General features: G+C 42.4%; 3 protein-coding genes, 1 long non-coding RNA gene and 1 pseudogene across 24 annotated transcripts; 3 read left to right on the plus strand and 2 right to left on the minus strand.

The window, feature by feature from the left end:
* Positions 1–2,279: 2,279 nt before the first annotated feature.
* LOC134732362 (ralA-binding protein 1-like) lies at positions 2,280–4,916 on the minus strand (annotated as a pseudogene).
* Positions 4,917–11,850: 6,934 nt separating this feature from the next.
* On the plus strand, positions 11,851–37,975 carry CHST10 (carbohydrate sulfotransferase 10). Of its 12 annotated transcripts, XM_063616798.1 has the most exons (10): positions 11,851–12,118; positions 14,312–14,382; positions 20,090–20,173; positions 20,390–20,487; positions 21,909–22,354; positions 23,090–23,221; positions 27,159–27,250; positions 31,691–31,925; positions 34,175–34,280; positions 36,047–37,975. In XM_063616798.1, exons 6-10 carry the CDS (start codon positions 23,122–23,124, stop codon positions 36,582–36,584), a joined length of 1,071 nt encoding a protein of 356 aa, XP_063472868.1. In that variant the 5' UTR covers positions 11,851–12,118; positions 14,312–14,382; positions 20,090–20,173; positions 20,390–20,487; positions 21,909–22,354; positions 23,090–23,121; the 3' UTR covers positions 36,585–37,975. The 12 variants fall into 12 exon arrangements, 11 of the variants coding, with proteins under 11 accessions (XP_063472868.1, XP_063472865.1, XP_063472869.1 ...); XM_063616795.1 differs by having other exon boundaries at positions 20,090–20,487; XR_010115432.1 differs by lacking the exons at positions 20,090–20,173; positions 20,390–20,487; positions 21,909–22,354 and having other exon boundaries at positions 36,047–37,317; positions 37,597–37,975.
* A 66,587-nt stretch (positions 37,976–104,562) lies between these two features.
* Positions 104,563–153,347, plus strand: LONRF2 (LON peptidase N-terminal domain and ring finger 2). 2 transcript variants are annotated; one of them, XM_055243816.2, is made up of 12 exons: positions 104,563–105,332; positions 117,533–117,651; positions 123,771–123,893; positions 126,063–126,206; positions 126,936–127,137; positions 127,535–127,628; positions 127,904–128,018; positions 131,248–131,369; positions 132,386–132,544; positions 136,346–136,508; positions 139,719–139,868; positions 142,284–153,347. In XM_055243816.2, the coding sequence occupies exons 1-12, from the start codon at positions 104,654–104,656 to the stop codon at positions 142,476–142,478; spliced, it is 2,265 nt and encodes a 754-aa protein (XP_055099791.1). In that variant the 5' UTR covers positions 104,563–104,653; the 3' UTR covers positions 142,479–153,347. The 2 variants fall into 2 exon arrangements, with proteins under 2 accessions (XP_055099791.1, XP_055099792.1); XM_055243817.2 differs by lacking the exon at positions 104,563–105,332 and adding an exon at positions 113,899–114,719.
* Positions 153,348–172,672: 19,325 nt separating this feature from the next.
* LOC134732448 (uncharacterized) lies at positions 172,673–180,309 on the minus strand. 2 transcript variants are annotated; one of them, XR_010115624.1, is made up of 3 exons: positions 180,018–180,309; positions 173,650–173,840; positions 172,673–173,032 (listed from the first exon to the last, which is right to left on the minus strand). It is a non-coding gene; the product is annotated as an uncharacterized lncRNA (long non-coding RNA). The 2 variants fall into 2 exon arrangements; XR_010115623.1 differs by having other exon boundaries at positions 172,673–173,200; positions 180,018–180,303.
* Positions 180,310–301,228: 120,919 nt separating this feature from the next.
* Positions 301,229–907,620, plus strand: AFF3 (ALF transcription elongation factor 3). Of its 8 annotated transcripts, XM_063617612.1 has the most exons (25): positions 301,244–301,366; positions 337,859–337,960; positions 338,931–339,047; positions 432,120–432,194; positions 434,756–434,876; positions 436,218–436,530; positions 436,657–437,042; positions 607,880–607,927; positions 704,214–704,294; positions 713,810–713,846; positions 725,362–725,413; positions 779,275–779,326; positions 802,552–802,592; positions 851,963–852,149; positions 859,287–860,381; positions 866,313–866,437; positions 870,558–870,762; positions 875,139–875,263; positions 884,840–884,903; positions 888,165–888,301; positions 893,330–893,401; positions 894,727–894,820; positions 898,948–898,997; positions 899,146–899,369; positions 903,306–907,620. In XM_063617612.1, the coding sequence occupies exons 3-25, from the start codon at positions 338,995–338,997 to the stop codon at positions 903,425–903,427; spliced, it is 3,759 nt and encodes a 1,252-aa protein (XP_063473682.1). In that variant the 5' UTR covers positions 301,244–301,366; positions 337,859–337,960; positions 338,931–338,994; the 3' UTR covers positions 903,428–907,620. The 8 variants fall into 8 exon arrangements, with proteins under 8 accessions (XP_063473684.1, XP_055099790.1, XP_063473682.1 ...); XM_055243815.2 differs by lacking the exon at positions 337,859–337,960 and having other exon boundaries at positions 301,234–301,366; XM_063617611.1 differs by lacking the exon at positions 301,244–301,366 and having other exon boundaries at positions 337,863–337,938.
* Positions 907,621–971,084: the final 63,464 nt, after the last annotated feature.

A 971,084-nucleotide genomic window follows, 5' to 3' on the forward strand; every position in this document is an offset into this window, starting at 1 on the left:
ATACTGACCTCAGAGAATGGGTTGGGCTGTGATATGGTTTGGCTGTGTCCTCACCCAAATCTCATCTTGAATTGTAGCTTACATAATTCCCTCATGTTGTGGGAGGGACCCAGTGGGAGATAACTGAATCATAGGGGCAGTTTCCCCCTCACTGTTCTCGTGGTAGTGAATAAGGCTAATGAGATCTGATGGTTTTATAAGGGGAAACCCCTTTTGCTTGGCCCTCATTCTCTTCTCTTGTCTGCTGCCATATGAGATGTGCCTTTTGTCTTCCGAGGTGATGTGAAGCCTCCTCAGCCACATCAAACTGTGAGTCCATTAAGCCTCTTTCTTTTGTAAATTGCCCAGTCTTAGGTGTGTCTTTATCAGCAGCATGAAAATGGATGAATACAGGGTGTATTTCATCCTCTTCTGTTTTTTGGAAGCGTTTGTGGGTGCTGGTATTAATTCTTTTTTAAATGTTTGGTAGAATTTAACAGCGAAGTTAAGTAGGCTGTGTCTTTACTCTGTAGGAAAATTTTAAGTTACTAATTCAATCTCTTACTTCTTAAGGTTTGATCCGAATTTTCTATTTCATCTTGAGTTAATTTACCTGTTTGTTTCCCTAGGAACTTGTATACCCCATTAGGTCCTCTAATTTGTTGGCATACAATTGATATATGACCTTTTTGTTTCTGTAAGGTTTGTAATAATGCTCCTTCTTTCAATCTTGATTTTAGTAATTTGATTCCTCTTTTTCTTGGTCAGTCTAAGAAAAGGTGTATCAATTTTGTTGATCTTTTCAAAAAACCAACTTTTCATTAGTTGATTTTCTCTATTGTTTTTCTATTTTCTCCTTCATTTGTTTCTATTATTTATTATTTCTTCATCTTGCTTTGAGTTTAATTTGCTATTCTTTTTATAGTTTCTTAAGGTGAAAGATTAGGTTAGATTTCAGATTTTTTTTCTTTTTAAAAGTTGACATTGACAGTTATAAATTTCTGAGCATTGTTTTCAGTGCATCCCAATAAGTTTTGGTATGTTGTACTTTCATTTTAATTCATCTGAAAGTATTTTCTAATGATATGGCTCGGCTGTGTCCCCACTCAAATCTCATCTTGAATTCCCACGTGTTGTGGGAGGAACCCAGTGGGAGTTAATTGAATCATGGGGGCAAGTCTTTCCCATGCTATTCTCGTGATAGTGAATAAATCTCATGAGATCTGATGGTTTTTTTTTTTTCTTTTTCCCAAATGGCTGAATTTATTTGCTTGATCAATAATGGTCCTGGCAAAAATGAGTTAAGCAATGCTGAGACATTTGTAATGAAATACTAATTTTAAAAATCCATGACACCTTGATAAAAATTAGAGTTTACAACAAACAAAAAAGGAACCTTCAATATCGCCAGCAACTATAAAGTGAATGTACTGAGACCGACAAGACAGCAAGAAGGCATTTGCACATTTATATCTGACACCTGACCATACTTTCAGTCACCAGAATATCTTCTCTTCAGATTTAAAAAATAGTACGCTGATTTCTATAACAAAGCTTTTTTTTTCGTACAAAAATCAAATAATGGCCAACGAGTCACAACAGTGCAATAGGTAGAGGATTAAAAACTGCATCAAACAGGTGCTGAAAATAAATACTACCTAGGAGGAGGAGGAGAGCGCCCTCGTGTGGAGTTTGTTTTCGTTTCCTTGAGTGTGTGTGGGGTTTGTCTTCTGAGCCACGAGCCTGGCCTGTCTCGCGGTGCTATTCACTCTGACAGAGTGCGCCTGCAGCACGTTGCCTCCAGAACCCGGCCTCCCAGAAGCTTCAGAGCATCAGAGCATCCGTCTCATCGGACGGACCAGAAACAAGGAAATGGGACGGGGTGAATCACAGCTATCATTAAAAGGAAAGGAATTTTTTTATTGCTCAATCTTGTAAATTGGGAGTCCACCAGTAGGTTCACTGAGACGATATGGATAATTTCAAACTTTTGTTTAAGAGCATATGTATGGCTTATTCAGGCAAGAAGACGTATATTCTAACCCAAGCAAGCAATCAGAGTCATTCTGTTTTTAAGGAAGGTCAGTCATTTAAAAGATTTCTGGTTTGAGCAACATCCTCTGTGGATGCACCAGGCCAAGGTGACTACCTTTGATCAATCCAGTGAGAAGGCCTTTGCTGGTCCCTGCAGTAAGAAACTGGCAGGAACGGGCGGCCTCTCGGCTAGCCTGCACTGCCCAGGCTGGGTGGACTGGCTCCACAGGCAGCCCGTCTATGGCCAGATAGGCCGCCCTGGTGACTGGGGCTTATGGACTGTGGTTTAGAACTGCAGAAGGAGAGAGTTAGGAGGGTGGGCCAGGAAACACCCACCAGGCACTGCTCTGACCAGTCAGAGAACCTGAGGCAGCTCCCCCATAGGGATCTGCACCAAGAAGGTGTTGAAGGCACAAGCAAGAGTGAAGGTGACCTGGTGTGGTTCCCCCCTTGAATGATCCTGATTCTGCTGTGATAAAAAAGCAAAGAAAGATGATTTTGGGTTTAAAAAGAAGCCACTAAAGGGTTAAAATAGTTACTTCAAGTTAAGGAAGGAAATTAATCTTCAAATATGCTGACACTATCTGGAAAACTCATCTGTCCCTAAAGCCCACAATGCATCCACTGCTTCGTCCTCCCATGGAACCTAAGCCTGACGCGAAGAAGTCAGACGTGTGACAGAGGAAGAGTCTGAGAAGAGAAGACACTTTTACAGAATGTACAGTGAGAGAGCCGACCTGGCCCCCGGGTTACAGTAAGATGCACGAGTCCTTTCAGTCTCACGGTCTCTGGATGGCCACGGAGGCTGCTCAGATGGACGTCTCCTTCCTGTCCCTGCTGGGCGTTGGCTTTGCCGGCTTCTTGCCTGCCTTCGGTGGCTATTTAGCTGCTATTGGCTCGAGGATGCCATTCTTGGGTGGCGGGATGGCATCCCCACGCCAGTCGGGCTCCTCGGCCTCCTGCCTGCTGCTCGGCCTTGTCTGGCTGCATCTGGAGCAGCCAGAGCTGCATGCGCAGCTCAATGATGGCCTCACTCTCCCTGTGAATTGCTTGATTCAAATGGTTGTTCTTTATTTCCAGCTCTTCGTTGTGTCTCTGTAAGTCTTCCAGAATGATCTGCAGCTCCTCCTCATCCTCTCTCTCGCTCTCGGAGGAGTACTTCTCAGTCTCGCTGAGGCCCTGCTGTTGGTGACTCTGAATTTCCGCAATCTCGGCTCTGAGGCATTCAATTTCTTCTTTTTCTGAGGCAATCTGCTGGCACAGAAACTGCTCCATGGCCAGGAGCTCCTCCTGTTTAGTCAGGATCTCTTTCTCCTGAACAAGGAGAATATTTATAACTTCTTCATTTTCATTCATCTTTTTTTTGGAAACGGCCTCTTTTGAAAGACTGGCTATCTCTTGTGCAATCTTGGTTTCACACCCCTGTCTTTTAGCTTCTCTCAGTTTTCTTTTGAGAGCTGTCAAAATTCTTTGTACTTCCCATAATCTTTCTTCTTCAGACAAATCCTTTATCCCACCCTGCAGATCTTGATGTAAACAATTCAAAAGCAACTCCTGTCTCCTGATCTCCTCCTTGATGCCTGCCTGGGTCTCTGGCAGCGTGGGCATCGTGGCCATGTTAGACCATCGCCAAGGTTTCGTCACTTGCTTTAGAACCACATTTCCAAAGAGTTCTTGCACATGTGTGAAGAACACATACAGGACTAGATTGCTGATCTGCACAGTTGGGCTGAGCACTATATAAATGTTCTGTATATTCATTTTTGCTTCCAGTTCCTTTGTGATGACATGGTCCATGTGCACAATGAGCCAAGAAATCAGAAGATAGTTACCTTCTGGCAGTTCTTTGAGTAAACGCTGGAATTCCTGCACTTTCTCAGTCTCCGTGGTCCTCCCATAAGCCTCTTCAAATCTGGGCATAAGCTCTTTGGTAAGCAAATTCTCTGGAAGGTCCCGCAAATACTGCTTCTGCAAACTGGCTACAGTGTTAGGCTCATATTCTTCCAAGTTTGTAGACTCCTCCTGGTCATAGGCTGCTTTTAGCTCATCCACCTTTGATTTAATTCCTGATACTTTGTAGATGCCTTCGCACTTCATGCCATACTTCTCTACGTAATTCACGGAAAATGGCCGGCAGCCAAATGGCATCATATATCATGGTCCTCTCTACTGCACCAGACAAAGGAATTCCAAAATGGGTTTGAGACTTGGAACATCAATCTCAGGCACCTCTAGCTCCCGAAATGGCTTTTTCTTTTACTTCTTCCCCTTCCACTGTTTTAAGAACATCAGCTGCTGTCAAGTCTTTTGACAGTTTTTTTTTTTTGACTCCTTCTCTTTTTTTATTCTTTGTGCTTTTCTTCTTTACACTTTTCTTCTTTGGGTGTCTTTTATTTTAAAATCCTTCTCCTTCTTTTTAGAAAAGCTGGGATTCTTGAACACATGGATTCCCTTGGGCCTCCTCATTTTAGAAGGACTTTCTGCCTCATCTCCAGAGCTATCTTCCTGAAAGGCTGTGTAGCCTTCAGTCCTCTTTTCCTTTTTCTTAAAATTTCCTTTTTTCTTCCCATGGTCTTTCTCATCATCAGACACTATATCAGGAGGCTTGTGGAGGATGTCATGGGGAGGTGAGGGCTCGCCAGTGTGGTACAATCCAGGAAATTAGTAGGGCTGATCTCTTCAGAGCTGGGGGTCTGGATAAGCCCACTGCCATGCTCCAGCCTGTGGTGTTCACTGGGGCTGCTGGTGGGGGGCAGGAAGCACTTGGTCATGCTGATGCCCTGACTAGGAAGGGATGAGGTCTTCTCTGTTACCTATCCATTACACCTGTGCCTGCCACTGTGAGACCACCTGCCCCGCCGCAGCCACCACCTCCTCACACTCACACTGCCACTACAGCCACTGGAGCCACCTCCTGACTATCTGACGGTTTTATAAAGAGGAGTTCCCCTGCATAATTTTCTCTCTTTGCCTGCTGCCATCCATTGATGACGTGACTTGCTCCTCCTTGCCTTCCACCTTGATTGTGAGGCCTCCCCAGCCATGTGGAACTGTAAGTCCATTAAACCTCTTTCTTTTGTAAATTGCCCAGTCTCAGGTATGTCTCTATCAGCAGCATGAAAATGAACTAATACATCTAATTTTACTTGTGATTTATTTGACCCATTGGTTATTTAAGTATGTTATTTGATTTCCACATTATTTGTAAATTTCCTAGATTTCTTGCTGTTGTCTAATTATTAACAAGTTAAATTCTGTTGTGGTTAAAGAACATAATTTGTATGATTTTAATTTTTAAAAATGTACTGGGGCTTATTTTACAGATTAGCTTATAGCATATATATGAGGATAAATGTTCTATGTGTCCTTGAGAAGAATGTATATCCTACTGTTACTGGGTAGAGTGTTCTACAGATGTTTATTAGATCTGATTTTTATAGATGAGAAAAATGAGATCCAGATGGGAGTAATGGATTAATTCAATGTCACATACCAAGCTGGTCAGGGGTCACATGAATTACTGGGGTGAATCATGTGAAACTGCCACTTGAACATCAAAAACTGTTAAAAACCAACAAATTCTTTTAGTTCAACATCATAGAACACAAGCCTCCTGACTTTCTGTCCAGCGTTTTCATCACTGAACTGGTAACCTGTATTAGGGCAGGCTGTGCTGTGTGAATCATATGTCCTGAATTATCCTTGGCTTAAAACAATAGGTATCAACTACTTGCTCATCACATTCCTTGAGGATAATGCAACTTTCCTCCAAATGGTGATGTAGGGATCACAGCTGCTTTCATCTTGTGTGTCCACCTTCTAGAACACATGGCACATATCAGGGGAAGAAAACTTCAGGATCATAGGTATGTTCTTAAGGGTGAGCCCTAGGGGTGGCTTAGATCACATCTATGCACATCTCATTGGCCAGAACCCAGTCACGTGGCCCAAACCAACTCCGTGGGGTCACCTTACTTAGAGCATAATTTTGTATCCTTAGCCAATTCTATTGGGAATGCAGTCTAACTTGACAGTGGGAGGTGTCTGTGATCTCACCTCAATAATTCAGCACTTTTTAAAATTTTCCCATTTTGGTAAGTGTTAAAATATATTTTCAGGAATTCAAAATGTAGGTCTTGGCAGGGCATGGTGGCTCACTCCTGTAATCTCAGCACTTTGGGAGGCCAAGGCAGGAGGATGGTTGGAGGCCAGGAGTTCAAGGTCAGCCCAGGCAGCATAGCAAAACATCATCTCTAGTGAAAATAAAAATTAAACGTAGGTATGGAAAATATCTCTGGGGCTTAAAATATGAAATAATTCCTCCTGTTGAATTTTTCCAAATGTGCAGTCCTATTATGTTTTAGATAATTTAGAAGTTCTTAACAAGGCAAAACAGCTCCCCATTAAGACTGTAATAAACACACCAAAGGTTTCCAAGGGCTGGAGTACAGAATCCAGCTTGTTTCATTCAGCCATCTCCTACTTAAAAACAAAAAGTCTTTGAACTGCATTGCCATCTATAAATAGGAGAGGGAAATCAACTTGTGTGGGTTTGTAATCCCTGCCTCCAACATCTACTGAAAAGGGCCCTCTGGCTGAACATTTCTCAGTTACGGTACAACACAGAGATGCCTGGCTGTGGTCACTACAGTTCTGCAACTTTACCTGGACAGTGTCTCATTTCAACTCTGGTAAGCTTCTCATATATCCACCAAGTGAGCCAAATGGAAATTTTCAATGTGCTCAGAGAAAGGAACCAAGATATGTACTCTCTGCAATTTTCGATTACACTTACTGCCAAGAGTGGCCAAGAAGTCATTTCCAAATCTGCTTCTTAAAGGACCCCAAGAAAGGCTGAGTGACTGGTAGCCACTGTGTATAATGAGAGGAGAGTTCAGGACTAAGAGTGCCAGGATTCTAGGAATTGTCCCCTCCTCTGGCTGACATGGAAACTGCAGGAGCTTCTCTGTGTCACAGCTAGGAGCTGGGGAAGAGGCTGGAGGGAAAACAAAGTCAGATTCTAGCACCCAGCACTAAAGGACTCTGAGTTCATACAGGTTGAACCCAAAATGAAGAACTGGGAAAAAATTTATCAAATCGTCATAGAATGCTGAGGGGAACTGGCAAATCCCTACCTGTGTAGGAGATGATTCTCCACATGTCCCCATCCCTGTAAGAGATATCTTGGTTTTTCTAGATGCATCTGTTCTATTATTCCACTTTCAGGAAGGGCCTTAGTTTGATTCAAAACAGAAATATTCACTTCGTAGTGGGTGGGGTGGAAGTAGCGGGTTGTTAAAGAACCTGGTATATTTTCCTTTTACTATTTAGAATTTGGGTTTCTTTGAGAACAGAAGTTCCCAATCATTTTGGCCTGAGAACCCATTTACACTCTTAAAAATTATCAAGGAACCCAAAGAGCTTTTGTTAATCTGGACTATATCCATCTATACTTATAACATGAGAAATTAAAAAACTTTATTAATCTATTTTAGAAAATGAATATTCCCATTATATGTTACTTTAAATAGCATACTTTAAGGAAAAGTAGCTATGTTTTTCAAAACAAAAATATGGCATTGTTTACCTTTTTGAAAATCTCTTTAATGTCTGGCTTAATAGAAGACAGCTGGAATCACATACTTCTTTCTGCACTCAATCTGTTGCAATATTTTAGTCAAAGAATATGAAGAAACTCCTTCCTCACATAGATAAGTAGAAAAAGGAAGAAATATTTTAATCTTTTCAGATAATTTGGGGGTATTTTGAGTTTCCACATCCAAACCCAACAAGTGGTAGCCATCTAAAGGTTAGTACAATGTGTAATCCAAAACCCTATCAATAAATATTTTATATTTGGTGACATTAAAATTCATCAGTTTGGCATGTTTTCCAACACCAACAACCATTTATCTGATTCTCCACACACCAGTTGGCTGTCCTACAATTCAATTTAATGCTGACACTACCTGGAGTTACAGTCAGACCCCACAGGTTCAGGGCTCAGTCTCAGAAGACTTCCCTCACTTCGGATGCCAGTTGCAAGAATTGGATCCCCAGATTATCCCACTTCTTTCCAGCTTGGCTATAAGTCGGGGGTTCCATGACTCCCTCCCTCCTGTTTGGTAATTTGATAGAACAGCTCACAGAATTTGGGAAGACAGTTTATGTCCTACTATGTCCAGTTTATGTCCTGTTATAAAGGATACAACTCAGGAACAGTCAGATGGCAGAGATGCATGGGGTAAGGTAAGTGGAAAGGGTGCAGAGCTTCCCTGCTCTCACTGGGTACACCACTCTCCCAGCACCTGAATGTGTTCACCAACCTGGAAACTCTCTGAACTCTGTGGTCTAGAGGTTTCCATGGAGGCTTTATCATGCAGACATGATCCATTATTAACTTAATCTCCAGCCCCTCGTATCTCTCCAGAGGACTGGGTATAGAGCTGAAAATTGCAGGCTTCCATACGAGGCCTGGTTTTTCCAGTGACCAGTCCCCATCTGAAAATATTTAGGGGCCCAGGAAGAGTTGCTTCATTAGAACAAACGATACTCCTATCACCCAGGAAACTCCAAGGGATTTAAGTGCTTTATGTCAGTGTATTAGTCCATTCTCACACTGCTATGAAAAAATGCCCAAGACTGGGTAATTCATAAAGAAAAGAGGTTTAATTGACTCACAGTTCTGCATGGCTGGGGAGGCCTCAGGAAACTTACAATCATTGTGGAAAGCACCTCTTCACAGGGCGGCAGTAGAGAGAATGAGTGCGGAGTGAAGGGGGAAGCCCTTTATAAAATTATCAGATCTTATGAGAACTCACTCACTATCAGGAGAACAGCAGCACGGGGGTAACTGCCCCCAGGATCCAATTACTTCCCACAGGGTCCCTCCCATGACACGTGGGGATGATGGAAACTACAACTGAGATTTGGGTGGGGACACAGCCAAACTATATCAGTCAGGAACCAGGGTCAAAGGCCAAATATACATTTCTTATTACACTACAACTGGTTGATCGCGATACGATTTTTTTTACAACTAGTTGTTAGTACTACTTCTGATCTCATCGGAAAAATCTTTAAATATTGGGAAGCTGTCAAACTTACAGTGATGGATACAGGTTTTGCAAAAGTCTGATTTTTCACTTGAAAGCTCGAATGTTATCACTGGCAACAAACACTATCATTTATTTTTCTTGAAGTGACAGGCTCATGTCATTCATTTTGGAAGAAATGTCTGCCAAATGCCCAAATCTGAGTAACCGCAGTTTGTCTGTCAGTTCTGCTTTCAAGTAAAAATGGCGTTCCATAAAAAAGAGCTGCAGCTTGTGCATTGCAGGCCATCGCACAAGGGCACGGCCTGCAGCAACCATCATCCTTGGGATGCAGCAGGAGTGTTTCTGTGCATTTCCCACCCTGTCATGACGGGCATGACTGCTTCATGGGGGACATTCTTCAGTGACACTTTGTGTTTGTTTTTACTGCAAGTGCATGGTGGTGAAGGATGCAGTTACTACTGATTTGGTGTTGTCCCACTGCTGGGATTTGTGCTTACTTTTGCACAATCAGAGCAAATGTCTACATTGTAAAGAGGACAAATAATGTCCCAGTACAACTATGAAAATAGCTTTGTCATTGTAGATCCCTAAAAGGATCCTGGAGACTCCTAAAGATCCACTTTTTGGAGATCACTCTTTGCGAACTGCTATTTTAGAAACAATCCTCCTGCTACAAAGACTAAATATTTGGCTCACATGTGTAATCCCAGCACTTTGGGAGGCTGAGGCGGGTGGATAACTTGAGGTCAGGAGTTTGAGACCAGCCTGGCCAACATGGTGAAACCCCGTCTCCACTAAAAATACAAAAATTAGCCGGGTGTGGTGGCACGCACCTGTAATTCCAGCTACTTGAGAGACTGAGACAGGAGAATCACTTGAACCCAGGAGGCAGAGGTTGCAGTGAGCTGGGATGGCACCACTGCACTCCAACCTGGGCGACAGAGCGAGATTCTGTCTCAAAAAAAAAAAAAAAAAAAAAAGACTAAATACTAATATTTTCCTAGAAGTTCATTTATAGGAAAAAAAAGAGGAACTAGAATAATTTGGAAAAACTCCGAAAAAAAAAAAACCTCAGTTACCTTAGTTGTCAATGTGTAAGCCTCTAGAACAGACTCCATCTTTTAAAGTTTTGAACAGTATCTTGGGAATGCAGTAATAACAGTGACAATCGTGTGTGTTTGCTGCAATGTTTACTACTGAGGGATGACTGTGCTTTGTAGTTTAAATGCATCCTCTACAATATTCTTTAGTACCACACTCTTCTTTTTTTGAAGGAGTTTCGCTCTTGTTGCACAGGCTGGAGTGCAGTGGCGAGATCTCGACTCACTGCAACCTCCGCCTCCTGAGTTCAAGCGATTCTCCTGCCTCAGTCTCCTGAGCAGCTGGGGATTACAGGCACGTGTCCCCACGCCCAACTAATTTTTTTTGTAGTGTTAGTAGAGACAGGGGTTCTCCATGTTGGTCATGCTGGTCTCAAACTCCCAACCTCAGGTGCTCCACCTACCTCTGCCTCTCAAAATGTTGGGATTACAGGCATGAGCCACCACGCCCGGCCTAGTACCACATTCTGTAGATGAGAAGACTGGGACACAGAGAGATGAGAGTGTGACAAGGTCACAGTCATACGTGGTGACTAAGCCTCTGAATCCATGTGGTCTGATTCCCAGAGCCTTGATCTTTAAACCCTGCATAATATGCTGCATCATATCTAAGCTTCACATTTACTTACTTCTTTTCTGCCGTGCACGTGCATCGATTCAAATCCTCAAAGGGAAACCCAATGTCTCATCTCAACCATAGGGCCCCAAAAAAGGGCTCAGTAAACGTCTTCTGCATGAGGGACAGAACCTTTAAACCATGATTAGTAATGGGGCTAGAAGTGAAATACTCAAACAGCCAGCTCCCTCAATATTATTAACTCATTAAGGAGGGAACCAATAAAAAAGAAAAAAAAAACAAAAACAAAAACACTTGTTCCTTGAAAGCTTTGATGAAAATTGTGTGTGTATGTGTTTGTGTATACATACACGTATCTATTTTACTTGTTTCCTAAATAGACACCGATATAGTCGGGTAGTTAACAAACATGTAGGTTGTATAAACATAAAACTAGTTTATCTTCTTTTGGGCAATAAAATCTCAATACCTTTGAGGTTCACTCAGGCCTTATCCATTTCTGCAGGTTAAGAAGTTACAACTCTTCAGGTCTGTAAACTGTTCAGGCCGTTATCATTGTCCTTTGTTAATCCACTATACCTGGACAAGTTACATCCCCAACCTGGACGGCCAACGGGGTTCTTTAAAGAATAGAACGTCCCCCTTTCACCAAGTAGGCTTATTAGAAAATGCTAAAAGTTACCCTTAACGCAAGCAAGTGGCCTTTTTCCAAGTTGGGGATTTAAGAAATTTACTTATCTATCTTTTGCATTTTTCCAAGGTGGTTTATTTTTGTGTGTGTGTGGCTTTGTTGTTGTTGTTTTGGTTTGTTTTTTTGCCTTTTTCCAAGTTCGAGTTTTTTTTTTTTTTTCATTCTCAAAAAGCAAACCTGTTTTCTGGATGGAGGCCCAGCGGGACTTGTTCCGGCAGTAGGTCTCAGTCAGAAAGAACGCTCTTGCAGCGGCAGGAAGGGAGGCTCGGGATCCGGGCCTGGGGTCCCGCGGCCGCGGCCCTCCTCACTCCCCGCGGCCCGCTGGAACGCGCACGGCCGGGGACGGCGGCGGAGACGCGCGCGGGCAGGCGGCGCGCACGGCCGGGTAGGCGCGAGGGGGCCGCGTGGGGCGGCGGCGTCCTGGCCCCCAGAGCCGTTCTCGCGCGCCGGGCGTCTTCCTTCCTTCCGCTGCCGCCGCCGCCACATCCCAGGACCCGACGGGCCGCGGCGCGGAGGCCACCGGTGGCGGCGTGGAGGCCTCGAGGCAGGGTAGGGCGGGCCTCCCGCGCTCCCGGGACCCCGCGCGCTTCGCCCACAGGCCCGGCGAGGCCCGACCCGCGCTGCGCCGCCAGTGCCAGGGGAGGAGCCTAAGGACCCGGACGAGCGCCGCTCCAGTAGGGTGAGCTCGGGGACGCGCAAGGCGGGTGGGTTTCAGCGCTCGGGCCCCTGCCCCCGCCGCGGGGCGCACCGAAAAACCGGAGAACCTGCGGGTTTTGTCCTGGCGAGCCACATCCCGGTGTGTTTTGGCGACTTGAAGACCTCCCTAGTTCGCGGGAGTAGCGGGAAGAGCCTTCCTCGCGTTAATTATGCAATAAGAAGGCGTCCTTGTGCGGGATGCTGTGACCCGCGGAATTATTGATACTTGTGCGAGCCTACAATTTACTTCTTTCATCCTTGGCTGAGAATTTGCGTTTGTAATTGTCGATGGAGAGAGGAAGAAAGGGTTCCGCTCGGGTCCAAGGAGCATGCAGAGGAAGGCAGGGAAGAAGGAGCATGTGCAGCCTCGGTGCGAGGGGAGGCAGGGGTGGGAATGCACGTTCCCTGCCTGTGGGGCCCCGGGGTGCCCTGAGCCTCTGATCTTCGCTGTCAGGAGACCTGTCCGAAGTTGGAGGTTGAGGCATGCAGTTCTGCACTTCTGGCTGGGAAGGTGAACCAGGTTTTCCAAAAACTGTCATTTTTGTTTTCCAAGTCTGCAAGGCAGGAAAGGGTTGGGCAGTGAATGAAAAGTAGTGCAGCCAGGTTCTGGTTAGCTCAGCGGCAGGACTGTCATAAAGGTGTTTTTTTTGTTGTTGTTTTTTGTCTGAAAACCAGAGTCTGGGGCTTTGGGCCATGAGGAGTTGGGTTATTGCATTGCTTAGAGTGCCAGAGTGAGAAATGTCTCAGACGCTGTTAAAATTAGGCAGCTCAGTTTAGCTCTGGCTCTCTGATCACCAACCACCTCCTCCTTCACTCTTTTCAGTGACTGGGTTAAAAAGAAAAGACACAAAGAAAGAAGTGGTCTTTCCCCTTTCCTCCCCATTATAATTAGAGCTTAGTCCATCTTGGCTCAGAATTGGAATTCAGAATTCAGAATTGCCCTTGACCCTGAAGCTCAAAGAAATACCTGAGCAGAAAATTCTTTCCTTCGCTGAAATGAAAATTGGGGTGTTTGCAAAACTGAACAAAGAAAGAATTTGTAAACATCACAGGCAACTTGCAGTTATATTCGGATCAGTTTTCAGTGTTTGAGGAGTTCATATAATAAAAAGGTGAGAGAGAGCCAGGAATAGAAACAGGGTAGAGAGGTGGTTGCAGGACCTTAGAGATTGCAGAAACCCAGGAGTTCATTTTCTTTTCATACACGTCTGGATAACCTGGATGTGAGGCCTATCAAATGCCATACATGATGTTTCTGACAATGATGGACCACATATACAACAGTGGTCCCATAAGACTATACTACTTTATTTTTACTCTACCTTTTCTAATTTTAGATACACAAATACTTACCATTGTATTACAGATGCTTACAGTATTCAGTACAGTAACAGCAGTACAAGTTAGTAGCCCGGGAGCAATAGATGATTCCATATAGCCTAGGTGTGTGGTCAGCTGTACTATCTAGGTTTGTGTAAGAACGCTCTGATGTTTGCAGAAGAACATCGCCTAACGACACATTTCTCAGAAGGTATCCCTATTGTTAAGTGATGAATGACTGTATATAAAGCTTAATCTTTCAATCGACATAATAGGAAATTGCTTTTAATTTTAGCATTGAGTTCTTAGAGTAAAGGGAGGCGGAGAGAGACCGTGCTGCATGTGTCCCAGTCAGCTTGGGCTTTATTGTATGTTAAATGAGTTGTATGTAAATCCATGATCTCTCTAATTCCATGAATTTGGCTTGTTTCTGGTTATTTATGATATGGCATTTGGCTAAAATTTTCCAGGTGCTAAAGGTGTAAGGAGTACAAAAATCCAGAGAACATTTTGCATTGGAAGAATTAATCATCTTATACAGGAATCCTTTACCTATTTCAAACATATGAAACAGGCATAATTGGATTTGATTATTTTTGCTACAAAAATGTTTCATTTTTCACACTAAGTTACATGGAAGAGTCTTTTAAACAGCTAGTGGTTTTGGTACATTTAGAATATTCATTTACCAAGAAATCCAAATATAACCTGTCTTTGTAAGAGACCCATTCTGTCAAATATATTTGAATCATCAAAATGGTTAACTATTTCCTTCCTAAATATAAACCAAGTTGTATTAAGTAAGTTGATCCTGTAACTTTTAATGATGCTTTTTTAAAAAAATTTTCCTATCCAGTGACAAGAGGAACCAAGAACCTCAGTTCAGGGGAAACACAGCAAGGAAATGTGAGCCCCAGGCTGCAGAAGGTATGCGAAGGAGAATGTGAGCTCATTAGTTATTTAAGCATGCCATTCAGTATTGTTCCTGCCTTTTTTCTTGCCTGTGCAGATTTTAAACTCTTGATAAGGAGTATGTAAATGTGTGCTTAGAAACGTTTCCTTAAATATAATAATAGGAGCATGCTCTGAGGCTGGGATTATGTGAGTTAGTACCTGCTGAGACCTGTGCTTGGTACAGAGTGAACCCCATACAGGTGTTTACTGTGTATTATTATTATTGTTCATGAAAACCTGTCGTAACTACAGGTGTATTTCTCATTGGACAGTTAAGAATATGTTTTCATTCTCCTAATTAAGGGTGGTTAATCGTTCCAAGGCGATAAATTGTAAGGATGACAACAGAGAAGACAAAGGAAATTTCTGAATGCAGATTGAGAGAAACCTTTACTATGAATTTGAAAGTCTCAGTGACATGCAATAGAACTTTATAGTATAAATTCATATGCCACACTTTGCGTTATGAAGTTGTAATGTAATGATTCTATTGATAGGGTAATGCATTGTAGTTCAGAACATGCTCAGGGTTGATGGTGAAATGTCCCCGTTTCTGCAGCCCTGGTCTGTCTAGTTCTCATCTCCCCTGTCATCCTCCTGGGGTTACCAGTTCCTTGTACATTACCAGATTTGTGTGTGTGTGTGTGTGTTGTGTGTGTTGTGTGTGTGTGTGTGTTGTGTGTGTTGTGTGTGTGTTGTGTGTGTGTGTGTTGTGTGTGTGTGTGTGTCAAGTTTCCTTTAGAGTCTGGCTGTGTTTTAAAAGTTGAGCCCTGGACATGTGATCCCTGGTGTGTGTATGAGGTGAGGTTGTCAGTAAAGGGCCATTGACAGGCCTCCTCATCTGACCCACCCCTGTCCCTGTTTGCCCACTCTGCATGAGGAACACTGGCCTTCTTGCCACTTTTGGAATTCTGGGACCCAGACCACAGTCTTTGCCCAGGAGTCTGCATGGCTTGCTCCCACACTCTGTCCTGCCTTTTCTCAACATCCTGCCCGTGTCCTTGTTTGTTAGCTGGTGCACCTGTCACCTGGCTTGATCGTATACATTGATCACTTGATTTGTTTATGGCCCGTCTATGTCTGTTAGTAGGAAGCACTGTGAGAGCAGGGAATGTGTGTTGCTATATCCCCAGGGCCTAGAACAGCCCTGGCTCAGAGGAGGACTTTGGTAAATATTGCCGAATGAAAAAATGTCTGCAAAAAGACTGGTTAAGCAGAATTAAGTGGGCTCATTTACCATGGGACTTTTCAGAACCTTTAATAAGTGAATGCGCATATTAGAAGTGGGGCCTGGCAGGTGGGAGGCAAACTCATCAGCAGAGTAAGAAAGGCACTGTGCTTCTGGATGACACCTCAGACTTGGGGAAAAGCTGCTGGCAGGAATGGTATTGGCAGCTGAACAAAATGAATTTACAAGTTTCCTTTTCAAAATGCAGGGGAGGAAGGATTTGCATCAAGAGATGGTAATAGTAACATTTCCATTGTTAGTAATTACAAACATGTACAATGTGTGCTATTTTTCTTTTATTTAAGATGGGGAAGGGGGTAGATTAGGGCTTCTTGTAGATTGTTTCTTCCCTGACCCTACTTTCCCCATAAGGCCTTAAGTTCTTTGGCTGCCAGTTCAGCCTTGTGGGTTGAATTGAGGAACCAAACCCTCTGATTTGGTTTCAGATCCTGACATCTTGACTTGTGAAAATCCCATTTAATGACTGGAAGTAGAAAAGCTCTGAAGATGGATATGCAGATTCTAGGGGTCAGGAGGCTCTGTTCAGGGCCTGCGCCATGACCGAAGGGAGGGCGTGCAGGGGCTCAGGTTCCGCTCCCACCATTAGCTCTAGAGGCACTCTGGGAGTTGTCTTGGCTCCTTGAACAAAGGGGAGTTAATTACAGAAAATGCCAGGCTTTTTAAAGGCCATTTGTCCCCTAGCTGTAGGGAGAGCAGCAGCCCTTGGCAGAGTCCTGAGGAAGGACTCTTTATGTCAGGCCCCAGTCCTCTTGTAGACAGAAATAATGAGCCTTGGTGGTGTCATCCTCAGATAGGAGGCAAACCCCATGGTGAAATTCTGTATTCAAGGAAACAATGCAGAGAATGGGGCAGACTTAGAGGAGCTGGGGAGAAGTGAATTTGGAATGCCTCTCTTTAAAAAAAAAAAAAAGGGACAGAGTTTTGTGTTGTTTTCCAAAGTCAGACAAAGCCTAATTCTACAGAGTCTAGTTAACCGTAGGTGGGAGGGCTGGAAAGGAGAGTGAGATGAAGGCAGTGATGGAAGGTCTTAGATTCTAATTAAACCTCTTTTAGCTGTGTATTTGGAACACTTGTAATTCAGAGCATCAATAGACTCTCGTTGACTAGATGCTTTTTTGCTGCCAATTTTCCTTCTTAAGATGGAAGGAGGTGGTGGGAGAATGGCATTTATGCCAGAATGCCTAGAGTCTGCATTTTAACAAGATCCCCTAGGGGATTCATGTAGGCATTAAAATTTAAGAAGGGGTGAGGTCCTGGACCAGCAATTCTCAGTCCCAGCTGCTCATCAGAGTCACGAACAGAGCTTTTAAAAAATGCCTGGGTACTGCCTCCAGAGATTTGTGTTGTCTTGGCTGGGGTATTCTTGGGGCACTGTGTTTCTTGGAAGTTTCCCAGGTGTCCAGCCAGGGCTGTGATCCACCACCCCAGACATAAAGCCAGACACCTTCAGGTAGATGTCTAGATTCAGAAGGCACATAATCCCGAAGCAAATGACACCGCGCTTAGCTGGGCACACCACTCTTTAGGATTCATCAAAACCCACCACACCAGATAATGTGGATCCTCCTAGCTCATCTGCTGGCTTCTAGAGCCACAGCCAGAGATGATGGGATGTGGAGCACCCCACCGGGGTTGCTTATACCCAGTTAGAGTTCTCCCTCCTCCATGAATGAAAATGGCCTTGAGACTGGGCAGTGGCTGAGTGGACATTTGCTTTTTGCACCTTTGACTCTGCTGCTGAAGAAACTGTTTCAAAATTTAAATCAGGTCATGACATCACCACCCCTCTTCTCATGTAAAACTCTCTTCAGGGGCTCCCATTGCTTGCAAGGAAAAGCCCATAATAGCTCTGGAAGGCCCCATGTTGTCTGGCCTGCATCTGCCTCAGCCTGTGCCCCAGAACTCCAGCAACATGGGCCTGTCTTTAGTTACTCAGGGGCCCGTTCCCTTGGCCTGGAACCCTGCCCTTCACCCTAGGTAACTGTGCTGGCCCAGACCACTCTGCCCAAGGCACATCCCCTTGTATTTTCTCCCCACAGCACCATGTGCCTCTCACACTATCAAGTACCACTCCTCAGATAGATTCTTTCCTTCGTGTGGGCCTGTTAGATGACAAGCTCTGTAAGGACAAGAACTGTGTGTGTTTGGTTAGGGACTCAGGATCATATCCTTGGCAGCTGTTTTACTGGATGAATACACTGGATAATGAATAATGAGCTTGAAGTCATTATTTTTAGGTTATTTTGTCCTTAAACTTGTATGCACATACACACCTACTCATGTTTGAGCGCTGTATTTTGTTAACTGTAGAGATATTGGACCTGAGGGAAGTGGGTATTTTGAGAGAGGACCAGGCTGTAGTCTTACTGGTTCTGATTGGCTCATGTAGGATGTGACTTGTAGAACAAGTCCCAGTTTTCTAAATTTTTAACTAGGCCGGGTGTGGTGGCTCACGCCTATAATCCCAGCACTTTGAGAGGCCAAGGCGGGTGGGTCATTTGAGGTCAGGAGTTCAAGACCAGCCTGGCCAACATGGTGAAGCCCCATCTCTACTAAAAATACAAAAATTTTCCGGGTGTGGCGTGCCTGTAATCACAGCCACTCAGGAGGCTGAGGCAGGAGAATCACTTGAATCCAGGAGGTGGAGGATGCAGTGAGCCAAGATCGAACCACTGCACTCCAGCCGGGGCGACAGAGAGACACCCTGCCTCAAAAAAAAAAAAAAAAGAAAAGAAAAAATGCTTATTGCAAATATTTCAAATATGAATTGTATAAAGTACAAAAAGACCTCTTACTGTCCTCTCATGATTTTATTGTATGTATTACATATATGTGTGTATGTTTGTATATGTGTGTAATCATATATATTTCACACATACATGATTTTTTTAACAAATGAGATCATACATTCCATCCTGCAACTTGTCTTTTTTGTTTACTGGTATATCTTGACACTTTGGATATGGATCTACGTCATTGGCTTGCCTTTCATCATAGAGTTTTATTTAAAATGAAAATGTTTTTGGACTTTGGCATGATTTCCTAATCCCCCCCCATCAATGTGTTTTAAGTAGTAAGTGTATTTGAATGCAGATACATACTGTGGCTTAGATCATTTTGTTTTCAGATAATACTGAAGTCCTTATAGCATTTGGTTGTTTTCTAGTCTCAGTTAATGGATATTAAACATAGAACTGCTCTGTGGAGACTAGAGAAATATTTTGAGGTTGAAAGGGGGCCTCATTCTTGAAAAAGCCTGGAGACCCTCAGGGAGAGGGTTGGGCAGGCTGCCTCCTGAAGTACCTTTCCACGTTCCTGAGTTCTAGTAAGTTGCTCAGTTGACACAGTCATTCAGCAAATAGTGATTGTTGGCTCGTGGTACGCCAGGCACTGTGCTGGTCCCTGCTGTCCTGACCAGCATGAGCCCACATTCTGCAAGGAGAGCAAACGGCACACAGCGAGAGCATCTGGGCTGTGCTAGGTGCAGTGGAGGAAGTGGAGCAAGGTCAGGTGGTGCAGAGCGGTGCTGGGGGTACCACCTAGGTGGTGATGAGGTAGAGCTGACTCTTCCTCTGCTCCCCATGGGAAAGGGAGCAGGCCCTGCTCACCCCGAGTGTACAACAAGCCCAGTGGCTGGGAGCAGCTCCTCAGAGAGCTCCCTCCTGGACTCTGCAGTGACTGCCCACAGGCTCTGTGGGCTGCAAGGGGCGCTACAGCCAGATATGGGCATGCTGGCAAGCAGCTGTGCTTGAAATGCTGATAGGGGCCTGGGGTGTAATGCTCTTCTCAAGAGAGTGGTTTTGGCAGGGCTAGGGTTTTGCCCCTGAAGCTTTGCAAATCCATATCCCCCACTGGAGTCTCCACGTGTCCTGGTACCATCCTGGGGACAAGAAGCAGGGAATAAGCAGGGGAAGGAGGTGGGAACCCTGCAGTCCATCCTTCTCCTGTCCTAATGGAGTGGCCAGGGAAGGGACTCTCTGTATATCTTAGTTTAGTAAGAGTTTGCAGAAGTCAAGTTAAAAATGGATTTTTTGGGCCGGGCGCAGTGGCTCACGCTTGTAATCCCAGCACTTTGGGAGGCTGAGGCGGGCGGATCACGAGGTCAGGAGATCGAGACCACGGTGAAACCCCGTCTCTACTAAAAATACAAAAAAAAATTAGCTGGGCGTGGTGGCGGGCGCCTGTAGTCCCAGCTACTCGGAGAGGCTGAGGCAGGAGAATGGCGTGAACCCGGGAGGCGGAGCTTGCAGTGAGCCGAGATTGCTCCACTGCACTCCAGCCTGGGCGACAGAGCGAGACTCTGACTCAAAAAAAAAAAAAAAAAAAAAAAAGATTTTTTGAAAATGAAATAACCATCTGAAAGAACACATTGGATGATACATTGTCAGTTGCATGATTGTTGAGACAGTCCTCTGACTGATGGGTGTGCAGGTAGCTGTTTGTTCTCGTGGATGAAAAATGGGAGCCCGAAGAGCTCTTCAGTGACACACCCACAGCCACCTAGCTGGGGAGAGGGTGAGTATAGACCAGTCCCTGACCCCCTGCCCGGGTGAAAGACTAGCTACGGAGATGGTGAGTGCAGACCAGTCCCTGACCCCCTGCGCGGGTGAAAGACTAGCCACGGAGATGGTGAGTGCAGACCAGTCCCTGACCCCAGGCCAGGTGAAAGAAGCTAAGAGCTCCTGACTTTAAATGAAAATCCAATACTTATGAAGGCACATATGGCTTCAGGATAGTGCGCCTCTGTTTTCACCTCGCGTAGATGGAGAAATCCTATCCCTAGGCCACCTGGCTTCCTGGAGAGCAGAAGAGGTGCTCCTCATTTTCAGGTAAGGCTTCATTATCTTCCCACTTTACCTGCAGATGAGCTCAGTGGGCGAAATCATATTAGATTCCTTCAGAAGACTAGTTCCATTGGAAAGATTTGATTCTTAAACTATAAAAACCTCCCAATTGCTGTCCTGAGGCCGGGCAAGGGTGATCAGGGGTTGGAAACCTGGAGAGAATGAGCAGAGCAGGCAGTGGAATGTGCAGTTCCCAGGTCCTCCCGCCACATGCTCTGCAGAGTCAGCGCGTCATGTGGAGGAGGGAGGCAGTGTCTTTTATCACTGTTCCCTTTTTCATAACACTGATCCTAGGAGAGGGTGGGTTGCAAGCCCCAGGACACTCAGAGCCAGGACCTCTCTGTTCAGAATTGCATGCAACCTGCTTGGTACATCCTGTTCTTTTTACTCTCTCCCCAACCCACCCTGGTGCCTCTGCTGCTCGGTTAGAAATGGCCTGCAGCTGGCATTTTTCAGGGGGGTGCTCTCACTGTGACCCATGAGGATGGACCCCCCTGAGTGTGCTGTCTTAGAGGGATGAGCTCAGTGGACTTGGTACTGCTGGGCCCTGCATCCTCTGGCCACAGTCTAAGCCTCAGTTTCTTGAAGGGAAGTTAGCAGTTGCTGGAATGAGAGTACGTCTTGTTTTTTTCTCTCTTCTTGATGTAGACCATACTGTTGCATTAATTTCTGGCAGCCACACTGAGAAGGGTATAGATTAAGCTGGAAAATCACAAAGAGTGCCAAGGGATTGGTCAGTTTTTACTGGGGGTCTGCACCAGGCCAAATGGGTGCTGGTTTTTTGTCTACATTGTGTCATTTAATCCTCATGGCCACTCTGGTAGGAGGAGGGCCTTCTATTAGAGATGGGACATTGAGGCTTAGAGAGGTTAAGTGACTTATGGAGTCACAGAGCTAATGGGTGTGAGCAGGGATTTGAACCAAGTCTGGGGTTCTCTGTGCCTCACTGCCTCTGACAAGGAGTGGTGGAAGGAGGAGGGGATTGTGGGATGGAGACAGGAGACAGGACAGCTGGCTTCCAAGGAATTTGGCATGCCCCCTGCTGGGTGGTGTTGCTGATAAAATACAGTACACTCGGTTAAATGTGAAGTCCAGGAAACAACACATAGGTTTTTGGTTTTTCTTTTAGTATAAGTATATGTAATATTTGGGACATACTTTATGCTAAAGAAATTAACTGAAATTAAACCTAACTGGGTATCCTGTGTTTTTATTTGTTCAACCTGACTTGGGGAACCCAGGAAGGACACTGGGCCTCATTTCTGGGCACAAAAAATACTGGTTTTGGGGGGGGTTGTATAAGTATGTCTTATGCAATATTCGGGTTATACTTACACTAAAATTTTATGTTTTCTGAAATTTAATCTTAACTTGGGGGGTGTCCTGTATTTTTATTTGTCTATCAGGCAACCCTATTGGTGACCCCAGGAAACACACGAAGCCTTATACACGGGCACCTGAGGGTGGCCTGCGACCCATTCGGAGAAAACCCAGGCAGCTTGGCAGGTGTTGAACTCCCCACTGCAGGCTGTATTCAGGTGTGGCCGGATAACCACGTGGTGTGTGTGTCATGGATCCTATTTGCATTCCAGATGCCTGGTTCCTGTGAGATTCTAGGATGTAAATGTTGAGACAAGGAGAGTGATTTACCTGGGTCTTCATGGAGCTCTGACCCACCCAGGGTTAGGAGGCTCTCTCTGAAATTATTTGCCGTCAGCACCGTGTTGAGGGGACCACTTCTCCCTGCCATGCAGAAGTGATGAATGGCCTCAGTCAGTTGGTGGAAGCCAGCTCAGCCCAGGGTCGTGTCTGTACGTGGAGAGCTTTGGCTTGAAGAAGCACTGTGTTAAAGGTGAAACGAAACACACTTTCTTGTGTCACCTGCCAAGAACTGACAGTGACTTCCCAGTTCTTTATGTGCCTCCTGCAGGAGAGTGTGGCTTTTGTGCCAGGCTGAGGACCGACATGCCCCATGTTGCTCCCTGGCTGTGACAGCATGAAAAACACCCACCTCAGTGTTCTACCCAGGCCGTTGCTGGCGAGTGGGCGGAGGCGAGAAGCGTCAGTGTTCATTCCTTTGCTTTTTTAGAGCTTCTCTAGGTGTGGCTACATCTTGTCAGCCAGTCAGAATTTTAAACACAGCCAGCTCGTAATTGCCCCAGCATGGCTTCTGCCCACTATGAATGACCCTCAGCTAAGGCCTAGTTCTTGGCAGGCCTCTTCCTGCCACCTGCTTCCAGACCGTCGTGGGAGCTCGCTGGGACCTTAGCCTGGGCCCAACAGGAGTCAGGGATCAAAGGTGCAAAGGAGTCTTATTCTGTGTTCTGAGAACACACGGAGGTCTTCTCTCATTATCATGTCTCTCCATTAGGGTGTTCTAAATTTGATTTTATTATTGAATCAATCATTTATATTATTAATTCAATATGAAATGTTAAATGCCAAGTCAAACTACCTATTGTAGCAGTGGAAAAAAACGGAAATATTTGTGCTGATACTGCTGACTGAAATCACCTGCTGTCTTCATTCCTCTTTGTTGACTTGAAGTATTTGTAAGCAGCAGGGGCATCTCGCTTGTGTTTTCCAGGAAGAGTCAGTGAATGGCTGCAGTGTGACAACATGCACCACCAGTGGCTTCTGCTGGCCGCATGCTTTTGGGTGATTTTCATGTTCATGGTGGCTAGCAAGTTCATCACGTTGACCTTTAAAGACCCAGATGGTAGGTATGCTTCATGGTGGAATGAATTTTGGCTAATTTAGACCTTGCTGCAACACTGTTCCTAGGTACATGCACGGATGACTTCTGTCACAGAGTCAAAGGACTTTCATGCCAGCAGGGACCTTGGAGGTCATGGCCTCCATTCCTTCATGTTACAGAGGTGTGAGGGGAGTTGGGGTGGGAGGGGCTGGAGGGTCTTTTCAAGCGTCTCCTCTGGAGGAGGGAAGGTGTTCTTTGTGGCTGAGGCCTGAGTGGTGGCTGAGGCCTGGGTGGTGCCTGAGGAGCAAGGAGCAGGGTCTCCTCCCAGCAGCACAGTGGCCTTATGCCTTGCAGCAGGGTGCCTCTCAGGCTCGCAGTTGGGAATTGTCTCAGCCTCATGTCATCATGAGAGGTGCAGCCTCAACTGCTTGGCATGCCCGTGTGGCGGCCATATGTTTGAAGGTCCCCTCCGTGCAGTGGAGGAGGGTCATTTAAATGTATGTCTTCAGGTTGTCTTAGAGGCTTTCTTAGCTCACCTTTACTGAGCGTAGGCATTCAGATGAGGACGGATAAACAGCATCAAATTGGGTCTCAGAATGTTGATTCTACTTCGTGCTCTTGTCATTTGCTTATCTACATCACAGTGTTTCTTCCACCAAATGGACACCCTGCCTGCTCTGGCACCGCCCATGATTGCCCTGAGCATGGTGAGGTGCTCTGTGGTCTGTGGAGTGCTGGATATGTCCAAAGAGGTGTGTGATGTGCTCTCCAGCCCTGAGGCCACTTCATTGAGTGGCCAAGCAGGCAAGCACGAGGCCAGACACATGGAGTCATTGAAGTCCTCATTTGTGCCGTGGATTGGCCCATTCCTTTAGGCTGATCAGGAGATACTGGGGAACGTGGGTGAACACAGCATCTTTACTCTGCACTGTACTTTGTGTGTCCTCCTGCCGATGGTGACCTTGGGAAGGGGCAGTTAGAGATGTCTCTGTGCCAGCAGTTCTTCCTGGAGGCTGCACCAACCTGTGCTGTCTGTGTGAATGTGGGGGACAGGCCCCTGCTCCACCCCACAGAGCTCCCAGGCATGTCCCTAGCTGTGTCAAGGACTGCCCGATGTCCTACACCTCCTGACCCATCCTCTCTCTGCCCCACCCTGTCTGCAGAGGGACAGCAAGGTTAGAAGGGAGGTCTGCAGGGAAAAGAGGGACACCCTGAAATTAGCCCACATGGTGGTTCTCCCTGTGACAGTTGTTGGTCCCTGATTGGCTGTCATCACATGTCCCGCCTCATCCTCCAGGAGCCCTGGAGAGAAACCTGTGAGGTCTGCACAGCCTCGGGAGGTGGTATTACACCTGCAAGTATCTGGGCAGGTGTCACAGAGCATGACAGCTCACATCCGGGACTCAGAGTTCCGTCAACAGAGCAAGGGTCGATTCTTGGAGGGTTGCTGGAATGTGACACGATGATTTCAGTTTGACAGTTTGGACATTTCCATGGCAGCTTCAGCACAGTGACATGCCACTGAGAGATCCCTCCTGAAGCCCTAGAGCCGGGTTCTCATCCCCGCAGCACTTCAGAATCACCTGTGGGACTTTACAGACCTGCTGCTGCTTGAGACCCAGTGAAGGAGAATCACTAGGGGTGGGGCCCAGTTGAGAAGCACAATTGTAGATCCTAGCTGGAGAACTGAAGAGAAACAGAGCTGCTGCGAATAAGAAATAGGTGTTACTCGGGATTCTCCTAAATGTCACCTCCTGGTATGGAAGGCACTCAAAAGGCAGGTCATGAGGTTAAATTGTTTATGGTTTATTTTGTTTAAAAAAGTAGGAGTAGTGGTAATACATTTTAGTGAGACTTCTATCAGTAATAGTTAAATAAGACGTGTGCCTTTGTGTTTTACTGTTATCTGGCAGAATGGCCTCTAAAGAATGCCTTGTTTCCCAGCGGCATCTGGTAAATGAGTTCTCATTCTCCTTTGATGTATCAAGTTTCGTGCTGAATGTTTTCAGTGTAGACACTGATCCTGGAAGGTAAGCACGGGTGGGCCCGGTTAGAAAAAAAGCAAGTGTAGGCGCGGAACAGGGTTTTGTGAAGAGGAGAAAAGGAGTGGTAGGGAGTGTTAGAAGATAAAACCTATGAAGAAAGATGAAGGGCTTTTGGATTTTACACCTGGAGAGGAACACCGCAGCGGTCCTTAATACTGCCTGTGAGATCTTTCCAGCCGGCTGCCTTAAGGCAAGTAGAAGGGGGCGCTTCCCCTGCCCTGTGAGATCTGGTGTGGCATGTGGGTACTGGGTCACTGAGATGGGAGTGCTGCCCCTGACCCCAAGGCAGGGGCTGCTGGTGGTGAGGATGCTGTTGGCCGCACAGTGTGCAGTGAACTCAGCAAGAATCTTCTGTTGTGGGCCCACTCCAGTTGCGGGGTGGCCACGACAGCACTACCAAGCCTGCCTCACTCATGTGAGATGTTACCTAATTGTCCCAAGGGACCTGGTTAAGATCCTGAAGGTGGATGTCTGCCAGCTGAGTTCTGAATGCAGGATGCGAGCTGACACGCAGCATCTTGCCAGTGTACAAGGACACTGGGCTGAAGCATCAGGAGCATGTACACTCAGAGCCCGCCCCTGCAGGTGTCAGAGAGGCCCTGGGCTGGGGTGCTGTAGGCCTCTCCCCTGGAGCCTGCCCCTCCAGCACTGTGCATTAGAGAGTGTGTCCTGGAGTCTGGATCTTGGGCAGCACAGGAACCCTGTAAGCTCATGGCCATAAAGGGTTTCTCACATGTTGGAGTTTATTTCACACACGTTCACAGTGTTTTTGATTATGAACCAGAAGCCCATTGCGAAGTGTCAAGACCAGGAAATTACAGACGTGGCAGTGTCCATGGTGGGGAGTTCCATTTCCTGGAAAGTGCGTGGAGAAGCCTTGGCCTCAGTGCTCCCAGGCTGCTCCTTTCAGCTCTGTCCTCTGGGACAGGGCCAGCCTCAGAACCCTCATCAGTGGTGTGCATGTTCTTCTCACCTACCTGCCTTTCCCGGTTTCTCCTGCCACTGGAGCCCCTAGGAAGAGCATGGTTGTCTTGAGTTGCTGTTTAAAGCAACACTTACTTTTTTTAGTGTTACAGTTTCTGTTCAGCTCAGCAGTGGAGCCAGTGATATTTGTGGCAATGATTTATCTTCAGTTAGCAAATTTCAGTATCATATTGAACTAGGATCAGGTGTTGTAACTAGACTTTCTCATAAGAAAATAAATCCCCCTCAGCGAAGAGAATGTGATAGAATCATATGTTGAGACTCAAAATGATGCCCTTGTGGACCTGGTTTGTGTTGGTAGGTGCTGGTTTTTCCTCTCTCCTGGTTGACTTCCTCATTGGTTCTGAGCTGCTTGAGGGCAGAGCCTGTGAAGTGAAGGTCTCTGCAGCCTTAACCATCTTTGCATGTACTTACTTGCCATCTGTGGATACTCTCCAGTGAAATGTCTGGGTGTATCATACCTATTTTCTAATTGGATTGGTTGGTTTTTTAATTGTTGAGTTTTGAGGGTTTTTATATATTTTAGATAGGAGTCCTTGGTCAGATAAGTGGTTCATAAATATTTTTTCCGTGTTTGAAGCTTGTCTTTTCCTCCTCTTCAAATGGGCTTTCACAGTGCAGATTTTCTCTTTGGTTGTTTTTTAAAAAGATTGATGGTTTTGTTTCACATTCAGGTCTGTGATCCACTTTGAGTTCATTGTTGAATAAGGGGTGAGGTTTGGATCAAGGTTTGTTCCGTGTGTGAATGTCCAGGTGCTCCAGCACCATTTGTTGGACAGACTGCCCTCCTCCGCTGAATGGCTTTTATGGCTTTGTCAAAAGGCATTTGGGCATCTTTGAGAGCTTCTATTTCTGGGGCCTGTGTTCTGTCCCATCCACCTGTGTGCCTTTTCCTTTTAGAGAAGACATTCAACCTCTCTGTCTTCCAGTGTACAGTGCCAAACAGGAGTTTCTGTTCCTGACAACCATGCCAGAAGTGAGGAAGTTGCCAGAAGAGAAGCACATTCCTGAGGAACTGAAGGTGGGCACAGCCAGGCCATGGTCCTTGTCCTCTCGAACACAGCACCCCTGTCACGGGGAGCTGGCCTTCCCCTGTGGCCGGTTCCGCTTGTCATCACGTCTGCGTTAGAGCCTTTTCCTGTGTTACTTCTCCATGTTTAGTTCACCTTGTTAATTTCCATCTGGGGGAGGCACAGGTCACGTCAATTTTTGTGCCCCTCACAGAGCTCTGTGCATCAGGGCTGCTCTGTCACTGTTGGTCGTGCAGCATTCCTGACCAGCTGAACATGAGCCTTGGCCAGGGAACCAAGAGTATTGGGCAGGGTCAGGAGGAAACCAGGAGTGGGAGAAGACATCTCACTCAGTTGTGGGGTTTTAGAGTGAAAGGGGGCCCTGGACAGCAGAGCAACTAATTCAGCCTCCAAATTGAATGGATGAGAAGAACTGAGCCTAGAAAAAAGGCGGATCCTCCACAGTCCCATGGAGTTCATGGCAGAGCCCAAGGCTCCTGACTTCCACCCAGCCCTTGCCTGGCTTGACATTCTGGCTCCGTGGCTTCCTCTGCAGGCTTCTTGTGCACCTAAATTCCTGATCATTCCCTAGCTGGGATGAGGGGTGCACTCTGGAAGGCCTCTCACTTCCTAACCCCCATTCTGGATCTAGAGGGTTGAAGTTGCAATTGTGCCAGAAGGAATGAAATGGGTACAGCGAGCCCTAAAAATATTTTTAGCCCAGAATCAAGCCGTAGAGGTGAGGACAGCTCCTATCCGTGGGTCACTATGTAAGGATGATAAATTAGAACTCAATAAACATAGAAAACATACACTAGTCAGAGTAGAGTGCTGCTGGAGGTTACTTCTCGTAGGACATTCATGGAATGGAGGTCAAGTCTACAGAACTCTGAGACAGCCTAAATGTTGCTTTTAGGTTGAAGCATCCCAGGGTAAGAAAATAATTTGGACGGGCTACAGAAACAAAACCAAAAAATCTTATGGGAAATAGGAGAGTGGCTTTAATAGGATGGATTGAATAGGAAATCAAAGTTACATGGATAAAAACAAAGGTAGGGTAAGCCTTCGGCAAAGTGTCGCAACAAGGTTCCCTTGAGGATGCCACACCCTGTGAGGAAGAGGGCGATCATCTTGGTGCTCCCTCTCCCCCTCTCTGGGTGGAGGGTGCTCCCGGAGAGATTGCCAGCCTGCAGGAGTCATTGCAAATAAAAAGACTGCGCCTGAATGTGCTTTACAGTTTGCAGTGTACTTTACTGGATTTCAATCTCATTGGTCTTCTGAGCCGCCCTCTGAGGTATATTTTTATTCTCAGTTTGCATTTGGGAAACATGAGGCTCAAGGAACTGTGCTCACTGGGTCAGTATCCCCCGGACAGCAAGTTGTGGGCCTGGGCTTTGAACTCAGTGTCCTCTGTGCCCCTCTCTTACCCGCTGCCCCATTCATTCTCATGAGACTCAGATGGGAGGTGAGGGAAGTGGGGGATGTCAGAGGTGATGTCCGCTGAGGCCACATGCCCTTAGGTGACACCAAAACTCAGCATGTGTCTTCTCACAAGGAAGGGGATTTATCAACATGATCAGATTCTGTAGCTCACCTTTAAAAGTTTATTTTGGCCAGGTGCGGTGGCTCATTCCTGTTACCCCAGCACTTTGGGAGGCTGAGGTGGGCAGATCACCTGAGGTCAGGAGTTCGAGACCAGCCTGGCTAACATGGTGAAACCCCATTTCTACTAAAAAATACAAAAAATTAGCCAGGTGTGGTGGCATGTGCCTGTAATCCCAGCTACTCGGGAGGCTGAGGCAGGAGAATCACTTGAACCCAGGAAGCAGAGGTTGCAGTGAGCTGAGATCGTGCCATTGCACTCCAGCTTGGGCAACAAGAGCGAAACTTGGTCTCAAAAAAAAAGTTTACTTTGTGCATGGTGTAGCCGAATGTTTGAATGGAAAATAGAAAATAATGTCTGTCTTTAAGTTGGTTTTGTATATTTCCAAAGGGAAAAAAGAAAACAATGCTCATTCATAGATACAATTGAACAAGACATCTTTTTTCTTTAGCTGGACATGGTGGCTTATGCCTATAATCCCAGCACTTTGGGAGGCTAAGGCAGGAGAATCCATTGTGCCTAGGAGTATGAGACCAGCCTGGGAAATATACTGAGACCTCATCTCTACACAAAATACAAAAATCAGGTGGTTATGGTGGTGTGTGTTTATAACCCCAGCTACTTGGGAGGCTGAGGTGGGAGAATCACTTGAGCCCAGGAGTTGGAGGCTGTAGTGCGCCATGATTGTGCCACTGCACTCCAGCCTGGGTGACAGAACGAGACCTCGTCTCTTAGAAGAAGAACTTTTGTCTTTGTCTCTAATGCTTTGCTCAAAGAAAACAATATCTAATATCTTTTCTTTGTTCGAAGAAAAGCAATATCTAAAAGTGCAGAGTTTTCTGCATTTTCTAAAGGGAACTTGCTGGGAGGTGCTCTCCCATGATGCTGTGTTCTTGAGTGCCATCCGTGATCGGGGTTAGATTTGGAACAGAGAGGGAGGAGAAGACAGAGAGGCTGTTTTGGGATAAGTGAGCGAGAGGTGGGATGGATGAGGAAATGAGGTTGAATGAGACCCGTTGCTGTAAGAGCAAGGAGAGTGCCTGGCGTGGCTCCTGGTTTTCTGTGGTGGGTGGAGGGTGCAGGCAGCTGGTGATGCCCTGTGGGGAGGGACGGAGGCCAATCTGCAAAGGGGCCTCTCGCTTCCCCAGTGTCTTCATCTCGGAAAGCAGGCAGTCAGGAGCCCCCAGGACGCTCTTCCCACCACCAGGGAATCCCAGGAAATTCACTTAAACACACGAGGGAGAAAGCATCCTGGCCAGAGGTCATGAGTGTAAGGGAGTTTGGTTACAGTAGATCCACAAAGGAAGAGCTGGGCAGGGGGCACTGGGGCGGGACCTCTGTCATCCTGATAGTTCCAGTGTCCCAGTTCTAGTGTGTTCTAGAAGGCTTACGTCCTTCCCATTTTCTAACTGACATTGTCCCGTGGGAGGACAGGTTGTTAAAACTACCTTATAAATGGATTTCCTGGCAAGCCTGGTGCATGTTAAAAGATATAACAAGGACATTTGGGTCCATTCAATACAATTATTTGGAAGGATCATCTGCTTTGAAATTTTGAGAAGTTCTGTGTAGCTTTAAGAGATAGATGTGGCTGGGCATGGTGGCTCATGCCTGTAATCCCAGCACTTTGGGAGGCCGAGGTGGGCGGATCACGAGGTCAGGAGGTCGAGACCATCCTGGCTAACACGGTGAAACCCCATCTCTACTAAAAATACAACAAAAAATTAGCTGGGCGTGGTGGTGGGCACCTGTAGTCCCAGCTACTCTGGAGGCTGAGGCAGGAGAATGGCGTAAACCTGGGAGGTGGAGTTTGTAGTAGCCGAGATTGCGCCTCTGCACTCCAGCCTGTGCGACAGAGTGAGACTCTATCTCATAAAAAAAAAAAAAAAGAGAGAGATAGATGTAGCAGCAGAAGCCTTCAAAATGCTGAGAAACAGGGCCACAGCTAGAGGGGGCCAATGGAGTTGGTGGAAGCAGCCCTGCTATTCAGGAATGCCTTCAGGATGCCCCTGGGGAACAAGGAGGTGTGAGCAGCAAGGGGACTTTAACTCTCTGAGGACAGGGGGCCTCTGAGCAACTTCTGTGTGTACTGGTACATCTCCTTGTGCCCCCCCAACCCACACACACACCAGGCCTCTCACGTTACAGGTATTCACTTAGGTTCTAAAACAGCCCTGAAAAGAATGGACCAACATGTAGAATTTGAGCTTTTTCATCTTTTTTCCCCCCTAGCCAGAGGATTCCAAACTTCTTACTTTGGTTTTTAAATTTTTTTTCCCCCAAGATGGAGTCTTGCTCTGTCGCCCAGGCTGGAGTGCAGTGGTGCGATCTCAGGCTCATTGCATTCTCCACCTCCTGGGTTCAGGTGATTCTCCTGCCTGAGCCACCCGAGTAGCTGGGATTACAGGCGTGCACCACCACACCCAGCTAATTTTTGTATTTTTACTAGAGATGGGGTTTCACTATGTTGGCCAGGCTGGTCTTGAACTCCTGACCTCGTGATCTGCCCACCTTGGCCTCCCAAAGTGCTGGGATTACAGACATGAGCCACCATGCCCGGCCTTATTTTGTTTTTTAAAGTCAAACTTCTCTCCAAAGACGTCCGAGGAACCAAGCTTGCATTCATTTTCCTTGCCCAGCCTGCCGATCGGGCTGGTGGAGAGGCTCTGAGGAAGGCCTCAGGAGGGGGCTGGGGATAGTGGGTGTCACTCTGTAGAAAGGCAAGGAAGGGAAGAAGAGAAGGCCCCAGATGGAAAGGAGGGAATAGGCCAGCAGGAGCAGCTCTGCTTGGCCGGGTCCTGCCTCCTTTAATGGTCCCTGAGCTGCTTCTGCTCTGTGTCACCTGCAGCCAACTGGGAAGGAGCTTCCAGACAGCCGGCTCGTTCAGCCCCTGGTCTACATGGAGCGCCTGGAACTCATCAGAAACGTCTGCAGGGATGATGCCCTGAAGAATCTCTCGCACACTCCTGTCACCAAGTTTGTCCTGGACCGAATATTTGTCTGTGACAAGCACAAGATTCTTTTCTGCCAGACTCCCAAAGTGGGCAACACCCAGTGGAAGAAAGTGCTGATTGTTCTAAATGGTGTGTGTGGGTCTGCTGAATGTCTGTCTGGGAAGGGTCTCGGTAGCTGGGGCTGAGGAGGCTGGGGTTTCTCCTGAAAGGACTGGTGGCCTTCCAGACAGGCCTGCTTTTGTTGTTTCCTGTTAGTGTTGTGCCTTAAAAGTTAGTGGGGCTCGTTTAGACACTGATTCTTTTCAAAGGGGCACAGCCACAGTCCGGCTCTCCTCGCCTGTCATAGCAGATCCTCACTTTAAGTGGCTTGCCCACCCCCAGGCCCCCGTCCCTTGTCTCTTCAGGTTCCCTGTGGTGATGGTTATAGTCACCCACTCTGTCCCACGTCCCCAGGGCCCCACACTCGCTGAGCCGCCAGGAAGCCTCACGGTCGCCCTCTCTGCAGTGAGAAGGGCTCACGCTGTAGAGCCTGGGAGGGGAGTCCTGGCCCGGGGCCTGGAGCCTCTTTACCTGCAGACCAAGCGTTCTGTGCCAGCGAGCAGGAAGAAATTGTACCCCATTTCACACTAAGCATCTGTGTTCAGAGGATTGAGTCAGCTTGCTTCAGGAAACCTGATATTTGCTAGGGAGCAAATTAGATCATCACAAAGTGACCTCATACGCTGCAGTTTTGATTACTCACTACTCTTTTTAGAGATGTTTATTTATTTAAATTCCAATTAGTCTGAACCGATCCTGATAATTATGGGCTCTGCTTATGAAATTTAGCTTCAGACAGGAGTTAGTTCCAGTCAACAGCAGTGGGACTCCTGGGTCAGGAATCGGATTTTGGGGCACCATGGGTGGGTGGCCCTGAGGTTCCATGTCCTGCTTGCCACTCCTGATGCTGCCCACAGAGTCAGTGGTCATTCCTGGCCACTGTTTGGCCTTCGCATTGGTTGGCTGGGAGAGAGAATGGTGGCACCTCATCTTCTGGTTGTCACATATAATTAATGTGCTTCTGCAGTGATTGGATAGCATGTGGGGTTTTCAGAAGCAGAATGAGGCTGCAAATCGAATTGAAAACAAGGAATATACAAAGGCTCACAAATCAGCCACCGCAGTGTGAAGCAGCATACTTTAAGAAGTAAACACCCACTTACAAGGGCAGCACAGAAATCGGAGTGGGCTTGCTGGATCATGTAATACAGAAGTGGGTGGTCCTTGTGGCTGTCTTCCGTGACCACTAGTGTACCTGGATGGGGACAGGTGCATGAATGGGCCCGTATGTGGACCCACAGAGCTGGTTCTGTCATTGTTCCCTTGAGAGCAGTGCTCCCCATGCCTAGTTTACAGCCATCCATAGCATGTACCACAGAGTTCTGGACTGGGCTTTAAACACTCGGGGGAGCAATGAATAAAACCGACAAGACTGTGTCCACTGCTCAGATGGCCCAGGGAGATTCTTCCCTGCCAGGACTCCAATCTTAACCCTACAGGATTAACACAAAGATGGATATTAAGGCTTGCAGAGGCTTGGAGAAAACCTCAGCATACTGACAGTGTATTTCCATTTGTCTGCATTGAGAAAGTGAAAAACCTGCTCAGCCACCAACTCTAGGATGGCCTCTGCCCAAGTTCCATTCAGCAGCCTGGACCTGCACTGGTCCCTGAGGACAGACCCTGGCTGTTGGCATGGCCCTGCCTTCTCGACACGCCTTGTCCTCTTTTGACTCTTGTCTCAAATGTATCACAGCTCCCATAGCTTAGTCAGATTTTTCCAGCATCAAAAGGTCTTTTCTCCCTGCCAGCCTGGGATGCTGCAGGGGTACCTGAGAACCACTGTGGGCCAGGGGGCATGTGGTGCTTGGAGAGCTTAGCCTGTCTATGGGATGGGGTTGTGAAGCTGCTGCGGGCATCTGTTAGCACGACGTTCCAAAGTCCTGCTTCTCTGGCATTTTCTCCCAGTCTCAGAGTAGAGTAAGTGTTGCTGGTGTTAGGAATTCTGTTTGCATGCAGCGATCTTCCTCTAATGGCAGATTTAGCCCAGTTAGGTCCATTGCCAGGGGTAGGCACTGCCAGCATTTCCACTCTTGCTCCCTCCCCCGCCTCCCTAAAATCATCAGTTTCCTCTAGTTGGCTTATGGATTCCCAGAAGCTTTTCTTCACTCGATCATCGTGCTGGCAGAAGCAGTTGAAATTCAAAGACCTAAACTTGGATATTGGGGGTGGGCTTGTCATGCACACATGGGGAACATGGGGCCCGATGTAAGGACATGCCCTTCTCTAAGGGGCGCACCGGAGCAGCCAACCCACCTTCCCTTCTGTTTACTTCCCAGGAGCCTTTCCTTCCATTGAGGAGATCCCCGAAAACGTGGTGCACGACCACGAGAAGAACGGCCTTCCTCGGCTTTCTTCCTTCAGTGATGCAGAAATTCAGAAGCGGTGAGAGCAGCTTCCTCAAAGGGGAGGGGGGAATTTTTGTAAACCTGAGAAGAAATTTGGGAAAACCCCAGGCTGAGTTCTTTACTTGCCAGATTGATTGGAGGACCACAGAGGGCTGTCGGTTTGCATCAGTGAGAGGCAGCTAAGCTATACCCCCCATTCAGCGCCTTGAAACTCTCAGTTCCTTCTGAGAATTTCTAGCTTACCTTCACACAGTCCATTATGAAGGTTACATAATTTTGTTAATAGAAATGAGCAGGCAACTTTATTCTGCTTTGGTAAAGTTTTATAGATTGCTTGCTGAATATGATCTTTTCTTTATAAGAAAGGGATTTGGATTGCAGAGACCTCACTGAGTATTTGATTCTCCCAGAGGCATTGTGCCCACTGCCATGGGAGCTGCCCCTGGAGTGGTTGTGTGGGCTGCACCCAGCATGGGCAGGGTAGAGAGATGGAACCCCTGATCGCAGCAAGGATGGAGTCCAGGCTGGGTACAGTGGCTCACGCCTGTAATACCAGCACTTTGGGAGACCAAGGCGGGTGGATCATTTGAAGTCAGGAGTTCAAGACGAGTGTGGCGGACAGAAACCTCGTCTCTACTTAAAAAAAAAAAAAAAAAATAGCCGGAAACCCCGTCTCTACTAAAAAAAAAAAAAGAATAGCCAGCCGTGGTGGCACACATGTGTAGTCCCAGCTACTCAGGAGGCTGAGGCAGGAGAATCGCTTGAACCCCGGAGGCAAAGTTTGCAATGAGCTGATATCTGGCCACTGCACTCTAGCCCGGGCGACAGAGCAAGACTCTGTCTCAAAGAAAAAAAAAAGAAAAGAAAAATGGATAGAGTCCTTAGCTAACAAATGAGAAAGTTCTCGTGTAGTAGCTCTCAGGTGGCCTGGGAGAGCAAGGCTGAAAAGTAGTGAGGGTGCAGAAGCAGCAGCTCACGTCAGGTCACCAGCTGGATTTTGCCTCCTGGGTCTGCAGCCACCTGCCTTGCATGGTGCCTGCCCACCCTTACAACCCTTACCAGAGATGCTCCTGGTGAGGACTGTCCTGCTGTCGCCCTGAGCACTCATGGGGCTTTTGTGAGACTCAGTGAGTGAAGACACGCAAAGCACAGAGAGCAGTTTCTGGCCTGTCGTAAGCACGCTGTGTTCCGTGATGTCACTGTTGTCATCGTCTTTGTCATCGACACTGCTACCGGCCCTCCTCCGCAGGGCCATGCTCTGCTGCCGCCTGCTTGCAGCTCACCCGTACCCACTCCTGCCCGCTGAAGCGTGAAGCCTCACTCTCCATTTTCTCTTGCCCCCCTTCCCCTGGCAATTTGAATTGAATTTTTAAAAATATGCCCTTAAAGTAACTTTCCCTGGCCTCATCTATTCCTGACTCACTCAGAGTTCCTGCCTTTATGATTTTCTGCCCAGGAACAAAATTTGTAAACATTCTTGAAGTTTTGAATCATTCAAGTAAAACAGAAGGTAGATTAAATAGATGTCTTCACAGTGACTGCCTACGATGAGTACTGTGGCCTTGGACAGGTAAGGTTTTCCAAGCCTCCGTTTTCTCACTTGCAAAGTATGGTAATAACAGGATTAATCCACAGGATCTTGGAGTAGATTAAGTAAGAGGCGTGTGGAATGCGTTCATGGCAGCCTCAGCAGGTGAGGGTCCCATATACAGTGCTGCGCTCCGCTCATTCCTCCCTCTCCCGCCCCCTCAGCTGTGACCTCCTGTGGCGTCAAGTTAACCTCTTGTTCATTTTTTTCCTTAGATTGAAAACATACTTCAAGTTTTTTATTGTAAGAGATCCCTTCGAAAGACTTATTTCTGCATTTAAGGATAAATTTGTTCACAATCCCCGGTTTGAGCCTTGGTACAGGCATGAGATTGCTCCTGGCATCATCAGAAAATACAGGAGGAACCGGACGGAGACCCGGGGGATCCAGTTTGAAGATTTTGTGCGCTACCTGGGCGATCCGAACCACAGATGGCTAGACCTTCAGTTTGGGGATCACATCATTCACTGGGTGACGTATGTAGAGCTCTGTGCTCCCTGCGAGATAATGTACAGTGTGATTGGACACCATGAGACCCTGGAGGACGATGCCCCGTACATCTTAAAAGAGGCTGGCATTGACCACCTGGTGTCATACCCGACCATCCCTCCGGGCATTACCGTGTATAACAGAACCAAGGTGGAGCACTATTTCCTGGGCATTAGCAAACGAGACATCCGACGCCTGTATGCACGTTTCGAAGGGGACTTTAAGCTCTTTGGGTACCAGAAACCAGACTTTTTGCTAAACTAATACATAGGACCTATGAATTCAAATATCTTTATTAGACCCGGGGCTAACCAGGTAGAGATCTGAGCCCAGAAATGACCCTTCCTCCACCACACCCCTCCTTTTAGGATGCCCGGGGTCTCCCACGGGCCTGTGAGTTGCCTCGGCATATGACGCAGGACCCCGACTGTTACAACTTAGTTTGGATGTAAGATGCTCTGAGGACCCTGCCCACACCCCTGCCATTGTCATTAGGATGTTGCTGGCCTTTGCTCACCTCAGAGGGGAGAAAAGACTAAAGATTTGCAGTTTGACAGCCCAGCAGGGAGGAAGCATCACACAGCATTAGGAGCCATTTCTCTCAGGTGTCAAGGAAGGGGATGCCCCTGAGGTTCTCCTGGCTAGTCGGGGTAGCTTCACCCATCACTGGTGGGTTGCAGGAACAGTACCCAGCACTCTGAGGAGGGACAGAGAAGCAAGGGGACTGCTGAAATCGCAGAGGCTTTTGCAGCATCAGATCTGAGGAGTAAAACGGCACCTCTGGCCTTCATCTTGGTGCTGCTACAATTGTGAAGGCAAAGCATTCTTTCTGTGACTGTTTTGTTCCTGTAGACAGTCAGCGATGGCCAGAGGGTGGTGTGGTGTCCAGGGATCCATCTTTCCAGAATCCATGCCTGTGTAATGCTGGTCCATGCTTCTGAACCTGTGTCTGCCAAGCGCCTATTTCATTCGCCATAAGAGATAACGATTTTAGAAGGTAAGGGGAGGGGAGGCTTTTTCTACCTGAGAAGGGGAATGTCTTTGGGGGCCTTAAAAGGAACATGGCCCAGGAATGGGAAGGCTAGTTGGGCTTGGAGCTCAGGCTGCTGTGGATTCGGCACATCAGTTCTGACTTGCCTTACCTGGGTGGACAGCAGTGAGTCTCCACCTGTCTCCGCCAGGGAGCTCCCACATTGGGGCTGAAGACGAGCAGGGGCAACATGTCAGCATCATAGAATTCAGTGTAGTTTACACATTTCGATTCCTTTCATCTCAGCAAAATGGGCACCACCAGAGCCATTTCTGATCACACCACCATCCTGGACCATGTGACTGGAAGGTGGGTAACCAAGTTCACCAGCAATAAAACCCAGGGCCCAGGTAGCCTCCAGCAGCGCAGCTTCCTGGCAGCGAGGTAGGCCCTGGTGCAGGGCAAGCCTCAGCAACCATTTCAGATAATACCGTCCACAGCCAGGGCCGCTGAGATCTGGGACAGATTCCTGGGATGAGTGCCAGCCTGACCCTGCATGGTGCCGCCGAGCCCAGGATAGAGGAGGGAGCCAGGCTTTGCTTCAAGGCGGCCTCTACCTTTTCTCAGAATGGTTTCCTGATTGTGTCAATGTGAAAGTAAAATAAAATTTATGTGCCAAACCTGACATGAGCTGCGGTTCTGGGAAGGGTGCCTGTGTCCACGCTTGCCCCAGGCAGATGGGATAAGCAGGTGTGCGTGCATGCATAGCTGCTCAGGGTAAGCAGACCCCAGGAGGCCCAGCCTTCAGCCGCCGTGAATGTGCAGGGCCGAGGATGCCATGCTGGGTTATGTTTCTATAACATTTAGCAAAGTCTTGTTACAATTTCAGACCAAATGAGCTGATTGATTACCTCTTTGCTGTTTGGAATCTGTGGATCTGTATATGAATGGAAGGCCTTAAAGCTAGTCTTAATTAAAATAGTGTTTTCCCTCAGAAACAAAATGTTGGCCCCTGGGATGGTTTCTTCCTCCTCTTTGGCATTTGGGTCATTTTCGTAACATATTTTGCCACACAAGTCGAGATTGCTACCATAGTATCTCCTGGACATCTCACTGTATCCACAGCAAGGATGCCCCCGAGCACGGCAGCCCACCCCGTTCATTTCTGCACAGCCAGCACCCCCACTCCCCTGTCCCCTGGCTTCCTTCCAAGACTCCAGATCCGCTAACTCCCTCCTCAGCTTACAGCAGGTGGTGCGCCTCCTTCTGCCCCCTGAGGCACCACCATGTGGAGGGCCCTGCTGCCCTGTCTGGGCGTTCCTCAGGACTGGGCTGGGTGGTGGTACAGCTCATTCCCAGGCAGTGACACCAGGGCGGGGGTGGCTGGAGCAGGCAGGCCCGGGGAACCTCTGCACTAACAGTCTGGGTTTGAGAGAAACATAAACAGCGACCCTGCCTCCAAGAAGTGGTGTTAGGGCCCGGAGGGCAGTTCCTAAATTAGGAAGTTTAGTAATACAAGGTTGACTTAACGGGCTTGTGTCTTAGACCACTTCTCTCCTACTGGATTTCACTCCTAGTGTGTGTCCGGTTTATTGGTCTTGTGTTGAGAACCACTACAGAGAAACGCCCAGAGCTGAGATGAGATTTGATTTTCACAGTGGCTGACTGGGTGCACACAAAGGTGTGCGCTCACGGCCTGCAGGGGTCCGAGGTGGCCTCTGCCCTGGGTTCCTGAAAAGAAGAGCCTCTGACACAGCGCTGGGGGGTCCTCCCTTTCACCCCCCAGCTTTCTCACTCTAAACCCTGGCATGGTTTGCTCAACTGGAATCTCCAGAAGCAGGGAACAGAAAGGGAAAAATCAAGACAGCAGCTAAACGTGACATGAAGGCAGCCTATTGGACTAAACTCAAATTATGCAGCATAGTTTCCCAAGCCACTCAGACATGCCGAGACCCTCAGCAGGATGGTTCGGTTCCAGGGCTGAGCAGAACCGCAGGCTCACGGGATATGAGAGGCCTGGGAAGTCCCAGGACAAGGCTGCAACTATCCAGCTTGAGTCAGGAGGCTTCAGGCAGGTGAGGTAGCCACACTGGGGAGCATTACAGAAGGGTTGGCAAGAGGAGAGGATGCCCAGGGGAATGGAAGCTGCATCCAAGGTATGGTGGGTCGGCTGTGAAAAATGTGGGTGCCCAGACAGGAAGGCTGGGCAGCATCACATAGGGCTTCCAGGGGTGTGCTCTTCCCCTCCGGGAGGAGGGGCAAACACAAGGCAACCAACAGCTGTGATGATTGGGGTGATGGGGTGTCCCCAAAGCTGAGGGAGGAGCATGCACCAGTATAGACTCACACCCCTACAGCAAGTAGTTGGTGCCAGGAGGGGAAGGGCAGGTAGCTTGATGTGACCAGGAATGGCTGTGCTCTGCAAGTTTGGGTGTCATTTGGGTAATAGGGGCTCTGGAGGACTTATTTTTTCTTTTTATTACATAAATTTAAAAATACATGTCGGCTGGGTGCGGTGGCTCACTCCTGAATCCCAGCACTTTGGGAGGCCAAGGCGGGCAGATCACCTGAGGTTGGGAGTTCAAGACCATCCTGACCAACATGGAAAAACCCTCTCTCTACTGAAAATACAGAATTAGCTGGGCGTGGTGGCACATGCCTGTAATCCCAGCTACTTAGGAGTCTGAGGGAGGAGAATCGCTTGAACCCGGGAGGCGGAGGTTGCAATAAGCCAAGATCTCGCCATTGCACTTCAGCCTGGGCAACAAGAGTGAAACTCATTCTCAAAAATACGTGTGTGTGTGTCAAAGTGATCACTGAACTCCAAGTAGCTCTCAGCTTCAGCCGTTTGTTTTTTTGTTATGTTTGTTTTGTTTTTGGAGATGGAGTCTCGCTCTGTCGCCCAGGCTGGAGTGCAGTGGTGCGATCTCGGCTCAATGCAACCTCTGCCTTCTGGGTTCAAACGATTCTCGTGCCTCACCCCCCTGAGTAGCTGGGACTACAGGCACGTGCCACTATGCCTGGCTAATTTTTGTATTTTTAGTAGAGACAGGGTTTCACCATGTTGGTCAGGCATCTCGAACTCCTGAGCTCAGGTGATCCATCTGCCTCGGCCTCCCAAAATTCTGGGATTACAGGCGTGAGCCACCACGCCCGGCCCAACAGTTTTTATATAACAAATTCCCTTTCTCATTTCATCTGCCCCTTGCCCCACTCACTTACCGTGACTTGTATGGTGCACACACCTGAGAAGCTCAGACTGGGGATTTGAGTCCCAGTACTTTGACACCAGAGCCCACAGCATTGACTGCCAGCTATATTCTACTGACTCAAATCCATTTTTTTAACCCTGCTGTTCTTCGGTTCATTGCCCTTCATTCATCTGACCGCCCCACCAAGGCCCCCAACCCAGTGCCTCCCAGCAGCTCCCCTTGGCTTATCAGCTTGCTCTCCCCATTCACCATGGTGTCTATTTCAACGTTGTCCGTTTTTCTCAAACTTCCTCTCCACTCATTTACTGTGGGCAGATGACCTTGTCCCCGACAGAGGGAACAGGTGCCATCAGATGAGCACTTCTCCAACATCCTGGCTCCACACCTGCAAACTTCCTGCATCCACACACCTTCTCCCCTTTCCCTGTGTTCTAGTACAGTGGGTGGGGCTTGCCTCCCACCTTACTCTGTACCTCCCCACATCTGTTCCGAGTTACCCTCCTGCTCTAGTGCCAGCTGCTGTATCTGCACCCCTTCTCCCCACCAGGCTCTTTCCCAGTGGCATTCAAGCACGTTCAGGGCTCTCGAATCCTAAGACCATCCTGCCTTAGCTCTTTCCCCATCCCACATGGGGTCCTGCCCTACTTGTCACCCCCACTCCATCTTGAATCTGGCAATTTTCAGGGCCATCAGTCTATTTTCCAGATTCCTTTCTTCTGCGCATCCTTTAATTTATATTGCTTCCCGGTATTCTCAGCTCAGTTCTTTTCTGTCGCCGCTCTCTCTGGGCAAAGAGGCCTACCTGTAGATCTTCAGTTACCATCTGTGTGGAAATAAGCCCCATGGGGACCCAAGAACTTTTGTGTGTTTTGTCTGCTATGGTAGCACAACTGTCTAAAACAGTGCTTGGCACAAAGTTCTCAAGACTTTTCGAATGCTGATTTAGACCCAAGTTTGTGCCTTTTGTCTGCATGTCTTCTTGAGCTTCTGACTCTTATACCCCCTGCCTACTAGGTATTTCCTCCTGGTTGCCCCACACTCATTTCAAACTTATTAATTCCTGAGCAGAACCTTCATCTTCCCCTTCAAACCTGTTATATGTGGCCGTGATTTCAGGGAACAGTGACACAAGCCATCCAGGTGTCTGAACCAGAAATCTGGGTCAGAATCTTGGACCCCTCCTTCTTATTCACTCCTCACATCCAATCAGTCACAGCATCCTGTAGATTCAACTATCTACAGGTTTCAGGTCCCCAGCCACTTCTTTCCATCCCTATTGCCACCTCTCCAGTATGGGCCACTAGACGTCCCATGCGGGCCACGCCCACATACACAGATGCCTGCCCTGCTGCTCCCCCTGCCTCTGCTTCTGATTTTGGCCACCTGCAATCATTTTTTTTTTTTTTTTTTTGAGACGGGGTTTTGGTCTTGTTGCCCAGGCTGGAGTGCAATGGCATGATCTCCGCTCACTGCAACCTCCGCCTCCCATGTTCAAGCGATTCTCCTGCCTCAGCCGCCTGAGTAGCTGGGATTACAGGCATGCGCTACCACACCACCACACCCGGATAATTTTGTATTTTTAGTAGAGATGGGGTTTCTCCATGTTGGTCAGGCTGGTCTTGAATTCCCGACCTCAGGTGATCTGCCTGCCTATGCCTCCCAAAATGGTGGGATTACAGGCGTGAACCAGCATGCCTGGCCCCACCTGCAATCATTTCTATACCCCACAGCTAGAGTGGGTTTTGTCAAATAAAACTCTAATTGTGTTGCTCCTTACCTGAAACTGTTAAATAGCTCCCCATTGCTCTTAGAAAAAAAGTCCATTTTCTTCCATATAAAGTACAAGGTCTTTAAGGATTTAGACTCTGGTTCCTCTGCAGTCTCATCTCTCACCATCTCCTTCACTTTCATTCCATGCCCCACCCATAGGCTTTGGCTATAGCCACCTATTCTCATTTCCATGAGTTTGCCATGGCCTCTTGTCATCTCGAGACCTTGTCACAGGCTGTTCCCTGCACCTGGGATTCTCTTCGCTCCTCTTCATGTAGCTAACTGCTATTCATCCCTTAATATCCAGCTCAGAAACCATTTAGGAACTCTTAAGCCCAAGATGCCCTTCCTTGAGATACAATTCATCCTGGGGCAAAATTCCTCTCCATCTGTGAACCTATGAGACCAGATAAGTTACATGCTTCCAAAATGCAATGGTGTGACAGGCACAGACATGCTCATGCCAAAAGGGAGCGATCGGAGGAAAGAAAGGGATGATGGGTCCTAAGCAGTTCCAAAACATAGTAAAGCAAATCACATTAGGTTTTATGGCGTAAGATTAATCTTTTTTGGTTTGATGCTCTGCCCTCCAGACCCACTGGAGTAGTGGTCTCACCTTCCAGAACCACTGGGGTGGCAAAGTCACTCCCATGGCTTGGACTGGTGGCCCCACCTCCTATGTTGCCCATGCTGGTCTCAAACTCCTGGGCTCAAGCAAACCTCCCACCTCAGTCTCTCAAAGTGCTGGGATTACAGGCGTGAGCCACCGCCCCTGGCCTCTGCTGTCATTAGTTTCAGCTGGCAGTGTTTCTGTTAGTATCATCCCATCTCTGTTCCTGGCCATCTCTGTTGAGATGGCTGGTTAGGTCCATGCTTCGCACCCACACTAATCTCCTTATCAAATGGTAGGTCAGCCATACCCTTGTTCTCTTCTGAACATGTTTTCTTATTTTTTGCAACATAGACTGAGAATCTCAAAATCTTTAGGCTCTGGTTCCTTTTTGCTTAATAATTCAGTCTTCAAGTCATTTCTCTCTTCTTGCATTTTACTATAACCAGTCAGGAGAAACCAAACTGCTTCTTCAACACTACTTAGAAATTGCTTCAGCTAAGTACTTGATGTCATCACTTGCAAGTTGTACCTTCCACAAAACACTGGAACGTCAACATAAGTCAGGCAAATCTTTTGCCGCTGTATAACAAAGATAACCCTTTCTGCATTGTCCGATGTCATTTTCCTCACTTCTGTCTGCGACCTCACTAGAATGGCCTTTACCTTCCATATTTCTACCAACATTCTGTTCATAGTTACGTATATATTCTCCTCTAAGAAGATGGACACTTTTTCTACAGCTCTCCTCTTTTCTGTCTTTTTTTTTTTTTTTTTTTTTTTCTTTTTTTTTTTTGCAAAGGAGTCTTGCTTGGTTGCCCAGGCTGGAATGCAATGAAGCGAGCTCAGCTCACTGCAATCTCTGCCTCCTGGGTTCAAGCAATTCTCCGGCCTCAGCCTCTTGAGTAGCTGGTATTACAGGTGCCCACCACCATGCCCGGCTAATTTTTGTATTTTTAGTAGAGACAGGGTTTCACCATGTTGGCCAGGCTGGTCTCGAACTCCTGACCTCAGGTGATCCACCTGCCTCGGCCTCCCAAAGTGTTGGGATTACAGATGTGAGCCACCACGCCCAGCCTCTCTTTTCCATCTGAGTCCTCATCAGAATCACATTTCATGTCCGTATTGTTAGCATGCATCTTGAAACTTCTCCATTATCTATACATCATCCATTTCCAAAGCTGATTCCACATTATTTGTTACAGTAGCACCCACTTCTTGGTAGTGATTTCTTAGTCTACTTGGATTGCTGCAATAAATACTATAGACTGAGTGGCTTAAAGGACAGAAATTTATTTCTCACAGTTCTGGAGGCTGAGAAGCCCAAGATCATGGGACTGGCCGATTCAGTTCCTGGCAAGGGCTCTCTTTCTGGCTTGCAGTCAGCTACCTTCTCACCATGTCCTCACGTGGCAGAGAGAGAAAGTGCTCTGGTCTCCCTCCTCTTACAAGGATACTAATCCGATCATGGGTTCCTATCCTCATGACCTCATCTAAACCTAATTACCTCTCCGTGGCCTTACCTTCAACTACCATTGCACTGAGGAGTAGAGTTTCAACATAGGAATTCTGGGGAGCACAAGCATTCAGGCTATAACACTATGTGATCGTCAGGGCAGGGAATATTTACATTTACCATAGCAGTGCTCAAGCCTGAAAACAATGGGTGCTTCATGAATGTTGAATTGACTTGTTATGGTCATGTGGATATGACATTTTCTATCTGGACATTCACTGACCTCCTTGGCTACCCAAGGTATTGTATACCTTGGCATGGCTGCAGCAACCACTGACTCTTCCTCCCCCCGCCTCCCCTGCTGCCAGGATTCAACTAGGGAATAAGATATTAACTGAAACTCCTTCTACCCTCACCCTATTCCAAAACCCTATCATGAGCAGCTCTCACCCGCCCTCCCTGTCCCATAATTTGAGGATGGGGATGAGGAAAAATAAAAGAGCATTCCCACAAAAAAGTGGTTGCCAATTTCTAAATGTGTATTTCCTTTTTGTGGGCCATCTATTGCCTTTTCCCTTAGAAAAGTGCCAGATGTAAAACAACAACAGCAATTTGCACTTTCATTAATCTCCAAGTAACTTAATTATAAGATATACTTTAGAGACCTTTGCACATATCAAAGCTGTCTATGAACATTGAGCAGCTCAACTCATGTCAGGCCTCACTGCTTTGGAAATAAAAACATGAGAATCTCATCTTGAGCCAGCCAAGTTGGCTGTGCTCCACCTTAAGATGTGGAGGCCCAATGAGTTCCTCCAGGCCCAGAGGTTCTAAAGGAAGAGGTAGCTATGCCTGCAAGCTAAGCGGGAATGGAATGGGCTGAGCATAACCAGGAAGAAGAAAGTATGGCCACCTGTCTCCACACTGTTCCTGGTAATAAAATTTGGCTAGGAATGTAGAGGTTAGAAATGGTGCTTTTTGGCTGGATGAGAATGCGCTTTAATAAGCATTCATCCAAGGACTTCATAGAAAACCCACTGAGAACCCAGGTGCTAAGGAAGGAAAAGAGAATTCCTTTTACCTTCCTTCTAGGTCCCTTATGCAAGAAATAGACTTGGAGCATCTGGCTTCCAGGCCCTTTGGTTCTACACCAATACATTTGCTCCATTTTCTAAATTCAGAACTAGTACCCATGACCTTACATGAATAAGTGAATGGGCTCTGGGCCTTGCGTTTTTCAGAAAGTGAATTGCCCACAAACCCTCAGTTTTCACCAAGTTGTTGATAAGGAATGACAAGTTAAAGTATTTGCTCAGTACTCAAGTCTGAAAGTACAAATTAGCATAGAACAGAATGTACCAAGTTAACCACCAGGGAAGTAGATCCTGTCCTGTTATCCAGGACCAGGTTTTATTAAATGATTCATAGAATGAGATCCATTTATTCCAAGTAGACTGGAAACACTCATGTCCTGATCCTTTTTGTATGGTTGAAACCACTTCATTAGACATGTTGCAATAGTAAAAACCCCGATTAGCTTAGTGTTTACTCATTTTATTTCTCAGTTATTTAATATTTTGTTTTCCTTAATATCCATGATGTTTGTCTCTGGTGTTCTAATGTAAAATCATAGTGTATATTTTTGACACTAGTGTTGAAATCTGAAATATATGCACCTACCTTTAATTTTGTGTGATGTGTTTTAAGTGCTATTTCTTTCTCAGTGACAGAAATGAACAGACCAGAATTTGTGGGATTTGGGTACAGGGTCTCTATAAGCTGAGAATTCCCCTCCTGCTGTTGCTGCCAGACTTTTGGAGGCTCTGTGGCCGAGCCCCAGACTCCTTACTGTTTGGACACTGACATGGGCTCTGGCCTCTGCATTTTCCAGAATCCCAGAAAGACCTGGAAACTCATTCTCAGCCTCCATTCCTGGTCACAGATGATAATGTAGAACTGGCCTTAGCTATCTTTCCTGGGCTCTGGCTTTCTGCCACCTTGGACTTTGCTACTTTCTCTGGGGCTTAGTAGCACCTGCCATACTCTGCCGCTCCCTCCCCTCTAGGCTGAGCCCTGTCTCACAGACCCTGAACAATACAATGCTTTTGCTGCCCAAATTTTGTCATGATTGATTTAAACTAGCATGCCAAAAATAAATTCCTGAAAGTCAGTAAGTCAACTTAATAACTGTGAAGTTCAGTTATCAAAAACTTATATTATTTCCAGGGGCAAAATCTTAATAAGCTGGAAAGATAGATTTTTTTAAAATTAGTTTTTGTCCTTCAGCTTAACTGACATGTAATTTACCAAACATAGATTTTACCTCTTATAACTATGCAGTTCTATGTTTTAGTAAATGTACTTTTGCGACTATTACTACAATCTAGTTTTAGAACACGTTTGTTACCCAAAAAATCTTCTGAATACCCATTTGAGGTCCAGCTTTAGGCCCAGGCAACCACTGATCTTCCTCCTGTTTCTGTTTTTGCCTTTATTAGAAATTTCACATAAATGAATTCGTACGATGTATAAATTCTTGAGTATGGCGTTTTTCCCATAGTATAGTCTTTTAGATCCATCCGTATTGCTACATGTATCACTATTTAGTTCATAGACTGGGCGCAGTGGCTCACACCTGTAATCCCAGCACTTTGGGAGGCCAAGACAGGTGGATCATTGAGGTCAGGAGTTCAAGACCAGCCTGGCCAACATGATGAAACCCCATCTCTACTAAAAATACAAAACTTAGCCAGGCATAGTGGCAGGCACCTGTAATCCCAGCTACTTGGGAGGCTGAGGCAGGATAATTGCCTGAACTCAGGAGGCAGAGGTTGTGGTAAGCCAACATCACGCCACTGCACTCCAGCCTGGGTGACAGAGTGAGATCCTGTCTCAAAAAAAAAACAAACAAACAAAAATTAGTTCATTTTTACTGCTGTGGGAATTCCATTATATGGAGATACCAATTTTATCTATTCACCATTTGATGGACATTTGGGTTGTTTCCCAGGTTTGGCTCTTATGAATAATGCTGCTATGAACACTTGCATACAAGCCTTGGTGTAGGTATATGTTTCCATTTCCATGGGATATCTAGGCATGGAATTGCCAGTAATAAATATATTTTTTTCTAATGAAAAGAAAAATCAATGTTATGGCTTTTCTGAAGGGCAAAACTAGGCCCAACTTCCATGTTACAGAGAGAATAAAACTAAAGAATTAGCCACAGGCCAATTACACTGGTAAATTATCTGAAAACTAAAAGGTTAATTATAAAAATAGCAGCAACATATTTTGTAGTCTACAGTTGATCCTTAAATATTAGATAATTATGGCCGGGTGCAATGGTTCACGCCTGTAATCCCAGCACTTTGGGAGGCCGAGGCAGGTGGATCACCTGAGGTCAGGAGTTCATGATGAGCCTGGCCAACATGGTGAAACCCCATCTCTACTAAAAATAAAATAAAATAAAATAAAAATAAGCCAGGCATGGTGGCATGTGCCTGTAATCTCAGCTACTTGGGAGGCTGAGGCAGGAGAATCACTTGAACCCAGGAGGTGGAGGTTACAGTGAGCGGAGATTGCACCACTGCACTCCAGCCTGGGAGACAGAATGAGACTCTGTCTCAAAGAAAAAAATATATATATGTATATATTAGACAATTATGATCAAAAGCTGTAGACTTCTAGACCAGAGTCTAGAAGGGTGTGGCCATGCCTGCCCTGGGCAGCCCCATGACAGCTGATGTGGAAAGTGGGAAGAGGCTGACAATCCTTCTTCTCCCCAGCATGTCTGCATGAAGCCTTGTGATTCACTTTCACCAAGTACCTGATGTTTCACAATTCCAGCATTCCCGTTAATGTTACCTCCCATTGATCCTAAAAAGAGGCAAATATGAAGATGTATATAATTTTGGATAAATCAAAGGTGGTTCCTGAGGAGGAAAGTGTCAAGAACCTCTGATCTGCATAGTATTTTCCACACTTCCAAGCAAAAGAAGATGAACAGAATGGCAGAAGTGAGAGTACCCATTTTACAGTGAGGGGCATCAAAGAACAGGAACTGCAACGAGTGAAGGAGGTTCTTGGGCGTTCAAAGCTATCCACTTGGAAGTTTCCCTATCAGTTTCATTTCCCCATATTCCTCCAGGGGGCACTGTTTCCTATTCTAGCTCCTGCTAAAGCCAGGTTCCCTTTCTGTAAACTCACTTGGGGAAACTCACTAAGGTACTCTCCGAAGCTACAATGATGACAGTTATAAAACACCACTGTTCGGAGATTAGGCCTAGGACATACGTGGTCAGATTTTTCTCTGTTGAAGAGCAGGTAGAGAATGGGAAAACAAGTGTACAGAGATCGCCAAAAATCTCAGAGCTGCGGGAACAGAAATTTTGTCTGTTTTATTAATTCATAAGTTCTAAAAACAGTGCAAAGCTTCCCTCCCTAGAAGATAATTCCTAGTAAAAGGCTGCTAAAACCCACAGGGTTTTGTTGTTGTTGTTGGTGGTGGTGGTGTTCGTGATTTGTTTGAAATCTGGAACGCCTTGCTTTGGTCTTTGTATGGTTTCACCATGATTTTACCCATCCTGGAGCCTGCCCCAGCAATACTTGGGACAAGTCACACTAACTATGTATGTCTTCCTCTGAAAGGAATGGTGACCTGTGGTGGGCCCAGAGCAACTGTTCCAGTTACAAAGGGGTATCTTCACCTGCAGTGAAGAAAGCAACTGTCAGCCACAGGGGGATTAGCCCACCTTGGCCTGAATAGAGGCTCCTCAAGGCTTTGGAGGGAGTTTTAGAAAAAGAGGCCTCTCCATGCCTGGCAGAACTGTGCTCATCAGCTTCAACAAAACCCATCTAACTAAATGCAGGAAGCATTCGTGAGCAATTTTGCTATTCAATGATTGCTCAAAGTTGCAGATTATTCTCCAGATGATGTTCTTGCTTGATAAGAACCCAGTAAACAGTAAAATCAAGATATTCAGAAAAAGCTTTATATGTGTGTGTACACGTATATACATACCATATAACTCAGGTTGGTTTCAGTAAGCCTACAGCTATAGCTTCCATTCTTGGCAAAGATATATAAAATGTATACTTTGCTTTTATGTAATGCAGCGGGGTTTTTCTTCCTTTAAAAGCCTTCTGCTCCACACATTGACTGCTTTCTTGCTTCCCATGTTATCATGTACACACTTCACTGACAACCTTCAGCCTGTATTACCTGAGATATGTTTCTCCTGCACAAAGACACAGCATCCTGCAGATTCTGTCTTTGTGGTATTAATGGCAGATGACTTTAAAAATGCTTATGGGGGCCAGGTGCAGTGGCTCACACCTGTAGTCCCAGCACTTTGGGATGCAGAGGTGGGATGCCGAGGTGGATCACTTGAGGTGAGGAGTTCAAGACCAGCTTGGCCAGCATGGCGAAACCCTGTCTCTACTAAAAATACTAAAAATTAGCTGGACATGGTGGCAGGCACCTGTAATCCCAGCTACTTGGGAGGCTGAGGCAGGAGAATCGCTTGAGCCCAGGAGGCGGAGGTTGCAATGAGCCAAGATCGCATCACTGCATTCCAGCCTGGGTGACAATTACGTGGGAATCTGCATGTGAACGTACCTGGCTGGGAACACCCTGGCAGACACAGTCATTTAATGCCAGGAATAAAGGGCAGGAAGGTGTACAGTGAGGGAATCTGAGAAATGGGCACCAGGTGTGGAAAGAGCTGTGAATGTGAAGTAGAAATGGGTAGGCTTGCTTTATGTCTTTAATTTCTTTCTTTTTTTTTTTTTTCTTTTTTGAGATGGAGTCTCGCTCTGTCTCCCAGGCTGGAGTGCAGTGGCACAATCCTGCCTCACTGCAACCTCCGCCTCCCAGGTTCAAGTAATTCTCCTGCCTCAGCCTACCGGGTAGCTAGGACTACAGGCGCCCGCCACCATGCCCAGCTAATTTTTGTATTATTAGTAGAGACAGGGTTTCACCATGTTGGACAGGGTGGTCTCCATCTCTTGACCTTGTGATCCGCCTGCCTTGGCCTCCCAAAGTGCTGGGACTACAGGCATGAGCCACCACGCCCAGCCTATGTCTAATTTCTTTTTAGCCTGCTTGTTGCTTTTTTTTTTTTTTTTTGCCACATGATTCTGGAGAATGCAAACCGATATCTAGGAGATCTATGAAATTGAATTATATATATAAGAACTACTTTGTGAAGAAGATTTACCAGGACACATGCAAAGGATTTGGTGAGAGAAATTTCTATTGTAATGCTGTACATGCTCACGTTCAGGGACTTCTGAAAGGGAAAAAAAGGCCACAGAGCTTTTGTCCAATCAATAGCCTCATTACCACTCAGCCAATAACTCCATTAACACTAATGATGGCTTGTTTCCACTCCTGGCAACAAGGTCTGTACTTGTAGAATGACTAATGGCCACTTCATACAGAAATCCACGCCATCTCCTGTTCAATGTGCATCTGTGTCCCAGGCAGGTGGGATGTTGTTCATAGTTTATTTTTATACTCCTTGAATCACGTAAATCTGGGCCCGATGGTAAAAACTTGTCTGCCAAGGGCCAGTATGTAACAACAGTGATCGTGATGTTAATTGTGGTGGCCCGTATTCATAACACCATCCCACAGGGACTCCTCATCCATCATTTGGCTTTAATGTTCAGCCAGTCCTGCTCATTTGGGAATCAGCATGTCTTCTTGATGTAATGGTTGGTAAGTTTGATTGTGAAAATGAGGAACAGGCATGCTCAGTGCTTGCCGAGGGGCTGGCACCGAGTCTGCTAGGTAGAACAGGAGTTTCTACATCTAAAACATGTCATTGCGGTTCTTTCGCTGTCTTGGCATATGATTGATTACTTCACCTTTGTGTGTTCCTTAGTACTTTTCAGTAGACACAATAATGCCAGCTACCATCCTGGGATATTATGCTACAAAAACTAACTATAGTTCCTTGAATGTTTGTGTTTAGGAGGTGATACAGGCTAAAAATGTGCTTAAGATCAAGAAGATCTTAGATGCCATAGTAAATAATAAAGTACAGAATGTAATGATGAGAGTAGAATATTTTGGTTTTACTCAGCACTTTGAGGTTGATAAATGGATACTACCAGGCTCTCTTTCAGAAGGATACATTGCACAGAGCACCATCCCTGTCATCATCACCATCAAACAACATCCCTTTGTAGGGCTCAATAATATATGATCCGCAAACAGCTAATAATCTAGTGATAGGAACTCTCTGGCCCTTAAGAATGTACATTCTAAAATCAACTAATCATTTAGTATATCCTCTTGGTAAATGAGAAAAATGTAAATTTAAGCAAATATAATTGTGGAGAAGTTGGACCTCTTGTAGGAAGTCATTTCAGGATGCTCTTCTCATTTAGTTGAGAATCTTGATGTGTTGGGTGAGCAAAGAGCTGATTTCACTGAGGACGCCAAGAGTGCTGAATGTGCCACATAAGAGAGGGAGAAACAGAAAGAGGTAGGCTTTAAGGGGGTAAGGTGAAACCAGTTGACAACTGTGCTTCCAGATAAGCAGTAATAATATTACTTGTATTACTATTGTTTAAGTAACATTGGTATAACTACCTATTTTACCGATCTAAGAAAGTTAGTTCACTATTTCAGTGTTAGAACAACATGTAGTTTGTAACTAAAAGCACCTTGAAATTAGTATAGATATAAAGATTGGATCAAGGGGGCTGGCTGAGCACACACACCTACCTCTCCTTCCCTCTGCTTTCATTATTTCTTTGCAACTTTCTTCTTGCCCACCTACCCAGGCAACAAGTCCTCCTCCTTCCCCTAAAACACTGGGGACAGGAGACGGCAAACAAGAATGGCAGCTACCAATAAGCGAACAGGGAATCTCAGACGTAATAATGAGTGATGCGCAATCAAGAAACATCAGACACTTGGGGGCAAAGCAGCACAGTGAAGCAGAAAGAACATTCCCTAGCAATAGCAGACGAATGTCTTTCTATGACATTTAGATTTGCAAAATCTGAACACCTTGGAATTGTCGCAGATGAACATCATGCCGTGGCCAGGGTAGATGGGCCCTGAACAGAAATAACACTTCTCAATAAGCATGTTGAACCTGTATGGGTCCCCACTGACCAAAGGCCAAACTTGAAGTGACTGAATACCTCTCTAGTAAAGCAAATTAATAGCAATGCTGTTAGTGCCAGGAAAAGAAAAAGGGTCATCAATTGAAGGCAAATCTTAGGTAATCCCCGAGAAACAGAAAACAGACAGAATATGATTAATGAAGACAATGATAGCCTCAAAGTACACCCAGAAAGGGCTGTGGCAGCAAAAGAGTGGCCACTACTCTGGGAATGTTCCAAGTTCGGGGACATTGGACACAGGGAGCAGCAGGGAACCTGGGGAACCTGAAAAGCGACTGGGTCAAGAACTATATTCAGAGTACCCAGTTAGGTCTGGCCCTTTGCCAAGCTTGTGCCAAGTAGATAACAGCAGAGGTGTTTGCCCTCAGCTCAAAGTAATGAGTGGATGTGCTCTGGGGCTGGAGATTCCACACAACTCAAGAGGAACAGGGAGGCTGGGCATGGTGGCTCACGCCTGTAATCCCAGCACTTTCGGAGGCCAAGGTGGGTGGATCATTTGAGGTCAGGAGTTCGAGACCAGTCTGACCAACATGGTGAAACTCCACCTCTACTAAAAATACAAAAATTAGCTGTATGTGGTGGCACATGCCCATAATCCCAGCTACTCGGGAGGCTGAGGCAGGAGACTCACTTGAACCCGGGAGGCAGAGGTTGCAGTGAGCCAAGATTGCACCACTGCACTCTAGCCTGGGGAACAGAACGAGATTCTGTCCCAAAAAAAAAAGAAAAATGAAAAGAAAAAAAAAAGGAACAGGGAGCCTCGAACTCAGGAGATGAGCTGCTGCACACCTTCCTCCCAAAGAGACATGCCTCCTCCTTCCCCTCAAACACTGGAGGCAGGGCACTGCAAAGAGACAGCAGTTAATGACATAGGAGCACGGAACCTCAAACCTCACAACCAAGGAGCATGAGACACTTGGGGGGAAACAGCACCATAAACAGGGGCAGCAAGGCCCACAAGGAACCTACAGAGGAAGGAACCTACAGGAGGAAGCATCATAAACAGAGCAGACAGAATAGGACAATTACAAGAAGTATCACTAACCATAGTTTTCAACCAATTTTTTAAATTAATTTATTTTTAATTTTTTATTATACTTTAAGTTCTAGGGTACAGGTGCACAATGTGCAGGTTTGTTACATATGTATACATGTGCCATGTTGGTGTGCTGCACCCATTAACTCATCATTTACATTAGGTATATCTCCTAATGCTATCCCTCCCCCCTCCCCCCACCCCATGACAGGCCCCGGTGTGTGATGTTCCCCATCCTGTGTCAAACTGTTCTCATTGGTTTTGAACCAATTTTTGAAAGTGAGAAAGATGAAATTCTCTTGTCCTTCTTTTGTCTCATTTGAGCACAGGATTATACTGGGCTCCTAATGAGATGGAGCTGGTTAGCCTCACCCGCCTGTCCCCCCAACCCCTTTTTTTTCTGTGCCCTGGAACAGTTTGCATAAGCTATGAGTTATTTGTTCCCTGGAGGTTTTAGAAAATACACCCCAAACCACCATATGGGCCTTGAACCTTTGGCAGACAGAATAGCCCTTCAAATGTTATTTCATTTTTTTCTATGGTTGTTGGTTTGTATAAGCTTTCTACTCTACTTTGGACCATCTCTGGAATTTTTATAATCCTATGAGTTGCCTATGTCATCTAAGCTTGCAAATTCAATGAAGCAAAGTAATATTTCTAATTTTAAAAAACCCTTTTGTATCTGTAGTTAAGCCTCCTTTCATTCCTTCTGTTTTTCATTACTATCTTCTTTCTGGTTTTTGTCTTAATTATACTTCTAAATATTTGTCTATGATGTTGGTCTTCTCCAATGTTGGTCTTATGATGTTGGTCTCTTGACTTATTTTTGTTTTTATTTTTTTTGAGACAGAGTCTCACTTCGTCACTCAGGCTGGAGTGCTGTATCATAATCTCAGGTCACTGCAACCTCCACTTCCTGGGTTCAAGCAATTCTCCTGCCTCAGCCTCCTGAGTAGCTGGGACTACAGGTGCCCACCATCATGCCTGGCTAATTTTTGTATTTTTAGTAGAGACAGGGTTTCATCATGTTGGCCAGGCTGGTCTCAAACTACTGACCTCATGTGATCTGCCCGCCTTGGCCTCCCAAAGTGTTGGGATTACAGGCATTAGCCATCGCGCCCAGTGCTTTTGACTTTTATTGGTCAAATCTGTTTTATTTTATTTTCTATTATTAATTTTTGTTCATTCCTTTATGATTAGTCCACTTTCTTTAAGTTTATTTTCTTGCTTTTTTTTCCCTGAGAGAAATTTTAAAATTTTAAAATTTTTCTTTAAGGCTCTAATGTTTCTCTCAGCACAGTCTTTGAGTTGTAGGTCTTTTTGCTATCTAGTCCTAAAGAATTTTGACTTTGACATTCTTTTTAGATGTATTTTTAAAAATACCTTTAACATAAATATGTATAGTTCCTAGAAATTCATATTTTGTTTGCTTGTTAAGTCCTTTGAATGATTACCATATCACTAAACTGTGGTAGTGAATTCAGACTGTAGACAAAATTTTTAATTTTTTATTGAGATTTCCTTCGTGGATTAGGGAAATGTTAAATTGTTTGAAAAGTATTTGCTTTTATGAAAATAATTTTATAATATCTCTATTGAGATATATTTCATATATCATACAATTTATCGATTTAAATGGTTTTGAATATAACCCATTGGTATGTGCACCTGTCTACCTAGTCAATTTTAGAACATTTTTATCACGTCCAAAAGAAGCACCATACTCTTTCATTATTATCCTCTGTTTCTTCCCCCCCTTTTCCCTCACTGAGAAATGACTAATTTACTTTCTGTCTCTATAGATTTGCTTATTCTGGACATTTTATATAAATGAGATCATATAATATGTGGTGTTTTATGTCTTGCTTTTGTGACTAAGTGTAAGTGTTCAAAGTGTTCATCCATTTTGTAGCATGTAACAATCAACATCAAATAGAAGTGGTAAGGTACAACATTCCTTCCTTGTTCCTAATTTTAGGGAGACAGCATCCAGTCTTTCACCATAAAGTATGATGTTAATTATGAACTTTTTGTAGATGCCCTTTGTCAGATGGAGGAAGTTCCATTTCTAGTTTGTTTAGTGCTTTTTATCATAAGAGGCTGTCAGATTTTATCACATGATTTCTCTGCATCAATTGAGATAATCAGTGGTTTTCTCCTTTATTCTACTAATTTGGCATATTAATTTAATGGATGTTACAGTGTTAAACAAACATTGTGTTCCTGCGAAAATTCCCACTTGGTGATGATATGTAATCCTTTTTATACAATTCTGGATTCAGTTTTTCAATATTTTGTTGAGGATTTTTATGTCTATATTCGTAAGAAATAATGGTCTATCAATTTTTCGTGATATCTTTGGTTTTGGTATCACGGAAGCAATTGCCTCATAGAATGAGTTGGGAAGTGTTTTCCCTTTTTCTAAATGTTTTGGATGAGTTTGTTAATAATTGGAATTAATTCTTTAAGTGTTTGGTTAAATTCACTAGTGAATCCATCTGGTCCTGTGGTTATCTTTGTAGAGAGTTCTTTATTACTAATTCAATCTCTTTTTTATTGGTCTGTTCAGATTGTCTATTTGCTATCAGTTTTTGCAGTTTATGAGTTTATAATGAATTTGTCCATTTCATCTAAATTATCCAATTTATTGACACACAAATTATATTTCTTTATAATCTTTTCTATTTCTGTGATGTCCTTTTTTATTTCTGAGTCTGGTATTTTTTGTCTTCCTTCTTTTTTTTCTTGGTGATTCGAGTTAAAGCTTTGACAACTTTGTTCATACTAACTTCATTCCAGCGAGATATAAAAATGTCACTACTATAGCTCTGTTCACTTCCTCACTTTCTGGGGCATTATTTTTATCATATACTAATGTTACACATGTAACACTACATTTTAATAATTATTATTTTTATAATTGTAAATATTTTAAAGAAGCTGTTATGGGTTGAATTATGTTCCCCCAAAAGATATGTACTAAGCCTCAGAACCTCAGAATATGACCTTATTTGGAAATGGGCTTATTGTAAACATAATTAGTTAAGATGAGATAATTTTGGAGTAGGGTAGGCCCTTAACCCAATGAGTGGTGTCCTTACAAGAAGAGGAGTGAGAAAGACATAAAAAGGAGAATGCCATGTGAAGACACAGAGACACACAAGGAGAAGAAGAAGCACAAAGAAGGCAGACTGGAGTGATGCATCTACCTGGTAAGGAATGTCAAAGATTGCTGAACACCAGAAGCTAAGAGAGAAGCATGGAACAGATTCTCCCCCAGAAACCTGCAGGAGGACTCAACCTTGCTAGCATCTTGATTTCAGACTTGTAGCCTCCAGAGCTGTGAGAGGATAGTCTTACATTGTTTTAAGCCACTCTGTTTTGTGATAATTTGTTGTGGCAACCCCAGGAAACTAATACAGAAGCTAAGGAAAGAAAGAAAAGTAAGTATATAAGTGTAGCTTTTGTTATTTCAATCTTCTTATTTATGGCTCTCTTTATTTGCCTGGATTTGAGTTGCTAGCTGGAGTCATTTTCTCAGCCAAATACACTTTTTCTCTCATCCACTTGTGCTGTTATTGGTATATATTTCTATACATTATAGACTCCCCATAGCACATCGTATATATATATATATATATATATACACACACACATATAATTTCTATCATATGTATATAATTTCCATAATATGTATGCACATATATACAGTTTTATACAATTACTTTGTAAAACAGTTAAGAGAATAAAAGAGAAGAAATATGTATTTATACTATATGTTATAATTACATGATTATCTTTCCTGGTGGTCTGTGCTTTATCATGGGGATTGAAATTACTGTCTGGGATAACTTGCTTTCAGCCTGATGAATTTCTTTAGTGTTTTCTGTAAGGCAGCTCTGCCAATAACAAATACTCTACTTTTTTGCTTATCTATGAGAGTCCCTATTTGCTGGCATTTTTGAAAAATAGCTTTGCTGAATATAGGGTTCTTGGTTGACAGGTTTTTTTTTCTTTGAGCACTTTGACTATATTATCCTAATGCCTTCTGGCTCTCATTGTTTGTACTGAAAAGTCAGTGGATAATCTTATAGGAGTTTCCTTGTAAGTGAGTTTCCTTGAAGGTTCCTGCTCAGAAGCTGGACGTTCTGCTTGAGATATTCTTGAAAGAATATCTCAAATGGAAAACTTAATATTTTACAGTGCTTAAGTTGTTACCTATAGAGCAGTTAAGGGGAGCGATAATCTTATAACAGGATCTGCGTGATTCTTGGACAGTGATTTTTTTTTTCTGGCTGCTTTCAAGATGTTCTCATTGTCTTTGGCTTTCAGCATTTTTATGATGATGTGTCTATTTGTGAATATCTTTGCATTTATCCTATTTGAGGTTCATTGGGCTTCCTAGTTGTGTAGATTAATGATTTTTGATCAAATTTGGAGAGTTTTCTATCATTATTTCTTGAACTCTTTGTTCTGCTTCTTTTTCTCTCTCCTCTCCTGGTACCTCCATTATATGTATGTTAATATGCTTAATGGTATCTCACCTTTCTGTTAGGTACTCCTAATTTTTTTTTTTTTCTCTCTGTTCTTCAGATTGTATAATCTGTATTGGGATGTCTTTAAATTTGCTAATTGTTCTGCCAGTTTAAGTCAACTGTTGAGACTCAAGTGAATTTTTTATTTCAGTTATTGTACTTTTTAATGCCATACTTATCCATTTGGTTCTATATGCAGACAGTCCCTGACTTATGATGGTTTGATTTAAATGTTTTGAGTTTATCAGGGTATTAAATACATTTTTTTATAGAGATGGGTTCTCATTATGTTGCCAGGCTGGTATCGAATGCGTGGGCTCAAGTGATCCTCCCACCTCAGCCTCCCAAAGTGTTGGGATTATAGGTATGAGCCACCAAGCCCAGCAAAAATACATTTTTGACTCTTGATATTTTTGACTTACAATGGACTTATCCATTATAAGCCAAGGAGCATCTGTGTGTGTGTTTGTGTTTGTGTTTATGTATATATATATACATATATGTGTGTGTGTATATATATATACATATGTGTGTGTGTATATATATACACACACATCACACACACACATATATAATTTCTATCTCTTTATTGATATTCTACACTTTATGCAACATTGTCATCATACCTTCCTTTACTTCTTTAGTCATGGTTCCCTTTAGCTTTTAAAACAGGTTTGTAATGGCTACTTTTAATATTTGTCTGTTAAATCCAACATCTAGTCACTTTCATAGCCAGTTTTCATTGCCTGCTCTGGTGGATGGGTCATATTTTCCCGTTTGTAGGGTCCAGCCCCACAGGGTCGGTGGGTTTTTCTCCCCATGTGTGGAGACGAGAGATTGTGGAAATAAAGACACAAGACAAACAGATAAAAGAAAAGACAGCTGGGCCCGGGGGACCACTACCACCAAGATGTGGAGACTGGTAGTGGCCCTGAATGCCAGGCTGTGCTGATATTTATTGGATACAAGACAAAGGGGCAGGGTAAGGAGTGTGAGCCATCTCCAATGATAGGTAAGGTCACGTGGGTCACGTGTCCACTGGACGGGGCCCTTCCCTGCCTGGCAGCCAAGGCAGAGAGAGAGAGAGAGACAGCTTATGCCATTATTTCTGCATATCAGAGACTTTTAGCACTTTCACTAATTTTGCTACTGTTATTTAAAAGGCAGAGCCAGGTGTACAGGATGGAACATGAAAGCAGACTAGGAGCATGACTACTGAAGCACAGCATGACAGGGAGACAGTTAGGCCTCTGGATAACTGTGGGTGGGCCTGACTGATGTCAGGCCCTCCACAAGAGGTGGAGGAGTAGAGTCTTCTCTAAACTCCCCTGGGGAAAGGGAGAATCCCTTTCCCAGTCTGCTAAGTAGTGGGTGTTTTTCCTTGGCACTGACGCTACCACTAGACCACGGTCCGCTTGGCAACAGGCGTCTTCCCAGATGCTGGCATTACCGCTAGACCAAGGAGCCCTCTGGTGGCCCTGTCTGGGCATAACAGAAGGCTCGAACTCTTGTCTTCTGGTCACTTCTCACTATGTCCCCTCAACTCCTATCTCTGTACAGTCTGGTTTTTCCTAGGTTATGATTATAGAGCAAGGATTATTATAACGTAGGAATAAAGAGTAATTGCTACAAACTAATGATTAATAATATTCATATATAATCATGTCTATGATCTAGATCTAGTATAACTCTTGTTGTCTTATATATTTTATTATACTGGAACAGCTCGTGCCCTCGGTCTCTTGCCTCAGCACCTGGATGGCTTGCCGCCCACACCTGTTCTTTGTATGTTTTATATATTTTTATTGTTATAAACTGGTCATTTTATAGTGACACCATGCCTATGAACTTTATAGAGTTAATCAGGGAGCAAGAGAGGGGCAGATGGGAAAGTAACCAAACTTGCAGCACACTCAGCATTAATCATTAGGTCAGCTACTCTCAGACCTGCTTCCTCATAGTTTTTTGCTACCTACTGTCCAAGAATCATGCAGATCCTGTTAAAAGAGTATAATTCCTTTTAACTGCTCTATAGATAAAAACTTAAGCACTGTGAAACATTAGGTTTTCCATTTGAGATATTCTTTCAAGAATATCTCAAGAAGTAGGACACCCAGCTTCTGAGCAGGAACCTTCATAGCACCAGCAACAAAAGAGAGAATTAAATATGAGTGATGTTGAGAAAGGCAATAAGATTTTTGTTCAGAAGTGTGCCCAGTGCCATACCATGGAAAAGGGAGGCAAGTGCAAGACTGAGACAAATTTCCATGGCCTCTTTGGGCAGAATACAGGTCAGGCTGTTGGATTCTCTTACATGGACCCCAATAAGAACAAAGGCATCACTTCTGGAGAGGGTACACTGATGGAGTATTTGGAGAATCCCAAGAAGTGCATCCCTGGAACAAAAATGATCTTTGCCGGCATTAAGAAGAAGGCAGACAAGGTAGGCTTGATAGCTACTAATGAGTAATAATTGGCCACTCCTTTATTTATTACAAAACAAAAATGTCTTATGATTTTGTTATATGTACCATAATTTAATAGATCTCATACACCAGAATTCAGATCATGAATGACTGACAGAATATTTTTGTTGGGCAGTCCTGATTTAGCCAAGACTGGCTTGTGTTTAAAGACTGGCTTGTGGTTAATGAATATGTTCAGTTTTTCTTAATTTTAATAGTAACTGATTCGGTAAGTCCTATCACTGTTTACCCCTTCTAAAGGTATGATTGGGCTTCATTAGTAATGTTTAACTTTTCATAAAGATGGTGAATGCCATCTTAAAATCTATTGGAGATTGGTTTTATATTTAGGTTTATATAACTGGTTATGTGAATATATTTAAATACTGAGGAAATTCCTTCACTGTCTCACAACCAAGTAAGATGCACCTGTGTTTTGTGTCCATTTGCCTCTTAAAGGCAAGGGCTGAAGATAAGGTAGGAATGTCTACTTTATATTTTTGGCCTTAACTATGCCGATCTGATTAGAATTCCCTGTATCTAAAATGGTTCCTTTGACCTATTGAAAGGCATTTTAGTGTGGTTTATGTGTAATATCAAATAAAGATCATTTAATACTTCTCACATTTGTAAAATGTGATGATCTGTAAGGTCAGATGCTTTAAAAATAGTAGCAAGTTAAGCATCACTTTAAAATTCTTTACTATCTAAGTTAGACTAAGTTATAATTTAGGATTGTTTAGCCATTCAGAAACATAAAACTGTGAACTGCTCTGTATTTGTGATTAGGAATGGTGCTTTTGCGAACTTAAAGGATTAAAGTAGAGGAGATATACACAAATTTAAAAATTATGTGTAATCGTAAGACTTAAGATAATTAAAATCACAGATCATGAAAAAAAAAAAGAGATTCTTTTAGGTCCTGCATACCAGTGAAACAACTGATGCAAATTGGTCTTCGGGACCCCAGCAAGAAGTTCATTCACCAAAGAATGCAGTTTCCACTTCCTCGTGATTTCATCCCCTTTACCCTGACCAATCAATGACCTCAATTTTCCAGCCCCTGCCCTTCATAATCCCCTTAAAAACCCCAGCCCAGAACTCCTCAGGGAGATGGATTTGAGGGTCTTCTCCCATCTTCTCACTTGGCTGCCCTTCTATTCTTAATCTCTTTCTCTGCTGCAAACCCTGCCATCTCAATGCACAGTGGGCATATGAACCTATTGCTCCTGTAACAATACAATATATTGTAGTAACTCTGGCTACTGGTCCTTTCCCCACCTTCGGGGTTTGTTATTGTTATTTGCTTATTTGTTAGTGACTGGCTGGATTATTAAGTCTTGTTTCATCCTACCTTCCCCCATCTCCCCTCCAGTGTCAAGCCTCTCATGTCTGATGTTGCTCTGCAGAGGGTATAGCCTCCTATATGCCCACAGTGACTTTGGGATAACAGTGATTTTGGCAGTGCTTGTTTTTCTTGACTATACCCAGGTGTTAAGCTTCACTAATTGCCAGTTGATTTCTCTATTGTTTTCAACAAAGCCTGGGGGCATATATTGCTTCACAGGCTAATCCAATCAACCTGGGGGTCTTTTGGAAGGATAATTCCCTCCGCAGATGTTTGAGATTTTTTTTTCTGACTCCAGAAAGTTTCTTCTAAGCCATCTCTTTCTGTTTTGTTTTTCTTTTTCTGGAAAATACCTAGCTTGCAGTTTAGCCTATATCTCCAATGAACCTATTAATCTCCTCCCAACTGCCTGTCACTACACCTTGCACTGTTTATGAGAGACTTTAGACTTGAGCTTCTCCACACCTTGCAACTGCAGCCAGTTGCTTTTTTTTTGGATTTGGAACTCTGTTACATAGCTTGCTTATCCCCCTGGGCAAAATCTATGAGCCACTGTTCTTGTCCTGGGGGTAGGGACAATGGCAAGCTTCTGAGTGACATCCCTGCTTTAAGAGCCGAGCACTCACTGGATGGAGGGAAGCAGCACCGGGTCTCCCCAGCTTGCCACACAAGCCAGGGCAAAGGCAATTGTTACCCCAGGATTCTCAGTATCCTTCTGCACAGGGACAGCCTTCATCCCATGAGTGTGAGCTGGCCAAAGGAAGGGAGCAAACCTCTCTCTGTTGCACTAACCTGGAGCTTGGCCTCAGCAACAAATATCTGTGGGAAGGATGAGAAATCTGATTCCCTGCCCCTCCGGGAAAGATAGCCCTCTCTGACTAGCAGTTTGCGTGGGAGAGAGGAAGAAAGAGTCCCTGAGTTCTTGGCTGTACTAGTCTGGAGTGGAGTTTCCATCTAGCTGAGCTGGGAGCAGGAAGACAGTGCAGGTCTTGTTTTAAATACCACAGACTCTTGCAGTTCTGAGTTTTAGTAAATTTTTTAAAATTTAAACTGTAAAAAAATTTTTTAAAATTTATTGTATATCTCGAACTATTTTCAGAAAACTTTAAATGATTGTGTATTTTGTGCATGTGTGTTATTGTTTTGTTTTGTTTTCTAATTTAAATACACAAATGTAAAAATCGAGTGTGTTTCTTTAGGTTTACTTGATAGAGATTTCTGTAGATTGTGTATTTCAGAGGATTATATAACTCTACATGAAAACATAGAACTTCACAGGTTTTGTTACTTGAAGTAGAAGAAACATCCACAGGAAGTTTAAAACAAACAAACAAAACAAATCCTGTGACCTCCAGAGCCCTAAACAATTATCGAAAGGCAAACTAGGGAACAATGGCTGGCATCGCTCAACTAGGCCCACATTTTAGCAACATTCAGGCCCCTCCCATAATCCTAATCTTGTGGTCTTTCATAGGTCTTACAAAGTTGACTTCAGTCCTGAGCAAGGAGGGGGATAGCAAGGAAGGGACTGTTACCATCTTTGTTTTAAAGCTAACAAAGGCAGTTAGCTTATGAGGTTTAGAAACAAGATGGTATCAGTTAGGTTAGATTTATAATTTTTGCAAAGGCTGTTTCAGTTCAGTGTTTTAAGATTCACCCATTTTTTTTTTTTAATTAATGTGTCCTGAATTGTTGCAACCCTTTGGTTAATTTGCAGAGCTCTAAAAACATTGATTCTGACAATTCTTTATGCCAGTTTTTTTAACTGCTTTTATGAAGGAGATAATTTTCAAAGGTCCTTACTGTGATATTTTCTGTGATATCACCTTTTATTGTTTAATGACTGCAGAATTGTAGTAATAGAACTTATTTCATTCCTGATAATTGATGATTTGTATCATCTCTATTTTTATTGTTATCAGTCTTGCTAAAATTTTATTAATATTAACAATTTTTTTCAAAGCTTTTTGTTTCATTGATTTTCTCTATTAGTGTCTTATTTTCAATTTTATTGTTTTCTCTCATCTTTATTTTTGTCTTTTTTCTTTGGAATATTTTTGCTCTTCTTTTTCTACTTGATCAGATATTAATATAGCCTACTTTTTAAAAAACTAATTTTTTTTTTTGAGATGGAGTCTGACTCTGTCACCCAGGCTGGAGTACAATGGCGCAACCTCGGCTCCCTGCAACCTCCACCTCCCTGCAACCTCCGCCTCCCAGGTTCAAGAGACTCTCCTGCCTCAGCCTCCCAAATAGCTGGGGTTACAGGTGTCCACCATGATGCCTGGCTAATTTTTGTATTTTTAGTAGAGACAGGGATTCACCATGTTGGTCAGGCTGGTCTCAATCTCCTGACCTCAGGTGATCCACTTGTCTCGGCCTCCCAAAGTGCTGGGATTACAGGTGTGAGCCACCATGCCTGGCCTTAGATGTTGGCTGGGCGTGGTGGTGGGCGCCTGAAGTCCCAGCTACTCGGGAGGCTGAGGCAGGAGAATGGCATGAACCCGGGAGGTGGAGCTTGCAGTGAGCAGAGATCATGCCACTGCACTCCAGCCTGGGCGATAGAGTGAGACTCCAGCTCAAAACAAAACAAAACAAAACAAAAAAATAAACTTTAATAATTTTAATTTAATGTCAGGAATGAAATAGGAGATATCACAATAAATTTAAATTTTTAACAATTTTAGCTATTAGACTTTTAATTTTAAAATTCATGTTTGCATGGTATATCTTTCTGTATCTTTTTTTTAATGTATTTATTTTTTTGAGATGGAATCTTGATCTGTTGCCCAGGCTGGAGTGCAGTGGCACAGTCTCGGCTCACTGCAACTTCCACCTCCTGGGTTGAAGTGATTCTTCTGCCTCAGCCAATCTGCCTAATGTCACTGAATTTTAAACAGCAGATAATTAGTTCTTTTTAATATATATTTGGTTAGTCTCTGTGTTGTGGGAAGTCAGGGACCCCGAACGGAGGGACCAGTTTACCAGGACCCATGTCTGCCGGTAACCATAAAGTTGATTGTTTGGTCTCTTTTGCAGCCCAAGAAGCTCAGGAGTTCCATAATCTCACTCATGTCAATGCTGCTGGATTAAAAGATAAATTTGCTCTTACCCGGAAACAGGCTAAGTTTATTGTTCACAGCTGCCTTCAGTGTCAGGTCTTCGTACTTCTAAATCAGGAACCTGGCGTTAATCCCAGAGGCCTGACTCCTAATGCTTTATGGCAAATGGATGTGACTCATGTTAGCTCCTTTGGCAGACTGTCATATGTGCATGTTTCTGTAGATACCTTCTCAGGTTTTATCTGGGCTACTTGACAAACATGGGAAGGCATGGCCCATGTTAAAAAACATCTGTATTCTTGCTTTGCAGTTATGGGGCTTCCATATCAAATAAAGACAGACAATGCCCCTGGATATGTTAGTAAGTCTTTTGATTTATTTATGCAACAGTGGGGAATTTCCCATAGTACTGGAATCCCTTACAATCCTCAGGGACAGGCTGTGGCAGAATGGGCCAATCGCACTTAAAAAACCCAATTGTCCTAACAGTCTGAAAAACAAAAACATAATTTAACTACCCCCCACTCCCAATTACATTTGGCATTGTTTACTTTAAAATTTTTAAATGTTCCTAAAGATAATAATGTAACTGCAGCCAAACGCCATTATACAGGCAAAAAATTCTCCCTAAACAAAGGCAAGCCAATGTTATGGAAAAACTCCTAAACTAATACTTGGGAACCTGGCACAGTTATAACGTGGGGAAGAGGATATGCTTGTGTTTCACCAGGAGATCCTCAATCCCATGTTTGGGTACCCACCAGGAGACTCAAACTTCAGGTGAATACTGACAACAAAAACCACAGGGAAAAGACATCCGTGTCAGAGACTGCCCTCAGACGTGGTGAGATCTGTGCTGACTCCTCAGAAGCAGGCACACCAAATCACAACGGGTCTGACTCAGTCCTCTCTGATGGCAATGGAGACCCATCTAACTAATCCCACTTCTGGTTACTTTTCTTTTTCTCCTTACAAACCTAAAAATCTCACTATTTCTATTAGCCTGAAAATAACCTCCCTCTGTTCTCTTCCTCCTTCAGCACGGAATCTCACTTACAATAGGTTTTATTTAATGATTCTCCTCCTTATACTTTCTGTCTCACCAGTTTCCTCTCACACTGATTTACGTGCTACACATAATTATTCTTATGTGCCTTTTCCTCCACTTATTCGACCTCTCACCTGGATAGATGCCCCTGCAGAAATCTACACTAATGATAGTGTGTGGATGCCTGGAGCTACAGATGACCGTTGCCCTGTTCAACCAGGAGAAGAAGGCACTGCATTTAATGTTACCATGGGTTATAAATACCTGCCTCTGTGCCTCGGACATGCACCTGATTGTATCCATCTAGAAAATCAAGTCTGGGCTGCTTATCTTCCAGAGAGATCAGCTACAGAGGAACCGGGACATTTGGTCTCTGGCCTCTCCCTTTCTCCTTTAAAACAAGTGAAAGGGGGAGTAATGGGAGATACCCCATACTTTCAATATAAACCCACAGGAAAACCATGCCCTAAAAATTTTGAGGGCCCATCTAAAACTTTAATTTGGGAAGATTGTGTTAACTCACATGCAGTAATATTAAAAAATGACTCATACGGTTTCGTAATAGACTGGGCACCAAAGGGCTATTTAAAAAACAATTGCTCCTCTGGCAGAAAGGAATGCCTGGAGGCTACTTATTTTATTTCTTACGGGGAGAACGAGAATCATCATTCTACTTTGCCTAGGAGGTTCAGCTCATTCTTTCCCTTAAAATGGGAAGATAAAGGCATTAACTGCCTGAGGCCTTGTATGATATTCTCCATTCGGAGCCCAGAACACCCAGAAAATTGAAAATTGGCTATTGCCATGTCTGGACTGCAAGTATGGGAAGGGGAAACTATTCCGTCTGTTTTCCCCACTACCGTCCCCCTCTCTCAGTATCAACATAGATCCAGACATTCTGCTTTGCTTACCTCCAACCTGACTGTTCCCATACAGAGTTGTGTTAAGCCTCCTTACATGCTGTTAGTGGGAAATATCAAAATTTGGATGAACAATCAAACTGTCCAATGCATTAATGGTCATTTATACACTTGTATTAACTCCCATTTTGACTCCGGAAAAAGTGTAATGTTGGTTCGAGCTCGAGAAGGAATCTGGATTCCGGTAACTTTGCCCAGACCTTGGGAATCCTCCCCCTCAATACATTTAATTAATGAAGTGTTACAGCAAATTCTAAAAAGATCTAAGAGATTTGTTTTCACTTTAATCGCTGTGATCATGGGCCTAATTACAGTCACTGCAATGGCCACCACTGCTGGAATGGCGTTACATCAATCTATTCAAATGGCTCATTTTGTTAATGATTGGCAAGACAATTCCACCCAAATGTGGAATTCTCAACAAGGCATTGATCAAAAATTGGCTAATCAAATTAATGATTTAAGACAGTCTGTTATTTGGCTTGGAGATCAGGTAGTGAGTCTCGAACATCGCATGCAAATGCAGTGCGATTGGAACACTTCGGATTTCTGTATCACCCCGTGTTCCTATAATGAGACTGACCATTCATGGGAAATGGTCAAAGGACACCTTCTGGGTAGGGAAGATAATTTATCATTGGACCTAACTAAATTAAAGAAACGAATTTTTGAAGCCTCTCAATCTCACTTATCCATTGTGCCCGGAGCTGAGGATCAGGTGGCAGAAAATCTTTATGGACTAAACCCCATGACTTGGATTAAGTCTATTGGGGGCTCCACTGTAGTAAATTTTGGAATTAGTTTCTCTGTTTAATCAGCTCGTTTTTAGTGTGCTGGACCAGTCAAAGAATCTTGCATCAAAATCGAGAGAACAAACGAGTCTTCATCACCATGGCACATTTATATAAAAAGAAAGGGAGAGATGTTGCAGGAAGTCAGTGACCCCAAATGGAGGGACTGGCTGAAGCCATGGCAGAAGAACATAAATTGTGAAGATTTCATGATATTTATCACTTTCCCAGTCAATACTCTTGTGGTTTCCTATGCCCATCTTTAATCTCTTAATCCGGTCATCTTCGTAAGCTGAGGATGAATGTTGCCTCAGGACCCTGTGATGATTGGGTTAACTGCACAAATTGTTTAAACAATATGAAATTTGGGCACCTTGAAAAAAGAACAGGATAACAGCGATGTTCAGGGAACAAGGGAGATAACCATTAGGTCTGGCTGCCTGTGGGCCGGGTGGAACAGAGCCATATTTCTCTTCTTTCAAAAGCAAATAGGAGAAATATCACTGAATTCTTTTTCTCAGCAAGGAACATCCCTGAGAAAGAGAATGCGTTCCTAGGGGGAGGTCTCTAAAATGGCCGCTCTGGGAACGTCTGTCTTTTACGGTTGTAGATAAGGGATGAAATAAGCCCAGGTCTCCTGTAGCACTCCCAGGCCTATTAAGATGAGGAAATTCCCGCCTAATAAATTTTGGTCAGACTGGTTGTCTGCTCTCAAACCCTGTCTCCTGATAAGACAATGCATGCCCAAAACTTCATTAGCAATTTTAATTTCACCCCGCTCCTGTGATCTCACCCTGCCTCCATTTGCCTTGGGATATTTTATTACCTTGTGAAGCATGTGATCTCTGTGACCCACACCCTATTCATACACTCCCTCTCCTTTTGAAAGTCACTAATAAAAACTTGCTGGTTTTGCGGCTTGAGGGGCATCACAGAACCTGCCGACATGTGATGTCTCCCCCGGACACCCAGCTTTAAAATTTCTCTTTTGTACTCTTTCCCTTTATTTCCCAGATTGGCCGACACTTAGGGAAAATAGAAAAGGACCCACGTTGAATAATGGGGGCTGGTTTCCCCAATATCTCTGTCTTTTGGTTTACTTAGACCATTTACATTTGAGGTAATTATTATTATTATTATTAAGACGGATCTCACTCTGTTGCCCAGGCTGGAGTACAGTGGCATGATCTTGGCTCACTGCAACCTCCACCTCCCAGGTTTAAGCAATTCTCCTGCCTTGGCCTCTGGAGTAGCTGGGACTACAGGCACGTGCCACCACACCCAACTAATTTTTTGTATTTTTAGTAGAGATGGGGTGTCACCAAGTTGGCCAGGCTGGTCACGAACTCCTGACCTCAGGTGATCTGCCCACCTTGGCCTCCCAAAGTGTGCTGGGATTACAGGCATGAGCCACCGTGCCTGGCCTACATTTGAGGTAATTATTCATATGTTTGTGCTTATGTCTACCACTTTATTTATCTTTTTCAGTTTCCTATGTTTCTTTCTCAGTTTTACTTTTCTGGTCTTCCTGTAGATTACTTGAATTTTTTTTTAAAGAAATTAATCTTGGTTTGTTTATAATGTTTTTGAGTGTTTCTATTTGTATAACTTTTGTATATGTGAAATTTTTCACCATTTACTGTTAGCAACATGTTGTTGATATAGGAGTTAAAAAGAAATTATTGGTTGGGCACGGTGGCTCACACCTGTAATCCCAGCACTTTGGGAGGCCGAGTTGGGTGGATCACGAGGTCAGGAGATCGAGATCATCCTGGCCAACATGGTGAAACCTTGTCTCTACTAAAAATACGAAAATTAGTTGGGTGCAGTGGCACGTGCCTGTAATCCTAGCTACTCAGGAGGCTGAGGCAGGAGAATCATTTGAACCCAGGAGGCCAAGATTGCAGTGAGCCAACATTGGGCCACTGCACTCCAGCCTGGTGACAGAGCGAGATTCCATCTCAAAAAAGAAAAAGAAAAAAATAAATTATTTAGATAGGTAGTAAGGGTAAGGAAGTCCTCAGTAAGGTTTTCCTTTTAATGAAAAGCAGCCCCCGAATCATTGCTTTTCTAACAAAGGGCAGTCTGTAAAACTGAGCTGCAGACGCAGATAAGCAAGCTGGAAGCTTACGTGGGTGAATACCAACAGCTGTGCCAATAGGAAAAGGCTACCTGGGGGCCACACATGTTTAACATGGTGACTCCATCAGCGCTTTTCCTTGCCCACAGTAAGGAGCAGACAACATGGCGCCAGCCAAGTAGAAAATGCATTTGCGTAATAAGAAGATTAGGGTGGGGTGGCCAGCTTCTTCATGTGCTACATAAATGTCACACCTGGTCCAACCAATCTTTGGCCCCTATGTAAATCAAACACCACCTCCTCAAGCCAGTCTATATAACCCCATGCACTTCACCATAAAACCAGAAGACCCGTAGGGCACCCTTCTCTTTCTGCAGGAGGGAGAACTATTCTCTTTTCTCTTTCTTTTGTGTATTAAACCTCTGCTCTTAACCTCACTCCACACGTGTCCGTGTCCTTGGTTTCCTTGGCATGAGGCAATGAACTCCAGGTATTACCCCAGACGAACGACACTGCTTCCTTGTTACTGCTGGTCAAATATGTAAACCTCTCTTCCATTTAGGCCCCTTAGTTTTTCTCATTTTTAAATATAATTGTCTTGAGTTTCAAATGGTGTCTTACTTTTTGTTTCAATCATCGAATATGATTTTAAAAATAAAATGTGTGATTCTACAATTCAAGAGGAAGAGGCTAGCCTGTGGTGTACCTTTAGCCCCTTGTTTTTTCTGTCATTCTGTCTTCCTTTCTGATGCTCTGAGATTTCTTCTATTAGCATTTTCTTTCCGATTGAATAACTTTCTTTAGCCAATCTTTAATACTAGGTCTACTAATGACAAATTCTTTTAGTTTTCTTTCATCTGAGAATGTCTTTACTTCTCCTTTATTCCTCAAAAATAGTCTTATCCAATATTAAATTCACAGTTAACAGAGTTTTCTTTTTTCAGCATATGAAGAGTGCTGTGCCACTTCCTTCTGATCTCTGTAGTGTCAGATAAAATCCACTGTTCTCTGAATTGGTGTTTCCCTATAGGTGATGTATCATTTATCTCTGGCTATGTGAAATAATAGGAAATACTTATATTAGTATCTTCTCTCAGTCCCTGGCACAGAGCTCCTGACTTATTTACTATCACAAGAACAGTTAGGGGAAACCGCCCCAATGATTCAATTATCTTCCACTGGGTCCCTCCCACAACACGTGGAAATCATGGGAAATACAATTCAAGATGAGATTTGGGTGGGGACACAGCCAAACTGTATCAGAGCAGAAGGGGTTCCTCAGGCTCACCCTCCTGGGATCTGTCTGGTGGAACAGGTGAGTCTCAAACCTAGCAGGGAAGTATAATAGTAGTTAGTTGTTTATTGTTGGCTGATCCCCAGCAATCTCCTTGCTCATGGTGTCAGGCTTACCTGATGCAATCAGATGGACTTCCATTAGAGACAGGAGAAGATAAGCTTACCTGGGCTGCTTTCTGTTGTTGCATCAATGGTCGGAAAACTCCAGGTTTGAGTCACCTTCTGATTGGGAGGGGGAAGGGGTCAGGGAACACATAGGGCACCTGCCACAGTGCCATTTCTCCAGTCTTGGGTTTCCAAGCCAGTGTGTCATCTTCCTACCACATTTGACATCTCCAAAGGAGATATCCAGTTGGCAACCAAAAGTTATATATCCAGGGTTTATCCAGTTGTCCTTAGTGGGTAGGAGCAGAGAGAGATGAATCCACACCATCTTGTCTGGACTGCAAGGAGGTAGTATATTTTCAGTTCCAACTTTAATCCCTTCCCACACAATGAAACAATGTTATGCTATTTTAGTTTTATTTACTACTCTCCCTCCTTTTATATTATTGTTGTCATGGTTTTATTTATTTATTTATTTTTGAGATGAACTTTCACTCTTGTCACCCAGGCTGGAGTGCAGTGGCACAATCTCAGCTCACTGCAACCTCTGCCTCGTGGGTTCAAGTGATTCTCCTGTCTCAGCCTCCCGAGTAGCTGGGATTAGAGGTGCACACCACCACGCCTGGCTAATTTTTGTATTTTTAGTAGAGATAGGGTTTCACCCTGTTGGCTAGGCTGGTCTCAAACTCCTGACCTCAGGTGATACACCTGCCTTGGCCTCCCAAGGTGCTGGGATTACAGGTGCGAGCCACCATGCCTGGCCTGTTGTCATATATTTTAATTAGACATGTATTTTAAAGTATACATTTTTAAATTTTAGTTCTGTCATATTGTTTTAGGTTCTATTTTTATTCACAAATCTTTATATATAATTAAATAATTATTCCTGTTGTTCATGTTTAAATAAGCATTTTCCTGTGCATTTAGGAACAAATTCCAAAGTTCAGGGTGTGGATGGGCCAGGGTAGTTTTCCTAGCTGTACAACTCAAAGGCTTCTTACTCTGTTGTTACCAGAAGGTAATAGAAAATGGCCTCTCTCTGCAGTTGGGTTTCTCTGATCCTCCCATGTTTCAGAACTGATGCCCCAGTTCTTACTCAGCTCCATTCGGGTTTACAAGTAGCAGGTTTTCCTCAAGGTGCATCTTAATTCTTCTGCAAGGAAGGTTGTGTTAAAGGGTTGGCCCCTTTCTGATCTCCCTGCTGCCCCTCAGTGGGTCCCTGTGGTCTTTCTGCATTCATACTCACAAAGGAACCTGTGGAGATGTCCCCATGCTGCCAGTGGTTCTCAGATCCACTTGCAGAGGTTTCCACACAAGTTGGGGTACGCTGTTGGGCCCAACTCTTCCCTGCCCAGAGCTGCAGATCTCACATGGGACTTAGAAGGTCTAATTGTTGGCAGATGGTTTGGCTGACTTATCCGTATTTCATGACTTCCAGGATATCTTGTCACTTAATTTCATTGAAGATGTGGTCCACAAGTTTTTCTGTCCTCATTTTTTTTGGGGGGGGAGTCTTCTTCTATCCCCCAAGCTGGAGTGCAGTGGCATGATCTCGGCTCACTGCAACCTCTCTCTACCTTCCCAGTTCAAGTGATTCTCATGCCTCAGCCTCCTGAGTAGCTGGGATTACAGGCGCCCACCACCACGCCTGGCTAATTTTTTTTTGTATTTTTAGTAAAGACAGGGTTTCACCATGTTGGCCAGGCTGGTCTCAAACCCCTGATCTCAGGTGACCCACCCACCTCAGCCTCCCAAAGTGCTGGGATTACAGGCATGAGCCACCGAGCCCAGCCCTCATTCATTTTTGGGAGGAGATTTAAGGAATTTTAGAGGGGGATATTAAGAGCATTTAAGGGAGAGTTAGAAAACTATGATACCATCATGATTTTGCCCCTACTGGACATTCTGCCTTGTGCTTTTTCCCAGACTGTTCTGAATTCAGCCTTGAGTTGGAGTTCTTGACTCTAAGATTCAAACCTTGACCCTAGGTTTGGTCTTTCAGGTGCATGTTCCTATTGGCCTTTCAAGCGCCTGACAGTGGCCTTCTCCACGTGGATTGGCTTGATTTTCCCCTTGTTCTGGGAACCTCGCTTACCCCTGGAACCCAGCTGTGACAGTGACCATCTTATCCTAGTGCATTGGCTCACCTGATGCAATCAGATGGACTTCCACTTCCAGCCTCCCTCCAGCCTCCCTCCAGCCAGCTGAAAAGAATTCAACCCTTAGAGATCATTTTGTCTACCCTCCTTGTTTTATATGGGGAAACTTAGGCTTAAGTAAATTGGGGAAAATATCCAGAGTCACACAGTTTTTTCATAGCAACATAAACACTATAACTTACAGGTTTATCTAATAGACACCAGGAGCCTCTGGCAGAGAACAGTCCTGCACTCTTTCCCACCGAGCCTCAAGAGAGCCACAAGATCCTCATGAACACAAAGTGCATGGCAGTCACTTCTAGCAGTTTCTAACTCCAGTGCAGAGCTCTTTCTAAAACACACTCTATTTCTGCTCCTCATCATGGCAACAAATATATTTACCTTTTGGTGTAAGTACACCACAATGCTGACTTGAGTTTTGTTTGTGGTTCACTATGATCCCTGGACCCTTTTCTCTTGTTGTCACAAATAGAAGGACAGTCCCAACTGTATTTTACAATTTCTCCTCTTCGTCCTTCTCATCCTTTTTTCTGTGCTACGCTTTGCTTTGTTTCCAAATACTTGTTACTTTTTTCTGAGCATTTCTTCCACAGTCATTTATTTATTTATTTATTTATTTATTTATTTATTATTTAATTTTTGAGATGGAGTTTCGCTTTGTCACCCAGGCTGGAGTGCAGTGGTACTATCTCGTCTCAGTGCAGCCTCTGCCTCCTGAGTTCCAGCAATTCTCCTGCCTCGGCCTCCCAGATAGCTGGGATTACGGGTGTGCACCACCACATCTGGCTAATTTTTGTACTTTTAGTAGAGACAGGGTTTCACCATGTTGGCCAGGCTGGTCTTGAACTCCTGACCTCAGGTGATCCACTCACCTTGGCCTCCCAAAATGCTAGGATTACGGGTGTGAGCAACTATGCCCAGCCCACAATTATTTTTTTTTAAATAAAGTGAAGGATTTGGAGGAGGAAAACGAATTTAAAATTATAAATGAGTACAAAATTGTCCCCCCCCCACCCCGTCAACTGTAAGTAGATCAGCGCAGTATTTCCCAGGCATTTCATGACATCTTTTATCAGTATCTTCAGCGTGATTTCAATGGCTTTGAGTGCCTTTGCCACCCGCTTGTTTGGCCATGGTATGTATTAACTTGCACATCGTTATGCTTTAGCACCTCTCATACTGGTGCTCCAGTGAGGGGAGGGTTTAGTGTGTTATTAATGCCTCATTCATTTGTGGCCCATGCCTTCCTTGCCCTCACTGCTGTTATGTTATATTTCATCACTGAATATTCATTTGGCTTTAGCCTGCAGGTTTATAGAATCTGCTATTTAAAAGGCCTCTTTTGTCATCAAAACTCCTCTAAATCATTTTCTTCTCCTCTTTTCTTCCAGTTTCTTCTCCTTTCCACTCACTCAACACTGAAAATCATAAATTTCCTATCCACCTTATATCCCTGACTTTTTTTTCTTTTCTTCTCTGATTTTCTGCTGGATCTTGCTATACATATCTCGATACCCTGACTTCCTTGTATAGGAGCAGGTTAGCTGTAAAATATAATTGAGAGGAGAATCTCTCGACCTTGCTGGGCTAGGCAAAAGAAAGATCTGCATATTAAGCAAAATTGCATAAAACATATAAATACATGGAGAAAACTGAGGAAATTTCATGTCTTTTAAAATTAACTAGGAGAGAGGATTCTCATTTTTGCCTTACGTCTTTTTGGCTGGTACCAGGGCTGGGATGGGTTCCAAGTCTTGGGCCCATGCACCAGAATTTTATCCAGACCCCAGAATGACTCCTCTCTGGAAGACAATGTTTGATTCCAGCAGAGACGGCACTTTGTCCTCTAACCTTCTTTCGCCGGGGATTCCCCTTATTCCCAGCTGCAGCCCAGTCCCAGCCCTGCTAAGCCCAATATCACCTTGGGCTGAGGAATGAAGAGTGAAGAATATACCGTAAGCTGACTCGGGTGCCAGGCAGGTAGGTGTGTTCCAGCCATCTTGGCTGATTCCCATGACACTCCCTTGAAACATATTATGAGCTTTATTTATTTATTTTTATTTATTATTTTTGAAGCAGAGTCTTGCTCTGTCATCCAGGCTGGAGTGTAGTGGTAGGATCTTGGCTCACTGCAACCTCTGCCTCATGGGTTCCAGCGATTCTTATGTCTTAGCCTCCTGAGTAGATGGGATTACAGGCGCACGCCACCATGCCTAGTTAATCTGTGTATTTTTATTAGAGACAGGGTTTTGCCATGTTGGCCAGGCTGGTTTGGAACTCTGGACCTCATATGATCTGCCTGCCTTGGCCTCCCAAAGTGCTGGGATTACAGGCATGAGCCACCATGCCCAGCCTTATGAGCTTTATTTTATCAAAGATTGCCAATGAGGTAAAAGTTTGAAACTGTCACAGAAGTGGAACCAAGATTCAAACTTAGGTCCTCCAATTTCTTTTCTCAAATTCTATTGCTGATTAATCTGTGATGGCATCTTCTTGCCCTTTCTCACTGATAACAAGAGGGCAAACTCTTAATCACACAGTATATATGTCATTTATTTTAATTTCCCTAAAGGGTCTGCAGCCAGATTTTGGCTGGGTGTTTTGTTTTGGTTTTGGTTTGTTAGTTTTTGTATAAATCCTTGGTTCATTCTGACCCGGTTCATTTTGACCTTATTTAGGTATACTTAGAGAAATGTTGTTGTTTTGAAATTAGAATTATCCAGCAACTGGGCTTATGCCTGTTTGACATATTTTTACAGTTTTCTTAGGTTTGGTGAACTGCACGAACTGAATGGTGCTTCTCAAATTTCCCCTTCGCACTGTTGATAAGAGAGATCTGCCCAGCAGGGAGTCATAACCCTCAGGCCTCGAGAGCCACCCAGCTCCTTCCCCTCCATGTAGGTGGTAACTGTGTTCCCTTTATTCCTCCAATTGGCTCACTGCTCCTTTGGTTTCCTCTATACAGCAGCGTAAACGCTGTCTTTGGATGCTCCCTGGTGCCTCTGGCAATGCTCCACTGCTGTCCAAGTCATACCTTAGTCTGGGGCAGTGCTTCTCAACCCCAAATCACCTGTGGCTCTGGTTAAAATGCATGTTCTGCTTCAGTAGTTTTGCGGTAGGCCCTGAGATGGTTCATTCTGAAGCAGCTCCAGGTGATGCCAAAGCTACTGGCTGGCAGACACCGTTAACAGCTGGGTTCGGGGAGACTTTCTTCCTGTGCATTGGCCTGCCCTGCTGTACAGGCTATTCCCAATTATCCAGGAGGACTGAGTGGGAGCCGACTTACAGATAACCAAACATCTGGCTAAAACAAGACTTCAGTCCTGATTCTCCAGGAACAAATTAACCGTGATAAGTATGGCAGGAACCTGGAACGGAGGAGCCTATCTCACCAGCAAGTGCCCTCAGTTAAGCTGATAATTAGGCAGCAGTTAATGAGAATGGATTTCTGACTGTCAGTACAAAAGACAGAAGCCAGCTGGCTGGGTGGGAGGCCCAGTGAATGGCACTTCTCTGGAGGATGGGGGGACAAATGGGGTCCTGAGGCCCAGCTCATCCAGGCTGCTCTGGAGGGGGCTGGGACTGGCCATGAGCACGAGCCAGGAAGGACAGAGCTTGCCAGGTCCTGCCAAGCCTCAACAATAGTTAATCTGCACCATGGGACTCCAATGGCACAGAGGTGATAGCACTCAGTAGAGTGATTGTATTAGTCCGTTCTTGCATCACTATAAAGAACTACCTAGGACTGGGTAATTTATAAAGAAAAGAGGTTTAATTGACTCAAGGTTCTACAGGCTGTACAGGAAGCATGGCTGGGGAGGTCTCAGGAAGCTTTCAATCATGGTGGAAGGCAAAGGGGAAGCAGGCACATCTTATATGGCCAGAGAAGGAGGAAGAGAGAGAAGGGGGAGGTGCCACACATTTGAAACACCAGATCTCATGAGAACTCACTCACTATCACAAAAACAGCAAGGGGGAAATCCGCTCCCATGATCCAATCACCTCCTACCAGGGCCCTCCTCCTACATTGGGAATTACAATTTGACATGAGGTTTAGGCGGGAACACAAATCCAAACCACATCAGTGATCCCTGAAGGTGGACTTCTCAGGGCCCTATCATGACAGAATGTGGACTCCTGCAAACTGCTCTGGTGTGCTTCTCCACAGCTCTGCCTGGAGAGTGTGTGGAGAGGTCAAGCCCACTCACCCCTGCTGTGTTCTTGACGTGCAATCTGACTTGCCTCTCCGAATTGAGAACGTCTACTACAGAGGCCTTAAGTTACTCCCGAACATAATGTACTTTTAATGAGTCTAATAATGATAATCCTTCTATCCACCCCTTTATTCCTTATGTAGCACTCCCATGTCCACTAGCTTTTTTTTTTTTTTTTTGGAGAGAGTTTTGCTTTTGTCCCCCAGGCTGGAAGGCAATGGCGCCATCTCAGCTCACTGCAACCTCTGCCTCCTGAGTTCAAGCAGTTCTCCTGCCTCAGCTTTCTGAGTAGCTGGGACTACAGGCACCTGCCAACATGCCCAGCTAAGTTTTGTATTTTTGGTAGAGACGGGGTCTTGTCATGTTGGCCAGACTGGTCTCGAACTCCTGACCTCAAGTGATCCACCTGCCTTATGCCTCCCAAAGTGCTGGGATTACAGGTGTGAGCCACAGCGCCTGGCCTCCATTAGCTCTTTTGATCCTGAAAACAACTCTGGGTGTTGGGTAGGGCAGTCATCACTGCCTCCTTTATAGTTGAGGGAATTAGCCTGAAACCACACAGTGACACCATCAAGACTGGAATCCATGGCTCCCTGTTCACAGGCCAGTCACCTTTCCATCATATTGTGTGGGCCATCCATTGCTCCACTGCAGTGCACTGGAATTGATTGAAATTAATCTTGCTGAGTAAAGATCCTGCAGGAAACTGAAAATACCAGCTTCTTTTCTTTTGGAATGCCTAGGGGGAAAAATACCTGCTTGCTTTAGTAGTTTTCTTTCATGTGTTCAGTTTCGTATTAACCATATTAAGTTTAAATTGATCCTAAGATAGTGGAAGGATTGTTTTTACTTCAGTAACAAATACTGTACGTATGGAATAGCTAACTCTCTATTATTCCATGCATTCAAAAAAATTCTATATATACTCCAACTTTCTGTCTGGAGGCTCATTCTGGACCATGGAGAAGGGAGGGGATCCCAAAAGTGAATACAATCCTCCCTGGGTTTAGGAGACAGAGGTTGGAGTTCAGGCAATTGAAAGTTGTGGGGGCAGAGTACAAGAATGGAAAGATAGAATAAACGGGAGGGAGAAAGAAAGAGCTACAGAAACTTACCTGGCTGTTGCCTTGAGACTTTCCTGAATTATAAAGTGTGCACATGTAGGATGAAGCTCCATGAGGTAGAGCAAAGAGAGGTCAGAGTTATGAGCTGAATGGTTCTCAGGGCTCACACACTCCTAGAAATTATGCAGGGTCGCCATTAGCCAGAGTAAAGAGTCCTCCCTCACCACCCAGGGCACCCAATAGAAACCCCCAGATGGGCCACATCTTAGAAGTAAGACTACACTCTCCTTGATATAAAGGCAACTCTAGATCCACCATAACTAAACTTCAAAAGAAGCCTCAAAAGGAACAGAAAGTAACTTTACCAGAACAATGCCCTATACTTTTTGGGGGGCTGAGGGACTCTTGCTCTGGAGCAAGAGTATACCCAAGCTGGAGTATAGTGGCACAGTTATGGCTCACTGCAGCCTCGACCTCCTGGGCTCAAGTGATCCTCCCATCTCAGCCTCCCAAGTAGCTGGGACCACAGGCACACGCTACCATGCTCAGCTAATTGGTGGTGGTGGTTGTTGTTGTTTTGGAGAGATGGGATCTCACTTTGTTGCCCAGGTTGATCTCAAACTCCTGGACTCAAGTGATCCTCCCTCCTTAGTCTCTCAAAATGCTAGGATTACAGTTGTGAGCCACCATGGCCAGCCTTGCCCCGTACTTAAAAAGAAAAAAATCCAGATACTCATTAAATAGAAGCACAATTTCCAGCATCCAATTCAGTATTATTAGACTTGCCAAGAAATAGAAAAATGTGACTCACAACTTAGGAGAAAAATCAGTCAATATAAACAGACCTAGAAATAATAGAAATAATGAAAGTGGCCACAAAAGACGTAAATACAGTTATTATAATTATGTTTAAGTGCTTAAAGGAAAACATGAGTGTAATAAGGAGAGAAGTGGGAGATATATAAAGGAACCACATGGAAGATCCTAGAGATTAAAAATACAATATCTGAAAAAAAAATAAACTGTGTGGGAAAAAAATTCACATACTAGACCATGCAGAAAAAAAGATTAGTGAACTAGAATGCATAGCAATAGACAGCACAGAAACTACACAAAATAAAAAAGAGACCATGGAAAATAAATCAACAGGATCTCAGTAACCTCTGGGATAATGTCAAATAGTCTAGCACACATGTAATGGGAGTACCAGAAGGAGAAAATGGGGAACAGAAAAATATATTTGAAGAAATAATGGCCTCCGAAATTTCTAAATCTGATTATATACCCACAAGTTTAACAAGCTCAGTGAACTCCAAGAGGGTTAAATACAAAGAAAACCACCCCAGGGCACATACAATTCCTGAAAACCAGTGATAAAGGAAAAAATCTTGGGAGCAATCAGAAGAAAAAACAGCATATTACATAGGGGAACAAACACAAATCAGTCACAGACTTCTCACTAGAAACTGTGAAAGCCAGAACAATGAAATGACATCTTTAACATGCTGAAAGAAAGTAACTTTGAACTTTGAATTCTATGCTCATCAAAAATAGCTTGCAAAAACAAAGGCAAAGAAAAAACTTCTATCAGGAAAAAATACACATGACATAATAGCACAAAAGATACGTAGGGAGTGGAAGTAAACTCCTACATATTGTTGTAAACTTTTTGCATCATTATTGAGGAGGTGCTAGGTAAACAGAGCAGCCAGTGTGAACATTTTCAGATGTCAGTCACCTCCTATGAATCCTATGCTCAAAGCCCTCCAACAGTGTTCCACCTCACAGTAAATGTTGAAGTCCCTACCACAGCCTGTGAGGTTGGGCACAATTTGACCCTCTCCTCTCAAATTCTCACCACCACTGTGACCTCAATTATGAATAGATTAGCAAAAATACACATTTATGAGTCTTTTTAAAATAAAATTTCCCCAAGAATTTATGATTATCTTTTCTCTGGAAATTATGAAATACATCTTCTTAAAATGTAAGGCCCATAAGACAATGCCGTCATCTCCCTTGTCTAGAATTCACTCCAACATGGCAGGGAATTTCTCCCAAGTTCCCGTTATTTCTGCTTGGCCACATAGTCCTTTCTCCAATATTATAATTGAGCCCAGAGCAGAAGTTCCTGCTCTTGTTGCCTTAACTTTCAGAATGATTTTTAAAATGGTAGCTAAATCGCCTTTCAGGAGCCACAATCTGTGCTAAGGGCTTTTGACCAACGGGAGCATGTGGGTTACATTGGAGCTTTAGTTGTTTCTAATGGGTGAATAAAATCCTTACTGTTCTTCTTCTGAGTCACTGCATTCTCCACTGCTCCATTTCCTCCACTGTATTAGGTTTCAGACCAGGGACTCCTCAGCTTGTCACTAGGGCCCTTTTCCCCTCGCCAACTTATTTTCCAAGTCTTGCCTCCCTTTCCTTGCATATCAGCTAAATGGACCTAGTGACTAAGCCTTGGGAAAAGCCTACTAATCCTCATCCACACCTCTGTTCATGACTTCCCTGCAGCCAGGGTTATTTTTGTCCTCTAAAGACCCACAGCATAAAGAGCTGTATTTCTATAGTTGAAAGCCATACAACCTATTTTCAGCTGTGGATATCTATGAGGGTTAGTAAGGAAAACCAACTACACTGTGCTTGAGCAGACTTCCAGCAGCTGCCAAGATTTTGCACTCCTGGGGTGATCTTAACTTGTCCCAAATTTACAATTTATAATAGGCAACTATCATCTCTACAGAAGAAAAATAGACAAATATGTAATGTAGAAAACTAAATATGCCAAGGTTTGGCGAGAGTTAATCACAAGTTTCCATAAGAATAGGGCTTATCTTCCATCCCAACCTCTTTTTTAACCTATATTTACTCACTAACTCCCAAGTCAGTATCAAGTGTGCAAGAATGATAAAGAAATTCCTGTAACATTCTAGGAGCTTTTGCAGGCTCCTTGTCCTCCTTCAGCTGTTAATAAATAACAAATTAATGCATGAACTGGTAAAAATTATTCAGCAGGATTGACTTCCCGGTAGTTGTTGGAGTATATTTAAGGGTAGTTTAACAAATTGGGCCACTGGGGAAGAAGTAGCTGTATTAGTCCATTTTCATACTTCTATGAATAAATACCTGAGACTGGGTAACCTATAAAGAAAAAGAGGTTTAGTGGACTCACAATTCCACCTAGCTGGGAGGCCTCACAATAATGGGGGAAGGCAAAGGAGGAGCAAAGCCACGTTTTACATGGTGGCAGGCAAGAGAGTGTGTGCAGGGAAACTGCCCTTTATAAAACCATCAGATCTTGTGAGACTTATGCACTATCACAAGAACAGCACAGGAAAGACCTGCTCCCATGATTTAATTACCTCCCGCCAAGTTCCTCCCATGACATGTGGGGATTATGGGAGCTACAATGCAAGATGAGATTTGGGAGGGGACACAGCAAAACCATATCATTCCACACCTGTCCCCTCCCAAATCTCATATCCTCACATTTCAAAAACAATCATGCCTTCCCAATAGTCCCCCAAAGTCCTAACTCTTTTCAGCATTAACTCAAAAGTCCACAGTCCAAAGTCTTATCTGAGACAAGGCAAGTCCCTTCTGCCTATGAGCCTGTAAAATCAAAAGCAAGTTAGTTACTTCCTAGATTCAATGGGGGGTACAGGCATTGGGTAAATACATCTGTTCCAAATGGGAGAAATTGGCCAAAACAAAGGGGATACAGGCTCCATGCAACTGCAAAATCCAGCAGGACAGTCAAATCCTAAAGCTCCATAATGATCTCCTTTGACTCTATGTCTCACATCCAGGTCATGCCAATGCAAGAGCTGGGTTTCCATGGTCTGGGGCAGCTCTGCCCTTGTGGCTTTTTGCCTCCCTCTCTGCTGCTTTCAGGGGCTGCAGCTTTTCCAGGCACACAGTGCAAGCTGTTGGTGATCTGTGGCAGGCCAATTCTCCCTGACAGTCACACAGACAGGGCTCCATAGCACTCCAGTTATACAGGCAAACTTCCACAGCATCTGCCTTAACAGTAAGTTAATAACTAAACCTAGGGAAACTGATGCCCAGACATCAAAGCCAGAAATGAAACATATGTTTCAGGAGAGTCTTGCTCAGGCTTCTCCTGAAGCCTGGAACAAGTAAAGATAATGGAAATAGCTTTACATTCCTTGTACCAGGATCCATCTTGGGTTGACCAAACCTGGGGTGAGTCAAGATAACAAAGACAGCCCTACATTCCTCATACCAAGACCCATCTTGGGTTGAATAAATTTACTGGGGTTCTGAAGCAACTCTCTAGACACAAATCGTAGGTAAGATAAGACAGAAGTAATCACTCCAGTGTCAGGGCCCTCATTAAGCAGACTTAGGAGACATTTCTTTATCACCATGATTCCAGGGCCCTCATGGATTAAGTAGATTTAGAGGACATTTTTGGCCTCTGGCCTTGTAGTTAAAACAAAATTAATCACCTATAAACTTAGGTGAATACGGTACTGCACATAGGCATACAATCTAAACATATGTAAGCACTGGAAAAACTTCACAATCCTGAGTTGGTCTAACAAATTATCTCTGACCTTCTCCCTGTATCCAGTTACAGAAGCAAACTCTCTTCTTTCCCAATTAATATGCATCTCATTATAGGGCCATGAGAACATGCAGCCAGACCTGGTTCAGTCCGGGAACAGATCTATCATTCTGGGTTCTAGACATGGTGGCCCTCTTCTCACAGCTCCACTAGGCAGTGCCCCAGTGAGAACTCTGTGTAGGGGCTCCCACCCCACATTTCCCTTCCACACTGCCCTAGCAGAGGTTCTCATGTCATGGAGTTTTAGCAAAGAGACTGGTGGCATTTTGCCCCTGCCCTAGAGATCTGTGGAACTTTGAACTTGAGAGAGATGATTTAGGGTATCTGGCAGAAGAAATTTCTAAGCAGCAAAGCATTTCAGAGGTCACCTGGTGCTGTTAAAAGCATTCAGTTTTATGTATTCACAAAAATATGGTTTGGAATTAGAACTTCTATTTAAAAGGGAAGCAGAGCATAAAAGTCACCTTTATTGGTGACTTATATTTAAACAGGAAGCAGAGCAAGAGTCACCTTTATTCCAGTTCCCAACAAGTTCATCATCTCCATCTGAGACCACCTCAGCCTGGATTTCATTGTCCATATCACTGTCAGCATTTTGTCAAAGCCGTTCAATAAGTCTCTAGGAAGTTCCACACTTTCTCACATTTTCCCGTCTTTTTCTGCACCCTCCAAATTGTTCCAACCTCTGCCTGTTACCCAGTTCCAAATTCGCTTCCACATTTTCAGGTATCCTTATAGCAGTACCCCACTCTACCTGTACCAATTTACTGTATTCATCCATTTTCTACTGCTATGAAGAAATGCCCAAGACTGGATAATTTATAAAGAAAAAGAGGTTTAATGGACTCACAGTTCCACATGGCTGGGGAGGCCTCACATTTATAGTGGAAGGCAAAGGAGGAGCAAAGGCATGTTTTACATGGTGGCCGGCAAGAGCACATGTGCAGGGTAACTGCCCTTTATAAAACCATCAGATCTCATGAGACTTATTCACTATCATGAGAATAGCATGGGAAAAACCCACCCCCATGATTCAATTACCTCCTACTGTGTCCCTCCTATGACACGTGGGGATTATGGGAGCCACATTTCAAGATGAGATTTGGGTGGGGACGCAGCCAAACCTTATCAGTAGCATTACTGGATTGCATATACAGTTGCAAGACAAGGGTTAGCATCAGCCACTTAGGGAGGCTGAGTTTGGGGGAGATTTGACAATTTACCTCATAGGAAGAGAATAATGTGCAAGATTGGGCAGGAAGAGGGTGAAGGAGGGAGTAGAGGAAGGCTTGCGTGAGAGGCTGATATTCAAATACCTCCCAACAAGTTCCCAGCTTTTCCTATGGGGAAGGCAGAACAGAGATAAGCTAAGTCCTTTGCAAGCCAGGGAACTGTCCTAGCTTAAGCCATGGAAGGGCACAGCTGGGGTTCATCCTTCCTCTTGCTCAATAGCTAATGTAACCACTGATTATGTTTAGAGTCAGAATACAGTTAAATCCAATTACATTTCAAACTATAGTTCCATATTACTACTTTGCTACCATGCTTGATGCTCAGGTAGTATTTCTTTTAGAGTTTTTCCCGAGCATTTGACAAATTTCTTATGGATATTATCAATTCTACTGGATTTTCAGAGTAAACTTTTCTGAAAACTAAAAAAAAACATAGAGAGAGTTTGACTTTAGAGATTCTTATATTTTCTCTAAGATGGAAATAAATGTATCTCAATTTTTCTGGAAAATAGTGGAAAATAAATCCATTTGAATAAAGCCCACATTGGCCTATCTAAGGTGGAGGAGCTCATAGAAGGACAAAGATCACTTGCCACAGTTACCACCGACACTTTCAAAGTTTCTCAGATCCTCTGCACATAATTGAAATGGTTCACTTTGATTCCCCAAGTCAGTTTGCTCAAGGGAATGTTGGGCAGAGGAGCCTCTTGACCAGCTTGTAAGTTTACACACAAATAAAAACAACACTCACTCTTTCCAAATAGTCTGAGGTTTTTTCTTTCCTCTTAAGCCCTCTTTTCTCTTTCTCTTTTAATTCCTGTTTTGGTTCAATGACAACCATCTAAAAACTCTGTTATGCATGTCTGTTTTATTTTTGACAAGTTATAAAGCATGAATTTAATTAAAGCCTTCTGGAATCTATGAGTAAGAGCAGTAATGTAGCAAACTAAACTCATTTCTATTAGTCTTCAGGGGGTGTTCTAATTGGTTTTAGTGATTAATTCACAGTCATCCTTTGCCCCTACACAAATGCATACACATTGTTCAATCTCTTTCTGTCTAACTTTATATTTGAGCACATATCTGTAATACACAGCTGAACAGTAAAGAAAGTAGTTAATTAGCCCACATGGTGGCACACGCCTGGATTCCCAGCTACTAAGGAGACTGAGGTGGGAGAATTGATTGAGCCCAGGAGATCGAAGCTGCGGTGAGCTGTGATCACACTACTGCTCTGCAGCCTGGGAGACAGAGCAAGACCCTGTCTCAAAACAAAAGAAAACAGATAAAAATAAAAAAAGAAAGTAGCTAAATTTCACAGCACCTAATGTAATTAACATGTGTTATTTAAAAATATTCTGACATAATTTTTTTACAAATTCCAATTTTATTTCTAGCTGGACCTGAAATAGTACTCTCTTATTAAATGCATTGGATTGACATTTCAGTCTTATTGGCCCACCTGAATTCAGGAATTAAGACGTATCATTTTTCATTTACACTAACCAAGTTGTCACGCCTGTGAAAATGACTATTACAGTGAAGACATTTTCTAAATATTGTCAAAGGTAAGTGGGTTATTTTGTAGATAATCTTGAAGTTAGGCTAAGGCACTCGGATAATACATAAAAAGAAAGCAATTGTAAAAATATTTTCATAGGAAGTACATTTATGCCAAAGCTGAATGGAGGAAGGTCAGGGTCAGAGAACATTCTAACCACTGGATCACCACACTGCCCCGACTACAAATGGGGCTGCAGATGTCTAAATTCTAGAAATGAGCATTGCTGGCCACTGGGCATAGGCTACATAGTGGTCAAAAGCAGAGAACCTGAAACCTGTTTGCCTGGATTCAAATATCAGCACTGGCCTTACCGGGGCCTCTCAGGTGAGGTACAAAAACCCCTTGTGCTCAGTTTCCTCATTTTTATTTTTACCACAAAATGAGAGCAATAAGGGGGAAGGTGGGGAGTTGATGTCTTTTTGTGGGAAATGTTAGGGGTGTGCTCTTGACCTTGTCTTTCATTAGGAAAAGAAGTATCTCAGCACCTGATGAGCACAGGTATGTCTGCAAACATCTCCTGTTTGGGGTAGGAGCTTTGGAAATAGTCAGGACGCCAACACAGATGTTACAACATCCCATCTGCTCACTGCAGCATCTGAACGTTCCTTTCTGAGGTCCCAGCTGTGGAACTGGCTCACCCTGATCCTTGGTGTGCAGCTGCTGGCAGAGCTGGTGTGCTGATGGGCCAGCATGCTGGGACCAACAGGCCAAGCTGGCAGCTGGGCTCTGGTCTAGCTCCCCAGACATCTAGTGCCTCCTCTTGAGATCTGTCAAGGGAAGGAGAGTGGGGCAGCGTGGCTGCTATGGTGGAAGCAGCTCCTCCCTGGCCACTCGGTGCCTGAGCATGGTGAACCTGTTGCTCCAGATGGCTTGTTTATGCTACTCAACGTACAAGATCATTGAGAGCTCATGCTTCTGTCTGGATCACTAGACACAATGCACCTGGATGACAAATCAATTTCCTCTCTGCTCTATGAGGCTTCGAAGTCAAAAGCAAAGCACATTCTGCTGTGTAAGCTGAGGTGACAGAGTAGGTTGATAAGGAAAATTTCCAGGATGGCCACTCTTAAAAGGCAGGCATCTGAGTTACTCATTCATTGGCTCACGTTTTCTATAAATGGAACCGGCCATATGGCTCCAGGGTCACCAGGCTTTGTGGATTTGGAAGAGGTGAAATGGTATTCATCCTACAGAGGTTTATTAGGCATAAACCATGGGCTAGACCCCATGCTAGGAGCTGTTGGGGACATATATCATCTCCTTACATGAACTCACAGTTTCGTGAGGGAGACAGGCACAAAAAAAGCCTGCACACGTGGCAGATGGCGAGGGAGTATGGTGCCATTGGAGTTGTCCTCCGGCTGTCAGGTGTCAGCACCTGTGCAGGTGGCACCAGGTTCATCTTATTTACATTTTTGAATTATTTGAGCAGTTTTAGGATATTGATGTGCTCAAATTTTATCCCCCAAAGTAAGCTGGGTCCAGCTTCCATGTATTGGGTGTTCAACCTCTACCAGTACATGCTGGTTCTAGGATTAAACTATTTGTTTCAGCTGAGCTTTGTTTGTAAATGGGACAAAGGTGGATATGGGTGGTGACTCCATGGTTTCATGTTTTGCTGCCTGACCAGGTAAGGAAAGAGGATGGGCCACAGCAGCACGGTCATAAATGGGTTTCTAAATACAGGAGTAGCCCTCATCCATTTGGGTTAACTCATTTCTTTCTAAAGTATGAATATTCTTTTAAAGGATTAAGCCCTATTCATAATCACTGAAAGTAAGTAATCATTAGCCCCTCTCAGAGAGTGCATTTACAGACTTAGAAATTTTGAGATTTGAAGTGGAGGCATTTGGAGAGGAGATGGCCAGCAGTTCAGCAGTGAAATATTTTCAACAGATAGAGGAAGTCCTAAAAAGCTGGGGTAGAGATTCACCAAACCATTCACACAGGAATGCTAGCTTTGTTCCCTCCTCTCTCATGCAGCCAAGTTGAGTGATTTAGCCAATCCTATCCTTCCCTTTCCGCTCTCTAAAATTACACCAATGAATTTTAGGGAGCGGTAAGGGAAGGATAGGATTGGCTAAATCACCCAAACACACATCCCAGGAAGAGTTGGGAAGGAAGGGAAAGGAGTGAGCATTAATCATTTCAATCTGATTAATCTGCATAAAGAGAATGGAAGTATTGGATGAGGAAAAAAAGTGAGGATTTCAGTAAGTCAGTCTTTGTCAAACTATCTTTAATTTCCAAGTCACTGCAGATGAATACTTTTGTAAAACACAAAAAAACAAATTACTAGGAAAAACAAAAGAAAATAAAGATACACAAAATACAAGCCCAGATTTTTATTAATAGATTCAGCAGAATCTACTTAGTAATATGTTCAACATAAAATTATACTTCAATAAATATAATCAGCACAAACATAACATTAGAAAAAAAGAATTACAAAAATTATACACATGTACTGAAAGCACGCATTTGTATGGGTAGTCTATATACTTGTAACTTTTGGTTGTGTCACCAATGTAACTAGATAAAATGTAATGAGTGAAAGGTGATTCTTCATATGAAATGTCTGTATGCACCCTCTGAATAAACACCATGTATATTAATACATGAAGTCTTTAGAGTGACAAATGAGCTGGCTTCTTGTGTGTTAATCTCATCTGAATTAGATTACCAACAATTCCATTTGTAGAAGACAAGGTTTCTGTTTTGCTCCATATTTTGTTTTAATAACATTAGCAGTAGAGAAACCATGTCACAGAGGAATGTTGACCAAAATTTCAATTTAAAATGTTTAAATTTTAAAGGAATTTCAGTGAATTCAGGATATTTATTTTGAACTCTTTCCAAAATGAAGCAAGTGTTACTATATTGTATTTTCAAAATTAATCTTCAATCCTTCATCAGTAGCCAGTTTCAACAAATTTGTCCTGTAAAGTTATAATTGAATTTAATTATCTTTTGATGAAAGAAATTATTCCTGATTTATGACTTTCTTCTGAGAAGTTCTTTTGATGAATAATTAAATTCCAGGCTGGGCACAATGGCTTATGCTTGTGATGCCAGCCAAGGTAGGAGGGAGGCCAAGGCAGGAGGATCACTTAAAGCCAGAAGTTCAAGACCAGTCTGGGCAACATAGTGAGACCCCATCTCTACACAAAATAAAAAATTATCAGGGTGTGGTGGTGCAGGGCTATAGTCCAAGATACTCAGAAGGCTGAGGCAGGAGGATTGCTTGAGCCCAGGAGTTCAAGGCTGCAGTGAGCTATGATCGTGCCATTGTGTTCCAGCCTTCCAGCCTAAGGAACAGAGCAAGACTTTGTCTTAAAAAAAAAAAAAAATTCAAAGCATTGTATCAAATGTATAAAAAGTGTGATAACTTTTTACAGCTATGCAATATCAAGAGCATCACCTAAATAATTTATCATTGAGGTTAGCTCATGCATGTTCTAACAATCTGTAGAAGCTCTGCTCCCCCGTGCTTCCAACTTTCTCTTTTGCCCTCCATCTTATCTGAAATTGAGAAACATGTTGCACTCCTTCCTTGAGTGGACATATTAATGAAATGACTCTTGTCTGGGGAGTTACCTGCGGTTCTTTGTCTCGAATGGAGAAAGATTTCAGGACACGGACACACACGAGGAGTGGGTTTAGGGGTAGAAAATTTAATACACAAAAAAAGAAGAGAGAGAAAGAAAGCTTCCTCATGCTGAGAAAGTCCAAGATAGGGTCTATGGTTTGGGGCAGAACGCAACCGATTTTGTACAGAGGCTTAAGGAGGCAGTGATTGATTTACATAGGGCCCGGGAGGTTGGTTTGACCAGGTGTGCCCTTCACATAGCCTGAGAAAAGACTAGCCCTTCCACCCTAATCTTTTATTATGCAAATGTGGCTTCTACCTGGTGGTTGCCATGACGCCTGCACATGTGGTTTTACATGGACAGTTCCATGACACTCGCACACAAGGTGACAAGGAAAAGAGAGTGGAAAATGCCACATTGAATGTACCTGGATGCAGGTACAGCTGCCGGCACTGACATATGAAAGCTGAAAGCTCCTGGTTTGTATATCTATGCTTGCAGCCTGACCTTTCAGGCTGCTTTCTGTTAAAGAAGAAATGGTTTGGGGGCTGCTTTTTATTAAAGGAATATTCCACCAAGAACTCTTTTGCCCTTTCTAGCTGCCTAAAAATAATTTAATAGCTCCTATATTATTAAGACAATTAAAAATAATACCAGACAAATGAACAAGTCTGACTGTCCAATTTACATATTTAAAAAGTGGGATTGAACTTGTTTCTTATATTGCAGGAGTTCTAAGCATTCATTTTGAAGTTCAAACATTCTCAACAGAACTTTTTTCTTTGAAATATCTCAAAAGCAATAATAGTAGTTATTTGTGATCAGCTGTCATGGTTTCACACAATTTAAAAAAATGTTGAATTTAACACATTTTACTATTTATACTATGTCACTTTAGTTGAGCTGACTTGTTTTCACAGCAAGGGTTTCTCCATGAAACCAGTGGTGCATTATTTTACTTCTGGTACAACTGTTTAATGTGACAACTCCAGAATGTTTTCCTGTCATTGCAACTTCACCATCAGAACACATATATACACAAAACCTAAAATCCAAACACTTTGCTGTAATTCTTCTCATGCAGTTCTTCCTAACTGTATACTATTCAGAACTCGTTGTGTTTATTGGCAATAATGCTGTAGTAAGGCATTCTCCACATCAATACAGTGTTCAAATTATACTGAAATAATTGCCATGTTAATAGTATCTGTGCATTCATCAAGTTGCAATAAACAATGTTTTGTTAGTTTCATCTGTTCTGTAAGGTGGTTTTTCATAACGTTAGCCAGTTCTTGAATCCTTTGAGCTACATGTCATTGGGAAGTGGTTCTTGAGCTATTTATTCTCTTTGCCTCAGATTCACTCAATGTTTTAAACAAACATCTTTGATGCAGTTTTCCACTAACATATACGTGTGTACGTGTGTGTGTGTGTGTATTGTATGTATCCATATCTTTTTTCTTAGTGTTTCAAAGTATTACTTTGTAAGATGTGCTTGAGGCACTCATGTCATATGTAAAATATTAAATGTTTCTTCTGTCAGCTTTTATGCTACTCAATCATCCTTCTCTCTCTCTTTTTTTTTTTTTTTTGAGAGATGGAGTCTCACTCTGTTGCTTAGGGTGGAGTGCAGTGGTGTAATCTTGGCTCACTGAAACATCCGCCTCCCAGATTCAAGCTATTCTCCTGCTTCAGCTTCCCAAGTATCTGGGACTAGAGGCGTGTACCACCACATCCAGCTAATTTTTGTATTTTTTAGTAGAGACAGGATTTCACTATATGTTGGCCAGGTTGGTCTCGAACTCTTGACCTTGAGTGATCTGCCTGCCTCAGAATAATCGTTCTCTTAAAGAGTTATTTGAGTTTTGGCTCTTAATTCTTTGTGGTTAATTGTAAATGCCATTAGGCTTTGATGACTTCATTGTTTCACTAGCCAGGATGTCTCTGCAAATAACACACTGTGGTTTGAGCCTTTCACCATCAATCACAACCACAAACCCAAACTCAATATGTGAGAAATCACACTTCTGAGGAAAATTGAAGCTAATTTTTGGTCTTTACTTCTTCATATCACTTATGTCATTATCATGAGTTTTACTGTTTCATGTCTACAGATGCATGCAGAAAACCTGTGTCTTCTTTTGACAAAATACTCAAGAGAAGCTTGTTTACCAATCTGTAAATCAGAGTTTCAAATAAATAATACACATTTTACTTCCCTGTTTTAGCTTATAACAGTAAACCAGAAATTTTTAAAAATTACTTTGTGAAAATTATAATTATCATACATAACAATTATAAAATAAAATAAATGTTTACATTTTCTCAGCATTTTATACACTTGTAGGATACATTTGGCAAATATCACCTGTTGTATTGTGGTCCTGCTGTGCAGGAGGCTTACCCTGAGGACTTGACAACACTAAACTTGCTGATACCCTGCTCCCTGAGAAACCCAGGGCTTAGATAGCCCAACAGTGTCACCATGTCACATTGCTGCAGAGGTTTCTAAGTGCTTAACCTCTGTTTATGTACTCATCATAGATTGAAGTACTACCTCACTTTGGTAGCAATGCTGTGAGTCACTCTACTCTTCCATACCATAAAGCCAGGCCCCAGGGAGGGGGAGTGGACAGGAGAGTTCATAGCCCTTGGTCTCTGGAAAATACAGGATGAAGTTAACCTAACCAACAAGGCAGAGCACCCTGAGATCCCCAGGTTTATGGCTCCATAGATTTTCAGAAGAGACTCAGAGTGGCTTCTTCCTCTGCCCACTCCGCTGTTCCTCAATTGACCCAGGAAATTCAAATTTCCATTAATTAGTTATATTGGAGCTACTAGTATGAACTCTCACTATCCATCCTAATTATCATACATTACACCCATTTTTCTAGCATTTGAGGATAACCATGCTTACTTGTATTGTTAAATAGCTATCACATTAACTTTGCTGTAAATTCGGTTTGACTATAGTACTAAATTCTTTCATATACTCAGGCTTTGGTTTGTTGCTCGTTTGGTGTGATTGCATGCCGAGACCAGCTCAGTCAGGGAGATCCTAACCCAGTGGCGCTAGAGGAATTAAAGATACACACAGAAATACAGAGGTGTGAAGTGGGAAATTAGGGGTCTCACAGCCTTCGGAGCTGAGAGCCCTGAACAGATATTTATCCACGTATTTATTAACAGCAAGCCAGTCATTAGCATTGTTTCTATAGATACTAAATTAACTAAAAGTATCCCTTACGGGAAACGAAGGGATGGGCTGAATTAAAGGAATAGGTTGGGCTAGTTAACTGCAGCAGGAGCATGTCCTTAAGGCACAGATCGCTCATGCTATTGTTTGTGGCTTAAGAATGCCTTTAAGTGGTTTTCCGCCCTGGGCGGGCCAGGTGTTCATTGCCCTCATTCCAGTAAACCCATAACCTTCCAGCTTGGGCGTTATGGCCATCATGAACATGTCACAGTGCTGCAGAGATTTTGTTTATGGCAAGTTTTAGGGCCAGTTTATGGCCAGATTTTGGGGGGCTTGTTCCCAACAATTGCATAATTATATCTTAAAAAATAAAAAAGGAAGTGTGAGTCCTGGATCCCTTTCTCCCGGCTCCCTTTTGAAACGTGTAAAGTTCCCTTATCCTCTTCACTGGGTGTGTGACAGGGGTGTGGCTTGCTTCTTTGGTGCCCCACTGCTCAACCCCCTAGTGGGAGCATGCAAAAATGCAGATCATGGGGAGCATTTCTGGGGTCCGACCCCATGGCAGCATCCAGAGTTGAGAGTTTACAACTCCTGAAGCCCCAGTGGGCGTGTGTTACAGTGTGCTCTTTCAGTTTTGCCTTCTGCAAGCGGCTTGTGTTAATCAGCTCAATTAGACCCTCTGTCTTAATACAAAGACAGAGGGCTTTCTGTATCCCGGGCTCTTGCCCTAGTGTACCAGAAAAATCGGATCACACGTGGGCTTGAAGGATGGGTGCAAGGTTTTATTGAGTGGTGGAAGTTGCTCTCAGTGAGGTAGATGGGGAGCCAGAAGGGGTATGAAGTGGGAAGGTGGTCTTCCCCTGGAGTCAGGCTGTCCAGCGGCCAGACTCTCCTCTGACTGCCCCTGACTAAATTCCATGTTGTCCTGCTGTCGTGGCCTGCCAGTGCTTGCTGCCTATCGGTGTGCTCTTCTGCTCCTCTTCTCCTCTCAACATCCAGCCACTTGTGTCTGTGCCCGCTAGGGTCTCGGGGTTTTTATGGGCACAGGATGGGGTGTGTGGCAAGCAAGAGTGGTCTTGGAAAATGAAACATTCAGGCATGAAAACAGGAGTGCCTGTCCTCACTTAGGTCCATGGGTACAGGCTCTAGGGTCGAGCCCCTGCCAGGAACCCCACCCTACCGAACACTTCCCTGCTCCACTCCCGTATCACTTTGGCTCAGCTGCCTGGTGTGGAGACGGAGAAAACCATATTAGATCAGCTTTATTCACCACCTATTTGCTATAGTCAAGAGAACAGGTTGGTTTTCTTTTCACCTTCCTCTTAATTGATGTACAAATATCTTTTGCTTGGGAGCTAGAATGCTGTGTGTTGACCTTTTTGTGTTTTGCCTACTACAGACTGGTAACCAGTTGACTAGCCCCACCACCAATTCCAGCTGAAATACAAAGGAAGGAAAGGCCCCAGGAAAAGGGGGTGACAGATTCCATAGACTAATTCACCCATTTCAACATTTCTCCAGGCTTCAATCCTGTTCTGTCTTCAACTGTGTGTGAACAAGTAAAGGAAAATATCAAAGCATGTTTCCCTGAATGTGAGTTCTGCTCTGTTGTTCTGTCTGATATAAGGCTAGACTGAGTTTTTAAAATAATTTACAAATTTCAGTTGTATATCTGTTTTGACCATAAGATTTGGTGAATGAGATCATAGCATACCTCATGCTTCTAGTAAAAAGGTGGATGACATGTATTCAATTGTTCTTGCTAAGTCCTCAGCAGTAATTCGTCTGCCATTAAAGTGAACACACCTGCCATAATGGAAATTAGGTAAAGGGGGAAATGCCATAATTTTGAGAGGTGATCTTGAATTCATCCAATAAATAGTTGCCAATAGTCCCACAAAATACTCCTTTCTGAGGGACACTGGACCTGAGAAAACTGAATTGGGGTCTAGATTTATTTCTATCATTGAATAGATGTGTGACTTGACTTTGAACTGAAATCACTTAACCTCTCAAATGTTAGGGGCATTTGCAACTACACAAATAAATCATTAAATAAACAAATAAACAGGACAAATTACATGGTGCTCATCTTTCTGTCCAGCTCTGTAATTCTGTAATTCAGCCACCAAAAGACCTTAGATGAAAAATGAGAGGTTACGGTCAACCAACAGTGTACAATAGTGTCATAGGTATATGGGTGAATATGTCTGATTCTCTCAGGGCAGTGTTTTAAAGGTAGCAATAGCATCTGCTGCCATTTCTTGTTTTAATAATTAGTAGATAAAATGACAGTTTAATAGGTTTTACTTTTGAAAACAGGGCAGTGTCAGCTGAGTATGGGCGTAGTGAGAGGCTCAGCAGAGAGGAACTCACACAGGTGACCCCTGACTCAGTGTGTCCACTGAACATCCCTCTTTTCCAGGGGTGGGGGTTGACTGCTACACACTTTTAAATTGTCTTCATTCTCATTAAATAATTGTTTAATTCATCCCCAAAATGGACTGTTGGTTTGAAAAAAATAAATAGTGCTATTGAAACACACAAAATTAATAAGGAACTTAAAAATTTGAAAATTAAAAATTTAAAGAACTTTATTAGACCAATGAACTGATGATCTGGCTTCCCTCTCACCAAAATTCTAATACAGAACATCAAGCTGTCTCTAGTATTTAAAAAGTCAACATTTTGAAAGACAAAATATAGTGACAATTATTTCTAATTTTCTCTTCATTTATCGAGAGAGGAACTGTGCACATCTGTAACACATTATTCTTCAGATAAAATGTCTAATAAAAAGCAGTCTGAAATTCTGTCATTGGGTTGTTTAGTAACAAAATATTACTTATAAGTAGAAACCTGTTGCTTTTTGTGAAGCCAAAATTCAATAATTCCAAATATTAAGACATAACAGTGGTTTTTGTGTATTTTTAGGCCTAAACCTTAATTAAATTTCAATCTACACTTTAGTGCACATTCATTTCTGAGAACAAGAACAGTGAGCAGTTTCACATTTGTCAACAAATCATTCTTTTCTTACATAATTAAATTGGGTGATGTGTCTTTAATATTGGGAAAACAGTATTTTTTCTTTACATAACACTTTATAAAGGTACTAAAATTACTTTTAATATAATTTAAAAATAATTTCCTGGCCAGGTGTGGTGGTTCATGCCTACAATCCCAGCACTTTGGGAGGCTAATATGGGAGGGTCGCTTGAACCCAGGAGTTCAAGACCAGCCTGGGCAGCATAGGGAGAACATGTCAAGAAAAAAAATTTAAAAATTAGCTGGCCATAGCAGTATGCACCTGTAGCCCCAGCTACAGGAAGACTGAGGTGGGAGGATCACCTGAGTCCAGGAAGGTCAAGGCTGCCGTAAACTCTGTGGCACTGGACTCCATCTTGGGCAACAGAGTGAGACCGTGTCTTAAAAAAAATTAAAAATTTTTGGCTGGGTGTGGAGGCTCATGCCTGTAATCCCAGCACTTAGGGAGGCCAAGGCAGGTGGATCACCTGAGGTCAGGAGTTCGAGATCAGCCCGGCCAACATGGTGAAACCCCATCTCTACTGAAAAATACAAAAATTGGCTGGGCGTGGTGGGGGGTGCCTGTAATCCCAGCTACTTGAGAGGCTGAGGCAGGAGAATTGCTGGAACCCAGGAGGCAGAGGTTGCAGTGAACCAAAATCTCGCCATTGCACTCCAGCCTGGGTGACATTTTTTTAAAGAATAAAAATAACATCCTGTTCTTAAAAGATTTTAACCGAAAGTCACCTTTTTACATATATCTTACAAAACTTATGATCTACAGGGGGTCTGTAGTTACATATTTCCATGAAAAGTGTTCACTAGTAAAACAAGATTGGGAAACTTTGTCATAGAGGATCTTGCAATATAAAGATTAGATTTGTCAAGGTGGGCTCACCCCTTCTGCAGGAAGGATCAGAGTCCTGTAGCATCCTCTTTTTCCACTCTAGCTAAGTATTGGGCCCTTTCAAATGCAGAACTCCCTCCCTGCTACCCCCAAACATGTTCCAAGATATAAATACTATGACAGCCTTTAGAATGTGCAGAAAAAAGCAAAAATGTATACTTTTCCAAAGATGTCATTGCAAACGCATTTCACATAGAATTTGAAATTCTATGTGAATTTTCCCAAAAAGAATGTAGTGAATATATGGTAGTATAAGGAATGTGTATTAATTTCCTTTTATACAGGAGGCAATAAGACACAGAGAAGTAAGATTATGAGCCTGTGGTGATATAAATATTGAGAAACAATCTATAAGTCAGAGAAAAAAAACTCTGCTGTCCATCATAACTAAATTATTAAAAAGTGTTTTATTTTATAGGTAACCATCCACATAAATGTTACCATACTTGAGTGTTTCTTGGAACATGTTGCTGAGAAGTGTTTGTAACATGCTATTGTAACTTTTTTTTAATAACTTGTATCTTTGTAACTTACATCTTTCATTCCAGTCCCGTAAGAAGTAACACATCTCAGCCTCTAGGACATTGTTATTTGTAATTGAAAAAATAGTGCTGCTTATCAAGTTATCTGGAATTAATTACAAAGGCAAATAGTCTTCTTCATACCAACTATTTCATAACTATCAGTTCCTTTAAAAATCTCTAAATTAAATGACAGAATGCCAGGAATTCTCATTTGCTTATTTTATTGGTATCCTTAAAGATATTTATTGCTAGATGAATAGTAGATACTTAATGCTTTGTTTGAAATACCAGACCACTCTCAGACCAGTCTTGAAATGCATTATTATTATTATTATTTAGTTTTAGAGAACTAGGATGATGTTGGTACCACATCTATTTTTAACATTTATTATATTTTTAATATAAAAAGCATAAAGTTGAATACCATATATGTTTTAAACATACATTATATTTTATTGTAAAACATATAGCCCTAAAATCTAGATAACTCCTAAAAATTTTTGAAATAAATAAATATATGCATATTTTTCAAAAACATGGTGCATAAAGATAAAATGGAAACCACTTTCCATTGAAGAGGTCTAGAAACGATGACCCACCCAGAAGAAACAAAGAAAAAAGCACCCCTAAGGCCAGATTATTTTCTGATTACTATTTCCCACTAAAGAAACCAGGGCTCCTTGGAGAAACAGCTGGTTCCAAACCCAGCACAGAAAATGTGCCAAAGGAACTTATATTTTGTTATTCCAGAACACAAGGAGGCTCTCAAAGACTTCCAGGGTCATGTCAAAAAAATCTCAGCCCCCAAATTTCAGAGGCTTCTACTGGAATAACGGGAACATTAATAACAATTATAACAGCAGTGGATTAAAGTATATCAAATATGTTTAAATCTATGTGTTCATAATGGTGAATAATAAAATACCATTTACCTTTGGAGGATGTTAGGAAACTAACTTGTTTTTTTTAAAACTGATAATTTTTTTTAATTCCCATTCAAATTGTTGGGTTAAACAGATAACGAGAGGGATTTTCTCTTTATAGAAGTATTGCAGCAAATAAGAAGAACTGAACAGTGATTAAAACATCACCTTTTGGCAACTTCTAATGAGTGAAACTGGATCTGGGCAATGATCAATGGCTGTTAACAGCACAAACAACCTGACATTTTGATCTACAAACGTATGATCTGGTTTCTTCCTCAAAAAATTGAAAAGGGAAGCCGAGGCCATGGCTCACACCTGTAATTCTAGCATTTTGAGAGGTTGAGGTGGGAGGATGGCTTGAGTTCCAGGCTGCGGTGAGCCATGATCACACCACTTCACTCCAGCCTGGCCAACAGAACAAGCCTGTCTCAAAAAATAAATAAAAATAAATAAATAAATAAATAAATAAAGGTTAAAAAGATAAAGGAGAGCTTATATGTTGAAAGACACTGATGAGAGATATAAACCAATAAGAATATATGGACTTTATTTGAATTCTGATTCTGACTCAAGCAAACAAACTTAAAAAGTGATAAGACAGTCAGATAATTATGAACTGACTGGATATTCGATGACATCACATGACTTTTTAAAAAATGTGATGAAGGTGTGGTGTTTTCTTTTTAAAGGATTCCTTACCCTTTGGGGATACACGTTGAATTATTCACATATGAAACGATTTGATATCTGAGATGTCTGTTGAAAAGGGCAGGGGAGGGAAAAGTGAAAAACAAGACAGGCTGTGAGTTGAAGCTGGGAGATAGATATGTGGTGCTTTGTTTTTACTCTCCTCTCTGCTATGCGTGCTTGAAATCTTGTAGTATGATAAAGGGCTTTGGCCGGGCGCAGTGGCTCACGCCCATAATCCCAGCACTTTGGGAGGTCGAGGCGGGCGGATAACGAGGTCAGGATATCGAGACCACAATGGCGAATACGGTGAAACCCCGTCTCTACTAAAAAAATACAAAAAATTAGCCAGGCGTGGTGACAGGTGCCTGTAGTCCTAGCTACTCGGGGCGCTGAGGTGGGAGAATGGCGTGAACCCAGGAGGCGGAGCTTGCAGTGAGCCGAGATCCAGCCACTGCACTCCAGCCTGGGCAACAGAGCGAGACTCCATCTCAAAAAATAAAAATACATAAAAAATTTAAAAAAAGGGCTTTACAAAAACAAAAAAAAAATCCTTTTAAAAAGGGTAAAATTTCACTTTCACTCACCACTTCTTGTCTACCCAAGTAGTTGCATCAATTTCTTTTCTTTATACATTTTGAGAATCTTTTATTAATTTCATACCTGCTTAGAATTTAGTATATTCACGGTGAGTTGAACCTTGTATCATTAGGTGCTTTTTGCCTTAAAATCTACTTTATCTGCTATTAATACAGCCATCCTAGCTTTATTTTTGTTAGTATTTACCTGATACATCTTTTTTTCATCTTTTTATTGTTAACTTATGTCTGTTTTCATAATTTAGGTATACCTCTTTAAAATAACATATAGTTGGACTGGATTATTTTACGATCTGATATATTCAGTGATTAACTGGTAAGTTTAGTCTTCTTACATTTATTAACATTTTTGATACATTTTAACTTATTTCTGTCCTCTTAATTATAGTGGTTCATTTTGTTGCCTGTTTGCTGCTTTTTCTCACCTTGTGAGTTGATATCTGTATATTCTTCTTACCAAGATAAGAGCTATTCACTAGTTTCTTCTCTTTGTCTTCTTACTACTTTTGGGGTTTATTCTGTTGGTTTTTATCCCCAACTTTTTGAGTTAGATGTTTAACACATTGCTTTATAGTTTTTATTATTTTTTAATATAAGCATTTAAGGCTATAATTTTCTGTAAAATATAGCTTTAGAAGCATCCTATATATTTTTTAAAATTTTAATTTTTAAGTACCTCTCTTTAAATCGACACATATTTAAAAGCAGCCGTAATGAGGTATAATTGCAATACAATAAGATGCATATATTTAAAGTATATAGGCCGGGTGCAGTGGTTCATGTCTGTAATCCCAGCACTTTGGGAGGCTGAGGCAGATGGATCACTTGAGCTCAGGAATTCAAGACTAGCCTGGGCAACACAGTGAAACCCCATCTCTATAAAAAATGGTTTTTGTAATAAAAAAGTATACACTGTGATAAGTTCTGACACACAAATACACCCATGAGAACATCGCCACAATCAAGGTAACAAATGTATGCATCATCCCTAAAAGTTTCCTCATGGATCTTTGTAATCCCTCTTCCCATCTCCACATGACCACTCATCTGTAGTGTAGATTCTATTAGTGTAGATTTACTCATACTTTCAAGATTTTTTTTTTTTTTTTGAGAGAGGGTCTCACTCCTGTTGCCCAGGCTGCAGTGGTGCAATCATGGCTCACTGCAGCTTTGACCTCCTGGGTTCGGGCAATCCTCCTACCTCAGCCTCCTGAGTAGCTGAGACTACAGGCATGCGTCATCATGCCTGGCTAGTTTTTTGTATTTTTAGTAGAGAAGGGGTTTCACCATGTTGCCCAGGTTGGTCTCAAACTCCTGGGCTCAAGCAATCTGCCCGCTTTGGCCTCTCAAAGTTCTGGAATTACAGGCGTGCGCCACTGCACCCAGCCTAAGATTTTTGTATAAATAGAATAATTTATACATACGTACTCTATCTTGCTGTATTATTTCACTCAGCATAATTATTTTGGATTTCATACATGTTGTTTGATACATTAATAGTTCATTCCTTTTTATTTCTGAATAATTTTCAATTGTGTAGATAAATCATAATTTGTTCATTCACCCATTGAAAGACATTTGAATTATTTCTAGCTTGGGGCTGTTACAAATAAAGCTGCTATGAAGATTCATGTAGAAGTGTTTGAATGGACATATGCTTTTATTTCTTTTGAATAAATACCTAGAAGTGGAATGGGTGGTTAATATGGTAAGTATACAGTTAAGAAACTGCCAAACTGTAGTCCAAAGTGGCTGCACCATGGTACACTCCCACTGACAGTGTATGAGAGCTCTGCACATGCCCTGTATTTGCCAGCACTCAGCATGGTCAGCCTTTTTAATCATAGACATTCTACTGGGTGCACAATACTAACTGCTTGGGGTTTCATTTGCATTTCCCCAGTGGCTCATAATGCTGAGCATCTTATTTGCCATCAATATGTCTTCTGTAATGAAATGACTGTTCAAATCTTCCACTCACTTTTTAATCCAGTTCTGTATTTCCTTATGGAGTTCTTAGAGTTCTTTATATATTTTTAGTTTGTATTTTATCTGCTATGTGATCTGCAAATATTTTCTCCTAGTGTGCAGCATGTCTTAGCAGTGTCTTTTAAACAGCAGAAGTTCTCAATTTGATCCAATTTATTGATATATCAGTGCCCTAGGAGGAATACTTTTAAATTGAGATTTGTTTTATGGCTCTAAGATGTTCTGTATCGGTAAATGTCCCATGTGCACTTGAAAAGAATGTGTATTCTGCTATTGTTGGGTGGAGTGTTCTATAAATATCAATCAGATTGAGTCGGTTTGTAGAATTGCTCCAGTCTTCTATAGCCTTACTGATTTTCAGTATACTTATATTGTTGAAAGAGGGGTGTTTTATTTTTAAGTTCTGGGGTACATGTGCAGGATGTGAAGGTTTCTTACATAGGTAAACGTGTGCCATGGTGGTTTACTGCACCTATCAAACCATCACCTAGGTTTTAAGCCCCACATGAATGAGCTATTTTTCTTCATGCTCTCCCTCCCTCGATCCCACCCCCGACAGGCCCCAGTGTGTGTTGTTCCCCTCCCTGTGTCCATGTGTTCTCATTGTTCAGTTCCCACTTATAAGTGAGAACATGCAGCATCTGGTTTTCTGTTCCTGTATTAGTTTGCTGAGGATAATGGCTTCCAGCTCCATCCATGTCCTTACAAAGGACATGTTCTTGTTCCTTTTTATGGTGAAAAAGGGATATTTAAATATCCAACTATAATTATTAATGTACCTATTTCACCTTACAGTTCTATCAGTTTTTGCTTCAAATATTTTAAAGCTCTGTTATTGGGAACACACACGGTTAGGACTATTATGTCCTCTTGACCAACTAACACCTTTATCATTATGAAATGGCCGTCCTTTCTCCTAGCAATGTTCTTGGCTATGTAATCGACCTTGTCAGCTACCAATACAGTCACTCTAGATTTATTTTGCTTAGAGTTAACTAGAACATCTTTTTCCATCCTTTTACCTTTACCTTATTTGTATTTTCATATTTAAAGGTTCTTTTTTGGTAGGCAGCATATATCTGGGTCTTCCTTTCGACAATCTTTGCCTTTTAATTATGGTATTTAGACAATATTTAACGAACATTAACCGATATAGTTGGGTTTAAACCTGCCATCTTGCTATTTGTTCTCTATTTGTTTTATCTAATTGTTTCCTTCCTCTCTTTTTATGCCTTCTTTTGGATTAATAGGTTTTTTTTAACAATTTCATTTCATCTCTATAGGCTTTTAAACTATAGCTCTTTGTGTTATTTAGGAGGTTGCTTTAGGGTTTAGAGTACACATCCTTAGCTCATTACAGTCTTTAAGGTGACATTATACCATTTCACATATAGCATTAGAACCTTACAACAGTATCCTGCCATTTCTCCTCTACCTGCCTTTGTGTTATTTTTGTGATACATTTTATTTCTACATGTTATAAACCTCACAACACACTAACATTTTTGCTTTAAACACTTCTTGCTCTCAGCAGGCATACCTCCAGCAAACTGCTTTCTGTTCTCTTGCTAGACATTGGTCTAAAATAAGAACAAATAGGATCTGAGATCATAAGGTTTCACAATCTTTACTGTATGGTCTGTGCTCTGAAGCTTTTTCCCCATTGCTTCCTGATTGTTGGTTGTGAATTTGATGGATAAATCACCCTCAAATATAAGTGTATTGTTATTTTATAAAGAAAGCAGATAAAAATCCAAACAGTGATTGAAAAAGTGAATTTGAAATAATACAGTAAGGAAAAAGAGACCCAAACAGTAGACTGTTATCAATTAAGTTAAGTAGACAGCTGGGGGAAATCCTTCATGGAAAAGGAGGCGGGTACTATGCATTTGTTTATTGTAGAACTAGAGGGCTGGCCAAAAATTGCCTCTTTTTCCCTTTTAGGAACTGGTCTAAAATGTTCTCTCACTTAATGAGGCATTTCTCCTTTCCCAAAGCCAGATGTGGTCGACGTATTTTATATTTTCTTTAGCCAGCAGTTTTAGATGTAGAAAAACCTCTCCAAGTTTTAAAAAAATTTATTCTTGAAATATGAACAGTAGTATGAATTCTAGAATATCGTAATGCATTTTATTGTATTCAAATACACAGGATAAAACAGATACTGTGACAACAGAAAGACGGGAGCAGGCTATATAGGAGAAATATATAGGCTATATAAGAGAAATTCTGAACCCGGTTAATGCGCACAGAGGATTTTAATTTAATCCTTGCTTGTACACCAGCGGAGCGTTTAACTCCCTCTCCCCAGCAACTTATGTCTGCAGTACTCCATGCTAGGGCACACTTTCTATTTCTATTCTAATTCTATTAATTAGAATTCTATTTATAATTCTATTTCTGCTTCCTAATCAAGGGCACAATGCAATTGTCCATTTCTCAAATCCCTCCTCCTTCTGCTATCTGGTTCTCTTGGCCCTCCACGTTCTCTGTTAAAATGAGTTCTCAAAGGCCTCAGCCTAGAGTTAAGAGAGGCTCGCTGAGGAGGGGCCTCTGGGTGCCCACTTCAGCCTCCCCAGTCATTTAGGACAATTTCCTAAGTCGAAGCTAGAGATGCGTGATGCGTTTGGTGACTTTTCCTGGGTTCTCGCTTGAGCAGAGCCACAGGTTGTAGGGGCAGCCAGGCCTCTGGGGAAGAGCAGGTGCCGCGGAGCCGGCGCGCCAGCAGCCCGCGGCCAAGGCCACCTGCTCCCAGGGCCCGGCACCTCTGCTGGGAGGCGGCGGGCAGAGGAGAGGCGCGCAGTCGCGCAGGGGCCCCCAGGCGAAGAGGGGAAGCATCGCAGGAGACGCGGACCTAGAGCGCGGTCACTGCGTTCCCGCAGCGACCTGGGTTACCTAAGCCCCCGGGACTGGGAGGCCGCCGCGCGTGGGCAGGGGCTCAGATTGCGCCCGCGGTGCCCGTCCCGGCCCCCGCCCCGGAACGGCTGCAGCCCTGCGAGGGTCGCCGCCCACGCCGCGCTGAGGACGCTGCCCAAGCCAGGCGCCCGCGCCCGCCCCCGCCCGCGGTCTCAGCCGCTCGCAGCGCGCCGCCCCCAGACGCGCGTGGCTGCTGGCGAAGGCTGAGACCGCGCTCCCGCCGGCCAGTTCCCAGCAGCAGCGCATCCTCCCTGCTCCTCGCCTTCGCTTCGGACCCGCGTTGTCGCAGCCCCGCGGTGATGAGCCCCGAGCCGGTCCCGCCGCCGCCGCCGCCCCAGTGTCCTGGCTGCGACCGCGCGGAGCCGATCGCCCAGCGCTTAGAGGAGGGCGACGAGGCCTTCCGCGCGGGCGAGTACGAGATGGCAGCCGAGCTCTTTCGCTCCATGCTAGCCGGTCTGGCGCAGCCGGACCGCGGCCTGTGCCTGAGGCTGGGGGACGCGCTGGCCCGCGCTGGCCGCCTCCCCGAGGCCCTGGGCGCGTTCCGCGGCGCCGCGCGGCTCGGGGCGCTGCGGCCGGAGGAGCTGGAGGAGCTGGCGGGCGGCCTGGTGCGCGCCGTGGGCCTGCGTGAGCGGCCGCTGTCCGCGGAGAACCCGGGCGGCGAGCCCGAGGCGCCGGGCGAGGGAGGGCCGGCCCCGGAGCCCCGCGCGCCCCGCGACCTGCTCGGCTGCCCGCGCTGCCGGCGGCTGCTGCATAAGCCGGTGACGCTGCCCTGCGGGCTCACAGTCTGCAAGCGCTGCGTGGAGCCGGGGCCCGCGCGGCCGCAGGCGCGGCGTGTGAACGTGGTGCTGAGCGGCCTGCTGGAAAAGTGCTTCCCGGCCGAGTGCCGGCTGCGCAGGCTGGCAGGCCAGGCGCGGAGCCTGCAGCGCCAGCAGCAGCCGGAGGCCGCGCTGCTCAGGTGCGACCAGGCCCTGGAGCTGGGTGAGTCTGCTGCGGGGCGGGTCCGCCTCCCCTACACCTGTCGGGCCCAGCAGCGGCGTGGGGAGCTGGCCGGTGGGCCCGACAGGCTTTGGGCTTTCGAGAGCTTTGTCCAGGCTTAGGGGTCACTTTGCTTCCTAACGATGGGAAGGTGAAAGGTGGGGGCGGCCACACCCTGCAGCCAGGAGAGGCCACGTGCACCCCACTGGTTTTGTCTTTTCCAGGATGCTGGTAAGTTTCCCGCGGCCCCCGGAGCAGCTCTGTAAGGTCCTGTAATTGCTTTTCGGCACCTTCTGCGCTGTTGAGGAGTGGGGAGGATGACGAAATATTTTTGCTCATCCTGAAGGAAAATGCACATAGCTGACACGCTAGAGGCGCGGAAAGGGGTGCCTTGTGCTGGGGCAAGATTTGCTTTGGGTTTCAGCTAATATAGCCAGGAAGGAACCCCCTCCACTCTGCTGTAATCATGTCACACGCTCCGGTTCTAGCCTGCTCTCTGTCTCAGAGGCCATCATTAGATGTTATGGCGTATTTAACTTACTAGATAGTTACACTGACTAGTGTGTGTAGTTTTAAATTGTTCATTCAGTCATTCCCTTACTTATCTGAGGCCTAAGGCCAGCAACAGGCACTCTCCTGCCTTCACCCAACCACCACCTGTTAACACTGTTTAGCTGAAAGGAAGACCAAACTTCTGTCATCGTTTTGGCTTTGACATATGAGTATGTGCTCCACTGGCAGTTGTTTTGGGCAGTGTGAGGAGGACGGTTTGCTTTCTGGTTTCACCGGTTTTATAATAGGGCATGTACGATTTAAAGCACTAGCAGAGAAGACTTGTTGAATCTCTTGTTACTAAAATAATCTTCTACCATGCTATAGTCAGTGTGCATTTTATTTTAAACTTAGGATTAAGGTTTTCCCTTTTAGAAGGCACAAATTATAAAGTGACTAGCATTCAATTTTGTCTTGCAAAAAAAAAAGATCCAAATATTTAACAAGTGCTCAATATCTGTATCTAAACTGGGATATTCTCTGCTGGAATAGAGCACTTAACTCAGCTTTTCTAACGAGTATTCTGTAGTTTTTGCAACCAACATATCCACACTTTAACAGGCATATTTTTTAGTTTTCTACTAATTTAGGTATTGATGGTGTTAGAGCAGCACTATCCAATTAGAACTATTGTGTAAGCCACACATAATTTGGAATTTTCTTGTAGCTACATTAAAAGGGTGAAAAAAGCAGGTGAAATTTATTTTAGCAATTTTTAACACTATGCATCCAAAATATTATTTCAGCATGACTTCAATTTTAAAAAATAATTGAGATTTTACTTTTTTAAACTAAGCCTTTGAAATTCATTATATATTTTGCATTTACTGCACTACTCAATTCCAACACCAAATTTTCATCGGAAATACTTCATCTATATTTAGATGTTGGAGAAGATGTAGAAAAATGAAAACTGTGATATTTATATGCTGCTAATGGGACTGCAAATTATACCCCTGAAAAATATTTGGTAGTACCTACAGATGTTAAGCCTGTCCTTGACCAAATAGTTTCAAAGAGGTATATGCATATGTGTCCCCAAAAGAATGTGCAAGTAGATACAAGAGTGTATGTCATTGTTAGAGATACCCCAAAAGTGCACACAACCCAAATGTCCAGTAAGAGTGAATATATGATTATGTTTTCATAGCATACTATACAGAAAGAAAATAAATCAGCTACAGTTACAAACTACAATGTGGACACATCTCACAAACATAATGTTAAGTGGAAGAAGCCAGACTCAAGCGTTTTTACTATATGATTCTATTTATCTGTAAGTCCAAACAGACAAAATTACTGTAGGATGTTAGAAGTAAGGACAATGGTTACCTTGGGAGGATGAAAAGGGAATAGTGATTGTGAGGAAGTATGAGAGGGAACTGTGGGGTAGTGGTGATGTTCTGTTTCTTGATTTAGGGGATGGATACACAAGTGTGTTCACTTTGCAATAGTTTATTGCACTATATACTTATATTTTTAGCTTTTCTGTGTATATATGAGACCTAATTTAAAAGTTTTTAAAATAAGCTATTTCAGTAAATTCATATGAGAACTTATATCGAATGTATTCATTTTTCTATTCAAAGATTAGCTTAAAATTTTATGAAAACATTTAATTTCAAAATAAATTATCCCTTTTAAAGAGGTTTTCATGTAGTAAAAAAAAAAAAAACAAAGAGGTTCACAAATGTTTGGAATCAGAAATACCTGTGTTTAGATCCAAGCTTGACTTTTTTTTTTTTTTTTTTTTTTTGAGACGGTGTCTGGCTCTGTCACCAGGCTGGAGTGTAGTGGCGTGGCTCTACAACCTCCGACTCCCTGGTTCAAGCAATTCTCCTGCCTGAGCCTCCTGAGTAGCTGGGATTACAGGCACGTACCACCACGCCCAGCTAATTTTTGTATTTTTGGTAGAGACGGGGTTTCACCATGTTGGCCAGGATGGTCTCAATCTCCTGATCTTGTGATCCACCCGCCTCAGCCTCCCAAAGTGCTGGGATATCAGGCGTGAGCTGCCGTGCCTGGCCTTTTTTTTTAGACAAGGTCTCACTCTGTCACCCAGACTGGACTGCAGTGACATGATCTCGGCTCACTGCAACGTCTGCCTCCTGGGTTCAAGAGTGATTCTCGTGCCTCAGCCTTTCAGGTAACTGGGATTGCAGGCATGCACCACCGTGCCTCATATTTTTTGTGTGTGTTTTTAGTAGAGATGTGTTTCACTATGTTGTCCAGGCTGATCTCCAACTCCTGTCCTCAAGCGATCTGCCTGCCTCAGCCTCCCAAACTGCTGGGATTATAGGCATGAGCCACCACACCTGGCTTCTGATACTTATTTATTATGCGACCTTAGCCAAGTGTGGTAGTCATTAGTGCTGGTCTATTTCTATACCTTCCCCAAACAAGGTAGGATTGCACTTCCTGGTCCACTTGTGATTAGGTGGAGCCATGTGACTACTTTTGGCCAATAAGTTATGAGCGGAATTTAAAATAACTAGTACGTATGTTAAAAGAGGTAAGTAAATAAATGTATGAAAATATAAAGCATTCAGAAGACAATTGTCTATAAAAAAGAACCAAGTGGGTATTCTGGAAATTCAAAATACAATATCTGAAGTTGAGAATTAATTAGATTTATTACAAACCAGATGGCACACATCAGAAGTCTGAGTGAGAAAACTCAGAAGCAAGTTAACAGAAAATATCTAAACTGAATCACAGAAGAAGAATGAAAGAGAGCATGAGAGTTATGTGAGGCACAGACAAAAGTTCCAACATCTATGAAATTGGAATCCTGGAAGAAGAGAGAGGGGAAGGGCAAGAGAAATATTTAAAGAAAAAAGTAATTGAGAATTTTCCAAATCTGATGAGAAACTTTAAATCACTGAATCAAAAAGTTCACTAAGCCCAACAGGGTGGACACAAGTGCACACACAAACATACACACAAAACCCATCCAAGTACATTATAGTCAGTTCCTGAAAATCAAAGATAAAGAGAATTTAAATGCAATTAGAGAAGACAGGACATATTTCCTTCGAAGGAATCATAGAAGACCGACAGTTGACTTTTAGACAAAATTATTGAAGCTAGAAGATAATGGAATAATGTCTTTAAAGTGCTGAAAGAAAAAAAAAACCTAGCTGGAATTCGTTACCCAGCTGAAAATATTTTTCACAAATGAAGACAAAATCAAGGTGCTTTAAACCAAAGAGGTAACTCAAGCTAAAGGATTTTATTACCATCAGAATTGCATTTCATGATATACTGAGGGGAAGTCTTCAGGCTAAAGGAAGAGTATCCATTTGGAAGCATGAAACTAATGCACAGAGTAAAGAGTGCTAGAAGGTGTAACAATATAAGACAATATTGACTATTTCAAATAACAATAATAATATCTTGTGGTATTTGTAACATACATAAAAGTGAAAGATATGGCAATAGTACAAAGCCAGAATGGGTAAATACAGTTAAATTGTTGTATGTTTTGTACACTGTTTTGGAGGTAGTAACAGTACTAATTAAAGTAGACTGCTAAATCAGGTTTGCATATTCTGCTGTCTTGGGTAACCACCAATAGGAAGGTAAAATTAAAAAGCTATAGTGGAATAGTAAAGTAATACTTGATTAATCCAAAAGAAAATGGGAGGGAAGAATAGAGAAGCAGAGAATAAGTGGGACAACTAGAAAAGGAATAGAAAAATGGGGATTTAATTTACATTAAATATGAAGACCTAAATTTTCCATTTAAAAACTAAATGTTGGCAGATTGGATTAAGTGAAGTATAGCTACATGCTGTTTACACAGGAGGTAAACTTTAGGTGTAAGAACACAAAAAGGGGTTAAAATTAGTAGGATAGCAACAAAGACTGACCAAAAAAAAAAAAAGCCTGATATGGCAAAGTGACTATCAGATAAAGTATTCTTTAAGGCAAGGAATATTAGAAGAAATAAAGACATTTATGATGAATGGGCCAGTTCAACAGAAAAAAAATGTATAATAATATGCCTAAATTTTTATGCACCTAACAACAAGTGTACACACACACATATGGAGAGAACAAAAGGAGACAAAAGCAAAAGGGGAAATAATTGGAGATGTTGAACAAAACTTTTAGTAACTGATAAAGTAAGGATTGAAAAATAGGTAAGGATATAGATACAACATACTTCAGCACTTTGATTTAATTAATATGTGTCACTACATACAACTACTGCAAAAACACAGCCATTTAGGCTCCCATGACCATAGGCAGAGTGTTGGAGTTGGCCTGTGGTTGTGTTTGCCAACTGCTGGATTAGGCCATGAAAGAAGTCGTAATAAATATTAAAACATTAAAATCGACTGTATATGTTCTTTAAACACTGTGGACTTAAACTAAAATTAAATAGCAGATAAATAGAATATCTTCAAATATTTTGAAATTAAGCAATATATTTATATATAATGATGGGTAAAATGAATCACAACATAAAGTAGAAAATTTTCTAATTAATAATTATTAGAATTATTAGAATTTCTAATAATTATTAGAAAATTTTCTTTTTTTTTTTTTTGAAATGGAGTCTCACTCTGTTGCCTAGGCTGGAGTGCAGTGGCACGATCTCAGCACACTGCAAGCTCTGCCTCCCAGGTTCGTGTCATTCTCCTGCCTCAGCCTCCCCAGTAGCTGGGACTACAGGCGCCTGCCACCACGCCTGGCTAACTTTTTGTATTTTTAGTAGAGACAGGGTTTCACTGTGTTAGCCAAGATGGTCTCGATCTCTGACCTCGTGATCCACCTGCCTCTGCCTCCCAAAGTGCTGGGATTACAGGTGTGAGCCACCGCACCGGGCCAGAAAATTTTCTAATTTGCCTGAAAGATAATGAAAATGCAAATATCAAACACTATGGGATGCAATGCAACAGTGCTTAGAGGGAAACTTACTGTTTTAAATGCCCATACTACAAAAGAACAGCTGATAGTCAGTGATCTCTAGGCTTCCATTTCAAGATGCTAGGAAAAGAAAAGCAAATAGAATCCAAAGAGAGTACAAAGAAGGAAATAAAGGAGTCAAAATCAGTAACAAGACAGGAAAAATACAGCCCAATGTTTCTTACGAATATAGTTGCAAAAATCCTAAACAAAATATTAGCAAACTGAATCCATTGATATCCTTAAAGAATATCACATCAGTAACAAGCAGGTTAAGTTTTGTTTAATCCTGGAAAAATCAAGCAATGTAATTCACCATCTTTACAGAAAAAAGAAAAATGATATGATGCATCTCTCAGGAAACTACGAATAAAAAGGAACTTTCTTAATTTGTTAAAAGTCTACAAAAATGAGATAGCAGCTATCATAATTAATGATGAAATAATGTTTTCCCATTGAATGAGAAGGTAACAGTGTTTTATTCTCACTGCCACTCAGCATTTCACTGGAGATTCTAGATAGCTATGTATTAAGATTGGAAAAATAAAAGATAAAACAAAATCTGTCATTATTTGTAGATGACCTGGCGTACATGGAAACTCCAGAAGAATGTAGGAACTATTAGAAATTATAAATGATTTATCCAGATTGCTGACTACAAGGTCAATATAGAGGTTATCGAAGATAACTATATACTTAGAAAAAAGCAAATAGGAAAAAAAATTTAAACAATTTATGTAAACAAATTCCTTGGAATAAATCCTGAAATATCTGAAAGATGTTTAATACCTCTACACTGAAAATTTCATTTCAATACACTGAAAACATGAAACATTTCTGAGAGAAATTAAAGCAGACTTAAATGGATAGATATATCATTTTTTTCATGGATTGCAAAACTCAGTGTTGGCAAGATGTCAGTTCTCTGCTGATTGAATGGTAAATTCAGTGCTATCTCAGAGAAAATCCTAGCCAATGTTTTTGGTGGAAATTGATGAATGGCCAAGGCAACAATGAAGAAAAACAACAAAGCTGGAGGATTTACACTGGCAGATACCAATACTTACTATAATGCTGCAGTAATTAGGACAGCATTGTATTGGCTTAAAAGTAGACACATTGAAACTGACTCTCACATATACAGTCTCTTGATTTTCTACAAAGATGCTAATGGAATTCAATGGGGAAAAATTCAATGGGGAAAAAAGAGTCAGTTGCTTTTTTATATGGAAAAAAATAAGCCTGAATACCTATCTCACATCATATAACAAAATTACAATTAAGTATCTAGGAGTCATAGGAGACTGTTTTCAAGGACTTGGGGTAGGCAGTTGTTTCTTAAATAAGACACAAAAAGCATAACCATAAAACTTTTGTTCCTCAGAGGCCTCCAAAAGAGTGAGAAGGGGATGAGCATACAAATATCTTACTGAGACCTCTAATGCGTAATAAATATTGCCTATGATTCAAAAAGAAAAAGCCGATCTGTCTAAACACAGTAAGGACTCACTTAACACCATTGATAGAAACAACTTTAGCTGAAACTACGTAATAGGCAAAGAGTTAAACAGATGCTTTATAAAACTAGATCTCAAAGTGAGCAATTAACATCTAAAAGACTGCACAACATAATTAGTGCTCAAATGCAAATTAAAATGAAAATAAGTTAGTACATCCCCACCAGAGTAGCTGAAATGAAAAGAACTGGCAATACTTAGTTTTTATTTGCAGCAATTGGAACTCTTAAATTACTGGTGGAAGCATAAATTTGTACGACAACTTAAGAAATGTGTTTGTTAGCACCTGCTAGAGCTAAACTCGTACAACCTCTGATGTGGCATTTCTACTTTTGAGTATATACTAGATAAAAATGAATGCTTACGTCCATCACAATATGTGTACAGGAATGTTCATCGCAGCTTTATTTATATATGCCAGAAACATTTGGGGAACAGTTCAATTGTTCATCACTAGTAGAATGAGTAAATAAAACAAGTCATACAGTGTAACATTACACAGCAATTTTTAAATTTTATTTAAAGATTAAACATGTTACTGAGACATATAACAATAAGAATGAATCTCACAGAATGATAATTTAGTGAAAAGTCAGATACAAAAAAGTACATTCCATTTATAAATATCCATTTATAGAAGTTAGAAAACAGGATAAAGTAATCCAAAGTGACAGAGGTGAGAATGGCGGTTACCTTTAGCAGGGGCACACTAAGTGGAATAGTGCACTAGGGAACCTTCTTAGGCCCTGAGAATGATCTGCATGATGATGGCACGGGTACATATGTAAAGCCTGAAGATATACACCTAAGATTTGTGGACTTGACTCTGTAATTACAGTCTTCCAGCAATTTGAATAAATAGGTTTTGAGGAGTATTGCCACTTATTCCTTCTTTTCATAGAGAACACTACCCAGTTTTTATTGCTTTATGTGTCCGTTTGTTTGTTTGTTTATTTATTTATTTATTTATTTGAAACTGGGTCTCACTCTGTCACCCAGACTGGAGTGCAGTGGCACAGTCTTGGCTCACTGCAACCTCCACCTCCCAGGTTCAAGCAATTCTCATGCCTCAGCCTCCCAAGTAGCTGGAATTACAGGCACGTTCCACCACACCTGACTAATTTTTTTACTTTTAGTAGAGATGGGGTCTCACCATATTGGCCAGGCTGGCCTCAAACTTCTGACCTCAAGTGATCCTCTCACCTCGGCCTCCCAAAGTGTTGGGATTACAGGCGTTAGCCACCACGCCTGGCTCATTTAACTTGTTTAAAATAACATGTAATTCATTTCTCACCACTGCACACATTTGACAGATTTTATAGCAGTAACCCTAGCTCCTAGTACAACAGTGGCTCTGGGTTGCAGTTGGAAAACAGCCTTTGGTCAACCCTAAACACAAATGTGGTAGACATCTCTTCTTTTCCTCTCAAAGCCTGGGTCTTAGGCTGCCCTCTTATGACATTTCCCCATAGAGGGGTTAGTTGGTGAACCTACTGAAATTTTGCATCAATTCTTTGGAAAGTACATATGTACATTTTTCTTCCATATGTTTTCTCTACACAAAGACTTTTAATTTGCACTTCCTCTTCCACTTAGTTTTGAGGGATCTTTGGAGAATTCCTTTAGTTTTGTTAAGCCTAAGGTTTAATCCTTAGAAAAAATGTAGGCATTTATTTTATGTGTTTTAAAATACTAAATTGTGAAGTGCTGTCCTCACAAATATTGCCAAATGGTGGAAGTCAACAAAGAAAACAGTGATTTATTCAGTGTCTAGATGAGAAGTGATTGTTTCTTGGCCTTTTGGCTAAGATCAAGTGTAGATGGGAAGTGAATTTTATGAAATTTGGACTTCAGTTAAAGCACCCTTTAGAATGTGAGGAGTAGAGACTTAAATGTATTCATTAGAAAAGAATGATTAAAAATAAATGTTAATGAAATGTATTTCTAACACCAGAAGATTTATCAAGATTAATTAAGCTAACACAAAGATAGTATGAGCAAAGGAATAATGAACAAGATATTAGTGAAACAGAAAAAATTGAGTTAACAGGTGAGAAACTGATTCATTACAAAGACCATTAGGGGACAAATATTTGACAAATGTGTTGAAGAAAAAGCAAGGCATAAATACCCTAAGGAATAAAGAAGCATCATTGCGGATATAAAAGGATATTTATAAAAGATTTTAAAACTTATATAAAAAGGATGATTTTAAGGAAAATACAAATTATCAAAAGTTATCCATGAAGAAGTAAAAGCCTATAAAAAAATTGAAATGCTCCTCAGGGATTCTCTTCTGCTGAAAAGGCGCTAAGGTCAAGCAAGTCTTTACAGCTTTCAATGACTAATTTCCATCTTATTTCAGATCATAGAAAAATGTGGGAAGATTTTCATCTCATTTAATAAGGTTAGTATAATCTTGACACCACAATCAGGTAAAGCTTGCACAAGGAAAAAAAATGTATAGGCTAGTCTTACATATGTATATAGATGTCAAAATCCTAATTAAGTTTCTTAGTATTTTGAGTCCAGCAGTGTAATAAGAGTTAAGACCAAGAAGAGTTTATACTAGGACCATAAGGATAATTCAGTACTAGACAAATCTTTCAGAGTAATTCACCATAACAGGTTGAAGGGGATAACTATATGTAATCTCTCAGATGCTGAAAACAGTCTATAAAATTCAACACCTACTTGTTATAAAGTCCTTAGAGAAAACTAGGAATAGGAGAGAAATCATCTAACTTGATAAATATTTTCTCTCAGAAACTTACAACAAACATATTTTATGTTAAAACATTAGACACATGCTTTTTAAATTCAAGAATAAGAGAAAATGCTGTCACTATTATTGCAATATGAGAGTATGAGGAAATAGTATAAATACTAGAATGAAAAAGAGTGAATTGTGCATGACATTCTTGTTTAAAATATTCAAGAGAATCCATTGGCAGATTGGACTAATAAGAAACTTTAGCCAAGTGGAAACAGGATATGAGATCTCCATTCTCACAAAGGTTTGCGGCAGGCATAACCCAAGCCTAAAAAACTATACTTCCAGGAGTACATTTTTTTCCAATTTTTTTTTCCAAATCTCCTTTAGAAGACTTGGAAAAAAATCGGCATTATAGTAAGTATCATATTTTTTTTCCCCAGATCTCCTTTGGATTTTTGGAAATCTCCAAAGGAGAATTGTGTATTTCAAAATGCATTTAACTGTGTGATTGAGACATTTTCACCGATCTTTTAGTTGGAAATAATCTAATAACATGCTAAAAAGGCAGATGCCATGAGGAGAATCTAATAGAATTCTATAATGTCTTCCCAGCAATTAAAATGCTCAATTTAAAATCATATGAATTGATGCCAGCATTTCACAGTTACTGTGTGCATTTTCAAAGATGAAATACATAAAATCTCATGTTAGATCATAATTAACAGACGAATATTTTCAGTTGTTTTGATGATAGGAAACACTAACTTGGAAACTTAAGAAAAATGTTATTCCCCAAACAAGAATTCCATTCTTCTCATTAGTTTATCTGTATTACAAAAAAGTGCTTTAATTATTGTTACCATATTTTAAGTTGCATCAATAAGAAATCTGTCAAAATTTGCTTTCCTTCTTGTTAAACAAGTATCTATATAATATCCTTCAGTTTGCCTCTTTGCCTGCAAAGCCTAAAATAGTTACTATCTGGCCTGTTACAGAAAAAAAGTTTCTGTCACCTGCTCTAGCCAGTTATGCATACCCAGCAATGTCTCTCTTAATAATTCAAATTGTATTGTTTAACTCTGGCTGTTTCTTTCCCCTTCTACTTTTTTCTTGTTATACCTTCTCTATATTACATGTATGTGGTGATGACACATTTATAAGTAGCTACTTTTCACCATGTCTTGATGTAATATCTTTATGCGTAAGTTCTTTGGTGCATGCTTGCTCAGTTACCTACATAAACTAAAAGGAGGCTGGTAGCATTGGAAAGCACCAGGTGGGTAGTTTGAAAAGAATCAAGGTCAAGGTTTTGGAGGAAACTGAAAACATACATTAGGTAGAGGGATGAGAACACATCTTAGGAGCTCAGGAATTTGTGGTTGAACTAAAATGCATAGCTGTAGCCCTCCTACAAGGTTCGTAGGTGGGCAAAGGTAGAGTGAGCCAGGCCCCACAGTATGGAAAATGGCTGTGATGGTTCTGCCTTTCTGAGGTCTGGCTTCCTGCATTTTCCATGGGACCCTGCCAAGTCAAAACTTCATAGACTGCAAGTCAGTTCAAAGAGAGAGCCAGTCTTGGCTTCTGTATAGCTGGACTTAAGTCTGTGGCAGCATGTGAGTCGTTATCAGGACCTCTGCTGTTGAGGAATGCAGAGAAAGAAGTTTTTTTTTTTCCTTTCTCCCCTTAAGAGAATATACTCTAGGTACAATTATGGGGACAAATCAACATCTACCAAGTTGTGTAGAAAAACAAATTAGGGGCCAGGCATGGTGGCTCACATGTGTAATCCCAGCACTTTAGGAGGCCGAGGCGGGTGGATCACCTGAGGTCAGGAGTTTGAGACCAGCCTGGCCAACATGGTGAAACCCCATCTCTACTAAAGATACAAAAATTAGCCAGGCGTGGTGGCACATACCTGTAATCCCCAGCTACTGGGGAGGCTGAGGCAGGAGAATTGCTTGAACCCAAGAGGCAGAGGTTGCAGTGAGCCAAGATCATGCCATTGCACTTCAGCCTGGGCGACAGAGCGAGACTCGATGTCTGAAAAAAAAAGAAAAAAAATTATGTTTTACTTTTCTGTTTCTTAAACATGAATTTCCTTGTATACTTTCATAAAAATTATTTTAAATCTCTTTTAAAAATAGTTATAGCAGTAAGAGGATTCAGCAGTTGCTGAATTTATTATTGGAGATGATGTAGCTCATGTGTGTGTAGGAATACTCAGTGGCAGTCTGTTTTTCTTGGTGCTTTTTCAAGTCTTGTTAATCTTCTTCCTGTTTTCCTGAGAGGAGCTGTCTAAAATATACTTATCAAATAACTAAACTCTAAATATGATTGGAGGGAGGAACTTTCTTTCTTATTTTGTTTTTATGCTTATTTTGTATCGTATTGTATTTATACTTTATACATATGTATATATACACTTTAATATATGTAATGACATTAAGATTACTTGTTTTTAAATGCAGTCATTTTTATTGATTTGTATTCCTCCTGTCTTTCAGCTCCTGATGATAATTCATTATTGCTGCTGCGGGCAGAGTTATATTTGACCATGAAGAACTATGAGCAAGCTCTCCAAGATGCCAGTGTAGCTTGTCAGAATGAACCTCTCTTGATTAAGGTATTTGTACTTGTTAGCTTTGGAGATAATCAATGTGAAGTTTATACGATTTTCTTAAAAATAAAAGTAAGATTATTGTGATCAGGTACCTATAGACAAAGTATGTTTCCCTCAAATTACTGTAGCCTACATTTAGCAATCCACCTCATACTAAAGCAATCTAATTTAAAAGACCAAATCTCCAACTGGATTTAGCTGAGAAACACTAATTTTGATTACACTTAATAGATATTTAGCTGAATAATATGCTCTCTACATTGAAAAAATATATAAATAAAATCATCAAATTTTATAAAGTTGTAAGTGAAGAAACAATATTTAAAATTACAATGTAAATAGGAAGATTACATAATGATCATGGTTAGCTGTTGGGTCCTAATATGCATATGAACAAATCAATGCTATTGGTGAAAGAGTTAACATTTTGTGTACATTTACACTAATTTTAGTCTCTGTGTTTTGATTGGAAAGGTTCAATATTTCTTTCTCTCATGACAAAAAACGAACTTTGTGGATCTAACAATGATAGCTTGAGTTGTACTTAAAGAAGTTTAAGAAGCCAAAGAATAAAAGCTTTTTCATGAATCTTTGAATTTTAAAGTTTTAAAGAACTTGTGATGAAATTAACAGCTATAGCATGCTCTTTTAGCTAGTTAATAATTAAAAATATTTTTCTGCTATATTACTTTATATCAACTTTGTTTTAGAAGCATTAAAGAGACATTAAGCCAGGTTAGTAGACAAGCACCGGGAAGCCTGCCCTTTTCCCTCCCATCTATTTTTTTTTTTTTTTTTTTTTTTTTTGAGATGGAGTGTCGCTCTGCCCCCTAGGCTAGGCAATTCTCCTGCCTCAGCCTCCCGTGTAGCTGGGACTACAGGTACGTGCCACCACGCCTGGCTAATTTTTTGTATTTTTTAGTAGAGACAGGGTTTCATTGTGTTAGCCGGGATGGTCTTGATCTCCTGACCTTGTGATCTGCTGCCTTGGCCTCCCAAAGTGCTGGGATTACAGGCATGAACCACTGGGCCCGGCCTCCCTCCTATCTTTTAAAACAACTGCTTTCAGGTTAGCCTGAGTGTCAAGTTCAACCTAGGGATAAGCCCAAGGATGGAAGCAGATGTTTGTTGGACTAAGCTCGGAAATCTATTTTGTTGCTTGTTTGCTTCCCTAAAAAAAAAGTTTAGACTCCAATTTCAAATGCCCTTTCTCCTATGCCTTCATCCATTCTTCTTTAAAATTATGTTTTTAATTGACAAACAAAAATTTATATAATTTATCAGGTGCAATATGTTGATTTGAAACATGTATACAATGAGAAATGGCAAAATCAAGTTAATTAACATATGCATTACCTCACATACCATTTTTGTGGTGAGAACACTTAAAATCTATTCTCTTAGCAGTTTTCAAGAATACAATACATTGTTATTAACCATAGTCAACATATGGTATTGTAATAGATCTCTTGAACTTATTTCTCCTGTTTAACTGAAATTCTGTATCTTTTGACTGACGTCTCCCCAGTTCCTCTCCACTGCTACTCTTCTTCTGAGTTAATTTCTATCAGTAATGATCAAGCCTTAGTTATTATGAATTATAACTATTATTTCTGACTGACAGCAGCTCTGCATTGCCCTCTGAAGCTAGATTCCTCTCCGTAGTATTCTTTGAGCTAAAAACTTGACAGTGTGTCTCTGACAAAAGATAGACTTAATTCCTACAGAGGTACGTGGCTAATTATAACTTTTCAAGGGAGGCAGCAAATGAATATTTAGTGTTTGAGATGGTATGAGACGGTGGTCATATCTGCAGGGTTTACTGCAAATCTATGGACCTCAATTCTTGACAGATGCCCAGTGAAGAGCAGCTTCAGCCAAAACGTAGTTTAATAAGTAAGTTTAAGCCGGGCGCGGTGGCTCACGCCTGTAATCCCAGCACTTTGGTAGGCCGAGACGGGCGGATCACGAGGTCAGGAGATCGAGACCATCCAGGCTAACATGGTGAAACCCCGTGTCTACTAAAAATACAAAAAATTAGCCGGGCGTGGTGGCGGGCACCTGCAGTACCAGTTACTCGGGAGGCGGAGGCAGGAGAAAGGTGTCAACCCAGGAGCTGGAGCTTGCAGTAAACCGAGATCGCACCACTGCACTCCAGCCTGGGCAACAGAGTGAGACTCCATCTCAAAAAAAAAAAAAAGGAAGTTTAAGATAGTAAAAGATATATTCTAAGTTTATTATTATAACTTAGGATTGGGGAAGAAGTGCTATTGGAAGTTAAGGTAAGGGGATGGGAAGTAAGTTCACTGAGGGGAAGACAAAGGTGGCCGAGTGTGATCAAGCTGAGATGGAAGCTGTTTTAGAACCAAGTACTTTGAGAAGCACTCAAAGTGGGGAGTGCTTTGAGTGGGAGTGCTTTGAGTGCTTCGAGAAGCACTCAAAGTGGGGGGAGGTGGGTTATAGCAGTGTGTCTTATTCAAGCAAAACTGCCCTTTCAAGCATCCAGGCATGGCTAATATTCATCATGGCTAATGATTCAAAGCTTTTGGAGCAACTGGAGATAATCCATTGCCAGCAAAATATTTGTCCATTTGCAGAAATAAATATAGGCACATGATTAGTTTGATCTTACCCAAACAGTGAACTTGTAAGACTTAAAATTACTTAAAAGCCAGTTAATTCAGTTAATAAATATTTATTGATACACTGTGGTATCAAAAATGCAAATCTTGATTGAGATTCTGTGCACATGTATGAAAAACTTGAAACTTTACGTGAAGTTCTTTGTGCATATAAGACGGTATTATTTTCTCAGAACTTTTGATAATTGAAGCAAATTTAGACACTACTGAAACATGAAAGTTGGGGACGTTTATAAGGCCTGAAAGGGGCCCTAGCAACTTTGTATTCCTAATTTTGTACTTTTCCTGACCAGGTGCGGTGGCTTACACCTGTAATCTCAGCACTTTGGGAGGCTGAGGCAGAAGGATCACTTGAGGTCAGGAGTTCAAGACCAGCCTGGCCAACATGGTGAAACCCAGCCTCTACTAAAAATACACACACACACACAAAATAGCCGAGAAAAAATTAGCCAGGCGTGGTGGTGCACAGCTATAATCCCAGCTACTCTGGAGGCTGAGGCAGGAGGATCACTTGAACCTGGGAGGTGGAGGTTGCAGTGAGCTGAGATGGCGCCACTTCACTCCAGCCTGGGCAACAGAGCGAGACTCCATCTCAAAAAATAATAATAATAACAATTTTATACTTTTCCTTAAACAGACTTTCTAATTTGTGGAAGATTCAGGCTCCACAAAAGTGGAGTCTTTTGTGATTCCGCTTTTGTGAAAGGAGGATAAGAAAATTAGTAAAACTTAACATTTATTATCAATGTAAAGTCCCATAGATGAATCACTGATTATCTGAAGTGTATTTGAGACTTCAGGGAGCTCAGGGATGAAACTGATGATTTGCTGTCTAAAATACTCGTCATGTCTTTTGAAATGGCTGCTCTTCCAGAGAGCTGCAAGGTAAGCGATATGATGAATAGACAGTTAGCAAACATGAGGAGAGATGTTGGTGCTAGAGATGGAACCTCGGCACCATCAGCACAGTCATGGTATTTCAAACAATGGAGAGAGAAGTGCAGTAAGATAGGACCTGAAAATAGACCTTCACATTTACCCATTAGTGGCTGCCAATGTTCTGGAGAATTTTTATACAGAAATAATTAAAACGACAGTAACAGGGGTAGTGGTTTACTTCTGGTAACAGTGAAAGAGTGAAGTGGTCATGTGAATCCAGAGGGGAAAACAGTTACAAAAACTGGATTAAAAAAAATAAAGACACTATAAAGCATCCAAAAACAGAAGCTAGAGGAGAGTTTCTAAAAAACCTGCATATGAAAAGGAAAAGAATTATGTGTGGGTTTTTTGTTTGTTTGTTTTTTGTTTTGTCTTTTGGTCCCTGAGTTCTATCTATCTCCATAGCTGCACCTGCAAAAAAAAAAAAAAAAAAAAAAAAAAAATTACTGGGACAAACACTCAGCATCACCACCTAAGAGTATCAGGAGTTCAGAGTTCTAACAGAACAGCTGGAAATTAGGGGAATCCCTAAAAGCAGAGAAATCCCAGAATGGATGATTCCCAGCTCTGGCCAAATCCTGGCTTATTTCCAAATTTCGTAGGCATCAGGGAGAACCACAAGGCTTAAAAAGGAGCTGTGGAGACTGGGTGTGGTGGCTCACGCCTATAATCCCAGCACTTTGGGATGCCAACGTGGGCAGATCACAAGGTCAGGAGTTTGAGACTAGCCTGGCCAATATGGTGAAACCCCATCTCAACTGAAAAAAAAAAAATTAGCCAGGCATGGTGGCAGGCGCCTGTAGTCCCAGCTACTCAGAAGGCTGAGACAGGAGAATCACTTGAACCTGGGAGGCAGGGGTTCCAATGAGCCGTGATTGTACCACTGCACTCCAGCCTGGACGAGCGAGCAAGACTCTGTCTCAAAAACAAACAAACAAACAAAAAAAAACAGTCAATGAAAATTGTCTCTGAGTGGGCCCACATATTATATTTCCCCCAAAGAGACTTTGAAGAAGCTATTATGCGTAAGTTCAAAGAGTTAAATTGCATGCAAAGAATTGAAGGAGAATATGGTACCTTTGACTTAAGAGCAATCTCAACAGGGAGATGGAAGCTATAAAAAATGGAAATTCTGGCTGGGTGTCATGGTTCATGCATGTATGCCCAATGCTTTGGGAGGCTGAGGCAGGACGATCACTTGACGCCAGGAGTTCAAGACCAGCCTGGGAAACATCGCAAGACCCCATCTCTACAAAAAATTTAAAAATTAGCCAGGCAGGGTGGCATGTGCCTGTAGTCTGAGCTACTCAGGAGGCTGAGGCAGATTGCTTGAACCCAGGAGTTAAGGGTCACAGTGAGATGTGATCATGCCATTGTGTTCTAGCCTGGGCAACAGAATGAGACCCTGTTTCTAAAAAAGAAAAAAAAAAAAAAAGGAAATTCTAGAGATAAAAATTATCAATGCTGAAATTTAAAATTTCTAGGCAGGCTTAATAACACATTATACATGGCAAAATATTCAGTGAAATTGAAGATCTATCTATAGAAAGAGAAATTATTCAATGCAAAAAAAAACAGAAAAAAGATTAAAGAAAAACGAAAAGAATCTTGGAAACTTGTGGGACAATATGAAGTGGTACAATATATGTGCAATTGGAATCCCAGAAGAAGACAGAAGATGTTTGGCAAGAAAAAAAAAGAAGAAATATGGGTAAAAAGTTTCCAAATTTAGTGGGAAACATTAATTTCAGATCTGAGGTTATTAACTCAAGTTATAAGCAATGATAAACTCAAATCATAATCAAATGGCTAGGCTGTAAGCCAAAGATAAAAAGAAAGTCTTGAAAGCAGTAAAGAAAAATGACATGAAATGAGAATGAGAAAAATGACATACAGGGAAATAATATTTGTGGTTGTCATCTCATCTGAAACTGTGGAAGCTGGTTGACATTGGAACAACATATTCCAAGTGCTAAGAGAAAGTCTACTATATGTAAACCAGTAAAAAAAGAAACAAAAATAGTATTTTTACAGATCTGAGAAAATACTGTGTTCATAAGATGAGAAGAAAATGCCATGGGAAATTACTGATTCATATTGTATTTTGTTTACTTTTATTGTGGCACTTAGTATATTATGATTTGTATTGTAATTGTTTTTAGTCATGTCTGTCCTAGCTCATGAGACTGTAAACTCCTGGAAGGTAGGAAGATGGTAATGACCTGTAATTGCTGAATGAATTTAAAGTGGATAGCCAGTTTTCTCTTAGCACGTCCCTTAGAACTCCTTTGTGCAGAACATTTCAGGTATGTGCTCCTGTGTTCTGACTGTAGATTGTATTTATGAGCTATTGAAGTTTGCTAAGTTTCCAGGGTAGAGAAAGACAGTAGCGATAGAGTCATCCTTTGGTGGGTTTTGTTTATTCTACGTAATGTGAAATTTAAACAAATTGTTCTAATAAATTTGTTCAGGGAAATTTGTATTCAAGTATATAATCATGCTGGGTTTTAAAAATATACACTTTGTCTTTGGTGAATCTAGGGACATCAAGTAAAAGCTCAGGCTCTTTCTGGATTGGGAAGAAGTAAGGAAGTGTTAAAGGAATTTCTCTACTGCCTTGCTCTAAATCCTGAATGTAACTCTGTGAAGAAAGAAGCACAGAAGGTATGAGTTCTGTTAAAGGACTTTCTCTTTCAGGTCTTATTTATAGCCTTCATGTCCATGCTGAGTAACCCTTGCGTGTGAAATAAACAAGAAGTATAATTCTGAACATTCATGATGATGCGATAAAAAGCACACGGCAATAATTATAAGGTTCATACATTGGATAACTTCTAGGTAAACATTATATTTTGTCCCTGGGTAAAGCAGAGTGTTTCATGAGACAGCGTAAACATGCCTTGATTCTGTTGACATAAAGACACAAGTTAGACAAGGTTATTATAGTTTGTGTAGAAGCTTTATGAAAGACATTATGATATATGTAAAATGTATCAATTCAGCTCTATAGGGTGACCTGTAATTTTCAGGAAAGCTTCACCAGCATAGTACAGAAATACCTGCTCTTTTACCCATCATCCAGTCATGCTGAATGTGGAAATCTGTCCTGTTAAAAAGCTTATAGGATAGTTACCTGATATTTACTTAGCATTCCAATGACCAGCATTTTTATGTTTTGAAATGAAATTTTATGTAATGAAAATCCATATGTTTTTATGTTTGTGCCTCCCTGTTTTAACACTGTTTATTGTCAGCTTCTACCATGTATTTACCCTGTAATTTTTACCTACCTGTCTAGTTCTATTTTCTGGAGCAACAGAAAATGAATCAGTTCTTCCTTCTACAATTCAAACCACATTAGATGTTTGAGAACAGCTATTATCTTTGCCTTAATGTCACCCTGTAGGCCAAATATTCTTTTCTCACAGAGTGGCATTTTTAAGATTTCCTCTTCTGGATGCATTCTAATGTACCCTATATTTTAGCATCTACATTTGACAGCCACAGTTGGTGAAATTTTACCTTCACTTGTATTCACATTAGGGGCATGTTTATTTTTAAATACCTAGTTCATCTTTTTAAAAAATAAGAACTTTAGAGCAATGTTGTTTTTTATCTTCTCTTGTGCAATTGATTGGCTTTAGTCCTGTTCAGTTGTCCTGACAGTTGTTCAATTGACCAGTGTCACTCATTGGTTTTTGGCCATCATTTCAACTTGTCAAAATAATATTGCATCTTTAGCCTGCTATTCAGCTATCCCTGCCTGCTTTGTCCTATATGGAAACTTCCAAAGAATCTTAAAACATATCTCAACTGATTCTCATAACACTTTTCTGAGAAAGTCAGCCCGAGGTCAAAGAGATGAAGCACATTCACCAAGGTTCCTGGACCAGGGTTTAGGTCTTCTGGGTTGTTGTCTACCTGGAGCTTTTTCAGACATGGTGTTTTCCCCTGGACATTCTATGGCTGATAGATATCTTGTATCACAGATGGTACCGAAAACAATGTCAGCCTGCTCACATGGAATGTGGCTCCATCTCCAGCAGCTCTGCTGAGGCTACTCAGAGCTGGGGCTGAGGACATTGATGTCCCTGCTGAGGGTGGTGGCGCGCATTGCTACAGGGCCATGGATTCTAGCGCACTCACCTTGAACCATGAGGAACAGTGGAGAGTGGGAGGAGTCTTTGTTTAGGTTTCAGTCACTCCTGTCTGCTTTCCTCAAGCCTTGGATGTAGCTGAAGCCATGAGGTTTGATAGGACCATTTGAGTGTCTGCCAGCATTGGGTGTCAGCTAGAATGCCTAACTGGCCATTGCTGTCCCCCCTTCCCCTGCCCCCACCAATGCCACTCCCTGGTTCTTGAACCACAATTATGGCCTTTCCCTCTCTCTTCCTTTAAAGTTCTCTGTGAGGTGGCTCTTCTGGTTCTCATAAATAAAGCAGTTCTATATAGTGACCTCAGCCCTGTGGGTGATCACAGCTTAGATTTAAATCAAGGCCCCCAGCAACCTTTACACTCCCTTTGTGTCTTATCTGTGTGGCTTTTAGGGGAGATTTTATGTAGTGTGTAAGGACCAGGTAGAAGGAAGTGGTATTGCTATCACTTTGTCATTGGAAAGTGTAAGATGGAAAGGGATTGGAAGCTGAAATAACTTAAAACATTGACTCTGGTTTCAAAAATGTTTGGATTTTAAAAGGTTGGCAGTTAAAATTATTCTTTTCCACATTTTAGGCTTATTTGGCCTCTTAGTTTCCTCTGAATCTATAAGACATACTATATTTTTACAAAAGTGTTTTAAAATATATATTTTTTCTTTTCTTGGCAATTTTATAGGTAATGTGTGAAGTGCTGTTTTCAGCTACAGAAAATGTGCATGAAAATTTAACATCTTCCATCCAAAGCAGATTGAAGGCTCAGGGTCACAGCCACATGAATGCCCAGGCTCTGCTGGAAGAAGGTGATGCAGGGAGCTCGGAGGTATGACGTGCATGTGTTTGTCAGGATTCTCTTGATTAAGCTTTGCGTAATTGCTTCATTTTAAACAGTTTACGGATTATTCACACATTATGGCATTATGTTAGTTAGACATATTTCTCAAGACCAGTTGTAGCTCCTCAACCTGGGAGTTGGAACTTTTACATGAAGTCTATGGAAGTAATGAAAATGATTAAAGATTGAAAGAAGCTTTAGAACACCACCAAATCACCCCAAACGGCAGGAGACTTGAAGTTATTTTGGTTTGGAGAAAATAAAGCAAAGGGACAAGTTAACGGGGGCAGCACACCAACATGGCACATGTGTACATATGTAACAAACCTGCACGTTGTACACATGTACCCTAGAACTTAAAGTATAATACAAAAAAAGAAAAGAAAGCAAAGGGATGATTTCAATATGATACATGATTTTATGTGTGTGTGTGTGTGTGTGTGTGTGTGTGTGTGTGTGTAGACAGACAGATAGACAGACAGATTGCATATGAAGATAACTTTTCACTTGCCCTGGCTCAGGAAGAAATTATCCTGTATTTTACTGTGAAAAGAAAAAAGCTCATCTTAGAAATTAATAGATGAAACCAATTATGAAGGAAGAGTGTATGCCCCCCCTTTTTTTCCCAAAGATTTCTAGTACAGGCTACTGCATTCTTTTTCTCTTATGTTATGATTTCTTTAATACTCAGGATTCCTTTTTTTCCCACTTAACCAGAATTCATCTGAGAAATCTGATGTGCTTGGAAATACCAATTCTTCAGTTTTGTATTTTATACTGGGTCTACACTTTGAAGAGGATAAAAAGGCGTTAGAAAGCATCCTTCCAACAGCACCCAGCGCTGGCTTAAAGAGACAGTTTCCAGATGACGTGGAGGATGCACCTGACCTGAACGCCCCTGGAAAAATTCCTAAGAAAGGTCAGTGAGCTGTTTTCATCAGGCAGTTCTGTGACTCCAAAGTGATAGAATGTTAGTTGGCATTCAATATATTTTTTTAAATTTTACACTGTTTAATGTTAGTAATGAAATGATTATATCAGTTCTAAGATTATAGAGCATTTTAGATGTTTTATACTGCAAAGACTTCATAGTCAAAAATAGCAGAGAAAATTTAGCTATAATTTAAAATTTTATTCATGCTTACTATCCAGATAAATTATTGCTATATGCTATTAACTGGGCAGGAACTATTTCTGCCCAGTGTGATTTGTTACATTGATACAACATGTTTGGTCCAGAGAAAATACATTTCTTGCATGCTGTGGTTCAGGTGCTTAGGTGTTAATTACAGCGTTTTAAATTTTTTCACATTCAGATCTCTCACCTCAAAGGAGCCCAAACTCTGAGACAGAAGAAAGTCAGGGGCTCTCGCTTGATGTAACTGACTTTGAGTGTGCCCTCTGCATGAGGTAGGATGGTACAGAATCCATGCAACTCTTTTAAAACTTCAGCCTTTCTGAAATGTATACCAAAGTGTAATGGGCTTTTTATTATCAGGGAAACTATGGAGAGCTCAGTAATAATTGATTTATTTTCTAAAGATTTAATAAGATATAAAATGAAAGTGCATGGAAGTGATTTCTAGAACAGAAAGGGGGTTGCATAAGGAATCCTTCAAAAACCAGTCCATGATTTGAAAGTCTGTCCTGGACATTTCTGGCTGAAAACAGATATTTTCTTCCAGATTGCTGTTTGAACCTGTCACTACACCCTGTGGACACACATTTTGCCTAAAGTGCCTTGAGCGCTGCCTTGACCACGCCCCACACTGTCCTTTGTGCAAAGACAAACTTTCGGAAGTAAGTACATTTTAGGAAATGACGGACAGCTCCTCCTCTCATCCCTTGGTGGACGCTTATTCCCTGTCTCGCGTTGCTTCCCCCACCCAGTTGTTAAAGAAAGTGAGATTTCTCCAATCAAAGATAAGTCTTTTCTCATCTCTTTGATGAATCAAGAAATACACAAGGAAGGTTTACATACAGAAATTGCTAAATGTTAAGGACATTTTTAGGTAGAAATTTTAGTTGAGATAGATTGAAAATACCTAACATTATGAACCCTTACATTACGTTCATTGTAAATGGTTGAGACATTGTCATGGTGAACTTAATGTGCTCCTGGAATTCTCTTTTTCATCTTGAGAGTTTTTCGTAGGATTGAAGACTTGATCATTTCTGACCACTGATGAGTCCCTTTAGGGCTTTTACAGTTGTCAGTTTTTATTGTCTTTGGTCTGAAATCAAAACCAGTAAAATTTGGGTTCCATGGGGAAGCTATTTAATGGTATTTAGCCCCAATATAAACCATTAAATCCATTTACGTTAGGTGTGGTAAATACAATGAAGAATATTCAAAAGCCAAAGACCTTCTGATCAATTTCTGAAATAGTGAATCCGTATCAGCTGTATTGGGCTGTGGTCCCATTAGTGCCATGAACTTTCTATGGAGCAAGTCATACATATAACATCTTAAGGGGGTGGGGAGTGTCTTCCTTTGTTCTGCATTCATTAAATGAGACTGATAATATTTGCCTTAATTACTTTCCAGAGATTAAACTTATTGAATGGATTTTAAGTAGGATAAAGTTTTTTTCTTTTTACAAATGTACAGTAAAATTTATTTTTTAAATCTGATGTGATAAGAGGAGATATTATACTTAAGTGAAGTTTTAAATAATTATAACATTTAAAATTTACTGCCAAAACATTAAAATAACTAGTTACAATTGAAACCATTTTCTAAAACATTGTATGTACATACTTGCTTTATTAAATTGCATGCATACTGAATCTTTTTAAATTCTTCAAAGTTCTCATGAACATCAATTATTGTGCTGTGCACTGTGTGTCACAGTGGTGGCTATGTTCTGAGTCTGCAGAGCTGTTTCCTTGGTGGCGCCTGTGCAGTTTTCCTCTGGGCATTTGCTCTCTCTTCTTGCTAGTAGATACATCAGACCCACTGCCTCTTGTTTTGGTGACTGCCTGGGCCAGAACAGGCTCGTCTGTTCTTACAAGAATAAAATGCATGTATGTGTGAGCCCTGTTTACAACACAGACCTTACTCACTTCCGTTTCAATGCTGCCTTGTAGGGGGCTGAATGAAGAAGTGATAGCTGGAGGTCGGCACTAGAATAGAAGCTGCTTGGCTGGGTGTGGTGGCTCACACCTGTAATCCCAGCACTTTGGGAGGCTGAGGCGGGTGGGTCACAAGGTCAGGAGATCGAGACCATCCTGGCTAACACGGTGAAACCCCGTCTCTACTAAAAAAAAAATACAAAAACAAAATTAGCCGGGCGTGGCGGGGGGCTCCTGTAGTCCCAGCTATTTGGGAGGCTGAGGCAGGAGAATGGCGTGAACCCAGGAGGCGGAGCTTGCAGTGAGCCGAGATCGCGCCACTGCACTCCAGCCTGGGTGACAGTGCGAGACTCTGTCTCAAAAAGAAAAAAAAAAAAAGAATAGAAGCTGCTTAAGTACTGAGACTTCCTGTGACCTGTTTTCCCTGTATTTCCAGGGACCAGCACATGCACCAGAGACTCTAGAAGTCTTTGTTGAATGAATGAATGAATGATTACATGCAAACTATACGTGGATTACTAATGTTCCAGAAATTAGAATACCATAAAGTGAAATAAAATCCAAAATTATAGTTTTGTCTTTCTTCAATGCAGTAGTCACATCATTCGCATAGACAACTTTGCATGCACTACCAGGGACCTGAATCATCAATTATATATGGATCTACAGAACCCTTGGTTAGCATCATGCCAAGTAGAGCACGTTTTATTGTATTACTCTTCAATAAAAGGACATCATAAACCATTTATTAAATACCTGTGTCATTAATAATGACAATTATGAAGCAGTTTTGTGAATGAGATGATAGCGTGTTTCTCTACCAGTTACCCTGCGATGGTGGTTCTCAAACAGGCGTTTCCAAAGTTTGAACTCCTGGTTCTCAGTCAGTCACAGCAATACATTTAGTTTGTTTCACACCAACCACAAGGAAACCTGGCAGTATGCGAAGGACTCACCCAGCCATGGTGTGTTGGAAATACGTGGAGCCATCCCAAGCCCAGAAATGCAGCAGGCCCCCAAAGAAAGAGCAGAGCCCTGAAGCCCGCCAGGCCTGGGGTCCTTGCTATGCCATGGTGACTTAGCACTGACCCCTTACCCTTCCTGAATCACAGCTTTATGAGCGCAGTGGAGAGAACAACTATAGTATTATACTGTTTTCAGGACTAACAAAGCACCTGCAGCAGTCCCTGATGTGCATCAGAACGTCAGTGAAAAGAGCTGCTATATGCTAGTATACATGCCTGCAATAAAACGGTGCAACCTACTGGACTACTACTCTGTGTGCACACACACACGCGCACACACACACAGAATAGTAGTTTAGCCACATTGTGGCCCTTCCACCCACCGATCCCAGCACTTTCTTGTTCAGTCTCCTACCTTCCCTTCACATCCTGCTTTAATCCATGGTCCCTCATTCTCTTTCTCAATCCAAAAAAAGTCAACCTTTGCCTTTTGCATGCATCCTAAGTAACACAACAAAGCTAGAAAAAAACACAACGTTGGGAAGATTGCTGTCAGTTTAAATGAATAATTTTAAGTCTTAGACTCAAAACGTGAGTAATCATTCTTACATTCTTTCTCTAGTAGTTCCAGTTCTTCACTCTCCAAGCTGATCATTGCAAAAGTCTCTCCTCTCTCAACATGCCCTACTTCATTTCCTCCCCTCTCACCAACATCATGGCACTTGGTTGAAAATGTAGATGCTGTCAAGATTGAGTTGCCTCATCCTTCGTCCAGGTGAACGCCTCCTCCTGACCTTTTCTCCCAGTGGAGGGGCTGCCCCTGCTCTTGATACAGGCTGGCCTGCCTCCCTCTCCATCCCTGTTCCTTGTTACCTGCTCAGAGATCCCACCGACCACCTCCTTGTTCACCTTTCTACTTGGAAGCTTTGTCTTTTAGAGTCAATTAACATACAGTATCATTTGACATTTTTTTGTTGTTTTCGTTACAGTTATTGGCAAGCAGAAACTTTAACATAACTGTTCTGGCCGAAGAATTAATATTTCGATATTTGCCAGATGAATTGTCTGATAGGAAGAGAATTTATGATGAAGAAATGTCAGAACTGTCAAAGTAAGTGCTCATGTTGTGTGTCCTTGGTCTTAAGTTCAGATTAAACTTTGTCAACTTCAGCTTCACCTCAGATTTCTTTTCATGGCAGAGAACTCTGTCGGTCTGTAAATGGAAAAGAATGTTAATTGCAAAATATTTTTGGAAACATAATTGCAAGAAGTTATAAGAATTTTTTTTCTTTTTTTAATAAGATATTTTTAAAGTGTTTTAACAAAATTTTATAGTTGCTTTTTGTATGTAAATAAGTGATACTGAATTTTTCAGGATTTGAAAAGCAAAGAAGGCTGGGCACAGTGGCTCATGCCTGTAATCCTAGCACTTTGGGAGGCCAATGCAGGAGGATTGCCTGAGCTTAGGAGTTCAAGACCAACCTGGCCAACATAGCAAGACCCCATCTCTATATTAAAGAATTATTTAAAAATAAATAAAAGGCAAATAACATAAATGTATTTGTTACTGATGAACTGTACACTTAAGAATAGTAAATTATATATGTATATTTTGCCTCAAAAAATTTTTAATGTAATATCTGCAAAGTGGAGTAAAGTTAAGCACAGTTTTAAAAAGTAGAGAGAATGAGAATACCCAGGATTGCAAATCACAACAGGCTTGACAGTTTTCATCTTTTAAATGGTAAAAGTTTTGTATTTTAGTAGAGATCTTATCACTCTTCCACTCTTCTATTTAAAACTCATTGCCTTTGACTACTATGTAGTTTTTGCTTTTATCAGAATTTTTTTAGAGTGCTTAAAAGGTATAACTTTTCCAAGCAAAGTAATATAATTCAGCATGTTCTCTTTCCTCAAGTTAAATAAGACAGATTTGTCAGGAAACCTGGGTCAGCAGAGAATTTTCACATGCCGTGGTCGTTGGCTTTCTTGTCCATCTTAGCCTGAGGGTTTTGTTTTGTAGAGGGGAGAACTGAGGTTGACTGGCTTTTGCTGTTTTGGTGGCCAGTACTACCCTCTGATCTAACAGCTCATACATCTGAGATAACATGTCCCCTTGCTCTGCAGTCTGACCAGAGACGTCCCCATCTTTGTGTGTGCCATGGCCTTCCCCACGGTCCCATGTCCACTCCACGTTTTTGAGCCCCGCTATCGGCTTATGATAAGAAGATGCATGGAAACTGGCACCAAGCGGTTTGGCATGTGTTTATCTGCTGAGCATGCAGGGTAAGAACTGTCAGCATTTGGTTCAAAGGGTCCTAATGAAGGGCATCGTTTGTCATTTTTCTTCCAGAATGATTTAGGCTGATGCTTGAAAACCTCCAGTGCCTCCAATTACATAACAAAGTCCAAGTTCAAGGCTGCCCACAATGCGGTCCCATCCCTTCTTTCTAGCCTCACTGCCCACCTCTTCCTTTCCAGTGTCATACCTGCTAGTCCGTTGCCATGCTACTTGCCCTTCTCTTGTGACAGCCCATGCTTCCACACCTCTGTGCTTCCCTCTGCCTTCAATTTTCTTTATCCCCATTTATATACAAACAAATCTAGTCCAACTTTTGAGGTCTAGGAAAATTGTGGCTGGGCTTGGTGGCTCACGCTCGTAATCCCAGCACTTTGGAAGGCTGAGGTGGGAGAATCGCTTGAGCCCAGGAGTTGGAGACCAGCCTAGGCAGCATAGGGAGACCCCATTTCTATAAAAAAAGTTTAAAAAGAAAAATGTCTATATCCTGCACAAAGCTTTTTCTCTATCTCTACAGCCAAATCATTTTCAGTCTTACAAAAACACACTACGCTTGGTTTTCACTTCCCCTTGTTTCACGTCTTTGTCCAGAGAGGGTGTTGCAAGCCAGCAGGTCATTCCCCTCTGTGGACTGATTTGGGGATTCAGGACCCTCCCATCCCTTAGGGCCTTGTCAGCCCTACATGGTCATGATGAGGTCACTGCATCCAAGTGCTAGCTATGGAGGAGGTGCACGTGCTCTTAAAGGACTCTGGAGAAAGGGGGCTGCCTCTTGTTCACACCTGCTGCAGAGGAGCCTGGCAAATATAGTCCACCCATGTGCCCAGAAAGAAGAGGAGACTGCATTTTTAGGGCCACTCAGAATTTTCCACCATAAATATCTAGGGACAGATCTTTTTAAAATATGTGTAGGACCTTTATGGAGAAAATTCTGAAATTTTATTGAAAGATAAGAAGTTCTGAATCAATGGAGAGAAATGCCATGTCCATTGGTGCACAGACTCAATACCATAGAGATGCCATATCTATCCAGTTCCACAAATCCAGAGTAATTCCCGTCAGCATCCCCAGGAAGCTTCTTTATGGACTTACTCAAGCTGATTTTAGAATCCATGTAGAAAGGTAAACGACAAGCCCAAATCTGGCTGAACAAACAGGAGAACATTCCTGTAATATCAAGTTTACAAGCCTTAGTAAGTAGACCAGTGACACAATAATGTAGAGATCCGAAACAGGTCCACTCACATATGGACGCCAAATTTATAGACAATTGTATGAGAAAAGACAAACTACTCAATAAAGGGTGCCCAGAAAATTAGTGGGTGGTCCAAATGAGAGGGGGGGAAAAAAACTTTACCTTATGCCTTAAATAAAAAAATAACACATTTGCATTCCTAATGTGAAATGTGAAAAACAAAATATAAAAACATTTAAGAGGAAATATTGGGGACTGCCTTTATAATTAGGAATGGGGTAATATTTTTTATACAAGGTGCTGAGTACATAACAGAGGGATTAGTAAATTAGAATATATTAAAATTTGATTCATCTAAAGTCAGCAAAGTGAAAAAATAAGCTATGAGTTCCATGTGCACTGAGAATACAGAACACTGAAAAGAATGTTATTCCCATCCAAACAACAAGAACAACAAGAAAAAGCAGATAAACCACAGAACATATATTTCTTGAAGCCATCAGAGAGTGGAGGTTGCTCAGGGTAACCAAACAAGATCCCACAGGGAGAGAGTAGGCAGAGCCCAGGAAGAGACATAAAAGTGTGTAGGAAGAATTCAGCTATTTTTTTTTTTAAACAAATTGCCAATGACCTTGTGTGGGCTGGCATCAGAGTGTAGGTCTGGAGAGCTGCACTCACAAAGGGAGTTTGCATCACACACAGGCTTCTGTCCACAGATAAGAGGCTCCTTGGTGAGTCATGCCCTGCAGCGAGGCAGGCTTGGAGGAGCTGACGTTTATTTGGAGGCCTCTGCTGGTTGCTGGGGCATTCATTCCTCCCTTGAAGAGGAATCTTCAGGGCGCCTCCAGGTTCACCATGCTATGAATGAGATCATCCTGTTAGATCACCAGGAAGAGAGAGTTTTATTAAGTATATAAGTAGAGGCATCCAGGTGGCAGTTTGAATCGTCGCTGCTCTTTAGTTTGGGGGGATGTGTAGTAAAGCTGCTCACCATGAGGACTTTAGAATCACACTGCCATGAGTTCTCATTTCGGCTCTAAATCTCCCTGTGGTCTTAGAGAAGTTAATTCCTCTGAGCCTCCATGTTTTGTGGGCTTGAATTCGTATAATAAACTGCCGTGTGTGGTGCTTGGCACGTGGTAGCATGAGAACATCACTAGGTTACGGGTGATAGTTACAGTCAGAGTGTGGGTAAGAGCTGGGGAGAGCTTTGGAATGAGAATAGACATAGCCTAGAACACCACCCCGGGCAGCATGGAGCAGGAGGGACATGCAGAGGTAGGGGCTGTGAAGGGCCGGGCTGGTTAGAGAGGGTGCAGGAGAGCAGAGGCATTGGTTCAGCAACAGTCTGAAGGGCCATGCCTTAGGGAGGTCAGGCAGGAGCCCGTCCAGTGATTTGAGCAATTCAGAGGGCATCTCTGACTTCTTTTGGAGTCATTTTGATGGAACGGTAGGATATGGAGGAGTGAAGGGAAGGCAAGGAGATGAAGGCAGTGGCCGGGCTTTGCACTTTGGTTGGAGAGGCCAGAGCTGGCAGAATTGGAATGAGTTGAAGACCTTGTGGGCAAAGGTGGGAGGGAGAAGATGTCGAGTGCCTTTGAAGGTGGAGGACTTGCTGCCCCAGCAACCAGCACCAGCAGAGGCTTCCAAATAAGCGTCAGCTCCTCCAAGCCTGCCTCACTGCAGGGCATGACTCATCAAGGAGCCTCTTATCTGTGGTAAAGAGCCTGTGTGTGATGCAAACTCCCTCTGTGAGTGCAGCTCTCCAGACCTACGCTCTGATGCCAGCCCACACAAGGTCATTGGCAATTTATTTAAAAAAAATAGCTGAATTCTTCCTACACACTTTTGTGTCTCTTCCTGGGCTCTGCCTACTCTTTCCCTGTGGGATCTTTGTTTGGTTACCCTGAGCAATCTCCACTCTCTGGTGGGTTCAAGAGACATATGTTTTGTGGTTTATCTGGTTTTCCTTGTTATTTTTCACATTCTTTTTAGTGTTCTATATTCTCAGTGTACATGGAACTCATAGCTTGTTTTTTCACTTTGCTGACTTTTGACCAATCAAATTTTAAGTGTGGGTTTGAATTCATATGTATTATAAACTGCCCCATGTGATGCTTGGCACATGGTAGCATGAGAATATCACTAGGATAAGGGTGATAGTTACAATCGGAGTGTGGGTAAGAGCTGGGGAGAGCTTTGAAAAGCCGAGTGTGTGCGTGGCACCAGCTGGGCAGTCCTGATGGTGCCTCGCCAAGGTGGCTGAGGAGCTACATTTGAGATTTCATCTCTTCTCATCTCTTGGGTCCTTCCCAAAACACTAGCCCGTTGGAACTGCTAAGGCATAAGTCCTGTCTCACCTGGAGCCCTTCCTCTGCAGCCACCATCACCACTATATTTAGCATCTAACAGAAGTGACCATATGTACATGTCTCTTAGCGACAATAACCTTGCAAGTCTGATGTGGAGACACTAGCTTTGTATTCCTTTTAAAAGTGTGGCTTTGTATTCCTTTTAAAAGTAAACTCTCATCCAGGGAAAAATAAGACCCCCTGCATTTTAAAAATCACAGTCATTTCTCCTGTCTTTTCAGGCTTTCAGAGTACGGATGCATGCTGGAGATTAAGGACGTGAGAACGTTTCCTGATGGAAGTTCTGTTGTAGACGCGATTGGCATCAGTCGATTCCGAGTGCTAAGCCACCGCCACAGAGATGGCTATAACACAGCGGACATTGAATATCTTGAAGATGAAAAGGTAAGGCTTATCGTACTGATGTATTTTATAGCAGTCGATCCTCTTGTTTCCCTCTGCATTGTGGAAAAGCTTTGTCAAACTTGTACTGACAATATTACTTAAGTCCTTAATTCATCACTGAAGTTTATTTATTTATTTATTTATTTATTTATTTATTTATTTATTTATTTTTGAGTCACGATCTTGTTCTGTCGTGCAGGCTAGAGTGCAGCAGCATGATCTTGGCCCACTGCAGCCTTGACCTCCCAGGCTCAAACAATCCTCCTGCTTTAGCCTCCTGAGTAGCTGGGACTATAGGTGCACACCACCACACGTGGCTAATTTAATTTTTTGTTGTTGTTGAAACAGAGTCTCCCTGTGTTTCCCAGGCTGGTCTCAAACTCCTGGGCTCAAGCAGTCCTCCCACCTCGGCCAAAGTATAGTAGCCCCAAAGCGCTGGGACTACAGGCATGAGTCCCTGCCTTCAGCAGTTATTTGTTTTCTCAGTGGATTTTTACCTGAGTTGGGAGCTGGTACAGAAATCTCCTTTTAAAAAAATGATCTGGCTGGGCACGGTGGCTCATGCCTGTAATCCCAGCACTTTGGCAGGCCAAGGTGGGCAGGTCACGAGGTCAGGAGATTGAGACCATCCTGGCTAATACGGTGAAACCCTGGCTCTACTAAAAATATAAAAAATTAGCCATGCATGGTGGCGGGCGCCTGTATTCCCAGCTACTTGGGAGGCTGAGGCAGGAGAATTGCTTGAACCTGGGAGCCGAAGGTTGCAGTGAGCTGAGATCGTGCCACTGCACTCCAGCCTGGGCAACAGAGCAAGACTCCATCTCAAAAAAAAAAAAAAAAAAAGATCTTACTGTACTTATGCAACATGTAAACCTGTGCATTGCAAAATAGGCTTGTGATTTGTATTCGATGCTGTAGCCCTGGAGCTGGCAAACTTTTTCTGTAAAGGGCCGGATAATAAGTACTTTAGACTCCACAGGCCATATGATCTCTGTCAAAGCTACCCAGTTCTGCCCTTGTAGTGCAAAAGCGGCCATAGACAATGTGTAAAGGCATGAGCATGACTGGTTTTCCATTAAATGTGATTTCCAGACACATGGTGGTGAGCACGGTTTGACTCGTGAACAGCAGTCTGTCAGTCCCTGTTCTCTAGGTTGGTATTAATCCAGAACGTGACAAAATCTACAACTTAAAAATACCTCCCAAGGCTAAATATAAAAGACTTGAATTTATTACCCCGTAAGAATTTTTTCATGTGTCTAATAGAAATATCAGGACCTACAATTTGACAAATTAGCAAAATGTTTTGAGAGATTCTCCAACAGACTTACACAAGGATGTCCATAACAGTCTTACTCCATTATAGCCCCAAACCAGGAACAGCCCAGGTGCTGTTCACACTTGAGTCAATGAACACATTGTGTTCCATTCATGCAATGGAATACTACCTGTCAATAAAAAGAAATGAACCACTCGTGCACAAAACAATATGGATGACTCTTACAGACTAATTATGCTAAGTGAGAGAAGCCAGACGCAGGACGAACACATACCACGTGGCTTCATCTGTATACTTCCAGGAACAGGCAAAACTAGACTCTGGGGACAGAAGTCAGAAAAGACTTGTGGGGTTGGCTTTGTAATTGACTGGAGGGAGTGGTGAAGAATCTTTCTAGGTAGTGGAAATGTCTATATGGTTTTGGGTGATGGTCCGACTGGTGTATACAGTTGAGAAAATTCTTTGAGCTAAACAAGATCTATGCACTTTTTGGTCTGTAAATTATACTGCAGCAAGAAATTTTAAAATACTTAAAAGGAGGAAATCCTTGGAATTATTGTATCCCTCTTTTAAATTCTTTGGTTGACATTTGGAATTGTGGAAGTGAGGGTACGTAGCCACCCCACATCACACTGGAAGTAATTTTGGGGGCCGTGGTGTACACTTAGGATTTGTGAATGGAGTCACACCCAGGACACTGTCTCTGTGCCTTCTTCAGCTGCTGTTTCTGGTCATCCCAGTGCATGGGAGCAGAGCAGGGAGCCCAACTCCCAGGCTGGACCAGAAAGCTGAGTTTCAAAGCTACAGCTGAAAGTGATAATTCTCAGGGTCTCTCTGCGGGGTGGATAGACCTGACAGCAGGGCTTATTGACCGTTGTTGTAGATGACAGCTTTTAATAGTGTATGCACTTATTTTAAATGGGAGCTTAAATAGCTGCAACATGAAATAATTTTAGCTTATTTTTATAAGAAAATCCTCTATCACATATGAATATTTGATTTGTATAAGTCAAATTGAGGGTGGTATGTGCATTACATTATAATTTCTCAGCACACCGTAGTTTTTGTAGGTACTGGAATTTTATAACAGGAAAGGACCTTCGTGGTTTATTCCTATTATACAGATGAGAAAACTCTGCCCTAACAAGGCTGCGAGACTGGCTAGATTCACACATGAGAGTTGGTGATGAAGCCAGAACAAACCCTGGCCCCGTGATTCCCAGTTCCATGCTCTTCCTCCTCTACCAGGTGTTCCTGAAGAGGATTAAGGCGTAATTTAAATGACAGATGTGATAGTGACATAGGGACCAGAGGCCAAGCTTGGTCAGTCTAAGGTGCTGTGGCTGACCACAAGCTGGAGTCCATCAGCCCAGGCCAATGTAATGAGTGTAGTCTTGCCCTGTTGTGCCTTTAGGAATATAGTTTGGTGATATGGAATACAATTTTTAAAATGTCACCCTTGGACTTGGTAATTCTGTCAAGGTCTCTAGGAAACTATCCTGAGGAAGTCATACCTCCCTCCCTTGTCAAAAAACAAAACAAAGCAAAATAACTTTTGCATAAATGTTTATATTATTGTGTTATTTTTAAAAATAAAAAGCTAGAATATTCTAAATAACTTATGTGAATAGTTAAGTAAATTGGCATGTATCTCAAATATATAGTTGCATGCAGCCGTTGAAAATTATTCAAAATTACATGAAATGTGCTTATATTATGGTATTAAGAGAAAAATCAGGATACAATTGATAGATTTCAACTATACAAAAAATGCAGTTTTCTATATTGAGCATGTACCATTTTTGTGAAACTGATGAATTATTAAAATGCTAAATGCCACAAATCCACTTAGTGGCGGTGCAGAGGTCGCTAACTGTGTTACGTGCATTACTGTGAATGGTTCACACGGCTATGCCTTTTTCCCTGATGAGGTGGAGGGTCCAGAGTATGAAGAACTTGCCGCTCTCCACGATTCTGTGCATCAACAGTCTGTTTCCTGGTTCGCGTCTCTCCAGGATCGCATGAAAGAACAAATTTTAAGTCATTTTGGGGTAATGCCAGATAGAGAACCTGAGCCTCAGGTATGCCCTCCCTTTTTCCTTTATAATTCTGTTACTTCCTGCTGTAGTGTGCTGAGCCATCATTCTGGTGGAGAGCTTGGCAGTATGATGCTGGGTACCCCAGTGTGGTTGCTGATGAACCAGTTCATCTACTAACAGCCCAAAGGAGCACTACTATGGTAGCACATGATTTGTGAAGCAAAACAACAAAGTCTCTCTAACAGAACATAATTTCTTTTCTAACAACAATCAATTTATTCTGCTTGGCTGTCAGCTTTTGTAGCCTTTTGCTTCTTTCACTCACATCTTAAAATTTAAGTAGTAACTTTATTGTATTGACACAAACATTCCACGTTCGGCACATAGCATTGCCTTGCACCTGGTACGCAGATGTTGAGTAAGTGAAGAGAAAAATCCCATTATTCTTGTGACATTAGAAGCGTGACTTCCTTGTCCTCTAAGTACCCTGCTGCCCAGCTGTCATGGGCTTTCTCTGGTGCTCCCTATGAGTACTTTTGGTGAAGCTGGTTCTTTAAGCAATGAATGAGCTTAGGTTTGTGGAGCATTTCTAAGCTCAGGTGGCCCTCTCCTCTGCATTAGATGGGAGAGCCAGGCTGGGCTGGTTTAAGATTGTGCCTGAGAGTGTATACCTCCCACCTGTACACGGATGCTCAGCTGTCAAAGACAGTAGGGGAGGGGGATCGGCTCTCAGCTGGTTTAGGCTGATGTGAAAAGTCTTTTCCCATCCATTTTAACTTTTTTTTTCTATCTCTTGGAGCTTCTATCTTTTACCCCCTGCCTAAATTCTTTCGTTTCTAAACACAGAGAAATGCTTTAACTGCCAGAAATTGTCATTAATTCCTTCCCGGCTTGCCCTTTTTGCATAATCCTTTGTTCTACAGTGTCCTGGAACTCAGATTCAGAAAGCATGGTGGTTACACTGACTTGCATTAGGATATGAGTCATTCTTTTTCTAGGAGTTGTTGTTTATTAACCAAATTAATCAATCTCTACTTGGCAGGTATATTAGCTTCCTACTACTGCTGTTAAGAAATTTCACAAACATGGTGGCTTAAAACAACACATATGTATTATCTTCCAGTCCTGGTTCTGCAGGCCACACTATGATCAGGGTGATGGCAGTGTGTGGTCCTCTGTGGGGGTTGTTGGGGAGAGTCTGTTTCCTTGCCTTTGCAGCTTGTAGAGGCTGGTGGCTTTCCTCGGCTTCCTTCCTCCACCAGAGCCGGCAATGTTGCTTCTCTCCAACCGTTATTCCAAAGCCACATGTCCCTCTGACCACAGCCCAGAAAGGACCCTATATGAACACACTGGGCCCATCAGGATAATACCCCCATCCCAAAGTCCTTAACTGAATCACATCCTCCAATTCCCTCTGCCATATAAAGTACCATATGGGGGACCATTTTTCTCATGACTACAGAGGGATTTTAGGTAATACATCAGTTTTTATATGAGGTCCTTCCCATTAAGCGTGCTACTCAGTTTTTTTCTTTCTCTGTGAGATGAGGTGGGGAAAAGAGTGTGAATCTATATAAAAGGTTGTTTTCTCCATCTGTGCCTTTCTCCCTCTGAAGGGCTGGTTGATGTCTTCCTCACAGTGACTTGGGCTACCCATGGTGAGCTTTGGCCACAGTGCTATTCCTAATCCTCCAGCATAATCTACCTCACCCTAAACTAAGGTGACTCCAGAGTCCACCCTCCAAGCTCTTATTGGCATACTGCACATTTTTGGAGGAGGAATAGAGTTAAGAATCCTAGACCCTGGAAACAAAAAGGCCTGGATATCTTGGTTCCAGTACTAAGAATATTGAGAACAAGTTTATGATCGACTTTTGCCTAGCACTTAGTCTAGAAGTGCTTTGTTTGATAATGTGAAATAAAGGTTATTTGGTGGCATAATAATTCTTATGTGTATAATTTATGATAACTCTTGCATACGACATGCATACATATATATGTTTCATACATATAGTCATTTGCCACATTGAGTATGTCACTCAAACTTGTACACATACTTTTAGCCCTTATAATATTATGCTTTATATGGTATATTTAAGACATAAAAAATAATAGCACAGAACATTGGAAAGTGAAGGTTAAAACGATGGTCTTCTCCTCTGACTGGTATATACTCTTAACTGAAAGCTTGAGAGAACAGAAGCAACTAATTCATAGAATCTCCCCGTGGAAGATGCTTCTCTTTGCAGGCTCTTCCTTTTGTGAGTTCCCCCACCTTTAAATGTGTACTGTAAAAGTAAACTATGTATTTTGAGAGCTGAATGAATTGTGAAGTAGCCCTAAAATACAAGGTGGCATTTAATTCTTGCTCACATGTCTGTTGGAGCAAAAGACTGTGTTGGGGAACAGGCTTGCATTTTCAGTGTTAACTTTGCTTTCCCCTCATCTCTTTTGCAGAGTAATCCCAGCGGCCCTGCCTGGTCCTGGTGGATCCTGGCCGTGCTGCCCCTGGAGCGCAAGGCTCAGCTGGCCATCCTCGGCATGACCTCGCTCAAAGAGCGGCTCCTTGCCATCCGACGGATATTAGTCATCATCACGCGTAAGATGAATAGTCGGCAAGAGCTGGCTAATGCTAGGGAGAGAAATAATTGATTTTTCTCTCTGTCAAGGTTTCTGGCAGCCCTTGTGCTTTTATAAATGTCAGGCATGGACGAATAGCCGTCCATTCATTGTGCTTTGTCAAGTGCTTGTGGATAAGGTTCCAAAATGGGATGCTTGCCAAACATTGAGTCCTCCTCAAAAATGACAATTCTGTGTCTGGTGGGATGTGACCTTGTATAAGGTTAGCCTGAAGTCTGAATGGAGCCCATAGTTGGAAAACAACCTAAGAAAATCTCTTGGAAGCAGGTGCTTGGGGAATGCAGTTCACTGACAGCACAGGACCCTGCAGATGTTTTACATGTGGTTTAGGTTTCACCAGGAAGAAAGATTCGCTTCCCAGTCAGTATCTTGCTCTGCCAGATGGTAAAGGCATGTTTTAGTGTGTAGACAATATGGGGGAACCACGTTTTTATCTGGAAGTGGATTTCTTAGAACACAGGCTAACCAAAACTACGCTTAGGCTTTGCGTGTTGCTGTGAAGTTGTCTGTGAAATTGAATAATCACACCATTGTTCAGTGCAGGAGCCCAAACTAGTCCTTACCCAAGAAGTAGTAGCCTCTGGATAGAACCGTGTTTAATGTCCTGTTGTAGTCCCAGGTGTTGTAAATTGCATGTTGTAATCAAATGAATGTCAAAACATAAGAAAGTATACCTTGGATATAGAAAAACCTGAGAACAGTATCGTTCACTTGAGGATATATATGTATACATATGTGTATATATATACATATATATAATATATATTTACACACAATGAAGTGAATTAAAATTGTATATGCATTGAGATGTCAAACATAAAACCACCAAGTGCAAAGAATGCCTTGAAAGTAGAACCTTGTCTCATTGATCAATGGTTACTAAGCATTTAGGAAACAGTCATCTTTTTCTATTGGGATTTGCATTAGAAATTAGCCCCATCAGTAAATTTCAGTTTACTATCCATTTATTAATATACAAAAACATTAAAAATCTGCCATGCCGTGGTAATCTATCTATTCCAGGAAAATAGATCAGAATATACGAAGGGAGGATGGCCAGTATGGGATGTAAATATTCAGTAAGTTTTTCTCCAACACCAACCTAAAATTTTTATTTTTTTGAAAAAGTTTTACAATGATCAGACCAGGTGTTATCTGTTAAAGGACAGTAGTATGACTTCCATCCTGTAATGCACGTTAGTGATATTGATTGGAATAACTGAATCTGAGATACTCATATGTTCTCTCTGGCCCAACCAGCTGGTGCATTTAGTTGGCTTCTTCGTCTGTGAGGTGCACATTCTTAATCAGAGGGTCATGACCACTGAAGAGCACATCACAGCTGCAAGTTTTGCTTTGTTCATTGAAGGTGATTTTTTAGTTTTAAAATATGTATATCTCATAATATACAATGTTGATGGTATATCAATCCATCAAGCATTTTATTAGAAAGACTTTATAATATTATTAATTTTTCTTTTAGTTTTCAGTAGATAAAACTCAGTTTCATCACGGGAGTTAGAAAATACCAGCATCACTTAATTGTAAAGAGAAAATGTGAAAGTATTTTCCAATCCAATGTTTCAAGTGCCTCACTTATTGTGAATCTCAAATATCATCTTGAGATGGTTTAATGGCAGTTTGGCCATGCATAAGAGATTTTATTAATTTATGCATTAACAATAGTATTCAACTTTCTTAGGCATTATAACCTAACCTGATCATTTGATTGGAATAACTGAATCATTCATTGATTGGAATAAAATAAAGAAAACAAATGCATCTCACATGCCAGAAGACCTTTATCAGAAGTGGTTCATGAAAATCAATATGCATTGACCATTCTCTGCCTTTCCCTTTTGGAAAATTTTTTTGTACCTTCATATGACAGCTGAATAGTTATCAATGCCGTTTCCATTTGGAGGTGTCTAAATAACCACAATGTGATCACAGCTTCTCCACGAGCCTTCCTGAAGTTAAGTTGGTATGCTTGCTATAATATTTGGATCCTGTTGCTTTCTCTTCCTCACTCTTTAAATGTCATAAGGTCACACAGTTCTTGGAATCAGAACTATTCAGTTATTTCTTCATGATTCTGCCTGGCTTTCTGAGTCTTCTCATTCTGCATGTTATGTAAAAGTCTGAACAACAATGATGACGCAGACGAGAGCAACACACGTTTTTATTTTTTGATAGGGAGGTTTTTATTTTTTTGATACCAGAGGGAATTAACTATGATCACATCGTGCTCTCTCTGTTCAGCATCACACCCCCACATACTGCAGTGTGGGAGTAGATTGGTACTTACTGAGCACTTAGAAACATCACGCATCAGGAACCGGGTCAGAGTGACAGCATCCTACGGTCATGTCATGAAGGAAGCCTCCTTTTACAAACCTAAAAAAAACAACCCCCCAGCTTCAGTTTGCTACCAATTAAGCTAAAGCAGAACGGTCTGCTTCCTCCTCCGCCTGCCCCCTTCTACCTCTTTTCTGTTGGGGAGATGCCAATTCTAAGGATTTCTCAGAAAATAATGTAATCTCTCATTCAATGTCAGGACATTCCAGCTTAATTGTACTGAAAGTGCTCCAATAGGCATGCTCTCGTTACATTGGAATAAAAGCAGAAAAGAGTAATAGCAGTGTGGGGGAGTCATTTTTCTTCTTGAGGAACAATACATGCTGTTCGGTATTTTTCCATTCATCGCCCAAACCTGCCTGTGTCTTTGAAATGCAAGTAAGATCCCAAAGGCAGCATTCTGAAAGCCCCTGGCATTTTTAGCATATCCCATCCCCCGTGTGTGTCCTCATCTTCAGAATTGAAAGTTAGGGTACTTTTTAAAGTTTCAAAAGAAAATAATTTAAAATGTTAAGGTTTATCCATAGAAACACAATAATTCTTAACCAATTCATGTACCAAATTCAACAGTATTATCTCATTTTTAGGGTCACAAATGTGTCCTTTTTGCACTTAAACCTCCTCCCTCTCTCAAAAACAAAAACAAACAAAAAACACACCAAGACTGTTTAACAAATTGTATCTCAACTCTTAATATATGTTAAGTCTTACCACAGGACTTTTGAATCATCAAGGAACAGTTGAAGTTTATAGATGATAGAATTACAATGAACTATGATATTATCACTTTATTATAAACTTTTTGGAAAATTGGCAGTTGTTACCATCAAAATACTCTATTGCCTGTATTACATAGAATTTGTTATAATTTTTATGTGCTTTAAAAAAATACCCATCTGTTTCTTCTCCTTGTTTTCTTTTGTGCCCCACCACTTAAATTGCTTGGGTAAATACCACTCTTCAAAATTTGAATACTGTCTATCAAATAAGAAGAAGTGTGAAAGATATGAAGAAGAAAGGTGATAGCAAATTAGAAGAAAATAAATGTGGGTGATTTCTTTTAGTTGAAAGCACAGAGTTTTATTTTTCCCCAGTATAACTATTGAGTAGGGTAGGGAGGTCCCTGTCTCCCCCTTTTTTTTTTTTTTTTTTTTTTTTTTTTTTTTTTTTTTTTTGAGATGGAGTCTCACTCTGTCGCCCAGGCTGGAGTGCAATGGTGCCATCTTGTCTCACCGCAACCTCCACCTCCTGGGTTCAAGTGATTCTCCTGCCTCGGCCTCCTGAGTAGTTGGGATTACAGGCACGTGCCACCACACCCAGCTAATTTTTGTATTTTTTTTTTTTAGTAGAGATGGGGTTTCACCATGTTGGTCAGGCTGGTCTCGAACTCCTGACCCCGTGATCCGCCCACCTTGGCCTCCCAGAGTGCTGGGATTACAGGCGTGAGCCACCGCGCCCGGCCCATCTACCCATTTTTTTTAGCATAGACAGCAGCGGCAGCCAGTGGAAGGAGTTCTTCCCCCTCAACATCGTCCTTCCCAAAGGCCACATTCTGATTCTATTGTTCACCAAAACCTAATTCCCAGGGAACTCCGCTCTGGATGGGAAGGATGAGCTGCGTGAGCCATCGTCCATACAGGGAGATAACCGAACCCCTTTGCCAGCATCACCCCCTCTCTGCTGGGTTGAGACACTTCATTCGGAGCACTGGCTCTGACTCCCAGGGGAAAGTCTTTTTCCCTTTACAACTTCTCACCTCACCCTCACCTTAACTTTCATTTCTCAACTGCTGAATTCTATAAAATAGCCTTTTAGCGGTGGCTCAGCTTTTAGGTGAGCACAAATAATGAAGAAATTGAAGTGCCACCATTGCACTCCCCCAAGTTGGGGACATAAACTCGAATTTGCACGCAGGTCTGATAAAAGTAACTGATTGAGGACGCAGAGAGGTGGATGCCATTGACAGCGTTTACTGTTCCTCACAATTCCTGCAGAAATGAAAGAAAGGGAGGCTCAGCAGACCACACCAGGCCATGAGAGGAAGCACGGGAGACAGGCAGAAGCAGGAGTGAGGACGAACGTGGCTCAGACCCTCTACTGTGTGTTCTGCAGGAAAGGGCAGGGAAATAGCTTAGACTGGCTGATTTGAATAACAGCCCAGACTCTAGGCTATACGGGTGGTCTCTAGCTGTCTGGCACCTAGCCCTGGGTCGTTAGGGCGGGGGATATTGCCTCCTAGGTTGTAAGAGCCAGATAGAGGAGGATGGGCTCTGGATTGGTCACTTTGCTCCCAGGGTAGCCCTTTGCTATGTCTAAGAATTGGCTCACCCTGGGACGGGCAGTTTCTCCCGGGTCAGCGAGGCCCCCACGATGTCAAAATATCATAAAATACAGAAATCGTGATTAATACTATTGGTCCTCTGCTGTTTTGACATACTAAGGTCACTTTTGATAGCAGAAACTATTAAAGAGTAGGGCATATGTTGCCCTGAAGAGCATAGAAAACGTTTTATTCTGAGAGTAGAAAGGAAAACGTGGAGATACAGGAGTCCCTCAGGCTGGCCCAGAGCTGAGTCTCTCATGTGTATGCCATTAGTCAAGAACGTAGTTCTGCAGTTTGCGGGGGGCCTCTAACATTTCTTGGTGCAGTTGTTAACATGTGTTAAACATATGAGTCTGATGATGATATCGCGGTGTTTCTCGGCTCAGGGTGGCAGGTCTGGCAGTTGTGTGGCTGGGGGTGTTCACTGATAGTTCAGTAAAGGATAAGTAGAGACTCATGGTGTTCATGTGTCACCACGGGGAGGGAGTGGCTGTGGACACCCAGGGCAGGAAGTCGTGGTGGGAAGCAGGCTGGGGTGGTAGGAGAAGGCACTGGGGGTGGGTGCTCCTCCTCCAGGGGTTGAGGAGTTGACTGATACGGGGCAGTTACCTCCTGGGAAAGCAAGACGCTCCCTTAAGTTTTAGAATGGTACAGAGAGTAGTCCCTTCTACCAGAGTTTCCATTTAGACATGGGAGTGTAGGGGGCCGTGTTTTGGCAGAAGCAGGGCGTGTATCAGCATTAGTGGACTCCTCAATATTAAAAGGAAGAACAGCAAACATGTCATGTGCCCACTTTGTGCCTCAGGAGAGGCAGCCCGTGGGCATCGCTAGGGCAGAGGTTTTAATATCTGGGACAAAGTTATCTCCCACGGCGAGGTCGTGGCTGGGGCCATGTCATCTTCAGCCATGAGCTGCTGGGCTGGGCAATGTCTTCTGGGATGTGAGACATGGGGTCTCCTTTCTAAGCGGACCACAGCTTATGCTGATGTGGGTTCCAGCATTTGCTGCGTTTGGATGAAACAGTGGCTTACCTGGAGGGTCTGGGCCTCTGGATCATAATCCAGCGAGAGCCCCCACATCAGTGGTGACAAGACCAATAGACCCCAGAATGTGTGCAGCTGTGCTTGATAGGGTTTTGGTTCTTGCTTTTGGTGGAAGTTTAGGCTCAGATGGGTCCCGTATCAGATGAGCAGCTGCATGGCCTGTGGGAGCCCTGGGGTTAGTGGGTCCAGGAGAGAATGTGTTCTCTCTCGGGTCTCCAGCCCTGATGGGGTGGGGACAAGATCCAAAATTTATAGGAATAGGGGGAAACATTGTAGAAGGCCCTAATATGTAATGAGCTTTTATATACAAGAATGCAAGACATAGCCCTCTTTTTATGTTTAAAGGGGACTATGGTAATGTTTTTTAAAGTTTGTGTGAGGTGTGAGTCAGCCGAGAGACCCTAAATTAAGAGAAATTCAGGTTTGCGGGGCAAGATAGAGGCCCATTTCGGGGTCTGTTTGCAGACCAGAATTTGAAATGGAGTTGTTTGAGGAGACCACGTGTGTCTTCATGAAACCGATTGTGTGGAACCTTTCAGGGCTGTGGAAGTTGTAGCGAATGCCTTTTCCCAGGGCCCAGCATTGTGGATTCCGAGAAGTGGCATGTGTGTCTCGGTGACTTCCAGTGATGCCTGCCACTCTGAAGAGATGAAGGAGTGTCCCGGCAAGACCTCGAATCCCAGCTGTAGCACCTGTGGAGAGATGTGATTTAGATTTGGATTTAGGGTATCTGTGAGGAAGAGTCCTAGAGTTTTTCATCCTGAAGGGGGCAAATCTTGGGCAATGGTCCAACAGTTGGCCATAAATGTGAAGCTGGGGCCCTGTGCTGACCAGGGCATCCAGCGTTAAGACGACTGCCTAACTTTGGCCACGTGCGTTGTTTTTTGGGTTCCATTTTGTGTCAGGGCATGCTGGCTAAAGAATGGGAAGCAGCAACATTCTCTTGGGCTCCATCATTTATATGAGGGTTGGCAATGCCATCTGTACCCTCTGTGAACTCCCACTGCTGTTCACTCAGTTAATCTAAGGGACACCAAGGGGTCTGCGGGAGGATGACCTCACAAGGGACTGAGGACATGGGAGACCACCCTCCTGCAGGTAGAATACACCAGAGGGCCCAGGCTTGACTCTGTCCTGTGTTGAGGAGGCATTGGTAGTTTTGCTGAGCTTGTCAGGTGTTTATAATGGACAGCTGGAGATTGGAGTCCTAGGCTTAGGTCTTTGAGAGCCTCTGTGTCCAGGAGAGCCAGTAGGCATCCAGCCATTTACTGCTTTAATGGGATATTGCATGAGGCTGAGAGGGGCAGTTTCTTGCATCCGAAGCCCTTGGGCACCTTATGTCTATCCTAAGTAGGCCAGAGACTGCAGGCCTGCATAGAGCTTGCAAGAGCTTCTATAATGAAGGGGTCTCTGAGGGCAACAACGGAGTGCCCGTGGATTTTAAGGTTTGATTTTAGAGGTGGTTTATGGAGGGTGCCCCATTTAAAGCAAGCTGATTTGTAAGCAGCAGCAAGAAGATTAAGTAAAATTTGTGAATGAGGACTACATTGCCATCAGAACCTCAAAAGTATTTAAAGATGTTGGACTTGTATGTCTTTAATGAGTGTGATGACGAGTCTCCTCATTTGTGCTCCTGGAGAAGGTGGATGTGGTGAAGACCCTGTCTGCAGAGATTGTGTGCCATGGCAAAGCTGTGGAGCTCCCTGTGGGTGGCCTGCAAAGGTGTATGTGCCCCTCAGGGCAGAGGCAAACTGCAGCCGAGAAGCTGTGCAAGTAGATACTTAATGGGACATGTTAGCCAAACCTGTAAGAGCAAAATATTGGCCAGTTATTTTTTTGTATAGAATTAATAATTTTAATAATAATGGAAATTGGGTAATGGATGGGACCACAGCAATAAGGTTGTAGTAATCCACCATGAGGCGCACTTTTTTTTTTTCCAGGTTTAAGGATAGGAAAAATTGGGCTGTTCAATGGAGAAACAAGGGTATAATCACCCCTTTATTGATTAGTAAGTTTTAATCCTTGAATACCTCATGTTAACTGTTTTAACTGGAGGTCCATGGGGCATCATTTTATGAAGCTAGTTTGTAAGTGCCAAAGACTGACTTTAATTTTAATTTATTATTTGTTATATTAGAGTGTCTGTGTCCAATATGGGATATTAGGGCACTGGGTACTATGACCATGGGAAATTTAGACAGGCTACAGTTAAAGTGAAGCATACCTTCCCACCACCCCATTGTATATTTAGTTGCTTTATTTTAAAAGATTATAGGGGTACAATGTTAAGATTTAGTGGGATCTCCAGGTATAACTGTAATTTGAGCCCCAGTATTAAGACTATGAAGCTTTGTCAATGGGTACATTTTAGCAAATGTTACAATTAATTTAGAACCTAAGTTATGGAGACACAAAAGCCAATAGGCACCCTTTTATCTTTTGGTTAAATGTTTTAGTATATACATCTTATTTATTTGTAATACTAATATATAATTTGTTGTATATATTTTTAGTTTATAAGTGTTGGATTTCTAATTGGATCAGGTTAGGGACCGTCAGTTTAGCTGTATATGTACATATACATGTACAATTTATTATATATTTGCATTAAAATAGCGTATCTACATGTGTATATATATGTGTGTATGTGTATGTATATGCTCTCACACACATAAATACACACAGTCTATTTAGTTACCTTTAATTTTTTTCCCCTTGTACTTAGGCTTTTTCTCACTTTTTCCTTTTTTTCTGATTTTGTGGCAATTTACTTGGAAGGAGGCAGTCCCAGCATGTTGAGAGGCGGGGTTGGTGCGGGGGGCGGGGGGGGTTTACAGGCTCACATAGCTCAGGGGCTTTTGCAGGTCTCAGGGGAGTGGGAACAAAGTGTCCTACCCCTTCCCCTTTTCCTTAAAACTCAAGCCACTGGTCTCTATGGATAGATCCTTTGCGTCCCACTGGATTGAGGAATGAGTCACAACAGCTTCAAGGCTCTTAAAGCAACATTTAAACCTTTTGGCGGCTGTCATTTCTGTGAGGAGGGTGCCTCTCACCGGCCACATGGCCAGAGGATCCCTGCAGTGCTTTGGAGACCAACACCCAGATCCTTTGCCCAGGATTGCGATTAATTCCTCACTGGATGCTGGGGGAGAGCCCCTCAGCATTGCTGGCTCGGTTATCAGACTCTCATCCAACATAAGCTCGCAGGGAAAGCCATTCCTTGGTCTTTGTGGAGGGGGTTACCCTCATTGCCCTGAGACCACCAGCCAAGAAAGTAAGTATGTCCAGGTAGGGAATTCAGAGGGACCCAGTGCATCCAATTATACATTATACCCAGAAGTTCCTGTGTAGGGGACTACGATTGACATCACCCTAGTCTGCAGCACCAAGGACTGAATGAGCTCAGTCCTCTTTTAATTTAGTCTGGACTGTCCCAGACACTCTGGCAGACACAGCATACATGGTGCAGCCAAAGTGCAAATATGCCAGCAGCAGCCATGCTTCCCAGGGTGGGTCCAGTTAGCCACATGCAGCCAAGAGGTGAGGCATGCTCTCTGCCACACACAGGCTCACCCTGCCCACTGTGCCTGTGGTATCAACATGTACCCACATGTTTAATTCATAAAGGAGAGGCTGATGTCATTGAAAGAAAAGTTTGTTACTTACATTTCTGGAGAAAAGAAGCGCACCATGCCATGCAGGGCCACAGGAGCAGGAGGCACCGGAGTGGTCAGGAGGCAGAACTAGGCACAAGCACAGGGAAGCAGCTTTCCATTGTGTCTCCCTGGCAAAGGCGAAGATGGGCGGGGGCAGAGTGTAGGATTGGTAGGTTTTAATGTCTTGGGCGGTAGCTACAGGCATGGTCTCCAGCTGCCTGGTGCCTGGCCCTGGGTGATCAGGGCGAGGGGATACTGCCTCCTGCGGTGGAAGAGTCAGATCGAGGAGATGGACTCTGAATTGGTTAGTGTGCAAAGGTGCACTCCCAAGGGACCCCTTTGCTGTCTCTAAGAATTGGCCTGCCCTGGGAAGGGCAGTCTCTCCCCAGTCAGTGAGGTCCCCGAGATGTGAAAACATTATACATTATAAAAAAGCATGATTAATATAAGCTTATTCTAGCATTTCAGGTTACAGCTTCTAGAAGAGGTTTGTAGTTTCAAATGAGTAGGTTTTTCCTCTAGAGAGGGGCAGGCCTGGACCTTCAAGCACCCCTTGGTGTGTTTAGGAGCTCAGGAGCAGAAGCACCTGCCTGCAGCCCTACAGCTAAGGAAGCTTCTCTCAGTCACTCAGAGCAGGGAGGGGCTGGGAGAGGCATGTGAGGTTCCCGGGGTACGACAGCCCCCAAGGTGAAGGATTGGCCCTGACCGTAACAGAGAACCCCGAGGAAGTTTACTATCATGAGTCTCGGTTGGTTGGCGCATGTGACCTTTGAAGGATGAAGATGGAGTTTGCAACACGAGTATCTCTAACCTTTTGCTTTTCAGGGATCATTTTTAAAAATTGCATCGGGGCCTTCATTATTTACCATAGCATTTTAACTTTCATAGTTTTGTCACCTGTTGTACTGCGAACAGTTCAACCAGAGACTGACTTCTGTCTCATGCTGTTTACCCCACACACGATTTCCCACTCAATTCTGAAAATAAAAACCTGTTAATAGGTTGGAAAGCTGTGTACTCTATTCATATATTGTTCTTTCATGCTAGTGGAGAGTGGTGTCATTAGCATCTTAATTTTAGAGTTGTGAAATGATTTTACCAATTAGGAATTGAATGTGTATTTTTTTTTCTGTTTAATAAGAAGAGCAAATTTGAATAAATAAGCTGGTGTAGATAAACTTAATAATTATGCTTTTTCTTATTTGGAGATAGGTGATGTGTTGTCATATCCTGTGATACAGGTCACTCATCTGGCCTTCTGTTTCTGAAGTTTAAGTCTGGTTTGAATATGTAATAATAGTACTCAGCATTTCTTGTTGCCTAAGTGAGACGAAACTTAAATGTTATGATATTTACTTCATGTATTCTTGTACTGTTCATTTCAATTAATTGGTATTGTATATCTAATATGTGATATTTGAACTGAATAAAACTTACAGTGTTGTAAATGTTCTTTAATAAATATCACACCTAAGTAATAGGCTAGACTGATGAGAAATTAGATCAAATCAGTGCCTAGGCCTTTGTGTTTGTGTCATAGGGATGTACTAACACATCACCACAGACTGATGGCTTTTCACAATAAATCAGTTTTCTTTGCTCACATTTCTGGACATTAGAAATCCAAAGCCAAGGTGCCAGTAGGGCCGGGCTTTCTCTGAAGGCCCCAGGAAAACTCCTCCTTCACCTCCTCCAGCTGGTGTGGCTGCTGGCCGACCTCGGCCTTCCTCGGCCAGCGTCTGTGTCACTCCAGTTTCCGTGTCCATCATCACACGGCCTTCTTCCCTCTGTGTGTCTGTGTCCAGATGTCCCTTTCCTTATATAAGGACACCAGTCATTAGATTTAACTTCCACCCTAATCCAGGATGACCTCATCTTAACTTGATTACATCTGCAAAGACTCTATTTCCAAATAAGGTTATACCTACAGGTTCTAGTGGACATGAATTTTAGAGGAACAGTATTCAATGCAGTGCAGATGTGGAACGATTCTGATTTAATTTTAGTAGGAAAAAAAAGTAAAGAGGACTGCCAATGGCTTTGGCTTAAAACCATAATTACTTTTAAAAATCATTTCTATCCAAGGCAGATAAGATTTAATAAGAACTGAAGCTTATGTAGTTGTTTATTTGGGAGGAAGGGGGTAGCGCTGCTTAAGAAAAGAAATATGAATTGCAAATACTGAGTTATCTATGAAAGCATATATTTATTTGGAATTTTTAAAGGCATAAATTAAAATATTTAAAACTTGGCATAACGCACTCTACAAAATACTGAAAAGTATTTTTATTAACTTCCTGGCACCTTTATGATACCTTTTCCATCTTCCTTTTTTTTTTTTTTTTAACCTACATACTCTGGTTTGTTTGTTTGTTTGTTTATTTTCTTCTTTGGGGACAGGGTCTTGCTGTGTCGTCCAGGCTGGAGCACAGTGGTGTAAGCATAGCTCACTGCAGCCTCAACCTCTTGGGCTCAAAGGATTCTCCCTTCTGAGTAGCCGGGACCACAGGTGCATGCCACTATACCTGGCTAATTTTTTTAGTTTCTATGGAGACGAGGTCTTGCTGTGTTGCCCAGGCTGGTCTCAAATTCCTGGGCTCAAGCAGTTCTCCCACCTTGGCCTCCCAAAGTGTGAAATTGCAGGCATGAGCCACCGCACCTAACCCTGCATACTCTTTGATCATCTTTTTCTTCTTAGGACAATCTTGTGTTGGTTACTAAAGAGAGAATGATATTCAAGTTCTTTCTCTAACATGGATATGGGGCAAAAATCATAGACTAAAAGTTTCAGTTTTCACAAGTCATTATTGGTAATGTCATTTAAATAGGATTGTTGTCAAATCTGGGAAAACCTCTGATGAAGTCTTTTACATATGAGCTGTAAGGATCAGGCATTTTCCCGCTTCCTCATGCGGTGACTAATCTTAAATCCTTCAGCACTGTTGGATGAAACTTTCTGTGATGACAGACATTGTTGGAAATGAAGCTCGGAGTCACAAGGAAAACGAGTGTACTTAGACATGCTCTGCATCAGTGCTGCACAGTATGGTAGCCACCAGCCACATATCACTGTTGAGCACTGACGATGTGGTTAGTGTGGCTGAGAAACTAAATTTTTTATTTAATTTGATTTTAACATTTGGCTTTTCCTCCAGAAAGCTGCCCCCTCCCGGCCCTGTGGCCCACCTCGGTGTCCCCAGCTGGGCCTCCCTCCAGGCCCAGTGACTGTGTCCACTGACTGGGGCCTGAGCCAGTGGATTTGGTGAAAACTAACTAAGGTTTATTATAAACTAAACTGTCCACCTCACTCACCCACCTGAATATGCTCAGAATGACTATTGAATCAGCGTGTCTGAAAGTGAACAAGTGTGTGCTTCTGGACAGGTTCCTCTTTATGTTCTTGAGATCTTTTCCTTCCTTTCCACACGAAGTCAGGTGTTTCAGTCAGGATGGGCTACATGATGCTGTGGTAAGGAGCATCCCCCACATCTCCGTGGCAAAGGTTTATTTTTTACTGATACAACATATTTCTCTGTGGTGGGCACCCGCAGTCCATGGCCCACCTCCCCTTCAGTGAGAGACTGGTTGCTGCCACTGCTAGGAGCTCTGCTGGCAGTGGCTTTTGGCTGCCCACCCCTTCACAGGGCCACCTCACCCAAACGCTCTCCCTTTTTGGGAAAGTTCACATTCTGTGACTGATCAAAGTCATCACATAAAGGCCTGGCCATCTCAGCCACACATGGGACAACTCTGAAGGGCCAGATTGCTCTGAGCTCTGAGCCCAACTGATACTGTCACTGCACCTGCAGGACAGTTGGACTTCTCCCTTTGCCCACAGCCACTTCCTTCCTTAGGCATGGGTCCCAAGAACACTCCTTCATAAGCATCTTGCCTGCTAAGTCCTTGTCTCAGATCTGCTTCCCTAGAGCCAGCCTGCAATGGTTAGTTAGTACCAGGAGTGGGGGTTGGAGCTGGATCACTCACCACTTTTCTAGCAATAAGAACCCCCATCACTGGTGGTAGGTGGAACACAGCCCCGTCATGAAGTGGCAGTCCAATTTTTAAAATGTGAAGGGGGCCAGCCCCTCTACACCTGTGGGTATTTCTTGTCAGATGGGACAAGAGACTGAGAAAAAAGACACAAAGTATAGAGAAAGAAAAGTGGGCCCAGGGGACCGGCACTCAGCATATGGAGGACCCGCACCAGCACCGGTCTCTGAGTCCCCTCAGTATTTATTGATTACTATTTTCGCTATCTCAGCAAGGTGAATGCGGCAGGAGAGCAGGATGATAGTGGGGAGAAGGTCAGCAAGAAAACATGTGAGCAAAGGAATCTGTGTCACAAATAAGTTCAAGGGAAGGTACTATGCCTGGACGTGCACGGAGGCCAGATTTATGCTTTTCTCCACCTAGACATCTCAGTGGAGTAAAGAGCAACAAAGCAGCATTGCTGCCAACATGTCTCACCTCCCGCCACAAGGCAGTTTTTCTCCTATCTCAGAATAGAACACACGTACAATCGGGTTTTATACCGAGACATTCAGTTCCCGGGGCAGGCAGGAGACAGACTTTCCTTTTATCTCAGCTGCAAGAGGCCTTCCTCTTTTACTAATCCTCCTCAGCGCAGACCCTTCATGGGTGTCATGCTGTGGGGACGGTCAGGTCTTTCCCATCCCACGAGGCCAGATTTCAGGCTATCACATGGGGAGAAACATTGGACAATACCCGGCCTTCCAGGGCAGAGGTCCCTGCGGCTTTCCGCAGTGCATTGTGCCCCTGGTTACTCGAGAGTGGAGAATGGCGATGACTTTTATCAAGCATACTGCCTGTAAACATTTTGTTAGCAAAGCACGTCCTGCACAGCCCTAGATCACTTAAACCTTCATTCCATACAACACATGTTTCTGTGAGCTCAAGACTGGGGCTAAAGTTACAGATTAACAGCATCTCAGGGCAAAGCAGTGGTTCAGGGTACAGGTTAAAATGGAGTCTCTTATGTCTTCCCTTTCTACATAGACTGATCTCTCTTTTCCCTACAAAAACATTCACTGGTCGTGAACCGGGATGGTGTACTAGCTCCTGCAGTCTATCAGCCCTTTGAGAAATATGGAGTAAATCATAGCTATAAGGACAATGGAATTGGGTAGCTATCGCTAAAATTGGCCAATGCTCTGGAAAAAGATAAAATATATGAATAGTTAATCACCAGCTGAAACCAGTGAAAGAATCGGAATATCCAGATTCCCCTGAACCTATAGAAGTAGCTTGGAGATAATGGTACAAAAGCTGCTTCTTGCAGGGACCAATGCCACGTGCCTCTCGGAATCTACCCTCACCTTCCCTCCTGGTCACTTAGCCTGTAACTAGGGTGAAATATCAGTAAAACCCATTGGGATGTTCTGAGCCTGATGTGGGGGAGGGAAGCACTGTATTCCCCAGGAGCTGGAAGACCTTAACCAGCGTGGACCAGCAGAAGCCAGGAAACTGTACGCTGCGTGGGAACCTCAGGGTGTTTTATCCAGGGGACTGGAATACAGCATTGAATAAAGGAGAGCTGGCCAATCTGGGACTGCTGTCCTAGGATTCAGGATTTAGCACACTAACATGGAGCCCGGGAGATGGGAGATTATCCTGGTGAAAGGGACACCAGCCACACTGAAGTCCAAGCCAGAGCTGATGGTAGGAGAGGCTGCTACAGAACTCAGCTCCCTCATGGCAATCAGGATGGCACAATTCTAAAACAGCAGAGGCCACGTGGAAACACCAGAAGCCAGGTGAGCACGATGACTGTGATGAGGCACCCTGTTCGGGGAGTGGAGGGAGGGCTGCTGTTGGCTCATAGGTACAGAGGTGGTTATTAAAGCAGTGCATCCCTTGGGGCAAAATAGACGGCCAGCAGGGAGCCGCTCAGCCCCACTAAAAGCAATCAGGAGTGATGGTGAGGAGGCAAAGGGGCATGGTCCTAACGAAAATTCACATTCCCTTGGTCTGGTTTCCATGTCTGAGCTGCTTTCAGACCCAGAACCCACTGACTGAAGAAGAGAACCACTCTCCAGGAGGAAGGGCCTGTGATACCATGGCCGGGTTCCCCAGTCCTCCTCCAGAGGTGCCATCACCCGTTCTCTCAGATAACAGTACAGTGGGGGAAGGGGAGACGGTGGATTTCAAGGACTCTGGGGATACAAGTCCACATTGCTTCCAGGGACATGAAACGTCATCGTGACACCCCTATTACAGTGGGTACATGAGGACCAGGTAATAAATGCAGCCCCAGTCAGCATTTGGGTCACAGTGGGTCATTTTTCTGGTACCTAAATATATTATCAGAATGGACACATTTTAGAATATTTTGGCCTGAAGGGTAAGAGCTATTACAGTGAAGAGGGGAAGTGGAAGCCTCCAAAACTGTTTCCTCTTCCCCTCAGCCACTCCAGTAAATAACAACAATATCATGTCCCAGGAGGAGTGGCAGAATTCAGCATCACTGTTAAATATCTAGAGGATGTGAGGTTGTAGCCCATCATTTATCTATTTAACTTACAAGTCTTGCCACTGAAAACTCCTGGTTGATCTTAGAAGATGAGAGTAGACTCTTCTCAACTCAGCTGAGGATTAGCACTGATTGCCGTCTGCCATGCCAGATATATTTTTATATCTTTGCTAGGACGTTGTCACTTAGTAGCAAATGCTGTACAGACATTGATTTTGCAAGTGCATTTTCTATCAAGAAAGAGGCACTTTACTTTTGCATGAAACAATGTGTACATTTATAGTTTTGCCCCAGGGCTAATGTTGACCCACCTGCCCTCTGTCATAATTAAAGTAGGAAGAGATCTGGACAACCTAGAAGATTTGTAGAGCATCAAGTCACAATCTATTACATCACTGAGGCCACTCTAATCAAACTGGATGAGCAAGAAGTGGCTAGCACATCAGAGGCCTGGGTAAAACACAAGCACTCCAGAGGATTGGAGATAAACCTTACAATGATTCAGGGGCTTTGCCACATCAACAAAATTTCTAGGGAGGCAGGGATGAGGGGCATTCAGGACAAATCACTGCATCTTGCATCTCCTACCGTGAAGAAAGAAGCACAGTACCTTGTAAACTTCTTTGGGTTTTGGAGGCAGCGTATGACACATCTGGGAGTGCTGCTCAGACCTGTGTCCTGGGTGAAATAAAAAGCTGCCTGCTTTGGGGAGGGCCAGGAGCAGGAAAGAGCTCTGCACTGGGCCCAGGCTGTGGTCCATGGGGCGCTGACATTTGGGCACATCACCTGGCTGACTGAGACATGAAGAGGATCACTGGGGGGTATTATGGGCTGAATTGTGTCAGCTGACATCCCCCTCCCACAGGAATTCATATGTTGAAGTCCTAAATCCCAGTACCTTAGAATGTGACCCAAACAGGGTCATTGCAGAAGAGTTAATAAAGGTAAAATGAGGTCATTAGGGTAGGCCCTAATCCAATATGACTGGTGTCCATATAAGAGAAAATTTCGACACAACTACATCCAGGGAGGAAGCTCATGTGAAGACACAGGGGAAAGCCATCTGCAAGTCCAGGAGAGAGGCCTGGAGCACACCCTTCCCTCTCAGCCATTAGAGGGGACAAACCCTGCTGACAGCTTGATCCTGACTTCTAGCCTTCACAACTGCAAGAAAATAAATTGTAGTTGTTTAAGCCTTTCAATCATGGTACTTTGTTGTAGCAACCCTAGCAAAATAATACAACAGAAAAAAGGGGCTGTGTGGAATTTATGGCAAATTATAATAGAATCATAAGACTGCCAGCATGCTGCTGGGCCCTGGTGGAGACAGAGCCCTTGACCATGGCATAAAGTGGACATGCAGCCACAGCTGCCCCGATGAGTTAGGTTTGGGCAGAGCCATCATGTCATAAGATGAGGTGGGTCAGCAAAAATCCATCTTAACATGAAAATGGTATCCCTACAGTCACACACGAGCAGAACCAGGGCACACTACACAAACATAGCTCAGACCTCTGTCATCCGCCATGCATGTACCACTGCGTCTTACCAGTTCATACCTATGGTTGTGTGGGGAATTCTCTATGACCAAAGGAGGAAGAAAACTTCCAAGCTTAGTTCATGCTCAAGTGGGCTTGACATGTTTGTGTGAGCTGCACGTAGATGGCAGCTGCATACAGCCTCAATGAGGGGTGGCCTCGAAAGACAGTAGCGATGGAGAAAGCTCCCAATGGGCAGAATTTGGGGCAGAGTACCTGGTCATCCACTTTGTGTGGAAGGAAAACTAGGCTAGAGTTAGAATATACATGGACTCATGGGCAGTGCCAAATGGCTTGTCTGGCTTCAGGAGCCTGGAAAGACAAACGCTGCAAGATCTGGGGCAGGGAGGTCCAGCAGAGGCATGCGGGTGGGCACATGGGAGTGGCGGGCGGAGAGCGTGATGACAGTCTTACTACATGATAGTGCTCACTGGAGAGCATCCACCACAGAAGAGGCTCCTAGCAGCCAAGTAGGCGAAATGACTCGGTCAGGTAACATGGGCCAGCCTGTGTCATTGGCCCCCCCAGTGCTGGCACAATGGTGGCAGGGATGGAGGCTATGAGTGAGCCCAGTGGCACAGGCTTCTACTTACCAAAGATAATGTAGCTACTGCTTCCACCAAATGTCCAATCTGCCAGTAACGGAGACAAATGCTGAACTTGATAGCCGAAGGGCCACTGATTCATTCTGAAATCTAAATAGACTGCTACTCTGAGTAGAGATTTCTCTCTCCCAACCAGAGGGCTTCCATCAGAAGCACTATGACAGGGCTCACGGAGTGTTGGCTTCGTCAGCAGTGGATAGCACCTCCATCGTGAAGGACGCAGCATAGGCTGTGATGGTGGATGCATGTCACCTACTGAACTAGACAGCAGCTTCTGATCTTATAGGAAATTGGCATGGCTGTTAAAGGCCTAGTGCCAGCTCACAGGCACTACCTGACAAGAATGGGTTGCTGTCCTCCAGGATGCAGGAGGCACTTGGGATCAAGCACTTTTACATGACACTTTGTCCCCAGTAGAAAGCCCTCAGGTCTGGAAACCAAGAGTGCTGACTCCAGCTCCCAGAAACCACCTTGGAGCATCTGTGCTTCCCATGCCCTGAATTCTGAGCTCTGCAGGTTGAAATGTCTGGGTTTCCAAAGGGAACTTTTTCCCTGGGGACACAGCAACCCAACCCCTCACTCAAACTCAAAGTAAGGGAATGAACTGCCAAGGTCACAGACTAACCTGGGCCTATGCTAGGCCCCAGGCCTCCTGGATCCCTGCCTCTGGCCTGACCACGGTCTCAGGCAGGACCACTGCTTCTGATTCACACAACTGCAGCCATCGCCCTTTCACAGAGCGCATGGCCTCCGAAGGGTGGAGTCAGGCCAGGCAGTGCGGGAGGAGTGTCCAGAAGATTCAGCACAGCATGCGTGAGGCGAGCAGCTGCACCCAGCTGACACTCCCTGCAGGGACGGAGGGCTTAGGGCTGGGGAGAAGGAGAAGGGTGGGTGTGTGTGTTGGGAGGTGAGTGACGCATTTTTCCATGCCCTAGGGCCCTTTTTCTTCCTCCTCCCAGTCCTGAGGTGGGGGCTCTGACTCCTAGCACTCCGCATACTGTGCCCTTATTTCTAGGGGAGGAGGTGGAGATCCCCACGGTCTAGCTAGGGAGGAGAGTGTGCTGTGTCTTACACCCCTCCATACCCAGGGAGAGTGAGAGGCGTGGTATCCCACAGACCCCTGAGACCTAAGATCCCTAACATGGGCCTGGTGGCATGCACTGTGGCCTGAAAGAGCAGTCGCCACTGCCCAACAGATAACCAAGGTGCCAGCTGAGCGGAACCAGCCTCACAGGCCTGCAGAGGCTCAGATCTGCGTGTTGGCCCAGGCCCCAAAAATGGAATGCCAGGGTGCCCTCAAACCCATGCTCAAGGCTGCGCAGGTGCCACCTGCCCCCAGGGGCCGCCCCACCTGGGAGATTGTCCCTCCACTGTCACTGTGTCATGACAAAATCTTCAGAAACCTGGGGATGTGGGGACTGGCCAGAGGCATCTGTGACCCCAGCACTCAACACAGTTCCTGCACAAAGATGCTTGTGGAAGGAAGGAGGGAGGGAAGAAGGAAGGGAAAGAGGGAAGCAGGAGGGAGGGGAGGAAGGAAGGGTGGATTCTAGTAGAGACCTTCTCTCATTCAGTGGTTCGATGCCACAGCCCACCATAAGGCTGTGCACTCCCAATGTCTCGCTGGATGCTCATAGCTCAAGGGGCACTTGGGGGTGCTCCAGCCTGGGCACCAGAAGCTCTGCCGGGGCTGCATCTGATTCACATAACTGCAGCCACTGCCCTTAACCTTCCTCCATCACCTTTGCCAAAGTCAGGATTCCAACTGAGCCCCGTTCTCCCTTGCCTCCCTCCCTGCCAAGATTTCCCGTGCGGGCCTCCGAGGAGGTGGAGGCCTGCACCCCGCTATCAGGGAGCTCGCAAAAGTGAGTTTCCATCTGCCGAAGACCACCAGGCACCCCTCGGTCCAAAAAACGCCGCTGACTGACATGACTCTAGAGCCTAGGGGTGCTGCACACTTGGTGGGGGAGGGGGAGGGAAGCCCCTTCTGGAAGGTCTGGGCTCTCCCTGGAGACTCTGATGAGGGTCTGAGGAAGTGGGGTCCATCCTGTGCTGGCTGCTGTTTCCAAGACAGTCTCCAGAGCAGCGGGACTGACTATGATTTGGGTGCCAGCAAGAGCAAGGAGGTCTCAGCATTTGGGGATTCCTAGCAAAAGAGGGGTGCATCAAAGCAGCTCTGGGGCATGACTGTGAGGAAGCAGTGCTCACTCAAGGGAGATCATCCTGGCATTTTCCAGCTGTAGGTTGACCTCGGGAGAAATGGCATTTTCTGTGGATGCTGCAGCTGGCTTCATCAGAGTCTGTCTTCCCAGCCGGATTAACAGCTGGGCTGCTTTCTTCTCTTTTCAGTCCAGGCTGATTTTGACCGTCACAGAGAAAAGTATTCAAGAAGATGTTGCAGAAATATTCACCCTGACTGCAAATGCCCACACACAGAAGTATTCCTTCTATTTACCTTGTACCTCCTATAATAACAAGGACAGCCTTCTTCACATGGTTGTCATGCAAATGCCTATAGAATAAATGAATGCATGCAAGAATGAATGTTATATGTTTTAAATAATGTTTTGGTTTTTAAAAAAATGTGCTAAATGTTTTAGGTATGTTAACTCCTTATGCCAACCTTATGAACACGTCTTAGGAAAATCTATTGATAAAAATTTTTCAGATAAGGAAATTGAGGCTTTGAGGCATTAAGGCGCTTGCACAAGGTTGCAGCAAATGTGGAATCGGGACCAGAAGACAGACAAGACGGGTTGGTCTGACTCCAGAACCTGCAGGCTGCGATGATACTGCTCAAAAATGACACTGCTCCCTCAGAAACCTGTGCCACCTCCTGTATCTCAGTTGTTTATTATTTTACTTTTTTATTATATTCCGGGTTCCTCAAAGGCAAGGGACCCTGTCCTAATTCATCCCCCCAGTATCTTGCACAGAGCTCTGCTTGTAGTCTTTCATGGATACTTGATGATTCAATGAATAAAGAAGAAAGAGAGGGACAGAAAAGAAGGAGAGGATGGAAGGAAGGAAAGGAGGGAGGGGAAGGAAGGAGGGAGATGTCATTTTGGTCAAATTTCCTTCATAAGGACAGGAGATGGGTAAGGCGAGCTCTTGTCTTTTGCGCCACCTGCTGGACATCCTGCAGTACTGCAGAGGACTGGAGTGCCCGGGTATGAGCTGTGAGCAGGATTTCCCTGCTTTCCAAAGATTTGGGATACATCAGCGACGTTGACAAGGCTTGGCTGAGATCCCAGGACGAATGGCTTCAAGACGACAAACCATAGGCCATATCATTGTGAAGCAGGACCACCCTAGATGTCTCTCCACTGTCACATGCCCTAGGCAGAGTTGGACGTCCCTCTGTCAAAGATGCCAATGGGAAGATCCTGTTGTCAACCAGCTCCATTTCCCCGCTGACCTACATAGCGACCCTTCTTCATCTCCACTTGATCTGCAGGCGGCGCTGTGTCACACACTCTAGCTTTAAGTTTCTCTGTGCTCAGGCCTCTTTCTTGAGTGGCTAATACTTTAAAATATTTTATATTTAAAGATACTGGAGACCTTCACTTAAAGACTTTCACATAAAAGAGTCCTTTTATGAAGCCAGGGACCTTTTCACAAGCCAAAGGATTTATCTTTATTGCACATTTAAAAGATTTTTTTTACAAAATCCTGGACACAGCTGTGCAAATAGTAAAAGAGGATGAACTGATTATCTTTTACTGATCTTGGTGAAACCAAAATCACCTAGTTTCACAGTCATGTGGAAGGTTTCTCCTTGAGTCTGTAAGAGTGACAGCAGGTCAGAGAACGGATTAAGGGTCTGGGGAAATGAACTCTTGGGCAAACTTGCTTACTAGATACAAACCCAGTATAGTGCTCTGTCCTTCCCAACAATGGTGACAGCGGCCGCAGCTCCTTCCTCAAAAAGCGTGTTTTCATGCTGCCTCCTCCATTTACAAGGAAGTATCAGTGGTTACCAGGCCAAGGGACAGTGGCTTTGTAATGTAACTTTGGAAGCCTCAGTCCTGTGTCTCTGCCCCTTTGTTAGGTGCTGTAAGGTGAAGACCATAAGATTTGAGTCATATCTAGTTTCAGATTGTGTCCCCAGCCCTCACTAGGTGTGGTTCAGTTAACCTAAGCTCACTAAAATTCACTTTCCTCACCTGTGAAATGGGATAACAAACTCTATCTGCCAGGGTTATTGTGAGGATAGATAAATTCATGCGAACATAGTAAGGTCCAAAGAAATGGTAGCTGTTATTAACCCGAGTAGAGATGGGTGAGGCCTCTAGTAATCTATATCTTCATTCTCTCCTTCCTTCTAGGAATACGCTCAGCTTACAAACTACAGTTCCAATGGCCAATATGATAAAAGGAAGTTATTGGGCGAAACCTCAGGAAATGCTATTGAAGGGGAAGCTTATGCTTCTGACAGTTGGCCTCTGAGCTTTCCCTCTTCTTTCTTTTCCCTGCCTGGGACTCAGGAGTGACAGGGGAGCTGAAGCAGATGTCGTGACCACGATTTAGGCTTGTGGAGAAATGCCATGTTTTAGGACTGGTGAAACAGAAGACAGAGTTGGGGTCTCTCATGACGTCGTGGGGCCTGCCTAGCAGCCCTGGACCACCTGCTTCTGAGAAATTTCAGATTACATAAGAGAAAGACACCCCTACCTAGTTAAAGCCCCCCTTGACTTGGCATATGTTGGTAGGAGCCACATGCAGTTCCTCACCGGCTCACACATATTAGTGGGTGGCTTTAAGGAGAGACTTTGTCACACTCTGGCCCTTGCTGTCTTTATAAAATGTGGCCATGACTTTGATAACCCCATGGGCCCTCCCAGCTCTGACATGAAAGCCCCCCATTTCCCCCTCCTGAGTCTGGGGGTGACTCAGTGAAGAGTTTCCTTGTTCTCATCTGTCTCTCTCTCTGCTTTCTCTATGATGCAGCAGCCTGGTTGGGGCCTAGAAGGCTTTAGGCCAGCCGTCCAGATCACCTGTTGCTGCCCCTCCAATGTGGCCTGAAGGGGTCACTCTCAGCCCACCTTCAGAGCTGGAGGGTCCCTGTGGCCAGCAGGCTAGGAGGACATTGTCCCTGCACGCTCAGCCCCGCCCTTCCCAGTCCAAGCCGCCTCTGTTGCCTCTCCTCCTCAGTGGAATGAAAGCAAAACTTCAGCAAAAGACTGCAATTGGAGAATTGCTTAAATGACGAAGAAATAGCAGTCACAGCTCAGTGTCCATCAAGTGGCTACATTTGGAATTGGCCACATGGGGTCACTGCACCCTCAGGAATGGAGGGACTTCGGCGGGGTGCCTCTGTCTCTGAAGCATGGACTGGAGAAAGCTGCCGCCTGTGGAAGGGATGGGAGATGCTCCTTTTCTGCAAAGTTGAGCTGCCTGGGACATGCTAAGTCCCTCCCCACAGCCAGGAGGGAAGGCGCTTAGTGTAAGGCCTTGAACCAGAGAACAGTCTTCCAAAATATTACTCTTACCGTGATTTTCAGTTATTATAGGGTTTTGGAATTCCTACGTGCTCTTTTTGTTGTTGTTCACAGCTGATGAAATCTATAGATCTTCTCTGTAAAACGGTGTAAATATCAAATGCAATAAATCCAGGTCCTGGATGGTAAGTGAGTTTCTGGCTCTGTCTGCTGGGTGCATGATGCCAGGTAGTGTGGTAGAGTCAAAGGACTGTCCTGCAGGCCCCAGGCCTGGGTTTAAATCTTTGCTGGCTAGGTGACCTTGGGCAAGGTGCTTCACTTCTTGGAGACTTGAGAGCCTTATTTATAGAATGAGAATTCTAATATCTACCTTGGTTTGGAGTTAATGTATATGGAGCACTCATCAGTGCCAGGCACATAGTGAGCAATTAGTAAATGACCATGCTCTTCTCAATTTAGGGAGCCCAGGAAGAGGAGAGGCTGGGGAGAGGTCCTGAGCTCAGCTATATGTTTAGATATAAGTTCTCAGTAGCCTGGGAAAGGCAGGTGGAGGTGGAGCTGGCCGTGAGCTCAGGAGACCTGAGGCTGCCATCTAGGGTGACATACAGCTGCAGGTGTGGGCATCAGCAGGTAACTGAAGCCACTATAAGTGATATATACCAGTGCCTCTCAAGCCTTCACACACTCAGAAGCATCTGGGTTCACTGAAACACAGATTGCTGGGACACCCAATCCTTAATACTATGTGGTTGTAACCAGTTCTTTTAAGATGCACAGCACAAGACCTGGACTCACTGCTGTCTGATGCCTGGTCTAAAGCCAAGCGGGAACTTCAGAATTTCCATTTGGTTTGGAATTGTGCCTTAGGAAGTGTCTGGCCCTGCCAAGCCCTGTACCATCACCTTGTTTGTTGCTTTATTATTGTTTGGTTTGTTTTTGTTTGTCTGTTTGAGACGGAGTCTTGCTCTGTCGCCCAGGCTGGAGGGCAGTGGCATGATCTCAGCTCACTGCAACCTCTGCCTCCCGGGTTCAAGCGATTCTCCTGCCTCAGCCTCCCAAGTAGCTGGGACTACAGGCATGCACCATCACGCCCAGCTAATTTTTCTATTTTTAGTAGAGATGGGGTTTCACCATGTTTTCTGGGCTTGTCCTGAACTCCTGACCCCAAGGGATCCACCTGCCTCTGCCTCCCAAAGTGCTGGGATTGCAGGTGTGAGCCACCACGCCTGGCCTCATTGCTTTATTTTTGCCTCCAAAAGATTTCATTTGACCAATCCCTGGCTTTGAAACACTTGAAGATTATGGGTTTAAACAATGGTTCTCAAAGCTCATTCCTGAGACCAGCCATGTTTGCATTGCTTGGGAACTTGCCAGACATGCAGTCTTGGGCCCCCTCCCAGATCTGCCAAATGAGAAGCTCTGGGGTGGGGACCAGCCAGCTGGGTTCTAACAAACCTGCAGCAGCCACACATGTGCTTGAGAGTCAGAAAAGCACTGCTCTAGAGGACGGGTGGCTTGTGGCCATGCCTCAGCCATTCTCCTGTTGGTGGAGTCTGCCTCCAGCACCAGCTTCCTTAAGGTGACCCTTCCCTCTTCAGCGTTCCCAACCCCTACCTTTCCTGCTGCCCCTCATCAGACTCCAGGTGCTACTTGCTCATTCCTCCATCCCCTGCTCTGGCATCTAGCAGTGGGTAGCGATGAGTTCATCAGGTGTGCCAATTTTTAGTGGTGGTGTAAGGGGAGTAATAAGGTCCCATCCCAGATTCACCTGCAAAAAAATAAAAATAAAAAAATAATGCACGCATTCTTAAGAACCTTAAAAAAGAGAAAGTACCACAAGGGTGGATGTACATGTGGGGATATTTTGTACAAAGATGGATGTAGATGTGGGGATAGTCCGTGGCCTTTGGACACCCTTCAGATGGCTAATGCACAGACCGCCATTGGTGGAGCCATCATAATAGCAGTCCTAATACTGATGATGACGAGGACAGCCACAGCATCTGACATCTGTGGGCTCCTCACTGCAAGCCTGTGGGCTCCACAACTATTATTCCATTTTACAGAGGAGGGAAAGCAGACTCGAGGAGCTTAGGTGACCCTGCTGCCATTCACACATCTGAGAACTGGGGGAGCAGGCTTTCCACTCCAGCCAGAGTTATCCCTGCCCTACACCAATGCCGTTCCCAGCTCTCTGCCCCCCAGACCCCGTGGGGTGTCTCTGAAGAGACAATGCTAGCAGGAAGACAGCTTATTTGGAAGACATTTTCTTTAGGCCAACCAAGTCTATGCACCTTACATTATCTGGGCACATCTGTGGAATGAGCATCCTCCAGGAGGATGCCTCCAGGATCGTGAGCATGGAGCCAGGAGTGGGAGGGGCAGGAGCGCTGTGCCCACAGGTGAACGATGGACCGTGAATGTCAAGTTCGAACTTCAGATGAGAAGGCGCTCCTCTCCTGGGGTGACAAAGTAGGGGAAATTCCTTCCTTCTGATCCATGAGAAGAGATAAAAGGACCCCACCCCCAGCACCATGTATACAGTAGGTGCTCAGGAAATACAAATTGAACCCACGACTGCTCATCCACCCAGGGCCACCGGGTCTGGATTACTGGTTTGGTTTTTCCGGGAGTCATATTTTCTAAGGACTCTGTTCTCTCTTACCATGAAAATGTACCTATTTTTAGCTTTGATTCGTGCAGGCTGCAGCATGAATCACCTAAAATGCCCCGCTAGAAAGAGCTGGGATTAGAGAGCAGGTAGTTGAATTGGACTCAGTGTCCCTGAATGAATGCAGGACCCTGAAGACCCTGGCATCTGGAAGGTGGAGGGCAGGAGGAATGCCCATGCCTTGTAGAGGGGGAGCTCTGGGCCTCCTGGGTATCTGACCCTCCTGTGTGTATTTAGTCCAGAAAAAGCAGGTTTTCACACAGTTCTTCAGTCTGATGAAATTCCACCTTCAAAAGGCCCTAAATCCAAAAGCTAAAATGCAATAAAAGAAAATAAGATGCAAGGCCACGAGAGTGATTTTTTAGTTTAATTGGGAGCCTTCCTGGCTCACTCCTCATTCTCCTTGCTCCAAATTTCCCCAGCTTCTCTGGCCAGGGTCCCAACCACACTATAAAACTACCAATGACACCACCCAGGGTGCCAGGGACAGCTCTGGGCCCTTTGCATGTGCTGCCTCCAAGGTGGGCACTGGCCTGGCCCCACTGCATAGATGGGGACATAGGCACAAAGAGACAAGTTGGCCTGCCCAGGGTTGTACAGGGAGCAGTGGCACAGCTAAGGATCTGAGCCAGAAAATCAATGCCACTTACTGGTCTTTCTCATTGGCACAGGCCCTTCCTTTCCTCATCACTCCCTGGCACCCACCTGGGAGGAGCTGTGATGGCCAATCTTATGTGTCAACTTAACTGGGCCACAGGGTGCCCAGATGTTTAGGCAGACATGATTCCAGGTGTTTCTGTGAGGTTGTTTTTGCATGAGATTTACATTTAAATCAACAGACAGAGTAAAGCAGATGGCCCTCCCTAATGTGAGGTGAGGGGGTTCCAATCAACTGAAAGCCCAGTAGAACAAAAAGGCTAAGGAAGAGGGTGCCTCTCCTACCTGACCGCCTTTATCTGAATGGCGACATTAGCTTTTCCTGGTTCTCCAATAACTTTCCATCTGTGGACTGTAATTGGGACATCAGGCCTGTGGATTTGGGCCTTGCCCGCCTCCACAATTGCGAGAGCCAATTCTCTAGAATAACTATCTTTCTGTGAATACAGATACACACTTTCTATTGGTTCTGTTTTTCCAGGGAACCCTCATCTAGGAGCTTTTCAATTCTATGCTTTTTGCAGTCCCAGGACACTTAGTGAAGCACCAAAGCCATGGTGGGGACAACAAAGGTCTTTTGAACCCAGAGGACCCCCTGCCCAGCGGACCCTCCGCCCTGAGAAGAGCGTGTCCTCCTCCCTGCCCTCCAGGAAGGGCTGTGGGGGGAAGTGCAGGCCCAGGAGGTGCGCAGGGTGGTGGGTGAGCGGGGTCAGGCCTGGAGGTCAGGAGCGATTGGGGGTCGGTGATGGACCGGTGGGAGCAGAGGGGATGTCAGCCTGCAGCCCCCAAGCAGAGGTCGGAATGCAGCCTCCCTGTCAGATGCTGCCCCTGACACTGGGGGCACCAGCAGAGATCGGGTGGGGGGCCAGGGGTGGCAGCCAACCCTAGTGTCCCAAGGCGGGCCCCAGGGCATAAAAGACTCACTGCAACATCTGTTTCTTATGACTTAGTCAGAAAACAACATATTAACTCAGAAAATAACAATGAAGTGCCTCTCTTGCCCAGGCTCTGTGATGGGCCCCAGGTGCAGGAAAGTGAGCAAAGCCAGGGCCTGCCCTCAAGGGAAGTCAGACACAGCATCGCCCCCAATATTAATATTAGCACCTTCCATGGTGCTCAGCACGCCACTCACTGTTCCTGGTATTATTCTAGCCCCACATACACTCACCCCCTTATCCACGGGAGAAAAGTTCCAAGACCCCCACTGGATGCCTGAAACTGAGGTAGTACCAAATCCTATAATACTGCTTTTTCCTAAATGTACATACCTAGGATAAAGTTCAATTTATAAATTATGCATAGAAAGACATTAACAACTAATAATCATAATAATAAAATAGAACAATTCTAACGATATACTATAATACAGTTATGTGAACGTGGCCTCTTTCTTTCTCAGAATATCTGATTATACTGCACTCCCCCTTCTTGCCATGAGTGAGATGGTAAAACGCAGGCATGATGAGACAAACAGAGGCAGTGGACAGAACCGGAGTCTAGCATGCTGCTCGGAACGGCAGCAATGAAAAACTTAGGATTGCTTATTTCTGAAAATTTCCATTTCATATTTTTGAACCACCACTGATGACTGCTAACTGACACTGTGGAAAATGAAGCCATGGACAAGAGAGGCTACTGTATCATATTAATTCATTTCATCTTCCCAGCAACCCCCTGGAGGAGGTACTATTACCCCATTTTATATATGAGGAAACTGAGGCACAGAAAGGTTAAGTGATTGGCCTAAGGTCCCACAGCTCTCAAGGGCCAGAGCTGGGGTGTGTACCCAAGTAGTCTGGCTCTAGTTAATGATAAAAAATTATAACACAATACTAAAGTGCAACCCTAAGGTGTGCAGCAGACACAGTGGATGAACAGATGGGGCATTCCGTGTGGATAGGCAGTTATGGACCGAACGTTTGTGCCCCCCAGAGTCTCATGTTGAAGTCTTAACCCCACAGTGTAATGGCTTTGTACTGGGAGGTGGGTCTTTGGGAGGTAATTGAGGCATGAGGGTGGAGCCCCCATAAATGACATTGGAGTCGTTATAAAAGTGACCCCCGAGAGCTCTCTCGCCCTCTTTCCACCATGTGAGGACACATGAGAAGCTGACAGAGGGCTGTCGCCAGAGCCTGACCATGTGGCCCCTGACCTGAGACTTCCAGCCTCCAGAACTGTGAGCATCAGCGTTTGTCTTGAAGCCTCTCAGTCTATGGTAATTTGTTATTGCAGCCCCAACTGACCAAGACACTAAGGGCTTCACCGAAGGGGAGAGGCCAGGCAGGGTCCTGAGGCAAGGGTAGGAGCTTGCCAGCAGGTGGTGGTGAGGCCACAGAGTCCTGATTCAAGGCAGAGGCAAGAACTTCATGTTGGAGAGCGAGCTCAAGGCCGGGAAGCTGAGGGGAAACTGGGAGAAGTCAGGAAGGCTGGGTTGTAGGAAGCTAGCCATGGCCACTTGGATCCAGAGGGCCCCTCTACAGAGGGGAGAAAGGACAAGAGTCACACCAAGGTACCACACAGCCACCTGACATGGCACACCTGGCCAGGCGGGGGCTGCAAGAGCCGCCCATCTGGGCAGGGAGCCGCCATTCAGGACTGATATTGTTCACAACAGAGCTTGTGGTGGTGATGAAAAGAGGGCTAACCTTGAGCTGGTTTTCTTTTCATTTTAAATTCTCTATAGACAATGCACCTCCTGCTTCCTGTGCTCAGGCCAGCCGCTCCCACCACCATTGGTTAAAAAATAATAAGGCCGGGCACAGTGGCTCATGCCTGTAATCCCAGCACTTTGGGAGGCCGAGGCAGGCGGATCACGAGGTCAGGAGATCAAGACCATCCTGGCTGACATGGTAAAACCCCGTCCCTAATAAAAATACAAAAAATTAGCCAGGTGAGGTGGTGGGCGCCTGTAGTCCCAGCTACGCGGGAGGCTGAGGCAGGAGAATGGCGTGAACCCCGGGGGGGTGGAGCCTGCAGTGAGCGGAGATCACGCCACTGCACTCCAGCCTGGGCGACAGCGAGATTCCGTTTCAAAAAAAAAAAAAAAATACAGGCGTGGTGGTGGGCACCTGTGGTCCCAGCTACTCGGGAGGCTGAGGCAGGAGAATGGCATGAACCCGGGAGGCGGAGCTTGCAGTGAGCCGAGATCGTGCCACTGCACTCCAGCCTGCGCGACAGAGCGAGACTCCATTTCAAAAAAAGAAGAAGAAGAATAACCTTTGGAACAGCTGGGTCATCCGGGCAGAGTGTTTGGTTTGCTCGCTGTTTTTTTGGGTGTTTGTTTTTTGTTCATTTCAGCCTGGATTCCTTAGTATATATAGGGTAACATTCCCTTAAGACAACTTAAATACAATGTCAGCCACACACGCAAGCCACATGGGTAAAAGAGTAGCCATATTTTTTAAAAGTGAAGAGAAACAAATGAAACCAATTTTAACATTACTTTATTTCACTTAATATATTAAATATCTAAAAATTAGCATTTCGACATGTAATCCATAGAAAAACTATTCATGAGCTATTTTCCTTTGTTTTGTCTTTGACATCTGGTGTGGGTTTTCAACTCGGCACCCACCTCCGTTTGACTCTCCACCCTTCCAGCGCCCAACAGCTGTGTGCAGCAAGCGGCCTGGGACAGGACAGCACAGCCCGGCGCCTCTAAAATGAGCCCAAATCAAGCTGTGGCCACTCAGACCACATCAGTCACTTTGAGTTTTTGATCTGCTTGTTTTCGTCATCCAATAGGACCTTCACTGAGTCCGCAGGCATGTGCCAATGAGCCCTAAATATTAAGAACACATTGACATGATTCCCAGGGTAGCAACATCTCCTTACTTGAAAAGCACAACCCAAACGCAGGCCTTGCAAAGGTGGAGTAGCCGATGCTGAGAGAAGAGCTGCTTCCTCCGCTTTCATCAGCGCCATAATCAAAAGGCATGAGAGGCTGCAGCTGAAGGGAGGGGAGGGATGTGGTCAAGACCAGGAGTGATCAGCTGGGACCTCTACACCCAGCGTTCAGTGCGGACATGGGTCTCTCTGCTTTCCTGTTCTCTTTAGCTCCACTGTTCATTTTTTAAAAAATTTTATTATTATTATACTTTACGTTTTAGAGTACATGTGCACTCTCAGCAAACTATCGCAAGGACAAAAAGCCAAACACTGTTCATTTTTAAAGCTGTGCTGCATCATGTCGGTAAAGGAACTGGTCCTAAGGTCAGCCCAGGGAAAAGCATGTTAATAGATCCTCCAGACCTCAGGTTCTAAAGAACTGAGCAGCATTTTCCTAAGATGCCTCATGAGCCACCTAAGCCACTGGGCAGGAAAGCCTGCCAAGTCTTCTTCAGGGCCAGAAGCAAGGTTTCACCACACGGGCCCCTCCACCCTGGCCCAGGGACTCACATTCTACGGAGCTGGAGCTCTCCCCTGGGCTGCAGCACCCATCTGGCGGCTGCTCCGGCTCAGAAGGAGACGAGCCTGGAGGGTCATCCATGGAAACTCCACACTGCCTCCTGGGCACTTGGTTCTTTCTTCTGACCCCCAAAACATACATACACAGGACTCTTCAGCTTTTGGAACAGCTATGATAATCCCTGCAAGGAGAGACCGGGTTACAGAAAGCACAAAAGTGGTCAATTTGCAAAGGTTCCCAAACCTTGGCAAGTTCTTCTAGTTCCTGACTTCAACCTGGGATGGAAGATGGCAACTTGACAGGACCCAGGGACGGATTTTTGAAATGAAATGTTGCATACTACAGAAAAGCCCTGTGAATATAATCCCACCTTTGGCCTCATTGTTGACTCTACCAAATCCTAACATGTTTATGGATTTGATTCATGTTTATTTTTAAGACGTGAACAATTATAGGTACTATGATATAATAAAGTATAATAAAAATAATAGGTTTGTGAGTGCTGGTGTATCCTTCTCCCAATGTCTGTGTGTGTACACACATGCACATACAGGCACATGCATTCATGTGCGTACACACACACACACACACACACAGACAGTGAGTAAGCCCTCAGATCCGGCGTCTAGCCTGGGAAACTCCTCATTCTGTACAGGCTGTAGAGACCACTGACCATGGAGCTTGTTTGAGGAACTAAAGACATGAAAAGGAATATAAGCCAGTGGGGTGCAGTGGCTCACACCTGTAATCCCAGCAGTTTGGGAGGCCAAGGTGAGTGGATTGCCTGAGCTCAGGAGTTTGAGACCAGCCTGGGCAACACGGTGAAACCTCATCTCTACTAAAATACAAAAAATTAGCTGAACATGGCGGCGGGCGCCTGTAATCCCAGCTATTCAGGAGGCTGAGACAGGAGAATCACTTGAACCCGGTAGGTGGAGGTTGCAGTGAGACAAGATTGCGCCACTGCGCTCCAGCCTGGGTGACAGAGCAAGACTCCATCTCAGAAAAAAAAAAAAAAGGAATCTAAGCCATTCACTTTATCCTTAAACTTGGCTACATGCTTTGTGCTGTTTGTCTGCTGTTCGTCAGTAAAAAAGTGAACATCACCTTAACCAAGCGTGTGTTCTTACTCACTCCAGTCCTCAAACACTGACCAACCTTCCACAGTGTCATATATATATATATATCTCCTGCAACTTGTGGTTAGGCCCAGCTTTATCGGTAATTAACATTGTGTAACTGTGCCTCAATTTACATGTCTATCCTCTTTCCAGTGAACATTTAGGTTCTTTCCTTTTCCTGAACTAAACAAAGCTACAATTATTAACATTGTTTACGGCCAGGCACACTGGCTCACACCTGTAATCCCAACACTTTGGGAGGCCAAGGTGGGCGGATCACTTGAGGTCAGGAGTTTGAGACCAGCCTGACCAACATGTGAACATGACCATGTCTCTATTGAAAATATAAAAATTAGCCAGGTGTGGTGGTGCACACCTGTAATCCCAGCTACTCGGGAGGCTGCGGCAGGAGAATTGCTTGAACCCGGGAGGCAGAGGTTGCAGTGAGCCATGATGGTGCCACTGCACTCCAGCCTGGGTAACAGAGCAAGATTTCATCTCAAAAAACAAACAAAAAACATTGTTTATCAGTGCTATTGTGAAACACTTTTGATTTCAGGTGATCTGATGTAATTGAAAGGTGTCTCACTGTGGTTTTTATTTGCCTTCTGATTCTAGCACAGCTGAGGATTTTTTTTTTTTTTGACAGGGTCTCACTCTGTCACCCAGGCTGGACTGCAGTGGTATGATGGTGGCTCACTGCAGCCTCAACCTTCTGGGCTTAGATGATCTTCCCACCTCAGCCTGCTGAGGAGCTGGGACTCCAGGCACATGCCACCACACCCGGCTAAGTTTTTATAGAGATGGGGTTTTGCCATGTTTCCCATGCCAGTCTCGAGCACCTGGGCCCAAGTTATCCTCTTGCCTTGGCCTCCCAAAGTGCTGGGATTACAGAGTTGAGCCACTGCACCCAGCCACAGCTTAGGATCCTTTCATAGGCCATTGATCATCCTGCTTTCTTCTATGAATTGCCTGTCATGCCCTTGGTATGGACAGCTTTTTAACGTAGGAGTGTCATGCCTGACATGGTAAAGGAAAGATCCAGTATCTTCCAATGGGAATGTCTTCCCAGCAGAATGACCCCAACAAAGGAGGCATTCGGTAAAGGCATGGATCACCCCAAGAGCCAGAGGATTTGTTCAGTCGGCACCTGAGCCTCCTCTTGCAGGTGTTCTAACAGAATGGGGCCAAATGTTGACTTCAGTTGCAGCGATCCCTCTGCACAGTCCCTTTTAGGAACCTAAAACCTTTGCAGGTGAAAATGACATGTTTTCAAAGTGAACACATGCATCACCAGGTTGCGCTGAGGGAAAACTATTTCTATTCGCTTTCTGTGGCAGCCAAGACAAATTACACAAAATGTTGACGTAAAAAACGAAAGTGTATTATCTCACAACTGTGGAAGCCAGAAGTCCAAAATCAAGGTACTGGCAGGGCCGTGCGCCCTCTAGAAACAGCGTGGATCAACGAGACAAAGTTAACAAGGATATCCAGGAATTGAACTCAGCTCTACATAAAGTGGACCTAATAGACATCTACAGAACTCTCCACCCCAAGTCAACAGAATATACATTTTTTTTCAGCACCACACCACACCTATTCCAAAATTGACCACATAGTTGGAAGTAAAGCTCTCCTCAGCAAATGTAAAAGAACAGAAATTATAACAAACTGTCTCTCAGACCACAGTGCAATCAAACTAGAACTCAGGATTAAGAAACTCAGTCAAAACCGCTCAACTACATGGAAACTGAACAACCTGCTCCTGAATGACTATTGGGTACATAATGAAATGAAGGCAGAAATAAAGATGTTCTTTGAAACCAACGAGAACAAAGACACAACATACCAGAATCTCTGGGACACGTTCAAAGCAGTGTGTAGAGGGAAATTTATAGCACTAAATGCCCACAAGAGAAAGCAGGAAAGATCCAAAATTGACACCCTAACATCACAATTAAAAGAACTAGAAAAGCAAGAGCAAACACATTCAAAAGCTAGCAGAAGGCTAGAAATAACTAAAATCAGAGCAGAACTGAAGGAAATAGAGACACAAAAAACCTTTCAAAAAATTAATGAATCCAGGAGCTGGTTTTTTGAAAAGATCAACAAAATTGATGGACCGCTAGCAAGACTAATAAAGAAGAAAAGAGAGAAGAATCAAATAGATGCAATAAAAAACGAAAAAGGGGATATCACCACCGATCCCACAGAAATACAATCTACCATCAGAGAATACTACAAACACCTCTATGCAAATAAACTAGAAAATCTAGAAGAAATGGAGAAATTCCTCGACAAGTACACCCTCCCAAGACTAAACCAGGAAGAAGTTGAATCTCTGAATAGACCAATAACAGGTTCTGAAATTGTGGCAATAATCAATAGCTTACCAACCAAAAAGAGTCCAGGACCTGATGGATTCACAGCTGAATTCTACCAGAGGTACAAGGAGGAACTGGTACCATTCCTTCTGAAACTATTCCAATCGATAGAAAAAGAGGGAATCCTCCCTAACACATTTTACGAAGCCAGCATCGTCCTGATACCAAAACCTGGCAGAGACATAACCAAAAAAGAGAATTTCAGACCAATATCCTTGATGAACATTGATGCAAAAATCCTCAATAAAATACTGGCAAACCGAATCCAGCAGCACATCAAAAAGCTTATCCACCATGATCAAGTGGGCTTCATCCCTGGGATGCAAGGCTGGTTCAACATATGCAAATCAATAAATGTAATCCAGCATATAAACAGAACCAAAGACAAAAACCACATGATTATCTCAATAGATGCAGAAAAGGCCTTTGACAAACTTCAACAACCCTTCATGCTAAAAACTCTCAATAAATTAGGTATTGATCGGACGTATCTCAAAATAATAAGAGCTATCTATGACAAACCCACAGCCAATATCATACTGAATGGGCAAAAACTGGAAGCATTCCCTCTGAAAACTGGCACAAGACAGGGATGCCCTCTCTCACCGCTCCTATTCAACATAGTGCTGGAAGTTCTGGCCAGAGCAATCAGGCAGGAGAAGGAAATAAAGGGTATTCAATTAGGAAAAGAGAAAGTCAAATTGTCCCTGTTTGCAGATGACATGATTGTATATCTAGAAAACCCCATCGTCTCAGCCCAAAATCTCCTTAAGCTGATTAGCAACTTCAGCAAAGTCTCAGGATACAAAATTAATGTACAAAAATCACAAGCATTCTTGTACACCAATAACAGACAAACAGAGAGCCAAATCATGAGTGAACTCCCATTCACAATTGCTTCACAGAGAATAAAATACCTAGGAATCCAACTTACAAGGGATGTGAAGGACCTCTTCAAGGAGAACTACAAACCACTGCTCAATGAAATAAAAGAAGATACAAACAAATGGAAGAACATTCCATGCTCATGGGTTGGAAGAATCAATATCGTGAAAATGGCCATACTGCCCAAGGTAATTTATAGATTCAATGCCATCCCCATCAAGCTACCAATGACTTTCTTCACAGAATTGGAAAAAACTACTTTAAAGTTCATATGGAACCAAAAAAGAGCCCGCATTGCCAAGTCAATCCTAAGCCAAAAGAACAAAGCTGGAGGCATCACGCTACCTGACTTTAAACTATACTACAAGGCTACAGTAACCAAAACAGCATGGTACTGGTACCACAACAGAGACGTAGATCAATGGAACAGAACAGAGCCCTCAGAAATGATGCCGCATAGCTACAACTATCTGATCTTTGACAAACCTGACAAAAACAAGAAATGGGGAAAGGATTCCCTATTTAATAAATGGTGCTGGGAAAACTGGCTAGCCATATGTAGAAAGCTGCAACTGGATCCCTTCCTTACACCTTTTACAAAAATTAATTCAAGATGGATTAAAGACTTATATGTTAGACCTAAAACCATTAAAATCCTACAAGAAAACCTAGGCAATACCATTCAGGACATAGGCGTGGGCAAGGACTTCATGCCTAAAACACCAAAAGCAATGGCAACAAAAGCCAAAATCGACAAATGGGATCTCATTAAACTAAAGAGCTTCTGCACAGCAAAAGAAACTATCATCAGAGTGAACAGGCAACCTACAGAATGGGAGAAAATTTTTGCAACCTACTCATCTGACAAAGGGCTAATATCCAGAATCTACAATGAACTCAAACAAATTTACAAGAAAAACACAAACAACCCCATCAAAAAGTGGGCAGAGGACATGAACAGACACTTCTCAAAAGAAGACATTTATGCAGCCAAAAAACACATGAAGAAATGCTCATCATCACTGGCCATCAGAGAAATGCAAATCAAAACCACAGTGAGATACCATCTCACACCAGTTAGAATGGCCATCATTAAAAAATCAGGAAACAACAGGTGCTGGAGAGGATGTGGAGAAATAGGAACACTTTGACACTGTTGGTGGGACTGTAAACTAGTTCAACCATTGTGGAAGTCAGTGTGGCGATTCCTCAGGGATCTCGAACTAGAAATACCATTTGACCCAGCCATCCCATTACTGGGTATATACCCAAAGGACTATAAATCATGCTGCTATAAAGACACATGCACACGTATGTTTATTGTGGCACTATTCACAATAGCAAAGAGTTGGAACCAACCCAAATGTCCAACAACGATAGACTGGATTAAGAAAATGTGGCACATATACACCATGGAATACTATGCAGCCATAAAAAAATGATGAGTTCGTGTCCTTTGTAGGGACATGGATGAAACCGGAAAATATCATTCTCAGTAAACTATCGCAAGGACAAAAATCCAAACACCGCATGTTCTCACTCATAGGTGGGAATTGAACAATGAGAACTCATGGACACAGGAAGGGGAACATCACACTCCGGGGACTGTTGTGGGGTTGCAGGAGGGGGGAGGGACAGCATTAGGAGATACACCTAATGCTAAATGACGAGTTAATGGGTGCAGGAAATCAACATGGCACATGGATACATATGTAACAAACCTGCACATTGTGCACATGTACCCTAAAACCCTAAAGTATAAAAAAAAAAAAAAAAAAAAGAAAAACTGGGCACTGGGTATATGAGAACTCTGTATTCTCTTCTCAATTTTCCTGTAAATCTAAATATGTTCTAAAATTTAAATGTTTATCTTAAAAGTACTCTGTATCTTAGAAAACAACTAAATAAATTTTTTTACCAATAAAAAAAAAAAAAAAAAAAGAAACAGCACGGGGAAGTTGCTCTTACCCCTTCCGGCTTCTGGTGGTTGTCGGCCTTCCTTGACTTGTGGCTGTGATGCTCCGATCTCTGCCTCCCTCTTCACAGGCCCTTCTCCTCTGTGTGTCTTGTATAAGACACTTGCCATTGTGAGATTTTTATGAAGGGAGTGTGTGTGTGTGTGTGTGTGTATGTGTGTGTGTGTGTGAGAGAGAGAGAGAGAAAGGCTGAAGGAGGGTGAAGGAAGGGCTGGTATTTTAAGCCATCCATGATCTTTTCACTGCTCTGCTGTGTGACCTGGGCCCGTTAGTTCACCTCTGTGAACCTCCTCTTCTCCACCCTATGAACTGGAGCCAATGACCACCAGCTCTCACAGTCAGGAGCATTGATGTGGGTGTGAAAACACCTGGCATGTGGTCATTACTCAACACATAACTTTGAAGTTTGCTCTTTTAAAGGGAAGATGATTACAGTCTGGAGGGAAGATAAGATTCAGTGCTTAAAATAATAGCGAACATTTCCATGTGTCCGAAGCTATTCCCAGCATATTACATGTATTCATTCACTTTATCCTCTTCATGACTCTATGAGACAGGCACTACGATCCTCCTCATTTTGCAGATGGGGAAACTGAGGCCCAAGGTCACAGAGCTGCTGCATGTTAGGCTGTCTCTTGGGAGAAGGAATGTGCTAAGGGAGGAGAAAGAAGCTCAGTGTGGACTTGAGGACTCAAAGAAAGAGAATTGCTCTGGTTGGAGAAATGCAGGAAGAAATTCAGGAAGGCTTCAGGACCTTGGTGACCATTGACATTCATGGAGGTGGGTGTGGAGTGAAAGCCTTTGAGGTCCCTGCCCATGGACAGAGGAGTCTGCTCTTCACAGCAGTTTCTACTGTCACACCTCCCTCATCTTCACTGGCCTTTCCAGAGCTTCAGGGAAGCAACCTTGACCCCTGACCCCCTCCAACAGGGAGGAGGTGATTCAGCCAGGCCAGATGTCAGAGCCCAAATGTCCTTTCCCAAGGATAATAATTGTGGTTATTGTCCAAACTCAGACACTTTGGTGGGGTGGGAGTTGTAACCATTAAGCCAGGATAAGAGGTGTCATCCGCGACTCTCTCAGCAAACCAGGTCAGAGAGTCACCTTGTCACTTTAGCAGCAGCTGCCTGAACCTATAGAACATAAACTGCAGCTCGACAGGCCCCTCCTGGACAGACAATGTGTTCAAGAGGAGTTTCGGGATAGTGGGGATCCCTGGTAAATGTGGCCCCAACCAAATAGAATTGGGTGACAAGAGAGCCTGGAGAAATCCTGGGCAGGGGCAGCAGGGAGAGGCAAAGGCACCCGCCTGCCCAGACATGCCTTCTTAACACACCCCGCACCTCCCTCTGTGTTTTAGAGATAACAAAAGGCCAAAGGCAAAGATCTGAGTGGATGCCTCAAAGAAGATATATAGGTGGCAAATCAGCAGATGAAAAGGTATTCCACATAATATGTCATCAGAGAAATGCAAATTAAAACAACAATGAGACACACCTACTGGATACTACACACCTATCAGAATGGCCCAAATCCAGGGCACAGATAGCAGCAAATGGTGGTGAGGACATGGAGCAATAGGAACTCTCATTCATTGCTGTTAGGAAGCAAAATGTGCAAACTCTGTGAAAAACAGCTTGGTGGTTTCCTTCAAAACTAAACATCCCCTTACCACACAATCCAGCAATCACACTCCTTGGTATTTGTGCAGATGAACCAAAAACTAATGTCTGCACAGAAACCTGGGCACACATGTTTATAGCAGCTGTGTTTATCATGGCCAAAACTTGGAAGTAACCAAGATGTCCTTCAGTAGGTGAAGAGATAAATAAAACTGGTACATCCTGGCCGGGCATGGTGGCTTATGCCTGTAATCCCAGCCCTTTGGGAGGCCGAGGTGGGCAAATCACTTGAGGTCAGTTTGAGAGGCCAAGGTGGGCGAATCACTTGAGGTCAGGAGTTTGAGACCAGCCTGGCCAGTACGGTGAAATCCCATCTCTACTAAAAAATACAAAAATTAGCCAGGCGTGTTGATGCGCACCTGTAATCCCAGCTACTCAGGAGGCTGAGGCAGGAGAATAGCTTGATCCCGGAAGGTGGTGGCTGCAGTGAGCTGAGATCCCACCACTGCACTCCAGCCTGGGCGACAGACTGAGACTGCATCTCAAAATAAATAAATAAATATATATATATATATATATATCCAGACAATGGAATATTATTCAGCACTAAAAACAACTGAGGTACCAAGCTATGAAGTGAAATGGAGGAAACGTAAATGCTTCCAATTATGTGGCATTATGGGAAGGACAAAACAATGCAGACAGTAAAAAGATCAGTGGTTGCCTGGGATTGGAGGAAAGGACAGATGAACAGGAGGAGCATGGGGGATTTTAGGGCAGGCAAGCTATTCTGTTAAAATGGTGGACACATGTCATTACATGCTCTCCACACCCATAGAATGTACAACACCAAGAATGAACCCTAATGCTAACACTGGGCTTTGGGCGATGATGATGTGCCCATGGGGGTTCATCAGTTGTCACAAATGGATAACCGATGGGGGATGTAAGTAGTTGGGGAGGCTGTGCATGTGCTCAGGCAGGAGGGACATGGGAAACCTCTGTACTTGATTCTCAATTTCTCTGGAAACTAACACTTCTCTAAAAAAAAAAACTATTTTTTGAAACTACCATCTTAAACAAAAAGAGGAGGCCCCAGGTAAAAGACCTCAACCCATAACTTTCCACTGAGAAGGGACTTTCTCACTGGTGGAAGGAGGACACACCGGGTCATTATTTGAGTAATCCAGGCAGGAGACCTTGCCTGGATTGAGTAATCCAGGTGTCTGCTTCAGCCATGAGACAGCCTCAGGTGAAAATAGCTTTGCGGTTGTTTTTCTTCTTTTCACCCGATGGGTCTTTGGGGGTTTGTGGCATGCCCCATGTAACAATGAACTCTCAGTTCCCCTTTCTCATTCTCCCCAGGGAGCCGAGGTGCCCTGCAGGGAGAGTGGCCACCTGCACCAGGTGTGAGAGGAGCTGCACCTGGACCCAGGTCCTGCATCCTCGTCCTGCCTCTGCATCCAGCATCCCTGCAGGAAGCCCTGCCTGCAGAAGGGCCGAAAAGTAGCCTTGCTGTGAAAGTGCTTGTGTGTTCCTGAGGGGAGAAGCAAGTCACAGTCAGGGCACTGGTTCCTGTCATCCGGTGCAACACAAAGCAGGCCCCAGGACATGGGGTGCAGACGGGAGCACAGAGAGGGTGGGTGCTACTGGGGTGCACAGGCAGCTTGAGGAGGATGGAGATGGCAAACTTCCCTTCATCATTCCAGGGCTACATTTAGGGCTGGAGGACCAGCAGGTCCCCAAAGCCTCCAATGCTTCTGGAGGCCAGTAGCGAGCAGTGTCCAGGGACCCCACAGCCACCACTGAGGCCCACCTGTTCATCCCTCAGCTGGGTGTCCACTGGCGGCCACACTTCAGGTCTCCCGGACGCGGAGTTTGGGCTTCTCTCCCGAGCAGAAGTTATCCAAGTGCCCTCGGCATCCCACGGATTTGTTTTGTCTATGAGGGAAGAATTAAGGAGTGTTAGTATGATATCAGAAAATTGCTAATTATGGTGAAGAGCTAACATGGCGATCTGGAAACTTGTGGAGCTCTAGTTAGTGATGACAGAAGAGGAAAATATTTGACTATTTTGTGCTGCACCCAGGTTCTCAGGAGGCGGCAAGAGACGAGACTTGACGCTGTGCCATGCTCAGAGCCCCTGGTCCTAGAGACGCTGCTTTTCCCACGGGAGTTCAGAGCAGAGGCAGTCAGCTGGGAAGCTCAGGATGGAGTGAAGAGCAGAGGCAGCTAGTGAAGAGCAGAGGCAGTCAGCTGGGAAGCTCAGGATGGAGTGAAGAGCAGAGGCAGCTACTGAAGAGCAGAGGCAGTCAGCTGGGAAGTTCAGGATGGAGTGAGGAAGGAGAGCAACTTGGGGTGCTTGGGTTGCAGAGATCTAACGCCCCAAGAGAGACTGGCTGTGGCCTGTGCCCACCCCAAACTCACACACACTGTTGTGCTCACACACATGTACACACTCACACACATTTCAACACTCACACGCCCAAGCTCACACACCACACTCACATGCCTTAGTCACACACGCATACACACATTAACACACATACACACTCCCATTTGCACATCCACACACACACAGTTATGCACCACAGACACAAACTCCCAAGTTCACACACCACTATCACACACATATCTTCACACACACACAATCACTCACATACACACTCTCACACATGGACACACCGACACACTCTCCATTACGCACCTGCCCTTTCTCACACACATGCACAAACACACACTTCAAGCCGAATTAGAGCTCTTTTTTTGGTCCCACAAAGAAAACAGTAACCTCAGCATCTTGGTCTCAACGAGAACTGGGTACGTGATCCCATCCAACCACAAGGGGGAAAATGAGGAAATGGGTCCTCCATGTCCTCAGACACTGGAGAACAAAAGTATACGCCAGCTTTAATGGGCACCACACAGGAACAGGAGGGATTGAAACAGAAAAGGGGTTCCTCCTGATGTGTGGCATTGACAGAGCCCAGTTCTGCCTCATGCCAAGCACCACCTTGCCCCTTGATGATGGAAAATGGTTGCATGTCTTGTTTCCTGGCCCCCATCTCTGTCTTGGTACAGAGTAAAGACTTGAGCCTCCCTTCTAAAGACATGAGTCCCGCTGAGCTGACCCACCAGCTGACAGATGAAGCCATGCCATCCGCTGACCAAGTTCCCCAAGACTCCTTGAGACTCAATTTCTGAAGAGGGTCTGCTGGGAATTTCCTGTCTCCATGCTCTGCCCAGCTGTTGGGACACCCGTAGCCTCTGTGGAGCCTCTTGGCCTGACAGCAGGGCTGGATGACTGGCCACCTCTTGACTGTGCCAGCACCTCTACTGCCATGTTCTGCCTGGGGGACTGGATTTCCTTCTGGCCCTGGCAGGGGGGACTACCCCTAGGGTCTGTCCCACCCCAGAGCTGGAGTCCTCCCAGTCTACGAGGGTCAGCCCATGTGATCAGCAGGCTGCTAAAACATGAAGGCCTTTCATTTAGAGAGCTCAATGAACAGAGAAATGAGCATCAAGGCTGAGATGAGGGAGCCACACTGGGATACAGCCTAAATTAGTTTTGATCCCCCTGCAAATCCTTCCTTGTTCCTTCTCTCAGTTAACAGAAAACCCAATAGCAGTTCAGTTCAATTCAGAAGCTGAACACTGAGCCAGGCACTGTATAAACACCTGGGACCAGCAGTGAGTAAAAGACTAAAAAACATGGCCTTTGCCCTGTGGGATTTGTAGTCTATGGGGAAGATGGATATTAAGCAAGTGTGAAAGTATGAAAAACCTATGTGTGTGTGGGTGGGTGTATTAGAGCTCTATAGAAGCACATACAAAATGGAGAAATTATCCTAGTCTAGTGGCTCAGGAAAAAGACTCTTAGGAAAATGGCATTTAATATGAAACTCAAAGTACGTTAACAGTGTTTGGCCAGAGAAACAGGGTGTGTGGCTTAAAGATGGTCACAAGATTAAAGACACACATTAAAGGTCACACATTCTTTGCTCCTCCATTCTCTGAAAGAGTCAAATTCTTAGTCCTCTTCCCCTGGATTCTGGGCTGGCCCTAGCCTTTGCCTGTAGAATGAGGTAAAAGTGACTTTCTGGGTCTTCTGAGGCTGAGTCATGAGAAGCCTTGAGCTTCTGCCCAGACCTTTCAGAAAACATGCCCAGGTGAAACCAGAGGCTGTGTAAGGAGTACAGCTATCTGAGACCACCATGCTGTGAGGAAGCCCAAGCTAGCCTTGTGGAAAGGCAGCATGGAGAGAGGAATACCCAACTGGACCCCTGTTGTTCCTGCCACCCCAGCAGAGCCCAGGCAAGTGAGTAAGGAAGGCTTTGATGGTTCCAACCCCAGCCACCCTCTGACTATAACTGCGGGAGAAACCCTGATTGGGAACCACCTATATAAGCCCAGTCAACCAACAGAATTGTGATAAATAATACTAAGTTATGCTTTAAACCACTGAGTTTTAGAATAATTTGTTCTACCGCTATAGATAACTGAATAAAGGAGTGGAAAAGAATTCCAAGTGGAGGAACAACATGTGCAAAGGCCAAGACTGCACCCTCAGACCTCCTTCAGAGAATACGGCTTTTAAACAATCTTAGAACCAGCTCCTCAGGACCAGCTGCAGTACCTCACCCTCGGGCATAGGACAGACAGACAGATTTTTTTTTTTTTTTTTTTTTTGAGATGGAGTCTTGCTCTGTCACCCAAGGTGGAGTGCAGTGATGTGATCTTGGCTCACTGCAACCTCCACCTCCCAGGTTCAAGCAATTCCTCTGTCTCAGCCTCCCAAGTCGCTGGGACTACTGGTGCATGCCACCATGCCTGGCTAATTTTTTTTTTTTTTTTGTATTTTTAGTAGAGACAGGGTTTCACCCTTCCTAAAATGTGAAGGTGTTTCTTTTAGAGAGGTCAAGGAAGGATAGGACCAGAGAAATGACCAGCAAGGCTGTGATGAGGGAGCCACTCTGGGATACAACCTAAATTAGTTTTGATCCCCCTGCAAATCCTTCCTTGTTCCTTCCCTCAGTTAACTGAAAATCCAATAGCAATTCAGTTCAAGCTAGACTCATGGAAAGGCAGCATGGAGAGAGGGATACCCAACAAGTTCCCTGCTGTTCCTGCCACCCCAGCAGAACCCAGGCAAGTGAGTAAGGAAGCCTTTGATGGTTCCAGCCCCAGCCACTCTCTGACTGTAACTGTGTGAGAAGCCCTGAGTGGAAACTACCTTTATCCAGTTATCTGTAGTGGTATAACAAATCATTTTAAAACTCAGTGGTTTAAAGCAATAATTTATTATTATTTCTCATAATTCTGTTGGTTGACTGGGCTTATATAGGTGGTTCCCACTCAGGGCTTCTTACACAGTTACAGTCAGATGTCGGCCAGGCTGTTCTCGAACTCCTGACCTCAAATGATCTGGCTGCCTCGGCCTCCCAATGTGGTGGGATTACAGGCATGAGCCACCGTGTCCGGCCCAGAGATAGACTTTTAATCCATCCACAGATGAACCGGGGAGAGGAGTGATTCATCAACGTTTTGAAACTGTATTTAAGTTAGTTCGGAGATGGGTGCATTAAATTTCTCCTGGGGACAGGACCTATCATATTTAGAAAGCACCTGAGAACACTTTAGGAACCAGGGATTCACAATCGTGTTTTCTGAGCCAGCCATGATTATGCTGGGGAACTAACAACACATGCACCTAGCTGGATACAATGTAGATTCCTCAAAAGAAGAACCAAGGGAGGTCATAAGATTTGAGTTAAGAAATAGAGACTTCCTACTTACTCTGTGCTGATTTAGTTCATAAAAATAAGCATTTCCTCCTTGAGGTCTAAGAATGTGTGGGGCTGGGAAACATTTGGTAAGACTATGAAGAAAAGAACTGAAAACAAAAGTTCAGAAAGAGTTGACAGAGCACAGAGCCTGCTGGGCTCTCCTTGCATCCAGGTGGTCCCTGGGCCCTCGCGGGTGAAGGGCCCTGGCCCCGCTGGAGCCTGTCCAGGGCTGAAGGTGTCAGGTTGGGGTCTCTCAGGCCTCCTCAGAGCAGATGAATGAGGGTGGGGACAGAGGGCAGGGCAGACCCTGTCCAGATAAGAATGTTCTGTCCCTGGGGCACCCACGCCTGCATCTCTCTGCATGTTTAGACCGCCTCTGCCTCCAGGTGGCACTCTGAGGCCACATCCTGCTTCTCATGCTTTGAAACAGCCAGGCCACCCCCTCTGGCCTTCAGCCAGTGTCTTCCAGAGAGCCCAAGCCAGGCCTGTCCTTTCGGGGTGAGGAAACCCCACACAGTGCTTTCCAGAAGTGGGGGAGACAGTAGCATAGCCTCCTGCCTCCTCCGGGTCTTGGCGTCTGGGTTTCTCTATTCCTGAAGAAACAGAATTCACAACTCACCCTCTTCAGCCCATGAAACTGGAGTGTTTGTGAGAGGGCCAGGCCAGCACAGCGTTTTCTGTCTTCACCCCATCTGATATTCCAGCATCCAGTGAAGGCTGTCTCCAGAGCCTGGGGGCACAGGAGGCCGCCCACTCTTGTTCCCCTCCACCTCACATTCTTTCCATCAGACCTCATTCGCCGGTTGCTGGAGGTCTGAGCACACAACACCCCCCTCGGACAGCTGCCTCATCTCCTGGGCAGCCCACACCACTTCAGGCATGAGGTGGCTGACCGTGCATCCCCAGTGCGGCCCGACAGAGGGAATGTGAGTGCATGAAGCAAGGGGACAGCTGTTCCTGCTCCGTGGGGAGTCCCTTCTCAGCTCGCACCCAGTCAGCAAATGACTCTTCTCTACAAAGAGGCAGAGGATGAACTTCCTCTCTAGTTTTGGCAGCAGAGGCCGTGAGACCCATGGCGAGAGGCCAGAGCTGTGCAGGCTGCAGGGGGCACCAGCTCAGGGATTCCGAACAGAGGAAAGTACTTTCCAGAGAGTACTGCAGGGGATCAAGCCTTCTCCACAGTCCTGCCAATAAAACCCCTGGGGCTCAGCCTAAACCCGATCCTAGAAATGACATCCCAACACAAGCTTTGCAGGATAAGTAAAATCTAGAGAGGAGAAAAGGCAGAGCCAGGCAATGAGAAATACAGGTGGTCTGGATCAGCTCAGGAAAGACACAGCACATTTTCCACGTGCAGTGAATGATGTTCTCATGTTTGCTGGTGTGAGGAATTGAACATTAATATCAGGAGCATTCTGTGTTACCTACAGCTGACTTTATGTTATGTTGAAGTCAACTGGATGACAAACTGTCTTTTGTCTTCATTCTAGAGCAAAGACACTAACTATTCCTTTCATTGTCTTTAGGGACACTCAACATTAATTAAAACTCTTCTGGGGTTCGTCATGAATATAGTTCTAGTTTGGGCACCCAGAGGACCCAAATGAAGCAACTGCCACACTTATGGAGCACTGCTCTGAGAAGCCACGTTCCTGCCTGCTTCTCCATGGCTGTGAGCTTATAGCAGAAAACGCATGGAAACACCCTGTCTCAGCCTGATTTCCCCTAAAGTACGTCCCGAGAAAAGGGCTGATGGGATTGAGGTTTATTCAGGGATGCAATCCCCAACAGCAGGAGTGAGGGGCAGGAGAGAGGGCAGGGAGGAGAGGCATTATAGAACTGGGCACCACAATGGGTCATAGATGCTCTCTGAACCCGCCAATTGAGAAACCAGGGAGCACAATGACTCCCTTCTCATCCTCCCAGGTCAAGGGGCTCCTCCCTGAGTATGAACTCTGCTACACTCCCAGGTGACAGGGATGTGAAGCAGTTTCAGGCACCCCACACCTGGGCATCACAGGGAGGTCCTGAGGCAGGGTACTGTCAGTTCTTCACTCCGGGGTGAAGGTGGTTGCCACCAGATGGGACCTAGTTCCTGCCCCAGTGGTGAGGCCGCAGAAGCTGGGTTGAGTTACAAGAGATGTTATCCACACAAGCACGGACCACCATGGGGAACGGGTCAGTGTTTAGACCACAATTCTCCATAGAAAGAGTGTTATGAATAAACAATGACTAGCGTAGCTTGTAGTCAAGTCCACAAACAACTTGGGCCCCCTTCTGAGTAAACTGCCCTGGGAAAAACATCAAGGCTCTTGCGTTGAAAGTCAACAGAAAAGGAATCATCTGGAGTAGAATAGTATGTTTAATGTTCATCGTGGATGCTGGCGCTTGAGGAAAGCAGGCTTCCTTGGAGAAATGGAATGAGGTCGTTAGAGACAGCACTGAGACTGAAAGGTGCTTCTGGGTCTCTTCCAGAACTTTAGAAATGGAAGGCCCGGGAGCATCATTGCATTGACCTCCCCAGAAAAACACGGGCGTGTGCTTTTCCTCAATACACTTTGATCACCAACGCCACATCCACATTGTTCGCCCCTGATTTTGGTTAGTATTTAGCTCCCAAACAGAAGGAAGAGAGGGATTGAAAATGGATAGAGATTTTCCTGGAGAAACTCATTTGAGTTGCAAGAGAATGAGAAGGAGGAAGAGATTAGAGAATAAAGATGGGCGAGTGTGAGGGAGGATGCCGGTGGGATGCCTGTGCGATGAACTAGCTGTGCACATCACTCACTGGTCACTAGACAAGAGGGCCATGGTGGAGGATGGGAGGTGCATGGCACAGACTGGCTCCTCTCAGAAGGATGGATGGAGTGAGGAGGGAGCCAGCCATCAGGAGTTGGTAGGAGGGGACACCATTGACCCCAGGAGCTGGGTTGCTGCCGATGGTGGGGCTAGCATGGCGCAGGGCCGAGGACTAGGGCAGCGATTGTTTGTGTGAATGGAAAACATGTTGTTTCTTAGGAAGGTGGTGCAACCTTGGGAACTCCAGTGGCTAGTTTGCATTTTTTAAAATGTTATGCTAATAATATGTCACTGCCACGGAGAAAAGGCTCTGGTCTTCCGTGGAGTCCAGATTCTATCCCTGAACTGTTCTTGCAGGTAAAGATTTATATAAAATGCTCAGAGAAGGCTGTAATAGATTTCGAGACATATTTCATAATATTTTCTAGCATGCCACTTGATGTCACAGGCAGATTTATGAAAAGGCAGTATTTATTATACAATATTCATGTTTTATTAAATCTGATTACATTGCAGGAAAGAGAGAGTAGTGGTGGCAGCCTCCAGGCTGAGCTGGGGCTGAGTCCTCCGCCCCTACCTGACGCCAGGATGAGGACCCAGACATTGCATTGTGGGCTCTCAGCTCTGTCAATGTCTCCCTCGGATAACCTGGGTGGAGAGGGGGGGCATCCCTTGTCTCTTCTGACTCTCACTCTGTAGGAAAAGAACCGTGCTTGCCTCTCTTCCCACCTGGGCAGGCAGGCGGTGGCCTGAGCAGAGTATTAATAACACATGGGGAGACAGAGGACCTCTCTCTTACCTGCGGGAGGAAGGAGTCTGGCTGGCTATCCAGCCTGCAGCCTGAAGCTTCTCTAAGGAGCCATACAGTGCGGAATTCATCCCTGGGGCTCAGTGCTCCCAGCTTCCCAGCCAACCTGCCCTCCTTGGAAACCTGAGAAGATTCACTTCAAACAGGCCTCCCTGGGCCAAGAATCAAATTGGCCTGGCTCCCCTCTGATCTCCGGGAGTCTGTGAGCAGGGGGTCCCGGCAGCTGGAGTAACTCGACCCCTGCACAACCCAGGTTCTTTACTTTTCCTGAACAAGATTTATGCGGCAGGGTTTAGTCTTTACCGCAGATAGACATTCCCAGGAGAGGCCCTGAACTCCCCTGTACCACAGCCCCTCAGTCCCTGCAAGCTAACTGGAAGATGGGCTTTTAGATAAAGTTGGGTTGATACCCAAGGAAAAGAGAATTTGTATGAGATTGAGGAATCGCTTTGCACAACCTGATGGACTGTGCTGACCCTTGGAGGGGAGGAAAACAAGGGGCTTTGTCAGCTGTGACAGTGTGAAGGAGTCAAGGCTTAGGCTCCGGAGATAAGAAAAAACAGATTTGAGCCCCGGCTACCTTGTGTACTGCTTGTGTGACCTTTGGCACTGATATCCTCTGTCTCAGTTTTCCTACCTGTATAAAAAGGAGGGTAACAACCTCATAGGGTTGCTGTGAAATAATGAATATTAAGCACAGCCCTGGCACAGAGAAAGAAGTCAATAACTGTTAGCCATTATTGAGAGGTCATTTAGTTAATTCATTTAAAGCCACAGAGCCAATGGCTTTGCTGTTGTTTGATACAGGTCATTACTGACCAGTGGACGTGTTCCCATACAGAGGGGTGTCACCCAGGAAATGATGGGGGAACAGAGAAGCAGGCCCTGGCTGTGATTAGTCCCCACCCAACGCTAGGTCCACACTGGCCAATGCTTGAGGGCTAAGGATGTTAGAGTTAGGAGGGGGTGCTAAGTGATGTGAAATAATGAAATATCTTGTGCACAAAGCATCCCCGTGTGTCTGGGGGCTGCAGACATTTGCCACAGGAGGGCTGTGCCTCCTGTGGGTGCAGCTCTGCGCTTCTCCATGGCGGGACCTAAGAACATGCTCAGGCTGCAGTGAATGCCCTTTTATTTACCTGGCGATGTCAGCTCCAGACAGCCTGGGCCTGGCTGCTGATCTGAATCCTAATCAGCTCCTCACGTCTCCCTCTCTTTAACGACCCTGGGATGCTAATCACATCCCCAGGGAGGGGCTGCCGCTCTGCAAGCATCTGCAGTGGATGCAGGGCGGGCCTCATTCAGCCTTTAGGCAGTGGCCAGGGAGAAAAAGGATTTTTTAACTTTGCCGACAGTTTCAATTAAAAAACAAAACAGAATAAATACTTGTGTCTGTTGGCCATACTGCAGTGACATTTGTATTTTTTAAACAATTATTCAAAATTACCTTCTATGCAACCTCCATTTTAGTTTGTCTTTAAAGTTGCCCTTGTCTATCGATGTGTAACTCGGTGCCCCCAAGAAATTGTGACAACAGCCCTACACCTCACTCTAGGTTTCCCATACAAACTCTCAGGGGTTGTATTGGAGGAACGCCTTTTCTATACAGATACCTCGAGAAAGGACCAGGACTGTTATAAGAAGGGTTTTAATGTCCTTGGAATTGAATCCAGCCCTTCTTTCATTGAGTTTATATGTGCTATGGCACCGCTGGGTGGAAGAGGCCCTGCCCTCAGGGGCTTCCACTCAAAGCGAGATGCTAGATGGCTTCAGCCTTTCCTGCTGCCTGGGGCCGTGCTGGTCAGCTTTCCCTATTGGACACCCACCCTCTTCCCCAGCAGATAGTGCTGGGGTGCATCGTAAGAAAGGAGGTGACACATCTAGGGAGGAGGTTGTGGGAGGGGGAGGCCCATGGCTCCGTGACGCTCATGCCCCCAGTGGACGTCTGCCCTGCACTGCACCTGTCACCCGGCCCCTGGGAGACGGTAGATAATGACTGCAGGGACTCCTGAGGAGGTCTCCTTTCCCACCGCTACATTTATTCCATCAGTTTTTGTTTTGTTTTGTTTTTTGTTTTGTGTCTGTGTGGGGGGGTGTTTTTTTCGCCTAAGTCTAATTGGTGCAGTCATTATGTGAGAGTGAATGTTATTATTTTAGTCAAAAGCAGTAAACTAGGAAAGACAGTCTGTATGACAGCTTTCCTCTCTGTCCCAGGGCTAAGGTTTTTAGGAGAGGCCCAACAAGACCTGACCATTTATAGTTGTCATCAACTCAGACCTTCCAGGACCCCAGAGAACTAATAGAAAACGGACCCGTTGAGTTTTGCCTCCCATAATCTTAAGTGAAGCTGTGAAGGTTTGCATATCTAGACTACATCTACCTAGAGAGGGAAGATAGCGCTGCGTTCCTTTCCTCCTAGGAGCTGCTTGTCTACCCGGTGGGATTCCTCACCATCGAGTGCTGAACGCAGTAACGGGAGGGCAATGTGCATTTGTTGACTGAATGAATGAAATATTCAAGGTCTGTGTGTGACACACTGTACCATGTTAGTGCTGCACGAAGCAAATTAAACACAAGCTTCACCTTTGTTGAGCTCATGTCCTTCTCACTGCCTGCTGGCTGCTGGGTGACATGAGAAAACATACAGAAAATATACTTCCACCCAGCAAAATGCATATCTGATTACAGAAAAATCAGAAATGTCTGCAGATAGAGTGCGGGGTTTTATCAAGTCATCAAAGTAAACCATGTTTTGCAAAATTGCCACAAAACTGTGCATGTTCTCATGGCCCTAATTTAGAATATGTTCCTTAAACAAAGAACACCTTTGTTTGATTCCATTTGTTTTGAAGCCCATATTCTACAGATACATTCTTTCCCAGTATGATACAAAAATGTAAGAATGCTAAGTGGAAAAATTAGATCATTTTGTCAGATGCATAGATTTTCCAAATGGCAATTATATAGAAGACTAAAACATGGTTAAGCGTAATCAATATGCATTCAGTCTAATTATCATCTAATAGTTTGGGACCTTGTGCTTTGAGTATCATCTCCCTAAGGTGTTTGTTTCTGTGCTTATTTGAAATCTGTCAGTAAAGACAAGTGTTTCCTACATAGGACGCACAACACCCCTCTCCATGGATGGTTCTTGGAAGGTTTCCTGAGAAGTGAGGGAAATGTCACAGAAAAGCCATGGTGATTTTGAGCTGAAATCACTAACTCTGGCTTTGCTGTATTATAATGTATAATAATTAGAAATAATTCTAGAAAGGCAGAAGCCATCTAGAATCTTGCCCTAACAGTTCTCTCACACCTGAGAACTGTTGTCCATGGCATAGGTTTCTCTGAGAAGGACTTTGAAAATGAGCTATTGCGTTCGTTTGCTAAGGCTGCCTTTACAAAGTACCACAAACTGAGCAACGTAAACTACAGAGAGGTGTTCTCTTGCAGCTCTGCAGGCTGGAGGCCCGAGACCAAGGCGTCAGCAGGTGTCCTTCTGAGGGCTGTGATGGAGAATCTGCTCCAGGCCCTTCTCTTTGGCTTCTAGGTAGCCGTCTTCATGTTCACACGGCATTCCCTCTGTATGTGGGTCTGTGTCCAAATTTCCCCTTTGTATAAAGTCATATGGATTAGGGGCCCATCCTAATCCAGTGTGATCTCAATAGGCCTATTTCCAAATGTGGTCACATTCTGAGGTACAGGGGTTAGGACTTCAGCCTGTGAATTTTGGGGGCCACACTTCAACTCATAACAGCTGTGGCAACAGCTGACTCTGATACATTATTTGAGAGACTGAGGAAGGCCTCTCATTCTCCCTTCTCTCCTCTCCTCCCTGCCCCTCTGGGCTCTTTCCCTATCCTTCACCCACCAATATCTGAAAACCCTTAGAGACTTGTCCCTTTGCATCTTAAAGTTGGCTTGGTCTCCTGGGATCTCACCCAGGTTGCAGTTATGCCCAGGAGAGGCAGCAATAAGCCGTTTCCAGTGAGCTCCTGACCGTCGTGGCTCTTAACCTCCATGTGTTAAGGTGTGTCCACACCTTCACTGCCAGGTCCAGCTTTCTGACTGGAAGGCTCGCAGCATACAAGAAAGCCATGGGGCACACTCAGTGGGATGGAGAAAGGGGTGGGAGATAGGTCTGGAAAGATCCAAAGGCAAAAATCAAAGGCAGCAATATCAGAGGAAGAGAAACCGAGCAGACCTGGGTTTGAATCTTGGCTCTGTTACTTCTGGATGGATGACTTGGACAAGTCACCTGACCTCCCGTCAGCTTTATGTGCTTATCGTCATACCTACCTGCAGGTAAGGCTGGCACAAAATGCCCAGGAAATATGTTATGGTGGTTCTAATATCCTCAACGACTTCATCATTCTCCCTGGGCCCAGCCCCGGCTGGCAGTAAAGGCGTAAGCTCTGCAATGCCTCAGAAGACTCAGCGGCTGTGAACTTGCCTTTGCCACAAAAGCTGCTCTTACAGTGAGAACAGGACCTGCAGCTCCCAGCTCCCCAGGCTCCTGATCCGCGGTTGAGTTCTGCATGCACAGCCAGGGCTGCACAGCTTCCTGAGCAGCGGGGAGGCTGTGGGCAGGAAGGGGAAATGAGAGTGGCCAAGGCTGTGCACACCTGGGCTGGATCAATGGCCACGTTGTAGAGCTGGCCCTCTGGGACGGCCTGCAATGCCCGCATCTATAGTTGTGTTAGTCATCGCCTCGCCAGGCCTTCGTTTGTTTTTCAAAATTTTGTTAGTGTGACTTGCACCTCCGGTAACTCATCTTTAACTGCCCTCCCTCCTATCTGACCCAGTTCGTACACCATTCATCTTTTCTTCTTCCTAATACATTTGATTTTCTTTATGCTCTCTGTCTCAGTCTTGCTCTCTCTCTCTTTTTCTCTTTAATTTTCTTCAGTCAACTAGAGATGCGGAAGCAGACCACCTGGGATGAAGGAGAGAAAGTGCTGAAGGGGAAAAGGCCACCTAGCTACATTAAGCTGGGAAAGTCTGTTTAGCTGACTTTGAGGTCTGCTAGCTCTCGGGCACTCATCCTAGCAGACATGAGCAGCACCTTCCATTGCTAGGAGTATCATTTACCTAAATTCCACTTACCTGCAGCCTGAACCCATTTCAACTGGAGAAGTCCTTAAGAAGGTTGCCTTGCCCAACCACATGTTGCAGATGAGAAAACCAGGACTCTGGGAAGCTTACAAATTAGTTGTTCAAAGACACATAACCAATTGCAACTCTTGATTCGAGGATCTAAATAAACTTTGCCACATAGACTTGCCTATACCTTCCTTTGTTTATTCACATGGGAAGTTTGTCTCTTAGAGCCTCTATGAAATATCACTTTGAATGCCCACATGTTTACAAATTTCATGAATAACCAACCCCTCCAGATAGCCATTGAATGGAAATGTGTTTCAGCCTACGCTGATGACATGGTGCAAAGTTATGTAAAATTCCAAACCTTACAAAAATGTACGTAATCTTATTTCTAGGGACATGCTGCCAAAAATTGGTGCATAATTCTCCGTCTTCTTTTTTCACACTGATACTAACCCTCTTACTGTTGCCGTTGATTACTTTGGATGTGGACTCATACCGCCAATGCTGTTCGGAGCTTGCGTGTTTCACTTTACATGTCAGTAGGGACCTGAAGGTCTAACCCATTCTTAAGACGTGTGTGGTATTTCATCGTTCGGCTGTACCAACATTTATTTAATCTTCTTCTTCAGAGTTCATTTGGGTTACTTTTACGTTTTTAATACTTCAAAGTCTTTAAACAAAGCCCCAAGGAACATTCTTGAGGCTTTAGAGGCTTAAATGTTAGAAGTAGAAATACAGAGTTAAAAGATTAGAACTTTAAACATTTCAGTAGATATTACTAGGTTGCAAGCCAAGAAGGTGTACTGATTTACACTTGCACCAACAATGTACCTGGATGCCCATTTACTTCCTATACCCTCACCAATGCTGAACTTCATCAGCCCATTTTTACGTTGGTCAATTTGATAAATGGAACAATATGTCATTGCAGTTTAATGAGCACATCTTGATTAGCCCTCGTTTCCTCTTCCTGGCCAGTCACTGCTTCTTGACTCTTCTCACCCCTTAATGCATATATACATGGGAAGTATGCACACATTTTTAGTCGATGTTTTAGTTAGCAAAACATAGCCAGAAAGCAGTAAGTGGCAAATTCACACCCTAAAGTTCAAAGTGGAGAGTAAGTGACTTTCAGACAAGCGGTACCATCACGCGCCTCCATTAGCCCAGCTATGTGTCTATAACCATGTTCAAAACTCATAACCAAGACATTTTCTGGCTGCAACACAATAGGGATGATATTAACTGGATGAGAGCACTGAAGAACAATTCTGTTTCACAGGCAGGTGTCTTCTCCAACCAATCAGGCAGCCACCTCTACAATCACTCCGAGAGTGATGCCTCACATGAGGTAAAACTTGCAGGACCAACAGTGAGAAATGAACCTTGGCCCTGCTGGCCTGCACCACCTCAGCCTTTACTCATTTTTCACTCTGGCCTGTTGAGCTATTTCTCGTTACAGCATGGGGCATATGCTGGCTGGTCCCCAATAGACCTCATGTATGGCAGGTGCCAATGGCCATGAGAAGGAAGTTGCTGGGTGGATAGTTTCTGACTCTACCCTGGATCTGATTGGCTCTGGTGTTCATGGGGGTCCGCTCTGTTTGGATTCCCCAGACAACTTGACCTGCCCTTCCTCCCACCCTTTCTATTTTAACCTCATCTAATGACACCTGGAAATGAGCCAGTTCCAGAACTGGCAAGAAACCTGACTTGTCCAGGTGGCCACAAGACCACCCCCAAAGCCAGCTTGGACCTCTGCCCCTGAGTGGAACTGCTCATAAAACATGTTCTGTGTTTCTCCTCTCAGACACATATCTCTGAAATTAATATGTCACCACCCTCACTGGGGTCACTGCCTGATGGAGGGTAAGTCTATGTATACTCACGTACCCAGCAACGATATCTGATTTATTTTTTTAAGAAAAATGCTCACATTTGTAGCAGTACATATGTTTCTTTAATTTCCCTAGATTAGTTTTTGAGTACCATGTTGCTTTCATAGTACTCGGCCTAAACACAATTAAGCCTACTTTAAGAGTCACACTTGAAGAGTGTGAATAACATAACTCATTCAACCCCACTTATAAAAAGAGGAAACATGCGAGGTTCATTAGGGTTTCTTAGGTATTCATTTAAAAATTAATTACCAGTGTTTTTATACCCCATCAGAACCTTCCCAGCTCTCTTTAGAAAACATTCCTAAAATCAGTTCTTTATTATTAGTTTTGAGCACATTTGCTCCATGACACCATCTATGAAAAGAAAAATTCTTTTCCTGGAATATTCAAACGTGCAGAATATTGTGGACTAAAGTATGAATGAAAACTTGTTGAGGGTTGTGATGAGTGAGAGAGATTCTGTTGCGAAGGGCCCAGAAGATGATTAAGGAGTAAGGAAATGAAATAGTTAGAAGACACTGGAATAATTCAGCCTGGGGAAAACCCCAATAAGTAACTTAGGGGAAAAAAAAGCTCATTAAGTTCTCTCCATCATAAAATTATTTATGCTACTTTTTTTTTCTTTGTAGAGACAGGGATGATGCCCAAGCTGGTCTCAAACTCCTGGCCTCAATCCTCCTTTCTCAGCCTTCCAAAGTGCTAGGATTACAGATGTGAGCCACCACGCCTGGCCACATATTCATGCTAATCCTAGATAATACAATTTTAGAGGAAAGACAAAGGAAAATCACTCATAAGCCCACCACCTAAAGAAAATGTTGCTAACATTTTTATTAATTTCCAGGCACTTTCTATACACACATTATTTTTACATTGCTGTGATCAGATCATACATGTGAATAACAGTCATGTCATTGTACATTGATACAGATTCCCAAGATAGTTTGTTTCATGATCCTGGCTGCTGCTGCCCTCCTCAAACCCTGTTTATTTATTTGTTTATTCAACAAATACTTATAGAATCCCTCATTAAGGGCCAGGTCCTGAGAGGACTGGAGTGAATCAGACAGAAAGGAATCAGCTCTGATGGAATACACGTTCTAGGTGAAAGAGGCACAATGAATGAGTAAATGAGTGTTAAGTGTGATGGGAAGCTACCGGAAATTTGTAAGCAGAGAGTAGCATCATCTGCTTTACATGTTTTAAAAGGTTTCCTTCCGTGTGGAGGGTGGATTGCGGGGAGAGGAGAGCAGCAGCAAAGAGGGGAGGTGGGAGGCTGCCGCGTTCCTGGAGACCAGAAAGATGGCGATGTATTAGTCCGTTTTCACGCTGCTGATAAAGACATACCTGAGACTGGGCAATTTACAAAAGAAAGAGGTTTAACTGGACTCACAGTTCCACTTGGCTGGGGAGGCCTCACAATTATGGCAGAAGGCAAGTAGGAGCAAGCCACCTCCTACATAGATGGGGCAGGCAAAAAGAGAATGACAGCCAGGGGAAACGGGTTTCCCCTTATCCAACCAACAGATCTCGTGAGACTTACTCATTACCACGAGAACAGTTTGGGGAAAACCACCCCCATGTTTCAATTATCTCCCATCGGGTCCCTCCCACAACATGTGGAAAATATGGGAGTACAATTCAAGATGAGATTTGGGTGGGGACTCAGAGCCAAACCACATCAGGCAGTTTGGCTGGAAGGGTTGGAGGGAGGTGGAGAGGAGAGGAATGGACAGCAGTGTGGGCCACAGAGCTTGCTGATGTGTGTTATGGATACGAAACGGATGTAAGGAAAAAGGAGGAATCTAGGATGGCTGCCAGGATTCTAGCTTGAATGACTGGCTGAATGAGGGAGACACAGGTTTGAGGTGAAATGGAGAGCCCTGCTGTGGGTGGGCGAGATGCCCATCCAGGAGGACACGTCAAGCTTGCGGTTGGATGAGTGCCTCTGGAGTCCAGAGCCAAAGTCATCTAATGGAGACTTGTTGACACATGGCAGCATTTAAAGCTGTGGAACTGGAGGAGACCTTGGGGAAAGAGTGTGAATGGAGAAGAGGAATGCCTTGAGTTTTAAAAGCTGAGCAGAGGAAAAGGAGCAACATGGCCTATACCCCAACCACATGCTCCCTGCCCACCACCACAGTCCCTGGGATATGTGAAATAAGAGATAAGCTCTTCTCAATAAATTAGGCCATTTTTATAAAGGAATAAGTAGTATTCTATAACCTCTTAAAACTGTGGAAGTGAAAGCAGCATTCTACAATTTTGATTTAAAAGATGACAAGCTGTGTATTGACAATCCAATATTTAAATCACATAATAAAATATATTTAAATTATTTTATAAGTCCACATTATAAAAACTTTTATTTTCAAGGGCTGCTTTTGAAATGTGGTGGCATTTTTACACAGTTCTGTGTATATTTTAAAATTTCCTTTGGAACTTACTTCTTGACCAATGGATTATTTAGAAGTGTGTTGTTTAATTTACAAGTGTTTAGAGATTTTCCTGACTTCCTTACCTTACTGAGTTCTGGTTTGATTTTATTATGGTCAGAGAACATAATCTGTATGATTTGAATCCCTTTACTATTTTCTTTCTTTCTTTCTTTCTTTCTTTCTTTCTTTCTTTCTTTCTTTCTTTCTTTCTTCTTTCTTCTTTTTTTTTTTTTTTTTCGAGATGGAGTCTACCTCTGTTGCCAGGCTGGAGTGCAGTGGCATGATCTTGGCTCACTGCAATCTCTGCCTCCCATGTTCAAGCGATCCTCCTGCCTCAGCCTCCCGGGTAGCCAGGACTACAGGTGGACACCACCACGCCCAGCTAATTTTTTGTATTTTTAGTAGAGACGGGATTTCACCATGTTGGCCAGGATGGTCTCGATCTCTTGACCTCGTGATCTGCCCACCTCGGCCTCCTGAAGTGCTAGGATTACAGGTGTGAGCCACCGCACCTGGCCAAATCTCTTTAAATTTTTTAAGGTTTGTTTTATGGTCCAGGATAGTGTATGTTTTCAAAAAGCCCTTGAAACAAATTGATATTCTGTTGTTGTGGGGTGAAACATTCTATATGTATCAATTAGATCCTATTGGCTAATTGCATTGTTTAGATCTTCTCTCTTCTAGCTAATTTTCTTGCTAGAAATTCTATCAGTTGCTGAGAGGAAGCTGATAAAATATCCAACTACAACTGTGGAATTGTTTATTTTTCCTTTCAGTTTTATTAGTTTCGCTTCATGGATTTTGAGGCTCCGTTACTTGGTGTGCACACATTTAGGACTGTTATTTTTCCTAGTGGATTGATTCTTTTATTATTATGTAATATCCCTGCTTGTCGCAAGTAATTTTCTTTGCTTTGAGATCCACTTAATCATATATTAATACAGATACCTCTGTTTTTTTATTGTTGCTTGCATCTATCTTTTTCTATACTTTTGCTTTCAACGTACCTGTCATTGAATTTGAAATAATTTATTATAAGCAACATATAGTTGAGACACGTTTTTTAATCTACTAAACCAATCTCTGCCTTTTAATTAGTATATTTAGACTACTTACATGTAAGGTTATTATTGATACGTTAGAGCTTAAGCCTGGCATTTTATTTTCTGTTTCTTGTAACTTTCCTGTGATTCTCACTTCTGTTTCTTTTTTGTACCTTCCTGTAGATTACTCGCACAAGTTTTAGAATTCCATCTTGATGTGTTTATAATGTGTTTGAGTGTATCTCTTTGAATAGCCTGTTCAGTGGTTGCTCTGGGTATTATAGTGAACATATATGACTTATTGCCGTCTACTACTATCAACTTTTACCACTGCAAGTGGCATGTGAAAACCTTACTGCCATTGAGGCCCCTTTACCTTCCCCTCATTGACTCAAGTGAGAACTGGTCTTGTAATTTTTATTCCCTCAATCAAATATGATTGATGACACTCATAAGGAATAGGATAGCCTATCGTATGTACCCATATATGTTCTCTTTCCATTGTATTTGCTTCCTGATACTCAAGATTCTTTCTTTCATCATTACCCTTCTGTTTGAAAACTTGCTCTAGCCATGCTCTGAAATTAGGTCTGTTAACTGCACAATCTTTTGTGTCCTGTTATCTGACAATAGGTTTATTTACTATTTATTCCTGAAGGATAGTTTTGCCAGATGTAGAATTTGTGGCTGGCAGGTATTTTTTTTTTTTTTCCTTTCAGATCTTGAAAAATGTGTCACTTTCTTCTGGTCTCCAGGGTTTCAGAGGAAGAGAAATCCACTGTCACGCAAACTGGTGTTTCCCCATAGGTAATGTATCATTATCCTCTGGCTGCTTTTAGGAATTCTTTTTGGTCTTTATGCTTTCAGAAGTTTAATATGATGCGTCTTGGCATGGATTATTTTGGGTGTATCCTGTTTGGGATTCGCTCAACTTCTTGAATTTGTAGGTTTATGTCTTTTTGCCAAATTTGAGAAGTTTTCAGCCATTCTTTCTTTGAATTCTCTTTCAGCCGCAGAATCCTCTGGGACCCTGATGTTACAAATGTTGGATTTTTTTTGTTGTTATTTTCACACAGGTCCCTGAAGCTCTGTTCTTTTGTTTTTCATTTTATTTTCTCTCTGTTGTTCAGATTGGGTGAAGCCTACGAGTCCTTCCTCAAGTTTATCAGTTCTATCTTCACTCAGCTCCACTGTACTATTGAGCCCATGTAATACCTTTAAAATTTTTCAGTTATTGGATTTTTCAGTTCTGTAATTTCTGATTGTTTCTTTTTTATAGCTTCTTTTTATTTTCTGATATTTTAATTTTTCCATTTGTGCCAACAGAATTTGTAATTCATTGTTAAAGCAGTTTTACAGTGACTACTTTTAAATACTTGTTAAATACTTTCAACATCTGATTCGTGTCAATATTGGCATCCATTGATTGTCTTTTTTCTTTCAAGTTGCGATTTTCCTGATTCTTGGTACAATAGGTAACTTTTTACGTTATATCCTGAACAGCCTGGCTATTATGTTTGGAGATTATCTTTTTCGGTTTTGTGTGCATGCTAGTTTTGTGGGCTGTGGGTACAATGCTAATTTCATTTTCACAGCCTTTGTGGTACTACTTTGGTCCTCCTGGTTTTTCTGGAGCTGCTGAGGCTCCCACTGGACCCTCCTGGTGCTACCTGAGGGGACATGAAGAATTTCCCTAGGCTGGTGCCTCTAAAGGTGGAAAGGGACCCTTCTATGCCTCGGGAATAAAGAGCGCTTCCCGGGCAGGATCCCTCTTGCTGGGGCCCCCCTGCCACCCATGTCTCTGGGTGGGAGAGAGGAATCTTACATCCATGGAGACTAGAAGACGGAGAAGACAGAGCTTCCCATGGCAAAACCTTCCTTGCCAGTACTGCCCAGCTTCTGGTGTCTCTCAGTGGAGGAGAAAGGTCTCAAGCCTACAGGAAAGGAGAGTACTTCCCTTGTAGATTTTTGCCAGTGGATCTCGTGACCCATCCCTCTTGGCATTGTCCAGGGAACTCTTGTTTCATGCAGCAGAGGAATGAGCCTTCCTGGGCTACTTCCTATTGCAAATTTGGTGTTGGGAATCGCAGATGTGAGTCTCTTTCTTCAAGTGGGTGGAAGGTTGTACACACAGCATAGCCATGCTGCCATGGTGTTCCTCCACTCCTTAGTTTCCAATCAGCTCACCTTCCTCTTTCCATCTTTCAGAGCACTCCTTTGGTTACCTTTTACATTAAAGAGAAATTCTTTGGGACTTAGGGCCAGGCAAACAATTCTTAGGCTTGACACCAAAAGCACAATTCAATTGATAATTTGGACCTCATCAAAATTAAAATCTCCTCTATGAAAAATTCTATGAAGAAGATATAAAGGCAAGCTACAGACAGGGAGGAAATATTTCCAAGCCACATATCCAATGAAAGGGGTAGTATCTTAAAACTCAATAGAATCAAGGGAATGAGAAGACAAGCCACAGAATGGGAAAACCATTTGCAAGAGACACATCTGATAAAGGACTGTTATCAAAAACATGCAAAGAACTCCTAAAACTCAACAGTGAAAAAACACACAACTCAATTTATTTTATTTTTTATTTATTTATTTATTTTTTTTTTCAAATGTATTTTCTTTTTTTTTTTTTTTTTTTTTTTTTTTTTTTTTATTATACTTTAGGGTTTTAGGGTACATGTGCACAATGTGCAGGTTTGTTACATATGTATCCATGTGCCATGTTGATTTCCTGCACCCATTAATTCGTCATTTAGCATTAGGTGTATCTCCTAATGCTGTCCCTCCCCTCTCTCCCCACCCCACAACAGTCCCCGGAGCGTGATGTTCCCCTTCCTGTGTCCATGAGTTCTCATTGTTCAATTCCCACCTATGAGTGAGAACATGCGGTGTTTGGTTTTTTGTCCTTGCGATAGTTTACTGAGAATGATGTTTTCCAGTTTCATCCATGTCCCTACAAAGGACACGAACTCATCATTTTTTATGGCTGCATAGTATTCCATGGTGTATATGTGCCACATTTTCTTAATCCAGTCTATCGTTGTTGGACATTTGGGTTGGTTCCAACTCTTTGCTATTGTGAATAGTGCCGCAATAAACATACGTGTGCATGTGTCTTTATAGCAGCATGATTTATAGTCCTTTGGGTATATACCCAGTAATGGGATGGCTGGGTCAAATGGTATTTCTAGTTCGAGATCCCTGAGGAATCGCCACACTGACTTCCACAATGGTTGAACTAGTTTACAGTCCCACCAACAGTGTAAAAGTGTTCCTATTTCTCCACAACCTCTCCAGCACCTGTTGTTTCCTGATTTTTTAATGATGGCCATTCTAACTGGTGTGAGATGGTATCTCACTGTGGTTTTGATTTGCATTTCTCTGATGGCCAGTGATGAGGAGCATTTCTTCATGTGTTTTTTGGCTGCATAAATGTCTTCTTTTGAGAAGTGTCTGTTCATGTCCTCTGCCCACTTTTTGATGGGGTTGTTTGTTTTTTTCTTGTAAATTTGTTTGAGTTCATTGTAGATTCTGGATATTAGCCCTTTGTCAGATGAGTAGGTTGCAAAAATTTTCTCCCATTGTGTAGGTTGCCTGTTCACTCTGATGATAGTTTCTTTTGCTGTGCAGAAGCTCTTTAGTTTAATGAGATCCCATTTGTCAATTTTGGCTTTTGTTGCCATTGCTTTTGGTGTTTTAGACATGAAGTCCTTGCCCACGCCTATGTCCTGAATGGTATTGCCTAGGTTTTCTTGTAGGATTTTAATGGTTTTAGGTCTAACATATAAGTCTTTAATCCATCTTGAATTAATTTTTGTATAAGGTGTAAGGAAGGGATCCAGTTTCAGCTTTCTACATATGGCTAGCCAGTTTTCCCAGCACCATTTATTAAATAGGGAATCCTTTCCCCATTTCTTGTTTTTGTCAGGTTTGTCAAAGATCAGATAGTTGTAGCTATCTGGCATCATTTCTGAGGGCTCTGTTCTGTTCCATTGATCTATGTCTCTGTTGTGGTACCAGTACCATGCTGTTTTGGTTACTGTAGCCTTGTAGTATAGTTTGAAGTCAGGTAGCGTGATGCCTCCAGCTTTGTTCTTTTGGCTTAGGATTGACTTGGCGATGCGGGCTCTTTTTTGGTTCCATATGAACTTTAAAGTAGTTTTTTCCAATTCTGTGAAGAAAGTCATTGGTAGCTTGATGGGGATGGCATTGAATCTATAAATTACCTTGGGCAGTATGGCCATTTTCACGATATTGATTCTTCCAACCCATGAGCATGGAATGTTCTTCCATTTGTTTGTATCTTCTTTTATTTCATTGAGCAGTGGTTTGTAGTTCTCCTTGAAGAGGTCCTTCACAACCCTGGTAAGTTGGATTCCTAGGTATTTTATTCTCTTTGAAGCAATTGTGAATGGGAGTTCACTCATGATTTGGCTCTCTGTTTGTCTGTTATTGGTGCACAAGAATGCTTGTGATTTTTGTACATTAATTTTGTATCCTGAGACTTTGCTGAAGTTGCTAATCAGCTTAAGGAGATTTTGGGCTGAGACAATGGGGTTTTCTAGATATACAATCATGTCATCTGCAAACAGGGACAATTTGACTTCCTCTTTTCCTAATTGAATACCCTTTATTTCCTTCTCCTGCCTGATTGCTCTGGCCAGAACTTCCAGCACTATGTTGAATAGTAGCGGTGAGAGAGGGCATCCCTGTCTTGTGCCAGTTTTCAGAGGGAATGCTTCCAGTTTTTGCCCATTCAGTATGATATTGGCTGTGGGTTTGTTGTAGATAGCTCTTATTATTTTGAGATACGTCCCATCAATACCTAATTTATTGAGAGTTTTTAGCGTGAAGGGTTGTTGAAGTTTGTCAAAGGCCTTTTCTGCATCTATTGAGATAATCATGTGGTTTTTGTCTTTGGTTCTGTTTATATGCTGGATTACATTTATTGATTTGCGTATGTTGAACCAGCCTTGCATCCCAGGGATGAAGCCCACTTGATCATGGTGGATAAGCTTTTTGATGTGCTGCTGGATTCGGTTTGCCAGTATTTTATTGAGGATTTTTGCATCAATGTTCATCAAGGATATTGGTATGAAATTCTCTTTTTTGGTTATGTCTCTGCCAGGTTTTGGTATCAGGACGATGCTGGCTTCGTAAAATGTGTTAGGGAGGATTCCCTCTTTTTCTATCGATTGGAATAGTTTCAGAAGGAATGGTACCAGTTCCTCCTTGTACCTCTGGTAGAATTCAGCTGTGAATCCATCAGGTCCTGGACTCTTTTTGGTTGGTAAGCTATTGATTATTGCCACAATTTCAGAACCTGTTATTGGTCTATTCAGAGATTCAACTTCTTCCTGGTTTAGTCTTGGGAGGGTGTATTTGTCGAGGAATTTATCCATTTCTTCCAGATTTTCTAGTTTATTTGCATAGAGGTGTTTGTAGTATTCTCTGATGGTAGATTGTATTTCTGTGGGATCGGTGGTGATATCCCCTTTTTCGTTTTTTATTGCATCTATTTGATTCTTCTCTCTTTTCTTCTTTATTAGTCTTGCTAGTGGTCCATCAATTTTGTTGATCTTTTCAAAAAACCAGCTCCTGGATTCATTAATTTTTTGAGGGGTTTTTTGTGTCTCTATTTCCTTCAGTTCTGCTCTGATTTTAGTTATTTCTAGCCTTCTGCTAGCTTTTGAATGTGTTTGCTCTTGCTTTTCTAGTTCTTTTAATTGTAATGTTAGGGTGTCAATTTTGGATCTTTCCTGCTTTCTCTTGTGGGCATTTAGTGCTATAAATTTCCCTCTACACACTGCTTTGAACGTGTCCCAGAGATTCTGGTATGTTGTGTCTTTGTTCTCGTTGGTTTCAAAGAACATCTTTATTTCTGCCTTCATTTCATTATGTACCCAATAGTCATTCAGGAGCAGGTTGTTCAGTTTCCATGTAGTTGAGCGGTTTTGACTGAGTTTCTTAATCCTGAGTTCTAGTTTGATTGCACTGTGGTCTGAGAGACAGTTTGTTATAATCTCTGTTCTTTTACATTTGCTGAGAAGAGCTTTACTTCCAACTATGTGGTCAATTTTGGAATAGGTGTGGTGTGGTGCTGAAAAAAATGTATATTCTGTTGATTTGGGGTGGAGAATTCTGTAGATGTCTATTAGGTCCACTTTATGTAGAGCTGAGTTCAATTCCTGGATATCCTTGTTAACTTTCTGTCTCGTTGATCTGTCTAATGCTGACAGTGGGGTGTTAAAATCTCCCATTATTATTGTGTGGGAGTTTAAGTCCCTTTGTAGGTCACTGAGGACTTGCTTTATGAATCTGGGTGCTCCTGTGTTGGGTGCATATATATTTAGGATAGTTAGCTCTTCTTGTTGAATTGATCCCTTTACCATTATGTAATGGCCTTCTTTGTCTCTTTTGATCTTTGTTGGTTTAAAGTCTATTTTATCAGAGACTAGGATTGCAACCCCTGCCTTTTTTTGTTTTCCAGTTGCTTGATAGATCTTCCTCCATCCCTTTATTTTGAGTCTATGTGTGTCTCTGCACGTGAGATGGGTTTCCTGAATACAGCACACTGATGGGTCCTGACTCCTTATCCAGTTTGCCAGTCTGTGTCTTTTGATTGGAGCATTTAGCCCATTTACATTTAACGTGAATATTGTTATGTGTGAATCTGATCCTGTCATTATGATGTTAGTTGGTTATTTTGCTCGTTAGTTGCTATAGTTTCTTCCTAGCCTCGATGGTCTTTACAATTTGGCATGTTTTTGCAGGGGCTGGTACCGGTTGTTCCTTTCCATGTTTAGTGCTTCCTTCAGGAGCTCTTTTAGGGCAGGCCTGGTGGTGACAAAATCACTCAGCGTTTGCTTGTCTGTAAAGTATTTTATTTCTCCTTCACTTATGAAGCTTAGTTTGGCGGGATAGGAAATTCTGGGTTGAAAATTCTTTTCTTTAAGAATGTTGAATATCGGCCCCCACTCTCTTCTGGCTTGTAGAGTTTCTGCTGAGAGATCAGCTGTTAGTCTGATGGGCTTCCCTTTGTGGGTAACCCGACCTTTCTCTCTGGCTGCCCTTAACATTTTTTCCTTCATTTCAACTTTGGTGAATCTGACAATTATGTGTCTTGGAGTTGCCCTTCTCGAGGAGTATCTTTGTGGCGTTCTCTGTATTTCCTGAACCTGAATGCTGGCCTGCCTTGCTAGATTGGGGAAGTTCTCCTGGATAATATCTTGCAGAGTGTTTTCCAACTTGGTTCCATTCTCCCCATCATTTTCAGGTACACCAATCAGACGTAGGTTTGGTCTTTTCACATAGTCCCAAATTTCTTGGAGGCTTTGTTCATTTCTTTTTATTCTTTTTTCTCTAAACTTCCCTTCTCTCTTCATTTCATTCATTTCATCTTCCATCAGCGATACCCTTTCTTCCAGTTGATCGCATCTGCTACTGAGGCTTCTGCATTCTTCGCGTAGTTCTCGAAACTTGGCTTTCAGCTCCATCATCTCCTTTAAGCCCTTCTCTCCATTGGTTATTCTAGTTATCCATTCTTCTAATTTTTTTTCAAAGTTTTTAACTTCTTTGCTATTGTTTTGAATTTCCTCTCATAGCTCAGAGTAGTTTGATCGTCTGAAGCCTTCTTCTCTCAACTCATCAAAGTCATCCTCCATCCAGCTTTGTTCCGTTGCTGGTGAGGAACTGCGTTCCTTTGGAGGAGGAGAGGTGCTCTGTTTTTTAGAGTTTCCAGTTTTTTTGGTCTGTTTTTTCCCCATCTTTGTGGTTTTGTCTACTTTTTGTCTTCGATGATGGTGATGTACAGATGGGTTTTTGGTGTGGATGTCCTTTCTGTTTGTTAATTTTCCTTCTACCAGACAAGACCCTCAGCTACAGGTCTGTTGGAGTTTACTAGAGGTCCACTCCAGACCCTGTTTGGCTGGGTGTCAGCACCGGTGGCTGCAGAACAGCGGATTTTAGTGAGACCACAAATTCAGCTGTCTGATAGTTCCTCTGAAAGTTTTGTCTCAGAGGAATACCCGGTTGAATGAGGTGTCAGTCTGTCCCACTGGGGGGGTGCCTCCCAGTTAGGCTGCTCAGGGGTGAGGGACCCACTTTAGGAGGCAGTCTGTCCGTTCTCAGATCTCCAGCTGCGTGCTGGGAGAACCACTACTCTCTTCAAAGCTGTCAGTCAGACAGGGACATTTAAGGCTGTGGAGGTTCTCGCTGAGTTTTTGGTTGTCTGTGCCCTGCCCCCAGAGGTGGAGCCTACAGAGGCAGGCGGGCCTCCTTGAGCTGTGGTGGGCTCCACCCAGTTCGAGCTTCCTGGCTGCTTTGTTTACCTAAGCAAGCCTGGGCAATGGCGGGCGCCCCTCCCCCAGCCTCGTTGCCGCCTTGCAGCGTGATCTCAGACTGCTGTGCTAGCAATCAGCAAGACTCTGTGGGCATAGGACCCTCCGAGCCAGGTGCGGGACACAATCTCCTAGTGAGCCGTTTTCCAGGCCCGTTGGAAAAGCGCAGTATTAGGACGGGACTGACCCGATATTCCAGGTGTCATCTGTTTTCCCTTTCTTTGACTAGGAAAGGGAACTCCCTGACCCCTTGCGCTTCCCAAGTGAGGCAATGCCTCGCCCTGCTTCGGCTCGCGCACAGTGCGCTTCACCGACTGTCCTGAACCCACTGTTAGGCACTCCCTAGTGAGATGAAACCGGTACCTCAAGCAGAAATGCAGAAATCACCCGTCTTCTGTGTCGCTGGGGCTGGGAGCTGGAGACCGGAGCTGTTCCTATTCGGCCATCTTGGCTCCACCTCACAACTCAATTTAAAAATGGGCAAAAGGCCCAAACAGACACCTAACCAAAGGAAATAATCAGATGGGGAATAAGCATATGACAAGATGTTCCACAAAGGTACATGTTACATAATTCAATTTATGTAATTTAATTGAAGTAAAAATTATAGAATTGGAAAACAGATTAGTGGTTGCCAGGGACTAGGGACAGACAGGAGTCTGGGGAAGGAAGTGTGTGGCTATAAAACATCAACGGGGGATCCCAGTGGTGAGGAAACTGTTCTGTATTTTAACTGTGGTGGTGTGCATACACACACACACCCTTACATATGTGATAAAATTGCATACAATACACACATGCACTCACGTGCATGCACACACGCACACACACGCACACAAGTACCAGTAAAACTGGAGCAATCTAAAATCAGTGGATTTTTATCAATGTGGATATCCTGGTCATGGTATTGTGCCGTAGTATTGCAAAACATTACCATAGGAGAAAACTGGATAAAGGTGTCTCTGTGTTATTCTGAACTTGAATCTATAACTATTTCAAAATGTTTAAATTGCTTTAAGAACAATCAGTGGGTAATTTACTTCTTTGGGTGAACTGAAGCTGGGCTGTGTGTGTGCAGGTGCACATGCATGCAACAGAGAACACAGCCTCAGGTTTAGTATTTGTGATTTTGGCGTCCCATGGGGTTAACTGGCAACTCAATTGTCAGCCTCAACCCTTCCTAGATTCTGGAGAATGAGGACACTCAGAGGAAGTCCTCTTTGTCACTTCTCCCCTGCCAAATACTACTGATTCCAACATTTCACACAGCTATCTGCATCAATTCTAAAAAGCGAGATGTGGTCTAGGTGAGGCTTTTCCTGTCGATAGCACTTTTCTGTTGTTCTTTGATTTGATTTCTGTTGTTCTTGCTTTTTAATGGGAAAAATGGCTACACCGTGGTAGAAAATTAGTTTATGAGTTTCAATACTCGTTAATAGATGTTAAGTGCTGTGACTTATTAAAATGCTAATAATTCTTCAGCGTGTAAAAATTAAGTATAAAACCTCTAACATGATCAACTTAATTGTATGTGGTACTGATGCAGAAGGATGGTAACAGGGAATGAAGAGTTAAATCTTTATATTGTGTATTTGTAACAAAAAAGAGCTTGACCAAAGCATTATCTGGAGAGAAACTTAATTAGACCATTGGAAACACAACAGAAAACATCGAGTCAGTAATTGTGAGTAGGAGTCCAAATCCTCCAGGCTCCTAAAGGAAATCTGTGATGTCTTTTGCTTCCTATGTGGATAACCTGGCATCCTCCCAGGGCTGATTTTTTTTTTAAACTTAGTATCAGATTATGGTATAAACATTTCTCCAAGTCAATAAAACTCTTAATACACATAATTTGAGTGCCTTATAATGCTTAATGGAGTAGATGCATCATTATCTTCTTAACCATTAGATATGTAGGCTTTCTTATTTTGTTTTTTATATTCGTGGTGTTTATTATGTTCTTACGTGATAGTCCCAGGAGAAATACCAGGTGAAAAAGAATGAACATCTTGATATAATATGATGTATTTTTGTCTAGATTTTTTTTTCCAAAGGTGTTGTGTAAATTTATATCCCTTAGGAGAGAGTTTACCCCAGGAAAGCCTTTCCAGAATCTAGTGGTATATGCTTAAAGAGAAACATGTGCTAATTTAGTAACAGGAATGTGATATCCCATAGTTCTTTTAATTTGCTTTTTCTTGTTTGTTAGGTGGGTAAAACTTTTGCCCTGTGCATCTGTTAACAATTTAAAGTCGTTTTTGAAAATTGTTCATGTCCTTTAAGTAATACCTATGAATGATTGCATCTATTTTATTGACTCTAAAATTCCATTGAGGAGCCAAAATGTAATTTATTTCATCCTTTTTCTGCTGTTGGATATGGGTTTTTTATGAATTCCACTATTATCAACAGACTCTTGTATTCATACAGTGGATGTTAAAAGGGTGGCTTTTGTGTGTCAGTCACTGTTCCTATAGCAGTGAACCAATTAGACAGAGGGACTGCCCTCAAGGAGTTCACACTCCCCTGTAGGCAGAAGAAACGGACCCTAAACAGAGAAGCACATGATATGTCAGCAGGAGCTGTGAAGCTCCTAGCAGTGCTGTGAAGAAAAATAAACAGGCTAAGGGGAATCAAGGATGGTGGGGAGGTGGAATCCAAGCTATTTTATGGAGAGTATTTAGAGAGGGTCTGATTCATAGGAGACTAGAAAGAGATAGGGGAGCAAGCCAGCAGATATCTGGGGAGAAAGTGCTATAGTCCGAGGATATAGACAGTGCAAAGGCCCTGAGGCAGATATTAGAGAAAGGACAGGAGGCCCACGGGCTGGTATGCAGCAAGTTAGGATGAGGTCAGAGACATGGAAAGGATCCGATTTGACTGAAAGCAGATGGAAAGCCATCTTGGGGCTTAAGGCATGGAAGTGGTCGATACCAATGACGTGGCTTTCTGTAAAAGCCTCCTCTGGCCGCTGTGTAGGGAAAGATGATAGAGGGGCACAGGGGAAGCAGAGCCCAGTGAGGCCACTGCAGTATTCCTGGTGAGCTTATGCTGGAGGTGGTGAAAAATGGTTGGATTCTAGACATAGTTTGAAGAATTGGCCGATGGCTTGATTGTGACATGTGAGAGAAAAAGAGAAGCCAAGGACAGCTCAAAATTATTTTGGCTTAAAGTACTACTATGTAGAAGTAGAAAATGGCACGTTGGCTCCAGAACTCTATCTTTGGATATAGGAAGTTTGAGACGATCCTTGAGCCAAGGGCAGATGTGAAGTGGGCAGTTGGTGAGAGCCTGCCACTCCTGTAAGAGGCCTGGGTTGCAAATCCAAACCCAGTGGTCACGAGCAACTGAAAGTCATAGTATGTCCTAGGGAGCAGGTTCGGAGGGGAGGAAGAGCTGAGAGCTGAGAACCATGCCCTGGGCACTCCATCGACCTCCATGTAGAACTGATGAAGAGGAAGAAGGCTAGGAAGCAGCACTGAGGTAGGAGGAGAGCCAAGAGATGTGGTGCCCAGGAAGCCAGGTGAACAAGACTGTTTCAAGGAAAAGATGGTGCATTGGAGGAGAGCTGGAAACCGAGCATGTGGCTAAGCATGGGGACCTTGACAGAAGCTGACGTAGATGCAAATGAAGGTCAGGTTGGAGCGAACTGAAAAGAGATTGGAAGAGAAAGTGGAGATGGAGACTACAGACCACCATTCCAAGGAGCTTTACCATAAAGAAGAGCTGACAAATGGGGCTATATTTCACAGGGGATGAGTAACAAGAGGGTTTCTCTTCCTTTTTTGTAAATTGGGAGATATTTCATCATGTCTGCTTGCTCATGTAGAGAGGGGAGAAATTATGATTTGAGAAAAAGAGGGGACACTTGCTGGTGTGAAGCCCTTGAATAGGCAAGAGGGGACAGGACCAATGCCCAAGTGGAAGTGTGGGCTACAGTGGGCATATGACCAATTCCTCCATGGTAAGCAGAAACAGGCAGACTACCTAGGTCTAGATTTAGGTGAGTTCCTAGGTTGGTTGGTGGAAGCTTGCAGAAGTTCTTTTCTGATTGCTTCTGTCTTTTCATTAGAATAAGAAGCAAGTTCATTGGCTGAGAGGCTGGTTGGAGGCAATGAGGGTGAAAATAGCTGTCAAGGAGAGCAGAGAGGGCACGTGAATGGATGAGGGGAGTTCAGGAGTGCTCAGGCACCACTTGAAACAAGTGGGCAGGATTTTTAATTCAGACCTGCTGGCTGGCTGTGTGATTATAGTCAGCCCCATTCAGCTGCTCAGTTGCAGGTATGAAGAGGGTTGGGTTTCATCATGATTGGGGATTTGCAGGCAAGTGTAGTGCAGGGAAAGAGGGCCAGAAATTCTAAGGGATAAGCACAGAATTGATGGATCCCACTGGAATCTAATGGAATCTAATCCTGGACCAAAAGGAGGCTAAAATTTAAAGGATCTACTATGATGTTCTTCATGAACATAACTTCTTTCATATTCCCATCTTTAGACACAAGAGTGACAACAATACCTATAGAAGCACAAATGTACAGTGCTAAAAGTCTAAGAGAGATAAGTTGAAAAGTTAACTGCCTTACTAATTAGCTCCTAGTTAACTTCTTACTAACTTGATTCAGGAAAGTCTGAACTTTGCTAAGGCATCTTCTAGGAATAATGCATTTAAAAAGAAGAGTAGTAAAACTCTGGCTTGGGGAAAGAAGAAGGTACATTTTCTCTTCAAGCTGCCTAACTAACATGGTGGCCTAGGCCTCACTCAGCCCATAAACTGGATCCAGGAGAGATTCTAGTATGCAGTTAATGAGGTTTTTAGGTACCACTGGCAGCTGCTTGAGTGATGAGCTGTCAGGTGGTGTAAAGGACATTGTTACTTAACCTCCAGTCCCTTCAGTGAAGAAATAGCAAAGCTCCTGCCCTCATGTAGCTTACAGTCTAGTGGGGAAAGAGGCAATAACAGAATTGAGAAGTAAGATACAAGGCAATTAAGAGGATAGAGTGCTTTAGGGGTTGGGGTTGGGGATTACACTGTAAATGGAGTAGTCATGGACAGCCTCATTTTGAAAGTGACACTTATATAAATATCTGAAGGAAGTAAAGGGGTGAGCCTGTGAATATCTAGGGAACAGTGTTCCAGGCAGAAGGAACAGCCAATGCAAAGGGAGGAGTGTCCCTTGTGTGTTTAAGGAGACCACTGAAACCGGAGCAGGTGGAGAGGTGGAGCTCTCCTCTGGTCTGTGTGATGAGGATAAAGTTGGAGGCGAGGCAAGAAGCAGAGAGAGCTGCAAGGTGATCCCTGCAGTCACCCAGTTGAGAGGCTATGGGGGCATGGTCAGTGGGGGATACCGTCATGGCCCTTCACTCTCAGTGCTCATTCTACCTTTGCAGACCCCCTCAGGGAAGAGACCTATAGGACTTTGAGACAAGGAAAGTCTAAATAATTGAGGAAGTCTGACAAGGTCTCCCTCAAGAACTAACTTGGAGAACAAGAAAACAACAACAACAACAGCAAAGAGTTTCTGGGTTCCAGGCAGGAAGGAAGTCAATAACCATAGTCCAAGAATGGGAGAACTTGGGTGGATTTCTTGATCCTTGCAACTTCCCCATATTTATCAGTTTGGCACCCTCAGTGCATTTGCGGTGATTAGCAACAACAATGAAATGCCTCACAGAGATAGGAAGAGATTGGGAAGCCAAGCAAATGGAAACTTTCTTTGCAGCCAGGCTAGAATGGAAAATAACTCACAAGGAACAGGGACCATGGTGACAACTCTGGAAGGCTCTGATGCAATGGAATGGAGGAGGTGCTTATTGTTGATGACAACTTTCTAGAGGCCTCTGAGCTATCTGAAAGTGACAGAAAACAAGGACATTGTTTAATGCTTTTCCTGAAAGATGACTATCTCCAGGAAGCCACATAATATCACCTAGCCATCTCCATCTTCAGAGAAGTGCCACCAGCATCTGAATTAACACCTGTTGCATTTTGTGTTGGACTGCAAAATGATGGGAATTTAATTTCATCACACTTTTGCTCATTCACAAGCTCATATTTTGGATCAAATGGTTCAGGGAGTTGAGCTCAGTCAAGAAAAGTTTCTAGATGACCCAACCACAATCTAGTCGCTTAGAAGAAGAAAAGACTCAGCTGCAGGTATCAACTCAATAGAGTTTTTGACTTTTACCTCCAACAGTGTTCACTTTTAAAGGTGACATGATCCTCTTAAGAGCTTCCCAGTCAAGAAGAAATAGAAAAAATCTAAATAGACTAATAACAAGAAGAGAGATTGAGTTATTAATCAAAAAGCTACCCACTGAGAAATATCCAAGTCCAAACACTTACTGGTGAATTCTACCGAACATCTGAAGAAAAATGAATGCCAATTCTTTAAAAACTTTTCCAAAAGACAGGAAAGGAGGGAACACTTCCCAACTCATACTATGAGGCCAGTATAACCCTAATACTAAAGCCAGACAAAGACATCACAAGAAAAAAAGCTACAGATCAATATCTCTTATGAATACAGATGCAAAAGTTCTCTGCAAAATGCTAGCGAACTGAATCCAGCAACATGCAAAAAGGATTATAAACCATGATCAAGTAGTGTTGTATTAGTTGGCGTTCTCCAGAGAAACAGAGTCAATAGGATGCGTATATATACATCTGTATGTATACGTAAAAAGATATTTATTATAAGGAATTAACTCAGGTGGTTCTGGAGGCCGAGAAGCCCAGACCCAGGAAAGCTAATGGGATAGATCCAATTTGAGTCTTAGTCCAGATGTCCCAGCTCAAAGACAGTGAGGCAGAAGAGAGAATTCTCTGCTGGGCATGGTGCCTCGCACCTGTAATTCAAGCACTTTGGGAGGCTGAGGCAAGTGGGTCACTTGAGGCCAGGAGTTCGAGACCAGATTGGCCAACATGGTGAAGCCCTGTCTGTACTGAAAATACAAACATTAGCCGGGCATGGTGGTGTATGCCTGTAATTCCAGCTACTCGGGAGGCTGAGGCACGAAAATCACTTGAACCCAGGAGGTGAAAGTTGCAGTGAGACAAGATTGTGCCACTGCACTCCAGCCTGTGCAACAGAGCAAGACTCTGTCTCAAAAAAAAAAAAAAAAAAAAAAAAAAAAAAAAAGAGAGAGAGAATTCCCTCTTACTCAGCCTTTTGTTCTATTTAGGCCTTTAGCAGATTGGATGAGGCCCCCCACGGTGGGGAGGGCCATCTGCTTTAAGGGGAGGAGCCTCTGGTCAAGATTACAACTACAAGTGGCCCCATTAAAAATAGTAATGTGATTACTCCCAGCAGGTTCACAGATCCACGCAAGTTACCCTGGGTTCTTGTGGGAAACCGCTCCTTTCAGACCACATCCCTTCGCCACAGGGTTGTCCTTAAAGATCCACAAGCAAACAGCTACCTGTCAATTGAATTTGGGGAAACCAAAATGCCTCCCTGGCCTCAAATGAGTCCCTTAATCCCTCATTCAAAGAACTTTAGCAAATCAGATCGAAGTTTTGTTTCCCGTAATGAAGAAAATGTCCCCACGAGAGACATTTACACTTTAGTAATGAATAAAGTTATACCCATTTCATGCTATATGTGGATAAAAATGGAGAGAGGTTGGGTACCTCTGAGGACCTAAAGATAATCTAGGAAGCAAAGGGTGATGAAAAGGAACAGTTTTTGATTCTCAGTGTTGGCTTTGGCCCCTCTAATAGTCAATCAAAAATAAACGAAGATCCCTTATCCTTGGATAAAGCTTTTCAGTTGATAATGCATGTGCATGATCTCATTTGGTCTTTATAAGTAGCTCATTGAAGTAAACATGAATGTGAGTCCCATTTTCAGGGAAAGAAAGTAGAACATAAAGATAATGATCACCCAAGGCCACCCTGCTATTCAACAGTAGAGCTAGGACCCAAGCCCAGGTCTCTAAATTTCAAATCATGGATTCTTTCAACTACCCTGATGTGGAAGGAGTTTGTCTACTTTTCCCCAGATAGAGTATTAAATCACAGCTGGTACCCTTTAATATGAGACAACAATTCTTTAAAAAATAATTTTCAAGGAGTTTCTTAGATCAACTGAAAACTGAGGAGAAGAAGAGTGACAAGCACTCCTTTTATAGATTCATCATTAGAATGCTTAAGTTAATCTCTTGCCCCAAAAGACTGCACCCTAAAGAGGATGTGTAAATTGCTATGCCATGAGCCTGTGTTTGAGAATTTGCTGTTTTAATTCAGGCCCTTGATGCAGCAATTGGGTTCTGACAAATGAATTAAGGAGAGTTTCAGAACTGGCCTTTACTGGAGGGAGGAGGGGTTTGATTGAATTACTCTAAATCCTAGGAGACATGCTAATAATATTAGCATTTGTGCTGCTTGGAGTCAACAGGAATCTGCCTTGCCCAAGAGTACCTGTGTTGGTGGCCTGAAAGTGGGTCAGAGATTTTTTTTAAGATAAACATTCTTCTATTTCCATATTAAACACTATGTAGGTCATTGCATACCAAAGGGCTCAGCTGATGTTGAAGCTAAAAGAATCAGAATTGTACATCTTTCTGATACACAGCGTTGTGGCGGCTGAGCAAGTGGCTGTTTTTGATGCAGTAGGTGGGGTGCAGTGGAGTTGAATGGGAAAAGAGAGGAAGGAAGAGCATGCCAGCCTCAGATCTTCTCTCTGAGAATCAGAGACCTTGGAAGGTAAAGCAGGACAAGCATGGGGTCTCCAAGGCGGGGCACTTTGATAGAAAAGAAACCTTCAACCCTCATGAGCAAACATGAACTGCACCCCCAGATGACAGGAGGCCTTGGTCACCCCTCTGTCCTTCTCCTCTGGCTAGCTAGGGGACCAGAAGCAGGCCTGTCTTGAGTCTGATGAGGTGTGCACTGAGTTGGGGGTGCTGCTGAGGCAGGAACTGCACATCGTTCAATCAGTTGCATTAGCAATGAGATTTGGAATCTTTGCACCTTCTGTATCTTGTAGCCCTGACACAAAACCTGGGGTGCCCCACCCTGTTTAGGACTCTGACACTGAGGACACCAGATGGGGTTGAAGGATCACCTCCACCCTTGCTAATTAGTTTTTCTATGATATTGGGGTTTCTTGCCTGCTTCTATTAAAACACTCCAGTTAGAGAAAAGCCTTTCTGGGAAACAAAGAGAGGTGTGTCATCATATTTTTATTGAGACATCTGGGGATGCTTTGAAACATACACCTTAAAAGAGTCATACTTCCAAGGCCTGAAAAAGAACAAGCCTGTGAAGTGACCTTGACCATGCAACTTCTTTTCCCTGACCTCAATTTCTTCGTCAACTGATGAACTGTTGAACTCAACAAGGATATTTGGGCTTGCTAATATAGTGACTGGAGGATCCCTTGAGGACACTATTCTGCTTATACTGCTTATACTGCTGATATACGACCGCAGTGAGGACTCTGCATCCCAGCGGGGCTGCTGATGCCCTGGCCGCGGGGAGTGGGCTTTTCTAACACCAATTCCTAAAGAAGACCTTAGTTCACTATACCTGGTTTACCTTTCACCAATGAGACCAAGACCCAGCTCTCAAAGTGAATGTGTCTAACACTTGTGAGCAGCTCTTGGGGCAGAGCTGGCGTGGACACATCTGAGGGACCATCCCGGCTCCAGAGCTTCCTGTGAGGTTGGCTGAGGCCTTCGCTGGGCATCACAGCCCAACTTCTCACCCTCCCAATCCCACCTCCTTCTCCGGTGTTGATCCTGAGAGCCCAGAGGAACTCCAATGGCGGAGATGGGATTGGGGATCAGACAAAAAGGAAGAGGTTGGACTGGATGACCACAGAGGTGTCCTGAGGCTGTGATGCTAAGTCTGTGTTCACAACCCCAGGGGATCTGGGCTGCTAACTAATACAACAGATTCCTGAGCCCTGCCTTGGCCAGCCCCACTGACCTGCATTTTTAGCAAGCTCCAGGACCATTCACCCAACCACTAAGGGAGAGCAGCTGCCTTAGAAGGGAATCCTTGTGGTCTTGACTCCAGCATAGCCACAAGGCAGGTCAGGTCTTCTTTGTTAATATTTTAATTTTATTTTTAAATTTTTATTTATTTATTTTCTTGAGACTGGGTTATGAGACTGGCTAATCTTTGTATTTTTGGTGGAGACAGGGTTTCACCATGTTGTCCAGGCTGGTCTTGAACTCCTGGCCTCAAGCAATCCACCTGCTTCGGCCTCCCAAAGTGCTGGGATTACAGGCATGAACCGTCATGACTGGCTGTGAAAGTTCTGAGTCATCTGAGGTCAGTGTGGAATTTGGCTGATGGTCTTCTGGGCATAAAGGAGGAGGGCTGGGGGCACTGGGGAGCTGTATCTTTCACAGAAGCAACTGTCATTTAAGGGAATATCAGCACCCACTGCCACCTCTTCTTGGTCCAGCACACTGTCCTCACCTCTCAGAGTGAAGTGACCTCCAGGTTTGAATGGTTTTGCTAGTCATGCTTCCTGCAAGGTCTGTTACTCCAAACAGATTTTTCTGGAGAGGTAATTTACATAGGTTATATCGAAAAATACAAGGGTCAGAGATTATTTGCAACTTTCAGGTGCAATTATCCAAGGATGTTGATACTCATCCAAAAAAAGAGAAAAACCTCTAATCGGCTATTAAATATTTATAGGTCATTTTATTATTAATTTATTTCGGCAGGAACTCAGGAAAGCACCCACATTTTATAGCTGACCTAATCATTCAGAGCTAACCCTGGCCACACAAAATGAGCATGAATCATATCATGAAATTCTGCAGCAAAAAAACTCAAATCTCAGCTTTACAGTTTTCTTCATTACCATTTGAGCTGGCTTCCAGCTTTGCACCCAAACACTTTCTCTCTGGTCAGTCCTTGCTTTGACAAGACCGTAGCCAGGGCAGCATGCTGCAGAGAGAGGCAAGAGGCTTTGCACACAGAGCTCCAGCACTAGGTAGCACTGGGTAGCCCTGTGGCCTGGGCAAGCTACTTGACCTTTCCGAGCCTCACCTCCCTCACCTGTAAAATAGGGCCACTAAACTCCTTCCTTTGAAGGTTTCTTGTAGGGCTTAGATGAGATGGAGTCTCCTAGCACATAAGACGGGCTGAAGCACCTATCCAGCGGGACTGGACATGCCTGAGTGCACGGTAAACAGTCAGATACATCTTCCTGCTCGCAGTTTTAGGCAGAATTAAATAAATGCCCAGAGCTGGGGCAATGGCAAGGGAGAGGCTGTGAGGGTCCTCACTACCTGGTCTGTGAAGGAGAAACAACAAATGACAGGACAAGGAGACAAGGCTAAGCACCAAATGAGCAGCAAAGATAAATACTCCAGAATTAATACTGCAGAAGCACATGATCTGGAAGGCCCAGGATGGCTTCCTAGAGCAGCGGCTCTCAACCTTGGCCACACAGTAGCATCCTCTGAGCAACCTAAACAAGGTGCCAAGACCTGAGTCCTGCTCCCAGTGACTCTGATGGAATCTCTCTGAGGTAGAGCCCAGGGATTTGTGTTTCTGGAAGTCTCTCGCTTATTCCAGCATGTAGTCAGGTGGGATCTGCTGTGCTAGAGGAATGTGACCTGAAAACAGCACGCACATACTCCGACATCTGAACAGCACTTGGCCATTTCCAAGCACTTTCACCTGCATGGCTCAGGAGACCCAGACTGGTGGGGGAAGGGGAGGAGTTTGGACCAAGGCCTGGGGGGCTATGTGACAGTGATGTTTCCCTTCCAGAGAATTCTGGGTCTATTCCTTGGGTTCTGTGGTCACAAAACTATCAAAATCACCATTTCACTTCTTCCTTAGAAAGAAAAAACAGTTGTCCCTTAAAACAGGTAAACAGCCTGTTTTAACAATGGGTGGAAATAGCTCCAAGTCTTTGCAGCTCATACCATTTGAGGTGCTCTCTCAAGCAAAGGACACAAAATTACAAATACAAAAACCTTAAGCTTCCTTAGCTTTAGGCTAGATCAGCCCCCTGAGAGGGGGGTCACATGCACTTCTCCCCTCACCAGATTAGGTAACGTGCCTGAGGTCCCATGGCCAGTACCGGGTAGGACTGGCATTGGAGTCCAGGTCTGACTCTGTAACCTCTTCATGGCTACTGGGAACCCCAGTATCAGTCCTATCAGAGTCACTAAAACGTTTTTATTTGAATATTGGTCCCACAGTGGAAGTTAAACTTGTCTGAGCCCTGACCAACTGTTCGACTCCATCTGTAGGTACTGTCCCATAAGTGCTTCCCAGGAAGGGGGCCAGGAAAACCTCTACCGCCAAGGCCCACCCTTGCACAGCGGCTCACAGGCAAAGTGCCAAGGACTGCAAGGGGAAACCTCTGGTGTGGCTCCAGCCAAAAAGAAGGACGTTTATGGGCTGGCCCTGCCAGAACATTTTCTGGGATTTAAAAACAGAGCTGGAACTAAGTCCTTTTAGGGAGGCAGGAAGCCAGTGCAGGAGTTGCTGCTGGCAGAAGGGAGACTGGGGCCGCGAGGAGCCCGCCTGGGGCTGGCAGAGAGTGAGAGAGAGAAGCCCAGGGATGGGATGGGGTAGGGGAAGAGCCAAGGGACCACCGGGATCCTGGGAACTCAGGCCAACCCCAGTGGTGGGGAGCAGAATAATCAGTGTCCAGCCACCTGCACTCAGCCTGTTGGCCTTAAATGTCCTTTCATCCTTGCAGAGGGGAGGTACCTGCTCAGAGTCCATGGATCAGGGTTCAGCTGCCAACTCACACTTCCACACCCTTACCCTGACTTTAGATAAGGCTGCTTGTCTCTTTTGGCCCAGGTTTTTCATCTGAAAAATGAGGAGATAATTATAGCTTCCTTGCATGGTAGTTGCAATGACCAGAGGAAGTATGCAAGAGATTAGGCATGGATTAAGGCCTCAGTGAACCACAGCTACGCTTGCAACACTAGCTTTTTAGAACATTTTATTTATTTTGAATGAATGAGGAGTAACATTGCTTACTCTCACAGTGAAATAGACACAGAGAACCTCAGGGCGGAAATGGGGACCTTGAGACTCCCAGAATCACCACAGCCTCTAGAATTTAGGGGCCTGCAGATGGTCAGTTGTGGAGAAAGCCTGGTGGATTGGCTGGGCTCAGAACTCCACAGAGCCCATGGTTGAGGGTGACTCTGCTAACTGAAGGCCTGCCTACTGGCCGCCTCCAGTTTGGCTTTTAGTGACAGCCCATGAGCCTCAGGCTAGGAACGTTGGCTGCAGTGGGCTGGGTCAGAATGCATGGCTCCCATTCTAAGCCACAGTAGACAAGTCATGGTGAGGCTTATGGGACCTTTTCTGCTCTTAAAAGGAGAGGATTCTTTCTGGCATCTCGTTATAGGCTGTACTGATGAGAGATGCCAGAGTGAGCCGGGTGGGCTGGTGTCCAGACCTGGCTTTGCTGTCGGCCAAGTGTGTGACCTGGAGATGGCATTTCCCCCTGCTGAGGTCCAAGAGGCCTCATTAGCCAAATGGAGGTGTGGCCTGGATGACCTCCAAGCTGCTCATGCACTTTATTGCTCCTGTTGCAATAGTCCATGAAAATACATCTAATAACTAACTTTGGCTCTATTATCAAGCAATAAATACAGTCAACGAATAAACGAATCAATCAACCAGGCATGAAAAGAGGACCCATTAAGGGCTTAGTGTGGTTCTAAACACTTGGGGGCATTCAAGAAAACTTTGCTGACAGTTAACTCTCAGCCTCTCAAGAACCTACATTACAGCTGGCATCCAATGTCCCACCCACTGCAGTGGCCTCTCCCAATTCTATCACCCATGTCTTTGTTTGAAACTCTCCCATGGTCTCTAAATACCATTTCCGCATACAAGAAATCTGGGCTGCTTGGAGAAATGGCTGATTCCAGGACTGGGACAGGAAAGAACAAGATTGACCTGGATCATTGTAATGCCAGAAAGTAAGGAAGTACTCAAAGAATGCTGGGGACATGTTCAAAGGACTCAGGAGACAGAAGCCAGCTTGAAAGGGCTCCCACTGACCAAACATGGTACAATTTAGAGCATCTAAACAAGTCCTGCCAGTAATATATTTTAAGCCATTAAAATAATAAGATTCCTCAAGTCCATGCCTGCATAAATACATAGCCATCACTGGGAAAGCAGTCTCGTGTGGTCTGTGCATCACTCTCAGCTGTGGAAGATGGGCCTTGGGCCTGGAACATTTTCTTATGGGAAGATAAAGAGCCTGCATAGCCTGTGCTGGGCTTATCACCCGGGAGGGGATATCGTTCCCTGTTACAAATTCCATGTGCACCCCTGTGTTCTGCTTCAGTGTGTGTGTGATCTGATGGCTGGCAGACACATCCCCAGCTTTTCGCATTTCAGACCCTACGTGGGGAAGATTTGGGGTCCATGAAGCGGCTTGTGTGTGATCACACTGCCTACATCACCTGTAGAGTGGACCCACAAGCCATGGGGTCCAGCGCAATGCAAGGGGCTAGATCTTGTGTGCACGCTGCCTCTCCCCTGGCTGCAAGTCATCACTGGGCCACTCGAGCCAGGTGTGCATGTTGTCTGTTCTCAAAGACCTCAAATTCTGTCTGGTATCTTCCCTGGGTGACACTTAGCTACTTTTTAACATCGGCCATATGCACATTATATTCTATCTTGCAGCCCAGCCTGATGACCTACTGAACAGGGAAATACCCTCAGATATACAGCAGAGGGAAAGCTCCTTCTTACAGTCAATCACCAACAATGGGACAAGCTGACATCAGGCACTGGTACATTGAGAAGGATAATATCAACATGAATTCCTGAATTTGGCCATTGTATAATGCTATGGCAGATACTTAAGGTGGTCCTCATGATCCCACCACCTGGTGTTCTTTTTTGAGATGGAATCTCACTGTGTCACCCAGCCTGGAGTGCAGAGGCATGATATCGGCTCACTGCAACTTCCGTCTCCCAGGCTCAAGCCTCCCAAGTAGCTGGGATTACAGGCGCCCACCATCACGCCTGGCTAATTTTTATATTTTTAGTAGAGATGGGGTTTCACCATGTTTGCCAGGCTGGTCTCAGACTCCTGACCTCAAGTGATCTGCCAGCCTCGGCCTCCCAAAGTGCTGGGATTATAGGCATGAGCCACTGCACCTAGCCCATCTGGTGTTCTTGACTTGTGTGACACCCTTCCCTTGAGAAGGGGCAAGACCTATGACTTTCTTCTAACCAATAGATTATGGCAAAAGTGACTAGAGGTCTGCAGTTATGTGCACATCATTACATGATTGTGTTACGTAAGATTGTAGCTGCTTCCTGCTGGCGTCTCTCACTTTCTTGCTGGTTTTGAAGAGTCAAGCTTCCATGTTGTGGGTTATCTGTGATGGGAGGCACTGAGGGTGTCCTCTAGGAGCTGAAAGCAGCTTCCAGCAGAGATACCACAAGGAGCTGACGCCCTCAGTCCTACAGCTGCAAGGACTGAACTCTACCAAGATAGTCAGATTCTTCCCCTGGCAAGCCCCAGATGAAACCATAACCCTGACCCACCCTTGATTACACCCTTGTGCAACCCTATACAAAGAACCCAGCTAAGCTATACCCAGGCTATGGGATAATCCCACTGAAACTAAGGGATAATAAATGAGTGTTGTCTTGAGTAGCTAGGTTTGTGGTAATCGTTAATGCAGTAATGGAAAATGAGAGTGAATGTGTTCTGTAACAGAATGTCCTCACTTATGGAAGATGCATCCTGAAGTATGTAGGGAATCATCATACCTACAACTTTGAAAAGGCTCAGCAAAACGTAAATAAAATAACAGAAAACTACATATGTTCACAGAGAGAGAGAGACAGAGCCTATGTGGCAAAATGTGAACATTTTGTGAATCCACATAAAGGATATACAGGAGTAATTACTGCAGTTTTTCTATAAGTTTGAAATTTTTCTAAGTAACAAGCTCACTCCTGTAATCGCAGAACTTTGGGAGGCTGAGGCAGGCAGATCACCTGAGGTCAGGAGTTTGAGACCAGCCTAGACAGCATGGTGAAACCCTGTCTCTACTAAAAATACAAAAGTTAGCTGGGCGTAGTGGTGGGTGCCTGTAATCCCAGCTACTCGGAAAGCTGAGGCATGAGAATCACCTGAACCCGGGAGGTGGAGGTTGCAGTGAGCCGAGGTTGCGTCATTGCACTCCAGCCTGGGCAACAGAGTGAGACTCCGTCTCAAAAGAAAAGAAAAGAAAAAAGAAAAGCTCTGCCCCAATCACATGACAACCTATGTCCTGAAAACCATCACATTCTTAGACCAGTCCATATTCCACTGTGTTGGAAGGAGTAGACAGTGAGGAATCCACAATTTCTGATTTTTGATGTCTTCCCAACTATACTCTCCCCCAGCCTGACTCAGGAATAACTGACACAATCATCATCTCGTTTGTTAACATTTTGTATGTATTGTTGTTTCTTTTGGTTTTGAAAACATGTACCTTTGATTTTATCATTTCCTACCTTTTCTTGCAAGTAAGAGGTAAATTAATCTTATGCCTGATATCCTGTGTTTTGGTGTTTTGAACTTGAGCTTGCACTTGACTGTCCATGCTACTACTCACTTGTGTTTAAGGGTTGTGGGTTGGAAAGTTCATCTGAGGCACTTTAGTGAAACTAGAGCACCCCATTATTTGCAGTGTCCCCAAGAGAAGCAAGCATGACTTCATCATTTTTAAATGCACAATTCCTGTAAAAAGTCAGTTGGGTTTTGGAAGAAATGGTCTATTTGATGTGATGGCGCATGATTGTGGTGAAGGTTTAGATCACTATTGGCTCATGTGCCCCAGGGGACTTGCTCTGAATGGTCCCCAGACCCTAATCAGATATTATGCAAATTTTGCTCTTGAAGACTTGGTCTGAGCAAAGATTTTTTGAGTAAGATTGCAAAAGCATAGGCAACAAAAGCAATAACAGACAAATGGGGTACCATCAAGCTAAAAATCTTCTGCACAGCAAAGGAAGCAGTCAAGAGAGTGAAGCAGGGGGGGTGGAGCCAAGATGGCCGAATAGGAACAGCTCCGGTCTCCAGCTCCCAGCCCCAGCGACACAGAAGACGGGTGATTTCTGCATTTCTGCTTGAGGTACCGGTTTCATCTCACTAGGGAGTGCCTAACAGTGGGTTCAGGACAGTCGGTGAAGCGCACTGTGCGCGAGCCGAAGCACGGCGAGGCATTGCCTCACTCGGGAAGCGCAAGGGGTCAGGGAGTTCCCTTTCCTAGTCAAAGAAAGGGGAAACAGACGGCACCTGGAATATCGGGTCAGTCCCGTCCTAATACTGCGCTTTTCCAATGGGCCTGGAAAACGGCACACTAGGAGATTGTGTCCCGCACCTGGCTCGGAGGGTCCTATGCCCACAGAGTCTTGCTGATTGCTAGCACAGCAGTCTGAGATCACGCTGCAAGGCGGCAACGAGGCTGGGGGAGGGGCGCCCGCCATTGCCCAGGCTTGCTTAGGTAAACAAAGCAGCCAGGAAGCTCGAACTGGGTGGAGCCCACCACAGCTCAAGGAGGCCTGCCTGCCTCTGTAGGCTCCACCTCTGGGGGCAGGGCACAGACAACCAAAAACTCAGCGAGAACCTCCACAGCCTTAAATGTCCCTGTCTGACTGACAGCTTTGAAGAGAGTAGTGGTTCTCCCAGCACGCAGCGGGAGATCTGAGAACGGACAGACTGCCTCCTAAAGTGGGTCCCTCACCCCTGAGCAGCCTAACTGGGAGGCACCCCCCCAGTAGGGACAGACTGACACCTCATTCAACCGGGTATTCCTCTGAGACAAAACTTTCAGAGGAACTATCAGACAGCTGAATTTGTGGTCTCACGAAAATCCACTGTTCTGCAGCCACCAGTGCTGACACCCAGTCAAACAGGGTCTGGAGTGGACCTCTAGTAAACTCCAACAGACCTGCAGCTGAGGGTCTTGTTTGGTAGAAGGAAAATTAACAAACAGAAAGGACATCCACACCAAAAACCCATCTGTACATCACCATCATCGAAGACAAAAAGTAGACAAAACCACAAAGATGGGGAAAAAACAGACCAAAAAAACTGGAAACTCTAAAAAACAGAGCACCTCTCCTCCTCCAAAGGAACGCAGTTCCTCACCAGCAACGGAACAAAGCTGGATGGAGGATGACTTTGATGAGTTGAGAGAAGAAGGCTTCAGACGATCAAACTACTCTGAGCTACGAGAGGAAATTCAAAACAATAGCAAAGAAGTTAAAAACTTTGAAAAAAAATTAGAAGAATGGATAACTAGAATAACCAATGGAGAGAAGGGCTTAAAGGAGATGATGGAGCTGAAAGCCAAGTTTCGAGAACTACGCGAAGAATGCAGAAGCCTCAGTAGCAGATGTGATCAACTGGAAGAAAGGGTATCGCTGATAGAAGATGAAATGAATGAAATGAAGAGAGAAGGAAAGTTTAGAGAAAAAAGAATAAAAAGAAATGAACAAAGCCTCCAAGAAATTTGGGACTATGTGAAAAGACCAAACCTACGTCTGATTGGTGTACCTGAAGATGATGGGGAGAATGGAACCAAGTTGGAAAACACTCTGCAAGATATTATCCAGGAGAACTTCCCCAATCTAGCAAGGCAGGCCAGCATTCAGATTCAGGAAATACAGAGAACGCCACAAAGATACTCCTCGAGAAGGGCAACTCCAAGACACATAATTGTCAGATTCACCAAAGTTGAAATGAAGGAAAAAATGTTAAGGGCAGCCAGAGAGAAAGGTCGGGTTACCCACAAAGGGAAGCCCATCAGACTAACAGCTGATCTCTCAGCAGAAACTCTACAAGCCAGAAGAGAGTGGGGGCCGATATTCAACATTCTTAAAGAAAAGAATTTTCAGCCCAGAATTTCCTATCCCGCCAAACTAAGCTTCATAAGTGAAGGAGAAATAAAATACTTTACAGACAAGCAAACGCTGAGTGATTTTGTCACCACCAGGCCTGCCCTAAAAGAGCTCCTGAAGGAAGCACTAAACATGGAAAGGAACAACCGGTACCAGCCCCTGCAAAAACATGCCAAATTGTAAAGACCATCGAGGCTAGGAAGAAACTATAGCAACTAACGAGCAAAATAACCAACTAACATCATAATGACAGGATCAGATTCACACATAACAATATTCACGTTAAATGTAAATGGGCTAAATGCTCCAATCAAAAGACACAGACTGGCAAACTGGATAAGGAGTCAGGACCCATCAGTGTGCTGTATTCAGGAAACCCATCTCACGTGCAGAGACACACATAGACTCAAAATAAAGGGATGGAGGAAGATCTATCAAGCAACTGGAAAACAAAAAAAGGCAGGGGTTGCAATCCTAGTCTCTGATAAAATAGACTTTAAACCAACAAAGATCAAAAGAGACAAAGAAGGCCATTACATAATGGTAAAGGGATCAATTCAACAAGAAGAGCTAACTATCCTAAATATATATGCACCCAACACAGGAGCACCCAGATTCATAAAGCAAGTCCTCAGTGACCTACAAAGGGACTTAAACTCCCACACAATAATAATGGGAGATTTTAACACCCCACTGTCAGCATTAGACACATCAACGAGACAGAAAGTTAACAAGGATATCCAGGAATTGAACTCAGCTCTACATAAAGTGGACCTAATAGACATCTACAGAACTCTCCACCCCAAATCAACAGAATATACATTTTTTTCAGCACCACACCACACCTATTCCAAAATTGACCACATAGTTGGAAGTAAAGCTCTTCTCAGCAAATGTAAAAGAACAGAGATTATAACAAACTGTCTCTCAGACCACAGTGCAATCAAACTAGAACTCAGGATTAAGAAACTCAGTCAAAACCGCTCAACTACATGGAAACTGAACAACCTGCTCCTAAATGACTATTGGGTACATAATGAAATGAAGGCAGAAATAAAGATGTTCTTTGAAACCAACGAGAACAAAGACACAACATACCAGAATCTCTGGGACACGTTCAAAGCAGTGTGTAGAGGGAAATTTATAGCACTAAATGCCCACAAGAGAAAGCAGGAAAGATCCAAAATTGACACCCTAACATCACAATTAAAAGAACTAGAAAAGCAAGAGCAAACACATTCAAAAGCTAGCAGAAGGCTAGAAATAACTAAAATCAGAGCAGAACTGAAGGAAATAGAGACACAAAAAACCCTTCAAAAAATTAATGAATCCAGGAGCTGGTTTTTTGAAAAGATCAACAAAATTGATGGACCGCTAGCAAGACTAATAAAGAAGAAAAGAGAGAAGAATCAAATAGATGCAATAAAAAACGAAAAAGGGGATATCACCACCGATCCCACAGAAATACAATCTACCATCAGAGAATACTACAAACACCTCTATGCAAATAAACTAGAAAATCTAGAAGAAATGGATAAATTCCTCGACAAATACCCCCTCCCAAGACTAAACCAGGAAGAAGTTGAATCTCTGAATAGACCAATAACAGGTTCTGAAATTGTGGCAATAATCAATAGCTTACCAACCAAAAAGAGTCCAGGACCTGATGGATTCACAGCTGAATTCTACCAGAGGTACAAGGAGGAACTGGTACCATTCCTTCTGAAACTATTCCAATCGATAGAAAAAGAGGGAATCCTCCCTAACACATTTTACGAAGCCAGCATCATCCTGATACCAAAACCTGGCAGAGACTTAACCAAAAAAGAGAATTTCAGACCAATATCCTTGATGAACATTGATGCAAAAATCCTCAATAAAATACTGGCAAACCGAATCCAGCAGCACATCAAAAAGCTTATCCACCATGATCAAGTGGGCTTCATCCCTGGGATGCAAGGCTGGTTCAACATACGCAAATCAATAAATGTAATCCAGCATATAAACAGAACCAAAGACAAAAACCACATGATTATCTCAATAGATGCAGAAAAGGCCTTTGACAAAATTCAACAACCCTTCATGCTAAAAACTCTCAATAAATTAGGTATTGATGGGACGTATCTCAAAATAATAAGAGCTATCTACGACAAACCCACAGCCAATATCATACTGAATGGGCAAAAACTGGAAGCATTCCCTCTGAAAACTGGCACAAGACAGGGATGCCCTCTCTCACCGCTCCTATTCAACATAGTGCTGGAAGTTCTGGCCAGAGCAATCAGGCAGGAGAAGGAAATAAAGGGTATTCAATTAGGAAAAGAGGAAGTCAAATTGTCCCTGTTTGCAGATGACATGATTGTATATCTAGAAAACCCCATTGTCTCAGCCCAAAATCTCCTTAAGCTGATTAGCAACTTCAGCAAAGTCTCAGGATACAAAATTAATGTACAAAAATCACAAGCATTCTTGTACACCAATAACAGACAAACAGAGAGCCAAATCATGAGTGAACCCCCATTCACAATTGCTTCAAAGAGAATAAAATACCTAGGAATCCAACTTACAAGGGATGTGAAGGACCTCTTCAAGGAGAACTACAAACCACTGCTCAATGAAATAAAAGAGGATACAAACAAATGGAAGAACATTCCATGCTCATGGGTTGGAAGAATCAATATCGTGAAAATGGCCATACTGCCCAAGGTAATTTATAGATTCAATGCCATCCCCATCAAGCTACCAATGACTTTCTTCACAGAATTGGAAAAAACTACTTTAAAGTTCATATGGAACCAAAAAAGAGCCCGCATCACCAAGTCAATCGTAAGCCAAAAGAACAAAGCTGGAGGCATCACGCTACCTGACTTTAAACTATACTACAAGGCTACAGTAACCAAAACAGCATGGTACTGGTACCACAACAGAGACATAGATCAATGGAACAGAACAGAGCCCTCAGAAATGATGCCGCATAGCTACAACTATCTGATCTTTGACAAACCTGACAAAAACAAGAAATGGGGAAAGGATTCCCTATTTAATAAATGGTGCTGGGAAAACTGGCTAGCCATATGTAGAAAGCTGAAACTGGATCCCTTCCTTACACCTTATACAAAAATTAATTCAAGATGGATTAAAGACTTATATGTTAGACCTAAAACCATTAAAATCCTACAAGAAAACCTAGGCAATACCATTCAGGTCATAGGCGTGGGCAAGGACTTCATGTCTAAAACACCAAAAGCAATGGCAACAAAAGCCAAAATCGACAAATGGGATCTCATTAAACTAAAGAGCTTCTGCACAGCAAAAGAAACTATCATCAGAGTGAACAGGCAACCTACACAATGGGAGAAAATTTTTGCAACCTACTCATCTGACAAAGGGCTAATATCCAGAATCTACAATGAACTCAAACAAATTTACAAGAAAAAAACAAACAACCCCATCAAAAAGTGGGCAGAGGACATGAACAGACACTTCTCAAAAGAAGACATCTATGCAGCCAAAAAACACATGAAGAAATGCTCCTCATCACTGGCCATCAGAGAAATGCAAATCAAAACCACAGTGAGATACCATCTCACACCAGTTAGAATGGCCATCATTAAAAAATCAGGAAACAACAGGTGCTGGAGAGGATGTGGAGAAATAGGAACACTTTTACACTGTTGGTGGGACTGTAAACTAGTTCAACCATTGTGGAAGTCAGTGTGGCGATTCCTCAGGGATCTCGAACTAGAAATACCATTTGACCCAGCCATCCCATTACTGGGTATATACCCAAAGGACTATAAATCATGCTGCTATAAAGACACATGCACACGTATGTTTATTGCGGCACTATTCACAATAGCAAAGAGTTGGAACCAACCCAAATGTCCAACAACGATAGACTGGATTAAGAAAATGTGGCACATATACACCATGGAATACTATGCAGCCATAAAAAATGATGAGTTCGTGTCCTTTGTAGGGACATGGATGAAACTGGAAAACATCATTCTCAGTAAACTATCGCAAGGACAAAAAACCAAACACCGCATGTTCTCACTCATAGGTGGGAATTGAACAATGAGAACTCATGGACACAGGAAGGGGAACATCACACTCCGGGGACTGTTGTGGGGTGGGGGGAGGGGGGAGGGACAGCATTAGGAGATACACCTAATGCTAAATGACAAGTTAATGGGTGCAGGAAATCAACATGGCACATGGATACATATGTAACAAAACTGCACATTGTGCACATGTACCCTAAAACCCTAAAGTATAATAAAAAAAAAAAAAAAAAAAAAGAGAGTGAAGCAACAACCCACGGAATGGGAGAAAATATTTGCAAACTACCCATCCTACAAGGGGTTAATCACCAGACTATGTAAGGAACTGAAACAACTTAATAGCAAAAAAATAATAAAAATAATCAGATTTTAAAATAATCAAATGACCTGAAAAGACATTCCTCAAAAGAAGATATACAAGTGGCCAACAGGCATATGAAAAAATGCTCAACATCACTAATCATTAGGGAAATGCAAATGAAAACCACAATGAGATACCATCTCACCTCCATTAAAATGGCTACTCTCAAAAGACAAAAAAATTACAGATGCTGGTGAAGATGTGAAGAACGGGGAATGCTTGCACACTGTCGATGGATGGAATGAACATTTGCGCACCCACTGTGGATAACCGTATAAAGGTTCCTCAAAAACCTAAAAACAGAACTACCATATGATTCAGTAATCCCTCTGCTGGGTAGATATCCAAAGAAAAGCCAATCAGTATGTTGAAGAGATACCTGCACTTCCACGTTCATTGTAACACTGTTCACGATAGCCAAGATATGGAATCAACCTGTGTTCATCAATAGTTGAATGAATAAAGGAAATGCAGTATGTATATACAATGGAGTACTATTCAGCCACAAAAAAGAATGAAATCCTGTCATTTGCAGCAGCATAGATGGAACTGAAGGTAATTATGGTAATTGAAATAAGCCAAGCACAGAAAGACAAATATAGCATGTTGTCACTCATATGTGCAAGCTAGAAAAAGTTGACCTCATGGAGGTAGAGAGTAGAATGATAGTTATTAGGGGCTGGAAGAGTAGAGGGTAGAAGGGGATGAAGAGAGGTTGGTTAATGAATACAAACATACAGTTAGATAGAAGGAATATGTTCTAGGGTTCGATAGCACAGTAGGGTGACTACAGTTAACAATGACATATTGTATATTTCAAAATAGCTAGAAGAGAAGATTTGGAATGTTCCCGACACAAAGAAGTGATACATGTTTGAGGTCTTGGATATCCCAATTACCCTGACTTAATACGCATTGCATGCATGTATCAAAATATTACATATAGTCCATAAATATGTACAACTACTACATATCAGTTTAAAAACAGATGACAGCTAAGGAAGAAGGGCCTCCAGAGAGCCTGATGGGCCAGGACTGTGTGAGTAAATGAGCTTCCTGAGATTACCTGAGCCTTGGTGTGTTCATCTGCGAGTAGGCCTCTTTCCTGAAGAGAGAATGGAGACTGAAGGGTCTGTCCCGCTCCAGGTGATGCAGACAGAGCCTGGCGGGGCAGCGCTGGCCACTGTCCCCCCACTTTCTGCTGTGCACCATGCTGACTCAGCCACAGGTCTGCTCCCAGGACACTGGGCCCTTGGGAGTCTCTGAGAAGCAGTCATTGGTCTTTCAGCTCATTATGAGCCAATGGCTGGTGTGCTTGTCTCGTGGAAATAATTCCTTTATTCCCAATGCTCCAGTTTTCTGATAGCTTAACCACTTGGATGGGTGTTCCTTTCTTTTCCTGGACAGACGATGGCATCATAGCACTTCCTTAGCATACAAAGCACCCGCAGCATCTTCCCTTGTTTGATTGAATCAGACATGCTGGAAGAGTCTGAGGTTTGGGGTTTTGCTTCGAGTTCTGGATGAAACAGATGAATGCCATAATCCCTATTTTTCCTAAAAGGGAGACATGAAAATCTTGCGTTTATACTAAAAAGTGTTCCCATCTCATTGAAATTCAGGCTTGAACTATCCACCCTGAACACGTCCAGAAGCCCTTTCTCTAATTCTGGAAGCAGTGATCTCGGGAGAGAAGTTTTCCATCTGTCTCCTTATGATGCTAGGCTGTTAGTGCAGTTCATTATTTATTACATCTCCTGCTTTATGTTAAGCCATGATTTTCTTTTTTGCCATGTATTAAGAATTCAGTCGGGTTGGCATAAAAATAGGAATGTTATCCACGTCTCCAGACTGACTTTTTGAACAGCATATTTTTTTGGGGTAGGGGAGGTGGCTATAATTATTCCCAAACTACTTTCATTCTTATCCAGTACTTAATATTGACTCTGGCTATTCACAATAATATTGCTTCTTATCAGACATGTGTGTGCCCAGAGTGGCAGTAAAGAGATACGTCTTCCGAGGCCCTGCATGTGTCTGTAGGGCTGGAGGACATTTGCTCCCAGAGGCAGAGAGATGACATGGGAGAATGTCAGCATATCAAGGCACAGCGTCTCACAGTCACAGCAAATCCAGAGTCTCTGAATAGGCAGTTTGTGGCATGTGCTTTTAAAATACAAACTAACAGACACAACAACTGGCATTCCAAACATCTCCTGGTCCTCCAGGGCAGATGGTGCCAAGGCAAAGATGTATTCATCAGAGCTAAGCTCCCCAGGCTCATGTGGGGAAGGGAGCCGGGCTTTGGACTCTAACTCCCTCTTTGCCATCAGGGTTCAGCTCCCCCTTTTCAGCTAATGCACAGAGGGAATCCTGGCCTACCAGCCTGCAGGGACATAGCTGAGTGCACTGCCATGGGGCAGGAAGGCAGTCCTGCACAAGACAGCCCCACGAGGGACAGAAGGAGGAAGGCACTGACACCATGGCCCCCTCTTTCCCCCAGTACAGTCGTTATTGTCAACTCTCTTCTTGGTAACCCCTGGCCCCTCATGTCCTGCACACAGAGGTTCAGGGGTGGTGAAATTGCCTCAAAGGGTGGTTATTTTACTGAAACGGAATCAGATCATTTTCCATCCAGCATCTTGTTTGTAGAAATATCCTATTAGACACAGAAAGGAAAAGATCAGTATCTTTTACACCATAATTAAAATATCACTTTTCTCAATGAAACATTATCTAGATTATCCCACAAAACAGCATTGCTTGCAACAGTGACTATAAATGTGATGCTGCCAGCTAGAACACTATAGAAAATGTTAGTTACTGCACCATCTCCCACAGTTGTTCTTTTGATGTGCTGGCTTGGAATAAACAGACTTATCTTTCCTGTCATACAACAGTGTCCTTAATTTAATGGAGATGTTATTAAGATAAAATCTCTATTCAATTCCATATTGTACCATATTAACACACACAATTAGTAATGCTTTATCAGTTATGAAGAAAGATGATGACTGCTTTTAAGCGAAATTACCTTTATCATGGTAGCACATGAAAGAAGCGACAAATATTTATCCGAGTGTATGTTAATTCTTATTTAATTTTAACACTGCTTTCATCAACCAAATTAACCAATGAATTTTATTAAAGTGAATGTTATTATAGAAAAGAGCTTCCAATACTCTCTTCCATCTGTTTTTATTTATATAATTTTGATGGTTTCTTTTTCTCTTTCATTTCTAATTAAGAGGAACACGTGGAAAATTGAACATTTGTGCTTAATTTTAACAGAATTTGGAATAATTAGAAGTGTGCTCTTGTTAATATAAAGATTGTGAGTGTTGAGATTGCAGGGCTTACATCTGTGCATTTAAACCCCCTCCCACAAGGCATCTTGCTCAGTAAAACTCAAGGGGTGATGGGGGCATTGTAACATGGAAAAATAATCTCACCTTAGTGACTTTACACTTAAGGAAGCCAAGCAACTCCTTTTTACCGTTTTAGAAATGCAAGTAGAATGTGACAGCAAGACACATCTTACAATTCAGGTTGGAGCATTCTCCTCAGCAATATATAAACCTTGCTTCCCTTGGCCCTGGAATCACCCAGGAACTTGTAATATGTGACTCTAATTGTGGATGGCACATACAGATGGGAGGGGCTGAAATAAAGGAAAGCTCTCCTCCTTGGACTATGACTATTTTTGACTTAAACTTTCTTGACCTTTTTTTTTCTCCCAAGGTGAGATATCAAGTATAGTAGTAATGCCATTGGGAATTCATATACCCTCAGGTAACAATCTGCAATCAGAAGGGACATACTTATTCTGTCTTAGGGCATGTTCCAATTTGAATTACTCTAGTTTTGTTTTTTTGTTTTCGAGACAGGGTCTCACTCTGTCACCCAGGCTGGAACGCAGTGGCACAGTCATGGCTCACTGTAGCCTTGACCTCCCAGGCACAAGCACTCCTCCTGCCTCAGCCCCTCGAGTAACTGGGACTATAGGCAGGCAGCCACCATGCCCGGCTAATTTTTAAATTGTTCATAGACATGGAGTCCCACTATGTTGCTCAGGCTGGTCTAGAACTTCTGATCTCAAGCGATCCTCCCCCCTCAGCCTCCCGAAGTGCTGCAATTACAGGCATGAGTTATGGCACCCCAGCCTGTGCTAGGTTTCTTATTTGCTCTCTGGAAACCTTCAGGGAGACAGAACTTATTCCCACCTTTCATTACTTTTAGGAAGGAAATCACAGTAACTGCGCAACTTAAGAGATGCCTCTAGGTGCAGTCAATGAGCCCTGAAGGCCCTTGGCAATGCTGTGGCACAGCTGGTGTCCCCACAGCCACTTCACATGTGCCCCACTCTTCAAACATAGAGGCAGCCCAGTTTTGGCTGTCTCAGACACCTCTTCACATCGATCTGACAGCAAGTGTGCAAAACATAAAGACACCATCCCATGAGCTTGACAGGCCCAAGCTGACCAGATCTCACACTAAAGGTCACTTCCTTCTGTAAGAGCCATGCTCATGAAGATTGTGGTGAAAGTGCATTGTGGTTTAGTTAACAGTGAAAGGAGTGGTTTGCATTTCCTGTCATCCATATTTCATGTGCTATGGTTGAAAGCTGCAGAGCAGGACACCTGGAGCCTCTCAGTCTTCATGCTGACACTTACTTGATGCGTGACCTTGAGCAAGTCACTGGTCTCTCTAAGCCTCAGTTCCTTGTCTGTAGAATGGAGCAAATACCTGTTTAATCTATAAAGTGCAATAAATCACACAAATTCTCCTCACGCTCAGGATCTTTTAAAGCGAGCAAAAAAACACAAAATTGTTTTTAAATAGTTGAAAACATGACACAGTGCAAACTATCATTATCATTAAGTTTTTAATTGAAATCTGAGTCATTTTTTATTTCTTCTAAGCCAAAAAAAATCTGAACACTTTACTGAAAAATAGATTGGAAAATGTCTGTGGCTGGCTGATAGGAAACCACTTCCAATTCCAGAAATACGGAAAATGGCATCTCTGAAAATCTAGCTCTGGTTTGGATGCGAAGGGCATTTATAATCTTATAAACTTGAAAACAGCCAAGGGGTGTTTTATCAAGTTGGAAACAATAGTTTGAATTTAGTCCATATGTGTCAATCTTCAAGTTGCAACTTGCTAGTCATACTGGTAGTGTCATTATTACTGTTGAGCGATGATAGCCATCTGAAAGCTGGGTTAGAATGGACAGGCTTACAAAATTTTATAGCAGCTCTAAATGACAATCTAATGCATCCAAAGCCTCTCTATCCCCTACTTAAACCAGCACTTCACAGCTATGGAAGACTCATAAAATTCCGAGCCTGGCAATTTATACTTAATCTCTCTAAAGAGCATGTGTTCAGGGCAGCCCCCTACTCTGTGAGATGGCATTTGAGCACCAACACCTCTGCTATATAAAACACCTTATCAGTAGTAAATATATTAATTTGACCCCAAGGGAGAGAAGGTGAGAGCAAATCAGCCACAGCAAGCCATTTACATTCTTTATTTCTGCAGATGAATTCTCCATCTATTTTCGTCTTGTAATCAGGCACTTGCCAAATACACAAGAATTTCATTTTCTATCTCCACAGCATATGTGTCTCCTTACTTTGATATGTCCTGTTTTTAGGAAGTAGAGATGTTTTAAAATTATATTTCAAACAGGAAAAAAATCAGTCTCCATATAATTAGTGAATGTAACCAGATTATTTGCAATCAACATATACTTAATGCCTTATTACCCTAATGGAAGTTATTGTAAGTGATGATAAAATTGGCAGAAATAAGTTATGCTAAGTGATGATAAAATTGGTATTATTAAGTGATGAAAACCTTTTACCTTCCGCTGTTTTTTTCCCCATCTCTAATCTACCCAAATTCATCTGTAATGAGAGAACCTGGAGGACGCATTTATGGCACTTAGGCCAACAAGGAAAACACAGCAGTTTTTACCCACAGCCAGAACACATTTGCCAACCTCCAACCTCAGAGGGCAGAGGCAAGATGGACAGTTGGAAAAGCTCTCAACCTATTATTTGTAAGCTTTATATGTTCTTGCCCATTAGTGCATTCCTCTTTGTTCCTAATCTGTGGTTTTCCTCTTGACCTGTGACTCCCAGTCTCAGTGTCAGAGAAGAAATCAGAAACAAAATGATTATTCTGAAGGCAGAAGAAAAACAAATAGAAAGGTATGTGCTGGCCAGGTGCAGTGGCTCACACCTGTAATCTTAGCACTTCGGGAAGCCGAGGTGAGCAGATCACTTGAGGTCAGGAGTTCGAGACCAGCCTGGGCAACATGGCGAAACCCTGTCTCTACTAAAAATACAAAAAATTAGCTGGGCATGGCGGCACGCGCCTGTAATCCCAGCTACTCGGGAGGCTGAGGTATGAGAATCCCTTGAACCTCGGAGGCGGAGGTTGCAGTGAGCCAAGATCGTGCCACTGCACTCCAGCCTGAGGGATAGAGCAAGCCTCTGTCTCCAAAAAAACAAAATAAAATAAAGAAAAAGAAAGAAAGGTATGCGCCATGTAAATGAGAGAGGTCCTTGGAGCCAGGAGGGGGGACTCCTTAGCCTCAGTGCTAGGAACTAGGAATTGGTAACAACTGAAAAATCACTCTTTGGCAGGTAGCAGGTCACCCGCTCGCACTTGACTGATACTTGTGGGCTCTCTTTAGGAACAGGTCTTTGATAATCTGAAGGAGAAAAAAATAAACATGGATTTCTAAGTTGGCTATAACTGACTCCAGCTTTCCTGCTAAAAGCTCTAATGATATCTTCATGTCAGTGTGAACGAGGTTGATGAAGCAGATGGGAACCTGTTTTCAGGGGTGAATGAATGGCAAATCGCTGGAGAACCGCATGGTTGGCCTGCAGTTCCTAGGTCATAATGCTCTCAAAAGAAACAAAGCCGTGTATTTCCATTCCTTTCCCCCCAGCTCCACCCCCAGGATATAAGCTCTGTGCAGATGGGCACTTTAGCTTGTTCGTTCAACCACTTTCTCCTCAGCACCTAGGACAGGGCCTGAAGGAGCTCTGCACATACTTGGATGAGGACACACATGATGATGACCATCACCCAGGTCTGAAAAGAGGAACTGAAGGAATTAATGATCCCTTACTTCCAAACCTTCTCATCTTTCCAGAACCTCCCTTTCTGCTTCAGTTTCCCCTCTCTTTCCAGAAGCTGGCATTTGGAAGCCCTGGGTCATTATGATTCTTCCTCCACTGCTCACCACGTTCCATTTATTGGCAAATCATGTCCTTTCTGATCTACAGTGCCCTTTGGATTCCCTCTGCCAGGTACAGGACTGGACCCTCTTGCCTAGGCAGTTACTGCAGCCTCCTCTCTGGTCTCCCTGCCTCTACAGTACATCCTACAGTCTAGGGCCCAGTCGAGCTTCCTCAAGGACATCTGTGGTCATTGTCTGTATGCTCAGGAGTTTGCAGAAGCTTCCTACTGTCCTAAGCATGAAGTGCAGTTGCCTCGTGCAGGCATGTAAGGCCCCCAGGATGGAGCCTAAAGTCACTTTTCGGCTTTGCCCTCTCTAGATACATGACATTTTAATAGGGCTTCTTTGATGCTGGATACATTTTGATGTGGCTGTTTTAAAATGTAGGTTTTAGTATTGTTCCAGTATGGTGAGGCCTAGAGATCAGGAGATGACAGCCATTGAAAAGATAGTTTGTTACTCACAGTTCCCCAGCAGTGAGGACAGGCCATGCCATGCAGGGCCATATGGGAAGCACCAGGGGCTGTCAGGATGTAGAGCGAATGAGGGGGAAACATGGTTGAGAGCCTTTATTGTGGTTTCTGCAGGAAGGAAAGGACAAGGCAGGGTAAGCAGGCTTAGGATTGGCTGGTCTGGGGTGTAGATGCCTTCCTGAGTTGTCTGGTACTTGGCCTTGGGTGATTATAGCTTACTGGCATAGTAAAGGCAAGTCACTTACTATCTCTAGGATTTGGCCAGCCCTGGAAGGGGCAGTCTCTCCAGAGTCAAGCAGGGCCCCAAGATGTCAAAGCACCAGGAAATATGGACAAGAAAAAGAATGATTAATACAATGGTCTTAAAAACCCCTCGAATTATTAGACTGTTAAATAACGCCTAAAATAGTCTCACCCCGTTCCTGGGCTTCCCCAACTCTAAGACTCAGTCCAATGCAGACGTTCCCCACACTCCTACCTCCAGCTCCAGATTCACCCTTAATTTTCTGGAAAATGCTCAACAATGATGGGAAACTAGACTTGAGCTTTTCACATTTGCCTTCTAGGGAACTGCTGATCCTTAAATTTAGATGTCCCCCACGCCTCGGTCTCAGCACGGACCTCCACTTCTGTGTCTGAAAGCCTGTTGTGGTCCATTTCCTTTACAATTGGCTATTAAGAATCCAAACCAGTCATCTGTTCAGCTAGGCATTTGCCATTTGCCAATTCATAATGCTTAAAATAGTCATCTCAAACTATTTTGTTAATTTTTAATAGGCTCTGTCTGTGCAACTGGATGCTGATTCCTGAGAGCGGCCCCTCTGCTCAGCCTCCCAATTATTTAAGAACTTGGCCAAGCCCCTAAAGACTTTTTTTCCATCTCATAGACTTTTATTCTGGCTTTAGGATAACATAAATTCCACCTGATTACTCACTTCCCTGTTTTGTCCACACTTAGTCATTAATCAGTTTTATTAAAAATGGTGGCTGACTCAACTTGCCATTATATGTAAAAGCAGTTAACCGTCAGTATTTGTTTAAGAAGGACTCTCTTTTGAAAATCATTTTATTTCATATTTCTTCCCAGAAAACACATGTGGGTAGTGAACACAGAGATGAGAATAGGAGACTATCATTTCTTAATTATTTCTCAATATCTTTCTTTAAAAGAAATGTTATTACCTTCTTAATCTATTGAGAATTATTTACTGTATTGTAGTAACTTTGAAAAACACTATATATATGCAACAGGTTAAGAATACTTATTAAAAACTATAATTAAGGTCTATCCCCTAATCTGACAATAAATGAAATAGCAGATGTAAAAAAAAATGCTTTTATAATTAAATTTTTCTCCTCCAAATTTCTTTTGTGCCGGAGGATTCAGAAAAAAAAAAAGCTCTCAAGGAATAATTTTGTTGTCTGCTATTCATTATGGTAGTGTTTTTAGTACTCTACATTTTTTATCTATGCCTAAATGCATATATAAAAATAAAGGACATCCAACTTTGAGCGGTTAATTGCACGTGAAGTAGTGAATCCCATAGGACACGATCATTTGCAAAACTTGTAGGAACAGCTAATGCCCATTAGTGAAGATGATTAACATGGAGCCGAGCTTGCCTGAGTGGGTGATAATACAACTTTGGACCCTGTGCTAGCTAAATATTTTTATGTAGATTTTCTCATTCAATCTTTAGAAAATGCTTAGGAGGCAGATATTCTGATGTTTTCCATTCGGCCAATGAGAAAACTGAGCAGAGGCTTATGGAGCCGGGTCCCTGACTCTGCCTTGAGTTCAGGCTGCTCTCCGCTGGGCCACCTCCCTTACCACACCGAGGGCCAGTATATTGATCCATTCTTTCACTGCTGCAAAGAAATATCTGAGACTGGGTAATTTATAAAGAAAAGGGGTTTAAGTGGCTCACTATTCTGCAGCCTGTACAGGAAGCATGGCGACATCTGCTCAGCCTCTGGGGAGGCCTCAGGAAACTTACAATCGTGGCAGAAGGCAAAGGGAAGCCAGCACTTCACATGGCCAGAGCAGGAGGAAGAGGGAGGAAGGAGGTGCCACACACTTTTAAATGACCAGCTCTCATGAGAACTCACTATCATGATGAGAGCACCAAGTGGGGGATGGTGTTAAATCATGAGAAACCGCCCCCATGATCCAATCACCTCCCACCAGGTCCCATCTCCACACTAGAGATTACATTTCAACATGCGATTTGGGTGGGGACACAGATCCAAACCTTATCAGTCCGCCACCACTTTTCTCATAGTGGCCAGCTTATCATCACAATATGCCCTTGAAGAAAATAAAATGATCACACATGCCCTGGAGATTTGAGGACTATGTCTTGGCGACCATTTGGGCCAGGAACTGCTGAACTTCGACTGTCTTTATGCAGACTGTAAGCTTCACGGGGGCAGGATCCGTGTGAACCTCGCTTCCATTAGTCCCTCCAAACCCCAGCCCAGTGCCGGGCCCATGGCAGAGCCCTGCTAAGGACAATCTCATGGACAGAGCTCCTGCCTAGGAGGGCACTTGGGGAGTCAGGTGCCTGGTTTAGACTCTTGCCTCTGCTCTTTGCTGTGTGACATTAGGCAAGTCACCTCACCTCTTTGAGTCTCAGCTTTCTCATCTCTAAATATGAAGATGAAATCTGCTTCCTGGGATGGTTGTGAAAACAAGTGAGAAAATTATTGTGAAAGTGTTTTGTAAACTGTAATTAATATAAATATAAGCAATTAACCAAGATCCAGTTGCCTGGCAAGGCACTGATGGTGAGGCCCAGGGACCTCCAGCCACCTGCTCTCCAGGCAGCCTAGCTGTCCCAGGGACCCCAATGCCTGAGTCCATATTGGGCAGGTTCCTTTGGAATGCTGAGAATAAAGGTGAATATACTTGGTCATGCCATAGGAACTTCAGGTCAAAACCCCACACAGCTGAGTCCCGCTGCTGACCCTGCTCCAAGGCAGAAGAAGTGTGATCTCTGATACTCACTGTCACTCACTGTGTGCTGGCCATGTCCCATCACCAGTGAGGCGAGCAGAATGGCCTTGTTCACAGAGGGGAGAGGCTGAGACCACAGCCTGGAGGGCGGGCACAGGCCCCTAAGCAGGGCAGAAGCCAGGGCAGGCTGCCTTCCAGGGCTGCCATCCAACTCCAGAGCCCCCAACCGACCACGGGGGTGCACTGGCAAGCTCTGCTCTGAGAACCTGAGCAGTTTTGAGGCTAGGATCTGTCTATCCCACTCACTGGGGCCCAGTCCCATCTGGGAGATAGTGCCACAGAAGCTGCTGGCTCACTAAAAATTAAACCTTCCTCCAGCTAAGACCAGGGCACAGACTGAAAGGACCACCCTTCACTGACTGCTTGTGAGGAGGCGTGACTGTGCCTGGCCAGGCCCTGAGTTGCTGAACCTCTTGAGGGGTGGGTGAGGGCAAATGGGGGTGCCCCAGGCAGAGCGGGGAGGACGAGGGGGAGAAGGGCTGTGCTCTGCCAAGGGCAGGTTTGCAGGGAAAAGGTTTTCGTTTCTGTTTTTTATTAAGGTGAGATACATGTAAGATGAAGCATTTAAAATTATACAGCACAACTCAGGAGCATTTAGTATCTCCCCAGAGGCACGCAGCCATCACCCCTTTCCAGTCTTAAAACATGTCCATCATTGCTAAAGGAGAGCCTGTGGGGATTCTGGAGCTGTGAGCCTGACCACCTCCTCCAGGTAAGTCCTCAGGGTGCCTCGTGCTGCCTCTGCGTAAATGGATTTCAGGGGGAGGGCCTGGGGGAGTCCACATCTGACTCTTCCTCAGGACAAGCGACACAGGAGCCGAAGGCGGGTGGGACCCGCACCTAGAGTCAGTCTGGGGGTGGCAGGAGTCAGCAGGAGGCCACTGAAAAGGGGGAGTTTGTGAAGCCATCTTTACCTCACAGGACAGCCTCTCCAGAGCTCTCCAAGGACAGAGAGGCCCCAGTTGACCTCTGGGTTATATAAGCCATTTGTATGTCTAAAAGGCAGCTTCCCAAGCTCAGCACAGAAATTTCTAGTACATAAAATGCCTTCCTCCAAGCTGTACCCATTGTGCCTTGCATTCCAGAAGCAACTGTGCTTCAGACAGCTGCTGTAAATTGTCCATGAAGCAAGGCTGTTCTCCTATTGGCTCTGTGATCATCTCCAAGGCAGCTTCCCATCTCTCACTGTTTCTGCCTTGGGCTGATAATGGTGCAAAGCAGGCGAGGAAGGGAGAGGGCAGGGAAGAGGGGCCCGAGCTCCCTGCTGGCCTTCTGGGCAGCAGCCTCCCAGGAGCAGGCGGGGTCCAGCTTCCTGGAGCCACAGCCAGGCCCAGGCATGAGTTCTGCCCCTCCCCCAGGCTGCTGCTCCCCGCACCCCAACCTCTCCTCTTGTCTAGAGTCAGAGCCACATTTTTTATTTCCCTCTGGTGCATTTCTGGTATTTCTTAGTTGTTTTACCGAAAAGCCACTTTGAAGAACATCTCTATTCTTTAAAGCAAGGTGTACCTGTGTACTCTTGAGCTAAGATTTTATTTTATTGAGGATTTCCTTATATTGTGATTATTTAATGGACAATCTGCCCTGCTGGGAATGGCAGCAAATAAAACTATTGACAGGAAAAAAAAGATGCACTTTCTGAGACACACTTGGCAAAGCAAATCCAGCTTCTTACAAGAAAAGAATGTAATGAATTTTTCTCTATTTTTAGTCACACATAAATCCCTTTAATAGGTTTGAGCTCAAAACTCCATATTTGTCTTGGCCTGAAGTTCAATTTACAGGGTAAGTTTAAAGGACAATGTGCTTGTCTGCCTCTGCGCATCAAGTCTCCCCAAGTGGGCAGAGAGGCCTGCAGGATCCAGGGTGTCACGGCCACCCTGCATCTGGGGCCCTCAGACATGTCCGGGGATAGAAAGGAAAGGGCCTCCTCTCGGCTTTTCTAGGAGGGGATCAGATGGGGATAAAATGCCCACCGTGGGCCTGGGAACAGCAGTTATCATATCCCAGTCCGGACAGATGGGAGGGAACAATTTTGAAGTCCACCCTGAGGGAATTTAAATGAAGGCCCCAGTGGGAAGGGGGTGGGATCACTACACTGAAATGAAAGATGGAGAAAAAGAAAAGCATTGCAGCGGCTGGGCGCAGTGGCTCAAGCCTGTAATCCCAGCACTTTGGGAGACCGAGGCGGGTGGATCACCTGCAGTCGGGAGTTTGAGACCAGCCTGACCAACATGAAGAAACCCCATTTCTACTAAAAATACAAAATCAGCTGAGGGTGGTGGTGCACACTTGTAATCCCAGCTACTCAGGAGGCTGAGGCAGGAGAATCGCTTGAATCCGAGAGGAGGAGGTTGCGGTGAGCTGAGATCGCACCTTTGCGCTCCATCCTGGGCAGCAAGAGCGAAACTCCATCTCAAAAAAAAGAAAAAGAAAAAGAAAAAGAAAAGCATTGCAGCCTAGGGTCACTGTAAGACTCTAAGCCTCCCTGTTGGACGACTTAATTTTTTTTAGGTCTTAACACAGAGAGCCTTTGCCCTGCACAAGGGATACGGCCAGGATTATGTAGAGGGAGGCAGGCCCAGCATTGGCAATGAGGGGTGACTAAGTAGACAACATTAACAAGAGAGATCAAAGCCATGGCCAAACCAAAAGTTGCACAAGGGCCACGCCATGTCACCAGCCCCGTAGGAAAGCAGAGGCATTGGAGGCTGCTGACAGCGAACAAGAAAGGGTGATGTCTTGACTTCAGAGGCAAAGGACCCCAAAGGACCACATGGGACTAACCTGGGAGCCCTGCCAGGAAGCTAGAAGGACGTTGTGGGGTGGGGGAAAGAGCGTTTAGGGAGTCGCAAGCAAAGCAACCAGCAGACCCCATACCTCCTTGACCACAGCCTCAGGTTGCCATGGTTTGGGAGTCCCAACCCATATATGTTTACATCAGGGCAACACACTTGAGATAAAAGAAAAACACTGCAGCTCACGTTGCCTGTAGTCCGGAGATCGCCTCTGTTCTTACCACATGCCATGATTAGTGAAAAAACAGGGCTTACAGCTTCAGGGATCACTAGCTAGGAGCGTACCCACGGCTCACCTCTTTCAACATCTGCCCAAACCGGCTGCCATATGAGCAGCCAAGACACACTGCATCACTGCAGAACAGCCCATCCTTTCCACGCCCCCTCCTCCTTCCAACTGCCCTAGGAGTCAAACCAGGTAATAGCCCCTTATGCCTGGCAAACTGCCTTTGTATGATGCTCTGTGCTGCTTGAAGCACTTGAACATGCTTTCACTCTGTCCCCATCAGCCCTCAGTGAGACAAGCAAGGCAGGGAGGTGCATCATAGCTTAGTCATTGAGAGACTAAGCCGCAAAGACACTCCGCCACTGCTCAGGGTCAAAAGCCCTGCGTTAGAACCCAAGTCTCCTCCTCCTTCCAGTTCTGATGGATGTGCCATGGCCCCCCACAACCCATGGGATATCAACATCCTGCTGGGGTGATTTTTAAGGTATTCCTTTGAAATGCACGTGGCGTAGACACACATAACTCATTTTTAAAATCTACATAATCTTAAAAATTACAACATACAGAGAATAGCCTCCATGAGAGTGCCAGCATTGACAGCACAAAGCAATAGAGAATTGGAAATCAATCTGTTTTCCAGGTAAAAATTCTTTAGTATAAGCTCTCATTAAAGGCTTTTAAAAGCACCTTTGCTGCCTTCAAGTTCTTCAAATGTCTTTTGCCTTCTTACTGCCTTTTGTGTGTGTGGTAAGAACACTTAGCATGAGCTCTACCCTCTTAATGTTCAAGTGCACAGAACTGCATAATTAACTAGAGGCACTGTGTTGCGCAGCAGAGCTCTGGAACTTGTTCTCTGCACTTTAAGCATAAACAGCACCACCTGAGCCCCTTCAATGTGGTCACCAGGTGTGTCTGTTATTCCAGTCATAGCTGGGAACCTGTACAGTGCCTGGCCCCTGGGTGTTTACTGGGGAGGCAACAGAGTGCACGCCTATTGCCCTGGTCTCATTTTTCAGAACTTCTGGTGGAGAGACATAGGGTTTGAGATTTTTCTGACTAAATCACAGTAAGAAATGTACTCCAAACTTTACATTCTAAACTTGCATAGTTTGAATAACAATGGGATCTTAGTTCCTCTAAGTCTATGCCCAGGTTCATTCCCCACAGTGCAGAAATCGACCCCCGGCCATTCTCCCTACAGTGGTGGAGGAACCAAATCTACCGAATGTTCCTTCTGTCTCAGGAAACAGAAGGACCAAGCCAATCTAAATCTCATTTTTTAAGAGAATTATGTTTTGAAAGGAGGAGATTTATGCAAGTTTTCTGTTTAATTCAGAGCTACAGGGAAATCTAGATTGATCACAAAAGTAGTTTCCACCCTTCCCTGTGGCATTGGAAACAGCACGTGCCGCACATGCCGTTGTGGAGGTCTGACCATCAGCGAATGCACTCAGTCATTGAAAGAACAAGACAAAACCCCCACACTATTGAGCACCTCATTTTGATTTTCACTCCCAAGGCCAAGTGTTAAAATAGAGCTCCTCTGCCTTGGTGAATGAAGACATTATCTGTGATTTGCAAGGGGTAGCTGGCTCAGCAGATACATTTACATGTGCTAATAACTGCAAACCAGGCAGCAACTTCCCCATATATAAAATGATAACTGATAAATGAGCCAAACTAAACAACATCAACGACAGCAAAAAAGCTCTAAAGGAACAACAATAACAACAACAAATCTTGAAAACAGGATTTTTTCCTCCATACTTTTCCTGCATACTTCTGCCTCAGCTCCAGGGTGAGCTCTTCTTGGAAGGATTCTGCATTGGTTGCTATCTGTGGTGCTCCCCACCCAGATCACTTCTCTCCCCTCCTCTGCTCTGTTCTGTGTGTGCCCCAGTAGTAGGCTGCCCTCTGCAAAATACATTGTGCTGGCAGGACTTCTGGTTGAGTTCAGCCAATGTGAGAGGCTGGCAAGAGATTGGAAGGCATGAAGAAAAAGAGGGAATTTCTTCTTCCTTCTTCCGTACTTTGGGGCCAGGCCTCTAATAGTAACCAGGTCCACAACTCTGCCTCTTTGCTCCAACAGGACTGTTTCCTTTTCTTGTCCCTTAGTCCCAGGAGAAGCAGTTGAGAAGGAACAAGGACCCATTCTTAGGCGCCTACTAGGCCTGTCCCTCCCAACTCCCTGTCATACATGGAAATAAAGGAAAGTCTTGAGTTCCTTCAAGGGAAACTCTAGGAACCTAGCTAGCCCTGAGAAAGTAAATGAGCAACTTGGTAAGCAAGAAGGTGATAGCAGCTTAAAACAATAGCCAATGGAAGTTAAAAATCACAAGATGTTTGGTTCCCTGTGGAAACTAAAGATAACATCTTAACGTATGTCCCTGAGTTGTTCCTCAGAAACCCCACCCTCACCAAATGGATCTGCTGGTGTATAGACCTCAGATAAGAGGAAACTGCGGACTAAACTCTGACCACCGTTGTTTGTTCTAAATTTCTTCCTGAGGTGCCTGGAGGAAGTGACGCCCACAGGCCACACCCAACATTCTTTTCTGCTGACTCCAAGTCTCTAGACAAAGCTTCTCTTCCTTAGCAATTGCAAATCAGAAAATGTTTGAATCCACCTATGATGTGTAAGGCCTTCCCCCACCTTCAAGATATCCCACCTTTTTAGGCCAAACCAATGTGTAACCTGCATGCATTGATTTACAATTTTGCCGTAACTTCTGCTTTCCTGAAATCTACCCCTGCCTTTAAAAACTCTTGCTTGCAAGCAATCAGGGAGGTCAAGTCTTAAGAGTGAGCTGCCCAGTTCTCCTTGCTTGGCACCCTCCTTTCTCCCACTGCAAACCTCAGTGTGAATGTTTGGTCTTACTGCACCAGGTGAGCAGACTCCAGGTCGGTCCAGTAACACAATGGAGTGCTGAGACCATGTGGATCTGGTGTCTGTTCCCAATTTTCAAGAGATGTCCAAAAAACTGTGTGTTTATTTTTAAATGTCCAGAACTAATCCAAAAATAGAAAAACACTGAGGGAACCAAATGTAATATGTCAAGAGACCAGAGGCTGCCAACTTCCCATTGCTGGCTTCAACTATAGACCTAAAGGCCAAGCAAGAGTTAGCCAGGTAGAGAGGTCAGTGTGTGTGTGTGTGTGTGTGTGTATACACACACATATGTGAGTGCGTGTGGTGGGGGCTGGGGATATGTGCTTCAGTGGAAAGAGAATTCCAGGTAAAAAGAATAGCATGAGCAAACCCCCAAACAAAGTCAGAGCTGGCAGGTTGAGAAAAGAAGAGGAATTTCATTGGCTGAGGAATGGGACATGAAGGAGACATGGTCATGGAGAGGCTGAGTGAGCAAGCGGGGCTGGTAGAGAAGGGCTTGCTGGGCCAGTGTGGGAGGCACTGCTGATTGTGCTACCCCTGGCCATACTTCTTCACAACTGGAACCTAAGTTATTTAACTAGGAGGCAGCAAGTCACTGAGAGGAGGTGAGGCCTCTCACCACTCCAAGATCTAAGCCAATCATGGTAATATCCCATGACCACTCTGGGGATTGGTTTCACACTAAAAAGAATGCAATGCTGTGCTTGCAGAGAAGACAATGGGGAAAAGAGCTTTCTACAGAGGTTTTCCTGATGACTAAGAGTGGCACAGGAACAAAGGTCCCCTCCCTGCCTTTTGCCTTTATTCCCCTGTGGGTATATTCTGGCTACATCTTGGGATCAAAAGAAAAACCAACCTCAGAAGAAGAATCAATGTGCTGGAAGGCAGAGCGGCCAGATGCAGAGAATTTCGTCCATGATAGGATCACTGGGCTGAAAAATCGAGTGGTTCTGAAGCTTCTCTTCCTTGCACTTCTTGTTCTGTGAGGTATTAAATTTTCTTATTGTTGACCCCTTATGAGTTCTGTTGTCTGATAATTACTGCAGGAAATGTATGTAGTAATCACCACTGGTTAGGAAGTTTGCACTTTATCCCGAGGGCACTGGGACGCCATTGAAAGGCTTTAAGGACAGAAGTGTCCTGAATCTGAAGGATCACTCCTGCTGTGGTGAAACAGAGGGACACTGACAGGCAAAATAAGAGTTGGGGAGGAAAATGTATCTTTTATTTTGTCCCAGAAACTTAGTTCCCTGAGGAATCTCTTCCTTAATCTGTCACAGCACCTTTCGTATGGTTGGCCCTTATGTTTGTTCAGTGACTGAGATGAATTGCTGAGTGGTCACCCCTTCCCTTACTGCCAAAATAGCTGGAGGTAGGAAATATCCACCGAAAAAGCTGGAGGTAGAAAATACTGGGTCAGTAGAAAATATCCACAGGTTTAATTAACAAGAATTGCCAGTTAACTTTTTTCTTTTCTTTTCTTCCTTCCTTTTTTTTTTTATCTTTTCCTTCTTTTCTTTTCTTTTTTTTTTTTTTTTTTGCAAAAAGTATTTCTATTGCCAGAACCAGCTCTATAATCAATTGACAGAGCATAGTGCAAAATGAATACATGAAGCCCCTTGTCCAAAAAGAAGGAAAAAAGTGCTATTAAAGGTACTAAAATACAGCCAAGTGTGGTGGCTCACCACCACACCCAGCTGTAATCCCAGCACTTTGGGAGGCCAAGGCGGGAGCATCACTTGAGGTCAGGAGTTCAAGACCAGCCTGGCCAACATGCTGAAACCCCATCTCTACTAAAAATACAAAAATTAGCCAACCGTGTTGGTGGGCACCTGTAATTCCAGCTACTCAGGAGGCTGAGGCAGGAGAATCACTTGAACCCAGGAGGCGGACTTTACAGAGAGCTGAGATTGTGCCACAGCACTCCAGCCTGGGTGACAGTGAGACTTTGTCTCAAAAAAGAAAAAGGTAGTAAAATAAAAAGGTTTTCACTTCCCTGTGTACATCTCCTCTGTTCATATGCATGTTCCATTGCCATATTGGACTTGACTTGCAAAACACAAATTCAAAGAACTATTAAGAATTTAAAGCTGGTGGGCCGGGCGCGGTGGCTCACGCCTGTAATCCCAGCACTTTTGGAGGCCGAGGTGGGTGGATCACGAGGTCAGGAGATCAAGATCATCCTGGCTAACACAGTGAAACCCCATCTCTACTAAAAAAAAAAAAATACAAAAAAATTAGCCGGGTGTGGTGGTGGGCACCTGTAGTCCCAGCTACTTGGGAGGCTGAGGCAGGAGAATGGTGTGAACCCAGGAGGCAGAGCTTGCAGTGAGCCGAGATCACGCCACTGCACTCCAGCCTGGGTGACAGAGCAAGACTCTGGTTCAAAAATAATAATAATAATAATAATAATTTAAAGCTAGTGAGAGCAGAGCATCAAATATCCAGCCTGGTACCCTTCCAAGAGTGGGGCCCCATGGGCCTGGGCAGGTTTTGCATCCATGAACCCAGTCCTGCCTGGAGCCAAGAGCTTCAAGCTGCAAGGTACATGGGCAACAAGCAGGCGGGTAGGGCAGAGGGGCACGCAGGGCTGGGTTTCTAGGATGCTAACTGCATTCCAGTTATTGATCCGTGGGCTTTATAATTATGACTTACTGGAATGTGTGTTTTTAATACACTTCTTTCTATCTATATTATATTTTCCAATTATAAAATTGCAAACGAATGATAAAGATATATTCATCATCGTGGGTTTAACAAATTTTCTAAATTTTTCTCTCCTGGGATCTTTTTCTCTGTTTTCATGATTGTTTTGGGTGTTTCTACCTTGTCATTCATTTCCTTCAAATGTCCCAGGAGTAATCCAGATGCACAGGTTCCAGGTTGCACACTTCTTTATGATCCTGCGGCACAGTAAATAAATCCAGAACAGACTTCGGGGACAAATTAAAGGGTTAACCTTTTCCAAAAGTATTGACAGAGATGAAAAAATTGTTTCACACATCAGAAAGAACAACGGACTCTCTTCAGTGCACAAATGATGTCCACTCCCCTGTCTCATGGCTGAAAAAAGCCTTCGTGTTTGTTCCATATAGGCCTTGTTCTTCTACAAAGGACCGCACTAACCTCTGTCTCCAAGAGCAACAGGCTCCACACCCTGCAGGTCACCCAGTGTACCTTCTCCACCTGTCGTGACAGCACTGCTACTCCTGCTCATGTGTCTCCAGGAGGAAAGGGGCTCTAGTCTCATTCAATGAGGTGGGCTGTGCCCTCCTTGCCCTGCTCACCAAGTTATTAAATGGTGATTTTAAATGAGGGGCTGGGCTACAGCAGAGGCTTCCTATCAAGTGATCCATGTACAAAATACAATACTTACCTATAATAGTTTATCAGTATATGTCATCCTTTCTAAGACAAACATTCTTTTTTCACTTTAACCTTTCGGGAATTAAGACACGCCTTGCAATCAATGACATCGTATGTCTTTTGTCAACAGTCCTGGGCAGGCACTGACATCTAAAATACCAGTATCAAAACCATGCAGAATAGAGATCAGCTGCTGGGACGAAACTCTCCGAGGTCAGAGTGGAGTGCTGTTTAAACTCCTGGGAGCTAAAGGTTGCCAGGACATGGTAGGGAGATGGTATTTAGATGGTAAGCCAGGCATACTTAGCAATATTCTCAAAGCAGGAGCCACAAGTGGGCTGGCTGTACAGAACATTAGCTGAAAAGCCCAGCACCAGTGCTTTTAGGGCCTTCTTCAGAAAATGCTGCATCACCAGTGAGTTTGATGGTCTCACAGCACAGAGCATAACATTGGGTAGGAAAATGTCACCTTCTCTGAATCACACAGTACCTCAGGAAAGTCAGACTGGATGCAAAGAAGTTTTAGCAATGCCTGAAATGATTAATTTCACTTATATTTTCATTTTTACACAATTGCAAGAGTGCTATGTGATAAAAATCTACGTCCAGTTAGGACTGCTATTATTTTAAAATGGTAAATTGTAAGTACTGGCAAGGGTGTGGGGAAAGGGGACCCCCTGCACTGTGGGAGGGAATGTAAAATGGGGCAGCCAGTGTGGAAAACAGTAGGGAAGTTCCTCAGAAAATGAAATATAGAATTACAAGATCCAGCAATTCCACTTCTGGCTGTATACCAAAGTAACTGAAGGCAAGGATTCAAACAGATATCTGCACACCCATGTTCTTAGCGGTATTATTCACACTAGCCAGAAGCAGCCTGAGTGCCGTGGATGAATCGACAATTAAATGTGCGTATACACAATGGAATATTATTATTCTGCCTTAAATTGGAAGGAAGGACTGACATGGGCTACAATGTGGATGAGCCTTGAAGACATTATGCTAAACAAAACAAGCAACTCACAAAAGGAGCACTACTGTATGATTCCACTTACATGAGGTACCTGGAATAGTCAAATCCATAGAAACACAAAATAGAGTAGTGGGTAATAGGGGCTCCGAGGAGGAGTTACTGGGGAATTGTTTAATGGGTACAGAATTTCAGTTTGAAAAGACGGAAAAGTTCTAGAGATAAAGTGTGATGGTTGCATAACAATGTAAATGTACTTAATGCCACTTAACTCTGCACTTAGAAAATGGCTGGAGGTCCGGTGTAGTGACTCATGCCTGTAATCCCAGCACTTTGGGAGGCCAAGGTGGGAGGATTGCTTGAGCCCAGGAGCTTGACAGCAACCCTGGCAACATAGTGAGACCCTGTCTCTACAAAAATAAATTTTTAAAAATTAGCCAGGCATAGTGGTGTGTGTTTGTGGCCCCAACTACTTAAGAGGCTAAGGTGGGAAGAACACTTGAGCCTGGGAGTTCAAGGCTATCATGAACCATGATCACACCATTGCATGCCAGCCTGGGTGATAGAGAGACCCCTCCCTCCCAAAAAAAGCTTGGAATGGTGAATTTTATGGATATGTAACTCCAGTTTAACAAATCTATCTTATTAAACCTATATTAGCTCTATTGCTAAGTATAAAATTATAATTAAAGTGATAAGAAAGCATTTTGCTACTTTTAATTCACAGCATTTTTTTTTTCCTTGGTGGTAACTAAATTATGGTGCATCTTTCAGATATTGACGTCCTAGATTTGTGAAATATGGCCATATGCCTTCTTTCACCCTCTCCCTCTGTATAAAAAAGGTCCACGTGAGAGTTTCAGCTTTGGAAAGGGAAACTTGTGCCCTGCAACTTCACTTCTGATCAATTATAGGATTTACTTCACACCCAGCACGAATCTAAGAGCTGGGATTAGAGATCTAATTCCCAACCTCAGTGAGTATATGGCTTCTTGGTCAGGTAAAAATAATGCAAAATGCTTAGGGGTGGAATTGTAAGTTCTGGGCCAGGAATCTGAGAGGAATATTCTAGTCTAAACTGCACCTGGCAAGTCACCTTGCTTCTCTGGGCCTCATCTGCAAAAAGAAATGTTTAAATTAAACTTCTGAGGCCCCTTAACACTTTTCTGCATCCATGAAGATAATTAGCAACATATAATCAAAGTGAAGCATCAACAAATAGAGCAGACAGTGCTTATGTGCCCACCAAATGTGTCCCTTTTCCTCCTGGGCCGATAACTTCACTACATTACAGTGCCTCTGGCAGAGAGGCAGGGCCAGCTGCCTGAGTTCTGGCCAAAAGAACATGGTGAGAAATTACACCTACCACCCTCAGACCTGGCCTCTGGAACATTCCAAGGAGATCCTCCACTCTCCATCCTTCTTTGGTACCCTAGGAGGTCACGGGTTGAAGATGCTTCTGCCACAATGGAAGGGACTTGGTTCCAGTGCCCAACCCACGTGGACCATGACATGAGCAAGAATTACATTATCATTCCTTTAAGCTACTCAGATTTTGTTTGTTTGTTTTTAATAACTAGCATAACCTGAATGAAACAAAAAGCAAAGTATGAGTTTAGTAAGAGTTCTGGTCATGCATGGTGGCTCATGTCTGTAATCCCAGCATTTTGGGAGGCCGAGGTGGGTGGATCACCTGAGGTCAGGAGTTCAAGACCAGCCTGGCCAACATGATGAAACCCTGTCTCCACTGGAAAATACAAAAAATTAGCCAAGTGTGGTGGCACGTGCCTGTAGTCCCAGCTACTCATGAGGCTGAGGCAGGAAAATTGCTTGAACCCAGTAGGCAGAGGTTGCAGTGAGCCCGGATCACACCAATGCACTCCAGCCTGGGCGAAAGAGCATGACTCTGTCTCAAAAAATAAAAAATAAAAGTAAGAGTTCTTCAGATGTAGGAAAGGTCAGAGGGGAGGTCATTGACACAAGTCCTAAAGGTACAAACAAAATGGAAAAGGGAGATGTTCGGCCCTGGCAGAAGCAGAAACACTCAGAATGTGGCTATTTGGCTTTGGTTTGTTCTGAAAGCTGGAGATGAATGCTTGAGGTTATAATCCACCTCCATGCCCAACTCCCTTTGCCCACCTGCCCCCACACGTATCCAGAGATTCTCCATCATCCAACAGTATCACTGGAAAAATCTCCAGAATGACTCTGGATGGATCCAGTAATATGGAAACAAAATATGCCTGACCATAAAGAAGCCAAGGCACTGTGGAGCCTGAGTAGATGAACTGTGTGTGTGCTGAGCATTCCCACGAGATCCCCTGAGATCCACCTTCAATAATAGAAGCCAGCAAACCCAAACCAAGAAGAGGAGCGAAGCAGCAACTGGACAGGGGTGGACGAAATCCCAAAGGTGGAGCTTGCTAGGGTCCTCCCAGGCAGGAGGCCAGGATGAACTCTAAGACCCCCACTGTGCAGGTAACAGGCAGCATGGGGGCTAAGGAGGAGCCCCCTCCAGAAGTCCTTCGGGGAAGACCCACCAGCCCCAAGCTGCATCACTGCGATCATCACAGAACACCGGGGGAGGTGTGGGGAGGGAGGATGGAGACAAGGGAGAAAAGCAGGTTGGGAGAGGGAAAGAGGTGGGGAGGAAGGAAGAGAGGAATGAAGGGAGGAAAGAAGGACAGAGGGCAGGTGGCGGGGTAGGCTATAAGAATTGGCATAACTTCAAAGGAAGCTTGCTAAGGATCTTAAATAAAAGGTAAAACCTTCCTAAATGGTTCAGGACCAAATATCCAAGAGGTCAGTTGACCCCTTCTCCATGACCAATTGATCTCCTTACATAAATAAGAAGGGTCAACATTTAGCCAGAAAGCAAAACAACAGTTGTTTCATTTACCTACATCCAAGCCTCTGAATTCCTGCAGCTTCCAGGAGGGATTTCAGCCATTTAAACAAGACTTTGCAAGCACTTTATTGTAACTGCAAACTCAGAGACAAAGATGAGAATTAACACGTGTGAACAATGATTGCCCTTGGCCAGGAGAGGAAAATGGGATGGGGCAGTAGATTGGAGCCAGGCTGGGGGACAAGTATGGCAAACAGATCTCAAGTGGGCTCCCACCCCAGGGCCTTTGCACTTGCTGTCCTCTGCCTTGAAGGCTCTCCCGCTGGATGTTTGCAGGGCTGGTTCCCTCACTTCGATCGGTTCTCTATTCAAATACTGTCTCTCAGAAGGCCTTTTTTGACTCCCCTTAGCAAAATGACTCCCTAGGAAACTTCACCTCCTTAACCAGCTTTAGTTTTTCTTCATGATGTTATTTTCCCTATCTGATGCCCAATTGTATACCTGTTTGTCTGTCTCCTATGAGGGCATGTGCTTTTCTGTGTTTTTTGCTTTGTCCTTAGGGCCCAGAAGGGTGCTTGGAGCACAGGAGCCACAAATAGTTACTTGCTGAGCAATCTTCCTTGCTAACTCACGCTTGTAGCTAGTGGCCATTTGGATGGCTGCTTTGAGAAAGATTTGGGAGAATCAGAGTGTGGTCATCAATGACCGACATCCTCCTCAGCCTTTGGGAGGCAGAGCTACACTGCCTGGTAGGCTGGCAACACTGCTGCCTGGTAGAGGGGTTGAAATGGTACTGAATTGGGGCTTCACTAATATGGTAGCCAATGAGTTAGCACTACAGGTGTAGAGGTGGGAGGAGTATCATAGTGAAAATGTGGCAGGGTAAGAGATTTCCCCCAGCAAGGTATACAGCTTCTGGCAGAAGGGTGCTGATGTGGGATAAGCCTGGATCTGGGAGACTGCTGTGGCAAGCAGCCCAGGTCTGGGGTGATGAGGCCCTAGGCAGAGAGAGTGCTTTGAGCAGGCTGCACTGGATGGTGAGCCTTGTTTGAGATCTCACCCCTCAGGAGGCAGGGCTTGTTTGAGATATTGCCCAGGGTTAAAGGAAGGACAACTGAGATGAGGAGGGACCAATCTGTCCACTGCCACCACCCCCACCCCCACCTCAGCATCCCAGCATCCTCGCATTACCCACAGCTGTCGCCTCCTTCCCAGTTCAAAGCAGAGTTGAGAAGAGTCCATGAAAGAAGAGTCAGCAGTGAATAAGTAAGCCCACAAGTTAATATGTCATTAGGCAATATCCTTTAAACACTCTTTAAATTTGGACCTGTGACACAATTTCTCTTGATTCACGAAGCAAAACTTGACAGAAAGGAAACCTCCCTCCCCTTTTAAGCTTGAAGAGTCTGCCAGGCCAGACAATGCCAGGAATCTTCTCCATCATATTTTTAATCATAAGTTGATTGTGAGCTTTTAAGCAATGTCCTCAGTGCCATGCCAGGGCCCAGCACAATAGTGCTGGCTTCCCAGGGCTGAAACACCTTCCAACTCTCTCCCTCTCATCTCTCTCCCGCTCTCTCTCTCTCTCCAAAGCAAATAAATGAGCATCGCTGAGCATCTTGGATCTGCATCGCCCAATTTCTGGGATAGAACACAGAATTGATAGGCACATCTTTATTTCTCCCTACAATATGTATTCTTGTGTAATAATCTCCCTCCCATTTCCTAGAGTCTCTTCCAGCCAAATGATGACAAACATGATACAAACACCACTTGCAGAAGAGATGGTCTTTTATTAGTTCTTAGAAAGGGCTTCATTCCCTTCCAGGCTTGTCTTTGTAACTGGGAACAGGCTGATGGTTGGGAGTAAAGCAAACAGATTAGAAGAGTAAACACCAGGTTTCGGAAAGATGATTATGCTTATAACGGTAAAATAATTATAAGCAGGAACCTCAAAGCAGACTCGAGTTTGCCCCCAGGAAGAACTGTACTATTAGAGTTTTATGATGGATTAAAATTGGGGTTTCAAACGGTTTAATTGCACCTCTTTTGAAGTGCTACCACTTGATTTCTAGAGACAGGGAGAAAATAATATTTAGTTTCATATTTACAATTTTTTTTTCTGAGGAGCTGTTTGGGTTTCAGAACTGATTTCTTATGCAGAGGAGATATGGAAATGTCAGGAAATTATTCAGAGTTCCATTTTAGCAATCACCACTTGGGATGATTTAGTCTGCTGCAAAAACCAGAGTTTCTGGTTCTGGTACATAGGTTCTTTTTATGCAAATAGAATTCTACACAAATGACTCCGAATCCCAGGTTATTCATTTCTCAATTATTATTCACTTTTAAGCAAGAATTGAGTTTGAAAGTATCCCCATTACCGGCTACCTGTACAATTTGTGCCACTTGCATACTGCCTTTCCGACCGAGTGACTTAGTTGATGCCACTCGAAATTAGCAGCCATTAGGGCTTATTTCTGCAAATCTACATGCCTCGGCCCAGATATTGCAGATCATTAGTGAGCCCAAATGGAGGCGTAGGGAACGAGCACCCGCCAGCACTTGTCACTTCATTTTGACTGCTGCCTGGTCTGATAAAATGGAACGAGCCAGCAAGAGGGACTTTTCTCCCGCCCAGAACGATTGAACTGTTGCATAAAATGAGATAGCGCATGGGGCAGAGACAGTATGATCTCGCTAGAGAGACTGGCGTTAATGTGCGTCTCCCAAGTCACTCAAGTGAAGGGAAAGATTCCAGCGGATGGCAGGAGGCCAAGTGACAAAGAAAGCCAAGGGCACAATGGGAAAGACGCTCTGAGGCCGCACTGGGGAGAGGTGAGAGACACGGACAATGGCCCAATTACTGCGAAGAAATCAAAGGCATGCTGGCTGTGCACCAGGCACTGAATTTTCAAGTGACTCAAAGAATGGAAAGGCTAACCCGGTGTGCGTTTGTCTGACGGATGCAAGGTGGTGCATGCGGGTGTCTGGGCCTTTACGGTGTGTCCTCGCCAGATGAGATCCTCTTTTAGGCCTGCCCAGGGACAGCCACGGTACAAGGGGAGTTCCTGAAAGGTTAGAGAGGTCAGACCTCCTGGAAGGAAGAGTCCCCACAGCCCAAAAGATTTTTCGTCCTCCCTAGAGGCCTTTCCCTTCGTGGGGGCCTCTCTCTCCACCCAGCTGTGCCTACATCCCCCCACCTGCAGTGGCTTTAAAAGCCTGGGGATCCCCTTAGCCACATGTCCCTCTATTAAACAACAAAGCAAAATCATCCCAGGACGCCTGGGAAGAAAGCCACTGCTTAATGAAAAGCAAATGAGGGCCATTATACTTAAACTACAGTATTAGTTGTTGCCAGAGACAAAATGTAAGAACTGCCCCATGATGTTTTTGTTGCCAAAACAAAGTAAATCAGTGAGAGTCCATAGAGATATATTTGTTCCTTCTAAATGGCACACCTTTTTGGATGACCAAGCGTTCTGGTTTGCCTGGATGCTCCCTGTGTTAGCACCGAAAATCCCAAGAGAAACCTGCAGTCTCGGGGAAAACGGGGCAGTGGGTCACGCTGCTTTTAGCTAATATCAGGGTAGCCGATTTAGGGTACAGTAAGATAAATGACTCAGTATTTTCAGACCTGGGTAACAAAAATCAAACAGAAGATTCACTCTCTTTGCTTTATCCACAGACATAAAAGTATTATGACAAATTCCACATGACCCAGTTTAGCAGGTAGACCCCAAAGACTCTGGAGCCATGCTAGCTGGACTGGGATCCCTGGCTCCACCACCCACCAACTGTATGAACTTTGGCAAGTTAGCACTCAACTCCTCTGTGCCTCAGCTTCCTTCTCTGAGAAGTGGGGATGCTAATAGAATATGCCTCAGAGGGTTGTTTCAGAATTCTATGAACTGATAGAAATGAGAGGCTTTCCTGTTTATCATGACTTAGTTACCATCATCATTATTGCTGTTATTATTTCTCTTTTCATAAACTCCAAATTACCACCAGGTAGAGCAAGAATTAAAATAAATGTAACCCCTGAGTACAAATTAAGCCTCCGATCACTACTTAACTGCTGTAATTCCTATGTCATTAAACGTTGTCTTCTTCGAGACCTAAAAATGTGATTTTTTTTCCTTCTTGACTCTGTGCTGGCCTGGAACCTTCCCACGGCCCTGGCTGCAGCTGCTCCATCCTGCTTGGGGAAAGGCATCCATTGGCTTCCTAACACCCCCGCTGCCAAAGTTTTCTTCTGAACCTGTAGTTCAAAATCCTGAGCCCTATTGTCTTCTTTGCTTTTTTTTTTTTTTTTTTTGAGACAGAGTTTTGCTCTTGTTACCCAGGCTGGAGTGCAGTGGTGTGATCTCAGCTCACTGCAACTGCCACCTCCTGGGTTCAAGCAATTCTCCTGCCTCAGCCTCCCAAGTACCTGGGATTACAGGTGAGCGTCGTCATGCCTGGCTAGTTTTTTTTGTTTTTTTTTTTTGTATTTTTAGTAGACACGGGGTTTCACCATATTGGTCAGGCTGGTCTCAAACTCCTGACATCAAATGATTCACCCACCTAGGCCTCCCAAAGTGCTAGGATTACTGGCCACCCTGCTGTCTTCTGTCTCTACCTCGGGGCACTAACTGCCCCAACACACACACATACACACACACACAAACACACACCACACACACACTGTTGTGCACCATTCCTGGTGGTCCATGGATTCCAGTTCACCCCTAGAGAGTGTGCCAGAATGTTTTCACCATTTCCACATGGATTCAAAGTTGGGCTTTTCCCTAATGAACCTTTAAGAAGGAAAAAAAAGACACTTATAAAAGACATTTATATGTGATTCTCTTCACTGTCACATTACAGACATCAGTTATGTAAAAGGCTATGTCAAATCTCAAAACTCTTGTGTACGTGCTGGTCCTTTGATATATTCAACAAATAATTAAAATCGCACCCTTTGTCTCTAGGACTTCATACAAGATGCCTCCTGATGTGTTGTTTCATGTATTGAGGAACCTCTGTGTGCAAGGCACGGCATTAGGGGCTATGAAACTGTCTAGCTTGGAGTATGTGTGTGTCTGGTTGGGGGCAGCTCCAATGTGAACTAAGCAGAGGTCAAGAAATTTTGACCAGGAGTGGAGGGAATAGAGGCTGACCTGGCTCCAAAAGTGTAATTGGTGGTCAGGCACTGTGGTTGAATGGGGACAATGGTTCTGATATGTGAAGTTATTAGTTCTAGGTGACCAGCCAGGCAGCTAAGGGACAGTGGCAGAGAGGCTGGGTCCTGGTTCCTGGAGATTCATCCACTGCCTGTGGAAGAGATTTGGGATGCTGGAGCCATGGAGCTGGAGACAGAGATGGTGACAGTATAATAGCCAGGTGGGCGGATCTCAGGGAAGGACACCGTTATTGAGGGAAACTGAGGAAAGAGAAGACTACAACAAGAAGCCCCAGGTGGGATGGGAGGTAGAAGATGCTGCAGGTGGGGAGGTATTCCAGGGATTCTGCGAATCCTTGTCTGATTGGAAGGAAAGGAGACATAGAGGAGGGTCAAGGGCATTTGTGGCTCTGACCTCCAACTACCTTATCTTGGGCCCAAGCATTGCCATGTGGGAACTGAAAATTATTAATGGGGGATGAAACCATTAATCCATGTATCACTCAGGGTCCTGGCCGGACACAGAGAGCACCACAAACTGGGTAGTTGGATGATTTAATAAAGGAGCTATTTACAAAGGTACAGGCAGAGTTTAGGGAAATCAACAGAAGCATTAGAACCAGCCATTACCACCCTGAGATAGGCCTGGAGCCTGGAGAGAGGAGGGCTGCCTGATACATACCATGGCCTTCCTGGAGGGAGGCAACCAGCCCAAGACCATCTGTATGCAGGGAGCTGGCAGAATCAATCCCTCCACCTCACTCTCTCCCCACCCTCTAACCAGAAGGCAGAGGGCAAGGACGTCTGTTAGTGTAGTCCACACAGGCTAGCCTCCTCAGACAAGGGAACTAGCCAGCCAACTTCACCCTTCTGCCCCTTAGAGTCCTTTCTTTTATTCAGGAAATAATTGGTATCTCCAACCAAGAGACACACAAAGTCCCCTCAGCTACCGTATTAGGGTTAATTTGGTCATACTCTCTCCTGAAACCTCATGCATTATCCATGACTTGTACTCTTCATGAGGGGGAGAAAACAGGAGGAACCACAATTCATTATCAGACACACAGATGCTACAGTCCCCTCTTATGTACTAGGTCAAGGTCTGAGCTGATGACATCACTTCCTTCTTCCACCTTTCCCTCTGCCACCACCTTGGACAGACAGGGTGACTCAGATCTTTTTTTTTTTTTTTTTTTTTTTGAGACGGAGTCTTGCTCTGTCACCCAGGCTGGAGTGCAGTGGCCGGATCTAGGCTCACCGCAAGCTCCGCCTCCCGGGTTCACACCATTCTCCTGCCTCAGCCTCCCGAGTAGCTGGAACTACAGGCGCCTGCCACCACGCCCGGCTAATTTTTTGTATTTTCAGTGAAGACAGAGTTTCACCGTGTTAGCCAGGATGGTCTCGATCTCCTGACCTTGTGATCCGCCTGCCTCAGCCTCCCAAAGTGCTGGGAATACAGGCTTGAGCCACTGTGCCCGGCCGACTCAGATCTTTATTCCTGCAAAATCTCAGTCCTCAGTGGTCTTGCCTTCATCAGGTTGCCAAAGTTTTTTATTTGTCCAGGATTTCTGGCAAGTGAGTGCTAAAAGGCACCCTAGGGAACCCCCTGGTAAGAAATATAGTTCTTCCTTCCTCCATGCTGTAGTGGTCACCCATCTCCCTTTTGGTAATCAGATCAATCTGTGCATTTACTTCAATAATTACAGCGTAATCAGAACCACCACTGTAATCACTGTCATCCTCTGGTTAAGATTGTGATCTTGTTATTCTCCAGGAGCCATCTGGCTATTTCAACAGGTAATTGAAGTAGAGATGTGGCTGGAGTCTCTGCTCTTGCTTATAACAGGTCTTTGATAGCAGCACTCATCTTTGCAAATTCCCAGGAACATGGCACGTCTTTGGTTTACTTTCTTAATGATGGGTGCTGGGGAAATTCCAGAGACTTCTACTTGACTCTTCCTACTATAGTAGTCTTCACTCCATGTCCAGGAACCAATGTTAAGATTGGACCAGTTACTAAGTATATCTATTCCCATTGTAATCCTGATAGTGGGAAAATTAACCACAGGATGGGTTCCCAGTCTCACTAGCCCTTCCGTGACATAGTCTAGGGCAAAGACCTTATCGCTTATTTCAAAATGTCTCTACTGTGATGTGTGGCCCACAGCTGCTGCAAAATAGGTGAGTCCTAAAGTTGGGAAGGTTTTTGGCTTTCCCCAGGAAAGAACTTAAGGATAAGCAGGTGATGTTGAACAGTACTGCTCTTCTGGGAGCAGAGCTACCACATAGGAAATATATGCAGAGTGGTAAGAAAGGGTTTTGGCAAATCTATTTATACTCAGGTAAACCCACTTTCAATTTTATACAAATTAAGGGGTGGGCCAATGTAAATTAAGGGGCAGGCTATTTAGAACGTTCTAGGAAGGGGGCAGTAACTTCCGGGTTGTTGCCATGGAAAGGAGTGGTAACTTTTGGGTCATTGCGATGGCATCTGTAAACTGTCATGGCGCTGGTGGGAGTGTCTTATGTTAATGAGCATAAGGGCAGCTAGGGATCACTTTCATCGCCACCTGCTGGTTTCTGCCGGTTTTTCACTTTATCCCATCTGGACCAGATTCTGTGTCAGTCAGCAGGGTTGTGACCAGAAAACAAGTCCTGCAGGTCTCTTAACCTTACAGTGGCTACTGGTTCTCCAGGGATTAGCACAAGTTCAGAGCCAGGGTCTAATAACGCCTGGAAAGTTGGGTACCTCAGGACACAGTCTTGAAAAATGGCCTCAGGTCTCTCTGGGGAGGTTTGGAAGATTCTTCACAGGATACTGTACCTCTGTGTACATAGTGCTGTATCCTTCTTCAAAAGAACCCAGTCACACCTTCAATTAAGAAGTTCTTGGCCTGCAATCTCAGCACTTTGGGAGGCCAGGTGGGTGGATCACTTGAGATCAGGAGTTTGAGACCAGCCTGGCCAACATGGTGAAACCCCATCTCTACTAAAAATACAAAAATTAGCCAAGCGTGGTGGCACATGCCTGTAATCCCAGCTACCTGTGAGGCTGAGGCAGGAGAATCTCTTGAACCTGGGAGGTGGAAGTTGCAGTGAGCCAAGATCGAGCCACTGCACTCCAGCCTTGGCGACTCTGTCTCAAAAAAAAAAAGATGTCCTTGAGCTACAAAATGGCTTATGTCTTAGAATTGCATAAGAGACCTTGAATTCCCACTATGGCAACTCAAGTTAGGCTTCTATTAATCAGACCTCAAATTTTTTTACCTCCATAGATCAAGCAGCACCATCTATTTCATTCTCAGGGACCCCAGGGACCCAGCTCTTATCATACTCACATTAAAGCATTCTGATAACAGCCCTCTGTTGTTTATTGTGATATTTGCACCTGTCTTGTCCCTGAAGGTTAAACAGAATCACCTGGATTCAAAAATGTCAAGTCTCCATTTAGATAAGAAAATTCAATAAATTGCCACACCTACCAATATCTCCAACCTTCAGAAGATACCACCTCAGAGCTGCTGTTCAATAACTTTCAATAACTGCCCTGGGCAGTTGTAGCACAAGGCCCACTGCCAGCTCCCTTGTTGCCTCGAGGCCCTAAAGAGAGTTCATTCCATTGCAGCCCTCATGCAGGGGCGCAAGGCATGCTCTGGGAGGTGATATGCTGTACCCTCAAAAGAGTTTCAGAACTTTGCTGAGTTTTACTGAAATTCTCAAGGATTGCAGGCCCCGCTTCTTTTCCAGTGCACTTCTCATGACCTGGTGATTCTTAGGCACACCAAAGTTTTCAAAGCATTATGAGGGGAGTTCAGCCTTGTTGACTATAGGCCACCATTTGAGTCCAGACCTCCATGAATCCTAACCAACTACTAATGCCACCGTCAAGTGCACAGACCAGTATTTTATTTTATTAATTAATTTTCTTTTTTGAGACAGAGTCTCGCTCTGTCGCCCAGGCTAGTGTGCAAGGGCGTGATCCTGGCTCACTGCAACCTCCGCCTTCCGAGTTCAAGTGATTCTCCTGCCTCAGCCTCGCGAGTAGCCAGGATTACAGGTGTATGAGACCACACCAGGTTAATTTTCGTATTTTTAGTAGAGATGGGGTTTCGCCATGTTGGCCAGGCTGATCTCAAACTCCTGACCTCGGGTGATCTGCCTGCCTCGGCCTCCTAAACTGCTGGGATTACAGGCGTGAGCCACAGCACCTGGCCTAGACCAGTATTTTAAATCCCAAACCCTGAGCAAGTACATCTATATTAATTAATTTGTCCCAATCTTGTTTTAGATTTTTCTTCCTTGGCCTTATGTCCAGAGAATTCACTTCCATACATGCTTCCTAGACCCTTGCTGATAAACTCAGCAAAGTTCTGAGACCCTGTAAGTGTGTGGGTTATCCCCTCACAGAGCAGTCCTGACACATCATCCGGCTGGCAATGGGATGGAGCTCTCTTTAGGGCCCAGAGGCAATGAGGGTGGTGGCAGTGGGTCTTCTGCTACAACTGCCAAGTGCAGTTACTGAAAGGCTGGAGGGAAGGTGTTTGGGGAAGGGCAAGTGTCTGCTTTCTGCCTCAAGGGATTAAGGGGGATTTGGTAGTTGAAAACTCTCCTCCATTGTCTGCCCAAATGTCCCCATTTCATTTCTTAGGGTGCATCTTATTCTCTACAGTGTCCTAATGCAGTGACACAAGAAACCTTAGCATAAGAGACCTAGTAGGGTTGAGCAATTAATGGATGCAGCAACACTGCAGTTGTTAAAACCACGCCCTGGCCTTGGTCTGTAGCTCCCCTACAGCTATACGATGTAAGGGACTCAGTGCTTCCATAGAGGTTTTCTGATCGTCCGAGAATTCTGGGTTTTCTTTTGTCTTTTCCCTATGTTCACTCCATTGGGCTATCAAAAGCAGTCATCTGAACCCACATCATTTATAATGACTATTATGCCTGCACTGGGTTGGATAATGTCCCTTCAAAACTCATGTTTACCAGCTGGGCACAGTGGCTCACGCCTGTAATCCCAGCACTTTGGGAGGCCAAGTTGGGTGGATCACGAGGTCAAGAGATTGAAACCATCCTGGCTAACACGGTGGAACCCCGTTTCTACTAAAAATACAAAAATATTAGCTGGGCGTGGTGTCGGGCGCCCGTAGTCCCAGCTATTCAGGAGGCTGAGGCAGGAGAATGGCATGAACCCAGGAGGCAGAGCTTGTAGTGACCTGAGATGGCGCCACTGCACTTCAGCCTGGGCGACAGAGTGAGACTCCATTTCAAAAAACAAAAAATAAAAAATAACTCATGTCTACCTAGAACCTGTACATGGAACCTTATTTGGAATTAGGGTCTTTGCAGATATTACCAAGTTAAGAGGAGGTCATAGTGATTTAGGAGGGCCTTGAATCCAATATGACCAGTGTCCTTATAAAAAGAGGGACATCTGGACTCAGACATACAGGGAAAAAGGCCAGAAGCAGATTGAAGTGATGCCTCTATAAGCCAAAAAACACCATGGATTTCTGACAGCCACCAGAAGCTAGAAGGGACAAAGAAGCATTCTTCCTAGAGCCTTTGGAGGGAGCGCAGTTCCACTGCCGTCTTGACTTTGGACTCCCAGCCTCCAGAACTCTGAGAGAATAAATTTCTGTTGTTTTAAGCCACCTAGTTTGTAATACTAGAAACTAATACATTGTCATGACAACTGATTGTAACAGCCACCCATCTCCCAGTACTTGTCCTGCCTCTCCCTCCACCCCCAGACACACACACTTCAGCCCATGCTGCCACGGGAAATCATTGAGTGGTGTTGCTGTCTTTGCCCCCACTCCCCCCGTCCAGATCTAATACTACTCAGGGCCTGGGAATCTGCCGTCATTTTTTGCAACCACCCATCTGATCATGCACATGAAAATTTGAGAACCATTGGCTTAGCCTTAAGGTGCTTAGGTAGGAGCTCTTTATGGCAGATCTTACTGGAATGAGCCTCCAATGGTAGAATAAGATAGGATGGCAGTCTTTTGGAAAAGACCTGTTAAGCAACTCATCAATTTTGGTGATTTTTAGAATATAAATTGTTCTGGAATATGAGGACCTAAAATCCCAACTACACCTCTACTGATTGAGTAGCCTCGGGCAGGCTATATAATATCCATGTCTTAGTTTCTCTGGAACTCTTACATGTTATTATTCTTACTTCTCCCCTTTCTGCCTCCAGAGTTCTTCCATTCACAGGCATAGGGTAATAAGGTGTAGGGAGGGGCTCAGACCACTTGGTCAAGGAGAGCTACTCTGTCCTCGGGGGCTAGTCATCAGTAGTTGAGTTATCCCATCACTTGCTGCTCCGTGGGCCAGGAGGCGAAAGCAGGCAAGGTGTGCTAGCCCTGGGAGCTTCTCTGATGTCTTTTTACCTCTTTACCTGCTTTCTATCCTTTCACTTCATTTTCTCTCTATTTTTCTCTTTCCACATTGGACTTGCATTTTCTCTTCCTCCTGTTGCTGCCTACCCACACACTTCTGACACTCTGGCCTTCCTCTCCATTCTGATAGTTTTAAACACTCTCCTGTCCATCCTGGATCACAAGCCCCTGGATGCCATGCCCCCAGTTAATACCCCATACTTTTTCCTTTCCTCGGCTTTTAAAGCCACATTTTTTCAAGATGCTGAATCCTACCGCATATCCAGCTCAACTACTATTGAAAGAAAAGTCAGGATCCATTACTTTTTCTACCCAGAGTTCAGACACAGCAGCACTTCCTAGCATTGACCACTTTCTTTTTCTTTTTTCTTCTCTCTCTCTCTTTTTTTTTTTTTGAGACAGTCTCTTACTCTGTTGCCCAGGCTGGAATGCAGTGGCTCAATCTCGGCTCACTGCAACCTCTGCCTCCTGGGTTCAAGTGATTCTCCTGCCTCAGCCTCCTGAGTAGCTGGGACTACAGGCGTGCACCACCATGCCCAGCTCATTTTTGTATTTTTAGTAGAGACTGGGTTTCGCCATGTTGGCCAGGCTGGTCTCGAACTCCTGACCTCAGGTGATCTGCCCGCCTCGGCCTCCCAAAGTGCTGGGATTACAGGCATGAGCCACTGTTCATGCCCACACCCTGGGGTTTGCCTTCCAATCCCATCCTGACGGAATGCTGGTCTGAGAACACCAGGCTCAGAGAATCATCTTCTTGTCTGTCCTGTGGGTCACGATCTCGAGGTTTCACCAGGCGCCCTAAGAGGATGAAGTATCTTGGCTCTGTTGAAGCCTGGACACAAGAATGTCCTTGAGAAAGCATTTCTGAAATCTCTATTACTGGAATGTGGATTAAAAAGGCTTGCTGGGGTGAGCTGCTAAATCTTTACGAATGTTTAGGATAAAGTACAAATGAGAAAAATATGTTCAACTAGGCTTTTTGTTTCTAACGAAAGAGTGTTCTTAATTCTCTTCTACTGAAAATAGAAGTGTTGTGATCCAGCAGAATGACTGCAGGCCAGATGCTGGGGCCATTGTCCTCAAGGGCTATGCTCTCCTTGCTTTCCAACTCTGTCTTGCTTCCTCTTTTTTTCTCTCTCTTTCTCGATCTCTCTCCCCCTTCTCACGACAAGGAAAGCCAATATTTGCTTTTATTTAACAACAGTCTATTGACTATGAGTCACAAACACATTCTTCTGGACCGCTGGCGAACATTTTAGATGGCGCTAGGTATTTTGGTGTGCTAAGGTTTCACTGATTAGGACAGCTAAAAAGAAACTGGCATACAGTGGCAGTTAAGAATTGGCAAACTTTACTGGCAACTAAAAATTGCAGAGGAAACTGAACATCGGTGATTTTATAGAATTTTTAAGTAAAATTATTATGGAAGTATAATATACATTTAGAAAATTATACAAATCATATGTGTATAACTCTAAGTTTTCACTAAATGCATACATATATGATGATCATCCAGATCAGGAAACAACGCTGCCAGCACCTCAGATGCTCTCTATGTGCCCTTTTTCATCACTACCATTATCCCCAAAGGTGACTGCTATCAAGTCCTCTACCATCATCAGTTTTGCCTGGAATTATAAGTATGCACTCTTTTGTGAATGGGTTCTCTTAGGCAAAATTCTGTTTGTGACATTTATTTGCATTATTGAATGTAGCAGTAATACATTCGTTGCTATTGATCTAGGGCAGGGACCGGCAGACTACAGCCCACCATGGCCTATTGTTGTATGAGTTGCAAACTAACAATGGCATTTATTTTGTAAAAGATTGTTAAAAAAATGAAGAATATGCAACAGAGGCAATCTGTTGTCTGCAAAACTGAAGATGTTTATTATCTGGCTCTTGACAAAAAAGTCTGCTGATCCCTACTGTAGAGTATTCTGTTGCAGGACTATACCACAATTTATTGATTCATTCAACTGCTGAAGAATGTTTGGGTTGTTTTTCGTTTCAGCATCCACCAGTAATGCTGCTATAAATATTTTTGCATGTGCATTTTGGCATGTGTGTGTACACATTTCTGTTGGGGATCTACCCAGGGGCATAAGTTATGCAGATATTCAGCATTAGTAGATTTTACTGCCAAAGAGTTGTATAAATTTACACACTCATCAATAGTGATTGGGAGTTCCAGTTGTTCCACATCTTTGTCAACACTTGGTATTGTCTGTCTTTTTTATTTTAATCATTTTGGTGTATATGCAGTACTATCTCCTTGTGATTTTGGTTTGTATTCATCTGATGCCTCATGATGTGAAACACTTTCATATTAATATTGAACATTTGTCTTCCCTTTGTGATATAGCTGCTTGCATGTCTTGTCCAAGGTTTGTCTGCATTTTCTTCATTTATTGGTATAATTTGTTTATCAAATTCTCTGTTAGATACGAATTGCAAATACTTTGGTCTATTCAATTATTTGCACCTTAACTCCCTAGCATTCTATTCTTTTGAGGAACAGAAATTCTTAATTTTAACATAGTCTAATTTATCAATTTTCCTTTATAGTCAATGCTTTTTGTATCCTATTTAATAAATCTTTGCTTAACCCTGTGTCACAAAGATATTCTCCAATGTTTTCTTCTGGAAGTTTTATGGTTTATCCTTGACAGGTAGATTTGCAATTCACCTGGAATTGGTATCTTTGTATGGTGTGACGTAGATGTCAAGATTTTTGTCCCTTATGGGTATTCAATTGGGCCAGCACTGCCTTTGGAAAAAACGTCCCCACTGTGCTGCAGTGTCACCCTTGTCATAAATCAGTGACAATGTACATGCCAGTCTGTTTCTGGACTCTCTATTGTTTCCATAGAAATTACACTGTGGGTATGGCCAGGCACAGTGGCTCATGCCTGTAATCCCAGCCCTTTAGGAGGCCAAGGTAGGCAGATCACTTGAGGCCAGGAGTTCGAGAACAGCCTGGCCAACATGGCAAAGCCCTGTCTCTACTAAGACACCTTAGTAGAGGCGTCCACTCACAGGTGGATGCCTGTGGCCCCTGTGGACGCTTGAGCCCAGAAGGTGGAGGTTGCAGTAAGCCATGATCACGCCACTGCACTCCAGCCTGTGTAACAGAGCAAGACCCTGTCTCAAAAATAAATAAATAAATAAATAAGGAATTACTCTGTGGTTAGGTAAGATCTTCATCTTTCTTCTTATTCTTCAAGGTTGTCTTGACTCTTCTTGGCCCTTTGCATTCCCATATAAACTTACTGAATCAATAGGTCAATTTGAGGAGAGATGAGATTTTTATAGGATAAAAAATAAATATGGTATATCCTCCATTTATTTAGGTCTCCTTTAATTTCTCTGTATACTATCTTGTAATTTTCAGTGCAGAAGAATTACACAACTTTCGTTAAGTTTATTCCTAGTTATATGATGTTTGTTGATTTTTTTTAAATTGTATCTTATTAAATTTTTATTTTGTGATTGTTCCTCATATGTAGAAATACAATTGATTGCTGTATGTTGACTCTGTTTTCAGTGTTCTCACTACATTTATTATTAATTCTGAGTGTTTGTGGAATCTTTCCTACATAAGCAATCATGCTGCTGTGAAGAATAACAGTTTTATTATTTCCTGTCAATTCTTGTAATTTTTTTCTAACCTTCTTGTACTGGCCATATTATACAGTATAATAGTGAACAGAAGCAGTGAGAGTGAGGCCAGGCATGGTGGCTCACCCTCTAATCTCAGCACTTTGGGAGGCCAAGGTGACGGGATGACTTGAGGTAAGGAGTTCGAGACCAGCCTGGCCAACATGGTGAAACCCTGTCTCTACTGAAAAACACAAAATTTAGCTAGGTGTGGTGGCGGGTACCTGTAATCCCAGCTACTCGGGAGTCTGAGGCAGGAGAATCGCTTGAGCTCGGGAGGCAGAGGTTGCAGTGAGCCAAGATCGCACCACTGCACTCCAGCCTGAGCGACAAAAAGACTCTGTCTCAAAAAAAAAAAAAAAAAAAAAAAGCAATGAGAGTGAACACCTTTGTTTCATGCCTAATCACAGGGATAAAAGCTTTCACTAGCTCACCATTAAGTAATATGTTTCTTATAGACTATTTGTAAATATTTTGTCATTCTAAGGGCGTTCCCCTTTATTTCTAGTTTGCTGTTTTTTAAAGTAAATAAATCAGTCTTGAATTTAATCAAATGCTTTTTATAAATCTGTTGAAATAATATGATTTTTCACACCTGTTGTGAAATTACATCCATAACATGAATTACATTGAACTATTTTTTCAAATGTTACACTAACATTGCATTACTGAAAAAAACCAATTCCTTGTGATATGTTATACTCTTCATAAATTGCAGGATACCGTTTGTTAATATTTTCTTTAGGATTTTGCATCAGAAGAGAGATTAGCTGACTTTTTTTGTATTGTCTTCTTGTGTCTGGTTTTGCTATCAAGAATATGCTGGGTTTATAGAACCGGTTGGAAAGTATTTTCTTTTCATCTGTTCTCTAAAAGGGTTTATGTAAGCATGGTATTATTTCTTCCCTAATGTTCAGAAGAATTCACCAGTGACTACATCTAGGACAAAAGATATCTTTGCAGAAAAACTGTATTTAAATTTATTAACAGGTTTATTGAAATGAATTGACAGATGAGAAAGCACACACACCTAAAATAAATAATCTGATAAGTTTCAACATATGTATACACCCGTGAGACCATTACCAATCACCACAATCAAGATAAGGGAAATCTCCAGCATTCCCACAAGACCGCTTGTGCTCCTTTGTGGTACCTCCCCCTGCCCTCCCCCTGCCCTCCCCCTGCCTCATCCCTCAGCTTGATGGCACTTTCTATTATTTGCCTTTTCTTTAAATTTAATAGAGGTGAAACCATAAGTCTATTCGTTTTGTCAGTCTTCTTTCACTCAGCATAACTATTTTGAGATTCATTTGCATTGTGCTATGTATTGATAATTCTTTTTTATTTTTTTTTTAGCTGGGCGATACTTCCACTGTATGGACACACTGCAATTCATTTAACCCATCACCTCTTGATGTGTGTTAGTTTCCCATTTGGGGCTATTACAAATAAGGCTGCCAAAAAGATTTGCATACAATCTTGGCGTGGACATACATTTTCTTTTCTTGTCTAGTCTATCCAGGAGTAGAATGGCTAGGCCATATGGTAGGTATGTGTTTAACTTTCTAACAATCTGCCAAACTGTTTTTCAAAATAGTTGTGCCATTTATGAGAATGTATGAGAATGGCAGTTGCTCCACATCCTCTCCAACACTTGGTACGTTTGGACATTTTAATCTTAGACATTCTAATCTATGTGTAGTGATATCTCACAGTGGTTTTAATTTGCATTTCTCATATTAATAGTATTGTGCATCTTTCATTTGGTTGCTTGGCATCTGTGTATCATCTTGGGTGAAGTGTCAGTTCAAATCTCTGCCCATTTTATATTGGGTTGTTTGTTTTCTTATTACTAAGTTTGAAGAGTTCTTTATATATTCCAGATTCAGGTCTTTAATGAGAAATAGGACTTGCAAATATTTTTTCCCAGTTTGTGGTTCACTTTTCATCGTCTTAAAGATATATTTTGAAAAATGTAACTTTTCAACTTTGATGATGTACAATTTATCAATTTTTTGGTGTGTATCCTGATTTTGATATTGTATCTAATAAGATACCTAACCTAAGTTCATGAATATCTTCATTTTGTTTTCCTCTAGAAATGTATGGCTTTAGGTTTTACATGTAGGTGTATGATTCATTTTGTGTTAATTTAGTTTGGCAGTCTCTTATAGAACTAAACATGTCACTGCCTTACAGCCCAGAAATTGCATGCTTGGGCATTTATCGCAGAGAAATGCAAACTTACGTCCACACAAAAATCTATACAGAAGTGTTTGCAGCAGCTTTATTAGTAATAGTCAAAAAATGGAAACAACCCAAGTGTCCTCCAACAGGTAAGGTTTAAACAAACTGGTTCATCTATTCCATAGGATTCTATGGAACAATACATAGGAATGAAGCATTAATAATTGTTCATTATTATTCTGTGCAACAACTTGGATGGGTCTCCAGAAAATTATGCTGAGTGAGAAAATGCAATCTCTGTTTAATTCCTTTTATACAATTTTATTAAAATGATAAAATGATGGAGTAAAAGAAAGTAGTTGATGCCAAGGATTGGAGATGAAGCAGGAGATGGTAGTAAAAAGGAGGTGGCTCTGGATATGTGAAGGTAGTATAAGGGCTCTTTGCAACTGAACTGTTCTGTATTTGGCTTATGGTAGTGGTCACAGAAATTCACACATGTATAAAGAACTAAATACACACACACACACACACACACACACACACACGAGGGCTTGTAAAACTTATGAAATTTGAATAAGATCAGTGGATTCTATCAATGGAAATTTCCCAGCTGTAAAATAAACTAGTTAAGCTACTTCAATAAAAACCTTGATAATATGGACAAGAATGGGGGCAATAGAGTGAGAAAAAAAAGCAACGTATGTAACACACATACTGTACAATAAAAGACAGTAATCTGGAAACTAATGTTCAGCAAAAATCACAGGAAAGCCATTTGACTAGATGTTCATCAGTTTTATGAATCTCAAAGAACCAGTTTTTTGTTTCACTGATATTTCTCTATTGTTTTCTGTTTTCTACTGTATGAATTTCTGATTTGATCTTTATTATTTTCTTTCTTACTGCTTATTTTAGGTTTCATTAGCTCCTCTTATTTTAGCTTTATAATGTTTGGTCTTTGATTTGAATTTTTTTCTTTTCTAGAATAGGCATTTAGTGCTATAAATTTCCTTTTAAATATAATTTTAGCTGCATCTCATAGGTTTTGATAGGTTGTGTTTCCATTTTCATTCAGTGCAAAATACTTTCTAATTTCCTTTTTGATTGTCTTTCTTAGATCCATAGGTTATTTAGAAGTCTGTTGTCTAGGGTCAAAATATCTGAGGATTTTCTATGGATTTTTGTCATTTACTTCTGATTTAATGCCATTGTAGAGAGCAATGACTTTGTATGACTTGATTCCTTTTTAAATTATTGAGAATAGTTTTATGGCCCAAAATAGGGCCTGTTTTGGTCTATTTCTAAGTGCACCCAAAATATGGTCGTTTTGGTCTATTTCTATGTGCTATTATAGAGTGGAGTGTTCTATAAATGTCAATTATTTCCGGTACATTGATAGGGTTGATCATCTTCTTTATCCACTGATTCTCTGTATACTTGTTCTCTCAGTCATGGAGACATGGATGGTGAAATCTATCATAATTGTGAATTTCTCTATTTCTCCTCACAGTTCCTCCAATTTTTGATTCATATATTTTGAAGACCTGTTTTAGATATATAAATGTTAGAATTGTATGTTTTCTTGATGAATTGATATTTTTATTATTATAGATGACCCTCTTTGTCCTTTTTGGAGGAAATTGACTTCACCTGATACTAATACACCCATTCAAGCTTTCTTTTGATTGGTGTTACTGTGGTACTTCTTTTTCCATTCTTTTACTTTTAACCTATTTGTGTCTTTACATTTCTCTTACATTTCTTCTAGGCAGCATATACTTGGGTCTTGATTTTGTTATCCCATCTGCGAATCTGTGCCTTTAAATTGAGGTAGTGGATCATTTCATGTGCTTTTTGATACAATTGGTTTCATTCCATCATCTTGCTATTTATTTTCTATTTGTTCACCTATTGTGTGTTCTCTTTCCTTCTTTTTCTGCCTTCTTTTGGATTGATTGGGTGTATTTTGTGATTTAATTTTCTCTCTTTTATTGTTAGCTATAACTGTTTTGTTATTTTAATGGTCACTTTAGGATTTATGGTATACACATTTTACTTATCATAATCTAGCTTCAGATGGTATTATAAAGCACTATACATATAGTTTAATAACATTACAATAGATTATATCCATTTATCCCCTCCTGGCCTTTGTGCTATTGCTGTCATGCCTTTTTCTTCTATATGCAGGTGTCCCCACTTATCTGTGGTTTTGCTTTCCACAGTTTCAATTACCCATGGTCAACCATGGTCCAAAAATGTTAAATGGAAAATTCCAGAAATAAATGGTTTATATATTTTAAATTGTATGCTTTTCTGAGTAGCAAGATGAAATCTCACACCATCCTGCTCTGTCCCACCCAGGACATAAATCATCCCCTTGTCCAGTGTATCCATGCTGTATATGCTACCCAGCCATTAGTCACTTAGTAGATGTCTTGGTTATCAGCTTGACTGTCATGGAGTCACAGTGCTTGTGTTCGGGTCACTCTTATTTAATTTAATAATGCCCCCAAAGCACAAGAGTGGTGATGATGGCAATTCAGATATGGCAAGGAAGCTGTAAAGTGCTTCCTTTAAGTGAAGCGGTGAAAGCTATTGACAATCAGGAAAGAAAAAATGGCATGCTGAGGTTGCTAAGGCCTACAGTAAGAATGAATCTTCTATCCATGAAATTGAAAAGAAGGAAAAAGGAATTTGTTTACAATATATTTAGGATTCAGTATCTGTGGTTTTGGACAATCACTGGGGTTCTTGATATATCACTCATGAATAAGAAGGGGATTATTATTGCATATTATAAACTTCAAAGTACATTATTATTTTTCTTTTACCTAGAAATTACCTTTGCAGAAATTCAAATGGTAAGAAAAAGTTTTGTTTACCCATATAATTGCCATACTGCTGGTCCCTATTCCATTATGTAGATTCAAATTTCTATCTTGTATCACTTTCCTTCAGCTTGAAGAATTTCCTTTTACATTTATCGAAGTGCAAGTTTGATTGTGACAAATTCCTCCAGCTTTTGTATGCCTGAAAATGTCTTCGTTTTTGCTGAGTAAAGAATTTGTTGACAGATTTTTTCTTTCAGTACTTTAAATATTTTGCTCCACTGTCTTCTAATTGGCATTGTTTCCATCAAGAGATCTGCTGGAATCTTCCTGTGTGCATAATTTGTCTTTTTCGTCTGAAGATTTTATAATTTTTTTCTTTTACTGGTTTTAAGCACTTGTGTTATGACAAGACTAATTTACAAATAGTCATTTGGTTTCATTGCTGCTGTTGTTCAGAGATTGTTAGTATTTTCCCCAGAGCTTACAGTTTTTATTTGTGACTGAGTTAATCTAATACAGGCTCCTCCACCGTTGCTGAAAACAGAGCCTCTTATCACTCATTTCAAAATATTTTCTAATTTTCATTCTGATGTCTTCTTTGACCCATGATTTGTTTAGAAATGTATTACATAATTTCCAAGCATTTGGGGATTTGCTGGTTATATTTTGTCACTGATTTACGGCTTAATTTCACTTTTAGATAAGATGATCTGAATGATTTCACTGCTTGTGTTATGGACCACAATATGTTCAACTTAGGTAAATATGCAATGTAGATTTGAAAACACTGCATTTTGGGGTGGAGTTTTCTATATGTCAGGTCAAATTTCTCAGTCATGTTGTGCAAGTCAAGTCTTTTATGCCCTTACTGAATTTTTTTTTACCTTGTTCTGTCAGTTAATTAGAAATTCAGCTAAAATGTCCCAGTAAGGTTGTGGATTGGTTTATTTCTTTCAGTTTTGCTTTATATAGTTTGTAACCATGTAATTAAGTAAATACATATGCTTCTTGAGGCTTGAACCTTTTATTAATTTTCATATGCTTCTTGAGGCTTGAACCTTTTTATTATTAAAAAAGCCTCTCCTTAACTCTGGAGATGTTTCTTGCCTTAAAGTGTACCTTGTCAGTTGAATAGTAGTCAGTAGATTAGTACAGCTATATCAGCTTTCTTCTCCTTTGTGTTTGCAAGACACAGTTCACTTTATCCTTTAATTGTCAACCTTTCTATTTTGTCATTTGTTTAGCTGTGTCCTTGTTAGCCATATATAATTGGGTTTGGGTTTTGTTTTGTTTTTTTTCATCTAGCCTAAGTCTTTGTATTTTTTTTTTTTTTTTTTTCCCTGAGATGGAGTTTCACTCTTGTTGCCCAGGCTAGAGTGGAATGGCGCGATCTCAGCTCACTGCAACCGTCACCAACCAGGTTCAAGTGATTCTCCTGCCTCAGCCTCCTGAGTAGCTGGGATTACAAGCATGTGCCACCACGCCCGGCTAATTTTTGTATTTTTAGTAAAGACGGGGTTTCGCCATGTTGGCCAGCCTGGTCTCAAACTCCTGACCTCAGGTGATCTGCCCGCCTCAGCCTCCCAAAGTGCTGGGATTACAGGTGTGAGCCACCATGCCTGGCCAAGTCTTTGTATTTTAAATAGGCCATTTTGTCTTAATGTAATCAGTAATTTGTTTGGGTAGCTGCCATTCTCCCTGTTATGTACATCTCTTATCTAGCCTTTAAAAAAAAAACTTCTTTTACATAACTAAAAATATATTATTATTCTACAATTTTTATATATTTGCTTTCAGTTTTTTTTTTTTACTATTTTTAAAATGGCTACCCTAGAGACTACCACCTGTGCTTTTTACTTTTTAAGGTTCAATATAAATTAGTTCTCTTACCAGTTCCCAGGCTAGGACTTTTAACTCTATTCTTTTTCTGCTTTTTGTGATATGCTTGTCATGAACTTTAAATGTGCATACATTTTAAGATACATAAGTTGTTGTTCTTCTTCTTAATGTATTATTCATTTGTGCATGTGTGTCTCTCCTTTATTCTCCATTCATTTTTGTACTTCAGTCTGGGATCATTTTCCTCCTTCCTCAAAAGCCCAATTTAGTGTTTCTTGTGTGGGTACCCATGGTGATACATTCTCAGTGTTTGTTCAAAAGTATTTTTATTTTTTCTTAATTTTAAAAAAGCATATCTTTGAATGTAAATTTCTAGTTTGGCTATTACTTCTTTTCAATGCCTAAAGACATCTTTCCATTGTCTTCAGGTGTCTGAAGTTTCTGTTGAGAAGTCAGCTGTTAGCCTTATCGTTTGTTTCTCATTTGAAAGTGCAGTTCTGTCTTTTTTTTTTTTCCTGCTTTTAAGATTTTCTTTTTGTCTCTGAGATTCTTCATTTTACTATGATGTACCTAGGTATGTGGGGGTTTTTTTCCATCTTTGTTTATAGTGTTTTAGGGTAAGAATGATCCTTGAAGCTGTGGTGTCATGTCTTTCATCAGTTTTGGAAAACTCTCAGATATTATCTTTTTAAATATTATTTCTGTATCCCAATCAATCTATCTCCTCCTGAAATTCTAGGTACATATTTTTAGACTTTTTCATTCTAATCCATTTCATTCTAATCCATATGTTGTTAACATTTTAAAAATATTTCCTGTTCTTTTTTTAATCTTTGTGTCAATGTGTAAATTTTCTACTGACTTGCAAATACTAGTCCTCTCCTTAGCTGTTTTCCATCTGTTGTGTTCATTAGGTCTTAATTTTAGCTGTATTTTTAATTTCTAGAATTTTCATAATACTTTAATATATTAGAGATTTCCGTTGAAATTCTTTATCTTGGCTGGGTGCGGTGGCTCATGCCTGTAATCCCAGCACTTTGGGAGGCCAAGGCGGGCAGCTCACCTGAGGTTAGGAGGTCAAGACCAGCCTGGCCAACATGGTGAAACCCTGTCTCTACTAAAAATACAAAAATTAGCCGGGCATGGTGGCGCATGCCTGTAATTCCAGCTACTTGGGAGGCTGAGGCAGGAGAATCACTTGAACCTGGGAGGCGGAGGTTGCAGTGAGCCGAGATCGCACCACTGCACTCCAGCCTGGTGACAGAGCAAAACTCCATCTCAAAAAACAACAACAAAAAAGAAATCCTTTATCTTGTCATCTTCTTTCAAAAAAAGGATATATGAATATCTGTGTCTAATAACTGAAATATCTTGATCATTTTTGGGTCTATTTTTACTGCTTGTTTCTATTAACTTTGTGTCATATATACCTGATACTTTAATTAAATGGCAAATATTATACACAAAAATTGAAAAGTCTGAGGATGATTTATCTTCCTTCAGAGAGGATTGATCCTATTCTCTGCCGGACAGCTCGAATATAGGCAGTTTACTTAAATCCCTGGCTCAAAGCTATGTTGCAGCCTTTGTAAGAATGAATCTATCTCTCATTCAAACCTACACTTAGTATATACCCAAGACTCTAAACAGAGATCTAGGGTGTTTACTAGAGCTTAGAAAGACTGGACTCCAATTTTTGTCTCCCCAGCTATGTAAGGCCACTAAAACCTCTGTTTTATTTTCCAGCTGTTTTGTCAGAGATTTCTGAGCCTTTTGCATTGCAAAAATTAAGAATCACCAAACGTCTCAATGCAGAAACTAGTGTGGCATATTAGGCCCACTTTTCTGAACTTCACTTCTCTTTGAATGCTTGGCCCTTCAAGTCTTGACTGCCTTGGCAACCCTAAGTTCCTGTTTGCCTTTCCACTTCTATTTAAGATTATTAAAAGTTCTTCAGACTTATCTGATTCTTGGCATCCTTTTTTTTTTTTTTTGCCCAGTTTAACCTTACTGTCTTTGGATCAGGAATCAGCAAATGTCCTAAGAGGATGAGTAGAATAAAAATGACTGAGTTCTCCTCAATGAACTTCCCTTTTCTCTGGGAGTTTGGCCCCTAAAGTCCTGGCATCTATCCCAGCATCTCTCCAATGCCTTCAAACAAGCTTATCTTGTTTTTTCTCCAGCTTTTCTACTTGCTTTCAGCTGAAGCATTAGTCTACTGCAAGTCATTCCATCATAGCTTAAAGAGAAATACTCGGATGGATTTTAATAAAAACAAGTTTGAATTATGAGCTCCTAATGTCAAAGATTGCATATTATTTTTTTGACCATAGTGGTTCACACTTGCTAATATTAGTATTCATGAGTGTTTTCATAATAATGTTTTCTGATGTACTCACAGTGATAAAATAACTAATGCTCATGTTGGTAGTAACAACAGTGGATTCTAGGAAAGGATAAAGTTCTGAGATAAACCTCCCATTATTTCCACCTTTGTTTTATCCATTTGTACAGACTGTTTGCTCTGTGTCCATTTTCTTATGTGACAATATGTTAGAATAGAGAGTCAAAGAGACCTGTGCATTTCTGGCTTTGGTGTTTCCAAAACTTAGTTTGTTTTTTTTTTGACAGTGTTTCACTCTTGTTGCCCAGGCTGGCATGCACCATCACGCCTGGCTAATTTTTGTATTTTTAGTGCAGACGGGGTTTCACCATGTTGGACAGGCTGATCTCGAACTCCTGACCTTAGGTAATCTGCCTGCTTCCGCCTCCCAAAGTGCTGGGATTACTGGCATGAGCCACTGAGCCCAACCCAAAACTTAGTTCTTTAGAAGAACTTAGAGAATTTAAGAACTCCACAACATTTTTGAGAAAAATGGAGTAGAGAGAATAGAGTTCTCCCCACTCCAAGACAAGAAAATAGCTTCCCTGAGTTGGTGGTGATAGGAAGAGAGCATACCTAGAGACAGCCATGATGGAGCAGATGCTGTGGATGTCTGCCTCATCCCCTGGCCCTCCAGACCTACCTTACAGTTGCCAGTCTGACTTCCAACTGCCACTACCTGAACCTCTTTGACTGAGAGTTTTCAATGGCCTCCAAATCCCACTTTGCCTTTGTCTATGGCAGACTGGAAGCGCCAGAGAATTAATGCCTGTAGCAAGCAGCTTTCAACTGATAAGAGTTGGCTGAAATACTCAATATAAGTACTCCAGCCCTCCACCCCTGGGCTGAGCTGTGTGTTCTACGCTGGTTCCCAGGTCATTTCCCCAGAAGGTTAAGCTCCAGTTGGCCACAGTGTTTGATAGTACCCACTTTGGGCTGCTTTCTTTTCCCTGTCTCTCTCCCCAACTCTCCTACTGGTATTTCCGTTACCTCCCAAAGAAGCTATTTACCCCAGAATCCTTGTCTCAGAGTCCACTTCTGGAGCAACCCAAACTAAGACTTTTGGCCTGGACTAGTGCAGATATGCCAGGACCTGGCTCCCAGAGAGCAACCAGAGGAGACAAGGAGACTCCAGAGATGAAAGGCTGGGGATGCATGAGGGCTTTGGGCCGTGGGTCATGGTCAGCCTTCCAGAGGGCCCTGTGACTGTTTGTTGAAGGGGTGATAAATTTAAAAGAATCCTTTATACTACTGAGTGATCTGTTTCCTATTTGGGTGGATACTAATAAGACAGCATCTTGAAAATAAGTGAAAAACACCAGCTACAAACCAGTGCTTTTCTTTGAAAGCAGAGCCTGTACTAAACTTTTTATCAGGATGATGCGTTCTGCTTCCTTTGTCATTATTTGTCCCATACTAACCAGCAGAATGTTCAAAAAGAGGGAAATTACCTTGAATGTATAGAATCAAGTAGATTTTGATCATTATTCTAGATGGCATTCATTTCAGATCTTCTGATAGACTTACAGAAGGAATCAGAAGTTAACTTTTTTTTCTTAAGCCGTTGAAAGTATGATACAACAGGGAGAGATTTTCAACTTAATTCCTTTTTGAAACTTTCATTTTGCCCATTAAACCTTGTAAACCAGGTGATATTATGAAACTGGTGGTGAAGTTAAGGCTTAAAATCTTAAATTTTATTTTATTTTATTTTTTTTGAGATGGAGTCTTGCTCTGTCATCCAGGCTGGAGTGCAGTGGTGCAATCTCAGCTCACTGCAAGCTCTGCCTCCTGGTTCATGCCATTCTCCTGCCTCAGCCTCCCAAGTAGCTGGGACTACAGGCGCCTGCCACCATGCCTGGCTAATTTTTTGTATTTTTAGTAGAGACGGGGTTTCACTGTGTTAGCCAGGATGGTCTCAGTCTCCTGACCTTGTGATCCGCCTGCCTTGGCCTCCCAAAGTGCTGGGATTACAGGGATGAGCCACCGTGCCCGGCCTAAAATCTTAAATTTTAAATATGTCTTCAGCTTTAAAATGCCAGAAAGCATTTCTAGCGATCAAAATGCCCATCACTCTTAGCTAACTCAGTAAATTCACTCATGCAATATGGATGACACTTTTCTGTATGCGTGTATGTGTATACAAATATATCCGCCCCCCAACAGAAGTCCAGTTTACCCTTGGTTCTGTTTCTACTTTCTTCTCAATAGAAGGGAAATCCGCTTCCTTTAAAAGGGAAACTATAGGAGATTACATTAGCCTAGTAGTAATTATCCAAATCACCACAGTTATGAGGTAATGTAGCAAGGGCAACTTATAAAATGAGAAAGTCCATAACAAATTGACCACCTGTAAAGTTTGTTCCCATTCAGACCTCCCTCTCCACTTAACATCAGTCTACTGAGTCAACAAATCCACATGTTTTAAGTCTGTATAAGAGATATTTCTGTTTGTCCCTCCTGATCCAATTTCTCCCTTTCTGTTTTTTGAGACGGAGTCTCACTCTGTCACCCAGGCTGGAATGCAGTGGCATGATCTCGGCTCACTGCAACCTCCGCCTCCTGGGTTCAAGCAATTCTCCTGCTTCAGCCTCCTGAGTAGCTGGTGTTACAGGCACCCACCACCACGCCCAGCTATTTTTTGTATTTTTAGTAGAGACGGGGTCTCACCATGTTGGCCAGGCTGGTCTTGAACTCCTGACCTCAAGTGATCCACCTGCCTCGGCCTCCCAAAGTGCTAGGATTACAGGCATGAGCCACTGCACCCGGTCCAGTTTCTCCCTTTCTACCCAACTTTTTGTCCTGGGAAGCTGAACTTTATCAGTGTAATCAAGGGACTCCTTTACTCTCTGGAATCCGTTAGGGCTTGGCCAGTGGGAGTCAGGGGTAGGAGAGCAGAAGACAGGAAGAGAGTGAAGCCAGGGGAATTGCTCTCTCAGCTCCCTCTCAGCTGGGTTACCACGAATGACTGTGACCTAAGTCACAGCTCCTTTGAGGCAGCTCTCCCCTCTGGCTACAGCTCTCTGTCTCACAGGTAGGTTGGGGGAGGGGGGTGGTAATGGCTTCCTGCTGATGCTAACCCAGATATCCTTCAGCATCCTTTGTTTGTTTCCCCCAACCCTGCCCAACAACATTTTGTAAGTTTTCTTTATTAAACTCTCCTCAATTATGCAGTCTGGGTGAGTATGCCATCTGTTTCTTGCAGGACCCAGGGCTGGTAGAGTTTGCCCCACCTTGTTTGTCAGACAGTAGCACAAGGCCACACAATACAATGAAAGGGCAATGCAAGTGAATTGCACAGTGAAATAACACCTCTTGCAAAAGATGGTGGGGTTTCATGAAGGAGACAAAAGCGATGTTGGAGAATTGTACGAATTCACATGTAAAACTATTAATCTGTTTAGTTTGGCAATTTCTCCAGTTATAAATGGAAAAGAAAACCAATGCTTAGGCACTGAAAAAGAAAGTGATTTTAATGCCAAAGGATAAAGAGAGGCATCAGGGAAATATATTAATCCTTTGCATCTATTTTTTTTTCTTAAATAAAAGAGACCTTTCCTTATGCTTGTGATGTAACACTCTGTGTGAAGTAAAGGATGTCCTGATGAGCTACCCTACTCTTTTGTCAGGAATGTTGAACCCAAAAGCCACCCAAATACCACTCAGTTTGTTCCTTTTCTATCTTATGAATTAGCACATACATAATTACAATTACAATGTACATTTTAATAAATGAAAGATGACTTACTTTCATAGTTTTCACTCTATTTTTCAAGATAAAGTCAAATTAAACTTATTATTCCTCTATTAAATGTCAAATTTTGGTCCTGCTTTAAGTGTATTTAAGTGGTGTTTCCCAGGACCAGTTATCTTTGGCTAAGGAGACCTTCTGAACATCCCTGGAGGAGCTGTTCCTTCCAAGATTTCTGAGGGCTTTCCTTCTGAGTTGGGATTTGGCCTCCAGAATCACACAACCTGCAGTTCAGGTTCCAGCTCCATCCCCTGCTACCCCTTTGGCCTAGCAAACTGTCATTGAGGCATTCTTTGAAACACTCAGCAAGATGGCCAAATACGAACAGCTCCAGTCTACAGCTCCCAGCATGAGTGACGCAGAATACGGGTGATTTCCGCATTTCCAACTGAGGTACCGGGTTCATCTCACTGGGGAGTGTCGGAAAGTAGGTGCAGGACAGTGGGTGCAGCGCACCGAGTGTGAGCCGAAGCAGGGCGAGGCATTGCCTCACCTGGGAAGCACAAGGGTCAGGGAATTCCCTTTTCTAGTCAAAGAAAGGGGTGACAGATGGCCCCTGGAAAATTGGGTCACTCCCACCCTAATACTGCACTTTTCCAACGGTCTTAGCAAATGGCACACCAGGAGATTATATCCTGCGCCTGGCTCAGAGGGTCCTATGCCCATGGAGCCCCACTCATTGCTAGCACAGCAGTCTGAGATCAAACTGCAAGGAGGCAGCAAGGCTGGGGGAGGGGCGCCCGCCATTGCCGAGGCTTGAGTAGGTAAACAAAGTGGCCGGGAAGCTTCAACTGGGTGGAGCCCACCGCAGCTCAAAGAGGCCTGCCTGCCTCTGTAGACTCCACCTCTGGGAGCAGGACATAGCCAAATAAAAGGCAGCAGAATCCTCTGCAGACTTAAATGTCCCTGTCTGACAGCTTTGAAGAGAGTAGTGGTTCTCCCAGCATGCAGCTGGAGATCTGAGAACGGACAGACTGCCTCCTCAAGTGGATCCCTGACCCCCGAGTAGCCTAACTGGGAGGCGCCCCCCAGTAGGGGCAGACTGATCCCTCCCACGGCCGGGTACTCCTCTGAGACAAAACTTTCAGAGGAACGATCAGGCAGCAACATTTGCTATTCACCAATATCCGCTGTTCTGCAGCCTCCGCTGCTGATACCCAGGCAAACAGGGTCTGGAGTGGACCTCCAGCAAACTCCAACAGACCTGCAGCTGAGGGTCCTGACTGTTAGAAGGAAAACTACAAACAGAAAGGACATCCACACCAAAACCCCATCTGTACATCACCATCATCAAAGACCAAAGGTAGATAAAACCACAAAGATGGGGAAAAAACAGAGCAGAAAAACTGGAAACTCTAAAAAGCCGAGTGCCTCTCCTCCTCCAAAGGAACGCAGCTCCTCACCAGCAATGGAACAAAGCTGGATGGAGAATGACTTTGATGAGTTGAGAGAAGAAGGCTTCAGATGATTAAACTATTCTGAGCTAAAGGAAGAAGTTCGAACCCATGGCAAAGAAGTTAAAAACCTTGAAAAAAAATTAGACAAATTACTAACTAGAATAACCAATGCAGAGAAGTCCTTAAAGGACCTGATAGAGCTGAAAACCAAGGCATGAGAACTACGTGACGAATGCACAAGCCTCAGTAGGCGATTCGATCAACTGGAAGAACGGGTATCAGTGATTGAAGATCAAATGAATGAAATGAAGCAAGAAGAGAAGTTTAGAGAAAAAAGAATAAAAAGAAACAAACAAAGCCTCCAAGAAATATGGGACTATGTGAAAAGACCAAACCTACGTCTGATTGGTGTACCTGAAAGTGAAGGGGAGAATGGAACCAAGTTGGAAAACACTCTGCAGGATATTATCCAGGAGAACTTCCCCAATCTAGCAAGGCAGGCCAACATTCAAATTCAGGAAATGCAGAGAATACCACAAAGATACTCCTGGAGAAGAGCAACTCCAAGACACATAATTGTCAGATTCACCAAAGTTGAAATGAAGGAAAAAATGTTAAGGGCAGCCAGAGAGAAAGGTCGGGTTACCCACAAAGGGAAGCCCATCAGACTAACAGCTGATCTCTCAGCAGAAACTCTACTAGCCAGAAGAGAGTGGGGGCCAATATTCAACATTCTTAAAGAAAAGAATTTTCAACCCAGAATGTCATATCCAGCCAAACTAAGTGAAGGAGAAATAAAATACTTTACAGACAAGCAAATACTGAGAGATTTTGTCACCACCAGTCCTGCCCTAAAAGAGCTCCTGAAGGAAGCACTAAACATGGAAAGGAACAACCGGTACCAGCCACTGCAAAAACATGCCAAATTGTAAAGACCATCGAGGCTAGGAAGAAACTGCGTCAACTAATGAGCAAAATAACCAGCTAACATCATAATGACAGGATCAAATTCACACATAACAATATTAACTTTAAATGTAAATGGGCTGAATGCTCCAATTAAAAGACACAGACTGGCAAATTGGATAAAGAGCCAAGACCCATCAGTTTGCTGTATTCAGGACACCCATCTCACATGCAGAGACACACATAGGCTCAAAATAAAGGGATGGAGGAAGATCTACCAAGCAAATGGAAAACAAAAAAAGGCAGGGGTTGCAATCCTAGTCTCTGATAAAACAGAGTTTAAACCAACAAAGATCAAAAGAGACAAAGAAGGCCACTACATAATGGTAAAGGGATCAATTCAACAAGAAGAGCTAACTATCCTAAATATATATGCACCCAACACAGGAGCACCCAGATTCATAAAGCAAGTCCTTAGAGACCTAGAAAGAGACTTAGACTCCCACACAATAATAATGGGAGACTTTAACACCCCACTGTCAACATTAGACAGATCAATGAGAAAGAAGATTAACAAGGATATCCAAGTGAATTCAGCTCTGCACTAAGCGGACCTAATAGACATTTACAGAACTCTCCACCCCAAATCAACAGAATATACATTCTTCTCAGCACCACACCACATTTATTCCAAAATTGACCACATAGTTGGAAGTAAAGCACTCCTCAGCAAATGTAAAAGAAAAGAAATTATAACAAACTGTCTCTCAGACCACACTGCAATCAAACTAGAACTCAGGATTAAGAAACTCACTCAAAACCGCTCAACTACGTGGAAACTGAACAACCTGCTCCTGAATGACTATTGGGTACATAACGAAATGAAGGCAGAAATAAAGGTGTTCTTTGAAACCAACGAGAACAAAGACACAACATACCAGAATCTCTGGGACACATTCAAAGCAGTGTGTAGAGGGAAATTTATAGCACTAAATGCCCACAAGAGAAAGCAAGAATGATCTAAAATTGACACCCTAACGTCACAATTAAAAGAACTAGAGAAACAAGAGCAAATACATTCAAAAGCTAGCAGAAGGCAAGAAATAACTAAGATCAGAGCAGAACTGAAGGAAAGAGAGACACAAAAAACCCTTCAAAAAATCAATGAATCCAGGAGCTGGTTTTTTGAAAAGATCAACAAAATTGATAGACCGCTAGCAAGACTAATAAAGAAAAGAGAGAAGAATCAAATAGACGCAATAAAAAATGATAAAGGGGATATCACCACTGATCCCACAGAAATACAAACTACCATCAGAGAATACTATAAATGCAAATAAACTAGAAAATCTAGAAGAAATGGATAAATTCCTCGACACATACACCCTCCCAAGGTTAAACCAGGAAGAAGTTGAATCTCTGAATAGACCAATAACAGGCTCTGAAATTGAGGCAATAATTAATAGCTTACAAACCAAAAAATGTCCAGGACCAGATGGATTCACAGCCGAATTCTACCAGAGGTAAAAGGAGGAGCTGGTACCATTCTTTCTGAAACTATTCCAATCAATAGAAAGAGAGGGAATCTTCCCTAACTCATTTTATGAGGCCAGCATCATCCTGATACCAAAGCTGGGCAGAGATAAAAGAAAAAAAAGAGAATTTTAGACCAATATCCCTGATGAACATCGATGCAAAAATCCTCAATAAAATACTGGCAAACCGAATCCAACAGCACATCAAAAAGCTTATCCACCATGATCAAGTGGGCTTCATCCATGGGATGCAAGGCTGGTTCAACACACGCAAATCAATAAGTGTAATCCAGCATATAAACAGAACCAAAGACAAAAACCATATGATTATCTCAATAGATCAGAAAAGGCCTTTGACAAAATTCAACAACCTTCATGCTAAAAACTCTCAATAAATTAGGCATTGATGGGATGTATCTCAAAATAATAAGAGCTATCTATGACAAACCCACAGCCAATATCATACTGAATGGGCAAAAACTGGGAGCATTCCCTTTGAAAACTGGCACAAGACAGGGATGCCTCTCTCACCACTCCTATTCAACATAGTATTGGAAGTTCTGGCCAGGGCAATTAGGCAGGAGAAGGAAATAAAGGGTATTCAATTAGGAAAAGAGGAAGTCAAATTGTCCCTGTTTGCAGATGACATGATTGTATATCTGGAAAACCCCATTGTCTCAGCCCAAAATCTCCTTAAGCTGATAGGAAACTTCAGCAAAGTCTCAGGATACAAAATCAATGTGCAAAAATCACAAGCACTCTTATACACCAATAACAGACAAACAGAGAGCCAAATCATGAGTGAACTCCCATTCACAATTGCTTCAAAGAGAATAAAATACCTAGGTATCCAACTTACAAGGGATGTGAAGGACCTCTTCAAGGAGAACTACAAACCACTGCTCAATGAAATAAAAGAGGATACAAACAAATGGAAGAACATTCCATGCTCATGGGTAGGAAGAATCAATGTTGTGAAAATGGTCATACTGCCTAAGGTAATTTATAGATTCAATGCCATCCCCATCAAGCTACCAATGACTTTCTTCACAGAATTGGAAAAAACTACTTTAAAGTTCATATGGAGGCCGGGTGCGGTGGCTCACACCTGTAATCCTAGCACTTTGGGAGGCCGAGGCGGGCGGATCATGAGGTCAGGAGATCGAGACCATCCTGGCTAACATGGTGAAACCCCGTTTCTACTAAAAGTACAAAAACTGAGCCGGGTGTGGTGGCGGGTGTCTGTAGTCCCAGCTACTCGGGAGGCTGAGGCAGGAGAATGGCTTGAACCTTGGAGACAGAGCTTGCAGTGAGCCGAGATTGTGCCACTGTACTCCAGCCTGGGCTACAGAGCAAGACTCCATCTCAAAAAAAAAAAAAAAAGTTCATATGGAACCAAAAAAGTGCCTGCATTGCCACATCGATCCAAAGCCAAAAGAACAAAGCTGGAGGCATCACGCTACCTGACTTCAAACTATACTACAAGGCTACAGTAACCAAAACAGCATGGTACTGGTACCAAAATAGAGATATAGACCAATGGAACAGAACAGAACCCTCAGAAATAATGCCGCATATCTACAACCATCTGATCTTTGACAAACCTGACAAAAACAAGAAATGGGGAAACAGTTCCCTATTTAATAAATGGTGCTGGGGAAACTGGCTAGCCATATGTAGAAAGCTGAAACTGGATCCCTTCCTTACACCTTATAGAAAAATTAATTCAAGATGGATTAAAGACTTACATGTTAGACCTAAAACCATAAAAACCCTAGAAGAAAACCTAGGCAATACCATTCAGGACATAGGCGTGGGCAAGGACTTCATGTCTAAAGCACCAAAAGCAATGGCAACAAAAGCCAAAATCGACAAATGGGATCTAATTAAACTAAAGAGCTTCTGCACAGCAAAAGAAACTACCATCAGAGTGAACAGGCAACCTACAGAATGGGAGAAAATTTTTGCAATCTACTCATCTGATAAAGGGCTAATATCCAGAATCTACAATGAATTCAAACAAATTTACAAGAAAAAAACAAACAATCCCATCAAAAAGTGGGTGAAGGATATGAACAGACACTTCTCAAAAGAAGACATTTATGCAGCCAAAAGACACACGAAAAAATGCTTATCATCACTGGCCATCAGAGAAATGCAAATCAAAACCACAATGAGATACCATCTCACACCAGTTAGAATGGTGATCATTAAAAAGTCAGGAAACAACAGGTGCTGGAGAGGATGTGGAGAAATAGGAACACTTTTACACTGTTGGTGGGACTGTAAACTAGTTCAACCATTGTGGAAGTCAGTGTGGCGATTCCTCAGGGATCTAGAACTAGAAATACCATTTGACCTAGCCATCCCATTACTGGGTATATACCCAAAGGACTATAAATCATGCTGCTATAAAGACACATGCACACGTATGTTTATTGTGGCACTATTCACAATGGCAAAGACTTGGAACCAACCAAAATGTCCAACAATGATAGATTAGATTAAGAAAATGTGGCACATATACACCATGGAATACTATGCAGCCACAAAAAATGATGAGTTCATGTCCTTTGTAGGGACATGGATGAAGCTGGAAACCATCATTCTCAGCAAACTATCGCAAGGACAAAAAAAGCAAACACCGCATGTTCTCACTCATAGGTGGGAATTGAACAATGAGAACACATGGACACAGGAAGGGGAACATCACACACCACTGCCTGTTGTGGGGTGGGAGGAGGGGAGAGGGATAGCATTAGGAGATATACCTAACGTTAAGTGACGAGTTAATGGGTGCAGCACACCAACATGGCACATGTATACACATGTAACTAACCTGCACGTTGTGCACATGTACCCTAAAACTTAAAGTATAATTAAAAAAAAAAAAAAGAAACACTCAGCTCAGGTTTCAGGCATGTGGTAAACACTCAGCTCGCATCAGCTCCTACCAGAATTACTAGAACTATTGTAGTTGTACCATTAGTAATTCTACTTAACACATGATGCTGTTCAACATAGTATCCATTTTACTAAGCTTCAACCCTTAAATATTGCTTGGTTTTTACCAGTTTCAGAATGAATAGATTTAGAGAATAAAAGATGAATGGGACTAAAACAGGATCTCTATCTTAAAGAAAGTTATACACAATTCAAATGGATATATCAAAACAAGAAAAGTAGCAAGAAATATCATCAAAGAGAAGTCTTTAAAAATCAGAAAAGGCAAATAAACTAATTAAGACAATGAAAGTAAATGGGAAAAATTTCTTTTCTAAAGGGCAAATACCAGGTAAAACATAAACTCTAAGTAAGTGTCTAGGCTCCTAACATGTAAATAAAAATGATAAAGAAATATTAAAATTTAAATAATAAAGACTCTTAGGAAAATGCTAAACATAAAGGAAGCAGGGTTTATGGTATTTCTATTGAAACAAGTTCAAATTCAATGTAAAATACATTACAGTTATAATAAGAAATTGAATCATTTTATAAATTGGTTAATCACTATCAAAAGTAAAATTATCAGGAACATTCATGTGCCCAAACACATAGCATCAAAAGACAGAAAGCAAAAATTGTAAGACAAAAAGTAATTAACAAACCCCAAAGGAAGGGCTACAGTAACAAAGATGTATCAGCCAATGGCATATTGGGTTTGAAAATAAGAGCAAACTCTTAGCTTCTGTTATTTAGAACAGAGTTTCCCAAACAATAAGCACCCTTGTGCCAGAGGATCACCTGAGTCCTTAGGTCATCTACAGAGCTTACAGCTGCGGAAAACTTCAGGTTGGCCACCTCCAGGTTGAGCAGCTTTTTCTGAGACTCCTTAATGACAGCCTAAGCTGACTGGAGTCTGACCACATGGCCCACAGTATGTCAGAGACAGAAAACAAGGAGCTACTCCTGGCTCTCTCCGCTGGACTGCATACATTGAGCACAGGCCAGGAAGTGTCTACCGCCTGGGCATCTGATTCCACAGCCACCCAAAGAGATCTGCAGGGGCCCCTCACGGAGCAGGTAAGTTCATTGAGGGGTGCCCAAGGAGCAAGTTACACAGCAGGGATGAGGCTGGGCATCAGGGATAGTGAGCAGCAACATGTCCAGGTCTCAGCCCTAAAACTCTATCATTTTATACTTTGGAAATTTTTGTCCAAAAGTTTGCTAGGAGCAGAGCAATCCTCCTAACAATGCATGCACAAACTGCAAATGAGGGCTTCATTACTTTTTTTTTTTTTTTGAGAGTGAGTCACGCTCTGTTACCCAGGCTAGAGTGCAGTGGCGCGCTGTCAGCTCACTGCAACCTCTGCCTCCTGGGTTCAAGCAATTCTCCCATCTCAATCTCCCAAGTACTATTTTTATTTTTATTTGTTTTTTTTTTTGGAGACGGAGTCTCGCGCTCTCACCCAGGCTGGAGTGCAATGGCGCCATCTCGGCTCGCTGCAAGCTCCGCCTCCCGGGTTCACGCCATTCTCCTGCCTCGGCCTCTCCGAGTAGCTGGGACTACAGGCGCCCGCCACCACGCCCGGCTAATTTTTTGTATTTTTAGTAGAGACGGGGTTTCACTGTGGTCTCGATCTCCTGACCTCGTGATCCGCCCGCCTCGGCCTCCCAAAGTGCTGGGATTACAAGCGTGAGCCACCGCGCCTGGCCTCCCGAGTACTATTTTAAAACATTGATATGTAGCTTAGTTCAGTACAAAATCCATTCACAGTTCACAATTTCTTTCTTTCCATTTTTTTTTCTTGAAATACAGACAGGGTCTCACTGTATTTGTACTCAAGCTGGAGTACATTGGCCTAATCACAGCTCACTGCAGCTTTAACCTCCTGGGCTCAAGGGATCCTCCCACCACAGCCTCCCAAGTAGCTGGAAATACAGGCATGCACCACCACACCCGGCAAATTTTTTACTTCTTGTAGTGACAAAACCTCACCATGTTGCCCAGGCTGGCCTTGAACTCCTGGGCTCAAGTGATCCTCCAGCCTTGGCCTCCTAAAGTGCTGGGATTACAGGAGTGAGCCACTGTGCCTGGCCCACAATTTATTTCAACAATGCATTTTTTAAGAAAAGTAAAGAAACACTATTAGATTCTTTAAATATAATTGTAACTGTTACAACATTTTGAATGGTTATGTATATGTTTATATTTTTCTGACCTATTTGTGTAAACAGAGTTTGTCAATGGTAAAGAAGTATTTGAAGAAATTATTCTTAAAAGTCTTGCCTAGGAATTGTATGCAGCCTATCACAAGAGAATTAAAAATAATGTTTATGAAAATTTGGCATTTATTTTAAAATATTACTTCCTAAAATAATATTTCAAATACGTAAGGCCAACCAATAAAAATGAGTCACGCACACCCCAGATATTGGCTAACATTGTGATTTGAAAGCCATGTACCTATTTAAAGCTCAGTAAGCCATTTAAAATTTATTTTGGTGATGTAATATAGCTAACCCTACATGGTATCAACTTAATGATTTTTTTTTTTGCCTCCTGACATGCTTTAATACCATGTATGAGGCCTTATCACTATCCTATTCCTGTGCTTTCAGTATCTCATTTGTATGCAAATTCTCATGTATGCAACTTATTCTTTGGTAAATGCTACCAGCAGATTGAGTGTCTCTGTAATTATGTTCCATCCCTGTCGGCCCTATTTGTGTCTTATTATATCACTGCTGCAGTCCCTGCTTCATGTTCCAGTCATGAATTACATACAGAGTGGCCCAGGCAGCAATTTTTCTTACTGGTGATAGACTGCTCCACATCTCTCCCCTGAATGCATTCCCCACTTACACAATATCTTTCTAAAATGCATGTGTGGGACTTGTGCCTCCTTTCCTTTTGTTTCCTTTTTTTAATCTACTTTTTAAAAAAATTCTTTAAGAGTAGGGGTTGCAGCCTCTAACTTCTGGGCTGAAGCTATCCTCTTGCCTCAACCTCCTGAGTAGCTGGGACGACAAGCCTATGCCAACCACCACGCTTGCCTAATTTTTAATTTTTTATAGAGATAGGGTCCCATTATGTTACCTGGGCTGGGCTTGAACTCCTGGCTTCAAGCAGTCCTCCACTTCAGCCTCCCAGAGCACTGAGATTACAGGTGTGAGCCACTGTGCCCGGCCTTAATCTACTTTTAAAACTAGATGTCATTTGGTTCTAACAGAGATACGTTGTTCAACTAACTTAGCCTCTTCTCATTTTCTCCCCCATTTGATTTATGTGATTCTAACATATGAGGTAAAATCACTTTATATACACGCGTATGTTTTGGGTTGTTTATAGCAAGGCTGAGTAATCTAATGAAAATTTCATGTGGGACAGCCATGCCAGGAATAAACATTATGCATATAGATTTACATACAAATATAAACACAATGTGTACACCTGTCTTTACACATACATACAAGTGTATGTGAATGAAATGTGTGTGTGTGTGTGTGTGTGTAGGGAGAGAGCGAGAGCGAGAGAGAGAGAGACTGTATGCTCTGGAGCAGTCATGCCTGTATTTGAACCCTAAATCTATTATTTATTTATTTATTTATTTATTTATTTATTTATTTATTGGAAATGGAGTCTTGCTCTGTCACCCAGACTGGAGTGCAGTGGCGTGATCTCAGCTCACTGCAACCTCCACCTCCCAGACTCAAGCAATTCTTCTGCCTTAGCCTCCCCAGTAGCTGGGATTGCAGGCACACGCCACCACGCCCGGCTAATTTTGTATTTGAGTAGAGACGGTGAAACCGTGTTGGCCAGGCTGGTCTCGAACCCCTGACCTCAGTGATCCCCCTGCCTCGGACTCCCAAAGGGCTGGGATTACAGAAGTGAGCCACCACGCCCAGCCCCTAAATCTATTATTAACGATCTGTTTGACCTTGGGCGATTTCTTAAACATCTGTGCCTCATTTTCCTCATTGGTAAAATGAGGCTAAGATTAAATACATTCGTGTAATCATGAAGATTAAATACACTAATGCATAGAAGTGCTTCTCGGTGCATAGTAAGCTTCAATAAATGACAGCTTTTTTATTATCACATAGGATAAACAAGAGATATAAATATACACAGAACAGGCATTGATTAGATTCAATCCACTGTTCACTCAGCCAAAATTGGTGGTACCTGCTGAGGGCAGCCACCCTGTCAGCTGTGACATGGGAGCCCGCAGGGTCAGTGAAGATGAAATTGACCTCTGATGGGCATTCACGACCCTCCTCCCTCCTTGCCGATTTCTGTACCCAACCTAGCACCAGGACAGAATGGGCCACCAACACCCAGCCTAGCTGGGAATTATGATAAATGGTCCCAGTCAGTTCTAACCAGTCCTCCCTCACCCACTACCACCTTAGCTGTCCCTTTGCTCAATGGGGATTCCCATACACATGTCTCCATCCCCTCCCAGCCTCACGAAGAGACTCACACAGTCCCTCTGTGTCCTTGCCATCCTCATGCCCAGAGAGTGCAGGCTGTGTGGGCTTGTTTTCGGGGTCCTGGAGGACAGGACGGGGTGTGTTTCCTATGGTCTCATTCCCAATCACAGGGCATGATTCGGCTGCAAGATGAACTTCTTCCCTCCAGGAAAGCCAAAAGAACTTTGCATGGTAAACAGGGAAATGGCCCAGGGGAGCTACAGCCATAGACACAGCCCTTCCTGGGGGTGGTGGTGAAGCCCCGGCTTTCTCCTGCTGGAGAAGTGGGGCCTGCTTGGTGCACAGCATTCCTGCCGCCAACATGCTTGGACACAGAGAATGGCCCAGAACCTTCCCACCATCCTCTAACATCACGCCTCGCTCTGCTGGCTCCCCAGGCTGTCTGGGTATCCAAGAGACCAGGACCAAAGGCTCATCCTGTGTCAGGACTGTGACAAGTCTTCCAGACCTTTCTAGAAGAAAGCTACACCAGGAAAGAAGAGTCCAGATACACCCAGCTGCATCACTTCCGTAAAAAGCTTTGCAGTTTATGACCTGTTTTGGTAGCAACCGTGCCCCTGTGGGAGGATGGGTATTGATTGGGCTTTCCATGTTACAGCTGAGGAAACTGAAGCTCCAGGATGTTACAACTTGCTCAAGGTCACACAGTGACTATTTGACCGAATTGGCACTCGAGTTTGTTTTCCCCCACTGCAGTCTAGTAAACTTTTCATTCATTTATTCACTCAACAAATATTTATTGAGATCCTACTATGTGCAACAGGTCCTGCAGAGACAGGCATGGGCAGGGCCAGCACCACCTCGACTTCACAAAGCCTCCAGTCCCAGGTGGAAGACACACAAGTGACTAATTGATTATAATTAAGTGTGGTGGGTGTTGCAGCAGAAGAAGTACATTTGTTAACCATCATGCTAGACGTTCTGCCGGAGGCTGGAAATAATTTTAAATGAATGAATATGGTGACCAGTCCAGCCTCCAGGGACCTGTTGCTGCTCTCACTGGATGTCTGCCTTCAGCGTGTCCAGCCGCTGGCCATAGCAGGGATGTCTGCGTGGGGCAGATGGTGGCAGGCAGCCTCCTCTGAGTTCTCCCAGGCAGCTCAGGGGCAGGAGGACCTCATACAAATCCAAGTGGCCAGACACAGCCCAGAGAGGTTGGTTGGAGTTTGGGGGGCAGCAGGGGATAAGTGGAGGACAACGTGGATGTGGTGTGGCTGGAGATGTCCACACCTAAACAGCTCGCAGAAAGTGCATTCTCAGCACTTCTGTTTCAGTTGTACACTAAAAAATTGACTTTTTTTTTAGAGACAGAATCTTGCTCTGTCACCCAGGCTGGAGTGCGGTGGTGTCATCATAGCTCTCTGCAGCATCAACCTCCCCAGCTCAAGTGATGATCCTCCCACCTCAGCCTCCTGAGTAGCAGGTACTATGGGTGTGTGCAACCGTGCCCAGCTGATTTTTTATTTTTTGTAGCAACAGAGTCTCACTATATTGCCTAGGTTGGTCTCAAACTCCTGGGCTCAAGCCATCCTTCCACCTCAGCCTCCAGAGTAGTTGGGACTACAGGTGCATGCCACCATGCCTGGCTTTTTTTTTTTTTTCTTTTTTGAGACGGAGTCTCGCTCTGTCACTCTGGCTGGAGTGCAGCCCGTGATCTTGGCTCACTACAACCTCCGTCTCCCAGGCTCCAGCAGTTCTCCTGCCTCAGCTTCCTGAGTAGCTGGGATTACAGGTGTGTGCCACCATGCCCGGTTAATTTTTGTATTTTTAGGAGAGACAGGGTTTCACCATGTTGGTCAGGTTCACCATGTTGGCCAGGCTGATCTCGAACTCCTGACCTCAAGCAATCTGCCTACCTCAGCCTCCCAAAGTGCTGAGATTACAGGCATGAGCTACCACGTCTAACCACCTAGCTTTTTTTTTTAATTTTTAATTATTTGTGCAGACAAGGTCTCACTATGTTGCCTAGGCTGGTCTCGAACTCCTGGCCTCAAGCAATCCTCCTGCCTTAGCCTCCCAAAGCACTGGGATTACAGGCATGAGCCACCAATCCTGGCCAACTTTTTAATTAAAATGAAGACAGTCTGCCTTAGAAGTAGTAACTCTCCTTGGTATGAAATTTATAAATTTTACAAGCAGTTTACAGAATAGTGAGGTAAACAAACAGAATAACCATCATGATAATCTCCACCACTTACTGAATACTTATGACACTGCACACACACTATGTTGTTTAATTTCTACAGTCACTCTGTGAGTGGGTACTGTATAGACGAGGAAGCTGAACCTAACATCCGCAAGGTAACCCTTGCTAGTAAATGATAGAGGCCGAACCCAAACCCAGGTCTTTCTGGAGGCAGAGCCCACCCTCTTGACTGCGAAATTGCCCATAGTATCATCTAACATGAAGGCAATGGCTTCAGCCTGCACAGGTGAGGAATTCTGCTTTGAGAGGAACAGGATAGAAGGGTTTTTAATATCCATGGGGATCTGCCAGATAGCCAGTGGCAGCCTGAAAGAGGAAATAGCATGTGCAAAGCTGTGACATAAAGCAGCCTGAAAGTTCAAGAAACCATGAGTGGTGGTGGGATTGTTGGGTGGTGAGGAAGGAAGTGGTATCAAGGATGGCAAGAGATGGTGTTGGGGAGTGGGAGGCCACTGAAACCAACATCTCGCCTGCCCAGCCATGGAGCTTTGAGATTTTCCTGTGGGTGACAGGGAGCCATTGAAGGTTTTAAGGACTGGTCGTGGGGTGAGGGGAGTGTACTGTCATCATTTTTGTAGTCTTTTGTAGAGAAAATTTGGAGGCAGTTTGGAAAACACTCTAGAGCCTGACATGTGGGAGATGAGTTAGGAGGTCACGTGTCCCCACTTTTCTAATTTTGTATCTTCTTCAGCAAAAAAGTCTTTGCCGCCTATTCTGAGCAGATGTATGATTATTCACAAATGATATACAATACAACTGTATTCACACTGCATGCCTTGAAACATACACAAAATGTAAACACTAAAAACATGACGTAAAAATAGATGTAAGTCTGGGAACTCGATGGAGGTGGTGGCTGCACAACATTGTGAGTGTACTCAATGCCACAGGATTCCCCATCTTAAAATGGCTCATTTTGTGGTATGTGAGTCTTAATTAAATACAAAAACCAGACAAGTGTGGTTAGATAGACATTCAAGTCCTTTCTTCTCATCCTTCAGTGAACAGTCGGTGTGCCCTGAGTGCACGTACTCCTTGGGGATTAGGGCAGTGATGAGAGGCGATGGAGGGAGGGTGTGGCTGTGGAGATGGGGATGGGAAGAAGGATCTGAGGAGTGACTGAAGAGGTAGAATGGGCAGGGCTTGGTGATGGAAGGTTGAAGAGTATTCAGGAAAGAGAAGAACGCGGGAAGCCTCCCCATTTCTGGTTTGGGTGTAAGACAAAGAAACGTTTTGCCCTTGCCAGGGACATGAGGCAGCCAATACTGGGATAATTTCCCAGGGCCTGGGATAGGATTGGATGGGGAAGTTTCTAGGTATCCAGTCTCAGGATAAGGACGGGCCTGTCTGGATGAGGATAACGGAGGGTCAAACCTGAAGAAGCCAGATTAGCAGAGGCAAAGTGAGAAGTCAGAAGGTGGTAAACTCAGAAGGGGGTAGAGACCTGAGGAGCAAGCTGGGACCAGGCAGGAGGGAATTCACAGGCCACATGGTAAGCAATGAGCGGGGCAGAGGACAGAGCAGGGTTTCATTGCGGCCAGTCCGACGGGAGGTGCTGGGGGATGTTCCGGGAGAACAGCAGAAACGTGTGATGCTATGGATGTGGGCTTGGCAAGTTGCATCTGGAGCTGGGAAGAGGCCACCCATGGAGAATAGGAACCACGAGGTGGAGAGTGGAGCTTGCAGGAGGGCGAAAATTAAGACCAAAGAATGGAAGCCTGCCCATGTGAGAGACTGCCTCACAAAAACCAGGAGAGTATGGAGTCATGGCAGCCCAGGCAGAAGTTCTGGGAGGAAAGAAATGGTCAACACTACAGGGAAGTCAAACACTGCCAGTGGAGACAAATAGGACAGGAACTGAAAAAGCGTCCATTGGTGAATCCCTGGTGTCATTAATGAAAATAATTCCAGGCATAAATGGGGAGAGGAAAGAGTGTCGGGCAGGAAGTCCAGCGCCTGTGGGTTGACTGAATGGGAGATGAGGAGGTAACACCCATCATGCAGGTCATGTAGAGCAGCCTTGGGACATTTGATTCCTTGCCTAAGACTCTTCTTTCCTGGTGTAGCCTTGTTCTAGAAAGGTCTGGAAGACTTGTCACAGTTCTGACATAGGATGAGCCTTTGGTCCTGATCTCTTGGATGCCCAGACAGCCTGGGAAACCAGCAGAGCTTTGGACAAGTTAAGCAGCCCATTGAAATCAACATTCCTGATAATCATATATCTAAGAGATTCCAAAATGTTCCAGGGATTCTTTTACAGGATCTGCATAGGGTTAGAAAGCACAGGAGTCAAAGAGGCCTTCTCCCTTGGCCTCCATGGCCATCATCCTCTGCTTTTGTCAGTTGGTCTCCCCAGAGTAGAGTCCAGGTTCCTGCTTCCAGCCTTCTGGTAGACCAGGCCCTGCCACAAGTGAGAGTTGGCCGGTTGGGTATCTGGTTTAGTCACTCGCCTCCACACTTTCACATCCTCTATCAACACCTGCACACTTGGGTTGTGACCACACATGCTCTTCCTGTTTGTACAGAAAGTGCCATTCAGAAAGCTCACCAGCTAGAAGAGAGCTCCACGTTCAGCCTCAGAAGAAAGACGTTCAACGACTTACTGGGGAGAGAAAGAAAAGGAACGGGAGCTGAGAGGTAAGATCAAACTGGAGGGTGTGCGTGCCCTCTGGGATGCCTTGCATGGAAGAGAGGTAGCCCTGACTTTGTGTCCTGAAGGGTGGCACTCCAAGTAGCTGTGCCCATGCTCCGCTGGTCAGGGCAGTGGGGAGCATTCTTGGTCAGCCTCACCGAGATGGTCCAGGCCCTGGTGAACAGCCAGAGGGATTGAGAAGGAAGAGATGGGATGTGACCAAAGTCGGTCACTGAAGCCGTGAGTGTGTGTATATGTGTGTGTGCATGTGCATGTGTGTGTGTGTGTGTGGTGGAGGGTGTACATAAAGAAGACAGAACCTGGGTCTGAACATGCTCACACACACATTTATGATGCTGGCTGGGGCCTTATGAAAAGTGCGTCTTAACCTCATGTTGCTCATTAGCTATAACCTCAAAAATAGAAACCATGACATGGCCACAGACTGGATCCCAGTCAATGGCCCCAGTGAGTGAGCTTGCAAGGAGAGATCATGGGCAGTTCCACCTAAGGCCACTGTCACTTCTGCAGAAATGGCTTGGAATGATGACCTGCTTGCTCACTGTTAGGGGCCAACAGCACTGTATTTGTATTTCTTGGATGGAACATTGTATATGTGTGTATTTGTGTGTGTGTGTGTGTATGTGCATACACACATCATGTATTTATACACATTACATTGTGTATATGTGTGTTTATGTGTGTATATATATGTACACACACATATAATATAATGCAATATACACAGTGACCAGATTTTTGAAACCAAAGAGAACTAATAGCAAGACAAAGGGGTTTTTTTCCTAATATGTGATTTCCTTGCTATTCAAGTCTCACGTATATAAAAATGAAATAATGTCTACACATGCACTTCATAATTCCTTTTATTCAAAGAGGGGATCATTCAGGTAGCTAAAGGTCAAGTGTTTACACTAACAAAGTGGTGGTAAACTCATTCTTTGAATGTTGATCGTACAAACTAAATAATCCGTCAAAAAATGTTGTCTCTGCCATTATTAAAAGCATGTGTTCCTTGGTGCAAAATTTAAGAATGTTCTAACTACCAGAGCACCTTCCTTTACCTAGGGCTATCCCATCTCACTGTTGAAATGAAGTGATTACAGTGAAAGTAATACAGACATTTAATATTCTTAGTTTTGGTTGTGTTTCTGTCAACTGCTATTCCCTTGTTCTAGGCATAACTGCACTTAATGTTTAGTGGTGCTATGCATATTTATATTTGATTTGCATTTAGAAAATAGAAAAATATATACATTGCTTATTTTCCAGATTTAAATTCTCACTCTAACATGATGGTTTTGGGCAAGTCACTATACATCTCTGCATCAGAGTTCCCACTTCTGTAACACAAGTACAACAGTAGATAGTAATCCCTTCCTCTTAAGAATTAAATAAGCTAATACATGCAAAGTGCTTAGACAAGTGCCTGGAACATTGAAAGGGCTCAGTAAGTATTAGCAGCTGTTATCATTGTCATCATCATCATCATTATCATCATCATTATCTTTTGTACAATTAAGCCATCAAACTTGAAGGGACGTGGTAAGAGTTTGGGAAAGGTGAAAGGTGGGAGATGGTGTGTGTAAAATGGGTTTGGAGGGTGACAGTTAAGGCCAGAGCAGTGACATTACAGTCCTTACACTGCAGCTACAGACAAGTAGTGAGCAGGAAAGAGGAACAGCACAGAACACCCCTCCCTATGAGGCCTGCTTGTGAGAGGAACATATTCTGGAGCTCTGTGGGCTCGATCACATGTACTCATACACATCTTGCACAGCAAACCAGGAAATAGGCACATGGAACAGTGACATCCAAATGATAGTATATAATATGCGTTCAGTGCCTTTCAGGTGTGAGACATGGCACTCGGCATTTTACACACATTTTGTTATTGTATCTGAGCCATTGCGATTATGCTTACTTTAGAGGAGAGACTGATAGGCAGCCTAAGAGTGTAGAGCAGGGAAATAGAAACGTTGGGATCTGACCATCTCCAGATTCTGTGTCCCAATCCCCCACCCATCACACCCAGAATACAAAGCAAGTAGTAACAAAACGTGACCAGTGAGGTCATCCAGTTTCAGAGAGTTTAAGAAACAAGTTCAAAGTCACAGAGAAAGCTGAAGACGTGGTGAGGAGCTCGATGCTGGTTTCCAAATTCCAACCATTTTTTCTACACCACTACTCAGAGGAAGGACCTGACGTCTTGCCTATCAAGGTTGACAGCTATGGACCCCTTCCATAAATAACTTTTATCTTCTGCACTTCCACATCTTTTTCTGTGGAGTGGGTGTAATGTCCTGTCCTACAGAGTTCACAGGGTTTTATGAGGGCTCAATGAGTCTACATATGTAAAATGCTGTTATATTATTTCCGAGTCATGTAAGGAAAATGTGTTGAAATCCACCTTCGGTAAAGGCAAGTTAAATGGAAATGAAAAGTATAAATAATGTTGGTTCTTAATGACATGTCATTAGGTATGATTTAACTTGTTCTTTCAAATGACCCATTTGCACCCTCTGGAGCTGATGTTCCATAATTTGTGCAACCATTCCCCTATATGAAAATGTAGTTGATTTCCAGTTTTTGAATATTACAAGTTAAACTGCAATGACTGTTCTAGAAATCCTTTAGTGCAATCATCCTGTCTGTTCTTTTAGTATTTCCAAGTCTGACAAACAAGTCATATTTCATTTCTGCTTTCATTTGCCTTTTTTTGGTTATTAGTGAGTTGATTCTCAATGTTTTAAAACATAGCCTTGCCAAAAACTAAAAACATTATTCTTCATCCAGAAAACAGCCAAAAATACATGCTCCTTTCAAAGTGAAATGGCACCATTGTTCTCATCATTAAAATACAAGCAGGTGTTTGTGTACAAATATAAACCTATTAAAAAGCATCTTGCACAGATATTCCTCTTTATAGTTTTTATCTGCGCTAAAAATTGGGGGTTATAATGAATACAAGACAACTAGACTCCTGCAATAACTAATAAACACGACAATTTGATTTATTGCTGTTCCTCCCCTATAGCCTGTTGACAGATTTTGCTTTATGGAAAAATTACCATGGCTTAAATCTCTATCATATGGCACTTAATTCAATCGGCAATATGTTACCAATTAGATCCTGCTTAAACTACCATCAGCCAGCAGACCAGGGGACATGTTAAATAGAATGACAATCAGATAACTAGTAAAATGCTTTGTGGCAGCTTTCTCAGGACCAAGGAGCAATGTGGAGACCATGGATAATGAAGAGAGAAAGGGCAAATAGGGCTTTTACTTTTCCCCATCCTGAAAATTGAAATTGTTTCAAGTTCTCCTAAAAGCATGCATTTGTGTTTGAGTGGTGGTTGTAGAAGTTGATATTCACCACTTCTCTTCCGCCCTTCATCCTCTTGCCCCTTTGATGATAAATTGGCAAACAGAAAGGCATTCTACCTCCAAATCCTCTCTAATGTGATGATGCATAACTTCGACTCAGTTGTTGCGTCTCATTTAGTGGTGTCTTTTTTTTTTTTTTGAGACAGAGTCTTGCTCCGTCACCCAGGCTGGAGTGCAGTGGCGTGATCTCGGCTCACTGCAACCTCCGCCTCCTGGGTTCAAGTGATTTTCCTGCCTCAGCCTCCTGAGGAGCTGGGATTACAGGCACCCACAATCACGCCTGGCTAATTTTTGTATTCTTAGTAGAGATGGGGTTTCACCATATTGGCCAGGCTGGTCTCAAACTCCTGACCTCAGGTGATGTGCCCCCCCTTGGCCTCCCAAACTGCTGGGATTACAGGCATGAGCCACTGCGCCCGGCCTACTGATATCTTTTAAGATTTCGCCTTTCTTCCAAGCCCTGGATGATGACCACAGTAAAGAGAAATCTTTTTAAGTGGTATGAGCTCCCTTTTTCTATTTTCCTCTTGGAGTCTGGTTGTATCAGACAGTGCTCTTGTTGCAAAAGACAGAAACCGAATCAGGCTATGCTGAACAAAATGTCAATCTAGCAGAACAATATTGGGGGCTGACTGACTTAAAATAGAGCAGCAAGCAAAGGTAAGAACACCATTAAGAACCACAGGAATGGAAACGTGGCAACAGTCTGGGCCACATGATGTGGCTGCCACAGTGACAGATATGACCTCAATTGTCCCCATATTGGGATGTCACTTATTTAAAATCCCAGAAAGAGGGGAGAGAGTGATGACCCCTGTTTAGATCACATGCCTGCCTCTTGAGGAAAGGTAGACCCTCCATTAGACTTCCGGCCTATCTGCCACATCTATGCATAGTGAGGCATCCCCAGAAGGAAGACTGCGGTGGTAACAGGAAGGGAAGATAGTTGGTGGGGACAGCAAAAAAATCACAAATGTCTTCCACACAGTCATTGCATGGTGAGCTCTGAGTGGAGGCTGGCTTGTTATCATGGGCAATCTAACCGTTGGTGGGTTTGTTTGCAGAGATAGGCATACAAAAGGGAGAACTGGCAGATGGCTACCCCATGCTTCCTGCATCCTCATTCTGATTGCTTTGCTTCTATAGCTGGGAGTGGAGTATGAAGACCAAGGAATTTTCTTAAAGACCTGAGCAGTTATCTGGAACTCCTCACAAAATCACAGGAATGGGTATTATTTCCTAGCTCCTACTCTACACTGGGCATAGATGTTATGGACATCTTCTGAGTCCCACAACACCCCTGCAAGGCAGATATGATACACTCCTTTCACCTGTGGAGAACAGAGGCTCAAAGAGGCTAGGTGACCCTCAGGAAACACAGATGAGTGGTCCCTGCCCAGTCTGCCCAGCTCTGAAACCTTCCATACCAGCTCACTTAGGGCGATCCTGTGTCTAGGTGTACAGGCAGTTCATGTGGTTGTATTTGAATAAAATCCCTTTCCTCCAGGATGCCAGTGTGTGTGTGTGTGTGTGTGTGTATGCACATGTGCACATGCACACATGCACACACCAGGCACACATAACCAGGAAGAGTACTGAGGGGAAAGTTAGGGGCTCAGAGGAAAAACATCCCATGTGTTACAACTTTGCCTGGGCTGTCCCTATTTCTAAATACCATGACAATATTTTTTGAAGCAAAGATCAAAGGACATATGGTCTGACTCATGGGTTAATAAAGGGAAAAATCTTTGAAATTGGGAATATCTGGGACATTCTGAGATGTGTGGCTACAGTCATTCCCAGGGCACCTGGAAATCATGAAGTTCTTTGGGAAACACCATGAAATCCTGACATATTAAATCCCATCCTCCAAACTAGGAATGATTTTACTAGCAGAGATTAGGACAGCCTTATACATCGGTTATATAACTTCGTACATGTGAGATCCCACGAGGTGAAAATAATAAAGGTATTGCAATCTGTCTGTATCAGCTGTAAAATAATTCAAAATAATAGAATTCTTTATATATAAGTAGATTCCTTATGGCAAAAAGAAAAAGGCCAGTAAGAAAATGCAATGGGGAAGTGGGATGCAATTCATAAAGGGCATCAAAATTTAAATACCTAGAAAAGAATTTAAGAGGAAACACCACAAGACCTATATAAAAAAGAATCTACAAAATCTACTTAGCGATGTAAAACATACATAAATGGAAACATATACCATGCAGAAAACTCAATATCAACTCTCAGCAAACCAATTTTTATTTTAAAAGATTAAACTAAAATTCCAATGCATTTGAGGAGGGAGAGGACTTGATAAAATTCAAATGTCAAATTTCAAATTAATTTTAGATAAGAATAACCAGGATACTTTTGGAAAAAAGATGAGAAAAAGAGGAAGTGCGGTACTTGTTTTGTCAGATACAAAAGCTTCAGTGGTCACATAGCTCCAAATGAATAAACAGATCAATGGGGGAGAAGGGAAAGTGTGAAAGTGCACACACACTCCCACATGTGCCCATTTAGAATATGGGAAAAGCCCCTTTTCGAATCAGTAATTTCAAGAATGAGGACAGTCATAGTGAGAATTGTCAGTCTTCATTTGACTTGATTCTTCAGCTGATTTGACACATTCACTCCTTCCTTCTGGAAACCTTCCTCCTCTGCCTCCCAGATCATCATTCTCTTCCTCTCTTCCTACCTCACTGGCCGCGCCTTCTCAGCCTCCCTTTTGGGTGCCTTCTCCACCTCTCTCACATCTCTGGGTGGTGAAGCGCCCCAGTCCCTTGATGACCCTGCTTTATCTGCATTCGCTCCCAGATTATCTGGTCCACTGTGACCACTGAAACACCAACGATGCCCAAACTTACATGTCCCAGCCCTGACTTCTTTCCTGACTACAGACCCAGCTCTCCCACAACACTCAATCTCTCCTTTTGAATGTGTGTTCAACCTTACATCTTAACATATCCGAAACAGTTGCTAATTTCTCTAACTCCAGCCCTGTTCCTCCCACAGTTTTCTCACATCCCCACAAAGCCCCTTCATTCTTCCAGAGTCAGCCTAGGACCTTGAAGCCATCCTTCACTTCTTTCCTTCACAACCCGTAGCTAATCCATCAGCAAATCCCATGTGTGTGTTCTTTGAAATCATCCAGAATTGAATCGCTTCTTACCACTTTAGCCTCTACCTCCCTGGTCCTGGATCCTATGGTCTCTCCCCTGCTCTCCAAAGTAATCTTCTTTCCACACTCTCCCTCCTTCACTCTGTTCTTAGCGCAGAGCCAGAGGAATTCTTATAACACTTAAGTCAAAGTATATGACTGCTCAGAACTCTCCTGTGGGTCCCTACTTCACTGTTCCAGTTGTTGCTTGCCCCATAACCAACTACCCTAAACCATAGTGGCTCAAAACAAACTTCCGCATTTGCTCAAGATGTCATGGGTCATGCATCAGGGTCTTTGGTTGTCTGGGATGGCTGAGCAGGAGGATCCCCTTCCACTCACATGTCTGGTGCCTTGGAGCTCCTTGGGCTCTCTCTCTCTTCATATGGCATCTCATTCTCCCGGGCTGTCCCTGTGCCTTGGGCTTCTCACAGAATGGCCATCTTTTGGTGGTTGCACTTTTCGCATTGTGATTTGTTTCTAAGAGGCAGGAAGCAGAAGCTGCCATAGCAGTTAAGAGTTGCTCCTAAAATACACAGCAGACTTTATGCCATCTTCTATTGACCAAAGCAGTCACCAGGCCTGCTCAGACTCAAAGAGGTTGAGGGATAGGTTCCATCTCCTGAGGGAGGCATGACAATGTCACATTGCAAAAGAGCTCACACGCACTGCTGTGGCCATCTTTGGGAAATACAATCCACTACCCTCACCCAGTGCAAAATCCAAGGCCTTCACTGTGACCTATCAGGGGCTACTTGATCTGGCTCCTATCACCCCTCTGAACTGTTCTAGTGCTCTTTCCCTTATTTGTGGTACTGCTCCAGTAGAGTGGTCTCTTCATCATTTCTCGAACACTCCTATGTCATGGCCTGGTACCTTGGAGCTCTTCCCCAGATGCATAGGTCACGTCTCACTCCCTTTAGGTCTCTGCCCAATGCCACCATTTCAAAGAGTGCTTCCCTGACCACCCTGTATAAAATAACCAGCCTCTCCCTGTTCACTGCATTTAGCTTCATCTACCTTATATATTTAGTTGCCATTATCTGCTGTTTCCATTAAAATGAAAGTTCCTTCTTGTATCCCAAGGACCTAGAACAATGCCTGCTCATAGTGGGTCTTAGATAAACTGTTTGCTGAACAAATGAATGATTGGATAACTTTTCAGTAAATGATATTGAGACGCTGTCTAACTGCTATGGATGGTGGAGAGGAGAGTAAAAACTAGATGCAAACCTAGTGTATTAAATCAAAATAAATTCTAAAAGGATCATCATGTGAGGTAATCAAGTTATAAAATTGCTAGGGAAAAATTCAGGTAAAGATTAAATGATCTTGGGATGAGAAAGTTTTTCGTAAGCCTGATACCAAATAAATAAAGTATAAATGAAAATAAGGATAGCTTTGACTCTGTCGAAAATGCCACAAAAACATAAAAAGATGAACGGCAAACCTGGAAAAATACTTCAATATATAATGACAGCTTACTATCCTTCATATATAAGGAGCTCTGTCAAATAAATTCAGAACAAAATACAGATGCCTAATAAGCAGTTGGGAAGAAAAAATTTACTTTATTAGTAAACCAAAGCTGCACGTTGAAATACAATAATATTGACGAAATTTTAATGCTAGTATTCGTGTTGGAAAATGCATATTTTTATACAAGGCTTATATGAATACATGTTGGTACAAACTTTCCTGTGGGTAATCACCTGTAGTAGCTGTCAAAAGCCTTAAAAACTAGATATTTTTCCTGATGGGTGTATGTGCAAAGATATTTATCATAATGTGTTTCATCATAGCAAAAATGTGGGAACAAGCTACATTTCCAAAGATAGAGTGGCTTGAGCAAATTGTACCATATTAGTCCAGTGAACTACTATGCAGTCATGTAAAATCCTGATATATATTTCTTTTGAAATATAAAGATGGCCCCTTTATATTATTATTATTATTTTATTTTATTTTTTGAGACAGAGTCTGGCTCTGTCGCCCAGGCTGGAGTGCAGTGGTGCGGTCTCAGCTCACTGCAAGCTCTGCCTCCCAGGTTCATGCCATTCTCCTGCCTCAGCCTCCCCAGAAGCTGGGACTACAGGCGTCCGCCACCACGCCTGGGTAATTTTTCTGTATGTTTAGTGGAGACAGAGTTTCACTGTGTTAGCCAAGATGGTCTCGATCTCCTGACCACGTGATCTGCCCACCTCAGCCTCCCAAAGTGCTGGGATTACAGGCGTGAGCCACCGTGCCCGGCCTATTTTATTAAGTGAAAAAAAGTTGGCTAAAAAGTAGTACATGAGAGCCAGGCACAGTGGCATGTGCCTGTAATTCCAGCTGCTGGGGAGGCTGAGAAAGGAAGATTGCTTGAGTCCAGGAGTTCCAGGCTGTAGGTCACTAAGATCATGCCTGTGAGTGGCCACTGCACTCCAGCCTGAACTACACTGTGAAACCCTGCCTCTAAAAGAAAAAAAAAAAATAGTATGTATAGTATGACTGCACTCTGGTTAAAAAACAAACAACGAAACATACATACTAGGGGATACATTTTCAAACATTAAAGTGAATATTTCCAATGATGGAATTGTGGATGAGTGCAGGGTTTTTTTTGTATCGTTTTTACTTCTCATATTTTATTTCATTTTTTAGAGACAGGGTCTGGCTCTGTCACCCAGGCTGGAGTGCAGTGGTGATCACAGTTCACTGCAGCCTCCAACTCCTGGGCTCAAGTGATCCTCCCGCCTCAACCTCCTAAAGTGCTGAGATTACAGGTGTGAGCCACCGCACCCAGACAGCAATGTAGTCTTTTAAAATATGAGACCCAGGTATGGTGGTGCGTGCCTGTAATCCCAGCTATGGCAGGCTGAGGTGGAAGGATCACTTGAGCCCCGAGAGTTCGAGGCTGCCGTGAGCTGATCACACCTCTGCACTCCAGCCTGCAAGACAAAGCAAAACCCCGTATCTAAAACAAAAACAAAAACAAAAACAGAACATTGAGAAAACCCAACCCATTGACCTAATTTCTTCTTTCAAATTTGAAAAGGCCAGCATCATTCAATTTTTTAAAATTTTTAATAATATATTTTACTTAATCCAAAACAAGAAAAAATATTATCATTTCAATGTGTAATCAATATAAAAACAGGAAATGAGATATTTAACATTTTTTTGAGTACTAAGTCTTCAAATTAGATTAGCCATGATTCAAATGCTCAGCAGTCACATGTGGTTAGTGGTTACCATAGTGGACAGCAAGGGTCTGGTTATTCACTTGGCATTAGTGTATGTATACTGCCTTGATACTTCACTTAATTTTCAACTAAAGCTGAGGATGAAGAGGAAAAAAGATACCGCACCCTTTCTTTTTCAAGAAACTTTTCTAAATTTCTCTTGTCTTTTTCTTTTTTCTCTCCTCATTAAGTTATTATGTCTTATTGATCTTTCTCTTGATTAAGCAGAAAAAAGACTTAACTACATTCTTTGTCTTTTTAGTAGTGTTGGTTTTGTTTTGTTGTTTCTAGAGTTATTTTCTGATTGACAAAATTGTGTATATTTATGGCACATAGCATGATGCTTTGATATAGGTATACATTATGGGATGGCTAAATCAAGCTATTTAACATATGTATTCATATGTATTACTTGTCATTTACTTATTTTGTGCGTGTTGTGAAGATACTTAGAATCTACTCTCTTAGCAATTTTCAAGTATATAACACATTGTTATTAAGTATAGTCACCATGCTGTACAGTGGATCTCCTGAACTTATTCCTCCTGTCTAACTGAGGCATCCTTCAAATTCAACAGCAGAATCCTAGGTGCAATCTGTGGGTTTAGATGGGGAACCAATTCTCCAAGATGCAGAACTAAGAATGTTCTGCCAGTGGAGGTGGAGTGTGTGGTGGGCCAGTCCTCCCTCAGAGCTGGGAACAATGTACCCCTCAAGGCAGGCGCTCCATCCCACCCTGACTCCTTTATGTCCTGGCTGAGTGAGGGTGAGCCAGTTACCTGTTCTGTAAAAGGGGATGGCAGATTCAATGAGCAAAGACATGAACCCTTCTTAGAACAAGGTCTAGGATATAGTGGGTGCTCAACAAACATTAGCTTTTAACATTACTATTATCTTCTAATGCCATGTATGACACACAGATGGAACTTTAAAAATGTTTATCCATGCCTGTAATCCCAGCACTTTAGGAAGCTGAGGCAGGTGGATAACTTGAGGTCAGGAGTTCAAGACCAGCCTAGCCAACATGGTGAAACACGGTCTGTACTAAAAATACAAAAATTAGCCGGGTGTGGTGGTACATGCCTATAATCCCAGCTCCTCGGGAGGCTGAGGCAGGAGAATCACTTGAACCCGGGAGGCAGAGGTTGCAGTGAGCCGAGACTGCACCACTGCACTCCAGCCTGGGCGACAGAGCAAGACTCTCTCTCTAAAAAAATAAAAAAAAAAATGTTTATTCATTCTTTCACTCATTCATCCCTAGATCCTTGGGGTGTGTGGTAGTCTTTGGTGGCAACACTGCTTTATATCAACATTTGACTCATATATATATATAAAATGGACAGGGTGCTGCAGAAGTCCTTCAGTTCTTGAGAAATCTATATTAAAAGGCAGCCTCTCCCAGGAAAACTGCACTCACATCATATCATTAATACTAACCTGAAAATCATACTCATTCAAGTAGCTTAAGGGATGAGAAAGTACCGTGGAGAGACTAAACCAACAGTTTCTCAGTTTGGTTAAACCAGTAATAAACTTTGTCCCCAGGTGTAAGTTTCCCAGGATTAGTAAGCTGCCCTGTTCTTAAGCAGCGGCTGGAATGTTGAGTCCATCTTTTTCGTTGTTTTTTTAAGTAGGGTGTTTATAATCTGGGGCTAGAGAAACGTGGAGCTGAAAATATTGCTATGGAGTTTCTGACCATTAATTTTGAGTCTATTATTCAATCTTTATTGTTGTCTGGCCTGCAATTATATTTTTGTACTTTAAGAGATGCTTGACAATCTTTGTTTAGAAATGAAGAGTGAGTGGTTAACCTTCTGGCCTGGCAGGTGCCCTCTGTCATCTCAGCTGAGAAGCCTGCGGTATTGCTAGTGTCTCTGTGGGGCTGTCCTGGAGGCAGCTCATGCCCCAGGGACCTGCGATGGCAGCCCAGTGATCTCATCAACGCACACTGCAGCCAATGATTTTGCTCACAAACCTCCTAAAAGAACTACAGGAAACTCCATACTCTGAAGCTTCCTGGAAATCAGTATTTGAAACTGCCCCTTTGGTGCCCAGGGGCTTTTATTTCTTAAGCAACGCACTGCTATAAGATTTGGGCAGGCAGTGATGTGCCTGTGGGCACACGGCTGAGCCCGTGGATAGAGACTAAAATCCAGCCCACACTCCACTTGCTCAGAGAAAGGGAAACCTGTTTTCTAATTCTCACAAACGCATTGGCATCTCATCAAGCCCTGTGCCCATGGGGTGCACTCTTCAGAGTGGGTGTCTCTTACTTTTGTGCAGAGGACAGGCCCAGGTGAGGTGAGTGTCTGGTCTGGCAGAAACCTGGGGTGCAGAAACGTGGAGGTGGCATGGAGCCTTGCCTGCAGAGCACATCAGTTTTAGGAAGGATGACATCTGCAAGCTATGAACCTAGCCATAGGTTGCACTAACACTGAATGTATTGATGAACTTCTGGAAACTTCGTGCATCCTACCTGAGTTTGGAGACTCCTATCTCAATCATTCTGCTTTACATGCCACACTCTGTCAACTGACAGGGAGCTACTGAAAGTGTGACATACACAATATGCCTCCCTTAGGATAGGGATTCCCATTGGCAGCACTTGGCCGTGGCATGCCTCCTTTTCATGCACAATATGAATTGTATGAGGCAGGACTACATAAAGGCCAAGTGTAAAGCCTTCATTGAGTGTTATACCTGGACTGAAATCTCAATTGTGCCTCCTACTATAAAATAATATTAATCATCACTCATTGTGTGCCTCTTACATGCCAGGCACTAGAAGTTATGTGACCATGAGCAAATTACTTTTCTCTCTGAGTCTCAATTTACTCTTCGGTTAAAATGGGGACAATAATGGAACTCTCATCTGGGTTGTTGTGAGGATTTATTGAGGCTGTATCCAATTCATTTAGAGTGCCAGGAACATGCTAAGTACTCAGTAAAAATTAGCTGTTTTTATTGTATAGACACTGGATCTGCATCAGCTTTAATGTGCCAGTTACCTGAAGAACAAGTGAATTAGACGTATTGAGAAGAGGGTTAATTCCTCAGGCTGGTGGGGCATTTTGTGAAGCACAATAGTAATTTTCTAAACGGCTCTGAGTAACCTGTAAAAAACCATGCATGTAACACAGGCCCCATTGGTTTCCTAGAGAGTAAATTGCCCAGCAGAATGACCTGACCATTACTTGCTTGTAAAGCAAACTGTTTTATACGTGAATATGTAGACACACACACACATACACACACACACAGTTATAGGACATTTGCCAGGGAAAGTACTAAACTGATGTTTTTGCCTAAATACCCAATCGCTTTTGTTTTGCAGAAAGTTTCACACATATGATTTAGACTTTACGATCAGTCATTGTTTACATCGGGAAGCATCAATCCGGAGTAACTGGCAAGCAGGTGCACATTCAAATGATACAGTAATATCTCTGCTGCAGTTTCCTATTATTTGAGGGGAAAAGTCATTTGGGATTTTTGTTCCAGAATCTCATCAAAATAGATATTTTAGTTACGTTAAGCGGTTGCTGCTGCTAAGCCAGTCAATGGTGGCAATGTTGATGAAGTCAGGGGAACGGAGAAGGTAGCCAGGCCTATGAGCTGCGGGCCTGTGTTGTGTCCAGAGACAGATGCTCTGGAGCCGCCTGACCGTTGACCCTGACCTCTGACCCCACTCCCTCCCGCCGTACTCCAGGACACAGAAATGTGTCCGCAGGAAGGATATACAAATTAAATATCTCCGTGCTGAGACCTTAGAGGTCATCTATTCTAACCATCCTCTCCCTTCCCAGCACACTTCGATATGTAGTCAACAACTCTTTAACTACTTCTGGCAATGAAACCTTTTGACAGGGCCATTCCTTTTTCAAAGAGTTCTAATTACTTGAAAGTCCTTTATTTCAAACTGAAGTCAGCCTTTTTGTAATTGCTACCCTTGCATCCCATTTCACCTTCTGGTGTCACAGTGGACCGATCTAAGGCCATGGGGTTGACTTAGGCATGCAGGTCATAATTCTCGACGTTCAAAGCCTCCTTGGGGCCAAATAACAATAACCAACATTTATTAATCTCCAGTGGCATGAGTTTGAAGAGGCAGACTCTGGGAAAGTCATTGCTTGACCTCTGAAATTGACTTCCTTGAGTAGGTCACTCTGGTCTTCCTTAACCAACCACAGAAAAAATCAGAGGCCTCTGGAGAGGTTTCCCCATGAGGCTGGGCTAGAGGAAAGAGAGAGAACTAGGGGTGGTATTATCCATACCTGTTTTAAAGGAGTCTTAGTTACAGGAAAGGGGTCCCGATCCAGACTCCAAGAGAGGGGGTCTTGGATCTTGCGCAAGAAAGAATTCAGGGCGAGTCCATAGAGTCAAGTGAAAACAAGTTTATTAAAAACGTGAAGGGATAAAAGAATGGCTACTCCATAGACAGAGCAGCCCCGAGGGCTGCTGGTTGCCCATTTTTATGGTTATTTCTTGATGATATGCTAAACAAGGGGTGGATTATTCATGCCTCCCCTTATTAGACCATATAGGGTAACTTTCTGACATTTGCTATGGCATTTGTAAACTGTCATGGCGCTGGTGGGAGTGTAGCAGTGAGGACGACCAGAGGTCACTCTCACGGCCATCTTGGTTTTGGTGGGATTTAGCCGGCTTCTTTACTGCAATCTGTTTTATCAGCAAGGTCTTTAGGACCTGTATATTGTGCCGACCTCCCATTTCATCCTGTGACTTAGAATGCCTTAAATGTCTGGGAATGCAGCCCAGTAGATTTCAGCCTCATTTTACCCAGCTCCTATTCAAGATGGAGTTGCTCTGGCTCACACGCCTCTGACACCTCCAGCTTAGAAAGGGAGCTAGCCAGACAGGGTTGAAGATCTACCTGCTCTGTGAAGAACTGTTTTCTGACGAATGCCAACTCCTGCAGGTGGTGTCTGCCATCCCGGGAGCTCTTCAGGCCTCTGGGTAACTCATCAGTCCCTGGGCAGGGGCCTCCTTGGGCTACTCTTCTTAGGGGTTGTTTATTCAAACATTCAGAGCATTTGTGCAACAGTGGCATGGAAGAGCAGTTGAAGCTGAGAGGTCAGGCAAAACAGGACCGGAGGTCAGGGAGTCCACAGGAATTGCCCGCAAGGAACCAGAAGACCCCGTTTCCCTACCCCAAGCTAGTTCTGACTCCGACACCAAGCAGCCTTGTGACCCTGGGCAAATGTCCTCAACCTTTCTGAACCTTGTGTTCCTTACCTATGAAAGGGGAATGACCTTCACCCCCACCCACATCACAGCAGGAATGTTAGAATCAGATGAGGCAATGGAGGTACATGACAATGAGGGCCAGTTGAAGTGACAGAGGGAGGGAGCAGGACTGAACATCCAGATTAAAATGAGACAAATGTGGTCCGTAATCCTGGATTTTCTAAACAGCTGAGTCATGGGCACTAAACACCTATGGGAGCCTCGGTCATTTTTTCTCTGACTGGATGAACTGTGATTGCAGAGTTACCTCCTAGAGATGATGGGATGATGCCTCTCAGAGGGCCACCACCAGGGACCTCCCAGAGAGGATGGAATGATGCATATAATAGTGCCAACACCCAGAACTGCCAATAATATTTCTGTAACCTCACAGAGCAGCTGACAGCTCATCGAAGCAAATTTATATGCATCAGCACTGTTTCCATCTTAGACTTTAAACAAGTTTAATTAATAATACCCTCCTTTCCCAGTGTGTCAACACAACTCCACCTTGTCATTTTGAAAGAACTTAAATAAATATAGAAATAAAATATTCAATTATTGGAAACAGAAATGAGAAAATATAATTGATTTGAGAGGCTTTTGCTACAAAAATTCCCTGGGGCCACTGACTAAATTTTATTAAAAAATATCACACACTTATATTTCTACATTTCTTATGTAATAATTTTGAGTTTCTCAGGGGGGAAATAGCATTATTGAAAGAAAAATAATTATGACAAGTATTAAAGATTAGTGAGCTGGATTCCCCTGGTGTGCAACCAACATCCTGGGAGTAAGTTAAGTGCCTTAGAAAGCGACATGAACTCTTGTCATTGAGTAAATTACTGCTTCGATGCACTAACAAGGACCCTAGTGGGTTGGAAGAGTTAATTCAGCTTCCCAGAGCACGAAGCCTAATCCCCATGCAGCATTTGTGCTCTGTGAGAATCTGGATCTGTGTGCATCCACATCTATTTCTGTCTTCTAAGAATGGGCACTTCTTCAGAACAGAGCCCATATCTTTACAATTATCCTTGGCAGCTGGCCCGGCCCCATGCTCCTGAGAGCCCAGTAAACACTCCTCTGGCTTCTCGAACAGAATATGCTTTGCCACTGATCAATGCCTAAATTGTCCTGATCATGTTTCTCTGCCTCCGTGCTAAAGCAGTGTCACAACTTCCTGACAAGTAGCAACACCTTGGTGAGGAGAAAATCCAGTCATTTCCCTGGCATTCCCAGCACATCTCATTCGCCTCACGCAATAAGCACAGGACGGGTATGAGAAGTTGGCCACACTCTATTTATTCAGTTATCTACTAGGTAGCATTTTCTTCTCTTTTTTTGGTTGCTCAAAGTAATTAGATCCCATACTTTGAATCCGAAGGTCCAGGCCATTCCTGATGGGTTAAGAATACAATGTCATGGCACCCTGGTCCCAAGTGTGTGCACAGAGCATTTCTTGAGCAATTCATCAGCATCCTGAATAAGGCCTACCATGCCTGCATAGACCTGGCCCCTGCCTACCTCCCCAAGCTCACACGGAGTTTGTCACCCACCCCCTGCTGTGCTCCAGCCACCTGGATCTGTCTTCCTTCCACTTGGAGTCTCCACACTATTTCCTCAGCTGGGAACACCTCCTCTCCTTCCCTAGCTGGCTCCTCCTCCAGAGCTCTTCCTACATTCCCCTCCCCAAGGTGACCACCTCCTTCACAGCATTCCTCATTCTTCCATAGCTTTCACAATTACAACTTTTTTTTTTTTTAACCAAAATAATACCTCCATCTGCAACTACTCAATGTTGGAAAGCAACAGCCCCTGGCCCTTTTCTTCACCTCCAATACCATTGCCCAGGGTGAACTTCTTTTCATTCATTCATTAAGCAGGTATTCCCGGCACCCAACCATTCTAGGCTCTAGGGATACAACGTTGAACAAATGAGACAGGCATGGGCCCCACTTTGTGAGCTTGTTTCCATTTTTCCATTCTCTATTCTTCTGGTCTTGCCTTCACATAGACAACATGCTTACACCTCTTTTTTTTCATTTGTCAATAATAGATGATATTTACAGACTCCATAATATGAAAGTTGAGGATATTCCATAATACCACCCCTCTCCTCCCAGAATCTTGGACATTCCCAGGGTCTGACATTCGCATTTTTATCTCTGTTCTTCTTGTGTTTATTGTTGTAATGTAAGGTGTTATGCTAAATCTCCATTTCTCATTTTATCAACTTTCAATAGTATGTCTCTTTATTTCCCACTTTAAAAGATAAAGTTATTGATGGCCCTCTCCTCTTCTCCACCTTCTATCCTCACCATGCATGTCCCATTTCCAGATACATGTTTACCTTCTGTTTTTGTGTTGAAATTGCAACCAAGTTGCTATGATTCTGTCATTGACTGATGAAGTCATGTATTAGGAATGTGTTATTTTAATATGTCTAAGGTCATGACCCCTGGGCCCATCAAGGTTCCCAGAATCATGATTCAGTGGAATTTCTCTCTGTCTTTATGCTCTAATTTTGCCACATTTTAGTTTGCTTCATATATGAATTATGACCTCATTATACATTCAGGTTTATTATACATTCATCCACCTGATTTTCAGAGTTTCCAACTGATGTTTTCTTGCATTAGTTGCCCTTGATTAATTTTCCCCAAGTTATTTTTATGAAGTCCCCCTTTTCCTGAAGACCTGATCCACCCCCCACAATCTCCCCCTTTCTGCTCCATCTGTACTAGCTGCCCTCTATGTCAGCAATGCAATTGCCATGTTGTAAATTTCTCCTAACTGCTGTCAGGGGTCTGGATTGGAACCACAATTTGCTGGAGCCCACAACTTCCTATTTCAGTCTTGTTTTTCTGGAATGTGTCTATAATAACCTTTAAAAAAGGATGTATAAAAAATAAACTTTCTGAGATCTTTCTTTCTGAAAATACCATTATTCTGCCTTCACACTTGATTGATATCTGGCTGGGTATAAAAGCCTTTAGATGTTTGTTTTTATCTTTGGTACTCTGACACATCAAAGCTGTGCCTAAGCAAGCTTTCTTTTCACTAATTGTTCTGTGCACTCAGGAAACCCTTTTAAGTCTGAAGAATTTTGTCCTTCAGCTTTGGAAATTTTTTCTTCAAGTATTTCTTTGATAATTTTTTTCAACTCCAGCCTTGTACGTTAAACCTCCTAGACTCATCTTCAAGGATCTCTCTCACAGTTTTCAATTACTTCGTCTTTCTCTCCCTACATTCTGAGAGAGGAAGGAGGGTTCTTGGGCTTATTTTCTAAGTATTTTAAATTTTAAAAATGTAATTAGTCCTGTTTTCAAACCTGTGAACACTCTCTTTTATTCTCTGTTTCTTTTTCTCAGCATTTTATTCTGATTTTAAGAGTGTAATATTTTCTCCCAAATCCCCTGGCATATTAATTAGAGCACTTTTAATGTTGTCTTCTGTTCCTCAGTTGTCATTTTTTTTCAGGGGGGAAGGCATTCTTGTTTCTTCTTCTTTCATGTTGCCATTCTGTTTGTGTGCCTGGTGGTTCCTTGGCTTTACATTTCTATCTGAGGGAATGGGATTAAGTGACTGTTTCACGTGCTTACTGTTAGCAGGTCTGTGTTTTGGCTCTGACCTCTCTCCTTTAGAACTGTGAGTGGGATGTGGTGGGGCATGTCTGCTAGGATACTTTGCTTTAGGGTAGGATGATGATGAGCTATGTTCTCCTGGAGATTTCTAAGTGTCAAAATGACGAGGCCTTTATTCTACACTATTCAACACTATCGATGCCGTTTTACAAATACAAAATCGAAGCACAGAGACTTATGATTACAGAGCTACAAGAAATGAAGCCAAAATCTGAACTGGAGTATGCCCAATGAACACATATATTCTCATTCCACAAACCCAACACATTTCAATGTAAAGTGAAAAATGGTGTTATATGAATCATTAGCTCTATTTTTTGTAAATATCGACTTCCATATGCTTTGATGGTCATGTTACCAGGAGCACACCAGGACTCTGCATCCTTCCACCTACGTAACAAGACATTGTTTGTTCCTCTTAAGCAATTAATCTACCCTCTGCTATTAAAGAAAATGAAATAATTAAACTTCGCTTACAGTCAGAAGGCATCTAAGCAGAATTAGTAGTTTCAGAGGAACTACATGCTATAAAAATTGAGGGAATAATTTATCCCTGGGTTGGCCAAGCCAAATGGTAGACATTTTTGCGTTATTTTAGTGGATGTTAGTAAAGCCATATTCCTCCTAATTCTAAGGTTTTCTTCTCATTCTGAAGGTCAAGGCTACTTCACTTTTTTACATCCATTTTTGAACAGCTGTTGACAACAGATACAGATTTTATTAGAAAATTACTCATAAGAATTCAAAAATAAGCATTTATTGATCACCTACCAAATTTAACATTCGTTTCTTAACTCAGTGTTTCCCACACCTTTCTGGGAGGTGGTAATAGATGTTCCATGAAAAATGCATTCCAAGGTCAAATTAGTTTGATCCACATTGGGTTAAATGAAGTTAAATAGTTTTCTTTGTTGCCGGTATTCTCAGAGTCTTTCATTGCCAATATGCATTGTGAATCTCTAAAGATTTAAAATTTGAAAAATGTAACATTTTGGGAAGTGCTCATTTTAGAAAACTCGCATTTTGAGAAACATTGACTTCATTTATTAAAGAGCCATTTTGCTTTCCTCTCTTCTCTAGAGATATACTTGTTCTCAATTACGTGCACCTGGGCCATGACTCTCAGGCATGTCGTTTTCCAATTCAGGGTCTCATATGTTCAGTTTTTACAACTTTCGGTTGGGCAACCTTATTATTATAGTCTTCAGTCTCTGCCTCCCTGCTATGACCATCTCTTAATTTTGCCCTGCACATCCTTGAGTGATGCTTTATTTTAATGCTTTTGTTTCTGTATCTACAAAATGTTGACACAATAACACATAGGTTTTAGCAAGAAATTAAATAAAGTGACAGCCTAGCTATTACAGGAAGGTGATAATAAATAAATTTGAAATAAAGTTTCTGATATTGGATGTTTCTCTCATGATCATCTCAATCTTTCGTAAATAATACCCCATTGTGCTAAATGACAAAATTAAAAGATAGGCTCTAGGAAAGTCAAAGAATGCACCAATAAAAAAGATTGTAGGATGATGTAAGTTGTGTCAATATGGAGAAGCGCAACTTTAGACAGTAACACTTGTCATGATGTACCAGTCTCTTAAACATTAATTTCCCCAACTTGTGGCAAAATATCATATGCTTGTTATTAGTTTGACTGACACCTCCTCCTACATCCACCATCTTTTTTTATCAATGGTACCACTGCCCACCTAACTGCCTGAACAAGAACTTGAAGGTCATCCTCACCCCAGGTGCCTTTGCATGTGCTTTCTTTGATTTGAACTCATCCCCTCTCCACTGGCTGAGCTCATCCTTTAAGACTCAGCTGAAAAGCTTGGCCAGCTCAGACACTGTCAAAATCAATTTATTTACCTAGCAAGCATTCATTGAGCACTTTGTGTGCCAGGTATTATCAAGGATTACTGTCTGACAGTGTACAGAGCTAGTTTATTGAGAATTTCACTTCCATATCTTCACTGTGGGAAGCCACTGCTTTAGCCTATATAACCACTGCTCCTTCATTGCCACCATCTTTGTGAAGCAGGATATTCCTATCCCTAGCCGGACTCCTCTCCAAAGCTACACTGTCAAGCTGTCCCTCTGAAGTCAAACCACTTCTCTCCGATGTTCAACTATAGGCTCCGATGCCCAGCTGCTTCTCCTCTCTCTGCTGGCTGAGCCTGAGGTTTTAATGGGCACTTGATGGCGGGCAGGGTAGGCCATGGGTGGTTTTGGAAAAGGCAACATTCAAGCAGGAAAACAGGGCTGTCAGTTCTCTCTTTGGGCTGTGGTATCAGGCTTTTCAGCTTGAGGGTGGGGCCCTCACCAAGGACCTGCCCTCCCAGAATTTCTCTGCCTCCTGTCCCTATCATTTGTAATAAATATTTGAGACCTTTTCACCTTCACACCTAAACCTTGATATTAACAGTCCCTGAATCTATTTCTATCTTTACTTAGACTTTGGTGAGACTAGGATAAAACCAGGCATGGTGACTCATGCCTATAATCCCAGCTACTCATGGAGACTGAGGCAGGAGGATTGCTTGAGGCCAGAAGTTTGAGACCAGCCTGAGCAACATAGGGAGACTCCCATCTCTAACAAACTTTAAAGGAAATATTAGCCAGGTATGGTGGCATGGAGGTATGGAGGATCGCTTGAGCCCAAGAGTTCAAGGCTACAGTGAGCTATGATCACATCACTGCACTCCAGCCTGGGTGATGGAGCTAGGCCCAATCTCTTAAAAAAAAAAAAAAATGGCTAAGGTGGAGTGAAGGGACCCTTCAATCTCATAATAATTTTCCGAAGCTACATTTTAATTGCCTCAAAAAGTTAAGGGGAGAATTTCTTCCCTTCCTCAGATACGTAAAAACCAAAACTATTTGGGTAAATGTGGGTCTCAGCCTTTTGGCTACAGGCTTTTGGTTGGATAAGTATTCACAAGGCAGAGGGTGGGGGCGGGGGTGCAGAAGCAAAATTAAAAAGTAAACCTTGCCTAAGAAGGCAAGGCAGCCAGACCACTAAATAACTTAACACATTTTTTTCTTATTTTAATTTCATTTTGCCTCCATAAAAGATACTCAAATACAATGATTTCTGTGGGAAGCCTCAGACTGAGCTGTTAGAATCCTTAATGGGGGTAAATTCTGTGACCATGGTTTCATGCTGAATGTGTCCAGTCAGAGATCCTGTGGAAATACATATTCTAGCTGGGCCTGGAAGGCTGATTTTTCACAGGCATATACTGGCAGGTGTGTCGCCTTCCATTTTGTCAATTGTAAGCCTCTCTAAGAAGCTACTTCTCAAGACCTGATAATGCTTCTCATATGGACTATGTATTAAACACCATCACTTTTGTGACTAGCTGATATCCCTTTGCTGCCAGACTTTTCTCCCCGTATTGTGATGAGTTGGTTTTGATGTTGCTAACCTGTTTGCTTTAATTTGGTCCTCAGGCTCTATCCCCATCAGGATAGTCTTTAGAAGCATAATCTACTCCATTCTAACAGAGAGATTCTGTTAATAACTACAGACCTATTCTCTTGTTAGACATTCCTTCAAAAACTTCACAATGGCTTCCTCCATAATGCACTGAAGGTCCGCGTTTCTCAGGCAAGTATTCTATGTGGGGGAGCACACAGACTCTGGGAATGGCTGACATGAACACTGTTGCTGGCTTGAGGCCTCAGATTAAATAGTTTACCCCCTGTAAACCACACTTTCTTCCCTGTAAAACGGGGATAATGACAGTGCCTACCTCATTTGGTTGTTATGTGAATCAAATGAGAGAATGTGTGCACATTGCCTGCCACTTTATTAACACTCAATACTTGTTAGCAAGTATTAAGCCATAATTAACTATTGTTGAACTCTTTCATTGTTTTGCAAAGTCGGCCAAGAATAACATACCATTGTTTGCTGCTTGTATTGACTTTTCACAGGGCTTTGACTCTGGGGTCAAGACCAGGTTAGGAATTAAGCAGCATGAGGCCAATGAAGACTCCTAGTTACTGATGTTTAAACGAGCATGCTTTCAAATGCTCAACAGTGGGAATTAGCAGGAATGGTCTCCTGAAGAGTGGATAATCTCTAGACATGTAAAACTGGGACAAGTGGCTTAAAGTAGGGCTGTAACAACAAAGCCCCTGAGGGTAATCACAGGGACTTTATTAGTGTACTTTTGGCTTTACCTGTGGGTAAAGAGGGAGCTAGTAAAAGCACTAAGACAACCGGAGCAATTGTAGAAACTGAGACATGTTAGCAGGGGTCTCACACATCTCTGCATGAAGGTATGCATTAAGAGTATGTGTATAGAAAGCCAGAATTAGGGCTAGGTGTGGTGGCTTATGCCTCTAATCCCAGCACTTTGGGGGGCTGAGGTGTGCGGATCACCTGAGGTCAGGGGTTCAAGACCAGGCTGGCCAACATGTTGAAACCCCGTCTCTACTAAAAATACAAAAATTAGCTGGGTGTGGTGGTGTACGCCTGTAATCCCAGCTACTCGGGAAGTAGGAGATTCGCTTGAACCCAGGAGGTGGAGGCTGCAGTGAGCTGGGATCACTGCACTCCAGCCTGGGCAACAGAGAAGACTCTGTCTCAAAAAAAAAAAAAAAAAGTCAGAATTTTCCTTAGTTGGAATTTGTTATTGATCCAAGAATGCAAGGAAGTATTCCAAAGGGCTGAGTTCTACAGCATAAACAGTGCTAAGATTTGGGTATAGAAAAGTTATGAAGCAGGTATTCCCAGGGACCAAAAATGATAACCTAAGAGTTCCTTCCTGAAATGCAATGACCAGAAAAAAAAATCCCATAATTATAGCCATTTTCAATCTAAAATATTTATCTTTGGTCAATGTTACATTTAAATGGCTCATATCAAATAAGAATAGATGCCATTTGATAAGTGCTTACACTAGATGCTGACGCTGTAATATACCTTTGCAATGTTATTTCATTGATTTATCAACAATGGAGCTATAATCATCAGCTGCCTTTACCAGTCAGGGAAGTGGTAATTAGAAAGTTTAAGTAAGCTGCCTAAAATTGCACTGCTTCTAGGAGCATAACAAGGATTAGAACCAGATTTGCTCACTCTAAATCTTGTGCTCTTAGCCCATTCACAGGATAGTTTGCAGCCATCCTGTGAAAGTCAGTGGAAGAGCAAGTTACTCAAATCCAAATAAAACTTTATCTGGATAAATTTGCATATAAATGCAATATATGCATTTATTGAGTTCATCTAAAAGAAGTTTTCAAATAATTAGGATATAAGGGCATTAGGGATCTAACAATTGAGTAAAGAATTACAGCACCCTGCTCCAGAAAAAGATAGAAATCAAAGGAAGTAAATGTGGTGTTTAGGACCACTTTTCCCCTGGTGGCCTTCTCTGGTTTTGGAGGCGGTGGAAGAGAGGCGAACTATGCTCTTGACAGTCTTCTGGAGCTCAGGTGAAGCAATGAAGTGAGGGTCCAACCAGGAAAACTAGAGTACGGTGAATCTCTATCATTTGGGTTGGAATACTGAAAGCACACACTAGAAGAAATGAGGTCTTGAAAGTACACATGTCCCTAAAGGGACTGCAATATATTTTAAAATCCCCTGAACTTGTGAAATTATGTAAAGATAATCTTGAATTGCTAATGCCCCCAAGTACTTGGCAGAATTGGACATGCTCTCTGGAGAAAAATAATATCACCCTAGGTCTCAAATGTTTTTGCATATTATTGTTTTTCAAATACAATATTGATCACATAATTCGAAATAACTAGCTACAAGAAGATTAATGAAATGTCAGCAGAAACAACAGATAGGAGAAATAGACACCTATGGGCTCCACATAAAAGAGTCAGTAGACCCAAACTTTAATATAACTATGCTTACAATCTCCAAAAGCCAAAAAGATGAGGTTGAGAATTTGGCAGAGGCCTAGAAACAATAAAAAATAACCAAGTGGAAATTCTAGAATCAAAAAATCATGATACCCCAAATTAAGAACTCAGTGGATGGCTTTAACAACAGATGACATAAAGCTGAAGAAGAAACTAGTTGACTGGAAGACACATTAGAATAAAATATTCAGAAAGAAGTTTTCAAAAGACAAAAATGTAAAATTTCACAAGAGAAAGTAAAAGACAGAAAGACAGCTAAAAATTCTAACATGCGTAAAATTGAAGTCTCAGAAGAAGAGGAAAGAGAATGAATGGGCCAAAATAAATAATTAAAGAGATAATGGCTAGGAACTTCCCAAACTGATGAAGTTATCAAACCTAGATAAGAAGCCCTATGAATTCCAAATAGGATGAATAAAATGAAATCCACACCTAGGCACATTATGGTAAAACTGCTGATAATCAAGGACAAAAAGAAAATCTTAAAAGCAGACAGAGGAAAAAGGGATTTTATTTTCATCGGAACAACAATAAAGTTGACAGCACTCAAAGTACTTAAGGAAAAGAACTGTTAATCTGTCATTTTAAACCTGGCAAAAATATTCTTCAATTATAAATGTAAAATTGGTATTTCCAGACTGAAAGAAACAAAGAAAAATTGATGCTCCTGTCCTAAAAGAAACAGAGAATTGTTCACCAGTGGAAACATAGGAAATACTGGCATTCTTTAAGGAGAAGAAAAATTATCCTAAATGGAAGACCAGAGATGCAGGAATGAATGAAGGGCACGCAAAATGCTAATGAAAATTAACTATATAAAATAATAATGTCTTTGGGGGTTTAATATATAGAAAATTAAATACATGAAAACAATGATACACAAATATGGAGAAAAGTAAATGGATTTAAAGAGTTCTAAGGTCCTTGAATTTTCCTGGAAGAAAATAAAAATAACAATTAATATTGGACTTTGATAAGTCAAGAATTCATGTTTTACTTTCAAGTTCAACAGTAAAGAATAGTAAAAAAAAAAAACCATGTATGTTCCAAGGTAATAGAGAAGGAACATAGGATAATAAAAGTATACTCAAATAATCCAAATGAGGACAGCACAAAAATAGACAAAGGAACAGAACAATCAGAACAAATAGCTCCTTGCAAATGGTAGACTTACAGCCCAATGTAAATGTAATTACATTAACTGTAAATAGATTAATTTCTTTAATTAAAAGGCAAAGTTTGTCAGGCTGAGTTAAAAAAAAAAGCAAACATAGAGCTATATGTTGTTTACAAATGACACATATAAAACATAAGGATATAGAAAGGCAAAAAATAGAAGTATGGAAAGATACTTTTCCTACAAACATAAACCCAAGGAAAGCTGATGCAGTTATATCTGTATGAGACATGTAGATTTTTAAGGCAAAAATCATCATTAGAGATTAGGAGAGACCACTCAACATTGTAACAGGGCCAATTCAACAGGATAGTGTAACTATTCTAAATCTTAGGCACATAATAGCATGATTTCAAATATGTAAAGAAAAACTTGAAAAAAATTATAAGAAGAAATTTTAAAAACCTTCAATTATAGAGGAAAATGCTGACAAACATTTCATAGGAACAACAGTAAAATTGACAGCACTCAAAGTACTTAAGGAAAAGAACTGTTTATCTGTCATTTTAAACCTGGCAAAAATATCCTTCAATTATAAACATAAAATTGACATTTCCAGACTGAAAGAAACAAAAGAAAAGTTGATGTTCCCATACTAAAAGACACAGAGAATTTTTCAGCAGTGGAAACATAGGAGATACTGGTATTCTGACAAACCTCTTAGATAAGACAGACATAATACATCAGACATCATATCAGTAAGAATGGAAAGATCTGAAAAAAATGAGCTGAAAATATAAGGGATGAACAAATAAGGAATACCATACCAACAATAGCAGAATACACTTTTTTTTATTTTTATTTTTTGAGACGGAGTCTCCCTCTGTCACCCAGGCTGGAGTGCAGTGGCATGATCTCAGCTCACTGGAGCCTCCATCTCCTGGGTTCAAGAGATTCTCCTGCCTCAGCCTCCCAAGTACCTAGTAGCTGAAATTACAGGTGCCTATCACTATGCCCAGCTATTTTTTCTATTTTTAGTAGAAATGAGGTTTCACCATGTTGGCCAAGCTGATCTGGAACTCCTGACCTCAAAGTGATCCGCCTGCCTCAGCCTCCCAAAATGCTGGGATTACAGGTGTGAGCCACCACTTCTGGCGGGTATATATATATTTTTAAGCATGCATGGAAAACTTACAAAATTAGCTATAGGTGGGATCACAGAGCAAATCTCAACAAGTCTTAAAGTATCCAAATGATAGATAAGAGTCTGCTCTGTGATTACAATGCAATTGAGCTATGAGCCAATTTTAGGAAGATCACCAGGAAATCCCACGTTAATTTTGTACCACCATTTCCTCCTCCTTTCAGTTTCCCTAAGATACATCTTGATCATCACCTCGCATAACAAACAAAAGTCTTTTTGAGGACTCTCTCATAGAAAGGGGAGAAAAAAAATTGAAATACATACCTAATTCCACCCCAATCACGTACTTACTGCTGTGCATGGCTTGAATTGTCTTCCTGTGTGTATATTATCAATACGATCAGGAACTAAAAGAAGCTTTTCATTTTGGAATGAACTCAACACGGGGGCTTGCATGATGTTATGAGTTCAGTGCTGAGCTCTCCATGTGCTGCTCAACTAGTCCTTGTGACCGCAGGCTCCAGGGAGCCAGCACCCACCCATTCTGTTAGTGAAAGGATGCCTGATGGTGCAAAAATGCAGGGCTGGCCAGGCGCAGTGGCTCACGCCTGTAATCCCAACAGTTAGGGAGGCCGAGGCGGGCGGATCACTTGAGGTCAGGCATTAGAGACGGGCCTGGCCAACATGGTAAAACCCTGTATCTACTAAAAATATCAAAATTAGCCGGGCATGGTGGCAGGCCCCCATAATCCCAGCTACTCGGGAGGCTGAGGCAGGAGAATCCCTTGAACTCGGGAGGCAGAGGTTGCAGTGAGCTGAGATCACACCACTGCACTCTAGCCTGGGTGGCAGAGCGAGACTCTCAGAAAAAAACAATGCAGGGCTGGCTTCATGAGCCTGTGACCTGTGCAGTCACACAAGGCCACACCCTTAGAAGGGTGCTATCTTTGTCTAAAGCTCTGCTGTCAACATTTTAAATTCTTAATAATTGATGAACAAGGCACTTCACATTTTCACTGTGCTCTGGGCCAGCTCTGTGCAGAGGGAAGGGGTTTCCAGACTTGCTGGATTTTACAACCAAGAAAAGAAAAACCCCTGGGCTGAATCCTCCGTAAAATACTTTCTCTGGCTTCTCAGAAGATATTTCCTCTTTTCAACTCTCAGTTGTCCCCCAGGGTTTGGCAGCTGGGTGTTCACTAGCTGCTTTACTGAATCCCTGATCCTGGTTTCCTGCTTACTTGAAAATGTTTTTACAACATCAATACAGGCCTCTTCCCCATCTGGCCCCAATCTCTTGCCCTGGCCTTGGCTCCTTTTCCCTCTCCCTTCATTCTGCTTCTTCCCCCAACCCCCATCTGACCTACTGACTTCCACAACCCCCCACCTCAAGGCAACACTTTGACCACATAGAACCTTCCCTGCTAGGGGAACATGGCATGCTTCTTCTGGCCTCTGTGCTCTATTCTGTGGTTTTCCCTCTGCCTGGAATGCTCTTCCATCACTGCCACCTCACTCTCACTTTGACTTTCATTCCATTAGACCCAAGCCAATGTCAGGGGCTGTATTAAGCCCTTTAGGAGTGCCTTGGTCATCATCCACTTGCTTTTGCTCCTATAGCTCCACAGACATGCTTCTGTCATAGCAGGTAATACGTTATAGTACATGACGTTTGTTCTATTCCATTCTCCCCTATTCACTTACTCTTGATAATTCAGTTCTTGACTTGGAATGCAAATCAGTCATTCTTTCTGGAAAGATCTCCCTGAGTACCTGCAATTCTCCCATCATAGCACTAAGCATATTAAAACATCATTGTATATGGCCTGTTTCATGAGACCATGTCTGTTTCACTTTGGTAATAACCTCAGTACCTAGCACAGTTCTAAGCACCTAACTGAGTCAAGAAGTACTTGTTCAATTCAAGGATGAGTAAGTACATTAAGATGTGTGTGCATTATCTTCTAGACAGTGGGATTTTGGGCCTTTTAAACTTCTCTTTCTCGTCTTCTTTCTTAGCTCACTGCTTGGCATGTAATAGGTGTTCAATAATGTTTGTTCAGTAAATCGATATCTGAAATGACTTATGTGATCATTGAGATTATCCTCTTGAGGCCTGACCCCAGGACCCTTGTTTGGGAATGTATCCCCAATGACTTCAGCCCTGACTTGAGGTTGCATTCTTCAAGGGAAGATGACAGAGATGACAGCATGGGGATTAGGGCTGACACTCACTCAAGTCCAAGAGGATGAATTTCCCTTTATGTTGTAATAAACCTCATATTGTTGTCTAGAAAGTGACAGAAAGCAATGCTAAATTCAAAAAATTGTAACTGTCTGTGCCAAGTATATGGAATTATAATAAGCATCACAGGTGAGTAGGAGCTTTCAAAAAACACTGGGAGCCATCCCCAGAAAGAGTTGCTCTCATTATTGATAGTGGTGGATCAGGGCAGGCCCTCGGGCCTGTAGCTCTAATCAGAGCCCCTTCCTTCACTCACTTTCCTTCTCTCACGACCTTGGGCTCCTGCTTTCTACCTCCCATTGTGCAGCTTCTTTCTTTTTTTCTTCCATTGGAGACAGGGTCTCACTCTTTCACCCAGGCTGGAGTGCAGCAGTGCGATCACAGCTCACTGCAGCCTTGACTTTCTGAGCTCAAGTGATCCTCCCACCTCAGCCTCTTGAGTAGCTGGGACTACAAGTGTGTGCCACCATGGCCAGCTAATTTTTTATTTTTTGTAGGGTCAGGGTCTCACCATGTTGCCCAGGCTTGTCTTGAACTCCTGGCTTAAGTGATCCTCCAGCCTCAGCCTCTCAAAGTACTGGGATTACAGGCATGAGCCACCACGCCTGGCCCAGCCTCTTCCTTGAGAACTAGCAGGGAGGTATCTTTCTTTTCCAGGGGTTTCCTGCCTCCTATCTTGTAGTGGGCATTTTCCTTATTGTGGCCAGCTCCAGCTTCTTTATGAAGCTCCCTTCTTCCAAGAAACCAACTACAAATTAGAAGAAGGTGGGGTTTCTCTCATCTCCATGGCCATGTGCTCCTCTTAAGAGACTGACTCCCACTCTCTGTATGGTATTCCATCAAGCAAAGACTTCTTTCTACCAAAGTGCTGAGGAAATACTTGAGCCCGTAAGTCTCAATATATGGAGGACCAATAGAAGGAATTCAGCAAAGCTGAGCTCTAATTGCATGTTTACTGAGAGCCTGTGATATGTTAAGAAGGTACAGGGAAATCAATTTGGGATCCATAAATATAAGGAAGAATGTTGTTCCAGCTAGAGCTGAGCCCTTGAAAAGTAAAACAGGGAGGCTGTTCAGAGAGTGCACTCCCCACCACTGGAAACATTCATGTGGAGACTGGCCATAGCAGGGTTGATATGGAGGGAACTGCTGCAATGGGTAGGAGGTTAGCTAGAGAGAGACTCGATGGCTTCTCCCAACTTTCAAGCTTCTGCGATCTTATTATAGGGTTCTAACCCTGTAATGCAGTTTATATTTCAACATACTGTACTTAATTAGTTGTTTTCCTAAACTCCTTTTGAAGTAAATCAGCTTCATACAGTGATAATTAGTTTATTGGTAGAAACAATGACAAACTCTGAAACATGCATATTTTTGTGTATGTGGCAAGAACACAAGAAAGGCTATTACTATTCCTACACTGTTTTTCGTAAATGCCATCTGTTAGTATCCTTGTGAGGATGTCACAGCAACTTAACCAGGTTAACAAATAACATGAAAATAAAGAAACAATAATATGGAATATTCAAAAAATGCTGGAGCCAGATTAATCAGTCTTCAGACAATTGAGCATGAGTTTCTTATTAATTAACTTGCTTACAATTGGAGTGAACTCAGAAGTCAAGATTACATGTAAGGAAGTAATCATAGGTTTTGGTAAATCACACTTAATTCTTTGGCAGTGCTGCCCCCACTGGGGCATATAGGCTGGGATATCTGGTAGACCTGACTATACACAGCAATGTGCGGGGCACATTTAAGGGACTGTGACTTCTCTAATAGGTTAGCTGCAATATTCAAAACACTGCTAGAGTGGCTTAGCTACATAGGGTCTTATTTTGTTCCTAAAAGTCCAGATCTAGGTAGGATGGTCCAAAGATGGTAGGATTATATGAAGCAGTCATCAAGGACCTAGCCTTTTAACTTCGGACCTGCTAACTTTAGTCTGTGGCTTTTGCTCCTAAAATCCATGATGGCTTCTCCACCTCTCTGGACAGGAAGAAAGTGACCTAGAGGAAGGAGTGGTGTCTACTGCAGGGAAGCAAAGCATTCTGAGAAATCCTGACTGACATAAACAGGTGTCTTATTGGCCAGAACTGAGTCATATGCCCAGTTCTTGCAATAAGAGAGACTGGAAAATACAGTTATGTGAGTTGGGCTTGTGACTTCCCCAAATCAGACTCAAGTTTTGCTATCAAGGACAAGTGCAGATGGATGTTGGGTGGGCAGCCAGCCGTGTCTGCTGCATGAACTTGTTTATCTTAAGCTCCTGATGAGGTGAACTCTGCTCTCTGTTTCTTCTTGTTTGGGACTTGGGGACCTCCAGCAGGACTCTGAGCAGTGGGAGATGCCTGTAACTGAAGGACCTTGTGGGGATCTTCTGCTGCCCTTTCCCCACCAATGTTTTACCCATTAAGATGCAATTTTGGAATGTCACCATTTTCAGGCTGTAAGCCATAATTGCTGCATTTGCAGCTTCAGTTTCCTCCGAGGGCTGCATGGGGACTACCAATCTATGCTTGAATACTCTCTGGTGCCCCAGAGAAAAGAGCCTGACACCCACAGTTGTGTTGTGACTTCTTCCCCATGCTTCCCCCAGACCTAAGCTAAGTGTCCTCTTCCTGAACACGTTCCTCTTGCCGTCTGCTAATACCTCACAGATAGCACAGCACTCCTGCTTGAAGCAGACCAACACCTTGAGATTCGTTTAAGCCAAGAAGGAGGTCCTACCTTTAAACAAGAAAAGGTTTATGACTCTCTTGACAGACTCCAGGGATTCCTGTCTGGCAGTGCTCAGGAAGAACAACTGCAAAAAACAGAACTCTAACATTTCAGAACTGTCAGAGACAAAAACTGACAGAGACAAAGAACACCCAATCCAGCCTTCTCATGTTGCAAAGGAAGACGTTGAGGCTAGAGACAAGGAGCGCCTCACTCCAGGTGTGGTTATGGCAGAGCTCAAGGGGCAAAACTGGGTGGGACGAGAATTGCAGAGAGGGGTAGAGGGCTCTCTCTCGCCTTCCGACTGGGACTGTATTACTTTCATTATTTCAGTGCCTGTGAGCATGAGAATGCACCAATGCTACAGATAATTAAGGCAAAAGTTGTGGGAGGTGGGATATGGTATCACAGCTACCAGTAATACCATACCAATTCCCGATCTGCCATGCTTTGGTTTGTGACACTTACCTGTTCCTTAGCATACTCACCTGCAAAAGAAAAACAATGGCAACATACCTCATGTGTTTTTGGGAGGACTAAATGGAGTTGATACTTTAGAACAGCACCCAGTTGATAGTAATATAGACATGTTTGCTAATGATAAGATTAGTTATGTCCTATTCTCAACAGGTTCAGAGTCCTTAAAACTTGCATGAATGGCCAGGGCACATCTTGAAGAAGCATGACAAAGAACCTGTGGGGATATTAAGATTTAAGTCAGGACGACTGGTTCTTGTTACCAGCTCAAAGGATCTTCTCATATCACAAAATAATGAGATTATCCCCCAACATAGGTCAGCATGGCATAAAATACGTGATCTGTGATAGGAGATGCTTTTCTGATCTGTTTTTATGAAAGGTAAATGTCCTTCCTGCCTGCATTTTCAACTTTAGTATGTGTGCCTGCCTTTTTCTTTTTAAAATGTGGTAAGCTTCACCCACCAGCCTTTAGTACTAGCTGTATAAGGAGCAACTAACACCAAGACATACATGCTTATGCCCCATCCACTTTATTTTAAAGCACTCTTCAATTTGTCAATACCTTAATTCTCTAAGCAGTGTTATAGTGGCTGACCACTTTTGAAATTATCTTTGTTTTGTTTGGTACTTGAAGGGCATGAAAAACTTCCCTCCACTTCCTTCCCCTCTCCCAGGGCTCATTTTCCTCTCTCTTTTCTCTGCCCTGCTTGCCCTCTGACCCTGCCGAGCTCTGCTGTTTCCACAGACTTCTGAATCTAATTAATGTCATAGTGACTATATAAGTGAATTATGTAGGCGGGAGGATGCGGGAAACTTTGGGGAAGGTGCATTCCTTATGGAAAAACCTGGTTTTGTTAAAAAAAAAAAAAAGAAAGAAAGAAGGAAAGAAATGCACATTCCCAGGAACATTCATTCCCAGGGGGTAGAACGTCAGTGAAGCATAAAACCTCAGCAACTACTTACATTCAATAAATATCTGTTGTCTGATGAGCAGACGAAACCCTAGGAGCATCTCTTTTGACATCTGGGCAATAATCAGCTATTATGGAAGCTGGCTGCAGGGACAGATAGTACAAATATGTTGCCATCCAAAACAGGTCTCAGCCCTCAACTGGGGTATTGGCCGCCTTTCTACCCTCCCTCCTTTTCCCAGCCAGTTCACAACCATTTGCAGGGAGTATGTCCTTAGATGATCTCTGAAATGATCCTGGCTCCCAGGGCCCCAGAAAGGTCTCCAACTCCCTAGGACAGCGGACAGGCTGGGGGGAGGGGCACGAGTACTGAAGTTCTTCACCAGAGGATACTGTCAGAGAGCCCAAGGCGGAGATGGTCCCTATGCCCCATGTTTCCATGGAAACATAGGAGGAGTGATGACAGCCAGCACAGCCACACCATCTGCTCGGGACCTGGTGAATGATGAAAAAAATACAGAAAGAAAGGCACCTCGAATCCTAGGTTAGAACCACTCAGAGATACCTGTGGAGAGAGAGGGAAAGGCCTGAAGACACAAGAACTCCTGGGTGGATCTAAAATCTACGCTGTCCTGGAGCTCAACATATTAGCATGTAATTTGCAAGGAGAAAGCCTAGAGGGTTTATCCTGCAATCCCTGGATACAGTTACAAACACCCAAGAAGCCTCTGGAAGGAGAAGCAGATGGAGTCATGCGTCTGCAGCTTTGCTGGAACAGGAGAGAATGGTGTCCTTAGGGACAAAGCTGGAGGAGATGCTGCAGGGGCTGAGGCAGCTTGATGATGCTATCACCTTCCAGCAGTACCACCTGCAGAGCCAGCTTTTGGCCAGACATATTTTTCTAGGGGAATGGTGGGATTATAAAGAGAGAAAAAAATCCCACTTGGTTACAAAACGACCTCTGAGTTGCAGCTGAGTCTTCAGAATAAGGCATGAATTAAAGCCGTGCAAGGCTTCTCTTCTGTCAAATCATATCTGAAGGAAGATCTTAGATGCCATAGGTTTGCTTCTGGATTTATTTAGGAGGCTTCCAGCACTAGGTTGGCAGAATGTGCGTAGGGCCCCAGACTGAGCAGGATTCATTTGTTAGTCCCTTTCTTTGGTACATTTAGTCTACACCAACCAACCAACCAACCAACCTGACCGGGGAAGCCAAGCAGCTCCTCTCATTTAGCAGCTTCCCCCAGCAGCCCTCCCCTTAGCTGGGTGGTTTGATTCAGCTCCCAGGGGTGTTGCTTGCATCCATGTGGGGAGAAAAGACCCTCAGGTCACAAGCACTATAGGATGAGCAAAAGCTAAGGCAGCTTCATAGAAAACATCACTCTAAAATTTTTATTTTGAGGGAGTCTCTTTCTCTTTTACATAAAAAACTTCCCTTTTTGTTCTGACATTCTAATCCCCAAAAGTCCAAACCCTTTTTTTGCTTTGTATTAAGGAGTTAAAATTTTGACAACTAGATTAAGTGCTCGTTTTGGTTTGCATACCCAGAGGCTGGAGGATAATAGGAACATCTTCATAAACCAGATAAATAATAAAGATCTCCCATAAAGGCTCTCACTAACTGTTCTACATTTTACTTGTAAAAACTATTTTGGATTTATCTCCATGACAGCTTAGTAAAAAACACGATCTGCAACTATTATTTGGGTTTCCTCAAAAGCCCTCATTCTCCAAGACACTATTACATGAAAACATAACACCGGAAATAATCAATCCAACTATCCCCATGTTAGAGGCCCCAAACAGAAAATCATGGCTATTCCTAAAGAAACATTATTAAATACCCGCCTTGCAATTGCTTTAGGTGCACACACTCTCATATATTAACACAAGGCACCAGAGTTTAAATTCAAATATAAATCTGCCCGTTACTACATGGCTTTTTGGGAGAGGCCTTTCATGAGTAAACCCCTTAACCAGCTCTATACCATCCCAGGATCTTCCCTCTCTCCTTTTCTGGGATCATCTATTTATTTTCAGCCTCCATGGTGAGGGCAAATCTGTGTCTGAGCTCCAAGCCCAGCATGGGACTCGCAGTAAACACGGTTATGTTTGTCGTTCAGCAGCCCTCCTTTGTATAAACAGATGTGGTGGGAAGGGAAGGAAAGCCAGATCCCGGTGAGGGCCGGGAGGTCTCCTTTCTGAAGAAGCTTCCCAGCTGCAGCCAGGAGCACGGGAACAGGACACATTTCTTGTTCAGGCCTCAGAACTTGCAGTTCTTCCAGACAGGGGCTGTTCCTGCTCCCTCCTCCACCCTCCACCCCCAGCCTTTGTTCCTGGGAATGCTGTCTCAATGTCTCGATCTCACTTTCGCCAAAGCAAACATTTCCAACAAGGCGTATGCTAAGGGGATATTAGAAAGACAGATTTTCTTTTTCTTTTTTTTTTTTTTTCGTTTTTTCCAAATACACTGTGCATTGGGATTTGGGCAGCCAGCCCTTCACACCTGTAATTTTTCTATATTCATATTCTCTTATGTTTTTTCCTAACCTTCTTGCTACCTTCAGCTAATGAGAGGGGTTTTTGAGGGCTGAGAGTTATCAGCTTGTAAAATAACAATTCCATTTTCTCAGACTATGTTGATGCCAACTCTGCCTTAATTTAGCGTTTTACATTTTGCACATTAGTTATGGATGCTAATGAAGAAAGGATTGATTCAGAGCTGGGGGAAGAAGGGAGCCAGGCTGAGCATTCTGAAATCCGATCTCAAATAGGAAAGAAGTCTCATTGGCCTTTTGGTCTTCTACCTGTGTCCTGAATTGAGTTTGTTAATCCTCACTCGGAGGTGGGTGAGGTGAGAGGATGACTCTTCGGCTCGACGCTGGAGGGATCCCGTCACTTGCACCCAGGGCTTACATTTCTGGCAGCCCCAGTCAGCGGTTCTTGCCCAGAAAAAGGAACAAAGGGGAGAGTGCTGGAAGGGACTCCCTTTTGGCGGGGAGTGCGAGGTTTGGTTCGCGTGGTGAGGCACAACTGCAGGGCTCTGAGCTGCTCTCTAGGAATTCTGGGGAATCCCTGGTGAGAATCCGGAGCTGTGGCCAAGAGGTCAGGAGAGTCAGGGGGCCTTGGAGGGGCTTCCGGTTCTAGGCCAGCTGTGGAGAAGCAGAGGTAGGGCCATGATGGAGACATGCGCTTCTCAGCATGTCTAAAAAAGTAAGCCAGGGGGAAGAGCTGTCTTTACAATGAGGGAGACTATTATTACTCTTTAGGAGCCACGATGATACTCTTATCACCCTTCTAGCTGATCACCTGCCTTTCCAGACCGGAGACGGGCGGCAAGTTTGAAGTCGACACCCGGAGGCCAGTTTGTCCCCCTTCCCCGTAAGAAATAAAAAGAAAGGAGGTTGGTTTCCAGGGCTGGCCAGCTAGAGGGTGGGTGGGACCACCACTGGAGGCCAAACCGCAACGGAGAGCAGGTCCGGGTGGAAGAGGTTTCCTCTGCGCTGCCGCTTTATTTCGCTGAACTTGCGGGCTCCACAGACCTTAAACGGTTTGTTTGGGGCGCTGCTGCGGGCGGCACAGCTCACTCTCCCCGCGCCTGGGTGGCCGGGGAATTCCCCCGCACCCACCCGGGTCCGCCGCCCGCGGGAGCGCCCAGCAGGGTCAAGTGGATTCTGGGTCGCGGGAGAAGTGCGTGCAGCCGGGGCAAGGCCGGGCGGGGCCGGGCGCCAGCGGGCGACCGAGGGATGCGGCAGGGCCGGGCACGGCTCCGCATCCCCCCCGCACTCGGCGCCGCCGCCTCGCCGCTCTCTCCCGCTTGCAGGGCCGCCCCGGGCACCCCCAGGCTGCTGAGGGGCGGGCGGGCCGTAAGAGCGGCGAGAGAGGGGCGGCGGGGCGGCGCGGCCTGCGAGCGCCGCGGGACCCCGAGGAGCGGCGCGGGGAGTGCAGGGGCGCGCGGGGCGGGCGCGGCGCGGGGCTCACGGTGCACGCGCGCCTCGGCCTCGCCCGCGCACACGCGCCTCCCCGAGGAGAAAGAGGCGGGCGGGCGGGCGCAGAGCACCGCGGCGGCGGCGGCGGCGCGGCGGCGGCTGCAGCGGGCCGGGCCGCCGCGAGGGAGGGGAGGAGGGGCGGGCGCAGGGCCAGGGGCGGGGGGCGGCGGCGGCGCGGCGAGCTCGCCGTTCTCTCGTGAGTGTGCCTGCGCGCAAGCCGGGGAGCGGGTGAGTGCGCCGGCCGCTGCAGCCAGCCCGGCCGGCCCGGAGTCGGGGGAGGGGGGCGTCTGGAGCCCCGACCTGGGGGCGGGCGGCGGGCGGCGGGCGGGCGGCGGCCGCTCTGGCGAGGCTGGGATGCACCTTGAGCGGTGCCTTTCGTTGCAGCGCGCGGGCGGCCCGAGCCTCGGCGGCGGCAGTAGCAGCGGCGGCGGCGCTGACACCTCCCACCATGGACAGCTTCGACTTAGCCCTGCTCCAGGAATGGGACCTCGAGTCACTGTGGTAAGTCCCCGTGCCGGCCGCTTCGGGCGGGCGGGAGCGGCGAGGGGCGGCCGCGGCGGCCCGCGCGTCCTCACCTGGGCCGGGGGCTCCGGGCGGCGGGCCGCCGTGGGGGTGGGGTGAGTCGGGGGTGCCTGCCTCGCCAGCCCTTTCCTGCCTCCCTGGGTGGGATGCGTGGCCGCCTGCCCGTCTGTTTCCCCTCTCCTGTCCCTCTCCCTCGCGGCGGCCCGCCCCAGCCCAGGGGCTGGTGATCTAGGTAGCCAGGGGCAGAGCGCAGCCGTGGGGAGGAAAAGAAGCGATTTGAAGACTGTCACTAATGCCTGGGGATCCACCCGTCGGCCCCCTGCTCCTCTCACTTCCTTTCCCTCCGACTGCGCCCCCTCCCTCCTCCGGCTGGCACCAGCGACCCCCTGGAGTTGGTGCTGCTGCGAAGTGCCCTTAGAGGATGCTCCAGCCTCCCCGCCTGCGCCCGGTCTCGGCTGCATCCTTTCTGTCTCTCCCACCCACTTCCACCGAGATGGAAAAGTGAACACCCAGGGCAGGAAACGAGTGTTTCTCTGTGCCGGTATTCCAGAGGCCTTAGCTCAGGGAGACTCCTTTCCTCGGGGTTCACAATTCCTCTGGGCCCTTTCTTCACACCTCGTCACAGTTTCACTCCTCCTCCCCCCCCCCCCGACCCGGGCGCCCCGGGTATCCCTTTATGCCACGCTCACAGCTAGCAGCCCGGGGGGCACTCCAGGTTCCGTTTCTCGGGGATCTCACACTGGGGAGCTGCTGTAGGTAAATCGCCGCTGGAAGCAGTTTAATTCCAGTTTCGGGTGTCTTAAAAATCCCATTGGCTGCTTTAATATCTGTCTTATTCCTCCTTCTTTCTCTGCACCCCCCCTACCCCCTACTATCTCTTAAATGTTTCCAACCAGCACTATTCAGGTAGTAAAATTACTGCCTGCATATTCCTGGAGGAACTTGTGTTATGTTTAGTATTTACGGGGATGAACATCTGCTGGAACAAGCATATTAACTGCACTCTGTTCTGCCTCTGGTGATCGCTTATTGTAGAGCTGAGCTTTTTTTTTCCTTTTGCTTTAATTCAGTAAAGAGTTCACATGTGTCTAAAACTGCAAGTGGTGCGCATATGAATATGCAATGTACAATGTTAAAGCTAAACTGCGTTATGATTTATAACTCATATAGATGATATGTGGATCTGTGTGTATTTTCTGTGATTTAGGTTTCCAGTGACTTTTATTTTCCTAAAGACAGGTGTAACAAAATAAACTGGACACAAAGCTAGCACATTATCGAACGGTTTCTTATAAAAGATCCTAGATGAGTAAGTACAGCTTGCTTTGCATAATGTTGGTGCCTATAAAACACACAAGGACGAGCCCTAATGTAATAAAACTTTTACATATTGCGCTAGAAACTTCAAAGAGCCAGGGCAGAAAGAATATGAAACATGTTATGACTCTGTAAAAGTTGCTAATTACTGTGTTGCTGCTCCTGGGGTTATTTCAGCCTTTCATTTACAGATACCTATTATTTTATAGGTTTACATTTAGAAATGTTGGTTTCTGGCGCAAATTCAATAGCTTTCCAGATAGCAACTGTACTTTTAAAATGCTGTTTGCTTTTAAAAGGCAGTTTTTCAGTCAAAGGGAAGAACTTACTGTTTCGGTATATTTTTATGCTGCTTGTCTGCTTGCTGACTCAAAGCGAACCCCCTTATGACTTTTATAAGTAATATTTTGAGATTATCAGCGTAATTTGTGGGGTCTTCCTGCACAGAGCCTGAGCTCTGTTTCCTTTTGCATCCTTAGTTCCCAGCTGAATTACCCTGGAGCAGTGTCACAGAATAAATATCTGTTGAATTGACTTGAAATTTACATTAGCAGTACATTTATTACTTTTAAAAAAGCAAAAACTTAAAAGTTGATGTATGTGCAATCACATTTTAATGAGTGCATCGAGTTTTGACTTATGAAGGCATGTAGACTTTCTTGATCACAATATAGTAGGACAGTTTGGCTTGACCGGGAGGGTTTCTAGTTTTGCAGATGTGGAATTACATTTTACAAAGCTTATATGTTTCAGATAAGTTAAAGAAAAACCAAACTTGAGTATGCATTTCTAATATGTTTAGACATTTTCTCACAGATGAATTTTTGGATGCTATGTTCTCAGTTTTATGGTTTACATAAATTTTTAAGTTTATGGTTACTTTTAAGCTTATAGATGGTTCAAAATAACTAATATTTGACAACTTTCTATGTGTCCAGTATTTTCATATCCATTGTTTTCTTATTTGAGTCTCTTAATCCTGGAAAGGGTAAGTGGTAGTAGTTCCATTTTATAGATGAGGAAATAGAAGCTTTGAACTGTTAAATGACTTTACTGAGGTCATAAAACAGATAACAGCAGACTTTTAAAAACTAACATTTGCTGAACACTTATTATTTATCAGACACTGTTCTGGGTACATTACATGTTTTAGCTCATTTAATTATAAAGCAAGTACTGTTATTAGTTCCATTTTACAGATAGGAAAATTGAAGATGGGGAGATAGGGTAACCTGCCCAGAGTCACACATCTAAAAATGGGGCAGCCATGTTTCAACCAGAAATTAGCTTCAAAGCCCAATGATCTGACTTCAAATCCAGTCAGACAATTGCCATTTTCTAGAGTACTTCAAATGTCTCTCAGTTTATAAGGACAGCTCTGAAATTAATTACAAAACAAAACCTCGATGGGCTGGAAGTTAAGGTCCTGCTAAAGTATCAAAGAGAGAGTTAGAGCCCTAAATGGTATTAAAATTAAGAATTTGAAAATCAAATACCATAGTTAGGAAAGTATACCTGTTAATTATGAATTATTGTAGTAGAGCAATGTATATTTTAAAGACCATTGAAAGCTTCTTCCTTTGATTCATCATAGAAAAACTTTTTTGAAGGGGGAAGGAGGAAGTACAGATTAATGGCAAAAGAGAATCTTATTTTAATCCCTAAGAACTTCTTCTGATTGATGGACATCATTTTCCAGTTGAACAAATTGGAATTTATTGGTTGTGACTGTGGCTTTGAATCTGAGCTAGTTTATTCTTGCAGTCACAGAAAATGTCCTCAAATGACTGTATAGAAAATATAAAGGGAAAAACTCAGTTCTGTTGAATATAATCAATAGACACAATCAATTGGTAATTCAAGAACTACCTCCTTTGCCTTCTTGCACACTCTTCCTCCCGCTCAGAAACATCCATACTTATTCTTCAGGATGGGTTTTTTGAGCCTGAATTATCCAGATGGCTGTTTCAACTTTTTCAGCCATACCTTAAAGTTGAAAAGGATAGCCCTAATTTCCACCTCTAATTCCACTTCCAATTTCTGGTTTGAAGCAAGACTGGAGAACTTGGAAAAAGGTGAAGGTGTTCCTTCAGCACCCGACACTGTAGCTTTGTTCTGTAGAGTCTTGAAGAGTTGAGCATTCCGTGAGTTTACAGGGGCAGATATGCAGAGGCTCAAGGCTGCCCCCTCCACTCCCTGGTCTTCCTTCTGTGGTCCACCAGCTTTTGATTAGGTGCTAGACATATAAGCCGTTCCTCAGGGCCTTTAAAATAATGACCATCCCTTTTAACAGGCTAACTGTTGCTTTCATTTAATTCATTTAACAAATACTTATTGATCATCTCTTAAGTAGAAGACCTTGTGCTGGTTGCTGTGGGGGATGCAAGGATGAGTAAGGCGTAGGTTGTACATATTAGTGTTATTGTCTAGTGAGGAAATTAAGACAAGAACACACATGAAAAAGGAAGTTTTCAACACTGGTGATTCAGAAAAGAGACCATATTTGGGACTTGGGTGGAGGATGGAAAGAGGAAAAATTGAGTTAAAAAAGGCTTCCGTGAAATAAGTGGCCTTCGAACTAAGTCTTAGAAGACAGATGGTGTGGGTGGGGGTATTGAGAGTACATGGAGGCATCTTGGGCAAAGAAAACTTGAACAAGGGCTTTCATGGTGTCTCTGAAAGATCCTTTTATGCATCATGGTGGAATTACCTATACTGCCTCTTTTAAAGATGCAGAACTTTGTAGTCATGAGGTAGTTTCAGTGAATGAGAAAAGTTTTCCAAAATGAATTTGTATTTCATCTTCCTTAAATGTTAACACATTTTAATCATTGGAGAGAAAGTCTGTCAACATACAATAGTATAATATTCTGATCTTCCCTACCACTCAACCCATTCCTCCATAGCTTCATATAAGTCAGAATCCACACACTTTTGTTCAGATAGGCATTATTCTTTATATTCCTTTAAGTTGGAGCCTTTGAAGTTATAACACATGGATCATTTCATACTCATCAACCTGTTCAATTCAATAAGCATTCACAGAATATTAGACAGAGGAGAGGTACCATCAGGGCAGTGACTTTCAAATGCTTCAGACCATGACCCCCAGTAACAAATACACATTTAACACTGCCACCCACCACCTGTTGCACATGCATACATGTAAGTGAAACAAGAGCATCATGAAATAACGCTTATTACTATGTGTGATACACTTGGATATTTCCTATCCTCTTTCTTTTTCTTTTTTCTTTTTTTTTTTTTTTTAATTTCCCATTCATAGGCTGAAACCTGCAGTTTAGGAAACCCTGCTGTACAGGATGCAAAGGAGAGTGTGTTTTTTGGGAACTTAATAGGAGAATAAGCCATACCCATAAATACCTGCAATCCAAGGCTGACACTGCCTGCTTGAGAGGGCATGGGCACATCTTGTTGAAAGTAAGATATTCATGGTGGGGTGGCATTTGAAATGGGTCCTGGAGTAGAATTTCAGGAGGAAATGGAAAGGAGGAAAACCACGTGGTGGGAAGACTGTGAATAGAAACATGGAGGGAATAAAGTGTGGATCTTGTTTGGTGAAGGTAGGCTAACACAGGCAGGGAGGGACGCAGAGGCACTAGCAGTTTAGTCTCCCTAAGGATGCTGCCCAGTAGTGCCCACTGATGCTTTTGCTTGTCTTCAAATCAACCGCCAGGGGACATGCGCAGGCCAGTGGGTGGCTTCCTCCAGGCCTTTTTAGATTTCCCTTCATAGTGCCAGAAAATGCTACAGATCTCTGATCTTGACCTTCAGTTGCCTTTACCCTTTCCTCCAGCTGCAGTAAAGCAAACATTTTAAGGCCTATTCCTATCCTTTTGGTCAGTCCTTATGGGTTAAAGCAGAGCACAAAGGGCAGAAGGAGAGTGCACCTGTCTGAGCCCCAGGTGTCCTGGAGCTGATTGGTAGACAGCAGCCCTGCCGAGCTGCGTGTTCTCACACTGGCCAAAGGTTACCATGTAGTTGACTGTGTGGCTCTCATTGGCCCTCAGCATGTGCCTGGAGGGGCTTCGGCAGGTACGAGGAGGCAAAGGCTTCTCAGAGGAGTGGCTTCCAGGGCTAGGGCTGTGGGCAGCAGTGGGGAAGGGGCTGCTCGTCAGCCTGGAGGAGGCAGGGGGCCTCGATGGGAAGCAGTGGAGTGTTGCATCCACTGTGGAGGAGCTCAGCCCTTGTGTGGGGCGTGTTTTGGAGAAAGCTGGGTGGAGAGACTGGTTAGTTCAGGGTGCCGAGAACTTGGGGACTCCAGCTGGGCTGGGGCCCCAGAGGATACCAGGGAGGAGGAACCCAGGGAGGGTGCACCTTAATTTGCGGATGGGTTTTTAACCAAATGTCTCTTGATGATGATGAAGATGAGTATTGTGTGTGGGGAAATGATTTCTTCCTGTGTTCCAGATTATCTTTTGTGAAAATGTAGGAGGGTTTTAAAATGCTAAGAATCTATTTTGGGAGAATGTCCTCGTTAACCACAATGGGTCTAATCAATGACACTTGAGCAACTTGAACGAAGGCCTTTGGCTTAATACAGATTAAAGTAATAGGCAAATTAAGAAAAAAGAAAACCAGCCAGGCGTGGTGGCTCACGCCTGTAATCCCAGCACTTTGGGAGGCTGAGGCGGGTGGATCACGAGGTCAGGAGATCAAGACCATCCTGACTAACACGGTGAAACCCCGTCTCTACTAAAAATACAAAAAATTAGCCGGGCGAGGTGGCGGGCGCCTGTAGTCCCAGCTACGTGGGAGGCTGAGGCAGGAGAATGGCGTGAACCCCGGGGGGCGGGGCCTGCAGTGAGCCGAGATCGCGCCACTGCACTCCAGCCTGGGCGACAGGCGAGACTCTGTCTCAAAAAAAAAAAAAAAGAAAACCTCTCAATATGGAATGCAAGATGTTGCGTGTAAGTGGAATTTTAAACCTGGAATAGATTTGCCTGTTTGATTTTTTATTTTAATTTTTGGGAGTAAAGCCTTGGTGGCAAAATCAAGGCCCCATAAAAGATGATTTTAATATCATTTAATGGTAACAATTTTTCTGTTGTTGTTTTATTTCAAAGTGAAATCCATAAAACTTATTTTCAATGTTGGCTGTTCCCTTTTGTCTTGGAATTTAATTGAGGTTTCTGAATTCAGCTGGCTCCAACCTTGCTTTCTGTTTGGCCCTGGGCAGCTCATGACTTTTCTCATTTCCTATTCTGAGTCTTGGTTTAATCACTTATAAAATGACAGCACTTAGACTGGCCTACCTCATAAGGTTGTGATGTTAAGTAATAAAAGTGTCAATTGCTCTGAATGCCAAATGTAGCTCTTCCATACCCTTTGCTTTCTTAAAAATGTCTCTTTTTCATAAACAAGAATACAGAAAGGCCGCATGAGGTCAGATTCAGCAGTCCATGCGGTGCAGCGTTCTGTCCCTGGCAACAGGACCCTGGGACGGTTTTGAGTAGAGGTTGGTAGCTTTTCTTAGTCGTGCATCATAGTCCAGCAGACAAATATGCTCTTACTTACGGTCGTACTACTCACATATGTAGATCTATTAACCATTACATAATCTTTTATGTTTCACTGAGAATGTATTGCATTACCAACCATTACATCGAATGACTTCATTTGGCACTGTGGGTCTCATTAAATTATGTCAGGCTAATCATAATTTAGTTTCACTAGAAACAAAATACACAGTGTTTATATCAGAGTAAGAGGACACCACCCAATCCAAGGAAACTACCACCCGGGATATGATAGGGGCCTCAAGTGTTTGAAGGCATTTAGCTGGGAAGTGGGAATAGAGTTGTTCTGGGTTGCTCAAGGGCACGAGTAAGATCAGTGGGTGTGAGAGCATTTAACAGTGATGTGATGTGGGCTGTCTCAAAGGGTAACAATTACCTGACTTTGTAGAAAGACATTCCTGGGTAGGCAGAGCAGCAGCAATAGGCTATCTCCGAGATTCCTTCCAGCTTCAAAATTCTATAATCATTCCCCTCACAGGGTAGCAGGAATCAAATAGTGCAGAAGTCATTAATTGTATTCACTTGTGTATTTTCCCTCTGCAATTTCCCCACTCACCTGTGGAGAAAGGCATAGAGGGTACTTAAACTTCTTCACATAATTTCTTCCCAGGAGGCTCATTGTTAGCGGAGGTAAACAAAAATGACTGTAATTTGGAGACCACTTTAACATAGCAACTCCATTTAGAGAGTTATGTGCTTAACTTGATACTGGAAATAATTTTATTTTTCCTTTTATATGGGCAGGAAATTAGTTTTCAAAAATCCCCTAGAGGACCATGATGTGAATCTGTTGGTCTTAAATTTTTCTTGTCATATGTGTACTGTTTACCTGCATTACAAAGTGACAGAACAGAATTTCAGTCAGTGTTCATTGAATGTTAATTAGTTACCTGGCAGTTTAGATAGAAAGAGGCTTTACTGTAGTGGATCACTACCAGTTTTGGGAAATAATCTATTTTTGTTTTACAATTTCAAAATGTATTTGTTTTCACATAGAATGCTTCTAGAAGAAGAAAAGACCCAGGGTGTAGAAAATAGTTTTGAGAGCATAGGTCAGTATGCTTAGCTCTCACTCGGGGAATGCTTCTCAAACTTCCATGTGCATCCAAATATTCTAGAAGCCTTGTTAAAATACACATTCTAATTTAATAGAACCAGGAGTCCACATTTCTAACTGGCTCCCAAGTAATGGTTTTGGTCTACAGACCAAACTTTGACTTGTAAGGACTAAATGGACAAAAATTTCCTTTGAAAAGAAGCCCTTTCAAAATTTGCATTTTCTTCTCCCTGTTTTGGGGACACCTTTGTGTAATAACAGTACAATTCCGTAAAGCTTGACCGTTACATTTAGATGCAGTATTTATTTTATTTTTGTGAGTCTTTCTAATACAATTCTGATGAGTGAGGGGGTGGTTAATTGTATTCTAGTGGAGATATGGTGGGAAGTAAACATAAAAACCTAAGTAAACACAATTTGTAATAAATAGGCTAATCACTTTTTATAGCCTCTCAGTTCTAATCATTCCTTCAAAGCCCAGGACCTTCTGTTGTATCAGGCTCGAATGCTGAGAGTAACTGGATAGTCTTACAGACACTTTTGGATTTGTGGAGAATCTCACAGTAACCCCTGTAGATGACCAGGATTAGACTAAATATCCCCATTCTCTCCTAGCCATTCTCTCTTTGGGAGGGTTGGGGTGGGGGAGATAGGAGTGTTGGGGGTGGGGTCAGCTATTTGCAGAATTATTGCACTACCCCGTGGCCATAGCTGCAAATTGCAACTTTCCTAGTGTCCTACGAGAAATCACAACTCAAGACTCTACATGGAACCAATAGTAGGTTTCAGATACTTCAGTTGGGGACCTCGCATCCCCGCTCAGCTAATCATCTTCTCTCTGCGCCATTACTGGAGTACCCTGAGTCCATTAGGTGGCCAAACTTAGCTGCAGTTTCCGTGTGTAATTTCCAGTTCTATTTCATTAGAATGTTTGCATATAGGATGGATGTTGCAAGGAAATATGGCACAATTGACTTTGCATGTTCTGTGATACTGACAGGAAGTTTATTGACTTTATCTTTCTAAGGAGGGTGTGTGCGTGCACACAAGTACATGAGTGCACATACACACATTTTCATTCTCTGAAGTAGACATTGAAGGCCGCTACTGACAAGAGAAACCCAGATTGGATTTAAACAAGGGGGGATATTTCAGATTTGGAAAAAAAGGTGAATTTTCACGAATAGTAGGGCAAATTTAAATCTTGCAGTCTTGAGACACGTGAACTGGTGGACGAAGTTCTTGCAATAGTGTTTAGCATCATTTGGGGCCATAGTTGGTATTTATACTCCTGGTAGCCGTGATACTGCCTTAATACGTCATAGTCCATTATGTGATCTGACTAATTATGTTTAACCATTTCTTGTAATATGCAACATTACTTTCCACTGTTCTAACTCTTCCTTCAGATTGTGGGGGAGGAGAGAGGAAAACAGTTGCCCTCAAGCCTGAAGGTAGGTCAGGCCCATAGTAAGATAAGCAGGTATTTGATTATTACTTCAGTACTAGTGTCATCAGATTAATACATTTTCTTTTACATTTAAGAAAACACAGTTTACTATCAATAAATAGTACAAATAACAGGTGATTCAGACACCCCCCCCCACCCCAAAAAAAGACTGTCAGACTCAGAGGTTTACTCCATTGGGTCCCAAGAAGCAATATTCAGGAGTTCCTTAAGAACAGAAAAAGCTACTGATGATGGTCAGGTAGGTTCTGACCTTTAGATGCATTGGCTTTTGCCCTGGGATCCTACCTTGGTTGAGAAGATAGGTTGCCCACATGGCCCACTTGCTACTTGTCCCACCAACCATATTCCATGGCAGGGAGGCTTCTGGTGTCCTTTCTCAGAACTGCTAAGGTAGAAACTGCAGTTGGAGGCCGAAGACTTTATCTCAGGCTGTGAAGTAGGTATCTTCACTGGCCATAGACTCTGTAGTTTACTAAAATAGAAGCTCAGAGCATCCTGGGAAAAAGCAGGTAGACTTTCCTTGCCAGGCCTTCTCAGTGTCCTAAGGATTCAAATGTTTACATCCTTCCACTTTCTGAAACATCCTGCCAGTCCGCTCTTCTGTTAAGGAGTGCAAGGGTCCCCAGCCCCCAGGCTGTGGATCAGTATTGGTCCAGGGCCTGTTAGGAACTGGGCTGCACAGCCGGAGGTGAGTGGACAGTGAGCAAGAGAAGCTTCATCTGTATTTACAGCTGCTCCCCATTGCTCCCATTACTGCCTGATCTCTGCCTCCTGTCAGATTAGCACTGGCATTAGATTCTCACAGAAGCATGAAACCTATTGTGAACCGAGCATGTGTGGGATCTAGGTTTCCCCTTTTGAGAATCTAATGCCTGATGATCTGTAACTGTCTCTCATCACCCCTAGATGGGACTCTCTAGTTGCAGGAAAACAAACTCAGGGCTCCCACTGATTCTACATTATGGTGAGTTGTATAATTATTTTATTGTAGATTACAATGTAATAATAGAAATAAAGCCTACAATAAATGTAATGCACTTGAACCATCCTGAAACCATCCCTCCACCCCTGGTCCATGTAAAAAAAGTCTTCTACAAAACTGGTCCCTGCTGCCAAAGAGGTTGAGGACCACTGCTGCTGTGGGAGTAGAAATGAGGATTCACTTGAAAGGAGGATACAGCTCTAGCAACCCTTTGAGCAAAATATATGAGCTGTCTGTCATCTCGAGGAAATAGATGGTAACATCAGAAATGGGAAGACCACACTACTCCAACTCACATCTATGTCTATGTGCAGTAGTCCCTCTGTTTTGATGGATAATCAAATGGTCTCACGTTTTTACCACGGTGTACCACCTGTGGCCCTAGCTGTATGACTGTCTAGTATGAAGTCTGGACTCAGGTTACAGTGATGCGGATAAAGTCCGTTCTGCCTGAGCACCAGTGATCATCAGGTGCGGTGGGATATTGTAGAACCCAGGACAGAGTTTGACTTGGAGCCTGCTGAGTTTTTCACAGAAGCATGTCTATGTGCAGGAGAGGGCAGCTCAGCAGGTACCACCAGGACTCTCTTGTGTTCCTTTCATTGAAGGTAGTTCCTTCCCCAGAACGTGGCATAGCTGCTTTTGAGAACCAATCCTTGTAAGTGACTTCCTTTAATTTTTTTCAATAAGTGGAGTTTAATCTTTTAATATGAACAGAACACCTGAGAAAATTCTTTGGAGTCTGAAAGGAAGTAGGGTATATTGGTTTCTAACAGTTAGGTAAATAATTAGTTACATAAATTGATTTCTTTTCCTTACTTTTATTCCTCAGCAGGACAAAAGTAATATTTTAGATCAGGCATGGTGGTACAGGCTGATCATGCCTGTAATCCCAGCATTTTGGGAGGCCGAGGAAGGAGGATGGCTTGAGCCTAGGAGTTTGAGACCAGCCTGGGCAACATAGGGAGACCCCATCTCTACAGAAATACTAGCTGGCCATCATGGTGCATGCCTGTGGTTCCAGCTACTTGGGAGGCTGATGTGAGAGGATTGCTTGAGCCTGGGAGGTCAAGGCTGCAATGAGCCATGATTGCACCACTGCACTCCACTCCGGGTGGCAGAGAGAGACCTTGTCTCAGAAAGAAAAAAAAGGTAATGTTTTAGAGCCCTAAAATATATAATAATGTAACGCAATCTGTCTACAGTATAGAGGGCTTGAAGCTGCTCTTTGTAACTTTCTTCCTCTGGATTTCTAGGTTTCTGGGTTGAGATGAGCATCCTTTTATTGAGCCAGGCACAGAAGTGAAGAGACCACATTTCTAGCCCTTGATATGTTTATATTTTAGCCTGGTAATAAGAACAGATTATTTCATTAGTCTAAGTAGACTTTTTACCTGCCCAAAATCCTGTGGAGTAGATACAGGGGTACCCTACCCAGCATGGTATTTTAGAGACGATTTCCTAGAGAAAGTGACACCTGATTGCAGTCTTAAAGGAAGGATAAGAGTTAGCTAGGCTGGGAGAAGGGTGGGGATATGGCAGGTACGATAATGTAAGGAAAGGCAAAGAGGTGAAAATTAGCAAGTTGTGAACAGTAGCAGTGACCAGTGCAGGTCAGTTTCAGGTCCCTGGCATTCAGGTCGGGAATGGCAAGATGGGAGATTGGGCAGCGGAGCTGGGAGCAGCTCTCGGAGGGCCTTGCATGGCTTTCTAAGGAGCTCAAACATTTTCCAGTAGGTGATGGCCTGCATGAGGGCTTTAAGCAGGGGAGCAAAATGGTCACATTTGCATTTTATTATTATTTCTAGAAGGCACTGTACATGGATGAGTCTGGTGGCTGTGAGAGGCCATGCCTGAAGGTCAGGTGGTCAGTGAGGAGTGAGGGCTGACTAGCCTGGGCCGGTGAGATTGGAGAGGAGGAGAGGGAGTAGAGAGCTGATGGGGGCATGACACAGGCAGTATTCACTCATTTTCTGGGTAGAAGGGGATGAGGGTGCTTTGAGGCTATATAGCTTGTGTGATGAGGTAGGGAAAGTAGGAAGAAGAGTAAGCTGAGTGGGGAAAGAGGAACCCTTTGGATTTAAATGTATTGCATTTAAATGCCCGTGGACCATGAAGATAAAATTGCCTCTAGGAAGTTTACTAAAGATCCTGACATTTAGGGAAAAGGTCAGGATGGAAATAAGTGGGCGTTATCAGCATACAGGTGCTGGTGAAAGCCTTGAGATGGGACAAGATTGTCTAGGGTGGAGGAGGAGAGAATGAGAAGTAGGCTGCAGGCACCACGGTGTAGTGGGAGGGAAAGCAGCCGCTGAAGAGGGTTGAAAAGGAAAGATCAGCCAGGGTGAGGCCATGAGCCAGTGGGGTCCGTGGCCAGCTGCTTTTTGGAGTTGGCAGTGGGGGTGAAAGAACGGATGGAGGTGGGAGGGCGGCTATGTGTGTTCCCACTCTTGAGGGGAAAGATGGGCAAACTGATGGAGGAAGGCCTCAGAGGAGATGTGGGCAGGCCAGGCCCAGAATCAGAGGAAGAACGCTAGGGTGGAATCTGTGTAGATACTTTGGGATAAACCTTGTGGGTAGGGGCGATATTTAACAAAATACCTATGAGAAATGGAAGTTTCACAGAATGGAACTACAAAGAAGAGGGTAATATGAAACATCAGATTGTAAAGGGAAACTAGTAGGTTCTTCCTATTTTTGAATATATGACTTAAAAGTCCGCATAAGCCCCTTTGGCATACATCTATGTCATACTATCTGTAATTTAAAGTAATTTTGATTGAGAAGTAATGTGGTGAGGGTACATAGTCAGGAAAAATCAGTGAGCTTGTCTAAATTATGGGCTGTTTTAAGTGGATTTTTAAAAACTGTTTTCAAATAGAAAAGACAGAAAGTAGTCCCACGATGTTGTCCTAACATTTGATGCAGATTCTCCTTGGAAAGGCACCTGGCCTCAGGGTGTTGTGTTTCTTACACATAAGAAGTGTCCTGAGCCCTTCGCAGGTATGTATTATCTCTTTTAATCTTCGTTACCTGTAGGGTGGATTCTACTATTCCCCATTTTATAGAGAAGGAAACAAAGGCATAAGGTAACTTGCCCAAGGTCCCATAGTTAGTAAGGCAGAGCTGGGAATTTAGTGCAGGTAGCCTGGCTCCAGAGCCCCTACACGTCACCACCATCCTGTAATATGTATCTCTTAATGACAGAATCAGAGGGCATGAGTACTGAGGTCTCATGCGACCTTAAAATATATGTGATATAGGTTGGGCGTGGTGGCTCACACCTGTAATCCCAGCACTTTGGGAAGCTGAGGTGGGCGAATCACCTGAGGTCAGGAGTTCCAGACCAGCCTGGCCAATGTGGTGAAACGCTGTCTCTACTAAAAATACAAAAATTAGCCAGGCGTGGTAGTGGACGCCTGTAATCCCAGCTCCTCGGGATGCTGAGGCAGAAGAATCACTTGAACCTGGGAGGTGGAGTTTGCAGTGGATCTAGATCGCGCCATTGCACTCCAGCCTGGGTGTCACAGCGAGACTCCGTCTCAAAAACAAACAAATATACATGTAAATGGTCTCCAGCAGGTATAGTGAGGTATATATGGAAAAACATCTTGAGATTTATTTTGAACTTTCAAACACAGAATGAATAGTATATTGTATTCAAGCTATTATAGATTTTGGACTAGTGGAATTCTAATTAAACAGGCTTCACTGTGCATGGATTGTCTGTAGTTCACTGTCATTTTAGGTCCTACTCTTTTTGTTAGTATTTAAAATGTTAAAAATACACTGCCTATATATTTTCTCGTAATTAGTTGTATACTCCATAAAACCTCTAATTTGACAAATTTTATGGATGAAGAAAATGGTAACAACTGTTTGCCACATCTGGTCACATCTACCATAACACCTAAATGTAACTTTATTAATAGCAATAATGATGGTACAGCAATACGATTTATAAAACCACCTCATGAAAGTCATCTGAAATTGTCTGTAAGGTGATTTTTTTTCATGTAGATCATTTTGCTGTTTCTTCCTAGAAATGGAACTACAAATAGTGTACAAATGGTCTATACAAAGTCAGACCATCTCTTCTAGTTGTATGACTCTAATTCTAGAAAGAAGCATTGCTTCAGTGACCTGGAAAGAGTAAACAGGCTTAATTTATATCACGAGATAGTTGGGTAAAGTAAAAATTATAGATTCTTAGCTTAAGGGATTGGGACATGTTGAAACAGATAACAAAAATAACTTTAAGTGTCTTTTTAAAAAATCTTAAGAGAATAAGACGTTAGATAACGTTAGTTATTTTTGAATATTTTAAGTTAGGTTAAAAAAAAAAATCCACTTGGCTGGCAAAATTCCAGAAAGGCACGAATTAATATTGGGAAGGGCAAAGGGTTCAGAGCCATCTGGCAATGGGTTCATATTCTGACATGCCATTTACTAGCTGTGCCATCTTTAGTAACTCAGCATCTCTGAGCTTCAGGTTCTTTATATATAAATGAGATGATACTGCTACTGATTTGTTATGGGGATTAAATTAGATAATGTTCTTTTATGCTATCAAAGATCTCTGCCTTACAGTGTGTGGTTTTCTTTTTACTGGAATTTATTATCTCGTGAATTTTTATGGCAAAAAAGGGGGACTGATGAAGAAAGTCAGTGAAATGTTTCCATCCAAAGGGCTAGTTTTCATGTGATAGGTTTAAAATATTAGGGAAATTGTCTCTGAAAGTGTTTGCCTTCACCGTGTAGAGAGTACGGTATACTTATATGTCCTGATTCTTTAATTAATAATTTGACTTTGCTTGCCACTTAAAAATTAGAATCAAATTCTGAATGGAGAGTAAAGCCCACATATATATTGGAAGGGAACCAGGCAATAAACTGTCTGATTTACAGAAAACAAAGTGTTTCATGAATGCTTTCTTTAACCCGAGCTTTACTTGTAACTTGAGCCGGGTTTTAATTTTTGAAACAATTTAAATGGCAAAAATATGTGAACCTACAAATAAATAGGGAGTGATAATCAACTGTTGAGGCCAATGAGTGAGCATGTATTTGAAGTGGCCCTGAGATAGAGGCTGTGAAAGGAGTTTCCTGGAACTTATCAGGAGCCCCCAGAGCATAGGTTCACACTTTATACCTCGTGACTTTTAGAGCAGGCAGGGTCTGTATTCAGGCCTGCAGAAAAATAAATGTAATGCTTTTTTGAAATGTATAACAATGCTTCTTTCTATTTGTGTTTGGTTTATATTATCTAAGAAGCATGTTCTGTATTATTAGGATAGATACCACTTCTGTGTTTATTCTAATGAAAATGAAGAAGGAAACAGTCCGCACCAATATTGTGAAGTACTTAATGGTATTTAAAATCTCTACAAGACTGGGCCAAAGTAAAAATATAAATGAAATAAATGGAAATGTAGCCATTACTTTCCAGTTTATGTGAGTATCACGATGCAATATTTGGAACTGATTGCAACTGCTGTAAAGTACTTTGAGGAAACCCATTAGAAGAGAATTAAAACTTGAACAGATTAGCTGATCTCTAATGGCCCTAGGAGAAGATCTTGTGTTGCTTCAAAATCTTTTCTGATTCTCATCACTCAACCTTCTTGGCTATGTAAACAAAGGAAGCTTTCCTTTTGTTTTCCAGAAGTTTGGAAAACAAAATTTTCCAGAGCTGTGCGTCTGCCAGGAAATGTTTCTTTTAACCTAATATCATAGATAGTTTTAAAAGCTAAAGTAAACTCTGGATTTTAGATTTCTATATCCCAGGCTGACAGTAATAAAACTAAAAGAGGAAGCTTTTTAGGTGCCAGTGATTATTTAGTGATGGTAACATGGATCACTGATATTTTTACTTTCCCTTTTGTATATTGATTTTGTATCCTGTGACCTCGCTGAGTGTATTCATGAGTTCTAATAGTTGTGTGTGTATTTCTTAGGATTTTATATATATACACATGATCATGTCATCTGTGAATAGAGATAGTTTTGCTTTTTCCTTTCCAATCTGGTTGCTTTTAATTTTTTTTTCTTGCCCGATTGGCCTGGCTAGGACCTCCAGGAGAATGTTGAATAGTAGTGGAGTGAGTAGACATCTTTGGTTTGTTTCTCATCTTGAAAGGAAAGCTTTGTCATTCACTATTGAGTATGATATTATCTGTTGGTTTTTCATAGATGCTCTTTATCAGGTTAAGGAAGTTTCCTTCTGTTCCTAGTTTGTTGAGTGTTTTTAAGCACAAAAGGGTGTGTGATTTTTGTCAAAGACTTTTCTACATCTATTGAGATGGTCATACGGGTTTTAATCTATTAATATACTTTAATACATTGACTGATATTTTTATATGTTGAACCAACCTTGCATTCCTGGACTATGTCACTTGGTTATGGTATATAATCCTTTTATATATCACTGGATTTGTTTTGCTGGTATTTTGTTGAATGACTTACGTTTTCAGAAACATAGTTGTCCATTTTCTTCTTTGATAATGAAAGTTCATGAACACTTGAGATAAAAATAAAGGAATGTGACTTTCTCAGGACTTGCCCATGGAAACATGAAAGCATTGTTTCTGCATATTCTCTGAATGATAGTCCTGTAAGTAAGAATAATCAAATCTCAAAAGAGATTTGAGTACTTGAGTACTCAAGTTCAGAAACTTTTATGTAATGATTTTCTAAAGAATTTTAACTTGACACCTGCTTAAGAAATTCTCACATAATGTAATTTTTTATATGACACATTTAGATTTTAGGTCCTGACCTTGTGCAAGTCATTCAATTTTTTTTAGCTTAGTCCTCTAATGAGTAAACAGGATTATAAGGAAGAAATAAAATATGATGTGAATATGCTCATAAGATGTTACATGATGGGAAGATATAATTATTTATGTAAGTATGTAAGTATAATTATTTAGCATAGGGGTCACACATTCAAATACCTTTGGGGCCAAGTAGACCAAATAAATGTCTGAAACAGTATCACAGTTGGATGTGATGGGGCTTGTGGTCCATTTGAAGCTCTACTACCTTGGTTCAATACATTCAGATGAAAAGCAAAACAAGCAAAATACAGTAAACAACACACACCCACACCTGTACTTTCTTGGCCAGACATCATACATCTGCCTCTATAGAATCCCTCATTCAAGGGGTCACTGATGAAGTGTAAGGCCCTAGGGTTGAGCTTCAGCTCCGCTGTGCGGTAAGTTTTTACCTTCTCCAAAGCTTCATTTTCTCATTTGTAAAATGCAGATAATGTGTGTCTTGCCTAACTCTAAGGGCTGTTTTGAGAGGTTTAAATGGCATAACAGATAGAAATGATTCAAATTATTAAGTCCTTTATAAATGTGTGGAATGTTGTTTCTCTGTATAAATCTTAGCTTTTCTATTATCTCAACAAAGGTGATTTTCTTGTTAAGAAGGTTTGGTAGCCAGGCATTGGACAACTCCAGAGGACCAGCTAGAAACATCTTTTTTCAATAGTAGAATAACCTTGGTAATAGATTCGAGCCCATTTAATATACTTCCTGGACTTGAATTGTTACCTGGATCACCCCACTGTCATTCCAGCAAAAAGATCCATGGTATATTCTTCTCACCATTAGGTTCTCTTAGATATGAGAATTCTTTTTTTCTTTTCTGTTTTGTTGTTGTTGTTGTTGTTTGTTTGTTTGTTTGTTTTTTGAGATGGAGCCTCACTCTGTCGCCAGGCTGGAGTTTAGTAGCGTGATCTTGGCTCACTGCAACCTCTGCCTCCCAGGTTCAAGTGATTCTTCTGCCTCAGCCTCCCGAGTAGCTGGGATTACAGGCATGTGCCACCACACCCAGCTAATTTTTGTATTTTTAGTAGAGACTGGGTTTCACCTTGTTGGCCAGGATGGTCTCAATCTCCTGACCTCGTGATCTGCCCACCTTGGCCTCCCAAAGTTCTGGGATTACAGGCATGAGCCACGGCGCCCTGCCAGATGTGGGAATTCTTATGACACTATGGCAGTATGCATCATAATTCTTACAAACCAGATACATTATCTCTGAGGGCTTTCTGTGGTTTCCTTAACATATAAACAGAAAGGCAGAACTTGTTGTATCTTGGTATACTAGAATTTGAAAGAGTTTGATTTCTACAGTTTTCTGACCACAGTAAATCCAGTGTTGACATCTTGATGCCTTTGTGGGAGGTTCCTTTGGAGCGAGATGTAACTCAGCATCTGCACAAGATCTGCCAAGTAGCCCTGCCACAGCAATGCCTGCCTCAGCTTACTAGTTACCCTCAGTCAGCGGGCACAGTCATAGAAACCCACGAGTCACAAGTTTATTGAGCTCCTTCTATGCGTAACACACCATGCTGGCTTGGGGACAGTGAAAAAGTAATGTGGCCCCTGCTCTGAAGAAGCATGGAGTCTGTGTGGAGAGAAACCAGTATCCATGAAATAGCTATAGAGTATGGACTCTTGGGCTGTTAGATCTGTCTGGAAGGAACCTTAGAGATCATCTTTGCAGCCCACCTCCCTCAATGTACAGCAGAGAAACTGATGCCTGTAACTAAGTGCTTATTTCTATGGTGTAGTCCATAGCTTATCAAATTTAGCTGCTTCCCAGAATCAGCTGGGGATCCAGAGTGCCTGGGTTAGGGACCCAGGTGTTTATTTTGGAGTTCATTAAGTCCTACCGTTTGCTTATTGGATTTGGGAATGGTAACAGGCTGAGAGTGGTTTTGGAATCTAGGATTTTGGGAACTCAGTGAAAGACCAAGAAAGAGCCTCAGGGAGGAGATGATGTTGCATAAAGGGCAGGTAAGATCGAGGGAGACTTGAGCCTTTGGGGACAGGAGTGCAGGTAGGTGAGCATATGGAATTGGGAACTGGTGTGGCCAAGGTGATGAGGAAGATGTTTTATGTCACGTGACTCTCTTGGACAGCAAGGGGCTGTAGGAGATTTTGTACATTTGCTTTGAAAAAGAGCCGTGAGTATATTTCTGCTAAAGACATTTTGATAGTCAATTTGACTTTTTTTTTAGTTTTAAGAAAGTATGTAATTGCATCACAATTAATTCTTCAATCCCAAATAGATTATATTCGACAAAGCGTGATTTTTTTTCTTTAATCATCCAATCATAGTTAGTCTGTTCACTGCCATCTCAAAATAGTTCTGAGACAGACACTGATAATTTTGTATACTCAGTTTCCGAATTTCTTGGTAATAAAGTAATTTATATGCAATATGCTAATATATTTCGATAAAGGTGTACTGTGGACAACCAATGAAAACACTTAACGTCTATAAGCTATTCTTTTTGAAAATAATTTTATTCTCAAAGTGAATTCTCTTTATGGAACTTTTGGTATTATAAAGATACACGAAATTGGACAATCTATATAAATCCTTCATAATAAATTTTATTTCTCCAATGTGTATAATAAGACATCAAACAGAATTCCCCTTTTATGAAAAAACTATTTTATACCTATGCATATTTTATGATTGTGTTCATTTTGTTTTTCTAAGAAATTTAACTCTATGATTTAACTTATTTTTAAACTTGATGCATAATATGTGCACATTTTTATGGGGTACGTATAATATAATATTTTGTTACATGCATACGATGTGTAATGATCAAGTCTGGTTGTGTTCATTTCACTGTTGAACTGTCAAACACAAGCAGTGCTTTTTGGTACTGTTACATTTCTCCTTGTCATGTGGGTTGGTTGAAGGCAGGAACCGTAATGATTAAGAACACAGACTGTGAACCAGATAATCTGAGTTCTGATCCCCTGCTCTGCCACTTGCTAGCTGTGGATAGCTCTATTTTGTCTATTGTGAATAGTGGAAAAGAAAGAATAATACCTACCTCAAAGGATTAATGTGAGGATTAAATGAGTTGATATGTGTAAAGTGTTTAGTACAGTGCCCGACACATAGTTAAGTGCACAATGTGTTTAACTATGATTACTTTTTAAGTTGTTATTAATTGTACCTGGCATATGACCTGACACATAGCATGTGGTCGCCGAGTGTTTATTGACTAAATGAGGGACTGTACCAATTACTGTAAAGTTTTGTTAAATAGAATACTTTTTTTTTCTAAGCTATTTCCATCCTGTATATGCCCAAAGGCATCAACAATTTGTAGTAGAATAGTTTTAATCAATGAGAGAGAATATTTGGTCAAAAAGATGGGTGTGGGCATGTGGAATAGCTAATGGCACCGTGGGCAAGGGAGCATTTTCGATGAAGTCATAGAACTTTGTGGCTTTCACCGGGAATCTCGAGCCTGAGCCAGAGCCCAGACTGTCTGATTCCAGGCTGAGACAAGGGCAGCACTTTGTTCAGTGGCTGGTCCCTGGGGCTGGCTCACTCCATACTCCCTTCTTTCCCTCTCTGCCTCTCCTTCCACCACCCCCTCCATTCTTCCTCCCTTAGCCTTGTAAAGCCGAGGATCCTTAACCTGGAGGTCAGGGAATCCCTCTCATCGTCTCTGCATTTCTGTTCCTTTCTTTCATTTTTGTCTTTCCTGAGAAGAGAGCCTACAGCTTTCATCAGACTCCCAAAGGCAGCCATGACCCCACTTCCGTGAGGGTGGAAGCAGCTCTGGCAGCAGCCGTTTTCCATTATGAGCAGACTCTAAGGTGGAGCTCAGAGAACTCTATTCCTTTGTGAGTGTTTCTAGCAGCAGAGGAAACAGTGGGCACGAAGAGGGTAGCTTGGCAAAGCCGTTGTGCCAGGCAGAAGTGCGGTGATTGTGAAGACACTGCGGGGTCCTTTCTTGACTGCCTGGACCAGCAGGGGCTTGCAGTGACCTGGCCAGGTCATAAGCACAATGCAGGCCATGGTTTGGAAGGTACTCCAGGAAAACCTCAGTGCCTGTAGGGTGTTCTCTTGTCTGTCATTTCCTCATGGCACAGTGGAGTCAGGTAACTTAGATTTGCCTTAACTGCAAACCAGCTGATTGACATAGACTTTCTTGTAGCGAGGCACAACTGCTAAATGAAAAATACCATTGTTTTTTGCTTAAAATAAAATTAAGGGGGCAATGTTGTATATAAAGACTTAGGAATTCAAATGCATTATTTTAAGAGCCGTTTTATTTTATTTTATTTTATCCTTTTTTTGAGATGGAGTTTTGCTCTTGTTGCCCAGGCTGAAGTGCAATGGCACAATCTGGCACGATCTCGGCTCACCACAACCTCCGCCTCCTGGGTTCAAATAATTCTCCTGCCTTAGCCTCCCGAGTAGCTGGGATTACAGGGATGCATCACCATGCCCAGCTAATTTTGTATTTTTAGTAGAGACGGGATTTTTCCATGTTGGTCAGGCTGGTCTTGAACTCCCAGCCACAGGTGATCTGCTTGCCTTGACCTTCCAAAGTTCTAGGATTACAGGCATGAGCCACCAAGCCCAGCCAAGAGCCATTTTATAAGAATGTATATCACACTATGTCCCGAGGGCTTTTCAAGTATTAATTGGAATTTGAGTTGTCTAGGTCACTACTCCATGACAAAATCATGACTAAATAACTTCACATATCCCGTTTATAGCTGTAGTGTAAGTCCTTGATTTTTTTCCCCTCCATTATGCAATATTCAAATTTATCACACAACAGCTTTAACATAACTGATGGCAGTGCACTTTTGTTGCTGAGGCGGGATGAAGGACTTTTTAATATAGTCTGGCTAGACACCAAGAGTGCAGAAGTGATCCATTTTCCCCTGGCAGCTAGGTGGAAGGCAGTCCATGTTGGGACATTTACTTAAGCATGGCCAGACAGGAGGGCTTTATCAGGATAACATTCTTTTGCCAAGTATGTGTGATAAAGCCAGAGTTAGACTTTGGGAATTTGGACCTTGTCTATATTTAGCATCCAGAAACCACTATGGGGCTGTCATTGGTTAGGTGTTTCCAGTCCCAGTTCTTGCTGCAGTTAGATAGTTTGTTCTGAAGTTTGTCCATTCATTCATTCATTTGTTTATATTTCAACATATCTTACTTTTTCCTGACATTGTTTGCTTACAGGACATTTTTAGAACTATCTGAATTATTTTTTATGAGAAAATCTCATAATGAGAAATTAAAATTAAGAAAAACTAGAAATGCTTATGTGATTTGGCAAATCCTCTTAAAAAGCTTTTCAAGAAACCAGATATAAAAAAATCCCTAAATCAAGGGAAGAACTATCAATATGAATTTTTCTTTAAAGGAATTTAAAAAACACACAAGAGCTTTCTGTGAGATTACATCTCAATTTTATCCCTAAGAGACATAATTCGTCTACAGAGGCTGCCTACTGAGAACTATTGATCAACCAGAGGCCAAATGTGAGCTTACTTCTGACCATGCCACTCACTGGAATCTGATTTTTTTATTTTCATATCTATAAAGTGAGGATGGGGACACTATCCTATCTAACTCATGGGGTTGTGTGAGAATTAAATGAATTCTCACAGCTTACCTATGACAGTACCTTACACTCAACCCTCCATAAATCAGAAGAGTTTTCCCCCAATGATTCTGTGTGTCAGAAAGTGTGAAGGGTGAATCAGAGTTAATTTTAGAGGCCCTGTGATCCTAATCCACTTTCTCCCTATTCTTTTGTCTGTGAATATAGAACATGGGTGGGTCAGAGGCCAAAGGGTTCCTAAGTCAGATGATGAGGGGGTGCAGGTCAGGGACATTCAGGAAGGCCGGATGCAGGCTGGAGGCTCAACAGAAGGTCTTCTGTTGGAGGAAGTGCCTGGGTGAGCAGGTGGTCACTGATGTGGTGGCAATTTTCTTGCTTGCCCAGCTCTGCTTGGCTTGGCTACCCAGAGGCATCCTCTTCTGTCTCCAGATCTGAGTGAAAGAGAGAGAGGTGCTTTTAGAAAGAATTGACTTATAGTTTGGAAACTCCTTCCTGGTTAGAGAAAATGGGCCTCTGTATCAAGACTTTTTCTTTTTTAAAATATTTGTATAAATCTATGGAGTACAAGTGTAATTTTGTAAGTTGCATAGATTGCATAGTGGTGAAGTCAGGGATTTTAGGGTTTCCATCACCTGAATGACAGACATTGTACCCAGTGAGTAATTTCTAACCCTGGTCGTCCTACTTCCTGAGGACAGTGACCTGATTCCACTTGTGGACTGTGGGCTTGACTTATCTTGTGGATGGCTCCAGCCCCCAGCAGGAAACTTAGGAGCATCAGATCTTAGTGTTGCTGTGTCTTTCTGCCTGTGGTTCAGGCTGCATTGCTGGTTTCCGAACCTTGCTTTTCCTTGACCTCTGTGTGTATCCCAGATCTCTACTGTGATCTGACTTTGTAGCCTCTTCCTTGATCCTGATTGCCAGCTACTGGGTACAACTTAGTCTGCTCCTAGCCCAATAAAGACCCCACCTCTGGTTCCAACCTTTTCCTGGCTGTCATCCTAGGTTTCCACCTTCTTGAGAGCCATCTTTTTTAGAGAAGTACAGAGTTCACTATCCAGGTCCTTTGGCAGCATCCTGGCCGGGGGTGGGGGCAACATACAGATCATTTCCCTCAAGGAAAACATTGAGGCACACTGATTAGTGCTTGATTCATGCCTGTGTTTTTTCTTTTTCTAGAGTTTTGCCATAATTTTTTTTTTTTTGCTAATATACAGACTGTCCTTTCCTCCCTCCCTCCCTTTAGAAGAGATGGTAAATTTCATTTTGCCTCTTGTCTCCAGGTTTCAGGAAAATGAAAATGATTTATAAGAGAGGTGACAAATCTGCATAGAATTTTTGTTTGTTTGTTTGTTTTTAGTTTCAGCTAAGGCCCCAGATAAAAATGTAAAGAAAAAGAAAATCTTCAAGATGAACTATATTAACATTTTAATTAAAAGTAGTATTCTTTAACAGAGCTAAACAAAATTACAATAAACATCTAACTACTAATAATAGCATCTTTACCTATATTCTCTCTAGTCCTCACAATAACCTAATGCAGCAGACATAGTGCCTCTGTTGAACATACAAGGAAACCAAGGCATAGTTAGGTTTCAGCCTGAATTTGACATCCAATCTGATGCCATTCTACCATGCCATTCTGATTTGCAGCAAAGCAGGTGTTCACTCTGGCTCTGGCTATTCTAAAGGATAGTACAGTTCTCTTAAAAAACTGTAAATTCTGGTTCTTATTCTTGGTTGGTTTGCAGTGTCTGAGCTAGGCCACCGGAGTGCTGCTGTGTGATGAACTCTGCTGAAGTGATAGTGACAAGAGCCACAGTGAAATGCATAGTGAGTTAAGAGCAAGGAAAATAAGATCAGGAAGTTCTGTCTTCATGGCCAGGCACTTGAGGAACATCAGATGTCAAGGAGGCTGAGTTACTCTTCTTTTTGTGTGGTGAGTCTGTTGACCCAGAACGCAGATATAGCATCTGTGGCATCAGACCTTTCTTGTACCCTGAGAAAAATAAGCTTCAGACCAAGGAGCAAACACTGGTACAGGAATCTGGTGTTTGTACAGGAATCTGGGCCATTAGGACAAATTTAAATTATGTCTGCAAGTGGTTATGAGCTGGGGAAGCGTGAGTTCTGTTGGGGGGCCACAAGAAAGTACAGTTCATCATATTGCTTCATATTTCTAGATTCCTAGCATATTCTAGATTCATTTCTGGGAGCTAAGCAGGAACTGTGTATACCAGTTGAATTCAGCCCATACTGATCGTGCACCTGTGGTTAAATAAGGTGCAGCAGGCAAGAGAGAAGTATGTTTAGACAGCGTCTGCCCTCAAGGAGTTTGTAACCTAGTTGAGTATCTTGAAATCTGTTTTCTAGTTTGCTAGTTTCTAATTGGCTTTAATTAATTAATTAATTAATTTTAGATTCAGGATTCTACTGTGTAAGTAAAACTTAATTACATTTGACATGATACAGTTGGCCCTCCATATCTGCGGTTTCCACATCTGTGGATTCAACCAAACTTGGATTGAAAATATTCAGTAAAAGGCCAGGCACGGTGGCTCATGCTTATAATCCCAGCACTTTGGGAGGCTGAGGCAGGTGGATCACAAGGTCAGGAGATCGAGACCATCCTGGCTAACACGGTGAAACCCCGTCTCTACTAAACATACAAAAAATTAGCGGGGCGTGGTGGTGAGCACCTGTAGTCCCAGCTACTCGGGAGGCTCAGGCAGGAGAATGGCGTGAACCCGGGAGGCAGAGCTTGCAGTGAACCAAGATCACGCCACTGTACTCCATCCAGCCTGGGCTACAGAGTGAGACTCTGTCTCAAAAAAAAAAAAAAAAAATTCAGCAAAAGAGCCCCAATAAAAATACAACAATAAAAAATAATACAAATAAAGAAACTATAGTATAACAGTTATTTACATAGCATTTACATTGTATTAAGTATTATAAGTAATCTATAGAGATGCTTTCAGGTATATGGGAGCATGTGCTTAGATTATATTGAAATACCATGCCATTTTATATCAGGGACTTGAGAATCCTAGGATTTTGGTATCCTCAGGGGTCCTAGAACCAATCCCTTGAGGATACCAAGGGACAGCTGTATAATTCCTCATTTGACTTTTTAATTCTTTCATTTAGGGATGTTTACAATTCCATTTAACTCAGTTCATTCCACAGCTGAATGAGCCTGTTCTCTGTGCCATAATTTACAACACTGATTATGTTAAAAACAAGACCTGATGCTCTTGGCCAGGAGCAGAGAGCCCTCTGAGACATTGTATGTGCTTGGGTCAAATCCAAGTCCTACATAGATATTCCTGCAGAGAGAATTCTCTGAAAGGATTGAAATAATCATCACAAAGGTCACTTCCAACTCTAAATCTATGATTTTGGTTAAAAAATAAATAAATAAAAACAAGCCGTATACAAGCTGTAAGTTTAGGGTAGTAAAAACTCTCCTTAGTATTTTGGATGAAATTCATAGACCTTGACAAACCTGTATATTCGCTTAGAGTATCTTCTGCATTTCAGCAGAAGCTGAATTCACCAGGTTTCAAAATTTCAGTCTTTGGTAATGTGGTACCTGGGCTGAGCCTGTGAACGGATGTTGTCATATGAACTGAAGTTCTTTGAGCCAGTCTAGCTTGGCATGAATTTGCCGGCCAGTCTGTGCTACTTTCTAGTTGGAATATGTAAAATATGCATAGTTTACTAATTGAAATATTCATTTTAAAGGAAAATTTGCCAAGGGAACTGGCTTAGGGCAGGAAGAATGCTTCTGGAGGAGTGAGTTGTCGACAATACTAGCAAGAGATGAGAAATTTAGAGAACTGGATTAGAAAGCCAGCAAAATTCACCCATTAACTGGTGTCCAAGGGCATTCCTTGAACCCTTCTTTGTCCTTTTTTCTTTTTTTTCTTTCCCTCTTGGATAAAATTAGAGGCTTGGCTTAAATGGCCTCTAGTTTATCCAGCCTTAAAAACTCTATGATGCTGAGTGGTTTCCAGATAAATAAACCATCACTTGGTTAGTTTCTGTTAATGGAACAGATACTTGGTAGTGGAAATAGTGGAGAAAGATAATTTGGGTATTAGCTAGATTTCCCCCCTCCGCTTCCCCAAACTCCTGGATTGGATTATATCAGGAAGGAGGAAGTAACAGATACTGTAGTTTCCCATTGCTGCTATAACAAATTACCACAAATTTAGCAGCTTAAAACAGCACACACTTATTATCTTAGAGTGCTGAAAATCAGAAGTCCACAGTGGGTTTCCCTGGGCTAACATCAAGGTGTTGGCAGGCCTGTGCTCCTTCTGGAGGATCTAGGGGAGAATCTGTTTCCTGCTATTTCCAGCTTCTAGAGGAGCTCCACATTCTGACTCATGGTCCCATCCTCCATCTTCAAAGCCAACAACCTCACTCTGGCCCTCACTTGTCTAACCTTCCTGCTCCCTCTTTTGCTTAGAAGGACCTTAGCGACTACATTGGGCCTTGATCTTCTTATTTTTAAGATTAATTTTAATTGTTTTATTTTCGTTTGAGACAGAGTCTCACTGTCGCCCAGGCTGGAGTGCAATGGCGTGATCTCGGCTCATTGCAACCTCTGCCTCCTGGGTTCTAGCAATTCTCCTGCCACAGCCCCCTGAATAGCTGGGATTACAGGTGCCCGCCACCATGCCCGGCTACGTTTTGAATTTTTAGTAGAGACAGGGTTTCACCGTGTTCGCTGGGCTGGTCTCCAACTCCTGGCCTCAAGTGATCCACCTGCCTTGGCCTTCCAAAGTGCTAGGATTACAGGTGTGAGCCACTGTGCCTGGCCAGGCCTGATATTTAACTTATATCTGCACAGTCTTTGAAGTCATAGAAGGGAACACATTCAGAGGTTCCAGGCATTAGGAGGTGGGCATCTTTGGGGGAGCCATTCTTCTACTTACTGCACATACATAACGTTGACAGCATTACAGAGCTGGGACACCACACTTCCCTCTCTGGAAATAAATATTTCCAGCAGATTAAATCATTTTTATCATTAATGAGAGACTTTCAGCTTTACTGTTCTGGTCCCTTGTACCACAGCAGGGAATTTTTATTGAAAGGAGAAAGGGGAGAAAATGGGAAAAGAACTACATGTTGGGGAGGCAGTTTTATAAACTCAAATGGAGTCAACCTCAGTGTCCTCAGAAGCAGAGTGTGCTGTTTACTTGGACTCAGTGGTGCAGAGGAAAAGGCAAATGGGTTCCCAGGGCTGGAGCCATAGGTGTTTTGAGACCTGTCTCTTAGGCATCGTGGTGAGGTGTTAGGTTTTACATTTTGAGAGTTCACCTGCAATGGCCACGTTGCCTTCCATGTTGAGGTGACGTGTATTTACTTTCAGGTATCGAGGCTTTTCTAAAGCCCTGGGAAGTTGTCACATCCTCTGTGGGGAAGAAATTCCTGCACACAGTCTGAATGTGATACTGACTGTCTTTGGAGTTCTCTGCAGTAGAAGCCCTACTCTTATTATCTCAAGGGTGACATTTTAATTGTCACTGCATTAGATAAGAAGAGATCTCGGTTTGTAGTTAGACATAATTGAGGATAGGGCAGAATTCGGGAGAAGCAATCAGTGGCATTCGAGTCACATCTTTTTCACCATGAACACCAGCTGCTCTGCATCCATACCCTGATTTGACGTAGACATTCATGTCATCAGAGGAAACTCACTTAGTTCCTGAGACATTTACATGTCTGCAGCCCATTTTTGTATTCTAATTTGCTTTGCATGCTAACCTGTCCACAAACCAGATTTAACGCTACCTGGAATGGCAGTGAGACACTGGCAAGGGTCTTAAAGGAGAATCTGAGCTGCCTTTGGGTGTGTCTGTGTCTAAGCAGCCAGGTCACACCAAGCTCCATCCTACGGGCCCCAAAGCATTTCGACAGCACCATGCCTGCAAAGGCACAAAACATCTCATCGAGGGTGGGAACTACGGAGAAACAAGCAGTGCAAACAACTGAAATACAATATTCTGTGTTTGCCATCACTTGAGACATCATCGGATAAATGCATTCTGGGAATTTGGCCAGAACCTATCAGAAAAAGTAAAAGCTGGAAACATAAAATACAGAATTTGAGATTTTCCCTAATTATAGTGAAATTTCCATAATTATTTCCCTAATAAACAGCTTTTTGGCCACTGTTGTTGCCATTTCTAGAAATGGGATTATTCTGGTCTGACAGTTTCTAGGAAATATAAGTACTTATTCTCCAAGCTCTTGTCTGGTGGTGCTCCGTGGAAGGGTATTCTTTAGTGAAGAATCTTAATAGGCTGTTCTGAGAAAGAGAAGCACACAGCCTGGACAATAATTTGTTGCACTTTCTGCATATTGTTTTTCTTTAATTCTCAGGGCTTTAAAGAAATGCCCCCTCACTAGAGGGGGCAAAATGACCGCCCCAAACACGAGCAGTGGTTCTTGAAGACATGTTTGCTAAATGAAGACACTGATCATGGTGTTTCTTAAGAGAGTTTTAGAAGAGGTGGATGTTTGCCTGGTTTACCTGGGGGCCTTGAATTTTAACTTAGTTCGTGGTCTGCTTGTGTTTGCCCATGGTCCCCCTAAATGGGTCTTCTGCAAACTTATCCCGTCACCCAGCTACAAACATGAGAAGTTAGCTCAGGTCCTTCTTGTGAAAGATATAATATTCTTTGGAGCAGAGAGCTCCTGTCTTTTCTTTCTAGAGTGGTTGTATTTATACTCATTGTCATCTAAGTACATGCTCTGTTTGCCAGAAGGAATTAAGATCCTGTAATGGTCCTTTTAACATTTAAATTAGGATACTTTTACCTCTGCAGGCTTCCTACCTCCTCTCCACCAGTGCTCAAAGGTGGACTTTAATTGACCTCCAAGTGGCAATGACTGTTTCCAATATCCCTTAATTCTCCAAAGTCAGAGTTTGTGTTATTGGCATAAATAAGGTCAATAAGCCCTCGGCTGGGGCTTTGTCCATTATCTCTAACTGGGTGTTGAGTCTTAGGAAGGACCTGCACATCCTCACCTTGGATGCAATTGAAAGCACTTTGCCTATTGTGTACCCTCTAATTTAGAATTCAGAGACAAACTGGGCTTTAACTTTTCACCAAGTAAAATGAGATAAAAGCCCTTGTTAAACCAAAGAATTCTGTAAACGAAGTGCTGGGATATGTTGACCTTTTTAAAGAAACTAATCTATTAACAAACCATTTTTTAAGTCACCTTATTGCTTCGTGCTGTATGGATCAACTGTAAAATCATAGTTTTCAGCACAGTATAAATATACGTAAGTGCACGCGTATTATCATGATTATTAACATAGCTGTTCTCCTAGAGACTGCTCTTGGTAGGCAAGAGGTCAGGGTTGGACATGCAGGCAGGGAAATAGTGGGCCAGCTCCCTTTGGGAGAACACAGAGAGTGGCAAGAACAGGAGGGTACTGAGGAATACTTTGGACAGGTGGAGGAGGAACAGAGCAGGAGGAGGGCCAGGAGGCAGAAAAGTCCAGGAGCTCAGGAAGTGGGAAATTCCAAGGAGTGAGGGGTCAGCAGAGTAAAATGCAGCAAAGTCATTGAGCTCCGTTAGATGGGGAGACAGTGGAGCGAGCAGCCTTGCCTGAGACACCTGACGGATGCACACAAGGAAACCAAGGCTTGCAGCGATTCAGCATTGGGTCCATGGCTGAGTTACAACAAGGGCCCAGGGGTGGTGGTCGTTCTGCAGTTTTCTACTCAGTTTCCTTCTGACTTGTGAGATATTAGTTCCTCTGATACGACTGTGTTTATAGTACCCTATTATACAGATCATGTGTTCTTGTTTTTTGTAATTTAACAATTGCTCATTTCATTAGTCTCTTATTCAGGTCCGTAAAGTCACGGATGAAGTAAAATGTTGCATTTTGCACATTAGGTTCCTTATTTACAATTTTAAACTTAGGTGCAACACAAAATTTTCACAGGCAAAGAATAAACAGGATTCCTATGAAGAGGTCATCTGAAAAGCCCTTGACAGCAACCTTTGAATTATAGACAGCGACGATTATTCTTTTAATTTTTAACTTCTGACTATGATATATGAACTTGCGTTTATTTGAGAAAGAGGTTAGTGTCTTAGTTATTTTGTGCTCTGTGTTTCATTTTATTTGACCAAATAACACATTTTGTTGAATTTCAGGGTAGACAGAGAAAATGCATGGCATGTGTATTAATTTGATGAAGCTGCCCTATAAAGTCCCACAGCCTGGACAGCCTCAACAGCAGGTTTGTGTCACCTCGCAGTCCTGGGGGCTGGAAGGCTGAGAGGAAAGTGATGGCGAGGCTGGTTCCCTCTGAGGGTGGTGAGGGAGAATCCCTTCATGCCTCTCTGGCTTCTGGTGGATGCTGGCGATCTTTGGCATTCCTTGGCTTGTGGATGTATCACCCGAAACCTTCATGTTTGCTGGGCATTCTGCCTGTGTGCATGCCTGTGTCCATGTGTCCCCTTTTCATGAGGACACAAGTCACACAGGGTTGTGGTGCCCACCCTACTCCAGAGTGACCTCATCTTAACTAGGTCTGCAACAACTTCATTTTCAAATAAAGTCACATTCTGAAGCATTGGAGATTAGGATGTCAGCATCTGAATATTGTGGGGTCTGCAGGGACACAATTCAACCTGTAACAGCATGTTAGACTACAGCATGGGAAGATCCTCTGAGGCTGAAGTTAGGGACAACCTGTGCTCAACATTCACACTCACAGTGTTGGCCTTTATCTTGTTCTCCATCGAAAAGAGACATTGCAGTGAACAATGTCTCAGTCCAACAATAACTTCTTCATATTTTAATCAACGAGTGAACTAGCCAAGTCATTTAATATGGGAACAGAAATAGGAAACAAAAGAACTCAGTTAAGGTAAAAGGGATGGCAGGAAAGAGGGAAATGAAGGTGAAAAGCCAAAGATAAAATGCAAACGAGAAGAAACAGCAATGAGGTTATTTTGGAAACAGGTTGACCCAACAGGTCGATGTTTGTGATATGGTGGATTCCTAGCATTCATGGCGTTGATCCTGCACTTAATACACAAGAGGAACAAGGGTGCAGCTGTTGGTGTGACTGCAGAGATGTTTCCATTTGTTGTGAGTGCCTCCCTTCTTGGTCTGAAATGGGTACTTTCTCTGGGGTTGCAGGCTTTACCAGTAGGACAGGCAGCTCATGGTATGGCCCGACCAGCAAGCCTGCCCCAGCCCAACTCAGGATCAGCTTTCCATGGGTCCAGCTCCAGGTGTGCAGCATGTCCCCTTAAAGGCCAAGGGTTCATTTAAAGCAGTGCTCCCTAACCTTTTTGGCACCAGGGACCGGTTTTGTGGAAGACAGTTGTTCCATGGACGAGGAGGTGAGGGTGGGGATGGTTTCAGGATGAAACTGTACCAGCTCATATCTTCAGGTATTAGTTAGATTTTCGTAAAGAGCGCACAACCCAGATTCCTCATATGCACAGTTCACAGTAGGGTTTACTCTCCTATGAGAATCTAATGCTGTCGTTGATCTGACAGGAGGTGGAGCTCAGGCTCACTCACCCTCCACTCACCTGCTGTGCGGCCCGGTTCCTAACAGGCCATGGACTGTTACGGCCTGGGGGTTGGGGACCCCTGATTTAGAGGACAGTCTGGGCATGGGCTGGACATGGGGAGGGGAAATGTCTTGTTCCATGGTTAAAGTGCAGGTGATTTTACCAGCCATCACATCTCCTAGAGTAGAAATCTCCAGTTTTCGGAGATACTTTCATTGTTTGTATTTAGTAGCAGATGTCAGAAGGCATAAAAATACATGATAAATGCTATTTAGTTGAGCAAGCTGGGTTTACAAGCTGTACTACCTGTGGATAACCACATATGCTGTACAGTATGTGCCTTGAATAGATATCCCTTGAGACCCTGAAGTGGGTGTCTGTTGGAAAAAGATAGTTGATTCACAGAGGAGAAGCAAGCCACAGTCAAGGTTTTGTAAAGAAAGTAGCAGCCCCTTCATGTCATCATTTGGTATTTATGGTTTTGCTCAAAGAATTTTTAGGGGTACACCTTCTAGCTCCCGCTAATCTCCATGCCAACAATTTAAAGGTGCTAACCTTTAAAAGAAGACACTAGTACTGAGCCAGCTCATTTGTGCAGCTTCAGGCAGGAGCCAGAGCGTGGTGGTTTCTTTCTACAGACCAGCGGCCTCACAGAACCACACTTCCTCTCTCCCAACGTGTTTCAGGGGTAAAGTGGATGCTTGCTTTGTGTGTTTTTCAGATCTAAGTCCGTGTTTGTCAAGTATGGCATCATGGAGTCATCTCACTCACAGATGGTCTACTGTATATTTCACAATTCATGTTTTATACGCTATTTGCATAAAAAGCTCAGAATTTGGAGACTTGAACCCCCTCCTGTCGCTTTTATACTTTCATGTAAAAGGTACCTCAGATTTTTTCTAGTATTAGACATTTTTGTTTTAAAAATTTTTCTCTATTGTATATGATGACATTTCCAGAATTAAAAGCTTTTGCATACATTCTATTTCTTCTTAGAAACAGGTCGTATACTGTTAGACCCTGGTTGACAAGAAGAAATTTAGCATTAAATAGCAGTGTGTTTCAAGTCAAATGTTTTAATGCCACAACTTCTGAAATGTAGAGTAATTTTAAACAAATATTTGAGTATCTACACTGTGCTGGATAAATATTTAGCTACAGTATTATTCTGTCACGTCATTTTATATATTACAAAATGTTCATTCCTATCAGCAATTTTAATGCTGAAAACCAGAAACAATATATCCTATTATAAGAAAAATCTCACTTATTAAAATTAAAAATTATCACCCAAGTTCACTAGAGATGGCAATTTGCAATACAAAAAAGGCTTTCATAAAAAAATGTCTTCAGGGAGTAGATCTTTTAGGTGTTAAAGATAATTACTTCATTCAACAAATCTTGGTTGAGCATCTACCATGAGCTGACACTTGTAATTATGTGACAGAAATGAGCACAGAGAAATGGAAGGGAAGAGAGAATCTTCAGGAGCCGTGGCCAGTTAGGATCAGTTGGAAATGAAGCTAATGCCTTCCTAAAATTATCATGTACTGTTAAGAAAACTAAGTGTTTTAATGGAAAAAAAATTATCATGTATGAAACAGTGTGCAAATGTAACTGATGATTAGAATTCAACTTATAACTTTCTAAGAGCATGTCTGTAGAATAAACTATGAACATCATATGATAATTCAGGAGAATCACAGTGTGAAAATAAATGAAAGGCTGTGATTGTATCTCAGTCGTGAACAGGAAAGTTGACCTGGAACATAAACATGACTGCTCCAAAAAGTGTTGTATCTTCTAAAAATGCTCAGATTTCTACTTCTAACAATTATAGCAACGATGGTTTCACGTCTGTTAGTCAGACGGTTTTAATCTGCAAAAGGTTAAATGTTTGACAGTTACTTGTTCTCACATGCAGATTAGCTGCTTGGAGTTTAACCTTTAGATGTGCTTACGCAACCACGTTTTACAATTTTTTTTTGTATAAAACCACCCAAACAGAAACAGTCTAATAACTTGCAACTAGGATTACAGAAATCCAGGAGACACTTTTTTCACTTGATACAAATTACTCCAATTACCTTCCCTCTTCCTTTCTGTCTGGGAGTATCTTAACACTCATCCTAATGTGTAGAAGCAACTTCACAATTAAAGAACCGAAGCCATTTGTGGAGATATAAATGTCAGGACAGGATGATTCTTCCACTTCAATTCCTTGCAGGATTTTAAAGGAGTGAGTGTAACTGTGTGATACAGAGGAGAAGAGACATGGGATCTTTTATCTTTACCTGAGAATGGGGAGACATGTATGAATTTTAAACTTTGTCGAGTGAGGAGTTTATATCTGGAGCTTCTGATTATTATGAAAGAACAAAAAAATCACAGGCTTTCTATTACTGCATTCAACTTTTAAATGCATGTTGATGATACATTAATTTTAAGGCTTTATTCACATAGATAAGACATTTGATTCAACTGATTCAAATTATATCATATCAAATTTCTTTCTGATTTTGTGTTGCTTGAAGAACAAGACAGGATTTAAAAACAGGCAAGAAAATAGGAGATGGCTAAACATTAACTCTATGTAAGCCATTCTGTCCTCATTTTTAATCAGTGAGTGCTCTTAAGCTTGATCATATATTGCAGAAAACATTTTTTAAAGGGACTATGACTGTTTTCTAGGTAGAGGCATCATACTAGGTATTTTACATGTTATTTAAATATCTCCACGACTCATTTAGGCAAAAACTGTCATGTTTCCTATTTTACAAATGAATTCACAGGCTAAAAATGTTTATTGGTGGTTCCCAAAATTGGACTGCTAGCAACTCATGGGAAAAAATGGACATTCCTGGACCCCGCTCTGGAGGGTAAGATTTTGAAGTTCTAGTGTATAGATCTGAGTATCTTTAGAGTTAAGTAGTTTCCCCAGTTGATTCTAATAAACACCTTGATTTGGAGGTCACACTTGGTTGGAAGAGCCACTCAGTATCACACAGTTAAAAAAAATGATAGAAATCCATCCATGTTCCTGCAAAGGGCATGATCTTGTTCTTTTAGTGGCCTATCGGAAGGTGGAGCTTGGGAGGAGGGAGAGGATAAAAAAAAATTAACTAGAGAGTACTAGGCTTAACACCTGGGTAACAAGATAATCTGTTCAACACACCCCCATGATACAAGTTTACCTGTATAACAAACCTGCACATGTACCCCTGAACTTCAAATAAAACTTAAAAAATAAAAGGTTTGGTTACCATCTAAGGAGAAAAAAACACCCAAAGTGATAGAACTGAGGTTGGGACTCATTTCTGTGTGACTCTACACCTCATAATCTGGAAGTGACTGTCATGGAGACCTTGAAAATCACCCTCAAATCCTAACAGTTGAAAGAATCCTAGTGTTTATCTTGTCCGTCATCTTTCCTAATGTGGGATTTCCCTCCCAGCATCCTTGATGGTGGGCCTCGGAGTCGCAGCTGGAAGTAGTTCAGAGGAGATGAGCCTCTGAGTGTTCCTTGCTATGGATGAGGCAGTCCTAATTATTAGCAAGCTCTGCTCTACTCTGAGTATGTGTGTTCCTGCTGGCCACTTATTAGTTTTGCCCTCTGGAGCTATCCAGAATAAGTCAAGTCCTTTTTTCGCATGACAGCCTTTGGGCTATTTAAAGAAACTCGTCCTCTTCCAACTGAGGCTTTCCTACTTTAGGATAGTTGTGTCAGGTGCCAAGTTCAAATCTCCCTTCACCCTCTTGAAAGAGAAATCCCACCACAGCCTCAACAAACAGCTATGTTATCAACCACAAAAATCTTCCTAGCTCATCAGAAGCTATGGCTATTTTTCCCAGTGGCAGATTGTTTCTTAGCCTCCCTGGATCTCCCAGTTAATTTCCTTTGTTTTCTGTGTTTCTTAGCACCCTGTATCAAAATTAGGACACTTGCTCCCGTTTATAACACACACTTAAATTTTGTTTGTCAAAAAGATCACTCATGGTTCAGGTCAAAGCTGTGAAGAAGACAGGAACTTAGAGCATTAAGAGAGAAGTTAGTTGTGCTGAAGTGAGCTGGCGTCTCAATTGCACGTAGCTTGTGATCTTGCGGCCTTCGGCAGTACAACAAGGCCAGCCTTTACAGAAGAACAAACTGTTCCTGAATAGTTCCTCCACTGTATTAAAAGCAAACATATTTTTTCTCCCATATTGAACCCTTCAGCCTTTTGTGTTTAAACTATTTCTCATCTTGTTTGAACTATTTTTCCTGGAACAAACATTTATTGTAGGCAGTGTAAATAACAGCTAGCACTCTGTTTGTGTTGACTTTTGTATGTCTCTTCTGGGCCATTATTTAGTTAGAAGAGAGTTTGGAGACCCAAATTCATGTCTCTACCTTGTTACCAGTTTAGAGCTTAGACAAGTCTTTTAATTTTCTAGGCCATAGTTCTCTTATGAAATAGGGATAATAAGTACCCTTGCCCTACCTCATGGAGAGGGATGATAAAAATATGGGCTACCAAGAGTCTTAAGATATCTAGAAAAATGTGCTACAGAAAACAACATCATGCTAGTGTGCATTATTAATTGCCATTATTATTAATGCCACTATTGGCTTATAAGTGGAATTTAGACTCTTCTTCAAGCATGCTTTTAGCTAAAATTTTTGTTGTTGTTGTTGCTGTGTTTAGACAGGGTGGAGTTATAAAAAATATTTACCAGAAAATTCTGACCTTTCAGGGAACAGACTGATCACTCAGAAAGGATTCTTTTAATTTACTTCAGATGCACTTTGAGAGGGGCACATGCGTGCACACATGTGTACACTCAACATCTGTATGCTTGGTCCATTTGTTCTCAGGAAGGAAACAGATAAGAGGCACTTTCCCTTGTAGATTATCCTGCTCCTTCCTTTGGCTGTATATTGGACTGGAAAAAATAAGCTTTCTAAGTCCTGGGACGAAAGGGGTTTAGGATTATCTGTCTGTCTTTTGAACTACACCGTCCCCCTACCTTTTTTTTTTTTTTTTTTTTTTTTTTAACTATGTGAAAGCATGAACAGATCTTAAACTGTGCTAGGTAAGGGGGAATGAATTATGGGTAAGAAGGTTTAGATGAAGATACAAGTCCACGAATCGCAGTTCACATCATCATGAGTGCATTTCCTTCAGGGCATAACCCTGGAGTTGAAGATATGAATCAAGTGACATTTTCTGCAGGTTGTGTTTGTAGAAGCTCTCAGACTTTTGTCAGGTTCTTCAAATATCTGTCCCCTCCTGTCGTCCTCTCTAAAATGTTAGTACAGTATTGCGCAGCTCTCGTCTAGTTTTCCTTGCAGAAGGGCTGCGTGGGTTAAGTAACAGATTACTAGCAAATGCTTTGAAAATCAAAAGGTCCTTCAGAAATAATCAGCATTGTTTGGTTCTCCTTCTGAATGAGTAGAAAGGATATCTAATTTCTTCAAAGCAATATAACTAAGATGGAAGAGAGTGTTTCTCTTGCAGTGAGACTAACTACTGTGTTCTGATGCACTACTTAGGTTGTATTATCATGCCGTTATTACAAGTGAAGAAATAAATGGGACCTCACTGGGTCTGCCAGAACCTCACTGCTGCAGAGCATTACAAACACATTAAAGTGTAATTGACATCTAGTAGCTGTATGTCTACAATGTGCCAATTAGAATATTTAGCTTTGCAATAAAAGAGGAGTTAATAAAACACATTTAAGAAATGGAAAATAAGATTAGAAGTGGCATTTTGGCCCTTATTCAAGTGGCAGGGAACAGAAGAGGGTGTGGAAACCAAGCTCAGCTCAGTTCCCTGTGTCTTCATTCATCACTGGCTCGTTCATTACCAAATATCTATAGATAGTCAGATACCACCCCTTCCTCCAAAGTATTCTACTCTCCGTTTGATTCAGTACTATTTTACAGCTTAATGTCATATGGAAGTTTTAGAATTCAACTTCAAAGTAAACAGTAAAATGAGTTAAAATTACAGTTCATTGATTTCTTGCTGGCTTTTAAATTTATTTGTAAGATAAATTGCATAGAGTTTCTACTTTCTTCCCCTCAAAACTCACAACCCCAAAAATATCTGGCAGGGGGAGGGGGCTTTTATTTTAACCACGAGTGAACTACTGTTTAGCAACATTGACTACAAATGTGCTTCTTGGGAATTTCACCACTATATAATTGCCTTCTTCATTTCTTTTCTTGCTTAACTAGTGTATATAATCACTGATTTATAAGTGTGAGCTGTAATAATGTCAGCTGTCTGCTGGCATGATTGGAGAACTTATTATGAAATGAAGTTAATTTTATATCTTCTTTTCTTGGAAACTCTTTTATACTTAATTTTAAGCAGATAAGTGACATAAAAGACCAAACTACTTGAAGATAATGCATTTAGAAATTGCTGATTGATGAGCTTATGCTTATCTAATTTTGTTTTAAAAAGATTCTAATATATCTTTTGAGAATAGATTTTTGAGTGGAAGAACAAAACTAGTGTAGGTGGATAAGATACCAGCAAAAGAAAAATGGAAGAGTTCTGTTTCCCTCTGTCCCAAAATTATTTTAATGTTAATCCTAGAATTCATGTTTTAGTCATGGTTGTCAGTTGTGGAAAATATTATTTAGTTTAATAGTTTTACTTAAATGTTTGTGTTTTAAGCAAAACAGTTTATGTTGTAAAAGGGTAACAGCTACATTTTATGCATCTCTTTTTGCTGGATTTTCTTTTAGAGATAATGATCTTTAGGGCTGTTTTCTATGAATATGCATATCGTACTTGTGTTTCTGTTTAAATGCATGCATAAGAAGCACTGAATTTGATTAACTTTATTAACAATAAATAATGAAGTGTACTCTTTTATGTTAACCCTTATTTTATTGTGTATCAGCCTTTAGACATTTGGCTATCTAGACAAGCAGTCGTTTATATGCTTTTAAAAAATATTTATTGCTCATTTGACTAATTGCTTTTTATATGACTTAAAGCCTTTTGCATTGATACCATTTGTTAAAACACAGCCAGAAGAAGGCAGAGCAGCCTCATTTTTCAAAAATTTAGTGTCATTTTTATAGACAAATAACACTTGTAAATGATGGATAATAGCTAGCAGGATGCTGCATGGTATAAAATGTGCATGAATTATATTTTCTGGGAGTTAGAAGGTTAACTTGTCTATGAACTAATTGAAAAGCTTTATGGTAAATGCAAAGTGCTGTGTGCACTTTATCGGCATGACTTAAACCAGCTGAAAAAGGGATTTTCCTTCCCTTGGGTATTATTCATTATCTCCTCCCCTTTTCTGGCTAGCTGATGTATATGGAGAGTATCTAATCATAATGAATCTGTAGAATTTATAAAAAAGAGAACAGCATAGATGCTTTTCACAATGAGTTGGCAGTTAATACATTGCATATTAGAAATGGGATGGAGGTGAGTGCAGGCATTGAAATTATCACTGCATGATGATGTATTTATGTATTTGCATAGGCCATGTTTATCAAGATGACTGTGGTTTCTGACTCTGGGAAAACAAATGGTGAGAGATAGACTTGGTTTCTTCTGCAACTTGCAGTGCAGAGGTAACAGGAATTTATCACAAGCTTTTTGTTGAGAAAGGCTACTCACATGTCTCTCTTTCTACATTGGACAGTTGTGTCAAGTTGAAAACACACCATCTTAATTTAGTAGCAATTCAGATATTCAGTCAAGAATATTAATATGTTAATGAGAACTTCAGAAATTTCACTTATGCAAAAGTAAGACTTTCCTTGCCCATCGAAGACATGGTTGTAGGCATCCATCCAGATTATGTGGGAGGAGGTGGGTTTAGTGTCATCTTGATCCTCTCCCCACCCCCTCAAGCTACTCTTTCTCATTGAGTGAATGCCGGGGAGAAAAGGAGTAGAGGAGGGGTAGGTGATGGTAAGAAATAGAAGGGATTTCTCACTGGGTCTGCTCATATGCTGGCTTTGTGTTTTCTGGGCCTTGTTGCAATTTAACATCTCTTTTATCATTGTTGTTTATCAGTTTTATGACAATCACCTAGATTGAATTTCTTTTCTTTTTTTCTTTTTTTTGAGACGGAGTTTTGTTCTTGTTGCCCAGGCTGGAGTGCAATGGCACGATCTTGGCTCACTGCAACCTCCGCCTCCCAAGTTCAAGTGATTCTCCTGCCTCAGCCTCCCGAGTAGCTGGGATTACAGGTGCGTGCCACCATGCCCGGCTAATTTTGTATTTTTAGTAGAGATGGGGTTTCTCCATGTTGGTCAGGATAGTCTTGAACTCCTGACCTCAGGTGATCCACCGCCTCAGCCTCCCAAAGTTCTGGGATTAAGGGCGTGAGCCACCGTGCCCGGCCTGAATTTCTTTTCATTTGCCCTGATTAGTATATCTGTGGATTTATGTCTTTTAACACTCCTGGAAACATCTCAGTTATCATTTCCTTAAATATTCCCTTTCCTCCTTCCTTTCTATTCTTTTCTTAGGTCTCTGATGAGACATATTTTGGACCTTCTGATTGTATTCGCCATCTAGGTTAACATTTCTTTATATTTTTCATTTCCTTGTCTTACTGTATTGCCTTTTAGGTAATTTCTTCATTTCTTCCTTCTCATTCACTAATTCTGTTTTTAGCTTTGACTAAATGCTGTATAATCTTGCTAGCAAATTTTTTTATTTCAATAATTATAGTTTTTAAAAAGTTTTAGTTGGTTCTTTTAAAATCTTCCTTGTCATTTAAAAATTGTGGTAAAATACACATAACATAAAATTCACCATCTTTACTATTTTTAAGTGTACACAGTTCAGTTAATATTAAGTACATTCACATTGTTATGCAGCCAATCTCCACAGCTCTTTTCAGTTTGCAAAGCTGAAACTGCCTGGTCATTTTTTTTTTTTTGAGATGGAGTTTCGCTCATTATTGCCCAGGCTGGAATGCAGTGGCAGGATCTTGGCTTACTGCAACCTCCGCCTCCCAGGTTCAAGTGATTCTCCTGCCTCAGCCTCCCGAGTAGCTGGGATCACAGGCACATGCCACCACGCCTGGCTAATTTTTGTATTTTTAGTAGAGACGAGGTTTCATCATGTTGGCCAGGCTGGTCTCGAACTCCTGACCTCGGGTGATCCACCCGCCTCGGCCTCCCAAAGTGCTGGGATTACAGGGGTGAGCCACTGCACCCAGCCCTGCCTGGTCATTTTTGATAGTTACTTGTTGCTTATTTATTTTTGTGATTCTATCTTTTGCTTCTTTAGCCTTTCATATGTAGTTATTTTGTAGTCAGTATTTGGTAACTGAGGCATCTGAAGTCCTTGGTACTTTGCATCTGTTCTTTCTCTCACTCCTGATGTTGTTTTGTTTCCCTGTCTGTTTAGTAAACCTTAATTGCTAGCTCATATTTGGTTAATCCTAATGGTAGAAAAAATCTTGGGGCCTAAGTCAAGGATGCTTTTCTCAGAGTATTTCCTTTTGCTTTTGCCAGTAGTCATAGGGTGCTGCTGTCCTACGGGGGTATTGTGGTCCTGAGACAATTCCATTGCCTTCCAGATGCTGCCATGTAACCCTGGAATTTTAGTTTAGTTCCCCCACCCAGCCGCAGAGCTGAGGCCCAGCCTCGCAGAGATCACGTGAGATCACCACATGCCCTCACAGGACCCTTCCCCTTTTCTGAGGCTCACTGCCCAGGGATTTTTGGTTGTTACTGTTTGTTCCTTTTCCTGTTTGCCCCATAGACATTTTTTTTTTCATTTTCTCTGAACCCAACAAAACAATAATAATTGTTTTTCATTCATTCATTACTGATAGACAGTAAAATAACAAGAATATTAGTCTGCCATACTTCTGGAAGCCTGAGCTGGTTTTAAAGGGCCTTCCACATGGGCACTCCGTGTGCTCCTCTGCTGGGCCCCTCCAACTGCAGCCACCTTGCTCTGGCAGCCTTGCCTTCCCCTGCTCCCACATTGCTCGCAGCTTCTGATTTTATGAGGTCTGCCTCATCCAGACCCTGCTGGGTCCATCTGACCCCCTGGAAGAAATCTCTTGGGCAGGATGACCTTGGTTGACATCCCCATCATAAATTCTACATCTGGCTTCCCAAATTAAGGTGCCTTTCCTCCACTTCAGAGGGAGAATGGGGTGCAGGTCCTTCCCAGTGCAATTTTAGCTAGCCTCTATCTTTTAGCTGTGTACCAGCTGCCAGTCCAGCAAGGCTCCAAAATTCTACGGAAATTATATCAAGTACTGTGCATTTCTGCTTTGAAGCCTCTGTCAGTGGACTTGAGAGTAGGCACCCCACCCGCCCTGTGCTACCCAACTCTTTGGTGATGGTGGAGGGGATCACAACACAGCTCTTTTTTATCCCCCTCAAAGAAAAACAAAATTCTCTATTGACTTCTGTTTCTCACCCAGAGTGGGTCAGGGGTATAAAAAATCATGAAACTGGTTATGACACATTAACTTTGAAAAGCTCCTTTGGAGAGCCTGGCACCTCACTTTGGAAATTTTTATCTGTTATTGCTTGGAAACTTATTTGAAACTTCCAGTTTAATACCTGTCCATACAAACATATGCAGCATGTGTTGCCTCCATCATGGGATAGTTTTTTCTCCTTTCTCTGACTCCCGTTGTTTGTTAAACATCATCTAGAATGGAATGGACTTCCCTCTTTCCATGCTGGCCAGTTGTTTTACTTTTTTGTCACCTTGGAGATAGTACTTCTTACCCCCTGTGATTCTGAGACATAAAGATGATCAAGAAGCCATTACAGCCACCGCAGAGTCACCAACAATAGGGCAGGGCCGTGCACTGTCACTTGGCATGTTGTTTTATTTTTTTTAATGTCATACGGATTAACCATCATTAAAAATAAGGTTATATTTACATAGTTACTCCCCATTAAGGAGATGGAGCTTAACTCCTCATTCCTACAGCGTGGGCTGCACTTTGGGACTTAGCTTCAAACATCACACTAGGGCAAGGAGAGAAAGTAACTTAGAGGTGGAGAAACCTGGCAAACAGTTTCTCATCCCAGTGATCAATTCACACCGACTATGTCACACCTTGACAGGATGTGGTGAGAAGGACGTTTCATCTCTGTGACCTGAAAAACCCATAATCTGGGTCTAGTGATGAGTGAGAAAAGCATCAGTCAAGCCCACATTGAGGGATATTTTACCAAATGCCTGACAGTGTTCCTCGAGACCATCAGCGTCATCGAAAACAAGGGAAATCTGAGCAAAGTGTCACTGACCAGGCCAGGCAAAGGAGCCATGAGCTCTAAACGTAATGGGATGGGATCCTGGGACAGAAAAGGACATTAAGGGGAAAAAAGTTGTGAAATCCAAAGAAAGTGTAGCGTGTAGTTAATAGTATCATACCAGTGTTGCCTCCTTCATTGTGACAGATGTACATAGTAATGTCAATAGTAACAACAGAATAAACCAAGTGAGGGGTATACAGGGGATGAGGGATATACAAGGGTTCTCTGCATTATCTTTGTAAGGTTTCTGTACCCCTAAATCTAAAACTATTGTAAAATTCTATTTAAGTAGAATTTTTAAATATTTTTAAACAAAAATAAATATTTAAATCATTAATAGCTCAGAGAGCTGATACGTATCTATAGTGTTATCCGTATTTCAGCAACACCTGTGACCATCTTTCAGAAGGGATGAGAAATTGTGGTGGAAAAGGTAGCCCAGTTAAGCAGGCGGTGCTTAGCACAGTGGTTAAGTCATAGCCTTTGGAGCCAAAATGACTGGGTTTGAAGTCCTATTTTGTTCCTCCTAGCTTTGTGACCTTAGGCAGGTTGACATTCCTGTGCCTCAGTATCTCTTCCTGTAAGATGATCACCCTGTGTTGAGTGACTAATAAGGTAACACATGTAAAGCTTATCTAGCATGGGCTACACCTCTGTTGTAGCACCAGGACTTTCACTGTATTTTTCCAACTTCTTCAAGTGACTGTAAAGGTGACAAGTTTGTAGATAACACAAAGCTGAGCAGGCTCCTATGAAATTACCTGTTCTTGGAGGCTGGGGTTGAACCAAAGGAGGATGGAGGGTGTGTTTCCCTCATGGGTTGGGAGTGACCCCTAGACGTGTGTGTAGGGGACCCCTTGGGTGCTCTCTAACTGCACACGAGTGGATCAGAAGGATACACTTAGTCATAGGCATTTTGTGTTTGTTGTTACGCAGAACGTTATCTGTGATCTTAAAGACACGCATCGTGACTGGCAATATTAAAGCCTCTTCTTTGGATCCTGCTGTGTTTCATGCCAGATACATTTTCATTGTCCTCTTTCAAAGGCACTTGCAGAGTCTCTCTGCCAGATCCTGGAAGTGGTCATCTTCCACTCCTGGCAGTTGGCTTCTTGGCTGACTCTTTGTCCAGATGGAGCACTGATGTGGCCTCTGAATGAAAATTAGACCTGTTTTTCCCATTATGCCTTTGCTAACTTGCCTTGGATTTGGAATAAATTAGGACATACCATTTTCTTTAAAATAACAACAACACCGGCTCTATTCAGACATGATTCACATACCATACACCTCATCTATATAAAGTGTACAATTCAGTGGCTTTAGTATATCTACAGAGTTGTGCAGCCATCACCATAATTTTAGAATATCTTCACGACCCTACCAGTAAACTCCCACTAGTGGTGTATGAGGGTTCCAGTTTCTCCACAGCCTCACTAAGACTTTTTAACTATGTGTCTTTTTGATATAGGCATCCCAATGCTACATGTGTGGTGGTGTTTCATTGTGGTTTTGATTTGCATTTCCTTAAAGACTAAAGATGTTGAGCACCTTTTCCTGTGCTTATTTGCCATTCGTTTATCTTCTTTAGAGAAATATCTATTGAGATCCATTGCTTTTTTTTTTTTTTTTTTGAGACGGAGTCTCACTTCTGTTGCCCAGGCTGGAGTGCAGTGGCACGATCTTGGTTCACTGTAGCCTCTGCCTCCCAGGTTCAAGCTATTCTCCTGCCTCAGCCTCCCAAGTAGCTGAGATTACAGGCACCCACCACCAAGCCTTGCTAATTTTTGTATTTTTAATAGAGGTGGGGTTTCACCATGTTGGCCAGGCTGGTCTTGAACTCCTGACCTCAAGTGATCCACCTCCCTTGGCCTCCCAAAGTGCTGGGATTACATGCATGAGCCATTGCGCCTGGCCAAGATAGTTTGCTCATTTTAAAATATGTTTTCTTTTTATTATTGAGTTGTAAGAATTCAGTGTATATTTCAGGTACAAGTCCGTTATCAGATACATGATTTACAGATATTTTCTCCCATTCTGTGTGTATCTTTTCAATTTTTTGATAATGGTTTTAGTTTTGATGAAAACTTTTTTATACTTGTACTTTTGGTGTCATATCTAAGAAGGTTTTGCTAATCAAGGCTTGTATTTTCTAAGAGTTTTATAGTTTTAGCTCTTACATTTAGGTTCATGATCTATTTTGAATTAATTTTTGTTTATAGTACAAGGAGGGGATCTCTTGCATTCGTGCTAAGTGGTATGTAATTTTGGTAGAGGCTATACCATGTGTATACATGGCTAGCCATCCAAAAAAAAAGAAAGATTTCTGATGCTGAGTCCCTAATAAGGTGCCCTGGCCAGAAGCATTGCACACATGTTGCTGTTTCATCATTCAAAATTGCTAATTAAAGGTCAGCTATCCACTTAACCAACAATGTTTATATGTTTTTTTTCTAAAATGTATGTAAACATTATTTTTGCTTTTTTTATGGTGGCCTTTTATTTTTAACTGTGTCTCAAAAACTAGTTTGGAGCACCTTCAGTAAAAAAATACATGTAGCATGGTATGTCTGAAAGAGCTTGGACTTAGAGTGCAGAAGACCTGTGGTAAGTGCTGTACCTGCCATTTACTAGTTATGTCCCTTGGGTAAGTGCTTCCTCTGAGCCTCAATTTCCAGCAAAATTGTTGAGAGGAATCCATGAAATCATGTTTATAAAATGCCTGGTATGCCATTTCTTGGCATATCTTAGTTACTCAGTAAATGGTTACTGTTTTTGTAGTTAATACTAAAACTGTAGCTATCACTCATTTTTCTCCTGTGTGGTCCCTTTTATGATGCCCCTATTTGAATATGCCTTGGCTCAGTCCTTTTCTCAGAAAGTTAATGTCATTTTATTTTCTAGCTAGGGTGATTTACCCAAGCTATTTGAGAGTTGCAGTCTCCTAAGTTTTCAGAGTGTGTTCCCAAGGGAACCATGAAGGATAATAGTTTATCTTGATTCCAGGAAAGACAGTCACTGAGGGATTCATGGAATACATGTTTGCATTTCTTTCCAGAGCAGCTCACAAATTATGTTCGTTATAAATGCCGGTTGCTTCTTTGCCAGAGAAGAAACTTCCTTGGAGTATTCTAGATTTCTAGTGAAGACAAAGATTTCTTTGTCAAGATGAGAAAGACTTTACAAGATTGTGGGGAGGTAGCATTGAGTTTAAACCAGTAGCAAGAGATTGGTGAGAAAAAAAGATGTGACATTCTGAAAAGGACAGACTGCACCAATAGAGAGTCACAGATAGCATGTTGCTGTGGAGGGGTTGAGGGAGTTAATAACACTGATAGTAATACTGGTAATGATAATTGGTCTTGAGCATTTATCGTGTGACATGTGTAAATGCTATGGGCTTTAATCATGCATTTAGTATTGAATGGGCACAGAGATTCCAGTGAGTAGAGCTGAGAGTTAAAGAGATTGGATAACTTATCCTGTGGTCATATAACTAGTAAGTGGCAGGCCCAGGATATGAATCCAGTGTGGCTAGAGTTTTTTTTTTTTTTTTTTTTTTTTTTTTTTTTTTTTTGAGACAAGAGTCTTGCTCTGTTGCCCATGCCGGCATGCAGTGGCGTGATCTCAGCTCACTGCAACCTCTGCTTCCCGAGTTCCAGCGATTCTCCTGCCTCAGCCTCCTGAGTAGCTGGGATTACAGGCGCCCGCCACCATGCCTGGCTAATTTTTGTATTTTTGGTAGAGACGGAGTTTCACCGTGTTGGCCACGCTGGTCTCAAACTCTGGATCTCAGGTGATCCGCCCATCTTGGCTTCCCAAAGTTCTGGGATTACAGGCGTGAGCCACCATGCCTGGTCCAGTGTGGCTAAAGTTTTCAACAGAAATTGTTTTCTCTTTTTCTTGAGTGTGTGGAAGACCTGAGAGCCCATGAACCCTATGGAGTGCTTTACCATTTCTTCAGCTTTACCTATTGAACCAGCTGTTCAAAAAACCAGACACTTTTCAGAGTAAAGAGGCCTCTATTCGTATTTACCCCAGGGCAGACAGTATATACCAGAATGCCCCAGGTGAACCAGAAAGTGTGGTTGCCTGTAGATAAGAGTTTTAAAACAATACTATTTGGAGCACTCCCCACAAAAAAGGACATAGCCTTATTTAGAACAGATGGTATAGAGTAAACAAATGACATGGAGAAAACAGAACTGCTCAACTTCTATTTTGATTTTATCATCTTTATCAGGAAAAGTGATCTTTAAGTTGGAAAGGGTAGAATAAACATGGTTAGGAGATATTAAAACCCAAGATAGAAGAGATAATGAGAATGACTAAAAAATGCCTTTATGCTTCCTGGGCACGGAAGGAACTTGCAGATGTGATTGTGGAATCACTTCAGATAATATTTTGTGAATCAAGGAGAATAGGATGCCAGAAGATTGTAAATGATTTTGACAAACATGTCCCAGCTTTCAAGGGGGAAAGCATGGTTTAGAAACTACAGATGGGTGAGCTTAAGTCAGTTTCTGAGGAATTCTAGAAGCAATATTAAGCAGACATTTGTGAACATATAATAAGGCAGCAGTGAGTAATGGGAGACAGAAAGGATCCTCTAAGAACAAGTCTTTTTCTTGTTTAGATGGGATCATTCATCTGATACATGAAGGGAATGCCAGATAGAGAGTGAATATTGATTTCAGCCAGCCACTTTGAGAGTCTCTGGTGTCACAGACAAGATGGAGAAATGTGACTAGCATGATAATACAGTTTGATGAGTTTATATTTGCTACCATAACCATTGTGTGTGTGTGTGTGTGTGTGTGTGTGTGAGAGAGAGAGAGAGAGAGAGATTTTTTTTTTTCTAAGTGACAGGGTCTTACTCTGTTGCCCAGGCTAGAATGCATGATCATAGCTCATTGTAACCTTGATCTCCTGGCCTCAAGCAGTCCTTTCTCCTCCGGCTCTGAAAGCTCTGGGATTACAGGTGTGAGCCACTGTGTTGGGCCCACAACCATTTTAAAACTGGGTGATGAACGGGTTGATCAACTAATGAAATAGCTTCTGGGGCAAAATGGCCTGTTGCTTGTTTTTATAATAAAGTTTTATTGGAACACAGTTGTGCCCATTTGTTTATTATGTATTGTTTAAGGCTGCTTTTGTGCTACAGTAGCGGAGCTGAGCAGTTGCTTTAGAGACCATTTGGCCCGCAAAGCCTATAATATTTGCTCTCTGGCTCTTTAACAGACAAAGTTTGCTGACCTCTGGCTTAGACAGAACACTGGTTCTCAGCCTGCTGTACATTAGAATCACCTAAAGCATTCTTACGAATGGAATGCCCAAGAATCTTTCCTCCTCAGCCCCTCCAACTAAATCAGAATCAGAGGTTGAGCCTGGCATTTTTCTTTCTTTTCTTTTTTTTTTTTTTTAAGATTTCTAGGTGATTGTAATGTGAAGTCGGAGCTGGAGACCACTGGCCAGGAGGGAGGGTGCTAGTGGGGAGTACAGCAAGGGCGTGTGTGCCATCTCCTGTTTCCTATGAGGGTTAATGATGTACTGTGCAATCCAATCTCTGGATGACGCAGAGGGAGAGGTGGACATGGTTCTTTAGATGACAGGGTAAGAACTCCAAAATTTCTGGCCCTAAGGTAACAGGATGATGTTTGTATAGTAAAAAATATAAAGGCCTTCCCTATGTACTAAAAGTCTCTTGCAGAAGTGTCAGGTGGTGATTTGGCCACACCCAGTGAAATGCATGTGAAAATGAGTTAAGGGTTAACTGCAGACTCAATATGAGCCAACAAACAGTATGTGATAACCAGGAAACCCAAAACGAGATAAAACCAACAATAACAACCAAGGCAATCTCAGCCTACATTGACATAATTACAGTGAAAGCAAGGATAAAATTTCTACTGTATCTGCTCAGGTCAAATCACACCTGTTGGAGAAACACTCTTTGTGGGTGGGAATGCAGCTGGTTCAGCTTTGGAGTCACCTGGGGTAGTGCTTCCCAAGAGGCTGACCTCCACTGCCCTTAGAGCAGAGTGAGGTGCCACAGGGAGCAGTGCAGTCTTGTCTCTAAGAGGTGTGCAAGTGGATCAGATGGCCATTTGGTAGGGGTTAGAAATAAAAGTTCATCTTTGGGGATTGTATTAGGATTTTCCAGGGAAATAGAACCAATAGGATGGATGGAAAACACTACATGTAAAGCCTTAGGATAAGGAATTGGCTCATGTGATTACGGAGGACAAGTTCCAAGATCTGCAGAATGACTCGGCCTGCTGGAGATGCAGGAGAGCCAGTGGTGTGAGTTCCAGTTCAAAGGTTGGCAGACTTAAGACCTAGGAAAACCCAGTGTTTCATTTTGAGTCCAAAGGCAGGGAAAAACTGATGTTGCAGCTCAAGGCAGTCAAGCAGAAAGAGATTCCCCCTTATTCTAGGAGGATCTGCCTTTTGATTCTGTTCTGGCTTTCAGCCAATTGTCTGGGGCCTACCCATGTTAGGGAGGGCAACCTGTTTTACTCAGATTGAAATGTTACTTCTATCCAGAAAGAGCCAGAATAACATTTGACTAAATGTCTGGCATCCCATGGCCCAACAAAGATGACACATAAAATCAGCTGTCACAGTGATCATCTAATGCAACTTCCTCATTTTGTGGATGAGAAAACAGAGTCTCAGAGGATGTAGCTTTCCCAGGGTGCCCCCGCTTGGTCAGTGGCCAAGGTAGCTCTTGGGTTATTAGGTCTCCCCACTCCACAGCCCTGTGTTCTTCCTGCCACACTGTTCAGTAGGTGTAGAGGTTGTGTTAATGACCTCTGTGGCCCTCTCCAGCCCAGGATTAGACTGACTGTTAAATGGAAGAAGTCATTCCTCAGAAGGAGAGGCCTTAACCAGGATGGAGAACTGCAGCCATTGGGAGTGTGGTGCTGGATTTTGAAGAGACCATCGCCTAGATACAGAGGAGGTCAATGTAAACCCAAGTGATGTCCGTTGTCTTATGTACTTGGATTGTGAGCTCTTCCTTTTATACACAAACACTCTTCAGGCCCCTTCAAAGCCCAAAATACTGCTTAATCCTTTAATGCTATTGCTGTCAAGAGGATGAGGAAGAGGGATGTCAGGCAGATTTCATGCTGGCGTGAATAATTAAGTGAGTGGAGGGCCACCATCTGAAGCTCCATGGGGGAGTTCCCTTTGTGCTGTCTGCATATGGCCTCCTCTACTTGAATCAGCAGATGATTCAGCCAGAAAGACGAAGACACTCAAAGGGACTCTTTTTCAGGGGTATGTCTCATCATAATAGGCTGTGCCCCCACCCCATGTCAAAGATGATTCTAGCTGCTTCTTATACATTATCTTTCCTGGTCTAAAAGACAACTATGAAAGGCAAGCTACACATTATTATCCCCATTCCATAAATGCGAAGACTGAGCTCTGGATGTGTTTTCTTCATGTTGGAGGAAAATAATATTAATTGACAGGTAGGTCCAGGTTTCTAATGTAATGTCCCCGTGTGTTTTCACACTCTTGGCACTCAGCTAAAACATCTCATTTTAGGAACCAAGAATACAGTTATTAGAAGACCACTCTCAGAGTCAACTCTTGGGTACTGTCAAACGGCAGAATTTGAAATTCCACAGTGGCTAACACGCTGACACCCAACACAGTTCAAGTGTTGTATAAATAAAGTCATCAGGCTGACTTTTGAGTAAAACATAATTTTTCAACTGCTGCCAAGAGGAAGATAATTGATGATAAAAGGTAAACATAAATGACTTTTTGATTACCTGTTGTTTTAGATTACCTCAGCTTGTCTTCATCATTACTGCAAAGACTTCAAAGCTATGCAAAGTAAACTCTCAGGATCAATTTCCCCCTCTCCACTTCCCCTCTTAGCACATTTCCCCACACCTTTTAACAGAAGCCCTGCTCGTGGGAAAGTCAGGAATTAGTTGCTTCACTTTCTAATTATTACAAGTGTGTTAAACAAAATCACTGATAAGAGCCTCACATGTTGCAGGTGCGCATGCTCGAGCTCGTACTGGGGAAGGCGGCTGGAGGAAGTGTGAGCAGGTGCAGCACCCTGTCCTGCCCTGCCCCTGCAGGAGTCCTCATTAGTGAATGGACTGAGAGTGGCCTGGGCAGTGTTCTGTCTGGACATACAGATACATTATTTTTAGGCTTTAAAACAGTATGATTTGGCAAATGGACCCACCAAGTTGAATCACAATCTCTAAACCCAGGAGCATTTCCTGGGTTCCTCTGGAGCAGTTCCTCTGTCTGGGTAGGGGAGGACTGGAGACAGACCCTGGACATAGAGTGGGGACAAGGAGTATAGGTGATGTGAGAGTTTGCTGTTAACACGGGACTCTTATGGATCCATTCTAAGCCAGGGTAGTCCTAGAAGGCAGCATATGGTCAGCTCCAGGTAGGTCCCAAGCATACTGGGTCATGGCTCTGGGTCCCAAGCATACTAGGTCATTGTCCTTCCCTAAATCCATGTTGTGGAAGGGATGGGATGGGGGATGAGGTAGAAGATCTGGAGCTACTTCTGCCTTTTTCTTCGTAACTTCGCAGTGTAAGTTTTGTGGATTTTCAAAAACACAAATAGAAATCTTAATCATATTCTTTATCCTATTAAATGAGTTTTAATGCTGCAATTTTAAAATGAGTTCTGTGGCATGGCTGCTCATCCCTGGATTAAGGTTCTTTGGTAAAACAGATTTAATTCATACATGAACTACAAAATGAACATGAAAACAGCACACCTGTTTTCATGAAAACATGAAAACAGTGAGGGAAGGAAATGAAGACTTCATACAGCCAGCTCAGGTCTGTTGTCTGTTTCCTTCTGCCCCCCACCCCCTGCAGTCCTCCTCCCCAGCCTGTGATGAACATCCCAAGGCCCTTTGAAAATCCATTTGTGTTTTTTGTTGAATGCATCTCAGGTCTTGAAGACTCACAGCCTAGAGAAGTATTGATTGCATTTAAGGGTCCATTACTTAGGTAAACCAAATAATGTAACTGATCTTGGCTTTAATTGATCAAATCTCTCCCACAGTGTTGGAAAGATTGTAATCTAATTACTCTGGTTCCTGGTTTCTAAGGTGAAGGTTACATTTTGCTGAAACTTAGCCTGCTTCAGTAACCTCCCTTTATCTGGGCTGTCCCTTCTTGAAACACATACACACGCAGTGTATGTTGTACATCTGTAAACACACAGAGGCGGACACTTACAAGTCATCTGTCCATGTAGAGACCCCCTGAGTTTTAATTTAAACTCTATATTAACAGTAGATATGAAATGTGAGCCATGTTAGTTTTTTTCATCTTAAATTTTTACAGCTTGGGAAAGGGGACTAGCAAGATGCTCCTGTCTAATCAGGTTCAATACCAGCCTCTCTTGTTTCTCCTAACAAGCTTGGCCTCATCCTAATTCTTTCCTTTTCTGGAGACAGAAGATCTATTTTCAGCCTCAGAACATTGCTAGAGCAGTATGTTTGAAGACTGAGTTGAAAGCTGCTGAGCTGCTGATTTATCTACAGATCAGCTCCCCCCTTAACTAGTTCTTCATGGAAGCCCCTCGACATCTTCCTGGGAGCCGTTGCGTGGGCTCAGCTCGTATTCTCCGGCTCTCTTTCAAAATACCTTTTTACCTCCCTTATTAGGGCTGGTCTACCCCGGGGGTTACATCCAGGGCTGGGGTGGGAGTGGGTGCACATTTAAACAAAGGGGCTTGATGTCTGCCCTAACCGGCAGGATAACCACATTTAAAGAAGACTACCTGAATGACTATTTGAGGTGGAAGAAACGCACTTTGCCGTGGGGAGAAATCAGGACTCTTGTAAATAACTTCCCCAGCATTTCTAAAAATGACATAGGTTGCTGGAAAGCTTTGTGTCAGTCACAGGATTAGCGGACAGCATGTTGGGCAGTTTCTCTGTCTGGGTAGGAGAGGATGGGAGACAGGGAACCTGGAATGTGGCATTCTTCTGGCGGGTCTTCTTTCCACAGGACTGTTCCCTTGTTGGCTGTTGCTCCACATTAGTCAATAGCAGCATCCCCAGAAAAGGTTGTAGCATCAGCTGCTGCATAGAAATTGGTGCATCAGTCAAGCCCATCTGCATCTGCAGGGGCAGCGTGGAAATGTGAAGCAGGAACTGCTGGGAGATGAGGGGTAATGATGTGCCCTTTAGGGTTCTTGGGGATTTCTCTTGGTCAGACAAAATCCTACATGCACTGACGTTTACTTTCCTTTAAGAAAGTGTGTTTTTGCACCCTTGTGCACAGTGCTGTGTAGTGGACCTCATAGTAAGGATCTTAAAATTGAAACACACTCTGCAGATAACATATTTTCTAGACAACAAGTACAGGAACTCTCACCTAAGCTGGCAAGATGCATGAGTCTTTATACAAGAAACATCTTGGCTGCTCTGTGGCATGGATTCTTTCTGGGATCTAAAAACAGGAATATTTGATCCAGGAGTCTTGAACTGCAAGACGGCAGTGAGCTATGATCAAGACTGCAGTGAGCTATGATCATGCCACTGCACTGTATCCTGGGTGACAGAGCAAGACCTTATCCCAAAAATAAAAAAGAAGTATAATAAAACATAAGAATGTATATGTGATAGTGTGAAGAATGTGCTTCATGGGAGTGTTGTGACTAAATATTTTGAGAGACAACCGTGAAGCCATTTGCAAGTGTAACTGCCTTTTTTTTTTCTTCCCCCGAGATGAAGTCTTGCTTTGTCACCCAGGCTGGAGTGCAGTGGTGTGACCTCGGCTCACCCCTGGTTCAAGCAATTCTCTTGTCTCAGCCTCCTAAGTAGCTGGGACTACAGGCGCATGCCACCATGCCCGGATAATTTTTGTATTTTTAGTAGAGATAGGGTTTCACCATGTTGGCCAGGCTGGTCTCAAACTCCTGACCTCGTGGTTTGCCCACCTCAGCCTCTCAGAATGCTGGGATTACAGGCGTGAGCCACTGCGCCTGGCCGAGTAACTGCCGTTTTAATGGGTTTAACATTAATGCTAGAAAGCTTACATTCAGAATAGGGCAGTAATGTTTCTTGAAGTTTGGGGTGTAAGATGTTGTATGAGGAGTACTCCTAGTTTGGCCTCCCACTCTGCCCATGGGATTATTTATATTTTCCCAGCTGTGATTTTTTAAAATTTCAAGTATATAGAAAAGTTGAAAAAATGGTGCCATGGAGATGGGCGAATACTCATCACTGGCATTCACTAGCCATTCTGCCACATTTTCTTGATAGCTCTCACTTTGTTTTCTGAACATTTGAAAGACTCTTTCAGGTCATGACAGTTAATCCCTAAACATTTCTAGTGTAACTCAGGAAATTTTAACCTGAATATAATAATATCTAGTGCACAGTTTATATTCAAATTTCTTTAATTGTCTTAGTAATTTTTCTTATGGCCGTTATTTTCTAAAGTCCGAAATCTAGCCAGAGATCACACATTATGTTTAGTTGTCACATCTCATTAGTCTCATTTTGAATCTATAATAGTCCTCCAGCTTTTTCAAAGTCTTTTGTGACATGTAGCATCTTGAAAAGTCCCGGCTAGGTCTTGTGGAATATCCCCCAGTCCCAATTGTTTCCTCCTATAAGATGCGAGAATATCCCATCAGGACAGAGTGGCCTTCCCCTCTGGCACCACAGGAAGTACACGGTGTCAGACTATCCCTTTGGTGGTGATGTGTGGTCACATGAAAAAGGCAGTGGCCACCAGATTTCTCTGTGCTATAAGGTTCTTTCTTCCTTTTGTGATTAAGGAGCCTGTGGGGTGATCTTTTAAGACCAGGTGAATATCCCAGTCCCTGCAGTCTTTCCCAAAATTATCTTTGCCTGAATTGGTTATTGCATTGGTAGTTACTGTGCCTCAACATTTGACAAAAACAAAAGGCAGTTGTACTTTGGAAGCCAGAGAAATGACTTCAGAGAGGAAAAAAGCCATGTCTTTTTTATGTTAAAAAACAAAATTTGCTTTTTATATATTAAGGTGGGATTTTTAAATTTGTGAGTGTGACTATCAGTAGGATTTGATAAAGTAGGATTTGAAATTTGTGAGCATGAACATCAATAAAGAAATCCCGTGTTAATTTTGGTTATAGATTTTTAAAGATTGTACTCATACATTTCTACATTTTGCACACCATATATTAAGATTTGCATTAAAAATTTCTAGAGCTGAATTATTGTTACTGGTAATTATTGCAGTATTTGGAACAAAAACGGGAAATGCTCTGAACTCATGAATGAAAGATTTCCATGTGGATATCTCTCTGTAGAAATATCACCCAAGGAATTTATGAAACACTGAAAGAATCTGTTGTATTTTGTAAGCAGTACTCATTTGAGAAATTGCTCTTGATAAATGGGTTTCACTAATTAAATCATACACTTCCATAGTACATTACATATAAAACTAGACTAGGAAATAAATATAATTAAAGTAAACATGCCCTTCTAATTAGTAATTGTTTCTGCCATTTTAAGCAAATTTCAGAGTCACAGAGAGCTGCTCCACTATAAACCTAATAATGAAGTTGTGATAACAGGTGTAATTTAACACAATGGAAAACATTTACACTGTAACATGCTAAATTAAAAATGACATTAACAAGTCCCATTTTCAAATTCTCTATAATTAACATTTGTTCAACCCAGAGATGAGTAAGTGCAGTACAATGGTAAATGTCTTTATTTATAGCTTAGGATATTTGTCACTGCATTATCTTTGTTACATTGTAAACAACAGGGATGCATTCCTTCTTAAAATATGTCATGTTTATGTAATCTTAGTTCTGACAAAGGGTAAGACGTGATATTTACTGGTGCCATTGTTGTGGGTAATCTGCAGGTATGCCACCAGAATGGCTTTGGTTGGGGGTAGAGCTTGACATGAAATATCGAGAGTGGGTTGAATATGGAGATACGCAGGTACAATGGCAGAAATATCCACGACATGATAAAATATTAGGATTCTCTCGAGTGTTCCGCTCATTGCACATACGTGCTTCTAAGTGCCTTGAATCAGTGTTTGTTTCTGCAAATAAATATTATCTTAAAGGCTTTCTTTTATGGCACTAGTTAATACAAGCTAGAAAGCAGAGAACAGAGGAAACAGCATTGTAGCTTAATTTGTCACAGAGGACATGATGTTTTACTCCTTACAGAGAATTTCATCAGTATACTAATGGTTGAATAAAGAACTTAAGCATTACTGCATTGCCTAAACATTGGCTTAGAGCTAATCGCTGACTTTTTTTAACTCAAGATTTTAATCACTCCAACTGTATCTTGTTTAAAAAAATTGTTGAGAATATGTACTACGGATTATTTTTTGAGTAATTAAAAATGTTTTCAAGTTGTATTCAGATTGTTTGGAGTTTATCCTCGTGGTGTAGGATGGTAATGTAATAAGGACGGGGTCTGTGTTGTGCCTTTGAGAATTTAAGACTCAGCATTTACCGAGTTCTGGAACTCACTGTCTCCTTGGGGAGATAGAAAAGTAAATCAGTAATTGCATTCACCTTCTGTCATCACTATGAGAGAGCCAAGGAACAAAGGGAAGGACTATATAAATAATGGAATAATGTAGGAGTGACAAATATTATAAGAAGTTCAGTGTTTTAAATAAAATACACTGAGCACATGTTAAAGGAAAATTGACTTGTCCACGTAGCATGTAGCTCAGCACTGTTCAAGAGCGCTTTCAGCGATGGTGGAGAGGCCCTAGATCTGAGCCATCCAGCACGGGTGCCACTGGCTCCACGTGGCCGTCAGGACCAAGAAACTGAGCTTATCATTTAACTTAATTTTAATTAATTTACATTTAAATGCCATATGTGGTTAGTGGCTGTTATAGTGGAAAGTGTAGATCTGTATTTTTAAAGTCTTACTCTTAAAATCATTATTTCAAGATTTTTTTTTTTTGGCTGTTAAGAGGAGTCATAGATTTATTTTCACTCTGAGAAATTCTATTCTGAAATAGTTTCAAATCCACTTAGTTTAGACGGTTGAACTTTCTTTGTCAAGGCGAATTCCTGCCCTCACTTTTCCACAGCCAATGGACAAGAGGGATGGTACCTGCTCAAGATGCCTGGCTGAGAGTGTGTGGGAGTCTGGTTGGAGCCCAGATTTTATATATTTATATATTTTATTTAGCTTTGACCAAAAAGTGAACATAAAAACTGAGTCATGGCAATTAAAACTAACAGATAATTTATCTAAAATAAATCTTGATCTGACTAACATTGGTCGAACAAGATGTGACTTTTTTACTCCTTAGCAGCACCTTGTGAGATAAATAGAATCCTTCCCTTGCATTTTATAGATGGGAAACCAGAAGCACCAGGAGATGAAGTGAGGGAACTCAGCAGTGGGAGGACCTAAACTGCAGCCCAGTCCAACAGTGCCAGTCAAAACTTAGTTTTCCAATGAGGACTGCTTTCCTGTCCCTTCCTCTCCTCTTTTTCCTACAGCCTCACACCTACCACTTACTGACTATTTACTTGAGAGGCATCGTAGGTTAATGGTTTAAGAACATGGACTCTGGTACCAGACTTCTAGGTTTGAATCCTGATGTTACTGCTGACTAGCTGTGGGGCTGGACACATTACTGGGCCTCTCTTGCGCCTCATTCTGTTTGTGTGTGTAGCACTATAGAGTAGGTATAGGATAATGTAAACATTAGCTGTTATCAGGATCATTGCACCAGCTAAGTACATGCCTTACATACATTATTAATTCTGTTATTCCTGTTTTACAGATCGAGAAAGGTTTTCTTTTAAAGGTTGAGTTACTTGCCTTAGATCATGTGATCAGCAAGTGGTAGACTATTCTTGGAACTCAGGAGTGTGTGCTGTTGACCCTTGAACAGCTCTAGGGTTAGAGGTGCCAACCCTCATGCAGTCAAAAATTCACGTATAACTTTTGACTTCTCAAAGGCTCAACTATGAATAGCTTAATGTTGACTGGAACTCTTACTGATAACATAAACAGTTGATTAACACGTATTTTGTATGTTACATGTATTATATGTACTGTTAATATATGATAGATATTATTCTTAAAGTAAGCTAGAGAAAAGAAAATGTTATTAAGAAAACCATAGCAAGAGAAAATATGTTTACTATTCATTAAGTGGAAGTGGATCATCATAAAGGTCTTCATTCTTTCCGTCTTCCTGTGGAGTATACTGGCTGAGGAGGAAGAGGAAGGGTTGGGCTTGCTGTCTCAGGACTGGCAGAGGTGGGAAAGGTGGAGGGAGGGGAAAGGGAGGCAGGAGAGGCAGGCACATTTGCTGTAACTTTTATTAAAAAAAAAAAAACCTACATATAAGTGGACCCGTGCAGTTTTTAAAATCCATGTTGTTGAAGGATCAACTGTATTTTTGAAAGCCCTCACTTAAAATAATAAATATTCATTGATAGCCTTAAAGGGGAAGACATAAGGCAGTTCTTAGCAGAGTATCTGACATAGGGTGAGAACTCAGTCACGGCAGCTGCTGTTCTTATTAAGAAGTAATTTGTCTGCAGTTGCTTGGCTGTTTTCTGTGCCTCTTAGAGGCAGAACAAGAATACAAGAGTGCTGGTGAACATGCGACTGTTGCTGGTGGGTAGTAACTACGGCACTCAGCTGCTGCCTAGCTCAGTAGTCTTCTGAGTGACCTCACTGTCTTCTCTACCACTGGCCACTTGATAAGGAAAACAGCCGGCTCCTCACCCTCCTCCCCTTCCCCACCTCTGTTGCCATGACCAGTCCCCCTCCGCTTCCTTGTGTTTCTCTTCCTGACCAGCCACAGCCCTGAGTTTCACCAGGGAGGCTGGTTGGGCTGAGGCGGTGCTTTGGAGCCTCTGTTGGAAAGATTGAAAAAGATGCTGTGGGCTGAGGCTCTTCTTCCCAAAGCAGATTGCCGTCTTGTCCACACCCCGCTAACTTGTTCCCATCTCTCTCTTCATGTCTGCTTGATGAGGTGGTCTGACTTGCTGGACAGTGAGGCTGCTGTGGAGTATCCCCCATGTTTGATGGGGCCTCTAAATGGACAGTACTGTTGTACAGTTTTCTTTGGCACATCCATAGATTATTTTAAGGACTATAAACCTATTAATTACTCCAAAGTAAATCTCAGAGGTTAACCTGGGGCCATTGATATGTTTAGTATTTTGAAGGCTCAGTCGAGTGCCATGTCGATCATTATTAGCAAGTGAACCAGCAAGCATCTGTCTAGTCCACGAAGGAAAAAAGTGAGAGAGTATGCCTTTCTATATATTGCCCAGGGAAATTCATTTTATTTTTAGCTGTTGGCTACTGCAGTGGGACAGGAAAGTCAACTTAGGTGTTGAGAATGAAAAACAGCTTGAAAAAAAGACATTGAGGTTCATTGCACTCTATGACTTGGGTAGACAGATGGAAGGGGGTTGTGAGACGGAGCTATTCTGAATACGTTCAGTGTTTTCATTTAGAGATGCAGAGGTTTTCTCTTTATTTATATCTTAGTGGCAGGGACAGATGAAAACAGAAAGAGCCACTTTCCTCAAAATACATAGCTGTGCATGAATACACGGGGTGAGCTGTTTTCCACGAGAGGAGATCCTGCTCGGTGCTGAGAGGGTAGAATGGAGGATGCGGGTCTTGCCCTTCAGGCACCCCTGGTGTAACTGAGAACCCTGCCATCCTGAAGTAGGGTAAGGTGCAGAAGAGGTCAAGACAGCTGCACACCACACTCATCACTCCTCCATGTGTTCATTCCTGGCCCCATGGCCAGATCGGCTGGGAAGGAAACTGCCGTGGTGAGCTCTAATTACCAGAGATGGAGGCGCTCAGGTGCAGGCTGCCTAATTACAAAAGCCCAGAACACACATGCTCTCAGGGGGCCCACCAGGGTTAAAGAGACTGAAAAAATAATTTTGGCTGCAAATTTAAATAAGGATGAACACCACAAGGAGCTTCATATGCAGAAATGAAGTCCTGGCTTTCTTAAAAAAATAAAAATACTAATGCCTCAACAACAACGACTACAACAGAAACCCTTTGGGTTTATTATTTCAAGCCGGGTCGTGCTAGTTTCACAAGAGTTTGTGAAAATGGATTCACATGAATAGAGCCTTTTAAAAACTCATGATTAAAGAGAAAGATTTCACAGTTGATGGTTTGGTAGATGGCAGTCATAAAAACAATTGCTCTTTGTTGTTTGTATTGGTTAAAAAAAGTTTTATTTTCTAATGTCCTGCATTATGAAACTTTTTTTTAAATGCAGCTATTTTTTCCTTCATCTATGTTCAATTTCTTTGAAGATAAAAATTTCAAGTGCAGTGAAACTATTTTCATCTTTTTCGATATTACAGTCTCCCCATGTATGGAATTCATTTTGCATGGCCTCAGATCAAATATTTCCAAGTCCCGTCCTTATATATAGCAAAGCCATGTATTTTGCTCATGCCTTCAAGCCTGGGAGTAACACAGTTTTGCTGTCAGAAGAAGATGGTTGCTGAGGCAAGTGGGAACAGGCATCCCGCACCGTGCCATCCCACCTGCCCTTCCCGACTGGAGCTGAGGCCACAGGGTTTTTCACCGCCAAATTGATATGCTTTTGAAGGAAGCATCTGGTTCTTTGGCAGCTCCATAGGAGTAATCTTGGTGGTTGGAGAGTTTCTCCTGCATCTATCACATAGTCTAGTTATTGAAAGGGTTCCTGGCATTTTCACGTCCCAGTTTCTGGGCATAGGAATGTGAAAAAGCTGAAGTCTGTTTGCACTTGCAAAGCCTCCTTGAAATTTGTCAGGCTAAAAAAAATTCTCTGTGTTTAAAAAAAAAAATTCTTCTGGGTTGTATCTTACCTGCATCCATGGATGATTTTTCTACTATTTAAGTTTCATACTCATATATCTGGTATTTATGCCGAGAAAAACATCAGTATGAATTATAGACAAGTGGTCTTTAAAAATATTCACTAAGAAAGCTAAAATAATATTTTAACGTTTTCTTAGTTTAAGAATTGCAAAATTCAGCAGTAGTTATTAAGCAACTCTGATGTTCTAGGCAGTTAGGTGCCATAGCAGGGACGATGTTAGAAAGTTCATAAAGTTCCTCATTCTCAAACCTCAGAGAGCTTTCCCAGCCTAGGTCATTAGCATTTCCATATGACATGTCTTGACTTAATAATTTATTCACATTTGATATGTTCAACTAACTTTGATTACTTAATCATAATTAAGTATGCAGCTGCTAAATTTTTTTTTCTGTGTTTCTTGGCTATTTGTCCACTTGTTTCTCAATCATTAGCACCCAGTGGGTAGGCTGCCATGTCTGTAACTTGCTTTATCCACCTTCTACCACAGCATTCATCTGTGTAACAAATGCTTGTGGTGGACCTATTGTGTGCCAGACACAGTTCTAGACCCTGTAGTGGAAGCAAACTACTTTCTTATTGGAGCTTATATATTTGTGGTCTGGATAATCAGAAAAAAAAAAATATGTTCCAGATTGGAATGTATTTATGCTCTAGAGAAAATGAAGTGAGTGCGGGGAGCATAATGGTGATTGCAGGTGAAAGGCAGCACTCATTGGGGCGGCTGCAGAGGGCCCTCTGTGGGGTGACATTTGACCTGAGATCGGAGAGTTAACTACTACAGGGAGGTTTCGGGAGAAAGCCTTTCAAACAAAGAAAACAGCGGGGACAAGGGCCTTTCTCTTAGCTTGTTCAAGGGACAAAGAACAAAGGAAGAAGGCGAGTGTGGCAGGGCAGAATGAGTGATGGTGGGGCTGGGCCGGGGGCTGGAGAGGTTGGAATGGTGTGGGGGTGGTAGAGATGGGCTCAGAGAGCCTTGGAGGGCATGTGAGGGGTTGGATAAACGTTTATAGTAAGTGCATAGGGAAGCCATGTAGGGTTTAAAGCCGGGGGAAATATGATTTTATTAATGCTGCAGGTTTATTCAATAAATACCATTGTGATAGTAGTATTGAAAGTCTGCATGTAATTATGTGTAGTAATAGCCTGTGTACTTGTGATGATGCAAATATCCCTTCTATGTGTTTGGTTGAAAGCTAAAAGGAATGTTTTATGCAAAATGAGTCAATGAATTATATCTATGTTTCTAACAGTTTAGTATTCATCATTTGGAGAAGATATATGCAGTTTTATCTATGTGTGGGCATAAATTGTTCATCCGAGTAGGGCATGCCAATTTTAGCTCAGGTCTCCTCTTAATTTTGACTGTGTATCCCTTGTGGCTACATGTCAAAATATGACATATCAGCATTAGGCCAACCTGGATTTAATGACTAGGAAACTGGAATTTATATGATTTGGGGGCACGTGGGGGCTTTTCTAATGCCAATTCCAAGGATAAGTGGCGTGGAGGTTATTTGATTAATTGGACAAGCATAAACTCTAGCTCAGCTTCCTGCCTGTCATCTGAACACAAAACATTGAAGATTAGGCGACTTAGCACTCCAGAATTAAAATCATGATATTTCTTTTCCTGTTAACAGACTATTTTGCTTAGCATTACACTGTCTTTTAGACAAGCATTCACTGGGCCCCTGCATATGTAATCTTTACTTATGAGTGAGGAATTTTCCAAGGTATATGTTGAAAACACTCTTCTCCCTGAAGTCCAGCTGTGGTTGAAGCCATGCCTTTGCAATAAGGCCCATTTAGTAGCTTCTGTGTGAACGCATCTATCACTTTAGTAGAGCTGGAGAGTGTCATATGCTCACAAGGCTCTTACTGAACTCCTTTGCTGAGATGTTTTGTGTAGAGCCATCAGTCACACACAACTCTCATCCTTGTGAGGTTATTCATTTGTGCATAGGCTTTGGCTGTGCATTGACTTGCTTGGGAAGACCCAGAGACCTGGACCATGGCTTAACTTTCACAGTGATGAAACAGAGGCAGTAACCTGATGATGGCTTGACTGTGAGCCCCAGTGCCACCTGACCCACCGGGATGATACGCCCTGTGGCCTCCTTGGAGGGTGCAGCCAAGTGGGGCTGTCTCCTCTGAGATCCGTCCTCTCGCTGCTCAGCGTGACTTTCCAGCCACTCTAAAACAATGCTGCCTCCCCAAGCCCTGAAGCTATGTTTTCTAACACTGCTTTCACTTGTGATGGTCCATGAGACAATCTTTGAAAGAAATAGCAAGCCTGTCGGTAGCAGGGGAACGAAGCAGGTGTGCCAGAGCCCTGGTTCTGCCTTGCTCTCATAGGCAGGTGACCTGACATCAGCCCTGGTCGCTCCTTCAACATCCTGCTCTCCTCAGGGGTTCATGGTGGTCCTCTGATGTAACTGATAAAACCGGGACATTTTCGTTTCTCTTATTGCTCATGATTAAAAAAGGGATTCATGATCTTGTTTTCCCTCTGCCTCTTAACTGATAAGAGGGTGGTCTCCAGGAACATTTGGAATGTTTGAAACTCAATGATGTGTATTGTCTGAATTAGTAAAATAATTGCATCTCAGCTGGTTGGAACTCTTTCCTAGAGCAAAGTAGTGCTGCAGTCATCAGGTTGGAGGTCTTTCTTTGTGTGGAACACTGTATAGGGACTCAGGAGAGATGGAATTCCAGATAATATGTCACATTTTCTTTCATGGAGATGGCAGTCTAACAGGGTAGGTTGTAAGCAATAATCGTCATATTACTTAATAACACTGGTCAAGGAGGGGAGGCTTCTTGTGAAAGAGCATGGAGGGTCGTGAAAAGGGGGCAAAGGTATGGGTCATTTAGGTTGATGAAATTCCAGTGAGGAAGCATGGCACATACAGTTACTGGGTTTGCAGTCATCCTTAATGCTGAGGCAGATGATTGCAAGGCTGAGGTAGTGAATCTGCATTGGAAATTTATAAGAAAGAATGATTAAGATGAAAACACAATTTGACAAACATTTATCCACTGAGGCTAGTCATTGAGCTCTGTGCTGGGGACAGCAAAGAGGAGTTCCTGTCCTAGAGAGAACAATGGAAAATTAGTCTGTACTGAATGTGAGCACGAGGTGCCTGGAACAAGGAGGAAGCAACAGGCAATCACCTCAGGGACTGTTTCCAAGAGGAGGGGACCTTTTACCAGAGCCAGCCAGTAAGTGGGATGTGGTGGGGAGAAGAGGAAGTTCAAGCAAAATTAGAAAGTGAGCGAAGGCATATGGATAACGTGACCCATTAGGGAGCCAGCCCAGACATCGAGAATATGGACCCATGCAGAAGAGTAATGGGTAGAGCTAATACGGGAGACAGGCTAGGTCATTGGCCATGGGGGAGGGCTTTATTTTTTTTTTTTAGAGAAGAGTTCTCACTTTGCCTTCCAGGCAGGAGTGCGGTGGTGCCATCGTAGCTCACTGCAGCCTTGAGTCCTGGGCTCAAGTGATCTTCTTGCCTCACCTCGCAAGTAGCAGACACTAGAGGCACAAGCCACCACACCTGGCTAGTTTTTTAATTTTTGTAAAGATGGGGTCTCCCTGTGTTGCCCAGGTTGATCTCAACCTCCTAGGCTCAAGCAATCCTCCTGTCTAGGTCTCCTAAAGCCCTGAGTCTATAGGCCGGAGCCACAGTGCCCTGCCCAAGGGGAACTTTTATGTTATGCCAAAAGTTCTGGACATCAGGTCTGGTAGAAAACACTTGAAGGACTGTGAATTCGATAGGATAGCTATTGGGGAAGCCATTGTAGATTTTTGAGGATGAAAGAGACATAGTGAAGGTGGTATTTCACTTAACTACAAAAATTTTAGGCACTGCTGACCTTTTTCTCATTATAAAAGTAAAACAATTAATTTCAGAGGAATTCAAAAGTAGGAAAACTATAAAGAAGAAAATAGGCTGGGCACGGCGGGTCACACCTGTAATCTCATCACTTTGGGAGGCCAAGGCAGGTGGATTACCTGATGTCAGGAGTTCAAGACCAGCCTTGCCAACATGGTGAGACCCCATCTCTACTAAAAATACAAAAAATTAGCCGGGCATGGTTGTGGGCACCTGTAATCCTGGCTACTTGGGAGGCTGAGGTCGGAGAATCACTTGAACCCAGAGGCGGGGGTTGCAGTGAGCCGACATAATGCCATTGCACTCCAGCCTGGGCAACAAGAGCGAGGCTGTGTCTTAAAAAAAAAAAAAAAAAAAAAGAAAGAAAATAAATAAATAAATATTCTGCATAGTCCCATGACCCATAGATACAAATTAAATTATTTAAATGCTTCATTATGTGGCAGACTTTTTGTGCATGTATGTGTCACGGGTAACATCATGGGGAGATTTTGGACCCGTGCCCAGCCTCTGTCCCCTCAACTGCAAGCCACATGATGTCTTTTACCCACCCTCTCCTGTGTTTATAAAATATATGAGAAATAAAATCAAAGCTCTCTTTGTGTTATTAGCTCACAAAATGGTTGAGATTGTTTACTCTTTGTCTTTCTGTAAAACACTTTTTGATCTGAGCAGCCCTTCTGTTTTTTATAAATGAGCCTTTTTTTTTTTTTAATTTGAGGAAAATATAAGACAACTTGATTGTTGCTGGAAGGCTGAAATCCCAAAGTGAATGGGCTTGGGGTCCAGGTGGCTCATGTGGTTTTAATCTGCGGGAGTAAGACTAGACAGTGACTTTGGCCCTTAGAGTGGTGGTGAAGCGGGCAGGGCTTAGATGTGCCAGCCCAGCTGAGGTGTCCTTGGGCGCCTCCTGCAGATCCTTCTGTCTTAGACTTCTTTGCAGGGGACTGGTGGCTGCAGTGTCTTCACCCTCTCCTCTTCCCTTAATGGCTTGATGAGGACTTCCCAGGTGCAAAGAAATAAAGCCTAGAGTTTTCTAATTTGAAATAATAATTGACCTTGAAAATTTTTCTTTTACCCATTGTCATTTCAGAGTCTGCAGAGATCCAAATCCAATAATTCCAAAACAAAGCTAAAAACACAAAAACACTCAAGATTGAAGTTGAGACGACTGTCTTTGACCTTCTCACTGATATATATATGTACACACACACACACATCTATTTATATATTATATATTTATATGTAAATAGATATATATTAATTTTCATATATTTTATATAATATATATTTACATAATATATAAAAATTAATATATATTTATTATATTTAATAAAATATAATATATATTTATAAAGTAATATAAATATATTTATTTTTATATATTATATATAAATATATAATATATAAAATATAAACATATGTTTATATATAAATAAATAAATATATACAAAATATACCCCCCATACACGTATGTATAAAATGTGTGTATTCCTATTTGGGCCTTTCACACATGTTCAGATCATACCCTGTATAGTTTTGAATCTTACATTTTCACTAGTATTGTAAACATTTATTATTAAATACCGTATTTTTCTTGAAAACACATTTGTAAACTACATTACTTAAATATATCATAACTTGTTTATTCTTCCATTGGACATTGAGATTTTTTTCTTCTAATATTTTGGCTGTTACATGAACATGTGCTATGGTGAACATTCTTGTGCAGAAATCATTGCACACGTTGCTGTTAATTTTCTTAGTAACAGTTTTTAACAGTAGAATTACTGATTAGAGGACGTGAGCTTTCAGAACGCTTTTGATATATTGCTAAGTTTCCCTTCAGAAGGATTTTACCTGTTTGGCTGTCACCAGGAGAGCATGAGATCTCCTGCCGCTCTGCACAGCTGTCTGTAGGTTATTGAGGGTTACACTTTTTAGTTCTTTGCCTATTTAGTAGGTAAAAATGGTATTTCCTTATTTGTTTTTGTTTTTTTCTTTTCTTTTTGTTTTTTTTTTGTTTGGAGTAGGCTGTTGCTTTTGTACTTGTTTGACTACTTTCTCTCCCTCTCCACCCCCACCTCATGACTTAACTATTCATGTCCCAACTCATATTTCTCTGATTTTCAACTGTTTTCATTTGTAAGAGCTCTTTATATATACCATAAGACTACTGCCTCTTCTCTTATATGTCACGTATCTTTTTCCTAGTTTATCTTTAATTTTGTAACTTTATGGTAGTTACAGATGCATAGAAGTGTATATGATTGCATAATCAAATATGTCCATTTTTTTAAACATTCTCTCTCATTGCTTTAATGATTAGGAAATGCCAGCCCCTGCCTTTCCTTCTTGTTTTTTAATGGCTTCATTTAAAAATAATTATTATTTAATTATTGGAATTCATTTTTTTAAATACAAGGTGGGAATAAAATGTATTTTTTTCCCAAATATTTTACTTGTTATTCTAAAATCTAAAAGTAAGTTGATTAAAGCACCCACTTTTCTTCATGGATTTGTAATTATATGAAGTTAGGTTTTAGAAAAGTTGGTAGGATACTAATGGGTGCTAGGGTAACGTGTGGGCAATGCTAGGATTATTAAGTAGAAGGACCTGGGGTGGCTGGGAAAGGGCTGGCACATTGTGAGCAGGGTGGTGCCATTGCGTTAGTGGGGAAATTCATGAGGGAGACTGTTGCCAGGAAAGACTTTGAGAAAGTTTTTTTTTTTTTTTTTGTTTTGTTTTTTTAGCACTGTATTTTTCAGAGCTTGGTACACATTTTTGGTTTTGATTAGAACCATATCAATTTTCTCTCTCAGTGAGTTGAACACCCTTTTAAGCCAAGAGGTAGATTAAGGGATTCAAGGGACAGAGGAGAAATCTGGGCTTTTCAAGGGCATATTCCTTGAAGTAGCCTCATTGCTTCCACCACCCCCAATTCAAAGAATGCTTCTTTACTTGCAGTGTACCTTTGTAACAGACTTTATGGTTAACTGATAACTTTCATATCTGCTAGTTTGCTTGGTTCTTTCAGCAACCCAGTGTAAAAGGCATGCATTGCCTTACTATGTCCCCGTTTTTAAAGATTTGGAAACTTAAACCCAAAGATGTTAAGTGCTTAAGATCACATACATCCTATGTATTCTCTTGTTCTTTCATTGAACAAATACTCATCGAGGGTTCACAGTTTTGCAAACACTGCTAGGTACTGAGGCTATATAGATGAAAAGAAGGTTTTTGCTCTTCAAGTGCTTAAGTAAACTAAAAGGCAGAGCTGGAACTAAAGCCCATATCGTGGACTCCAAGTAATGCTCTTTCTGCTACACCATACTTTGTGGTGTCTGCTCCCATATGCTTCTCGGCTAAGGCTGATCAAAAAAGTTAGTAGGTTGCTTCAGCTATAAGAATTTGATGGTCATCCTTAGTTCACTGAAGAGTCATCATAGTCTGCAGTAACCATTTTTGTTCATCATTGGGATGTCTGCTTACTCCTGTTGAGTAAATGTGATCTATTCACCCTTGGAAGCTCCTTGCACACCAACAGTATTCTTGGATAGGGAAAAGTGTTGTCTAATTCAGTGACAATTTCTTTAGCATAATAAAAGGCTCCATGTAGGATGCTAATACTTGAGTGAAATATGCTTCATAAACAGCCTTGTTTTGACAGAGTTGGTGTAAAGTGAGGTTATGTCTTGGCCTGAGCGTCTTCAAAGCATGTGCCACTTTGTGCATCTGTGTGATTCCACGGGTGCCCAGAGACTAAAATTTAAATGGAGGCAGTTGATTGTAGCCATAGCAGAGAGATCCATGGTTGGCACACAGGTATATTGTTTATGATGTGGTGGTGTGCAGTGGTGTGCTGCCTCCTTGGTGGCCTTGAGAATACAGGGAGCTGAAGTCTGGGGACGTGAGGATCCCCAGGGGAATGGACACCAGGACAAAGATTTGACTCCTTTCCTAGGTCAGACTTCATATTTTACAACCAGGCCCTAAAATACAATACTCATCCATTAAAACAAAGGAAAATTTACATGAGGCAGTTAATGTGAATGACATTGAATACTTCATGCATGTGAACTTGAGTGACTTTGATGGAACCAGGGGGAACTTAGGTAATCATTAGATCTTGTGTATTATGTTACTTTGTACCTTGGTATTCCATGTAGACCTTTCTGGGGCTCTTTTTATAGGCACTAGATCAAAAGCCAGGCATCTGTATTTTTTGGTTCTTTGTTATGTAAAGTATAATTTAGAATTACTCAAAATCCTTGTTTTAAAGAGAAATGTTTTCTTCATTGATATTCTGATATAAATGTGCCAGCATTATCATCCGTCTAGAAAGCTTAGTTTTTGCAGATTAAAAAAAAGGGAAAATTAGGTTTTTGTGGACTTTCATTGTGTTGGAAGAAGCTAGTCCTTCTAATGAGTTTTTAAAATTCTGAAATGAAAAGAGATGGTGTATTTGAAAACTGAGGATTGGAGTAAGTCTATTCAACTGATTTTTATCCTTTAGGTTTAATTTCTATATTTAATTTTATTTTTGCATTTAAGTCTATATTTATGTTAATTCTGTTTACAGGCATGTTAATACTTTGGCATTTTATTTCTATTTCATCCTATACGATTCAGTGTACTTTTATGTGTTGCAATAAAATAATTGTTTCTACATGTGTTTTCTGACTGACAAGTTGAATAAAGAGATTGATTTTCTTTGGCATAAAACTAAGTATAAAGTCATGCGGGAAAGCCTTTGGAAAACAAATAGAGCAATCCTTTTGTCAATGCTAATATGTCAGTTTTTAAGCTACTTGCATGACGGGAGTGATAACCAATCTTAGAACAAGCATTTTCTATTGATTTGCCAGTCTAAAGTAACAAGTTACTGCTTCAGTTCTTATTGAGAATTAAATCAAAATAATTCTGTGCCCTATATAATATGTATTGTGAGAATTCGCCTGCATGATTTATGTACTGTGGTGTAGCAGTGGATAAATGTTGAAGAATCATATGACTTTAGATAGAGGTTGAAAATTATTACTACATAATTTTATTATATAGTAAATTTTAATTTGATATACACAAAAGCTGTTGCAGAGGTTCTTATAAAGTTATGTGGAATGTTGTATTATAAGAATTTGCATCTTTTTTATTAATCCTGATGAATTCTTAGCCCATATGGCTTTTATTGTCCAATAAAAACAGCAAGTGGGAAATGCTGATTTGTTCACAAAACATAGACCATTTTGCAAATCAGAATTGATTATCATTCAAAGCTAATATTAGAAATAAAAATTCTATATTGTTTCCTCTTCCCAAAATTAAAATGTTAAGTTACAATTAGGTACTCTGTGTTTCATAGAAATGTCAGATAGCATTGTTTTGCATATTTTAAATTTATCTCCAGAATTTACCATCTGGTAAATGGTTTGAGTTAATTTCAGAGAGTTGCAAGTAACTCAGATGTTTCATATAGAAGTAACAATTCACATATCCCACATTTGTGTTTATGAGTATATGTGTGCATATAAGCTTATCATAGCTCAGATATTTGAAATAAATCTACAGTTAATCTCAAATCTTTCTCTTTTAATGCCTCCTCTTGCCTTAAGTTTTAGGGCCATATAATTTAATATTTTTTAATAATGAGGTTTATTTCTTGCTAACCCTGTATGTTTGTCATGTGTTGATGGGGGTGAAGGCTCTTTGCAACATTGGCCTCACTCAGGAACCCAGGCAAAGGGAAACTCCATCTCCATGCTTCTACATTTAGCAAGGAAGGAAATATGAGTATGGCATATGCAAGGATATGACGTACTTGCTCCCAAACTTGTTTCCAAAAGTTGTGTACAAAGTTGTATGTGGAAATTGGCAAGCTGATTCCAAAACATATGAAAAGTACAGAGGATAAGGCGTAACAAACCAATCTTGAAAAAGAATAAGGTTGTTGGACTTACTCTACTGACATCAAGACTTAAATCTATAGTAATTATTACTTACTACTTATGGTAATTACTCATTACTTGTAATAAATAATTTTTCTTATTACTTATAGTAAATAGGTAGATAAGTAAGCTATAAATTTATAGTAATTAAGACACACAGTGTTGATGCAGAGATAGGCAAATATACACATGGAATTGAAAAGTCAGTCCAGCAACAGAACCAAGCATATATGAAAACATGACTTTTGACAAAAATTGGCACCACAGAGCAGTGGGAAAATAATGATCTGTTTAACCGTTAGTGGGTCAATTGGATCACCATGTGAAAAAAATTGTACTAGATCTCTTCATTACATCGAAATTAAGTTCATATTTTCTTTTTCTGAACTGAAGTTGGTTTGTATACGGTGTGAGGTACACAATTCATTGAATTGGTTATAACTTTGAGAACTTTGACAGAACTTAGATCAGTGATCGAGTTTAACAGAGCACAGCTAGAATCCCAGAATCTCTTTTGGGCATACTTTTTTTTTCTTTTTTTTTTCTGAGACAGAGTCTTACTCTGTCGCCCAGGCTGGAGTGCAGTGCCACAGTTTCGGCTCACTGCAGCCGCCTCCTGGGTTCAAGTGATTTTCCTGCCTCAGCCTCCTGAGTAGCTGGGACTACAGGTGCCCGCCACCACGCCTGGCTAATTTGTTTTGTATTTTTAGTAGAGATGGGGTTTCACCATGTTGGCCGGGATGGTCTTAATCTCCTGACCTCATGATCCGCCCACCTTGTCCCACCCAAAGTGCTTGGATTACAGGCATGAGCCACCACACCTGGCCTCTCTCAGGCATACTTCTAATCATAACCCTTTCCCTTTTCTCTAGAGGTAACTATATGCTGAATCCCAAGACTATAAGTTTACTTGTTTGGTACATTATAGACACAGAGTTATATAGTAAGTATTCTTCTCTGTATTGCTTCTTTCAATATAACATACTTTCAATATGTAACACTCAATATTATGTTTGTGAGATTGATGTTGTTGCATATAGCTGTAATTCTTAAAGAGTGCCGTGCTATGCTTCACCTCCTTAAGGTTGGAATATCTACATAAATTATTTGGAATTCTTCCACATGGGTGATTCAGCTATTCCCCGTTTATTTATTTACCATGTGGACTCATGGATATTTGTTTTATACTTCAAGTGATAAGCCAATACTACTTTATTGTGTTGCTCAAATTACTCTAGCTTTATCCACTGGAAACTCTTTCAATTGCCTCCTGTAACCCTTTGATACATACCCATTATTGTGTTGTTGTTGTGAGCATTTTCTTGCTTTCTGCACTACAAGGTGCCTCAGGCCTATTTTGTATATTTTTTGCCCCAGTCCTAGAATCAGCCATTTTTCCAAGTAGCCCTGGTTCTATTAGAAATGAAGATCAGGATGCTAGGTGTACTCATTGCTACTGGGTGTAGGATCACTCAGCTGACAGGGCAAGGAAATATATGTGTGTATACAAATCTCTCTGTGTGTATATATACATTTCTGTGTGTAACCCTCTATATCTACAGTAAGCTAATACTTATGCTACGGAGTTCATCCTGATGTCTCCAGCTCTAATCCATTTATCACATGGATCATTCTAACTTCCTTCCCTTGCATATGTGTAATCCTACCCACTTCAACGTTGAGAAATCTTGGTTCCATTATTCACCATCTATTTACTTACATCTTTAATTCCAGTATGCATATATAGCAGTTTCAGCATTATCCTCCTGTACTTCCATTGGGAAACAGCTTTATCAACTAGAGTATGATATTTATATGAAGTTCCTTTTGTCTTTTTCTTACAGACTCTACTTATTTCTAAAGTTATTATTTGGGTCAGCATTTTATTTCCTCATACTGTTAAGTGAGGTTTTTAAAATACATTTAAAATGCATATATATTATCTCATTCTGCTTTTCTTCCTGGGATTTCCCTAATCTCCTGAATGAGATTTAAGGTTTACTCTTTGTGTTTATAAAGTTCTATGAATTTTGACCAATGCTTAATTTCTTGTATTCATCATTACAGTATCATACAGAATAGTTTTACTGCCCTAAAACATCTCCTGTACTCTACATTCAACCTTCTCTACCTTCCTGTCCCCAACTTGGAAACTACTCTACATTTTGCTTTTCTCAGCATGTCATATAATTGGAATTATCCAATATGTAGCTTTACAGGCTGGCCTCTTTCATTTAACAATATGCATTTAAGATTCATCTATGTATTTTTGTGACTTGATACCTCAGTTCTTTTCATCGTTGAATAATATTCCACTATGGATGTACCACCAATGGTTCATCTATTGAAGTGCATCTTGATTGCTTTCAGATTTTGGTGATTATGAATAAATCTCTATAAACATTTGCATGTAGATTTTTGTATGGACGTACATTTTCAGATTAATTGGGTAGATATCTAGGAGCATGAATGCTGGATTGCATGGTGGGACTATGTTTAGTTTCTAAGAAATTGCCAAACTATCTTCCTAAGCAGCCATATCCAGCTGCTTATATTCCAGCCAGCTCTGCATCTTTCCCAGCAGCTGTACATTAGCTTTTTGGATTTTAGCCATCACAATAGGTGTGTAGCGGTATCTCATTGTTTTATTTTGCAACTCCCTAATGACAAATCATATTGTAAAATTGAGGTAAACTTCTAGAATATTGTCATTTTGCTATTGATAGCTAGTGAGGAAAATTACATGGTGTTTTATCTGAAATATTAATGAAATGTGTCAACATGTATAATTGTGAAACAATTTTTAAGGCTCAAATCTACTTTTAAAAAAGAAATACCATTTGACCCAGCCATCCCATTACTGGGTATATACCCAAAGGGCTATAAATCATGCTGCTATAAAGACACATGCACACGTATGTTTATTGCGGCACTATTCACAATAGCAAAGAGTTGGAACCAACCCAAATGTCCAACAACGATAGACTGGATTAAGAAAATGTGGCACATATACACCATGGAATACTATGCAGCCATAAAAAATGATGAGTTCATGTCCTTTGTAGGGACATGGATGAAACTGGAAAACATCATTCTCAGTAAACTGTCGCAAGGACAAAAAACCAAACACCGCATGTTCTCACTCACAGGTGGGAATTGAACAATGAGAACTCATGGACACAGGAAGGGGAACATCACACTCCGGGGACTGTTGTGGGGTGGGGGGAGGGGGGAGGGACAGCATTAGGAGATATACCTAATGCTAAATGACGAGTTAATGGGTGCAGGAAATCAACATGGCACATGGATACATATGTAACAAACCTGCACATTGTGCACATGTACCCTAAAACCTAAAGTATAATAATAAAAAAAAATTGTGGTAAAATATATATAACAAGAAGTTTATCATCTTATTATTATTATTATTATTTTGAGACAGTCTTGCTCTCTCGCCTAGGCTGACTTGCAGTGGCACGATCTCGGCTCACTGCAGCCTCGACCATTCAGGCTCAGGTGATCTTCCCACCTCAGCCTACTGAGTAGCTGGGACTACGGGCACATACCACCATGCCTGGCTAATTATTCTGTATTTTTAGTAGAGTCAGGGTTTCGCCACGTTGCTCAGGCTGGTCTCAAACTCCCAGGCTCAAGCAGTCTACCTGCCTTGGTCTCCCAAAGTGCTCAGATTACAGGCATGAGCCACTGTGTCCAACCAGTTATTTTTAAGTATATAGTTCAGTAGCGTTAAGTACATTCATATTGTTGTGCAACCAATCTCTTTTCATTTTGCAAAACTGAAATTATATCTATTAAACAACAAATGCTGTTTTCCCACTCCCTGCATCCCCTAGTGGCCGTCCTTCTACCTGTCTCAATGAATTTGATTACCCTAGGTTCCTCTTGTAAGTGGAATCACACAGCATTTATCTCTTTGTGACTGGCTTATTTCACTCAGCATAATATCCTGAAGGCCCATCCGTGTTGTATGCATTAGTTTGCTAGGGATGCTGTCACAAAATGCCACCGACTGGGTGGCTTAGACAGCAGAAAATTATATTCTCACTGTTCTGGAGGCTGGAATTCCATGATCAAGGTGGTGGCCAGTTTTCTCTGAGGCCTCTGTCCCTGGCTGCAGATGGCCTCTTGCTGCCTCTTCATGTGGCCTTTCTTCTCTGCCCAAGCATCCCTGTTGCCCCTCTATGTCTGTCTCAGTTTCCTCCTCTTATAAGGACACCAGTCAGATTGGGTTAGGGCCCACCCTAATGACCCAATTTTAACTTAATCACCTCTTTAGGGACCCTGTCTCCAAATACAGTAGATACTGGGGGTTAGGGCTTCAACATATGGCTTTTGGGGGGACATAGTTCAGCCTGTCACATTGACCACATATTAGGATTTTCTTTCTTCTTAAGGTTGAATAATATTCCATTGTATGAGTGTGCACACTTTAAAAATCTGTTCATCCGTTGATAAACGCTTGAGTTGTTTCCCCCTCTTGGTTATCGTGCGTTATGCTGCTGTGAACGTGGGTGTGTAGATATCTCTCCAAGACCCCTCTCTCAGTTCTTTTGGGTATATACCCAGAAGTAGGATTATTGAATCATACTATAATTCTACTTTTAATTTTTTGAGGAACCTCCCATACTATTTTGCACAGTAGTTGTGCCCACTTTGTATTTCCACCAGCAGTGCTCAAGGGTTTCTTTGCAATATCTCCACATCTTCACCAATGCTTGTTATTTTCTGTTTTTTGAGAGTAGCCATCCTAATAGGTATAAAGAATAATAAATGTTTAATATAAAATGTTCAAAAATAGTAAGAACAGAAAATGGAAAAATAAAATTTTATTTATTCTGTGTCTCAAGAATAGCCACTGTTAACATCTTAGAGGTCTTTTAGATTTTATTTTATGGATATATTCATATATATATGTATATGCACACAAATATCCATTTATATAAACATTTTATATTGTTATATGATTTTTCCCATTTAACATTACATTATGAGCCTTTCCTGTGTCATTAAATATTGAGGTACATGAGTATTAATAGCTACATGGTGATTTAATTATTTTCTGATTATTACATGTTAGGTTTCTTCTAGTTTGCCCCTCTTATATACAATTCTCTGATGGAAATTCATGCACATAAATCTGAGCATTTCTGACAGTTTTCTTTGGTCAGATTCCTAGGAGAGCTTATCGAGGTAAAGTGTTCTTTTTAAAGGTTCTGAAAATGTTCTACAAAATACAAAATTGTTTTTAGGAAGTTTCTTCTGATTTACTATTCCTCCAGTTGCCTGGGAGACACCACTGTCACCTAATACCACTGTCACTGGTATTGAATATTACCTTTCCAACTAATTGAAAAAAAGCTGTTTCAACTTTGCAGGTAAAAATGATTTCACCTTGATTTGGTTTGTATTTCCTTGATGATTAATGAGGATATGCAGTTTTCAGATATTTATCATTCTTTTGTGAATTTAATGTGCCTGCTAAAATAATTCACATGGATAGTAAATGGACAGTGAATTTGCAGAATTACCAATGTTTTCATAGTAAAGTAATGAGATACTATTAGTTAACAACCTTTAATGTTTAAGAAAATATAATATGCTTAACATTAATATTAAGAAATGGTGTTACATTTATTACTGATGATTTCCTTGCTGTGTAAGACTGGTAAATACTAGTCAGAAAAAACTGCTTAAAATGTAAATATTTGGGAACAGGGAACACATTTTTATCTCAAGTTCTAATTTTATTACATACTAACTTGGGAAGAAATAATAACTCATGTTAATCAAACAGCAAAGTTTGACTAGATAGGAGTAAAGGATACAGTTTTATGCAAAAACTGAGAAGAGTACTGATGAAATTTTAAAGGTAGGAGAGATGTGGTTAGGGGGATGAACAAGGAAGAGGAATAGACGGTTAGTAAATCTGTAGCCAGGAGAGTAGAATTCAGACTTCCTGGAAGGCGTTGGCAGTTCAGTAAATTGTTATCTATCTATAAATTAAAAAGTTCTAGAAGCCTTGGTACCCAAGTTCAGTCTGCAAGTTCAGTCTGGAGGTCCTATATCTCTTGGAAGGAGACAAGTTGAGTTTATAAAGAGAAGCCCCCAGGCCGGGTGTCAGAAGACCTGCTATCTTCTGAGGTATCCTGGGGAATATTGTAGCTTATTTATCACAGACCCCCATTATTCTGGAGCAGATGCAAATTAGGTGCTATCAGAATAGATACAGTGAGCTTGTTTTTGTTTTTTGCCTGCCTGAGTACAGAGGAATTACTTTGAGACTTGGAATGTCCTTAGTCAACCTGGAGTTTGGTTGGGATTAAAGCCTATAGGATAGGTTTGTGGAAACATTGGTCTAGTTCACTTTTTTTCTCTATTTATTTTTATTTTTCCATAGGTTATTGGGGTACAGGTGGTGTTTGGTTACATGAGTAAGTTCTTCAGTGGTGATTTGTGAGATTTTGTGCACTCATCACCTGAGCAGTATGTACAGTACCCTATTTGTAGTCTTTTATCCCTTGCCACCCTCCCACCCTTCCCCCCAAGTCCCCAAAGTCCATTGTATCATTCTTATGCCTTTTTGTCCTCATAGCTTAGCTCCCACATATCAGTGAGAACATACGGTGTTTGACTTTCCATTCCTGAGTTACTTTACTTAGAACAATAATCTCCAGTCTTATCCAGGTCACTGCAAATGTCATTAATTCATTCCTTTTTATGGCTGAGTAGTATTCCATTTTATATATATATATTTATTTATATATATTTATATATATATTATTTATATATATTTATATATATCATTCACAGTTTCTTTATCCACTTGTTGATTGATGGGCATTTGGGTTGGTTCCACGATTTTGCAGTTGTGAATTGTGCTGCTATAAACATGCGTGTGCAAGTATCTTTTTCGTATAATGACTTCTTTTCCTCTGGGTAGATACCCAGTAGTGGGATTGCTGGATCAAATAGTGGTTCTACTTTTAGTTATTTAAGGAATCTCCACACTGTTTTCCATAGTGGCTGTACCAGTTTACATTCCCACCAGCAGTGTAGAAGTGTTCCCTGATCACCACATCAACAGTAGATGTTGATCTACTGTTTTTTGATTTTTTGATTATGGCCATTCTTGCAGGAGTAAGGTAGCATCACACTGTGGTTTTGATTTGCATTTCCCTGATCATTAGTGATGTTGAGCATTTTTTCATATGTTTGTTGGCCATTTATATATCTTCTTTTGAGAATTTTCTATTCATGTCCTTAGCCCACTTTTTTATGGGATTGTTTGTTTTTTTCTTACTGATTTGTTTGAGTTTATTGTAGATTCTGGATATTAATCCTTTGTCAGATGTATAGATTGTGAAGATTTTCTCCCACTCTGTGGGTTGTCTCTTTACTCTGCCGACTGTTCCTTTTGCCGTGCAAAAGCTCTTTAGTTTAATTAAGTCCCAGCTATTTATCGTTGTTTTTATTGCATTTGCTTTTGGGTTCTTGTTCATGAAATCCTTGCCTAAGCCAATGTCTAGAAGGGTTTTTCCAATGTTATCTTCTAGAATTTTTATAGTTTCAGGTCTTAGATTTAAGTCCTTAACATCTTGAGTTGATTTTTGTATAAGGCGAGAGATGAGGATCCAGTTTCATTCTCCCACATCTGGCTAGCCAGTTATCCCAGCACCACTTGTTGAAAGGGGGGTCTTTTCCCCATTTCATGTTTTTGTTTGCTTTGTCAAAGATCAGTTGGCTGTAAGTATTTGGGTTTATTTCTGGGTTCTCTATTCTGTGCCATTGGTCTATGTGCCTATTTTTATACCAGTACCATGCTGTTTTGGTGACTATGGCCTTATAGTATAGTTTGAAATCAGGTAGTGTGATGCGCCCAGATTTGTTCTTTTTGCTTAGTCTTGCTGTGATTATGTGGACTCTTTTTCGGTTCCATATGAATTTTAGAATTTTTTTTCTAATTCTGTGAAAAATGATGGTGGTATTTTGATGGGGATTGCGTTGAATTTGTAAATTGCTTTTGGCAGTATGGTCATTTTAACAATATTGATGCTACCCATCCATGAGCATGGGATGTGTTTCCATTTGTTTGTGTCATCTATGATTTCTTTCAGCAGTGTTTTGTAGTTTTCCTTGTAGAGGTCTTTAGCCTCCTTGGTTAGGTATATTCCTAAGTATTTTACTTTTTTTTGCGGCTATTGTAAAAGAGATTGAGTTCCTGATTTGACTGTCTGCTTGGTTGCTGTTGGTGTATAGGAGAGCTACTGAATGGACTAGTTCATTTTTGAGGAGTGAGGAAGGAAGGGGTTGGTTAGGAAGAAGGAGAATGAAGAAAATAGGCCTAGCCTGGTAGGGAGAGCCAGGATCCTGGTATAGTGTAGCACATAATCCTGTGCTGTATTTGATAGTTACTACCTTAATTTTACATTTTTCATGTTTATAGATAGTTTAAAGGGAAAGAACAAATTACAACATACATTGTCGATATTTTTAAAATGTAATGCTTTGTATTTAAAAAGTAACATGTGCAGTAAAACCCCCAACTAAAGTGGAAGAATATAAATTCTTCCGCACTTCTCACCACTCTATCCTTCACCTCAAGATAACTATTTTAAAATTTTCATGTGTCTATAAATGCACACACATTTTATGTACAAGTGATTATATAATCCATGCTTTTCTACAAATTATTCTTTTCATTCAATATTTGTATCTTGGATATTCCCCATATCTATACATTTAAATCCACTCCATCCAATGCAATGACTACAGTCTTCTATTGCATGAAGTGCTATAATTTGTTAACCAGTCTCCTAAGAATGGATATTTCATTGGTTTTACAATTACTTTTGTTTTATAATAATAATTATTATTTTTGAGATGGAGTTTTGCTCTTGTTGCCCAGGCTGAAGTGCAGTGGCGTGATCTTGGCTCACCACAACCTCTGCCTCCCGAGTTCAGGCAATTCTCCTGCCTCAGACTGCCGAGTAGCTGGGATTACAGGCATTTCGCCACCATGCCCAGCTAATTTTGTATTTTTTTGTTAGTAGAGACGGAGTTTCTCCATGTTAGTCAGGCTGATCTCGAACTCCCAACCTCAGGTGATCCACCCGCCTTGGCCTCCCAAAGTGCTGGGATTACAAGCAGGAGCCACTGCACTCGGCCTGTTTTATAATATAAATAATTCTGTAATGAAATTCTAAATATGAAAGGTATATTCCTAAATATGCTATTGCTTGTTCAAAGTCAGTGTTTAATGACAGCCTACCCAGGCTACCTGTCTGAGATGGAGAAATAGTGTTTCTTTCTGAACTGTGGCTATGTTAGTCATCTTTCATTTAGGTATTAATGATATTTTACCTTAGCAGAGCACTTTAACATTGCCAACCACTGATCACAATGTATGGATTGGTTTCTTAACCCTGCTTGAGATGAGGGTCTAAGGCACAGAGTTCTGACTTGTCTCTGCTTGGATCTTAGCTGAATCTTCTCATTTCTGGCACAATGTTAATATCTTTGAAGGTAGAGGGGGCTCCTTGGAAACTATGGGTTCAGGGATAGGAAGTATTCTTCTTGTTTAATGGGAGGCCTTGCTGTTTCTCCCTTTTCTGTAATTCTAAGATGACCTGGAATCATTTGCTTCTTGTTCAAGACATCTTCAAGTTTAGTAATTTTCTAGTATGTTTCCCAGAAGATATGTAGTATCTTCTGTTAATGCATGTACAATTTTAATTCCAAAAGGACAATGTGACACTTCTATATTTCTTTGTGCCAGTCGTAAACAAAATTTGGTAAAAGCTAGCTTGATCAACTCCTTGAGGCTGCTGCTTCCAGAATGTACCTGAAGCAGCTTTATGTATTATAGTATGCGCTTTACTGTCCGGGAAGACCAGACAAATCTCATGTGTTGTTTATCCTTACTGGCTCAGTGAAGGGAGGGCTTCAGTGAGAAGGAACACCAGATATTTATTCATCCATCCATTCAACAAATGGTAATTGAGTGCTTAAGGGGAGCCAGGCATTGTTCTCAGCTAAGCTGAGAGATGTGTTCTCTGAAGTCCAGTGGATGGAGGCCCCAAAGGGCCCAGACAGCTGGGAAACCCAGATGGAGGCCCACAGAATGGAGGCCTGCTAACTCATCAGAGGACTAATTGATGTTGAGTTGGCAGAGATCAAGGATGGGGAGAAATGTGAAGTGTCTCCCCCATCTCTTCCTGTGTGTACAACTAAATGCTGAACCCCACCTACCCTAGCTTGTCTTTTGTTCTGTGCAGTGTTTCGAGGAAGAAGAGCCTTCTTCATGGGCTCTCTTCACATTAATAAATTTATCTCCATATCACAGAGCTAGCTGCCTGTATTGCCTGTGTCATTGGACTTGCTGTGTTGTATGTGGGTGTATATGGGAAGCATAAAAAGAGACAGGGCTGGGCACAGTGGCTCATGCCTGTAATCTTAGCACTTTGGGAGGCCAAGGCAGGTGGATCACTTGTGGTCAGGAGTTCAAGACCAGCCTGGCTAACATGGCAAAACCCCATCTCTACTAAAAATAAAAAAATTGGCCAGGCATGGTGGTGCATGCCTGTAATCCCAGCTACTTGGGAGGCTGAGACATGAGAATCTCTTGAACCCAGAAGGCGGAGGTCGCAGTGAGCCGAGATCACACCACTGCACTCCAGCCTGGGTGATAGAGTGAGACTCTGTCTCCCCTCTCAAAAAAAGTGGGAAGGGAGGAAAAGAAAAAAAGGGAAACATTTTAAGGTAAGAGGAAACAAACACATTGTTAGAGGGGACTTCATGTCCTCTTTGCAACATTTCTTAAAGATTTGTGATAATTATCATGCTTAGGCAGCCCCATGATATATAACATTCCTAATGTTCTAGGGAATCAAGTAAAATATTTGTATGATAGATTAGGTGTCTAACTGAAATTGGGAACTTGTGAGTGATGCCACAGCTATAGGAAGACCCCTTGGTTTTCTGACATTGTTATATGGATATTTAGAATTAATCGTCTTTAGTGTCACTAGCACAGAATGAATTATAGAACTGTGGAATTCAAACAATTCATAATTCTTAATGTCTTCCTCTGAGTCAAGCTTAATTGACTACAGAGTTTTCACCAAAGGAAGTTATAGAAATGTCCTCCACAGTACCTGTGTGGAAGTTGTGGTCACAGACATTTTTTGTCCTGTGTAGCTGGTACTTTGTGTATAATGAGCATTAAATAATATTTTTTAAATTGAAAAGCATAAACTTTTTAGAACTTAAGTTGTTTTAAATATCCACAATTTCCATGCAACTTGGAATCCTGATTCTAATACTTATTGTGTGACTTTTGCAAACTGTTTAAATTTAAGCCCCACTTTTTTCATTGATGAAAGGCCTTTATCTATAAAATGAGCATAAATAAGGTTTATGGCACAGATCTTGTATCATTTTTAGATTTATATGCTTTCATTAAAATTTTGTGTTTTGTATAAATAAGGAGGTTTGTTGAGGGGGTAAATAAAATAACAAATATAAACTTTCTTTATAAGCTTTCCAGCACCAGGCAGTTGCTCAATATTACTGTTATTATGATTCCCACTATTACTAAATTCTGTAGCCATAAATAAAATGTAGGACTCAGGATCTGAATGGGGTTTAGTTGTGTGTGTTCAAATTGTGATATGCATACAGCCTAAATTTTGAAAAGGAAGGAAAAAGCATGAAACATTCATTTACCACATATTTTTAATGTATCTTATACAATTTTATTCAGTGCCCCCTCTGTGCCAGCGTGCAAACAGGAGAACCAGATCGCGTGTTTCAGGAAACCAGGAATTAGACTGCCAGGCACTCTTCTATGTGCTGAGGATACAATTTGATAGAAACTAGATGTAGACTTTCTTCTTATGGTACGGTTTAATAAAGGATTCAGATAATTAGCATAAGAAGTGCCATTATCGGGGAGAGTGGAGGGTTCTATGTAGGACTTATATAGGGCCCCGGGGTTTGGTGAGGGGAGTCTGGGAATGTTCCCAAGAGGGAAAAATCACTAAAATGAGACCTTCAGGATCAGGAGGAGGAGGGCAGATAGATAGCAGAGGTGTTCAAGGTACAGGAAGGAGCCATAACAGAGAAACTGGGAAGATTGGGAGCTGACCTTGAGCAGATGAGCAGGGGCTAGGTCCTGCAAAGCCGTGGCTACCAGATTGGGACTCTATCCTGAGGGCAGGGCAGTGGCATGACCAAACTGCTCTTTTTTAAAGAAACACCATCCTGGCTTGATGGGGGAGGAGCGATTGGGCTGGGGTAGGAGCGATTGGGCTAGGGTAGGAGCGATTGGGCTGGGGTAGGAAGAACAGCCAGGAGATATATTTTAGGAGGCTCTGCAGGGGGCTGGAAGGGAGCCCATGGTGGCTTGGGCCAAGGAGTTGGCAGTGCAGAAGGAGAGAGTTGGACAAGTATGAGCGGTCTTCAGGTAGTAGAGTTGACAGGTCTAGAGGGGGTTGATTGGATATGGGGGTATGGGAAATCACAGATTCCAGATGATGCCCAGGTTTCTGACTCAGGCAACTAGGTGGGTAGTGCTGCCACCTGCTGACACAGGCAACAAGTGGAGGCTGGGGTTGGGGTTGGCGTGGTGGTGAGCTAAGTCTGGACATGCAGGCTGTCTATGAGAAACCTGACTTGAGAAGGCCACACAGGGAGTTGGATAATTGGTAGCTGAGAAGAGAGATTTGAGTGAGTCTTGGAGACTTGTACAACATCAACATAAAGATGGCACCTGAAGGCAAGGAATGAATGACATCTCCCATAAAGACTGTCACTTGAGAAGAGACCAGGTTTTGCACAGAGCCTGGAGTGTCACAGGAGGGAAACATGGCAAGCAAACTGAGGAGCAGCCAGAGAGACAAGAGGGAGACCACGATCTCATGGTACCAGAGGGCCAGGAAAGGAGGCCTCTGAAGGGCAGTGCTAGCCAAGGGGAGGCAGGGGAATGAAAAGCATCCATGGATTGCCCTATGAGGAAGTTGAAGCCTGGCTGTGAAGAGGAGAACCAGATTGCATGTTTAGGGAAACCATGAATTGGAGAGAGATAGCAAGTGTAGACAGCTTTGCAGAAAACTGTGGCTGATAAGAGAAGATGTAATGGCAAGAAAGAGGGTCAGGGAGGGCTTATCATTCTCTTTTTCTAAATACAGGGGGGCCCTGACCAGGTTTATTTGCTGATTCAAAAAAGCCAGTTGAGACCAAGAGCAAACAGGAGAAAGTGGCATCTATGGGAAGGTGGGGTTGGGGGGATAGGCCTCAGAGCCCAGGTGGGGGAGTTAGCCTGGGGAGGAGAAAGGGCTCCCCCCAGAGGGGAGGAAAGGGTGTGAAGACTGAGGTGAGGGAAGGTTGGAGGAGGGAAGTTGAGGCGCATCTGACCACTGGTGACTGAGGAACCAAGCCCCTGATCTCACACCCCGATTCTGCTTTTGTGGTGACCACAGGGGCTGTTCTGTGTTCTCTTCCAGATTCTGATATTTTTATTGTCTTATTTCTCTCTTCTCTGTCCTCTTGACCCACTGAGACTTCTAGCTAAGCTGACACTGCTTGTACCAAAACAGATCATTCTCTCTTCACACAGGGTGTCCTTCCCTCTCAGGTACATCAGTGAGTTTATTCTGGTGGTTTCCACCTGTGTTGTCTCCGTGGGGAACCGTCATGGTTGGCCTGTCAGGGTGATTAGCTCTCATGAGGCATTTGGGGCCGTGCATCTCCTTTTAATTCTTCCTTTTTGAAAAGTCAGTTCTATTTATCTTCTTTCTAGCCTAAGGCTTGTTCTCTACCTCACAGGTAAGTTGATTCAGTTCAATGAATAGCAGTAGTTCAAGGTGACTCTTAACTCCTTTTCAGAAACCCCATTTCAACCACAGCCTATCTCCTTAGTAGTCCTGGGAGAAAAAGAAGTCGAGTTGGATTCGGGAAGAGCATGAGCCATTTTTTAAGGCTAATGTTGAGGGTCTCTGGGCTTTCTGGGTCCATGAGACTGACCCACCTGAAGTATGGGGATTGGATGAGAGGATTCAGACACCCTTCTCCCCTCTGACTTCAGGCACCAGCCCGTGACCCTGAGTGGACACAGCAAGGATTGCAGGGAAGGGCATCATGGTTAAAACATAAGCATGTTATAAAATATGACTCATTGTGTAGATAGCTTTAAAAATTCCTAGGAGCTGAAGTTTAGAAACTGGTGCTGTAAAGTGAAAATGAAATTTAACTGAGCATTTGGTGGAGGAAAAATAATTTATTGGCTCTCCCATGAAAAGCCCTGGAAGTCAGCATCCTTCTCATCGCAGACACCTGTGACTGATGACGGCCCTGTGTTGCTGCTAGGAAGGGAGCACTTTGAAATAGCATAGTAGGGACTTTGCAAGTGGGTCTCATTTGGTTAAGTTACTGCCTTTGTGAGGCTCTGCTGCGTCTTTATATTCTACCAAGGAGAAGATGGTAAATCAGAGTAATTGCTTCATCCCAAGGCACTTTTATATTGTAAAGGAAAAAGGTCCTGTTAAGAAACTCAAATTAACTTCTGCTGTTTATACTATATGGAAAGACTCTGAAAGCTGCTTGTCATACAGCCTGGCAGTTTATTTATCATGGAACAATTCCATTAGAGCCTGACACTTGTTCTCATGGCACCAAGACTTAGGATCCCTCAGGAAAAGCATTTAACCCTTGGAAATGCAAAGCTGTCATTTATCTGTCATCTCTCTAAAACCCACTGGAGTATATTTACGAGAGAGATTTGAAACAGTCATCGTTCCACTGAACTAGAAATGGAGTTGGAACTCAGTAAATGATCAGTAAAAAACTGATGAGTGTCCAATACCAGTTTGCAGCAACTCAACTGTGCTAGCTCTCTCATAAAATGAACTTACTGTGGCATTCTGTATTTCTTAAGGAATTCAGTATGCAGAATTCACACTTAAAAATCAGTAAAATGGGGGAGTCGGTTTACCTTACAGCTTCTGAAATCTTCTGTTTGAAAAAATGTAGGGACTAGAGTATTAGTTCACTGCTAGTGCTGTGTCATTTGAATTGCATATTCCAGTTATATTTTATAGGTTTTAGAAGAATTCTTAAAATTAGCCTATATATATACATATATATATACGTGTATATACGTGTATATATATACATATATATATACGTGTATATACGTGTATATATATACGTATATATATGTGTATATATATATACGTATATATATATATGGTATATATATACGTATATATACCAAGGAGGCTTAGCAGATCTTAGAAGAATGAACTGAAACAGTCATGATCTGTAAATTAATACCCTTTTGCCTAGCATTTACTAACAAAGGATGAAGGTACCATTTGTCAAAGCTTGTCAGTGAGCAGTTCCCCAGGGAGGCAGTGGAGCAGAGTCTAAGAATTTGGTCTCTGGTGCCAGACTGCCTGGCTTCACATCTAAGTGATGTCGCTTACTGGTTATGGGACTTGGACAAGTTAGTTAACCTCAGAGCCTCTTATTTCTTCACTGTAAATAGGGAGAATGCCTCTTGGGGTTTTAAATGCAGTAATTCATGTAAAGTCCATGGAGAGTAGTTGTTACTAGCAACATTTAACATGGGCCAGATGGGCCTGGGAGGATGACATAGACCCAGAAAATTATTTGGGATGACTGTAGTTTAAACTTGTCTGTGGGTCTTTGTGACTTTGTGACTCCCTTTAATGTCATAGTTTCTCAAAAGATATAGTACAGAAGTGGTTATGGCACAGACCACCCTCAATCTCATTCCTGTTCTGGTAGAACAGGTCAGCATAGCTAAAGTAGAGATCTAGAAATGCTCCCAGAAAATATTTTCAAGATTGAATTAAGATTGAGATAACCTTTACTTGTTTGTGGTCAGAGACAAACAAGTAAAAGGGGACCGATATTTTTGAGGAGTCCATGGTGGAAATAATACACAGTGGGTGAAAGGAGTGCTGGTGAGCCAATGTTATAGTGCTGTTGGGGGAAAGTAGAGTGAACATTCATGAGAACGGAAATTACTTGGCTCATAAGGAAAATCCAGTATAAGTGAGCAGGGGCATAGTCATGTTCTTTAGGATTTAAGAATTTGTTATATGCACTGTTGACTATTTCTCACTCCTCAACAGATTTTTAACCACTAGCACCTTCACTACCACTTTCACCACCACCAACACCATTACCACTACCACCAGCATCGTCATCATCACCACCACCACCATCTCTACTGTCACCACCATTATCATCACAACCACCACCATGATTACCATTACCACCACTACCACCATCATCACCACCATCAACATCACTACCGTCATCACCATTATAACAATCACCACCATATCATCACCACCACGACCGTCACCATCAGTACCACCAGCACCATCACCACCTTCATCACCAACACCATTACCACCACCATCACCACCACCATCAGCATCACTACCATCACCATCGCCACCACTACCACCACCACCATCACTACTACTATCACTAACATGTTCACCACCAATACTATCACCATCGCCACCACCACCATCACCACCAGTACCATCACCACTTTCATCACCAACACCATTACCACCACCATCACCATCTCCACCACCACCATCACTACCACTGCCACCACCACCACCATGACCATCACTACCGTCACCATCACTACCACCATCACCATCACTATCACTACCACTAACATGTTCACCACCACTATCACCATCGTTACCACCACCATCATCACCACCACTACCACTGCCACCACCACCACCACTACCACTGCCATCACCACCACCACCATCACCACCACTACCATCATTATCACAACCACAGTCATCATCAGCATCACAACTACCACCACCACCATCACCATTGCTACCACCACCACCACCACTACCACCACCATCACCATCACTGTCATCACCACCATTATCACAATCATCACCATCACCGTCACCACCACTACCACCACCTTCACCGCCACTACTGTCACCATTGCTACCACAACCACCATCATCATCACCATCATAACCATCATCACCATCACTACCACCAGCACTACTACCAGTACTTCTGCTGCCACTATCACCACCACCATCACCATCACCACCATCGCACCTATAACATCACAACCACAACAACTCAGAGCTTCAAAAGACTCCAGTTGGGAGATTCTTGCCTTTTTACCACGTTCTACCTTCAGCCTCACCTTCTCTGTCTGAGTTGCCTCTGTCCCATGCTCACTCTCTTTCTGCCTTTCAGTCCACCAGCTATGTCTATAGATTAAGAAGGGAATTTGCAAGTACACTTCAGCAACCTTGCTTTACTCTAATTTAAAAAACAATTTTTAATTTTTATCGTTTGCTTTTATAAATAATGAGATGTTAATTAGTTTGACTCATTAAATTTAAAACAATTGTTATAATTTTGGAGTGTTTGATTAAATTTCCTTAATTATACACAGCGCTTACACTGCTGCTCTGGAGAGCAGGGGAGTTTCTGGGGAACGTTCGTCTCCTTATGCCTTTCTTCCTCCTCCTCACCCTCATGGCTCCAGGTCCATGCCCAGGGAACATGTTAGCATGTTGTCAGGTCTCAAAGTATCTGAAAAGATTGTCTTCTCTGTGGCCAGGCTGCTTAGAGGCAGCCTGATGTAAACTGTAAAAAGGGGGAGAGTGTTTCTCTGTTTCCTCTGCATCCACCCTTCATGCATTTGCTCCAAACCAAATCTGCTCTTAGGAAGGGATCAGACGAACCTATTTAGAGTGAGGTAGCGATGATAGGTTAGCAGTGGGTAAACCACATAAATGAAACTTTAAATGAGGAATTCCACCTTGTTAAAGAAGTAAGGTGGGCCAGGCACAGTGGCTTACGCCTGTAATTCCAGCACTTTGGGAGGCCAAGGCAGGTGGATCATGAGGTCAGGAGATCGAGACCATCCTGGCTAATGTGCTGAAACCCCATCTCTACTAAATATATATATATAAAAAAATTAGCTGGGTGTGGTGGCACGTGCCTGTAGTCCCAGCTACTTGGGAGGCTGAGGCAAAAGAATCACTTGAACCTGGGAGGTGGAGGTTGCAGTGAGCTGAGATCACCCTACTGCCCTCCAGCCTGGGCAACAGAGTGAGACTCTGTCTAAAAAAAAAAAAAAGGAAGCAAGGTGGTATGGAGAGGGTGACATAACCGCCTCTGAATATACTCCCAAAGGCCACTTACTAGTAATCCATGTATTTTGTACCTCTAAGCCCTTCTTCCTTTCCATCTCCTTAACCTGCCCTTTTCCCAAGACCCAGCTCAAAGCTGGTCTCCTGCAGGAAACAATGCTGATTCCCTGTGCTACCCCTGCCAGTGACCTGACCACAGGCTGCTCACGTTGTTTGATTGTGAATAGGTACCCTTCTTCCTTTTCCCCATTCTCCTTGCCTCAGACTGTTGTCTTCTCATCAGCAGAATGGCTCAATCACGACCCTGTCTCCCCAGTATCTGACACAGTGGTATTCAGAAAATGCTTTTGGACGAAAGTGAATTGTGTTTTTCTTATTTGAAAAGGACCGTATTTTAAAAACATGCAAAACGTGATGACTTTTTCTAAAAGATAGGCGAGAGGTGGTTCATTCTCTTCTCCTTGAATTCACTTATTTCTTAGACCCCCGCAACTCTGGAGACACATCAGTAGTTTGGATAATTTTTTAAAAAATAGGAATAAAACATTTTGATGATTCTAGTCAAGGGATACAATTGGCTTCATATACCCTTGCCTAAAAGTCTCCTCCGTGGGAAATGCAGTTTGCTTGGAACGAGCGCTCCAAAACAAACTGCATTTCATCAGATTTCATCAGGCTACATGTGGATGAGTGCAGTGGGGAGGAGGTCATCCACCCTGGCTGGCTGGGTCTGCTGAATCAACCTGTGGCTCAGCCAGAGGGCAGGCTGTCCTGGCTCCAGCACCTTTCTCACCAGTAGGGCAGCCTAGGGAGAGATTGGAGCAGGTTAATGAATGGGTAGCATTTGATAAAAATAGTGACATCAGTAGCCCTTGCTGGGCAACTTTAGAATCTTATCATTTTTTATTTTTTTATTCACTCCTCTATCTTCCATTCCACAATTCTAGGTTACATAGGTCTGCTTTGTGTGTGAGCTGTGGAAAGAGACTGATTTCTATCCTTGCTGTAAAAAATTATAACAGTTGAGACTTTATTCCAGAATTCTCCTCATGGTTCTCTCTGTCTGACTGGGAAATAGCTTGCCTTATTTTATTTATTCCTGTTTTGCCTCTGTGGGGCTCATGTTAACTACTCACTACTGGGCTTGTAGACATCAGGGTTTAAGAGGTGCCACCACTTCTTGGCTCCAGGATAGCTGCTGTTCTCTGGGCAGAGCTGAGTAAGGTACTTTGGACATTGCTGTTCCTTTTACACAGTGTGTCTTTATGACATTGTTTTGATGATCAAACTCTTATCCTAAGTTTCTTGATCTTTAAAAAAGTTAACCTAGTCATAATATTCACCATCACTGTCTTTCTCCAAGGGGCATTGTGAGGATAATTAAGGGACATATAGGTGAAATGTTTTGAGCTCAATGGAAGAGAAAAGCCATCAGGCTCATAGATGTTACTTTTATTTAGTTTCATGCTGTTACCGTATGATCAAGAATAGATGAATTTTGGAAATGATGACAGTTTCATGTTTAGACGTCTATTTCTACTTAACCACCATAATTGGCCTTGGCTGGAGCTCTACAAGATACCACAATTTGGCCGGGCGCGGTGGCTCAAGCCTGTAATCCTAGCACTTTGGGAGGCCGAGGTGGGCGGATCACGAGGTCAGGAGTTCGAGACCATCCTGGCCAACATAGTGAAACCCTGTCTCTACTAAAAATACAAAAAAATTAGCAGGGCGTGGTGGTGGGCGCCTGTAGTCCCAGCTACTCAGGAGGCTGAGGCAGGAGAATGGTGTGAACCCGGGAGGCAGAGCTTGCAGTGAGCCGAGATGGTGCCACTGCACTCCAGCCTGGGGGACAGAGCCAGACTCTGACTCAAAAAAAAAAAAAAAAAAAAGATACCACAATTTATAGATTTAAAACAAATAAGTGAGAAATGATCAAAAATGTTTTTACTACATTTTTTATTTGCTATTTTTTTAATTCTAAAAATAAATAGGCCCTTTAAAGGAGCTGATTAAAAAGGTTTATTTTCTGGGAATGTTATGCATCTGCAACAAATAATAAATAATATTGAAGCAGTTGGCTACCTCCACTTTCATGCAAAATAAATAAATACATTTGGTGACATACATTTGAGGAATGTGATTTTTGTAATTTTTATAGAAATAGGAACAACTTTACAGATGATAGAAATTTTTACCATCTGCTAGTAACAAAGAAACATAACTCATAACGTGCGACACATTTTGAGTTTAATGTATATGTTGGCATGCCGGGAATTGGAATTCTCTTAGACCTAAGTCAGCCGTCCCAGGGGAAGCTGACCTGACTTTCAGCTTGTCAGGGGAAAGCTTTCTTTGCTTTTAAAGCATGATCTTCACATTGCTCAAATGGCAGGGGGATGAAGAGGGCTAAGCTTTCATGGCAAGAGATGAAGAGAAAGGCAGTCTGCAGGCTGGTGAGCACCGGCACGATTTTCACTTGTAATTAGTGGAATGGGGGCTCACTGTTGAGAAGCTACTGTCTTTGTCAGTCAAAACATTTAGTATTGGTGGAAAGGTGAGAGTTCAGACACTTAGGGAGATACAGGGAGTGGGAAGCCCAGCCTTTCTCTTACAGTGACATCTGCTTTAAGCAAGTGACGTTTTAGCTCCCTAGCCATGAAATAACATGTGGTAGGGGGCTTGTGCTTCTAGTTAAAGAGAAGGAATGGGTGGGTTAGTTTTAAGAAGCAGCTCCGTGGAGGCTACAGAGCTGCCCACCAAGGAAGGAGGAGAGAAACCAAAGGGAAGGCATTGCCTTTCTTTTTGAGTTTCCTTTCCTCTCCTTTGAAGAAGTGGGGACGTTGCCATTTCGAGTCATTTTGGCTTCATCTTATGGTGTGTAAGCATGGCATGAGCATGATGGCGGGCCCCTGAAAAGACGGCTAGTGGATTTCTATTAGTAGATTATGAGTAAGTGGTCCTGAGGGTGTTCACTCCTTCTTGGTATTAGGAGCTGTAGGCTGGTTATGCGGGTAGAACTTCATTAGTGGATTTTATCTAGCAATCTGGATGCTTTAGAAAGCATCTTGGAGTGCTTTGGGGTATCTTTCAGCTTAAAGGGGTTGGGGGATGAGGCAGGTTTAGTTAAAGGGGAGCATCTTTTCTCTCACCTCCAACATTTTCAGAGTAGGACATGGCTCATAACTCCCAGACCTTGGAAATGTATTGGGTCTGATATCTGCCTAATTAATTTTGGTTTTTATCCTATTGCCTTTGTCTTAAACATTTAAGCCATACTGAAAAATAAGTGGAGTTTATGAATCTGTTTTCATGGCTGCATCTACTGTTGTCCCTTCCTTCGTTCAGCTTGCCTCCCGTTCTGACCCTCTGGGATCCCGGATCCTTTCCCCTTAGCTTCTGGAAAATATGCTGACAGACTCATGCACACTAAGATACTCAAGGCTAATCAGGTTTAAAGTGTTTCCGCTTCTTGTGGTGTTTATATTTCTTGCAGGGGTGAAGACATCTTAAACCAGAGGAATGACTCTCTAGTTGTGGAATTTCAGTCATCAGCCAGCAGATGCAGGAGGTATTATTTTGGGCATGGGGGCCTTCTGAGAAGCCCAGAAATCATTCTCAGTGACCACCTGCCTGCTCCATCTTACATAAGGCCACTTTGTACATCACACCAGTCTTGTGTGTCTGGTTAGGTTGACCTGACTGAGGGCAGCAAGCATGTGTGTGGGAGTCCCTGCTATGTATGGGAAAAGGGGAGAGTTATGATGCATGCTGTGCAAGGTTTTTTTTCTTTTGAGATGGAGTCTCGCTCTGTCACCCAGGCTGGAGTACAGTGGTGCAATCTTGGCTCACTGCAAGCTCCACCTCCCGGGTTCATGCCATTCTCCTGCCTCAGCCTCCCGAGTAGCTGGGACTACAGGCGCCCACCACCGCGCCTGGCTAATTTTTTGTATTTTTAGTAGAAATGGGGTTTCACCGTGTTAGCCAGGATGATCTCGATATCCTGACCTTGTGATCCACCCATCTCGGCCTCCCAAAGTGCTGGGATTACAGACATGAGCCACAGTGCCCAGCCGCTTTTTGTTTTCCAACTGCAGGTGTCAATATTGTTCCAAAAGCTAGAAATTCATAATGAAACTAGAATTCTCCTGTTGATTAAAGACTACTTCATATCCATCTGCAGTGTGGGTCATATGTCCTCAGAGCAGTCTCCATTTGAAATCCATGGAATGTTCGTGAAAGCCGGGGTTTCATATTACAAATGTCCATAAGCAGGGCAGGACCATCATACCCTCTACTGCGAACTGGAAGTCTGGTTCTGTGAATAAGAGTGTCTTTCCCATCTCCTGCTTTCCCTAGGCTGGTCACTGTCACCACAGCCACCCCAGAGAGTTCTTAGTGATCAGTGATCGTGATGTTAGTGCTGTGAGCCTCTCAATTGGTAGAAGATTCTAGAGGCTGCAGTCCCCATTATATGAAGGTCACTGGTTGGACTCCCAAATCTAATAACTGTGGGTAATATACTAAGGATGAATTAAAATGCTAATAGGCTCCATATTCTGGATCTCTTTACATTCCCTAATCTTAAATTTAAATTAAATGCCTTAGGTGCTGCAGCAGCCTTGCCAGAAGCATGTTTAGCATCACATCACCCCTTAGACAGCAAATTTAAAGTGTACCCCAGCCACATGGGCAGAGCTAGGATAAGCAATATTTATTTTACAATAATTTGTGTGTCCCCTACAGCTACATGATACATATACTTTCTGTTTTACTAAAGATAGTTATTTAGCTTTTAAAAAATCACAATTTTTATAAGTTCCTTTGAACGCACAGATCCTTTTATTATTAACAATATTTTATTAGCAATATGTTGGATTTTGTGGCACCTAAAGCTACTCCAAAGCCATTTTATAGATTACCTTCACATTTAAGCCTTATAACAGTCCCATGAAATGCCCCTGCTTTATAATGAAGTCATTAAGGCGTAGAGAGACCGAGTGGCTTTTCCATCCCCATGTCGCTGATTTGGGGAGAACCACATTTTGCAGGTGAGTGTCCCGACTCCCAGCTCAGCATCTGCCCACTGGACCAAGTAGGAGCTGGAAGCAGAATTGGCCAGGTCACTGAACCCACCTGCTTCTGCTGGGAAAGGAGGACAGAGCTCATCTTAAGGGATCTGTAAGTTCTTTTTGATTGGTAGTGTTGGTTCTGTTGTCTATACAGAGGCCAGATTTCTTTATCCAGGAAGCCAGAAAAACAAGTGCATTTCCTTCCTTCAGTAAACAGGTCACTTCCTCATCACTAGTTGAATTAACCCCTTTGTTTTCTCCTTATTAGGGGGAAGGAACACTTTATTTCCTCCTCATTTCTTCCAGTTGTTTGGTGCCTGGCCACTTCATAATTGTATTTTGAGAGAATAGATATTAATTTTCTTCAACAAAAGGCCGAGTTCCTTGATGACACAACATAATTCAATTTCCGTTCTCTCCCCTCATTGCCTGCACCCCTTCCTCCTGGCACATTTTTCATAGTTAGGAGGAGTGATAGTGTCAAATATATCAGAAGGAAGAATTGATTCAGTAGTCGTTTGACGACTTGACTGATTAACAGAGATCGGAAGAAGGCTCGTAACTGTGAAAACCACTGCAGCATGGAGTTTTTACAGCTCTTTAGGGAGCTAGTTAATGAAAGAATCACTACAGAAACACAGCCATGCAAAAAGGAAAAAAAAAAAAGAACAGGAGCATTCCCATATAACACTCAGAAGCTCTGTCATAGAGAAAATATGCTCATAATTTCTATTTACACGTCACTGTAATTACCGACTGCCTTAAGATTACTTTCAGTCTTCTCCTGTCAAAGTTGCTTAGACAGTTCCTCTTTCACATACCAGGAAGAGAAACCTAGTACTGGTTGGAACTGGTCCTAAGGATTCTTTTTCCCCCAAAGAATGTAATTGTTAGACACCCCAGCACACTGCCTGATGACTCTGGCCTTTGTCTCATCCGTGTTCTTGTTATCATCACCATTTGTCCACGAACCAGACTTCTGCACTCACATGAGTGTTACATTGGGCTTTACAGTTTAATTTGTTTGTGTGATTGTTCTCTCTTCTTTTTCCTGATGCAGTGTCTATGAACCAGATAGAAATGCATTACGGAGGAAAGAACGAGAAAGAAGAAATCAAGAAACTCAACAGGATGACGGCACGTTTAATTCTAGTTACTCTCTCTTCAGTGAGCCCTACAAGGTAGATGGTTTTCAGTTGTTCATCTCTACCTCTCACTTGTTCCTCTTACTGCCTGTGATGGTGGCCTTGACTAAAAGAATTGGCCGACCAAACTTGCATCTTCTGTCTGTTGAGCCCAGGGAAGACAGCTCAGCCACCAAGTATGGGGTCTTCCCCCATAAATTGAGGTGTGTGGTTCACATGGCTTTACTGGTTACTCCGTCAGTAACATGCAACTTTTGTTTACTATTGAGATCTGCTTGCTGTGATTTTTATCAATAATACAGACTTCATCTCTGCGTTGACATATCAAGGTCAATCCCATTTGTTACGTTTTCTCAGATTGTAGAAAACAAACACTATTAGAAGGAGGTTGTGTTACGTATTTGTCGTACATGGATCATGCTACGATTAGAGTACCTGTTAGGGCTAATGAGAAAGAAAGTCTAAGATTATTTCTGATTTTTACCAAAGGCCAGAAATATAACCTTGCTTCCAAAATGAAATGTCGTCCCAGATTTCACAAATACCTTAGGCGGCATGGAGCTCTGGGTCATTCCGGCTTCCTGAACATTTAGCCCCATGTTCCTTTAAGCTTCACATTGACATCTCTTGCCTGTCACTCTGGATTTCTGGCAAGAATGATATTTAGACTAATCCCGAGCCAAATCTGACTTTTCAAGTAAAGCTTCTAACGGGACTACAATTACAGGACAATCTAATCATAGAAAGACTTAATCCAGTTCATTTTTTAAAGTTGTAATAGTTAATTTTCCTAATTTCCAGGTAATCTGTTTTAGCTGCAACACACACAATACCAAGGATAGATCGCCCTGCTCCTTTTTATTTTTTGAGACAGAGTCTCATTCTGTCACCCAGGCTGGAGTGCAGTGGCGTGATCTTGGCTCACTGCAACCTCTGCCTCCCAGGTTCAAGTGATTCTCCTGCCTCAGCCTCCTGAGTAGCTGGGACTACAGCAGCCCGACACCACACCTTGCTAATTTTTGTATTTTTAGTAGAGACAGGGTTTTGCCGTGTTGGTCAGGCTGGTCTCAAACTCCTGAACTCAGGTGTTCCGCCCACCTCGGCCTCCCAAAGTGCTGGGATTCCAGGCATGAGCCACTGCACCTGGCCGGATAGATCCCTTTTTATGCACCCCAAGGCCATTACAGGTTTCCTGTTCTGATGCATCCGCAAGTGCTGACAGACATCTTCAGAGACGATAAGGATTTCGATTTCATCTCTCAGATCTCATTCCACATGTGACAACCCTGGCTCTGTGATTGATAAGGGCACCTGTCGATTATCTCCGGTGTTTCTGTTGTCTCTAACAATAGCGTGGATGTGTTTTTCTTTCTCCAGACTAACAAGGGGGATGAACTCTCCAACCGGATCCAGAACACTTTAGGCAATTATGATGAAATGAAAGACTTTTTAACTGATAGATCCAATCAGAGTCATCTCGTTGGAGTTCCCAAACCTGGGGTTCCTCAGACTCCTGTGAACAAGATTGATGAACATTTTGTTGCAGATTCAAGAGCCCAGACCCAGCCCTCATCTATCTGTAGCACTACAACTTCCACACCAGCAGCTGTCCCTGTGCAGCAGAGTAAGAGAGGCACTATGGGCTGGCAGAAGGCTGGGCACCCACCCTCCGACGGCCAACAGAGAGCAAGTAAGCACAGGCACAGGTTGCTTAATTTGCAAAAATCTGCTAAAACCCAGAGAACTATAATGAAAAAAGAAAATCCCCATGTATCAAGCCCCTCATCCTTATCTTCCTCTTCTTCTTCCAACTCAGCACAACAGGGCTCTCTCAGGACCTTGCTTGGAGATGGTGTTGGCAGACAGCAGCCACGGGCCAAACAAGTGTGCAATGTGGAGGTGGGTCTTCAGACCCAGGAGAGGCCACCTGCCATGGTGGCCAAGCATGGCAGCAGCGGACACTGTGTTCAGAACTTTCCTCCATCCCTAGCTTCAAAACCCAGCCTGGTCCAGCAGAAACCGACTGCGTACGTGCGGCCAATGGATGGCCAAGATCAGGCCCCTGATGAGTCTCCTAAGCTGAAGTCGTCTTCGGAAACCAGCGTGCACTGCACATCATACAGGGGAGTCCCTGCCAGCAAGCCGGAGCCAGCCAGAGCCAAGGCCAAGCTCTCCAAGTTCAGCATCCCCAAGCAGGGGGAGGTGAGTCTTTATCAGCACCGTTCACGTGCAACTGCGTAGTTACAAGTGACAATTTGACCCTTGTGAATTCAGTTTCCATGTTTCTTTTTTTTCAGTGATGTGGTTGACTTCATGTGGTAAGATTTGTAGCAGTCACTAAAAGGGGAGGCATACTTTAATAATGATTTCTTAAAATCTCAAATTTATTATAATTTGAATTTTTAGAGTTCCAGCAAATGCAGTTGTGTGTGTATGCATTAGTTAGGGAAGGAATGTCCCCTTCAGTATAGTTTGAGAATTTCTTCTGAACAGCTAGTGTTCACTGAGGTATAAATAAAATTAAGAAATAAGTGAATAAGTGATTCAGAAGTAAGAAAAGCACTTAAAGGCTGTAATTTCAGTATCTGTTTACCTATTTAAGACAAATTTTTATGTAAAAGAGTTCCAAAACTCTCAGAACATTTTTGTGTTTTGAAATATTTTAACACAAACTTTACCAAGTAAACCTCATAATAGTTTTTAAATTAATTGTTTAAATTATTCAACTTTGAATATGGTGAATTATTCAAATGTTTTGGTTTGGAAATCCCGTCCTGTCTCAGACCATATTCCAAATTGATGATGGTTGTGAAGAGGACATGAAGAAAAACATATGACCATGCATACATATTTTTTGCTGTGATATTATATACTAACTAAAATTAAATGTGAGTTCTTGAACATTATACTTAAGAATTGTTCAGTTTTTTCTCTTTTTAACATATTCTTTAAAGACTGAATAACAGTGTGGCCAGAATATTCTTTGTATCTTAATTTGATTTAATAACCAAATGAAAGCAATGATTTGACATTTGTTGTTGCATTTTTGACAAGGCTGAGCTTAAACATTTCTGAACTATCATCTCAGAGATCACCACGGACTGATAGGGAGATCAATATATCACCCTTAGAGAAGACCTCTTTTTTAATCTATGAGATGTTTACACTGGTTTTGTAGAGAAAATTAAGTGACAGGTATACCGTAACTTTTTTTGATTACACGTTTATGATAGATTCTAGAAAATGTTCACTAGGAATTAATGGAAGCAAAATGTAATTTCTATAGGCATTTATGTTTTTAAAAGTTTGTAGGAGACAGACATAGATACCACCTTACAAAACTGAATTCATCAGGCTGTTTGATTCGTCATCATCAAATGACTGGTAGCAGCAAATAAATTCCGGCGTATCCTTGAGCCAGTGGTGACTGACTTTTACAACCACCAGGAACCCCTTCATTATTTAAATCTCAATTGACTTCTTGTTAAAATGGTTTTTATCTACCAGAGAAACTTCAGATTTATTAGGTAATAATTTACATGTTTGTTTATTTTGGAATTCAGTGAGTTCATAAAACTCTATTTAAAACAAAAAAGATGAATTTTTGATTGCCAGTAAAGCCTTAAGCAGATAACGGTGCAGTTTTTATGAGGCTTTTGGGTATGTCATTAATAACCTGGACACTTTCAGGATGCCCTTTGAGGACTCAGATTGGAAAGAACATGCTGTGTATGGTGTCTGGTTAGCAGAAAGAGAGGGGGATGCCTCAGACAGAGACTCATGCTGAGAGAAATCAGAGCTTTCTATGGGAAGTGTTCCATTTCCCCTATATGTAGTGACATTGAACTAGCGAGCCTGCCCTCTTCCTAACATTTTGTCCTGAATATTTCAAAAAGGCCAATCATGCTTTGATAGAGAAGAGATAAGAGGTGTTTGTAGAAGAAAGTTAAAAATTGGTGGGTGGGTTCTTTTTTTTTTTTGGTGAAGGGGGGTGCAGTGTTTATCATAGTTAAAAGCACTGCATATTAGGAGAAATATTGTAATTCGAACCTTATAACACTTGTCTGTTTAATCAGTCCACTCCCACAATAAAAACATGACTAAATTTCACAGTCAGCAGCCAAGTAGTAAGTTACTTCTACCTTTCAAACTCAGAGATCTTTGTTGACAGTATTCCAAGAGAAGATTAAGACATACTCTTTTGCAGGTACATTGTTCAATATTTATAGGCTATTCCAATAAAATCCACAATCAGGCCAGGCACAGTGGCTCATTCCTGTAATCCCAGTACTTTGGGAGGCTGAGGTGGGAGGATTGCTTGAGGCCAGAGTTCAAGACCAGCCTGGGCAACATAGTGAGATCCCATCTCTACAAAAAATAAATAAATAAATAAAATTCAGAATCATAACATAGAAGCTGAAGAATTTTATCAACCAGATTTTACTTTTGAGGGAATAAATATTTTTATTTTTTGAAAGAGGTAAAACAATTTAATGTGACAATTTCAAAAATATTCATGCTGATATTTTTAAAAATAAAGATACTGCTGGTATGAAAATGTGCTCTCAATAGTACAGACATTAATTTCCAGTGAGGTAGAGAAGGTGTTTTTTAGGGAAATTTCCAAAGAAAATGACCTGCAAGGTTATTACTTGACTATGGTTTTTCAAGATGTTAGCTACAGAGCAAGACTTATCACAGTGTGAAGAATTTGGGGGCTGGAAGGCTTAGGTAAAAATGACATAAAAACAAGGAGGGCCATGCAAAAATAACTGTTTGGCATCATATAGGTACATTCCTCATAAGAAAATCAGATTAATAACTAGGTGCAATGCAATGAGAGAATTTTTTTTTAATGTAAGATGTAATCTCCAAGAAATTTACATTAACTGAATAAATTAGACTCTAGCACATAGCTTTTAATTTGCAGTTTCTTTCATTTACAGTCCAAATTAAGTTTAAAATTGTCCTTTTAGCCCTAGGAAAATTCCCTCACCTTCATCACCCTTGTAGTAGAAAAACAATTCTGTATTATTTTTTAAAATTTGGAAATTTTGAATCCCTTTTGCCTGGTTTTACACTTCATAAACTCTTCATTCTTTCCCTTACAACATCTGCACCCTACCTGCTGCTATGGCAAATTATTTGCAATAATTCCTGAGTCTTCAATAATAGGTAATTAGTGCAGAAAAATCCAGTGCAATTTGATGTGGAAGTTAAAGACCTCAAGAGAATTCCTTAATTCGTACACCTGCTTCTTGGCTGGCTTTTTCCGACTCAGTTTTGTGTTTAATGAAAAACACATTTTTGTTGTTGTAGCTGAGTCTTTTATTCTGAACACCACTCCTCATTAAGTGAGCCTCCCTGGGAGTGCCCCTTGGAAAGGTGTCTACGGTTGGGTGAGAGATCAGGGACTAACGAATAGCCAAAGCATGCCCTCTAGAATGTTCTAGGGCACAGCACACTGAATTTTATTTCTGACTGAAGTGAATTATTTTTTGTTCACACACACACACAAATTAATATTTTGTGCTCAGCATGTAATTCCAGATCCAAACATGGGGGACTGTTAACCTAGAGAGGCAGATACAGTTTTGTGGGACCTCAAATTTGCAGTCTTGGGGATCTTCTTTAGGAATGAAGGAATAGAAAATATCTCACCCTTGCCATTATTTCAAAGACCTATAACTGTGTTAACACAGTACTACCCCCAACCCCCCCCCCAACTCTCCAGGGCCTTAGAGACCTTGAAGCTTAAGCATCATTAACTTCATAGTGTATCTGTCTTTGGCTCATGGAATAATATAAAATCATTACTAAGATGATCATTTTAGATTTGAAAAAAGTTATATTAACCTAAACTTGGTAGAATTTAAAAATACATATGTATATGTTAGGTGATGGGGGCAGGGCACAAAATAGGACAGTGGCGTGAAAAACCTAACATGCAGAGCCATTGAGACAACATAGGAGAGTCCTGGGCCTTTTGCAGTTGGTGGTTTGACAAGTTACAGCTTCAGCAGTGTATTCCAAAACCTACACGTTATAGTTTGCAATTGTTTGCAATTTAATAAGTAGTGATAGTTTGAAACTGCTGTTGCAGAGGGCTCCAGTGGCTGGGAACAGAATTCATTTGATAAGCCAGGGGAGCAAAGGAAGCCAGGAGCTGGTGCCCATAGCTTAGTCAGTGGTAAGGAAAGAGACACCTGAATTTGAATATCAATCAATAGACTGTGGTATCCTAGATGTTTTCATGGTGGTTGATAATTCATCTATAAGAACAGAGAAACCATTTATGGTTGATCAGAATTTTATTTGTTAAAATAAATAATTAAATAGTCTAAGATGTATTGATTAATCATAGAATTTTCATGAAGGGCATTTTAAAATTGTCGTTTGTGCCGTGAAAAAGAATAGAAAGATGAAGCACCGTGATTCCATAAAATAGCTTCCTAGAAAAGCAATTAACTGATTTTTTCTAAAGTTCACAGAAGATAAATGATGTAGGCTTCCTATTTCCTGTCACTCTTGGTTACCTTTGTATGAAAATGGATTTCTTCCAAATTAAAGTCGGCACCAGCCTGTCAGGCAAAAAAGGCATCTGTAAAGCAATGTGTACATTACATATTCATGCCAGCCGAATTTCTTAATTACATTTGAGATGTATAATGTTTTCAAATTGAAGTATGCTATCTGATTGCTCCTGGAAGAAATGAGGGTGTGTGGCAAGCCTGGAGACTCAGTTTCCCCACCTGTTGTGGTGTCATCTTTCCCATCACCCTCGCTCACCCATGGCAGTCGGAGGCCACGTCCCGCAGGACAGCGTGGCATAGCAACAGCACGGATGGTTACGCTCTGCACTTCCTCCTGTCTGCTCGATGGGCAGCTTCCGTCCTCTTAGAACGTGGAGTGCCTGTACTGCGTATACCTGGAAGACTGGAGACCCAAACCTTGATCTCAGATGCTGGAGGGAAGCACTTGGTTTCTGTAGTTTAGATGGGTCATTCTGAAGGTCGTAATGAAGACTGGCAAGTGGAAATATTTCCACATTTTCCAGTCCTTTTATGTTCGGCCAATGGGGTCTTAAAAGGTAAGGCACTTGGGCGGGGCGCAGTGGCTCACACCTGTAATCCCTGCACTTTGGGAGGCCGAGGTGGGTGGATCACGAGGTTAGGAGATGGAGACCATCCTGGCCAACATGGTAAAACCTCATGTCTACCAAAAATACAAAAATTAGCTGGGCGTGGTGGTGCATGCCTGTAATCCCAGCTACTCAGGAGGCTGAGGCAGGAGAATTGCCTGAACTCGGGATGCAGAAATTGCAGTGAGACGAGATCATGCCACTGCAGTCCAGTCTGGGCGACAGAGTGAGTCTCTGTCTCAAAAAAACCAAAAAACAAACAAAAAAAAGAAAGGTAAGGCATTTAACATGAAAAAACTTCAGTTTCAGTTTCTATAGTCTTGTGATGAGAAATTTGAAGAAAGTGCGTTAAAATGTATCGTGTGTGTGAAGGTGCTAGAGACTTTTTGCTTTCTCTTTCCTCTCTGGGCTCCTTCAGACATATCATTAAGCCAAGTTTTCTAGCCTTAAGGGTGGGAAACTACCACTGACCAGGAAGCGTGGAGGGCAGGACCTGGAGGGAGATTATTAGCAAGCCCACTTTATTTTCCATACTTTCTCAATTCTGGTAAAGCTTTCTCTCCCAGAATGCGTCTGAACAGATTACAGGGCTGCTTTCCCTTCAGCTGCAGCCTCTGGGGCCTGAGCTCCACACCTGGGGCTGCTTAAGAACCTCCCCCCCCCCCCCCCCCCCCCCCCCCGCCACCCCGGCCCCTGCATTTGGAGTCAGTTGAAAGTGACGTGTGATCCTGCATGTATTCCACCCACAAAGCAGGTGTCACTCTTCCAGTTTCATGAGAAAAGCTTGTGTCTTTCATCCTTTCTTTGGTCAGAAATCTTGTGCAGTCTTTCAGATATACAGGGAAGAGGTAGAATGCTGTGGAATGGGTGCAGCTATGGAGACCGGCAAGAACTGGGCCTGCCACCTGTCAGCCGTGTGATGGGGAGCAAGTGGTTTAATTCCTCAGGGCTTCAGTTTCCTTATGTGTGAGGTGGAGAACATGATAATGATACCTGCTTGGCAGAGTTATTGCAGCAGCGGGGAGTGAATGAGACGTATGTAATGTGCTTAGCACAGTGACAATATAGTAAGCATTTGGCAAATATTGGCTACATTTCTGTTATTTAAACACCTTTGAAACGAAAGCAAACAAAATAGAAAAGCGAGTATATTGTTGAGAGTGATTTTGTGTTTGTGTGTGTGTGTGCGTGCTAGAGAGAGATGAAATTCTAAAAGTTCCTTTGTATTAGAAATAACTGAAATCTTGAAAACCAAGATTATCCTGGATTAATATCACAAATCCTGAGTAGTGAGTGTAATTCTTCCTTATTTGATGCTAGCCCCCTCCTGAGATCTTATTTTCAAGTCTGAGATCACCTTTTCTCTCTTTTTCTGTGTATTTGTTTTTTCTGAGCTATTGTTATCTATAGTGGAACGTATCACATGAGAGCTTTATTCCCAATTAAATGAAATACTAAATCAACAAGATTTGAGCTGAGGACAAGTATTAAAATGTTCACATAGTAAGCGTTTAGAATGACTTGTTGAGACAGATCTGTTTGAAGCCACAGTGTATTAAATAGTGTGTTTAATTGGGCTGAGCTGTAGAATCACTTATCTCCACATGATTAACCAGCATTAGCAATACATTTACAGTAGATGAAAATGGAGTCTCCCTAGTGCTGTTTGCAGATCCCATTCTATAGCTACTCATGTGGCAAGCACCCGTTGACCATGCCTCACACTCCCGTTGCTGTTCTGACCAAACGGTGGGCTGTGGGACCAAGAGATGTCTCCAGAAGTGATACTGACTGGGACCCCTCTCTCTGCTGTAATTGGCCCAGTTCTAGAGCAGAGCGAGGAGTGTGGGTTCTAGAGCTGGAATGTCTGAGTTTCTTCACTCCATTTGCTGGCCAGATGGCCTGGTGCCTCAGTTGCCTCATCTGTGACAGAATCATGGTAGAACCTCCTGATAGCATTTTTATGACTGTTAGATGAGTTAGTACTTACAGTGCTTAGCACAGTGGCTGGCACATAGTAAGCCCTCAGAAACAATTCACACTCATAATAATTCCTATAGTTATTTATAGTGGCTCTGTTTGCTTCGCATTTACCTGCTCATGTGTCCAACCCCAGATGGGTTGACAGCTCTGAGTGTAGAAATTGAAGAGAGGTGGATGAATTTCACTAGATTATAAGTTCCACAAAATCAGGGATTTTTGTTTATTTTGTTCTATTTTCACGGTACTGCTTACTGAAGCATCTCTAATGGTTCCTGACACATAGTTTGTGCTCAATAGATGCTTATTGGATGAGTTAATTAATTTAAGGATATGGATGAAAGAAGGTGCTCCCCACCAATCCTGGGCCTCCCCGTGTTGGGGCCTCCGTAATCCCTGCCAGACCTTTATGGGAAGAGAGGAGCCAAACACTTCCAACATATAATTTATAGCTGCTGTTACAAAGCGAAATGGAAACCGCATTTACTGATGTATGTAAACACAGCACATATAAAATAAATCATAGAGCTAGATGCTGGCCTCAGAAATAAATGCTTAACAGGCAGTGCTCTGAGTGGGACGCTGTGTTCTCTGCCTCTTTTTCCTTGTTCTCCTTTGTTTGATTTTCATGAGCAGAAGTCCTTCCCTGGGGGTAGTGTGTGCGGGTGTGCTGCGCGTGTGCTCCCACAGATGGTCATGTTCTCTGGCCACAAGATGATGTGGGAATGAGGAGGGTGATGAGGGGAACAGAGCAATATAGGAGAGAGCCCACATTTCCAGCGTCTCTGCCACATGAACTAGGTTTTAATGTACGAAAGGCCTAAAATATGCAGAGTTCTTAGAAACACCCGTTGGCCCCATGGGGTGCTGTTTCCCAGAATGTCTCTCAGCCTTTTTCTCTGCCTGCCATTTAGTACTTTACCAATCCTGTTTCTGTCATGATTCCTCGTTCAGTTATTCATGGGAAGGCTGCATTGTTTCATAATTTAGGTGAACATAAGCCGTGTATGTCTCCTGAGCTCTGTGTATTTGTTATCTGACAGACATAACCTTCAGGAATAGCATCTGTGTCAATATAGGCCTTGGCATGTCTTTAATACACACTAAACGGTTGACCCCTTGTGTGTGTAACAGAAGGATTAACAGCAGAAAATAGGAAAATGTATGCATTCAGCTATTTCTCTCTATAAGCCCTGACAAAAGTTATACACAGGCCCTCTGCCCACCTCCCCCCCATTCTTGGATGTCTCCATCAGTGATGAAGGCCTCCTCCATCCCCCGAGGGATGCTTGATGCTCTCTGTGGCATCCCTGCTGAGGCTCATGCTGCTACACTGAAACCCCCCAGCAGAAGGGGATGGTGCCCTCCTGGGGTGCCCTTTTCATCTTTGGGCAGCTCTGACCCTTATGCTGATGGACAAATCAACCCTTCTATAACTTAACGCTTCTTAGCTTTGGTCATGCCCCTGGGATTTCTTAATTGCTGGCAATTTCATTTTCATCCATCTTTGATGACTGATTCATACCTACTAGGTCCTTACTGTGTCCCTCAGGATAGTCCCTCATACAGGGTCATGACGCCCTTTACCAGACAGACCTAAAAGTCAGAGGAGCCTTCCTGTGTCACCATAGCCTACCTAAATTCCTGTTAGAATTTTGATTTTTAACCCTTTGGCAGTTGACAGTAAGTGGTATGGAGAGAGGAAAAAGCAGAGCGGGGGAAAGAGGGCTGGGGATGCCCATGGGGGTGGAGGGTGGGAGCTGGGTGCAGCATTGAGAGGGTGGCTGGGTCACTGCACTGAGACAGTGAGATGTGAGCAGGAGAACAGTGAGGCTGGGACGTGGTAGAGCTAGCCAGGAAGACATGGCAGGGAGAAGGCACGTGCCAGGTGGAGTGGGATGGAGAGCTGGAGTGAAGGCTGAGTGGGAATGTGCCTCCTCGCCTGGGATAGCAACAAGACAGCATGCTGCAGCGGTGTACATGGGGTGGGAGAAGTGGCAAGGGAGGCCACGTCTTGCAAGGCCTGCCAAGCCTCAGTAACGACCGTGGCTTTACTGTGAGAATTGGGAGCCATTGAAGGGTTTGGAGCAGAGGAGTGTCATGATCTGACGTAGGTATGAGAATGATCAGTTTGGCTGTTGCACTGCGAATGAGCTGTAATGGGTCAGGGGAGAAGTGGAACATGACTTGGCAGGTTATTGTGCTAATCTAGGGGAGGTGATAGTTGCTGGGACTATGGGGACAGCAAAGATGGTAAGATTGGATTCTCTATATATTTTGAAGGAGAGCCAGTAAGATTGGCTGACAGCTTGGATAACAGACAGAGGAACTGAGGACAGATATTTGATCTAAGCAAATGAAAGGAAGAAGTCACTATCAACTGAGATGAGAAAAACTATGTGTGAGGCAGGTGTTGGGGGCAAGAGCAAGAGTTTACTTACTCACTTGGGCTTATTGAGTTTGAGTTGTCTCTTAGACATCCAAGTGGAGGTGACTCACAAGTCTGGAGTTTGGAGAACAAAATCTGTATCTGGGCTGGAGGTCTAGATTTGGGAGTTGTGAATATACACATGGCATCTAATGCCTTGAGCCTGGATGTCGTAACCCAGGGAGTGAGGGCAGATGGTGAGGGCTGAGCTGTGGTGTATTCCTACCTAAAGGGGTCAGTCTGATGAGAAGGAGCCAGCAAAAAAGAGAAGGGATCAGTAGGTAGGAAGAAAACATAGAATATAGCATCGGGAAGCCATGAGGAAAGGGGGTCTCAAGAAGGGAAGGGAGTTATTACCAGTGTCACCTCTGCTGTGTTAGGCTTAGTAACATGGAGGTCAGCATTTCCCTTGATGAGAGTTTTTGGGGCCAATGTCTATTTGGGTTTGAGAGAGAAGCAAGAAGAGGAATTAGAGACATTACATACAGTCTTTCTGGAAGTTTTGCTGCAAAGGACAGCAAAGATTTTGTAAGTAACAGGTCTTCGTTATAAAAATTTAGATAACATTAAGAACATAAAGAAGGGCTGGGCGCGGTAGCTCACGCCTGTAATCCCAGCACTTTGGGAGGCTGAGGTGGGCAGATCACAAGGTCAGGAGATCGAGACCATCCTGGCTAACATGGCAAAACTCCATCTCTACTAAAAATACAAAAAAAAAAAAAAAAAAAAAAAAATTAGCCGGGCGTGGTGGCAGGTGCCTGTAGTCCCAGCTACTCATGAGTCAAGATCGCGCCACTGCACTCCAGCCTGGGCGATGGAGCAAGACTCCGTCTCAAAACAACAACAACAACAACAAAAAAAACATGAAGAAAAAAGTCACCGGTGGTTCTGTAATCTGGAAATGATCACATTTAATGTGTTGGTTAAAGAGCAGATCCTTCTGGTCTTTTTTCTGTGCTTTATCTTTCTGATTAAATTGGGATTAAAGCTATATTTGGTTATTATCTCATTTATTTTCCTTACTTATTGTAACCACTTTCCCATGTCGTTATACAGTTTTTGGCAACATTCAGTGTGTGGTCTTTAGTGGTTCAGCATCTCATTTATTTGGACAACTTCAGTGATTTTATCCCATAACTTATTTGTATAATCCTTTTGTTGGTTATCTAAGCTGTTTTAGGTTTTTTCACTATTACAAATTATTCTGCAATGAGTAACTAAGTAAATTTTGTATATATATGTGATTTGTTCCTAAGAAAAATTCTTAGACATCCAATTTATAATTCCAAAATGAGCAAACAATTCTCATATATAAACCTTTGTGCATTTTTTGTTCATATCCTTTACCCATTTTTCTGTTGAAGTGTTTGTATATATTTTTCTCACTGAGTTAAAAGAGTTATTTAAATATTAAGAAAATCAATCTTTCGTAATTACATTGCAAACAGTTTTTCCAGTTTGTTGATTAACCTTTGCTGTTAGTGGACAAATTAAATTTTGTAACTCTCTCTTCCTTTGTTAGTATGGTTACAAAGACTGTTACCAAAGATTAGAGTAAAATCTAACATAGGACACTAAAAGAAATAGATGGGCCGGGCGCGGTGGCTCACGCCTGTAATCCCAGCGCTTTGGGAGGCCGAGGTGGGCGGATCATGAGGTCCGGAGATTGAGACCATCCTGGCTAACATGGTGAAACCCCATCTCTAATAAAAGTACAAAAAATTTGCCGGGCATGGTGGCGGGCACCTGTAATCCCAGCTACTTGGGAAGCTGAGACAGGAGAATGGTGTGAACCCGGGAGGCGGAGCTTGCAGTGAGCTGAGATCGCACCACTGCACTCTAGCCTGGGCGACAGAGCGAGACTCCGTCTCAGGAAAAAAAAAAAAAAGAAATAGATGAAAAGTTATCTATCTGGAATTTGTTTTGACATAAGATGAGGCTTTAGTTATTTTTTAAATAGTCAAATCCCAGCATAATTGGCTTATTAGTCCATCCTTTTTTTAAAATTTCAGCAAGAAAAAAAACGCTTTCTTTTTATGGAATTATAGCCATAGGTAGGAGTCACTTATGAAGACAATTTCTTGTGAAACTGGAAATCTTAAGTTAAAATACTCTGTCCTTCCTTCAAGACCTAGTGCAAGTCTTACCACTTCTACCGCCTGCTGCAGCCACCAAAGTGCCCCTTCCTTTCTTCTCAATTCCTATAGTGTCCACATATGTTAAATTACCATACATTATTATTTATTTTTATTGGTGTCATCTGATCTCACACATTTCCTGAGGACAGTTCCCCTCTCATTTGTCTTTGGGCTATCATCTTCTAGGATGGGGTCCTATTAGAGCTGGTACTCCAGCTCTAATAATTTTGTCCCTGATGTCTGGACTTGAATTTCTGTACCTCAGATATAGGGTGAACCCTACTTTCACTGGTTCAAATGATGTCAGGCAGATCAGTGACAAAAATAAAGAATAACACTAGAATGAGTTTCAAGCATAGCGTATAATCTGACCCAGGCTTGATCTCCATCCACTTATCAGACCTCTTTCCATTTCCTTAAACCATCATTTCCTTTCATACCTTTCTGTCTTTGCGTATGCCTGGAGTAGTATCCTTTTCTAGTTTTCCCACCAGATTATTCCTTCAAGGCCCGTTCCTCTTATTAAAAAATGATAATAATCTTTGGAAATTGGTCATTGGGATATTTGCATTCCATTTTATTTTTGATATTTTTCTATCTAATTTCTAATTGTTTATATTGACAGGTTACATGCTCATTTAGATAATTTGGATAATGAAGAAAAATGAAGTTTAAAAATCAACTCAAATCCTACTATCTGGAAAAAAACTAACAAACATGAATTGAGCTTCATTTCAGATGACAGTGTCTCACTTTTTTACCTCTCTCTTTCTGTTTCTTTGGTTTCATCGAATTTGGAGGCTCTCTTGAGCTTTGATGTCTTTTAAGATGCCCACTTTGTTTGCTCTTATAGGTCATTCGTTCTTTCTGAGTCCCTAAAGAATTATTGGGATTTCTGAAGCTTAACCAAAATATGTCTCAGTATTATGCATTTCCTGAAACATGGAGCATTCTTTCAGTCTGCGTATCAGTTTGTTCTAGCTCAGGGAATTTTTTAATAAAAGATTAAGTTTGGCTGGGCACGGTGTCTCACTCCTGTAATCCCAGCACTTTGGGAGGCTGAGGCGGTCGGATCACCTGAGGTCAGGAGTTCAAGACCAGCCTGGCCAACATGGTGAAACCCCATCTCTACTAAAAATACAAAAATTAGCCGGGCATGGTGGTGTGTGCCTGTAATCTCCACTGCTCAGGAGGCTGAGGCAGGAGAATTGCTTGAACCCAGGAGGTGGAGGTTGCAATGAGCCGAGATCACACCATTGCACTCCAGCCTGGGCAACAAGATCGAAACTCCGTCTCAAAAAAAAAAAAAAAAAAAGATTAAGTGTTTGTGCACATTATTTGCACAAACTGCTTTCGATTTGTCCCTTACTGAAACTCTCCTTATGCTTAATCATTTTTGTCTTTCTTTCATATCTATTAGTTTCTCTCTAATTGCTTTGATCTGTATTTTTAGCTACGTTCACTGTTATTTTCCTAAGCCTTTCTTGTATTTTAAAGTGTCCATTTTGTTTCCAACTCTCTCTAGTTTTTGTATATTATTTTTATCTTTAGTTTTTGTATATTAGTTTTATCTTTAGTTTTTAGTTTTCTAATTTTTAAAATTAGTTCTAGCATGTGGTTATATAATTTTATTTTTAAACTTATGCCCTCCAATGAGTACTTAAATTATTCTTTTCTGAGAATTTACAACATTTTAATATAATCTCTATTTTGTTATTTATAAGATTAATTTATTGTCATAATTAAAGGTTATTTTTCATGAAAATGTTAGAAATTACACTTTTCTTTGCTTATACTATTCAATTTTGGTTCTTTCTTTTAAGGGGGCATTTTTCAGAGCCAAAAATCCTTAGAAAAAGAAGCATCTCTGTTACATATTAATTAGAGCATGGGGCTGTTTCATGGGATAGATTCCAAATAACAGTGGCTTAAATACAAGACAAGAGCTTATTTTTCTATCATTGTCAATCTGAGGCAGTGTGCTGGTTCTGCTCTGTGACACTGGACTCCCTTTATTCCATTGCTCTGCCACCTACAGGAGTGTTAGTCTTATCCATATGATCCAAGATGGTCCATATTCCCTTCCAGCCATCAGGAAGAAGGGACAGAAAGGGGAGGGCATATCCTGCCCATAGAGGTGCAGTCTGGAAGAGCAGGAACCACTTTTTCTCACACCTTACTGGCCAGAGATCACCTGGCTATAGCTTTAGTCTGGGACATGAGGTCTTTAAGCTGGGTTACCATGTGTCCAGACTAGACATTGGGGAGAAACAAGCAACCCCTGCCTTACAGTTGTCATTACTTTATATCAGTGGTTATTTAAGGGTTTATCTCACTTATGACTTTCTGAGCCCTTCAAAGGAAGGAATCATTTTCTCCATCCTCATTTTCTTAACACCTGAGCCCAAGATCTAATAGGTGTTTAGTAGTTAGTTGTGGAATTGCTTTTCAGTTAAAATGACAGTCTAATTTTTTTAATTTCTGAAAGAATAGGGTCTATAAACTCCAAGTGTTTTAGAACATTCTAGAAATTTTTGATAAATACAGAAAGGCTCCCTATTATCTTATTCTGGTTTGATAATTGTGCCCCAAATCAGTGATAGCTACAAAGTATACAAATTTGATTGAAGTAAGTATAAATATAGCTAGTAATATAGGCTATTTTTACTTGATATGGAAACGTCTTTGGATAATAAGTGGATTCCTATCTAAATTCATGAGTTCTCTTATGACATTTCGGTTAAGCCTGAAATGGATTAATCTTTTTCTGATAAAGTTTCATAAGCTGTGATTTCTCTGGTGACCACATTTAATTAGATATTAAATAAACTGCTTATCTTTATACCAACAGGTTTTATGACTGCATTTTTTTTCTGAGCTGTATTTCCTAGATTAAATAGCTAGCAGAAGTAAAAAAAATAAATAAAATTTTAAGTAAACCATTCTTTCCTTAGATTAGAAATTAAAGGATGCCTACTTTTTAAATAAGAAATAAATGTTTAAGCTTAAAGGACAGAGATAGGGAAGATACTCTAAATGTATATGTTCTAGTGAAAATAAATTCACTTTTCCAAGTTCCTTTTTTTTAATCTTTGAAATTGGCTATGCTTCTCGTAAGAGGAAAAGTTCCATTTAATCTGTCAAGACTGAAACTTTTTATGATAAGGTTTTTTGGGGTTTTTTTTTTTTTTTTTTGAGACAGTCTTGCTCTGTTGCCCAGGCTGTAGTGCAGTGTCGCAATCTCGGCTCCCTGCAACCTCCACCTCCCGGGTTCAAGCAATTCTCCTGCCTCAGCCTCCTGAGTAGCGAGAGTTACAGGTATGCGCCACCACGCCTGGCTAATTTTTGTATTTTTGGTAGACACGGGGTTTCACCATGTTGACCAGGCTGCTCTCGAACTCCTGACCGCAAATTATCTGCCCGCCTTTGCCTCCCAAAGTGCTGGGATTACACGCATGAGCCCCTGCGCCCGGCCCATTTTGTGATAAGGTTCTGAAGGTTTTAGTTAAAAACGTCAGTTTTCTTTTTCTTCATTTCCTTTTTAAAAAAATGCTATACATCACAATAAGATACTCCAACTTCAAATCATGACATTCTGACTCAGCTTTTTTCCCTCTAAGTCTGGCAACAGAGAGGAGACACTTGCAGGTCTTGTGAATGTTGAACAGCAAGGATTAATTTAATCTGCTGTTTTATCGAGAGGACCACGGCAGAGATGGATTGGGATACACCAAATGACCTTCTGCACAGATTACAAGAGAGTTTCTGAGTTTCCTGCAGTGCTAAGACCCAAACATGGAAAGAAGATCAACAATTGTCAGAATCTTGAAGAGCGTTAAGTGTGTGAAGGGCTTGACTCTTCTGTCTCCCTAGAGCCAGGGAAATTTTCAGAAGAGATCTGGCCTTCCAGAAATTTCTTTAGTCTCATCAAATTTGAAGTGAAATTATTTTTACCTTTCTCTGTTAATCCCTTCTCCCTGCTTGGGTAAACCTCAGGTGAAGACTGGGTAGGGGCAGGTGAGCAGCGTGGTGTCTTTGGGAGAACATGATGGCTCTACTGGTAAAGATAAAGGTTGGTGAAGGTTGGATGCAGCGGGGCCTCATTTGAGCCTGTGGTTCTGGTACACACCACAGATTGGTATCTTTGGGCGCCATGGTGGTTCAACATCTAAACTGTGGTCTCCTTTTTCCAGCTGCTCCCTGGGCATTTTCATTTTATTGGTTTCAACTCAGGTTGACCATAACAATAAATACCATGTTCTCGCTGAAATTCGATATCCTGGAATCATCTTGGATTCTTTTTCTGTATCCATACCATATCCACACCTTGTTGATTGCTCTTCTCAAAGGTCTCTCATATTCTTCCAAATTTTACTGCTACCTTCCTATTTAAATATTTCACTTTCATGCTGGCTTTCCTAACTTCTGAGTGTCCACCAATTCAATTTCTCTTTCATAAACCCTGAGTAGCATTATCTGGTGAATCCTCCTAAAGATCCAGTTTCACCTCTTCCTCAGCTCAACAAAATTGGCAAGCTCCCAATCCTTGCAGGATGTAGAACAAACAATTTGTGGACAAACATCAGTTATTTAAAGATATTTTAATTTCATAATATAAAAAATCTTTAGTTGTATGAAAATGATTAAGATGGTAAATTTTATGCTATGTGTACACACAGTATAAAATTTACCATCTTAACTATTTAAAGTGAACAATTAGATCACGTTAAGTCTGTTTACATTGTTGTGCAACAGAACTTCATAATTCTTGGGTTTTTGGTTTTATTCCTCACAAAAGAGACTTGTAAATCCTATTACATTTAATGCAGGATTGTAAATATGTATAGTAATGTGTTTAAGGACTTCATACTGGTCATTGAATGCATTATATTCAATTAAGTAGTGGCCAATGGAAACCTCCTTGAACTCAGTTGTGAGTGGGCTACTCCCTCATCCTTTTCCTGGATGTGTCTATGAGTAAGGACTGTGCCTCACTCATGTAAGGCCCTTGGTAATGTTTGTTGAGTGGCTGTGTGGGCTGATAAGATCGTTGTTGATCTAGAATACAACTTTTCTTGACCACCGTTACAAGAATACAGCCTAATTCCCATGATATTCCAATGAAACACAATTCAGCTACATCAAGAAAAAACAGCTAATATTGTTAGCACTCTCCTATCATAGCAATTGAAAATAAAAAGATAATGTGGGAAAGCAGCAAAATGCTATCTGATAATGATCTTACTTTCAAGTGAATTATCTGATTTTATTTGCATCCTCAAATGCCTTAGAAACAAGTAAAATGAAAGAGAATGTCATATTTCGAATTAATTTTCAACCTTTTTTCATAGAATTAAAAATACAATTTTGATGAAAATTCACAGATGGACCTCTCAGGGTCCTTTTCAGACCTGAGCCCATGATTCACTCTTTGTTTTTTAAAAAAAATCATTGTTGAACTAGTTGCAAATGAGACTAGCTGTAAGGCTTTGGTCAATTCTCTTAATTGCTCTGGCCTTCAGGTGTATTTAATTAGATCCTATTCTATTCCAAACATATTTTGATTCCTTTATACTATATACTGATGACAAATATTAAAAATATAAACCATTGTCGGGCTCAGCACTGTATTCTGTTCTGGATAATGTAAACGCAGATCTAGGACTGCAGTATTAAAGAATGTTGTATGTCCATAAAGCTGATGGATTAACTTTGTATTTTATGTGTTGAAATGTGGGTATCCTGGATTCTGGATTCTTTTGTCCTGTTTGTTTTCCTGGAAGGACTTTATTCAGATGACTTCCTCTGTAGGCTCTGTGATTACAGTGTGTATCTCTAGTCCTGACCTTCCTTGTAAGCTGAGGAACCATATTTCTAACTGCTATCTTGATTTGCCTATGTGGATATTTTTGCAACATTGCATACTTAAAATGACCAGCACTGACCATACTACCTTTTCTATAGAGCAGGCTTCTCCTCTGTAATTCTGTTAGTTACAGGAGAGTCTTCCGCCTGGCTCCTAAGCTAGAACCTTTGAAGTTATTCTTTGGTTTGCTTCCATCATTCCATATCTAATCCATTGTGAATTCCTTTTAATTTTATCCTAGAAAGTCTCTTGAGTGGGCTCTCTCACTTCTGCGTTTAATCACCACCTGGCTTCTTGCCATTAATCTCTTCCAAACTTAGTTCAACCTCCATATCTCTACCAGACATAGACTGCTAAATAAATATTTTTCTGTGGTAAGGAAAAGGAAAAAATAAATCAGATCATGTTACATTCATGCTCCAATAGCTCCTTTTGTCCTCTCTTTCCTAGAGCAGTGTTCAGTGTCCCTTGTGTGTTCTGCAGAACCCAGTGCTGAGGGATGTCAGGAGTTCTGCAAAAATGGTGTCCAAGTTAAACTGATTTCTTTCCTGCCACGCTTATCAGCCCCCTCGAGACCAAATATATGTTATTAATCTCTGAAAGGAGATTGTAGGAGGCAGCATTTCCCAAATGTACTTGGCCACAAAATGGTTTTTTGTTTTTGCTTTTGCAAAGCAACCCATAGAATTAGTATTCTGGGAAACTTATGCTAGAAAACACTAACCTAGAAGAGAAAAAGCTGGAGTTGTGGGTCCAGCATACAGGACCCTTTACATCAACTTACCCCTTCAGCTTTAACCTCAGGATGCTGTGCCAGGTACACTATACTTTAGCTATTCAGAGCTTGACTGTCGTCCCCCTAACATGTGCAACTGGCAGGCCTCCATGCTTTTAGCATGAATTTCTCCATACCAGAAATAAGCATCTACTCACCCTGACCTGATGAAGTCAAGTTGGCACTAAATCTTCTTTATCATCGCCTCCAAGAAGGCTTTTCTACTCCTCATGGAATGAGTTGCTTTCTATGTTCCTTCGTAGCACTTCTCCCCCTGCCTTCACTCCCTGGCTTCTCTGTTGTCTACCATCTATCTATCATCCTTCGTCCCTTTGTTCCTTCTTTCCTTCCTCCCATCCATTCATCCATCCATCATATTATATTTTCATTCGGTTCACATAGCTGCCTCTTTTATTGTTCTGCGTGCTCCTGGAGGGCTGGCACTCTCTCTTATTCATCTTTATATCCTTGGCACTGAGTACAGTGCTTAACATGCAGGTGCTTCATAAATTAATGTTGAATTAAATAAAAAAGCTTTAAAAATCACAGAGCAGTTCTTTTTCATAACAGGTTCATAGTGTTTTATAAGCAAGCATTATCTGAGGCTGGAGATTGAGAAAATAATACACTTTATTTCTTACATTCTGTCAGAGTTCTGCCTGGACATTAACTTCTTAAACAGCATAGAATACATTTTTAAAACATATGGGCATTGGAAGAGTAAGCTCACAGGTGAACTTTGGGGTAGCAGATGATAGGTAGGAGAGTGTACACGCTGTAAGAATGAATGGGAATTTTAAATCTTATAATTTCATTAAGGATGCAGACCTAGTTTTTTCAAATTGTGGCTACGGAAAAAGTGCTTGAAAACAAATGCCCCCAGCCAGGCATAAGGGGAAGTCCAGGTAGCATCGCTTATTTCAGCTAAAGTTGAGAATAAATACAATTAAATGAGCTGTGGCACTGCCCTGGGCCCCAGCTAGATCTCAGACTGGCATTGCAGGAGGGTCTGTGGATGGATCTAAACTGACGTTAGCTTAATGCACCAGCCCGGAGTATAGGATCTGATTTCTGCAATCATTGCAGTTGAGAGCTGAACACTCGTCTGTGGAGTGCTTCATTGTGCCAGGTACACATTGTCTATGACTTTCACTTATAAATGAGGACCCCAAATTGATGAATGGAAAGACTGTGGATAAAGTTCTCTGTACCCCTGTCTTTTAGGTTTAATGGTTTAAACACTAATGACTTCAGCCTTTGCAACAATATTGAAATAGATGAACAAACCCAAAGGGTGAGGTCAGAGAGACCCTCCTCTTAGGGGAAAGAAAGTCTCTTTATGCCTTTGACCCCTGGTTCATGCATTGATGGTCACCAATTGAGAAGTGCAGCTGGGAAGCCACTTAGAGCAAAGTGTGTGTGATCATGTTTGTAACGATTGGCCTTTTCGTTAACCAAAGACCTAACTAGGATGAAAGAGCCTGTAGAGCACCCTGCATGTTTTATCACCACCCTCGTCATTAACAACCACCACTTGTTTCCGAAGTTTACTTCTCTAGGCCCTCTAATCCCTTCATAGTTACTCAACAGCATAATTTCAACTTGGAAAAGTACAATTCTGAATGAAAAACTCCACTATTTAAACTCCCAGTCAACCCTACTGAAATGTAGGGTTTTAGAACATACTAGGTCTTAGAACATACTAGGTCATCTTGAGTAGGCATTATCTTCCTTTTCTACTTTTGTATCAGCTTATTTACGTCTATGGATTTCTGTATGAATTATTGTTCTTTAGGTAAAACAGTATAATAAGTCATTTTTAAAATGCACTTAGAACCACATTTGACTGCAAATTACAGGTTTAAAACAGCTTCTTTGCTTTGAATATAGTGCTAATAAAGCAGTTCACAATAGAAAATTATATAGCATTTGCACCTTCGGGGAGGAAAATCAGTTTAAAGTATTAAATAAGGGACTCTTTTAGAACATTGTGCTACTTAAGTTTCAGCATTTGGCCAGTTTATTCATTTAAAAAGTGAAACTTATGACTCGATAAAAAGGGCTAATAAGGACACTGCTATTACAGTGTCATAAAGGTGTGTAAACGCGGGATGGATTTTGCTGCTTGAAGAGGTTGTGGCTAAAAGTGGTGAGTAAGCGCTATGGTTGACACTGAAAATCAGAAAACACAGTGCATGTCCTACCTTATTATTATTATTATTATTATTATTATTATTATTATTATTATTATTATTACTTGAGATGGAGTCTCGCTCTGTCACCCAGGCTGGAGTGCAGTGTCATGACCCCAGCTCACTGCAAGCTCCGCCTCCTGGGTTCACGCCATTCTCCTGCCTCAGCATCCCGAATACCTGGGACTATAGGCACCCATCACCATGCCTGGCTAATTTTTTTGTATTTTTAGTAGAGACGGGGTTTCACCATGTTAGCCAAGATGGTCTCGATCTCCTGACCTCGTGATCTGCCCACCTCGGCCTCCCAAAGTGCTGGGATTACGGGCGTCAGCCACTGCGCCTGGCCCACCTTTTTATTTTTTTCTTCTTATGAAAGTACAATTTCTATATAGAAAAGTAATCCTAAGTATACAACTTGAAGAATTTTTACAAACTGCACACACCTGTATAACCATCACTAAAATGAAGAAATGGATAATGACCAGACCTGAAGAAGCTCTCCTGTGCCCCCTCTTTGTGATGACCCTACCCACCCAAGGGTGGCCACTATCCTGACTTCTAATGATACAAGTACTTTTGCTCATTTTTGTGCTGTATATTATTGGCCTTTTTGCTTAGCATTTTGTTTGTGAGGTTCATCCATGTTGTTGTGTGAATTTTAAATTGTTCTTTCTCATGGTAGTGGAGTGGTTCCATTAATTTATCCTTACCTCTCACTTTTTGCTGTAATTTTATCATTTCATTAATTTTATTTCTCTGATTTAACTCCACACCAATTTACCTTTAAAAAGGTCAAATGCGATTCCTTTTACTGCATGTGCCATGCAGCCTTTTAAAACATGGATAAATGAGGCAGCAATAAATTTAGCTAATTTTATGAGTAAAAGAAATGGGTAGCACATTTTCATTATTCAAAGGAGGTCATGTTCATGGCAGTCCATTGCAATTTCGAATATGTAAAAAGAAAGTGAATTTGGTAGAATGCCAAAATAAATTTAGTTGCAAGATGATGACAGAAATATAGTTGTACTTAGGTTTGGACATTGCCTTATATGTTATTATTGACTGGATATTTTTAAGGGAATATTTTAAAGCAGAAAAAGTAAATTTGGTTTGGTTATCCAGTACACAATTTCCAATATGCAAATGCCTCACATCTGTGTATTTGTTTTGCTGCAGACATAACCAGGAAGAGTTTAGTGATGAAATCTGTTCTTAATTACGAGAGCAGCTGTTAGAGTGGTAGCCATTTTTTTTCCTCCTGATGTGAAGTTGCCTGATTTACTCATTTTTGCCTGCATTTTTCAGGCTTGCTAGTGCAGAAAGGGGCCGCTTTGTGAGAGGTTGCAATTTGTTTTCTGTCTGAGAGCCAGTGCAAATGGACTAAATCTACACAGCAGGGTGGTTTTATCTGTCCTCCTCACACACTGCAAGCTGTCCTACCTCAGCTCAGCACCAGAGACCTATAAAACCACCCAACAAATGAGGGGGGTGTTAAGTGTTCTGGCAAGAATTTCAGGCAGCAAGCAGTTCCTGTGAATTAACTAGATCCTTGTGATGGGGTTGGGGGGTTGGCGTGGTGGGCAGACTTGGACCATATAGAACTGGAACAGATGGTATTAATACACTATTTTTTCTTTAGATTTGTAGATTTTTAATATGCATCTTTCTATTCCGTTATTTTTACATTTGTAGAGCTGTAGCATGTTTTTGATCCTATAGGTTACCCAAACAAAGCAAAAACACATTTAGATGATCTTTCAGGTTAGTTCTTAAGCAACCTTAATACTTAGTCCAGGCTGCCACAGAAGGGGACTATATTTATTTCCTCTCAGTATGTTTCCTAGCATACTAAAGACTTTGCATAAAACTGGAAATGGAAGCTGAGCGAAGGTGATCTCTTTCACTGTTATAATTTTCTACTCAGGACTGGATTTAAAAGCGTCATAGATTCCTTTCCTGTAGAGAAGTCAATGAACTGTTTCACTGGAAGCAATTGATACCTACATATCAATCTTGGATACATTGTGTATTTCTTCACTCTCCGTATTATGTTCAGCTCTAGCCACAATTGCCTTAACACTTGAAGTTTCACATTTTAAATTTTAATTTACACTATGTTGTGAAGTTAAAAAATAAAAGACTAAAACAAATGCAAAAACAAAGCTTATTCTTACAATCTGGGGGGAAAACCCTTCTATATTTTGTTTCATTTTATGTAAAAGATCTTTTTGTTTTTTTAAAAGAGCTTTTTTATTTTATGTAAAAGAGCTTTTCTTTCTCATGCTTGAAAACCAGTTTTATAAAAGCTTTTTGAAGTTGATTTCTTTTCCAAAATGAGTGAAATTAAAACTAATGTTGTTTACATTAATTTTTCTGCTCTGCTGGCACTTTTTGGAGCTCTGTAGTACGATTCCAAAACTCTAAACCTTCTGAAAACTGCTTCCCTGACAGCATTATCCTCTTTCTTCTTTTAATTAAACTCAGACCAATGCAGAACAATTACCTGAGTAACTCAGTCCATTAAAGCCTCTTTACACAGAGAATTCAGGGAAAAGTGAATTTTTCTCACCTAGATTGCCCAGATCATTATGTTTTTTGCCTTCCGGTCTTTCTGAAGTCAGTAAATAAAAGGAGACTGGTCCTGTTGCCCTTGTGGTTCTCCCCTCAGATGGTAAACAACAGCAGATCCTTGAAGGTCAAGTCACTGCCTGGTTAGCAGAGATGTTGTCAAGTATTTGATATTATTCCAGGCTATATTAATAACAATAATGATAATAGTAATCACAAAGACATTGACAAATAATTCACAAGTAATGCACACAGAAAAAGAATTGAATCATCTTGGATTAAAAAAAAAACAGAGATAGGATCAAGATCTATTGGGGGCCAGCCTTTATATGAAGGATTGGAATGTTGTAAACCATTCACAGCAGGACGGAGCAAATGGGCTAGATGAAGAGTAGGCTTCAGTCAGCTCTGCCACCTCTGCCATTGGATAGCTGGTAGCTGATGACTTGACGAGGCCATCCTCTTCAAGGAAATCTTTGAATTAATCACATACTTGTACCAGGCTCTTCTGATTAAGCAGAAGTTAGATTTCATTTAATACATTTCTAATCTCTTACAGTTGAGTTCCAGTCAGCCACAGACACGTGGATAGTTCTTTAAGGGGCTGAGACTTTTGCCTTTATTAAACTATGTATGGATTATACTCTGTATGCCTGATTATGTACTTGAAGTATGAATGAGTACTTACAAGTTGTGACTAAGATTACATCTTGTTCCTCAGGGGGGTTACCCATATATGGCAATTACCTGGGTCATTATAGGTGAGCGAACCCAAGTCATAAAGCATAATGTTCTGTTTCCTTCACTGTTGAACTTTCCCATCTTTAATTTGGAATTGTTTTCTGTTCTTATTTTCTGTATTTTTAAAATCATAATTCCTTTCTTGATTGCCTGGTTTGTAGTTTCATTATGAGTTAAATAATCCACATTTAAAGCTTTCTGCAAATGTCTAGTCGATTCGGTATCCTGGGTCCATAGCATAAGGGGAGTTGGAAACTCAGACCTCGAGAGTCATAAGGAATGTTTCCAGTAGTGAGCATGCCAGAATGAAACTTGGAAATTCAGGTAACTTAGTGTCTGTGGTTGCCTAAGCTCCTAAGCTGGATTGCATTTTTCTGTTATGTTTATGTTCTTTTGGTTTGGTCACTGTATTAGTTTGTTTTCATGGTACTGATAAAAACATACCCAAGACTGGGCAATTTCCAAAAACAAAGAGGTTTAATAGACTTACAGGTCCGCATGGCTGGGGAGGCCTCACAATCATGGCGGAAGGCAAGGCAAGAAGGAGCAAGTCACATCTTACGTGGATGGCAGCAGGCAAAGAGAGAGCTTGTGCAGGGAATCTCCCAGTTTTAAAACCATCAGATCTCGTGAGGCCCATGCACTATCATGAGAATGGCACGGGAAAGACCTGCCCCCATAATTCAGTCATCTCCCACATGGTCTGTCCCACAACACATGGAAATTATGGAATATACAAGATGAGATTTGGGTGGGGACACAGCCAAACTATATCAGTCACCTTGGAAGGCCAAACTGAACTCCAGAAGGTGGTAGTTTGGTCCCACTCACCTTCGCTTGCTTGTGTGTGTCTTCTCCAGGCTGAGGAAGAGCGCTGTGCAGGAATAGCAGCTTTGAGGCATTGCCAGGTCCTGGCACTATGAATGGCAAAAAAGCAACAGAAGGTACTGGCTTCTTTTGTCTTCCCACAGTTGACAATTCAGGGCTCTCTTTTTTAAAAAAGATTCTAGTAGTTAACAGTCCATGGACAAGAACATAACATGCATCTGATTATTGTAAGTGGAGTAATTCTCAATGGCATTTTGAAGTTCATGTGAGAAATAGTAAGTTCCTATTCGTTTGAATTTTTAAAAGCATGATCTCAAATTCAAAGGCAGATGACAAACTGGGAAAACATTTGCAGTTTGTTAATATACTTAAGATATAAAGTACTCTTACATATCAATCAGAAAAAGCCCCAGTGCTCTAAAAACAATAGGGAAAGGTCCTGAGCAGACAATTCACAAAAGAAGATTCCAGATATTTAAAAACATGTAGGAAAATGAATATGAAGACATGCAAATAAAAATATCATTGTCATAATGTGTTATCTAGCAAACTGGCAAAACTTGAAATCCTTCACTTGAAAAAGTGAAGGATTGGGAACCAAGATTCTAATCTAAACTTCTAGTATCCTTCTAGAAGTTTAAATAGTTGTTAACTTTATGAAGAGCAATTTGGAATATGAGTGAAGACAATTAAAAGATTGGGTACATCAATATGTATCATAGTTTCATTAAGCACTTCAAGGAATTGGAAAAAATCTCTATGCCCTAATGTGATATTAAAACATAATTTTGGGCCGGGCATGGTGGCTCACGCCTGTAATCCCAGCACTTTGGAAGGCAGAGGTGGGCGGATCACCTGAGGTTGGGAGTTCGAGACCAGCATGCCCAACATGGAGAAACCCTATCTCTACTAAAAATACAAAATTAGCCGGGCATGGTGGCTCACGCCTGTAATCCCAGCACTTTGGAAGGCAGAGGTGGGCGGATCACCTGAGGTTGGGAGTTCGAGACCAGCATGCCCAACATGGAGAAACCCTATCTCTACTAAAAATACAAAATTAGCCGGGCATGGTGGCGCATGCCTGTAATCCCAGCTACTTGGGAGGCTGAGGCAGGAGAATCGCTTGAACCCAGGAGGTGGAAGTTGCAGTGAGCCGAGATTGTGCCGTTGCACTCCAGCCTGGGCAACAAGAGTGAAACTCCATCTCAAACAAAACAAAACAAAACAAAAAACCACATAGTTCTGAAGAGGAGTTAATGTCATAAGAAAATTTTCATATGTTAACTGAAAAACAAGTATATAAAAACAATATATAGAGGATGATCCCAATTTTATAAATACGGAGTCTGTTACTAGAGCTTATCTAGATTGGTGGCATTATGAGCTATTCATTTCTTTTTGCTCTTTTCCAATTGTTACAATGAACCTCAATTACTTTTATAATCAGAAGTAACTCATATACTTTAAAAATAACTCTGTGACTTAGATGAACTACAAGAGCATGTTGTACCAACAAATATTTTGGTTAAATACAATACAGTGACTGAAAGGCATGTATTTTTAAGAGAATTGACCTGGATAAAAGAAAATTGATACAGATAATAACTGCCCAGGGAGCACTAAATAAGAAGAAAATACCTGGCTCTCTGCTTAAGGCCAAGAAACCTGGCATTAATGGAATCAGGAAAAGAAAAGCAGTTGCCACAAATCAAATCCTTTCATAGGGTGTATCTGTCTGTTGTTCCTTTGACATCTGAAAATTGCCACATATTGAGAAAGAGAAATCATTGCCTTTCTTCATGTCCCTCCAGTACAGTTGTTTCTGAGCTGCGCTGTCTCTAACTGCCAGCTCGTGTATGCTCCTGCCAGAGTCATTCTGTCTGCACTTAGAGGAAAGAAAACATGGACTCCTTGACACCACGTCTCTGAGGACTTATCTTGTGTCTTCCATCCTGGCACAAGAACCAAGTGTACCAGACAGCCTTTGAGGCTGAAATGAGATCGAGGAACAGCAGGGGAAAGGCAAATAGCACAACATTTGTTTCCACAACTGATGTTACTACAATGAATATGAAACTCAGAATTTTCTGTTAAGTCAAGCAGCAGCTGAGGTTGAATAGCATGCTATGACAATAATGGTGCTATAAACCCAAGGACATTGTTATGAGTTTTCACATTAAAAAAATGGCTGGAAACTTAGATTTAATTAAGGGCACAGAATTACGGCAAGAGATGTGTAGTTGAAAACCATAGAGAGTGAGAAATACAGGCAGTAAGATCCTCGGAGCCATGTTTGCATATCTACATTGCCTGTACTTTGTGGAATTCTGGTTCTTGGTGATATTTGGAGTTCGGATAGTGGATTTATAGTGGGAAAGAGGATTTTGAATATAGAGATAGTAGAACTAGGGAGTGATTTTTTAAAAATAAAAGATAAAGAACAGAATAGGCCGGGTGCAGTGGTTCATGCCTGTAATCCCAGTGCTTTGGGAGGCCCAAGGGGGAGAATTGCTTGAGGCCAGGAGTTTGAGACAGCCTGGCCAACATAAAGAGACCCCATCTCTACAAAAGTTAATATTAAAAAATTAGCTGGTCGTGGTGGTGCATGTCTGTAATCCCAGCTACTCAGAAGGCTGAAACAGGAGGATCACTTGACGCCAGGATTTCAAGGTTGCAGTGAGCTGTAATTACACCACTGCACTCCAGCCTGGGTGACAGAGCAAGACCCTGTCTCTAACTTTAATAAAGAATTTAAAATAATTTCTAAAGGTGGGGAGCTGTTTATTCTCCTTTTCATGGAATCTGAATAGTCCTTTCTCATGGTTTATGAGACTTCCTCCTTGAATCTAAATATTCTCAGCCTCAGAGCCATAGCTGTTCTGAGCTTTGGATCAGCCTTCTTACCCCTTTTCTTCAAAAGCCCATCTCACAGGCTGCCTCTCACTAAGATGAGCTAGTTCTTAGGCACTGATTTTTCCCTTGGGAAAAAAAGCAGTGGCGTTCAATATAAATCTTTGCTGTAAACCCACACTGTATAACACACTGCAGGGTCTCTGTGCGATACAAGAACAACTTAGTCCCGGTCCTCATCTTTTGAGGATACTAGGGAGGCAAGCAAATATATTTATTAATACAATATGCCCTATTTATATACTTCCAGATCTTCAACAGACTATTCTATTCCGTCATTACATCGATCTCTTCAGTTGGAGAGCCCACGTAGTCAGTCCTTCCATCACCTGCCTTTGATCCTGTTAGTTGCTGTCTTAGTTTATGTGGGCTGGTATAACAAAAATACCATACACTGAGTATGTGTGATGTGTAAACAATAAACATTTATTTCTCTCAGTTCTAGAGGCAGAGAAGCCCAAGATCAAGGTGGTGGCAGATTCGTTATCTGGTGAGGGCCTGCTCCCATAGATAACATCTTCTTGCTGTATCCTCACGTGGTGGGAGGGTAAGGCAGTTCTCTGGGGTCTCTTTTATAAGGGCACTATTCTCAACTGGCTCTGCCCTTATGATCTAGTCACGTTCCAAAGGCCCTTCCTCTTGATATCATAACCTTGGGGGGTTATATTCAACATGAGAATTTTGTGGGGACACAGATAGTGAGATTATAGTGGTTGTTCATCTCTTCCCTGCCATGCCATGCACACACGTGGCACCTTGGATTTGTCTGGGGGGAGAATGATGTTCCCATTATCCCGATGGTGTCTAGCTTTTGTATTTATCGTGTCAGCTGCTGGGCCTGTCTTAGAAGTTGCTAATAACTTCCACTTTTGTATTACTCTCATTGATGCATTGGGTTTTTTTATTGACCAATAAATAATTTAGGTATTGGCAATGTTAAGACCATAACATAAACCTTTTCTAAGTAATTTTTCCATATTGAGCTTATTGGCATCTTTTGGTATCTGCTGGGTTTTTAGCTTTGCAACAGGCACTCACATATAAACATGTTTATCCTATTTAGATTTGTAGTTCCTGTGAGTCAGAGTTCTGTGAGCAGTCTTAACTTATAAAGCATGTTCAGACATGCTTTTCAGATGATTTTGTTTCATTTTAAAAGGGGACATGGCACTAACCTAATAAAAATTCTCCTCCTGAACCTCAGAGGGAGCAGACGGTAGAGCTCTCTTTGAACTTTACTGCCCAGGTGAACGTTCTCTGCATTTAGATCTTCAGGAGTTTTACAGACTAGTGTGGAGTGGACATGTAAGAACAAGAGGAAGAGGCAGGTTTCAGCTGAGCTCTTCTCCTCCTTAGAGCAGGACAGTGTTGAGATGGGCTGATTGTGAGTATGGAGTTCTTTCTGGAGGAGCTCCAGCAGGAGCTGGGCAAATACTGGGAGCTTTGACTAAGGGGTATGCATTGCAGATGAAGGTTTGACCAGAGGTTTTCCAGGATCCCTGAACAACTCAGCACCTCTAAGCCTGTGAGGACACAACAGGTGAGATGAAGGGGGAGTTGAACTTCCAGCTCCTTGTGTGTCCCCTATGGTTCCTCTTTTGAGTCCACACAAAGGCTCTTGAGCCCAATCTGAAGGTCTAAGGCTATAGATATCTCCTCCATTTCTAAGTTGGGACAGGGTTGTCCAGCAAAAAGAAAAGCAAAGACTGGTCCAATCTTAGAGACGTTTGTTTTGGAAGCAGAGCTGGGCTATTAGCTTTCCTCAAGAAGGAAAAAGGAGTGCTACAAAGTTAAATACTGATTTAAAATAAAGTGGCATTCACACAATTTCTACTACCACACATGAGACCTCTTTTTGTTTTACTCAAAAACTTAGGCTCTCCAAGGGATTGGTGGAGGCTGCGGTACAATGAGGGAGCAGAGTTCTCTGCCACGTTGGAAATCAGCCTCAGACAGGAGCAGGCCTTGGGTTCCCTATGGTGGTGGAGGCGAGCTGAGAGATGTTGAGGCAGTGAGAGCGATTGATAGACTGCTACCCAGCATTGGAGAGATGACTCTCTAGATGTCCTGGGCTGGCATTCTAGCTTCTGACATGCCAGTCAAACCCATAGATTCACACGTCTGAAGGGACCATCAGTGGTAAGCTTTATCCTCCTGACTTCAGACAAAGCCACATCCAAGCCATCTCAGGCATTTAAGGATCTATCCTATTTTTGAAATCTCCAAAAAGGATCCCTTGGTCTCTCAGTTTAATGTCATAAACTCTGTAAGTCAGGAAATTTAACTTTAGAGCAAGCTCAGATTCTTCATATGGTTCAAAGACCATTTTCTTTGGCAATCATCCTCTCTCTGAGTACCCTTCATGTATTTGAAAACCAATACTAAATTGGCTTTCAGCTGTCTCTTCTCCCCAGGTGGAATAATTTCAGTTCTAGTCACTTGAATTCAGAAGAAAAAGCATGCTAGCAAAATTCAAATCAAGTAAATATAAGCCTTTTTTAGGAAAAAAAAAAAAAGAAACAGGAACAAAAAGAAATGATTTTTCTACTGAAAATGTCCAATCTGAAGTTCAGGCTACCTGAAATGAAATTAAAGGTTTTATATTAAATTTTTATTACTGCAGAATTAATCAGTTGCTGCCCATTCCCGTTTTAGTAGGGGCTGGAGTTTGCTTTTCCTGGTAGGCCTTGTGGATTTCCTTTGTGAATTTAAAAGCAATTATGTGAGTTGAAGAGATTTAGGGGCTATTGAGAGAAACAAGATTCTTTAGTAAGGATTCCTTACCTTTGCCAAAACCTCAGCTCTATCTGGAACAGAACTTGTTAATCTTTTGGAAGAGTTATAGATCCAGTTGAAAATCTGATAAATGCTACTAACCTTTTTCCTAGGAACATATGTATGTATATCTACGGGAACTATGCCATACAATTTCATTGAGTCCTTGGGCCTCAGCTTCTAATCTCAAAACCTAAAATAGGATGCTTTTTAATCAGAGATGAAAGTGACACATTTTACATAAAACTCTTAATTGATAACCAGAAAGAAAAAAAGTGAAATTTTTCTTTTGTAAAGGGGTAGAGTAAAAGAGATTCCTGTTGAAGTACAGTTCTCTGTGACTTAATTGGAAATTTAATTTAATTTAAATTGAAAATACTTTTTCATTTCTGAAGTATTCCCACCAGAAATCCTTAATATCTAATAGAATTTAATTTTGAATAAGAATTGGAGTTAACTCCTCCTTGCAATGTTGTGAGCATTGTGGAAAAAACCGGGCAGGCACTAGGAAAATGAGCTCTTCTGGTGGTTCTGCCACTGGCTGGTTGTGGGGACCTGGGTACATCTGTCACCTTCTTGGACCTTCTTAATTAGGAAATGCTGCTTTCAGAATCTGTTTCTTAGTTTCATTTTTTGTGTGTGGGTTTTCTCTTTCTTCTTTTTTTTTTTTTCATTTTAATTTTCTATCTCCATGGCTGTGCCTCTCCAGAATTAAATGAAATGTTTCTTGATGCAGACTGTTATAATCTAGTAGAGTGGTTTGGCAAAAAAAAAAAAAAAAAAAAAAAAAGTGGAAGGAAAAGGTAATGAGTGAGATGTTGGCAAAAAGGGCTGTGTCCACAATTGCTCATCAAAGCTCATGTGTTATTCACCCCATCTCAGCTGCTGAGCTCCAAACATTGGTGCAGTAAAATAAAAATGAAAATGCCTCCTGCCTCCTACTGCTTCCTCCTACATACACCTTAAGGAAACAAGATCCAGATTTTCTAAACAGTTTTCTTCATTTTACTTTATTTTGATTGGCGAAATGTCATAGGAAATGACTTGTCAGTGTATCAAGTTTACATATGTATTTCCTTGACCATACATAGAATGTTGGCACCCATAGATTGGAAATCAGACTTTCTTGCTGTCATCATGAGTATTTCATAAGCAGGTATATCCTTTCCAAGTAAAATTATTCAGTCTAGATAGTTAGATAATTTTGATAGATTGTTGGATTTACTCTGCTTTGTATGATAATTCAAAATATCTAATTCCACCCCAACTCATTAGGGTTAAAAATGAGAGGTCAGTGATTCATTGGGTCTGGGTGGATTCCAGCTTCAAGTCAACCGTGTATCCCTCACTTGCCCAATGGCTGTCAAGAGAAAAGACCCAGTGAGCTTTGGTGAAACACAAAATCAAGTTGACCTTGGCCTAACAGTAAGTTAATATGATTGCCAGGATATGAATGCATTCCAGTTCAGCAGGCTTCTAGGATGGCCCACATAATCCTGCTTATTTCAAGTGGAAAATCTTAATATTCCCTTAGTGATTGAGCTACAGGTTTCAGGAAGTCCATTATTAACTACCACTGCCTTGAATTGAAACCTGATGATGTTTTCTTCCTTTCACCATGCCACAGAGCTGCACTGCCATACCTTTCCCAGACCATCATTCACTCTGGTAGAGTTTGTCACACGTGTCACAATTTGGGAAGGCAGTGTGCATTCTCCATGGGCACCAGTGGGTGCACTAGGAGAAGGGACTCCAACAGATCTCATTAATTAGCCTTTTATTTCTGCCGTGGATGACAAATGTCAGCTTTTGCATTTGTTTTATACTCAACTACTGAACTAAATCTCCACACTCAGAAGAGACCCTTCACTGCTGCGGGAACAGTAGTGAAAAATCATTTCCATTTTCCATTGGTCAGAGAGACAAAAGGTTGTCAGATTGGGTAGAGACAGGTTTGAGATAAATGCCACAGCACCCTGGTAGTAAAGGAGAGAGGGTTATCTGTGCATCACTGCAGTGATTACTCATGCTTTTAGTGGTGCGCCTTTCATCACTGCAATTAGCTTCTTGTCTGCGAGTGTTTGGATACAGAGTCTGTGGTTGTCATGCAGTCAGTGTCAGAATCGCTCAACACTGTGCTCACTTTTGTGCTTGAGTACACTTATTGATGAGCACACAGGTGTTAAATTAGATTGGTTTCAATCCATTATATGAAGTCACCAGGCACCAACTAAGCCTCCTCTTGCTGAGGTTTCCGAAGTCTAGGTTACAGGAAAATGAGGAATAATCAGTTTCAATCAAATAGGAATTATTATAAAGATTCACTTAATTAAAAAAATTATCACATTTCACTTAGGGGGAAAATAAAACAAGCCTTGGTAGAAAATAGACATTTAGAGAAGACATCTACATTTTACATGACAATGCATTTGACTTTCATTTACCTCCGTTATATTAACATAATTTGTACATATCCAACATCTGAAGTCTCTTACCTTTCCAGCTCAGAAAATCACAGGTGAAATTGTTCTTCGGAAGTTATGTTTAAGTGCAAATTAGAAAGGCAGTTTCAGAAATTCATGAGCATTTCTGCTGCTTGGGGCGTCTCGAGTGCTCTGGCTCCTGGCTCAAGGCAAGACTCTTATTACTGAAATGGCTCATTAACGCCTGCATTCCACAAGAGGAACCCTCCCCGGGCACCCCTGCCCCAGAGCGGGCCTCAACAAAGGGACAGCGAACAAGCAGGCCCACTAATTAAAACAATAGCTGCAGAGACAAAATGTGCCTAAAAGACCTGTACCTGGAGCAATTATTTTCCATTAAACTGCTCATTAAAAAAAAAAAAAAAAGAAAAAGAAAAAACCCGACGATGGTATTTACCTAAAAAGGGGAAAACATTGAAAATTAGAATCAGGCAGTTGGAGCTTATGCAGTGTGGTTTTGTATACCCAAGATGAAATGGTGATTGGCAGGTATCAAACTTTGAAGGAATTTGAGTCCAATTTTAAGTGACTTTTACCCCAATGTGCACAAAACGGAATAAACCATAACCATCTGTCTTGGGGTAATCTGAATCTATGGGTAAAAAATGTTCGGGAAATACTCTGAATTGACTTAGGTGGTGGGAAAGTGGAGCCAGTAGAACTACTTGCTTATCTGTTCTCTTTTCCCACTTTGCTTAAAACAATGTCAACACAATAGAAGTCCTGAGGTCTCTGTTTTCCCTACTTATATCAAAGCTTAACAAAGAAGTCCTTTGCTAGGGAGCAGGTGGAATGCTTTTTAGCTGCATCTGTGCCTTGATAAGGAGGCGCAGACCAGTTAGAGAGGTAAGTGCGACTGGAGAACAGGAAGAAAAAGAAGAGCAACTTTCTCTACAGTGAGCACTCAGTGGAGAACAGCTTGGGGTCATGAGAATCTAAGCCTTAGAAATGACACAAGGTAAACCAGGGAAAACAATTACAGGTATCATGTGTTGTTTTCGGGCTTATTTCTGATCAGATCAAGTATATCAAAAAGCCTACTATTATGCCCAGTAAAATCAGTAGAGGAGAAAAGCTTGCATGCCCATCTATTCCTAACCATTTATAGGTGTTGAGGTGTCTGTTATGCTGGTGCCAGGTTTAACAAAGGAATAAAAAAAGCAATGCAGCATACGTTTTGAGCAGAAGTGGCTGCAGAGCTGGAGCCAAGAGGCACCTCTTATCTCTGGGAGTTGAGCGAGGAGTTGGGAACATATCTTTGCCTCCTTCCTGTTCCTTCCTTGACCATGCTTAAAGTTCCTGACCACTCTGCAGTCACTCTCCATTCTTTGTAGACTTACAGATTCTTCATATCACTTAGCACGGTCTGCAATTATCTTATTCATTTGCTGACTTATTGCCTGCTTCCTTAACAAATTAAGGGCTGTGTCTGTCTTGTTTATATCCTTGGCACCTAAAAATGCCTAGCATACTGTAAAGGCCCAATAACTGTTTGTCAAATAAATGAACTAATGAAGTAAAATACTATCTGTGATGAAAAGCAAAGCAATATGGACATTCCATGAAACTGTGTGTGGTGTCACTCTTTGTCTTTTTCTAAACTTCCCCTTCTTCCCCTATGATTCCCTAAAATCGTCCCTGTGCAGACCAGGGAGGGAAGAAGGACTTGCCTGAAACCTGCCTGAATCGAGTTAACCAACTGTAGCAGCTGTGAATGTAAAGAATTCTCTTGGACTTGCTTCTGTCCAAATGTTTCTGCTGGATAGATCTTTGGGTCTTCCTATGACCTCTGAGATCTCAGGGTAGACACATGGATGACTGTGAAGCCAGCCTGTGTCTTCTAAGCCACTTCTTTTGATTTCTGTAGTAGACTATCAGTGACCCCAGCACCAGGATTTGGAATACATTTGTGTGATGCCTAATCTTATAGTCCCCTGCTTTTGGTCCCTGGTGGATTTCTTAGAACCCCTAGCCATCTGGCAGATGGTCAGCTGGCGCCAGGTGAGGAGATTTCTGTGACTGGGAAGGACTTTGGCTTGATGTGGGTCCATTGTCAGTTGTTTCACCTGTGAATGGATTTAGGCTTCTTTTATTTTTAAAACAGACACATCAAGCTTTTTTGGTTTCCTGTTCATGATTTAGACAGTGGACATCAGTTCACATTTTTCTTTTTTTCTGCCATAAAGCTTTCTTAACCAGGCATCAGGATATGTTTCCAGATCGGTCATACTGAGCTGAAGCCTCTAACTAATGCATTGACTCTTGTCGCTCATTTTTTTTGGTTTGGCTCTGCGCCTGACTCCCCAGTGGAAGGCTCGATGGTGAGTCATTATTTAAACCAAAATGCCCTTCAAATTATATTTTATGATCATATTACTCTGCTTAGAGTTTAAAATACAAAATGGATCAAAACTACATGCTCAGTCAATAGTGGACTGCACAGTGTGAATTACACAAAATGAATTTAAAACGTAGACACAGACACACACACAGAGCTGCAAAGGGGAAGATATGACATTTACATTTAGGAGTAGTGGGTTGTGGTTTGTGGCTTTGGAATGACTTGGAAATAATTTTGGCTGGAGAGAAAAGGTTATATTGTAGAGAATTTGAGAGTCAGCCAGAAGAGTTTGGATATTTTCCTGGCCATAGTGGGAACTATAATCATTTTAGGGAATGGGATGAGATGTGGTAGACATTAAGTTTTAGGAAGATTATTCTGGGGGTAGCAGAATGGATCAAAGAGGGAAAATTGGAAATGTGTGAATTAGGCCACTGTTGCAGGAAGCAAGTCCTGGTGGATGGAGACCTGGGCAGAAAGAGTGAGGAAGGAGGAACTGGACGGGCAAGAATGGGTTTGTGAGACACATCAGAGGAAAACCCTAGGACCTGGAGATTCACCATCCCACCAAGGTGAAGGGAGAACAAATTGGAGAGGATTTAGATCTTATGGCTTTGTAAAAAGAGCTATTTAGAGTCAGGGGGTTGGTAGGAGAATTGATATGCCAATACTTTAGGTGTTTATAAAGATTTAAAAACAATTCCATTATTCCAACCACCCTCTGGATCAGGCAGGAAAGATATTTCAACGCTTATATTATAGATGTAGACACTTAGGAAACGTAGGGAGTGCAAGGTTTGTGAGCATGGAGAAGCCAGGTTGACGGTCGAGGATCTCAAGCAGTGAGTGCTGAGGAAGCACGGGAAGTAGAGCAAAGGTGCGTGAGATGCGCCTCTCCCATGTCATCATCCGCACAGTGGTTCAGGCTCTTCAGGAAGGAGACGTAGAGAAGAAAGAGCAGGAGGCTAAGAACTCCACCTCAAAGCCCCTGCGTCACTAGGGGCAATGGTAGACCCCAATAGGAAAGGGAGGAGAAGGAGGGTTAGAGGCTTGGACATGCAGGAAGGGGAGCATGTCTGGAAGGAGTGGGGCAGGGGGAAACTGTCCCATGCCTGGAGAGGCTACGAGGAAGGCTCGTTTCTGTGGCAAAGGGAAGGTTGTTGTTGACTTTCATGCAAGCAATAAAAATAGTTTAATAAAGAATTTGAGCCAGCTCATGAAGGATGTCAAAGTGTGTGGGTGGGTGATGATGAAATAGAGATTTTGATTCTAAACCATACTTAGTAATGAAGAAAGAAAACGGGACGTGAGGGAGGGAGATGTTTTCTAGAAAAGCAGCGGCACTAATCAGTGGCTGTTTCAAGCTGTGGAAGATCTGTGATTGTTTGAGAGCAGAAGGGGAGAAAGGATGGTCAGGGGAGAGGGTCAGGATGATGATCTGGAAAGAGAAGGAATGTCTCTGGGTCACAGGTGGAGAAGATGGGGACACCTCTCCCTTCAGGATGGTACGCGGACAACCCCAGTCTGTTGTTAGCTATCGAGTAAATGCCCTAAAGAAAAACTAGAGAGCACATCTTTTTGTATCTGTGCTTTTTGCCATTTTCTTCCTTTATCCCTTATAAGAAAATGTCTTTACCTCTCACAGAGCAGATCACCATTCGTCTGCTATTACACGGTATGCTGTTTCTTCTCCTGCAGCGTTCGGAGAGCAGCACAGAGAACTGCTATGAGACTGAGACAGAGAATGCCTGCAAAAGGAGAACATTATACAAATGTAGGACACTTTTCTGATAATTCGGTGTAAAATTTCATAAGTTCTAATTATAAAAGATACTAAATGGATATTCAGACTTAGAAATATTAAAAATTATTTGTATTGGTAGGTGTTAATTTAAAAATTTGTGTCTAGATTTGGCTGGGCATAGCGGCTCACGCCTGTAATCCCAGCACTTCAGGAGGCCAAGGCAGGTGGATCACCTGAGGTCAGGAGTTGGAGACCAGCCTGGGCAACATGGTAAAACCCCATCTCTACTAAAACAACAACAACAACAACAAAAACAAAACCCTGGTGGGGTGGCAGGCACCTGTAATCCAAGCTACTAGGGAGGCTGAGGCAGGAGAATCTTTTGAGCGTGGGAGGCGGAGGTTGCAGTGAGCTGAGATTGTGCCATTGCACTCCAGCCTGGGCAACAAGAGTGAAACTCTGTCTCAAAAAATAAGTAAATAAATAAATAAATGAAAATAAAATAAAATTTGTGTCTAAATGATCTGGTAGATATGGTGCAGATTTTCAGGTTAATAACTTTCCATTAATAAGAAATAATCTGTCTTCATAGACAAAGGAGTTTACTCCATCCCATATATGAGAGGAGTTGTCCAAACATGGATCTTCATACCAGTGAGTACATTTTATTCAAAGTGAACTGAGGTCACTAGTCACCCAAAGAGAACATGAAGTTGTGTGTCACCTCTGAGGGTAGAAATGGAGTGATGCTGTGGCCTGACACCCAGGAGGAGACATGAACAAGAGAGGCGGAATGTGTGCTGGGGCAGTGCACCTCTGTCTTCTCCTCTCCCTTATACCCAAGCAACGGAGAGAAAGAAGCCAGAAAACTGCTCCCACACTCCATTGCTTCCTCTTGGATCTTGTGAGGACAGCAGGAGTGTGGGGCAGAAGTCATTTTGTTCCGCCCGACTCCAGGGCCTGCTGTGCTCTTTCTGCAGCGACACTCCCTCTTGCTGCTTTTTCATCTCATCTCACTTAGGACCCTGGAGCCTGTGGTTCTCTTTCCTTGCAATGGCACATTGCTAAATTTTGGCACATGATGAAGATGTCACTTCAGTTGCTTAAGAAGTAGAGAGCAAAGAGAGGTAGAGGGAGGTGAAGCTTAGAAAGGGAAAGGCAGGAGGAAGGTTGCCAACGCACCTTCTAGCCAGAAGCTGTCGTGGCTGCCCATGCTTTTTATGACAAACCAAACTTACCACGGGCCATTTGTCTCCTGTGGCTCCCTTTGTGTTTTCCCCATTTCTCGTCTATGTTGATGGCACTCCTGCTCCTTGTTTCTTGATGTTCTTGCATGCTAAATTATTTCAGGGCAGTGAAAGCCATCTCAACTTCAAGTTGTACCAAAGCAGAAATGTCAACTAAATTGTCTTTAATGAAATCATTTTCTTTTTTAATCATAGAGTCAACCAAAGTGGAGAAATAAAAGATTTGCTTTAATTGCAGCCACCTGGAACACCCAGCCTGGGGTTAAACATCCTTTCATCTTGCATGATTGTGACAGACAGAGTAGGCATCCTTAACTCTGTAGATGCTTATGGTTTGGGGATAATTGCAATTGGGTTAGGGAAGCAAAATGAAGAAAATACATGCTTGAGAGGAAAATAGAATCTACTTAAGGGCAAAAGTATGTTTTAAAAATGGAAGGAAATGAAGTCAATTGCTGACCAAGTTGAGCAAGTGGGAGGCATAAAGCATGAGGCCAGAACAGGGTGGTGCCAAGACAAAGGTCGTGTAGGCATAGAGGAGGGACTAGTTCATTCTGACTGAGGGGAGCTGGGAAGGGGCTTCTCAGCTGAGTGGGCCTTGAGAGGAGGATGAGGGAACTCAGGGGACAAGGCAAAGATGGATGTGTGTAGGTGCATGTTTTTGTGGTCAGGGAACACAGAATGATCTACTATTGCTGAGAAGATTTGGAGCTTTGTTCTTTAGAACATGGTGAGACATTAAAGCAGAATGGTATGTTGCAGGCTGTGTTGAAAGTAAGACAATCCTGTGGCTGTGTGAGGGATGGATTGTGTTATAAAAGATGGCAGTCAGGGAGACCAGCTAGGAAACTGTTGCAAGAGCGTAGGCACACATGGGTGACCTTGAGCGAAGGCAGTGGCATTGGTTCTGGAAAGAAAGTGGGTGTGTGAGAGTCATTTCAGAAATAGAATACAAATAACTTGTTAATTAATTAAATGTGGAAGGTAAGGTGGGTGAGGTGCCTGAAATGGCTTCAAGTTTCTTTGCTGTTTAAGGATATGGTGGTACCGTATAAGCAAGGGTGTGCTTTTTTCTCTGGTGAACAAAGGGCTCTTCTTCTTGTGTTTGCCAGTTTCCATGGCGTAAATGCCCTCACCAAAGCCCATTTCAGCCTGCCCCCAGGACGGTGCCACTGGAAGTGGAGGTGGGAAGAGATGGACACAGTCAGTTCACAAGCTGGTTTGAGCCAACTTCAGCACACCCCTGTGTCTGGTAGGTTATGGAGAAAGATGTCAATCCAGTTTTGAATGGTTCAGATTTAATGCAACAGTGGAACGTCCATAGGAAAGAGTCAAGCAGGCATTGGAAACGTAGAACTGGCACTCAGGAGAAAGGACCAGGCAGGATGTGAAGATGGAAGTCATCGGCATTAAAGTGCTTGGGGGCGGGGGGTGGGCAAGAGAGGCAGAGAATTTGGGAGAGGAAGGGAGGGAAGGAGACAGGATTTACAGAGGTGGGCTGAAAATGGAACCTTGGGGAATACCTGTGTACCTGTGTATAAGGGTGAGAGATGGGGAAAAACACAGAAGTGAAGGACTAGGGGAAAGAGAGCAATGGAAGGACTGGGGTGAGAATTGTGAGAAGGCAGAATTGCAGTATGGAAGACAGCAGAGTCCAAGAAACATAGTGATGTCATCAGGACATAGGATGTTTTGACTTCCAACTTATGAATATAAACATTTTAATCAGAACTGGCCCAGCATGAATTAATTTTCATGAAGTTCCTGAGGGAACATCATTAAGCCAATTTAATTCCTTCCCATAATCAATTTTCCATAGAGTGCTATTAATCTGTTTCCAATTTCTTCCCATTTTCATATTTATCTTAATGAAATTATTTAAATCAGGATCAATTATCTTCCTCATAAATATTATGAAAAAGATTTTGTTTATCAATGACTTAAAATATCTCTTAAATTTTACTGATTATATCCTCTGTCATTCTTCATTTTCTTTTAAAGCCATCTTTTCTGGGTTTAGTTTGCCTAGGTTATTATTATTATTTTTTGTCCATGAATAATATATGACCCTTTAGGCAGTATTTCATCTGTGTAAATTGTAATCTTTGGCCATTATAGCCATGTAAGTTTTACTTTATCTTTAAATACAAACCTATTAAGTCCATCTAATTCAGTTGCTTTTTACCTGACAGGCTACTTGAGCACTGGGCATTAGGAAACTAGGTGGGAATCCTGATGGAGAAAGATGGATGTGATTTGGAAAACTCAATATAAATTTATTAATAAAAGTCTATATCAAAATCTTGTATTGGAAGAAAATAATTTCATTGTCTATTATAATAATTTTAATATCTTGGATTTTTCATAGTGCTTTAAAGTAAACAAATGCAAAATTATTTGCTAGTCAAAATAAATATAGTATATTTCTACTCATCATGAGGCATTTGTGTTAATATATAGTCAAAGAACAAAGCACCATGTCTAATTAGTTTTGGCAGAAATATGACTAGCAGGTTCGAAAGATCACACTGGACCACAAAGCAAACAGAAAGAATGTCTGTCGTCTTGAGAGCTCACCTCACTTCTAATGGGTCACCTGTGGTTGGTGCCATTTCGGTGGTGAATTTACCACAGCCCATAGGCTGGGCCTTGGGCTCAGAAGGCTAGTTTTGCCACCAAACTCTTAAGAGTAGGACTCACATAAACTAAACTAATATGACAAACATGTGAAACCAGAATGTCAGCGTATTCATTTAAACAGGAAAAGGACTAAAAAGCATTGGAAAGAATATAGGATTGTGATCTTGGCCGGCTTAGAGGAAAAAAGCAAAGGCAGACGTGTGTACAACCATAAATTTCAGCTATTGTTCTCAGTTTTCCAACGCAAGTTTAATGTGGATTTCTAAATATTTTCATTTATCTACTGTGCACTCCAGGAGAGAGAGCAGGACTGGAATAATTGAAGTCCAATAAATACAATTCTGTGTTTCTCTCTCCATGGTGCAGATGCCTTACTAACAGGGTATTAGTAATAGATTTGACTAAGGCTTCTTTTCCCCTGGAAGTAGTTGGGATGGATGCCGTGCACTTTCTTTGTTTCTTTGTTAGCATGGTTTCTTCAACCACCCTCTGAGCCACATGTCCTCTCTTTAAATAGGTGAGTTCTGTCAGCTTATAATCTAGTCTTATATGTCTAACAATCATAGTGATCATAGTGATTGTTTTTGAAAATTTGTGTATTCCATCTTCTTTTCATTTTGCATGGTTTATAAAGTTGAAATCTCAGATAACAGTCTGAAATCCTAGTTTTGGGGAGTCTTACCCCTGAGTATCAACAACCATGACACTGTCAGTCTTCTATAACATAACATTGCTTAAACATTGATGGCTGAGTTGAATTACAGTCAGCATCCACAGGTGCTTTAATTTTTGAGATCATTGTAGAGTCACATGCAGTTGTAAGGAAAAAACACAAGGAGATTGTGTACACTTCACCCATTTTCCTCCAGTGCTAACATCTTACAATCATGAGCATATTGACATTAACACAGTCAGGATACAGAAGAGTTTCATGACCACAAAGATCCCTTATGTTGCCCTTGTGTCCTAGGAATAAATCGTAAGTAAATCATGGTGCATAATTCTTTTTGTACATTGCTAGATTCAATTTGCTAATATTTTATGGAGAATTTTTGCATGTAATACTTTAGATGTTCTTCATTCTAATGTAGGCATTTAGTACTGTAAATTTCCCTTTCAGCATTACTTTAGCTGCATGCTACATATTTTGATGTGTTGTATTTTTATATTTATTACATCCTATGGATTTTTAAATATACCTTTTGAGATGTCATCTTTGAACCATTCATTATTTAGAAATGAATGTTTAATTTTCAAGTATCTGGAGATTGTTCTGTTGTCTTTGTTATTGATTTCTAGTTTGATTCTGTTATGATCTAGAGAACATGCTCTGTGTGATTTTAGTTCTTTCAAATTTGTAGAATTTTGTTCCATAGCACAGAATATGCTCTATCATGATGAACATTCGTTCCATGAACACTTGAAAAATGTGTATTCTGCTGCTGAGTAGAGTTTTAAAATATATGTCAATTATATCTTGTTGGTTGATTGTGGTGTACATTTCTTCTGTATCCTTTGCTGATTTTCTGCCTAGTAGTTCTAATTATTACTGAAAGTAGGGTATTTAAGTCCCCTGCTGTAATTATGGATTTTTCTGTTTTTCCTTTCAGCTCTATCAGTTTTTGAGGCCCTGTTGTTTGGTGCATATACTTTTAGGATTGTTACACCTTCCTAGTCAGTTGATTGTTTTATGATCATGTCACATTCTTCTTTGTCTTTAGTATTTTACTTTCCTCTTAAGTTTACTTTATCTGATATTAATATAGCCATTTCTGCCTTTTTTATTTGTTTGTATGGTATATCTTCTTCTATCCTTCTATTTGCAATCTACATATGAAATTGTATGTGAAACCAGTTTCTAATAGACAGCATATTATTGGATCATGTTATTTTATCCACTCTGACAATCTCTGTCTTTTATTTGGTTTGTTAAGACTGTTTACTTTTAAGGTAATTATTGATATGTTTGGGCTAAGTCTTTTGTCGTTTTTCTGACTCCTTCTCATTCTTCTGTTTCTATTTTCTTAATTGTCTGTGGGCTATTTGAACATTTAAAAAATGGTTCTGTGTTGTTTTCAGTGATTTTTGATTTTTGTTTTTTAGTACATCTATTTGTATACTTTTCTTAGTGATATCTCTAGGTATGATAATAATGTATCACAGCCAGTATCAGTGTTTTACCACTTTGAATGAGTGTTAAACCTTGTGTAGAATGTAGAAACCTGACTGCCATTTGGTTATCTTTATCCTTTCCTGTCTTTAAATATAATTGTCTTAAGTATTCCCTGTATATACATTGTGTACTACGTCAGATGCTGCAATAATTTTTGCTTAACCATCAATTTTACCCATTCTGATGTTCTTTTTCTTTCCTGAAGTTTCAAACTTGGTTCTGTTTATCTTTTCTGTTTAGAGAACTTTCTTTAGCCATTTATTAAGGGTAGATTTGCTAGTACAAATGCTCTTTTCTTTCATTTAGGAATGTCTTTATTTACCCTTTCATTTTTTAGGAATATTGTTACCACATATAGAATTCAATTGATAGTTCTTTTCTTTCAGTATTTGACAAATGCCAAGGACATTTTTTCTGGCCACCATGGTTTCAGACAAGAAATCTACTATCATGTGAATTGTTACTCCCCTAGAAGTAATGCACCTTTTCTCTTTGGCTGCTTTTAAGGCTTTTTCTTCGTCTTTAGGTCTTAGAAGTTTAATTATGATGTGTGTTGTTGTGGATTTGGTTGGGTTTGTTTATCCTATTTGGATTTTGTCAATCTGTGAGTTTATGTCTTTCACCAAATTTGAGAAATTTTCAGCCATTATTATTATTATTATTATTATTTGAATACTCCTTCATCCATACTTTCCTCTTCCCTTTTGGTACTTTAATGATTAAAAAAGAAGTTAAGTATCAGTGTAGATGTTGCTAATATTTAAAAAAAAAAGGAAAAGCCAAACGGGATGTATTTTTTCTCTGCTGTTTAGATTGAGTAAATTCTGTTGGTATGTCTTCAGGTTCACTGATTCTGTCCTCTGTCATCTCCACTTTACTATTGAGCCCATCTAGTCAGTTTTTATTTCTGTGTAGTATTTTTTAATTATGCAGTTTCAATATTGTTCATTTTTATAACTTCTGTTTCAGCTGAGATTTTGGTTTTATTTGTTTCAAGATAGTTTATAGTTAATTGTTGAGGTATTTTTTCGATGACAGCTTTAAAGTTCTTGTATCGTCATTTTAACACTGATCATCTCAGTGTTGGCATCATCTAATTGTATTTTCCCATTCAGGTTGTGATTTTCCTGGTTATTGGTATGATGGGTGATTATTTATCATCTCCTGACATTCTGGCTATTATTTTGAGTCTCCACTTTAACATTTAGCACACAGGCTACTTTTGTGGACTGTGGTTGTAGGGATGACTTAACATTCGGAGCCTTTGTAGTGCTACTTTGGTCTGCTTGGTTTATCTTGAGCTGCTGGTGCAGCTGCTTGAGGAGGAGGAGGGAGTTTTGGTCAGGCTGGGTTCCCTACTGCATTATGTGGAGCGATGGAGTATGCAGCCTATAAGAAGGAAATGGATGAAGAGTGCTTCCTGGGCTGGGTACTTTTCATGGCGGGATTCCCTTTTCTGGTGTGCCCAGCTGCCTCATGTTTCTGAGGCCTAGTAGGGAAGGAGACCCCTTCCTGGGCTGGGTGATCCCCCTTGCATGGTGGTCTGAGTTGGGGAGGAGAATCTGAGGCCTAGAGAGGTAGGAGAGTGCTTCATCTGGCCACATTTTTTCAGTGGGGTGATTGATCTGTCTGCCTTGCAGGTTCCGCCCCTCCTGGTTTTGTTGGTGAGACTCTTTGAATTTGCAGAAGGAATGCACTTACTGGGACTGCCTTCTGTTGCTGTATATAGGCTGTGGGTTGGGAAATGCCAGGTCCGGGTTGCCTTCTTCTATTGGCAGGGCAGCGTCTCTGACCAGTTTACCTTACTCTTTTCACCTTTCACATGGAACCTTTGGCTGCCCCTTGTGGTATTTTCAAGGTTTATCATTGTGCTTAGCAGGGAGGAGCAGGAAGATATTTTCCAGACCAGAAGTCAGTCCAAAATACTTTTGAGACCTGGTTTGTGTAGGACCGTGTAGGACTGTGGAAAACTCAGAGACAGATAATCTCTAAAACCTGTGTGCGTCAAGTGGACCAGCCAGTTGGGAACAAAGAGCTAAGGAAAATGGCAAAAGTGAAACCGCAGATGTCTCAAGGCAAAATGTGATTAATTGCCAAGTAAGTGAGATGGGCAAGAAACACTGGGGCTCCCGAGGGAGGAAAGATCAATACATCTTCCAGCCTGACTTGAGCAATTAATAACCACAGTTTTTCAGCAGTTGTGATGCCCAAAGCATATGATCTTCACATGAAAGAGGCCTCTAGCTGGTAGAACGGAACAGAAAGCTGGAGATTAGCGTCTTAAAACAAGACACCTTTCCCAAGTTGTCTTGGCCCTGCTTCACCATATGCCGGGAGAGTGGGAGGCAAGGTGGGGAGATGTTAGTTGGAGAAGAACTATGGGAAGAACTCTGACAACGAATGGCTTTTAAAATGCTGACACATGGTGACTGAATCTCCACAGGCAGTAGGACTGAAAGGCTGAAAGGGTATCTGGCTGGCTCAGTGTGAGTTCCAGTTTTGAGAAAACAGGTAGCAAGTCCACCCTGTGGAAGGGCATTGCCTGTGGGGAGCCAGGAGCACAGGGCTGTGTGAAAGTAGGTCACAGGTTTGGCAGCTACATCAGGGCAGCTCAGAAGGAACTGCATGTCATGGTGGTTGGCAAGTGTGGAGGCTGGGTCCTGATTAGCATATCACAGTGCTCTAGGAGTCCTGGAAGGCCCTCCTCTTCCATGTGCACTGCTGCTGACATCCAGGCCATTTTGGAACCTGCAAATGTCTTTTCCCCAAATGCAGCTAGCCCCAGGCTGAATTTGGAGGACCCCTTTCCTAGCTAGTATGTAAGCAAGCACAAAGGATAGAACAGGAGAGGGAGGCAAAGAAGAAAGAGCAGAGGACTGAGAGAGCAAGCTTGACTTCTTAACGAAAGGTTGTAATATGAAGCAAAGCACTTGTTAGAAGAGAAAGTGTTTGGGGGTTGTCATAAGGAGAGCAGCATTTAGCATATTGTTGATAAAGCATAGCATCTCAGCAGGATACCTCTGAGTTAGTCCATATGGTGCTAGTCATTTTCTCAGTAAACATAAAAAATAATTGTAAATAGTAATATTAAATGAAGTATCAGAATGACTACAGTACTTTTTATTTTAACAGTTAAAAATGTGTGACGTTATTTATGACCAGAAAGTTCAGGTTGAGTCTAAAAATCACAGTAGAGGCTAACCCGTATGATTATTATTTAAACATAATTAAACATTTAAAGATGAGTTCTGGGGGAGTGATTACTCAGATGTTAACACTAGTGCCCATCAAAGAAGGATTTTTAAAAGATACATTTTCACATTTCGTTTATTGTAAAATCTTGATTGTGCTGCTCTATTAATATCATGAATAATCTTAAGTAGCAGGTAAGCAAATAAAATACGTAATTGTATTTTGGCTTATTCTGTGTAAGTTTACAAATCTGTTTACCTTATTCAACAACAAAATATTTATTGATCAACACACTCTGTGCCAGCTACTGTTTTAGACACTGGAAATGTAACAGTAAATAACACACATACAAATCCCTGTCCTCATTTATTCTGTTTAGGATACTGTTAAAATATCTGTGGTCCTTTGCTTGGGTGCAGATGTGATTGGTTGACACAGGCGGAAGCCATAGGCTATGCCGGGTGTAGAGAGGAAGCTAACACGGGGTTAAAATGGGGAACATATTGTGAACATGGATTTAGCAAGAGTGGGCTGTGTTTACAAGCAGATAGAAAGGGGAGAAACACATGACTGATTTTTGGAGGAAAAACGCCAGTAATCGCGTATATATATACATATATATATATGTATGCTGTACACTATTTTTTAAAATGTAAGTTCATGTTTCCATTCAACTCAGCAATCTGAGCGCTTGCAATGTGCTGGACTAAAAAGGATTACGTGTAACAGAGGGATTGTGAGGAAGATTTTTTTTATGCTTCATTTTCCTAACTGTGATGAGAACATTATATTAATGTGATAAAAATTTTTTAAGTATAGATATGCCTTGGAAATATGTGTTAGATGTGCTAATCTTCTTTTTCTTGTCAAGCCCTATTTTCCAGCCAAAACTAGACTATTCTTGATATTTTTCCAGCCCCATACATTTTGTTTTCCGACTCTTTGTCCTATTCTTGATAATGTTCTTTTTTTTTTTTTTTTTTTTTTTGGCAGAGTCTTGCTACAAAAAATACGAAAATTAGCTGGGCATGGATGGTGGCGCTCAAGACCCTGTCTCTAATACAAACAACAACAAAAGCAGTATTTTATTAGGATTCAAACTACTTAGGGCTTAGCCTTTTGACAGAAAGGAAGCTGATTAAATTGCTACCTCCATTTTCTTCCCTAAGAGCATTTGGTCTTTGCCTGCTCAGCATCTACTCTTGCTCTCCTCTCCTTTATTTATTAGAGGCAGGGTCTCGCTCTGTCGCCGAGACTGGAGTACAGTGGTGCGATCACAGCTCACTGCAGTCTCATACTCCCAGGCTCAATCAATCCTCCCACCTTAGCCTCCCAAGTAGCTGTGACCCACGCCTGGCTAATTTTTGTATTTTTTATAGAGATGGGCCCCCTCTATGTTGCCCAGGCTGGGCTCGAACTCCTAGGCCCAAGTGATCCTCCTGCCTCAACCTCCCAAAGTGCTGGGATTACAGGCATGAACCACCGCATCCTGCCTTGATAATGTTCTTATTCCTTACCCTCCCCTCAAAAATCCTCTGGCTCCCAAAGTCCTATCTATTTCTCAGAAAGGTCCTCTAGTGAAACATGGTCTTTTCCACCCATAGGTCATAGTACTGTGTGTTTCCTCAGGCCTGTTTTGTGTTTGTGACTTGCTTATTTTCAACCTCCTCTTCCCCCGTCCCCCATTTAGATTACAAACTCCCTGAGGACAGAAGCTGTTTCTTATCGTTATCTACATTTCACACCACGGTGCTTAGCATAGGATTGTCCACCTGGAAGTTGCTCAGTAAATATTTATTGAATTGTGTTGCATTGTATCCTCCCATTTTTTTTTTTTTTTTCGAGACAGAGTCTTGCTCTGTCACCCAGGCTGGAGTGCAGTGACAGGATCTCGGCTCCTTCACCTCTCAGGTTCAAGCGATTCTCCTGCCTCAGGCTCTCGAGTAGCTGAAACTACAGGTGTGTGCCACCATGCCCAGCTAATTTTTGTATTTTTAGTAGAGATGGGGTTTCATGTTGGCCAGGCTAGTCTCGAAATCCCGACCTCAAGTGATCTGCCCACCTTAGCTTCCCAAAGTGCTGGAATTACAGACATGAGCCACTGTTGCCCTGCCTGTATCCCCCAGTTTTTTGAGGTAACAACTCAGTTCCACCAATTTTTCCAGGCTTTGCATCTATGGTTTCCCATCAACATTTCTGAAGCCTGTCTTTCTGTTCGGTCTTGTTTGGATCGTGTCCCTTTTGTAGGTGTGTCTAAAACTTAAAACAGTGTTCTTATTGGGGCAGAATGCATCACAATGACCAGTTTCCTCATTCTAGGGGTAAAACTATCCAGGAGTTTGAAAACCATCCTGTTTTAATTACTGTGGCAAAGTGAGGTCTACCAAGAATTCTTCAAGCATCTAAAAAGCGTGTCACACTGACCTCAGCCGCAGTGACTGAGTGTGACTGGGCCAGGCCTGCTGCCTGCTTTAGAAGTCCTGGCCTGCCATCCAGAGACCCCCTGCTCCCCTGCCTCAGATGCTGAGGGTTCCATAGGCAGAACAAGACCAAGCCTTTGTTTCCACACATTCAGTGAACTCCCCTCTGAAAAAGACTTAATGTGCAGACTTCTGTCTTCTACAAACCTTCGCAGCCTGACAGTGGTATATTGTCTGTCACAGACAGCACTAGTGAAAGATCTTTCTAACCTGGATGGGCCAGTTGGTCCTTTTAAAACTTCATGCCATCTTTGGAGACTGTGCTGCCTCGTGAGTGCTCTGTAGGCCAACACCGAAGGGCCGGTGTCTTTGTGACTGCACCGTGTCATTTTGATTCTGTAAAGAAATATAATGACTCCCTTCTGTGTTCTGTTTTCTCCCCCTTCCACAGCCCACACACATACATAAATGAATTTTCTAACTTGACAGGCTGTGGAAGTAAATTTAAGTGAAATATCATGCTTGATTATTGTCTTTAGATTTTAATCGATTTCTGCATGCACCCCTAAGGTGTTAAGCATTACTTCCTTTCCAGTAAGAGTGATAAATTGTTTAACAATAACAGGGGAATGTCCTCCCAGATTTTCAGGGGTTTACGTTGAATTGAATAAGGTATCTAATTGGTCTCTACCTAAAAATGCATACACACACACACACACACACACACACACAGCCTGTGAATGTGAGGGTGTCTTTGCAGTTCATGCAGTTACAGACCCTTCTCAGATTTCACAGGCAACAGAATGTATATTATCTTCATAGCCCAAGGCTTTAGCACAGGGCCTGGGATTTATTAAGCACCACTCTCAGCTGTTTCTGCCAAATCTTCCAATAAATTTTAATTTTTGTGGGTAGGTGCTTATATTATTTTGTTTTATGCTTAACCTATTTTACATTGTGATTCTTATGGCATAGAACTCACATTGCCTCTTCAGTCACGGCAGCAACAGTGGTGAATTTCCATATAGTATCAATGACTTCCTTATTCCATTTTCTGTTCCTCTCTCAGAAACTCCTTGCCAGAATTGCCTAGTGCCGCACTCCAGGTATAAAAAATTGCCTCTTGCTGAGTTATGCTGAAATGTTCTGTCATGTGAATAGAGATGGATGATGAACACACATGTCTCTGGAATTTCTTTAGTGGTATAATTTTGAGTTGTCAAAATCTGGCATATTTAAGGAATGTTGCCAAATCATTTAAATTTATTTTAATGTAAAAACAAGGCTTTGCAGGTGAGGGATAACTTTTTTAGTCATTTAAAATCAGGTCCTTAAACCATAACTTGCTTATAAAAACTGGATGTTAGGCGTTGTGTCGGTCAGCTTATGCTAAGTTATGCTTCGGTAACAAACAGCCCCCCCCACTTCAGTGGCTTTTGATATCAGGGTTTACATTACATGTCCATCACAGTTCCATTTCAGCTCTGCTTCAGGAAATGTTCATTCTGGGACTCAGACTTTTCCCCCACATCAATAAAGGAGGTCCCCAGTGCTTGCTAATAGCGTCTTCCTCCTTTGTCCCCAGTTCCTCACCCTGTAGCTCTTCTCTCATAGACACATATCAGTTGGTTCTTTCCTTAATTTAATGTCCCTGTAGTATTATTGTTGCTTATGCCAGGGGTATCTTTGGACTAAAACAATATGTTTTTAAAGCATCTTTTGCAGCCAAAAAAAAAAGACTAAATGAGGAGGAAAATGAAATACAATTGGATTTTTGAAGGCTGTTCCCCACACACAGTTCTCAATATTTCTGCTTTTATTTTGCCTGTCTGATACCTGTACATGATAATTTTACCTACTAAAGTCATGTTCATTTTCCAGTGGTTCAAATATTTGTCAGTGTAAAAATATATCCTATTCTCCTCTCACCTCCAGCAGCAGTGTAAAGAAGTTTGTGTTTACAACTGCCTGTATGTAGAGAATTCTCAGTATTCTCTGAATATGCTAGAAAAAGGCCAAAAGGAGAGATTTCTGTACCCTTTTAAAAACATTATGCTTCCTATAAGACGCCAGAATGATTTCATGGAACAGTGTCCTGCTTCCTTAAATGATGAAGAAACAAACTTGTATAAAAAATTTGGCCTGATAATTGTTCATAAAAATATATTCTGTCACTCTTTCTGCAGAATGTTATTTTTGCATTAGCATTAAATTTTTCTTCAATATTAAGCTGTGCTCAGATTTGGCTATAGAAGAATTAGACATTTCCAACTGGAGCAAAAGTCAATCCTGTGGACACTAGAAATATAACAAATATAGCAGAGTCCTAAGCATCTTAAAATTCATCTTTTTTTGTTTATAACACACATTTGAATTTATGGCAGTACTTCTTATTAAGATGTTAAACAATCGTAAGAATTTTTTGGAGGCAATTCTCACTCAAAACATCTTGAGTTCACAGTAGTAAAGCGTCACAGAAGAAACTTAACAGTTTTCTATAAATTTAATTGCTGCCTTGGAATAATTATGTCTAGAGGACAGAATACTCTATATATTTTATTATCCATCAGTTTCTTTTTAATAGAAGTGCTGTGCTTTGTACAAGTCAATTATTTTTGATAGTTTCTGTAATTAATGTTTAATTATATTTTATTATCCTCATTTAACTACATCACCTTGGTGATAATTGAAGCATTTCTAAACACTATACTTCCCTACAGTGTTTTGTATGTTATACAATTACTTTGTTAACATTTCCACAAAGTTTCAGGATTTGTGTTATGTGTAAGTCACCATTTATTGCAAAAATATATGAAATCTATCTTCTCTATACTTTTAAATCAGAATAGCCCTAAAATGTGACCAAAGATAGAAAAACCTAAACAATGCCTTCTATGTATAATTATCAGAATGGAAAATTGTTAATTAAGTGGGTTTTTTTTGTACCATGCATTTTTATGTCCCTGCATTTAGATAATGCTAAAGCTATACAAAAACACATCACTGACCCTCTGTTGGTAGTACTTATTCTTTGAGGTTTCTTATTTGTGTCCAATAGTGGTAAAGGATCCATATCACTCCATTCACATGTAGACAAAAAGTCCCTGGAATAAGTATACAAGGCAACTTAGGCCATGGCCTTGTCCAGCAATCAAACCTACCAGATACAGGCTCTCTGTGCTTACTCAGCATTTGCTATGTCTCCCAAGTCACTTACTCAGGTGCATGGGTGAGAGCTGAGTCTCTCCCTCTTTGGACCATTGATTAAAGGAACATGCCAGAGAAGCCTGGCAATGTGGAGGTCAAGGCAGTGGAAGCCTAGCTTCCCACTTGGGTTCTTCCCACACCATCCCTCACCGTCTCCCATGTGTCCAGCCCACTGATTTGGTTCTACAATTCTTGCCATTCCTCACTTCACCTCTCATTTTCATGTAATTTTCTTACCTATTTTTAGAAACTGTTATTTTTCTCTTCTTCTATATAATACAGAGCCCCAGAATGGGTATTACAATATAACTTTCTTAGTTCCTTGGTAAGCCACTTCAGTACAGGATGAAAAAATAAGTTTTGAGGAATTTGAGAAGTTATGGCTATTACCGATCCACAATCTTCTAAGACCTGTAGTTTGGACATAGAAGGATTTAAAATTAATCACAGATCACTTTTATTTAAATGGCACATCTTCTTCTAGGTATTTTCAAGTTACATTTATGGGCTTCTTTTAAAAAGGAAGGGAAATGCACATTTGTGAGTGTTGGGGTGAGTCTGTCCTAGAAGCTTTCTCAAATGTGTCTTGTATGCCATACTCATTCCAAAGAACTTGTGAATTAAGGTGTATTGACTCCATTTTTTTTTCTAGTGGAGGAAAGTCTAAAGACATTAGAGATGCCCAATCTAGAGTCGTAGAGGTGCCAGGAGACACAGGTCGCACTGAACGTCCGTCCCAGTCCCCCATCCCCAAATTGCTTGTGAATGTGAGGATACCTTTGGAATTCTAAAATCTTAGAACACTTTTCAGGCCTGAGGCATGTATATGATCTCTGTATTCCCAGGCCTTAGTATGGGGCCTCGTGTTTGCTGAGCACCAGTTGGTGTTTGACGTTCCCGGTAAAGACTAGCACTTTGTGCTTACTGGACCCCAGGCACCATGGAGCACTTTCCATGTATTATCTTATCACTTAAATCCTCTTACTCAGCGGAGTAAGTACGGCACTATAATTACCTCCATTTTACAGGTAAGGAAACTGAAACACAGGATGATTCAACAACTCACCTGCGGTCACATAGTAAGTTTGAGAGGCAGGATTTGCACCCAGGCTGCCTGCCCTCCACACTCACATTTCTGACCAGGAGGGTGCAGGTGCCCTGCATGAATGAGTCAGTCCTTTGAATAAGGAGCAGAAGGACCCTCGTAAAGGAAAACATGACACATGAGACATGTGAGAGGGCTTCTGCAGGCTCAGTCTTTTCTTCATAAATAGTATCATTCAGATGAGTTTTTAATATAATTTTTATATGTTATTTCTATTTTGATGTATTCATCTTTCTAATAAAGCCTAGAAATAATAACACACAGGCTGCAAGAGTGTTTAGGAGCTTGAAAAGTGGATTAGTCCATTTTTGCATTGCTGTAAAGAAATGCCTGAGACTGGGTAATGTGTAAAGAAAAGAGGTTTAATTGGCTCACAGTTCTACAGGCTGTACAGGAAGCATAATAGCTTCTGGGGAGGCCTCGAGAAACTTACCAATATGGTGGAAGGCAAAGGGGAAGCTGACATGTCTTACATGATCAGAGCAGGAGGAAGGGGTTTGGAGGAGGTGCTACACGCTTTTAGATAACCAGATCTTGCAATAACTCACTCACTGTCACAAGAACAACAGCAAAGGGCAAATCCGCCCCCATGATCCAATCACCTCCCACCAGGCCCCACCTCCAACATTGGGAATTATAATTCGACGTGAGACTTGGTTGGGGACACAGATCCAAACCATACTAGAAAACAAAGGCCTTTCTGAAATAAAGGGAGAGTAACCAAACCTGTACCTCTTGCTCTCTAAGCAAGGCAACTTAGCGCTTCTTTTTATGTCCTCCAAGCTGTTATTCTCAGAGATTTCAGTCAGTTCCAGGGTTGCAAAGACAATCAAAAGTTATTGTAATGGGAGGCCAAGGCAGGCAGATCACCTGAGGTCAGGAGTTTGAGGCCAGCCTGGCCAACATGGCAAAACCCTGTCTCTACTAAAAATATGAAAATTAGCCAGGCATGGTGGCACACACCTGTAATTCCAGCTACTCGGGAGGCTGAGGCAGGAGAATCACTTGAACCTGGGAGGCAGAGTTTGCAGTGAGCCCAGATTGCACCATTGCACTCCAGCCTGGGGGACAAGAGTGAAATTCCGTCTCAAAATAAATAAATAAAAAGGTATTGTAATATGACAGTATTTACTAATAAACTGACCATTTGTAAAACTGGTCCCTACTCAAACATCCCTCTTTCCTAATCTGCCATCTGTTGTACCCATCCATTCTACTTGTCCTTCACTAATAGATTGTTGTAAACATCTTTCAGGAAACTGCAGGTACAATGAAATTTGGAAATATGAAGTGTAAATCTTACAAAAATATGGGATTTCATGATGTCAGTGAAAGTGATGTTGGAGAGCTGCTCGCATCGCAGGCAGAGCCACCGGCAAACGAGCATTTGGCAGGGTTAGGCAAGTTAGTAATTAAAGAGAAAATCGAGTGGATGATGGCATAGGAGGAATCTTAAAGAGAAGCTCTTGCAAGAATTGCAGAAACCGTAAGTTATTTTTGCAAAAATGATCCTCTTTATGAATACAAAATCAGAAAGATATTTTCAAGAGAAACCACATAATTTTTGTCAGAAAAATTATTTTGAAAAATAATTATGACTTGATTCATTCTTTGCTTAAGAGTGAATGTATAGTTTCAATTAGAACATTTAAAAATGTTCAGCTATAAAATAAATTTTTCTTAGTCTTTAGACTAAATAAAAGCTTATTTCACTATTGAGTATAGAACTTTGACCTCTATTTTCAGTGGATTCATATTATGCAGCCCCTTGTGGACACCAAATTAGATAAAAGGACGTATGTGTATGTGTGTGCACACAGGCATGTGTGTTTGGATGTAGACATATGTAGTCTCATTATCTTAATTTTTTTCAACTTCAGTTTTCTGTCTACAAATTGGATTTTATTTGTCATAGACAGGAAGTACATTTTCAGCTTCTCAAAAGTTTGTCACAGTAAGGCAAGAAACATAAATAATACACAGTTTAAAATTCACATATTGATATGAGTCTGATTGTAATTATGTATAGTAGGTGTTTATGAAATATTTGCTAAATGGATGCAGAAATTTTCAATCTATGAATTTGGAATGGTTAAATCTGTCCTTATTTTGAGGTTGTAAGATAAAATGATTTCATGGATATGACAGTTTAGTGAAAGAGAAGAAAAATCCCTCTAAATTTTCATTCAGTCATATGATCTTTATTAGTAGTAGCAATGAATTATTGTGATCATTCATTCAGGAAACAAACATGACCCAGGCTGTGGTATACAGAATACAGTGATTTTATATGCCTTTCACCAGAGAATGTTCAGATGCAACCCATATATTTTTATTTTTCCTCTCCTAGAACCTCTACCATACAGTCATCCACATACTTTCTCTTCTTTAACTTATTTCTCTCTTATTTTTTGACAGGTTAAAATAAAATAAAACAAACAAAAACCAGAATCCCAACCACACAGCCAGAAATACTTGGCTAAGGAAAAGAATATAGAAACAATCCATTTAAGCTTACTATTATGTTACATTTAATGTTTCTGCACAATTAATTGTGTAATTATTTGTCCAAACTGAGTTGGTGCAGTGGCACATGTACCTAAGATTTCGCTAAAGTCATTTTGTTAGTAGTGTGTTGTTGCCTGTCTCTTATAAATCAAATAGCTAGTGTCAGAGATGGGATGTTTTAGAATTCCTTTGTTGTGGCTAGGGAAAATAGAAGAGTATAAGTGATTTCAGTACCTGGATATCATTTCATGGTTATTGTGTGATGATGTGAAAAGACATTTTATTCCCTTATTTGATACTTGAAATATTTATAAGAGTTATGAATATTTAGAACATTCATATACCAAATGGAATCCACATATTTCCCTAAAGTTTATCTTTTCTTCTGCCTTTAGAGCAAGAGTCCCCAACCCCTGGGCCATGGACCGCTACTGGTCAGTGGTCTGTTAGTAACTGGGCCGCACAGCAGGAGATGAGTAGCTGGCAAGGGAGCAAAGCTTCATCTGTGTGAAGCTCCCAATTGCTGGCATTACTGCCTGAGCTCACATTAGCAGAAGTATTAGATTCTCATAGAAGCATGAACCCTATTGTGAACTGCACATGCGAGGGATCTAGATTTCTCCTTATGAGAATCTAATGCCTGATGATCTGCCACTGTCTCCCATCAACCCCAGATGGGACCATCTAGTTGCAGGAAAACAAGCTCTGGGCTCCCACTGATTCTACATTATGGTGAGTTGTATAATTATTTCATTATATATTACAATGTAATAATAATAGAAATAAGGTACATAATAAATGTAATGCACTTGAATCATCCCTGAACCATCCTCCCCACTGCTCTCCAGTTTGTGGAAAAATGATCTTCCACAAAATTGGTCTGTACTGCCAAAAAGATTGGGGATTGCTGCGTTAGGTGAACTAAAAAGAAACAAATATTTTACTTAAGGAGATAGAAATAGTTAAAACAGTTTAGATATATGAATGCTAGAAGCAATAAAATATCCTAAATGGATGTGTTAAGTACTTTTATATGCAAGTATTTCACTTAATTCTTGACAGCCCCGTTGGGTTGGTAATATTATTTTTCCATTTTACACATGAGGAATCCAAAGCCTAAGTTACTTGCTTAAGGTCACCCTTGAAAGTGGCAGAGCTAGGATTTAAATCTCGAGGTGTTCTGACCCCCAAATCCATGGATTTACCCCTTGTGCCCTGGCATAACCTCCTAACTGAAATAAACACTATGCCAAATATTATTGTCAACTTAAACAAAGGCCCTCCGTTATGTATTTACCTTTATTTTTCCCAAATAAAATTTACTTTGGAGGAGGTAAATTGAGGATACTTTGGAGGTTTTCACGCATTTCTTTCCCAGTATTCATATTGCTGTAATTGGGAAGATTGGATCTTGTTGTGAGCTCATGATACAGAAGACAGTTGGGGGTTTTTAGTCTGATTTTTTTTTGTTTTATTTTTGTGTTTTGAGACTGGTTTTAGTTCTACATGGACTGCTGGTTTGGGATGAGAGGAGGATGCACACACTGCTTGTCCTGCTCTGGCCTTGCGGGCTTTGTCTGGAGAAGTTTTGTTCTTTTTGAGAATTAGGCAAGGAGGCTGATTTGGCAATAGCAGAGAATCTGCAGAAAGCTGATTTAAGTCAGAGCACCTTACATGGAGGCGCTTGCTGCCCTCTTTTCTCATTCATCATCCTTCCTCCTTTGAGTTTCTCTGTTCCAAATGAAATACAATAGAATAAAACATCAAAGAAAATTATTCATGCTATTTGCATATAAAGCCAACCAGGACCCTCAGACTGTGCTGCAGATATTAAAACATGCAGTGGGGCAGGGAGATGGAACCCGAGGCACTATGAGCAGTTGTTGCAGGATGTGTTAAGGGTAGGAGTCTTCAAAACGTGGAGCTTCATAAAGGGGTGAGTTATGCAGGAACTGAGCACTGCAGATGGGGAGCAGTCAGGCCACTCTTGGGAAAAAGGTGGATACAGGCAGTCACGACAGACAGTGAACCTCAGCCACAGACCAGAGAGCTGTGAGTCCCACCCTAGACAGTGACCTGTACAGCAGCCTCTCATCAGCACAGACCCGCATGGGAGAGGGGAGTCAGCCAACCTGAAGGAGGCTCCCCTAAGTTATGGAGGACTGGAGAAGCAACTTGGTTTTATTGTTTTTAAATACAATTGTCACAACCTTCCTGGCTTAAAAGCATTCAGTGACTCACCCTGGACTGCCAAATCTAGATGCCTGATCTCGGCTGCAGGATGCAGTCCATGTTCTTTCTTCTGATTCATCCCTTCAACCCCAGCCGTTCATTTATTCCAGCACTGAGAAAAACAAATGTTTCAGTGTTGCCCATGGCCCCCATGCCATGCTTTCCATCTCTCTCGAGCTGGTGTCCAGTCCCCTTATCCCCACACACCAGAATCCTGTGCATTCCTCAAGCCAGTCCTGAATGCCTCCCTCTGATCTCCCTGGTCAGATGCCACCTCCACTTCCTGTGATGTATTCACTCAGTGTGCCTGTGGATGTCCCTTCCTTCCTTCCTTCCTTCCTTCCTTCCTTCCTTCCTTCCTTCCTTCCTTCCTTCCTTCCTGTCTTTCTGTCTTTCTCTGTCTGTCTTTCCTGTCTTTCTATCTTTGGAGGGAGTCTCGCTCTGTCTCCCAGGCTGGAGTGCAATGGCATGACCTTGGGTCGCTGCAACCTCTGCCTCCCATGTTCAAGTGATTCTCCTGCCTGAGCCTCTGGAGTAGCTGGGATTACAGGCGCCTGCAACCACACTTGGCTAATTTTTTTGTATTTTTAGTAGAGACAGGGTTTTATCATGTTGGCCAGACTGGTCTCGAACTCCTGAACTCAAGTGATCTGCCCACCACGGCCTCCCAAAGTGCTAGGATTACAGGCGTGAGCCACTGCACCCGGCTGGATGTTCACTTTCTGACTATATCCCGTATATTTGTTTAGATGTGTTATGCGCCTTTATATTCAGTTGCAGCACTTAATACAGAGCTTTGGACATAATAGGTATTGAATAAATATTTACCTAATGAATGACTGAATCAAATAATGTATCTCCTTGCAACAGATGACCAACATATTGCCAAGTAGAAGTCCATAAGTGACACATTTTAACAAAGATCATTTTGTCTAGAATGGGCGGCAAGACCCTTTGAGTGACACACAAGTGAAAGACATAGTCACTGCCTTAATGGTTTGTAATTAGTTTGCTACTTATTTGTATATAATTGCGGATGCAGAGATGTCTGAGATGCTCCAGTCTGCTAAGTAGGTTAAGTATGACTTTTCCAACACAACAACTCTTGGTACTGTTGTTTCCTCCAACAGACCATTTTATATGTGTAGTAAAAAACGTAAACTTTGGCCTAATTCCTATTTATTATTGATTTCAGATTAGGGTACCCCAAGTTAATTTGCTTTGCTATATTTTGGTAACTGTCAGTCTGCTAGGGAAGCTCCATGTCTGAGTTTGGGGGTATGGGGAAATTCTGCAGACAGTGGGGTGTCCTGAACCCTCTGGCAGAAGTCAGAGCCTCCTTGTGTTCCATCCCCATCTTTTTTTTTTTTTTTTTAGATGGCGTCTCACTCTGTCAAACAGGCTGGAGTGCAGTGGTGTGATCTCGGCTCACTGCAACCCCCACCTCCCAGGTTCAAGCAATTCTCCTTTCTCAGCCTCCCAAGTAGCTGGGATTACAGACGCCCACCCATGCCCGGCTTATGTTTTTGTATTTTTAGTAGAGGTGGGGTTTACACCATGTTGGCCAGGCTGGTTTCGAACTCCTGACTTCAAATGACCCGCCCCCCTCAGCCTCCCAAAGTGCTGGGATTACAGGCATGAGCCATCACGCCCTGTCCCATCCCCATCTTTTTACCACTGTTGCTGCCTATGTGGTCTCTCTATAAGCTGCCTCTTTGGGGTAGGGGCTGTGTCTGGTAGAACCCAGGGGAGGACAGCATGAAACATACATGTTTCTTGAATTTCATTTCCTATGAAATGTTTAGAAAATCATTGAAATTGTTAACCAAGGAATTTCTATTTGTCAAAATTTAGTTAACTGGCTTTGCACATACATAGTCATTGATACTAATCATTCAACAGTTATATTTAGAGCATCATCCAGACTTCTGCTGGGTGTGCTGGATCTCTCTGTCGCATCCTTCACAGGTTTTCTGATAAGTACTGAGTGGCTGGGAGGGCTTTTGTTGACAGCCTTTGTTTTTAAACCCCAAGCATCTTCCATAAGCATGGCTTACTTTCAGTGAGTATAGCTCCTATATCAATTATCCATCTCAGAGTTTAGAGCTGAGCCATCTATAACAATACTGGTAGATGAGGTTATAAAGTCCACTAGAAGCTGTTTGAAGGAAGAGTTGTTTACATAACCTGGATCACATACAGTTTCTCCAGTCAGGGTGAGGCCGATGGAGAGTTTCTCACTTTTCCCTGCTAGATAGCAGGAGGTAAAAATTGAGCAAGTAGAAAGCAGGAACTATCGCTAACTGCCTTTCTGTTCATTGTCTTCATGAAAAGAAGAAAAGGGGCCAAACCTGATGACTCCCAGGGTGGGAGCCACTGGGATGCCTGGGTGGGCAGTCTGCCCTCATAGGTGAGAAAGTGTGATGGGAACTGGGAGACCCAGGGAGGCTCTTTGACCTCTGCTCTTCACCCCATCAGCAGAAATAGGAGGTTCATATTTGCCATGAGTCTTCAAGGAAAGTGTAAAAACTTATTTCAGAGTCCCATTAGGCTACTGGTTTTACCTGGTCAAAGATCTGTTTTGCTGCTGGTTTTGCGAATTCTGTGTGTAAAGGACTTAAGCATCTGTTTGCTAATGTGCTAAAGGTTTGCAACCAACTAAAGGCTGTTTTGTGATTGATTGCCGGTTCCTGTGTGCTTGGTTTGCATCTCTTCACCAGCCTTATCATCCTCCATGAGTTACTTCTACACTTGTGCTCATGTCTAAGGGCCAGGTCTCCCCAAGAGCAGGGTGCAGGTCGTGACTTTGTTACTCCAGCATTAACAGTGCCTATATGCATAGGTGTCCAGTGAGTGGGGAGTACTTAAATAGATGAATTCTACTCAAAGACTCACGTGAAGTCCTTATGACTGCATTTTCTCTAAGTCTGTTTTTTAAAAAATCCAATAATTAGCTTCTTATGGTTCATATCTTTTCTCTCAAATGTAAGACAATATATATTTTAGATTTTGATTATTATGTTTTGCTGGAAAAAGAAAACTTTCTGGACATAGATCCTGTGGATGCTTGACTATATGTCACTCTGGCTAGAGGCGAGCCCCCTGGCAGCTGTGTCACCTGATGCCTTGTCTTATCCTTCTTGTACCTTCCCCAAGCATGGTTTGTAGCATGTGTGTGTGTGGTTCATAGTGTGTGAGTACTAAGGAATTAAAAAAACAAAAAGTAGTAGAGCAGGTTGACTCTTCTTTAAAAATAAACATCTTGACCTGCATGGAAGGTGAGGCTGACCCTCCCCATTCTCCATTCATCACTGGATTCCCAGCAGGATGTGTGAATTCAGTGGAATGGGAAGCATTGACCAACCTCTGTGTTTCTGAAGAAGTGAGAGTTTTTGTAGGTGAGCAGATAATGTATTTATATAGCTCTAATTTTACAGTGAAAAACACCCACAGTGTGACAACATGGAAAGAATATAATCAATTCCAACCAATATACTCAACTCCAATCCCAATTTTGGCAGATAGAACAGTAAGTCAATACATGTTATCTGACATTAAACAGAGCTTATGGAAGACAGAAGTGGGTGAGGTGGATAGTCCATACTCGGTCAGATCCAGATGAACAACCAGACAAAAACAGGAGTACAGCTGGGCACAGTGCCTCATGCCTGTAATCCCAGCGCTTTGGGAGGCAGAGGCAGGAAGATGGCTTGAGCCCAGGGGTTCAAGACCAGCCTGGGTAATTTAGGGAGACCCTTTCTGTACAAAAATATGAAATCACTAGCTAGGCATGGTGGTGCATGCCTGTAGTCCCAGCTACTTGGGAGATTGAGGTAGGATTACTTGAGCCCAGCAGGTCGAGGCTGCAGTGAGCCCTAGTGGTGCTACTGTGATCCAGCCTGGGCAAAACCCTGTATCAAAAAAAAAAAAAAAAAAAAAATTGGAATACAGACTTCAGTGGGAAAAATTATCAACTAGTCTCAGTTTTAACTGAAATATTCACCTGAGAGAAACATGCAGTAAAAGAGGGAAATTACTGGAAGACTCCACTAAACTCATCAGCGCCATTGTTAGAGAGGAGACCAAGAACATTGAGTGGAGGCTTAATAGAAAACCAGTGAGAAATTATGATTCCACTTTTTTAACAAGTAGAATTCACTAGAAATAGATCAACAGGTAATAAACAGACAATTTATTCAGTGCAGTGAATCTATGAAAGGAAAGAAAGAGTCTTTGTTAAAATAGGGAAAAACTCATTCACTTGATAAAGTCATAGTTTTCAAAGGAAAAGAGCTAGGGTTTGGGAAGAAGGCGGTGTCACATTTTCTTTTACTGATCAAAGAATCACTGTCAGTGTAATAACACCACCATTCATTGAAAATCAGATGTATCACCCCTGAAGTCTTCTAAAGTTGATTCTGTGGCTAGCACATTCCCAGTGCATTTCCTGATGAATAAATAATAGTAACTAAATCAAAAGATTAGGGATGTCATCATCTTATTGGTATTTGTCATGAAGCTATTGGAGGGTACCCAGGACTGCAGACACTGTCCAGCATGGTCATGCGTGTTCATGGACCCTCGCATGGGACCAGCTTAGGGTTTTGGAGTAAGGGGGCGGGTTGCATCATTTTATCCTGCCTGGTGCTCTCTGCAGCTGTAGATCCTGGGGGCTGTTGCTCTTCTACACTGGTGTGGACTATCACCCATGACAATGGGGTTGATCCTTTTGAACTGTGGTATGAGCAAATCTCAAACAGGAATGGTGTTTTAGTAAGCTTTCATATGGCCATGGATCTGAAAGCAGCCTGGGTCTTATTCAGGACAACTGCTTTTGAAGTGGTAGTACTGCTGAGAAATGGTTTTCTCTAATGCAGAAGGAGAAGGGGGGGTTTCTTCTTCCTCCTCAGCCCAAGTCTTATACTTGGAGGGAGAGGGCGTCCATATTGCTCTTCAAGAAAGGAAAATATATTGGGATTAAGGCACAGATAAAGGTGTCACTGAGCCAGCTGTGAGGCCGGATGGGTGGAGAGGGTGGGGTTCAGGCAGCTGTGCTCCTTCTCTGATGGGAACCCCCCTGGCTCTAGAGAGGAGGAAGACTTGGTTGCAGTCAAGGGCAACTTGGGAAACTTTCCTTGACTTCTCTCTTTCCCCACAATCAAAGCTCCTCTCTGAGCCATGAGCACTACCCTCTGACATTCTATCTGACCTATTCCTGCCTCAGGACCTTTCTACTTGCTCTTCCTTCTGCCAAAAATGTTCTTCCCCAAGCCCTTCACAGGCCATTTCCTGTGCTGCGACCCCCCCCCCACCCCACCCCCCACTTAATTCATAATCTTAGTTTAAATATAACCTTTACAGAGAGGCTTTTTCTGGTCACCATGTCTAAAATAGCTCCCAGCAGTCACTCACTAGCACATCATCCTTACTTTCTGAAGTTGTCTTGTTTCTTCATTTTCTTCTTTATTATTTTTCTTGTCCACCCTCCAACTTGATCTGCTGCATGCCATCTAGAATATAGACTTGTGAACGTAGCCCTTGGAGACTGCCTACCACTTAGTAGGTGTGTAACAGACATCTGTTAAGTGGATGCACTACATGTATCTTACTGTTCATACAGCAGTTACCACTACTTCCCGAGTGTGTCCTCCAGCAGATCGTCATTTGCCTGAGGGCATGAGCTGTGTCTCATCCATCTTCCTATCTTCAACACTTGGCTCATAAGTAGGCACTCAGTAAGTGCTGAATGATTCACTAGAGAAAGGGATGACTGTGGCTGCCTGGGAGATAATCTTTCAATGATTGATTGGTTGATCTCAACAGGCTGCTTACACTTATATATATGTTGTATCTGTGTGTTCAGTGTACACTCATTCAGTTAGGAATTGCAGTTGTCTGTGAATGACCTGAAAATCAATGGTTTTAACAAAATGATATCTGTGTTTTCTTTCATATACCATGAAGTATAGAGGTAGGCACTGCAGGGGTGGAGCAGAGGCTCCGTGATGTCATCAGCACCCCAGATTCATTCTTTTTCGTTACCATGTCATCCTTAGTGTGTGACTTCTATTCTCAAAATTGCTTCACAAGATACTGTGCCTCCAGCCATCATGTCTCTATTCCTGATAGGAAGGAGGAAGAAGGAGGAAGGACAGAAGAGGGATTTTAACTAAGTCCCCACTTAGGAAGCTTTGTCAGAAGCCCCCAGATAGAGCTTCTTTGATCTCATTGAACAGAATTTAGTCACATGTGTAGTCACAGTGGAAATTAGGAAATGTAGTTTTTAAGCTGGTTACATTGCCTCTTCCAATGAAATTCAGGGGCTGTTAGTCATGAAGAATGGGAGAATGGATCATCGTGATATGCAGCTGGCAGACTCTGCCACCATATATACTTAAGGTCATGTAAAACTTTAGTAGATTTACTATGGTGTGCTAGGCTGCTCTAATAAATGCAGTAAATAACAGTAGCATGGTACATCGTTAAACTGCCCATGAGACTGTTCAATTTTTCTTTCAGGCGAAGCTTTTCGTAGCAGTGAGAGCTGCCCAATCTTCTAAAGAATCCCTGCTGTCCCATGAGTTCAGAGTGGTGCTGAGGTCATTGTTTTCTTTTTTCTCTCTGGCTGTTTGCCAGAGAAACTCCCCTGTGGTCACCGTCTGTGGGCTGGAGACGGGCCCTTGGTCAGACCCACCTTCTTGGCAGGGGTTAGTTGTTCCTGGTGTGCTCTCAGCAAGAGCTCACGTTCCCTGCTCAGGGCTTCAGAAGCACAGCCTGTGCTGCCTGGGAATGCTCCTGCGCTACCACGGTGTCTTTAGCCTCCATCAGCCTTTTCTAATTTCCTCTCCAGTGGTCCCAGAGTGCTGCACCAGACAGATGGGAGCCGGGAGTGGGTGGCCACGAAACAAAGACAGGTGGGGGTATGACAAACAGAAAAAAATCACAAGCTGGAATTGCCTCCCGGTTCTAGTTCTGGTTTTGGTTTTCAACACTGTTGTTACAGGAAAGGGGTCCTGATCCAGACGCCAAGAGAGGGTTCTTGGATCTCATGCAAGAAAGAATTCAGGGTGAGTCCACAAGTGCAAGGCTAAAGCAAGTTTATTAAGAAAGTAAAGGGATAAAAGAATGGCTACTCCATAGACAGAGCAGCCCCAAGGGCTGCGGTTGCCCATTTTTTTTGGTTATTTCTTGATGATATGCTAAACAAGGGGTGGATTATTCATGCCTCTCCTTATTAGACCATATAGGGTAACTTTCTGACGTTGCCATGGCATTTGTAAACTGTCATGGTGCTGGTGAGAGTGTAGCAGTGAGGACGACCAGAGGTCACTCTCGTCACCATCTTGGTTTTGGTGGGATTTGGCCGGCTTCTTTACTGCAGCTCGTTTTATCAGCAAGGTCTTTGTGACCTGTATCTTGTGCTGACCTCCTGTCTCATCCTGTGACTTAGAATGCCTAACAATCTGGGAATGCAGCCCAGTAGGTTTCAGCCTCATTTTACCCAGCTCCTATTCAAGATGGAGTTGCTCTGATTCAAATGCCTCTGACACTGTGAGGATAATATGGAGAACTGGAATATTCTATCCATTTCAGAGAAGTCTTATTCTCATGGCTTAATTTGTGTAAAGTACTTTATGATCCCAGAAGAAAGCCCATCTAGCAGATTAAGTGTACCAGCATACATAGACTGTGTGCACACTCACACACAGACATGTCTAGAAACCCTGGAGCATCAGGTGTCCTAACTTCAGATTATAGCATGAGGCATTTGCCACATTAGACATATGCATTTGGGAGTGGAAGTTACTGAAAAATCTAAGATCTTAGTATTTATTGAGGAATTTTGTTTCCCAAAAATTAACTTTTAAATCACTATAGCATAACACATCTGACTATCATCTAAAGCTATATAGGCCCCACCAGAACAATACACCCATCATTGAGAGCAAGACTTAAATATAAAGCTTTTATGTACTCTTAAAACTTTAAAATTATCCCAGCAGAAAACTGACAGTAGAGCAGAGTGGTTCTTATTAGTGCTATAAACAGATAATGAGAGAAATACGGTTTGCGTTTTTTACATTTAAAGTGTTTCACTAATCCAGCAGCAGTAGTCAGAATATCAGATGCGTCAGGAAGCTTCGTTTTAGCAAATCGCCATATACATTCCTGTGTGGAGTTCAGAGTAAGACAACTGGTAGTTTCTATTTCAGTATATCATAGCCTTTCTAAAGCTGCAGTATGGAAGTTGGATTTTTCATCTTGGGTGATTCATTTCAATTTGTTGCAAATATTTAAATGTTCCTTAAATACAGTGTCAGTCGAAACTGAAATGAGCTATTCTGTAGGAGAGGAGCTTAGGTGTTCTTTAACAGAGTGAAGAGGAAGACTCACCAGGGCCCTTTTCTCTCCTGCATCAGAGAACTTAGTTATGTTTATGTGATTAACTGAGTTAAGTGTGAAAACCTTTGCCCCATGGTGTCATCAGGAAGGTTAAATGTTACCCGAGTTTATCTTAATTAAACATTTGTATTTATTTTCTAATAAAAAGCAAATGACCAGGTATGCATTAAGTAACTTCTCTTGGCATCCTGCCAGTGGATTTATGGAACGAAGATGAAACAGGATAGCCCTTCCAGGGCCACGCAGAAAAAGTTGATCAAGCAGAAATCTTGTTTGTGATATTGATTTCTCACACTTCCTTTCTTTCTTAGCCATAAAATAATAAAATAACATTTGTATTAGATTAATAGGATATGTCAGACCGAGAGAGAGAGAGAGCAACAGTGCTTCCTTTGAGTGTCATGTTGGCATTCAAAACTTTCAAATTTTGGAGCATTTCAGATTTTCGGATTTGGAAGGCTCAAGCCATGTAAGAGCGAGTGATGACCTGGTTAGAAAGACTGAGAGAGAAAGGAAAAAGGTAATTCTATAGGTATATACAGAGGAGCTGCATGTATAAAGGCCATAGAATCTCTCTGTCTCTGACAAGTGTATATTATATATTTGGAGAGCGAGAGAAAGACACTAAGACTCATATTGAAGAATTGGTTCACATAATTGTGGGGACTGGCAAGTCACAAATCTGCAGGGATGGCCAGCAGGCTAGACACCCAGGGAAGAGTTGATGTTGCAGTCTTGTCCAAAGGCTGTCTGATGGCAGAATTCTCTCTTCCCTGAGGACCTCAGTCTTTTTCTCTTAAAGCCTCCAACTAATTGGACGAGGTCCACCCACATTACACACAGTAATCTGCTTTACTCAAAGCCTACTGATTTTTATGTCAATCTCATCTAAAAAATGCCTTCACAGAAATGACTAGACTGGTATTTGACCAAATGTCTGGGTACTGTGACCTAGCTAGGTTGACATATAAAGCTAACCATTACATCATCATCATCATCATTATCATTGACTGTGTGCCATGTACTATTTTGAGCACCTGACATGTATTAACTCATTGGATCCTTACCACAACCATGTCAGGTACACACTCTTACTACATGCATTCTACGGATGATAGGTTTACAGTCAGAGGGGTCAAATAACATGCCCACAGTTTCCATAGCTAGTCTAACTTGCTTGTGCGCATGTCCATCTTGCCTATAAATTTTACTTGAAGACATGGCTGATGTTACTCTTCATTGGTATGTGCTCAGTAATTGTTCACTGAGTGAATGGTAGTTACTGTTTTTTGAGCAGTTACTGTGTGTTAGGACTGGGTTAAGCACCATTGAAAAGTATCTAAAGAGTAGGTATTTTGACTGATGGAAAGCTGAGGCTCTGAGAAGCCACTAACCTGAGCAAGGTCATGGAGCTCTGAATGATGGAGCCAGGATCCACATTCATCTTTGTGATTGTGAGATGCCTATGAAAATTTACCAGTATTGAAAGAATCAAGGCAACATTAAAGAATAGATGACTCTGGAAATACATAAACGACTGGTTACTTGCTTTTTATAACCTTTTCCTTAAATCCAGGGATTGTGCATTCTGAATGTTCCAGGACATTCTTCCCAATTATAACCACCCTCCCTTAACACTCTCATGTTAGACCAATTGCCATTAGACATACCATCCTTAAACAAAGTCTGTTATTCTATTACTGTTTTCACATCTTCTCTGTTAAAAATCCTTCAATTCAGGGCCAGGCGAGGTGACTCACGCCTGTAATCCCAGCACTTTGGGAGGCTGAGGCAGGCGGATCACAAGGTCAGGAGTTCGAGACCAGCCTGGTCAATATGGTGAACCCCGTCTCTACTAAAAATACAAAAATTAGCTGGGCATGGTAGCAGGCGCCTGTAGTCCCAGCTACTCGAGAGGCTGAGGCAGGAGAATCGCTTGAACCTGGGAGGCATAGGTTGCAGTGAGCTGAGATTGTGCCACTGCACTCCAGCCTGGGCAACAGAGTGAGACTCCGTCTCAAAAAAAAAAAAAAAAAATCTTTCAATTTATTTAAATTCTATGGCCTTTATATGTGTAGCTCCTCCATATTCTCCTAAATGTCTTTGTGAATGACGTTTTCCCTTCTCTCTCAGCCTTTCAGACCAGGACATCACTGGCTCTTATCCAGGTTGAGCATCCCAAATCTGAAAATTCGAAATCCAGAATGCTCCAAAATTCAACTTTCTGAGCACTGATGTGGCACTCAAAGGAAATGCTCATTGGAACATTTTGGATTTCAAATTTATGGATTTGGGATGCTCAACCGGTATTCTATAATGCAAATATTAAAAAAAAAATCCAAAATCCAAAATGCTTCCAGTCCCAGCATTTTCAGATGGACCTGTTCCTGTCCATCAAGAAATAGGTCCTATCCTGCTTCTCTTTTCCTGAACATCAATCGTCATTTCAGAATGTTATTTTCTGGGCTTTTGGACCCGTGAAAAAACCGTAGCTGTCCTGGGATTAGACCTGAGAGGCTGAGAGCTGTGCTTACTGAGGTGTCCTGTGTTGACACTGCTCATGAAAAGTGCCACAGTTAAATCCACCTTGGGCTGGTGTCTCAGCTGAGGGGGAAAAAATGCATGACAGTAGTTACTGAAGGAAGAAACCCTTCCCTGATGAAGGTCATTAGAACTCTCAAGTGTGTTTGCCTTTTTAGCAAGCATGTTTACCCTTCGGAAGTCCAGTCATTTCTCCCCATGAGCCCGAGTCTGCAGACAAAATGAATGCACCCTCCTGCCTTTTCCTTTCTGGGGTCTTCTGAGTTTGAAGTTGGATTTTGTCCCTTTAGTTTTGGGTAATTTATCCTACAGGTTAGAAGATGAAGTTACAGCCTGTAAACTGTGTAAATACACAGCCTCAAACAGCATTTCCTCCCGTCCTTGTCAGCGCATATGGGGATTTGACAGATAACAAGAACGCCTTTCCTCTCTAATCCTCCTGGTTGCTTCTTGGACATCTCCCTGAAACTCAGCTGGCTCCCTTGTCCCTTTCATTTCTGGGTGGTCTGATTAGGGTAAAACCCATCATCAAAGCAGGCCAGGTGCTGATACTCAGCACACGAAGCTGTCAGGAAGTGATCTTTCAGATTTCCTGGGGATTCCTGCCCACGTAGCCCCACCAGGCTGTAACAGCTCCTGTGCCTCAGATGGGGGATTAGCCGAGACCGTGTGGCTAGTGATTGCTAATCTTTCCATACCAGCCAGCTGAGATCCTCTAATTAATACCCAGCTCGTAAATACCCAAATCTGTTTCCCCAAAGGCTGTAGTTCCTGAGGGTTAGATTAGCCATTTAGTATGGGTGATTTTCCTCCTCTAATTTTAGAATACAAATAATGGAGATTTTTTAAAGATTTATGTTTGAATTTATATTCTTACTTCCTACCTTCTCCTGCTTTTATTCAGTGATTCATCATGAAACTCCCTCAACTGAGGATGAGTAACTGGCTTACTTACTGGGAAGACCTTTTATTTGAAGTTGTATTGTTTCACATAGATGGTCTCAATTCCTTCCTCCGTGTCACTGGGGACTCTGATGTCTTACTCTCCTAGCTCCTTTAAGTGGAATGGAAGAAATTGAAGTGTATTCAAATTGTGAGGGGATGCTCAGGTGATGCTCAACAACCACAGCTTCTCCTGAGGGCAGACCCTGCCAAAATAGAAAAGTGGCACTAGAGTATTCAGGTAGATAATATCCCTTTGATATGGTCTACTTATGGGGTCCTAGAAACACTGATGGTGGAGCCAAGGTCTCAGGAAGTTGTCAGTCATCATATGGAACGTAAGATTGTCACAGTCCATCATCGGGGGTGGCCCACCATCTCTGCACACTTTGGAATGTTTCAGTCCCCTTCTTCCTAAATTGTACATGCTACTGTAGTGAGAATGTGTCTTCTCAGTAAGGTTCATGGTACTTTGTTCTTAGTACTTCATTATTTCAGAGAAGATCCTTAAAGAAAATGCCTGCTCCCTTCTCCCTCAAAAGAGTTATAAAGTGCTCATGAAATATTTGTAGAATGGCTGAATGAGAATAATGACCGTAGGTAAATTGTTTGGCTAAGCGCAGTAAGAAGGGGTTCTTCCGAAAGTGACATGGCCAATGTCCCATAGGCAAAGGTCAGCCATAACAAATAGGTGATATTTCATGTTGCAGTAGTGGCCACCAGGTAGCTGCCCCGCCATGAATACCATGTTGACAGGGATTCTGATGGATCTTCATGGCTCTGGAGAATGCCACATGTGCAAGAGAAGGCAGTAGACATTTGCCATCCCTGTGCTAATGCAAAACATTAGATGACCTCCCATGTTCAAACATGAATGTGCTGGGAGTTTAGGAGGCTCATAAACACACTTCTTTCTCTCCTGAATTCAAAACTAGTTGAGAAATAAGGCATAAATGACGGTCAAATGTAGGTCAATGTCCCAGCTGATAAAGGGATCAGAGAAGGTGGCTTTCAGTCTGTGTTTCTTCTCCCTGGAATTAAACATCCCAGGCCCATTGGTCTCAGGTGATGCTTAGCAGCCACAGCTTCTCCTGAGGGCAGACCCTGCTAGCTAAGTTTTCTGCATGGCCGGAGAGCAGCACAGATTCACCCTCTCCTTGGGAAGATCCAGAAGGACCTAGCTGAGCTGTGTGCACCCATTCTTCTCCCCGACAGAGGCACTAATAGAAGACAACGCTTCTGCCCAGGGGGTTGTGAGTGAGGGGCTGAGCAAGGGTGGAAGTGCCCCTTCCCAGTGGCTTCTGAGGGGGTGGCGTTCTTTCCCTCTGGGTGATTTTCTCATTGTAGTTAGAGGTTTTGTGGGATATTCCCTTTCCTTACCCTGCTCCTGTAGTTAGAGGTTTTGTGGGATATTCCCTTTCCTTACCCTGCTTCTGTGGTTCCTGAGAGGTGATTTGCTTTGCTTGTCATTGGCTGCTTGTGAGATGCTTAAGAACATGTGTGCAGCACCATGTTGGCCCTTGAGGTTTGTCTGTTGTTTTACGGAATTCCCTTTTAGCTCTATACATGCGGGGTCACAGGGAGGCTCTTCTGCTTGGAAACTTTTTAAGCAGAACTTTGTGAAAACTCACAGAACATGTTCATTCACCTTCCACACATGAAAATGCCCATTTGCCTGGTCAGTGTTCAGTGTGAAACCATTGAACTAAACATGTCAAACCACAGGACTAAAGGAGACCTGACACTTCATCTGGATACCCTTGTCTAGATCCTACTCCCACCAGGCACATGGCAGAAAGAAGCTACCCGAGTCCCAGTCCAAGCCCACCTCTGGTGGTGAGATTCAGGAAGGCTTTCTGTTCCTCACCTGCTGTGTTGTACTGCAGGTTCCTTTCAGTTCCTGGTGCTGTTGTTCTTTCTACACCATTCTAGAGAAATGACTGGCTGCCCTAGAGATGCTGGCGCTACCTCTAAAGCCTGTAATGCATGGTAGACATTATACAGCGATAGCCACGGGGACCCAGGGATGGTCATGGTGCTCAGTTGGGGTTGGCACTGGAGTTGAAGCTTGTCTTCCATCCCTCCCTTTTTAACTACCTCCGGACACCATTAATTATTTGTTCTACCAGATGTCAAGTCTCGTGTTTTAAAGAGCCTTTCACACATGCACACGTATGTTTATTGCAGCACTATTCACAATAGCAAAGACTTGGAACCAACCCAAATGCCCATCGATGATAGACTGGATAAAGAAAATGTGGTACATATACACCATGGAATACTATGCAGCCATAAAAAAGGATGAGTTCATGTCCTTTACAGGGACATGGATGAAGCTGGAAACCATCATTCTCAGCAAACTGTCACAAGAACGGAAAACCAAACACTGCATATTCTCACTCATAAGTGGGAGTTGAACAGTGAGAACACATGGACACAGGGAGGGGAACATCACACCCTGTTTGTCAGGGCCTGTCGGGGGGTGGAGGGCAAGGTGAGGGATAGCATTAGGAGAAATGCCTAATGCATGCAGGGCTTAAAACCTGGAAGATGGGTTGGTGGGTGCAGCAAACCACCATGGCACATGTATACCTATGTAACAAACCTGCATGTTCTGCACATGTATCTCAGAACTTAAAAAAAAAGAGTCTTTCCAATTCTTAAGCTAAATACTATGCCTCAAGTTTAAGCCCCTTGCTTTCTTGATGAGTTCTCAAAGGAACTTTTCCCAAGTAATCCCCAAGTCTTTGATTTTCAGAATGTTGCATTTGTCTGAAAGAGATCTCGTAGAATTCAAAGAAAGATAAATTAAATTTGTATTTAAAAAAAAAATCTCAGGTGAAACTCATCACTAATAGCACAGGGCTCAGCCTTTCTGCACCACCTTCTTCATTCCATTATGCTCCTTTCTGGAGACATCAGTCTGTTTTAATTATGTACGTATGTATTTATTATCTGAAAACTGAATCCAGTTTGCCTTTCTCTGAAATTACTTTGTTGCAGTGCAGCTTCTAGGAGCATATTTAACATCACTTAAAAAACACATTATTGAAACTGTACATTATGATCAGGAATAGAACAAGAAGATCTATGTAGCACAACGAAAAAGCTGATTGGAAACTATGATTAATGGAGAAGTCTGCGGGGTCACGTGGAAACTGTTTACCTTGCCGCCTCTCTGTAGTCATTAAAACTCTTGAAAATGAATTTTCTTTTTTTTTTTTACATTTTTAAAAAAATTTTATTTTATTATTATTATACTTTAAGTTTTAGGGTTCATGTGCACAACGTGCAGGTTTGTTTCATATGTATACGAAAATGAATTTTCTTATCCTAAGAGTGTGGAACTGACGTCGAGGAGCATTTTGCACATGCCAGACACAGATGAATTCAAGACACAGTCCCTACACTCCAGGTTTCTACAGTTTAGCTGGACAGATAGAGATGAACCAAATTGCAGTGGAGTGTGTAAGGTGCCATAGAGTGTGCAAGGCCCAGCACCCTCCCCGAGCAAAGGAAGTCAGCACTGGTTGGCTGGATCCTGTGGGGAAGTGGTCGATGTAGTATGGGGAAGGCCATTTGCACTGATGGCCCCTGTGGAGTGGAACATTATCATGGCTTGTGTCTGTTACCCAAATAACTAGAGGATGCTCTGTGTGCAAATCTTGTTTTCTTTAATCAGCATAAAATCTGGAATGAGGAGAAATCGCTTCTGAAATGCCCTTTCTCAAAGAAGGATGAGCAGAATGAACCATACCATCTATACCAGGAGTGTCCAGTTTTTTGGCTTCCCTGGGCCACATCGGAAAAAGAAGAATTGTCTTGGGCCACACATAAAATAAACTAACACTAACAATAGCTGATGAGCTAAAAAAAAAAAAAAAAAAAAAAAAAAACGCAAAAAAAAATCTTATAATGTTTTAAGAAAGTTTATAAATTTGTATTGGGCCATATTCAAAGCCGTCCTAGGCTGCATGCGTCCATGGGCTGCGGGTTGGACAAGCTTGATCTATACCATCATATATGTGATCACAGTGCTGTATTAAAGAAGGTAAATGCACCTAGCATTTGCAGTTAAAAAGGCTGTGCCATTTAACATTTTGTTTTTCAGGGGTCCTGTGGGCAGACTAGGGCACATAACAAACCTTACAATGCAGATTACTTTCACTTGTAGTATGTTGGGTTTTGGGGGTTTGTTGAGACAGAGTCTTACTCTGTCACCCAGGCTGGAGTGCAGTGGCGCCATTTCGGCTCACTGCAACCCTGAGTTCAAGTGATTCTTGTGCCTCAGCATCTTGAGTAGCTGGGATTACAGGAATCTGCCATGCCTGACTAATTTCTGTATTTTCAGTAGAGACTGGGTTCTGTCATGTTGGCCAGGCTGGTCTCAAACTCCCAACCTCAGGTGATCCACACACCTCGGCCTCCCAAAGTGCTGGGATTACAGGTGTGAGCCACTGCACCCGGCCTATAGTATGTTTATATATGTCAAATAACTGCGAAGGAATCGTAGTGATCTCTAAGCAGTACCCTATCAATAACTGTTGTTTTAAGTAGTTAATGAAAAAAATAAAGAATCCATCATTGTTCTTCCAACACCTCAACACCAGGGCCCTTCTGGGTTTATACCCACAAAGGTCCAGTCTGTTTCTAGCCATATCAATCAATAATACCTTTTTTCTCCCTAAATAAAAGATCTGTATATTGTGCAAAAGAAATTGCTGTTTTTGCTATTGCTTTTAATGGCAACGCTGCAGTTACTTTTACATAAGCCTAATACTTTGGCTTTCCTGCAGAGAGAGCAGCTCACTTTTCTTGACATCTCCAGGGAGTGGCATGAGTTCAGTACCTGTTCCATGAATGGATGACTCTTAAGTCCTGACTCATCCCACCTGGGGCATGAACTAACCAAAGTAATGAGATGGGAAGGAGATCCTTACATTTATTTCATCATTTTGCTGATTTTTGTCACAAATCCAACTGATTCTAGAGTCATGATAATCCATGGTTATTTAATGTCTTAAACCTATGAACCGTCTACAAGATTACAGTTGAAAAAAGCAAAGACTGGGTCTGTGAATTTCAATCCTAAACCTTAAGCTGGCGGTTGTCGGAACTTCAGTATGTAAGTGCTTAGATAAGTTACTGAGTTGCTCCCAGATGTGCTGTGAGAGCCATTATAAGTGCGACTTTAAAAAAATATGTACATCTCTCAGATCTCATTAGAGCCTCATAGAAATGGAACATGTCCTTGAAAACCATGGATTGGAAAATGCATACATTTTGAGCTTGTGTTTGGGGACTAGCTCTCTGGGTCCCAGTGGTAAACTTAGCCCATTAATGGCTGATGCTTTAAAGAAATATAAAAGCCCCTAGGCTAGTCTCTTCTTCCCTTCCCCCATCTGCATAGCAGGTACCAATCTTCATCAAAGCTTTTGAACCCAAGTCTCAGGTTGCCTTTGATCAGAAGCCTGGTTTGTCCCACAGTGCAGAAATATAGAAACTGTGTGAGAGAAAGAGAAGAGGGAGAGAGGGAGAGAAGAAAAAGGAGAGAGAGAAAAAGGAAGGAGGAGCAGGAGAGAGAGGCCTGTCTCGCCTACTACAGAATTTTCTTCTCTCCTCTCAAAACAAGTTCCTTACACATTCGGCTGACCGCATGATACACGTGGCTGGTGTCAGGGTTCTGTCTGAACTCTGTGATTGAGGAGACCAGCCTGCAGGAGCCACTTTGAAGATGCTTACTACTGACAGTGCAGGCTCCCATGAGGCAGGCATTTCAGGGCTACCTTGTCCTTGGAATTCACATTTCTTGGAGCCCTGGAAGGGGACCAGCTGTTCAGCTCTGCCTGTCTTGTGAACAGGTTGCAATCCTTAGGAAAGGAAGTATAACTTTTTGCTTCATTCTAGAAAGTCTTCTTTTATAGTTTCTTGGCTGGAAGGCACAGGATTGGATAAATTGAGTTTATCCTGTAGACCTAATCTACACAGTAAACACTCTCTTAGCCCAGAATCAGTGTTTTCTTTAAGTTTAGAGAGATACTTGTGTACAGTTCTGTGGCAGTCTCCATCTCATCCTGAAAACACTTTATCTATTTTAATATCCCAAGACTGTCTGCTTTCCTGAGTTTGTAACACATGAAGAAGTCAGATACTCATTTAAAAAAAAAAAGCTAAAAATCCAAAATGTATGATGATGGATTTACCCCCAGTTCTCTTTCACTGAACATGTCAAACTGTATTTTAATGTCATGCTCATTTTCAGATATTTGTTGGCATTCTAGCTTCTTCAGTTGTTCAGAAATGCCATTTTAAAGCTATTTTGGTTGTAAAATGCTGTACCCAAAACACATTTGCTTTAAAATTTCTCAATTGCCTTGTACTTTATTGCACTGTGAACTTGCAGTCTAAATCAAGTGAAGGCAAGGCAATGTGATGTCAGAGTGTGCTTTGTCTTAGAGGACATTTTTTGGTAAAAAGTATGTGTTGAATAAGGTTGTTTATTCAGATTATTAATATGGGAAGTCCAGGGTAACAAGAAACTAGATTCATTAATAAATAAAAATAAATAAGCACATCAACATAAAATTAAAATGAAGAAGATAAGCAGTTACTGATGAAAGGGATGATTAGATTCTTTCTTTTGCTAGAGCTGAGTTGCTCCACAGGTTTTATTAATTTTGATTAAGTAACGTAATGAGTCTGAATTTTCTCACCCTTGCTGAGCGTTTTTTTTTTTTTTTTTTTTTTTTTTGAGATAGAGTTTCGCTCTTGTTGCCCAGGCTGGAGTGCAATGGTGCAATCTTGGCTCACCACAACCTCTGCCTCCTGGGTTCAAGCGATTCTCCTACCTCAGCCTCCTGAGTAGCTGGGATTACAGGCATATGCCACCATGCTTGGCTAATTTTGTATTTTTAGTAGAGACGGGGTTTCTCCATGTTGGTCAGGCTGGTCTCGAACTCCCAACTTCACCTTGCTGAGTTTTTACTTTCATTTACCCATGCCATTTCTTAAATAATAGTCCAAAATGTATTAAACTGATCTCAATTATTTTTTTACTTCTTTAAAAGTTGACTTTAATCTACAGTATTTCCTTCTAGACCTGAAATTGTGGCTCCTGTGGTGTTTCTGTGATGTGTGAGTTGCACACTGCTGTGTAGTGTTTGTGTGGTCAGAGTTGTTATCATTAAAGGCTGCTGCCACTTCAAGAGAGTGGGTCTGAGCTCACCCTGGACTAATTTGACAGGTCCCTTAGAGTTGAGATTATAAAATTCTTCATTCAAGTGAACTGAGGTTGGGGTGGTCTCAAGCCACAGCCATGCTATTACCTTACACAGCACGTGGCCAAGACCAGCCTTGGGAGCTGCATCTTGTTTTCTGGTTCCTTTCTGTGTTTCCTGTTGACAAATGAGCACAACTGGCCTTATTTACTGAAGTGACATGATAAAAAGAGGAACCTAACTTAGTTAACACAGATACAGTTACTGAGCTTTTGGAGGAGGAGTCTTTCATCCATAGCAGCTTTCAAGCTCCACCTGACACTGGAAAACACAGTTTACTAGAACAACAACTTGTTCTAGTTATAGAAATGTAATTAGGTGAGTATGTGCTGTGAAGATGACCTGGAAATATCAGCTTTCCCTTGTAGTTGTCTGTGAGGACAAAGAGCTTGTATTCAAGGAACAAGTTCAAGCTTCCTTGAACTTGTATTCAAGGAAGAATCCCTGGCTTAATGTTTTATATATTTTAAAAACTTACATAATGCCGTTTACCTGCTGCGTTGAGGTTTTCATGAAGTTATTTAGTCTTAAATTTTAATTTCCCTTCCCATATTAGTACATCTGCCCCACAATAGCTATGTAGACTCTGAAGCATGAAACAGCCTCTGTATTAGTCTCTTTTCATGCTGTTGATAAAGACATACCTGAGACTGGGCAGTTTACAAACGAAAGAGGTTTAATTGGACTTACAGTTCCATGTGGCTAGGGAGGCCTCACAATCATGGCAGAAAGCAAGGAGGAGCAAGTCACACCTTACGTGGATGGCAGCAGGCAAAGAGAGAGCTTGTGCAGGGGAACTCCCATTTTTAAAACCATCAGATCTCATGAGACCCATTCACTATCATGAGAACAGCACAGGAAACACCTGTCCCTGTGATTCAGTCATCTCCCACCGGGTCCCTCCCAGTGGGAGCTACAAGGTGAGATTTGGGTGGGAACACAAAACCACCCAAACCAAATCAGTCTCCCACGTGCTCTGTGGCCTCTCAGTATGTACATTCATGGTTCTCTGATTAGGACACTTAGTATTTAAAAAAATTTTTTTAACTTTTATTTTAAGTTCAGGGGTACATGGGCAAGTTTGTCACATAGGTAAAATTACATCTAAAGGGTATTTCATCACCCGGGTATTAAGCCTAGTAATCATTAGTTATTTTTTCTGATCCCTCCCTCCTCCTGCCCTCCACCCTCTGAAAGGTCCCAGTGTGTGCTGTTTCCTTCTACGTGTCCATGTGTTCTCATCATTTAGCTCCCACTTATAAGTTAGAACAAGTGGTAGTTGGTCTTCTGTTCCTGAGTTCATTTGCCAAGGATAATGGTCTCCAGCTCCATTCATGTTTCTGCACAGAGCATGATCTCATTCTTTTTTTGTGGCTGCATAGTATCCCATGGTGTATATGTGCCACATTTTCTTTATCCAGTCTATCATTGATGGGCATTTAGGTTGATTCCATGTCTTTGCTATTGTGAATAGTGCTTCAGTGCACATATGTGTGCATGACACTTAGTACTTTTAAGAGTACCCTGGAGAGGCCCCGTGGCTGGATTGTTTCTGACTCACTTAGAAACCTTTGGAAAATCGTTTAATTGCTCATCTCCTAAGCTTTTGACTTGAAGCAAGCTTTGGCTTGTGCAAGTTAGGGGCATGATGAGAAGTAGGGATATCTGTAGTGCAGTTTTCATATTCTTTCCTTCAAGGAGGCAGGAGTCCAGGCTCTCAACAGTTCTAGGACCACCCTACACATTAGCTTATGCTCTAGCCCTGTGTGAGATTGCAGGACTCAGTTGGAGGCACGGTAGAAGTAGACCAGGATTGGCATCACTTGGCTATGATGCCGCAGTTCAGATTTTTTGGAGATTTACATTTGGGGGCAAAATCCTGATTGTGTTTACTTTAAAAATTATGTTTTTTTTTAAAAAATTGTTTAATCTGTTAACATAAGCAGATGAAAGAAATCAGGCTTCCAGAAAGAGGTCAACAGAAGCCTTGTTAAGCATATATGGTATTTTTTAAGAGGTTGTTGAATCATGGCAGTACAGACCATACTTAATCCTCTGCAACCCCCCAGGCAGGGCAGGCTTGCCCCTTTCACCAGGTCCTATGCTTCTGAAGCACTTTGCATGTTCCACAGAACCATTAGACTCATACTCAGGGTATGAAGCAGAAATCACACTTAGTCGAAATTGTCCTTGAGGCTCCCTCAATCTCTCACAAAAACCAGCTAATCCATGTTTTAATTTACCCGGTCCTGTATGTATGTATGTATAATGTATATGTATAAATTAATAATGCATGAAGTAGGTGGTTTGAGTTTGGAGGCTTTGTTTTATGAAAAATTTGTATCTTTAAACAGTAGCATCCAGCTCAGTGAGGAGAAGTGAGAAGCATAAAGAACCAGTGCCTGACTGTGGGAGTTAACAGGCTCCAGGCTCCCACTCCAGTGTACTCGGGTGTGCGTGCTTACTGGGGAGAAGGGCAGGTGGGAGCAATGACACTGCTTAAATTTCTTTTGTGCTCTTGCACCCCTGTATGTGCACTTTGCACTTGCCGTCTCACTAGCCCTCTCCCTTTCCTTTCCAGGCGTATATATTTAGATTCTAGTATAGTACTCATTGGTTTATGCTACAGCGGTAGCCCCATGCCTGAGAGTTGCATGAGTACTGATGACTGCAAATTATTTATTTTTGTATCCTCAGTTCCTTGAATAGTTGAATTGGGACTCAATACATGTTTGCTAAATGATGATATCATTTAACTATGAGCAGCCTTTTCAGATATTAATCAAAATGCCTGCAAAGACTACACAGTTGCAAGGGACGTCAGCTTATATCTCAACATTATTGGTTCCTGATCCATAGTTGTGAGACCTTGATTGACTCCCTGATAGTACAGCAACTCCCTGGGAATGGAAGCTCAGCTTGTTGGCTTTAGAACAACATAAGCAGTTTCATTGAACATTCACTGAATGTCTCCTCCATGCTGAGCCCATGTCAGGGACTGGGTCTTCAATCATGTTCTTGTATGCAGCATCTCTACCCTCTACCTGCACTTAACTTCTGAACAGCATGCTCTGCCGAGACAGCCTCAGTGAGGGCCAGAACTTGACCCCTGGTGAAGCATGTAAAGACATATTTCCATGGTAGCAGAAGGCTGAGAGTTCAGCATACTGTCTGTCTTCACTTTTTAGTTGTTCTTTCATCTGCCTAAGACTCATGGCAGAGCACTCATTTCACAAACTTTCACTGAGTGCCTACTATGTGCCAGGCACTGTGCCATGTGCCAAAAGTACAAAGACTTTAATATGTAGTCCTTGACCTCAAAGAGCTCAAGAGTAATTGACAGAAATTCCTAGATCATGATCTGTGATGATGAGAATCATTCCTTAGAAGGGCTTGCATATAAACATATTTATATACTTATGTTTTAGGAAAATATCCTTAGTAAGCTTGAAAAAATAAGGATTGATCATCCATGTCAAGCCTGACATAAATTTTAATAAATCAGTGTGAGTAAAAGGAAAAAAAATGTATAATAATAATGAAATAAAACCATAGTCATTTACACTTCATGCTGTAGTTCTAAAATAAAAATTCTCCTTTGGGGCTGATGTGGTAGCTCACACCTGTAACCCCAGCACTTTGGGAGTCTGAGGCAGGAGGATTGCTTGAGCCCAGGAGTTTGAGACCAGCCTGGGCAACATAGTAAGACCCTATCTCTACGAAAAATGTAAAAAATTAGCTGAGCATGATGTCACGCACCTGTGGTCCTAGCTATTCAGGTGGCTGAGGTGGAAGGACTGCTTGAGCCCAGGAGGTCAAGGCTGCAGTGAGCCATGATCAAGCCATGTCACTCTAGCCTGGGTGACAGAGTGAGACCCTGTCTCAAAAAAAAATTAATAAATCATTTTTGGTGTGTATGGACACAGGAAAATTAAGTTGATGAAATAGCATTTTGGGTTCTATATGTCATTTTAATAATTCCTAAATCTGCAGCATAGCACATGATAGATTGACCTCATGATGTCGGTTTTTCCAGATCGATGTTGAATTTATTGCAATAAGCAAAGGTAAAAGGAAGTGTGAGTTTATAAGTAATGTGACAGACTGGAGGATGGTGCTGGTAATTAGAAGCAGGATTTATACTCCTTAACCCTCCTCCTCATGACAGCCCTCTTCCGTACTCCAGACTTAAATGAAAAGATTGAGAACACAACTATTATTTGGTGACCACTAACTACATACAAGGTGCTATGCTAAGCACCATGGAAAGAATTCTGAGAGGACTAGAGAGGAACTTAGAGCCTACTACATATATTTCAGACATGAATTGTAAGTAGGAGCTATAATAAGGATGCTAATCATAATATGGGTAGCAGGGTTCATTTCTTTGGGGACTCTAGGAAAACAACTCAAAGGAGCTGACGTACAAGTGGAACCTTGAAGGATATTTAAGATTTGTGTTGGATTAAGGGAGAGGATATACATTGTCGTCTTTATGTATATGTTTTTTGTTCATTTGTTTTCCAAAATAATTTAACCTCCTACAACAGGCATCATATCTTTTGGGAAATTCTCCGAATCCCCCAGTCCAATGTGGAACACCGAAGGTTGTTCAGTGAGACTTGGAAAGGACAGGGCAGGTGAGCTCAAGGGAGGAATGTTACAATAAACATGGGAATAGCTTAAGTTGGAGAAATGTCTGATGCCTCTTTGAGGGTCCTATCTAGCAGGCCGATTCATAGGTAGGTTCACTCCCAGTAGACTGCATTAAGTCATCTGCTCAGTTTCTCTCATCCATTCTATACTCAGAAAGCAGAGATAGTTCTTAAAGTGAGATTTTCCTATCTTTTATAGGTAGTTATTGATTTATTCTTTACCTTTGTTTAATTTTAATTGTAACAATTATGAAATTAAAAGTGAATTATACACCGTGACTGTCTAGAGGCAGCAAACGTTTAATATGTTTGGAGGCACACATATTGCAGTAGGCCATAACATGTTCTCTTTCTTTTCTTTTTTTGCCTCTTTATATGTCAGAAACCAAGGATGCAGAAATTTTCTATTTTAGGAATTTTTTTCATAAAGAAAAATGGAATTTTTATTGGAAAAGAACTAACAATATGTTCATTTGCCATTTTGAACAACCATTGTTGCTTTGTGCTATATTTCTTTTGAGTGAATTCATTGGACCTCACTCTACATCTAGCTAGACTTCAGAGGATCCTGGTCATCTTTTGTTGGTCCTTTTGCATAAATGCAAGTTTACAGAACTTGCAATTGTGGCTCTTGAGAGTACTTGGGTAGAATGCGAAAGAAATAAAGTACTTGCTGATTCTTTAGTCCAGAGCCTATTTCTTTCCAGCTACTCAGTATGCTTTTCAACATCAAAAGCTAATATATAGAAATTAACAATCAGTACTGTGGTAAGCATCACAAATGTGATTCAGACCTTAACAGTGTGAGAACAAAATCTAGTAGCTCTCTAAGGAGCCATTCAACTTTGAGCAGTGTGGTCTGAATAGATCCAGGTTAAAGAGAACCCCAATTCTGCCTTGTCTTCAGATTTCCTCGGTGTATCTTATCTAGAATGGAGATGGAGCTCAGTACTGCTGTGCTTCCTGTGGGGTGAGGAAGAGTTAGCTTCAGTTCTTCCAAAGGTGGTATGGGGCAGAAATTACTATTCTGTTTTAAAGTTTGTAAAATGAGAAAAATTTATAAGGTTGCTGCTCCGGGTGCTGCATTAGGAATGAATGGCACATGCATGAATGTAGTATACTACGTTCAAGAAGCATTTTAGGGACACACAGCAGCCTTCTCTGTCTGAGAGCTCCAAAGGCTGGGTAGAAAATAGATGTAGACTACTGTTGGCAGAGGAGTGGCTGGAGGCCTGGAACTGTGAGGTTTATTTTAGCCCCAGAGGTAGAAAAGAGTCTAAGCATGAAGGAAGAAACACTTCTCAGGTGTTTACTTGAGATCTTTTTTTTTTTTTTTGAGACGGAGTCTTGCTCTGTCGCCCAGGCTGGAGTGCAGTGGCGCAATCTCGGCTCACTGCAAGCTCCGCCTCCTGGGTTCACGCCATTCTCCTGCCTCAGCCTCTCCGAGTAGCTGGGACTACAGGCACCCGCCACCACGCCCAGCTAATTTTTTTGTATTTTTAGTAGAGACGGGGTTTCACCGTGGTCTCGATCTCCTGACCTCGTGATTCGCCCACCTCGGCCTTCCAAAGTGCTGGGATTACAAGTGTGAGCCACCGCGCCTGGCTGCTTGAGATCTTATAATGGTTCTTTTAGTTCTTGAAAACGGTATTACTTTCTTTGAGGTATAATTTGCATGCAGTGAAATGTTCAGTTACTAAATGTACGTTTCAGTCAGTTGTGATGGATGCATATCAAGACACAGAACATATCCATCACCCCTAAAAGCTCCCCCATGCCACTTTCCAGTCACTGCCCTGGCCCCCAGAAGCAGGCTTTGCTCTGGCTACTGTCACCATAGGTTGTCCTTTACTTAACTAGAATTTTGTAGGAATGGGGTCATACAGTATGTGCCTTAAGTTTCTGGCTTCTTTTTATCCAGCACAGTACAAATATTTTTGAGATTCATCAATATCATTGTCTGCATCAGTAATTCTTTTTTTCATTGCTGAATAGTAATCTTCTATATAAATAAACTGCAGTTGGCTGATCCCTTGATGGAAATCCAGGCTATTTCTAGTTTGGAGTTATTATGAATAAAATGAATGTGGATAATATAATATAGGAATTTTTGTAGGTGTATGGTTTGATTTCTTTTGTATAAATGCCTATGAGTGAAATTGCTGAGTTATGGAGTAGATTTGTGTTTAACCTTTAAAGAAACTCCCAAAGAGTTTTCCAAAGGGATTATGCCATCTTACATACTTAATCAGCAGTTTTTTAGAGTTCCAGTTACTCCATATCGTTATGCCACATCCTCATCAACAGTTGGTGTTGTTAGTCTTTTTCATTTATTCATTCTAGTGAGTGAGTGTTGGTATCTCATTGTGGCTTTAATTTGTATTTCCTACATAGGAAAGATGTTGAACACTTTTTCATGTGCTTAGTGGCCATTTGTTATCTTCATTTGTGAAGGGTTTCTTCACATCTTTTGCCTATCTTTTATAGTGTTGTTGCTAATTTTTATTATTGAGTACCAGAGTGCTTTTTATATCCTGGATCCAAGTCATTTGTCAGATATATGTATTGCAAATATTTTCTCTCATTCTGTGGCTTATTCTTTTGGTGGTACTCTTTGGTGAACAGACATTTTTAATTGTGATGAACTCCAATATTTCTTTCACATTTATTCTGAAGGGCGACAGGCTAGTCAGAGACGACACTGGTGGCAGCCAAGAGATCTTTATTGGAGAGGTAGAGGTCAGGTCGCGCGGGGGAGAGAGAGAAGAGAAGAGAAGAGAGAGAGAGAGCTGCTGGTGTGCTGGGTTTTATATCCCTTGGGCCTACGTGGGGCGGGCTCAAGGGAAGGCAGGAGATGCTTCTTCCTGATTGGCCCTCCTTTGGCGGGTTCAGACAGTGCCTGGTCAAGGAGGGGAGAAGAACCCGGAACTGGTGCCATTAAGGTACCCCTGTTACCTAACATATTCCTTTCTGTATTCTAAGAAGTGTCTCCTTTGTTCTAATAACTCTTTTTAAAGCTTTTTATTTTGAAATAATTTCAAAATTACAGAAAGTTTCAAAGATAGTACATTGAGTATCTACGTACACTTCATTCAGCTACACTTGATGTTAACATCTTACATGACCATGGTACAGTTATTAAAACCAAGAAATGAACATTACAGTAGATTAAGTAAACTACAGACTTTGTTTGGATTTCACCAATTTTCCCCATAATGTCCTGTTTCATTCCAGGATCCAATCTGGGATACTACGTTGCATTTAGTTGTAATAACTCCTCTGTTTCCTCCAACCTGTTGTAGTTCCTCAGTCTTCCCTTATCTTTTATAGCCTTGACACTTTTGAAGACTACTCTAAGAATTTTGTAGAATAACCATCAATATGTGTTTATCTGAAATTCTTCTCATGATGAGACTGCAGTTATGAGTTACTAGGAAGAATGAATGTTACAGAGTTGGCATTCTCATTATTTCTAATAACATTTTTTAGCTTTGATGTTTAGGTCTGTGACTGTTTCAAGTTGTATTTTTATGGGTTTTCTTTTGAGAAAAGTCTGCTGAGATTTTGACTTGGATGGTATTGAATCTTTAGATCAATTTGGGAAGAATTGACATCTGAGCACTGTTGAGTCTTCCAATTCATGCATGCGTGGTATATCCCTCCATTTATGTATTCACTCAGTAATGTTTAGAGGTTTTAGTATAAAAAGCTGGCTTGTCTTTTGTTAAATTTATCCCCAAGTATGTATTTGATGTTTTTCATACTTTTGTAAAAAGCATTTTTAACAATTTTTATTGTTAATAGATTGACTTTGTATTCTGAAACATCGCTAAATTCATTTATCAGATCTAGTAGTTTTCTTATAGATTTATTCAGATTTTTTACATACACATGATAAATAATAGAGTTTCACTTCTTCCTTTCCAATCTGTACACCTTTTTTTTCTCTTGCTTATCTGATTGTACAGGCTGGGACCTCCAATACAATGTTGAATAAAGATAGTGAGAGTGGACATTTTTGTATTCCCAACCTAAGGGAGAAACATTTAAAATTTCACTGTCAAGTGCCCTTAGCTATACATTTTTTCTAGATGTGCATTAAAGGCTAAGAAAATGCTATTCCTTGTTTGCTGAAAGTTTTTAGGATAAATGGGTGTAGTAACACAACCGGGTTATGTTAAATACATAAATAGATGTGTCAGTGCTTTCCCTGAGTCTACTGAAATGATCATGAGTTTTCCTACTTGATGTGTTAATATATTGGACTACGCTGATTTTAAACCTTTAATTCCTGAAATAAACTCTAGTTGATTGTGGTGTATTTTTTTTAATATATTTCTAGATGATAATATTTTGTTAAAGATTTTTGCATCTGTGCTCATGAGAGATTTTGGTTGGTAATTTTCTTATAATGTCTTTGGTTTTGGTGCTAGGATTATAATAACTTTATAGGACGAGTTGGGAAGTGTTCTCTCCTTCATTTTCTAAGACACTGTGTGGGATTGGTGTTATTTTCTTTATTCATTTTTTGGAAAAACTTACCAGTGGAGACATTTAGCCCTAGAGTTTTCTTTTGGGAAGTTGTTTAATTTCAAATTCAGTTTCTTAAACAGATGTAGAGTTATTTAGATTTTCTATATCTTTCTGTGTCCTTTTTGGTAAGTTGTATTTTTCAAGGAATTTCTGTATTTCATCTAAGTTGTTGAATATACTGGCATAATGCTGTTCACAGCATTCTCTCATACTTTTAATCTTTGTATAATCTGCAGTCATATTCACTGTTTTATTCTTGATATTGGTAACTTTGTTCTCTCTTTTTAAAAATCTTCATCAGTGTTGCCAAATGGTCATCAATTTTATTAGGCTTTTTAGAGAACTGACTTCTGGCTTTGTTAATTTTTTTTATTTTTCAGTTGTTTCATTTATTTCCTGTTATTTGTATTATTTTTCTTGTACATACTTTTGGTTTAATTTGGGGAACTGTATTGCTTTTAACTTTTGTCTTAAAGGAAATACCAGTTGGTTAGGAAGGGGACAAAAGAGATTAATTAGTGTGAAATACTTTTTAAATAATGAAGACTTTTTAATAAAAAATATTGTAGGTAAGTTGAACTTAATATCAGTTTCCTAACAACGAACAGAATTCACCTATTCAACATAAAATAATCTGAACAGTCGTGGCTTCTCTGCTCTTAATGGCAGCTGCCTGGAGGATTGGGTTAGTTCATAGAAAGAGCCATCCCGTATTCGACAACCCATTCTAGAATTGGCAGACTAACACCTCCAGAAATATGTAGACAAGAGGGCATAAAACAGATTTCTTCACATAATTAAATTCATCTGAAACGTGAAAATTACACATCTAGTTTTAATTGATGTGTTCAACTGTGGGCAATGATGTGGGAAATATGGTAATTACACTTAAGAGATAAACATTAATAGTTTTATGCTCATGGATCATCCATAGAAGAAGAATTAGGTGCCCCAAATGTTTTTCATCCATGTCTTTTATGAGGGAAAATGTTGCAGTGGAGGGAGAGGATTCTGTACTACTGCCGGGGGGAATTAATGATTATTGTCTATATTCATAAAAATGAGACAGTAACCTAAGATGTACCATAAAGCAGTAACAATAATGATTAGAATTGGTATTAACTCCTGCTTTTTAAAGGAGGATAGCCAGGCATTTCATGCCCCTGATGAAAATCACCTTTTCTCTGGGGAGATGGGGGAATATAGTGGTTTTGTGCAAAAATGGTTTTGAATGACAAAGACTCTAAGATACCCAAGTTTGGTCTTCGTGCAAAACTTTTTGAATTTTGTTGGTGCTATTCATTTGTGTAACAAGCTTTGAAAATGAGATTAAAACCTATGAAAGGTTTGCATTTGGAGAGGCTGCTTCTGCTGGGTTTTGGTTTCAAATAATTACCAGTACTCACTCTTCATACTTCACTTAATTACCACTTTTATGAGGTAGCCTTTAGGTTAGCACTGACTGTGACAGTCATTGAATACCTATTTGTGTTAGGTCTATCTCACCTCATAAATATTTGTTGTCAGAATGAATGAATAAAGGAATGCAAAGTTGTTAATGAATTAAAGGTTAGAGCAATTAGTATTACAAACACTGTCAGGAGAACAGACGTTCTCCTTATGGAAGGCAGGACCTGAACATGGTAAGTGGTGACTTGATCTGTTACTCTGCCTTCTGGAGTGCTGCAGAACTAGGAATAGGGTAATGAACATGTTTTTTAGGAGAGTTTTTAAGAACATAGAAGGTGATGTGAATTAGTCTAATTTAATGCATTTCAAATTATTTTAAATGGCCCAAGATATACCCAGAATGTTTCAAACTTTGATTGATTACCCTTTCCTTATTGTCTCTAAAGCAAGATGGTGTTTCAAAAAACTTTTCTTTATGACTTCTGAGTTACCATTCTCATAATCAGAAGATATACATCAATACAAAGGGCAAGCCAGGGGAAAAAATGCACCATATTTTGTAACTGCAACCAGTAAATATTTTTAAATAATAAGAGAGAGTTTCTTGGTTGAAGGAATAGTGAATTATTTATTCCCCTTAGAAAACTACACTAAAAGAAAAAAGCAAGATTTTTTCTTTTCCCTTATTTTCTATCAGAATTGATTGTGCACTAGCATACTACCATTCAGGCCTATAAGAATTTGTGAGGATTTTTTTTCTCTTCTTAGGATTTTTATTTCTGTAATACTTTCATATAATGGCCATGTAATAAATACCCAACAGAATTTTTTTGCGTGCTGTTTGCGGGGCAGATAATGCAGTTTCCTTGTCGAATAGCAAACTATTTTCCATCATTTACTTTTCTTACTAGGTAATGCTGTATCCTGTGTAGAAATGTAAATTAGTTGTGTAGAATTCTGGCTACTGTTAATGAGATAGATACCCACTGCTATCACTATTATCAGAATATCATAAATTCTCATACTTTTGGGTCCTTTTTAATGTAGAAAAATCTGGCAACCTGTTCAGTAATCTATTACATAATCACTAAATTATTGTCATTCTATGATATGATGTATGATTATATGATAAGCTCTTTACGGGTTGTTCACCTTCCCTGATGAGCCTAGAATCTAAGCTCTTAGAGGGAGACAAGGCGAGCACACAGGAAACCAGGGCAGAACTCACACAAAAAGGGGTAGAATCCATACTCCCTGTTATAAGTGTTAGTGTGAGTATGCAGAGTCTCTTCTATTGGTGGCTCCTGAATCCACTCCCCGATCCCCTTTAGTGCCAGGGAAGTCCACTGTAGGAACCACATCAGGGTCTCCTGCCCTCTGGCTTCTGGGTGGGTTCAGCCAATGAGGAGCATCAAGAGACCAGAGGGAGGGAGAAGAGTGAGGCCTTCTCCTCTTCCCCAGACACCCTCTTAGTAGCCTCTGGGTTCTGGCCCTTCTGGCCAAAGGGTGGTCACTACCCTTCTGTTTCTAACCTCAGACAGAGTCGTACCATATCCCTGCAATGGGGTAGGCAAATAGTCCCTTTATTAAACGCTTATCTGCCAGGACCCAGCTCGCCCCGTTTGCCAGGACCCTGCCTGTACAGTGGGCTCAGTCATCATAGCAAGTGTATGAGGGAAGTTTGAGTCTGTTGGTGGAACAGTATGAGCAAGAGCAGAGATGCACAGAAAGTGCAAATATTCTGAGAGATCTCTGGCAATCCTAGCTCACCAAGGAGATGCCAAGGAATCCCTGCCTTTAAGCATCAGACCCTCATCTTTGCAGTTGTCTTTGCCTCGTGGCCTCATGAGGATGTGATTCGGTCACAGCCTTCCCCTGATGTGAAGTTTGAGACAACCAGAATTGATGACCTAGGGAGGCCGCTGCACCTGAAGAAATGTCTCCTAATTCTGCCTGGGGAGTGTTACCATGATATGTGTGCTCAGGACGTGATTGGAGACTGTGATTTTCAAGAACCAGGGTGCCACTGGCCTGCTGGTTCTTGACTGTGGTTGTACTGTGCTTGCATACTGCAGGCCGTTGGAGAACCTGTTGGAAGATCTTGCTCTGAGCTTTCTCCAAAAGGATGGACACTTTTAGGCCTCTCTCCATCTTTGCCAGTCTCTCTCGGTCTCTGCCTCTCATCCTAAGTTCAATTCTTCACCCTATATTAGATGTCTTGTGTGCCAAGTCCTGTTTTAGGTGTTGCGGACATGGCAGGAGGCGAGGCATGTAGAGCCCCTGACCTCCCAGGGCTCAGGTTCTGATGAGGGAGAATAAAATATGCATAACTTCATAAATAAGTGATAGACTTTTAGACAGTGGTAAATGCTGTGCAAAAACTAAAGCAGGGTGAGGGATGAAGTGATAGTCCAGGCAGGACGGGAGGGATTACAGATGGGTAGTTTAAGAAAATGTCTGAAGAAGTAATGCCAAGGCCTCACAGAAGGGACGAGCGTCCCAGGCAGAGAGCCTTTCTTTTAACTGAGCTCTCGTGTAGGGCCACCCCACTTTGAAATGCTGAATTTTGATTTGTTATGGGGTTTTTCCCAGTTTTATCGCCACAGGCTACAGTAATACCTTAAGGTGAACTTGAGAAAAGATCCATCTAGTTCAGATTGTCTCTTTAGGCTCCTTTGATAAGTAGCAGTTCCTGGGGTTTGCTTCGTCTTTCAGAAACTTTACATTTTTGAAGAATAAAAGCCAGCATTTCAGACTCTTCTTCAGTTTAAGTCTTTTTAATATTTTATCATGATTAGATTCAAGTTTTATATTGTTTGCAGGAATCCCCAGGAGAGATGCTGGTTCTTCTTAATTCAGTGCCATAATTAAAAATTTGAAAAAGATATTTAAATCCTAAAAAGTGCATAGACTAATACAGTAAACACCTGGATGTATACTACCCAGAAACAGCAAATTCATTTCAGTTATTTTTTTATGAAAGAAGTAAAAGAAATAGGACTGGCTACGTAATTCATGGGGCCCAGTGCAAAATGAAAATGTGGGATTAATTAATAATTAAAAAATTGTTAAGAATTTCAAGGCATCAGGCAGTGAATTAAACCAATCTCAAGGCCCTGTGTTGACCGTCCAGATTGTGCCTGTGTCGGGCAGCCCTGGCTCCAAAGGGATTTGAACTCCCTTCCCTGGCTTTTGCTTTTTACTCCCATTCTCAGTTCCTTCTTCCCCACCGCAGAGATCATTAGTATGATGAAACCGAATAGGTATCCAGGCCAGGTTTGTATGGCTTTTATTACATTTGTATGTTTATATAAATAACATGTAGTGATGTTTCCTGTATGTGTCTTAAATTACGTAAATGGTACCATGCTGTCCGTGACATCGTCTAACTTGCCTTTTGATCCCTATTGATATCCCTATTGATCCATGTGGCTCTGGTTTTTTTTTATGTTAACTGCTGTTAGATGATAATATGTAATGTTTTCATCTGTTCCATTATCAAGAGCCTTTTTAAAATCTTTTTATGTCAATCTAATTTTAAGACATAAGAATTTCATACTTAAAAGCTACAAGAAGAGTCAAAGAATTCCCTTATGCCTTTCATTCAGATTCCCTAAACATGAACACTTCACCACGTTGCTTTGCCCTGCCCTACCCTGCCTGATCTGCCCCTTTCTATATATGTATGTAGAATACATGTATTATACATCTACAGAGAGTAAGTTGCAGGCGTGATGTTTATTTTATTTTATTTTAATTAATTAATTAATGTATTTATTTTTTGAGACGGAATCTCTCCCTGTCACCCAGGCTGGAGTGCAGTGGTGTGATCTCGGCTCCTAGGTTCAAGCGATTCTCCTGCCTCAGCCTCCTGAGTAGCTGGGATTATAGACGTGTGCCACCACGCCCAGCTAATTTTTTTTTGTATTTTTAGTAGAGATGGGGTTTCACCATGTTGGCCAGGCTAGTTTCAAATTCCCGACCTTGTGATCCGCCTGCCTCAGCCTCCCAAAGTTCTGGGATTACAGGTGTGAGCCACTGCGCACGGCCAGCATGATGTTTATTGACAAATACTTCAGTGTGTATTTCCCAGAAAGCAAGAATATCCTCTTACATATCCGTAATATAATGATCAAAATCCAGAAGTTAACATGAATACAATGCTATAATCTACAGACCTTACTCGAATTTCTCACGTTGTCCTAATGATGGCTCTTTCTCCTTCCTGGTCCAAGATCCACTTCAAGCTCATGCATTTTCCATTTAGTTCACATGTCTCTTTAGGCTCCTTTAATATGTAGCAGTTCCTCGGGCTTGCTTTGTCCTTTACAAACTTTACATTTTTGAAGAATAAAAGCCAGCATTTCAGTCTTTTCTTCAGTTTAGGTTTGTTTAATATTTTATCATGATTAGATTCAAGTTTTACATTTTTTGCAGGCATACCCAGGAGAGATGCTGGTCCTTCTCAGTTCATTGAACATCATGTCCAGAGGCAGTTGCCATTGATTTGTCCCATTACTGGTGATGTGAATGCCATCACTTGGTTAAGAGGGTATCTGCCAAGTTTCTCCACTGAAGTTATTAATAAGTATCTTTTTGAGACCGTGTGGACATCTTTTCATCAAGCTCTCAGACACTACTTCTAGCATTCATTGGTGATACCTACCAGAAGCAATTAATACAGTGGTGCTTGCCAAATGGTGATTTTCTAGAAATGCATCATTATTTCTACATTTATTACTTGGCATTCTTCTGTAAGGAAGACCTTTCTCTTCTACCTTATTTATATTTAGTCAGTATGAACTCATGGATTTTTATTTTATTCAATAGGTTATGATTGAATATTGACATTTTTTTCATCAAATTATCTGAGATTTGGTCAATGGGATCCCCTTCAAGTTGGCTTGTTTTCATTTGACACATCCCCATCATTCCTCATTATTTCTTTTTCCAGTATAGCAAGATGTTCTAGAATCATTTCATCATTCTACAACCCTGACTTAGAGTCAGCCAGTTTTCAAGAGAGCCCTGGTTCCTTTGCGGACATAGTATTTAGAAACCAAGATCCGGATCCCACAGGTGCTCATTACTACTTAAGTGTGTGTCTTCTAGGCCCGTTCATTGGACAGAGGTAGACTGTATATGTATTTCATGTGCATATATACATATACATACGTATATCTGTCCGCATCTACTTCAGTATTGATCATCTATTATCTGTCTACCAATCTATCTAATAGAAACTAGGGTTCATACTGATATCTCCAATTCCAGTCCAGTTTCACAGGGCATATTCTAGTGTTCCCCCTTCTGCATTTATAACTCCCTTCTCTAACTATAAGAAACCTTATTCCCACTATCCACAATATACTTACTTATTTGGTCAATATCAGAATACACAAAAAAGTAGATTCAAAATTGCTTTGTGAAATTGATTTGTGAAAATCAAGGCTGTTATCTAGTATTCAATATTTGTTTAATGTAATTCTTTATATAAAGTTTCCTGCTGTATGTAGGTACAGTAGGGGCTATAGCTGAATAAGACACTGTCTTTGTCATTAAATTACTTCCTTCTCTTCTTTCTTTTCCCCTCTGAACTGAAGGGGTGAAACTGAATTGGTTTTGTCCCAGTGGTTATCAGAACACAGTAAAGGGCTTGTGAGTCCAGGCTCCGATGGAGTGTGGGGTTAGTGGGGAACAGGGTGTTGGGGTGCAGATGTAGGTTTTTCCTTTCTCTTGTCTATTTTGGTCCTACTTAGTGTGTGTCTCTGTAAAGAGGACAGCCCTTCATGTGCATCTCAGAAATCTCTTTAAGGACATTTCTGGGTTAGCTATTGCCATGTAACAAAGCACTGCAAAATTAAGTGGCTTTAAAGTAGCGATAACAATTTATTTTGCTCATGGATATGCAATTTTGGCAGGGCGAAAATCAATCCCTAATAGAGAAACAGTAAGCTAAGAAATTTGTTTCCCTATGTTATCAATTGGGTATGTATGACCCTGTGAGATTTTGCCTCATTACATTTATGGTTTCCTGATTGAATATGTAGCTCTCTATCTCCATATCCTAGTGATTTCTGATATCGAGGGCCCATTTGGTGAGAAATACAACTATGTTTATTCAGGTTAAAAATATGACCCTTTGAAATCACTGCATGATTGGAAGCTACGCTAATGAAGAAAAATCTTCATAATCACTGGTGAAGAGAAATTATTTATTGGGTTTTAATGGGGACATACAACATAGTTGTAAATTTGAGGACATGTTATAACAAGTTATGCGGTATTTGGAAGCACATATGCCCTAAGTGTGACTTTTGGCTAGTTTTTACCAATGCAAATTACCAAGTGGCATTTATGAACTATGTTTGTCATCAAGCATAAAACTTTAGCTAAATGTAAAACAATTGATTGTTAGTTTCTGGGCAAATATTTTCCCATGGGTCAAGGTGGATTTTTGCCCTAAGCCTCTAATAATACTAGGTTCTTATGTTAATAGATAGGACAGTCTTCCTTTTATAGGCTAATCTCTTGTAGAAATCAGGACTCACTATTCCTTAGTTGTGTGAATGTAGCCTTGTTCTCCTTTGGGCTAAAGAGCAATATATTACTCGCATTGATCTCTGAATTACTTCCACATGCCAAGGAATCCTGTTTCTGAAGCTTGGTGAGCTGGCTGTAGATGGATTCTATTCCTGTCTTTCATTTGGGAACTTTCTGCTGCCAGTTATTATTTTGTGCTTGTAAATTCTGCCACTCTTAACAAGACAGTCCTGATGAATCACCAGGGAGGTTAACCTTTACCACCTACAGCTTTTAAAATGTTAAATTGCTTTGCAGATACTCAGCTCTTCTTGAAACTTCACATTATGGCATAACAACACAGAGTTCTCTAACACCTGGCACAGGTAGTGGGTTTTGTCTCTGTGGTGCACATGTTTTTGATACAAGTCTTTCCCTGCAGCCCCTGTGCTGCCAGTCATTTACCACTGACCCTTCTTTCAGGGAGATGATGGCAGCTGCTGCTGAGAAGAGCAGCTTAATTTTTCAAAGGACCATTTTGCAAATAATACATAATACCTGCATTTACAATCTGCATTTCTGTGCAGTACAAGTGTTGATCAGTAAAGTTCGGTATGAGTTCTAGGGCACTGGAAACCCCAAATGACTACTGAACCTTCCTACTTGGAATTTTTCCATGTCAAAGGGGTCAGAACCTGCGACAGCAGCCAGACTCACATCCTTTGCACTGCCTGTCCGTCAGCATAAAAAGTGCATTTTCTTTTTTTTTTCCCGGAGATGAAGTCTCACTCTGTTGCCTAGGCTGGAGTGCAGTGGCCTGATCTCGGCCCACTGCAACCTCCACCTTCTCGGTTCAAGTGATTCTCCTGCCTCAACCTCCTGAGTAGCTGGGATTGCAGGCATGCACCACCATGCCCGGCTAATTTTTGTATTTTTAGTAGAGACAGGATTTCGCCATGTTGGCCAGGCTGGTCTCGAACTCCTGACCTTAGATGATCTGCCTGCCTCAGCCTCCCAAAGTGCTAGGATTGCAGGCGTGAGCCTCCATGCCCGACCAAAAAGTACAAATTTTTAAATTGGCACAAACATTCAGTAAAACCAGTTGAAACTATTGAGGCAGCAGGTGCATAATTTCCAGGTGTTTGTACTGAGATTTTGAGAAAAATATTTTTCTTATGAAAATCTTCTATTTGTACTAAATTTTGGTATGGGCTTAGTCTTATAAAAAAAGAACATAGAAATAATAGATCAAACAATGGTTGAAACAAATGTGGTAGCCACATGCAAAATCATGAAGACCCATAGTGCCACATTTCCTACAAAACAGGTCAATCGACTGTCAAAAGGAAAGCATCAGACAACTAACAGAATAGATGGACTAAGATGCTCCGCCCCAGGTAGCCCACACCCTAGCAGCTCTGACTCAGACACTGCACTGGGTTATTATACGGCATGTGTGCGTAAATCAGAAGCATTTTTTATGCCTTCCTTAGCATTTATGTGAAAGCTTTCTTTTAAGATTCTTCAGTTAAACTTCACCAAATGTCAGAGTGACCTTGGATAGGAGGGAAGACATTGTAGAGTCTTAATTTCCTATGTGGAGAAGTGTCTAATGTTAGCTCTAATTATGTGATTTGTCCAGCCAAACAGCAAAGCTGGTCAGAGCTCCCGAAATGATCACATTTATCTTAGCCTTCCAAACTACAATGCTATTCTTATGTCCTTCTTTAGAAAAGGATATAAGGTGACTTATTAAAATTCATGCAGTTATTACATTGTAAGTAAAAGTAGCCTGTAGACAGGCTTTGAGCTTCCTAGCCGCTGAAGTTAAAAGAGAAACTCGAAGGGCTTTGAGAGTCATATTGTCCTTAAATATCAACTTAGCAACTTAGAGAAGCACAGTTTTCCTTACACTTTGGTCCAAGACACGTTATTCCTGTTTGCACTATTACACAGTGATGCAGAAGGCAAGATTGTTTATGGCATCCTTGTAATAATCAGCAGTTTTCATCAGAAGTTTCTGATGCATACCTTTGCACATGCAGTGATCAAAATTAAGTACAGTAGCAGTGGAGGAAGAACATATTTGTATCCTCTATATAGATCTTTCCTTAATGTTTTATGATATCCAAATGCTACTACATAATATAGTATATTAAATTATTAATCAAGTCTAGTTTTGAAATATCTGCTTGGAAATGAAAACAAATGAGCAATAAAAATGTTAACTACCGATGCTTAGTGAATAAATAATGGGAGAATTGTTTTCTATTATTGTCTAAACAGAAGTATGCTTATTCTCAAATCAGGCATTAAGGGTGCTTTTCTCCAGAATGGTCATTTTAATAAAATTAATATTTAGTGAATAGTCTCTGAGGCAGGGGATAGCATTGTAGTAATGCTCTTTTCAATCCAAATCAGTACATTTTGTATTTCAAAGTTCATTTCAGATTGAACATACTGCTGCTATACATAAAAAGATTATTTTTATACATCTCTTGATCAATGACATGAGTGAAAAGTTGAAAACTATGTTCAGTGGCAAATAGGTGACCAGTTATTGGTTTAGACCAATAGGCAGGAAGTGACATAGCCAAAACAGATTAAAATTTATTATGGGAAACAGGAGAAAGTTGGGCAAGCATAAGCCACCTGAATGGAAACAAGCATCAGGTAGACAGTTTTGTTAAAGACCAGATAATTTATACGCATCACATGGTCATAGGCCAGTACTCATTCACTTGAATCAAGACTGACAGTAAAGGATCAAGATTCTCTTTGCTTGGAAGGGGAGAATCAGAAGGTAGACTCTAGTGGGACAAGAAGGATACAGTGAACCCAAGAATGAATGTGGTTAGTAAACATAGTATTTGTTTTATATTAAGAGTAGCATTCCAGCCAGGCACGGTGGCTCACACCTGTAATCAAGAGACTGAGGTGGGAGGATCGCTTGAACCTGGGAGGCGGAGGTTGCAGTAAGCTGAGATCGCGCCACTGCACTCCAGCCTGGGTGACAGGGTGAGACCCTATCTAAAAAAACAAAACAATAACAACAACAAAAACCCAGAATTCCTCAACAATTCAGAATCATTTATTAAAAGACCAAAGGCAATGTTAGCTACTTGGAATGAGAAAAAAAAAAAAATAGTAAAAGCTCCACAGCAGACAAGGGAGGTAGTTCCAAGTCTGGGTGCATGATTCACGGTGAAGCATTAAGAAAGCGTGGGTTATTTAACCTGAAGAGAAGAATAGGCTTTTCTAAACTGGTGTCTAAGGAATAATATTTTGGTAATACTCGAAATACTTCACTTTAATCTTGCACATAGAATGACTGAGTTTTGCATGAACTTGTTAATTATATAAAATAATAAAATTACACACAGTGAATAGAATTGGCACAGTGTTAGGCAACTTACAGGTTTTACATAATTTTAACATCTTTTTACCAATGACATGATAAACACATGAGTGGCTTCAGATTGTGAAGAGGAAGGGTTGTAACTTTCCACCTCCATTAGGATAAAAAGAGGACCCGCTTACAAAAGGAGAAATAGCCGTGAGTGTTGCTAGAATTAAATTGCTTGTCATTAAGGGGTTGAGGGAGGTTGATTTTAAAGACGATGGCTCATTCAGTAATTGCCTGTCATGTAGTACACGTGTAGACTTGTAGTACATTAACAGGTGAGAGTGCCTAACATAGTATTAGCACCTGAGAGCTCTTCAGTCGTCAGTAAAAGCTCTTCAATGGTGTATGGGCTCCAACAGAGAAACAGAAACAGTAGGCGATATATGGATGTGTACATTGTGTGTGTGTGTGTGTGTGTGTGTGTGTGTGTGTGTGTGTGTGTGTGTGTGTGTAATATGGATAGGTAGGTTGATTGATTGATTGATTGCAAGGTGTTGGCTTATACGAATGTGGGGCTAGCAGGCAAGTCCAAAAGCCATGGACGGGCCATCAGGAAGAGCAGCGTAGAAACATGTGGTCCGGAGCTGAAGCTGAAGTCCACCAGTAGAATTTCTTCTTCTTCAGGGAAGCCTCATTTCTGCCCTTAGGACCTTTTAACTGATTGAATCAGGCCCACCCAGGTTGTCTAGGATGCTCTTCCTCAAAGTCAACTGATGATAGACTTTTTAAATTACTGTTATTGACTTTAATCTTATCTACAAAATACCTTCACAGCAACACCTGGATTGAATAACCTTTCTGTTTGATTGAATGACTGGGAACTGAGGCCTTGCCTCATTGACAGATACAACTGACCATCCCAGATAGATAGGGGTAGAGTTACATTGCTGGCTGACACATAGGTCCGAAAGCACCCACTTGGTAGTTGAGAAGTCCTGAATCTGAAGCCCAGCTCTGCCACATCCTCACTCTGTGGCCAGGCGTGTTTCTTAACCTCTTTGCTTCGCTTTCCTCCTACATAAAATGGGGTTAATAATGCTAGCTTCATGGGGCTGTTAAGACAACCGAGTGAATATCTGGCATGATAAAAGTAAACAGTCAAAGGTAGTTATGGTTTGGTACATTTTAAGATTCAAGATTCAATTTAGAGAGTTTTATCTTCGCATTATTTAGAATGGCATCCAGAAATGTAAGAATGCCTAAAAATCAGCTGGCTGGAGTAGTAGGAATAGGTCAGAGTATTTTGGTGTTGGGACCTATGAAAGTTTCTTTTCTTTTATGTTTCCAGCCATGCATTAGTCAGGCCTGAATTTAATATTCTTTTATTGTGCAGAGCAAAGATTATCAGCTTATTTATCAAACACAGGGAATTAAAAAAAAACATTGAATGGGAATGATTCTCTGATGGCAGTGGAGGGTGTGATACATGATAACATCTGTATGAATACCAAATGGAGTCATTAGGATCTGCTGCTGCTGGTATGAGTACCAACTGAATTCCTAATGACGGGACTCTTAAAATAATGTATTGCTTAGGATGTGAGGAAGTGGAGTGCTTAATTTTTCAGTTGGTTTATTGCAGCCCTTAACAAGCATGGCTGCTAGTAAGTAGACAGTTAAATTAAACTCATGAATATCTGTTATAGTTTTTGAAATATAAAATTCAAACAAAAGCCTTATATTTGTACCAATACACAGAAATGCAGGAAGCTAGGAATAAACACAGGAGAGCAAAGGGAACAAACAATAAGCCAGTGCGGTTCCTCCTTGGCATTTTACAATAACTGACATTGGAAACAACAAGAGAAGAAACTGTAGCTGATGATATAGTCTTAATTTTTGAGCAAGAGGAAGGGAGGGCAGAGGGGCAGACAAGAAGTATTTGGACCGAGAATTTGAGGCAGGCTCATGGGTGACCATCCTTGGCCTTCTCTGTTGATGGTCACCATGACCAAGATAGCTCTTATGCAAGTTCTTGTTGGAAACCTTTCCCCAAACAGACAGGGTTAGGCTAGCAAGAACCTGAGCAGGCATCTCCAGGGCAACTCTGTGAAGACGTGGGCTCCACGGAGGGCAAGAGCAGCAAGTTCCTCCAGAACAGACGTGCACCATCAGATTCCCACAAAGTTGTGAGCAGCCAGAACACAACCCTTGATGCCGCCATGGGTAGCATGGTTTCTGGGCTGTCTCAGCATTGGGGCAGAGGTGGTAGAGACAGCAGGAGGAGGAAAAGCTGGAGTGACAGCCACAGAGGAGAAGGCCACAAGGTCTGGCATGAGGAGGAAGAAGCCAGTGGTGGGAGCAGCAGTGGGGAGATCAGAGGAAAGGGGAGTCAGGATGATGAGGCCACTTGGCATCTAGGCACCATCCTGGAGCAGCCCAGCACTGCTGTGGGGAGGGCTGCAAGCACCAACAATATGGGAAGGGCTCAAACTCTAGATCTAAGGGGCCCTGAAAAAGAGGACCCACCTATGTTAGTTTTGCAGAGAGAATCTTGAAGGAGACAGGCTATGGAACGGGCCATACTCATTTGGGATTATCTTCCCCTCTCCCAATGGGAAAGGAGGGACTCCTGGGTTGTCTGGGGAAGCGGCAAAGGGAAGGTTGATTATAGAAGAAACAAACAAAATGAAAAACACACAAGCTTTCAATAGTGCCCTCCCTGAAAAGCATATTAATAAAAAGAAAGCCCCCTTTAAATAAATAACTGTACAAGGAAACTAAATCAGAGTATTCAAGTTTCAGATTTCAGAGTCTGATATTGTTATATCAACTAGTGTTTGTCTCACAAGATACTGAGAGGAAAGGGTGTAAATACATTAATTCAAAATCAGACAAAAAGGGCCCCAAAGCAGAGTGTATTTTTGGATAGGACTTTTTTTTTTTTTTCTGAATTCTAAATTTAACCAAGTGGAATTCATTTGTAAGTACCGTCCTATTCAACCGTTAGAAATGAAGGATTTGCCATTTAATGGGAGGATGTGCATTTTATTTTAAAGATAGAACATGATGTCCTTGCATAGCTACTCTCCAGGGGCGTGGACCCTGTTTTGCATTGTGTATTGGGCACAGAGGAGACACAGATTTCTCTCAGACCTGACAGGCCCAGCATTTATACATGGAGATCAAGGCTTGGGGAAATCGTAGCTTCTATTTCCAGCTGAGCATCAGATGGTAAAGCTATCAGAAATGACATATCCAGTTTCCAGTTTCATACTCATGAGCCCAGGAAGGCAGAACAAGTGAGGAAGAAAAGGGAAGAGTTTTCAGATGAATGATAAAATTAATAAAGAAGATATATAAAACAATTGCTTTAAACTTAGCAAATTTAAGCAAGAATGAGATGTTATTAAATTCTTTCTTCATTTAGAAAAGGGCTCTCTACTGGGAATGTCTTAAAAGGATGTCAGATAGAGAAGACAGATAGAATAGAGAAGATAAATAGAGTGGACTTCCTGTAATGTATTTAGGAAGAAGGTTCGTAATTGGCAGCATCAGCAGGTTGTTAGCAATGATAAAACAGCATTTTCCATTCAAATGGATGTGACTCAAGACAGAAGCCTATAGGGTGTCTAGTAACATTAAGATACCCCAGACCTGAGAGATAAGTCAACTAGGAGACAAATGCAAATATATTGCAAACTATAACAGAAATTTTCACCATCTAGTTTTAAAAAATCTCATTAAATTCATATCTGATTTTATTTATCTTAAACTTGATGATGTTATCTATGTGATGGAAGTCTGTAAATAGGTTATTATTGATATTCCAATTTCTTGAACTCTAATTTTAAAGAAGAGATAATCTGGTATATAAAGCAACTACTACTTTTTAAAATGTTTGATCAATGCCAATCATTTTATAATTGTCTTAAATGCAAGATACATACCTATTTCATTGTTTTGAATATTCACTTATTATTTGTTCCTGTACTCAACAAATATTTATAGAGTGTTTACTGTTGCCAAGCGCTTTTCCAAATGCTGGGGATAAAGCAGAAGAGAGTTTGTTACCGTATGTCATTGATTAAAAGGTACACATTTCTCACATTTTAATAGCTCTGAAATTGGACTGTGTCTTACAATCTCTTACGTATCATAATTTGGTTGGCAGTTTTTCTCTCTGAATGGCACACAACGTGGTGTTGTCTTATACTGGTAGCATCTAAGAATCCTTGAAATAGGGTGTAATGGTACAATTACATAATAATATTATACATATATGCTGGTGTACCTAAGCAACTATTTACTTATTCATATTTATTCAGAAAATTGAGATTCTTCTTCCATGAAACTCATTGTTATGCCTCTGGAGGAGAAATGGCTTCAATATAGAATGCTCTTTGTGTCCTTGGTAGTTGTAAATTGAGAGTAAAAGAGAAAGAAAAATTTGAATTAGTAGATAAAATGGGATTCACAAGAATATAAAGTCTAAACTTTCCTGTATTTCTTCCATCATTATGCATGGGAGGCCTTTCAGACAGCTTAGTCATCTCAGTGTTTGCATTAGGTAGGATGTTGGCAGTGTGTAATGTGATCCACACATCTTACTGTTTTTTCTTTGTGTTTTATTCTTCGTTAAAATCAATTTAATTACTTTATAATACTGCTTTAAGTAAATCCAATTATGAAAGTCTGGATTACTCAAGAAGGTTAAATTTGGAGGTGATTCTTCCCTTTGAACATACAATTACCATAGAATTTGCTCAAATGGGACATTTAAAATCAACTTTGATTCACAAAAATTGAATTTGCATGCTACTTTAAAAGAATGTCTGTCATGTAAAATGAGGTACCCCTGCATTGATGAGGTACACCTGCCTTGACGAGGGATGCCTGCCTTGACGAGGGACACCTGCATTGAGTTGAGATGACAGTTGAATTCCACTGAATATGCCCAAGCATGTAGTGAGTGCGCGGTGTGTGGTTGTGTATTTGTGTATTTATGCATTTAAAACATTCAGAAGAGTTGCACACTGGAAATCAGAGTTTATCCCTCATTGGTTTTAAACAAATGCCTAGTTTGTCCATAAAAACGAACTATTTCCTTCATTGTATATGTATAACAAGTCAATACTAATTGTAGCATGTGACTTCCAGATTTTAAGAATTTATAGGGCTATAAATTATTTATACTATTTATTAAAGTTTATACTGTTTTAAAGTCCATGAGCCTACAGTTTAAGTAGTCATAAGCAAATATACTTCCAAATATGTCAAACATCTATACTTGATGAACAGTATTCACCCGCACACAAGGGTTCTGTGGGAGCACCCAGGAGGGACCTCTGCCTCTAAGTAGGAGAAAATTACATCCAAGCAGAGACGCAAAGGAGGCACAGAGGGAAAAACATTTTCAAAGCCTCGAAGTGTGGGTGAGAGTGGAAAGAGGCCGGAACGTGGAGTTGTGACAGGAGCTGAAAGAAATGACTGTGGGCCCGGTCATGAAATGCCTTCTTAGCTGTGACAAGCAGTTGGCCTTCTGTTCTGGGGGCACAGCTATCAAAGTGTCTCAAGCAGGGAGCAACATGATCATACTGGTGTTTTAGAAACATCCCTTTGACTGCAGCAAGGGAAACCACTGGAGAAAGAGCAGATGCAGGGAGGTGACTGCAACAATTTGATAAGAATGAGTGGAAGCATGAGCTAGACTCAGTACTGCAGCAATGGAGAGGAGTCTCCAGAGAAGATGGCTCTTCAGAAAGACTGGAGGATGCATTGGATGGGGGTGAAATGAGGAGGGAGGAGAGGCTGAGCCCCAGATTCCCAGTTTGGCCAGTGGGAAGGATGGAGTTGCTAGCCATTCTCTGAAATAGTGAATACCTGAAGAGTAGCAGGTTGGGGTCATGATAATGAGTTTCTTACAAGTGGAGGTGTCCCTTCGGCTGTGAAGAGAGAGGAGGGCAATGGTTTAGTAGTGCCAGCCGGGTTGGCAGAACCCACTTGACAGCGGGAGAAACACAGATTGCTGCACAGCCCAAGCACTCAGACAAAGCTGCAGTGATGTTTAGATTTTCTGTAGCCAAACTAAATAATCCACATGTAGGGGAGATCCACGGTAGAGAAAGAGCAGGCTCAAAATACGCAGACATAATGCCTTGGGGAGGTATTTTCAGGGATCCCAGGACACCTCAGAAGAATTGAGTGGTAGATGAGAGAAGAGGCATCCCATCAAAGATAACCTCACCTTATTTCTTCAGTGCCTTGGTATCAGAGAGACTTTTTGCAATGCGTTCATAGCCAGATTGCATACATGCACACACATGCATATGCAGGCATGCACTCATGCATGTACACACACAGTCTGTTTCTTCAAAAGACATGGAGCAACCTGCTGTTAGAGGGGACCTGCATTTTTACAAGCCTGTGGCTAATCCTGCACTTGTGGCTCTTTAGGAGAAGGAGGAAAATGAGTAGCATTGTTCACTCTGTGGACTCTTTCTAGCAACCTGCCGTCACGGAATTGAGCCAGACCTATTTTGCAGAGATCATCAAACCTGCCAGACAGCCTTTCGTCATGGGCATTTCCCCCTTTGACTGTACCCATGGCTACCACTCTATTCTTGCCCAGAGTAGCTCTAGCAGCTGCTAGAACCACATTGCCAACATCCTGTGACCTTCAGAGAATCCCAGGCCTGGTCTGGCCACCCAGACACTTCGAGTCAGTAAATGCCATTGTATCCAGGGCCCACTGTGTCCTGCTGGGCACTGCACCAGCCCTCAGGAGATACAGCCCTTTTAGCTGCCTCACCAAATGCTGAGTGGGCTTTCCTCCAATGGGACCCTGAAAAACGTTGTAGCTCTGGGCAGGGGTCTTTGAAGGCGGCAATGGTCCAATGGCCTGTGTGAAGGCAAGATTAAAATAAGGAGCTTCTGAATGAGCCCTGGGTGGTCACTGAGAAGGGGAGTCGGGGTGGGCCCGAGTCTTAGAGCTACATATTTGGACTGGAAATGTTTTAAAGCTTGAGAGCCCTTTTAGAGGTGACCCAAACCACCTTTCTGATCTTTAACAGTCTCTGCATACTGAAAGCTGTGCGTTCCCCTGGGGTATGGTAATTTAAGTGAAGTCTTTATTGGGCTGAAATTACAGTATCAACTCATGTACTTTCATCATCATCACTTTGTTTCATCACGAGATGGTAATACTGTCTCCATACAACTGCAGTAAAACCTTGCCAGTATAATTTCTCATGGTAAGTTATAGCCTCTTCACAGGGTTCCCACGTTTCCTACATTTGAATTAAAATTCTTCTCAAGCCTTAATATCCTATTACAGCCACGATGTTGTGAGCTCTCCATGGCCTTGCATTGAAATCTTTATGGGATCATTGCAATGCAGTTAAGTGGTTATTGGTGCAGCATGGTTTAACAATAAAGCCCTAAAAAGCCACTTCAGAGTGCACACCATCCTGATTTTCTAAGTCTAAATAGTTCTGCCATTTCCAGATGTGCTTTCAAAATATCCAAAGACATGTGTCTACCTTGGAGACCCTAGCAGTTACTTTCTAATAAGGCAGAAACCAATGTTATTTCCTTTGCCTTTCTATTTCCTTAGGACCTGACTGGTGGCCCCTCTGTTTCTTGGCATTTGGCTCAGACTTTGACCTGGCCCCATGGATTATGTAGTGCAGGAGAAAAAGAATGTTTCTGTGGGGGTAGCTGCTATTAAAACTACTAAAATGTGAAGCCAATTGTGTGGCTTTCAGGTAGCAGAATTATCTGTTCTTTTTTCCTTCAAATCCTTATGTCAGCAATATTTCTTTCATGATAACATTTATTTATCAAAGTTTATGCTACTTTGACTTTTTATAAAATACCAGTGAAGATAAATGGATCGATTGACCCCAGGAACAGTTTATTTATCCCTTTAGTCACACTTCAGTGGCAAAATCAATACTCTTCTGAAATATCTGATGTTACAGTGGTTCCAGTAAATAGTGACATTCCTGAGCTATGTGCAAGGGGAACTGAAATTTATTATGAACTTAGATTTTTTAGTACCTGTATTGATTTTCCTGGAGATGCTTGTGAATTTTTATTTATCTGTAGCTGAGCAAGTGACCTTTGTTTCAGAAAACTGTAGTTTAAACTTGCCAAGATTAGGAGAGTTGGAAGAAGTTGTGTATATTTGTGAATGTGGCGTGAAAGTAGGAAGAGGTATTTTTTCAGAAGTAGGCATTTTTGTTTTCTTATCTATTCAGTATTTTGCATTCCATTTGTGTTGCCAAAATCCAGACATGTCAAATCCACAGGTACTTATTAAAGACAATCTGTGTGCCCAGCCCTGTGACAATGGCTGTAGCAGAAATATGGCATTTGCAGTGGTCTTGGTTTAGAAGGTGAGATTAGCATAAGCAGAGGTTTGAGGGAAGAGTGGGAGCAAGGAGTGGAGGAAAGGAAAACAGGAAAGAGACTGAGCTGCTGGTGGGGAGGAGGCAGGACAGGCCCTGTGAGGGCAGAGCAAAGTGGGAGGCAGCATTGGCCAAAGCGAGAGCCCCAGGCAGTGGAGGCTTTGATGTCGGGCCTGAAGGCAGTGGGGACTGTCTTAGAATTGTATGCTGAGATGAAAATGTATGATTGAAAAATTGATCTGGTGGCAGGAGGTGATCAGAGTGGGTGGCCGCAAGAGGCTTCCTGGGGAATGGGCTTCCTCAGTATCTGGGTGCAGCAGGTGGGCCAGAGGAGACCCATGGCAGCTCCCAGTGTCAACATGAGCAAGTGCAGGACTGTGGACAAGACTGTGATGCCATGCCCGGGGCAGAGAAGATGATGGAAAAGGAGAAGTTGGCCCAGATCCAGTGGCTCACAGAAGCACTCTTCCTGACGAAGAGCTTGTTCTTGAAGTTTGCACTGACAGCTTCTCTTAGGCGATGGGCTTGGAGAGCTATGGTCAGCATCAAGAGCTAGCCTGGCAGCAGGGCAAGGATGTGGCTGCGAGATGGCATCGTGGTATCCACTCTCTCTCGGTGCCTCAGTGTCCTTGTGGAGGACCTGGCCTCTATGACTGGAGTGATGGTAAAGTGAGATGATCCCATATGGCATTTGACATTGTGCTGCACACGGGGTGGGTGCCCAGTAAATGGGAGTGGTTATTATTTTGAAGATCCTTTAGGGAAAAAATGTCCATTCTTTAAGAAGCTAAAGCAGAAATGAAAGGAATGGGCACTCAGGCATCTTCCACTCTGCAAACATTTTTCTTAATAACAGGAAGGAAGAGAAACAGCCACATGTTTTCTGTGGTTCTCATATAACTTTGTCGTGTACTTGGTGGAAATTACAGAGGGAGCTAGACTTTGAAAAGCCTTAAGACTTGTCAACCCAGCTTATCAGATGAGGTCTCCAGTATTTTTCAGAAGGTAATCACTTGAGAGGCTTTGTTTCTTATAAATTCACAATTAATGTGTTTTTATTAAACTGGCAGATTATAATTTTGCATTAGGGTTCTGGGGCTCTTAAGTGCATAAAATTCATTTGCCTACATCTTTTTTTCAACTACATATTTCGATTCAGTGTTTATTGGCATTTGCTAACTACATATTCATTACCTTACTGGTCAAATAAAACAATATATGTGTGTCTCACTCACTCCTAAAGGATCTTATCAGAAAGGACTGTCAAATGATGATAGAAGACAGTAAGTGAATGAGGACTAACAGGAGTGGTCTAGACAGTGAGCTCTCCAGAACTGGAAAGAAGTTAGAACCGGGCACTAAAATCCTCAGCAGAGGCCTTGCAAGGTGAGATAAGAAGCCGGGCTTTGAAGAGGTGGTGGTCAGGTGTGAGCAGTGGGAGGTCAGTGTGAGGAGAGATGACCAACATGAGCAGAGAGACCCGAGTGGGTCTGAGCAGGTCTCCACCAAAGGATGAGCAGACCCTGGCCAAAGAGACATTTTGAGTAAGTCTGAGGGGGCCTGGTTGCCATAGTCCGTGTGACTCTATTTCACGCCTACGATTCTATGAAAATAGGCTGGAATGATGTTTTAAGGGGAGAGAATGGGAGCAGGGGGGTGTTTTATTTTCAAATTAATTGCACGTGACTGAAAATGAAATTTCAAAGTATATATGCTTACCATCCAATTTGTCTTATACTTGTTGCTGAATAAAAAGTCCTGAAATACAGTTTAAATATTGGTCTTTGTTATTCCAAAATAGCAATCATAATTATGGTAAATTAGTTGAATTCACCTTTCATTTATTTTGTAGTAAATATCTATTTCACTTAACTTTAGTAGATAAAGTAACCATTATTCAGCTTTTTAAAAAGCCTTCGCAATACAATTAAAAAATATACAGTAACTAATAAAAGTAAACCATTTCTTTAAAATTCATAGGGTGTACTTGCAAAACAGTTCATGTACACCTGGGAAGATGGAGAGAGAACTATTAAATAAGAATGCACAGGGCCGGGCGCGGTGGCTCACATCTGTAATCCCAGCACTTTGGGAGGCTGAGGCGGGCAGATCACAAGGTCAGGAGATGGAGACCATCCTGGCTAACACGGTGAAACCCCATCTCTACTAAAAATACAAAAATTTAGCTGGGCGTGGTGGTGCGTGCCTGTAGTCCCATAGTGGGGAGGCTGAGGGAAGAGAATTACTTGAACCTGGGAGGCGGAGGTCACAGTGAGCCGAGATTGTGCCACGGCACTCCAGCCTGGGTGACAGAGCAAGACTCCGTCTCAAAAAAAAAAAAAAAAAAAAAAAAAAAAAAAATGCATTTTGACAGGGAAGTAAATGATCAAGTGAAACATCTTGACTAGAAATTTAGAGTTGTTTCACTTAAATCTGTTTCACTTCAGATGGAAACTTCTGACAGGTTCTTGGGTAACGGTTCATGCAAAAGGCATCAGGCACTGACCCGGGAAGATACTCCAAGAACCAGAGACTCCTGCAGAAGTGGCAGGAGTGGTCTTATGGACAGATGGCTGCAGCATGGGAGTGGGTCAGGATGGCTTTCTGTATTTCTGGAATTTGGGGATCACAGGTGAGTCTTTAGATAGGGAAGCTTCAGAGGTCCCTGACAGTAGTAGGAAACTCCTCAATGCAGAATGTTTGGTTCACTCCATAGTACACAGTTTCGTACAAATTTACAAGGTCATATAAATGCCCTACTTATTATACAAACAACTTAGGCCTCCCTGGTTATTTATCCAGAAACTTAAGGTGGACAGAGTTTTCTTGAGTTTCCTATTGCCAGTTTCTCCATTGAAATTTAGGGGAAAAAAGAAAAAATGAGACAGCTTTTTTTTTTTTTTTTTTTTTTGAGAAGGAGTCTCGCTCTGTCACTCAGACTGGGGTGCAATGGTGCGATCTCGCCTCACTGCAATTTCCGCCTCCTGGGTTCAAGCAATTCTCCTGCCTCAGCCTCCCAAGTAGCTGGGACTACAGGCATGTGCCACCATGCCTGGCTAATTTTTGTATTTTTAGTAGAGATGGGGTTTCACCATGTTGGCCAGGCTTGTCTTGAACTCCTGATCTCAGGTGATCCACCCACCTCAGCCTCCCAGAGTGCTGGGATTCCAGGTGTGAGCCACCACGCCCATCCAAGACAGCTTTTTATAACTGTAGAAGCAGCTATGGAAAATGTGCAAATATGGTCTATTCCCTTCTTCAATTCAGTACTTTAAATCACTCCCACCGAGTCCCTGCTGTGTGCTCTCTCTGTTCTGTCAGCAAGGATGGAGAGCATAGCCCGGATGCTAACTGTGGCTGGCATGGTGGTGAGGGGCTTTGCAGTGTCAGAGGTCAGCCTTTGTCAGCGGTAAGATCCTCTCTGCCATGAGCCTGGTGGCCTCTTTATAAAACTGACTTCAGAAGGTTATATAAATGGATGCAGTTCAATAATATATAAGGGAAGGCTCTGATCCTTATTCCACAAGAATATCTCTGCACTTCAGCGTATCTAAATTTCAGCATGTCATCTTTTTAAAATCAAAGACACACTTCTTCTACTCAATGTTTCTGAAATGCGGTTCAACTTAAAAAACACTTTAAAAATGTTTACATAATTTTTACATAAATTCTCTTCCAAAGTATGGGAAACACCTTGTTGGTGGGGTTGGACACAGGCATTGTCTTTGCAGAGTGTAATTTGGCAGTATCTATACAATTTGAAAGTGTGAGCCCTTCGAGCTTGATGTTCCGTGCTAAGAACATATCCAGCAGAAATAGCCATGCTCATGCACCAACTCATATACAGAAAAACTGCCAACAACCCCAGTGCTTTCTTATACAGGAGAAGTTCAGTAAATCGTGGTGTAATCATGGTGTGGTTTCTCATGTGTCAGTTACACAAAATGGAGCCAACCTATGTGTGCTGGCAATGAAAGGGCCTGGAGAAATGCTGAATGAAAGGCAGCTGCCACACCGGTACATAGTGTGGTTCCATTTTTATTTTTAAATAATGGCACACAAAGCTATTAGTAATTGGTTAATTTTGGATACAGACTGAAGCAGAAGTAAAGAGGGACTTACATTTTTAAATCTATGTGCTTTTGTACTGTGTGATGTTTCTAAGAGCATACACCTATGTATTATGTAATTTAAGCATTTAAAAAAATATTTTCCTGGCCGGGTGCAGTGGCTCACGCCTGTAATCCCAACACTTTGGGAGGCCGAGATGGGTGGATCACGAGGTCAGGAGATCAAGACCATCCTGGCTAACATGGTGAACCCTCATCTTTACTAAAAATACAAAAAAAAATTAGCCTGGTGTGGTGGCGGGCACCTGTCGTCCCAGCTACTCGGGAGGCTGAGGCAGGAGAATGGCGTGAACCCGGGAGGCAGAGCTTGCAGTGAGCCGAGATCGTGCCACTGCACTTCAGCCTGGGTGACAGAGCGAGACTCCGTCTCAAAAAAAAAAAAAAAAAAATTCCTGACATTGTTCAGAAAAAACATCAAACAACCAGAATGCTGATGAAGTACCAGACACTGCTTCTGGTTCCTTCCTTTTTTCTCTCCCTCCCTCCCTCCCTCCCTTTCTTCCCTTCCTCCTCCCTTTTTTCTCTCCTCCCTTCCCTCAACATTCAACCCACCACAACCATATTTAGTATTATCTTGTGTGTCCTTCTAGAGTTTTCTTTAAGCAGATGCACATGTAGCCATAAATATTATCTTTATTTTCCCTCTTTTTTTTTTCCAAAAAAAGGCATCCAGGCACCATATCAATGTGTATTTTTCTGCGCTTTGTGAGGAACATCCTGTTTAACCCATTTATGCCTAGTGTTCCATTACTGGTTCCATTATTGCTAAGCTTGTGGGAGTTATTTATATCCTACTACTCAAGGTCATTGCAAAGGTCTGATTTTGCACAAAAAAAGAAATTTGCAACCTCTGGCATAAATGGGTTAATTTCCACAACTACTCCGTGAGAGAAGGCCGGTTATTAGCCCCAGTTTACAGATAAGAAGATTGTGGTTCAGATACATGGAGCCTCAAAACTTAGAAAGTGGCAGAACAGGATGTAAACTCAAGTAGTCTGAACCCAGATTCTCAGTTTCTGAGTCCCTTAAATACTGACAGATAAAAATTTCAAATAGAATTTAAGGATAATGATAAGGGTATTTGAAAGTTTCTGTGTCTAGTCCCTCTCAATTTATGAAAATCAAATAGTGTTAGTTGATGTTCTTCTCTAGTTTATAAAACCATCGGTAAATATTATTGGGCTGCCGTAACAAAATGCCATAGACTGTAGAGTTAAACAAGGGGAACTTATTTTCCCTGAATTCTGGAGGCTGAAAAGCTCAGGATCAGGGCCAGGCAGGGTTCAGTGTTCGGTGAGAGCCCTGGTCCTGACTTGCAGACAGCCACCTTTGTGCAGTGTCTCTGATGTCTCTTCTTACAAGGACACTCATCACAAGGGCTCTGCCTTCCTGATCTCATCAAACCCGAATTACCTCCCAAAGGCCCCATCTCCAAATCCCATCACAGTGGGGTTAGGGCTTCAACTTGTGAATTTTGAGGAAAAACGTGCATTGAGTCAGTCCACAATGCTGTCTGAATAGAGACTGTCAGGCTCCCAGTCAGTCATATGTATTAAATGCTTGCTCTCTGTAGCACACTCTGTGAAATACTTCAGATATATTCATATATTCAGATATATTCCTGTTGTGGAAGGTGCTGAGAAGGTGTGACCATTGTCACATCCTGAGCAGAAGGTGGCCCCAGCACCAGGGAGCAGGCAGGCCCTGCCATGGGTAACAAAGACAGTTACATGGATTTTTTTTGGCAAACCTGTTAATGGTCATGGTCCACCCTGTGATGTCTTCTTCATGGGCACAGAATGATTTGTGGGTGCACCAGGGAGGTGAGAATTAAGCAACCACGTTCCCTTCCTTGCCCACCCTTGGAACAGCTTCTCCTTGGTCACTGGCATTGGTCACCCCCTAAGTCCACACCTTCCCTCCATGCTGTTCTAGGATGGAAGGACCTAGAGTTGAATGCTGGGCCCCACCACGAGCTGGGAGGTAATCTTAGAATTATTCTCCACAGTTATATTGATCTCCCAAGATTCCCTCTGGTGCTCAGGATGTTGGTGTGTGTAGAGGCCATGACACTCTGTGGGAGCAGTCAGGTCCTGCAGCGCTACAGAGATCGGATGCTGTCTTGAGCAGGAAGCAGAGCCCCTGAGCCATTCTCAGCAGTGGGCCTGCTCTGAAGGGACCTCTGGAACTGCCGTCCAGGGCAGGTGTTGCTGGGGAGGGAATGCGAGTAGAAGGAGCTGGAATTTGAGAGCAGGTCGATGCCGTCAGGGCCCTTTGAAGACCTCCGAAACAGTAGGCCTGCTTTCTTTCAGAGGCCCCACCCCGTCCTGGGAGACAGATTAAAATAGACTCATGTCCCATATTAAATACAACAGTTTAAAAAATTCTTTAGACTTTCTAAAGAGCTTTTATAATTTTGCTTTTGGAGTTATCCGACTATGAGTAATTCATTTAATTTATAGTTGGCTTCTCAGTAATCGTTAGGCAAACTCAAGAATTCTTAGAATGTGGGAAAAAATCTAAGCTACATATTATTTTCAAGTGTAATGAATTTTGTAATGAAAACTAAATGTAACAATGAATAAAAATGGCTTAATATGTTTTTAGACATTTAATTAAACATTATTAATTTTGACATTATTGCTTTCTCTTTTTATTTTGGAGCCCATATATTTTCCTTCTAAAGGTCTGAAACATTTGTGCGAGACCTTCAAAAGCTGGTGGGCTTTGGCCAGGCGTGGTGGCTCATGCCTGTAATCCCAGCACTTTGGGAGGCCGAGGCTGGCAGATCACGAGGTCAGGAGATTGAGACCATCCTGGCTAATATGGGGAAACCTCGTCTCTACTAAAAATACAAAAAATGAGCCGGGCATGGTGGCGGGTGCCTGTAGTCCCAGCTACTCCGGAGACTGAGACAGGAGAATGGCGTGAACCTGGGAGGCAGAGCTTGCAGTGAGCTGAGATTGCGCCACTGCACTCCAGCCTGGACAACAGAGTGAGACTCCGTCTCAAAAAAAAAAACAACAAAAAAACCGGCTGGTGGGCTTTAAGCCCAGGGCCTGAGAGAGAAAATGGAGGCAATCCTGGCTCTACCAACTATGAGCTGTGGGACCCTGGGAAAAGCGCTTCCACACATCCCCAACCTCCGTGTCTTCATCTGTACAGTGAGGTAGTATCGCCTCGCACAGTGAAGTTGTGTCTGCTTGCTTGGTGTTGAGTGAAACATCCACCTGCAGCTGTCCTCCATTTGTCACAGGACCAAAGTGGAAAGCTCAGCCGCCCGCCTGCCCGCACCTGCAGCAGGGGTAAGAGAAGTCTGTCTTCCCCAGCTTCAGCATCCTGCTGGGCTGGGCAGACTCTGGCTGCCTCTGCTGGAGGCTGTGATGCTCACCTGCCTGCTACTCGTTCCCTCCTGTACTAATCATGTCTTTTTATTCTGCATTTTTGAAGCTTTGACATCTTAGGGCCTCGCTGACCCTGAAAGGCTAGCTAATTCCCAGAGACAGCAAAAGCCTGGCCTGCTGCTGTGAACACACCTTTCACCCACAAACAACTGCTCCAAAGCCCATACCCCACCTCCTTTTTTGGGCTGTCACACTCTGGGCCCCTGTCTCCTGCCCTAATCAATCCAGGACACGTAACAGATAACTCAGGACAGCCTCTGTGCTCCGGATCCCACTGAAGTTATTCCAAATAGCCAGTCCTAAACCTACTTACTCAAATCGTTGTCCGTTCTCTCCCATGGAAAACAATAAAGGCTTTTGCCCACGTTTCTCCCTGGCTCCCTCTACCTCCCACCTTACCTTGGTGCTTCCCTGTGTGACCCCCACTGTGTGTGGCATGTCCCCTCCCATTGGGAACTGTGAGTAACAAACTATCATTTTAGTGGCCGTTATCTCCTGATCTATTGGCCTCACCACACGTGAATAATTAAATCTGCATTTCAGAATACCTCCCACCCCTCAGTTTGGCTATCAGAAGACACCAGCCTGGGGAAGACAGGCCCCAGTGAGCAAGGAAATGAACTCCCAGTCCGTGCGGGTCCCCGTGGTGGTGGCAGGGAGGGTGCAACTGACAGGCTGTGGATCTGTACCTGATAGGCCAGGGGCATGCAGAGGTCACTGTGCCCAGACAGAAGTGGTGCACGTCAAAGCCTGCCCCCAACACCCCTGCCGTCCTGCCCTTTGAAGGACAGGGGCACGCAGGGGTAGTTAGTGTGCAGCCTGTGAGAGAGTGCTGGTTGGGAGAAAGTGCAGAACTCGGAGAGGTTACCCGCTTCTTCCTCCTGCTCCAGGGCTCCTGCCCACTCTGACCTCTGAGCATTCAGTGTGCCCGGTCAAGCCTCGTGACTGTCCAGGCAAGGCTTGTTTTGTTTTTGTCATAATTGAAAATGAGCGGGGAATGCATGTATCTCAATCATTTGTTAAAAGCATTTTTAATTGCATTTCTGATGAATGTTCAGTTGAAGTGAATACCAAAACTAAAGGATTAGAAGCGAAGTATTTGAATGTATAGAGCTAGGCGCGAGAACCCAGAACGTACACCTAATGACAGAGCCTGTGTGTTCCCTGAATTGTGTACAAATCAAAACCCTTCACTTGTCCTGCCATTTCCCTTGCTGCTGCCTCATTGGGTGGAAGTGGACACCTGTAGTTTTCCAGAAAATTCACAGAGCACCGCTGGCTGAGCTGGTGTCCCGTTACCACTCCAGGCGTACGCTGGTACATGTACCAAACTCACACAGAATGTCTGGGGCACTCGGGGGAGAACACTGTGGGAACAAAAAGACTAAACAGAGAGCCCTCCTGTTTCAGAACTCACCTGTGTTTTCTGGTGGATGAGGCAGGGGCGGATTTATCATTAAAGAAGCCTAACTTTCAGGCTGGATGCGGTGGCTCATGCCTGTAATCCCAACACTTTGGGAGGCTGAGGCAGGTGGATCACCTGAGGTCGGGAGTTCGAGACCAGCCTGGCCAACATGGAGAAAACCCCATCTCTACTAAAAATAAAAAAAATTAGCTGGATGTGGTGGCACACGCCTATAATCCCAGCTACTTGGGAGGCTGAGGCAGGAGAATTGCTTGAACCCTGGAGGCAGAGGTTGCAGTGAGCTGAGATCATGCCAGTTCCCTCCAGCCTGGGCAACAGAGTGAGACTCTGTCTCAAAAAAACGGCTTAAGTTTCAGGGCTCCTGGGTTAAGTGGTCCTCTTCTAAGGCCCTCTACTTAATTTCAAACCCATAATTTTGCTTTTTTCTTTAAAGATAGCATTATAGCCTTTAAGGGCCCAGAAAACCTGCCTCTGCCCCTGGGAAGGGGTTATGCAGGTGCTTTGTGATGTTTTTACCCCTTTCATATAAATCTGTCATAGTGAGAACACATGTTGGAGATGGCATGTGTCAACATGATTCAAAAACAATGGCACTGGTACCTCTGCTAATAAATATATTTCAAATAGATTATTCATAACACCTTAAAAGGACTTGGATTGAAACCTATTGCCTTTCTTTACAAGATTCAGATCTGTTAGAAATCTGTGTGGAGTCAGTCCCAATGGCACGTGCCTGTAGTTCAGCTGCTCGGGAGACTGCCTGAAGGATTGCTTGGTCCCAGGAGTTTGAGGCTGCAGTGAGCTATGATCTTGCCTGTGAATAGCCACTGCACTCCAGCCTGGGCAACACAGTGAGACCACATCTATAAAATTTTAAAAAAAATCTATCTAGAATATGAGAAAAAGAATTGATAAATCAGTGCTTTTATTTCTAGGCAACATGTCTGTCCTTCTCCTAGGTTTTAAGCATAAAAATAAATTTTTAAAGGTTTAAAGCGTACAGCTGCGTCATTATTTTTATGGCAGTCAAATTAATTCTTCCATCCACCACTTGAAGCCAATGGAGATTGACGGTCCTGTTTTCTTACTTTAATGATGTAAACCTCATTGAAAATGAAGATTCTGGAGGATAAAAAATGGTGCTGTGACTGCTATTGATTAAGTGTCTTGTTGGCTTCATTGTTCATCCCTCCTTGGCCTCTTGGGCAGAAGGAGGCCCAAGAATAACATCGCTGACATTTCCTTGAAAAGATGCAGTGCTTGACAAAGACAGCTGCATGCTTAAAAAAAAAAAAAAAAGATATAGTTTTGATGCACATGCTTTAGTCTTTTTAGGACAAGTAAAAGAAAGAGTTCTTAAAGTCACATCGAGTTAAATGTCCATCTGACATACTTAAGAATAAAAGTCATTGTAAGATGGTGAGTTTCAAAAACTGCATGACTTACACAATTTTTAAAAAGAAATTGATGAAATAGGGAGAAATAAAGGAAAAGATAATACACAGTAGAGTAATTGTAACATTTAATTGGAATAAACATTTCTAATATTGTAGCTGTGAAATCCTAAATGTGTTCAAAATGTAGTTTCTAGTGGTGCAGAAAATGAAATGCTATTTTTAAATGGCAAAGTTCAAGCATTATATATATACTGAAGTTCCTGTTTAATTAACAGTTTTTATTCATTTGAAGTTGTAAGTTTGTCCTCAATATCTATGCTTTATAGATGAGCTCTCTTCAATACCTTCATCATCTGCTCTCTTCATTTGTTCTCATATTACAGTGAAGTTTTACAATGTTTTATTTTTCAAGTTGTGCCTTTCCATCCAAGTATTTTATTGGGAATATACTTTTTCATCTCTTTCTTGGGGATTATGAAAAGTATTGTGAATATTAGGCTCATTACTAAGACATTTGATGCAAATTTTTGACTATGACAGCGTTTCTGAAGTTATTAACATAACACTTGCTGATTTTGATTACAAATAGTGAGTGCAGAGAGCTAGTTCTCAGAATCATGGATGTCCATGGATATTTAGTGTAGCATTTAGGGACGTGCCTGTTTGGAGTTGGGTGGCCCTGGATGGAAGCCTGTCTCTTCCCTACACAGCTGAATGATCTGGAGCAATTACCTACCTTACTAAGCCTTGTTTGCTTACCTGTGAACAGAGGGTGGTAGTACCTGTCCCATAGGGATGCCATAAAGGATTAAATTAGACAATGTATGGAAAGAGTTGAGCACGATGCCTTTTGCAATAAGAACTCAATAGTTGATATCTACTAGCATAGTTTAATGATAAGTATAGCAATAATAAATATTTATTGAATGCTAACCATGTTTCAAATATTGTGTTATGAACCATGAATTTTTTAAAAAAGGAGTAACTCCTGACATTGAAGAGCTTATATTTCCTTGTAAACAGCGCATATATTTAAGTGATAATTATAATATAATGTGATAACTACATTCCTAGTAATACTATGATATTTTGTGAGCAGGGATAATGTGTTGCTTTAAAAAGATAATCAGCTTCATAAACGAGATTCTGAATTAACAAGCACAGTGCTAAGACTCCCCTGTCTGAACAGTTATACAAAAGGCTAAGGGTCTTAGAATTTATTGTCTTTCTTGCTGAAAGATGATTCTAATAACAATAAGGTTCTCCCCCTCCTATAATTTTGTGTTTCCAAAAACAAATGGTGAGGAAACAATAGAGTATTTTTACCCTTTCTGGACTCAGGGACAGGGTCTCTGATTTGGTCTCTGATTTGGACAGCTGCTATTTGCCTTAGACCTTTTAGGTTGTGTTTCTAAAGACTGAGGCTAAATTGAACATGACAGAGAGGGTTCAGGTGAACAGATTAGCTCATCTGTCTTCCATCAGCACACCTGCTGCTTTAGGGAACCCAGCCCCCAACACAGGGCAGAACCATTTCTCTTTCAAGCATGGACTACTGATAAATTCAGCTAGGCGAGCTAGTTCAGCCTTCTCATTAAGGGAAGTTAAGAGAGAAGTGATGAAATTTTAAAAATTAGGAGTAACTGGACATTTCGTTAAGGGAGATGCATTACTTCCTATAGCACTAGGTATGAGTTGAAGTCAATACATTTTAAACATGGTTTTCCTAAATTGAAGTCTTTAAAAAATAAAACTTTTAAGAAAGTATCCCAAATAAATATGGTAAAATTTTTCACAAATACTGCTCTCTGGCCATTCAAGAAATCTTCAAATGAAATATGATGATGGAATTTTTTCTGCAGCAGTTATTCTGATGTAATATACATCTGCCTTATTTTTTCCATCACTAATTTTTTTCAGTTTGGGTAATAAAACTTGTTCATGAAGCGTGGTATATAGACCATTTTTAAATGGCCCTACTCCAGTGGACTTGAAGTTAAAGTCCAAAAGGCAATGAGGAGTTTTCCTAATGGCAAATGTGCGTCTTTTACATTTTTCTAGCAGGGAGGGGGAGGCAGTAGGGGACTGTGGATGATTTTAGCTCTGCTCTCAGGCCTGACATCATGGAAATGTGTCCAGACTGCTTTAGGAGGCTCTCTGACCTTGCGCGTACCTCCTTTATTCCTGGAAAAAAAAATTGTAATGACTCAGTGAGTATGTTGTAATTTACTGTCAGCATCTTGGGGCATGTGTATGTTGGAACAGGCTAAGGCCAGTCCATTTAAAGACAAGGTTCCCCAGCAGGAGCTGGCCAGGAACAAAGAAAGTGCTCCACCAACTTTAAAATGTGTGCATGGAACATGGTGATCAGACCTCGCTAGCATGGTCAAGTAAGGTCAGGTAAACCTTTCTGAGGTAGGAAAGGTGCAATCTAACTGGACAAAATGTGATCAGCGTTAGGTATGAGGCAGAGCTCTGGTACATACGAGGTATATTTGAAAGAGGTTTTTAAATGCATTTTGGGGCATCAAGAAGGAGGGGCACACTTGGTTCAGGACTTGTTTCTCTTTCTACCAGTCAGTCATTAAATGTAAACTGAATCAATAAACTTTCACTGTCTGCGTGTTCCTTGTTCCAGTATCTCCTGTCGTATCTCCAGACAGTAGGTGATGAAACTAGTTGGTAACAGGTAAGCCTCTCTTATGGGTTAACGTAGTAAGAGAAGGTAGGTGGAGAAGCTCTATCACATGATAGATTCCAAAACCAATCCTGTACGTATGATCTGCCCCAAAACTGAGTTCTGCCCTCCAAATGACCTTGTTCCAGTGGCCCAAGTGAGTGGCTGAGCTTCTCTGCCAACCAAGAGTATGATGGAGTGAACGCACAGACCCGCTACAGACAAGTTCATGGAACCCCAAGGATTCAGTATCTTTTACAACCTCTAAAACTTACAAGGGGCCATGGATGGAATTGTCAAGACTTAAAAAAGACCCTGCACCCTCTCCTTGAAACTCCCGTCCCTGAAATCAGCAACTCCTGGGCACAAATATAGATTTAGGGGCCTAGAGTATCTCTGAGACTCATGATTCCTTGATTGAAAGTAGGAACAAGAAAATAATTTTTTAATTATTACATTTTTGTTTTAGTCTTTACTCTGGGTAAGGTGTGATGTTACATGCAGACTGTGTGCATGTGAGTACCAAACACAATTCCTGCTCTCAGAGAAACATGGATAAGACTTAAACAAGTGAAATGTTAAATAGCCCCATGAGACAGGAGGGAATGCATATCAATCAAGACAGTGTGGACATTGGGTTTTGAGGAGGAAAATGAGGGAAAGGCCTTCGTGTGTGAGATAGGGTAAAGTGGACCTTCAGAGGAAGAATTTGAATCACAGTTTGAAAGGCATTGCAGGTGGGATGGATGAGCAGATGTTCCCAGTAGGAATGCCTGTAGACTGTTCAGAAGAAAATGCCCAAATGAGCCAGACGAGAAGGCTGAGGGTAGGGCTGCTTTTGGCTCTGAGGACTACAGATTTATCCTCTAGGTGATGAGGGGCTATTAACAGCTGGTAAGTCTGGAGAACTGAACAGTGGAAGCTCTATTTTAAGATTCACATGGCAATAGAGGATAGAGGTGTTTGGAAGGGGTGGGCAGTTGGCAAGCTATACGGGAGACATTGCTGGCTTAAGAACACAAAAAATGTGGGAATACAAATGGATTGTTCCAGTGAATCCCCCAGGTAGAGGGAGAAGCTGGGATTGGAGGATGGTAGAAGCGAATATGGTGAATCCAGCCACCCCCTCACCAGAATGAGTTTCCTCTGGGAGCTGGCTAATGTCATCTTCACAGTGAAAATTGATGGATGAGTGGTATAGACATATTCTCCTTTAATTAAACATCTAACTTTGAAAATCTTGATTAATAAGCAGGCCAGGTGCAGTGGCTCATGCCTGTAATTCCAGCACTTTGGGAGGCCAAGGCTGGCAGATCACTTGAGGCCAGGAGTTTGAGACTAGCCTGGCCAACATGGTGAAACCCCATCTCTACCAAAAAGAAATACAGAAATTAGCCAGACATGGTGTTATGTGCCTGTAGTCCCAGCTGGTGGGGAGGCTGGGGCAGGAGAATCTCTTGAACCCCATAGGCAGAGGTTGCAGTGAGCCGAGATCATGCCACTGCACTCCAGCCTGGGCGACAGGGTGAGACTGTGTCTCAAAAATAAATACATACATACATAATCAAATAAGCGTGGTGACTATAGTTAATAGTAATGTATATTTCAAAATTGCTAAGCAGATTTTAAATGTTCAAGCCATACAACGAAAGTATGTGAGGTGATGGATGTGTTAAATAGCTTGATTTACTCATTCCATAATGTATAGATCTATTAAAACATCACATTATAACCCCATAAATACATATACTTTTTGTCAGTTAAAAACAAATAATCAAAAAATAAAGTTATTTGCTTTTCAAAAATAGTTGTCTGCTCAAGAAGGAATTACAATCAAATTACTTTATGGACCAATCTCTCCTAATGTAGTTACAACATGATGTCTGTACCTTTAGTCTCACACAGTGGGTAAAATGAGGCAGTATTTACCGTGACTGCAAACAAATTTCCTCTCTTCATTTGACCTGTTATACAAATATGCATGATTAATGGTTGGCGACTTCATGGAATAATCAAGCAGAGTTCTGTCTGCTTAATAAGCAAGCTCCTGAAATAGAGAATAAAGTCTGTACCATTTTTAATTTGGTAAAATTGTGTTCACGATAATGCTTCCTTTCTTCCTGAAATGTATAATAATAATTCTACCTAGTCTTGTTTTTATTTTCACGTATCCCTAAAGTTAAATTTGAGTTCCTTGCTGACTCAGTAGAAGGCTCTCTGTTGATTTCAGATTTAGGATGTTTCAGTTGGGAAGGGAAGAGAAGCCACCCTGAGGGCGAGAATGAGGAAATGATAAAAGAAAGATCATGTTATTTTCCTTCTCTCCATGAAATCATGACTTGCCAAAAGAAAAAAGACCTTTGAGAAATGTAGTAGTTCTCCAAATGAAATTGAAGGGTCACTCCAAAGATTAATGACTCTGAGATGTTAATTCAGAAGAGAATTTATTTTTAAAGGCTAAGATTTATTCTGGGCCAGAGATTCTGAGTTCAGCTGGGAGACTAATGAAGCGTATATTTTATTTTTTAGAGTTTTTAGTGGTACTGTCAGTCATTTAGCATGGGGGCTTATTCGCAAGAATTTTAGGTCTGGTTAAAAGTCTATACATTCATACTGTGAGAACCTTCTTTAATGGGAATTTTTTTCAGAAAACCTTTAGGGGGTAGCTTATTTCTTTTATACTTGAAAGGTTTTATACATGAGAGTTCTGTGTTTTTATGAAGATATCGTATTGGTGTGAATTCATATTAATTATTAACATATTGCGAAGGTTAAAATGCACATATTTCACAGCAAGGCACCATCCCTTCCCTGGGTTGTATGTTGTTTTTCCTGCCTGGGGTCAAATATAAAACAATTTATTGATATCCTAGCCAGTTCTCTTCTTAAACTGTGGATGAGGCTTCAATCCCACTTTAAAATACATCTATCATTGTTCAACACTTCTTCAGAGTTAAATATCTGTGCAGAATAATACCTTGTTTTCCTTTGTTAGAAGTAATGTTCACTTCATCGCTTAAACTGCACCGGGCCTTATCAACACAGGACATTGGCTTCTTCCTCACTAATTAGTGTTGTTCTTACATCAGAAACCAACTGATGTGCCCATCAAAATGTGCATTACTGGGAAATGGATAGGGCCATGGCTTGGGCCCAGACTACAGTTTCTTTATGTGAGCAACTGTCATGATGACAGCCTTGAGCCTTGCATTGAGTTCAGTTCTGTCACATTAAAAAGAAAATTCTCCATTAAAAATAACTGAGTAAGTAAACTGGAACAGGATGGCCAGTGGATTATGCAGGCTTTACCAAGAGCTCCTGTCTGTCATGATAAGCTCTTTCATCAGCCAGACCTTCCAAGAGAGATGCCCCTTCTCTAGAGGTGATCCTCCATTGGGCACTGCTGTGAGGGATGAGTGCTTCCCAAATGCAGCAGTCCTCATGAACCAGGCAGACTTTGAGGATGTGCTTCAGCCAGGGCTGTAGCCGGTCTGTAGCCACTGCAAGACCCCCCAGGCTTCTGTGCAGTGCTGTCACTAGCTTGCTTCTTTCACAGCTGGATAGTTTCTGCCCTCCCTCTGGGATATTTCTGCAACATTTGACCTCATAAAAATATAGCGTCTTTAGAATGCCTAGATTGGTTAATGATAATTTATTCAGCAGAGTGGGGCTTTTGAAACCCCCTTGTGCAGATTAATGGCTATTCCCTGGGCATCAGGCAAACCTCAACAGTGCAGTTACTTGTGTCTTCATTTTATATACGTTCACCCACACAGAGCTGGGAGCTGAGCTCTCTCACATAAACAGGGACAGCCAAAGAATGCGAAGAATGATTTATGGGTTGCAGTGAGAGAGGGTGGGGAGAGTGAGTGGGGGAGAGAGAGAGAGAGAGAGACAGGCAAATGAGGACCAATCATGCCAAAATGAGACATGATTTGCTGCTATTTTCCTTTCCCAGCGTGTTTTTCCTGGGTGCCTCCCCAGCAGAGCTGTTCAGTCACTTCTGTTGTGTGTGCTCATGCATAAATTCAGGTCAAGTACAAAACCCTGATTTCTCTATTCATCATAGGAACGAGTAATGTTCTTATCAATACATAACAAGAAATTGCAACTAATTTGGCTCATGACCTTCTTCTTTTATCATTAATGGTTGAACTGGTGTTTGCTTAGCCATTAATGCATTCAGTTCAGTAAACTAAAGCTGTTTGAAATTTTTGCTAATCCTTTTCCATTGAGGGTTTCCCTGGACCAAATCACTTCTGAATAAAACAAAAAAGTGAATGCATGCACAGGTTTCTCAGATTTTCCAGATCAAACATCATTTACAGGGCATACCATTTTAAAATGCGATTTTTTTTCTTTTCAAGTCACCAATCCCATAGTACTGGAGAATGAATGAACTGTTTACGGAAAATATGAATTGCATGAACTTACCGCATAAAGTGTTCAAGTACTGAGGGCTTTTTTTCAGTGAAAAAATGAACCAATATATAGAATAAAAGTAGAAAACATGGTTTAACACCTAGCTTTTTTTTTTGAAAAGATGCTTTTCAAATGAATCCATCTTTGCTATTTAATTTACATTTTGAGGGCTCATTAGGATGATGAATGATGAGGCAGAAGAATAAAACATACTTCCTGAACAAAAGACAATCTCTGCAGCCTAATAACATTTTATGCCAGCACTTACATTTGTCAGAAGTGGATGCTATTTATCCCTATGATTATTTAAAAATCATTTTTATTGTCCTTTGTGCTGTGTCCTCTTCTGGGAGTTTTAATTCAGAGTTTGACACCTACTTATTAACTTCCATGAAGTATAGAGTACAAAGGCCTATACTCTATAAAGAATTCTAAATAGCCGTGTTTATATTGCCTGCAGCTGTACACAAATTAGCTCAGTTTGGATTTGTTTCTATCAGAAATAGAAAGCCTGTTGGAATAGCGGGTAGCCTCTGCTTCCTCCGTGAAGTAAGTGCTCTCTGCTGTCTGCCCCCATCTGAACCAAACGGGACTTGCGGGGTAGACAGAAGGGGAATTTTCCTAATTATGATACAGCCCTTATGCATAAATACATTACTTCCATTTCCTTTGCCTCCTCCAACTGCTCGTCCCAAACAGCACTCCGTCATCTGTCGCCACATACAGATGCCCGTTCTTTCCTCTCTGATCTCCTTGCCCAGCCTACACTCCAACTCCCACACCCTCACTATTATTCCAGATTGCTTCTTCCTGAGCCATCTGTCCCCCTGGCTGTGGATTTTCCCAGCTACTCAATGGGCTAGATTTTTTTCCAGGGTGGGTAGCACCTTTTGGAAATTGAGTGGGAGTCCTGGATGCCAGATGACATGTGGGCCAGGGGTCCTAGTGTGAGGGATTCTCCACGCTATGGCATAGCCCACAGCGCGAGCCCACACTGCCCATCGCATGGCCGCCTGTCAAGCCTTGATTTCCACCCACCACCTCAGAATGCCAAAGAACTTTACTTGTGATTCATCCTAGAGGTTTTATAAAAGGTCAGGTGTCTGTTTGGTCTTTCCCGAGGGGAAAAACAGCTCTGCAGCTGAATCAGAGGCCTCAGCGTGAGCCATATCCTGGGGAGATGCCTCAGCCAGCCCCAGAGCACAGTTGGGCTCTCCAGGGGCACGTGACACAAAACCAGGCAGTGTGTGTCTTGCTTCATTAGCTTTAATAACATGTACAAATGTTTCGTCGTCATTTCACTCCCGTTCCAAGCTCATGCCTGCTTGCTTCAGGTGATCTTATGGTTTTTAGCAGGCTGGAAATAAAACAACCACCCACAAGAATTCAAAGATGAATCCTTGGAAAGTAAAATCTTTACTCATATTTTAAATCTGTCTTATCAAACGATCCTTGCTGCTAATACTTCAAATCGATATTCTACAGGGAATCCAGCTTTGACTTATTGGTCTGGCTTCATTAGCAATTAAATGAACATGTAACCATCTGACCACCTTTATTGTTATTTTAGATAATATTAAAAAGTGATGCTCTATTTGGTTTTTAACTATTTTTATATTTTAATGAAAGTTACAGTGATAGCTGATACTCATACCTGTTAAAAGAGTCTGTAGCTACTTTATCTGTTCCCATGGACATTAATAGTAATCAAAAAGGACATAAAATACTCAAGAAAGTGGTGGACATTAAGACTAGGGTTTCTGTATTTAGGTCACAGAGCACAGATAGGGTCCTTGGGCACGTTGGCAAGATGTGGTGGTTTGTGAACTTGGCCATGTGTGAAATGATGACTAATTTATTTTGCTGCCTTTGGCAAAATGCACAAGAGTATAAGGACCATTTGTTTATACCCTATTGACTTGGAGCAAACTATCCAAAAGCTCCAAATCATCTTGACAGAGAACCTCTTTTCATTCTTCTACCCACGAGGTGATTGAGAAATTCTACAAAGGTTGCTTGCTGTACCTCAAGGAAATAGAAGAAATACTGATACACACACTGTAGTTTTTAATGTAGTGTTTCATTAATATTATTAATATTGTTGTTATACACGTTTATGGAGCTACTAGGAAGTTGATGAGCACAGCTCAGAAGATGTAAACATGGTCCCTGTTCACAGTCAGAATTTAAATAAGCTGGAAGATGGATGTGATACTATGGATGGTATAAACATAAAAGTTCAGGGAAAGGAAATGATTTCAAGAAAGGAATTCCATGAATCTGCAGAACTCATTATGAACTGTGTAGGGACGTCACTGACTTTTTTCAAACGCATAAATAATAGGTATCTTTGTTAAAGAATACAATCTGGAAAACAGTTTTAAAACTGCGTGCTTTATGTTTCCTTCACCATGATCAGCTCTGGAATTTTTTTCAACCCTATGAATTATCACTTCAGTGCTTCTTACCCACAGATTCCTGGGCTGCCCATGAGTGTAGACTTGTTGCACATAAAAAAATTCTGACATCTTCTGTCTCTGAAGTTACCTAATTTTGTGGCCTTAGGGTTATCTAGTTGTTTTTTTTCCCTAACTTCTGTCTATGTTTTGTTTAGATATTTGAAAGACAGTCCATGGACTTAAAGAATCCAAAGTGAATCCAAAGGGCTATTGTTTAAATCTCTGTGAAGTTTATTGGCCAGAATGCTCTAAAACAGAAAGTCTAAACCAGGTTTTGTTGGCAGGCATTGGGAATCACCTAGCCAACCCTCTTTTTACTTTTACTTGGGAGTCTTCATTATTTCCAAATCAAGAGTTTCGTGATAGTTTTCTTAGGGAATTGATGGAAATGTCTTACTTCTTCTTACATTTACATTTACTATTTACTATGTTTTTATTTTATGAATTCAGTAGATGCATACCCCCAGAGAGCATGAGACTTGGAAGAAATACAAGTCAGTGCCTCCTGGCAGAAGCCTGAAATTTTTTTCCCTTAATTTTTATTAAAATCTACTTGTTATAAAGTAGCATATTAAAGGGAGAAATCATGAGACTTTGAGTTAATTTGGAAGGCTCTGGGTGTTTAAAAATCCATCATGAACTCTTAGTGTGTCCCAATAAGTAGGTTGTCCCAATATTACAGGTTGAAAATTTTCCCTGACCCTAAAGTACAAAAAAGTGTGATTAAGTCTAATCACGCAGGGAAGAGCGTTCCATTGCAAGAACTGTTTCTCCCCAAAGTTGTAATTTAGCCACTTAACATTCAACCAAAAGAATTTTGTTCCAAGGTCAAATTGACCTGCCTGGATTTTTCTTCTTAAGTCAAAGCTCACAGATGACCTAGAGAATATTGCCATCGAGGTTAGGCAACCTTCCTCTTTCTGCTTCTTGTTTTCTCCTACTGCTTACCACAAATTTGCATTTTATTGGATGTCTATTTTTTTCAACATAGGACTTAACTCTTAGGTGTTTTTGCAACATTTAATGATTACTAATCAAGGTAAGCTGACTGACAGTATCATGTCTGTGGAACTGGGGAGCAGTGTTGAGGGTGTGATGTAATAATAGAGTGATTTGATTTGATGTGTTCATCCAACATGCATTTTTTAAGTGCCTTCAGTACTTCTTACTACTCTCTCTCCAGCACCTAGAATAGCATCTGGCCCACAGTGGGACTTAGTAATATTTATTGCATGAATGAATAGTGCACATTTTTGTGAATTACTTTGTTTTAGAATGGAAAAAAAATAACACCTAGAGTCTAGATGATAGTGTCTAGTCTCTAGCAACCTTCACACTAATAACAAACAAGCGGTATATATTTTTCTAAACAAAGTAGTATATTATACTCATAAAATAATTTTATGTTTTCATTTAATCTTTTCGTTGCATTCCAAAAATAATCATGCTGACTTCGTGTGTTTTGTGAACATGCTCTGAACTTCTGACTACAGAATGATGGTCTTTAATAAAGTGCCAGTGACAATCTCGTCATAATAGAGGTTCCCTGTCTGTGCTGCCATCAATTGTCATGGCTTTCACCACCCATGGGCCTCACAGCCTCTTTCTTCATGCTTCCAATCACTTTCAGTCTCATTTCTCATAGTGGTGATTTTAATTGTTAGTATTTTCCCAAGTCCCCATCACAGCAGGTGGTGGACATCTGTACCTGAAGGCCCCCTGGCATCCCAAATGCATGCCCCAAACCGAGCTCATCATCTTCCTCCTGCCCTTCATACCGATTACATCTCCCCCTCAATCCCCCATCTCATTGGCTTCACTGTTTGACCAGTCATTCATCCAACCCAGAAACTGAGAGGGCATCTTCAGCATTTCCATGCTGGCCACCATGTCCAGCTGATCCCCATGATTGTCCTTAAGGAATGTTTCCCGAGAATGGCGGGAGACAGGAATTTCCCGACAATCTGTGTATTCCTCACTGTCCTGGAAATGTTGTTAGGTTAGACCTTCTTATTTTCCTCTCTCCCTGAGTGTTAGCAGCCTCCACCCACTCTACCAACCTGTCCTTATGTCCAGCGATACTCCAATTCAGTTTCTACTCTTTTGCCACTATAAAATCCAACTCGACTTTAAGCAGTTTTCCTTCTTAAAACCTTTCAATATGAATGAGAGCCCGTGGATGACTTAGAGAGCTGAAAAGCTGGAGGAAATACATTCCAGGTTGAGAAACAGCATGTGCAGAGGCCTTGGGGCAAGAGATGTCTTCATATTTTAGGGAAACTGAGGGAAGATCCATGTTACTAGCGCTTCGTGAGCCAAGAGAGAGTATTTTGGCATGAGGGTGGGGAGGCACTGGATCGTATAGGACCACTTAGGCTATGTTAAGAATTTTGGTTTTTATTCTACTGGCCATGGAAAGCCGTTGGAGAATCTCAAGCAGGGGAATGACATGATCTGATTCCTCTTTTACAGAGACTCCTCTGGGCTCTATGTAAAGAGTGGAGTTGAGCGAGAATGGAAAGTGGGACACAGGCTGGGGGAGAGGTGATGGTACCTTAGGATACAGTGACAGCACTAGAGATGGATCGGGGTATCGTAGATGTGTGATATCTTTTGGAGGCAGAATTGTCCTGACTTACTGATGAAGTGAATGTGAGAGGGACAGATCCGGGGGCTTTATAAGGTGGATGTTCCCTGAGGCGAGAAGGATGGAAAAAGGAGAAGTTTAGCAGCAAAGATCAAGAGTTCAGCTTTAGACATTTTGAGATTTCTGTGAGATATCCAAATGGTTTTAACAGCTAGGCGTTTGGATAAATGCACCTGGAGGTCAGCCAGCAAATCTGGGCTGGAGATACACATTCAGGACTCAACTTAGAAATACAAATGGTCTTCAAAGCCACAGGGATTCATAGCATATCCTAGGGAATGAGCATGGAATGAGAAGTGGAGGAGGCCCAGGACTGGGTTCTTTGTAACCCCTAGGGTTCTTAAGTGATTGGAGAGGAGCTGGCAGAGGAGAGTGAGAATCAGGGAAAAACTGGAAGTCGCCAGTGCCATAGAAGCCTGGGGAGTAGTCACTGAAGGAAGAGGGAGGGGCCCACTCTGTCAAGTGCTGCTTAGAGTGACATGGAAGGGAAAGATGGAAAAGCTTGTTGGATTCAGCAACGTGCAGATCATGAATGGCCTTCGCAGGGACGGCTTTTGTGGAGCAATGGAACGAAAGCCAGACTGGGGCTGTTTGGAGGGTAAATGTCAAAGTGCATGCCTGGGAGACCGTTTGAGCCAGGCTGCATGTGGGATTCTCTGTCTAATTCCTGAGCTCACCGGCCTTCCAGAACTCGTCCTTTTTAGAATTAGAAACTTTCTCTAATTTATCCACTCATTCACATATTGTCATTCAATCAACACATCTATATTGAGTACTTGCCATGCCCAGTACCCCTGGTGGAGGAAGAGTTTGAATGCCCACTGCCAGATCCTGGGGACATCTGTTCATTCATTCAGCTAACAGATATCTAGTGCGTGCCTACAATGTTCCAAGCACAAGTGGTAGCGACCAAAAATGCAAGGTCTCTACGCAGATGGAGAATAATCTGTTGGAGGAAGATAGATAACTGTAAATAAAGCAATTTTGGGCAGTGGTAATATTATTTGAAAGATAAATAGGAATGGTTATGAAGAGTGACAAAAGTGGAAGTGAGGGGACTCCTTTAAATAGGAGGATCAGGAAAGGCCTCTGAGGTCGTGATACAGGCAGCCCTGGAGGAGGAGAGCCTGGAGAGTGGTCAGGACTAGGGAGCACCCAGAGTCACAGGCCTCGAGGGGAGATCGGGGCCCACTTGAGGGTCAGAGACAAGGCCCCAGAGGCTGCAGTGCTCTGAGCTGGACAAGGAGATGGTACAGGATGAGGCCAAACAGATAAGCAGGGAGCAAATTGCCTGGGGAGCACTGTCATTAATAAGTGACACAAGAAACTCAAAAGAATGTCTTGTCCTTTTTTTAAATGACATTTTAAAACTTTCTATTTTGATTATTTTATGATTTCAAACTTACAGAAAAGTTACAAGCATAATACAAATAATTCCTATATATGCTTTGTTCAGATTCCACAATTTTAAACATTTTACCATATTCACTTCTTTTTCTCTGTGTCTCGCTCTAATGTTTTTTTCTAATCATTTTCGAGTAACTTGCAGACATCATGCCCCTTTACTGCTAAATGTTTCAATGTATTTCCTAAGAACAAGGACAGGCTCTTACATAAACACAATCATTCAGATTCAGGAAACTTAACTTTGATGTAATACTATTATATAATCCACAGAATATATTCACATTTCATCAGTTTTCTTAATAAAGGTTCTTGTACCTCTTCCCATGCCCCAACCTTCTGCCCTGTGATCCAGAATCATGCATTTCAGTAAGTTATGTTTCTTTAGTCACAAACAAAATTATCTTAAAAAATCACATGTTTTTATTTTATTTCCTAATATATCCACATCTGCTTTAATTTTTAAAAATTCAACCTAGTATCATTAGGAAAAAACAACCCCCCAAATCAGTTTCTTGTCTTGTTGACTAAAGGGACAGATATCTTTGTTCAGAGTCTGTCCGTTTCTGAAAACCGTATTGAACCAAAGAGAACTGACATTGCACATCAGGTTCAGGGACCAGGCAATTTCTCTTCTGTCTCTTGGTGTCACAATATTTTGAGAACACAGACACACAAAAGGACATGAATATAAACATCCACCTTTTTCCTCCATTGTTTCTGAGTGGCAGCCCCTAAGAAGACATGCTCTGAAGTCTGCAGAAGTGGGCTAGGTAATGTTCTCAGGCCACATCAGGGGAAATTACAGTGAGTAGAGTTTTGTTTCTGTTTTTTTTTTTTTTTTTTTTTTTTTTGAGACGGAATCTAGCTCTGTCGCCCAGGCTGGAGTGCAGTGGTGGGATCTCAACTCACTGCAAGCTCCGCCTCCCAGGTTCATGCCATTCTCCTGCCTCAGCCTCCCGAGTTGCTGGGACTACAGGCATCCACCACCACGCCCAGCTAATATTTTTTCTATTTTTAGTAGAGACGGACGGGGTTTCACCTTGTTATCCAGGATGGTCTTGATCTCCTGACCTTGTGATCCGCCCGCCTCGGCCTCCCAAAGTGCTGGGATTACAGGCGTGAGCCACCGCACCCGGCGGAGCTTCTTAAAGAGAATCTAGTTGTTTTGGCATTTGAAAGAGTCTCTGACCTGTTGGTGTCTCTAACAATCTCAGGAAAATAACCAGGAATGTTCACAGTGGAGATAATTGATAAATGCAGTGGAGATAGCTGATAAATGCTCTTAAAAAAAAAAAAAAACTAAGATGGTGATTTTTGTCACACCTGGATTAAACAAGAGCCTCAAATGATGCCTGATCTCCTTAATAGCCAGTCCTTAGATGGCATCTCCATAGGCCAGCTTTGTTCTTCATTGTTTACGTGATTTATTCCAGTTAGTCCTCAACACATCCCTGTGGGATATGTACTGTGAATCCTCTCCATTTTACAGATGAGAATACTGAGGCATGCAGAGGTGAAGGAATCTACCTAAGGCAGTGATTTTCCAAGTAGAGTCTTTGAAAGCCCAGTGATGCTTACGATGCATACCCAAGATCAAAACTATCTTCATAATAATACAAAAATGTTGTTTGTCTTTTTTCACTGTGTTGATAATACACTAGATAGATGTAAAAACAATGGATGACAGTACTGCAGGCACCTTAGTGGGAATCAAAGCGGTGCCACCAAACGCTATTAGCAGTCCTTTTATTATTTTCTGCCACGAACACCCAGTTTTTAAAAAATGCCAGTTTCACTTAAGAATGTCCTTGATGAAGTAACAAACGTTACCAATTTTATTAAATCTCAGCAGTGGAGTATGTGCTTTCTAATACTCTATAAATATGAAATACGTACAAGGCACTTCTGCCTGTTCAAGTAGGATGGTTGTCTTGAGAAAAGCTACTTTTATTCACTAAACACTATTTCACTTTAAAGAATGGGTGAGAGACAGACTATGATTTTCAAAGTTGAATATTTGACAGACATTTTCTCAGAAATGAATGGAGTGAACTTGTCACTTCAAGGAAAACAACTGACAGTGTTTGTTGTTAATGATGAAATTTGAGCTTTTAAGCAAAAATTAGAATCTTAGAAAACTTCTATCTGCCACCAGGAGTTTGACAACTACTTTAACTTAAATACTTAAAGAATGTTTTCGATGAGATCAGTGGTAATGTTAATGAATGTGGGCTTTTTTAATGTCGTATAATGAAAGATGTTGTATTGGAAAATAGTACAACTCAGTGAACCAAGATTTTCTAAATGACCGATGCATGATGTTAAAAAATTATTCATTTGTATAGCAGCATGATTTATAGTCCTTTGGGTATATACCCAGTAATGGGATGGCTGGGTCAAATGGTATTTCTAGTTCTAGATCCCTGAGGAATCGCCACACTGACTTCCACAATGGTTGAACTAGTTTACAGTCCCACCAACAGTGGAAAAGTGTTCCTATTTCTCCACATCCTCTCCAGCACCTGTTGTTTCCTGATTTTTTAATGATGGCCATTCTAACTGGTGTGAGATGGTATCTCATTGTGGTTTTGATTTGCGTTTCTCTGATGGCCAGTGATGATGAGCATTTCTTCATGTGTTTTTTGGCTGCATAAATGTCTTCTTTTGAGAAGTGTCTGTTCATGTCCTTTGCCCACTTTTTGATGGGGTTGTTTTTTTCTTGTAAATTTGTTTGAGTTCATTGTAGCTTCTGGATATTAGCCCTTTGTCAGATGAGTAGGTTGCAAAAATTTTCTCCCATTCTGTAGGTTGCCTGTTCACTCTGATGGTAGTTTCTTTTGCTGTGCAGAAGCTCTTTAGTTTAATTAGATCCCATTTGTCAATTTTGGCTTTTGTTGCCATTGCTTTTGGTGTTTTAGATATGAAGTCCTTGCCCATGCCTATGTCCTGAATGGTATTGCCTCATGCTGCTATAAAGACACATGCACACGTATGTTTATTGCGGCACTATTCACAATAGCAAAGAGTTGGAACCAACCCAAATGTCCAACAACGATAGACTGGATTAAGAAAATGTGGCACATATACACCATGGAATACTATGCAGCCATAAAAAATGATGAGTTCATGTCCTTTGTAGGGACATGGATGAAACTGGAAAACATCATTCTCAGTAAACTATCACAAGGACAAAAAACCAAACACCGCATGTTCTCACTCACAGGTGGGAATTGAACAATGAGAACTCATGGACACAGGAAGGGGAACATCACACTCCGGTGACTGTTGTGGGGTTGGGGGAGCAGGGAGGGGCAGCATTAGGAGATATACCTAATGCTAAATGACGAGTTAATGGGTGCAGGAAATCAACATGGCACATGGATACATATGTAACAAACCTGCACATTGTGCACATGTACCCTAAAACCTAAAGTATAATAAAAAATATATATATTTTATTTAAAAAAATTATTCATTTGTAAAAGATTCATTTAGAGCTCAAGATAGACCGATAAATTTTATTTTACTTTATTTTTGTAAGAAGCATTTTTGCATAGAACTTCATTGGGAACTGTGTGAGTTGAAGAGGTATTTCTTTTCTGAAGAAAAGATTTTTAAATGAGACCTAGGATTTCTCCCTGGATTGGAGGGATCGATCCGTTCCTAGGCAGAGACAACACTGTGCTTGCCTGTCTGTGTGTATAGATCCCCTTCACTCTGTGGTGGTCTTTCTCAGTACTTGTCTCCACATCGTTTGAAACAGAAATGCTTCCCCCAAACTCCCAAAATGTGGTCATTAGACAAATAGGTTTGGATTCAGAAGCAAAAGCACATATATGGATCAAGTTCTTAAGGCATTTCTATGGTGATCACTAATTAGAGATGTTCTTGCCACGTGTCGCTTTCCTTTTTTTTTTTTTTTTTTTTTTTTTGAGACGGAGTCTCGCCCTGTTGCCCAGGCTGGAGAGTGCAGTGGCGCGATCTCAGCTCACTGCAACCTCCGCCTCCCGGGTTCATGCCATTCTCCTGCCTCAGCCTCCTGAGTAGCTAGGACTGCAGGCGCCCGCCACCACTACTGGCTAATTTGTTGTATTTTTAGTAGAGATGGGGTTTTACCATGTTACCAGTATGGTCTCGATCTCCTGACCTCATGATCCACCCACCTCGGCCTCCCAAAGTGCTGGGATTACAGGCGTGAGCCACTGCGCCCAGCCCACTTTTCCCTTTTTATATTTATTTTAGATTTGGGAGGGCAGGATACATGTACAAATTTGTTACGTAGATGTATAGTGTGATGCTGAGGTCTTCGTCATGTATTGTGTGGATTGCAACTAAACCCATCACCCAGATAGTGAACATAGCACCCGACAGGTAGTTTTTAGACTCTTTACCCCCTCCATTCCTCCCGTTTTGTTTTGGAGTCCCCAGTGTCTAAGAGCAGTAGATTTTAATGTGACAGAGTTTTTAAAGTTCATTGGTATGATTTCAGGGTTCACATTACAACTTTTATCATTTATTTCTCAAAATATATTTTCCACGTGTAGTTACAATGTTCACAATACGGTCTTCGATTAGTTGTTGATTAAGAGTCAGCCTTGAAGAAACATCTGCAAAATAAGCCAGTTTTATGAGGCTTTCCTTAGGTGAACAGTAATTTTAATCACCTTATCTGGGTTTTTAATCTATTTTTGCAATGGATCATAGAGAATTCATTGAGGTGAGAAATAGAACCAAGCATAGTTCTGTGATATAAATAAATATTTAATAAAAATAATGATAGCTCATATTTACTTGGTTAGATGAGCACTCAGTAGGTGCCAGGCACTTTGCTGTCCATCTGAGACCAATTGAGTATCCCTTACCCGAAATGCTTGGGACCAGAAGTGTTTCTGACTTTATGTATTTTTTGAATTTTGGAATATTTGCATAGACATAATGAGATATCTTGGGGATGGTTCCTGAGTCTATACATGAAATTCATTTATGTTTCATATATACCTGTACATGTAGTCTGAAGGTAATTTATACAATATTTTAATAGTTTTGTGCACAAAACAAAGTTTGTGTTAATACTTGTGTGTAGAATTTTCACCTTGTGTGTCATGTTGGTGTTCAAATAGTTTCAGATTTTGGAGCATTTTGGATTTCAGATTTTCAGATTAGGGATATGCAATCTGTAGTTACAAAATACCTATGAGGAGAATAATCTTATATTGCCTATTTTATAGGACAACAAACTGAGATACAAAGAGGCTTGAACTCAGGTAGCCGAGTTCCAGAGTCCACATTTTAAATTACATATTATGGTATTTATATGGGGGACCACAGAGTGGCTCATTTATTTGAGGGACCACAGAGTGGCTTCTTGGTGTAGCTGATAAATTGGCAAATTCTGTTTCTTATGGTTGCTATTTTTTTCCAACAAAAAGCTATATTGTCTGCACTTTTTCCACAGCTTAAGAGAGAAGGGTTCAAGGTGGTTACAAAGTGCCTTCAATTTTTTTCTCAGGGGAACTTGCCCAGCCTGCCAGGGGTCCTGCTGGCCTGCAGAGGATGGTCAGGTGGGCACCCATCTTCTCCATGAGTTTCACCTCCTTATCTAGGAAGTAGCCCTCCAGGAGATCACAGGGATGGGGTCTGCATGGGTAGATCCAGCAGGGCTGGTGCAGGTTCTTCTCAGAGCCAGGATGCTCACGGTACAACCCCACTCGTCTCATCCAGCTTCACACATGATGGAAGAGGGCAGGCATGACCTTGCCCTCTCCTCCACCTGCTGTGGGGAAGGGGCCCACGTGGCTGCAGAGTCAGGGTGGAAATCTAGGTCCAAAGGGTGGTGGGTGTAGGAAGTTGATGCAGGTTGTCCAGATAGCCAACTACAGCCTCAACCTCAGAGGAGTAATTCTGTCACGTCTAGGGGCTTATGGCTGATCAGTGACAAGGTGCTAACTGCAGACTGCACTGTTTGCTGCTCCTGACACCAGAGCAGAGCCAAGAAGATGGTGCAGAGGCTAAGGCTGGGGCAGAGGTTGGAGGGGGAATCAGAATCTGCTGGGCTCTGTTCAGTTCAGACACTGGTGTTGAGGTAAGAGACAGACCTGCAAGACCAGAAGGCACACAGTCTAATTCATTTTCGTAGAAACTTACTAATGGGGTCCCTGCAGATGTTGAGGAAACACAGGTGCACAGCCCTGGCAGGCATCACCTCTGCTAGGTCCTTTGTGTCTGGTTCAGTGCATGTTTTCCATTGTCTAGCCCATCTATCACTGAACATAAAATTTTCCTATTCTTTCTGGGCTTTCAGGAACAGCATGAAAATTGCTCCCAGAGAAGAGCAGGATTTTGAGTGCATCCACCAGTGATCAAAATTTTAAGAATATGTAACTTTTCCCCCTGAATCTCCCCCAGAACTCTTTGGGACAAGGTTCTGTAGTTATACTTTGGTTTTGGTGGCTGTCTGGCCCATCACTGCTTATACCGGGGTGCTGCCCCAGGGGGACCCCAGGGTAAGCTGTGTTGCCCTGATGTCCCTTGAAAGGATGCACAATAGTGGCTGTACTGGGCTGGAGATAAATGGGCATGTTTGAGTAATTATTTTTCAGCATTACTTATCAGTCAAAGTCCTGTGAAGTCCCCAAACTTCATAATTTCCAAGATTGTATTAGTGGCATTTTAAATGATGGGGTTCTATGCAGTAGCGAGCCTATCAAATCATCTTAGATTCCCTCCTCTCTTCCCACCCCCACCCTCCAGCTCTACAGCTGACACATGGGCATAGAAGGTGCTGAGTAAATGTTTACTGAGTGAATGCCTTCTTTTTATGGAAGGCCTTTGCTGAGATTTAAGAAGTACTGTAATATTATCAGCAGCAAAGTCTTTACAGATACATGCTGTTGGGTATTTTCTGGGAAGATTGCAAATCCCGTCCATTTCTTACAGTTTACCGCTTCCTGGGGACCCGGTTTTCTTGGTGTCAGATTTTTTTGGTGAAAGCCTTAAGCTGACTGGGTGCAGTAGGTGTGGCAGGTGCCACCTGGAAGTCCTGAACTAGGAACTTATATTAAAAATAGGACTGTTTGCTGGGCACGGTAGCTCACACCTGTAATCCTAGCACTTTGGGAGGCAGAGGCAGAGGTAGAAGGACCACTTGAAGCCAGGAATTCAAGACCAGCCAGGGCAACAAAGCGAGATCATCTCTACAAAAAATAAAAATGTTAGCCATGCACAGTGGTGCACATCAGTAGTCCCAGCTACTCAGGAGGCTGAGGCCAGAGGATCGCTTGAGCCCACAAGGTCGAGTCTGCAGTGAGCCATGATCAAACCACTGCACTCCAGCCTGGGTGACAGTGGGACCCTATCTCTAAAACAGAAAATAATGGGACTGTTGGGCCTTGGCATAGCTCCTTTTCTTCTATGCACAAAGAGACAGCTTCATACAAAAGAGAACACAGTGACCACCCAGAGAATAGTAACCTTATCCTCTTTGCCTCTTTGATGTTGTTCAAAGGATCATAGATGATACTGGTTAAAATGCTCAAAAAGCCTCTGGATCATCCGAGACAGACTCGCAGTTCCTGGTCCTCTTCCTCCAGGCCTCATTGTCTTACTGCTTCCATGTTAAAGCACCCAGACCCTTGTCCAGAACTTTTATAACAAGATAAAAGATGCCTTCCCTGAGCCATTTCCTCCTGCTTTGGGACACATCTTCCCTCAGGGCACAACCTGTCAGACACTCACTTGCCTGGCCTGCTGTCTCCCCTCCCGGCCTGACATTGGATTTCAGTAGGTTGCAGCTAATGTTGAATATATTTCAGATGCTGTACCCTCTCTGTGAACTATGAAGACATGATTAGCAGATACAATTAGCTACTTTAGGATAAAAAAAAATCAAAAGATCTAGATTTTAGTTACTGCCCTGTTGGTTATTACTACATTGACTTCTGCAATAGTATATTTCTAAAGCAGGAAGAGAGTGGGAAATGGGTAGACCTGAGAATACAGCATTTCTTTTTTCTTCTGAAGGAAAGAAACCCAGCACTCTTTCAAAAGCTGCGAAAGCATTCTCATGATCTGGTAGATCCCATCTGTGCGTTTTTCAGTGACATACTTCAAGTACACGAGCTGCCGTCAAAGGACCTAAAAAAAAAGGAAAGAGAGTCGTGGGTGTTAATGAGAGGGGCCCAGCTTGACAGCTGTGGGGGAGCGCTAATCTCTCCCTCCACGTGCCCACCTCGCCCAAGGGTGTGATTAGCCTGCTCACACTTCCTGGAGGAAGTCTGGCGTAATGAAGTGTCACCCAGAGTCTGGAATGCCCCAGTGGATGCGTCACTGTGTAGCCAGAGAGGTTATCCTGGCTCTGACCCCAGCACTGTCCTCTGGAAACCACAGGGAAATGGATGGAAGAGATGGTGAGCCCCTCCACTATGCTTTCACTCCCGGTGGTTGGGGGCATATGGAGGGAAAGAACAAGACATTAGCAAGGAACATTCCGAACACCTGTAGTTCTCACTTATCAAATGACTTTCTCTCAAGGCTTTTGGAGAAAGGAGGCTGCCAGCCATCTTTTTTTTTCTTTTTAGAAATATAGGCCTTGGGGAGACTGCGTCGTGGATTTCTTGACTGCTGGAGGTTTCTGTTACTCCTGTGATACTAGTAAGTTATTCCTGGTCACTTAGTTTCCCAGCAGAATGACCTGAAAACTCATCTGCCATAATATAAGCTGAAACTCCTGGTTTCTCCTCAGCTTGTCCTCCTGTCAGTTCCATTCAGGGGAGAGCCGCCTTATCTCAAACCCACTAGGACAATTCCCAGTCAATGTCAACCCGATTTGTGAGTGACTGTGTCCATCAGAATTCTTCCTGAAGAAGGATCCTTCGAAGCAAATACTCTTCATCATGTTAGGGAAGTTATGTTGCTAACTTGAATTTTCTCACCTTTTGTCTTCAGGTATTGGGCTTTGTTAAATGAGTAATGGGAGAAGAATGGCCACACCTTATGTTTAATGCTTTTGGTCTTTGTTAAGGTGTCGAAACTCAGCATCTAGTGTACTCGTAGAATCCCCTTTCTTGTGAGGCAGGGCCCACCTATAAAAGCTGAAAATGCCAGTGCTTGATTTTTTTATTTTTTATTATTTATTTATTTATTATTATTATTATTATTATTATTTTTGCTCTGTTGCCCAGGCTGGAGTGTAGTGGTGTGATCTCAGCTCACTGCAACCTCCATCTCCCCAGTTCAAGTGATTCTCCTGCCTCAGCCTCCCAAGTAGCTGGGATTACAGGTGTGTGCCACCACACCCAGCTAATTTTGTATTTTTTAGTAGATATAGGGTTTCACCATGTTGGCCAGGCTGGTCTCGAACTCCTGACCTCAGGTGATCCGCCTGCCTCGGCCTCCCAAAGTGCTGGAATTACAAGCATGAGCCACCATGCCTGACCGCCAGTGCTTGATTTTTTATCCAGCCTTGAAGCCAGGACTTAGAGCCATGACCCAGCGTGACCCAGACTCTGCCAGTCTGATTCAGCCTCACCAGACTTTCTTGTGGAGGCTGGTGATACAAAGACCTGGGGAGTGCTTGGAATCCTTTCCAGTGAGGAGGGTGATGATGGTGGCAGTTTCTTTTGGTTTCCAGGCTGCTGTTTTCCTGTAGCACCATCCAGTGTCCCTTGATAGTGATGTGAGCTCATGGTTCCCAGCAGAGGCGTCGTCCCAGACCAGCTCTGCAGTGCATGGCTGGGCATTTTTTCTGATGATGAGGTCTTCAAGCCTATTTTTGCAGGTCTCCTGGAGCGTCTATGGGAAACCCAGTATTCTCTTAAAAATGCCATTCATTTCAATTTAAATTTGCCAATGTTGGCTTTGGCTGCTTTCTACTGAACACCATGTGGAGTTGGTTAGCATCTCTCTTGAAATGTGGAAGAACTGAAAAAGAGAGGTACATAGTGTAACTCACAGATGATTGCAAACCTCTCTGAGGTGGGGAGCTTAAGATGCATGCATTCCATTTCCAACCAGTCTAAGACTGAAATTTCAACTTTTGTCTTACTCTCTTCAGCAACCGTGTGTGAATTGTCTCCAGAAGGTAGCCCTGTTTATTTCTGGAAAGCTTGAGTATTGGGAAAGTTTTTCTTAACTGGCAATCGGGCTGCCTAGCACAATGGCTGACACATAGTAGAAGCTTAACATATTTGTTGAATGAATGATTGAACTGTAATGTGCATCATTGCCTCTCATTTTATCCATAATAGCCTTATAGAATAACTTCCATCTCTTGTCCACATCATAACCCTTTAAAAATGTGAGGCTTTATGTCCTTGAGTTCTCACACCCCCAGAGTAAATGCTGTCAGTGACTTCCTGTATTCCTCTTCTTTGAACACCTTCCTAATGGATGACATCTGGATCCCAGCACAGTGCACTGCCTTTGGTCTGTAAACAGGGTTTGTCTCCTTCTTTGTTTTACATTATTAATCAAATTAATTTTTCATCAACTTGCTTCTTTGATGGCTCCCAACTATAACTTCTAAGTTTTAGACACACAGGGCTGCTAAGCTGACACTCATATGTTCTTGGAGTTTCATCATTGGACCTACATATAATACCCATTTATCTCTATTACATTTCATTTTGCTGGGTTGGTCCATCCAGCTTACCGAGATCTTTCTGAATCTGATTCTGTCGTCAAGCATGCGAACTCTGTGTGGCTCACCCAAGCAATTTGACAGCCAGGACCTTCCATGCTCATGTAAATTATTCTTTGGCTTGTTATTTCTCCACTCTCTGTCTCTAGAGCCTTTTGCTCATGGGCCAAAGCTGCCTGCTGCTTTCCTTGAAGGCTTCAAAGAGTCCACTCAAAGAAGCTGTCTCATTTCCACTGGCTAAGATCATCCAACTGTTGCTTTCCCCCACACCTGATGGCTGGGCCATGGCATGGAAGCTGTGCCATTGTGCCCTTAGAGGGTTTTGTCCACCCACCCAGCTTATGTTCATTTCCATTCAGCATCTCACCCGACCGTTGCTTAACTGTCTGGTTTCCATCCAGCCACCACATGTTCTCAGCAGTGTGGGCTCAGCAAATACACTGAGTGTTGCAGTGTTGTCAGATTGGCTCTGTTTCAGAATCTCTTTCCTTTCTATTCAGTGCTAAAGGAAGTTCATAGGGGACACTGATTAAAATGCCTCAGGAGCAACATGTGACATTCATGTCACCTCTCAGTCTCCAACTGCCAAGAAAGCATGACTCTTCCCTTTTGTTTGATTTGGAGTTTTGTGAGGTCTTCATGATGCTGAACTCTGCCTATCACACTCCCAAAGAACATATTACCTAGCCCTTACTATTTTATGCCCAGTGAACACATTGGACTGTGAAGCAGAACTCAGGCAAAGCTTTCAGTTCTTTCCCCGATGAAGCCATTTGGTTACTTGCAGTGTTCCCTGGCATTGGCTAACGTGTTAAACGTCAGCTTCTCATTGCTCATTGTTGGTTTGGTGGGTACCAGTCGCAGCAGAGTGTTTCTAGTGTCTGAAATATGGGCGTCTTTCAGAGCGGTTGTGGGCAGGCAGCCCTTGAATGGCTGGTCATGAGGCCTTTTCATGACAATGGTAGCCTGTTAACTTGAGAGACTCTCCCAAAGGACTAGATGGATAGTTCTGCCAGCCTACAAGTCTATTTTTGTGTTTTTAAAAATAATTGTATAAAATAGATTGAACACTAGAGAGCCACCCTGGGGCTCTACTGCAGGCACATTGGAGACATTGTTGGTTCAGTCATTTTTGCCACTCCTGGCTTCCTCATCAAGGAAAAGAGTAGGTGGTACATGTAGGGACTTTTATCAGCAGATAAACTTATCAGGGACCCAGAATGGAGGTCCACCAGTGGGATCAGACGCCTTTGGTAAAGGTGACAGGCCCAGAGAATAGACCTTGAACTTATTCCCCATCTGTTTTTTGCCTGTGTTAATGCAGCCATCATCAGGTTCCTTGGATCACATAAACAAGGGAAAGCTAGATAAGCTGCAATTCTGCAAGACCACAGTGGATGAGATTAGTAAGTAGCTCATCTAATCAGATGTTGCCAGTAGTGGTGAATTATTGCTTGGGACTCTGTGGTAATGATGGACTTTCTTGACTTCCTTTTGGAGGATTCTGTGGAATGGAGGCACCAAGTAGATGGTTGACGTCTGCTTCTGTTTCCTGATATTCTGATGGCTTAGAAGGTCCTCATGTTATCCGTCTTTTGTCCCTTCTTTTGTCATTTCCAACGTGGAGAGTTTGCTCCACCATTGTGAAAGAAGTGACATCTTTGTGGCATATGCATTTCAAATGAAAATTGAGCATGAACCTGTCATGTTCTTTCATCTGCTGTATCCATCCTAATCTGGCCCAGGGCTGCTCAGTTAGGTGCAAACCACCAGCTGACTCATGCATTCTTGCCACACTTAGCCCAATAACCTCTGGATATACCCTGTTTAAGAAGGGTCTGCCATGTGGGTAAATTTGTCTCCATTAAATAATATTGATTGTATTTTGGGGTCAGAGCATCACGTATACATCAACAGCTGATTTTTTGAAGTGTTCTCTATAACATTGCATGTGAAAATCATAAATCAGTTAGAGGAATCCAAATATTTTTCCAGTGTCTCTAAGTCGTATTTATTTAAGATACTTTATATAGTGGCTGAAGAGTTAGGGTTGGGATTATGCAAACTCTTCTCTGAAACCTTTTTTTTCTTAAAGAGGAGACAAATAGAATAGTGTAACTCTTGATATTTGTGTGGTTTAAATCAGTCATCATCTGACTTCATAGCCCAAATGAAAATATAATACTTACACTGAAATAGTTATCTTTATTGCCCAAAAGCATTACTTTTACTCTGAAATAGTTATCCTTTTAGCACAAGATAAATTTTTGCGTTTTCCCCATTACATAGACAATGCAGAAGCTGTTGGCAAACGATAGAAACATCCACCTGTAAAAAAGCGTACGCTTTTCTTCTCAACCTCTGTTATTACTTGCAAAAATCAATGGCCATAAGGAATGAATAGTAGAGTCTTTATTGAGCAAGGTGGGCAGCTGTCTAGAAGGATGAATTAGTTTTTAATTTCTGTGCTGCCATTGCCTTTGCAGGAAACACATCCGCTGAGATACTTGATTGAGTGTTTCATCTAAAATCTATTTATTTTAATAAAAAATCTTCATGATATTAGTTTGCCAAGATAGCGTCATTAGATTATAGGAAGTGGTTGGAGTAGAGAGTAGTGTGGAATGACCAAAGGGGTCTTTTTAATTGCCATTGTAACTACTTAATAAACAAGGGACAGGAAGAGGAAACCTTTTGGTGTCTGGCACTAGATTTTAATTTAGAAGAGAAAATTGCGGAAGTTTAACCACAACCTCATTCGGTCCACTTTGTGATGACTTTGACTTTGGCACGCTGACACATCAAATAAGTTTCAAAGGTCCCTTTTATGTTTGTAAAATATTGTTTTACACTGGTTCTTACACAGGATGAAGAGCATAAAGGAACAAGCTAGGAATGTGGAAATTCCCTTTCCTCAGTAATTTGGGCCAACATCAGGACCACACCGTGGGGCACTGGGCCAGACCTAGTGATGTGGGGCATTATCTGGAAATGCACCTGAAAAATTAGACAAGGCTGTGAAAATGGAATTTTAGTGATCCAGGATTTGAGAAAAGTCCTCTTGGCTGGAGTAAGGCATGTAGGTAGGTCATATGATTGTTTCTGAAACATAAAACTCAGAACCCAAAAAGTTCAGCACATTTTGGCCCCAGTAAGTAGAAAACGCCCCAGACATTATCTGTGGATGAAATAGTGTGCTGCAGAGGACAGTCCCTGGCCAGAAGCTGGACCATTCCAGTGAGTTCAGCAAAACCAGAGAACTCTACCCCTTGTTTTGACAAATTTAAGAGAAAATGCAGTAAAATTCAGCTTTTAGGAAAAAAAAATAGAAAGTATAGAAATTAAAAGAAAACCTGGGAACTTTAAAATCATTTATCATTAGCTATCCAGGATCACAGTGATGAGGTCTTGGGGAAGCGTGGGGGAAGTGTGGGGGAAGACTTCAAAAACTAATCAGTGAAGAAAAGCAGTTTGACCAACGTGGAGACTAAAACATCTTTCTAAATCTGCAACGGTTCCCTGGTTGAGGAGAGCAGGGAAGCCTAAAAAATGTGGCAGATGGGGAGGGTAAACAAGAAAATAGGCCATAAAAGAATTTTTGAGCAACTTGCAAAGTTTCTTTAAAAATAGTGATAAACAAATATATAGTAAAACTATAAAGAAAAGCAAAAGAATGACAAAAACACCAATTAGGATGGTGAAGGGGGTTTGATGAGATAATTGAAGAGCACAGTGGCTCTGGACATTTATTGTTATAACTTTGTACCTTACGCTGTTTTGGTACACAAATATTTATTTTACTGTTATTCCCTACAAGGTACATATACATTAATTATGTCCATTCTTTTGTTACGTATGATGCATTTCAAGATAAGACACTTAAGAAAACAAAAACAGGAAGTGGTTAAGTACAGAGCAGCTCAACCAAAGCTTTATAACAGTGCCAAGAATACACTCCAGAATTTCAGAAGAATGTTAACAACTTTCAAATCTTGGCCTCTTCTAGTGCATGAGACATTATTTAACCATTTATTTTAAGTGTGTAACCCATCTTATACACAGGTCTGTGCAGTAGGTTATTACCCTCATTTACGCAGTGGGGCAAACTGAAACACAGAGAGTGACCAGGGTCAAATCCAGGTAGTTTGGCTCTAAAGCCCTTGTTCTTGGCCACTTCTCTACTCCCCATATCATAGCATAGAAAGAGCCTACGTATAAGTTTGCATGAGTTCTTACATAGAAAGGATCAACACATCTTTTGAACTGGTGATGTTGGAAGCTGCACATGAAACAGAATCAGTGGCAACATCAATTTTGGAGCTGTTGACCAAAACCTGTCATTTAACTGGCAACATTGCTGAAAATCTGGTCTGTTAACAGTATGATTTCTTTCCATAAGGAACCCAAAGAATTTGGATTTGTGAGTCACTTCCGTCTGAAGCCCTCTGATTCTCTCCACAAAGGAGAGAATCACTAAATTCAAAGGGGGAGCTGTTGGTTAAGGGTACAAACTTTCAGTTGTAAGATGGATACGTTCTGGGGACCTAGTGTACAGCATGGTGACTATTCATAATACTGCACTGCTTACTTGAAATTTGATGAGAGAGCAGATTTTAAGTGTCTTAACTGTACATGTGTACAAATGCACAGAACATCATAACTATGGGTAGTGACAGATGTGTTAATTTTATTGTGATAATCTTTACACAATATATACGTAGGTCAGGTGATCACATTGTATACCTTGAATTATATACACAACTTTTATCTGTCAATTTAATTGTTTTTTTTTGAGACAGAGTTTTACTCTTGTTGCCCAGGCTAGACAATGATGCAGTCTCAGCTCACTGTAACCTCTGCCTCCCGGGTTCAAGCCATTCTCCTACCTCAGCCTCCTGAGTAGCTGGCATTACAGGCGCGCACCACCACACCTGGCTAATTTTTTTTTTTTTTTTTTCTGAGACAGATTCTTGCTCTGTTGCCCACGCTGGAGTGCAGTGGCACCATCTCAGCTCACTGCAAGCTCTGCCTCCCAGGTTCACGCCATTCTCCTGCCTCAGCCTCCCGAGTGGCTGGGGCTACAGGCGCCCGCCACCACCAGTGGCTAGATTTTTGGATTTTTAGTAGAGACAGGGTTCCACCGTGTTAGCCAGGATGGTCTCAATCTCCTGACCTCGTGATCTGCCTGCCTCGGCCTCCCAAAGTGCTGGGATTACAGGCGTGAGCACCATGCCCAGCTGCTAATTTTTGTATTTTTAGTAGAGACAGGATTTCACCATGTTGGCCAGGCTGGTCTTGAACTCCTGACCTCAGGTGATCCTCCCACCTCGGCCTCCCAAAGTGCTGAGACACTTTGTGCCCAGCCACAATTAAATATTTTAATATAAAAAATTGCTAATAAGTTTAAAAAGTTAAAAGTGCAAGGACAATGCTTTGAGGAGCGGAGAGTGTGGTTTCCATATGGAAAATACCTGACTAACCCAAGTATCACATTTTTGAGAGAATATATGCATTTCTTAGTAAAGAAGAACCATTGAAATAACTTATTTAGGTTATCCTTTTTTGGGGGGGCGACCATAAGCTTTATTGGCTGAAAGTTCTAGGAGCCTGGTCTGCTAGGACTGGATGTTCCTGGCTGATCACCCCTAGGCCTAAGCTCCCGGTTTCGTCTGGCCCTTCTGTAGCATGTTGTGGGTTACAACCAGCTGATCAAAGATGATTTTTCGTGGTGCTTGCTCAGAATTTTGCAATTTCTTCTCTTGTTCAAACAAAGGCTTTGAAAATATTCTGTACCAAGATTACTTTTTTAAAAAATTGAGCTTTCATGTGATGAAAAATGAAGAGAAGAAAATGTGTTGAAGTAGACGGAAAATGAACACATAGAAAACAAAAATTAGGAATAAACAAATGCATTTCTAGATGGTGGTGGATAATCATCAAAATCCTCTAGGATTAGATATTGGCTTGGGATCTGGTTAGTTAGCATATTCATAAATCAGGGTTTCACAAACCTTGTTGTAATATAAGAATTTCCTAGGGAGCTGGTTAAAAATGTAAAATCTTGGATCCCACCCCAGGGATTCTGACTCAGTAGGTCTGGAGTGGGCCCAGCAATTGGTAATTTTAACAGCAGTTCTAAATGCTTGTGCTGCCGGTGGTTCCTGGGCCACTCTCAAAAGAAAAAGAAATTCCATACTAAAAAGGATGTGGTTCTAGAAGGCTGGGTACAGAGTGGCATGTCTGCAGATAGCTCCAGCTATTCTGAAGAGTAGTGCACCAGAGTGCTGAGGATAACTCACAGGAAAATCTTGAAAGACTGAGTGGGTAGCAAGGAGAAACATTAGCTTTGATGTAGGCAAGTGTAAGATAATTCTATTAGAGGAAAGCCATCCAAACTCAGTTTAGCACTGTGCTTATGACAGGAGAAGCGGAGCTGCTTTATTTTGGCAGTTCTTCCAAAATGTGATTTAACCCAGCCATAGTCATAGAGAATAAAGTTCCATGTTAATAAGGCAGGTGTATCGGTCAGCTATTACTGAAGATCAAACCATCCCAAAATTCCGGGGCTTAGAACAACATTTGTTTTCTTTTTTATTTAACTTTTAAGTTCAGGGGTACAAGTGCAGGTTTGTTACATAGGCAAACTTGTGTCATGGGGGTTTGTTGTACAGATTATTTCATCAACCAGGTATTAAGCCTATACCCTTTAGTTATTTTTCCTGATCCTGTCCCTCCTCCCACCCTCCACCCTCCAAAAGTCCCCAGTGACTGTTTTTCCCCTCTATGTGTCCATGTATTCTCATCATTTAGCTCCCACTGGTAGGTGAGAACATGTGGTATTTGGTTTTCTGTTCCTGTGTTAGTTTGCTAAGGGTAATGGCCTCCAGCCCCATCCATGTCCCTGCAAAGAACATGATCTCATTCTTTTTTGTGGCTGCATTTTTTTTCTTAAGACAAGGTCTCATTCTGTTGCCTGGGCTGGAGTGCAGTGGTGAGATCATGGCTCACTGCAGCCTTGACCTCCTGGGCCTAGGCAGTCCTCCCACCTTAGTCTCCAGAGTAGCTGGAACTACAGGTGCATGCCACCATGCCCAGCTAATTTTTTTTTTTTTTTTTTTTTTTTTGTAGAAATAGGGTTTCTCCACGTTGCTCAGGCTGGTCTCGAACTCCTGGGCTCAAGCAATCCGCCCCCCTCAGCCTCCCAAAGTGCTGGGATTACAGGCATGAGCCACCATGTCCTGCCAAAACAGCAATTATTTATTGACTTTGCTTCCATTGTGGGCTTGCCAGCTCAGGCTGGAACTGGTTGGGCCCAGCTCCATGTTGAAGGTTGAATTCAGATCTGATCTGCAAGTCAGTCCTTCTTCAACCATGTGCTACCTGGGGCATGTCCTTTTCATGATGGTGGTGGGAGTTCAGGCAGGTGAGCCCTGCTGAGCAAGCACATTTTAAGCCTCAGCTGCTGTCATGTCCACTCCATCCCATTGGTCAAAGCAAGTTAGCTGACCAACCAAACTCAAGAGGTAGGGGAGGATATTCCATCCACAGTGGGAGGAGGAGGGGAGTGAATATTTTCTGAACAGGAATCCAGTATAATGTAGTAAACCAGCTATTTTTCTTTAGTTTATGTCAGGGGGAAAAAAGCCATTAATGAGATCTTGAATTCCATGGGTTTAAGGTCAATTTGAGGAGAAGGACTTCCCTAACTTAAAGGTAGTCAAGGAAAAATGTGACAGTGGAGACACAAAGTACTTTGGAAGAATATAAAAGAGAATGATTAATTATTTTTAGGACCAAGATAGAATTGAGTAGGGTTGTAGGATGAGCGGGATCGTTCACCATCAGACACAGGAAGTTGATCTGCTGCAAGCTGGGATTTGTGTGTGTATAAGCTCTAATGTTACATTCCTATATCTTAATGTTTATTACACCTGAAAAGCACAACATATATTCACTTTAGTTCATTTTTTCTAATGAACTCTTGACAGAATGACTTGGAGAAACCTCTCAATTCTTGGACATAAAGCAAATACAGTGAAATAAAAAGCCCTGTAGTTAAACATCTGAGAATGCAATGATTGTATTAAACATTTTCTAAAAACAAAATCATACAGAATCATTTGATAATCAGCATAATTATTTTAGGATTAAAATTATTCAGTCTTATAAACAAACTGTGACAATTGATCACAATTAATGCAAATAAGTAGGGTGCAGGATTATGTTCTGATTCTCTCTGTTGTGCCTATAAATGAGTGGCACAATTATAGGAACAGTTTGCAAATGAGCTCTCAAACATAGATACCAATTATGATTATTTATTTAGAGTGAAAGATGATCAGTTTCACAGATGTTTCTCCGTGAGAAAATAAATATTCATTTGAGCAATCTTCTTGAAACCTATGTACCTATGCAAATAGTTTAGTAAAAAGTAAAGATAAAGATTAGAACACTATTTATCTCTGTGGTTCTTTCTAGGAAAGGACTGAAGAACTTAATGAGTAGTACTCTATAAAAGCAGAACTCATTCATTTCTAACAGTAATTTCAATGCCAGAGGAAGGGATAAAGTTAAATAGTTCTCTCCTTGTATGCCCCATGTCAGCCGAGTCATCATTTTAGAGAGTTTTCTAAAATCCTACCTTTCTTCCAAACTATCTCCAAAATCCTTTGAGAGATATGAATAACATTGACATACTTATATACAATTTAATACCCAAATAATCAGAAGTCTCACGTTCCTGGGTTTAAGATGGGGTCTCTGGAGTTCAACATTTTCTGAAATGCTTGGCCATCCACTTAAGAAAGGATTAGGTGCCAGAAGGTTTTTTTGTAAGCTGACTGTTTGAAACTTAAAACATAATATATCGAAGAAATAATGGTATGAATAGTATTTAGTTCCAGAATAGTCCATAAGAATCAATTTATCTCACTCTCAAGCTAAACTAATCCTAATGTAATGCTTCAGTGTTATCTGTACTCTTTTTAAAACTCTTACTCCTGTTTTATTCCTTTTTTTGGAGGCATAATTATGTGTAATAAAATTCACCAATTTTAAATGGACAATTCAATGAATTTGATAACTTCAATATCTGAATGATCTCACTATTGGCATCTGTTGTCTCTCCCCTTGTGAGTTCATATTTTCCTGGTTCTTTGTGTGCCTAGTAATTTTGGATTATATCTTGGACATTTTGAATATTGTATAATAAAATTCTGGTTCTTGTTTAAATCATATTGTTAACATATTATATTAGTATTGTATATTTATTACAACAAAGGAACAAATATTGATACATTATTATTAACTAAAGTCAATATTTTATTCAGATTTGCTTAGTTTTTACCTAATGTCTTTCTTATTCTAGAATTTCGTCTTAGGATACCACACATTTCATTGTCATATCTTCTTAGACTTCTATAGACTGTGACGGTTTTTCAGTCTTCCATTATTTTTGATGACCTTGAGTTTTAAGGAATATTGGTCTGACATTTATAGACTACCCCTCAATTTGGGTTTGTCTGATGTTTTTCTTATGTTTAGACTGGGATTATGGGTTTTAGGGAAGAAGACCACACAGGCAAAGTGCCAGTCTAATCATATCATATCAGGTCTACATACTATCAACATGACTTAGCACAGTTGACATTGATCTTAATCACTTGGTGGAGGCACTGTTTGCCAGGTTTCTCCCCTCCAGAGTTATTCTTTTTCCCTCCTTCCATGCTATACTCTTTGCAAAGAAGTCACTATTGGCAGCTCAGACTTAAGGACTGGGGAGTTAACGCTCCACCTTCTTGAGGGCAGAGTAGCTACGTAAATTATTTTAATTCTTATGCACAAGATATTTATCCTATCCTATTTATTTATTTTGGCATTCATTTATATCAATATGAGATCATGAAAATTATTTTAATACTTCACCTTATAATCCAATGCTACTTTGTCTAATTCTTTTCTTGTTCTAGCTTTAGCCGTTAGAAGTTCTTTCTATTGGCTATCTGTCCTTTTGACATACCCCATCAAGGTATTTTTTTTTTGCTCTCATTTTATTGAGGTAATTGTCTTCTTAGTGAGCTCTAAGAGTTTTAAAGTCTGGTTACAAACCTTCTGCCAAATATATGTTTTGCAAATATTTTCTTCCAGACTGTGTATTCTCTTAATTTTTTTGTTAACAGCTTTGTAAGACATAACTCACACATCATACCATTCACTAATTTAAAGTGTACAATTCAATGTTTTTACTGTATTCAGACTTAGGCAACCATCACCACAATCAATTTTCAAACATTTCCATCACACCCAAAAGAAACCCTTTACCCTTTATCTCTTCACTTTTTTACAGTTTTTTGAAGAAAAAAGTTTTAAATTTTAACGATTTTTTTGTAGTTTGTGTTTTTGTGTCTTATTTAGGAAATATTTTCCTAACCCCAAAGTCATTAAGATTTTCACCCATGTTAACTCTTCTAGAAATTTTGTATTTTGGCTCTTATATTTAGGTCTGAGATCCAGTTTGAGACGATTTAATTATGTGCTATGGGGCAAGGTTCAAGGTTCATCTATTTGCATATGGATAGCGAGTTGTTCTAGAACCATTTTTGAAAACATTACCTTTTCCTCACTGAGTTACCTTTTGACAAATCATTTTCATCAAAAATAAATGGATCATTATATGCAGATCTGTTTCTTAACCTTCATTTCAAGTTTTTGGTAATGTTGCAAAATGCCTTTCATATTTCCAGTTATAATACTCTAAACCTTAGTGTCTTTGTTTTCAAGACTTCCTGATGAGTGGAGAAGAGGCCAAGCTCTACCTACAGCCAAGGATTACAAAAATAAAATGCCACTCTAGACCAGAGATTTACCAAGCACCCCAAATTAGAGAACAGAAGGCAGAAGTGATGGGAGGTTGCGAGCTGTAATTAATGACTATGTGTTTAGTGGATTTGTTTTACATGGATTTTTCTGTAATAAGTTTGTAACTTCACAACTGCTTATCACACTGATTTATTTTACCCACGTTGTTGTTTATGCGCTTTGTTTTACTTATAACTTTTGGCTGCTTGAGATTTAAAGGGTTGCTAAAGACAGACAAGATTGCTAATCAGTGAAGAGATAAGATCATTAGGCAAAAGCAACAGACAGAGGAATGCCAAGTGAAAGTTTTGGTAAAGTGTTTCGTAAGACCAAATGAAGTTCTGAACTGAGACCATTTCATGAGGCCATGTGCATCAGTAACGCTCATCTATTCCTTCTTCTTTTTTTTTTGCTATTGATAGTGTTACATTTATAACTTCATTTATATCTCTACATTTAGAGAACTTAAGTGTTTGGGAGATATTCCTACTGCCTGACTTCCCTCAGGTCCGTTCTAAACTAATCATCACCCTTAAATATACTTTGCAATTTTAAAAAGTCTTCTTATGATCCAGATACAAAAACAACTTTAGCATTTAAAATGCATGCACCAGACACTGATCATTTGATGTAATATTTAATTTATATGTGAATTAATACTGCTATCAGTAATCATGTATTGAGTTCCCACTGTATCCACAAGCTACTATGTGAAGCTAGTTAAGTTGAATGAAACTACTTTTTTAATTCATTTGAAACACCAAGGTTTTCCATCATAAATTTGTAATTCTCTGGGCCTTTATAAACTTTGTAATTTAAAAAATTACAATGTTTTTGTAGAGATGGGATCTTGCCATGTTGCCCAGGTGGTCTCAATCTTGGCCTCAAGCCATCCTTCCACCTCAGCCTCCCAAAGCATTGGGTTTACAGGTATGAGCCACCGCACCCGGCCAAATTTTGTAATTTTTACCAAACATTGGTATTGGCTTATGAGTTTTGAACAATAAAGCAACCCATGGACTTCAGATTACTTTTGTGTCTCACATATTGAAATATTTATCACAAACTCTTCACTCAATTTGCTGAATACACGTCTCTGCAGTGCTGGTCAGACACTGTGTTAGGTGCAATTGGCCTATCCTCAGATAAATGCTGGAAAGTTTACTCAGACAGAAACCCTGCTGCTGTAATTGCAATAGTTACTTACCTGGAGGTAGGTGCTTTTTGTTATGCAGTAGGGCATATCATCTGTTGAAGACCGTGTAGCTGATGGTTTTGTAAAGGTCATTTTGAAAGTCAGGCTGAAATTTTGGGTCTCTGGCCTATTGTGGGGAGCAGGTAAATTTTTCTGATCTTAATCTTCTAAAACCATACTGATGGTGTTAACTCACTCAGTTTCTTCCATTTGCTCCTGGTTTCCCCAACTCTTTGACTCTCTGTCTTCTGCCTCTGCAGTAATTTTTCTTTAGACATCTAATTCTGTTGTTTAAGCAAGCTTGTCCGACCCATGGCCTACAGGTTGCATGCAACCCAGGGCAGCTTTGAATGCAGCCCAACACAAATTTGTAAACTTTCTTAAAACCTTATGAGATACTTTTGTGATTTTTTTTTTATAGCTCATCAGCTATCGTTAGTGTTAATATATTTTTTGTGTGGCCCAAGACCATTCTTCTTCCAGTGTGCCCCAGGGAAGCCAAAAGATTGGACACCACTGGTTTAGAGTTTAGTTTAAAACACTTCTCCAAGATTCTCTTTTTGATGAGACAAGGGAACTAATTCTACTCTCAAATATATATTGCTCATTTTTTAACCTTGAGAAGTCAACACAAACATCTGAACACTGAATTGTTGCATGTAATAGCAGTTAAGAGCACAGACGTGGCTCACACAATAGTTTGGACTGTGGCTCTGCCACATGTTACCTGTATGACCTTGAGGAAATTTTGCATCTAGAAAATGTAGATAATAACAGCATCTACTTTATAAATTTGTGGTGATTGAATGATATAATGACTATAAAGCACTTAGCAGAGTGCCTGGAAAATTACAATACTCGATGAAATTAGCAGTTATTACTGAGACTGTGAGATCAGGATGGAGAAATCAATAAACCTAAAACAAGATGTCTTCAACAATTTATACAGAGTCATCTGCACATTCCTTTTTCTTGAACAGGTGACTTTTAATCTTCCTTACTATCTTATTTCTACTTCGGAAAGGGTGAAACAAAAATTATGCTCCAGGTATAATTCAAGTAACTGTAAACACCAAGGAATTCAATGGAAAGAAAAGGTACTCAAATGGGAAAAAGAAACATGTTTTAGAAACCATTGGGTTGAAGTAGAAATTGCAAGCAGGGCGATTATTTTTTTAACCTGCTGTAGGGCCATATGGTTGCTGAATGTGTTGATGCTGGTTTTAAGATTCTTGAGTATTTTAAACTTGACATGTTATTTTTTTAATGATTTCAAACATCATTTCTTTCAGAGCCTTTTCCCAATGTTGCTGTAATATTGAGCAGATGGCTCAGCAGCATTTCCATTTGCATTTTGCAATACTGCCATGTTATTTGCAAAATTTCTTTTCAAAAACCTATGATGTTTTTTTCTCTACCTTTTCAAAATGGCTGCGATAAAGCTATAAATAGGTTCTTCCAAGGGTCTTGGGGATGTGATAGAAATTGAGATTGCATATTGCTTCTTCATTTGAAATTTACATTGTTGTATTTTTGTCTTTTACACCTATTATGATTAATATAGTCTCTCATCTTAGGACTTCTGTCCAAAGGACTAAAAGTCCTCATTATACCTTGTGATATGAGGGAAGCTTTGTGCTGAAAGGAATCGTAATAATCAGACCAGCCTTTTTACGTCACACTATTTACTTTGTTTGCAAGTACTTGTCACTATCTAAAATTGTTGTGTTTGTTTTTTGCCTGCTCCCCCGTAGAATGTGCAAGCTCCCTGAGTGGTAGGCCCTACAGGTTTTACTCACTGTGGTATCCCTGGTACTGGCACAGCATTGGTGCCCAGAAGTCATCTGTGAATGAATGAATAAGCACATGAATTTATTAATCAGTGACTTTCTAGAAACTAGAATTCTTGCACAAGCAGATCATGAGCTCCCTGGACATCATTTCTCCATCTAGTCTTTTGACTTTTCTTTTACTCAGGCATGTTTTCAGGAGGGTTTTTCCCGGGAGTGTTCTCCTGATAGTCTTCATTTCCTTGGGTTTTTGTTTTGTTTTGTTTTTCTAAAAACCGACTGTGTGGATATTAAATAGACAGTCTCTCGGGAGGTTTTTTTCTCTTCTTTGGGGGCACAGTGGGATTAGTGCCAACATGAAAGCATTTTCTTGCTTAACAGATTGAAAGCAGGAAGCAGGAGAGGCTATATTGATCAGAGCTGACTCCAGGACTTTCCTTTTAAAGGCACATGATCATGAAAAATAAGCCCCCCAATCTCTCTATTAAGATTCTTTTATTTTTTTGTTTCTAAATGAGGACTGCTGGGGTGCCTGCTTGGCTCAGAGGGCGGTTAATATAGCGGGCCACACAGTGCCTGACTGCTGGGTTACCGGTTCATATGTGTTGGAGTTTACCCTTGATCATTGCTGTCCTGCCCGTGACCTGCATTAAAGGTCTCTGTGACTTCAGGCTAGGACTAGTCTTGGAGTTGTTCTGTCTTAGGCCTGCACTGATGGGGGAAAAAAGTTAATATTGAAGGTTACATTATGCTATATCTAGAAAAGGACCATTGGCTCTAATTATTGTGAAGCGTTGGCAGGTTGTCAATGGAGTAACAAATTGTATCAGCTCAGAGGTACAGTGGGAGGTGAAGACACACTTTTATTGCTACAATTATGTGTCTAGAAAGCATTTTAGGCTTCACTGAGTGGGTCTTTATAGATATTAGAGTTTCTGTGAAAGGGGGAAGAAGCTTCTTCTCTGCTGAATGAAAACTTTGATTTTTCTAAAGCCAGAATTACAAAACAATCTAAAAAGTGAGGGTCTTTGTATTATTGGTTTATGTTTCCCACCTCTGAGCCTCAATTTTGCCACTGGCAAGCCCATGAGAAGCCTCAAACAGTGCTCGGAGTATGAGACAAAGTGCTATAGAAGGCAAACTCCAGCCCAGAGGCGGAAAGGGAAAATGTAAAATTTTTTCTCAACTGGCCTTCACAATACACAATATATTTTTAATAAAACATCAATGCAGGGAAGACTTGAGAAACCAGAAAGAGAACATAAAAGCCACCAGCTAGAGATTAATTATTACTAACACAGTTGGATGAGTCAAGCCCAGCAAAGTTACAGAATGTCATGGACTCCCTGTACTTGCTACCTTACTTTGGAAAATCTTGCCCGTCTTGTAAGAAGCATATTTATGATGTATTTTCTAAGGCAAGGCTCTGCTTCATAGGGTTAAATGTCTAATAAATGCTGCCTAAATGTAGTATTTTCCTCAATAATGAGCTTAACCCTTTGTTTTCTGCAACCTGTAGCCGTGTGAACCCTTCTTTCTGAGCAAATGAATCTTAATTATCATTATAAACAGTTCTTCTCATTATGTTTTTATGGATGGCATCTTTTATAGCTTGCTAATTATAAGCATACAGAACTGAATGCCTGAAGTTAAATAACATAAACAGGATTGTAATAGATTTTCATGTTGAATACTTTATTGATTTATCATTAATTATAATCTCTCAAATCTCTACCCAATTAATCCATTTAATTTGTTAGCTACTGTAATGACTCTTATTTCATAATTTTAGATTGGTACTTTTAGAATAAATAATCTTTGTATTCTCTGTATGGATTTTCTTAACAAAGAAGTCATAGACTTACACTAACCCAGAAAATACAGAAATTTACCATTCAACATTTTATTAATAAAATTGTTGGAAATGGCCAGAATTATAGTCTTAAAGTTAGAATCTTACATTTTAGAAGTGTAGGTTAATAAGTAACTTCCACTCAGTCATTTAACTTCCGATTGAACATGAAATCAATCATACTTACTTTCTTTGTAGATTATTCTAACTGTGAAAAAGAACTTTTGGGAAGCTGGAATCGTCCCTGGACTTTCCCCCATTAGTTCAAACTCCTGTGTCTGGAATGACCCAGAATGAGTGTGAACCCTGTCCCATAAATAACAATGTCCTTTAAAAACATGAGGCGTCCAGTGTGGTCCATTTGATTCTCCTTCCCATGACACTTTCTTCAGCCGTTCCTCAAATGCTGAGACCCTTCCTCAGTCTTGCCGTTCTCCCTAGACTCTGGAGCTTTCAGCTTAGCGACAAAGGTAAACATTTAAACACACAATTATGACTCAGAGTAATGAAGTTCTCATAGTGGAAGGAAAAAAATACTACAGGTTTATAAGTAAGTAGAGGGGAGGAGGCTAACAGCCTGGGGCTTATACTGTGTTTTAGTTGTCAGATAGCATGCTTATTTAACAGGCGGATTACAAGCAGAAAGCCCCATCCCACAGTCCCATACCCTTACCCTGGTCTAACTTTTCCCCATAACATTTCATATTCTACTATACTGTATAATTTATTTATTATTTTACTGCCTCATCTCATTACAATATAAACTCCATGAGGACAGGAATTTTTGTCTGTCTGATTCACTTATGAATCCCTAGCATATAGGACATGCCGGACACATAGTAAGCACAACAAAGTATTTGTTGAACAATACTCCTTAGGCATGGCTGTTCAATTAGCTACCAGTCCGTCCAGCTATATGAGCAACCAATCCATCATTTCCTTCTACCCACTGGGAAATCAATCTTGCAGAAATCTAAACACATTATATTTAAAACCAGAGAAGAATGGTAGAGATAACATCATCTGGTTCTTGTGAACTCTTGTTACTTTCTAGTAATCATTGCTTTCTTTTCTAAATATGAAAATAGTTTCTATGTAATTCTAAAATAAAATAATTGTGTTTATATACTGATCAGCTATTGTGTAGTAGGCACCTTGTAAATGCTTTATATGCGTTGCCTCATTTTTAGCCCTCACATTTGGTAGGTGCTGTTACTGTCTTGGTTATACAAATGAAAAACGTATGTTCTAGAGAAATCAGATGATGCCCCCACCGCAGGGACATATGTAACTAATGGCAGAATTGGGTTTGCAAAGGTCCATGTTCCTGTCTACTGTGCCACACAGCCTCTGGTGATTTTGGGGACCCAGCAACAAATTAGTCTGCAATTTGAGGATCCTATCTTAGGGAAGAGCTAGGACATTTGCTTTTCCCGGCTGTGGTTTCTTTTAGAGAGTTGTTCTGTGACTGCATCTGCCAGTCCCTCCAATGCCATGGGTGCTGTTTTCTCTGGGGCTGCCATGTAAAGTGGTTAAAACATTCTCTTCCTATTGCCAGCTAACTGGGGTGAGTCCTCTCTTAGTTTGTTCTGCTCGTAACTTTGAGGATGGTTTATGGTGTGCAGGCAGAAGTGAGGTAGAAGTGGAATCATGCTTTTCTCTGTCGTCCATTGATTTTGTACCATTTCACACTACACCATCTACCTAAGCAGTAGCCGGCCTTTCTTACATCTACTCTTTAGACTACCTTGCAGATTTTCCAAGTCCCCCAGTCTGTTGCTTGTTACATTAAATAGTCTGTATCATTTACTCCTGTACTACTGCTAGGTTTCCGAGTGTCCTCTTTTTTTAGCTTAATGGAAGTAGTTTCTAAAAACCATCTACTTTCCCAGTGCTAGAAATCAAGTCCATAATTAAGCATATTATTCCTTAGCGTGATTATGTTGGAGAGGAGATTTGAGAGAGAACTGAATGATTATTTTATTTTATTTTTCTGTAAGCCTTTAAGTCATGGCGTTAGATAGAAAATAACCATGATAATTTTTCATTTACACTTACTGACTTAATTTGACTGCTGTTATGGGTATTTATCACAAAATGATCATTTTTTGTTAGATTGTTTCAACATCATCTTGGATGTCTTTTAGTTGGATTACAAGCCTTTTTAATTAATTTATTTTATATTCAGTAAACACAAACTTTTCTCCATTGGAAAGGTAAATTCTTGGTGCAGAAATTTGCCTTATGATCAGTTCTATACTCTAATATTCTCTTGAGAGAAGCCAGAGGTTGTGAAGCCAAAAAGTGGCCTAAGCATATGGTTTTCTTTGCAGTTTTTCCCTGTACTTGGAGGATCTCACACACGGTGTTAGGTGGCATTGAAGCAGGAATGTCTGCATTCTGTCCAAATAGAATCATGCCAGAATAATCTCAGCAGATTTTACATGTGATGTCTTTTTTTATATTTTTATTTTATTTTTATTTTTATTTTTATTTTTATTTTTTTGAGGCAGAGTCTGGCTCTGTCACTCAGGCTGGAGTGCAGTGACATGACCTCGGCTCACAGTAACCTCTGCCTCCCAAGTTCAAGCGATTCTCCCACCTCAGCCTCCCAAGTAGCTGGGATTACTGGCACACACCACTATGCCCCACTAATTTTAGTAGAGACAGGGTCTTGAACTCCTGACCTCAGGTGATCCCCCCACGTCGGCCTCCCAAAGTGCTAGGATTACAGGCATAAGCCACTGCACCCGGCCTCTGATGTCTATTTCTTATTGACCCTTTTGTTTTGTACAACTGTTTTTTCTCCCTTTGGATTACAGTACCATGGAGTTTTATAATACTAGTGTGGGCGTCAAGGTACAGAGAGATTGTCTTCACCTTGGGTCCCACCCAGAGGCTTTGGAATGAGGATAGAAAGCAGTTCTGAAGCTCCCTTCCCTTCTGAGTTGCTGAGCAGGATCTCCTGGGGCTAACTTTATCTGGTGATGTTTTACGTGAAAATTCACTGGTCAGCAGTCACTGCTGAGACGTTCTGAAGCCAGCTCTGAAAAAGGAGAGGGGACACATGTGAAGATTAATATCAGAGTTCAGCCCCAGATACCCCAAGTTCTACAAGCAGAAGGACTCACTCTGCCTTTTACTGGGACACGCACCTTGTTTTTGAAGGATCTGAACATTTTATGGGAGTAGAAGGGAAAAGATAAAATACATTGCCACCATAATAGCTCTCTTCATATCCTGCAAATATTTTCCAAGACTAACAGTAAAGCAACACCAGTAGAATAAAGAATGAAAATGCACCCGCCTCAGCCTCCCAAAGTGCTGGGATTACAGGCATGAACCAAAGGTCGGGAGTTCGAGACCAGCCTGGCCAACATGGCGAAACCCCGTTTCTCCTGAAAATACAAAAATTAGCTGGGCATGGTGGCAGGTGCCTGTAATCCCAGCTACTCTGGAGGCTGAGGCGGGAGAATTGCTGGAACCCAGGAGGCGGAGGTTGCAGTGAGCCAAGATGGCGCCATTGCACTCCAGCCTGGCCAACGAGTGAAATTCTGTCTCAAAAAGAATGAAAATGCTATAAATGTTCATAAATTTAAAAAAAGAAAAAATCTTTAAATAGGGTGTTGTAGGTAGATCGATTTAAAAATATAAAACTTGGAGTATTGAAAAATTCCTCAGCAGCCAACAAAAAAAAAGTGTCAGTTTCTCACTCATGTTTTCCAGTGCTACCTGCTCCCACCTCTCAGATAAGCCTTCTCTCCTGTGCTCTGGCTGATTTTAGCTGGATTTATTTATTCGGCATTTATTTCTAGCATAGCGCCTCAGAGAGCATACATAGAAATGGCTGATGTTGAGTATGCAGAATGAGCCCTGTTCTGAGGGTCGGGAAGAGCTGAGACCCCGTGGGGAAGGTCAGATGATAATGGAGAGAAAGATCCATAAAGAACGTGACATAGGAAGGGTGATTTGTGAGTCTGCTCTTTTAGCAAAATGCTTAAATAAAATTAATAGAATGTGCCAAATAGAATATTGTCAAATACACAGCAGCACTTTTGCCATTTACAATGGTCATTTCCATTCATGGCTAAAAGGGAATTGATTATCCATCTTACTGGGGGACACAAATTAGAGTGGTGCTAAGTAGGATATTTAAATGGTTAGTTTCTTCAACCACATTAGATTACTCTGTTTGTCTTGCAAGCTTTTGTGTTCAGAATTTCATGGTTAGAAAACTGACTGTAAGTGATAATCTGATGTGTTTTCATGTACATTTCCTGCCATCCCTTAAAAAAAGAATATTAGATCATATAAATGGAATTGTATAAAGATTCAGGAAAACGTTCAGCCAGGCGCAGTGGCTCACGCCTGTAATCCCAGCACTTTGGGAGGCCAAGGCGGGCAGATCACCTGAGGTCAGGAGTTCGAGACCAACCTGGCCAAAGTGGTGAAACCTCATCTCTACTAAAAATACAAAAATTAACCAGGCATGGTGGTGGGTGCCTGTAATCCCAGCTACTCAGGACGCTGAGGCAGGAGAATCACTTGAACCCGGAAGGTGGAGGTTGCAGTGAGCCGAGATCACCCCATTGCTCTCCAGCCTGGGCAACAAGAGCCAAACTCGGTCTCAAAAGTAAATAAATAGACTGGGTACAGTGGCTCACGCCTGTAATCCCAGCACTTTGGGAGGCCAAGGCAGGTGGATCACGAGGTCAGGAGATCGAGACCATCCTGACTAACATGGTGAAACCCCATCTCTACTGAAAATACAAAAAATTAGCCGGGTGTGATGGTGGGCACCTGTAGTCCCAGCTACTCGGAAGGCTGAGGGAGGAGAATGGTGTGAACCCAGGAGGTGGAGTTTGCAGTGAGCCGAGATCGCACCACTGCACTCCAGCCTAGGCAACAGAGCAAGACTCTGTCTCAAAGAAATAAATTAATTAATTTAATTTAATTAAAATTAAGATTCAGAAAAATGTTCAAGAGGAAATGGTACATTTGCAAAATGTCACTGAAGTTTGCCTGTAATGTGAGGATTAAATGACTTCAGCATTGTCACTCCTGCCTGAACCTGTGTGATCTTCTTCTTGGTAAAATTAATGACTGCAGGATTTTAGGTGAAAGAACACAGAAATCTTAAAGTATTCTTATCAATGTCAAGTTGCAAGTGGGAAGCCCTGTGACATCGTTTCTTCACCCAGTGTTGACAGAGCAGTGTGGAAGATGACCCCAGTAGACAGTACTGTGGCACTTTTTTGAGACATGACCCCATGGATAAGCACTCAATGTCAATTAGTCATCAGGATATGAAATCACTGTCTCTGCTTCTCATCTCCCATCTCTTCATGCCATCAGTAGGTTCTTGACATCGTCAGCACACTGACAGACCACTTAACTTTCTGAAAACCAAATACGCTTTTAACTACAAGCTCTGATTCAGATCGCTAATTTCTGTTCATAAAAATAATAACATAATTGAAACACCTCGTTCTATTGCTAAATATCTGATAGAAAATTATTAGCTCTTTAACAATATTGTCTGCTAATAGAAGACTAATACTTACTCTCTAATTTACAGGTACCAATGTGGGAATTAGGGAAGTCAAATAACTTGCTAATGGTTTCTGTACTTAATGGATATAAGCCTAATTTTAATGAAGTAAATAAATGTTGATGTTCTAAGAATTTAGAACATTGGTGGTTTGCCGCTGTTGTAGTAGTTTTTGGATAAAGCAAAGACATCTCTTTGTAATGTAGATAACCGGCGTTATTCTTATAAAGTTTAGGACTTTCATTTTGTAAATAGTCTTTTTTTAAAGTGTATTGACCATTAATTTATTTATTCATTCAACAAATATAATCGAATGCCTGCTCTGTTGTACTGAGTTCTCTGCTAGGAACTGGTCAGAAACATGTAATGAGAGGCAGCACATCCACTGGAAAATCTACCAATACAAGCAAATGGTACCCATGAACATTTTCTCATGTTCTTCTTTTCAGTGCAGTGTAAAATGTTTTAATACAGTAAAATCATTGTAAAAAGTAAGCCAGGCATGCTGGCTCATGCCTGTAATCCCAGCACTTTGGGAGGCCGAGGTGGGCAGATCACCTGAGGTCAGGAGTTTGAGACCAGCCTGGCCAACATGGTGAAACATCATCTCTACTAAAAATACAAAAATTAGGATGTGGTGATGCATGCCTGTAATCCCAACTGCTCAGGAGGCTGAGGCAGGAGAATCACTTGAACCTGGGAGGCAGAGGTTGCAGTGAGCCGAGATGGCGCCACTGTGCTCTAGCCTGGGAGACAGAGCAAGACTCTGCCTCAAAGAAAAAAAAAAACAAAAAACAACAACAACAAAAAAAAAAACAAAGAAAAAATAGTTCTTATATTGGTGGGGAATGGGGAGAAATTACGCATTGGTTACAGGGTTTTACTTTGAAACAGTGGAAATATTTCAGAACCAAATAGAGGTGATTATGGTTTACAATATTGTGAATGTACTAAATGCCCCTGAATTGTTTACTTTAAAATGGTAGATTTTATGTTACTTGAATTTTGCCTCAATAATTTTTTTAAAATTAATGTAGTTTGTGGTTTGTTCCTCTTCATATATTGATTTGACTTTGTATCATATACTATAACTGGGAGGTATCTGAGAAGTCTAGCTCAGTCCCTTTCAGGTCTTTTTTTGTATCTTTCAGTAAAACTCAGAAGTTTTTTATTTTCCTTTTTTTTGTTTGGTCTTTTTGGTTGTTGTTGTTCTTGTTGTTTTTGAGATGGAGTCTCACTGTGTCATCCAGGCTGGAGTGCAGTGGTGCACTCTTGGCTCACTGCAACCTCCACCTCCCGGGTTCAAGCGATTCTCCTGCCTCAGCCTCCAGAGTAGCTGAGACTACAGACACCATCACGCCTGGCTAACTCTGAAGTTTTAAAAACAAATCTCAAACATTTCTTGTTGAGGTTATCCTTATTTATTTATCTTAAATTATGGATGGGATTTTTAAATATTTTTAAATTGTTTACTGCTACACAGAAGAGCTATTGAGATTTGACTGTTTAGTTTATATTCAACTAGTATAATTATTAACCTGATTTTAAAATAACAGTGAGTTTCAGTTTTTCTGGATTTATGATAAACACTCTGTAAGCTGATATAAATACAGTTGACTTATTTTCCCTTGGTGATACAATACATTAAAAGGACCCTAAAATTGAGTATTGAAGCTGAGCTTTTGTATCCTTTGTCTGTTAGGAAAAATAGGGATGGATTAAATACTTCTAACTATAATCATTATATTTATCTTCCTTTTTCCTAGCGTATCTCATTTTGATGCTCTGCTAAAGCCCTGGCTGTTTGTGCATTTTTCCTCTGCATTTTCCTCATCTACATATATAGATGATGGTGGAGACAGGAGGATCAGAGGAGGCTCAGAGGCAGCTGGGCTTCTAGCTTGGGGATTGGGAGCAGAGTGAAGCCCCTGACAGGGAATGGTACAGGTTAGGTGTGAGACAGGCTGAATTTGGGAGAGAACTGGCTGGCTGCCTCTGTTCACAGGTGGCCCTATCCTTAAAGATAAGGCAGGAGACATAGTTGTAGGGATGGGCTTCCCATGGAATTATGATGGTCCCTGCATTTGAGCTCAGATTCTCACCAATGCTTTTGTGGTATTGACAGCATACCTAACTTTTTGTATGTCAGGTTTTTGATAAATCAAGGATAGACTGATTTAAAAATATTTCTGCAGGAGTGTTTAAGAGTGTACATGGGATATGCAATTTCTAAATGTTTGAGGGTCTTTTGAGTGCTTGAAGATAAACAAAGGCATTGTGACTTGAAAGTAGTAGTATTTTAGAATGCAAGTTCCTCCTGAAGTGTGTGTGATAAAGAGTTAAACTATTTTCAAAAATGAGGACTTGTGCAGCCCAACTCTGCAATGAAATACCATTTCCCACTGATTTGATCACACTCTTTTTCCGTAAGCCCTGCTTCTCCCCATATTCTGTGCTTGGCATGGTAATTAGGGACTTCCACCATCAGGGATGGGATGCTTCTGGCTATTCCCCGAGCTACACTTACCCACAGCATAGTTCTGTACATTTCTTGGCAGTGTGTGGCATGTACATTTAAGTGGTAGGATTTAGGGAAATCACATGCTAGGCAGTGCTATAGAGGAGGAGAATCAGCTGGGGTTGCTAGCTCTTAATTGAAGTTTAGTTGGAGGTTCAATGAGGTGAGACTGTTATGACAGATTTCAAAATGTAATGATAGGAAAATGAGGTGGGTTCATCAAAGTTGGAGTAAATACGGAGCAACAGCTCAGCAACTCAGCATGAAACAACAGCTACAAACCCTGAAAAAATACAGAGTAATTAAAATGTGCATTGTGCAGCCCTCCTTCTCAGTAGGTACCTTTCCAAGGAAAGCAATAACTTTATCGTGAAAAATATAAACACGAATTTGGAGATGTAAATTACATGCATATTTTAATCTTGTTCATAAACATGGAAAGTTTTCAAAATGTAAATATAATCAAAGTAAGCACACAACTGCAGCTGAAACCAGATTTGAGAAAGACCTCAAGAAGGTAAACGTCCCCCAGATCCCCCAACCCCAACCCTACCTATCTACCTACACTTTCTGTATATTTGGAAAAGATAAGGTGAAATTCCATCCTCCTACTTCTGAGGACACAAACCCTTACCCCTTATTTTTTAATGTCACAGAAGGGGTAGTAGATTTGACTTTTTCTCTCTACTTCCCCTCTCCTCTCTTCCCCCTTTGGTCTACACATGTGGTGTTGGAGATTAGCTAGTGAGAGGCAATGATCAAGCGTTGAGTAATTTGCCAGGTGGAAAGGAGGAGGAAATTTACCCCAATACTATCTGCATTCTTTTATTTTCATACTGTGAGCATGCAAGTTACCTCTGCATGAGCCAGCTCTAGGGATTGAGCTGCGGGAGCCAGCATGAGATAGTAGAGAACTCAATGAGCTGGTGTTGAAATGTGAGTGGATTCTGCCTCAACTGTGCCTTGCTGCCAGAATGATTTTTGGACAGAGCCCTTCACTTCTCTGAGCCACGGCATCTCCATCTGTTAAAGTCATTGACTTGGGCTGAAAGGAGCTCCAAGGTTCTTTCCCATTCAGATTTTCTACAGTACTGTGGCCCATGGATTCACTCCAATCTAAATGGGGTCCTGGAGATTCAAACCAATGTGGTACTCTTCTTGAGTCCCCAAACATTTCTCAGTGTTCTGAAAAGACTCAAGAGGTTCCCCTGCTAAAGACTGTCCATGCTGTAATTTAAGGCCAGGACTTCCTGAGACTGTTGTTAGAAGTCCCTCATCCTGGCCTCACTTCTGCCACCTCCTTAGCTTTACAAAGGGCCTTCCTAGTAGGGAATGACCTGATGTCTGTCCAGACCATCAAGGCTTCTGGTTGGAGCTGCCATAGAGATGACTTAGTGTAAAGATCCTACATCTATGTCTCCAGTGATGAGAGAAGTATCTAATCGGGCATCTATCCTGCATTTCTCTCTCAGTGCATTTCCTTATCAGAGTAGAATAGTTGAAATGTATAGGATTATAAGGGAGATAGTTATAAAAGCAACCTGTCATTTATATAAACTACATCAAAAGAAATTAAAGTGTGGTATTCAGGGAAGCTTAGCTTTAAGGAATCAAACCCGAAGTTCAATTTTAAGAGTATTTTTAGTATGCTGTTATATCTGGGTGATTCCACCAGGAGGACCTGAGATCAAGTTTTTCTTGATTAATTGTTTTGTGGTAGAAAACAGAAAGCACATTGAGAATTCAGCATTTGCCCTGCCAGCATATTACACAGTAGGAAATGGTTGGGACTTAGAAGTAGGATAAGAGACATGATTAATGATATTCTGTAGGTTTGACAGTACATTTTCTAATTCAGACCACTCATTCCCACCATGAACGCCAAAGGAAATCCTTCCAAGTGACCATCAAGCCCCCTGGCCCGACTGAGACTTTCCTATATAACCTTTGTGATGGTCACCTCAGGCTTCCCCGGAAAAGGATCAGGTTCCAAAAGAGCTCTCTGATCCAGTTTTATCAGAGTGTCAGAATGGTGACTTTTCCAGAGCAGTCCCGGGGTAAGGAATTGGGAATGGGGAGTGAAAGCTTGTACTAAGTGTGTGGCCACCTGAAGCTTTTGGGAAAACAGAAGGAAGGATGAGTATAGGAAAGGGTGTGAAGTATTAGTGAAAGCATTGGTGTCATGATATCGAACACTATTTTTCTTGGCTTACAAGGATAGATATGCATGTTGTCTTCATGCACTACTAGTAGTGGTGGCCGTGCCTTGCACATTTTATTGTTGGTCTTTTAATGATGAGACTAGAATGAAGCAAAAAGATAACATTTCTGTTTTAACGAAAATTCACCAAATAATCCACAGGAAAATAAACCTCACCTAAAAGTTCCCAGACGATTGTATCAAAGACCTATACAAAAGAGCTAAAACTGTCTGCAAAACTCTTGAAAGAAAACAAACATAAAAGGAAATTTTCATGGCTTGAATTTAGCAATGGTTTCTTAGATATGATACTCAAAAGCTCAAACAGCTGAAAAAAAAACGGGTAAATTGGACTTCATCAAAATTAAAGTTTTGTGCATCCATGAACACTACCAAGAGCGTGAAAAAACAACCCATAGAATGGAACAAAATATTTGTAAATTTATATACCTGCTAAGGGTCTTCTAATATCCAGAATATACAAAAAAACTCCTATAACAAAACAATAAAAAGACAACCCAATTACAACATGGACAAAGTACTTGAATAAACATTTCTCCAAAGAAGATAAATAAATGTTCAGTAAACACAAGATGCTCAGCATCATTTGTCATTAAGAAAATGCAGATCTGGTGGCTCACGCCTGTAATCCCAGCACTTTGGGAGGCCGAGGCGGGCAGATCACAAGGTCAGGAGTTCAAGACCAGCCTGGCTAACATAGTGAAACCCCAACTCTACTAAAAATACAAAAATTAGCCGGGCATGGTGGCACACGCCTGTAGTTTCAGCTACTCGGGAGACTGAGGCCAGAGAATCACTTGAACCTGGGAGGCAGAGGTTGCTGTGAGCCAAGATCGCGCCACTGCACTCCAGCCTGGGTGACAGAGCAAGGCTCCGTCTCAAAAAAAAAAAAAAAAAAAGAAAAGAAAGAAAAAAAAAGGAAATGCAGGTCAAAGCCACAATGAGACATCATTTCTTATCCACTAGGATAGCTATTATAAAGTAGAATAAAATAGCAAGTATTGGTGAAAATGTGGAGAGATTAGAACCCTCATACATTGATGGTGGGAATGTAAAATGGTACAGCCACTGTGGAAAACAATTTGACAGTTCCTCAAAAAGTTAAAACAGGCCAGGCACGGTGGCTCATGCCTGTAATCCTAGCACTTTGGGAGGCCGAGGCAAGGGGATTACCTGAAGTCAGGAGTTTGAGACCAGCCTGGCCAAGATGGTGAAACCCCATCTCTACTAAAAATACAAAAATTAGCTGGGCATAGTGGTGGGAGCCTGTAATCCCAGCTACTTGAGAGGCTGAGGCAGAAGAATCGCCTGAACCCAGGAGGTAGAGGTTGCAGTGAGCCAAGGTCGCGCCATTGCACTCCAGCCTGGGCAACAAGAGCGAAACTCTGTCTCAAAAAGAAAAGTTAAAACAGAGATTACCATATGGTAACTCTGTGTGGCCTTGGGCAAGTTGTGTAAACTTCCTGGGCCTCAGTGCCTAAGGTGGGAGACTTGGATAAATCCCCTAATTCTGGGTAGGAGAAGGTCTCGATCATGTGTGGGACCTTTTCTTTTTTCTTTTTTTTTTAATTTTATTATTATTATACTTTAAGTTTTAGGGTACATGTGCACAATGTGCAGGTTTGTTACGTATGTATACATGTGCCATGATGGTGTGCTGCATCCATTAACTCGTCATTTACATTGGGTATATCTCCTAATGCTATCCCTCCCCCCTCCCCCCACCCCACAACAGTCCCCGGAGTGTGATGTTCCCCTTCCTGTGTCCATGTGTTCTCATTGTTCAATTCCCACCTATGAGTGAGAACATACGGTGTTTGGTTTTTTGTCCTTGTGATAGTTTACTGAGAATGATGATTTCCAGTTTCATCCATGTCCCTACAAAGGACACGAACTCATCATTTTTTATGGCTGCATAGTATTCCATTGTGTATATGTGCCACATTTTCTTAATCCATTCTATCGTTGTTGGACATTTGGGTTGGTTCCAACTCTTTGCTGTTGTGAATAGTGCCACAATAAACATACATGTGCATGTGTCTTTATAGCAGCATGATTTATAGTCCTTTGGGTATATACCCAGTAATGGGATGGCTGGGTCAAATGGTATTTCTAGTTCTAGATCCCTGAGGAATTGCCACACTGACTTCCACAATGGTTGAACTAGTTTACAGTCCCACCAACAGTGTAAAAGTATTCCTATTTCTCCACATCCTCTCCAGCACCTGTTGTTTCCTGACTTTTTAATGATGGCCATTCTAACTGGTGTGAGATGGTATCTCATTGTGGTTTTGATTTGCATTTCTCTGATGGCCAGTGATGATGAGCATTTTTTCATGTGTTTTTTGGCTGCATAAATGTCTTCTTTTGAGAAGTGTCTGTTCATGTCCTTCGCCCACTTTTTGATGGGGTTGTTTGTTTTTTTCTTGTAAATTTGTTTGAGTTCAGTGTAGATTCTGGATATTAGCCCTTTATCAGATGCGTAGGTTGCGAAAATTTTCTCCCATTTTGTGGGTTACCTGTTTACCCTGATGGTAGTTTCTTTTGCTGTGCAGAAGCTCTTTATTTTAATGAGATCCCATTTGTCAATTTTGGCTTTTGTTGCCATTGCTTTTGGTGTTTTAGACATGAAGTCCTTGCCCACGCCTATGTCCTGAATGGTATTGCCTAGGTTTTCTTCTAGGGTTTTTATGGTTTTAGGTCTAACATGTAAGTCTTTAATCCATCTTGAATTAATTTTTGTATAAGGTGTAAGGAAGGGATCCAGTTTCAGCTTTCTACATATGGCTAGCCAGTTTTCCCAGCACCATTTATTAAATAGGGAATCCTTTCCCCATTTCTTGTTTTTGTCAGGTTTGTCAAAGATCAGATAGTTGTAGATATGTGGCATTATTTCTGAGGGCTCTGTTCTGTTCCATTGATCTATGTCTCTGTTTTGGTACCAGTACCATGCTGTTTTGGTTACTGTAGCCTTGTAGTATAGTTTGAAGTCGGGTAGTGTGATGCCTCCAGCTTTGTTCTTTTGGCTTAGGATTGACTTGGCGATGCGGACTCTTTTTTGGTTCCATATGAACTTTAAAGTAGTTTTTTTCCAATTCTGTGAAGAAAGTCATTGGTAGCTTGATGGGGATGGCATTGAATCTATAAATTACCTTGGGCAGTATTGATTCTTCCAACCCATGAGCATGGAATGTTCCTCCATTTGTTTGTATCCTTTTTTATTTCGTTGAGCAGTGGTTTGTAGTTCTCCCTGAAAGGTCCTTCATGTCATATATGGGACGTTTTCAAGCCTCACATATCTTCCTTCAGCCTGGTGCCTTACTCGAGTGAAGGGTAGAGTGTTTCAAAGGAAACACTGTACCCCAGGACAAGGAATGAGCTGGCAGACACAGGGCATGGAGAGTGTGATGGCACGGTCACTGGTAGAGCCTTCGTGATATTTTTTAATGTCCTAGTGCTGATTCTGATGAGCCTCATGCCCCTCAGAACTGCAGGAAGTAAACTCGTTCATTTATTCATACACCTACCACCAGCCAATAGTTATTGGGTGTGCCCCATGCTGTGTGGAGCATGGTACTGGAAGACAGGGAGCCCTGGAATCCAGGGAGCTGATGTTTTAGAGGGAGGAGATATTACTGGAGACTTCACTATTGAATTGCAGTCGTGGTGAGGACTCTGAAGAAGTGGAGGCTGCTGGGGGCAAGCACTCTAGGGTCAGGGTGACTGCTCTGAGGAAGCTGTGGGTAAGCTGCTGTTCGAAGGATGACTTAACTAGGAATTAGCTAGGAAATTAATTCCTAGGAATTAATTTAGGAAATTAACTACAAAAACCAGGAAAGGTGCAGATAGCATTCCTGGTAGAGAGAGAACAGTGAGAAGGAAGGGAGAGTGGCCTTGGAGAAGAGACTGGGGAGAAAAGCCTCATTCCAGGATGTCACAGTGGCATCTACTCTCAGGCTGACATCCTTGAATTGTAGGACCAAGAGAAGTGATCTCCCTGAGACCACAGGTAGGCACTTTCACCAGCGTCTACTGCTTCTGTGTCCCCACAAACCCACATGCCGCACTCTTGGCTGTGTAGCCAGCAGGACCCATGCAGTATCTCTGGAACTTAAAACACTCCCCAGAGTCGGCTGTGACCTGAAGCCACTGCACCTCGGAACATCTGCACAGCACAGGGCAGCCTGAGTGACAGAACAAGTGACTTGAGCGTGACGCCCCACATGCCAGGCCAACATCCAGAGGATGTTTCTCTTTTTGATCTTTCAGTTTTCTGCCTATCAAACCAGTAAACCAAGGCTTTGAGGACGGTGAAATACCAGACTTTTACTTAAGCCGTAGCAACCATTGTGGTACTTGGTAGGCCCACAGCATGTATTTGGTGGATAAATTGGATCCACTGTTGTAGCGGAGGCCACAGTTTCCACACGTTAATGGCACCCAAGGTGGATGGAGCTCATACCTGCAGGTCACGTTCTGTACCCCTAGGAGCCCGCCCCGCTTAAAGTGGGGTGGTTGGAGGGGCCACAGTTGAGTCTCTGCGGTGCATGTGTGGTGCTCCAGCCAGAGAAGTGGGGGGCAGCAGCCACAGTGGGAGCCGGCTGTTAGGGAAAGGAGCCTGTCTGCCAGTCCCAGGTCAGGCATCCTCTCAACCTGTAACTTGCTGAATTTTTTTGTTGGCGGGGGGGTGCTAATTTGGAACCTTGCATGTCTTCTGTGTGGTCATCAATCTATTCCATCAGGCTTAATTTTTTTTTTCTTTGCTTTCAGGAGAGTAGATCTGGAGAAACCAACAGCTGTGTTGAAGAAATAATCCGGGTAAGATTATTCTTTAAACAGTCTTATCAATCTGTGGGACATAGACTCTAAATAGAAAGGAAACCTGCGGCTCCATGATAGAGCCCATAGTCTGTTTGACATTTATCTTTTCTGAGAGTAGTCACATAAGTTTTTGAAACAACACTTCTGTTAGCGATCTAGGAGCTGCACCCCTCTGGGCACCTCTGCACAGGCTGAGGTGACACCCTATTAAAGTGATCAGCTGGAAGACAGAAGAACAGAATTTAGATGAAAAATATGCTGGTGCTCACATGTGGATGCCCCATTTATCACCCTGCTATTTAAAAGCATCCTTTAATAGTCTGTACTTTTTTGGAGTCAGGCAGGGGTTGCCTGGTTATTTTTCCTGTAAACTTAATTGGAATCAGAAGCACTTGACAAAGAGGTAATGATCAGGATCTGCAACTGTTATTTCTCTATTGTTTCACATGTTATTTTCCCTGTCACCCTCTGTGATCCCGTCCTTTTCATCACCGTTGTGTCTAGTGCGGGTTCCCTCCCTGAACCAGTTTCGTGCCCAGATTGACTTAGGTTGGGCTGTTCCACCACATCAGTGTTTTCCCAAATATTCAGACGTATAATCAGGATGTCATCATCCACCCATATTTTTTCTTCACTCATATTTTTTCAGGGGAGTTACCTAATAATTTATAGTTCTCAAAAAGCTGATACTACACTGGGCAAAACACCAAGACAAATTAGGCCAGATGGTATGAATTTTACTGTAAAAAAAAAAAAAAAAAAAACACTTTATTTTAATTTAGTATGGTCCTTTCTTTTGGACATCCTACACACTTTTTTTTTGAATTGCTAGTGAATTACAGTAATACAATTACTTGGGTTAAAATTTTACATTGACAACTATTTTAAAAAGCCAGATGTTTTTCTTTCTGTAAAGCATTATTTCATAAATAAATCTAAGTCTCAAGTTGACCAGAATAACTAATTGAGGTGTGATTTGTTAAATTCATAATGATTTTTTTTCTGGCAGAGATTTATAGAGAAAGCAGTTGTCAAAACAGGCAGCTCCATTTCTGGTATTTAAGTATATGTTAAATAAAATACATAGTATATTTTATATCTATATTGTCTCTATTCTGGGGCTTTGTTTCCAGTTAAAGAACAATCAACATAAGATGCTGATATAACTTTTCCTGTTTTTCTCTTTCAACATACTTTCATGTTTGCAGTTCACATATTCCATTTGTAAGCCATCTTCCTTTGATCGGTTATGGTGTTTATGTCCACAAAAGGATAATACCAGAACACACCAATCCCCTCTTTGGTTTCCCTAAGTAGAAAAATTCTACCTTCTTATTCTCTCTTGGCCCTTCTGAGGATATCGAAGAAATCCATCCTTTGACCTTCCTATTCTCTTCTCCATACAAGGCTTGAAGTTTGAATAAAGACTTGAGTAATTCAGACACCAAAAGGATAGAGTTTAGGTAAAGCAAAATTCAATTTGAATAAAACTGAGTGTCACAATCAAGAGCTCATTCAGCTTTATAGTTATTGTTTTCTAAAGAGAGCTGATGAGAGCCTCATGGCCCCTCGCCCCCGTCCTCCCCTCCCTCCCACCGCCAGTGCTGCACCTGTGCCACAACCCTCTTCGGAAGAGACCTGAAACAGGGAGAACATGGACCCACCGGATCACAGATTTGTGTCCATATGCAAGGCTGAAGTCTGCATGTGTGTGCAAGAGGGCAGTGGAGATGGTGGCTGGATTAGGAGGCAGCTGAGCTCCAAATTCCACTATTCCTAGCCGATGAGCAGCAGTCAGGAGGGGAGGTGGGATGGACGAGGAGGAAAGAGAGATGATGGTGGCACTAGTTGAGCCTGGAGCTTTTTACTCCCTCTCCCTACTTGTCAGCCTAAGGCGTTAGTAGTAGTAGTTGGTATTTGGGAAGCTCCTAGGGGATCGCGTTAGTGTTCCCAGTGTTTCCTGGAATGGCTTTCTGTCTATGCCTGCATCACTGACATTAGTCCTTCTCCAAGATCCTCTACCCCCTTCACCTCCAAACACAAGCACAGGACTCTTGGTTACCGCCCATAGTATTTGTTGTGTATCTGTCACACACCAGGCTTCCTCCAAGATTGTGGCTCCAAGGAGAGGGAAAGCCAGAATGGTTGGTGAGTAGGTAGATAAAGCTAAGCAGGAGAGGCAGATGGAGCTAGGTCGTAGATCCTGTAAGATGTGGATCAGCTGAGCATTTGAGCAGAGTGATGTGATCACATTAGCAGTTTAAATGCACCACTCTGGCTGCTATGGAGAGGGATCCACGGGGAAAAGGGGAAGCAAGAGGGAGTGGGAGGCTGTTGCAGGAGTCCAGACCAGAGATGCTTGGTGGTGCGCTCACGGCCATGGGAAACATTAGGGAGATCCTGGTTTGCGGGAAGGGCGGAAATCATAAATTCATTTTTAGACATGATGAGTTTGACGTGCCTTTGGGACACTCAAGTAAACACAGAGAACATAGCACAACATATTGGAGGTCAGGAGGTCAGAGCAGAGGTCTGAGGTGTTAGACCAACATTTTGGATTAATTAGCATGCCATTGGTAATAACACCGTAGAAATAGGTAAATTTTTCTGGAGAGAGACTAGAGACTGAGGAACAGTGAGAATCTAAATTCTGACTTTTAGAGACTAAGGGAAGGAATAGCCACTGGCAAGGGGAAGTGAGAGGGAGTGACAAGAAAAGTGGAGGGAAACTTATGCAGTGAAAAGTCATGGAATCCAAGGAATGAGATTCAAGCTCAATGGTGTTCAGAGTTTCTGAGAGGACGAGAAAGATGAGGATCTAAAACCACACAATGTTGGCACATGGATACATATGTAACAAACCTGCACATTGTGCACATGTACCCTAAAACCTAAAGTATAATAATAAAATAAAATAAAATCCAAATAAATAAAAATAAAACCACACAATGGATTAGACCACAGAAACGTTGCTGGTGACCTTTGCAAGTGCCCTTTTTGTGGAGTAGAGGGGACAGAAGCCAAACTCGAGAAAACAGAAAATGCAGTCAGTGAATTTAGAGACTTCTTGGGAGGAAAGGCTGTAACTTCCCTTCAGCTCCCTTTCCAATTGCAATACGTCCCTCATACAATAACAACCACCAAGTGATGAAGAGCTGACATTGACTGAGCATGCATTATGTGTGAGGCACAGTTCTAAGCTGTGATTTAACCCTCACAGCTGCTTCATGAGGTAGGCCTTGGTAACATTCCCATTTTACAGATGAAGAAACTGAAGTGAGGAGAAATTAAACACAACTTGCTCAAGGTCACACAGCTAGCAAGTGGTAGAGCTGGGATTCTAATAAAGATGCCTTGCACAGCAACCTCTCTTAACTATTATGCTGACTTACTAGATGAAGACGTCCCCCTGGCTCATTAACGAAACCACTCAGGCAATTCATTGTGAATGGGAGGTTTCCCGTTTCTACCTGTTTATGATTCAGAAGTGCCAGATCATGCATTTATGCACTTAAATTCAGAGGTTTTATAGCCAGTGTTATCAACCTCATCTTTAACTTCTTCCTCTCTCCTCCTTATTTTTGCTGAGGTGACTGTTTTCAAGTCATTTGAATATTACATTGTGTTCTAACATATAATTATTTTTTATCCTTACTCAGTTTTATTCCTGGGACCTAATAAATCTGTGCGTTATTGCAAAATTCTCTTGACTGAGGGAGAAATTAAAACAGAGTTCTGTGAGGATGGGCGATCAGGGCTAGAAGCCTTCATGGCTGGCATACGTTTGTAACAGGCAGTTTTCTGAGTTACACTCTGTTTTATCCTTAAAGGTTCCAGTGCTGTAATACTTAGGTGCTTTTCATAGCATTATCCATTAACATAGAATGGCATTAACATTTGTTCAGCAAATAAAATTGGTTTATAACTTAATGGGTGGGGGTGCTGGGCTGGAATCCAGGATGTACAGTTTTTATGCAAGACAGCTTTACATGGCATTTGTTGAAGACACTCATAACATAGAGTGCCTTTGTGATAAGAGACCAGTGTTTGAGATTCTGGTTTGCACTTAAGGAATGAATTTAGAGACAATTTCAGTGCAACATCTGAGCAGATTACTTTCTTGGCTCTCATCATCTTTAGCCACTAATTTAATTCCAGTGTGCTGCAAAATATTCTTAGGGAATATTTACATAGAGTTGCATTTCTGTTTATCTGAAGGGGGTAAGTAGTACTTGTTTAAACTTTGGAGACCTCAGCCAGTTTCCTGACATTATAGTGGAACAAACTTGAGGCAAATAAAGGGAACTCATTTTTTCCTTGGTTTCCAAGAAACTCAGGAGCATCCTGGATGGGATGATTTCCAGTTGTGGTCCTGGGAGATTTGTGAGTTGAGGGCACTGACTTGGGAAATGCACATCACGATAGCCCCTCACATGTGCAGACCCCGGATGGTGGGACAAGAGAAGCCTTGTGCTCACAAATATCAATCAAATGAAAACATACTCGCCATTCTGTGCCTACCGGAAGGTAGAGAACAAAGAGGTAACTTGTTTTCAGTGACCTATTTGGGTCATTTGCAGAGCTGGACCTAGGTCAAATCTTCCCTGCTTCAGACCAGGCAGGCTTTTTTTTCTAGCTCATACTGTTTCCTTTATAAGTTATTTCATTTGTTTCCAAGAGCAAAGATTTCATCATTAGTGATGAAATGAAGCTCACCAATGGCAAAATCAATCCAGGTGTAACTGTAGAGGTGCGCCATTAATATATCCCATTACTTGTTGTAGCAAAATAAAGTCAAAAGTCAGCCTGATGGAGGGCTAGAGAAATTCACTGAGAAACACCTACAATAAGTCTAGCCAAGATAAGTTAGTTGACTTGGTAGTCCTGTGTTTTCTTTTTGCATTTAGCCATCTGAACGGTTAGGGACAGAAATACCACACTTTTATATCTCGTTTTATATCTGTGAGATTAATTGTTCATAAATGCTATTATGATAATCCTTTGGGGTGAAACCGAAAGCCCTTCCTAAATGGCTTCACTTCTACCTGCTAAGGGCACCCTGGTGCCTGCAAGCTGCGGCCAACAGCTTGCCACTGTGTTGTAGGGCCCTGTGACTACAATCTGTGGAGTTGGCAGTGACTCTGGAGGCGTTCATTTTCTAGCAGAGGTGGGACAAGAGACCACCTTAATTCAGAATCTGTTCTGAGCCAAGAGGCTTTGGGGTGATGGGTAAAGGAACACTGGAAGTCCAGAAACTCCTATTGAGAATGAACAGCTTCGCCCTTTGATATTTACCTGTTTCATTTTGATGCATGTCATTAGAAATCACAAAGTTGTTTGCAGAACCATATGCCTAGAAGATGAAGGACATGTTAGCAGCCCAAGCATCTAAAAGTCTGTGAGATTATAACTTCTGCCCTAACAGTAAAAAGTGGGTTCTGATACCACAGTCAATATCTTTTCATGGGGCATTTGTCAATATTTTACTGCGAAGGTTTCATAGTTTCTTGGAGATACTTGGAGAACTTCAGCACTACACTAGAGGACCAAGGCAAGTAGGTCAAATAGAAGTAGATGTACTCAGTACCTTCGAACACCTGCCACATGCAGAAGGCACTGAGCAGGTGAGATTAGTGAGTTAGAGGAGGAATGCAGGGGAGAAAACAAATAGAGGTGTGCCTCTTTCAACAGCGGTACGTCCTTGAAAGGTGGTTTGCAGAGAGTGCAGCCCCAGCAACACAAAACAAGAGGGTAGAAGGGTGGGATTGGAGCTGAGAGATAACAACCTTACTGGTCTCGTATGTGTGTGGGCCATTGGAGTACACCTTGTCATCCATATAGTCCATTCGCATTTTCGTAACATCTTTATAGTTTTTTCTTCTTTATATTTTAGTGAGCATTTTCAAAAAATAAGGGCTTAAATGTAGATCACATAGAACAATAAGTGCAAATTCTTATCTTTATCCATGAATGAGGTTTTCGATTGCAGTGTTTTTAATTGTACGGAGTTGGAAATGTTAATACATGTCAAATCATAGTATCTATCAGTACCTTCAAATGTGTAAATTCCCCAAACACTTATTTTCAATCTGGGTTTCATTTGAGTGTTCTTCTCCAACAGTGAAATGCTAGTGTTCAGTACTAGCCAGTTAACCTGGTTTATGTCATGTGTTAACTTTATTTAAGAGAACCAATGCAATTTTATTTTTTCTTTCTTGTTCCCATACTTAATATCACCATTCGTATTCATCAGACTTTGAAAACTTACTGGAGATGAGAACTGAAGATTACTTTTATAGTTATTATATTTTAAGGCATTTAAAAGGGTTTTTAGAACGCGAATTAAGAAGCATACAGCAGATGCTCAAATAACATCATTTCATTCAACTTTGTTTTGTTATAAGGTTGATGAGAAAAAAACCCAATTCCCATCCAGGGCCACCATGTGTGGAGCCTGTACATTGTCCCCAAGTCTGTGTGGGTTTTCTCTGGGACTCCAGTTTCCTCTTACATCCCAAAGATGTGCCCTTTAGGTTCACTGGCATGTCTTCACAGTCCTAGCGTCAGTGAGTGTGGGTGTATGTGAATGTGCCTTGCCAGGGGTTGGCTGGCGTCCTGACCAGGGCTGGCGCCCACCTTTCTCCAACCACCCACCCCACTGAACTAGGATAAGCGGCCTGAAAATGAATGAATTAATAGAAATGATTCTAACATACAAATCATCAAGTCTACAATAGTCATACAGATGCACAACAATAAACAGCGTGGTATGAAAGCACTAGGTGAGCAGGCCCTGTTGTGATTGTCTTTGTTTTATTTTGTTTTTGTTTTTGTTTTTTCGAGACAGAGTCTCACTCTGTCACCCAGGCTGGTGTACAGTGGCACAGTCTCAGCCTCCTGGGTTCAAGCAATTCTCCTGCCTCAGCCTCCCGAGTAGCTGGGTTACAGTCACCTGCCACCACACCTAGCTAATTTTTGTATTTTTAGTAGAGAAGGGTTTTCACCATGTTGGCCAGGCTGTTCTCGAACTCCTGACCTCAGGTGATCCACCTGTCTTGGCCTCCCAAAGTGCTGGGATTACAGGCATGAGCCACCGCGCCTGGCACATGATTATTTTTAAACTTCGTGGCAGGAGGAGGTGCTCCTTACAATTTTTGCTTTGCAGATGTTTATTCCTTGATGGAAACCGCCACCGCTACAACTGCAGTCACTCACTTATTCACCAAGAATGGTGTAAGTAATTATCTTACTTGTTTTTTTTTTTTTTTTTTTTTTTACTTTAAGCACTGGGATACATGTGCAGAATGTGCAGGTTTGTTACATAGGTATACATGTACCATGTTGGTTTGCTGCGCCAATCAACCGGTCATCTAGGTTTTGAGCCCTGCATGCATTAGGTATTTGTCCCAATGCTCTCCCTCCCCTTGCCCTCTACCCTCTGATAGGCCAGGTGTGTGATGTTCCCCTCCTTGTGTCCATGTGTTCTCATTGTTCAACTCCCAGTTACGAGTGAGAACATGCGGTGTTTGGTTTTCTGTTCCTGTGTTAATTTGCTGAGAATGATGGCTTCATCTATGTCCCTGCAAAGGACATGAACTCATCCTTTTTATGGCTGCATAGTATTCCATGGTATATATATGCCACATTTTCTTTATCCAGTCTATCATTGATGAGCATTTGGGTTGGTTCCAAGTCTTTGCTATTGTAAATAGTGCTGCAGTAAACATACTTGTGCATGTGTCCTTATAGTAGAGTGATTTATAATCCTTTGAGTATATACCCTGTAATGGGATTGCTGGGTCAACTGGTATTTCTGGTTCTAGATCCTTGAGGAATTGCCACAATGTCTTCCACAATGGTTGAACTAATTTATACTCCCACCAACAGTGTAAAAGCATTCCTCTTTCTCCACAGCCTCGCCAGCATCTGTTTCCTGACTTTTTAATGATCTCCATTCTAACTGGCCTAAGATGATATCACATTGTAGTTTTGATTTGCATTTCTCTAATGACCAGTGATGATGAGCTTTTTTTCATATGTTTGTTGGCTGCATAAATGTCTTCTTTTGAGAAGTGTCTGTTCATATCCTTTGCCCACTTTTTGATGAGGTTGTTTTTTTCTTGTAAATATGTTTCAGTTCCTTGTAGATTCTGGATATTAGCCCTTTGTCAGATGGGTAGCTTGCAAAAATTTTCTCCCATTTTGTAGCTTGCCTGTTCACTCTGATGATAGTTTCTTTTGCTGTGCAGAAGCTCTTTAGTTTAATTAGATCCCATTTGTCAATTTTGGCTTTTGTTACAATTGCTTTTGGTGTTTTAGTCATGAAGTCTTTGCCCATGCCTATGTCCTGAATGGTATTTTTCTTACTTGTTTTATTAATCTTTCTTCGATGTATGCATAGCTCACATTTTTTCAGCGTTTAATATTAAAAGTGTTTGGACCTTATGGAGAAGTTTGGTGATGTTTCTGTGATCAGAAATGTGCTGTAGGAACTTAACTTTCGTTTATATCAAAATTAGCCTATGGTAAAACTGCTTTTATTATATAGCATTTCACTTAGAAGCCTCAGTTTCAAAAACCCTATTGATGACATTAAGTGAGGACTTACTGTAGAGACACCAAAATATCTGCTGACGTGATATTAGTACTTAAAATATGAAAGCAAATAAGATTCTACTAAAAGTATTTTTGGAGTGTGAATGTGTGTACGTGTGTGATGTGTGTGTGTAATTCTTGTGCCGTAAAATCCCTAGCATGAAGGGCTCTGTGAACTTCAGCTGTACCCAACATTTTTAACTTTTCACTCTGACCTAGGAATTCCATCAGGCAGCTAGTTCTTGCAAACAGGTCCTCGAGTATAAGCCACCAAAGACCTTTCAGTCCCATTACAGCCTCCATCAAATTCCCTAAGGGCACTGCAGTGTTTCTCCTCAAAAGCCTTGCTGGTTTCAGCCTGTGGCTGGGATTGTTATACTAAGTCATGGCCCCCTTTGGAATTGGGTCCGTCTCGTGGCGGTCTCTGCTAGCTCGCTCCATGTTCATGCTTGCTGCCTTGCTTGTCCACTCTCTGGTCTGCACTGCTCCTGAGTCGCTCCAGGACTGACAGGATGGAGTCCAGGCTGCTTCTCTCCAGCAGCCAGTGCTGGAGGCCTGGACCGCGGACCCCTCCAGGCAGCCAGCCGGTTGTGACCTCTGCTTTATGCTGATCTCACTGCCAGGGCAGGATCACAGTAACCAAACTATGCTCTCTTCCTTGAAGGGTGACTTTCTCCGGCTGGAGCTCACCATCAATGCGATGTTCACCAGCATTACTGACTTGGAGGGTATCCTTCACTCATTTTACCATTGACTTTATCAACCCCCTCAGGAACCTGTAAGACACTTTTCTCCCAATTGTTCCCGTATGAAATTCTAATACCACAGGGATACCGCATGTCTGTTTGTATATGGTATGTGAGTCTGTGCTTTATACACAGAGTAAGGTTTTCTCATCCCCAAGAACCAATTTTGTCAGGTGCCCGTTGGGAATGCCTGTCTTAGACCATCCCTGCTTGCTGCACACCTGTAACACCAGCACTTCCTTGTCATTCTCCTCGTCACCCTCCACAGATGCTTCACCTTCTCTGTCCCCAAAGAGATGGATGCCATCCAGTGGGCACTCCTGGGCCAGTGGTATCAGTCACTGTGCCAGGCTCTGTTCTCGGCGCTGGGGGTACAGGGGTGAGTGAAACAGGCGCTACTGAAGCCAGCACAAGAGCGAGCACTTCCTCTCTCTGCCCTCTTCTAACCTCTGTCTCTCTGCTAGCATCTCATTCTCAGTAAACACATACAGATTCTTTCCATCATATGTGTGTGTGTACATATATATGTATATGTATATATATGTATGTGTGTGTGTATATATACATATATATATATATCTTCAGTGCTACATTGCTTGCAACTCTTTATTCCTTCCTAACTAGGCTCTCCAGACCAAAGTCTCTCTGCGTCTTCACTTTCATTTCCCCTTCAACCAACTGCCATCTCTCCCACCACCTTCCTTCCTGAAATGGCTTTTACTGAGGTCACCACCCCAGGCTTGCTTATCAGAAGTACGGAGAGCATTTCCCCGTGTAATCTCTGGCAGGCATTTGATGTTGCTGACTGCAGGATCCACGTGAAAATGCTCATGCCCTTGGTGTCTCTGTCACACCCTCCTGGGTTCACCCACTTTGTGGTCCTTTCTCCTGGGTCTCCTCTGTGGACCTGTCTTCCTGTAAGTCCCCCTTGATGTTGGTGTTCCTCAGGGTCCCGTCTTGACTCTTCTCTTCTCACATGCTGTACTTCCATGGTGACTGGTAACATCTGTGTGGGGATGGGTCTCAAGTGTGTCTCAAACCCAGCTCTGTTTCCTGAACTTTCTGTCACCTGCCCAGCGGCCACCAGATTGCTCCACTTAGATGTGTCATGGACACCTGCACCTTAACTCATCTCACACCTCTGCCGGCTTCTCCTGCACGTTGGATTATCTTCGTTCCCCGGCTGTCCACGCTGTTGGGTTCTTCTTCTCCCTCACACTCACCATGTTCAGTTCCTCACCAAGCCTGTCAGCTCTGTCTCCCTCCAATGGGTCCACTTCTCTTCACCTCCAGCTATCTCCTTGTTCATCCACCATCCTTTTCCTACACGACTCCAGAGACCTGCTTGCCAGCCCTCTGCCTCCCACCAGTCTCCACGATGGAGGCAGAATCCACTTTCCAAAGCATAGGTTTGCTGGAAACCTGTTCGTGGCTCTCCCCTGGGTTCAGGATAGAGTTGGGCCAGAGACCCCCAGACGTGGTTTGCAGAGTCGCACATGCTGTGGCCGTGCGTATGCTTCCAGACTCATCTTTCACCACATTGCCCCTCACACTCCATGCTGCACTTCTGCAGGTGTAACCACTGCTCTCACCATCACCTCTGGGTGCACCTCCTGCTCTTCCCCACCCCGGGCACATGCTCTGCCTACCCCTGACCACACATTTAGCTGACCGACTCCTGCATATCTTCCAAGCCTCACTAGAGATGTCACTCCCTCCAGGAAGCCTTTGTGATTCCCAAAGTCTGAGTTAGAGGTTCCTCTTCCATGTCTGCCAGTTACCCTTTATTCTTATTACAACACTTAATATGTAATGGTCTTTCTTATTTTCTCCTGGGCTGTTGTTATCTACCTCCAGGGGTGAGCACGATGACCGGCACATAGTTGATGTTTAATAAAAAGTGAATAAATGGCCAGACAGGGTGGCTCACGCCTGTAATCCCAGCACTTTGGGAGGCCAAGGCAACTGGATCACCTGAGGTCAGGAGGTCGAGACCAGCCTGGCCAACATGGTGAAACCCCGTCACTACTAAAAATACAAAAATTAGCTGGGCATGGTGGCAGGTGACTGTAATCCCAGCTACTCAGGAGGCTGAGGCAGGAGAATCACCTGAACCTGGGAGGCAGAGGTTGTAGTAAGCCGAAATCGCACCACTGCACTGCAGCCTGGGTAAGAGAGTGAGACTCCATCTCAAAAAATTAAAAAAAATTTTTTAAGTGAATAAATGGATGAAGAATAATGAATGAATGATTTTGACCCCTTGCTCTTCACCCTTTTGTCCTTCTAGTCCTGAAGCAAATGGTTCAAGTTACCATCCCCTAAAACATCAGCTCTCCAAGGACTGCCAAGACTGTTGTGCTACCTGGAAGCATTAGAACACATTGTACAATTGGCACAAATGCAAGAGAGAAGAAAATTCACATGCTAACCCCTGAGGGCTAGAAACAGGAGGGAGTGCAGCAGCTCCTGCTAAAGTGTGTGTCAGAAAACTCAGACCTTTTGTATCTGCCACTTTTATCCTGAGTATCTTTCATGAGACTGAGCCTTTCATTTTGATAGGTAATGAATTTTTACAAGTTGAAGAAATCAAGCTAATACATTTGCAGGGATAATTTGGTTAATTACCATGTTGCTGCTGGTAGAATCAAGGGCTGGAAGTCAAAACTGTTTCCACTGCTAATATGCTCTGTGTAAAGCAGTTCTTGGAACAATTAAAACACATCTATCCAAAGTGATCAACTCGAGACATACATTTTAAATTTGTATTTATTATCATGAAAATCACATACAGTGTCCTCTGTTATTTTTTCAAATTAAGGGTTGTGAAATTACACTGATTTGCTGCAAATTACTATTGTACACACACAGATCTTAGAAAATAATTTCTAAGGTAGAAAATGATCATTTGAGGATGAAAGCAATATAAGCCTTGAAAAATTAGAACATCTATCTAGATAATAATCATATATTTTAAATAAGACGTAATTACCTTCTTATAGTCTTGTAATCATTTAGTTTATTATAACCTAAAAAACCTCAGAAACCTAATTTCTCCTTTGCCATTGCATTTATCCATCGTTTTATACGTTCTGATAAATCTGATGTGTGGATGTGCCATTCTTTGTTTTTATGCTTATTGGATTCAGTGGAATGTAAGTATTGGGAAAATGCAGGGTTGGAACTCAGACATTTCTAGAACTCTTCCAGCATGCTCCCATATTTGTTTGCATGTTGTTTTGTTCTGATTTTGGAAGCAGTCCATACAGCCCATAATTTCAGAATCACTAACCCACCGCTGGGATTCTTTAGCCTCCTAAATTAACTGTTTTTTGAACATGAGCCATTATTTCATTGGCCCAGAACTCCATTCTTGGGCCCACTTGTACCTCAGAAATTCTAGAAAAGTGCCGTGTGCAGCATCTCCATACTCTAGAGACCCTCCCTCTGCCAGCACTACTTTCCTAAGCAGCTTCAGCTTCTGATGACAGCTCAGGGTAGATGGACTTCTTCATGTGTCTCCAGATACTAGGTTTGAAAGGAATTATCATATGCTAGCACTAGCCGATATATTTTATTTATCATAGCTCCCATACACACACTAATAAGGTACACCTATGTATGCAAGTGTGTGTCTTTCTCTCTCCCCTGGATTCCTTAGAAAGTTATAAAAGTTATATCCTATGGGCAGTTCATTCTTTATTATTATTGCAGTTTTGGGTTAGTAAGTTTTTATTTTAGTGCCTTTTTTATTGTGACTTCAAACAATTAGAGATCTGTGGTTCTGTGGAATTAAAAATATTAAGGATTTTGGGCTGGACGCAGTGGCTCATGCCTGTAATCCCAGCACTTTGGGAGGCCAAGGCAGGTGGATCACCTGAGGTTGGGAGTTTAAGACCAGCCTGACCAACATGGAGAAACCCTGTCTCTACTAAACATACAAAATTAGCCGGGCATGGTGATGCATGCCTGTAATCCCAGCTACTCGGGAGACTGAGGGAGGAGAATCACTTGAACCCTGGACGTGGAGGTTGCGGTGAGCTGAGATCACACCGCTGCACTCCAGCCTGGGCAACAAGAGTGAAACTCCATCTCAAAAAAAAAAAAAAAAAAAGGATTTTATATTCTCTTTTTTAATAATTTTAATCTTATTTTAGATTGAGGGGTACCTGGCATGTTTGTTACATGGGTATATTGCATGATGCTGAGGTTTGGGGTACAAGTGATCCCCTCATCTAGGTAGTGAGCCCAGGTATATCCGATTGGTGGTTTTTCAGCCCCTGCCATTTGGTAGTCCCCAGTGTCTATTGCTCCCATCCTGATGTCTCTGTGTAGTCAGTGTCTAGCTCCTACTTATGAGTGAGAACCTGGTATTTTATTTTCTGTTCCTGCATTAATTCACTTCGGATAATGGCCTCCACCTCCATCCATGTTGCCGCAAAGGACAGAATTTCATTCTTTTGTGTGGCTGTGTAGTATTCCATGGTGTATATATGCCACGTTTTCTTTATCCAGTCCACTGTTGAAGGGCATGGAGATTGATTCCATGTCTTTGCTACTGTGAATAGCACTGCAAAGAACATATGACTACTCATGTTTTTAAGTATCTTTCTATGAACAGTGATTACATTTCTGAAACCTAGTTAAAATCATATGATCAGCATGATTATTATTCACTTATAATGTATGTATTTGAAACTATTCCTCAAGTACTTGTAAATATATTTTCAATAGTCTCAAATATAGATTTATTTCTACATGTAAAGTACATATTATTTTTAAAAATCACCCTGGGATTCTATGCTAATTACCTTAACATTATCAGAATACTTATTTCTGCATATTTATTAATACTTTCTGAATCATTGTAGCTTTTCCTTCTCTGGCAGTAACTTGTGACCTAATGGTATTTTTGGTCAGTTCTTTGAACATGTTTTTGAATTCAGTTTAACAGTGCATGCTTGGGGTGGGCGGGGGGTTGGGGAAGGATAGGCTTTTAAAAATAGTACCTTTAAAGTTAGCTAAAAATGTTTGTAAACACTTATTAAAAAAAGATCAACTTCCCAAAACCTACCTAGGCTGCAGCTCTGGAAACCAGATTACAGATTGAGAGCCTGGTGAGTCAAAGCCTGGGCTTTCAATATGGAGCCATTTGAAAACTTTGTTACAGATAACCAGAGGGAAAGCATGAAGGGGAGAAGAATACCCAGCTGCAGTGCAGTGAAGAGGAGGATACTGCCCAGAAAAATGAGGTGCAGCAGGTTCTGTCCAGACAGTGAGATAAAAACCTCCTGTCTGGTCTATAAAATAAGCGTTTATCATTCTGACTTTTTAACTTACAGTTTCCTTGTTTTCCTGCTGAAGTCGCCAGGAGCCCCTTCACGCACACCCCCGCCCTGAACTCTGGAAAAAGGCAAGAAATAAAAACAGAGCTTTTTTGGAGGTTGGCTAGTTATCGTATGGATGAGGAGCCCACTGTGATGGGAATAAAGCCCCAGGAACAGCAGCAGATTCCTGGCATGTTTCAAACTGTGTGGATGCGGAGAGGGGTCATGGCAGCGGAGCCATCTAGAAAGATTGTCAGCAGCCCTTGGATAGTGGAAATGATTAATCACTTCAGCACAAAAGAACACAAAGAGAGATTTGTTAAGAATAAGCAGGGGACAGAGTGCCAGCTCCAGGGGTGACGGGCTCATCTGTTTAATAATGTATTTTCAAAGTGTGTGCCACATCAAAAGCAAAGCACGTGCAACTGGAGGAAAATGAAATGAAAAGGCAGTGGCTAAAATATTTGATGAATGTAGAAGAAATGCTGAGAAAATGAGATCAGCAATAAATTTGGTTTGGCAATTTTTTTTAATGTGTGCCTCCACCTCCCAACCCCAACCCCACCTCCCAACCTGACCTCCACCCCCATCCCCAATGTCTTAGCATCACTGGGAAAACTCATCTTCCCACAAAGGATGTGTCTTGGACCTCTTATCCCCAAAAATGATGAAGGGCCCATCAAGTCAGTATTGTGTGATGATCGCCTTTCTTTGAGGCACAGGGATATGAAGCATCTTGTGACATCATCTTGTCTTACAGAGAAGGAAACTGAGATGCAGAGAGGTTAACACAGCGAGTAAGAGACAGAGTTTAAACTCAGGCCTCCCAGAGCCCGGCTCACATTCCTAAAATCACACAAAGTAATTTTTTAAAATATCAATATTTCCAAAATGTAAGAAGGAATAAATTATTCTTGTGGGGACACAAGACTTGTGTTTATACCACCTCTTTCTCACAGCCTTGGGGAAATGAAAGGTTGTGCCCTGGCTACCTTTGTTTTTTCATTGGTGAGAAGCTGCAGATTGCTTGTGAGGAGTTAGACTGACGCTCTCAAATGCCTGTTGTGTGACACGAGGGGCCCTAGTGAGCTTAGAAATAGTCATGTGCCGCATAGCAACGTTTTGGTCATCATGAGGTCATAGCACAAGGCATTACTCACTGCCTGTGGTGATGTTGGTGTCGGCAAACCTACAGTGCTTCCAGTCAGATAAAAGCCCAGCGCATACAGGTATGTCCAGTACAGAACAGTTGAGAATGACAAGGAGCGATTGTGTCACTGGTTTATGTATTGACTATACCAAGCTGGTCCAATCTGCGGGCTGCACGCAGCCCAGGACGGCTTTGAATGTGGCCCAACAAAAATTTGTAAACTTTTTAAAACGTGAGATTTATGCCCGGACCTTTTTTTTTTTTTTTTTTTAGCTCATCAGCTATTGTTAGTGTTAGTGTATTTTATGTGACCCAAGACAATTGTTCTTCCAGTATGCCCAGGGAAGCCAAAAGATTGGATACCCCTGGACTATACTATAATTTTTATTGTCATTTTAGAGCATATTCCTTCTGCTTATATATTAAAAAGTTACCTGTAAAACAGCCTCAGGCAGGTCCTTCCAGCGGTGTTCCAGAAGAAGGCATTGTTGTCCTATGAGATGACAACTCCATGCATGTAATTGCCCTCGAAGACCTTCCAGTGGGAAAAGATGTGGGGGAGGCCAGATGCAGTGGCTCACACCTGTAATTGCAGCACTTTGGGAGGCCAAGACGGGCAGATCACTTGACATCAGGAGCTGGAGACCAGCCTGGCCGACATGAGGAAATGCCGTCTCTACTAAAAATACAAAAATTAGACAGGCATGGTGGCATGCGCCTGTAATCCCAGCTACTCAGGAGGCTGAGGCAGGAGAATCGCTTGAACCTGGGAGGCAGAGGTTGCAGTGAGCCAAGATTGTGCCACTGGACTCCAGTCTGGGGGACAGAGTGAGACTCTGTCCAAAAAAAAAAAAAAAAAAAAGATGTGGAAGAGAAGACAGTGATATTGATGATCCTGACCCTGTGTGGGCCTAGGCTAATATGTATGTTTGTGACTTAATTTTGACAAAAAAGTTTTAAAAGTAAGAAAAAAATTTTAAAATCTTAAAAATAGGAAAAAGCTTACGGAAGAGGATATAAAGGAACTTTTTGTACAGTTGTACAATGTGTTTGTGTTTTAAGTGTTATTACAAAAGAGTCAAAAAGTTAAGAAATTTAAAAGTTTATAAGGTAAAAATGATGCAGCAAGCTAAGGTTAACTTATTATTGAAGAAAGAAAAATATTTTTATAAATTTAGTGTAGCTTAAGTGCATAGTGTTTATAAAGTCTACAGTAGTGTACGGTAATGTCCTAGGCCTTCACATTCACTCAGCACTCACTCACTGACTCACCCAGAGCAACTTCCAGTCCTGCAAACTCCATTCATGGAAAAAGCCCTATACAGATGGACCATTTTCAACCTTTTATGCGATATTTTTACTGAACCTTTTCTGTTTCGGTATGTTCAGATACACAACATACTTACCCTTGTGTTACGGGGGTGTTACAGTTGCCTACAGTATTGAGTACAGTAACATGCTGCACAGTTTTGTAGGCGGGGAGCAATAGGCCATACCATATAGGCTAGGTGTGTAGCAGGCTGTGCCACCCAGGTTTGTGTAAGTGCACTCTATGATGCTTGCACAGTGACAAATTCACCCAACACATTTCTCAGAATGAATCCCTGTTGTCAAGCGATGCATGACTGTGCCTTTGATAGTTCCTTACAAATTGATCTTGAGTGTGTATTCATGTGTAACCTAGTTACTGAATAATGCATCTCGAAATGTTGGATTCTTTTTGCATCCGCCTGTGCTGTGCTGCCTTCCATGGAGCTCTATGATGACTGGCACCTCCTGGTGGAGGCATCCTTCCCACATTACCCCCAGTAAGAACAACAACAGGCAAGGCTGTCCTCTTCCCCAGGAGGGGGAAGGTAAAGATGGAGAGTCAGGAGAAACCAAGAGTTTCCAGGTGGCAGAAGCTCTGGCTCCCCTGACCACACAGTGTGGGTTTTCACCAGAGCTTGAGCCTTAGCATCAGCCACTCCTATGTTCAACAGCTTTGGTCTTACTGGCTGGATGACACTGACCCAATATAGATGTCAATAGAGTCTACATTTTGCAAGGAAAAAGGCTACTGTTCTCATTTATTATTTCATATGCTTGTTACATCTATTGCTGGATAAATTTGTGAATACACATATCTTAGTGAATCAACATATCTAATAAAATGTTTTCATTCATCAAATGTAGTTGTGGAGGTAAACCAATTTTGTAAATCTGAGATTGAAGGAAACACTTTATTTTGGGACTATTGACTGTTAGCTGCTATTATTCTTGTTAAAATAACTGAATATTTCCAGATTCATTAGCGATGAGGTTTACTTAAAAGAAATCTCAACCTATAAAATCCATTTGTAGAATATTTGTGAGATTGTATGTAATGCTAAGAAACAATTGCTTTGCTAAAGGATTCTTGGCTATAGGAAAGAATTAATCTAGCATTAATAGCAAACTTCCCTGAAGAATCTAGATATTTGTTTACAGTTTCTTTACAACTTAGCATTAATTTGAAAACCAAAAGTGTTGGAAATAACTTTGGATTTAATTGAAAAGCAATAAAATATACAGACAAAGCTTCCTTGGAATAAAAATGAAAGCCAGTGGGACATCATAAATCATTCTACAAAAATATAGTTTTTGTTCAACTGTTTTTAGGTACATATATGCCAGGTAAATTGGCTGCAGACATAATAAATGCATACTACACCCCCTGGTGGAACATTCATTTGATAGGTAGTTGATAGCTTTTTATCTCTTTAAATACAATGTGCTTATTTAAATGTCTTTGCCTTCTTAGTTGATTGTCAGTTTATGTTCATTTATGTCAACTTATACCTGTAAGTTGTGTTTATAGTACGTATATATGGCTATCTTAAGTATGCCCAATGATGAATTAGATTACCCAGGCAAAGTAATTTTTATAATACATGTTCTAGTATACTATATTTCTAAAGATTTATTTTGAGAATTCACAAAGAATTTAAAATCATGTAGATCACGTATACCTCCTAACTTCTAGCAGTATTTTCACATAGAAATAAACTTGGTAGATTGCTTGAACCAGCTATGTCATATATTGACAAATGGCTAAACCCTCCTACTGAAATATAAGTGCTTTCTACATAAAGACTTATCCAACTAGGAGAGCAATGTGAAACTCAGAAATTTACTTGGACTTGAAAGGACTGTGAATTAAAATAGTGGGAGTTGCCCAACGATAGACTGGATTAAGAAAATGTGGCACATATACACCATGGAATACTATGCAGCCATAAAAAATGATGAGTTCGTGTCCTTTGTAGGGACATGGATGAAACTGGAAAACATCATTCTCAGTAAACTATCGCAAGGACAAAAAACCAAACACCGCATGTTCTCACTCATAGGTGGGAATTGAACAATGAGAACTCATGGACACAGGAAGGGGAACATCACGCTCCGGGGACTGTTGTGGGGTGGGGGGAGGGGGGAGGGACAGCATTAGGAGATACACCTAATGCTAAATGACGAATTAATGGGTGCAGGAAATCAACATGGCACATGGATACATATGTAACAAACCTGCACATTGTGCACATGTACCCTAAAACCCTAAAGTATAATTAAAAAAATAAATAAATAAATAAATAAATAAATAAAAAATAAAATAGTGGGAGTTGCCAAAGAGATAGGCTCAGAAAATCCCCAGACTTTGTATAGACCTTTAAACAAAGACACAGGAGGGGAAATTGATTGACATTCATTTACCATGGATGAAGGATTGTCGGTTTCTTTTCAACATTGTATTTTTCATTGATGTACAGTTTTAATTTGATTAGAATAAGATTCCCTACATTTCTGTTGGGAAATGATTTTGTAGCACTCACCTAATAGTCTCAATAAGTACTTTAATGATTTGAGTATCTCTTATCTGAAATGCTTGGGACTGTAAGTGTTTCAGAGTTTGGATTTTGGAATATTTGCATTATACCAGTTGAACATCCCAAATCTGAAATCCTAAATGCTACAATAAACATTTCCTTTGAGCATCACATTGGTGCTCAAAAAGTTTCAGATTTTGGAGTATTTCAGATTTTAGATTTTGGAATTTGGGATGCTCAACCTGTATTGGGTATATTACTTTTAAATTATATTCAGCCCCTTGAGTTATTACTATAAAAAGTCAGTTATTTCCAGGGTCCAGAAACGAGTCAGAGATGGAATTCTGCATATGTCTTCATAAGAAGGCAAAGGCATCTAAAATTATAAACTTTGTTTTTTACTTCTGATAAGAAGTCACTTTTGAGTGAATTTAGAGTTTATAATGACACTGTGATTACTTGAAAATGAAGGATTGGGCATGCATATTCAATGTAGTAAATACAGTAATAAGTTTTCTAACTCATTTTCTTCTCCAACCATGGAAGCTGCAACATGTGCTTGGCCCAGGCTAGTGGTTTAGCTCAAAGATTAAAGATTGCACACAACTTGGTAAAGTGCTGATAAAACAGCAACAGGCTGGGCACCGTGGCATGCTCCTGTAGTCGCAGCTACTCGGGAGGCTTAGGTGGAAAGATTGCTTGAACCTAGGAGTTCAAAGCCAGCCTGAGCAACATAGTAAGACTCCATCTCTAAAAACAAAACAAAATGAAAACTCAGCAATATTTCAACTCAGAGCTAGAGGTGGTAATCTGAAAGGAGCAGTAATCCCCCTCTTACAACAGGAAAAAAAGCCAAAGAAACAGAAAACTCCCTTGGGAGATCTGAAATAGCATGGAAAACAACAGTCTGAAATATGAAGAGAGATAGATGTGTCAGGAAGAAGCAGGACTTGAACATTTGCTTACATGGTGGACACCACACAAGACCATATGAGCCAGTAAGAAGATCCGGCTAGAAACTTTAAACAAATTGTTAAAGGCTGAACGTGGGCTCACAGGAGACGGTGGCAGACCCGGGGAGGTTTGTACTTTCTTGTAGGCTTCTCCTCTGCCAGGTGCCCCAAGGGAAGACCTGGAAGAACCTCAAGAAGCCTCTCCTGTGGTCTTGACCAAGGAAGTTGAACAGCAGTCACTGCAGAACCTCTAGCTGAACCCATGTCCTTCATCTCTCCTACTGACTAGAACATTAATCTTCAGGAATGATACAGAACTGCAGCCTGAGGGCACTGGTGGATCCCCCTATAGAGGGGGAAGAAGAATGGCAACCACCAGCAATATTCAACTCAGAATCATATTCCCTGTCATTCCTAAGAAACAAATGCCCTAATCTACGGGAGGAAGGGCAACCAAAATGTATCCTGAGGTTCCTGGTGGAAACTCACTGTACCCAGAGGAGGAAAAAGGAAGAACACAAAAAACTACCCACAGGAAAGGGGCAGGAATGTGTGCTACCTAACATTACGGTATATCTGGAGAACGGTCAGGGACACTTGTGAAGAACGCACCACCAAGACTGTTGTTCAGAGTGCCTACCTGAGGCTGAGGCTTAATCGGAACATCAGATACCATCTTCTGTCCTCCACTCTCCAACCACCACACTAACAAGCTTTGAGAAGAATAACAGTGGAATACAACTGGGAGAACCATGCAAAGGGGGACCCAAAGCCAAGGAGGGACACTCATAACCAAGCAGAGGGCAGTCTTCACACACAACTAGACTCCTGACCGCATTAACAGAAACCTCTACACTGAAGAGCTAACAGAGGAGGAAGGCATCCTCATCTGCAAGCATGCAATGTGCTTACCTCAGAATCCACTGTCCTAGATGACATGTTTGGCTTTCAACAAAAAATTACAAGACTTACAAAACAGCAAGAAATAACAGTCCAAAGGGACAAAGCAGTCATCAGAAGTAGAATTAGATTTGACACAGATGTTAGAACTCTCAGACAAAGAATTTAAATGGCTACAATCAATATGTTAATGGCTCTTACGGAGAAGGTAAACAGCATGCAAGATTATATAGGCCATGTCACCAAAGAGATGGAAACTACAAGAGAAAGCCAAATGAAAAAATTTAAAAAATGGAGAACCAAGATAAAGAATGCATTTAATGAGTTCATCAATAGACTGGACACCATTGAACAATCTGAGCATGAAGATAAGTCAACCAAAGTTACCCAAACTGAAATGCAATGAGATTAAAAAAAAAAAAAAAAAAAAAAAAGAACAGGTCATCTAAGACCTATTGGATAATATCAAATGGTTTAACATTCATGTAATTGGAATCACAGAGGGGAAGATAGAGACAGCAGGGCAGAAGAAATAAGGGCCAAGAATTTTCCAAAATTAGTGACAGACAGCAAACCACATACCCCAGAAGCTCAAACTCAAGAGGACACCTTGCAAGGTAAATATCCATACACACACACACACACACACACACACACACAGAGAGAGAGAGAGAGAGAGAAAGAGAGAATGAGAGAGAGATGGTATATTGTATTCAAACTGCTGAACACCAAAGACAGAAAATCTTGAAGTTAGCCAAAGAAAATGACACATTGCTCACAAAGGAACCAGGATAAGAAGTAGAGCAGACTTCTTGTCAGAAATTAACGAGTAAGAAAACAGTGGAGTGACATCTTTAACATGCTGAAAGAGGAAAAAAAAAATTCTCAACCCAGAATTCTATGCACAGCAAAAATATGCTTCAGATGTTAAGGAGAAATACTTTCTCAAACAAAAACTGAGGGAATTAATTGCTAGTGGACATACTCTACAAGAAATGTTGGAGGCAATTTTTTAGGCAGAAGGATTATGATATAGTCAGAAAGTCAGATCTACACAAAGAAAATAAGAGCATCAGAAATTGAATAAGGAAAAGTAAAACAGCAGCAGCAGCATGGAGTAAGTGCCAAAGGCAGGAACCAGGACTTGTGCTGAATTCCTCTATTTGCTCATTAAAATGCAACCATTATATATTGTTTAATGAGTATGCAGTTTCAGTTTGGGAAGATGGAAAAGTTCTACAGACAGATGGTTGTGCTGGTTGTACAACAATATGAACATACTTAAACTGAACTGTACACCTAGAAATGGTTACAGTGGTAAAATTTATGTTATATATATTTTGCTATAATAAAAATGCAACTGATACATCCAAGGAATAAGACTGAACAATTCATGATCATAAAGCAACTGTTTTTCATCTCATTGTCTCTCTAGACCTTTTTTTGTGGACTACTTCCTCCCCTGCCCCTGGATGAAATCTCATAGCTTCCATGATGTTTCTAGACATTGTTATATAATAAAAAAGTTCTCCAGTCACTCTTAGTGACAAAAATATGTCATTTTAATACAAAAGTCAGCCGGGTGGGATGGTACACACCTGTAATCCCAGCTACTCGGGAGGCTAAGGCATGAGAATCACTTGAACCTGGGAGACAGAGGTTGCAGTGAGCCGAGATCACGCCACTGCACTCCAGCCTGGGCAACAGAGTGAGACTCTGTCTCAAAAAAAAAAAAAAAAAAAAAAAAAAAAAAAAAAAAAAAAAAAAAAGTAGTTAAAATGTCAAATCATATGGCATAGTCAAAGCTCTAAATTTCAAGTTTTTCCTTCCTCCACCTTGGGCATTCTTCAGGCTGTAATCCTGAGAGGGATAGAGGGACATGGTTGCCCCTTGTCTCTTCCACTGCCTTGCATTTCTCCTTCTTTTATTTTTTTAGCTGGGGCCCTGGCTCCTCCAGGAGCCAGAGCTAGTGTGATAAAAGAGTGGTAAGGGGCTGGAAAAATCTTACTTGGCTATTCTTGTGAGCTGGCATTGGAGATTGGAGGGTTCTTTCTCTTGTGGGATGTTTTCATGGTTCCAGAAAGATTTTCCCCATGTGAGTGTCAAGCTGTACCTCCTTTGATGAAGGTAATGCCTCCCTTTCAATCTTCCGCGGGACCAGCCCTTCCTTCCCTATGCATGCTCCAACTCAGCTTCTGCATGCAGTAGTATATTTTGTCTCTCTGTAGGTGGGAGTGCAGTTCACATCCAGTATACCCTTCTGTGCTATATCTCAGGCCATTCAGTCGCCTCTCCCCTGTGGGCTTTTTCAGGCTTCAGTTAGGTATCCTCATGCACCCAGAACAAACAAAAAGTCCTTTGAGGGTGGTGGTGGTGGTGGTGGTGGTGGTTTGTGTGATTAGAAGCTCTTTTACTTAGGCTGGAGGTGAGAAAGAAATATCTGTCATCCCTTTACCCACTTCAGATGGGGAGGAGAAATGCCACATACTACAGCAACTTTCCCCCAAGGAAGTTTCTTTCTTGGCCTCTTCAGCTTCAACCCTTGTAGACGCTCAGGTGGGTAATGAGCTGAAGGTCATAACGCTCTTCTTGGACCCCTGCATTGCAAGATTGGCCCTGCCTAGGTACACCCCTTCTTTGAGTATTTGGCATCCATTGTTTGCTCTTAGTCCGAAAACACCGACAGAATAGGTTTCATTAGAACAGCTTGCTCAGTAGCACTCAACTTAGTAGGGTCAGCAGACATGCGTTTAGCTTGAAGGTGCACTTTATAAAAGATGAACTGTTTTGTTCTATGTGACTGTGATCTTTGCTACTGTAGTGGCTACCATCTAGGTTACAAATAAAGCAGAGTTGTTGAGGAAGCCTGGGGAAATTCTTCCCAAAATTCCCTCTATGTGAAGCTGACATCTTAGATACAGAAAAGGCTCTAACCAGGTAGAAGTAGGTGTGTTTGTTCTCCTTTAATCTCCTCACACTCTCAGCTTTCTTGATTCTTTTTCATATTTTTTATTTGCCTTTTTTAAATAATGAATTTGGTCTCAGACAAGGTGCACAGACCTCACTGAAATAATGAGCCAACATGAGCATGAGGATCGTAGTACACAGGCCTTGTTATGTACTCCAGGTCAGGTTTCGTAACTTCAGTAGGATCAGCCTGAGGACAAAGTGAATTCTTATTAAGACCTAGTCCTCTTTTAATTTAGTAAATGTTTCTTATCCTAGGCTTCCCAGTACTACTACTTAAAGAGCTGTTTTGGAAACATCTTGTTAGCTTTTAAATAAAACTGGTATAGAAATCTACTACACAAATGGCATTTTCGTTTAAAATGAGAACAAGGCAGTGTGATTGAGCTGTAGTTGGAACTGGTGCCATCTCATCTTTAGAAAAGCCTCGTGTGAGCAACTCCACAGCCTCCCCTGCTCGATGCCCCTCCAACCTCTGCCTACAACCCTGTCATGTGTACCTACTGATGTCCTTGAAAAAGTTGTTTAAAGCATGTTATCACACAGCATGAAAATGTTCCAGAAGGAGAGCACAGAGTTGTAAAACTATGTCGGTATTTCCTGATTATCTTTTTTTTTTTTGGAGGTCAAGCCCTTAATTTTGACACTTAATGAAAAAAATGCCTGCACTGCGAGAAACAGGGTAATGAATTATAAAAAGACATAATCAGCAATGACTAAATAATTAAGAGAACTGAAATGCAGAGTCATCTGGGAATGCATTAATAATAACACGATTTGTTCCATATGCTAAAGAATTCTGTTTTTAGAAAATCAGTCATCACACATGCTCCATGGCAAAAAGAAAAAAAATTAATGTTGACTAATAGGAACTGTAATTAGATGTTCTGCTTTTAAACAGCTGAATAAAAGATGAAATCATATAGGAAGTATATTTAGATACAAGTCAGAAAGTAAACCGATTATTATTCATAGTGCTGTTAATAGGAACTGCAATTTATGCATCTAGTGGGAATTGTGTTAGGCAATTAAGAAAGGGAGTCACATTCGACTTCCCTTTATGCATTTACATTAATGTATTTTCCTCTATGATACCAACGACTACCTTTTTTCTTGTCTGTCATCAACGTGACTGTCAGAGTGATGGACAATGCCGTGTATGTGAGAATTTGGGGATTCTGGGGAAAGTCTTATCTCCAAAGGCTGCTGCATCAGGTACCACTCAGCATGTGTGTCCTCCGTGCCTTTGTGGGGCATTACCGGCGGGTGATCATGACTTTGCAGCCTCTGCTAGTGTTTCACCTTCAGAGGTTTCTTCAGAGGGTATTGGAAGGAAGACAATGATCTTACTTCAGAAGTAACATCTTACTTGTAGAGGCCACTGTGTGTGGCTTCTAGAAGCTGACCACTTCGGGAAAGGAAAGGAAAAAATGGAAAGGGAGACAATGTAGGGCCTGATTTGCTGGCTGGCAGGCTCTGGATGTCTGAACCTGGTCATCAGGATTGGCCACCTTACACCAATCATCAGGGCATCTCTTTGCATTAGGCATAAGAATCATTGCCCACACCCTCTTAAGGTAAGACATCAGGACAAACTGTGAGATTGTGGTTAGAATGAGCACATATCTAGCCTTGGATTCTCTATTGAAACAATGCAGCTTTATGGAGACTAAAATAGTGCTCATTGGCTTACATGACTGAAATATTTTAATGAAAGTTCTCAACTTCTCTCATTATGTGTGTTCAGGTACCTAGCTACCACTGTCCACATAAGGCTAAGGCCATCGTACAACTGCATTCTTTTATTCATACAAAGAAAATATGCAGACATAAAGCGTGTGACTTATTTTAACTGTGTGCGTAAAGTGCCCACGTTGCCACGTTGCTCCATGCCCCAATGGTGACTCCGCCTGTAGAAAGTTCTTTCTGCCCTCTCGTTCCCTTGTCTCTTGCTTTGCAAGCATGGATCAGGGATAAGACTAAATTAATGAAGGGAGAATCTGGTGCCTCAGCTCTGCAAGGGGCATACTTTATGCACTTTATGTTTCTGAACAACCTCACGTCTGTTTTCCTTTCAAGAAATAGGAGCAGGATCTCTTCTTTTGGCAACATATGTCAATATGACACATACTGTAAAGGTTTTTGCAGTATGGGGAGGACAAAGAGCACCAGACCAGAAACCCACATGCCTCGGTTTGAATATGCCATTTTGTGTCCTTAAAGAGAAAAAAAAAAAGTACCCTCTGTGCCTCAGTTTACTTATCTGTAATTCAGAGATAATAATAGTTTCCTTACTTGTCTTGCAAAGTAGCTGTGAGGTTCTAACCAAAAGGATGAATGTCAAAGTGCTTTGCAAACTACAGGGTTGGTTTTGGTTGTTAATATTTTACATATCACCTTCCTGAGAGCATAAAGTTCTGAAGCCAATAGATGATCTTACATAAGGTCCTGAGTTGTACCCATAGAATGAATGACCTTTCATTGCTCTCAATAGATAAATAATTACAGTCAGACACACACGTGGTAGGCAGAAAAGCACGTCCCTCCCATGTCCTAATCCCCAGACCATGTGAATATGTTAGGTAACATGGCAAGAGGGAATTAAAGTTGCTAATCATCCACCTTGAGTTGGGAAGATTATCCTGGATTATCTGGATGGGAACAATGTAATCATAAAGGCCTGTAGATGTGGGGGAGGAAGACAGAGGAAAGAGAATTCCAGAGATGAGAGCATCAGAAAGACTTGTCCAGTGTTTCTGGCTTTGAAGATGGAAAAAGGGGCCACAAACCAAAGAACGCAATGGCCCTGAGAAATTGCAAGGAGCAAGAACAGAGTTTCTCCTAGAGCCTCCAGAATAAAACATGGTCTTGCCAGCACCTTGATTTTCATGCATTTTAAACTTTTAGTGGTCAAACTCTAAGATCATATATCTGTCTTGTTTTCAGCCACTAAGTTTGAGGCGATTTCTTAAGCGGAGATGGAAAGCCAACACACACATGCACACACACTTGAACTAAAGTGGATAGACAAGATTTTTCAGATACTACTTTAAAAGGCCCTAAAGCCAAGACTAATGTGTGACCACAATTACCTGGAGGATTTAAGAACCTAATGCTTCTGCGGGTGCCTCCTTTGCCCAGGTATTTGTACTAATCCTCTGCTTTGCTGTAGCTTGATTTCCTGGCTTAAGTAAGCAATAGGTTTATTGCTCTGTGCCCTGTGGGCATTCCATAAATACTAGTTGACTGCCTGACACAGTAAGTGTTGTAATTATCTCTTAGATGGGGGAACAGGTGTGGTGAGGTTAAAGCTGCCAGGTAAGACAAGGGACTTCTCTGGGGTTGCATAGCAACCGGGAGGATGCTGAGCCGACATCAAGCTGTCTTTGCCTGTAATTGTCCGCCCTTTCCATAACCACAGCATTCCACTTCACGTTATTTATCTTTTTGCTCATTTCAGTTAGGCTGTGAGGTACCAGTATTGATTCAAGCCCCCAAGGATCCTGAGTAAAAATCACTGGTCCATCAGCATATCAGGAAGACTTTGAAATTCCTGAGTGCATGATGTTGATTTTGTACCTATTTATTGAGCACTTACTGTAGTCCAGTGCAGGTGTTGAGGATAGCACTGTGAATAAGACAGATTCCTTTTCCCAAAGATTTCATAAAACAAAGTGACCTTTCCCTTACCCCCAAGTTGTCCATCAGTATTTACTGGAGGTCTCCTGAATAAAATGCTCTATTCAGCAGAAAACAGTTTTTTTAAAACTATTTCTTATAAAAAATATAATACCTGGCCCTGTACTGAAGGAATTAGTGAACAATGAGTAAGAAGCTTGCAAAAAATCATGGAAGCGTGCAAGTTAACAAATGTGCACATAAATACGGTGCAGTGGGATGTGGGACTCATCAGGAAAGTGGTTTCTTGTTTTTTATTTGTTTTATTGCTTCTTTGGAGGAAATAGCTTTCCTCCTTACTTGTGCTCCATGGGCACTAAATGGCAGCAATCCCAGAATATCACCTACAGCTGGAAATTAGTGACAGCCAATGGAGGCAAAGGTGTGTGGTGGCTCTGAGGACAGACAGGCTTGGTGTTAAATTCCAGCTTTCCGATTCACTAGCTGAGAGACACTGGGTAATCACCTAATCCCATTGAATCTATTTTCTGCTTCTATTGAATGGGCTTTCATAGAAGGATGAAATGAGCTAATGTATGTATGGCCCCCAGCAGGGTGTAAACCTGTGCCCCTTCCCCACTGCCAGAGGCGCAGGCTGCGGTAGGAGCGCCGGCCCCCCGCGTTGAGGGCTTGCCCCGTAGACCCTGAGAGCTGGGTGCCTCTGTAGCCGCTCCTTGTTCTTCTCTTCTTCTCAGCTAAAGTGCCTTGTTGTCACTTTCCTTTTCTATTGAACCTTCACTCCCATGTCCAAGGATATGTCTTGGAACCTCAAAGGCTTTCTGCCTTCCAGAAACTTCTTTCATATTCTAAAGAAAAATTTTTAAAGTCAAGGAACACTAATACTGCACTTCGACTTCATTCTCTGCTTTCCCTTGAAAAGACATAAGAGTGCAACTTCCTCTCTAGGTATGTGAATTCCAGTGCTTTGATTCATATCCATTGCTACCTGTTAAATTCTCCTGTCCAGGGAATGAACTCCTGTGCTTTAAAAGGAAACAAAAACTCCTCCCTTTTCTGTAGCTGCTGCCTCACTGAGTAGTCATTAAGTAAATTCAGTGTTTTAATGCACTAACAAAAACACATGATTGTTTAACAGTGTATTATGGAAAATGGTAGCGTTAATAGTCTCTGTGGAGTTCTAGTTGGGGGAAAGTACATTATAGCATTGCCAAGGCAGGGGGCTGCTTCTCTATGTGAAAATAAGTTACTGACATTGTACATCATTTTTATATCTTGTTGCCAGGCAACGTAAGAATGCAGTTATTGCAATTGTGTCTACTTTCTTGGTTTTTTTTTCTTTTGTTTTTGAAAAAGCCACTTCTTAATTCTGTTAAATTAGCCTTGTTATTGATTCTGCGGTCTTTCCTGAGTGTATTGATTGAGATTCATCCATTAGCTCAGAGGAGGGGGAGGGGCAGGTTTGTGTTTGTAACTAGAACACATGCATTAGTTGTAATCACTAGTTTTCTTGCTCATCACTCTGTGTTTTCATACAGAGACTATAAATAGAGTTCTGGTACCTTGGCATGTGATAGCCAAAGAACTACAGTAAGAACAGCAGAGTGTGCTGGTGAATCCAATGAATAATGACACTTATTTTCTAGAGTAAGCTTACTGTCATTGATGGTCCTGGGATCCCAGAATATTTCTTTGTGTACCTTTTCCTAAAGTATGGCTCTCTTGATTCTGCCTTGTTCACTTGTTCTTATTCACGTTTCCTACCATTGTGTTACATCACCTTCCATACCCACTGTCACTTAAGAAAACCTTGAGAGTGGTGTTTAGGAAAGGTGGAAGGAGTGAGGAATGGGAATTTTAAATTCTAATCAAACAGAGTTCTGGCCTCTCTTTAACCCACTCTTCTAAGGTTCCCAGAGCCTCGTACTAAGATGTAGCTATTTTGGTTGCCTCCCCTTCACCCCATTGGCAAGGTAGGGATTCCCAGCCTATGGTAATGGGGATGGCTGAACACACAGCCCCTGACAATGAACAGATGAGATTGACAGGCGCTTATTAATTACATATACTCACAGCCTGGGAAGGGGCTCAGGGGCACACAGGGGTTGTATTCAGGAACAGAGTGAGCCAGCGGGGACTGCCAGAGGCCAGCTTTGTAGTAACAAGAGGGTAGGTTGAGCCCTGGTTCTCACAGTAGGATGTGATTGGCTTGTTTGAATAATTCCACAGGCTGGCGGGGAGCTAAACCCGCCACTCACTGATAAGCGGGAACTGTGTCTGTTCCCCTTACTAAAGAGAGTGTTTGGCTATAAGACTTTATCCATGGGGGCGGTATGGGGAGAACTTGTGGTTAGGCCATTTGAGGCCTTCCTTGTTTTACCAGATGTCAAGGCAGCAAGTAATACTGACTCTTAATTTCAGGACTAAGATCACAGCATCAGGTGACTAGATCGGTTCTTTTGACCTTAGAGTGAAAAACCAGGACCACGGGTAGAATTTATGAATTGGGACTCAATATCAAAAAGACCTTTCCACCAGCTGAGATATCAGAAAGCCAAATGGTTGATTAGGGGATGTGACAGTTCTCCATCCCAGGAAGAACAGAAAGTGGGTGCATTGGTAGGAATTCATGCATTAGGTATGTGGTGAGTCCAGGGTCCTTTCCAAACTCCAGATTCTGTCATCTTATTAGACTTCAGGAGCCAACAGACCATGCAGCAACCCACCCACCACTCCATTTTCTCTGCCTTGTCCTATGCACCATCCAGGACCCTGTTTCCTCATTTATGAGGTGACAACCAGCTAATCTGACAAGCCAAAAGTGCATTCATGGGTGACAGGTTCAATTCATGAACATGTGAACAGCAACTTTCTCTCGGTATCTATTGATGAATGCAAGGGATAGCCCTGGTGGTGCCAGTAACACCACACAAGCAACACAGGGAATGTGGGGGGTTAGGCTGAGACGAATGCCATGTTTCCCAGTTCTGCAAAAGCCTCAGCTGAGCTTTGAGCTCTTAAACCCCTGAGGTCATGATCAACTCCTGATAAACCAGGAAGTTTCCATTTGCCACATTCCAAGAGTATGTCTCTTTCTTCAGAAATGTTGAAAATCTGTTGGAACAAAACCAAAACACACAAATGTATTTTACTATGGATTCTCAGTGGTATTCATGTAAGTATTCAGCATTCAACATGGAGCGCTTACTGTTTGCCATACACTGTGCTGGGCTCCAGTCATCTTCCCAACAAAGATGCATTAAGAAGAATGCTGGTGAATTTTTTATCTTGAATGAGGGTGGGGGGGTGGAGACAGGTATATGAAGAGGGGATGGGACTCCTGTGACTAGTAGGTCTGCTAGTCCAGGTTCTGCAGAATCAGAGTTGTTCTAAGTTACTTGCTCTGTCATATCAAGTTCAACTGGGATTTCTCCCCATCAAGTCTGGAGTGGTTACCCAGAGGAAACAAATAGGGAGCCAGATTCCTGGTGCATCGCATTGAATTTGTTCAGGGGTCCCCATCTTCCTCCATGCTCCTGGGGTCCTGGTACACACTCCCGTCACAGAGCTGAGCATTTGCAGTGTTAGGCTTGTTTACGTGTCTGCCCTTTTCCTGGAACATGAACTCCATGAGAGTAGGGGCTATTTTCTGCTCTGTGTTGCATATCCCATACCCCACATGCTGCTTCACATATAGTAGACAGAAGCTCAATAAATGTTGATGGGAGTAATTAGTTAATGAATTGAACATTAACCTACTGCAGATGAATTCACAAGATGATTAGTGCTAGAGCAGTCTGCTGAAATTGGACTACCCTAGAAACCAAGTTGATCGGATCTGACAAATGCAGACCTTATTTATCATGGCTGATGCAATGCATAATATGAGGGTTTAGCCTGTGGTTTACTATAACTGTTCTGCTCTTTTTTTTTTCTATCATCTCTGTGGGACACATTCTTTTATTTTGCATTTGCATTTCTTATTTTGTCCAATAATAAGTTGTCATTTGAGGATGATCTTTATGAATATTCCAGGTTAAACTGTTGAGTTTTGAAAGATGTGCTGGTTACGTGTGGTGTGAAGAGACAAAAACATCCTGTTCCATGAAAAGAGCAGGCAAATGTTCCTTCATTGTGTATGTGTGTGTGTGGGTTTTTTTTTTTTTTGTGTGTGTGTGTGTGTGTAAGACTCCTGCAGGCAAATATTTCCTGCGCTAAGCATTTGCCCTTCTGAAACTCACATTCAAAAGAAGAAATAGACATATACATAATTATGAGGCAATAGGATAAGTATTATGTTATTAATGATTAAATATGTACAAAGTGTTACAGGCAGGTCTGAATAGGAGTAGGGATTTTCCTGCACAGAGCATACTCAGCTGTGGTGTTGATTGTGGTCAGAAAAATCAATAATTGCCGCTTTACATGATGAGGATTATTTCCTCAGGCAACAAATTGTAATGATTTATTATTAGATTTTTTTTAAGTTTTGAAAGCCATTACTGTCCATATTCTCTTTGTGTTTTATTTATTGGCTCATGTGTTTGTCTGAACAGCACAAGGCCAGAGAACACATCTGATTTGTCATTTTATCTCCAGCATCAAGCACACTTGAATTATCATAATACCACCAGTGTAACACACTTCTCACTTTTCAAAAATGTTTCTTCTTTAAGTTGAACTTAAATGAAGAGAGGTGGATGTTTCTTATTATCAAGCTGGTATATAGTCAACATTTATTTTTTTAAGTAACATTATGCCTTTGAAACCAAGCCTGGGATTGAATCAGATATACCATTTCCTGGATTTACCAAAACATCAGCTGGGTGATGACTTTTGTACTAGTCATCACTGCTCATTATTTGCTGTCAATTACACTAAGAAAACTTTTTAAAATACATGTATTTTATTTTAATAGTTTTTGGGGTACAAGTGGTTTTTGGTTACATGATGCATTGTGTAGTGATAGAGTCTGAGATCTTAGTGCACTTGTTGTCCAAGTAGTGTACATTGTACACAAAGTGTTGTTTTTTATCCCTTGCCCGCATTTCATCTTTCCCTCCTCTGAGTCTCCAAAGTCCATTTTACCACTCTGTATACCTTTGCGTATCCATAGCTTACCTCCACTTCTAAATGAGAATATAGGGTATTTGGTTTTCCATTCCTGAGCCACTTCACTTAGAATAATGGCCCCCAGCTCCATCCACATTGCTACAAAAGACATTATTTCATTCTTTTTCATGGTTAAGTAGTGTCCTGTGGTGTATATATCACATTTTCTTTATCCACTCCTCAGTTGATGAGCACTTAGATTGGTTCCATATATTTGCAATTGTGAATTGTGCTGCGATAAACATGTATGCAGATGTCTTTTTAACATAATGACTTATTTTCCTTTGGATAGATACCCTGTAGTGGTATTGCTGGATTGAACAGTTGATCTACTTTTAGTTCTTTGAGAAATCACCATACTGTTTTCCATACAGGTGGTACTAATTTACATTCTCACTAGCAGTGTATAAGTGTTCCCTTTTCACCACATCCACACTAACATTTATTGTTTTTTGACTTTTTAATAACGGCCATTCTGGCTGTGGTAAGTTGGTATCTCATTGTGGTTGTAATTTGCATTTCCCTGATGATTAGTGACGTTGAACATTTTTTCATATTTTTTTGGCCATTTGTGTATCTTCTTTTGAAAAATGTCTATTCATGTCATTTGCCTACGGTTTGATGGGATTGTTTGGTTTTTCTTGCTGACTTGTTTTGAGTTGTTTGTAGATTCTAGATATTAGTTCTTTGTCACATGAATAGTTTGCAAATATTTCTCTCATTCTGTGGGTTGTCTGTTTGCTCTGATGATTATTTCTTTTGCTGTGCAGAAGCTTCTCAGTTAATTAGGTCTCATTTATTTTTTGTTTGTTTTTGTTGCATTTGCTTTTGGGTTCTTAGTCATAAATTCTTTGCCTAGGCCAGTATCCAGAAGTGTTTTTCGTAGGTTTCTTCTAGATTTTTTTCTGGTTTCAGCTCTTAGATTTAAGTGTTTGATCCATCTGGAGTTGATTTTTGTAGGTGGTTAGAGATAGGAATCCAGTTTCATTCCTCTACATGTGGCTGTCCAGTTTTCCTAGCACCGTTTATTGAATAGGGTGTCCTTTTTCCAATTTATGTTTTTGGGTGCTTTGTCAAAGATCAGTTGGTTGTATTTGGCTTTATTTCTGGGTTCTTTATGCTGTTCCATTGATCTGGGTATCTATGTTTATACCAGTACCATGCTGTTTTGGTTACTATAACCTTATAATATAGTTTGAAGTCATGTCATGTGACGCCTCTGGCTTTGTTCTTTTTGCTTAGGATTGCTTTGGCTCTTCAGGCTCTTTTTTGGTTCTTTATGAATATTGGGATTTTTTTTATTGTTCTGTGAAAATGATGTTGGTATTTTGAAAAGAATTGCATTGAATCTGTAGATTGCTTTGAGCCACATGGTCATTTTTATAATGTTGATTCTTCCAATCCATGAGCATAGGATATATTTCCATTTATTTATGTCATCTATTATTTCTTTCAGTAGTGTTTTGTAGCTCCCCTTGTAGAGATCTTTCACTTCCTCTCCCTGATGAATGTAAGTGCAAAAATCCTCAATGAAATACTACCAAACAGAATCCAACAGCACATCAAAAAGATAATTCACCATGATCACTAGGGATGCAGGGATGGTTCATCATATGCAAATCAATAAATGTGATACATCACATAAACAATTATAAACGAAAACCATATGATCTTCTCAATAGAAACAGAAAAAATGTGATAAAATCCAGCAACACTTTATCATATAAACCCTCAACAAACTAGGCATAGAAGGAACATACCTCAAAATAATAAAAGCCACATATGACAAACCCACACATACTGAATGGGGAAAAGTTGAAAGCGTTCCCCCTAAGAACTGGAATAAGACAAGGATACCCACTTTCACCACTTCTATTCAGGATAGCACTGGAAGTCTAGCTGGGGCAATCAAGCAAGAGAAGGAACTAAAGGGCATTCAAACTGGAAAAGAGGAAATCAAACTATCTCTTTTTGCTGGTAATATGATTGTATATCTAGAACACCCTAAAGACTCCACCAAAAGACTTCTAGATTTGATAAATGAATTCAGTAAAGTCTTAGGTTACAAAATTCATGCACACAAATTGGTATCACTGCTATATACCAACAGTGACCAAGCTGAGAGTCAAATCAAGAACTCAATCCCTTTTACAATAGCTGAAAAAAAAAAAAAAAAAAAAAAAAAAAACCACCACCACAAACCCTAGGAAAATACTTTTTATTTTTTAGAGACAGATCTCACTTTATTGGCCAGGCTGGAGTGCAGTGGCATGATCATAGCTCACTGCCACCTCAAACTACTGGGCTCAAGTGACCCTCTTGCCTCAGCCTCCTGAGTAGCTAGGACTACAGGTGCACACCAGTGCACCTGGCTAAGTTTTTAAAATTTTTTGTAGAAACAGGGTCTCACCATCTTGCCCAAGCAGGTCTCAAACTATCCTCCCGCCTCAGCCTCCCAAAGTGCTGGGATTACAGGCACTGCGCCCAGCCAAGAAAACTTTTAATGTAAGTGGGAATAGGTTAAAAATGCAGTCAGACCTCACGATCACTTGAAGAAAGCTGCCTTTTTGTCTCCTTTTCCTACATCCAGATGCTGAACTCTTGAAGGTTTCTAATATTCTCATAAGATAAAAATCCATTTAAAAAGTTTAAGGTATTCAACATGTCATGTGAAATAACTGGCTTACTGGATTTTAAATTGTGTTTTTAGTTAAAATGACTTTTAGAAGGCCTAAGTAGTGAGCTTTTAAAGTTTGTCTCCCATACATGCATTATTCATTTAAAAGAAATAATTTCCATAACTTTTTAAACTTGGTAATTACATGTTTTAATTATGTAATTACACATTCTAATTATACAGTTAAATCTGATTACAGTAATTATGTAATTATATGATAATTGATACATAATATACATGTAAAAACCTGCATATACATGCATTTAACAAAGGAAATAGTTCTTTTTTTTTTTTTTTTTGTTTATTGTTTTTTTTTTTTTTTAATTATACTTTAGGGTTTTAGGGTACATGTGCACAATGTGCAGGTTTGTTACATATGTATCCGTGGGCCATGTTGAATTCCTGCACCCCTTAACTCGTCATTTAGCATTAGGTGTATCTCCTAATGCTATCCCTCCCCCCTCCCCCCACCCCACAACAGTCCCCGGAGCGTGATGTTCCCCTTCCTGTGTCCATGAGTTCTCATTGTTCAATTCCCACCTATGAGTGAGAACATGCGGTGTTTGGTTTTTTGTCCTTGCGATAGTTTACTGAGAATGATGTTTTCCAGTTTCATCCATGTCCCTACAAAGGACACGAACTCATCATTTTTTATGGCTGCATAGTATTCCATGGTGTATATGTGCCACATTTTCATAATCCAGTCTACCGTTGTTGGACATTTGGGTTGGTTCCAACTCTTTGCTATTGTGAATAGTGCCGCAATAAACATACGTGTGCATGTGTCTTTATAGCAGCATGATTTATAGTCCTTTGGGTATATACCCAGTAATGGGATGGCTGGGTCAAATGGTATTTCTAGTTCGAGATCCCTGAGGAATCGCCACACTGACTTCCACAATGGTTGAACTAGTTTACAGTCCCACCAACAGTGTAAAAGTGTTCCTATTTCTCTACATCCTCTCCAGCACCTGTTGTTTCCTGATTTTTTAATGATGGCCATTCTAACTGGTGTGAGATGGTATCTCACTGTGGTTTTGATTTGCATTTCTCTGATGGCCAGTGATGAGGAGCATTTCTTCATGTGTTTTTTGGCTGCATAAATGTCTTCTTTTGAGAAGTGTCTGTTCATGTCCTCTGCCCACTTTTTGATGGGGTTGTTTGTTTTTTTCTTGTAAATTTGTTTGAGTTCATTGTAGATTCTGGATATTAGCCCTTTGTCAGATGAGTAGGTTGCAAAAATTTTCTCCCATTCTGTAGGTTGCCTGTTCACTCTGATGATAGTTTCTTTTGCTGTGCAGAAGCTCTTTAGTTTAATGAGATCCCATTTGTCGATTTTGGCTTTTGTTGCCATTGCTTTTGGTGGTTTAGACATGAAGTCCTTGCCCACGCCTATGTCCTGAATGGTATTGCCTAGGTTTTCGTGTAGGATTTTAATGGTTTTAGGTCTAACATATAAGTCTTTAATCCATCTTGAATTAATTTTTGTATAAGGTGTAAGGAAGGGATCCAGTTGCAGCTTTCTACATATGGCTAGCCAGTTTTCCCAGCACCATTTATTAAATAGGGAATCCTTTCCCCATTTCTTGTTTTTGTCAGGTTTGTCAAAGATCAGATAGTTGTAGCTATGCGGCATCATTTCTGAGGGCTCTGTTCTGTTCCATTGATCTATGTCTCTGTTGTGGTACCCGTACCATGCTGTTTTGGTTACTGTAGCCTTGTAGTAGAGTTTCAAGTCAGGTAGCGTGATGCCTCCAGCTTTGTTCTTTTGGCTTAGGACTGACTTGGCGATGCGGGCTCTTTTTTGGTTCCATATGAACTTTAAAGTAGTTTTTTCCAATTCTGTGAAGAAAGTCATTGGTAGCTTGATGGGGATGGCATTGAATCTATAAATTACCTTGGGCAGTATGGCCATTTTCACGATATTGATTCTTCCAACCCATGAGCATGGAATGTTCTTCCATTTGTTTGTATCCTCTTTTATTTCATTGAGCAGTGGTTTGTAGTTCTCCTTGAAGAGGTCCTTCACATCCCTTGTAAGTTGGATTCCTAGGTATTTTATTCTCTTTGAAGCAATTGTGAATGGGAGTTCACTCATGATTTGGCTCTCTGTTTGTCTGTTATTGGTGTACAAGAATGCTTGTGATTTTTGTACATTAATTTTGTATCCTGAGACTTTGCTGAAGTTGCTAATCAGCTTAAGGAGATTTTGGGCTGAGACAATGGGGTTTTCTAGATATACAATCATGTCATCTGCAAACAGGGACAATTTGACTTCCTCTTTTCCTAATTGAATACCCTTTATTTCCTTCTCCTGCCTGATTGCTCTGGCCAGAACTTCCAGCACTATGTTGAATAGGAGCGGTGAGAGAGGGCATCCCTGTCTTGTGCCAGTTTTCAGAGGGAATGCTTCCAGTTTTTGCCCATTCAGTATGATATTGGCTGTGGGTTTGTTGTAGATAGCTCTTATTATTTTGAGATACGTCCCATCAATACCTAATTTATTGAGAGTTTTTAGCATGAAGGGTTGTTGAATTTTGTCAAAGGCCTTTTCTGCATCTATTGAGATAATCATGTGGTTTTTGTCTTTGGTTCTGTTTATATGCTGGATTACATTTATTGATTTGCGTATGTTGAACCAGCCTTGCATCCCAGGGATGAAGCCCACTTGATCATGGTGGATAAGCTTTTTGATGTGCTGCTGGATTCGGTTTGCCAGTATTTTATTGAGGATTTTTGCATCAATGTTCATCAAGGATATTGGTCTGAAATTCTCTTTTTTGGTTATGTCTCTGCCAGGTTTTGGTATCAGGACGATGCTGGCTTCGTAAAATGTGTTAGGGAGGATTCCCTCTTTTTCTATCGATTGGAATAGTTTCAGAAGGAATGGTACCAGTTCCTCCTTGTACCTCTGGTAGAATTCAGCTGTGAATCCATCAGGTCCTGGACTCTTTTTGGTTGGTAAGCTATTGATTATTGCCACAATTTCAGAACCTGTTATTGGTCTATTCAGAGATTCAACTTCTTCCTGGTTTAGTCTTGGGAGGGTGTATTTGTCGAGGAATTTATCCATTTCTTCTAGATTTTCTAGTTTATTTGCATAGAGGTGTTTGTAGTATTCTCTGATGGTAGATTGTATTTCTGTGGGATCGGTGGTGATATCCCCTTTTTCGTTTTTTATTGCATCTATTTGATTCTTCTCTCTTTTCTTCTTTATTAGTCTTGCTAGCGGTCCATCAATTTTGTTGATCTTTTCAAAAAACCAGCTCCTGGATTCATTAATTTTTTGAAGGGTTTTTTGTGTCTCTATTTCCTTCAGTTCTGCTCTGATTTTAGTTATTTCTAGCCTTCTGCTAGCTTTTGAATGTGTTTGCTCTTGCTTTTCTAGTTCTTTTAATTGTGATGTTAGGGTGTCAATTTTGGATCTTTCCTGCTTTCTCTTGTGGGCATTTAGTGCTATAAATTTCCCTCTACACACTGCTTTGAACGTGTCCCAGAGATTCTGGTATGTTGTGTCTTTGTTCTCGTTGGTTTCAAAGAACATCTTTATTTCTGCCTTCATTTCATTATGTACCCAATAGTCATTCAGGAGCAGGTTGTTCAGTTTCCATGTAGTTGAGCGGTTTTGACTGAGTTTCTTAATCCTGAGTTCTAGTTTGATTGCACTGTGGTCTGAGAGACAGTTTGTTATCATCTCTGTTCTTTTACATTTGCTGAGAAGAGCTTTACTTCCAACTATGTGGTCAATTTTGGAATAGGTGTGGTGTGGTGCTGAAAAAAATGTATATTCTGTTGATTTGGGGTGGAGAGTTCTGTAGATGTCTATTAGGTCCACTTTATGTAGAGCTGAGTTCAATTCCTGGATATCCTTGTTAACTTTCTGTCTCGTTGATCTGTCTAATGCTGACAGTGGGGTGTTAAAATCTCCCATTATTATTGTGTGGGAGTTTAAGTCCCTTTGTAGGTCACTGAGGACTTGCTTTATGAATCTGGGTGCTCCTGTGTTGGGTGCATATATATTTAGGATAGTTAGCTCTTCTTGTTGAATTGATCCCTTTACCATTATGTAATGGCCTTCTTTGTCTCTTTTGATCTTTGTTGGTTTAAAGTCTATTTTATCAGAGACTAGGATTGCAACCCCTGCCTTTTTTTGTTTTCCAGTTACTTGATAGATCTTCCTCCATCCCTTTATTTTGAGTCTATGTGTGTCTCTGCACGTGAGATGGGTTTCCTGAATACAGCACACTGATGGGTCCTGACTCCTTATCCAGTTTGCCAGTCTGTGTCTTTTGATTGGAGCATTTAGCCCATTTACATTTAACGTGAATATTGTTATGTGTGAATCTGATCCTGTCATTATGATGTTAGTTGGTTATTTTGCTCGTTAGTTGCTATAGTTTCTTCCTAGCCTCGATGGTCTTTACAATTTGGCATGTTTTTGCAGGGGCTGGTACCGGTTGTTCCTTTCCATGTTTAGTGCTTCCTTCAGGAGCTCTTTTAGGGCAGGCCTGGTGGTGACAAAATCACTCAGCGTTTGCTTGTCTGTGAAGTATTTTATTTCTCCTTCACTTATGAAGCTTAGTTTGGCGGGATAGGAAATTCTGGGTTGAAAATTCTTTTCTTTAAGAATGTTGAATATCGGCCCCCACTCTCTTCTGGCTTGTAGAGTTTCTGCTGAGAGATCAGCTGTTAGTCTGATGGGCTTCCCTTTTTGGGTAACCCGACCTTTCTCTCTGGCTGCCCTTAACATTTTTTCCTTCATTTCAACTTTGGTGAATCTGACAATTATGTGTCTTGGAGTTGCCCTTCTCGAGGAGTATCTTTGTGGCGTTCTCTGTATTTCCTGAATCTGAATGCTGGCCTGCCTTGCTAGATTGGGGAAGTTCTCCTGGATAATATCTTGCAGAGTGTTTTCCAACTTGGTTCCATTCTCCCCATCATTTTCAGGTACACCAATCAGACGTAGGTTTGGTCTTTTCACATAGTCCCAAATTTCTTGGAGGCTTTGTTCATTTCTTTTTATTCTTTTTTCTCTAAACTTCCCTTCTCTCTTCATTTCATTCATTTCATCTTCTATCAGCGATACCCTTTCTTCCAGTTGATCGCATCTGCTACTGAGGCTTCTGCATTCTTCGCGTAGTTCTCGAAACTTGGCTTTCAGCTCCATCATCTCCTTTAAGCCCTTCTCTCCATTGGTTATTCTAGTTATCCATTCTTCTAATCTTTTTTCAAAGTTTTTAACTTCTTTGCTATTGTTTTGAATTTCCTCTCGTAGCTCAGAGTAGTTTGATCGTCTGAAGCCTTCTTCTCTCAACTCATCAAAGTCATCCTCCATCCAGCTTTGTTCCGTTGCTGGTGAGGAACTGCGTTCCTTTGGAAGAGGAGAGGTGCTCTGTTTTTTAGAGTTTCCAGTTTTTTTGGTCTGTTTTTTCCCCATCTTTGTGGTTTTGTCTACTTTTTGTCTTCGATGATGGTGATGTACAGATGGGTTTTTGGTGTGGATGTCCTTTCTGTTTGTTAATTTTCCTTCTACCAGACAAGACCCTCAGCTGCAGGTCTGTTGGAGTTTACTAGAGGTCCACTCCAGACCCTGTTTGTCTGGGTGTCAGCAGCGGTGGCTGCAGAACAGCGGATTTTCGTGAGACCACAAATTCAGCTGTCTGATAGTTCCTCTGAAAGTTTTGTCTCAGAGGAGTACCCGGTTGAATGAGGTGTCAGTCTGTCCCTACTCGGGGGGTGCCTCCCAGTTAGGCTGCTCAGGGGTGAGGGACCCACTTTAGGAGGCAGTCTGTCCGTTCTCAGTTCTCCAGCTGCGTGCTGGGAGAACCACTACTCTCTTCAAAGCTGTCAGTCAGACAGGGACATTTAAGGCTGTGGAGGTTCTCGCTGAGTTTTTGGTTGTCTGTGCCCTGCCCCCAGAGGTGGAGCCTACAGAGGCAGGCAGGCCTCCTTGAGCTGTGGTGGGCTCCACCCAGTTCGAGCTTCCTGGCTGCTTTGTTTACCTAAGCAAGCCTGGGCAATGGCGGGCGCCCCTCCTCCAGCCTCGTTGCCCCCTTGCAGCGTGATCTCAGACTGCTGTGCTAGCAATCAGCAAGACTCTGTGGGCATAGGACCCTCCGAGCCAGGTGTGGGACACAATCTCCTAGTGTGCCGTTTTCCAGGCCCGTTGGAAAAGCGCAGTATTAGGACGGGACTGACCCGATACTCCAGGTGCCGTCTGTTTCCCCTTTCTTTGACTAGGAAAGGGAACTCCCTGACCCCTTGCGCTTCCCAAGTGAGGCAATGCCTCGCCCTGCTTCGGCTCGCGCACAGTGCGCTTCACCGACTGTCCTGAACCCACTGTTAGGCACTCCCTAGTGAGATGAAACCGGTACCTCAAGCAGAAATGCAGAAATCACCCGTCTTCTGTGTTGCTGGGGCTGGGAGCTGGAGCAACAAAGGAAATAGTTCTATTGGGAGGTGCTTATGGGAAGAGTGGCAAAAGGATTGACTTAAAGAAAATAATGGAACTTGGCTGATTAATGACTTGAAATAATAGAGACCCCACATACAATTATATATAAGTAACTCATGCTATAGAATTTGTTTTTACAATTTCTGCTTTTCTGGACAAAGGTAAATACATGAGCTCAGGAGCTGGGATTCAGGGACTTAATTAAGAATGAGAGGTCTTAAAAGTAGATATCAAGCTAGTGACATGGTGAAAACTTTTTAGCAGAGCAGCCTCCTGCATCCAGATTGTCCCGAAGGAAATGGGAAGTACAAGTTCTGTGCCTCAGTAGTGGGAACTTGAGACTCCCTGCAGAGTGGGGAAGTATCTGCTCAGGACAGTCTCCTGCTTGGTCTACAGGTTACCTTGATTAGGGGCCCACCCCTGCCTTTCCAATCAGTAGTGCTATTGGCTTCGCTTTGTTGACTCTGTAAATATCACAATCACCAAAATCTGTTGAAGCACTGAAGACCAGGTTAATGAAAGCATGAGAAAATATTTTGTAGTGCATTTGGACTAAGGTTAGAGAAGAAAGTTAACCTGTGAAATTACAAGAAGAACTTGAAGTTGACATACTTTGAAATTTCTGATAAATTTCTCCAAATTATTTAGCTGATGTTGATGAAAGAAACCTTGCTGAGAGCTTACAGAAAGTATTACAGGTACGAAGTCTAAATTGCATGGAATTGGGAAGAAATAGGAAATATCATTTTCGTATTTCTTTATTGAGATATAATTGACATATAAACTGCAAATATTTAGAAAGATAATTTGGTAAGCTTTCACATTGGTATATACCGGTGAAAATATCACATACATATAATTATGTGTAAGTAACTCATGCTATAGAATTTGCATTATTATTGTTTTGATAAGGTAATGAATATATCCATCACTGCCAAATTCATTCTCAGACCCCTTGTAATTGATCCCTCCTACCCTTCTGCACACACCCCACTCATCCCGAGGCCACCACTGCTCTGCTTTCTGTCACTATGGGTGAGTCTGCATTTTCCTAGAGTTTTATATATGTGGATCATACAGCATGTACTTTCTTGTTTGGCTTCCATCACTCTGTGTAATTATTCTGAAATTTATCCATGTTGTTGCGTGTATCAATTGTTCATTACTTTTCATTGCTGAGCCGTATTCCATTGTACGGACATAACAAAATGTGTTTATCCCTTAACCTGTCAGAGGATGTTTGGGTTGTATCCATTTGGGGGCAGTTATACATAAAGCTATTATAAATATTTGTGCACATGTTTATAACACACAAAATGTCTTTGTGCTTTCTCTTCTCTGGGGTAAATACGTAGGAGTGGAATGTTTGGATCAAATAATAGGAGTGTGTTTAACATTTTTTTAAAAACCCACTAAACAGTTCTTCAAAGTGCTTATGTCATTTTACATCTCTACCAGCAATGGAGGAGAGTTCTTGTTTCTCCACATTCTTGCCAACACTTGATCTTTTTAATCCTAAACATTCTAATAGGTATGTAGTGGTATCTGATTGTGGTTTTAATGTGCATTGCCTTCATGACTAGTTGTATTGAGCATCTTTTCATACACTTATTTTCCATCCATATATCTTCTGTGGTGATGTGTTCAAAACTTTGGCCTTCTTTACTAGGTTGTTTTGTTCTCATTGTTGATTTTTGAAAATTCTTTTTTATATGTTCTACATTCAAGTCATTTACATACTTTGCAAATATCTTCTCTAAGTATGGGGCATGTCTTTAGAAATTGTAAAGACATGTCTTTCAAACTTTTTTTAAAAATTAATTTCTATGAAGTTCTGTTTTACACTTTTTAATTTATGGTTCTTGTTTTTGGTGTTGTGGCTAAGAAATCTTGGTATAATCTAAAGTCACAATGGATTTTTTTCTATGTTAGGTTCAGAACATTTTGCAGTTTTAGACTTTACATTTGGGTTTAAGATTCATTGTGAAGTGTGGATGGAAATTCAACTTTTGCACATGATTATCCAGTTATTGCAGTACCATTTGTTGAAATACTGTCCTTTCTCCACTGAATTGCCTTTGCACTTTTGCTGGAAATCAGTTGTTCGTAGATAGGTGGTATATTTCTGGATTCTCTGTTTGGTTCTTGTCAGTCCTTACACTGGTATCACACTGTCTTGGTCACTATAGCTGTATGATTTTCTATCAAATAGTATAATCTTTCGATTTTATTCTTGTTTTTCAAGTTGTTTTGGTTATTTTAACACCTTTTCTGTGTAAATTTTAGAACCAACTTGTCAATTTCTGCACAAATAAAAAGCCTATTAGGATTTATTATGATTGCATTGAATCTACAAATGAATTTAGAAAGAATTGGCATCTTAACAATATCGATTCTTCCAAATCATGAATATGGTATATCTCTCTATTTGCTTTTCATCAAATGTTAAGGGTTTTTTTTTTCTTTCATTATTTATTCAAATAAATTTTCTACCCTCCCCCTTCCCCTTTAGGGAACTCCAATTTTATGTGAGACCACACATGAAGTCATTCCGCAATTCACTTATATTCTTTTTTTCTCTTTTTACTATTTTTTTCCCTCTGTGTTTCATTTTATGTGGTTTGTATTATTATGCCTTGAAGCTCGCTAGTGCTTCTTTTATAATCTCTGTTCCACCATTAGAGATTTAGATCTCTTTAATTTCTCTCTGCAGTGTTTTATAGTTTTTAATATACAGGACTTGAACATCTTTTGTCAGATTTATTCCTAAGTATGTTTTATTTTTGATACTAGTTTACATGGCATTTATTTTTAAATTTCAGGTTATATTTACTAGTTGCTGGCATATAGATATGTAATTTATATTTGTTTACTGATCTTGTATCCTGCAACTTTGTGAAACTAACTTAGTAATTTTAGTAGCTTTTTTGTAGATTTCATTAGATTTTCTACCTAGACCATGGTGTCATAGTGTTGTTCAAGGCTACATTAGTCAGAAAAGTCTGACTAATTTTCTTCCTACATATTCTATCAATTACTATGGGCAGGATACTGAAATCTCTGACTATAATTAAGGGACTGTCTATTTCTCCTTGAAGTTGTATTCGTTTTTGCTTCATGTATTTTGAAGCTCTGTTGTTAGGCACATAAACATTTAGACTTTTATGTCATATTGATCGGTCAATTTGACGTTGTGATATAAACTTCTTTATCCCTGGCTGCACTGAGATCTACCTTAATATTAATATAGCCCATTCAGCTTTCTTTTGATTAATGTTAGCATTTAATATATATTTCTATCATTTTATTTTAATCTATTTGGTTTTTATTATACTTACAGTATATTTCTTATGAACAGCATATAATTGGGTCTTGATCTTTTAATGCAGTCTGCTCGTTTCTGTCTTTTAACTGGGATTTTATAGTGTTTACATTTATTATTTATTATTTATCCGATTGGATAAACAGGTTGGAAAATAGACAATCCTAACCATATCAATAATGACATTCAATATAATTCAATACAATTGACATTGAATGCAATTATTCAATGTAATTGAATAATTATTGCCCTTTCCTCTTGTCCTGTCTTCTTTTGCATTGAATTATTTTTTTGTTTTCATTTAATCTCATTTGTTGTCTTATTAGCTATTACTCTTTGCTTTGTTATTTTAGTGGTTGCTTTAGGAATTATAGTAGACATCTTTAGCTTACTGTCAAGTAATATTTTACCACTTCATGTTCAGTGTAAGAACTTTGCAATTCTTCATTACTCCTTCCCCAGCCACCTTTTTCCTATTGTTGTCAAATATTTTACTTGTATATGTTATCAACTCCAAAAATACTATTATTTTTTCTTAACTAATCAATTATATTTTAAACATATTCAAATTATAAAATATGTTTAATAGACTTACCATTTTTCAGTTCTCTTTATTGCTTTGAGTATATTTATATTTCCATCTGTTAGCACTTTCCTTCTGCCTCAAGGGCTTCCTTTAACATTTTCCATAGTGCGGATCTGCTGGTTATGAACTTTTCCAGCTGTTGCATATCTGAAAATGTCTGTATTTTACCTTAGTTTTTGACAAATATTTTGTCATATATATATTTTGGAGTTACTTATTTTCTTTCCATGTTTTGAAGATGTTGCTCCACTATCTTCTTACTTGCATTGTTTCCAATAGTAAATCTGTTGTAATCCTAATCTCTGTTTTGTCTTTCTCTGGCTGCTTTTAAATGTTTTCCTTTTACCACTGGTTTTGAGCAATTTGATTATACTTTGTCCTTTTGTAGCTTTCTTTATGTTTTCTGTACCTATCATAACTTAGTTTCTTACATCTGTAGATTTATGTTTTTTTATCAAATGTTAGGGTTTTGTTCCTTCATTATTTATTTAAATATATTTTCTACCCTCCCCTTTCTCCTTTAGGGACTCCAATTTTATGTACATTAGATCACACATGAAGTCATTCTGCAGTTTACTTATGCTCTTTTTTCTCTCTGTGTTTCTTTTTGTGTAGTTTCTGTTGTTATGTCTTCAAGCTCACTAATGTTTCCTTTTACAATCTCTGTTCTACCATTAATTGCATTCAATGTATATTTTCATTTCATATAGTTTTCATCTCTAGAAGCTCAATTTGGGTCTTTGGTATATCTTCTATGTCTCTACTTAACGTTTTGGGCATACATATTACAAATAGTAACTGTTTAATATCTTTGTCCAATAAGTCTGACATCTGTGGCCGTTCTGGGTTGTCTTATTATTTTTTTCTCACTATGGGTTGCACTTTCTTGCTTCTTTGCATGTATGATAATCTGTCTGTCTGGTAATCTTTGGTTGGACACCAGACAGAGTTTTGGTTTTTTGTATTTCTACAGATCTCCCTGTGCTTTGTTCTGGGATGTAGTTAAGCTACTTGGAAATAGTTTGATCCTTTTGGGTTTTGTGTCCACAATTTGTTAGGTGAGAAAGAGCATCATTTAGTCTATGGCTAATTATTGCCTAGTACTGAGGCAAGATTCTTTTGAGTGCTCTATACAATGCCCTGTTAATTATAAGGTTTTACAGTCTGGCTGGTGAGCACAATTTCTGTTCCTGGCCTTGTAAGTACCTGGTATTTTTTTTTCTGTAATCCTTTCAGATGATTCTTTCCCTAGCCTCAGGTTATTTTTTCATGTACTTGTGCCACTCAGAACTCTGCTGAATACTCAAGGAAAACCTGCAGATCTTCAAGATTCTCTCTGTACAGCAATTTCCACTCTTGTGTCCTGAGCAGCAAAGTCAAGTCAACTTGTTCTCCCCAGACTCTCAGCTCAGTGTGTTCACTGGGCTTTCTCAGGGTTTCCCCTCCCTGTGCTATAGCCCAGAAGCTCTTAGTGCAGTAGGCTGGGGCAGTCGTACAGCTTGCCTCATCAGTTTTTCATTTCCTGGGAATTAAGTTGTTGGTTGCTTGATGTCTAGTGCTTGAAAACCTTTGCTTCATGCATTTCTTCCAAATAAGTAACTTTTTGAGTTAAAATCTATTTTCTTGTAAAGCAAAACAAATTTATGACACAATGTAATAAATTGAAGAGTTTTGTGTTAAGTGATGTATTTGTTAGCACAATGTATTCATATGTCGGTTGCGGTGGGTGCTACAGTGGGATACTAAATATAGTTTAATGGGAAGATTGCAAGTGGTTTGCCAACTTGACCCCCACCAGACTTTGGAAGGTTTGTTTAGATCATAAAATACCAAAAACCTTCATACTGAGATCTTTACGTTTTAAATTTCTGGTTCTCTGAATAGGTTTTGATTGCGGCTGAGAGTTTAAGAGGAATAAATGGGATGATTAGGTGTTAAGAGGCCTTTGGGCTTCTTTAGCTCTGAAGGCTGCTGTTAAATATAAATATAGATATTAAACAATCTTCTAAATTGCCCCTGTTCCTCATCCTTTATCCAATTTTTCACAAACATTGTTTCTGGATTAATTTTTCTAAAACAGATTTCTTGATTTTTCTCTCACTTTCTCAAAAACCTAGTCTAGAAGAGGAGGCAACATGCAAATAAATTAATAGAATACCATGAGGTGCAAGCCAAATCAGGTACAAAGCACTGTGTAGACCTAGAGGAAGATAATGTTTCAACCACCTGGAGGGCAGAAGAGGAGTTTACTAGATGAACAGGAGAGGAGAGGCGCTACACGTTAAGAAATACAGCACTGTAGAGGCATTCAAGCTTAAGGAATGAAGGTGGGAGGGAAATGAGGAGGGGAAGTAATGAGAGCCTAGAAGCCGAGCCGAGGAGTTTAGCAGTGACAGAGGTGCTAGTTTTCCTGTGATCATCCTGGTTTATGCTCGTTATCCCCACACCTTTTTCTTGGATAAGTTTAAGGGCTACAATTGCTGTTTTGTTACAGGAGTGTATCGTGTAGTGGTAAAATCTGGGCGTTTAGTGTATCCACCATCTGAATAATGTAGATTATGCCCATTAGTAATTTCGCATCCCTCACTGCCCTCCCACCTGCCCCCCAACCACTGCCCTTCTGAGTCCCCAGTGTCTGTCATTCCACATACTGTGTCCATGTGTGTACATTATTTAGTTCCCACTTATAAGTGAGACTATCAGTATTTGACTTTCTGTATTGTTTCACTTAAGATAAGGGCCTCCAGAGCAGCCAGAGATGTTACTGCAAAAGACATGATTTCATTCTTTTTCATGGCTGGGTAGTATTCCATGGTGTGTGTGTGTTTATATGCACACTACTTTTTCTCTGTCCACTCATCCATTGATGGGCACTTAGGTTGATTCCATATCATTGCTATTGTGAATCACCAGCACTTCTTCTGATTAGCATTTTAGCACTTTAGAAATATACCAGTATAGACAATAAATTATATGTCAACATGGAAGGGTTTTAAGCTGGAGAGTGGTATCATCAGGTTCGTACTTTTGAGCGATTACTCTAGTTTTTCTTATGAAGTAATAAATGGCATAGAATTTGCCCTCCTGCCATAAACAACTGGAAAGCTACACAAAATATATGAAATCACTGTTTTCAGACACTGGAAAACAGTCAGTACAGAATCATGATCCCGTGAAGGGAAATAAATTAGGTGACTACTGTAGTCATCTCAGATTTATATTCAGAGCTGCTTTCTAGACTGTAGTGAAGAGAGAGAGCTTTAAACAGAACCTAGAAGTCTCACTGAGTAGAGGGAAAATAGATTATGAAAAGGCCTAGGCAGCTGGAATTTGCAAGACAGAATACTAAAGTGGAGATACTCAGAGGAAGAGTTCCAGAAATCTACATAGGGGACCCCTTGAGTCTTTGGCTGAATACTAATCCTTGCATGCATAATATGAAATTCCACAAGGCTATGCAAATAAAAATTGCCATGGAGCTACTAGATGAACAATCCCCAGAACTCACATACAGCAAAGATACATTTAAATTCTCACAAGCCTTAATGGAAAGACCCTGTTAACAACCCAGAGCATTAAGTAGAGATACTAGCTATGTCTTAGTAATACAGCTAAAGTATTTCTAGAATAAAGGGATTGGCTACACCCTAACACAATTTAAAAATAAGCTTTGATACACAAGTAACCTAATTTCTCGACAAAACAAACTTCATCAATCTCTGAAGAAAGAAAAGAAAAACATTTACCAACATCCAAAATGTTAAGCATCCATTCCAAAATTGTAAGAAAAAGAAGCAGCAAATGTGACCCATAGCAAAAGGAAAATAGACCATGTTCTGGGTATAAAACAAATCTCAATAAATTAGAAGGGCTGAAATACAGAATATGTTTTCTGGCCAAAACAAAATTAATTTAGAAATAAAAGAAATATCTGGAAAATCCCCCAATATAGGGAAATGAAACAACATATTTCTAAATCCATGTGTCAAAGAAGAAATCATCAGAGAAATTAGAATATTGACCCTAATGAAGATGTGTATGTAAAATGTAATTAGAGCAGTTCTTCAAGGAAATCTTATAGCTTTAAATGTTCATAACAGAAAATGAAGAAAGGTTGAACATCAGGTTCCTTGAGTTTCCACCTTAAGAATCTCAAGTACAAAGAGTAAATTAAACCCAAAGGAAGTAGAAGGAAGAAATAGTAAAGATAGGAGCAGAACTCATTAAAAATAGAAAATGGACAAAGATACAGAAAATTTATGAAATCTAAAGCTGCTCCTTTGAGAAGATCAATAAAATTAATAAAGTTCTAAGTGGGCTAAACAACAGAAAAGAGAAAACATGAATGATTAATATGAGCAATGAAAGGACATCACCACAGATATTACAAACATTAAAAGAATAAATAAGGGGCTGCTGTTAACAACTTTGTGTCAATAGATTCAACAACTTAGAGGAAATGTACAAAATTATTTAAAGATAAAAATGACCAAATCTACCCCAGAAAAAAATGAATCTGCATAGTCCTGTGTTAATGAAATTGAATTTGTAATTCCCCCAAATTCCATGTGTGTTAGCCTGTTTTGTGTTGCTGTAAAGGAATGCCCGAGACTGGGAAATTTACAAAGAAAAGATGTTTGTTTGGGCTCAGGGTTCTGCAGGCTGTTTAAGAAGGACAGTGCTAGCATTCACTTCTGGCAAGGCCTCATGAAGCTTATAGTCAGGATGGAAGGCGAAGGGGGAGCAGGTGTGTCACACTGAGAGGGAGCGGGAGAAAAAGGAAGTGCCATGGTTCTTTTTTTAACATCCAGTTCTTGCAGGAACTAATAGAGTTAGAAACTCACTCATTACTATGGGGAGGGCACCAGGCCATTCATGAGAGATCTGCCCTCATGACCCAAATACCTCTCAGTAGGCCCCACCTCCAACACCAGGGGTCATCGCATTTCAACATGAGATTTGAAGGGGACAAATATCCAAACCATATCACCATGATCAGATGGTGTCACTCAAATGTTACTGGTTGAGGAAGAAATATTAACCATGTACAAAATTATTCAGAAGACAAATGAGGAGGAAACATGTCCCAGATGTATTTTTCATGAGGCTAACATTAGCCTGATATCAACCTTTCACAAAACTTAGCAAGTTAAATTCAGAAATGTATGATAAGTAAAGTATTCCAGGAATGCCAAGAAGGTTTAACATACAAAAATCAGTCAGTATAATTTTCCATATTAGCAGAATAAAGGATAAAATTATATGAATATTTCAATTGGTGCAGAAAAAGCATTTGGCAAAATTTAAGATATATTTAACTCGGAATAAACTAGGAATATATGGAAACTTCCTCAGCTTGATAAAGGGTATCCACAAAAAGCCTATAGTAGCTTAACTAACGATAAAGGAACAAATTGCTTTCCTCCTAAGATACTAAGACAAAGATATACTCTTGCCAATTTCATTTTGTCTGGGTTTTTGTTGTTTTGTTTGTTTGTTTGTTTGTTTTTAAGACAGAGTCTCACTCTGTCACTCAGGCAGGTTGGAGTGCAGCAGCTCAATCACGGCTCACTGTAACCTCAATCTCCTGGGCTCAGGAGATCCTCTCACCTCAGCCTTCCAAGTAGCTGGGACTACACGCATGCACTGCTAGTGCGCCCAGCTAATTTTTTTATATTTTGTAGAGGCAGAGTCTTGTTACCCAGGCTGGTCTCGAACTCCTGGCTTCAAGTGATTGTCTAGCCTCAATCCCAGAGTTCTGTGTAATAGTGTCTAGAAAAAGACTCACGTATGCTGTCCATTCTCATTATTCATGGTATTATGTTTTACAAAGTCATACTGAATTAGCAAATACTGAACCTAGGGAAAATGCAAAGTTAAGTTCCTGTGAGCCTTCGATCACACATCAGCCAATCAATACATAACCTTGTTGTGTGTTTCTGTATAAAGACACGTTATTTAGCATATATTTTTGATTCACTAACACTGAACTCACATCCAACAGCACTATAACCCATGCCCAAATGAAGCATATCAGATGCACTTATTTCCTCCATAAGGGACATCACAACTTTTTTGCACTTGGGAACACTAGACAGCACTGAGCATGATGCCTGGGGTCCATTTTAAACAGCAAAATTACAAAAAAAAAAAAAAAAAAAAAACACAAAATTGCAAAAAATATGGCACTAAATATACCACAAAAAGGACAGTCATTTACAGTATGAGAGCTGAAACAAGAGGACAGCATGTCACCGTTTTCAGCCTTGGCTGGAAACATGCACATTGGGCCAGTCACCGTTTTCACCATTCTGTGCATGTCCATGAATGACCAGGAAAGCACTGTGAGTATGAAATTTGGGGCATCAGTAAATTTAATGAGGGGGCAAATTCAGAAATAAAGAGTCCGTGAATAATGAAGGTTGACTGTACAGTTGGCTGTCTGTATTTGTGGGTTCCACATTCACAGATTAAATTAACCGCAGATCAAAAATGTTCAGGGGCCGGGGAAAGAATGGTGCATCCATACTGAACAGGCACAGACTCTTTTTCTTGTCTTTATTCCCCAAACAGTGCAATAGAGCAACTATCTACCTGGTATTTACATGACATTAGGTGTTGTAAGTAACCTAGAGATTATTTATTAAAGTATATAGGAGAATTACATGGAAATACACCATTGTATGTCATTTTATATATGCATCCATAGATTTTGGTATCCGCAGGGGTCATAGAACCAATCCTCCAAGGATAGTGAGGGACAACTGTATGTTGCCAACTAATTTTCAACACATTTCCATCTTGAATAAAGGAAAAGAAAAAAGGAACCTCAACCTTTACTTTCCTATCCCCAGGCCAACATGATCACTGAAGTGCTTGCGGTCCGTATAGCCTAGTTCTGCATTGCCAGTTCTAGAACATCACCTGTCTAGAATCAGATGGAATATACTCTTTGTGCTTGGTTTCTTTTACTTATCAAACTGTTTTTGAGATTTACTCATGTTTTGTGTACTCGGTTCGTTCTTTCTGTTGCTGAGAAGTGTTCCATTCTATGCGTATTTCATAATTTCTTTATCCATTGTTTATTTGCCATGGATATTATGAGTTTTCGGTTTGGGTTGTGGTACATAAAGCTACTGCCGTGTGCAAGTTTTCATGTGGACATGTGTTGTCATTTATCTTGGGTAAATACCCAGAGTACAATCACTGTACATTTATCAGAGTTGTAGATTGTTGTATATTTATCAGGGTTTCTTTGTCTTAGGACTATGGTGGACATTTTAGGCCAGATAATTTTTGGTTGTGGGACTGTCCTATGCACTGTGGGATGTTTAGCAGTACCCCTGCCATCTACCCACTTGATGCCAGTAGCACCCGCTCTGTTACGACAACCAAAAATATCTCCAGACATTGCCCCTGTTTGAAACCTGCTATAGAATTCAGTTACTATTTAATGGATATTGATAATAAAATTGTAAAAGCAAACTCCTCCATAAAGGAAACATCTTATCCTCAAATGCATGAATATAGCTCAAGGTTCCTTTGCAAGGAGAAGCAAATCTTAGATCTTTCATTCATTCACTAGGAAGTTCTCTGTAGTGTATTTCATTCAAAAAATTACAAAGCCTTAGGCCCATTGTGTGTGGGTGTTGAAAGCATGTGGTAGTTTTATTAATAAATTTTGAGTTGTTTTGTTGTGGGTGCTACTGTCAGACACTAGTTACCACGTTAGCCCAGTTCCTGGTTGATGTCCTTATAGCACTTACTGTATGGGCTTTTCAGCCAGTTCAAGACTCTGCTGTTACTGTCACATTTCTTTTCTTATCTGTGCTGTATACACATTTTTGGACAAGAAACATTAGCTTGCACTATTTTCTAAGGCAGGTTGGTAAATGCTTGAGTAGTCATTTCATTGGAAGAATTTATCACAGGCAAGAGTTTCACATGGGAACTCAGTATGTATTTTCTGATGAGCAATCACTTTGCATTTATTTTTGCAGGAGCTGCCATCAACAATCTAATTTTAGGTATCATCACCAGGGTCCATGCATGTGTAATTTTTACTGGATCGACATTCCTTTCATTGTTGAAATTAGTTGAATGATTCTGTAATTTGCTTAAAATGCAAAGAAGATCATTTTGTAGCCATCTTTTAATTTGCAGAGCTTGCGCTTATGCCACTGATGTTTATTTTTCCCGAAAGCCTTTAAAAAGTGTGAGAAGGACTCAGTTAGGTCTGTAACTTCCCATGGAAGCAGCCTCCAAATCCTTGAGCAATATCATTCCCAGCCTTTCCTGACATGACCTGTTCTTGGTGTGATTGTCAGCAGTTCCAAAATGAAAGCCTGTCCTGAGGCCGGAGGCAGGAAGAAGCTGGGCTGCCATCCATGCAGGTTAATCCCAGGGGGGATGCAGAGAGGCCTGGTGGGAGTTCTGGGAGAGGGCAGCCATACTGTCATTCTGGTTCCATTTTCATGATTTCTAGGCTGTCTAGAAAAGAAGGCAGAACCAGTGGCCTGAATCCTCAACTACTTTTTTTTTTTTTTTTTTTTTTGTGACAGGGCCTCACTCTGTTACCTACTCTGAAGTGCAGTGGCATAGTTAGCTCACTGCAGCCTCAAACTCTTGAACTCAAGCGATCCTCCTGCCCCAGCCTCCCAAGTAGCTATGACTACAGGCATGTACCACCTTGCCCAGCTACATGCACTGCCATGCCCAGATAATTTTTTTGTAGAGACAGGTCTCACTGTGTTGCCCAGGATGGTCTCGAGCTCCTGGCCTCAAGCAGTCCTCCCAACTTGGCCTCCCAAAGAGTTGGAATTACAGGCATGGCACCATACCTGGCCAACAACTTCTTATTAAAATTATGAATGCCAAGCTTTGTACGAAGCATTTCATATGCAGTCATGCATGGTGTAACAATATGGATACATTCTGAGAAATGTGTCATTAGGCCATTTCATTGTTTTGTGAACATCACACTTCACAAACTAAGATGGTATAGCCTACTGTATACTCAGGCTATATGGTATGGTCTGTTGCTCCAAGGCCAGAAACCCACACAGCATGCTACTATACTGAATGCTATAGGCAATTGTACCACAGTGATAACTATATATGTATCTAAACACAGAAAAGGTAGAGTAAAAATACAGCATAAAAGATTTTTTAAAAATAGTACACTTGCATAGGACCCCTACCACGAAAGGAACTTACAGGACTGGAAGTTGCTCTGGGTGAGTCAGTGAGTGAGTGCTGAGTGTATGTGAAGGCCTAGGACATTATCGTACACTAGTGTACACTGTGAACATAGACTGTACTAAATTTATTTTTTAAAAACTTATTTCTTCAGTAATAAATTAACCTTAGCCTATTCTTACTGTAACCTTTTTACTTTATAAATTTTTAAAGTTGTGTAAATTTTGACTCTTTTGTAATAACACTTAGCTTAAGCACAAACACATTGTACAACTATTCAAAAATAGTTTCTTTACATCCTTATTCTGTAAGCTTTTTTCATTAAAAATGCTTTTCTTTTTAATTTTTTTTGGGCTAAAATCAAAGACACAGCACATTAGCCTGGGCTACGCAGGATCAGGATCATCGACATCACTGTCCTCCACCTCCACATCTTGGGAGGTCTTCAGGGATGGTAACATGCTTGGAGCTGTCCTCTCCTCTGATAGCAGTGCCTTCTTCTGGATACCTCATGAGGAACTGCTTGAAGCCGTTTTACAGTTAACTTTTTTTTAATAAGTAGAAGGAGTGCACTCTAAAATAATAATAGTGTAATGTAGTAAATACATAAACCTGTGACATCGTTGTTTACTATCATGAAACAGTATGTACTGTACATAATTTTGTATGTGCCATACTTTTATATGACTGGCATCGCATTAGGTTTATTTACCCGAGCATCACCACAAACGTGAGTAATGTGTTACACTGTGACATTACAATGGCTACAACATCACTAGGTGATAGGACATCAGCTCCATTATAATCTTACAGGACCACCCTCATATGTGCAGTCTGTCATTAACCAAACTGTCACCAAGTAGTGCACGACTATGCATTATCTAATTTCATATATGTCGTCTAGTTCTGAGAAGTATCATAACAACTTTAGGAGGCATTTGCTGATAAGGAAGCAGACTCCAAGGATGGCCAGCCCCAGATCTCAGAGTTGCTATACCGTTGAGCAAACCCAAAGCCGAGCCTCTCAGCAAACTCCAGGCTCCGGGTCGTTGTTTGTTTGTTTGTTTTCTTTTCCCTGCTCAGCCAAAACTGTCTTCATCCAAATTTGAAACCCAGCCTAGCCTAAGGTCTCCAGTCAGAAGTATGTAGACTTTCAGACCAGCAGCCCCAGCTCAGACCTCTGCAGGATGTACATCATCGGGAATTCATGATTAAGTGGCTAAATGATTTGTTTCTAAAACAGAGATGTATGCTGTCTGTGGCAAGGGGTGGGAGCTGGGCAAGAGCTGGGCGGGGGGCACGTCGCCTTAAAGCCTCATGCACCAAAGAGCCAAACCATGAGATTTTCTCAGAAAGCAAAATACAGCGCTCACACTGCAGGGGTGGCAAGTGCAGGTGTGGAACCCTGTCTTGATGCCTAACATCGGGGTCACAGCTATCCAAAGGCAGGCTCCAGACAACACCTTGAACATTTTTGCTTGTTTTCTCCTGTCTATGCCTCAGCCTGGCAGTCACTGGCCTCTGATTTAAAGAGTCGAGTTTGCGGGTGGTTTGCTAATTATGACCCAACGAGCACTTCTGGCTTCGGTTGGAGTGAGTGGGGTGTGAGCCAGCACACAGCCATGGCCTCCCGCTGCCATCTGTGATTTAGAGCAAAATCTTTGAGAGAAGTATAACTGCCTGAATTACTGCCCTTTTATGTGTTTTTAAATGAGAATGTAAAGGCCAAGGGCATTTTTGCCCATTTAATACTATTAAATCCATCATTAAATCTCTCACTGAACACTGGCTGATTTTAATGATGCCCTCAAGTACCGATCCTGGTGCTTGACTGTGTTAATATTGTTGTATATATAGATACAATAAATAATGCTTAGCTAAGATGCTATGAGAAGCATTGCTGCATGTATCAATAAAAATAGTTGTACTAATGAGACCAAGTGTCAGGAACAGATGGTGTGGTGGGAATTCAGCCATTGCAGCTAAAGTTTGGGAAAGGACAAAACTCCATGGCACATTGAATCCATCACTAAAACCAGCCCAAATCCTCTAAATATTTTACAGCATGCTGGCATAAAAGGATTAGTTTGAAGTTATAGTTTATTATTTTTTTTTTACTATGCAACTTTATAGCACTACGGCATAAAACCCACAAATATTTTTTGGTATCTGTTCTATTTACTGGCCCCCACACCCCTGATTTCTGGGCAGAGCCACAATTATCAGCCTTACACTTACTGCATTGCGCTGTCATACTTGCTTTATTACCATATAAGATCAAGAAGCAAAAGGTGGAAAATCTTGATTTTTTTAAACATTTGTTGTTTTAAAGGTGAACTTTATTTTATCTGAACATTCAATATTCTACCTTTTGCTTTATGGCCATGTTAATCTTTAATCATTGCAATAGCCACAACTGACATTAACGGATGTACACTGAGCTAGTGTGTGCTGACTGATGGTGGCTTTAGTGCCAATATCTCATGGAGCCTCACATTGGCCTCATGAGTCAAATACCGTTATCAATCTCCGATCCCCATTTACAGATGAGGAAACTGAGCCTGAGAGATTAAACAACTTTCCCAAGAGTATAGAGAAGAAATGGCAGTCAGAATAAAAAGCCCAAACCCTTCATCTCCCTACCGTCCTTTTGCAGAAAGCACCCGTAATTGTGCGACATTTGAGAGTCTGCACTCAATGAATGGCCGTGGGGCATCAAGCAGAGACTATGTCAATGCGGCACAGGCACTAAGTGAACTCAAGTTCTTCTTAAAGCACTTTGGGAGATCAAGGCAGGCAGATCACCTGAGGTCAGGAGTTCAAGACCAGCCTGGCCAATATGGTGAAACCCCATCTCTACTAAAAATACAAAAAATTAGCCAGGCACGGTGACACGCGCCTGTAATCCCAGCTACTCGGGAGGCTGAGGCAGGAGAATCGCTTGAACCCGGGAGACTGAGGTTGCAGTAAGCTGAGATTGCGCCACTGCATTCCAGCCTGGGTGACAGGGCGTGACTCTATCTAAAAATAAAAATAAAAAAATCACTTAAAGTTTCATGCTGATTCAAACTCTCAGAATTTCTTGAGTGTATGTGAAAAGTAGGAAGTTCTCTGAAGAGTTCTAAACTCTTCCATATATTCAGTGGAAGGAGACAGCAGAAAAGCCTTTTATCTACAATAGTTTTTAGAACTTTTAAGTAAAAGAAGTCTAAGGGGAAATAAAAATGTCCCCCTTTTATTGCCCATGTAGAACCTCTGATGAGATTGCATTGTAAAAAGAGAAGAGGAATAAGGAGAGAGTAAAGTTTTATTATTTCTAAGCTAATCTTCCTGTCTCTGGTAGTTGTAACTTTTACAGGTAATTTTTGGAGATTTGGATATAGTTTTTGAACTAGCGCTGTCCTTGTAAAGGCAGGTAGAATCCACTTCTGTGCTATTACTTTAAATTTGGAAATGGCCATTTAATGTGAGCGTGGCACTAAGGTAGTAACATAGATTTTCATTTGTCAGGGACTGCATGACTATAATTCTCGATTTCACTCGCTTTCTGTTATAGAGGTCCACATAGATTAGAACCTGGAATGGCTTTTCCAGAGTTCGATTAGGAACAGACAAGCCAATTCAGGCTGACCTGCAGTAACTGGAACTCACTTTCTTGCTCTTTGCACATCTGCATCCTCTCCTGGCTGCCGGGACACAAGCAGGGATATAAATGAGGATAAGTGACTAAAACCTCAGAGGGCGCAACATCGCTGCTGTATGCAAACACTCAGCAACATGCAATGGTTTAAAAACAACAGTCGGGATAATTGCAGAGCTGGAGTTAAGGAGTGAGGAAACACGCCAGCCAAGGCAGCAAAAACGTATTTGCAAAGAGGAAGCTGAACACAACCTCCTGATCAGGTTATCATGAGTTTTTAAACTCTAGTAACTTAAAATGTACTCACCTCAAGAACAGCCTCTAGAGATCACCTAAAAGGTATGGACTGAATGATAGGACAATACAGTTACATTTGGTATATACTTATTAATACTTGTTAGATTAGAGCTTGTTCTCTCAAATGCCGACAGCCTAAGATTTTAAAGTTGAGAAACAGAATGTCTTAATACTGCACAAAGCTTTATGCCGTTCCAGTATCATACTAGCATGTAATGTGAACTTGCATAATTTACTGACCTATGCCCTTTTATTTGCCATCTGGTCACCCTTTGCTGTGAGCTTGTTCCAGGCCTCTAGAGGGACTAACTCCCAGGCCTTGTATCTTTCATCTCCTTTCTGTGCTGTGCAGCCCAGGCCCTTTGTGAGACTGCCTGTGCTCCATCATATTTAGAGCCTGCAGAGGTTTGGCAGGATATTACTACACTGAAATATACACACATGCCCCGCAACAACCCAAAGAATGCCTCCAGACCATCCACGAGGGTGCTGAAAATGGCAGACCTGTGGAGACTCACCCAAATCTTGTTTCTAGATGGGAAACTATCCGAGAGGACAAAGTTCTGGTAACTGGGCTGTCTGGGCTTGGTTCTGATTGACAGATGCTGTATCCAGATTCCCTGAGGAGCTTTGGGGCTTAACCCCCCCCCGCCCCCCGCTGATCACTTACGTTAGAGCCACTGGCAAGGTGAATGCAGACTAGCTTCTCAGCAAGGCATCTGCGGAGGTTACCTTAGTGTTTTCTTTGAATACTTTTCAGAAACACCTGGGTGTGCTTAAAAAGTAAGGTTTTGATCAAAGAGAGTTAATGCAGCTTCAAAAAGTACTTGCAACAGGCAACATATAATTGATGAAATACAATATCTGTGTTTAGCACATAGTAGGTGCTGAAAGGGTGTGTTGATTTACCACTCGAATCAGGTATAGGAGACCGTCTTGAATCACTTTCCCTTTCCAGGGGGCCCTGTCATGTACCAGAGTAAGAATAAAATATTTTAGAAAAGTGGCTGGATATATACCTTCAGGATGGTCTCTTGACCATTCTTTCATTTTCTGGAAGTTTCTGCAAATGACAGCTTCCACATCACAAATTTTAGAAAGACAGCTCTGGATTCCAGAAAAGCAGTCAGGCTAAATGATTTGCTACAGATGATTTGAACAAAGATGCTGTTTGGTTGATGGAAGAACACATATTTCGTCCATGACCAGCATGGCTTGGTCCTTAGGACAGTGTGAGGCAGAAGTAAATCCTCCTGTGCCGTGTATTCCTCTGCTCTCACAGGGCATCTTTCTTCTCATGAGAGAGGCCAGAGTTCCTGAGATGGATGAGTTCCCTCACACTGCCGCACAGCCACTGGCACCTAAATGCAGAATTTACATTTACACCCTCTCCTTTGCATTGTCTACCCAGCGTCCCCAGACACTGACAATACGTGAGCCCCTTGGGATAGGCAGACTCTAGAAGAGGAGGTGGTGTGCAACAGCTTTTCGGAATCTCCACAGTTGCAACCCCTCAAGTTTGGAGGAGGATATTAAAGGGGATTTGAGAGGTAGGGGTTGGCAGTGCATGGCAATTGTCAAACTTTGGGATAGAGCAAAAGCTTTATTACCATTTCAAAGTTGGGTAAATAATGAAGCTTTCTCATTTACTTCTCTGCTCATTGTCTGTTTTCCTTCTGTCAATAATGGATTTTATCTACCACTATCCTCTGCCAAAGATATGCCAAGAAAAGATAAGTCCAGCCTGGGCGCCAGTTACCAAGCAGCCATTCACTGTCTTTAATCCCTCATAAAATTCTCAGAAGCCCTGGGAACTTTTCTAAAACAGCAAGGAAAGACAGACTTTTTGGATTTTTTTTTTTATTGTACTTTAGGTTTTAGGGTACATGTGCACAATGTGCAGGTTTGTTACATATGTATCCATGTGACATGTTGGTTTGCTGCACCCATTAGCTCGTCATTTAGCATTAGGTATATCTCCTAATGCTGTCCCTCCCCCCTCCCCCCACCCCACAACAGTCCCCGGAGTGTGATGTTCCCCTTCCTGTGTCCATGTGTTCTCATTGTTCAATTCCCACCTATGAGTAAGAACATGCGGTGTTTGGTTTTTTGTCCTTGTGATAGTTTACTGAGAATGATGGTTTCCAGTTTCATCCATGTCCCTACAAAGGACATGAACTCATCATTTTTTATGGCTGCGTAGTATTCCATGGTGTATGTGTGCCACATTTTCTTAATCTAGTCTATCGTTGTTGGACATTTGGGTTGGTTCCAAGTCTTTGCTATTGTGAATAGTGCCACAATAAACATACATGTGCATGTGTCTTTATAGCAGCATGATTTATAGTCCTTTGGGTATATACCCAGTAATGGGATGCTGGGTCAAATGGTATTTCTAGTTCTAGATCCCTGAGGAATCGCCACACTGACTTCCACAATGGTTGAACTAGTTTACAGTCCCACCAACAGTGTAAAAGTATTCCTATTTCTCCACATCCTCTCCAGCACCTGTTGTTTCCTGACTTTTTAATGATGGCCATTCTAACTGGTGTGAGATGGTATCTCACTGTGGTTTTGATTTGCATTTCTCTGACGGCCAGTGATGATGAGCATTTTTTCATGTGTTTTTTGGCTGCATAAATGTCTTCTTTTGAGAAGTGTCTGTTCATGTCCTTCACCCACTTTTTGATGGGGTTGTTTGTTTTTTTCTTGTAAATTTGTTTGAGTTCAATGTAGATTCTGGATATTAGCCCTTTGTCAGATGAGCAGGTTGCAAAAATTTTCTCCCATTCTGTAGGTTGCCTGTTCACTCTGATGGTAGTTTCTTTTGCTGTGCAGAAGCTCTTTAGTTTAATTAGATCCCATTTGTCAATTTTGGCTTTTGTTGCCATTGCTTTTGGTGTTTTAGACATGAAGTCCTTGCCCACGCCTGTGTCCTGAATGGTATTGCCTAGGTTTTCTTGTAGGATTTTAATGGTTTTAGGTCTGACATTTAAGTCTTTAATCCATCTTGAATTAATTTTTGTATAAGCTGTGAGGAAGGGATCCAGTTTCAGCTTTCTACATATGGCTAGCCAGTTTTCCCAGCACCATTTATTAAATAGAGAATCCTTTCCCCATTTCTTGTTTTTGTCAGGTTTGTCAAAGATCAGATAGTTGTAGATATGCGGCATTATTTCTGAGGGCTCTGTTCTGTTCCATTGATCTATGTCTCTGTTGTGGTACCAGTACCATGCTGTTTTGGTTACTGTAGCCTTGTAGTATAGTTTGAAGTCAGGTAGCGTGATGCCTCCAGCTTTGTCCTTTTGGCTTAGGATTGACTTGGCGATGTGGGCTCTTTTTTGGTTCCATATGAACTTTAAAGTAGTTTTTTCCAATTCTGTGAAGAAAGTCATTGGTTCCATGCTCATGGGTAGGAAGAATCAATATCGTGAAAATGGCCATACTGCCCAAGGTAATTTATAGATTCAATGCCATCCCCATCAAGCTACCAATGACTTTCTTCACAGAATTGACTTTTTGGATGTTTAAAACTATTTGTTTGGAAAATATTTGTGCTTGAGAAAACAGATCCTCTACACACTCATGTGCCAAAATAAGAATTTGTGTCTTTTTTGCTTCTGGATGTCTAAATGCCATTAGTTTAAAATACTTAGTGTGTTGTTGTGGGTTTTAGAACACTAATGTTACCTGCAGAAGTCTTGTCTCTGAGTTTGCCGTGAACACTGCATTTGTATGTGTGTTGAGATGGAGGTGTTCATCCACAAACCTAATTACCAGTCAAAATGGTCAAATATCAGAAGAGAGGCCTTAGCCTTTGTTGTTAAACTCAAAGTACAGCATAGAAGGAATTGAGCAAATGCTTTTTGCCTGGCTCTCTTGAGAACCAGTGTTGCAGGTCAAAGTTGACAAAGTTTCAGGAGCAGTTTCAGATGGATTGCCGCAGAAAAGCTTTGCAGGGCCATGGCAGGCCCCTCTTCCTATGGCAGCAGCACAGCTCAGGCAGTGTGTCCTGCAAATGTTCACTGGGGACTTTGTACCATCTTTTAAAATTTTAGCTCTGACCTTGTATTTTTTGAGTTCTGTTCCTTCTACTCTCTCTCATGCTGGCAGAATTAGTGCCTTAAAAAAATACCATCATAAAAAGGGAATCCTGCTTCTTTATTTTATAATGTTCACTAGCATTTACAGTTGTTTGGGCCAAAGGGCTTTTGGTAGTGTCTACATTTAAGCCTTTCAGGTGCACTCTGTTAACAGTTATTACAATGTGGGGACCCCAACTCCAAAAGAAAAGTGTCTTCATGCCCAAGGGGAAATGGAAAATCAAAACATTGGCCTGAATGTAAAGAAGATCTGTAAAGAAGAAGAAGAAAAAACCCTTTCAGGTTTCTGAAGCAATCGTTTTTAGTGTGTGCATGTTCATTTATTTGAACTGAAGTTCCCCAGATAATAAAGTTCTGTATAAGCTTGAATGTCACACAGGCTAGCAGTATTCACCCCAGCATTTCCCTCACCTCATATAATTCCCAATTTATAGAAAACAGAATTATAAGATATTTTTTCTCTTCATTTGGATTTCTGTTAAGTTTAAATCACTCTTTCTCATATTTTGCTATACTTGGTTAATTTAGTAACAAATGCAAATGCCCTTTTGGTATACTGTTTCTTAATCCACTTCTTGGTTTATTCTTTTATTTCATTCATTCATTCATTTATTCATCGAGCAAATGTGTTTGGTGCCTCTAGTGTGTGCCAGCATAGTCTTCTAGACCCCAAAACGAGCCAGCAAACATTTTCTGGAAAGGACCAAATGGTCAACATTTTAGGGTTTGAGGGCCATCAGTCTCTGATGTGACAACTCAGTTATGCTTTTGTAGCACAGAAGCACCCATGGATAACAGCAGTGAGTGAAGTGGTGTGGCTGTGTTCCAGTAAAACATCGTTTAAAATAATGTGGCAGGCCAGTTTGGCCTGGCAGCCATTGTTTTGCTGACCCAGCCCTAAGATATAGCAATGAACAAACAGAGAAGGTTTCCTATTCTCATGATGTTTACATGTTAGCAAGGGGAGATAAGAAACAGATAAACCAATAAATATATAAATGTTAGGCAGTGATAAGTGCTAAGAAGAAAAATAAGGCAAGGTGAGGGAATAGAGAATGACTGGGCTGGTGTTATTTAAGATAAGGCAGACAGGGAAGCCCTCTGTGCTGAAGTCGTGGTTGAGCAGAGATCTATCAAGTAAGGGAGGGAGTGACACTGCTGACGTGGAGAAGGGTGGACAGGCCAAGGGAACAGCAGGTGCAAAGGTCCTGAGGCAGGAACCTGTTTGGTTTGTTTGGAGAAAATCATTGTAACTAAAGTAGAGTAAGTAAGGGGAGAATGATGAGAACTGAGTCGTGGAGGGAACCAGGGCCAGATCCAAGAACCTTGGGTTTCATTCTCCATAAGATAAGAAGCCACTGGAAGTTTTTCAGCAGAAGACTGACATGATCTGTTTTGTGTTTTAAATGATCCCTCTGGCTGCTATAGGGAGAAGAGGCTTGTCAGGGAACAAGGGTGGAAGCAAGAGACCTCAGGAAAAGTCAAATGAGAGATGACAGTGGTGTATACTAAGGTGGGCAGCCTTGGAGGTCACAAGCAACTAGATCCAGGATATGTTTTCAGGGTTGGGCTATCATGATTCACTAATATATTGCATGCTCAGGGTGAAAGAAAGAAGTCAAGATGAGTCCAGGGTTTGGATCTGAACAACTGGAAGAATGAAGTTGCCATTCACTAAAATGGGGAAGACGATGGAAAAAGCAGGTTTATGGTGGAACTCAAGAGTTGAGTTTCAAATGTGTACACTTAGGGTTCTATTCAGATATCAGAGTGGAGGTAGCTGGGAAGCAGTTAGATGCACAAGTCTGGCATTCAGATGAAAGGTGTAGTTTGGCAGGGTAAACATGGCCAGATCATCCAGAACATAAGTATATCTGGAAAAGGGAAATGATTGTAGAGCCAAACCCTGGGTTGCACAGTCATATAAAAATCAGGAAGGTGAGAAGGATCTTACAGAGGAACCTGGGAAGGAGAAGCTAAGAGTAGATGTTTTGATGGCCAGGAGGAAATTGATCCATCGAGGAGAGAATTATTTACTCAAACAGAGCGCTGAGAGGTTCAGTAGGCGGGAAACTGAGAATCAGCCCCAGGAATGCCAGACTGGCATCAGTTTGAAGCACAGACTGGAATCAGGATAGGGAGTTTAGACAGAGAGTTTTGCTATAAAGAGGAGCAGAGAAATGGGATAGTTGCTCTAGTCTGCTGTGAGGTCAAGGGAGAGTGTTTGGAGGTGGGAGATAAGTCCTGCTCTTCCTGCAGTGATCAGAATGACCCATAGAAAAGGATTATGAACAGATGCTCATTAAACACTTTAGTGGTCCTTCAGATGCTGGGATTCTAGTTTTGAATGAGATGTGTTCTTTATCTTTTCTTATAATGATGCTGCAGCTATCTTTTCAGTATAACACTCTCTCTGTGCATGTGACTATTTAGACCACAAATGAGAAGACCTGAATCCAGGTCCTGGCTCTGCCATTTGCCAATGTTGTATCCTTGGAGAAGTTTCTGAGCTTTTGTTTCTTTACTTGTAAAATGAAGACTAATAATAATAACTGTGTTCTCAGAAACAGAAAATCAAATACCACATGTTCTCATTTACAAGTGGAAGCTAATCAGTGGGTACACATGGACATACAAAGTGGAATAATAGACCGTGAAAGGTGGGAGGGGAGTGAGGGCTGAAAAACTACCTACTGGGTACAGTGTTTACGCTTCGGGTGATGGGTTCACTAAAAGCCCAGACTTCACCACTACGCAGTATATGCATGTAAGAAACCTGGACTTGTACCCTCTAAATACACAAAAATACATAACTGACTAATAAGAATAATAACTGTGTGGTCACTTACCCAGGGTTTTTTGTTTGTGAAAATTCCCTGAAAAACGTGAAACACCACACTGGTATGTAATATTATGAGCATATTTATCATCTTCCTGTTGTTTTGAGAATTTATTTCTTAGGGATTTATGCCAAGAATTCAAAGTTGATTTTATATATTGAAATTAATATAACATACTCTAACTATAAATAAATGATAACAGCCACATGGCCATCTCAATAGGCACAGAAAAAGCATTTGACAAAATCCCAACACCCGTTCATGATAAAAACACCCAACAAACCAGGAACAGAGGCGCCCTCCTCCAGCTAGAACAGATATCCGTGGAAAACCCACAGCTAACATCATGCTTAATGATAAAAGAGCAAATGCTTTCCCCCTAAGATCAGGAGCTAGACAAGGGTGTCTGCTCACTACTTCCATTCAGTGTTATCCTAGAAGTACTAGCCAGAGCAATTAGGCAAGAAAAGAAAAGGCATCCAAATTAGAAAGGAAGAAGTAAAACTGTCTCTAATTCACAGATAACATTATCTTCCATATAGAAAACCCTAAAGAGCCAACCCCACCACACACACACACACACACACACACTATTATAGGTAATAAACAAGTTTGGCAAAGTTGCAGAATATAAGATCAATATACAAAAATCAGTTGTATTTCTATACACTAGCAATGAGCAATCAAAAAAATGAAATTAAGGAAATTTCATTTACAATAGCATCCAAAGAATAAAACACTTAGCAATAAAGTTAACCAAGAAAGTGCAATATTTGTACACTGAACACTATAAAACATTGTTGAAAGAAATTAAAACTTAAAAAAGTAGAAAAATGTTTTGTGCTCATGGATAGGAAGACTTAATATTGTTAAGATAGATTGACAGACCGATGACATAGATCACATTGATATTCACATGAAAGAGCATCTAGAGATGGGAGTGGGGAGAGACAGGCTGCCAAGCATTGTCCCAGCCAGTTATGGCAGGAGTTGGGTGGCATCCTGCTGGTGTGCTTATGCATGAATACATCTATTGCTTTCTATGCGTGCTGTTAATCCCCTCTGTTTCTGCCTGTCTGAGGCACCTTGTGTCATCCCTTCCTTCTGTCAATTGTATATTCCTTCATGTTTTGAACAAATATTTTTGAGCTTCACCCAGTGCCAGGTACTGTGTAAACTGCTGGGGAAAGCCACAGACCTGAAGGAGGTAAGAGATGAGAAGGAGAAGGAGGAGGAGACCAGAGGAAGAAGGAGGAGAAGGGCGTTCCGGGCAGACAGAGCTCCAGGCAGGATCCAGAAGGGATGCGACGTGCAGGGGTCACTCTGGCTTCGGTGCTTCAGAGACTGCTCTGCCTTCTGGCTCTCAGGCCTGGAACAAACCAACTGAAACCTGTCTTTATTGCACAGTCAGACCTGGAGGAGCCCAGCCATATGGACATGCACACTGCCCATTTGAACTGACAGTGCTGGAACTAATTTTTGCGTTTTTTTTTGTTTTTTTTTTTTTGCTTTGCTTTTTTTTAAGTACCCCAGGGCCTGCTTCAGTAATGTTGTGCAAACTGAGCCTGCGCTCCCAGGGCCAGGGTGTACAGGACACAGCCTGTGGCACATTTGCTCTGTGGGACCACCGGGAGCTTGGCAGCCAACTTGTCTGTGTGCATGAAGACACGGCCTACAGGTAGCTTGCCTGGCCAAGACCAGCTCTTCAGAGCATTTTCCTAGAGGCAGAAAGCAAAGGAACCAAGTAGAAAGCCTGCCAGATGTTGGAGGTGAAGAGCTAGCAATCCTTACCTGAGATATTTGAAAGAGTTATGAATGAAGAGCCTTGTACATAACATCTATTAGAGAAGCTAACCAGGGCAGGCAGATGGGAATGCTTAACCCAACCCAAGTAACGACACAAGTATCCAGTGCGGTGTACTCCTTTGAGAAAAGCCCAGCAACCACTCCCCATGACTCAGCATCTGAGCCCTGGGAGGCAGCAGCATTCAGTCTGCAGATGCCCAGGGTCTAGGGACTCAGGACTCTGAGCATGCACCCTTCAGAGTTGCGCCAGCCACTGTCTGGTATCAACTGGCTTAAAGCCCAGCAGGAAGGGCCTGGAGTCAAGTAGGGTCAAGCAAACATTGTGGAAAAATGGAAGGTTTCCTCTGTGCAGAAAGAACCGTGGTCTCCTAGTGGCACTCTCCCAGGATGCGCTTGGGACGGAATCACGTAAATGAGAGGACCTGGGTAGGAACTTAGTGTGGAGACTTACATGTAGGAAGTTCTCAGAAGATGCTTACACCCTGCCTGCTTTGTGTGGCACTGGCTACTGCTGCTCACAGCGGGCTCTGACTTTGCTCAATTCCAAGCATCACCGCCTGTCCCTCATTTGGAATTTGCCACACATAACTGAGGGACTGTTGTGCTTTTGCATATGTGTATTTGTAGATTCCTATCTCCCCAACTGCCCTTTAAGGTTCTTTAGGGCAGGGTCCATGCTTCCAATTTTCTGTGCCCCTTGACATGCTCGGCCCAGTGCCCCGCACAAACTCTTCATCGACTCATGTAGACAGTGATCCTGGTGCCGATGGTGGTCTGATTTTCTACCTTATGCAGGGCTGCTATCAGATGCCTCAAAGCCGAGCCCTTACAAATTTTGGCTGGAGTCTACCATTGAGCCCCAGATGGAGCTATTTGTTGTGCAGACAGGAATAATAAAAGATGATTTTAGCAGTTTTTTTGTGGTTGTACCAACAGCCCTTCATCTGAGAGCCTGGAGCCCACGGCCGGAATGGTGGAAATAACTTGCTTCCTCATGCCAGTTCCCTCTCCATTGTAATTAGGAAGTTGGCTTGTTTGAAATATAATTTCACAGGTGCAGGATTCATCCTCGACAGGTGATTATGTTTTGATTTTTATCATCACTTATAAAACAGAGTAGGGAAAGAATTCAGACCATAAAGCCTATTCCACTCCAAATGAGATATTAGTGTTAAAAATTCTTCAGTGTTGCTAAATGTTTACCCAATACAGGGTTTCTACCTTCTGCCAACCTGAAGCATTTTCTTGGCAAATGTGCCTCATCTGGAACTTTGGAAGTCTTTCTGCATTGCTCCTCTAACTACAGAAATACAACCATCTGTCTGTGCTAGGTAAACAAACTGACCCCTACTCTTCTGTGGTTTTTTAAACCTTTGTTTTAATTTCTTGAAATTTGCCCAAAATAATTTTGACTCTGCTGCTGGTTCTTTGTTAGGAGCCAAAGAGACACAATTATAAGGAACTCCAGGAACATCGAGTGCATTCCTTTTTTCCCCCAGTGCTATTTGAAACCCCTTTGAGAGTTGTATTTTAAAAGTTCCCCACGCTTTCCTTCCTCCTGAGAGATAGTCATGCATTTTCACATGTCTCCTACTGTTGTATTATTTTATCGTTCTACTGTAGAAGCTTGGTATTTTTAAAGCATCGGGTTTGTTTTAAAGTTTTTATTTGCCCAGAACTAAACTAGTGTTCTACCACAACTAGGTCAGTGGGTATTGACTTGTTTCCTTCTATGTGCTAGTTGCTTGATTCATTTTGAAAAAGAAGTATTCATGTTTCAGGGTATTTTTAGTGCATTTGAGGAACTACTGTCCTTTGAAATAGTCATCTTGAGAATCTAAATACTCATTCTAATGATGTTGTCATCTTTCAAGAATTCCTATAACGGCTTTTTTCTTCTGAGCAAGAAGGATGAGCCATGAGGAATGGCATCCTGACTTGGGGTTTTTTTTTTCCCCAGCTTTTAAGTTCTGGGGTACATATGCAGGATGTGCAAGTTTGTTACATAGTTAAATGTGTGCCATGGTGGTTTGCTGCACCTATCAGCCCATCACCCTGATTTTTCCCCTCTTCCTACCACCTCCCGCCCTCTGACAGGCCCCAGTGTGTGTCTTTCCCACACATGTCCATGTGTTCTCATCATTTATAGCTCCCACTTATAAGTGAGAACATGCAGTATTTGGTTTTCTGTTCCTGTGTTAGTTTGCTAAGGATAAAGGCCTCCAGCTCCATCCAGGTCCCTGCAAAGGACATGATCTCATTCTTTTTTACGGCTGCATAGTAGTCCATGGTGTATATGTACCACATTTTCTTTATTCAGTCTATCATTGATGGACATTTAGGTTGATCCCTTGTCTTTTCTATTGCTAATGGTGCTGCAGTGCACAAACACGTGCATGTGTCCTTTATAATAGAACAATTTCTATTCCTTTGCGTAATATCCAGTAATAGGATTGCTGGGTCAAATGGTATTTCTGCTTCTAGGTCTTTGAGGAATTGCTGCACTGTCTTCCATGAAGGTTGAATTTACACTCCCACCAACAATGTAAAAGCATTCCTCCTTCTCCACAACATTGCCAGCATGTTATGTTTTTATTTTTTAATAATAGCCATTCTGACTGGTGTGAGATGATAACTCATTGTGGTTTTGATTTGCATTTCTCTAATGATCAATGATGTTGAGCTTTTTTCGTGTGTTTGTTGGCTGTGTGTATGTCTTTTAAGAAGTGTCTGTTCATGTCCTTTGCCCACTTTTTCATGGAGCAGTTTATTTTTTTCTTGTAAATTTGTTTAAGTTCTTTATAGATGCTGGATGTTACACCTTTGTCAGAGGCATAGATTGCAAAAATTTTCTCCCATTCTGCAGGTTGCCTGTTTACTCTGTTGGTAGTTTCTTTTGCTGTATAGAAGCTTTTTAGTTTAATTAGATCCCATTTGTCAATTTTTGCTTCTATTGCAATTGCTTTTGGCATCTTTGTCATGAAATTTTTGCTCATGCCTATGTTCTGAATGGTATTGCCTAGGTTTTTTTCTGGAGCTTTTTTAGTTTTGGGTTTTACATTTAAGTCTTTAATCCATCTTGAGTTGATTTTTTGTATATGGTATAAGGAAGGAGTCCAGTTTCAGTTTTCTGCATATCGCTAGTCAGTTCTCTCAGCACCATTTATTAAATAGGGAATCCTTTCTCCATTGCTTGTTTTTGTCAGGTTTGTCAAAGATCAGATGATTGTAGGTGTGCGGTCCTATTTCTGGGTTCCCTATTTTGTTCCATTGGTCTGTATGTCTGTTCTTGTACCAGTACCATGCTGTCTTGGTTACTGTAGCCTTGTATTATACTTTGAAGTTGGGTGGTGTGATGCCTCCAGCTTTATTCGTTTTGCTTAGGATTAGGATTGCCTTGGCTATTTGGGCTCTTTTTTGGTTCCATAAGAATTTTAAAATAGTTTTTTCTAATTCCGTGAAGAATGTCAATGGTAGTTTAATGGGAATAGCATTGAATCTATAAATTGCTTTGGGCAGTATGGCCATTTTCATGATATTGATTCTTCCTGTGCATGAGCATGGAATGTTTTTCCATTTGTTTGTGTCATCTCTGATTTCTCTGAGCAGTGGTTTGTAGTTCTTCTTGAAGAGGTCCTTCACTTCCCCTGTTAGCTATATTCCTAGGTATTTTATTCTCTCTGTGACAGTTGTGAATGGGAATGGGAATTCTTTCATGATTTGGCTCTCAGCTTGCCTGTTGTTGGTGTATAGGAATCCTTGTGATTTCTGCACATTGATTTTATATCCTGAGACTTTGCTGAAGTTGCTTATCAGCTTAAGAAGCTTTTGGGCTGAGACAATGGGGTTTTCTAGATATAGGATCATGTCATCTGCAAACAAAGATAATTTGACTTCCTCTTTTCCTATTTGAATACCCTTTAATTCCTTCTCTTGCCTGATTGCCCTGGCCAGAACTTCCAATACTATGTTGAATAGGACTGACTTTTGATCAGTTTTGATCCAGAACTGCTCTTACTAGCTTAATCAGCCACTTCAGTTAAGGCTTGGCCCTGAGTGACTTTTGTCTCTTTGTTAATTCACATCCACTCTTAACTCTGAGATTCCCCACCCCCATCACACCAACCTCCACTCCCACCACCCCAACCCCAACCCCAGGAATTGACGTAGCACAGTTTCCAAAGAAGAATTCCCAAAACGTTTGAGCATTCCAAGCATTTTAGTAATAAAAGACTCACCTGCCTAGATGACAGCTTTGTAGCAACAAAAAAATTATATGAATTTATGTTACAGCAAGTAGTTTAAGAATCAGTCTCATTGTCTTATCCTACCTCACAAGTCAAGTAACCATGTGCTTATTTTGTAACTCTTTAATGAGCAACTGGCTAAGCTTGACACTGGGGAGGGAGCAGTGAACTAAACAGAGGGGGTCTCTGCCCTCAGAAACTTAGCTGTGGTCTCAATCAGTGGACTGAGTGCTATAAACTATTAACACTGTAGACCTTTAGAGAAAGGAACTTAAGAAAAGGAGGCAGTGAGCAGGTGTTTCCTGAACAGTGTGAATCTTCTTGAAGGAAGATGTGATAGAAGGGTAGGATGTGGATGGGGAAGTGACAACAGGTGAGCAGAGCCTGCAGGTGAGAGTCGCAGAGCCTCCTTCCCGTGAGCGGGAGTGGGAACCTGGCCGGTCTGAACCCAGGCTCCCATGAGGAATGGTGGGAAGCATGTCAGACACTCAATGGCCAGGCAGGCCTGAGACAAGGCTGAGAACTTGGATCTAGTCTAACAAGCAGCCACAAACCCTCTCAGGCAGGAAAGGCATTTGGGGAAGATTAATCTGGTGTCAGGATTGATGGCCTTTCCCTTAGCTGCAGTTGCCCCTTCTTTGTGTTCAACTTCATTTAATGATAGATGGTTCTAGAATTAGCCAGAGACTAGGACCTTAACTTCCCAGGGTTGGGAAGCAATTTGAGAATTAAGTCATGGTTAATTCTGAAATAAAAGTGGTGCTAGGCTTAGCCATATCACTTCAGGCTGGTCAGAATAATTTTTCTTTTAATTGCCATCATGTCTTCCTGAGGAGATACAGAAGAAACAACAAATGCTAAAAAAAGGAAGGGGCAAGTCTGAAAACATTAAGATCTTGGTTATATATTGATACAAGATTTCCAGAGCAAATACTTTCTGGTTTCTCTCCCTGAGAAGAGCTGAACATAGCCAGGCAATTTCTGTGTAAAGTTCAGGGAGAATCCTGACACGTATTTGTGTGTACATTGTTCTTGAGGCAGGGTGGAATGGGTTCCATCTAATTCACTCCCTTCTTTTGGCAGACACTTAGACTGTCACAGTTCTTCTCACAGGACTCGCTGATGGGAAGCCAGAGGCCCCGCAGACCAAGCACATGGCCTGGGCAGAACAAAGCTCCCCATTTGCCTTCCCTGCCTCTCAGGCCCCTGCCACCTCGCCCAGGGCTCATCGCCACTCTTTTCTTCCTCTTCTCTCCTTTCCTATTTTGTCCCACTTCTTGTTTGTTCTTCCTCTTCTCTCCTTTCCTATTTTGTCCCACTTCTTGTTTGTTCTTCCTCTTCTCTCCTTTCCTATTTTGTCCCATTCTTGTTTGTTCTTCCTCTTCTCTCCTTTCCTATTTTGTCCCACTTCTTGTTTGTTCTTCCTCTTCTCTCCTTTCCTATTTTGTCCCACTTCTTGTTTGTTCTTCCTCTTCTCTCCTTTCCTATTTTGTCCCATTCTTGTTTTCTGAGGCGGAGGAGGATGGGAAAGGGGACTAGAGTTGAATATGAGACGAGAGAACCAAGAAGGCAGGAATACTGCATGTCGACTGCATTCACACTTAAGAAATCCTGCCGAAGCTCATTGTTCTTCATTAAATGACATATTTATGATTTCCAATACAGTAACTTCTCAGAAAACCCCAATTAGCTATTCTTATCGCTGTTTTGCAGACTGAAGGAACATAGAAGGATACAGTGGCCCCTGCCCTGCATTCTAGTTGTATCACAAGTGACTGAGAGGCCTTGGGCAGCTCGCAGAACTTCTTGGGGCCGGGTGTCCTCGTCAGAAAATTTAGAAATATGTCACTTCCTGGGGTTGTCTTCACCTCCAGATTCCACGGTTCCCTGTGGCTCTGAGACCAGAGTCCATGTCTCCTCATTCCGAGTTCCACTTCTTTATACCATGTTATTCTTTTGTCTCTGAGAGCTTTGAAATATTGGGGGAATCATAAAGTCTTAAAACATAAATATTATATAAACAAGGTGACCTTTAAAATGCTTTTGTTGGAACTTTGCATCTCTAGAATGTGTTGCTGTATCCATTTGTGCCAGCCTTCTTCCTATTCAGAAACTGCTCTCGTCAGGACACCAGGGCTGAGACATCTTCCCTGGCATGCTGTTGAGTCTGAATTGCTCTGGTTTTTTTTTTTTCTTCATTCTTTAAGTTCTGGGATACATGTGCAGGATATGCAGGTTTATTACATAGGTAACGTGTGCCTCGGTGGTTTGCTGCACAAATCAACCCATCACCCAGGTATTAAGCCCAGTGTCCATTAGCGATTCTTCCTGATGATCCCTCAGTGTGTGTTGTTCCCCACCACCCATGTGTCCATGTGTTCTCATTGTTCAGCTCCTACTTATAAGTGAAAACATGCAGTGTTTGGCTTTCTGTTCCTGCATTAGTTTTGCTGAGGAGAACAGCTTCCAGTTCCATCCATGCCCCTGCAAAGGACTTGATCTTGTTCCTTTTTATGGTTGCATAGTATTCTGTGGTATATATGTACACATTTTCTTTATCCAGTCTACCATTGATGGGCCTTTGGGTTGATCTCATGTCTTTGCTATTGTGAATAGTGCTGCATGAATTGCTCTGTTTTTTAAAAGTGCCCATAAGCCAGGTGCTCAAACCTGTTCCATTTTCATCACTGACCATGCCAGAGCACACACTATCTCCCTCCTCCACCTGCACAGTCAGGCTCCATTCCCACTGTCAGAAGAGCCACACTTAGGTGGGTTCTGACACTTCCTCCAAAACCTGCTGTGCCTTCTCTGCACGCACTTTGCCCTAAGTCAGAAAGCACTTTCTCTTCTCAGTACCACTATTCTACTCATAGTCTGCAGGACATAATTAAGTACCAAGTATCCGTCATTTTTTTTTTCAACTTTAGAAGATATAGTTTGTGTATCAAAATACTAACCCATTTCAACTGTGCAATTCAGTGATATGTAGTAAATTTAGTAAATTTACAGTTATACAATCATCATCATAATATAGTTTTGGAACATTTCACTACCCTAATAAGATTCCTTATGCCCACTCTGTGTGTGTGTGTGTGTGTGTGTGCACGTGCACATGTGTAGTCAGCCCTCCATATCTGCTGTGGGTTCCACATTGGTGAATTCAACCAACCACAAATCAAAACTGTTTGGGGGGGGAAATCCACAAAGTTCCAAAAGGCAAAACTGTAATTTGCCATGCTGAGTACTATGTTGAATCCAATAGAATGAAGTGATGTGTAGGCATCATATTGGGGTATAAGTAATCTAGAGAAAATTTAAAGGATATAGAAGGATGTCCATAGCTACATACAAATACTCCACCATTTTATATCAGGGACTTGAGGACCCATGAATTTTAGTATCTGAGAGGGGTCCTGGAACCAATCCCACGTGGATACCACGGGACAGCTATACATCACTCTTGATACTGTTGTTTTTTGTTCTATTTTGTTTCCTACTTATGAATACCCTGAGCACAGGAATCACATATTTGGCTGCTTCTTTATCTCCTTTGGTGGCAAATGCCTTGCTGAGTCCATAGGAAATAATCAAACACTCACACTCACTCACACTCGCACATTCACACTCGCACTCACACTCACTCTCATACTCACAAATTCACACTGACATACACTTGCACACATACAGTCACAAACACGCATAGACACACGTTCACAATCATTCACACAAACACACGCTTGCACTCATTCACACACCTAATGGTTCAACAATTGGAACCTTACTGCCTTGGCCAACTTAGGTTTTTGTTACAAATATTTCTAGAAATAAACTTTCTTTGGTTCAACATTTAGAAAAGTTTGCTGCTAGGCAATAAAACTTGCCTGCCACATACTTTGATGACTATGTTCAATACTTTTCAGTGGTAAAATTATATCACTCACTCTTTCTTCTCAAGAGTTCTTTTTTTCTTCCAAGTTTTCTTGTTCATTTTTACATTAGGAATTACTTCCATATATGCATGCATGGAAAATATATTTATGTAACTAACACCCAGCTGGCAAGATACATCACTGATTTCCTGGATACCCAGAGTACTCCTTAACCACCAATATGAAAAATGTAGATTCTGATAGAAAAATGGGCAAAGGATATGAATTAGCATTTCAGAAATAGACAGTGACTATGACTAACAAATACAGTACACTAATAGAGATGACATTAAAACAATAGAATATTTTTGCTATAAGATTGGCAATGATGTAAAAAATACTTTTTAAAAAGAATATTAGTAAAAGTGTTTAGAACCAGGGACTCTCATATACTATTGGAGGAGATATAAATTGATAGACCATTTCAGGGAAACAATTTGACAATATATTAAAATTTTAAATATTTATGCCATTTGACCTAGAAATTCTATTCAAGGAATTAATCCTGCACAAGAAATACAGAACTGTGAAGAGATACATGTACAAGGATTTTTGCCAAAGCATGATTTTTAGTAATGAAAAAATGACAAAAACTCATTTCTCTATCTTTTGATCAAATAAACTATGGCACCTCTAAGCAGTGAGATAGTCTATGCAGCCTTTAAAAAATAAGGTATGTTTTGGGAGGTATGGAGCAAGATGGCTGAATAGAAAGCTTCACCAGTCACCACCCCTGACCCCACCGTGGGAACACCAAATTTAACAACTATCTACCCAAAAAAAGTACCTTCGTAAGAACCAAAAATCAGATGGGCACTCACAGTATTTGGTTTTAACTTCATATCACTGAAAGAGGCACTGAAGAGGGTAGGGAAGACAGTCTGGTATCACCAATGCCACTCCTCCACCATCCCCCCACAGCAGCCACATGGCACGGAGAAGTCTGTGCATTTGGGAGAGGGCGAGTGCAGCGACTGTGCGACTTTGCATTGAACTCAGTGCTGCCCTGTTACAGCAGAAAGTAAAACTGGGTTGAACTCAGCTGACGCCTGCCCACAGAGGGAGCATTTGGATGAGCTCTAGCCAGAGAGGAATTCCCCATGCGAACAGTAGGAACTTGAGTTCCCTCAAGCCTCACCACCAACATGCTGTGAGCTCTGGGGCCTTACATAAACTTCAAAGGCAGTCTAGGCTACAGGCTCTGTAATTCCTAGACAAGTCCTAGTGCTGAGCTGGACTCAGAGCCAATGGATTTGGGGACTGCGTGACTTACTAAGACACCATCCAGGGAAGCTAAGGGAGTACTTACACTACCCCTCTTCCAAACCCAAGCAACAAAGCTCATAGCTTCAAAAGAGACCCCTTCCTTCTGCTTAAGGACAGGAGGGGCCAGTAAAGAGGACTGTGTCTTGCATCTTGGTTATCAGCTCAGCCACAGAGGGATAGGGCACCAGTCAGAGCTGTGAGGCCCCATTTTCAGGCCCTACCTCTCAGAAAACATTTCTAGAGAGACACCCTGGGCCAGAAGGAGACACTGCCTTGAAGGGAAGGACCAAGTCCTGGCAAGATCCATCTCTTGCTCACTTAAAGAGCCCTTGGTCCCTGAACCAGCAGTGATACCCAGGTCATATGCCATGGGCCTTGGTGAGACTCTGAGACTGCTGGCTTCAGGTGAGACCCACCACATTCCCGGCTGTGGTGGCTATAATGAGAGACTCCTTCTGCTTAGAAAAGCAGAAGGAAAAGTAAAAGGGACTTGGTCTTGCACCTTAGGTACCAGCTTGGCCACAGCAGGGTAGAGCACTAAACAGGCTCTTGGTGTCCCTGATTCCAGGCCTTGGCTCTTGGATACCATTTCTAGACCTTCCCTGGGCCAGAGTGGAGTCTACTGCCCTGAAGGGTGAGTCCCAGGCCAGGCAAAACTCACCACAGGTTGACTGAGGGGCCTTTGGGCATTAAGTTAACATCGGCAGCGGCCTGACAGTAATCCCTGTGGGCCTGTCGTGGTGGCCTTGGGATGAGGCTCTTCTGCCTGTGGAAAGGAGAGGGACCATGGGAAGGACTATGTCTTATAGTTTGAGTGCCAGTTCAGCCAGAGTAGAATAGAACACCACGTAGACTTCTAAGGTTTTTAACTTCAGTCCCTAGCTCCTAGACAGCATCTCTGGACCCAGCTGGGGGAACTCGCTGCCCTGAAGGGAAAGACACAAACCCAGCTGGCTTCACCATCTGCCGATCATAGAGCCCTAGGGCCTTGAGCAAATATAGGCCGTAGCCAGGGAGTGGCCTTGGGTAAGACTCAGTATTGTGCTGGCTTCAGATCTGACCCAGCACAGTCCCAGTCGTGGTAGCCACAGGGCTGCTTATGTCACCCCACCCCCAGCCCCAGGCTGCTCAGCACAGAGAGAAAGAGAGACTCCATTTGTTTGGGAGAAAGTAAGGGAAGAGAACAAGAGTTTGTGTCTGGTATTCCAGAGAATTCTTCCTGATCTTATCCGAGACCACCAAGGCAGTACTTCTATGAGTCTGCATGAACTACAATGTTACTGGACTTGGGGTGCCCCCTAATGCAGATACAGTGTCAATCACAACACCCAAGTCATTTCAAATACCTGGAAAGCCTTCCCAAGAAGGACAGCTACAAACAAGCCCAAACTGCAAAGACTACAATAAGGACCTAATTATTCAGTGCCCAAACACCAATGACATCTTCAAGCATCAAGATCATCCAGGAAAACAGCCTCACCAAATGAACTAGATAAGGCATAAGGTGTCAGGGACTAATTCTGGAGAAACAGAGGTATGTGACAGAGAATTCAAAATGGCTGTTCTGAGGAAACTCAAAGAAATTCAAGATAACACAGAGAAGGAATTCAGAATTCTATCAGATAAATTTAACAAAGAGATTGAAATAATTAAACAGAATCAAGCAGAAATTCTGGAGTTGAAAAATGCAGCTGACATACTGAAGAATGCATCAGAGTCTCTTAACAGCCGAACAGATCAAGCAGGAGAATGAATTAGTGAGCTTGAAGACAGGCTGTTTGAAAATGTGTGATCAGCAAAGACAAAAGAAAAAAAAGAATAAAAAACAATGTGGCACAGGTATAAGATGTAGAAAATAGCCTCTAAAGGGCAAGTCTAAGAATTGTTGGCCTTAAAGAGGAGGCAGAGAGAGAGAGAGAGGGAGAAAGTGTATTCAAAGGAATAATAACAGAACTTCCCAAACCTAGAGAAAGGTATCAATATCCAAGGACAAGAAGGTTAGAGAACACCAAGGGGATTTAACCCAAAGAAGACTACCTCAAGAAATTTAATAATCAAACTCCCAAAGGTCAAGGATAAATACAAAATCCTAAAAGCAACAAGAGAAAACAAACAACATACTGTGGCGCTCCAATACGTCTGGCAGCAGACTTTTCAGCGGAAACCTTGCAGGCCAGGAGAGAGTGGCATGACATATTTAAAGTGCTAAAGGAAAAAAACTTTTACCCTAGAATGGTGTATCTGGTGAAAATATCCTTCAAACAGGAAGGAGAAATTAAGACTTTCCAAGACAAACAAAAGCTGAGGAATTTCATCCACACCAGACCTGTCCTACAAGAAATGCTGAAGGGAGATATTTAATCTGAAAGAAAAAGACATTAGTGAGCAAGAAGAAATCAACTGAAGGCATAAAACTCAGTGGTAACAGTAAGTACACAGAAAAACAGAATATTATAACACTGTAACTATGGTACTTAAACTATTCTTAGGTAGAAAGACTAAAAGATGAACCAATCCAAAATAATAACTACAAAAAAGAAGACACATTTGTATGTTGTGTTGGGAAAGATGCTCAGTGAAAAAGAGCATATCACCAAACAGTATGACCTCATTAAATATACATATATTAATATAATCCCCATCTTGGTGCATGTGTATAAAAATCAGATAACTACCCAGTGCTTAACACTGTTCACCATTGACATTATCTGCAGGTGTTGGGATCCTGGGGGGTTTCACTCTCCTGCATTTGCTATTTTTTTGCAATGTTTAACCTTTTAACCAGAAGCATATGTTATTTATGTAAGCAGAAAATATTATGGAAATACTTTTTCAATTAAATTAAAAAACTAAAATGAAATCATGTGTCCCAAACCCACCAGGGATCACATATGAAATTAAGAACTTCATTGAATCAGGAATAGAGACCGAAAATATTGAGACACAACAATTAAGTCATGAAAAAGAATAGAGAGCAGAAGTTGCCCTGAGCCCTGCATGTGGCTCCACCAAAGTCAGAGGAAGCTGCTCCAGGCTGGGGATTCCCAGAGACATCCCACTCTGCTTGTGATCCCAAATGCCTCCATGATAAGCTAAGCAGCTCACCATTTTTTTATTTTATTTTATTTTATTTTCGAGACGGAGTCTTGCTCTGTCACCCAGGCTGGAGTGCAGTGGTGTGATCTCAGCTCACTGCAAGCTCCGCTTCCCGGGTTCACACCATTCTTCTGCCTCAGACTCCTGAGTAGCTGGGACTACAGGTGCCTGCCACCGCGCCTGGCTAATTTTTTGTATTTTTAGTAGAGATGGGGTTTCACTGTGGTCTCAATCTCCTGACCTCGTGATCCACCCGCCTCGGCCTCCCAAAGTGCTGGGATTACAGGCGTGAGCCACCGCACCCAGCCGCAGCTCACCATTTTACTGATGGTGATGGCCAGTTTACTGATGCACAGTTTTAATGGTTACTATGTTATATTACATTATGCTAAATTATGCTGCTTTGGGTTACGGCATGTGATGTTACATAGTGTCATATACATGTTTACTGTCTACCTCATTTTACCAGAATGTAGCCACCTGGAACAGTGCTTAGCACAAAACACCTATGGAATGTTTATTGACAGAAATTGTTAGGAAGTTTATTAAAACCAAAATCTTCCCTGTAGCTTTAAACCATACATAATGTCTTTTCCACAAGCTAGCCCCTCAAATGTCTGACACAGAATCCATGCCCTTCTCATGCTTCTTCTTTGCCAAAATGCTAATTAGACCCGTCAGACCCATGCAGCAACTGTTCAAATATAGATCTGTTGCGTTTACATGTATTTGTTCATTGTTTATTGCTTCTCTCCTCTCATGGTGCTTACACCTCCTGAGAGCAGGGGCCATGTCTGTTGTATTCTGCTTTGTTTCCCAAGACCTAGAGTAGCCCAAGTGTTTAAATGTGTGTTTGGTTGAACGCATGCCTGAGTGTACAGGTGCACTAATAGAAACTGAACTGATTGGCTCTATTAAGTCTCAGACTGTTCAGCATGATTGTTACACCTCTTTTCAAAACAGGGAACTGTGTCTGTGTTGTCAGTGAACATCAAGGGATAAAAACATTCGTCTGAAATTTGTAGATTGCCTATTTGCCCTTGAGTACCAAGAACCTTCCTTCTCACCTTCTCATAGAGACTCCTGCAAGATCACGTTGGCTCCCTCTTTAAAGACACATTTAGCAAGTGAGTTCAGGCTCTCACCTTCTTTAGCCATTATTAATTTAATGTCTTCCTCTTTTATCTTTGTTTGCTCCCATAGAATATCTTTTCCCAATGTATAAGCACTTTATCAGGCTATGCTAATTCAGTCTTCTAGAAAGCTCTATTTTCTTCAAATAAAAGCAGTTGTCATCCTGTTTATATTTTGGTCCTAACTTCTCTTTTCTTGAAGATCTATGAACTTTTGGAGGGAATTGTTTTAATATTTTCCTTCTTATTCTTAAGGATAGTTTAACCTTATTTCTGAAAAAGGAGAAAGAAAAGAAAAAGAAAAGATGGTTTTTCCAAGGCTAACGAGCTTTCCTCCAGCCTCTGGATTTGACTGTCAATATCTGGAGCACGTTAGTAGACATTTTCTGTTTCCTATAAAGTCATCCTGCCTTTCACACTCATCCTTAAGACCCAGAGACATCCCTGCTGGCCTAGGGCAATGCCATTCAGTGATTTATAAATCACCTCTCAAAACTGAGAAAAATACTTGCAGAAAGTTAGTAGAAGCCTGCTCATTTGGAAGTGATTTAGCTGGGAAACATTTGAAAGGGAGAAAGTCATGTGCCTTTGGCAGGATTGGCCTAACGAACCTTCCCTCTGGTAAACCAGAAGTCTCACCTGACCGGGAACTTTGATCCTGGCCCTAGTAGTTTCCAGGGTTTATTCTTGCCCAGGCTTGTCACCTTGCTCAGCCACCTGCCTGGACAGTAATCACTGCCCTGTCATCATAGCTGGGTAGCCTCCCCCTACACTCCCAGCTTGCCCAACACCTCCTATACTACCCGAGCTGTTGCCTGCAAGGATAGTCTATAGCATGAGGGCAAAGCTTCTAATCTGTAGAGCCCCAAACTAGAAAGAGGGTGCATGCTGATTTCTAGTAACTGTCCCTTTCAAGAAAAATTCCAGACCCTGAGATAGCATCCTTCCTTCCCTTTAGGGACATGCTTTTTTAGTGGCGAAGGGAGTTAAGGAAGCAAATTATTGTTTAATAAGCACATTTTTATTAAGCCTTCTATTTGACTATGAATAATTAACCAGTTAAATATTAACTAATTAACTGAGTAAAATAGATTAAAAAACAAATTCATAAACTTCTTCTATATCCATCCTCTTTCCTCACCAGGTCGAATCCAGAAGCTGCCAACACTAGTTATAAAGGTAGTAATACAGCAATAATTATTTTTTATGAGCACCTACTATGTGCCAGCTATTATACTAGGTTCTTTGTATATTTATCACTAACCACTCAGGTAATCCTGCAAGATAGAACGATTAATACCGATTTACAGATAAGGACACTAATAATCGGAAAAGTAAACTTGCCCGAGGTCATTCTGCTGGTTTATGGCAAGGCCAAAATTATACAAGGTTTCCCAGATGCTGACTCCAAGCCTGATCTCTTCTACCCTCTGCTTCTCTGCAATTGCCACAGGGGTTTTATTGAATGCACACTTCCAAATTGTCTGTGGAAAGGGGTTCAGGAATGGGTTGTGTGGAAAACATGGCCAAGAATGTAATTTTCACCCCCTTCTCCTTCCAGCCTCCACAGTCTTCCAGTCTGTCCCAAATAATGCCATCTTTTCCTTTAAGTATATATGAAAGAGCAGTTTGATTGTTGTAAACCACAGTTAGTTCAACGATCATCTATTTGTCTGTTAGGAAGGCTCACTTCTGGTTGTTTGTGCTACCACTAAAAAGTATTACGTGAGTCAGAAATAAAGTGTCAGTGTCATAGTTAGTAACATGCATTTTCTCCTGAGCCGATCAGAAATTTGGCTCACTTTTTATAAACCTCGAGTTAACATGATTTGACATGATTTGGCTCAGAAATGACACAGTGATGTGTCAGCCCCAGATTCAGAAATTGGGAAATTCTCTCAATGCCCCTCAAATGTTTTAATTTTTTTTTTGCTTGTCAAAAAAAAGCATTTTTAAAATTTAAAATTAGACCAATTATTGCTTCTCAGCATGAGCACAAGATTTGAACAAGTGCCAGAAACTGGCAGGTGTCTGTATATTGCAGCAGGGGCTCCGTGGTGAAGTTGGAGTCACCTGGGTTTAACAAGAGTCACTCAGTCCATGCAGCTGTATACTCAGCAGCAAAACCATCTTCCTAAAATTGTGAAAACCCAATCTAAATGTTACTACTTTGAATATTTTAACGCAATGCTCAGTTCTAAAAAACAATCTCCAAGTTAAAGAATGAGAATCATATTTTTTAAACACAAGTAATAAAATGAACATTGAAAGCCACGTGGATCAAAGAATAAATTTTTTTAATGTTTCATTTTTATTGTTCAAAAAAGTTTCAAGTAAATAAATAGAACAGGAATGTACTTGACACAGAGAGACAATAAGACAGGTGACCCTCATCCTCTGCCCCAAAAGAAAGCAGAGGAAAAATGCAAAACGAGAACAAGAAGTCTCCAGAAAGGTCCAAAGTTAAGGGATCTAGCATGAAACAAACTTTTAAGGTGAAGACTGTATCTTGACTTTTCTCAATGTTCTAATCCTCTCTGTGGAGAGTTCAGTTTCCAGGGAAGCTGAAGTCAAGGAGGTGAAAGGTGGGGTCTCCAATGGCATGGAATTGACTTCTTTGCAATAAGGAGTGCTTTTGACGATGCAAAGGAAGTAATGAAAGGCCAGATGCCCTGTGGCCTCTGCTTTTAGATAAGTGAGAATCTACAGACCAAGGAGCAAGTGTGATGCACAGGTCTGAGTTACCCTCAGCGTTTCCAGTTTGAAGGTCAGTCTGCAAAACCTGAACTGAAAGCTGCGTCTCAAACTGATTCTATTGATTGTTACCCCATTTTATCCCTTGATGATTAACCTCATTGCAGGCAGGGGCAGAGTTCAGAAGCTCAGGCACTGCAATGAAGTAGATTAATCAGCGTCCCATTCTGAGATCCTGTCATCCAGTGGGTCGGTATAAGACCAGAAAACACGTGTACAGCTCCCAGGAATCCCCTTCTCAGGCCTGTTTCAGTTCAAACTGGACATATTCCTGGGTTTTCAGATTGTAGAAACAAGATTTTGCTATGATTTTTGTTAACCTTCTTTTTTGCAGTCTTTTTGGTTATTTGCTCATTTGTATCTGTGTTTGAATCAGTTGCAATTTTGGTTTCTGGCATTTTAGCAGCCTATGCTATACTATGAGAAATAGATATTTTTTAAAGACACTTTTTTCAGCAGCTACCATTTTCCTAAAAGTTTTCAATCAGTATTTCCATTTAAATGCTAGTTGTTGTTGTTGTTGTTGAAGACAGGGTCTCCGTCTGTCACCCAGGCTGGAGTGCAGTGGTGCAATCATAGCTCACGGAAACCTAGAATTCCTAGGCTCAAGTGATCCTCCCACCTCAGCCTCCCAAAGTGCTGGGATTACAGGCGTGAGCTACTGTTCCTGGCCTGTTACTATTAATCGATATGAATGCATTATATTTATTACTTTTCAAACTATACGGGTTTTGTTGTTGTTGTTGTTGTTGTTTTACTGTAGACTGGTAAAATAAGGTTGTTTGTGAATTTTTGTTGATTTACAGGCCAACTTAAAGGTTTTAAGTGTGACTTACTAGTTCTGAGCCTTCAAGCCTGACCCTGGAATCTGTGTTTAAAGGGGAATATTGGGTCTTTGCCCACAAATGCTGGGAATGGATTGACAGGCAGAATGAACTCTGCAGTCCCATTAGGGAAGGAATATGTTTCTCCCACTTGATCTGACTCCAGGGCTACTGCCTGGTGTCCCAGGTACAGGCCGGTAGGAGTGTTTTCCTCTTCACCAGGTACAGTGGCATTAGCTGCCGGCATTTAGATGAAATGCCGTGCAGTAAAAATTACCGTGTCTGTTGTTGGCAGCACTTATCTGATAAGAGTGTCATAACACGAATAATATGTGTGAAAGAACTGAAAAGCTGAATGATTATTCTGATACAGAAACTGAAAATGAAATCATGCTCTGATCCGCAGCCACTGCCACACATAAACATCAACATGGGCATCTTGCATTTTTATTCCTGAGTCACAGAATTCATCCCTTGTCTTGTTTAGAAAACAGTAAGTTTCGGAGCACAAAGAATTCTGGAGTTAACTGCGGTCATCTGCCAGGCAGATCCTTCGATCCTCGCAACAGTCACATATGCTTGGTGAAACCAGTGTAATTTCTTGCTACCGTTATTTTACAGGCAAGAAAAGAGAATTACAGAGAGGTTCAATGAATTCCTATTATTCTGACCATTGTGCTAGGCCTTTGAGGAGTTATAAGAGCGTCATTAGACATGATCCCTTCCCTCAAAGAGTTTGTAATCTAGTAGGGATTTTAAAAATATTCTGATAGTGGTAACACATGACAAGAAAGCTCACAGCACTGAGTAGCATGTAGTTGCTAAATAAGCGGCATTGGCCGGGTGCAGTGGCTGACACCTGTAATCCCAGCACTTTGGGAAGCCAAGGCAGGTGGATCGCCTGAGGTCAGGAGTTTGAGACCAGCCTGGCCAACACGCTGAAACCCCATCTCTACTAAGCAATACAAAACTTAGCTGGGCATGGTAGCATGTGCCTGTAGTCCCAGGAACTCAGGAGGCTGAGGCGGGAGAATCGCTTGAACACGGGAGGCAGAGGTTATAGTGAGCTGAGATCACACCATTGCACTCCAGCCTGGGTGACAGAGCGAGACTCCATTTGAAAAAAAAAAAAAAAGTGGCATTGATTATGTATAAGTGGAGGGTAGAGAGGGCTCACTCGCTAGCACAGGTCACCTTCACAGACAGGCCAGGATGAGAAAGAATGCAGAGGTAAGAGAGATGGAATAACGTGAAAGGAAAAGTGAAACAAGGTGGGGGCAGGAAAGCCTGGGGCAGGACAGGAAGTTAAGACATCAGGCTTGGGGAAGACAGTGTATAGAAAAGCAGCAGGTGGTAATGCCACAGTGGTCCTTGATGGTGCCATGTGGCAGAGCATCTTGAACAATTGGACCAGGGTCACTGGAAACTTTGGAGCAAAGGTGACATAGTAACTGTTCGAGATGGAACACTCCTGTGGCAGTGACAAACAAGGGAGAGAGACCAGGAAAAGTGTTTTTCTCCTCACTTGTTTAAATAAGGAAATTAAAACATGGTTTAAATTTTTTCTAGTTGAACCTATTTTTAAGCTAAATAGACTTTGCAGATCTTCATAGCTGCACACTCTGAACTCGAAGACTTAACTTCAGGCTAAAATTCTATTTTTGTTTCTTCTCTCCTTTGATAACAAAGAGCTGCTACGTGAGGGTGGGGATGCCCGAGGCCTCCTGTCACTTGTCCTAAAACAGACAGAGCCAACTGGCATCAGAAAAGTGGTTAGCTACATGGAGGACATTGTGCAGATTGAGCACCTGAAAGTCTATGCACCATCAGCGTGTGGGTTCTTGGAGACTGGCGTCAGTCTCGCTGTAGAGTAGACGTGAAAATGGAAACTGGCCCATGTGCCCATGACCTCCTAAAAATTGGGATATAGAGGATAGAGAAAATGTTAGACAGTTATGAAGAGCAATATTCTGTATCCTTATCATTTAACCATCTATTCTTTCATTTTAGGAGAAAAGTGAGTATGTTTAGTATAAAGAGTCTTGGCATTATAAGCCTATACAAGGAATAAGAAGTCACCTGAATGTATCCCTTGAGTAACTAGACAACTCTGTAGGGAGAAGAGACTGGTAATGCTGTGTTGAGGCAGATGTGTGGATTCTCAGTTCCATCACTTGGAGTATCTAAAAGGCTAAGGAGTGGGACATGGCAACATGCACCTGTGGTTCCAGCTACTCAAGATGCCAAGGCAGGAGGATCATATGAGCCCCGGAGTTTGAGGCCAGCCTGGGCAACTTAGTGAGACTTTATCTAAAAAAAAAAAAAAAAAAAAAAAGGGCAGGTGACTAAGAAACCCAAGGGCAAAACTGAGGACCTCAAGGCTAGGGGAATAGGGTGCAGCCTTATTCCTGAGTGACAAGAAAATGAAAAAGGAGAGAAGGCAGACAGAGCAAAGAAAGGGCAGGGGAGTTTATAAGATCCGAAGGTCGCCAGCTAGACTTTGGAGTAAGTGGCTTTAAACATTACATTTCTCTTCCTGTCTCTACATATGGTCTGGGAAGTGGTTAAAGGATGGCCAAAGTAGGTCAATAGAGGCAAAGCAGCAATGAAAGGTAGCTGGGGGTGAAGTCAGGAACACAGGCAGGGGTGAGGACCATGGCTACAGTGGCGTGGGATCAGTGTCCTTGTAATGAAATAGCAATTCTTTCTCAGTGATAAAATAGTGTGGAGCAAGCTAAATGCAATTTTAGCAGGAATGATAAATTTTACCTTTGCTTATATTTTAAATCATTACCAGAAATGAGGTGCAAATGAAATACATTTTTATCAAATCGTATTATCCCACTCACTGCTATTATTTTGTTAGAAATCTGTTTTTATGAAAAAACTTAGGGACATTTTCTCCAATAAAAAGTACAGATCATACTTAGGAATCGTAATAATCTCTTTAAATATCTTTCTGTTTTAGTAATACATAGTTTGCATTAATAATCCTAGCTTAATTACAGGCTACATTTGCATGATACTTATTCTTTTATTTAAAAAACTCTTTCCCATATATTCTCTCATCTCAGACTCCCAACAACTAAAGCTCAGAGTGAAGTTATATTTCTCATTTTAGAGACAATTCAGAAACTCAGCTTGATATTAATCAGTGCTGTCTTTTATTGAATGCTTAAATGGGAGGGGAACTATGCTAGTTTCTTTATATATGTATGTATGTATGTATATATGATCTCATTTAATCTTTATGACTAAACCATGGGATAGTTATATCCCCATATCCTGTGGTTGTAAGGTACCACAAACTGAGATCTGATTGATCGTAAAGTCCACAGCTGGAAATCACGGTAGTTTACTGAGCATGTGACTTACCTAAGCTCAGGAGGCTAGCAAGTGATAGAAGAGGAAATCAGGATAATCTATTTGCCCTTGATTTTCCCATGCAATTCTATTGTGAAATTTTAATGTAATGGATAATCAATCTTATAAAAGCATTGCACCTCATAAATTACATTTTATTTTGTATGTATATTACATAACATATTTTGTATTTGCATTACATTACAAATGTATTAAAATAATCCATAGAAATAATTCTTACATTTTTGGAAATTCTTACAGACCTGAATGCTTTAAGTAGCCATATTTTCTTTACTATTCCTTCATGTAGTTAGTAGAATTCGTTAGATGGAAAAATCACATGGAAATACTTAGCTATAATTAAAGCAAAATTAGCAAGCAAGTTTGCATTGAAACATGGATGTTCAGTTCAATTCAACAAGTTTATATAGAGCACTTACTATGTAAGATGTTCCAGTCTCCACAAAGATAAGTAGATAATATCCCTCTCAGAGGAAATTTATATTCCTTCTTTAGGCAATTACGTTTAGTAAATCCAAATGCTCTTGAAAGGGATTATTAGAATTCCTATTTGGGGATTATGCCTAGTAAAACTGCTCTTAAAAGAGATTATTAGGATTCCTAAGTATTGCTTTTATTTTACATTGGAGAAAGAGCATTCAAAGAGAGATAAATGGTTGGGTGTAGATGGAAGTACATATTCATAAAACTCATAACACAAAACAGAATATAAGAGAAAAAGAAATAAGTTCTCTGGAGGAGCGTGAGCAGAGAACTGTCCTATTATATTGGCATAGAAGGGAAATCTGCAAAAGCCTTAAGACACAAATGATGTTTGAGATGAGCCTTAATGGATAAAGAGAGACCCAGAGACATATGAGGAAGGGCATTCACACACTAAGGCGATGGTGTAAGTAAAAGCAGAGGCTAGTTTTTCTTGTAGGTAGAGTATTTGTAGAGCAATAAAAAGGCATGAAGCTGAAGACTGGGACCTTATTGTAGAAGGTCTTGAGTACTAGGGTGAGGTTTCTGAGGGTAAATGCAATACAGTGGAAAACAAATACTGGACTGGGAGTAAAGAGTTATCTGGCCAAACCTAGGAACTGAGTGAACTTGGACTAATCAGTTAATCTTTTTGAGCTTTAACTTCCTTGCTGTACTATGGAGATGGTAATTGTTGCTTTAAAGGTTGGGCATAAGTGACAAAATGCATGGGGAAGTGTTTTGAAAACTAAAACTTAACAGGAGGCGTCATCATCTTCAGAGTCACCATCGCCATCATCATCATCATTCTGGTGTGATGATGCATATGAAGTTTTGTTTTTTTTGTTTGTTTTTTTTGTTCTGAGATGGAGTCTCGCTCTGTCACCCAGCCTGGAGTACAGTGGCACGATCTTGGCTCACTGCAACCTCCACTTCCCAGGTTCAAGCGATTCTCCTGCCTCAGCTGCCTGAGTAGCTGGGATTACAGGTGCACGCCACCACGCCTGGCTAATTTCATATTTTTAGTAGAAAAAGGGTTTCACTGTGTTGGCCTGGCTGGTCTCCCAACTCCTGACTTCAGGTGATCCTCCCGCCTTGGCCTCCCAAAGGGCTGGGATTACAGGCATGAGCCACTGTGCCCAGCCACATGTGGAGATTTTTAGAGCAGAGAAGTTTTTCTGAATTAGGAAAATTCAGTTGGCAGCAGTGTGGAGGTTGGACTGCTAACAGAAGACAGAGAACCAATCAGGATGCTATAAGAGTACTTCAGGTTAAAGATACTGAAGGTGTGATTAGGATGGCAGTTTAGGTAACAGAAAGGAGGGAAAGGTAGACACACTGCAGAGATTCAGTGCTGAATGTTCAATTTAGTACTTGTTCAGAAATGAAGTGAGCACCCATTCTGCTCCAGGCTCTGTATTAGGTGCTGGGCCACCAGACAAAAATTACACAGCCTTGAGGGGTTCATCACAGATTAGAGGGGAGGCACAGATGTATAAACAAGTAACCACAACAGAAGGGACAAGTGTTCTAATAGAGACCTGGACGTGGGAAATGTGGCACAAAGGAAGGCTGAGTCAACGGTGGCTTGGTTTGGCCAAAGAAGACTTCATAGCAAAGGAGGAAATGGAGCTGGGTCTTGATGGATGAGTAAACAACCCAGCAAACAATAGGAGGTTGGGAGGTGCTACCAGCATGTGCAAAGCATGGTATATTCAGGGGATCTCAGCTTGGGAGGCTGGATTTAGGAGTTGGCTAGAATGTACAAGGTCTTGGATCCACTTAGAGGTAGCCCGGGATATGGTAAGTCCAGCTGCTGGGTGAACTTCAGCAAACCACTTAACCTTTTAGTGACTTAGTTTCCTCATCTATAAAGTAAGAAAATAATAAAGCCTACCTTTCAGGGTGGGTATGGGAATTAAGTAAAGCGTTTTAAATCATGCATAATATATTTAAATGCTTAATAAATGAGAATTATTGTTATTATTATGAGAGAGGGAGTGAAAGAGAAGGAATCTGGGATAACTCCAGGCATGCTGACATGAAGAGTTAATAGATGTTGCTGCCATATATAAAATACAAGGAGAAGAAAAGTTTGTGTGGTGCATAAGTTTAGCTTTAAACATGGTGAGTTTGAATTGCTCGTGAGCACCCAGGTTGAGAGGCTCAGTAGACATCTAGAGTGGGCACATTAGACCTGGATGTCTTTTTAGGCATCACCAGCATACTAGATGGTTTTTAAAGCCACAGTAGCAAGATCAGCCAGGGAAAGAATAGTGAGAGGAAGGCTGAACACAAAACACCCAAGGAACAGTGAGAGAAAAGAATTTTCAGCAAAAAAGAATGAGCATGAGATCTCCGAGAGTGGAGCTGGGCCAGGAGGCCAGCGTGGGAGCCAGTGGGGAAAACAGTCAGGAGGAAATGAGCATTCAAGGAAATCCAATGACCTTGACAGCAGAAGGGCTTATGTAAGGGCTGCTTCTGTTGAAAGTGGTTGCTAAGGTCTTGGAAATGTGAAGGTGGGTCATGAGTTCATAGGTATTCGTTTCATTAATCTTAAGCTTACACACACATATGCACAATATTATATGGACTCTTACGTGTATAATCTGCAAAAAAAAACTTAATAAGTCAAAAATACAAATGGTAGATAAGGATGTCAAAACAGCAAGTATAAATACTTCTTTGAGAATGTTAGCTATCAAGAGAAATAGAGAAATGAAGAGCAGCTGGAGGAGGAATACAGGGTCAGAAAAGGCTGAGGGCTGAGATCATTTGTCATTCTTGGGGGAAGAAGCCAGTGGAGAAGGAAAGATTGATGTTAAAGCAATACCAGTGGGAAACTGATGGAACTAGATCCCCAAGGACAGAGAAACAGACAGACAGAGGGTGCAGGCAGGCATTAGCTTGTAACTCATCCTCTTGCAGTCAGACCAGAGGGAAGGCAACGGGGTCAGGCATGAACACCCACAGGTCTGTCTTTGGGAAACATTTATGCTTAAAAGCCTTTGTTTATTCAGTGCCATAGGAGGCAAGGTCACCTGTTGTGAGAAAGCAGGGATCAAAGTGAGGCTCAAGAAAAATCACCAATGTGGAAAGAATGTCTGAGGAACTCAGAAAAAGGAACAGACTAGGAATGAATTCAAGGACTGCCCAAGCCACATGGCCCAAGCCACCACCAGATTGCCCAATTGCCTTTAAAAACCAATAGAAAGACATGAAGGTAGGGAGGGCAGGAGGTGATTTTGGAGGGAGCCATTAGGCTGACTTAAAGGGGTGGCATTGACAGAGAAAGAGGCAGCTCATCTTTAGTGAGGATCCAGAACCACCTGGCGAGAGCCTCAAAGGAGAAGGAAAGGAGGGCCCAAGTTTAGAGAAGTCCGTGTCCTACTTCTGTATCCCACATTGTGAACAGTTACCTTTTCCTAAGGAGCCCAAGCATAGAATCAGAGAAGCTAGAATGAGAGCTTGATCCAAAATTGGAGACATGAGGGCTTGATCCAGATTTGTATGGACCTGCCATTGATTCTCCCCTTGTGTAGGAGAAGCCAGCTAAGATGTCTGCAAGGTGGCTAGTGTTGGGTGTTGAATTTCAAGAGCAATTTAATATGCCGATTTTTACCTATGAGAAATAGGGCTTGGAGATTCCCTGGAATGGGCTGGCTCAGAGTAGACTGGAAAATCTTCAAGACAAAGTCCAAAGGTCAGAGTTAAAGTCAGGGTTGTGAAGCCAAAAATTTGAGAGGAGCAGAGATGGACTCAGAAGAAGAACATGTCAAGAAGGTGAAAAGAAATGCTTGGGGGTGCCCATAAGATTGCCCAGTTGCCTTTAAAAACCAATAGGAGCCAGGCGTGGTGGCTCACTCCTGTAATCCCAGCACTTTGGCAGGCCAAGGCAGGCGGATCACCTGAGGTCGGGAGTTCGAGACCAGACTGACCAATATGGAGAAACCCCATCTCTACTAAAAATACAGAATTAACCAGGTGTGGTGACGCAGGCCTGTAATCCTAGCTACTTGCTTGAACTGGAAGGCGGAGGTTGCGGTGAGCTGAGATCGTGCCATTGCACTCCAGCCTAGGCAACAAGAGCAAAACTCCAGCTCAAAAAAAAAAAAAAAAAAAAATAGGAAGATATCATGAGGGCAGGGAGGGCAGGAGGCAATTTTGGAGGGAGCCATTAGTCTGATTTAAAGGAGTGGAGTGGACAGAGAAAGATGCAGCTCATCTTTAGTGCATCTTTAGTGAGGGTCCAAAACCACCTGGCGAGAGCTTCAAAGGAGAAGGGGTATTTGTATGAGGACAGCAAGCTAAGAGAATGTGTCATCTGCCTTCTGTGGAAATTGCTTTTGTGGTTGGGTGGATGAACAGGTGAGTTGGAGGAAAGGAAGAAAGAAAGAAATGGAAAGATTGATTACAAGCATAGCTGGAATTAGAGAAGAAAGACTGATAATAGACACAGCCAGAGCCAATACCCTAACTTTCAAATTCAGTAGATGCTGAACTGAGCACTTCGTGTACATAAGACACAGTCACAGTGCCTGCCAACGGTGAGTTTTCAGGAAATGTTCATGCAGGGAATGAGTGGGTACTCAGGGATGGACCCTGATTAAGGTACAAAGATCAGGAGGACAGTTTCCACCCTTAAGAATCACAGCTTAGTGGTATCTCAAAGTTTGTCTGCTATTCCACTCTTGGATAAACGGTGTATTAAACAGATTTGAACCTGAAAGTGTCAGTTGTAAGAAGCTGTTGGTCTAGGAAGTGCTCTTTTGAAAGTACTGTTACTCATTTTTTATGGACTTTCCATTTTAGTTATTCCTGAGTTGCTGGAGGACACACTGAAATAATAGTTTATCTTTTTGGATTTTAGCTACAGTCAGAGACAAATTGCACAAATGTGAGGCATTCTGATACACAGAGGGAGTCTGTATGCAAAGTTAACATAAACATACCGGGGTGTTATGTGTAAGTCTGATGTTTAATCATGAGTAATTAGTTTGTACATTGCAATGTTGGCCCTTGAGGATCATACAGTGTAAACTGTGTAAGCAAAAGAGTGATTGCAAAGGAAGCTATTGAGTGGCTGATTAGCAGTGGGATGGACCCAGGGACACATCAGACAGTCAACAAAAGAGGAAAAGGACAATTACTTTAATAGTTTGTAATTGATGAATAATTTCTCTACAGAAGATTTGAGGCCACTTATAGCAAAATCACATATCTTCTCCAGTAATGAAAATGGAAGGGGAAAATCAGAAACCTTGTAGAAGAGAGATGGCCCTATGGGAGAGCCAAGGTGTAGAAAACCCACTTGTGTCTTCATGGCTTTCTTCATCGGGTAGCAACACTCTGGGTAAGAGCTGACCGGGTCCTAGACAAGGTGGCCCAACTCTGAGAATGACGAATAGTCCCTTGACTCCATGGACGAAGATGCCACTGTGGACACAAACTTGACAGTCCTGCTTATCAGCCTCCTCAAAGGGAGACCAAGGCACCAGCAGGGCAGAGATGGGAGGAGAGAGGGACATTTTAAAGGATCACTGGATCCGCCTTTGTTTTCCTGGGGGAGCGTTGGTAACAGCAGAATGGAGAAGGGACACCTGGAATGCATATATGCCTAACCCACCTACTGCCTGTGTCATGTGGGTTATATGATATGGGGTCAGTAAATCCTTCCCGCATGGCTTTGAACACACTCGCCCTCCCACGGCTTCCTGTGTGGGTTCTGCACTATCTAAGGTGCTGGGGGGAGGTGAATGACCCAAGAAAAAAAGGCACATGGCCATTTCCAAGAGCTCTTTCATTCCAAAAGCCTGATAGAATCGCTTTTCAACAGCCACCCACCAAAGGGAGGTAAGGAAATGTCCTCACCTCAAGAGAGAGAATTTCTCACTTTTCTGAAAATGGATCGACCACTGCTTCTGTGCTTGCTTGGGTTTGGAAGTGCAGGCAAATCAAGAAATAGGGTTCGGCCAGGCGCAGTGGCTTATGCCTGTAATCCCAGCACTTTGGGAGCCCGAGGTGGGCGGATCACCCGAGGTCAGGAGTTCGAGACCAGCCTGGCCAACATGGTGAAACCCCGACTCTACCGAAAATACAAAAATTAGCCAGGCATAGTGGCAGGCACTTGTAATCACAGCTACACAGGAGGCTATGGCAGGAGAATCACTTGAACCTGGGAGGCGGAAGTTGCAGTGAGCCAGATTGCGCCACTGCACTCTAGCCTGAGCAACAGAGTGAGACTCCATCTCAAAAAATAATAATAATAATAATAGGGTTCAGATCCAATTCATAAACACCAAGTTGGCGTCCTCAATGTAATTCTGTAATCATTTATTGATTGGAACTCTCTTCCGGAGATGAAACTGAAGGTGAATACTGGAAGTGAATAAAACAACCCCTCTCTCCCTCTCCCAAGGCTTAGAGAAAGTGTGTCAAAAAGTGTATGACAAATTATTCCATATTAAGCTCATGTTGTGTTCTTAATACTGTGTTATAAGAAATGACACCATTCTGTCTCTGTATTATAGGCGTGATTTGTTTTTTCACTCTCCGTGAATGACATTTTTATGAAGACCAAAGTGATGTGTGGGCCTTATCGAGAACTGATACTTTATTTCTAATTGTATAAATAACTCCTCTAATAAAGATCCATAAAGTTAAAAGTACCTTATGCATTTCTTTGGAGACACCCTGTGAATTCTGTGGGATCGAGTCCAAGTACCCTTCATGTGGCATTTTCCATAGAACTTTTGCTACTAGATTGTCCCTTTACTCAGGACCTTAAATGAAGCAAACCTTTTTAAGGTATAAAGGGAGCATGGGGAGAGCCAAGGAATCAAGAATTGGTAAAATTAGGAAATGAAATCATAAAAGTGGATTTCACATCTTTTTTTTTAATTCTTTCGGCCTTTGTGCATTTCTTACACCTTCCCTGCCTTACGAAGGCCCGCTTGTACAGCGCTGCTTTACATACTGCTGATTTTAAATACTGTCTGTATCACAATATTGTTTGTTTTTATCCCATCCTTTAGGAGATGACCTGGCTTCCACCACTTTCTGCTATTCAAGCACCTGGCAAAGTGGAACCAACCAAATTTCCATTTCCAAATAAGGTGAGATCTTGCATCCCTCAGGAGGAATATGCTTCACTCATGCAGGCATTTCTAGTGGGCAGTGGGTTTACCGATGATTGTCTTTTCTCCTGCAAAGATTCCTGCCAGAGGCACGTGAATCTGATCCTTAACAATTTGCAAGCACATACGTATTCATTTATGAAAGGGGGAGAATCAAGCCTCCAATCTTACTTACCTACACTTCTCTGCAAAATGTGATACTACTGTAATTATCATTTTATCTAAAAAACATTCCTGAAGTTGAAATGCATCTTATAATCATTTTAAACATTCAATGTGATGTATAAAATTGTATGTCCTGGATTTTTCTGAAAAGCTGTTATTAAATTAATGATGTATCTTAAAATCAATGTCTTAGTATTGAAGACATGTGGTATTTAATTTCCCTGAATATCTTTTGTAAAGCTTAAGATATTTTCTAGGACTTAAAAAAAGATATCTATATTTTCTAAGGAAAAGCACACCAAAAAATTGGCCACAAAATAAATTACTATATACATGAGTCTAATAGGCTTTCTTTGATTTGAATAACTGACACATACTACATACTCATTATAAAGGATCAAATTATACAAATGGGAAGAGACCAAAATCTCAACATCCCTGGCACTCTAAGCCAGAGATTATTTCCTTACCCGGAGATTACTATCAAGAGTTTATGTGCCATTTCATTTTCCCTGTGCATTATATATGGAAAATATATATATATTTGGAAAAATATGTATATATTTTTCCAATTCCTAAGTTATATAGCACTAAGAGCATTTTTTCCAAAAGTTGATTTTTTTCAACAATCTGTATCATTACTAAATATCAATATCACAGCTTTCTGGTCAGGCATGATGGCTCATTCCTGTAATCCCAGCACTTTGGGAGGCCAAAGCAGGTGGCTCAGTTGAGGTCAGGAGTTCAAGACCAGCCTGGCCAACATGGTGAAACCCAATCTCCACTAAAAATACAAAATTAGCCAGGCATGGTGGTGCACGCATGTAATCCCAGCTACTCGAGAGGCTGAGGCAGGAGAATCACTTGAACCTGAGAGGTGGAGCTTGCAGTAAGCTGAGATTGTGCCACTGCACTCCAGCCTGGGTGACAAATGGAGACTCTGTTTCAAAAACAAACAAAACAAAAAAGTAAATAAATATCAATATCACCGCTTTCTAAGGTGAATTATTGAAAGAATTGTTCATTGCTGTTATCACAAAGATAAATTCCATTCTAAGAGTTGATTTTTCTTATAATAAAATGTATTTGAAGACCTTTTCAAGTGAATATATAGAGATTTTCTTCATTCTTCAAAACGGCAGCAAAATATTTTGTATGAATTTGCCATAATTTAATCAAATTCCTTTCAGTGGACACTGAGATTATGTATGGCTTGTTATTATTACAAACACTGTTAGATCAAATGCCTCTTTGAATGCCTCTAATAAGGATACCTCGAGTAGGAATTGCGGTTCTGGGCATCAGAAGCCACAGTTACTTTGGACTGTGTTTCAAGAGTACTTTTGGCCCAGCGTGTTGGCCCAAACCTGTAATCCTAGCATTTGGGGAGGCCAAGGCAGGAGGATTGCTTGAGGTCTGGAGTTCAAGACCAGCTTGGGCAACATAGTGAGACCTCATCTCAACAAAAATATGAAAAAATTAGCCAGGCATGGTGGCACACCTGTAGTCTCAGCTACTTGGGAAGCTGAGGTGGCAGGAGGATCACTTAAGCCCAGGAGGTCGAGGCTACAGTGAGCTATGATCACACCACTGCACTCTAGCCTGGGTGACAGAGCAAGACCCTGTCTTAAAAAAAAAAAAAAGACCAAAAAAAAGTACTTTTTACATATCTTTGCCAATGATTATCATCTGGGTGTTTTAATCAGTGTGTCTGTATGGTGAAGGAAAAGTTGATATCTTGTTGTTTTCATTTGCATTTTCCCAGTTACTTCTAAGCTTGAGCATTGACTGTTTTTCCTTTGCAAATTGCCTGTTCATTACCCATTGCCACTTTTCGAAAACTAATTTCTAGGAACTCCTTAACTCTTATTCATTTATCTATTATATATGATGCAACTTTCTTGCAAACCTTTTTTATGTGCCTTTTACACTAGCAAAGTGTTTAATTTTTATGTCAGAGAAAAAAGATCTTTCCTGCTCCAATATTCTAAGAGTGTCCTCTATTTTGTTTTAATTCTTTTATACTTTGTTTTAGTTGTGGATGTTACAATGTAGGATTCTAGTTTTCTTCTTTTCAATGGTCAGTAAGTTATTATAATACTATCAGTGTAATAGCCCATTCCCCTCATCACTGGTTTGAAATACCCTATGTCAATAGTTGAGCTTCTCATAAATACATGGATTTGTCTCCAGACTCTCTATTCTGTTTTTCGATATGTTTATCTAATTCTTTCCCAAGAACTCATTGTTTGAATCAGAGGTCAAGAAGCTTTTTCAGTGAAGGATTAGATAGTAAATAGTTAAGGCTTTGTAGGCAACACCTCAATGAATGAAATGTGATATCTCATTGATGGAATTGACATCAGAACCCATATGAAGTTCCCAGGCTTCTAGCCCTTTCATTCAGTACAGGGGAATTTAGCTGAACAGTTTATTCAGTATGTACTTCCAGTGGCATCCTGCCATCCTTAGAATAAAATGCACAATGCTTACAATCTTTGCACATAATCTAGCCAAAATAATCCAGACCCAAAACAGAATCATAGACATTTTTGTTATGTGTAGGTATCATGGTATAAGTACAACTTTTGATATAATTGGGCACATACCAAAGCATAGTTTATTACGACTTTTCCAAAAATATTGTACCAGTTTGTTCTGTTTCGTTTCATGTAGATACTTAAGTGCAAGTAATGACTTGACTTCAGAGGTAAAATTGAGATTTTAAATCATTAGTACAAAAATTTCATTTTTTTTAGCTCTATTGAGGTATAATTGACAAATAAAAATTGTATGTATTTAAGGTAAACAATTTGATGTTTTGATATTGTGAAATAATCACCATAATCAAGCTAATTAATATATCAGTAACCTCACATAGTTACCATTTTCTTTTCTTTTTTTGGTGATGAGAACATTACCTCCTAGTAAATTTCTTTTTTTTTTTTTTTTTTTTTTGAAATGGAGTCTCGCTCTTTCACCCAGGCTGGAGTGCAGTGACGCAGTCTCGGCTCACTGCAGGCTCCGCCCCCCAGGGTTCACGCCGTTCTCCTGCCTCAGCCTCCCGCGTAGCTGGGACTACGGGCGCCTGCCACCTCGCCCGGCTAATTTTTTTGTATTTTTAGTAGAGACGGGGTTTCACCATGTTAGCCAGGATGGTCTTGATCTCCTCACCTCGTGATCCGCCCGCCTCGGCCTCCCAAAGTGCTGGGATTACAGGCGTGAGCCACCGCGCCCGGCCACCTCCTAGTAAATTTCTTAAGATCTATCCTCATTGTTAACTATAGTCACATTTCTGATACATCATATATTATTCATACACACACGTGTACACACACACACACAGCATAGACATTGTACTGCGGGAACTAAGCCAGACACAGAAAGCCAAGTACTATATGTCATTACCTATATGTAGAATCTAAAATCGACACACAGAAGCAGTGAGAATGGTGGTTGCCAGGGGCTGGCAACTAACACTTCTGCTTATTTTTCTTCAATGAATAGGTGTTATAGAGCCATCCTTGGGTCAAGAAAGTAATAATGGTAGCCTTCCTCATGTGAGACTTGTTTTCAAATTGTTTACTTTAAATATGTACAGTTTGTGTTATTGTCACTTATACTTTTTTTAAAAAAAGTCGTTGAAAAAATAATTACTGTAATGGAAGTATGACACAGTGTAGCAAAAACATTAGCGTCAAGAAGATTTCAAAGCACAGGGTAGGGCCGGGCACGGTGGCTCACGCTTGTAATCCCAGCACTTTGGGAGGCCGAGGCGGGTGGATCACGAGGTCAGGAGATCGAGACCACGGTGAAACCCCGTCTCTACTAAAAATACAAAAAATTAGCCAGGCGTGGTGGCGGGCGCCTGTAGTCCCAGCTACTCAGAGAGGCTGAGGCAGGAGAATGGCGTGAACCCGGGAGGCAGAGCTTGCAGTGAGCCGAGATTGCGCCACTGCACTCCAGCCTGGGCGACAGAGCGAGACTCCATCTCAAAAAAAAAAAAAATAAAAACAAAAAACAAAGCGCAGGGTAACCCTTGAGTTTACCTGTGCAGAGCCTCGAAGGAAGAATGAAGTTTGCCAGGCAGGAAACAAAAAGCAGCAGGATGAGCATTCCAGGGGGAGGGGATCAGAACAGGATACACAGCTGGAAGTATTGGGAGTGGCAGTCACCACATCACTTTCAGCCCTGGGTTCTAATGATTTGTACACGTCACCTCCACCGCTAACTTGCTGGACTCACTTCTGTAACCCTTAAAAAGCCTAGCAGAGAATCTTGCAGACCTAGTAGAGTGCTCCCAGAGGAGGACAATGCCAATGCACAGGTGGGGCTGGACCTCCCCAGGCACCTACCTACAGAAGACATTTGCAAGGGGAAAGAAGGCCGGTGAGACACAAGCTACACGTATGTGGGTATCTGGATGGGGTGGCAGGAGACACAAAAATGGAAAGGACTTCAGTGTGTGGTCCCTTTGGAGAAAGGAACTTTGGTCTCCCTCTGTTCTGGACCCAGCCTTGCTCTGGCTTCATGAAGAATGAAGGAGCTTCATAGCCTGTGGGGCCCCTGGGGTTTTGCAGCTGGCTGGGAAGAACAGTCCTCCTTCAAAAGCAGCAGCCCCAGGACCCGAGGTTTGCCAGCAGACACCTTATCAGAGTGTCTGATAAGGGGACCTAAAATGTGGGAGTGGCCTGGTAAGGTAGCTGACCCCTCCACAAGCAGCCTGGCCAAATGCCGGTAAGAATGATAATGGGACATTATTTGTACCCACAGAGTGGCACAGTTTAGAACACTGGGGTTATAGCCAATTACTTTTGCACTAACAGTTGTTGTTTGAGTGTACCACCAAGAAAACATCAGCTAGCAACATGAGAGTATATATTAGGGACAAAGTCTTTGATTTTATTCTTACCTCTCCTACAGAAGACTTCCACAGAGATTTTTTTTATACCAATTACTTCAACCATTTTGAAGTCTCCCTTCACTCCCTATCACACAAACAGAAATAATAATGGTTATTAATCACACAGATGTTTTAGTTAAAATTTAAAGTTTACTATCTATGAGATACATGATCTTATGGTTTGTCATCCTAATTCAGATCATCTGTAAGCTCATCTCTGGCTCTCTGCTTGTGATCAACAATCATCCTGTAGGTTTTAGGACGCACCAAGAAATTAAACATTTTAGCTGGGCATGGTGGCGCGTGCCTGTAGTACCAGCTGCGAAGGCAGGAGGATCGCTTGAGCCTAGGAGTTTGAGGCTGCAGTGAGCCATGATCATGCCACTGCACTCCAGACTGGGTAACAGAATGAGGCCCTGTCTCTAAAAAATAAGTAAGATAGGCCAGGCGCAGTGGCTCATGCCTGTAATCCCAGCGCTTTGGGAGGCCGAGGCAGGTGGATCACCTGAGGCCAGGAGTTCGAGACCAGCCTGGCCAACATGGCAAAACCCTATCTCTACTAAAAATACAAAAAATTAGCAGGGCCTGGTGGCAGGCGCCTGTAATCCCAGCTACTCGGGATGCTGAGGCAAGAGAATTGCTTGAACCTGGGAGGCAGAGGCTGCAGTGAGCTGAGATCATGCCATTGCACTCCAGACTAGGCAACAAGAGCAAAACTCCATCTCTAAATAAAAAATAAATAAATAAAATAATTCTATTTTGTGTTAATAGTCTTAGACAAAATTCTGTTCTTTTTTTTTCTTTTCTTTTTAAATAAGCTTAATGCTGGAAACTATGTCAGTTACCATTCTTGTCCATTTGATGGTGTGTGGGTATTTCCCCTCCCTAGTATAGATGCCTCCAAATGGCCCAGATCTACAGACAGCACAGAGGAGTTAGCTAAATGGGACTCAAAGTATTTTTCACGTGCCAAAGCTAAAACTAACTTATGTCCAGATATAAACTCTTAAATTCCCTTGAAGAGAAGGAAAACGTACCAATCTATGTGGGGGATTTAATAGTAGGTGTCTTCTTAGTGACAGCATCTATCCAAAATAGGCCAAAATCATTCTTACAGATGATATTTTAGTCCATTTCAGGAATGATATTTCATCTTCATATAATCATTGCCAAAAACTGAATCACAGGATGAGAGTTGAGCTTGTTCTTTTTCTTCAGATGAATAGCTCATTATTACCATAATTGAAAGAGGTTTATTAGGCATGTGCATATGACTCAGGCTGTTTAATAGAGTGGGAATCCCTTCCCGTCTCAATTTTCCTACCTAATCTCTGCCCACCAGGCTGGCTCATTTTATACTGTTTCAGTAGAACTTCTTTTTAGAGCAGACATTAGTACTTGGTTTTAAATATAACACAAGTCACATCAAATGACACCCTTTACCCCATAACAACCTATACTCATGGAACAAAATTATGGTAAAATACATTAAGCCATGTAATAGAAGTTCATTCAATTTCAATGGATTTTTGTTCCATGTGCCAAAATTTTAAAGGAGTTTTGCTGGATTTTATGTCCTGCTACCTTTTTTTTTTTTTACATTCCTATTCATGCATTCTTGTATAAGTCTTTCATATTTAATTTTTTTTTATTTTAATAGCTTTTGGGGTACAAGTAGTTTTTGGTTGCATGGATAAATTGTATAGTGGTGAAAGTCTGAGAGTTTAGTGCACTCATCACCTGAGTAGTGTACATTGTATCCAGTATGTAGTTTTTTTATCCCACGTCCCACTCCTATCCTCCCACTTCTGAGTCTCCATAGTTCATCATATCACTCTATATGCCTTTGCATACCCATAGCTTAACTCCCACTTACAAGAACATATGGTATGTGGTTTATTTTCCATTAAATGAGAATTTTGCAAAGAAAGAGGATGTAAATCCTCAAAACAGATTTTAACATTTTGTTTTAATGCAAGTAAAATCAAATTCAATCTCTATTTACCTGAGCAATAACTAAACTGAAAATACTGTGTAGTACTGGCTTTATTCCATTGCATGTAAGTAGATACTATACTAATCTTTTTATCCACCATCGTGAGATTGACAACAGTTGTTTAATAGAGTGTTACTGGTGGGATGATTGCCAAACCCATCTACACGAAATAGGTGGCAGTAAAGGTTCATTCAAAGAAAAGTTAGATTAAAAGTCAATATGACAATAGGTCAGTGGCATGAGTTTAAGAACCCAAACCATAAGTATCAGGGAGGAAAACATAGGTTTAAATCTTCATGACCTTGGATTTGGCAATGGATTCTTTGCGATGACACCAAAAGCATGAGCAACAAAAGAAAAATTAGGTAAATTAAATTTTATTAAAAATGTTTAGAATTTTAAATTTAGAAAATTTAGAACTTTTGTGCATCAAAGAACATTACTGATAAAATGAAAAGACAATTGACAGGATGGGAGAAAATACTGCAAATCATAAATCTGGTAACAGTCTAGTATCCAAACTATATCAAGAACTCATTCAACTCAACAACAAAAAGACAAACCAATTAAAAAATGGCAAAGGACTTGAATAGATATTTCTCCAAAGATGTACAAATGGCCAACAGACAGATGAAAAGATGCTCAACATCATTAGTTATTAGGGAAATACAAATCAAAACTGCAGTGAGATACCACTTCATACACACAGGATAGCTATAATTTTTTAATGGAAAATAACAAGCATTGACAAGGATGTAGATAAATTGGAACCCTCAAACATTGTTGGATTGCAAAATGGTTTCACTGCTGTGGAAAATTGTTTGGCCGTTCCTTAAAAAGTTTAACATAGAGTTATATAACCCAGAAATTCTGCTCCTAAGTATATACACAAAAGGATTGAAAACATGGACTCGAACTAGTGCACATACCTGCGTATTCATGGCAGTACTATTTACAATATCCAAAAGGTAGAAACAGCCCAAATACCCATTAACAGATGAATGGATAAACATGTTGTATATCCACGTGACGCAATATTATTCAGCCATAAAAAGAATGAAGTACTGGATCCCTGAGGAATCACCACACTGACTTCCACAATGGTTGAACTAGTTTACAGTCCCACCAACAGTGTAAAAGTGTTCCTATTTCTCCACATCCTCTCCAGCACCTGTTGTTTCCTGACTTTTTAATGATTGCCATTCTAACTGGTGTGAGATGGTATCTCATTGTGGTTTTGATTTGCATTTCTCTGATGGCCAGTGATGATGAGCATTTTTTCCTGTGCTTTTTGGCTACATAAATGTCTTCTTTTGAGAAGTGTCTGTTCATATCCTTCACCCACTTTTTGATGGGGTTGTTTGTTTTTTTCTTGTAAATTTGTTTGAGTTCATTGTAGCTTCTGGATATTAGCCCTTTGTCAGATGAGTAGGTTGCAAAAATTTTCTCCCATTCTGTAGGTTGCCTGTTCACTCTGTTGGTAGTTTCTTTTGCTGTGCAGAAGCTCTTTAGTTTATGTCCTTTGTAGGGACCTGGATGAAACTAGAAACCATCATTCTCAGCAAACTATCGTAAGGACAAAAAACCAAACACCGCGTGTTCTCACTCATAGGTGAGAATTGAACAGTGAGAACACATGGACATCACATGTGTGATCATCACACACCAGGGACTGTTGTGGGGTGGGGGCATGGGGGAGGGATAGCATTAGGAGATATACCTAATGCTAAATGACGAGTTAATGGGTGCAGCACAACAACATGGCACAGGTATACATATGTAACAAACCTGCACGTTGTGCACATGGACCCTAAAACTTAAAGTATAATAATAAAATTTAAAAAAAGAATGAAGTACTGATACATGCTACAGAGTGGATGAACCTCAAAAACATTATGTTAAGTAAAAGAAGCCAGTCACAAAGGTCACATATTGTATGATTCCATTTATATGAAATATCCAGAATAGATAAATCCAAGAGACAGATGGAAATTGGTGGTTGTGAGGGGCTGGGGTGTTGGGAGGGCAGGAGTATGGGAGACCCTGCTTAATGGGTAAGGGATTTGACTTCAGAGTGATGGAAATATTTTGTAACTAGATAGAGGTAGTGGTTGCACAACCTTATGAAAGTACCAAATGCCACTGAATTGTTCACTTTAAAATGGTTAATTTTAATGTTATGTGAACTTAACCTCAATAAACAAAACAGAAAGTCATTAATACAAAAGAAAAATGATTGTGAAGTATATTCCCAGAACTGCTTAACATGTACATGTCCACCTTCATGTACATGTTTCTCATTAAAGTAGCTGTTAGAGATTGAGAGCCATGAATCGGTTCTGAATGACCAGTTTTAAACATGATCTCATGTTTAACTTGGGTTTTGAAAGTCAAAATAAGAAAATTAATTGATATTTCTTGTTCTTTCAGGACTCTCAGCTTGTATCCTCTGGACACAATAATCCAAGTAAGAAAAAGACTTCACTCTGGAGTTTCATCTGGGGAGCAGGGGGCGGGGGGCAGAGGGCAGAGAGGGCAGGAGGATGAGCACACAGTGGACAGTAGGTTTCAAAGAAATTCACTAAAAAACTGGGGAAAGGGGCCATTTGTTCAAGTGCTGCCCAAATGAATGATAAGATTTATGATGACCTTGAGTGTGCATATTCAAGGAAAGGAAGGCCAAAACAGAAAATGGTGAATTTCAAAGCCATCCCAAGAGAAAGGAACATCATGCTTTATTATGGCTGTTCCTAGTATATGTGGAGGGAGAAGAAACTTGAAAGGCACATAATTGGTTGTCTAAATTAAAGGAAAATGAGTGGGCAAAGAAAATCAATCAGTAGACCTTAAGATAAATGACCTTAGAATCCATGAAGAAAAGTCACAACCGGCTGGGTATATGTACTGTGCCCTCTTCCAGAAATAGACAGACTCAACTATCTAAGAAGCAGTCTCCTTATTGAATTGGTGGCTAATAAAACACATGGGCTTTTTTGTCAAAGAAAGGATGCTATCATTCCATGAAGTAGTGTTTTAATTCTCTTCTTTGGCACTACTAATTGGTATTAACGTTGTCTTGAACATTAAAAATGCATAAGCGACCCTGTGTCCTAAAAGCACACTCACAAAGACTGGGCTTTGTTAGTTTCACGACCAGCCAGCAAGCTACGAGCACCCCTTGCCAATTACAAAGCTGCATTTGAAGACTGAGCATCCTCTGAGCTATAGATCAGTCTGTGGAACTGAGGCTCAACCACTGGGCATCTGTGAGGCAAATGGGCTAGAGAGAAAAGATGTCCTGGCAAATGCATTGGGAAGCAGCAGAATTTTCATGCACAGCTAGAGAAAGGCCAGTGTGCAGGGGGGTGATAGCACAGTGGTGCGGAGGCAATATCACTTAATTATCCCACCCTCTGTTGGGATTTGCTGTGGGCACAGGCACCAGCGATGAGGCAAAATGCCAAAAGACATGAAATCTGAAGAAAATGATGAATTTAGTCCTAAGAAAAGAGATCAGAAGAAATGCTTCGTTAAGTCCACGTGGTGGTATACAGGCATCAGCATCGCACACCACAGACTAGAATGTCTTGAAGAGTTGCCCTTACTTTCCTCCCTGTGCCTCACAGGGAATTTAAATGTTCAGGGTAAAGGGAGGATCCCATAGATGAATAAATGCACCTTCTGCCAGCTTGGCATTTTTGACAGACAGAAGAGCAAAGGAAATCCTTGTTGAGTGTCTATTCTGTGCTAGCGTCCTGACTTACAGTATTTCACTTAATCTTTACAATAGCTGCATGAGCTGCATGATCTCAGTTTTCACATGAAGAAGATGAATTTCTGAGGCTAATAACTAGTCATTTTTTAGTCACCTGGCTAAAAAAATGACAGCTAGAATTTGAATTCAGAGCTCTCTGCCCCAAAGACACAAGCTTTTCATCCCACTCTGATGATTCCCAGAAAGCTGCTGCTGTCACTTCACCGTGAGATTGAATTATTGTCCAAGGACTGTCTGCTGTGATTTCTATGTGCATCCGGCATATTTTTATGGCATGCTGTAATATTCACTGCAATTTAGATTCTATAAAAACGGACCCTTCTTCTATGGGACATGATGTGACACTATCCCTGTGTGGTATAAAACCCTCTGGCATTTCATCGTCCAGGAAAAGTTTTTGATTAGCTTTTTCTTTTCTAGGAGTGAGGGGAATTTTTTTAATTTCATTTTCTTGAGACAAGGTCCTGCTCTGTTGCCCAGGCTAGAGTACAGTGACACAATTATAGCTCACTATAACCTTGAATTCCTGGGCTCAAGCAATCCTCCCACATTAGCTTCCCAAGTAGCCAGGACTACAGGCACATACCACTTTGTAAAATTTTTCTTAGAGACAGCATTTCGCTATGTTGCACAGGCTGGTCTTGAACTCCTGGCCTCAAGCGGTCCTCTTGCCTTGGCCTCCAAAAGTGCTGAGATTATAGGTGTGAGCCACCACACCTGGTCTTTTTTCATTTTTAAATAAATCTTTCTCCAAAACCCCAGCACGTGTATACAAAAATAATATTCCTATTAAGTCTGAGAATTCTCTGCAATTTACAGCACATTTGAAACTTTAGGAGAACTGACCCCACCAGCATTTCCCATGCTGTTTCTGTATATGGTTTGGAATCATGATTCCAGTAAACATGTAAGAAATAGAGAAATACTGAGCTTCAGAGAAACCAAAAACATAATATCTGTGTGGATTGATTACTAACTCGCTATTTTAGGACAGTGCTTTTATTCTTTTTGAAGTGAGAAAGACTGTATTATAGATACTAGAGGAAAGATTGTATAAACAGAAAATGAATTTCAATACAAATCTTTTAAAAGGTAGATCGTTTGCTGAATTATGATCAACTGAACTTGATATTATAAAATGGAAGCTTATTAAGCATTGAGATACTTGAATATTAACGTGGGTGGTTTATGTCTACATTTTTAAAAATTATGAGAACGTCCTGTTCAGTTGAGAGACTGCACTTAAGCAATTCTTCCCCTTCCTTCAGAATCCCTGCCTAATAGCCGTGAAGCTGTAGAAATGGAAATAAATCCAAAATAGCACCAAAACCAGGAAGAAGTGCCATCAGCAAACCAGAAATTTAGTTGTGTTTCTGGAAAGCCAAAAGTAATAAAACCCTACCGAAAAATACTCCTGAACAGGGAAGGTCGTGACACAGCAAAGGAAGAATCAGACAGGAACAAGCTTTAGTGGTGGTGGGGACAGCCCCCAGGAGCCCCAGGAAAGACCACATTTCCACTGGACCCCAAGAGAGAACAAGCGCGAATTGCTTGCAGTGATGGGAACACCTGGCCATCCTTCAACCATTACCCCTCCACCCCCATCCTCACAGATTCCCACACAGAGCTTTCAGGATAATTTTTTTCTCAAAAACAAAAAGTACAGTAATATTTGCTAAAAAAAAAAAAAAAAAAAAAAAAATGAACAGTTCACTCCTCGTTGAGAACTGATACCAAAGAGAGAAACAGAATAGATTCTAAGATAGTACCAGACCTTAAAAATAGATGACATGGAGTAATGGCAGAAGAGTCAACTATTTCTCAAGGGAAATAAACAAGAATTCTATACACCTAAAGTACGGTGCTTTATATTTTTCTTAGAGGAGTGGGTGGAGGAAGGGCTTGGGCTCACAGCTTGCCTGGAGGCTTCTCTTCTCTTGAGCCCTAAATGAATCCTTCACGTCAACATACCCTGCCCACTTACGAAGAGCCATAAATCAGCTCTTCCCTACAAAGGATAGGTGTGTTAGAAAAATTGATTGGAATACTGATACAGGGAAGCCACGCCAACTACTTTGTTAACCAATTTTTTATTTAAAAATATGAATATATAACCAGTGACGCCAAAAAGAAAGACTAGTCCCAAAGGAAATCTAGGAAATCTAATTCAAGGAAAAGAAGAAAAAAGTTTCAAGTATAATTGCAGTCCTTAGAAAGATTTGAAATTATTTGTGTTAAATAAAAAGAGAACAGATTGGTATGAAAAAGAGGTAATTACAGAACAAATGAACACTTGAGAATTAAAAATATGATTGACAAAATAAAATCAATAGGAGGGATGATAATAGCTGAAGTCTGAAACCTTGAATATAAAGTTGAAAACTTTTTTTTTCTGAGTATAAAGCAAAACACAGATGGAAAATATGAAAGGGATTGAAGATACACAGCCAGCCAAGGTGGCATGATCAAAATCCAGCTAATAGTAATACCAGAAAAAGAAAATGGAGAGGAATGAATAATAACACAAATAGAGCACTAAGGGAAATGAGCAACTTACAATCAGAAAAGAAACCCTTACAAAAAAGGAAACGAGACCACGAGCAAGAGCAAGAACAAACAGGACAGCAGAGAATCAGACTCCTAATTCAGAAACTGGGGTTATCAAGCCTAGAATATAAAATTAGAGCCCTCACTTTAATTTCTGGAAATAAAAGAGAGGATTGGAAATGTGGTAAAGAGCAAGAAAACTTGGAGGGAGTGTTAAACAGAACTTCTAGGAATAAAATAATATAATAGGAATTAGAATTTCCATGGGCAGATATAACAGCACATTAGACATAGCTGAGAAAGAATTAATGAACTGGAAAGTTGAATTTAAGAAATTATCTAGAATGCAGCCTAGAGAGACAGAAATGGAAAACAGGAAATTAGTTAACAGACGTGGGGATAAAGTGGGGAAGTCTAACATACATCTAACTAGAATTTCAGAAAGGGAAAGGGAAGTGAGACAGTACTGAAGAAGATGATTGATGACTGAGGATTTTCCAGACTTGAAAGACATTAATCCACAGAGTCAAGAAACCCAGTGAATACCAAGGATAAATGAAAAAAAAAAAGGCCATACTGCACACATTATAGCTAAACTGCACATAAAAATTAAAATACCCTTTAATATCTTCAACAACTCAACCAACTTAACACCTGACTTCACAACAGCATCAGTGGGAACCTGCAAACAGAGAAGCTGAAGCATCACTGAGTTGAGAGAAAATAACTATCAGCTTAGGATTGCGTATCTTGCAAAAAAAAAATTTAATGAATCGACATTTTCAGACAAAGGCTGGGAAAGTATGCCACCAGTAAATCCTCACAAAAGAAATTTTAAAAGACATACTTTGTTCGAAGGAATGTGAGGTACAAGAAGGATTAAATGCAGTGAAAGTAAATAAGGGGAAAATTTAAACAATGTTGATTGCATGCACCAATAATAATATATTGTTAAGTAATCAAAATAAATACAATTGGAATCCACAAAACAGTAGCATAAAATAAGATGAGGAGAATTTGGAATTAAAATCTTCTAAGGTCCTATAATTATTTCGGAGAAGGATAAAAATTTTAACTTTGGGCTTTGATAAATTAAGTAAATATTTGCAATTTGTAGAGTACCCACTAAGCTATCCTAAAAGATATTTAACCTACAAACCAAATGTGGAGAACATTTTACAAACCAAGTTAAAAATAGAATATGAATATTATTAGTTAATCCAAAAGAATTAAAGAAGAGAAAATGAAACAGAGTACATGGAAAAATATAGTAGCATAAATTAAATCAGTAATTTAAAGGCCGGGCGTGGTGGCTCACACCTGTAATCCCAGCAGTTTGGGAGGCCGAGGTGGGCAGATCACTTGAGGCCAGGAGTTCAAGACAAGCCTGGCCAACACGGTGAAACCCCATCTCTACTAAAAATACAAAAATTAGCCAGGTGTGGTGGCACGTGCCTGTAGTCATAGCTACCCAGGAGGCTGAGGCAGGAGAATCAGTTGAACCCGAGAGGCGGAGGTTGCAGTGAGCTGAGATTGTGCCACTGCACTCCAGCCTGGGCAACAGAGCGAGACTCCGTCTCAAAAAAAAAAAAAAAAAAAAAAAGAGTAATTTAAACAAATGGATTAGATGCAATGATTCAATAACAAATATTGACCAAATGGATTAAAAAATAAAACTCTGTGCTATTTACAATGACACATTTAGAAATTAAAGATTCAGAAAATTTGAAAGGAAAAAGGTTAGGAAAATATATGCCAGCCAAGTACTGATGATAAATAAGGATGATATATTTATTCTGATAGCAGAAAAATAAACTTTAAGCAAAAAGCATTACTACAGTTAAAAAGGGTCACTACCCAAGGAAAAGTATAACTTACCATATGGACAAAATAATTTGATGTATGTAAATTCCAAATAACATAGCTTCAAATTTTTAAATGTAAAAGTCACAAAATTACAAGGAGAAATGTATTATCTTAATGGAAGATGTAAACATAAATACATAACTGTTATATAATGCAAACCTAAAAATTAGTAAGGATACATAAGATTTAAACAACACAATGAGCAAAAGTCCATTACCCAGCAACTGCAGAATATGCACTATTTTCAAGCAGACAGGGAGCAGTTATGAAAATTGACAACTACTGGACCATAAAGCAAGTTTCAACAAATTTTAAAAGATAAATGTTATATTTACCATGGTCTCCAACCACAATATGATTAAATTAGAAATTGATAATGAAAATATGACTAGGAGGGAAAACACGTTTAGAAATTAAGAATCACTTTAGATATTAGTAAATATTTGGGGCTGAAAGGTAATAGAAATACCTAATATTAAAATTGGAGGAAGAAACTAAATTAGAGGGAAGGTTGCAGCTTTCCATCTAAAATACTCATACTAGAAGCCGGGTGCCGTGGCTCAAGCCTGTAATCCCAGCGCTTTAGGAGGCTGAGGTGGGCGGATCAGTTGAGGTCAGGAATTCGAGACCAGCCTGGCCAACGTGGTGAAACCCTGTCTCTACTAAAAATACAAAATTTAGCTGGGTGTGGTGGCAGGCGCCTGTAGTCCCAGCTACTCGGGAGAATGAGGCAGGAGAATCCCTTGAGCCTGGGAGGCGGAGCTTGCGGTGAGCTGAGATCCCACCACTGCACTCCAGCCTGGATGACAGAGTGAGACTCCGTCCCTAAATAAATAAGGAAATGACTCATACTAGCAAACAAAAAATTAATGAACTAAGCATCCATCTTAAGAGCTGAAAAAAGAGAAACCCACAACAAATGGAAAAGAGATTTACAAAAAAAGTCAAAAGCAGAAATTAATAAAATAGCAGAGATAAAATTTTAAATATCAATGGAGCCAAAAGTTTATTCAATGAAGATATAATACAGTTGACAAACTTTGCAGAGAGATTGATCAGGACAAAAAGAGAAAAGGCACAAATAAATAATATTAGGAATCAAAAAGGGAACTGTGATGCAGATCAAGAACAAAAATATGAGCAAAATTTTAGCAAAATTTTTTCAAAACTAGATGAAATGACTATGATTAAAACGATTCTTCAGGTATTATATTGTCACAATATTGCAAATTCTCATTATTGGTTTATAATTTTTTACTTGACCTATAGGCAAGATCAAAAATTAAATTACTAACTAAGTTAATATTAAGGAGGATGACTCAATAATTACTGAACAGAATATAAATATTTTAAATCTTGGTGACATAAAAGGAAAGATATAGCTGTGAGCGGGGAGGTGGGAGGGAAGGATAGATGGGTGAGTTTCCTCATTTTACATGGTATAAAAGAAAAGATACTGTCAGAAGGTGATTAATCAAGAGAACTAAGATTAAATATATTTAAAGTTACAAATGCCCACTAGAGGCACTAAAAATAATAACAGAACTAATAAAAATTATAAGGGAGGGGAGAATATTAAATACCTTGCCTCTTGTCTTTCATATCAGAAATCATTAGGCACCGTCTAAAGTTGGTACATCTAGAAATAAAAATGCATTGGCTGGGCACGGTAGCTTACACCTGTAATCCCAGCACTTTGGGAAGCCAAGGAGGGTGGATTACTTGAGGCCAAGAGTTCGAGAGCAGCCGGGCCAACACGGTGAAACCCCGTCTCTACTAAAAACATAAAAATTAGCCAGGTGTGGTGGCATGCAGCTGTAATCCCAGCTACTCAGGAGGCTGAGGCAGGAGAATCACTTGAGATTACCCAGGAGGCAGAGATTACAGTAAGCCAAGATCGCACCACTGCACTCCAGTCTGGGCAACAGAGTGGGACTCCATCTCAAGAAAAGAAAAACATATCACTTAGACTAATCATTGAAGGGCTAACAGAATTTAAAATAAAAGCAAGCAAAGTCATTACCTTTTCTTTTCTGTTCATTTTTTTAAAACCATAAACATGGATTGTTTTTAATATAACTGTGTAGAAATGTTGCAGTATATGGCCGGGCATGGTGGCTTACACCTGTAATCTCAGCACTTTGGGAGGCTAAGGCAAGCAGATCACAAGGTCAGGAGTTGGAGACCAGCCTGGCCAATATGGTGAAACCTCGTCTCTACTAAAAATAAAAACATTAGCCGGGCATGGTGGCAGACACCTGTAGTCCCAGCTCCTCGGGAGGCTGAGGCAGGAGAATCGCTTTGAACCCAGGAGGCAGAGGTTGCACTGAAGAGAGCGCACCACTGCACTCCGGCCTGGGCAACAGAGTGAGACCCTGTCTCAAAAAAAAAAAAAAAAAAAAAAAAAAGGTGCAGTATAGCAAAACTTCCTTCTGCAGAATTCAGTTTAATGCAGGATTATTTTGATTTCCTTTTCAAAAAACATATTTAGTCCCTATATGACACTATTGATGGAAAGTAGGATACTCTAGCAGTGTAGTCCATTTAAATGTTTAAAGAGCATGAATTCCACATTATCTTTATGCTCACAAGAGCACCCAACATAGAAGTCCTCTGTACATTGAGTTAAAAAGGTAACTGTTATAATTTTTTAAGTGACCTATGTGAGTTAGCAAGCTGTTTCTTACCTCAAACTGTATATTTCATCTCACTGGCGAGGGCACCTTAAGCATCTTTTCCCACTGCAGCGTGGGATTCTGTATTAGTGACAGGGCATCAGAACAGAAGACACATGCTGAGCACCTAGTGTATGTTAGGCAATGTGGAAGGCCCAGCCAGACAAATATGGACTGTCAAATTGAAAGTGTATAATACACATAGATACATAGATTTTACATATATTTACATATATACATATATATTTGCATATATAGTTCTTTCCGTGGCTCATTTTTTCCCCTCTTCCTCTCTGCAATTGTATTTCCACATGTAAAATGGCTTCACTGCACCCAGCTTATTAATGACCAATGCAGGTTCCCTCCCAAAGAGACCAGTGTGAAACATTGGTCCATCATGAAATATCCATCATGCAAACAGCTGACACAAATAGGAGGACCCTGGACAGCTCTCTTTGGATGGTGGGGCGGGCGGGGGTCGGGGCGGGAAACATCTCCTGCGCACCCAACTAAAAAAAAAAAAAAAAAAATCATACTAATGTTCTAGAATGTTCCATTACATTCATCATTTTCCCTTGGGTCCTAATTAAAGAGACCATAATTCTCAATGGTGTATGCACTTAAACATTTCAAGTTAACTTCAGAAATTTCATCACCTAAAATTTCAAGATATTGAGGGAAGCTTTGTGTTTTATTCTTTCTGAAGGACAAAAATACTTTTAATCCCATCTGATTCCTGACCAGCTTACTTTTCCCCCCAGAAAGGCAAATTCATTATCAGCACTGAATTTGCTGAGAACACTCTCAGACGGTTCACCATGTCCTGTTTGGCCCCACTATATCCTTCCTATTTGCCAGAACCTATTTTGTTTGCTGTGTTGCCACAACATAAGTGCTGCTAAGAGCAAAGATAATCAGCTGCGCGTCTGTCCCCATACTGAAGCCAGCCCAAGACTCGGGCAGCATTACTGGTCAAGGCAAAACATATTTCTTCAAACATCCAAACAATGCCTTCGTTTTTATTTTCAATTTCCTGTTTTCTGACATAAATTGTTTGGGAATTTTACCATTGCCTGCTGCTTCCAAGCCTGCTGTTTTACATTCTTCATTGAGATGGGATGTGGTGACTACTGGAGGCTAGAGACTGGGGAAAGTAACCAGTTTCACCAAATTAAAGGAGGTTGGGGGAAAGGATCCATATATTTGAGAAAAAATATACTTCCATTTAGTTTTGTCTTATATAATGCAGGTGTTATAACTCTATTTTAGGATTACAAGAGGGATTGTGGTTAGTCCATGGAAAAAATGTTTCTGCAAAGTACTAAATTATTTTCCAGCACTGAAGCCAGTTGAACAGGGCTTACTTGTCTCCTAAATAAGTGCACCACAGACCTTGCCCGGAAGACAAAAGAAAATATACAAGAATGAGCTTTAAAGCAAGTTTATTAATTTGCTACTTTAGCCTTTATTCCAACATGGTTTTATATGTATTGAGGCCCTGCCTAATCAATGTTTGTTATCAGGCAGTTAAAATAGATTTTGTGGCTTTTTTGTTTTTCCCCCTCATCTGACCAGCTTTTAGCCAAAGTCCCTCATAGCTGTTCTGGCACTGGATAAATGTCTGAGATAGATGTACGAACTGTAGAAACTGTGTCTTCTTTTTCTCCCAACTGTTTATTTCTATAAGAAAAAGAGAAGGACATATAAAGTTTGCTTTTCAGTTCCGTTTGGGCAATACCTTTGGATATGTTCGTTATGTAATTTAGGGAGTCATTCCTGGGACTAGGTGACCACAAGCTAATGTTGACAGCTGACAAAAGGGGTATGGTACAATGTGTGGGCCCAAGGACCTGAGCAGTAGACCAAAGGATTCTAGAGATCTCCAGGCCTGACTTGAAAGAGCACAGCAAAGCAAGTTACTACCACAGTCCTATTGCAACTCACAGCCTTCTCTGGGGTGTATTGGCTCTGCGCAACCATCAGGAAACACATGAGCCCACACTCTCAGTTATCAGTGACTTCTTCCATCTCCAAGCCTCAAGGAAATACAAAGAAACTCCTTACAAAATGAGGATTCATGGTTCAAACCACCAGTTGATTAAGGATTAGGAATTACATTAAGCCTACTGCAAACTACAAGAAGTGAACTGGTTCCAGGCTCCCCCAACTACATACAACTCGTTAATTCCTCAATGATCACAGCCCACAGAAGCATTTCCTTAACTAGCCTTTCAGATGGTCAGAAAGGATTTCTGGTTTACATCTCATTCTGCTTTAAGCTGGGGGCCCCAAAACCTGCCACCAGGGCTCTCCATGGGGTATAAAATAGGGGGATCTTGGGACCTACAGTGCAACCTCAGTGTTCAGTAAAAATTCTCTCCTCCTGGCCAGACATGGTGGTTCACACCTATAATTCCAACACTTTGAGAGACCGAGGCGGGCAGATCACTTGAGGTCAGGAGTTCGAGACCAGCCTGGCCAACATGGTGAAACCCCGTCTCTACAAAAAATACAAAAATTAGCCAGGTGTGGTGGCAGGCACCTGTAGTCCCAGCTACTCGGGAAGCTGAGACTGGAGAATTGCTTGAACCCGGGAGGTGGAGGTTGCAGTGAGCCAAGATTGTGCCACTGCACTCCAGCCTCGGCGACAGAGTGAGACTCTGCCTCAAAAAAAAAAAAAAAAAAAAATTCTTTCCTCCAAGTTCTAATTCAGCCTGGCCTGGTTTGGCTTGTGTTAGCAGAAGCAATCAAAGTTCAAAGTGCCTTGGATATAGAATGCCAATGGATTTATTTCCTGAAATTTTCTGTAAAGTGAAGTGGAAGGAAACAGGTTCCATCTGTAAGATATTCATCTTCTGGCAAAGTCTCCACTCCAAGCCTCTGGTTGTTTGCAAATAGCTCCTCAGTACCTGCTCACAGATTTGTGCCTGGGCAATTGCATTGCAGAAAAGAAATTACTTTGCACATCCGGTTCTCAGACAATAAAAGATGTTTTAAAAGCCTCCTGCTACACATTTTGAAAGACTGTTAATAGGAGCATGGAAATATATTTAATCTCTCTTAAATCTTAAAGACTGTAAGACTCATATGTCGGTATTTTTTTCTGCTTCCTTTTTAAGAGAAAGGTGATGCAGAGCCAGAGAGTCCAGACAATGGCACGTCGAATACATCGTAAGTCTCTTTCACTTTTCTATCAGAGATGCCTGTTCTTAAATATGCCTCATAAAATGAGATCGTGCAAGTATCTTGCAATAGTAATAATGATGATGGAAGGAAGCCCATGGTTCTCTTTTCTCATGATAATGTCTTTCTAAATGCTTTGGGTGCAGATGCATTTTGAGGTCTTTTTTATGCTTTAGCAGAGTAAGAGGAATCTTGAAAAATGCAAATGCTTCTCTTTATGAAGTAGAAATGTAATGAGATTTGAGCATGTATGCTGGGGGGATTTGGTTGGAGACTTTCAGCATCGTCTTAAGAATTGCAGAACTTTTCACACTTAAACTGGGAGGTATGCTGTCCCACACAGCTGTGCAGTAACAAGGTCATTTCAGAAGCTTGCCATCTGCAACTCACCTTGGAATTATGTGAAAAGTACAATTATCAATATCTCTGGAATCTCAAGAGTTTATTTTTTTGAATTAACAAAAGCAGTTTTAAAAACATAAGAAAAGGCCCTTATAAAACATGTGCTCCTCACTCTGTGTTTTGTCTGTTTCTTCTCAATATTCAAGGAATCCAAATACATTTTTACTGATTAATTTGATGCCAAATTGATATACCAACATTTAAATTAAAAAATTCATGAGCTAACAAGTGACTTTATTTTAGCTCCATAAGAGTCAGTAACAGGTTTGCTCCTTAAAAATCTTTATTTTTATCACTTATGAGCAGTGGCATGTGTTTTCTTATTATAAGATAGGCTTTGTGAATTTATCTGCATGGGAATCAGGATTTTAAAAAACAGCATTTTTTAAGTGCTGTTGATTGGAAATCAGTTTGTGGTAAAATATTGAGTGTCTTATTTTGTCCAAAATCTGTTTCTTGGTCTAGAAAGATCCTTTGGCTTGAATAGGAGAGCTATGTGTTTCATCAGAGATACGATTATATGTTTGTCTTTCTTAAGATACTTCCCTAAAAGTTTAAATAGTTCCATTGTCCTGCTTTCAGATGATATAATGAATGTGACTGATCTTAAATGGTTTAAATATTACTAATTTTTAATTTTTTTTGTGTTGTAAAATATAATGGGAAAGGCTTTTAATGCCATCTGGAGGCATTCTAGAGAACTGAAAAGGGTAGAATCATTGAAAATTCAGTTCTTTTGAGTAACATTAGAAACTGCATAAAAATTCATGCAACCAGAATGTAAGCTATTTGGGGGGAGTTGTATTTTTTAATAAATTATTTTATAAAAGTTTTAATTGTAGAAACAATTTTTTCTAATTCTTAATAAGGAAATTATTTTAAAGACTGACAAAGAATATACAAAGTGTGTTGGAAAGTAACTAGCATCCTACATTTAATTTTACATATTTAAAAATCACATTCAGTAGGCACCCATTTGGTTAAGGCAGTTGGATGTGCTTTTAAAGTTCTCCTTCCCTTACATATTTCTAAAAAGTCCATTCCCAGCCAGGCGCAGTGGCTCACACTTGTAATCCCAACACTTTGGGAGGCCGAGGCAGGCGGATCACTTGAGACCAGGAATTTGAGACCAGCCTGGCCAACATGGCAAACCCTCGTCTCTACTAAAAATACAAAAATTAGCTGGGTGTGGTGGCACACACCTGTAATCCCAGCTACTCGGGAGGCTGAGGCACAAGAATAGCTTAAACCCAAGATCATGCCACTGTACTCCAGCCTGGGTGACGAAGTAAGACTCTGTCTCAAAAATAATAAATAAAAAAATAAAAAGTTTATTCCCTAAAAGCACTGGTTGACTTTACTCTGTACCTAATTTCTTATAACATCTATGAAAATAGGTAAGTTGGCAGGGCACAGTGGCTCACACCTGTAATCCCAGCACTTTGGGAGGCCAAGGGGGGGCGGATCACGAGGTCAGGAGTTCGAGACTAGCCTGACCAACATGCTGAAACCCCATCTCTACTAAAAATACAAAAAAAAATTAGCTGGGCGTGGTGGCGCATGCCTGTAATCTCAGCTACTCACGTGGCTGAGTCAGGAGAATCACTTGAACCCGGGAGGCGGAGGTTGCAGTGAGCAGAGATCGCACTACTGCACTCCAACCTGGGCAACAGAGGGAGATTCCATCTCAAAAAAAAAAAAAAAAAAAAAAAATAGGTAAGTTGTCTGAGGAATTACTTTTAAACCCTCTGGAAATATAAAAACAATGGGAGCTTGAAGCATCACCCCATATTCCTGCCTCTTTGAGCAAAACAGTTTCTTAGGCACCTGCTTCTTAAACTAGAAATAACAGGTTGCAAGCATCTCTCCTATGAATGGAGAATTCTGAACTTGAAACCGCTCAAGAGAGCTCTAACAGAGGTTCTGTTATAATTGGGTATGAGGTACAGTATGTTACGGATAAAGAGTGAGATTCAGGATGCCTTTGATTTGTGTAGTATTTTACATTCTTATGTGCAGCATCTATCTGAGCTTTTTTAGCTAGGTAGGATAGAAACAATATCCCCATATTATGGATAAGGAATCTGAGGATCAGAAAGGTCACTCCAGGCCAGGTGCGGTGTCTCATACTCGTAATCCCAGCACTTTGGGAGGCCCAGGTGGGTGGATCACCTGAAGTCAGAAGTTTGAAACCAGCCTGGCCAACATGGTGAAACCCCATCTCTACTAAAAATACAAAAATTAGCAGAGTGTGGTGGCATGTGCCTCTAATCCCAGCTACTGGGGAGGCTGAGGCAGGGGAATTGCTTGAACCTGGGAGGTGAAGGTTGCAGTGAGCTGAGATTGCACCACTGCACTCCAGCCTGGGCAACAGCATGAGACTCTGTCTCAAAAAAAAAAAAAAGAAAAAAAGAAAGGTCATTCCACTGAAGCGAGGAGTTAGAGCATAAACCTTCTGATTTGGGCCCATTTTCCATACCAAGGGGGTGTGTGGGTCTCAAGAGACAAACTAAAGCCATGAGTCACAATCAAGTAGGAAAATTGGGAGCAGAGGATTTGTTAAGCGGTAAGCATACTGGTTTGGTAGGGCTGCCAGAACAAAGTACCAGCAAGTAAGTGGCGAAAGTAACAGAAATTTATTTTCTCATGGTTCTGGAGGCTGGAAGTCCCAGTCAGGGTGTCAGCAGGGTTGGTTGCTTCTGGGAGATGTAAAGAGAGGAGTTATCCCCGGCCTCTCTCCTTCGCTTGTAGGTGACCGTCTCCTCCCAACGTGTCCTCACGTCATTGTCTCTCTGTGCATGTCTATCTCTGTGTCTGTTTATACAGTCAGCAGTCATATTGGATTAGGGCCCACCCTAATGACCTCATTTTAACTTGATTATCTCTGTAAAGACCCTTTCTCTAAATAAAGTCACATTCAGAGGCACTGGAAGTTAGGATTTCAACATATAAATTTTGGGAAGAAATAGTTTGGCCCATAACATTAAGGGGCAGAGTAATCAGAGTGATTCAGAAGCCAGGTAAACAGAACCAGGGGTACACAGAATGCTGAAAATGGGAAAAGGGGAGACAGCGTAAGTAAAACATGAAACATAATAGGGTCCATGGCAGCTGCAGGAGTGGAGAAGAGTGAAGAAAACAGGGCTAGCAAGCATGGGGCACTGGGAAAGATGCCTCTTTCCCATTCATGGTGTGGTGGAACCAGTGTGGCTTCAGTAAGGCCTATACATCCCTCTGTCTGTATAACTCTATGACCCTGAGTCACTAAAGCCATTATATGGGCTTAAATTGTAATACAAGGTTGGGAGTCTCCAAACAGAAGAGCTTATTTCCTAAGGAAGCATCTTTCTTCATGGCCTCCTTTAAAAACAGGAGATCGATCATGATTGGTTTCAGATGGTCAATGCTTGGCAGTATGACACAGTCTGGACAACACCTGAGTAATCCTTCAATATATATTATTTAGTGATCCTATGAGCATTCAGGGCAATGAAAGGAGTGATTTAATCTTAACAGGTACACACACACAAAAGCACAAATTAAAATGTCTGTGACAGACTTCCAGTTATATTAGTGATGGAAGAACTTATCTTAGACTAACTCTCCTGCAGATAGCTGTTACAAACTCTGGACAAAATCCGTTTGTTAAAAAAAACTATTCATAGTCTAACTAAAAGAAGGCAGAGAATGTAGGAAATTTGATCCTTGAAGGAGGGTCATTTGATCCTTGAAAGAGTGAGAACTACGTTTATATAGCTTCTCCCATGAGGGCATGCCTCGGTCCACAAAGAACAATTAGAACGCAAGGAGAAAGCCACAGCTGTAATGGCTTGAGGTGTCAGGGGATAGAGTTTAGGGCTGCCAGAGTGGCTGGGAATTGAGTAAGTCACAGAAAGAAAAGAGCCATAAAGAAGAGAGCCCTCCATTCTGTATATAAATTTCCATCAATCCTTGAATAACCCCTAAACTGCATATGCGTGGGGAATATGCCAATGAGCATAGTGGAAAACAATAACTACCCGCCAAAAATGCTGAGCAGAGATTTCAGCTGCTGCCTGCTGCCTACAGCTACTGCCTACAAAGTTCAGAATCTGAATCCCACCCAAGTTAGAGGGACTTGGTAAATGCCTCAGATTTTCTATTGAAACCCCAGAAGGGGGGTGTGCTTTCAGAGTAAAGGAGTCACCCTAACATTAAGGGCAAAACCAAAACAGATCCTTCCTAACAAAGTATAATACTAAGTATCCAAAAGCTCAAACTAATCAGCTAGAGATTTTATTGCCTGATAGAACAAAAAACAATCAACACTGTTTAAAAGAAGAGAGTTTGGAATCTCTAAAACAAAATTTACAGTGTTCATTATCTAACCAAAACTTAAAAGATGTATGAGTGGGAAAATGTGACCCATAATCAAGAGAAAAAATAGCCACTGTAATAGATCCTGAGGTGACCTAGATATTAGAATTTTCAGACAAAAATTATAAAGCAACTACTATAATATGTCCAAGGATGTAAAGGAAAACATAGTCATCATGACTGAAAAGAAGGAGAATCTCAGCAGGATAATGGAAACCAATAAGAATAACCAAATGAAAACTCTGGAATTGAAAAATGTAACATTTGAAATAAATGAAGCGTAGAAATGAAAAAATAATCAGTAAACTTAAACTCATATCGATAAGAATTGTTCAATGTGAAAAACAGAATAAAGATTAAAGAACAATCAACAGAGCCTCAGTGAATTATAGGATAATATCAAGTAGTCTGATATACATGCATTGTGGTGCCAGGAGAAGAGGAGAGACAAAATAGACCTGAAAAAATATCTGAAGAAATAATAGCTGAAAACTTCCCAAATTGGATGAAAACATTAATTTATAGATTCAAGAAGCTCAGCAAGCTGCAAGCAAGATAAACACAAATAAAACTACACTGTGGAACATTATGGAAAACTAAACAGAAAAAGAAAATCTTTAAGACAGCCAGAGAAAAATAATAATTAATACACAGGGGAATACAGATACAATTAACTGAAGAATTCTCATCACAAATATGTAATACAGTGCAAAGGCATCTTTAAGGTGCTGAAAGACAAAAAGAGAAAAAGGAAGAACTGTCAAGCCAGAATTCTTTTTTTTTTTTTTTCGTTTTTTTTTTTTTGAGACAGAGTCTCACTCTGTCCCCAGGCTGGAATGTGGTGGTGCTATCTCAGCTCACTGCAACCTTTGCCTCCCAGGTTCAAGCGGTTGTCCTGCTTCAGCCTCCTGAGTAGCTGGGACTACAGGTGCGTACCACCACGCCCAGCTAATTTTTGTATTTTTAGTAGAGACAGGATTTCACCATGTTGGCCAGAATGATCTTAATCTCCTGATCTCGTGGTCCGCCCACCTTGGCCTCCCAAAGTGCTGGGGTTATAGACATGAGCCACCGCACCTGACCCAGAATTCTAAATAAGCAAAAATATCCTTCAGAATTGACAGTAAAATAAAGACATGTTGGGATGTACAAGATATGAGAGAATTCATTTCCAGTAGGCCTACACTACAATAAATTGACAAAGAAAATTTGTCAGGCCACAGGGTAATAATATGAGATGGAAGCTCAAACCTACAAGAAGAAAATATTTATAGGAAATAATAAATATATGGGTAAATCTTTTTTAAATTAATGTAAGAATCAAAATATTATTTTGTGGGATTTGTGATGTATGCAGATGTAAAATATATAACAAAATAGCACAAACAATGAAGGCAAGTGGAATTTTACACAGCTGCAAGGTTTTTACATTTTATGTGAAGTGATATGACATTAAATTTAAGTAGACTGGGGATAAGATAAAGATGTGTGGTATAATACCCAGAGAAACCACTAGAAACAAATATCCAAAAGCAGCAGAGCTAAGAAGTCATTGCAGGAATTAAAATAAAATACTAAAAAATGGATTAACATAAAAGATGGCAAGAAAGAAAGACCAGAAATGAAAAACAGAAGCTATCAATAGAAAACAAATTGAAAAATAGTAAACCTGAACCCAGTCATATTAGTAACTGCATTAAATACAAATGGACTGTCATAGTCCATTTAGTGTTGCTGTTACAGAATACCTGAGCCTGGGTGGTTTATGAGGAAAAGAGGCATCCTTAGCTCACGGTTCTGCAGGCTGTATGGGGAGCAGGGCACCAGCATCTGCTTGGCTTCTGGTGAGGACTTCTATGCTGCATCAAAACATGGTAGAGAAGGGCAAAGGGGAAATGGAAAGGTGCGAAGAGGGAAACCTAAGAGATGGTCTGGCTTTATAACAACCTACTCTTCCAGGAACTCTTCCATCTCCTCTAGAGCTAATTTATCATCTCAAGAGTGAGAACTCACTCACCTTCAGGGAGGACATTAATCTGTTTATGAGGCATCCATGCCCATGACCCAAACACCACCCTCTGGGCCCCAGCTCCCAATACCACCACATTGGGGATCAAATTCCAACATGAGATTTGATGGGGACAGACAAACCATATCCAAACTATAGCATGGACTGAAAAAACTCCAGTTAAAAGGAAAAGATTGTCAGAGCAGCTACAACATTAAGACTGCCTGCTGTCTACATGATACGTACTTTTATTTATTTATTTATTTATTTATTTTTGAGACAGAGTCTCGCTCTGTCATCCAGGCTGGAGTGCAGTGGCGTGATCTCAGCTCACTGCAAGCTCCACCTCCCGGGTTCACGCCATTCTCCTGCCTCAGCCTCCTGAGTAGCTGGGACTACAGGCGCCCGCCACCACACCTGGCTAATTTTTTGTATTTTTAGTAGAGACGGGGTTTCACCATGGTCTCCATCTCCTGACCTTGTGATCCACCCGCCTCAGCCTCCCAAAGTGCTGGGATTAAGGTGTGAGCCACCACGCCTGGCCAATACATACTTTAAATAAAACACAAGTAGGTTGAAGCCAGAAGACAGAAAAGATAAACTATGTAAATAATAAGCATAAGAAAGCTGATGTCACCATATTAATGCTACCACATAGACTTCAAAGAGTGTAAGAGGCAAAAAAGGACATTTTATAATACTCAAAAGGTCACTGGTAAATTCTGTGAAAACTTTAAGATATATTTATATCAATGGAACACCAACAAATGAACTAACACTCCTATACAAACTTTCAGAAAATAAAGGGAGAAGGAAAACTACCCAATTTATTGTATGAGGTCAGTACAACCCTGATACCAAAACCTGACATAAACTTGATAAGAAAATAAAAATATCATACAATATCCCATCAGTGTTTGCACAAACACTGATGCAAAAATTCTTCACAACATATTAGCATATCTGATTCAGTGATGCATGAAAATAATGTAATTCACTATGACTAAGCAGGATTTATCACAGGAATGCATGGTTGGTTTACCATTAGAAAATCACTTAATGTATTCCACTATATGAATAGAATAAGGGAAAAAAAAACACATGGTCATCTAAATAGATGCAGAAAAAGCTTCTGGCAAAATGGAACATCCATTCATGCTTTAAAAAGAAAAAAAACACTCTCAGCCAACTGGGACTAGAAGGAAACTTATTCTAATGATGGCCATCAGAAAAAAAAAAAAAAGCCTGGCGTGGTGGCTCACACCTGTAATCCCAGCACTTTGGGAGGCTGAGGCAGGTGGATCGTGAGGTCAGGAGATCAAGACCATCCTGGCTTAACATGGTGAAACCCCGTCTCTACTAAAAATACAAAAAATTAGCCAGGCGCGGTGGTGGGCGCCTGTAGTCCCAGCTACTCAGGAGGCTGAGGCAGGAGAATGGCATGAACCCGGGAGGTGGAGCTTGCAGTGAGCTGAGATCACGCCACTGCACTCCAGCCTGGGCAACAGAGTGGGACTCCGTCTCAAAAAAAAAAAAAAAAACTGAAAAACCTACTGCTAACATCATATTCAATAGTGAATTTCCAAGCACTTCCTCCTAACATCAGGAATACGGCAATGGTATCTACCCTTATCACCTCAATTCAACATTGTCCTGGAGGTTTTGATCAGGCAATAAGGCAAGGAAAGGAAGTAGTAGACATAAAGATTGAAAATAATTATTGTTTATGGACAAAGTCCTAAGACCCTAAGGACTACTACTAAACAACTACTAGAATCAGTAAGTAAACTTATAAAGGTCAATAACCAAAAATCTATTATGTTTCCATTTATCAACAATAAACAATTGGAAAATGAGATTCAAAAACTAATTCCATTTAAACTGACATAAAAAACATAAAAACTGAATAAATGTAGCCAAAGACATGTAAGACCTGTATAATGAAAATTACAAAACATTTATGAGAGAAATTTAAAACCTAACTAAATGGAGAGATGTTCATGAATTGGAAAACTTGATACTGTTGACATCTCGATTTTTCTCATCCTGATCTATAGATTCAACACAATCTTGATCAAAAGGCCTGCAGGACATTTTTATAGAAAATGGTTTTACAGATTCTAAAATCTTTATAGAAAACGAAAAGAGGTAGCCAAAACAATCTTGAAGAACAACAAAGTTGGAGGCCTTACAGTACCTGACTTCAAGACTTACTGTAAAACTAAAGTAATTTAAGACAGTGTGGCACTGATACAAGGGCAGACAAATAAATCAATAGAAAAAAATAGTCTAGAAATGGATCCACACGGATATGGTCAATTGATTTTCCTTAAAGGCACCAAAGCAGTCCAGTGGGGAAAGCCGGGTCTTTTCAACAAATGATGCCAGAGCAACTTCTTAAGAGAAAAATGAATCTCATACCACACACAATTGAGATGGAGCATAGATCTCAATATAAACGCTGAAACAACAAAGTTTCTAGAGGAAAACAGAAGACAGTATCTTTACAACTAGGAACAGACAGAGATGTCTTACAGAGGTCACAAAACCACACAACATGAAAGAAAATTCTAATGGATTGGACTTCATCAAAATTTAAAGATAACTGCTCATCAAAATGAAAAGTCAAGCTACAAACCAGGAGAATATATTCACAATACATGTATCTGACAAATAATTTGTATCTAGAATATATAAGATATTCTGACAATTCAATGACAAAATGATAAATTTCTTAAATGGACAAAAGCTTTGAACAGACAAAAGAAGATACACAAATTGGCCAATAAGCAGATGAAAAGGTGCTTTTCACTAATAACGTCTATTTTAGGGAAATACAAATTAAAGCCACCGTGAGATACCACTATACACCCCCTAGAATGGCTCAAATTAAAAAGACCAATACCACTAAATCATGGTAAGCGTGTGGAGCAATTTAAACTCTCATGCATTGCTAGTAGGAGTGTAAAATGGCCTAATAATTTTTGAAAACTGTTTGTTTCTTATAAATAACACACATTTATTGCATGACCTAACAATTGCATTTGTAGGCATTAATACAGGAAAAATGAAAAACATATTCATTAAAAAGATTTGTGCAAGAATATTCATAGCTACTTGATTCATAACAGTGCAAAACTGAACCCCAATGTCCATCAACTGGTGAATAAACAGTTGTGGTATATTCATACAAAGGAATACTTCTAATCAAATAGCAACAAACTGCTCACGCTATAGCATGGATCAATCACAGAAGCTTATGTTAAATGAAAGAAACCAGACACATAAGAGTGTATACTATAAAATTTGCTTTATGTGAAGTTCAAGAAAACAAGCAACAGGGGTTGCTGTGACAGGCTGGGGATTGATTGGGAGTCATGATGGTATATATATATATATATATTTTGAGATGGAGTCTCGCTCTGTCGCCCAGGCTGGAGTGCGGTGGTGTGATCTCAGCTCACTGCAGCCTCCGCCTCCTGGGTTCAAACGATTCTCCTGCCTCAGCCCCTCAGGTAGCTGCAATTACAGGTGAGCACCACAACGCCCAGATAACTTTTATATTTTTAGTAGAGATGGGGTTTCACCAGGTTGGCCAGGCTGGTCTCGAACTCCTAATCTAGTGATCCACCCACCTTGGCCTCCCAAAGTGCTGGGATTACAAACATGAGCCACCACACCCAGCCTATGTATTTATATATGTATATATATATATGATAAAAATAGTTATGTGACAGCTTTTTTACCTGATAATAATTAACCTGTTTTGAACACTTACCTTAACAAGGTACAACTCTTGGCACTTGACATGTTTTATCCCCTCTAACCCTTACAGCAATCCAGTAATACTCCCATTTTACCAGTAGAAAGAGGCGAATTAATGTCCCTGCTTTTATTAAATTAAAGTGGCAAAGCCAAGATTTGAACTCAAGATTCAGGTCCTAGAAGCCAAGCTCTTAACCACTGTCCCATTCTGCTACTATCCCAGAACTCTTATATTGTTTCTCTAGAGACAATAACCATCTCAAGAAGATCAAGTAATTGAAATAGTGCCTGAAAAGCAGTAGATCAACATCCTGCTAGACTGTTGCCTGTACTAGAAAAATTCTAGGAATAATGAGCAGATGAAGATTTCCAAGATTCTGTGAAGGCCACAATTTGGCAGGATCACTGTGCTTGCGCAATCCACATTTACCACCACTGAAAATCCACTCTCAAGTCAAGGGTCAATTACACAGGCTTGTAGACAGATCCCAAGAGCATACCTTTCTACATTTGTAGATAACCCTCAATTGTACAAAGTAACTGTAGCCTTAAAGAATAAATGAAGATTTGAAGCTGGGCCCAGTGGCTCACACCTGTAATCCCAGCACTTTGGGAGGCTGAGGCGGGCGGATGACGAGGTCAGGAGATCGAGACCATCCTGGCTAACACAGTGAAACCCCATCTCTACTAAAAATACAAAAATATTAGCCGGGCATGGTGGCAATGTGCCTGTAGTCCCAGCTACTCGGGAGGCTGAGGCAGAAGAACGGCGTGAACCCAGGAGGCAGAGCTTGCAGTGAGCCAAAATCGCGCCACTGCACTCCAGCCTGGGTGACACAGCGAGACTCCATCTCAAAAAAAAAAAAAAAAAAAAAAAAAAAATTGAAATGACCTACATAAATCAGAAACAGGATTAAACACAGAGTGTTGAACTCCTTGGAGAAAAAATAAACAAAATGAGGCAGAAGGAAAATGATCCAGCCAGGTGTGTACCATTGTACAGTAAAAGACTTGGAAACTATTATAAGCTCAGACCACATTATAAGTCTTATAACTATTATAAGCTGAGACCCATGAAATGTTCCTTCTTCAAAAATTAATATATTAGTTGGAATTAATATATGGAAAGTGCCTGTTTCCTAATAGGCACTAAATAAATCATTGTTCCTCCTGTTATAACAATATTCATAACTTATAAAAGCTATAAAACAGCCTCATGTCTGCAGTTGGTACTGATCAGAGCTTTACTAGAATTTTTCTCTTCTTTTTTAAAAATAAAAAGTGGAAAACTAAGAAGATGTTAAGGGTGGTAAAAACAAAAATTAATAGAAAGTTTTAAAAGATCTCATGAAGCTAGGGCTGAGGAGGAGAAAGACTGAGTGGTCTACTCCAGAGATGCCAGCCAGAGTGAGCTCTTCTCCAAAGACAGGACCTTCGAGAGTAGGACCATCAGCAAGAAGCGTGTGGCTTTACCTCTCCCCAGAGCGAAGGATGGAGGTCCTGCAGGAAGCTGAAGAATTCACCTCCACCACTGACTTCTATTTCAAAATGTCTTGGAAGATGTGAGCACCACAGATTGGTGGAGCAGGTCTGGATGACGCCCAAAGGCTCTTTCCAGGTACATAATGTGCAACTTGGAGTCATATATAAACATGCAAAGTGCAACATGTTCATGTCAGTGTCCCTGCATTGATATAATATTCATTAAAATTTTTTCATTAGCTCATTGTAGCACTATCTTAGAAAACGTTAAATATGGAGGGAAAAATACAGAGGAACAATTGTGTGCTAAACATATAAAGAAATCTATCGTTTATGCAAGTGCATTTAACAATAAGGTTACACAGACTGATCATAGAGTAGTGTCTGGAAGTTGAGAGATCAAGGTCGATTTGAGAATTGTTACCAAAAGATTTTTTTTTTCCGGAGAAACTTGAAACCTTCCTGATACTTATTTTGGCTCTAGCAATACATGTCTAAAATGATGAACTGTGGCTGATCTTTTAGTCTATGAGGTGTCTGTCCACAGAGACCTCCTTTTTGTATCTGTTTAAGTGATTTGCCACAATCGTTTCAGCTAAGAAAATGAAAAATCTAGCACACAGCCTCTGTCTAGAGAAAGTTGGCCAGATCCTGTTTCTCCAACTATTGGATACCAAGAATAAAAAATAAAATAGGAAGGGCCTCTTCAAGTTCCTCAGACCCCACCTCATTAGTTAGAATCACAAATCAGACTGGAGGCCTGCAAAGGGGCATGGCTTATTCAATGAATAAGGAAGGAAGACTTTGACCAGCCTTCGCCTACCATGGAGTCAGCTTTGGGCTGAGGAGAGTTACTGAAGGAGAGGAGGTGAGGAGGAAAGGTCTGTTTCACCTGAGAGGGCGATTAGGCGTTGCTGTTGTATTCGTTTTGTTCTCAGAATAAAACACTAAAACACAGGAATGTCTGTTGGAAATGATACCATTTTCTGCAAACCCCATTTTCTGTGTTCTGGCACCACATTGGAAGGTCCGGGTCCCAGAGGTTGTAAAAGAGAGTTTATAAAATTAGGGAGTCTGGCTGGGCATGGTGGCTCACCCCTGTAATCCCAGCACTTTGGGAAGCTGAGGCGGGCAGATCACCTGAGGTCTGGAGTTCAAGACCAGCCTCACCAACATGGTGAAACCCCGTCTCTACTAAAAATACAAGAAAATTAGCCAGGCATGGTAGTGGGCGCCTGTAATCCCAGCTACTCAGGAGGCTGAGGCAGGAGAATTGCTTGAATCTGGGAGGCAGAGGCTGCAGTGAGCTGAGGTCACGCCATTGCACCCTAGCCAGAGCAACAGAACAAGACTCTGTCTAGAAAAAAAAAAAAGATAGGGAGTCTATATTCCCCTGTCTCCTGTTTAATTGCCCAGGGCCAACCCTTTGTCTTCTACACCCAGACTCCTTCCAAATGTACCTTTCCTCAGGGGGTTATCTAGGTCAAGGTTCCTCAAATATTTTTTAATTTAATTTTTAAAAATTTTAATTGTCTGTAATCCCAGCACTTTGGGAGGCCGAGGCGGGCAGAACATGAGGTCAGGAGATTGAGACCAACCTGGCCAACAGGGTGAAACCCCGTCTCTGCTAAAAATACAAAAATTAGCTGAGCGTGGTGGCACGTGCCTGTAATCCCAGCTACTCGCGAGGCTGAGGCAGGAGAATCGCTTGAACCAGGGAGTCAGAGGTTGCAGTGAGCCAAGATTGTGCCACTGCACTGCAGCCTAGCGACAGAGTGAGACTCCGTCTCAAAATAAAAAAAAGTTAACTCTGGCAAAATACACATAACATAAAATTTACCGTCTTAACCATTTTCAAGTGTGCAGTTCAGTGGCATCAAGGATTAATACATTTACATGTTAAGCGGCCATCACCACCCTCTCCTTAGAACTCTTTTTTTATCTTCCCAAACTGAAACTCTGTACCCATTAAACAATAACTCCCTGTCCCTGCTTCTCCCCATTTCTGGTAATCACCATTGCTGTCTCTTTACATTTGACTACTCTGGGGACCTCACGTAAGTGGAATCATACAGTATTTGTCCGTGTGTGTCTGGCTTATTTTCCAAACTGTAATGTCCACAGGGTTCACCCATGTTGCAGCATGTATCAGAATTTTCTTCCTTTTTAAGGCTGAATAATATTCCATTATATGTACAGACCACGTTTTGTTTTTTCCATTTATCTGTCAATGGACACTTGGGTTGGCTCCACCTTTTGGCCATTGTGAATAAGGCTGCTAGGAACATGGTTTTACATTATCTCTTTGAGCCCCTGTTCTTAATTTTTGGGGGTATATACCCACCTCAAAACTTTTTCACTATAACCTACACAATCAGAAGCACATTTTATACTGTGTCCTTTGTAAATACGTGTACTGAAGCAAAAGTGTCGCAAACATCACCTACCATTACTCTGACATTTTCTATTCTTCATATTTTTAAATGCAGGTCACAGTTGCACATGTTCACTTTTGTCAGCCCCTGTTCACAAAACACAATAGAGGTTACTGACCAACTTCCAAGATGCTTTGTGCCAAAGAAGTGAGGAAGGAGAAGGAAATGGCGTGCACTGGGCCCTGCCATGTTTCTAGCCCTGGCCTAGTCACTTTATATATATGATCTCTTCAGTCCTCCAGTAGCTCTGAAAGGTGGGCTCGTCTTTCCTCAGTTTACAGATGAGGAAACTGAGGCTGAAAGAGCTCAGCCAGTGAGTGTCTCCCTACACATACCCTTCCTCTGGCGCACGCTGCCAAGAGGCGACTAGAATATATGGCTCCCTGAAGTATTCCCCTCGGAGAACACGAGAGCATTCCAGTAGGACCTAGGAAAGTTTTAACCCAAAGGACTGACAACCCAGAATATTTTAGGACCCATTCACAGGTTCAACAAGTAGGCATTTGGAATATATGTCATGGGAGAAGGGAAGTTTTCAGTGACTCCAGTTAGACCACGTAAGCAATGGTTTACTTCGTTTATGATTAAGGTGGGGAACAGTCTCTGGAAGCGAGTTTGGCCCTTTTGCAATGAGCTCTTCAGTCCACAGAGACATGAGTTAAGGAATCTCAGCTACTCCATACTCACTGTGGCTTTAACAGATGCCAACGTTTTTCTGAGGAGTCGCCCGGGCTATGGGAGAGTGTGGCTGGTATTACCATATTTATTGACTGCAGCAAGCAATCAATAAATATTGCCTGACATTAACAGACTGCCTGTGCTTCCTCCCAATGTTATCTTTAATGAATCTTCATGCTCTTGTGCTGAAGTGTTTCTAGCATTGAGAACATACTACTTATTCAATAAGCAAGTATAGTATGAATAAATGAAGGAATGCAGGATACTACAAAGGATGGTTGGAACACATACATTTGCTGTGCATCATCTTTCAGAAATACCATCAGCTGGATTTGTTCTCCCTCTTCCTTGGATTGTAGTTGAGATGTAAAACCTCCTAAATGCCAAGCTTGCATATTTGCACACTGAAGCCCGCCCACCTTCCACCCCTAGATCGCAGGTTCTCTTTGCACCTGCATGCCTCTAATGCTGACCCTTTCTCAGGCAGCCTCGGACCATAAAGATACTTCGCACACCTTAGATGCCTATTTTGTACCAGGCAGTCTACTGGACATGTTGTCTCATTTAATCCTCATAACAATCCAATGAGATGTATTATTACATTGTTACATCTCATATTACAGAAGAGAGAAACGAGGTCTCAGAGAAGTGAGTTGGCTCCTGGAGGGGTTTGCAGTCATGAGCCGCAGAGCCAAGATTCCGACTGGGTCCGCCTGCTCCAGAGCTTCTTGGAGACACCGCACACAGCCTGGCACAGAGGGCACGTGAAGTGGGAGAGATGTTAAGGAAGAAACCCCATTTCTGAAGAAAGGGCTGGTATTTCCCTAAAAGCCCTTAATATCTGCCCTCCCTCCCTACTGTCAAGAGAATTGCATCTTGAGGCTGTGAGGAGGCTGGGGAGGAGCGACAGGAGGAAGCCTGGCTCCTGTCGCTGAGTGAGCCTGGTATTTCTGTGCAGTGATGGGGGCCTTGGAAACCGCAGGGGCTGCAGTCTGGGATTCATCTGACATTCCGAGTAGCTGGCAGAAGTCAAGTGACAGCTTCCCAGCCTCGTCCCACCTGCTCACCTCAGAGGGCCTTCTGCTGTTGGCAGAGTGTATTTTAGTAAAGCTGTGCTCACATGATCCTGCCAAAGCATGTAAAATATGTTAGCCTCTGCCTCCAAGGTTCTACCGCAGAGAATTCCACCCCCACTTTTAACTTCTTAAATGACTGAAATATCCAAAGGGACAGGGAATGTGGAGATAATGGGCAGGTGACCAAACTTTCACATTCAGGCAGGCATTTACCTTTTTATGTGAAAAAAGGCTATTCTTGCTTTAAAAATAAGGATTCCATGGGATTTCAAGGATTTAGTTAGAGTACTGCAGGTGTCGGTATATCATGATTAAGAGGTAACAAATACTGAATACTGGCCAGGCACAGTGCCTCACACCTGTAATACCAACACTTTGGAAGGCTGATCACTTGAGGTCAGGAGTTCAAGACCAACCTGACCAACCGGTGAAACCCCATCTCTACTAAAAATACAAAAATTAGTCGGGCATGGTAGCATACGCCTGTAATCCCAGCTACTTGGGAAGAAGCTGAGGCATGATAATCCCTTGAACCTGGGAGACAGAGGTTGCAATGACCGGAGATCGCAACACTGCACTCCAGCCTGGATAATAGAGTGAGACTCTGTCTCAAAAAAAGAAACAAAAAACAAATACTGAATACTGTGTGCCAGGCTCTGTATTAAATGCTTTATAAAAATAAGGGTAATAGTGTAACAATTCTGCAGGGACAATAAGTGTAAACTGAAACATAGGATCACCCTATAGATGAATCAGCTCTTCGAATCTTTATAGCGACTCAGAAAGGAGACATTAGAATCTCCCATTGTATAGATAAGAAACCAAGGCAGAGAGAGCTCACCCAGGTAGGCAGCATGGCCAAGCCAGGATTTTACCCCAGACGTGTTTGACTCAGAAGCACTTGTTTTCCTCACTGCCTCAGACTACAGACACCTGAGCTGCATTAAAAACATGGATAAACAAATGAAGTTCAAAGTGGTTTCCAGATGGCTGGAAACCCAGTGATTTGGGACTATCTCATTTCAAAATCTGCTTAACAGTAAAGCTAGACGATTGAGTTCGATTAATTGGCTTTGGGGGTAGGGATGAGAAAGAGTGTCATTTATTTGCTTGTGGAGTTTCTGGGAGTAAATAGAATAATAAGTAGGGTGAAACAAGAATAACCAATAGTTGGATAGAACTGATAACCATATAGCTTCACTTCTTGGAACAGCAGTATCATGCTAATTTCACACAACCTTGGAAGTTGTATCCTCTGAAAATAAAGAGAAGTTTATTTTTAATGAGTAAATACATAAAATGTTGCTATTTATAATTTTTTTAAAATACCCATTTGACTGCAAGAGAAAAATCTTTTCTCTCATGACCCAGTTATCAAAGTGGAGACATTCTCTGACTTTGTGAGTTTTATCTTTCTATCGATAGTTTGGGCTATATCATGTGATCTTCACCCCCAAAACTTACTGAGCATTTACTGTGTTCTTGGCACTGTTCTGAGTGCTTGAGTCATACTCTTACGGCTCTCTGGGGTGGTTATCCCCATTTTCAGATAGGGAATATGTGCGCAGAAAGGTTAGGAAACTGGACCAGCCTCACACAGCTAGTTTGTGACAGAGCTAGGATTTGAACCCACTTCGACTCCTGAACTCATGCTTTTTTTTAAAAAAAGAGATCTCCCTACTTGCCTGGGCTGGCCTTGAACTCCTGGGCTTAAGTGATCCTCCCTGCTCAGCCTCCTGAGTAGCTGGGATCACAAACAGGTGCTAGAGCACCTGAGTCCGCACCCACCTAGAGCCCATACTTTCACTCACACCTCTGTGTGATTATTTTCTTTCTCTTTCTGGTACTTTCTCCCTTTACCCCCTTCTGTTTCTCTTCCTTCTTCATCTATCTTGTAGTATTCTGTGAATTGAATTAAGAATTTAAAGTCCAGTTTAAGAATTTAAAGTACAGCCTCCATTTCAGCTATTAAACTTCAAAATATTTCCAAAATACTGAATATCAGTGTGTCTCTAAATAAGAGAATGGCATTTTGGAATTACGTGTCACCCTCCTGGGTTTCTTTAGATGTTCAAAAACACACCTGAATTAATAATTAATGTAATTAAGATCTTCGTCTTATCTTTAAATGTCAGAAGCATATCAATGTTTTTATCTGCCCTTTCAAAATGCCCAAGAAGTGATCATTTTATTACATTTCTACATTCATGTGAATTCTATTGGGTTTTCTAATAATCACTATTACTAATCATGCTAAATTGCCCCAAAGTGAGCACTGAGGAGAGAAAACTATATCAGTGCCTTTAAAAGTACTAAATTTGGTGTTCAGATTTTGAAGGAAAAAATTAAAACTGGGGTATTTGCATTGTTCTGTTGCTGCGCTAGGGTCCCATGTTGCCTGGGGGACCAATTTTGCAAGCTCTGGCCTGGCGTGACACCGAGTGAGACCTGAAACTTGGGATGGACTTCTTTAATAGAAGGATGTGACATGCTCTGTGGAGCTTTTAGTACAACTTACTGGGTCAAAAATAAACTAAAATGATGCAATCAAGAACATTACATCTAGAGAAAAAGCATTCAAAAGGATAGGAGTGGAAATTTCTCCTCTTCCGGGAGTTGTAAATGGACGCCTTTGTTTTTTTTAAATCCCTTCCATTGAACATCCAAAGTAGTGTTGCCAGATAAAATATAAGATGCCCAGTTAAATTTGAATTTCAGATAAACGGTAATTTTTTACAATATGTATGTCTCATGCAATACTTGAAAATAATTTGTAGTGTAAATGTGTCTCATGCAATATTTAGGACATACTTATGCTAAAAATTTGTTTGTTGTTTACCTGAAATTCAAATTTAACTAGGCATCCTGTATTTTCATTTGCTAATTCTAACAACCCTACCAAACATCACATAGACTGTAGTCCAGTCCACCAACCGGACTTTAAATTCTTAATTCAATTCATAGAATAATACAAGATAGGTGAAAAAGGAAGAGAAACAGAAGGGGGTAAAGGGAGAACGTACCAGAAGGAGAAAGAAAATAAGAATGAATTCTGGCAATCTGCCAACTAAAATAACTAAATTTTGGAAGACAGAAATCCTAAAACTGAGGTCATAGGATGGAAAAAGTCTGCTTCACAGACTCTTTAGCCTGAAGATTGGCCAAAAAAGAAAAAAAAAAAAAAAAAAAAAAAAAGGCAGGCATCCTATTAACATCTAAATACCAAAGCTCTTCCAGGAATGGAAAGATTTGGAATGCGAAGATTCTTAGCTTTGGAACTTTGTTAAAATTCCACAACTTGTTTATTAATTGCAAGGGGGATTTTTTTTTTCAGCGAGATACTTTGGTAATTCAATATTAAAGAAGGCTACCTAACTTCAGTTTATGTTACTAAGACACGTTTGAAACTTCGTGGATAACCATTTGTTTGCCTCGTGCTGAAATGCAAAAAATTATCTGATACTTGATACAAAGAGGAATTTACCTCTGTTTAAAAATCACACATTTCTCCCATGAAGCATGAAGATGGCTTTTTTAATTTAAAAATATTAACTGACAGCTTCAAGATTGATTTTTTTTTCTTTAATCTCTAACCAGACAAATTACTAAAAGCAAGAAGGCTCTTCCCTTAATCTTGGACACGTCACAGATGTGACACTGTTCTGTAGGAGATGGCTTTTTAACTGTGGATGGGGAAGAATAACCTTTGGAATTTTAGGATGTTGTTACAGACAAGTTTACTAGTTTTTGACTTGCTAAGCCACAACTGGAGCCAGCCTTCATCGGGGTAAGAATATTTTCATTTTACTATTATATCTTCAGTATTTCAAGAGTAGGATTATTACATTCTGGCGAATATGGCCTTTGAGGCTTGTGCTGTCTGCTGAATATGCAAATGTGAATGTCCTATAAAAGAGGAGAGGAACTGACAGTTTCTGTCTGTGCCGTAAACTTTAAAGAGTCCAACAGATGATATGTTGGGGCTGCTGGAGCAGGAATTGGATCACACCATCATTTTAGATAAAAGAAGAATTTGTATTTCTTTGAGAAGCATTTAGAGGGCTGGGCTTACAGCTTCCCTCAAAGCCAAACAGCTATATGCGAGACTCTCATTTCTGTAGTTTGGTGATGTTACTGCTGCTTTAAAACAAAAAATCGGCCTAATGGTGCAAGGAATTTTCTCACCAAATTAATTATGGATCTGCCTGATAATATTTTTTTCTAATTAGTGAAATATGAACTATTATTGCTTTTCTTATAGTCCTTCCTCCATTCTGTGTCTTACCGTTTCTTTTATAAGGTGCATTGTGTGATTAGTCCAGATAAAGAACAATGAAATTTCGTATACTTTACATTAAAGATACTACAAAAACTTCCAAAGCCAGGCTCTTTCGAGAGGGCCAGAGATGGTAACCCCACAAGCCTGGCTGCCTGGAGAAATCCACTGAGAAGCCACAGGGAACCATCAGCCCACCAGTGACAGCCCGGGTAGGAGCAGGTGCTGTTTTAATAGGAGAAAAGTGTAAAGTTAATTGTCAGGTGATCTGAATGACAGAGGACCAATTGGTGTGGTAAAGTCAAGTATCCTATCCAGATAGTTTATTTTTCCAATCCAGTCCCCTGACTACGGTTTATAACCAGGGTGTACATCAGAGCACTTGCGGAGCTTTTTAAAAATATTAATACCTGTAATCTGGAGAGTCTGGGTCTATCAATACCTGCCTTATGATTCTAATATACATGCATGGTTGAACATCATAGCTCAAGAGGTCCCAAACCTGGTTTAACCTCTAAATCACTGAAGAAACTTTAAAATGCTGCTTCCTGGGCCCCCTCTACCAGGGATTCTGCTTAAGTGTAGCTGGGTTGGGGCCTGGGAAGCTGTATTTTTGCAAAATTTCTTAATAGATTTTGATGTTTGGTCAGATTTGGAAACCACCATTGCCCCAACAGAATCACATTAATTTCAGCAACCCAAAGGGCTTTTTTTTTTTTTGAGACGCAGTTTCGCTCTTGTCACCCAGGCTGGAGTACAATGGCATGATCTCGGCTCACTACAACCTCTGCCTCCTGGGTTCAAGTGATTCTCCTGCCTCAGCCTCCTAAGTAACTGGGATTACAGGTGCCCGTCACCATGCCCAGCTTATTTTTTGTATTTTTAATAGAGACAGGGTTTCACCATGTTGGCCAGGCTGGTCTCGAACTCCTGACCTCAGGTGATCCACCCACCTTGGCCTCCCAAAGTGCTGGGAATGCAGACGTGAGCCATCGTGCCCAGCCAACCCAGAGGTTTTTTAATGCAAAAGAAAAATAAGATAGTCAGCTGTGTAGTACATTTGGAGCAGCATCCTAAATTTCTATTTTTTTCACCTTAAACTTATTTCTAGCTTGATTCATGCCTGCTTCTCTCCCATCTCAGCAAGAAATTCCTGATCCTTTTCTCCCCTGGTGCCGTTGACCTCATTCTTTCTCTCCCCCTCCCCTCCCAGCCCCTCTCTTGTTGTTTTCTTAATTTTTCTTCCTACTTAGGCTTATAACATGTCCATATTTTCCCAAACAATACAAACAGAGGCAAATCCATCAACCATTGTGACTACTGAGCACTCTCTCCCTTCCCATCCTTTAACTTCTCACCAGCCCTTCCTCCCTCACAGCTGGTTCCCAGCATCTGTGCTTTGTGGGCCTCCATGGTTTAGTTGCCACTGGGCCAAGCCTCTGACATCTTCCCGGTCTTTAACTTCCTTGACCTCTTTGCAGCATGGAACCCCATTGACAAGGCTGTCTTCAAACCGTCTATTCTTTGCTGCCATCCTACTATATCCTCTTGATATTCCTACCAGGGTTCAGCCTTTGGTCTGTTTTGGTTTTTTTTTTCTCTACATTCTTCTCATGGTGATCTCATGCATTCCTATAGCTTCAATTTCCATCTCTGTCCAGATGCCTCCCAGATCGAGATCTCTAACTCTGATGTCTTCCTGGAGCTCTTAGCCAATCCTTCTGCTAAGAGTTTTTGACATCTGAGGTCTGAGCCTTAAAAATGGTTATATTCTTATTCCTGTAAGGTACACCGCTGGGCATGAATGAGGGTGTGTTATATGTGGTACCTTCAGGCCTGGGGCCTGTGCCAATAGAGTATTACTGGATACAGGAATGGCTCTGACACCTCAAGGTCAGACTAGAAGTTGAAGGATTTCAGGGCTCACATATTTTAGACTCAAACTTCTAGAACACTATTCTGACCCAACTGAACTATTGAAGATAGTTTCCACAGCACTGCTCTCCTTCATTGACCTCCTAAGGGATCTGTCTCTCTTGAGAATAGGCCTCAACTCTAATTTCCATGGGCCCAAGACCAAGAGTGGGCAAGGGGAGCCTAGCCTGCACCTGGCCACCTGGTGTTGGCCATTACCAGGGTGCCAGGAGCTGAGGTGGCACATGTTAGTGTCTACAGAGTGCCACGTGGGTAGGTGCTAGGTCTTCCAGGAGGCTCAGCCACTGATGACTTTAAGGCATATAGGTCTCCAGCATGGCTGCAGGAAAACTAAGAGAACTTGTTTCTAGTAGATCTGCCCTTAAAGAATAACTAAAGGAAGTTCTCCACCAGAAAGAAAATGGTAACAGCACGAAGCTGCGATTTTCAGAGCAGGGAGAACAGGATGAGTAAAAATAGAAGTAAACATACTAGACTATTCTTTATCTCATGAGCTTCTCTCATCATATGAAAGAAATGGTGATGCAGAAGTTATAATGACATCTGATGGTGCTGGTCAGTGCATGCGGAAGAAATACTTAAGATAATTATATTTTAAAACTGGAGGGGATACAGAGATCTAAGTGGAGGTAAGGTTTCTACACTTCACTGGAAGTGGTAAAACATTGACACCAGTAAGCTGTGATAAGTTACCTATGTGTATGGCAATACTTAGAACAACCCCTAAGGAAACTGTGTACAAAACAGTGTACTCAGAAACATTAAAAGTAAATCAAAATGCAACTCTAAGAAATGTTCAAGGCCAGTTGCAGTGACTCATGCCTGTAATCCCAGTGCTCTGGGAGGCCAAGGCAAAAGGATTGCTTGAGGCCAGATGTTTGAGGATGTAGTGAGCTGTGATCATGCCACTGCACTCCAGCCTGGGTGACAGAGTGAGACTCTGTCTCTAAACAAAAAGAAAAAAGAAGAAAAATGTTCAAGTAACCCCCATGAAGGCAAGAAAAGAAAAAAAGAGAGAGAAATGAGAAACAAAAGGAAAAAACAGTAAACGAAGAAAATGGCAGACTTCAATCCTAACATGTCAATAATTACTTTTAATGTAAATGGTCTAAATATATCAATTAAAAGACAGAGATTGGTGGAGTGGAACGTTTTCAATGAGTGGTGTTGAAACAATCGGACATTCATAGGCTAAAATAAAATGAACTTGAATCCAAACTTCACATCGTATCCAAAAATTAACTCAAAATGCATTCGAACTTCTAGAAAAAAAAACTGTGATAGAATAATTCCCCCTGCCATATCATTCACATCCTCATCCCCAAAACCTGTGAATATGTTACCTTACATGGCAGAAGGAACTTTGCAGAACCAGTGACAGATTTGGAAATGCTGCTGGCTTTGAAGATGGAAAAAGGGGCCATGAGTCCAGAAAGGCAGGCCGCCTCTAGAAACTGGAAAAAACAGGGAAATGGATACTCTCCTATAGGCCTCTGAAGGAACGCAGCCCTGCATCATCTTAATGTTAGCCCAGTGATACTGATTTTGGACTTTTCACCTGCAGAATGGTAAATATACTTGTGGTGTTTTAAGCTACCAAATTTGTGTAATTTCTTATAGCAGCAATAGGAAACTAATATGAAAACATAAGAAAATATCTTGGGGACCTGGAAATGGACAGAGTTCTCTGACTTGACACAAAAAGCTTGATCCATAAAAGGAAAAATTGGTAAATTGGACTTCATCAATATTAAAAACCTTTTGCTCTGTGAAAGACCTACTAAGAGGATGTCAAGAGAAATTATGGTCTGGGAGAAAGTATGTGTAAACCACATACTCAACAAAGGACTTGTATCTGGAATATATAAAGAACTCCCAGACCTTAGCATTAAAGAAACCATCCAATTACAACAATGGATGAAAGACATACACAGACATTTCATTGAAGTGAATATACAGATGGCAAATAAGCACATGAAAAGATACCAAACTTCATTAGCCATTAGAAAATACAACTTAAGGCCAGGCGCAGTGGCTCACGCCTGTAATCCCAGCACTTCAGGAGGCTGAGGCGGGCACATTACTTGAGTCAGGGGTTTGAGACCAGCCTGGCCAACATGGTGAAACCCTGTCTCTACTAAAAATACAAAAATTAGCTGGGCGTGGTGGCCCACACCTGTAATCCCAGCTACTCAGGAGGTTGAGGCAGGAGAATCACTTGAACCTGGGAGGTGGAGGTTGCGGTGAGCTGGGATGGCGCCACTGCACTCCACCTGAGTGACAGAGTGAGACTCTGTCTCACAAAAAAAAAAAAAGAAAAGAAAATGCATATTAAAACCACAATGAGATGAGATACCACTACATACCTACCAGAATGTCTAAAATAATGATAACACCAAACACTGGCAAGGATGTGGAGTAACTGGCTCACTAACATATTGCTGGTGAAAATGTAAAATGGTATAGGCACTCCAGAAAATAATTTGGTAGTTCCTTTTATAGCTTAAAGTGGACCCAGCAGTTGCACTTTTGGGCATATATCCCAGAGAAATAAAAATATATTTTCACACAGCAATTTGTATGTGAAGGTTCATAGCAGCTTTATTTGCAATAGCCAAAAACCAGAAACTACCTAAAAGTCCATTGAATGCTACCCAGCAATAAAAAGAATGAACTATTAATACATACAACTTGGATGGATCTCAGGGAATTTATGCTGAGTGGAAAAAAAGCGAATTTCAAAAGGATAGATACTTCACATTCCACGTATATAACCTTTGTGAAATAGCATAATTATAGAGATGGAGAACGGATTAGTGGTTACCTGTGGTTAGGGTTGGGGTTGAGGGGTGGCTATACAGGGCTAACATGAAAGACGTTTTGTGGTGATGGTGCGGTTAAATACTTTGATTGTGGTAGACTGTTACGTGTAGCTACACATGTGATAAAATTACATATAGCTACATGCACACACATGCACAAATGAGTCCATGCGTAACTGGTGAAATCTGAATAAGCTCTGTGGATTGTTCTAGCGTCAGTTTCCTGGTTTCGACATTTTACTACAGTTACGCATGACACTAACCTTGGCAGAGGTTGGGTGAAGAGTGCTCGGGACTTCCCTGTACATTTTGTGACACCTTCATGTGAATCTATAAATATTTAAAATTTAAAGTTTTTGATAACATACTCATCATTCTCAAAGAAGCAGCTTTCTATTTTTGTGTATTTTCTTCTAGTCTTAATCTGTCTAATAAACAGCATACCTGATGAGAATACTAACAGAATCCTCCAGTGTGCCAGTGACTTCAGGCCTCTAGCAGGAAGTCATGAGGTACTGAAGAGACGTTCTTTCCTTTTTGCTTCCTGGACATTAGCAGGCCCTTGCTTTTTCTGTCTGCACAACCACACCTCACTTTGGTGTGCTGTTTGTAGCCTAAGCTAAAAATGCATGGGAGTGAGTGTTACCAGTCTATCCTGCTGCCACCTTGCGCACACACCCACGTCCACACCCACACGTCCTCACTTTGCCATCTAATCCAGTGTGCTAGCTTGCTGCTCCAGCCACTGTGGCATTTTTTTTTTTTTTTTTTGAGACGGAGTCTCGCTCTGTCGCCCAGGCTGCAGTGCAGTGGCACGATCTCGGCTCACTGCAACCTCTGCCTCCCAGGTTCAAGCCATCCTCCCGCCTCAGCCTCCCCAGTAGTTAGGTCTATAGGTGTGCACCACCATGCACAACTAATTTTTGTATTTATTTATTTATTTTGAGATGGAGTTTTGCTCTTGTTGCCCAGGCTAGAGTGCAATGGCGTGATCTCGCCTCACTGCAACCTCTGCCTCCCAGGTTCAAGTGATTCTCCTGACTCAGCCTCCCAAGTAGCTGGGATTACAGGCACCCACCACCATGCCCGGCTAATATTTGTATTTTCAGTAGAGACGGGGTTTCACCATGTTGGCCAGGCTGGTCTCCAACTCCTGACCTCAAGTGATCTGCCTGCCTCAGCCTCCCAAAGTGCTAGGATTACAGGCGTGAGCCACTGCACCTGGCCCACTGTGGCATTCTAAATCCTATGGAGTCCAGCATGCCTAGTACTCTGGTCCTGAACATGCTGTCAGTCAGGGCCGCACTGTCCCTTTCAGTACGAGTGTGGAGTGGTCCCCGGGAATTTACGAAGTGTGAAAGCATTGGGCCTCCTCAATCCCCGAGTGCACATGACCCTCTCTCGCTCACTCCAAAGAGGTCAGGCAGGAGACCAAGGCCAGCCCCAGTGGACCTCACAACAGACAGATATTGTCTTTGGCCCTTTCTGTTCCTACTTCTGTGCTTCCTCCTTCCCCCTGTCCCCATCCTCTGCCAACAGGCAACAGTTTGTCCTTCTGCAGCACAATTGCAAGTTTGTCTTCTGGACGTTGTTCTAAGCTCTAGAACTTCCCAGCTCCTAATCCTTAATTCTGCCGGCCAGGCTTCTCTGCCATGTGTTCTGTTCCCTCAGGACACTTTCAGGTAAACAGAGCTGACAAACCGATTTGTACTGCGGATTTAATAAGTTATATAAAACAAAATGTGGGTGGCTTTTAAGAATGTAATTTGTGAGTCCCTACGTTTATCTTCCTGCCTTTTATATCTTAACTGAAGATTTTGATGAATGCCTTTACCTCAAATAAGCAAGGTAATGTGAATGTGGGAATTTTGAGCACCAAAGAGGAGCCAATAAAACGGAGGCTTTGGCCAGACGCGGTGGCTCACGCCTGTAATCCCAGCACTGTAGGAGGCCAAGGCAGGTGGATCACAAGACCGGGAGTTCAAGACCAGCCTGGCCAAGATGGTGAAACCCTGTCTCTATCAAAAATGCAAAAATTAGCCGGGCATGGTGGCACACGCCTGTAATCCCAGCTATTTGGGAGGCTGAGGCAGGAGAATCGCATGAACCTGGCAGGCAGAGGTTGCAGTGAGCTGAGATCGCACCACAGCACTCCAGCCCGGGCGACAGAGTGAGATTTCATCTCAAAAAAAAAAAAAAAAAAAAGGAGGCTTTGAAGCAGCTGGATGTTCTCCCACAGACTCTTTCTTACCTTGCAGGCAGAGTAGATACTGTTCACAACATCATGAATGTTATTTGCAAAATCCACTTTCTTCCATGCTAAATGAGGAGCAGGAACCCTTGGTGGAAATCCAATTCCATAAGATGGGGATGAGCCTAAATTCAGGAGGTTTCCCATGTGTTAGGAAGCCCATAGACACCACAGAATGCAATTGGTTAGAATCATGTTTATCCCTCGATTCCCTTTCAGCAGTTGCACACAAATAATTGATACACAGAAACCATTACGGTTCTGAACAGAAGGAAAGCATTGTGGTGACCTCAAAGAGTGAGGCAGAGATCGGCACAGCTCTAGATGAAATTGCCCATGCCCTATGCCCATAATCCTGTTTTGCACTTGTGTGTGTGGATTGAGGGGCAGGGAGAAGAGTTCTCCCATAAACCTGGGACACAAGCTGAAGGAAGCCTTGCCACTGCCCACCTCTGTGGTCACTACCATCTGAGATACAAATTCAATCTCAGTTTAAATTCTCCCAGAAGTTACTTTATCCCTAGAAGTTCACTTGATGATTAATGCAGGCTTAGGAAAATATCATTAACTACAACAGAAGATGAGAGAATTGCTCTCCCCACTTTTAGTAGGCCAGGCAATAGGTCCTGTCACATCAAGGATTTTGATGTTGTTATTAAATGAGTGTTATTTAGGTGAACCGCCTGGTCCCTCTTCTTACATTTTCATGTCCTGCCCATGACCCAGTGGCCCAGGAAATTGAACTGACCCCAGTGATCAAAGGGTGCCCATCAGAAACCAGCGAAAGCCACAGGTGAAGGGGTGGAAGGTGGCAGGCAGCTGGAGAGGCACAGCTTGGAACACCTGAGCAGAGGTTTCTTTGCATTCATAGGAAAACCCAGTGGTTTTTCAGCTAGGCACTCATGTGAAACCTTTATATTATGTAACTGTTATCCCAAAATGATTGCATCATTTAAATGTCTCATCCACAGAAACCACATGTGTGGTTGCTCAGGTATGCAGCTTTGTAAGGAACTGGCATTCTGAGTTGGTGAAGGGATTAGAGTTTTTTAAATCCCTGTTTACCAAAGTTTGTTATATATTTTACTAAAGCCATACACTTCTTACACTGATGTGCTCCCTTTACTGTTTTTGTTCTATTTAAATGTAAATATTAACATCAAAATAAAGCTAGAACGGGTAATCATATTTTTATAGAATCCAGTACAAACTAAAAATAACATTTTGGTTATGTTTCTTTTGATTAACTAATACAATAAAAAGTTACCACCTAGTTAAAAATACAAGGTTTCTCTAAGGTACAATAATAAAACTAAGCTTATGCCTAAAATATTCTCACTGGGTGCCTGTGAATCCACGACTACTAGCACTGTGGAGCAATTTCTCTTTGCAGAAGAGTGCTAACTCTATCCATTAAAGCCTTGGAAATTGCTGGTAAATATGTAAAAAATCAAGTGCTTAGATGGATAGCAATTATTGGCAGGACCTAAACTGATACAAAAGTTTTCCACTGTCTCAATATCAAAAGCCCAAGAATGCCAGATTCCCAAAGTGAATCAAAGTGCTTGGATTGCTTTGCATAAACATGATTAGCCAGAATCAACACCCTGGGAGTGGAGCTTGAGGTGGAATTTCCAAATCCTGCAAATGTTATGGCTACAGCCTCCCAGCACCCCGATGCTGGACAGCCTAAGGCATGAGTCACAGGCAGACTCTTGGCCAGTCAGCACTCTGCAGATACCAGCTTGGCCCTAATACTCACTCATTAGTGGTGCTGGAAGATATGGAGCTATCCTGTCGGTGGAGAAATGAACTTTAAAAAACACAAATAAGCTACTAAAACAGTACTCCAAAGGCAAGTGTGAGAGATGCCTATCTAGAGATTATTGTTGCACAGATTAGATTAGGGTTTTCATGCTGGTGAGAAGTTCAGAGATGGGCTAGCTCTTAAAACTTTGGGTTAGGTTCAGGAACAACATAGTGCTCTGCCGTGGCCCAATTCTACAGATGATACACACTTGGAATTATATTTTGAACAGCCGGGAATACACAGAAAATTTTTAAAGGGGAAAAAAAAACATAGAGCATCATAAATGAGACCTTTTGATGTAGGTGTGCATATGTTGGCAGCATGCAAATTCACAAAGTCAGGTATTTGTTCACTACTTTACATTGTGTTCATAAAACAATGTTTGTGAAAGCACTTCCAATTCTGTTATATCATGTTGTCTTCAGCAATAGCCTGTGAAGAAGATAGAGCTGGTTTTATTATCCTCATTGTAAAGAAAGCACTAGAAAGTTATGGCTGAGGAGTTAACACCAGAACTAGGGCTACAACTCAGATCCACTGATTCTCAGCTCTTCACACCTGGCAGAGATGTCAGACCCTAAAATGTGTTCTCAGAACCTGGGTCCTTACCAGGATCTATTTCCCTCTTATTCTGATCCCAAGGGCCTTTCTGCAAGAGCAGAATGTCTTGCCTATTTAAATAAAGAATTGCTGTTAACAGTAGAGGTATGTCCAGAAACCTAATTTAGTATTTTACAAATTGCTCTTCCTCACTATATTTGCTCTGTAGTCCTGAAACTTGCATTTTTTCTCTCTGTAAAAACTCTGGACTCTTCACAGTTGCTCTTTGGATTGGAAAGTCCTTTTCAAAGTAAGATATCCACAATCTCAACCATACATACACGCCCCCACAATCCCCCACACCCAGGACAGTGATGGGCAGAAGTTGGGCAGAATTTGGGCAGGAAGGCCATCTCGCCCCACCTGCCATGCTGCCCAGCTGAGTGGGTGGCAGGACTCCACGTGGCATTTAGGATTCTCAAATCTGCAGGAAGCTGACTGGAACTCCTACAAAACACGCCCTCGCCAGCTTTCTCCTACTTCTTCTAGTCTCTGCTTATCAAGAGCTAGGTGGACTTTTTTCCCTGGACTGAAATTCCGAGGTGGGAAGAGAAGTTGGATTAAGAGACTTGATGCCTTCAAAACGTTCAGAGTATGACAAGGGCTTCACTCCCTTAGAAAGAAATGGGTGGTAGAAGAGGAAAGCAAAGGGAACTGCAAGGCTGGCTGGCAGGTCCCTGCCGATAGCCATCAAGAATTTCATCAGGCCAGTCATGGTGTTTCACATCTGTAACCTCAGTGATTTGGGATGCCAAGGTAGCAGGATCACTTGACGCCAGGAGTTGGTGACCAACCTGGGCAACATAGCAAGACTCCATCTCTACAAAAAAATTTTAAAATTAGCTGGGCATGGTGGCGTGTGCCTGTAGTCCTAGCTACACTAGGCTATGGCAGGAGGATCGCTTTAGCCCAGGAGTTTGAGGCTGCAGTGAGCCATGATTGCGCCACTGCACTCCAGCCTGGGCAACAAAGTAAGACCCTGACTCAAAGAAAAAAAAAAAAAGAATTTCATTATTACATAGTTAGAAAGCACATGCTGTGCTATAAGATGTGGCAGAGCTTGTTAGTCCATGTTCTGGGCTTCCAGAGACCATGTCTAATACGGAAGGAAGAAAGAGCAATACAAGTATAACAATAAGTTTGACCTGATTCTCTTCTGTTTGTAGAAAACCACATGGGTGCAGATATAACTCTGTAGGATGCTGATGCACACCCCGGATTAGACCTTTTGCAAATATTAAATGCAGAGTTTGCGTAATAGAAGTGTTAGATAAACCGACTTAAAATTGCACACTCTTTGGCTGAGATGCAGTGATTTCTGCTCCCTGCGTGTAAATCACCTGAGCCTTGATGCTGTAACGTGCTATGAAGTTGGTGCAAAGAGTTGGAGTGGAATGAAGCTCTATGTTAATGAAACTTTTTATAGTTCTTCCAAGCAGCAAAGATTTTATGGGATATTATGTCAAACTGACTTCTCAAGCAATTCATTTGAGAATTTTATCTGCACCCCTCACGAAAAAAAATAATCAATTTTGTCTGAATGGGTTTGGACAGCTAACTGTTGTCTGAAGCTGTCAGGCTGTGAGGAGTGAATGTCATTCTTGGGAAAGGGATGACTAATGTTCAGTTAAAGAGCCCTGTTGGAGTGGTTGGGGCTTTGTTTTTTGGGGTTTTTTGTTGTTGTTGTTGTTTTCTTTCATTTTTTCCAGTAAGTAATCTTTTCACAGATTCTAGAGAGCTCTCTGGCTAGGGAAAACGACGCTGTGATTGATCATCTTTGTTTTCACAGATCTTCATCACCTCAATCATCTTAGAGCATTAAAGTGCTTGTAAGTGCCCACGAATTCTCAGAATTATACATTACAAATGAAATCCCATCGCTTACCAATAAAAAAGTAGAAATGGAGTACTGTGTTGTGCATTTGAGAAATCTTCTGCTTATTAAGGTTGTTGGAACTGAACATGTTCATTTATAACAGAGCGAAGTAGGGAAGGGTGGCCCCTCCCTCTCTGTCCTGTGTGGCAGCCCTGACTGTGGTGGCTGTGGGCATGCATGTAAAATCAGAGCTTTTACAGGAAAAGGCATTTCCCAGATTTTTTTTCCCCTGCAGTTTAAGGGCACACTTCCAGGCTATTTCAAGAGACCTGACTAAAAAGAATACGTATGCGCCCGTAGATGTAGGAGCCAGCAGTACATCCCCTGGTTGTAGGGAAGCTAATGAATTAAATGAATCAAGCTGTCAGCAATGAAGGCCTTGAGTATATGAGGGTCCCACCCTGGGAGATTCAGCCAGTGAAGAACTGAGTGTGGAGCCAGAAACACCCAAGATACAAAGAACTGGCCCAGCTGGGGCCACTGGTGCTGTCCAGTCCAGGAACCACCAGGCACACATGGCTGTCAAACACTTGAAATGTGGAGTCTGAACTGTGGTAGGCTTACGTATGAAATACACAGATGATTGTGAACACTTTCACTAAAATAATGTAAGCAGTATCATAAGTAATTTTCATATGTTTAAATGGCAGTATTTGGACAACATATTGGATTGAGTGAAATATATTATTAAAATTTACTAATTATATCATTTAAATTAATAATTAAATCATCATTAAAATTAACTCCAGGCATGGTGGCTCACACCTGTAATCCCAGCACTCTGGGAGGCCAATATGGATGGATCACGAGGTCAGGAGTTTGAGACCAGCCCGACCAACATAGTGAAACCCTGTCTCTACTAAAAATACAAAAATTAGCCAGGCGTGTGGCACGCGCCTGTAATCCCAGCTACCCAGGAGGCTGAGTCAGGAGAGTCGCTTGAACCCAGGAGGCTGCGGTTTCAGTGAGCTGAGACTGTACCGCTGTACTCCAGCCTGAGCGACAGAGCCAGACTCCGTCTCAAAAAAAAAAATTCATAGTTCTTTTTTGTTTGTTTGTTTTTGGCTTTTTTAACATAGCTCCTAGAAAATTTAAAACTACATAGGCGACTCACATATTTCTGTTAGAGAACATTGTTCTAGAGAATGATTCAGCGTGTGGAGTGGACAGGGAAAGGACTTACAGAGAGCAATGCAAAAAATGTCACACTGATTAGTAGGCGTCCATGTTCTTAAAAGCCCTCAGCCACCCTGGCTTCTCCCTGGCTCCCGGGTGGCCTCAGCACACACCCAGCACCCTCACTCGTGTCTAGGGCACCCAGCTTCCTCTGCCTGCCACTGTGGCCTACTGCTCATAGCTCACACCAAATGTGCCCCTGTCTTTACACCTGTTGTCTGGCTAGTGGGTCAAGAGTGCCCAGTGGGTCTTCCCTTCAGTCAGAATTTGACCTTAATGTGCATAAAATCCTTTGAACATCTAAAACACCTATCTATAATGTATTGACTAGAAAGTTCTAACAAAGGATTAAGGAATGAGGCCAGACACAGTGGCTCACGCTTATAATTCCAGTACTTTGGGAGGCTGAGGCAGGCGGATCATCTGAGATCAAGAGTTCGAGACCAGCTTGGCCACTACTAAAAATACAAAAATTAGCCAAGTGTGGTGGTGCATGCCTGTAATCCCAGCTACTCAGGAGGCTGAGGCAGGAGGATCACTTGAACCCAGGAGGCAGAGGTTGCAGTGAGCCGAGATGGCGCTGCTGCACTGCACCCTGGGTGACAGAGTGAAACTGTCTCAAAAAAAAAAAAAAAAAAAAAAAAGTATTAAAGAATGAGAAATGTGGGTTTCTACAGTGAAAAGGCTAGATTTTAGATAGGATAACTTAACATTGGAAATAATGATGCAGTGGGAAATAAAAGAAGTGTTTGCGGTGTTTTTCTTATTTACAAACCTAAGAGTATGAATAAGGAACCAAAACCTACTGGCTTTCACTTTTATTCCTTAAAATAGATTTTAATGACATTGTTTTTTGGTAATAAGGGAAAGATATAAAGAAGTATTAGAATCGTTGGATAAAAAGAATCATTCCTGGGAGCATACAATAGCCATTTCCCTGCTCTTAAGGAACTGGCCATAAATCTAAGACTTACAAATTGCAGTATCCAGGCCATTTCTGTATTAATACTCATCAACTCTTTCATTTTTCTTTGGCTGAAATCATCTGGACTTCTCAAAAAATTATGCATTTTTCTTTAATAGAAAAAAATTTTAATTTCTATAAGTGGTGATAGTAGATTAAAAATCCTAATAGTATATAAACTATTTCCATATGAAAATTAGATTTGGGCATATCCAGGTTTTGCAGTATCCAGGAGTAGAAAGAAAGTTTATTTCCAAGAATCTGATTAAACATACACAAGAAAAAACAAGATTTTTCTTGTACAGTCACATTTAAAATTACCCATTTTGGGGCAATAATTTTAATGCTACTGTTAGTTAATGCTGACTTTGAGTCCAGTTTATAATGGAATTTGCATCACGACTTTTTAAAATCCCACTTCTCCTTATTCATCAGCCAGTTCTTTTTTCTGTATCTTCACAGTAGTCTCTTAATTTCCATTTGGTTTGTTGGGAATCTGTCCATTTGTTGAGTTCCTGCCCTGTTAATTCTATGCAATGCCCTGGAAATAACAAAATGAATATGGGAGTATGGATTGGTGACTGCAGCAGTTTGCCCTGCAGAGGGTGAGGCTGGAGTGAGAATGGTCACTTCAATAGAAGGTGACAGGAGCTGTGATAGAGGTACCTGTTCAGAGAGTCTCAGAGCCCTACAGAGCCACCTGTTCCAGGAAGGCACTTGAGCCTTCAGGAAGCTTATACAGCTTAAGACTAAGTCACCTCCTTCTGCCTTAGGCTAGTGCCTGATAACCTGGCTCTCTGGAGTATACAGAGGAGTTTAATGCATCATCTCAGTCCAGAAGTCTGGTGAAGGAAGATCTGCCAGGGCTCAGTCCAAGACAACATATCCTCCATAGGGTTCAGAGAAGAGGGAAGGTCAGGGAAGGCAGGAATGTCTGGTGGACTTCTAGAGGAGTGATATTTGGGATGGACTCTCAAAGGTGTGTAGGATTTGAATTGGCAGAGGAAGGAGGCCAGGCATTGCAGGTGGGAGCCTAGCATGCAGCACCGTGGGCTCACTGCTCCCTCCCCACTCCTCTCCTAACCTTCTTCCAGGCCCTTCGTCAGCCTGTCCTTTGCAATCACTCGCCTGTCTGAAGCATAGCCCCTGCCTCCTGCCCCCATATGCTGTGACCTCTTCCCAACTCTTGCAGCCGTTAATAAGATGAGAGAGTGAGAATGAGGAACATGCTGCTGAAGAAGGGGGAGAGCAGAATCCACTCTCCTGTCTCCCTGTCCACAGGGGCCACCATGTCCATGGAGAGCTCAACAAGGGCCAAATCAGAGTTAGCAACTGGGGCTTTCCTGGGCCTTGGGACTGAGTCCTGCAGGAGGAAGAGTTAAGAGTCCTCTCTGGATTTGGGCAGGAGGAGGCCTCAGTCCACAGAGGCAGGGTGTGGGCCAGGGCTGCAGAGGCAGCCACACCCGCCCTGGCTTTGAGCAAAGCTCTTCTGACCTCGCCACACCCACGAGCTCCGCTGCCAGCTCCAGAGGCTGAGCACCAGTCGCTACTTGAAACAGCTGCCTCCAAGAAGGGGGAGAAGGCTGTTCAGAAATGTACAAAAAGCCTTCCATACTTTAGACCATCCTAAATTACAAAAATTTAGTCCTTTCCTGGGCTCTCGCCACTAATTAAATATGCTTGTGAACAAGACCTCTGTTAGAATGAATTTCCACCTTCTAGCTAAGAGCCCTACTATTATGGGAGCTTTTCCCTGGAGTTCATCTTCCTCCTGGCCGATCCTATGATCATGGGCTCTGCAGGGCTCATCCCATTACCCCACACCCTGTCACTGACAGCAGGCAAGCAGTTGACTCAAGAGACATCGGAGTGACCACTTGCATTTTTGCAACTCTGTCCCCACAGGAAGGATAAGTGATACCACTTTACTTCAGACTCTTTTGAAGAAAAGGTTGGGGTGTCAAAAACAAGAGCAAAAATTGATAAACTGCTGGTCTTGATAATCACTAAAGCCTCTTCACCTCTAAAAAATTATCTAGGTTGTTTTGAGGATTATGAGGCAGCAGTTGGTCTGGTGCACAAGCTCATTAATAGTGCGAGTCCTTTGTGGCCTTGAGTGAAGGCAGCTCTAAGAAAGCAAGGAAATGCTCCAGTTTGGACACCAAGTGGGGACAAGGGCACAAGAGCATCAGCAACACTGAATGCTCCAAAATAACACTCTGTCCCAAACCGCAGGCTGTAGGAGTTCAGGAGCAACATGGCATTTGTAGCAGAACTTTATTATGGAGCCCTCAGTGAACAAATGAGACTCTAAGTATCCCCTTGAACCTTTTCCTCCACATGGGTGGAATGAGCAGTGACTGAGCACAGCCTGGTTTGGGTCCAGCCTTGGTAATCCAGCAGCCTGAGATTTTTCTGGAACAGGGAATGCATTGTGGATAGGAGGTGAGGAAGTCCTGGCTAATATCATTTTGGTGAGGGAGAAGAGGAGACAAGGCCAGAAATGTCCAACAGTTGCTTGGTGTCAGCTATCCTAAGTGACTGGTCCTCTGGGCCCTAGACATGAGGGCAAATGAGAGATGGGTCCCTCCAACGTGCATTCCTTACTTCCCTTTGTCACAGCCCGGACATTCAAACAGAAACACACCCAGCATGCCTGGCACTGTCCACCATGCCTTTGTCCATCCCCATCTCCTTCCTCCTGACCTCTCTGCTTCTGCCTTTCCCACCAAGAAAACAGAAAGAAGGGATCTCCACTATGCCTCAGTATAAACTCTTCAAAATACACATTAGATTTTCTTTTAAAAAAAAAAAAAATTCTTACCTTGGGTTAATATACTTTTAACCAAAATATATTTGTGAAAAGTCTAATTTTTTCTGGGAAAAGCTCTGGCTAAAAAGTCGTACATGGATTCTAACAGCAGCACATGTTCACTCATTCTTGCAACTTTATTTCATAAGCAGCCACACAACCGATTGAAGCCTTGGGATTCTCAGCACTTTCCAAGTGAGCCCTTCCTGCTGCTGGTCTGATTCTATAATAGACAAATCTGCCCAACCACTCCTTTGTTTTTAAAGTTAATAGACAATGAACTTTAAAGATTGTGGTTATTGGCCGAGCATGGTGGCTCACGCCTGTAATCCCAGCACTTTGGGAGGCCGAGGCAGGCCGATCACGAGGTCAGGAGATCAAGACCATCCTGGCTAACAAGGTGAAACCCTGTCTCTACTAAAAATACAAAAATTAGCTGGGCGTGGTGGCGGGCGCCTGTAGTCCCGTCTGCTCGGGAGGCTGAGGCAGGAAAATGGTGTGAACCCGGGAGGCGGGGCTTACAGTGAGCTGAAATTGCGCCACTGCACTCCAGCCTGGGTGACAGAGCAAGACTCTGTCTCAAAAAAATAATAATAATAATAAATATTGTGGTTATTATAAATTTAGGTGTTGTGGGGTTTTTTTTGGGGGGAGTGGTTTTGTTTGTTTTCTGAGATGGAGTCTCACTCTGTCACCCAGGCTGGAGTGCAGTCGTGTGATCTCGGATCACTGCAACCTCCACCTCCCAGGTTCAAGCAATTATCCTGTCCCAGCCTCCCAAGTAGCTGGGACTACAGGCGCACACCATCATGCCCAGCTAATTTTTGTATTTTTGGTAGAGATGGGGGGTCTCACCATACTGGTCATGCTGGTCTCGAACTCCTGACCTCAGGTGATCCACCTGTCTTGGCCTCTAAGTGTTGTTTTTTAAAGTAAGCTTTGATAACTTATTTTGAGCTCATTTTTCTTTTTCTGTCCACTCCAGATGTATTTTAAATGTATTCCATTCCATTTGGAGTCGTGGATCGATTGGGTGTTTCTGTGCTCTTTTGCAGGTCTTGTCTCCTATTTTGAAGGGGTGAATGCTCGTTTTTTTTTTTTTTTTTTTTTGCAATTAAATAAATACCTGTGTCTCCAAGGCACTGGAGATACAGAAAGGAGTAAGGCTCAGACAGTACTCTCAAGGAGCACGTGAGTTAGGCAGATGAGACAGACATGAAGACTAATTCCAATGTGGAGTGGCAAGTGCACTAATAGACATGTGTATAGCAGAGGGTAATTCAATAAGGTCACTGAGCACCAAAAAGCTGTGCCCTTTGGGGTGGCCTTTGAGGAGTGAGTAATAAATGAGAACAAAGAGAAGGGCATCAGGCAGGAAGGGCAGCCCAGGCCGAGACTCAGAGAAGTGGAACTATAAAGACTTTGCATCATTCCAGTATTGAGTTACAGGGCTGGGACCAGGCAGCAGCTGCAGTGAGCTGAGGCCAACCATGAAGAGCCTTGTCTACCTTAAGAAGCAGCTGGTGTTAGGAATTTAAATCATAGGGGGACTGCAGCAAGGTGGGAAATAGAGCCTGGAGAAGGGACTGAAGAGAGGAGTTAGTTATGCCAGTGATAAATGAAATGTGAACCGAAGCAGCATCACAAGGGATGGAGAAAGGGAGGAATTCCAAGAAAAGCTTGAGAAATAAGCTGGACACTGCTAGGAGTTTTGTTGTCTGTAGGGAGGAGAGAAAGGAAGGCAAAACCCACGTGCAGAGGACCAGGTGAGTGCACGTTGGATTCCAGGTGGGGAGGTAATAGGTTCTGGTTTGAGGCCAGTCAAGGTGGAGGCACATCCAAGTAGGGATTAACTTATTGGCTCAACAAACATGTATTGTGTGGTGATTGCATGCCGGGCATTTTCCTAGATGCTGAAGATGCCCAGTGAGATAAAATATGAGCTCGAGCCTCCAGGAAGCCACAGTGCAAGGATGCCCAGGCGCAGTGGCCTAAGGGGCCTGGCACTTGGAGGAAGCAGTCATGGATATCATGGTTGGGAGTGGATGAGGACATGAGAGAGCTCAGAAGAAAACTGAGGCTGGATCCTAGGGTGACAGCAGCTCTGAAGAGTGGCCAGAAAGGGGTAGAATCATCGAAGGAAAAGAAAGAGTGCCTTGAGAATCGGAGAAGCTGCACAAGAGCAGCTCAATGAAGGAATATACGAAATGTCACATAAATCAGTGACCAAGCAAGACAAGGAGACCAAGGTGTCCATTTGATTTGGCAATCAAATGTCCCCAGTAGTTTTTAAGGTATATGTGTAGATATGCAGATACCTGTGATTTGGAAAGAATACTGCTTTTGCTGGTCAAACATCTGATTGCCTTGTTGGGACTGAAAATGTCTTTTTGGCCAGAATTTTAACCACTTTGCACAGGTAATGATAAGCCTTTGATTTGTGTCCATCACTACCATGGGCAGCACATGGTAATTCTGCCCCTTTGCTGTATGTACAGAGTGCCTGCGCCACTATAGTAGTAACTTATATGTGATTCAGGAACAGTTGACTAGTATTGGATTATAATCCAAAGCAAGAAAGCATGCAAGAGTCCATACTGATAGAAATAAATGATTGGAATAAATAAATAGGGCAAATAAATCTCCCATACAACAGAATTCCAAATAACCTAAGCATTATAGATAATGCCCCTCAAGGAGAGGGAACATCACTGCCCGCTTCTGAAGTGCGAGTTGTGCTTGGTGGCCTCCGTGTCCTGTCTAGAAAGGGAGTACAAAGAGTGACTTTACAGCAGAGAAACCCAACAAATGCAACCTCAGCCGCATTCTCAGTGATAAGTCATGTTGATGGGATGTGATGAAAATGGTCCTTTACTTCCTGGGGTCTTCCTCCTAAAAACCTATCACCTCCATCTAATCATGAGAAAAACATCAGACAAACCAAATTGCAGGACATTCTACAAAATACATGGCCAAGACTCCTCAAAGCACAGTTATCGAAAACAAAGCAAGTCTGAGAAACTGTCCCAGCTAAGAGAACCCTGAGGTGACATGATGACTAAATGTAACATTCTGTCCTAGATGGCATCATCTGGGACAGGGAAGAAACAGTAGCTAATCAAATTAAAGCATGGGGCTGGGCGTGGTGGCCACGTCTATAATCCCAGCCCTTTGGGAGGCCGAGGTGGGTGGATGGCTTGAGCCCTGGAGTTCGAGACCAGCCTGGCCAACATGGTGAAACCCCATCTCTACTAAAATCACAAAAATTAGCTGCATGTGGTGGCAGGCACCTGTAGTCCCAGCTACTTAGTCTCAGCTACTTTTAGTGGAGACGGGGTTTCACTGTGTTAGCCAGGATGGTCTCGATCTCCTGACCTCATGATCCGCTCACCTCGGCCTCCCACAGCCTGCTGGGATTACAGGCATGAGCCACGACGCCCGGCCTGGATCCTGTCTGTTTTTATCCCTACTCTCCTGTCCTCCATCAGTGAATAGACCCACTTTAGCAGTATGGACACCATGACTTCTAGGATAGTAACTAAATAGATCGTTATTTTCCTGGTTATTTTCTTAAGCACTAAGCAGAAGCAACACTATTCTGTAGTCTGATCCTATTTCAGAAGTGTACATTCCCACTTAGAGTGTTTCACATGAATTTTTCTTCTTGCACTTAAGATTCCTTTCTTCCAGCTGAAAGAGAAATAGATGAATATGTTTAAAAAGTTAGGAAGGCAACAAAGGACTTGATTCTGCAGTTTTACTCTTTTTTCACATAAACTCGAAATATACCTGATATAAAACCATGACGAAATGCTGAACCTTTCTTAAGGAGTGGCCTTGACTGGTCCTGGTGACCCCGCTTCCAACCCAGTAAATGCACCCCTCCTCTGCAATGGATATGGCAAGGCTTAATTTACATGGATTATTTGACACATTCTGTGTCACTATGAGTTGAACAACTCCCAGTAGGATGTAATTGGTGTATAGAGAGGCATGTTGGCAGGGTAATCAGGTTTCTCATTGCAAAAGCCAGCTGTATGTACCTGAAAATGGATTTAGAACACTCAATATACTTGGCCTAATTTTCAACTCTATTTTTATTTTTAAAAAAGAAAGAAGGCCAGGGGCGGTGGCTCAGACCTGTAATCCCAGCACTTTGGGAGTCTGAGGCGGGCAGATCACTTGAGGTCAGGAGTTCAAGACCAGCCTGGCCACACCATGGCGAAAACCTGTCTCTACTAAAATTACAAAAATTAGCTGGGCGTGGTGGCGGGCACCTGTAATCCCAGCTACTCGGGAGGCTGAAGCACGAGAATCACTTGAACCTGGGAGGCGGAGGTTGTGGTGAGCCAAGATAGCGCCACTGCACCCCAGCCTGGGTGATAAAGCGAGACTCAGTCTCCAAAAAAGAAAGAAAGAAAGAAAGAAAAAGTCGTGGTATATAGTGAGTTTTTTTGAGATTAGAGTTATTTGATTTCTATATTCAAACCACCTGGATTCATTTTATAATGAAAAATTCTGAAAGTATCAGAGATAATATGCAAAGTGCTACAAAAGTGGTAGTATTAAAGCTGAATTCATCTGCTGGGCACAGTGGCTCAGGCCTGTAATCCCAGCACTTTGGGAGGCTGAGGTGGGAGGATCACTGGAAGCCAGGAGGTTGAGGCTACAGTGACCTGTGATCACACCGCTGCACTCCAGCCTGGGTGACAGAGTGAGATCCTGTCTCAAAAAAAAAAAAAAAATGAATTCATGGAAATGCCTTAGTGTGAGGATCATCTACCAATCTCCAGCCAATAAATAGCTCATAGGATGCTTTTTCTTTAATATGGAACATTGAAGTCTTTTTCTCCTCTTCACGTTTATGCAATCTGCTTATGATGTTTGTGGCAGAGAGGATTAGTGGGTTAGTGTGAAAGCCTCCATCTAGTCACAAGCAGCTGAAGGTCCTGGGAGCACATGTTCCAGGGACTGGACGGCTGCAGGGGAGTCAGAGTGGCTGCACCTCTGTAATACCCAGGTACAATGTGATCCCCACTGCAATCACAGGAGCCAGATGGTCATCTTGGTCCACACAGCGTACGATAAAGTTGTTAAAATTCCATGATGAGTCTTAAATGACCCCATGGCTGTCCTGAACAAGGAGGCAGATGGCTTTTTTCCTCAAGACATTTGGGGAAGGAGAAACTAAATGAGCTTAGGTGGAGAAAGCTTTAAGTTATGAGTCTTAGGCCTTAATTCCCAGAGCTGTTGACTTCCAAAATAAAGCAGTCATTCTCCCCCTACAGTCCATGCTGATAGAGCCTGTAGAGTGGACTGTGTCCCACACATGACTATGAATTTGGAAGGACACTGGGGAACTTGTAGGAGATACAGAAGAGAACTACAGACTGAAGAATAAACCTACAAGGAAAAATAAAAGGGCCGGGATTGTCTGACAAGGAAAGAAGATGGTCATCTGTGCTCCCATAGTATTTATCACCTCACTGGCTTTCGTTTCTGCTTCTGCTCCCAGTAAACAGTGAGACACTTGAAAAGGAAGACTTCTCCAGTTTTATATCTCTGGCACCTAGAATGTGCTCATTGGAGGTGGTCGAGAAATTAAGAAGTTTATCTTCTCTGTTAGAGAAAGTAAATGGCTATAATCCCAGCACTTTGGGAGGCTGAGGCAAGTGGATCACTTGAGCCCAGGAGTTTGAGACCAGCCTGGGCAACATAATGAAACCTCTTGTCTACAAAAATTAGCCAGGCATGGTGGGCCACCTATAGTTCCAGCTACTTGGGGGGCTAAGGCGGGAGGATCAGTTGAGCCTGGGAGGTCAAGGCTACAGTGAGCTGTGATATCACACCACTGCACTCCAGCCTGGGCAACAGAGTGAGACTCTGTCTTAAAAAAAAAAAAGAAAGAAAGAAAAAGAAAAGGAAAAATGGACTTAAATTTAGCATAGTTACTGTCACGAGATGGAATGGGTAATAAAATACCAGTTAGAATATGGAATATTTATTAATTACTACATACCAGACACTGTATAAAATGTTTTCTACATTTTCCCCATGTAATTTCTACAACATTCCTAGGAGGTAAATACTCGTTTTTCCATTTTGCAGATGAGGAAACAGAAGGCAGAGTAACTTTAAGTTATTTGCATAAGGACACAACTAGCATGAGATATAGCATCTGGATAGAAATCAATGAACTAGGCTTTCTGACTGCACAGCTCGTGCTCTTAATTACTATACACATCAGTCAGTTTGATCTGGAGAAGAGAAACCACTCTAGGTATTTCAAGTAGAAAGACACTTAACATAGGGAATTAATGCCTTCCAAACCCACCAGGAGGGCCAGGGAAGGGGGACCAACAGGCAATCAGTCATCAGTTCAGAAAGTCATTTCAAGAAATCAGTAAATGCAAGAATAACAGAAAACTGCTAACAATAATCTCAGATGTCTCCAGCACCTGCAGGCATTATTCACAGAAGGGTGCCTGGAAGCCACTCACAGAACCTCATATCTGCCATCTGCTGAAGCTTCTGCACCTGCTTCACTGTCCTGGGAGCAGTAAAGGCTTCTGTTAATCTTTGATTTTCCAAGCCCCATTCAGGTGCCTCTCACTGGCAACAATTAACCAAAAACCCTATCGGCAGGGATTCTGGGAAATGTAGTTCCCAGGCCTCCAGCCCCTGTGATAGAAAGGAGTGCTTCAAAGGGGAGATGATGCCAAGTTGCCACTAGACAGAAAACCCAGCACGCTATCCCGTATGGTCTTGACGAAAGTGTGGGGACTTCTCCAGGGAGCTTGAAAGGCGTGGCATTCATATAATTTTCTGTTTCCTCCCCAAGGCTGAAGAACAAGCTGGGAATCTCAGATTCCCCAGCACTGCCTTGTGGTTTCTGAAAACAACCGCTGAAGAATTCTAAAATGCCTCGTGGTAATTCCTTAACTTCTTAGTAATGATGGGCTTATGCCTTATCCCAGGCGTTGAGGAAACAGACCCCTTCCCTTCAAGCATTCTTATTCCAATGGAAGATGGGGGGAGAATGAAGCTGGATAAGTTAGAAAATTCTAACATAATGCATTAGCTGTGTACAAATTAGTCACTTAGATAAGAAGTGACTAATTCTGTCCTATGTATTAGAGATGACTTTAATAGAAAGGTGATAGTTCCATTAGAATTAAGGCAGTGGCCAGGCATGGTGGCTCACACCTGTAATCCCAGCACTGTGGGAGGCCAAGGCAGGCAGATCACCTGAGGTCAGGAGTTCGAGACCAGCCTGGCCAACATGGCAAAACCCTGTCTCTACTAAAAATACAAAAATGAGCCGGGTGTGGTGGCAGGCACCTATAGTCCCAACTACTCGGGAGACTAAGATAGGGAGCATTGCTTGAACCCGGGAGGCAGAGGTTGCAGTGAGCCAAGATGCACCATTGCACTCCAGCCTGGATGACAGAACAAGACTCTGTCTCCAAAAAAAAAAAAGAATTAAGGCAGTGGTTCTCAACCCTGGCTGAATAGAAGATTCACTGAGGATGTCCATGTCTTAGTTTATTCAGGCTGCTGTAAAAAAAAAAAATACCTCAGGCTAAAGTAACAAAATAAACTGGGAAGCTTCTGAATGACAGAAATTTATTCCTCACAGTTCTGGGGGCCGGGAAGTCCAAGATCAAAGAACCAGATGTGGTGTCTGTTGAGAAACTGCTTTCTGGTTCATCAATGGCACCTACGAGCTGGATCCTCATACAGTGAAAGGACGCAAAGTGGAAAGAGCTCTTTGAGGTCTCTCTTACAGGGGCACCAATCCCATTCATGAAAGCTCTGCCCTCATGAGCTAATCACCTCCCAAAGGCCCCATCTCTGAATACTATCACATTTAAGGTTAGGTTTCAATATGTGAATGTTGAGGGAACACGGAACATTCAGACGATAGCAGCTTGTCAGAAGTACTGATGCCTCTGGCCAATCCAAGACCAATTAAAGCAGAATCCCTGGGGGTAAGGCCCATAGACCAGTATCTTTCAAAACATCCCAGGTAATGCTAAACCCATTACTGAAAAATCCTATGAAGCTTTACGGTTTACAGTGGGCTTTCACCTTTATTGTCTCATTTGAATCTCAACTATCATCCCTTTATATTAATGAACAAACTAAAACTTGAAATGTAGGACTTGATCCAAGGTACAGAGCTATTCATGACCTTCAGCTCTTATGACTCAGTCCAGCTCTGTGTTATATAGTGGGTCCCAAACTTTGCTATGAATCAGAATATCTGGGGCTGAGGCCCATGAATCAGCTCCCTAGGGAGCTTAAAAAAAAAAAACTAGATGCCCAGATTGCACCCCAAACCTATCCCATCAGAATATGGGGTTGGAGTGGAGCCAGGCATCAATATTTTTTAAAGATTCCCAAGTGATTCCAATGTGCAATAAAGTTTGGAAACCACTGTGTTATGCCATCCTCAGGTAATGTGTGAACGTTGGTGTAGCTTAAAGTGCATGAATTTGCTAATTAGGAGATTATGCTTGGTTCTCTTTTCTAATTCTAACGGTTTATCTGTTCAAATCTCTTAATTAGGGACTCTTTTAGCAATTAACTTGTCAGTAACAGCAGCCATAAAAATGCAAAAACGGATGTTTCCAACCAAAGAACAAATCTTAACCTGATGTATGTTATGACCCTTACAGATTCAATGCATTCTTATTGTCAAAAGTTATTAAATAAGCAAACCATTAGTTAGCAAACAGAATAGGCAGCCAACATGCTTATTTACTGATTATCAATATTTGACATCAGATTTGAGCCAAATAAATACGTATGTATCTCGTTTCCCCTCTGGTTAGGTGCAAATCCCCCTTCAAAGAGGTTTAAGTAATGTCCACCATCGAATCTGTACAGCCACAGAAACTTTATGTTCCCAGTCAGAATCCTCGACCTGTCCTCTGCTGTCTGCCCAGGAAAGGATCATGTTCTTTCACATACTGTACTTGCATTCATTTAGCCTTAGAAACTCAACTCTTTAACACTGAGAACATCGAGCTCAGAAACTAATTTTTTAGAAGTCCTTAAAACAGACAAAGACAGGATTTAAACCCATCTTCAGAGAGAAAGCACTCCGGGTTAAAGTGCTCTTTCTAAAGCCTCAGTTTTTTGATAGAAATGATAGAGTACATCTAGCCCTCTTTCCCTGTAATTCTTTTAGGAGGAAGCAATTTTAAAGTCTAATATATTTGGAGAATGCTACTTCATAACTGTGGCCTAGATTGCCCTAAGTGGCCTAGATTGCCCTAGATTGCCCTAAGTGGAAAAGATGGAGCATTTTTTATTTTCACGATCACACAAACCATGTGTGGCACTTACATATTTCTAGGTGGAAAGCATCATGGAATGTTCAAGGAACTGCTGCTGCTCACAGGAAACAGTGAGACACTTGAAAAGGAAGACTTCTCCAGTTTTATATCTCTAGCACCTAGAATGTGCTGAGTAGTATCAGATCATCTCATTCTCCAGCAGTCTTCCTGGACATTCTACCCATTGGTAAAGGCACAGAACCAAGGAATTCAGACCAGTAAGAGGATATAGTGGTTGTTTTATCCAACTCTCACTTTGGAGATGTGGAAACAATGTCTAGGGGAAGTGGGTGATTTGCTTAAGTTCACAGAGCTAGTTAGGGACAGAATTCAGACTCTAATGCTGGCTAGCCTCCAAGCTGCCATTTCAAAACTTATTTCACCACCCCAGACTCTGTACCACTGACTGTTTCTTCTTATGACTGTTGATTTCCATTTTCCTTTTATTTCCGTTTATTTTCTATTACTATAGATATGCGTACTGTTGAGAAAGACAGTTGACTGATTGAGATTTTGGAGACACACATCATCCGGCATCTCACCAGGATTTGACAGGTTTCCCAAATGAGATTGGCTTTTGTGAGGGTCTTCTAGGGTAGGAGATGAGATGCCGTCCCCCAGGGAAGATGGGCCTGCAGAGGTGGCAAGTGGATTCCGCATGTCAGTGGAGAAAAGGACCATCAGAAGTTGCTGTCCCTAACTAAAAATAAGGTCATAAACATAAGCGAGACAGTGCACCTTCACCCCAGGTTCAACATGGCAGAGTTACAGGATCATGGATGATTTCACTAACAATCAGAACAGGTCCTGGGAGGGAGGGAGTCCAGGAAGGAGATATGTATGAGCAAATACCACCTTGCTATGGAACAAAATTGCTTCAAAAGATGTAGAGATTCCTGAGTTTTAAAACATCAGAGTTGGAAACACTTAAGTCAAGTAGAGCACCCCTTCATCTTGTTCCTGATCTCTCCATTTGCCTCCAGACTAAGTGACTTCATCTGTGCCTTGGATGCACTAAATTGCCAACCCCTAGAGTGAGCCCATGCTAGACTTCCCTGTTCCCAGTTAGCTGGGATGGCATGAGCTAAGTTCTTCCGAACAAATGCCGAGAAGAAGGTGGTTACTTGTTAATGTAAATAACCACAGGCAGATGGTAGCACTGACCCTGACAAAGCAGTAGACTTTAGAAAGAATGAAATGAGTTGTATAACTTTCCCTCCCATGTTCCAAGCAGTGGAGATGATGGCTTGGGGAATACCTGCAGAGAGGTGCACTTGCATAATGAATAGGCTCTCAGGCAATGCTAATTGTTAGAATAGATATTTGCATATATGAATATGTTTAATGGAGATTCATAAACATTTGTCTTTGGCTTTAAATCTCACATAGGTGGAGATAGAAGCAGCATCAGCTATAGAAACAAATCTGAAATCAAACACCCCAATTAAAACTCAGATTAAAAAAAAAAAACATTAAAACAAAGCAAAATGAAATAACTTTAAAGGACTAAAGGATTCCGATCTGTTAAGGGCCCCAAATGACAACTAATTCAGGGAAAAATCCTATTAATTAAAAACCACTACTCTGTGAAATGGCTGCCATTACATTTGCAGGTAGTTAATGTGCCCGTTTGCAATACCTGTGGAAGATATAGATGAGCTTTGGAAGCAGTTGGCCATCTATTAAGTGTAGGCTGCTATTTCTGCTTCCCAAGAAATTTTAAGCCTCAAAAATGTAGGCGCCAGCTACAACATAAATTTATCACTTGCTCAATTAAGAAAATAATACACACAGGGAAGTTATGGTAATCAAATGTTAAAACTGCAAAGGTTGTATTGAGTTACTCTTTTCTGAAAAGTACTGACTTTACCTTCAGATGACACAATTGGGTTCTGCAAAAGTTGTATTTGCCAGAGCTTCACAATTCGAAGGCATTTAAAAATAGGTAAAATGACAATGCTGATTTGAATGTCATGTGTGAGGGGAACCACCTCTGGGAGACAGTACACCTTCTGTGGATAGGTGCCTGCCACACAGTGGACACAGAAGTAATTGAATGAGTCAACAATTGGGGGTTTGGCCAGGCGCAGTAGCCGGCTTCTGTAGTCCCAGATACATGGGAGGCTGAGGTGGGACGATTGCTTGAGCCTAGGAGTTCGAGGCTTCAGTGAGCTATGATTGTGCCACTGCACTCCAGCCTAGATGTCAGAGCAAGACCCTGTCACTAAAACAAAACAGAACAACAATTGGGAGTTGGGTGCTGGTTCCGCTTGTGGTGATGAGGCACGTTTCCATTCATCTTTCCCTTTCAGAAAGAAAAAGGTCCTCCAGGGTAGTGCTCAGCAAACTGCAAATGGGCCTGTTTATCTTTGGCTCCCTCTTTAGAGTTCTGAATGAAAGTCCCATTGCATCCTTTCCTCTACGGAGCTCCTGCAAGGCCCGCTCTCCCTGCATGAAAGTGTGAGCGAGTGCAGCTGGGGGCTCATAACCCTTCGACTCCTTGTCTGCCTGTCAGGAAGGGTGTTACAACATGCCCAACAATCATTGTAAGGACAACTTCCCAAGTAAAAATAGGTGGAATCTCAATCACTTAATCACATGTTAAAAAAAGATCTTGCTTGTGTCCTTAAAGTGTCACAGTTCTCATGTACCTGGTTCAGACTCTACTGTAAAGTCACCATGAGGTGCTAACGTGGAGTGTCCCTGACAGTAGTTTGATAACTCTTCCAGTGTTAAGGCCATGAAGTCCAGGTCTGTCCACACCTCAGGCTGCACCTCTGCTCTGTTCTCAATTCAAAAAGTTCAATTTTTTTTTTTTTTTGAGACAGGGTCTCATGCCCAGGCTGGAGTGCAGTGGTACAATCTCGGCTCACTGTAACCTTGACCTCCAGGGCTCAGGTGATCCTCCTACCTCAGCCTCCCTAGTAGCTGGGTTTACAGGTCCATACCACCATGCCTGTCTAATTTTTATATTTTTTTTTTTATAGAGATGAGATTTTGCCATATTGCCCAGGCTGGTCTCAAACTCTTAGGCTCAATGATCCACCAGCCTTGGCCTCCCAAAATGCTGGGATTACAGGAGCAAGCCACTGCGTGCAGCCAAAAAGTTCAATTTTAGTACCTATTTAATTTCAACTTCCCCATTGTCATCTGGCAGCACCCCCTTGGCTCCTCGTAGAGGGACTCCTGGCCTCATGGCCACCCGCTGGCTCCCAGGGCGGACCTCCCCGTGCACTGGGGCTGATGGGCGTGTTTACTGTCCTGTCGACGTAAAGCCACTCAAACCAGCTGACAGCAGTTACAGGCCAAAATATATTCCCCTCCACCATCTCTCGGGAACATGACCCTTTCTTTTCAAAATGGCCTGAAAGTAGAGCAAATGGCTCTGTTTTAAGGCATCATTACAAAGACATCTCAAAGTCTCTCAACTTGTTTATCCACATGAGTTTCTTAAATGCTCTGAGGCCCACTTCCCTCCTGGGGAAAAGGGAATATTGGTAAAAATGAGCATTGATTGGAGGCTCCCTGTCGTAAGGTCCCGCCCTTAGCACTATCCAAGGATTGTGGAATAAGTTCTCCAGGAAGCCCTCTGAGGCAGGTCCCAGGGCCCTGGGCTAGATGAAAGGCAGAGCTAGCATTCATCCTGGACAATGTGACCCTGGAGTCCCTGCTCTGACCACCACGGTCTGCAGCCCCCTATAGCACCCACCTCCCACCTTGGAGGAGTTGCTGCAGGGATTGACAAAGTAACATCTAGAAAGAACTTAGCTGGTCTGGCACGGACGGACATCCCTTAAACAATGAGAGCTGCTGCTGTGAGTTGAGGGCTTCATCCCCTGGGAGGGATCTGAAGGGCTATGAAGGGGAGGGGCTAAGGGAATGTGAAAGGGGTGGCCCTGGGTGGGGGCCCCATCAGCGGGGGTAGGGCCTGGAGGAACCCAGGAGTAGGGGCATAGCCAGGGTGCTGTGGATGGAGGCTTCCTGTGCTGCCATGCAGATGGCCAGTCCTTCCGTGCAGATGACTTAGCCCTCAGGGGCCTCTTAGAGCAGCAGGGTCTTTGCCTTCCCTTGGGAAAAAAAAAAACAGTAGGAGATCTCCACCCCTGCCCAGTAGCCTAACCAGCACTTAATTTGCATCTTCCTTTTACTCTTGATTGAACACTTTTGTTTGTTTGTTTATTGTTTGATATACCTATGCCTATCTGTTTCCCTGTGGAAACAGACAAATGATAAAAGTGTTCCCCAGGGTTTGGGAGTGGGTTGGGCCCATGACCACCACGGTGCCATCTGTGTGTTTGGTGAAGGCGGCCATGCCTGCTGTCTGCTGGCCGTACACCAAGTGCAAACAGTTCCTGTGATCCTGTGGGTGTCACGGGTTTTCTTTTCTCCTAACCATGTTTCATTGTTCAGCTATGAACTTCAGCCCCTCCTTAGGCTCTCTAAGAGGCCACTCGGATATGTTCAGCATTCAACATGGAGTTGTTTGTGAATATTAAACCGGACTTGAAGATGCAGTGGTCACGGACGAGAACAAGCGCCGTTTGCTAGGGAGTTGAGCCGAAGGCCTGCTCATGACCATCAGAATAAAGCAGAGGGTTCCTGCTCTCAGACCACGGGGAGCCTGGGTCTCCTCGGGGTGTGCCTCTGTGCCTGTCGGGGCTGGGGCTGGGATGCGGCGTGGCCATGGTCGTCTGTCCCAGGTCTGTGATTTCATGTTTTGGGAATAGCACCACCCAGGATTGCTCTGGGAATGTTGTATAAGCTGTGTGAGTTTGTGTTTCCATGACCACTTTCTCATATTTCGAGATATTCTGAAGTTTAGTTAGATTTGAACTTCTCTTGAAGGCTCTCTTGAAGGCAGTGTATTTTTACATGTGATTTGTTGTTTTTAGAACCCAGCCAGAAACACAATAAATTCATTTTTTTAATATAAGAGAGGTAAAGTCAGTGACAGAGTGATGATTATTCACAAAGCAAGGTTGATCTCTGACTGCTTTTCTTCTGGAAATGATGACAAGATAGATGAGTCTCATTATAGAAGCACAAATGCTCAGCCCCAGAGGTACACCTCACACGAGATTGTGGTGCAAGGGACTCTGAGATTCAAACAGATGCATGTTTATGTGTGGACGCGTTTAGCACATGTTTGAAATAAACAAAACTGCATTCCCTACCTTGAAAGAGAGCCTCACACAGCAGCGTTTTGACTGTCATGGTGACTTTCAGCCATGCCAGCCTCATGCAGTGACTGAGTTGCACGGCTACTTTGCAGCCAACCTAAGCTCCCTCACTTCGGGCCATGTTGGGCTTTCCTGCTCTGGGGGATGATGGCCTTCCAATCCACGCACACTATTGTCCATTTAAACATTAAATTTCCCAGCCACACAGCTTCCGTCTGACAGCAAGGGGGTTGTTAACCATGATTGTGTGAGTTCTCCCCACTCTTTCCACCCCCACCAGCAGGACCACCCACCCTTCAAAGACCCAGTGCTTGCTGGGCAGTCCTAGAGATTAAACCACACTGCAGTGGTGGTTTACCCAAAAGAGGACATGGGAGTGGAGGCAAGGACCTGTCCCCTTCTCTGGTCTTTTTCATTAGGAAGAAATCTGTGCCTTTGGGTAGGAAAATGGTCTTGGGGAAGGGGCCTCAGCCCAGCCAGCAAACTGGCGTTGTGCTCTGTGCTGCACTGTGCTGGTCACTGGGGACTCAAGGACAAAGGAAACACAGCCCACTTCCCTAGGCTACTCCCAAACAGTGCTCTAATAAATCACCAAGAGGTCTCTTCTCTTTGAAGCCAAGCATGTGTGTCTGTGAGGTGAAGAAAATGAATGGCATGCCAGACGTGCAGAGGAATTGGGGGTGCCGCCTTACAGCCTCTGCTGACGTGTTCATTTGTTCACTTGTCGTTTAAATAATACAAGAACGACACCTCTCGGAACTGGGAGATGAGGAGGAGCCTGTGAGGAAGCAGATTTGGTGCCCTGATGGCAATGCCTTAAATAGTACCCTAAAAACTACTTAGAAGTTTCTCCACTGTGTTCTCTAGAACAAATAGAAGGGTTTTTCTCCTTGACGAAACTGGGGAGCATATTTATTTTGTAGACTCACAACAGAATCTAAAGCAGGATTCGACCTTAGGATTGCCCTCTATAACAAGTCACTTCACAAATAGGGAAATGGGGGCAGGGTGCGTGAAGTGACTCACCCCACATGCATAGACAGGTGGGGCAGAGCCTGGGCCATGCCTTATCCTGCCAGTTCTTTACCCCCCAGTTCGCCCCAAAAGTGGCTGAAATGGCTTCTACGAATGTTCACAGGCATGTATCAGTGATAGGCCTACAACTGGCTTTTAAAGGACACTAGGTACATTTTAGGGGACAGCCTTTGGAAGCTGGCTTCAATGAGGCCTTTGAGCATAAGGGCTCAGCAGGCTTCACACTGATATATGGAGCCCCAGGGTCCCTCAGAAATGGGCTCTCCCCGCTCCTTCAGAGCACCTCTGCGTGGAGAGCACGCTTTATACAGTGCACTTCTGAGTAAGATTTCTTTTGAAATGAATTAATCTGAAAACTACTGTAAAGAAAAATTTAGCCATGCTGAAAAGAATACAGTGTTATCATAACAAATAACAGAGTCTGAAGTTGTGTTTCTTTTTTTCACTTTTAACCTCATGCTTCCCCACTGTCTCCTCAGGATGAATGGGGGGACCTGGGTGGGCTGGGGAATCACCCTCACAGGCTTTTCAGAAAGCGCCCTCCTGCTTGGTTTTCCCCACTAGGTAGGATCTTGGGGACAACGTCTTTTCCAGCTCTTTGACTGATGGATGGCCTAAGAAGCTTCGCTCACAACTCAAGTTTATGTCTTTATGGCTCTTGTTCTCATCTCCCTTTACCATGAAAGCCCCTGGGGCAGGCGTGGAGACACAGCCCAGCACTGGGAGCTTGGAAAACACTAAACAAGTAATTGTGGAATGCAAACTGCCCAGGGGAAAAGTCCCCATGTATTTTGGAGAAAAAAAAAAAAAAAAAAAAAGCATCTTCTTTTTTATTGCTATTTTCGGGTACGTGTGATATTTTGATACAGGTATTCAATGTGTAATGATCAAATCAGGGTAACTAGGATATTCGTCACCTCAAATATTTATCTTTTCTTCCTGTTGGGAACATTCCAATTCTTCTATCTATTTTGAAATATACAATAAGTTATTGTTAAGTATTATTTCCCTACTAACACAGCATCTTCTGAAAGCTGCCCGTCTGGCGCGGTGGCTCACGCTTGTAATCCTAGCACTTTGGGAGGCCGAGACGGGTGGATCACGAGGTCAGGAGATCGAGACCACGGTGAAACCCCGTCTCTACTAAAAATACAAAAAATTAGCCAGGCGTGGTGGCGGGCGCCTGTAGTCCCAGCTACTCGGAGAGGCTGAGGCAGGAGAATGGCGTGAACCCGGGAGGCGGAGCTTGCAGTGAGCCAAGATTGCGCCACTACACTCCAGCCTGGGCGACAGAGCGAGACTCCGTCTCAAAAAAAAAAAAAAAAGCTGCCCGTCTTAGCTGATGACTGGTGTGAAGGTTAATTTTTATGATGGGACTGTCTGCTATTTCCTAAGTGCACCAGAGGAAAAGTGCATAAGAAGGAAAGAAAAAAAAGTAGGAAATCAAATGGACTTATTTCCGAAATGTTGCTCTAATAGCAACATTAACGTGATATTTTGGTGCTGAATTATTCTGAATCCACTAACTATCTGTACCTCTTTGTATCTCTTTGTTCCTTCTTTCAGAATGCTGGAAGATGACCTTAAGCTAAGCAGTGATGAAGAGGAGAATGAACAGGTAAGATTCTTTTTTATGTCACCATCATTTGGAGGTGACACTGATAACAGTTACCTGGTGGACTGTGCTGGGTGTTAACCAAGCTGAATGGTGGCACTCCAGGCTGCTGGTCTTTCGTCTGCTAAGTGTGAGCTTCTGTGCAGTTGGATCAGTATATTAAAATAGCTTGCCCATAATTTCCCTTAAGCCTTGAATTCTGTAATTTTTATGATGTTGAGACCAGCAGTGGATATTACAAGGAGGCTGACTAAGATCAGGCTTCCCTCAGAAGTAGACAGAGTCTTTTTTTTTCTTTTTTATTTATTCTGTGTGTGTGTGTGTGTGTGTGTGTGTGTGTGTGTGTGTGTGTGTGTGTGTGTAGCTAACTAGCCATCTGGAGATCAAACATATGACCTTAACCTCATCAGCATGCAACAGGCAATCTGTAACATTAAATATTGAGAAGTCTTATACAGATATTATTAACATTGAGAAGGAGCAAATGTAGAGGTGAGCCAAAATGATGAATAAAAAGTAATCATGCTCGGTATAGGCTGTTTGTCTTAAATGATAAATGTGCTTGAAATATTCCCCCCTGGTGTTGATTTATCAGCTCGAGACATCAGTTAGGGGGTTATAAATACTCTTCTGATCAGTCAGTTAAGGTGAAAAAATATACACTTAACATTCATCACTTTCACTTCTGCATTTCAAGAAATGTTTGTATTTCAAAGCAAGTTTAAAAACACTAAAGACAGATTTTTCTACACTTCTGTTTTCTTTTTCTCATCCCCTATGTTGTATTTTGTCAAGTTTAAATACATGTGATGGGTAGAAAGACAATTCAGAGAGGCTTTTTTTAATAAGTCATTTTTGTATGCATTACAAAATACTAATGCTATTCTATTGGTTTTGGAATAGTGAATTAATAGGAAGGTATCATGAAATGCTATGCAGATGATTTGCTGTCTAGACATGCAAATACAAATAACTTACAAAGAGAACAGGCAGAGGTTAAATAAAAGTCAAAGGAGAATTCCGAGGAAGAGTATCTGAGCAGAGCATAGCTATGAGGTCACAAAAGAGGTTACTCATCTCATGGGAGAAACTGAGGCACCAAAAAGGGAGAAGAGCTTGAGGAGTGTGGAAACCAGATTGGCAGGTGGAGAATACCCAGTGGAAGAAGGTTAACTGGGCAAAGAAGGCCACTCGGGCTTTGAGTGTTTTAGAGATCTGTTGATTTGTTTCCAGGGCAGCCAGATATCTGCCACACAGCAATCTTAGCAGAAATGTAGAGTGGCTTCACTCCTAATTTTGGCTTCTTATCTCCATGATGATAAGCAAATGATTTCATCTCTTTGTGTTTTTTCCCATTAAGTGGCCTGGATACATAGATTATGGATTAAATCATATCAAACATGTAAATTGTGTATGCTTTTTATTAGAAAAAGGGTTCACAGACTATTTCAATCTGCAAACCTTTTTAAATTTGGAAATAATTTCCTGAGCTATTTCCAGGAAGTATTTCCAATGAAAACTCAATTTTAATAAACATTACTAATGACGTACTATACGTGTTCTCTAAGGCAGTAAGAGCTTTTAGTTGACTTATTTTGCTTTTTAAGCTATCGCCTTCCATTCTGTATTCATTGATAATATTGTGTTATGAATGTACAGGTCAGATCCTTTATTCTTGCATTTAATTCCTATGTGAATATACCTTCCTGTTTTTGCAATATAAGGAACTGACAATGAATAATTTTTATACATTAATCCCTTTTTCCTAATTAAGACTCCAGACAGTGGTTTTGCATATGATAGTTTAAGTTATTGCTTCAACAGTAATTGCATTAAGTTGTCCTGCTTTGGCCTATAATTATACCCTGGTCTAATCACAGAATTGTAATTCCCATACTTTTAAACAAGACTAATGATCTGGTATTTTTTTCTCTTCAAGAGCAAACTATGCTTTATCCCTGAAACAGCATAGCCTGTGCACGAACACACACACACACACACACACACACACACACACTCATTCCCTGGCGTTCTGAGATAATTGAACATTTAACATAAATGATTTTCCTAGCTGTAATCAGAGTTTGCACCTTAAACTCAAAATATTTTAAAAATCCCTTGCCTCAATAAACATAGTACAGTGTATGAAAATCCTTAACCTTTTCTGACATTATATCTGGCTGTCTTTGTGAATATTGGTTCAACCAGCCCATGTGCCACTGTAATAAAGAGGTGTCTACAAGAGCTTCAAGTTGCTATACATGCCTGCCCTTCCTCAGATCACCTCAGACTCTGTGCTTTTGAACACTCCTATCTGAGGTTTCCTTTTCTCCGCATTGCCTTTGTGATCCTAAAGGTCAAAAGACAGTCTAGTTTAGTGGTTAAGAGCACAGCAGCCCCACTCCAAGGGTTCAAATCCCCACTCTGCTGCTTAGTTTTGCAACCTTGGCCCAGCCTCTGAACTGTTCTCTGCTTCAGTGTCTCTGTTTGTAAAATTGTAATTAATGCTAGATCCCCAAGCCTGCCACTTCATCAAAACTTGAGGTCACCCATCATCTGCATGTCACCAGATCCAAAAGGCATATTTTGTGTGTGTACAGAGTCTTGCTCTTGTCGCCCAGGCTGGAGTGCAATGGCGCGATCTTGGCTCACTGCAACCTCCGCCTCCCGGGTTCAAGTGATTCCCCTGCCTCAGCCACCTAAGTAGATGGGATTACAGGCACCTGCCACCACACCGAGCTAATTTTTGTATTTTCAGTAGAGATGGGGTTTCACCATGTTGGCCAGAGTGGTCTCAAAATTCTGACCTCAAGTGATCCACCCGCCTCAGCCTCCTGAAGTGCGGGATTACAGGCGTGAGCCACCGTGCCCAGCCTGTTTGTATATGATTTATAAAAATGATATGTCTTTAAAAATGACTATATATATATATATATGATATAACCAATATCCAGATGAAAATACAGACATGACCAGCCTCCCAGGTGCCCCCATGCTCCCACCAGTCACCACTCTGCAGAAGAATAACCACTTTCCTGTTTTCTAACACCATAGTGTAATTTTGCTTATTTTTGCACTTTGCATCATTGGAATTATTTGGCACGTACTCTTTTGTGTCTTGCTTCTTTCATTCAACATTGTTTATGAGATTCACCCATGTTGTTACTTGTATTGAAGTTTGTTCATTTTCATTGCTGTATCCTGTTTCATTATGTGTGTATGTCATTGCTAATGGGCATGTGGATATTTTGGCAGGGGTCAGGGGGTAGAATAGTGTGCTCTTATTAGCATCCTTGTACAGGTCTTTTTATCCTTGTACAGGTCTTTTCATCCTTGTACAGGTCTTTTCATCCTTGTACAGGTCTTTTGTTGAGCACGTGGGAACATTTTTGTTGGATCTATGCCCAGAAGTATAAATGCTGAGCAGTAGGGTATGTGCATGTTCAACTTTAGTAAATTATCTCAAACCATTTTCCAAAATGGTTGTACCAGTCAACACTCCCACCAGCAGTGTAAGAGTATTTCAGTTGCTCTACATCCTCACCACACATTTGTCTTTTTAATGTTCATGAGGGATATTGGTTGGAAGTTTTCTGTTTTGTACTGTCTTTGGCTAGTTTTGGTATCAGGGTAATACTGACCTTATAAAATGAATTGAGAAGGGTCCCCTGCCCTTTTCTCAAAAAGATTATGTTTTTAAAAAATGATGTTAGGTTGGGCACGGTGGCTCAGGCTTGTAATCCCAGCACTTTGGGAGGCCAAGGCAGGTGGATCATCTGAGGTCAGGAGTTCGAGACCAGCCTGACCAACATGATGAAACCCCTTCTCTACTAAAAATACAAAAATTAGCCAGGCATGGTGCGTGTGCCTGTAATCCTAACTACTTGGGATGCTGAGGCGAGAGAATAGCTTGAATTTGGGAGGCGGAGGTTGCAGTGAGCCAAAATTGTGCCACTGCACTCCAGTCTGGGTGGACAGAGTGAGATTCTTTCTCAAAAAAAAAAAATATATATATATATATATGTTAATTATTTAGCAGAATTCTCTAGTAAAACCATATGGGCCTGGAGATTTTTAAACTTAAAGATTCTATTTCCTGGCCGGGTGTGGTGGCTCATGTCTGTAATCCCAGCACTTTGGGAGGCTGAGGAGAGCAGATCATGAGGTCAGATCATGAGGTCATGTTCGAGACCGGCCTGGCCAACATGGTGAAAACCAGTCTCTACTAAAAATACAAAAATTAGTTGGGCGTGGTGGTGCGTGCATGTAATCCCAGCTACTCGGGAGGCTGAGACAGGAATATTGCTTGAGAGGCTGAGATTGCCGTGAGCTATGATCTAGCCACTGCACTGCAGCCCGGGTGACAGCATGACTCCATCTCAGGGGGAGAAAAACAAAAAAAAATTTTTTTTTTTGGGAGACAGGGTCTCACTCTGTCGCCCAGCCCAGAGTGCAGTGGCGCGATCTTGGCTCACTGCAAGCTCCGCCTCCTGGGTTCACACCATTCTCCTGCCTCAGCCTCCCGAGTAGCTGGGACTACAGGCTCCCACCACCATGACTGGCTAATTTTTTATGTTTTTTAGTAGAGACGAGGTTTCACCATGTTAGCCAGGATGGTCTCAATCTCCTGACCTCATGATCTACCCGCCTCGGCCTCCCAAAGTGCTGGGATTACAGGCGTGAGCCACAGCGCCCAGCCAAAAAAATTTTTTAATAGTTATAGAGCTACTCAGATTATCTAATAGTCATAGGGCTATTAGATTATCTGTTTCATACTGGGTATATGTGGTACTGTGTTCTTCAGTAATAAGTCTATCCGTGTCACTTAAGTTGTCATGTTTATGCAGATAGGGTTGTTTATAGTATTCCTTTATTATCCTTTTGATGACTGCAAGATCTATAGTGTCAGCCCCTGTTTCATTACTGATACTCATTGTTTGTCTTCTTTCTTTTTTATATCAGTCTTGCTAGAGGTTTATTAACTGTATTGATCTTTTGAAAGAACTAGCTTGTTGTTTCATTAATATTATCTATTTGGTTTTTCTGTTTCAGTTTCACTGATTTCTTTATTTCCCTCCTCTTGCTTGCTTTGGGTACATTTTTGCCCTTTTTCTAGTTTCTTGAGGGAGATTAGATTATTGATTTGAGATTCGTTCTTTTTTATGATATAGTAAGTATTTAGTGCTATACATTTGACTCTCAGCAATGCTATAAACTTTATCCCACAAATATTGATGTGTTGTATTTCATCATCATTCAGTTCAATAAGACTTCTTCTTTGACTCATGGATTATTTAGAAATGTGCTGTTTAATTTCTAAGTGCTCAGAGATCGCCCTTAATCTTAACTTTTATTGGTTTCTAGTTTGGTTCCTTTATGGTCAGAGAATATAGTCTGTATGACTTATTCTTATACATTTGTTGAGGATTTTTTATGACCCAAGATATGGTTTGTCTTGGTATGTTTTATAGGCACTTAAAAGAATGTGTATTCTGCTATTGTTGGGTAGGGTGTTCTATTAATATCAATTAGATTTATCTTATTTGATGTTCTTTTGTATCTTTTCTGGACTTTCTGTCTCATTGCTCTATCTAATGTCGAGAGAGAGGTGTTGAAGTCTCTGGCTATCATTGTGGATTTGTTTATTTCTTCTTTCTGTTCAATCAGGTTGTTTTCACATATTTCACAGCTCTGTTAGTTGGTGTGTGTACATTTAGGATTGCTATATTTTGTTAGATTGACCCTTCTATCATTATGTAATGTCCCACTCTGTCTCTGGTCATTTTCTTTGCTCTGAGGTCTACTTTTTCTGATAACAGCATAGCTACTCCTGCTTTCTTTTGATTAATGCTTTCATAATATAACTTTTTTCCATTCTTTTACTTTTAGCCTACCAATATTGTTATATTTGAAATGAGTTTCTTATATACAGCATATATTAATAGTTGTCATATTTTTATTCAATTTGCCAATTTCTGTCTTTTAATTGATACATTTAGACCATTTACATTTAATGTAATTATTGATTTGTTAAAGTGTAAGTCTACCACTCTATTTTTTGTTTAGTTTCTTCCTGGTTTTTATTGTCTTTTTCCTGCCTTTCTGTGTATTCCTTAAACTTTTTGAATTCTATTTTGATTTGTCTGTAACATTTTTAGGCGTATCTCTTTGTACAGCTTTTTTAGTGGCTATTCTAGGTATTACACTATATATATATAACTTATAACAGTTCACGGGTACTGTCATTTTGCACACTTTCTCCCGTAATATCCTATAATTACCTTTGTTACAGAATGAATAATAATAGATAATACAAATGTAGTTTTCTGTCTTCCCAACTTCGTAAGTAAACAACCTGAACTTCACTGTGTATCTTATTTATCTTTATTTCCCTACCTCATACCATGGGTGACTGGCTTCTAGCAGAGAAACCTAAACTTCTCAATGCCGCATCTGCACCACTGCTTCCATCTGCACTCATCCTCCCCGTGCCCTCCTGTTGCGAGAGGACACTGCCCTGCTCCTATCTAAACTTCATCCATTTCCTCAGAGCTACATAGAGACTTGTTCTTTTGATCTCATTATGCCCCCATCTCTTTACCAGAAATGCTTCTCATTGGGCCCCCAATGACCTCTCTAGAGCCAATTATACTGGGCTCTTTTCAGTCCCCTGTCTTACTAGAAGACTTACAGCATTGAACACTGTTCATCACCCACTTCTCTGTAGGAGTCTAACACCACACTTTCCTGGTTTGGGTCCTGCCCCTCCGGCTTCTCTTCTCAGGCTCTTTTGCTGACTCTGATTTTCTGCCCAATGTTGGAAACTTTCCGTGTTTATTCCTGACTTTTCTTCTCCATGTCTGCTCTCTGGGTGATCTCATCCATTCCTATGACCTTCAATTTTTATATACTGACAATTTCTAAAGTTATATCCTCAGCTCAGAACTCTCTTCTGAACCACAAACCTACTTTACTTTTCCACTTGGATGTCTCACGGACATTTCAAATTCAGTCTGTGCCCAACTGGACTTCTGGCCTTTGCCATCGCGCTACCCAGACACACAAACATGTTCCTCTTGTTATTGTTCCCATTTCCAAAACTAGCCCTGCCAGATGCCCAGCTGTTCCAGCCTAGAAACTTCGGACTCATCCTTGATGATTCCCTGTTCCTCACTCAGATAGTCACTTCATCTCTAAGTCCTATAAACTCAGCCTCCAAAATGAAATATTGGTCCATCTACCTCTTTCCATTCCCAGCTAGTCAAAACCAGTCTGGTATAAACTATTGTATTTCTGTTTCCTGCCCTCTGTAATACAGCCTCCCCACGGTGATCTTTTAAAAATCAGATCAAGTAATTCCTTGGTCTAAAATCTTAAATAGGTTTCCCATCCCACCTGGGATCAAATTCGGAGCCCTCAACATAGCCAACACTACCTTGCACTATCTGGCTTTGTCCACGTCTCATCTTCACACTGAGCTCATTTGCGGCCCAGCCCTTCTCCCAGCTCCTGCAGAAAGCTGAGCTCAGCTGCCTTAGGGCCTCCATAGGCTTCTACTCCCTCATTTTTGCCTTGCTAACACCTACTCATGTTGGAGGTGCGGCATAACTTTCACTTCCTCAGGGAGGCCTCCCTCTTATCGAATCGACTCCCAGTTAGTCCTTCTCACAGTATCCTTCATCTTTTTACCTAAATCTCATCATAATTTTAGTTATATCTTATGTTTACTTTTTCTAACATCTGTCTACACCAGCTAAACTGAAAGTTTCCTGAGGGCAGGGACTGTGTCTGGCACAGCAGAACTGCTAAATATTTGTTGAATGAATGCATAGATAAATGCATAGTGATGCCTTCAATTGAGAGTATTTCCCACTGTCCATTGTACAGTATCAAACGTGACCTTTGCTCTGACTTTGTTCCTTTTCCTGAACTCTGTGATTTTTCAAATGAGTTCTTTCCAAACATTAAAAGTATTGACAGAGATGACAAAAATATAAGGCCCAATATCTTAAATTGGCTATAGATTAATACACAAATAACCTATTTGAGAAAAAAAGCATTTATCCAATCTCCATGGAAATGTCTATAGCCCCTTCTTAAAGATGCTTACATCAAGCTATATTGAAGCTACGAGTTTTCATAAGTTATCTCAAACAGAAGCCTTCAAAACCAAGAGACTGAGTTTCTCCACAGCCTTCCCTTTCAAGAATAACCAAATTTTGGCTGTAGCCTCTAGTGCTGGGGTTGTGACCAGGTTTCCTTAGAAAGTTTACAAACATAAATGAAATGGAAGCATAGCCTTATGGTTGCACCTATGATTTTCACACTGGATGAGGTTCCAACTGGAAATAGCACAAAAGATCTGAGAATCAGTTTTCTTATTTATCTGAGTAAATGAAAGGTATGTGATACCTGGAGTAATTTGTTTGATCTCCTTTATGTAACTGATGGTTTTAACCATTCCAAAGACCAATGTTTTTATGAAATAATGTGAAGTAATTAGAAGACTTAAGACACTAAGTATAAAAAAATTTAATAGATTAGGAAGGGAGTGATTAATTATATTGCATGTCCTCCCATTTGGCAAAAAGATGAGCTCTGCCTCTCAAGTCAGGGTAAGCTTGGGAGGTTGGACTCAAGCAAATATGTAGATGGCATTACTATAGCTAAGGCATGAGGAGAGGGACACATGATTAAGACTTTCAGCAAGGAGCAGCCGAGATAGCGTCAACTGCAGACAGGTGTTTCGGAGATGACAAATACATAGCTTAGGGAAAGGAAGGGACCAGGGATCTAAATTGAATGGCTATGTACACGCCTGCAGCTTCCAGTAATTACGTTATCCAAACATATTGGGCAGTCTTTTTATTTTAACTTTGTAGCCACATTTTTCTCTTTAAATGAGCATAGTTTATCCACTTTAACTGACTATTTTAATTTTACAGGCAACAATCACTGGATCTAATCTGTAGAGGGTAATTTCCCCATTGGCATAATTTACTTCTTACACAATGAAAAGTTGCCTTTTAATCCCCAATCAATATTTGGAGAGCATGCAATTAATTTAATAGATATCTAGATCATTAACATAAATCTGCAAATTAAAGAGCCAATTATTTTCTTATTTATAATGCATAGAGTAATAATCGTGTCTCTTAGAAATAATCTAAAGCCTCACTTCATCAAGATATCAAGATTGTAGGTGATGTTGCTCTGAGCACAAAATTGCAGTTCTTATCACTGTTGCCTTTGGTTGCCTATGGAGCAGCACAAGAAACATTCCCATCTCAATTCTGTGCTCTTTACCATAGAGATTACTGGATGACTCACATCAGTTTTGGGTGTACTGTTAAAAGCAGATTGCCAATTGTAATGGAAGCTCTTCATTTTTTCCCTTGTTTCTTTTTAATATGACAATTGCATAACACAAAGCAGAGCTTTTGAAATGTCTGAAAGCATTGACAGCACATGTCAATCAGTAACTAAATGAATTAGCTGAATGATATGCAGACATGGAGTAAAAACATAGGAGGTTTTTGCAGCCCAACTCTACTTCCTTAGGTGCATTTTTCTTCTCAGGATCAGCTTGGTTGATCCTGAAGCTTTGGCCTGTGAAAATTTATTACCCACAGAGTCAATCTGCATTCAGGCAGCCAAGTCTGAATAAATAGAGTCATTGTGCTTGTCTGGGATTTGTGGCCAGGGTTCATCCAGTCAGCGTGACATTCACATCCCAGGAGATTCATAAAAGCCAACACCCTGGTATGTGCTCTTGAATCCTGCCAAAATTGTGTAGAATTATATAAACAGGAGTTGAAGCAATAATCAGGACCAGGTTTGAGGGGCAAGGCTCCAAAGTCAAGTTTCTTCTACATTAGAAATGAACTGTATTGTCAGTGTTATTTGTAGGCAAACAAGAGCTAGACAGTTTTCACAAAAAAACTGAGCATAGTCTCAAATACCTACTAAGTACCAAATATCATGTAAGATGCTGGCTTGTTGGTCTTAATGAATTACACATTAGTAATATTCATTATGATAACTTAACCACAGATATTTTAAGTAAATTTTCAATGCCAGGGAATCCCTTGCCCCAATGGACAATACAGAAAGTATATATTAAATATATTAAACCTCATAGCAGCATAGAAAAAAGAATACTCTGTTTGTTTTTCTTTTTAGTCTTGCATTTTATGTTGTACCTGAGCTAAATACCCAATCTGTTCATAATAACTAATTGGTTTCTATTAATATGGAAACAGAACAATAACTCTAATTGAAAACTGCCTATCAGACCTTTTTCACATCCGTATATGAAGTAATCATATATTTGAACCTCCCGTCATAATCAGTGAAACTCAGATGTTCAGCAGAAGAGTTGGTTTGTTTGTTTAACCATCCTAAAGCTTTTAGTTAAGTAATTGCTTTTTTTTTTTTTTTTTTTTTTTTTTTGAGACAGAGTCTTGTTCTGTTGCCAGGTTGAATTTCAGTGGCGCGATCTTGGCTCACTGCAACCTCTGCCTCCCAGGTTCAAGCGATTCTCCTGCCTCAGCCTCCTGAGTAGTTGGGACTACAAGTGTGAGCCACCATGCCCAGCTATTTTTTGCATTTTTAGTAGAGATGGGGTTTCACCGCGTTGGCCAGGATGGTCTCAAACTCCTGACCTCAGGTGATCCACTTGCCTTGGCCTTCCAAAGTGTTAGCATTACAGGCATGAGCCACCGAGCTGGCCAGTAATTGTATTTTATAAATAAAATTTTACTGTCACCAGAAGCAAACACAAAATTATTTTATTTTATCATGCCACTCTTTATAAACATTTGCAAAAAGCACAAGCATAGGTAGAAATATACAAACATGTAATTGCCTTTTTTTCATGTTAATGGACTATAATTTCCAAAATTGAAATGGTCAGCCAACTTAAATATCACTGAGCACAGAGACTCACAACCCTGTTTCCTAAAATATTTTCTCATCGAATCTCCTTGGAGACTCAATGGAGATTTATGTAGATTTAGTTGTGTCCAACCAGCCTGGGCCATGGGATATGCCTAATTTCAGCCTGAGGACCCTAAATGGAATCTGGAAAATGAGAAAATTATATAAAAACCAAAACATGATCCATCAAATTTGGGCAAACATACAATTAACACACAAATGGGAAACCATTGCCTTTGTTATGTTGAAGAATTCATAAAAGGATCTACATTTTTGAAAGTAAGCCAAGTTTTTGTTAATGGTGGATATCAATACCACCAACACAGACTCTCCATTCAGGCCAGGAGAGGGGCTAGGCATCATTAGTTGATAGGCACGCTTTTCTCAAACACAGCTGCCAGCAGGGCTGCTGGTTGGCAGAAGAAGTGGAATTCTCCCTCCAGGGGACATTCCTATTTAACTCAGAGGAATAGCCCTTTGTCCCATGACTTCAATGGTTTTTTTCTTCAGTAGCTTTTTAGGAAGTGAAACCCTGCAAGAGATGTTGTTCCTTGGAGTATACGCTATCCCTCATATCCAGGAATGGGCAGTGTCATATAGTAAAGGATTTGCCGACAGTTACTCAGGTGTTTGGTCCAGATATACAGTTGTAAAGTTGAGTTTTTGTTTTTCTTTTTCCAAAGCTTCTCCAGGTAGGGCTGGTTATCTCACAAGCCCAGCTTTTCTCAGGAGACTCTCTTAGCCTGTTGTTCCTACATGGAGAAAAATCATGTGTGATCATTCAGGGTCCCTTGGCACTTCCCAATTCCATCCCCACCAGATTTGCAGCCAAAAGGTTGTGTTAATTAAAACAAGACCATCTTTAAGAAGCAGACCAGATAATGGCTAGAATGTTAGGCCCCCAGACATGGTCATCTGCACGCTAGAAAACCCTGCACGCAAGGATTCCAGTAGAGAGATCTGATTCTCTGGAGAGATCTGATTCACATTATTTTCTCTGAGTACCTCTTCTTTCAACCTGGATTTGTTCTTAAAGTTGAAGGTATTTCAAAGAAGACTGTGTGATTATTATACATTACATGCAAAAGCACTTTTACATATAAATCGTAAAGCACTGTTCACTTGAGAGGTGAAAATCCTAATAACAATAATAACACACTCAGAACTGGTTCAGCTTTCTCTTGTATAATTGGTTTGCAAAGTGCAATTAGGAGAATCTTTCCTAATCATTACAAACCTGTTTTTGCCTTCAAATATTGCTATTTTGCCTGAGTAAAAAAGGTTTAAATGAAATATAAAGCCAGACTTAGATTTAAGTTCTTCAAGCCCAGATTGCATTTTTAACAAAAATACCAAAACATTTTGTGTTATTTTCATCTGGTCTTTCTACAAAAACAAAGGAACATTTGTATTTCACAATTTAGGCGCTAGTTGCTTTCATAATACTCAACTACCTGCCAAGGCCAGTGGAAAGTGGACAGGACTCTACCAAAGCATCATATTGCGATAGCATAAGGACTTTTTAAAGGTCCAAAATGTATTTGGCAAACTCAACAAAATAGGAAATGACTAATCCCAGTATCCACCTGCAGAGCCAAAGATGAAAGCCATTAATGGACATCTCCATCTTGGCCTTGCTCAAGGTCTGGCCTGCATTGAAATTGCCCTGTGAGATGAGTTCCAGGAACATGTGAATGACCCAAGCCCAGAGGAGCAGGCCACAGAGTCATGATGGAACCTGCAGTACTTAGTGCTTTCATCTGGTGGAGGGATTGGACCACAAAGCAGCGGTTTCCGCGCACACAGGTCTTTTTGTGCTAGGAAACTTGAACCATTGCCCAAGCAGAACCTAAATAGTCTAGGCTGTGATGAGGAGCTACATCAGTATCACCTTTATGCAAAGCTTCATCATGTGCATACGATCGCCTCATAGTCCAGTCACTCTGACATGTCATCTCTTCTGCATTAAATCCCACCAAGGCTGCAACTATCTGGAAAGACAAGTCAACTGGCACTTTTAGAACTTAGCACTTATTACTGATGATTTACTTTCTATTTTTTCCCCTAAAATTGTATGTCACAGACCTCTAGAAAAGACCTGCCCATTCTAGTGAGATCTGGAAGCCAAGGCAGCTGTCCAGAAGGTAAATCACTTCCTCACTTTGACCAGCATCACCATCTGCACTCCACATTTAAACTTCCATTCCTAAGAACCAGGAGTTTAAATGCATATACTACCTGCGTTGTATCTCCTAGCAGCTCAGCCAGCATTGGGTCCGATGGCTACTCTTGTTTGTTTGCTGTCACTTTGAAATTGTAGCTAGACAGACACATGTATGCGTGTGTGCACATCTGGAAGGCACAATTGCCTTGCCAAAACTCAGTCCCAGAAACCATGTTTCAGCCACCTGATTCTGAGAACAGGCAGCTGAGCTTGGATCTTCCACCAGCATCCAACAGCACCAGTAGGTTTGCCCGCTCTGCCAGGTGAATCTTCAGCGATGTTTGCTCCTACCCAGACCTAACCCAGACAGCTACTTCCTTTACATAGTTCTGTCATGGTGAGCCCTGGAGGTAAAAAGAATTCTTCCCCAGAAGATTTTGACAAGGGCCAAGATCAACAATAAGGATATAACCCTCTTGAGAAGAGAAATTAGTCTCAGAAACCTGAAATCCTCCCATCTCCTTTGCCAACACTTGTCTAAGAGGTGACTCCTATCATTCCCCTTCACTGGCATCCCCAGATAAAGGTTTCCCCCAGTGTCTGTTAGCATCCACCCAGTGTCCCAGCAGTCCTCTTCTCACTGAAACTGCCACAATTCAGAATTCACCTAGTCCCCTTTGCTTTCAACCTCCAGCCACAGGAGTCCATGGTGAGGCCAAGGCAGAATGGGGCTGCTCTGTGGAGCCCTCACTGGCCTGGTTCCTTTACTGGCTCTGAGACCACAGGCAAGCTAATCTTCCTGGACCTCTGTTTCAATATCTTAAATGCACTGGACAAAAATATTAAAGTAGATTAATATAAAATATTTTCTATGAATATAAATAAACATTAGTATAAAATTATGAAAACAAGCCTGGCCAACGTGGTGAAACCCCGTCTCTACTAAAAAACAACTACAAAAATTAGCCAGGCATGGTAGCAGGCACCTGTAATCCCAGCTACTCAGGAGGCTGAGACTGAGTTGCCCCGAGAATCTGGCTTAGGGTTAGATATCACCCACCCCACATCATGGCGAACACTAATAACCTCACACATGGTCATGGTCTTCTTGCCATCATCCTCCCACTTCAGAGTGACCTCTTACCACCCCCACACCAGCCACGTATCCCACAGCCCTCCTCCAGGCATCCTTCAGGGCCCCTCTCACCCATAATGTTGCTTTCGTGGTGTTCAGAATGTCCTGCCCTGCAGGGTGCCATGTATCATCTGTGCCCTCCATAGAGCCTTAACCTGGACAGGGACAGTCCCTGTGGCACCCTCTCACGTTGTCCTCACACCTTTCTCTTCTTGCTCCTGACTGATAGCAGCTGCCTACATTTTCATTTGTGATGGCAAAGGCCTCCAGAGCCTAGAAGAGCCACGTGCTTTGGAGCAGGGAGAACCAGGAAGTGGATGTCACATGCGGGTGTATCTCTAGGGAGTGAAATGTCCTAGAAATGCTCAACAAAAATGAGTATGCCTCTCTCAGTCCTCTCAGATTTGACTTGCCAAATTAGAGCCTTCCCTGACAATCTGGCCTCACGTAAGGCCCCCAGATCACTCTGTTGATAATAGGATCCACCTCATGAGATAATGTTGCCTGTGCAAACTTCATCTGGTATGGTCAACCCTAACAGCATTTTTCTCAGGATATAGTAGGTGCTCAATAAATGTTTGTTATTGTCTATCAAATTTCTAGTAGGCATAAACAAACCTAAGCAATGTGGGGAAGCAGAAGATAGTCAAATATTTTTCAAAGAGGAAAATGTGTCCAAGCATTTAAATAAAGCAAAGGGAAATAATACACAGATATGAAAAAATGTATTTCCACAAACCTCTTAGATTGGAGATCGTGGCAAATAGTGGTATTTGTCATCCCCGGGGTTACCTGCTCACATCTTGTGAGTGTTATGGGTTGAGACAGAGTTCTTTTAGGTGGAGGGAAAATGAGCTACGATATCTGCCGTCAGTGTTCTTGTAAGGAACTTGGGAAGCCAAAACTAAAATTGTCGTGAGGCAGACGGCATACTCCCCAAAAATGACTAGAATCCAGGGCTACCTCATGTTACAGACTAGGAGTGCATGGAGAGGAGCCTGAGAATTTTTACAAAAGAGTTAACACTTAACATAAAGAGTGAGCTAGACCTCAGAGTGTCTGCAGTGAACAGAGGGAGGAGCCGATAGACAGAGAGCCAGAAAATCACACAAGCATCGGTTGGACTCAACATTAGGAATTGGAAGGATTCGTCCTCTGCTGACCCCGTTCAGCTCTGTGCTTTCATTATTGGCATGCTCCTCAGGCCCTGAGGTCTGCCTTCTTATCATGATCTTATTTAACAGGGTTTATAAGCAGCAAGTCATATTTGCACAGAGCAGTCCTTATTAGAGCGACTGTACAGCCCCATGTGCCCAGAACAGCCAGATTTTCTCGTTTTGTCTCTGACTCCAGTCTGGTTAGCATCCCGTTTCACTCTCAAATTTGTTCTTATTTGGATGATAAATTATATTATCATCCCTGACTCTGCCTGACCCCTATAGAGAATGGGATGAGGTCAAAGTTGACTGAACAAAATGCTTCCTAGGCAGCATTTATTTCTAGGAATCCGAAAATGCAAAAGACTCATTATTGCTGAGAAAAAAATAGAGAGGAGTTAAGAATTTTTCCTTTGTCTTGCAGATATTACTAAACGGGTTGAAAAATACTAAATGGAAGCCCACAACATAAAAAGCTAAGAGACCCATTAGCTAGGACTAAAGTGAAAAACAATGGCATAGAAGTTAAGATAATGAAACATAAAATTGCTTATAGATGTGGAAGGAAATTAAACCGTGAAATAAATTAATAAGTACAAGTCTCAACTTGAAAAAGAACAGCAAAAAAGTAAGGCTTTAGAAATAGAACTTCTATAAAAATATGTGATTGGGTCTAAATTTTACAGTGTGCTTCAATAACAGCAAAACACAAACTAAGATTAGCTACAAGGGCATTTATTGAAGTATTTGAATATGGATACAATGTCCTATCACAGGTGCAACAAGCTGATTAAAATCCCTGTGCAGAGATACCTCCTTTATTGTCAGCAGAATAAATCTGATACTGTTGATAGCAAAAATGGAGGTTACTGACATCCATAATGAAAACACAAAGATATATCCCAACCAGTTGAAACCTAAATCTTTTTCTCTTAGAACAGTAGCAAAATGTAGATCCAGAAACCTCAATCCATTTTTATGACTGTTATTTTTTTTTTTTTTTTTTTTTTTTTTTTTGAGACGGAGTCTCGCTCTGTCGCCCAGGCTGGAGTGCAGTGGCGCGACCTCGGCTCACTGCATGCCCCGCCTCCCGGGTTCACACCATTCTCCTGCCTCAGCCTCCGAAGTAGCTGGGACTACAGGCGCCTGCCACCGTGCCCGGCTAAATTTTTGTATTTTTAGTAGAGACAGGGTTTCACCGTGTTAGCCAGGATGGTCTTTATCTCCTGACCTCGTGATCCACCCATCTCGGCCTCCCAAAGTGCTGGGATTACAGGCGTGAGCCACTGCGCCCGGCCTTATGACTGTTATTGATGTTTCTTACGTAATTGGCATTTAATAACTTCAGTCTCATGTATCCAGCTAGCTACTCAGAGTCTCTGCTGAAACATCTTGTAAGCAACTTTAACTTCACACACCCAACACTCAATTCTACCTTTGCCCCCTGCTCTTATGCCCCCAGTTTAATCCACTTAACAAGTGAATCTCCATCCTTACCAGGTGCCCAAGCCAGAAACCTGGACCTCACACCTGATGCCTCTCCCTGGCCTGCCACATCCAATCAGTCACCTGTTCCCTCAATCAGACCTTCACAATGTAATACAAGCTCTCTCTCTTTTCACTGCTACCATGCTGTTTTGCCCACATCACTGCAGTAGCCTCAAATTTTGTCCCTTCCTACCCAATTCCATTCATCATGCAGAAGCCAGCAAGATGTTTGAAAAATCTTACGCCTCACTCCCTACTATTTTTTTAAATTATATATAGATTCACAGGAAGTTGCAAACATATAAGCAAGCCCCATGCATGCTTCACCCAGCTTCCCCTAATGTAAACCCTTCGATGACTTTCTATTGTCCTGTGGTTAATACCTAAAATACTTCACTTGATGTCTAAAACTCTTGGGATTGGCCTCATCTTGCTCTGCTGCTGTCCCTACCACTTGCTGAACTGCAGCAGAGTGACATCTTGTAGTTCTTCAGCTGAGCCAGGATCTAGGCCAGCTCCTGGCCTTTGCTCCCAAACTAGAGCTTCCCTGCCTAAAGCACCCACCTCGCCACCTACCCCCATTTCTCTGATCTGATCATTTTTCTTTATCCTTTAAGCCTCAGCTTTGTTATTTCTTACTTAGTAAGCCTTCCTTGACACTCATTCCAAACAAGGTTTCCTTCATTAGTTGGTTTCAGAGCACCCTGTCCTCTTCAGCCATGCCCCTTGGAATGTAGACTGCTGTGTGTGTGTGTGTCTGTGTGTGTGTGTGTGTGTGTGTGTGTGTAGCTTTTCATGTCTGCCCCACCTCTAGACACTAAGCACAATATGGCAAGGGCTTTGTCTGTTGTGACTGTCACCTAAGCCAAGTCCAGTGCTTGCACATAGTAGGTACTTCAGACTGAATTACAAACCTGTCCAGGCGTAAGTTCTGTTTCTATCAAGTAAGAAATGAGATCATTCTGAGAGCCCTCTGAATTTCAGCCTCTCCTTTTATTTTCCTCCCCACTCCAGGATCCATGAACTTGTTCAGTGCTTGACCCAATTACAATAAGGGCATTTAATTTCCTCTTTGATTTCCCTTCAATAACAAAATGTGACTTGTAATTCATTTAGCATACATTGAAACCTGAATATCTACTGATTGTGTTCTCAAACAACAAGCTTGCTATAATAAAGACAGAGAAAATATGTCATCTCTTGAGGAGAACCTGAAAATGGCAATTTCTGGCAAAAAAAAAAAAGAACATGTTTTGTCTCATAGACTGGAGCTTACAATCATTCGTAATGAATAATGAACTCAGGAATGATCAGTGACGTGTTCTCTTAACCCTCTCAACCTGTTTTGCTGAGAACTGAATAAGGGCAAGTTGCAAGGAAGAGATGATGTGAGATTTAGGAAGAGAAAAATATAGTTGCTATAATGTATAACTCTTGAAGGAATGAAATTGGGCAACTCATCTAGTTTACTATGAATACTTTTTCAAGTTTCAATCATGAGTCACCTAATTTTTTCTTTGCCATTTAATTCCAATATTTATTCGTTTTATTATTTTCCAATAGTAAAATAAAATAGTGTGCAAAAGCTGAAGGTTTTTTTAAAGAGAATAGTCAGTAAAAACATCTTGATGGTCTTTGCTTTGGTATATGACATACAATTAATATCATGCCATGAAGGGTTTTTTCCTCAAATTATTGAAAACATCTAACATATACTCCTCTTCTTTCATAATAGATGATGAGTTTTTGTAAAATTTTTATTGATGTAGAATAACTGCAAATTAAATAGCACAATGAAAATTAGTCATTAAAAAATAGCAGAGCAGGCCGGGCACAGTGGCGCACACCTGTAACCCCAGCACTTTGGGAGGCTGAGGCAGGCAGATCACTTGAGGTCAGGAATTCGAGACCAGCCTGACTAACACGGTGAAACCCCGTCTCTACTAAATACAAAAAAACTAGCTGGGTGTGGTGGCGCATGCCTGTAATCCCAGCTACTCAGGAGGTTGAGGCAGGAGAATCGCTTCAACCAGGGAGGCGGAGGTTGCAGTGAGCTGAGATCGCATCACTGCACTCCAGCCTGGGCAACAAGAGCAAAACAACATCTCAAAAAAAAAAAAAAAAAGCACTGCAGGCAATTGATGGTGCTAAGTGCCACGGTGTTACATGTGTGGTAGCATACATCATGTGACAGATTGGAAGAGTGAAGAATCACTGGAGAACACTGCTTAGTGCCTGGTAGGGTGCCCTGTCTCTCAGCCCAGAAGGACCTTTTGTTCCCAGCATTACACCAGTCTGCTAAAGGAAAGCAGCCTTTGCTCTAAGCTTCCAACTCAGCTTGTATTAGAAGACGGGGCTAACATCAGTCCTGTGGCGTTGCCAACAGGTGCCACCACCTGGGATGCCTCAATTCCTAGGCACTCTAGTGGTGGCCAGACAGCAGTGTTTCTTGCTTTTTGTTTGTTTGTTTTCCTTTCGCTTTTTAAATCATTTTCTGACAAGCTGCACATCAACAAGCACTGTTTCCGTATCACAGAAGTCAGCAGGAATTGTTTGGAGGCGGGAGAGAAAAAGAGTCAATAGCCTTTTAAAATATTGACAGCCTTGGTCTATTTCCATGGCTAAGGGGAAATTCAGATGCTATGTTGAAGGTTTCTATTGAACTTTTAGTCACACCTCTTACGATTTCTGTTATTCCAGGAAGAGCCAGTCTTTGATTGCTCCTGCTGAGATGATGTTAAGAGACAATACTAATAATACATTCCACCTTTCTTTGGGGCAGTTCAAAAATACTTCTTGTATATTCAGCCAAACAGTCAGGAGTAGGGAGTTAAGTTCATTTCAAGTATTGCGGCCTAAAGCGAAAGCCATCTTGCTGAGTGAGAGGGAAACTCTCCAGGAGACAAACCTGCCAGCAGTGATGCCACCTGTTGCCTGCTGGGTGTGTTTTATCAGCATGCTCTTGGCTGGCTCCTTGGAAGAGCACAGGAGAAGGACTGAGGGGAGAGGGAAGCACGCATCCCTGGAGGTATCTGCGTGGGCTCCTCAGGCTCCGGTCCTCTTCCCCTGCCTCTCGCTGCTCCCTCAGCTCTCCTTATCAAGAAGATCGGTAGATCTGTATTCTTTTATCTGTTGAGGTAATCCTATGACAGTGGAATACCAGGACATGGGGTCTTCATTCAGAATCTAGGGAATGAGGAGGGGACAGTAACCCCTTGGATTATCCATAGTAGCCTGGACACAGACTGACTGTCTCTTTCAGCACCCTATTCAGAGAAGGAAAGGGTGGTTTGGAAACTAAGCCGGAGGTTGAAGGCCAGACGCAAGGTCCATAGCAAATGAATGATGAAACCTGTCCCAGAATGTCGGATTCTCCAACCGCGGCTCAACAGACTGGATGGTTTTCCTAATTCAGTGTTGTTGCACTGCTTACGGAAGTTGTCTCAGTTCCTCTTATCTTTGCCAGGCCCTGGAGCTCATGTTCCCTACGGCCCTTCTTTCTGCTCTCCTTTCATTCCTACTCTGCCACAGTGTTTCTCTGCAGGCACCCTTTGTCATTTTAAGGGGACAATTCTTCATTGTACAAGGGACCTTCCTGCTCTTTGAAGGGCTTTGGTATCCCTGGCCCCAGACACTAACTGCCATTATTGATCCCCCTCATGAATGTAATGCACAGAAACACCCTCATCAATTCCAGACACCCAGGGTTTGGGAGTCATGGGTGCCCCAGTTGAGAGCTGCTGCCAGAGGCTGGGACAGGCCCCTGCTATGCTGTCTAGCCCAGTACTACCAATGCCTCCTCTCTCCTGACCACATCCCTCCTTGTCTTTAAAATTATGAATTATGCTCAGATTTCAGCGGGAAGGCTTCCCTGACTGATTTATTCCTCTAACATTTACTCAGCAGATACGTACTGACACCTGCTCACAGTTCCAGGCACCATTTGAGGAGCGGCTGCCTGTCCCTGCACCTTCCTGACACTGCCCTGCCTTAATCTTTCATGTCTATGTTATTCTAAAAGTGTACCAAGGTCATCCAGCTCCTACCTTAGGAAGGAGCTTTTCTGGGATGATGACTGCTTCTACTTTTATTTTTATCCCAAGATGTGGAACTGTCACCAAGGGTGTATTTTATTTCCATAACAGGGAAAATGGTTCTGAGGTGTCATTTTTTTCTAACCTGAAGATTCTATTTTTCCTGATATCTAAATGTGATGGGGGATCAGCATGAGAAGTATTGTGAGGTCCCTGGTCAACAGTGAACATAGGCCAGGCATGGTGGCTCATGCCTGTAATTCCAACACTTTGAGGGGCAGAGGCAGGTGGATCATTTGAGGTCAAGAGTTCGAGACCAGCTTGGCCAACATGGTGAGACCCTGTCTCTATTAAAAATACAAAAATTAGCTGGGTGTGGTGGCATACACCTGTAATCTCAGCTACTTGGGAGGCTGAGGCAAGAGAATCGCTAGAACCTGGGAGGCAGAGGTTGCAGTGAGCTGAGATCATGCCATTACACTCCAGCCTGGGTGACAGAGAGATACTCTGTCTCGGGAAACAAACAAACAAAAAACAGTAAACATGACCTGAGTATCATGCAGAGAGGAGAGGATCATTGCACACTCCTTGTTTCCCAGTGTACGCTGAGTAGGCCTGGTCTACTGACCTCCCAATCATGACTTCTGAGACAGAGAGCATCGTGTGCCATCTGCCCTCCTTGGCCTCATTGGGCCCAGAGATAGAAGGCAAATGGGTGAAAAATAGAATAGCCAGAGAAAAGGAAAGCAAGTACAAAACTTGGGAGAATCTGATGGAGAAATGGAGCCCACCCCCCCCCCCTTTTTTTTTTTGAGACAGACTTTTGCTGTTGTTGCCCAGGCTGGAGTGCAATGGCGCAATCTCAGCTCACTGCAACCCCTGCCCCCCAAGTTCAAGCAATTCTCCTGCCTTGGCCTCCCAAGTAGCTGGGATTACAGGCATGCACCACCATGCCCATCTAATTTTGTATTTTTAGTAGAGACGGGGTTTCTCCCTGTTGGTCAGGCTGGTCTCAAACTCCCGACCTCAGGTGATCCACCTGCCTGGGCCTCCCAAAGCACTAGGATTACAGGCGTGAGCCACCATGCCCGGCCAAAACAGAGTCTTTTTTATGATTTTTTTCTTTTAGTTTTTTATTATGGGAAATTTCAGCACACACACATACACACACACACACACACACACATTAATTTTAGTAGAAGAAAAAAACAAAAAACAAATCAATACATTTTCAATACAAATGAAAGTTTTGTTCATTTCATGTAGGGAAATAGCCAGAATAATATAAGAATCTGCCCTGTGCTCATCACCTAACGTCAGCAGTTCTCAACCCAAGGCCATCTTGTCTTATGTATGTGCCCAGCCACTCTGCCCTTCTCCCACTGTATTTTTTTAATTATTTTATTTTATTTATTTATTTATTTTTGAGATGGAGTTTTGCTCTTGTTGCCCAGGCTGTGTGGCGTGATCTTGGTTCACTGCAACCTCCGCCTTCCAGTTTCAAGCGATTCTCTGGCCTCAGCCTCCTGAGTAGCTGGGACTACAGGCGCATGCCACCACACCCAGCTAATTTTTGTATTTTTATTACAGACAGGATTTCACCATGTTGGCCAAGCTGGTCTTAAACTCCTGACCTCAGGTGATCCACCTGCCTCGGCCTCCCAAAGTGCTGGGATTACAGGCGTGAGCCACCACGCCCAGCCCTCCCACTGTATTATCTTAAAGCAAATCCCAACAGCAGATAATTGTATCCATTAACATTTCGATGTGAATTTTAAAAACCGTTGTCATAACATCATTAACTATGCCTAAAAAAAATCAATAATCCCTTGAGATTTCTAGTGGCATTCCATATTCCAACTGTGGAAACTTTCAATCTGAAATCCGAGTGAAAAATTACACCTTCATTGGGAAAGAAGCTACAAAGAAACCAAAACAGACCTTTTTGTTTTCTTATAGGAAAGGACAATAAAGCAATGGGAAAGTGATTTCAGAGAAGTAGCTCTGGTCTTTGCCAATTTCCAGAGGCCTGTCTAAGCTTACCTGGGTGCAGTCCTTTGCCCCCCTCCAAACTCACTCCCTAGTTGCAGGTGTGCATTGCCGGGCTTCAGTTAACTCTCCGTGAAGGTTCATTTCATCACACACATTTCACATTTTACAACAGTGCTCTCTACTACATTGCTAGTCATTTAAAATTTGGCCACATGGCAAAAATGTGCGTAATGCAGGGGTCTTTTTTTTAAATGTTGATTGAGCACATAATTCAAAAGTCAGAATATTAAATAAACATCTCTGCCCTTTCTTTCTTCCAGCAGGCAGCTCAGAGAACGGCTCTCCGCGCTCTGTCTGACAGGTACATTTTGTCATTTTTATGAACTATAAATTGCTTTATGAAACATTGAGCCCTATTTATTGTGGCATATAATTCATAATTGGATTTTGTCCCTAAAGTATCTGTGAACTGGGATGTTAAACATTTTGCATGCTTGGATTTGTCATGCATGTGTGGAGTTTATCACTGCAAAAATCGCCTTGTTGTATTTCATAGCAAGTATGAAGAATCCCTTGTTGTGCAATGAAACAAGGGACAAGAAACTTAGAGAGAAAGTCCTGAACGGTGCGGTAAATTCTGAACTTTGGAATTGGCTGAGATCTAAACTCATTTTTCAGCAATAAGTACTTCATTTATTTTGAGATGTTTTCTTCAGACTTTTTCCATATCATTTCACTGGGAGCTATCTATCTTTTGATAGGATTCTCTCTCTTGAAATATTTTATGCACATAACCCAACAACTCACATTCCCACATGCTTGACTTTTTACTCCTTGCTTTGGCTTCTTTCTCCTGGCACGTGTTACTGAATGAGATGTGTAAACCTCATCAAGAAACACACACAGGCTGTATTTTATATCCTGCTTTGTCTGAAAGGCTGTAGACAGATAGTTGAATGCGGGTATGTAAAGTCACTTTCTAGAATATACCAGACCCTTGGTTTGGTTTGATTGGTTTTGGTTTTTGTTTTTTCACTTAGTAAGATTGGAGAGAGTGTGTGTGTGTGCGCACGTGTGTGTGCATGTTTTGAGGAACTGTCAGGAGGTAAAGATGAAATCCCTGTGTGTCTCCACAGCATTAGAAGCAGCAGGAGGAGCTGTGCCCTTGGCTGGCTGGCTGGCAGGCACCTCCACATTGTCTAGCTAACCTTCACCACCCTGCCTTCCTTCCCAGTTCCTTTTTCATGGAATGAGCCATCATTGACTGTGTAAATCAGCTTAGCTCGGTGCTTCCTCCAAAGTAAAACCTGTCACTTAGGCGAATTATCTGGTGTGCATGAGTGAAAAGCATTTTCTGTGTGGTGGCAGACTGAGCATGAGTATTTTTATTTCAATTACAAAACCTTCCCCATGACAACCACACAAGCCTGTGTGTCCTGAGTGGCTGGCACATGATCTTCTGGAATTGCTTTTAGGATTTTCACAAAAGCTGATGACTGCTCTGCTTCTGAATGTGTCAGTAGGAGGAGGAAAGAGTCTAGATCAAAACACATTTAGAATATAACATAGTCATTTCTTTCCTATACATATTTCTTTTCTGTCTTTGTCTTTTCTTCTTAAGTAAGCAATTCCTTCAACAAAATGCACTGAGACGCAAGGGAAAGCCCTCAACGTTTACAAAACTTTGTCATTGTTAACGAGTACAAGATTTCTTTTGGAGATGATGATGTTGTAAAAATAGATTATGGAGGCCGGGCGCGGTGGCTCACGCTTGTAATCCCAGCACTTTGGGAGGCCGAGGCGGGCGGATCACGAGGTCAGGAGATCGAGACCACAGTGAAACCCCGTCTCTACTAAAAATACAAAAAAATTAGCCGGGCGTAGTGGCAGGCGCCTGTAGTCCCAGCTACTTCAGCTACTCGGAGAGGCTGAGGCAGGAGAATGGCGTGAACCCGGGAGGCGGAGCTTGCAGTGAGCCGAGACTGCGCCACTGCACTCCAGCCTGGGCGACAGAGCGACAGTCCGTCTCAAAAAAAAAAAAAAAAATAGATTATGGTGATGGTTGTACAACCTTGTAAGTATACCAGACCACTGGACTGTATGCTTTAAATGGGTGAACTTTATGGAATGTAAATTATATTTTAGTAAAGCTACACATATAAATACAAAATGTCATTATGACCTTTAGTAGAATGAATCAAAACCTATTTTAGGAAAATAAGGATTCATTTTGAAGACATGGTGGCAAATATAAAGACAATTCATCAGAAACTAGGACTGATACATTTGAAGATTTCTTCCCAAAATATATATGACTTTGTCCTGAAGAGAAAATGTGTGTGGATTTTAATGATGAACAATGCCCCTTCCTTTAAGTTTTTTCTGATATTTTCACAAAAAATCCCTTGTCAAGCCCATTCCCCACCCAAAAACAGAGGTTTTCATTGTCACCACTCTTCTTACAAATTTCTTTATCCTCAAATATAATAGGGCATTTCCCTTACTTTACTGTAGCACTTTTTCTATTCAGAAGTGGTCATTTCAAAGTGACGAGTTGACTTTGTCTGCTATTCTAGGAATGCAATTGTGTAAAGCTACCTTCTCTGTGCTTTTTCTTTTTTCTTTCTTTCTTTTTTTTTTTCTTCAACTTGTATTTTAAGTTCGGGGCGCATGTGCAGGATATGCAGGTTTGTTACATGGTTAAACATGTGCAATGGTGGTTTGCTGCACCTATCAACCTATCACCTAGGTATTAAGCCCAGCATCTATTAGCTGTTCTCCTTGATGTTCTCCCTCCCCTGACACCTTACCGGCAGGCCCCAGTGTGTGTTTCCCCCTCATGGGTCTCATCATTCAGCTCCCACTTACAAGTGAGAACATGTGGTGTTTGTTTTTCTGCTCCTGCATTAGTTTGCTGAGGATAATGGCTCCATCCATGTCTCTGCAAAGGACATGATCTTGTTCCTTTTTATGGCTGTATAGTATTTCATGGCATATGTGTACCATATTTTCTTTACCCAGTCTATCGTTAGTGGGCATTTGGGTTGATTCCATGTCTTTGCTACTGTGAACAGTGCTGCAGTGAACATACACGTGCATATGTCTTTGTAATAGAATGATTTATATTCATTTGGGTATGTACCCATTAATGGGATTGCTGGATCAAATGGTATTTCTGCCTCTAGGTCTTTGAGGAATCACCACAATGTCTTCCACAATGATTGAACTAATTTACACTCCCACCAACAGTGTACAAGCATTTGTTTTTCTCCACAGGCTCTCCAGCATCTGTTGTTTTTTGACTTTTCAATAACAGCCATTCTTTTTCTATTGTATATTCTCTACTAATTCAGGGCCACAGATGTAATCCCCATAAGTGATAAGCATTTATAACCATTTCAAGATGGAAATTAAAACCCTTCTTCAAAATAATGATTTTAAAACACCTGCTGAATTAATTGCATTCGTATTTTCTAGTTTTTAAGTAGAGAATAACTTATCAAGTGACAGATGTCATTTTCTCTCACATTACTTATTCTTTTGAATAAACCAATATTTTCTAGAAAAATGACCCGAGTGCCTCAAGTCAGACCACTGTATGACTTGCCTAATGTTCTGTCTGCCAGAGGAACCTCAGGGTGGGAAAGGAATTGAGTAAAGATCTCCCCAGGTCCTGAATATCCCAAAGTGGGGTTCCAGGCCCAATATCTCTGGCTACTTGGAGCCTGGTATTAACCTATTATACGTTCATTTACACAAACCATCCTGGTTTCCTAAACTTTTTGCTTTCAGCCTGTTATCACCTCTTTATATAAAATTTCATAATGATTAGGTCATGCCTTCATCTTTGTTCTTGGGAGAGAAGCACTTTTTAGACCTCAAAAGGTGCTTCCTGAGTTCTAGAATTCTGGGACGGGACAGAAAAGCCCGCACTGGCTCTGGCCATGCACACCGGTTCCTCATGGAGGAGCATGTCTGTGACACACTCTGGGTCTTATCCTCCTTCAGAACCTCAGTGTCCTGCAAGTTTGCTCATCCGTGGGCTCATTTCACTTCCACTGTCCCTCAACCTTGAGTGTCCAGTGAACACAAGGACATTTAGACAAGGCCGGAGCTATTTTGTTCCAAGATATACAAATCAATGATGAAACAGGATTTTATTGAGTTGGGTTTGGTGGAAGGACGTGAGTTTACACTGTAGGAAGCCAGTTTTTGTTATCTGTTTCCCTATAAGGAAGCCCGACTTCAAAGCCTTGAGATCTGACCTGATGAGACCAGTTATAAGAAAAAGAAAGGGGTATGTTTCCCTTTCCCTTCCTAAGGGTGGGTAGAAGTCTTGTCCCTCTGGGTTGTTGGAGGTTAGAGAATGTCCAGATATCTTTGGAAAGTCAGTCTTGTCTTTTCTTTTCTCCAGCCTCCTGGTTTATTTTCTAAATTGGCATTTCAGCACAAATCCAATATCTGACAGTTCAGACTGTATGCTTTAAAGTTCAGAGAATCTTCTGTAATCAATACAGAATCTTGATAAATTAAAACTGTGATATTTCCATTATGTAAATTTTAAAAATCAACTGTGATCATCCCCAAAAAACCTTTTCCCTTGCTTGGTTTTGCCTGACCAATGGACTTAATTTATGGTTCACCCCAAATAGGCAAAATGTACTTCAGGTTGAAACTGGATCACCATGGCAAGCAGAAGGGGAGTTTGGGCTTCAGCCCCACTCGCTTGTGCCTCCTGCCCAGCAGTGACAGGAAGGGGTGTGTGAGAGTGGGCGGTGCATTGTCTGTTCTTTTCTACTCCAGACAGTAGAATTTTTTTATCTATTTTATACCACTGAGAGTCAACTGGCCTACCAGAGGCCCATTTATGTCCCCCAAAAATGAAAAAAGCAGACAAACAGGGCAAGAAGAGATAGCAAAATTCTTTTTTCTTTTCTGGTTGTGTTTGTTTGTTTTTTGAGACAGGGTCTCACTCTGTCACCCAGGCTGGAGTGCAGTGGTGTGATCACAGCTCACTGCAGCCTCGACCTCCCAGGCTCAAGCCATCTCAGTTCTCCCCGTGCCCTGCCCAGTGCCATGGCAGCCACCATGCCTGGCTAATCTTTGGACTTTTCATGGGCCCGCGGGGGGGCTTCACCATGTTGCCCAGGCAGGTCTCGAACTCCTGGGCTCAAGTGATCTGCCTGCCTTGGCCTCCCAAAGTGCTGGGATTACAGGTGTGAGCCACCGCACTCGGCCCGGCAAAGTTCTTGACAAAGTAAAGAAGCCAATTACAAGAAAATCTCAGTTTGCAAAGGGACACAATTCGTCTCACTTATTCACTGCTTATTGTGTGCCTCTCATGTGTTTTTTCTTCTTATGGGTCGGTGTATTTGATGCTGGTTAGTAGAGACAAAGAAGAGGGACAAACAGCATAAAGTGGATCTTTGGTGTGGACCCTCTGCACTGCAAAAGATGCCACATCACCGCCAATGTGGAAAATATGCAAAGTGCTGTTAGGAAGAAGGAAGGATATGTGTGCAGCATATGAAGTGCCTTGAATACGATTAACTTCCCTTCATGAGTAGTAAATAGTAGATAACTCTGATCAAAAAAGGGATTTGTGTGATTTATCAAGCTGAGCAACTGTGCGTCTGCAGAGAAGCTGGAGGTCAATCTTGAAATCTAGGGCAAGAGGAGCACTAGGCAATTGCCAGGACTAAGAAGTTAATCATACCCTTGGACTGCTTCCATCTGTCTCAGAGCGACAGCGCTGCTCTCAGCGAGCAGGCATGCTTTATAGCAGCAGATCAGGAATTAATGTTTTCTGTGAAACCTCAAGCATCATTTGCAGTAACTTGGGTTTTATAAAAATGGAACATAATTTTATATGAATAAATCACGTTCAGCTAGAAATATGAGAGGCTGCAAAAAATTATGCTTGACTTAAAAAAAAGAGAGAGGAACGAGCAAAAAAGCCAACATGAAAACAGTTGTTGAAGCGATGGCACTTGGAGGGCACAGATAGCCATGTGGTTAAATTGTGCATATAATCATCTTCTGAAATGTCAGCCTGCGACTCCAGCAACGGCTACATTTTTATAGCCTTGGAGATGCATCACCAGACTGTAACCTGTCTGCCCATCTGGCAGTATCTCAGGCCCAAGATCCATTTATATTGAAATCCAAACAACTGCCATTGATTTATTCATTTATTTCACAAATATTTACTGAACACGTCCAGCATGCTCTGTGGGGTGCTGTGCTGGGGCTGGGGGTGCCAGGATGAGAAGCAGCCGTGTGGCTGTGCTCTTGGCTTCACCAGCCAGACGAGTGTTGCCTTTGCGAGGAGAAAGGACTCAAGGCTTACACATTTGCTGCCCTCAGTTTTGCCATTTCTCGAATAAATCTCATATATCCAATCTCCTTGTTGCCCATTAGGGAGTATATAATGAAATTAAGTAAATGAGGAATTGCCTAAAACTAAGGGAGTTTCACCTCCACGTAGGTAGAAGAATGTGAAATGGTCTGTGTCCAGAAGCCAGATCAGAAATGGCCCATAGCAAGGTGGGGAGGGCAGCAGGTACCCACTTGGCAGGGTAGGGGTTGGATTCAGCTTCATCTTCCTGACCCCTTGTCAAGTGGACCAGCTCCAGCCAAACAAAGGAAGTGTGTTGGAGTGGCCACCAGCACAGAAGTGTACCTTTCTGGGTAATGTGTCACCCAGTCCCCTGGCCATGTGAGAGGACAGGCACAGTTGCCACACAGTACTAATAGGTGGTCTCTTCTTTAAGGGTCAAAAAAAAGGAGGTGGAGCACTTTTAAGAAAGTGTTAAGGTTCCATGAAGATGTTAAGGTGGCGTGCTGGCAGGTGCACATCAACCCTGCCCTGAGGCCCTCAGCAGCCTTTGGTCTCCCCAAAGCAAGATGGCTCCTTATAAAGAAGTCTTTTAGGGCTGGGCTCGGTGGCTCACGCCTGTAATCCCAGCACTTTGGGAGGCCAAGGTGGGCGGATCACAAGGTCAGGAGTTCAAGACCAGCATGATCAGTATGGTGAAATCCCATCTTTACTAAAAATTCAAAAATTAGCCGGGCATGGTGGCGTGCACCTGTAATCCCAGCTACTCAGGAGGCTGAGGCAGGAGAATCGCTTGAACCCAGGAAGCAGGGGTTGCAGTGAGCCAAGATCACACCATTGCACTCCAGCCTGGGTGACAGAGCAAGACTCTGTCTCAAAAAAAAGAAAAAAGAAAAGAAGTCTTTTAAGTATGCCATATGAATAAAAACTTTTTAAAAATCCATTCCCTCAAGCATTTATTCCTTGTGTTTCCATCTTTTAGTTATTTTTAAATGTACAATTAAGTTGTGAATAAAAACTTTGAGCGCTTTAGAGTTTAGAATCACTATCACATTTACTGTCTCATTGTATGATCCTCACAACAACCCTGAAAGATAGATGGGACCCATTTTACAGATGAGAAAACTGAGCCTCGAACAGGTGATGCAACTCACCCAGGGCCACAAGTGGCAGAGCCAGGACTAGATCCCAGGTCCGTGGACTCCTGGTCAGTATGATTCTCTTGCCTCCCATCATGCACCAATAGAGCAGCTTCGCTGGGGTCAGAAATAGGAGGTTTGGGCCACGTTTTGCATCGTAACAGTATTTCTGGCTTGGTAACCTTTTTATCTCTAGCACCTGGCACAGTACCTGGCAATTAGGAGACACTGTAAGTCATTTGATAAATGAATGGATGAACTAGACCAATGCTTTGTGGTTAAAATAATGGCAACTTTGGGCTTAAAAGAGAAAATAACTTTTTGCAACTGTGGCCATCCATCCTTGCAACAGATGCCTCAGGAATCACATCTGTTGTGGTGATCAGGGGCTCATCGCTTAGTGGCTCAAAGAGGTGTTCATGCCTGCTTCTATGGATGTTATAGAATCCACAAACACACAGGGGGAAGAAATGGAAAAATGAGAAAAAAACTCAGTCCAAAAGTAGGCAAGAAAGTCTCAAAAAAAAAAGATCAAAACCACTCAGTTTAATTAAATTAGAGTGGAATTAGATTAGAAGTCAGTAACAAAAGAGAACTATATGATGCTATCGAGAAGTCTCTTGTGGAGAGTGGGGATTGGGCCAGATAGCCTCTGGCTCCTCCTTCCCTCTCCTGCCCCCTCATTTTTGTGCTTCGTACTGTTGACATGACTTAAAGTGTGCTGTCTTCACCAACTATTCCTACTTATGTTTTTCATTTGTACTTCTTCATTCATTCAGTGAATATTTACAGTACTGAATCCCTAAAATGGTAGGGATTCTGCTGGTCTCTATAGAAGACACAAAAATTCACTACCCAAGGATTCCACTCGCAGGGAATGTGCAGTGTGGTAGAGGACACATAGGCTTGTGCATAAATACTGAGTATACTACAACGCCAACATACACTTAAGTGGTCATAGATCTCCTTAGAACAGTCGCGTGTCCGGTAGTGTACTGAGCATCTCACATACCTTACTTCATTTAATCCTCACGACGACTCTCTTGGTGAGGAAGGAAGAATGCAATGTGAGGGCCTTAAAGAGATATTTTCCATGAAACTCCATTTCATTTCATTTCGTGTTCTTTTTTGTTTTTGTTTCTGTTTTGAGACAGAGTCTCGCTCTGTCGCCCAGGCTTGAGTACAGTGGTGTGATCTCAGTTCACTGCAACTTCCACCTCCTGGGTTCAAATGATTCTCATGCCTCAGCCTCCCGAGTAGCTAGAATTATAGGCATAAGCCTCCACACCCAGCTGATTTTTGTATTTTTAGTAGAGATGGGGTTTCACCGTGTTGGCCAGGCTGGTCTCCAACTCCTGACCTCAGGTGATCCACCCACCCCAGCCTCCCAAAGTGCTGAAATTACAGGCGTGAGCCACCACACCTGGCCTCATTTCGTGTTCTAAAGTACTCTCCCTAAAATCCTAGTGAGTCTTGCTTTCCAAACTCAGGTAATTCACCTCCAGTCTGGAAAGCCACAGGGTAGTCTGTGCGGCTCCAGAGTTGGTGCTCTTAGCCACTTCAGTAGCAGCCCTCTGCATCAGACTATGAAGAAATCAGTGTCACTGGAGGGACACAGGTGCAACATTACCCTACTCTCTGACAGGGGAAGGAGAAGTGGGAGGACACATATGAGGTGTCATGTGGAGGACCGGAAGCATCGAGTGACCCGGGAGTGGAGAAGGGAGGAGAACACAGAAGGAATGGCCTGGGCAGGGCCAGGCTGCAGGGTGGACAGGGAGTGGCAGACCTCCCCTCTGTGGCTGTGGGCATCTGAGTAGAAAGTGTCTGAAGCCAGCTCTAGACAGCTGCCAGTGCAAGAACGCATGGGAGGGGTCTTCTGCTACGCAGCGCATCCCTCAAGCCTGGGGTCAAGCCTCATCTTCCACGGAAACCTTAAATAGCCAACTGCCCCAGCGCCCACAGCTCCTATTCCATCAGCACCTCATGTAATTCCTGGCATAGGCCAACTTACAGTCTCTGCCTCCTTTATTTATGTCTGGTCTTAACTACTGAGAGCAAGAACCACATCTTGACTATTAGTAGTACTTTGTACAAAATGACTGCTCAATCATGACTTATTGAATGCAGTAAGACCAAGAATGCAAATTGTGCCACTCATTTATGCTGTCATGATTAAGGAGACAAGAAAGCAAAAGAAAAAAAAAACCCTCTGGCCCAGCTTTCCCTACTCTCTCCTCTTTTTACAAGACATCATGAAGCAAGCACAGGACTTTAAGTCCTTGAACTTGGTCTGGAATTTACTTTGGGCAAAGCATTTACACATCCAAGTCTCAGCTTTCCCAGTTGCAGAGGCAGGATGCTACTAATGCCCTCCTTGTTAGGTTTATGTACAGATTAAAAGAGGTGACGAATAGAAAAGGCGCTTCCTTTCTCCTTCCATATGATAGTAATTACCTCATCGCACCACCAAGAAAAGTCACGCATGAGGTATCATAAGATGTTCTTTGATTTAAGTCCTACCAAGAGGCTTAAAAACCAAGAGAAGAAAATAACAGAGTACGGGTTTAATGTCTGAAGCAATTCATAACTAGTAGTATGGGGCATGTTTTTACATTGATATTATAGAAAAACAAATATCAACAAATCCTAAGAAATATCCCTTCTATTACTCATGCCATCCCTATTTTGAAATATGTTTTAGTAGAGCCTGTTCTCTCCTAAAAGCCAAACTGTGGGTGTTTGGGTCCCAGGTGAGGCTCCTGCATGCCTCCGAGGAGGCTACCAACTGTTTCTGCCACATTGTCTTTCTACTTTACTCACGGAAAACAGTCATCCTGGGCCGGGCGCGGTGGCTCACGCCTGTAATCCCAGCACTTTAGGATTCCCCTCACTCAAGGCCAGGAGTTCAAGACCAGCCTGGCCAACGTGGTGAAACCCTACCTCTACTAGAAAAAAAAATACAAAAATTAGCTGGGTGTGGTGGCACACCCCTATAATCACAGCTACTCGAGAGGCTGAGGCAGGAGAATCGCTTGAACCCAGGAAACAGAGGTTGCAGTGAGCCGAGATTGCACCATTGCACTCCAACCTGGGTGAGAGTGAGATTCCGTCTCAAAAAAAAAAAAAATTAATTAAAAAAATAAATACATAAAAAAGTCACCCTGGGTCATCTCCTGACACCTTTCCAGCTAATCTCCAAAGAATTGGTCTCATTTTATAATTTCAAAGTAAATAATACTTATTATTTCAAAAGTAAACAGTAATGTTCAATGACGTGGGGGAGCCCTGGCAGAGAACTGTCGGGGGCAGTGTGAAGAGAGATAAGTGCCAACTGAGTCTCCATGCAGCCCTCTCCTCTCTAACAGGCCCAGCAAGTACCATCTGTATTCACAAAAGTGGAGCCCCTTGGCCTCACTACTCCAACAGAGAGACCACCGAGGTGTCCCTCACAGCCCTTTGGTGGCTGTTAGCTCAATCCACTGCATTAACGTGAACAAACGCAGGCTGTTGGTTCTAAAAATCAGCTTTTAAAAGCCCCCCTAGTACTAATTTCCACAATAAAACAGAATGGCTCCAGAGAAGCCATTGAGTTCTATCAGGTACATAATACACATTTTAAAAGGTCCCAAACATGTATTTTACACAATAGAAGAAGAGAGCAGGCCGAGGATACAGTCTTTTGAGTAAATAAATAACAAGTTGTATAAAGCCACTAATTGCCCTTTAAGATGGCTTAGTGGCCAGGGATTCCTGAGGACTAATACAGACTTGCTGCCTGATGTCTGGCAAGGAGGCCACAGCCCAAGGCGCCTCTGGGTGAAATTCAGTTTTAACCCATTCAATGTTCACAATTCCCACGAGCCTGCAGGAACACATGGGGTGACTTGATCTGGGGCACAGTTAGAAGAGTTTTGATCTCTTTCAGAAAGAATGATAGTGGTCTAGGCTGCACAACAACATACATGTACTTAATGCTACCTAACTGGACACCCTTGGCCAATTTGATGTTATGTGTATGTTTCCAGAATTAAAAACAGGAAAAAAAGGCGGCGGGGGGGAAGAGCGAACATCCTGCAGATGCCAGTTTCCCACGTTCTTCCAGATGCCCCCTTTCTCATAGGCCTGGGGTGGGAATCCCATGTACTCTTTCCTGGGTGTGAGGTGCTGGAGTTTTAGCCTGGACATCCCTCCTTTCTGCTAGTGGAGAAGACTTCCTGCAAGTTACTCAGATCCTCTGTGGGTGGGGGAACAGCTGGGCACAGCCCCACCCACCGCCCCTCCCCTGCTCCTTAGTCAGGTGTCTGTGACCACGGAAGAGAAAAACTAACCCGCACCACCAGAGTCCCCCGCCCGCACCACCGGAGTCCCCCGCCCGCACCACCAGAGTCCCCCGCCCGCACCACCGGAGTCCCCCGCCCGCACCACCGGAGTCCCCCGCCCGCACCACCGGAGTCCCCCGCCCGCACCACCGGAGTCCCCCGCCCGCACCACCGGAGTCCCCCGCCCGCACCACCAGAGTCCCCCGCCCGCACCACCGGAGTCCCCCAGCCTCGCTGCAGTCTGCGAACACTGGAAAGGGCCAAAGGGAACCAGACTCTCCCTAGAGGCAGTGAAAAGACAACTGGTTCTGGCCAGTGGCTCACGCCTGTAATCCCAGCACTTCAGGAGGCCAAGGCGGGCATATCACCTGAGGTCAAGAGTTTGATACTAGCCTGGCCAACATGGTAAAACCTCGTCTCTACTAAAAATACAAAAATTAGTCGGGTGTGGTGGTGTACCTGCAGGAGGCTGAGGTAGGTGAATTGCTTGAACCTGGAAGACGGAGGCTGCAGTGAGCCAAGAGCATGCCACTGCACTACAGCCTGGGCAACAGAGCAAGACTCCATCTCAAAAAAAAAAAAAATACTGGTTCTGGCCCATTGTCATCCCACTTTGTGCTCCCTCTCTTCTGAACTCATCCTCAGACTAAGTATATTAAGTTACCAGGGGTAAAATATTGAAATCACTAAGCTATAAATTATTTTTACTTGAGTCTTTGTCACTATGTCATACTCCTTTTGAATGCCAATGTAGCTGTCCCTTCTAGACCAAGGACAACATACACTGTGTGTCTAATGCTTAATGGTTCATTTAACTTGTATTTAAATTTACATCCAAAAAAATTTTAAGCATCCAATATACATGACATCTCATAGTTGGAATTAAGAGAGAGAAGACTTAATTAGCATAGTTTTCAGTGTTTGTCACTGCTATCTACCCTACTTCTTTTTTTTAAATATCTATTTCTGAAGTAGAAGTACACCTGTTCCTTCTTGAATGTACTTAGATTAAATTAAGCACTTGCTGTCTGCATGGAATGTGTTGGTTGGTGATTGGTTAATTGGTGGTCGGTTCTGTTAGAATGTTTACACTGATGCCATGTGAAGGTGCACCGGGTAGTCCCCCGTTTTTAATTTTGTATATGTCATCACCATTCTCATTGAGCCAGATCTGACCTTAAAAGCAATCCAAACACAGCAAATGATATATGTGACAGGGAGAAAAAAAGATTCAAAAAAGATGCATTTCAGTGCCCGTATGTGTTTCCGAACACAGGTGCCACTGTCTTCATCACTCATACCTGTGCCTGCAGTGGGCGGAGGCCGTGCCGCAGAAGCATCTGTGATGAGTGGGTGGTTTTAAAGCCAATAGATAGACTGAGGTGTTTTGCTTTGTTTTGCTTTGTTTAAAACCAAACTACTTAACTACTTTTCATGGGAGTTAAAGTCATGATATCAAATCTGTTTTGTTTTGTTCTGTTTTTCATCTCCTTTTAGTGGAGAAAAGTGGCCAAAGCCCATGGAGTCTGTTCTCTCTGGCTTTAAGAGCCCTTCAGGCCAGCACCCCCTACCCACTCCCGTCCTCTCCATTTCCCCGCTTTTCCCGTCCCTGGAACAGTCCCACCCCGACCATTCCGCTCTCCGGCCTGGGACTCCCAGAGCCAGCTGGAGCACGCCACCCTGCAGCTGCTCACTCTGGGCACAGGGCCTGCCCTCGCCTCCGCTCACAGGCTGCTGCCCTGTGACCTGCTCCCAGAGGTAGCCCTGGGCCAGCCTTGGCTGCACTGGGCTGGCTGGCCTTTGATGACTGCATTTTGGAGCCTGATAAGCTCCCCCGTGGCTGTGGAAAGGTTAATGTGCTCCCTGTTCACTGGGGCGGCCTGACCTTCTGACTCCATCCAACTCCCTTTCCTGTGCTGGCTCCCGGCTGTGGCTGGCTGGCCCACTGCCGCGTCGTGTCCTCCCGCTGGCCCTCAGAATGCAGCGTCCGCCTCTGCCCTCGCCAGGCAGCATCAGACCCCAGCCATCTGCATGCCTGTTATTTGGGGACAGCCATTCAATCTGCCAAATTCTGAACAGACTTCCTCTATGTAATTGTCCATGGCCTTGGGTTTGAATTGTCACACTGCCTTCTACCCATTGCCCCTGTAATCCCGAGAGGCAGCATTTACTCAGTGTGACAGTGCTCATTAATTTCAGGTCAGTTCCATTAAAATGTTGAAGTGAACCAACTGCTTGTGAAGGGTGAGTCCATGGCCCCTTTTTCTATTTCACAGACAAAGTAAGCCTGCTCACTGGTCCCAATCCAGCCGATTGGAGAGGGCCTCAATGAAGCCCAGCCCAGGCCAAGAGTCTGAAGCCCTGACAGCTCCCCACGTGGCCTCCCTGTGGCCCTGTTCACCCTGTTCCCAGCCAGTGAGTCAGGGAGCCACATTAGGCCACAGTTCCTCATCTTACTTTGGAGACAGAAACCCCTATTCAGCCTGGCTAATGCTGGTGCTAAGAAGCCAAGAAAAATAACCATGGACCCAACGCAAGCGCAGCAAATTAAGGTGTAGTCATCTGAGGGACTACATTAAGGAGGTCCAGGTTCTCTTTGAATCATGGCCCCAGCCACTAAGCTATTTAATAGAATTACAGAAGGACTGTGGCCATGGCCTTTGCTGTTGTTGGAAGATTCTCACCAAGCCAGATGATAACCTGCCCCTCTCTGACAGAGGCATGTGGTCCTGGCAGATGTGGGGGGCGTATGTGACCTCGTAGTCTCTCAGGGTTGCATGCTTGCTGCCTCAGGCCCTGTGCTGGGGGCTTGCTGCCATCATCCCATTTCATTCCCGGACAGCCCAGGGGGCAAGTATCAGTATTTTGCTCCCTTCTCTACACCAACTTGTTTTACATATGGCGAAACTGAAGCCTAGAGAGATGCAGCCACTTGCCTAAGGTTAATGAACACAGTAGGGGGTAGAGCCAGCTGGAGCCCAGGTTTAGGGGTGGCAGTGTGGCCTTCGGCAGGGAAAGCCTGGCAGATGGAGCTAGATGGCTGAGAGATCCCTCTTCCATCAACCTGAGTGCCCTTGAAATAGAACAAAATTGGCCAGGCATGGTAGCTCACACCTGTAATCCCCATACTTTGGAAGTCCAAAGTGGGAGGATCGCTCAAGCCTAGGAGTTTGAGACCAGCCTGGGTGCCATGGCAAGACCTCATCTCTGCAGAAACACACACACACACACACACACACACACACACACACACAAATTAGCATGGTGGCACACACCTGTAGTCTTAGCTACTTGGGAGGCTGAGGTGGAAGGATTGCTTGAGCCCAGGAGGCAGAGGTTACAGTGAGCTGTGATTGTGCTACTGCACTCCAGCCTGAGTGATGCAGCGAGACCCTGTGTCATATATATATGATATGTGTATATGTATGATATGTATATGATATGTATATATCATACACATAGATATGATATGTATATATCATACACATAGATATGATATGTATATATCATACACATAGATATGTATGTAGATATGTATGTAGATATGTATATATCATACACATAGATATGTATGTAGATATGTATATATCATACACATAGATATGTATGTATCACACATAGATATGTATCATACACATAGAGATGATATGTATGTATCATACACATAGAGATGAGTATATATCATATACATAGAGATGTGTATATATCATATACATAGAGATATGTATATATCATATACATAGAGATGTGTATATATCATACATAGAGATGTGTATATATCATATACATAGATATGATGTGTATATATCATATACATAGATATGATGTGTATATATCATATACATAGAGATATATATCATATACATGATATACAGCAACCGTGTGTGTGTGTGTGTGTCTGTGTGTGTGTGTATGACAGAATCCAGCTCTGCCTCGAGTCGTGCTTACAGCACAAGTCTGAGCACTGCACATGGGGCCAGGGGCTGCTCTGTTCTCCTGCCCAGATGGCTGGATTCTGCTGGGGGCTGATTGCAAGAACACACCTCGTCTAGTTCTGTTCTATCCAAGGAAGTGGATCTGGGGATTTCAGCCATCCTTCTGTGTTCTGCACTTAAAAATAGAAGATGACAAAAAAACTTGAAAAGTGCAATGGTTGTGTTTAGACATATAATGAAGGAGGGGAGTGCCAAGCCAACATTATTTCCTAAGACGTATTTCTTGAAGCTTTTCCCCTTCATTCCAACTGACTGGAGAACTATTACCTATTCACTAACATTTGAAAATGAAGGACAGATTTTGCTCCCTTCTCTACACCAACTTTGTATGCCATGGGTTTTTAAAATGTGAACTCTACCCATATATTGTTGCTCTGGGCACCGGCCTTCAGTCGTCCTAACTCCCTTGCCTCATTGAGGAAGGAAACTCCAGGGCTGTGGAGACCATGCAGATTTCCTGAATAATCAGAAGGGCTCACCAGTGACTTCCTGGGTCCCCTTCAAGCCTTGGCTCTGCCACAGCTTCATGTGACTACAGACAGGCACAGAGGTTTCGTTCTCCCTCAACTGTGCATGCACATTGTTTTGTCTGTTTTCTCCTGCTATAAAGGGATACCTGAGACTAGGTGATTTAGAAAGAAAAGATGTGGCCGGGCACAGTGGCTCACGCCTCTAATCCCACACTTTGGAAGGCTGAAGCGGGTGGATCACCTGAGGTCAGGAGTCAGCCTGGCCAACATAGTGAAACCCTGTCTCTACTAAAAATACAAAAATTAGCTGGGTGTGGTGGCACACGCCTGTAATCCCAGCTACTCGGGAGGTTGAGGCAGGGGAATCACTTGAACCCAGGAGGCGGAGGAGGCAGTGAGCTGAGATCATGCCACTACACTCCAGCCTGGGTGACAGAGCGAGACTCCATCTCAAAAAAAAAAAAAAAAAAAGAAGAAGAAGGAAGAAAAGAGGTTTATTTGGCTCGCAATTCTGCAGGCTGTACAGGAAGTGGGGCACTGGCATCAGCTTGGCTTCTGGTGAGGGCTTCTGTGCTGCATCAAAACATGGTAGAGAAGGTCAAAGGAGAAGTGGGCAGGTGCAAAGAGGGGCCAGGCAGTGGGAAACCACTCGCTTTGTAAGAACCCACCCTTGTGGACTAATCCATTCTGTGAGAGCTAATCCCATCTTGCCAGAATGAGAACTCACTCCCTTCTGGGAGGACGGCACTGAGCCTTTCATGAGGGATCCACCACAGCCATGACCCAGACACCTCCCACCAGGCCCAAAACCACACGGTGAGGATCAAAATCCAATGTTGGCTTTGTTGGGGGACAGAAAAACCACATCCAAACTATAGCACACATGCTGGCCCTTCTCCCTGGAGCTGTTCTCCTTTCCCAGCTCCTTTTCTTTCCTCCCCTCCAGCTTACCTGGCCACCTTCTACCCATACATTAGGCTACAGCTTAAACACCCTATCCCCCAGCAGGCCCTCCCCGCATTGCCATCGTCCACACAGCACCCTCTGCTTGCCTTTTAGCGACCCTCATCACTGCTGTGCCGAGACACCTCATTTCCTGCCTTCCATGGACAGCAAACCACAGCTTGTGCCTGTAAAATCTTGGCACGTGTACGGTGCCTGATGCACCCCTGACTATTGACTGACTGACTTTATTTCTCTGAGTCTTTTTTTCCCATCTGTCAAGTGGAGAGAGTAATAGACACCCGTCCATCTCTCAGCACTGTTGTCAAGCCTTAGCAGATGATTTTGGGGAAAGAGGCATGTTAAACAAAAAGCTGATTCCAAATAGCCCATGTCTCTAGGTAGTACAGTTGCACTAAAAAAACAAAAAGCAACATGATTTGCCATTAGCCTTGACAAGTGATAAAGGATAAAGTCAAACACTCTGTTTCCTCCTTCACCCTCAACTCTTCACCTCCATGGTTAGGGTGGCTGGTGACTTCTTTCAAATGGTGACTGATGTGATAAGGTGTACAATAGTAATGCTGGTAAATATTTTCATAGACAAGGGATTACTGAAGTGACCATTACAATCAAAATCATTTTAATTACGTGAGACTTCAACTAATTTAAAACCCTGTTTCCACAGGAGCCTCCTTGAGCTTCTAAAACTGTCTGCACCTTTCTTACCTGGAGATAGTCTGGGAAATTTTCTTCTACCTTTCAGTGAGCAACTAGAGGAATTCAAGCAGACAGGCAGCTGGGTAGATGATAGGCAGGAGCTGGGCCCCTAAGAAGGCTATTCTGCTCTCCAGCGAAGCCTGGCGCTCTGGTCTTCCAAACCCCAGCCCCAGGGAGCTCAGAAGGCCCCAGTGGCACCACTCCCCGTGCGATGCCCTGGACGGACCATAGCTCCTGTCACCCCAGCTTGCGCCCGTGCCCCTGTATAATTACAGGTGGTGCCTCCTTCACTCTTAAAAGTGTCCTAGTTTAAACCACAATGAGATATCGTATTTTCTCAAACTGAAACTCAGTACCCCTTATCACACCCATTAGGACGGCTACTTAAAATAAGAATTAAGAAGTGTTGAGGCCAGGCACGGTGGCTCACTTCTGTAATCCCAGCACTTTGGGAGGCCGAAGCTGGCAGATCACCTGAGACCAGGAGTTCAAGACCAGCCTGGCCAACATAGTGAAACCCCTTCTCTACAAAAATACAAAAATTAGCCTGGCATGATGGTGGGTGCCTGTAATCCCAGCTACTCGGGAGGCTAAGGCGAGAGAATTGCTTGAACCTGGGAGGTAGAGGCTGCAGTGAGCCGAGATCGCGTCATTGCACTCCAGCCTGGGCGACAGAGCGAGACTCTGTAAAAAAAAAAAAAAAGTGTTGGCAAGGTTGTGGATAAATTGGAACCCTTATGCATTTTTTATGGGAACTAAAATGGTGCAGACACCATGGAAAACGGTTATGGCAGTTCCTCAAAAGATTAAAAATAAAATTACCGCATCATCAAGCAATTCCACTTTTGGGTATTACCCAAAAGAATTGAAAGCAGAGACTTGAACAGATGTCTGGACACCCATGTCCACAGCAGCATTATTCACAATAGCCAAAAGGTAGAAGCAATCCTAGTGTCCATCAGCAGATGACTGGATAAACAAAACTGGCATATCCATACACTGGAATATCATTCAGCATTACAAAAGAAGGAGATTCTAATACAATGCTGCAGCACGGATGAATCTTGAGGAAATTGTGCTAAATGATAGAAGATGGTCACAAAAGGACAGATATTGTATGATTCCACTTATATGCAGTATCTGGAGTAGTCCAGTTCATAGAGACAGGAGGTAGAATGGTTGTTGCCAGGGCTTGGGGTGATGGAAGATGGGAGTTGCCGTTTAAGGGGTATTGAGTTTCAGTTTGGGAAAATGAAAAGGGTTCTGGAGATGGGTGTTGGTGATGGTTGTACAGCAGTGTGAATGTACTTTAACACTACTGAACTGAACACTTAAAAATGGTTAAAATGGTTATTTTTATATTGTATGTATTTTACTATAAGTAACTTCTTGATAGGCAGATGGGGACAAATTTAAAGGACATTGTCTGGATTGGGTGTCATGACAGGTGGCAGTTCACACAAGAATCAGGCCACCTATGGAGAGAAGTCCAGCTTAACCCTTTCATTGACCTGGGCTGGGGTTCTTTGGGAAAGAAGAGCACATGCATTTCTGGAGCGCTAGTCCCGGGACTTTGGCGTCCGAGGGGAAGGATCACACGTCCAGGCACGCCCAGGAGCCAGGCCCTCCCTGAGGCTGGCTCCATGTTCTGCTCTGCCTGCCTCCCTGCAGCAGCTCACAGCGGTTCCCTGTCTTCAGCCTTAGCTGGTAGCTGCTTCCTTCTGAAATGCCCTCCTCTGTCTCAGCTCCACTGACCCTATTGAAACTCCGTGTTCTCTACCATGTCACTTCCTCCACAAGGTGAGCCCAGAAGACGCCTGGTGATATGGTTTGGCTCTGTGTCACCACTCAAATCACATCTCGAATTGTCATCCCCACATGTCAAGAGAGGGGCCTGGTGGGAGGTGATTGGATTATGGGACTGGTTTCCCCCATGCTGTTCTTGTGAGTGAGTTCTCACGGGAGGTGATGGTTTTAAAAGTGTGGCACTTTCTCTTTGCTCACTCTCCCTCTCACTCCTGCCACCATGTAAGACATGCCTTGCTTCCCCTTTACCTTCTGCCATGATTGTAAGTGTCCTGAGGCCTCCCCAGCTGTGTGAAACTGAGTCAATTAAATTTGTTTCTTTATAAATTACTCACTCTCAGGTAGTTTCTTTATAGCAGTGTGAAAATGAACTAATACACCTGGCCTCTCTCTTTCCACCAAGGCAGGGGCCCCTTTGCTGTACCCCAACCATGTGAAAGCACCCCTGTGGATTCTCCCTGGGACTGCAGTCCTTCCCACTCTGGCCTAATCTCTATTTTTGTTGTGAATTTATTGAGGAAGCAGTAAAGACTGTATCCTAGTTATGTCTTTAATGCTGAGTCGGGTGTTCAGTAGCTGTTGTAGACTGATGTTCTCTAACACCACTGCTGTCACTGTGGTTGGTATTTAACATATCTGTGTTAACCTTCCTCTTTGCAACAAGCTTCATGCAGCGCATCCCCATGATGCTTCCAGTGTTATCTTTACCTCTGGCCATGAGCTTTCCGATGAAGGGCATCTCCTGGAAGTCTTGATGCTAAAACCTTGGAAAAGGCAAAGCTCCTAAAAGAAATGTGGGTCTTGCTGAGCTCACCCTCCCATGATGTTAGTGTTTCTGAGGTGTGGGGACACTTGCCCCCATAGGCAGCCCTCAGCAGGGGGTCTAGAGTGAAACATGGTACTTGTCACTAGCTCATCTATCTCTGCACATGTTATTAACTAAATGTTCACGTTCCCTTAAAATTCACACAGTGAAGCCCTAATCCCCAATGTGATAGTATTAGGAGGTGGGGCCTTTGGTGGGGGTGATTAGATTTAGGTGAGGTCATAAGGGTAGGATCCCATCATGGGATTAGAGTCCTTATAAGAAGAATAAGAGGGACCAGACCACTCACAAAGGAGAGGTCATGTGAGCATATGGCAAGAAGATGGCCATCTACACGCTGGGACGAGGAGCCTCCCCATGGGACCAAATCCACTGGCACCTTGATCTTGGATTTCCAGATTTCAGAATTGTGAGAAATAAATGTCTGTTGTTTAAACCTCCCAGTCTATGGTATTTTGTTATAGCCAGCCTGAACCGACTGAGACACCATCCTACCTGCCTGTTCTAAAAGAGGGAAGCTGCACTCAGTACAGTCGGAGGGTCTACGTAATCGGGTCTACAGAGGAATTGCATCATCTCTGATTTCTCTGAGCAGTGTTTTGTAGTTCTCATTGTAGAGGTCCTTCACCTCCCTGGTTAGCTGTACTCCTAGGTATTTTGTTCTTCTTTTTTTTTTTTTTTTTTTTTTTTTTGAGACGGAGTCTGGCTCTGTCCCCCAGGCTGGAGTGCAGTGGCGCAATCTCGGCTCACTGCAAGCTCCGCCTCCCGGGTTCACGCCATTCTCTTGCCTCAGCCTCCCGAGTAGCTGGGACTACAGGCACCCGCCAACACGCCCGGCTAATTTTTTGTATTTTTAGTAGAGACGGGTTTCACCGTGTTAGCCAGGATGGTCTCGATCTCCTGACCTCGTGATCCGCCCGCCTCGGCCTCCCAAAGTGCTGGGATTACAGGCTTGAGCCACCGCGCCCGGCCCGGTATTTTGTTCTTCTTGTGACAATTGTGAATGAGATTGCATTCCTGATGTGGCTCTCAGCTCAGCTATTGTTGGTATGTAGGAATGCTAGTGATTTTTGTATGTCGAGTTTGTATCCTGAGACTTCACTGACAAAAGTCACTCGGGCCAAGCCTTAACTGAAATGGCTGATTAACCTAGCGAGAGCAGTACTGCGTCAAAACTGATCAAAAGTCAGTCATATTCAACAAAGTACTGGAAGTTCTGGCCAGAGCAGTCAGGCAAGAGAAATAAAGGGGCCGGGTGCAGTGGCTCACACTTGTAATCCCAGCACTTTGGGAGGCCGAGGCGGGTGGATCACTCGAGGTCAAGAGTTTGAGACCAGCCTGGCCAACATGATGAAACCCCATCTCTACTAAAAATACAAAAATTAGGCTGGAGACGGTAGCTCACACCTGTAGTCCCAGCACTTTGGGAGGCCGAGGCAGGTAGATCACCTGAGGTCAGGAGTTTGAGACCAGCCTGGCCAACATGGTGAAACCTCGTCTCTACTAAAAATAACAAAAATTAACTGGGCATGGTGGCACGCTCCTGTAACCCCAGCTAGTCAGGAGGCTGAGGCAGGAGGATCGCTTGAACACAGGAGGCAGAGGTTGCAGCGAGCCAAGATTGTGCCATTGCACTCCAGCCTAGGCAACAGAACAAGACTCTGTCTCAAAAAAAAAAAAGAAAAGAAAAAACAATTAGTCAGGCATGGTGGCACACGCCTGTAATCCCAGCTACTCAGGAGGCTGAGGCAGGAGAATCTCAGGAACCCAGGAGGCAGCAGTTGCAGTGAGCCAAGATCACGCCATTGCACTCCAGCATGGGTGACAGAGTGAGACTCCATCTCAAGAAAAAAGAAAAAAAAGAAAGAAAGGGTATTCAAATAGGAAGAGAGGAAGTCAAATTATCTTTGTTTGCAGATGACATGATCCTGTATCTAGAAAACCCCCATTGTCTCAGTTCAAAAGCTTCTTAAGCTGATAAGCAACTTCAGCAAAGTCTCAGGATACAAAATCAATGTGCAAAAATCACTAGCATTCCTGTGCACCAACAATAGGCAAGCAGAGAGCCAAATCATGAACTCCCATTCACAATTGTCACAAAAAGAATAAAATGCCTAGGAATACAGCTAACAAGGGAAGTGAAGGACCTCTTCAAAGAGAACTACAAACCACTGACCATGGAAATCAGAGAGGACACAAATGAAAAAACATTTTATGCTCTTGGATAGGAAGAATCAATGTCATGAAAATGGCCATACTGCCCAAAGTAAATTACAGATTCAGTGTTATTCCCATTAAACTACCATTGACATTCTTCACAGAATTAGAAATAAACTATTTTCAAGTTCATGTGAAACCAAAAAAGAGCCCTAGTAGCCAAGGCAATTCTAAGCAAAAAGAACAAAAAGCTGGAGGCATCGTACTACCCAACTTCAAACTATACAACAGTGCTATGGTAACCAAAACAGCATGGTACTGGTACAAAAACAGACACATAGACCAATGGAACAGAATAGAGAGCCCAGAAAAAAGGCCACACACCTATAACCATCTGATCTTTGACAAAAGAAGCAATGGGGAAAGGATTCCCTATTTAATAAATAATGCTGGGAAAACTGGGTAGCCATATGCGGAAGATTGAAATTGGACCCCTTCCTTATACCATATACAAAAATCAACTCGAGATAGACTAAAGACTTAAGTATAAAACCCCAAAACTGTAAAAACCCTGGAAGACAACCTAGGCAATATTCTGGTCATATGAATGGGCAAAGATTTCATGACAAAGATGCCAAAAGCAATTGCAATAAAAGCAAAAATTGACAAATGGGATCCAATTAAACTAAAGAGCATCTGCACAGCAAAAGAAACCATCAACAGAGTAAACAGACAACCTTCATAATGGGAGAACATTTTTGCAAACTATGCATCTGACAAAGCTCTAATATCCAGCATTTCTAAGGAACTTAAACAAATTTACAAGAAAAAAAACAACCCTATTAAAAAGTAGGCAAAGGACATGATCAGACACTTTTCAAAAGAAGACATACATGCAGCCAACAAGCATATGAAAAAAAGCTCAGCATCACTGATCATTAGAGAAATGCAAATCAAAACCACACTGAGATACCATCTCACAGCAATCAGAATGGCTATTATTTAAAAGTCCAAAAAAATAACAGATGTTAGCGAGGTTGTGGAGAAAAAGGAACGTTATACACTGTTGGTGGGAGTGTAAATTTTATTTCAGCCATTGTGGAAGACACTGGTGATTCCTCGAAGACCTGAAAACAGAACTGTTCAACCCAGCAATTCCGTTACTGGGTATATACCCAAAGGAATATAAATCATATTGTAAGACATGTATGCATGTATTCATTGCAGCACTATTCACAATAGCAGAGACATGGAATCAACCCAAATGCCCTTCAGTGGCAGACTGGATAAAGAAAATATGGTACATATACACCATGGAATACTATGCTACTATGCAGCCATAAAAAAGAACAAATCATGTTCCTTGCAGGAACATGGATGTAGCAGGAATCCATTATCCTTAGCAAATGAACACAGGAAAGGAAACCAATTACTGTATGTTCTCACTTACAAGTGAAAGCTAAATGATGAAAACACATGGACACATAGAGGAGAACAACAGACACTGGGGCCTGTCAGATGATGGAGGGTGGGAGGAGGGAGATAATCAGAAACAATAACTAATGGGTAATAAGCTTAACACCTGGGTGACAAAATAATCCACACATCAAACCCAGTGACATAAGTTTACCTATTTAACAAACCTGCACATGTACCCCTGAACTTAAAGGTGAAAGAAAGGAAAGGAGAGGAGAGGGGAGGGGAGGGGAGGGGAGGGAGAAGGGAGGGAGGAAGGAAGGAAGGAAGGAAGGAAGGAAGGAAGGAAGGAAGGAAGGAAGGGGAAGGGTAGGGAGGGGAAGGGGAAGGGAAGGAGAGGGAGGGAAGGAGGAGAGGGAAGGGGAGGGGAGGGGAGGAAAGGGAAAGGAAGGGAGGGAGGGAGGAAGGAAGGAAGGGAGGGAGGAAAGAGGAAGGAAGGAAAGAAGGGAGGAAAGAGGAAGGAAGGGAGGAAAGAGAGAGGAGGGAAGGAAGGGAGGAAGGAAGGAAAGGCGGGAAGGAAGGAAGGAAGGGAGGAAGGAAGGGAGGGAGGGAGGGAGGGAGGGAGGGAGGGAGGCTTTCCAAAGGAATTTCCTACCTTTTATGTAGTATAAAAATAAAACTGGCAACAACAAACGTGAGCTTGGGAAGTGGACTCTAGGTTTGCAGATACTGTGTTCTTTCAGTAAAACACCACAAAGAGAGCTTGTCTTTATTAAATTCCAACATTTCTACCAAGCTGGTTCTGTTTAATAAAATAACATCTTCTAATGTTCTAGTGTCCAAACGCAGCAGCTTCAGATGGGTGGCACTCGGCTAGCTCGGATGAACTGAAGACCCTTCAGTAACTGCGTTCTCTATACCTGAACTGGAATGCAACTGGGACATTTCTTTTTATAGAAATTCTAATCTTTTCATGTGGCCACTTGAGAATTCTAAATTAGCTGGAAGGTGTTTCTGTCACCAAGATGTAAACAGGTTTTATTTCACTGGAAAAGTGGTTACATAAAGCCTGCCTTTCATCCCCCTCAACTAATTCAAAAGCTCTAAAGAGAAATATTTTAACCCTGAATTTTGCAACTTTGAAATAGACTCATATGATATTTTATCAGTGCTTTACTTTTATCTTCTGACTGTTCTTTCATTACAACTGTTGTATTATATTGCTTTTTAAATAGCTTTGGCAACCTGAAATATGAATTCCCAGGCCCTCAAACTTTCCTTCTGTGATTAATTATAATTAATCCTCTTGCTTGTCATTTCATCTAGTATCCTGTCATACAACCCAGAAGACACTTTGCAAAATTTCAAGCAGGAAATCTCCTGCACATGGTTTAATGTTGATGCTGTTTCCAGGTGTCATTTATCTTCCTTAAGTAATCCATACACAACTCCTCCAGGAAAGCCCTCTCTGTGCTCAGCACCAGACATGCTCAGCACCACACATCTTTATGTTGGATGGATAAGAAAGATTGCAAACCTAAGGTTGCCAGATTTAGCAAATAAAAATCCAGGAACAATGAATAATTCTGTAGTCTAAATGTGTCCCTAATATTGCATATTTTTCATTGTTTATCTGAAATTCAAATTTCACGGGGTGCCCTGTATTTTGCCTGGCAACCCTACACAAACAATATTTTGATTGAAAGACCGTTAAGAAAAAAGTATTCTCTAAAAGTATTTGATCTTTCTTGGAAATTGCATAAGAAAATGTCAGGATCTTGAAAGACCATCTATATACAAACAGTGGATGCAACTTAAGTCAAAATTCTATCTCGCCCTTCAAGAAAGCTTCCTTGAAAATGAATTTCCTCTCTTTCCAAACAGTAGAATAAGCATCTCACTTCCAGCAGGAGCTGTGCACAACCGTTCCTCCAGATTTTCCACGAGAGACTGTATCTTGTGTGTGTCGAGTGTGTGTGGCACTTGCTACAAGCGCTGGGCCTGTTTGGAAATCGGTAGGGTGGAGCCGTATGCAAGTCGGAGGCATCTGGCGGAGCTCCCACTTGCTGCCCTCCCGCCTTCATCTCCGGAGGGCAGACGTGAGACTGCCACTTTCTCTGAAGCATGGCTGGCAGCCTCAGCACCCGGCTGGCCTTTGGGTGCTATTTCTAATTTGTATTTTTGCTGAGTTACTTGTGCCAAGGACTGTCTGCTTTGATAAAGTGGAAGCTTTTTCTTGCTGCCACTAAGGAGAATTCCTGACCTATGTCCACGTCTGTGACGAGGCTAAGGAGATTTTTCTATTGACCTCTAATAACAGGAGTCAACGGGCCAGGGCCTCACCTCCTTGCAAGTGGCACTGGACTGCGAGGCTCTCATTAATGGGGATGCGTGTGGGTGACACTTTCCTTCAAGCTCTGTTTTTAAGTACCATTACTCCCTTGGTTATCACGTCCTATTAATTATTCATTGACTTTTTTCTAACAGTAGCTAATGAGGTAAGTTACACAATGGCAATGGTAGTAAATATTATAAAAGCAATTACTGAAGTGGTAGTTTTAATTCAAAATTATTTTAATTACATGGGACTCCAGCTTATTTAAAATTCTGTCTCCACAGAGCTTTCTGTAAGCTTCCCAAACTGTCACCTCCTTGGTTACCTGGAGATAGTCTGGGAAATTTTCTTCCACCTTTCTACTAGCAAGCACCTAGGGGAATTCAAGCAGATAGGTAGCTGGGTAGATGATTGGCAGGAACTGGACGCCTTCAGAAGGCAACAATCCCCAGAACCTTGGAGGTAGCTGTGGCTTGGGTGTTTTCTTTTAGAGGAAGACAAAGGTAGAAGCAACCTGGTGGCTCCAGGCAGGAGCAGTGAACTGTGCAGCCTCCCAGGGCCCTGTACGCAGATGGCCTCTTACTTAGTTTAATGCTCTGTGGTTGGCATCTTGAAATCCTTAATAACTTTATCTTTGAATTCGTGTTTTTTAAGTGAAGTCCAGTGGGACGATGGAGCATCTGCCTGGGCTCAGAGCCTTGGCTCCCATGGGTCCCTCTCAGCTGCCAGGTCCAGCCTGCTGCCCTGGCCCCACCTGGCCTTGCCTGCTCCACCCTACACAGTAACTGCTGCTATCCAGCACCCCAGGAGGGCATGGGTGCATGCCAGGTCAGGTCAGGGCTCACAGGCCCAGACATGGCACCCGCGTTTTGCCCCATGCTGACAGCACAAGGGCACATGCAGTGGGTGGCTGGGCAGGGGGACGAGCTTCTCCCCGACCCTAACCCAGAGGCCTCATGTGTCCCAGTTCAAAGGTTGCAATCTCCATGGGGATTGTCTTCTCTCCCAAGTCGGTTGGGCCCATGAGACAGAGATACCTGGCTCGACCTCACTCACCCCAGCCAGGGCATCACATGCCCATCCTGGGCTGGCAGAGGTGGGGAGCTCCTTGCACATGCTAAATTGCAGGGCAAGCCTCCAGATACCTGTGGGATCCTACACTCACCGTATGAGTATTCCAGTGCCCAGAAAACATGACATTAAGTAGCAAATTAAAATGCCTTGACCAATTGAGAGACATAGAAGAAAGGAGGAACCTTTGTATTTTGAGCGCCTGGGATGGCACTTTTATCTTGCTCTTTGAACAAGGGGCTCTCGTTTGCATTTTGCACTGCAAATGATGTGGCAGGTCCTGGCTCCAGGAATGGGGAAGCTGATCATTGCCCTTATTTGGCATCAGGAGAGGCCTATCTTGTAAGTTAAAAAAAAAAAAAAAAAACCAGAGGTCAACAAAAAAAATTGGAGGTCCCAAATGCATTTTGCTCCTTGGAGTTAACTGAGGCACGTGCTGCCAGGCGTGCTCTGAAGTCTGACTAAATACCTTCCTCCTGTCCTCTCTCTCTTCGACCACCAAAAGTCTCCTGGGAACTCTCTCACTCATCTTTTCTGCAGTGGAAAAAAGCAAGGCTACCTTTGTTCGAAGTAGAGTCATTCTGATCAAAGACATGAACCAGAGCTTCCACTGGGAGCTCCCTGTCGGCAAGGACTGTCTCCAGTACATGTCTGAGTCGTCCTGCCTGTGCCCATGCCCAGCCAGGGCCTGACTCTGCATCCACTGACCCCGTGGTGTGAGTTCAATGAAAGAATGGGCTGCAGCCCGGCAGGCCTGGCTTGTCCTCCAGCACTGATGCACAGGTCATTCAGACCCTGCTGGGAGGACTCCATCCAATCAGGCTGGGCTGGGCTGAGAGTTTTATTGGCCTGTTCTGTGATGTGGTGATTCTTTTCCTTTTAGTGGGCAGCTCATTTCTGGGAGCAAGATTGCTCACTTTCTCTGTGATGGTGGAGCTGGGAGTCGCAGAACTCAGACTTATTGGCACCATACTCAGGAATAATAAAGCAAATAAAATTATATTGACCACATTCTAGTTTATTTCATTCCCCCTTCTTTTTCTTACCACCCCCTCTCTGCCTTCTCTCTCTTTGCTCAGCCTGCCCATAAAACAACCTTTCTATTTTCAGCAAACCTTAAAGAAACAAAGGCCTGGCTTTGACATTCCTTCCCTTGAATAAAATGTGTTTGTGGTAATTTGCCTCTCATGGGTTGGTCTCATTCTCAGCATCTGCACGTGGGAGCCATTTTCAATCAGGACACCTCCCTGAGAGTCCTCTGGGGGCACAGCCTCTGCAGTGCATTCAGAATGAGTTGCCGTGGTTGGAGGAGAACGCACCCACCCTGGACTCATTTTCCCTCTACTCCAGCAGTGACTCTACCAAAGTGGGGCTGGAGACCCCTGGTCCTGTATTGTTCTCAGCACGTCCTAGTTGGTATAGTCTTATTTAAATTATATAGATTTGCTCATAGAATTTCAGCTTCACACCCTATAGGAAACCAGGCAATCCCAGTCTGTTTTTTCAGCTCTCTTCCTTATCACCTATATATCTAAATAGAAGGGCTGCCTGGTGCTGGATGCTATAAAATTGAGGGAAGGATAAATGGTTCCTCCCCATGGCCTGCATCTATTTCAGCTTCCCCCACACAACCCGCCCTGCAAATCCCAGCCTCCTGTTATTCCACCCGCTTTGCCTGGAGCTTGCCCCCTTCTCTCTTTTCCTAGCAAATCCTACTCAGTGTTTCAGGCCCCACTTCCTCCAAGAATTCCTGCCTGGAAACTCTACTCCTTGTTCTTCCCCCTGGCCTCTCAAGTCTTAGAACTAAGAATTAGGACTAGGAATTTTATGGCCGCATTGAGCACTTGACATACCCTGTTTTCTCTTAAACATTATTCTAGGCCCTCCAACTATAAGGACATGATTAACCTTGTGCCTTCTGCCCCCACCACACTCAGAACAGTACCAGGCATATATGGTTGCAGAGCAACAGTGACAGGCAAGGAGCACCGACCATTCTTCATGGCAGAAAAATCCTCACCCACCTAAACCTGAAATCCAAAATGCTCTGGGTGGACGTGGTCGCAGGCAGATCCCTTGAAGCCACTTTATACACAGCAAGACAAGAAATCTCTACCCACAGCACAGCATAGCAGACTTAGTTATGATGAGAATTACCTAGACTCCTAGAGTTAGCAAAGCCAGGAATTTGGCACATGCTCAGCTGTTACACAGCAATGCTGTATGCGAATTTAGGGGGGAAACCCCAGGCAGCTTGTTACAGTGAACTGAAGATTAGCAGGAGTGAATCATCTGTGACTCTGGCTCCAGGGTTCTCTGGTCTTTTCTTGGCCTCGCCATTGCTCATCAGCCTAAATAGGAGGAACAGAAAGAATTAAAATAGAAATTAACACAGCTTCTAGTTGGAAATTCAGGTTAGGCATCTCTAGGGATAGTAATTTTAAAAATGGTGTTAATCTGTTTGCATTGCTATAAAGGAATACCTGAGGCTGGGTAATTTATAAAGAAAAGAGATTTATTTGGCTCATGGTTCTGCAGGCAGTACTGGAAGCATGGCACCAGCATCTGTGTCTGATGAGGCCTCAGAAAGCTTTCACTCGTGGTGGAAGGTGAAGGGGAAGCAGGTGTGTCACATGACAAGAAGAGGGAGAAGAGGAGGAGGTACCAGCCTCCTATAAACAGCCAGCTCTTGCATAAACTAATAAAGTGAGAACTCACTCATTACCTGGGGAAGGGCACCAAGCCATTCATGAGCAATCCTCCCCCATGACCCAAACACCTCCCACTAGGCCCCACCTCCAACAATGCAGATCAGATTTCACCATGTGATTTGGAGGGGACAAATATCCAAAGTGTCAGAGGGTCTTTGGGGTTTTTTGTTTGTTTTTGGAGACAGGTCCTCACTATGTCACTCAGGCTGGAATGCAGTAGTGCAGTCACAGCTGAGTGAAACCTCTAACTCCTTTGGCTCAAGTGATCCTGCCACCTCAGCCTCCGAGTAGTTAGGACTACAGGTGTGCACCACCACCCCTGGCAAATTTTTTTGGTTTTGCAGAAACAGGGGTCTCACTATGTTGCCCATTCTGGTCTCGAACTCCTGGCCCCAAGTGATCCTCCCAACCTGGCCTCCCGAAGTGCTGGGAATACAGGTGTGAGTCACCACACCTGGCCTGTTTTTTTCTTTTTAATTAAGTATACATTTATCGAACGGTATTAGAAGTGACAGGGACCGCAGAAATCATCTAGTCCAAGCCAATCTCTTCATAGATGGGGAGACTGAGACCCACAGTGGGATTATCAGCACAGCTGGGACTAGAGCCCTGGTGTGCAGGTTCCTAGGCCCAATGCCTCTCTCCCTGACTCTCAGTTGGGATGACCCACCAAGCCAGCCCTGTTGGTCTGGAGCAGATTTCTAGCTAATCTGGTTTGTCTGGAATACCCAGGATCTCATTACTGGAGCAAGCCTTCTGCATGAGGGAGACACCATTGATTGCCTGCTCAGCAGTCACCCATCACTTCCTCACAGAGAGAACCTGTTTGGGCCACCCTACTCTGAATGGCCAGGGTCTTCAGGGGAGGTTGGTCATCCTCCATCCTAAGGGGTGACTGTTAATTGGCCTAAGCTAGCATTTGTTGCCTTATTACCCTTGCTGTGGAACTGGTTTAGTCATGGGCATGTGGTGACATTCAAGCCAGTGAGGGGTGATCTACTTAGCAAGGGACACAGGACAGTAATATCCCTTTCTCTGGACACCGTCATCTGTGTGTGAGAACTGCAGCAGCCGTCAGAGGAGTGAGGCAAATCCACCTAAAGACAAGCCAAGGGTGGCAGTGAGGAAAGACAGAGCCCAAGTCCTTGGTGAGGCCCCTGAGCCTCAGAATTACCCAATCCCGGGCACGCCTCTCCTTAGGGGCATCTGATGGCGAGACATGCATGTTCTTACTGTGTTTTCACTCATTTTAATTGTGGTCCCTGTTCCCTGTCACCAGACACAGTCTATCAGCTGTGCTCTGTGATGCAGCCTTTGAAAAGGATGAACAGCACTCCCTGCAGAAACACCTGAGTAATATTTTACACATTTGCCCTGAGAGTCCTCACCCAAGGAACAAACCCAGCTTGGTTTATGACAGCTAACAAGATCACAGCTTGAGCTGATACGGCCACAAGCCTGTGTCTCAGATGCTGTAATTTGGTTTCCATAAAAATCTTTTTCGCTCATCATCCTTAAGTCTTGTATTCCTTGGTGAGATGCAAATTAAACACCACATGCTGCTGACATTCAGAGCTCACTTTATTTGCTTTAAACACAGGAGAGAAATGGAATTGGTTTGTTCAGAAAGCGTTTGGGTTAGAAAGAGGGTTTTCAGGAGCCAGACGTGATTCCAGACTAAGATCTGGGCACTGCCATCTCTCTGGGTCCTTCCAGTCTCTCTCGGGAGCTTTCTTTGACCTTGTTTAAAATCAGAGCTATCTGGGCCAGGCACGGTGGCTCACACGTGTAATCCGAGCATTTTGGGAGGCCAAGCTGGGAGGACTGTTTGAGGCCAGGACTTCTGGACAACCATGGCCAACATAGCAAGCCTCTGTCTCTGAATGAATGAATGAATGAATGAATGAATGAATGAATGAATCAGAGCTATCTGTAGCTTTGCACTGAAGCAGCCAGGTTTATGGAAACAAAAAAGGAGACTTCTGAGAGGTCGTATTGGAAAACTCACTTGCTGTGCAATCTTGTACACGCCACTTCCCTTTTCTGGGGAGTTGGACTAGCTGATCACTTCAATTCCTTCCTGAGAAAACATTTATAATTCTGCAAAATGACCAGATGGGTAATGTGAGTTAATAATGCAGGTAAACTGGAAGAATTCTTACTGGTTAGGCTACTATGTTGGAAGAAGCATTACAGTTACTAAAAAAGAATAACATTAACTATTAATTGAGCACTTGCTATTTGCTAGGCACTATGTTAAGAATGTTATGAGGCTGGGTGCAGTGGCTCACACCTGTGATCCCAGCACTTTGGGAGGCCAAGGCAGGCAGAATCACCGGAGGTCAGGAGTTTGAGACCAGCCTGGCCAACATGGCAAAACTCCGTCTCTACTAAAAATACAAAAATTAGCTGGGTATGGTGGCGGGTGCCTGTAATCCCAGCTACTCAGGAAGCTGAGGCAGGAGAATTGTTCGAACCCAGGAGGCAGAGTTTGCAGTGAGCCAAGATAGCGCCACTGCACTCCAGCCTGGGTGACAGAGCAAGACTCTGTCTCAAAAAAAAAAGAATGATATGAGCATTTTCTCATCTAACCCACCTAGCAACACTATGAGGTTGTCACTTTTGTTACCTCTTTAATGTCAATGAGGTAGCCAAGGCTCAGAGAGGGTAAGTAACTTCCCAAAGGTCATATAGCCAGTGAGCAGAGGCAGTAAAATGTCCACCTGGGTCTGTCTGACTATGCACCATCCTGCCTCACGGGGCAAAATGACCTAATGTGTCCAACTGGGGCCAGAAAGGCTGGTAATTTATCCCCACTTGTTGGGAAAGTTTCACTCCTGAGAGAACACAGGGTAGTATTAGGAGCCCGAGATCTGGGCTTCAACCTCTCTCCTCCATTAACCTGATGTGCAGCCTAGAGTAAGTCACTGGACCCCTCTGCTCTGCCTTCTGTAGACATAACTGTAGCTGACTTTTCTACTCCTTTGGTTTGTTGTGAGGCTCAGAGGTGGGACTTGAAAAGAAAATGCCTTGAAAACAGTTAAAGAATCCTATACATTTAAACATCTGTTACTATTAAGCGGAGTCAAGTAAGGACAAGTGACAAAAGAAAAATATAGGTTACCTGAACTACCGCAAAATTAGAAATGTTTGTGTTGTAATGAATGATACCATCAAGGAAGTAAAAACACAAACCACAGGCAGAGAGAAAGTACTTGCACAGTGTATATCAGATAAACAACTTGTATCCAGAATATATAAAAAATTAATATAACCCAATTATAAGTTTTTAAAAGGCCAAAGGATTTGAATACACATTCTCCAAAGAAAATATGCAAATGGCTAACAAGCACATGAAAAGATACTCAACATCATTTTCCTCTGGGAAAATCCAAATCAAAACCACAGTGAGACACCACTTCACACCCACTATGATGGGCAGAATCAAAAAGATGGACAATAACAGTTGCCGACAAGCATGTGGAGAAGTTAGAACCCTATGCACTCCTGGTGGGAATGCAAAGTGGTGCAACTGCTTTGGAAAATAGTCTTGCAGTTCTCAAAAGATTAAACTTAGAGTTAGCAAAGGACCCAGCAATTCCTCTTTTATGTATATACCCAAGAGAAATGGAAACATATGTTCACACAAAACTTAGATATGAATGCTCATAGTGGCATTATTCATAGTAGTCCAAAATGGAAACAATCCGATGTCCATCAGCTAATGAAAGGATAAACAAAATGTGGTATATTCATGCAATGGAATATTAGTCAACCAGGAAAAGCAGCGAAGTGCTGATACATGCTACAGTGTAGATGACCCTTGAAAACATTATGCTAAGTCAAAGAAGCAGTCACAAAAGACCACATACTTACATCATTCCATGTCTATGAAATGTCTAGAATAGGCCAATTTATAGCTACAGGAAGGAGATTAGTGCTTGCTCAGGGCTGGGGGCAAGGGGAGCTTGGAGTGGGAGGAATGGGAATTGACTGCTGATGGGTACACAGTTTCTTTACTTTTTCTTTTTCTTTTTTTTTTTTTTAAACAGAGTCTCACTCTGTCGCCCAGGCTGGAGTGCAGTGGCGCGATCTCGGCTCACTGCCACCTCCACCTCCCGAGTTCAAGCAATTCTCCTGTCTGTGAGTAGCTGGGACTACAGGTGCACACCACCACACCCGGCTAATTTTTTTGTATTTTTAGTAGAGACGGGGTTTCACCATATTGGTCAAGCTGGTCTCAAACTCCTGATCTCAAGTGATCCACCTGCCTCAGCCTCCCAAAGTGCTGTTTTCTTTTAAGGAGGATAAGTGAGGATAAAAAATGTTTTAAAATTAGATCATGGTGATAGTTGTACAATCCTATGAAGATTTAAAATACATTGAATTATATACTTTAAATGGGTGGTATGTAAATTTTATCTTAATAAAGCTGTTTTTTTTTTTTTAAGTCAAAGAGCTCTGGTACAGTGTTACTGCCATATGGATTATGGAGTTTCCATGAGGATGGCAGTTTGAGGCCGCACTATCCAAAAGGCCTCCTCGAACTGAAAATATATGTGAATAAATGGAAGGACTATTATAAATAAGTGCATGGGTGGCGGGATCTCTAATGGGTTGTATTGCCTTAAAACGCTCCCATTGCTTGGGGTAAAAGAGGTGTTCCCCACAGTAGAGCCTCTCTCTTCCGGGACTGAGGTAGGAAGCAGATGGGTTTACAGAGGTGCCCTCAACATGATTTCACCTCTATAAGCAGTCCCTGGGAATCTAACCCCTGAGGACAAGGCTAGAAAGAAGCTCAGAGTACCAGGCAATTCTTGTAGCCCAGAATCTCCCAGCATTTCCCCATAGACCTGGTGCCTGAAAAGCCATCGAGTGGGAGCTTCCCTGCCCACATCCAGCAGCTGCAGTGGCAGGGAGAGCACACAGAGGAAGTCGGAAGCATAAGGAAGCTGTGTCCTGCAAGCAGGTCAGATGAAACACTGCTGAGGTTATTCGCTCATCTGGGGCAGCCTGCTCACTCTTGGCAGCTGGAGGGCAATGGCCCCCAACCCCTGGCATGGCCATCCCACCCGCCAGCCAGCCAGCTCAGCCTCCAAAGAGGCAGCGCCTCCCATCCCATGCACCCTGGCTCCTACATGCCCACCAAATGGCCGTCACTCCATCCATGCTTTCAGCTCCCTCTGCCAGGGGAGGAATTGTCCAAGTGGATGTTCTCAGCTTTTTCATGGCTGGGCCCAGGCCACATGGCAGCTCCCATCCCAGCTGTCGAAGAAGGATGTTGAATTCCCTTCTTGAGGTTCTCTCTGGGCCAAGAAGGGCTTTTCAACTCAGTGTCTCTAGTGGTACCACCCGCCTGAAAGAGGGGAGGCGAGTTGTATCACCAGAAGGCAGCTGCCGCTTGTCACAGTCTCTCAAACAGTGCCCAGGACAGGCGGGAAATGCAGCTGCAAACTGGTCTTGCCAAGCTGTGTGGTGCAGAGGGGACCTGGCCAAGCCAACATAGGGCTTTCAGAGAAGCCTTTTACAGGGGACAAGCCTGGCGTCCTCCAGGGCCCTCCGCCATCTGGACTCCCAACCTAATTCATGTTCGTACATAAAAAGATCCGCAGCCATTTCCATGCTGCCCAGTGACATGTACAGATCTCCAAGAACACTTCCAGCTGAAGGACAGGCTAGAGGGCTCTGCCCCATTCAAAGCCCTGGGCCCAGAGAAGATGACTGTATAGAAACTGTTCTCCGATGAACTTTTAGTATTAAATAAATATATTATTATATTATAGTCTGAAAAACTATCAGTAAGCCCAGGAATATTTGGGAACCAATGAATGTCTGTACATTATTGTATTTTTTCTTTATTTGTGAAATGCCTTTCTCTTTGGTGGGGACACACGTAGGTCTTTATTCAACGGAAAGTAAAACTTGGTTCCCAATATGACCCCGAGCTCCAAGCAATAGCTTTTTTGTCTTGGTTCATCTACAAGAAAACGTTCTTCACCCATCTGAAAAAGAAAAGCTGATAAATCCAAAAGCAGGGCTGAACCCTGAACAAAAGAAATTGTATTTCTTAGCAAATGTCAGTAGTCAGGTAGTGATGCTATAAACTCAGGAATTCCAAACTAAGAAATGTTTTGAGTGTTAGAACAGATTCCACAAGCCACGGCGCCCCTCTAAGCAAGAGAGCAGAGGATCTGGCAGCTGATTAAGAACTAATGGCTTATTGTCATCTATGACATTTTATGGAAGTAACTAGGACCCCACAAGGTGACATCTGTGCTCTCTGGTATCTCAAATTGGGGATCAAGCCTTGTGTCTCAACACTCTTCTTAAATTGGAAGTTGGGCCTCAGCACCTCACTCCCTGATATGTCTGTGTAAATGGCCTAATGGACTGGTCAGGAGGATCTTTGAATTCTTTGGTTTGTAGCTGAAAGAGTTCCAGATGCTACAATAGCATCAGCAGTGAAATATGAGACTTAATTTATGTCCAAGTTTATGGACCTCCTATATTACTGAGTTTCCCTTCTGCTAAATGTGGCAGGTTCTGTTGACTTTTATTGTTCCCTAAGGCCAATAGAAGGTTTCAGGGCCCTTTGGGATATCACAGTGGTGCATAAGTCTTCTTTATGGCCTAATCCCTTCCCCAGGCCATTCCCTACTCCCATCCCACTCCTGGTTCAGAGTTAATGAGCTGTGCTGCCTGTCCCTCCTCTCACCTTTTCCAAATCGGCTCAAAACAGCTCTAAGGTTCCTGCCCCAGGCTGATGCTGCTGACCACTGAGGTTTCCACACATTCCCATCCTGTTTATTTTTGGACCTAAGTGTAATGTTTATCCCACTGAAATGTCATCAGGTATTGAAAAGCATTCTTCTAAATGACTATTTGATCAAACAAGACTTAAAAACTACTTCAATGATCTATTTAGAAAGTAAGGAAAATAAAAACAGAACATAACAAGGATGATCGCCTGCAACCATGGGTATACCCAGAGGCAGAATGATAGTCGCAAAGGCTGCTATTATTAAGGAAGAGTAAACATAGCTGAAACAAGCATTCAACTCAAGGAGTTTGTAAAAGTATTATAAATAAACATGAAAATGTAGCAGCAAAGCCAGAAAATACTAGAGTTATTATGGTATATCAATCAAAAGCTGTTTCGTTGAAAATAGAAAATTTTTGGCAAATATAATGAAGAAACAAGAAAGAGGAAAAATGTAAAAAGAAGTAATATAATAGATACCATGCTTTTATTATAAGAGAATATTATATAACTTGTGGTAATAAAGTTGAAAATATAAATTAAATAGGATCTTTTGGGAAAAAAATTTAAAAATTGACAAAGAATTAATGGCCAATAACCAAATAATAAATTGTGAAAGATATCAAAGAATTGCCATTCTAAAAGGTTCTGAGATTAGATGGTTTTATTGGTGACAAATTATTTTAAACTTTCAAGGAACAGATAACTTTCATATTACTTAACATTTCCCAGAACACTATGAAAAGGTAAAACACTATCCAATTTATACTTTTAAGCTAAAACCATCATGATACAAAACCTGCCAAAAGTCTCCCCCAAAATGTAAAATATGTAAATGTAAATATTAAGTTCCCCTGTGAATATCAACCCTCTAAACTCCTAAATAAAATGCTAGCAAGCTACATTCAGTAATACATGAATAGTCATTTTCCACAATCACATAGACTTGAAAATGGTGTCGTGGGTTTTATTGGTGAAAAGAAAATGAAAATTTTGAAAATATAGAAAGTTCAAAAACCATTTAATCTCCATAATTCCACCATCCAAAAATATCCACAGTTAACACTTGAATATCCTTCCAGCATTTTTTTCCTCTGTGTGTATATTTTTACATAACTGTGATCATGCTGTTTTGTAGCCCACACGCTGTCAGGGAAAGACCACACACTCACACCCTGTGAGTTTAGATGAGGTCCTCGGCTTATTTAGCCAAGATCACGGGAATGACTGAGGCAGAGGTGCTCCCACAGAGCTGGAACAGGTGTGCCGTGCACCGGCTCAGATCCCAGGTGCCCCAAGAGGCTCTAACTCAATCTTGAGCAAAACCCAGTATCAGCAAAACCCTATCCTCTCCCAGGGAAAAAGCAAAGTCAGCACTTAGATATTCCAATCCATCTCTGTCCCCAGCTAACTGGGATCCTGGAAAGCCCATTACTTCACAGATATACTGAGAGAATGTTTCACTAGGAACATAACATTTAAAGCACTCAACTTTCTATCCTTCACATTTTTACAGGCTCATTTCATTTGAGTCATTTTTCTCACGAGGCAATGTACATTCTTGGTAACATGTCCTTTTCAGGTTTGGTATACACCCTTGTAAAATCTGAGCTTAATTCTCATAATAGCAGTTTTTAAATGAATGAATTAATGCCTAATTTGACTAGGTGATAAAATGGGCAGGAACTATAGCAGGGACTTTTGTAATTGTTTCATTCATCAGCTTTTGAGATAATTAACTAGAGCTGGAGGTTGGAAGTATTGAGAGAGGGTTCCTTTCTACTTGCTAAATACCAAGTGGGTGGTTGCCTGTTCTGGGACAAGATGTTAATGCACTTTTTCCTCTTCCTCCTGCTAAGTACAGCTAAACTCCATGGATGTTACATATAAAACAAACATAACAAGGCTGAAAGGCGGGGAGAAGGCAAATCAGCTTGGGCCTTCGGGCCTGAGGAAAAGACATGGTGGTGACTTCCCCGGGTTTCCTTTTTTCCTTATATAGCACAGAATGGATGCTGGAGAAGCTGGCAACCTGGCAGCAGGCACAGACAGAAGCCACAGGAAAGCCAGTTATCTGTAGTGAAAGGGTCAGGAAATGCATATCCTAGCAAGAATAAATTTTTTTTTTTTGAGATATCTCACTCTGTCGCCCAGGCTGGAGTGCAGTAATACAACCTCAGCTCACTGCAACCTCTGCTTTTGCGTTCAAGCGATTCTCCTGCCTCAGCCTCCCGAGTAGCTGGGATTACAGGCGCGCACCACCATGCCCAGCTAATTTTTGTATTTTTAGTAGAGACGGGGTTTTACCATGTTGGCCAGGCTGGTCTGGAACTCCTGATCTCGAGTGATCCACCCGCCTTGGCCTCCCCGGTGTGTTGGGATTACAGGCGTGAGCCACTGTGGAAAACTTGTAGACAATAACCACCCTATTCCAGACAAACACCATGGGAAAAAAAAAATGTGGCCCCCATCCCCTCAGCAAAGCCTGAGTGGGGAGCTTAAACTTCCACCTTTGTACAACTGTAGGGAGACAACCCTCCCCTCCCCTGCCAGCATGGCATTAGTGGAGGCCTGTAAAAACAAGCAATAATTTTTAAAAATCAAAGTATTATAATACCAAAAATGTTCAGAATACAATGGAAAATCACTCATCATACCAAGAACCTGGAAAATCTCAACTTGAATGAGAAAAGACAATCCACAGATATTAATACTGAGACCAACACAGATGTTGTAATTATCTGACAAGCATTTTAAAGCAGCCATCATAAAATGCTTCAGTAAGCAATTAAAAACAAGCTTGAGACAACTGAAAAAGTAGAGGGTCTCACCACAATAATAAAGAAAATACAAGGAAAAGGCAAATAGAAATTTTAGAACTGAAAAATTCAATAACCAAAATTTGAAAAACTCAATGGATGAGCTCAACTGCAGAATGAAGAGAATAGAGGGAAGGATTACTGAACTTGGAGATGGAACAAGAGAAATTGCCTGATAGGAACAACAGAGAATAAACAGACTGGGGGGTAGGGAAGGACAGAGCCCCAGGGACCTGCAGGACTGTAAGAAAAGATCTTACATGGGTGTCATCAGAGTTCCAGAAGGACAAGAGAAAGACTGAGGGTGGAAATTATCCAGAAAGTATTCAAACTCATAATGGCTTTAAAAATGCCAAATTTTACAAAAGACATAAACCTACAGACTTAAGAAGCTAACAAATCCCAAACAAGATGAGCTCAAAGAAATCCCCGCCCAGACTCATCAGAGTCAAATTTTGAAGACAAAAGACAAATTTGAAAGTCCCGGAAGCAGTGTCCCGGAGAAATGGACATTTACATCCACATAAAAACCTATACAGAAATATTCATATCAGCCTTATTCTTAACAGTCCAAAACTGGAAGCAGCCAGAATGCCCCTCATTGGGTGAATGGTTAAAAAACAGAGGAACCTTTAAAGGTCCATACCATGGAATCCTACCCGGCAATAAAAAGAAACAAGCTATGGACATATTAAAAAACGTGGATGGCTCTCATGACATTGTGTCGACTGAAAAAAGGCCCACCTCAAAGGATACTTACTATGAATAAATTGTATCTCAATAATTTAGTTTAAAAAAAGAACACATAACTGTGTGATTCTATTTCTATAACATTCTCAAAATGACAGCATTTTACAGACAGAAAACAGATGAGTGGTCACCAGAGACTAGGAATGGTAGAGGGCAGAGGTCAGCATGAATGATCCTAAAAGGGTGTCATGAGGGAGATCTTTATGGTGATGGGATGGTTCTGTATTTTAATTGCAGTGGTGGTTACATGAATCTATGTCGAGTGCATCCATGTGAAGAGACCACCAACAGGCTTTGTGTGACTAATTTGAAAACAAGGCTGGTAAGCAGTGGAAAGTTACAGTCAAAGGTGGTTATCTGTTGTCAGCAGAGGAGGGGTCACAAGGTGCATGGTGGGGAGATGATAGGACTCATTGTCCAGAAGAAGAATGTCACGAGGTCGATCGATCAATCAGTTGGGGCAGGGCAGGAACAAGTCATCATGGAATGTTGTAAGGTTGATCAATCAGTTAAGACAGGAGCTGGCTGTTTCATTTCTTTTGTAGTTTATGATTGCCTCAGGCCATCTAGATGTATCCGTGCAGGCTTGGGCTCAGAGGCCTGACAATCTCTACATGTGATAAAATTACAAGGAACTATGTATTGTGCCATTGTCAGTTTTCTGGTTTTGATATTGTACTATAATTACATAAGATTTAACCTTGAGAGTAACTGGGTGAGGGGCACATGAACAATCTCTGTACTATTTTTCTTGCAACTTCCAGTGAATCTGTATTTATTTCAAAATAGAATTTTTTAAATAAGTGGACTGATCCATCAATCAACAAGTGAATAAAGAAAATGTGGTGTGTGTGTATATATATATATATATATATATACCATGGAATACTATTCAGTCATGAAAAGGAATGAATTAATGGCATTTGCAGCAACCTGGATGGGTCTGGAAACTATTATTCTAAGTGAAGACTCAGGAATGGAAAATCAAACGTCATCTGTTCTCACTCCTAAGTGGGAGCTAAGCTATGAGGATGCAAAGGCATAAGAATGATACAGTGGACTTTGGGGAATTGGGGGAAAAGTGGGAGGAGAGTGAGGGATCAAAGACTACAAATTGGGCTCAGTGTATACTGCTAGGGTGATGGGTGCACCAAAATCTCATAAATCAATGCTAAAGAACTTATTCATGTAACCAAATGCCACCTGTTCCCCCCCAAAACCTATGGAAATAAAAAATTAAAAAAAAAATAAAATCCTAAGGTTAAAAAAATAAAGAAAAAAATACAAAATGGTGTTTGGTAACTGCTCTGTCTATGGAGTAGCCATTCTTTTATTCCTTTCCTTTCTTAATAAACTTGCTTTCACATGAAGAAAAAAAAGGTGGCCTGAGGAAGTGAGAGTATTTGGTTCACCCCTTGTTTGTCCCTGGCCCTGCTAGTCTAAATTCCTGAGTGGGTAAAACTTCTCCTGGTTGTGGTCTCTATATTTTTCTATTTTATATTGAGCCATCTCAAAACGTGTAATAATGGGACATAGATCAGAGGTCTCAGAATGGTGCCCCACAGGCCTCTTCTTACCCACAGATGTGTTTCATTGCTAAAACACAATGAAACTTTTCATTGTTAAAACTTTTCAAATTAGTTACCAGCATTTTAAAATCGGAGATTTGATATAAACATAAGGATTTGGGGCTTGATGTGAAAAAATCAAAAGATTTGGTAATAATGAGCTCTTGTTTCCAGGTACAGAGACAGGCTGGCCTGGAGAAGCAGCATTTGACCTAGTGGGATTCTCCAGTTTGGTTCCTTCCCCCCTGACTGGGGAGCTGAGGGTCTACTGCCATTTATAATGTTACACATTTGTTTTGCTTATACCTGAACACTTCACTCATGGATGCTACTTGCGTGGCCCCTGTGGGTTCTCAATTTTCAACCTGATACATATGTAAATGATAGCATTCTAAAATTACCAGTTTTAAAAACTCCTACATACTCCCAAGGGAACAGAAAAAAATACATTGCACGGATAAATTAGATGATTCCAGTCCTTAACGTGGTAAGGGCTGCAATAGAGAAGTGGGCAGTGTGCTAGAGGGACTCGGGGGAGGAAACATCATTGATGCCTGGGGGAGCTGGGAAAACCTTTACAGAGTAGGGAAACATAGCCACTCAGTCCTGCAGAAGGAGTAGGAGGTAACAGTAGCTCAAAGGAAAAAGAGAGAAAGGACTTTCTGGCACAGAAAATAGCATATGCAAGGGCACCTGCTTGAAACAGACCCAGCCTGTCCAGATGCTGAGAAATGTATTATTGCCAAGGTTTAGGGATAGACCCATTGAGGTGAAGCTGGAAATCTGATTGAGACCAGACCTTGAAGAGCTTCAAAGGCCAAGTTTTATAGAGAAATCATTCTTGGAAGTGTTGCAGAACAAACAATTACATTTCAGGATAGAAGCAACAGTCCTGCCAGTTGGGTTTTTTTTTTGGATGATAATTCTCAGCAATAGCAAACCTCCTCAACCCTGCTTTTTTTTTACTTATCATGTGGTATGGTTTTAGATGAATTAATATCAATAGTGATGCTATTAATAAAGGAATACTGTTGCCAGGACACTGGTTACGGTTTGGGTATCAAGCATGTGTTCTCACAGAGTGTTGAATGAGGAGGAGCAAACATTATTATTCAGTCAATCCCAGTGGAGTGCCCACAGCATGTGTGGTACGATGTGGGCACCACAGCTGTCCACACAGGACCAACCAGGCAGAGAGCCTCTCTCCAAGTTACTTGTCAGTTAAAAGTGTGTGGACAATTTTGGATATGTATTCAGGCCCCACAATACACTTGGCAGGCAGGAGCACCCTTGACTGTGAGATCCAAGATTTTGTCATTTTGGTTCCAGGTCTTTTTTTTTTTTTTTTTTTTTTTGAGACAGAGTCTCACATTGTCGCCCGGGCTAGAGTGCAGTGGCACAATCTCGGCTCACTGTAACCTGTGCCTCCCAGGTTCAAGCAATCTCCTGCCTCAGCCTCCCAAGTTGCTGGGATTACGGGCGCCCACCACCACACCCAGCTAGTTTTTTGTGTTTTTAGTAGAGACGGGGTTTTACTATGTTGGCCAGGCTGGTCTCAAACTCTTGACCTGGTGATCTGCCCGCCTCAGCCTTCCAAAGTGCTGGGATTACAGGCGTGAGCCACTGCGCCCAGCTTCCAGGTCTTTTCTTTTATGATCTGCATTCAGACTTAGCCAAGGCCAGATTCCAAAAGGAAGGTGTCATCACAGCCATAGGAAGAAACACACCAAGCAGATAATTTAGAGAAAGCTGGACCTCTCTCAAAGGTGTATTTGGCTCTGACCACTCACAAAACCAGCCAAACATTTCATGAAATCAAAATGCAAAAAGTAAACAAACCACCCAAGAGGGAACTGTGCTTAAATTATAGCAGATGAAACTTAGAGTACATTTAAAGAAATATTCTCAGAAAGGAAGAAGTCTGTCTTAAAGGTTGCTGAAGTACCCTTTTTTTTTTTTTTTTTTTTCTTTTTGTGAGATGGAGTCTTGCTCTGTCGCCCAGGCTGGAGTGCAGTGGCGCAGTCTCGGCTCACTGCAAGCTCCGCCTCCTGGGTTCATGCCACTCTCCTGCCTCAGCCTCCTGAGTAGCTGGGACTACAGGCGCCCGCCACTACGCCCGGCTAATTTTTTGTATTTTTAGTAGAGATGGGGTTTCACCGTGTTAGCCAGAATGTTCTCTATCTCCTGACTTCGTGATCCTCCCGCCTCAGCGTCCCAAAGTGCTGGGATTACAGGCGTGAGCCACCGTGCCCGGCCTGAAGTACTCTTAAATATTTTTTAATTGGAAAGGTGACATTATAACCTTTTCGAAAGATTCAATCTCTTTTTAAAAAAAAACTCATTAACCCAGTGATGGGTTTTTTCTCTTTACTTTCTCATTTAGTAATCACACATGAACACCTATTATGTGCCAGGCACTGTGCTGAGCTTTGGTGACACAAAGACTTTTATTCCATGATCTCAATAATGTTTTATGGCTGCTGTCAAATGGCACCATGTTCATGAGATGGCACTGGGTCCAAGAACTTGGTAGGTAGCATGCTAAAAATTGTCCAAGCTTGTGTCATCATGTCAACCAATCCATGTTATCATTTCAGGAAAAAATCTACTGTAATATTTTTTTTTTTTGACAGGGCCTTGCTGTCACCCAGACTGGGGTGCAGTGGCACAATCATGGTTTACTGCAGCCTCGACCTCCCAGGCTCAAGTAATCCTCCTGAGTAGCTGGGACCACAGGCACATGCCAGCACACCCAGCTGATTTGTTTTTTTGGGGGTTTTTGGTAGAGACAGGGTCTCACTATGCTGCCCAGGCTTAAGTTAATTTTTTTAAGCATCTTTGGTATGTAAACATGACAACCAGTCGGCACACCAAAATTTTCGGTTTGCAATTTTAAATATATAAAGCCTAGGCCAGGTGCAGTGGCTCATACCTGTAATCCCAGCACTTTGGGAGGCTGAGGTGGAAGGATTGCTTGAAGCCAGGAGTTCAAGACTAGCCTAGACAACATAGAAAGATCCTGTCTTTATAAAAAAAAAATTACAAAAATTAGCCGGGTGTGGTGGTACATGCTGGTAGTTCCAACTACTTCGGAGGCTGAGGAGGGACGATTGCTTGAGCCCAGGAGTTTGAGGCTGCAGTGAGCTATGATCACTACTGCACTCCAGCCTGGGCAGCAACAAATTCTGTAGACGTATGTATATGTGTGTATATGTGGCTTAGCCGAGTCCATCCTTTCACTAGTACTCATCTGCAAGGAAGGCCATTCCTGGCTTCCTCATCTTGGCTCTGCCACCCTCACTGCCGCAGCTGCCCCACGATGGGTAAAGCAGCTGCAAGCACCTATGGTGGGAGCAGTCACTACACTGAGGCCAGAATGGTCAGCTGACCCCAAGGCCCCATGCAAGGATGGGTTAGAGGAGCTGCCTTTGTGGAAGTGGGGAGAGTGATCTTGATCCCACAACTGGAGCTACCAGCGCCCCTCCAGGAAAGTCTGCCCCCATCTTTGCTATGATTGTTTCTAGATATAATACATGCTCTACCGGGACCATTGAAACATGAATATATTTAATCCAGACATCATAAATTTCACAACCCTTACAAGTAAAGTATGAAGAAAAACCTAAACTCTTGGCTCTCTCAGCTGTTTTAAAAACAAATAATAGGCCAGTAAAACTGTCATTTTAAGTGAATTTCATAATTTAAGAAAGGAAAACATTAAAGTATAAGGTTTTTCTGCCAATATAATTCAGATCGGAGATGCTGCCTCCTTGGGCTAGTGTGCCTCATCACTTCAGGGCCGCAGCCATTAAAGGCAGGCAGCATGGTAACTGTTGAATGGGTGCTTTCCCAGAAATTAAAGTGCCCCTTTTCAAAGACAGTCACTTTGTGTGCAAGCCACAAGGAATCCCACACGCTTTGCTGCCTCTGCTGTACACACAAAGCCCAGAGCATACAGAACCAGCATCGTATGTTTTTTGTTGAGTGAAAGCAGATAGAATGTACTGATTGGTTTTCTATGATGTCCAATGGCTTTGATCACCAGTCAGAATGTTCTTTATTCATCTTCATTTGCTAATCTTTGGCAGATGTCACTCCAGAGGGTGACAGAGAAACACGTATCTTTCCTCCACATCTATGTCCCCCAACCCCATCCTTCTAACAAGGAAGCTTTTGAGCCATGTGTTATTTTGCTTTTTTGTTTATTTTTGTGTGTTTCCCCCAGTGTTTTGGGTGTTTTGGGACCTACCAAAAAACTATTTTTTTAAGTTAAGGGGCACATGTGTAGGATGTGCAGGTTTGTTCCATAGGTAAACGTGTGTCATGGGGGTTTGTTGTACAGATTATTTCATCACTCAGGTATTAAGCCTGTAGCCTATTAGTTGTTTTTCCTGACCCTCTCCCTCCTCCCATCCTCCACCCTCCAATAGGCCCCAGTGTGTGTGGTTCCCTTCTCAGTGTCCATGCATTCTCATCATGTAACTCCCACTTATAAGTGAGAACACGTGGTATTTGGTTTTCTGTTCCTGCGTTAGTTTGGTAAGGATAATGGCCTCCAGCTCCATCCATGTCCCTGCAAAGGACATAATCTTTTTTTTTTTTTTTTTTGAGACAGTGTCTCGCTCTGTCGCCCAGGCTGGAGTGCAGTGGCGCTATCTCGGCTCACTGCAAGCTCCGCCTCCCGGGTTCACGCCATTCTCCTGTCTCAGCCTCCCGAGTAGCTGGGACTACAGGCGCCCACCACCACGCCCAGCTAATTTTTCTGTATTTTTTAGTAGAGACGGGGTTTCACCGTGTTAGCCCAGATGGTCTCGATCTCCTGACCACGTGATCCACCCGCCTCGGCCTCCCAAAGTGCTGGGATTACAGGCTTGAGCCACCACGCCCAGCCAAACTTTTTTTTTTTTTTTAATGGTTGCATTGTATTTCATGGTATATGTGTACCACATTTTCTTTATGCAGTCTGTCATTGATTGGCATTTGAGTTAATTCTGTGTTTTTGCTATTGTGAATAGTGTTGCAGTGAACATACGTGTGCATGTGTCTTTATGATAGAATGATCTATATTCCTTTGGGTTTATACCCAGTAATGGGATTGCTGGGTTGAGTGATATTTCTATCTTTAGGTCTTTGAGGAATCACCACACTGTCTTCCACAATGGTTGAACTAATTTACACTTCTACCAGCAGTGTATAAGGGTTCCTTTTTCTCCACAACCTCGCCAACACCTATTATTTTTGGACTTTTACGTAATAGCCAATCTGACTGGTGTGAGATGGTATCTCAGTGTAGTTTTGATTTGCATTTCTCTGATGAGCAGTCATATTGAGATTTTTTCCATATGCTTTTTGGCCACGTGTATGTCTTCTTTTGAAAAGTGTTTGTTCGTGTCCTTTTCCCACTTTTTAATGGGGTTGTTTTTTCTTGTAAATTTGTTTAAGTTCCTTATAAACACTGGATATTAGAGCTTTGTCAAATGCATAGTTTGCAAAAATTTTCTCCCATTCTGTAGGTTGTCTGTTTACTCTGTTGATAGTTTCTTTTGCTTTGCAGAAACTCTTTAGTTTAATTAGATGTCATTTGTCGATTTTTGCTTTTGTTGCAATTGCTTTTGACATCTTTGTCATGAAATCTTTGCCCATTCATGTGTCCTGAATGGTATTGCCTAGGTTGTCTTCCAAGGGTTTTATAGTTTTAGTTTGTAAATTTAAGTCTTTAATCTATCTTGAGTTGATTTTTGTATATGGTGTAAGGAAGGGGTCCAGTGTCAGTCTTCTGCATATGGCTAGCTAGTTCTCCCAGCACCATTTATTAAATAGGGAATCCTTCCCCATTGCTCGTTTCTGTCAGGTTCTACAAACTATTAACATGGATCCCAGATGTTCAGGTTCAGTCAGAATTCAATCATCTCTTTTTATGATTCTATTGATAGTAACCATCTCGATTCAGCCAACAGGAAAGACAGATTTTTGTTCATAAGGAAGGAAAGAAATATTATAGCCCCTGAGCTCTAACTGTCCCTTGCCCTACTCTATCTTAAGATCCAGGATTCCTCACTCAATTCTGGACACAAATAACAGGCTGGAAAAGAAATCGCTGCAGCTCAAGCAAGGCATGAACGTGCAGATGTTGTCTGATGCTGAAGAATTTTGTCAGACAATCAGTATGGACCATGACATTGGTGGAAGAAATGAAAACCCCACTAGGGAAAGTTATGTTCAAACTCTGGTTCCCCTAACCCTGCCGTTCCAAGAGGTGCTTTTATTTTTAGATCTCCTCCAAGATAGTTTCTTGTCTGGTGGTTTTTATAGAAACAAAGCTCCAATGAGTATTACCTCCATCCCCAACCCCATACCCAGGATTTATGAAAGTCCTCTTTGGGCAAAGCACATATCAAAGATTTAAGGGATGGGTGAAAGGAGTCCTTTACCATGTCCAGGCTGCTTTGCACTTGAGACCGTAAAACCGCCATAATCTCCCTGGCCCCTGGCCTTCACTGATGCTCAGTCCTATAGAAGCACTGGTCACAGTTGGAAGCAGTTTGCTGACTCAACATACAAGAGTGACCGGCATTTTTGGTATTTAGAGCTTGACCTCAAAAGAACACATTATGGTGTGTTTCAATTTTGTTAATAAAGGACTTTGAAGATGTTGAATATTATGTGAGTACTGAAATTTTCTTTTTTGCTCAAACACTTTCTGGGTGGATGTATGCTATTTGAATTTTTATGGTTAATTAATTACTATTGGAAAGCATCAGTCAATTTTTCTTGTTATCTTAGAGTATGTAATGACTTTCTGGCAAATTTCAGCATGGATATAAACATCAAGTATAAATGTGAAATGCAGTTCCTGTAAGCCACAGCACCGGGATTGAATTTTAAAGTCCAGAATATATGAAAGTGTGTCAGTGAGGGATCTTCAGTTCTCTAGGAAAGGGCTCAAAGGAAGGTTACAGTTTATAACAACATCCCAGCACCTGTAATCGCTACAGCACTCAACTACAGGTGGGAAAAGGGAGGAAGCAAGACATGAACTTGGACAGTCCCTTGGTCTCTGGAACCTTCCGGCAGGCCATGAAAGCTCAGAGCAGAACGCCGTGTGCTTCCTGATAGCCCTCTGCCTAATCCCTGCCATCATGCTGCATTTTCCTCTAGGGCAAAAATAAAGCAGTCATTTTCATGCTTTGCAAAATAGTTCAAGCTTTTTGGATTTTCTTCCATTTTTGTAGATGATTGGATTTGGGGATGCATTTGAAAAGCCATTCCCAGAACAGCAGCAAAATAGAAACAGCCATTTGGATGTTATACCACCTTCCCTTCCAAAATGGCCACACGAATAACCAGTGCCCGACTACCAAGGGGCACCAACTTCACTCCCGATTTTATTTCTGTATATGAGTTGCTTTAACCTTTAGGATGACTTTGACCTCGACGCCCACTCTTTGAGTTCCAGGTCATGGTTGACAGATGTGTAGGCTGCGTGCCTCCTCCCTCTTTGGGGTGCATGACAGCTTGGTGGTGTTTTCCTGTTTGCTCACTTGGCTTTCCTTCCCTCTCCTTCCCGGGGGCCTCGCGTGCTGGCAGCGCCGTGGTCCAGCAGCCCAACTGCAGAACCTCGGTGCCTTCCAGCAAGGGCAGCAGCAGCAGCAGCAGCAGCGGCAGCAGCAGCTCCTCCAGCGACTCAGAGAGCAGCTCCGGATCTGACTCGGAGACCGAGAGCAGCTCCAGCGAGAGTGAGGGCAGCAAGCCCCCCCACTTCTCCAGCCCCGAGGTAAGCACTGCCTGGCTCAGGCCTCTCCTCTGCCTACTTCTGTCTCTATGAAGATAGCAAGTCTGGGCATTGTCACTGTCACACTGCTGCAGGTCTCCTCCCTCCTGCAGACCCCAAGCCAGGTGATGGACAGGAGGAGGCTATGGGTTTCGCGCTCCACATTTTCCCCACGCTGTCCCCTCCTCACAGTCTCCTAATTACACAGCTTCCTTTCAAGTACAGAAACATCAAGTTTCATTGCCCACAAATTCTCTCTTGACTTCCGGAAATTTCCAAGTATGCTATAAACATCACTGACAGGAAATAACCTATGGCTCAGGTCTCCCTCGGGGTCAGCCAGGGCAGTCGCTGGATAGGGCCACTCACCACCTGGGAAGTGTGACCACCCGTAAATCACAGGGAAAGGGGTTTTATGGATTGGGCATGGTCAGATTCTTACCTTTTTGTGGTTTGTCACGGATCAGAAGAACAAGGGCTATAAATATTAATAAAACCTTCTTAACTGTGTTTTCTTTGTGAAAATAGAAAAAGAAAAATTAGCATCACCCTACAAAAAATGATGAAACCTTTTATAGCTGTGATGAGTATCTATGTGGAAGATTTACGTGCCTCCTATAAAAACATTAGAAGGTACCAATAAAAACCATTGCTATTTCTACTTTAAAGTAGAAAGGGGAAAATTAAATAGTAATTCAGAGCATGAAGATTCTTGGGAGAGGGCTGAGAGAAACTTTCCCAGGCTGCAGAGCTCTAAGGGTAGACTTTAATATCTAAACAAGGAATAAAATAGACTTTCTTCTTGAGTGTGTAAACATTTGACATGACTAATGATTGTCAGGTTTAATTTTTTACTTACAACCCTCTGTACCATTCGGGGGGCCATATTCCTAAATAGGCTCTGAAATGGAACTAAACCCACTAAACCCACTTCTACAAACCATCGCAGTGGGAGGGGAGCACCTTAATGGGCCCGATTAGCACCCCCGTGTCCAGCTTTTATAGCAGTGCCTTAGATGTTATCACACCTGAAAGCAGTGGTGTTTCCATCTCAGGTTCACAGAGTGGCTCTTCAGTTCCTTCAGGTTTTTCCCCTCCCTACTTCTTTCAGGAGGCTGAGGCTTTTTGCAGGAGCACTGTGAAATCAAGGATGTTTTGTTTCCCCACACTCCTCATTTTCTCCTCAGCACCTTTCTGCCCTGGCTCAGGACTCTCCATTCATCCTGAACCAAGCCATCTCTCCAAGTTCTCCTTCCCATGAGGTTCAGTCTCTGCCTCTCCATCTGTCCATCTATATCTGTCCATCTATTTATCCATCTATCTATCTCTGTGTAAGGGGAAGGCTCTTAGCAACATTAACCTATGAAAGCCTTATGGTAACATAACCCTGGCTTTTCCCAGAAACTAAATTATTATTCCTTCAGCATAATTTCATTTACTCATTCATTCATTCATTCATTTACTCATTCAGAATTCATTCAACAAATATTTACTGAGCATCAGTCACACAGTACTTGGCCCTGGAATACGGAATTATATGACAGAAAATGTCCCTATCTTCATAGAGCTGACACTCTAATGGGGATAATTCGAAATGAAAAAAATACAGGAGTTAAATAAAGCAGAAGAGTTAAGCAGGCTTCTTTAAAGCCTGCTTTATGCTATACTTTGTGGAGAAATTCTGGAATATTTAGTTATAAGAAATAACTGTGTCCCAGAGACAGTGCAAGGACAGGGCAGGCAGTGAGGATATCCAACAACTGTTCGTGTCTGTGAAGATCACCCATCCAGGCTCCTCCTTGTGGCTTTGCAGGTTAAATTCATGAATGTTCAGTCTTATTTTCATCCTGAAATGTAGGTCCTAGAGCTCCCGTGTTGGCTGAAACCTCGTTTAAGACCAGTACAGTTGGCCGGGCACAGTGGCTCATGCCTGTAATCCCAGCACTTTGGGAGGCCAAGACAGGTGGATCATGAGGTCAGGAGTTCAAGACCAGCCTGACCAACATGGTGAAACCACGTGTCTACATTTTTAGTAACACAAAAATTAGCTGGGTGTGGTGGTGGGTGCCTGTAATCCCAGCTCCTCAGAAGCCTGAGGCAGGAGAATCGCTTGAACCCTGGAGGCGGAGGTTGCAGTGAGCTGAGATCACACCACCGCACTCCAGCCTGGGTGACAGAGCGAGACTCCGTCTCAAAGAAAAAGAAAGAAAAAAAAAAAGAGCAGTACAGTTATAAAGTGCTTTAAGCAAATGCTTTCTAAATGTCACTGAGATAATTACAAAGACTTGAACTCTTGGGTGATGAAAGGAGGCTCTTGTCATTTCTTCCAGTAGCTATCAGAGGCCCCTCGCTAAGGAGAGGGGGCAAGAGCCTCCTAAAGGAGTCAGTTCTAAAAGTTTAAGTCACCTGAGGCCACGTGTGGTTTTGAATTCCTGTCTTCCCTACGCAGAGGACTGCAGAAGCAGCAGGTGATGTGTTAGCCACGCTGCAAGTTCGTTCTTTCTGCAGGAAAGAAATGTATTTGTTGGAATAAAAGTAAAGTTATTTTAACATTTTTCCTAAGGATAATACAGACACACACACCCTTTAGAAAGAAAATGAGTTTGCAGACTGCAAATGGCAAAGGCGGGAAGTAACATCACCCTGTGTGTCCTCCGCAGCTGTGCTGCCTGGTCTGGCGGAGCTGGCCCAGGAGTGAGACTCCTTTTCCTGAACCCCATATGACAGTCAGGCTCTTCATAGCCATGCACCTCACATTCCGCTGCTCAGACCAGTTTGTGCTACTTTGAAGCAGAACGCTTCTTTTCTTCACTCCCCTGCTATAACAATCCTGCTGTGGGTGTAGGAGGAGCCCTGCATTCTCCCCACCATGTCCCAGCACTCAGAAAACCCACTGGGCTCAGCTGAGTTGCGTAGGAGATGTTCTTTCTGGCTGTGTGTGTTGGGAGCCAATTTGTTTCACGTAAATCACTGTAGTATGGTAATGCCATGTTCCTGCGTAGCATGGAGGGGCCCTCTCTGTGGCATGATGTGGGCTTCTTTGGTCTCAGACTACTTTTTCTCACCGGAGTCCAATCTGCTTTCCGGGCACTGTACAGCCTCTTATACCAGAGCTTTGCAGGAAAAGTTGCTTTTCCACTCAGCTAGCACGTTGACCCCACACACAGAACTCCCTCGGCCTTTGTTGTACAATAAATATTACGTGGAGGGAAAAAAAAAAGCCTGGATACATAATGTTGAGGAGATCTGGGACAAAATAGGTTTATCCCACCTCTTTACCTACAGATTCATCACCCAGCCCTTACTGTTGCTCAGGTATACTGTGTTTTCCATTGTGGCATTTCCCAAATTGATTTGACTCTGGAAACCCTTCTTCATGGGATAGATGAGCTAAAAGCACATTTTGGAAAATGCTGCCCTAGATCGTTCTTAAAAATCAGCAGAAATGTGATTCAAGTTGCTCACTGATTCAACAAGCTTCTCATTTATTAGGTGCCTACGAGGTCCATGGCAGCGGGTACTTGAAGGATTTAGATGAAGCAGGGACCAGAGTGCATGATGGAGAGCTGGTGCGTGAGTCAGAGGGAAGATCAATTAGGGAGGAGAGTCATGGCTGAAAATATAAAGCAGCGAGCCAGCAAACAAACCAGAACGTTGGGCAGAAACCCCGGATGGACGGCTCAGGGGGCAGACTGTGGCCAGCTGCATGCCAGTGGCCTGGCGTCTGCAGCCTGAGGTTCCCCTCCTCACTGCCACTAAACTCTGTATCCTTGCAGCTTCCTTGGCCACAATTGCCTCATTTCCAGAATGGCAGATATTCCTGCTCTGCCTAATCTGTGAGGTCGTCAGGGGGAAAAAATGATGATGATAAAGGAATAAATGGTACAATTTGAGTGACAGCTCATTGTGAGTTCTTACTAGGAGGAGAGACGTGGCAATCTGCCTGCCTGACCTAGTATAGATGCTGCAAGGGATACTAAAGAAACAGAGACCTGGCCCTTGACTGAAAGAAGCATTTGGCTTTTTTGAAGACACAAGACATATATACACATGAAACAAATATGAACATCAAAAGACAACACAATTGAGTATAACAGAGGGCAACAAGTACTGTTTGGAGTGTTCTTGGTGTTTTCTCCAAAATTCAGATCGAATTCTGTCATTTTAGGTTGAAGACCGACATTTCTCAAAGGAATGCGGTCCCCCTTTCACGAGGCTATGCCAAACAGTGGGAGACACAGTGATGCAGCAGTGGAGACAATTGGTCTTTAAACCTAGATGAGTACAAAGTTAGTCTCGGTAGAGCCCGGTAGCTGTGCAGCTCTGGGTATGTCCCTTAGCCTCTCTGAGCCTCATCTACAAGTTAGAGGTGATAACCTTTCTTATCTGTAAAGATTAAATGAGATAATACACGTGAAGTGGGAGTTAAACTGTAGGTATTCTGACAATGAAAGATGATTGCAAGATAATGGATGCCCTTAAACGCCCCCGTTAGAAATTTGGATTTTGTTTGAGAGGCAATAGGAGGTTATTGTAGATCCTTGAGAAAAAAAAAAAAAAAAAAGTATGATTTAGTGATGTGTTGAAAGTGGGTACTTCAAACTGATTTCCTCAGCTGTGAAGTGCAGAAAAAATGACCCTGAAGCATACCAGGCAGTGCGCCTGTACTAAATGTATTAAATTCGGCCCTTCTGTTAATGCTCCTGCTAGGAAGTTTCAATGTGAATTTTCCCATGTGCAGCTGTGTTTTGGCTACAAACAGACTTCCATGTTCTCTCATATATGAGATGTGGGCTATAGAAGGCTCCGGATGGTAGCAGTGAGGGAGAACTAGTGTGAAACGCAGTGGCGGGGCCAGCGTGAGGGGTGTGTTCTGCCATGTGTGTGTGTGCCCTCTCCCAATATGTGTGCCCTCTCCCAATATGTGCACCCTTTCTGCAAGAGGCCCCTTCAGCATCCATTCATATTTACTGTGTCCCATTTGTCTAGGGAAGCTGAGGCACAGGCGAAGGCACTGACTTGATGAGAGAAATGGGGGTTGGGAGAGACAAAATTAGAAGCCATTGATTTTTGCCACCAAATTAGCTTTCAGGCACTCTCAGCTAATCTCACGGGAGGTGAGGGATCCCCTTTGGCCAAGAAGCTGTTCTGTGTCCCACTGTCCTGCTTTCTCTGACCATAGGAGGGCATCTACCACCGCCACATGCACTGGGCATGTTCCATAGGTTTCCCGTGTTCCCTTTCTCTGGAGAAGCCAAATAAAGCGAGGTCATGATTTATGTAGAACTCAGAGGTACAAAAACGATCTGTCTTTCTACTTATTTGCATATTTCTCTGGAGCCCCTGGTTCTGTTGGTGGCCATGAAAACAAGCAAAGAAAAAAGTCACGTCAAAGACCAGAATCTGTGTCAGGGCCGGGGGATCCCCCCTTCCCCACTTGCACTCCAGGATGGACTTCTGCATCCTCACAGCTCAGGGAAGGGGACTTCATCCTCATTCTGGCCTTCACAGAAATTTTCTTGCTTCTCCAAGTCACCAGACACCCTGTGCCAGTCGGTCCTGAAGGGCAGTTGGTCCCATCTGGTTTGGGGCAACCAGCAAGATGTCCATGGTCCCTGTCATAGCTGTGGTTGCCTGATCCCCACGCTCTGTGGCCAATTCCTCTTGGCCCCAGCCCCCTGTGGCCCATCAGAGGCTTCGCATTTCCCTGAGCTGTGCCCCGGACTCAGCCAGGGCCCCTGCGTCTATGATACAGCCCTCTTGTTCCCCCTCTGAAATCCTCAATGCCTGGGGTGAGGCCAAGGGCCCTGAGTTCTGCTCTTAATACAGGCCTCGCTGTTGAAAAACAAACCTTGATACTTCAAAGGAACCTTTTCAAATTTATTATGTTAAACTGTTTTTTCTCTGGCACCAGACTCAATTTGCTCTAGACTTGAACCGATCAAACTTGAAGTATGGAGCTAAGCAGTGTCTTCTTACTCTAGCCTGGTATCTGGTCTCCCCTGAAACAATGGATGCCACGAATTCGAAAGGTGGAAGGCCATAGGGAAGAAAAAAAACATCACCTTAGCCAAAATATTTTCCCCATTTCACTTAGAGTCACAAATTGAAAATACTCTGGCTAAAATTCTATTCTTCTCAGTACACCTGTTTTCTCTTAATTATCATAATGCTGGATAAATTGACTTTATTTAGACATCAGCATTTACTCCTTGTAAAATTATTGGATTGGTCCTTAATTTTTTCTTCTTCTGAGACATAGATTCTTAGAGACACAACTGAAAACTACAGACCTCTTCTAGAAACAAAATGCATCTACAGATTTCCCATCCATTTCAGGGCATTCCCTAGCCATCCCCACACCCTCAACCGCAGAGCCAACCTGTGGGGCCACAGTTCAAAACCAATGACTTTCATGAGTTGCTGTAAGTTAGCAAAACTGCTTGCAGGAAAGTATTCCATCTCACCTCCATGTCTGAAATATTTCTAGCAAAGTGTGATGGAAGCAGGTTGAGGTTAGACTGACCCAGTCAGGCTGCCAAAGATGCACAAATCCCTCTGAAATAGTTCTGGACGCAAAACAAGCCATCTTCCCAAGGTCATTGCTCCTACTACCAAATTACTACAGACTACCTGCCTTCAACACATAAATCATGTGTTAATTGTTTGGGATTGTAGGTTCCACTTAGTCCCCTCTTCAAATCTCCACAAAGTTTTAAGTCTCACCAAAAAAACAAGTGATTTATGCTCAGGGCCTCTAAACTATTCTCTAAGTTTTGGGGCATTTCAAGTTTACATATGTACGTATAATTATAAAAAAAAAATTTATACTAACACTCAAAAGTACTAGGAAATTGGTTCTAATGAGGCACAATGCTTTCCTTATTTTTCCAAAGAGACTTGGAAGTGCTGCAAGGACATTTAGTGCCACGGGCCAGTAAGGACAGTATCATCCAGGCATCCTGAGTGCCACATGGGGCTGCGACACACACTTAATGCTTCCATTTTCCTTTTGCTTCCATCCCATTCGTTTTCTGCTCATATACTTAGAGGAGTAAGTCAAGATAAAAACAGCCAGGCCCCTTTAAAGTGAGCCTGTAATGATAGATGTTTTGTTTGTCACCGGTTTTCTGCTTTCAGGCTGAACCGGCATCCTCTAACAAGTGGCAGCTGGATAAATGGCTAAACAAAGTTAATCCCCACAAGCCTCCTATTCTGATCCAAAATGAAAGCCACGGGCCAGAGAGCAATCAGTACTACAACCCGGTGAAAGAGGACGTCCAGGACTGTGGGAAAGTCCCCGACGTTTGCCAGCCCAGCCTGAGAGAGAAGGAGATCAAGAGCACTTGCAAGGAGGAGCAGAGGCCAAGGACAGCGAACAAGGCCCCTGGGAGTAAAGGCGTGAAGCAGAAGTCCCCGCCTGCGGCCGTGGCCGTGGCGGTGAGCGCAGCCGCCCCGCCACCCGCAGTGCCCTGTGCGCCCGCGGAGAACGTGCCCGCGCCTGCCCGGAGGTCCGGGGGCAAGAAGCCCACCAGGCGCACCGAGAGGACCTCAGCCGGGGACGGCGCCAACTGCCACCGGCCCGAGGAGCCCGCGGCCGCGGACGCGCTGGGGACGAGCGTGGTGGTTCCCCCAGAGCCCACCAAAACCAGGCCCTGTGGCAACAACAGAGCGAACCACCGCAAGGAGCTGCGCTCCTCTGTGACCTGCGAGAAGCGCCGCACGCGGGGGCTGAGCAGGATCGTCCCCAAATCCAAGGAGTTCATTGAGACAGAGTCGTCATCTTCGTCCTCCTCCTCGGACTCCGACCTGGAGTCCGAGCAGGAGGAGTACCCTCTGTCCAAAGCACAGACCGTGGCTGCCTCTGCCTCCTCCGGGAATGATCAGAGGCTGAAGGAGGCCGCTGCCAACGGGGGCAATGGTCCCAGGGCCCCTGTAGGCTCCATCAACGCCAGGACCACCAGTGACATCGCCAAGGAGCTGGAGGAGCAGTTCTACACACTGGTCCCCTTTGGCCGTAACGAACTTCTCTCCCCTCTAAAGGACAGTGACGAGATCAGGTCTCTCTGGGTAAAAATCGACCTGACCCTCCTGTCCAGGATCCCAGAACACCTGCCCCAGGAGCCAGGGGTCTTGAGTGCCCCTGCCACCAAGGACTCTGAGAGCGCACCGCCCAGCCACACCTCGGACACACCTGCAGAAAAGGCTTTGCCAAAATCCAAGAGGAAACGCAAGGTAGGCCTGGGGCTGACTGGGGTGCGAGGGATGTGGAGGAGAAGGGGCTGTCTCTTAACTTGTGGGTACTTGGGTAGAGCACCCATAGGCTGCTGTTTGGGACCATAGGCTGCCGCAGGAGTTTTGTGTGTCCTTACCTAGCACACACTTCTAGGGTACTTTCTATATCCAGACACTGTTGTAAGCACTTAACATCTAACTTGGCTGAGTCCTTAAAACTGCTCAGTGAGGGAAATACCATTATTATCCCTTTTTTTTTTTTTTTTTCTGAGAGGGAGTCTCGCTCTGTCGCCCAAGCAGGAGTACAATGGCACAATCTGGGCTCACTGCAACCTCTGCCTCCCAGGTTCAGGCGTTTCTCCTACCTCAGCCTCCCAAGTATCTGAGATTACAGGCGTCCACCACCATGCCCAGCTAATTTTTTTGTATTTTTAGTAAAGACAGGGTTTCACCATGTTGGCCAGGCTGGTCTTGAACTCCTGACCTCAAGTGATCTGCCTGCCTCAGCCTCCCAAAGTGCTGGGATTACAGGCATGAGCCACCATGCCCGGCCTATTATCCCTGTTTTGTAGTTACAGGTAATTAAGCCTTGTCCCACTGCATGTCAAAATAGGAAATATTTATCAAGTGTGTGCACACACAGCTGGATGCAGGGCCTGTGAGAAAGCTAAACACATGAGCACCCCCACTCTTTGCCAGGAGGAATGGGGTGACATTGATGGTGGGATCACTCATTGACCCAAGAGGCCAGTGGCCTCATGAAGTTCAAGGTTGTGGCAGGTGAAAATGAATACGGCAGACCCTGATGCAGCATCAGAACCAGCAGCTGTTGCTTCCGTTAGCATTGATCAAGGAGGGCTTCATGGTGGAGGGGCCCTGAAAACAGGGCTCTGTAGAGGAGGGATATTTGAATACATCCAGGGTCAGGAATGGAAGCGATGAGTCCAGGGAGCGAGAAGGGCAGCAAAAGCAAGGACAGGGAGAGCTGGGGGGCATCTCTGGCAGCAGACACTGAACGTGTAGCCCATTTCGAAGGTTTTTGTGCAGAGGAATACCTTGATCATCCATTAAAGCCAATTTTGAGGATTTTTAACCCTTCCTGTTACTGTATCTTCAAAAGTAATTTTTATCACAGTGAAAAATGCAATGGGTAACAGACCAAGATTGCAATATGCATGGATGGCTCCAAATTTAGGACAAAGTTTTCAATAACAATAGCTCACAGGTATATAGGTCCCCATGACAGATGCTGCTCTAGGCACTTTATACATGTTAAATCATTTCATCCTTATAACTTTATGAGACAAATATTATTATCATACCCATTTTATGGAGAGGGAACAGAGGCTCAGAGAGCCTAAAGCAACTTGCCCAAGGTTACATAGGTCCTAAGGGGCTGAGCCAGAAATTAACCCAGGCTGTCTGGCTTCAGAGCGTCGCAATAAGAAATCAGTCTGAGGTTTGTATATTTTCCAGTTTTCTGAAGGCAGTCTAGTCTATCAATAGAAAAGTTAGACTGGACACATAGGTTTCACAGCTATTTCGAATCCCTGATTGAGAAGGGGACTAAGGAGTACTGCTTGTTACCTTGTCCTGGCCACGATGAATATATTTCTTGCTTTGTAAGTGCGCATGGAGAAGGCACTCAGTCTCCTTTTTATGACAATCATCTTTGTAACTTAAGGGCACCTATGACCAAAGAAATTCATTCTGAAGTACCAGGCTGGGTATGGTGGCTCACGCCTCTAATCCTAGCACTTTGGGAGGCCGAGGTGGGCGGATTGCCTGAGCTCAGGAGTTCAAGACCAGCCTGGGCAACATGGTGAAATCCCATCTCTACTAAAATACAAAAAATTAGCCGGACATGATGGTGCACACCTGTAGTCCCAGCTACTCAGGCGGCTGAGACAGGAGAATCACTTGAACCTGGGAGGCGGAGGTTGCAGTGAGCCAAGATCATGCCACTGCACTCCAGCCTGGGCAACAGAGCAAGACTCCATCTCAAAGAAATAAATAAATAAAATAAAAAATAAAGTACCAAAGGATGTGTTTCTTCACATAATATTAATAACATTAAGTAATTTATCCCCATAAAGTAGAATTTGAAGCCCTTGCAAGAAAGTTCATGAAAAGAAATATCTTCAAGGGGCATCTTTTTGCTTTTCCTTGGTATGGATGCAAAGAAAAAAAAATTTTTTTTTTTTTGAGACGGAGTTTCGCACTTGTTGCCCGGGCTGGAGTGCAATGATGCTCCACCATCTTGGCTCACCACAACCTCTGCCTCCCAGGTTCAAGTGATTCTCCTGCCTCAGCCTCCCAAGTATCTCAGATTACAGGCATGTGCCACCATGCCTGGCTAATTTTGTATTTTTAGTAGAGACGGGGTTTCACCATGTTGGTCAGGCTGGTCTCGAACTCCCAACCTCAGGTGATCCACCTGCCTCGGCCTCCTAAAGTGCTGGAATTACAGGCGTGAGCCACTGCACCTGGCCGGCAAAGATAATTTTATAAAGAAACCCCAACATAGTTTCCGCCCAGCACTGGCCATTATTAGCCGGCAGTGGGCACCCTTAGTTGGTCCCCATTGCCCTGAGAGTGCTCACATATAATGGAAAGTGTGTGGATTTTCACACCAAAGTGTCCTGACCTCAAATCCTGTCTTTACCATTTACCTCCTGCAGGGCCAGCTTTTCATGGGCCCCATGCATGGGACCATACTGGTGTGCATCACCCAGGGCCCCTTGGAGTTGAATGCTTGTGGCTGCCATCTTAAAATTTTTCCTGTAATCTTTGAATTTGTGATGCTGCAAATTGATGGTACATGTGCAGGGGCATATGGAGCTTTGACTCACTGTGTTCTCACCTCCTGCCTGTTTCTGCAGGGCAGGTTCTGCCTATACTTCTGCCTCCTGGCACCCTGGGCCCTAGGCAGCCTCCCACTTCCTGTCTTAGTCCAGGGATCATTGCTGCCCTTGCCACAAGAAGGGGCCTAGGTGCAGGCATAGGAAGGATCTTTCCCGTCCCTCATCCAGGTAGTAAGACATTCCAAAGAGGGTCTTGCAGTCCCCTGGGGGTTGCCCATTTGCTGTGGGTTGTTGGAGAAATGCCTGACTACTCGGGCACCACAGGTAGGGCCTCTGATTGGCAGAAGGGGAATGCCCACACTGGTGGGCTGCACACATATACCTCGTCCAAGGGCAAACAGGGCCCTTGAGAGGCTACACGCGCCCCCCCCCAGGTATCCCCATGCCCAAAGAAGTACAATGTGTATAGCAAATACTGTAGATACCTCCATGGCAGAGACTGTGAAAGAAAGGAAAATGTTTTCTATTTGAGGGTTTATAACATCACTCTTTTCCTGCTTTTTGAACAAGGGGTCCAGCATTTTCATTTTGCACCAGACCCAGAAAGTTATGTATGGTCCTTGGCCTCCTCGGTGACCTTAATCAGGTGACCTTACTTTCTCTGAACATCAGTTTCTCCATCTAGAAAATGCTGACATCGGGGCCAGCTGTGGTGGCTCACACCTATAATCACAGCACTTTGGGAGGCCAAGGTGGGCGGATCACGAGGTCAAGAGATGGAGACCATCCTGGCCAACGTGGTAAAACCCTGTCTCTACTAAAAATACAAAAATAGCTGGGCGTGGTGGCGCGTGCCTGTAATCCCAGCTACTCGGGAGGCTGAGGCAGGAGAATTGCTTGAACCCTGGAGGCGGAGGTTGCACTGAGCTGAGATCATGCCATTTTCATTGCACTCCAGCCTGGCAATAGAGCAAGACTCTGTCTCAAAAAAAAAAAAAATGCTGACATCTTTGCTGGGGTGTTGTCAGATTCACACAATATGTTCAAACAATGAAAGTCAGTAATACTTGGCAGCTCATTTTCTTCCCTACCTGCTATTCCTCCTGTTTTTCTCTACACACCCTGTCTTCCTTACTACTTGCTGGTGCTCAATCTTTGTTGAGTGTAGGAATCAATCAATCAATTAATCATCTGGGAATGAGTGTGGCTATTACCTCTGGGATGGATGGCTAAATGAATAGGCTGATGGAAATATACACATATGAAATATGCAGAGGTAGACATTGATAATATATAGACAGATTGGAAATACATAAAGCCATCCAGGCATACAGAGTTTACTAGAGAGATGTGCAGAAAGACGTACATAAAATTCCGTAATATTCTGTGTTTAAATAGTTGTATTACTTACGGCCATTTTTATTTTAACTTAAGAAACTTCATTTACACTAAGCCTGACACCTGGCTGCACTCATAAAATCTAAAGAATCATTAAACAGAGACACAAGAGAAGTGAAAGAACATTCTTACAGTGCTCTTTACTTCGTATTCTGGGCATTAATACCCCAGTACTGGGTGCTGGAGATGGGACCCCATAGACCTGGCTGTCAAACTTGTGGAGTCTTGCCCTGCTGGAGCCCTGGAGCTAAGGACTAAGAACTCGGAGCTTTCGTTTGGGCCCTCCTTGGGGGGCCCTATTACAGTGTGGGCATCTGGGAGCCCCTGTGGCAGAAGCTGTGTGGCAAAATCCCAGCCAGAGCGAGAAGGTCAGAGTCTTTCTCTCTTTGGTGTTAGCGCTTGTCTCCTGGAAAACAATGCAGACAGCCCTGAGGATACCATACTAGGTTCCTGTTAGCTCATGGAAAATGGTACTTTCTGAATATATTTGTGTTGCACCTTAACACATATCTAAAGTTAAACACAGGCTGGCCTGATAGCTGACGCCTGTAATCCCAGCACTTTGGGAGGCCAAGGTGGGAGGATCGCTTGAGCCCAGGAGTTTGAGATCAGCCTGAGCAACATGGGAAAGCCCCGTCTCTACAAAAAATACAAAAAATTAGCCAGGCATAATGGCACACACTTGCATTCCCAGCTACTTGGAAGGCTGAGGCGGGAGGATGACCTGAGCCTGGAAGGTCAAGGCTGCAGTGAGCCATGATCGCACCACCGCACTCCAGCCTGGGTGACAGAGCAAGACTCTGTCTCTAAATAAATAAATTAAATTAAACCCAATCATGGCAACAAGGATCCAGTCAAAGTACTCTTTTAGAAAAAGGTACTTTATGGATTCTAAGATGTCATGGGATAGTAATTGAAAACTAGAATTAAGGCACCAAGAGATAATAGCTTCTGCTTGCAGTTCACAAAAGGCAATAATTTTTTTTTTTTTTTTTTTGAGACTCTGTCACCAGGCTGGAGTGCAGCGGCATGATCTCTGCTCACTGCAATCTCTGCCTCCCAGGTTCGCCTCCCAGGTTCAAGCGATTCTCCTGCCTCAGCCTCCCAAGTAGCTGGGACTGCAGGCTCGCACCACCACACCTGGCTAATTTTTTGTATTTTAGTAGAGATGGGGTTTCACCATGTTGGCCAGGATGGTGTCCATCTCCTGACCTCGTGATTCACCTGCCTCAGCCTCCCAAAGTGCTGGGATTATAGGCATGAGCCACGGTGCCTGGCCAAGGCAAGAATTTTTAAAACAGAAAAGTCCAAGCTTGCCACTGCCCTTATGGCATGAATCCCAGAGAACACACACTTGCTGTACTTTATTCTGATACCAAGAAATGCCAAGGTGAGTGCCGCTGGAGCTGCAGTGGGAACTCAGACCAGTTGCAGGGCTAAATCCTAGGCCAGTTGATGGCAGAGCAGCTTTCAGAATTCAAAATGTTGAATCCTGGCGTCTGCCTCTCCTCTCCATCAGCTGTCAATTGTAGAACTGACAGATTTCATCCTTGCTTGTTGAGGAGCTAATGGGGAAGCTATGGCAGGGGCACAGCTGCTCAGGCTGCGCTTCGGGGAAGCCAGGTGAGTGGGGCTCCCAGGAGGCCTCGCTCTGTGGAAGTCGGTGCCTGGGAACTCATAATACCTCTTGAAATCCAGTGCTGATTGACTTTAGTTTATTCCCATACAGTGTGACAACGAAGACGACTACAGGGAGATCAAGAAGGCCCAGGGAGAGAAAGACAGCTCTTCAAGACTGGCCACCTCCACCACTAATACTTTGTCTGCAAACCACTGCAACATGAACATCAACAGGTACGTGCATTCCCTCCAAAGTGGAAGTGAGCTGGAGAGATCTCTGGTTCTGAAAGTCACCTGCTATGTTGGAGGAGGGTCAGGCTTTTTGAGGACTACTCTGGTCAAGGTCTGCAGACTTGCTTCCCTCCTTTAACCCAAGTCTTATCATTATGGCTGCACATGTGCCACACATTATAGCTCCAGATACTCATGCAGGGTACTTCTCCATAACCAAAGACCAGATACTAGTTACACACAGCTCTGCACTCCCCAAGACATGCCCTTCCCCCAAAAAAACTTAATAACTGAATTTCTAATCAATATTTTAATGGTAACCACTAAACTCATAAGAACACTAAGCTTATTAGACAGATGAAGAAATACACACTTCAAGCTGAATCTCCATGTGCAGCACCTAAAGCAATTAATTGGATATAGACCAAAATTGCGGCCTTAGAAGGGTCCGTGTTCCCAAAGTTAAATGGCCACCCTGACACTCCTCTCAAGAGGTTCCAGATGGACCCACCCAGCACTGACTCCCCTCTGTGATGAATGGCTTACAAGCAAGGCAAGATCTCAGGTATTTATTAGAAACGAGTAGCTTATCATCAGTCGTAGAAGCTCTTTCCATTTTGAAATACCACAGCACAGAAACCACTTTTCCTCTCTAAGACACTCCGTACCCTTCCTGACCGTATACATAGAATTTTAAAGGGAGATGAATGTCTCAGCACAACACAAAAATGTAAACTGAAAGGTTAGGAAAAGATGTAGAGCAGTGCTAAAACTTGGCGAGGAAACTGGAGAGCGAGGGTGCACACACACAGGCCCACTGCAGCGCCAGAATCACCTTGGAAGGCGAGGGCTCCTGTGGGTCTGAGCAGGAGGAAGGGCTGCCCCTGCATGCTGCCCACTCCTCGGTCCTCTGTGCAGGGTGGATTCCAGCCCAAAATATTGGGAAAGGGGAAATGGGGAAAATGTAGTCCCCAAATATTTTTAAATGTGTGATATCATTTAGTGCTTGTTAATGCACTAAATAACCTTTCTAGCTGATCTGGTGGCTTCCATAATTTCTAAGCAGTGAGGAATATAAACCGTATGTCTGCACAACTGCAATATGACATGAAAATAGCTGTGATTTGGCCAGGTGCGGTGGCTCATGCCTGTAATCCCAGCACTTTGGGAGGCTGAGGCAGGCGGATCACAAGGTCAGGGGTTCAAGATCAGCCTGGCCAATATGGTGAAACCCCATATCTACTAAAAATATAAAAAAATTAGCTGGGTGTGGTGGCACACTCCTGTAGTCCCAGCTACTTGGGAGGCTGAGGCCGGAGAATTGCTCAAACCCGGGAGGCAGAGGTTGCAGAGAGCTGAGATTGCGCCATGGCACTCCAGCCTGGGTGACAGAGAGGCTCCATCTCAAAAAAGAAAAGAAAAAGAAAAAAAGAAACTAGCTGTGATTTATACTGGTGACACAGTCACAGGTGTTGTACTACTGCTCCTGCTAAACCATGACTCTGGTTTCATACCTTTACTCATAGTTCAAGGAAATGTTCTGTTACAGTGAGAGGTTAGTGAAAATGAAGAGGTCACTTCTCCATTCAAGTTCTTGGACCCCAGGTTAAAAAACTCTTGCTCTAGAGACTTAGCCTGGCAGAGCCTCCTAGTTCTGATGGTTTTGTTGCTGTTAAGTGGTGACACAATGCATATAAAATGCTTAGAGTACATTCTGGGAAAGGTGGTGTGTGTACCTCTGGAATTGTGATTACTACTATCAAGTTTTACCAGTGCTGTACAGCAGTCCTGGAGAAGGGGATTGCCAATTTCAAAGAAGAGCTCCAAAGAAAGTTTCTTTGGTCAACTTGGATATATATATAAACTTGCAGTGATGAAAAACGGGCAATCATGATATCCATGATAATATTTAATGTCACAGTTTTGTTTTCCGTGCACTGTAAAAATCACGAAGTATGTCAAATAATAGAGACTGAGGAAAAGGTCTTTCTTCACTCACATTTCGAGAAACAATTATAATCACACTGTTCACATTATCTTCAGCATCAGCATCTTCGCCATCACTAGATGAGCAACTTTTGATTCTCCCAAAGCACTTTTCCGTGACACAGCCTCTATGTTGTTAGATACACAGTGCTTTTGGAACAGTGCTTTTCACCAGAAATTCTATCCCCACATGTATCCATTTGCATAACATTCAGAACCTTGGTTTTGTCATTTGTTCTAGAGGTCTGTGTTGGTAATTTCTCCACTAAGGAAATTGCTTTTCAAAGTGACTTTAGTAGCTTGTTTGTGGTGATAACCAACACGTGCAATTAAGAGATCCCAACCCCAAGAATAATGAGTAAATCTTTGTTAGATGGCTTTACCATTTTTAACTGACTCTACCAGGTGACCTCTATAAGTATCCTAAATTAGCGATGACTGAGTTTATTTCAAACTAGTCTGTCTTCCCCAAACACTACTTTAAGTAATAGAGCCCTAACAATATAATATACATTGCAAACTCAGATATAAGTGAATCCCTCTTCACTGATGGTTGATTTTGGAGAACGTTATATTCAAGCACAGACAGTCGTTTTGAAGGTAAAATAAGGAGTTAGGAATCAGAAACTGTAACTTCTACTCACCGTTTTTATTTATTATTTTATTTATTTATTTATTTTGGAGACGGAGTCTTATTCTGTTGCCCAGGCTGGAGTGCAGTGGTGCAATCTCGCCTCACTGCAACATCCACATCCCCCAAGCGATTCTTCTGCCTCAGCCTCCTGAGTAGCTGGGATTACAGGCATGCACCACCACACCCGGTTAATTTTTGTATTTTTAGCGGAGACGGGGTTTCACCATATTGGCCAGGCTGGTCTCGAACTCCCGACCACAAGTGATCTGCCCACCTTGGCCTCCCAAAGCGCTGGGATTACAGGCGTGAGCCACCACACCCGGCTTCCTACTCACTGTTTTTATATTCTAGGTTTAATCTGATCAATCCCTGGTTAAGTCATAAACTCAGATATTAAGAATTGGCTTCACATATTGCAGGTTGTTCTCTGGTTTTATTATTTTCTATATTACATTTAGTACAAGCTCAGATGAGATAGCAAAAGTCTTTTTAGAAATGTAAAATACGGACTGGGCGCAGTGGCTCACGCCTGTAATCCCAGCACTTTAGGAGGCCGAGTCGGGTGGATCACCTGAGGTTAGAAGTTCAAGACCAGCCTTCCTGACATGGTGAAACCCCATCTCTACTAAAAATACAAAAAGTAGCCGGATGTGAGGGCAGGCACCTGTAATCCCAGCTACTCGGGAGTCCTCGGGAGGCTGAGGCAGGAAAATCACTTGAACCCAGGAGGCAGAGGTTGCAGTGAGCCAAGATTGTGCCATTGCACTCCAGCCTGGGTGACAAGAGCGAAACTCCATCTCAAAAAATAAAAAATAAAAAGAAGTATAGAATTTGGCTGGGCACAATGGCTCATGTCTGTAATCACAGCACTTTGGGAGGCTGAGGCACCTTGAATCCAGGAGTTCGAGACCAGCTTGGGCAACATGGTGAAACCCCATCTCTACAAAAAGTATGAAAAATTAGCCCGATGTGGTGATGCATACCTGTAGTCCCTGCTACTCAGGAGGCTGAGGTGGGAGGATTTCCCAGGAGGTTAGGGCTACAGTGAGCCAAGATCCCACCACTGCTCTCCAGCCTGGGCAGCAGAGCCAGATCCTGTCTCAAAAAAAGACAGAAATGTAGAATTCATTTATTGTTGTTGATTGACTTTCCCACTGCTTGCTCCTTATGCTTGTTGGGAAAACAGTAAGTTGTTTGTTGGGTATTTTGAGATCCTTGGATAAAGGACTTGGAAAATGAAAGTGTTATTAGTCTTAGTCATGTACTTTGGTGCTGGCTCCAGAATTACTATTCATCCTGATGGGAAGAGAAAAGAAACAGTGAGTGAGATTTGCGTATTGTTTGTTATGATCCTAATGCCATTAACTTGTTTCCTGGTATAATAATTCCCAATAAGCTTCTCCTATCAACAGGTCCCAGTTGGGTGGTTTGGGTCATATGAAAACATTTACCTTTCCCTGTGCTGACTCTGTAACATTCCATTACTGTAATTTCTTCTTTCAGTGTGGCAATACCAATAAATAAAAATGAAAAAATGCTTCGGTCACCCATCTCACCCCTCTCCGATGCATCTAAACACAAATACACCAGCGAGGACTTAACTTCTTCCAGCCGACCTAATGGCAACAGTTTGTTTACTTCAGGCTCTTCCAGCAAAAAGCCTAAGGCCGACAGCCAGCTGCAGCCTCACGGCGGCGGAGACCTCACGGTTTGTTGACGCTCTTCCTTTCCCAATTGAAACCAAAATGAAATTGAGCACCCCCAAGCTCTGTCTCTAACCTAGCACAGTCTAAACACATGCTTGAGGTCCCTTGAGAATTCCTGAATGCCTCCCGCTTCTAGGAAGACCCAGCAGAGGACAGCCCCCTTCACTCTCCCAACAGAGAGCAGGGAAGAAAAACCCTGAGGGAGACTTCTAACGCTCTGTTGCTTAGGCAGGATTTTATATTTCCTTCTGAAAAGAAAAGACCTCAAAGTAATACCATCCGGGGACAAAGTAAATTAGGAGTTTGAACCAACCAATCTTTCTGTTGGGAAAAATTTCTTACCCCAGGGCAGAGTTAAATCTGGGATTGAAACCCCACTGGGATTGAAAGCTACAGGGCCCCCACTCTGCCCTTATTGGCCAGTGTCGTGGCCACAGTGGGGGACCCCCACCACCACCCCTTTTCCAGTGATCTCGGGTGATTCCAGCACGCCCCAGGGGAAGAGCAGGGGACTTGGGTTCACAATCTGACCTCACCTCTTAGCTACAGTGGGATCTTGGGCCAGCTGCTTAATCTCTCTGCTCCCGTTTCTTTACCTGCAAAATAGTAGTGATAAGACTTGAAAGAGACAATATCATGAAAAGACCCTGACCGGGCATGGTGGCTCATTCCTGTAATCCCAGCACTTTGGGAGGCTGCGGCGGGCGGATCACCTGAGGTCAGGAGTTCAAGACCAGCCTGGCCAATATGGTGAAACCCCATCTATATTAAAAATACAAAAATTAGCCTAGCGTGGTGGCAGGTGCCTGTAGTCCCAGCTGCTCGGGAGGCTGAGGTAGTAGAATTGCTTGAACCTGGGAGGCGGAGGTTGCAGTGAGCTGAGATCACACCACTGCACTCCAGCCTGGGCGACAGAGCAAGACTCTGTCTCAAAAAAAAAAAAAAAAAAAAAAAAAAAAAAACACCTAGGGACGCCTATGCAACTAACAGTACGTGTTAGTTCCTCTCACTGCCATGCCGGCCTCTAACAGCCAGTGGCCCTGGACCACGCATCCTTTCAGGAACATTAGTTACTTCCAAACCCTCCCCTGTGGTAGTCACTGTGCCTATCAAAACCAGCTGGGTGACCAGGCGTGGTGGCACGTGCCTGTAATCTCAGCTACTCAGAAGGCTGAAGCAGGAGAATCGCTTGAACCTGGGAGGTGGAGGTTAAACAGTGAGCCGAGATCGCACCACTGCACTCCAGCCTGGGTGACAGAGCGAGACTCTGTCTCAAAAAAAAAAAAAAAAAAAAAAAAAAAAAAAAAAAAAAGAACAGGACTCTGCAAAGAAAGATGAGGGAGGGAACAGTGTGTAACACTTTATCCCATGAATTAAAGATTATTAAAAGTTGCTGGAAGTTCCCACGAGAGCCTAAATCTCACAGCATCCTCAGGAAATGAACCTTTTTTGTGCACCCTCCCTTGAGAGCAGTGGTCTTTAATTCTAGATTGAAAGAATTGGGGAAGACCTATATTAGAAAAACATGGAACAAAAAGCCACCAACTCAAGTTTTTTTATTTCCGTCTATATCCTTATATCATGAGCAACTATGATACACAGAGAACTATAAACCAATTGTAGATTTTATTTAGTTATTTTTCACCAAACAGGAGCTCATTCAGTAAGTACTTATTACATGCTGGGCACTGTGCTGAGCACCAGAGATGCAATAACAATCCAGCGGATTCCATTTGTGCCCTCATGAAGCTTACAGTTAGCTGGGGAGAGAGCCTTATACAGGGGATCACACACATCCATGATTTACCAGCAACGGTTTCAGTGCTAAAAAGGGAACTCACAAAGAACTAGGAGCTCTTATAACAAAGCAACTTGAATTAGTCCTAGGAGTGGCAAACTTTCTGCGAAGCAGGTTGTTTTTTTTTTTTTTTTTTTTTTTTTTTGAGACGGAGTCTCGCTCTGTCGCCCAGACTGGAGTGCAGCGGTGTGACCTCAGCTCACTGCAAGCTCCACCTCCTGGGTTCACGCCATTCTCCTGCCTCAGCCTCCAGAGTAGCTGGGACTACAGACACCCGCCACCACACCCGCGGCAAATTTTTTGTATTTTTTTTAGTAGAGACAGGTTTTCACCGTCTTAGCCAGGATGGTCTTGATCTCCTGACCTCGTGATCTGCCCGCCTCAGCCTCCCAAAGTGCTGGGATTACAGGCGTGAGCCACCACGCCCGGCCTCTGTGAAGCAGGTTTTGACATTTTGGACTGAGTAATTACTTGTGGTGGGGCTGTCCTGTGCAAGGTAGGATGTTTGGCAGCATCCCTGGCCTCCACCCAGTAGATGCTATGAGCACCCACACGCAGTGGTGACAACTAAAAATGTCTCCAGGCATTGTCAACTTGCCCCCAGTTGAGAACTGCTGCTGTAAAGAGTCAGATAAATAATTTAAGGGTTTATGGGCTGCACGGTCTCCATCCCAGCTACTCAACTCTGCTGTTGTAGCAGGAAAGCAGACAGTAGATAAATACATAGGCAGGATTGGTTTCCAATAAAACTTTATTTGCAAAAAGGGCCAAGTTTGACTCCCTGGCCATAGATGGCTGACCCCTGATGCAAGATCTCTAAAAGGCAAGTCGCCATATGGTAAGAGGCAAAGAGCATTACAGGCAGAGGAAGCAGCAAGTGCAGAGGTCCCGAGAAAGAACTGGACACAAGCCCATGAGTCTGGGGAACAGAGGCCACAGGCAAAGAATGGCTGAGGGGCCACTTGGCTGGGATCACCCCTTTTACCAAGAGCAAGCAGAGGCCACTGGAGGAGTTTAAGAACAATTTTAAAATGTTGACATCTGAGCTTCCTGGTCTTCTATGACAGTAGACTCTAACCCTTACAGTGCTACAAGTAAAAGCAGTCCATATTTAAAGAAGCATTTGTATACACTCAATTTAATTACTTCAGAGAAACCATTTGCATTTCCTAACCACCGACATTGTTTTATGATCCATGTGTTTAGCACACAATAGGTGCCATGTAAATGTTTGTATCCCAAGTAATGTGATTTTTAAAACTTTTCCACAGACTAATGTGTTCCATATATATATATATACACATATATATTTGAGATGGAGTTTTGTTCTTGTTGTCCAGGCTGGAGTGCAATAGTGCAGTCTTGGCTCACTGCAACCTCCACCTCCCAGGTTCAAACGATTCTCATGCCTCAGCCTCCCAAGTAGCTGGGATTACAGGCACCTGCCACCACGCCTGGCTAAATTTTGTATTTTTAGTAGAGACAGGGTTTTGCCGTGTTGGCCAGGCTGGTCTTGAACTCCTGACCTCAGGTGATCTGCCTGCCTTGGCCTCCCAAAGTGCTGGGATTACAGGTGTGAGCCACCATGCCTGGCCTAGAATTTATTTTTTTATTTTTATTTTTTTTGAGATGGAGTCTCACTCTTATTGCCCAGGCTGGAGTGCAATGGCATGGTCTCGGCTCACCACAACCTCTGCCTCCCGAGTTCAAGTGATTCTCCTGCCTCAGCCTCCTGAGTAGCTGGGATTACAGGCATGTGCCACCACGTCTGGCTAATTTTGTATTTTTAGTAGAGATGGAGTTTCACCATGTTGGTCAGTCCTGGTCTCGAACTCCCGACCTCAGGTGATCCGCCTGCCTCAGCCTCCCAAAGTGCTGGGATTACAGGTGTGAGCCACCGTGCCCGGCTGAATTTATTTTTTAAGTAATTCCTAGTCATTCCTGTTGACTCCTTCTGGTCTTCACAGACAGCCCGAGAACCAGCAAACCTGTGAGATGAGTGACTGGTTGACTGTTGAGATGAGTGAATGGTTCTGAAAGCATGGTTCCAGGATCGCGGGTGATTACAGCAACTGCATCACCGGGAACCAGATGGAAAGGCAGATTCTAGGTCCCCACCCCAGCCCTGCTGAATCCCAGATTCTCAGGGTGGGGCCTGGCAATCTGTGTTTTCACCAGCCCCCTGGAGGATGCTGATGAAAACTGAACTGGCCAGCCTCCAGTCTAGTGGACTGGGAAAAGTAGAGGTCTAAACCCTAACCCCTGGCCTCCACCACAGTCACTGAGTGTGGGCCAGTTGCTGAACCTCACCAAGCCTGTTTCTGGATCTGTGGAAGTGGGTGTCATGACTTCCCTTTTGATAGTGTCATGAGAATGACAGTTGAGAATACAGGAAGAAGCCCTCAGCAGATACCTAGAATGCATGTATTTCTTTATTGAGACAAAATCACCATCAATTCTAATACAGTGCACAAAGATGTTCTGTAGAGCCAAAGATACTCTATGTATGTATGTATGTGATGGGCTGCTCACTTTACCAGGTGGCCAGTTTCTCAAAGATGTATGTTGTTTGTTGTTTAGAAAGCAGCTCACAACAATTCCGAAAACATTCCCCTCCACAAGTCACGGCTGCAGACGGAGCCGTGGTCTCCAGGCTCCAACGGCCACAGGGACTGCAAGAGGCAGAAACTTGTCTTCGATGATATGTAAGTTCAGACTCTTTCAAATGTGTTGAGGGGCAAGACAGAACAGAAGTGCTGAGGTGGAAGGGGCGTGGGCACCTTGGCATGGCCACCTTCAGCTACAGTGCGGCCTTTTTTTCCCGTGGGACTTGGTCATTTAAATGTCCCTCTTGAATGGAATTGGAGCCTTAATTTTGAGTGCACGCCTGAGTCCTGGTGGGGTTTTGGGGTAGACGGAATAATCAGTGCTAATGGGGTTGGATCCAGGACATCAAAAAACAAAGGCAAGTATCATTAATGAGTCTTACACTTCTAAGCGCTTGTACTTGGGCTGTTGGCGGTTTTATGCTACTAGAAAGAGAAGCATTGTTGTTTTTGTAAATTGTAATAGGCAATGAATAATAGTGATTTACTCCTGAAAGCTTTTTTCCTCCAACTGCTGTATTCTTTATAATAGTATAAATGATTCTTATATAGGAAAAAAAAATGCCATCATCCTTCACCCAATTCTAGCACTTTCAGTTTCACCCAAGTATAACTTCCATTCCCAGCATCATTTTAAAAGGAGGAAAAACAAGAGGAGATGAATAAAAACAACATCCTGGAATGCTCTCGAGAGGCTGAAAATGACAAATGAGAAATTATAAAATGATGCTGAAAATTATTTTGGCTCGTAGGGAAAATGTATGTGTCAAGGACAAGCCTGGAAGGCAGAAGATACTCAGTTTGAATCCTCTTTTCAGCTTTAGCAGTCCTACGGGCGTCAAATATATGACTGGGTGAGGCAGGAAAAATTCAGCCCCAGGGTGGAGCTGCAGCAGAAATAGGTGCCACTGCCCTCTGAGGGCTTCCAGTCCAGCTGAGGAGCAGACTACAAACCACGAACCCCACTGGACGTTGGAAAATAAAATGGCTGTACAAGTCCGAGAGTCCCAGTGACAAATGCCACAGCTCCCTCAGCGGGGCCCTCCCAGGATCCATTAAATGCCGTCTCCTAAGGGGTGTGATGTGGACATGTCGAGAGTCCCAGTGACAAATGCCACAGCTCCCTCGGCGGGGCCCTCCTAGGATCCATTAAATGCCGTCTCCTAAGGGGTGTGATGTGGAGCACAGAAAGCACATGCAGGGGTGGTTACTCCAGCCTCATTGTCTGCCCCCGCTCCTCCGTCCCTCACTGCCACCTGGAGTCTCGGCATGATCTATTTATTCACCTCTGTACACTTCCCTGGGAAATTTAAAACACTAAGTTGTAGTCTTCAAGTACTGCATGGACTCCCGTAAGCTAATTAGGGCACAGGGTTTTGGGGGTGAAAGCCAAATCCACATTTGTTGTTTGTTTTGTTAAATGAACACATTCCAAGGTAACTGGGTTTAGGAAAGCTTGAGGGCAGCCCAGGAGGGCGTGTGTTTCTTCTCTTCCTGTGGTGGCAGCTGCGTCCCATCCCACGCACACTCCTGGCCCTCACCACCCCCCTTCCTCTCACTGTCTGCATCGCCTTTGCCAAGCAGCCAGAGAGGTAGGTGGTGATTAATCCCCAGGGAGGGCATGGAGTGGTAGTATAGTCAGGTGGCCAGCTACATTTATAATTAGGGTTCAGTGATATAAATTGTTCATGTGAACTTCAGCCATTTGTAAAAAGAAGAGATTAGAATTGTATATAAGGATAACATAGAAATTTGCATTTGGAAGTCATAACCCAACAACATGATCAAACAGAAGGAGCATTAGACCCTGAGGTACTCACACCACTGCATACTTGCAGTGGGTGGTTTTGAGAGCATGGTGTATACACACAAAATGCAAACACATATGTCATGTTAAAATGCAAGGAATTTTCCAGTGTATGAACCAGAAAGCCAGGTCAGAAACAGCAACAACCAAATGTTTGTACTTTGATCTACAGGTACTTGGACTTTTTTTTTTTTTGAGACAGGTTCTTGCCCTGTCGCCCAGGCTAGAGTGCAGTGGTATGAGCATGGCTCAGTGCAGCCTCAAACTCCTGGGCTTATGCTATCTTCCTGCCTCAGCCTCCTGAGGAGCTGGGTCTACAGGTGCATGCCACTATACCCAGTTAATTTTTTTTTTTTTTTTGTAGAAAAAGTGTCTCAAGGCCGGGCGCAGTAGCTCACACCTGTAATCCCAGCACTTTGGGAGACTGGGGCGGGTGATCACGAGGTCAGGAGTTCAAGACCAGCCTGGCCAAGATGGTGAAATCCCATCTCTACTAAAAATACAACAGTTAGCCAGGCATGGTCGCAGGCACCTGTAATCCCAACTACTCCGGAGGCTGGGGCAGAGAATTTGCCTGAACCTTCAAGGCAGAGGTTGCAGTAAGCTGAGATCCTGCTACCGCACTCCAGCCTGGGCAACAGAAAGACTCTGTCTCAAAAATAAATAAATAAATAAATAAATAAATAAATAAATAAATAAATAAAAAATAGTGTCTCGCTATGTTGCCCAGGCTGGTCTCGAACTCCTGGCCTCAAGCAACCCTCCTACCCCAGCCTCCCAAAGTGCTTGGATTATAGGCGTGAGCCACCATGGCTGGCAGCCCTTGGGCTTTTTATAAGAGGAAATGTTTCTCAATCTGCTATGGCTGAAACTAATATAATTTTGTCACTATCGGTGTCAACAAAGAGGCTGTTATCATTTGTTCTTCCCATTAGCAATATGTATAATTTTCCTGGCTGACAGCTACAATGAAACTCTTTCTCCTTTTATGGATATAGATATAATAGAATAAAAAAACACTGTTACATATCCATCATATGGAGAGATAGATGTTGCATTCCAACTGCCATGTGTCCCGACTGATTTGAAATCCATAACAGTAAAATAAACATGCAACTCAAACAGCCACTCAACCATCGAACTAAGAAAGTTGTGGAAAGATTATTCAAGATTGAAAAGCAAAAATAGGCTGGGTGCGGTGGCTCATGCCTGTAATCCCAGCACTTGGGGGGGCCGAGGTGGGTGGATCACTTGAGGTCAGAAGTTTGAGACAAGCCTGGCCAACATTGTGAAAACCCGTCTCTACTAAAAATACAAAAAAAAAAAAAAATTAGCCAGGCATGGTAGCATGCACCTGTAATCCCAGCTACTCAGGAGGCTGAGGCAGGAGAATCACTTGAACCCAGGAAGCAGAGGTTGCAGTGAGCCAAGATCACACCATTGCACTCCAATCTGGGCAACAAGAGTGAAACACCATCTCAAAAAAAAAAAAGAAAAAGCAAAAATAGGCATCGTCTCTTCCTTTAAGCAGTAAAAATAAGCAACCTTCAAGAGATCACTGGGCTAGAATGTCACCTAAATTGTCCAAAACGTCTCCCAGGTTCCTTTTGGTACATATGGAGCACTTATTAAGTGCCAAGTACAGGTGCAAGAGCTGAAGTATAATGATTAATTAATTCTCAGTTCTTCAGGGGAGAGAGAGGCACATGATGACCTCTCCAGGAAGGTTTCCTAGGATTACTAAATTTAATTCTCGACCTCCTCCCTGCCCACCTCCATTCTGTGCCAGCTTCCCCACCAGCACCCTCAGTGACAGAGGAAGACCTCAGCCCTGTCACCTTCCTTGACTTCTCTTCACCGAGGGTGAAGAGTGAACTTTAGCCATTTGTAAAAACAAGCAGTGAAATGACCAAAGAGAGGCCACCAGTGGAAGAAAGGAAAAGACTAGATAATTAGCACTGGAGTGATTTCGAGTTGATGGAAATCCAGTTACAGTGATCCAAAAAGTAACAGATGCCACACTGTCATTTAATTTTTAAAGCCGCATCATGCAGCTTTTTTAAAAAAGTAAACTCATCTCTTTGTATTATAAATACTTGTTAATGGTTGAATAAACATGGGATTCAGACAACAGCTGAAGCCAGTAGGCTCTCAATAACAAGTGTTGAATAAACCCAGCTGAATTATAAATTACATTCCCAGGGAAGAGTGCCTGCAATTTTTTTTTCTATGACTATAAGGAATCTACATGCAGGTGAATGTAAATTCATGGGTTTCCAAGCCCCTTTTCCTAGGTTACTTACCAAAAAATTAGCTGGGCGTGGTAGCATGCACCTGTAATCCCTATAATGCCTGTAAACAAACACCAGTTAGTTCCTTTGGGATACAGACAGAACTGAGCAGAATAACATTTATTTTTTAAAATGTGATCCAGGTCAGCCTGTCCTTTGTATGTTGTGGGCTCATATTGGTGGCAGTGTGACCTCACCTCCTCCTCTGACATTTAGCAAATGCACAACATTCACTACTTGACAGCCACAGTATTAAGGTGACACTAGTGTGATTATCAAACTTTTGTTTAAAAAACAGATCTGTAAGAATTTATGTCAATGAATGACAGCACTTGATTCAACTTGAGGCCTAGAAACTGATCTTATTAGTGCAAAGCCATGAGCTGTAAGTTACTTGGTATCATAATTAGTGACAGGGGAATTCTTGGCTGGGGAAAATTGAGAGAACAACTGTGTCATGAAGGCCTCTTGTACAGAAGTCCTGAACAGAGCTAAGTGGTGATGAGATGCTTGGCTGGAAAACCACCTCCTCCATCCTGCCTGCCGTTCTGCTGTGCTAGGAAGCCAGAGAACCCCAGGTGCCAGGGCTGCCTGCCGCTCCCTGGAGGAAGTGCTGGCTGCTGCCTGTATGTCACATGGAAAAGTCAGTCACAATCAGCACATTCAGCCAAACCACCAAACGTTCCTTCTGTCCCCATGGTGCCCGTAACAGGAGCCCGGCTACCTGAACCTCCCGACAGTGAGGAAAGACTGACTATAGACGCCAGGCGCTGATGGCCATGGCGTGTGAAATGTGGCCAGGAGGAAGGAAGAGGGACTTGACATTTGTGATATACTTAGCACAGCAGTCTCAGAGCTAAAGGATTTTAATTTTATAGAGTATGGGAAGATTCCCATATTGTAAAAGGTTGGATCCCTAGCAGCATGATTTAATCAAAGGACACCAATTAAGATCCTTGAGTAGGCGAAATTGCAGCTGGGAAGGCGCTCCCCCACCCGGGGCTTGCAGTGGGCATGTTTTCCTGAGGGTCTCCTCTCCTAGTCCTTTCAAAGCAGGACCCTACCTTTTTGTTTTCCTGATTAATCATTAAGCCTTTATTGGTCTTCATGTGGAATTTCTCCCATTATGAAATCCCTGTCTCAAGGCCAGGAGCTTCTTTTGTTCTAATCAAAACAGAGAGTGAGAGTAAGAGTGAGTGAGAGAGAGAGAAAGAGAAAGAAAGAAATGGAGTAGGATTTGCAAAGGGGTGGTGGTGCAGAGACAAGGACATTCAGATCTCCTGGATTGAAATCTCAGCTGTCCAATCATCTTTAGGGTTTGTAAGACTATTTTAAATGTTACACTCAGAGAAAAACAACCATCAGATTGATAATTTCATATTTCAACAGAAAGTTACTTTTGATTCAACACCCAAACCTGCCCCACTTAGCCTGAGCATCCTGCAGAGCAAACCCTGCCTTCTGTGCCCGGCTGAGAAGGAAGCAGTCCTGTGGCCTGAAGAAACAGTGAATGACCGCTTGTGCCTGGGAGAAGCCAGGTTCCAGGTACTCTGAGCCCCAGCCAACATCAAAGTTGTAGAAATAAAAGCTGTGTTTGGATCCTTGCTACCCAAATGCAATCTACCTGCATCTGTGGGGAAGTGCCTGTAAAGCCGGTGCCAGCATCCTGGAGTGGCTGACTCTGAAGTGCCCTCATCCACAGTCATCACGGACTCTGTGTATTAAAAATAATTACTTAACTTCTTATGCATTCTCCTCAAAGCTTGGGACATATTAACACCTCTGGGGCTGATCAGATGACAAGCTGACATATCAGATAGCAGATGATGAATTCATTTGGTATGCAGTTGCCTATTTGTCTGATTTGGATTTCAACTTCCCTAAGAAAATCATCCAATTTCTGCCGCACCGAGGAACTTGTTGTTCAAACACATTGAGCTCTCATCCCTGCCAGTTTTCACAAAACAGGCTGGCTCTACCGAGGGTGGCATTTCACAGAGGTAGGAATTACAGAAAGGAATCTGCCAGGCTCTCCGTGGGAGACCATTCAACTCTATCCCAGCCACAAAGGAGAACAAAAAGCAAGGTTGCTTTAATATTCCCATGCCAGAAGAAATATGGGGGTAGCTCAAACCCTGATGCTGCTGAGAACCAAGGCTGTGTGTTTCTAGGTGGGGATAGTGGGAGGGGGAAGAGAAGAAAAGAAAACATTCTATTTGGATCAAGTGCTCAGAATGCTTTTGTTGGAGAGAGCTCTCATAATGAAGATGCATGCGGCTAAGCTCTGGCTTTCAGATCACTCAAGCCCAATTTCTGAAGAGCCCAAGATTCACAGCTAGTTACATTTATGGTGTTTAATTAAACTTTTATTAGGTTTGCTCATGTATCATCATAAAATACCATCACTGTGGGAAACAATGGGAAGAACTTTATTACACAGATGAAAAACAAAAACTCTAGGTTTTCCATGTTAAAAAAAATAGAAGATTAGATGGAAAATCTATTTGAACACTGAGATAAGATCTCATTTTAGTACCTTTGCTGTATTATATTCTGTAACTGTCACAATGGTGACAGCAATTTTACTTTTCCTACTGACTTGTGTATTGCTGTCAGAAAGGATGCCTTTGTGATTCCTGGCAAGGCTGGACACTGGGTGACATCCCGTTGGTTCCACTGTCTTTACAATGATCTGCTCTGGAAGTACAGCACTAGAAATCACCCGAAAGGAGAAAATGGGCCAATCATCAGGCCGTCTTCAGTGATCATTATAGTGAGCCTCCATTCTATGCAAAGATGAGAGTTCTAACAAATGTGTTCATAAGTGGCCTCCAGATGGTAGCTATGCTATTAGCATCTCAGGTTACTGCTCTGATTATAGCTGCTCTGATACGGTCAGAAAATTAGGTGTGTTACTTACCCACATGCGCTATGGTGAGAGTCTGTGACTCAGCCTCCGTATCAGGATTTAAAAATATGCTCCTATGCTGCAGATGAAAACAATATTGATTAAGGAGCTTGTATTAGGAATTGTGAGCCACTGCCATCCATAAGGGTAACTTAGAAGGCTGGTGGAAACTAAGATGCCGTGGCTTATTACCAAGATAATCCTTTAATGAAAATGAAATGCATTTGAAGTAGTGATCTGTTAGTGACAAAACAGGGCAAGAAAAAAAAAATGACCTAACTTATATAGTAGAGTACAGAACACATAATGATGTGGAGAATTTCAAGTTGCCATGGAGACACTCTCTGGCTCATTGGATGCGATGCTGCACCCCATCGGAAGGCAGCACTCTTTTCTAAGCTGAAAATGAATTCAGTGCCACTCATTCAAGGGAGACCTGCTTACCTTCTACCGTGTGCCAAAAACTACAGGGTGGGGAAGATCAAAGAAGTCTACAGCATGGTCCTTACTAAAAACGAACCAGCAACTAAATTGTACACATGCCCAGTACAGCTCAGAAGATAATGAAATACCAAGTGTAGTAAACAAGAAGTGCTGTGTGAGCTCAGGAAGGACAGAGGTGAACATGGACCAAGGTTACTCAGAACGCCTTACAGTGGGGGAAATTGAGGGGCAGGCAACATTCGGCTCCTAGAAGGCACTCAGTGAATGAACAGAGAGGAGAGTGTTCCAGATGGGGGAAGTGATGAGCAGAGCTCCTTGGACCGGGATGCCATGTTATCAAGACACTGAGGAGCCACCTCTGACTTTGGTCAAGGGCCTTTGTGAATAAGCAATATGGTTAAGTGGGTTAGGCAAGATTATTGGGGATCTGAACTGAGATTTGATCTCATAGACCCTGGAGATTGATTTTAGGTCCGTGAGCAGGATGGTGATGTGATGAAAGCCATGTAATCCCAGAACTTTGGGAGGCCGAGGCAGGTGGATCACTTGAGCTCAGGAGTTCAAGACCAGCCTTTGCAACATGGCGAAACCCCGTCTCCACTAAAAATACAAAAAGTTAGCCAGGCATAATGGCACACACCTGTAGTCCCAGCTACCAGGGAGGCTGTGGTGGGAGAGTCACTTAACCCCAGGTGGTTGATGCTGCAGTATGGGTGATTGTACCACTGCCCTCCAGCCTAGGCAACAGAGTGAGAACCTTTCTCAAAAGACAACAACAACAAAAATAACATCAATTGCCAGAGTTGGAACCAAAGACCAGACAATATGTAGACATTCTGACAATGTGTCAATATGTGGACAAAGAAGGAAAACTCACCAAGGCAACAACAAAGCCATTCATATGGAGAAAGCATGGGCATCCAGGACATGCAAGAGAGAAGATGGAGTGGCAGGAGCAGGGCCTTCCTAGGAAGGAGACCTCAGGCCTCACCCTCAGTGAAAGACCCACCACAGTGAATGGACGGCTCCAGCCCTCAGTGGGGGGCATGGGGATGGGGTGAGGAGCCATTTTGACCCCAAAACTATGCTGTGATTCTAATTTGTTTGATTAAAATGCAATGTCATTGTCACAGAAAAGCATTGTCACACATTGCTTTTCTAAGCATTTTGACCTCTTTGGATACATGAATGCTCTGACTACCTAATATTACAATAAGGTAAAAGGCCCATTAGGATCTGAAATAAGGCCGTTCAAAATAAGCATGTAATCATCAGCTAAACAGTCCATGATTAATATCACTACTTCCATAGAATCTCCCATTCAGAGAGTCCTGGCTTATATTTGATATTCATGAATAGGTCAAGTTTATTGATTATATAAAGTTTATGCTGCCAGTGCCTAAAAGATGTCATTTTTGTAATCTATCGGGCTAAACACTTAAAGGTACTGTCTAATGAGTACCTTAGCGTAACTGGGCCTCATTACACACACTCAAATCAGTCTCTGGATGAGTTACCTTCATCTCCCGGCAGAGTCACCACTGGCCAGGGTTACTGCCTTAATAATCCACCTGTCTGCTGTTAATGTTTACCAGCTAGCTAATCAGAACTCTAGAGAATACATGGCATGTTTGCATTGTTACAAGGTAGACATCATTTTACAATTAACTTCATTACAACTGGAATGTAATCATCCAACGTTACCTCTTTTTATTTTTCACTGTGAGGCTTTAAGGTAATTTAATATATATACATAAAACTCTAGGTACTAGATATGCATATAAATGACACTTATTTTCATAAGGATACATAAATATACTCACCCACATATATCCATACGATTATTATGAGGTGTATTTACAATCTTTACATTAAAAGGGGATTGTCTTATGTAAATATTGCATAAAATAAGATTTCTCGCTTGTTTTTTTAACCATACAATAAAAAAATATATTCACAAATTAGGCACTAGAGGGCCATGTTAAAGCCACTGTAAATAGAGACTTCTGGCGTATGTTGAGTGTGTTTCAAATTGCTAACTTAAGAGAAAATTTATTGTGGTATTTGACATATAGGCAGTAATCTGGAAAGGCAAAAAACACACTTAATTCCACATTAAGCAGAGTTTTTAAATTGTGCCTTAAGTTTGAGTGAAAGGAAGGAATATTTTAAAAAGACCTTGCACTTAAGCCATAATGACGTTTAATATCATTCTCTCCTTGTAGGCCTCGCAGTGCCGATTATTTTATGCAAGAAGCTAAACGAATGAAGCATAAAGCAGATGCAATGGTGAGACCCTTTTCTTTCCAGATACGTTCTTCCAAATTATGTGTGTACTGCAGCTTCATCACTGGGACAATATAGCCAGGGTAATTATAAAATCTATTACAAGGATGGCTGGGTCTGTTAAATGGAGAAATGTTTATATAATCAAGTGTTCATAGCCCAATAAATTATGACTTCAACCAATAATGCCTGACTGGGAAAAAGCCCTAGATAAATGAATATTTCAATTTAGTCCTAAGGTTTGAATAGTAACTACAGCCAGTGGAGGCAGTGGGTGGTAGTATTTTTTTTTCCTTTCAAAAGTAAAATCTAGATTTGCATTTTTCTCTTGTTAGCCTGACAAACCCTTGGCTTGGTCCCAGGATCAAATCTCTTTTCAAAAACACTTGTGTTCTTCACATATGTCTGCCAAAATGAATGCTTTCTCTGAAACTGTACAACACAGAAACTATTATCTGCACACAAGGCTCTAAAGTCACCATGATTTGGTGTTTTCAAAGAATAACTTTTCTTGCTTGGATGATCTCCTGTTTTGGAAAGCTTGAAGCTCTCAGGCAAGAGATGGAAAACTTTGTTTTCTTTTCTAAAAGAGATCATATGGTTGTTCCATCTTAAATGAATGAAGTCCAAAGGGATGGCTTCCCACCTAGTAATTCCAGTTTTAGTCTCCTCCAGTGTTCATAACAGATTGAGGCAGGTGCTGGAAATGAAGAAGGCATTTCCAGTGACCTTCAGAATACTGAAGATGTTTAAACAGTAACAGTACCCCTCTTCCAATGCTACCAGTGTCACCTGTTAAACACTTATTTACGTGAAGACCACTGCCTAGGTACGCTGGGGTACAGGAGAAATAACCCCTACGTATCAGAAAATAGAGAAGAGTAGCGGAAGGTACAGCTCTTGTCCACACAATCTGAGTCTGATGGACATCTGGAGAAGCTGATGCATGGCCACTCTTGGAGAAGAGCATCAGATTTTTAAGGAGAAAGAGATTTTCTGCCTGAATCCAGCATCTAAAGTTTACAGCATTATTCATTCATTGTCCTCTTGCCCAACCCTATCTTTCCTGTTGACGATTTCCCAAGAGGAGACACTCTGCTCCAGCCAGGCTGGTCCCCTACTGACCTCTAAGCATACCTTGCTCCTGCCAGCCAGCGGGCCTTTGCACCTGCAGAGATTCACTCTCACACACTCTCACGGGCACACTCACACCCTCAGCATCCTCCCCAAATCTAGCCAAACCCTACCATTCCTTCCCAGCATCATATTCAGTCTCCTTCCTGTGGCCTTCCCAGCCTCTCCGTGGCCCCATCACTAGCTCACTTTCCTCCATCTCGTTTGCACTGGATGCCTCATTTTGTATTTTGTTGGGTAATCACAGACTGCCTTGCACTTTGAACTATCTTGTAGGTGTACATTTTCTCTCTCCAAGTCTGTTATATGTTCCTGGAAAGAGCTTTCGCTTGTGGAGTGCACATACCACAGAATTGGGTCCTTTAGGAAATATTAATACTAAATGAAATGACTTCATCTGAAAGTGTTATCAAGAAATATTGCATTATAGGCCAGGCACGGTGGCTCACACCTGTAATCCCAGCACTTTGGGAGGCTAAGGCAGGTGGATCATTTGAGGTCAGGAGTTCAAGACCAGCTTGGCCAACATGGTGAAACCTTGTTTCTACTAAAAATACAAAAAAAAAAAAAAAATGAGCCAGGTGTGGTGGTGCACACCTGTAATCCCAGCTACTTGGGAGGCTGAGACAGAAGACTCGCTTGAACCCAGGAGGCAGAGATTGCAATGAGCCAAGATCATGCCACCGCACTCCAGCCTGGGTGACAGAATGAGACCCTGTCTCAAAAAAAAAAAAAAAAGAAAAGAAAAAAGAAATGTTGCATTATAGCCTACACAACCTTTATAAGCAGTTTAAAATTTTGATTTGCTAATGAGAGGAAGTTTCGCTCTGCATTTCTGTTTTTGAAGCTATCATTACTAATGAAGTTTTTTTTGTATTTTTAGTGGCAAGACTTGGAATAGTATTTGAGTATTATGTCATTCTGTTTTAATTGATGAATGAATCATTTGAAAATTGGGGAGATTCTGCAATCCAGAGTTAGAATATGTAATTACCTACAAAGAGTAGTAAGGTATGGAACCAGGAACTTGATGCATAAGTTTAGATTTATGAGATCTTGAGAATATAAAGCTGATTCGTGTCTGCCCTTGCTGTTGTGGGGAAAGAGTAACACAAATTTCGACAGCTACAGATAATCCCATAGAAATGTGTTTTGTTTTGCTTTTAGAGACAGGGTCTTGCTCTGTTGTCCAGGCTGGAGCACAGTGGGTGGGGTGATCATAGCTCACTGGAACCTCAAACTTCCAGGCTCAAGTGATCCTCCTGCCTCACCTTCCCAAAACACTGGGATTACAGGCATGAGCCACCATGCCCAACCAAAAATTCATTTTTATTAATAATGTTCAACTTTTTGTCCCATTTTAGCAAAGCTGAAATAGCTCCTTGAGGTTTATCTCCTCTCCTTTCCCCTACTCACTCTCACCCTTAAGTGAGGTTCTAAATATTAACAACAACAAAAAAAAACAATTGAGGCCAGGTGTGGTGGCTTATGCCTGTAATTCCAGCTACTTGGGAGGCTGAGGCAGGAGAATCACTTCAACCTAGGAGGCAGAGGTTGCAGTGAGCCCAGATTGCACCACTGCACTCCAGCCTGGGTTACAGAGGGAGACTCCATCTCAAAAAAAAAAAAAAAAAATTGAGAAGAGGAAGGCGTGGAGATATAAATGCCACAAATAATGTAAAAGATAATAACCAAGGCCTGGAACCATCCAAGTTGGGGATGTACCAAAAGAAGTATGAAAACTCTTATATGGGACCAGACCTACCAACTTTGATGCATATTTAGCATAGCATGGAGGAACAAGGAATGAAGTCGCCAAACCATTAGGGGTTAGAAAGAGGGAAACAGAAATCAGAGCAGCCATGCAGTTCTGAGCTCTGTTGATTGACAGCGGTCACATGGGTTTGATACAATTCTGTATGTAACTGTTTGCTCACTTACTCCAAGCCAGTAGCAGTTTGAGAAAATAACTAGGAAAAGAAGTATTCTATTTCTTTCTTCTCTCAGCTTCATGCACAGGATTTTAGAAGTCAGAGTTGGGTTTCTCAGATAAAGTGTATAAACTACATGACAATGCCATTTAAAAAAAACTATTGTTTAGGAAGACACTGTATTAACTCTGTTGATCAGGTGGAAAAGTTTGGAAAGGCTTTGAACTATGCCGAAGCAGCATTGTCGTTTATCGAGTGTGGAAATGCAATGGAACAAGGCCCCATGGAATCCAAATCTCCTTACACGATGTATTCAGAAACAGTAGAGCTCATCAGGTAAGCACTGTGTTTTCTTGCTGGATGAGGGGAGGAGGTGAGGAATGTGTGGAAGCACTATGGATACAGAGAAAAGAATGTCAGCCTGCACCATCCCCCACCAGGAACCAGTGTTCATCCCCCCCAAAATAAGAGGGTAAGGTTGTGCAAGGTGCCTTGGCACACCCTGCCCCCTCTGTCCTCCATGAGCAAGGGGGGCAGCTGCTGTAGCCCCCGATTGCCGAGGGAGAAGGCTGAGTCTGAGCGGGCTGTGACGTGCCTGCTCCTCTCAGCTAGGAAGTGGCAGATTTTGAGCCTATTTCAGCCCTAGGCTGCTTTAAAAAAAAAAAAAAAAAAAAAAATCTGGTTCAGGTTAGTATCATCTAAATCTTACCTCCATCAGTAAATACTTCTGGAGTATTTAATGGAAGAACATTCAGGGGGATTTTATGGAAGGAGAAGCTATCTCATACTGTCTGGTCTAAAAACTGGACATGGGCACCATCCCCCAACCTGGGTTAAGACCTGTGAGCAGACGTGTCAAGGCATTCGATGGGAAACACTTGTCCTCCATGATGGAGACCTGGAAAGGCACCTCCGTCACATCTCTGTAATCAACAGTTAAGGAAATTTCATCCATTAGCCCTACTGAGAAACTTCATGTTTTTAGCCCATTTAACTGCTTGACATAATGTCTAATATCCATAATGAGAAATAATTCTTCCTAAAACTAACTTTTAAAAGTTTTTCTGATTCTGGGGTTCTGTGCAATCGAAGCTTAGACATTTTCCACCATGTCCCAACATTCTTCATGGAAGATTTCTAATCATCTTAGGATGTGATCTTTTTGGTCTGCATTGGCCCAAAGATGCTACTTGGTGTTTTACACAGCACTCTCCCTCAGTAAATAGTTTCCAGCCTTTGAAACTGTTATGCTGACATCAGAGAACACATCACCTCCATAAATCATTTTTCAAGAATGTTTTAAAGTCAACACTGCCCATTTTTCTTAATAAAGTATTTCTACTAAATCAATATATTGGCGAATCCTTTATACTGTCTTTTTATATGGCACATTACTTTCAGCAGTGATGAAATGAAAGCAGCAAAGTAAAAAGACTGGTAAAAATTACTGTAAGAGATCCTAGATCCATACATTCCTTCCTCAGAACAAGGTCCAGCCTCAGATGTTTATAGGCAGGTGGGGAGGAAAGTGGGAGAAACTGGACAGGGACAAAGCTGGAAGATGCCCTAAAGTGTGAGTACCTTGAGCACAGGGAGTTTTTTGGGTTTTGTCTGATTTGCTCATTGGGGAATCCTCGGCCCCTAGAATATTTTCTGGCACATAGTATGTGCTTAATAAACAATTGAGGAATCAATGAATAAGCAAGCCATAGGGCCTGCTGTGAACTGGAGTATCATGACCTGCTTAAAGGCATTCACACTTGAAAATTCAAACAAGCAAGCCCAAACAAACAAAAAACCATGCCAGCCAGATATACCATCAAGGAGAGAGTGCTGGGGTACCACACCCACTGTGCCCACTGATGGAAGTATTCTTTCACAGGTAGAGAACACTGTCCACCTTGTAGATATTTCAGAATGAATAGAATCACGCAAAATACAGAGAAAACGAAGACAAAAAGATAAATTTGGCTCTTTTTCTTTCTTTCTTTCTTTCTTTTTTTTTTTTTTTTTACTGCCCAGGCTGGAGTGCAGTGGCACAATCTCAGCTCACCACAACCTCTGCCTCCCGGGTTCAAGTGATTCTCCTGCCTCAGCCTCCCCAGTAGCTGGGATTACAGGCATGCACCACCACATCCAGCTAATTTTGTATTTTTAGTAGAGATGGGGTTTCTCCACGTTGGTCAGGATGGTCTTGAACTCCTGACCTCAGGTGATCCGCCTGCTTTGGCCTCCCAAAGTGCTGAGATTACAGGCGTGAGCCACCGCACCTGGCTAGCTCTTTTTTCAACCTACATTAGAAAACAGCATTAATTTTCCAGGCACGGTGGCTCACGCCTATAATCCCAGCACTTTGGGAGGCCAAGGCTGGCGGGTCATGAGGTCAGGAGATTGAGACCATCCTGGCTAATACGATGAAACCCCGTCTCTACTAAAAATACAAAAAATTAGCCGGGCGTGGTGGGTGCCTGTAGTCCCAGCTACTCGGGAGACTGAGGCAGAAGAATGGCGTGAACCCGGGAGGCGGAGCTGGCAGTGAGCCGAGATCGCGCCACTGCACTCCAGCCTGGGCGACAGAGCGAGACTCTGTCTCAAGAAAGAAAAAAAAAAAAAAGAAAACAGCATTAATTACATCCGCACATTGCCCACCCTGCCTGACCCTCCTCTCCCCTACTGAGACACTGAAGGGCCTGGAGCGCTGGCAAGGGGTTCTCACCACCAAGATGACCTAGCCCAGGAGGTACACTTTGACCCTACGGGCAGGAGAATTCCCTTCTCCACCAGGGAACTCCAGATGGCCAAGCGGGCGTGGGTCGGAGGAGCACTCCCACCACACGAGCTTAGCCTGGTGACCCTCTCCTCCCACCCTCCCATTCTGCAGGCAGCACCGTCAGGGACGAGCCGAAGCCCCAGTGGCACCAGATCAACCACGCAGACTAAAATAGTATCATAAAGGCTCTGAAAATTAAATTATAGTTGGAACCACAGCCCCCAAAGTAGGCTAGGGCCTTCCTGCTAGACCTAAACAGGGTGGTTGGGTTTAAAATAGGACTCAGAGTCTCCTAAGCTAATGGTCAAAATGTCCAGGATACCATAGGAACTCACTCATCATACCAAGAACTAGGACAGTCACCACTGGCATGAAAATAGATGATCAGAAGACCTCAATGCAAAGATGAATCAGTTGCCGGAATTATCTGACAAGGATTTTTAAAGCAGCCATCGTAAAAATGCTTCAATAATCACAGTTATCACTCAAGAAACAAAACACAAAATCTTTTCAAAGAAATGGAAGTTATTTTAAAACGAACTAAATGGAAATTGTGAAACTGTAGAATTTGATAATATAAACCCCAAAAATGGACTCAGTAGTAGAGTGGAGATGACAGGAGAGAGTCAATGAACTTGAGGACAAAAAATATAATTTACCCAATCTGAGCAGTAAAGAAGAAATAGACTGAAAAAATTAATACAGCCTCAAGCACAATAAGAAAAGATCCAACATTTGTGTCATGGAAGTCTCAGAGGAGAGGAATAGAGTGGGACTGAGAGAGTATTTGAAGAAATAATGGCTGAAACTTGCCAAATTTGTCAAAAGACATAAACCTACAGATTTAAGAAGCAGAGAAAAACCCAAATAAGATAAACCCAAAGAAATGCATGCAAAAACACACCATAATTACATTTCCAAAAACTAAAGCCCAAATATCCTGAAAGCAGCCAGGGAGAAATGATAATTACCTCTAGGGGGGAATCAATTCGAATGACAGCAGGCTTCTCTGAAAGTATGCAGGCTGGGAGGGAGTGGCGTGACAGTTTCCAAGGGTTGAAAGAAGGAAATATCAAGCCATGTATTCTAGAGTCAGTGAAACTATTCTTCAAGAATGAAGGGAAATAAAGATATCCTCAGATTTAGGTAAAGTACAAGTATTTGTCTCTAAAAGACCCACCCTTAAAGACTGGCTAAAAGAAGTTTCTCAAACAGAAAGAAAATGACAAAAGAAGGAATATGGGAGCATTGGAAAAGAAGGAAGAACAGACACATAGATATATATACAATAAACTACTCTCCTTATGAGTTTACAAACCAGGTTTGAGGATTGAAACAAAAATTATACCAGCAGGCCAGGCACAGTGGCTCACATGTGTAATCACAGCACTTTGGGAGGCCAAGCTGGGAGGATAGCTTGAGGCCAGGAGTTTGAAACCAGCCCAGACAACATAGTAAGACCCCACTGCTACAAAACAAAAAAATTTAAAAATTACACCACCATCTGATATTCAAGACAATGCTCTTTTTAAGTGGAAGGTAAAGGTATCTAAATTGAAGTAAGACTTCCATACTTCTATACCATCCAAAGTGATAAAATGTAAATACCAATAAATTACATGTATATTGTAAAACCCAGAGCAACCACTGTAAAAACTATGCAAAGAGATAACACTCAAAAATGCTACAAGTCTGCACGTTGAGGAGATAGTGCAATGATCACAGTATGTTTCTTGAGCAATATACAAGCCAGCCAGCTATCCCAAGAGCTTTACAAACACTATCTTAGTTAATTCTTACCACAATGTTATGTGATTGACAGTATTAGTCTTATTTTATAGATAAGGAAATGGAGGCTTAAAGATGTTAATACATTTGTCTAAGCTCTTACAACTTATAAGTTGCTGAGCTGAGATTTGAACCTAGGACAATCTGATCATTACACATATTGCCTCAGCTCTCTCAAAGAGTCTACATATGTAATTTGGTATGTTGTTCAGAGAAAGCAATGGCCATAGTCCCCTTGGTTCAGAAAAATAAATGGAATTAAGTGCAGTCCATAAAAGCCACTAGTTTCTCGTAGCATCTGTCTGTAGAAGCAAATAGCGATTAAAAATGTACTCAGGACACTTATGTAGCTGTCAAAGTAAAAGTTACATAACAAAGAAAGAGGGGTAAATCTAAGCATTGCTCTGCATACCCAGGATGGAAATTCTTCTGGAGGTAAGCACAGAAGGATAGAACTTCACCTCCATCTGTCAGACACTCAGCCATAAATCAAAATTTGGAAAAATGGACATGTTACCATATACATGAATAGTTCTTGAACTGGTATCACTCCCGACAATCTGTAGCATTTGAACTTGTTAAAGAGCAGAAAGTAGCTGTTCTAGTCATCACAGTAATGTAACACTTGGGAAAATGGAGCAGCACCAGCTAGCTTTTAAGAAAGAATTATCAGCAAGTACTATGAAAAGCTAAGGATCAGGCAGAGAGAACTACCATCATAGAAGTTCTGTTAATAAAAAAGCTTGTTTTACTATTTCTTTCCTTTTTATGTTTTTTATTCTATTCCTCCTCCCCCTTTTTCTAAGGTATGCTATGAGACTAAAAACCCACTCAGGCCCTAATGCCACACCAGAAGACAAACAACTGGCTGCATTATGGTGAGTGCCCATCTCCGCTTAGAATAGCAGCCCCAGCCTCGCATGGCATCATTGGCAAACCAGGTGCTGAAATGCATAGTGTTTGCCCAATGTCTTCTAACATACAAAGCCCTAGAGCAGTTCTGATGACCAGGGAAAGTCCAGACCATTTTTTGCTGCCATACTATACATGATCTGAATTCACAGTGATTGAAAATCGACAGGCCTCCCAGAGTGCTGGGATTACAGACGTGAGCCACCGTGCCTGGCCTAATTTTTGTATTTTTAGTAGAGATGGGGTTTCACCATGTTGGTCAGGCTGGTCTTGAACTCCTTCCTGACCTCAAGTGATCTGCCCGCCTCAGCCTCCCAGAGTGCTGGGATTACGCAGCCGCTTACTTTGAAAATGATGCCACAGAAAAAAAGGGAACGATCGGGTAACCTATAGTTCCTTTACCTGTCAGCCCTTCCTTACTCATCAGTAGGTGGAAGGCAGAGAATGTTGATAGAATACATGTCTACCAAGCAGTGAAATAAAGACAGTTGAATTAAAAAATAATAACAGCAACAGACACAAAAAAGGTCTCAAACTGTTACGTGTCCTGGGTTTGGTTTGCTAGGAGGAGATGTTGCCATTGTACCCTGGTATTCTGGATGTCAGCATCAGATCCGAGTTAGTAAATAACTGAGTGAATAGCTCCAAGGAAGAGAGGATAAGTCTCAGAAATGCCTTTTGTGCCCCCTTCAAACTTTAAAGTCCCATATTGGAATAATACACTAAATAATAATATTATTATATAAGATAGAATACTGATATATAAATAAGTATACAAAATATTATAGGAAATAATAAAATGATGGCACCTATTCCCAGCATAGTGTTTTTGGTCTTTATAAAGTACATTCATGTTTGTGACTTTAGTGGAGCCGATTATAGTTCAGTAAAATCAGGTGGCAATGCCGTCCTTTCCGCAGAGCGGGACTCGCCCGCGAAGCAGTGAAGGCTGCGTGCTAGAGCTACCTCGCGCCTCTCGTGGAGAGATAGTGCCCTCTCGTGGTAGAAGAAGGAAGCGGCCAGCCCCTGTGACGCAACAGAGTGATTCTGCTAATGCTGTAAAATTATCTAGTGATAAATGTATTTATGGAATACCTTCTTGGAATTTTGAATTATATTTTTGGACAAAAGGTGTTCCCTCACAGACATTATATGCACATATAGAAAGATTTCCTATATAGAAACAAGGTATTGTTATTGAATATCTTAGAACAACAACAAAAATGTTTAAGTCTTGTCTGCGCAGGACGCACTCAGCCGCTTCTGGGCCTGTTTCTCTTTTCGCCTGCAGTTACCGATGCCTGGCTCTCCTGTACTGGCGGATGTTTCGACTGAAAAGGGACCACGCTGTAAAGTATTCAAAAGCACTAATCGACTATTTCAAGGTACTGTCTAGTGAATGAGCAGAATTGTTCCTTAATTTCACTTGTCTCCCTGTCAAATCTGTGAAGCACCTGGTAGAATCCATTGCTTTGGGGCTAATGCAGGTCACCTCTCATCCCCAAGGTAACCCCATTTATGCCACACTTGTGGCTTTCAGGGCTCAGAATGGGCCTTTGAGAGCCCAACATCTAATGTATCTCCCTGCCTTCTTGTCCAAGTATTTTTATTTTATTTTTTTTTTTATGTATTTTTGGAGACAGAGTTTCACTCTTTGTTGCCCAAGCTGCAGTGCAATGGCGTGATCTCGGCTCACTGCAACCTCCGCCTCCTGGGTTCAAGCGATTTTCCTGCCTCAGCCTCCTGAGTAGCTGAGATTACAGGCACACGCCACCACACCTGGCTAATTTTGTATTTTTAGTAGAGATGGGGTTTCACCATGTTGGTCAGGCTGGTCTCGAACTCCTGACCTCAGGTGATCTCCCCGCCTCCACCTCCCAAAGTGCTGGGAATACAGGTGTGAGCCACCACACCCAGCCTTGTCCAAGTATTTTTATGGCTTCAAGAGAAAGAAGATCCAGTTACTTGTTCCAGTGTCCTAGGAAATTCATCTTTATAGCTAACATAAATTCCTCTTGCTCACTGAGAGCTTCTTTTCCTTAGAAGTAACCCCTTAGAGCCATTCCCTCTTAGCTAGTCTCTTGTAGCTAATTTAATTTTTAATAGAGGCATTATTTAAAATGGTAAGAGATGGCTTGTTAGAACTCAGAAGCAGTAGATAGCAATGTGTAGCTATAGGGATAAAATTGCAAACCATGCCACCTTTTACTTATCTCAGGGAATGAAATTATTTTCATGGGGAGAATAAATTTTTAAAAGCCTTCTCTGATGTACTGTTGTGAGGTCAACCTTATGTTAATAATTCATTTGAGATTTCTGGGCCTCTTCTCTGTTTATAGAAACTAGAAATTATGCCGTCTCTATCTCCAACAGCCCTTTGTCAGATACACAACCATCATTTGAGATCTGTTCATGCCCAACCTCCTCTAGAGGTGATCTCTAATGGCCAGGCTGTGTTGGGGGTTCCTGGGGTGTGTTCAGCACACTGCCTTCTAATTGTGCATGTAGAGTAACCACGTACTAGGCCATGGACATCACTTTCTCGGCCCATTGACCGTCCTGTGTCGTCAGGACAAGAACCAGCACTGAGTCTTCCCTTTCCTTCAGGTGCCTAAAGTCAACATCAATAGTGTTCAAAAATCCAGAATGTAAGAGTTACTACTAAAGAGAATTATTACAGTCAAGGAAAATGCTTGAATAAAGAAGGAAGCTGAAATCTGTAAGCCGCCAGGGGCTACAACAAACTTTTAAGGGATACAAGTTCTTAATATTCTCTGCAGCCCACGAATACATACAGAATAGGTAGAAAACACGCCAGGCGTGGTGGCAGGCACCTGTAATCCTAGCTACTCAGGAGACTGAGGCACGAGAATCGCTTGAACCCGGGAGGTGGAGGTTGCAGTGAGCCGAGATGGCGCCACTGCACTCCAGCCTGGGCGACAGAGTGAGACTTTGTCTCAAAAAAAAAAAAAAAAAAAGGAAAACACAACCAGGAAATCAGAGTTTCTCCTCAAGGAATTAATGTCATTTACCCTTCATCAAAAGCTATTTTTAAAATTTCTTTAATTAGCCAACAACAAATTGCATGTACTTATGTATAATGTGATGTTTTGATATATTGATACATCGTGGAATGAGTAAACCAAGCTAATTAACATATCCATCACCTCACATACTTACCGTTTTTGTGATGGGAACATTTAAAATCGATTCTTTTAGAGATTTTCAAGTATACTATATATTATTATTAATTGTCATCACCATGCCGTACAATAGATCTCCAGAACTTATTCCTGATAACTGAAACTTGGATACAAAGTTTCAAGGACTTTTTTATTTTATTTTTTTTGAGTCCTGTTCTGTTGCCCAGGCTAGAGTGCAGTGGTACAGTCGGAGCTCACTGCAGCTGTGAATTCCTGGGCTCAAGCAGTCCTCCCACCTCAGCCTCCCAAGTCACCGAGACCACAGATACACGCCACCACACCCAGCTCATTTTTTCATTTTTTTGTAGACATAGGGTCTCCTTGTGTTGTCCAGATCCTTCTCGAGCTCCTGTCCTCCAGCGAGCCTACTGCCTTGGCCTCCCAAAGTGCTAGGATTACCAACGTGAGCCACACACCCAGCCTCAAGGGCTATTTAAATGCTACTTTGAGTTCAGAGACCATGAAGTCTTTAGGTACCTAAGACAATTTGGCTATATGTGTTTTGTCAGTACAGAGCTATCTCTAAAAAAAAAAAGAACTTTGTTCCTGCTGGTATTTCTTGGGCATGGGGCTTAGTGGTAGAGGAAGAGAACTCAAGACTTCTTTTTTGTTGAGACGGAGTCTCACTCCGTCACCCAGGCTGGAGTGCAGTGGCGCGATCTTGGCTCACCCTAACCTCCACCTCCCGGGTTCAAGCGATTCTGTCCGAGCCCCCCAAGTAGTTGGGATTACAGGTGTGTGCCACCACACCCGGCTAATTTTTTGTATCTTTAGTAGAGATGGGGTTTCACCATGTCATCCAGGCTGGTCTCGAACTCCTGACTTCAGGTGATCCACTCACCTCAGCCTCCCAAAGTGCTGGGATTACAGGCGTGAGCTCCTGCCTTCTTCCTCCATTCAGTAGCCTTTACTGGACTGTTTCTGCAACCCCCATGCCTTTTTCCCCTTCTGCCGTTAGTGTTCTTATATCCAGAACATCCATTCTATAGATCACGTTCTCAGAACCACAGGATGAAATGGAAACAAAGTGATCAGTCCAGTAGCACCAGCTTGAGAAAGGTGTCGGTAACATTGTGTCAGGAAAGGGAGGATAAGCTCCCCTATTCAGGAAGGTTTCCTAATTCTCCTCATGAAAATAATTGTATTTCCTGAGACAGGCAAAAGTGGCATGGTTTGCAATGTTGTCCTTACATTTACATCTTGCCATTGTAGCACCTCAGAGTTCTGACAGGCCATTTCTTGCTGTTTTAATAACACCTGCACTAAAACCAGAAAAATCAGTCACCACTCCATAAAGTTCTTTCTAACCAAAGGAAACGTGTTGTCTCTGGAGAACCAGGCTGAGGCTGTTTTCTGGAAGGGGAAAACTCCCATCAGCATCACAAAGACCGCTTTCTCCCTTAACAGTCCTATGAAGGCACCATTGGGTTCTCAGAGGAGAAGTCTAACTGCATTGAGCAACTTCCCTAACTAGAGGCAAAACTTTTAAATATCTGATGCAAGCACCTGGCATGTGCAACAGAACTTCCTAAACCAGAATATTCAGATAAACCAGAATGTTTGAACATCCTGTCTGTTATGGAAATATATTTTAATCAATTCTTTTAGGAATATGCAACAGCGACTTCCTTTAAGAAGAAATACTTTTAAACTTCTAAGTTAAAACAATATAATCTGATGTCATATATTTTCAGGCACTAAGTAAATATATGTCGACTTTCTGCAAATATGTCCTACTTTTAAATACAAAGTATTGTATATAAGGGGAGATATGAGGGCGTTCCTGCTCTTTTTTCCTTTTAAGAAAAATTAATTTACAATGAAAAAATAAGGCTGCTTCAAGATTTAACAGACCCTTGGGATTATGACTTAATGTGGTACCTAAAATGTGTACATAAAAACCCAGGCTGTGGATGAAGCCCTTCACTTACCTCACTGGGGGCTGATGCAGGCACCTTGTCCATGCAAAATAACTTCTAAATCGGAATATTCAGATAAACTAGAACTTTTGAGTATCCTGTCTGCTAGGGAAATACATTTAAATATATTCTCTTAGGAATATTCAAGAGCAACTCCCTTTAAGAGAAATACTGTTAAACTTCCGAAGTCCAGGCAGCTGTCCCGACTGGCTTCCAGAAAGGGAACAGAGAACTGTGATGGAGACTTGCCAGGTCCAGTTTCTCTGAAGGTGCCTTTTTCCTGCAGTGTCTACCTTTGCTTCTCTCTGCAGTCACCTGAAAACACATTCATGTCACCTATTTCCCCTCACGCAGATGGCACTCACTGTCAGTGTTTTTATTTTCTTGCAGAACTCATCTAAAGCCGCCCAAGCCCCATCTCCGTGGGGGGCCAGTGGAAAGTAAGTTCGCTTTTCCAAAGTCAATGCCGTAAGCCAGACAATGCATGGTGCTGGGCCACTGCGCTTTGCTTTCTGTTCCCCCAGGGGCTGCCCTGCCTCGCTTGCTCCCGACCTCGCCACTCTGGTTTTTCTACCTCTCCCCTTCCAGGAGCACTGGAACCCCATCCCCCATGTCTCCCAACCCCTCTCCCGCCAGCTCTGTGGGGTCTCAGGGCAGCCTCTCCAACGCCAGCGCCCTGTCCCCGTCGACCATCGTCAGCATCCCACAGCGCATCCACCAGATGGCGGCTAACCACGTCAGCATCACCAACAGCATCCTGCACAGCTACGACTACTGGGAGATGGCCGACAACCTGGCCAAGGAAAACCGAGGTGAGTGCACCTCACGGGGAATCAGGGGCCCACCCGATCAGGGCAGCGGCAGGCGAGTTTCCATGGCCTCTTGAAGGAGAGATAGGAGGAGTTGTCGCCAATGGTGGGAAACCCTTCCTGCCCTCTCCCCCACCGCGGGGCCTCCAATGCCTTTGTCTCCCTCTATTCTTAGTGGAAAATGGTGGGAGACAGACCAAGGTACAGGTATAGATACGCACACCTACACTTGTCCCTTTAGCCAGTGGGCTTCTCAAAGGTAGGAACTGCGCTGTATTCAAGTTTGTGTTCCTAAGACCTAGCCCAGTGCCTAGAACACAGGTGGAGCTCTGAAACACTGAATGAATGAATGAATGAATGAATGAGAATGTTACTAACTCTGAGCGCCAGCTGCTTACAGTTGAAAGAGCATTTTATGTGTAGCAGTAAGCTGTATTTCTTTTTGAATAACATTTGTTGTTGCTGATTATAAAAGTAATATAAGGCGGGGCACGGTGCCTCATGCCTGTAATCCCAACACTTTGGGAGGCTAAAGCGGGTAGATCACCTGAGGTCAGGAGTCCAAGACCAGCCTGGCCAACATGCTGAAACCCCATCTCTACTAAAAATACACACAATTAGCCAGGCATGGTGGTGCACACCTGTAATCCCAGCTACTCGGGAGGCTGAGGCAGGAGAATGGGTTGAAACTGGGAGGCAGGAGAATGGCTTGAACCCTGGAGGCAGAGGTTGCAGTGAGCCAAGATCATGCCATTGCACTCCGGCCTGGGCAACAGAGTAAGACTCTGTCTCAAAAAAAAAAAAAAAAAAAATAGCCAGGCACGGTGGCTCACGCCTCTCATCCCAGCTCTTTGGGAGGCTGAGGTGGGCGGATCACGAGGTCAGGAGATCGAGACCATCCTGGCTAACACAGTGAAACCCCATCTCTACTAAAAATACAAAAAAATTAGCTAGGCATGGTGGCGGGCGCCTGTGGTCCCAGCTACTCAGGAGGGTGAGGCAGGAGAATGACGTGAACCCAGGAGGCGGAGCTTGCAGTGAGCCAAGATGGTGCCACTGCACTCCAGACTGGGCAACAGAGCAAGACTCCGTCTCAAAAAAAAAGTAACACATACTTACCGTGGCTATATTTGTAAAGCACAGAAAACTTCAGATAAAACAACTTTTAAATCATCAATAATCTTTTTTCTTTTTTTTTTTTTTTTTTTTGAGACGGAGTCTCACTCTGTCGCCCAGGCTACAGTGCAGTGGCGCGATCACAGCTTACTGCAAGCTCCACCTCCCGGGTTCAAGCGATTCTTCTGCATCAGCCTCCTGAGTAGCTGGGATACTCACACAGTTGTATATCTTTTCTTCATTTGACATTATATCAGGCATTTTCTCATGTCACTAACTAGTTCAAAAACACCCTTTATGGTGGTTCTATAATAATATCCTAGTACATTGATTATATAGTCACAAAGTATCCTGATTTCTCAAACCATTCCCCTGTTGTTAGACATTTAAGTTCCTTCCAGTTTTTTTCCACTGTGACAAATAATGTTGGGATAAATATCCCTACATAAGTAATTGTTCATATTTCTGGTTGTTTTCTTTTTCTTTTTTTTGGTTTGAGACAGAATCTTGCTCTGTTGCCAGGCTGGAGTGCAATGGCACTATCTCGGCTCACTGCAACCTCCGTCTCCTGGGTTCAAGTGATTCTCCTGCCTCAGCCTCCCGAGTAGCTGGGACTACAGGCGTGTGCCACCATGCCCAGCTAATTTTTTTGTATTTTTAGTAGAGGCAGGGTTTCACCATGTTGGCCAGGATGATCTCGATCTCTTGACCTCGTGATCCGCCTGCCTCGGCCTCCCAAAGTACTAGGATTACAGGCGTGAGCCAGCACACCCGGCCGTATTTCTGATTATTTTCTTAGGAGGGAGTTGTGGAATAAAATTTGGGAGTCAACAGGTATAGATTCTCTTAAGATATATATTGTTCTATATATCGACATATGCTGTCAACTCTTCTCCTGAAAGTTTATACTAATTTACTATTGTCCCTGCAGCAGCAGGTAAGAGTGCAAATCTGAGTTCACTTCAGGGCATGAAATGCAAACTATGTTCCCAAGATAGCATGGGAGCGTGATAGCTCCAAAGTCAAGAGCAAGATGTTCAGGATGAGATAAGGAATGTATGGCAGAGTGCATGAGATTGTAAATAAAACCACATAGTACGTAACATGCAGCCCAGAGAAAGTCCAATGAGAATGCCATGGGGGTCAGAAGGCACCAGGAGGAGCTTGCTAGAGGAGCTGGCATGGAACCATGGAACAGAGCTTTGAAAAGCACTTAGATTTTGGGAGGCTGAAGTGAGTGGATCACCTGAGGTCAGGAGTTCGAGACCAGACTGGCCAACATGGAGAAACCCCGTTTGTACTAAAAATACAAACATTAGCCGGGTGTAGTGGTGCTCACCTGTAATCCCAGCTACTCAGGAGGCTGAGGCAGGAGAATCGCTTGAACCTGGAAGGCGGGCGGCGGTTGCAGAGAGCCAAGATCGCACCATTGCACTCCAGCCTGGGCAACAGAGTGAGACTCCATCTCAAGGAAAAAAAAGGAAAAGAAAAGCGCTTAGCAGTTGAGTGACTGAAATAGGTGGGGTGGGTGTCACCAGTGGACAAAACAGAAAGGACAAATGTATAGAAATACACATGTCCAGTTTGGGAGACTGTGAGCAGACCAAGCTCCAGATGGCACTGCCAGCTGCCTGCTAGATGTCTCCTACCAGAGGGCTCAGTGCCAAGTGTCCAGTGCAGACTTGGCATTGTTCCCCTACACCTACCTGCTCCTCCTCCTCTGTTCTACCCCTGGATCCCTTCCCTGGCCAGCCTCCCAGCCACCTCCCCATCCCTGCCCCAGCAAGTCTTCATTCAGCGGGTATGTGAGGACCTTTGAGACACTTCTCCCAGATACTTACTCCCAAGAAGTGTATTCAGTGACCAGCCATGACAGTAGAGTAGCCATATGAATGTTTTTGCCTCTATCAGCCACTAAACTGTGATTTTGAGACGGCAGAGACCACACAATTCATCCTGCTATCATCCCCTACCCCCCTGCACCTAGCAGAGTGCCTTGGTACATCATAAATATTTGTTTGTTTTTGAGGTAGAGTCATGCTCTGTGGCCCAGGCTGGAGTGCAGTGGCACAATCTCAGCTCACTGTAACCTCCACCTCCTGCGTTCAAGCGATTCTCCCACCTCAGCCTCCGGAGTAGCTGGGATTACAGGCGTGCGCCACCACACCTGGCTAATGTTTGTTTGTATCTTTAGTAGAGACAGGGTTTTGCCATGTTGGCCCGACTGTTCGCAATCTCCTGACCTCAAGTGATCTACCTGCCTCGGCCTCCTAAAGTGCCAGAATTTCAGGTGTGAGCCACCGTGCCTGGCCACATCATAAATATTTGGTGAAAGGGCAAACCTAGGGAATGTTCAAAAGCTAGAAGGTGACTTCAGTCCAGATGTCTCATGGCCCGTCTCTGATTTGCCCCTAGGAGCCTGGGGCCTCACCCTTTGGACTCACTCCAGGGGCTCAGTGCATACCAGAATTGAGTACAGGGTGAGGGACGACAGAGCCACATTCACATTCAGGAGTGGGAAGCATTACTGGACTAGGAGAATGCAGCTGGAGGATATGGATTTTCTTTGTTATTTGGCTAAGCAAATACTATTCATTTAAGTTAGAAATGGCAGATATCATATATTTATTTATTTATTTGGATATAGCATGAGTTCCCCACCCTTGGATTATATTTTGTTCAAAGGAATGCTAAAGTTACATGATGGAACAGAGAATCCTTGATTTATATAGAGACTATGAATGGAATTTTTTCTTACATCAGTTGCTCAGGGTAGCACACCTAGCATGTGTGGCATTCTTAACAACTCTCTCTGTCCCCTAGAATTCTTCAACGACCTGGATCTGCTCATGGGGCCGGTCACCCTGCACAGCAGCATGGAGCACCTGGTCCAGTACTCCCAACAGGGCCTGCACTGGCTGCGGAACAGCGCCCACCTGTCATAGGGACCTCACCCTGGAGCCAGATTGGGCTCTGGTCTCCACAGATGGCTCAACATTTTTGGACACTGTGCTACTGAAATTCCCAGCCACAGCATTTATCAGACTGCGGTGAACATTTCCTCAGCATTGAACAATGATCTTTTGCAGGGCATGTGTGTTTGTATGTGTGGGTATACAAGAAGCCGCCTGTGTATGTGTGTAAGATACACAGCTCTTCAGAACACACCTTCTTTGTCTAGTTTCCATAATCCCAGGCTAGACAAAGTGATCAGAGGTTTCTGATTAGAGGAAGTACACACACACACACACACCATACTCACACACAATCACAGACACACGATTTCTATTCTAGTGCTAAACCATGACTTCTTAGAAAATTCAACCAAAATCTCATGGGTTAGTTAACCAGGTGCAATACAGCACACCAAAAGCTTGACTGCCAGTGAAGATGGACCTGCTCTTATACTGTTGATTACTTCCAGTATTAATATACTATTCCCCAATTATTTTTTGATTGGTATGTATTAATGGGTAATTGAATAATGAAAATAAGCCAGATATTTTTGTGCCGGAAGTTTACTAGATTGCATGTTACCAAATACCCTGCTCTTCCTCTAATTCCCTTCCCCCATCTGACTTTATTATCAACTAAACACATTCCAGGCAAACAGATGGACACTCACAGCCCTTCCCAGCCCCACCTCCAAGTAGTATGCAAATAGCACTGAGATTTAGCAAAAACTCGGCGTCTTTGAAACTTAACAGACACTAAAGCAGCAGTGCCTGTGTGTTGGAGCTCAGTTAGGAGTTGAAGTTTTCTGCACCTGTGATAATAAGCCCACCAGCCACATGCATTTCTTCTTCCTGCCACTGTGACTCGGTGGCTGTAGAGCCACATGGCATTTGTCAGCCAATCTGTTTCAAGTCTTTTCTTTCCACCAATAGCTTTCTTACAGATTTTCTTGGATAAATGAGGCTATTACCTAGAATGTCCCTTCAATAGGAGCCTGAATCCTTTGCTTACCAGGCTAAGAGCTATTTGCCATGTTAATGCTATCTAATTCTCTCACTCCTCATGCAGAATGTGCCCCTGCAGCCCTTTGATTCGTTTTGATTTGGGGGCGATTTTTCAGGCTTTGATTAGCAGGCTGCTTGCAATGCGGGAGATCACAGTTCCTTTCTGGGGCAGCAGCAACCAGAGCCTCTTCCTGTGTCCTGTGTGTCTGGTATGTTTACACCTTGCTCTGAGTTTTTCTCTTGTTTTCTTTTTTAATTAAGTTTACATTTTAGTTTCTTTGACATCTTGTTTACGGTTTTTGTCTGATGTTTTTTCTTTTATAGTGTCTTATGCCCTAGATTTAGTCATCTTGTTAAATATATTTGGATATGAAATCTTGACGAAAAGAAAATAACTCCTGCAAAAGAGGGTCTATGTTGCCACACTTTAAAAACAAAAATAATGTCCTTGAGGCCTCTTACTTGATAAAGTTGCACCAGGACGGTCTGAGAAAGGCAGGCCGTGCAATATGTGGAGCAATCCATTTTTTCAAGGTGATGACGGCACAAAATGCTTAGACTAGATGCTGATCTATAAACATTCACTGATATTCTTACAGATCAGGTTGCAGTGTTAACATTTTTGTCAGCCTGATCTGTAGGTGGGAAGTAAGATCATTGTAATTCCTTAGCTCTGAGCACTGATTCAAAATTGTATAAATGACTGAACAACTTAGATGATTTGAAATTGGTTGAAAATAAGAAGGGCTTGTGGAATTTGCATTTGGCTTTGGCCTTCAAGCATTTGGAAATATTAAGAGAATTTCCATTTTACATGTCTCCCAACTGGGGCGCTTCTTACAACCCTTTCACTTTTTTTTGAGACGAGTTTCGCTCTGTCTTCCAGGCTGGAGTGCAGTGGCACGATCTCGGCTCACTGCATCCTCTGCCTCCTGGGTTCAAGTGATTCTCCTGCCTCAGCCTCCCAAGTAGCTGGGATTACAGGCATGCACCACCATGCCCAGCTAATTTTTGTATTTTTAGTAGAGACTGGGTTTCGCCATGTTGGCCAGGCTGGTCTCAAACTCGTGACCTCAGGTGATCCACCTGCCTCCACCTCCCAAAGTGTTGTGATTACAGGCGTGAGCCACCACACCCAGCCCTTTCACTAATTTTTGGCAGAGTTCACAATCCCATCCTATGTCAGAAACTTGAACCTAACTTAAGAAATTTTGAGTCGTTTTTTTGGAGGACTGAGACTTTGTTCTACTTACTCTTGAAGAATCCTGATGAAATATTCAAACACATAAAGGGATGGCCCTGGAGGTCTGTCCTGCATCCCTGGAGAGCTTCTCTGGTCCTGCCCACCTTGAAAGTTGCAGACTTTTTTGTGACATCTATGTGATGAGCTTCCTTGTGAAGCCCCATTTGACAGGTGGGCCAGCAGTGTTTTATCAGCACTCTGATGGCCCACATTTCCCAGGAAAACTTCTTGAAACTTGCCCTTGTGGGCAGTGGTCAGAGCATGTAGTTCCTATGACTGTCTCTCATTTCATCTGTGGAGCACGTTGCTACAGCAGTTTCTGTGGGGTTTGGCATAGGTGATTTTGGTTAGTAACCATCCTCCAATTGTTGCTTGTGAAATTCATTCATAACTTGTTCCTTTTACTTAGTTTTGTTGTTGCTGCTGTTGTTGGTGGTGTGGTTTGGTTTTGAGACCAGGTCTGGCTCTGTGGCCCAAGCTGGAATGCGGTGGTGCGATCATGGCTCCCTGCAGCTTCAAACTCCTGGGCTCAAGCGATCCTCCTGCCTCAGCCTCCCAAGCAGCTGGGAAGATAGGCACATGCCACCACACCCGGCTAATTTTTTCTTTATTTTTTTTGTAGACATGGGGTCTCAGTACGTTGCCCAGGCTGGTCTCAAACTCCTGGGCTCAAGCGATCCTCTGGCCTCGGCCTCCCAAAGTGCATGAGCCACCATGCCTGGCCTGTTTAGTTTTGTTTCAAGTTGAAATATCTTTCTTGTGTTTTCTGATTAGAAAAGTAATACTTACTCATTATAAAAATTCAAACAGTGCAGAAACGTAGAAAGTAGAAAGTGTAAGTCCCTGGTTGCCCCTTCTGCCTGAGACAACCACTGCTCACAGTTTGATGTATATCCTTCCAGAGACTCTCAAATTTAAGCAAATAATTTTTATTACCACATCTTTTTATTTGAAGACGTACATTTGCCTCCGAAGTTCAACACAAGTTCAACTGACCATATCCTTCCATGACCTGAATGGATGCTATCCTTTATTACAGTGTTCAATTGCCTTTGAAAGAGAGTAGCCCAGGTATATTCCTGATCAAAATTTGGCATTTTTGATGATACTACTCTACACAGATCAGACTCACGTGCAGAATCATGCCTGGAGAGACAGGTTTGGTTAAGACAGAGATTTCTGGAAACATTCAAATCACAAATGGAAACTTGAAACCCACAATCTAATGAGGAATGTACTGGAAAAATAATCTGAAGAGCTGACAAATTGTGTACTAGATTGAATACATGGAATGCAATGCAATGAGACTTTCTGCACTAAAACTTATTCTAATATGTACAACATTGATGTGTGTATTATATAACAGTGATGTGTACATTTCTGACACCCCATACATAATATACAGTTTGTATAAATGCATACATTTAAAAATATATATGTACAATACAGCTAACATAAAACTGTAGTGCGCCTGAAGGATATTACTAGTGCCTAATATTGAGTATGAGTCACTGCGTGTTCGCATCAACTTGGAAGTGCAGTAATTGTTATAAAATTAATCAGTGCAGCCAACATTATTTATGAATCACATCTTTGAAACTGTGCAGTAGCATATACATATATATTTTTAAATAACATTTTTCACAGTTTTCCAGAGTTACTGTTGAAATCTGCATCACCAAAAAAAAAAAAAGCAAGATTTTTTTAACAATGTAGACACTCTTCAGACCCAGTAATCTGCGTGCGATTTCCTATTTGTAGACTCCCAAGAGACTTTAGCAGTCACCAGCCTTAATGCATGTACAGGATATTATTGTGACTTAATTTATCTGCAGTTTTTAATCCATGTGAAATTGGAATTTATAAACGGACTTGGATTAAATATGTCTGCCTTTCTAAGGTCGCAAATGTTACATTAAATGATTTATGTTGTAAATGAGAGAAGTTGAGTTGTACGTAAAAGACATCCACCAATTTCTGTGAATATTTTTACAAGGAAACTTGAGAATCAAAATACGTTCAAGTCAGTTGTTCTGGCTCCCAGTTTATAATGTCTCTAAAAGCAATCTTTTTGTTTCATAAATGGCTTAAATGTAGCTCCCACAGATTATCAGTATGAAGTCTGACATTTCTCATGGAAAAAAAGCATGTTTTTCTTCATTATAACTATAGTTTACTATTTGTCTTTGCTATTTCCTGATACATACACATATGCACACATGCACACACATGCATGCACGTATGCACGTGCACGCTCTCCAGTGTCCCAGTGAAGGCTCAACAGGAAGCTTGAGAAAGTCATCTCAATGGCTACAGGGTTCCTATTCAACCAGTAGCCCTGGGATGCCATTTTGCTTGTCATTCTTTAGTGTCACAAGTTACTTCCCTGACTTCTGTGCAGTCAGGGAACTGCACACAACTGAAACCAGCATGGTGGAATCATGTTTGCAATATTTGGTTGAGTAAAATAAGATAATTTTGAACTAAAGAAGATGGAGGTATTAGACCAGTGGCTTGACATGAAGCATCCCCTATGCGGGAGGGTAAGTTTGTTAACTTCATTTTTAGCCTTATCTCCAACCCTTTTCGTTATCCTCCTCCCCAAACTAAAGAAGCAGAAACAGCAACAAAAACAAAACCATCCCTTCACCCGATCCAGCCCATCTCCTTAGATTCAAATATCCTTTGTCTTTTTCCCATTATACAGTCTGACACAATTCACTCGTGTCTAGAGAGAAATATGCAGAAAGGGTTTGTTTGCAGATGGGCAGTTCAGTTGAGTCCTCATTAACCAAGCAGGGGGTGGAGAAGAAGCCTGACTCAGGATCACCATAGAGAACTCCTCATCCCAACGATAGGTGGGACAGAGACTTGGCTTTCCTTCAGCAACCACTGAGCTTGGTACTCTTTCAGAGGTGGTTTGTGCTAAGAAACACCCAACAGTCTTTCAAGAACGTTCTCTTCTGCAGCTTTGCCTGCTACACAGCTGAAGTCTGTCCCTATAAGAATTATATTTTTAAGAAGTAATACATTTTCGAAGAAACCCGGATCAAGTGGAATCTTGAAAGTTTTTTTAATGAAAGGGGAAAAACAACCTTAGCACATAAACTGCACTTTCAACCATTTGGAACCAGAATTTATGTCCTCATTTTCCCGTTCTCAGAAGAGCACAGTTTTTCAATATTACAACTTCCTGGCAAATAGCACAAGAAATATTCAGACTTGAGATTTGTGTTCCCTTTGTCCAGATTATTCTGTATATGTCACCAAAGGGGTTAATTTGTTTGCTTGGCATGAGGAAAATTATAAACTCCATTCTCAAACTAATTACATCTGACCACGGTTTGGGTTTTTATTATTTTAATTGGCACTCTGAGGCAGCAGGGGGTAAATTTTGGGTTGGCTGCAAGGGGATTTAGGTTCACAGCTCTCACTCACAGTAATGGGAATCAAGGGATTAAATCTCTGTGTGTTACTTTGAAAATCCACCTCTTACAGCCAATTTTATAGACATTGATCTGAGGGTTGAATTCAGGGCACTAATTGCCAGTCAATACAAGGGTCAGCATTTGTGTTGAAGCACCAGGGGTATTGATGTAGCCTGAAAAGCTGAATCAAGGACTTGGGTTTGGTTTTGGTTTTTTTACCCATTTTTAAAATAGGAAAGCTCATCCAGAAATACTTGGATCTAGACATGATATAGCATAGCACCAATGTTTAGGATTTTCAGAGTGCTGTTGGGTTATTAAAATAATATCAATGTTCTAGTTTCCTTATCGTTTTCAATTTTCCATAAAACAAAACTGAATTTTCCCCAGTATTCAGGATCCCTTTATTTCTAGATGCCCATAGGAGCAAAAAGAAAATAGTCAGCAGTGAGGAATGTGCATTACTTCACTAAGCAGCATTCCATCCACAGGAGCCAAGGGTATCTGACTTTTCAAAGAACATTCTTGGAGTCTCCCATCTTACCTTCATCTGTAGCATGAGTGATCACAAAGCCCAAAGGATGGCCATGTAGCTGAGATGTCTGTAATTCTAAGCATGTGTCACACGGATCTTTACTTACAGACACTCCATAGTATCACCAGCCATCTCTGAGACCTCTTTAAGTAGTGACATAGCAGCATTGACACTTGAGTAATTTGCAAACTGATTATTAATCCCTTGAAGTTCCCAGGGCTTCACACACACACACACACACACACACACACACGTCCTCCTCTGTGGGCTGGGTTGATCTTTTGTTCCTTTAGAGTTTTTTCCTTGTAAGTTCTATAAGTCGGATTTCATTTCTTGACTCCTTACTATTAATAGAACGGTTGTTAGCAACAGTGGAGGCTTTAAGGAAATAGATCTCCAGTACAAGAATGCACTCATGTTGGGGCCACACAGTTGGAACAGTAGCTGGAGTGCCCAACACCCTCTTCCTTTGCCCTGCTGCACCAGGTCTTTGAATAAAGCTCCTCTCTGTGCCTCAGTTTTCTCTATGTGAAGTGTAACTCAACATGTCAATCACCTTACTGAGCGACTGTGAGGAGCGACAGATCTGGGCAAGCTTTTTGAGATACCCAAGGGTCACACTTGACAGGGTTTTAAACATTACTGTAGGAACAGAGGCAAAGGAAATATATTATGTCTGCAGGCACCAAGGTGCACACATGTACAATGTGGGAGATGGAATTTTCTCCTAGGGTCTAGATTGGACTAGGATCTAGCAGACCAAGAGGGTGACAGCAGGGTAGCCATACCCACCCCCATGAGATGGGAGAGAGACAGGAATAGCCAGGGAAGACACCAGAGAGGGAGCTTCTTCACCTGTGTGGCTGCCACTTTGTGTCCTTCCTGGCTGCAGGCAGAGTTCTAACAGACCAAGGGGGGCAGGGCAGCAGGGCTACCTAGTACCCCACTGTGGGTGGTATGCCCCACCTTCCTCCTCCTCATCACACCCTAGTTTTAAGAAGTCAGAGGGGCCGGGGGCTGTGACTCATGCCTGTAGTCCCTGCTTTTTGGGGTGCCGAGGCGGGTGGATCACCTGAGGTCAGGAGTTTGAGACCAGCCTGGCCAACATGATGAAACCCTGTCTTTACTAAAAATGCAAAAAATTAGCCAAGTGTGGTGGTGGGCACCTGTAATCCCAGCTACTTGGGAGGCTGCGGTGGAAGAATCGCTTGAACCCAGGAGGCAGAGGTTGCAGTGAGCTGAAATTGTGCCACTGCACTCCAACCTGGGCAACAAGAGCAAAACTCCATCCCACAAAAAAAAAAGAAAAAAAAGCAGGGGCTATCCAGATGGGAAGGGGAAGAAGCAACATGGAGTCCAAGCTTCCAGCGGCTGCCATCTTCCATGAGAAAATAGCGTGTGTACTGCACACCATGCTACATGCGTCGCCAGAGGCCTGTGGCACAGTCAGGTCCTGTGCCCCCATGGTGAGTTCTCTTCATGTGGATCTTGTGTCTCTGATGGTAATTTTTGTTAGGGGGTGGGGGTAGGAGGTGGAGGACAGCTGCTCGGGGAGGTTCGTCTCTGAGAAAGGAGATCTGTCATAAGGGACTTAGGTATGTCATGCATGAGCTTCAGGAAAGAAAGAGGAAACCTCTCTTGAGAAAATGGGTGTTTTTTTTTTCCTCTGCGGGGTTAGATGGTTGCGTCAACATAATTATTTAATTGTAGGAGAAACTTTAGTGGCTGTACCAGTAGAGAGGAAAATCAACATATGATCTCATTGATCTTTGTGATGCCCAATGACTGGACATTCTAGCCCCAAACATGCAGACAAAGACTAGAAATCCAACCAGTGATCTGGATGTTGCATACCACTAGGGTCAAAGCCCTAAATGGTGGATTGAAATTTTTAGCTGTTATATTTTTTAGGCACAGGGCCAGTGTGTCTGCCTTGCATCAGTAAATCAGTGCTTTGAGCTTAACCAAAGTAATCATGACATACTGAAGAGTCCCTTCTTTTCATGCTCACTGGAAATCCCTTTCCTAACCTTTCTCCAGTTAAAAAAAATAAAAAATAAAAAAAATTAAAGGAACCATGGCTGGAGATGATGAAAGGTTCGGCCTGATTTATGCCTAACTTAATACTAATGTCGTTTTCACAGGAGCACGAGACTTTGCCCAGTGCAAGCAAATTCCAAGTAGTTGGCTAAAAACTTCTAGAGTGGCAACAAAAAAAATTTTTTTTTTTTGAGGGAGAGTCTCATTCTGTCACTCAGGCTAGGGTGCAGTCGCGCAATCTCAGCTCACTGCAACCTCCCCCTCCTGGGTTCAAGCAATTCTCCTGCCTCAGCCTCCCAAGTAGCTGGGATTACAGGCACCTGCCACCACATCCGGCTAATTTTTGTATTGTTAGTAGAGATGGGGTTTCACCATGTTGGCTAGGCTGGTCTCGAACTCCTGACCTCAGGTGATCTGCCCGCCTCTGCCTCCCAAAGTGCTGGGATTACAGGCGTGAGCCACCGCACCAAGCCTGGCAACACAATATTTATTAGCAGGAGGAAATACACCAAGTGGACACTTGGACTTCACCCTTTCTCAGGCAGGGTGCTAAGGAACAGATACTCCTGTTACAGTGTAATAGTCTCTTGCTTACACAATTCTGTAAACATTTAAAGTCCCTCGCATGAAGTCTGCCCCAGTCAGTGAAGGAATTTAAAATTCCACCATTTTTTTATGCTGTGTGTGTCATCTTGGAGGTTTATTCATGGAGCTAGCAACTCTACTTCAGTGTTCTGATATCAAAGGCCTAGTGTGTCACATCAAACACCGTTTCAAATTCTGCGTTTTGGTCTTGGGAAAGCTGTCAGCAACTTGGGAGCCAGCTTATCTCCCTCGAGAATTTTCCAGGTATCCAGCTTTGGCAGTCACAAAAACAAATTATAGGATCTTCATCTTCTTACAGGCATCGATCTTAGGATGGTTTCAAGAATTGAAGAGGATTTTAAATAGGACAATTCTGTATAGTAATTTATGTCGGGAAAATGTACATATTGTAGCATTGACGAAAATGCTGTTTATTAGGTCCAATACCATTTTCATATCTCTTCTAGTTATTCTCTATTAAAGTAGATCAAGTTCATTTTGTTATGTGATACTCATTTGGGGCTTCTTATTAGTGCGTTTGGATGTGATTGTGGAGAAAGTTCAGAATCTGTGTTGATAGTCACTATTTTAATCCAAGTAGCCATAATGGCTCTGTTAAGCAGCAACATTACAAACACTACTGCTGAGAAAGTTGCAGGCTCCTATCTGTGTCTCTGAGTATGTGGGGGAAAAAAAAAGTTAATCTAAGCAATTCATTAAAGACCAGAGGCTTTAGTAAGAATCACTTCTTCCAGCCTTTCTTCCCAAAATCTGTGAATATTTCTTGCAAGGAAACTTTATTTTTTTTCTACTCCAAAACATTATATATGATAAAAATTTATTTTAAACATTCATATAAACAGACTAGAAAGTACATGCATCAAAATATTTCACTGTTTGGAAGATTGGTGTTTTCTTTTGTGCTTGTCTCTGTTTTCCAAATTTTCTGCAATGAGCTTGTGATTCTTCTGAAATTAGAAATTCTAAAAACCAGGCTGAGGCAGAAGAATTGCTTGAACCTGGAAGGCAGAGGTAGCAGTGAGCCGAGATCGCACCACTGCACTTCAGCCTGGGTAACAGAGCGAGACTCCGTCTCAAAAAAAAAAAAAAAAAAAAAAGAAATTCTAAAAACCTACAATAAATGTTTTTTTCTTCATGAAAGCACATCTACACATAACTATGAGGACATTGTGCATAGTTCTAATGTAGTAATGTGCAGAAATAATTTGCAATCTGCGGTGAGGTTGCAAAGTATATCAGCTGAAACAGTGACCTTTTAAGTCTTCCTAGGAAGTTTAAGTGGATCCCGCCCCCTAAGCAGGCCAAATCTCTTATTCCTGTTTAGGAATCCCATCTCCCAGTCTGCTTCTAAGATATCTGCATGCCCGAAACCTAAAGTCTTCACTTTGGGGGTTACCCATATCTGCATGAGGCAGTGCAAATATTAAACCCCCTTTCTCTCTCTCTCTCTCTCATGTCCCCACAGTTGCATTTATCATATTGCAAAGAAAACTCCACATTCAAATCATGAATAATTTAACAGTGAATTATTTTGTCACTATCTTAGGAAGGAGTGGAGAACACATCTAATATTAAGAATTTGTCTAGAAGGATCTTGTATTTTGTCTGAGTCTAAAATTTACAAGTGCAAAGATGATGGAGTCATTGACCACTTACTTTACTGTTTGGAGATTTTGTTGTTTCTATAATTCACATGAAACTCATGCAGCACAGTTCCTGGGCTGGGGAAACATCTTACTGTACCGTAACAGAATGAGCCTTAAGGATTTGTAAGCATAAGCACTTTTATATTTAAAGGGAAATATTAATTCATCAGCGAAATTACTTTTTTAATGTCTCAATAAACCCTGAAATCAACATCACTCTGTCTCTAAAACATCCTAGTATCTCTTCCTTAAACTTCGTTCCAAGTAAAATGTTGTCCTTTCACATGTGTTACATTTTGTCTTAAATATAATCAACTTATCATAAAAAAATTACCTTTTCCCCTACAAAAGTATGAATCCACCCGACCTACTAAAATGGGCAACATCATTGTAAAGAAAAGAGCAGCAGCCAGGGGCAGTGGCTCACGCCAGTAAACCCCGCACTTTGGGAGGCTGAGGCAGGCAGCTCGCTTGAGCCTAGGAGTTCAAGATTAGCATGGGGAATATGGCGAAACCCCGACTCTACAAGAAATACAAAAATTGGCCGGGCGCGGTGGCTCACGCCTGTAATCCCAACACTTTGGGAGGCCGAGGCGGGCAGATCACGAGTTCAGGAGATGGAGACCATCTTGGCCAACATGGTAAAACCCTGTCTCTACTAAAATACAAAAAATTAGCCGGGTGTGGTGGCGCATACCTGTAATTCCAACTACTTGGGAGCCAGCTACTCGGGAGGCTGAGGCAGGAGAATCGCTTGAACCCAGGAGGCAGAGGTTGCAGTGAGCTGAGATCGCGCCATTGCACTCCAGCCTGGTGACAGAGCATGACTCTGTCTCAAAAAAAAAAAAAAAAAAAAAAAGAAAGAAAGAAAAAAGAAATACAAGAATTAGCCAGGTGTGGTGGCACATCCCTGTGGTCCCAGCTACTCTACTAGGGAGGCTGAGGTAGGAGGATCACTTGAGCTCAGGAGCTCAAGGCTGCAGTGAGTTATTATCACACCATGGCACTCCAGCCTGGGCAGCAGAGTGAGACCCTGTTTCAAAAAAGAAAAAATAAAATAAAGGCGCACCAATCTGAGAATACTCTTGGAAGGAAATGTTAAGTAAGTGTCACGTTAGAGTAAAAAAGAAACAACCTGTAATAGAGCCTGGAATATTCTTGCTAAAGGGGGTTTTTTGATTTTATGTTTTTTTTTAATATGTCTAAGCTTTATTTACTGTAAAGCAGTGTGCAAATGTAAGCTGTTACTTTGTGACATAATTCAAACAACCAGCAGACAAACATTTAAAATATCCAATGCTAAACCTGAACGTAAGCCATTTTTAGTTCACTACATTTCTTTCCTCTTTTCTTCTTTGAAATTTATTTTAAATCAAGTAATACAATACTGTTTAAAAAAAAGTACACCATTTAAATAGATAAGAGTTCCCCTTTATCCCCATACAGTTTGCCCCAAAGAGAGCCACTCTTGTCTCGAGCTCCTGGCCGCAAGTGATCCTCTGCCTCAGCTTCCCAAAGTGCTGGGATTGCAGGTGTGAGCCACGGCACCCACTCTTGTCAATTGGATATATCTGTCCGTGTTCATTTACATGTCTCTGTGTGTGTGTGTGTGTGTGTGTGTGTGTGTATTTAACACAAATAGATTCACATTATACATGCTGTTTTGTGTTCTGAAACTTGCTTTTATCATTCAGTAGGAAATCTGGGACATTGTTCAGTATCAGTACAGAAAGATCTACCTCATTACTTAGGACCTCTGCTCAGTATCTCCGTAGTACAATTCATCTTGGTTTATTTAACATTCCCTATTGATGGATATTTAAGTGGACTCAGTACATTTTTGAAAATTAATATATAATTCACAAAGCATAAAATTTATCTTTTACAGTGTAAAGTCCAGTGGTTTTCAGTGTATTCACAAGATTATGCAACCATCACCTCTGTCTAATTCCAGAACAGTTTTTTTTTTTTTTGAGATGGAGTTTCGCCCTTGTTGCCCAGTCTGGAGTGCAGCGGTGTGGTCTTGGCTCACTGCAACCTCCGCCTCCCAGGTTTCAAGCAATTCTCCTGTCTTAGCCTCCCGAGTAGCTGGGATTACAGGTGCCCACGCCCATGCCTGGCTAATTTTTGTATTTTTAGTAGAGACAGGGTTTCGCCATGTTGGGCAGGCTGGTCTTGAACCCCTGACCTCAGGTGATCCACCCGCCTTGGCCACCCAAAGTACTGGGATTACAAGTGTGACCCACTGCATCCAGCCTCCACAATGTTTTTATCACCCCAGATAGAAACCCTGGACCCATTCGCAGTCATTCCCCAATCTCCCCTCACCACAACCCCTGGCAACCACGAATCTAGTTTCCATCTCTATGGATTTGCCCATTCTGGACATTTCATATAGGTGGAATTATACAACGTGTCACCTTTTGTGTCTGACTTCTTTCACTTAGCACAATGTTTCCAAGGTTCGTCCACGTTGCAGCATTTTATCAGCACTTCATTTTTATTTACAGCTGAATATCTCCTTGCATGGAAAGAAACACATTGTTTTTATCTATTCATCAGTTGATGGGCATTGGGTTATTTCCACCTTTTGGCTACTATGAATAATGCCAGTATGAACATTCATAGCACACGTGTTTGTGTGACCATATGTTTTGAATTCTCTTGGGCATATACCTAGGTGCAGAATGGCTGGATCATGTGCTACGTCTATGTTTAGACTTTTGGGAAACTGCCAACGCATTTTCCACAGAAGCAGCACCATTGTATATGCCCACCAACAAGTAATGGGGTTTTCCATTTCTTCATATCCTTGCCAACACTTGTTATTGTCCATCTTTTCTTATTTTAACTATCCTAGTACGTGTGACATGATATTGCATAGCAATGATTTGCATTTCCCTAATACTAAAGATGTTAAGCATCCTTTTATATACTTATTGGCCATTTTATATCTTCCTTGGAGAAATGTTTATGCAAATCCTTTGCCCATTTTAAAATTAGATTATTTGTCTTTTTATTGTTAAGTTGTAAGAGTTTTTTATATGTTCTGAATGCTAATCCCTATCAGATATATGATTTGCAAATATTTTCTCCCATTCTGTGAGTTATCTCTTCACCTTCTTGATACTGCCTTTGGTTGTGCAAAAGTTTTTCATTTTGATGAAGTCTAATGTATCCATTTGAAATTTTGTCTCAGGCTTTCGTATCATATATAAGAAGGCTTTGTTCAATTCAAGGTCATGAAGATTTGCTCTTATATCCTCTTCAAGGACTTTTAAGGTTTTAGCTCTAGTATTTATATCGGTGATTCATTTTAAGTTAATTTTTATGTATGGTGTGAGGTAGGGGTACAGCTTCATTCTTTTGCATGTGGATATCCAGCTGTCTCAGCCCCATTTGTTAAAAAGAATATTCTCTCCCTACCATTGAATTTTCTTTGCACCCTTGTCCAAAATGAATTGGCCACACACACGAGGGCTTATTTCTGGACTCTCATTCCCATTCCAATAACCTCTATGTCCATCCTTATGGCAGCACCACACCTTCTTGATTACTGTAACTTTGTAGTAATATTTGAAAACAGGAAATGTGAGTCTTCCAACTTTGTTCTTCTTTTGCAAGATTGTTTTGGGCTAAATGTGTCTTTTTAAATTAACTATCCATTGCATATCATATTTCCTACAAATGAACTTGTTCCAAGCAGGGGACAATCTGTTCCAGTTTTTTTAAAAAACATATTACATGCCTTAGTAGCATGGCTTACAGGGCCATATGAAAAGTACAGAATGACTTCATGAGCCTTTTACTGCCAGCCAGGTTCCTGACCATTCTCAGTCTCTGTTCTCCAAGAGACAAGGCCCATATGAGGGTTATTGGGCAGGTGTCCAGCTTACCCCTGCCCACCAAGCTGCAGTGTTTTATATAGGTAATATGTCTCCCCAAGCCATGGTGACCCGGGGGCAAATAGAAGCACAAAGCTGTTCCAACAATTTTTATGACTGCAAACTCCAGCAGCTTCCCTCTGCCCTCCTGTCCCTGGTCCTTCACCCCTAGCTCAGGCCCTGCTGCACCCTGCATGGATCTGTTGCTTTGTACACTCTGTCCCACCCAAAGGCACTGCCTGGAGTGGGTCTGACAGGTCATCAGAGGCAAAGGGCTGTGGCCACCTCTTCACTGCTTCCCTGTCCAGCATTCCTTCAGTGACTTCCAACTCTAGCCCAAAGTGTAGGGAGAGACGTTTTTCCTTCACTGGCTTGGATGTGCCTGTGATTGGGGTCCTAGCCTGGTGCTGACTCTGTCTTGAGGTGTCATTAATGTGTCTCTGGAAGAAAACTCTCTTCCTCCTGCCTCCTCCACTCCCATCACAGGGATCTCTCACCTGTGGTTCCCCAGATAGACAGAAGTATGCCAACTTGCATAGGCTGAGCATGTCCCCACAATTCACAGGCAGAAATCCTGGCCCCCAGTGCCTCAGAATGTGACTGCATTTAGAGATAGGGCCTTTAAAGACGTAATTAAGTTAAAATGAGGCTGTTAGGGTGAGCCCTAATCCACTCTATCTGGTGTCCTCATAAGGAGATATGGACACACAGACAGCCACCAGGAGTGCACAGCACCAAGGAGCCAGGCCTGGAACAGATCCCTCCCTCACAGCCCTCAGAGGGGGCCAACTCTGCCAGCAACTTGATCTTGGACTTCCAGCCTCCAGAACTGTGAGACAGTCTATTTCTGTTGTTTAAGCCCCAGGTCTGTGGCATTTTGTTAGGGCAGCCTGATCAAACAAATATCCAGCCCCTCCTCAGCATCTGGGCATCCTGTGGGTCCCCAGCCTCTCTCTGCTGGGGCCTCCACATCCCTTCAGGACACATCTTGGGCAGGACTGCAGGCCAGGCTTTAAATCAAGCCTAGACCAGCTCTCTTGCATGTGGCCCCACCTGATACACAGAAGGACATATATTTGACCCAAGCAGGACAGGGGGGCACTGGTTACCTCCCAAACACATCCCTTCTCTGCTGCCACAGGCAGCTTTGACCCCCACACCTGTGAGTGTGAGAAATTATCCCACTCCCCAAGCTGCAGAAGCACAGGCCAAACTTTCTCCTCAGCCCATCTCATTAGATGTGCTGGAACACAGGGAGCAGGGCTGAGACTCAGAACACAACACCTCTTCCTGTCTGTAGTCCTAGCCCTTCCTGTGGCCTCTCCAGCATCCTCTCCAGGCCTGAAGCAAGTCATCTCAACTTCGGTTCTGAAGCGCAGTTCTCTGCTGTCTGCACTCCCTGCGTGATAGGCCTCACTTCACTGTGGGATATGGGAGTGGTTGACACCTACTGTCTTGGGGACTCCTCAGAAAAGAGAGTCCTACGTGAACCTCCCATTAAACTAGAATTAAGACCTGCGTGGCTTCAAGTGAGGCCTAATGACACCGTGGGGTTTGTCTGTCTTTGCAGTGCCCAGCAAAGTGATCACCCTTCAGGCAGAGGACAGAGCCAGCTGGTGGGAACAGAAACTGGTGCAGCCACTGTGGAAAACAGCTTGGCAGCTCCTCAAACAGTGAAACCCAGGTTACCATATGACCCAGCAATTCCACTCCTAGGTATATACTCAAGAGAATTGAAAATATATATTCGCATTAAAGTGTGTACATGAATTTTCATAGCAGTGTCATTCATAACAGTCAAAAAAAAGAAAACAGCCGATCAACTGATAAATCAATAAACAAAGTGGGTATGCCCATACAATAGAACAAAAAAAGAATATTGATACATGCTACAACATGCAAGAACCTTGAAAACATTGTGCTAAGTGCAAGAAGCCAGACACAAAAGGCCACATGTTATAAGATTCCATTCATATGAAATGTCCAGAATGGGCAAATTCAGAGAGTAAGGAAGTGGATTGGTGGTTGCCAGAGGTTGGGGAAGGAGAATGGGGAGTGACTGCTGATGGAGACAAGGTTTCTTTTTAGGGTGATGAAAATATTCTGGAATTGAGTAGTGGGATGGTTGCATAACCTTGTGAATATACTAAAAATCACTGAACTCTATACATTTTTTTTTTGAGACGGAGTTCTGCTCTTCTTGCCCAGGCTGGAGTATAATGGCGTGATCGCGGCTCACTGCAACCTCTGCCTCTCGGATTTAAGCGATTCTCCTGCCTCAGCCTTCCAAGTAGCTGGGATTACAGGCATTCACCCTCATGCCTAGCTAATTTTGCTAATTTTGTATTTTTAGTAGAGACGGGGTTTCTCCATGTTGATCAGGCTGTCCTTGAACTCCCGACCTCAGGTGATCCACCCACCTCAGCCACCCAAAGTGCTAGGATTACAGGCATGAGCCACCGCACTTGGCTTTTTTTTTTTTTTTTGAGACAGAGTCTTGTCTTGTCTGCGCAGGCCGGAGTGCAGTGGTGTGATCTTGGCTCACTGCAACTTCTGCCTCCTGGGTTCAAGTGATTCTCCCATCTCAGCCTCCCGAGTAGCTGGGACTACAGGCATGCGCCACCATGCCCAGCTAATTTTTGTATTTTTAGTAGAGATGGGGTTTCACCATGTTGGTCAGGCTGGTCTTGAACTCCTGACCTCAAGTGATCCACCCTCCTTGGCCTCCCAAAGTGCTAGGATTACAGGCATGAGCCACTGTGCCTGGCCAGGCTGGTCTTGAACTCCTGACCTCAGGTGATCCACCTGCCTCAGCCTCCCAAAGTGCTGGGATTACGGATGTGAGCCACACCTGGCCTTGCTGTGGAATTCTAATTCAGGAGTATTTTCCTCAGAAGTTGGAAGAGATTGCTCCAGTTTCTTCTTGCATTCAGTACATCTTTGTAGTAATACATTCTCACCTCTCCCCACTCCCCTGACCGCAGAAGCATTTGGAGTTTTCTCTTTATCCATGATGTCTGAAATGTCACTGTGCTGTAGCTTGCCCATGATTCTGCTCAGCCATTCTCGGGCACTTTCACTCTGGGGTTGTCACCTGCCCTCGCCCTGGGAGCCCATCCTCTGTAATTGCTCTGAGCACACTCTCTCTTCCAGTCCCTCTGTCTTGTCTTCTGAAGCTCTGTTAGATGCATATTGGCAACTACAGGGTCTATCTTCAAATTCTCTTAATCATTTTCTGTGCTCCCCATCTCCTTGTCCATTTTTGCTATTCTAAGAGCATCCTGTGGCTCAGCCTTTGAATTTATTCTATAATCTTCAATACTTCTGCCCATTTACAGAGATTTTTATTTCAATCATCAAATTTTTCATTTCCAAGATCTCTAAAACACTCCTTTTTATGGGTGCAATATCATTTTACTTCTCTCTGAGGATTCTAATTATATATATGCCAAATCCTTGTTTGGGTTCCTCTATTAATGCTGCTTCTTTGGATGTAAACTTTTCCATTTGTTGGGATTGAAGCCTCTCTTTTATGGCTTTTCTCAAATGTTGAGGGGTTATTGGTGTGAGCTCAACTCTGGGTTTCGGTTTGCAGCCTCTCCACCAATGCTCTTTCTATAGTCTGCATTTCACCTCCTGGACAGAAAGAGCATGCCATCCCTCCTGGGCATTGCTGGGGCCCCAGTGACCTCTTCATCCCAACCTTCTGAACCCTCTGCTCTATACTAGGGTCTCACATCTTGCTGCCTGCTTCCTGGCCTGAGGATGGAGAGGTGGCTGCTCCTCTAGGGATCCTCCATGAGCATGAGCAGCCCATTCTTTAGGGTTTTTTTTCTTTTTGTGCCTTTTCTTTTTTTTATTTTTTATTTATTTATTTTTTTAAGAGACAGGGTCTCATTCTTTTTGCTCAGGCTGGAATGCAGTGATGTGATCATAGCTCACCATAGCCTTGAGCTCCTGAGCCTCCTGAATAGCTGGGACTACAGGTGTGCCTCCACTGTGGCCAGCTAATTTTTTAATTTTTTATTTGTAGAGACAGTGTCTCCCCATGTTGCCTAAGCTGGCCTCAAATTCCTGGCCTCAAGTGATCCTCCCACCTCAGCCTCCCTAAGTGCTGGGATCACAGGCATGAGCCACTGTACCCGGCCCTTGTATTTTTCATTCTGCATAGCCTCTGGACTGTGATTTCCTTCTTCATGATGATCCCGTCTCTCAGAGGTGCCTCAAAGCTCCTGGACCTTTTAAGGCACCCCTTCTTGATTTTTAGTGAAATTGTGGATTTTATCATTATTATTATTATTATTTCTCTATGGCTGTCTTGATCTTCTCTCTGCTTTAAAAACATCTGCCAAGCATGGTGGCTCCCAGCTATAATCCCAGCACTTTGGGAAGCTGAGGTGGGCGGGTCACCTGAGGTCAGGAGTTCGAGACCATTCTGGCCAACATGGTGAGACCCCATCTCTACTAAAAATACAAAAGAAATTAGCTGGGCGTCATGTCACGTGCCTGTAATCCCAGCTAAATGGGAGGCTGAGGCAGGAGAATTGCTCAAACCCAAGAGGCAGAGGTTGCAGTGAGCCAATATCACCACTGCACTCCAGCCTGGGAGACAAAGCAAGACTGTCTCAAAAAATAAGATAAAATAAAGTAAATCAAATTTTACTGTTTGCCAGTGGCAGGAGAATTTCCATGTAAGCCTCAGACCTGACGCAGCTCAGACTTTCTCATGGCGTGTTCTGCATGCTGGTGAGTGGGTTCCTTCTTCTTCTAACTTTCTTTCTTTTTTTTTCTTTTTTTTTTGGTGGGGGTGCTCACTGCAACCTCTGCCCCCGGGTTTAAGTGATTCTCCTGTCTCAACCTCTCAAGTAGCTGGGACCACAGGTGTGTACCACCACGCCCAGCTAATTTTTGTATTTTTAGTAGAGACGGGCAGTGGGGGGGGGTTCACCATATTGGTCAGGCTGGTGTCGAACTCCTGACCTCAAGTGATCCGCCTGCCTCAGCCTCCCAAAGTGCTGGGATTACAGGCATGAGCCACTGCACCTGGCCCCCATCTAACTTGCTTTCTGAGAGTGCCTTGGCCATCTGGGCACCTCACCGAGGCTGCAACCCTGCTGGCTGCCACCCTACTTGGCTCCAGCTCTGGCTACTCTGGCCTTCCTGGTTCACTTTGCTGTTCATTCCCGCTGGCTGCTTTGCCACGTCTCTGCTCGGTACATCCAGTGGGACCCTGGGGAGGTCTCTCCTCCCTGCGAGCTGTTTTTGGCCTTTGTTGTCTCAGCCACAGCTATGAGTCTAGTGTGAGGCGGATTTTTGGCAGGCACTCCTAATTTAGCCTTTAAAAATATCCCCTTGAGGCAGAAATATTTTCTCTATCAGAGATCACGTTGAGACCATTTCTACTCTGGCCTTGAAACAGGTTCACTGAGAAGTCAGGCCAGATGGTTCCGACCCACTGCAGGTCAACACAGTACATCCTATGCTGGGTATGAACCAGGAACCTAGTCCAGGAACAATGGCAGAAGCCACCTTTTCTTTTGTTTTTTTTTGTTTTGTTTTGTTTTTTTAGGCAGAATCTCAATCTGTCGCCCAGGCTGGAGTGCAGTAGCTCAATCTCAGCTCACTGCAACATTTGCCTCCCGGATTCAAGTGATTCTTCTGCCTCAGCCTCCCGTGTAGCTGGGATTACATGCTTGTGCCACGACGCCTGGCTAATTTTTTTAATTTTTGGTAGAGACAGGGTTTCACCATGTTGGCCAGGCTGGTCTGGAACTCCTGACCTCAGGCAATCCGCCCACCATGCTTGGCCAGAAGCCACTTATTTTATTATTATTATTTTTATTTTTTGAGATAGAGTCTCGCTTTGTCATCCAGGCTGGATTGCAGTGGCACGATCTCCGCTCACTGCAAGCTCCGCCTCCCGGGCTCACGCCATTCTCCTGCCTCAGCTACCTAGTAGCTGGGGCTACAGGCAACCGCCACCACACCCGGCTAATTTTTTGTATTTTTAGTAGAGGCGGGATTCACCGTGTTAGCCAGGATGGTCTCGGTCTCCTGACCTCATGATCCACCCACCTCGGCCTCCCAAAATGTTGGGATTACAGGCGTGAGCCACCGCGCCCAGCCAGAAGCCACTTACTAATGTGGGGACACATGAGCCGGAGCAGCACAAGGGGAGTGGACTGAGTCACCTGGGCTGAGCTGTGGCTCCTGACTCAGGACAGCCCAGAGTCCAGAGCCTGGGGGCATGGCATCAGCCATGGGCAGGAAACGGCTGAGGGATGAGGAGCAGGTAAAACGGTGCAGTCCTCTCCCTCGGACCCATTCTCAATGAGCCTGCTGACCAGAGAGGGGCAGTTCCACATTTAGTCATTGTGCCGTTAAGAAAGCCGCCATTGGCCGGACGCGGTGGCTCACGCCCGGAATCCCAGCACTTTGCGAGGCCGAGGTGGGCGGATCACCTGAGGCCAGGAGTTCCAGACCAGCCTGGCCAACATTGTGAAACCCCCGTCTCTACTAAAAATACAAAAATTAGCCAGGCATGGTGGCGGGCGCCTGTAATCCCAGCTACTCGGGAGGCTAAGGCAGGAGAATCACTTCAACCCAGGAGGCGTAGATTGCCGTGAGCCGAGATCACACCACAGCACTCCAGCTTGGGCAACAGAGTGAAACTCCATCTCAAAAAATTAAAAAAAAAAAAAAAGCAGCTATTTAGCCTGGGACATTTCAAATGTAGCACATGGAGACATCGACATTGGTGGCTGATGTCATCACAATGCACTGAGGGTTATTTGTGCTAAATAAGGCAAGACCCACGGCAGGGAGCCAGGGCACTGAGTGGACAGGTGGATGCCTGAGCCTGGCCGCCAGAGTATGGGACCAGCCCCTTGGGGAGGCGAAGGCAGCAACAGCCAGTATGTGGTTCATGAAGTGTGGGGAAGACTGCTGCCCCTCCCTCAGGGGCCAAAAACTCCTGGAGGTCCACCTCCAGACTCCTCTTTGTAAAAACCCACATTCCCGGTTCACACACGAGTCCCTGGCACCTCCATGACATCCCATCACTCTGTCTTCTTTTTGATTGACAGGAGGAGACCACTGCCCCAGCACTTGCTCCCTAACAAGCCATTAACCTCCAGTTGTTTGGCTGGAAAATGGGACCTTGATCCCAGAGAGAGCTGACTTTGTGTGAATACTCCTGGTCTGTCCTCCTTATGCAGGCAGTGCTGGGATCGAAGTGGAGACCCCCGCAGTGGGTGAACATCGCAGCATCCCTGGGAGGGTTCAGCATGTTTATCTTGGGCTGAAGGTTGTAATTATGATTTAGAGGAATGCCGCTTTATAATGACTTTTTCTTCATTTCATGTAAATTAAGTTCCTAGTGTGCGTGGGAATGCATGTGTCTCTATTCCTAAGGGGAGTTGGAGAATTCATTAGTTACTGTCTGGGAAGTGTTCTGCAAATAAAAAGCTCTCCAGAAATGCAAGGTATTACTATTAGGTGCCTTCAATTTGTAAATCATCTTGAATGGGTTGTTTTGTTTTATTCTGTTTTGTTCTGGTGTAAAAAAGATAGCTTCAAACCCTGTATTCAGCAATGGCCAGTACACACATCAAAGAAAACATGGAAGATGCAAATGCATATTTCAATGGTTCTGAAGTATTCACTCCAAGAAGGGTTTAGGAAGCACTGACAATTCCAGCTGAGGACTCTGAGGCCCAGGGGATGGTGCCGCTAAGTGACACCTGTGACCTTGAAAAGTGCATTAACTTCTCTGGGCTGTGGTCTCCACATCAGGAAGGTCAAGCAATTGGGCTCAATGACCCCTACAATCCCTTCCGCACTGGCATTTCATGTAATAACCCATTGCACACAGGCCTGCCATTGACTGAGCCCTTGCAACGTGCGGGGCAGGAAGCTAGGGCTCCCTATCTGGTGTGAGGTTGGCTTACACATGGTGAAACTGGAACCGTGCGACTTCTTCATGGTCACACAGCTGAGGGCGGCGAGGATGGTGCTCAGCCTCTCTCCTTCACTCCACTCATGGAGCTTCCAAATGGTCCAGAACATGATGAAGAAATCACTGAGTAAAGCAGGGACAGGTTCTTCTCGTTCTTTTCTCCTCTATAGCCACATAACCCAACCTCAGACTGGCCAGGAAAAATGAGGACTGTTAGAGGTTTCTGTGGATTCTCTTCCCTCTGCCACTTCTTTGTGGTCCCAGCCTCTTTCTCTACAGCTCAGGGTAATAAGGGAGAGACCTGTTGACCATGGTGCACACCTGAGCCCTAGAGGGGGAGAAGAAGAGAGGGAGGAGAAAGGAGATGAGGGAGGCAGAGAGGGAGGGGAAGGAAGAAAGATAGAAGAGGCAGGGAGGGAGGGAGGAAGGGAAACACAGTTGAATGACGTCTTTAGATCTGCCTGATTTCTTTTAATTCACATGGATTCATTAAGATGGAGAGGAGGGAGCCATCATCCATGCTAAGATGAATGTCTGTCAGATGTCAGGAAAATAATTTCCCACCTTCAGGGAGGCCCCTTCCGTCCGGTTGAATGATCCCGACAGTCTGACAGATTCTGACAGGGCACACAGGCTGAATCTGTGCCCACCAATCCTTTCCCACTGGATTGCCACCTCATATCTTTCTATGAAAGACTCATTCTGAAAATGGACAGGTTTGACCTGAGAATCTCCAAACAGTTGGTGACTTGAAAATTCTGCATCTTGGCCAGGTGCGGTGGCTCATGCCTGTAATCCCAGCACTTTGGGAGGCCAAGGCAGGTGGATCACAAGGTCAGGAGTTCAAGACCAGCCTGGCCAATATGGTGAAACCCCATCTCTACCGAAAATACAAAAATCAGCCGGGCATAGTGGCATGCACCTGTAGTCCCAGCTACTTGGGAGGCTGAGGCAGAAGACTGGCTTGAACCTGGAAGGTGGAGTTCGCAGTGAGCCAAGACCGTGCCACTGCACCCCAGCCTGGGCAACAGAGGGAGACTCCATCTCAAAAAAAAAAAAAAAAAAAGAAAGAAAATTCTACATCTGAGGTCAACAATTAGGTAGTTGCTGAGTGCACAGAAAGTAAGATGCAGGGAGGCTCTGAACAGGAAGAGGAATTGACAGGAGTACGGACTCACAGATGCAGGCTTTTACATGAGCGTTGGTGATCTAGGGTCCTAGACTTTGGGAAGCCCCATGAGCCAGCTTGACCTCCAAAACCAATGTGAAGGACTGTGGTGTGCTGTGCAGAGTCCTGCTCTCTGTTGTATGAATAAATGAATGAATGAAGTGACTTTGTTGATATTTCCTGCCTTCTGCATTCTTAATATCTAGAAAAGCAGTGGGTTTTTCTTTTTACCTGCTTGTTGATTTATGGGACACGCACAAAGAAAGAAAACTTTTGAACGGGCTGCATTTCCTCTTAACATTGGAAGAAGGAAATTTACATGAGACAGAGGTGCAATAATTGGGCGTTGGTATATTCATGTTGCAAGGGGGTCCTGATCAGCACATTAGGTCAAAAGGCATCTTCTTCAGCCTCCTGAGGCCCAATGTATTTTTTTTCCTATCCAAATCTTTAAGACTTTATTTTTCAGAGCAGTTTTAGGTTCTGAAAACCTAGCCTGAAAACCTTAACAATGATTGGAAACCAGACCTATTTTTAAGGATCTTACTGGTTTTTATACATGCATAGGAGGTGTGTGATTGCTCCCACACCATCCACCTCAGCTTTTAAAGAAAGAAAATAGGCCAGGCGCGGTGGCGCACACCTGTAATCCCAGCACTTTGGGAGGCCGAGGTGGGTGGATGATGAGGTCAGGAGTTCGAGACCAGCCTGACCAACATGGTGAAACCCCGTCTCTACTAAAAATACAAAAATTAGCCGGGTGTGGTGGCACATGCCTGTAATCCCAGCTATTCAAGAAGCTGAGGCAGGAGAATCGCTTGAATCTGGAAGGCGGAGGTTGCAATAAGCCGAGATCACACCACTGCACCCCAGCCTGGGCGACAGAGCGAGACTCCATCTCTAAATAAATAAATAAACGAAAATAAGATGCCAGCCATACCTCTTAACCCGAAATATCTTCCTCTTCAACCAGGTGCCTAAAATAGAGATTCATACATTTGCATGTTTAAGTTTGTCTACCTCCAGAGCTCCTAATTAAAAGCACTTGAGGAATTACTAGCTGACACCTTAATGGAGTGTATTAGTTTTCTATTGCTTTGTGATGAATTACTAGAAATTTAATGGTTTAAAACAACACCCTTTTATTATCTCACACTTCTATGGGTCAGAAGTTCAGGCAGACTCTACTGGGTTATCTACTCAGGGGCTGAAATCAGGGACTCAGCTTGGCTGGGCTCTCATCTGGGTGCTGTGGGAAAGAACACACTTCCAAGTTATTTGGGGGTTGCTGGCAGAATTCAGTTTCATGCAGCCATAGGGCTGAGGTCCATTTCCTTGCTGGCTATTGGTGAAGGGTCACTGTCAGCAACTGTGTCTTCTCTCTGGTCCTTGACTGTGGTCCCTCTATCTTCAAAGCCAGCAAGGACACATCAAATCCTTCTCATGCTTTGAATCTCTCTAACCTCCTCATCTGCCACCAGCCAGAGAAAACTTTGCTTTTGAAAAGGATGTGATTAAGTTAGGCCCACTTGGATAATCTCCCTTTTGATTAACTCTAAGCCAAATGATTATTAGCCTTAATTACATCTTCAAAATCTCTTTTGCCAGTAGTAACACAACATAATCAGGGGCGGATAATCTCATTAAAGTCACAGGCCCAGGGATTAACGTGGAAAATCTTGGGGAGCCAATTTAGAATTCTGCCTACCACATGGGAACTGGCTAAGAGCAAAGCAGAAACCAGGAGAGAGGAGGAGTGTTGGCTGGGAGGATAGAGGAGTTCTGACTATTTCAGTTCACACTAGACATTGAGTGTGCACTGGCTCATTATGCACAGGCTTCCCATTCATGTATCCGAAGCCTCATCAATATTACTTCGCTGTGTCACCCAAGGACCATCAAACCTCTGGAAGTCATCTGCACAGGGTGATAGAGTCATCTTTATTCAACTTCACTGTGGCATGTAACTGTGGGTAAGTCATAAAACCTCCCACAAGATGGATACAATAGTGACAATACACCCCCAAAGGGAGCTGTTATGGGTATGAGTCAACTGAGAACACCCAGCAGAACCCCTTCCCCCCTTCTCTAAGAGTTCATTCTCTTTTCCTCAACAAGACGGCACACCTTTCATCTTGTGTGTGCAATGGGGTCCTGCTTGAAAGGCAGGATGCCTGTGCTTGAGAACATCACAAAACTCAACTTCAGTTTACTTCAAACTGGAGTAAGCCATAAAGAGGATTGTAATGCAAAAGTTAAGAGCTTAATGGGAAGAGGCTTTAGGTGTAATCCAGTCAATGATTTGGCTTCATTTATTGGCAGTTCTCTCTGACAGGGCAGGAGCACCGTCATCTTGGACAAACACCACCACTTTAAATTCCAGCTCCCTTTCTATCCTCATCCATTTCAAGGAAATTACTTCTTTTTTTTTTTTTCTGGAGATGGAGTCTGGCTCAGTCGCCCAGGCTGGAGTGCAGTGGCGCGATCTCAGCTCACTGCAAGCTCTGCCTCCTGGGTTCACGCCATTCTCCTGCCTCAGCCCCCTGAGTAGCTGGGACTACAGGCGCCTGCCATCACACCCAGCTAATTTTTTGTATTTTTAGTAGAGATGGGTTTTCACAGTGTTAGCCAGGATGGTCTTGATCTCCTGACCTTGTAATCTGCCCATCTCGGCCTCCCAAAGTGTTGGGATTACAGGTGCGAGCCACCGCGCCTGGCCAGAAATTACTTCTCTTCTACCTACAAGCAGCCAGAAAGAGCAGATAGTAAAACACAGATAAGACAGCTTGGGCACAGAGGGAGGTGGGAAGAAAGTCTCTTGGTAACTGCCAAACTTCACCCTCATACAGTGGGCCCCAGTAAAACTTAGTGGGCCTTAATAAGCACATTCCTTTCCCTTCAGGTGCACTAAGATATAGGGAAGCTAAAAGCAGACTCGGGGGATATGCCTGCAGCTGCAGAAAGATGTATGGGAACAGACATGCAATTCTGCCTCCCAGATACGCACAACAAAAAGACACAGAAGCAGTCCAAGCCTCTAATAAACTCTCCCACACTGAATCCTTAAAAACTCTTAGTCTGTAAGAGGGCGTGGCTCCTAACCCAACTTGGTCAGAAGTCCCTCCCAGGTTTGTTTTCTGAAATAAACTTGTTGACTGTCAAGCCACCTTCATGTTTCTCTCTCCTTTCTTTAATTCTTACACTCAGCTCTGTCTTCCTTCATGTGTTGGCTTTTTTGCTGACATGGCTTTCCTCATCATGACAATATGGCTTCCAGTGGCAACTGGTACTCCTTGTTTACACCAAGAAGGAGAAAGCAAGCTGATCCAAATCATGGAACAGAAGTCCTGGCTTCAAGTTTGTTGGCCACTTCTTTGCTGTGGCCATGGGACCGCCATTGTCTGGTGACTTAGGCCTGTGTTATTCAAGTCAATCACTGTGGCTAGGGGATGGAACTAACCTGGTTGGCTTAGACTAGTCAGGACCCATGCCTAGGGCTGGGGTTGGGGTCAGTTCCCCACACAACATGGCTGCTACAAAATGGGGCAAGCAGATCTTGGATGCTGGAGCAGCAATTTAAATGGCACTGTTAATTCTACCCACCAGTATGTATGGTGAGCCAATGACTGGCCACTCTAGAGTGAGCATGGTACAGAGACCAGTATCTGCTCTCCTCCCAGTCAGTCTCAGTACCTGTGGGCTGCTGGTGGCATGAGCGTCTCCCCACCTTGAGTGCAATTGCAGTGTTTAAACATTTTTCATGCAACACAGATGCTAAACATAAGCTCCCAACTTCACACATCATCCCAACTGAAGGATGAACAATCTGCACCCAAGCTGGAGGAAACCTGGTTGGGTGTAGCACATGGCAAGCAGGTGTGACTTTCACTACCCAGCACCTTCCTAAGGGATTTTAAGGGTATTTGACTACATGCAATTGTTTCAATCCACACTTTTTAAAATGTATTAATGGCCAGGCACAGTGGTTCACTCCTGTAATCCCAGCACTTTGGGAGGCCGAGGCAGGTGGATCACTTGAGGTCAGAAGCTCAAGACAAGCCTGACCAACATGGTGAAGCCCTGTCTCTACTAAAAATACAAAAATTAGCCAGGCATAGTGGTGGGTGCCTGTAATCCCAGCTACTCAGGAGGCTGAGGCAGGAGAATCACTTGAACCCAGGAGGCAGAGGTTGCAGTAAGCTGAGATTGCACCACTGCACTCCAATCTGGGCAAGAGAGCAAGACTCTATCTCAAAAAAATAAAAAATTTAAACAAATAAAATATATTAACCCTCTCCCCTGCAAGAAAGATGCAAGTCCACTCTTCCCCTACTTGGACCCAAATGCTACACTGCCTGTCCGAAAGATTCTTCTGAAGCATAATCTGCTCTTGCCACCTGTCCCCAAACTCAGTCTTCTCTAACTGTTTAAAATCCTTCAGTGGCTATTTCCTTTAGAAAAGGGTTTCTCAACCTCAGCAGTATTGACATTTTGGACCACATACAGGGCTGGATTCGTGGGCACGCAACTCACACAGTCCCACGGGGCCGGGCACTCGGAAGGGCCCTCTACCTGGTTTCCTGCTCTGCTTCACCATCTTGACATTCTTAATAATCTTAACTTTAAATGTGTGTTTTGTGGCCAGGCACAATGACTCACACCTGTAATCTCAGCACTCTGGGAGGCCGATGGCGGAGGATCACCTGAGGTCAGGAGTTTGAGACCAGCCTGGCCAACATGGCAAAACCCGGTCTCTACTAAAAACACGAAAATTAGCTGAGTGTGGTGGTGCACACCTGTAGTCCCAGCTACTTGGGAGGCTGAGGCAGGAGAATCACTTGAACCCAGGAGGCGGAGGTTACAGTGAGCCAAGATCATGCCACTGCACTCCAGCCTGGGCAACAGAACAAGACTCTGTCTCAAAGAAAATAAATAAACTTGTGTTTTGTAAGTTAAATCCAATGGGATAAATCCTCTGTCTCAAAAAATAAATAAATAAACTTGTGTTTTGTAAGTTAAATCCAATGGGACAATGCAGTGTGCCCATGAGCAGAGCAGATACAGCAGTTTGCACGCCATGGCCATTGCTGCCCCATTTGCAATATAATGTTCCCAGTGCCCCACGGCACAGAGTTCGGGTGGACCCATGATACATGGAAGTTCTGTGAAAATCAAAGCAAGTACAAAATAAGTGTGTTGAGTTGGCAGTTGAGTAAATAGGGTCCCTGATAGCCCCAAGGTGCTTTCCAACCACAACCTGTTTCGAATGCAGAAAGCAGGCAATGGCTACTAAGAATTGCAAATGACCAAGAAACTCTTAACATACTCTTTCTTACTAATGTTACTTGCCCGAACTTGCCAACTACTTATGCTGAAAATGATGTTACAGAAGAAGGGTTTAATTTAGCAAATAAAAATACAGGATACCTGTTAAATTTGAATCTCAGATAAATAGCAAATAATTTTTTAGTATAAATATGTCCCAAAATATATAATGGCACAGACTTACAACACATTTTTATTTACCGTTTACCTAAAATCCAAATTAAACTAGGAATCCTATATTTTATCAGGTAACCCTACATAGAAGGAAAGGGAAACTCTGTTCCTTTTCCTTTCAGCCTTTCCTCCCTCATTACTAAGCAGAAGGTAGAGAGTACTGGTGGAATGTGCCAATATGAAGAAGTGAAATAAAAACAGGTGGCTGAGTTTTGTGCACCATTTCTACTGTTCTGGTAAGAACAAAATACACATGCATGTACAAACTTGACATTCATATAATTTTGGTGATTCTGCAGATGAATTAAATATTCTTGTGTTTGCAATTTAAAACTAGCATTGAGTGATAAAAAGGTAAATGGTAAAATTCATGCTCATAGTTTAAATTTTTAAATTTTTATGTATTTAGAATAACATTAAATAGCAAATAAAAAACACCGTGACAAATAAAAAGAGACCATGGAAAAAAGGAGAAAAAAAACCTTTAGGTTTTAATACTTTTAAAAAAAATTTAGAGACAGGGTCTTGCTCCATTACTCAGACTGAAGTGCAGTGGTGTGATCATAGCTCACTGCAGCCTAGAATGATCCCCCTGCCTCAGCTTCCTGAGTAGCTGGGACTATAGGCATGTAAAAATTAACATAGTGGCTAATTTTTAAATTTTTTGTAGAGATGGGGTCTTGCTATGTCACCCAGGCTGTCTTCAAGAGATCCTCCTGCCTCCCAAAGCACTGGGATCATGGATGTGAGCCATCATGTTGGCCTTATATTTTAATACTTTTTTTGTTGTTGTTGAGATGGAGTCTCACTCTGTCGCCCAGGCTGGAGTGCAGTGGTGCAATCTTGCCTCACTGCAACCTCTGCCTCCCGGTTTCAAGCAATTCTCCTGCCTCAGACACCCGAGTAGCCGGGATTACAGGCACCCGCCACCACACCTGGCTAATTTTTGTATTTTTAGTAAAGACGGGGTTTCACCATGTTGGCCAGGCTGGTCTCGAACTCTTGACCTCAGGCGATCCACCTGCCTCGGCCTCCCAAAGTGCTGGGATTACAGGCGTGAGACACCGTGCCCAGCCTTTAATGCTTTTAAAGTCACCTTTTTCCTGCTTCTTGAACAAGGGGTCCCATAATTTCACTTTGCACTGGACCTTGCAAATTACGTAGCCAGCCCTGGGGGTGAGGTGGGGAGTGGGGATATCCTGTGCATTGGAGGATGTTTACTGACCTTAACCTCTTGACCTTTAGATGCCAGCAGCAACCTGTCTCCACGATGTGACAATGAAAACTGTCTCCAGACATTGCCAAATGTCTCCTGAGGGGCAAAATTACCCCACCTTGAGAACCACTGCTTTAGAAGAAAATCCAAACTCTTTGATACATAAGACCCTTAGTGACCTGGCCCTTGCCTCTCTTAACCCACTCACTTCTTGCCATGGAGGGCTCCCATCATGCTGAGCCTACTTGGGGATTCATGAACAAGCCACACTTAAATGACTCCATGCTTTGGTGTACCCTCTTCCCACTCCCTAGACCACTTTTCTCCAATTTCACTCAGCCGATTCCTTACCAGCTTTCAAAACTCACTCTGGATCGGTGCGGTGGCTCACGGCTGTAATCCCAGCACTTTGGGAGGCCAAGTCGAGCGTATCACCTGAGGTCAGGAGTTCAACACCAGCCTGGCCAACATGGCAAGACACTGTCTCTTCTAAAAATACAAAAATTAGTTGGGCGTGGTGGCGGGTGCCTGCAATCCCAGCTACTCGGGAGGCTGAGGCAGGAGAATCGCTTGAATCCGGGAGGCCGAGGTTGCAGTGAGCCGAGAGCGCACCACTGCACTCCAGCCTGGGCAACAAGAATGAAATACCAAGGTGGAGCCAAGATGGCCGAATAGGAACAGCTCCGGTCTACAGCTCCCAGCGTGAGCAGCACAGAAGACGGGTGATTTCTGCATTTCCGTTTGAGCCACCACTGCTGACACTCAGCCAAACAGGGTCTAGAGTGGACCTCTAGCAAACTCCAACAGACCTGCAGCTGAGGGTCCTGTCTGGTAGAAGGAAAACTAACAAACAGAAAGGACATCCACACCAAAAACCCATCTGTACATCACCATCATCAAAGACCAAAAGTAGATAAAACCACAAAGATGGGGAAAAAACAGGGCAGAAAAACTGGAAACTCTAAAAAGCAGAGCGAGTCTCCTCCTCCAAAGGCACACAGTTCCTCACCAGCAATGGAACAAAGCTGGATGGAGAAGGACTTTGACGAGTTGAGAGAAGAAGGCTTCAGACGATCAAACTACTCCAAGCTACGGGAGGAAATTCAAAACAATAGCAAAGAAGTTAAAAACTTTGAAAAAAAATTAGGCGAATGGATAACTAGAATAACCAATGGAGAGAAGGGCTTAAAGGAGCTGATGGAGCTGAAAGCCAAGTTTCGAGAACTACGTGAAGATTGCAGAAGCCTCAGGAGCCAATGAGATCAACTGGAAGAAAGGGTATCAGTGATGGAAGATGAAATGAATGAAATGAAGCAAGAAGGGAAGTTTAGAGAAAAAAGAATAAAAAGAAATGAACAAAGCCTCCAAGAAATTTGGGACTATGTGAAAAGACCAAATCTACGTCTGATTGGTGTACCTGAAAATGACAGGGAGAATGGAACTGAGTTGGAAAACACTCTGCAAGATATTATCCAGGAGAACTTCCCCAATCTAGCAAGGCAGGCCAACATTCAGATTCAGGAAACACAGAGAACGCCACAAAGATACTCCTCGAGAAGAGCAACTCCAAGACACATAATTGTCAGATTCACCAAAGTTGAAATGAAGGAAAAAATGTTAAGGGCAGCCAGAGAGAAAGGTCGGGTTACCAACAAAGGGAAGCCCATCAGACTAACAGCTGCTCTCTCGGCAGAAACTCTACAAGCCAGAAGAGAGTGGGGGCCGATATTCAACATTCTTAAAGAAAAGAATTTTCAACCCAGAATTTCATATCCAGCCAAACTAAGCACATAAATGAAGGAGAAATAAAATACTTTACAGACAAGCAAATGCTGAGTGATTTTGTCACCACCAGGCCTGCCCTACAAGAGTTCCTGAAGGAAGCACTAAACATGGAAAGGAACAACCGGTACCAGCCACTGCAAAAACATGCCAAATTGTAAAGACCATTGAGGCTAGGAAGAAACTGCATCAACTAACGAGCAAAATAACCAACTAACATCATAATGACAGGATCAAATTCACACATAACAATATTAACTTTAAATGTAAATGGGCTAAATGCTCCAATTAAAAGACACAGACTGGCAAACTGGATAAGGAGTCAAGACCCATCAGTGTGCTGTATTCAGGAAACCCATCTCACGTGAAGAGACACACATAGACTCAAAATAAAGTGATGGAGGAAGATCTATCAAGCAAATGGAAAACAAAAAAAAAGCAGGGTTTGCAATCCTAGTCTGATAAAATAGACTTTAAACCAACAGAGATCAAAAGAGACAAAGAAGGCCATTACATATGAAAGGGATCAATTCAACAAGAAGAGCTAACTATCCTAAATATATATGCACCCAACACGGGAGCACCCAGATTCATAAAGCAAGTCCTGAGTGACATAAAAAGGGACTTAAACTCCCATACAATAATAATGGGAGATTTTAACACCACACTGTCAACATTAGACAGATCAACGAGACAGAAAGTTAACAAGGATATCCAGGAATTGAACTCAGCTCTGCACAAAGTGGACCTAATAGACATCTACAGAACTCTCCACGCCAAATCAACAGAATATACATTTTTTTCAGCACCACACCACACCTATTCCAAAATTGACCACATAGTTGGAAGTAAAGCTCTCCTCAGCAAATGTAAAAGAACAGAAATTATAACAAACTGTCTCTCAGACCACAGTGCAATCAAACTAGAACTCAGGATTAAGAAACTCACTCAAAACCACTCAACTACATGGAAACTGAACAACCTGCTCCTGAATGACTACTGGGTACATAATGAAATGAAGGCAGAAATAAAGATGTTCTTTGAAACCAACGAGAACAAAGACACAACATACCAGAGTCTCTGGGACACATTCAAAGCAGTGTGTAGAGGGAAATTTATAGCACTAAATGCCCGCAAGAGAAAGCAGGAAAGATCCAAAATTGACACCCTAACATCACAATTAAAAGAACTAGAAAAGCAAGAGCAAACACATTCAAAAGCTAGCAGAAGGCTAGAAATAACTAAAATCAGAGCAGAACTGAAGGAAATAGAGACACAAAAAACCCTTCAAAAAATTAATGAATCCAGGAGCTGGTTTTTTGAAAAGATCAACAAAATTGATAGACCGCTAGCAAGACTAATAAAGAAGAAAAGAGAGAAGAATCAAATAGATGCAATAAAAAATGAAAAAGGGGTTATCACCACTGATCCCACAGAAATACAATCTACTGTCAGATAATACTACAAACACCTCTACGCAAATAAACTAGAAAATCTAGAAGAAATGGATAAATTCCTTGACAAATACACCCTCCCAAGACTAAACCAGGAAGAAGTTGAATCTCTGAATAGACCAATAACAGGCTCTGAAATTGTGGCAATAATCAATAGCTTACCAACCAAAAAGAGACCAGGACCTGATGGATTTACAGCCGAATTCTACCAGAGGTAAAAGGAGGAACTGGTACCATTCCTTCTGAAACTATTCCAACCGATAGAAAAAGAGGGAATCCTCCCTAACACATTTTATGAAGCCAGCATCATCCTGATACCAAAGCCTGGCAGAGACATAACCAAAAAAGAGAATTTCAGACCAATATCCTTGATGAACATTGATGCAAAAATCCTCAATAAAATACTGGCAAACCGAATCCAGCAGCACATCAAAAAGCTTATCCACCATAATCAAGTGGGCTTCATCCCTGGGATGCAAGGCTGGTTCAACATACACAAATCAATAAATGTAATCCAGCATATAAACAGAACCAAAGACAAAAACCACATGATTATCTTAATAGATGCAGAAAAGGCATTTGACAAAATTCAACAACCCTTCATGCTAAAAACTCTCAATAAATTAGGTATTGATGGGACGTATCTCAAAATAATAAGAGCTATCTATGACAAACCCACAGCCAATATCATACTGAATGGGCAAAAATTGGAAGCATTCCCTTTGAAAACTGGCACAAGACAGGGATGCCCTCTCTCACCACTCCTATTCAACATAGTGCTGGAAGTTCTGGCCAGGGCAATCAGGCAGGAGAAGGAAATAAAGGGTATTCAATTAGGAAAAGAGGAAGTCAAATTGTCCCTGTTTGCAGATGACATGATTGTATATCTAGAAAACCCCATTGTCTCAGCCCAAAATCTCCTTAAGCTGATTAGCAACTTCAGCAAAGTCTCAGGACACAAAATCAATGTACAAAAATCACAAGCATTCTTGTACACCAATAACAGACAAACAGAGAGCCAAATCATGAGTGAACTCCCATTCACAATTGCTTCAAAGAGAATAAAATACCTAGGAATCCAACTTACAAGGGATGTGAAGGACCTCTTCAAGGAGAACTACAAACTACTGCTCAATGAAATAAAAGAGGATACAAACAAATGGAAGAACATTCCATGCTCATGGGTTGGAAGAATCAATATCGTGAAAATGGCCATACTGCCCAAGGTAATTTATAGATTCAATGCCATCCCCATCAAGCTACCAATGACTTTCTTCACAGAATTGGAAAAAACTACTTTAAAGTTCAGATGGAACCAAAAAAGAGCCTGCATCACCAAGTCAATCCTAAGCCAAAAGAACAAAGCTGGAGGCATCACGCTGCCTGACTTGAAACTCTACTACAAGGCTACAGTAACCAAAACAGCATGGTACTAGTACCACAACAGAGACATAGATCAATGGAACAGAACAGAGCCCTCAGAAATAATGCTGCATATCTACAACTATCTGATCTTTGACAAACCTGACAAAACCAAGCAATGGGGAAAGGATTCCCTATTTAATAAATGGTGCTGGAAAAACTGGCTAGCCATATGTAGAAAGCTGAAACTGGATCCCTTCCTTACACCTTATACAAAAATTAATTCAAAATGGATTAAAGACTTACATGTTAGACCTAAAACCATAAAAACCCTAGAAGAAAGCCTAAGCAATACCATTCAGGACATAGGCGTGGGCAAGGACTTCATGTCTAAAACACCAAAAGCAATGGCAACAAAAGCCAAAATTGACAAATGGGATCTAATTAAACTAAAGAGCTTCTGCACAGCAAAAGAAACTACCATCAGAGTGAACAGGCAACCTACAGAATGGGTGAAGATTTTTGCAACCTACTCATCTGATGAAGGGCTAATATCCAGAATCTACAATGAACTCAAACAAATTTACAAGAAAAAAACAAACAACCCCATCAAAAAGTGGGTGTAGGACATGAACAGACACTTCTCAAAAGAAGACATTTATGCAGCCAAAAAACACATGAAAAAATGCCCATCATCACTGGCCATCAGAGAAATGCAAATCAAAACCACAATGAGATACCACCTCACACCAGTTAGAATGGCCATCATTCAAAAGTCAGGAAACAACAGGTGCTGGAGAGGATGTGGAGAAATAGGAACACTTTTACACTGTTGGTGGGACTGTAAACTAGTTCAACCATTGTGGACATCAGTGTGGCGATTCCTCAGGGATCTAGAACTAGATTCCTCAGCCATCCTATTACTGGGTATATATCCAAAGGACTATAAATCATGCTGCTATAAAGACACATGCACACATATGTTTATCATGGCACTATTCACAATAGCAAAGACTTGGAACCAACTTAAATGTCCAATGATAGACTGGATTAAGAAAATGTGGCACATACACACCGTGGAATACTATGCAGCCATAAAAAATGATGAGTTCATGTCCTTTGTAGGGACATGGATGAAACTGGAAAACATCATTCTCAGTAAACTATCGCAAGGACAAAAAACCAAACCCTGCATGTTCTTACTCATAGGTGGGACTTGAACAATGAGAACTCATGGACACAGGAAGGGGAACATCACACTCCGGGGACTGTTGTGGGTTGGGGGGAGGGGGGAGGGACAGCATTAGGAGATATACCTAATGCTAAATGACGAGTTAATGGGTGCAGCAAACCAACACGGCACATGGATACATATGTAACAAACCTGCACATTGTGCACATGTACCCTAAAACCTAAAGTATAACTAAAAAAAAAAAAGAGTGTTCAGAAAAAAAAAAAAAAAAGAATGAAATACCAGCCAGGCGCAGTGGCTCACGCCTGTAATCCCAGCACTTTGGGAGGCTAAGGTGGGTGGATCACCAGGTCAGGAGATTGAGACCATCCTGCCTAACACGGTGAAACCCCGTCTCTACTAAAAATACAAAAAATTAGCCGGGCGTGGTGGCAGGCGCCTGTAGTCCCAGCTACTCGGGAGGCTGAGGCAGGAGAAGGGCGTGAACCCGGGAGGCAGAGCTTGCCGTGAGCCGAGATTGTGCCATTGCACTCCAGCCTGGGCAAAAGAGCGAGACCCTCTCTCAAAAAAAAAAAAAAAAAAAAGGAGAAAAGAAGGAAGGGAAGGAGGAGAAGAATTAGGTAGTGTATACAGAATATCAGCAGAATCAATAAGGAATTAAATATTTCCTCTTCTGCTAGAATAATACTTTTTGAGGTATTTGCCAGTTGTTTTCCCACATTTTTAAACTTACCACCTGTCCTCACCTTAGAATTCAAGCACTCTCAATATTCTGTGTTCATCATCTCAAGAGAAAGATGTGTCTGGCTAAAAGAGAGGGAAACCCAAAAGCCAGGGAAGGGGAGAGGATTTTAGGGCACAGCCCTAAAATTAACAAGAGTAGGAGTGTATGCTTTCAGGAGAGTGGTTGCCTCACTGGAGGCTAGAGAGTGATCCCAGGCTGGCTGAGGGAAGTGTGGCTGAGGATATGGTATGAGTGTTGACTTACACAGGTTCCAGGGAGGGTCCAGCAACTGGTTCCAGGTCAGAGCCCTACAGACAGTGCAACCCCTAGACACGTGTGTGGGAGCCAAGAGCAGAAAGTGGCCATGCCCTCCTCCCTAACAGAGCCCACGAAGGCAGCAATCCCAGAGAGGAAAAGCGTGGAGGTGCCTGGGCCTCAGGAGGACATGGATGTGGACCAGCAGCCAGCATGGATGACAGCAGGATCAGCCTGCGTAGATGGACACTGTCAGGACTCTGAAGTGACCGGGTCCCATGAAGACTCTCAAATTTAGACAAAACTGAGGGAAAGTGAGAGGTGACAGCGTGCTGGCAGTCCTCACAGCCCTTGCTCTCTCTCGGCGCCTCCTCTGCCTGGGCTCCCACTTTGGTGGCACTTGAGGAGCCCTTCAGCCCACCGCTGCACTGTGGGAGCCCCTTTCTGGGCTGGCCAAGGCGGGAGCCGGCTCCCTCAGCTTGCAGGGAGGTGTGGAGGGAGAGGCGCCAGCGGGAACCGGGGCTGCGCATGGCGCTTGCGGGCCAGCTGGAGTTCCGGGTGGGCGTGGGCTTGGCGGGCCCCTCACTCAGAGCAGCTGGCTGGCCCTTCCGGCCCGGGCAATGAGGGGCTTAGCACCCAGGCCAGCAGCTGTGGAGGGTGTACTGGGTCCCCCAGCAGTGCCAGCCCACCAGCGCTGTGCTGGATTTCTCACCCGGCCTTAGCTGCCTTCCCACGGGGCAGAGCTCGGGACCTGCAGCCCGCCATGCCTGAGCCTCCCACCCCCTCCATGGGCTCCTGTGTTGCCCGAGCCTCTCCGACGAGCACCACCCCCTGCTCCACGGCGCCCAGTCCCATCGACCACCCAAGGGCTGAGGAGTGCGAGCGCACGGTGCGGGACTGGCAGGCAGCTCCACCTGCAGCCCCGGTGCGGGATCCACTGGGTGAAGCCAGCTGGGCTCCTGAATCTGGTGGAGATGTGGAGAACCTTTATGTCTAGCTCAGGGATTGTAAATGCACCAATCAGCACCCTGTGTCTAGCTCAGGGTGTGTGAGTGCACCAATCGACACTCTGTGTCTAGCTGCTCTGGTGGGGCCTTGGAGAACCTTTGTGTCGATACTCTGTATCTAACTGATCTGATGGGCATGTGGAGAACCTTTATGTCTAGCTCAGGGATGATAAACGCACCAATCAGTGCCCTGCCAGAACAGACCACTCGGCTCTACCAATCAGCAGGACGTGGGTGGGGCCAGTTAAGAGAATAAAAGCAGGCTGCCCCAGCCAGCAGTGGCAACCCCACTGTGGTGACTTTTTTCTTTCGCTCGTTGCAATAAATCTTGCTACTACTCACACTTTGGGTCCATGCTGCCTTTATGAGCTGTAACACTCACCACGAAGGTCTGCAGCTTCACTCCTGAAGACAGTGAGACCACGAGCCCACTGGGAGGAACGAACAACTCCAGACACGCCGCCTTAGGAGCCGTAACACTCACCGTGAAGGTCTGCAGCTTCACTCCTGAACCAGCGAGACCACGAATCCACCAGAAGGAATAAACTCCGAACACATCCGAACATCAGAAGGAACGAACAACTCCAGACGCGCCACCTTAAGAGCTGTAACACTCACCGCGAGGGTCCGCGGCTTCCATCTTGAAGTCAGTGAGACCAAGAACCCACCAATTCCGGACACAAAAGCAAGTTGACTGAGGCAGAATTTTTGTCACTCATGGGCAAAGGTGGCTCAAAACAAAAATTAGCTAGGATCTTGTTTCAGCTGCTGTGATAGAGACTCCAAACTAATAATGGCTTCGTCAGGAAAGAAGTTGATTCCTCAGTGGCTCACACCTGTAATCCAGCACTTTGGGAGGCCGAGGCGGGCAGATTATCTGAGGTCAGGAGTTCGAGACCAGCTTGGCCAACATGGTATAACCCCGTCTCTACTAAACTACAAAAATTAGCTGGGCATGGTGTTGTGTAAAGTAGTCCCAGCTACTCTGGAGGCTGAGGCAGGAGAATTGTTTGAACCCAGGAGGTGGAGGTTGCAGTGAGCTGAGATTGTGCCACTGCACTCCAGCCTGGGAGACAGATACTCTGTCTCAAAAAACCAAACAAACAAAAAAATGTGAGCAAGGATGTGGAGAAACTAGATCACTCATACATTGTTGGTGGGAATGTTAAATAGTACGGCTGCTATAGAAAACTGTTTGGCAGTTTCTTATAAAACTAAACATGCAACTACCATATGACCCAGCAGTTATGTTCTTGGGCATTTATTTAAGATAAATGAAAACTTATGTTTCTGCAAGAACATGTACATGTATCCTCATATCAATTTTTCTTCATTAGAGCCAAGAACTGAAAACAGCATAGATGTCCTTCAGTGGGTGGATGGGTAGAAGTGGAATACGACTCAGCAATAAAAAGGAACAAACTATTTGATACATGCTACAACTGGATGAATCTCCAGAGAAGGAAGCTGAGTGAAAAAGGCCAATCTCAAAAGGTTACACACTGTAGGATTTCATTTATATAACATTTTTGGAATGATGCAATTTTAGAAATGGAGGATGGATTATTGGCTGCTAGACGTTAGAAGTTTGGGGAAAAGGGGTGGGAGAGAGGTGGAGGGGTTTATCCAGGAACAACAAAGGGGGTCCTTGTGATAATGGAACTGTTCTATATCTTGACTGCAGTGGTGAATACACAAACCTACACCTACCTATAAAATCATATAGAACTAAGTACACACACCCACAGAAATGCATACAAGTAAAACTGTGGATATCTGACCAAGATGGGTAGATTGTATCAATGGAAATATCTTTGTGAAATTGTATTATAATTGCAAGATGTTGCCATTGGAGGAAACAGAGTAAAGAATACATGAGATTTGTCTGTATTACTTCTCAGAATTGCATGTGAATTCACACATAAAATTTAATTTTTAAAAATCAAATGCATTTTACTCAATTGGGAGTATTTAAAATACAGCAGATGGGGGACAACCTCTTGGAATTATAACACAAGACCTTCCTGCTAAAATAAAAATGGTAACACTATTACTGCAATAATTTTATTTTAATTTTAAAAATACAAATAATAAAGAAAATAAACTGGACCTTGATTCAATCTTGCAAATAGCAAAAGAGACACCAAAGAGACTTTGGTGACAGACTAATGAGCACATTTAGATAGTGTTCTAGGTTAACACCTGATGTTGGCATTTCTAGTGCCCTTTCCACCTTTTTTGTTGGACAGATATGGAACATAAACTCAAAAAACATGGCTTACAAATTACCATATTGCCTGAACTTCAACATTTGGCTGAACATTTTGAAGAGGCTTCAAGATACCCAAAAGGAAAACAAACACACAAACAAAGCACATCATGTAACCATTAAAGCAATTATTTCTATCCTCCTCTACCTCAAGAGACAGTAAAAACTTTCCCTTTGACAAAAATACTTACTTGTACAGTCCTCCCTTGATATCCGAGGGGGACTGGTTCCAGGACCTGCTGAAGACACCAAAATCCACAGATGCTTAAGTCTCTAAAATAAAATGGTGTACCATTTGCATATAACCTATAAAATTCTCCCCTATACTTTAAGTCATGTCCAGATTACTTATAATACCTAATACAATGTTGTTATACTGCATTGTTTTTAATTTGTATTATTTTTTATTATTGTATTATTGTTTTTCATTTTTTTTCCAAATATTTTTTATCTGAGATTTGTTACATCCATGGATGTGTCATCCACAGATACAGAGGGCCAACTGCACTTAACAAAGGGGAGAACACTAGGAAAAGTAACCCATCGTAACTAAAATGAAACAGAAGTAATGCTTCTCTGTTATTCTAAATAGGAATAATGAAGGGACTCTGGGCAATATTATAGTGCCCAATTTCTCCTTCAAATCACTAAGGAGGATTATCTTTAATGATAGAGGGAGAAAGCAAATCTTTCTGATAGGTACAGGTGCTGCTCTGCTATAAATTCTACCGTGATTCCTACCCATCTCCCTTAAAGTCACTAAACTATTCTGGAATTTCAAAACAGCACTCAAAACCCTTCCCATTATGCAACCTGTGACTGTAATTCTTGGCCCGTTCGCTAGTCAGCATGCATTTCTTCTCTGTGACACCACACAACTACATTGCATTGGGAGGGATCTTTTGTTTTTTTTTTTTTTGAGATGGAGTCTCACTCTGTTGCCCCGGCTGGAGTGCAGTGGCACAATCTAAGTTCACTGCAAGCTCTGCTTCCCGGGTTCATGCCATTCTCCTGCCTCAGCCTCCTAAGTAGCTGGGACTACAGGCGCCCGGCTAATTTTTTTGTATTTTTAGTAGAGACGGGGTTTCATCCTGTTAGCCAGGATGGTCTAGATCTCCTGACCTCATGATCCGTCCGCCTCGGCCTCCCAAAGTGCTGGGATTACAGGTGTGAACCACCGCGCCTGGCCGGGAGGGATCTGTTTTGTGAATGGAACTGCCAACTCAAATGTTCCTCAGATAGGCTATTTCTAAAAGCACCTAAAAACTCTCCCAGGCATGATCCTTTAATAATGCAATTTATATGGCACTTTGTTTGTCCCTGTACGTTTATTGTCTATTTGAGGAATTATGTAAGGTCCTTGATTCTCTCTGGTACAAGAGTTGTGATAAGGGAAGCATTCTGGGGAGCAAGCCCATCAAAGCAGAAACTGACTTTTCTAAACCTTTACCTGTTCTTGCTCAATACCCTTTAAAGCCCAAAGCTAAGAAAGCATTAAGGCCCATGATGGAAGATTTTATAAACAAGGACTCATTCATTATTCCTTGCACCAGCCCTTGTAATACTCCAGTGTTGCTCTGTAAAAAGCCTCATAGGCATAGATATTGATTTATGCAAGACCAGAGGGCCATAAATAAGATCGTGATTCCTCTTTTCCCAGTGGTCCTTAATTCAAATTCTATTTTGTCTTCAATACTACCCGAAGCCACTCATGTCACTGTGATGGGCTTATGTTTTTTAGCATCCCATTAGATTTAGGCAGTCAATATTTATTTCCCTTCTCATGGGAAGATCAACAATATACTGTACCTGGACTGTTTTGCCTCAGGGATTTACTGAAGATCCTCTCTTATTTCTCTCAGCTTCTTAATTGGGACCTCAAGGATTTGAGATTTCCTTGTGAGTCTATTCTACTATAATATGTAGATGATCTTTTACTATGTTCAAAAAAATGAGCAAAACTTTAAGACTGATTTTGCGTATTTATTAAAGACCTTAATTCAGAAGAGACATAAACCCTTCAAAGAGAAATTAAAATTCTGCTACAACAACAATAGCAACAACAAAATGTTCATTATTTAGGGCACACACCATCACAAGAAGGCAAATCTCTCGCTGCATAAAAATTACAAATTATTCAGTTTTCCCAAACCAACTAGTACAAAGCAACTTTGGGGGTTCCTAGGGTGACTGTATATTATGGGTGATGGGTGCCAACCTCTTCTGCCATTGCAACCCCTTTCCGTGAATTAAGTCCTTAGATCCTGAACCTCTTACCCTAGGAAGATTCATATAATAAGACTTCTGAAACCTAAAAAAGTCTCTGCAACAGTCCCCAAACCTGGGGTCACCTTTTTATCATAAACCCTTTTCCTATTTTGTTACAAAAAGTCTAAACACTAGGAATACTAACTCAATTACCTGACAACCATCAGAGGCCCTTTGCTTATTTCAGTCTTCCCATTAGATCCAGTAGCTAAGACACAGTCACCTTGTCTAAGAACTGTAGCAGCACCAGCATATTTATGGAAGCCTCAGGTGGCACAGTTCTAGTTTCTCCATGAAACTTCCCATGTACATACTCCTTTATTATTGGAAAATAGTCAGCATTTCTCAGCTAGCTGCCTGACATCCTATTAAATGCTATGCTTTCACCTTCAAACATCACTATCACTGCAACACTCTAAACCTAGCCACTCCCCTTCCTTTACCTGAAGGAGAACTTCACAATTAAGTGTGTCTTACAGATTTACCTGAATTTTATATAGATTTGTTACCAATTACCCAGATATCCCTGACGTAATTTTTTTTTTTTTTTTTTTGAGATGGAGTCTTGCTCTGTCACCCAGGCTGGAGTGCAGTGGCACAATCTCAGCTCACTGCAACGTCCACCTCCCAAGTTCAAGCAATTCTTCCTGCTTCAGCCTCCTCAGTAGCTAGGATTACAGCCACCCACCACCATGCCTGGCTAATTTTTGTATTTGTAGTAGAGAGGGGGTTTTTCCATGTTGGCCAGGCTGGTCTTGAACTCTTGACCTCAGGTGATCCGCCTGCCTCGGCCTCCCAAAGTGCTGGGATTACAGGCATGAGCCACCACACCCAGCCATCTGATGTAATTTTATTCATGGATGGTTTCTTTTTAAAAATAGAAACTTAGGGCTGGGCCCTAAATTTATGACCTTCCACTTTTATTATAGTTATTTCCTTGCTTATAGAATGCAAGGATCCCAAATCTCATGGTAGTGCTTTAGCTGACCACTATGCCAAAAAAGGCAACATTAGCCAAACATAATTGTTCCTGTAATAACACAGAAAAGAGAGGCCTTGGAGAATTCAAAAAGGCTATTATTGACTGTCAGAGACAAGCTCCTGGTTTGGAAAAAAGCAAATGGAAAAAATTAGGATGCTCATTGCATACAGATAATATTTGGCACTTGCAGAATGATCTGCCAGTAGTTCCAAAAAATGAAAAATGGAATTTAGTAAAGATGCTTCGTGATATTACAAGTAATAGCAGAAATAAATTGGCAACAATATTAGACTAACACAAGCGGGCTAAATTTAGAGGTATTGCTGAGGATGTTTCCAAAGCATCTCCTACCTTCCAGTGACACAATCCTGGCAAAACTGTAAAGATCAGCATGGACAGAAATCAAACCTCGAGGGCCCTTTGAACACTCCAGATGGACTTTACATAAATGCCTCCTGCACTGGGTTATGAATATGTTCTGGTTATTGTCCATTTACTCTCAGAGCAGGTTGAATCTTCTCCTTGCCAGAGAGCTATGCCTCTAAGAAAAAAAAAATCTTGCTTTTGTTTTTCCAACTTGGGAAATTCCCACTTATCTCTCTAGGGAGAAGGACATTCTTTTTATTAGTACTATTAATACTCTGTAAAGTTTTGTCTTTTACTCAAAAATGCATTATCTGTAATCCTCAGGGAAAAAATAGAACTAATGGAATTCTAAAATAAAATTAGCAAAGCACTCAGGAACTCTTAATTCTCATAGCCTGAAGTATTACCATTAGATTTAATGTCTATAAAACGAACCCCCTCTGAAAACCCACAGATTATCTCTTTATGAATTAATAACAGATTGCCCCATGTATTTGGGAATTTCACCCCTAGTCTTATATTCTACCCTAATTGTCTCCCCTAAAATTTATGCTGGAGTCCTAACCCCTGATACCTGTGAATATGACCTTATTTGGAAATAGGATCTTGGTAGATGCAATCAAGATTAAGTCACAATAGATCACAGTAGGCCCTAATCCAATTACAAGGTGTCCTCATGCTTTTTTTTTTTTTTTTTGAGATAGGGTCTTACTCTGTTGCCCAGGCTGGAGTGCAGTGGTGTGATCTCAACTCATTGCAGCCTCGGCCTCCTGGGCTCAAGCAACCCTCCTGCCTCAGCCTCCGAAGTAGCTGGGACTACAGGTGCACACTGACATGCCCAGCTAATTTTTGTACTTTTTGGTAGAGACAAGGCTTTGCCATGTTGCCCAGGCTGGTCCCAAACTCCTGGGCTCAAGCTATCTGCCAACCTTGGCCTCCCAAATTGATGGGATTACAGGCATGAGCCCGGCCAACAGATGTCTTTTTAAGAAGAGAGAAATTTGGGCTGGGCGTGGTGGCTCATGCCTGTAATCCTAGCACTTTGGGAGGCCGAGGCGGGCAGATTGCCTGAGCTCAGGAGTTCGAGACCAGCCCAGGCAACATGGCAAAACCCCGTCTCCACTACAAATACAAAAAATTAGCCGGGCATGGTGATGTGTGACCATAATCCCAGCTACTAGGGAGGCTGAGGCGTGAGATTCGCTTGAACCCAGGAGGCAGAGGTTGCAGTGAGCTGAGATTGCACCACTGCACTCCAGCCTGGGTGACAGAGCAAGACTGTCTCAGAAAAAAAAAAAAAAAAAAAGAGAGCGAGAGAGAGAAATTTGGATATAGAGACACACACAGAAAGAAGGCCATGTGGTGATGGAGGCAGAGATTGGAGCCAAGGAAACCCAAGGGTTGCCAACAATCACCAAAAGTTAGGGAGAGGAAGGATTCTTCCCTAGAGCCTTCAGAGGGAGAATGGCTCTTCAACACATTGATTTCAGGCTTCCGGCCTCCAGAACTGTATTCTGTTGTTTTAAGCCATCCAGTTTGTGGAATTCTGTTTTGGTAGTCCTAGGAAGCTAACACATTATCTTTCTACAGGCAGATATGATTAATTACTTCATCAACAAGCAAAAGGTGCATTTCCAAACCACCCTCTGAACACCTCTATATAATCTGCAACATGGAGGTTTAGTCTTCTGGAAAAGACCCTAGAGAAAGACTGCCCTTGAATCACAATGAACGGACCTTATCAGGTACTATTAACAAATAACATAGCAGTCTAACGCCAAAGTAATGGTCCTCTGATTCACATTTCCCAGTTCAAAAGATACACATCTCGGCCAGGTGCAGTGGCTCATGCCTGTAATCCCAGCGCATTGGGAGGCCGAGGCAGGCGGATCACGAGGTCAGGAGATCCAGACTATCCTGGCTAACACTGTGAAACCCCGTCCCTGCTAAAAATACAAAAATTAGCCAGGTACGGCGGCACATGCCTGTAGTCCCAGCTACTAGGGAGGCTGAGGCAGGAGAATCCCTTGAGCCAAGGAGGGGGAGGTTGCAGTGAACTGAGATTGCGCCACTGTAATCCAGCCTGGGCAACAGAGCGAGGCTCTGTCTCAAAAAAAAAAAAATACACATCTCTTCCTCCTGACTACTAAACATCCATTTCATCTGAAGCCTTAAACTGAAGATTCTTAGGAATTCTCTAGAAGTTGTCAACTTCAGAAATGGACAGCACTGACCCCAGATTATGGAACAAATAATAAAGCTCCAAAGTGGACAGCTTCTCCTGAAGATGAGGGAAAAAGATGCATTTTCAGATTCGTCATCAATTTTCTGATTTCCCTGAACAATACAATGTTGTCTAATGTACCACTTCAACACCTACTAGAACACTAATATAATGCCTCTTATTTTCGTCCTAATATTTCTTTTTTTTTTTTCATGCGCCACCACACCCAGCCAATTTTTGTATTATTAGTAGAGACGGGGGTTTCACTATGTTGGCCAGGCTGGTCTCGAACTCCTGACCTTGTGATCTGCCCACCTCAGTCTCCCAAAGTGCTGGGATTACAGGTGTGAGCCACTGCGCCTGACCCATCCTAATATTTCTGACCATTGTGATCTTCTTGTATTCCTTAATGAAAAGCAAAACTTTCATATGTTTTTCCCAGATCACAGCTGTGGCTCTGAAGCCAATGGATTGCTGAATCTGTAATCCCCTAACTGACCCTGTGGACAAAAACATAACAGCTGTTCCTTTAAATACTTTAGAATGAAAATTCCCTTTTACAGAACCCTTCTAGTACTGGAGTTTTCCTCAAGTCATTAATCCCAACCTCTAATCTTGCAAAAAATTAATCTTAACTTTATCAATGAAATGTTTCTATTGAGATCATCACAATCCTATCAGCAAAGTCTAGTCAATACATAATAAGCACTAATGCTGGGCTATCCTGGTCATGATAGTTTGTTCTCTTCAGAGATATTTCAGCCTGCCTTGCAGGAACTGTTTAATTCCACTCAAGGGATTTGTTATTCTCAAGGGAATTCAGTGTTGCACTAAGGATACTACTCCTTAAATGGACATCAGGCCTATACCTCCCTACCTCACACTCACTGATCCTGTGTATTCAAAGCAATTGTCAGAGATTTCCAGATATTTAAAACTATCATCCTTCTATTGGATCCTATATCCTTGAGAAGGATATCCAGAAGCCTCCAAAATGAAGCAAACACAAATTATCTGGGGGAACTTTCAGGAGAAATACCTCATTTCCTCTTCATGTATACTCTGCAAGCTGTGATTCCTATAATAGGAATAATACAATTAGAAAAGTGGTTTGAGGCTGGGCATGGTGCCTCACGCCTGTAATCCCAGTGCTTTGGGAGGCTGAGGTAGGAGGATCACTTGAGCCAAGAAGTTCAAGACCAGCCTGAACAACATAGTGAGATCCTGATTGGGCGCAGTGGCTCATGCTTGTAATCCCAGCACTTTGGGAGGCTGAGGCAGGCAGATCACCTGAGGTCAGGAGTTCAAGACCAGCCTGGACAACTTGGCAAAACTCCATCTCTACTAAAAAATACAAAAATTAGCCAAGTGTGGTTGCGTGTGCCTGTAATCCCAGCTACTCAAGAGGCTGAGACATGAGAATTGCTTGAACTCAGGAGGCGGAGGTTGCAGTGAGCCGAAATCATGCCACTGCACTCCAGCCTGGGCAACAGAGCCAGATTTTGTCTCAGAAAAAAAAGAAAAAAAAAGTGAGATGGTATCTCTACCAAAAAAAAAAAATTAAAATTAGCTGGGTGTAGTGGCAAACACCTATAGTCCCAGATACTCAGGAGGCTGAGGTGGGAGAAAGAGAGAGAATGTAGGAGTCTGAGGTTACCGTGAGCCATGATCACGCCACTGTACTCCAGCCTAGACAACAGGGAGACCCTGTATCTAAAAAAAGTGGCTTGAAATTTGAAATTTGTCCCTGACTTTAGCAGGAGTTGTAAACAACACTACTCCTGCTCTTGGAGCCAAACAAACTAATCTAAGCTCATTAGCTAGAGTTGTCATGAACAATTGTATAGCCCTTGATTTTCTCTTAGTCAGCCAAGCAGGAGTTTGTGCCACAGCAAACATTTCAGCTGCACCTATATAAATACTTCTGGGTAAATAGAACAGTAAATGACTAAGCTAAAAGAAAAAACCATCTGGCTGTCTCAGATGGATTATGGGACATGGTTTCATTGCCTGGGTTTCATAATCTAAGCCCTTGGCCTCAAACCATAATGTAAAAACTAATTGTCATTTTGCTTCTGATAATGGCCTGTGGTGCAGTGGGCTGATGGATCCTGTCCAGAGTCTTAAATGCTTCTGTGCAGCCATTGTCTCATCAGAGGTTCAGCCACTCATCCTACAACAGAAGGTAAAGGAAAGATTAACCCTAGATCAATCAGAGGCTACATTCAACGGGCAATCTTCTGATCTTAATCAACAATATCTTGGCAATGATGAAAATCTGGACGTAATCATTAATGTCCTGTGGTCTGACTTTGTCTGCCGTTGGCCAAAAGGGAAATAAAAGGAATAAAAAAAGAAAAAAAAAGGCAGCCCCTGACATTCAGAAGCAGGTCTGACTCTCCCAACTCGGCATGTTAATCTCCTATTAGATAGGTATAAACAATGTCACAGAATCCCAATCTCAGACAAAGCCATTATGAGATCGTGATAAAATGACAAAAAGCAAGGCTACTTCTTAATTTGATCTAAGCACAGGCAAAACAACGTCACTCTCCCAATCACAAAATACCAAATACCCCCTTTCCCACCCCAGTGAGTGGCTGTTGCTTCTTTACCAATTATAACTTTATCCTAGTTCTAAACTCCTCTCCCTACAGATAAGATGTCTGTCTATAAGAAGGCCAGGTACAGTGGCCCATGCCTGTAATCCCAGCACTTTGGGAGGCTGAGGCAGGCAGATCATGAGGTCAGGAGATCAAGACCATCCTAGCCAACATGGCGAAACCCCAACTCGACTAAAAATACAAAAATTAGCTGGGCATGGTGGCATGTGCCTGTAATCCCAGCTACTCGGGAGGCTGAGGCAGGAGAATTACTTGAACCTGGGAATCGGAGGTTGCAGTGAGCCAAGATCACACCACTGCATTCCGGCCTGGTGACAAAGTGAGACTCCATCTCAAAAAAAAAAAAAGATTTATTAAGACATGAAATCATAGAATCACCCCTGCTTTCTGGCAACATCCAATATAGAGCATACCCCACTTCCTTGGGCCTTTCCTCAGATCACTCAACCAAAGCCAAGTCACATAATAGGTTATTTTTTATTTTATTTTATTATTATTCTTTTTTTGAGATGGAGTCTCGCTCTGTTGCCCAGGCTGGAGAGCAGTGGCACGATCCTGGCTCACTGGAACCTCAGCCTCCTGGGTTCAAACGATTCTCCTGCCTCAGCCTCCTGAGTAGCTGGGACTAGATGTGTGCACCACCACGCCTGGCTAATTTTTCTTTTTTTGTATTTTTAGTAGAGATGGGGTTTCGCCACGTTGGCCAGGCTCGTCTGGAACTCGTGACCTTAGACGATCCACCCACCTAGCCTCCCAAAATGCTGAGATTATAGGCATGAGCCACCATGCCTGGCCAAGTCACATAATAGGTTCTTTCTCATGCTCTTTGTCTGAGACACCCATGAGTCCCCATTGTGTGTGTTCTCCCTCACTGCAATGAGTAATAAACCCAACTTCTTCAACTACCAGTGTGTCCCTGGTGGTCTTTGACTGACAGGCATCGACAAAACCATCCTAGGGAGAGTTAGAAACAAAGACGATGCTTTAGGAAGAATCATCTGGAAGTAACGTGTGGGGTTCTGGGTAATTATGAAACAACTGTGCTTACCTCAGATTGAAGAGATGAGGGATTGTGCCAAGACTGTAGTTATGGGAATAAAGATGGCGGCATTTTGGAAGAAAAGACATTTTGGAAGAACTAGTAGGTACTAAATAATTATCATTCATTCATTCATTCATTCACACAAGCAATGCATACCAGGTGCGGGGACATAGTGCTGAATAAGACAACTGAGTCCTTCTTTGAAAGGAGCTCATATTCCCACGAGGGAAGACAATGACAAAGACCACCTGTGTGTGTGTAAGAGGACAGACAGCAGATAGGGATGGTGGTGTGATGGAGAGTGAACCAAGGGGTGGCGGTGGCAACTTTAGACGGAATGGTGGGGGAAGGTGGCTCTGCTGCAGTGAACTGTGAGTTGAGACCTGAGTGAGAAGCAGGAGCTGGCCAGAGAGCCTGGAAAGAGTATTCCAGGAACTGAAGGGCAAAGACCCTAAGATGAGACAATGGCATCCAGCTTGGTTGCAGAGTGGTGAGAAAGGAGGCATTGGACAGGATACAGATCTCACCAGGTCTTTGATGCCAAGAATAGAATTTTGCTAAGGAGTGGGAACCAGATTGCACAGATTTGTGCTGTTCACCTCAAAATCTCCTTTCTTTGCCCTTCCCTCATTCTTTCTTCCTTTCCTACTACCCTTCCCAAGTTCCTCCCTTAGTGTCTAATGCTTTTTTTTTTTATTTTTATTTTTAGACAAGGTCTCACTCTCTCACCCACGCTGGAGTGCAGTAGTACCATCTGGGCTCACTGCAGCTTCATCCTCCTGGGCTCAAGCGATCCTCCTGCCTGAGCCAACCCCCGGCCCCCACCTCCTTGGTAGACTTCCGGGGCCCAACAGCACACCCAGCTAATTTTTGTATTTTTTAGTAGACACAGGGTTTCACAATGTTGCCCAGGCTAATCTCAAACTCCCGGGCTCAAGCAATCTGCCCACCTTGGCCTCCCAAAGTGCCGGGATCACAGGTGTGATAAAGGAAAAACCTCAGCCAAATTAAATCGAAAGGAGTTTAATTGAACAATTAACGATTCGCAAATTGGGCAGCCTCCCGACCCAGAGTAGGCTCTGACACTCCAGTGTAGCCAGGTGGTGGAAGAAGATTTATGGACAGAAAAAGTCAAGTGACCGACAGAAAACAGAAGTGAGGTACAGAAACAGCTGGATTGGTTACAGGTTGGCGTTTGCGTTATTTGAACACAGTTCAAACAGTTGGCTACGTTTAATTGCCCAAAACTTGGTGATTGGCACAAGTGTAGGCTATGGTCTGTTCATACTTTCACTTGTTAGAGTTCACCATGTACAGAGAAATCTTTAAGCCAAACTTAAAATATGTAAAGAGGCAGCTTTAGGCTAAATTTAACAGGCATGAGCCACCGTGCCCTGCCTAACAGACTTTCTGAGCAGTGATGTCCTGGTCCCGGGTCCACTGATGGTCCACCTTCCTATGTCTTGCTGACTCTTAAATTGGGCAACTTCTGCTTCTGACTGAGCATTTGAAATTAATTTCTCATGTGGGAATTTGCAAATAATCCCTACTAAGAATCGATGTGTGCAGGACAGCCCAGCCACTGGCTTTCCCTCGTAATCACAGCAATGACCTCAAGAAGTGCCCAAAGTTTGGTTATGTGTGACGAGCTTGTGTCTAAAAATGAGACCAAACGGTGCTTCTAAAAAATTCCAGTGACTTTCCCAAAGCTTTCTTGCTGGTCATTTTCCCACAGTAAGTGTTTCATTTCTAAATTGTTGTATACTCTGATTTGGTCTTTCTGTGTTGTTTTGTTTATTGTTTTTTTTTCCCCTTCAAAGTAAATGTGCTTCTTCCTATTTCAAAATCTTTCTTCATATGAGTTGTTTTTTCTCGTGATTTTTTTCAAGTTTCACCTATATCTCTGTTTATTTGCTGAACACTTCTGAGACAATAATATCTGGGCGTGGCTCTCTGCTTGGCTGCCATGTAGAGATGGAGAGGATGGAGAGGAGCGGGCTTCCAACCCATCCTCCTGTTTACGGTCTCGCCTCCATCTCTGCCTTCAGAGGGACATGGAACTTCCAATTTCTGAGAGCCCTCCTGTTCCTCCTGTCACCCCACTGGCAACTGGCCTTCAGCTTCTCCTGGTCAGTCAAGTATATGGCCACGCACCTTCTGATTTCCAGCTTCGAAACTTTCGTACACATTTCCTCTCCTCTCCCAGTCTCCTTTCCTTGTGTATTTAAGTCCCTTTTATTAAAAAAAAATTAGTCATTTTTATGATATTTGAAAAGGGCCAGAGAAACTAACGTGTGTTCAATCAAGAGTTTAACAGGAAGCCACCTTGTTTGATTTTTTTTAAATTAACAAATGATTATTTTCGTAGTTAGGTCAGTTAACTATAGGTCAGTCCTTTATAACACTTACATCAGATGTTCCAGAGGCTGTGCTTTCTGGCCAAGAGAGATCAATAATCTATGTAAGTTATTATTACACTTAGGAGGAGAGGCTTAGAAATATACCCTTAACCACCGTGAGAGACATGAGGATCAAGTTCCTGGATTAAAAGTAAGTGCACTCCCTCAAATTTAATGTCCTAAATGATGCTGTATATCTTGTTTTTCAACTGTCTTTTTAATTTTCTATTTTTCCTTTTAGTATACACGTTTCTCTCAATAGATTGACTTAGATGAGGGCTTTCAGAGATTCTGTCTATAACTGGAATCCAACACATTAGGAAAGCCCAAGGGGGAAATAATTCAAAGTTCTACACCAAATCAGCAGCAGAACGGAACATAAAGCCCAGGGACTTTCACTGTTCACTGTCAATAACAACTCTGGGGACCTGTAGGGACATTGAATTTTATGGGAAGATTTCTTTTGTGGGTGTTCTAATTATGAATACTGAAGGGGAAAAATATACACAATGTGAAAATGACTTATACTCATGGTATTCAAACATAAATGACACTTTAAATGGAGATGCAGTCCTGCTGTAGAAAGAGCACTGGACAGGAAGGCAGGAACCAGGCTTCTCGTTCTGATGTTGTAACTAATGAGCTGTTTAATTTTGGACAAATAATTTAACTTCTCTGGACCTCAAGGTCTTGGTCTGAAAATGAAAGTGTTATAGTACACAATATATTATCTAGCTCCAAAATTATATTAAAACCTTCATTTTAAAGATTTTGAAACTAAAGGTGAGTTGAAATGATTGTATCATGTAGTCTTGAAATATTAAACATAATACAATTCATTTACTATAACTTTAAAAAGATAAAATGGTTACAGAAATATATTCAATTAAAGAAAGATAGCCCAGGTGTGGTGGCTCACACCTTTAATCCCAGCACTTTGGGAGGTCAAGGTGGACGGATCACCTGAGGTCAGGAGATCGAGACCAGTCTGGCCATCATGATTGTTATAAAGTTTCGGTGCCGCAAAAGAAATAGCACTCGAATATAAAATTTTCTTTTTAATTCTCAGCAAGGCAAGGTACTTCTATAGAAGGGTGCACCCTTAAAGATGGAGCAATGGTGAGTGCACACTTGAACAAGGGAGGGAAGGGGTTCTTATCCCTGACGTACGTGGCCCCTGCTGCTATGACGTTCCCCTATTGGCTAGGGTTAGACCGCACAGGCTAAACTAATTCCGATTGGCTAAAGAGAGTGATGGGGTGAGTGGTTTGGCTGGAAAAATGGTTATGACAGAGCAGGTAATCAGAATGAGTCAGGGTGGAGCAGGTGATTGAAATGAGTCAGGGTGGAGCAGGTAATTGAAAAAGGTTGCTTTATGAGGAAGTTAAGTTTAAAAGTAGAAGGTAAAGAATTTAACATACTGACATATTGAGTCTTTGAAAACAAATTTAGAACTCATATCTAACAACCCATCCCCTGGTATCTCCTTACAGCTTTCTTTTCAAACTTGTTTTAACATGTCTTGGCTTAGTTGTTTTGCTTGATTTTCCAAAAGAAGCAGCTTCTCTGGATAAGGTGGAGGATAGTTAAGGGAGGTTTTAGTAAGTATCATTTTTATGAGCCTCTGTATCAACTATGGATGCATGGTATGACACAGCACCTGACAAGAATAAGTACACCCATTATGGCTGTGAGGGAAGTAAGAATTTACTGAACCACTTTTCTAGCCATCCTGTAAAGAGGTCATTTACCCCTGAGTTGCTGGCTAACTCATTGGACAGAGCAGTAAGCTCTTGCAATGCCTTTGTTATATTTCCATTGGGGTGGTGGTGTTTGGGATGAAGGTTCAACATTGAGTTTTAATCGTGATGCAAACTCCTTCTCTTTCTGCTAATATCATGTCTAAGGTTATCCTATTTTCCTAAGCCATCTGGCTAGTAGCCCCTAATTGTTCAGCTATTCCTTTAACAGCATCTCTAGTGTAATTAATAAATCGCTGTTGGTTGTGGTAGATGTAATTTGTCCAATCTACACTTTGTCACCTACCAAAATATTGACTTAAATCCTGCAGCTATTTGACTTCGGGTTTTAAATTGATCTGGTATTCCCTATGGGACTCCAATTGCATCTAAATAGACACGAGAGTTGAAAGATCCATAAGGGGCTTCTCTCACTTTACAATGTCTTATTTTTCCTTCCTCTGGTTGTTGAAATGCCAGGGTGAAAGGGATAGCCAATTGGACTAAAGCGCAAGTGTCAGTCCAGTTATTTGGCAGAGTGTCCAGTAAAGGTCCACCACAATACCACCATACATCTGCTCATACCACCACACATCCGCTCAGGATGAACAAGGGCTGACTGATAAGCTCTTGAAAATTCTTAAGCTCACTGCATCCCTTCAGGTCTCCAAGGAATGCTGTTTCCTCCCTGTCATGAGAGACATGAAGTGAACTTAGGGTTGGGAGACAGAAGTTGGATGGCCTTTGGGGGCTGACCTGCAGGGTGCCGGACTTTGGGATATAGCAGAGAGAGAGCGCTTGGCACGACTTACTACTCCAGGCTGTAGAATCCTGGAAAAGAGCTACCATGCAGCCTACGCCTGGTCAAATGGAAGACCATCTTAGTGGAAAGTGGACAATCTGGGCCTCTGGCCTGCTGTGTGCACAAGCATAACAATTGCTTTTGTTTAACGTGGGGACAGAATATTTGATCCATTCCAAACAGGCATTTGCATGTTGGTATCCTGTCTTAATTGCCAAAGTTTAAGTCTTTAACTTCTATGATCCTCTAGTAAGATGAATGCATGGTTTTAGGAAATTACAAAAACCGGTTGGGGCAGTCCATCTTTGCTCTTTAGTGGTCCACAGAACGTTGGACCAACTACGGCATAAAAGCTCTACATCGGGGGGCAAGACTCCTGGTTGACACTGGGGTCTTTATCAAAATCTCCCCAGATTAAATGGTCCCAATTTACTAAGGCCCAGTCTGAGGACAGTCAGGAGGGACAGCGGTACTTTTCTGAAGTCGAGAGCTGTCTTTGACTTGGCAGGCCCCCACAGGGTATAACAAGGCAAGCATTAAATGCAATAGTTTGAGGCAAAATTAACTTGGTTATGTTAATAACTAGATGGTCAGCAATAGAGCTAGGAAAGAAGAAACAGTAATAGAATAGATGAAAGAGTTAAATTTTTCTTAGCTTTAGTTTGGTAGGGTTTTCCCCTGGGACCATGGCCCACGACTCTGTAGGGGACGGTGCTTTCTTGACTCAGGTGTGATGAGTCCATCCCTTTTCTGCTGTATGAACAGCAGTCTTGGTGGTTAGCAGCACAAGGTAGGGTCCTTCCCAGGCTGGCTTGAGTTTTCCTTCTTTCCACCCTTTGATGAGAACGTGATCCTCAGGCTGGTGCTGGTTTACTGGAAATTCTAGGGATGGTACCTGTGCTAAAAGACTTTTAGTTTTGAGGGAAAACAAAGTGGAAGATAAACCAAGTATATAATTTCTAAGAAATTGATCTTTTGTTTTAAATATGGGGACATCAGCAGTGGACTTTATAGTTCTTGGTGACTTTTTACTGAGAAATTTCCTTTATCACCTATTTTTATTAGTTTTTAGACCAAAGAAAGCCAAACACCATTTGATATTTGACAATGCTTCCTGTATGATTTTTATACCAGATAAACTATTATATTAGTGTGTTATTAATGTTAAACGCAATTTTAATAAAAGCTTGTAGACATATTTATCTAATTTTAATATCTGACCATAAGGTAAGATTTTTATGGACTCTTTTTAACCTTTTATAATTTTTGTTAAAGAGCAGGTTAGTGCTTTAAGAAAAACCCATTGTGCTTTTAATGTCCAATTCACAGAAAAACTGGAAGATATCCTTATAACTTTAGTCAATATGTTTACACACAGAATTTCCTTTACAGTTAACGTTTTAAACTTGCTTAAAACCTTCAAAACAATTTTTTAACCTTTTAATGTAGGTAAAAATCCACATTCTTATTCCTCCTTATAATCCTTTTACCAAAAGTATATTTTACTTTCCTTATACACCTTGCACATAAACTGTTTCTTCAATAGTTTTACATTCAGGATACCTAAATACATTTAAATTATACAACATTTCTTGCACAAATCCCCTTTTATAATACACATTTTTTTTCATGACTTCCATGGACAATTCGACATGCCTCAACTTTGTCTTGCTGCAAACATCCCTTTCTCTAAACAACCAGTTAATTTGTTTTAGGACAAGAATTTACCATATAGCATTCTTTTTACATAAATTCTCCACGCCCCCCCCCTTTTTTTTTCCCAAAGATGATAACCATTCTTTTACAAAGCGAACTTCCTTCATGTCTGTGGACTAGACTGCCTAAGGCCACAAGATTAGAAGTTAGGATGATACATGTTACACTGTTAACTTTTAGCAAACTTTACTTTTGTTGAAAACCTTGTAAGTTTGGGATTTCAATTATCCTTTGCTATTAATAAACCTTGTTTAGTCCAAATTCACTTAGAATTGGCATAGATGGTTCCTTCCTGGTTCTGTAAGTACTTTAAGGCTTGGCTGAGTGCAAACAGCTCCCACATTTGAGCACACCGATTATTAGGCAATTTTCCTAACTGCTTTTACAAGAGTTTCCCTATTAATTACTGAATACCCATTGTGTCTTTTTCCCTCAGTCACTTGGGAGGAACCATCTATCCTCCTGTCCTGAAGGGAGTTCCTCCTAGGTCTGGTTGGACCTTTGTATGGTAATTAAGATTTAGATCCCCTGTTAGGAAACCTGCTGAGTTAAGGGAATTATCAGTGGTTAATGTTAAATCATCTTTCTCTAACAGGATAGCCCCATACTTAAAGATTTTTGAGTTAGTAAGCTACCTTTTTGCTTTTTTTTTTTTTTTTTGGACTTAGGATACTTCTGAACTGGTGAGGTGTGTTTACAATGAGATTTTCTCTAAAAGTTATTTTTCTGCTTTCATCTGCTAGCAAAGCAGTTGCCGCTACAGACGGAATGCATTTGGGCCATCCGCGGGTTACTAGGTTAAGGATTTTTGAAAGGAAGGCTACGGGTTACCAGTTGCCTCAGTGCTTTCAGGCTATGCCCTTGTTAACACCGACAACAAGGTGGTATTGGAGTGTTATAGTGTCATGGAGAAGACATTCGATTATGAATTATAGGTTTTAAATTTACCCTGGCTTTTAAAGGAATAGGGTACATTGTTTTCTCTTTACTACTCTCTTTTTCTGTTTCTGTGTCTTTCTGTCTCTCTGACTCCCTCTTTGTCTCTCTGTCTCTTCCTCTCTCTCTGACTCCCTCTTTGTCTGTCTCTCTTCCTCTCTCTCTCTCCCCTCCCTCTCTCTCTCTTTCTTCTCTGCTGGTCTTTCCCTGCCTCGGCCAGCCACTTATGCTGCTGTTCTCCCCTCTCCTTCCCCTTTTACCCTAGAGACTAAAAGTTCCTCTGAAGAGGTGGCAACATTAGATGGGGGTGGGGTGGGGGGGGACAAACAGAGGAGCGAGCAGCCCCTGAATTGACTAAAAGGTGATAGGCTCATGTTTAGGTCCCACCACCAAATTTATCAAGGGCTCCTGGTGGGACTCAAGATAAAAGAGACAGAGCCCCTGATCCCCCTATTCTTCCTCGAAAGTCATGAGTGGAAGGGCTTCTTTCTCCTTTCTTAGTTCAGGACATCCTCTCTTCAAGTGGCCTGTTCTTTCACATCTATAGCACCTATCTTGTCCTTCCTCCCTCTTAGTTCTGGGATTCTTTAACCCTGCTCCCCCATACTCTTTAGGGGGTCTGGTAGATGAGAACCTTGGTTCTTCAGATGGAGGCTGGGATCCTTTAAAAGAGGGTTCGGACCCTTTATAGTTTCTGGCTACCTGGAAACTGGCTGGAAGTACCTGGGTTTGGAGCCATCTGTTGGAAGATGGAAACATACGTTTTACGTTTTGTTTCCATTTTTCTTCATCCCTTTTCACGTATACTTTCTGAGCTTCCCCGAGAAGCTCACTTAGGGGACGGTCTTCTCAATTGTCTATCTTTTATAACTCTTTTGAAATGTCTGGCCAATTGTTAGTGACAAATTGGAGTTTCAACATTCCTTGCCCAAGGGGATCATCCAATTGATGCCTGAATATTGCCTCATTTCCTCCCTTAGTCTGTCTAGGAATTTCATAGGCCGTTCATCCTTTTCCTGTTGTATATCAAATGCTTTAGAAAGATTTCGGGTTCAGGGTACTGATTCCCGAATTCCTTTTATTATTATCTCTCTTAGGCCCTGCATATTTTCCTGGTGATCTGCTGTTGTTGTTATTGTCCCACCAGGGGTCTCGGGTGGGGAATTTCTGGTTCGCAGTAGGAATATTTTCACCGGGAGGGTGCTTACGTTCCCAAACTACCATAGCAGCCCTATGAATCATACTTTCTTCCCCTGAAAACAGAATGCCCAAGATGGATATTAACTCGACTGAAGTGTATAACTGAGGTCCTAAGAATTGGTCAATTTGGTCTGCCGCTTCATAAGGGTTATCTAGCAGTGGTTTAAGCTCCTTTTTAAAATTCCAGATTTCTGAACTGGTTAAGGGAGCATTTACAAAGCCAATGGCGCCCCCTCCTTGTGGTACCTCTTTCAAAGGGAAGAGGGTCGGGGCTGACCTCTTAGGTATGGAGGGAAACGGGAAATTCTGAATATCTTTTTTATATAGTTCTCCTTCATGCTGGAGTCCTTTTAGAAAGGGGTATTTAGGTTGGGAAGGAACAGGCTGAGATGGGATGGTAATTCCCAAGTGTCAGGGTTATAAAGAGGAGGGATAACGTGAGTAGACGGGGAATTTGGAATGGGATCTGAGGCAGCAGTGGCTGAGGGGAAAGGTTGGGGACAATGAGTGGGGGAGATAGTCTCAGGGATCCCATGTGCTGGAGTCTTTAGGCATGAGAGCTGGCTCCTCTGACTTTTCATTCTGAGGTGCCAGATTGGGTTCCTCCCTATTTGTTTTTAAGGGAAAAAGGAGGGCAGGTCCTTACCTCCAACAAAGGGCATAGCCTAGTTCTTCTTGAGACACTGGACTTTTATCATTAACATATCAGATTAGAAGCTGACACGTTACATTCTCTTTCGACCCAAACTTTGGCCAGAAGATTGAGGGTCTGAGGATAGGTCCCTGAGTCCAAATAAAACAGCAATATTTTATCATTTGTTGCTTTTTCCTATGTTTAGTCCTTTCATTATCTTTCCAGTGTTTTAGCATGAGACCTAGGGCAGTATCTGGGGGGATATCTTTGTTACCATCTTTATTCCCCTTGCTCCCTGTCTTGCTTGGGGTATTTCCCATCTTGATGGTTTTGGGGTAAGGTTCAAGGTTCAATTTCCCTTACTGGAAATTTCTCACCTTTTAGGGTGAGGCTCAATTTCCCCCACTGGAAATTTCTTGCCTTTTGGAGTGAGGCTCCCCCCACTGGAAATTTCTTGCCTTTTGGGGTGAGGTTCAATTTACCCCACTGGAAATTTCTTGTCTTTTGGGGTGAGGCTCAATTTCCCCACTGGAAATTTCTTACCTTTTCTACTACTGGAGATTTGTGTGAAGTTAAATCCCCACAATGGGGACGTCTTGCCTCTTTTTTAACATCTAAGCCAACCCGACCAAGAAGTACTTCACTCCCCACACCTCCCGCAGCTTTCTTACCTTGGTTCCGACCACCAAGGAAATACTTTAACGGCTCCTGTGGCTTCTCCTTCCTTGGGCTGTGCACAGAGTCATCGCTACAATATGTGAGGATCCTTTAAGCTACGTTGCTGGCCAGTTTTGTTTTTTTTCTTTCCCCTCCACATTGCTGAGAGCTGGGTTATTCCTTGCACTGGGTAGGTTCTGATTTCTCACCCCTGAGGCCACAACAAGGGGTGGGGCACATGCCTCCTTGTGAGAGAGAACCAGAGACCGTCCCAGGAGGGGAATGTAATCACGGGCGAGCCCCCAAAGTCATATATATAAAGTTTCAGCACCGCAAAAGAAATAGCACTCGAATATAAAATTTTCTTTTTAATTCTCAGCAAGGCAAGGTACTTTCATAGAAGGGTCCACCCTTACAGATGGAGCAATGGTGAGCGCACACCTGGACAAGGGAGGGGAAGGCGTTCTTATCTCTGATGCATGTGGCCCCTGTTGCTGTGTCATTCCCCTGTTGGCTAGGGTTAGACCATACAGGCTAAACTAATTCCAATTGGCTAATTTAAAGAGAGTGATGGGGTAAGTGCTTTGGCGGGAAAAATGGTTATGACAGAGCAGGTAATCAGAATGAGTCAGGGTGGAGCAGGTCATCGGAATGAGTCAGGGTGGAGCTGGTGATTGAAATGAATCAGGGTGGAGGCTGGGCGCAGTGGCTCACGCCTGTAATCCCAGCACTTTAGGGGCCGCGGTGGGCGGATCACCTGAGGTTGGGAGTTCGAGACCAGCCTGACTAACATGGAGAAACCTCATGTCTACTAAAAATACAAAATTAGCTGGGCGTGGTGATGCGTGCCTGTAATCCCAGCTTCTGGGGGGCTGAGGCAGGAGAATCACTTGAACCCGGGAGGCGGAGGTTGCCGTGAGCCGAGATCGTGCCATTGCCCTCCAGCCTGGGCAACAAGAGCAAAACTCCGTCTCAAAAAAAAAAAAAAAAAAAAGAATCAGGGTGGAACAGGTTGCTTTATGAGGAAGTTAAGTTTAAAAGTAGAAGGTAAAGAATTGAACATACTGACATATTGATTCTTTGAAAAGCCATTTAGAACTCATATTTAACAATGATGAAACCCCATCTCTACTAAAAATACAAAAATTAGCTGGGCTTGGTGGTGCGTGTCTGTAATCCCAGCTACCTGGAAGGCTGAGGCAGGAGAATCACTGAACCCTGGGAGGTGGAGGCTGCAGTGAGCTGAGATCATGCCACTCACTGCAGCCTAGGCCACAGAGCAAGACAAGAAAGACAGAAAGACAGAAAAACAGAAAGGAAGGAAGGAAGGAAGGAAGGAAGGAAGGAAGGAAGGAAGGAAGGAAAGAGAAAAAAGAAAGAGAAAGAAAAAATAGAGAAGACTTTTGTTTCTGGTCTTTTAAGAAAAATAGTATGAAGAAGCCAGAATAAAGATGAGAATTATAAAAGACAAGCAGAATTAATCATGATATGAGTTTAATCAGGAAAATATTTTAAAAATCAAGAGGCTCAATATTGCACGAAGTATTCATAATCATAGGCTTTTTAACCATATACACAGACATAAAATATTACACAGGGAAAAAGAAGGGTTCAAAGTACAAAAGAGATAAAGACAGACTAGATTTTGAAAAGACAATTTCATTACTCACAGAGGGAGAGAGTAGAGAAGTGCCAAAATGAAGAGTCACATCTAGGAACAATAGCTGATATCCAGGAGGCTGAGTTAAAGGGTGCTGATGGTAGAAATGATTAACAGGCAGAATGTATTTCAGCCAAGCAGAGTGCCAAGCCCAGATATTACTGTCTCAGGAGTATTCAGCAAATAAACAGAGATATAGGTGAAACTTGAAAGATTTCAAAATAGGAAGAAGCACGTTTACCTTGAAGGGAAAAATAAATGATAAACAAAACAATACAGAAAGACCAAATGAGAGTATACAACAATTTAGAAAGGAAACATCTACTGTGGGAAAATGACCAGCAAAAAAGCTTTGGGAAAGTCACTGGAATTTTTTAGAAGCACCATTTGGTCTCATTTTTAGACACAAACTAGTCACACATAACCAAACTTTGGGCACTTCTTGGGGTCATCGCTGTGATTATGAGGGAAAGCCAGTGGCTGGGCTGTCCTGCACACATCGATTCTTAGTAAGGATTATTTGGAAATTCCCACATGGGAAATTAATTTCAAATGCTGAGTCAGAGGTGGAAGTTGTCCAATTTAAGAGTCAGCAAGAGGTAGGAAAGTGGCCCATCAGAGTCACATCTCGGAACAACAGCTGATATCCAGGAGGCTGAGACTCTGCTTGGCTGCTTTTTAAGGAGAAATTATAGTTTATCTCAGTTAGTATGGGAGGTTCTTTGAAGAATGCCAACTAATAAATACAGAAGGAATTATGGAATTAGGAAAACATCCTTTGCAACCCACTAGATATAGTTTGGATGTGTGTCCCCTCCAAAACTCATGTTGAAATTTGATCCCTAATGCTGGAGATGGGGCCTAGTGGGAAGTGTTTGGGTCATGCAGGCAGATCCTTAATGAACAGTTTGGTGGCTTAGTGCCATCCTGAAAGTAATGAATGAGTTCTTGCTCTATTAGTTTTCGAGAGAGCTGATTGTTGAAAAGAGCCTGGGACCTCGCTCTCCCTTGCTTCCTCTCTTGGAATGACATGCTGGTTCCCCTTTGCCTTCTGCCATGACTGGAAGCAGCCTGAAGTTCTCACCAAAAGCAGATACCAGAGCCATGCTTCTTGCACAGCCTGCAGACCTGTAAGCCAAATAAACTTCTTGTCTTTTCTTTTTGAGATGGAGTTTGGCTTTTGTTGTCCAGGGTGGAGTGTAATGGCACGATCTTGGCTCACTACAACCTCTGCCTCCTGGGTTCAAGCGATTCTCCTGCCTCAGCCTCCCTAGTAGCTGGGATTACAGGCGCCCACCACCATGCCCAGCTAATTTTTGTATTTATAGTAGAGACGGGGTTTCACCACATTGGCCAGGCTGGTCTCAAACTCCTGACCTCAAGTGATCCACACGCCTCGGCCTCCCAAAGTGCTGAAATTACAGGCGTGAGCCACCGTGCCCAGCCTTCCTCTTTTCTTTATAAATTAACCAGACTCAGATATTCCTTTACAATAACCAAAATGGACTGAGACATCAATAAAATGGTTTATTCGGGCCAGAATCACTAATAGATGCTGAAACCATGCGGTGAAAGATTGCTGAAGAGGATATCCACTTGGTAAAAAAAATTACCACTCTAGAGCCACTGCACCTGGCCTGGCCCTACCTATTTAATAAGCAAAACTGTTAGATACAGCTTTTGGCAAAACTCTTAGGGATGCTGGGAAAAAAATTACTGAGGTACTAAGGATGCCATGAACAGAGAATGTTTGGGAACCTCTGTCCTAGGACCACTACTATATTAGAATGGAGTATACTGAATGATGTTTATCCTTCTGACCTGGAGCCATCAAGATAGTACTCTGGCTCACTGCCCCTTCCTCCAACACAACTCCAGTCTTTATTCTTGATGATTTCGATATACACAGAGATGATCCTTCTCTCACTCTGGCCCCTCATATCCTTGAACTTCGCTCTTCCATGACTTTGTCCTCCCTTGTATCTCAGCCACTAACTCCCTCTGCAATCTTGTCATTGCCACACGTAATGTAATGTTAATACCTGACTCCAAAGAACCTTTCAAACAACCTCCACGCCTGCCCTTCAGCCGCCATCCATTGATATCATCTTTCAGCAACCTCCACCTACCCTTGGCATGTGCTCTTTCCCCTTCAGCTTAAGTTCCACAATCAATCATTATGATTCCCTGCTTGCCTACACCCTCAACTTCCTTGCCCTCTTCTTGTTGCATTATATTGCTTTACAGACCCCCTACCCTGGTGAAAACTAGCCCCCTGCTTTCTCTAGGCTGCACCGGTACACCTGGACTATTGCAAGACCCTGTGACCACCTCTCAAACCCATTCTCCATGCATCAGTTAGAGAGACTTTCAAAACTCACTTTATTGCTTAAAACCTTTCAAGGGTTCATTGCACCCTCAGAATACAGTCAAAATGCAGTAAGATACTTTATGGGGCCTGATGTGGTTTGATTCTGTGTCCCCACCCAAATCTCATCTCAAATTGTAATCCTCATGCTGAGTGAGGGGCCTGTAATCCCACCCCTACCCCATGTCAAAGGAGGGAGGTGATTGGAACATGGAGGCGGTTTCCCCCATGCTGTTCTTGTGATAATGAGTGAGTTCTCACTAGATCTCATGGTTTTTTAAGGGGGTCTTCCTCCTTTGCTTTCTCTTCTCTCTCCCACCACCTTGTGAAGGTGCCTGCTTCCCCTTCTGCCATGATTGTAAGTATCTTGAGGCCTCCCCAGCCATGTGGAACTGTGAGTCAATTAAATGTCAGTCCTTTATAAATTACTGAGACTCAGGGAAGTTCTTTACAGCAGCGTGAGAACAGACTAACACTGGGCCCTTCATGCACTGACCCCTACTTACCTCCCCAACCTCCCTTTTCAACATGGACCCTTCCCCACAGCCCACACCACTCTGCACTTTGCACTCTGCAGTTTCTAGAATGTTCCCTGTTCTCCCTCCTTTCTCTGCCTTTGCACATCTCGCTCCCTCTGGAAATGGCATTTCCTAACCAACTGGACTAGTCTCTCAGACCTTACTGAGATGTCACATTTTTAGGAAGCCTCCCTGACACCTGTCCTGTGTGCTTCATAGATTGCCCTCAAGTAACAGCCCTGAGCCTGTACTGCAGTTATCTGTTTACTTGTTTGCCTCCTTCACTACACTGGGAGCTTTTTGGGGGCAGGCAATGTATTTTGTCCGCTGTTGACCCTACAGGGTCTGGCACAGGGACAGGCATACAGAATGTACACCATGACTAATTGTTGAATCATCCTAAAATCTGTGAACAGTGTTGCTTAAATACAGATATATACACCTGTCCATGTATGTTTGAAAGAGTTCAGTCATACTGTCAAACATGATGGTATGTTTGAAAGAGTTCAGTCTTGGTGAACCAATTCCACTTCCAACTTCCTAAGTTTCTGTGGGTGTGAGATCATTCTCCCTTATTATTTCATCCTTCAGCATAATGCACTGAATCCTTATTACAATCAACACACTCTTTCCTATGGAGTAAATCACATGTTATTGTGTCTACATCAGCCAAGGGACTTGAGTACAAACCTCTGTTTTTAATGGCTTCATGCTGTTTGTTTTTGGTATTTGAGAGACTAGATGCAAATGTTTCCAAGGAAAGTTTACTGCCAGATACAGAGGTGAAAGGACAGAAGTCATGTCCTTATCCATGGCTGTCCCTCCAAAGGTCACTGGTCGGCACTTTCATAGGCCTCTTGAGATAGCAGTAATGAAATGAATTTTAATGAGGTTCAGAAAACAGAAATAAGGTACAGTGCCTCAAAGCACTCCTCCAAGTGTGGGGGTCCAGCATAGCCATCTCTAGACCCCCAGAGTGGCCCAAAGGTCAGCCTGACTGCCCTTACATGAGAAAGATAATCCTATGAGAATAAATATAAATATATAAGTGGGTGAATAAATGTGGTGCATGAAACTGAAACAAGAGGACTTCATCATGTGATGGCATAAAACAGAATATTCTGGAACGGACAAAAATAAAACTCTGGACTGCGTGAGGTGGCTCATGCCTGTAATCTTAGTGCTTTGGAACACCTAGGTGGGAGGTTTGCTTGGGACCAGGAGTTTGAGGTTACACTGAGCTATGATCTTGCCACTGCACTCAAGCCTGGACAACAGAGCAAGACCCTGTCACAAGGACGCTAGAATTTGTCCATAAATACATTTTTATTTATGTATTCCCCATCTCTCTTTTTATCCTATTTTATGTAGACAGCAACACGATTTTTTTCCCTCCTTTACGGAGGCTGCCTACTAGTTTGCAGTTAATACCATTTTACTGTATTCTATAAAGGTATTACCAAGGTCAGTTGGTTCAAGGTTTGTGTTTCTTCCTTGAGAAAAATACAGAAAGAAGAAAAAAAAGATCTTCGGTTTGAATACGAGAGTGGAAAAGAAAATTGAAATACAATCGTGCAGGAATGCTGCCATTTAGACATTTAAAAAAAGCAAAACAACAACAACCAAAACAAAATAAAACAAAACTCACCCATAACAAGGGGTTACCACAGTTTTTCTGTAGCATCTCAGCAGATGACCTCTTGGTGTTGCAGTCGGCAACTGGTTGTGAGTCTGTCGAAATTATGGGCAGGCTTGGTGGCTCACGCCTGTAATCCTAGCACTTTAGGAGGCCAAGGCTGGTGGATTACCTGAGGTCAGGAGTTCCAGACCAGCCTGGCCAACATGGTGAAACCCCCCTCTACTAAAAACACAAAAATTAGCCGTGCATGGTGGCACATGCCTGTAACCCCAGCTACTCGGGAGGCTGAGGCAGGAGAATCACTTGAACCTGGGAGGCGGAGGTTGCAGTGAGCCGAGATTGCGCCATTGCACTCCACCCTGGGCAAAAGAGCAAAACTCCGTCTCAAAAAAAAAGAAAAGAAGGCCGGGCGCGGTGGCTCACGCTTGTAATCCCAGCACTTTGGGAGGCCGAGGCGGGTGGATCACGAGGTCAGGAGTTCGAGACCACGGTGAAACCCCGTCTCTACTAAAAAATAGAAAAAATTAGCCGGGCGTGGTGGCGGGCGCCTGTAGTCCCAGCTACTCGGAGAGGCTGAGGCAGGAGAATGGTGTGAACCCGGGAGGCGGAGCTTGCAGTGAGCCGAGATTGTGCCACTGCACTCTAGCCTGGGCGACAGAGCGAGACTCCATCTCAAAAAAAAAAAAAAAAAAAAAAAAGAAAGAAAAGAAAAAAAACCAATTACGCCATTTGTTTTAAATTATGACGTCTTTGAAAAGTATGCAACCTAAATTCGTTGGATTAGCGACGAGAATACTGAAATTGAAGTGCATTTATAGAAGTCTATAAAATGGCAAAAACCGAAAGGGAAAGAAATGAGCTATTTGAGTATTCTCTGTCTTGCTAGTAAACAAGTTCCAACTCTGCAAATCAGTTTTCAAAAGACTACTGATCGTTTCCTAAGTACCTGCAAACTCTGAAGCATTTTAGGCAAAGGAATGAGGGGGAAAAAAAGTATCTTCAGGTCTGTGCATTACAACAATAAAGACTATTATGTAACAATGTGGAGTCTTCAAAGCGACCCTGCCAAGAGGGAGAAAGTGGTCCTTACGGACGGATTGTTTTCTGCTAGAAGGCCCTCAATTAGAATTGTACTTACGCATACATAATATAGGATATTATTTTTATATTCGGAGAAAATTGCTTTCTCGGGTAACTCCAGTGCTGTACATGGGATGGGATACCGGCCCTCCGTTTAGAAATACTCAGGTGCAGTGCTGCGCGGGCACTCAAACGACAGAAGATAGTGTCTATGCCCTGCGGGATCTGGCCACGAATCCCGAAAACGCCGTGGCGCAGTGCTCCTTCCCGTGAACCTGCGTGGGCAGTGGTTCTCGGTTGCTCCCGACATAGGAAAATGTCAGTTCATGTGTGTCCCTTTCTCCACTAGATGTCCCTGTAAATCAATTGCTTAAGGAGGAAACCCGAGTGTTTGGCGCATCTTCACACAGTACCCGGGTTTGAAGCCCGGTCAGTGCCTGCACTTGTGTCCTTCCCCACTGGTGAGGCCCAAGGCGCGGCGGGCGCGGAGACTCGCTGTGCACGGAGCGGCGCACTGTCCG

Source organism: Symphalangus syndactylus, chromosome 14 (assembly GCF_028878055.3).
Source record: "Symphalangus syndactylus isolate Jambi chromosome 14, NHGRI_mSymSyn1-v2.1_pri, whole genome shotgun sequence".
Taxonomy (NCBI): Eukaryota; Metazoa; Chordata; class Mammalia; order Primates; family Hylobatidae; genus Symphalangus; species Symphalangus syndactylus.

Coding starts and splice junctions, on each gene's coding strand:
- CHST10 (XM_063616794.1), top strand. CDS start 12,465: ATGCAGAGGAAGGCAGGGAAGAAGGAGCATGTGCAGCCTCG. Junction 27,251..31,690: donor ACATTCCTGAGGAACTGAAG/GTGGGCACAGCC, acceptor TGTCACCTGCAG/CCAACTGGGAAGGAGCTTCC. Junction 34,281..36,046: donor GATGCAGAAATTCAGAAGCG/GTGAGAGCAGCT, acceptor TTTTTTCCTTAG/ATTGAAAACATACTTCAAGT.
- LONRF2 (XM_055243816.2), top strand. CDS start 104,654: ATGAGCCCCGAGCCGGTCCCGCCGCCGCCGCCGCCCCAGTGTCCTGGC. Junction 126,207..126,935: donor GTGATGCAGGGAGCTCGGAG/GTATGACGTGCA, acceptor CCACTTAACCAG/AATTCATCTGAGAAATCTGA. Junction 127,629..127,903: donor GAGTGTGCCCTCTGCATGAG/GTAGGATGGTAC, acceptor ATTTTCTTCCAG/ATTGCTGTTTGAACCTGTCA.
- AFF3 (XM_055243815.2), top strand. CDS start 338,995: ATGGACAGCTTCGACTTAGCCCTGCTCCAGGAATGGGACCTCGAGTCA. Junction 704,295..713,809: donor AATTTCCATTTCCAAATAAG/GTGAGATCTTGC, acceptor TTGTTCTTTCAG/GACTCTCAGCTTGTATCCTC. Junction 802,593..851,962: donor CTCCGCGCTCTGTCTGACAG/GTACATTTTGTC, acceptor GCGTGCTGGCAG/CGCCGTGGTCCAGCAGCCCA.